Below are 1,086,256 nucleotides of genomic sequence, written 5' to 3' on the forward strand. Positions count from 1 at the left end.
TCTTTCTCCTTTATTCCTTTTTCTTTCTTTCCTCCTTCTTTATTCCTTTTTCTTTCTTTCCTCCTTTCCTTTCCTTTTTAGTTTTATTGATTTGTTCATTCATCTTACTTCCTCAAATACTTTTTGGATTCCCCAGAACAGGCTTATATATTTCACACATCTGTAATGATGTCTCTTGTGGCTCAACCATCCATTTGGCTGGCTCCACTGCTGACCACTTCAACAGTTTCTGAAGTACCTATGTACAGACTAAAAATCTAAGATTACTTTTGTTCCATATGAGGGGACAAACACTTTCCCTAATTTTCAACAATGATAGCTGGAACAGTTTTCCATATTTAAACAATTTTTGCAAAAGTTCAAGAATAATGGAAGAAATGTAAGTACAGCACAGGTAGTAAAGTGCTGCTAGATGTGATCAGCCCACAAGCATGTAGATTTAAATCCAGACTCATTCATATATCAAATAGGGTGTCTTTGTCCAGGTCCCTGACAACTGCTCTGAAGCTGGGGGTGAATTACTTCTGTAGAACAATGTATTCTCTACTTGAAATCCAAGGTGATAACCACAAATTCAGAGAGGGGGAAAAAACCCTCATCACCAGAGTGCAAGATTTTCCTTTTTAGCCCATGTTTTTTTGTCCTCTCTTCCAAGAATGATTTATAGTGGGTATTTTCAAAGCTTTCAGAACACCCACTTATCCTCACATCCTCAGACAATCTTGATTGATGAGCATCCATGGAGTAATCCAACAGCACATAATTGCATGATAGAAGCATCCTCCCTAAGCCTGGGTATTCAGTCATGCCTGAGGCACCATCAGACTGCTCCAAGTTAAGCCTCAGTGGTCCAGGCCAGTCCTTTTTACTATCTTATCCATTGCCTTGGGATGAAAATTGGGCCTGAATTTTTTTTTTCTGTAATCTCTGTGAGACTACTTGCCTACCTAATAAAATAACTAGTTGAAAAAGATTAAACACAGGCATTCCCTCCGAGATTAAGGGATGACTTTCAGAGATAGTAAAGTCTAAATCCTTACATGAAAAAAATAAACCATTAGCTGACCTCAAAACAGAATATCAGCATATATGGACACCCATTCACATTTACCAACCATATATATATATATATATATATATATATATATATATATATGCAGTCAAAGGATTACTACAATTGAGCTAATTAATGTATCATCACCTCATAGTTACATGTGTGTGTGTGTCTGTGTCTGTTGAGAACACTTAAGATCTATCCTCTTAGCAAATTATAGTAAACAATATGATATTATTAACTATAATCACCATGATGTACTTTAGAACTCTATAACTTACTGATTCTGAATAATTAAAAGTTTAAATCCTTTGGCAAACATCTCCCCATTTCCTCCTCCCCATCCCCCTCCAGCAACCTTCATTCTATTTTCTGCTTCTATGAGTTCAACTACTTAAGATTCTTTATATGAGTGGGATCCTGCAGCATTTGTCATCCTGTGCCTGATTTCTTTCACTCAGCATTTCTTCCAGATTTACTTGTGTTGTTAGCAAATGACATAACTTCTTTCTTTTTTCTTTTTTTTTTTTTTGAGACAGAGTCTCACACGGTTGCCCAGGCTGGAGTGCAGTAGCGTGATCTTGGCTCACTGCAACCTCCGCCTTCTGGATTCAAGCGATTCTCCTGCCTCAGCCTCCCAAGTAGCTGGGATTACAGGCACCTGCCACCATGCCCAGCTAATTTTTTGTATTTTTAGTAGAGACGGGATTTCACTATGTTGGCCAGGCTTGTCTCAAACTCCTGACCTTGTGATCTGCCTGCCTCAGCCTCCCAAAGTGCTGGGATTACAGGTGTGAGCCACCGTGCCCAGCCAACTTCTTTCTTTTTAAGGCTGAATAATATTGTCTATATATACAACATTTTCTTTATTCATTCATCCATCAATGGACACTTGGATTGATTGCACACCTTGGGTATTGTGAATATTGCTACAATAAACTTGAGTGTGCAGATATTTCTTTGACATACTGATTTTAATTACTTTTGATACATACCCAGACATGGGATTGCTGGGTAATATGCTAATTCTATTTTCAATTTTTTGAGGAAACCCCATTCTGTTTTTCATAATGGCTGTACCAATTTACGTTCCCACTAACAGTGTATAAGAGTTCCCTTTTCTCCACATCCTCACTGATACTTGTCATCTTTTATCATTTTGGCAATAGCCATCCTAAAAGGTGTAAGGTGATATCTTGTGGTTTTGATTTGCATTTCCTTGATATTAGTGATGTTGAGCATTTTTTTCACATACCTATTAGCCAATTCTATGTCTTCTTAAAAAGATTCTTTTTAATGTAGCACATGCTTTTCCCTGGAATAATGGGTGAATACTTATTTTATATATGCATAATTAAATGACTTTTTTTGCTCTTTTTCAGAAAAAAAGGGAAAACATCAAAGGCAAACTCATGTGACAACCTCCTTGGAACAGAAATTTGCCCCAAATTTTGAATTTACTATCTTTCCATTTAAGTTTCAGAAATTAAAAAAGAGCGCACACCATATGTAAATGTATTTAAGAGTCTTTATAAAAATATGCTATTCATTACAAACACTCATGTCTGTAAGGGTAGACCCTTTGAAATGACATGCAGCTATCCCAAATAGCTTTCTTTATGGACTTGGAGAAAGACAGACTCTCCATGTATATACCCTCCTCAAGCTCATACCTTACCTCACCTAAGTATTCTTTACAAAATTAGAAAATGAGGTTCATTATCTGCTGCAAACTGGGGAAAGCAGTCCCAGTCCAGTGTCCAGAGTTGGAGAGCACAGCATTATTGTGATTGTGCTCCACTTTCCCCATTGATGGGCATCCTCATAGAAGATGCAACCTGTAAAACCTTATGCAGTGGCTTTGCATCAGGACAGCAGGTATAATTGTGGCATCATGTATGTTATTGGGGATCTCTAAAACTTCTTATTTCTCCAAAGCTAGAGATTACACTTTTAGGTTCCTACTTATAATAAAGTATATTTATTATGTTAATTTAGAATTTTGTGTAAGTAGTATAACCATATTAAATTACTTTTTAATCAAAATAATTGGCTTCTTTCAAATTCAAATTCTGAATTGGACATTAACCCACAGTTCAAGGCTAGAAGCAGATGGTGAGAGGGGACTAATAGGAAGGAAAATCAAATTTATCTACTAATTGCCAGAGACTTTCATCATTACAAAAAATGTAGAGAGCAAGAGAAGCATGGGGGGCGGGTGCGGTGGCTCATGCCTGTAATCCCAGCACTTTGGGAGGCCAAGCTGGGTGTATCACCTGAGGTCAGGAGTTCGAGACCAGCCTGACCAACATGGAGAAACCCCATCTCTACTAAAAATACAAAATTAGCCGGGCATGGTGGTGCATGCCTGTAATCCCAGCTCCTCAGGAGGCTGAGACTGGAGAATTGCTTGAACCCGGGAGGTGGAGGTGGTGGTGAGCTGAGATTGTGCCATTGCACTCCAGCCTGGACAGCAAGAGCAAAACTCTGTCTCAAAAAAAAAAAAAAAAAAAAGAAGCATAACTGAAAACAATCCAATTTTCTTTAACAGAAGAATAAACAAATTGTTGTTTATTCATACAATAAAATACTATTGTAAACCAAAAATAAAATTCTAAGGTCCCCCAACCATCTGAATGGATTCCCTCCTCAGCCAGGGTGCTCTACAATTTAACCTGAAAGACTGGTTGGAGCCATGATGGAAAGTGGGGGTCAAACATGCCTCATTATCATACCCCGGCAGCATTAACATCAACAGAGACCTTAAGTCTGATAAGAAATACTTATGATCTATTTTCTCTGAAGCCTGCTACCTGGAGGCTTCATCTGCATGATAAACCTTTAATCTCTGCAACCTCTTATCACAACCCAGACATTTCTTTCTATTGATAATAACTCTTTTCAACCAATTGCCAATCAGAAAATGTTTAAGTCTCCCTATAACCTGGAAGCCCCCTCTTCCTTTGAGTTGTCCCACCTTCTGGACCAAACCAATGTAGTTCTTAAATGTATTTGATTGATGTCTCACATCTCCTTTATTAAAAGAAAAACTTTAGCCAAGTTAAAGGAGTTCAATTAAGCAATCAATGATTCACAAATACGGCAGTCCCCAGAATCACAGCAGACTCAGATACACTCCAGTGCAGCCACATGGTGGAAGAAGATTTATAGACAAAAAAAGGAAAATGAGGTACAAAAAAAGGAAAGTGAGGTACAGAAACAAGTAGATTGGTTACAGCTCAGTGTTTGTCTTATTTGAACACAGTTCGAACACTTGGCAGTGTAAGAGTGGTTGAAGTATGGCTACTGGGATTGGCCAAGACTCAGCTACTGTTACAGGTGCCTACTTCCAAGTTAGGTTTTCAATCTTGTCTACCTATAAATCAGGTTGCAGTTCATCCAGAAGGACTCAAATATAGGAGTATGGAGTGCTCAGGCCATATTTAGTTCACTTTAACAATTCCCTCCTTTTGGTCACTTTCTCAATTTTAAGAGATTGACCAAAACTTTAGCCATTGATGTTAACTATTACCATGCAAATGTACTTATTTGGTCTTCAAACCCACTGGGAAAGAGTAGAACAGTGAGTTTTGTTAAGGTAGGAACAAGGACTGAGTAAAGGGTAACTCCCTTATGCTGGAACGTCCTGTTTAGAGGAGAAAAACAAAACCTGGTCTGTTCTAGGATCTATGTGTTTTCTTAAAGAATTAGTTTGATTATGGCATATTTAGCACGAATGACTCCATTTTGATTTGGTTTGGTCATTTGGGGTATAATGTATGAGCTCAGTCTAAAACAATGCCATCTCACAATTTTGTTTAAAAACAAAGTCCCCCTTTTTGGTCAGTTTCTCACTTAGGTGAGAGCGTGACCAAAACTTCGGGCCTTAGTGCCACTCTCAGTTACCATCATTTTGGTTTTCCAGTCTCGTTATGTCAATCATAGGTTACAGTGTCCTCATAGTTGTACATTTCTTTCAGCTCTTGTCATTCCAGTTGAAGAGACACCGTGGCTGTATGCAAACATTTAAAACCTTTGATGGAATATAGCACACAAAAGAGACTGTTATTGTAACTATTGGGAGGATAATACCAAGACTTTGGAGTATGCTTTTTACCCAGGGTCCCCATAATCCTTAAAGCATTTAGCAAACCTAATATCTGAACTAATTTAGACCAGATATCTTTATTTTATCAATAATTCTTAAAACCATTTTTATTTCCCAAAGATTACTAGTTACGTGAATTAAAAGACATTAGAGTTTTCATTTTTCTTTCAAAATATTTAAGTGCTTAGTTTTCTTTAAGCCAATTAATTAGAGCTCTTTTATATAAACATTACACACACAACACATATATAACTATACAGACAGAAGAAGAACCAGTAGTTGTAGAATTTTTCATTTGCTGGTTTCTTAATTGGCTTACTGGCCTCAGGGTGGAGCCCTTCAAGAAACAAAGCTAGGAAAACATGCAGTTTATAGGGACTAATAAGCAGGCACAGCTGGAAGACAAAAACAGATCCCTAAAATTAAGGGTCTCATTTTTATATCAGATCTTAGATCCCCCCAAAGAGGGAAATGTTATAGGAGAAGACAGTGCAATGCTTTTACCATGCATTTTATTGCATAGCTACCCAAAACCAATTAGCCTGTTTTTGCACATAGCCCATCCCCCATGGGAGTCTTATTTTTCTTTGGGGGTAGGGATGTTGCCATACCTCGCAGGTGGCTAACAGCATGTTTCTCTGATTCAAACATGCAGAGTCCCATAATCCTCCCATAACTGCCATTAGCTATCACTAAAAGTATATTTAGCCTTAGATTTTCAGAGGGATCTATCCACCTCCCATTCCTACCTAGAACCTGATCGCTCTTAAGTCAAATTTATTTTTGAAGAGTTTGACTCTTCTAGTCAACACTGTTCAGAAACAAAAGAGAACAAACTATCAAGACATACAGCAACAGACAAATTTCAAAGACTTTCCACTGAGTGAAAGAAGCTAGACCCGAAGATTACATGTGCTACGGTTTCATTTATATGAAGTTCTAGAACTGGCAGAACTAACCTATGGTGATAGAAACCAAATCACCAGTTGCCTTATGTTGCCGCAATGTTGACTGGAAAGGGGCATGAGAGAAGTTTATGAGGTGAAATAAATGTTTTGTGTTCGGATTAAGATGTGTGTCACATGGGTGTATAACTTTAATATGTGTATATTTCATTCTATACATTTAATTCCTCATAAAACAAAATAAAAAAAACTGAAGAGAAGTAACTAAGAGTACAATGTCTTTATGCTACTCCAAAGAGAAAGTTTGCCTCCAAAAGAGAAGCATGAGAGGTTTGCTTTGAGCTATAACAAAAATAAGGTTTCTGAAGAAAGAAGGTATATCAGACAGAAAGTGGTTTCTCTAGGAATTAAAAAAGCAGAAATAGATTTAAAAAATTGTTCTTGTGAATTTAGTGCATAGCAAAGTATTATCGTTTTTAGTGCCAAGTCTCTTTTCCCCTAAAACCTGGATATGCTGTATTCTTTAAACCAATTTCAAGAAATAAGTGAAAAATCTCATAGGAAGAAAGAAAGGAAAATCTCTCTTTGAGTATACACTAAAACCTGAATGTACAAATGGTACCTATCAGTGTACTAGGGAAAATACGCAATACACTTAAGTTGTTTAATTTGAATAGTATATAATAAAAGAGCAATTTAAAAGCTGTGGATAGAGTATGGATAAACCAAAAGGGATAATTCTATATGTACCCTGCAACTGTTACCTTCTCTAGGCCTGAAGGGATGAAGGGCAGTATTAGTTATCGAAACTTGGAGACAAAAAGGCCATGTGGAGATAACCACCTTCAAGACAGTGATCCAGGACATTGGTGAGAGATAAAAGCATATGGCTCAGAGAGGAAAGTTATAGAAAGAAGATTATTAGTGGAGACAAGACAAGCCAGTGGGGAAGAAAAATGGTGAAAACAAAGAGCAGGGAAGAGGACAATAGTATGTACGATGAGTCCAATCAGGCACTGGGGACAGGGAAGTGGGTGTGATTTTATTTTATTTAACAACAAAATAGATGGAGAAATGAAAGGCAATGAAGTGCACATGAATAAGCTGGTTTCTACTGTGTGCAACTAGGGTTCAGTCATGCTGGAGACTGTGAAAGATGTCGAACACACCTTTATAATTGGCCACCTGAGGAATGAAGGAGCTGTGTACATAGTAATTTCCTGATTTTATCTATGGACTAAAGGTTGTATTAATAGCAAAACCCACAATTAATTTTGCACCAACCTAATACCTTGAGCCATTAACTTCCTGGCATTTCTTGTCTGCTAGGAAGAATATTCAGAGAATGGCCTCAGGCTGAGAGATGTTGAGATAGAAAGCTCTTTGGAATATGTGAGAACCATCAACTGAAGTTGCAGGTTATTTCCAGAGCAGCCTTTAGAGATAGGAGTGAAGAATGCATAGCTTCTGTTACAGGTAGTAATCAAGATACACAAGCTCTTCTGCGGACTTCTAAGGTGTGGGAGTTGATAATTTCTGAGAGCAAAGAAAAATGGCATAAAAATAAAACAGAAGGTGATAAGGAATGACTAGAGGATAGACTGTAGGAAAGAAGGAGAAAGAGGAAAGGTCAGTTTAGGTTCAGTTATTTAAGAAAGTCTCTTTGAGGAGTAGGAATTTGAAACCAGTTCTGCAGAAACCTGGGGGTAGAACATTCCAAACAGAGCAAAATAGAAGAACAAAGACTCAGAGGCAGGCTCAATCTTGGCAATAGGCTCAACAATCAGAAAAAAAAAAAAAAAAGCAGAATAATGAGGGGATACAGAGTGATAGGAGATGAAATTGGAGAGGGGGTCAGATTACATGAATTTTATAGGACTTGGTGATTTAGATTTTATTCTAATATGCTGAGAATCCACAGATCATTTTAAGCAAAAAAAAGGGCATGATATCATTCATATTTTAAAAGTCAGTTGGGTTTCTCTGTATAATACGGATTTTTATGGGGCAAGAAGGAAGGGAGTTGTTACAGGTACTGGAGAGGAAAGATGATGTTTGCTTGACTACGTCGGTAGCAATAGAGGTGGGAAAACGCAAGCAGATCAGAATAACTTTTTGGTCTTCAGTTCACTTAAAGTGTTGATACATTGGAGCATAAAAGATAAATATTTGACTTTTCATCCCTAAAAGGCAGAAAATATAGAGGCAAAAAATAGAATGTTGGAAGTTTAGGAAATATGGTTTTTGACTTGACCTTAAAATGTTCCAGTTGTATATGATCTTAGGGCAATCACACAGCTGTTTTGGCTGCGGCTTCTTCATTTCTGAAATGGCATTAATAGTAACATTCCTATGGCCGAGGTGTTAAAGATTAAAACTATAGAGGTAAAGCAGTCTTGAAAATTTCAATGTAATATCTAAATTTAAGCTATTATAGGGATGCCCTAAGTTGCTTTTAAAAAATGCTATGTTATTACATGCTACTCTTTGATAACCTTTTATTTATGATAATTAATGTAATTAGTGTGCTAATTTTCTACAGTTGCACCCTGGGGCAATCGTGCATCAGTTGTAATTTTAAAAATTGGGCAAATAAGTAAATGTCAATCTGTAATAAAATCCAAATGAGTCCGTGATGAATGTTGATGGTGACTGGTAATTTACCTGATAAAATATTGTAACTGCCCAGTTACCTTGGAATAGCTGATTCCATAAAGTAATTACCATGTTCTGCATAGTGAAGTGTCATCAGAGAAAATTTTAACGCGCAGTGATCATTTTTAATTTGGTGATTTAAATATCATATTGATTAATGAAATAGTAGTATTTTAATTCAGACTGTTAAGTCAAAAGAGAGAGAGACGTTTATCACATACTATACAGTGCACTGTTGTGTAATAATCGTTCATTTCTTACCTGTTTTTAACTACCATTTAAAAAATATCATTCCTTCTGATAAAGATAAAATCTTACTGGAGTGAAAGTTAAAAAGCACTTGGACCCAGTCTCCTACCTAGAACCTGATCACTCTTAAGTCTAGGACATCTTTAAGAAGTCATCTTTACCTTGCTGTTTTCTGAGAGTCGTATGTTATGATTTCATTAGATCCTCAAGCAAACAACAGAAGCATGCTACTAGTATGGTATTCTAACATTTGGCATGATATTGTTCATCAAATTGTTAACTTTTGGTTAACTGTGTGTTTCTTTGTTTGCTTTGCTTTCCAAGAATATGTTTCACAGACACTATTAGTTCAAGAAAGCTGGGGGAAAAAAAAAGTTAAGATCCTGACTAGAGAATGAATTAGAGAAAGCCAAAGTAATTGCCTGGAAAACATATGTGGGAGGTTGGGTCAAGTTTAAAGGTTCAGAAGTAGACTTTGAGATAAGCATTTTTCTGGATATTTTGAATTATTTCCTAAAGATATTATTCTTTGAGATATGACCAAAAGCATATAGCCAAAGATCAATTTTGTTTTGGCAAATCCAGTCCAAGAAAATAAGTTCTCTAAAGGCTCAGAAGTGCTTTGTCCTGGTAATCAGTAATCACAACTCTGTACCAATTATTGGTAAGTAATATATATAGATTATCAGATACTGCAGTTTCTGCCAGTTTGTCTGAATTAACCCTTTCAGTGTTTTGTGAGCTTCAGTTGTAAAATATTAGCAGAATATAAAATAATTTTAAATTTTTAAAATTTTAAAGTAGGAAAAGATTTAAGCAAACACTTAACCAAAGAAGATATACAAATGGCCAGTAAGCATATGAAATGATCAACATTATTATTCACTAGAAAAATGTAAATTAAATCCACAATGAGATGCCCCTACACATACAATTAAACTGGCTAAAATTTAAAAATTATAGGCAACTGAAAGTATCAAGTGATAGTGAGGATGTGGACCACAAAACTCTCAGTTTGCTAGCGGGATGCAAAATGATACTTTGGAAAACAGTTTGGCAGTTTCTTATCGTTTTAAATAGTCTCTTACATACAACCTAGAAATTCCTCTCTTAAGAATTTACCCCCGAAAAAGGGAGCAGGGGAAGTTCATGTAAATCCCTATATGCAAATATTTATAGCAGCATTATTCACAATACCTTAAACCTGGAAACAACTCAAATGTACATCAATCAGCTAGTGATAAACAAAGTTTTCTATATACAGATAGTAGGTTAATATCAGCAATTTAAAAAGAAGAAACTTAAAATCCACGAAAGAACATAATTTTGCAAAAGACATGAAAGGCAATACACTGTTTCATTCCATTTATATGATATTCTGGTAAAGGCAAAACTATAGAGGCAGATCAGTGGTGGCAGGATATATAAGTAGGGGTTGGAGACTTAGTACAAAGGAAATTGAGGGAATCTATGGGGGTGATGGGAGTATTCTGTATCTTGATTGCGGTGGTAGTTATATGATTTTAGACATTAATCAATAATCATCAAACTGTATATCTAAGAAGGGTAAATTCTAATGAATGTAATTTATCAATAATCATCAAACTGGATATCTAAGAAGAGTAAATTCTAATGAATGTAAATTATACATCAATACATGTGATTTTTAAAAATCTAAGGATATGAACAAATTTTGGCAACAATTTGAAAATTTAGGAAAAAACGGACAAATTCTAAGAAAAATACTACTTACTAAAGCAGACACTGGAAAAAAAGAAAATGTGAGTAATCTGATTTATATTAATGAAATTAAATATTTAACATATTCCATTTTGGAAGAGTCCACGCCAGGAATTGCCTGCAAATTCTTCTAAAGATTTAATAATGGAATAGTAATTCTTTTATAACACTTAGAGTTCTATAACACTTAGTTTCTATAATTGCGGAAACCCTTTCCAACACATTTTATGATGGCCACATTATCTTGATAGGAAATCTTACAGGGCAGTACACGAAATAAAAACAAAATCCAGGCTTCATATACAAATTGATGTAAAAATCTTATGCAAATTTTTAAACAAATTCAGTAGCATATTTTAAAAGTTTAATGTAGACTAACAAACTTCCTTTAATTCCAGAAATGCAAGTATGTTTTAACATTAAAAAATCGATGAGTAAACTTTTTTGATTTTGATAATTATACTTTGGTTATAGGGAGGTGTCCTTTTTTTAGAAAGTCAAATTGATTCATTTGGAGGTATGTATCAGTCAGTTTTCATGCTGCTGATAAAGATATACCCAAGACTGGCCAATTTGCAAAAGAAAAGAGGTTTAATAGACTCACAGTTCCACATGGCTAGGGAAGCCTCACAATCACGGTAGAAGGTGAAAGCCACGTCTCACGTGGTGGCAGACAAGAGAAGAGAGCTTGTGCAGGGAAATTCCCCTGTATAAAATCATCAGATCTTTTGAGACTTATTTGCTATCATGAGAACAGCATAGGAAAAACGTGCCCCCATGATTCAATTACCTCCTACTGGGTCCCTCCCACACATGTGGGAATTCAAGATGAGATTTGGGTGGGGACACAGCCAAACCCTAACAGGGTAGAAGGGCAAATTTGACATATTAGTCTTAAATAATTCAAAAAAAGAGAGAAGAATGAGAGAGGAGGAAAAATCATAAATAAATGGAGCAAAACATAAACAACTGGTGAATCTGAAAATCTCAGTAAAAATATTTTGTGGTTTCTTATACTTTTCTTGCAACTTTTGTGTTTGAAAGGTTATCCTCCTTCTGCTCAAATTTGCCAAAAACATTTAAAAGTCTACTAGTGCAATTTACTTCTGAATAAAAAGAAAAATCAGATGTTTGTCTAAAATCTCTGATAATAGTATTTTTTAGAATTGAAAACCTCAGCAAACTGTAGCATTTTAATTTGATAAACATAATCTTCAAAAAAAAGAAAAAAATCTGCAGCAAAATCCTTCTTAATGTGAAATGTTAAACATTTTGTCTGCAAGATAAAATATGAGGCTAGATTACTTATTCTCATTAGTCCATCCTACTTTATTTTAATCCATTCATAGCCAGTGCAAGAGGGCAAGGAGTAAAGACTAAAGACCAGAAAGGTAAAATGCCACTCCCATTTTCACACTATACATTTCTGTTTATGAAATGTCCAATATAATTTTCTACTTAATTATTAGAATTAATATAACAGTTTTGTTTGATTTCTGATATAAGGCCAATATTTTTTAAATTGTATTTCTTTATACAATAAATAGAAGATTAAAATATAAAAAAGATACCCCTTTGAATAGCACCAAAACATCAAATACTTTAGATAAGTTTAATCAAATATATGCAAAATCTCTACAGAACTATATAACTTTATTAGGTAATATTGAATGAAACTTAAATAAATAAAGAGATAGAATGTGTTCATAAATTGAAAACTTAAATTTATAAATATGTCCATTTTCCTAAATTCATCTGTTGATTACAATATCAATCACAGTTCCAAGAGGCTTCTTTATCTTCAAAAATTGACATGTAGATTCTAGAATTTAGATGACAATGCAAAATGCTAAGAACAGCTAACATCTCAAAAAAGAACAAAGTACTTACAGTCCCAGATATCAAGGCTATAACATAAACCATAGTAATGAAGAAAGGTAAATATCACAAGCATAGATAGACCAATATAACAGTATAGAATCCTGTATCAGTATGGAAACAGAAATCTAGATTTTTACCTCACTTCATTCACAAAACCATTTCATTCATGTAGATCTAAATGGGAATGGAAAAGCAATAATTTTATAAGATAATAAAGAATATCTTCAGGGCCTTGGAAGGCAAAGATTTCCTAAGCAGGATATGAAAAACATTAATGATTTGAACTGTATTAAAATTAAGTGTTTTCTTCTATAAAAAGGCACCAGTAAGAGAGCAAAAGCAAGTGAAACTAGATTATTTGCGGTTTATATAATTGACAAATGGCTTATATGCAGAATACATAAAAATTCCAACATTAAAAAGACAGGCAACCCAATAGGAAAATGGGAAAGTATTTTGAAAAAGCAGTTTACAAAAGAGATTATACAAATATCTAATAAACGTTTTAAAAGACGTTCAACCTCACTTGTCCTTAAATAAAAATTAAGTCCATCGGGAAACATACCATACATTCACCAGAAAAGTTAAAAGATAGGAAACAATTTAAAGTGTTGATTTGGTTTTGAGGCAACTGTAAATCTCTTACAATGCTATCAGATGAATTTCGAACAACCACTTTGGCAACAGGTTTCATATTATCTACAACATTTGAACACGAGTCCTGTATGATCTAAGAATTTCATTTCTGGGTATGCATTCAACAGAAATGTATGCACATATGTAGTCATAGAGACTTATAACAATGTTCACAAATCGATTATTTAGCCACAGAAGGAAAGCAATGTCCAGCGAGACAGGAAAAAATAGTGGTATATGAACAGATTGTACTACTTTACATCTATCAAAATGAATATTATAAAGATACACACAATAACATCTGTGAATCTTGATCATAATTTTGAACAAGAGGAACAAATACAAACACTTTCTGTATTAGTCTATTTATAGGGGGTAAATTATTCTTTGCCGTTTGACATCAGGACAGTGGTTACATTTTGGGAAAAGGGAGAGGGAAGTAATGTGGTTGGGGCATGAGGAGCCTCCTATGTCCTTTGAGTGTTTCTTGACCCAGGTTGGTAGTTTCATGGGTGTGTTCACTCTGAACTAATTCCTTGAGCTATACAATTATGATTTGCGCAATTCAATTATATTATATTTCAGTGGAAGCTTAAGAAAGAGAAACATTGCTGCTAAAATTCACTAAGTGAAGGCTTATGGGGAAGTAGACCTTCATAGCATCCCATACTTGCAAAAGGGGCAATCTAACTGAAGGATGATATCAGTATCAGATATCAGATATCACACAAACCAGTGATCACTCTTAATGTCTCAACTGTAGGTCAACCTGACATTACAAATTTTCTGATGTAGTACAACATGAGGTACAAAATTCCACCTGTGATTTATCTAGTCAAGCATGTTTAACTGGCAGCCAATAAGGCATTAAGTGTAAATTTAGACACAGAAAGCAATCAAGAAAAGCTCTAAGGTATGCCATTTTGTAGGTAAATTGGCCTCATTCCTTTAACAAGTCAGTACCATTTAAAAAGGGGGGTAATTCTAGATTTTAAAAAAATTAAGTGACGGACAATTAGATATAATGTGCAGGACTGCACTGAGACTGATTTAAAGAAATCAACCCTAAAGAAAAATGTTTAATTAATTAAAGACATCTAAATACAGCATGGATATTATATACAATGAAAAGAAAAATGTGAAAATTATTGACTGAAAAAGAGGTTACAAAGTGTATATTTGATGAAAAATAATATGTAAGGCTAGAGGCAAAGGTACTGACAATGGTGGTTTCTTGTTTATAGGACTATTTCAACACATTTTGCTCCTCCACATTTAAAAACTTTTCTCTGATGCACATATACTGTTTGTGTAATCATAAAATTATTTTTAAATGACTCAACATTTCTGAATAGCAAATTACTATATGTGTATACTTTAAAATAGACAATTTATAGGGCTACACCCAACTTGTGGCTGTGCACTGTCCAGTTACTATACATGTACTTCTTACCCTCCTTTTAAGATCTAGTTATAAAATTCTGAATTCATTGAGGGCTATTAGCACAGCTACAATTGTTTATGCTTCTTCTAAGTTTGATATTTGTATGGTATTTTTAAAACTATATATTATGAACTTTTTATATATATTTGGGTATTTTCATATTTTAACTATAAAAAAGTACAACGTTTACTGAACAAAATAATAGAATAATTATTTTTTAAAATGTAGAAATTAACAATTGCAGGCAATATCACTTCCCAGAAATAATTTCCAGTTTTATTACATTGTCATCATGGACTAAATTATACACTATTTTTACTTGTTGGAGTATGCTAAGGTTTTCATTGAGGCCCAACACTTTGTCCACTTTGGCTATTATTCCATGAGTATTTGAATAAATATGCACATATTAGTTATCCTCCATTAATTGCTTATGTCCTCCTAAATCTCACTTATGTTTTTTCACTTGATCTCCCATCAGCTGAAAAATAGCATTATAAATTGTCTTTTAAAAAATGCTTCTGAAGTTTTGTGCTTTCTGAATTTTGCATACATATTTAATAAATATTTATGACAGTTACTTATTTATATTGACCTCTTCATTGATACAAAGTGCCTTTGTCCTACTTCGTATTTTTTTACCAATCATGAATAAAACCTGTTTGTTCTAAATATTGTGATCTTTGCTTTTTTTTTTAATTTCCATTTGCCTGTAATTCTTTTGCCCAAAGCTTCACTTTCAAGCTTTTGAGTTAATTTTTATTAGAGTTGCTGCTTGTATGCAATAAATCACTGGCTTTGTTACTGAATGTAATCCTGGAAGGAATTATGATTCCTCTCAGAGTTTCCACTGTCAAGAACCTAAAGAGTCTGTTTACAGAGATGTAGCTAGGGTTAAAAAAATAAGAGAGAGAGAGAGAGATGCAGAGGAACAAAGACATCAACCACAGGAAGCCATAAAGGGACAAGAGAAAAGATAGTATTACCAGAGCTAAGTGAGTTCTGGAGCTGCAAGGAAAGGTCACATAGCAGGAGTTCTAGTTATGGAGAGATGCAGCCCCTGGCAGAAGCACAGAACCAAAGCAGAGGGAATCGGGGAAGAAATAACCCATTCTCCTCTCCACCTAACTTGAACCCTACAGGAGCCTCCCACTGAGTGCCTTCTGCTGAAATTCAGGCTACGAAGGAATCTGGATGATGTTGACTGCATGGCTGTGCATCCATGAGCACAGAGCAAGTTAGACAAGGGAAGAAAATAAATCCATGAAGTCAAGAGAAACTTACCAGAACATTACTCCAACTTTGCATTCATTCTCGTCTCTTGCTTGGATTAAGAAAATTGGATCTCCAGTACAGGGAGACCACAGTCCTAGCATAATTTAAATTGTGGCAGGGTGTCAGCAATTCAGTCTTATTCCCAACTGGATTATAAATGTTAATGTCACCCACTATCAATACTCTTTATATGAGATAGCAAGGAGAGTGATGGGAAAGAAATATTCAGTTAACATAAATATGTAAATTAGCTACTACTGTTTCACTTTTGGTCATGAGGCTAAATTGTATCATCATAAAATCCTTTTTCTATCATCCATTCCATTTTCAAGCAACCCTTTACTACTTCTGTGGTACAGGAATTACTGTCTCATGGGATGGCCGAAATCCTCATTTCATAGGACCAAAATCCCTAGTGATCCTGTCTTTATTTGGTGGCTCTTTATGGAACATATAAGTGCTAAAAGGCTCCACAGCAGATCTCCTGGATTCCAACTAGGCCTACTTGCCTAATTTTCCTTTGTTAATCAGAATTAATCAATCCACTTAGTATAATTAAACTCTGTATTGCCAGTTAGGTCAATGGTATTAGAAGCTAAAAATAGCAAGGGTGCAATTTCAGGTCCAAATTTAATGGAAACACAGCTATATTTCTTGAAAGAAATGTTCCTTCCTTGGAAAAGAGAACCTCCAAAGCTACCAAATACAAGTTTCCAGGAAGGGAAACAAAATTCCATAAATAGAATATTAGGTAAAATAATTCTACTTCTTAGTTCCTGATCCTACATATTCTGGCTTTTGGAAATATGGCTTATATATCGGCTAATAGTTTAATCTGTTACGCCAACACCACAATTTCAAACAATATTGTGTCACAGCTGGCATTGAAACTGAGCGTTTAGGAAGCCACTCCATCATTCTATCAGGCCAGCTGCTTACTGGTGATGGGACATGTGGGGAAACATGTGCATGGATCTTTTGTGACAATTGTTTTGCTGTAAAATGAGTTTTCTTGTCAAAGGCAATGTAGTATGGGATGTTATGGCAATGAATAAAGCATTCTATAAGGTGACATATGGTGACACTGGTAGAAGCATTGAGGGCAGAGAAGAGAAACCCATTTCCAGAATATGTATTTGGTTTTATGTGGACAAATGATTGCTTACTCCACAATATAAAGGATTAAATGTAATCACCCTGGCACCAGGTGACTGGTCGGTGTCCCTATGAAATGGTGCCATATCAGGAACACATTGGCCCTTGGTATTAACAAGTTGGACACTCAGTGATAGTAGACAGATCAGGGTTGCTAAAGGGTAGTCCACTGTGTTGAGTTCATGCATATTTACCATCCATGCAACTATGACTACTTTTTGCATGGTTCCACTAAGTAAGCACCAGTATCACTGGGAGAAAGCTTGATAGACATCCACAGGAAAGATCAGACACCTAATCTACCTGATTGTTGAGCACCTTCTCTTTAGGGGATTTCCCTGTTGAATATGAATGAGAGTTGAGGAAAATTTGATAACTAAGCAGGAATAGCTAATAAAGGTCTGAACCACCTGCTCATTCAATATACTTGTGACTCCCCTTCCTGTTCAGCCTTAATGTCACCCATATCGATTCCATTATATAATAACCTGCTAATTTTCAAGCACAATTTTAAGATTTGATAACTTGGATAGCACCTAGTTGATGGTGAACACTTCAAATCACATAGTTACATGGTGACAAGCCAGACTTCTTAAATAGATAAAAATATTTGGCAGAAGGGGACATAGTTTTGTTCCAAAATCATTAGTTAGGTGAACTGTGATTGTCTTCTTGGGGTTACTGAGAATCTTCAAACAGCATTACTCTAAGCCAGATACTTAGATCTACTGAGTCAAAATACCCATGCAGCAGAGGAGTGTACAGCAAAGACTGAACCTGCTGCAAAGAGCTATTTGTTCTAAATGGGTAGACTTGTGAGTTAGCCTGTAAATAGGTTTGAATACACACAAATTAGTAATGTTACTTCCAAAATCCAGAGTAGCCTCTCAGTCACTCTGCTCTTTCTGTGTGGTAGGCAGTACAAGGTATAACTACCTGTTATTCCCTAAGAAAGAGATATTCTTACATACCCCATTTTCTAATAGCTTCTACATTAATTGGGACCCTTGTATAAAACAGAAATCTGCTTCAGGCTTGGTATGGTGGCTCACACCTGTAATCCCAGCATTTTGGGAGGCCAAGGCGGGAGGTCACTTGAGCCTAGGAGTTCAAGACCATCCTGGGCAACATAGCGACCCCATCACTATTATTAAAAAAAGAAAGAAAGAAAAGAAAAAGAAATCTGCTTCAATGGTCCACAATAGACACTTTGGTGAATGGACTACTTACCTCAGTTACAGCAGGAATTAAAACCCCAGCAAGGGATTCTGTAATACTCAGACACCAGAAACAGTGAAACGCTGTTACCATCCCTAGACCTGAAGGGGCAAGGTGTATAATTTGTATTATTGAAGCCTAGGAAGAGCTGGTGCTGTGGAGAAGAGTTATCTGATAGAAACTATATTCATGCAGAATTAGGAAGAAAGTAGGGAATAGATATCAGGATTTCTCTCTCTCTCCTTCTGCCATCTGACCCACTGCCAGTGCCTTACATTAATCCAGTTCAACTAGGAGCTAGCTGGCAGAGGAACCTGAATGATAAAGTCTTAGGAGTTCACCTCCTGGAGCACAGAACAGAGTACTGAAAGTCAGATAAAGGATTTGGGTGGAGCTAACAGAATTATCAACACATTTTTTCTTGTCCAATATAAGTCTTTTGCTTTAATTATTAATTTTATTTCATTACATATAACAGTGAAGATATGTTTAGTTTGAGTTTTGTCGTCTTATGTAATGATTTCTGCTTTGAATGTTTTCTTTTTTCACATTTTCCTATAATATGTTCTTTGTGTATATGTTTGCATTTGCCTTCCATAAGATTTTGTGTGTATGTATGTGTATGTGTATCAGTTATGATGATACACAGCAGAAAAAAATATTTTTAAATCTGCAAATATACATAAAGTAGAGATGCACCAAATAAATATTTGGCCAAACACTGAAAGGCTGAGTATCAACATCATTATTCACTTGAAGCTGAATATTACTATCATAGAATGAATCCAAAGTGTTATGAAATTCAATTTTGATTGCAATATTTGCCACTGAAATTCCGGTAATCAAAAATGTAAAGCTTGACGTTATTCAAGGACAGTAATTTCTTGGCATTGTCAGCTGCAAGATTCTTCCTGTGATCATCATAGCACAGGCAGATGCTAATTTGTCTACCTTCCTATATCATACATAGGAGGAAATTCCCACCAAATTATTACACTTTCTTCCTCTATAATATTAAAAAATAAAGTATATCTATCAAGACTGTGGATCCTGAAAATGTAGTTGATGGTGACGATGCAGCTTCATTGAAGCAATCCCCCAGCAACCGCAGCTTTGCACACTGACTATTTTTAGAAGTTGAATTAGAATTGATGCCTTGAAATACATATTTTTATTCTTATATTTTCCTGCACTTGTTCCATAATCACTTGAGAATATTTCTCTATAAATCTTAACTTTTAAATGTGGCAATGGAAAGGTGAAAATAGCTTTTAAGATAAAACAATTGTCTCTGAATTTTCAGCTGCATCTAAACTTCCACGATGCAAGCTAATTTCATACATCCTCCAGTTTAGGATGACAGGAAGAGCTTTACCACAGGTACCTTATAAGAAATATGTGCATTCTAATGGCATATTGTATTGGTGATTTCCTCAACAGATTATAGCAAACAGACTAATTTCTCTTTAAGCAACCATTGGATCTTAAAAAGTCCTGAGATGGAAGCTGTGCCGTCAAGCTTTGTTCAAGCAGCCACTTTATAATATGTGACCACTGCCAATTTATCTTGTATAGGTTCATAACAAAGCAGTTCCAAAATTGTATGCCTGTCATGTAGTATATCTTTAGCTGAAGATTTTAAGATTTCACTTTGGTTAATTAACACTTGAAAGTAAATACTCAGATATTAATAACAAATCTAAAGGATCATGAGGTCATTGATCCCATATAAGCTTAGGGATGCCAGAAATGTGGATGGATTAGATCAGTTTTCTAATCTGAACTCCCAAAATATGAGGCAAAACTAAAGGTGAATGGAGAATTGGGCTAATCCAGAGGGTAGACATGCACACACGTGAGTGCAAGTGAGTGCTTGCATGAGATATGTACCCTCTGGGGCCCTGAGAAAGTAGTGGCAGAGATAGACTTCACAGGGACACCTGGGCACTGCCCCTGCCTTTACACATTTGTCAGGTATATTATTGGCTCATGGGCTCATTCTCTTTATCAGAGAAAGATTACAGGTTTCTAATATAAACACCAAAAGATCAGGTGATATATTATTGAAAGTTCACTGCCTATTACAGCCTGAGTAATATAACAAAATAATGGCATATGGATGGTCTGATGGCAATATTAGTTTCTTCTACTAGGTAGGGAAGGAGGTGCCTTTCTCTTTTTGTGAATGTGGGCCTTTGTTGTAAATCGGGAGTTGACGTATTTCTGGAACTTAAGGGAAAACCACATCCAACCAGAGCCTAACCTTCTAATCCATCCAAGAGTTTACTTAATTCACCCAATTAAAATATGGATTCTCTATAATACCTATTCATAATCTCTTTAGTCCATATTTTCTCCATTATGTCCAACTCCCACCATTCAGCTGTTATTTACGGTGAGAGCTATTTTTAAGATTGTAGAATTAATTACTGAAAATATGTACTCCCTAAATCTACAGACTCATAAAATCCATATTCACCTCTGCATTCCAGTGATCAGAAAAAATATGGGGCATATTTCCAAATATAACTCCTTCACTGTCTCTTTTCAACAGAGCATAACAGAGTGACAGAATTGAAGGAAGAGGGCAGATAATTTAAAAATATTATATAGGGGGCCACCTCTTGAAAAGGAAGTCTAATATTCTACAGGAAAGCTCTGGCCCTAGGTTTTCATCTGTAAATCATAGTTACTCTAACTCTTCTAGTTACCAGAAGGAACATTTTCTTTATTCATGTTGTTATGTTGTTCATCTTGGAAAGGGAAAGTAAGAGCTTTGTATTAACACCTAAGATAATAATGGCTTCACAGATTACTGTGATCATACAGGACTATGTTTTATAGTTTTAGATTTCTTAAAATCTGGGCCACAAACAGATAATATTTCATGTAAGGAGTAGAAACCAATCTAAGAAGAAGGGCAAAGGAAACAACTAAACATGCTTAGCTTGAAAGAAGGAGGACTTAAGGCAACATTAGAGTTGTTTTCAAATATTTGAAGGCTTGCCAATGAATGACCAAGGAGACAAATTTTATGCAGCCATTAAGGGTGGAGAAAGAAATGGTGGAAACAAGTTTTAGGATGGCATATGTAAACTACTATAAGGAATTAATAATTACTATCATACATGGATTGCTTTAAGGGATGGGGGACAGAAACAGAAGGATCAAAACAGAGTCTTATGGTTAGCAATACCGTAGAGAAAATATGGCTATTGAATGGGGAGTTAGACTAATTAAGCTGTATAGACCTTTTCAATTTGATTAAAATTGTATGAGTTATATGAAATTGTATGAGATAGTACTGATATTTAAGGATTATTGTATTATTTTCCTATTTGTCGGGCTAACAAGAGTGAAGGCAATGCATGATAAATGTGGTATAGTGATGATTACTAAATTTGGAGTTGGAAACATGGAGCTTGAATTCAGAATTCAGTTCTATCACTGACACTAGTAAATTAGAATAAATAATTAACTGAGACTCAATTCGTTTATTAAACATAATGATAATTATACTATATACCTCACAAGATTATTATGTGACTTAAATTAAGTAGCATGTATTCAGTACAACAAACCCTTAGAAATGGCCTAATACGTGCACTTGCAACTGTGACAAGCTGAGTCACAAAGATGAGAAAGTGGCAGTTGCAGCCTAAAATGTTGCTAGGTTTTTATAACACATACAGAGATAGCTATAATTCAACAGGGTAAATGCTATAACAGAGGTGAATTTAAAAGTATCTTATGAACAAATGAAGTTGGGAAAGGTTGATTTTGGAGATGAATTAGAAAAACATGCAAAAAAGAAGTGCCATAAATCTTGCAAGACAAACAGTATTTAGGAAGTATGTAAAAATATACCAGAAATAGTCAGCATGAGCAAATGCATAGATATTGAATAAAAATCTGCCTAAGCCCTGTCTCCGAAAAAAATATAAAATATATGCCCTTCATAGGGAACAACAAATAGTAAAAGCTGACTTGAGTATGTATTTGAACACACCTGGTATGGTATGTGGAAGATAGCAGGTACACAATATGTATTTTTTTAAAAAACAGAGTGCTTGACTTCTGGTTCTGGCCATAATAAAATAATGGATTTCAGACTGATTCTTCTGCTGTAAACAACTATAAAACTAGACAAAATGTACGATGTTCCCGTTTTAAAGCATTGTACAACACACAGCATAGAGTCGTGATCCTTGAAGTGAACTCCACATTCTCCACATTTAAAGCTGGCCTTTTATATAAGGCTACTTCCAAAACTGCAGAGAAGGAAAGAGGAGCCTAAATAGATAGCAGCATTTTTTCTGAGTGGAGAAACAGACTGTAGGATGCAGCTGAGGTGGCTGGAATTTATGAAGAAGATTCCAGAGAACAAAGAGTCAACCTGAGAAAAAGATCTAAAAATCTACAAATGAAGTCTTCTCGAATTTTTTGAGTGAACAACATATTACGCATGTACAGAGTAAGATTTCAGAAGGCCACACAGAGAACTGTTTCTGAGAGGCAATGAGCTGAATGAGGATTTCACTGGTTCAACAATGTTGAGAGCCATTAGAGTTTCAACTAGCCAAAGTGCAAAGACTCACTAAGCATCTCCCAGTGTTTAAATAAGAACTCAGGAAAGTCAGCTTCCAAAGTAGGGCTCATCTACTCCTATCAGAAGAAATACTCTAAAATCAGCCTTAAAAACCTAAAAATAAGCACCAACTGGATCAAACTAATGTGCCAGTAAATTAAGTGTCTGCTCAAAATAAAATTCAACACACTTCTACCAAAGACAGAAGTCTAGAATCTAAATAATATAATATGAAAAATGTCAAATATAAAGTAAAAACAATTATTAAACCTGCACAAATAGTGGAAAACTATGAGAAAATTAGGAGAAAAATAAGCAATAGAAACAGACCTAAGATAGCCAGGATGTTGTTAAGAATAAAAACAAGCATTATTAAGCTGGTATTAAAATATGTCCAAGGATTTAGAATAAAAGATGGAAGACAGTGGAGAGATGTAGAATATCAACAAAGTAATACAATTCAAAATTCTTAATTGTAGGCAGGAGAAAAGGCACATAATAGAAAAGGGAATAATGGTAAAAAATACTTCTGACTTCTCATCAGAACAAATGTAAGCTAAATGAAAATCTAAAAATTATTTAAAGTATAGAGAAGAAATAATAAGTCATTTCAGAACTATATATCCAGTGAAAATAATCTTCAAAAGGCAAAATTAACACTTTAATAAGGTTAAAATAATAGGTGAAAGAATTCGTTACCACCAGAAAAGCACTACAAGAAATGTTAAAGCATGCTCTTCAAGCAGAAGAGTAGTGATAAAAAATGTAAACTCTGTCTTGTGCCAGTTTTCAAAGGGAATGCTTCCAGCTTTTGTCCATTCAGTATGATATTGGCTGTGGGTTTGTCATAGATAGCTCTCCATTTCTTACTTCTGTGCCTTTAAAGGTATTACAAAGGAATTTAAGAGCACCCATTGTAGGGCAAAAGTGAAGAAAAAAATTAACTGTGGGTATGTTATGATAATTGCTTGTATTAGTTATGAAGCCATGTATCTACAAGAATGTCCTTATCCAAACAACTGTATTTAGCATAAAAAATCCTGGAAAAGTGGCTTATCAATTTCAAAAACTTATCTTTGTAAATATTATATAATGGAATTTGTTTTCCAGTATCTTACATAGCAATGTCATCAAGTTTATAAACTGGATAATCGGCTAATTATTTTATGAGAATGGCAGAAGTCATTTAAAGTGGCCACATTCAACTCTGAGTGTATATGTGCTTATGCCCATCAAAATACAAGCAGGGCTCAATAGGTAGTTTATGTTTGTGGGCAGGTAATCTTAAAAAATATTTACCTAAAAATCAATATGACTGCTTAAATAAATAAATTGTACATTATTCTAAGAATACATGTTATGAAATATTGTCAAGCCTAGCAGTAATAAAGATAAAAGTATAATTATTCTTGATAACCCCAAACTGAAGAGAACTCAAAGGCCCCTAAAATTGGAGAATGGATTGTAAAAAGCTGTGATATAGTCAAATAATTGAAAACTACTCAAAACTACTACAAAAAAAGACACCAAAAGTATGTATTGTATGATCACATCCATATAAAGTTTCAGAATGGGCAAGATCAATCTGTAGTGACAGAAACAAGAATAATGGCTGGAGGGTGACAGGAATTGATGGTATGTGGCATGAGAAATTTCTGGGGTAATGTCGATGTTCTGTGGGCTGTGGGTTGCTCAATCATTTATTTTTATCAAAAGTCACTGAATAATAACTTAAAATCTGTGCATTTCACCATATCTAAAGTATACCACAACTAAAAACAAGGAAAAAATACTATCAAAAAATATGGAAAAGTAAACTTTTGCACATTAGTCTCAAAAACCAATGATTTCTGATATTCTTTTTACTCTATCAACATGTTGTTCATTTTGAATCATCTAGGTTTTTCTGTATTATTGTGCTTCAGCTCAGAGAGTGAATATTTAACAAAATGCAGAGTATGAATTTCAGTGAAGTAATGGCCAAAAAATAGGCCATAAACAGATTATTGTGAGATTAGTATTTGCGGTATGCACAGTAGCCTCCCAAAGATGTCCACATCCTCATTCCTGGAATCTGTGAGTATAGCAAAATGGACTTTGTAGCTGTAATTAAGGTTACAAACCTTAAAATAGGGCGAGCAGCTTTAAGTATCCAGGTGAACCCAATCTAATCATATGAACCTTTAAGAGCACAGAACATTCTTCAGCTGGAGAAAAAGAGGCTTGGCAGAGGGAGAAATTAGAAAGATTCCACCTGAGAAAGTTCGGAGGCGTCATTGCTGGTTTTGCGATGTGGAGGCTCACATAGGAAGTCTGTAGACAGGTTACTAGGAGCTGACACCAGCAACCACCAGTTGACACAGGCAAGAAAACAATGACCTACAACTGTACAAGGTACTGGGAATGGTGATACAACTGCAAACAACTAAATTCTGCCAACAACCTTAATAAACCTGGAAATGTACTCCTACCAGAACTTCCCAATAAGATCCCTGTTGATTGTCACCTTCGTTTGGACCTTGCTGGACATTGAACCAGGGGAGCTGGTTAAGCCCACTCAGACTTCGGACCTACAGAAGTGTGAGGTAATAATTTATGTTGCTGAAGCCATTAATTTTGTTGAAATTGTCGTGGTGCGAATGTAAAATAAATACATTATTTTGGAATGAGACTGGATCTGGAAGGGCTTGTGTTGATTTTCAAGGAGATTGAAAAATATATCTCATAAATCTAGTGAAAACATGAAAGTTCTGGGGAGGATGAAATTGATAATATCTTTTCCATTTGTATTAGTCCGTTTTTGCACTGCTATCAAGAACTGCCTGAGACTGGGTAGTTTATAACAGAAAGAGGTTTAATGACTCACAGTTCCGCATGGCTGGGGAGGCCTCAGGAAGCTGACAATCACGGCCGAAGGCGAAGGAGAAGCAGGCACCTTCTTCACAAGGTGGCAGGAGAGAGAGAAGCAGGAGCACAGGAAAAAATTGCCTCTTTTAAAACCAAAAGATTTCATGAGACTCACTCACTGTCATGAGAACAGCATGGGAGAAACCACCTCCCCATAATCCCATCACTTCCTGCTCTCAACACGTGGGAATGGGTGGGGACACAGAACCAAAGCACATCAGCCTTTATGTTAATTCTGCTACGTCATTCCTGTTAGACCATCTCTCTCTGTTTTGTTTTCCTAGAATATCCCATTGCTTGTATTGAAATCATTTCTAGGTATAAACTTTATTCTCAGTAAAACCTTGAGAATGTGAATATACTTGGTATTTTTACTTCATCAACACATAGGAAAATTCTGTACAAAGCCAAAATTCTTCTTTTGATTGCCCTAGTAATATAGGAAAAAAAAGATGGAAATATAAATATTTTATATGAAAACTAAAATCTTCTGATATGGCCTCAAGGCATGTTGGTCAACCTCATCCCTTTCACAAACTGGCATCAGTGACTGTTACTCTCAGTTTCCTTCCTTGTTTCCTCACATATACTCTCCCTATTCCTCCCCCAAAATCATTACTTCTAGTTAAAATAGATCTTTCTTTCCATTTTTCATTCTTGTCACCATTTTCAGGAAAGAACTATACCCCTTTCTTTGATCAAAAGCAACTCCCCAAGTACAATGTTTTTTTCTTGCCTGGGAAGGTTATTTTTTTTCATGTTGGAAAGAAATGAAAGATTAAAAACCAAACCACACACAACCTTGCATACTGCAGTCACCAAGGAGGTAACTTTCCACCATTACTTGAGACAAATGTGTGTGTGTGTTTTTAATCTAGTCTGATCTCAGAACCTCTAAATAGATGAAGAAATACATGTGTAATTGAAAAAAAAAATCTGTTCTCTCGGCCATTATTCAAAAGACAGTAGCTCAAATAACAAATCTTAAAGCTCTTTAAAATGGAAAAACATTTTCTTGGTGGAACACCAAATGATAGCTTATTCACATTAAAATCCATAATTACAACAAGCCCCAGTGAACAAGTCTGGCTATTTTTCATTGAAAACAAACAAGTATAACAATCGTAGAACACCTGAATTTATTGGTTTTAATTAAATGTGTTTGTTCTAAACTGATGTAATTTAAGCAGAATCCATAGAAAAGAAAATCTATTGTATATTCAGTACTGATTTGCCTGTCCACATAAGAATATTTATAGTCTAGTGAAAATTAGCCTGATGTTATATACAGAAAAGGATAAAACCTCTAATAACATTATTTTTTTCATTTAAAGGAAAGGTTTAAAATAAACTTTATATATTATAAAGTCAGCTAAAGTTATTTTTATTTCTCTTAACTAAATACATTGAAATTTTAGAAGCAAAAATATAAATTTCTGAAATTGTAGACATTATCAAAACAATTTCACTGAAGATTGGGGTTTATTTTAGATCAGGAATCAGAGTGTTTCTAAGAAGTCTATTGATTACTTTCCTCCACCTATTGTAAGTAACTAATAAACTTTTTTTTGCTATGTTTGAAATATTAAACTAATATTAAACATAACTGAACCAACTCAATGGATGAACTCTAGCATTGAGGTAGGTCTATGTAACATATTTGTGATTATTGCAATAAAAGAAATGCATTTCAATTTTTTTTTCAATTTCTACTATATACTAGCTAATGGATTAGCTTTGTAGTATTCAGTCGAAGAATGGGAAGCAGAAATAGAGTACAAAAGATAAATGACATTTATTAAGTCCATGCTGTGGACTAGGTATATGATGGACTTTCTGTATATATTTATTTATACAAGAATCTTATAAATTGAAAATTATCCTCACTTAATATATAAGAAAATTGAGACTCAGACAAGTAAAATAACTCAGTCAAGGTTACATAAGTGGGCTTTTGATCCTTATTTGTCTAGTTCCAGTGCCCATGACCTGGCTGTCTGGAAGGGAAACAAACTGAGGAAGAGAAAAAGTAAAGTAAGCAGTGAAGGCAGAAATTGCTAAACTCTGTAGTGCTATCAGGGGCACATAGGCATCTTCCTGGAACTAGCACTACGAGAATGTAGCCCTCTCCCTACATCAACACTGTATCTTCGTAGTGCACTATAGAGAAACTTAGAAGGCAAGACCTCGACTGCCTAAGTGGACATAAATGTAAAATTTTTAGGTCTTGTGCAGGTCCAGACTCAGAGTGAAGAACGTGAAGACCTTGCTGCCTCAGGTAAGAAACTTAAATGGATGTCAAATAAACTCAGTAATCAAGGTAAATGATAATGTAATATTTTATTAAAATTAATGTAGGAAATCCATGATGAACAACATATTAACATTGTAAATTAAGATAAAGTCAATATTACTGATGTTTTCTTTTGCTTCATGCTTCCATGTGGCTTGGCAATGGTGCTGTGCTGTTACTGATCCTATGGGACTGCTGAGCATCTGCTAGAGATGATAACAAAAAGAGTCAAAGGGTGAGTCAAAGAGTGCATGTATTTAAAATTCATATAATAATCATATTTAATGACTACAGCTTGAGGTTTTAAAATTTCTTCATATCTGTAGGTGTACTATCTCTTTCTATTTTAAAAATTTTCTTCCTTCTTTCTACTTTTTTTTGGAAATTGTCAGAAGTGTATTGTATTGGCCTTTTCAAATATCATACTTTGAAAATATTTATCATGTACTCCTATTTTGTTTTTTATTTAATAATTTTATGCTCATCAATTCCACCTATATCTTTTCTGCCAGTTAGTCTACACACTAGTTTTCAACCAGAAGTCCTTTTTTAAATGTCCAAGTCCTCTCACATTTTATATGCATATTATAGTTTTTCATATTCTATTTGTGTTGAAAACTCTTATTCCAAGAGCCTTTACTCAGTAATTCCGGATGATGGATAAATTGTGTTGTGGGTGTTCCCATGGATTTTCTTTTGCATGTGTGAGTTCCCTATTCCTCTAGGGAGACTGTAGCTATGTATGTTAATAAACAAAAAGATTCAAGTCATTATAAACAAGACAATACGTGAAGAGTGCAGGCAATATCTTGAATAAGAATAATTGGCACTGACATTGATAACTCAAATTGGAATAAAACAGAATTAAAAGTTCACTACCATGTAGTGATTCCTTAAAATAAGGAAGGATTTGGATATAGATTTATAGGGGAAACATGTTACCAGGACATTCTTAAGAAATGAAAAGGATGGATGAAAAAAATTATGTAAAACCCGAATGATCATTCAAGCAACAAATAGACATAAAAGGCCTCAGATAACATCACCCCAAAAATCTAGCCAAAGAATGGGCCAAAATAAGGATAAAGTAAATAGAGACATGTTATGAAATGACAGATAAGTCCTATAAGTACAGCACAAAGATTAAGCAACTAAAGAAAACTTCTTGCAGACTATAGAATAAAAGGCATAAATTTTGGTAAAATAAGAATAATGCAAGTTACAAAACTCCAGAGGTTGCAGAAGAGAATTAAAAAAAAAAACTGTCCCGACAACATGATCTCTTATAAAAAGATGTAGACTGGAGCAGTTTAAAAGTAAAATCTGAAGGTAAAATAGAAACCACAGGAACTTCTACCAGTAACTGCAGATTTGTAATGGATATCAACTCTCCCATGGAACACAACAACAAAATTTTCTTCAAGACACTAAGTGTTAACAAAGCCATGGAAAATTGCAAAGCCCAGATACAATAGATGAGCTTGGCATTGAGCATCACTTTTCAGCTCAAGATTTTTACTGATTCTAGGAAGTTAAAAAATAGATTGCAAAACTAAGGAATACTTTTGGCAGCCAAATGCATGTTAACTGTGTGAGTGTGCAAGGGATTGTGGTGGGGAGAATTGGAGTACAGTACCCTCCAGGCTTTGAGTTGGGGGCAAGGACTACACTCGATAAAGACCAGCCCACTTAGGGACATAAAACTAGTGTCTAATTATCTGTACACTTATGGGTGCACTAAGTAACCTGCTAGTGCCCTTAGCTTACTCCAAAGAGCAAATGTAATTCCTCTCTAGAGAATGTTAACATTTCCAGGGCCTCAAATTACTTTCAGTTTTTCATATATAATGCCTAGTACTCAATTTAAAAATACATGTAAATAAATATATGATGAGATATGATGAAGAAATTACTGAAAAAAAAAAGGAGGATGATATGGTTTGGCACTGTGTCCCTGCCCAAATCTCATCTCTAATTGTAATCTCCACGTGTTGAAGGAGGGACTTGGTGGGAGGTAATTGGATCATGGGGGTGGTTTCCTCCATGCTATTCCCGTGATAGTGAGGGAGTTGTCATGAGATCTGATGGTTTTTAAAGTGGCAGTTTTGTCCAGTGCAGTGGCTCACACCTGTAATCCCAGCACTTAGGGAGGCTGAGGTGGGTGGATCACTTCAGATCAGGAGTTCAAAACCAGTTGGCCAACATGGCAAAACCCCATCTCTACTAAAAATGCAAAAAATTAGCTGGATATAGTGGCACACACCTGTAATCTCAGCTACTCGGGAGGCTGTGACAGGGGAATCACTTGAACCTGGGAGGTGGGGGTTGCAGTGAGCCAATATCACACCACTGCACCCAGTCTGGGCTACACAGCAAGACTCTGTCTCAAAAAAAAAAAAAAAAAAAAGTGGCAGTTTTTCCTGCTCTCTCTCCTGCTGCCATGTAAGATGTGCCTTGCTTCTCCTTTACCTTCTGTCATGATTGTATGTTTCCTGGGGCCTCCCCAGCCATGCAGAACTGTGAATCAAGTAAATCATTTATATTTATAAATTACCCAGTCTCAGTTACTATCTTTATAGTAATTTGAAAACTGACTAATACAGCAGACATATAAGAGAAAAATCAGCAACAAAAAAAGTTTTTCCTGGAAAAAAATAATGAATCTCTTTATAATTGCCTAATTATAGTACAGATGTTCCTCAACTTATGATAGTGTTACATCCTGGTAAGTCCAATATAAATTGAAGATATCATAAGTAGAACATGTATTTAATACGCCTAACCTGCCAAACATCATAGCTTAGCCCAGTCTACCTTAAACATGTTCAGAGCACTAACATTAGCCTACAGTTGGGCAAAATTATCTAACAGAAAGCGTATTTTTATAAGAAAGTGTTGAATCTCTCATGTAATTTATTGAATATGGTACATTATTTTGAAATTGTGATTGTTTTGCAGCATTGTAAAGTTGAAAAATTGTAAATCAAACCATCAGTAAGTCAAGGACTATCTGTATATTTAAATTCTTTCATACAGACACACACACACATACATACACATGGAGAAAGAGGGGAAGAGAGTGACAGAAAGGTAAACAGTGAGACAGAAAGAGAGACCAGAAGTGACCAGTGTGAGAAATTAACAAAGGAGAGGACATCACTACAGTTTCTATAGACATCAAAAGAAGTATAAAAGATTACTAGTGGCCCCAGCTAGTGTGATAAGGCAATTAAAAGAAGTTAAATTTGTAAATATTGCAAAGGAAAGTAAATGCTATTTTGCAGATGGCATGGCTATGTACAAATATCAAAAATTATCTACGAAAAATTAGAAATAAAAGCCAGTTTAGTAAAGTGACTGGATTTATAACAAATGCACAAAAAGCAAAAATCAATTGTATACCTATTACACTTTTTGTTTGATAAAGTAGAAATAATTCATCACAATCAAGGACAGAAAGGAAAGGGAATAAATACATCCTTAAACTGTGTACCCTAGATGCCTCTCTTGCTTCACGCTAGTCTCAGTCCTGATGAAAACAGCTCATTATTTGTTAGAGAAATTTAAATTAAAACTGTAATGACATACCATTCTACACACACTAGTTTGTCTAACATTAAAAGACTAACAATAACAATTACAAATGAAGACACAGAACAAGGGAAATTCTCATAGACTGCTGGAGAAAAAGTAAATGGATGCAGCTACCCACTTACATACTTATACCACAAGTTACAAGCAAGGATGTTCATAGCAGCAGCATTTGTTTTAAAAAAAAGGATGAATTTTAAAAAGTGCCTATGAATGCTATTCAGCAATGAAAATGAACAAATTAGAACTACATGTAACAACATATGTCAATCTCACATGCATAATGTTAAGCAATAAAAGAAAATAAAAGAGTGTGTATTTGTTTCCTGGGGCTGTTGTAACAACTTACCACAGACTTAGCGATTTAAAACAAGAGAAATTTATTCTCTCTCAGTTAAAGAGACCAGAACTACAACATTCGTTTCACTGACCTAAAGTCAAGGTGGCAGAAGGGCTGTATTCTCACTGGAGACTCCAAAAGATAATCTGTTCATGGCCTCTTCCATCCTGTGGGCCTTCCTCCATTTTCAAAGCCTGCATCACAGCATCTTCAAACTTCTCCATTTCCATCGTCCCATTGCCTTCTGCTCCCTCTGTCTCCTTTTTACAACGACACTTGTGATGGCATTTAGGGCTCACTCAGATAATGCAGGATGATCTCTCAAGTTTCTTTCTTTCTTCTTTTTTTTTTTTTTTTTTTTTTTGAGACAGAGCCTTGCTCTGTCACCCAGGCTGGAGTGCAATGGTGCGATCTTGGCTCACCGCAACCTCCACCTCCTGTGTTCAAGTGATTCTCCCTGCCTCAGCCTCTCGAGTAGCTGGGATTACAGGCGCCACCACCATGCCTGGCTAACTTTTGTATTTTTGGTAGAGACGGGGTTTTCATCATGTTGGCCAGGCTGGTCTCGAACTCCTGACCTCAGGTGAATCCACCTGCCTCGGTCTCTCAAAGTTCTGCGATTACACACGTGAGCCACTGCGCCCAGCCTCAAATTTCTTAAATACATCAGCAATGCCCTACTTCAAAGAAGGTCAGGCTCCATGGATTAAGACACGGACATGCCTTTAGAAGGCATTATTGGCCTACCACAGAGTGGGTATATAAATATCAAAACATTAAGAAAAGTAAACTCCAAATAGTGGGTATCTTTGAAGACAAATGAAAGAGTAGTAATCTATTTTGCAAAAAAAAAAAAAGTATATTATTCTGAGTGGTAGTTGTGGAGGTATTTGTTTTGCGATAATTCCTTAAGGTGTATAAATTTTCTTAGGACTTGACCTTACATATATATATTTATGCATAAATTATTCATAGATATAGATATATTAAAATTTAAGAAAGAAATTATAATGACTCAATCTTCTAATATTTTTTTAAAAATTTTTAAATGTGACCTTTTAGGAAATAATGAAGTTACATAAATAAATTTAATACTTCCGGTTAAAAAACAGATATAGTATTCTTTTATTATAAAATTATTTTTTATCCATTCTGCTAGCTCTCTCTCTCAATATACATATAGTTATGTATCTTCTATCTATATCCAAACTTTTTGGAGTATGAAATTTAAAACACATATAACTATTTTACAGCTATTATAATAATTGTATATGCCTATTCCTTTTAAACTTGAATAGTACCAAAAAATGCAAAGAAGAAACAAAAAAAAATCACCCAAATGAATTCCACCAACTGTTAACATTGGTGTTTCTGAAAATTTGGGGTGATTTATTTTGTTTTCTTTGTACTCTTTGGCATGAAGTATTTGTATAAAATAAGCAAAGTCATTACTATAAAAATCACTGAAATAAAGCCTATGCAGAAATTGTAATAATGAAGATAACAGAGGAATCACTGCTTACATAGCCATTTATTTAGTGCTTACCATCTACTATGCATTATTCAGTGTGTATTACATTTTGTTTTTCATCATCACAATAATTTTTCAAGATATGTACATATATATATAAAACAGAATATTGTATCTGTATTTATTATAGATGATAAAACAGAGGTGCTTTGTGAGTTTAAGTGACAGCCAGCAAACAATATTGCTTCGTTATGGTACCCAAGAGTTCTGGCTTCAGCATGAAAAGAAATATTCAATGTTTTCCACCGCCACTCAGGATGATTCTAATTCAATTATGACTGAATCAGATGGATGTATTGACATTTCAGAAGTGCAGATTATTCAATGAAACCATGTACATGTACATATTTGTTTTCTCCTCAAATCTTGCCCTCCTTCCTCGTTCTTTCAACCAACACCTAACACCTCCCTGAAAACCCACAATACACACAAACACAACTAATGCCTTGAGAGCTGAGGCCATAGCTGACACATATTTCAACACCAGAGTCTAACACAGAATCTAGCACTAAAAGTCACTCCCAGAATGTTTACTATAAATAAATTAGTGATGAGAGACTGCAGCTTAAATCCATGACCATCAACTCTGCTGCCACACTTCCAAGCAAGAGTTAGGTCCCTCACTGAAGCTATGTAGTTGTCATTTATGCAGAAGCTTTGTATAGAAAACCAGAGCTTGGATAGTGGGTAGCAGTAATCTCTTCTCAACTTCCCCTATGAAGAGAAAAACTCATTGTAGTCTATAGCTACCAAACGCAGAGGTCACGTCACAGGATTTCTGTGACAAGAACTTCCACTGCTATGGTCTTTCACAAATAATGCTAACAGAAACAGAGAGGAAAAACAATTACCAAACAGAATCAAATAAATGTCTGACTGCATGCTCTCTTTCAAGATTTTGCATCTGAGGATATCAGAAAGGAAAGCAATTCAGAGGTAATCACATGCCTAATGTGCAAATCAATAACATGCTGGTCTAATGCTCGATTTCATGAGATTGCTGTTATATAAATGTAGGGAAAAGCAAATAATCAGGAGCCAAAATTGTCTCTTATCAGGGAAAGTTCATAATTAGTTTGCATTTTCACAAAATTCCAAATAGTACTGATTAAGCCAATATGTATTCCAAGCAGCAACAGCTACAATAGTCAGCCTGTGTGGGGAGAAGCATAAATCCAATGAACTCAAATTTAATACCCCTAATTGTACCAATGTAAGTAACAGTCAATGACTGAGCATGAAGCCCTTTCCCTAGACAATCTCTAAAATAGCTTTTAACTGAATTTTGTGAACAGTATGTAGAGAAAATCTAAGGAAAAAAACACAGTGAAGGCAAGAATTCCCAAAATGCAAATCAGAAAACATTAAAATAATATTATGAAAGTTTGGTTTTCACAATTAGGGTATTTTTCAAGTTCAATTCACATTCTCATTGTTGTATTTTTCTTTTAATTTTTCAACTTCTAGACATATTTATGCAATTATTTGTAAATCTGTCTAAATTCTAGAAAAAATTTGCCCATGTGAATGTCATAGAAACAGAAATATAAAAACAATTTTAAGATATAAATATTCTTGAGGATTTATAACCAAATATTTTTATTCCTTAGTCAACTAAAAATATTCCCTTATATCTGTGCCCCAATTAAAATAAAATTGAATAAAATGAATATTTTAAGATACTGGTTTTCAGCATTTTCTTACTTTTTTGTAAATGGTACAAAACTAAGTAACTAGTTCTCCTTTGCATAAAGAACTGCTCACCACTCTCCAAGAACAGCTGTTTAATTCTGACAAATAAGAAAATAATACAGATACACCTTTCACTTCTCCAGAACGAAGCGAAGAGAAAGAGATCAGATTGACAGAGAGTGGGAAGAGAGATGATTTGTTCTTGAAGACAGACATGAAAGGTCAAGATATGAATTTTAGATAGACAGGGTAAGAACTTGACAAGCGAAAAGAGAATCAACTTTGTGATCTGTTATATAGTTGCAATGTCAGAAAAAATAAGATATTATGCTTCAACTTCAAAGTATCAAGTATAGTACTGTAGTTGATGCAAGGGATGTCGGTTTTAGGAAGAACAAAAAGACCGTGAGCCAGACTTGAGTGCCCTTCTGCCAGGTGTTTTTTTGTCATCTTAATCAAACTAAGGCTCCTGTATATTTGGGATTCATTGCTAGAAGTTTAATCTGCCCTGTTGTTGCCTTTCATCTGCTTCTTTGTCACCTGAGAAGTAGATTGATTTATCGATTTTGATTTTTAAGTTCAAGAAGGATATTTTAGTTCCAGGCAAAAGTACCTAATTTATAAGGTGCTGAAAATGTGTGAAGATGCCACCTTTCCAATGAGTTTCTAAAGAACTTAATTGGCCTACTAAAATAATAGGCTTGATTTTGAGGCCTGACTGGCAGTTTACAAAGTGCTGGCTGGCTCAGATCTGTCCCTTTCAAGCTTAATGAACAGTCTTTGTTCAACTTCCAAACATTCCATATGGTTAGTGTTTGATGGAACACAATATTTTCACCAAGAATGAGAAGTTCAATACATTTACTCATAACTGCTAACTGAATAGCCTATATAGAGTCAAAATTTAGCCTATGTGTCTCTAACTATATATATATATATATATATGTATATTATATATATGGAGAAGTTCTATGTTCATATATATATATATATATATTTGGAGAAGTTCTATGTTCACTAGCTACTGTACTCTGGGGAACTTATATAAAATGGGCTGCCAGAACATGCATGATTGATTTGGTTTTGTTGCTGATACCCACAAAATCTTGATTTCCCTTGACTTTCTACTCAGCAAGCTAGTAAATAAATTTATTAGTGGCAATATCATAGCACTTTTCTCTGATGAGCTCTAAGTATTTTCCAAGCATCTCCTCATTAATCCTTACAATATTTCTATGAAGTTAACTAGCAGAGATATATCTATTTTAAGGTAGAGATCAAATTGTTTTATGGATAGGTGAGTTGTCCAGAATTGTATAGATTATTACTGGGGAAGAAGGAAGAAAATTAGGTTTCCCATATCTCAGATAACCATATAATTTATTCTGCAAACTAGGAAACTTGTGAAAGTGATAGGAACACTATTAATAACGATGCCAGGAGAACACTGACAAACTGAGAATACAACCATGCTACCTATATCCTACTGAATGGAATAGTAAGAGAATCACAATGCCTAGTTGAAAGTTGTAAGCCAAAGGATTTGTTTCATTATTTTGAGTTGCTGTAAAATAAAATTCTACTACAAATAGTTTGTTGCATTTACTTCCATTATTTTAATATGTAATTTTTCAAACATACTTGGAATTATAACTTACCATGTAATTTTGTATTCAGGATTTTTAATTTGACACTTCAAATTGTTTTGCTAATATACTAAGAATGCTTTATAAACATTTACAAATTACCACATTATGTTAACATATATGGATTTACCTTAATCAACATAACCATAGCCCAGTTATTATTTATAATTATTTAGATGTATGAATAGTGCTCCAATGAGATTTTTAGCATACATTTTTCATATAGCTTTAACAATCTCCTTAGGCTATATATTTTTTGATTGCCTTCAGTTATATTTTTAATCTTTATTTACAATTTATTCTAATTTTTAGGCTTGAAGTTTACCTTTTGGGGGAATTTATTCTTTAATCTTGTTAGAACTTGTTTTGGTGACTGGTAGACGGGAACAATCATGAATGGTGTCATTATTTGTCTTAGTCCGCTCGAACTGCCATCACAAAATACCACAGACTGAGTGGTTTAAACACAAATGTATTTTCTTACACATCTGGAGGCTGGAAAGTCCAAGATCAGGATCTGTGAAGGTTTGCTATCTGGTGAGCGTTCTCTTGCAGACAGTCAAGTTCTCTCATTCTGTCCTCATGTTGCAGGGAAAGAGAGCAAGCTCTGGTGTCTATGTTATAAGGGAACTAATTCCATCATGAGAACCCTGCCCTCATGACATCATCTAAACCTTGTTACTTCCCAAAGGCCCTGTACCCAAACATCATCACATAAATTCTGAATTTTCGGTTAAATTACATCTATCTCATTATAATACTATTCTATTAATATTATTTAATTGGTAATACATGTTGAAGTTTCTGGAGATTATTGTTTTTCTATTATCATGATAAATTATAGTAAACTATTTCCTAATGGTCATCCATTCTTGCTTACTAACGTGAACACTACTTGATTATGAAGTATGATTTTAATGTGATTGCAACTTTTAATTGTAAAGTACAGTTTTAGAATATTTGCATTAATATTTATTAGTGGAATAGGCCTGTATTTTATTGTGTGTAATGTATATGAGGGAGATGAAGGGAAAGTGATGGGAAGAGAACACATGTGTTCAGCTTTGGTCAAGTTTAGTATAAATACAATATTTATTCATAAATATATTTGGAAGTATTTTTATTTTCTGTACATGGAAACATTTAAAGCTATAGATTTCTCCTCTCCCTCTCACTGTCACTCTCGCTCTTTTTGTGTGTGTGTGCACACGCATGTGTGTGCACTGCATGCATCATTTAGCCCTGCTGACTGATATGCCTGGTTATTTATGATCAAAAGCCAGACATTGACCTAAGAGAAAAAGTCTTTAGATGGGATCTCCCTCCAAAGAAATTGTAGTTTTCTTCTGGCTTAGAGGTAGATCCTCTTGATCCAATCAGGCTGAAATGCCTTGAGGCTAGATTTCAGTTCTTGTGGCAGCTGGTGCATTTCTAGTTTGCCTTTTCAGCTAGGGATTAGCTTTTTAGGGGTCTCAATGCCTAGGGAGATTTCTAGGTCCTCTGTTCCTTGTTGAACTCCAATTTTGTCTATCCTTTTGCTGAGAGGTCTGCTTAACTTCCTTTTAGTCGGGTAGCTCCATTTTATGCTAAGCTTCTTAGTTGCTCACCTTCTGCAACTAAAGAATCAGAAAATGCTGTGAGGGAAAAACAAAACAAAATTGTTTTGTTTCTACTGGCCCTTTATCAAGCCCTGGCCACCATGATAGTCATGAATTCTAATTTTTGTCTATGCAGGCCTATCAGATTTCTAAAATCTCTGAGCTACCATTTTCTTCTTAGCTATCTGCTCAGCAAATGTATCCAAATGAAAGGTTGTGGAGAATGTTGAAATCACTTCAATGTGTTTCTCTTCTTTCTGGGAGCTTAGACACTCAAGTTCTGGATGCTTTGATTGCTATCGGAAGCCCTTAAATAGCTACTTATTTTTAATTAATTTTATCCAGCTTTCATAATTGTTCTTGCCAGGTGGGACGGCTTGATACAAATTAACTTGTCATAGCTAGAATTAGAAGTGGAAAACTTTAAATAGCATTGAGTTATCCGTACTTTCATGTCTTGATACATTTCTTCTTGAAAATGTTCATGCCTGCTGATTTGTCTGTTTGTTGAGAGGAGAATGTTCAGAATTTTATATCTTGAACATCTTTTTCTGCATTAATAAGATACTGAGATTTTATAACTCTTGTAGTCATTTTGGTCACTTATATTTTCATATGGAAAAAATCATATAATCCAGGGTTTCCAATATATTTGTGTAAAATTAAGAAAATGATCTTATTACCTGATCAATATCTGTGATTATATTTTCATTGCCTTCCAATTTTAGTATTTGTTCTCTATTCCTTCTTTATCTGGATTAAGGTTCTGATTAATTATTTTAATGTTGCAAATTGTTTTCACTTTTTCCATAAAGTGAGTTCTTGAGTTTATTTCTTTACTGCATTATTCTATTTTCAAGTCATGAACTTCTGCTTCAATTAAAAAAAAAAACCTCACCATTTCTATGAAATTGTTTTGTTCATATTTTATTTTTTTATTTACTGTATAATTCAGTATGGAATATATAATATTATAAAATATGTAATAATAATAGGATAAAAAATAAGATATAAAAGGTAAGGGGTGTCAGTTTAGAAAATTATACTTGCTGATACGGTGAAGTAACTCTGACCAAACTAACCTTCCAGCAATAAAAACAAAATTGGAAAACTGGATAAAATATACATGGTAACATATGTTAGGTCAGCTTTGTCTGTCTTCAAACAACTATAAATATTGTTCTACCCTTGTTATTTATTCTTTTTCATTTTGTTTTGCTCAATTTTTTTCTTATACACCATTTATTTGAGTAAGTTTTGAAAATATCTGTTCTTCATTTTTGCTATTTCTAGTGTGGTATATATTTCTCAGATAAAATATACTTATTTTCTCTTTTATCTTTTACTAAACTCACACTACATATATTTCATTTATCTTATATCTGCTTTAAAACCTATTTATGTCTTTTTAGGTCACTTACATCAGAGGAGTTGTATTGGTGAGGGTAGGGGAGTTTGATTTAATGAAACTGCATTAAAAATTTGTATTCACTTTGTGACTCAATGATAGTCAATGTGGCATGTAATTTTTTTCTGTCTTTTAATGTTATATTGTCTTTGTTGCTTTTCTCTAACATCAAATATATGTTACACAGGCACAGTGCTGGTATCTTTTCTTTTATTATCTTTGAATGGGACTCATTATTGTCTGAGCTATTTATTAAAATGGTGAAGGAAAAGATCAGTAAAGTAAATTATGTCAATAGGCAGTATCAATTTAGATCTGTTTTCCAAGAATATTTTCTTAGCAACTGTGGTGTTATGATATATATTGGTTTTCATCCACAGTTCCTGGCTTATAACTCCCCTAGCCCTTGTTACAGTCTTTTGTTATAATATTGGGTGTGTTAGGCCTTAGGATCAGGCCTCTCACCTTCTCATGGCCTTTTTTCATTTTTATGTTCCTGCCTTTCTGGTTGTGGGTCTTAAGACCATCTCAGGAGAGAGTCCCACCCTATACCCTGGAGGGAGGAATGCTGATATCATGCAACTTCCATGAAAATCCAGGAGGACAGTGTTCAGTGAGCTTCTGCATAGCTGAACACATGGATGTTCCTGGATGGTGGCCCGCCCAGGGATGGCATGGAAGCTCTGCTCCCTTCCTCCACGCATTGCTCTAAGTGTCTCTTTGTCTATATCCTTTGCAATATCCTTTATAATACACTCAGTGTTTCCCTGAGTTCTGTGAGCCACTCCAACAAATTAATCAAACCCAAAGAGGGGGTCATGAGAACCCAACTTGAAGCCAGTAGGTCAGAAGTTCAGAGGCCTGGACTTGTGGCTGGTAGGTTGAGGGTGGGCAGTCTTGGGGACTGACCTGTGAGATGTGACACTACCTCCAGGTAGACAGTGTAGTGTCCGAACTGAATTAGAGGCCACTCAGCTGGTGTCTGCTCCTTGGTGTATGTATGGAGGAAAAAACCTGCACATTTGGTCACAGAAGTCTTCTGTGTTGCTGATTGATCTTTGTGGTGTGAGACTAGAGGAAAAACACAGAGAGAGTTTTCTCTACACAGCAACTATATAATCTGTGGGAACATCTCTTTTTACACCTAGCCCTACATCTGTCTGGCTACAGTCATTTTTCTGGCCTTGGGAAATGTGACCACAGAATCAGATATACACATGAGATTAAATAATAAATTTGTATGTCATTTAAATATCTAGAAAAGTTATGACTTCACCAGGTATGAAGAACATAAAAAGAACTCTGTCAAGAGTCATACAGTAAATAGATTTTTGAATTTAATCTAGTACCTAAACAATCAGAGTAGGGAGGTTAGATATTAAAATCAGGCTAAAGAAATAGGCAACATGGATCTAGAAAACATGGATTGCATGGCCATCTTGCTTAGAGTTTATGGGCTTGGAATCTCTATTAACATAACTTTTACAACTTTAGAATTTGTTCTCATATTAATGAGGGGAAAACAAACAATTACCCTGAGTATCTGAAGCTCCAGATCTCATTTTCCAGTCAAAATCTCTGATAGGTAAACAACCTGAAAAAGTAGCCACAACTCACTGAGGTGATAACCCCATTTGCTTAAGAGAATGTAATTGTTTTTATGATTTTTTTATCCCAGGGAAACATTGAAAAAAAGTGAGAGATGATGAAATATATGAAAACTATAATATTTATACTTTGGAGATGTGATATTTATTCATAATTGTATTATATTAGTATTTAAATATAGATTAGCATTTTACATTCCAATTTTAAATGTGTAACAGAATAATGTAGATATTGGTTTTTTTGAGTTGAAATTATAAGCGGTTTTACCATGTTGCCAGTAGTGGTTTAACATTTAAGATAATTTAAGATTCAGGATTTTGTGAGTTTAATTTATTAGCTCTATAAGGGTTGTTTAAGTACTCTGGAAGGTTTTATTTGTTAGTCCTATAATTAAAATGTTCACAAAGATAATTGAACCTATTAAATTTATAAATGTAGTTTAAAATCTTTAAGGGAGTTTAATTAACTAAGTTGTAAATGGAAGCAAACATTAATCAAAGTCCCCCTTAAAAATAATTTTTATTGTACTAGATTTATGAATAGAATAATAAGATTTCTAATTTGAACTCAAAAATTTTTTAAATTGGTTAAATATTTAACATAAGATGCTGCACATTAATTCAAAATATGAAATCTTGTAAATAGTTCTTTTTACATTCAAGAATCACATTGATGCCCACTGGTAACCACTATGAAACTCTTTAAGCGATAGGTCCTGTATGAATTTTACTCCTCATGATTTGAAGATTATGCATAAATTCCTTCTTCTTGTTATTTTGTTTCCAATTTAGTGTTTACATAGACAATTCAATTTTGTCTTTACATAGACAAAACTCCTATAACAGAAAAACTGAAAACAAACAGGGTGCGTTCCTTCGCTTGCTTTCTGAGGACGCCCTACTCCAAAAGGCAGTAGCTTTCAATAAACTATCTCTTCTTCTCATTGTACTCTGTGACTCACCTTGAATTCTTTCCTGTGTGAGGCCAAAGAACCCTCTCTTGAAGTCTGGATCGGGACCCCTTTTTCCAGTAACACTAGTACTGTTATAATTAGGTAAATGTTACTCATACCTGAAACATGGAGCTTAAATGATTGAATTTCATTTCTACACAACATTTTTTTCCCTTAAACTGACAATTTTTTAAAATTTTTGTTTTGTTTGGTTTTCTATGTACATATCAAAGTACCAACTCCAAACTCTACCCCAGTTTTCTAATGAGTCTCATAATGCATTCAGAAGCATTAAACATTTTATCAGATTTATCTTTTTGAATTTTTTTTCTAGATACCTCTAATTTACACAGGTTTCTGTGTACACATACCATACATCTAACAACCAAGAGATTCCCTGTACTTTATACCTACTCTTTCCTCATTTACTTCCTCATTTTAGTGAAACTCTTCTCCAGTAAATTCCTGAGATAGGATGTATTGGATGTAGAGTTTTAGAATCTTGCCATGCTGTAAATGCTTATTATTGTTTCCTCCTATCTGATTTATAGTTTGGTTGGGCATACTATTCTGCATTAGAAATAATTTGTTTTGCAATTTATAAGGCTTTGCTTGTCTTCTAGTGACCATTTTTATTTCTCTTCTCTGGAAATTTGAAGTTTCTTCCTTTTTTTCTTTTTTTCCAGGGTGTGCTGATTTGTGTGTGTGTGTGTGTGTGTGTGTGTGTGTGTGTTGGTCTAGGTCTATTTTCACCACTGGCTTGAATTCTGGTGGACACATTCAATCTGAAATTCATACACTTTAACTCTTACCCATTTCAAAAAATCATTTATATATATCATACTTCATTGTATTTTTTTCTTTTCCCAAATGCCTGTATTTTGTTGCTGGCCCTATAGGACCAATTATTTAATTCATTAAACTGCCCCTTCCTCATTCCCAACTCGTTTACACTAACTTTTCCAGGGGATGCCGTCAGCTTTACCTTCCAAATCTCCCACCAAGTTATACATTTCTGCAATAAATTTCTTAATTTTTAAGAATTCTATTTTTTGAATATCCATTTTTTTTATCACACCTTGTTCTTGTTGTATTATCTTATCTTCCCTCTCTGAGGAAATTAATAATTACATTTTTCCTACACTGTATAGACTCTGTTTACTTCCAGTTGTTTGGTTTATTTTTTGTTTCTGTGTTTGTTATTGGATGTACCTAGAATCTCGTGATTGTTGGTTACCTGTTTGTGTTCAAGAGCAATACAATAAACGTTTACGGTAAGCTTCAGGTTCTTAGGTAATAATTCTCAACTCTGGCTTCCAGACAGGGCAATCAGGTCGAGAAGTTTTCCCAGAAAAGCCCCTCATGGCATATCCATTGGTCTATTCCTTTGGGCTGATCATGATCTTCCAACTAGAGTCTTCCAGTCTTCTCTGAGGATATAAGACTAATAGACTGTTATGTTTTGAATCTAGATAGAGGTGAAAATTGGGGAGATCTAGCTTTCAGTAGTTACTGTTCATTTTGGCCCCCTAATTTATGTATGACCAATGAAGATGATATTGCCAGTACTAACATTCCCTGGTACCTCTCTAGACGGCAAATTTCTACTTTTCCACCAGCAGAACCTAGAGGCATTCACGAGGCTTGATGGAGTGGGCATTGGGAACAGTCTTCCAACCAGTCTTCCTGGGTTTTAGCCCTACCTTTACTTCTACTTTCAGAGGTATCCCGTGCAACCAATTTATGAACATTTTGCAGAATCAGATTTCCCCGCTGCTTACAATTTTGTACTTTTTGGTAAGCTAAGTCAGTTACCAGCCATTCATGGACTTCCTATTTTCAAAAATGTTGCTGTTTTCCTTTTATATCACTTCAATAAGCCATTTGCCATCATGTTACAGTTTCAGGTGGGAAAATAAGTCTCTGTATGTGTTTCACATGCCATATTTGCTCAGGTGTCTGCATCTACTCTCACCGCATTTTGAAGAGAAGTTAAATTGTTATGGCACTAACAACTAGTCTTCAAAGTTTGGTTTAGAATTTTTAATGGTGTTTACTTTTAACAAAATTAGTGGAGTTTTTTTCTTTGTACATTGATTTTTCTTTTGGTTTTCAGTTGTTTTAAGAAATAAACGGAGGGAGAGATATGCTTCCTTTGCTCCCATTAACCAAAAGAATAGTTTGAACAACACAGGAATTAACTTTTCCATTAAGTTTAAGAGGACCTGCTTGAGACACAGCTGGACCTTGAGCTTTTAAAGGTCCTATAACTTTATACCTGTTTCATTTTTTTCTATTGTTGGTATCTTCAAATGTTCTCATTTCCCTAGATTTATTTTTATAGTTTAATTTTGCGTAAAAAATTAACCTCTTCATATATATTTTCAAATATAATGACCAAAAGGTACATACTGCATTCTTTAGAAACTTTTCAATTATCCGGTTTTCCATTTTTCTTGTTGTATTTTAATATGCTCTTGCTTTTTTGTCATCTAATTTATTTGTCTTTTCAAAGAAACAATTTTTTGGATTTATTGAAAAATTCCATTGCTGTTGGGATGGGAGAAGATTAAATCCTTTAAATAATAGGCCAGGCATGGTGGCTCACACCTGTAACCCCAGCACTTTGGGAGGCTGAGGTGGGTGGATCACTTGAGGCCAGGGGTTCAAGGCCAGCCTGGCCGATATGGGGAAACCCCTTCTCTACTAAAAATACAAAAATACAATAATTAGCCAGGCATGGTGGTACGTGCCTGTAGTCTCAGCTACTTGGGAAACTGAGGCACAAGAAATCACTCAAACCCGGGAGGCAGAGGTTGTAGTGAGCCAAGATTGTGCCACTGCACTCCAGCCTGGGTGACAGAGCAAGACTCTGTCTCAAAAAAAAAAAAATCTTTAAATAATAGTACATTGTTTTGCAGATTATAAGATCAATAGATATTTATTGTAAAATGCACAAATAGTGCAACCTTTCTTAAAGTACACAGTGAAATACTTCATGTTGCCATGTTTCTCCAAGAGATACTATTGGGCCTTCATACTAAGCAATTCTTCCTTATATAGGACTGTTTGTCTCAATGCACTGTTTGACCCAATGCCTGCTGCATGAGATCTCTACCCTCTAGTTGGTAAATGCTTGTCATGTCCCCATCATTGATACAACCAAAAATAACCTACATTTCCAAAATTACTCCAGAGGAATGGTCCTGAGAAAGAGTCGAAAGTTCTCAACTCCTCAGATTAGATCTCTATTAAATAATTGAACAAGTGTGCTAATATTTGTAAAGCTGTTCATTATACAAGTTTATAAAAAAATGCAAAGATGGTAATGTCTTAAATTTTCAATAGATATGTTTTATAAAAATAATGGTAAAAATTAACATTTTACTGTCATTTTAAATGATGGCAACATGTCCAATGTATTTTTGTATGAAATATCAGGTAACTACAAATCACAATTAGCATAATCCAATTTTTTAAAAAGGTACACATATGCCTTTTATGAGTGAAAGTATTTGAGTTCTAATTAAATTTTTGTTGGTGGATTTCTAAGGAATAGAAGAAATGGTGAGGCAAGTGGGATTGTAGAGAGAGGGAGATTTTAATTTACATTTAATTCACTCCTGGAGTGTTTGAGTTTTTGTAATAAAACATTATAAAATGTTATATCATTTACAGTATGATCACTTATAAACTTTCATTTCAATTAAAAGGAAAATTTTAAAAAGAGGACTACCAAATAACTACTGCAGCCATCGTAGTTTCATAAATGACTTTTTCCTTCCTTCATGTTGTGTTAATGGGTGCCTACTAGGTCAAGACCCAGATTTGACACTGTGTACAGTCAGGATATAAGTATCAAAACAGAAGATTTCCTATCTGGGTACCCTAGCTTCCCGATTCCTGAGCAAGCTGGGAAGCCATAGGGTCCAACTCTGTCTATATGTACTAATGAAACAGAGATACTTTTGTCAAAGAATATTCTTCTTGATGGTAAAAATATTAGCTAACATTTGTTAGCTGACAAAAATGAAGTATATTAAATATGCTAAGGGAAACTGTGGTTCAAGTGATAGAGATTTTTAATTCTTTTTGAGATCATGTAATTATACCCATGATACAAGGTAAGTTTGATTCAGAATAATTTCTGCCAAAATAAAGGATGCTGTTGATGGCCTGCTCATCCCCTGCCTATGGACTGTTATTCTCAAACTAAAACAAAATTAATTTTTAAATAACAGGATAAGAAATATGAATAAGCTCTGCCTTTTGTGGGACAGGTTGAAAGTACTGAAGAAATTCAGAAAGGACATAGTCAGGAATAGATAAGAAAAGAAAAATATATATTATTTTGGCCATTGATATGGTTTGGCTCTGCGTGCCCACCCAAATCTCATCTCGAATTGTAATCCCCACATGTAAAGGAAGGAACCTGGTGGGCGGTGATTGGATCATGGGAGCAGCTTCCCCCATGCTGTTCTCATAATAATGAGTAAGTTCTTCCTCCTTCATGTGCTTACTTTCTCCCTTGCCGTCGCCATATAAGACATGTCTGCTTCCCCTCCCACCATCATTGTAAGTTTCCTGAGGCCTCTCTAGCATGCAGAACTGTGAGTCAATTAAACCTTTTTCCTTTATAAATTACCCAGTCTCAGGAAAGTCTTTTATGGTAGTGTGAAAACAGACTAATACAGCCATGAAAAATGAATAATGGTTAAATAGCAGGAAGAAGAAAGAACATTCTTGTCCTAGAGAGTACAAAAGGAAAGCCATGGGGTTGGACCAAAGAAGAATACAAAGGAAGAGAGAAGAGTTACTCATTGTGCTCAGGAGCTGAATTGGGAAATTTTTTACAAAAGCAAGAAATACCAAACTTAGTGAACTATTGTGGTACCAGTGAATAAAGAAATATTAAAGTGATGAAAAATAATTTAAGTAAATATAATGAGAAGAAAAGAATATCTGTATATTTTTCATCAAAGGATATAATGATTAAAGTTACATTATAAATCATTCTATCTATGGAATTATGGATTGAAAAGAATAAAAGTCAGACAAACTGTAAACTTCTCTCATTCTTTATTTTGGAACTTAAAGAACTTGTGTATCTAAGTTAATCAGATATTTTTATGTTATTTTTACAAAAGTACCTATGCATTAATTTAGAAAGATTTTTATTGCGTGTTTTCTATAAAAATAAAGTGTAAGATTTTACTACTTCAGATAACATTTGTTATAAGTCAATCTATGTCTTCCAGGAAAATCTCTTGGTCAGGGCTCACACTTCACCATGTTTCAGGTTTGATTTCTTTTCAGAGAGGTAAGATTTTTTACTGTGTCCCCTTAAATTGAAATAGATGTAATTAATGTGGCTATAGTGAGATTCATCTTCAATATGGTAATTGTGTTCTGAAACATTCATCTTAAAATGAAATATTTTCTCCTCTAACTGGAATCTTTCATTTACAATTAACTTAAACTTTTAGTCTTTACACTGGAGACTCTTCTTTAAAGGAGATGTGACTATTATGTTCTCATAGAAGCTAGACTCTTGGAGAAGACAGAAACTGCAATGGCAAGAAGATTAATGTGGGTCCTAGAGTCTAGAAAGTTGTCTAGAGACTATTTAAAATGGTTACTGCAAGAAAGCTCAAAAAGAGAATAATCATTCAGAGTAGGAAGAGATAGAAACTCTTAAACAAAATAACAATACCAGGTGTGTATAGTCAGAGGAAGAGATTTTGCCCGTATTATTCTGGGGAAAGAAAGAAAATATTTTTGTATAACATCATAGAAATGTAAATGGAGATGTTTTAACTTCTCCGATGGGTAATTTGAGAAAAATTTTAAAAATTGAAAAGTTTTTTTTTTTTTGAGATGGAGTCTTGCTCTGTTGCCCAGGCTAGAGTGCAGTGGCACCATCTCGGCTCACTGCAAGCCACCTCCCAGGTTCATGCCATTCTCCTGCCTCAGCCTCCCGAGTAGCGGGACTACAGGTGCCCGCCACCACGCCCGGCTAATTTTTTTTTTTTTGTATTTTTATTAGAGACGGGGTTTCACTGTGCTAGCCAGGATGGTCTCAATCTTCTGACCTCATGATCCGCCTGCCTCGGCCTCCCAAAGTGCTGGGATTACAGGCGCGAGCCACCGTGCCCGGCCAAGATTATTGTTTTAAAGTGTGAAAATTAATATTGAATTATTGTTTTTATATAATATGGTGTCCTATAATTTCTGTTTGGAATATAAAATCAGCAACTAATATGTATTTTTCAAAACATTATAAATAAAGAGTGCTAAGTAAGTGACTTCAGTGTGAAATGTAGTCATATAAAGAGTATAATAATTCTACTGGATTCTTTTTAAATGGACTGTCTAACATTATATTAAAAGGTTTCCCCAGTAATTCATTATATCAAAATGGTCCAGGCCAGGTGTGGTGGCTTATGCCTGTAATTCCAGCACTTTGGGAGGCCGAGGCGCACGGATCACTTGTGGTCAGGAGTTCGAGACCAGCCTGGCCAACATGGTGAAACCCCGTCTCTAATAAAAATACAAAAAATTAGCTGGGTGTGGTGGTGGGCAACTGTAATCTCAGCTAATCAGGAGGCTGAGGCAGGAGAATTGCTTGAACTTGGAAGGCAGAGGTTGCAGTGTGCCAAGATCATGCCACCCCACTCCGGCCTGGCCTGGGTGATAGAGCAAGACTCAGTCTCGAGGAAAAAAAAAGCTTGAAAAATGTTTGCTTATTTTGGTGAAATTATTCATTGACTATGCTCAGAAATCAAGCAAACTGTCCATATTTCATTTTTAGAAATTACGTATTAAAGATCTAAAACAAAGGATAAAATATATGCAAAAATATTTGTATTTCTGGATAAATTCGTTTCCTGAGTTAACTCCTTGACTGTTGACATCAAATCTATTTTAAATTAAACAAGGTGCTGATAAAACAAAAGACAAAGAAAGAAATTCAAAATAAAATTGAAAGATGAAATCAGAGCTTATCTGAGATAAAATTTCCTCTGACAGTGTAAAAGAGATCTTCATACAAAAAGCAGAATTTATATAGTCTCTTTCCAAAACACCACAAAACCAATCAGTTAATAGTTGATTTTTATGTGAAAAAAAAGAGAGTATAAAAGAAAAAATAATGACACCAAAATCCCTTTTAAATTCAGAGTCATAAAGTTTCAAAAATGTAATTTAGATAAGAAATTAATGTCAGCTACATTCCTCCACAGTAAAGGTCTGCATCAATTTTTCACCTAATAGTTTTAGCATTCATTATAAATCTTGCTTCAACCATTATATTACTAGGTGTTATAACAGAGTACTACATTCTTTCATTTTTTTCTTCATTTATTAGCTGGAATAATTTTTAAAAGAACATTTCCTCATAAATGTGTATTGATTACACCAAAACACAGTTTGGACGGGAAAAGCAAGACAAATAGACAAATGCTTGATTTTTATTCCCCTCCCTACTTTTCACAGTAATGAATTAGTGCTTCAACAAACTTTAATAGTGATTAAAAACTTATTTCCCATAATACAAATTTTAAATATTTGTAAGTAAATAATAAATAATAATTTACCCAGTATTTTATGAGTACCTATAATCAGCCAGGAGCCATTCTCCAACAATGTGGGGAAAGGAGCCCAGCTTAAAATTCCTGTCAGGACACCAGCAAGATGATGAAATAGAAAGCCTCAAAGCCCCTCTACCCTCCTGTCCAAGGAGACACCAGCTCGACAATAATACACAGATAAATCCCCTTTGTGAAAAGTACAGAAACGAATTTAAAGACTCTGGATTCCCTGGTAGGCTTCAAGCCAGGCACATCTAAACCAGCAGGTATATTTGTGGCACTCACTCATCCTCCCTCAGCAGTACAACGCAATAGAGAGAAAGCTCCAAACTCCCAGCTTATCTCTAGGGAGAGAAAGAAAAGTCTAGATCATATGTCGAACATTTTGACTTTTTGGGATGGCAGGGCTGCCCAAGGAACTAGCACCTATCTACCCTGAATCTAAGTGCTAACAGGAAAGGATGCCAGATTGCATGACTGCTGATAAAGCCACAGTTTGGACTGTCACTCAATCACCATCATTCCTCCTGTGACTCAGTATAACGAGATTGGGAGAATACTCTACAGTTCCTGATTCCCCCAAAGGAGTGAAAGAGAATACTGAAACACACATTCAATGTTCAGACTTCAGGGGAGTTGCCAAGTGATTGTTTTCTGTCTTGCCTGAATTTAAGTGCTAACAGGAAAGCTTTCCAGGTTGGGTATATTAAGAACAAATGAGTTGAGGCAGTTTGGGTTAGCATACATTCACTTATCATACTCTCCTTCCCTGGATCAATATGCAAAGTGTGGGAGAAAACCCTCAACTCCTGGCTTCTCCTTGGAGAAGGAAAAAGCTGGAGTGTGCATTCAGAATTCCAACTTTTCCTAGTCAGCCTGAGGGACTGTTTTCTGTCTGACCTGATACTCTTGATGTCTGAGAACTGCTGAGAACAAAAGAGAGCTAGGGGATTACAGCAACTCCAGAGAACCTACAGTACTGCAGATAGATAACAAAGACGGCAAGAGATTACAAGCTCCTGAAGAAAGACCTGCAAATTTTTCTAAGAATTTACACACAATTCCAGAGACAATACATTCACAGAATAGATTTGACACACCTCAGAATCTCTAACTGGGCTGACAGGTGAAAGAATTTCCCAGTGCAAAACCAGTCTGTAAAGACAGGGAGAAGTGGTTATTTTTTTCAAATCCTAGAATCGCAACACAAAATTAAAAGGCACACAAGGAAACAGGGAAACATGGCCCAATAAAAGGAACAAAATAAATTTCCAAATATCAACCCTTCAAAAATGGAGGTATATAAATTATCTGGCAAAGTGACATACCCTGACACATTCTCCAGGATAGATCACATGTTAGGTCATAAAACAAGTCTTAACAAATTTAAGACAAAGGAAATCAAGAATCTGTTTTGACCAAAAATAGGATGAAGCAAAAATTCAATAGTAGAAGTAAAACTGAAACATTTACAAACATATGGAAATTAAACAACATACTATTGAACAACCAATGAATCAAAGAAGAAATCAAAAAGAATGTTACAAAACAAGCTGACAAAAAAAAAAAACACACACACACAACATAGCAAAACTTAGAAATGCAGCAAAGGCAGTACTAAAGAGGGAAATTTATCGCAATAAATGCCTACCTTAAAAAAGAAGAAAGATCTCAAATAAACAACCTAACTTTACAACTCAAGGAACTAAAAAAAGTAGAACTAAGCCCAAACCCAGCAAAAGGAAGGAAATAATAAAGATTAATGCAAATAAAGGATATTTTCACACACATATTTTCATTATAACCAGAAAGTGGAACCAATGCAAGTGAATAGATTAAAAAAAACTGTGGTATTACTATACAATGGAATATGGCAATTAAAAAGAGAAAAGACTCAACCAAATAAAATTAAAAATGAAAAAGTAGACATTGCAATTGATGCCACAAAAATAAAAAAGATTATAAGAGACTGCTGCAAATGATTATGATAGTAATTGGATAACCTAGAAAAACATCAAATTACTGGAAATATACAACTTACAACACTGAATCAAGAAGAAATACAAAATATGAACAAATCTATAGCTAGTAAGGTGTTTAAATCAGTAATCAAAAATCTTTCAGCAAAGAAAATCTCAGGTGCAGATGACTTTACTAGAGAATTCTGCCAACATTTAAGGAAGAATTAATGCCAATATTTCTCAAACATTCATAAAAAATTAAAGAAGAAAGAACAATTCTAAACTCTTTCTGTGAAGCTAGCATAACCCTAATAGCAAAACCAGACAATGGCACTACAAGAAAAAAAATTAAATATTCCTAATGAATGTAGATGCAAAATCCTCAACAAATATCAGCAAATTGAATTCAACAGCACTTTAAAGTATCATCCACCATAATTATGATGGATTTATTCCTGGAATGCAAGAAGGGTTCAACATGTGAAAATCAATATAATATGCCACATTAACAAAACAATTAAAATCACATGTTCATCTCCGTAGATGGAGAAAGAGCATTTGATGAAATTCAACATTCTTTCCTTAGAAAAACACTTGAAAAACTAGGAATAGAAGGAAATTATTCCTACAGAATAAAGGCCACATGTAAAAACCCACAGCTCACATCACATTAATGAAGAAAAACTGAAATCTCTTTTTCTAAGATCAGGATCAGGAACAAGGCAAGGATGCCTTTATGAAGTACATAAAGTCCTAGCTAAAATAATTAAGCAAGAAAAAGATATAAAAGGCATCCAAATTGGAAAGGAAGAAGTAAAATTTTTTCTATTCACAGAAAACATCATCTTATATATAAAAGGACCCTAAAGATTCAACAAAAAGTTCTTAGAACTAATAAAATGAATTCAACAAAGTTGCAGGATTCAAAGCAAAGATTCAAAAAAACACAAACAGCGAACATTATGAAAAGGAAATTAAGAAAGCAATCCATTTGCTTGTAATGGCATCAAAATGAATAAAATAATTAGGAATATACTTAGCCAGTGGGGGGCGGGGAGCACGGGAGACTTATAAACTGAATACTGCAAAACATTGCTGAAAGAAATTAAGGAAGACACAAGTAAATGGAAACACATCTCATTTTAATGAATTGAAAGAATATTTTTGAATTCTAATACTAGCCAAAGCAATTTACAGATTTGATGTAATCCCATAAAAATTCCAATGATAATTTTAGAGAAATAGAAAGGACAATTCTAAAATCCATATGGAAACACAACAGACCCTGAATATCCAAAACAATCCTAAGAAAGGAAAACAAAGTTAGAGGCCTCACATTTTCTGACTTTGCAATTTACTACAAAGCTACAGCAATCCCAATAGTGTCATATTAACATAAAATTGGTCATATAGATGAATGGAACAGAATAGATTAGTGGAACAGAATAGAAAGTCCATTGGGAGGCCAAGGTGGGTGGATCACCTAAGGTCAGGAGTTCAAGACCAGCCTGGCTAACATGGTGAAACCCCGTCTCTGTGAAAAAATACAAAAATTAGCTGGGCATGGTTGTGGACACCTGTAATCCCAGCTACTCGGGGGGCTGAGGTAGGAGAATCACTTGAACCCAGAAGGAAGAGGTTGCAGTGAGCCAAGATCACACCACTGCACTCCCACCTGGGTGAAGAACAAGACTTCATCTCAAAAAAAAAAAAAAGAGAAAGCCCAGAAGTAAACCCACATGCATATAGTCAAATGATCTTTGATGAGGGTGCCAAAACTATACGATGGAGAAAGGATAATTTCTTCAACAAATATTGTTGGGAAAACTGGATATCCATATGCAAAAGAATGAAAGTGAACCCTTATCTTACACTGTTCACAAGTGTTAACTCCAAATGGATTGAAGACTTAAATGTAAGACCTAAAGCTGTAAAACTCCTACAAGAAAACATAAAGAAAGGCTTTATCACATTGGTTGTGGCAATAATTCCTTGGATTTGACACCAAAAGCACAGGCAACCAAAGCAAAAATAGGTTAGAGTGACTACATCAAGATAAAATGCTTCTGTGCAAAAAAGGAAACAACAGAGTGAACAGGCAGCCTACAGAATTGGAGAAAATATTTGAAAACCATACATGTGCTAAGAGCTTAATATCCAAAATATATAAGAAACACCTATAACTCAAAAGCAAATAAACAACCCAATTTTAAAATGGCCAAGTTCTTAAATAGATATTTTTCAGGAAGACATGCAGATGACCAACAGGGATATGAAAAGATACTCAACATCATTAATCATCAGGGAAATGCTAATTAAAATCACAATAGGATTTATCACCTCATAACTGTATGACCATTTTTAAAAAAAGAAAATAGCAAGTATTGATGAAGATGTGGAGAAAGTGAATTGGAACCCTATGTACTGTCAGTAGGAATGTAAAATGATAGAGCCTTTATGGAAAACAGTATGGAGGGTCCTCAAAACATTAAAAAATAGACCTACCATATGATGCAGCAATCCCACTTGTGGGCATTTTTCCAAAATAATTGAAAACAAGATCTTGAAGTGATATTTGCATTCCCATGTTCATTGCAGAATTATTCACAATAGCCAAAAGTAGAAACAATCTAAATGTCCATCATCAAATGAACAGATAAAGAAAATATCGTATATATGTATATACACAATGGAATATTATTCAGCCTTCAAAAGGGAAATTCTGTCATATTTCAACATATATCAATCTTAAGGATATTGTGCTAAGTGAAATAAGCCAGACACAAAGACAAATATCTCGTGATTCCATTTATATGAGGTATTGAAAGTAGCCAAACACATGGAAACAGAAGATAAAATGGTAGTTGTCAGGGCCTGGAGAAAACAGGAAATCTGGAGTTGCTGTTCACCAGGTATGGAGTTTCAGTCAAGCAAGATAAAAACATTCTAGATTTCTGCTGTACAACAATATGTATATCATTAACAAAATGTTCTGCAAACTTAAATTTTTGTTAAGATGGTAGATTTTTTGTTATGTGTTTTTTAATTACAAAAATTTCTGTCTGTATTTAGTTTACATTTTAGTAAGGAAAGACAAATAAGCTGATAAATGGTAATGATAAATGCTGTAAGGATATGTAGAGCAATAAAAGAAGTTATGGATATGGGAGTATAATTTTAGATAGTGAATATTTCTATATTAAAATGCCACATGGAAAAAGGACTAAGGGGAATGAGGAGATGAGTCATATGGAATGCCCAAGACACAGAACAAGGCAGGCAGAGAAAGTAACAAGGATAAAGACACTGAAATGAAATCATGCTTGCTATATTTCAAAACAACAGCAAGGACACTAGTGTGACAGAGCAGGAGTGACCAATGGGAGGTTGGAGATTTTGTCAGAGATAGAGTCAAGGCTCAGGATCGTACAGGGACTTGTAAGCCTGGAAAGCACTTTCAATTTTATTCAGAATGAGATGAGAAGCCATTGAAAAGTTTTTAAGCAGATGAGTAAAATAATCCACCTTGTATTTTAAGAGGAACGTTCTACCTGCTCTGTGGAATAGAAAGGTGGAAGGGCAAAGCTTGAAACAGAGCAGTGAAGAGTGTACTGTAATATTATGTGAGAAACAGTGGAGGGAATGAGAGGTGGTCAGCCTTAAACTGCCATTTGCTCTCTGTATCAGGGCTCAGGGACTTTCAGACTCTCCAGGGATTCCTTATAGTTTTTACATTTGTTTCTCAGTTGCAAACATAATCTCTTCACTCTATCAGAACTCTAGATCTGAATCCTTGTTATGAGTCAGGAGTGCACCCTAGTTTACCCTCTTGTCAGTAACTAGACTTGAAATGTTTTGATATTAATTGATATAGTAATAAGATTGGTTAGAGAAATAGCAAAGAGAGAGCATCCCCATCCTATGACCATATCAGCACGAGAAGAGAAAAACACATCTACAGAGTTTTTCCATTGGCATAGGCCCTGGTATTCTGTTACGGAACAGGTTATAAAGGAAATACAAAGCGTCTTTGTACTTACTTTCAGAATGTATTTTCTTTATCATGAAAAGAATCCAAGGCTTTTTTGTTTCTAATTGCTTCTTGTGTATCTACTACCATCCCTTGCTAAATTATTGATATGTTTCCTCAAATCTCAGCATGATGTCCTGCATTCCAAATTTTTCAATAGCTGAAAATTTCACCTTTTCAGTGCCTTCATGTTTATCTTAGTAAAAAGTTGAGAAAGACTATAATAGAGTTATTTACTCAGATTTTTTTCATCTACCATAATTTTTGAATAAGGAAAAACATCAACACTTTTTCTCCTTACTTGGCAAATAATTTCCATAAAGACTGTAATAGAGTTATTTAATCAGATTTTTTTTATCTACCATAATTTTTGAATAAGGAAAAATATCAACACTTTTTCTCCTTACTTGGCAAATAATTTCCATAGAAAGGAAAAAAACAATCAATACAGGTACAAAATGTTACAAAACCAAAGGACCATGTGAGGTGAAATTTAAAATGAGAAAAATGTCCACATTACTTTGTGCAATGCAACTCCTGGGAAATAGTAACTCAGCACCTGAGAGCTAAATAATTCTACAGGACTAAATATATATTCTGGTATTCAGGGGGGAAATGACATCATAGAGAGGTTAGGTCTATTAAAACATATTTGTAGATGTATCGGTATAAAAATTGCTTTTAGAGCTGGGAAGAGAAAAAAACTCATTTGTTTAACAAGTTCTGTTGGGTGCTTTTCACTAAAAGAGAAACATCATATGTTTATAACAGTGAGGATGTAAATTGCAGTACATTTCAAATTACATGAGAAACTAAAGAAAATATCTGTTACAGGTCACTGAATAATGCATCCTTATTTAGTGTTTGTCCCTAATTTCTGTGATTTTATGAATAATTCAGAGCAATGATTTTACCTTTCTCTACAGCTATATTTGGCAAATTTCCACATCATTTTTGTTGCAAAGATGCAGCCAAGTTCCTTAGAATAGGACAAGGTTTAGAATGCATTTTTTCCATAATGAAAAATATTATGAAAGGGGCAACTAAGATATAGCTTACAGGGTTCTCTATTGTGATAACTAAAACAGACTTAGCCTCAAGTAAAACTAACATCTTGATAACTGTTGGTGGTGAAGGAGAAAGAAGACAACATTGAGCCAGACTGGGGAAAGATGAATTCAAATTAGTTAGAGATTTGTCACCCAAAGCAAAACAAATTCAAGCTTGAACTGAGCTGACATTGATAGTTATTATGAACCGCAAATCCCTCAAATTCGTATGTTGAAATCCTAACTCTCAATGTGTTGGTATTAGGAGGTAATCCTTGGGGAGGTAATTAGGTCATGAAGATGAAGGCCCCATCAAAGGAAAGTAGTGCCCTTCTAAGAAGAGATACAAGAGAGATTTTTCTCTCCTCCATGTGAGGATAAAATAAGACGGCCATCTGTAAACCAGGAAGACAGACTTCACCAAGAACCCAACCATGTTGACTCCCTGATTTCAGATTTACAGCCTACAGATCTGTGAAAACCAAATGTTTGTTGTTTTAGCCACTCAGTCTAGGTTTTCTGTTATAGCAGCCCACATTGACTAAGAAAATACTAAACCCTTTATTTGATAGATGAAGATAGTATCAGACAAGGTATCATATGAGTAAAAACCTAAGATTTATGTGTGATCATTTTACATTGGAGCAGCTACTGAAACTTGAGACCAAAACCACTAGCTAACATCAGTATGTCAACCCAAAACATTTGGGACAGTAATGAAGATACAGCAAATGAATTGTTTTAATATATAATCAAGGCAAAGTTATCATCAGAATTATAGAAAAAAAATCCACTAAATTTGGTTTATGAGAAATTCATGATTGATTATATACCTTGATACTGGGCTTAAAGCAGCAATCCTAATTCCAGATCTACCTTCAAGTCTGAGTCAGAGTTGTCAAATGCTGCCAGTTTCATGTCAGGACTGGCTTAATATGGAAGGTAACTGAGCATTGCTAATGTCTGACTGAAGCTGAAAGAGGTCAAAAGCAGGGTTATAACTTTGGGAAAACTGTCCTGGTGTTAACTTCCATCCCTTTCATTTCAAATGGGAAGTTATCACAATTATAAGCTATTAGCAGTCTTTATCTAATAACTTGTGGATAATTCCCTCTTTTTCTTTTTTTAAGAGTCAGGATCTCACTCTGTCACCTAGACTGGAGTGCAGTGGTGCAATTGTTACAGAATCTTTGGGGTGTCGATTTTCTGGTTGGAAACCTCTGTGGTTGGTGGCATCTTTGCCCCAGTTCTTGTCCTGCATCCAGGAAGAATGGTGTAGGTAGAAAAGTGAAGGGTGAAAGGAGAGGAGCTTTATTAAGTGTCAGAACAGCTCCGAGGAGACCCATAGTGGGTAGCTCCTCTCTGTAGGTTGTTCTGTCGAGTGTTCAGCTCTCAGCAGAAAGGGAAGCAATGGAGAGGGTTGCTCCTGTCTGTACCTGGTAGTTCCCAGACATCTCTGCAGGTTTCTGAAGCATTCAGCAGAGAAAATAGCTGGCCCTTTCATTGTCTCCAGCTATTAGCAGAAAGGATAGCTCCTTTCTGCATCTAGTCTTCCCTCCTCTGTCTTCTGCCCTGTTCTGGCTGAGTCCTGGGCTTTTATGGATGTCAGAGGGGAGGAAGTGCATGCCCATTGGTCCATGGGCAGCCATGGGCGGGCCCAGGAAAAAGCACCATGAGTTTCCCCTCTAGTCTGCAGGACTGGCAGCCTAGCCTGCAGGTGGGCCTTCACTGAGGACCCACCCCCTTCCACCCAGGAACCTGTCTGCCTCCCACAGCCATCCATGGCACCCAGGCTTCTGGCCTCAAGGGGCACTTGCAGGCCAGTGCCCAGCCACCCTCAGATCCCCTCAGCTTCCCCTCCCATGCTCCTGCTCCTCAGTGTTCAAAGTTCAGAGGGGGCTGAGGTGGTGGGGGCTGGCATGTCATCACTGGTCCCAATGTGTGCACACCTGGCTGGAGTGTGACAGCACCCTGCTGGGTCCCAACCCCACTCTGAGATCAGAGCACAGAGCCAGGAGCTGGGAGAGACCAGGCAGCAGGAGGAGGCACCTCCAAGCCTGCAAGGGGCAAGAGGGGGGTGGCGTTCCCAGCCTCCCCAAGAGTGCAGGGATGCCTGAGTCTGCAGCATTGGTTTGGGTGGCTGGGTGGTGGGCTGGGGCAGGGGCAGTGTAGGGGAGTTGGATAAACTCCGGTCTGCTCCATGGAGTGGGAGGTCCAGGTCTACAGCTACAGCTGCAGTTTGGGCAGCTGCAGCAGTACCCAGGGAGCTCCCATTCCAACTCGGAAGGGGCAGGGCTCCCACTTGTCCCCATCCTGCCAACTCCAGGGAGCATACAACCCCGGCCACAACTCCCCCCTGCAGCTGACACGATGGCAGCAGCTGCTGCCATCACAACCATAGCTTACTGTAGCCTCAAATTCCTGAGCCCAAGTGATCTTTTTACCTCAGTCTCCCCAGTAGCTGGGGCCACACGCATGTGCCACAATGCCCATCTAATTGTTTTTTATTTTTTGTAGAGAGGGTGGTCTGGCTATATTGCCCAGGTTCATCTCTAATTCCTGGCCTTAAGCAATCTTCCTGCTTCATCCTCCTAAATGGCTGGGATTACAAGCATGAGCGACTGTGCCCAGCTCCTGATAAATCCTTTCTTAATCAAAGTCTTCATCAGCAGCCTTACTGACCACAATCTTCCCAGATGATCTCAAGTATCCAAAGAAGTTAAAAGTAGCTTCTGCTGACAAAACTGTTGGGTTCCCTGATATTGTGCAAGAATAAAATTATGCTAGGTCTTCCGTTAGCTAGCTCTTCTGTAACAGTTTCTTTCTATGTATGAATCAAAACTGATGCAACTTTTTAAAGAACTATTCCTAAAAACTTTCTCCCTTCCCAGTCAGAATTAATGTACTATTTATCCGTTTAAAGGACTATATAAGTAGGACACGGTTTGCGTATATCACAGCACTTATGGCCATTTACTTTGTGGTTCAGTGATTTCTGTGTGCTTCTGACTTGTATATACTTTCAGCCCTTGTAGATGTAGTGGTTGTAGTTTTCCCAACTTAAATCTATCTTTATCATCCACCTTTATCCACAGTTCTCCTCATGATTAGCACATTGTCAATAAATATTTATTAAGCTGAACCGAAAGTTTTCATTATGCATAGATACTAAGATGTCCATGTCCATGGTCATGCAGGACAGCAGAAGATAATTTTTTTTACCAGTGTATCTATTGCTAGCAATTGCTTCAAGGTCAGGAGCCAACTCATGTATTAGACATGTAAATCTTGTGAAAATATTCATACTGGAAACAGCATATAGCAAATGCAAACAGAAGGAAATAAATCCTTTAATTTATCACAGTCCCTTCAAAGTATGAATTCTTCTTCTAGCATTACATCCAAATTTGATAAAATCCAAAAATATTTTATCTCAATGTTTTAAAAGTGTTGATGCTGTATACATTGAGTTATTGTACAACTGAATGGAACCCACATTCAAAGTTTTTCCTCAATGTTAAAATTAAATGGTTCTCTCTGTGATTCTTTCTGTTTGCAGTTCTTTTCATTTCATTGTTAGAATTTGCCTCTACTAATGTAATTCATTTGGCATTCCAGACGTTCTGCTCTTTTCAAATGTGTATTTTGACAGGTGCCTCAAACATTCATCCTTGGTTTGTGCTATGGGCTGAAAGTTTATATCTCTCCAAAATTCATATATTGAAATCTAATTCCCAATATGTTGGTGTTAAGATGTGAGGCCAGTCTGGACACAGTGGCTCACACCTGTAATCCCAGAACTTTGGGAGGCCGAAGTGGACAGATCACAAGGTCAGGAGTTCAAGACCAGCCTGGCCAACATGGTGAAACCCCATCTCTACTAAAAATACAAAAATTAGCCAGGCATGGTGGCACACGCCTGTAATCCCAGCTATTCGGGAGACTGAGGCAGGAGAATTGCTTGAGCCTGGGAAGCAGAGGTTGTAGTGAGCTGAGATTGTGCCACTGCGCTCCAGCCTGGGCAACAGAGCAAGACTCCATCTCAAATAAATAAATAAATAAATAGGGGAGGTCTTTGGGATGTGAGTGGGTTATGGGGGGTGGGAAGGCCTCATGAATGGATTAGTCCCCTTATAAAAGAACCCTTCCGGAGCTACTTTGCCACTTTTGCCCTTATGCCACGTGAAGATGCAGCAGTAAGTTTAAGAAACAAACCTTACCAGATAACAACTCTGCTGGCACCTTGATCTTGGACTTCCCAACCTTCAGAACTGAGAACAATAAATTCTGTTTATAAATTACCCAGTCTAAGGTAATTTGTTACAGCAGTCCAAATGGACTCAAACAGGTTGTAAACACTTGAAAAAAATGAGTATCTGTATTGAATCACATATTTTAGCCAAAGTTTGCTTGTAGGAATACAGCCTATGGCCAAAGAATTAATAGCTGACTCTCATTTGAATGGCCAAGATTTGTTCTTTATTTCCAATATTTTATTTGTGTGCCTGTATGTTGGACATAGGCAAATTTTTACAAAACAAACCAGAAAAGTTCAATAGTCTTTCATTCTCTTTCGCTAACTTCTTTTAAGTATATTTCAACAATTATCTTAATATTGTCATCAGTAGATTAAGTGTACTGTTATAAACACTCTATTTCTATTTATTCAAAGCTTGAATTGAGCTAGCTGCTAATAACATTTTTTAATTAGCATTGCAACCATATTCACCTACCATATTTTTCCCTCTCCTTTGATTTCTGGGCCATTACTCACTTTCACAATTTGTATGTGACTCACCATTCTATACCTACTTTTGCCTTACCTTAAAATATTTTTTGATTTAATACATTTACATTTTTTCTCCTTTTGCTTTTGGAATTGTATTACTGTCGTGGGGGGTTTTCTTTTCCTTTTTCAAGAGTTTCTCAAAATTCTTGACCTAAGCCCTATCCTCTGAAGTGAGTAATATTCTTCACTAAATTACTGCATCACATGTTTACATCTGGCTAAAGTAAGAAACACTAATCGTATTCTGTAGCTAATCAATAATTGTTAAGATAAATTTAACAATTTATTATAATAAATTATAGAAAATGATCATTTTTAGGTTCCTTATACTTGTAATATTTGTAAATAATATGAGTTATCACCTCTTTCTGTAGCTAATTGTATAGGGAGCACATGCAGTTAGTGGCATGTTTCTTAACACATTTCTCGTATCAAGAATAACAAATACAATGCAGTGGGGAGTGGAGAAAAGAATTAAGTGTGGCTACATCTGCAAGTAACAATTGCAGCCACTTTGTCAAGGGTAAAACAATCATCAATGAGCTATACAGATTGTTTTACAGAATAACTGAATCAAGAGGTTCCAACTCATTAATTTTTTTCATTCCCATATGCCTGAACATCTGGGACATGAAGAAATAGTGCGTATGTGTTAATAGGCAAAGCTATAGTAATGACTTCTACCTATTAGAAGCAGTTATCTATTTTCCTGTTACTATCTAATTTTTACACAAAAATAATTCAGATGAATATTGACAGAAACTCAGAAAGAAATATGGCATAAACTAACTAATATAAAGGTAATGTAGTAATGGCAGAAAGTTAGAGCTTAAAAGTTTTTACAATGGGAAGATTATTGTGATAATGGGAGCCATGTATAAGTTTGTTTTGAAATGATAATGTACAGCTAAAAGAGTATAATGCTCAAATTTTTGTATATGTAGTTTTCATAATTCAACAAGTAGGGTTAAGAGACAATAAGAATTATACAGAATGTTGGATTTTATTTCATGTCTGTTCCTCTTGTCAGACATTGCCATCTTTCCCATGTTCCATCAGGTGTTCAGTATGTTAACAACATTCACTCTGTGAAAATTACCACATGATTTATTGTATAAATATAGTTGGAAATACACTGTGGTTCCTCATATCCTGAAGCTTATAATTCAGTTTGGAGACTACACTCAATAAATGTAGAAATGCCATAATTATGCTTATAAATTGACTTTTTAAAACATGCAAATTAATATGGTAGAAACTGAATACGTAAGTATGGGGGTGCCACATAAAGTAATGATCAATGCCAGTGGGATTAATCAAGGCAAGTTTCTTGGGGAAGTGAATTCTAAACAGAATTTGATATATTTGTTTATTTAGCATTCATTTTATGTTTTCTAATTATAAATATAATGTATTCTCATATTCTCAAGGTAATAAATTTGCAAATCTTAAATTAGTAGGAAGATTAAAAGGAACTAAGATCCCACTGTCCACAGGTAATCATTATTCAGGTTCTGCTCTTTTCCTTCCATTTGATTCTCTGATATTTTCTTCATGGGTGCCATTATATCACATATTCAGTATTATAACCCACTTTGTGTTTCAGTCAGTGTCTATACATACAGACTTTGAATGATACAAATGTCTCATAGAAACTAAGTTTAATCAAATCAAGAAACTAAGTTTAATGCCAGTCTATATCAATGTACCATTTCCTTCTAGCTAAATATTTAGGCTTTTCCAAATTTTGTTAACATAAATAACTCCAAAAATATTTTTGTTAACATTTTTTCTTAGTGTTATTTTCCTAAGGTAGACTTTAAAAATTTACTATAATAAATTATAGAAAATGATCATTTTAAGGTTCCTTATACTTGTAATATTTGTAAATAATATAAGTTATCACCTCTCTCTAGTTATTTCTGCTTGATATTTTACTGCATTGATCAGAATTCCCAGAATTGTAACATAATGCTAATTATTAAATCTTACATTCCTTCTCATGTTAATAGTTATTATTTTGTAAATATGATGCTATTAGCAATTTTTAGATTGGCATCCTTAATATATTAGTTAGATATTAGTAATTCCACTTTTCCCTATAACTGTATTTTTCTTTTTAATCAGAAATCAATCTTGAATTTTGTTCAATAATTTTATGATATTTATTCTGATTTTTATATTACTTTCTATTAATATATTGGTAAGGTTTTCTAAGATTTTCCATATGTTTATCTGAAAGAAGTTCTGTAATTTTCTTCACTGTTGCCATTATCAGATTATATATCAGATTTACAAAAGTTTTGTTAAAAATTTGGTTTCCCCCCCATCTTTCTATGTCATTGAACATTTTGTTGACATTTCATATTTCTTGATGATTGAAGGAAATCTATAAGTCCATTGCTTGTAAAGGTTTTTTTAGAGGAAAGTTACTCTTTTTTAGTATATACTACTTTGTTACTGCTATATTCATCTATTAAAGTTAAATTATCTACTTTATTAAGACTTAAAATATTAATATATCATAGTATTAACTTATAACTTAAATATCTTCACATCTGTTGTTATATGCTTTATTCCTAATTTTTAAATGTGTAGTTTATCTTGATTAAATTTTATTGAAACTTATCTATTTTATTATTGTTTCTTTTTTAAACAAGCCAGTCAGGATTTCACAATTATATTTTTTCTGATTTATGATTTTATTGTTATTGTTACCCTCATATATCTTGTTTTTTTAAATAAATTTTTATAACTTCTTAAATTTGATGCTGTTTGCTTTTTTTTAAGTAGACATTTACCTATTCTTTCTTCACCCACTTACGTTTGAGTCACCTGCAACGTGTCAGCTTCTACATTCCCTGATCTTCCTTGCTGCCTTCCCTTATTTCTTCCTACAATCCAGGTACAATGATCTTCCAATTGGCTCTCATGGCACCCTACACTTCTGTTATCACAGCACATGCTATTCCATTGTGCAAACGGATGGGCAACTAAGAGCACTTTCAAGACTTTATCATATTGTTGCAAAGTCATATTTTTTTAGAGACAGGGTTGTGCTCTATCACCCAGCCTGGGGGAGTGCCATGGTGTAATCATGGTTCCCTGCAGCCTTGAACTCCTGGATTCAAACAGTCCTCCCACCTCAGCCTCTACAATAGCTCCGACTGCAAGGGTGTGCCGCCACACCCAGCTAATTTTTTGCTTTTTATTTTTGTAGAGATGAAGTCTTACTCTGTTGACCATGCTGGTCTTGACCTCCTGGCCTCAAGTGATCTTCCCACCTTGGCCTCCCAAAGTACTAAAATTACAGACATGAGTCACCACGACTGGTCTAAAAATTCTTAAATCTACTCATGGGCTATCTTCTAACTGTTCCCTTCCTCTATTTATGTCTCCAGTAAATTTCAACTCATTCTTCAAATCTGGCTTCTGAGTGACCTTTTCAGAGATTCTCCAATGTATCCAAGTAAATAAAATAACTGACTCCTATGTTTTTCCATTTTATTTTATGATTAAATCTCAAAATGTTGAAATAAACAATATATCCTAAGTAGTTTTTGTTTCTATCTCAAGTTCTAGATTTTGAGGCCTTTGAAGATAGAAACAATGGAGCCAGTTCCTTGAACACAGGAGTTAATCAGTAAGCATTTGTTGAATAAACAATAACTGGACATCTTTCCACTTTCCTAAAACTTACCAAAGAATTGTTACTCATTCTGATCCATCTTCCCTTATGATGAGACCAAACCACTCACTGTGGTCAACGGCATTCAAAAATAAAAAGTGGGGTATTTCCAGAGGTAAAATTGTGGACAAAATTATGTGAAATATTCATGTACTTATGAATTGATTCATTAAAAAATTCTCACTATTAATATTTGGCCTACACATCATTAGGGACTGTGAGTATAGCAGAACAAAATAGAAAAATTTTCTGGCCACATGAAATCTATATTCTAGAGGACAGAAGAAATGGTCTGATAAGAATCAGGAAAGAACAATGTATGTCCAGATTAAATCATAACCTTTATGTAGAATAAGAGTGAAATCACTGTAAGCTATGTTGATATTTGACCAGGCTACTTGAACACTTTTAGTAGATAGATAAGTGCTTTAAAGCCATTGATGGCTTTTGAACAAGGAACTACTGTGGTCACTGAATTTCATGACAGAGTACAATAGAAATGGAAAATGTACGTATAAATATTCTCAGGCCCCGATGTGCCATATCATGGAAACTTTGCAGTTTTCCAGATGACAGAGAATAGAAATATGAGATGTGGCAATGGAAATGATAATGAAAGGATGAATGTTAAATACATTGCAGAGGAGTAAGAACTGGCAAGAATTGACAAATGATAAGTTAAGCAAGGTATGAAAAAATGAGAAGTCAGGTGAGTAAGAAGGGAGGGGGAATAAAATCATGCATTGCTTAATAACAGAGATACTTTCTGAAAAATGCATTGTTAGGCAATTTCATTTTCCTGCACACATCATAGAGTGTACTTACACAAACCTAAATTGTAGCCCACTACTACACAACTAGGCAATATGGTACAGCCTATTGCTCCTAGGCTACAAAACTTTATAGCATGTTACTTTAGTGAATACTGTAGGCAATTATAACACAATGATAGATATTTGTGTTTCTAAACAAACATCAACATAGAAAAGGTACAGTAAAATACAGTAAGATAGTCTTATGGGTCTACCATTGTATATACAAGTCTGTTGTTGAGCAAACATTGTTACGTGGTGCATGACTGTAATATGGTATCATGTTGAGCAGAAAGTTTCAACCTTCACAGTTGAGGCACACTGATAAAAACTATAATAAGAAATGTATTACTGATTACAAAATCTCATAATTATGAGTAATTTGTTCTTTCATAAATTTAAGAGAATTCCTCCAGTATAACAACACTCACTTTCATTCCTGTATTCTTGTCTTTAAAAATAGAAAGAAAAGGTGGTAAAAGTATGGCTAAAGTTGGAACTTCTCTCTCTTCTACCCTGGCTGCAGCATTAGTGAATAAGTATAATTGTTTGACTATAACAATTAAATATTTCTCTTTCTGGACTTTACTTTTCCAGAAGGAGAATCTTTGGAGGAAAAGCTGATCTGTGAGGCAATAAAGGAAAAGTGTTAATGTTTATGCCATATGAACCTTTAGAAGGAAGTCATTTTTTGACGGAAGCTTGCTTGTATCAATACATCCATGCATGGAAAGAGATATTCTCTTCAACATCCCCATGTCTTTTGTATGCTATCCTATTCCACCAGCCCTGAATTAGTGCTTTTGCTCTGCAGCTAACTCTCTCAAGTTCCTCTTTTTGAAGTCCGAATCTCTCTTTTGAATGTTTCTGGCCTCTGTATCTACCCTGTAAACACACTAAACCTGATCCATTTACAGACTAGATAGTTTTTTGGTCCAAAAGATAATTCATGGAATTTCCCTAATAAATATATATTAATTTCTATTACTTTAACAATTGATTTTCATTGATCCTGATGAGGATTGGCTATTAGTTCATTACTATGTGTATTTTGAAAAGATATACATGGCTGGCAGAAAAGAAGATATTTTATGCCATAAAATATTATGAGACAGTTTTTTAAAAATAAGACTGTTTTCCCTGAAACATGCTATTTCTATAAACATATGCTTTCATGAAATTTTATTTCTCATGATTTTATTTCGTTATGATTACCTTGTTGTATGCTGACTATATTATATTGTTTTATTTCTTTATGATTACCTCATTTTATGCTGACTATATTAATAAAGTTAGAGATTCTATGAAGTTTCAAGAGATTTTCTCTCTTTTTTTTTTTTTCTTTAAGTTCTGGGACAGAACATGTGCAGAACATGCAGGTTTGTTACACAGGTACACATGTGCCATGGTGGTTTGCTGCACCTATCAACCCATCATCTAGGTTTTAAGCCCCGCATACATTAGGTATTTATTCTAATGCTCTCCCTCCCCTTGCTCCACATCCCCTGACAGGCCCCGGTGTGTGATGTTCCCCTCCCTGTGTCCATGTGTTCTCATTGTTCAACTCCCATTTATGAATGAGAAAATGTAGTGTTTGGTTTTCTGTTCCTGTGTTAGTTTGCTGAGAATGGTGACTTCCAGCTTCATCCATGTCCCTGCAAAGGACATGAACTCATTCTTTTTTATGGCTGCATAGTATTGCATGGTGTATATGTGCCACATTTTCTTTATCCAGTCTATCATTGATGGGCATTTGGATTGGTTCCAAGTCTTTGCTATTGTAAATAGTGCTGCAATAAACATATGTATGCATGTGTCTTTATAGTAGAATGATTTATAATCTATTGGGTATATACCCCGTAGTGAGATGGCTGAGTCAAATGGTATTTCCGGCTCTAGATCCTTGAGGAATTGCCACACTGTCTTCCACAATGGTTGAACTAATTTACGCTCCCACCAACAGTGTAAAAGCATTCCTATTTCTCCACAGCCTCTCCAGCATCTGTTGTTTCCTGACATTTTAATCATCATTATTCTAACTGGCATGAGATGGTATCTCACTGTGGTTTTGATTTGTATTTCTCTAATGACCAGTGATGATGAATGTTTTTTCATATGTTTATTGGCCGCATAAATGCCCTTTTTTTTGAGTCGGATTTTCACTCTTGTTGCCCAAGCTGGAGTAGTAACGGCACGATCTCGGCTCACTGCAACCTCCGCCTCCTGGGTTCAAGCGATTCTCCTGCCTCAGCCTCCGAAGTAGCTAGGATTGCAGGCATGCATCACCATGCCCAGCTAATTTTTTGTATTTTTAGTTGAAACGGGATTTCACCATGTTAGCCAGGCTTGTCTTGAACTCCTGACCTCAGGCGATCCACCCACCCTGGCCTCCCAAAGTGCTGGGATTACAGGCGTGAGTCACCATGCCCAGCCCTAAATATCTTCTTTTGAGAAGTGTCTGCTTATATCCTTCGCCCACTTTTTGATGGGGTTGTTTTTTTCTTGTAAATTTGTTTAAGTTCCTTGTAGATTCTGGATATTAGACCTTTGTCCAATGGGTAGATTGCAAAAATGTTCTCCCATTCTTTAGGTTGCCAGTTCACACTGAGGATAGTTTCTTTTGCTGTGCAGAAGCTTTTTAGTTTAATTAGATTCCATTTGTCAATTTTGGCTTTTGTTGCAATTGCTTTTGGTGTTTTAGTCATGAAGTCTGCTCACGTCTACGTCCTGAATGGTATTGGCTAGGCTTTCTTCTAGGGTTTTTGTGGTTTTAAGTCTTTAATCTGTCTCGAGTTAATTTTTGTATAAGGTGTAAGGAAGGGGCCCAGTTTCTGTTTTCTGCATATGGCTAGCCAGTTTTCCCAGCACCATTTATGAATTAGGGAATCCTTTCCTCATTGCTTGTTTTTGTCAGGTTTGTTGAAGACCAGATGGTTGTAGATGTGTGGTATTATTTTTGAGGTCTCTGTTCTGTTCCATTGGTCTATATATTTGTTAGTTACCAAAACCATGCTGTTTTGGTTACTGTAGCCTTGTAGTATTGTTTGAAGTCAGGTAGGGTGATGCCTCCAACTTTGTTTTTTTTGCTTAGGATTGTCTTGGCTATATGGGCTCGTTTTTGGTTCCATATGGAGTTTAAAGTGTTTTTTTTTTCTAATTCTGTGAAGAAAGTCAATGGTAGCTTGATAGGAATAGCATTGAATCTGTAAATTACGTTGAGCAGTATGGCCATTTTCATTATATTGATTCTTCCTATCCATGAGTATGGATTTTTTTTTCCATTTGTTTGTGTCCTCTCTTATTTTCTTGAGCAGTGGTCTGTAGTTCTCCTTGAAGAGGTCCTTCGCGTCCCTTGTAAGTTCTATTCCTTGGTAGTTTATTCTTTGTAGCAGTTGTGAATGGGAATTGACTCATTATTTGGCTCTCTGCTTGCCTATTATTGGTGTATATGAATACTTGTGATTTTTTTCACATTGATTTTGCATCCTGATACTTTGCTGAAGTTGCAGCTTAAAGAGTTTTGGGGCTGAGACAATGGGGTTTTCTACATATACGGTCATGTCATCTGCAAACAGAGACAATTTGACTTCCTCTCTTCCTATTGGATACCTTTCATTTCTTTCCCTTGCCTGATTGCCCTGGCCAGAACTTCCAATCCTATGTTGAATAGGAGTGGTGAGAGAGGGCATCCTTTCTTGTGCCAGTTTTCAAAGGGAATGCTTCCAGCTTTTGCAATAAGTGTTTATTGTGTTGAAGTTTTGTGAAAATAGTAGATTAGGTTTTTCTACTAGTTGGGTATCTTAAAAAATCATTTAGTACTCAGTTTTTAAGTTTTAAGTAAATGAGATCACAAGTGACTAATTAAAATAATAATGAGAGTACTATAAGTATTCCAAAATAGTTGTTTCTAGTGGTGATATTTAGGGTGTATATTTGGTTTGGATTTTGTGCATATGTATTTCTACGTTATCTACAGTGAATACATTTGTGGTGTAATTTTAAAAGATCACTTTATTTACATCAAACACTCTATGTTTCTTTTTTTGTGATAGCTTGTGCCTGACCTAATTCTAGTGAACAGATTGAAGAAGTGAGGAGACATCAGATAGATATAAACACTTTGCCAAGGAGTCCCCCTGCAGTGCCACAGGGGCAGTAGGCTCACTTATTCAATATCCTTGGCATTTGCAGGGATAGACATACACAGGGAGGCACGGGGAGCTCCTGAGGAGCAAGGGCAGATGGTCAAAAAAATCTGGTGGGAAAAAGTTGCAGTGCCATAGACCCTCTTTCTTTTAATGGAAACTCAGGGATGGATAGTCTGGCCATAAACTATTAATAGTACCTCTGGGAAATAATAATACTCAATACGGGGCCCATCAAAACTGTTTCTCAAATTTAAAAGAGCCACAGGGTTGCAGAACAGGGACTTAGAAATAGTAGAGGCAATTATATTTAAAATGGATGGTCACAATACCCTGATTCTGGGTTAGTATGGTTTGCCTCCTCAGTAAATAAGACTCGGAATCATAGCAGTAAAAGTATTTTGAGCCTGGCATTTGACACATAGAAATGTGAATCCATTTTTACGTTTAAAAAATGCAAATCAATAGAAAGTATGTGGTTTTATACATGAGATTTTGGTTTAAGGACTATGTTTTAGTGCACAGTCTTCTACATAACAAAATACAACTGCATTCAAAACAAATTATTTGCTATGAAGCAGAGAGTGAAATTTATCAGGGTCTTAATATTGTAAGTTAAATTTTATATTTTGAGGTTCTTACCCTGGTTTGGATTTTGTACATTTACACAACACCTTATAGAAGTGGTTTTCAAGCTGTAATATGGGACAACTGAGTGTCCACAAACTCAAAACTATTTTTATAATAAAGCTAGGACTGCGCAAGTGTAGAGCAGAATTTTGCAAAGGCTATATACGTGTATTATCAGAACAGATTGAATGCAAACACAGATATGAGATTCCCATTGGCTTTATTTAAGCCAAACCTTAAAGGAATTTGCAAAAATATAAAGCACTAATCTTTTAACTAAATTTTGCTTTAGAAAATATATTTTTAATGAAAATGTCATTTATTTTAATAGGTAATAAGTTAATTTTATGAATTAGTATTTTTAAGAATTAATTTGTTTTTAATTTTGAATATGATAAATATAGACAGATATAACCAACATATATTAAAGTTTTTTCATTGTAAAGAGGTCCTGACATCAAAATGTTTGAGATTCCATCTACACCTCCAAGGTTGTATCTGTTGTTCATATAATTAAACATCAATTAACAAGACTATTCATTTCTTATTTTTGTAATATTAGATCCTTTCTTTAGACCAGGGATCAGCAAACTTTTTGCAAAGGGCCGTATGGGTCTGTAAGTATTTAGGTTTCATGGGCCATACAGTCTCTGTTGCAACTAGTCAATTCTATCATTATAGTGCAAAAGCAACTATAGGTAATATGTAAGCAAATGAATGTGGCTGTGTTCAAATAAAACTTCATTTACAAAAACAGAGCGTGGGCCAGATTTATTTCATAGGCTCTAAATTGCCAATTCTTGCCCTAATTCCAACTCTTGCCCTGGTCCCAAATGTCTGCTTCAGAGTGTGTGTGTGTGTGTGTGTGTGTGTACGTGTGCACATGTGCATGGGGAGGAGGGAGTTACAAAGAAAATTAATATTTATTGATCATCTATTATGTGTTTGGAATTTACTAACAACTATATACTCTATATATTATTTACATAGTTTTATTTTTGTGTATTCATTTTAAACAGTAATATTAAACCTCATTTTACAGATAAGGAAACTTGATATAAAAATGTGACACACACTAAATAGTGACACACATTTAGCAGAACAGTAACTTGGGTTTGTATTCCAGTGTGTCTGTCTTCCAGGATGCCATGAGGCTTGTCATCACTATGAGCACAAGCAGCAGCAAAAGCAACAGCAACCACTCACACGTTCATAGTACATTTTAGAACACAAGGTACATTCACATTGATTACCTCATTTGATTTTCACCCTCAACCCCAGAAAAAACCTCCAGAATGACCAGATAATAGTATCCTCAATTCATAGATCAAGAAAATAGGATTCAGATTATGTGATTTGCAATTATTAAGTAGCAGAGTTTCAATTCTGACCAGTATTTTTTGATTCTCAATCCAAATGTCCTGTTTTTCCAGATGACTTTGTAGAGTTTGCCAATTTTATGATTCCTGATAATCAAATATTTCTCTTTTTTTGTCCCTAATCTCTAAGCATGTCACTTCAAAGTTATAAAATTTTTACTTCTCTAATAGAGATGTACAGAATGGAGCATAGAATGGAAATATGCATTTTATCTCCATCACTATGAAATAAAAGTTGTGCTGAATCAATGGGGAAGCATCAAAGGTCAAAGAAATGAAAAAGACCTTAGTTCAGAATTAGCAGCATTTTCAAAGATATATTCTTCTTTTAGCAGAAAGTAATGGAGCTACTAGGCTACTTGAATGACCCAGAATTATAGTAGCTTTCTTTTCTTTACATCTACAATAAATGAAAGTAGAAGCTATAACTTCCCAAAGAATCTTGACAATAAACTGTGAACCTCTTCTTGACCATTTATAAGTTCCACAGTTACAAGTGGACTCACCTCTTGGTGAGAAGTTAATGTTTTCTACATGATAAGAGTTAAAGATCTGATATGAGTAAATATTTACTTCAAGAAAGAATAGTTTACAAACATATAAGTTGAAATATAGTTAATAATTTTTTCCTGAGCAACGATAGTTAATGCAAGAAAAAATTAAACCAAACAGCGTAAAACCCAAATTGATGGTAAGCTTTAAAAGAAAACTAGCCAATATCCCATTTGGTAATAATGCAACTGATAAAGGAACTATTCGAGGTTCCCAGTTTCCCCAGAATATTCCCCTCTGGGATCAGCTTTAGCTAAAAATGTCTTTAGAAGCTTTCTTTCACTATTTCCTGTACTGAACATCCCCATGCTGCCCATCAGCCATGCAGACGTTCCTCACTGTCTAGATTGTTCCTCCTCTCATTTTATCTCACATGCATCCCCTGCCAGCTCCAAGCAGGCCTTTAGGTATAATGGCAGGGGGAAAGCATAACAGCTCACTTCTAACTTTTATCACTTCTTCTGACATCAGAAACCAAGAGAAGACAATTTAATGAAAAGCTGGCTTATATGACTGGAGTCTGTAGAGGGAAACGTAAGGGAAAGAAAAGTTAATTTACATCTCCAGCAGATCTTTGATCCTACAATAGCTATTTGATTGTGGAAGACTCAGTCAAAAGAAAAACGAAAGTCAAATTGCTTGAAGCACTGAACTCAGCAAAACACTCAACAACGTACCACAGTGGCCAACATCTCTCTGGCAGGGCTGAAGCCTAGGTGGTCTACTATGAGTTTTGCATCATAATTTTCATGTTTCTCTGATAATTACAACTTTGATTTCTTGCTGTGTTATTATCTTCATTCTGAGAAACTACTTAGAATTCTTAAGTGAAAGCCTGTAGCAATCAAGTCGAAAGGACTGTGGAAGGAAATGGTGAATGCTGAGATATTCAGCCACTTGTGATTATTTTATTTAAAGCCAGATATTAACTGAAATTTTGACTGGTTGTCATTGTGGTGTTTTAAAAATTCCTCTCACAGAATTTCAAATTGAAGACAAACGTAACTTTAGAAACGGTGAAAATATGACAATGAAAACGCAGTAGTTGATTTCTTAAGCTGGTTTCGACTCCAAGAGTGAAATCCTTGGTGCAGAAGAGTTCAACTTAACAGCCTATCTGGCAACCATGTAACGGACCTGCCTCAAAGGCAAAACACCCTTAAAATGAGATAACTTGAGACAACTCCATCACCTCAGAAGAATTCCAATATTAGACTTTCTTATGACAATTTCTGCTTTAGAAAGCTTTGGTTTTCAAAGTCCACCGTGCCTAAAAATTACCTGGCTTCAAAAATAATATGCTAAGGGGCAGAAACCGGAAACAAAAGTTTGCTTACTGTAGGTTCCATTTTTATGAGGCTCAGGAACAGAAATAACCAATGTATGCTGAGAAAAGTTAAAAATTCACTTAGCATAGTTGGTATATCGAGGGGAGTTGACTAGAAAGGGGCAGAGGAACTTTCTAGAATGATGGAAATGCTTTATGTCTTGGTCTGGGTATCCATCACACATTATCTTCTACATGTAATTATGTTTCCATGAAATATTATTTTTTAAAATAATCCACTGGATACCCTGTTAGAAATACAAATTTCTGAAAGACAACTTCAGAGATTCTGAGTTAAGAGATTTAAGGGATTGAGTCCCAGAATCTAAAATTTCGTTTCAAACCAGATAATCCTTGGATCACACTTTGAAGTTTGCTAATAAAGTGAATAGTGCTTTAGTTTTAGATAGAGCTGGTCTGGGACATTCCTGAAGCATATTGGAGATTTCTGTTCAGCTTCAGGAGGTTATACTAAGTTCTCTCCCTTCATTTCTGCATTAAAATTAGGTGGATCCTTCTGCTGCTACCTCTAGTCTCCTGGGGGTAATTTAGATGGAATAATCATTCCTGTCTACTGTCTCGCTGACATATGTCCTTAGTTGTGGGTTCTCACATGGACTGCTCCTAGAGTTGAATTCTAATTTTGATGGCTTACACCAGAGATGCTGCATTTCTTGTTTTCAAGCTGCTAGAGGAATTGGCTGAGTTGTCAAGGGTCATGAGAAGATGATGAAACTTTGGAATATTGATGATTATATATGTATGTGTGTGCACATATACATATACACACATATAAATGGAATTATTATTTTCTTTTTGCAACAGAAACTTCTGTTATCTGGAGGCTAACAAATTTTAAAGGAAAGGCTGAAAAGATAACCATTATAATGACATAATGTTTTTCATTCATTTTTTAAGATTTTAATGTATTTAAAATGATAAAAATGCTTTTTATATGTATTTTAAACAAAAAAGCAATTTCATGGTAATTTTGTAAGTGTTTGAGAATAATTACCAAAATAATTATTACTAAATACTATGCATGCATGAAACAAGAAAGCTTTATATAGAATTTAAGACACTAAAATTTTTATAAAGAAATTATCTAATTTAATCAAATCATGAAAATATGGCTTTTAATAATAGCATTAATAATTAGCATTTTTACTGCAATTTTAAAAATTATTTCTTTTTTTCTTTTTTATTTTTGTATTTTAAATTTCTGTGGGTACATAATAGCCATATGTATTTATGGAGTGAATGAGTTGTTTTGATACAGGCATGCCATGCATAATAATTGCATCATGGAAAATGGAGTACCTATCCCCTCAAACATTTATCCTTTGTGTTATAAACAAACCAATTATATTCTTTTAGTTATTTTAGAATATACAATTAAATTGTTGTTGACTATAGTTATCTGTAATGTTATCAAATACTAGTTCTTATTCATTCTTTCCAACTATTTTTTTTGTACCCATTAACCATCCCACCTCCCCTCTCACACTCCCACTACCCTTCATAGACTCTGGTAACCATCCTTCTGCCCCCTATGTCCAAGAGTTCAATTATTTTGATTTTTATATTTCACAAATAGTGAGAATATGTGATGTTTGTCTTTCTGTGCCTGGCTTATTTCACTTAACGTAATCACCTCTAGCTTCATCCATGTTGTTGCAACTGATAGGAACTGATGCTTTCTTATGGCTGAATAATACTCCATTGCATGTAAAGTACATTTTCTTTCTCCATTTATTTGTTGATGGACACTTACGTTTCTTCCAAATCTTAGTGGTTGTAAACAGTACTGCAACAAACATGATAGTGTACAGATTGCTTCAATATACTGATTTCTTTTCTTTCAAGTATATACCCAGCAGTGGGTTTGCTGGATCATATGGTAGCTCAATTTTTAGTTTTTTGAGGAACTTCCAAACTGTTCTCCATAGTGGTTCTACTAATTTACATTCCCACCAACAGTGTATGAGGGTTCCCTTTTCTCCACATCCTCACCAGCATTTGTTGCTGTGTCTTTTGAATGTAAGCCATTTTAACTGGGGTGAGATGATATCTCACTGTAGTTTTGATTTGCATTTCTCTGATGATCAGTGATGTTAAGCACCTTTTCATACGCCTATTTGCCATTTGTACGTCTTCTTTTGAGAAATATCTATTCAAATATTTTGCTTATTTTTTTAGTTGGGTTATCAGAATTTTTTTTCCTATAGAGTTGTTTGAGCTCCTTATATATTTGAGTTATTAATCCCTTATCAGATGGGTAGTTTGCAAACACTGTTTCCCATTCTGTTTGTTGCCTCTTCACTTTGTTGATTGTTTCCTTTTCTGGGCAGAAGCTTTTTAACTTGATCTGATCCCATTTGTCCTTGTCTTTTTGCTTTTGTTGCCTGTGTTTGTGGGGCTATTACTCAGGAAATTTTTGCTCAGACCAATGTCCTAGAGAGTTTCCTTAAAGTTTTCTTATAGTAGTTTCATAGTTTGGGGTCCTACATTTAAATCTGCAATCCATTTTGATTAGATTTTTTGTGTATCATGAGAGACAGAGGTCTAGTTTCATTCTTCTGCATATGGATATTCTGTTTTTCCAGAACCGTTTATTGAAGAGACTGTCATTTCCCCAGTGTATGTTCCTGGCACCTTTGGCAAAAATGAGTTCACTGTAGGTGTGTGGATTTCTTTCTAGGTTTTCTATTCTGTTCCACTGTTCTATGTGTCTGTTTGTATGACAATACCATGCTGTTTTGGTTACTATGCCTCTGTAGTATATATCAATATTTTATTTATTTATTTATTTATTTATTTATTTATTTATTTATTTGAGACAGTGTCTCGCTCTATCGCCCAGGTTGGAGTGCAGTGGCGCGATCTCAGCTCACTGCATGCTCCGCCTCCCGGGTTCACGCCATTCTCCTGCCTCAGCCTCCCGATTAGCTGGGACTACAGGTGCCCGCCACCATGCCTGGCTAATTTTTTGTATATATATATATATATTTTTTTTTTTTTTTAGTAGAGACGAGGTTTCACTGTGTTAGCCAGGATGGTCTCAATCTCCTAAACTCGTGATCCGCCTGCCTCGGCCTCCCAAAGTGCTGGGATTATAGGCGTGAGCCACCGCGCCCAGCCATTTCCCTGATTTATCAGCATGGAATAAACCAAAAGAAAAAATTGTATCATTTTCTTCTTCCAAAAGTCTTCTTTTTCCCCTCTGATCAGACCTATCTACGCCATTACTGTGATGAACCTGATCTCAGAGTGATTATCACAGACGTATGTTCTGTATGTATTAAAATGGATTGTAGAGGATTCTGGGAAGACTGCACTAGGAAGTACCAGAAATCTGTCTCCCTACCTGGAAAACAGTTACACTGGTAGAATATTTCTGATGTAGCTATTTTGGAACTCTGGAATCTATTGAAGGCTTGTAACTTCCGGGGAAGGCTTAAATAATACATTGTAGTTAATATCAGTCGATTTCAGTTTTTAGTATAGTAGCAGCTACCCATCCTCCACTCTTCACTCCTATGGTAAGCATCTGTGCAAATGTTCTTGGAACACCTGGCCTACAGCTTGCAGGAGCTAGGGTAGGCGAAAAGTACCCTATTCTCCAAATATCAGGTATCTGTGCTCTGATTGCTGATTGCTACTTCTGGTCACAGAGGTGCAGAGCAAAAAGGCAGCAGCCATTGTTGTAACACCTTCCTTCTTTTTTTTTTATTAGCATTTTTTTTTATTATACTTTAAGTTTTAGGGTACATGTGCACAATGTGCAGGTTAGTTACATATGTATACATGTGCCATGCTGGTGTGCTGCACCCATTAACTCATCATTTAGCATTAGGTATATCTCCTAATGCTATCCCTCCCCCCTCCCCCCACCCCACAACAGTCCCCAGAGTGTGATGTTCCCCTTCCTGTGTCCATGTGTTCTCATTGTTCAATTCCCATCTATGAGTGAGAACATGCGGTGTTTGGTTTTTTGTCCTTGCAATAGATTACTGAGAATGATGATTTCCAATTTCATCCATGTCCCTACAAAGGACATGAACTCATCATTTTTTATGGCTGCCTAGTATTCCATGGTGTATATGTGCCACATTTTCTTAATCCAGTCTATCATTGTTGGACATTTGGGTTGGTTCCAAGTCTTTGCTATTGTGAATAGTGCCGCAATAAACATACATGTGCATGTGTCTTTATATTGAATGTCCTAGTCTTAAATGTCTGGCTTACAAAAGGAGAAAAAAGAGAAAAATGATGGAGGAGCAAAAAGGTGCCAGCCCTTTAAATCCCCTGAAATCAAGTCAGCCTTATGGAGCAGGGCTTACAACAAAGAAGGAAGGTGTTTTATAGTCCTTTGGGTATATACCCAGTAATTATAAAACTATAAAACTATACTGGGTATAGTTACTATACCCAGTAACTATAAAACACCTTCCTTCTTTGTTGTAAGCCCTGCTCCATAAGGCTGACTTGATTTCAGGGGATTTAAAGGGCTGGCACCTTTTTACTCCCCCATCATTTTTCTCTTTTTCTCCTTTTGTAAGCCAGACATTTAAGACTAGGACATTCAAAATCAGCTTCATGTACAGGAGGAATTATAAAGTTACCACTTGTGCCAGGGGAAGGTACAGGCTAAGAAAAGACCTGAGAAGGTTTTAACACCTCAGATGGGTCCTCGGCACAGAAAAAACGTAAAGCAAATTTTTAAAAAAGAAAAAGAAAACAGCAAACTCCAGGTAAGGGGGAGAATCTGATATCCAGAGAAAACACATTATTAGATGTATAGTATAGTTTAAATGTATTAAATGTATAGTTTTCAAGGAAAAATAATCATAAGGCACACAAAGAATAAAAAATTATTGTTCATTTAAAGAAAAACACCTAAAACTGTCCCTGAAAAAAATCTAATGACAGATATATTAAACAAAGTCATTAAAAGTACTGGCTTAAAGATGCTCAAAGAATTAAAGGAAGTCATGGAGAAAACCAGTAGCATGATGTATGATCAAAATGGAAATACAAGTAAAGAGATAGAAAACCTAAAAAGAAACCAAAAAGAAATTCCGGAGCTGAAAAGTACAACTAAAATGAAAAATTCAGAGGATTCCGAATGCAGATATGAGCACATAGTGTAAAAATCAAGGAAATTGAAGGTAAAACAATAGAAATTATTGAGACTGATGAATAGAAAAAAACATAAAGAAATATGAACAAACCCTAAGGGACCCATAGGAAACCATCAAGTGGACCAACATAGGCATTGTAGTTATGTAAAAAAGAGAAGAGAAAGAGAAAGGAACTAAGAGAACATTTGTAGAAATAATGGCTGACAATTTCCCAAATTTGGTGAAAGACATGAATATAAACATCTAGAAAGCTCAACAAAATCCAAATATGCTAAATCAAAGTGACCCATTCCAAGACACATAATAACCAAACTGTCTAAAACCAACAGCAGAGACTTTTGAACACGGAAAGAAACAACTCATCACATATAAGGGAGTCTCAATAAATTCAGCACATAAAGTAGAAAATCTAGAGGAGATGAATAAATTCCTGAAAATATACAATCCTCCTAGAGTAAACCAGGAAGAAATAGAAACTGTAATCAGACCAATAACAAGCACCAAGATTGAAAGGATAAAATCCTCCTAGATTAAACCAGGAAGAAATAGAAACTGTAATCAGACCAATAACAAGCACCAAGATTGAAAGGATAATGAAAAAGTTAGCAACAAAAAGAAGTCCAGGACCAAACTGATTCACAGCTGAATTCTATCAGACATTCAAAGAAAAATTGATACCAATATTATTGACACTATTCCAAAAGATAGAGAAAGAAGGAATCCTCCCTAAATCATTCTCTAAAGTCAGCATCACCCTAATACCAAAACCAGGAAAGGATAAACACAAAAAGAAAACTACAAACAAATATCCCTGGTGAACATGGATGCAAAAATCCTCAACAAAATACTAGTGAATTGAATCCAGTGGCATATCAAAAAGATAATCGTGGGTTTCATACCCGGGATTCAGGGGTGGTTTAACATATGCAAGTCAATAAACATGATACACCATATAAACAGAATTAATAACAAAAATCACATAATCATCTTAATAGGTGCAGATAAAGCATTTGACAAAATACAGCATCCCTTTGATTAAAACCCTCAACAAAATTGGCATAGAAGGGACATACCTTAAGGTAATAAAAACCGTCTATGACAAACCCACAGCCAACATCATACTGAATGGGAAAAAGTTGAAAGCGTTTCCCCTAAGAACCGGAACGAGACAAAGATGCCCATTTCATCACTTCTGTTCAACATAGTACTGGAAGTTCTAACAAAGCAATTAGGCAAGAAAAATAAATAAAGGACCATCCAAATCAGTAAAGACGAAGTCATACAGTAACTGTTTGCTGATGACATAGTTGTATTCATAGAATACCCTACAGACTCATCCAAAAAGCTCCTAGAACTGATAAACGAATTCAGCAAAGTTTCAGGATACAAAATTAATATACACAAATCAATAGCTCTGTTATAAACCAACAGTGACCAAGCTCCTGGGTGCAGTGGCTCATGCCTGTAATCCTGGCACTTTGGGAGGCTGAGGCAGGCAGATCACTTGAGGTCAGGAGTTTGAGACCAGCTTGGCCAACATAGTGAAACCCTGTTTCTACTAAAAATACAAAAATTAGCTGGGCATGGCAGTGGGTGCCTGTAATCCCAGCTACTCGGGAGGCTGAGGTACGAGAATCGCTTGAACCCAGGAGGTAGAGGTTGCGGTGAGCCGAGATGGCACCACTGCACTCCAGCCTGGGAGATAAAGCAAGACTCAGTCTCAAAAAAAGTAAAATAATAGTAATAATAATAATACTTCCAATATTATGTTGAACAGAAGTGGTGACAGTGCATGTCCTTGCCTTGTACTGGATCTTAGCAGGAAGGTCTTTAGTTTTTCTCCATTGATCATCATATTAGCTGTGGGTTATTTATAAATGGCCCTTCTTATGTTGAGGAAATTTCATTCTATACCTAACTTGTTAAGAGATCTCTACCAAGAAAAAATGCTGCACCTTGTTACATACTTTTTCTGCATCAATTGAGACAATGTTTTCATCTTCCAGTATGCCATTATGAGATATCACATGGCTGATATGTGTATTTTAATCAAGACTTGCATGCAAGGGATATATACACTTGCCCATAGCATATAATCTTTTGAAGTGTTGTTGAATTTGGTTTGCTAATATTTTATTGAGAAAATTTGCATCAATGTTTATTTGGTTTCTTTCTTTGTGATTTCTTTGTCCAGCTTTAGTATCAAAGTGATGCTGGCCCTATAAAATGTGTTTGGACATGTTTTCTTTACCTCTATATTTTGAAAGCATTCAAGAAGTATTGGTAATAATTATTTGAATGTTTGGTAGAATTCAGCCTGAATTCATCTAAGCCATCTGGTCCTGATATTTTATTTGTTGGAACATTTTTAATTACTTCTAATTTCTTTTATTTCTTATCAATCTGTTCAATATTTCTATTTCTTCTTGATTCAATCTTGGTAGGCTAAATTTTTCTAAAAATTTATTCATTTTCTCCAGGTTATCCAATTTGTTGGCATATTAATGTTCATAATAGTCCCTTATGGTTTTTTTAAATTTCAGAGGCATCTGTTGTAGTGTGTCCACTTTTCACTTCTTATTGTATTTTTTCGAGTCATCTGTCTTTTTCTCTCAGTCTAGCTAGACATATGTCAATTTGTTTATTTTGTCAAAAAAATTTCCTAGTTTTATTCATTTTTTTCTGTGTTTTTTTTCTATTCTCTGATTATTTCTATTCTTTAATCTGCTAAATTTGGTCTCATCTTATTTTTCTTATTCTAGCTTTTTGGGACATAATGTTAGGCTATTTATTTAGCGTTAGTCTTTTTTTAATGAGGCATCTATTTTTATAAAATTTTTCCTTTAGAACTACTTTGACTGCATTCCATAGGTTTTGATATATTGTGTTTCCATCATTGGCTCAAGATATTTTAAATTTTTTCTTACGAAATCTTATTTGACCCATCGGTAGTTCAGAAGCATGTTGTTTAATTTCCATATACTTATACATTTTTCAAGATTCCTCCTATTATCAATTTCTAGTTTCATATCATTGTGGTTGGAAACAATACTAGGTATGATTTCAATCTTAAATTTGTTAAGACTTGTTTTGTAGCCTAACATATGGTCTTTCCTGGAGAATGTTCCATGTGCACTAGAGAAGAATGTATAGTCTGCTGCTGTACAATGAAGAGTTTTATACATGCCTGTTAGTTCCATTTAGGTTAAAGTGCGGTTCAAATCTAATATTTCCATGTAGATTTTCTGTCTGGTTGATCTATCTGTTTTTGAACGTGTATTGTATTCTCCTGCTATTATTGTATTGGTACCTATTTCTTCCTTCACGTCTATTAATATTTACTTTATATATTTAGGTGCTTCAATGTTGAGTGCATATGTATTTACCACTGTTATATCCTCTTGATAAATCGATCCATTTATCAATAAATAATTATCTTCTTTGTCTCTTGCAACAGCTTTTGACTTGAAGTCTGTTTTATCAGATATATAAGTATTGCCACCTCTGATCTCTTTTGATTATTATTTACATGGAATATCTTCCTGCTTCTTTTCCTTTTGACATATGTGTGTCCTTAAAGCTTAACTGGATCTCTTGTAGGCAGCATGTAGTTAAACATTGTTTTTTAATCCATTTAGTCACTTTGTCTTTTGCTTGGAGAATTTCATTCATTTATATTCAAGGTTATTTTTGATAGGTAACAACTCACCACAGCCTTTTTTGTTTATTTCTGATTGTTTTGCATCTCCTTTGTTCCTTTCTTCCTCTCTTATCATCTTTATCTGTGATTTGATAATTTTTTGTAGTCGTTAGCTTTAATTCCCTTCTCTTAATAATTTGTATATCTGCTGTCGGGTTTTTTTTGTGTGTTTGTTTTGTGCTTACAATTAGCTTAACAAAAAGCCTCATGTTAGAGATATGTAGGATTTACATACTGTCATTACAATATTGGAGTATTCAGCATTTGACTATGTATTTACCTCTACCAGTGAATGTTATACTTTCATATGTATTCATTGTAATACAAATGATCCATGACTTATAATGGTGATACATCCCAGTAAACCCATTTTAAGTTGAAAATCCTGTAAGTAGAAAATGCATTTAATACACCTAACCTACCCAACATCATAGCTTAGCCTAACATACCTTAAATGTGCTTATAACACTTAATGTTAGCCTACAGTTAGGCAACATTATTTATAAAAAGCATATTTTTATAATAAAATATGGAATATCCCATGTTGTCTTTTCACTTTGTTGCTTGTTTCCTTTGCTGTGCGTAAGCTTTTTAACTTGATGTGATCCCACTTGTCCATGTTTGCTTTGGTGGCCTGTGCTTATCGGATATTGCTCAAGACATGTTTGCTCAGACCAATGTCCTGATTTCCCCAATGTTTTCTTATAGTAGTTTGAGTTTTCATAATTTGAGGTCTTAGATTTAAGTATGTAATCTATTTTGATTTGGCTTTTGTATATGGTGAGAGATAGGGGTCTAGTTTCATCCTTCTGCATATGGATATCCAGTTTTCTCAACACCATTTATTGAAGAGACTGTCTTTTCCTCAGTGTATGTGCTTGGCACCTTTGTCAAAAATGAGTTCACTGTAGGTGTGTGGATTTGCTTCTCAGTTCTCTATTCTGTTTTGTTAGTCTATGTGTCTGTTTTTATGCCAGTACTATGCTGTTTTGGGGTACTATAGCTCTACAGTATAATTTGAAGTCAGGCAATGAGATCCCACCAGTTCTTTTTACTTAGGATAGCTTTGTCTATTCTGGGTCTTTCATGGTTCCATATAAATTCTGGGATTGTTTTTTGTATTTCTCTGAAAAATGACATTGGTATTTTGATAGAGATTGCATTGAATCTGTAGGTTGCTTTGGGTAGTATGGATATTTTAACAATATTGATTCTTCCAATCCATGAACATAAAATATTTTTCCACTTTATTCTTCCAATCCATGGACATGTAATATTTTTCCTTTTTTTGTGTGTGTCCTCTTCTGTTTCTTTCATCAGTGTCTTACTTTTTTCATCATACAGATCTTTAACTTCTTTGATTAATTCCTAGATATTTAATTTTATGTGTGGCTATTTTAAGTTAGGTTACTTTTTATTAATTTTTCAGATTGTTACCTGTTGGCATATAGAAATGTTATTGATTTTGTTTGTTGACTTTGTATCCTGCAACTTTCCTGAGTCTGTTTATCAGTTCTAGTAGTTTTCTTCTGGAGTCTTTAGGTTTTTCCAAATATACAATCTTATCATCTGCAAACAAGGATAACTTAACATCTTCCTTTCCAATTTGGATGTCTTTTTTATTTTTCTCTTGTCTGATTGCTCTAGCTAGGTCTTTCAATAATAGTGATTACAGTTGGCATCCTTGTTGGGTTCCAGATCTTAGAGAAAAGGCTTTAAGCTTTTCCCCATTCAGTGTAATACTAGCTGTGGGTCATCATATGTGGCTTTTATCATCTTGAGGTATATTCCTCCTATCCTCAGTTTTTGAGGTTTTTTTTTTTTATCATGAAGGGATGTTGAATTTTATCCAATTTTTTCAGCATCAGTTGAAATTATCATAGGGTTTTCATCCTTCATTCTGTAGATATGATGTATCACGTTGATTGAATCAATATCACATTTTGAACTATCCTTGCATCCCAGGGAGAAATCCCACTTGTTCATGATGAATAAGCTTCCTAATGGATTGTTGCATTCAATTTCCTAGTATTTCATTGAGGAGTTTTGGATTAATATTGATCAAAGATACTGACTCATAATTTTCTCTTTTTGATGTGTCTTTGCTTTGATATCAGGGTAATACTGGCCTTGAAGAATGAGTTCAGAGGTATTTCCTCCTCCTCTATTTTTCAGAATAGTTCAGATATGATTGGTATTAGTTCTTTAAATGTGTGATACAATTCAGCAGTGAAGCCATTGAGTCCCAGGATGTTTCCTTTTTCATTTCTGATTTTGTTTATTTGGATTTTCTCTTTTTTTTCTTATTCTGGCTAAAGGTTTATCAATTTTTTTTAACTTGTCAAAAACGCAACTTTTGGTTTCATTCATCTTTTGTGTTTTTTAATTTCAATTTCATTTATTTCTGCTTGACTTTTATTGTTTCTTTTCTTCTATTAATTTTGGGTTTGCTCTTGCTTTTCTAGTTACTTAAGATTCATTGTTAGGTTTTCATTTGGAATTTTTCCTCTTTTTTTGATGTAGGTACTTATAAACTTTCTTCTTATTACTGCTTTTGCTGTATCTCATGAATTTTGGTATGTTGTGTTTTTATTATCCTTGGTTTTAAGAAATTTTTCCATTTTCTTCTTAAATTTTTTGACCCAGTGATCATTCAGGAGAATATTGTTTAACTTTTATGTATTTGTATATTTTCCAAAATTCTGCTTGTTATTAATTTCTAGTTTTATTTCATTGTGGTCAGAGAAGTTTCTTAATTTCATTTCAATTTTTTGAATGTTTTAAGACTTATTTTATGACCTAACCTCTGATCTATCCTTGAGAATAATCCATGGGCTGAGGAAAAGAATGTATATTCTGTAGCTCTTGGATGAAATGTTCTGTAAATATATATTCAATCCATTTGATCTATAGAGTAGATGAAGTCTGATGTTTCTTTGTTGATTTTCTGTTTGGAAGATCTGTTCAATGCTGAAAGTGGGGTGTTGAAGTCTCCAGCTATTATAGTATTGGGGCCTATCTCTCACTTTAACTCTGATAATATTTCCTATATATATATATATATATATCTCAGTGCTCCAGTGTTGGGTGCATATATTTGTACGATTCTTATATCCTCTTGCTGAATTGACCCCTTTATCATTATATAGTGACCTTCTTTGTCTCTTCTTATAGTTTTTTTCTTGAAATGTATTTTTTTCTGATATAAGTATAGTGACTCCTACTCTCTTTTGGTTTCCATTGGCATGGAATATCTTGTTTCCATTCCTTTAGTTTCAGTCTATGTGTGTCTTTATAGATGAAGTGTGTTTCTTGTAGGCAACAGATTAGTGTATCTTGTTTTTCATCTCTCCAGCCACTTTATGTCTTCAATTGCAGAATTTAGTCTATTTACATTTAATGTTATTATTGATAAGTATGGACTTGTTTCCTGGTTGTTTTGTGGTCTCCTCTTCCTCCTTCTTTCCTTCCTATCTTCGTCTAGTGAAGGTGATTTTCTCTAGTGATAAGCATTAGGTTCTTGATTTTTATTTTTTTCTGTATTCATTTTACAGTTTTTAGTTTTAGGTTACCTTGAGGCTTGTAAATACTATAACACATTATTTTAACCTGATAACAAGTTAACACTATTAGAATAAACAAACAAAAATAAATAAAAACTCTACATCTGAACTTTGTTCCTCATTTTGTAATGTTTTAAACTTGTTATTTCTATTATATCTTATTGTACTAACTATGTCTTGAAAAGTTGTTGTAGTTATTATTGTTGATTGGTTCATCGTTTAATCTTTCCACTTAGGATAACAGCAGTTTACACACCGCAGTTACAGTGTTATAATATTTTGTGTTTTGCTGTGTACTTACTATTATCAGTGTGTTTTGTACCTTCAGGTGATTATTTTTGCTCATAAAATCCTTTTATTTCTGATTGAAGTAGTACCTTTTGCTTTTACTTGTAGAATAGGTCTGGTATATGAAATCCCTCAGCCTTTGTTTGCCTGGGAAAGTCTTTATTTCTCCTACATGTTTGAAGGGTATTTTCACCAGATATGCTATTCTAGGGTAAAACGATTTATCTTCAGTAACTTAAATACTTCATGCCACTCTCCTGTGTTCTGTAAGGATTACACTGAAAAGTTTGCTGCCAGATGAATTGGAGCTCCATTGTATGTTATTTCTTTTCTTAGTTGCTTTTAGAATCCTTTCTTTATCCTTGAATTTTGGGAGTTGGGTTATTAAATGCCTTGAGGTAGTCTTCTTTGGGTTAAGTCTGCTTGGTGTTCTATAACCTTCTTGTACTTGGATACTAATATCTTTCTCTAGTCTTGGGAAGTTCTCTGTTATATCCCTTTAAATAAACTTTCTTCTCCTATCTCTTTCTCCACCTTCTCTTTAAGGCCAATAGCTCTTAGATTTGCCTTTTTGAGGCTATTCTCTAGAACCTGTAGGTGTGCTTCATTGTTTTTTATTCTTTTTTCTTTTGTCTCCTTTGACCGTATATTTTGAAATAGCCTGTCTTCAAGCTCACTAATTCTTTTTTCTGCTTGATCAGTTCTGCTATTAAAAGACTCTGATGCATTCTTCAGTAGGCCAATTGCATTTTTCAGCTCCAGAATTTTTTTTAATTATTTCAATCTCTTTGTTAAGTTTATCTGATAGAATTCTGAATTCCTTCTCTGTGTTAACTTGAATTTCTTTGAGTTTCCTCAACACAGCTACTTTGAATTCTGCCTGAAAGGTCACATATCTCTGCTTCTCCAGAACTGGTCCCTGATGCCTTTTTTAGTTAATTTGGAGAAATAATGTTTTCTTGGATGGTGTTAATGCTAGTAGGCATTCTTTCATATAATGGCATTGAAGAGTTAGGTATTTATTGTAGTCTTCACTGGGCTTATTTGTAGCTGTCTTTCTTGGGAAGAACTTTTCAGATTTGTGAAAGGACTTGGGTGTTGTGATCTAAACTGTATCTGCCTTAGGGCGCAACTGAAGCTCAGTAGTGCTGTGGTTCTTGCAGACTCATAGAGGTACCACCTTTGTTGTACTGAACAAGATCCAGGAAACTCTCTGGATTACCAGGCAGAGACACTTGTTCTCTTCCTTTAGTTTCTCCCAAACACACAGAGTGTCTGTCTCTGTTCTGAGCCACCTAAAGCTGGAAGTGGAGTGACACAAGTACCCTTGTGGACTCTACCACTATGACTTCACTGGGTCAGATCTAAAGTCAGCACAGCACTGAGTCTCATTCAAAGCCCGCTGTAACCACTCCCTCGTTACTGCCTATGTTTGCTCAAGGCCTTGGGGCTTTACAATCAGCAGATGGCAAAGCCAGCCAGGCCTGTGTTCTTCTCTTCAGAGCAGTGAGGTCCTCCAGGTCTCAGATAGGTCCAGAAATGCTGTACAGGAGTCAGAAACTGAAGTGAAAAACCTTAGAAGTTTACCCTGTGTTCTACTGTGTTGCAGCTGAGCTGGCACTCAAACCACAAGACACAGTCCTTCCCACTCTTCTCTCCCCTTTCCAAAGGCATAGGAGCCTCACCCCATAACCATCACCATCCCAAGCCATCAACAATGTTCCCTTAAAGCCCAAGGTCTCTTAAGTCAGTTTGTTATGAATGCTACCTGGCCTGGGACTCACCCTTCAGGGCAGTGGGTTCCCCTCTGGCCCAGGGCAGGCCCACAAATGCCATCCAAGAGTCAACTCCTAGAATTGTGGACCCCAAGAGCCTATCTGGTGCTCCATCCCTGTGGCCATGCTGGTACCTAATGTGCAAGACGAAGTCCCTTTTTCCTCTTCTTTTCTCAAGCAGAAGAAGTTTTTCCCTATAGCCACCACAACTGGTTATGTGCTGAGTCCCACCTGAAGTCACAAGTCTCAGAGGCTCACTAAGACCCTTGATGTAGTACCTGGGTATTGCTGCTGGTTATTCTAGGCCCAAGGGCTCTTCAGTTAGCAGGTGATTCATGCAGCCAGGACTGGTTCCTTTCCTTCAAGGCAGCAGGTTCCTTTAGGGCCCAGAATGTATCTAGACATGTCATCGTGGAGCTAGGGCCTGGAATGGGGGCCTCATGGCTCAGACTGGTGCCCTATCCTGCTGTGGCTGTGTTGGTATCCTAGATGAAAGACAGAGTCTTCGCACTTTTCCCTCTGCTCTCCTCAAGTGGAAGGAAGGGGTCTCTTTTGGAGCCGAGAGCTGTCCAGCCTGGGGGTAGGGAAGGTTCAAGCGATCCTCCCACCTCAGCCTCCTGAGTAGCTGGGACTATAGGTGCATGCCACCACATTCAGCTAATTTTTGTATTTTTAGTAGAGATGGGGTTTCACTGTGTTGGCCAGGCCAGTCTCAACCTGACCTCGTGATCCGCCCCCTTTGGCCTCTCGAAGTGCTGGGATTACAGGCATGTGCCACCACATCTGGCCTTTTTCTTTCCCTGTTAGATACTTGTTAATTTGGTGTCCTTGCTGGGGGTGGGTGGTGAGAATCAGTGGAATTTTCTATTCCACTATCCTGCTTGCACAAACTCTCCCATAATCAACACCAGGAGTTCTCAGCAGACTCCCTGAATTGAGGAACTGGAGTTTAGAGTCCAGGGAAAACAGGCCTATTATAGGAGTTCACAAGAAAATGTACAAAAGAGGAGACAATAGCTCAGAGAGAGAACTCAAGAAATTGGCAGCGAGCCCCCTCAAGTATTTAGCACAACACTGATTAGTGCATGTGTGTAAGAAAACCAGCGGACACTTGGGAAAGAACCACCCAAAAGGATTAAAACAGTGCCCATACTAACACAGAGCAAGAAATAGGTCTGTTCCCACAAGCCAAACCAGAAAACTTGTAGATTCACAGAACATTGATTGGATATGGTGAGAGAAAATGTTAAAAAGCAATAGAATCTACCCAAAAGGAAACAGAGAAAAGAAGAAAGCACCTCTTCCCAATAATGAATGAAAAATCAAAGATCACTGGAACAACCTGAAGCAGCCTAACATGTGTATAACTGAAGTTCCCCATGGAAAAGAGAGAAGTAAAGGAGAAAATATTTAACAAAATAACCAAAAATTGTCCACGTGTGATGAAAAGTGAAATCAAAGAAGCTCAACAAACTCAAAAGGAACATTAAAAAAAATCAATGTACACGGCAATCAAATTGTTTAAAATCAGCGACTTTAGATTTTTAAATCTTAAAAGCAACCAAAGAAAAAAACACATGTAATGTACATAGTAACAAAGATCAGGATGACAACAAATTTCTTATCAGAAACAATGCAGGTAAGAAGATAGTGGAAAAAATTGTCAACCCACTCACTGAATGAAAATATCTTTCAAAAATGAAGAGGAAATAAGGACTATTTAAAATATACAACAGGTGAAAGAATTAAATACCAGCAGACATGCAGTACAAAAAAAGGGATAAAAATAAAGTATTTGAGGCAGAAAGAAAATGATATCACATGCAAATATGGGTTTTTGCAACACATAGCACCAAACAATGTAACTATATCATAAATATATTTTTCTTAATATTTAAATTTTTTAATGATAATTGACCATGAAATGAGAAAATTGTAAAAGTACTGTAGAGATGTTCATAGCATATGTATAAGAAAAATATGTTACTATGCTAGAATAAATGTTGGGTAGGAAGAAATGAAAGTAGATTATAGGATGTTTCTAATACTATAGGTGAAGTGGTATAATATAACTTGAGATAGACTATAGTACATTAAAAATTTATATTCTGAAGCCTACAGAAACCATTAAGAGAACAAAATGAAGAGTTATTACTACTAATAAGACAAAAAAAGATGAAATAGGACTATAAGGTACTCAGTAATTCTAAATAAAGGAGGCAACAAAGGAGAGATGGGAGAAATGGAAAAGAAATAGCAAGACGATAAATCTAACCTAACCATACCAATCATTGTGTTGCATGTGAGTGGTCTGCATACCCTAATTAAAAGGCATAAATTAGCAGACTGGATAGAAAGATAAGACTTAATTATGTGCTGGCTACAATGTAAACTCACTTATATGCGAAGACCACTAAGGCTAAAGTAAAAGGATGGAAAGAGTCCTACTATGTTAACACTTACCTATAGAAATTTGGAAAGGCTATATTATATCAGGGAAAGTATATTTAAGAGTAAAAAATTCTAGCAGGGGTAAAAATGCCACTTAATAATGATACCGAGGTCAATTCATCAACAGAAAATTATAGTTCGAGCATTTATACACCTAATATCAGGGATTCAAAATACATGAAGTAAAGACTGAGAGAATAGGAATGTGAATATTCACCAAAAGTGGAAAACAAACAGGCACTAGCACTTAGAAAAGTCACAGTTAGATTTATTCTTAGCCAAGTCTGAGGACTTAAGCCCAGGAACACAGATTCAGTATAGACTGAGACTATGTCCCAAAGTAGGCTGCATGAGGCACTGTATATATACATTTTCTAACAGGGCACAGTAAGTTTTTTTAAACTTTAATTTGGTTCTGGATATTTAATAATATATTAATAGCCATTATATGATCTGCTCCATGTTTTCCCCTAGAAAGTAAATTTGAAAACTTGGTATAGATATCAATATATAAAACTCTAGTAACACTATCAGATTTGGTATAGATATCAATATATGAAACTCTAGTAACTCTATCTTATTCTAAGGTCTGTCTTCTCTAAATATATTCCCATAGCAAAGTAACCACATAATCACACATTTACAACTAAACACTCATGTAAGTTAAAGGGGTATTTTTCCCCTGGAAGTCATAATGATATATTGCATTAGGCAATTACAGATTTGAAGAACGGATAGTGCCCCATTCAGAGTGGTTACTTAGGACATTATAATGGGAGTGTCACATTTATCATGGCATATAGGAGACACGATGCTTAAATACAATGGAAAGGCCATTAATGTAGAAAGGTTTTAAAACTGTCATCAGATCCATTAGAGTTGATACCAGTATTTTACATAAAAATTGCCTGCTGTGAGGATAAAGGTATCTGAGATCAGATCATTTGAAGAAAATCAAATAAGATACTTGATTGCTAGATGACATGGCTGTTAAAAGAACAGACACAAATATATATGAATAGAAGCTTAATGCATTGAAGACAGAAATGTCAAGAGAAAAACTTCCTTAAAAGTAGGCTAATTCTTTGGTTAGAAGCCAAAATAAAATGGAGATTCTCTTTTCCAGAATAGTCTTGGGGATAATACTTTTTTGTCTATAATAAAAGAATATTCATCAACATATACATACACTATGGGCTCAGTCAAGTAATCCAATCAAGTACATCATCAAAGTGATCTCTGGTGTCTTCTTTCTAAAATCTTAATGTGGAAAAAAATGCCACTAAAAAGTTGTTTAAACTTTTAGTATCTCCGTGCTTCAAAATCAATATTAGGTTTTTCTTTCTATATTCTGACATTGACTAAGGTGTGTACTTGGATAAAGACCCAATATAAACAGATTAGTGCACCATGCTCTTCAATTTTTAGTAATGAGGAGGTTTTCAGAAGGACTTCTGTCTAATACAAAAGCACACACAACTAGTCTCAGTCTGAAAGTCATCAGCTTTTTGAAGTTCTGAAATGAGTCTTATCTTCGGGGTTATATTCAGTGTTAGTGGAATTGTTAGGCAACTACTTTTCTTATGCTTACAAAATAATTGACATTTTATAAGATGGCAACTGAAAGAAGAAGAAAAGTTCTGCCTAATGGGTTAACATGACAGGATTTTAATGCATTTATGGCAGGACTGTGATCCAATCTGAGTAGTTCCTGAGTCATCCTCCCACCTACTTGACATTTTATTCAGACATCCTCTGCGTTTCGCATTACTAACCAAAATGAAGGCAAAATCCTATGAGGAGCTCAAGGATCCTCACTTAAAGAGCTAGAATCTAAATGCCCAACACATGAAAATGAAAATATAATGAAATTGGAAAGGATTGTGCCAAGAAAGCATTCCTGCCTAGAAAAGCAATGTAGCTGGGTTTTAACAAGGTCTAATAATGGTCCAAGTTATGCCTTCTTGTCCCTGTGCTTTCCACTCAATTAAGAATGCTGGCAGTACATAGGATGGCTCACAAGTGCTCCCCTCAATTTGCGGTAACAAAGTGCTGGCACCCCCTGTGCCCTTCACCAATCCGGTGGTCATTTATGGTATATGTGTAGATTTACACTTAATCACACTTGTCTGTATTTAACCAACAGAGTAATCATATGAAGATATTTCTCAGAGGCATTCAAGCCACTTAGCATATCAAAATGTTCATCACTTGAGGGAAAACATCCTATGTCATTCTTTCTTTTTTCTGCTTTACTGCATTTTCAGAGTATTTCAAATGAGCTGCATTTATTCTAAAAGAGGAAAAGTTAAAGGAAACTTTAAAATAGGGTGCATCCCAAATCAGAGTAAACTCCTTTTAGATTAATAAAGACATAAAACAAGTAAAGTCGCTCATCAAAGGGAAATTTCTAAACAGATGTCATACGTCTTTTCTAAGACTATTTGTGTGCATCCTGATGCAAAATAGGAAGAGGAATGACCTACCGTCTGACTAATTGCTACAGTCTTCCAAAAATATCTCCAGTTTAGGTCATTGTTTCCTAATTTATTATTTTATGTAAATCAAATCTTTTACTTCATATTACTTTGAAAGAAGGAGGAAACCTAGATTTCAGTTTGTAACAGTTTTTGCTGCAGACTGTTTTGCTTTTGTGGTCATTCTTGGGTACAGTCTCCTGAGCCAGCTGGTATTAGTATGAGATAGTGCACACTAATGAGACGGCAGAATCCTCTTGATAGGTTTAGCCTGTGATAACCTTCGTCTTAATTCTGTTTTGTGGCCTGGAAACTATTTTGAACATATGCTACTTTGGGAATTTTACTCTCTCCAAACCATTTTCAGCTCGGCATTTTATATTAGAAAATTGCTATGGGTCATTTATTAATAAATCTTATTAGGATTACACAATTCTTAGACTCATGTGGTCATTAATGGTACCAAATAAATCATGATCCATCCTTAGTTCGATTATCATGGTGAAATAAGATGTAACTTTTGTTCTATATTAAAGTTAAGTTCATAATAGGAATAGTTTGATTTTGCACACACAGATTGCGTGTGTGTCTGTGTGTGTGTGTGTATTTGTGTGTTGTGGAATAATGGGTAACATAATTATATCCATTTATTTTGTTTTAACTATCTTTATTCTCTTACTATTATACTTTAATGCCCATTTAAGCTATCATTTCTAGCTAGTCAGTTGGTATTAAAATCTCAAATGATGCATACTTCAATTAGGAGTGAAGATTCCTTTGATTTGTTCATTAAAAATACTTTTTAAAATGTAACAAAAATACAAACTTCCTGTCTTTTACATTTTGGTAAATTTTTCATTAGCTTATAGCCATTTGCATTTCTATTCTTCTGCCAAAGCTGAAAATACTTCTATTGAAAAAAAAAAAGAAAGAAAACACCTGTTTTGGGTCTAATTATGAATTGCAGAGAACTATCATTCCTAATTACTAAATAGCTACAGAATTCCCATTTAAGTCAAATCAACTACACTTGAAAATAAACCTAGAATTTAAATGTTATCATCATTTATAATTTATTCTACTTCTGCACAGAAAAAGAAGGCTCAATTCAAAAGAAAGCCTTGGATAGATGTGTGCTTTGTAAATCTTGCTTGGTGGTTTTAACACAGATGACACCAAATTTTGAAGAATTTAATGAGAAGCAGCTTTTTTTTTTCTTAAAGCACATTTTGCAAATTAATCTTAACTTATTCTTGATAGTTTCTTCACCTCCCACCCAAGAAAAGACAACCTGCAATAATTCTAAAAATATTTTTATATTACCATTTAAATCTTCTAAAAACACCAATATGAAGCCATATTTAAGAAAATTTTGCACATAAAATAACTACTTTTAATTCAAGAGAATAAGTATAATTAGATCTCAAAGACTGAAACAGATAACATCTACTACTCATACATCAGTAGAACCAATGACCCAAAGAAATCCAATGCTAATTTCTCAGGCAAAATTACTGAGAGTATGACTGTTAGACCTCAAATGCAGTTATAATTCTCTTAGGAAAGACCAAATTCTCCCAGCATCAATCTTTAATTTGTAGACATAGTTCAGTTTCCTCCTGGATACTACCAATCAGTACCCCCAATGTAGGGAGCATTTATGTTGATTTTAAGTCATTTTAGGCATTAATTCATGCCATATATCATAATGCATATATTATAATTACATATTTCTTTAAAAAGGCATTTAAATATGAGAACAATATAGCTGCTAGAAGAAATTCTAAGGGAAGAAACAAATAGCCGCTTTTCTTAGCTCTGTTTTGTTAGCCAAGCCTTCTTCTGTAGGTTATTTTAGACATGTTTGTTTATGGCTACTTCAAATATGGTCACAAATAACCTTGCTGATTCTCTTTCTCTAAAAATCACATGATATAGCACATATTCTGACGAAAGCATACATTACAGTATTGATTTACAGAGGAATATGACAACAGTCCAGGTTAGGTCGATGGCAAGATTTAGCATTCTCTTAGGATTCCATGTGCAAATGATGATTTACAATCAGTTGAGTGCATCTTAAAATATATGTGCATCAACAAAAAAAACATAAATTGCTGTGTTGTGATTTTTTTTCACTTTACACATCCTTTGTTTTTCTTCTTTTGGAGTTTTCATGTGAGGTAGTATTGGTTTTAAGCCCACAAAGAAAGATAATGGAATCTGTAAGCCTGCTTTGGGAATCAGGATAATTCTAGAAACCCTCACTAATCCTTGGTAGAGATAAAACAATACCACCTCTGTATTTTTCTCACATACAGCTCTGGGAAGGAAGGAGCTCAGTATATATACTCTGTTTCCAACTCTTTCTCTAATAGTAAAGAAATTATTCAAACACAGACTTTGGAATTGGGAGAACTATATTTGAGTTCTGGCATTTTCACTCACTAAGTGTGTGACTTTGGGCAAGTCACTTACATCTTTACATCTCCGTGATATCCCCCACAAGAATGGGGATAAAAATAGTATCAAACTCTTAGTGTACATAAGATAATTTGGTGAAACAGTACATATAAAGAAATTAACAGCTGATCCAATGTTCAATAAATGTTACTGTTACCATTACTTTTGAAAGTCATAATTTTTTGTCAGCTTTATTACAATAAAATTCACCCATGAATTTTTACCATATATACAGTAGCCTAACCACGGCCACAGTCATGAAATTGAACATATCCATCATCCTAAAATGTTATCACAGTCATAGACTGTTAAGACCTGAATAAAATTTAGTGGCATCTAGTCTAATTTTTGTTTTATATGTAAGAAAACTAAGGTTTTTTTGAGGTGCAGAAAATTGTTCATACTCACTTATCTCAGCAGTATCAAAGTTCATTAAATATTTTGTTTCTTTCCTCTGGACTCAGTTCTCTGCTGCTTCATCACACTGGCTCTTTTGTGGTCAAAAGTTTTCTGGGTGTGGTAGAACAGGCTACTATGCAGAGTAGAGATTTCACGGAAGGATAAGAATGAGAGAGAGATTTCCAAAGAAATAGAGCAACATGTGGGCAATGCCTGAGTGACCAATAACATGCTGCCTGCTTCCAAATTTGAGTGCGTGAAAGATTATTCGCTCTTTCAGTCAAGACGCATTCACAAAATTTTCTTTATCATTGGAATTCAGGAATTTCAATAGTGTATCCAAAGTACAAGGTAGAAAAGGGAAAATAATATGCACATTAAACAAATAAATTATAAAATTTGGGAGTGAGGTGGGTGCGTGACAGAATAAGAAGATTGTATTAGAGAAACAAGAAGGACTTCACCCAACATGGACACAAAACAAAAATCATATGGACATTTAAAAAAATATATATCAAACTCTGTTTTTCTTGGGAGGATCTGATGATTTTTTGTTGGAGACTTTAGCTTATTTTACACCAAGTTATGACGGCCTTGTATCCTAGCTCTGATTGGGCTTTTTAAGCATTATAGAGTTTGTCATTCAGAATCACAGAATTTCAGCAATTCTGGTTCTTTTGAGATAAAAGGGCCTCACACTTCCTGCCATCTTTCTCTTATCAAATGCCTGGGTAAGAGAAATGATACCTACATACAGTAGATAAAAATAGTGGCTTTCTAACATTTTATCATTAGATACTCTAAAACAATTTTGAAAACTATGAATCATCTTGTACATTTGAAGTTGACATCTAAAATTTTCCATCATTTTAACTTTAGTATCAAAGAATACATAAAAGCTGTTTTTTAAATTAACACTTTAAAATAATACTGGTAGATCACTATTTGAAACATTTTCAATAAAATGTGATTGTTACCATGATTTCATACCCACCATTATTCATTAAAGGAAAATATGAACAAGGTATTTTTCACAAATCTAATGTCATTCCATTTTGATCTTGATGTTTTTTTATTCCCCCTCAACATATAATCTTATTCTTGTAAAATATATTTTATGTTATGAAAATATTTTCTAGATTACACTATACTACTTAATGGCAGCAAATACACACACATATAAATAAACATCAATTTTTAAATCATTTTCTATAGGCATTTATGTTGACCAACAGAAAATCCATTTATTACAAATTTCGATAAGTAATCATTAAGGACAATAAGTAAAATGGAATTAAAATGTATTTTTTAACAAAATAAATTAAGCTCTTGTTTCATTTCAGTTTGTGTACCCTCCTTGAAAATAAAACAGGGTTCACATATGTTCTCACTCCTGTATGGAAGCTAAAATAGTTGATCTCATATAAAATAGTAGTATATTGGTTACTAGAGGCTGGGAAAGTGGGTAGGAAAATAGAGGTTGGTTAATGGATACAAAATTTCAGCTAGATAGAATAAATAAGTTACAGGGTTCTATAGCACTGTAGGGTGACTATAGTTAAAAATAATTCATTGCATGTTTTCAAAAAGCTAAAAGAGAGGCTTTTGAATGTTCCCAACACAAAGAAATAAATGTTTGAGGTGTTGGGTATGCTAATAACCTAGTTTTGGTCATTACACATTGTACACATGTATTAAAATATCACTCTATATCCCATAAATATAAAAAAATTATATGTCAATTGAAAAAATTTAAAAACTAATTAATTTTTAAAATGAAACAGGATTCAGATCAATTACAGACATATGCATCAAGATAAATTGTCATAAGTAAGTAGATCGGAATTAAGAGTTTTGTTATAACAGTGAAACTCAATTCATTGAACTCCTTTCAAATTGTAAGACAAAAATTGATTTTCACTGAAATTTATCTATAATAATCCAATTGCTAGAGTAGTTCTTCATTCGATTTTATTGAGAAGAAAGAATTAGAACCCAGATGATTGTCCAAATAACTTATTTCCCAGTCACTGCTATCATTTAAATTATCCCTTTGATTGGACCTTCACCCACAGGTAAGGTATTATGTATGATTTCCTTTGTGTGAAATCTATGGCTTTCTTTTGTAAAGTGAGAAAAAAACTATGAGAGGGAAATTAGTTAAAGAGAATAAATGGGAAGCCTCTAGCATAGTTGACCACTGGAAAATTGCCATGCAAATCAATTCTAGGAAACTACACATTTGGGAGTTTAAGATTTGGAAATGGATTTTCTTAAAACTATTCCTGCCAGGGTGCCTAGTGGAAAGTGCAAATGGACCCTCAGGGGAAGGCATATTCCAGTATAAAGAACACTGAAGTAAGAAACCTAAGACTAATTTTACCTATGAAATTTTTCTTATGTTGCTCTTTAGGCCTCTACTAAGTTACATCATCAGAAAACTACATGCATCCTCAGTGAGAAACATTCCCACTGAGATATAAGGTAGTCTTGATATTTTTGAAGGCTGAAAGAGTGAAAAAAACATATGCCATTAGCTAGAAATAAGATTAACTCAAGACTGCACTTGTGGGCCAATAGAAAAAAATTATTTCAAGATAACTTTAGGGCTTCCAGTTTCTGGCCTGACAATAAGGACCTTAGAAGTTGCTGCTCCCTCATAATAACAAGTAAAAAGTTGAGAAAAAAAAACTGAAAAAAGAAGTTAGATCTATAAGAGAAGTGAGATCACAAGGAAAAGCTCCCAAAATTAAAGAGATGGGCAAACGGATACATAGAATCACAATTTAACTGGGGCAGAAATCTTCTCAAGGAACATTACCTGAGTAAGAAAACCTGAACTTTAATTGATGAATTTTTGAAGGCTCAGAGTGGACAATTCTGAAAGTTAAAAATTTGAGAGGGAGTAATGTCAGACCTCAGCAAGATAGTAGAATAGGAGGTCCCAGGCTTCAATAACCCCTGAAGAAATGCACAGACACCAAAACAAGGACACAAGGATTACAATGAGAAACTAAGAAAACTCCAAGACTGGTCCCTAAAGAAACAGAAATCTGTGAAATTACAAGCAAATAATTTGAATAATCCTTGTAAAGAAATCCAATTAACTATAAGAATATACAGATTTTAAAAATAAACATTTGGAAAACAGTACACAAAGAAAATTAAAAGTTTGACCAAGACATATTAATGATAAAAAATGAAAAATCTAGGCATGAAGAACACAAGGCTAAACTGAAAAAGAATGCAACAGAAATATTTAATGGAAGGCTTAATAATCTGAAAAAAATAAGTGAGCTTGAAGACACAACATATGAAAGTATAGTCAGAAGAGCACAAAGAAAAAATAATAAGAAAGAATGAAGAAAGCCTACAGGAATTATGGGACATCATAAGGAGACCTAACTTCACATAATAGAAATTCTAGAAGGAAAAGAAAGAGAAAAAGGATCAGATAAAATATTTGAAGAAATTAATGACTTCCCTAACCTGGGGAAAGATGTCAACATCCCAGTACAGAAAGTACAGAGGCCCTCAAACAAATTTCAACTGTAAGAAATTTTACCAAGACATATAATAATCAAACTATCAAAAATCAAAGGCAAAGACAAAATTCTGAGAATAGCAATAGGTAAGAAACACATCACATACCAAAAGTCCCAATACAACTATCCATGGTTTGCTCAACAGAAACCCTGCAGGCCAGGAGACAGTTGGAGTATATATCAAAGTGCTGAAGGAAAAATAATTAACAGCCAAGAATATTTTACACAGCAAATCTGTTAATCATAAATGAGGGAGAAATAAAACCTTTCCCAGACACACAAAGACTAAGGGAATTTATTACCACCAGGCTTGCCTTATAGAAATTGTTAAAGAAAGTGCTTTTAGCAGAAGAAAATAAGACTAATAACAAAACTTATGAAAGACAAAACTTAATGGCATAAGACAGAGCTATATTAAGATTACTCTAGGTCTATAACAGTGCTGTGTAAAGCAATTTTATCTATAGTGTGAAGGTTAAAATACAAAACTATTACCAACAACTATTGCTAAAATAAAGTGTCAAGGGATACATATAATAAAATTATGTCAATTCTGACATCAAAATGTGCATGGGAGGAAAAAAGCATACAGTGATATGTAAAGTTAAGCTGTTATCAGCTTGAAAAATACAATTATAAGTATGAGATATTTTAAGGTAAGCCTCAAGATAATCACAAACCAAAAATCTATGCTAGAAGCACAAAACAAAATTAGAAATAGTTCAAAGCACATCATGACAGAAAACCATCAAACCACAAAGGAAGACAGCAAAAGAGGAAGAAAGAAATAAAGTATTTACAAATAAAACAGAAGACGGTTAACAAAATGGCAGTAGACAGACTTTACCTATCAAATAATTACCTTGACTACAAATGGATTAAATTATCTAATAAAATGATAGAGTGATTGCATGGATAAAGAAATCAAGACCCAACTATATGCTGCCTATAAGAACCTTAGCTCACTTTTAAGGACAAAAATAGATAGAAAGAAAAGGGATATATTTCACACAAATGAAAACCAAAAGAGAGCGGGGGTAGCTATGCTTATATCAGACAAAATTGACATTACATCAAAATCTATAAGTAGAGATGAAGAGGGATATTATATAATAATAAAGGGGTCAGTTTATCAAGAGGATACAACAATTATAAATCTATGCACACCCAACAATGGAGCACCAAAATATAGATTACAATACAATAATAGTAGGGGGACTTCAGTATCCCACTTTCAACAACAGAGAGATAATCCAGGCAGAAAATTAATAAAGAAACATTATTATTTTCTTGAGACTTGGGAAACACTTTAGACCAAATGGACCTAATAGACATATGCAGAACATTCCCTCCAATAGTAACAGGATATCTGTTCTTCTTAAGCACACATGGCACATTCTTCAGAATAGATTATATGTTAGGCCACAGTAGAAATCTTAGCAAATAGAAGAAGTTTGAAATCATATAAAGTAGCTTTTTGACCACAATTTTATGAAACTAGATATTAATAACACATGAGATTTAGGAAAACTCATAAATACATGAAAATTAAGGAACATGCTCCTAATCAACCAATGGGACAATAAAGAAATGAAAAGAAAAATTTCAACATATATTGAGACAAATGAAAATGAAAACACAATATTTTAAAACTTATAGAATGCAGCAAAACTGTTTTAAGAGAAAGTATACAGCAATACATACCTACATTAAAAAAAAAGATATAAAACAACTTAATGTTAAGCCCCAAGGAAACAAAGAAAGAACACACTAGGCCCAAAGTTAGCAGAGGAAATAAAAAAAATAAAGACAAGAACACAAATGAATGAAACAAGGACTAGAAAAATAATATACATGATAAAGAGAACTAAGAGTTGTTTTTTGAAAAGATAAAATTGAAAAAGGAAGGAAGACTCAAATAAATAAAATCAGAAATGAAACAGAAGACATAATAACTCCTCTTATAATAGAAAAGATCATAACAGACTATTATGAATAACTATATGCCAATAAATTGGATAACCTGGAAAAAATGGATAAATTTCTAGATACATACAATCTACCAAGACTGAATCATAAAGAAACAGAAAATCTGAATATACCAATAATAAGTAAGGAGATTAAATCAGCAATAAAATGTCTTCCATCCAAGAAAAGCTTAGGACCCAATGCATTCACCATTGAATTCTAACAAACATTTAAAGAAGAACTAATACCAACACTTCAAAAACTGTTCCGAAAGAAGCAAAGTGGAGAGAATACATCCATACTCCTTCCACGAGGCCACCATTACCCTGGTACCAAAGGCAGACAAAAATATCACAAGAAAACAAAATTACACACCAATAACCTTGATGAAGACAAATGCAAAAATACTCAAAAATAATAGCAAACTGAATTCAACAACACACTAAAATGATAATTTGTCATGCTCAAGTGAGATTTATCCCTGGGATGCAAGGATGGTTCAATATATGCAAATTGTAAATGTGAAACATCACATTAACCATCTGATTCTCTCATTAGATGCAGAAAAAGCATTTGACAAAATTAAACATCCTTTTATCATAAAAACATCCATGCATGCAAATTCTATTTTACATAGTATTGAAAGTCTGCCAGAGAAATTAGGCAAACAGAAATAAAAGGGCGGAAAAAAAAAGAACTAAAAGGAAAAAAATAAAAAAAAATTCATATAGAATAAAGAAACACAGAATGTCCGAGGTAATCAGGAGCAAAAACAATAAAGCTAGAGACATCACATTACCTAATTTCAAACTTTTCTACAAAGCAATAAGCAATTATGCCAGTACAATGTAATACTGGCATAAAAATAGATACATCAACCAATGGAAAAAAATAGAGAGCTCGGAAATTAATCCACACATGTATGATCAATTGATTTCTGACTAAGGTGCCAAGAATGCACAATGGGAAAAGGACAGTGTCTTCAATAAATGATTTTGGAAAAACTAGATATCTATATGCAAAAGAATGAAATTGGACCCTTATCTCACACCATATACAAAATCAATTCCAATCGAATTAAAGATTGAAATATAAGACATGAAACACTAAAACTATTAGAAGAAAACAGCAAAAAAAGACATGACATTGTTCTGGGTAATGATTTTTTAGATTTCACCCCAAAAGTACAGGCAACAAAAAGAAAAATAGACAAATGGGATTATAGCAACCCAGAAGTCTTCTGTACAACAAAGGAAACCATAAAGATAAAATTGGAGAATATTATGCTAAGCAACATAAGCCAGGCATGGAAAGACAAGTACCAACAGTTCTCAAAGATGTCAGATGATATTTCATTATTTCATTGTGGTTTTAACTTGCATTTTCCTCACGATTAGTGATATTGAGAATTTTTTAATATATCAAAGATTTTTTTAATCTTAAAAGAAGCCAGAGGTAAAGAAAACAACTTACTTATGAGTTCAGCATTATCCTAATACCAAAACCAAAGATGTTACACAAAAACTAAAAATCAATATCTTTGGTTAACATAGGTACAAAAATCCTCATGACAATATTACCAAATTGAATCCAACAATGTATAAAAAGAATTATAGACCATGACCAAGTAGATTTTATCTCGGGTATGTAAAGCTTGTTTAATATTTGAAAGTCAATTAATGTAATTCCTCATATCAACAAGCTACTGTGAAGAAAAATCACATGGTCATATCCATAGAAACAAAAAAGACAGCATTTGATATATATTCAACTTCCAGTTTAAAAAAAAAGGAATATAGGAACTTTGTCAACTTGATAAAGAATATCTGCAGAAAACCTACAGCAAACAACATACTTAATGGTGATAAACTCAAAGCTTTTCTGCTAAGGTCAGGAACAAAGCAATGATGTCCCCTCTTACAATATCATACTGAGGGTCCTAGCTAATACAATCAGATAAAAAGGAAACAAAACATATAGATTGGGAAGGAAAAAATGAAACTGATTTTGTTCACTGATGACATGATCTACATTAAAAAATCTGAAAAAAATGGACAAAAAAGCTTTGGGAACTAAAAAGTGATTACAGCAAGTTTGCAGGCAGGATACAAGGTTAATACACAAAGGTCAGTCGTTCTCCTATATACCAGCAATGAATAAATGGAATTTGAAATTAAAAACCTATTATTCTTTATATTAGCATCTTCAAAAATTAAATAGTTATAAGTCTAACACAATATGTGCGAGAGGTACATGAGGAAAGCTACAGAACTCTAATCAAAGAATAACTAAATAAATATATGCTTCATGTTCTTAGAAAGGAAGACCCAATATTGTTAAGATATCAGTTCTTTCCAACTTGGTTTATAGATTCAAATAGATTCAATTTAATTCCAATTGAAATCCCAGTAACTTGCGTTTATATCAACAAACCAATTCTAAATTTTATGTGGAGAGTCAAAAGACCCAGAATAGTTAACTCAATATTGAAGGAGAAAAACAAAGTCAGAGGACTGAAACTACCCAACTTCAAGACCTACTATAAAGTTACAGTAATCATGACATTGCAGTGTTGGTGAAACAGTAGACAAGTAGAACAGTAGCACAAAATGGGGAGCCCACAATTAGACCCACAGAAATATAGTCAACTAGTCTTTGACAAGTGAACAAAGTTAATAAAATGGGACAAAAATAGTCTTTTCAACAAATGATGCTGAAACAACTAAACATTCATGTGCAAAAATAAAAAGAATCTAGACACAGATACTAAATCCTTCACCAATATTAACTCAAAATGAATAATAGAGCTAAAGGCAAAACATAAAACTATAAAATTTTTAGAAGACAACACAGAAAAAAAATCTAGGTGACATTGGATATGTCAATGACTTTTGTGATACAATACCAAAGGCATGATCCATTAAATAAATCATTGATAATTTGGATTTCATTAAAATTAAAAACTTCTGCTCTGCAAAAGACAATGCCAAGATAATGAGAGGACAAGCCATTGGCTGGGAGAAAATATTTGCAAAAAAAAACTCTTAGGAGGAGAAAAGGAGGGAGTGATGAGGAAAGAGGAAATATTTGAAGAGATAATGGCCAAGAATTTTTCCAAAATTAAGATGACGGTAATCCATAGACCCAAGAAGTACAATGAACCCCAACATAATAAATATTAAGAAAAACACTCTTAGAGATAGAATAGTGAAAATGCTAAGATGTAAAGATAAACAGAAAATCTTGAGGGCAGCCGTGGGTGAAGGGGAACATTGCAGTGGAACAAAGCTGAAATTATGCCTCAATGCATCTTTGAAACCCTGGTCACAGGAGCAGCTCTCACCTTTTATATCCTACTTAATACCTTAGGAGTTTCTAGTACACTATGAGGCTAAGTTGAACTTTGAGACACCGACAATTTTAGCACCACAGGAGTCACCGTTGACAAACGTTTTCATCACTGGTATAAACTTCTATTTCCACTGGAATCACCTTCGTGTTTGTAAAATGCCTGTAATCCAGCAAAACCTATACAGAGCCTCAAGAGAATGAGAAAACAAACAAGATACTGGGAAAAAATATTTGCGAAAAACATATCTGATAAAGGACTGTGAGGCAAAATTTACCAAGAACACTTAAAACTCAAATATAAGAAAACAAAATGGGCCAACGACCTTAACAGATACCTTACCAAAGATATACAGATAGCAAATAAACATGTGGAAAGATATTTTATGAGTCATCGGAGAAATGGAAATTAAAACAATGAGATACCACTACACACCTATTAGAATGGCCAAAATACAGAATACTAACAATACCAAATGCTGGTGAGGATGTGCAGCAGCAAGAACTCTCATTTATTGCCACTGACAATGCAAAATGGTCCAACCACTCTGAAAAACAGTTTCACAGTTTCTTACAAAACTAAGCATAGTCTTACCATAGTATTCAGCAATCCCTGGACCCTGCTCCTTGGTATTTACACAAGGAGTTGAATGTCCACACAAAAACCTGCACAGGGATGTATCTAGCAGTTTTATTCTTAATTATTAGAACTTCCAGGCAACCAAAGCAAGATGTCCTTCAGTAGGTGAATGAATAAATAAATTAGGGTACTTCCAGACAATGGAATATTACTCAGTGTTAACAAAAACGAGCAATCAAACAATGAAAAGATGTGGGAAAAAAAATAAATTCAGATTACTAAGTGAAAGAAGTCTATATGAAAAGGTAACACTATATGATTCCAAATAGGTGACATTCTGAAAAAGACAAAACTATGGATATAGTAAGAAGATCAGTGGTTGCTGTAGTTACAGGGGAAAGAGAGATGAAGAGGGAGAGCCCAGAGTGTTTGTAGGGTAGTGAAACTATTACGTAGGATACTACAGTGGTGGATACATGTCATTATATCTTTTTCAAAACCTGCAAAATGTGCACCAAGTGAGAACCTTAATGTAAACAGTGGACTTTGTGTGATAAGGATGTGTCAATGTAGATTCATCATTGTAACAAATGTATCCTGACTGTGGTTGCTGGTTGGGAAGGGTATGCATCATTGGGGTCAGTGAGTATGTGGAAACTCTCTGCATTTCCACTCAATTTTTCTGTGAATCTACATCTACTCTAAAAAGTAGTTTATTAATTTTAAAAACCAAGGGTATCTTGAGCATTTGCTGTAAAGTTGTTACTGGAAAAATTCATTGCTTCTTTTATTAAAGCCTCTTACATTAAATTCTTTAGTCATTTGTACTAGGAAAACGTTGTCAATATTCAATAACAAATATATTTTATTTTGTTATGTAAAAAGGACTATATGACATTTTGTGATTCTACTTTTTCCTTGACAGTATACTCAGAGTCCAATTTGATGTTAATTCACTGTCTATATTCCTTAACTATAAAATACACTTACCTTATTTTATGGTTTTATAACTGTTTCAGCAATCTTATTACCTATATGGAGTTTATTTAAATCATCTAAGTCTTTTCTTTCAAGATTTAGAGTATAGGTAGAAGGATGAATTACTTAAAATATAAATAATTAAAATATCCACAGTCTAGCTATTTAGCTGGGGTGTTAGTTGTTCTTGCATTGCTACAAAGAAATACCTGAGACTGGATAATTTATAAGAAAAGAGGTTTAATTGGCTCAGAGTTCTGCAGAGTCTACAAGGAAGCATAGCACTGGCTTCTGAGGAGGCTTCTGGAAGCTTACAATCATGGCAGAAATTGAAGCTGGAGCTTACACATCACATGGTGAAAGCAGAAGCAGGAGGGGTGAAGGGGAGGTGCCACTCACTTTTACACAACTAGATCTCATGAGAATTCACTCATTATTGCAGGACAGCACCAAGTCATGAGGGACTGTCCCCCATGACCCAGACACCTCCCACCAGGCTCCAGGCTCCACCTCCAACACTGGGGATTAAATTCAACATGAGATTTGGCGGGGACATATATTCAAACTGTATCAGCTGGAGAGGCTAAAATTTGTTCTCATGCCAGTTACTTTCTGTTATGAAATTTGTAGTTTATCTTGTTTGTTAAATTATTGTGCATAGCTTTCATGTGCTTGTTAGATAAGCAGGAGACTGCTTTTCCATATATGGCCAGCCCTCCATATCCATCCAGCTCTGTATACCAGGACTGGTGTTATTTTCCATTCTCAGTTGTTTGAATACATGGATGTGTAACTGGCTGATACAAAGAACTGACTGTACTTCATCTATAGAGTTGATGCTTTTCTGTAAGCTTATAACTTATCTAACCCTAGTTATAAACATCTACTGGTCTCTGATTGGAGCAGTTACCAGAACTGCTAACAGGACTCAGAGCAACGAGACTAAACACAGCTGGAAACAACAATGATAGAGAGGTCACATTGCCCTGCAACTATTTCCCACCAATATTGAAAGAAAAAGTCTGCTACCTTTGTCTAATTCACATGGTTGTCAAGGTGTGAAGTGATCATCTTTGGCATTATCCTTTATTAAGGATATATCATAATTTATTGCTTTTTAAAAATGTGAATTTGAAGACTCAAAAGCCCAAGGTAGACCCTTGAGTCTGTCATTCAGATCTCATCAATGGGTTCTCAAATTCCAGGTTCTACATTATGGCCCATTTAAAAAACAGCTAGATATGTCAGATTAAATATCCATTCATAGTGTGTTTTAGGTAACAGGCTTTGAACCAGTCTAAATTCAGTAACTAATTATTTATTTTTCTAGTGTATTAACAGATTTCTGAATGGGTACTAATAGTACTAATTGGAAAACAACTGTTACCACATTTATTATGGTTCTAGTTGTGTATCTAACAAGAAAGATGGTTGGTTACAGATTGGGTGTAAACCTACTCACTAAGTGCAAATTTATAGGGGAAAATATTTTTAATTTAGGTTAATAAGAAAATCAAAGACCTTGAATTTAGACATAACTTGTGAAAAATAATTTTTTAATTGATACGTAACTCTGGGTTTTAAACGATTAGAGATCTGAGTTCAAATAAACAGAGGATTACAATTTACAATACAAGAATAAATGTGGTATTAATTAGTGAGTTGGCTTACAGCCTACTCCCAGACTAATGTCCTGCTTATTTCTTTAGTCCTATTAGACATACTGTGCACAAAAATGCCTCAAAAAGTGTCGTAACCTATATAGACCATATGATCTCAACTCTGCTCTAAAAAAGTGCCTGTGTACATGCATGTATGTGAAAATATTGGAAGACCACACTGATATAAAATATTAGTGGGTAATAATACAGTAAATTTTTATTTTTTCTTTGTGCTTTTCTGTATTTTACAAATGTGCTATGTATACATAATTGTCATTTAACATCGAAGAATAAAAATAGATAAATATTTTTAAATAATGACAAGATTTTAACTGACAATTTTTTGTAGAAGTCAAAGGCATGGAATTGACTGTAGTTTAAGTTCCAACTGTACCATTTGTGGCTATATGTTTCATAGAATGTTGCTTTATTACAATGTCCTTTTGCAATATTGGGAGGATGCATTGTAGGAGAAGTGGCTGTGTGCCCCTTCAGGATCTTCTGTATGGAGTTTCAGTTCTGCAACGGGCTGCATGCTTATGGGGTTACATATAAGATAAAGCATTTCATGCCCAACCTGTCCCCGTCTCTCCAGTCTCCTTGCTATTGATTTGGGTGTCCTTTCTCTAGAACATGCAAAATATGCAATTATACCAATGAGCAGGAAAGTAATTAACTGGAAAAGAAATATGCCCAGAGTCCATTTTAGATGAAGATTTATCCCAAGAATTCAATTAGTTGAGAGTAACGAGGAAGGAGATAAGTAGGCCTCTAGACAGTCTAATAAGGTAAAGACAGCCAGGACAACCCCCTTATAACACAATAGGAACAAATACAATTATGATAAAGTCATCCTGGGATACTCAAGTTTAGATGATAATTTTAGCAAGTCAAACTCTGGGGCCAGCTTTAAATCCTGCTAGGCCTGGGATGTTTGAAAAGGTCCTGTCTCTAATCTCTGCCCCTGGTAACAGATGTTACACTGTTAAACAAGTGCACTAATCTCCAGACAGAACACAGAACAACCTCAGAATATGAATACTAGCTCAGGTGCTCAAGACTTGTATAACAACATAGACAATCAAATTCTTAAAAGTGTGTGTAAGAGTATAACTTTTCTAATTGATTTTCTCAAATCTGTTATCCATTCATTCATTTGTTCATTCATTTACTAAACATGCATAGAGCACTTTTCAGGTGTGAGGTACTATTGACAGTTTTGAGGAATAATTTTAGAAAGGCAAGAATTTTGAGTTTGGCAAATTTTGAATTTGAATTCTGGTTCCGACATAAACGAGTTTTATGGGGCAGATCCAAGTTTGTGGAGCCTGAAGTGTATATAACTTCTGGGGGCTTCTTTAAGAAAAAGAATATAAAATTTTGATGACAGGCTTATGCAATTGAGGATCCCAGAAGCTTCAGCTTTATCAACTTCATAGAAATTCACCTCTGTAGTTGGGTTTGACCTTGAGCTTCAGTGTGAGGTGACCTTAAACAAGTTATTTAACTTTCTTGAGAATGTTTTCTCCTCTGTAAAATGAGGATTAAAAATGCCCCTTACATGATTGTTGTGACAGTTAGATGGGACTATCAATGTATGTAAGTGCCTGGCACAGAGTGAACTCATGCTAAATGGTAGCTGATGGTGCCGTCAGACAGCAGGCCCCATTGTCAGCCTTCTAAGTAATTTATATAGACCACAGCAGTCAGTAGCTGCTTCCTATATTTTTCATCCTCCAGAAAAGTGCGCATGCTCAGTTGATTTGCCAGAAGCCCAGACAAATGCTGGAATGACCAAGCAAGTTTAAACAATACAGCAACTCTCTGGGAAGGAATAGCAGAGTATACCTGGCTTTAGAGAGTCTTTACTGCTCAGTTAATTGGATTCACTGAACTGGCTTTCACAATGACGAAAAGCAAATGTTTAGGATAGAAAACTTTCCTCAGTGGAGCAGAGCACCAACATTTCAAATAAACATTTTGATCAAACATTTCATCACATAGATCCTGTTTGCCCACAAAAACGCTTCTGCACCCATGTGCACTGGTTTTCTTCTTCCCAAAATATTTGCTTGCCATTTTCTAGACAAAGAATGAGAGCATCCCCACCCCTGCCCCCAAAAAATAACACCCAAAATCTAAACAAAAAAACTTTTTCTTTTATTTTTTGTCTTTTTTTAACCATGAATTATCCAGATTCGCCATCATTGCTTAATAATGTTTTTAGTATTTATTTGATTAAGGCCAATGGTACATGATGAGAAATATTTCACCCTGAGTATATAAAACACACTTTTAATTATGACCTCTGGTTTATTTTCTTACTTTCTTGCTTGAAACTCATGTCCTGTCTCCTTCCTCCAATGCTCAGGCCCAAGTTCTGCATCCATATCTGCCCTTTTCATAGGTTTCATCATCTTGATTCTCTTATCTATTCAATAAAACTACTGTCTACATAGTGTTTTAGACCCAAAAATATAAAAAGAAATTAGCTAGAGTCTCTTCTCTCAAGTTGCACAAAGCTTAGTAGAAGAGATTAACAAAAGAGTAATGATTTCACTATATTATGAATAATTCTGTCATAGAGACACATCCTGCATCTTAAGGAAGTACAGGACAAAAAGTGCTTCAGTGTACCAGGGAATAGAATAAGGTCAGAATGGATCAGGACAAAAAGAAAATAACAGTGAAGCCAAGTTTTAGGGAGTAGATAAAGTCTTATTAAGAGAATACAAATGGCCATTAATTGCCAAGACAGAAGAATATGCAGAAATCTCCTAGCAAGAAAGTGCATCAGAGGAAGTAGAAAGAGCTTGGTAAAGCTGAAGCCTGAGGTGTGCATGGGACTAGATAAATAGACTGTGTCTGGATTTTTAAGATTTTTATGTCATGCTGAGTTTAGTTTTTATTCTTTAGAAAATTAGGTAACTTTGGCGGGGTGCGGTGGCTCACGCCTGTAATCCCAGCACTTTGGGAGGCTGAGGTGGGAGGATCACGAGGTCAGGAGATCAAGACCATCCTGGCTAACATGGTGAAACCCCGTCTCTACTAAAAATACAAAAAATTTGCAGGGCTTGGTGGCGGGCGACCGTAGTCCCAACTACTTGGGATGCTGAGGCAGGAGAATGGCCTGAACCCGGGAGGCGGAGCTTGCAGTGAGCCGAGATCGCGCCACTGCACTCCAGCCTGGGCAACAGAGCGAGACTCAGTCTCAAAACAAAAACAAAAACAAAAAAACAAAAAGAAAAGAAAATTAGGTAACTTTTAAACATATTGAGGTGGGATTTGTGTTTTGAAAGATCGGCCTGGCTACAAATTCTGTGGAGGTTGAATTGGCACAGAAAGAGACAGGACAGGAAAACCCCTTGTAAAGCTAACATAGTAGAGAAAAGATGAGAGTTTGAGCCAAGGTAAACAAGATGACAATGAGGGAGAAGAAAGAATAAATGCAAATGTTACCTAGGAAGCAGAAGGAAGAAAAATGAGGGACGGCAAGTCCTGGTTGATTTCTGGGTTTCTACTTCTTTGTGTGAGTCTTATAGGGAAATTGGACACATACGTAAATTACATGACTCTTAAAATACACTGGGTGTATACATTGCACTAAGAATTCCTAAGCAAATTACATCAAGTGTGTTTAACCATTTACGAATGTGTTATTAATATTTTATTATTCTATTCTTAATAGAACATGAAGCAAGAAAGTGTCACGGCAATTTTCAGAAAATCCGTAATTTTTACAAATTTTATACCCCACAAGAAAGTTGCCAAGGTCTGTTAATTTCTTGAGAAGTTGTTCATATATGAAATTTTAGTCCAGCCATTATATGAAGTAGGACCACAGCTTAATATTTTCCCATTTCTTTTCATTACAATGTTATTAGTGTGTTGATTTTTAATTGTTTTATTAATTATTAAATATATGCAAAATTATATTTATAATATATTGAAGGCATAAGCAATAATAATAAAATGAGCAGCCATATAATCCCCTATTCAGCTCTAGAAATGGAACATGACTAACACTTTGAAACCCCTGGGCGCTCCCCACTTATCCCATCACATCTTCCCTGCACCCACCTCACTCTCAGGTGACTTACAAATCTGTTTATTTGGAGTTAGTTGTCTTCTTATCTTTAATCTCCAGTTTAACTGCATATATATCCTTAATCAATCACGATCATTTTGCATATAAATTAAAGCCTACTTGTGTACTCATGGATATTTATATTTTTTGTCAAACAATATATTCCTGAGATTCATCCATGTTGATGTATACAGCTGTGTTCATTCTGTGACTCTGATGAGGAGTATTCATGAACATATCCTGATTTGTTTATTCATTCTCCTATTTCCTGGCCTACTAGGAATATCCCTGCTTTAAACATTTTGGGGCATGTCTTCTAATGCATATGGTACATAAAAATCCTAATCAGCTGTTTTTTGCTTGAATCCCAATTATTTCTTTTTTTATCATTTGACTTTCAAAGATTTGGGAGTCCTTCTATTTCAAGGATATATCTTATTAACTATACATATACAATGCTTCTCAGTCCATGTATCCCCAAACTTACATAAATATATATTTTATATTGTCTATTAACTGACAAGTTTATTAACTCCTGGAAGAAAAAAACTGCTGTCAACTAGAATAGGAGAGTTGATGCTGTGAGAAGAAATGAAAGGTGATGCAACATTTAGGGAAAACAATTGAACTTCATTAACATGAGATTTATACTCAGAAACAAGCAAGGGTCACTAGGAAGAAGCAGTGTATAAGCAGGAATAATTTGTGGGGAAATGGTAGCATTGATTTAAAACGCAGTGGTTGCTGGGAGGAATCAGAGCCTTATCTGGAGGAAGACGGAAAGGAGGTGCCGTAAATAGGGCCCATACTTTTCTGGAGAAGGCTTGATAGGGAAGAATGCACTTTTCCTGGAAGACTGCCTAGGAATGCATCCAGGGTAACAGAATGTGACAATGGACATACAACTGTACACTGGCCTAATAATGTATTGGATCCTAAGATTAAGTGAAAATTGCCATAATCGTGAGTCAATAACACCTCCGAAGATTCTAGGAGGTTGTGAACATGGACTGGCCTAGAAAAATTTGTGAAGTAGAAGTGTCTTTCTTTGCCAGCATCACCATTCTTCTTCCTTTGTGACTGCCCATTCTCAGGGCCTTCATGCTCTCTGCTGGCTGTACAGAACCCTTATATCTCAGCCAACCAACTACACTTCTTTCCATTGAGCAGATGCTTTCATTTTTCAATTTTCATAGCAAACTTGCCCATCATCCAAAGCTAGAAATTTTCCGTCTGTGTACCCCCAATTTTGATCAAAGTGTAGAATTTATTCTCATAGACAAACTCTTCTCACACTGACTTCAGAGAGATGCAACATTGTGTTGCATAGTTTGTGAAAGGTAGAGAGAGCAAGGAAAAAGAAGTAAGCACCGCACAATGAAGTCAAGCTGAGACCAGGGAAAGATAGAATGTTCATTGGATCACATGAAAACGTTGTCTCCTGATGATAAAATAGAGCTTAGTCCAGAGATTAAACAGTTTTCAGAAAACAGAGGCATGGTGCTAATGAATTTTTGTGATAATCGTAAGCACTTTTACAGAGAGTCAGTTTTACATTGTGGCAGTGATTGCATTGTGAACATTTAAAATTTTTTTAGGCTACCAAAAATTCTAGCATTTGCAAGTTTATTGCAAGTAGCAGATGATTGAGGACCTCAGGAGTAGAAGTAAATTCTGTTAGGGTGGTGACCATGTCCAACATATTAAACGAAGGCACACAGGCAGCGCTAGATAGTTTTCTGTTGAATGAATGAATGAATGCTGTCTCTTCCCACGTTTTCTACTGGGGCCTATCTGATAAACATATTTGAGGTAACTTGTTAAGGCTGATAAAAGGTGATAAAGTTTAACTAATAGTTAAACATTGAACAGAAACTTGCAAAGCCTTATTACAAAGAATCCTATTTAGATCGTGTGGAATTGCAGACAAAGGTACAAAATCTGCAGGGAAACAACCAGGAAATGGGATAATACAGAAATTCAACCCACTTCCTAAACAATGAAAATCAAGGACATGAGATTAGAAAGAAAAATATGCAGCAGAACTAATTTATCAATTCCTTAAATACATATTAATGCATACTAAGGGCAGACACTCTGACTTAATAGGAGGATACTGATAATACATATAAGTAAACAAGAAATTTTATAATATGTTAGAAGATAGTAAATGCTGTAAAAAATATTTAGAGTGAGGAAAAGGAGTTCAAGACAGCAGAAAAAAAAGTGAAAAACCCATTCATTCATTAATTCATTCATTTAGCCACTCAGCCAGCAATTCCTAAGCATCTCTGTCTTCAACACTTGGAATCTAAAGACAAATTAGACATGGCCCTGCTTAGTGTAGTCGACATACATGAACAATAGAAAGAGGCAAGCTCTTGTTTTGTAAATGCTGTAATAAAAAATGGGTGCTTTGGGGACTTCCAATAATGGTTAGCAATTCAGGGGAGGCTTTAGAGAACAGAAAACATTTGCATTGGATCTTAAGAACTTGTTATGATTTAATCAGTGAAGAGGAGAGAAAGGACATTTCAGATGGCAGAAACAGCTAACGCAATAGTATGCAGTTATGAAAGAGGATAGCAATTCAAGGCGAGGTGAAAAGTTTGTTGTAGCTAAAGTATAATTACAACAAAAGGCAAACTAGGGATGTGTGTTGGGGACTGGTGGGGGTGAGAAAGTAGCTTTGCAGGAGATGAACCTGGAAAGAAGCCAATCTCTCCAGCACACATTAACAGTTTCTACATACACTGAATACATTTTTATGCTGCCCTGCATTTTGATCCTACGAAACAGCGGGCTTAAAAGTGCTGTGGGACAAAGCAGTATACTTTTGTTTTTACCACGGGTATGCTTGACTTTAACTAGACCCAGACTGCAAAAATCCAAATTTACAAAACAGATAAAATAGAATGTGATTATTTTGTGAACAAAGGGATTCTTAACTCTATACAAAGATTTACGTTCTTTGTTCTCAAATCAAAACTAGTGCCTGAGCTTGCCAACTCCCTGGATGTGTCAGGATTCTCCCATAATGGAGCTATTCCTGACACACTTCTGACTCTTCAGTAGGACTAATTTTTCTCCTGCTTTGTCTTTAAAGTTCTGTATATTCAGAACTTAAAACCAATTATTTATGAGACATGAATTTGTATTTCTACTGTGGTTTTGGTAAATACTGTGAGGTTAACTTCCACCCAGCACACCTCCCCTTCCTTATAAACAAATTGAAAGGCAGAAAGAAAAAGGAATCACTTATATAACTCTCATGGGCCCAGATCTGGGACTGGTGGAGAGGTGACACATGAAACTCACAAAGGAGATGTGTGCCCCTGAATCCATAGGGGGCAGGAATGGGGTCACTGGCACTGTGTGTGACAACTGACACCAAAGATTCCAGGTAACACATGGGGATTGGGGCACAGGCAACATGAGGATAGGAATGTCAGAATCTTGATCTTCCTGTTTGGAGGAAATGGGATAGTGAAAATCTCCTAAGGGGCATATGATGCCCCCAAATCTCATAAATGGCACAAGTATTTTGAAGATAAGCTTACCAAGGACATTAGAATGGTAGTATTTCCTGGGATGATAGCATTGTAAGTCCATGTCTTTATCAATTATTACTCTTTCCTATTTAAACTTTTAGTGAACCAGTGTTTTTTTTTTCTATAAAAATAACACACAAAAAATGTGGGAAATGACCTTTTCCAGATACTCTTACTACCACACCTCTCACAACACTAGGCTTAATGACTGAGTTTGTCAAAGTTTAGTATTTGAGTTTAAAGATATTATCTTAAAATTAATATTCCAATATATTAATAAGTGTTCAAATACACAAATCATTTACCTTACTGGCCAAAACTCTGTGTTTTCCATAACATTAAAATGCACATATTTGAGTGTGTGTGTATTTTCAATATCTAAAGCTAACATACTTAATGGCAAAAGACTGAATGTTTGCCCCTTAATGCTGGGAAAGGAGACAAAGATGTCTACTCTTAAAACTTCTAATGATATTGTACCACAGTTCTTAGCCAGTGCAGTAAAGCAAGAAAAAAAGGACAAAAGATCAAAGTAAGATGTTCTTTATCCATAAATTATATGAATGTCTACATAGAAAATCCTAAGTGGTATTTTAAAAAATCCTTCTAGCAAAGTAAGTAAATTCAGCAAGACTGCAGAATACAAAGTTGATATTTAAAGTCAGTTGCATTCTTATATTTATACATATTAGCAACAAACAATTGGAAACTAAAACTTTAAAAAGACATTCTCACACCTGTAATCCCAGCATGTTGGGAGGTCGAGGCAGGCGAATCACGAGGTCAGGAGTTCGAGACCAGCCTGGCCAACATGGTGAAACTCTGTCTCTACTAAAAATACAAAAACTTAGCTGGGTGTCGTGGTGGGCACCTGTAATCCCAGCTACTAAGGTGGTTGAGGCAGGAGAATCTCTTGAGCCCGGGAGGCAGAGGTTGCAGTAAGCCAAGATTTCACCACTGCACTCCAACCCCAGGCGACAGTGTGAGACTCCATCTCAAAAAATAAAAAATGCATTTGTAATAGCATCACAAATTTAAATATTTAGGAATAAACAATATAGCAAGAACAAGGCCTCTATATTTAAAACTAAAGAGTATTGTTGGAAGACATTAAAAGAATATATAAATATACAGAAAGATAAGCCATTTTCAAGAATTGTAAGACTCAAAACTGTTAAAATGTTCATTCTCCCCAAATCGATCAATATATTCAATGAAATTTTAATCAAAATTCCAGCAAGCATTTTTCATCAAAATTGATAAGATCATTCTAAAATGTATACAGGAAAATCAAAAGCAAGTTAGTTACTTCCAAGATACAATGGGGGTACAGGCATTGGATAAATGCTCCCATTCCAAATGGGAGAAATTGGCCAAAACAAAAGGGCCAGAGGCCCCATCCAAGTTCAAAATCCAACAGGGTAGTTATTAAATGTTAAAGTTTCAAAATGATCTCCTTTGACTCCATTTGTACAATTTGTAAAGGATCTAGAATAGTCAAAACCATTTTGAAATAGAAGAAAGCTGGAAGATGGACACTACCTGATTTCAAGACTTAGTATAAAACTACAATAATCATGATAGCATTATATTGAAATAAAGGTAAACCAACAGATCAATGCAAGAGTGTAGGGATTCTATAAGTAGACTCATAAATATGGTCAAATAATTTTTGACAAAAGAATCAACTCAATTCAATGACGGAAAAAGGCTTTTCAACAAATGTGCTAAAACAATTGGATATCTTTATTGAAATAAATGAACCTCAACCCAACATCACTTTGCACACAAAATTTAATTGGAAATGAACCATAAACCAAAATAGAACAGCTAAAACACTAGACTTTTAGCAGAAAGAGAAAAGAGAAAAACTTCATGACTCCAGATTAGCCAAATATTTATTAGATAAGATGTAAAAAAAAAAAAAAATCTATTGATGAAAAAGGGATAACAATTTTCTCCAAAGTTAATACCTACTTATCTTCTGTATTAGTCCATTTTCACGGTGCTATAAAGACATACCTGAGATTGGATAATTCATAAAGAAAAGAGGTTTAATTGACTCACAGTTCCACATGGCTGGGGAGGCGTCAGGAAACTTACAATCATGGTGAAAGGGGAAGAGGCATGTCTTACATGGCGGCAGGCCATCTTGAATTGTAGTTCCTATAATCTTCAAATGTCATGGGAAGGACCCGATGGGAGGTAATTTAATCATAGGGGCAGTTACCCTTATGCTGTTCCTGTGATAGTGAGTGAGTTCTCACAAGAGCTGATGGTTTTATAAGGGGCTTTCCCCTCTTTTGCTTGGCACTTCTCCTTGCTGCCACCATATGAAGAAGGATGTGTTTACTTCTCCTTCTGCCATGATTGTAAGTTTCCTGAGGCCTTCCCAGCCATGCTGAACTGTGAATCAATTAAACCTCTTTCCTTTATAAATTGCCCAGTCTTTGATATGTCTTTATTAGGAGCATGAGAATGAACTAATACAGATGAGAACAATAGACACCAGAGATTATTTGATAAGGGAAGTTAGAAGGAGGATGAGCATGGACAAACTACCTATTGGGTACTATACTCATTACCTGGGAGATGAAATCATTTTTATACAAAACCCCAGCAACGTGCAATCTGCCCATGTAATAAACCTGCACAGGTCCTCCCTGAACCTGAAGTAAAAGTTGGGGTAAAAAATCTACTTACTTGGAAAAAGCAATGAAAAGTACTTTAAAAAAAAAAAAAGCAATTAGAGTAGACACTGAATTAAGCAAGGAAGACTTCCTGGAAGAGCTAATCTTTGTAAAACAAACTCATGATCTAGGGTAGAGAGCTTACCATGGGCCACACATTGTGCCAGCATTTAATGGTAGACTCAAGACAAGTGCTGGTAAGTTATTCTCTGTGAAAACACCTGTGCTAGAGCTCCTGCCACACACAGTCTTCTGATGGCTCATCATGGCCCTCCATCCCATTGTGAGCTCCTTGGAGTCAGGGGCTATATCTTGTTCCTTTCTGTATCTTAAGCACAAGACTTGGCACTTGGTAGGTATAAACTGAAGTCTGTGACAATTAACAGAACACTTAAAAACAAACGAAAGGTTAAGGTTTATTGGGGAAAAAGAAGGTTGAACAATTGTTTAGAAAGAAAGCTTATTGGTGCTGGCAGTGTCTTAAAGTTGGTGAGTTCTGATAGATGAATGTTAGTAGTTGTGAAGCAGGATTTATAATCTTGGAGTTATGGTTAGGAATTTTTAGTTTTGGATTGGGTTCATGAGAGAGTTTTTGAAAGAGGCAAGTGTTTTTGTAAAACATCTAGCTAGATTGTTTTGTGTTGTTAGTACTTTCACATCATCATAATCTGAGCCCTTGGTTTTTCATCATAATTATATTTGGTGGTAACAATTCAGTGATAAGACATCAGCAGAATCCAGTGGAGTGGGGGCAGAGAAGCCCCACAAATAAAGGTAATAAAGTTTTAATGTTCATTCTGCTGCTGTACATACCCACCCCATTACAGTGTTATCATTTAGTTTTATGGCATCACAATCATATAAATGCTTACTGCAGTGATTCATGGTTTTTGTTCAATCCTGAAAATTTCCCAGTGCTATCCATTGAAGAGCAGACTGATTCCATATCAAACCCAACAGAACTGGGTTGGGAAATTTACATGGACTTACCCAAATAGACTGACAAAAAAATGCAATCTCTTCATTGGATAAAGAAAAATATGCATATAATTATTATATTACTTTATTTGAACATTAAATTTAATTAGAACATAATTATTGGATTACTATTTTATTATACAGGTAAGTGATGTCTATTAAATCAAGCCTCTTAAATGCCATTCATGCTTGCATAATACTAAGTTCTTGCTAGTCTTAACAGAAAAAAAAAAGCTATAAATAGACACATTTCAAATTATGCCAAAAACCACCCTCAAATTTATAAACCACATCATTACAAGTGAATCAACTGTATTTCTGTTGATGTTTCAAGCTTAAACTTACTTTTTCTGATTATGAAAGTAATATGTGCTCATAAAAAAGGGTATACAAAGTATAAAAGAGAAAAATTTTCACTTAATTAAATGATTCAAAAGAAATCATTTTTTAAATTTTCAATGCTACTTTCCACCATTTTTTTCAATAACTTTTTGTTGATACATTTGAGATCATGTGGTAGATAAATTTATTTATGCTACCTTTTCTATTTGCCAATATATAAGTAATATATTTTAATACCTATTTTATTCTAATTTTAGAATTATCTTTGTGAAACTTTTTAAACAATACAGAAAATTATAAAGACAAAAATAAAAATCTATATATTCCCACAGCAAAAAGATGAGTTTTATTGTACATTGTTGTATTTCTATCTATTTTTTTCTGTGCTTTTTATAGCTATTTCATGTATGTATGAAGTTTTACACCCTGAACTAATTTAATTTTGTAACTATAGTTTAAGAAAATACATATTTTATCACATCCCTTACCAGGACTGGGCATTATAATTTTTAAAGCCCCTATCAATTTTATCAGTGATACATGGCTGCTGTGTGATATTTCCATTTTTGTGTTTTCAGTGAGGTTAGTCATATTTTCAAATGTTTTTTGGTATTTTCCCATGGGGTTTTATGACTTTTCTTAATAATTTATAACATTTACTTAGAAATTAAGGATGTTAACCTTTGTCATATTAGGTGTAAATTTTTTTCCCACTTTGCCTTTTAATATGCCCTGTCTTTATTTATAGGTTTTAAAATGCTTTAAATGATTAGACAATTCAGTAGGTCTTCTGCTCTGTAATTTCATCTGTTGCTTTCACGTTTAGAAAGCCCTTACATATCCAGCCCTTTGTTGATATTCACTTATATGTCCTCCTAATTTGTTATACAATTAAACATTTTAAAATCTCACTAAGTCTATTTTACATAGCATTTTGATACTCCATAACATATGTTAAGATTTACATGTATTAGCATCTATTTTGATGCTATCTGTTCTACTCCATTTATCTAATTTCCAGTTCTGATACACAGAAAATACTTTAATTATTGTGATTCTATAAGACCCTAAAATATGTATTAGAGTAAATTCTTTATTGTTAATGTTCATAGCTACACTTATCTGTTCACTTTTGTCAAAGACTTACAGAATTATTATTTTTTCTATTGCCAAAAAATCCATTTGGGTTTATTGAAATTGTTTTAAAGTATAAATTAATTGGAAATGGCTGAAACATCTTTACAATATGGAAGAATGTGGTTTGGGTTGCATTACATGCAACCATGTAATCTAAACATGATTGTATTGAAAGCCATTATATCGTTCCAAATTTTAAGCCATCCTTGCATTCCTGGGGAGGAGTCCTGTGTAATTTGGGTTAAGTGTGCTACTAAATATGTGTTCTTCATATGTTATTTTTAAGCTTTGAATCTTTATTATCACTGGGATTGCTGTATATTTGTGTTCTCTTGGACTTTTTGTGTTTCACTCGGAAGGTAGCTTAACAAAATAGTTTGGTTTGTTTTTCAGGTATTTTTTAAGCTCAGAAATATTTCATATATAACACTATGATTATCTGTTTTTTGCAAACTCAGAAAAAGCTTACTTGTAAAACTTTCTTGACCAGATATTTTATAGCTACATATATAATAAACATTTCAATTTGTTCTACTCTGATTTATATTTTTGCACAAAATTAGGATTACCTTATATATTTTTATTCAGCTATGCACGCATTTTTTTTATGTAAAGTAAAATATCTTCCGGGGGAGGAGCCAAGATGGCCGAATAGGAACAGCTCCGGTCTACAGCTCCCAGCCTGAGCGATGAAGAAGACGGGTGATTTCTGCATTTCCATCTGAGGTACCGGGTTCATCTCACTAGGGAGTGCCAGACAGTGGGCACAGGTCAGTGGGTGCGCGCACCGTGCACGAGCCGAGCCAAAGCAGGGCAAGGCATTACCTCACCTGGGAAGCGCAAAGGGTCAGGGAGTTCCCTTTCCGAGTCAAAGAAAGGGGTGACGGATGGCACCTGGAAAATCGGGTCACTCCCACCCGAATACTGCGCTTTTCCGACGGGCTTAAAAAACGGCGCACCGCAAGATTATATCCCGCACCTGGCTCGGAGGGTCCTACACCCACGGAGTCTCGCTGATTGCTAGCACAGCAGTCTGAGATCAAACTGCAAGGCGGCAGTGAGGCTGGGGGAGGGGCGCCCGCCATTGCCCAGGCTTGATTAGGTAAACAAAGCAGCCGGGAAACTCCAACTGGGTGGAGCCCACCACAGATCAAGGAGGCCTGCCTGCCTCTGTAGGCTCCACCTCTGGGGGCAGGACACAGACAAACAAAAAGACAGCAGTAACCTCTGCAGACTTAAATGTCCCTGTCTGACAGCTTTGAAGAGAGCAGTGGTTCTCCCAGCACGCAGCTGGAGATCTGAGAACGGGCAGACTGCCTCCTCTAGTGGGTCCCTGACCGCTGACCCCCAAGCAGCCTAACTGGGAGGCACCCCCCAGCAGGGGCACACTGACACCTCACACGGCAGGGTACTCCAACAGACCTGCAGCTGAGGGTCCTCTCTGTTAGAAGGAAAACTAACAAACAGAAAGGACATCCACACCAAAAACCCATCTGTACATCACCATCATCAAAGACCAAAAGTAGATAAAAACCACAAAGATGGGGAAAAAACAGAACAGAAAAACTGGAAACTCTAAAAAGCAGAGCGCCTCTCCTCCTCCAAAGGAATGCAGTTCCTCACCAGCAACGGAACAAAGCTGGATGGAGAATGACTTTGATGAGCTGAGAGAAGAAGGCTTCAGACGATCAAATTACTCTGAGCTACGGGAGGACATTCAAACCAAAGGCAAAGAAGTTGAAAACTTTGAAAAAAATTTAGAAGAATGTATAACTAGAATAACCAATACAGAGAAGTGCTTAAAGGAGCTGATGGAGCTGAAAACCAAGGCTCAAGAACTACGTGAAGAATGCAGAAGCCTCAGGAGCCGATGCGATCAACTGGAAGAAAAGGTATCAGTGATGGAAGATGAAATGAATGAAATGAAGCGAGAAGGGAAGTCTAGAGAAAAAAGAATAAAAAGAAATGAGCAAAGCCTCCAAGAAATATGGGACTATGTGAAAAGACCAAATCTACGTCTGATTGGTGTACCTGAAAGTGATGGGGAGAATGGAACCAAGTTGGAAAACACTCTGCAGGATATTATCCAGGAGAACTTCCCCAATCTAGCAAGGCAGGCCAACGTTCAGATTCAGGAAATACAGAGAACACCCCAAAGATACTCCTCGAGAAGAGCAACTCCAAGACACATAATTGTCAGATTCACCAAAGTTGAAATGAAGGAAAAAATATTAAGGGCAGCCAGAGAGAAAGGTCGGGTTACCCTCAAAGGGAAGCCCATCAGACTAACAGCGGATCTCTCGGCAGAAACCCTACAAGCCAGAAGAGAGTGGGGGCCAATATTCAACACTCTTAAAGAAAAGAATTTTCAACCCAGAATTTCATATCCAGCCAAATTAAGCTTCATAAGTGAAGGAGAAATAAAATACTTTACAGACAAGCAAATGCTGAGAGATTTTATCACCACCAGGCCTGCCTTACAAGAGCTCCTGAAGGAAGCACTAAACATGGAAAGGAACAACCGGTACCAACCCCTGAAAAATCATGCCAAAATGTAAAGACCATTGAGACTAGGAAGAAACTGCATCAAATAACGAGCAAAATAACCAGCTAACATCATAATGACAGGATCAAATTCACACATAACAATATTAACTTTAAATGTAAATGGACTAAATGCTCCAATTAAAAGACACAGAGTGACAAATTGGATAAAGAGTCAAGACCCATCAGTGTGCTGTATTCGGAAACCCATCTCACGTGCAGAGACACACATAGGCTCAAAATAAAAGGATGGAGGAAGATCTACCAAGCCAATGGAAAACAAAAAAAGGCAGGGGTTGCAATCCTAGTCTCTGATAAAACAGACTTTAAACCAACAAAGATCAAAAGAGACAAAGAAGGCCATTACATAATGGTAAAGGGATCAATTCAACAAGAAGAGCTAACTCTCCTAAATATATATGCACCCAATACAGGAGCACCCAGATTCATAAAGCAAGTCCTGAGTGACCTACAAAGAGACTTAGACTCCCACACATTAATAATGGGAGACTTTAACACCCCACTGTCAACATTAGACAGATCAACAAGACAGAAAGTCAACAAGGATACCCAGGAATTGAACTCAGCTCTGCACCAAGCAGACCTAATAGACATCTACAGAACTCTCCACCCCAAATCAACAGAATATACATTTTTTTCAGCACCACACCACACCTATTCCAAAATTGACCACATACTTGGAAGTAAAGCTCTCCTCAGCAAATGTAAAAGAACAGAAATTATAACAAACTATCTCTCAGACCACAGTGCAATCAAACTAGAACTCAGGATTAAGAATCTCACTCAAAACCGCTCAACTACATGGAAACTGAACAACCTGCTCGTGAATGACAACTGGGTACATAATGAAATGAAGGCAGAAACAAAGATGTTCTTTGAAACCAACGAGAACAAAGACACAACATACCAGAATCTCTGGGACTCATTCAAAGCAGTGTGTAGAGGGAAATTTATAGCACTGAATGTCCACAAGAGAAAGCAGGAAAGATCCAAAATTGACACCCTAACATCACAATTGAAAGAACTAGAAAAGCAAGAGCAAACACATTCAAAAGCTAGCAGAAGGCAAGAAATAACTAAAATCAGAGCAGAACTGAAGGAAATAGAGACACAAAAAAACCCTTCAAAAAATTAATGAATCCAGGAGCTGGTTTTTTGAAAGGATCAACAAAATTGATAGATCGCTAGCAAGACTAATAAAGAAAAAAAGAGAGAAGAATCAAATAGATGCAATAAAAAATGATAAAGGGGATATCACCACCGATCCCACAGAAATACAAACTACCATCAGGGAATACTACAAACACCTCTACGCAAATAAACTAGAAAATCTAGAAGAAATGGATAAATTCCTGGAAACATACACTCTCCCAAGACTAAACCAGGAAGAAGTTGAATCTCTGAATAGACCAATAACAGGATCTGAAATTGTGGCAATAATCAATAGCTTACCAATCAAAAAGAGTCCAGGACCAGATGGATTTACAGCCGAATTCTACCAGAGGTACAAGGAGGAACTGGTACCATACCTTGTGAAACTATTCCAATCAACAGAAGAAGAGGGAATCCTCCCTAACTCATTTTATGAGGCCAGCATCATTCTGATACCAAAGCCAGGCAGAGACACAACAAAAAAAGAGAATTTTAGACCAATATCCTTGATGAACATGGATGCAAAAATCCTCAATAAAATACTGGCAAATCGAATCCAGCAGCACATCAAAAAGCTTATCCACCATGATCAAGTGGGCTTCATCCCTGGGATGCAAGGCTGGTTCAATATACGCAAATCAATAAATGTAATCCAGCATATAAACAGAGCCAAAGACAAAACCCACATGATTATCTCAATAGATGCAGAAAAAGCCTTTGACAAAATTCAACAACGCTTCATGCTAAAAACTCTCAATAAATTAGGTATTGATGGGACGTATTTCAAAATAATAAGAGCTCACGCCTATGTCCTGAATGGTAATGCCTAGGTTTTCTTCTAGGGTTTTTATGGTTTTAGGTCTAACGTTTAAATCTTTAATCCATCTTGAATTGATTTTTGTATAAGGTGTAAGGAAGGGATCCAGTTTCAGCTTTTTACATATGGCTAGCCAGTTTTCCCAGCACCATTTATTAAATAGGGAATCCTTTCCCCATTGCTTGTTTTTCTCAGGTTTGTCAAAGATCAGATAGTTGTAGGTAAGCGGCGTTATTTCTGAGGGCTCTGTTCTGTTCCATTGATCTATATCTCTGTTTTGCTACAAGCACCATGCTGTTTTGGTTACTGTAGCCTTGTAGTATAGTTTGAAGTCAGGTAGTGTGATGCCTCCAGCTTTGTTCTTTTGGCTTAGGATTGACTTGGCGATGCGGGCTCTTTTTTGGTTCCATATGAACTTTAAAGTAGTTTTTTCCAATTCTGTGAAGAAAGTAATTGGTAGCTTGATGGGGATGGCATTGAATCTGTAAATTACCTTGGGCAGTATGGCCATTTTCACGATATTGATTCTTCCATGTCCAAAACACCAAATGCAATGGCAACAAAAGACAAAATTGACAAATGGGATCTAATTAAACTAAAGAGCTTCTGCACAGCAAAAGAAACTACCATCAGAGTGAACAGGCAACCTACAACATGGGAGAAAATTTTCACAACCTACTCATCTGACAAAGGGCTAATATCCACAATCTACAATGAACTCAAACAAATTTACAAGAAAAAATCAAACAACCCCATCAAAAAGTGGGCGAAGGACATGAACAGACACTTCTCAAAAGAAGACATTTATGCAGCCAAAAAACACATGAAAAAATGCTCATCATCACTGGCCATCAGAGAAATGCAAATCAAAACCACTATGAGATATCATCTCACACCAGTTAGAATGGCAATCATTAAAAAGTCAGGAAACAACAGGTGCTGGAGAGGATGTGGAGAAACAGGAACACTTTTACACTGTTGGTGGGACTGTAAACTAGTTCAACCATTGTGGAAGTCAGTGTGGCGATTCCTCAGGGATCTAGAACTAGAAATACCATTTGACCCAGCCATCCCATTACTGGGTATATACCCAAATGACTATAAATCATGCTGCTATAAAGACACATGCACACGTATGTTTATTGCGGCATTATTCACAATAGCAAAGACTTGGAACCAACCCAAATGTCCAACAATGATAGACTGGATTAAGAAAATGTGGCACATATACACCATGGAATACTATGCAGCCATAAAAATGATGAGTTCATGTCCTTTGTAGGGACATGGATGAAATTGGAAACCATCATTCTCAGTAAACTATCGCAAGAACAAAAAACCAAACATCGCATATTCTCACTCATAGGTGGGAATTGAACAATGGGATCACGTGTACACAGGAAGGGGAATATCACACTCTGGGGACTGTGGTGGGGGGGGGAGGGGGGAGGGATAGCATTGGGAGATATACCTAATGCTAGATGACGAGTTAGTGGGTGCAGCGCACCAGCATGGCACATGTATACATATGTAACTAACCTGCACAATGTGCACATGTACCCTAAAACTTAAAGTAAATTAAAAATAATAATAATAATAATAATAAGAGCTATCTATGACAAACCCACAGCCAATATCATACTGAATGGGCAAAAACTGGAAGCATTCCCTTTGAAAACTGGCACAAGACAGGGATGCCCTCTCTCACCACTCCTATTCAACATAGTGTTGGAAGTTCTGGCCAGGGCAATTAGGCAGGAGAAGGAAATAAAGGGCATTCAATTAGGAAAAGAGGAAGTCAAATTGTCCCTGTTTGCAGACGACATCATTGTATATCTAGAAAACCCCATTGTCTCAGCCCAAAATCTCCTTAAGCTGATAAGCAACTTCAGCAAAGTCTCAGGATACAAAATCAATGTACAAAAATCACAAGCATTCTTATACACCAACAACAGACAAACAGACAGCCAAATCATGAGTGAACTCCCATTCACAATTGCTTCAAAGAGAATACAATACCTAGGAATCCAACTTACAAGGGATGTGAAGGACCTCTTCAAGGAGAACTACAAACCACTGCTCAAGGAAATAAAAGAGGATACAAACAAATGGAAGAACATTCCATGCTCATGGGTAGGAAGAATCAATATCATGAAAATGGCCATACTGCCCAAGGTAATTTACAGATTCAATGCCATCCCCATCAAGCTACCAATGCCTTTCTTCACAGAATTGGAAAAAACTACTTTAAAGTTCATATGGAACCAAAAAAGAGCCCACATCGCCAAGTCAATCCTAAGCCAAAAGAATAAAGCTGGAGGCATCACACTACCTGACTTCAAACTATACTACAAGGCTACAGTAACCAAAACAGCATGGTACTGGTACTGAAACAGAGATATAGATCAATGGAACAGAACAGAGCCCTCAGAAATAATGCCACATATCTACAACTACCTGATCTTTCACAAACCTGAGAAAAACAAGCAATGGGGAAAGGATTCCCTATTTAATAAATGGTGCTGGGAAAACTGGCTAGCCATATGTAAAAAGCTGAAACTGGATCCCTTCCTTACACCTTATACAAAAATCAATTCAAGATGGATTAAAGACTTAAACGTTAGACCTAAAACCATAAAAACCCTAGAAGAAAACCTAGGCATTACCATTCAGGACATAGGCATGGGCAAGGACTTCATGTCTAAAACACCAAAAGCAATGGCAACAAAAGACAAAATTGACAAATGGGATCTAATTAAACTAAAGAGCTTCTGCACTGCAAAGGAAACTATCATCAGAGTGAACAGGCAATCTACAAAATGGGAGAAAATTTTCGCAACCTACTCATCTGACAAAGGGCTAATATCCACAATCTACAATGAACTCAAACAAATTTACAAGAAAAAAACAAACAACCCCATCAAAAAGTGGGCAAAGGACATGAACAGACACTTCTCAAAAGAAGACATTTATGCAGCCAAAAAACACATGAAAAAATGCTCATCATCACTGGCCATCAGAGAAATGCAAAACAAAACCACAATGAGATGCCATCTCACACCAGTTAGAATGGCAATCATTAAAATGTCAGGAAACAACAGGTGCTAGAGAGGATGTGGAGAAATAGGAACACTTTTACACTGTTGGTGGGACTGTAAACTAGTTCAACCATTGTGGAAGTCAGTGTGGCGACTCCTCAGGGATCTAGAACTGGAAATACCATTTGACCCAGCCATCCCATTACTGGGTATATACCCAAAGGACTATAAATCATGCTGCTATAAAGACACATGCACTCGTATGTTTATTGTGGCATTATTCACAATAGCAAAGACTTGGAACCAACCCAAATGTCCAACAATGATAGACTGGATTAAGAAAATGTGGCACATATACACCATGGAATACTATGCAGCCATAAAAAATGATGAGTTCATGTCCTTTGTAGGGACATGGATGAAACTGGAAATCATCATTCTCAGTAAACTATCGCAAGAACAAAAAACCAAACACCGCATATTCTCACTCATAGGTGGGAACTGAACAATGAGATCACATGGACATAGGAAGGGGGATATCACACTCTGGGGACTATTGTGCGGTGGTGGGAAAGGGGAGGGATAGCATCGGGAGATATACCTAATGCTAAATGATGAGTTAATGGGTGCAGCACACCAGCATGGCACATGTATACATATGTAACTAACCTGCACAATGTGCACATGTACCCTAAAACTTAAAAGTATAATAAAAAAAAATATATCTTCCATACAGGTTTTTATATTTACTTTATTTTTATAAATTGATTTTTTAAAATAATTATGTTTCCCAGAGGTGTCCATGAAAAAAATTCTTACAAATCTCTATCTATTCACTCTATTTTTTTTTTTTTCAGTTTGCACACAATTCACTCCTTTTTCCTGCTTGGGTTGCCTTCTTTAAATATCTCTGACTTCTTTTAAAAAGGACAGTTTTAAGTTCACAGCAGAATTGAGAGGAAAGTCCAGTGATATCCTCTATGTCCCGTTCCCCCACAAATGCATGCCTTTCCCATTATTAACATCCCTCCCCAGAGGGTATATTCATATAGTTGATGAACACTGACACATCGTAATCCTCTAAAATCCATAGTTCATCTTAGGTTTCACTCTTGACATTGTACATTCTATAGGTGTAGACAAACGTATCCATCATTATAGTATTATACAGAATATTTTAACTGCCCTAAGAACCCTCTTTATTCTACCTATTCACCCTTTCCCCTTCCTTGTTAATTGTTTTTATGTCAAATTATTTCTAACATTGTGTTGCTATGTTTTGTGTGTGTGAAAATGTATTACTGTTATCTTTCCATTATAGATTTTATCAATGGAATTGCCCACTCAGCCATTTAATGTTTTCCCCCCTTGAGTTCCTTTTTGATAGTATTGTGACCTCTGTTTACACGTCTTTCTTTCTTTCTTTTTTGCTAATAGGAATTTTAACTCACACATAAATGTCACAGTCAATATATTTAACCTTAATTCTATATTTTTGTTAACATTTTATTTTTTTGTTTCCCAGCTACTTTGGATTTTTGTATTTTGCCTTGTAGGCTTTGTTTTATTTGCTTTGTTTTTATTCTATCCTTGTCAACTAGAAATTTTATTTTTTGTTTTACTGTAAGTTGTCCTTAAATTTGTCAAATATTTAAACATATATCTTATTTTTTAAGGTAATTGCTTAGAAATGTGCATTTAATTAAAATGAAGTTATTTAATCTGAAACAAAAATTCTGCTGTACATAGTTGAGATAGGGCAAAGTACAATGTATGGATGACACATTTCAGTAAAAAAAAAACTGGAAAATATAACAAATTATTATGAAAATAAGTATTTGGTCTGTAAATAAAATATTTGTTATCACTGTCACTTTATTAGTATTCTTAGAAGGAACAAATAATCAAAATTATAATTTTCTTGCGATAATTTCCCAACAAAACGTTATATATTCTCTTTAGGATCATGCTGCAAAGGCACCAGCTTTATTTCAACTCACACATTCAAAATATATTTTATGATTTCTTATTACATGTTAGGCAGCCATGAAAAAAATCAGACATTGTTCCTGTCATCATGGAACATACAGCCAAGTTGGAGAAATAGATAATAAACAAGTAGATAAGGAATGCACACATGCATGCACCCACATCCCTCCTGACTTTTGATCACTTTTCGGATGTATTTTAATGAGGCAGGAGGAGATATAGCCACAGCAAGTAAGCCCATATATTAACATGGAAGTTCTGATATAAATTTTGTCTTCAGTGATGCTTAATTTACAATGCTTAACTTCCAACCAGTTAAGATTCTTAATATATTCACTTCAAATTTCCCTGACCTAGAATTTCTGCTAATACTTTAATACTTTGTATTTTACAAAGAATGAGACAACTTAAAGGGACCTTAGAGCTTATTTAGCCCCAGGGTGGTAAATACAAGCATCAATGTCATATTCCCACCTCCTGTGCGCACTGCAGACATTGTCAATCAATCTCAATAGCTATTTATTTTAAAGCTGGAAATAGCTCCAGAAATCATTCTCATTCTCATGGCAGCATTTTGGTTTGCAGTCATCACCTGAAGTTTTTTAATATGAGAGGTCTGTTGGAAAAAATTTGTGTCTCAGAATGAGGAAAATTATTGCCAACTAAAACTTTAAAACATACAATTCTTAGTAGATCCATATTTTAAAAAATTCCTCTGAATAATAATAAGTTGGGATTTTGAAATAGGAGTTAAATTTAAAGGGAAGAAAATAAAAATTTATTCTGTCATACTGCTCATTCCTCGCCCAATTCCTTTCCCAACTCCGACAAGTTTTAGGACTATTCGGAGATCTTGAACTAGACCTGTGGCATTAAGCATACGTTTCCTACGTATATTAGCTCAGAATAATATTTTCTTTCGGTGCAGACTCTTCCTCTATTTTTTTTAATACAACTCACTATTCACTTCTCATTAGACATGACGCTCTCTTGTAACTACATAACAATGCAAAAGCTGAACATCAATGTAGTCATTGAAGAAATATTTAAGATGTTGCACAATTGACAGCTGTATTAATTTATTCAACAAATATGTATTGAGTGTCTTCTAAGTACTAGGCAATGTAATAGGCTTTTGAGATACATCAGTTAACAAAACAGAAAAAAAGATTTCAGGCCCTTATAAGAGTTTCTAGTTGAAGAGGGCAGAGATGGAGATAACAATTAAGGTGACAGTAATTTATGTTGCATATTAGAAGGTGATTTTGTTATACAAATGGAAAAGCAGATGCGAAATATAGGGAACCCTGAGAATGATGATGGGGTGCAATTTTAAATAGTGCCTTATAGAGAAGGTGACATTAGAGCAAATATTTGAGAGAGGTAAGAGAGTTAGCCATGCATATAGCTGGGGAAGGATGGTCCAGGAACTGGGATCAGCAAGGAAAAAACTCTTTTTTTAGACAGAGTCTTGCTCTGTCACCAGGCTGGAGTGCAGTGGCGCAATCTTGGCTCACTGCAACCTCCGCCTCCTGGGTTCAAACGATTCCCCTGCCTCAGCCTCCCGAGTAGCTGGGACTACAGGTGTGCGCCACCATGCCCAGCTAATTTTTTTGTATTTTAGTAGAGATGGGGTTTCACCATGTTGGCCAGGATGGTCTCAATCTCCTGACCTTGTGATCCACCGGCCTCAGCCTCCCAAATTGCTGGGATTACAGGCGTGAGCCACCACGCCCGGCCAGAAAAAAACTCTTAAATTACGAGTGGTCCTCATGTATTTGAGGGACAGCAAGGATGCCACTGTGGCTTGGGCAGGGAGCACAAGAAAGAATACCAACAGGAGACGACAGAGAAGGGGAAGGGCTATAATTTAGTGCATGTCGCTTTGCACAGGCAACCAAAATTTTATACAACAGTTAAATAAATATTAAATGTTAATGTAATTCATATATGTGATTTAATTAAGTATATTTAGTTAGGTTTTAGGCCAAAGACAGCAGGAATCTAATTACCTACAGGAATCCCCTCTTACTTTTGAACCCTTTAAAAATGTTCCCCAGGGCTCATTTAATAAAACAATAGATCCCTATTTATAAAATTTTGATTTCCCTAGTCTTTACAAACCATCTGAGCCCTGCCCACCACTTTTCTAAATGCAACCTACAGAACACATTTACACATTCAGAGTTTGTGTTTTTCCACATCAAACATAATTACCTGTGAACTATTTTGTGATATTTCTGCAAAATAAATTACATTACAATGCATTTTGGACTCCATTAACTACATAAAACAATTGATTTGAGTCTATTGCATCCTTAGCATGGTGATATAAACTGAAATAGATGTTATTATAAATGCTAAAGGTGCCTCGTGTGTACCCTTCAGGCTTCTCTAGTGGTGCTGAAATGAGGTGATGATTCCACAAAAACTCAACTAGCAACCAGAGTATCTTTATACATCTCCTGCATTCATTGCAAGAAGAATGGATTTCAACTCTCAGGGAGGCAGAGTCATACCTGAAGATTTAACTGACATGAGGTGGACACAACCTCCTTCCCACCACCCTCCAGTGACAGTCCTGTTCCAGCCTAGCTTCAGTGGACAAAGCATCCAGTCACAACATGTGCAACCACTGTATGCCACAAGGATGCTTCCTTGTGCTGTGGAGGATACACAAAGGTAAGGCAGTTCTTACAGATTGAATATGTAGAATGTTTTAAAAATTTCAAATCACACTCATGGTTACATGTAAGAAAGCTGCAGAAAACGTTGCTTTGATTTTTTTCTAATTGGAAATAATTGAAGAGGCAAAGCTTAAATATGTAAAATAGAGAATAATCAGGTTCCAAACTATGCAGCCCCAGCCATAATCTCATTCTCCCAGTGTGAAGGCTTACTAACTCGTTTCAAATACTGATTCTAACTAGCTAGTTAGAACTAGTTTCAAATACTAATTCAAATACTGATTCAACATACCACTTACTAAATCCATGACTCTGGATAAATTGCTAAAACTTCTTGTGCCTCAATTTCCCTATCTGTAACATTAGGATATTAAAAACACCTTTTCATTAGTATGAGGATTAAATTAGATAATCCTAGTAAAGCATGCACCCCAGTGTCTACATCAATAAATATTACAAGGAATATTATTGTTCTATATCAGCCATTTTCTATTTGTGAGTAACAGGAAGTGGGCAGGTTTACCTCAGAGAAACTCTATTTGTTTTATCTGTAATAAAACTGATGAATATTTTTCTTCTTTTTAGACCACTATCTGCTTTTAACTCAACTATGGGAATATGCTAGCTAGTAACAAAAATGAAACCTGAAATAGAAAAGTGAATATGACAAAAATGTGAAAAAAATGAGATTCCATCTTTAAATGACATTCTTTATTTGAAAGAATACTCCCCAGCTAAATAAAATTGCTTCTTTATGCATTGACTGCTGGGGAACATCAGGAGGAGATGGAGCAAAAATGCAGTTCAGATAGTGCCTTAATCTGCTCAGGCTGCTATAATAGAATACCATAGACCAGGTGGCTTAAACAACAGATATTTATTTCTCATGGTTCTGGAGGCTGGGAAGTCCAAGATCAAGGTACTGGCAAATTAGGCTTTGGGAGAGGGCACTCTTCCTGGCTTGCAGACAGCCACCATATTGCTGTGTGCTCACATGGCCTTTTCTCAGTGGATGCTAATGGAAAGAGAGAGAGAAAAAAGAACTCTCTTGTCTTTTCCTCTTATAATAGCACTAAACCCATCATGAGGGCACTACCCTCTGATAACCTCATCTAAACCTAATTATCTTCCAATGGCTCCACCTCTAAATACCGTCACTCTGGGAGTTAGAGCTTCAACATTGTGACTTTGGGGTGGCAGGGAGAAACAAACATTCAGCCATCACAAATCATGTACTGTATTTTTGACTTAGCAAGTCAGCGATTAAGACAATGATGTGCCCAAGTGAGCCACACTTATTGATAGTCACAGTCTTGTGAATTTATATCCTATATTAACACTGGGCTTAGCTATGCTACTTTCTTTCGCTAAATGAAAGTTAGCCAGAATAATGCATTGAGATACTTAATAAGTGTTTGCACGTTACAGCTTGTTTCTTTTGGAAGCGAGCCACCATGTTGCACAGAAGCTCAGGCTGGACAACACGATAATGAGAGGCCAGATAGAGGGAGGTCTAAACAATGAGACCATCTTGGACATCTTGGACATTCCAGCCACAATAGATCTCCCAGCTGGATGTAGTTACCAGAGTGATCTCAGCTACACTATGGGGAACAAAAGACCTACTGAGCTGCTCCTAGCAAACCCATGGAATTGTGACAAAAAATAAATCATTGTTGTTTGCAGCTACTAAGTTTTGGAGTGATTTTTAGCTACAATTGATAACTGAAACAGTCAACATATCATTTTAATGAAATATTTAAGCCACTTAGATTTCACTTCCGCAACAGATTTTTATTATACTCATTTGGATGATAGCAAATCAAGGAGAAAAGAGAGGTCTATGACTGGATCTGAGAATGGATGCAGGAATGAGGTGAAATGAGTTAATGACAAAAATAAATTATTAATATCTGGCAGTAGAATTTCTCCTGGTTTCAGAATTGCATTTGTTTAGAAAAAAGAAAAATCCTTAGTAAGTATATCAAGTCGGATTAAGTCTGGCTGCATGTAATAGAAAAAAACAACAACATAATAATGTCGGTAGCTTACATGATATAGATGTTTATTTTCCTTGTGTTTATAAGGAAAATCAAAGACTGACAGTCCGGGGCTGCTAAGGTCTTCCTGTGATTTTCTGGGACCCAGGTCCCTTCTATGTTGATGCTCTACCATCAAATGGTATTGCTCCATGGTCTGTGATGGCTGGTCAAGCTCTGGAATTCAGGTCTGTATTCTAATCAGCAGGAATAAAGGGAAGGTGCAGAGGGAGAAAAACACTGTACCAAACTTCTGCTTACATCTCATGGAGAGAATTAAATCAAAAGGCCACACATAGCTAAAAGAATGAAGAAGTCTTCTATATTGCTAGGTAACATGTGATGTGAGCACTACATATGGTCAATAGGTCTTAATAAAGACTACTTTATTTAAATTACTTTGTGTGAAAGTATTGTGTATGTGTGTGTGTGTATGTAAGTAATTTGCTGAATAGCTGAGAGTCATGTATGGAAAAATGTCTGGAAGAGTGGCATTAATGTGAAAGATCCCCGAAGTAGAAGTGACAAAGACAAGGTAATCCTCTTGGAGTTTTTTGAAGAAATTTTAGGGAGGACTTTATACTTCAGCAGATTGTAAAACAAAGATTCAAGCCAATCATGTCTTTCTTTACTTTTTATTATTTAAAATGTAAAGCACACACAAGATCAGAATTAATGATATAATGAAGCCCCACCTAGCCATCACTCAGTTTCAAAAATTTCAACACAGAGTTAATATTGTTTCATTTGTACACCACTGACTTTTCTCTGTCTCCAACACCGGATTATTTTGAAGCAAATAGCAGACAGAACACAAGCTAATCTTTCTTAGATCACAAAGGATCAAAGACCCTGAAAGCCTCTGGATTAAATGTGGGAAAATGTATAAAGTCAATCACTGTAGGGTCAAAGAGCAAGATTTGGATAGATTTAGAGAAAACGGTAGATAGTATAAGCAGTTTAGAATTGAATAAAAATAAAATATGTAAAGAGCTACAAGATGATTAAGTAAGCCAAACATGAGAAAGATGGAATGACAACAGAGAGCAGGTAGTGGATTTGTGAAAAAGCTAAACATACGCAAAGGAAAAGAGGAGAAAATTATGCAGGTTACAGAACCTTCAAGGAGTTGCCAATGGATAACAAACCATGACTTACAAGATGAAGATGAAAGGAAAAGTGAAGAGGTCAATGGCAAACACCACTGGCTATTTGGCTAATATCCTTTCTAATTGTTCGCCTTAGTAATAGACCCCAGTTGTATTTATTCAGCAATGTATCCTGCTAAAAGACAATTCCTAGCCTCTCCTTGCACATAGAGTAGGTGAAATTCATTGAATAGGACAAGGCTCTTTAAAGGAGACTGATTCAGTTGGAGAAGCTCACTTTTTATCCGTTACTTTCTATTTCCAATTCCTAAAGTCATGATTCCTGGAGTCTTAACAGCCATCAGGGGCTAAAACCAGTGCAGGGTGTTGAAGCTTGTATCACCTTGCATTAATGACTGTGGTGACACCACATTAGCTGTGGCCAGCTGAACTCTGCACTGCTGATACAGGAGACAAAGAAGAGCCACTTGTGCTGAGAAGAGTGGGGGTCTCTATTAAATGTGGCCAAGACTAATTTAATTGACATAGGTATCATGAAAGCGATATAGTAAAAAGTATTTGAAGGATGAATGGGAATTTTTCCTGAGCAAAACTGGATGAATGAAACATTTTCCACTGAGCAATAGATGTTGTTGTTCTGTAGACAGTGTCTCTCTCAATTGAATTTTTGGATAAAAAAGACAAAGACTCAAACATTTCTTGCAGAGCAGCTCTCCAAAGCTGAGCCAGAATCAAAGACTCAGTGGTGTCGCCCATTATTACTTATTGATTATTACTATTAGTACTAACCTCTTAAAATTCTACTATACTTTGTCAATTTTACAGCACTTTCATATAAATTACCTCATATCCATCCATTCATTCATTCATTTAACTAAGATGTTTTGAGCACTTATGTGTAAAGCCTCATAGTAGGCATGCCTGGGGGATAAAGCACTGCATGGAATCATAGCAGGTAAGGCCCCCAAAATTGTTGCCATATAGTGATTGAGTACCCTATGCTGAACATTTTACAAGGTTTATGGTCTATTTCTACAGAGGAGGAAACTAAGTCTCAAATAACTTCGTGATTTCCTTGACTTTGTCCCTCTCGTATTTCCAATACAGGCCACATAAATTATTATCATCTCTGCCTTTGCCCTTTTGTACACTTACTATACATCTTGCTGCCAGCAGTTATGGGGGAAAGGGTACAAAGGGGCAGAACTATTTACTTAATGCTGGCCAGAACTATTGTACTAAATCCAAAAAACCGTGAATAGGGTTAAAGTAGTTCAAAAGGAAAAATACGTTTCCATCCTAATCTGATCTACTGTTTGTATGTTAAATAGTGGCATGCTGAACATTTGGTATAACCTAATGGGAAATCCCTCACGGGCAGAATAGACTTAGACTCTGTGAATAAACCTTAGAGAAGTCACATCATACCCTCTTTTCTGCTATGTAAGCAAGGCACCACCAGCCCTAGGCCAGTAGTGAGGGGTTAAATCTCGTTTCAGCCCTGCTTTAAACATTAGTCCCACTGAAGGCTTGGGGAGAAGGGATAAAATGGGAAATGCATGAGCATTTGAAAAATCAAAAATAGGGTTGTCAGTATATCAAATAAAAATACAAAGTACCTACTTAAACTTGAATTTCAGATAAATAATGAATAACTCCTTAGTATAGCTATGTTCCCAAATCCCATCGATTGCATGGTTAACAACAGGTTGCAAAATAGAGGCAATTTATTGTCTGAATATTGCATGGCACATGGACTCATTCTGAAACTGTTTATCTGTAATTTGTATTTAACTGGATGTAATTTGTATTAACTGGATATTTTATCTGGTGGTCCCAGTTAAAAAGAAATATAATACCTTCATCAAGGTTCTTAATTTAACGTACTAGAGCATCTCAGAGGTCAAGAGAGCCTGAATTACATTCTAGAAGAATTTACGTATTTTTTCATTTTACAAATTAACACTTTTAACTATAATGAATAATGCATATGTTCACTAGATAATTATAGCATACATATTTAAAATTAAACCAGATATTGATTTTTTATATTTTATTTTATTGTGGCAAGAACACTTAAAGGAGATCTTACCCTCTTAAATTTTTAAGTGTATAATACATTATTGTTGCCTATAGGTACAATGCTGTACAGCAGATCTCTTGTGCTTGCCCATCTCACTTGACTGAAACTTCATGTCTGTTGATTAGTAATGCCTCCTTCTTACTTACTAGCAGTAGGGTAGTTCTGGCACTATTATACAAGGATGCTAAAATCCTAAATAAAATATTAGTAAATTAAAAAAATTGTAAACTATCATGTACTTTAGGCAATATGGTTGGGTAGTGAGCAACAAATTTAAATTTTCAAGTCTACTTTAAATCATATAAGTATATCCCAGTTATTGTATGTATTTATTATTTGGAGATAATGGCAAAGTCTAGATCGGAAGGCTTTTATATAATATGCTGAGAGCTAAATGTTCCTCTCTCCTCCTCCTTCACTCCCCACAAATGATTGGCTTCATTGGCCACAGAAGAGAAAATTGATCAATTGCTTGAAATATCTTTTTATTTCATCCCCAGGTATTGAAAGTCATCTTCCAGATTTGGGAACTGTATTTTCATTTCCTTTGGCTGTTGTAACAAATTACCACAAACTTGGTGATTTAAAACAATAACACTTATTTCTGTACAGTTCTGGAGGCCAGAAGTCCAAAATAACTTTCACTGGACAGAAATCGATATGAAAGCAGGATTGTGCTTCCTTGAGAAGCTCTTGGAGAGAATTCCTTCCTTGCCTCTTCCAGCTTCTGGTGGCTGCTGCCATTCATTGGCTTGTGACTGCATCATTCCAATCTTTGTCTCTGTGGTCACATTCCCTTTTCCTCTTCTATGTCTCAAATTTCCTTCTGTCTCCTACTTAAAAGGACCTATGATTGCACTTAAGGCCCACGCTGATAATCCAGGATAATCTCCCCTTCTCAGGATTCTTAATTTCATCACATCTGCAAAATCCATTTTCTTCCATATAAAGTAACAGAGTTTCTAGGGGATTATAACATGGGTATCTGTGGGGGCCATTATTTAACCTGCCACAGGAACTGACATTGCTCACTGCTGGGTCCCTGAAGAACACAAATTGGCTTGTTGGTGGGCTTGGCCAGGAATCGGTTTAGCTGGAGATGCCTTTCACTGATTGTGAAGGAGGTCCTAGAACCCAAACGTGAAGGCTCAGTGATCTGTCACGCACACCTGATGTCATGAGCATGGACCATGTCCCTCTCATGTTTCAAATACAGGCCACAGGCAGGGTCCATAGTCCCACCACAGAAAGCAGTTCTTGTGGTATTGAGGTCAATTATATGTCCTCAAAAACCTGAAGTTCTACCCATTTCATTACTGTCTCTTCTTCCTGCTATGATGCTAAATGTGGATGGGTAAACATTCATTATTTTTAAAATGCTCATTAACATGTATTAGGTGCCAGGGATTATGGCAGGCCATTTAAAGCATGGTGGTCGAGAAAGCAGCCTCTGAAGCAGATTGCCAGGGATCTAATTTCTGCTCCACTAATTACTGGCTATGTGATATACCTCTATGCCTATGTTCCCCGACTATAAAATAGGCTCTATCTCACAAGGATGTTGAGGATTAAATGAGCTATTATGTGTTAATGCTTGGACCAATGGCTGGCTGCTACCTGATCTTTGGTCTCTCTAACTTAACAAATGTTAATTACTATTTATTTGAATGGAGAAACCAAAGAGATATGGAGGCCTGTGTGAGACACAGGGATAGCTAAGGCAAGATATGTTCATGAAAGTAATTTTAAGTTTAGGAGTTAAGACAGTAAGTTTAACAAGAGGTCTGAGCATTGAGAGGTGTTTATTGTTTTTTAGAACTCTGACTTAAGTGAGTCAAGCAAGAGAAGAGAAAGAGGGAGGGAAAAATAAATGCTATTTTTGGAGGAAAGATGGTTGGGTAAGCTCTCTGTGGTACTGGTAGGCAGGTTTTGCATGTGGCTGGGTAGCTGGGCAGTCAAGTATTGCATTAACGCCAGCCTGATGCAGCTTGGGCTGGTGTGAAGAACCATGGGATCTCTAAGGCTTAGGGGTCTTCACATTTAATGATCACCAAGTTACCAACCTGAGTATCATCTTAGAAAAAGTGGGTAATATTTACAAGGAAGACTTGTTTCAAGAATTAAAGGAACGTATGAGCAATCATCCAGCTAACTCCAAAATGCTTTGTTTTCCACAGGACTAATTATATGGGATACAAGCCAAGCATACAAATTGAAGTCTTCCTTCCTTTAAATACCACATAAAACCACCAAAGCTTGCCTCATATTTAAGGGACATTCACTCCTTGAACATTGTTTGAATACGTACTGTATGCCGAGGACCACACTAGGAGCTGTTGACAAAGTTATGAGTATGAGTATGAATTATTTCTGCCTGAACAAACTTACAGACCAAAAGTTCTGCCTAGAGAAACTTAAAGACCAGTAGTAGAGGAAGTAATCCAAACAGGAAAATGTCACATGAGTGATAGGTATTATCATGAAACTAAGAACAGAATGCTGAGGGAAGCCCTTAGAAAGGAACTTCTCATTGTCTGCAGAAACAGGGAAAAGTAAATATAAAAATATTTCCACAACAATAACAGCGAGGAAGCGGGCTCATTAGAAAATGGCACGTGTGGCTTGGATTGGGCTAAAGAGGGTGTTCTGGAACTTTGTGGGTCTTTTTGCATATGGAGAAAAGCTGGGCTGACAGTCTAACTCCAAAGGCCAATGAACAGCGGTTAGATGATTAACACCTGGGAATACATTTCTACAATATTAAAAGTGATATGTAGCTCATTTAAAGAAATACATCTTAATATGTAGTACACAATATATCTAAGCCATCGCAACGACAAAATCAAAGCAAGGTCCTTTGCACCGAAGGGCCTGGGGAGATGTGGGCGAAGACCCCAGGACCTTTCCCCTGCTCAGAGACCAAAGGGTTTTCAGAGCGGAGGTGGGGGCTCCCGGCAGGGGAAGTTAGAGCCGAGGGAGCGGCAGGAGCACGTGGGCTGAGTGGGGGTGGGAGGACGCAGACGGCGGAGTAACCGGTGGAAGTGTCAAAGAGGAAGGAGTGGAGGGCTGCTGAGGTGACAGGGTGTGGTCTGTGAGGGAGCGGACGAACCCGGAGAAGAGAGCAGAGAGACCCACCAGGACTAGGAGGCAGCGGGGAGCGTGCCTGCGTCGCTCGGAGCGGTGACAGCAAGGAGCGCAGCGCGGAGGCCGGGCGGCAAGGGGAGTTTCCAGTCCTCGATAAGTGGAGTCCCTGCTCTGCGCTGCGTCAGCGCCTTCCGCCTGGGCCCGCGGTGCCAGACACCTGCCGAGTCCGAAGCGGGAGTCAGGCTGAGCCTTCGGCCCCCAAGTAAGTCTTCCCTTTTCTCTCCATTTCTCCTCCGTCGCCTTTACTTCTTTATCTGCGAAGCGAGGAGCTGCTGACGGAGGTTCTGCGCGAAAAGCGCACCGGGGAGCTCTGGCGGCGTCCAGGATGCTCCAGCCTCCGGGCGCGCCGCGGCCGGCGCAGAGACCCGACCGCGAGGCCCGCCGCCCGGTTCCCGTGCGCAGCACGGCCCGAGGCGGCGGCAGAGTTGTTGGCACTGATAAGACCCGTCTTTTGTGTCTTGCCCGATCCCAGAGCTGTGCCAGGCCGGGGGGAGGGAGCGGAAGCCACTTTATGGCTCCTGGCCCCACCTCTTGCCCCCACCCCAAATCCTCCGGGATTTCAAAATGCCGCGGACTCGGGCGCAAGTGAGCGCCAAACCCGCAAGCTGGGCGAGTTGGATCCGGGTCGGCAGCCGGCTGAACCGCCACGCTGCCCCGCTTTTTTAATTTTCTTTTTAGATACGGCATCTAATTGGTGGGTGCTGGGAGGCAGGGCTGGCTGGGTGAGCACGAGTACCTGGGTGTAGGGAACGACCTACCTTCTTGCTTTCCTTGGGGTTTAGAGGGGAAGGGGTGGGGGCACCCAGAGCCCCGAAGCCCGGAGCGTCCCGCGCTAGCGGGCTTGCGCGCGGCCGGCGAGCAGGCGTTCTCTGGGTGGGTCCCTTGTCTGGCTCATTGTTCGCGGTGACTGTTCTTGGGGCCAGACTGAGCGACACAGACACCGCTCACCGGGCTGTAAATAAAAGTGACGACTTGGAGGAGTGGGGGTCAAGGCTGCCGGGAGGGAAAAGGGTTGCCCATTTTAGAAACCGACTTGGAGCTCGGAAGAGCAAGCGTAGTCGACAGAGAAAACCGCTCCTGAGTGCGAAACTTAGATCTGACTCTAATTCACAGAGACAGCCTAGTAAATTAAACCCTCAGGAACAGGGCACGGTATTTCCCCCATTGAAATTGTTTTCAGAGTAACGAAGATGGAGTTTTAAGTGTTATTGACAGCTGGCCGCTTTCTCTTGCTAGCACCTGTTTCCCTTAAAGATTGCTGGGTGGGGTTTATTTTTTCGCCCCCTCCCTCCTTTTTTTAGAATGTGCATTTATTCCGTTTGTGCCTTCAGCTAGTCGAGTTGCATGGTGCTGGGAGGAGAATCCATTTTTGAAAGCAAAGTGCAATTTCCACTCTACAAATGGCCAAGCACTGGTGTAGACGTCCATTGCTCCCCTACCCTGGCCGCATGCTAACATTCATGGAGGCAGACATGTGTACCCAGAATCAGAGGGAGCCGGTTATCCTCAGTTGGAGATCCCAAAAGACTTCTGCATACAGTTCCTTTCGTTGGATGGTAGATACTCTTATTTGACTTTCTTCCATTCTTTAAATTACAATGGTATCACCTGTTCATGGTGCCTATTCCTTAGCCCACTGCAAAGGAGGATGCATTTTGCTGGGAAAAAAATGCTCTTTCTTTTTCTGAGGTCCGTGGGTAGTATTCAGAATAAGCTCTTGACAAGAGAAATTATTAAATTATTATGATTTCTTATATATGTGTGTATATATAAATATATATGTACAAGTTTACAATATTGTCTACAAATATACAATATTTGTATATATATGTGTATATATGTATGTATGTGTGCATGTATATATATATGTGTGCATATATATATACACATATATAGTATTTGTAGCTGGTTGTAAATCCCAGTAGTTACTAATGCACCCAACTGACCTGGTTATATTTCACTTTGACATCCCTGATGGACCTGCTAAGTGTATCAATCTGATGAAGCCTGGAGTTCCAGCCCTCAGGAGAAGTACTTAACATGAACACCTCTCTATGACGGCAGTCTGATTCCACAGGGAAAAACCATGCAGTGGGAGTGTTGTTGAGGGTATGGAAAGCTGTATGATTTATTCCAAGGAGAGAAGAGAGAGTTAGGTAGAAGAAAATAAAAATGGAAACTGGAGAGGCATCCAGACCATACTCACGGTTCTACAAATATGTATGTGGAAAAGTGTATTTATTGTGTTCTCTCTCTCTCTTTTATCATAATGTTTATAACCTTAATGCTTTCATAGCAGCATTTGTACCTCTTTTTTTTTTGCTTAAAAACTGTTATATTTTCAACTCTATTATTTTACATTTTCAATGCCGTTCGTGCCCACTGAATGCATTGGATTATCTTTTCAATTGTTCTTTTGTCTACTTGTATACCATGTCCAACTTAGTACAGGACCACATGAACAATGAATCAACCAGGTTCTAATGAAGATTAAGACATGAAGAGTATTCACAGCTATGTATAAACTGTATACTCATTTAACCATCTTCCCACATGACCAATTTTAGCTAGTAGCTTGTTCATCTTCTGAAGTCTCCAGACTCCAAATTCTTACCCAGATTGATTACTGCACTAAATCTTGATTGTGCAAAGAACAGAACTTAATTATTTTGGCCTCATTTATCAGTCAGCAGTATTTAGTGTTGCCAAGATAATTATATCATTGAAGTATGCATGACTTTAAAATATGTTGAAAAAGGTCTTTCTAAACTTGTTCATAAAGAAAAAAAAAAGTCCTTGTGAAGCCATAATTTCACTGCTGTAGGCCTCCTGGCCATTCGCGTTTATTGAGTTTACTCTTCCACATGAAGAATGAACCATTGTTTTGTTGTCTAGGAACTGAAGGAAGATGGAAAGGGGGCATAGAAAATGAAGCACTTGTAAATGTTATTATTTTCTGTATTTGGAAAATAAATATTTTTAAGTAAATAACGATTATCTTCTTAAAGATACACTAAAACCTTATTAAGAGATCTGAGAAAAAAAGAATTTTCAAAATAGAAATGCTAGCTGCTTCTAAATATTCATAAAAGGTTGGTGTTTACAAACACATATATTTTTGAACCAATCTCAAGATTTTTATGTCTTTCTATGGAATTATGAAGTGTTATTCAATTATTATTATTAAAACATTGAAATCTCATCAAAACTTATATTTAAACGTACTGTCTTTTTGCAAGTGCTTTAATTGTAATAGCCTGTTTGTTGAGATTAAAAAGAACATCATTGATGTCATGGTGTGCTTTGCATTTTAAAATAGTAGCTAATGAATTACAAACATTCATTACTCAACAACCACTTGCTGAAATTTCTCAGGACCCCCAAATAGAGATTTATTTGTACTATATACTATCATTCATGCCCTTGCTGAGTTTATGTTGATACCCTTTTCTTCTTCAAAATTAATTGCCTTTTAAATTAATACTATGTTAGGTCTGACTCTTTTGTTATTTTTCTCCTATGTCATAAATTTATGTGCAAATATCTTCAGCATTGTCTGGTTAGAGAACTTACTGTTGAAAACGTGGGAATTAGTGGGGGGAGGGGTGAAGAGAGAAGAACAACTTTTATTAAACCTGGAGTCAGGACTTAAGACAGGAAAAGAAGGGCAAGTTTCATTTAATAAAATTCACTGAGGAATTTGTCTTTGACCTTTAAAAGTCCGAGCTGTGTAGTACATAATATACATTTGGGTAAATCAGGCACTAACTTCATAAAGCATAAGGCAAAATAAGAGAGTTTCATGGTGTCTTTGCTTTGCTACATTTGAATGGTGGCTTTAATTCCACTCACTTTTTTATTTTTGGGGGATGCTGTTCTATTTATGTAAAAATGGATATCGTCAATGTTTATTTTGGGAACATTTTATTTTAAAAGCTTAGTTTCTTCTATGAGTTTAGCTCTTATTAAATGTTTACTAAGAAAGATGATGTTTGATTCAGTTTTCATAACTAAATGCAACTAGAAACACATTGATTAAGTGATTCAAATAAGCCCATTTAAATACTAAATTTAGTCTTCTCTTTCACAAGCTATTGTGAAGAAAATGCTTTGAATTAGATTTTTATTTTAATAACCAATATTCATTTATATTTCCTGTAACGTGAAGACTAACATTAATGGGTAATAAAAATGAAACATTTGTCAAATGAGGAGATATAAGACAATGCAAATTAATGATTGTGTGTACTCTTGATACCTAGCTTTTTTTCTGATAAATTAGTATTTTTAATCTCAGGGGTAATGTAGATTTCTTAACTGATTACATTTTCTTTTTGCTTTAGGCACAAGAAAGCTCAGAGCCCATGGGAGATTTAATTTATTAGTCATATAAGACGCCTTGGAATGAATATATGTGTTATCTTTCCAAATGACCTTACTTTATTCTACTTATGTATACAATTTCTCTGTCATAATGTCTTATTTTGTTTTTCTTTTTCAATTGTGGAAGAAGGCAGATCATCAAAGTTGTTATGAATAAGTGTTTAGAAGTACAATCAAGCCTGCAAGTAGTTATTAAGGTCTAATATTGCAAATGCTGAGGTGACATGAGACAAAGGAGGCAAGATTTCTGATCTAAAGATACTTGTATTCTGGCTGGGTGGAGAAGCCATAAACTCCTAAGGAATTAGCTCAAAGTAAGTCAACATGTGCATACATCTGTTGCACCAAAATGAAAGCCCAACCCTGACTTTAATGACATTCAGTTTCTAGAAAAACACTATTATAGCACCAATCAGAAAAGCCAAGTAACTAAATCTTTTAATTTTCTGGGCACACTAAGACTTAAGTAGTCTGAGGATATCAGGGTGGAAATAAATGTAGAAAAAGTTATTGTGATTCCATGGTAGTGGAAACTCCCATACACTTCTCTTTCCCTTTCTCTTTCTCTTTTCCTCTCTTCTCTTTCTTGATTCCTCTGTCTCTCTATCATTGGCTTTCCCCTTGCTACCCTGGCAGACCTGATTGACAGGTGTGACAATTCCCATGGCAAGCTAATCCCACCAGGCTGGCAGCTTTTGAAATTTCTGTCTATGTAAATACAGTATTTGTTCTAAGTACCACACTTAAATACAGTAGTTAACGTTTAAGCACCCACAGGTTGTTTCTCTTTGTACTTGAATCAACAACCATTTTCAGCTCTTAGAAGGGACCACCCACAAAACTGTACTTTTTGACTGTAGAAAAACTCAGGGAGAAAAAAAAATAAAATAAAATGAAGCAAAAAGTTGAGAGAAAAAAAACCCCAAAAACCACAAAACTAAATTATCGCTAAATTATCGACCCAAGGAGGCATGGTTAGGCTAAGGCCAAAAACTCTGAATTAAACTTCCAAATCTAACCAGCTACCTCTAGATGTAAACCTGATTTTCATCTTTTCTATCACCCACGTAGACATGACTTTTTTTTCAGACATCTTGATTACAGTTAATGTTAAAATAGCTTCAAGTCTAAAATGCAGATGTGTTGTCTTGAACTGAAACGAACTATCAAACAGACAATGATAAATAATGATCATTTAAACTTGGCCTTTTAAAAAGCACATTGGATACAATAAAAATCAGTGTATTAGTACACTAAATGTGCTTCCAATTATGATATAAATAGTGCATAAAGCTTTAAAATTTTCATCAAATTAATGTATCACTGACATGCAAATTAACTACTGACATCTATGGTGTATGCCATGTGATGATTTCTAATTGGCAAGTGAACCTCAGAGGATTATTTATAGATTACACTGCAACAAAGTGCTGGAGTAAATTCGCATTGTGCAGCTCAATTCAAATTGGTGTTTGAGCTTTGATTCTCTTCACTTTTTCACACCCCTTTTGATCTCCAAAGGCTCTCAGAAATAAGCTAGCTAAGGTGCTAAATATCTAATTAATAACATTTGGGCAGAGAATTTGTCTTCAAATGACCCCTAAGAGATTTGGAGACCAGTTAATATCCCTCACTAGCTTGTTCAGGTATGAATAACTCTTGAGGCTGTTGAGTTTGAACTCCAAGATTTGGTAACATCCATTTCCATCCAAAGCACGTAAGAGAAATGTTCACACAGGAAAAGTGAGGAGGAAACTTGAAAATTTACCAAGTGAATTAATTTTTAAGAACAGCTGCTTCTAAGGATCTAAGTGGAAATCCTATTTTATTCTCTAATGGCAATTGAGGCTTCTTTTATCTTTACTTTCCATTACAATTTGTGTATGAAGAATGCAGTGAGAGAATTACAATGTATCTACAATTCCCATACTATGTTATTAGCTCCAAGTTTGGCCTTTCTTTATTCCATGTCCATGTCTCCCTAAAGGTAGAATGACCAAATAAAAAATGAAGAAGTAAGTCCATTTATTCTGAACATTTTCATTTATTATGTGTTTTATACATGACCTCATGAGGCAAAGATACATTAGTGTAAATTCCTGCTTACAAAGATCTAACTTATTAAATAACTTTATAATGTATTAACCTTTTCAATATTTTCTTCATACTATATTCATCCTGGAATGTACAACTTAGCCTGCCAAGTTGGTTAAATGTCTATCTTTTCTTAAAGATTTGTTAAAAAGAAACTCTCTTTTTGAAGGAATCTCCATAGCTGGGTTTAAACTTGACATCCTTGATTGGGTGAGGTGGCTCACACCTGTAATCGCAGAACTTTGGGAGGCTGAGATGAGAGGACTGTTTGGGCCCAGGAGTTCCAAACCAGCTGTGGCAACATACAGAGACCCTGTCTCTATAAATGTTAATAGTAATAATAGCCGGGTGCAGTCATACACGCCTGTACTCCCCACAAGTGGAGAGGCTGAAGTGGGAGGAACTCTCTAGGCCTGGGAGCTTGAGGCTGCAGAGAGCCGTGATTGTGCCACTGCACTCTAGCCTGGGCAACAGAGTGATACCCTGTCTCAAAACATATATATATATATATACTTGATATTCTTTTTGTAAGAGCTTGTGTTTGTGGTGTGTTTTATAGTTTATATTGAAATCATGAAAATATTTAGACAATCTAAAAAATATATACAAATACAGTATTTATTATAAGTATTACTATCATCCTAAAGCTGAGGAGATAAACTAAATATTGGATACAAACAACACATGGAAGTGAATACTTGTGTTATTTTTAACACTTTTGAATAATTTGTTCTTAGGCCTGTTACCTTTTATGGAAAGGTGCCTTCACTAGTAATGAGGCCATGGAGTGGGTATGATCAAGGCAACTTGACTTCTTGCTGATAAAGGTTTATAAGGAAATTTATCTTTTGATTAGGAAACCTCACTTAATTTCATTAATAAACATTGAATGAGGACTTACCGTGTCCCAGGTATTGAAATAAGAAATGACTATTAAAAAGAAATGAAAAGGTCCCTGCTCTGAAGGTATTTAGAATACAATGAAAAATTAAATGTATCAAATAAATGTGTAGATGAAATCATACATATTACAGGATGTTGGGGGGAGCTATAATGAAGGGTGTATGTCTCAATTTAGGAGATGGTATAGAAAAGCTTAATGGGAGAATTGAAGCTAAAAGTCAGGTATAAATTTTTCAGGTGACGAAGCAGTAGATAGTAGTCTCTGTTATAGAGTTGCTGGAGAGAAGGCAGAAAAGTGAGGCACAGATGGAGAATCAAGAAAGTCCAGCAGGAAGTATACATTAGACCAAGGTTATCATAGCACTCTGGACCAGAGATGAAGATTTAGAAGTGTAATCCTGAATCCAACGTTCTTATACTTTGCCTACATCCATGAAGCTGAACATATCTAAGGGAAATACACAACCATGGTGTCATTTCATACTCATTAATCTTAAGTATGTTCTTAAGGTTATCAGGTGATCTTACTGTGCTTCCTGAGTCTATATGATACTTTCTCCTCTCTCCTTAAACACTCAGTGCCTCTGTCTACACCCTCACTCTCAGATGAAGGCCATGCTTCCTATTCACTGATAAAATGGAGAACATCAGAAAGGAACTTCCATTGACACTCACTGCCACATCTATCCATCTACCAGCACCTGCTCCCACATAATCTACCTCCTTTCAAGTTTTCTCACAGAGCCCTGGTGGAATTTCAACAGTTGTATCTTAGTAGAATGCAATGTAGAAATGGGTAAATGCAATTTGCCAATGAAAAAGACTATTCCCTTAGACCTAGAGCTTCTATTTTTATTTATTTAACCTTAGGAAATAATCTGGGTTTCAGTCAAAAATTTATATAAAGGAAGTTTCTTTGAATAATGTAAAATTAGAAACAATACATCTGCCCAAAGATGGGAAAAAAGCATGTTTATCATCATTAAAAAGCATTTTTTTTGAAGAATAACTATTGATAAGGTAAAAATGAATGATATAGTGTAAAAAGAAAAATAAAACAATACTGTACAGAGTATATCTTACAATGTTATGATTGTACATAGAAATGACCAGAAAAATGAACATGTTAAAAGGCTGCCCTATCAGATATTGAAATGGAAATTGTTCTGTGTAGCAAATCTATTGAAGATATACTCATCTTGGAAGAGACAACTTGATGGGAAGATTCTGGCCACACAGAAAATGTCTACTGAATAGAGACAATAGAAAAATCACAATAGAGAAAAACGTTGTCCTGTTTCCAGCAGGCATTTCTCTTACCTAGTATATCCAATCCACCAAATTTCATAGAATTAACTGCTAAAAGACATGACAAATTAACTTAATTCTTGCTATCTCCACTGCTATCCTTCTGGTCTAAGAAACCATCATTTTGGGCCTGGATCATTGCCTTATCTCCCAGCAGTTTCCTCTCACGCTTGCCCTTGCAGAAACAAAGATCTGAGAGGCCATATTGCATGGTGTTTGAAGCATGGATCCCATGGATGGGCTGCCTGAGTACAAGTCCCAGAGCTTTCCCTTAATAGCTGTGAGACTTGGGGCAGGTTACTTCTCTTCCAGTTTCTCATCAATAAAATTGACAATATTAATACATATCTTATAAGGTTGTTATGAGGATCAAATGAGTATCCCTAATATGAAAATACAAAATATGAAATGCTCCAAAATCTGCAACTTTTTGAGCACAGACATGACACTCACAGGAAATGCTCATTGGAGCATTTTGGATTTCAGATTTTCAGATTAGGGATGCTGAACTTGTAAGTCTACTGCAAATATTCCCAAATCACCACAAAAAGATCTAAAATCTGAAACACTTGTAATCTCAAGAATAAGGAATACTGAACCTTATGTTTTAGCTGTTTGTCAAGGCCGAAATTGGATTATACTCTTCTCTGCTTAAAACCATCCAAAGGCTTCTCATTACACTTTGAATGGAATCCTTGTAGTCACATACATCAACTTCAATTCTCACCACTCTCTGCTTCCTTGGTATTTCTATGAAAAACAAAAACAAAAACAAAACAAACTCTTGTTCTGTCACAGGGCCTTTGTGCATGCTGTTCCCTTCATCTGGGACACTTTTATTGACTCTTCATAGCTTCTTCCTGCCCTTCATGTCTCTAGCTCTGCCTTCTCCTTGAAAAGCCTGTCTGTGACTTCTATTAATCTGCAGAATATCTCTTACTCTTTTTATTCTCTCTTTATTCCTTATTGTCTCTTTAATAGACCTTATCTCAATTTGAGCTTTTCTTTTGTTTGGTTAACTCTTTTCCCCTCTATTTCATGACTAGATTTTAAATTCTGTGAAACAAGGATAATGTCTGTTGTGATTACATTTGTTCCCTTAATACTTAACAGAGAGTACAGCATATGGTAGACAACTAAATAAATATTGGGTGAGTGGGTAGGTGGATGGATGGATGGGTGGATGGGTGGATGGGTGGATGCATGACAGGTTTGGTTGGCTGGCTGAGATTCTTACTATTAAGATCATGGAATTGTATTTCTGAGAGAAGCTAACTTAATATTTACAAGGTCAAATATATATGTCATATATGTGTCACTAAGTAGATACAGAAGGTTAAGTTATTAACACTCCTTATCATTTACTTCTGGTACCTAATGTCTTAAAAATGCTTGTCAAAACACCGGTGCATTTTGAAAGAGTTAGAGAGTTTGAGAGGGAGAGTGGGGAGGTAAGTGGACTGGGGGACTCTAGACTTGAAGATACTTCAGGCCAGGACAGACCTATGGGAAACTGCGTGTGGGGGCTAGGGAGTGGGCAGGGTTGAGGTGGAAGGATTAAGGTGTTGATAGTCCAGGCATTCAAGAGGAAGTATCAGATCAGCATTTCACAAAGAACCAGGTCAAAAATACTACATAAAGTAACTTCTTCTTAGCTTTAGAGAATGTTCAGTAGGGCCTTGCACACATAGTATCAAAATATGTGAATGAAAGATTTGTCTAGGAAATTACAGTTACCTGATGTCATGACATAAAAACAAAACTGTTTTCTTTCTTTGACTCAGCCAGTTTTTAAAATGGTAGTCAGTCAACTGGAGTATGTATATATGTGAGTGTATCTATCTTTACAGACAAACTTTTTGTTCTACCTAGGAAGATACTTCATATGGAAGATGTTTTCATGTACTGCTTTTTATCATAAAAGTATAAAGGCCTGGAAAGTTTTGCGTTGTATGATGTTCTCTTTGTCTTACCAGGAGGTGTCACTACAGCTCACTCAAACTTAACTAGTGCATTCTATAGGGACCAACCGGTGTCAGCACTTACCAGAATAGCATTACCTGCCTACCAAGTTTTCCACCAAGTTACGTAAAGGAAATTTGATGAAAAAAAGAATCATTTCCAGATGCCTATTTCTCCTCCATACAAATATTCTTATCATTAATTACCTGAAACTTAAAAACTTGTTTAATATTCTAGAAACAAATGGCATTTTTACTTTCCTTTGAGTGTTGAGTGGGGACAGTGGAGAAAAAAAGAGCAGAATAAAAAGAGGAAAGATGGACACAGAGAAACATGAAAAGAAGGGTGAAACAGAAGTGTTTCCAGTGACAATGTGCTGCGTGAAGACCCCAGAGCACATTGCTTTCTCACCTGTCTTACTTGGGCTGCATCATCCGTTCCCTGCCCTTCATCTCTGCCCAGATAAGTCTAACTTTCTCTGCCAGAGCTGGGATAATTAGAACAAAAATGATTATCTGGTGTTGAGCTAATATACTATCACAGCTCTTTGACATATATAATTTTCTATCTCCCCTGATAACATTATAAGATAGGTATTAATACAAAAATTTTCCAGGGGAAGAAAATGAAAATCAGAAAGTTTGCATGATTTGTGGTTATAATTGTGTATTTTACCATGGTCTTACCAGATGTCAAAACCACACTCTTGTTCTTTTCATGATGCCTCTAAAGGATCACTCTCACGGGAGACTTTCCTAATGTCCTTTAACCCCTGACCATGACCAATTTAGGTATCTCTTCTCGGGGTTCCACTGCATCTGGTGCTCGCCGTGTGTGAACACTCATCATGAATGAGCACAGCCTTCTATTTTCTTGTCTACCTCTTCATCCAGAGTCTGAGCACTTTGAGGGTGGACACGATGTCTTGTTGAAAGAACAGAATGTGAGACTCCCATTAACTGGATGGGTGAGTAAGAGGAAAGGCTCACCTACAGATGGGGATTCAACGTGGGTGAGGGTGTGGATGAAGGACAGCAGAGAAAGCAAGGACCCCCCAGGCCACCTGCCTTCACCCACCACCACTGGCCTCAGGTGCTCCACAGCAAGTTATCAATGAAGGGGAAAGTTTCAGATTTTTTTTTTTTTTGGAGACGTGAGAACAGGGTTAACCACCCAAGAAGCAGGTGATATTCATCCAGCATAGCCCACACGTTGTAGGTCCACTAGGACTGGAGGGAAGTAACTGGCATCTGAGGAGCTATGTGTTCTGCTGTCCTCCAGGTGGCAGCATGGCCCAGCTGTTGGAGACAAGCTCAGTTCTTGGACATCCCTAATGCTGCCAGACTCAGAACTGTTCTCAAGGCGTTTAGTGCCCTGGGAATGATTAATGGCTCTGCCCGTTCACTGCACCCGGAGGGTAATTGAGCCTGCAATATTTTGGAGGCTGCAGAGAGGCTTTCTGAGCCACTGTCTGATAGAAGGGGCTGCAACATTTTGGACATTATATCCCTTGGGAGACCTCCTGGAGGACATTTGTGTGCCAAAAGAGATCTTTGGTAGAACTCTTTAAAGAGGAAAAAAGACAGCCCCCCTAAAATATGGGGAAATTGAGCAGTTTTAATGTTTTTTCAGAAATTTGGTTTGCTATATGTTCCATATTCTTTTTTCCTTCTTTGGTTCTGAAATAATATTCCTTTCCACCTGACTTAAAGCAAATCCTTTGGAAGGTAGCTTATGTTAATTACTGAGTATTTTGAAAGCATGCAGGCAGAGCTATGTAAAATGTCTTAATTTAAATCAGCGCTAAGCCCTTTCATATTGTAAGCTGAGGTATTTAAAAGTAAGATGATTGGAAATTTCTAAAGTTGCACACGATTCAAGAGAATGCGAAACATGTTAGAAAGAGCTACTGGCACGAGGCTACAGCATCCATTTATTCTCAATATACACATAATATCAATTATAGAAGACAACCAACAAAAGATCTTAAGCTTGTCGGGTTGGGTTTGTGTGGCTGCTTCTGTTCATTAGAATTTTGAGTAACTGGGAAAAATGCCAGATTCTTAATGTTTTCTTGAACAGGATATACTAGGAGATCTTAGCACTGTTAAGAAAAAAAAATCACATACAAATTCAGAAAACCTTTGCTCATCTATGTGGCCAAATGGGGAATCTAACCCTCCCCCTTTCTGTAGTTTGGATTTAAGTATCTGTGGTGGTGGTTTTTTAGCTTCTTCTGTGGATTCATTAATATCACTTTGGTACTTTCAAGAACAGTTGTTCTTCCCTAACCTGTGAGATTTTACTCTCCATTATAGAAGAGTCTCTCCTCCTAGCCTGTGATGATTTGATGCTGTACCCTGTATATGAGGTTATCTTCCAGATGTTTAGAGAGCCAAACTTAACTGGTTCTCTGTGTGCCAACACTTTTAAGTTTTCACAGGCAGTGAGTTTAAGGTCTTTAAATCATTGGAATAGAGTAGAAAATCAGAAGAACAATTAGGATGGCCTCTCAAATTCTGTTTTTAAATTAGGTTACAGATGTGCATAGACTGCTCTTCTATCTTGCCTTGCTTTGTTAAATTTATCTCAAAGATTGAACTTGCAAGTGTCTTTTTTTTTTTTTTTTGTAATGAAGACCTAGGCTAAAGATTGAAAGAAAGGAGTGGAGAGGGGGAATTAATTGAAATAAATCCACAATAGTTCATTCATAGCCTCTAATTTAACTACCACAACAAAATTAGTGGGAAAAAAAAATCCTAGCATTAAGTCTTATTTGATGATTCATGACTCACTGAAGGGCTCAGCCTACCATTTTCTTTGGCTGTTTTGGATAATTTATCAGAAATGTCTTGAAATGACCTCTTGATATGGAGATCTGTATTCCCATGCCGTCATTAATTATTGCACTGTTTAATATATACACACTATGGAGTACTCTAAGTATTATTGTTTATATTTCTTATTTTTTCACTAATTTTTCAAAATACATTACAAATTTCTGTGTCATATTTGTAAACTAATAATAATTTTTGGATATATTTAAATCATTTCCTTGGGGAGTCAAAAGGCTTACTGTCCTAGAAAAGGACAGAGTTGGTATTACCTGACACATGTAACATAATGCCCTCCAACTTCATCTGAGTTGTTGCAAATTACAGATTTTCCTTATTTTTTTGTGGCTGAATGGTACTCCATTGTGTATATACCTCATGATCTCACTCACACGTGGAATGTAAAAAATTGATCTCATAGATGTGGAGAGTAGGATGGTGGTTACCAGGGGTTGGTGCAGAGGGTGGGAAGATCTTGGTCAAAGGATGTAAAATTTCGGTTAGACAGGAGGAATAGGTTCAAGAAATCCATTGTACAAATGGTGACGATAGTTAATATACTGAATTCTTGAAAATTGCTGTGGGCGGATTTTGTGTTCTCACTACAAAATATGACAACTCTGTGAGGTAATGCATATGTTGATTGGCTTGATTATACCATTCAAAGTATGTATTTTTCAGGATTTGATATTGTGCAATATAAATATATACAATTTTATCTGTCAATTAAAAAAATAAGATATGGATCCCATTGTGTCTAGGATCATGTTGTTTCCTAAAGACAGAGCTCTAAGGAAGTGGATTAGGTGAAAACAATAACAGCTTGGCCTCCTCCTCTGCTTAGAAGGGCTCCTGTGTTGTGTAACTCCCAAGTGAATCTTTCACACCAAGGGTGGTCCAAGCAGGGACCTGGATTCACACTTGCAATTGGGTGAGATTTTTTTTTCTCTTTTCTTTGGGGAGGATAACGGTTAATTAGTAAGCAAGAGAACCAGGATTCAAATTTAACTTTTTCTAAACCCAAAGCCCAAAATTTTCATTCTGCTTCCTTGACACCAATATTTTTGACAAACTGTTTGTAGCAAAGGATCACAAAATTATACAGTGACAGGAGGGAGGACACGTATACGTCAATATGTTTTTGTGCTTCTCTGAAACACCTAAGGGAAGAGATTTCAATGGGTACAGTTTGGAGTCCTTTCCTGGGAAGGAACTTCCCTTAAAAAGCATCAGTCTGAGGACTAAACAGGAAAAAGATGTGGAAGAGAAAAACTTTGTCAACTACTTTACACTTTTCCCCTATTGGTTTTGCCTTTGTGCCTCAGCATCAGCAGTAAGTAATTGGGCTTTAAGATCATTAAAAGTTTCTGTATGTAAGTCCACTTGTTTGTTTGTTTATCTGTTTTTATCTCATTATTTCTAGTCTTTCCACAAAATATTTCAGGAAGCAAATGTGTTAGGATAGTTAAATAGACCTATTGGCTAATGAAGAGGTTTATATTAAGGTGGAGAAGAAAGTTATGAAAACAGATGGTTTCAGCTGCTCTCATTACCAGCCATGAATTACACCACCTGGAGAACTCTGCAATTCCTGTGAATTCACAATACATTTCCAGCAAAGTGTTTTGCTAAGTAGTCTTGCTGGGTGGAGTAGGTTTTGTAGTTGAGTAAGGCAAAGGTATAAGCAAGCCACTTAGAGCTCTGTACTCCTAGGAAGAGTGTGTGTCTCCCCTACAAAAGCAGAAAATAAAAACATTCCTGTTTTACTTGGAATATGTTTTAGAACAAATATTTAAATATCTAAGTGGATATGTACATGGGTCCTTGTGTATGTGTGTGATATTTCTGCAATTCCTTCCAAAAAAATGATGTAGTCCCTTTAGTGAAAACCTAACTACAGAAGAGCTAGAAATTTATTTATTCCATCTTGACCTGTGCTCAAATTTTCCATGATAAAACACTCCTCAAACCTTCCTTTGCAAGAACAACTTACTAAACTAAAATATATCTCTCCTCTCTCCTGCCTTCTCAGCACCAAAGTGTAGGATTTATTCTAGAGTATTTTGTGTATATGTGTGTGTGTGTGAACTGAGATGTCTAATAATACAAATAAATGGCATTTACCAAATTCATACTGTGCATTTTGCAGTGAGCTAGGTTAGCTAGTTACATACGTTATTTCATTTAGTTCTCATTATGAAAGTTACTATTATTAATACTGTTTGACAGATTTAAAAAAACAGAATCTTTGAGAGGCCAAGTAGCATGCCTAGATTTCAGCCAGTTGCGGTATAACTGAGGTCATCCTCAGAGAACACACTTTTATGATGTATATCTATGTGTCTTTGTCTATATACTCCGTATCACTACGTTCTGCTCAAACCAAAAGCAAGATTACTCAACAAAGGAACACTGAAGATTATCTGTGTACTTAAGTTGCCCTGAAATAAGGGAAAGGGCGAAAGGGCTGTGGAAATCACAAGACTCCAGTTTTGATTTAGCTCCCCCTGCTTCCTCACTCTGTGAGTATCTGATGTGCTGATCTTATTAGCTTGTTGGGAAGAAGACCAACTACATATGTGAAAAGTGTTACAAAACTATAAAGGACTAGGAAACAAGGTACAACTAATCAGATAAACAAATTTAAGTGGTACCTGTTTGAGGGAGAGTTGGCAACCCTTCTCTGGGGTCAGAAAATTATATTTTATAAAATTCACTTATCTGTTGGGAACAAAATATGTACTCAAAAGCATAAAATAAGCCTGGAATAAATTCACAGTGCCACTTTTAATTATAATTCTTAGGATTTTAGTCAATGTTAATTATTACTGTTTTATTCTAGTGAATTACTAAAATAAATATTAATTATGCGCTATTCTAACCAGCTTTAAATTTATGTAGTAAAGTCATTAAAAGTTTCTATCTGGTACTAGCATAAAAGTACACATACAATTTCACTATTTTACTAAGGCTGACATTTTGAGGTTGAGTTACAACTGCAGGGCAGTTTTCAAAAAATTGCCCTACAAACATCATATGAATACATTTTACACATTTATAGGTAGAAAAAGAAAGATATTTCCAAAAGTTAACCTAGAATGCTGCCCCAGCATTTGCTGGTTTCTATGCTTGACAAAATCATTCTTCATTGATTTAGAAAAAGTTACCAAAACAATATGATGACTGAATGATTTCTTGTCTCACCAGAGCTGCGTGGTTTCTTTGAGTGTGCTTTAAGAGAGAGGGAGAAGCCAGGGTGGGCATGAAGAGCCAGTATGTAAGCTGTATTCAAGGTGGTCTCTGTCTTTTTAGAGCTAAGGGAAACTGTCTTTTCCCTTGTCTTATTCATCGATTTAGTAGAAAGCTTGTGTGTGTTTTGTATCTTGGAATATTCAGTCTTTTAGATTTACTTCCAAATAATTTGTTTCTACATTATGCTGCTTTGTTTGTAGAGAACAATACTTACACAAGTGTTTTATGAAGTAAAATGAACCAACACTACACTCTACAAAGGGAATTTCAAAATAAAAACCATTACGGATGAATGGCATACATTACAGACATCTCTACCATATGTCTTAATGGGTCTGTTGTACTGAGCTCATTTACAAAATTCATAGGCACTAATTTATCTAAGAAATAGAGCGATAATGCTTTCAAGACATGGAAAGACATAGAAATGTGGTAAATATAAAAGACACATTAATAATTTTTCCTATGACCCTGATTTCTGTCTTTTAAATTATTCAGAGTCATATCAGAAGGATAGTTTTAATAATACAGACATTATTCAATATCAGTAGAAGTTGGGCAACATTACTTCCTAGAGTAGGTGGTTTTGAGACAGAGTAGGGACAGGGCTTGGCTTCACCCCCACTAGAGGATTCTTTTATGCAGTCCCACTGATCACGAAACCTATACCACTACCTCACTGAAGCCGTAATGTTTAACCATACCTTTTACTTAATTCCAGAAACTGGCCTTAAGAGATCCAAATATTAAACCAAGATTGTGGAGTGTCCCACCTCAGGAAGGAATGCTGAACAATTGATTTACAGCCTGTTGCCGTTGGTCAGACCACCAGTTGGTCTCTTATTCAAGATAATTTCTATACCCTACTCCTCACATACTTTGCCCAGCCCAGACGGCATGCCTTATTCCTGATGTCAGTTCCCACACTTTGCCTAATAAAAAACCTCTGCTGGCTTTTTAGGGGGTCAGCTGGAGGATCCTTGAGCTTATGCTGCCTTCCTTATGCTTGAGCACAAGCCCCAAAATAAAAGCTTTGTTTGGGAAATTGCTTGGCCTCATGTTAATGTTCATTACATGGGGAGCCACAAGCCTGTGGTCTGTAACAGATTCAGAGGATGGGAGAACTTCCGATATCATTATGTTACAGTAGGTAGCTAGTCAGGAATGAGCAGGTCAGGAGAGGGCCTCCCTGACCCCACCAGGAATGTTAGGCGACCATCAGGTGATTGTCGGGAAGTTGTTACACTGCGTCTCTAAAATAATAATTGGTCACAGCCAGTCCCTGAGAAAGGCAGTCTCCCAATAAATAGATACAACTGAAACGGGTGATCAACAGCTTCCTGATAAGATCTCAGGAGTTGGGTGGGTGGCCTCAAGCAGACACATTAAGAGGCAAAATGGCAGAGTTTAACTGGTGTATGGCCTTCCAGGGACATTCGATTGGAAAGGGAAGAATGCCTCAAGTGAGCATGTGTACAACTCCAGTAGACACACTGTACATGCTCACCTCCCAAGCACTAGCAGGCCACTGCACATATGGACAGCACGCCTCCTCCCAAGGAAAGAATCAGGGGAGAAGAGATGCAAGACCCTGGAAGTATGTCAACATATAAAACCCCAAGTCAAACGGTCAAACCATGCACTTAATCTCTCAAGTCACCTTCGTGGCCCTCTTCCAAGTATACTTTACTTCCTTTCATTCCTGTTCTAAAGCTTTTTAGTAAACTCACTCCTGCTCTAAAACTTGCCGCAGTTTCTCTTTCTGCCTTACGCCCCTCAGTTGAATTTGTTTCTTCCAAGAAGGCAAGAATTGAGGTTGCTTCAGACCCTTACAGATTTTTAGCTGGTAACAATTACACTTCTAAGAGCGAAAAAATGTGGACAAAGTGTAGGAAATTCTGTAATGAAGGAATTTCTGAGATGTAGACTCTATCCACCATGGTGTATAAAATATGTCTGAGAGATATCTCTCTCCAACAACATCTCTTTCTTTCCTTTTAGTGAAAACAAAGAAGGCAAAATATTTATATAATTAGATCCTTAATTGTTTTTTAAAAAGTTATTTTCAAAAGGAGTCTGAACTGTTGTTTGTTCAGCTTCCTTTTCTGGACCTGCCTGTTTGAACTGACTCAGTTGATACCACCTTTCACTATTAAAAGTTTTGGGGCTCAGAAGGCAATACCCCCAAATTGGCACTTTGACATGTTGAGAGGTCTTAGAAGCTGCCTCAGAATCAAGTTCCCTCTAACCTTGTTCTATTCCCCCACCCCCAATTGCATGGAGGGACTCTTTCTGGAATTTCTTATCTGACTAAGAAAGCTTCTTTCCAAAAGAAAGGCAATTGTCTTAAGATCCTCTCCCTAGGAATCTCATCAAATAGCTAGGAAAGATCAATCACTGGAAAAGAGAAGAGACTGGAAGTCCATCACCACACCCAGGCAGATTTTTCATCTGTTCTTCTGAGGGCAGCTCTGAGAGATTGTCTAGAAGACTTTATATGTCTAAGAACAAGACAACCTTTAACCTTTGTTCCTGTGCCTTTCCACCCTTACAGGCCAATCCATTCCCCCATTTTCCTCTTCCCTATGAAGAGGTCATTTAAGCTTCAACCATCTGGCCCATCTTTGAGCTCATACTTTATAGGACTCCCATGCTCATGTGTGTATGTAACACATTTGTTATGCTTTTCTCTAGGTAACCTGTTTTTGTAATAAGGGTGTCAACCTTGACCCTTTATGATAGGGAGGAAAAGGATCATCACCTTCTTTCTGCCCCTGCAAAAGGAAAATACTTTGGGCATGTTAAGAGTTATTGAATGAATCTAATTGTTTTGTGGACATGAAAATCCACACATTCCTATTTGTTTATTTAATTTAAGAGATTGAAAATATTATAAATCAGTGCTGTGTACCAGTATGTTTACATAGAAGTTAATTATTTTAAACAGAAAATATCCATGGCATAGATAATACAAAATAATTTGACAATAAAATATCTAGCAGTAACCATAAGCTATTAATTACAAACCTCCTTTGACTTGAGAAGACAGTGGTGGACACTGGACTGCTGGAACTCAGAGCAACTGTAGAGAAGGAAGAGTCGAATTATTACAACAATTCAGTTTCTATTCTTATAGGTGGCCATTCAAGGTGATTTGTGAGGAACTCTGGCTACAGTTCAATGACCATCCTAAGCTATTCAAAAGCATTGAAGCCAAATTCAATGAAAAATTTAACCTCCTGTGGTGCTCTTGTCTTCCAAATACAGTATCAACGGAGACTTGGTACTTTTCCACTGTGAGGTATATAAATGTCTTCTGTCTCAAAAAATAAATAAAAAGGTAAATTCTCTCACTATGGACTATTCAGTTTGTGTGGAAGATCATTAATGAGACACTGTAAAATCTGTGCCCAGAGGTTACTGTTTACAATAAAATTGAGGTTATATCTTCATAATATTTCATTAAGTTAATCACTGTGGAAAGGGTGACTGTTTAATAATGACCATGTTTAATCACCTGGTCAGTTGAGGTCTGGATTGAATTGACAGATTTGACTACCTATTTGTAGGTTTTGGACCTTTCTCTGGAGTTGGGACACTAGGATAATGCAATATAGAATCAAAGGGGAGTTTAGAGATTAGCTAGATAGAAATCTCAACTCTCACCTGTCAGCTCTGTGACCTTGGTTATATAACATCTCTGATAAATTATAGAACTTCTATAATAGACGGAGATCAAGCAGATCATATATGAATTAAATGAAATAATACATGTAAATCATCTATCATGTACAGCATATTTTAAGTGCTCAATCAATGATGTTTATGGTTGTTTTTAGGGAGGATTATAATTGGAGAAAGGTTAAACTTGTTAAAGTATGGGCCTATGTAGAATTTTTCAGGTAAAGGGATTTGAACCCAAAAAAGTTAGTAGAAAACCTTGGGGGGAAAAGAGAAAGAAGCTGTAAAAATGTCAGATTTATTTAGCACCTACTATGCTTTGGACACTGTAGTAGGCATGTGGTTGAAGAGAAAGCTATATAAGAGGACATAAGAACATCAAAATTAATATTTACCTGATTATAGTTCTTCCCAATTCCTTTGCAAAACTTTCTGCCTCTGAAAAGAATCTGAGTTGCAATTTAAAAGTTGTTTGCTAATTTGTGGCCTGGATTACAAAACCAGTTCCAATCATTGTAGATACCTAGTATATTTTGTTGAAAGTATGCTACTAAGGAAAAATAATGAACTATTTATTGTCTTCTCCTTTTTGCTCTTATGAATTTTGGAATTTGATGTGATTAACAGTTTCCACATGTGTCCTTCTATATATTTCTTTCTTTGAGAAAGTGAACCCTCAAAGGAAGGTGTACTTCGTATAGCGAGGGTCTAACATATTGTCATTACATAGTTGTGCATGGTGACAAATTTGGAATTAATCAATGAGTGAGTGAGAGTCAGTTAAATAAGTAAACCTTCAGGTTAAGATCAGTGGTTTAGTGAGCAGGGTCAAAAGCATATTTGCCAGACACATCAATGTCACTCTGCCAAGTTCTGAAATGCATAAAATATTATATTATAAAAATGATTACTATCAAATATAGGGAGGTTCTGGTAAAAAATGCTGTGTACATTATTTGCTGATGGCATTATAGAGAAGCCCTTTAGAAAGCCACAGATATATTTATACGCATGGCATTATATATTCTTTTATGAAAACATTCGAATAGACCATAATAAGCTAAAAATTAAAAATATTTTATTTTAATCAATATTAATAGCAAAAAGTTAGAGATACAAGTCCAGCAAAGTAATTATTTTATGTTATAGTTTATCAGCAAATATACTGCAACAATATAAATATAGCATGCATGCATAGCTCATATGCATAAATAAAAATAGTAGTTGGATAAGTGACTTTTGCATTTGAACAACATTTATTTATCTTATTTTGCCTTTCAGTACACTTCTAAAATTATCCCATTTTAATGTCATCAATAGATAATGTAGACACAACTGTACCTTTTCTTCTGATAATTCAGTATCTTTAAAGGCTCTTCATTAGTTTCCTTCATTTCAACATCCTTACACTAAAATTTTGGAATACATGGATGACTGGGTTAAGTGGGTATGATATTATTAACCTCAAGCCACATGCCTTGAAGGTTGTTTTAACAAATAAATATCCAATATGTATTAATGTTCATATATAGTTCCTTTTACTTACTGAAAATCAATATAAGGTAAAAAGTCAAAGGCCAACATGTATATGTGTCTTTTTTGGCACGCATATGGAATCTGTTGGCAGCACAATATAATGAAAAAGAACTCATGGCCAACAGGTTGGTCGTGTTGATTTTACAGATGAGAGAACCCTGGGAGACAGAGAAGTGAAGTGGTTTGGACAGGGTTACAATACCAGTTGAAGGCAGAGCCAGGATTAGCATTTACAGGTTCTGAGTAAGTTCAAAACTTTTTTATTCACCCCTTAGGCAGAATGCTTTTCCCATCACCCTGAAATGAACTGTCAGCTTCCTTCCAGCCTCAGAGCCCGTGAAGATTTTTCTCTACCTGCAGCGTCGCATTTGCACTACATTTCCATGTCTAAGGAAAACAGGAGCTTCCATCCTAGCCAGCAGTTACTATGTTGTGCACAATTACGCAGAAATAATAAATGCATGGTTCTCGGGTGGTCATGTGTGCATGTTCTGATTGGCTGCATCTTCTCAAAATCAGGAATTCTGCTCCTCAGCTCTACAGTATGAATGTGTTCACTTAGCCAACGGCATTCCTATCTGTCACAACAGCATTCCTGCAGCCCTCTCCCCACCATCCACAGGCAGAAATCCTGGTCACAGCAAGCTGCTCCCACTGGGGTAGCTTCCAAAAACCAACAAAAGCAAATTAGTGTTCCTGGTTTGCTTCAGAAACAAACAGCAAAGAAGCCTCTCCAAAAATGCCTTAAAAAACAAATAAGAGAGAGAAAAAATAACTTCAAGGGAAAACCTACCACTACTCATGAAGGAGGCTCCAGGAGAAAACTTCAAAAAAGATAAATGGTTGCTGAGGACTGTTTGCCCATTAGCCTGTGTTGGGCAATTAGGCAGCAGTGGAAGAGAGAAGGAGTGGCTCAATTCACTTGAGGGTCCTAGGGAGCCAGCCTTGAAAGAATTTTAAAAAGAATACAGTCACTTGATTTAATTAATATGATGAAATGAACATTGATTATATTTAATCTCTCCATTGACTTGCAGTTTTCCCATCATTTATACATGGCTTCCTCCTTTGCTCCATTTGTGCTTGACCTTCTTATTTCCTCCTCTGTGCCACTATGGTAAAGAAGCCCTCCTGCTATATCTCCCATTTACAATGCGGTGAGAGAATTTCTGGGTTTTAAAAAATCATGAGGGCAGTAGGCAATTGTCAGTCAGAAAACTCTTCTGAGTCTCTTTGGAAAACCATTATTTTATTACCCTTTTCCAATAATACTGACCTAGAAACCTAGACAGTAAATATTAACTGAGAACCTATTTATGAATCAGGCACAAGTCTAGCCATCATGGGAGGTCCAAGTCTAAGTAGTGCTTTGTCCTTGTGCTCAAGAATTTCATGGTTTGAGAAGAGGATGTGAAGATTTGCTGGTAAGGTTCCAATTTAGCAAATCTGCCTGGCTACCCTATTTGTCTTTCCTCCTCTTCTGGCTCCTTGCACCTAGGCCATATTTTTCATGAAAAAGGCAGTCCTCTAAGAGAAAAGGGCTCTAAATTGTGGCTCCCAAACATGGGTCCTTGGAGCAGTACCTCCAGAATAACCACTGTGCTTTCTGAAACTACTTAATCTAGTACGAGATCAGAGTACCCTGGGGAGAGGACTAAGATGTCCATTTTACAGATGCCTTCTAGGGAATTCTGGTACTTCACCAGGTTGGGAAATCAACATCAGAGGTACCAATAATGGACAGGAGGGAGTGACTGTGGAAACAGGTACAGTAGCCACCGGCAGACACACACACACACACACACACACACACACACACACACACACACACACACACACACACACACACACACACACTCTACTGTAACGGTTAAAGACTTTCAGCTGTGGAGTCAGATTACCCAGGTTTAAATCCTGTCTCTGCCACTTAGAGCTGTGAGATTTGGGGCTTGTTTTAAAACCAACTGGTCTTTAGTTTCCACATTTTTTTTAAATGAGAAAAATAATATGACCCACCTCATGGGATTATTATACTGATTAAATTAGTTAACGTATTAAAACCATTTAGAATGGTGCTAGAGATATAGAAAATACCGAATAAGTATTACCTATCTTTATTATCACTATAATAAGGAAGTTTATGCTTAGAGTCTTAGGAAAATACAGGTGAGATATATCTTCTCTATTTAGTCCTCTGTATTAAATAAAGCATTAAAAACCTGCTGATACAAGAGACCTTCTAAATACTAGGTGATTTTTGAATCGTGTTTCAGAAGAGGCTTGTAGGCTGTTTTGTGTTTTCTGTGTTCAGCAGATGGTGGTAACTAGCCACTACCCTCATCATTACACTATACTGCTATACATTCTATTGCTTTCCATTTCTTCAATATAAAGATCTCAGGAACAATGAAAATTATAAAGCAGAGAAGAACATTAAACAGTTTTTAAATCCCATTAATTTTCCATTTCTCATCATGGTCTTAAGTGAGCCCGAAAGTAATAATGTTCAATTATATTTGAGTCAATCAAAAATATTAATATTTCTGCTTATCATTGGGCAGAAGTTGGTATTCTCATTCCAGGACTTTTCTGACTACCAGATTGGTCTTGGGCATGTCCTGTAACATCTTTGGGCTTAGTATTTTCACTGATAAATAAGATTGGGTTGACCTCTTGGGATAACTAGAGTCCCTCATACTGCCTGTGGTTTCTTTCACTCTGCTGTTTGTCCAAATTTGAGTAACAATAAAGGAAGAATCTTCACAAATAAGGAGTCCAGTTTCAGGATGTCAGTTGGACCACATGCATAGCTTGTAGATCTCTCCTTTTTACTCTGAGATATTCTTTGTTTTCTGCAATAGCTAGACCCAAGGCCATTCTATTATTTCTAATAGGTAGGATAATCTCATGTTTCAAAAGTATCATCTATATATAGTATAGTTCAATAAAATAATACATGGGGAATAAAATATTCAATAAAATATTAGTACATGGGGAAACATTTCCATGATAATAAAAGATTGAGACATGCCATGTTAAATTTAAACTAGTTCTTTTTTTATCTACTTAGAATCTGCAACACGTGAATGTACACTGAATTACCAATAAGAGAATATAGTATAAAATGCTTCCAAAATATTTTGGTCATGGAACCCTAACTTTCAAGAAATATTCCATGGGATCAACATTTCAAAGAGTACAGTTTTGCAAATGCTAGAGGAGTTTTGACCATTTTTGACTTTCTAAACAAGTATCAACTATCCAATAATCCAGTTTTCTACCTGAAGTTCAGTGAAAAGTAATGCCCAAAGAATCATTTATCAAAAATGGCAGATTGAAAAACTTTATATGAATTTATTCACTGCTACGCTGTAACATATTCCACTGTTTCAGTTCAGAGATCTCAAGAGTAATGTAGATTTTCTGAATATTTCATTTAAGAATGTATACAAATGTCAGATGTGAGGAAGAAATCTTAAGCTGAAATCATTCCCTGGTCCCCGTCGCCTCTCCAGGTCTGCTGTGTTGATCCTCAGCAATTCTCGTATGCCAAACAAGGCTTAACTTCCTTGTTTCTAAGGAAGTTTCTCAAATGTTGCCAATCCTAACTTAGTCTTTATGTATAAAAAGGAAAATATTGAAATTCTTACGAATGCTTTTGATTCATTGGGCCAAAGGAGCAATTGCCAAGGTCCTATCAAGCCCTTAAAGTGGAATGACCAGCAGTTCTTGTACCAGTGTGAATGTTAGGTTTTTGTCCTAAATAAAAGAAAACTACTACATTCTCTTCTTAAAAAGGGAGTGGGATAAAGAAAATGATATAAGAAGTCTTTACTTCCAATAGATGTCCTATTTCTGGAAAGATGTTAGGCCTTTTACCCAATGACCTAGCCTTTAAGTTTCAAACTTCAGTTTTTAAAAATATGTTTAACTGATTAAATCCCATACCATTTTCTTAAAATAAAGGGACTTTTCACTAGCTTTTACTGTATGTGGACTTTAGTGGAACCCTGAATGGGTTCAAATAATAATTCATCCAAGCCAAGATTTCTTTTTCTGCACATTTCTATTTCTATTTTGAGGCCAGGGGAACACACAAAAGAAGGTGGGGTTTCTGGAAGTCATTATAAATAAATAGAGGTTGTTATATGACCTCCCTTTCTTAGAAGATACAAGCTGTGATATTTTTTAGGATAGGTATACTTGGCCATGTGATATTTCTTTGATCAAGTTATGTGCCCAAACCAGAATTGCTCTATTTTTTTTTAAGACATCTATTTAGAAATCCAGGCCGGGCCGGGCGCAGTGGCTCACGCCTGTAATCCCAGCACTTTGGGAGGCTGAGGCAGGCGGATCACGAGATCAAGACCATCCTGGCCAACATAGTGAAACCCCGTCTCTACTAAAAATACAAAAATCTGTGGCGCGTGGTGGCACATGCCTATAGTCCCAGCTACTGGGAAGGCTGAGACAGCAGAATCTCTTGAACCTGGGAGGTGGATGTTGCAGTGAGCCGAGATAGCGCCACTGCAGTCCAGCCTGGGCGACAGAGGGAGACTCCGTCTCAAAAAAAAAAAAAAAAAAAAAATCCAGCCATTGGCAATGTGAATTTGGCTGTGAAAATGATTGTCCAGTTAAACCTTTCATCGGTAATACTAAAAGTCGTTTAAACATAACACATACTATGGTTTTTGCTTTTAATACAGTGTTTTTTTTTTGTTTCCAGAGATGTAGGAAAACAGTAGTGGATATAATGTCAATGCTCATATATTGGCTGATAATTTTTTTAAAGTAACACATGTATATAATTAGAAATTTTAAATTGTACATAAGTACAAAATAAATTATAAATATCTTGCTACTGTACCCTCTGTAGAGGTAACTGCTACTAACAGTTTTGTGTGTGTGATGCTTAATGATGCCAGTAATAATATAATAATGATTGCCACCATCTATCTATACTCTCTCTATATTTTTTATCTTTCAGTTTGAAAGTCGTTCAAATTTACAGTTTTCTGAAAAAAATTATATAGCATGCGTACACTTGTATACCTGGCCATTTTCACATAACTATATAGCTTGCATCTCTTTCCATACTAATAATTATGGATTTACTTCATTCTCTTTAATGGCTACATGATGTTCTGCTATAAGATCTATCATAAATTAATCAATGGGGACAGTTTATAAAGCTACTTTATACACAAAATGAGGATATATTTTCCTGGTCTTGTTTTAGTCCATTGCTAATACAAAGCAGTATATTTCCAATAATGTATTTCCTTTTATTAAAGTACAAATATATCCTTTAGATGCATGATCCTAAACTGACAGTTTTTTGAAATGTCTGTAGCCTGAGTATCCTGTGGCATAAATAATAATTAGACACTATCTGAAAGTCAGAAGTGTCAGTTATTCTCCAAGGCCATATTTATATAAGATTTGGAATCAAAAATTTAAAATTCTGTCATGACCTTTTATCAAAGAGGAAAACATTTGGCCAAATTTACTTATAATCACAACTTAATATTGTAATCTTACTGTCAAGAAGGTTAGACTAGGAAAGGAAAGAAAAGAAACAGATAATTATTAAGTGGGTTTTATGTGCCAAGGATTGGGTTAGATGGTAACATACATTACCTTTAATTAAAGGATTGTCATTATTGATTATTTAATAATTAGCTCCCCTGAAGTTATTTCCAGCCACCGTGAGATAAATACTGCAGTCAAGTCTTTATTACTCCCTTAAATGTCCTCCTATTGTAACAATTCTGCCCTTATGAATGATAATGAAAACTGCTAAGAAGGAGATAATGTTAAAGAGGCCAGGATGGACTGAGATTCTTTCTGATATTAACAATAAACTGACAGGTCACCCACAAAAATGTAAAAGGTACATTAAAATTAAGTAATTCACCCAATCCCCAGCAAATTTCAGTGATAGCCTTGAGAATAATTGTGGTCACCAGCTACAAAGCTTAGGAAAAATTTAGGACATATGCAAGGATAATTAAGAAATAGGCAAATTAAAATTGAAATGATGACTTATGACAATGGCAGTGCATCTCTTCACTGACTGCTATTGGGTGGTATCTATTCCCTCATCACTTTGTTGTGTATACCTGTGAGAAACCTTTGAGAAATTTCACTTCAGACAGTAAGAAAGAGGTTAATGAGTCAGACCTTTCTGCTTTTCCCAACTGCTATTTTATCTCTGACGGTGACGTTCTCACCTGAAATTTGGCGAGTGGGTGATTACGAGCATGACGTATTGAGCACAGGAAGAATTCAATAAATGATTGCTATTGTTAGGATGATCACTATTACTACAATTTTAGTTACGGCAATTCAAGCATTTCCAGCTTCTCTTAATAATGAAACTATCAATTATCCACTTTCTGTAATTCTATTTCCTTTTAAGTCTATACTGTTTCTCAAAGCAACACATTTTCTGTTTGCTGTCCAAAACATAAAGTAGCATTTCCTTTCTTTTTGCATGTCTTAATGACATGACACCTCCTTGTTATCTCTTTTCCGATGAGAGGAAGGTGACTGTATGACTATCATGATATAGAGGCGTGGAAAGAGTGTGGCATGAGGTGTCAGGAAGATGTGGATTCAAATCTTTTCCTGCCTCTGCTGTTAGATGAATAGCAGTTCCTGAGGCTGTGAAGGTTAAGTGACGTTACACATGTAAAGCAGGTAACAGAGTGCCTGGCAGATAACACATAGTCAGGAAATCGTATTTTTCTACTCTAGCACTATCCCTGTCTCATATATTCTTCCTTTCCCTCCTTTTTGGACCCCGCATAAGGGATCCGTTAGTTCTGGAGAAGCGCTATCCAAGAGAACTTTCTGAAGTGTTGGCAATGTTCTTACCTATGTAGCCATTAGCCATGTATGGCTATTTAAATTTAAATTCAACTTAATCAGAATTACATTACATTTAAATTTCAGTTCCTCAGTTACATTTCTAGTGCTCAATAGCCATGTGGCTAGTGGCTGTGTATTTTGGACTGCACAAATGCAGAATACTTCCATCACTGCATAAAGTTCTGTTGGACAGCATTGCTCTTAAACAATAGGTTACAAATGAGGTTTAGTGTGGCTACAGAGGTGAATTTTTACATTTTATTCATTTTAATTAATCATAACCTAAATTGAAATAACCACAGATGACCAGCGCTACCACATTGGACAGCACAGTTCTAGAGTGTGCCACAACTGCCTTGGAGGTTTTAATTGGCATTTTACAGTTTTATCTGAAGCCAGTGATTCTGAGGAGTGGGTGGATGATTCCGCAACTCCAAGTATTTGTAATGCGTTTTGGTTCCCTCTCCTCCACTATGACTAGGCTAAATCAACCCAAATCTGATGGTCTTACATGCTTAGCTATCCCCAGGTTTTTGATTTGAAAACTCTTATATATCCCATTGGATTTTACTAGCCTTACTTATTTTATTTTACTACAAAATCAATAAAAGACGTTTTGTGGTGTGTCTGACATTGTTTGGTGAATGACAAGGTTTGGAGGAAGTAAATGGGAAAATGACAGCCTGTAGCAGAAGGTCTTAACCACAGAGACTCAACACATTGAGGTGCTGTGATCATTTCTGAGGTGTGTGGCAAGTAATTCGTTGCTATTGATAAAGTGTCAACATTTGCAAATTATTCCCTCTTTTTATTTTAAGAAATTAAAAGTGTTGACCACTGAGATAATAATGGTCCATTCTTCATTTATGTTTTGGTATGCTCACTTGAATGAGAAAGGTGATGTGGAGTTGCGTCTGGCATGCTGGTGGTGGCTCGCAGACCTGGGCTCATTTATGAGATTGGGTCATTGATCAGAATGTCATCCATGTGTGTCAGCATGGAGAAAACTGTTAAAAGCACCATGAGCAATAAGATGTCAAGCAATACATTATACTGATGCCTGGTCATGGAGACTAACCATATCTCTCTCACTGCCTGAATCTTGTTTAAAAAATTAGATGGCAGTGATTTAGTAATTAGACTGTTTAAGTGTAAAAAGTACGACTTAAACGTGTTTTCAAGGTGATACAGGGTCAAGGATTCGTCTTGTTGACAGAGAGAAGGGAAAGGTGATGCAGTGGAAGGGGTATTAGCGGGGATTAGGATAAAGTGGAAAAGCACAGTCTGGAAGGCTTCACAAGCAAAGAGAGATTTAAACATTTAATGGAAAAGGAGGAAAAGGTCACACAAAGACATGTCTGAAGGTCAGGAAGTAATATAATAATGCTAACAGCATGCAGAATGATTATTTAACTGAGTTCTGTGAATGTGTTCAGGTTTTTGTTTGTAGATTCTGAAGACACTTGTGTTTAGAATACACATAATGAGGGAATTTGGCATCTGTTCTTGTCTGCTTCCTTTACTTTACTTATGGGCAGAAGAAAATTGTTATGCCACGTTAGAAATTCTCTTTGGACTCTCTAATCTTTCTGCCCTGATACAAATAAATAACCATCTACAATAAAATGTTTTATCCTGAGGGAAATTGTGATCACTTCTAATTCACCTTGTTATTAAGTAAACTTAAAAATTGTTGTTAAGGTATAAATCAGAAGATGTATACCTGTATTTACCAGTTTTCTTAGGATAGAGTCTGAGTTTATTCTAGAAAATGGCAGATGGGCACAAAGACCACATCAGAACTTCTAACTGTTGGAGAAGAGTGAGTTTGGCTAATATAGTGTCATCTGCACATTTAGTTTGTTCTTTCTTTGCTGACAGTTACATGGATTTAAAAGCCTATTAAGAATGAGCATGATCTGTCTATAAGCAGTGGAAGCACATGATCTGATGACTGTTTTATAAACAGACCTAAGCTTCATTCTAGACAGAAATAGATTTTCACTTATTTTGAGGCTAATTATAAATTGGAATGGTATTCTTTTTGATGGACAATTCAATTGCATTTAAATTCAAACAAACATCTGCTGTTTATATTGTGCAATCTACCTGAATCTAAACAGAAGCTATTAAAGATCTGTGGCTAGAGAATCTTTGTTCTCTGAAGACTTTAACGGAAAAAAGAGCATTCTCTAAACTCTCATTATTGGAACCAGGTTATAGTTGCCCTTGAACATCAAGGATGCTTTTCTTTGTCCACAGATATATTAAAGGGGGTTGTGCAGAGTTACCACAAACACATTTTGCTACACAGGGATCTGTTAAAACTGTTGGGCATTTTTCAAATAATGTATGTGTTTTAAATGAGTAACACAAATATGCTATTAATATATTTTTGTTCAGATACTGTTTTATATATGAATTTAGCTCATATATATTTACAAGAACATTTAAATTCATAGATGTATTAATTCTGTTAATACAGGAATTCATTCATAGCTACATCTGATATATATGAGACACATATTCATACATGGTACTATTTATGGAGAGATGGAGATGCATATATATGTATATAATAAATCAGTTTCACAAAATTTCAAAACTGATGGGAAATAATTAGCTACGGCTTCTACTTTTGGATGTTATTCTTTATTCTAAACAAATGTTGCTCACCTATAGAACACTTGATAATATTATAGATTACATGGGGACTAAGTACTCACGTGTTGCCAAATGCTTGAAGAATGTTTGTGGTTTTCACCTGAGAAGCATGTGAAGTACCGTGACAGAGAGGTCGAGGAGCAGTGCCCAAGGATCATTACAAAGCTGTGGTCAAAGACATATAATATTTATAAGTGTTAATTTTTAAAATTATAGAATCAGACAACTGGCATTTTCCTCACAAGTATTTAGGCTAAATTTGTAAAATGACAGGCAGTTCTTATGGGATGATACTCGGTCTAAATTAGTCCTGATATGTAACTTACAACTTTGAAGAGGCAACTGATACTATTGAATGGTTCTTTTTTTAAAAAAAATACTACTAGGATGATATACCTTGTTATTTGAGAAGATTTTCATGTTAAATCTGCATAAAATTATAAAAACATTTTTCATGAGCATGTAGCTTTAAGTAACACTTCAAGTTCTTCACATCATTAAAGTATTTATTTACTAATTATTTGTTTGACAGACTGTGGTTTTGAAGCAGCAAAATGTGTAATCTATGTTAACTCAAATTAAAGATTCAAAAACAAACATACGCACAAGCATAGATAATACTTGGTAGTATATTTAAAGCCGTTTGCCAATGTATCCCTTCACAAAAGAAAATATAACATTATACATGTTACACATCCCAGAATATGCATAATAGCATAACCAGAACGTATTCTTTTCCAAGCCAATTTAAGAGGAAGCCAAATTGTAATCAGAAATTTGCTTTAAAAGGTGAAATTGAGGTCAAAGAAATTGCTGCTTTCTGAAAAATGTTTCTTAAGACAATAATATGCAATACATAAGAAAAACAAAGAGTCAGTTCCTTAATTTTCAAAGAGCTTGTAGAAATCAATAAGAAAAAACCTAATACATCAATGGAAAAATGGGCAAAAAAGATAAATACTTGAAAAATACAAACAATTCACATAAGTTCAAATGACCAGTAGATATATAAAAAATATTAAACATCAAATATAATTAAAGAGATGAAAATCAGAATAAGATGCAATTTTTAATCTATGAGTTTGGCAAAAAAAAATAGAAATTTGCTAATACTTCTCATTGGTTAGGATGTGAAGAAAGAAGCTGCAATGATCTGAATATTTGTGTCCCCCTAAATTCATTTCTTGAAATCCTGACCCGCAGATAATGGTATTAGAAAGTGGGAACTTTGGGAAGTGATTAGGTCATGAGACCCAGAAGATACCTCTTCCATATAAAAACACAGCAATAAGGCACCCTCTACAGTCTAAGAGGCAGCAGGCCCTCACCAGACCTGAATCTGCCTGGACCTTGATTTGGACTTCTCAGCCTCTGAAGATGTGAGAAATCATTCCTGTTGTTTATAAGTCATCCCGTGTATGGTATTTTGTTATAGCAGCCCAAATAGACTAAGACAGAAGCCATGTCAGACATTATGAATGGAGCTATAAATTGGCACAATGTTTCTGAAGGAAATTGGCATGATTAATCAATATTCTAAATTTGTAGTACCATTAACCCAACAACCTCACAGCTCAGGATTTACCCCAGTAACACACTTGCAAAAGTTTTCTAAGATATTTGAACCAGGTATACCTTGTAATAGCAAACAACTGGAAAACAAAACAGTTCCTTTCAACAGGAAACTGTAGGGAAATTAAGTTTTAATGTATTGAACAAAATACTCTGCATCTGTGAAAAGAATGGGTTAGCTGTTGGTGCTGATGTAGAAAGAGTTCTAAGATGTATTAAGTGAAATACAAACCACGCGTGCACGGGTGTGTGTGTGTGTGTGTGTGTGTGTAATCCTCTGGGAGTATATGTAATAGTCATATGTATTTTACTAGAAAATACAGACAAAATTATAGGCAGTGTGAGATGTTTAGCTTTCATTTTACACCTTCCTATACTATTTGAAAAATGTTATGCCATTTTCCTGGATTTCACTTAATTAAAGTTAAATATATTAAAAATGTATATTTAAATATGTCGTGCATATGTGTATATGTTTGTATATGCACATACACACAAATACATACATATACACACCCCTGCTTCCTGCTTGCATGTACACACATGTACACACACACACACACACACTTTTATGAAGTATCCCTTAGCTAAATAACCTGAAGGGCTCCTCTCCACTATAAGGAAGGTATCACTTTGAAGTCTATATTAGCGGAAATTTTGTTTTCTGAGCACTTCTTGATTGGGTCACTGACTTATTTAATTCAAAATCCTCTTCTACTTTTGGTATTGCTTGTTATGTGACTTTGGACCAATTAATTAACCTTTTAGAGCTTCTAGGTTGTTATTGTTATTGTTTGTTTTCATTGGGAAAATGAAGGAAATGCCTGTTTCAGAGATGCTGTAAGAATTGTATGATAAAACAATTATGCACATAGTTCAATGCCTGGACCCTAAAGAATGCACCATAGCTGTTGGATTGTTGCACTCATCCAGTTCTGTTTTTGTCTTTTTTCCACAACACCTCTTCTCCTGGTCTTCATTTGTCTGTCTCTTCTACCACATGAGGCTCTGCTTCTGGAACCCAGAGTTAAAATGCTTCAGTCAACCCTATTATGGGTTGAATATACTCTTCCGAGGTGGCTTGAGAATCTAACCACCATCTATAAAATTGTTTCCAGAAAGTGACTCACACATTAAGTTTTGGAACACAATCTGTTGGAAATTGGAAGGTACCTGGACTGTGACTAACAGCATCAAACAAAGATGCATTATTTCTCCATTTTGCCTATTATCTACAACTCAGTCATGCTTTTCACTGCCTTCAAAGGGTGTGATTGAGCTCTTGATAAAACCCTTTCAATTCAAGTGCTATGATAGCCAAAGCAAAGTATTCATGGAGATTATGCTTTGCCTTCAACGTAGGGAACTGGAAATGTAAATTTATTAATCCTTGCTCTGTGCCAGACACTGTGTCAATTGTCTGATACATGTTATCTCATCTAACGGTCACAGTAACTCTAGGAGGCAAATATTCTTCTCTGCATCTTGGAAAACAGGTAATAGGCTCAGGGAGGTTAAGTAACATAGACAAGGTCATGTAGCTTGTTAAGTGGCAGAATCAAAGTTAAATCCAAGTCATCCATATGATGCCAAACCCATGTTTCTTCTGTCGATTGCTAACTAATTGAGGTTTTCTACTCCAATGACTTCTATATCTTATTTCCAAAGCTGTTCTTTATATTTTTCTGACTGTTGGCATTGGCATTGCAACATTTAATCCATTTATGGTCCTCCTATATAGCTTTAAACTTGCTACTTGAAGAAGTAAATCTTTTTGACCCTGGTAGAGTAATTTTTCAATGACCATCTTATAGAAGAATACCTTTTTTGTTGTCAAGATTCATTATTGTTTGGATGGCTGCCATGCACTTGTAAAGAAGCTGGATGGAGTTGGGAGTGGACTTTCACTGTCTCAACATGCTCACCACTCCTCTCCATAACTGCGAGAGATGGACCATGGATCCTGAGATGCCATTCACAGAAGCACATTCAATAAAATTCTTTTAGGCGGTTACAGCTACCAGGTCATAAGTACTATTTCTCTAACATGGCTAAATACAAGATTTTGGGAAATACAGGATCCTTAAGAATGGGTTTCTTATTGCCTTTTTCTCTTAAAGACTGTGATTACTGTCCTCCTGGTATGTTCTACCTGGGTCTCTGTTTACTTCATTAGCACTCCCAAACACAAATGTGAAGTGTTCAGAGTGGAGTTTTTTATGCCATGTTCATTCTCTACTTCCTGTCAAAATCCCTTCATTTTTCAAACATAAGAAACATGGTGTTTTTATGCTACCCACCTTCCTTACTGTATTATTTGCTAAACTGGGGCTAGATAGAATTATATTCTGTACTTTATCAATTAGCTATTGCTACATAACAAACCACCCTCAAAAGCGGTGTTTGAAAATATCATCCATGTATTTAGCTCATAATTATGTGAATCAGCAATATAAGCTCCGGTCAGCTGACTACTTTTTCTGGTCTTGGCTAGAGTTCTTTATGAATTCATGGTCAGCTATAGGTCAGTTGGTCAGTTGTAGACCAGCTTTAGCGATCTTAGTTGAGCTCTCACATGTCTAGGGCCCTGGGTGGGATAAATGGTGTGGTTTGGCTCTAATCCATGTAGTGTCTCATCCTGCAGCAGGTTCACACAGGTTTGTTCATGGCAGCTGGGCAGTGTTCTAAGAGTGAACAGTTGCAGGCAAGGCCTCTTGATACCTAGGCTCAGGATGAGCACACTGTCACCTCCACTATATTCTGTTGGCCAAAACAAGTTGCAGGGCCATTCTAGCCAGAGGAAGTGGAGAAATACACTCTGCACCTTACAGAGAGGAGCTGCAAAGCCACATTGCAAATGCTATGGACACAGGAAGAAGTGGAGAATTGGAGCCCTTTCTGCAAGCGATAAACCAAAACTTCCTCTTTATTGCTGTTCTCTATCTCTTGCCAAAGTGACTTTTAGTTCTTCATTAATCTGTGCCAAGGTGCTGTTGTGGTGAGCTAGGTGATTGTAGTAACAGATATACAATGGTTTATTTGTAATATTTAAAAGATATATTTTGAAAGAATTTGTGGTTAGAGTGGCTACCACAAGCCTTTCTACAGTGGAAAGGCTGTAGAACATGCTTATCTGCACAGGAACCCAGCTAATCATTTGTTGTTTCTGAACTGCTGGTCTGAGGAGTTTGGATTTCCTGAGCTAAGCATGAGGGGGAATGGGCTCACCAAACTGCTATAATGAAATGGACTCTTTCTCAAATTGTCTTATTAAAAAACAGTAAATTACCAAGGTCGTATAGACATTTTCCTTCTACGTGTTTATTCTCAACTCTCACTGCTGCCTAATAATTATAGCTGCTCCAGAAATTAGGTCTTTCTGGTCTCTCACAGGTATTTGCAAACTAGCGTGCTATCCTGGCTAGACAGCTAAATCACTTGATGCAGGTAAAATACACATCTCTAGAAAATTCGAAAGAAGCATTTGCAACTTTTGTTTTACAGAAGATTAATCCTCTTTGTTCCTTGAAAAATTGATTTTGAGATGATAGATTTGATAAACCCTCCTTGTTAAATTAATCATTAATACTTGCATTCAATAACCACAATGTTAATATATTAAAATGTCTGGGAAAACCTGCCCTAAAAAGCCATAGCTACTTAATGGGCTAATTTTTCTGCTGTTCCTTCCCACACTAATCCTGAGATCTGCTTTCCACCGTCTGTGCACTTCTGTAGGTCCCCTGGAATCTAACCCCTGTGGAACACCTCCAAGCTCTGTGCCCCCTGACTTTTTATTGGGTTTGGCCAATAGAAGATAACCTGTAGAAGATAAAAGAACAGGAGGAAAATAGATTTTCCTTCCCTGCATTTTTGCTGCTTTGGTGCCAATTCACCTACAGTAGCTGGGCTCCTCTATGAATATAGCTCTTGCAGGGCAGGCCCTCCCCATGGCTCCAGCTCCCCCTGGGCTGTAAGAAACAATATTTCTTCTTCGCCCACTTCAGCATCAGGGATGTTAAAGGCTTCCCTGTTATTGCAACTCCCTCGGTGTTTCTCCAACCGTTGATTATTTCATTAACCCTGCGGGCACTTCTTTAAACAGTTCCTTCATCAAAGTCTGTTCCCAGGAGTTTTATCCTGGGGTCCAAGGACCCCAATGACATCTGTAAATGGAAAAGGGCTAGTGAACTTGGATAGGAAAAAAAATAAATTGTGAACTTGTGTAGTTAAAAAAAATTTACTCCTTTATTTTCGCTAACTTCTAAAAGAAATTTAGCACTTCCTTCAGTTATGAATGTAAACAAAAGACAGTGGCAGTATCTCTGATTTTGTCATCAACAGGTATCACAGATGTTTTCATGTCATATTACAGATTTGTAGACATCTTGAAATACTGTTTAATCGTTATCACTATTTTGAAACTGTGTTAGTAATGAGGCCCAATGTTAGATCACATTATTTAAATGGATTGATAAAGAAAGCACATTTATTCCTATACTAGAAATTTGTCTTTAAAATATTTTGTTAACTGAGTTTCAATTTAATTTGTATCCTTTTGCAATCTTTATGCATTTTATTTTATATATTTTCTGAAGTGGGGTCCATAGGCTTCACCAAACTCCCAAAAGCTTCATCACAGATGCACAAGCAAGCGCACACACACATGCGCGCACAGACACACGCATGCACACGCACACTCACACACACGCAAGTGTTTAAGAACTCCTGAACCAACTGAGTGGATTATAATTCTGCAAGGCCATGACTGATAAAACACAAGTTCCCAGTCTGTTTGACCAGGGAATCCATTTTTTATGTTTGTGGATTAGGATATTATGGGACTAGTCTTTCACAAAATATACTTAGGAATAGACATCCTACAGAAATGACCCATCATATGAGATGTCCAGAAATGGAGCAAGCAGTCATGGAGCTATCTGGTCAGAAAGGGACTGTTGCTTCCTGAGTCCCACTGGGTACAGGACTTGTGCTTCTCAGACCTTCTTTGCCCCTTATTTTTTCTCCCAACCTGTTTTCTTTCCAGATACCACAAATCTTTTTCTTAGGTTCACTACTCTTGCCATCCACTACTTTTCCCTTCATAGCCCCTGGATGAAATTGTCTCCCAGTGTCCTGAATCCTATTTCATAAATCGTCTATGTTTATTCCCATGGTGAGAAAAGACTTATGGGGTATAATATTTGACTACAGGCAATCACACCAAAACAAAACAGTTATTCTGTACCATCAAGAAGGTACAGTATCCATTTTCCACCCGGGAAAAATCTCTCAGCTTCTCTGCATTTGTCACTGGAAATATGATTTAGTCCTGTCAGGGTAGTCAAACACATCTTTTTATTATTTATCTCTGGTTCCCTACTAATTAACCATGCAGAACTGGAGATGACCGCAATTGTGCTATTAACAGATGCCCAGTCTCTTCCATTAACTGTGCTCTTCGAGAATGACATTTTCCTTTTATTTATTTTAGTATTCTCAGGTCCTAATACCAGGAGCTCAATTATGCTTATTGGATGAATAAATGAGGTGCAAATGTAAGCTGGGGCAAGAAGGGTTTGCTTTGTCAACAGATTTAGTGACTAAAAAACCACACTGAAGGAAACTTAAGGACAGCATTCATATTTTATTCATCATTAGACCCACTAAGGACCATGGGCATAGTGTTGGCTGCTTACTGACTTGGCCGTGATCCCAGGTTCCATCTTATACTCCTGAGAGGCAGAGCCAGAGTTAACACATTTAGCCTTTAGAAAGACACACCATAGTGCTGACCACGCTCCCTGAAGATTTTGGTTTTCTGCAGATATTTACAAAATCTTCACAAGGATTGTGACAATCTTCTTTGATTTTTCTGGTCCCATCAGTGCCAAAACTTATCAATCTATGTTAATAATATATGCAATTTTAGGTATATGTTTTCAAAAGTCTTACTAAAACAACTACTCTTTGAGGAGTATTTTCTACTTTTCGTCGGTTTTCTCTGTTTTAAACCTGTAACTTTTCTGTCGAAGAGATTTGTAGTGTCTTGTTTTTCTGAAAGGTTTTTAAAGGTCTTCCTGAAGTTTGAGTTCTCTTCACGTTTTCTCCCTTTGATTTTTATTTTTTGTCACCTGTGGCAGTACTTTTTAAGGATTTTTTCTTTTTTTTATTGAAGTCAGCATTTTGAACTGTGCTTCATATGGCCAGTTTTCTGACATCAAGCTTGCGTGTTGTCATCTTATGTCAGCTGGCTCCAAGTTAGCCTTCAGCTTTGAAGAAGAGGCTTAAAATCAGCTTCCTGTGCATGAACTTTAGTGGTTGATAAGTCGATCATGTACCCCTGTCTTGCCAGCTTTGGTCATCACTAACTTTATCGTAAAGCTCAAATTCGGTCTGGTAAGTAAAACTGTAGAGAACTTGGGAAGAGATATTGTCCTGCAAAATGTTAATTCTTGAATTTATGGTACATATATTTATTTGAATTCGTCTTTTTATTTCTTTGGTTACATTCTCTTACTCTTTGCTTCTGCTTTATCTTTTGAAATAATATCTATTATAATTTGTGAATCTTAGCAATAACTACAGATTGTTTTTTAATGTTTGCTATATGGTTGTTATTAAAATGCCAAAGCATTTTAATTCAGGACAACTTCAGTGTTAACAGAAGAAAAGATGAAATACTATTTGGGAGGGATAGCATTGGGAGATATACCGAATGCTAGATGACGAGTTAGTGGGTGCAGCGCACCAGCATGGCACATGTATACATATGTAACTAACCTGCACAATGTGCACATGTACCCTAAAACTTAAAGTATAATAATAAAAGAAAAAAAACAATAAAATAAAATAAAATTAAAAAAAAAAGAAATACTATTTGCTACTAAATTTACATTGTTTTCACTCTTTCCCTGACTCTGACTTCAAAGACCAAGTTGAATGTTATGTCTTTGGTGAATCCATTCTTATACTTTTTACCATTGGAATTGATTCTTTTTCTATCCTCTGTGCTATGGACGTAATCATAATAATGATAATTGCACCCATTGGGCACTTAATGTTTGCCAGGCACTATGCTAAGTACTTTTCACATAATAGCTAACTTAATTTTAACAATAACCCTGTTATTGTTATTATACTATTCTTGTCTCCATTTTACATATAGGGAAACTGAAGTGCAGACTGTGAAAATGACGTTTTATCTCAGATCTCTTTAACTTCCAAACCCTAGCAACCACTCAGCACTGTTGCCTTAAAAGAAAACTATACCTTATACCTCATTTCATTCCAAGTCACCAAACTTCTTGTCACACGGTAGATGCTCAATAAATATTTGTTGAATAAATGACTATGAAAGAAGATTCTTCACATCAATGACAGTTATTCAGTTGAACTGTAAGTAGAAGTCTGGAACCTGTTAACATCCACAACTCATCAAAAATTTGCTCTTTTATTCTCTGTTACTCCCATCTTGATCTCCTACTTCCTGTCACTCTAAACCAATCATTTTACCTTCTCTAACTTCTACTTGGTTGTTCCCTCTCCTTTCTTGCTGCTCGGTGAAGACATGAGAATGGCAGAGGGAACCCTGCTTGGTTTGTGTAATAGCAGCAGATCCTTGTTCTGATATCTGAGGTCATGAATACCCACTTTTTTCCTCCCTGTTGCACCCTGGAGAGCCCCTGGCATTTCCCAATCTTGAGCAGAGTAGAACATCAACCCTTAGTCTTACAGTCTTCTCAGATTTGGTAGATCTGCCCTTTATCACTGGGAATGTCACCAACTCTGGAGACTTGAGGAAGAAGGTACAAAGCTATTTCATATACACCCTGCCCCCTCCATGTGCTTCTTAGCAGATGGTAAGAGTATGTTTAGTTTTGTCAGAAACTGTCAAACTGTCTTCAAGGTGGCTGTATCATTTTGTGTTTGCACCAATGAATGAGAATTCCTGTTGCTCTACATTCTCACCAGCATTTGGTGTTGTCAGTGTTCCAGATTTTAGTCATTCTAGTAAGAGTGTTGTGGGATCCCATTGCTGTTTTAATTTATGTTCCCTGATGATACATGATGTGGAGCATCTATTCATATGCTTATTTGCCATCCATATATCATTCTTGGTGAGGTGTCTATTGAGGTCTTTGGCCCGTTTTTTAATCGGGTGTTTTTTTCTTGTTGAGGGTTTTTTTTTTTTTTTTTTTTTTTTTTAAGACGGGGTTTTGCTCTGGTTGCCCAGGCTAGAGTGCAGTGGCGCAATCTTGGCTCACTGCAACCTCCACCTCCCAGGTTCAAGTGATTCTCCTGCATCAGCCTTCCCAAGTGTCTGGGATTATAGGCCTCCGCCACCAAGCCCGGCTAATTTTGTATTTTTTTAGTAGAGATGGGGTTTCTCCGTGTGGGTCAGGCTGGTCTCGAACTCCCGATCTCAGGTAATCCGCCCACCATGGCCTCCCAAAGTTCTGGGATTACAGGCGTGAGCCACCGCGCCCAGCCTTCTTGTTGAGTTTTAAGAATTCTTTGACTGTTTGGTATAACAGTACTTTATTGGATACGTACTTTTCAGAATATACACACAGACATACACACATATAGTAACACAGTAATGTTGCTATATGAATTGAAATGTGTCTCTCTAAAAGATATTGAAGTCCTAATCCCCAGTACTTGTGACTGTGATCTTGTTTAGAAACAGGGACTTTACAGATGACCAAGTTAAGATGAGGTCATTGGGATGGAGCCTAATCCGGTAGAACCACATCTTTATAAAAGAAGACAATTTGGATACAGAAACACACGTATGAAAATAAAGGTAGCTATTAAGGTAATGCATCTTCAATTTGAGGAATGTCAAAAATTTCCAGCAAACCACCAGAAACTAGGAAAACACCATGGAACAGATTTTCCCTTCACAGACCTGAGAAGGAACTGCCTTGCCAACATCTTGATCTCAGATTTCTAGCCTCTATAACTGTGAGACAATAAATTTCTGTTGTGTAAGCCATCCAGTTTGTGGTACTTTGTTATGGAAGACCTAGAAAACTAATGCAATTATCTATGCAGATTTAGCCATCTCCCCGTCTAAAACATAAACACAGGCATCAACCAAGAAGGTATTTGAGTAGTGACAATAGATGCCAGAGAGGTCACAGACGCAAAGTCCAGTACTTTGTTATCAATAGGCATGCATGCAGAGCCTTTTCATTCCTTTTAAATTTCTAATTCTATCAAATATCTTTCTGCTTTTCAAATCCATAGCTGCAGTGGATGAGTCAAGGACCAAGAAGAGTTTCTGTATAGACACTGATTGGAAGGTACCAATCACTGATAAGATAGCAGGAGAGGATCAAAGAACTTGTGAATAGTAAATAGTGTCAGAAACAATCAAGACATATGCCTGCTTGTGAAGAAGCCACAAAAAGAACAAGACAAGCATGGTCTGGCTCTTCAGCTGTAGACTTTGCCCTGTAGTCTCCCTGTCTCTGCATCCCCAGAACCCAATCCTTCATCTCATTCCACATCTCTGCTTTGGTTCACATTAGATATTACGCCAGCTTCTTTCATCACTTTATTTTTCTAATTGTCTTTCATGGCTCGATCATGTTATTCATTCTGAATATTTAACTTGGTAAACCTATTGGTTCAATATGTGTCCTATTCCCAAACAAGCTTTTCCTCCAAGCTCCTCCTGCCAGCCAAAGGTGTAATAGGACGAATTTGTTAAAATGCCAAAGACCACAAAAAGCAAAGTGATCAGGAGCTCATTAGGGTAGAGGCATACATGCTTGAACACATGATTATCATCAGGGCATCATTGTATTATGAAAGTACAATATGATTATTTCATTGACTCTGAGCCATAAAAATATCAAGGAAACAGCTACATATAAAATAATACAGCTTAGAAAAGCTCCTACTTCTGTTGTACAAGTTGTTAAAAGCTTAGTTGCTTTAAAGTCATGATTGTCCAGATTAACTCTTTATGATTATTGGAGAGCTGTTTCTGGTTTGCTCTGATTTGTGATGTGTCTCTTCCTTTTTCCTTCCTTTCCTCTTTCTGTTCTACCTTACGTCTTTCTTTCTTTCTCTTTCTTTCTTTCTTTCTTTTTCTTTCTTTTTTCTTTGTTTCTCTTCTTTTTCTTTCTTCCTCTGTCTCCCCTTTCTCTCTCACTGTCTGTCTCTCTCTCTCTCTCACACACACACACACAAACACACGCATGCATACATCTTCTTCTAAAAATATGAGGCCAGCAGTGCGTGTGTAAAAGGTAGATATCTGCACTCAAGATGCAATTTCAGGACTGAAATAGGCCCACCTGACAAAAGAATCCCCACATCCACCTTGTAGCCCTTCAGTACTTTGCAACCTTCTTTTCTACTATAATTCTAATGATATATGACGTTGTGTGAATAAGAAAGCATTTTGGAATGAAGTCACTGAAACTGACATTGAATTGAGTCCATACATTATATATTTTATATATATAAGAATCATATATATTTTATATATATAAGAATCTTATATATATTTTATATATATAAGATTCTTATATATATTTTATATATATATAAGAATCTTATATATATTATATATATATTTTATATTATATATATTTTATATTTTATATATATAAGAATCTTATATATATTTTATATATAAGATTCTTATATTTTATATATATAAGAATCTTATATATATTTTATATATATAAGACTCATATTTTATATATATAAGACTCATATATATTTTATATATATAAGACTCATATATATTATATATAAGACTCATATATATTTTATATATATAAGAGTCTTATATATATTTTATATATATAAGACTCTTATATATATTTTATATATATGACTCATATATATTTTATATATATAAGACTCTTATATATATTTTATATATATAAGACTTATATATATTTTATATATATAAGACTCTTATATATATTTTATATATATAAGACTCATATATATTTTATATATATAAGACTCTTATATATATTTTATATATATAAGACTCATATATATTTTATATATATAAGACTCTTATATATATTTTATATATATAAGATTCTTATATATATTTTATATATATAAGAATCTTATATATATTTTATATATATAAGATTCTTATATATATTTTATATATATAAGATTCTTATATATATTTTATATATATAAGAATCTTATATATATTTTATATATATAAGAATCTTATATATATTTTATATATATAAGAATCTTATATATATTTTATATATATAAGAATCTTATATATATTTTATATATATAAGAATCTTATATATATTTTATATATATAAGAATCTTATATATATTTTATATATAAGAATTCAAGAAATTGAATCCATACATATATTTTATATATATAATAATTCATATATATGTGTGTGTGTACACACACACACACACACACATATATATATATAACCTTTTGTTACTTTAACTTATTGATGGATATGTCATACAAGTGATTGAGTCGTACCAGCAGCCTGGAACCATGCCTGTAGATCAGCCGCTTTACCAGGAAGAACATTGGTTTTCTATGAAGACAAATCTAGATTACTCCTGGCACTGGTACTTTTGACCTGGGGCAAGTTTACTGCTTATTTCTTTCCTTGGGTTAATCTATGAGGACTTAATAAACTATTGTCGGAAAATGGTTGCACAGATCAAATAAGATGTTAAATGATAGCTCTGTCCCAGAACCAATAAGCCTTGGTAAATGTTTGTTTGTTTATCTCTTTTATTTGTTAAATCTCAGTCAGTTCCTAGTTGAAGTCACTCATATGTAGAGAAAAAATAGCTGATGTTCACTGTTACATTGCAGGTAACTCAGATGTAGCTTCCTCCTTTTAAGTTTAGGGCTTTGACATATTTGAGTTTATCAGATGAATTAATTGTCACCCTGGAAGGCTGAGACCAGGATGCCCTACTGAATTGCAGACAAGTGGAGTTTTTTTAAGGGGACTTAGAAAAGAGAGTAAAATAAATATAGAAGAGAGGCAGGAGACTGGCTATAACAAATCTTGGCAGTCTGAGTTCACTTGGCCAGAGACTAGCCCTCTATGGAGTGCCAAAGTGGGTCCCTGTATGTAAGGATGAGGTTTCACCTAGTGACAAATAAATGACCATGAATAAATTATTCTCTCTGTATCCATCACAGCTCCTAGAAAATTGCCTTGCATATGGCAGCTCTCAGTGTTTAATGAGTGAATGATTTATTCAATTAATCACTGAATTTTAAATGGAGGGGCCCTGAGAGATCGTATAATCCCAAACTGTTACTTTACACCTAGGAAACTGAAGCTTACTTATTGTCTTACTGAGCGTATACTAAAGAGACTAGACTTTGGTCTACTGACTCCAACATGAGGCTCTATGCTACTGCTTTGGGGATACAGGATATACAGAACCTTCATTTCAAACTAGAATCAGATAAAGAGTTGACTTCTTCCAGCTGCTGCCTTTTTCTTTCTCCACAGATAAAAATTCCCAGGTATCTTTCTCATGGCTCTAGGACTAAAGACCTATTTATTTTCTAATTAAAAACACCCCAAGCATCAGATGCTATTTCTTTGTCTTAGTGGCTCAGAATATCTAGGTGCCCTGTGGTGTGCTATGCTTTTAGGTCTCTCCATGTGGTCTTAAAAAAATGGGGGATGCAGTTTATGGTCATGGATAATACATACTGAAATTTGACAAGGGTCAGTAATTGTGCCCCAAGATGCCTTGTGCTATACAGGTTGTGAGGGTGTGCTGGTGTGCAGATATTGGCTCAGTCTGTCACAGCTGATCTCCTTTATTTCCCATTTGTCTGCTGTCATTTGTCCAGACTCTATACTTTATATGCATACTGTTCACTTCTGCATACCTTTGGTACTAGCATTTGGCTAATCAAATTCTAAGATGTCTGCAGGACTAGCTGAAGTCTTATTTGCTGGATGATGAAGCTCCCTTTCCTTGACAATTACAGTCATATTGGTCTCCTTCTCCACTGCATTCTTAAAACCTTTGAAGTTTGACCATCCTTTATTCTTTATTATGTGTGGGACTGAATATGTTCTATGCTTGTATCTTCTCTAGAAGACTGATAACATATTATATTTTCATTGAATGAATGTTTGGTCAAAGTCTGCTTTGGTTAGCGTTGCCAGATAAAATATAGAACACTTAGTTAAATTTGAATTTCAGATAAAGAATGAAAAGCTTTTTAGTATAAACCTGTTCCAAATAGTGCATGAAACTTTATTGTATTAAAATTCATTGTTTATTATCTGAAATTCAAATTTAACTGAAGTTTTATTTTTATTTGCTAATTTTGGCAACTCTCTTGGAAGTGTTTTTACTTCAGGCCTCTCTTAGAAAAATTCTTCTTTGTGGCAAAGAATATTTGAGGATTAAGCAATCTACAAAACTTTTATCTTAACCTATAAAGCATAGGTCTGCCAGGATTTTTTGATTAATCTGCTCCAGTTTTTGCCTGTGTAATCCTCACACTCTCATTTAATAAAATTTATTGTAACAAAAGTTTTATTTTTCTTATACAGAATATAATCTATGTAAAGTTGTATATCTTGAATATACAAATACTTTTCATGAATGCTAGATTTCCATGGTTACATATAAGAATAATTAGCATGTAGAATTCAAACAAGAAAGCACCACCAATAACTGACATATAAATGCATAAACATCACTATAGTGTCAGTTGTGTGAGAGTAACGATTTGCCTGTGTTTCCTTCTGTCTCCCATCTCCAGTACCTAACACAAGTGGTAGGTGCCCTATAAGTAGCTGGCTCTTACTCTGCCTTCTCTATCTCATCCATCCTTCTATAGACATTGGAGTCACAGGTCACCAGGATTTCTTCCTTTATACTCTGCTTTCTAAGTCAGTGGTTCTCAAAGTGTCATCAGTCCCTTGGCCAGCAACTGTCGGCCACACCTGAGAACTTGTAATAAATGCACATTCTTAGGCCCCATTCCTGAGAAAGGGATGAGAAACTGCCTGAGAAACACTAGGGGTGAGGTCAACAATCTAGGTTTTAACAAGCACTGCAGGTGGTTCTGATGCACTCTTAAAGAACCACTGGGAGAACCAATGGTTCCCTGTGTTTTTATATATAAAATACAGATAACGGATGTGTAGGTAATGATCACACTGCTGAAATGAACTTGATACAAATAAATCTTAGTCACTAGTGAGACTTTAACAGGCCTTTCCTCTGTTTTACTTTTTACCCCCTTTCCTCCCCTTTGTCTTTGTCCTCACAATCTAAGGCCTTGTTTCTTCACTTTTACCAAGTAGTATGTTGAAAAGAAAAGGCCTGGCCATTCGTCTCCTCCTCCCCTCTTCCTCCTCCTCTTTGCCTTCCTTGTTCCCTTCCTCCTCTGCTTTCCTCTTTTCTCCCTTCTCTTTTTCTCTCTCTTTTATTTGGCTTGAATGTCGAGCTTAGCGGTTGAAATCCTTCAACAGGCAGTTCTCTCATCCTGTCTGTCACTCACATAAATGAGCCTGGACTAGCATTGTCTTGACTGATCCTAAAATTTTATTTTCAACACACCAAAACCAGCTTTTCATGACCAGCTTTTCATATCCGCCTTCTTGATTCTTTAGCTTCTAAACAGTTGTCTCCATCCATTCCTCTTTCTTAATCTTTCAGATCTCTGCTATTACTTGCTATTCTTGCAGGTCGTTATCCAAAGAGCACGCCCCATTTGATGTATGCATTACCTTCACTAAAATCCACTTTTCATCGCCATTACTCCCACTCTTTCCAGGCAGGGATGCTTTTAAATACACACACATATTTGAGGAAATGAAATTTGTTGCTTATACTTTCCAGAATTGGCCATTTACTAAGATTCTGTATATCTAATTCATAATTACTTTTGTTTCTTGCATAGGACAGTTCTTCTATTTCTTATTACATAAAACTGTGCCCCAGCAGTTTATCCCTTCAGGAGATGGCAATTAGGAGAAGAAATATTTTCTAATTCTTACCCTGCTTTCATTGTTTCTAAAAAATCTGTCTGAGGGTAATCCATAGGCTAAACAGAAATTATGAACTCCCTTTGAAAATTGATTCTTTTTTTAACATAAAATTCACATAACATAAAATTTATCATTTTAAGAATTTTAAAGTATGAATAATTCAGTGGCTTTTAGTACATTCAAAATATTGTGCAAACATCACCACTAATTCCAGAACATTTCCATCACCCCCAAATAACTCCCATACCGGTGAGTAATCAATCCCAATTTCATTCTACTTTCAGCCCCTGTAAACCACTGATCTACTTAGTGTCTCTCCAGAGTTTCCTTTTTTGGAGATTTTATTTAAATTGAATCATAGAATATGCGGCCTTTTGTGTCTGGCTACTTTCAATTAACATAGTGTTTTGAAGGTTTTTCCATGTTGCAGTATGATCAATACTGCAGTCTCTCGTATGACTGCATCATATTCCACTGTAAGGATATACTACATATTGTTCATTCATCAGTCAATAAACATTTAGGTTGTTTCCACCTTTTGGCAACAATGAATAGTGCTGTAATAAACATTTGTGGTGAAATTTTTGTGTGAATGGTTATCTTGGTTTTTATATACCTGGGAGTGGAATTGCTAGGGCATATGGTAACTCCATGTTGAAATTTTTGAGGAACTGTCAAAAGTGTTTTCTACTGTAGCCGTAGCAGTTAACATTACCATCAGCAAGGTGTGAGGCCTGGAATTTCTCCATATCCTTTCTAGCTCTTGTTATTCTATGGGGGGAGGGGGTGTGTGTGTGTGTGTGTGTGTGTGTGTGTGTGTATTTTATTACAGCCAAGCTAGTGGGTATAAAATGGATTTCATTATGGCTTTAATTGGCATTTCTCTAATGAATAGTAATGTTGAGCATTTTTTAAAATTTATTTTTTTCACACTATTGCTGGCTTGAAGATTGAACATCTTTTCATGTGCTTATTTTCCATTCATATACTTTGTTTGAAAAAATGACTGTTCAAACTCTTTGCACGTTTTTAAATAAGGTTTTTAGTGTGATTATTGTTGAGCTGTAAGGGCTATTTATATATTTTGGGTCCTAGACCATCATCAGATATATGAAGTGCAGATATTTTCTTCCCTTATGTGGGTTGTCTATTTACTTTCATAGTGTTCTTGGATACACACACACACATACACACAAATTAATTACTATGAAGTTAAACTTGGTAATGTTTTTGTTTGCTGATTGTATGTTTGGTGTCATATTTAAGAAACCATTGCTTGATCTAATGTCATAAATATTTATACCTGAATTTCCTTCTAAGAATTTTATTATGCTCTCAGCTTTTGCATTTACGTAATTAATCAATTTTGAGTTAATTTTTGTATATGCTTGAGTCTGGGGTCCAAATTCAAAGTTTTGCATGTGAATATCCAGTTGTTCCAGCACCATTTGTTGAAAAGACTATTCTTTCTCAATTAAGTGGTCTTGACATATTTCATTGAGAATCAGTTGATCATAGGCATGGGTTTACTTCTGGGCTCTATTCCACTGATCTCTATGTCTGCTTTTATGCCTATATCAGTATTTTGATCACTGTACTTTCGCAATAAGTTTTGAAATCAAGAAATGTAAGTCCTTTAAACTTATTCTTTCTTTTCAAGATCATTTTGGCTATTTGGGATTTTTGAATTTTCATATGAATTTTAGAATTAGCTTGCCAATTTACGCAAAACAGCAATTAGCATTTCAGTAACGATTGCATTGTATCTGTCAATTTGGAGAGTGAGGCCATCTTAATGATATTGAGTCTTCCAATATATGAATATGGGATGTCTTTCCATTAATTTATTTCTACAACTTTTTTTTTGTAATTTTCAGTATTTAAATCTTTTACTTCATTACTTAAGTTTGTTCCTGAGTATTTTATTCTTTTTGATACTATTGTAAATGGGATCGTTTTCTTAATTTTCTTTTCACATAGTTTGTTGTTAGCTTGTAGAAAAGTAGCTGATTTTGTATGTCGATTTTGTATCCTACAACTTTATTGAATTTATTTATTTATTAGCTCTAACAACTTTATGGCATTTTTGGGATTGTCTATATATATAAGATCAAATCATTCACAGACAGATAGTTTTACTTCTTCTTTTTCAATCTGCATGTCTTTTATTTCCTTTTCTTGTCTTATTGCATTAGCTAGGAACTCCAGTACAATGTTGAATACACATGGTGAGAGAGGACATTCTTGCTGTGTCCCTGATCTTGCAGGGAAAGTTTCCAGGCCTATTCTAGTGTCTGCTGCCTGAGAAAATGGATAACAGTTGGGACAAACAATATACCAACCAAAACTCTTGGGAGGAAGGGCTGGGAATGAGATGTTTTGGGAATAAGGGTTTTGAAAATGTCTGACATATTTCTGGGATCTCAGCAGTCAAATGCAGTCCCAGGGCTGTTCACAAGCTCAGGAAAGACCTAAGAAGACCCAAAGCAATCACCTCTGGCAGACCTCTAGGCTCTGTGAAACCAGGATGTAAAGTCTAAGGCAGAGACTAATGCATTTATGCTTGTAAATGTTATACATGCATATATAAAAATATATATATTATTTTAACATGTATTATTTCAGTAGCTTTTGGGATACAAATGGTTTTTGGTTACATGGATGAACTGTATAGTGTTGAAGCTTGAGATTTTAGTATACTTGCTGCTTGAGCAGTGTACATTGTACTCAATGTGTAATCTTTTTATTCCTCAGTCCACTTTCACCCTTCCCCTTCCTGAGTCTCCAATGTCTTATTATACCACTCTGTATGACTTTGCATACCCATAGCTTAGCTCCCACTTATAAGTGAGAACATATGGTATTTGATTGTTCATTCCTGAATTACTTAACTTGGAATAATGGCCTCCAGCTCCATCCAAGTTGTTGCAAAAGACATTGGTTCCTTCTTTTTGTGGCTGATTAGTATTCCATGGTGTATATATTATCACATTTTCTTTATCCACTCATCAGTTGATGGGCACTTAGGTTGGCTCCATATCTTTGCAATTGTGAATTGTGCTGCCATAAACATTCATGTGCAGGTGCATTTTTGATATAATGATTTATTTTCCTTTGGGTAGATACCCAGTAGTGGGATTGCTGAATTGAATGACAGATCTACTTTTAGTTCTTTGAGAAAACTCCAAACTGTTTCCCATAGAGATCAGATTAATTTACATTCCCACCAGCAGTGTATAAGTGTTCCCTTTTCACCACATCCACCCAACATCTACTGTTTTTGGACTTTTTAATAATGGCCATTCTGATTGGGATAAGATGGTATCTCATTGTGGTTTAAATTGCATTTCCCTGATTAGTGATGTTATACATTTTTCTCGTGTTTTTTAGCCATTTATATATCTTTTGAGAAATGTCTATTCATGTAATTTGCCCACTTTTTATGGGATTATTTGTTTTTTTCTTGCTGACTTGTTTGAGTTTCTTGTGGATTCTGGGTATCAGTCCTTTGTCAGATACATAATTTGCAAATATTTTCTTCCATTTTGTGAGTTGTCTGTTTACTCTGATGATTTTTTTTATTATGTAGCTTTTTAGTTTAATTAGGTCCCATTAATTTTTTTATTATGTTGCATTTGCTTTTGGGGTCTTAGTAATAAACTCTTTGCCTAGGCCAGTGTCCAGAAGTGTTTTCCCTAGGTTTTATTCTAAAATGTTTATGCTTTTGGGTCTTAAAGTCTTTGATCCATTTTCAGTTGATTTTTATAGGTAGTGAGAGATCAGTTTCATTCTTCTACATGTGGCTATTCAATTTTCCCAGCATTGTTTATTGAATTGGGTGTTCTTTCTTCGATTTATGTTTTCCTATGCTTTGTTGAAGATCAGTTGGTTGTAAGTATTTGTTTTTATTTCTGAGCTCTCTATTCTGTTCCATTGATCTATGTATCCACCTTTATGTCAGTACCATGCTGTTTTGGTTACTATAACTTTGTAGTATAATTTGAAGTCAGGTAATGTGATACCTCCAGATTTGTTCTTTTTGCTTAGGATTTATGCTTGTAAATTGCTTTTGACAATGTTCCATGGGGTAAGAGCTTTAGCACTAGGCAATTTCCCAGTCAGGTTGGATAAATACTGGCCTTTTGAGTGGATCTTCCAGGGAATCATTACTACATAAGAATTCTTTGTTACTTTGTTACATTCTGCTCCCTCAGATATTGGTACTTGGAATGATGACTGTTATTTTCAAGACTGCTGTTGAGCTGGGTAGCAAGGGATAGGACTAGGGTAAATCAAAACACAAATTCATGCTTCTTACAGAGAGTTAGCCAGTTTTTAGTTTGCATGCTTGTGTTAAAAATGTTATCTGGATTGCATCAATCTTTTGGTTAGATTCCAGAGTTCTGAAAAGGTTGATTCCAATAGTTTTGGCCAGATTTTTAAATTATTTTCAGGGAGAATCATGTTCTTAGAGTCTTTTAATCTGCCATTTTCTGTAACATCTGGGAATTGATTATCGAAGAACAAGATCTCCCCTTTCCTGGATAGCTTGATAAATGGATCACACCCACTGGGCATGTTTAGTCTGGCCAGAAGAAAGAGGATTCATGTGGGGTTCTCTCTACCCCCATTGTTGCCATATTTTTCCAGAGTCAATATAATAGAATTCTAAGTATTTAATATTATGACTCGTAGCATTTTATGTAACCAATATCAGTAATAATGCAATTAAAAAACAAATGCTAAATTTATACAGCAGTTTTAAAATGGTAACAATGGGGATGTATATTATCAGTTTATTTTTCTCCCTACCATACTATGGAAGAGGGGTTTTTATTAACCTTCTAACATAAAGGATGAACAAAATTATGAGTAAATAATTCTGCCTGTCTTCAGATGAATCCTGCTGTTGCTAGAGGTTATCAGAAAGAATAATTGATTGAGTGCATCCACTATAGATGTAGTTAGGCTAAGGGTCAATCACTTTCTATAAAAGGGAATAAGAAAAAGCTGAGGAATTATTTGCCTATCTTGGATATCAGCTAACATTTCCTTTAGGAAGGGGAAGGACATAGATTATGAAGCAACTTGGGCAAATAGCACTGGACTGGGATTCAAGATATAGTTCAAATCACTAATTCTATGTATAGCCTCTAAGGCTCTCTGAAGCTTAATTTTTGTATAATTTCTGAGGGGATTTGTTTAGGCCTAGGTTGCAAGCAAGAGACAATGACATTACATCCTCCTGCTGGATAATGCTTGTGTTCTATTGAATCAAATGGACACATACACAACAAGATTATCACCGACTTTTAGAATTTTTGTGTTCTTGAACAAGTTTTATCAGAGTTATTCAATGGCATTGGGTAGAATTAGCACCACCAATAGGAGTAAGGTTGAACTAGAAATAAGTGTAGCTGTGCTATACAAAATCCTGGTCAAGTTTTCACTGTGGTCATACTTATTTTGGACTGCCAGAGCTAATGGAATTCCTTACAAGGAATTTTATAAGTTCTATTACAGGTCTAAGAACATGGGTAAGACATCTTGAGGCTCACCATTTTACTTTATTGGTTCAATATGCAATAATTATTCCACTTAAATGATCACACTGTGATTTTAGGATTGTCTGGCAAACCCTAGAGGAGTTCTATTTTGCCACATTGGAAATGAGACTGTCATGATAAACGTTTCTAGTAATTTTTTTCACTTATTCTTCTCTCAAATTGCACTATGTAGAGAGGCAAGAAGTAGTGTACAATGAGCAATGCACTATGACCGAAGGGATATGAGTGTTATTTTCAACTCTGCCTCTAACTCGGTGGCCTTAGCTACTTGAATTGGCTTGGTAGTCTGGGTCCTCCTCTGTTAAATGGATTGGATCAGTGGCTTTGCAAGTGTGATGTGTAGAATTCAAAGGGCTCTGTGAAGTTGCTTTGGGCTGCTCTAGGGTTTGAGAGTAGGTCTGTATAGGTAGGACTCTACACCCCCTTTTAACTATGACCATTTTAATTGTTTGTTTTATATATTTGAGCCTCTGAGCACAAAAATCTTTGAGGGAAGATTCTGAGGCCCTGGAGGTCTGTTTCTGGAAGACTGCTCTTACAAATCTCTTTGGCCCATTGTCACTGAACTCCATGTTTCTGACTTAAGCACAACAAAACTGTACAACTTTTAAATTAATGGGAGTTCAACAAGTAGCAACCAAAGAACTAGCAGCACTCTTTAAGAAAGGTCAGCGGTTACAGGGAATTGTGGGATGGTACAGTGTATGGAGCATCCTTGTCAAGTGCGCATTTATTGATAATGATGATGACACAAGTATTCTGACAGTAGCTAGATATTTTTGGTATATACATGTTCTTTTTTGCTGTAGTGCATTTTTATTTTTGTCATATTTTGCCAAACAGTAAATAAAGACATCATTAATATTCATGAGAGGTTGCAGGAAGAAAATGTTGAGTTTATTTTGCTTTCAGGGACACAAACCACTGAAGAGAATATGCTGTAAACTCGTCATTGGAGAATAAAATAGCAACAACAACAATAATGATCTACCTAATTCTCCAGGGCACACTAAAAGCACACAGAGTTGCCTAAACTCATTTATGAAAGTGAAACACATTGTAAGGCCCCATATTTCACCTTTATGTCCTTTGATTTGACCCCCCACCCCCCAGAGTATACCTGAACCCATTCTAATTTTCTCACATATAGCAGAAACTTAAACTTAGATACAGAGCCAAAAGGGCTCCTTGGTACTATAATACGAATTATATTTAGCTGCCAATATTTGTATTTTCTCCAATAGATTGTGCTTTCCTTGGGGCCAAGGAATCTGTGTTCCCAAGAGTGCCTAGCACAGTATTTTGCCCATAGTTGAAATTCAATACGTGATTGTCAAAGTGAAAAGTTAAAGGACATTTAGACAAAAAAAAAATCTAGGTCACAAAGGCATTTTGGCAGAACCCATGTAGATTTTCTGGCCTGAGTTTGCTGGCAGCTGTGCTTAGGCTGGGACCAGTGGAAATGGGTCTAGAGCCTGCCTCAGAGTGCCGACAAGTCATCTGAAGAATCAAGATGAGAACTTCCATTTCAAGCAACAGGGAAGGTGCTCCTCTCCTCTTTTAGGATTCATTGACACTTAGGAATAAATATGCCACTCAACTGAAACCTCCTTCAGTTTGCATACTTGAGAAAATGATCACATTCTTCAATACAGCGATCTGCAAGCCACAGGCCATGGGCTGTTACTGGGCCACAGACCAGGTACCTGGCCACATAGCAGGAGGTGAGCAGAGGTCAAGGAGCTAGTGAAGGTTCATCTGTATTTATAGCCACTCCCCATTGCTCACATTACTGCCTGAGCTCTGCCTCCTGTTAGATCAGATGTGGCATTGAAGTCTCATAGGAGCATGAACCCTATTGTGAACTGCGCATGCAAGGAATCAAGGTTGTGGGCTCCTTATGAGAATCTAATGCCTGATGATCTGTCAATGTCTCCTGTCACCCCCAGATGGGACCGTGTAGTTGCAGGAAAACAAGCTCAGAGCTCCCACTTATTCTACGTTATGGTAAGTTTATAATTATTTCATTATATATTAGAATGTTATAAAAACAGAAATAAAGTGCACAGTAAATGTAATGCACTTGAATAATTCCAAAACCATCCCCCAATCCCACAATTTTTTCATGGTCTGTGGAAAAATTGTCTTCTACGAAACCAGTCCCTGGTGCCAAAAATGTTGGGGACAACTGCTTTAATAGAAATCCTACTTCCCAGATGCTTCCCATATTATTCTAAAGAGCAGACAGGATTGAGAAACGTGAAGATCTGGAAAGAATATGGGCTTCGGAGTCCACGTCTTAGGTTCAAATCCTTCTGTGTCCACTGGCTCTCTCCATCATACTGAGTGTAGAGCAGTGTGTAAGAGCCTGGCTGGCTCTGTTACCATTGCATTGTGTGATTGTAGAGCTCTCTGTATATCAGTTTCCCGTATGGTAGATGGGTATAATACTAATACTTGCCTTACAGGGTTGCTGTGATGATTACAGAAGTTGTATGTGTAACACACGAGTAGTATGTGATCAAGGACTTAGTTCCTGTCTCATTGTAAATTCTATACAAGTAATTTGTATTATTGTTGTTGTTATCTTCCCAACTAAGCTTCAGTTACATCATCTGTAAATGGGGTGGTAATATTTATCTTTAAAAGTTATGTGAAGGTATAAAATGACATTTTAGAAGTCCTTGATATATCATAAATATTCAATAAATTTGAGCTTTTATTTGTATAACATGATTATTATCTATTTGGATCTCAGTAGTTGATAAAAGCCTGTTCTATACATATGGTAATTGGTCATCCTAAAAGAGAGGCACACAATGGTCTTACCATTCCCCAGTTGTCTGTGTACCAGCTTTCTACCATGAATTGTTTCTCTCAGAAAGAAAAATTTGTTGGTCAGCTTGTTGGCATTTTACTACTGAATATAGAATTTAGGCTCAAGTAGACTTATAGGTTTTTGGCTTGATCTCTGAATGAGGATCTCTGATACAGAATCTGGAGTTTGATCATAATCATATCACTGAGAAAGGGTAAATTATTTTACTTCCCTGGCTTTCAGATTATTTTTAGGTAAAATGAAGGAACTATAATGGAGCTATGATGAAGATTGAATACACTGGTGCAGTAAAGCACTTAATACAATACCTCTGGTTGCTTAGGAAATTTTATTCTCCTTTCTTCATCTATAAAGTCAAGCCTTTTCACTAGATTTCCTTTTTAAGATCATTTCCAACTTCAGCATTTAGTCTCAATATGATTTTATACGTCGTGCGTTGGGATCTCCATGGAATTTTTGCATCTTGATATCTTATGTCATTAGAGGAATTTTAGTGCAACAAAACAGTACTCTAATGCTGTTGAATATTAACATTTATTTTCTTACAATTAGTTAAAATTAGATTGCCTTGACTATACAGAAAAGGGCAAATATTTGAATCATGTACATAATGATTGGTATTTGCCAAAAATTCAAATTCATTGATTAGTCAAGGCCAAACATTTTGAGATCATCCAAGGATCTAGAGAAATTAATCCCATTATATGAATATGTTTTCTTTGTAAATCCTACTGATGACTGTTTGGGGAAAATAGTATATTAAAACATAAATATGGTTCAGAGAGAAGTCTTTTAAGCCAAAACATTCTAAAAGGTTTTGCTATAGTGTCTATCCATACATTCTGAAACGCAGGTTAGATGTGTCATCCTTGCTTAACCACTGAGGAAATTAAAACACCAAAAAGAATGAGAGCTTCATCTATCTCCTAGCAAGGAAGGGACCGAGCTGAGATTAGAATGCAAATGGCACTATTATCTAGACTTAAATAAAACAATGTGTAACCCAAAATGTGTATTTATAAAATATTTCTAGAGTTAAATGACTCTATTGGAGTGTATTTTCCCACTTACTATTCAATATTCCATTCGCATTTAACTCTAGGAGACACTGTAAGAACCACGGAGTGTTAAACTTGGGGCTTGGGAATCAGAGTCCATCCTTGAATTTCACAAAAGAAACGACCGAAATCAAAAGAAGGCAAGATACAGCTGTTCGCATTTGCAGACCTGTATGTAAGTGGTCACCACCTATGTGGTACAGAATGCGACATGTTTTTGTTGTTGTTGTTGTTTCATTTTTGGTTTTGTTTTTTAATTCTGGAAGCTTGATTTCGTTTGCCTGGAGCCACAGTAGGGTTTGTTCTCTACATCTCCTCCTCCCCTTTCTCTCCCCTAGCTGATTTCCATGCATTCTGGTTCCAAATACATTCTAAGGCCAAGTACATTGAAGAGAAATAATGCATACATGACCCAGAGTGGAGCTTAACTTAGATTGTCAAACCAACAGGGAGAGGAGAAAGAGAGATAGGAAGTCAGGGAAGGAGGGAAGAAGAAAACGATGGAAAAAAAAAACCTTAAAAATCAACCTGTGAAACAAAACACTGCTTGCCAAATATGTGTCTGGCTCCTGTGGACTTTCTAGTTCTGCCTGATTACACATTTCCCCAGTAGGTTCCTGAATCTAGAACTTACCTAGCTGAATGTAGGGGCAGGTTGCATAGAAAATTCTGTGTAACACATGAATTTCCCTCCCTGTATTTCTGGCCCTTGTCCTTTGAGTTTCCTGGCAGAGTCAGGATTACCCAATCTGTACAAGCTTTGTGTAAAGGAAGGAACTTGAGTCTGGAGTGAGGCAGTCACGGGTATGAATTCCAGTTTTGCTATTTAGGACTTGTGTGGCCTTGGACAAGTCACTCGATCACTCTGGAATTTGAAACCCACCTTTAACATGGAATAAAGATAATTTCCTTTTTACAGTGTTCTGACTATAACAGATAATCTATATAATGCCCTGAATCAGGGGCTATCCCAGATTAGGTACTTCATATTTACAAGGGATTACTATTAGTTGGTACAAAAGTAATTGCGGTTTTTGCCATTAAAAGTAATGGCAAAAATCACTATTACTTGTAATATTTTTTAAAAAACATGCACTTGGCTATTTCGAGGTATCAACCCATTTTGGCCTGATTATCTGAAATTACTGTCAGTAGTTGCTTTACCAAGGTTTTAAATGCAGAACAGCCACAGGATCCTCAAAGCTGAGCTGCTTATTCTGAATTTTCCTCCCAGTTGTTCCTTTGTGTTCTGCATAATACTTTGTAGACCTGGGTCACACTCAATCAAGTAAAACTTCATGCTAATGACTTAGGGTTGGTATGTGATGAAGAAGGAGCCATAGGGCATATGCATATGTATGAAAACTTGGGGGTCAGGCTTGAAGTTTTGTTAAATCTGCAAAAAACAGATATTGCATTAAACTACAAACTAATGACAGTTTGCTCAGGGGGTTGAAGGAGAAAATGTTATTGGTATCCTTACGGTCAACTATATGCAGGATTGGAAATATATCTCTTTTTAAATAATATTATTTCCGATTATAAAAGCAACCCCTGATCATTATACGAAATCTGGAAATTTTAAACAAGTAGAGGTGACTCTCATTAACAAGAGAATACATTACATTTTAGTACATAACTAGGTGAATGTACTATGCATAGTATAGATGTATACCTACTATGTAAACATTTCTTAGAGAACTGAGGTTAACCCCTATTATTAAACAGCTGTGGTCTATTACTAAAACTGTTGATCATAGGTTGTTTGAGGATGTACTAGCTCTATATTACATTCTTGAAACTTCACCGTGTATATGTTCAGCATCCTGGAAACACACACAAATCACTTATATATATTCACAAAGCTATACTGAGCACTTTTGCTTTGTGGGCTGCCTGAGAAATTGGAATCTCCAAACCTGAGTGGGTTTGGAATTTGAGAAGCCAACCAGTGAGAAACACAATTTTAGTACAAAAGGTGGAAGAGGATTCGAAGTAGAAGAAATAGCAAACAGTAAAACCTAGACTAGGAAAGTTCACTGTTGCGCATACCCAGACTTCACTCTCAAAATCTCCTTGCATCTCATAGCATCAACCCATGAACTGGTTATTTGTGTCCCAATATAACTTCTTACATCATCATTATCTGTGTCAGATTTTAAGAGCCCAGGAGGCAAGAATTGGGGCAATTTGACTATGTTTTTCATAATACCATGCAGAAATGGAAAAAAAAAAAAAAGGCTTGTAATGATTTAATCGGAACCCAGCCCTTTGGGGAGTATTGATTTTAACTTGAATAGTTACATGGTAGGAAGATAATGGAAGTTTTCATTAGGCAAATTCAAGTCAGTATTGTTTTGTTCAATGTAAAACAGACAATAATAATTAGGATTTAAGACACACCAGGAAAAAAGAAAAAGTGGCAGAAAGTGTTTTTACTGTTCTGTGTACAATGCCTTGATATGGAAAATGATTTTAAATGGCAGAGCATAATGAAGTGGAGATCTCTGGTGTGTGAGTTTTAAGCTCTAGCAACTGGTGCTTTCTTGGGAAAAGAAAGCAATAGATATGTTGAGTGTTCTTGTTGAGTGCACTTGTCCAGTACTTGTAGAAGGACAGAATTTCATTAATCCGCTCATTCATTTATTTTTCATGAAAATGATTGTTGAGCACCTACCATGTTCTAGGCTGCATTCTACATGCTATGGATATAGCAATGGACAAAATTTGACAACAGTCCTTGCATGGAATTTACAATCTCAGTGGAGAAGGTGGAAAATAAACTAAATATATAATATGATATCAGGTAGTGATAAGTGGTATAAATAAAAATAAGGCAGAGAAAAGGTTGGAGAGTATGTGGTTATGCTAGTTTAGATAGCATATTTGAATGAAGGAGAGAGGAGAGTCAACAGTAACCAAAGGAAAATGAACCTTGGAGGCACTGACCGAACATTGGGAAGGGCCATAAGAAGAGCTGAGGAACTTTGTGCTCAGAATAAAAAGGTCACAGCATGGGGGAGTATGAGTGGCATGGACTTTAGAATCAGGTAGATCTGGATTTGAATCTTTTCCATTGAGCAAGAACTTTGTGACTTAGGCCAAATTGGTTAAACTCTGTGAGTCTCTGTTTCATCATCTGCGAAGAAGAATATCTTTTCTTCAGGGTTACTAAGGATTAGTCATGCATCAAAATGGATAAGCTTAGTTTTCATTCTAATATCCTCCGCCCATTTCTTGATTATAAGCATGTGTTATAAAGCACCTTACAGATATGATCTCATTTAATCCTCAGAACAATGTTGTGATAAATAGTATTATTACTCTCATTATACAGATGTATGAAAACTTAGGCACAGAGAAGTAAAGTTACTTGTCCAGGTTTGTACAGTTAAGTGATGGCGTCATGTTTAAATGCCCAAGGAACCTGACCCTGTCATCCAAGCCTTTAGGCACTGAACCTGCCTGCCTACCTGCCACAGCATTTTATTTTTAATAACTTCAACTTTTATTTTAGATTCAGGGGGTGTATGTACATGTTTGATACATGGGTATATTGCATGATGCTGAGATTGAGGATACAAATGATTCTATCACCAGATAGTGAGAATAGTACTCAACAGTTAATTTTTCAACCCTCTGCCCGCTCCCGTCATCCCCCTCGCAGTAGTTCCAGTATCTGTTGTTGCCATCTTTATGTCCATGAGTACCCAATGTTTAGCTCCCACTTATAAAAAAGAACATGCAATATTTGGTTTTCTGTTTCTGCAATAATTCGCTTAGGATAATAGCCTCCAGCTCTATCCATGCTGCTGCAAAGGACATGATTTTGTTTTTTTTTCATGGCTGTGTGGTATTCCATGGTATATACTTACCACATTTTCTTTATCCAATCCAACATTGATGGGCACCTAGGTTGATTCCATGTTTTTGTGAATGTGTATAGTACTGCAATGAATATACAAGTGCATGTGTCTTTTTTGTGGAGTAATTTATTTTTCTTTTGGTATATACTCAATAACTGGGTTTCTGGGTCAAATGGTAGTTATGTCTTAAGTTCTTTGAGAAATCTTCAAGCTGCTTTCTACAGTGGCTGAGCTAATTTACAATCCCTCCAGCAGTGTATAAGTGTTCCCTTTTCTCCATAGCCTTTTTAATAGTAGCCATCCTGATGGACTTTACTGTCCTCAGTTATGAAGTGAAGGCACTGGAAGAGATGGTCCCTCAACACCATCCATTCTTGTGTTCTCTGATCTATGGGCACAGTGAGGAAGAAGTAGGTGTTGTCTGAGAAGCAAGTCAGAACTCTCAGATGGGGCCAGAATATAGCTGTTTGTGAATGTCAGCTTCTGGCTACAGCACAGAATGATCTAGAGCATTTGGATATCTGTACTAGTAAGGAAGATGTTCTACTGTTATGTATCCATTTTATTATTCACAATCTCTTTCATGAACCTGCCAATTTTCTGCATGCTAAACATGGAGTATAGTTTGGTGTGGACAAATTGGTGATCTTTGTGATGCTTATTCTGAAATTTTGATCCTCTTGTTTTCAGAGATCTGTTTGTATCCTGAACATTAAATACAAAAAGGTGAGAGAGGATTCTAAGCATAAGAAATTGCAAACACAGAGAGTAAATATCCATCAAGAAAAAAAATTTGTGTATAGATAGCAGTAGTGGAATGGTGTGAGTGGAGAGGATAAGGACACAGGGACATCACAGAATTAAAAAAATCATAAACATGCTTCGTGGGAATGGAAAAGTCATAAGACTCTGAAGCTTCTTTCAGGGGTCAAATGGTTTCTCATGACCTTTCCCCTGTCTTTCGGATATATGCTCCTCTCTCAAGTATACATGAACTTTTAGCAACCTTTCATAATGCTTTAAAGAAACAAGGCTGCCCTAGTCTGGGTCCTAGCAGGGAACAAATTTACCCCAGACTGTTAAAATAAAAAATGTATAGTGAGTGACTACTAGCAGAGGTGTTGGCTGCATTAAGTGGATAATCAAGGGATAGAGATGCTTCCAGAAACAAGCAATTAGTGGGGAGCCATGGGTGTCCCTGAGAGTGAAGGGGTAAAGAGAGAAAACATAGGATTATTAGAGCCTAGTTGGAGCTGGGTGCATGAAGGAGGAAGATTCAGCCAGTGGGAGCTAAGGCATGAGGGACACAAGTACAGCCTACGGTACAGGGCTGAAGGAGGGAGGGATCAGGGAAGAAATCCACCCATTATCTTATATCTTTGTAGACTAGAAGTTCAACATAGTCATAGCCAAGGTGCCCAACAGGGTTGCATTCCTTTCAGATGATTCCAGGGGAGAATCCATTTCCTTGCTTTTCCAGCTTCCGGAAACTACTTACATTCCTTGACACATGGCCCTTTCCTCCATCTTCGTACCCAGCAGTGCAATAGAGTTGAGTCCTCTGACCCTTCTCCCATCATTGCGTCTCTTTCTCCGACCACAGCTGGGAGACGTTCTCTACTTTTAAGATTGCATGTAAGTACCTTGGGTCCACCCAGATAATCTAGAATAATCTCCCTAACTCAATGTCCTTAACTCTAATCACATCTGCAAAGTTGCTTTTGCCATTCTGAGAATCAGGGCATGGACATCTTTTGTGGGCCATTATTCTGCCTACTATTGCAGTCTCCTCATGAGGGGATTTCCTCACGAGGCACATAGCAGGACAGAGAGGGAGAAAACGGGTCTGGGTGTGTGGCGGCCAAATGACGAATAGCCAGCACAAAGGCAATTTGACATCTATTTCTCATCTCTAAAATGTACAAATAGGTTGAACTTGGTTAATTTTAATGTTATCAATCTATTGACTTTCATATTTATTCAGTTGTTACTTGACCACCTATTATATAACTAGACCTTTGCTAACTACAAGTAGAAAAACTACACTAGAAATATAAGATCCAGTCTTTAGTCTGAGAAGTGTGTATCATCTAACTAGGTCAAGGGCTGTTAGACCTGAAACGACTAATAAGAGATTGAGGCCTGAGGTATTGGAGGAATGAGGAGAAAAGGGAGACGAGAAAGTTCTGTGGGAATCATGGAAGGTATTTCATGCAGGTTATTTAAATTCATCTGAATCCTGAAGCACGATTAGGGTTTGGGTTGTCAGAAGGGAGAAAACATTCTGACAATCTAGAAAAAGAAAGCAAAAAATGCTGGAATGAACATATGAAATTTGCATATATTGTTCCTCCTATATAGCAAAAGTGAAAAAAAAAACTGTCATCCATTAAATGGCAGTCATGCTCATAAAAATGTATAGGAGCCTACAGAGTGTCATTAGGTTTAAGAAAATATGATTTTACATGAATTACTTAGGAATTGTATTGAATATTCACTTCAGCTGACAGTGGAACTATAATAGTCATCACTGATAAACATACTCCTATTTGTTTTCTTATCTATCTATCTATCTTCTATAAATCCATAAATACTGGCTTTTTTTCTTTGTCTCATTTGACAGTGCTTAATTTCTTCTAGTTCCCAAACTTCTAGTCTTTGTGCATGTGTGTGTGTCATATTTGATTCTAAATATGTGAGAAGAAATAGTCTAACTCTAAAAATTCCATCAGTCACTTTACCATTTGTGAGATTATCAGACCGTGTGGGGTCAACTAGTTTTTAATAACCCAGAATGTTTGCAAAGGGTAGTGAGCTGGGAACTGTGTCAGACTTGAGGGTCAAAAGGCAAGGGAAGGATTTTTAATCCCCTCCATTGACTGTGGGGATGTGGACCTCCTAACCTCAGGTTCAAATCTATAAAACATATAAAATAATGACAGAATTAATATGAGAAGGAAGTGATTCACAGTAATGACATTACTCCAAAAAATTCAAAGTACCTTATAAATACATGGTAGTCAGCCAACTGAAGCATCATTACCTAAACATAGCCATGAACCCAGTGGAACCCAAAAATAGTTGTCAAAATATCAGCCCAATGAAAATCAGAGACAATTCATTCTTATTTATTCTTAAATCAAAAAAGAAGCTAGGTTCCCCATATTCTAAGCTTTATCAACTTAGAAGCAAAAAAATTAAAAACTATTCAGGAAAGACAACAGCTATTATCCAACAAAGCATTGTATCTCATTATCAGGAAACAAATGAGAAAAACATTTAACGTGAAGAAAACACTCAAAAGTAATGAAAGACAGATGCCTGTGGGACTAGGGAAAACCCAGCATTCATGGTCATTCCCTGTCCTACAGAAAGCCCAATTTACCCCAAAGTGCCCAGAAGGCACCACTGTTTATATGGACTGGAATAATGAATATTTGTAATGATTACATTAAATTACACAGAATGATTAAATTATGTTTGCTATGATTTGCCTAAGACAACAGAGATATACCTAATATATTCTAGAGAGATATTAATTCTAAATGATTAAAATTTTAATGACATTGGGAGTCTTCTGCAGTTTTTTGGGAAACTTAGCTCTCAGATACTTAGAGTTTTATTATATTATTCCACTGATTTACAATGTAGAATGTCAGACATGACAACCATTCATGTACCTGACTCCCTAATAATTAGAGTTGAGTAAGAGATAACAGTGGCCTCTAAATTCTGGGCATCCTATCACTTCTCTTGGAGCATTTTGGCTGGCTTTGGCTTTAGAACTGGGGAACCTCAGTGGCATTACCAAAGTTGAGCAGCTTTATCACATGGACGCTTAATAACAATTACCAAGTTCTGAAGCTTCAGTTAACAGTGGACTAGGCCAGGCACGGTGGCTCGCGCCTGTAATCCTAGCACTTTGGGAGGCTGAGGCGGGTGGATCACCTGAGGTCAGGGGTTCAAGACCAACTTGGCCAACATGATGAAACCCCATCTCTACTAAAAATACAAACATTAGCCAGGCATGATGGTGCATGCCTGTAATCCCAGCTACTTGGGTGGCTGAGGCAGGAGAATCGCCCCAGGAGGCAGAGATTGCAGTGAGCCAAGATCATGCAACTGCACTCCAGCCTGGGCGAGGGAGTGAGACTCCATCTCAAAAACAAACAAACAAACAAACAAACAAAACCAGTGGACTATCTGTGCTCTAGGACCTTATAGTTGGCATGCATCATGACAGTTCACCTGTATTACTTATAGTTCATTTGCACTCTTATTAAATATTCATGAGTGCCTAGTCTCTGCAGGGCTCCGTGTTAGGCCCTGGGGATGCAAAAATGAATGGTGGGATAACCTGAAAACAAAATCATGTTTTTTTTTTTTCCGTGGGTTCCTCATCAACCACCCCCCTACTCTCTACCCACCCCCCATGCTCCAAGAAGTTAAGGGAGATGGGAATGTCCTGGGTTCTAGGGTTTCTTATGTTCTAAGAAAAGGTTCAAATACTTGTGATTCAAGGAAGCACAGGGGTAGGCTGTGGACTAGGAGCCTAAGTGTGCTGAATCTATTTCCCAGAAGGTGAAGGAACCAGAGAAAGGATGTGGGAAGAGGCAGCATAGAATAGGTGGTGGCTAATCTTGAGAAACATGGTGAATAAAGGTCCTTAGCAAAAGGAAGCATGGGGAAAAATATTCTGTGAGCAGAAGGGTTCTTGCCTTTTCCAGGACTGTTTGAATTTGGTTAATAAGCCTCTCAGCTACAAGCTCAAAGGAGTGAAAACAGAGACCACTTCCCGCATTTCCAGACAGTCTAACATCTTGGGACTATCAAACAATTCTGGGTCGGTGACAGTCTCGGCAGGCACCTAGTAAGGATTTGGAAGAAGATTTAATTTGAATTTAAAACACAAAATAAGGTGGTATTTCATCTACCTCAGAGTTATGAAACAGATTTATATTCATTACAAGTGACCAGGTCATGGATCCTGTTCTAGAGGAGCTTGTGGTCTACAAGGATCATTTCTACAAAATAAAACTAATCACTCTGTCAGATTTTTACTGGCAGGTTTTCTAACCTTCGCAAAAATCCTGAAACACGGGAATGATTGTCTGTATTTTGTAACTAAAGGAACATCCACTATGATATATCTATTAACGGAAATGGATACAAGTCACAGAAGTAGCACAGAACAAGACACGACATACTGTGCCATGGAGCAACCTAACTCTCTGGGATGTCTAAACTTAGAGCATTAAAAGAGAGAGAGAGAGAGAAAGAGAGGGAGAGGGAGAGAGAGAGAGGGAGGGAGAGAGAGAGAAAGAGAAAAAGAGAAAGAGAAAGAAAGAGAGAAAGAAGGAAAGAACCTTTAGCAAATCCTGAAGAAAGAAAGAAAGAAAGAAAGAAAGAAAGAAGGAAAGAACCTTTAGCAAATCCTGAAAGAAAACACCTTTGATTGCTATTGTGGAGGAATGGCTCTATTATGTATATTTGTTTAAAAACTTTCTTTACGTAATTTTTCAAACATTTGGAAATTGTATAAAATGAGTGACAGCTCTTTTAAATAGCAATTGCTATCACTAGCCCTCAGTTTAACTGAATGTTATCTTTAAGAAGTGAAAGGAGTAAACAGTTTCTGCTGTGACTGAAAGATGTGCCATAGAAAGTGAAATGAGCCACCCCAGATTGAGAGCTGAGGACCAGAGGGGACAAAGGTGACTGCGTATGGCTCTCTTCTGTCACATGCCAAGTGCTATTTGACACAGTTGTGGAAACTCTAGCATGAATAGTTGCCATGTTTTCACCTTAGAAATTTTCCAGTTACATTTTCAAAAAGGTGGAAGGATGACATGCAGCGAATCCTTTATCTGGTTTATAATGCAGAAAGATACGATTTTAAATAATTAATGCATTAAAAGGTTTTGGCACCTTGCTTCACATTTGCTTTTTATTTTCCATCTTGAAGTATCAGATCAAAGCTACCTAAGATCTGTCTTTGAGAGAGCAGCTCCCAGAGGTAGCAGATAGAAAAGGATAGGTCAAAAGGTGCCAGAAACCCCCAATACAAGAAAAATTGCAAATAAAAGTAGTCAGAAGCCTTTCCTTTATGAAAAACAGATTTCTGTAAGATAGACTGTAGCAATTCACAATTCTAGCCTTCTTCTGAATTGTAGGCATCCTTTCTACGATATTCCTAACATAAAGGTTTTCTTGCCTCTGCTTGAACTCATCCTTTGTGAGGCAGATTCGTCATCAGGAAATCTGTATCTGCCGCCATGTAAGTTCTACTCATGAGTCTTGTTTCTAGAGCATGGCGTATAATATCTACTCTAACTTCTATATGAAAGCCCTTAAATAATTTAAAGATGACTGTGATCCTTGTTCCCAAATACTTTAATTTGGGTTTCCTCAAACATGTCATATTGGCTGTTCTTTTCTGGATGTGCTACCATTTCCAATTGCCATCCTAAATCATGTATAAGGGACTCAAGATCTCTGACTTGGTTAGTATAGTAGAATTATTGTTTATTTTGTTATTTATTTTTATTTTCAAATTAATGACTATGATCTTTTGAATAACACATTATAAAAGTTCAAGTCATCCAAATAAATACAAAGAAAATAGCAACAACTGTACCTATAAAATATATCTCAGCAATGTCTACTTATTTTCTTCTATATTTGTTATTATAGCTATTCTGATAGGTAGGTAGTTATATTTTATTTTGGTTTAAATTTGCATTTCCCTGATTATTAAAGATATTGAACCTCTGTTTATGTGTTTATTAATATTTGCCATTTGTATGTCCTCTTCAGTAAGTATCTGTTCATGTATTTTATTCACTTTCTAATTGGATTAAAAAATTATTATTGAGTGTTGGGATTTCTTCATTTTAATTTTAATTTTGTTTATAATTCACATAATAATTGTATATGTTTATGCTATATAGTATGATGTTTCAATACATGTGGACATTGTAAAGTAAGCAAATCAGGGCAGTTAGCGTGTCCATCACCTCAGACCTTTATCATCTCTTTGTGGTGATAACTTTCATGATTTACTTTTCTAACTATCCTAAAATACACAACACACTGTTATGAGCTGTACTCCCCCTACTATGTAATAAAACATTAGAACTTACTCTTCCTATCTAACTGTTACTTTGTACCCATTGACTTACCTCCTTTACTCCCCTCTCTCCACCCCTCCACAGCCTTTAGTAAACACCACTCTACTCTGTAGTTACATAAGATCGACTTTCCTAGATTCCATATGTATGTGAGATCATACAATTTTGGTCTTTCTGTGTCTGAGTTATTTCACTTAACATTATGTCCTCTGGGTTTATCCATGTTATCACAAATGACAGGATTTCACACCCTTTTATAGCTGAATAGTATTCCATTGTGTATATATGCCACATTTTCTTTATCCATTCATTCATTCATGGACACTTGTTGATTTCATCTCTTGGCTGTTGTGAAAAGTGCTGCAATAAATATGGGAATGCAGGTATCTTTCTGACACACTGATTTCAGATCCTTTGAATATATATGCAGTAGCAGAATTACTGGGTCATATAGTAGTTCTATTTTTAATTTTTTTTTTAGGAATCTCCATACTGTTTTCCATAATGGCTGTATTAATCTACATTCCCACACCAACAGTGAAGGATTCCTCTTTCTCCGCATCCTCACCAGCATCCATTATTCCCTGACTTTATGATAATACCCATTCTAACTGGGGTGAGGTGATATTTCACTGTTTTGATTTGTATTTACCTAATGATTAGTGATTTGTATTTGTATTTACCTAATGATTAGTGATTTACCTAATGATTATTTACCTAGCGATCAGTGATTTTGCTATTGAGCTTTTTGAGGTCCTTATACATGCTGCATGTTAAACTCTGTCAGATGCATAGTTTGCAAATATTTTCTCCCATTTTGTAGGTTGTCTCTTTGCTTTGTTTATTGTTTCCTTTGCTATGCAGAAGCTTTTGCTTTGATGTAATCCCATTTGTCTATTTTTGCTTTTGTTGCCTGTGCTTTTGTGGTTCTATTCAAAACAATACTCACCCAAGGAAACGCCATGAAGCGTTTCCCAAGTGTTTTCTTTCAGTAGTTTTATAGTTTCAAGTCTTACATTTAAATATGTAATTGATTTTGAGTTGATTTTTGTATAAGGTAAGAAATAAGGGTCTAGTTTCCTTCTTCTGCATGTGGATATCCAGTTTTCCCAGCACCATTTATTGAAAAGACTGTCTTTTCCCCAACATATGTTCTTGGCACCATTGTGAAGAATAATTTGGCTGTGGATTTGTTTCTGAGTTCTCTATTCTATCCCGTTGGTCTATGTGTCTGATTTTTTGTGCCAGTACTATGCTGTTTGGGTTACTGTTGCTTTCTAGTATATTCTGAAGTCAAGTAATGTGATTCCTACAGCTTTTTTCTTTTGTTCAAGATTGCTCTGGCTATCCGAGGTCTTTTGTGCTTCCATACAAATTTTAGGAGTGTTTTTCCCATATCTGTAAAGAACGTTGTTGATACTTTGACAGCAATTGCACTGGATCTGTACATCACTTTGGGTAGTATGGACATTTTAATGATATTAATTCTTTCAATCATTGAGCATTGAGAATCTTTCTATTTCCTTATGTCCTCTTCAATTTCTTCCTTCAGTGTTTAATAGTCTTCATTGTAGAGATCTTTCACCTCCATGGTTAAATTTATTGCTAGGTTTTTTTTTTTGTAGCTATTGGAATTACTTTTATTTCTTTTTAGGCTATTTCATTATTGGTGTTTAGAAATGCTACTGATTTGTGTGTGTTGATTTTGTATTCTGGCACTTTCTTGAATTCATTTATTAGTTATAATAGTTTTTGGTGAAGTCTTTGAGATTATATATATATACACACATATATATGAGTGTGTATATATAGATGTGTATATTTGTGTGTGTGTGTATATATATACACACATATATGTATATATACATATATATGTGTGTGTGTGTATATATATATATATATATATATATATATATATATATGATTGTGTTGTCTTAAAACAGGAACAGTTTTACTTTCTCCTTTCCCATTTGGATGCCCTTTATTTCTTCCTCTTGCCTAGTTGCTCCGGCTGGTACTTCCAGTACTATGTTGAATGAAAGTGGTAAGAATGGACATCCTCATCTTGTTCTAGATCTAAAGGGAAAATCTAAAAGCTTTTGATATTAGTTGTGTGTTTGTCATATGTGAACTTTATTATGTTGAGGTGTATGTTCCTTCTGTACCTAATTTGTTGAGTGTTTTTATAGTGAAAGATGTTGAATTTCATTGAATGCTTTTTCTGCATCTATTGAAGTGACCGTATGGTTTTTGCTTTGATTCTGTGAATGTGATGTATCATGTTTACTGATTTGCCCATTTTGAATCATCTTTGCATCTCTGGGATGAATCCCACTTGGCTATGGTGAATAATCTTTTTAATGTGCTGTTGGATTTGATTTGCTAGTATTTTGTTGAGGGTTTTTATGTCTGTGTTCATCAGGGATATTGACCTGTGGTTTTGTGTGTGTGTGTGTGTGTGTGTGTGTGTGTGTGTCCTTGTCTAGTTTTGGTACCAGTGTAATGCTAGCCTTGTAGAATGAGTTTTGAAGTATTCCCTCTTCTTGATCTCTTTGGAAAAGCTTAAGAAGAATTTGTATTAGTTGTTCTTTAAATGTTTGGTAGAACTCAGTAGATATGTACCATCAGGTTCTTGGCTTCTATTTGATGGGAGAATCTTGATAACTGCTTCAATCTTGTCACTTGTTATTGCTCTATTCAAGTTTTTAATTTCTTTATGATTCAATCTTGGTAGGTTGTATGTGCCAAGGAACTTACCAGTTTTTTCTAGATTTTCCAATTTGTTGGTATACAGTTGTTCATAATAGTCTCTTGTGATCGTTGTTTTACTGTGGTGTCAGTTTTAGTGTTTCCTTTGTTACCTTTAATTTTGTAAATTTGAGTCTTCTCTCTTTTTTTCTTAGTGTAGCTAAAAGATGTGTCAATTTTACTTATTTTTTTAAAAGAAAAACTCTTTGTTTCATTGATCTTTATTTTTTTAATCTCTATTTTGTTTATTTTTGCTTTGATCTTTGCTATTTTTCTCCGTGTACTAATTTTGGATTTAGCTTGTTCTTGTTTTTCCAGTTCCTTGAGACGTAACATTAGGTTATTAGAGACCTTTCTACTTTTTTGATATAGGAGATTTCTTTATATATTTTGATATTAGTCATCATATATGTGTGTTGTAATTATTTTCTTCCAGTCTGTAGTTTGTCTTTTTATCCTCTCAATGTGATTTTTCACAGAGAAAAAGATTATTAAAAATTTATCAAAATAGTTTTTAATTGTATCACTTTTTCTCTTTATGGATTATTCATTAAGTGTAAAGTATAAAAATTCTTTGAACAGCCCTAAATCTCAAAGTTTATATTGTGCTTATCTCTAAAAGTGTTATAATTTTGTTTTACATACATGTCTGTAATCTATTTCAAGTTAATTTTTCTGTAAAGTTTGAGGTTTTGATTGAGGTTCAGAATGAACCTGTTACCAATGGATATCCAGTTGCTCCAGCAGCCATTTATTGAAAAGGCTATCTTTGCTCTCTTGAATTGCTTTTTCACCACTCTAAAATATGAGTGGAGCACTTTTTGTGTAGGTCTATTTCTGAGTTTCTTAGTCTGTTCCATTAATCTATGTGTCTGTTTCTCTACTAACACCATAATATCTTGATTACTGTAGCTATATAACAAGCCTTAATATTGGGTAGAGTTATTCTTTTCACATTATTCCTCTCTGTCAAAATTGTTTTAGCTATTTTAGGGCTGGGGTCTTACCATATAAATTTTAAAATAACCTTGTCTCTTAATAAAAGAAAAAAAATTTCAAAAATGTACTGAGATTTTGATAGAAGTTGCGTTAAACCTGTAGATCAACTTAGGGAGTATGGACATACTATGTTGAGTTTTCCAATCCATGAATATGGTATGCCTTTCAGTTTATTCATGTTCTCTTTCTTTCATTATCATTTTGTAATTTTCTGCATACAGGTCTCATAACAGTTTTGTTAAGTGTATACTTATGTACTACATATTCTTTGGAGCAGTTACAATTTTTCAAAAATTACAGTTTCCATGTGCACATTTTTAGTATATAGAAATTCTGTTGATTGATGTGCTGATCTTGTATTTTGTGACCTTACTGAAAGCACTTAATAATTCTAGGCCAGGTGTGGTGGCTCACACCTGTAATCTCAGCACTTTGGGAGGCCGAGGCGGGCAGATCACGAAGTCAGGAGTTCGAGACCAGCCTGACCAACATGGTGAAACCCTGTCTGTACTAAAAATACAAAAATTAGCCGGGCTTGGTGGTGCACGCCTATAATCCCAGCTACTCAGGAGGCTGAGGCAGGAGAATCGCTTGAACCCGGGAGGTGGAGGTTGCAGTGAGCTGAGATTGTGCCATTGCACTCCAGCCTGGGTGACAAAGTGAGATTCTGTCCCAAAAAATAAAAATAAAATAAAAAATTCTAAAATATTGTGTATATATTTATTTGAAGTTTCTGTGTATTCCATCATGTCGTTTGCAAATCAGAACAACATAATTGTCTTTCCAATCAATATGATTTTATTTATATTTCTTACGTTGTTATACTGTCTTGACCTTTCAGTATTAGGTAGAATAACAGTGAGGAGAACAGAATTCTTTTTTTTTTTTTTTTTTTTGAGACAGAGTCTCGCTCTGTTGCCCAGGCTGGAGTGCAGTGGCGCAATCTCAGCTCACTGCAAGCTCTGCCTCCCGGGTTCATGTCATGCCATTCTCCTGCCTCAGCCTCCCAAGTAGCTGGGACTACAGGTGCCTGCCACCACGCCCAGCTAATTTTTTGTATTTTTAGTAGAGACAGGGTTTCACCATGTTAGCCAGGATGGTCTCCATCTCCTGACTTCGTGATCCACCCGCCTTGGCCCCCCAAAGTTCTGGGATTACAGGCATGAGCCACTGTGCCCGGCCAATTCTTTTCTTTTTCTTTAGGTAGGAACTTCAATTATTGATTTGAAACTTTCCTCATTTCTAATATAAGCCTTTTGTGTTACCAGTTTCCCTCTCAGCACTGCTTAAGATACATATCACATATTTTGATATGTTCTATTTTCATTTGAACTCAGTTATATGCGTATTCAATAGACTTTTTCTTTGAACTATAGATTATTTAGAAGTGTGTTGTTTAGAGGTTTTCCTGTTGTCTTTCTGTCATTGGTTTCTAGTTTGATTCCATTAAGGCTGGGGAACACAATTTGTATGATTTCGATTCTGTTAAATTTGTGAAATGTGTTTTTTTAGGATAGGAGATGGGTCTATCTTGGTAAATGTTACATGAGAACTTGAAAAAAAATCCTGGGTACTGTGCAGTTTGGAAGTGGATTGTTCTATATATGTCAACTAGATTCTGTTGGTTGATTGTGTTCTTCAGATCATCTGATTTTTCTGCTGAAGAAGAGTGTTAATGTTCCCAACTATAATTGTAGATTTGTCTGTTTCTCCTTTCAGCTGATCAGTTTATGCTTAATGTATTTTGAGGTTATGTTTTTTAGTGTATACACATTTAGAATCATTATATTTTTATTGATTAATCATTTTATTATATTTATCTCTAATAAATTTATTTCCTCTGTAGCCTACTTTATTGGATATTAATACAGCCACTTGAGCATTTTTGATTAATGTTTATATATCTTTTGCCATCTTTTTATTTTTGATTTGAAGTAAGCTTTCCATGCTTCACTTAGGGTGGGGAATTTTAAATATCAGAGCTTTCTTTGTTAGCAGCATATAGTTATGCAATTTATTTAAATCTGCAGTGCCAATCTTTTTTTGATGGGTGTGCTTAGACCACACATTTAAGATAATTATTAATATGTTAGAACCGAATGTATTTTGATGATTAGTTTTTATGTGTCAATTTGACTGAATAAAGAGATGCCCAGACAGGTGGTTAAAACATTATTTCTGGGTGTGTTTGTGAGGATGTTTCCAGAAAAGGCTAGCATTTGAATCAGCAGACTGAGTAAAGAAGATAAAGATAATACTTGTCATGTGTACAGGCATCATCCAATCTGCTCAGGACCCAAATAGAACAAAAAGGTGGAGGAAGAGTGAATTATGTCTACTTCCTTGAGCTGGGACAGCCATCTTTTCATGCCCTCAGTTATCAGATCTCCTGGATCTCAGTACTTTGGTCTCTAAGACTTAGAGTAGTATTATCACATGCCCTACCCTGTCTGACCCCCTCTCCAGTTCTCAGGCCTTTGGACTCTGAATGAACTGTGCCACCAAGTTTTCCTTGCCTTCCAGCTTGCAGACAGCAGATGGTGGGGCTTCTCTGCTCCGTAATTGTGTGATCCAATTTCCATAATAAATATCATACATATTTATTATCATATACATAACACTTGGCTCTGTTTCTCTGGGGACTCCTGACTAATATATATTTTTATATTTTTGACATCATTTTATTATTTGTTTTCTGCTTGTTTCCTTTCATTCTTCCTCTGTTTTTCTTTCTTGCCTTCTGTGTATTACTTAACACTTTTTAAGAATTTCATCTTTATTTATTTAATGTTTTTGAGTGTATATTTTTGTAGAGTTTTTGTAGGGGTAGCCCCCTGGGTATTACAGTATACATATGTGATTTACTCTATGCATATGAACATTTTACCACTTAAAGTGAAATGTGGGAAGCTTTCTTTGGTTTACGTCCTTATATCTTTCTCAGTTTTAAATATCATTTTGTTGCGTGTCAGATGAAGTTATAACCTTTATTTCAGTCATCAAATCTGATTTACAAAAAATAATGAAAGAAGGATAGTCTATTGGATGTACCCATACTTCTGCTCTTCCCATTGTTCATTCTTCCTTCCCAATGCTACAAGATACCTTTATTTATGATTACCTTTTTGTTTAAAGAAGTTATTTTAGCGAGTCTTTAAGGATATGTCTGCTCATGACAAATTGACAGATTTTTTACACTTCTTTAATGTCTGAGGAGGTCATTGTTTCCTTTACATTTCTGAAGGATAATTTTACCAGATATAAAATTTATAGTTGAGAGTTCTTTTTTTTTTTTCCAGCACTTGAAAAATGTGGTGCCACTTTCTTCTGGCCTCTCTGGTTTCTGATGAGAAATCCAACTGTCATTCAAATGGTTTTCCCCCAATAGGTAGTGTGTCATTTCTCTGTGGCTGCTTTCAAAATTTGTTCTTTGTCTTAGAGTTTTCAGAAGTTTAATGATGACATTTCTTGGTATGCATTTCTCTGGATTTATCTTATTTGGCATTACCAGAGTCTTGAATCTGTACATTGGGTTTTTTACCCAAATTTGGGAAGTTTTCAGCTGCAATATGTGCAAATATTCTTTCAACTCCATTCTGATTCTCCTTTTCGTAGACATTGATGATATGAATGTTGGATTTTTTGTCATTGTCCCATAGGTCCCAAAGGCTGTGATTTTTTTTCTTTTTTGTTTTTAAATAGATTATTTTCTCTTTGTTGTTCAGATGGGGTAAACTGAGTAAATTATATTGATCTGTCCTCAAGTTCATTGATTCTCTCCTGTCATCTCTATTGTATTGAGCCCATTTAGCATGGTTTTTTTTTTTTTTCCATTTTGGTTATTGTATTTCCAGTTCTATAATTTCTATTTGGTTCTTTTTATAAAATTTATATTTCTTTGCTGATATTTTCTATTTTATATTTGTTTCAAGAGAGTTTATAATTGATTTTTAAAAAATATTATACCTTCAAAATCCATCTCAGATAATTTCAACTTCTGATTCATCTCATCTTGGTGCTGTGTCAGTGCTTGTCTTTTCTCATTCAAGTTGGAATTTTCTGATTCTTGGTATGGGGTAATTTTCTGTTGCATCATGGACATTTTGTCTATTACGTTAGAAAGCTCTGCATCTTATTTAAATATTTATTTTAGCAAGTAGTCATCTTGTATAGGTTTAACATGCAGGTTCTGGCCTATTTTGTGGGTTTTGGTTCCAGTCATACCTTAATTTTCATGGTCTTTGTGATATTATTTAGGCCCTCTTGGTTTAGTTGGTGTACTGTGGACCCCACTGATCCATGCTAGTACTGCCTGAGGTGGTAGAAGTTCTTTCCCCACCAGCAATCTCAGTGTCTTCTGGAGGGGAAAAGAAGTCTCAAAGAGATTTCTGTGATGTGATAGGATTTTTCTGCCTGTGTCATTCATTCAGTCATTGTGATATCTCCGTACAGGTTGGAGGGATCTCAGGCCCATGGGGCAAAAGAGGCTACCATGCTGAGCCACTTGTGGAAACGTCTGTCTTGCTTGTGTTGGTGATTGTCCTGGTATTTCTTGGAGGGGAGGGATGGAATGGGGGAATTTAAAACCTGGGAGGGAAAAATAGTGCTTTCCTTGGACACTTATCAGTAGCAAGACTCCTGATTGATCCCTCTTGCTAGTGGTGCCAGTCTCATCTGGTGTTATCAGAGGGACAATAAGCCTAACTGGCTACCTTTTGTTGCAGTTTCGCATCAGAAAATACTGAGGGTGGGTAGGCTTTTTCTGTTGGGAGGAGGGACCTAAGGTACCGTATTGCTTTGCCGTTCCTTTATTTCTGCTGTCCCAAACAATTTACCTTCTTATCATTTTTTAGAGTTATCCTTTGGTGGCCTCTGGATATTATTTCCAGGGTTTATAATTGTACACAGCAATGAGGAACAGGGAGAAATAAGTCTATGCCAGATGTCCAGCTAGTGCTATTTTTAATTGGCTGTGTGGCTTATTTTACTAACCGAGTTTTGCCTTGTTTGTTCACTCATGTGTTTGATTATTTATTGTCTAGTGCTCCCCATTTTATTAAAATCCTGAGATAGAAGGAACCACATCTGTTTTGCTCTCTATTGTATTGGTAGCACCTGTAACCCTACCTGCCAGGTTAGGTGAATATTACTAAAAATTATTTCATTTGCTTTCCTCTTGGTTTGTGCTTCTGATTTCCTTTTTAAAAGCCAGGCTTTCTTTTAAAAAGTGCATTATTTTCCTTTTCTTTAGAAACTATAATTTTCTGAGGTATGTAGAATTTTTAGTATTTAAATGCATTTGGTCTCAGCTCTGTTTTATTTGATTTTGCTTTTTAATGGCTTCGTTGATATATACATCACCCATTTAAAGTGTATAATTTAATAATTTTAAGTGTATTGACAAATATGTCCAACCATAACCACAGTCGATTTTAAAACATTTTCATCACCTCCTAAAGGAAACCTATACCCTTTAGCTATCACCTATTGACCTCCTTATTTCCTCCTCCCCAGTTCTAAGAAACTAATGAATTCCTTTCTGTTTCTATGGATGTGCCTATTTTTTACATTTCATGTAAATAGAATAATATAATAGTGTGTTTTCTGACTATCTTCTTTCACTTAGCATGAAGTTTTTGAGGTTAATTCATGTTGTTGTATGCATCAGTACTTCATTCCTTTTTATGGCTGAATAATTTTTCATTATATGAATATACCATATTTTGCCTATTGTTTTTCTGTTTATCAGGTGGTGTACATCTGAGTTGTTTTCACCCTCTTGTGACTATGAATAATGATACTATAAACAATCTTATACAGCATCAGTGTACAAAAATCACTAACATTCCTATACACAAAAAACAGACAAGCTGAGAACCAAATCAGATATGAACTCCCATTCACAATTGCCACAAAAAGAATGAAATATCTAGGAATACAGCTAACTAGGGAGGTAAAAAAAAATCTCTGCAAGGAGAACGACAAACCACTGTTCAAAGAAATCAGAGATGACACAAACAAATGGAAAAATATTTCATGCTCATGCATAGGAAGAATCAATATTGTTAAAATGGCCGTACTGCCCAAAGCAATTTATAGGTTCAATGTTATGCCTATTAAACTATCTATTAGTCTGTTCTCACACTGCTATGAAGAAATACTCCAGATTGAGCAATTTATAAAGAAAAGAGGTTTAATTGGCTCACAGTTCCATACGGCTGGGGAGGCCTCAGGAAATTTGCAATCATGGTTGAAGGCATATCTTCACAGGGAGGCAGGAGAAAGAATGAGGGCTGAGCAAAGGGGGAAGCCTCTTATAAAACCATCAGATCACATGAGAACTCACTCATAATCACAAGAATAGCATGGGGGAAATGGCCCTCATGATTCAGTTATCTCCACCTAGTCCCACTCTTGACACATGATGAGATTTGTATGCAGACACAGGGCCAAACCATATCAAACTACCATTGGCATTCTTCACAGAACTGGAGAAAACTATTTTAAAAATTCATATGGAACCACAGAAGAGCCCTAATAGCCAAGACAATCCTAAGCAAAAAGAACAAAGCTGGAGGCACCACGCTACCTGACTTCAAACTATGCTACAGAGCTACAGTAATCAAAACAGCATGGTATGGGTACAAAAACAGACACATAGACAAATGGAAGAAAATAGAGAACTCAGAAATAAGGTCATACACCTACAACTATCTGATCTTTGAATAACCTGAGAAAAACAAGCAATAGGGAAAGGATTCCCTATTCAATAAATGGTGCTGGGATATATAGCTAGCTGTATGCAGAAGATTAAAACTGGACCCCTTTTTTACATCATATACAAAAATCAACTCCAGGTGGATTAAAGATAAATGTAAAACCCAAAACTATAAAAACCCTGGAAGATAACCTAGGCAATACCATTCAGGACATAGGGATTGGCAAAGATTTTATGACGAAGATGCCAAAAGCAGTTGCAACAAAAACAAAAATTAACAAATGGATTCTAATTAAACTAAACAGCCTCTGCACAGCAAAAGAAACTATCAACAGTGTAAGCGGACAACCTACAGAATAGGAGGAAATGTTTGCAAACTATGCATCTGACAAAGGTCTAATATCCTGCATCTATAAGGAATTTAAACAAATTTACAAGAATAAAAAACACAATCCCATAAAAAAGTGGGCAACGGACATGAAAAGACACTTTTCGAAGGAAGGTATACATGAGGCCAACAATCATCTGGAAAAAAGGCTCATTACTGATTCATCAGAGAAATGCAAATCAAAACCACAATGAGGCACCATCTTATACCAGTCAGAATGACTATTATTAAAAAGTAAAAAAATAATAGATTCTGGCAAGGTTGTGGAGAAAAAGGAGCATGTATACACTGCTGGTGAGAGTGTAAATTAGTTCAACCATTGCGGAAGACAGTCAACCATTGAGGAAGATAGTGTGGCGATTCCCCGAAGACCTAATGGTTGACTATCTTCCACAATGGTCTCCACCTCCGTCCATGTTGCTGCAAAGGACATGACCTTGTTCATTTTTATGGCCACATAGTATTCTATATTACAGATGCATGACATATTCTTTATCCAATTTGTCATTGATGGGCATTAAGGATGATGGGATCCATTACTAGGTATATACCCAAAGGAATATAAATCATTCTGTTACAAAGATGCATGAATGCGTCTATTCATTGCAACACTATTCACAATAGCAAAGACATGGAATCAACCTTAATGCCCATCAATGACAAATTGGATAAAGAATATGTCATACAACCACAATATAGAATACTATGTGGCCATAAAAAAGAACAAGGTCATGTCCTTTGCAGCAACATGGATGAAGCTGGAGACCATTATCCTTAACAACCTAACACAGAAACAAAAAAGCAAATACTGCATGTTCTCACTTAAAGTGGGAGCTAAATGATGAGGACACATGGACACATAGAGGGCAACAACACACACTGGGTCCTATTGAAAGGGTGGCAGGAGGGAGAAGATCAGGGAAAATAATGGATCCTAGGCTTAATATCTGGGTGATGAAATACTCTGTACAACAAACCTCATGACACAAGTTTACTTATGTAATAAACCTGCTCATTTACCCCTGAATTTAAAAGGTTTGTTTTTTTTTTAAAATCTTGTGCAAGGTTTTTGGGGGACTTGTATTTTAATTTCTCTTGAGCATATACCTTAGTAATTGAATTGCTGGGTTATATGCTAACTTCATGTCTAATCATTGCAGAAGTGACAGAATAATTTTCAAAATAGTTGTACCATCTTACATTCCCATCAGCAAGGTACGAGAATTCTCTCTCTTTATATCCTCTTCAACAATTGTCATTGTATATATGTGTATGTGTGCATGTTTTATCATAACCATTCTTGTTGTGTTTCCCTGGCTAGAACTTCCAGTACACTATTAAATAGAAATAGCAAGAGTGGATACCTTTGGTTTCTTTCTTTTTTTAGAGTGAAAGTATCTAGTCTTTCACCATTAAATATGATGCTACCTGTGGGTTTTTCATTAATGTTCTTTATCAAGTTGAAGAAGTTCTCTTCTATTCCTAGTTTGTTATGTATTTTTGAAAAAGTATGTCATGAAAAAGTATTGGATTTTGTTAAATACTTTTTCTGTGATTTTTGAGATAATCTTTAAAAAATTTTTCTCTATGGATTTAGCATGATGTATTGCTTTAACTGATTTTTGGGAGTTAACACAGCTTTGAATTCATGGGATAAATCTCATTTGATCATGATACACAATTCTTTAATATGTTCCTGGATTCAGTTTGCTAGAATCTTCTTGAGGATTTTATATCCACGTGCATAAGAGATACTGATCTGTAGTTTCCTTTTCTTGTGATGTCTTTGTCTGAATTTGGTATCAGAGTGACACAGGCCTAAAGGAGTTAGCTGGGATGTGTTCTCTTCTCTCCTATTTTTTGGAAGATTTTGTAAATAACTGGTATTAATTCTTCTTTAAATATTGTGTATTACTATAATAAAATGGGGAAGCCATCTAGGCCTCGACTTTTATTTCTGGGTGGTTTTTTTATTGATAATAAATCTCTTCATTCATTATATTTTATTCATATTATTTCTCTTGAGTCAGTTTTGGGAGTTTGTGTCTATGATTGTATCCATTTTATTTAAGTTATCTAATTTATATTTCAGTTATTATACTTTGCAATTATAGAAGGCCAATGTGATTTTTAAAAATAATTTATATTTCTTTATTAATATTCTCCATTTGGTGTGAAATTGTCCTCATACCTTTTTTGTTTTACTTTAATTATGGTTTCCTTTAGTTCTTGGACATACTTACAATGGCTACTTTAAAATCTTCTCTGTTAAATCTAACATCTGTTTACTCTCATGGGAAGTTTTTGTTAACTTAATTTTCTTTGTATTTTTTTTTCTTTTCAATGTATAAATTATAGTTTCCAGTTTCTTTGCATGCCTCTCAATTTTTTTTGTTGGAAACTAGACATTTTAGATAATAAATTATAGCCATTTGGGGTACCGATTCCCCCCACTGTGGGGATTGCTATTTTTTAGGTGCTTGTTTACTTATTTAGAGACTGGCTGGATTATTTTAGTGACATCAATATCCCACAGTGTTAATCCTCTGCTCTTGCTCCTCAGAGGATGCAACCTTTGTTGTAACCATAGTCACGTTGGGATGACAGTGGTTTTATCAGGTCTCTCTGTCGCTGTTTCTTTCCTTAAACACACTTAGTCTTGAAGCTCCACTACTTGCTGGCTGATTCTTCTATTGTCTGGAAATGTCCTAAGGCATAAGGTTCTCAGCAAACTGATGTAATCAAATGTAGTCTCTTTTGGGGGAATAATTCTTGAGGTCAGTTTTTGAGACTGGATCTGATCCCAGCAGGGCTCTTCCCTGTTGTCACTTTTCCCCATTCTGACAATCTGCTCCACAGTTTTGCCTGTCTCTCCAATGAATCTCCTAATTTACTGCCAATTGTCTTTTTTTGCCAGTTGTCTTTTTGACTACACTTTTTTTTTCCCAGAGCCCCTTAGACTTGAACTTCTGCACACCCTATTGCAAACGAAGTCTGCTCCTTTGAAAAGAAATTAGTAACTGTCTGTTTTAGGACTGCTCTTCCTCTCGGGCAAAATCTCTAGATTTTGCCAAGGCTCTAGAACTGTTGGTGGAGACAGTGCTTTCCTGAAGTTCTTTTCTCTAAGTGACAACTTTGTTTTTGGAACTGAATACTTGGTGGGATGGAGTGGGCAAAAGCCTTAAGTCTTTTTTGGTTTGCCTTTTCCAACATGGAACCACTGCCTTATAAGCTGTAATGAGGGCAGTTGGGGCCCCAGTATTCTCAGCAACACCATGCTTAAGACAGACCTTCCATCCCACAAATAGAGGCTGGGCAGAAGAAGGGAACCCCTATTTCTCATCCACATTTGCCCAGGGCTTAGCCTGAGCAACAAGTAGATGGTCCAGGATAAGAAATACTGATATTCTGCCCCTCCCAGGAAGATAACCATCTAGGAGCTGAGGGATGTGGGAGCCTATGTTCTTAGACATGCACTGTCTGGATTGGAATTTCTACCATGCTGAGCTGGAAAGGGAAATGGAAGGAGCAGATTCTTGTTCAAATACCGTAGATTTTTGTTGTCCTGTCAATTTTAGTAGATTTTTGAATAAATGTTTTCTCATTTTCTCTATGCACTTAGGACTATTTCTAGAGACTTTAAATGTTGTTTTAAAACAATTTTCATCTGTTTCACTGGGAAGCTGGTTTATGGAGCTCCTCTCTGTGTCATGCCAAAAGCAGAAACATCTCCAGTAATTCTACCAGGGCTTTCTTTATTTCTGAGTTCCTCATTTTGCTTTACGCCTTGGTTGCTGGCATATCGTCACTGAATCATTTGTTTCTTTCAAGAAGAATTCTTGAATATTCTCTGAGTTTCTTAATGATCAAGAATATCTACATAGTACTTTTGCGCTTGAATGAGATCAGACACTTAAAATATTCTTGATATATACTTTTGTTTTATTTAAAACTTTGTAGATCTGTTTCCGTTGTCCTTGTCATTAAAGGCTGTTTTGGGGAAGTCTCTTTTTTTTTCTCTTTCTACTTGGAAGTAACTTTATGTTTTTTTTCCTGTACCTTTTTTTCTTTATCCTCAAAATTAAGTAACTTATTAAGGATATATATTAACTTTGACTGTTTTGCATCCTGGTCTATGTTATGTCTTTTCAAGCTACATATGTATTTATTTTTTCTTCACTTAAGAGTATATTTCCCATATGTCTCTGAATGTATTTTCTGGTCTACTTATGGGATTCTTTAATTTTTAGATACCAGTTATCCAGATTGAATTATCTGTATTCTTTGCATCTATTTTTTGACTTAACTTTTTTTTCTTTGCACTGATATTTCACAATTCTAATCTGGTTTTTGTTGTTAAAAGAATTTTAGATATCTGACTGTATTTTGGTTCTCCATCTTTTCTCCTTAGCTTGGCATTCTCCCTTTTCATCTTTTTATCTGTTGTTTTATCATCTTCTTTTTGAACTGATGTTTTACTCCATTCAAATTCTTATTAAGTTCTAGAGCACATAGCACTTTTCCAGATTCTGCTGTTCTTAGATTGGATTTTCTTTACAGGTGGATTATTTGACTGCTTTTGATTTTACGTTACTTATCTTTTTTTGTTTGCTTTTTTTCTATTAAAGAAACATAACTGCATAATTTCTATGCTTTTCTCTTTGTATTTTTCTCAAGTTTTCATCATCAGTTCTGTCTAGGCCCTTGCTACCCATAGTGCAGTCTTCAAACCAGATATACTGGTGTTATCTGGAAGCTTTTTAGGAATACAGAATCAAAGACCCCACCCAAGACCTACTGAAACAGAAACGGCAGTTTAACGAGGTCCCCAGGTGATCTTTATGCACATTAATGTTTGAAAGGCACTGCTGAAACTTTATTGCACATTGAAATAACATAGGGGAGTTTAAAGAATACTAATGCCTGAGATTCTCACTTAATTGCACTGAGATATGGCCTAGGCATGAGAATTATTCTAAAATGCAGCAAAGTGTGAGAACTACTGACCTAGACCTTCCATTTACTGCTAATATTATGTAAATCACTTCTTTTTGTCCTTTTTATTATTTCATTCATTTTCTTAATTTCTTCAGTTTTGTCATCTGTCCCTTCCATTCTACCCTCCTTTGTGCACACCCAACAAGGGATATTGCCTTCTATTTATTCTGTAATCTGCAAGTGAGTCTTAGGAGGGCAGAGGTGGTAAGCAAGGAGGGAAAGTTAGCTGTAAATGGTAGTAGTGGGTTCAGATCTTTCTTTTGAGATTCCATTAAATGTCTGACCTCACCAGCCAAGGATGCATCCCACCTCTGTGTATGTTGTCCTTGGAAATGGCCAGCACTTATGCCCATCTCCTTGGAATGCTACTAGCTTTCTCTCTTACATATTGTTCCTTTCCTTATCCCATGACTGCCCATGCAACTTGGACCTGCTTCTCCTTTAGTGAACAATTCTTAGGATTTGTGGACTTTCTTTTCTTAATACTAATTTTGTGGGTTGATGTTGGGGCCAGGAATAATTTTAAGCCATTTCATAACTGAATTTTCTGCTTTGAGTAATTATGTCTCAAGATTGCCTACCACCCTACCCTTTTATTGCTGATGAATTTTTGCTTTTTTTTCCCTTTACTTTAATAGGGGCTTGGTTAGAGAGGCCTTGCTTAATTTTGCTATTAATCTAGATGTTACATGGCTATTCACACAAACTAAATTTATGTTAGTATTTTCAGCAAAAACAGTTGACATTTGGGGCATACATTGAGTAGTAAGCTCTAGACTCTAGTCAGAATTGCTTTAAATCCCAGCCATTTTATATATGATTCTGAGAAGTTTTCTATATTACGTTTTTATGTATGCTTTATTTTTTTAAATGTTAGTTTACTCAAGAAATGTAGGCCTGTTTTCCAATTTATAAATAATGTATGCCTGTGTATGCTCTGTAGCAAATATGTAAAAATAATCTGTCGTTCAGAAAGGGCTACTTATATATTTAGGAGTGTTTATATTAATCCTATTTTCAGTGCACCAGATGAGCTCTATCCAAGCACCATGACAAGTCTTATTTAGAATTTAAATAACAATGTAGCTCATTAAAAAAAAAAAGAATTATAGTTAAAAAATACAGCTCAATGTAAGGTAAAGAAGCTAAACATACTGATTTTTTAAAAGCAAAGCAAATTTTATTACACATAAAATTAATATATCAATATACAATAAGTTACACTGTTTTACTGTACATTAAGAGGCTATTTTTACTTTTATCTTTAATCCCACTTCTATTTTTAATTGTATCTGTTTGATATTTTATAAATTAAATTGTTTTTAGCTTTGGTAAAGTTTTTCTGGGGTTAGCAGGGTTTATCAGCTGCATTTCTAATGAGTAAATGTTTAGTAATGTATCTGAGGTCACTGACAAGACATATGGAAATAGATGACACGAGATACTTCATTCATTCCATGTTCTTTCTAATAAGGTAATTCATTGCTTTAATTGCATTTTATAATAGCAGCAGATTAGATAAATCCTTCCAAGTAAAAGCTATCTTTGTTGTCTTTAAACATCTCCAAAGTTTTTCACAATATGAATTAGCTCACATATACATTTTAATGTATCTTTATTTTATTTTTGCCATCATAAGTCTGAGGTCACTTGAAATTTAGTTGCAACTACAAGTCAGTTTGAGGAGAATTAACATCATAATAATACTGAGTCAGATAAATTTATTTAGATCTTTAGTTCTGTCAGATACGTTTCATAGTTTCTAGATTACAGAGTTCAAACATCTTTCATTGTATTTATTGTAGTTTTATATTTGTTACATTTTAACATGTTTATTAAATAATATATATTTGTATATAATAAAATATGTTATAAATATATTTATTATAGTTATATTTTATTATATATGTTATATTTATATTTGTATGTATATGTATATATGTATTTGATTTTTTCAATGCCATGTAAATGCTATTTTAAGAATTTCATTTTCTAATTATTTATGATAGTATATAAAATTATATTTAATATTCATATATTGACCTTCTATCCTATAACCTGGCCAAGTACACTACTGCTAGTAATTGCTTTATAAATTCTTCAGGATTTTCTACATAGATAATCATACCATCTGACAATTAAAATAGTTTTCTTTAAATCTCAATCTTTATGCCTTTTCCTTCTTTTTTTTTCCTATGGCAGTGGCCTCTAGTAAAAATGTGAATAGAATGATGACGTGACAGAAGATATCCTTGCCTTCTTCTCAATCTTAGCGGAAAAAAATTTAATATTTTGCCATTAACTTTGATGTGAACACTAAGAAACTAACCATGTAGACTCTGTAATTAGTCTTTTACTATATTTGCTTTATCACAAACTATTTAGCAATTCATCTATGAATGGATCAACCCATCGTTTTAAAAAATATATATTACAGGCCGAGTGCAGTGGTTCACACCCATAATCCTAGCACTTTGGGAGGCCAAGGCAGGCAGATTGCCTGAGGTCAGGAGTTCAAGACCAGCCTGGCCAACATGGTGAAACCCCACCTCTACTAAAAATACAAAAAAAAAGCTGGATGTGGTGGCGGGTGCCTGTAATCCCAGCTACTCAGGAGGCTGAGGCAGGAGAATTGCTTGAACCCGGGCAACAGAGCAAGACTTCATCTCAAAAAAAAAAAATATAGATATAACAAAGTAAGTTACAGACATCTAATACCTCACTCCAAACAGCTAAGTGTACAAAGCATTAACTATGTATGGTTCATTGCTTATTTACAGTCCTCATTTTGTCTTTTGTGGTAAAATCTGTATTTAATGAAATACACAAACCGGAATTGTATTATTTCATGATTTTTTGACAACTCCATACACCTCCATGTAATCCAAACTCTATTGTGAAAGACAAAAATGCAGTGGAAGATTAAGGAGATGATTTTATTTAGGCTGTTACAATAGGGAAAACATTAATTAATGAGAAACATTTCAAAGAAAAGGAAGTGGGTCTAGGGTTTTACAGAGGTAGGTAAACAAGGAGGTCATCCACAAGTCTTATGAGAGCCATGCGGAAGGACAGGGCTGGATCTTACCTGGGAATATGCAAGGGAAGGGTGGTCACTGGCAGTTAGCTGTGTCTAGGTAAATAAAAGTGTGTGTGTGTGTTGGGGGATTCTTAACCATCTCTGTGTTTTGGGAACATAGGGCTCAGGTAAAGTTCAACATTATCAGTCCACACTTTTGTTTAAGAAGAATGTTATTTGTTGCTGTACAGCTCAGAGAAGATAATAAACATCCTGAGTGTGGCAAAGAAGGGTCTGAGAAATAGTCTCAGAAACAACTCTTGTTGGTGCTGTTCCTGTATAATCAGTTAAAGTCATCTTTTGAGAATTGGTGGCAAAGGTCAGTTGTTTTAGAGCCCCCCAAATCAGGCATGTTTTAAAAAGGTATGGCAGAACTGAAAAAGAGAAAATATTAATATAAAAGGTTGTATTAAAGAACCAGGAGTGAGACTGGTGGTTATCAGTCCAGTGGATTCCAAGAGGTCAGTGGAGGAAAATATTTTCATTACACAGCACTGCTCTTGCTTTCAAGCTGGAATATTGATGCATTTGGTAAAGTTCACATTCTTATGTAGGGGTTTGTATGACCCAAGCATTTCACTAGACTTTCTTTCCAGGATGTATTTTGGATCATCCATCATCTTCTGTTGTGGTGAGTCTTTTCAAGGCTTACATCAAGTTTCCAGAATTCAGCTCACAAGCCTTCTTCAGATCCCAAGTAAAAGGGCCAAACACAAAGCTGCTTAGAGCCAAGTTAGAGATCTGGGCAGTTGGATTTCAGGTGTCTGATGATGAGCTAGAAAGGAGAGAGAAAAGTGGAAAAGTTAGTTTGGAGACATGTTGCCAGATACTGTAGAAAACTGGAATAAATGAAAATTTGGTAAGGACTTTTAAGTTTTACAAGTAACAGAATCCAAGGCAACTTACTACTAAGTACTAAAACTATATTTTTCCCATAGTAGGGGAGAAGTCAATTAAATCTCTACTCAAAAAGATGGAGTTTGCCTATGTATCTCTTACCTGCAATTTAAAGGGTTGCAAAATAGCACAAAGACATTGAACAAGGCAGATTCTGATCACTCAGAAGAGTGTGCTATATATAGATGGTTCATAGTTTTGCATTGTAGTACAGCACTTCTCTACAGTCACCCTGCTTTTGATCAAAAGTAATCTCAAAGAAAAATCATTCTTGATCACAGAATAAGGCTTATCACATTACATTTGGCTTGATTATTTACATAGATGCAACAAGAATGGTAATTTACAGATGTGAGGGTGATCTGGCTGCGACATCTGTCACCTCATTGATTGCCAGAGTTGATTCGGCTGATCTGGCTGGCTAAGCGGCTGTCCCCTTCTTCCCTCATTGCTCCATGTGCATCCCTCCCGAAGCTGTGCATTGGGTGGAGGAGGACGAACATCCCCAATAGAGGAAGACCAATAGAGAGTATACAAGTAGCTGTGCTCCCCTGCTAGAACCTCCAAACAAGCTCTCAAGAATGGTGATTTACCAGGTAGACCTTAAATTTGCTTTGCTGGAAATTTTTGTGAGGAATTTCAGATTGGACTTTTAAAAGCCTCTTAAGGATAGGAGGACAAGCCAAAGATTTGCCATCTAATTTCACCTGTAATACCTGTAAGTTTGCAGGAATTTCTTCCCAAGATCCCCTCAATTTCCTAAGTTTCCAGAGCCTCCTAGGACATGACCTTTACTCGCCTGTAAGGTTGGGAACCCTGTAAGTTTATTCTATTTGTGCTATTGTTTGTTTCACTACTTTGAGGCTACACCATTTGTTGTGGATCTTTTAGGGAATTCTAAGGCAAGATGTGCTCTTAGTTTTGCCTTTTATTTCTAATGTTGATGCCCCAAGAGTGAGATATCCCTTCTGAAGTGGGAGCCTTCTTTTGTCTTGCCTTAAAAAAAAAAAGGACCACAGAAGTCTTTTGTACTTACAGTGCCCAAGCCAGTTGCCCAGACAACAACATCTGTACTCTTCCCCAACAACATTAATTTTAATAGAGACTACCTGGGTTTGGGTACTTAAAACTTGTGTTAAGAGGACCTGAGAAAGGATAGAAATCAATAGTCTCTGCTGTCCCTGTTGAATAAAAGCTTTTGATAGTGCTAATAGCTATATGAAAGGCAAAAATCCTCACTTAAATGATCAGTTGGCCTTGAAAATAACACCAAATCAACATAGGTAATTTCTATTTGTTCATTTTTTTGCAGTCCTTAGCCAGAATTCTATCCTTAGCCGGAAAATATGTTAGTCCCCACATCAAATAATAAGCCTGCTATAATTCCAAACCACTTAGCAACCTTTTCTGTGTCATTCAGGTGTAAATTAGTGAATGTTATGTTTCCTAATCAGAGTTGCTATCATGATGTATTAACAGGGAAAGCTAATTGAATAGCAGAATTCTTTGAGTGAAGCAGCTCTTTCAGTTGGCACTGGCTTACCATATCATGGCAGTATTTCATTAAATCTTCATAAAGTACAACTTTATTTAAAATGTAATAATTGACTGTCAGTGGAAAATAAGTGATAGGCATAGTGGGGAGTAAGAGAAACTTCTGCCAGTGACTATTCTACCTGCTGTTTTTTTCTCACAGTCAGAACATCTCTTTGGTATGGGAGAGACAGAAACTGAAATGTACCGACCTCTTTGTAGAGCTTGGGGGTATGGACCTAAAGTCTTCAGAGAAACACAGCACATGCTGAGCAGCCCACAAAGCCCCCATTATTGCTGTGTGGGCAACTCCGTTTGCATCTCATTGAAAATGTTGTCTTGCACATCAACATACGCAATTAAAAAATAAAAGAGGAAAAACATCCGCCTGCTTGTTTAAGATGCTCAGCAAAAGAAGGGAAGCTTGAGATTTGAGAGAAAAGGGAAGGTTTGTAGTATCAAACTTCCATCCTCACCCCCCTACTGAAACTTGCCTGTAAAGCTACTTTTTAAAAAGCCTTGAAAAGAAGAGGAGGGAAAAGCCCTGAAAGAAGCTTTCATGTCTGCCAAAATGTAGGTTCATTAACCAGTATATAAAGAAATGAAATTTTGGTTCACTTGCTGTAATATTAACTTAAAAATAAATTGAATACAATGTATTTAATTTCTCATGCTGTTCCTCCAGGGCACAAGCTCTGTTTGTGAGCTCAATAAATACATAGTAAAAATCTGGAATGATAGAGAAATCGAAATAAAAGCTAAGAAAAGTTGAAAAGGAATCAGAGAATTAGGGAAAGGAGGTAGACTGTGTGAAAAGAAAACAGAGGAGAAATTAGGGAATGAAACTTCTATGAGGTTTTCAGAAGTTGTATGTAAAGTGTTGCAGTACGGGAAAGTATCTTAGATGTTGCCTTCGCTCTCTGCCTCACCTCTTCTGCCTCTGCCTCTCCAGCTTTGTGTAACTGAGTTCCCTGATGTTCTATCACACCTCCCTCTCCAGGGACTGTTCATCTCAGCCTCCTGGACCATTCATATCAATCAGGAAGTTTGATGGTCCACTCTTTCAGCAGGTGAATTTGTCTATGAAGATAAGGAATCATTACCTGAGCTCCACCTAATTTCTGCTAGAGGGCAGGTTCTGCAAACGAACCTATGGATGTGTTCTACCCACCTGCACTGAAGCTGCAGTTTAGATTTACTGGGGAAGGTGAGAATGGATGAAAATGAAGAAGATTACATATGCTGGATGCAGTTGAGTGAGAGTAGGAAAATAGACAAAGGAACTGTTAACAGAATCATTGATATCCAACCCTGGAAATGATGGCAGTGGTGGTCCAGTGGGAAGAAACAACACTAACAGATTTTGTATTTGGAAATAGGGTGTCATATTTAGCTTCATGATTGCCTGCATTTTCTGTGAGCAAGAGATGCAATCACCTTGAAAAATACAAAATACAGTTATAATCACAACACAAATATAGAATACATATGTGCTGAGAAAGGAAAAAGAATAAAATTAACATTACTAGAAGTCACTGTTAGTATAAGGATACCTTATCTTACTGCACTCACTTTATTGCACTTTGCAGATGTTGCATTTTTTACAAATTGAGGGCAACCCTGTGTTGAACAAGTTTATCAGTGCAATTTTTCCAACATGTGCTCACTTCATATCTGTGTGTCACATTTTTCGTAATTCTCACAATGTTTTAGTCTTTTTCATTATTATTATATTTGTTTTGGTGATCTGTGATCAGTGATCTTTGATGTTACTATTGTAATTGCTTTGGGGCATCATAACCTGTGCCCATATTAGGTGGCAAACTAATTGATAAAATTTGTATGTGGTCTGACTGCTCCACCAACCTGCTATTCTCCCTTCTCTCTCTCCTTGGGCCTCCCTATTCCCTGAGACAAAACAATTCTGAATTTAGGCCAATTAGTAACCCTACATTGGCCTCTAAGTATTCAAGTGATAGGAAAAGTCATGTATCTCTCACTTTACATCGAAAGTTAGAAGTGATTAAGCTGAGTATGTAAGTCCTATCAGAAGCCAAGACAGGCCGAAAGCAAGGCCTCTTGTACCAGTTAATCAAGTGTCGAAAGCAAAGGAAAAGTTCTTGAAGAAAATTAAAAGTTCTACTCCATTGAACACATGAATGATATGAAAGTGAAACATTTTTACTGCTGATATTCAGAAAGTTTCAGTGGTCTAGATAGAAGTTCAAACCAGCCACAGCATTCCCTTGAACCAGAATCAAATCCAGAGCAAGACCATGAATCTCTTTGATTCTATGAAGGCTGAGAGAGGTGAAGAAGCTAAGAAGAAAAGTTTGAAGCTAGCACAGGTTGGCTCATGAGCACTAAAGAACCTCTATAACATAACATAAAAGGTCTCCATAACATAAAATGTCAAAGTGAAGCAGCAAATGCCCATGGAGAAACATCAGCAGGTTATCCAGAAGATCTGGCTAAGATCATGGAAGAGGGTGGCTACTCTAAACAACAGATTTTCAATGGAGCTGAAATGGCTTTGTATTGGAAGAAGATGTCATGTTGGATTTTCATAGCTAGAGAGGAGAAGTTCAAGTCTGGATTCAAAGCTTCGAAGGACAGCCCAACTCTCTTGTTAGGGACTGATGCAGCTGCTGACTTTAAGTTGAAGCCAATGCTCATTTGCCATTCCAAAAAATCCTAGGAGTCTTTAAGAATTATGCTAACTCTACTCTGTTTGTGCTCTATAAATGGAAAAATAAAGCGTGGATGACACTACATCTGTTTACTGCATGGTTTTAGCGAATATTTTAAGACTGTTGTGAAGACCTACTGCTCAGAAAAAAAGATTCACTTCAAAATATTACGTTCATTGACAATGCTCCTAGTCACCCAAGAGCTCAGATGGAAATGTACAAGGAGGTTAATGTTTTCATGCCTGCTAACAAAACATTCATTCTGTGGCCCATGGATCAAGGAGTAATTTCAACTTATAAGCGTTATTCTTCAGTAAATAATTTTGTAAGGATATAGCTGCCTTAGACAGTTATTCCTATGAAGGATCTGGGCAAAGTAAAATGAAAACCTTCGGGTAAGGATTCACCATTATAAATGGCATAAAGAGCATTCATGATTCCTGGGAGGAGGTCAAGTTACCGACATCAACAGATGTTTCAATGAAATTGATTCCAACTCTCATGGATGACCTTGAGGGGTTAATACTTCAGTGGAGGAAATAACTGTAGATGTGGTGGATATAGCAATAGAACTAGAATTATTAATAGACATGAAGCCTGAAGCTGAGACTGAATTGCTGCAATTTCATGATATAATGTTAATGGATGAGGAGTTGCTTCTTATGGGTGAGCAAAGAAAGTGATTTCTTGAGATGGACTCTACTCCTGGTGAAGATGTTGTGAACATTGTTGAAATGACAACAAAAGATCTAGACTATTATGCAAATACAGTTAACAAAGCAGTGGCAGATTTGAGAAGATTGACTCCAATTTTGAAAGAAGTCATACTGTGGGTAGAATGCTATCAAATTACATCACATGCTACATAGAAATCTTTCATGAAAGTGAGAGTCAATCCATGCAGCAAACTTCATTGTTGTCTTATTTCAAGAAATTGGCACAGCCACCCTGGCCTTTAGCAAATCATCACCCTGATCATCAACAGAGAGGCAAGCCATCAACAGAGAGGGAAGACCATCTGCCAGCAGAAAGATTGTGACTCAGTGCAGACTCAGATGGCCATTAGCATTTTTAGAAATAAAGCATTTTTAAATTAAGGTATATATATTATTATTATTATTATTTATTTATTTATTTATTATTATTATACTTTAAGTTTTAGGGTACATGTGCACAATGTACAGGTTAGTTACATATGTATACATGTGCAATGCTGGTGCGCTGCACCTACTAACTCGTCATCTAGCATTAGGTATATCTCCCAATGCTATTCCTCCCCCCTCCCCACACCCCACAACAGTCCCCAGAGTGTGATGTTCCCCTTCCTGTGTCCATGTGTTCTCATTGTTCAATTCCCACCTATGAGTGAGAACATGCGGTGTTTGGTTTTTTGTCCTTGCAATAGATTACTGAGAATGATGATTTCCAATTTCATCCATGTCCCTACAAAGGACATGAACTCATCATTTTTTATGGCTGCCTAGTATTCCATGGTGTATATGTACCACATTTTCTTAATCCAGTCTATCATTGTTGGACATTTGGGTTGGTTCCAAGTCTTTGCTATTGTGAATAATGCCACAATAAACATACATGTGCATGTGTCTTTATAGCAGCATGATTTATAGTCCTTTGGGTATATACCCAGTAATGGGATGGCTGGGTCAAATGGTATTTCTAGTTCTAGATCCCTGAGGAATTGCCACACTGACTTCCACAGTGGTTGAACTAGTTTACAGTCCCACCAACAGTGTAAAAGTGTTCCTATTTCTCCACATCCTCTCCAGCACCTGTTGTTTCCTGACTTTTTAATGATTGCCATTCTAACTGGTGTGAGATGGTATCTCATTGTGGTTTTGATTTGCATTTCTCTGATGGCCAGTGATGGTGAGCATTTTTTCATGTGTTTTTTGGCTGCATAAATGTCTTCTGAGAAGTGTCTGTTCATGTCCTTCGCCCACTTTTTGATGGGGCTGTTTGTTTTTTTCTTGTAAATTTGTTTGAGTTCATTATAGATTCTGGATATTAGCCCTTTGTCAGATGAGTAGTTTGCGAAAATTTTCTCCCATTTCGTAGGTTGCCTGTTCAATCTGATGGTAGTTTCTTTTGCTGTGCAGAAGCTCTTTAGTTTAATTAGATCCCATTTGTCAATTTTGTCTTTTGTTGCCATTGCTTTTGGTGTTTTAGACATGAAGTCCTTGCCCATGCCTATGTCCTGAATGGTAATGCCTAGGTTTTCTTCTAGGGTTTTTATGGTTTTAGGTCTAACGTTTAAGTCTTTAATCCATCTTGAATTGATTTTTATATAAGGTGTAAGGAAGGGATCCAGTTTCAGCTTTCTACATATGGCTAGCCAGTTTTCCCAACACCATTTATTAAATAGGGAATCCTTTCCCCATTTCTTGTTTTTCTCAGGTTTGTCAGAGATCAGATAGTTGTAGATATGCGGCGTTATTTCTGAGGGCTCTGTACTGTTCCATTGATCTATATCTCTGTTTTGGCACCAGTACCATGCTGTTTTGGTTACTGTAGCCTTGTAGTATAGTTTGAGGTCAGGTAGTGTGATGCCTCCAGCTTTGTTCTTTTGGCTCAGGATTGACTTGGCGATGCGCGCTCTTTTTTGGTTCCATATGAACTTTAAAGTAGTTTTTTCCAATTCTGTGAAGAAAGTCATTGGTAGCTTGATGGGGATGGCATTGAATCTGTAAATTACCTTGGGCAGTATGGTCATTTTCACGATATTGATTCTTCCTACCCATGAGCATGGAATGTTCTTCCATTTGTTTGTATCCTCTTTTATTTCCTTGAGCAGTGGTTTGTAGTCCTCCTTGAAGAGGTCCTTCACATCCCTTGTAAGTTGGATTTCTAGGTATTGTATTCTCTTTGAAGCAATTGTGAATGGGAGTTCACTCATGATTTGGCTGTCTGTTTGTCTGTTGTTGGTGTATAAGAATGCTTGTGATTTTTGTACATTGATTTTGTATCCTGAGACTTTGCTGAAGTTGCTTATCAGCTTAAGGAGATTTTGGGCTGAGACAATGGGGTTTTCTAGATATACAATCATGTCGTCTGCAAACAGGGACAATTTGACATCCTCTTTTCCTGATTGAATACCCTTTATTTCCTTCTCCTGCCTAATTGCCCTGGCCAGAACTTCCAACACTATGTTGAATAGGAGTGGTGAGAGAGGGCATCCCTGTCTTGTGCCAGTTTTCAAAGGGAATGCTTCCAGGTTTTGTCCATTCAGTATGATATTGGCTGTGGGTTTGTCATAGATAGCTCTTATTATTTTGAGAGACGTCCCATCAATACCTAATTTATTGAGAGTTTTTAGCATGAAGGGTTGTTGAATTTTGTCAAAGGCCTTTTCTGCATCTATTGAGATAATCATGTGTTTTTTGTCTTTGGTTCTGTTTATATGCTTGATTACATTTATTGATTTCCATATATTGAACCAGCCTTGCATCCCAGGGGTGAAGCCCACTTGATCATGGTGGATAAGCTTTTTGATGTGCTGCTGGATTCAGTTTGCCAGTATTTTATTGAGGATTTTTGCATCAATATTCATCAAGGATATTGGTCTAAAATTCTCTTTTTTGGTTGTGTCTCTGCCCAGCTTTGGTATCAGGATGATGCTGGCCTCATAAAATGAGTTAGGGAGGATTCCCTCTTTTTCTATTGATTGGAATAGTTTCAGAAGGAATGGTACCAGTTCCTCCTTGTACCTCTGGTAGAATTCGGCTGTAAATCCATCTGGTCCTGGACTCTTCTTGGTTGGTAAGCTATTGATTATTGCCACAATTTCAGATCCTGTTATTGGTCTATTCAGAGATTCAACTTCTTCCTGGCTTAGTCTTGGGAGAGTGTATGTGTTGAGGAATTTATCCATTTCTTCTAGATTTTCTAGTTTATTTGCGTAGAGGTGTTTGTAGTATTCTCTGATGGTAGTTTGTATTTCTGTGGGATCGGTGGTGATATCCCCTTTATCATTTTTTGTTGTGTCTATTTGATTCTTCTCTCTTTTTTTCTTTATTAGTCTTGCTAGTGGTTTATCAATTTTGTTGATCCTTTCAAAAAACCAGCTCCTGGATTCATTAATTTTTTGAAGGGTTTTTTTGTGTCTCTATTTCCTTCAGTTCTGCTCTGATTTTAGTTATTTCTTGCCTTCTGCTAGCTTTTGAATGTGTTTGCTCTTGCTTTTTTAGTTCTTTTAATTGTGATGTTAGGGTGTCAATTTTGGATCTTTCCTGCTTTCTCTTGTGGGCATTTAGTGCTATAAATTTCCCTCTACACACTGCTTTGAATGCGTCCCAGAGATTCTGTTATGTTGTGTCTTTGTTCTCGTTGGTTTCAAAGAACATCTTTATTTCTGCCTTCATTTCATTATGTACCCAGTTTTCATTCAGGAGCAGGTTGTTCAGTTTCCATGTAGTTGAGTGGTTTTGAATGAGATTCTTAATCCTGAGTTCTAGTTTGATTGCACTGTGGTCTGAGAGATAGTTTGTTATAATTTCTGTTCTTTTACATTTGCTGAGGAGAGCTTTACTTCCAAGTATGTGGTCAATTTTGGAATAGGTGTGGTGTGGTGCTGAAAAAAATATATATTCTGTTGATTTGGGGTGGAGAGTTCTGTAGATGTCTATTAGGTCCGCTTGGTGCAGAGCTGAGGTCAATTCCTGGGTATCGTTGTTGACTTTCTGTCTCATTGATCTGTCTGATGTTGACAGTGGGGTGTTAAAGTCTCCCATTACTAATGTGTGAGAGTCTAAGTCTCTTTGTAGGTCCCTCAGGACTTGCTTTATGAATCTGGGTGCTCCTGTATTGGGTGCATATATATTTAGGATAGTTAGCTCTTCTTGTTGAATTGATCCCTTTACCATTATGTAATGGCCTTCTTTGTCTCTTTTGATCTTTGTTGGTTTAAAGTCTGTTTTATCAGAGACTAGGATTGCAACCCCTGCCTTTTTTTGTTTTCCATTGGCTTGGTAGATCTTCCTCCATCCTTTTATTTTGAGCCTATGTGTGTCTCTGTACGTGAGATGGGTTTCCTGAATACAACACACTGATGGGTCTGACTCTTTATCCAATTTGCCAGTCTGTGTCTTTTAATTGGAGCATTTAGTCCATTTACATTTAAAGTTAATATTGTTATGTGTGAATTTGATCCTGTCGTTATGATGTTAGCTGGTTATTTTGCTCGTTATTTGATGCAGTTTCTTCCTAGTCTCGATGGTCTTTACATTTTGGCATGATTTTGCAGCGGCTGGTACTATTTTTTTGATATAATGTCTATGCATCTAATAGAGCACAGTATAATGTTAACATAAATTTTATTTTCGATGGAAAACCAAAATATTCATGTGAATTTACTGCAATCTTTGCTTTGTTGTAACATTCTGGAACCAAACCCACAGCATTTTTGAGATATGCCCATTCTTATTATTTTTCATTTCTTTATATTTCCACGATACATCTAAATATAGATATTTTTATCCCAATTTTACAAATAAGGATATTAAAGCTTATATAGGTTTACCCTAATTATAGAACTAGCAAGTAGCTGAATCAATTAATTCAGCTTAGTTTTACACTATACCCTAGCCTTCCTCCATTACAATACTATACTGCCTGGCATGGAAGAGTAATAATTGTCCTTATTACTGTAAATTATGTGATAATAATGTGCTTAGTATCCTACTCTCTAAACACAAAGAATTCATGTGTGCATATACATGTATAGGTACTCACTGAAAACAGGACATTTGCTAATTTTGACATAAAAATTATTGTTAGGATCATTATCAACTCCACTTTGTCATGATCCCTACCCTATCCCCACCAACAATAACCACTTTAATGACTTCTAGTAGCATAGATGCTTTTCATCTGTTTTTGAATTTTGTGTAAACGGATTTATGCAGTATGTGCTCTTTGTGTCTGGCTTCTTTTGCTCAACATTAGGCTTGTGATATTAATCCTCATTTTCACAATAGAATACTATACAGCAGGGAGAATAAATACTCACAGTATCCTATTATATTTAAACACAAGTTATTTATTCTACTGTTGATGAACATTTTGGTAATTTTCAGGTGCCTACTATCGTGAGTACTGTTGCTACAAACACTCTTATAAGTGTATTTTGGTAAATGAGTGGACACATTTCTGTTGGATATATGCCTGCGAGAGTATGCATATATTCAGTTTTTTAGTATTTTTAAAATGTCTGTGAACAGTGTAGACTATTATATTTCAAAGTCACTCAAGGAAATTGTACAAAACAGAAGGTGATAGCACATTTGAGGGTCAGTTAGTGTGGGGCACTATACTGGAGGCTTTTCTGGCTACTTTTAATGTAGATGATGCTATGATGCCTTGTCTGTGTCTTTCCTTTGTCATTGTTCCTGACATCAGCCCCAAGGTTCAAACCATCTTTTCCCTTTTCTAGGTAGACGCTTACCAGCACTGTTGGGCAGCAAAGTATGCTTTTTATGTGACCTATTTCCCAACATTCTCATGCCACTTCTCTGACTGCTGTGCCCCCTCTCCCCTGCCAGCCAAGCTCCTTCATGTCCTCACTCTCCTATCTTCCCTGTTTTTTCACTATGATTTCCTGATGTTGAGCTTAACAGGGGCTAGCATTTCTAGAGTCCAGAGAAACTTTTAGTCCTGGTTTCTCAAAGGCCAGACTGTTGGAAAGCCCTTCACAGTGGTTTCCTTTCTGTCATTTGAGACACAGTGGTGTCCCATATTCCACCCCACCCTCATCTTCCTCTTTTTTAAATTCCTAAGCCCTCTAAACCCCAAAGTGGCAGGACCTAGAATGTGGTTGTTTGGCAGACACACCAGGCACAATCAGCAGAAGGAAAAGTATATGCGTACATGTGTGTGTATATGTTTTTTCACTCGAGCACATGCCCTATCCTGAATCATTAAATTTAAACACTCATGGAGGCTGTGACACCACAAGCTGTTTGGCATTGCCAACTCTAGGCACATACTGATTAATTGGTTGAATTGTACTTTGACTTTCCGTTGGAGGTTTTGGTGTTTACTTACAGCTTACATCTGTCTCCTCTCACTCAATTCCTGCCACTTTTCTTTCCAAACTCTCATTTTCTTTTCCTACAAATCTCTTACGCTGGCAGCTTTCACATTCTACCCAAAGTGGCCTGAGGAACACTTGAGCCTTTTCGACTTCAGAAAGACAGCCAGGCCTCATCAGTAGTGGGTGGGCTGAGGCTCGGGTTGTTGCCTCTACTTTCCCACCATGCTAAGAGAAATGTCCAGCTGGAGACAATTTGAGGCTACACCAGAAACACAGCAAGCACACCAGCTTAACACTTCTTATATGTGTGAGCCTGTCTCAACCCTGTGTTTAATCATAGCCCACCTACTCACCCTTGCCACAGCTGGCACAGGCAAACCATTCACAGACAGCAGGAGCTGCAGGCTGTTGCACAGACAGGGTCCTGATCACATCTGCTGCCGCTGTTGCCCATACCTTACTTGGATAGGAAGTCCTGGGTGTATAGCCTCCATTTCTATTTGACCTTCTACTTTAACTCCCTTTCTTGGTTTAGTGGGCTTTGGCTTCCTTTTTCTATCATCACCTCTACCCACTGCTTTTGGTTCACTTGAAGAGCCGAGATCCTAGGAATCCCACAAAACTAGCCTTTGCCACCAAAAGTGTCTCCCTTACGCACAACACATCCAATTCAGGAAGGTTCAGACAGGAATCCTTTTTTAAAAAAACTCCATAAGCAAGAGGCATATCTCAAATAGATCACATAGTGTCATAGATGTGAAGATGTTTGAACATCTGCCAGAAGATGTGCTTGAACCTATTGTTTATATGGTGACAGTTAAACACTTGTTATCACTCACATCATATAATTTTTAAAAGAGAAATTTAAAAAGTCACAAAGTGTAATAGAAAGAACACTGGGTTACACTGAGTCTGCAGTTGTGGTCATATGTCACTGCACCCCCGTTTCTTAACCACTAACATAAGTTTATTATGATGGTTGATTCCCAAGGTCCTTTCTAGGTTTTTAAGTCCGTTGTACTATGAGTCTATTAGTAAATGATTGTGCTGCATGATCTAGGTTGTACTGTAAATTTGAGATTCCACTATAAATTTTCTGAATTCTCTTCTCAGTTGCCCTAGAATTGGAAAAGAATAAGACCAGTTTTCTAAGATAATTACAAAAACTATGTCCTAGTGAATGTGCTACAGAGTTATGAAAAGTTCTGAGGCACTGTCTGCCATGACATTCTATTGTCGGTTTTGCATTGTTTTCCATATCTTCTTTTTAACTCAATTTCTTATATTTTCTAGCAGAAATGGGACAAGGTTTCTTAAAGTATAACAACCATGATTTCCTTTATCATTCTGTGCTTTAGAACTTTGCTTCAGGTACTTTTAAATGAGCAGACCCGAAATCTTGAAATTAAACTGCCAGTTATTAGAGATGATATTTCATGCCTCACATGGGGCACATCTCCTTTTCATATTGCATTTGTGATAGACAGTTCCTTGCATGAATAATAGAATGGCCCTGAATGAATTCACGTCAGCTCTGCCTCAGGGAGAAACGCAAGGTGAGCTCCATGACTCCTAGTGTGATCCTTTGCCTGTTGACATTACTTTTAAACTTTTCTTCCCAAGGCTGCAGCCATGTGTATTAAATAAATGATAAACACCATTTCTCTCACAAGGCTGGCTCACCATTTGAGCTACAGAGAATGCTTTGCAGGTAGTTGAGAGGTTAATATTGCTGAATTATTTATTTATTCTGTGTAGTTTAAACATTCCTATTTTCTGCCTTTCCCCCACTCTGTCTCTCTCTCTCTCTGTCTCTCTGTCTTTCTCTTTTTTTTTAACCTTTCTAGTGGCTGATTCAGAGTAGAGGAAATATATAATCTCCAGCAAGGACAGATCACAAAGATGGCCTCTGTCTTTGGTTGAAAAGAAAAAGAAAATGGGTAACAAACCTTGTTTCTTACTTTATTGGAGAGGAGTTCACAGTTTGTTTGTTTGTTTTTTTCTTTCTACAAGAAAACAATTTGAAGAATATAGATGTTTGAAAAAAAAAAAAGGGAAGGAGAAAGTAATAAGTGATCCTACTACAGGGACAGACCCTGAAACTGCAGATCTCCTGAAACCCCTGTTGTTTATCATCTACATCCAGTCTGCTATTGCATTTTTTTGAATAATTCAGATGAAAAGTGGATGAACTGAACGAGGACATCCCTGAAGGGTAGACAACGAGAAGAACTCCAAAAAATATCACTTACTGTGAGGAATGAAATTGCCAGGTGGCCACTCCAGAAATGCCTTGACTCACTTGTAGAAGTCCTTCAAGCATCCCTAAGTTTGCAAATGAGAAAATCATTGCACAGGTTCCCACCCTTTTCTCTAGTCTCATTTCTATCCTAACTTCATACTTCAGGTTATACTCTTCTTGTTAACTTTTACTTTAACAAACATTACTTTTACTAACTTACTAACTTATTACTAACATTTTATTGGATATTGGATGATTTTTTTTTAAAGCAAAGGTTCTCTGATAACTTTTATGAGTGATAATTAGCTAAGAACAACCAAGCTAGGCTTATTCACCAGCTTAATCATTCCATCCCATGTGTTGACTCTATGCCTTATTCAGAATGCAGGTTCTTAAGAGGACGTGTCTGAACTTTAGGACTCTGGGTTGGACCTGTCTAGCCTTCATGGTCCCTTATCTCCTTGGTCTCTGAAACCACTTGTCTGACCTACAGAGAAATGGGAACCTAAACTCTGAGTAGATTCTTCCAGTCTACAGAGATTCTGAAGCCCCATTTCCCAGAATGAACTTGCCCAGTGTGCAGAGGGTCTTAGGGCTATATGGCTGACTTGAATTGGTCTGGAAAGTTCTCAAACTTTTGGTCTCAGTACACCTTTACACTCTTAAAAATTATGTTTACAGGAGTTCTATCAATACTATATTAGATGTCAAATTTCAGATTATAAAATATGTATTGATTCATTTAAAACAATAATAAACACATTAATATAAACATATGTAATGTATTATTGTGAAAAATAGCTATTTTCCGAAACAAAAATATTCCATGTGAAGAGTGGCATTGTTTTACAATTTTTTTTGCAAATTTCTTTCATATTAATATTTGATTTAATAGAAGACAGCTAGATTCTAATATCTTCCTCTTCATTTTAATCTACTGCAATATGTTGTGTTATGTGAAGTACATAAAATTTGGCCTCCCACAGATAGGCATTTGGAAAAGGGAAGACTTCATGAGTGACCTGAAATGGTCTTGGAGGTCTCTAGAGGTTCTAATCTCTCACTTTGAAAACTTCTGGTCTCTTAGGGAATATCCTCTAGCTCTCAATGGGCCAGCTATCTTTTTCGTCATCTAAACCCCCTCCCTTATATTCACTGTCCTAACCATTAAAGTGGCTGATACCCTATCTTCTGCATGAACCAATGCGACATTAAAGAGATTTAAGCCACCTGTTTCAAAAATGGAGCTATTCAACCCATCAACGTGTCTAGTGGAAGACATTTCTAGTGTTCTCTGACATACATTTCTCCCCCTCTTCCAAGCACATGGAAGAATGTAGCTCTCAGACTCTGTGTAATGAGCAGGGCCATGTGAGTTAGGTCTGATAAACAAGCTCTAGGGAAACGTGTAATTTTAGGACTTAGGCAATGAAAGCTCATGTGTCTGTCTCCCCTGATGTGGAAAGAATAAAAGATCTGTGTCCCAGATGGTGCATTTAAGAGATGGTAGAGTCCCTATCAGTTGCATCATTGAGTTCCTGTGTACAGAAGAGCTCCCCAACCTGCACTGGACATGTAGTAAGAGCAAGAAATAAGCCTTTGTTAGTTAGGCTAAGGCAATGGTATGTAGTGGCTGATTAGTTACTGCAGCATAACCTAGCTCATACTTAAAAATACATATAGTCTTTGAAGGAAAAGAATCCTTAAAAAGCATTTATAAAACCAATGCTAAATCTTTGAATGTCAGAGTCCTAGCTCATTTGAGCGGCCTAGATTCTAATAACTCCAGCTGACTCCACCTGTTTCTTCACCTGCCCCTGCTGTCCCCATTGTTCTAGGTAGCTGGGTTCCATAGCAGAGTAGAAAAAGGCAAATGGAAGTCAAAGTGATGGTCTTCATTGTTATACCTCAGAATCAGCTCTGGTCCCTATACTTACACCTAAATTGTTCCACATCCACAAAGTAACTTCCCTTCCTTGGTTGCTAATTTTTCAATGACACCAGCATTATCTGAGATCATCTAAGCTTAAAAAATCAGAGGCACTTTGACAATTTCCACTTATTCACATTCACTTCATTCTGTTGATTTTTTCTGGAAAACCATTGGTTAGGCCATTCTTGTATTGCTATGAAGAAGTGCCTGAGACTGGGTAATATAAAGAAAAGAGGTTTAATTGGCTCATGGCTCTGCATGCTTTACAGGAAGCATGGTGCCGGCATCTCCTTGGCTTCCAAGGAGGCCTCAGGAAGCTTATCATAATGGTGGAAGACAAAGCGGGAGATGGTTTTTCACATGACAAAAGCAGGAGCAAAAGAGAGAGACAGAGAGAGAGAGAGAGTGCAGCGGGGTGGGGGCACACACTTTAAAATGATCAGATCTTTTGTGAAGTCAGAGGGAGAGTTCAGTTATCACCAAGGGTATGGCCCAAGCCATTTATGAGGGATCTGCCCCCGTGATCCAAACACTTTTACATTTCAACAGGAGATTTGGGTGGGGACATCAATTCAGACTATATTAACAAGTCTCATGTCTGTCCATTCCTCTCAATTTCTACTGCTGAGATTCCATTTCTATCTTGGCTTGCTGCTTGAAATATGGCCCCATGTCCCAAACTAGTTAATGCACCATCAGCATTTCTCTCACATTCCAGTGCCCTGTGGTGGAGGGGAAAGGGGACTAACTGAAGATCTAACCTGGGCAGTGACTATAGTAGTTGTTTTGCTTGCTCCGTTTTACTTAATCCTCACAATATTTCTTTAAGGTAGATATTGGTAATTTGATTTTACCAATGTTGAAATTAAGACTTGGAAAGTTTAAGAAACGTATCTCAGTATCACAGTGCTAGTAAATAGTGGAGCTAGAATTGAAACCAAAGTCTGGTTATCCCTCCACAGAATTTCTATAATGGCCTTTTGCCATTCAATAAATACTGAATGGTTAAGTGAGTGAGTTAGTGAATGAATGCATGAATTCATGCATGAATACATGAATGAGAGGAGGAGTGGGCAAAAGACTTGTAATATGATTTTGTGCACTTTTGCAAGCAGGGGTCAGTTACTTTTATGGCTGTAGTAGCTGCTGTCACCACTGCTGTGAATATTCCATCTTCATGTCTGTGACCGTCCTTCCACCTGTACACTCCACAGCCCACGATCTTACTTAGGACAGCCGAGCACAACTTAATCAACTAGTATTGAAATAATTCTGATTGGGAGCATACTAATGCTTCCTTCAATTAGTTTCCTCCAGAGTTAATCCCATTTACTTTTCCTGTTTGGGCAACCGGCTGTTTGAGGTTGCTGGGCAACCCAGAGTTGAAGGGCGGGAGGGTGGAGAGAGATTGAGGCCCAGAAGCTTCAACCAAGGTGAAGATTAAATGAGACTCAAATGTCAGAGAGGATTTATTTTAAGGCACCAACCGATTATTGCAAAATGAACATTGAAAAGGTGAGCTAACACGCCTGTAATCCCAGCACTTTGGAAGGCCGAGGCAGGTGAATCACAAGGTCAGGAATTCGAGACCAGCCTAACCAACATGGTGAAACCCTGTCTCTACTAAATATACAAAAATTAGCCGGGTGTGGTGGCCTGCACCTGTAATCCCAGCTACTCAGGAGGCCAAGGCAGGAGAATCGCTCGAACCTAGGAGGCGGAGGTTGCAGTGGGCCAAGATCGTGCCACTGCACTCCAGCCTGGGTGACAGAGCAAAACTCCATCTCAAAAAAAAAAAAAAAAAAAAGGTGAGCTAAATTCAGTTCAGCACATTTGTTTTTCAGTATTTATAATCTTAAGGTAATCTAATTTTTCTTCTGAAACAGTGTAGCAACAAAGAGCCCAGGGGATTTGATTTTGAGTGAAAGGCAAAAAGTGAGGCTTCAGGGAAAGCAAGAGTGGTTGTGAAATGGCAGCTTTCCTCTGGGATGGCTGTGTTGTTTCTATAGAAGTGGATGAAACAATGGAGTGTGTTCAATCCTGCAGAAACTTCCCTAGCACAAAGCAGGGGGCCAGATATTACAGAAAATACTAATATTGTAGAGAGGCAGAAAGAAAAAAATCACAGAAGTGGGAAAATCTTAGGGCATTATGAGCAGACACTAAAGATCAGAGAGGAAATGGAATGTGAGCACTCAGCCCCAGCCTTATGCATTCTAGATCACCATCTGCAACCATGACAGTCCTGGGAGTGTTGCTGGCGGCAGGCTGATGCTTGAAGGGTGGGGAGTGCGCCACTGTAACTTCATCCTGGGAGGACTGAAATAATTGCTGGGCTCCTTTCAGATGCACTGGGTGAATGTAAAAAAGAAGAGTGGTTCAGTAATCTAAAAGTAAAGAAAAACTTCCAGGTGATCTTGAGGAAAAAAATGTCTTTCTCTTTAAAGCCTCTGCAATACTTCCGCAGCATACTGCCTATGGGACAGAATTATTTTTCATCTAAGAAATACAAGGATACATTCACATCTCTGGTTTAAGGCCTATACATAACAGAAATTGAAGGGATCGCTGTGAAGGTTTCAACGAAAGCTAAAATTCCAAATCCCACTGGAGTCATTATGCCACCTTTGGCAAATCAGTTACTAAACCCAGATTTGAAAATAATGCAACATTTTTTTTTCCTTAAACTAAAGTAAGAATGTTTCATTTAGCATCCAGTCTCACATTCTCAGAGGGCAATTACTTCCAACACTTCCATGGGAATTAAACTGAAATGAGAGAGGAAGAGAGAGATTGAGAAACTGGGAGATGAAGAATTGTTCAGTTCTGTGTAAGTAGAAGAATGACAGAGCTGAAAGAAACAGACATGTTTTTTAATAAAATAATAATCATTGAATCATTTTAAAATCCAAACTTTAAATTTAAATACATATAAATCATTTATATATATGTATATCACTGGAAATGATTTATATTAATTACTACAAATATATAACATAACATCAATTTAATTATATATATATATACACACACACATATATTCAAATTTAGAGTGACATCCTTTCTGCTACACTAGTGTCATATCACTTATTTGAACAGTAACTGAGACATCAAGATGAGGCAATAAAAATAACAGCAGTCTCGTGAATGAACACTTTGTTAGTCTTCTCTCCAATACATACAGCCAATATGTGGGACCGGAAAAACAAAAACTTAACCATTCGCATGGGTGCATAGAGTAAGTAAAACATTTATTGCATGAGGTTATTTAAGAAATTTGTAGCCAGATAACAGAGTTGTATAATTCAGTTTCCTCTACAAAGACATGGAAATAGCCCTCTTATACAGAACCATTTATGTGATACCGTCTCTTGTAATGAATTTCTGTTTTGGCAAATACAGTCTTTCAGTGATGTATAGCTAGGCTATTCCATTACGTTTCAGGTCTTCATTCAGAGTAATAGAAGAAATATACACAGCATAATATTCCTCATATCCAACTTGGATACTTAATGGCAGGCAAATTAATGGAGAAAAAAAGCCCGAAGTCTAAGATGGAAACTGTTGGAAGGGCTATGAAAATTTGAATGATCCTATTTGGAGTTCCTCAGTGCTATAAGGGCAAAAGGGTCTCCTTTTCAATATAAGATTACTAAACATGAATTGCCTTTGTGTTCACATGTTGTAACTGGAGAAGAAACTTGGCTGATGCCTGAGGTTGTAAGTCTGTTATCTGAATTTCTCTACCTCCCTCCCTCACGTTCAGAAAACTGTCTCAGGAAAATGGGGACCTGAGGATGCAGCCCTAGAACTCCAGCACTGGACTCTCACCTGCAGATGGCATCTAGGATCTGACTGAAAATGATGACTGGAGCCTTTATTAAGCCCATGTTGTTGTCTGTCTTTTCCTCTCTTCCCTTCCTAACCAGCTGCCTTGATTTGAAGCATTTGTCTCAGTTTTCTATGGGAATTCTAGGGAATGGGACCATGTCCTTTTAAACTGGTACCAACTTCACTCCCAGATATTTCTCTACTCTGCCCTACATATGCCACTGTGTTGTCCCACTATTATCTATAATGCTTTGATTTTTCTCTCTGAACCTCCTTCTAGCACTCATATCTTCAACATTATTACAGAAAGTTATTTTTATCATTATAATGTTTTGATAATACCATAACACTGTGATAGACCTTTTGTTGTGTTTGGTTATGTCTATCTAATCTATATCTGTCTTTAGCTGTTCTTTATTTCTCTGTCTCTGTCTCTCTCTCTCAAGTCAGAGTGTACAACAGTAAGCAAAGTTTGGCCTCTGTTCTCTCGTGAAATCAAGTTAACATGCTCCACCTGTTGATATGTTTGTAAGAGAAATCTCATGTATATGCACATATGCAGAATTTCTGCTCTTCGCTTCTCAGGAAATCTCTTTTCTCCAATGTAGGAAGAACACATTAAAATGAATAAGTCATGTTATTTTTAGAAAACAGAAAAGCAAATAAATGTGTGAATAGAATATGCACTGTTTCTGTGCTTGAAACATTGAACATTGAATATTGATTGAAAGGCCACCATGAACTTTGAAAGACCACTGTGTTCAGAGAACTGTGATAGAAACTAAAAGAGTATAAAAAGATGTGATACTTTCATTTTTGAGAGGTTTACAGTGGGATGCAGAAAAAAAGAAACCTGTAAATGTGAATGGCAGTGTATTTGGTTAGTACCTACTGGCTATATAAAATTGCTTTTGGATGTGTTTCATGATTCCTTATAAAACGAAGACTTAATAAGTTTACTTGGCAGCTGATGGGCAAAGTTTTAAAAAAAATCAAATGAGTTTTTTGTTTTCCTTTAAGCAGTTCCTGGCAATGCTTTCTTTTTTTTTATTTCAAACAGATGAGTTTTTAAAACAATGATTGCATTTAGAACCTTCAAGAAAGCTTGTTAACCATGGATTTGATGAGCCAGGTCCTGAGATCTGAACTGGGAGCTAGCTTGGTGCACACATGGCAGGGCCAAGGAGGTCTTGGATTTCCATGTAAGGGATACACAGACAAATAAACATGATAAGGGCAAACGTTAGCCTTGCACCCTTTGAGTAGCAAATCACAGCGTATATTGTGTAGTCCAAGAAGACTGGTGTCATCCATCCCAGGGCCTGGGTACTGTGTACAGGGTGAGCAATGACTTAGATGGAGAAAATATTTATCATTTGTTTTGATCACTTTTTCATTGCAACCACATTTCCTAAGGAAATGGGTATACCAGTTCAAATATTTGCTCTTCATTTCATGCTGCTTGGCAGTCTTTGCATCCTTTGCTGTCTGACTTGTTCGCCTGGCTGTGCAGTCTGTTTCCCAAGAGTGCTCTTGATGAGATATTTTGTCTTTATCAGGAAATTGATTTCTTGCATCTTTTTCTGAGATTACTGAATCCAGTATTGGAGTAGAATGACTCAGTTCTTGGAAAAATGTCTAATTTGGGACTCTGGTGGTTGATTTTATTTTCCAGAGGGTCAAAGCCGAATTTGAGCATGTTGGTGGGAGAGGCAGAGGAGATGCCTTGCGGCCCACCTGGTTCTTCCTTGCATGAAGCTCTCATCCTCCTCCAGCAGTGTGCCTCATCACACTGGGCTCTGGGTGTATCTTGCTTCCACTGGAGAGAGCATCCTGCTCCAGTGTAGCTTTTCACTGTTTCCCTAGTTCTAAATCTTGACTGAGGTTTCTTGGTCTTATTCTTTAATTCCTTAAGCATCCTGGCAGTTCCTTACTGGGCTGTCTGCCTTTACAATTGTGCGTTGTTGCGTTTTTGGTGAGATTAGCCTAAATTCACCACTCTTCCTGGGTGTCGAGAGGTGGCTTAGTGGCCTAAGCTTTGGGTTAATAAAGGCTGGACTCTTGAGTCCAGGACTAGCACAGCTGTCTGCACTCTGTGTCTTCCCATAAGAGATGCACCAAGCAGTTTTATTATGTGTAAGGGCCTTTGCCATGATACTTTTGAGAAGGGCGATGTGTATATTTATATTTCACCTTGATGTTTTATTCATGACTGATACTTGTTTAGTCTATGATGGCAGTAGGGAGTAGGAAAGCAGTCTGTGTGTCTGAGTCTGGTTCATTTAGGTCTTAAACTCAGAACTGGTTTAATGCAGCACGTGTATGTAGTTATTATAAACAATGATGGCAGGAATGCACAATTTTCTGCAATTAAAATGCCCAGTATATTCAATTCACTGGATTTTACCCTGTGACCACTGTGCTGTTTCTCTCTATGTGAAGAAATATACTCAATTAAGTCTTGCATAATGTGAGCTTTGTCAGTCCAAAAAATTTTTTCAAGTTGCTTGTGGTGTCATTGATATTTATTCTGCAACGTCAGCAGTGCTTGCGGGCCAAACGCAGAGTGCAGGCTGTGGTTGAAGCAACTTTTTTTTGTTGTTGTTCACATTCCAACATTCTTAAGAACTGCCTGAAAAGAAATGTTGGAACTGCTTTCTAAAAGTACTTTTCAGAGCCGTGCACTATTGGAGAAGTTAAGAACCTTACAGTTCCGAAGGAAAAAAAAAAAAAAGACTGTGGGAATCTCTTTTATTCCTACTTTGTGACAATGCTAGTTTATTTAAATCTCTCTCTCTCTTTTTTTTTTTTCTTGGAGTCTTTCTCTGTCGCCCAGTGCAGTGGTGCGATCTCAGCTCACTGCAACCTCTACCTCCCAGGTTCAAGCGATTCTCCTGCCTCAGTTGCCCAGGTAGCTGGGATTACAGGTGCGTGCCACCATGCCCGGCTAATTTTTGTATTTTTAGCAGAGACAGGATTTCAACATGTTGGCCAGGCTGATCTCAAATTCCTGACCTTGTGCTTTGCCCACCTTGGCCTCCCAAAGTGTTGGGATTACAGGTGTGAGCCACGGTGCCCAGCCTTTAATCTCTTTCTCAAACCTAAGAAATAAAATTTAAAATGTTACAAAAAGTGTTTCCGTGTTCTCATTTTCTGACTTCCTCCTGAGGTAGGAAAAGAATAACTCTTGTAAATAATGAAATGATTCTGTCTTGCACAGAACACAAAACAAAACATTCCAGTGCACTCTTGATAGCATGCCTCTGGGTCCCTTCCTGCAGGATTCTCCTTCTGTACTTTGCAGAGACCTTCATTTTTCCCCTACCTATAATTGAAAGGCTACCTATAAGGTGAAATGTATACGTTGTTTAAATGTTTATTCTTTTCAGCTGTTGGCCAACAATTGACAAAGATGGAGATGAGAAGTAACAATCTTAATATTTGAAAGTGTTCATTCTCTTTTTCTCTGCCCAGTCTGGAACAAAATCTGAAGCATTTAGTTCTCTTGTGCAATATTTCCTTTGTCCTAGCTGCCTCTGAAAGGAATTATTAGTACCCTTTTAGCCTTAGCTTAGCCCTAGGCTTTAACAGAGTAGGGAGAGCCAAGAGAAGCAGAAAGACAATAGGCCGGCAAGAGGGGGCATCAGGTTTGAAGTCCCCGTTGCTCACTTCTCACTAGCTGAAAGGCCTCTGTTTATTATCTGCAGCACATATGTCAGCTGTAAAACAAAGGTAAATACACATACTTATGTATCTTATATGGAAGATATTTGTTTATATTTTTTAGTCTTTGTTGTATCTTTGCAGGTTTAAGAGCATCAAGTGAGCTCATGTATGAGAAGTTATTTTTGAAAATTACAGATTAGATAAACATAAGTTATTAATCTTATTTTTCCAACTTCAGCGGGAGCCAGGATTCCACAGTTTGAAAAATGGAGACACTCTCCTTCAACTCTTCTTTTCCTCTCTCTAAATTAACAGTGGGTTAGCATGAGAAGTTTGGTCCTTTTCAAGGCCTAATTTTACTGTGAGTTTATAGGACCAAACTTCTGAAAGAACTGTGAGTAGATCTTTAGGAGATTACTCTCCTAAAGAGATAGCAAGACCTATCCAGAGAAATAACCACTGTGTGTGAAGGAGGAAAGAAAGCCCCTATGGCAGAGAAGTGGAGATCTTTAAAGCAATGATTTGGGAATTGTATTTTAAAAGAAAGATACAGAATGTTCTCTTATGGTAGTGTGAAAACTTCAATGTTAGAATTAAGCACAGAGTTAAAATGAGATACAAACATAATCAGAGTTACATTTAAAATTTGCTTTGACATATAGTTGGCCCCACAGTTAAAAGCCATTTAGTTGGGAGCCAAACCAAATGCCAGAAGAGCTTGTTTCTCCTGAATTTAGCTAAGAGATTTTTCTTAGCCTTTCAAACTCACCTGTCACAAGTAGGTTCCATTTTTAGCTCCATCTCTGAAACATTCTGTGATTCAGGTGCCCAGTGCTGCCTCCATGACTAGCCTATTGCTCTTCTGCCAGCTCCCAGAGCCAGAAATTTGGTGGTGCTTTCTCTTGGGTACATTCACAGAATCTCCCTTGGCCTCAAAGGGCCCAAGTGTCAGTTTTCTGATGTAATCAGAATATAAGTCATGTATCAAGTTTCTAGTTTAGTTAAAGACTTGCATTTCAATTTGAGCTCCTTTCCTCTACCTTCCAACCCAATCCCATTTTCTTTACCTGGTTGTTTATGTGTAGGAATACTTGCTATCCAATGTAGGAGGTCACAACAGCTACAGACAGGAATAATCTGATGATGGGTTTTGGAGAGATGAATGGAGAATGGTGAATGTGTGGATATAGTAATTGGCCTAACTTCATCACAGCATGCCTGCTTTTAGAAATAGCAGTTGCCACCATCTTGCCCCCTTTGCAATAGATATTTGCTTTATGACATTATGAAAAATCAATACAATATAAGTGTGGCATGCTGAAAATTAAACAGTCACAAAAACCCATGGCTGTGTGTGCAACTGAGCCTGTCCAGATAACCAGCTGACATTTATACATTTTCTTATTCATTGAAGCCTGTGTAGGTGAAACAGAAAATAAAGCAAGGGGGAATGTTAACTGAAAAACAGTTTATATGCCTGAACATATTTTATAACAACATAAAAGTGAAGAACCAGATACACTGTTTTAACTGGGGATTCCTTCAGAAAGATGGGATATAATCTGGTGAGTGTTTTATCAAGATATGAGGCTTGTAATAGAAAAATACTCTTTCCTTTAGTGGATGAGCAAACTCTGCCATAAATATTCACACAATTGGTTACCAAATATAATTTAGGGCCATGTTTGAGGAACATTTTCCATATGAATATGTCTCAACACCTGCATCTCTTTAAAGCTCACTGTTCAGTAAGGGGAGTTGGTAGGCACGTGGCTGGGTGGAAAAGGAGAGAAGCAAATGGAATTCTAAACATCATCTTTACATTTCGGTCTGTAAAAAGGAAAATAAGATGGCTGTAATTATAACACAGCCCTTTCTTCCCCCCGCAAAACAGTTCTCAAGCCCATTTTGAGAATTTCTTTCCACTTGCAAAATGAATCATCAGAGAGAGGATATTTTGTCTTATTCAAGGGCACACAAACCTCAGCCAGAATTCCCCATTGCAAGCCAGTTTGGTGAATAGATTACCATCAGTGGATGTATAGTGGAATGCCGAGTCAGATTCTTTGAAAAGGAATAAATAATATGTTTTAAAATATATATTTGTCTTGGAATATTTAGGCCCTAAAGGCATAAAACATTTTTATGATTTCTCAATTGCTTTATAAAACAGATGTTTCGACTACAAATGTCTGTTAGTCCTAGGTTTAGTTTCTTTTTTTTTTTTTTTTTTTTTTTGAGATGGAGTCTCGCTCTGTCGCCCAGGCTGGAGTGCAGTGGTGCGATCTCGGCTCACTGCAAGCTCCGCCTCCCGGGTTCACGCCATTCTCCTGCCTCAGCCTCCCGAGTAGCTGGGACTACAGGCGCCCGCCATCACGCCCGGCTAATTTTTTTTTTTGTATTTTTAGTAGAGACGGGGTTTCACCGTGTTAGCCAGGATGGTCTCGATCTCCTGACCTCGTGATCCGCCCGCCTCGGCCTCCCAAAGTGCTGGGATTACAGGCGTGAGCCACCGCGCCCGGCCGGTTTAGTTTCTTGCACAGGATTTCAGAAACTCTCATTTAAGCCACTGTTATCAGGTGATTTAGCACTCGTCAGTTTGTCTAGCCTTTTCATATAACCCATTACTTTTTTCCTCTCACTGTGATCTGTGTGATACTATTTCTCCCCCCACAAAAATGTTCATAAAGAGATCATGAGCATAATTATCAAACGACTTGCTGTTTTGCCTAAAATGGAAAACCTTGAAGGAAGCATTTATTTACTCATTCGTTGAATACTTAATTCATGTTTACTCAATTCCAGACACTGGCCCAGGTGCTGTGGCCACAGCAGGGACTTATAGGTTTCTCTCCGCAAATAACTACGGTTATTACAAAATAAGGAAATAAATACACAAAATGAGTGTCCATTGTGATAAACACTCTAAGGCTGACTAAAATACTGATGAGGTAGAGTTACTAAGAGTGTTAGCTAAGGGTTCCTTTGTGTGATCAAGGGAGCTGCTCTATGAAGGGGTCATTTAAGGTGAATACAAGGAGCCGGGGATGGGGCAATGGGGTGATAGTTTCATGCAGAGAGGAAAGCCAACACAAATGAGAAAGGAAGGAGGTTGGCATGTTTCAAGGACAGAAGGTAAATCATTGTGGGGCTGAAATGAGGGATAGAGGAGTTGTGGATGAGTTTGGAGATGTGAGGAAGGACCAGAACATTCTGATCCTTATAGCCTGCAGTAAGAGTTTTGGATTTTACTCTAAAGTGTAACGGTTCTGTGTAAGTAAAATGACATGATCTGATTTATACTCTAACAGGATCACTTTAAAAGGGAACAGTTAATGACTAAGGCAGTATTGGTAAGTAATGGGAATGATGTGGTGAGAAGAAACTCATGGAGATGTGACCAGAAGCCCTCCAGGGTTAGGGCGGAGCTCGCACTGGGAATAGGACTGTACCTGCCCTGCCATCTCCTAGCCCTGTGGAGCCCCCAGGTGTGGTTGTCAGTGACCGACTTGTAACTTCCTAAGCTCAGCTCAATATAGACAAAACAGGTTTGTTGTCTTTTTTTTTTTTTCTTTTCTCATTGAGCATACACACCTATATTCTAAACATCAATAAGGGGGAAGTCAAAAATACCAAAAACATTTAGGACAGCTTGCAGCATGAGTCTACCTACAGGAAACAACTGTTTGATATGGAATAAAATGGCATATAGAGTTCCCAGCAGTGTGACTTAATGACTGAATTGTGTCCACTGGGTGGAACATTCACCCCAAGCCTTTCATAGAAGTCATTGTGTTCTTATTCGCCCAGTGGTAAAATGACCCATTACGTCTGTGCAATGCTCCATCAACTCTGTTTTCACATCTGCCCTCCAGCAGGCTGCAGGGGTGGTGAGAGTGCCAGTTTACGGTTGTGTATTAAGCCTCGGTCTCTTGTCTCTCCTCCTATTGCAAGGGCTTCCTTAGCTCCTTCTGCAATAACCAACTCTTCTGACCCAGCTCTGGGCCCAGCTTCTCCAGCATGTTGCTACTACTTTTCTCCTTACTTTTTGCCAATTTGTGAAGAGGATAATGAAGATAATAATATTAACTTATATTAATTGAGTCTTTACCTTGCTTTAGACATTGTGCTGCTTTACCTAAATTGTCTCATTTATTCTTTAGGGCATCCCTAAAGGTATTCTCCATTATCCCCATTTTAATAGTAAAACTGAGTATCAGTAAGACTGTGGCTTGTCCAAGGCCATGGAATAGGTAAGGAAGCAAAGAAGTCCGGAGAAGAGACAAGGATGTAAGCAGAAGGTGCAGCGGGAAGGCTGGGATGGCAGATGTCAAGGTGACTGCTGGGTGGGTGGGCATCAGGTGAACATATGGGTTAGTCTAGCCACAGTGACATGCAAATGAATCATAAATGAATCAGCTGGTCCTTAGAGACCAAACCGACCAGACACACCATTGCTTTCCAACTAATCCTTTCAATTTCCTGTGTTGGTCCACACAAACTAACTAGTTTGGGACAAAACTCAGTTTGCTTGGAATAATTTCAGTCATTTAGGAACCTCCGACCTACTTTATAAGCCAAATTTGCCTCACAGCACATAACCTTCGAAGACTGTTTTTATCTAAATTAAAACAAAAATGGTGCTCATCCAAATTTTCATTCAGTGTAATTTTGGATTCCTTTTGGGTATTTACCTTTGGCAGGGAAAGTAAAGCTGATCTGCTCGGCCAATATACAACAGTTGTTTCAGCAGGGACTGCAGGAGGGCTTTCAGTTAAATGAAGATGAACATTTTAAAAGTAAATTCAGCATACATGGAGCTACTTCAAAATATGGACTGGTAAGGAAATAATTAATGAGGCTGACATAAATCAGAATATGTGTATTGTTATTCTTGATGACAAACTACCCTGGGTGGAATCTGTTAAATACACTTGAGTAACCTACATCCATCAAAAAGCTGTTTTTCCCTTAGAAGCTACTGTCTACCAGAAGCCATCTTGCAACTATAGATCCTGTAGGTACTTGATGAAAAATTGCAGGCACATATGTGTGAGCACTAAAAACAATACAGAATTAGTGTGGAGAATTATTAAAAACATGTCCATTAGTTTTCTTCTTAAGAAACCCTAGCAATTGTACAGAGGAGCCAGTCTCCTCAGCTAATGACTGTGGGGCGTATACATTAACAGATTAGCATAAATTTATCCTTGATGTAGCTATTAGTTGGGTGTTAGGGAGCCTCAGAATATTTGGAGAGTCTGATTAATCTGAGCAAACTTGGAGAATAATAGGATCGTCAGATCACTGGGAGCAGCTTTGTCCTGCCTGGTGGGTGCCCTCCGCAGCTCAGCTGCTGTGCTTTCCTCCTCCTCACGCTGAGGGCTTTCTGCAGCAAGTGGTTTTAATGTCTGCTTTTCCAGTCTTCAGGGCATTTCATTCTTGGCTGATTGCTCTTGTATTGTCTGTAGTGCCAAGTGAACCTGAGCCACTTTAAAACTTATGAAAAAGGGAAATGGAGAGTTTTACCCATTTTAGGTCAGTATAAAAGAATGCAGTCAAGTTAAAACACGTATTGAGTGCCTGTTATGTGTACTGCATAGTGTTGAGTCCTGGGGGGGTGGGCCGTGTTGGGGGAGGCACGATCATAAATAGTAGAAAAAATAAAAACGTGAATAAAACGTGTCCCTGCCATTAAGCTATACACAAGCTTATGTCCTACAATCCTTTTTCTACTTATATAACTAGGTGCTTTTTTAACAGAACAGACAGATTTGACATTTTAAAGGATTTCCTTTGAGGCTCCCATTCTGGTATTCATAGGTTTTAATTTATTAATCAGTAATAGGTGATTGTCTGGGAACATGGAAATTGTGGATCCATTTTTAAAGAGGTTCAGGGAACATGTGGACTTGCATTTCCTCTGGTCACTCAGCAACTTCTCCTTCTGCCCCCATCTGCCTTCTGTGCAGTCCCCAAAGGCTAGGCTTAGGCCAACACAGCTGTTGTATGTCATGTAGCCACCAAGCTCAGTCCATGATGCTGCATCTTAAATATGGTATTGTCTCTGACCATCCTTGCCATTGCCCTAAACCACCTGCAGAGGACTACTGCATCTTATTGCCTGCAAGAAAATAATTTTAATACTAAATTCTGGAAATGACATGCTACTCACTTGCTTCCTCCATGGAAAAATTATATCTTGAGATACAAGGACAGGCAGCATAGACTGTGGGTATAGAATGTGGCTGGGGCTGCATGAAAAGAAAAGTTATTGGGAGCTAGACAAAATGGAGTTCTAGTTCTTGTCTTTGGCAAAATTGCTGTCTCTTTCTAGGCCTTCATTTCCCTTTTTTAGGTGGTTGGAGTCAGCGATTTCTAAGACACAAATTGAACATTCAGTGGCTCCATGATTCAAGTCAGCAAAGGTCAGAAAGGCAAATAGTGTAAATAGTGACAGCTAGATCTCCATTCCCCTCAAGAGTGAACATGCATCAGGAAATGCTAGAGGGAGCAGAGGCTCCTCAGTCTATGCCATCCAGACTATCTACTGTCAGAAACTAGACATACAGAATCTCTAGTGTTGGGGCATCTGGGGCTTAACACCAGGATAAGAGATGGACTTGAGGCTCATGAGAAATGGAGCAGAAGCGACAACAGGTAGCTACTGCTCTTCCCTCCACCTTGGCTGTTTGTGAAGAGGCAGGTGGCCCTGAAGGTCACTAGGCAGATGTCCAGCTGCCCTGAGGGAAGCCTGATTTTGAGTGTTGCTGCTCACCTGATCTAAGCTCATTGCTGCCTTTAGCAGGAAGCAGGAGCTCTGGCTGCTGGGCCACAGCCTTTCTCTGCACTGACAGCTGCTGCTGCCACTCTCTGCCAGGTGATTTTCCCTCTTAGCAACAGCTGTGAGAGGGAGGAAACGAGACAGGCAGTGACCATAGGGCAATTCTCTTAAAAATAGCTCCAGGGTTTGTGCCACAGCATACTGATTTGGCCTTTGGGTGGATTTAATTTGCATGGCGAGTTCAAGAGTCCCCCAAACTCTGAAGGAGAGAAAAGCAGCAATATTTATTTGGGTCAAATGCAATATATAAGACTAACCTGTATAGAAAATATTTTAAAATCTAGGCTTTTATTCAGAGACTAGAGGAAGTAGAAAGCAAGTGAAAGAAAAAAGTTGACAATCACAAAAACAGCAACAACAGTAACAACCAAGTAAATGCTGAATATGCACCAGCCCCATGTTAGCCCCTACTGCATACAGTTTATCCCCTTAATTCTTGTAAAATCCCTGAAAGGTTAAAGAAACTGAGGCTCAGAGTGATTAGTTAATTTGCTCCAATTTACACATTATGAGAATGTGTCCTAGGTGCTGTGATTGACTTAATTCTTCCACTATTTCGTTCTTTTTAAGATCCTATAGTCGTTTGCTGCCCTTTTAGGGTTATATTATCCTAGAAAATAGTTTTTATTCTAATAATTGTCCATATGTAAGCCCTTTTCTGTCTCTTGCAAGTTTTGCAGTGACTAATGCAAACTTTTCTTATACAATTTAGATCAGATCCTGAAAAATGAAAAAAGAAAAGCAAAAAACAAGAGAAAAGCATACTAACTGTGGGAAGCAGAATAATGTTCCCAAAATATGTCCACATCTTAATCCACAGAACCTATAAATATGTTGCCCTACATGGAATGAGGGACTTTGCAGATGTGATTAAGTAGGGATTTGGAGGATATTCTGGATGAGTGGGTGGGTCCATGTAATTTTAAGGATTTTTACCAGCAGAGAAGGGAAAGGGAAGAGAGTCACCAGTGAGAGAAGGGGATGTGATTACAGAAGCAACGCTAGAGAGATACAGTAGGAGAAGGATTCAACTTGTCTTCGACAGATTTGAAGATGAAGGAAGAAGGCAATGAACAAAGGGATGGGGGTAGCCTCTGGAAGCAGGAAAAAGCAAGAAAATGGATCCTACAGAAAGTAATGTGGCCCTGTCAATGGAGCTTGATTTTAGCTTGGAGAGACCCATGTTATACTTCCGAACTACAGAGCTGTAAGAGACTACATTGGTGTTTTAAGCCACTGATACATGGTAATTTATTATAGCAGCCACAGAAAGGTAGGTAGTACGCTAACCAAGAATAGGCAGTGTAATTTACCAGAAGAATTCATGGCGAGGACACACCACTCTGCTAACTGAGCTGGACTTGGGCCTATGCTGGTTGTTTCAGGGCAGACTGAAGATTCTGATTTAATTTGTCTTACTTCTCCAGATACATGTGAGAAATAGCCTTTTCTTTTAGAATAAGGGAGAACAGGAACAAAAGTATGCCTAACAAGATGTCTAAAGATACGTAGAAACAGACCTTCATCACCGCCTTGTTCCCCAAAAGTCTAAGACAACTGGTGAACTTGTGGAAATATTGAAAGCACATTTCTTGACAAAACAATCTGATATTATGCATAGGTTTCACTTTCGAGGTAGGTGTTGGTGCCTGTATGGCAACGACTTGGTTGCTAAATTTCTAAAGGTTTCTCATGATCTCTGCATTTACTGTTCCAGTTTCTGGAATGTTCTTTCCCATGACTTTTACATGGTTTACTTCCTCACTTCTTCAAGTCTTTGCCTAAACATCACCTTCGTAGTGGGGCTCCTCCTCATCAACCTATTTAAAATCATGCACCCTTTCTTGTTTTGCCTTCCTCTGTGGATCACCATTGGATGTAGTAAATGTCTGACATTAATTTTCTGGGATACTTCTGTCCTCCCATTAAAATATATGTTTTATATGGGCAGGATTTTCATCTGTTTGGTTTGCTGAGGTATTTCCAGCAGTGTCTGGCATTTAGTGGAAATTCATTCTATATTTATTGAGTGAATAAAGAATTGTTAGACTTGGAGGGAGTGTTGGTGAAGTGTAAACCTTCCGCGAATGATGGCACCAGTATATTAGTTTATACTCAGTGTTGATGATGGCACTATTTTTTCAGTTCCAGGAAAGGCCAGTCAGTTCTAGGAAAGGCCAAATAATGAGGCTCTGAACTGTGCTTATGCCTGAGAGCTCAGATTAGATTTTGCTGCCTCTCCTGATGACAAAATAAGTTTCCCACCCTCTCCCAGATCTGCCTCTCACCCCTTCATCACTGTCTAGTCAGAACACATGGATAACTACATAGGTTACAAGGCTGATCAAATGTGGAGGGTGTTACATTTAAATACACCATATTAGGGTTTCAGATTAGTTAGAGTGTTTTAGCATGAGTTTTATACTATTATGCATACATTTTTTTCTCCAGAAAGGGGTTGTCATGTTATCTTAGTTATACTATAAGTAGCACCTCTGGTAATTCTGTGTATAAAAGTTTCTCAGCCGGGCACAGTGGCTCACACCTGTAATCCCAGCACTTTGGGAGGCCAAGGTGGGAGTTCAAGACCAGCCTGGCCAACATAGTGAAACCCCATCTCTACTGAAAATACAAAAAAATTAGCCTGGCATGGTGGCGGGTGCCTGTAACCCAAGCTACTCAGGAGTCTGAGGCAGAAGAATTGCTTAAACCTGGGAGGTGGAGGATGCAGTGAGCTGAGATCATGCCGCTGCACTCCAGCCTGAGCCTTCTAACTAAAAAAAAAAAAAAAAAAAAAAAAAAAAAAAAAAAAAAAAAAAAAAAAATTCTCTTAGTGTAAAGGCACCTATTCTTTCATAAAAAAGGAGTCAGAAAACAGACACAAAGAAATAAAAATGACCACAAGCACTTTAATATTGGTAAAACTACTCCAGGTCTTGTCCATATTAGGAATGTCCCAAGATGATCCAAAATATTCCAAATTTCATTTAAACTGTTGCTACACAAGTTAATATTTCTTATATACCCATTACTTGTAAAACTCAAATTGCTAGAAAGTCTCTTGTTCTGAGGATTGATGTATATTTTTTTCCTAAATTGCATTGAGTTGAAATTATGAAAAGGATTGTTACCTGAGCTACCACCTCACATAGGCTGCTGTGGTGACTAACAGTGGACTGATTATGTGAAATGGGAGGAAATTTGCCTACAAGACCTGCCAAGTTTGCAATCACTCAAATATATTCAACAACAATATTCAGTCCTCCTGAATTATTAATGAAGCAAAGCTGAAAGACTCACCCTGACCATCTCTATTCATACTTAGATGAGAATTTATTAGGGAAACAAAAATATATGCTGAGTGTTGTTATATTAGCACCTGTTTTTCATTTATGTCTTCTGTAAAGATTAGAAATAATCATCTGGGTTTCTTATTAAAAACGTAAGTTCACGGGCCTCTCTCCAGATCAACTAAATCAAATTATCTAAGAGTAGGGCCCAGAGAATCTGCACTTTTAAACAAGGTTTCCAGGTGGTTATTATGTCTTTTAAAATTTGGCCAACTGACTTAGAATATAGTGTGACTCTCTTCCACTATAATTACTCTCCTTGGGTTGGTGACTGGTGAGTAGATGGAGTGGTGTGGCATTGTCATGTTACTGAGTGTGGCCCATGGGATGACCTGGTGATCACGAAATGATTAGGAATATCTATAGAGCAATGTGGCATTGACTATTTAGCTCCATCTCCTGAGCTGAACCAAAGCTCCTTTGTGAAAAAAGCCATGATCCCTTATGGCCATTGCCCTAGAATTAGCACCATCTGGAAAAAGAGAGCAAGAAGAGCATTCCTTTCCTTGGTTACCAGACTGTGTTCACTGAAAATAAGGCTGTTTTCTATTGTAGAATGCTATAACTCAGAGCTGCTTGTTTTGTCTCATCTAAATTTTTGCATTTTTATACTACAGTCAATTAAGTAGAATTAGTTTAAGGTAGTATTTTTTTCTTCTGAAGCACATGTTAATGAAGAATGTCCCTATCTTGCCAATTGTGCTGTCATACAGTGAAAAAACATTGCATATTCTGACCTTTTCTGACCACATGGCAGTTCTGGCTTTTGGACCACAGGCCAGGATACTTCTGTGAAGGTTGAGATGCCAGCAAGGCAGCCAAGATAAGTTCTTCACCCACGAAGTAGATCTTCTCATATTGGCCAGAGCCTCCTTTGATCCAGGCCTTCACAGATTTTACATTCTCAGTGCTAGTACCTGCTATTGGCCTTCTTTCCTACTTTGTATCACAATAAATAATAAGAGGTTTATTGGTAACTCATCTTTTTTTTTTCTTTTTTTTTTTTTGACATGGAGTCTTGCTCCGTTGCCAGGCTAGAGTGCAGTGGCACGATTTTGGCTCACTGCAATCTCTGCCTCCTGGGTTCAAGTGATTCTCCTGTCTCAGCCTCCCCAGTAGCTGGGACTACAGGCACACGCCACCATGCCCAACTAATTTTTTTGTATTTTTTAGTAGAGATGGAGTTTCACCATGTTGGCCAGGATGGTCTCGATGTCTTGACCTTGTGATCTGCCCACCTCGGCCTCCCAAATTGCTGGGATTACAGGCATGAGCCACCGCGCCTGGCCCAATGGTAACTCATTTTCTAGCTGGCTCTGGTATTAAGGGGCTTTGCAAGGAATTTTTTTTCTTTCCTCTTTTATAATGTTTTAATTACAGAATTAATATGTATTCATTGTGAAAACAAATAGAAAACACAGTTAAAAGCAAGTAAACATAAGTTGATGGCCAGGCATGGTGGCTTATGCCTGTAATCCCAGCACTTTGAGAGGCTGAGGCGGGCAGATCACCTGAGGTCAGCAGTTCAAGACCAGCCTGGCCAACATGGCAAAACCCTGTCTCTACTAAAAGTACAAACAGGTGTGGTGGCACATGCCTGTAATCCCAGCTACTCAGGAGGCTGAGGCAGGAGAATCACTTGAACCTGGGCGGTGGAGTTTGCAGTGAGCCAAGATCGTGCCACTGCACTCCATCTTGGGCCACATAGTGAGACTCTGTCTCAAAATAAAGTAAAATAAAACCATATATTGATACAAATAAACAATGAGGTCAATCATAATCTCACCAAGTAGAGGTATCACTAACATTTTCATTTCTAACAAATTATATACATATCCTTCTTAGTATAATTTTTAGAAGATATGCAACTCTTCAATATAGGTATGTGTATCTTCATTTTGAAAAATGATGTTTTTTGACAAAGCAGCTTATATATGTGCATATGCCACTTTGCTAGTGGCAGTGTATTTTAGTATTTAAGTACACAAGCATAACATTATAGTTTTTACATACACAACCCAAATGCCTGTGTTTGAATCCTGGTTTCACCTAAGGTAGTAATTTAAATTCTCTGTGCTTCATTTCCTCATCTGTTTAATGGGGATAATAATAGCATTTATCTTATTGGGCTGTTGTGAGGATTAATGAGATAATCAATTTTCTGTTAATCACTTAGAATAATGCTTTACACATAGAGAACAGTCAATAAAATGTTATCTGTTACTATTAACAAATTCCTTGTTACTGCACATTCATATTGAAGAGTTTATTAACTGCAAATTTATGATATCATTTGGGCAAACCAAACCTCTTAGAATTAGTCTCATCACTTTTTTGCTAGGAGCTGAAAAACCATCAAATGACAGGGAACCTGGAAAAAGATTAAAAATGGAAACACACTTGAAGGATGAGTGGTGATGAAATTGGTGGTAATTCTCAGATTTTTCTTTGTCTTGACAGGTCCTTCTTTTTTCAGGCCTAAGGAAAAATATGAATTTTCTCAGCCCAATTAACAGATGATTTTTACCTAATTTCTGCAGGAAGCTCACAGATGTACTAATCTTTGAGCTTAGTACATCTCATTACCTTTGGTAATGGCCAGACTTCAGAACATAAAGTGGGGAATTCAGTGACCATCACTAGGAGCAGTGTTCATTCTAGGCTACTGTCTGATATCAGCTGAAGTTGGTTAAAGGGGGATACAATGAGGAAAAGAAAGCAATTTTAATGGTTTTCGTCTATATCTTCCCTTCATTTTCTAAATGTCTTTTAGTTTCCTTGCAAGTGAAATACAATGACTGACTGTTACTTGCAGAATAGCAATTATAGTAATTATGCTTCATTACTTAAAACCGTATTCTCAAAGATATTTACGAGAATTACATAAAAGAGATCTGTATGCCATGACATACTTGTTTGATCAGAGTGTATTTTGTTTACCAATTTAATCAAGAATCTTATGATGCACAGAGAAATTCTGGTGATTTTTTACATGTCTGTTGCCTGCAAAAATTTCAGAATTTGGCCTGGCTATTTTTTTTTTTTTTTTTTTTTTTACAGATAGTTGAGAGGTAAGTCACTTGACACTAAGTCTGTACATTTCAGGGTATATTTTATAAAAAAGGAAGCATCTTCCAGTATTTAAAAGAATAATCTTCCAATATTTAAGTACTGGCCCAACTGTAGCCTTTTTTCTCTGGTGTACATATTCTACATAGGTGAAAAGACCCTCTGTTCAAATTCCAGCTCTGCCACATAGTTGCCACATGGCCATTGTATGTTGTTGGATAAATTACCCTTCTTTCCAGGCCTCAGTTTCCTTATATGCCAAATGGGAATGGGCCATCTAGAAGTTAAATGAGAATAATATATACTGCATCTGGCATAACTTCAGGTATATACTAAACATTCAATAAACATTAAGGCATTACCCTTCCTTATCTTTGGAGTATTAAAGTATTATACTTTACCTATAATCTCTAAAATAAGTGAAGATTTGAGTAGAACCTTCTTAAGTAAGCCAAGAAAATCCCCTTGAAATCTTCAGAACGAATCCCGTAAGACACAGATAGGTCCAAAGGCTCTTTGGCAGAAGAGTTTCTCAGAGAAACCTTTGGAAAAATGGCCCAATGCTCTTACAGAACAAGGTTGACAATGCCGTGAAGAGTTGTGTTGAGCTCTTCATGCATCTCTGTAAAAGAACTATAATGATCACTGACAGAAAGTTGAAATAAAAATGTTGCCCATTTCACCTGTAACCTTAGAAGGAGGGTTCATGGGAGAAATTACATGAGTGCTAACTCATCTCTCTTAGGTTGGAACTATTTTGGACAGTAGCTAAAATCAAATAAGTGAAGCTACTCTAGTTACTTAAAAGTTCTACAACTAACCCATTTGAACATTTTTATTTTCTTTTCTGTCAGTTATTGATTTGGCATCATATGGAGTAAACAAAGTTAAAACACACAGCTGCCAAGTCTCTTAACATCTTCCAAGGTGAACACTTAAGTTGCGCCTCCATTACTGTAGGATTGACATTTATTTTTAGCGATGTGCTTATAATTATAAAGTGCAGATATTCCTTGGCTTACAATAGGAGTATATCCCAATGAACCCACTGTACATTTAAAATAAGTTGAAAATACATTTAATACAGTAGTCCCCCCCATCAGTGGTTTTGCTTTTCACAGTTTCAGTTTCCCCATGTCAATCACCATTTGGAAATATTAAATGGAAATTCCAGAAATAAACAATTAATGTTTAAAATTTCACACCATTCTGAGTAGCGTGATGAAATCTCATGCTGTCCTCCATCCTGTTCTGTCCCACCTGGGATGTGAATCTTCCTTTTGTCCATTGTATCCCTGCTGTGGACATTGCCTTAGTCACTTAGCCGTCATCTGGAATATCTGATCAACTGTTGGGGTATCACAGTGATTGTGTTCAAGTAACCCTCATTTTACTTAATAATGGTCCCAATGCACAAGAGTAGTGATACTGGAAATTTGGAAATGCCAAAGAGAAGCCATAAAGTGCTTCCTTTATGGGAAAAGGTGAAAGCTCTCAATTTAACATGGAAAAGACACAGTGTATTTAGGATGTTTTACTATCCATGGTTTTGTCTATCTACTAGGGGTCTTGGAACATATGAACATATTGCCCTTGTGTAAGGGGAACTACTGTACACCTGACATACTGTACATCTTAGCTTAACCTAGCCTACCTTAAGCATGCTCAGAACGCTTATATTAGCCTACAGCGGGCAAACTCATCTAACACAAAGTCTGTTTTATAATAAAGCGTCGAATATCTCATGTAATTTATTGACTACTGTACTGAATGGGAAAACAATGGTTGGATGAGTACTCAAAGTATGCTTTCTACAGAATGTGTACTGCTTTCACACCATGGTAAAGTAAAGAAACCCTAAGTTGAACCATTGTTAAGTTGGGGACTGTCTGGATATCATTCTTGAGGAGAAAGTAGGGCCATACTTCTCAGAAGATAGCCTTGACTGGCTGTACAAGAAAAGGGAACATGATTCATCTTCTCACTCATTTTCAGCTTTCTCACTATAAATTCTAAATTTCTGGTTCTGTGTGGTGTGAGAAAGATTCTTGTGAACAAGTCTTTTCAGGTTTGTGGCAGGTGGAAAAGATAGATGAAGTGCATCTTTTTCATGTGGTAAGTGTTTACTCAGCACCAACAAAACTACATGCCCAACACTTAGCGATGAAAGGGCTGTAAGCTCAGCTTGGGTTTAGAAACCATATGCCCCATCATGTAATGAACTGAAAGATAAAAGCAGCCAATTTCAGAGGCTGTGGGATGGGGCAGGAGCTGTGGTGCTAATAATGGGAAAGATGTTAGATTTCTAGTCCAGGTTGTTTTAAGCTATTGTTTGTGTTAGTAGAGTAGATATGACTTATTTTAAATAGTCATTACTTATTTGCAATGAGCCAGTTGCTCTTTTCACATTTGTTCCCATGGTTTATTCAACTTGTAGGCTACTTTGGAGGAGTTTATAAAGTCCTGAAGAAATTTCATGGGGACAAAATTAATGCTGTCAATATATTCAAATATAGTTCATGATTTTTTTTTAACTTAAACTTAAGTACCTTTTATATAGTGATAGTGTTATTGTTATGGATATCTGGGTACTAGAAATTTTTGTCTCGCTTAATTCTCCCAACAGTCATAGGAAGGAAGGAGTATTTTCTATATATTATCTATGAGAAAACTAGAGCCATACACAGCTCTTTCCAAATGTTACACTATATCATAGTCTATGGGAGTACTCAGGTAAAACAGAAGGAAAGAAATATCTGAGTATTATCTGCAAAAAGTAGACATGTAAGTTCTAGTTCCTTCGTTGTGCCGTTTCTTAACAAATTCATGCAAGATTTATGGTCATAGTTTAACACAGGATTTCTTGTTTGATTAGGATCAATTATATACTGCCTAATTTCTTGGCCAAAACTGAACAAAAGTACAACACAATTCATACTTGGTAGGTAAAATTCCAAACTAAGCCTGATATTACTTCAATTTGGAATTTCCATCAAAGCTCGATCATTAAAGCCTCATTGTCCTCCTACTGCCTGTTCAAGATATTTTATCAACAGAACGTGAGACAGATCAACCCAAGGAGACTGACTTTTGTTGCATCTTTCTACACATGCAGTTACTTGATCTGTTTATTTAGGCAGCAAGAAGGATGCATTATATGCTCTCTTCCATAAAAGTTTACATAGGTAGAGTAGGATTCGGTTGCCCATACACTCAAACTGAGACCCTTTGTGAGAGCTCACATCAGGTTTTCTTTTAAGGATTCAGCAGTTATTAATGTAATTGCTATCTCAGAGACACAGCAGTCATTTTAATACCCTTATTTGTCAAGTGTTTTCACCTCTTGATTCTTGAATATAATCTACTTTGGAGCCAACAGGGGATCATGGGAGGACATTGAATGTAATGCCCGCCAGAGGGGTTATGTGGATTTTTTTTTACATATATTTTGATATATTCAGTTCCAGAATCAGGTCATTTTGTAGATTAGCAGAGTGATATTTACCCTGAAGTAAAGGGTGTATTTCCATTTCTTTCACAAATTAAAAGTTATCTTTTGCATTTGAAAATTTTAGATTTGAAAATCTTTTTACTTTAACTTTGGGTCTCATTAAAATTACAGAAACAGGAATGAAAAAAAAATCTATATATAGCTTTTTCTTCCACACAGCAGTTAACAACAAAAGTCAAGGAGTACCCTAGGCTGTTCATATTTCGTCCTTGCCTATGGGAAATCTCTTTCGGTGAGTTTTATCCTGTGTCTACATGAGGCAAACCAAATGTCTGTAGCAGCTAAAAGCCATGGGAGGCAGTTCCTGGCAATTGGTCTTAATTATGGAGCTATCTTCAGTGACCTTGCCATTTCCTGAAGCTCTGTGTAAGGAGACTTTCCAGTTTGCCATCTTCAGCAGTTTTTATCCAGTATAGCACCTTACTGGTATTAGCTAGGGCAGAGGCAAGGTATGGCTTCACTTCTCTGGTGCCTCAGCTCTGACTGTGATGTTGGCCTGACCACCCCAGTGATGGGCTAAGGTTTAAATTGCAGTTGCAATTGACAGTATTCATTTTTGCTTAGGCGTCTTTCTAGGGTTGTTTTTTTTTTTTTTTTTTTCCCCATTACCATTGTCCTCACCTAAAACACTTCATTTTGCTGCTGGATGACAGCCATAGCTCCTTCTGTCTTCTTGTGTTTAGTCTCTTCCTGTCTCCATCATGTGAACTTACAGTTCTTCCTAAAACAGTGTTCTCACTCTGATATTGCCCTTCCTAGTTGCTCTGTGTATTCCACTGCATATATGATTGAGCATAATCTTTCCTTATTCTCTATAATTGAATTCCTTTCTTTTTACATGTTTATCTTTATGCACATCTGCTCCAGTCGGGCTGTTTTCCTCACCATGATCTGTCAAAATGATAATTAATCATGTCTTTATGGATTCTGCCTCTCAGTTTCTTGTGTTAATCCCTGAAGAACCTCCAGACATGTGCCTGGACTGTGCTTGCTTCCCCTCTTTACATTCTTAACCTTGCCACAATGTTAAGGGTGGAGTCTTTAGACCAGCGCTATCCAACAGAAACACAACACAAGCTGCATAGGTCATTACATGTGCAATTTTAACTTCTCTAATATCTATATTAAAAAGATAAATTAAAACAGAAGAAAATAATTTAAACAATATTTTATATAACCCAGTATATCTAGTGTATTATTTAAATGTATACTCAGTATAAAAATTATTAGTGTGATATTTTACTTTTGTTTATAAATCCAAATACTTTTTTTATAAGGTATATTTATATACTTATAGCACATGTCAATTCAGATTAGTCACATTTCAAGTACTCAGTTGCCACATGGGATTGGACAGCAGAACTTTAGACCATTTTAGGCCAAATATTTTCCCCTTTTTATAGACTTTATTTTTTAGAGCAGTTTTAGGTTCACGGCAAAATTGGTAGGAAAATACAGAGATTTCCCATGTACCCCCAGCCCCACACATGCATGGCCTCCCCCATTGTCAACATCTCCACAAGAATGGTATCTTTGTTTCAGCTGATGAATCTGCATTGACACATCGTAATTGCCCAAAGTCCATAGTTTATGTTAGGTTTCTCTGTGCTACCGTACATTCTGTGGGTTTGGAGAAATGTATATGGGCATTTATTTATAGTGTCATACAGGGTATTTTCATTGCCCTAAAAATCTTCTGTGCTTTGCCTTTTTATCCTTCTCTTCACCTTTACCTGATGGTGACCACTGATCTTTTTACTGTCTCCATAGTTTTGCCTTTTCCAAATGTCATATAGTAAGAATCATATGGTATGTAACCTTTTCACATTGGCTTCTTTCATTTAGTAGTATGCATTTAAGCTTCCTCCATGTATTTTCATAGCTTGATAGCTATTTTTTAGTGCTGAATATTATTCTATTATTTGGATATACTATAGTTTATGTATCCATTTACCTATTGAAGGATATCTTGGTTGCTTCCAAGTTTTAGCAATTATGTTTGTTTATTTATTTGTTTATTTAAAGCCAGTGTGTCTCTCTATTGCCTAGGCTGGAGTGCAGTGACACCATCATAGCTCACTGTAACATCAAATTCCTGGGCTCAAGCAGTCCTCCCACCTCAGCCTTCCGTGTAGCTGATACTAAAGGCGAACACCACCATACTCAGCTAAAAACTAGCTGAGTATAGTGAGAGAGTGCTGCTGTGTTGTGCAGGCTGCTCTCAAACTCTTGGCTTCAAGCAATCTTCCTGCCTTGGCCTCTCAAAATGCTGGGATTATAGGTGCAAGCCACCACGCCAGGCCCAAATTCTGGCGTTTATGAATAAAGATACTATAAACATCCTTGTTCAGGTTTATGTGTAGACTTAAGTTTTCAGCTCTTTTGGGTGAATACCAAGAAATGTGATTGCTGGTTTGTATAGTAAGAATATATTTGGTTTGATAAGAAACTGTCAAACTGTCTTTCAAAGTGGCTGTACATTTTTTATTTCCACTAGCAATGAATGACAGTTTCTGCTGTTCAATATGCTTTTCAGCGTTCCAGATTTTGGGCATTCTAATAGGTGTGTAGTGGTATATCATCTTAATTTTCCTTTATCTGATGACATATGGTGTGGAACTTCTTTTCATATGATTATTTGCTAGCTATATGTCTTCTTTGGTGAGTTGTCTGCTAAGATCTTTGGGCCATTTTTTAATTGAGTTGCATGTTTTCCTATTAGTGTTAAGAATTCTTTGTATATTTTGAGTAACAGTTTTTAATCAGATACGTCTTTTGCAAATATTTTCTTCCAGCCTGTGGCTTGTCTTTGCAGTCTCTTGACATGGACTTTCATAGAGCAGACATTTTTAATTTTAATGAAGTGCCAATTATCAATTATTATCTCATGGATCCTGCCTTTGGTGTTGTATCTAAACAGTCATCATCAAACCCAAATCATCTAGGCTTTCTTAAGTGTTATTTTCTAGGAGTTTTATAATTTTACATTTTATATGCAGATTATGTTTGGATTTTTTACATTTTGCATTTTGAGTTAATTCTTGTAAAAGGTGTAAGATTTGTGTCTAGATTCATTTATTTTGCATGTGGATGTCCAGTTGTTTCAGCACCATTTGTTGAACAGACTATCTTTGCTCCACTGTATTGCCTTTGCTCTTTTGTCAAAGACCAGCTGACTACATTTACGGGGGTCTATTTCTGGGCTCTCTATCCTCTTCCATTAATCTATTTGTCTGTTCTTTCACCAATACCACACTGTCTTCATGATTGTATCTTTTTACAGTAAGTCTACAAGTTGGTCGGTGTAAGTCCTCCAATTTTGTTCTTTTCCTTCAATATTATGTTGCTTATTCTGGGTCTTTTGCCTCTCCATATAAACTTTATAATTAGTTTGTCAACATCTACAAAATAACTTGAAGGGATTTTTATTGGGTTTGTGTTGAATCTGTAGATCAAGTTGGGAATAACTGACATCTTGATGATACTGAGTCTTTCTGTCCTTGAACATGAAATATTTCTCTATTCATTTAGTTCTTTTTTGACTTAGTATGAAAGTTTTTAGTTTTATTCTTATAGATCTTGTATATATTTTGTTAGATTTTTACCTAGGTATTTCGTTTTGGAAGGTGCTCATTTAAATAGTATTGCATTTTTAATTTTAAATTTCACTTGTTCATTGCTGGTATATAGGAGAATAATCGACTTTTGTATATTAACCTGTGTCCTGAAACCTTCCTATATCCTTAGTATGATAGCTTATTAGTTTTGGGAGGGTTTTTTTTTGTGTGTGTGTGTCTACTCTTTTGGATTTTCTACATATATGATCATGGCATCTGTAAACAAGGACAGTTTTATTTCTTCCTTCCCAATCAGTATGCCATTTATTTCCCTTTTTTTTTTTTTTTGAGACAGTGTCTTATTCTGTCACCCAGGCTGGAGTGCAGTAGTGTGATCTCTGCTCACTGCAACCTCCACCTCCTGGGTTCAAGCAATTCTCCTGCCTCAGCCTCCTGAGTAGCTGGGATTATAGGCACCTGCCACCACACCTAGCTAATTGTTGTATTTTTTTAGTGGAGACAGGGTTTCACCATGTTGGCCAGGCTGGTCTCGAACTCCTGACCTCAGGTGATCCACCTGCCTCGGCCTCCCAAATTGCTGGGATTACATGCTTGAGCCACCGCAACTGGCCTCCTTTTCTTATCTTATTGCATGAGCTACTACTTCCAGTATAGTGTTTAAGAACAGCAGTGAGAGGGGACATCTTGCCTTGTTCCTCATCTTAGTGGGAAGGCTTTAAGTTTCTCACAATTAAGTATGATGTTAGCTGTAGGATTTTTTGGCGGGGGGGTTTTGTAGATTTTCATTATCAAGTTGAGGAAGTTCTCTATTCCTGGTTTATTGAGAGGTTTTTTTTTAATCATAAATGGGTATTGGATGTTGCCAATTTTTTTTTCTGTATCTGCTGATATGGTCATTGATTTCTTTCTTAGCTTGGTGATGTGTAGACCACATTGATTGATTTTCAGATGTTGAAATTGGACCAACCTTGCATAGTTAGGATAAATCTCACTTGGTTGTGGTTGGTTTTTATACATTGTTGGATTCTATTTGTTAATATTTTGTTGAAGTTTTTGCATTCATGTTTATAAGAGATATTAGTCTGTATTTTTCTTTTCTTGTAACATCTTCGGTTTGGGGACAAAGGATAATGCTGGCCTCATATAACATGTTTAGGAAGTAGACCCTCTGCTCTAAGTTTTGAAAGAGATTGCAGAGAATTGGTGTGAATTCTTTCTTAAACACTTGGTAGAATTCATCAGTGAATCTGTCTGGGCTTGGTGCTTTCTGTTTTGCAAGGTTATTATTTAATCAATTTCTTTATAGATATAGGCCTGTATGATTGTCTATTTTTTCTTGTGCAAGTTTTGGCAAATTGTGTCTTTCAAAGAACTGGCCCATTTTATCTAAGTTACCAAATTTGTGGGCATGAAGTTGTTCATAGTATTCCTTTATTATTCTTTTAATGTCTTTGGGACTGGAGTTATGGCCCCTCTTTCATTTTTGATATAGTAATTTATGATGTCTCTCTCCCTCTATTTTCTTTTCCAGTTTGTCTGGCTGGAAGCTTGTCTTTTTTACTGATCTTTTCAAAGAACTAGCATTTTGTTTTGTTCTCTGTTGCCTGTTAGATCAATTAAGAATAAGAAAAATAATGTTTTTAATTCTACTTTCACTTATCCTTCTCTAGTGGTCTTCCTTTCTTTATGTAGATTCACGTTTTCGATCTATATCATTTTGTTTTACTCTGAAGAACTTTTAGCATTTCTTACAAGGCAGGTCTACCGGGAAAAAGTTCCATCCATTTTTGTTTGAGTAAGTTTTTATTTCTCTTACACTTCTGAAGAATAATTTTGCAGGGTACAGAATTCTAAGGTGGTTGGTCCCCCACTCCCAACTCAATACTGTAAATATTTCCTTCCATTCTCATATTGCTCACATGGTTTCTGAGAAGTCAGATGTGACTCTTATCTTTGTTACTTTAAGGGTAAGGTGTTTTTTCTCTCTGGCTACTTTCAAAATTTTTTCTTTATCTTTGTTTTTCTGCAGTTTGAAATGTATCTGCCCAGGTATAGTGTTTTAGGCACTTATGTTGTTTGCTTTTCTCCGAGCTTTTGGGATCTATAATTTTGAGTTTGTCATTAATTGGAGAAATTCTCATCCTTATTTTTGTCACATATTTCTTCTGTTCTTTTGTTTTTTTCTTCCCCTTTGGCATTCCCACTTTATGCTTATGTTACTCTTATTACATTTGTCCCACAGTTCTTTTTTTTTTTTTTTAGAAATTATGCACATCTTTATTTTAATATATACTTCCAGATTGGCCTTCAAAACATCTTGACAGTTGGCCCCTTCCCCTGACCCACATACTAGGCTTATATTTTATTTTTTGAATTAATTTAAATGCGGTAGGCATAAATTTTGGATACCGAATTTTTACTTTTTATAGAAGTTGTGAATATTTTTTCCCACTTTAAACTTTTTTTTTTAATTTTTCTTTTCTTTTTTTTAAAATTTATTATTATTATACTTTAAGTTTTAGGGTACATGTGCACAATGTGCAGGTTAGTTACATATGTATACATGTGCCATGCTGGTGCACTGCACCCACTAACTCGTCATCTAGCATTAGGTATATCTCCCAATGCTATCCCTCCCCCCTCCCCCCACCCCACAACAGTCCCCAGAGTGTGATGTTCCCCTTCCTGTGTCCATGTGTTCTCATTGTTCAATTCCCACCTATGAGTGAGAATATGCGGTGTTTGGTTTTTTGTTCTTGCGATAGTTTACTGAGAATGTTGATTTCCAATTTCATCCATGTCCCTACAAAGGACATGAACTCATCATTTTTTATGGCTGCATAGTATTCCATGGTGTATATGTGCCACATTTTCTTAATCCAGTCTATCATTGTTGGACATTTGGGTTGGTTCCAAGTCTTTGCTATTGTGAATAATGCCGCAATAAACATACCTGTGCATGTGTCTTTATAGCAGCATGATTTATACGCCTTTGGGTATATACCCAGTAATGGGATGGCTGGGTCAAATGGTATTTCTAGTTCTAGATCCCTGAGGAATCGCCACACTGACTTCCACAATGGTTGAACTAGTTTACAGTCCCACCAACAGTGTAAAAGTGTTCCTATTTCTCCACATCCTGTCCAGCACCTGTTGTTTCCTGACATTTTAATGATTGCCATTCTAACTGGTGTGAGATGGTATCTCATTGTGTCCCACAGTTCTTTGATATAGTTTTCTTTTCTTTTCTTTTTTTTCAGTTTTATTTCTCTTTGCTTTTCAGTTTTTGAAGTTTCTGTCAACATATCCTCAAGCTCAAAGATTGTTTCGTCAGCCATGTCCAGCCTACTAGTAAGCCCCTAGAAGGAGTTTCATTTTGGTTCTTTCTTAAGATTTCCATCTCTCTGCTTACATTGATTGTAAGTTCTTGAATGTTGTCTACTTTATTCATTGAAGCCCTTAGCATATTAATCATAGTTGTTTTAAATTCCCAGTCTTATAATTCAAACATTTCTGCTTTATCCCATTCTTGTGTTTGCTCTGCCTCTTCATGTTGTGTTTTTTGCCATTTTGTATTCCTTGTAATATTTTCTTGATAGCTGGACATTTTGGACTTGGTAAATGGACAGCTGTAAGTAGGCTTTTATTGGTGGTAAGATGTGGGTGGAGGACTCTATAGTCCTATAACTAGGTCTCAATCCTTAATGAATACATTGGTCTCTAGACTGTGAACTGCACAAGTATTTCTCAGGTTTTGTTTTTCTCCCCCCACCCCGGGGAGAAAAAAACAGGACGGGGTGGAATAGCCAGAGTGTGCCGGTGTTGGATATTTCCCTCCCCCCATTTCAGGTAGGCTCTGATAAAACCCCAGCAGGTTAGCTTCGGGTTAATTCGTTTCTCCTGTGGGCACACCTTATTAAGAAGAACAGAGTGCTCTGGTGTATTTCAAAATGGTTCCCTTTCTCGTTTTCCTGCTTGAAGCATGAGGGGATTATTTTTTAATATTTACTATAGAAACCTGGTTGAGCTCATGCAGGTAAATCTCACAATATTGTTCCCCACCTGTGCCTATGACAAGTTCCCTGGAGTTTTTAACTTTCAAAATTGTCCACACTGAGCTTTTGGCAATTCATCAATTACAGTTTGGGTTTCCTACTTGTCACTGGTTCCCAGGGCACTTTCCACCTGTGGGTCTCTAAGTCACAACTCCCTGTATTCACCTATTTGTGTCTCCTGTCTTGAAGTCAGTGCTTTGTCCTGTGCCCTCCTCTCTCTTGAGGATCTTTAAAAAGATATGTTCACCTCTTTATTTGTTGTTAGGACAGAGTGGTATCTTTCAAGCTCCTTACACCAGAAACCAAAGCCCTCAAACTTTTTATTCCCTCTGCCTTTCTGTTGCCTGTCTCTGACTGCTCAGTGGATATCTCTGTAGGGATGCTCAACAGTCCTCTTCAGCTTATCATATCCAAGGAGACCTCATGAGCTTCTTCTCTGCATTCCTCACTACAGCACCATCCTCTTGGTACCCCTGGCTAGAGACCTTAGAATCAGTGTTCAGATTCTCTCTCTTTATTGTAAAGAGTCTGTCATTAAGATATAATAGTGTTCTGATTTTGTTTTGCCTATTGTCCCTGTTCCTTATTTTGTCAGTGCAGCAACAAAATTTGTGTCACCCAATTTCACTTTATATGCAGTGATTCCACATTACCTGTTTTTAAAGCTTTAGCTCCCCAACATGTTATAAAGATCATCTTGCCCTGGTCCTGTTAGGTTTTCCAGCTGTAACTTCTGCCCCCTTCTCCCTATGCACCACATACTACAGATGTCCACATGTTTTGTAACTCCTCATACCTTACCTCTTTCATGCTTTACTAACTTAATGCATGCCATTCTTTAGGCCTGCAATGCCCTTTCTCCTGTCCTTTTGAAAATAATTTCACTTTATCCATTAGGCTTAAACATTACCTCCTCTCCAGAGTCTCCCTCTTCCATGCAGGAAGAAATCAAGTGTCTCCTATTTTGTTATAGCACTTTACCACCTGTATTGCTTGTATTCCTTTCCTAACTCTCCAGCCCGCCCCCCACCTTAGATTTATGTATTCCTTGAGAGTAGAGAGAGTAAGTGTTCACCTTTGTATTTCTATAATCAAGCACTGCCTGTTACCTGGATAGCAGTGATTCAATACCTGGGTGTTCACTGTGCTGCTGATTGGCTTATTGACCTCACTATGTAGCTTGATACTTATATACACTGTGATTACTTTAGAAATATTTTTTTCCTCTATGTAAGCTACTTCATAACAGGGCTCTATCTCTTTATTACTCATACAGTATTAACCAGATAAAAATTAATTTGAAATATATATATGTACATCCCTGGTTTCATCCACTTGGTTCAACCAAGGGAAGCCCATCTTCCTGGTAAAGAGTATCTGGTACAGTCAAGGGATTCCTGTCTGTGTGGTCTCTGCCTTTCACTAAATCATGTGCGACAGAACTGAGTATTATCCAAGTTGCAGACTTTGGATCTTCCCCAGAAAGGAACACAGTGACTAATATGAAATATTTTATTTGGACACTTTAGATATAGATAATGAATACACGTATTTCATTGGCCATCCTTTATCAATATTTGTTGTTTGTCTACAGAGTGAAAAAATGTGGACATTAACCACAATCTCAGAGTCAAAAATAAGAGGTCAATGTCTGTTATAATTTTTTAAATTTCCATGAAGAAATGATATGTAAGTTACGTTTTTTGTCATCATTTTAATCTGAAGAATATGTACATTTTTTATATTCCACATAAGAAATGATCCCATAGTACAGATAATATACATTTGAAGAAGTGTTAGTTCTTTATGAGGAAAAACTTATTTTTACCTTTCAGTATAAGGAGATATAAGCATGTATAGTTGTTTCATGTTACTTATATTAATCACCACATATTTACATGTCTAAAACTTCTTTAGCTCCTGGTTATTTTTATTATGATGATAGTTACAGAGAGTGGCTACCTACCATTTCAGTCCTGTTCTATCGGGCTATTTTTTAAATGCTTAATAAAACAATCTTTCTCCTACTCTGCTACTCCCCAGAGAGCTGGAAAGCCCCTTCCTGATTGGAGGACATCATTAAAAACAGTGGGGGGCACTATCAGTTTATCAATTTAGCACTTTTGATTGTGAAAAGTCTCTTTTAGCCATTTTGTTGATACTTAGGGTAAGTCTATGCTTAGGTAAAATAGAAAACTGTATTTGAAGACTTGAAAGCTCCTTTGACATCTATTGAATAAGACTCCAACCCAGAAGGCAGGCGGATGGCAATTTTCCCCCATTTTAAAAAGCTTTATTTTAAAATAATGTTATGCTTATTGGAAAGTTGCAAAAATAGTACAGAGATTTCACTAAATATACTCTTCACTCATTTTCCCCTAATACTAGGAAATTAACTTTGGAAAAATACTATTAACGAAACTTCATATCTTATTAGCGTTCACTAGTTATTTTTTTTTCTTTGCCTAATGTCATTTTTCAATTCTAGAATCTGATCCAGGATCTTATACTGTTGTTTCTTTAGTCTGTCCCAATAATTTGTGACAGTTCCTATTTCTTCCATATCTTTTATGATCTTGATACCTTTAATGAGTTCTTGCCAGATATTTTGTACAATATCTATCAATTTAGGTTTTTCAGGTACTTTCTCATCATTAGATTGATGTTATACACTTTTGGTGAGGGATACCACAGAAGTAATGTTGCAGCCTTCTCAGCGAATCATATCGGGGGTACATGATGGCTATACATATGTATTTTTACTGGTGACATTAACCTTGATCACTTGGTTAAGATAATGTCTTCTGGGTTTCTCCACTGTGAAGGGCCTATTTTTCTATTTCTAATTGATAAATATCTTGGGGGAGATACTTTCAGTTAATGTTAACATCCTATTTCTCCTCAAAAATTTGAAGTGATTTTAGTGTTAATTGGTGGATGTTGCCAGCAACTGTGATATTTCCCAAATGGTGATTTTGTATTTCCCTCGGATGGCAATTATTTTTGTGTTTTCCTTCCCTAAGAGAACATATTTCTACGTATACCTAGATTCCAAGGGAAAAGTCTAATTAAAAGTTGATGTATTTGTAAAATTTGTTACCGCATAAATTTTTTAAACCTGCTCATTTTAGTCTCTTAGTCTTTGTCCATCTATGTATCTACCTACCCACCTACCTATCCATCTACCTGTCTTGTTTATAAATTCATATTTATCAACTCATATCATTTACTAGACTATTATAGCTGATAAATATATATCTCTCATCTTTTCATATTGTCTATGCAAGTGTTGTGGCTTTTTAGCTCCCGTAGTTTGGGGAGTAGGAGGGAGTGGTGCCCAGCGGCTTCTTCTCTCCTGTTGTCCAGGTAGTAGGAAGGAGTGTTACAGCCCTTTGACTCCCACCACCCACAGCTCGGCGAGCAGGAGAGCTACAGCTCTTTCGCTCCTGCATTTTAGCATGTTCCAGGTTCTTATCCTGCTATCAAGAGGACTAGGGTACGTGAACACCGGAGAATGAGTAAGGCAGAGTAGAATTTTATTGAGTGACAGAAAGAAACCTCTCAGCATCAAGAAAAGACTCAAAAATAGGAAGCCATCTGTAAGGCTGAGTCCGGGGTTTTTTATGGGCTTAGAATGGGGGAGTGCATGCTGTTTGGTCCATGGGTGGGCTTGGAAAAAAGCACCATTTGACTGGTTAAAAGGCATCATTCAGAAGGAACCAATCGAGAGAGAGAGTGGATAAGATGGGGATGGAAGTTCTCACTCTGGTCATGGATTCTATCTGAAACTGGCAGCTTGATTTTCAGGCTTTAAACTATCCTTGGCTTGAAGGCGGGGTTTCACCAGGGATCTGTCCTTGTCTACCTAGGAATTTGTCTGTCTCCTGTCACTGTGATAAGGAGACGTGGCACATATTTATGCTTTAAAGACTGACTGGAGTCTTAGAAGTTAATACAAAAAGAAAAAGAAGAAATGAAAATAATTAACCTGTTTCTATTTTATATCTACTAAAATTATCACCTCTCCATTTTATTATCTGAAGAGTCAAACTGCTTTCTGAGTTAACTAATGTCATTGTCAAAAGGAATAGGCATGAGGAAAGAAAAGAAAGACAATAAATTTGTTTGGGACACAATTGGCATATACAAGTGGCAAAAAAAAAAAAAAAATCCAATGATAAAACTGGAGTTTTCCAGATATTTTTGATACCATGGCACCTAAGAAGAAAGCTCACATCTAATGTTACAGGTGTTTTGCTTGGTTTACTGTAGTTTGGTTTTCTTCTTTTTGTTGAGTACATAGACTAGAGGACCAAAAGAAACAAATCTAAAGACCAAACAAATGCAATCAATACATCAATATATAACACAAGTTCACACAAATTTTCACAATCCAGATATAACCATATTAATATTTTGTTATACCTATTTACCTATATACTTCTTTTTTACAACTATGGACCTACAAATATATAAAAATTATAGTTCAGTGTCTTCATTTTTCATTCTTCCAGCAAAAATGGCTTGACCTATATTTACCTAATTTTGAGGTATATACCTTTTAAGATGCCATGTCAGAAAAGCATATCGGTTTCAAATATAAACACTAAATAAAAAAGACTTAGAATCAGATCTTAAAAACTGCGGACTTCAACACTTCATAATTAACTGCACTCCATAGGGAAAATGTTATTGGTAAGTTCTAAGATCGGTAGGAGCAACAATTTATTTAACAATGATTATTTATTCTCTTACGCAAATACAGGGAAGCCAACTGGTATATGAGAAAAAGATATACACATATATATGTGTCTGTACATATATATGTATATATATATAAACTATTATATTTAAATATATGCTATTTATACTATCTACATATATACTTTATATATATGCATATGAATGTGTGCACATATGTGTGTATATATATAGTAATGTACGCTATTATACATGTGTGTGTGTTTATATATATCTAGGTATATATAGATATAATGAGTGTAAGATACACTGTTCTGTATTCTGCTTATTTCACTTAGGACTATATTGTGAACATCCTTCCATGCCAGTAAATATAGTTTAACCTCATTTTTTAAAGGCTGTTGTCTCATTGTAATGAGGTTCATTAATTTATTTAAAACCATGTATATATTGGTATTTGATTTTGGCTCTTGTATTTGCTATTGCAGACAATCCTTTGATGAAAGTATCTTGTGGCACTTCCCCCAACTTATTCAATCAGTTGTTTTTGTATAGAGTAGGCAATATTTAATTATCCATTGACCTTAACTGTTGCGTGATCCTTTCAAAATAAGAGTACAGGGTGAAGCGTTTTTTTTTTTTTTTTTTTTTTTTTTTTTTTTTTTTTGTTAAGACAGAGTCTCGCTGTTGTTGCCCAGGCTGGAGTGCAGTGGCGCCATCTCGGCTCACTGCAACCTCCACCTCCCGGGTTCAAGTGATTCTCCTGCCTCAGCCTTCCGAGTAAACTGGACTACAGGCGCCCACCACCAGGCCCGGCTAATTTTGTATTTTTAGTAGAGACGAGGTTTGGTCATATTGGCCAGGCTGGTCTCAAACTGCTGACCTCAGGTGATCGCCCACCTTGGCCTCCCAAAGTGCTGGGATTACAGGCGTGAGCCACCGCGCCCGGCAGGGTGAAGCGTTTTAGATCCAAGCTCTGTCAGTATTATTTCCTTTCACATATTGTAATGAACTGTGACAGAAATGCCCTTTAAAGTGCATTACCTTCCAAAGCCTCATCTCTAAAAGTAAAAACAACCTTAAACCCTCTTTCCCATTTAAATCTCCTTTATGTTTTTCCCTTGGCCACCAATACATTCCTTATTGTCCCTGCTCTCTTCCGTGGTGGTTGGGTCTAAATGCTCAGTCTCTCCATTTACCATACTGTTTTCCTCCTTCCATATCCTCTTTACCTCCAGTTGCTAAGTCATTAGTGAAGAGACCAATTTACATCTTGATATTTCATTTGCCTTTCTGATTTTTATTTTCAGGGCAACTTCTGGAGTTAAAAAATAAAATTTTAATGCTCATAAGAGATATAAATTTGTTACCTCAAGCAGTTGCCCAGGTACCAGGAAAAAAACAAAAACAAACAAAAGAAAACTCATGTAACTAGTTATTAGAGCCTGCATAGTTAATTGGATTTGGATTTGTAGGAAATTTCAGAAAAGTGCCTGCTACTAAATTACTTTGAACATTAGGGGTCCGAATCAAAGCTGCTGTCCACTCTTCCCAGTGAAAACCTCCCTAAGCTGTACTGCATTGGAGGGGAAAAACCGCATGTTAAACCATTACCGAGACGGATTCTCTAATGCAATTTTCACTAATTTCTTTGCTGCTGGCCATGAAAATAACTGGAACTCAATTCTTTCACAATCATGCTTAAAATCTCAAATCAGAACAAATGTAAGGAGTTACAGAAATGTTATAATAAATGCTATTTTATTTTACTTATGGCAGTAATGACTGTGCTTTTAACAAGTGCAGCAGTCATACTACCCTCAACCAGAAAGAAAAAGAGATCATTTTATTCCATTTGGCTTGCCCTGTTGAAAGCATTTGATATGCACATTCTTGTTCAAAAGGTGTTGCTTTTCTAAGGCATTCACTTGGTGTGTGAAGATCAGAATTGCAAACAGGTCAAATGTGAAGCACATCTTTCTCTTCCTCCATTCTCAAAATTTGCTTATTGTCTTTATTAGATTGTAGCCTGGTTTACATTTACATTTTTGTTAGTAAGTGCTGAGTTGTTTACAAGCAATGTTGCCGTGCGAACCTTGAAAATAGATCTGATGGGGAATTTTGAAAGTGCCAAGCTGAAGCTCAGAATGTGGAAATCAAGTTTGTAACATCTTGGTTGTTAAGCACTGCTTGTTGAAGGCAAGTCAGTGACTTCCTTAGAAGTATGTGTATGTTGAAGTAAGTGGGATTTGTCACTTGTCAGCGGAGAAAGAAATTCTTCTCCCATGCCAGATTCTGTTTGCTCCCCTCCCCACCAAAGCCACACAAGCCTGGTTACTCACATGACTACAGTTAGTAGGTCACTGGTGCCTCCCTGGAAAATTCTAAATACATAGCTCGGATTCTGGACCTATACTCTGGGCATCTGGAAGTGCCATTTCTAGAAGACTGTCCTCATTAGCCAGAGTTTTATGCCAATTCATTCCCGGACAGTAGAAGTCAGCCCAGAGACAGGTGAGACTGTGCATCTTGGATGATCAGGTATTGATTATATTAATGATGCCTTTGGAAGGCAGATACTACTGTGTGGATACCCTGCTCAGGCCTTGGCATCCCCTGGAACTGGGCCAGCATCCTGGCTTCTCGCTTACTAGCTAGGTGACCTTGGTTTAAGTTATTTAGCCTGTTTTTTTCTGAAGTTTCTTCACTTGTAAAATACTGATAACCACTTCTAACTCATAGATTTATTATAAGAATTAAATCAGATAATAAATGTAAACCAGTCAGTGGCTTAGTGCCAAGCAATTGATAAGCATAATATAAATAGTAGTTCTTTTCATTTCATTAATTGCCATACCCTCATATTTTCTAACTTTTTTATTAAAATCCACAGTTGTGAGACAACCTGTTCCCTTAGTCACATTTCAATGTGAGCAGGCACCTATATGTTTGAATTGAAGGTTGTGGTAAAATTACTTTATATTTCTATGTTCAAATATTTTAAAGGTATGTTAGTAGGAAGCTTATCTTTGTATTTACCATACAAGTCTTCTTCAGATAGTGCTTTTTGTCTTTCAACTTGGGACTTATAAGTAGAAAATATAAAAACAAGGTAAATATTAGATGGTATGCAAGCCACAACAAAGAACATTTCACTTAGCTGAGAACTCTTTTCCTCATTAAGGAAAACATGGCATGCTGTGTTGGACTGGGAAATACCGTTGGTAGTGGTGCTTCTCCCTATGGGGGAAGGACTGTAAAATTGTCCATGTTTTGACACTCAGGAGTGCTTTGCAGGCAAGCTAAGACCTTTTCCAAGAGAAAGGGTGGTGGTGGTCAGGGGAAGTAATATTTATTGAATGCCTACTAAATGCCAGGATCAAGGTACTATTAATAGTTTTTTTCATTTAACTATCTCAGCATTATACCTATTATGTTTGTTATCATTATCTCCATTTTATAAATACGGAAAATGAGGCTAACATTTTTGTTCATGGATCTACTGCGAGTGAATAAGAGAATACAAATTTGAATCCAGATGTGCTAGCTTTGAAATATATTCTCCTCCAGAGTGTTGATCTTGGCTCACAGATGGAAAGAAAGCTGCAGAACAAATTGTTAAAATCTGGTAATTCAGGCACAAAGACAATAAACAATTTTAAATTTCTATTCAAAATACCTTAGATGAAGTAAAGAAGGCAGGAAACATAATATTTCTTAGGATAATCATGTAGCTAGCAAGGGTATGTGGGCTCTTCTTTGATGCCAAGTTGACGTGAATTCTAAACTCTTTACCAAGGGAATCTATCAGGATATTTAGGGAAGCTTTTTCAAAACACTTAAGCTTGGACCCTGTTCCTGAAAATCCTGATTTTCCCACCCAGGAGAAATAATTATGCTGTTGGGCAGTTAACTAGACATTACGGAAAAGGCAAAGCTTTCTTTAGTACAGATCAAGGTCCTGATGGAGCTTGAAGGCATAAAGGTGCAATTCCAAATACCTCAACTGCTGTAGATGAAGGGGCAGCATTTGCTCTAGATCCTCATCACAGCATTTCCTGGTATTCTTTCAGGTAGGTGACCAAAGCTCAGCCTGCAGCTCCTCTGACCAGGCTTCCAGCTCAGGTCCTGCCCATAGAGGTGGTCCACCTGATGCAGCTGGCCAACTTCTGTCTCCTACCACAATAAGCTCTAGTGCACCCCTGAGCCCCAGTAGCCTCTTCATCCTCTCACCAGCTTGCTTCTGTGACTCACGAAAAGGAGGAAGGAAAGAAATGGCCCACCAAAGAGAGATGGTGATGGAGTCCACTGTTGGGGAAAACAGTCTTATATCTTTCTTTTCATTTTAATCTTCAGTATCTTCTCAGTTAATTATTCTCCATTGAGTCATATCATTGGAGTAGACTTTCATCAATCAAGACATAGTTCATTCATCACTATAATAAACTTTAAGCTTCTTATTTTATGAGTCTTGTTTTAGCCAGATTACCTTGGTGTAGATTTTAATCAATGAAGATAAAGCTTATTCATTCTTTGGGCAAAAATGTTTGAGAACTTAAAATGTGCCTGACATGGTTCTTGGTGCTGGCCATACACAGCTGAAAAAGACAGATGATATTCTGTACTTGTGGAGCTTGCCCAGTGGCGAGCAAGGCAGAGTGAGAGTAATTTATTTCAAGTACTACAAACACCAAGGAAAGGAACTGCAGGATGCTTGTGCAGCAGAAAGAGCTGAGGGGTCAGGGAAAGCTCTGTGGAAGGAGTGTTTAAACAAATGGAGAAACCACCTTCTTCTCATTTTCTTAACCTGTTCACTAATAAGCTGCACAGCTCATAGCATGAACCTGTAACAAAGGCAGCATGGTTCTTGTGGTGATCCTGTATGTACTGACTATAATAGACAGATATTTAGAGATAGAAATAGATGAGAAACTAAACAGGCATATAAGGTTCTGGCCTCTTTACCTCAAGCCAACAAAGTAATACTAATGTCAGAATATTTTAGCTTAAGTAGAGTAAATCATTGGGATTTACTTTAATAATTGCAATATAACAAAGTATGCATTGTTGGGTGCCTTTAGATAATTTAGTTCTTGCGTTTTCCTTCCCTGCCTCTGTATCTCTTTTCCCTCCCTTTGCAGCAGTGTTTCTTTTAGGAATGGTCTTCAGACCTGCCTCAGATTCCAGTTGGGTGGATGCTAAAAATGTTGTTTCTTAGCCTCTACCACAGACTTACCAAATATATTTAGGGTTGGAACTATCTGTGTTTTTTAACAAGATCTTTCCTGCACACTAAAGTTTGAGAAACAGAACTTGATAGTCATATCTTTCTACTGTTGCCTCATTAACATAGTCATCATCTCCTCAACTGGCTGATAAAGATGCTGTCTAAGAACTGCACACCGCCTTTGTGATCAGCTTCCTGCCTCCAGGCTGCACACTTGGTAAGGTGACAGATTAAAACCGTGCTAAACTGCTCATGCTGTACTGCCTCTATTTATAATGAGCATCTATATTTATAATGGCACCTTTACTGATCGTATATTTACCTCCCCTCTCTCCCACCTGGGGATCCATCTCTCACATAAAACATGCACAGTCTCTTGTTAGGCTTTTCATTTTATATTCTGCTTTTCCCATTTTGCTCTTCTTTTTTGCTCTCTTGGTCTTGCCTAGGACTGAGCATGTATATGTTTGCATGTGAATACAGAAATGGGTGTCATCTCTGTATGTATGTATTTCTAAGTGTGTAGACAGGATGGAGGTGACCCATAGGTAACCAAGCCCTCTGTTTTCTTTCTGCCTTGGGTAAGGCATTCACAGACATTCACTATCTCCTAGAAGGGATCATTAAATAGGTCAGACCTTCTATGGAGTTGGTGAACAGTGGTGATAGTGATGAGTCACTGATGGATGGGTGAGGCTATCATGGCTGAGGAGGCAGGCACTAAAATGGCATTTCTGCTTCCATATTTTCCATGTTCTAAACTTGGCTGAGGAGCTTGTCAGGGCGTGCAGAGGTGAGGGAGCCATAGTTCATGGTATTAATATCCCAATCACCACTCATTAATTCAGCCAACATTTATTGAGTCCCTACTATATATCAGAATCCATGGACTCACAAAGGTAAGTAAGACATAGTCCCTGTTTTCCAGAAGTATTGTTTGAGAGTGAACTCCACATGCAAGCAATGAATTCTCAAGAAAGAATGTTGTGGGATCTCAGAGGTAGCCATGATTTTTTGGAAAGATCAGGGACGGCTTCTCAGAGGAAATGGCTTTCAAGTGGGCTTTGATGAGTATGTTGTAAAGTTCCAGGTAGACAAGAGTGTGAGAGTCGCTGCTTATAGGACATGAGGTATGGACACCTACAGAGGTAATGTTCATCAGGAATGCATACCTGCTTATGGATATGAAAGGATGAGACACTATGCTGGAAGTGAGTCTCCTCCTCCATTTGACACAGTCTTGTTTGTGTTGCCCTATTTCAGTCTTTAGCTGTGACAAAAGCATCAAGGTCACAGTAGTACAGGACATGAGTTTAATTTCTGATTCTGTCACGGATCTCACTGGCAAATTCTACTTGCATTTAATTTCACAGTATACTCTACCACTTCTGAGGCCACAGTGAAAAAGGGTCACCATAGGAAAATCCGGATAAATGTCACCTCAATAGTCCAAACCTTGGGCAGCCCATATTATTTGGTTAAATTTTCTTGAGTTAACACCTATGAACATTGCCCTGATCAACGATCATATATTTGTGTGTGTGTGCCTCAAAAGGGCAGGCTTTAAGGAAATAATAGATATATATGCAAAGATATATATGGAAGTATATTCAGCATTATTTAGAATAGTGAAAAATCAGAAACTAATAAATTATGAACAGCTTACTTAAGTAAATATTGTATATTCATATGATAGAATAGGATGCAATAAATATATTTTTAGTCTTAATTATATAGGGAAATGTTAACAGTATATCTTGGGAAAAACATGTATAGTGTTATGTGCCTATAAAATATATACAGTGTTATATCATTTTTTCAAACAAAATAAAGCATAGACATATGCATAAACATGTGGGTGTGGAGACAGAATTATTTAAAGAAATGCAACAAAACAAAATAACAGTATCTTTGGATGGTGTAATTACAAGTGGTTTTTATTATCCTCTTTATACTTTTCTACATTGTCAAAAATTTCTTTAATGCAAATACAGTTTGCAAATAAAAAGACTGAGGGGTAAATATAAACAGAAGCCAAAAATAGATCTGTGGTAAACATTTCTGTCCCTTGCCATTATGAGAAGAGACAGCATAGAAAAACATGCAAACAGCCAATAACCTATGTTTGTAGTTACTTAGTGTGTTTACAGTTCTCGTATTGCATCAGCAGAAACCTAATGGAGTGATGGCTGAGTCATTTACATGGTCTTGGAATGAAGAGCTCAGTAAAACAGTCCTGCCTGTTTCCTAAAACCGTGTACAAGTTTGGCACAAAACTCACCTCTCTTTGTCTCTTTATTATTATTCTTCCAATGTGTTAGGGTTTGGAATGAGAAGTGCTGAGTCTTTTCTAATTAGTTTACTTATCTGAAGAATGAGCGTAAATGGCATTAATGCACCTAACAAGACATCTTTGGTAATTCTACTTTTCCTTAACTAATAGCACTACAGCATGCGGCAGTGCCAACAAACACTGCCCGCTTGTTTACATAATAACTGAGCTTGAATTGGTTTGTGCATATTTATGTGACCTTGAGTGGAGATCAGAAAATGCTTGCACAATTGAAGAAATACTCAGGTTTCCACTCTAGCCTTGCACATGTCGGCCAAGGCAGGCTGCTGAAATGTTGAGTCTGAACAGTGAGTCCGTGAAAGAAAGGGTTCCTGTCCCTGACAGCTTATCTTTAAGTTCAAGGTTTTCATCTAATTGTCTGTTGGTGTTGTTGCTCTGGTTATACGTAACCAGAAGGAACTTGGGAACATGTCCCTAGGTGGCACAAAACGGGGGAGATGACAGTTTTTCTTTTACCATGCAAGCTGTGTTTCCCCACTTTGGGATGTAACTCAAGATGATTTTCTAAGTCCACTTAAGCTTTAAATCAAAAACAACACTTCACTCTGGAATCTAGCTGTGGTTGTGGGATCATTTTTTCTTAAGGAGTGATATGGGTGAGAGAGGCATGCCTGGCCGTGATCTTAAGAGCCTTATCTGCCAGATTAGGCTTTAGGGCTGTTCACAAGATAATCATGCTTTTTGAATAAAGGATTGTGATGGCAGATTAAGACCCTAAGTGGGAGGGTCCTGAATCACAGAACAGATCTGCATATGTGCACAATATAGTGCCCTAAACATAGGCACCATTCAGCCACAGGCACAAGTAGACAGTCATTTATCTAGTGTTACCACCCCCAACAACTAGTGCCCATCTATGGAGCTGGAAAGACAAAAAACAGTGAAAGTCACAGCTCAACAGCGTCAAACAAGAACTTATTGTAACCTAAGATAATTAGATAATAGTAAGATAAGAACTTGTTACATGGAAGCTGTCACTTTCATCGTTGTGTATTGTTTTTACTGGGAGGAATTTGTGAGTGAGGTGAAAGAGTGAGTTTGGCCACCTTTGATTATTCTTTATGACTCTTAAATTTCATGATTTAAAATGACCTCTGTTCAAATCTACAGTGCTTATTCTGGCTAGATAAGCCATGATTAACAGATTACAATTTAATGAGTGAATATTTGTTGTTTGTAATAGTCCACATTGTTGTGAAGTGTATATCATAATGTAAAATAGAATAATTGATCAAAACCTAAAGAAAAATGGGTTAAAAACTTGAAGAAAAAATTTATGGACCATAAATGATGTAAGCTGAGGCATGCTAACATAGTTCCCCTTTAGTGAACATAGCTTTGTAGTTCAGATCAAAAGGCCATACAAAACACCCCACTGTCCATTTTGTAAGGGCTTATTTGAGTATCTAGATGACAATAATGTCATTAGTCCCAGACCCAGAAGTACCACCTAGAATTTGATGGCAGGTATCAACATGTAATGGGATATTGGGAAGTGAATTTGATGGCATACATCATTCACTCAGTCAGTCAGCAAAGATTGATTTAGTACCTCCTCTTGTCAGGCACTATTCTAGTTGCTGGAGACCATCAGGAAACAAAACAGACAAAACCCTTAATATCATGGACATTACATTTTAACTGGGGGAAGGCAAACAATAAATAAGTAAACATATCCATGTGTGCTGAGGTGTTATGATAGGTATATTGATTTTCATCCACAGTTCCTGGCTTACAACTCCCGTAGTCCTTGTTATAATGTTGGGGTACGTGGGAAACATAATCTCTCTCTGACCTTTTCCTGTCCTCCTGTCACCTGCCGAAGGCAATCTAATCTGATCGTGGGTCAAAAAACCCTCATTCCAGAGATATTTCTGCTGCATACTCTAGAGGAAGGAATGCTAACCAGAGAGGCCAAGAAAGATCTGAACAGTTAGGTCTTATTGGGTTAAATCATGCACTTTTTATTTTATCACATTTCTACGTGGTTGTCAATTTGCCTATGTAATAAACTCTCCATAAAATGACGAGAGTACTGGATTTGCAGAGCTTCCAGATAGCTGAACATGTGGAGGTTCCTGGAGGGTGGTGCACCCAGGGAGGGCATGGAAGCTCCACGCCCCTTCCCACATAGATTGCCCTACACATCTCTTCATCTGTATCCTTTGTAAAATCCTTTATATTAAACCACTAAATGTGTTTCCCTGAGTTCTGTGAGCCACTCTAGCGAATTAATCAAACCCAAAGTGGGGTTTATGGGAACCCCCACTTAAAGCCTGTCAGTCAGAATTTCTGGGGCCCAGACTTATGACTAGTGTCTGGGAGCAGGGAGAACAGTCTTAAGGACTGAGCCCTCAACCCATGGGATCTGACACTGTCTCCAGGTAGATAGTGTCAGATTGAATTCAAGGACACCTGGCTGTTGTCTACTGCTTAGTATTTGGGAAAATCCTCCACACATTTGGTCACAGAAGTCTTCTGTGTTGATTACTGTTATTTTGTTGTGAGAACACAGGAGAAACATGGTTTGAGTTTTTCCTACACAATTGGTGTCAAAAGTGGGATTTGCTAGAAGGGCCCTGGCCCACAGAAACATGTGTTTTGGAAAGAAAAAGGATGAAAGAATGGAGGATGAGGAATTTAATTGCTGGGTGGCTACCTAGTCACCCATGGTACAAAACTGTAGTTACACTCCATTCCATTACTAAAGGCAAAAGTTACCAGTGCAATTAAGGGATGATGGTAGTCTCAATTCTTGAGGAATTGCCTTATTGGATATGCAAGAGAATTCAAAATAATAAGAACCATGCTAAACACACTATCTCTTGGTTATTGCTATGTGTAATAGGTAAAATGAAAGTAAAAGAGACTTCCGAGTCAGGCCTTGAGGCTGTACTAAGGTCAGATGTGTGTCTCTCTGAGCTCAGGCCTCTAGCCTGAAATCTACCCACAAAGGCGAAAATTATGTCAAGGCAACAGAAAGTACCTCAAAGACCTTTTTTTTGGTCACCAAGAAGTTAGTCAGTATGGGGGAAGGGCAAAACCAAGAAACTATTGAAACTAGAGGGTATAGTGTAAAGGAATTATCTCATTTTGTGGATGGGTATCATAAACTCCCTGAGGAACCTGTTTTAAAATAGACTGTGAGAGTAACTAATTTAAGAGCAATGTCTTTGGTTTTAAATGCTGCAGAGAAGAACATGTTTGGGTTGATGCAGAATCCACATCTGTGAACAATCACAGATGGATATATATGATCCAGATACACAAGAGTTTGTTCCCAAGGAAGCAGCCAGTGTAGTGAACTGAATAAAAGCCACTGTAAAGTCAGTTAACAGTGAGAGGAGGGACTGCCCAACTCTCCCTGTAAATGCCAAGTGGAGCACCTCAGATGAAGCAGCTGATATGCTTCCTGTGCAAGCCATGTTGGACTGGCCTTATGATGACTGGGATATTTGCCCCCTGAATATGTCTGTTACCCAGATTATGGTAAATTCTGTGATTAAGGAAGTGCCTTCTACATGGGTGCCCCACACGATGTTATTCCTGCAGAAATGAACAACAGTTCAAGAAGCCTTACCTGATTTGTGGTCTCAGCTTCCACATATGGGTCTCACTGATACTAAGGACATTAAAGGGATTAAAAATAAAATGGGAAGAGAAAAAGGGGAGAGTCATAGGACTCATCCAAGCAGGGTAGAAATATTTAACTGGTTAGTAAGAAATGGCATGAATAAAATGGAAATTGATGGGGTTAAGACGGAGCTCTTACTACAACATTGTGGAAGGTCAAGTGGACCGGATGGAGCCTGTGATGTTCCCCCAGCATAAAAGGGCCTTAAACCAGTTTGCCATATTCCCTCCAGTATGGAGAAACTTAAAAAGTCAGAAGGCAGAGATTACAAAGAGAAATCTGATCTGACATTGCCTGAGGCATATTAATCAAAATACAGATTGGCAAAAGGGCTAGTGTCCTTCGGCTCAACCCCTGGCTGGGCACCTAAAGCTTTTTGCTCAAGAAACAGAAGTTCCTGGAACTGGAACAGAAAAATGTAAAGGTTTATGTGGTTATGAAGTTGGTATATTTCAGCATGGTTTGTGTGAAGTGGTTGTGTCTCTTTTACCTGATTGTGTCGTGGGAATGGACGTGGTAACTGATTGGGGAATGTTTCCCCTACCTAACACTGTAAAACAGAAGGCCTGTAAACCTGTCCTTCAGGCAATTGGATATGCTAACTGGGAATCTCGGGAAGATTTCCCAAGTCCACATAGTGCAGAGTAGAAGCTGGAGTGCTGGTAGGGACAAATTCTCCACTTGATAATTATCTGTGGAGCTGTTACTGGGGCTCATGGCAAAAGCCTGTGAGCACCTCCCAGCAACAACTACTGGGACTTTGGACTGGAGAATTTTCACTAGAGGTGCATTTACTACCTTGTTATTGGACATTAACTGAAGCTACCCCTATGATTGAAGGACACTGAAACTTGAAATACCCACGATGCTTTGGGTGATAGCAGAGAAATGCTCTAATAGGGACGGCAGTGTCCAGAAGTGTTTTGTAATACAATGGAAATGGTTTATACAGGAGTGTGCTACCTGGAGGATGGAAGGAGGAGATATTTACAGGCAAGGAGCCTCTTTACCCCTAGAACTGACTCTGAAACAGTGTGGGGTGCTGTTGAATTCTATAGACATTTGGACAGTGCACCATGACCATCTCTCCACTGGAGCTGCTTGGTTTACTGACAGCAGTTTCAAAGTGAATGGACAACATCCTGCTTGGAAGGCTGCTACTTTGTCCAAAGTAGGTAAAAACAGATCAGCTCAGTGGGTTGGACTGCATCCTGTTTTCCTAACAGTAATGGAAGAGTTTAACAGTGGTGGAAGTCCCTGTGTTTGGGTTTTTACTGACTCAAGGGCAGTGACCAATGGCCTGGCCATACACTCAGGCAACAGGGTGATGGAAATCTGGCCTATTTAAAGGAAGTTTGAGGGGTACATCAAGGTAGAGCAAGTAAATGCCTATAAGAAGAACCCTAGTCCAGTTTTGGAAAGTGACTGGAATCAGCAAGCAGATATCCCCATGTGCTCTCTTAAGGCAATCACCTGGGTCCATGAAATCAGTGGATATGGGATATGGGAGTATTGCAGCAGTGCAGAGATGGGTTGAATCTAGACATGTTACTCTTGCACCCTCAGGCACAAAATGCCAATAAAAACGGTTTTGTTTATCAGCAAAAAAGACAGAGAACGTTGATGGCCATGGGGCAGATTCCCTGGTGGAAAGGCCCTGATTATAGCTGGCAAGGGAAAACTGATGCTGATAACCCTGAGGGCTACAAATGGGTCTTGACAGGAATAGACACTTTCTCTGAAGTGGGCTTTGCTTACCTAATGGAAGATGAAAATGCTCAGAGGGCTATTTAAAAAAAACAGAATATATTGCATGGATTTGGATGGCCGACCATCATTTCTTCAGACCAAAGAAAACACCATACCACCCATAATTTCCAACAATGGGCAGAGAGATATGCTCCTTAGAGTAATAGTTTGATAGAGAAGTAAACAAGCAATGGAAGCGTCAGTTGTCTGAAACAGGGAGAGATGAAAGCATGAAGGCTGGCTTACATGCCTTCATGAGTGTGCTCACACTCAGCGTGGGGAGGACTCAAGGAGTGCCCCACTAGATTTTTCTCTGTCTTTATGGTTGATCTGGGGAAAGAGAGTGGGGAGGATGCTGCTAAGACTATGCAGTGCTTGCCAAGGGAGGAGTATAATGATATAATGACTATATATATTTTTCTTTATTCCCCAAATCACCTCAACAATTTTTTCCTTCCCCCAGAACTCCTAAGGACCTGATGGAGGTCGGTTTTGCCTTTACCCCATCTAGAAAAACTGACACTAAGAGTGAATGCAGCTATATTGCCTGCAGGCAAAAATAGCTCACTAGTTCTGCACTTTTGTAACCTTACGCTATCTGAATGGAAATGGACTGAGGAGAAGGCACTTGCTAGAGTAGCGGTGCTGCCTACAATCTAGACTGACACAGTAGCAATTCAAATGTCCCTTCCAAAGGGGAAAAAGTTTGGTTGTTAACGGAGAGAAGGAGAACTAGTAGCTGAGAGTAAAGAGATGAATAAATGGGTTATTAATTTAGGAAACCCAATATTAACACCTTGAAAGAGGTTCAGACCACTGTTTGGTATACTTGTCTCTTAACTCAAGTATTCCAAATACCTGAAAGAGTGAAGTTATATGTTTGCTGAGACCACTTCTGTTTTTGGATGCTGCCAAGATTGAAGGGGATAAATGCTTGAGGGGATGGATACTCCATTCTCCAGGATGTGCTTATTTCACATTACATGCCTGTATCAAAACATCTCATGTACCTCATAAATGTATACACCTACTATGTACCCAGAAAAATTTTAAAAATTAAATTAGAAAAAAATTATGGGAAAGTTAAAAAAGAAAGATTGAAGGTAGGCCTGTAAACCTGAGTAGCCTCACCCTGGGAGACATTAATACAATATAATGGACTGGACTAGTTATTAATGACTGAATGAGGTTCTAGTAATGTTCCAGCATCTTTTGAGTTGTATATTCTTTTGATGTAGGGGATCCATGTTCAAAAACCAAGGGGCAGCCTGTGATGTTATGATAGATATATTGGTTTTTAATCCACTATTTCTGGGGCACTTTAGGCCTTAGGAATAGAATCTCTCTCTGTGACCTTCTGCTGTCATCCTTTCATCTGTCCAAGGCAGGATTCTAATCTGATTGTGGGCTAAAATACCCTTATCTCAGAGACATTCCTGCACCATACCATAGAGGAAGGAATGCTACATAGAAAGGACAAGAAAAATCTGAACAGACAGACCTTGCTGGGTTTAGATCATGTACTTTTTGTCCAATCACATTGCTACATGGTTTTCAATCATGCCTATGTACTGCAGCCTTCATAAAAACTCAAGAGGACTGGGTTTGGAGAGCTGCTGGATAGCTGAACACGTGGAGGTTCCTGGAAGGCGGCACACCCAGAGAGAGCATGGTAGCTCCAAGCTGCTTCCCCCATACCTCACCCTACACATCTCTTCATCTGTATCCTTTATAATAATCCACTAAATGTAAGTGTTTCCTTAAGTTCTTTGAGCTGCTCCAGCTAATGGGGTCATGGGAAGCCCAGCATGAAGCCAGTTACTCAAAAGTTCCAGGGGCCCAGACTTGTGACTGGTATCTGGTGGGGAGGGGTCTTGGGGACCTCTTGGCCTTCAACCCATGGGATGTGACACCATCTCCAGGTAGTGTTGGAATTGAATTCGAAGATACCCCACTTGGTGTAGAGGGGAAGCCTCTGCACATCTGGTCACAGCAGTATTCTTCTGTGTTGATGATCGTTGTTGTGGTGTGAGAGCAGAGAAGAAACATGGTTTGAAAGAGTTTTTCTTGACACATATACTATGCCAGATGTTGAAAATGCTATAAAGAAAAATTGGGCCGGGTGCAATGGCTCAAGCCTGTAATCCCAGCACTTTGGGAGGCAAGGCAGGCCAGCCCAGGAATTAGAGACCAGAATGGGCAACATGGTGAAACCCCGTCTTCATTAAAAATACAAAAATTAGCCGGGTGTGGTGTCACATGCCTGTAGTCCCAGCTGCTGGAGAGGCTGAGGTGGGAGAATCATTTGAACCTAGGAGGTGGAGGTTGTAGTGAGCTATCATGCCAATGAACTCCAACTTGGGCGACAGAGTGAGACCCTGTCTCCAAAAAAAGAAAGAAAGAAGGAAAGAGAGAGAGAAAGAAAAAGAGAAAGAGAGAGGAAGAAAACAACAAAAAAAGAAAAATTCAATGGGATAAGGGAGACAGAGAGTGTGGGGAATTGGAAGGTCACTGATTTTTAGAGAGTAGTGTTTAATCACGTCACCTTTGAGAAAAAACCTAAATAAATGAAGAAGCTAACCAAGTGGTTATCTGCAGGGAAAACATTCTAAGCAGAGGGGACATTAGGAGCAACGGCCGTGAGGTAGAGGCATGCTTGGCAGTTTCGAAGAAGAGCAGGGCTACGTGGATGGAGCAGAGTAGGCAGAGAAGATAATGCAGTCTCAGAGCTGAGTGGGAGCCAGCTGATAAGTGATAGGCCTTTATTGGAGATGTTGTCTGGAAATTAAGGAGAACGGAGAGTGAGCCATGTAAACCATTCTTCAGAACAAGCATTGCCTGTGAACCAGGCAAAATAATTTACTCAAGTGCTAACTTAAAAAAAAAAAAAGTGTCAAAGAGAAATGTGCTTGGAAGAATGTGCAGTTGGAATGCTAACTGCTGCAACCATCTCTGAGGAGAACAGGGAACCCTCCAGCCTTTCCAGTTAATCATGGATCGTTATCTACAGTCTGTTTCCCTTTTCATCAAAGTAGTCAGCTCCTGCTGTCAGGAGAAAAGAATATATATCTATGATTTTACATTCATAGTTAAAAAAAATCATTCTTTCTAGAAAATATTAACTTTTTCCAAGGGTCTGATCTAGAAGCCATCAGATGAATCCCAGGAGTGGATTTCAGCTGGCTGATGAACACATCATGCCTACGTGAGATTGGGGAGTGAAATGATGATGTGGCATCACAGCCCCAGGCTTAAAATAAACTGTCCTAAGCAAAAGAAAAGTAAGGAGTAGGAAAGTACTGATTCGAATAGATAGAGAAACACCACCCTCACTCTGTCCTTTCTGAGGTCCTGGTGTTTCCTGATGAAATTCTCAATATCTCCTGGTGCCATTAGAATGGGAGGAACTGTTGGGAGTGTTAAGTGCTGAGATATTTATAACTGCAGCTTAAATGATCATTCCAAAACTATCTAGAATAAGTAGAATTTTTAACCCACTCTGAATCTTAATGCCTTGAACCCTTCACACAGAAAAGAAGGTTCATATATATGAAATTATTTTAGATTTAGAGACCTCTCATGTCAGTCAGTGGATTCAGGTTATGTTTTTTAACAATACCAAAGGATCAAAAATAGAGTTAGGGGCTGGGCGTGGTGGCCTGTAATCCCAGCACTTTGGGAGGCCAAGGTGGGCAGATCACTTAAGGTCAGGAGTTTGAGACCAGCCTGGCCAACATGGTGAAACCCCATCTCTACTAAAAATACAAAAATTAAGCAGGTGTGGTGGTGGGTGCCTGTAATCCCAGCTACTCAGGAGGGTGAGGCAGGAGAATTGCTTGAACCCGGGAGGTAGAGGTTGCAGTGAGCTGAGATTGCGCCACTGCACTCCAGCCTGGGTGACAGAGCAAGACTCTGTCTCAAAAAACAAACAGACAAAACAAAACAAAAATAGAGTTAAAAATGAGACCCCATCTAATTTCTGTATGTTGGAAGTAACACTTGCTTAGAAGACAAAGGTCTGTTTTCACTTCCGTCTTGCCACTGAGCAACTGTATGATTGTGGACAGATTGTATTCTCCCAGAACCTTCCCATCTATAATATAGGGATAATTATAATTCTCTGTCTCTAAATTTTTCTGAGTATTAAAGTTGAGATGTGACTAAGTACTTTTTTTAACTATAAAATTATAAATAAATATAGCTCTGTAGGATTGAAAGAATCTGTCTGTCGTGATTCTCATACACAGTTTCAATGAGGCACTTGTTATTCCAGAAAACATTACTCACAGCAAACTCTATAGCTATAGGGCTTCAGAGGGCACTGCTTTCAGACTCGTGATATTCCTTGTGCCTTCTGGGAAGGTCAGTTTCCCCAATAGTGAGCTCATTTTTAGTTTGCCTCCCACCCCTTTCCCTCCTTTCACCTGCAGATCTGAGAGATCACCACAGTGCCAGACACTTTTGAGCTACTCCAACTCTGGGCCTTTAAATTCAGTGAAATCATTCCATGTCTTCCCTAGCACATCCTTTACCCTGTGTTTTTTTTTTCCTTTTTTTCTTTTTTGTTTGTTTGTTTGTTTGTTTTCAATAAAATCCAAAAGGAAGGCCATTAGCCTGATACAGCCCAGTGCTTTAGGTTCCTGTGTTAGCAGACTGGAGACTAATATAAACAGTACAAGGAAACTAGAGACCCAACTAGTGGAAACCAACAACTAATCTCTAACTAGTCTTTTCACTCTAAACCAATCACATCCATCTCCTTTGTCTTCTTTCTGCCTAAAAGTTCGTTGCCTGCACTGCAGCAGGGCAGTCTGAATTCCTCTGATTGTGAGTGCTACTAGATTCATGAGTTGTTCTTTGCTCAAATAAGCTCTATTAAATTTATTTTGTCTGAAGTTATTCTTTGTAACAACTGCTAATCAACTAAGAAGTAATGGGCAATAACATCTTGTTCTGTAGTTTTCAAGAAACACTATTAAGATGTTCTGAGTGAATAAGTTCTGCAAATCTGTCTTACCTCCTTAAGCAGGAAATTTTAACAAGTGTTTATTGTTAAAGTGTTTCAAATGGTTATTGTTTTAAAAATGTACTACCATTACTCACTTTAGCATAGTATTCTGAACATAGTTTAACCTTTTTTAAAATCTAAAATTATTATGAGCAACAGTTATCTTAGTGCAGTGATTACTAAAATAACTTTTGCTGGGTGCTTGTGTCATTGACCCTACACTAAATCGCTCAAATTACTATTTTTTTATTTTTTTAAGACAGTGTCTCCCTCTGTCACCCAGGCTGGAGTGCAGTGGCACAATCTCAGCTCATTGCAACATCTGCCTCCCAGGTTCAAGTGATTCTCCTGCCTCAGCCTCCTGGGTAGCTGGGATTGCAGGCACATGCCACCACACCCGGCTATTTTTTTTGTATTTTTAGTAAAGGCAGGGTTTCACCATGTTGGCCAAGCTGATCTCCGACTCCTCACCTCACGTGATTTGCCCGCCTCGACTTCCCAAAGTGCTGGGATTACAGGCATGAGCCACTGCGCCCAGCCCTCAAATTACTTTTAAGACATCTAATATGTTTGCTTCTTTGCTTAGAGTTACCAGTATCTTCCCTGTTGATTTCCTTTTAATGTAAGCCCTCATCTATCTATACTTTAATCCCTATTACAGGGCTCCCCAAATTTAGAGATTTCACTGAAAAGTCTTCAGTTTTTTTGCCACATCCATTTAATCTCCGTTATTATACACAATTCTTTTTTTAAAAAACGATGGATTAGTTGGATTTTTATTATTATTATTATTATACTTTAAGTTTTAGGGTACATATGCACCATGTGCAGGTTTGTTACATATGTATACATGTGCCATGTTGGTGTACTGCACCCATTAACTCGTCATTTAGTGTTAGGTATATCTCCTAATGCTATCCCTCCCCACTCCCCCCCACCCCACAACAGTCCCCAGTGTGTGATGTTCCCCTTCCTGTGTCCATGTGTTCTCATTGTTCAATTCCCACCTATGAGTTAGAACATGCAGTGTTTGGTTTTTTGTCCTTGCGATAGTTTGCTGAGAATGATGGTTTCCAGCTTCATCCATGTCCCTACAAAGACATGAACTCATCATTTTTTATGGCTGCCTAGTATTCCGTGGTGTGTATGTGCCACATTTTCTTAATCCAGTCTATCATTGTGGGATATTTGGGTTGGTTCCAAGTCTTTGCTATTGTGAATAGTGCCGCAATAAACATATGTGTGTGTGTGTCTTTATAGCAGCATGATTTATAATCCTTTGGGTATATACCCAGTAATGGGATGGCTGGGTCAAATGGTATTTCTAGTTATATGGGAGAAAATTTTTGCAACCTACTCATCTGACAAAGGGCTAATATCCAGAATCTACAATGAACTCAAACAAATTTACAAGAAAAAAACAAACAACTCCATCAAAAAGTGGGCAAAGGATATGAACAGACGCTTCTCAAAAGAAATTTATGCAGCCGAAAAACACATGAAAAAATGCTCATCATCACTGGCCATCAGAGAAATGCAAATCAAAACCACAATGAGATACCATCTCACACCAGTTAGAATGGTGATCATTAAAAAGTCAGGAAACAACAGGTGCTGGAGAGGATGTGGAGAAATAGGAACACTTTTACACTGTTGGTGGGACTGTAAACTAGTTCAACCATTGTGGAAGTCGGTGTGGCGATTCCTCACTTGGATTTTTTTTACTTAAAATTATTTTAAAAGGAAATCTTATCACTACTGTATTATCAGTATAGCTGCCATTTATATTTTAGTGCACATTTAAATAAATATCTGAGGACTTCTGCTTCTGGCCAAGATAAAGTAAAAAGGAATAGATTTATACTCCTATGTGAAACAATCAAATAACAATGGATAAAATATATGTAATAATGGTTCTCAAGATACTGTATGTCAAGTAGTGAAGGACAGTGATTCCTGAGGGGTGGGGAAAAACAAGGTAGGGCCTATGGGTGCTCCGACTTACTCTTTGGAGAGTTTCCAGGCCACTATGCAGGGAGGGAGACCAAGGAAGATCATGGTATGCTCCCTGTGTTGAGGATATGAAACTGAGAGTCTGAGAAGACCAAGGTGGCTGAAGTTCTCAGGACAGAAGTCTGGAAAAGAGAAAGCCACATGGAAGAGAACACTAGAGATCTGCAGAGGATCTCTTTTGAGAATTCAGTTAAGTATTGGTCAGTGCAATGTTGTACTGGATGTTCTAACTAGCAAAATATGGCAAGAAGAAAAGGTCATCTTGGAAGGAAAAGAAGTAAAACTCTTTTGTTTGCAGACAATATAAATATCTGTGTAGAAAATCTAGTGGAAAAAGCTCCTTGAAGAAGTGAGTTTAGCAAAGTTATATAATAAAATATCAATATACAAAAATCTAATTACATTTTTGTATACTAGCAATGACTATTTGGAAATTGATATAAAAAGTTAAAGCCATTTAAAATAACATCAAAAATGTGGACTTCGGAATAAAGCTGAAACAAGTATGCATAATTTAAACCCTGAAAACTAGGTTTCAGTTGGCTGATAAAAACTACAAAATATTGCTAAAGGAAATTAAAGAAGACCTAAATAAATAGGCAAATATACTGTATTTATGGGTTGGAAGACTATTTATTAAGATATCAATTTTATCCATATTAATCTGTACAGTCAACACAATTCCAAGTCAAATTTCAGTAGACTTTTTTGTAGAAATTGACAAACTGATTCTAAAATCCATATGGAAATAAAAAATGATCTAAAATGATAAAATGGTTTTGAAAACGATAAACATAAGGGACCAACACTAACAAATTGTAAGGCTTATTATAAAGCTGCAGTAATCAAAACTGTGGTATTGGAGTAAAAAGATCAATGGAACAGAATAGAACGTGCAGAAGTAGATCTGCTCATGTATGGACACTTGATTTCCAACACAAGAGTAAATACAATTTAACAAAGAAAGTACAGTTTTTTTCAACAAATGGTGCTGGAGTAAATGCCTAGCCACATGCAAAAAAAAATTTTGATTTATACCTCATAGCATACACAAGAAATTAACTCAATATTGGATCAGAGACCTAAATATAAAACCTAAAACTATAAAACTTCAAGAAGAAAATGTAAGAGAAAACGTTTGTCTCCTTGAGTTAGGCAAAGATTTCTCAGATATGATACCAAAAGCATGACCCATAAAGGAACTAATTGATAAAATAATAAAGCTGAGTTAAAGAAGCCACAGCAAAAAGAATCTGTATTGCATGATTATATTTCACAAACATGTCTAAGGAAATTTATCTGTTGCGATAGAAAACAAATCAGTGGTTACCTGAGGATGGACAAGTGTGGGGGTGGCACAAGGAAACATTTGGGAGTGATCAATATGTATGTTCTCATCTCGATTATGGTGATGGTTTCATAGGTGTATACACATATGCCTAAATTTATTAGGCTATACCTTTTAAATATGGCCATTTTATTATGTCAATTATACCTAAAACAGCTATTAAAATATTAAATATATAACTTTTATGAGATGTTTGTACCCATATCACTAAAAGTCATCTTGTGCATTACCATCAGGAACGCTGTTGCTACCTATGTCAGATTTAGAGTTTCCCAAAGGAAGAGTAACACAAAGACTTAGTTTAAAAATTCTGGTTTTGCTAACCTTATTACATAGGTGAGTTTGGGTTGACAAACTCATGGGTTACGTTTATGTCTCCTAGTAAGTGTTAGGACTCCATGAGACCAGTTTTTCATGTAGCTCAAGGTTTTTCCTTTCAAAGGGAAAATGGAGGCTTGGAAGGCCATGGAATAGTGTCAGGAGACCAAGGGTTTTTGGCTTGGCAGTACCGGAGTTTTGTCTCCATTTGTTCCATGTGTCTAAGAAGGTCACTTAATATCATCTCTGGGCCACATGTGGAAAACAAGAAGCTTAAATTTAATCCCTAAAACTTTTTCCATGACTGTCCTTTTGTCTCCGGGCTGTAGCTGTGTTGTAGAGGGCTGAGATGACTGGAAGTTCAATTACCAGATGATAGCACAAGGTAATGGGAGAAGAGTTACATGACTTTAAATAAAATTCACATAAAGCCAATTCAAATTTAGAAACAGAATGATTATAGTGAAATTCTATGGTGACATAGTAAGAGCCAAAGAAAAGAATTGCTTATCTCTTTCTCTATTTTTATAAAAAGAGTTTTAAAAGCACATCTTTTCATCTAAGAATGGTCCCAGGTTTCTATCTTAAGTAAATTTTTACATATTTTTTCCTTACAGCATTAAAAAAAGAAGTTAATACTGTCAGAGCTCTCCCTAACTCTGGCAGAGAACTGATGACTGTATAATTGATGACAACTTGCAATCCTACTATGGGTTTTGTGATTCCACTGAAGTATCTTTCTTTTTATTTTTTCTTTTTCTTCTTTTTTTTTGAGATGGAGTCTCTCTGTCACCCAGGCTGGAGTGCAATGATGCCATCTCAGCTCACTGCAACTTCCCCCTCCCAGGTTCAAGCGATTCTCGCACCTCAACCTCCCAAGTAGCTGCGATTACAGGCACCCGCCATCGTGTCTAGATAATTTTTGTATTTTTGTAGAAATGGGGTTTCACCATGTTGGCCAGGCTGGTCTTGAATTCCTGACCTCAGGAGATCCACCCGCCTCAGCCTCCCAAAGTGCTGGGATTACAGGCATGAGCTACCACACCAAAAAAGTTTTTCTTAACATAGTCTAAGGTAAACCAAATTACCTTAGAATATCAGGGACAGCTTTAGAGTGATGGTAAAAATTAAAATCTAAATTAAAATCCAAACCTCACATGCTTGATACTTCCAACAAATGGACACCTATTTGCAGCCAGTGTTGAAAATTAGAGTAGGCTCTTCTGAAAGAACATAGCCATGTCCCTCCAAATAACAATTGAGACGATTGATCAAAATTTCTAGTCATTTCAGACTACAGCACTTGTTTTAATGACCTGCTGGGCATCCATAATCACAGTGCAGGCACTAGAAAGCTGGAACTAACTAGAGATATATAAAAACCCACGGGTAATAAAAGTGTTCAAAGTAATAGTGCTTTATTCTCTGTTTTTTGTTTTTTGTTTTTCCTAGTAAAAATCTGCTCCTCTCTTGAAAGGATGAATGCATGGTATATCTTAGAAGCTAGATATGAGATATGGAATCTTTTCTATGTCCTGTCATTTCCTTCATAATGCCTTTTCCCTTTCACCAAATCTGTCATTGGAAAACAAGTGGTCCCAGATTCACTGGATCTCTCTGAAAGAAATGGGAGCTACTACACCCAGAAAATTATGATTAATAATAATTTAGTGTGAATTAACTTGGTGTGGTATTAAGAAATTCAGTGGCATTTCTATAATACACAGTAAAATCTGTGGTTCTATGGGGTCATTGTTTGGGACAGGAGAGTTTCTGAGTCCCTTCCATCTTGTTGCATAAATGCTTCCATACTGTTTCCTGGAAGTCTCCACTCTTTCCCCTGTTTTTCTTCCATTAAAATCTTGTTCATTTGATGTAGCTCAATAATAATTTTTCCAGTCAGAATAATTTCAAACTGCATCCTAAGTGATACACCTAACACATATATTTAGGTATAAGGCTGAAATATTTGCCTCATTCCTTACAGAGAATTTGTTATTTTGCTTTTCCTTTACTTCATTTAACAAATACTGATTGTGCTTCATGAGCTCTAGAGCCAACTAGAATGCTTGGGTTTAAATAGAGCTAATGTCAGTTACTAGCAGTATGACCCTGGAAAAGTTACCTAACATCTCTCTTCCTCTCCTTCCTCATCTGTAAAATGGAGACATTAGTACTTCATCATAGGGATGGTATAAGGATTTAATGACTTAATATATAAAACTCTCAGAACAGAACCATACACACATAAGTACTGCATATGTCGGCTATTTTTATTACTGTTGCTACTATAGGTTGAGCATGCCTAATCCAAAAATTTTAAATCCAGAATACTCCAAAGTCCAAAATTTCTTGAGCACCCACATGATACCACAAGTGGAAAATTCTACTTAATCTGTATTACTGTGAGCCAGGCAACAGGAATTCGAAGGTGTACAAGAGAACTTCAACTGTGAAGCCAGTACATATGTGATTTCATGAAACCAGGCCACCTTGACTCAAGACTACATCACACACACACACACACACACACACACACACACACACACAGAGAGAGAGAGAGAGAGAGAGAGAGAGAGAGATTTTTTCCTGCTATACCAGACCAGATCAACAGTGATGAATTCTATGGGAGGACTCACGGAGAGCTTTTAAGAGGAGTGAATATTTAGGTAGCATCCTGATGAGAGTTGTCCTGTAGAGGATGGAAGAGGCATTTGTGGTAGAGGAAACAACATGATTACAGAAATTAGATCCCTTCTGTGGCTGCCCTTGTTCTTAGCCAAGCAGTTGCTGCAGCTACCCTGTTGATCTGCTCTTCAAGGATACGGGATAGGAGGGCTGGAGCAAGGGACCAGGGCATCCATGGGCATTCTACCAAGCTTCATTCTCCCCACCTCTTCCAGAGCAGACCTAGATGAAGCTTACCTTTTTTTTTTTTCTACACAGTATAAACACAGAGTGGTTCAGCCATAGTCATTTATCTAAGCCTGCTTCTCCCATGCAGAAGGGAATCATGTTCATTAGGAGCAATACAGCCAGGAATATTGATAACAGCTTTGTTCTGTAAAGCTGAAGGCACTTTTTGTGGATTTGATTTTATTTCATCATCAGAGAATGCTCCTTGAGATTTTGCAGGTGCAGGATAACATCTCTGTGAGGCAGAGGCACTTTTGTTTATTTGTTCATCCTTCATGACTCTACAGGGCATGTTGGTGCATCTGGTTAAGCCCAGAGAAGAGACATTCACAGACGTGGGCCCCACCACCAATTCAGTATGCCAAGATGTATTAGATATAAAGACAGAGAAATATTACCCAGTGGTTCCCAGTAGTTCTGCTGCTTGAAGGGCCTTTGTCTGATTGTTTTAAAATGTGAATGCTATTTTGATAGCCAGTATTGTGTGGGGCTGTAGTATAAATAAGGTGCTACAATGAATTTTAACTGCATTTAAGCAGAGATTGCTATTACCAAAAGATGCGGAAAAGAAAGTGGAATTGAGATCATTATAAAAAAATATGGATCTAGAGATAAAGCCTAATAGAAAAACAGATTTTGGTAACTGCCTGGAGTAAATTGAAATTTGGTCTCAATGCTAATGTGGTAGAATATATTCAAGAATAAAATACTGACTTAATCTTGGTTATTACTACATGGAGATAAACTCCTCATCCATGGAAGATGAAATAACCTTGGAAGTTCTCATGCCATTACTGTGTAGTGTACAACAACAACAGCAACAACACAACAACAGGAAATTAACTAAATGGGGTCTCTTGTTGGAGAATGACCTTTTGTCAGCTTCAGAACAGTTGACTCATTTCAGAAATCAGCATAATACAAGAGTATTTCATTTGTTAAACATCACTGGAAAAATTTTTGTGTGTGCACATATATGTATGTGGTCCCATAAGTGTTTTCATTATAACCGGGTCATGTCCCTTAATCACAAATCAAGTTTCTACTAATTTCAAATCAAGTTTCTAATAATTTCTAAAGCAAATCAGGTTTCTAATAATTTAACTGCTCTTAGATTAGTACACTATCAAAATAGTCCTTTATTGTTGTCAAACCTGCTCTGAACTCCTTAACCAGGGCAGTCACTAGCCCAGAAACTAAGCAAATAACAGGGGCTTGCATACATCAGCCTCATACCCTGCATACAGCATATAAAAATAAATGTTAGAAAGTTTAATTTCAAACAGTAACTTGAACATGGGGTCAAATATTTGAATATCTTTGAAATTGGATACTCAAGGTATTCTGTTAGCAGGGGCTTATTTTCACATGCATTGTTTCACATGCATTGAAACATGCATTGTTTCAAATGACAGCAGCAAACCACAGACCCTTCAGTCATTTCTCTGTCCCTTTCCACCAGCCGTCTCCATATACCTGGGCTTTCCACTTAAACACGATTTTGATGTTTGTTTTCATGCGGAGGAGACAAAAATCCAGATATTTCCAATGCAAAAGCTTGTTCTCATCTTTATTATTAAAAATGGTAAAGCTTCATTTGTATTTTATTAAAACGATTGGATAACTAGTATTTTTAAAAGAACTGTAGCTGTTTTGGCTTTAGCTATTGAGCTTAAGACAGATGTTGTGGGTTCAAATTGTTTGAACGTTAGTGAAAATACGAATGTTAAGGAAAACAGTATTATGAGTGGCTTCTTTATCTTAACTCATGAGGCCAGTCTGTAAGGTTTTCTGTGCCTGTTCAGAGGTGGAACTATATCATATGTATGACATGCTGGTTTGCTTGTATGATAACTTTCATTGCCAAACTCCTGAAGTGTTCTATATTGGCTACAGTCAGGGTCAGAATCAAGGTCAGACATTTTTGTTGGATTGATATTAGCAGTTCAGCCTGACTCTTCATTAAATACCCTGCCCAGCTGTCAAGCTAAGCAGCCTTTTATCTCTCATGAATACCCAATGTTTTCTTGTCTCTGTTTCTCTGCATATCGCCTTCTTCCTAAAGAAAATGTTCTTTCTCCTCATTTCTGTGTGTTTATATCATCTCTATCCTTAAAGGGTCAATTCAAATGTCAAAATTCTTTGAAGAATTCTGTAAGTATGACATGATCATCTTCCCTATCTCTGGATAGATAAAGGTGTGTATTACTGTTTTTACCACTACTTATTGTAAACTATTAATTGAGTTCTAAAGGTTAATCTAGCACTATAATAAGAAGTTTAGTGCATCGTCTCATTTTGTGATGCTTTTGTTTCTATTTTAACAATAGTGATGATAAATATTAAATCTGTGTTCTTTAATATGAAAATTCCCTCATGTATATTATCTCATTTAATCTGCAGAACAACCCCATAAGGTAGGTGCTATTGTTATTCCTGATTCAGCTAAGAGGTAATCCTTAGAGAGGGCATAACAATTATCCAAGGTCAGGTGGCTAGTTTTAGACCTTATTCCTAACCAATAGGCTAGACTGTCCCTCAAACCTGCACCTCCTTTACCATATCACTTGCCACTTCCCACTTGGTTGTGTAATTACCTATGACCTGAATTACTGTACTTGTTCCTTGAGGGCTAAATTTATGTTTGAGTCTTCCTGGTGTTCTAACCATGACTCAAATCAGTGCCTCACACAAAAGTAAGGGTGTTTCAGAACTATCTGGTGAACAACTGAAAATTTAGAACCTTTCATATATTCTTTTATAGTTCTGATATGGAAGATTTCTTGAGAGGAAAGTACTATGTTTAACTGTCATCCAAATAAAATGGAAAATATAGCTTTGACCAAAAGAAATGATGTGTTCTAAGAGAATAAAATTAAAACAGGATTTTAAAATCTGTTATCCAGTAGATCTGAAAATAAATAAGAACTGTCCTCTTACTGAAGGAGTAAATGCCTTTAAACTTTCACAGTCATCGTATATTGCACATAAATGTGGAAACTGGAAATCTGTTTCCCACTGAAAGTAAAGAAATTGTGTTTGAATAAAAGAAAAATTAATATTAGTGAAACAATGACTACTAAAAATGATATTTTAGTAATGAACACAAAGTGAATAACATTATCTTTTTATCTTTTTATTTTTATTATATTTCTTTACATTTATAGTGTACCAAACAGTTGAATAATGGACTGATTTCCATCAAGATGTTTGTCATTGAATTGACAAAGACTCAATATTAAAGTAGGAGAAGGTGTTGAAGATAAGATGTCTTATCTAGAGACAAATAACCTTTTTTATCTTTAACAAGCTGTCTTATCTTTACTACCCTGCCTTGGAAACTCAAGAGAGGAGCAGCCTTGAATACACACTGTTATTTCCTCCTTCATGGCCTGAGACTGATTCAGAGAGGAAATGCCCCATCAGAAGGATGGATGTAGTTCAGGCTAATGAGGCAGCAGGTAGACCCATGAGGAGCTGACCGTGAATGGATGAAGAACTTTCTATTCTGGATCAATTATCGTAATTATTCTAACTCCATCCTCAATTGTACATTGGATGCTAAAGAGAGATAGTTAGAATTCTTTTAGCCACCTCCAGTTCATGAGATAAAAAGAGATAGGGGTGAAGGCTTTAGTTGATTGACAGTTTTTAATGGTAGTTTTGAGGGTCAAATTGAATAGTATATACTGCAAGACTTTTTGAACATTAAGTATACTCCCAGTATTGGATATATTATGCTAATAGACCCAGTCACCCAAGAGGGTTTATCTGCTTGCTTCCTGCCTATGCAGTTAACATCATGTAGATACAACAAGGCTGATAGAATTTCATGAAATGGTTGTTGAATGTGCACAGTTTGGATACTAGGACCTTAATATCTAACATGTGATCCTCTATACAAATGCTTATTTAACTGTACACAGATGTCGTAAGAGGTACTATTAGGGTCTTGATTTGTTTTCATTTTCAAATGGCAGTTTATTTTGTGTGTGTGTGTGTGTGTGTGTGTGTGTGTGTATGTATGTATGTATGTAAATTTGAATCTCATTCAAATTCTATTCATAAAGAAATCTTAAGGATTAACCTTTTTAGGCTACCCCACGGGCCTCACAAAAGATCCTGAGTTTTATGATGGGGAATTACACTGACATTTCCTGAAGAGTTACGTGTTCTGTCTTTGTAATGGAGGCCTTAGATTTCTTTAGAAGAGCTGCATTCTATTTAGAAGACCACCCGCTCGTGCCCTCCCCAATTCATAATGACAGCAAATTCAAGGGCTGCCTAGAGCCAATGAAATAAAAATCAAATTATTTTTCCTGGCATTCATGGTAGAACATGATTTTTCTTACACTTTTCCCTATACCGTATGCTTCTAACAAAGAGTTGCACATTCCTTGCTTTCTACCTGGATACCTTTCCACATGCCGTTCCATTGGGAATGTGTCAACTAAGGTCATACGTTACCTTCTTCCTGAAGAATTCTATGATTTCATCCAGACGAATTGACCTCCTCATCCTCTAAACTTTAATACCATGTTACATCTCCTTGTAACCCTTATCATAATATTTTAAATTTTAATATCTGATCTTCCCAGCTTGAAGATAAACTGCTGGAGCCTGGGGAATATATTAATCTCATCTTTGAGTCCACCACAGCTCCTGGGGCAATGCCTAAAAATGGTAGTGAGTAAACATTTATCCAGAAAGAATGAATGCACTGTCCTTTTCCTAAAGGCAACAGTGAAGCTGAATTTGTATCATTTGTATAAAACACTGGGTAAGGTTTTAAAGACTGTTATATGCAGAATCTTTTCCTTTTTTATTGAAAGCATTGACTTAGAGACGAGACGTGCAGGCAATTATGAAGAATATATCTTAAGATGAGTTTCAAGATTTTGAAAGATATGTTTCCTAAAAAAAACAGAACTCAAAATATTATTTAGTTCTTTTCTGTGGAATTCTTAAGTCATCCCCACTTATAAGCTCTCTCATTCTCTCTCTCTCTACATATATATATGTATAGAATGAGAGAGTGTATATGTATACATATATATATGGAATGAGAGAGTGTGTATATATATATGGAATGAAAGAGCTTATATATATGGAATGAGAAAGCCTCTCTCTCTATATATATATATATACACATACATATATATGGAATTAGAGCTTATAAGTGGAGATGACAAGAATTATATATATATATGGAATGAGAGAGAGCTTATATATATATATATATATACACACACATGCATATATATGGAATGAAAGAGCTTATATATGGAATGTGAAAGCTTATATATATATGGAATATGTATATATGGAATGAGAGAGCCTATACATATACCTATATATATGGAACAAGAGAGAGTTTTTAAGTAGAGGTGACTTAAGAATTCCACAGAAAAAGAACTAAGTAATATATATATATATATATGGATATTATTTATATATATATGGATATTATTTATATATATACACACATATATATGTAAGGAGTGTGTGTGTACATATATGTATATACACACATATATATGTATATATACACATATGTACATATATACACACATATTTCTGAAAGTTTTCCAAAAGTATATCCCTTCAATGAGGAGGGGTTAGTGTGCATCAGCTGAATGGTGCCCACAGTGATACAGGCTCATGGTAGTTCTGGCAAATGTGGCTTCCTGCCAGTCTGCACCAAGCCGACTTGCATGGTCTACAACAGGCCTTGCAATCCACACTGTCTCTCCATTGCTGGCAGCTCACCGGCAGGAAAAAAAGGTGACAAAACGAGTTTGCTTAACAGCCTTAAGCTGCCTTAAATGTGTGTCTTCAGCCCTACGGGACAAAATCACTCAAAAATTTGTGAAATTCTTCCCATGAATTCATCAGATGTGTTATGTAGTATTTGAAATCAACTTAGGGCAAGATCTAAGAGGCCAGAAAGGAGTACTTAAACACGGAATTAAAGATGGCAATGCTTTAGTTTTTCCATCTGGGGCACCAAACTCTAAATTGTGTACCCTAGTTCTGTGTTCTGAAATTATTTGCGTCAGAGGTCTAACTTGATGTTCAAGTGGTAGAGAAAAGAGGGAGAGGCTAAGGGAGCTGGAGACAGAAGTTGGGGCAGAAGGAAAGGGGTAATGAATGAATGATTCCAAAAACGGAATTCTCTATCAGTTAAATACAGATAAGAGGACTAAGAAACTAAAATGTTGAAACAAAAATTAAATTAAAAAGAAAATAGTACATGCAGATGATAACTTTACCTCCTCTAAAATTTCTTATTGTAGCTATTATTTTTCTTTTGTTTCTAGATACAAATGAAAAGCTTCATGTTTTGTTTATAATGATGTTGCCTAAGAAAGACATTCAGAAATCAAAGATCAGAAGTGGGAAAAATAATTTAGATTTGAGGATTGGCAGAGTAAAGACTGTGTGTGTGTATGTGTGAGAAAGAGAAAGAGAGAGACTTTCACACATGTCAGATGTGTTTTACCATTGTAGTCTTTCTAGAGACAAACATCTGGTTTGCTCTAACTCCTTTTTCTGTGTCCTGTAACCTTCCTATCCATGTGCTTTTTCTCTTAGGACCACACTTAACCTTCTTAAATAGCTTTTAAGCCACTTTGGGAAGGAAAAAATAAAGAACCCAATACACTTGACTGCAGAGTTAGAGAACTGCTCTCTTAAATCTAGCAGCCTTTTCTAATGATTTATATTATAACTCAGAGTGTGTCAGACCTTTGTGCTAGAAGGGCATGTAAATTAGAAGACCATGTTTTCCCAGTGTGAAGATTATAATTACAAAAACAATTTCAGGGCAACATTTTGTTGTTTTAAATTGCTCTTCCAAGTCTCTGTTTACAGTATTTCTAAACATGACATTCTATACTGCATACCATGGTAGGCATAGTGAGCTCTGAGAATTTCAGAGCTCCAAAGAGGGACAGTCTAACCCAGAGGGAAATTCAGAGGAATCACGGGAATTGGCAGCCCCCTTGGGTATTTGGTTATTCCCATTTTACTCAGTCTTCCCTCTTTTGTTTTTTCTGTCTTAATATTATTTTCCTTTTCTCCTCTTCTTACCCTTTTTAAAATATTCATTTGAGAGAGTCAGAGAAAAGAAAAGAGATGGCAAGAGACAAAATAAGCCTAAATCCCTCAGGGAGGATAATCCTTAAAACAGAAGGAACAACAAATGGTAATAACTACTAGGTTTCTACCCCAGTTCTGAATGAGTAAGACAAGAGCTCTCCTGTCTCCAGAAAAGAACAGAATTCAACAATCTAGAGACTATGTGAAATATTCCACGAACACTTTAAAACATGAGAAGTGCCCCACAGTACACCTGGAGGCACAAATGAGAGCACAGTTAAAGCTGGGAAAAATCAGAAGATTTTGAGTCTAGAGTTGAAGGATCTGTTCACCAGGGATTGTGCTGTGGGAAGATGAGGAGGAAGAGGAGGAGGAGGAATTTAAAACAGACCTATATAAATAGAGAAGAGAGAGCGAAAAAAAAAAAATCCTTACAAAGGTGTGTGTCATAGGATGTGAGGGCTGGACCATGCCTTCATCCCTCTCATTTCACAGAAGGATAAAGAACAACTGAACAAAGTTTCCTATTGCAATTCAAATGCAGCTGTATAAGTAAGACATCAGTTTTTCAGGAAATTCTTCTGTCAAGGCTGTCCACACCTGCATTTATCCTTCCATCTGCCTGTCCATCCACCATTTCATCCATCTCTCCTAAAGGCCTCAGGATGTGTTAGAGGAGCCAACTCCTTGAACTCTGCCCAATACACATGTATAAAACAGACCCAAACCATTTAATTTTATTTTATGCATAAATGAGAATAGAACCAAATCTCAATTGTTTGTGATCATATAGGGGAATAGAGATATTGACTACCCCAAATGAGCAGATAATCTTCAATTCCTCTCTATTTGGATTGTGAACATGCATTAATGCTTACATAAAATGGGGCTGTGCGGCTGGGCGTGGTGGCTCTCGTCTGTAATCCCAGCACTTTGGGAGGCCAAGGCGGGCGGATCACGAGGTCAGGAGATCGAGACCATCCTGGCTAACATGGTGAAACCCTGTCTCTACTAAAAATACAAAAAATTAGCCGGGCGAGGTGGCGGGTGCCTGTAGTCCCAGCTACTTGGGAGGCTGAGGCAGGAGAATGGCGTGAACCCGGGGGGCGGAGCCTGCAGTGAGCCAAGATCGGGCCACTGCATTCCATCCTGGGCGACAGCAAGAATCCGTCTCAAAAAATAAATAAATAAAGTAAATAAATAAAATGGGGCTGTGCATTATATATTGGCAAAATACTCCAAAACAAAACAAAACAAAACAAAAGAGAGCCACCCAGTAAAAGCAGTGTCTGGAGGAGCCTAAAATATGCTTAAATGTATATGGTCCCACAATAGGTTGTCTGCAGGCTGAGGATCAAGGAGAGCCAGTCTGAGTTCCAAAACTGAAGAATTTGGAGTCTGATGTTCGAGGGCAGGAAACATCCAGCACGGGAGAAAGGTGTAGGCTGGGGGGCTAGGCCAGTCTCTCTTTTCACGTTCTTCTGCCTGCTTACATTCTAGCCATGCTGGCAGCTGATTAGATTGTGCCCACCCACATTAAGGGTGGGTCTGCCTTTCCCAGCCCACTGACTCAAATGTTAATCTCCTTTGGCAACACCCTCACAGACACACAAAGGATCAATACTTGCATCCTTCAATCCAACCAAGTTGACACTGAGTGTTAACCATCACAGCCATGTATTATGTTTACTTGGTAATATCAGAGACTGAAACATTTTCACTCTTTTAGCAATGACATCAGGTTGTCCAGCCAACACGGAGGTGATTTTGGTGGGGAATTCTTATCACAATTATTCTTAATAGAAAGACATAACAATGTTTATTAATATATTTCAGATTTACTGAATGTATTTAAACATAGCTTTGAAAAAAATCTCCATATTTCCGTAGATTTCTGATAGTTTTAGAGAATCATTTTCTCAGAGCCCTAGATTTTATTCTAGACCAGGGCTCTGAGTTTTTCCTTAAGGCAGATGATGCTGTTCCCCAAACTCTTCATTTTCTTGTCCAAAGATAGTGTGGCTACCACATGTGAATGGTGGCCCCCTCAATTATTTGAATAAAATGATGTTAGTGTCCCTGGATGGATAGTGGCTGCTTTCCTGCAGGGAATGATTACTGTGACTTATGGAAGACCCACTATGGATGTCATGATAACTACCATTTATTTATTGGCCTTTTTTGTTCATAATTTGTTCTTCTTTTCACAGCAACTTTGGTGCCTCCTTCCCAAGTTTATTTACAAAACATTTTTCTAAAGTAATAAAATGACTGCCTATAGTTTTAGCCTTAGACTGTAATTGCTTCCTAATGAAGATCCTCTTAAGCATGGGAGCTTATCATGGTCTTTTGGGGAAGAGGTAAAGGAATGAACTGTGACGGTAGGAAATATGATTCCTACTCCTTTAACCTCCAAAATCATCCTTAGTCATCTGGTGAAAGGATCATCTTGATGCGTTCCACTTTCCTGGTTTCTGAAATGCATAGGCGACCACCTTGCTGTGATTTATTTCATGGGACAGAAGTAGTAATGTGCTAATGGGGCTGTGTCAGCACCAGTGTGCATGGAGATCTGGACATTATCAGTGCCAGCGGAAAGCTCTGGGGGGACTCAATGAGGCAGGGCCCTGAGTTGGGCATCATGGCTACAGCTGTTTCATGCACAGGAAGATTCAACTATTTTATGAGATTATTTTCAATTTTTAAACATGAATTCTGGGTGTCCATCTCTAGGGAATGGAGCCTCAATCCTTTGGTCCCCACTTTGCTGTGAACTGTGGGCCTTCCAGGGAGTCACAGAACAGAAGAGAAGGCTTTTCACACTCATACTGAGAATAGCTTTAGTTCTTCCTGACCATACTTGATCTGCTGTAGTATCTTTTATGAAGTTGATCATGTCATGCATGCCCTTAGGTATCTAGATGCAGGTATTCCTGCACTGGACTGGACATGTTTTAAGGGTGAGAACTATGCCTTATAGTACCCAGCACAGTGATTTATATATGTCACTGTGTGTGCATATATTTCTGTGTATAGTGATACATATCACATATTTGACTGTATATGTACATGTGTACATATTTATACATATGTGTATGTGTACATATGACACCCAGTTAGTACTTATTGAATTGGCTAGTCTTAATTAAATAATTGGTCTTAAATAATTAATTTTTACTCTTTCTGTGCTTGTTTCCTTAACCATAATAATAATTTCATAGAGGTTGTTGTGAGGATTAATGACTTAATAAGTGTAAAACTCTTAGAAAAGTGGCTAGGATATACTGAGCTGTTGCTATTTGCCTGGGACATAGAAAGTGTGGGGCGACAGAGTAGGGATTCCTCTTTCTTCTGCTCTCTAGCAATGAAGCAGAATGCGTGTAAAGACTTAAGGTTCTGAGACCAAGATTCTACGAAATTAGAAGACATAGTTATGATAGATTTCAAGCACTGAAAGTTACCTTAAAATTCAGATACCAACTAAAATAATCTCTCCAGGGATTACTATCTACTAAGTTCACTGAAAGAACGAAAGTAGAAAAAAGAGAAAGCAAAAGAAAAATATGCTCCCAACATTTCTACCAGAAATGTGGTATTTCTGGTAGAATGGCTTTTCATTCAGAGATTCTTTTTCAGAATTAGCTCCAATCTTACAGCAAGGTGACTAGGAATGCTAAAAATTTAGCATAGTTTTGAGGGGATCAATTAGAGCTGGGGAAGGTGGGAAAAGCTTTAAAGGAGATTCTAATGTGGTTGTGCTGAAAGATGGTAGGGCAATACTCGATTACATTCACTTCCACAGGCATTGCTTGGTGTGATTTTGGCCCCCAAAAAAGATTTCAGAAGTGCTTTGTGTTTTACGTAGGCCTTCAGGCTGAGAGTTTCTTTTTTCTTCTTTTTTTTTTCTAGCCTTCTATACAAGGACATAAATTTTCCAGAATGTTCATTCTGCCTGTAAAATAATGTGACACAGTTAGCCATAGCAGACAAGTGCATCCTGCCCATCAGTGAAGGGATTCTAAAACCTAATGAATCCTTAAGTCCACTAATGATGTTGGATGTTCCTGAGGCTATTATTCCAGATTGCTTCTGACATTTGTGTGTTCATATCAGAGTAAGTTTGTATCATTCTTCAGTTTCCCCCCAGTGAATGTTGAGCCTGCATAGCAGATAAGCGTAAGTCTATGGGAGCAACATGCTGACAGAACCCCTTAGACCCATGCTCTCCAATGCATTAACTGTTAGCCACAGTGTGACTTTTTACACTTAAATTAATACAAGGTAGGTAAAATTGAAAATTCAGCTTCTGAGTCACACTGGCCACATTTCAAATGCTCAGTCACCACATGTGATTAATTGCTATCATACTGAATAGCACAGATGTGGAACATACCACTATTATAGAAGGACAGTGCTTCATGAGACTACAGGCATAAGGTGAGAAAATTGATCAGGGGCTAATAGAGAGCAAGGGTGTCCTGTTTCAGGAAAACTCAACCTGTGAACATGCAGATTTACACAAAGGAAAATTTAGGAGGTGTCCATTCTCCTCATATGGCAATTCAAAAAACCTTTTTATCCAACTACCTCCACTGATTAATTAAATATCCCTAATGATATTTAGAGAGCAGTCAGAACAATAAAATGAATATGAAAGAAAGTAAACTAAAATGTAAGGCTATTATCAAACACTAAATCACAGGAAACCATATACTGGGAAATTTTGTCAGAGGGGTATAGTGGATATTTGAAACATATGTTTACATCTGTCTTTGAAACCAGCCAACCTGGATTTGGGTCCATCTTTGCCTCTTGGCTAATGGCCCCATGAACAGAAGCAGACAGAACTCTGCAGGTTTGTCATGAGGATTTGTTGTGGAAGCATATGTGCATAGCAGCACATAGTAGGTAGTTTGTAACTACTAGGACTTCCCTTCTTCCTGTTTTCTTCCTCACCTTCTCCTTTGGGTCTTCTCTTCCTTCTTCCTTTCTTGCATCCTAGGAGCCCAGAGCCTGTCAGTTCCACACTCACCACTCTGCATTTTAGGGGTCCAGCTATGTGGAGAGAGAAATCCCTCTCTTTTTCTGTGACAGCCCCCTGAACAGACATCTCTGATAACGCCATGGTTTCATTCAGTCAAAATGGACATATCCCCTTGATAAGGGATACTACCCATCAGGCCACTGATGGAGATATTTTGGACAAGTTTTATTATTCCCTGAGTCACATCAAAAGGGGGAAAATAGCATCAAACTAGAAATTAGGAGTTCTGGATATGTTTCAGTGCTGACAATGATTTCTACAAGTCCTATACTTCATGGGCTTCTATTCCTCATCTATAAAATGGAAAGGTTGGAGTAGAAAGTCTCTTACTGCCTCTTTCAGCTCAAATCTAAGTAAGAACTACTCACTGCCTCCCAGCTAGACTAGCAGCTCTGTGAGGGCAGGGACTTGGGCTGTCTGTCCCTGTTGCAGTCCCAATGTGCTAGCTCAGTGTCCGTCATTTATTCAATGCTCAGTGCGCATTTGAGGAACAGATGATGAGAGGAGCCCAATCTGCCTCCCTCGTACATGCTCTGGTGGGGGCCCTGTGCCTCTATTGCAGACTACCTTCACTCCACTCAGCCTCTCCCCGCCCCTCCACTCTCTCCAGCATTATGGCTGCTGTTCTCTTTATTTGTAAAAAGTTGCAGCAGCTCCACTGTGTTACTCTACCATTTCTGATTTCTCTGTAAAGCTGGGGCTGAGAAACAAACTGTACTGTGTAATTATCCTTGCAACACTCTCTTCGAAGAATTCCAATTTAATAGAATTACCAAGATTTAAAAACATTAAAACAAAAATGAGCTTGTTAGAGTAAATTAGACTTCATAAATGTGTTCTCCGTTTATTACAAAACATTTATTTCTGTGGTCACCTTCTCTAAATTATTGAAAGTTGAGTAGACTGCCTTAATTGGCAAGGAGAAATGTCACCAGCCAACTCTCATAGAAGTTGGGGATTGGGGGCATGCATGGGATGGAGACACAAAGAAAGGGGAAGGAAGGACAGGGCCCAGCTGGCTACATAGTCAAGTGGAAATCATTATGGGGAAACAACTCACGCCTGCCTTGGTGAAGCTCTGTGAGAATAGCAATACTAGTCTGGGAAAGGAGTGGATAAATAGTATGCTAATGGCGTGCAGTATAAATATAGAGCCTCCTGATTCCATAGCAAGAATGGAGATGCTTGTTTCCTAGGCAGGAAAATCTTTTTTCATGATACTGGAACCTGGCCTAACACAGATTAACCAGCAGAGCTGCCCCGGGTTCTCCATTCTGCTCCTGACCAGGATGACTTTAAACTCTGGCCTCTCCATGTCCCCATCTCACACGGGCACTGATGCCTGCTGACTACACCCCCTCCCAGGCCTCTTATGTGAGCTTGCCAGCCCCAAAGAAATCTACTCTAGTCTCTGAGCTTCTTGGAGATGATAGTAATCAGTAGGAAGAGAGCAGAGTGCCCTCTCTGGAGCCTCCTAACCACCGGTTTGGAGAGGAGAGCAGTGGCTGTGGCCAGCCATAATGAAGCCCCCACAGTGGCTGGCCTGAGGAAGAGGGGGAGGAGGCAGCTGCAAGCCTCTGAGCTTCACTGCCAGTACTCCATCATTTTCTTGTTACTGAAGGACTGGCAGATTGAGAGGCTGAGTTTGTCGAATTATAGAGAGTGTGAGCTTCCAAAGGCAACAGTGTCATGCTGCTCATTTGCTGTTGGGGAAAAGTATAAGCCCTTCCATGCTAATGACTATACTGTGAAGCCTCCAAAGTAGTCTGACTATTTTAGCAAACCTTCCCAACACTGCTGCCCTTTATAGCTGGTCAAGTTTAATTAGAAAGAAAAAGTCTCCAAATAATAATAATAATATAATAATAATTTTAATAGTATTCACTTACTATATTCCAGAAACTGTTCTATGAAGTTGTACTATAACTCAGCTTATCCTTATGAACACTTTAGGAGATAGATAATATTATTCTCTTTTACAAATGAAGATCTGAGGCATAAAGAGGTAACCTATCCAGGGTCACAGTTAGTCAGTGGTGGATTCTGAAATTCAAAACCAAGTTATTTGGCTTCAGAGACTGGACTCCAAGCCCCTATGTTAAGAACACAATCCTAAAATTGAATAACCATGAAACACTTATTATGAGCCTAACACAAAGCAGACCTTAGGTGTGGCGGGGTCTATGAATTTGAGTTCAGCTCCTAAGGTAAATTACATGTGGGGTGGCTTTTTCCGAACTTTTGAAGAATTTCAAGATGGTAATATTAATCTTTAGAGAGTTAAACCGGGCATGGGACCCTTCTCCACACAGGTGACAGGCCAGTGAAGCTGTCCCTGTTCTCAACTCCCAGAAAAACAAAACAAAACATGACCTAGAATACAAAGCAAGTAGAATATTTGTAAAAAGAAAGTGGAATGAAAGTGCTGACCAGGGGGTGATTTCATCACTGTGCCAGTGACAAGGGCAAGGTAAAATCTGTGATACAGACAGCATACAGTCAGGAAAGTGAAGGTCATGGCCACCACAGGAAGGAAGTTGTATTCGTTTAGTTTCTTACTGCTATAAAGAAATACCCAAGACTGGGTAATTTATACAGGAAAGAGGTTTAATTGACTTCCAGTTCTGCATGGCTTGGGAGGCCTCAGGAAACTTACTTATAATCATGGCGGAAGGTGAAGGGGAAGCAGGCACCTTCTTTACAAGGTGGCAAGAGAGAGAGAAATGCAAGCAGGGGAAATGCCAGGCGCTTATAAAACCATCAGCTCTCCTGAGAACTCTCTCACTATCAGGAGAACAGTGTGGGGGAAACCACTCCCATAATCCAGTCTCCTCCCTCCCTCGACACATGAAGATTACAATTTGAGATGAGATTTGGGTGGGGACACAGAGCCAAACCATATCAGAAGCTGACTAAATTAAGACATTGACTTTTGGGTTAGGAGTCAGGTTCAGCTGAGCCAGGCAAGACAGTGCATGTTCATCGTGTTAATCCTAGCATCACTCAGTTAGACTTGCTCTGAAACAAAACTTCTTTAAGAAGTCCTGGTAGGAGGTTGTGGAACTATTTTCATGCCTTTGAAGCTGCAGGTCAGAACCACCTGTGACTGAATGCATGAGCAGCAGGAGCTCAGCTGGATTATATTATCGCAGCTTCAAAATGACCAAGGCCTACATGACTGTCTCATAATCAGTCACTCGAAAGATGCCAGAGACCATAGAAGAAAAGGTCTAAAGGGAATTTTTAGTTCAAATAGGCTAGCTCCAGGGACCTGCTCAGGGTCAACGTGCAAGATGCTGGAGAAGCAGCAGCATAATTACCATTATTTATAGCTGTGCGCTGCAAATGTGGAATTTCGTACAGTAGCTGTGATTTGTTTTCTATGTAACCAACGTAGAATGCAACATAGAATCCAGTTCCCTAAAATACATCGCTTAACAGTGGGAGTAGAGGAGGCAGCCAACCATCCCATCACTCCACGGCCTCTTTCCAGTGCCCCTCCCTCAATGCTTTCTCATCTTAAGCCTCACACGTACTTCCTATCCCCTCCCCTCGTCCCCCTACTGCCACCCTCCTCCCCATCCCCCAACCCAGATTCAGGACACAAATGATTCCGGCCATCTCAGAACACTCTTGCTGTGGTCTGTGTGCTCTGAGCTGTATCTCAATAGGATCTGGGCACATCTGGCTGCACAGTAGGAGTATTGCACTCCAAAGTGCAAAAATAAAACCACAAAAGATCAAAAGAAAAGCATGGTAGGCAAGAAATTACCCTTATCTTTATCTCCACAGTATCCATCAAGTACAAGCATCTGAGAGATGGCAGGCAGCAAGATAACAAAAGGGAAGTTGGGAGGAAATTAAAAGCAGCTTCCAATCATTAGCCCTTCAGCTGGCCTGGAAGGGCCTAAAAGGCTCCGAGAGGATATCCCACAGACAGAACCTTCATTAGGAATGGACCTGAGCAAAAGAGACGACCTGCTGATCATCAGGCCTTAAGATGACAGCCTGGCGAGGCAAGGTTAAAACCGGAAAGCCAATTTTATTTATGCTTTGCACACAGTTTGGATTGTTTTCTCCCTTGCTTAGCATATGCACTTTTGCCTCTTCCTGGGGTTTGAAGTTTTGCTTGATGAAGTGTGAATAATCTTCATGTCCCTGCCCTACAACAGTGACCAGGGACTCCCGCAGGTGGATCACCCCCACTGCAGCCCAAAGAACTCCTCTGTGGTGATTAGAAGGGCTGTGAATATCTCTTTCCCAGATGGCAATTTGTTTCTAAATCAGCGTCTAATCTCTTGACTGGGTCAATTTTCCATATATTTATGATGAAACTAGTCTGCTGATGCCTGAGCCATGTTAGACACAGTATTAAAAACAGAATCCGGGCCGGGCATGGTGGCTTACGTCTGTAATCCCAGCACTTTGAGAGGATGAGGTGGGTGGATCACCTGAGGTCAGGAGTTCAAGACCAGCCTGGCCAACATGGTGAAACCCTGTCTCTACTAAAAATAGAAAAATTAGCCGGGCATGGTGGCAGGTGCCTGTAATCCCAGCTACTCGGGAGGCTGAGGTAGGAGAATTGTGTGAACCCGGGAGGCAGAGGTTGCAGTGAGCCGAGATCGCGCCACTGCACTCCAGCCTAGGCAACAGAGCAAGACTCCATCTCAAAGAAAGAAAGAAAGAGAGAGAGAGGAGAGAGAGAGAGAGAAAAGAAAGAAAGAGAAAGAAAGAAAGAAAAGAAAGAAAGAAAGAAAAGAAAGAAAGAAAGAAAAGAAAGAAAGAAAAGAAAGAAAGAAGAAACAGAACCTACCACGTTTTTTTCCAGAGCATATTACATTTAGGAGATGTTTGACGATGACCTGGGTCAGTTATGAACTGACCTCCTTTTTTACAGGGTCAATGTTTTATTCAAACTGGGACAAAACTGATCACAAATGATAAAGATTCGGACTCAAATTCAAAATTGTGTCACTCTGATCTGTTATTTATACATAGTACATGCCCTGTGCCACAGCTCTTAGTCTATTTGTATCATATGCATCCCTATTTGTAAATATCTTATTGTTGATACCAGGCTGTTGTGTTTGGATGTACAGAGAGTGCACTGTGACTCCAGGGGAGCCATTCATATTGTATTATTAAGGGTGGCACGTTCTGGAGTTGTACAGTGTGAACCTGCAAAGCCACATGTGGCAGCTCTGGGTATGTCTATTCTTCAGGGACAAAGGTGGTAATCTGTTCAGTAACACATAGTAAGAGTTCCGAGATGAAGATATAGTCCCTGCCTGTTAAAAAGTACTCTGTGTCAAAGGGAAATAAATAAAGACAGGAAAATTACACTGCAGGCCCTAAGACTATATTTGAGGTATGCACAGAGTAAAGTTGGGAAACAGAGAAGAGAACTATTAACTTGCTTGAAAGAATCAAGGGAGACTTCATAGAGGAGATGACATTAGACCTTGGTCTTGAGGGATGAATTGATATTACATGGAGTGAATGAAGAATTTCAGGAAGAGGAATGTTTGTGTAAAAAGACGTAAGTTTATAAAGAGCACAGCTTATGGAGGGCAGAGATTCCTCAGCGCTAAAAGCAATGGGGACAGTGAGTATAGGCAAGAAAGGGTGTAAGGAAAGATAGAGTTAGAAAGGTAGGGTAGGGCCAGATCACATAGAATCCTTGTTAAACTCTTTGGAAGCTAAGGGAAAATTTATCAAGAAATGGATTCAGTACTGACTGCTTAGCCAGGTGGACTCTAGTCAGAAAAATGACAGCCAATAAGGCTCTGTCTTGCTTGTGGTGGCAGCAAAATAGTGTTTCAGAGCATGGACTCTAGAATAGGCATGCATGACTCATCTCTTAAGGTTATTTAGCCTCTGTTTACATCTGTTTCATCAGCTCTTTAACGGAATTAATAATAGCATCTGCCTCATAGAGTTGGGGTGAGTTTGACATGAGACAGTGTTTGCTATAATTCACCTGCCAGAGTGTCTGCTACTTAGTAATTGCACAATAACTGTTGGTGGATCTTCCTACGCTTCTGCTTCTTCCCTTTCCCTGACTGTCCTCCTTCCCCCTCTTCTTCAAATTACTATTATTATTGCAAATTTCACAAAGCCTACAGTCCAGATTTCTCTATAATCCTACTCTGAATAGATTATTAATAACTAGTCTGCATTTGCTAGACAGCAACCCTCAGGTCATTTAGAGACGTACTTGGTACTGGCAACACTGAAATCAGAAGATAATCAGCAAATCCTAAGTATTTTGTCTTCTCACATCAATTAACCACATTTTTTAAAGTTCTACTGCCTTCTTGTATACTCAGCTATGGGGCATTTAATTTCTGGTTTCTGTTCATTGCTTTATTATAATTTTATTTTTTCCTAAACCATAGCTTAAAGTCGCCTTAAGCTATTTTGAAGGGAAATGGTGGAAAGGAAAACTGTTAGTCTGTGATTTTGCCATTATGAGTATTCTCCCCTTCCCCTAAACACGCACGAGCGCGCGCGCACACACACACACACACACACACACACACAGAGAAAGAGAGAGAGAGAAAGAGAGAGAGAGTTTAATACAATTGGCTTCATTATTAAATAATACTGCAATCTGTATTTAAGTTGACAACATAGGCATCTCTTTAACATCTTAATTAAAGAATGTTGGAGCGATGCTTTCTGCTTTTTTGATGACAAGTCTTGGCTCATAGTCAAAAATTCCAGTTTAGCTTTGACAAGATGAGGACACTTCTGGGAGACCAAGGGCCCCCTGTGGCTTAATGCTCCTTTTTTTTTTTTTCAGAAGAACATTTGGTGTGTGACTTGAACATAATGTTTGAGTCCAACATAAAATAGTAGAAGAACAAGCCTTTTATTAGCCTTTCTGATCTCTTTCCAAAGGTGCACTCAGCATTTCATCTTTGTATTTAGCTACCAGTATGCAACACTGAAGCCATTGCAATAGTCATCTCTAAGACATGAAATACCAGCAGCGCTGTGCCAGGCTCCCCAGCTTTGGCAAGCCCCAAGCCTCTGCCCATGCAGTGATTCAGGGAGGCAGCTGGATGAGATGAAGGCAGCTCCATCAGCCGGTGGTCAGAAAGCCTTGAGTCTCATAGCCATAAAAGCATCCCATAAATCTCATTCTCCAACACCATCATTAGGCAACAAAGTAGGTTTTCCTGGCTCCTTTTTTCACTTCCCTCACATACCCACTCCACACAATCCAGGCCACTCTTTTGGACATCTTTTGCCTTTTAACAGAGGGCAAGAAAATTAGCCTTTATTGAACTACATTTTGGACACATAGTAGGAGTTCAATAATACTAATCCTTGTTTTATATTCCCAGACCCTACAATTTCCATTTTTATAAATACATAACTGAAAGCTCAAAGTCTGTACCAGAGTAACAGCAAGAATTGGAGAGTCATCTGATCAAAAGTGTCTGACTTTCTTCTACTTCCCAGCGTTGAACATTTCCTCAAATTTCCCCTGGAGAGAGATGCAGTCGTCCTTAGAGATGCTTCTTGATCCCTTTAGAACCTCAAGGATCACACCGAACATCCCAAATAATCTGTGGGTTCTTGGCTGGAGAGCTACACTGTTACTTTAATCTACAAGTAACTTGAAGGAAACACATTGTGGGCCAGTGTCATAATGTGGAGCAAAATAAGCCAGATAACTACCTGTGGTTCCATGTATAAAAGTTAAAACAGGCAAAACAGTTGCTGGTGTTAGATATCAAGATAGTGGTTACTGTCAGAGGGTAGGAAATGAAAGGGCATTTAAGTGGCTTCTGGAGTGCTGGTCATAATCTAGAACTGGTGACATGGGACTGTTCTGTTTGTGAATATAAATTGAAAGATGTGCCTATGATTTCTGCACTTTTCTGTATGTGTGTTATAATTCAGTAAAAACATTGTCGAAAGTTGCATCTGGCTTAGAGCTCAGAGGGTTTTGAAGCAACTTCTTTGACTTGTTTGACACTTTCACAATCTACTGAAATTTTCAAGGGGAAAAAGACAATAGTTTATATATTTTTAAAAATCTTAGAAAATTGTCGTCCCACATCTTTCCATTATTGCTGATGTTTCAGCTACTATGTTGGGCTTAGAGTGAAAATTTGAATCCCAATCTGTTATCAAGACTTTAAATTCTCCCATTAAAATTCAAAAGTAATGATTCTTCTTTTTTCCTTTTACTATAAGATACCGATTAGGATGAAATGTGATTCATTTTTGAACTTTACTGATCATTGTAGTAATCACTGATGTATTTTACAATATACATAAAAGGTTAGTATATTAGAATTGTGTTGGATTACCAGCACCTGCTAAAGTATACGTTATTGCCATAAGAATAAAGGAAGTTCCTAGCCATAGAGAAAATCTTCAGATAGTGAGATACCATGATCCTGACTAGATAATCTACATACAATGAGCAGTAAGCAGTCACATTTTTTCATGAGGCATCTACTGCAAAATAAATATGAAAATAGCTTGTACTAATTGAATGCTTGAAAACCAGAAATGCTTGAATACCAGCAACTGTTTTAAGCACATTGCATTGGATTGACTCAGCTCTGTGAGAGAGATGCTCTTATTATCTCCATTTTGCAGATGAAAAAACAGAGGTCCACATATGTTATGTAATCAGCCTGATTATACAGCCAGTAAGAGGTAGAACTCACACATAAACCAACTGAGTTTGGCTTGTTTCTTCTGGCAAAGGGCAACCTGGTCATTCTCAAGGTTTCAATCCTTCACTCTTCAATACTTAAAGTCTTTTGGGATTTCAAGAATAACTTGAAAAACAGTGAGGGCTTGGCAGGTTTATGATGAGAAAAGTAGGGAGAAAATTTCATAAATTAAAGGGTAGTGATCTGTGGTTCATACCTGTAATTTCAGCACTTTCAGAGGCCGAGGTTAGTGGAGCAGTTGAGCTCAGGAGTTCAAGACCAGCCTGGGCAACAAAGTAAGAACTTGTCTCTACTGAAAATATGAAAATTAGCCAGGCTTGATGGTTCATGCATATAGTCCCAGCTACTCAGAAGGCTGAGGTGAAAGGATGGCTTGAGCGTGGGAGGCAGAGGTTGCAGTGAGCCGACGTCGAGCCACTGCACTGCAGCCTGGGTGACAGAGACAGACTCTGTCTCAAAAACAAAAAAGAAAGGTAGTGATAATGATATAAAGAAGATATTATGGGCTGGGTGCGGTGGCTCACGCCTGTAATCCTAGCATTTTGGGAGGCCAAGGTGGGTGGATCACTTGAGGTCAGGAGTTTGAGACCAATCTGTCCAACATGGTAAAGCCCGTCTCTACTTACAAAAGAAAAAAAAAAAATTTGATGGGTGTGGCAGCATGCGCCAGTAGTCCCAGCTACTCATGAAGCTGAGGCAGGAGGAGGAGAATCATTTGACCCCCTAAGGCGGAGGTTGCAGTGAGCTGAGATCGTGCCACTGCACTCCAGCCTGGGTGACAGAGCGAGACTCCATCTCAAAATAAATAAATAAATAATGTATTATGTTTATTTGATGGTGAGGAAAGACTGGAGGATAATGTGGGAAGGAACAAAGGGAATGATGTAGTTCAGGGTTGCTTTATAAAGGACTCTGATACAGAAGGTAAGACGTCCCACCAGTCAGTTCCTAGATGCTGGGCATGACCTTTTTAATGAGTCCAGTGCCAAATGAAACAAGGAATGCCAAACATCATATTAGCTTAGAGTTCCCCAAATCAATATGGACTGTCATGTACTTTTCCTTTAGGGCCACAGTTTATGAAAAGCCAGTATCCAGGTATTTCATTAAACCAAGTTCTTAGCTTAGGATGGCATTTTGGAGACATTTTGCTGTCCATCGTAATGCTCATTCATTACAAACGTGCCCTCACAGTCCAGCTTTCTGCCAGATAAGGAAGACACACGTTTAACTCCTATCTTCATGGCTTACACATAGGCAGAAAATTCTGTTGAACAAAATAAATGAACTATTATGTGATAGATTAATCAAACAAATGAATCAAACTAATATGTCTGCTAACCATCATGCTTATGAAATATTACATGTGTTAATCACTCTCTTCTCCCAATTAAGATCCCACTCCAAATTAATGAAATGATACACCTTCTTAAGAAAACTCTTTTAAAAGTGGTGCAAATGCCAGAAACTCCAGGAAGGGTAGAAGGAAGACACTGTTCATGTGTAGGAGCCTCAGGTACCCTTCAGTGCTATCACATATGCACTATTTCTGTCCCTGCATATGTGGTACTGAGCAACTTGTTGACTCTCGTGTGCCATGTTTCCAAGATGAGAATATCACCATACAACTTGTGAGCCATTAAAAAAATCTGGTCATCTTAAGCATCTAGAGATAATGCTTTAGGTCACTTTTTCTGCTTCTTGCTCTGTTTTGCATTTGATGATGATGATCATCATAGAAAATATTTATTGAGTGCTTAGTTGCTTGTCAGGCCTGTGCTGAATGCTTTACAAATATTTCCTCATTGATGACAACAGTGCAATGACATAGCAGTTATACTTTCCCCATTTATAGATGAGGAAATAGAAGCTTAGCCAGGTCCAGTAACGTGTTTAAGGTCACACAACGTGTTAGTAGTTGAAGTCAATGTTGAAGCCCCAATTGCCAGTCCCCATGCAGGCACTGCCAACCACTACAATGTAGTGTATTTGACTGTAGCAATTCTACCATTTTGAGTTTCATCCCCAGTCCTCAGCTCTTCACTGATTGCTTGGACTTGGTGAAAGCTTTGGCTGCAATGGTTTTGACCTTAGAACTCTTGCTTCAGATGGCACCCAGCCTCTAGCTTCATCTGTTTATAGTTCTTCTTAGTAGCCATATACTGCTAGAATCAAATTCAGACCTGGAACCCCAGGTCATTTGGTTGGCACCACTCCCAAGCCGCTCCTCATCTTCAGGCAAGGAAGAGATCAGACATACCTGGCTTGGGACACTCTCTGACAGGAAATCTTAAAATTTCACATACTCAAACTGATGGATGAAATAACATGGACATTCTTTCTTCTTTTTACTTGCAAAGGTAGAACTGGACCTGATGAAATAGTTGGAAAGCAGAAGCTGTCTCCATATTTAGTTAGCCTCAAAATACGCACAACCTGAGAGCTCCCTATTTAGCTCACCTTCCTGCCTCTGCTGCAAATGTTTGCTGATGCTACAGCTTACAAAGCACACATCTGCAGGGGCTCTCTGAGCCCCTTTGGTACACTCTTTCCCATGATTAGGTAAATGTCAGTGGAAAATCACCATGTATTTAGTGTTTTAATAAAACCACAATGTTGTTTATTTTGTAACCTCAGGTTCCAAAAGGGAAAGAAACAGCCACATTAAACTTTGCCCCTAAAACTCCAGCAACTCCCTCCAGGATACTTATAAATGTTATCCTACTGCCACCCAAGCTACGTTTTCACTAGACCATCTTCCACTGCTAATTCTAGTCGATAATCATAGGACTGCCCAGGGTCATTTCCAGGCTTAAGGAAAGAAATAGAATCCAGATTGTGTGTCACAAGAAACATAACTTTAATTCCTAACTTCCAGCTCTTTGATGACAAGGTCACCAAATGCCAAACTTAGATCACGGAACAGTAATTCTACCAAGAACACACAGGCATGAAATCTATCTCAGCTTTTACTTCCTCTGCCTGGCTTTCAGAGAGCTTCATTGCCACCTCTAATCTTATTGTGAAGCACCTGCTTGGTGCACTGCATTGTCTGGCACAATGACAATAATCAAGGGGTGAATAACCAGGGATATGTGACTATGGAGCCCATAATATCCAGGGTGGTCCTAAGGTGCCATCTCAGGTGCTGTTGATATGGCCCCCCACTTGTGCTTGTCATAGTTGCCACATGGGCAGTGGGATTTTAGTAGACAGGAGAGCTCCTCTCCACCCTGCCTTTGCGTGTTTCTCAATGCTTGTATTTTTAAAAGAAACTTGGACAGAAGCCATAGATAACTAAAAATGCAATATACCCCATATTTGACATACATAATGACATATATTAACTCTTATGCATGACTATGATCAGCATCTTTTCAGAGAGTTGTTTAAGAGGGAGGAGAACCCAATGTCATTGGATGCTGGGGACCTGGAGTGAGCAAAAAGGGCCTTTGTAGAGGATGAGAAAGTGAGAAAGGGAAAAAAACAGTGTTCCCCTATCCCACTTTTCTAATAAACCCATCCACATACACATTGAGTTTACCTTCATAGTACATTATGAGACGTCCATATGTGATGAGTAAGTTGGGTGTTTATCAACCTTGTAACTGAATATTATTATTTAATTTATCACATAGCTACTGAACTATTGTTATTGGTGATGTTTCCTGGCAAATTCCAGGCTCTGTTTCATACAGGGTTGTTGTTGTTTTCTAATTGTTACCAAAGCCTGTGTTTTCTCTAGTATAAAAGTTTCCCTAGCTTTTGAACAAACAATCTAAATGGAAAAGCTAACCTTTTCGTTGGATAAAGGCAAGTAATTGGTTTCTCTCATTTCACTGGGCCTTTAGGCATGACCATGAGCAGGGGTCATGGCGAAAGTCTTTTCAGCAGTAAATAACTTGTTGTCCATATAATGGCTAAACACTGAAGCACAGCAGATGTCCAGATTGGCTGGCAGAAAGCAACTTTATTTTGGACATGCACTAGGGCAAAGAATGCTGAATACTAGCAAATAAAAAGGATAACATTCGCTGGAGCTCCCAACTTATTCACCATCAATATTAAGTACGTATGTTAATAACGACTTCTCTGTATTATCCATAATAAATGGAAAGAGTATTAAGCTAAGGAACTGAAACAGTTATTTGGAAGAGAAAACAATGGGATGAGAATCCACAAATTGGCTCATGGAAGAAATCCCATTGGAGTTGCAGGGGGTGGTAAAGAGAAGTCCTCAAATCTCTGGTTACCCTTCCTTGCATCTGTTAAAGGGATAAGAATCAAGCAGAAAATTGTGGCCAAGCTCATTGTCAAGGTGAGGGCTGAATCTTCTCCATTCGTTAGGGGGAGCTGTTTAGTCAGCAGGAATGGCAGTGGGTAAGCGCAAGCTACGCACAGCTGGTGAAATTCATTGCCTCCTTGATTCTGTTGGACTCAGGTCTCTTCCTCCCTCCTTGGCTTCCCTGGAAGCAGAGCTCTCTATTTCCTCCTGTCTAGAAAGCCCCTGTGAAGGCCAGTTGTCAATAGATGCTAAGGCTTGATTTGGCTGTGTCCACTACATATGAGGCCCACTGCATTAAGATAAGGGTTTTCTATATGATTGCTGAGACCTTTTAGCATCTGTCCTCAGACCCAGGGTTACTGTGCAGAAATGAAGAGGAGGAGCAGCAAGGACAAAATACAAATGTCTCCATTTTAGGGCTAGATGCCTTATTACTCCTGCCATCTAAATCTCCAGGAACCAGATATAGAAACATCTATTAGATCTGGGCACTGAGGCTGAGTGGGAAAGGTAAGAAAATGATGGCTAAAATGTCTTTACTCCTCCTGATCAAATGAAAGGCTAGTTTCTGCAGCTCTGTTGTAGACCTGTTGCAGAGGCAGGCACGAGTAGTTAGCCCCAGCTACTTACTACTCTTTTTCTTGTTTCCCACAGGGCACTTCATAACTTTTCACCTCTGATCTTATATAGTGTTTGCAATCTGTGTCATTCTTATTTCTTAACTATATTTTGTTCGTATTGCTCCTTGTGACATGTCTGAAAAGCTGACTAGCCATGCTAGGGAGTCTAACATTTAAGAGATTAGACGTCTCCAGGTGGTATAGATGCTGTGAAAACAAAATTTACCTGGCTCTGAAAAGATCAGTCAAGTTGAAACTGGCACAGCATGAGTATAAATCTGAGGGTCTAGGAAATTATGGGATGGTGTTGGTGTTGAACAACTACAATCTTGGGAAGAAAGTTTTTCAGCTGCCTGTTTGTCAACTATGGAGCCTCATACTAATGTCCCCTTTCCCATTCCTCTTCCTTCTTTTACTCTCCCACTCCACCTCCATTTTTCTATTTTCTTTTCAAAGTCTCCTCCTCCTTTCCCATGTACCTCTGGTATGCTTATTTACATCAAAGAAAACTACTTGTTTTACTTTTTTTCCTTCAATATGCCTGCTGAATTATAATATTGATATGTATCTTGTTATGTTAACTGGCTGCTGAACAGAGGGTATCACTTTCTACCCAGCTGGAGGAGATTTTTTAAAAAGCCAAATTCAGTTTTCCAGGATTTTAGCAAAAAATTCATCTATTGACCCAGTTACAATTCTAATTCTTATAAGACAAAGAAAAAGAAGTGGATTTACTTATAGAAGTCTGTTAAAAATTAAATTACTATGGGTGCATAGCAAATATAGTTTTATTCCACTAATAAATTTTGTAGGTTGGAATTTTTATGCATTGAAAATAATTTAAAGGACAATAGGCATTACATATACATTTATGTTCTATTGTATTAATTGGAAAAGGATGAAGAAGATTAAATGCTGGTGATACATATATATGGAAAAAAGAAAAAGAAAAACTGAGTGCATTCCCAGAATGGGTTCGAATCCACTCACATTGCTTGTTCCCAGCCTGTGGTTGTAAATTGTTTATATTATTAGCTACAGGAGTATCCTATGTAAAGAAGGCAAATTATTTAAAATGGAGCTAGCACTGTCTTCAAACAGGATGCACCATTAAAATAAACTTTGAAGTCGTATTAGTCTCTTTTAGAAGAAAACAGCTCTATAACACCTGATCAGTTATTTCCAGGGACAAGCACTTCTGTTAGCCCACCGAAGGGTTGGGCAGTGCTTCCCTGGCAGATGTGCACCCCTTTGTGGCAGTTCTCTCATTCCAGTCTCCATCTGCCCTTCCTTTGACCAAGCTGTCTTTGGAGTACTGCTTTAACTTCCTTTCTTCATCTCAACCTGCATTTGGATATAACTAATTCAGCTTGCTGCTTGATGCTGAGCACAGCAAGAAATCCACCTCAGCACCCCCTGCACAAACTGACTTCTGCTTTTACAAAACCAGATACCAAACTGGTTTCACAATGGAGATGTTGAACATAAAAGTTGGCTCCATCATAATGTCCACCCGGTGGTTATGTGAATGGTTGTTTATAACTTGTTTTCAGCTTTCTAGCCGAGCACTAGTGTCGCCTAAAATTGCTACTGTGAGAAAACCAAAATGCTATTTTGTAAACCCAGACTGTTCATCTAAGTTTTGGAAAACTGCTCTTCTTTCTGCAGAGCTTGCTAAAGAAAGATAAACAACTCTACCCAGACAATGGGAAGCTGGGGAGCACTGGCTCTTTATTAGGTTACACGTTACTGTAGGGATGGCCAGAAATGTGTGCTTAAAAGGCATTTGCCTTCTTGTGGGGTAAAATATGTTAAGTACCCCCAATCTCCTCAAACCCCTCAGTTGACCCTTTGTAAATTTGTTACTGAGAAATTGTTCAGCCCCTTATTTTTCCCATGATCACATCAGAAGTACAATTTGGATATTAAGGCATCTAGTGTTCTTCTACTGTAACTGTAGTTTAAACAACCTATTTGACTTAAATTAATCCCAAACTGATGCCTGATAATTAATGATCAGTGACCCCGTATTCACCTATAATTACTTGCCAGGCAGCCGCTTGACTTCTAAAGAAGCTGTATACGATGAGTAATTGCATACCTGAAGATATGCTGGATTTGTGTCTCAGGGCAGAATACAATTGTAAATAATGTATTTGACCCACCTTGAATTATTAAATTTTAAATGAGCAAATTAATAATAAAATCTATGCAGGATGATAGTAATAATCTAATTTTTCCATTTAGCATGGATTTTGAATCAAATATATAATTTACATGGTGATAATAAATTTGTGTCTTAACGAATGAAATGATTTCAGGGATTGGCTGTCATCTTTGGAAACATCAGAAAATAGGTACAAGTGGCCACATGGGGAAATTCAGTAATTCCTAGCAATTCAATGAGATGGAAATAGTAACCTTTTGTAGCTGCTTGTAAGCACCTCCTGAGCTACAGGGATGAGAAACAGAGGGTAACGCTTGGGATCGGGGTGGATGGGGTTAAGCTTTTTCCTGGAGACACGTATCAGAGCCCATGAGTCCTTTCAGGGAAGCAGTGAAGGATATGTGGGAAATAAGTCCTCATAAAATGAAAAACAAAACAAAAACAAAAAATCATTACTCAGTAAGTGGGAGGATTAGACGTTGTCAGTAGATGTTCTACCATCCTGTGGAGTCAATTTTGAAGTAAGGGAGGCAAGGAGTGGCTGAGTCAGAAGCAGGAAAGTGTCTGGGCATAGAAATGGAAAATTTGTCTGGAGTCTAGGAAGTAAGTGTAATCTTATAGGTGGCCTCTAGTCCCTTCCCTAAGAATCTAAGAGGAATATTAAGGTTTTTATGGCTGGTGAGAAGGGTAGGAACATGTCATAAAACTACTTCTGCATTTCCTTTTAGTCAGAAGGTGGTATTTGTCCAGACTGGTGTTTGGGATACCTATTTGTTTTCTGAGACTCCTCCATGTTTATATTAAAGTTTTTAGGTGAAAGTTTATACCACCTGGTCCCTTTCTATTGAATATATTACCTGGAAATGTTGTTCACGGGAAGGAAACCTAAAAGCCCATACTTGAACCATGAAAGTAGTTTTGAAGCAGCTTGATTGGTAACGGAAATAGAAACACGATTCTCTCCTTTATAGAAGCAGTGTCCTTAGCAAGGGTGGCTTCCAAAAGAAGTGTGTTTAAAGTAAATGTTGTTTTCCCTCTGCTTCCATTTAAAAATCAAACCCACATTCTCAATGTTGAAGATTGAAAGGCCAGGCACGGTGGCTCACGCTTGTAATCCCGGCACTTTGAAAGGCCGAGGCGGGCGATCACCTGAGGTCAGGAGTTCAAGGCCAGCCTAGCTAACATGGAGAAACCCCATCTCTACTGAAACTACAAAAATTAGCCAGGCGTGGTGGCACGCGCCTGTAATCCCACCTACTAAGGAGGCTGAGGTAGCAGAATTGCTTGAACCTGGAAGGCAGAGGTTGCAGTGAGCTGAGATTGCGCCACTGCACTACAGCCTGGGTGATGGAACCAGACCCTGTCTCAAAAATAAAATAGAATAAAATTCCCCTGGGTATTCTCTGTGCCTCAAACTTGATGACCACTTCCAAGACAAACTTCTTACTAGCTTGCTTATTTCAGCTAGGACAAAGTATTGCATAAAGATGAATAAATACGTTATTTTCCACCAAGTGCTGCCTCCAAACCCTAATGTGCTATGGTTTGGAAAGATAAAATTCTGCTAAATGAATCCAGATTTGACTTAATCAGTTCTGCAATCTGTGAAATGGGATTACTTGAAATGACAGAGAACTCTATTAGAATTAAACTCTGTTCTGATATCACACAATTTAATAAATAAACTGCTCTCTGGGCCAGTTCCTAAGTTTATATCTTGCTTTCAGACATAAGCTGGACATTATGGAAACCACATTGACTCTGACAGTCAAGGTAAGCAGTTTGTCGTCAGTTGGCAAGGGATCTCGGAAGACATACACTTCATTTTCCCAGATAATTCTCTTCTCCTCCAACCAGAAATTTTGTTTTAAAACAGAGACAGAAAGGGTAGAATTACGTTGGAAGATTTTTTCTGCCTCTATAACTGCCGTAACCTGGAACATAATTTCCAAACCAGCTGTGAACTTTTGAACTTATAAAGCCTTTATTGACACGGTTAACTGGTTAAGACCTCTTTTATATTATCTCACTAATAAATTAATTCAAATCGTTTACATTTCTCTGACCAAATTTTTATAGCTTTTGGGATAGAAATAATGTGCTTGAGGGAGCTGCTTATGCCTTCCTCGAAACTGGGATTTGAAAGGAAGGAAGATATCTGTGTATATTAAGTCATTTATTTAATCCATTCAATTAAATCTCTAAAATAATAGGTCAGTAAAGATACATCGAGTAACCTCACTTTAAAAAGGGTACTATCAAAACACTAAGGGAAATTTCAAAGTAGAGAAGAAGCAGTATTTGCCTTAGAAAAATGTGTAGTCTATTTAGGGAGACCAACCAACCTCACAGATAAGAAAAGCATATAATACTTGGAAGAACATAAAAAGAATAAGCAACTGAGATGAGGCAAATTGAGCCCATGTATGCTAAAGGGATATAAGGCAGAGGCAACAAAAACACAGATGAGATTAATCAGAGAAGTCTTCCTGGAAGAGGGAACTTTAAATAAGATTTTGAAAAACAAACAGTGGAGAGGAATTTTTAATGAGAGAAATAGTCTTCACATGAGACATGAAATGTAAAGTGCTGAGCAGAAAATAAGATTTTATTTTTTTAATTTTAATTTCATTTAATTTTGTTTTGAGATGGAGTTTTGCTCTTGTTGCCCAGGCTAGAGTGCAATGGCGCAATCTTGGCTCACAGCAACCTCCACTTCCTGGATTCAAACAATTCTCCTGCCTCTGCCTCCCAAGTAGCTGAGACTACAGGCATGCCCCACCACGCCTGGCTAATTTTGTACTTGTAGTAGAGACGGGGTTTCTCCATGTTGGTCAGGCTGGTCTTGAACTCCGGACCTCAGGTAATTGCCTGCCTCGGCCTCCCAAAGTGCTGGGATTACAGGCGTGAGCCACCATGCCCGGCCAAGATTTTATTCTGTAGCCTGGGTAAGTTTCACATTTAGAAATATAGAAGAAGCTCTTACATCTGCCATAGTTTGATTGGTTAATTAAAACTAGAGCTGAAAAAAGGAATTACAAAATATAAAGCACATATACCTTAAGCATTTTCTTTTAACTTCAAACCTATAAACATACACCCGATGACAAATTTTCAACATAATGCCAGAACGTTTTCTTTGAGTTCGAGTCTCTCTTCTTTCTAATGACTCTTTTGCATTAACCACACCCACATGTATTATCCTCAGTTTCCAGGTTCAGTCCCTTGGAAGCAGAATCAGAACTCTAAGGCACTTGCTAAGCAATGTGGACACAGTCTTCTACTCTGGCTTTTATTTTTCCCCCAAAACGTTTGCAGTTACATTACCTTTACAGAATTTGTTGGCAGGTTCTTTAGGGACATGCCTTCAGAAGAATCCACATCAATGCAATTTCCATGATAACAGCTGTTTATTTTCATATTCATATTTAATTCGCTAGTTTATTTTAATCCAATTTTATAAATGCTATAAATAAAATAGCCACATAAGCAGATTTAGGAACATACACAAGCGACTGCTAGAACGTAGACAACTCATTTTATGGGCATGGAAGTATACAGGCTTACTAATGAGAATCTGCTGAAGGAGAGAACTTAACATGTGGAATGTCTCATTACATGTATTTCAGATTTCAGTGATATATTAAGTCAGTTAAGTAAAGATCAGTTGATATAAAGATATCTGTTGAAATAACTATTGTAATAAAATGATGAAGGCAGGCTCAAAGATGACCCTAGACTTAAAAGTCAGTTGAAAGCAACTCTAGAGCTTCCAGTCAAAATAGTTGGAGGTGATCATACTTCACCCATGACTCCAGTCCCTAGTGATGATAAATAAAATGCTAAAAAGAGAAAATTAAAACAGCTGCAATTAAAAATCAAGAAAAACATCTTTGCGGCCAGAAACATAAGAGAAATGCAAAAATGTGAATTAAGCCAGGCTGAAGCTACCAGCCTGCAGGGCTGAAGGCGAGAATTCTTTGGTAGATTTTACACTTTGAACATCTGGTTCAACATTACTGCAGCAGAAAACTTGGACTATGTCTACATGGCAAAAATTACAATGGATTGTGGTAGATTTACAATCTCCAGAATAAACCATTTCAAAGCAAATTCACAGGTTCAACCAGAAATTTGAACAATCCAATTAGAGGCATCATATTCATGGCTTTGGCTCATTACTGGAAACAGCCAACAGGTGCTATTTTTATTTTTGAACAAGAGCTCATCACAGATAACCATTGCACAGTTACCACGAATGACCTCAATCTATGGGATCTTTCTTACCCACATCAGTCTCGGGAGTGACACCTACAGCATAGTTCCTGAAACCAACCTCATTCATGCTGCAGACCCAGGGACACACTAGCTACACCTGTGGCCCTGGGGATATTCCAATAAAGATCAATGGGAAGAGGGTCCTTCTGTAACAGGAGTGACTTGAGGGCTTTCTTTAAAATTTCAAGATGGTCTATCAAAGGGGCATCCTGGAGTTTATTATCAATGAAAATATTTTTTAGCAGAGGAAAGATGAGTAAAATAACAGTTGTGACCCAACTCTAAAAGAAGAAAACATACAACTGTATGTAAATTCAAGGTAACGTGATATTAATATAAAGTTATAGGAAATATGAGTTTTAAACTTTAACATTTTATATTGAACTTGTAGCCACCATGAACAAACCTTCTGAGGGGTGACTAAGGAGTCATTGGGAACATATGGGCTAACTCCTCTTGTGCATAGTTAGAAATGGTCTTTGTCCTACTTGGCCCCTCTCTGCTCTTCATTCAGTGAAGATATGTTGAATATTTAGTCTGAGTCAGAGTCTGTATTGGGTTTAGGGAGGGCACAGGTGGATAAGACCCTGTAAATGTTCTGAGGGTATTTTGCATTTTGCTTTTCTTCTTGGCAAGGAACCATTTGATGAAATAAATAAAGATACAAAGAGGTAAAGAATCACTATTTCTTGCTTTTTGTAAAGTATCGCCATATTAACATGGCAGAAGAAATACAGTAATAGTATTATTATATAAACCATCTATCTTGCAAATAAACAATTACATGATGAGTCAAGCCTTTTAAGAAGGGGATCACTGCTGGGCGCGGTGGCTCACACCTGTAATCCCAGCACTTTGGGAGGCTGAGGCGGGCGGATCACAAGGTCAGGAGATCAAGACCACCCTGGCTAACATGGTGAAACCCTGTCTCTACTAAAAATACAAAAAAAATTAGCCAGGCATGGTGGCGGGCGCCTGTAGTCCCAGCTACTGCTGCTGAGGCAGCAGAATGGCGTGAACTCAGGAGGTGGAGGTTGCAGTGAGCCAAGACCGCACCACTGCACTCCAGCCTGGGTGACAGAGCGAGACTCCGTCTCAAAAAGAAAAAAAAAAAGAAGGGGATCACCAAGCCGTGTTTATACAAAAAGAGATTTCTTTAAAAGTAAAAACCAAGTCCGCAAACATACATAGAACTGTATAAGATCACACAAATGCTGCTCAATATAGGTAGAATATAGACATGGCTAAGACAAGGTTTCTGTCCTCACAGAATGTGAAGTCTACTAGTTGAAACGAGAAAAGCATGGGATCAGAGGGACAACCCTCTGCTTGTACTTAACTCTTGCTTGTTAGTCCTGTAGTACCATTTGGTGAAGACAAGTGACGGAGTCGTGTTCTGTTGCCCAGGCTGGAGTGCAGTGGCATGATCTTGGCTCACTGTAACCTCCGGCTCCCGGGCTCAAGCGACTCTCCTGTCTCAGCCTCCTGAGTAGCTGAGATTACAGGTGTTTGCCACCACACCAGGCTAATTTTTGTATTTTTAATAGAGACAGGTTTCACCATGTTGGCCAGGCTGGTCTCAAACCCCTAATCTCAGGTAATCCGCCCCCCTTGGCCTCCCAAAGTGCTGAGATTACAGGCATGAGCCACCACCTGGTCCTAATTTTTGTCCCTCAAAATGATCCAGGGAACTTCCCTTTGTGCCTGTCCTGATGAGGACAGTATCTCAGCCATCTGGCACTTACAGCTTTGATGCAACTAAGTGGTTCTAAGCTGATCCTCTATTTCCAAGGACATAGAAGACTGTGATTCCCTATGGTCGAGGAGGTATGATCCTGGTTTCTTCATGCCTCAGCTCGTCTGGGAAGAGTTGTGGGCAAAGGTTTCTAGCAGAGCTTCTGATTCACCTTGATAATTCATTAACTCAGATGGCACATATGGAAAGTACAGGAGGATGTGAGACGATAGTGCCTCCCATGCCGAGGGAAGATGGGCACCAGCACTATGATTGGTCTCTAACTCCTATGCCCTGGCTCATAGTTGATTTTGAAACTGGCCAGTGCTGGCCTTCCTCAAGGGGTCATACTCTTTCACTTTGAGATCAGGCTTCTGGTATTTCCACATGTGGCACTGCCAGGGGCCTGGTACAACACAGTAGTAGTAGTAATAATAATAATTTATTGATTGCTTTCTATGGGTCAGGCAATGAGCTATAAGCTTTACCAGTTTTAACTCATAAGGACCCTGAGTTAAATATTAAAATCACCCCATTTTGTAAGATAATAAAAATTGAAGATTTGAGGTTAGCTAATGCCCAGATTGAAGCTAGAGAGGTCAGCTAGTGGCCCAGATTGACATATCAAGGAATAAGACTGGCACTCAGACTCTGCTATGTCTGATTCCAGAGGCAGGTCTCTAGCATGCTGAGAAATTTTAGCACACATTCAATTTCTCATAACAATTGTTCATTGTTCTCAAAAGCATCTCTGTATATCTCATGACCCAAATTCAAGCTCCTGCTTCCACAAAGCACATGCACATATATACAGATTCACACACATAGAGTGTTTTTCCATGATCTCATTTACAATAGGCTGCATTATTGCTTATACCCAGTTTCATTTTTGGCTGGGCCTTTAAATACTTTTTAAATGTTAAGAATTCCAGGGACCTTCACAAAGACCAAAGTAGCAGGGTTTAAGTTTTCCCACAAATCAGAATAGGCAACTGCCAGCTTTCACACGAGGTCCTCCCAACCCAGTGACAACAGTTGTATTAAAGGAATAGAAAAGCCCAAACATTGTATGCATGTTTAGTAGTGCATAAGAGCTACTTTAAAACAGATTTGGAAAAAAAGGGCAAACTCAAAATATTTGCTGCCTTACTAGCGCCTATTCACTAGGCAGTCTCTTGTTTTGAACTCAGAAGCTTGGTTCTTTCCCCACTTCACCTTTCTCTTTTCCCTGAAACATCTTTATCTGCTTCCCACTCTTCCATCTGTCAGAAGTTCCTGTTTGCCTTTGAAAGGATTTCTCGGCAAGCTGACCTCTGTGGATTTCATCAGCCCTGCATGCTTGCACATGCTGTGACTCATTTTCACTAATTTGTGCAATGAGCAGTGAGCAGGGGCCAACAGAGGCCTTGCAGCCTGCAAAGGACTAATCAGCTACCAACTGTGGCATATGAGGATGTCTGAGTGGAGAGCTCCAAACGCCTACACGCCTCATGCCCAGAAGCTCCTCCCTCTGTGTCCCCCACCCTTATTTTTTGCTCTTGAATAAGAGGCATGAAAGCAAACATCTCTAGCCCGGAGTCAGGCTCACACTGCCAAAACCATATAGAGGAGTGTGTAGTTATTTTCCCATTTATCTATTTCAGAATTAACATTAGATTACTAAAGTTTTTTTTTTTTGTAAGAAAAAGAAATATGTTTCCTCTTGTCCTGGCAGATCATTTGTTGTTTTTTCTCACTCCTCCTGCTTCTCTCAAGTGTATTTGCAAAATGAACGAAGGCTGATTTCTAGCAGAGGATATTTCATGGCTTAGTTTCTCATGAAGATGATAAATCAGACTAGGTGCCTGAATAATTACATTCATGGAGCTGGACTGTAATTTTTTTTTTTTTTTTTTTAACCATAGAACTCATAAGGCAGCGTTCTGACTCATTATATACAACAGTTTTCATAACTCATGCAAATATTGCATCCAACTTTTGGATAGAGGGGTAGTTTTAGGAATTTTCATCAATACTTAATAACACAATTTACACTACAAACAGAACATTGTAATAAAGAATTCAAGAGCAGATAAGTGCCATTAAGTCAAGTAAGGGGCTTCATAGACCTGGTTTCCATTTACAATACCTTGTCTCAAAACACATGAATATACATGTTGGTATAGTCATAGTAGACATTATGCTCTTTCATTGTACTGTGAAGGCAACATGGTCTTTGCTCTGGGAACTGGGAGTACCGAATTCCATTTTAATTTCCATAACCAAATTGCTATGTGAATTTGTAAAAATTCATTTCTTTTTGTTTTAACAGAGAAAAGCACCACCTGGCCTCTGCTTTCCCTGAGATTATTTTTCATAGCCTGCTTTGACTTTGACAGAGAAATATATCTGTGTGTTCATACACGTCTGAACTCAAAGCATACAGGTCCAGAGGTTCTTCCTTGCTTTTTATATCTGCTTACTCCCCCAAGAAAAAGACTCATGTACATTAGAACTACAGCAATAAAGAATTTTTTTTTTTTTAAAAAAACAAGAATTATCAAGAATTATACAATAAATTTGGAACTGGGAAATGATAACTGTAACTGAATCCCAAGTCAAGGACATCTGCTCCAACCAGGCATAAAATTTAGCCTTCTGCTTCCAAGGAGTTAAGATAAGAAATAGGATGCGCTACCTAGCACTTATTATGTCAGCAAGGAATTTTGACAGGGGTTGAATAATAATTTGAGCACAGGATTTAGTCTAAAAGCCTAAATTCAAAATAAGTTTTAACACTAACTAGTTGTGCAGCATTGGGCAAGTCATTTAATTTCTCTGGGCTTTAATTTTCTTCTCTGTAAAATAGATTTGATAATGCATACCTCACAGAGTGTTTACAAGAATTAAATATATGTGTAACATATGTAAAACCATAGGACAATGCCTGGGATAGTGTGATATAATATATCAATAAGTTTTGATGCCATTAGGTTCAAGGGGCTCAACATCTGGTAGAAGAGATAAAATATCTACACAGATAACCATAATTTAAGGTAAAATGACTTATATATCCTCAAAGTGGTGAAGATAAGAGGTAACAGGAAAAGCTTCCAACTGGGGGTAGGGACTTGGGGGAATCAATTATTGCACCATGGGGAAGGTCTGAAGGGTGGAATTAAAAGAAAGCTAAGCAGAAGGAGACATCATAAGCTACATTTGCCCAGGGTCTTCACGAAGCAGACACCAATATGACATTAAATGTATGAGCATTCAGTTAGTGGAATGCCTGTGAGCAAAAATGTGGAGTTAGAGGCGGGTGCTGGGAGAAATGTCAGACCTTAATCCAAGACTGGCTTCAGGGAAGGAGAGGGGAAAAGTCCTAGATAGGCGTGCAGTCTAATGAAAGTTCCGCAAGGCCATCGGGGAGTCCTGGAGCCAAGGTTGGCTGTTAGCAGAATCCATATCTCCTAGGCATGGACCTGTCTTAGTATTTTTACCTGCTCAGGCATTGGCTGGCAGTTACCTATGGGAAGTGTGACCTCTGGGAACACCTGGTGCCAGGTTTCAGAGGGCAATAGCTGGAGGCCTTGGTCATTTCCCCTTTCACTAGTAGAAGTTCTGCCAGGCACGTTCTTATAGCCATTTAATAAGCACAGGGGCTAGAATGGGTTGTTTTAGCCAGAATTAAACATCCTACAGGCCAGTTGGGCTTAGACACAGAGCCAAGAACATTTATCTGTGTTTTGTTTATTTGCAAATGCAATAGGGGTAAGGGATGGCAATGAAGGATGCAGTGGCAACGACGCTGCCCCTGCAAACACTGTCATTGTGGGTGTTGGCCCACACTGAGGCAGCCCATCCTTGTGCTTCACTGCATGGGCCCTGCTGCCTGTGTGGCTCCATCATGCTCCCAGTGGCTTCCCCTTATCAGAATAACTCAAAGTCAGCTTATAGATGTGACCACATCCCCAGAGGTAAGTTGCCTTCTAGGACACCAAAAATCCTTTGTGAAGAGTAACCCAGAAAGGGCAGTGGGCAGTAAATTCCAAAGCATATCCCTATCTGATAATTATATGTGCTTATCTCTAGCACTCAGTCAAGGAAATTTAAGGGAAGCCTTGCTATTCTATTTTACTGATATTAAGGTTGAGGTGCATTAAAGTTGTAATTTTCCCAAGGTCATGCTTATACTCTACTAGTGAAACAAATGGAAAGAAAACAGAACATGAACTTGGAGGAACTCAGATTCAACCCTGGATTTGCCCATTACTAGTTTTGTGACCTTGTATTAGTACCATAAACTTTTTGAGTCCCAACATGTTCAAGTTTAAAATATGAACAATAATACCAACTTCATGAAATTGTTGTCAGGTTTAAATGAATAATGTTGAAAGTGCCTAGTTCCACACCTAGTCTAAAGGAGAAATTCAGTAAATGCTCATTTATTTCTTCTAATTATATGACTGACTGATTAGTTCAGGTAATAGTTACATCAGGACAGGCAAAGGTAAAAAGAAAAATCAGAAATAATTTTAGATAAAGTTTGGATCTCATTATTCCAGGAATATGAGAAACTATTGTGTGGTTAACAATAAAGATTTGTGCGCTCAACAAACCTAGTTCAAAATTCAGGTCTGCCACTTACTAGCTCTGCATCATTGGAGAAGTCGCTTAACTCCCTGAAACCTGTTTCTTCATCTGTAACCTGTGCATAATGAGAGTAGCACCCTCATAGTGTTGTTTTGTAAGAATTAAATAAAGTAATTTTTTATAAAGTGCTAAGAATAGTGCCTAAGCTCTAATACTCAGAATAGTGGTAAGCACTTAATAAGTGCCATTATTATCTAAAAACTATATTAGTATTTTAAGGATTATTATTTTTATTATTTAGTGGTTGTCCTAGGGCTCCCTGGGGATAGGTAGGAAAGGAGTGGGGCTGGGGAGCTCTTTCAGGCACCATTTCCTGATCAAATCCATAGAATATGCACAACCTTAAAAAATTGAAAGTGGTAGAGAAGGTTGTTAAGAGCAAACAAACAAACAATGAATATATACCCATAAAATTCATCCTGGGGAAGTTGTATACACAGCCTGAGTTGTTTTTATATTGATATTCTTTTTTTTTTTTTTTTTGGCTTCCCTGAGTCTGTTTGCAGTCGTCCCTCCTTTACCTGTTGTTTCACTTTCCACAGTTTCAGTTACCTACAGTCGGCCACAGTCCAAAAATATGAAATGTAAAATCTCAGAAATAAACAATTACTAAGATTTAAATCTTGTGCCCTTCTGGGTAGTGTCATGAAATCCTGTGCTTTCCAGCTCCATCCTGCCCAGCTCCGTCCTGCCCAGGACTTGAATCCTCCCTTTGTTCAGTGTATTCACGCTGCAGGCACTACCCACCTGTTAGTCACTTAGTAGCTGTCTGGCCATCAGATCAAAAAAATGTAGTATACTTAGTATATATAGGCTTTGGTGTCAAGCATCCACTGGGGGTTTTGGAACATATCTCTTGTGAATAAGGGGGAGACTCCTGTACTTATTTATATCTCTTACGGTCAGGAAGCTTTCAAGGATATATAAAATCCACCACTGTATAAATTAAAATTAAATGTAAAAGAGAAAAGGAGATAGGAGGAGGCATAATGGAGATGCAGGAATGAAGATAAACATGAATGGCATAAAGATTTAGACACTTGCCACAAATGGGTTAGACATTTGGCTCCAGATTTTCTAGGAGGTAGAACTTAATCAGTTATAAAATCTTACCAATAAAAATCTGCCATTTGCTTAGGAGCAACACAATGATTATCTGGTACAAAACTCATCAGATACAAATCTGCCATTTCAGTAAGCATAAGGATTATTTGGTGCAAAAGTAAGTAATGTTATTTTTCTGCGGGTCCAAATAAGGTACCTATGGTGAACAAATGCATGAAACAAATGTCTTAGCATCATCTGTTCCACAGACACAGTGAATTCTGTAAAGCTGTTCATGTTCTTAGAAGCAACTTAGCTTCTCTCCCTCAGTTTTCTCGTATGTAAAGTGGGATTAGTATTCGTCTCTACTTTATAGAACTGTTGTGAGACTAGATTAGTTAATGCATATATAAAGTGCCTAGAATAGTGTCTGGCACATATTAAGCATCATATAAAGTTTGACTGTTGCTATTATTAGGAGCCACCTTAAGGAGACTTTGACATTTCACCAAAGCAAAATACGTTGTTCTTTGTGAAGGTGTGTCTTCCACATTTCACATTCTACTTTCTGCCTAGAGGAGAAATGAACTCTGGAGAAAAAAAAAGACATCACTGAAATGCTTTGACCCACTTATTCCATTTCTAGGAATCCACTCACTCACCCCTAAAAAATAATCTAAAATACACAAAACTTTAATGTACTTAGAGGTTAACTATTGAGGTTACGGTAAAAGATAAAGCTGGATGCAAATCAACTTTCAATGCAAACCTTCAACATAAAGTAATGATTAAGTAACTTACCCTATGTCAACTGACTGCATAACCATTTAAGTTATTATTGTAGAAAAAAATAGCAACATAGAAAACCCGAAGTGTCTTAACTCTCCACCCAGTTGTTTAGGCTGGAAATTTGGGAGTCACCCTTTAGTTCTTCACTTTCCTCTCTCTGTGTATGTAACTCATTAGTGAGTATTATTAGTTCTGCCTCCAAGATTTATTTCAAATATATTCACTTCCATTTTACTCCTTGCCACTTTTCTATCCAAAAGGACTATTCCAACTATTTTCTCCTAATGCCCTCTCCCAGCAGCCAGAGTGAGCTTCAATAAACATAATTCATTTTCTATCACTCCCTACATAAAATACTTCAATTGTTTTTTCACAAGCTCTTTTAGATGATCTTTATATACTGTCTTTGTTAGTTATTCCCGTAGTAATACTGACCGACAAACTACCCCAAAACTCAGTGGCTTAAAGTGATAATGATTTAATCTTATTTAAGAATCTGGAAATCAGTTGGAGGGGGCTGATCTCAGTGGGGCTTAGCTGGACTTGACGCCAAGCTGCATGTTGGATCCATGTCTGCTACTCATCCTTCATTGTCCTGTTGCCAGTGGACAATCTAGTATATGGTCTTTCACCACAGTAACACAAGAGCAATAGAGTGAGCCCAACTGTGTGAGCACATTTTAAACCTCTTCTTCTATTATATTTGCTTAAGTCCCCTTAACTAAAGACATAGCTGAGCCCAAACTAAAGGGTTAGCAAAGTGTACTCAGCCACCATGAAACCAAAACAAGTCACATGGCCAGGTCCAACATCAGTGAAGTGGCCAAGTATATTCATTTCATGAAATTGGGTAGGAAAGAGGGAGTGAATATTTGCCTAAAAGTAATCCACCACATATGCCTTTCCACCCCCATTTGAATTGCTCACCTTGAACCAGCCTCACCGGTTTTTTTGTTTGTTTGTTTTTCAGTTCTTCAAACAGGACAAGCTCTTTCATACCTCAAGACATTTGAAAATGTAATTCCATCAAGCTCTAAGTCTTTGCAGAGCTGTTCTTCCTAATTTTAACTTAAATATCGATTCCTCAGGTCTTTTGTGAAGACATTAGTAGGTGATAACCTCCTGTGATTCTCTCAGCATCTTGTTTCTTCATAGCATTTATATCAGTTTGTTATATTTTTTTACTAGCTTTGGAATCTGTCTTCCCTACTAGACTGAGTTTTTCTTCCATTTTTCGTATCGTTTGCAATTTTAGCTCCTATTTGCAATTAATAACCGAGAAGCAGGAGGATGCAACTCAGAAGCAGAGTCAAGAGTTTGCAAAGGTGCACATGCAGCTCAAATTCTACAGTTGCCCAATTCTCATTATTTCCAAGAAGATTCTTGCCTCCAGTATGAGCTTTCCTTCCTGAATTTGGCCCTTGCTTCTTCATTTTACTAGGGTCTAATAAGTTAACCCCTTTGCCCTGCCTTCTCTTTTGAGGATATTTCCTCTTAAGTTGTGAGATATTCCAAGTCCTCTACCAGACAGCAGTTCATAAAAGCTTCTCCCTAGTAAGTCACCAGTAACCCACACAATCAGCCTCCTTTCCTCTGCTCTCTGAGCTGCTCTTTGGTCCATACACACTGGATACTGGCAGAGCTATGGCCAAAGCCAGGCCTCTTGTCTACCACTGTGGAACTCTTTCTTGGGATGGAAAACATCCTAAATGCTAGGTCAGTTTATACCAAGGCTTCACTCAGCTCTAAATAAGTCCTGATAGTAATGAGTCTTCCAGCCTTCCTGCTGGAGCTTATGTGATGGTTCCAAGGATCAATCCATCAGACAATGGTTCCTATTACTGCTTAAAAGACAATGTCAAGCAGACTGAGGAGAGGTGACTCTGTCTAACTGGAGTACTTCGGTTTCCAGTTGGCTGGAAATTATTACTGAATTGCAGTAAACTCACACTGACTGGAATGACCTATCAACACTAAATTGAACTGCACATTTCACAAAGAGGCCCAAGATGAAATTTAGGGACAGAAACAACTATTGATTTTTTTTTTTTTTTGTAAGAGGAGTGAAACTAGCTATTGTATGATTTCTACACAAATGCATTTTTTGCTGAATGTTTCTTATGGGAGTCTCTACTGAAGTATGCAAGGGTCATTAGAATAAAGGCTAGATTTTTTGAAAAGAAAGAAAGACAAGTTTGATAGTTGGTACATTTTTAGAAAAATTGGAATTGGAACCACCAGCTATTCATATTTACACTTTCCCCCACCTCTGTTCCCTCAATATCTCTCTCTTCATAGATATATTTACTCCCTAAAATGCATCTTAAAAACACCACCATATGCTTCCCTGGGCTCACACTTAATTCCCAACACCCACCTCCTTTGCCATCCTTCTTTATCCAGTTTTTTAAAAAACTGTAAAACTACTGTCCCTGAAGAATCTCATTGCCTGCTTATTAAAGGTGCTGTTGTCACCATTTCCACCAACCACTCGTTCACAACTGAAGTTCCTCATCTGAAACATAGGGCACAGAAAATGATCTGAATGACAGTTTTCTCAGTTCTTCTGAGGATGGCACATAACTAGTACCATTCTAGTTGCACAGAAGAAAAATTTACTGCAAACAAAGGATGCCAGAATAATGGCCTCCCCCCGCCAAAGATATTCACTTCCTAATCTCTGGAACTATGAATCTGTTACTGTATATGGCAAAAGGGACTTTGAAGATGTGATTAAATTGAGGATCCTGAGGTAGGGAGATGATCCTGGATTACCTGGGTGAGCTCAGTCTAATCACATGTGTTTTTATAAATCAAAGAAGGAGACAGGAGGGTCAGGGTCAGAGGCAGGGACAGATGTGAATATGCTATGCTGCTGGCTTTGAAGACGGAGGAAGGTGAAAGATTACCAGAAGCTGGGGAATGCAAGCAGCCTCTAGGAACTGCAGAGTGAGGAAATGAATTCCCTCTATCCCCCAGAACCTCCAAAGGGAACACAGCCCTGCTGACATCTTGAGTTAGCCCTGTGAAATTTCTGGGCTAAAATTCTGACTTCTGACTTCCAGAAGTCGAAGATAATAAATCTGGTTGATTTTGGCCACTAACTTTGTGATAATTTTTTATGGCAACAGCAGGAATGTAATACAGATGCTCTAGAGAGTTCAGGCTTAATTCTCTGCAGAAACTCCAGTTAAGGAAGGTTGTCACCAGGAAAACAAAGGCTTCCAATGAAAACAAGGGACATCCCCAGTTGCCATTGGCCGTTCAGATAGCCACGACTTATGTCTCTAGAGAGAGACTCCTGTCCTGCAAGGATGTTATTTAGTCCTGTTCGGGCACCTGCATGTGGCATATTGAGAACACTGCATTTCTGAATTGCTGCTAATCAAGAAGTCTTCAGTTGGCCTCTACAAATGGCTTCGCCAGTCCCAAAGAATTGTCAATGGCAGAAATGTCTCTCTCAGGGTAGTAGGAAAACATATATGGGCATTGGAAAATTCTGGTATTTCATAAGCATTCACAGTGGAATCTAGAACCTACATTATTCTAACATAATCACAATCTTATCCTTCCAGCATATGCATTGATCATCAAAAAATTAAATTGAAATATTCTGCAATGTCTACAGAAAGTTTTCTTGGGCTCAGCTAAAGATGCAGACTCACGATATTACACTAGGAGATACTCGACATCATACTTACTTAAGGACCTTGATGGGAAACCAAATATGCCAGCAGTACAACCTGAGGTATTTCTTTTCTGTGAAAGTCTTTGTGGGAATTCTGTGCAGCACAGCCCAGGTGCAAGGAGATGAGATCCACATCGGCCAAGTGCCTAAAAGCCTCATTCCCACAAGAGCCATTATCTTTTGGGGTGACAGCAACGTAGGCATAATTTCCAGGGTCTTCACAAAGGCCATGGCAGTTACAAATTCACCACACTCAGGAAGACCCCAAGTGTGACTTCCTATCAAATATATACAGCTTATGTATAGGCCTTCCAGTGTTAATCATGGGATTTGTGTTACCATAAACAACACTGGTTAGCAGCATAGCCAACCTTAACAGGGAAACCCAGCGTGAAATTTAAATGAAGGTCAAATTCTCATGCAGAAGGGAAAAGGCTGTCTTAACTCTTTACTCATAAATATGTTAGAAGTTGTCCACTTCCATGCATAACACTGCATTATTAACAATGTTGTCATTGTTATTCATAGCTTCTGTTTTTGAAGATGAACATTTATGTAAAGCTTTGTGCTTTATCTGCACTGGCATGTTATATAAATCTTATGGAGAAGGTATAATTAATGCTATCTTTTCATAAGGACACTGAGATTCAGAGAGGTTGAGCAAATTTCTTAAAGTCTTTTAGCAAGTGAGAGGCAGGATAGATATTTGGACCCCACTCTCCCTGGTTCTTATACCTACTCTCTTAATCAGTTTGCTATCTTCATCCTCCTGGTTGCTAAAGCCAAGCTGTAGCCCTTGTCATGGGTACATTGTCTGCATTTAGGAGGACTAGGCTCCCTCAGGACTTGGGTAGCTTTCTTGGTCTATCATAGTCCACATAGCCAGTTTCATTAGCTAAAGAGGGCATTTGCTCTGTAATAAATGTGCCCATAAAACAAAGAATGAATTTGCACATGCTTAGTTTCTCAAACTGAAATGGGCTACCTTTAATGGTTTACAAAAAAAGAAAAGAAAAAGAAAAGAGCTGGGGACATTCAAACACTTGAGCAGTTTACAATGGTCTTTTCTCAATTACATTTAATACTTAGTACAACTTTGCAACCAGAATGCAGACAGATTCTGAAGAGTGCTGGATTCGTATCAAAAGAGAGTGGTAAATTAGTTGGGGAGAACAGCCTTTAACTTCATGTGCAAAGGAAGACTTGAATGTGGAGGTAGTGAGGGTCAACGGTATTCACTAATCACTTCCCTCACAAAAAAGGCTGCTTTCAGTTCTTGCTGACATCAGTGGGAATCCTAAATCCCTCCAGAGCATTTCAGCCGATTCCTTTCACAGCAGGATCACTACTGTTTCACCTCACTTTTGAAATTCTGCAGTCTTCACTAGCCATTTGGTGGAGTTATAAATGATTGTCTGTCTAAATCAACAAGTGGTAAATCTCCTTTAGTTATAATTTGATTTAAATTAGCTTACCTTGGGAAGCAGACCGCCACACGTGCAAATTACCATAAACAGCAGTCCTCTTTGACGATTTACATAATTAAATGGGAGAATATTAAGACATTATGTGAAGTGGCAACCTATGATGCCTTTTTTTTTAAGTGAAGAATAGAGTAATTCTTCACTTCCCTGTTGTCATTTTATACCAAAGCAAACCTCATTGTGATCTCTGTGGTCTTAGAGATACATTTTTCTGAGATGCCATGTCCCCATATATGTGCAGCTTTCCTGGACAGTTTTAAAAATTGAGAAATGAGGAAATTCCCAAATACATAAAGGTATATCTGATCTATAAGATTGCATACACAATAGGTATTTTGAAATGCAGAAAACTAAAAAAGACAAAGTGCTTCAATTAGTTGTACTTTGGAAAATACATTATACTACATTGTTCTAACAAGCACAGTGAGGGGGAAGAGATTTTCTTCAAAGAGTACTCTTGGGATTTCAAAAACACTTCTGCTTTTGGGGAGTGAGAGTTTTAAAATGTCATTGGAAAGTTGTGAAATTTAACATGCAAAATCTTCAGTGGCTTTGTCAATAGAGAAATCAAATGAAATAGTCGAATCCTATGGAACAGAGCAAGCCCTGGTTTTCAAACCAGAAGGCTGTGCATAAGACATTTACTGTACATCATTTTTCTTTTTCAATCATTTCATGGATTGTTGGAAAGACCCTTCGTTAATTATTGAGTGATGTAAATATAACGCATTATTTTGAAAGGAAAAGAAAACATTTGGGTGTCATCACCTGCTTCTCTGGAGAATACACATAGTCAAGAGAGGACCTGTCCAGCAGGCAGGAGCTATCATGTGGAGAAATGCCCTGATGCAATGGTATCCTCCAAGTCCACCACCAGGCAAGCTATACCAGCGGTCCTGGAAGACAAAGACCAAATGCTGATACTCAAATCAACTTAAAACACACAGGAGAAAGCAAGGAGCATAGAAATGCAGTAGGTTCGTATACGTAGCATAGAGGGCAGGCACAGTGTAAGGGTCACTTCACCTACATCTCATTTGTACAATATTCATATACAGGATCAGCTACTCAATATATGGAGCTGTTATAGATTGCACGTTTGCATCCCTCCAGAATTCATATGTCAAATTAACTCCCAATGTGATATTAGTAGGAGGTGGGGCCTTTGAGAGGTAATAAGAATCAGATGAGGTCTTGAGGGTGGAGCTTCATGATGAAATTCATGGTTTTGTAAGAAGAGGAAGAGACACCAGCAAACACCAGAGCTTTTTTTGTCTCCCATGTGAGGACAGAGCAAGAAGGCAGCCCTCTGCAAGCCAGGAGGAGAGCCCTCACCAAAACCCGACCGTGCTGGCACCTGATCTTGGACTTCCAGTCTCCAGGACTATAGGAAATAAATGTCTGTTACTTAAGCCACCCAGTCTATGGTATTTTGTTACGGCTGCTCAAGCTGACTAAGTTAGGGGCTGTATTAGTCAGGGCTCTCTAAAGGGACAGATTTAACAGAATATATATATATGTATGTATGTATATATATACGTATATATATGTATATATATACGTATATATATACATATATATGTATGTATATATACGTATATATGTATATATATACGTATATATATATACATATATACATATATACATATATATACATATATACATATATATACATATATATACATATCTATATATATATATATGAAGGGGAGTTTATTAGGAGAATTGACTCACACGATCACAAGGTGTAGTACCATGATAGGCCGTCTGCAAGCTGAGGAGCCAGGAAGCCAGTACGTGTCCCAAAATCTCAAAAGTAGGGAAGCTGACAGTACAGCCTTCAGTCTGTGGCTGAAGGCCCAAGAGCCCCTGGCAAATCACTGGTGTAAGTCCAACAGTCCAAAAGCTGAAGAACTTGGAGTCTGATGTTCAAGGGCAGGAAGCATCCAGCATGGGAGAAAGATGGAGGCCAGAAGACTTAGCCAGTCTAGTCCTTCCGCATTCCTCTGCCTGCCTTTATCCTAGCTGCACTGGCAGCTGATCAGCTGGTGCTCACCCAGATTGAGGGTGGATCTGCAGCTCCCAGTCCACTGACTCAAATGTTAATCTCCTTTGGCAACACCCTCACAGACACACCCAGGATCAATACTTTGCATCCTTCAGTCCAATCAAGTTGATACTTAGTATTAATCCTCACAGGGGCCCAGTGCAAAATTAGAATACAAAGCCTTTTGTTTAAAAAGCAGGGGGGGATGCCAGCATATTAAAGGTACTAAAATATCAAGATTGGCCTTTGATTTGTGTGTCTCCTTTTCTAACACGTGCTCCATTGTACCATCAAACTTCCCTTACAAAACACAAGTTCAAAGAAAAAAATTATTAAGGATATTTCAAGACCACAGAACATTACAACAAGTGTGAGGTCCTCTTGGGCCTATTTATAAGTCCCTTCTCTTCCCCATCAAGTATTTCTGCTGATGGACTTGAACCATAGTAGAGGTTGAAGGACTGAGGAAGGAATGGGGGAAATGGCCGGCTCTGATTTGGATACAGTTATTTAGAAAGCCAAGCCCTCTTAGACATCTGTGTAGACAACCTGTGGACCTTCTTAGGCCTAGGTAGTATGTGGGTTCTGTGCTCATAGTAGAGGTCAGGCTAGAAATACCAATCAGAAATTAGTCTGCATGTAGAGCTTATTTAAAGTCATAAACCAAATGAAGTCACACAGAGATATGTAGACAAGGGAGAGTTTTTCTCCCTAGATTGCAGGCCTTATGAGGGCAGATAGTGTCCTTTGACTCTTTTTTTTTGCAGTCCTATCAATGAACAAAGAATCTTACATATAACAGGTGCTAAATAAGTGTTCAAGAAAGGAATAAAGGTGTAAGCAACTAGTTATTCAAGAGTCTTATTTTTCTCTCAGAGTCTTTCTGAACTCCTTCTAATTTGGAGAGGATTTGCTTTTCCAGCAGAAATTGTACATTGATATACTATATGCATGCTTGTTAGAGGTGATTTTATTGTTTTATTTCTGTAAGTAATTAACCTGTTTTCCATGCTTTCTGTGATACTAATTAAGAATATTTAGTGTGGAATAACTCACTCAGATGAAACTTCAGCATTTCCTTGCTTTGTACCACTTGCCATTGAAGATGTTGTAACATAACTATGATGTCATATATCCATTATCTCCAGGAGCTTCATAAGCAATTTCCAGTGGCTGTTTGCTTCACTGTTTGTTGAGATTTTTTTCCTCTGGAAAAATTTCCATTGCTGTTTTTTCATTTCCTTTGGAAAGGGAAATAAAAGCAAAAATAGAATAACAGTATCTTTCAAAATGTGCTTTATAAACGAATATGCTTATAAACCCTGGGTTCTTAAACTGCTATACAAATTGAAAGGGTGTCAGCACTCCCTCCATTCCCCAACCCCCAACACTTTCCCTAGCAAAAATCCGTAGCAGTTTCTGCCTTAAGAAAGATCATTTAATCCAAGCCATAGCATTTGTGACTTGGCTAATTATGAAATACAATTAAAAAATGATTAAGAATTTTTCCCTTCTTAGCCAGAACTCAGGAAGTGTTCTCTTTGTTCTCACCTATTTAATCACCTTCGCAGTCATTTCCAATCTAGCTTTACTTCTTTTGACATATCCCAAAATAGCCTGTTTAATTCTGGCCGGAGATGTTCTTTCTTCTTATCTGATCTGGCTCTGTCTCTTGCTTTATTGGCTGCTATCAAATAAGATACCCTTTTAAACCATCTAAAGTCACAGATGCCTCATGCTTGATACTATACATCTCTGGACTTCCGCTTTTCTTTGGTGAGCCTTCAGGGTAGGACCGCAGGTCGTAGGGTCTGTGTCTATGCCAATAAAATAAACAGGGTTTTGGGAGGGGGATGGTTTTGTGGGCATTTTTTTTAACATCTTGGAAATGCTGATGAAATTCAATTCCCACTCCCTGTGCCCCTGAGGATTCAGCTGAGAATTTTAAAGGAAGGGAGAGATTCGGTTTGGCACGGAAGAGGGAAGATATCGTAAATTTAAGCATAGAAAAAAGGCATGTGTGAAGGCTCAAAAGTAGGAGAAAGGAAGTGATATCATAAAGTGCCACAATCACTCCTTTGTCCTGGTGTCAGGTGAGATCTCTGAGTAGCTGTCATCAACCTCTCAGAAACCAACCTGATGCCTTTGCCTTTCAAACTCAGATAAGCCACTGTGACTGTAAGGACCCTCATCCATGGAGGATGTGCACCATAATGGGAAGGAACACCGGCTCAGGAGCCACACTTCCTGAGTGAACTTCCAGCAGCATAACCTTGGTCAAGACACTTAACCTCTTTGTCCCTTAAAAAAGGCCGTCAGAATACATTACTGAAATACTGATTTGAAGATGTTTTAATCAACATTTATGAGCCACCACCTTGCCCAGCACTTTCACGTAAATTCTTTACATGAGAATAGTTTACAAATTCAAAGGCAGTCTAAAAATATAAACTTCTATATATTTCCTCAGTTAAAAAAGAAAATCTCCTTTCAGTTTTTATTATTTCCCATTATTATCTGCATTTTGGAGATAAAAAACAACAACAGAAAATAAAAGAGGTTAAGTGATTTGCTCAAGGTCACATAGCTGATAATTGCAGGCCTCAAACCCACAGTGAGCTTTCTAGTCCACTGAGATTCCCATGACAGCTCCGCTCCCAACAATCTGCTTGTAATCAAGTGCCAAAGCAACATTAAACTTTCCAGTTCTCTTACCAGCCACCATCCTGCTGAATCTCTCCAGAATCTTACTCCACTCAGGGCTTGATAAGTGTACATCCACCGTCTGAACCCATCTCTTCCAAAATTCTGACTTCCTAGACTTGAATTCCTTGGACTTCCTGGCTGATGCCTTGGATCTGAATTTCTGATCCTACCAAATGTGGAGGACCAATAAAAGAGGATTTGCTTTTGGTGGCTTAAGAATATGACCTTCCACAATTATTACTTGCCATTGTCAGCCTAGAGGAACTTATGACCCTCAGCAAGGCTGACCCCAACCAGTGTCTTATGCTGGGGAACATGTGGTTGTCCTAGCCATGGCTCTGCAAGGAGAAGCTGGGAACTAAAGGACAGAAACAAATTTGGATGATAATTATATTATCTCACTCATTAAAGTGGACTTGTGTGAGGATGAACATCAAACAAAAGGACAGAATGTCGGAAGAAAAGACATGTGAAAGAACATCCCTGAGAGAAGAAATGGTTAGTGAGGTCAGTGAAAGCATTGATGTGTCAGGCTCACCTGGTCCCAGATTTGAGTAAACACAGGAACACACTGCAAAGTGTTGTTGGATCTTAAATCAGAGAAAGCTTTAAATAAGAATAGTTAGAGTTTAGGTCATACACTGAGTTGTGTTTGTTTTGGATAATTTTATTTTTATGATACCCTCCTCGCCATCCTTAAGCTATTTAAGAGTTCAAGTTAGCCCTATGAAATGTTTTCCAGAATTCTAGAGACTTCATATTGGAAGATGGTGCTTTAAGTAAAAGAACCAAAATCAGAGCAGCAAAAGCTACGTCCCAGTGAACACACTGTAGAAATCCTTCCTGTAGGCTGAGAGTGGTGGCTTATGCCTGTAATCCCAGCACTTTGGGAGGCCAGGGTAGGTGGATGACCTGAGGCCAGGAGTTCAAGACCAGCTTGGCCAACAGGACAAACTCCCTTGTCTACTAAAAATACAAAAATTAGCCGGTGTGGTGGTGTGCACCTGTAGTCCCAGCTACTCTGGAGGCTGAGGCAGGAGAATTGATTGAACCCAGGAGGCAGAGGTTGCAGTGAGCCGAGATCATGCCACTGCTCTCCAGCCTGGGAGATGGAGAGAGACTCTGTCTCAAAAAAAAAAAAAAAAAAAAAAAAAAAAAAAAAATCCTTCCTATACACTTTTATTTAACATTCCTTGCAATGCTATGAGGCAGGCATTATCCCCATTTTCTTAAGAGGAAGCTGACATTTATAAGGACCTAATACAAAGTGAGAGATTATTACAGGCTGACTGTGGTTGAGAATGCTCTGGAATTGTAGTCAGGTCTTGGTTGTCCAAGGAGTCTTTTGAACCTACTCTTCGAAGGATACTCAGTTTATCAAACAACTAGCTGTTTCTATTTAGATGGCCTGTGGCCTATTTCTAAAGCACACATACTGGCTTACTGGCTTTCATGGCATGAGAAAGTTGTTTTGAAGACCTGTACTTAAATAAATGAGTCTGACATCATGCTGTGGGGTGAAATAATTCATACAATATCAGGCAGGCTTTTGTCAAAGAACTTCTAACAGAGACAGAACAGCCTGAGAATTAACGGTATAGATTCAAGAGCCAGATGTCTGGGTTTGAATCCCACTGCTGTCAATTATTAGTAGTGTAACAAATTATTTAATTTCTTTATACCTTCGTTTTCCCATCTGTAAAGGAAAGCTAGTAATGGTAGCCTACCTGATAGGGTTGCTGAGCAGATTAAATGAAGTAGCTTGTTTAAAATACTTGAAATCATGCCCAATAGGTAGTAAATACTCAGTAAATGTTAGCTGTTATTTTAATTATTATTATTAACATTAGTAATTCCTTTGTGTCTTACTTCCGTGTACAATACAGTCATTTTATTTTACTCCTCAAACCTTTTTATAGTCCCACATTTCTTATAGAATAAATGGTCCCAACTTTTATTTTTGAATGTTTGACGTGTGCCATGCACTATGACAAGCACGTTGTCTCCTTTAATCCACAAAACAATCATAAAATGTTGGCAGTACTATTAATACCATTTTATAGATGAGAAAAAATGGGATTTAAAGAGCTCTTTAAAATTGTCTACAATAATAAAGCTAGCAGTGGATAATTTGAAGCATAAAACCTGTTTTGTAAAACTTCAGTTCTCTAACTACTGTGTTACAATGCATAACCCCTCTTCTTCCTTCCACCTGCTCACCCAATACCCATGTCTGCTACTTTGTCAGCCTGCTCTCACCCAACTTCCCAAAAGTTTACACTGTTTCCCAAGAATGCTGAGGGACTTGCAGTTCCCCATGTGCAGTAACCTCTTCCCTGCCCAGTGACTCTGCATATGCTGTTCTCACCATTTCTAGTGCCCTTTCCACTTTGTAAATTAGGAAAGTCGCTACACGTCCTATAAAAATTGCATCAACTGTCCCCTCTGCTTTGAGGTCTTCTCTTACTTTTTAAGTCAAAGCTAGACTGTTTTGTGTCTGTGCGTTCATACCACCCGCAGCACATTTGTCCAATGTTTTTTCCTTTCTAAAATATTGTCTTCCCCACTAGACTGTGAGCCCTTCAAAAATAGTTAACTCTTACTTTTGATTGTTGCCTCCCAAGCCAGAATTGAGTTTTTTAAAAGTAAACAGTTCACAAAATCTTAACATAAACTGGTAAATAAATAGTTCAGATTACTTCCTGAAGGAGCACTGTCCAATAGAATGTTCTAGGGTGATGAAAATGTTCAGTATCTGTACCGCATGGTAGCCACTAGCCATGTATGTTAATGAGCTCTTGAAATGTAGTTGATGCTACTGCAGAACTGGAATTTTAATTTTATTTAATTTTAAGAAATTTAAATTTAAATAGCTACTGTTTAATATGCTGGGCAGCACAGTTCTAGAGTCAAAGCTGGAGCAGCCTTTGATTGAAGGTTCTTCTTGAGTATTTCTTATCCATATTTCCTTCTCTGTTATATAGTGTACCTTGTAGTTGTTTGAAGTCAGAGCGTTGCATATGCTGGAGAGCGGAGTTCAAGATGCTGTAATGAGACAGCAATGATCTTCTATTAGGACAATGGCTCTTCAGAGGGGAAATTTAAGCTTGTAGTGTCACTCACGTAACCACAACAGTGATTTATGTAATAGGACTAGCAGTCTTCTCAAAGAGCATTTTCAGATTCGTAAAGGATATTTGCAGCCAGAGGAGGATATCTGTGTTGGGGCGCTTTCAGGTTCTCTGCACAGCTAATAAGTGGAAAACAACATCAGCTTCTCTTTATCTGTTTCCACTGGGCCCCTCCAGCATTGTACGTATAGATCTGTTTTCCATTTGCATTATTATACTGTCATTTGTTTATGTTCTGTCATCTCCCCATCCTAAGTAACTTCTTTGTGAGCCAGACTTTTTTTTTTTTTTTTTGGTTATGCATCTTTATTTCCCTAGGACTTACCATAGCATTTGACATAAGGAAAAGCGTCAATAAATGTTTGATGAATAGATAGATGAACATTGAATCAAGGACAAGCCAACAATTCCTGGGACCTCAAGAGGCAAAGCCTCCATCATAGAATAATGGATATTCCAGAGGGATCTGAGCCTGCAGCACTGTTCTCACTAGGGAGGGAAACATGCAGGAACAGAATCCTGTCCTGTTCACAGCAGAATCACAAAGAAAAGCAATTATGCATTCTGGGCTAGTCCAGACAGCTAGATTGGGTAGAGGTTCAGTCAAGTTGGCGTACTATCTTGCAGTCCACCTGAGGAAGTTTGGATTTAATGAGTAGGAAGTGACAAGATGCTTTTAACAAAAGCCTTTTTTTTCCAGAATCCCTGTGTTGGCTGGAGGGCTTACCCAGCCTCCCTAGGTTTTGAAATAAAATGGACCAGTAAATGCACAACTCTTCTTTTTTGCATAATCTCTGTTAGAAAAGAAAGGGCCCACGGAAAAAGTGCAAAAGTGAGGAGAAGACCCCAGCAATGACTGCCATGCAGACACACATGCAAACAGTGCACACATCCTAGTAGGTAGTAGAGCAAGGTAAATGATTTAATGGAGTATGAACAGGGTATCATCTCAGTTCAATTTAGTGCGGGTCAATAAAAATTTAGTGAGCATCTACTTTATGGGGAGAAACATGAATGATTAAGACACAGTCTCTTCCTTTAAAGAATTCACAATCTAACACAGAAGTAAGACTCATGAGCTAATAACTTGCAACAGAGTGTGATGAATGCACAAACAAAGGTGAGTTACGTACATTGGTGGCACAGAGGAGCAGACAGTTAACTGCACTCGAGTTTGTCTTGAATGATGTGTAGAAATTCTTTAACTGCGTGGGGATGGGGAGAGGTTAGGGAAAGAAGGGCCCTTCCAGTTAGAAGCAATAACATAGTCAAAGGCACAAGTGGGTGAAGCAGTGCAGAGTGGCCGGTGTGGGAGATGGGGCTGGCTCTTCCCTTGGTGACTACTGAGGTGCCCATTTTATCAGAAGTTCACTCTGTCTTTCTGGAGTTTGCAAGATGATTCTTGCTATTATATACAGGATGGACTGACAAGGATAACCTTTAAATAGGGAGGTCAACTAGGAAGCTGATAAAAGTTTCAGGATGAGAAGTTTATGGTCCCGGCTAGAATTATGCCTGTGAAAATAAAAAGCAAGACTTTAAAAAGTGTGTTCTAGAGAAGTAATTGTCAGCTCCCTTTGTGTCTGATAACTCCTGAGAAAGAAAACATGCGTCTATCAGTAAGAGTGATGGTACGCTACAGAAGTGTATCTCAAAAGGGATATGGGGATATCATTTGGAAAATCACCTTAAATTATTCTGTTGTCGAGATCACCCTCTAATACCCTAGCAAGGAGAACCTCTATTCTAGAGGAAGAACAAAACTCTGTGGGAACCAAGAAGTGGAAGGGGTTAAGGCTGAAGATATAAAAAATAAATGTTACCATTTATTGAGAACCTAAAATGAGCCATCATCGTGGCAGTTATAATTTTATTTTGTTTTTACTACTGTAGGGTAGGTATTCTCCTCATTTTATCAAGGAGAGACCTGAAATTCAGCTAGATTCTGAACATTTTTCCAGCTCCAGTTGCTGCTGGTAGGAATGCCTGGATTCGATCACAGGACCATCTGATTGAAAAGCCTGAGCTCTTTGTAGCACAGACCACCACCTCTCTCTAAGACCTTTAATGCTGTGACCTGATTGGACCCTAACATTGTATCAGAGGGGTGCCATTAATAGGGAAAATGAAGTTACCCTCAGGGATGGGCTTTAAGAGAAAGATGCCCAGCTAGTACTCTGATCTTTTGTCTCTTTTTCTCCAGTGTCATCACTATAGTGTGTCTCAGAGAATGATAACGGCTCACATGCTATTTTGCTAAAAGCGTGTGGGAGAGAAATTAGTGAGTAATTCATTCATTTTCTTTCGATCAACATGTATTTATCAGGCTCATATATGCCAGGTATTTTGCTCAGTGTAAAGGATAAAAAGGTACATTTGCAAGCATTGCTCCTGCACTCCAGAAATCTATAGTTTCATACATGCTAAAATATGTAGCATAGAATTCTAGTGGAGAGTGCTAAGTGGTCAAGTAGAGATGTGTGCAAGGTGTCATGAGAAAGTCTTCACCTCACCGCCGGTCAAGTGGCAGCTGCTTCTTAAAGAATGAGTAGGAAATGTCCTTAGGGGGAGAAGTGAGAAAGGCACTCCAGGAGGAGCAAGCAGCAGTGCAAAGGCAGGGCATTTTGGAAGTGTTTCAGGAGATGCGCCATGTAGCAAGAGCTGAAAAGAAGGACAGGGCTGTTCAGGGCTCTGTGTTCTCTTCTGAGGAGCAGACATCTAGTCTCCTGAGTGGAGTGTGTTAGTAGCAGGGAGGAGGGATGGAGACTGTAAGGGATTGGAGGGGGTGGCATGAGCTTAGTGTTTCTGAACAAAATTTGGAGAGCTGGTGGGGAAGGATTTGGTTGGAGACAGAGTGGTTCCAGGAGAGGCAGATTCCAGCCTGTTACAAAGTCTCATCTCAGACAGGCTCAGGACCTAGTCTGAGTCCATCCTAAACATCACCCTCCTCCACTACCCCGCAAACTCATTCCACTACCTCAGAGGGCTAAGTCATTTTAAGGGTCAAGTGGGAATGGAGGAGGAGCTTCACCTCACTTACTAGCCTGAGGAGTCCAGGATCAGGGCTGTATACCAGCCTATAAAATGAATCAGTGCCTCAGGGCCTTTCCCATAGCAACAAAATTAGTCCTTGACACCTAGACAGTTCTTGCTTCCTTTGTTTTCTGCTTCTCATGTTGCCTGAAGGCGTGCCTCTTTTTTTGACTTGTATAATTCCCTCATCTAGCTGGGGGCCTCATATAAACTCTGCTGCACTGCTAATATTTCAGTGTCATTTTCAGCTCTATTACATGCTTCTCTCAATCATTCTTTAGAGCAGGAGATGTCATCTAGAGGGGTCTGCAGCTTGCATAAATGAGTTACGAATCCTCATAATTTCAAGTGGGTTACCAAACCTCTTCCCAGCAGAACCAGGCATCTGGTAGCTCCAAAGTGTGAAAAGGACATTATGCATATGTATGCAGAGCCACATGCCCTACAGCGATTCAGAAGTACTTGCCACACTTTCACTCAGGAGGGCCATATGCAAGGAGACCTGAGAACTGCTCTTTGAAAGGAAGCTGCTTTAGCATATCCTTTCTGTTCTCTATTCTCTGCACAAGGCTTCAACTTTCTTTTCCTGAACCCATGAAAGGAGTGAGGAAAAGGTTTGACTGAGTGTGCAAATTATCTGTCATATACAACTTTGCATATATGTAGTTGGCTAACTTTACCATCAGCAGCTACTGGAGAAAGTGAAAAAGCAACAAAGCTCAGTCTATATGAACATAGCGAGGGCAACAAAATCAGGGACCTAGATGACTCTGACATGGATAATGTTGCCTGAAGAATTTGGAATGGAGGAAAAGGTTCGACTGCTGGTAGCTGTTTGACCTGGCTTAAGATACTTATCCCCACTGAGACTTCCTGCACCTGTAAATGGGGCATAATAATAGCTCTACTGAGTAGTGTTTTCTGAGAATTAGATAAAATAACAGATTTAAAATAGCTTATAAAAACATACCAAAGAACAAAAGCTAACAAAAATATACTTTCCATTTCCTTCCTTTTGATTTATAATAATTTATTAATAATTACTCTGACTTCTAAAAATAAGTCAATCTCATAGTGTCAGAGAGTAAAAGGGTGGCTGCCAGGGTCTGGAGAGTAGGGGAAAAGGGGAGATGTTGGTCAAAGGGTACAAACCATCAGTTATAAGATGAGTAAGTTCTGGAGACCTAATGTACAGTATGGTGACTATCGTTATTAATAATGTATTGTATACCCGAAGTTTCCTAAGGGAGTAGATCTCAAGTGTTCGCACCACCAAAAAAAAAAAACAAAAAATGAAGTGACTTGTGAGGTGATGGATAATGGATATGTTAATTAGCTTGATTGTGGTAATAATTTCACAATGTATGTCTATGCCAAAACATCATATCGTGTACCCTAGATATGTGTGCTACTTTTATTTGTCAGTCATACCTCAAAAAACAAAAACAAAAATAAAAACAACAACAACAACAACAAAAAAAAAAAACAGAAAAAAGAAAACTGTAAATTTAAAAACAAAAAACTGTCCTATTCACTTTATGTAGTTTTTGTGGTGGAAATTAAGTGAAAATAGTGAATGTTGTAGGCCGGGCGGAGGGGGGTGGCTCATGCCTGTAATCCCAGGACTTTGGGAGGTAAGGCAGGCAAATTACCTGAGGTCAGGAGTTTGAGACCAGCCTGGCCAATGGTGAAACCATGTCTCTACTGAAAATACAAAAATTAGCCGGGCATGGTGCATGGTGGCAGATGCCTGTAATCCCAGCTACTTGGGAGGCTGAGGCAGGAAAATTGCTTGAGCCCGGGTGAAGGAGGTTGCAGTGAGCTGAGATCGTGCCACTGCACTCCAGCCTGGCTGACAGAGCAAGACTCTTATCTCAAAAAAAACCCCAAAAAACAAAACAAAAACAAAAACAAACAAACAAAAATACTTAATAAAGTGAACAATTCCAAACAACCAGAATGTGTGATTTTCATCATTATTTTGGAGGTACTTAGGCTGTCATTGTTACAAAAATATTTGGAAATGTTGACTTGAAGTAGATGTAGTATTGTTACTGAGGAGCAGAGAAGTTGATGCATTCATCTGTCAAGCCCAGTTCCTATCCACCTTCTTGGTGCAAAAAGCTGCCAAATACCTCATATATGTATAAGGTGGGTAGTGTTTGGAAAGGAGGATTGGGAGGTGCCCTTTAAAAGTGGTATACACAAAGTGCAGACCTGCAGTTTTTGCATTCCACAACTGTGAGTTCTTATCTTTTCTGAGACTTAAAGATTTAGCATGATTGTCAAGGCACATTGGATGGATAACCAGCCAGAAGCTCAGATGCTTGCAGATGCTGCTGTCAGTTTGCATCATCCTTTCGCAGGGAGATGGCGCCCTCACCCCTTCTCCCTCCTCTCTGCACCTTGGTGGTGGTGGTGGGGTGGGGGTGTTGGGAATCTCCATGTGAAAGGACGTGGTGAAGACTGGCAGTCTGAGGTTGGGCCTCAGAAGGAGGGCAGTAGATAGGACTCTTAACCAAGTTGTCAAGGACCTGCGGTTTCTCATTTGCGCTGTCCAAATCCCCTTTCTCAGTAAATTTCAGCATTTTCTCCTCCCATCCTTGTGACCTGGTGTGGAAGTGGAGAGAGGTGGTGGGTAAGACAACTACCTTGGCATGTTCTGGCATCCTCAGGCCTGGGATTGAGCCCCGTCTCTGCCAGCTACCACTTGTAGCTGTTTGACCTGGTTTAAGTTATTTATCCCCACTGAGACTTGCTGCATCTGTAAATGGGGCATAATAATGTATCTACTGAGTAGTGTTTTCAAGACTTAGATTAAGTAATATATTTAAAATATCTTATGAAAACATACACAGAACAAAAACAACAATACATTTTCCACTACCTTCTTTTTGATTTATAACAATTTATTAACAATGACTCTGACTTCCTTCTATATCACACTATCCTTATCTATAAAAAAGGGTAGACTAAATAACTTATAATGCCTGCACACTAGTAAAGGCTGAAAATTCTTCCACTTCCAGTGCTATAACCAAGAAATAAATGAGGTTGCTATGTATATTCTAAGGTATGTCAAGATAAAATTGCACAGAGGGATTAAAAAGGGGGACTCTGATCTAGGTATTATTGGACAAGTAAAGTGTTAATAAGCAAATAGGTATTGACACAATGAGGAAAGACACACAGAGCCTGATGCTGTTAGGTTTAACAAAAGCAATTTGGATAAACTGATTCATGCTAAGATAATAGAGATTCTCCCAGAACTATGTTTGTAATTTAGAAGAGGGCAGCTCGAAGGAAGCATGAGCCTCTCTCTTGGGGAGTAGGTGCTTCTCCCTTCCTTCCAAAGCACACAGGCAGGAGTGCAGCAGAGCTTGCAGGAGGCTATAGTTCCCCACTGGACACTCATCTGCATGAGTGCAAGGACTCCGTCTGTTTTGTTGCCAGTTGTACTTACTGAATGTTGAACTTTGGATAAATAAATTAGTATCACTGATGCACTTCAAGTATTAATGTCTGAGTGTGGGGTAAAATCCAGGACAAGAGAACCTAGTGATCTTTTTAGAATAGCAATTCTCCTGGAACACTTCCTGAAGACACCTCAGAGCACTTTTGCAAATGCTGATAGTTTATTTAAGCTTGTAGACAGCTTTTTCTTGCCTATCGTACAGCTGTGAGTGTGGGAGCACAATTCTCTGAGGACCTGGGCATATGTTCTCTCCTGGAGAAAATGTGGGAGAGAGCCCCAAGGAACACATTGTACCCCTCTCTCTGCCAAGAAAAGAAAATCCTGCCTGAAATGCACCCTCAGCCAATGAGAAAGTATGAGCTGGAAACAGAGCTTTAGAAACTTAACTGTGTATTAGAATGAAGAGTGAGTTGGTGGCGTGGTCAGAACAAGATAAATTCACTCCAGCCCTCAGAGCCTCATCTCAAGGTCAATAGAGGGAATTTGGAAACTTCTCTTGAGTAAGAGTATAGGTTATCCTTGTCCACTGTGACAAGGGACTCAGTGAAAAAGCAGTTGCCCTCCACTACCCAATGTGTGGCCCAATGTGTGGCCCACAGCCAAAGTCTGTGTGCACAGACTTTGCAGTCACATAAGCACATACTTCATTAAAATTGGGTTGGTTACTTTTTTCCCCCACAGAGACCATGTCCTGATTGCAGTTTATTAAAACTACCTAGGCAGTGTACCATTATTTGTCCTGCTTGTATTCATGAATAGCCTGTTTGCAATAGGAACATCCAGGTAGAGATCAATAATCAGTCTCGTAGTTAGGGCAGAGAGAGGAAAAAAAAAGAAAATCCACTGGTGCGCTGCATTCAGCTGTGTTTAAGAGGTCTTATCATTAAAGCAGCAGCAGGCATTTATAAACCAAGCTTGCCGGCAGTGCTGGGCAGACAGGATTAGAATAATCATCCATCAGGCTCTGTTTCATGAATGTTTTCCTTTGACTTTTGGCAGGATCTCCAACCTGAGCATATGCCAGTTGACATGGGAACACTGAGGCCAGCAATTTAAGGATTTCACATTTGCTTGCAGTGGTAAGATTTAAATATGTAACAACGAAGGACAGTAAATATTACTGGGTTCTGCCTTTTTCCATTAGATGTGAAACTGAAGTTGTTTAGGTATATCTTTTTTGATCAGTAAAGATCTCTGCTTGCAAAACCATAGCAAACACAAGAGAAATCCATAATCCGTAAGTACTGAACATAGTGTTTGTTGGTACGAGTGAAAATAGGGAAACTAATAATTAGATTTTTTAAGTGTCTGCGTCATTGGACTAAGTGGAGGAAATGGTTTCCATTTTGAACAATGAAACTACGTGTATTCAGAAGAGATATGATTATACAGCACAAAGAGACACAGAGTTTAAGATCAATGGGGAGAAAGAAAGGGAAAATGACTCTGTTTTCAATTCTGCATGGGGCAGTCATACCCTTAACATGGGTCCAGATATTTGGTTTCTAAAACAACCACATTTGCAGTTAGTTAGGAGATTACGTAAAAATGAAGACTCTCTGAGGCCGATGACAGTGCACCTCCACACACTGGACACTTGCTGCTGTCAGAGACATCTGTATGCCATTACTTAAAAAGAGAGTGATAATGGTGACTGTTGACAGACGGATGGCAAATTGTGTTACTGGAAGTTCATTTTGAAAAGGGAAGTCTCCCACTCCTCTGTGTGTATGTGTATTTACATATATGTGTGGACAAACACACATATACTCCCTCCCTTAAATCTGAGGCCGAAATATAATATTGAAAAAAGTAATAATTAAAATTTACATTCTTAATAAAAGAGAGCACCATCTCTGGAAACATTTTCAATATAAAGTAGAAATTGCACCATGATAGGGTTAAACAGTCAAACAAGATCATCTAGGCCTCGGTGGATTCTTTGAACCCCGTTTTGTTTAATTTAATAGGTTAAATTAAAAAAATAATACCCATTCCATTACCATCTTCCTTTAAGCCAGATCATCATGGAGTGAGACTATATTTGGTACATTCAATTCTCTGAGAGCTACCATTTTAGTATATTTTCTTTCTTTCCTTCTTTCTTTTTTTTGAGACAGAGGCTTGCTCTGTCAGCCAGGCTGGAGTGCAGAGGCACAATTACAGCTCACTGCAGCCTTGAACTCCTAGGCTCAAAGGATCCCCCCACCTCAGCCTCCTGAGTAGCTAGGACTACAGGCAAACACCACTATGCCTTCCTAGTTAAAAAAAAATTATAGAGATAGGGTATCACTGTGTTGTCCATGCTGGTCTTGAACTCCTGGCCTCAAGTGATCCTCTTGCCTTGGTCTCCCAAAGTGCTGGGATTACAGGGGTGAGCCACTGCATTCGGCCACTAATATAGTTTCTATATATTTCTTAGTCCCCATTTTCATGTGGTCTTATAGCGGATCCATGGTGCACTGAGCAAAATGTGACTTTGAACAGCCTGATTTGCTCATTCTTGTATACTGACCATGGCCTTACATCTGTGAATTTCTGAAGGATGTATTTTGGAAATTCAGCATTCATATTTAGTCCTTTTAGTATATTCTTCTCAAATTGCCTTGCTGCTTTATTCAGTCATATTATTGCAGTAACTTTTAGTTTAACAGCTTGTATTCTCAAAATCTGTTTATGGTACAATGGAAGAATGATTGTAAAATAGCTTGGAAGATGCATTACCTAAACTGATACCTGGAAGTGATGATATAACTTCACACTTTTATGCATATAAAAGTAAATGAATGTATCATTATGGTTTCTTTTATCTGAATATTACATTCCCCTTGAAAATTAAATAACTTTGCACTTGAGTTTCATGTTTTATTTCATGATTTAGAAGTGCTTTCTAGGAACTACCACCAAAGCTTAACTTCTATACATAAGTCGTGGTTTCCTCATACATACATGGAATTTAAGATAACATCCTAATTAGAGTCATTAAATCTTAGATGTCAGAAGGGGCTGAGTTAAACTGAACAGGGCTTTTAAAAATCCCCAAGGTTGAGCAATGTGAGGAGGAAAAAAAAGTAAGAGAAACACGCATGTGATTGGCCTTAATGAAATTATAAGCCTCCAAGGAAGTGGCCTACAACTCACATCTGGACCACAGAAGTCATCATTTCATCTGAACTGTATATATCAAATTATGCTTTTTGTTATCAAAAGTAAAAGTCTACAAAAGAAATTCAGTAGACCATGCTAAATTGACTTGCATCATTTAGAAAGTGGGAAGATTTTCTTAGAACTAGCCTTGGAGCCTCTTGTCTCTGTAGAGAACTAAGGACCATACAGAATCCTGTTCCACTTCTGCATATGAGGACACTGTTGAACAGATAGACTTGTTTGAGAAATAATATAATCATGTAGAGTGACAGAGTAGAAAAGCACTAATGTAGACACCAATGTACCTCAATCTTAATCCTAAAACCATACCTGATTTTGCTGGATAGGATTTTTCTTCTTTTGTCTCTAAGATTTTAAATAGTCTCTTAAATGTCAGGCCTTAGTTTTTAATTTGTAAAAGGGGTTTAATATTTATTCTCTGTAGACTTAGCTGGAGATAAAATAATAAGTAAAAAATACTTTTTGGGACTTCAAATCACTACACAGAATTTAGTATTGCTAGAAAGTTGATTCCTTATTAATAGCACTTGTCTGATTTGAACATTAGGTCAAAAAAGCATCTTCATCGATCTGGTCTGTGTTTTTACATTGAATGAAGGCTTACAGTTGCTCTGAGCTCTAATACACTTGACTGCTCTTATTAAATTATGATAACAACAAAATGCAATCATTATAACTTTCCCTGAATTGTGTGTGTATCTATTTTTAGTGTTCTTAATGCACTGATCCAAAATTTCAGTGCTCTCAAATTACTCCAAATGAGAGTATGGGAGGGTATAGAGGAAATGTTTACAATACAATCCCTGTCAGTAAGGGGAGTAGAAAGGGTCTCTGGGACTGATCCTTGTGGTAAAGCCGTCTTTCTCAGACCTCCTTTTCTCTAATTCTTTTCAGATGCAGACTTCCTACCACAGCAAACCCTGTGTATCTTCCTGCCCCTTCTCCTCCTCTCTACCCCCTCCTGTCTCCTTTCTCCTCTCCTTCACACCTCAGAAAGTCCTTTGATTGTTTACAATCCAGGTTTTTTTTAGCTATTGACCCACAGCCCTCCGCTTCCATAAATCCTGCTTTAAGTGTTTGATCTGTAAGACAAATATACCCCCATAGCCCTGAGTTTACTCTCTGACTCTGTTTCATTAGAAATGTTGTAGACAATCAATATGAGTTGGGGGTGGGGGGAAATGTCTTAGGTCAACAAACACAATTTGCTGGAACATACCATAATCTTTGCCCTTGCAAAGAACTGTTGATCACACGTCCTTTAAGAATAAAGCCAAGTTGTTGGAAAATGTAACTTAAATAATACACAGGAAATTCCAACAATTACACATGACATAAAAATCTTTCAGAGCTCCCAGTTCATGTACTAATGTTAGAAGCAATCAAGGACTATGAATAATGGATGAAGTTAAACATAGTGGCCCAAATTTTCATCCAGAGTGCTAGAGAAGAACGTTAACATAATGGATGTGGGTCAAAGAAATTGCCTGACATATGAAATACCAACCAAGAGTATCATCCATTTATTTTTTATTTAGGAGTAAAGTTTGCACACCATGCCAAGGTCACCATTGTGGAGATACTTACTTGTGTGCACTATGGTCCTCCCTAATGATAACGATATTCTTCCCCAGTCCCAAGACCTCCAATCACATGGCAGCATCATTTGTACCTTCTGTGACAATTAAAATCCACCCTCATTTCTACCAATTTGTTCTCCCAAGAGAACAAAAGTAACTAATAGTTCCTTCAAGCCTGGGTATGGTCTGTTTTGTCCTCATGTTAGAACTTAATTTAAACCTTCCTTGGTCACAAAATTCTGAAACTAATCTGGGAAAGTAACCAAAGAGAATTAAGATGAGAATAAGGTTAAGTATGGGAAATGTTGTCCTAAAATACTCCACCCAAATTTCCATGTGTTTATAACTGACTCAATTAGCTTGAAAATTAGTTTGAAATCATCATAGCAGATCATACTACTAATAACTCAGTCAAACAGTGTACTCACAATCTGGCGGGTCTGGCTACATCTATTATTTCTAGCATTTCCAACTCAAAAGGTAATTTCTCTGTTCAATCACTGACCTCTGTTTCTCCCCAAAGCCAGTGTGGAGGTTAGATATAATCAGCAAAGAGAGCTCCTTAGGACCCTTCCCAGGAAGAGGATCAGAAAATTATGGAAATTGACAGAGATTCTAGTAGGGTCTCTAAAATCTCAGCTATTTTTATTAGCATTTTGTGAAGCTTCAGAAAACTGCAAGTATTTTCTATTCTAGTCACCCCCTATTACTTTGCAGCTGATCAAAATAGCCCATGACTAACAATAGGAACCCGAGAACCGCCATAACTGCAATGGTCCCATCTATCACTCAGACATTTTTGGTGTAATAAAGTCAAAAGCAAATTTTCTTCTTTTATTTTCAAGTTTTGCATCTGACAAAATGTCGTTAGAGCTCAGTGACTTATGAAAAATTGGGACAGATTGAGAGCCTCTGATAAAGGCAATCTTTTTTATCACTAAAGGATTCTGCTAAATTGAGGGGAAAGGGGAGTTATAGTTCTTAATAATGTGTTTTATCAACCACCTGCAAAAATTTTTAATTAAATATCTAAAGATACATTATAAGATATTGTTGTAAAAGGCACAAACCTGATTCCAGAAACATTTTAAAAGCTTGAATATTTAATATTTATTTGTTTTAGAGATAGAGGGAAAGGGGAGATGAGAAACATAAATTGTGTAATCGTATTATGATTTCATCCTCATATCAGGCAAGAAGATATGCTCTGACATACCATCCCATGGTTATGTACTTTACCTTTTAGACTCTATCTGCTTATACTGTGTGTGTGTATATGTGTGTGTGTGTGTGTGTGTGTGTGTGTGTGTGTGTGTCAGAGAGAGAGAGAGAGAATATCAATGTCTGAGAAAGTAGAGTTATCAAAAGTAAAACTTTCAGAGGTTGCCTGAAGGGGCAAGATTTACCAAGTATGTATTGTTTAAGGAGTGACAATTACTGCTAAGATTAAAAATAGTAATTTTAGAATTGTTCAGGATTTGTATTAATTCTTAGTGTTGTTTTGGTGTGTTTTTCAATGAGCTATAGTGCCATATTGTCATGGCACTACCATGACAACTGTTGTATCCTTGGATCCCCTGAAATCTTGATTTCATAAATGGAGGATATCATGGTAAAAATAGACATCTCTAAATATTAATTTTCCATGTGAAAGACATTAATCACTTTTTGTTTTTTCTTTTCCTAATCACTCATGCATCCATTTTTTTTTTTTTTTTTTTTTGCAATTCATTCATTGAACAAATTATCGATCACCATGTAGGTATTGCTAGACAGTGTTTTGTGTATTGGGGATACTGAAGTAAACCCAACAGATAAAAATGTCTGCATTCAAGGAAGTTAATTTTCAATGGAGGAGATAAACGATGCATGGATAAATATATCTAAAATATAGCATTTATATATTTTATATGCCCATATATATTTTATATATAGATGTGTGCAAAAAGAAAAAAGAGGAGATATGAAATGGTATATGGGGCTGAACTTTACATGGAGTGGCCTGGTAAAGCTTTTCTATGTAGATACCTTCTGAGAAAAAGACTTGAAGGAAATGAGACAGCAAGCCAGGCAGAAATCTGAGGAAGATTGTTCTAGGCAGAGAGAACAGTAAGTGCAAAAGCTCTGAGACAAGAGAATGGGTAGTATACTTGAAAATTAGCAGGGAGGCTATTCAGTCTGAATCGTTACAAGGATCACTCTGGCTGCCACGCCGAGAGTGTCTTAGTCTGTTCATGCTGCTATACTGGGTGGCTTATAAACAACAGAAATTTATTTCTCACAGTTCTGGAGGCTAAGAAGTCCAAGATCAAGGCATCAGCAAATTCAGTGTCTGGTGAGGGCCCATTTTCTTGTTCATAGGCCGAGCCTTCTGTTTGTCCTTACATGGTGAGAGAGGCGATAAAGCTCTCTGGGATTTTTAAAATTGCAATAATCTCATTTTTGAGGGCTATACCCTCATAACCTAATTACCTCCCAAACACCCCACCTCTTGATACCATCACCTAAAGGGTTAGGATTTCAACATAAGGATTTTGGCGGAACATGAACATTCATAGCAGAGTAGGAAGAAACTCAGGGTGGGTAGGGAAGGCATAAGTAGGTAGACCACTTAGGAGACTGCTTCAATAACTTCAGGAAGAGAGGATAGGGTCCTGTGCCTAGGTGGAGAAGGTGACCTTGACTAAGATCACAAAGAACTTGTCTGTAAGAACAGGAAAGGTGCGGATAGGTGGGAAGAGATGGTAGTCACAGGATATGAAAGTTCTCTTTTGATTGTTTACCAAATGTCAGTCACATTAGACTGCGTAAGTGCAAGCATACAGTGATCATCTGATTGAATTTAAGGAGGGTTATGATTCCACCAGGAAAGTTCACCAAGATAATAAGGAGCTGGGAAAATATTATAATGATCCTCTATGGAATTTAAGCTGGAAAGGAGAGAAGAGGGAAGAGAGGATTTCATGAGAGAGCTATGTCTCAGAGACACAGAGAGTGAATTTCAGGTCCTTGTGGGATTTTAGAATTGTAGGAGTTAGGGTGTTAGAAGGAGTGATCAGGAAAAATAAGAGATCATGATCATAGAAGAGAATATTTAAAATTGAGATTTTTGCAAGGAGTGCAGTTATTGATCACCACAAAGTCAAGTGTTTGACTGTGGAAGTGAGTGGCTCAAGAAGGATGGCTGATGAAATCTCTAAAAGCAAAGTAGTCCAGAAACTGAGAAACAGGATATTGGAAGGATCATGCCATTGGATATGAAAATGGCCAAAAATTAAATAGGGATAGTATTAGAGAAAGTGATAATGAGCCATGTGCTAAAATCTCCAATGAATGGAGGGGGAATGAACTGGAGGGTGGTGGAGGAAGCACCAACAAGAGAAGGGGAGTATAGCCTGATGCCATGAAAGAGAAAGCTGGAGTTTTATTGAGGAAGAAGGACAAAAGGCCTGGACACAGTAATGAAGAACATGGAGGACACCTACTATACTTTTATGCTCCTTGGTAAGAGGGATCTAGGAGAGAGTAAAAGCTATCTCTTGAAAGGGCTTTAGTGGAATGGGCGTTATCTGGAAAGTCAGATTTCAACTAGTGCAAAAAGGTGAAAGAGAAGTTTCCATAGGAAGTAGAGAATAAACAGATTTACTGATGATTGACCTCAAGTCCCAGAGGATTCAGTGAAAGACTTTCAGGAAGTATGAGGCCAAGATCAGAACAAGTAGTGAACAAAGCCACATGAGGATTAGAGAAGAGGAGATAAAAGATGACCTGGAAGTGCTGGGCTGATGTGGTGACTGATCTGCCATGGTGCGATAATAGCTGGTCTGCTGGTCCAGGGCAGGTGGTGGTGGTGAGGCTATGAGCGTTGAGAGGGAAGAGAGTTATATGCAAGTTTTGGGGGTGAGACAGACCTTTCCAAGAACATGAAGACCTGTCAGGTGGTGATTGACTGTTGCTGAGGAGACTGTTATCCTTCAGAAGGGTGATGTGCTCAGAACACACAGATACCCTCTTAAGTTGAGCCAAACAGTGGCCTTCAGCTTGGTGGTCTTACACTGAATGGGCTGGTTCCCTCTGAGTTCATCATTACAGAGCCCAATAGCTCAATTTTAATCAGAGGATACCTTTGCCTTCCTTCAACAGAAGAACATTGTATTATTGGGCTTGTCATATACAGACTAACTGTGAAACTGATTTTCGTCATTTAAAGCATTCTTTTGTGATCTTTGCTGTTTCTCCCCTCAACCTATTTATAAACCTTTCTTCCCCCTCCCCTAATTTTCTCTCCTAACCTATTCTACTCCTTGATGCTGTGAATGAATGAATAAATGTATGTCCATTGCCTCCAATGTCTCTGGAAATACTGCCTTCTCCCCCTCTGTGCATGCTAGTTGCCCCATAGTTTTGCCCATCTTCTATTTTGTGCATTCTGAGCTGTGTGAAGGTATGTGCATTGCAAGTCCTAGTGGCCCTCTCCATTGTTTGTCCTGATATTCTGCCTTTGCTGAACTGATGTGAGAACTGTTGTTGAGTCATAAGTGACTGTTAACTTTTCCTCTTTTTATCTAAAACAATTCTAAAACCAACATCTTTTTGGGAAGGATGATAATATTCATATAGTTTTTGGAGGCACTACCTATGATCAGTCATTCTATGGGACTATAATAAAATGCAAGTTGTAATGAAATCTAAGGCCTCAGGCCCACTGTCTCCAAAAAGTAATTTTCTGTTTGTGACCTTAGGGGCAGCTATTCAGTTCTCTAGAACAAAAAAATGTACATATGAAGTAGATATGAATAGAATTATGATCACAATTAGTGACATAGACCATCAGTACCATTGGGGTTATCATGAAGCATAAAATTGCTATTTCTCTTCTTATCTTACAATGTAGAGATATTGCAAGGATTTTAAAGTCTAATATGTTTGGACTTTTTATTGAAAGTAAATGATACGAGTCAGTGAAGAACACATGATTTAGGTAAATGAACTTTTCTTAACAGTTAAAATTATTCACTTTTCATCCTCACCTGTACCATTGGTTATTTCTTTATTGACATTCCAAGACAAGATTCAGTCCCCTTGTTATACTCCTCATTCTCCCTTAGGGTCTCAATCTCAGGTTCTCACCACCTGCAGTTTCTGAGGCAGTGCCATATAGAGTAAGAGCATTGGATATGACAAGAAAGGACTGGGACTGGTGTCTGGCTTTGCTACTTACCAGCTATACAATGCTGAAGACATCAGTGAAGTGCTATTATCCTCTATTTTCTTATCACAGGGTTGCTATGTTTAACTACCCTCATGCATTTGAAAGTGCTCAGCACTTATGAAGAGTAGTTCCTAAATAAATATGCACTAATAATTTATGTTTATCATCTACTCCTTGGTTTTGGCTTCAGGTGATAGATTAATTTTAATGCTTTGTTTTTGATGCTTCCTGTTTCTCTGGCATCTGCAACTGTTCATTCCAGTTTTCTGCTTAAGGATTTTTTTGCCTTTACTTTCCACTTGACTGATGAGTGTGTACCATATTAGATTAGGTTTGTGGTTGGGATGGGGAGGTATTAGGAGCCTCTCTTTTAGATAAGGGGGGATCAGAAGTAAAGGTGCCAATGACATGTATGATAAAAACTAAATATTTATGAGGTTGAAGGGAAAGATGAGATGATGGGAACCTGAGTGTCAGTTGATGGTAAGAAGTTATCATAAAGTTAACCTCTAGCAATGACCATAGTGTGTAGGACTACAAAGGGTAAAATAACATCTGACTGTCTTTTTAAGAATCTATAAATAATCAATTTAATAAAATAAAATTCTGTTGTCTCCACATAATTATAGATATGTAACTTCATAGTGTGTAATTTTGATTTCTTCACACATCTTCCTTAGCACACAGAGCACAGAGTGTTTAAGAACTAGGAAGACCGAAACTGTTCAGCAAGAACTAAGAACCACAATGTTAAGGGGGTCCATTGTTAATTTTTTTTTTCTTTAGAGGATGAAAACCAAAGGGCAGGTGATTTAGTTTAAAATTAACACTCTTATTTTTGCCCGCCTGCCTGCCTGCCTTCCTTCCTTCCTTCCTTCCTTCCTTCCTTCCTTCCTTCCTTCCTTCCTTCCATTTTCTTATAACTGCATATTGTTGGAGTCTTCAGTCAGGTATCATTGAATTAAAAACCAAACCTAGTAATCACCATCTTTAAGTGATGAAGTATGTACAATGAAACTCCAAACAGTAGAGACAGTTAAAACAGATAAGTTTCCAAGCTCAGTTTCTTGATTGATACTACCTTTTCAAAACAGTTGGGTATTCCATGTCATTTAAATGGCAAAAAGAAAAAGAGAATATATTCTGCCTGACTGTGTCTCTTTGGTCATCTTTTCACACTCCATTAGAGGCTTTATCCAACTTTTGTATTCAGACTTCATTGTATTTTTCTGGTGCTAGAAGAAACTTCAATGAGGACATGATGAATGTCCATATTAAATTAGATTCCCCTCCCCTTTCAATTAAGTTCATTTAAATTTAATTTTGTAATCTTACTTCAGTAAACCATTTGACTCCAGATGTTGGATGTACTTTTTTCTTATTTCTGCTTCCACATAATCATACCTGTAAAAGATTTATCACTGCAAGAGGCATTTTGGAACCTTTCAGAGCATTTTTGGCATATGTTTCACAGATGACTGGTTAACATGAGCAATTAACATCCTAAAATGTTCTTATGCTCTCCAGAATGTTTTTAATGGGATGTTATTTTTATTAGCCTGAACTTTAAACAAATAATCATCTTAAAGGAAACATTATCATCAAAACAACTCAGTTGCAACAGAAACCCAACCCTAAAGGAAATTGGTAAGAGTGAGAAAAAAAGACCTTTGGGCTAAAACAACCTTTAACAAAGATATATAACTGAAAGGCAAGGCTTGGCCTTTTGCTAAAATAAGAGTTATAAGCGGAGTTCCTGTTTCTTCCGATTGACTCTGAGTCACTTCTCTGTGTGCTGTAATGCATATATTATAAAGTGATGGGCCACACCTCTTATGCTTAGGGAACATTTAACTCTGGCTTTTGGTGATAGAACATTCAGATCAATCAGAACAACCCAAGCACTACCTGCTTTGCACACCAAAAATAGAGACTCACACAAGTGTATTTGAGAAACTATAGCTGCCTTGGAGCCTAGAATTCAGACTTACTCCATTGATAAATGATCTTCACCATCAGCCCCTATCAGGCATTCTTAGCCACATAAAAGATTGCTAGTAAATAGCCTTTCTTGTTCTTAGAATTATTTGAATTCTTACAGTTGTTCTGAATCTGCCTTCTTGCTTTCTTAAGTCAAAGCTTATTTAATAACATACTTGATAGCCCTCCTGGGACCTTGTCTAATGAAACTCCTAGTTCTCATCAAAGAAACATAGACTACAATTCAACCTTTAGATGACATACTAAAGAAAAACAGCAACTACAAATACATAGGATAAAGAAATCATTTTTTTTTCCTCAAGTGAAAAATTGTACTTCATGTTTTGGATATACAATAATGTGTCTTGATGTACATGAAATATTCACCACTACAGTAAACAAGTTAGAGTATGGATTTTTCCTCATACTTAAGGGACCCAGTAAGCAAGCTCTAATTTTATTCTTTTACAGTCTTGTTTTGCAGGGACAGGTGTGTGTGTGTGCATTGGTGGTGGGGTTTGTCTAAAACCCACTAGAGTTTAGCATTTACTGTTTCCAAGTGCTTTTCTTGCTCAAAGTACTAAATAATACTAAAATCATGTAAAGATGACAGTTACCATTGCAACCAGGCATAATTTGTTTGTCCATAATTGACAGACAAAGAACTCACGTTTTCTGCCTATATCTAATATAACAAAAGCTCAGAGAATGATTCTGTGAGTCATGGAATTTTGCAACTTTATTAAATTTTAAATAGGAAATCAGTGAAGGCCTAGAGATGAAAAATATCTGAAGCAGCAAATGGCATGTATAGAATTAATAAATTGTCATGCTACTCAGTGTATTTGTTTAGAGAGTAGCTATGCTAACTAGGAAAGTGCACTCGAAACATCCTCTGATTAGAAGACTACCTAGTGACTATTTGCCAATACCTCTAATTCCTGCTGGTAATCGAAAATAGATGTCTAACATGGAAATTTAAAGAGAAGGATTGAGAATATATACAGAGCCGTAAGATATTGCATACATTTCATGAAATAAGAAAAAAAAAGAAAATTAGTTTTGAAAAGAAAAAATTAATTGTGCTTTCAATTGCTTCTATATACCAGTTATGATGAAATAAAACAGATTTTAATGAAATAAACATTTTGTCTACCATAAGTGTCAGTCAAATTAGAGCCTATCGGTTTGTAATAACTTGGAAAGTAAGTTCAGAATAAATATCTGAGACATTGTCTCTATCCTAGAGTTATTTTTTAATGTATTTATTCATCCATTCATCCCCCAACAATGTAATGAATATCCTTGGTGCAAAGCAAGTGGTAGAGCGTCAGAAATCTGAAAATAAAAATCAGAGCTAGGTCCTACTGATGTAGGTAGAATAAGTTTGAATAAGATGTATGAATTGTAGGGGCAAAGGGAATTTTTCCCTTCCACCTCTGAAGGTTCAAGTCTTCTGAGATAAACTGACAATAGATTAACAGGAGCAAAAGCATACAAATTGATTAATGTGAACGTGTGCATGGGAGTCATACAAAATATGAGACTCAAAAGGGCCAGTTGGTTGAGGCTTACATAGCCTCTTAATCTGGGAGAGGGTGGTGGGAGATGCAGGCAATTTTGAAGGGTAGTAAATGATTTTCAGGGGAGTCAAATGAGCCCCAAAAGCAGAAAATGGTCTGGGACAAGGTTCCTCTGAGCTCTGGAGGTGATGGCAACCAGTTGTGGAAAGGTGAGGGGTGAAACTGCACTGTGAACTTGTCTTATTATGCAGATAAAGTTTTCCAGGCAATCTCCTGGAGCTTCCCTCAGAGGAATCATTGAAAAGTCTGTCATATTGTGGTGATGACTTTTAGTCTTTTCTCTTCTCTGGTGGGTAATCCTTCCCTGGTTATTTAGTGAAATTCTTAATGAGGAAGTTTCAAGACAATTGCATTATTTTGGGGGAGGAAAAAGTTTCCTCAGCGAGATAGGGGAGCTTTTCGAGTGATCCCCTATCTGCAGTTGGTGAGTGAGAAGAGAAACCTGACAGAAAGTCCCTGATTCTGAGGCTGCCTCTAAGACCTTTTAATTAATTATTTATTTTTATTTATTTTTAGTTCTAAGTGCTCAGCAAGCCAAAGCACCATACTTTGGGGTATTGCTTTCTGACCCCCAACAGAATCCTATGTTTGATCCATGTTGGCCTACAAAGCTAATGGGCTAATCAAGGACACCCTCAAAAGGAACATTAATTCCTTGTACTGTGCTTTAGCTTTTTTACCCCTTGGAATAATACTGCTGTGGTTTTATATGCCACACCTTCTTCTTAAATGCAACTGAAATTTGTTTCACTGTGCCTAAATGGTATTTAAGATACTTTTTTTTTTTTTTTTTTTTGAGACAGAGTTTCACTCTGTTACCCGGGCTGGAGTGCGGTGGCATGATATCAGCTCACTGCAACCTCCGCCTCCCAGGTTCAAGTGAGGTAAAGGTACCTTTTCCTCCATTTTCAAATTTTCACAGACTCTGGGGACACTTTTAGGACTGGAAACAAATTTATTCTCTTCCATTTATGATCTAAAGTCTCCCTTCTAATTTTCCAGCCTAATAAACACCTGTTCTAATTACTTTTAATCATTTTCTGCTGGAGATTTTGTGTGTGTATTGGCTATAGGCAGGTGTTTTGTAATAATTAGGGGAAATAGCCTGTAAGACACTCCTTAGTTATGCTCTATATACTAATAAATGCTACTTTTTCTATTTGTCTCATGTCTTGAAAGCCTTTTGTGTGAATTTTTGATAGGTTTCCAAATTCTACAAAAATATACACATGGATTTTGTATTACTTAGGATCTTAGTGCAAGAGTTTTTTTTTAATTTATGTTTTTAGAGATGAGATCTCACTATGTTGCCCAGGCTACCTTTGAATGCCTAGGTTCAAGTGATACTCTTGCCTTAGCTTCATGTGGCTGGTACTACAGGCATGTACCACCATGCATGGCTTTGGTGCTAGAGTTTTGTTATTTTGTTCTGTTTTATTTGATATTGTTGTCTAATGGGTCCTCGTTTTATCACAAGAACCTGCAGAGCTTCTGATGCAGAGCAAAACAGAATAGTTTTGATCATCAGTACCCTGCAGGCAAGTATTAGGATTAATTGAATCAGCTGTCTTCTAGTCCGACATTGTGGGGTACGCGAGGATGCGGTCTTTATATAGGGAAGGATAGGGCCTTAGAACCATTGCTAGTAAAATCTTTTGTCCCAAGAGCTGCTAGTTTAAAAGCACAGGAATACAGAAGGAAAGATTTGAAGATAGATTTTGGTCTTTTATTTACATTTTCATTATCATATAATAGCACATCCCTGATGCGTACTCCTTACAGGGTATAGAAACTCAAACTCTTTCTCTCACACACATACATATATAATACCAAATATTTTTCCCCCAAGTAAAGCCCAATGCTAGAAAGGACTAGTTTTGAATATGTTTTATAATATCCTAAGGGCTGCTGTGAATTTTTATTCTTGTTACAATTGTGGTAATGAACTGTATAAATTACACAGTTTTTGTCTGCCAGATGCAAGTCATAAATCTGAAGAGAATATTTTTTGTTAAAAAGACATAATGATCATTTTACTGATAGAGTTTAAATGGTAGAAATCACATGCTTCTTTATATGGGTTAAACTATTGTAAAAAGGAATGAATAAGTCAGGTACCAAATGCAATTTCAAATACCAGTAGGGTGTTATAAGACGTATTTGCATTTTCTTTTGTGATTGTATTGAAGTAAGGTTCATTTACAGTGATAGCATCATTTAATTTCATTTAAAGACATGACATTGCAAGTATCCATAATATGAACAACTTTAATGGGGAGAAAGGAGGCACTGATGGAGATCAGCATTGCCCATCATGTGTGTTCTAGGACACAAACTGCAGAAGGTGTTGATCAATAGAGTGATCCCTTGGTCACATAAGTTTGAGAAACACTGCACACAAACCTGCTGTATACTGCATACTCCACAGCCACTAGGTCTGGGAGATGCTATGCACTCATGTACAGTCACAGCATGCAACCATGCACAGCAGCAGGTTAAATGCGCTGAGAAATATTACATTTTAACATGTTTTAGCTTATTACACTCCTTTTCATTCTGTCACATTTTATAACAGCCCATGGAATTATGATTCAGTGGAAAATTCTTTGGAAAATCTTGATCTCAGAAATACTATCTTTTATATCTTAAATGAATTTATTTCAAAAAAGAAATGTACACTTGGGAAAGGTCACTGGGTGTGACATTACAAATATTTGCTAAATATGTGACCTTGGGGTTACCATTTAAACTTGCTGTGAAGTGGGAATAATGTTATCTTCTCTAACTCACAGTGGGTCATTGAATCCAAAGTCTAAAAGAGATAGTGCTTTTATAAGCCTTTTGTAATCCATGAAGCACTCTCATTTGTGGTATTTATCCTTATCGTTATTGTTGTTAACTTTAAGAGTTCTGCACCAGAAGTAGTGAAGAAATTCTTATTTATCCTATTGGAACCCTTCTTGATTTCCTAAACTCCCTTACCAAAGTTCTCTTACTCTCTCTTTCTCTGAGGAGCCTGAGAAATTGTATATTCTTCTTAGGGAAAAGATAAATAGAATGGGGTATACGAAACAAGATAATCTAATAAATTTCTTTCAGACAAATTACTTTGAAATAGCTCACCAGAAAATGTGCAAGATTTAGGCATTTCATCATGTTATGCAAGAGATCTATGCTTAAAAAATGTAAAAAAAGAGAGAAGAAGCTGAACATTATTAATAACAACAATATATAGATAAATTTAGGTGTAAAATGGTCCATCTACCTGCTCATATTGCAATAGAGGCAAAGATAAATAAATCAACCACTGAGAATTTATTTAGCACATATTATATGCCCAGCACCACGACATATAAAGAGAAAAGAATAATGAGTTTATGTTGATCAAAGGTTTTACAAGCCCATTGTAGGGCTAATATGAACACGTAGTGTAAATATACATCAATCAACTCCAGCTTTGCAGAAGACCAGAGTATTTTTAATTATAACCGTGTACTGCAGTTGCAAGAACAAAAGAAGTTCTAAGGATGGAGAGGTAAAAAAGTATTTAGGCGCAGATCTACCCTTAAAAGTGGGTAAAATGGGACAAGGTGCAGTGGGTCACACCTGTAATCCCAGCACTTTAGGATTTAGGAGGCCAAGGTAGGTGGATTGCTTGAGGTCAGGAGTTCAAGACCAACATGGCCAACATGAGGAAGCCCTGTCTCTACTGAAAATAAAAAAGATACCTGGCCATGATGGTGCCGGCCTGGAATCTCAGCTACTCAGGTGGCTGAGGCACAAGAGTCACTTGAACCTGGGAGGTGGAGGTTGCAGTGAGCTGAGATTGCACCACTGCACTCCAGCCTGGGTAAGACTCTGTCAAGGAAAAAAAAAAGTGGGTAAGATGGGTTTCTTATGATTTTTGTCTCCCCGGCAATTGGTATTTACGTACCTTGTGTATTGTCAATACTCAGGTACTCAATACAAATGTGTTATGTAATTGGATAAATAGAAAAGAAAAGAAGTGGAAAGAAGGAAGGGAAGGGAAGAGGAGGAAGGGAGGGAGGGAGGAAAGAAGCAAGGAAGGGCCGAAAGAAGGAAGGGAGGAAAGAAGAAAGGGAGGGAGGGAGGAAGGAAGGAAGGAAGGAAGGAAGGAAGGAAGGAAGGAAGGAAGGAAAAGGACAGGAGGAAAGGAAATTCCAGTAAAATAGGGCATCCCACTAAGACCACAGCAAGTACTAGTGAGTGTAAGGCTTCCTGAGAAGAGAAGTGTGTGAGTTGCCTGGCCAACACCCAGATGCAGGTACCTAGAGGGAATAATGATACCATGCAGAGAGCACCAGGGTTATCATTAGAAGTTATAGGCTGGCCAACTCCTGGCTCTGCTGCTTACTACCTGTGTGACCTCAGATAAGTTGCTTAAATTTTCCGAGTCCTCTTATACAATGAGTGCTTTCTTTTTAGCATTCTTGTAAGAATTAAAAAAGGTTTGTGAAGTTAGTAAAATGTTAGGCAGCTGTGAGATAACATTGTTATCACATATGGAAATGAGATGAAGCTCCAAGAGGTCATGAAGTAACGAATCTAGCCATTCTTTCAAAAATCTGGAGTAAATTGCTAAGAGGGATTTTATCTGACTTAGGTTTGCAATATCTTTGAGCGTATTGTGTTATCACCCTATTGCATATTTGGTGGTAAGGCAACAGAACACCAACACAATTATGCATTGACCATAAGCACTTGGCTCTCCAGCCACCAACTGCCTGGGAAGGAATGCAGTGGGGCAGATGGTATTTTTCTGAATCAACTATTATTATATAGTGTGGTTAAGGCCTCTGTGCTCTGTCCTGTCAAAGTCCACTGATGATTAAAACGGTTCAAGAGTGTTTAAAGATAATATACATATATATATATATTTAAAAATGTCTATTCTTGTCTGTGGGAGCTTTGAAGTTTTCAGAGTTTTTGTGATCAACTTAGTTGACCTTCTTCAATGACTAGAAAATTACAGTTTGGGGACCTCAGTAGCAACTGAATGGCCAACTGTGAAAAGTTTCTCTTACTTTCTTGCATCTTTAAATGATGTAACACAGACCAAGCATCTTATATGTTAGTTTGGAGTTCATCCACTATAAGGCACCAATACAACTACATCTGAAAGTAAGAGGCTCTTCCTATGTGCTTTCCAACCTGATTCAGCAGTGATTCCCTTGAGTACTCTGAGGTGCCAGAACTTTCTCAGAGTGAGGGAAAATAATAAAAATGTAGTATGCCAGCCACTCTTGGACTTTAGCATTAATTCCTTACACATCCTTCTTTTTTTCCCACTTCACATCATTCCCCCAAAAATCTCCTCCTTAGTAGGGAAAACCATTTTCCCTGCTGTAGAGAAAAAAAGAGAATTCCTTTTTGTTAGCATAGGAATCTACCACAAAGGAAGAGGGAAACACTCCTGTTTTTCCTTGGGGACCATTTTTATTTGCATGATTGCCGCAAACTGTCCTTTTCTTGATGTGGGTTTGCCTTTTGTCTGTGATCATCCAGGGAGTTTTTTTCTTTCTTTGGCATCTTATCAGACTGGGGGCAGGTCTGGGAAAAATAATTGTGCTTCCTCAAAAATAAAATATATTTTTTTACTCAGGTAGATGAAAGGGCAGAAACATAGGCACAGAGACAGGCTAATGTGGGCTGGGTCTCCTGGGTGGCAGGTCACATTGTTCAGTGTCTGCACCTGGAAATACTAAGACAGAGCAGACAGACAGGAAGAAAACTTGAGAAATGACCAAAATGAAAGAGCATACGTTTCCTCTCAATGTTATAACTTGCCACCCTGCCCCCATTTCTACTCCATTCCCCCACAGGCCCAAGGTAATGTCTCAAAGTCCAGGCGTCATCTCATGGAGAAACTACCAAGACCAAGTCAAATGCTACCACCCCTCCTCACTCTTCACCATCCCTCTACCATTTCAGCGGTGTAGCCTCTTAGATGGGGTGGGGTGGAGGTGATGAATTGTAGGAGCAAGGCTTCTCATCTGGGAAGCCCAGGTAAGCCCAGCAAAGCTGAGATGGTCATGAGCCCTAGCCACGGAGTTCTTTTGTGAGGCAAGTCATAGCAGCCAGTCCCCTGGATCATAGATGTTGGCCATTTCTATAGCTATCAATAAAACCCACCAACTCTAGATAAATTACACTCTCTTGTTGATTCAAGTGAGATTTTTTTCTCATTTAGATTGAACTAAATTTTTACTTTTGTTTTTCAAAGAACACAGATGAAAACTGTTGGGCTCATGGTCTCGTTTTTGAGGATGAATGGCTATTTGTATGCAAGGTATATAATAATGTGAGTCTTAAGATTTCTCTTTATAATATTTGATTTAAGGGACTTTTATCATACAATTGAATATCATTTTTATTTTGTTTATTAAATTAAATAATGAACCAAATAAAATATGTTTAGAAACATGCCCTTCAAATTAATACCTCAAAGCACAATTTGAGCATAACACTGTAGTTTAAACAGTTCCCTTCCCATTTCAAACATTACCTGGAGCGTAAATAGCTTCAAACCCAAATCTTTACCCCTTTTTCTGTATCCTCATTATGAACATAATTTTCTCTCTGTAACTCTTCCCACTATTCAACAAACCTACATCCTCCCACAGTGATTCCACATTTTTCACTAACCACACCTTGGTAGACATAGATGGAGTTGTGGGCTGGAGATAGGGTTGACTGGCAGAACTGCCACTACGGACAGCAGGAACACTGTTTGGTCATTGGCTCTTGAGGTCTAGCATGTGGATATGAGTGAATCAGGCTGGTCCCAATTCCAAGGCCACCCACAAAAATGCTTCTTGTGTGATCTGTTTTGAATGCCTTCTCTTGATTCACATGCACGAAAGAAATGCACAGTTTAGACTTCAGATACAGTACAGTTGAAAATGCTCGTGACATCATGCCTTATGTGACTAAAAGATATCTTAGTGTTTCTGTTGAAACAAAGATAATAATTATAAATAAGCCTCTTATTTATTTCATAAGTGTCTTCTGTGTATGCACAAGCCTTTGCATTCATTGAGACAACCTGGAAATGTGATAGATGTATCAATGGTTTCTTTTTATTCTTCTAAATATCCACCCCCAACCACCTGCAATGTTACATGGCTGGGCTGGGGTGATGTTCCAGGGCATCAAGCAATGTGTGAGGCACTGAGACCTAAAAAGATATTTTCTTTTTTAAGAGGAGAGCTATGTGTTCACAAAATCATTAGTGAACCCTAAAAGAGCCAAGAGCAACTTCAGACCTGTTAATACTCACACTGAAAATAAATGGCAGGTCAGACAATGTCCATGCCATAAAACTATGTAGATATGATTCTTACGTCTTCTGTCTTTATAGCATAGAGATAAGAAGAGAGAGTAGGAGCAAAAAGTGCTTTCCTGAATAAACATGATTTATAAATATGGGTCAATAGAAACACATGAAAAGTAAATTTTGTTGAGACTGGTGAAATTTTACAAGGGGAAACAATTTTCTTATTAAAACCTAATTGTTCTCTGATTCTTTCTCTCCTTCTCTTCCCCCTGATTCTCTTTTTCTTTCCATAAACACACAAGTTTATTTGTGTATATATATATATACACACACACAAACATACATATGCATATATACATACACATATGCATTATGTGTATATACATATACACCTATATGCATATGTATATACATATACACACACAATTAGTAAGTACTCAGCCCAAAAAAGAAAAAAAATGGCAAAGTGACTTGACTTGGTCTGAGAGGAAACAGAACAGGCAACTGAGCTGAAGAGACCATGTGACCACACTTGAGATGAAAAAGCAACTCTATAATTAACCACTCCTAATTATGATCTGAGCATCACTTAGGAGAACCACTGTGTGGAAAAACTAAAAGTGCAAATGATTAAATGTAAGTCATTTTTGCTTTGGTGAGAAGTGTGCATTTTTAAGATGTAAAAATTATTTTTCAAACTAAAATAAACTACACTGTCAGTAATTCATCAAAAACTTAATGAGCTTTTTTCTTTTTAAAGATTGGGTAAAATGATTTTATTACTTGTGAAGGAATCCTTCCCATATTTATAGGTTACTCAAAAATTTTGACTAATTCCACAAAAATTTCCTGAGCCTTTGTGGCAGACAGTGTGCTAAGTGCTGATAAATAGTGGTATATTCCTCCTTATAAGCTGTCTATAGACTATAAGCTATATTTACCAATTTTGATAAATGCTATTGGTTCTTTCTAGACATTGTCACTTTCTTCTTAATTATGTTGTTAATTTCTGTTGCTGAGCTCTTTCCATAGACAACGCAAACATAAACTTGAATCGGGCTCTTAAATTATTTGTTACTGGAATACTAATAAAAGGTTGTACATTTATTGATCTAGAGGCATTATCACCAAGTATTTATATATTAGACATATATCCAAGTATGCCATTATAAAATGTGTCTTCTAAACAGCATATTGTCATGCAGAATAACAGCAATAAAAACCACAGTAGAGACTTCAATGACTTTTCATTAATCAGTCAACCTCTCCAGCTAAACTATGATTTTGCTTCAAAAGAATAGCAGGTTTTAGATTTCAATAAAAATTGACCCCTTGTAGAGATGTTTATATGACTATAACATTTAATTTATTTTTTGCTTTATTTTATCAGAATCTTTTTCTGCCAAACATTGCAATTCAATGTTTTATAGATCACACATTCTGAGACCGAGTTTTAGTTGAGGTTAGTGATTAATTTGAAAAATAAACTCACTGAAGTTGCAGAGTATGGGAGATACCTGATTTATAGATATAGAAAAACACCACCAAAACTTTGGAATTCCTGGATAACTATTAGTCTCTTTCCAAAGCACAATGGGGTAAACAGAAAATATGGCTTAAATGTCACACTAGGTTCAATTATAAGATGTGGAAGAGATTAAGATAAAGAAATAATCAGTAATAGAAGCATCATCTTCTAACCAGAGATTCCTTATGCGTTTGAAAATATAAACTATGAGATGGACTTTCAGTAACTACATCTACATACTGAATGTTAAGGTTTTCAGCAAGAAGTAAGTTTTCATAATCTCAATAAATTCCAAAAGTTGGCTAAAATCCTAAGTGGTGGTGTTGAGGTGGCAGAGAAAAAATGAGACGGCCACAATGACAACCATCTAAGTAAGAGATGTTGAGGCCTCCACTGAAAGTGAGTCAGTGTTATTAGAAAGTGAGAAACAGTGTGCAGTAGCATTGGACAGAGTGAATCGATTTGGAGGCTGAGGGAGAAAGGGAAGAACAAGGTAACTGTGTGGTTCAAGCCTGGTGATAAATACTGAAAAAATGGACAGAAATGAGCAGGAAGGAAGCAGTTTGGAAAGAGGGGTTTAATCCTGTTGAAATGGGTGCATTCTGGGTCATGCAGATTGGAATATTCAATAGGTTGATGGTGATACAGAATTGAAGCGGAGGGAGGAGGATCCTGGCTCTAAAGAAGTGAGCTATCTGAGTCAAAGCAGATATATTTTTTCTTCTTCCACCCTCCATTCTCTCTTTTCTTGCTACATGCTATCCTGACAGTTTTCTGCTGTTTTCCTTATTTTGGAAGCTTCCATGATCAGTGATATATAAACATAACTTTTTTTTCCTTCTCTGTCTTCAGAAACATAGACTATAGGCAAGTGATACACTATTTGATGGAAGCTACTTTGTGAGTCAAGTCTGTATTTGATCCAATTTTGTATCCTACACAGCACATAAATAATGTCTAGTACATAGAATTCATTCTACAAATGGATAATGTGTAGTCCCACATGGCATAGCTCCTTCTGAATCATATGTGAGGACCCATTGACTAACCCAGAATCAATCCAGGAATGAGACTTAGTGCACAAGAGGAATATGTGTGTTTATATCAGTGCGTTCTTTGTAAGAAATATGCCAGATGGGAAGAAAATGGGGCCGTCCTTTGACCTTGAAGAGGGACTAAACACAGCTGGTCATCAGAAACAACACACACTCACATACACACACATAGACCACAGTTCTTTGACAGCTTTCTCTTGATCCCAAAGGAAGATAATAAATGTTAAAAATAAATCACTGAATTGTAAATTCTTAAAAAATGGCCAGATTTTAAACTCAACCGTGTTGGAAACATCACATTGGATTCAAATTTCGGTTTCTTTTTATACTATATTTTAACTTATTCTTCATAGATTTTGCAGTTAACAGTAGGTGGTGGGGAAGCTGGGCTTTTCTTGAAAGAACTTACTTGAAAACACCATTTTTTTGAATGGAGAAGGAAATATTCTCAGCAACAGTCTAGAATTCCTGTGAGGTTGCTATTGTAAAAGCAGCCTGGTTTGTGAATCATCAATCCCTATCTTTGATTCTGTTATTTTCCAAATTGTTAGTAAAATAGAGTAGGTTCTCGCTCTACTCTGTCACCATCTTCCGTAGCAAAATTTGGCTTCCTAGAATGGTGGAAACTCTGTTTTTCATCCTTATGCCCTGTAATATACACTCTCAAAGGCCCTGATAAGAAACACTGACTTGCACATGGCAAGTCTAATGACATGTGGCTCCCTACCCAGTTGAGCCACATTCACCATTTTCTGAGCTAAGGGAAGTCTGTGGCTGCTGTGTGCTGGCCCCTTGAAATGCTCCAGCTCAGTGTGGCCAATTCTGCTCTGGCTCTTGATAGATGCAAGATGCATACTGTATTCTTTCTGGGTAGAGGCACTACTGACTGAGTTAAGTTTACCCTTTTCCCTTTCATTGAGAACTTAGACATTTTTTAAAAAATTGTTTTTCGTTGATATCTTTATATACTTTAAAGAAAAATCATGTTTTGGGCCACTAAGACCCTATAGTCATATTATTGTGTTTCAGTTTCCTTAAAAATAAACAAAAAGATAGCATAGAAAGGACAAGTGCTTGTCAAATATTCCTTGTATTTCCCCATACTTTGTGGTTTAGTAGGAGCGATATGGTTTGCTTTGGACTATGGGCTGTGAAGGGAAGTGTCACTTTCAGGCTAAGGCAGTAAGAAATCCACACTTAATGAACCAGTCTCTCATCTTCTGAGGGGGTTGAGTGTTTCAGCACTTTGGTCTTTTGAATGACTCTAAGGAGGAAAGCCCTCCACCATATTAGATATGTAGCACAAATTAAAAATTTGACTTTGGGCCCATTGCGGTGGCTCATGCCTGTAATTCCAAAACTTTGGGAGGCTGAGGCAGGTGGATCACCTGAGGTCAGGAGTTCCAGACCAGACTGGCCAACCTGATGAAACTCCGTCTCTACTAAAAATACAAAAATTAGCTGGGTGTGGTGGCAGGCGCCTGTAATCCCAGCTATTTGGGAGGCTAAGGCAGGACCATCGCTTCAACCCAGGAAGCAGAGGTTGCAATGAGCTGAGATTATGCCATTGCACCCCAGCCTAGGCAACAAAAGTGAAAGTCTGTCTCACAAAAAAAAAAACAAAAACAAAAAAAAAAAAACAAGACTTTGGCTGTATTAATGTGCTGAGATTTGGGGTTGTTACCATGTCATTGTTAGCCTGACCTGACTAATACAAATAGTATTTGTGATGCTCTAATGACACTAAATTACTAATATATGTATATATGTATTTTATATAGTTATCTCAAGTAGAAGTTTAATGTTCTTAATTTTATGATGCAGAAAAAATGCTATGTAAAAATGATTACTTGGTGCCAACATTAAAGATGGATATTTTAGGCTGGGCATAGTGACTCATGCCTGTAATCCAAGCACTTTGGGAGGTCAAGGCCAAAGGATCCCTTGAGGCCAGGAGTTTGAAACCAGCCTGGGCAGTCCTATCTCAATTAAAAAAAGAAAAAAAAAAAAACATAGCTGGAAGTGGTGGTGCATGCCTATAGTCCTAGCTACTCAAGAGGCTGAGGTGGGGGGATCACTTAAGCCCAGAAGGTTGAGGTTGCAGTGAGCTGCCATTGTGCCACTGCACTCCAGCCTGGGTGACAAAGCAAGATTCTGTTTCAGAAAAATAAAATAAAATAAAAGAAGAAAGGAAGGAGGCAGGGAAAGGAAGAGAAGGGAAGGGAAGGGGAGGAAAGGGGAGGGGAGGGGAGGGAAAGAAAAGAAAAGAAAGAAAGAGAGAAGGCGGGGGAGGGGAGGGGATGGGAAGGGGAGGGGAGGGGAGATAGGAGAAGAGAGGATGGTTTGGTTGTCTGTCTCTCACTGACACTAAAAAGAAGATTCCATTCCTCACCATGAAAAAGAAGTTTCCAATGGTTCCTTTAGTCAAATATCTGCTTAGCCAATTGCTCTCTTGTGCCTAATCCAAATTGTGTTATGTGCCCATTCAGATTATCAAAAGGAACATCTAGCCTTCTTACAGGCTTGGAAAGTTCACAGTGATATTTAGGGCAAGGGTCATGTCTTATGATGTTTTTACTCCCATCACTAAGAAAACCTGTGATTTGCAGTAGGCAGTAATAAAGTTTACTGTTAAATGAATGAATGTATCAAAATTACTAGTCATCTACAAGCATGTCAGAAAAGTTTTTGAATACTCAGTTCCTGCTGGACTGAAAATAAATTGTGTAAATTTCCCTCAGAACACTTGGCCTACATAATATTAATCCTTTTCCTTCATCCCAAATCATTCCCCATCCACAACAGTCTGAAATTAGCAAAGGAATTAAGCAGTATCTGGTTAGTTAAACTGTGAAAAGAAGTGTCTCTCACCTTGGATACCAACCTCCTGGACTGGCCCTTAATCACTGTCATTTTCTCTGACTAAAGGAGAACCTCCTTCAGGAGACCTGTGCAGCATTGATTTGTCTGAGTCATAGCCTGGTGCAGGTGATTCAGCTAATTTGCTATAATTACAAATTTTCTTTTCCTAGAGGTAACACTCAATAAAAACCTTGGGCTCTCTCTCTCGTGTTTGTCTTGAAAGCACCAAAAATAACCCCTTAAAAATTATTTTATTCATGAGCCTGTTATAGAAATTTTCTTTCTTATTTGGTACCTTGCTGCGACTTAAGTTTCTGGCAAAATCTGGGATGAATTGATGTGTGTGGTGGAGGGAGTTATAAAGGTAGTGTCATTCTTGGGACTTCCAATTTATAACTGCTACCAGATTTGGTTGTGTGACTGAATTGTTTGACTTCACATGTTCTAAAGTGAATTTCCGATATTTCCCACAAAGGTTATTCAGCTTGTAGTATTCATCATCTTAACTGCTCACACCCAAACTTCTTGGAGTTATCCTTGACACCTCTCTTCTTTCACATCTCACATCTAATCTATCAGAAAATCCTATTGACTCCATATTCAGAATATATACTGAAATCTCCCACTTCTCATGGCTTCCATTGCACCACTCTGGTACAGGCTACCATCATCTCTTGACTGTAATAGCCTCCTAAGTCATCGCTCTTCTTTGTCTCATGATCTCCTAGAACCCATCTCAACACAGCAGCCACAGTGATCTTTTAAACTATAGATCAGATATTACTACTTCTCTACTGAAAATCCCCATGATAGAGTTTCACCTTGCACACAGTAAAAGCCAACATCCGTGTAACAGCCCACTATATCCTATGAGATTTGACTCTTTGTTACCCATCTCTTCTCCTCCCCTAAAATCTCCCACCCCCTATTCACTATGCTACAGATCATTAGTTTCCTTCTTGTTCCTGAAACCCACCTTACGTGGCTTCTGCCCCAGGATCTTGGCAGTTGCTGTCCTTCTGGTTATGTTCTTTCCACAGATGGCTAGCTCCCTCATCTCCTACAGGTTTGCTCGGATATCACCCTAATGGGCCTGCCATGATCTTTTGCACCTGCCCCTTCCCTGGGTATACTTATTTCTGCTTGTTCAGGTAATTTTCTCCTTCATTTTATTTATTATTTGTTTTTCCTTCTAGAATTTAAACTCCATGCGGGAGAGAGGTTTTTGATTTGGCTCACGATTGTATCCCAAATGTCTGGAACAGAATCTGTCGCACAACAGATGCACAATCAATATTTAGTGAACAAATGAATTTTATATGGCACAATCTCCCAGCAAATACCTTGCAGCTGGTAAACAGTTGGTATGGTGGGATGACATTTGAGGGAACAGCAGAAGGAGAAAGAATGAAGACATTTGAGTTCACCAACTAAAAGAGATAACCTGAAGAGTCATCTGGGAACTGTAGCTTTTGTGAATTTTTAATTTCTGATTTTTGTGCAATGAAGTAAGGGAATCCCCTTGTATTCTTCACATATTATAATTAGAGCATGTTGCCAATTAATGTGAGCATATACCCAGAAATTTATTTCATTAGCAATGTTTTATTTTTGTAACCAAACAATAGCTATGTGCCAATAAGTGAGTAGTTTGTGTACATATTTAACAATGTTTGTGAGTCAGCTCAATTCTATTTTTAAAAGCGTATATAAACTCAATACTTACAGTCTCCGTATTTATACAGATCAGGCCCTTAGAAGTCTTTAATTATAAGATACTCAAGATTCTGTACTTCTGTTTATATAGTTACTAGAAACAACTGATACAATTTGGCCTGAGCTGTGCCAACACTATAATTTTGAATGTACTTTCTTCTCTGGATGTGTGAACTCTCCTTTACAGAGAGAATTTATCATGTGACCTAAGTGATGATATGATCTGCACAATATCCTCTGGGCCATGGTGTATCTTTTCATTACAGGCTTTTCTGTGTGGGATTTCTCATTCACTTTGCAAAGGCAGAGCTGAAAGCAGACAGTGTATTATTGACTAAGTGCTGATGCTATTCTCACAGCTGAACACTTTATACCTAATTTCTACCCTGTGGGTTTAGAGGCCAAGTTAAGCAGACAATAACAATCAGATGAAAAGTAACTTGAGGTCTCAAGAAAGCCAGACTCACTTAAATTTGTAAAAATCCTTCACTGGGATACTGCAAAAAATTTTTCCAGAAGATCACAACTGCCAAGAGGAATTTGAATACATGGTAGTTTCATTTGAAAAAGCATTTCAGGCACTAAAGGAAAAACAGGAAAAAAATACAATGCATCTGAGACATAGTCCAAGTGACAGGAAATGTCAGCCTCCAACATTTATGGAGCACATATTTTAGGTTGAGTTCGGAAGGTTACATAAAAGCAAGTGGCTCACATGCCGGAAGAGTTGAACTTGGGAGAGCAAAAAGAAGGATGGAAACCAGGGAGGCTGTGAATATGCTAAGACAGTTGTACACGTGTTAGAGACTGGATGAAAGCAGTGGTTTTAGAAATAGAGGGAGGAACGTGTCTAAGACATATGAGCAAGAGAGAAATACAGGGACTTGGCAGAATGAAGAAATGAAAGAGAGAACTTAAAAGATGGCCTCCATGAGTTAGGACACAGGAGGCAAGAGATTATCCTCACCATCAGTAAAGCCAAACAAAATGACGTGACAGTGGGCATTGCAGCAAATCGGGTATAGGGATTTTAGGATGAGCTTGGCTGTGGTTATATTTAACTAGTTATTGGCAAGAAATCTGTATGACAAAAAGCTATAGTCAGTAAGAAATACTGGGCTGAGGGTTGCCTTAGTAGAGTCAGATGCAAGCGTGTTTTTAGTGGTGGTTGTTAGCTGGAAAGGAACAGAGCACTGGGGAAAGAACACAAGACCCCCAGCTAAACTTCAGAAGAAAACTGCCATTCATGCATGAGGGAGATGGAAGGACCACTTTTTAGGATCAAATTAGAAAGAAAAACAAATATTCAGTGGTGCTGAAGATAAAGTTAAAAAAAAAAAAAGACGGGTGTTGAATGATGACTTAACATAGAAGTGGCTGAATTCAGGAACAGAATAGAGGATTTTGTGTTGGTCAATAAGAAATGCAGCCAGGTTGCCTAGATGAAAAACAGTGGTAAGGACATGAAGGCAATTTAGAATATATGCATTCGAATAGTTTAGCACATAGAAAGGAAACAAGAAAATGAGAATTGTGACACATTTTTATGGAATCTGCTGGAGAATCTGTTGCTAGGATTTATATTTATAATTCTTTCTTTGACCTTTAGGAGACCAAACACTACAATCAGGCTCATCTGTTTGTCCTCACCTTGTGTGTAACTTGCTCCTTCTTCCTTTTGCCTTTGAAATGTTACCATTCCCCTGACATTCCGCTTGACACTTAACCTTACCATGGCAGCCTTGTGAGGTTAATCTTAAATCGTGTCCTTAAACACTCACTTTGCATACTATTTTGTATCTCTTTATTAGTCTCTTTTGGTCTTTCTTATGTTTATTTGAACTGTGTCACCTAAATTGATCACCCGTCCTTCCAGACAAGTGTTTCCAGTTCCTGACCAAACATTTCTAATTCCAAAAACATATTCTTCATCTTGTCATTGACATTTAATGAAAAAATACCATCTGGAAGGTGAAAGACAAGTTAAACAGAGAAGTAAATAATGCTGGGGAGAAACCAAAGTGGACAGAAGTCAAAAGTAAAAATAAATTTGTAATGTAAGTTGGGAGGGTAGGAACAAGGTGTATTGAGAAATGACAAAATGGAGTGTTCCTGCTAACAACAAGCAAGACAAATGATATGTTTATGACTGTAAAAGAATGTAGACACAATTTCATTTATACAATAGCTTGATGTACCATTTGTCTTCTAAATGTTTACAGGCAGGAGTTTCAAAACACACAGTTGTCTTTTCAGCCATAGATGCTGCATAAGTTTTGGCAACAGCAGATCCCAGTTTTCTGAGAAGAACTGGCCTTAGAAGATTCCAATATACTGAAATGTTTTATGGAATCATAATCAATACATTTTATTTTTTTAATGAGGTTGATTTGAATGTGTTTCCAACCATAATATTGTATGAATATCTGTTAATAGGAAGCCATTCATCCAAGAAGTGGAGCAGAGAAAGCATTTGTAGCCTGTAGATGGCTGATTTCCACGTGGTTATTTGGGTCAGGATGGATGGAGTGTGAGTGGGTGACTGCCACATCTCTACACTCAGAGATCTCCTGTAACCTCAAATTCCTTAGTTCATTATTGATATTATTATAACTCAATGAGATAATTAAGCAGGTTTTTAATCCATGAATCATGAGCACTTTCTAGCAAGTTTACCACACCTCCTTCATCATATACAATTTCTAATGTTATAAAGGCAGCTAAATTCATTCTAATTTCATTCAGTATATTATAATTAGAGTAAATAGCTTGGGGAAAGATTTTGAATGACTATCAAACCTTGATTGTGTTCACAATACATTGACAATATTTCCACTCAAGTGTTTAAAATCCATTAATAATATTCCTTATATAGTGCACATCAAATTTTGTGAGTCCCCACTATTTCCAAGATGTTTGACCTACTTGCCAATCCTTGAGACACTTAGATCCTTCACCCTCCTTTCCCTATGTGGGGCAGTGGGCTATAACCACCCTTGAGAAAGATACCTTCCATGATGTACAGAAAGGGGAGACTTGGCTGCCTCTTCTTTCTTTTTTGGCATGGACAATTTTATATCTGTTCTATAATGCTAAGTAGGAAGGAACTTTAGCCTGCATTTGGGGATCCTGAGTCCTTATTCATGCTCACTGCCACCAGCTAGTCATATGACCTATACCATTTGATTCCATGGGTCTCTCTCTTTCCTCATAATGACTGAGGGTAATGTCTGCCTTAGATAGCTGTAGTATAAACAGCAACATCTGTGGATGTGCTTCTCACAGTTTAAAGTTGTAAATATTATGTTGACATTGTTTGGGTTACTAGCCATCTTCCAGACTGGAAAGTGCTATACAAGTCCATATTACTGTTATTTGCTCAGATCTGGAATGCCTGGGCTGGAAGTGCATTTGCCATGGTCTTTCTGGCATGGCCTCCTTTTCAGTGCACCATGACAGAGTCACCTTTTGTGGGTGTTGATTCTTTGTACAGAAAAAAGCTTTGTTGTAAAATAGAGAAAAGCTTGCTGCTACTCATAGTATCCTAAAATCTATAGATGTCTATGAATTTCAAATCAACTAGAAGTATTACTTATTGTCCCCTTCCCTCTAAGCCTTAAGTGTGTATACCAAATAGTATTCTCCAGAACCCAAACAGACAGGCAAATACTTCTCTAACCAGGAGTAGTTTCAGATTATTACAAGAGAGAGCACCAACTAGAAAATTAGCCTTCTGCCAGTGAGGGCAGGAAAATGCATTCCAATTTAGCAAATTAAAATGATTTCTATCACACGGAATGTAATGATAGATATGTCACCTTGTGGCAGATGGTAGTTTCCAAAAAAACTTTATAGCTACAACAATATCTCCTATCCCTACACACCTCTCATTGAGAGGTAGAGTCTGTGTACCCTCTCTTTGAAACTTGGCAAGCTGTTACAACTGTGTTGGCCAATAGCAAATAGTTGAAATGACTTTTGAGGCTAGGTTGTAAGATGCAATGCAGTTTCCACTTTGCTACCTGGGAGTAGCAAAACCTTGGGCTACTATTTAAATAGTCTGACTGCTCTGATCCCATCATGCTGCAAGGAAGTCCAAATTAACCCACATGGCATGACCATATAGAGGTCCCAAGACTACAACAACACAGAGCCATGCCCAGGCATCTCCCAGATGTTCTCACACCTGATGTCCCAGCTCCACTCACCATCTGACTGCAGCCTCATGAGAGACTCCAGCCAGAACCACCCAGCTAAGAGCTTCTTAAATCTCTAATTCTTACAAACCATGGGAGATAACAAAATGATTATTGTTTAAAGCCTCTTAATTTAGGGGGTGATTTTAGTGCAGTAATCAACAACTGGAATGCACTAGAAAATATCAAAGTAAGTGCAAAAATAACTTTTAAAGAGAAATTTTCATCAATATACAGTTACCAAACTTCAGCAACTTCAGAAGCCCCTTGGCTTTTTTGGGAAAAAGACATCAGGCTGTTTTGGAAAATTAATGAATTATGGCCACCTACTGTGGAAAACTGTCTTCTTGGCATATCTAAGAACAGTATATTTTTCTAATAGCTCACCATCATTGCTAGACCAAAATAAGTGCAAAGGTTGCTAATAATAATGATAAACAAATTGATGATTTAGAAGACAGTTATGGTATCTTGGGGATGTGGTCAGAATCCTAACCAGCGAATCACCTACCTTTAGAGTAAGCCACCTGGCTAAAATGTGACTGAGTAGGCCATTGTCTCTTTCAACAACTATATCTTGGACTTTTTTCCCTGTGTCTATTTACCATCTGCAGGACACTGTGAGGAGCAAGTCATGAGAAGTATACAAAGTCTCATGGAGTTTATAATCATGTGCACATGCACATACACACCCACACACGCAGTTACTAACAATACAGAGGAGATTGTGTCCCCCAAATAAGTAGGACTGACAGGCTGTGGATATTCACAAAGGAGAAAGTTCATAATAGCTAAAATGGGCAAGGATGACTTTCAGTGGAGATGGGATATTTTAAGCCTGAAATAAAGTGCTAGGGAGTAAAGAATAGCTGAGAGTGTGGGATCAGCAGGTTTTCTTTAACTAAGTTAAGATCAGGCCCATGATGCCCAGATAAGATTTCAAGGATGAAGGCTGCTTTGCTCCCTCAGTCCTTTGAGTAAGTATCAGAAGGATATGTCATTACACAGATAATGGGGAAAATACTCAGTTGCATCCAGAATGAGCTAGGCTAGTTTATTGCAAAAGGAATAAAATTACTCTAAGTCAGACAAAATTCCTGTTTAAATAATATTAAAAAGTATAAAGATTTTCATCTTTTTGGCCACCATGTGCTCAAACCCCTTACAGGAATGGGAACACGCAGACAGGCAAGTGAAAGAGCCAGAGCAAGCACTATGGGCTCCTGCCCCATGGTAGTGTCTAGGAGTGGGTGTGTGTAACTCCTGAAGCCCATGTGGGCATGTGTTACAGTGCACTCTTTTAGCTTTGCCATCCGCAGACAGCTTAAAGTTAACCAGCTCAGTGTCCTCTTGGTACCCAGGTCCTTGTCCAGCGTCCAGGAAAAATCAGGTCACACACGGACTTGAAGGATGAATGTGGGGGTTTTACTGAGTGGTGGAGGCAGCTCTCAGCTGGATGGATGGGGAGCTGGAAGGGGGATGGAGTGGGAAGATGATTTTCCCCTGGGGTTTGGCCATCCAGCAAACAATCTTCTCTCCAATCATCCCCAGCCAAACTCCTCTTGGGATTCAGACACTCCTTCTCTTCTCTCTGCTATGCCATTCTGCCATTCTTCTGCTCTCCTGTTTGTCTCTCTCCATGGAGCGTATGGTTTGTGGCTTATATAGGTACAGAAGAGGGGGGTGTGGTGGGTAAAAAGACAACTTTTGGGTGAGAAAAGAGGAATGCATGTTCTCACTGAGGACCATGAGTTTCCAGGATTGCAGGGGGGCCTCTGCCGGGGAACCACCCTCTTCTACCCAGTATTTCCCTGTCTCCTGTGTGTATCAATTTGGTTGTAATGTTATCATTATATTATGATACTGTCCTTAAAGAAAACTTGTGGAAAATAGGGAAGAGAGAAAATAAACAATACATACCCATCATCCCACCACAGTAATACAGCAACTCTTCATTTTAACCTATCCCTGCTTGGGGCTTAACCATACCCACATCTGTTTCACACTGATAATTATGGTGTATACCAGTTTGAACTCTATACTTTTGATTTAACATAGAATTTTTCTTAGCACTAATTTTAGCCCCTGCATAATATTCCTTCTTTCTATGTGTTACCTATTGCTGAACCGTTCCCCTTTTATCAAATGTTTACATTGTTTTCAGTTTAGTAAGAGGCTTTTTTTCACTTTTTATTTTTTACTATTCTAGTTTAAATTTTCAACTTAAAAAACATGGTATTTTAGAAGTCAAGGCATGTCCTCCCCCTCAGCATATGTTCATGTACCCCATTCACGCTCCATATCTGTGACAAATATGGCCACTTTCAAAAGGTTGTGTTCAAAATGTGCGACAGCTCACCTCGGACGCAGTTACATCAGCCACGTGCTGGCAACACAACACAGATTGGGGGATGGGGCTTAAACCTAAAAGCACTTTGGACTCATGATAAATGCACAGTGATCACCTTTCTCTTCCCTCCCCCCTCAAGGAAAATGTGTAATCCTTATGCAAAATAAAATAAATAGTTACGCATGACAGTTTTCATCCCCGCATGCACATTTCCTTCATTCTTCACCCACCTCTGTTCATGCTGCCTATCTGCCCTGGAAGGGCAGGCTTGCTCATCTACTTCCTCCAGACAGCCTGACCCCCACCCCCACTCCCACCCTGCTAGGTAGAACAGGGAGGCAATGATCACTTCTAAACGAAGAGGTGACATCTTCTTAGCCACCGTGAGGGTGACCTGGGAGAAAGGGCCACAAGCCTTGGGGGAAGCCAGCCCGTACCAGTGGGGGGCTGGATGGGGTACTCTGTTCTTTGCGGGTCCCAAGGATGAATATGATTATATTTGTGTTAGTGCACATATTATTACGTTCTGTAATTGCATTGCTAAATTGTATGCATACACTATATAGAGAAATTATGCATACAATCCAGTTCTTCAACTAACAAGATAGAAGTTTAGACTTCTTAAAATAGGATCTACTAAAGCAAATATATGTTTAAACACTGGTGATCACTCACTATCATAATCCAGTGGCAGGCCTCAATCTGGTGTAAAGCGGGTGTTTAGTTACTAATAGTAATTCAGTAGTAAACTTCACAAATTGTTTATTTTTCTTTTCAATGTTATTTTAATAATAAATCTACCACGTTTCTTGAAATCTGTCCTGCATCCTTCCGAAAGGGAAAGAAACAATGGAGGTACAGCTGGTGTGCTGGAAATTAAACAGAGCATCACCTACCTTAATTTTAACAATGTTTCATGAAAGCTGTAAATGGGAATATCATATGTCATGTCTGTTGTAGCAAATTTGAGAACACTTTTAAAATGGCCAGCAAAGAGATAAGGTGTTCAGCAGGTCCAATGCATTATGAAATGTATTTCTCCTCTTAAAAACCTTCAGTGATTTCTGTTTGCACGCAGGACAACATCCAGAAATCACGACATGACACATAGGGGCTTCCTAGGTCTTTTCCTTGCCTCATGCCTGGCCTCTTTCTGGAGCCTCATCCCTGGGCACAGCCCTGCCATATCCATGCTGAAGGGCATTTGCCTCATTCTTGGGCACGTGCTCTCCTCCAGTGGGATATCTTCCTGCTTTGACATCCTGGCACTGTGCCCAGCCTTCAAGATCCTCTCAGTTTTGTCAGCATCTCCTTTCTCAGAGAAACTGAGTATGATACTGTTTGGAATCTTCAAAGTGGTAGGTGTTGTTTTGTAGTCTAATGAGTTGACTGGTGGCTGGTAGTCCCTAGGCAGCTTCAAGGTGAGGACTGGCCAGGATTAGAGGGTCGTAACTTTCATCCCACCCCCAACCTCTGGGGAAGGAAGAGGGGCTGAAGGTTGAGTCTGTCACCAATGGCCAATGATTTAATCAATCATGCCTATGCAATGAAGCCCTCCATAAAAACCCAAAAGGACTGGGATTGGGGAGCTTGCCTATAGCTAAAGGGGTCTTCCAGGAAGATGAACAAGAACACATCCATGCTCCTGGGGGGTGGCAGAAGCTCTTGTGCTCAGGACCCTTTCAGACATGGCCCTATATATTTCTTCATCTGGCTGTTTATTTGTATCCTCTAAAATATCCTATGCAATAAACTGGTAAATGTAAGAGTTTCCCTGAGTTCTGTGAGCCATTTTAGCAAATTAATCAAACCCAAGGAGGGGGCAGTGGGAACCCCAGTTTATTGCTGATTGGTTAGGAGCACAGGCAAAATAGCCTAGGGCTTGTGATCTGCATAGACGTGGTGCTCAGTCTTGTGAGACTAAGTCCTCAACCTGTGTGATTTGAGGCTACCTCGAGGTGGACATTGCCAGAATTGAATTGTATTGGAGGATGCCCAGCTGGTATCTGCTAAAGAAATGATTGCTCACTTGGCGTCTGTGGGAAAACCCTTACACATTTGGTCACAGAAGTTTTCTTTATTGATGGTTGTGGTACAACATCAGAGGAAAAGCAGTTTGGTTTCTCCAATATACTCACCCAGAAATCCACCCAATTACAACGTACTTTGGAAGGGCACAGAGGCCACATTTGCTGATGGGTGTCCTGCCATTGACTTTGCACAGGCTGGCTTGCTGCTGTTCATTGTGTTGTTTCTGCACTCAGTTGTCACCTTCTATGGTTCTCCACTCCTTTGTACTTACCCTCAACCCAAATATTAATGCAATTGTACCACGACGCCTGGGCCGGGATCTTTGTTCATGCCTGTGTGACAATGAAATGGAGAAGAGCTGACTATTTTCCAGAAAAATAATCTCAGTATGACCTGGGCACAGCTGATCTGGTCCAAGACATGAATAGAAATTGTCTTGTGAGACTTCAGTGATTTGTGGCATGGCATCAGTCATGCTTGGGAGGCCTGGTTATTGACACCTGATCCATTAGTGATGGGGCACACACTTTAACCAGTTAGACCTTGGAGGAATAATGCCTGATCCATCACTTATTTCTCAACCTGGCACCTTGTTGGAGCTCAGTAATATTTGTCCAATAAATGGATGGATGAATCTATTTATCGCAATATTTTCCTAAGCAGGGCCTCCTTGTTGTGAGAAGAAAGAAATGAGGTCCATGACAACTCAGTCTACTTAGAGAGGGGAAAAGGCTGCAGAAAGAGAATCAAATGGGGTTGAAGTAAGGGTCCTACGTTAAAGTGTTGCCTACAAGAGCATCCTCATTGAGAAAGGGACCTGTTCTGCTTGTAGAAGCCACTGAGGTGAACATCTTCTTCCAATGAGAGGACTCGGTCTTCATCTTTGTTCTGGAACAGCCCCTGCCTGTGCCTCAAGCAGGGGGCTGTGGAAAATCCTCTTCATCCTTCCACCCTGTTCAGAACTTTCTGGGAGTCATGGTGCTATGTTCATCCAGAATCTTGTTCTAGCAAACAAATGTGAAAAATCATCATCTCCCCCATTCATAGCTACTCTTGTGATCATCAAAGAGAATTGCTAACAGTGTGTCACCATGGCTTACAGACTTTGACACCCTCCTACGCATGTTCTGAAGAGACTTTGATGAAGCAAGAAATGTCCTATACAGGACATAGTAAGTGAGCTTGCTTCCTGTCTTGGTGACTTCCCAAAACCCAGGAACCTGGTGATTTATTGAGGCATAAAGGAAAGTATTAGCACATATTCTCATGTTTTATTGAAATATAAGACATGGATTAAGCTTTACCAATATTCAATATATGTAGCTTAAGAGTTGAAAATAAATATACAGTACTGAAGATGTGTTTATGAAAACATTTCACTGGTGGAGTCCATAATAAAAATAATGCTGGTGTCCATTGGTCTAGACAGTGTTAGGGTGTGTGTGCTCTGAAACAAGAGGGTCTGACTGGAGAAGGGGTTACAGGAACCTAGGTAGGAACTTGCTACATTTGGCTATCTGCATCTGAAGGCAGGTTCTTTCTCCATTGTAGAGTTGTGGAAAGGCTTCCTCTCACAGACTGCCTTGAACCTGGATGACCCAGTTCATATCAATTGTGTTTCTCCATTTATGGGGCTGACATATGAGCAATTGTATTGAATTATTTATGAAAAAAAAAAGTATCCCGAGCTTCTCACCACAGACCTTGTCTTTATGAAGAATGGGGCTTCACATCGTACATGGAATTTGAGATTCTCCATGCCTTACTGACAGTGTCTCATTACCATCTCTTATCAGACATCCTGGTCTATCAGTAAAATATCATTAATTTTTTAAGAGACGTATAATGCAATAGAGCACAATCCTTCCAAAAGAGTTATTATAAAGCTCTTTATTTCTTGCAAGAAAATCCCTAAATACATATTTATAATAAGTATTAGAAGTCTCAAAATGCATATTTAGATGACAAGTTATGTGTTTAGCCGTCCCTGAGTACTTATTTTAAAATGTTACAGAGAATTAGGGAAACTCTCAGAGACACATCTCGACTTCCACAACTGTGATCCTAGTGAGAGTTATTTTAAGAAGCGGCTGACCTTTTGTACATAGGGGATAGTTGGGCACCATTCTAATTGCCTTTTAAAAAATAGGATTGGAAGTGAAGTAAACAGAATGAGTTCAGAGCCCATTGCACAGGCAAAGACCCTCCCAAGGTGGGCTCACATTAAATGCATGTTAAATAGATAAGATAATCTCTATTAAAATAAACCAAAATATCTAACTTTTTCATTCCCGTTCTCACTTTTCTGACCAGATAATGTCAGAGAATTTCCTTCTTTTCGTGCATTCATTCCAGACATACTCATTTATTCATTGCCTATGATGTGCTAGATGATACTGGAATGCAATGCTCCCACCTCCAGTATACTGATCAGGACATCACCATGCCTCTTACTGTCCCTGGGGCCTTAACAAACTCACCTCACCTTGTTAGTGTGTTTCCAGTCAACTGGTCACTAAAGCAGAGTTGTGTGTCCCTATGGCAGGGGTGTCTGTGAAGGCCTGACTTAAAGGAGGTGGGCTTTCTTCTCAGAAACTGGCTTCTTCAAACTGTTTACATGTCAGGGCATTTCTCAGTTTTATGGGCTTTTCAAATGTCTGGATTTTTCTAATGTGTGTGCTGGATATCTCATAAGGTGACCTCAAGTGTCCCGCATATTTTGTTTCAATTATAAAAGTGGAAGGGTAGTTTGACTTAAGGGAAGGTGGGAATAGGACAAGGGATCCTAGAATATTGAGCACAAAGGTACAATCCGGTCCCTTCTCATTTGAAATATGAGCATATTGGGGATACCTAGAGAGGTCTGTGACTTTCTTGGCATTCAGCCATTGTTACTGGGGAAAAACAGGACCAAGGGGAACCCTACAATATCCTGTGTTCTCTCCATCTTTTGAAGCGTTGATTCTCAACAGGCCACACATCACTGCCTTCCCCACAAGCTTTGCCTCAGAACAGTATTTCCCTGTGTAAAGTAGTGGAAGTCTCCACTTCCAATCCAGGGAAGAACACAGTGTTATAAAAGGCAAAAAACAAACAAACAAAAAACTCAAAAAACAAAAAATCAACAACCCTGCTTTGCAGCGAATGTGAGGCTTAAAAGCAGTGATGCAGAGGCTTTCCTGATTCCTTTTGCAGGGTATGAGATATATCTACCTGGTTTGTCCAGTGAAAGAAGGTGCAGAAAACACACAGGTTATGGCAAGGATTTTACCTGAACACCAAGTACACCCTTGGGATTCTGGGAGTGGGTTTCAGGAGCCATGTGAACCCGAAATCGAATGCAAAATGGTTGATGTGCATACTACTGGGCGATCAAAAGCTTCCTCAAAGAGGCCTGTGACCCCCAGAAGTCTAAGAACTACTTGAGTAGAATCTTGGTGAGGATGCATGGACATGGAGGATGGTGGTTGGAGCTACCAGTGTGATCCAGATCGATCACAGCTTCCCAATACTACAGAGCCCTACTGGTACCATTTTTATCCTAGAGATAAATATAAGTGCTGGATGGGCCTAAGGTTGGTGACTGGATGAGGAGTGAGAAACCAGAAAATGACTTTGGGGAAGGAATAGAAAGGTTACATAGGAGAGCAGGTGGCTGTCCCTTTCCCCACAAACCCAAATCATTTTTCCCTACTGGTCTGAAAATTTTATTTAGGTTTATAACCTGGAATTCTAACAACTGGGGAATTCATATGATTTAAGTCCTCCCTTTGTTCTCACTGTTTCTTTTACCCTCTTTGCACTTTCTCAATTATTAAATAAACCCTGCTGGATCAGTGGTCGTGTGAGGCCAAGAGTGGGAGAAGAGATTGACTGAGGAAAAGCGGGGGGGAGTATTTGCAGGCAACGGACATGCTGTTGGTCTTGATTTTAGTGGACAATGAATGGTACATTAAAAATGGATACATTCTATTGTATGTAAATTATACCTCAATATAGTTGATTTAAGACAAAAACCAAACATTGAATTGCTGTTCACTCCAGTTCCCACCTGATCGCGTCTTTTTGTGAAGGCCATTGGTACTTAGTGTTGGTATCTTGTGTTGTTCATACGTAGACCTCAGTTACTACTTCTTTTCCTGGATAACTCCCCTACTGACCTCTTAGTCCCTTAAAGCCTGGACCAGAACTTAATTTTCATCACTCTTCTTTGAGTTCTTCATAGCAGCAAGCACTAGATTAAAACAAAACAAAACTCACTAATGATAATAACGATGAGGCAAATCAATAATTTTGTTCAAGGAGCTCTTCAGTGTCCATTCAGTCTTATAGAAACCTATCATCACTACTTTTGCAGGAATTGAGTTAAGGGTGTGTTTATCAAGCAAAAAAAAAAAAAAAAAAAAAACTGGACTCAAAGTCACACGACTTGTGTTCAAGTTGCAGCTTTGACACTTAGCATCTGTGTAATCTGGGCAAGTTACTTTATGTTTCTAAGCTCCAGTTTATATCTTTACATAGAAGAATAAGAAATATTTATTTTATCTACCTATGGTGATGTCTTCAAAAATTATAAGACCACATGCAATTAGTGGTTTTTGTAGTGTGTACATAGCATAATAAAACCTTTCTTTTATCATAAAAAATACTGACATTTTTAAGGAAAAAAATCTTGAATTTTAACGGGATTTTTTGGGTTTTATTTTTTAAATAATATTTTCTGAAACTTCTGGAATATTTTTATTACATGATTATGTGATTGAGTATGAAAAACCATTTTAAATTACCATAGCAAATTGTTTGACCTACTTCTTCTCTTTGGCACGTTTTGGAGATCTTTACTTTGTTTCATTCTCATTAATAGGAATTTCAATTTGGTCTTCTTAATAACAGATATTTCAATTTCTGTTCAGTAATTTATTATGGCATGTCAAATAATAGTATTTATTGAATAACAGCATGAACATTTTTTATTTTTAAATGAATGTATTTACAGTTGAAATTATCCCCATGAGTTTTTTATTTGCTTGTTTGTTTTAGTTGATTGTTTTATGATTGCATTACCTTCTCATTTGTAGTTCATTTAAAAAGAAAAAGTAAAGCTCATACCACAGCAGATAAATCTCCAGAATCACTATCACTTCCTGTTTCAAAATTGAAATGATTTTGAAAAACAAATCTGTGCTTTCTCAACTTTGTTCAGAATCTAAAATAGTGTCAATGTTTGCCAAGCTAGAAAGTAAAATATTAGGATAAAATTTAATTTCCAAGTTCCCAAAAGGTCATGGAGAGGCAAATGAGAAAGATAAATTTAATTAATTTATTTTAAATAAAAATGACTTAAGTGCCCTTTAGAAAAAAAAAACACCCTTTCAACAAATGTGTTTTAAACAAAAGTGACAATTTCTATCGCTTAAAGAACAGATATGAAAAAAGTAAATCAACAATGCTAAACCTCACATAGAAATCCATCCACAGTGAATCTGTAGAGGTTATGACAACAGCTATTAAAATGATAGCTATTACATTTTACAAATCAGCTATTAAAATATCTGAGTTCATTATGTGCACAAAAGCTTTACATCCCACTGAGAAGAAAGAGCTGGGAATGTTACTTAGGGTCTATCTGTATTTCGAGGTCAGGGAAGAGTCCAAATTTATGTAGTAACAGCACGTCTGCAAGTTTTCAGTTTGCTTCCATGAACTAAAACCAATAGCCCCACTCCACAAAGAAGCAGAATCAAATGTCACTGGTTTGATCTACTTCAAAACAGGAGCCACTTCTAATAGCTCTTTTCAAAAAGATGGCGTAGAAGAGAGATCAAGAGCCCATGTGGATACCATCTTTGGCCAGAATTTCTGGCATGCCTTACACAGGCTTGAAAAGTATTGCAAATGAAGCTACAAGATAGAGTGGTCCCAAACACCTCGAAAAAGGAGCCCTCCTCATCTGAGGCCCAGACAGCCCATGCTCTTTATAAAAGCTTATTTTCTATTGATGCTCTTTTTGGCCATGTGAATCTGACGCCCCAATGATTGTGGCTGCCACTGCTTCATGAGACTAAAGAATGATCAAGCAAAAGCATACTGCTATCCAGCTAGTGTTGTGAGTAATGCAAGACCTGTGGTGTGGTTGGTGGAGAACATATTTAAAACAGTACGGTTTTTCCATGCACTCAGTGGGCATTTCTGGAGAGCCTGGTGGATATATACAAGGCTCTGTGCTCATAAGATACAGATAAGGATCAAAGGCTGTGTATTCTTGCCTTCTTCAAGTTTATAATACACCTAAAAATTTATGGTTTAGTTTTAATAACTGAATTTCTACCCATTAGTGCTCCTTAGAGTGAAGCAGCTTTTTCTCTGAATGTCACTTAATTTCCAAGGCAATTTTACAACTTGTCATTTTGATGTTCCCCAGTTTTATTCTTTTGGTACCAGAATACAATTTCATGCCACAAATGTGTATTGAACACCTTTGTTAAGCAAATTTCTGGGGCAATAGATAGATTGCTGCCCATGAGGACTGCATGGCATCTTGTGAAGACTACCCAGCAAGAATGCAATGAGCTATCTTGAGATGGGCACTGGAGGTGAAATAACCTAATTCACTGTGAGACAGCTAAGGATGCCTTCACAGAGAGGGTTTACCATCCTTGCACATGTACACACACACACACACACACACACACACACACAGAGCTTTTTACTCCATTATTTATCTCACAGGGCATACTGACATTATATGATAGGATTCTTATTCACCTCAGCAACCTAATATGCCAACTTTTCACATACATTTTTTTGAGTCCTGAAGAATTTTCATTACAGAGTTATCCCTTTTAAAACGCAGATGCTTTGTGAATGAATCATGCCTGAATTGTATTCCCACTGCAGCCAGGTAGTATGGGGACTCAGTGGTTTTGAGCCCAAGCTCTGCAGTCAGTGTCTAAATTTGAATCTTGGCTTTATGATTTATTAACTGTGTGAACTGGGCATGCTAACTGGATCCTGTAGGCGTTGATTTTCCACTCTATGATAGAAGGGTTAATAATACCTACATCAAGGGAGTGGTAGGAATTTGAGATGATCTCCTTAAAAAACAGCCCAGAACCTAGCACACGGTAAGCACTCAATAAATGTTAGCTATTATTATTATTATTATTATCATTATTAGTTATCCACAGACACTCTAGTTGGAACCAGAGGAATAGGAGTCAGGCATTAGAAGGAAGGAGGATTAGGAGACCATAATTGGAGGAAGAATAACAGGAGTTGGCAGGACAATTGGAAAGGCACTGAAGAAAAATTTAGCAGATTTCCTTCCCTGTTCACCCCTATACGTCCCTCTTTCCACAATCCCAGCATTAGAAAACACAAGATTCAACAGTTAAAATTCAAACAACTTGTAGCAATATCCAGGTTCATTATTTTCTTTCATTCTTCTTTTTTAATTTTTATTTTCACAAAATTCTTGGAAAATGAAACTACATTCATGCATTGTTTTGACACACTGTGTGGAGCATCCACACTAGGTGATAGGAATAGAGTAAGGAGTAACATAAGTGGGACCCCTGCCTTCCATTGATACGTTCTCTGTCACTAGTCAACTCTGATACACTTGCTGTTGGGAATATAGGGAAAAAGAATCTCTCCAGGACTTAAATACTCATCCTAAGCCTCCAAAGGTTGAGGTCAGGCCTGGTAGTGGTCCTCACCTATCTTCATTGCCCTTCCACATTTCTCACCACCATTAATTCCACTTTAACAGCTCTGGCATCATGAATAACTGATGAATTATGAAGATGAGAAAGAAGAGAATGGCAATCAGAAGCAGATTTATCGTGAATTTAATGAAGATTAAGTTTCAGGAATGCTTACTTGCCCATGTGGCTTCAAGACCCTGGGAGAGATCCTGATATAGTAATAAGTTCATGTAGTCTTGAGTTTTCATAGGATTTGCAAAAGGAAAATCCTTTATTGATTTTTTTTAAAGAGGGGACCCTCAAATTCTATAGCTTCAGCCCCCCTCCAAGATGGTTCCACTCTGCCGTGATGATGATGGCAATGATGATTAATAGCTAATGTTATTTTGATTATTGTGGGCTTATTGGATGCCAAGCACAATGGTAACTGCTTTACCTATTATCCTACTTAATCTTATTGTTCTTTAGGAGCTCACTGACAATTAGGATATAGAACCAGCAGGAAGCTTGACCAAACAAGTTGTTGGAGGCAACAGATTCTGTGATCTATGACTTACCCCTAGAATTGAAGAACCAGGTGGCTTTCTCTACACAATACTTCTTATCATGGAGTCCATACACCTCCATGGTATTCATGGAAAATTCAGGAGTCCATGAACTTGTATAAGAAAAATGAATCTTTATTTTCACTTACCTCTAATTGAAATGTAACAGTCCTCCAATTATTAATGCAAGATTCAAATCTAAGTAGTATTAGCAGTTGCTGTGATTTTATCACCAAAAAAAATTTTAATATCACATACAGTCCTTAGAGATATCTGGAAATATTATTTATGCTCAACACTGCTTCAAATTATTAGAGCTGCCGCTAGAATTTCTTTCAACATTATAATAAAGAAGTACATATAATAGGGTACAAAATGAAAAGATTCACTTCTACTTTTATCAGTGAAGGACCAGAGACTACATTTGTGCACTCACCTTAAACAAGTAAAGAAAAAAATAATAATATTTCCAAAACAACAGTTTTAGGATACGCAATAGGCAGTGCAAATAGTAATATCTGATAGAAGGGAAACAAATGAGGTAATCACTGAGATTGTCTCAGTTTACTGCTCAAGAGTTTCCAGGAAGGAGAATCTGAAACAGATGGCAGTAGTCCCCCTGTACTTAGCAGATGGATTTGAGAATTCAGGGAGGCCACAGCCTCTAGACTTTGTAAGACAGAGTACTGAAAAGAAAGAGCTGCACAGAGAGAATGCTTTTGAGGTCTCCATAATGAGTAGTTCCCAAGTCTTCTACTGCATTCTCATCAGTATGAGGGTGTGAGGAAACCACTCACATCTTGAGAAAGAACCAATAAAGAAGCAGGTGAAACAGTCTCAAGAGATCACATAAGGCTGGTAATAGTTTTCATCCTTCCAGCCAGAGTGGAAAAACTTTGTATTATACAGGGCACTGGCAATGTACTTGGAACTGTATTGCCTTAGTAGCAATAAAAAATTATTCCTAAAGACTGCTCTGGTCTTCTATAACAAAGATTATAAGCAAGGCTTGAAAAGCTTACCAAATAATTTATTTGGGTTTCAGAACAAATCTCAAACATACTTTAAAGAATACAAAAATATCCAGCATTCAAAAATATAAAATTCAAATGTCAAGCACCCAATACAGACTTACTTATACACACAAAGAAGAAGAAAAAATACACGTTTTATTAGGAGAAATAACATCAATCAATACAAGAAGATTCAGAAAAAAAACACAGATGAAAGTATCAGCACACAAGGATATTAAGCAGTATTATAAGTATATTCTATATGTTCAAGAAAGTAAAAGAAAGCATGAGCATGCTAAGCACAGATATGGAGGATAATTAAAAAGACCTAGTTCAAACTTGTAGAGATAAAATATAACTGCCCAAGATTTAAAAATATGTAGGAAGAGACTATCCGAAGATTAGACACTACATAAGAAAAGGTTAGTCAATTTGAAGATATTCCTTTAGAAACTAACCAAATTTCTCACACAGGATACTTTCAAGCAGGCTGATATATTTGTAATTAGAGTACTCAAAAGGTAAGAGACATGGAAAAAATATTTGAGGAAATAATGGGTGAAAATTTACAAATCTGATGAAAAATATAGACCCAAAGATCCAAGAAACTCAATAAATGCCAAGCACAAGCACAGGAAGAAAATTGCACCAAAGTATATTGTCATCAAATTGCTGAAAACCAGTGATAAACAGAAAACCTTAAAAGTAGCCAAAAGAAAAAAAATAGTCGCAAAGAATACAGACAAAAAGAGAACATAAAAATGGCTGCAGACATTGAAAACAATGCAAGCCAGAAGATAGAGAAGAAACCTCTTAAAGTACTGAAAGAATAAAATTTTCAACCAAGAATTTATACTCAGCAAAATATCTCTCAAAACCAAAATAAAAATACAAAATGTTTCAGACAAGCAAGAGCTGAAATCTAGATCTATACAAAGTAATAAATAACACTGAGAATGTTAAAAATGTGAGCATATATAAAAATACTCTTAAAAATCTCTTTAAAATACAATTGGTTATTTAAAGTAGAAATTATACTGATGTATTGGAGGTTTTCACCATATATGCAGTAGTATGAGAATCATAGTTGAATATTTTAACAATTTATTTCAATAAATAACAGGAAATTTACACTAAATAAGAATATAAAAGACTTAATCAATGTTATCAACTAATTTAACCTAATTGACATTATGGAAGACTTTCTCCAATAACAAAAATACACATTATTTTCAAAGGCCCATGGAACATTTACCAAGATAGGCAATATTCTGACCATAAAAGAAGTCTTATTAATTTAAAAAGAATTCAAGACATGCAAAATATATTCCCTAGCCACAATGGAATTAAATTAGGAATTAATAGTAGAAATATATCTGCAAAATACCCATGTATTAGGAAATGAAATAACACACTTCTAATTAACCTGTATGTCAAAGAAGAAATCAAAAGGGAAATTAGAATGTATTTTGAAATGAATTAAAGTAAAAGCATGAAAAATAAAAATGTGTAGGATGCTGTTATCACAGTGATTGGAAAGTGACTGATAGTACTAAACACCTTTTTTTAGGAAAGAAGAATGGTCTCAAATCAATGGCATATGCTTCCATCTAAAAAACCTAAAGGGACAAAAACATCTGAAATCAAAGTAAGCAAAAGAAATAAAGCTATGAGCTCAAAACCAAAAATAAATAAATAAACTATTAATAAAGAATATCAGTATAAATGTTGCAGACAGACACTAAGATAAGCCCCAAAGATTCCCACCTCCTAGTATTCATGGCTTTGTGTAATCTTCTACCCTTGAGCGTGAATGGGACCTGTGACTTGCTTCTAACCCATTACGTATGGTAAAGGTAATGAGATGTCATTCCTGTGATTAGGTTTTGTTATATAGCAAAGGTGATAGGATACAGCCCCCATCATTATGTTGCATTATGTGAAACTCCATCTCAGCAGACTGAAGCCAGAGATTCTTCTTGTAGGCTTGATGAATTGAGTGACCATGTTGGAGAAATCCATGTGGCAAGGTGTGTAGACAGCTTCTAGCCACTTCTGGTGGCCTCTAAGACCTCAGAGCAGCCTTCAGACAACAGCCTGTAAAAAGCCAGGCCCCTCATTCAAATTGCTGTCAGGAAATGAATCCTGTCAACTGCTTGAATGATCTGGGCATCAGATTCTTCCCAGTTGAACCTGCAGATGAAAACACAGCCCACCAATACGTTGATTACAGCCATGTGACATATTTTGTAGACTGACTTGCAGATGGCTTGATTATTGAATGCAGGATCATCTAAGAGAAAGAGGAGAATCAAGAAAAACCTAGCTTGGTTTTGCACTGGGTGGTGGTGACTTACTAAACAAGACAGACCACGGAGAAACAGATGGAGGGAAGTAACAGTGGAAATCAAAAATTCTGTATTGACTACACTAAATTTGAGGTGTTTACAATATCCATAAGTGGAAATATTTAAAATTAAAAACTTTTGTAATAACCTCAAAACAAACAGTAGGTTTTCTCCCCCTCTTTCCCCTGCAGCTTTGCACTTAAACCAATATTAAATTCTTAAGAATTTCTGGTGGAGAGTCTATTAAATTCTACTTAAAAAGATTTCATCTCTGGGTGATAACAAAGATAACTATCTGGGGAAAAACGTGGAGTAGTGCAGAGTGTTTAAAATATACTGTATTTGGTTCTTCTACTTTAATTTCCTAAATAACACATGAATTTATTAAATAAAATCCATTCTTGAAAATCAATTCCACTAACTCCTCCATTGATCTTTTAAGCTCTTTAGATCCCCGTATTCAAATCCCCAAGTCAGGGAGTTTCAAAATCTTACATACAAACTTAAAAAAAAAATGCCTATTTTCTAGGTTTTATTAAGGCATACCTAGGTGAGGTTAAAGTCATCTAATTAGCCATCCCACCACTGTGTCTCTTCATTTGCAACTGAATGGCACTCAGCTATGGCGAGGAATTCTCCTCCTGTGAATTCTCAGAAATTATTTAGAAATTACTTAGAATCTAATTTTTATGCCCAGGGAGCTCAGTAAGAAGGAGTCAGTCTCATTACTGCTTATCAGAAATTACTTTTTGTCTCAAGTCTTCTTTACCCTGAAAAGCCAATTTTGATAAGTGAAGATTTAAGCCAACAAGAAGGGGCAAATCATTGCAAGCAGTGATCAATGAAGTTGAGTTAGCCAGGCTTATTTAGAGTAGTCCGAGAAATCATCTTGCTGATGACCAAATCTTACAAAATGATGAGTACCCGACTCTCAGTGTGCTTTGAAAGCACTGAAGGGAAATCATATATCTGCTATGATTAAAAACTACATCATGATGCTGTGTGCTTGAGGACAGTTTATAAGAAGGAAGAAAGACAGCTGGAAATCAGTGATTCATTAGTGTTAGGTGTTAATGTAATTGTGAATGTTTTTCTTTGTTTTCCAACCTTTTGTGCAGATAATATTGTGAAAGGGGAATGAGGAGTATTTAAACATATTGCAAAAATTTCCTAATTTTTATTTAAACTATAATAGAATCATCAAACTGGGTGAACAAACAAATCCCAGTTTGGGTAAATGTTATAGATTTGGTAAACGTTGCTTATAAGTAACTGAGATGTTTCTTACCAATAAGCACTTTAACATAAAACAGCAGATTTAATGACCCGGAAATTAACTCAACTAACTATGCCTTGATCTTGTGAAATTACTGTTAGTATTTGCCCTAAACAGGCATGCTGGGTCCTGTCTGTGGCCCACAAGTCCCCAGATGGTGTGACTCCTGCCTACTTCCTCTTCCTGCTTGCTCCAGCCACTTCCTCTCTCTCACTCTGCCCAGCCCTCCTGACCTTCTTTTTGCTCCTTGAGCAAGCTCATTTCTATGCCAATGCGTTTGTATTTGCTCTTGTCTCAGCCCAGACCACTCTCTGCTTGGTCTTCGCATCACTGCCTTTATTTGATTCTTACTTCAAACATGACTTTCTCAGAGAAGCCTTTGGTGACTACATTGCCTAAAATAATGGCATCCCCACCTGCACCTCATCATCTCATCACACTGTCATTATTCCACATGCAGAAACCTTGCACTCTGAAATTGCCTTTGTTCATTAGACTACTTCTTCATTGTCTCCCCATAGCCACTGCCACACACACACTCTTGAATGTAGGCTGCATAAATACACAGACCTTGTGCTTTCTCCCCCACTATTATATCTGAAGCACTGGAAACATCACCTAGCATAAAGGAGTCATCTGTAATATTTGTTGGACAAATGATTAAGTTGAATCTAGTAGACCAAGAATCTGAGGTTTGTCCATCAGAGTTAAATTTCATGGTTATTACACATAGCATAGAAGAGTATTTCTGTCATTAAAAATAATATTAATAATAATAATGCCAATAGCAATTTTTTAAATTGGTAAAGTGAGGTGTATAGGATGTTCGGAAAAAGCTTCATCTTGGAAATTTAATTGCTTTCTGCTCTTCAGTGAGTCATTCTATTTGGAATGGAAAATCTAGTCCTCATATGTTAATTTATTTAAGAGGGATGAGCTAAGAGCAATACAAACCGACAGATAGTCCCAAAGGGATAAATTCATAAGATTAGAACTTGAAGGGCAAATTTGTAAAATATGTGAAGAATGTATATGTTTCTGCTTGTATATTCATATTTATACTGGGATGAAAGAACAATGTTACCTCCCAATGTGCCCAGGTCCAAGTCAATGCATACCAAGGTTTGATCCTGCCACATGAGTAAGATGGGCCTGGTGTATTACCAGAAAATACTGAATATTTCATAAAGTTACTATTTGGTGATTCTAGATACTGATGTTTTTCTCCTTTTACATCCTGTTAGCGTGATTCATTTCAAATCTTGGTACTACCATGGAGTTTTTCCAGACCACGCCAGTGTGATATACTCTTCCCATTTTTCTGACATCCTGTAGCAATTATTGGTAATTAAATGTGGCCTGCCTTTTGCTATTTTTGTTGTCTTGAACTCTTACTTGGGGTTCTTTTTGTTTTGATTGTTTGGGGCTGTTATTTAAAATTTAAGTCATTATGACTCGTTTCACCAACAAGATTTTTAATGCAGGGATGATGCTTTTAACCTTTTGTGCTTTCCACAGGTCCCAGCACAGTGCCTTACATAGCAGGCAAGCACTACATATGTTGCCTCACCAGCAATTCTGGAAGGCAAATGCTTCATGTACCCCAAATGACCCATCTCGGCCTCTCTCTTCTCAGATGGGAAATATATAGGTTTTCTTTTAGGAAACTGAACCTCCTTCCTACAGCCCTTTTGAATATTGATCTGGAGTGATGCTGTTGCTACCCTGGACATAAACGTATTTCTTGTTTCCCTGCCATCAGAGACTAAATCGTTGACTGTAATGAACTAGAGTTAAAACTACCAGGTTCTTCGGATTTTCAGATAGAAAGAAAAACACGTTAGTTGTGGTGGTTTGTTGTTATTGTTTTTTTCCTGTTTCTGTGAGCCATAGCGAATTGTGATTACTCTGTTCACAATGAATAGATAAAAGGCCTTCTCTTTTTCATTATTAAGGTTAGGCAAGAGTGCAGGTAATTTTATCTCATAAAGATTACTTAATTCACCTTGGGTGAGGGGAGAACGGCTGAAATAAAGCTAAAACCTGTTCTGCAAGAACCCAGCCTTTATGGCTCTGTTTGTCCTAGTCTGGCTTATAATTCATTAGATCTCTTAGCAAAACAGATGTCATTGAAAGAGGCACATGGACAGAGAGAAAATGCCTGACCGTAAAGAGACGTAGCTACAAGACCAATTCAATGATGAACTTGGATATGGAAAGGACTTTTTAAAAAAAATGAAGAAAAGGATCTTCAGTAAGTAAATAAGACTACCTCAGTTTCCTGAAGGAATAGCAGCAATCCATGATAACAGTAACAAAAACCACCAGGATCTAAATCCACCTAGTTTTTCATTTTGGTGCAATATTTTCAATTGCAAGCTGGGTTCCACAGTGAACTCTGCATGAAGCTTGTAATTTTCCCCTAGAAATATTTTTCAAGCCTTCAGTGGCCCTAGAATGTTCAAGCTGGTCCTTCACAATTATCCACATACATGCACCCTTTTCTTCACAATTCAAAACTTTCTTCTCCATAAATCCTTTGCTGATCATCTCTGCCCATGACAAGTTCTCTTGACTCAATTCGTATAGCCCTGACTGCATATATGTCTCCTTTAAATCTTAACACATGCAGTACATTTGCATTTACAAAGGAAAATAGGCTCAAACGCCAAAGTTTCTCAACCCTTCGCAATGTATTTCCAAAGAAAAGGTGGTGGCAGCTGAAGCACATGTGTGCGTCATGGTAGGCCTAAGAGTTGTAGAGTGTGTTGATAGTATGTCGGGGGAATCCCCGTGGGGCCCAAAGGGAACACACCTTAAAGTTGGACAAACTTAGATCTGAAACATGTCTTTTGTAGTTTACTGTGTGACTGTATTAGTTTCCTGTGGCTGCTGTGACCAATTGTCAGATAGTTGGTGGTTTAAAACATAACTTTATTCTCTCCCAGTTCTGGAGGCCAGAAGTCTGAAATCAAGGTGTCCACAGAGCTGCACTCCTTCTAAAGGCTTTAGGGAGAACCCATTCCTTGCCTCTTCCAGCTTCTGGTGTCTCCAGTCATACTTTGGCTTGTGGCTGCATTACTCCAATCTTCACCTCTGTGGTCACCTTGCCACCTCCTCTCCTGTATGTCTTCTCTTCTGTTTATCTGTCCCCCAGACTCCCTCTGCCTCTCTCTCATAAGGATACATACACATGATTGCCTTTAGGGCCCACCTGGATAATGCAGAATGGGCTCATCCCCTTTTTAAATTTACTCATTCACATATTTTGCTATATAAGGTAATATTCACAGGTTTCAGGGGTTATGATCTGGACATATCTTTTGGGGGGCTGCCATTCAACCCATGTAGTGACCTTAAGAAGAGATTTTAACCTTTTTTTAGCTACAATCCCTCATCAGTAAGATAAGGTTAATAAACTTTTATTGTCAGGCAGTTAGGAGGAATAAAGTAAAATATATTTTCCATGTTAAGTATGTGTTGCAGGATCATGTAGGGTAAAAAGTCTTTCTCTGGATGCTATTGTAATAAATTCAGCCCCTGCAGCACCCCCTCCATAGAGGTGTCTCATATGTGCTCATTAAGAAAAGGCACCCATCCTGCTTCAGGTGCCTTTGGTGATACCCATTGTCTCTGCCTCATGCCGAACCACTGCCACCAGTGTCCAGTACATGCCAAGGACTCCTGATGCTCCCAGATCAGCCAACAGTGTATTCCACATCTGGGCCTGGCTTTTTGCTCTTATAAGATGGTTGGTTTGAGGAGGTGCCAGTATGCAGGCATGGTAGCTAATTCCCTGCCACCACTGTAGTGTGACTGATTTAGTCAAGCCCTCAAGGAGCTAAAATTTTATCGAATTATTTATAGTCCTCCATGTGCACAAACCACATGGAGGTTGTCAAAATGCACCCTTGTCAAAATGGAAAGACTCTTTCTCTCTAACCTTTTAATTTAAATACCTCTTAATGGATGAGTACCATATGTTAATATATGAGTCCATACAAAGTTAGGTCAGAACACAAATAAAAGTGACAGTCCCATGGATTGCTCCACCCCACTGATAAAAGGCACTGTCATGGACCAAGTGGGGGTTTGCCTGAATTTACTCTATTAAGAGACTCTTAAGTTTCTTCTGCAAATAATCAGGTAATTTCACAAGTTTGCCAGATATGTATGAATCCCAGTGATAAATTAAAGTGAGCCTCAAGCTAGAATACTCTGTTTCTCTCCTATTACACCTCCTGGTACTCCCTGACTCCCCTCACCACTCACAGATACACAACAACTAAATGTGCCTTGCACAGCACCTAGAACATAGTAGGTACTCGATAAACACAAGATCGTCTTCTGTCTTGTACTCACAGTGCTTTGAACACAGCAGGTAGTCAGTAGATGCATTTTGACCAATGTGTATCTGGATTTGTAATGTGTAAGAAATATTGAAACATTCCTCATAAAATTTCAATCATTTCTATTTGGCCTCTAACTCTAACCTCTTTTACTATTAATTGGTTCTTAATAATAAGCCCCTAAATATAGATGTTTGTACAAGAAGAAGTGGGCAAATAGTTGTCCACATCCCAGTTAAAATTCTTACTGCCTAGACTTAGCTTTGCAACATTGCTAGGTGGCTAAATTATTGTATAACTTATAAAGGGGAAAAGTTTCTGACTTTATGTTCTAAACCCAGTTGATATGGTTTGGATTTGTGTCCTCACCCAAATCTCAAGTCCAATTGTAATCCCCAGTATTGGAGGAGGGGCCTGGTGGGAAGGGATTTGATTGTGGGGGCGGACTTTTTCCTTGCTGGTCTCATGATAGTGAGTTTTCATGAGATCTGGTTGTTTACAAGTGCATAGCATCTCCTCCTTCTCTCTCTTCCTCCTTCTCCTGCCATGTAAGATGTGCCTCCTTTCTCTTTGCCTTCTACCATGATTGTAAGCTTCCTAAGGCCTCCCCAGCCATGCTTCCTGTATAGACTGCAGACCTGAGTCAATTAAACCTCTTTTCATTCTAAATTACCCAGTCTCATGTAGTTCTTTATAGCAATGCGAGAATGGACTAATTCACCAGTAAAGGGTCTTGCCAATTCTGCAATAATATTACCTATTGGTTTTCTCCAGGGAACTTGACATGCTTTTCTGATATCAAAATGTTCATATTTGTAACTTTTCATAGAAAAGATAAAGAAAAGAATGTATTTTTATTTTCTCCCAGCTTTATAGGTGGTATAATTGACAAACAAAAATTGTATGTATTCAAGATATGCAAAATGATTTGATGTACATATATATTGTGAAATAATTACAATCAAGCTAATTAAGATGTTCATCACCTCACATAGTTACCATTTTTTTCTGTGTGTGGTAAGCACACTTCAGATGTACTCTATATGCAAATGACAAGGATGCAATACATTATTATTAACTGTAGTTTCCATGTTGTATATTGGATGTTCGGAACTTAGTTCATTTTATAACTGAAATTTTGTACCCTTTGACAAAAATCCCTCCATTACTCCCACCCTCTAGCCTGTAGCACCCACTTTTCTACTCTGTTTCCATAGGTTAGACTTCTTTAGTTTCTACCTATAAGTGAGATCATGCAGTATTTGTCTTTCTGTGTTTGGCTTGTTTCACTTAGCATAGTGTCCTCAAAGTTCATTCATGTTGACACAAATGGCTGATTTTCCTTTTGTTAAGGGCTGAGTAATATATTCCATTGTAAATATTTATCAAATTTTCTTTATCCAGTCATCTCCTGGTGAACACTTATGTTGTTTTCATATCTTGGCTATTGTGAATAATGCTACAAGAATGTGGGAGTGCACATATCTCTTTAATGTATCATTAATAATTTCATTTCCTTTGAATATATACCGAGAAGTGGAATTGCTAGACTGTATGGCAGTTCTATTTTTAAGTGTGTGTGTGTGTTTTTTTTTTTGGAAATGGAGTCTTGCTCTGTCTTCTAGGCTCTCCAGCTTAGAGGAGTGATCTCGGCTCACTGCAACCTCCACCTCCCAGGTTCAAGTGATTCTCCTGCCTCAGCCTCCCTAGTAGCTGGGATTATAGGAGTGTGGCACCACGCCTGGCTTTTTTTTTTTTTTTTTTTTTTTAGTAGAAGTGGGGTTTCACCATGTTGGCCAGGCTGATCTCAAACTCCTGACCTCAAATGATCTACCAACCTTGGCCTGCCAAAGTGCTGGGATTACAGGCATGAGCTACTGCACCCAGCCTATTTTTAGTTTTTTTGAGGTACCTTGACACCTTTTTCATAATGGTTGTACCAATTTAAAATTCCACTAACAGTATATAAGGGTTCCCTTTTCTTCACAAGGATAATAATTTTTGTTCTTGTTTAGAAATGAGAACATGAAGACCTGGAAAACTGTGAGTTACCCATATCAATGTAAAAGGCTTGTGCCCTCCCTGCTACAAGGCTGAGATCATTTTAGAAGTGATATGCCAAGTTTCCAAGCATTTATTGTAATTTATGTTTCATAGACCAGTTATCATTCCCCACCCTGGAAATCACTGTGGATTGACACACTCCGGGTCTGGTTGGGGCCAAGGAAATTAAAGTAATTATGATGTAAACATGTCGGTATTAATGCTAATGCTTGCTAGAAGAGGCAATGTAGAGCAGGTAGATTGACATAAGGCCATATATCCTGTGTATTCTCATTTAATGTTTAAAGGCTGAATATGCAAGAATGTTGGCAAATTTCTGGAAACTAACTACTGGAAAATGTTAGCTAAATGGTAGATTGAGAAGTAGAGGAAGGGATGGAAAAAAAAGCTGTTGAATTAGGGATAACTTTGCAAGCGCTGACTTAGGTGCTTGCGAAATGGAAGTGGAGCTGTTTCTCTCTTTTTTACACATCATGGCATTTTGCTAGGGATTAACTCATTGTCTCTTTTCTTTGCCTGCCAGGATGCTAAGAGATCATTGATATAGTTCTTTATCACTGTCGTAATTATTTCTGTAAGACCTACACCGGCAGCATCGGTGCCATTTAGTAAATGTGCCTGCTCCATTAGGAAGCAGAAAGAAGACCAGTTTGAACTCCTTCCCCTACTAGTGATGTGATCTGGAAAAATTGTCTTTAATTTTATGGCCTTAGTGTTTCCCCTCATCTGTAGTATAAAAATTATACTATAATAATATTGTAATACCGACAGGATTGTTTTGAGACAGTTAATGTCACAGTGCTTGGTGAAGCATAGGCCAATACATATGTTATGTAAATAATGGTCTTATGCCACTGATTGTCACTTATTGCACTAGATTTGACTGCCTTCTTGTTGGAAATACAGTACAATCAAGAAAATTAGCAACTTCAACCTTGTTTCTAATTTAAATATATGTTACTGTGTGTGTGTGTGTGTGGGTGTGTGTGTGTGTTCATACCTATGTTTCTTCATCATTGAAAATGCAGTTACAGCTGAAAGTGATTTCCATTACTGGTGTTTTCTCATGATAGCAGAATTTATCCTGAATTAACAGCATTAGTAGAAATGGAGACTGTTTCAACCACTGCAATCAAAGAAGTGGTAAAATGGTGTGGAAACAAGTGTCTGAGCACTAGCTCTGCAGGGAAACAGGCAATGAGGAGCAAGAATTGTCCTACTCATGGTACTCAGTGTAAGTGGGTGAAAGCTCAGCTCTGAGAAAGGACACAAGTCACCAAGGGCCATGGTCAGCCATGGTGGCTAACCTCAGAAGAGGCAGCTGTAGATATGAAGTGAGCTGTGTTATGTGGAGCGAGTTCACAGCAAAGGGGGAGTTATCAAGAGCAGCTAACCCAATACCTTCCGAAAGATCACCTGCTTATCAAAACCCTTTATTTTACATATTTTGCTGTTGACAGGCTGTGCAATTATTAAAGCGGCACTTTTCCTTACTTATCGTCTACAGAAAAGATCAATAAAGCACAGATTGAATTGTTAATATCCAATATCCAGGTTTGAATAGTACAGATAAAATTGCCCACAACTATTAGACACTCAGGCTAAAGGGAGTAGCCCTTCCCCTGGGCTGCATTCGCTCACCCTCATCAACACACTAGGAAGCCATTCAGAATGATTTCCAAGACCAATTCCTCCTATTCCACCCTGTCTAGACTTTCTTGGAATGTTTTATGTAGAAAGTTCTGGATTTTCCTTTTCATTGGCCCCTGAACTCTTGAGGTCTCTGGGTACGGAAAGTCTGTCACTGCCAAATTTCCTGTCAGCATAATTTCTTACCTGTTTTAAGTAAATAACCCATCTTTTCTGAACTCAATGGCATAGTGAGTAGTGGGAGCTATCTGCCCAGAGGAAGGAGTATTTTATCACTGACATGATTGAGAATTATCAGTGCAAGGTGATGATAAAAAGCAAATCAACTTTTAATTGAACTTTATTATGATTTTGAAACTCTTAACAGGCAGTGCACCCCCTTATTGCCTCAACCAGGGGCGGATTTCCTGCCTTGGAATGCCTGAGGACAATTGCTTTAAGGTGTGTGTGTGTGTGTGTGTGTTTGTGTGTGTGTATGTGCACGCATGTGCATGTGTGTGTGTGTTTAGTGGGGGGAGGACTTCAAAATTGTCTTCAGTTTTTTTCATTTTCCTTTTCTTTTTGAGAAATGTTAAGAAATCAGGACACTTCAACCTGTTCAGTTATATATGCAGTAAGTATTCCCAGAGTACTGTTAGATTAACAATTCCAGATATTAGAATTACAATAATAGGCAAGCCCTGTTTCATGCCCATCAGTAGATCAGACATTTAAACATCCTCCAGATTCTCCAGAAAGTGTTTATTTGCTCATCTATTGAAAAAGTATTTATCAAATACCTATCATATGCCATGTACTTTGCTAGATATTGGAGATAAAATTAACAAAGACATCCTTGACTCTGTCTTCATTTAGCTTCCAATCTCCCAGGTATGCTTACCTCCCTTCTTCATGAAAATTCTATTTCCCAAACTCAGTCACTTATTACTACTTTTAAGATCTTTTGTATGTTGATATATTAAAAGTGTTAATATTTACTTAAGATTTACTTTACTCACACTTAAGTTAAAAACCATTTTATAAGGAAATACTTTATTTCTCCTCTCAGAAAAGTGTGTACATGATTATAAACTCCACGAGACTTTGCATACTTCTCACAACTTCCTCCTCACAGTGTCCTGCAGATGGTAAATAGAAGACATATAAATACAAATGCAATGAAAAAAAAACCCTATTAATAAATTCTAGTTGAATCTTGTCTGCCAATACCCAAATTAGTTAAAAGAGAGATTAGTACAGTTTAGAGACATACCTTAACCAAAATAAGACTTTTCCTATGAACTAATTGTAATTATTGGAAAGGAAATAACTTTGCTACGGTGTGCCTTGGTGTTACTTTATTCCATGTCCTTGTTCCACCTAATAGTCTTGCTTACCTACAATAACCATGTCATATGTTTTGTCAGGCCCTGGTCAACACTGTTGGATTACTTATTAAGTTTTGCATGGAGAAATCTTTTTGATTGAAGGCCTAGAATTGCTTATATCAACTGGAATTATGAACCTAATTCCCATTTATTTTCTCTTTTTTTAGTAGTCTGTAGGTGACACATTTTCACAGCATTTGTAACTATCCCAATATATTTTTGTTCTTTTTTTTCTATTTACTGTAGAATGCGTAATCCTGGATCTCTTGTTCGCAAATCAACAGCCTGAAGCCCTCTGGAAGCCCAAGACTCCTGGAGGTAAGGCATGAACTTTTTTGCAATTATGTCTCTTCTGCATGGAATGATACTGCTGTTTGATTTAAGTTTGAACTTGGAAGATTCATTCCTTTAGGGAAATATTTAACCTAATCTTGATTTTTGCCTCAAATTGGCATTAGACGAGCTTGACTAAGTGGTCAGGTTGGGTTAGCTTTACAGATTGGATTCTTGATTTAATACAGCTCAAACTACAAGTATTATTATTATTATCTAAACCCTCTTTGCCAATTTAAAAAAATATATAATAGGAGGAGAATAAAGATAAATAATAAAAGCACTGCCCAAGCACACCGTTTGAATCATAACCTAGGTCAGTGAGTTGCATGCCATACACTGACAGTCCTTTGTGGGGTGTTTCCAAATTTTATTCAATGTAAAGTGTGTTCTTTTCATAACCAAATGTGTATACTGTAATGGCCTTGTCTGTTAAGCAGCCACACAGGAAGGCAAGTTGCATGATGCCTATAGATGGAAATACTCCAAATTATGATCAAATGATGGGAGAAGCAGCAGCCAAGTGCCAGAGAGAGTCTGTGACTGGACATGTGACTGCTGTTCCTCATGAATGTTGGTGGGAGCAGGGCCAGGGCAGTTGACAGTTCTACGCACACAGTGACATGGCATTGGGTGACTGAGTGGACTTCATTGTGACTTTGCTTTTACAGACTCTGAGACACTGACGCACTGTCCTAGTCATTGTGTTGAAATCATTGCTGACTCTTAGTGATGTTTTCAGTTTGTTCATCTCCATAAATGTATCTTCAAGATTCTGGTATGTTTCAAACTCCCACTTTCCCCCCGAGAAATGGGTCTTTCTGATTCAGGATTCACCTTCTGTCATAAGTCATACTTTCTTAATTGTTACTTTTTGAAATCAAGTTATGATATACACCTTGCTTAAACATTCAACGCCTTCAGTAATTTTCTTGATATTTTCAGCCTTTATGTCCTATACAATCTGTCGTAAAGACTGCTGCTCTGGCAGACATGAGCCTTTATGATTTCTGTCTCCTGTGAGGGTCTGCACCTACTGAAAGGTTGATTCTCTGAGAGAGGCTGAATTACCATGAGATGGCAGTAGAGAGCAGCCTGGCAGATAGGCCCATATTCCTTGGTATTTGAGCCAGACTAGGGGCTGGGCCTAGTGGGAGGAGCTAGATTACAAGGTAGGCTGCTTTTGATTTTTAAGTATCTTCCTGGAAAGAGAGCGAGGAGGCATGTCTATGAAAGAAAATGCCAGTAGTAACATCTGAGTTTAACAAATGTGTGTCAGGAGAATGGAAGACAATTCCTGAAATATACCAACCTCCGGTGATCAGAGTTCTACCTGGCTGTGCTCTTTCTCTCTCTCTCTCTCTCTCTCTCTCTCTCTCTCTCTCACTCTCTCACACACACACACACACACACACATGAAAAAGAGAAAGAGAGAGAGGGAAGGGGGAAGGGGATGGAGGGAGAGAAAAGATAATAGATAGAGGACACAAATACTTTATCCTTGGAAAGCGCAAGGTTAAGTGAGATCAGCAAAAAGCAAGAAGGCAATTGTGACTGATAGGAGCCACGCAGGACAGCTGAAGTTTGAAACCATATTACCTTGGCTTTGCCATTTCGATTCTCAAAGGGGCCAAAGTGCTGCCGGATTAGACACTAGCGTGGGCTCTAAATCCTGTGTATTTTAATAGCCCCTGTTGTATAGAGAAATCAAAACAAGTTAAAGATGGATGGCATTTTTAAAACGGCTGCCCGGAATGTGCCATGTCTTGCTTAAGTCACTTATTGCACTACTGGCAGTATTAGAATTAGAACTAAGTCCTCATGCCCTAATTATCGGTAGGCCATGCTTTCCAAATCACAAGAGCAGGAGCAATTTATTTTTCTCTCAAACAGAAAAGATATTAAAAGGGAATTCAAAATGACCCTGGAACTCTATTGGAGGAATGTGGATGCCTCCATGTAATAGAAGGAACACGGGGCTTTGTGGCCAAAGAGAACTGGTGTCAAATCTTGCCTCCATCTCTTATAATCTATGTGGCATTAATCTTGTGGTTTGTGTATCTTCATTTCTTCTGAGCTTTAGAAGAAATCAATAACATATTAAAAATATCAAAAATATCAATAAAAATACCAATAACATTGATATAAAAAGTAGATTTGAGGATTAAATGAGATACACATATATAAGGGAGAGATAGGTGAAGACTGAATCCTGAAATTGTTCAATGTGGAAAATATTGATTTGATTTTTGGAACTGGATTCTGAAGTCTAAGGTAGGAGGTAGAATCACTTTTTTTAGGTTTAAGATGCTTTTGTTCTGTCAAGGACTACTTGCCTGGTTGCTTATAGTTATGCAGATAATAGAGCAAATGACACCCATTTTTCTGGAGAAAGACAGCTCCAATGTTTTGTGTAGTACCTGCCATTTGAAACTGTAACTGTGATAAGTTAGACAGCACTCTGCTCTCCAAAGAGTCATGGGAACTTCCTGGAAAAGAGACATTCAGACTCTACCTCTTCTCTAGGGTCAGTCTGAGGAAAAGAAAATGCTTTGCTAATCCTTTGGACAACCGTGAGACTGGGGACATAGATGAGAGGAGGAGGCAGACAGGTCTCCCTGGAAAGGAGTGGCAGCCTCAACCTCACTTCACAGCTGGCAGTACCCACTGCACTCTGGGCCCTTCCCCTCAGCCACTGCAGAGGCAGCTTTGGTTCCAGTCCAAAACCGGGGCTAGAGAAGATTTAGGATTTGTGGAGCCAGTGGACCCTTGATAATACCAGGCCAAATCAGAGAGTCGGTACCTCTTGAGAGAGGGTCTGTGGCTGGGCCAGGGGAGTTCTTGAGCCAAGAGACACCAAGGCCAACTTTGGAAGTCATCTACATCACCTGTCAAAGCCAGTAATTATGCTCAAGTCCCCTGACTCACATTACACACTCTGAAAGAAAGAGAGTCACTAGCTGGCTCTCCATCAAGTCCTCAGGAAGTCTATATGTAAAATAGAGATTTGGTACCAGCATTATGCCTCTTCATAAAGTATGAACTTAAATTTTTCATGCGTTAGAGAATTGGGGTTAATGCTTAAAAAGAAAGCTTCTCATAAAATAAAACTAATGAAACATGGCTCTGAACGGATTTCAGAGACACGTCTTCCAGACTGCCTGGGGTCCCCTGAAAGGAAAAGGTTTGCTCTGATTATCAGCAAACTCTGAAAAACCGTGACTACACTGCTCGAAACTCATCATTTTCTTTCTTTTTCTTTGACCCAGAAACTCCTTCTTTCCCCTTGGTCTCTTAAAACATCTATTAGTGACTATATTGTGATGGTGGCTTTGTAATCTCGCAATTCTGGCTCTTAACATGGGGCAAGAAAAAAAAAATTGTTGGCAAGCTCATCGGGTTCTGGAAAGGCTGTGCCTTTCCCAGCTGGCCAGGGAAGCCGGAAGCCTGGGAAGGCTGTCCACAGGCTTTCTGGCAATGGTATAGGAAGAAAAAAGGAGAAGGAGGCTTAATTCCTAGCTGGCTGGACCTTGGAAGGTGGCCTCTTTTCCCTTTGGCTCATGAAGCTGAATAGAAGGCCAAGAATTCTAGCTGAGTTCCTGTCAGCTTGTCGCCTTGCTTTTGGACTCATGGAGTGAACTGAGTTGAGAAGAAGCTGAGGGCTGCCTGAGGCAAGCTTACCACTGAGCCATGAGGAAGACAGACCCTCCCTGTCACAATTGGAGTCAGAATATCTTAGCCAGAGGCCTCTCTCCTTTCAATTTAGAGAAGTAGATTGAAGAGTAAATGGCCTAATTAATTGTAGAATGTTTGCTCAATATTTGTTTTTTTTCTATTATACCATGAAATTACCATAAACAAAAACTACACTTTTATTTCTAGGCAATGAAAACCTTATTGCACAAAGGGTATGTGGCGTTAAGTCTTAAACTTACAAGTATATCTTTTACAGCAAATGTCACATGACTTTAAAAATCATCTTAAAATATGATTCTTCTCAAAGCGTCTTGTGTGACTTCAATGAAATACTCATATGTGCAGCATCCCTCTAGTGGGTACTGACTTATTAAAGCCATTTAACACCTATGCAAGTTGCTACATGCAAAGAGGCACTAAGTCTTCATTATATTTGTTTCTTCAGTGCTTAATATTGAGGCAAAAACAGTGATGCTCAGCAAATGGTCCCTTTGTCATTTTCCCTGTATTCCTTGGCCCTTTTGCAATCAGACAGGACACTGTGACCAACTCTAGACAATGACGTGCGATTGGAGGTAATACGAATGTCACTTGCAGACTGAGAGAATGAAAGCTCTCATGCAGTGCTTCATGATTCTATGGTACGATGTTGCGGCATGATTTCATGGCCATCTAGCAGGCATGTGTTCTGGATGATATAGCTACAGGGTGATAGAGTCTCCTTCAACTTGGATCCTTGAGTGACTCTGTGGAGCAGAGTCCCTGCTGACACCTCACTGGCTATAAAATATGAGCAAGAAATAAGCCTTTGTGATATTAAGTCACTGATATTTAGGTGCCAATTTGTGGCTTGCATAATAGAGCCTGACCTGACAAGTGCCAAGCAATTAGTGTACATTCAATTAATTTTTGCTGAAAAAAGAAAGCGCTCTCATTTACCTAAATAAAAGCCTAAATCATAATCATACCAATAGCAATATATTTGAGCCCTGTTTGTGTGCCAGGCGTTGTGCTAAGTCATTTACATTTATAATTTTATTTATGTTGCATAACAACTCTATAAAGTATCATCCCCATTTTTCAATGAGGAAAATAAGGCCTAGAATAGCTAAATCTTGTCACAGAGTGTCTTGAAGGTTCTATTCAAACTCAAGAATTCTAACTGTAGAATCCTTTGCAGCGTATCTGATTTTCATTTTTCTGTATCATATATCGCTTCCTTTGTTGGCAGATTAAATGTTTGTGTAGGCAACCTGCATGCTAGCTGGAAAGCCCCCATACACTCAATCCTTATTCCTAAATTCAACAAGTCTTCATGTTTTAAATCATTGTAAGAGAGCTTGCAGTTCCGGATAAGGACAGAGTTGCATGCCGCAGAGTTCAGTAGAGGAATAGAAGCTGAAAGAGAGGAAAGTTGCCAGCATCCCAGTTCATAGTAAGTCAGATCTTATTAGATAACTTAATTATTTTGTTTGAAATTAGGTCTGAAAACATGATATTAAATCAGTTTTATCTATAAATTAAAAAAATAATTACTTTTTCCAAAGTTTGGATGATATATTGGACTGGATTACCCTTGCTTCAATTTCCCCCCTTTCTAACAGTCTAATAATGCCTCTGTATTATTTTATTTATTGCTTATTTATTAAACAGCCCTGGCTAAAGATCAGAAAGAATACATGAGCAATTTCCTTGAGTTGTCTCATCTATGACAGTGCTGCTGAATGGAGGGCCTATAGTGGGAAGTTTGGGCAAAGTGTGGTGAAAACAAAGAGAATTGTTGGTGAAACCTGTGCCACAGGGGAGGGACATTTATCATGGATCCTGAGGGAGACAGGAACATATTCCAGGCAGAGGAAGTAGGTTGGGCATTCTCAGCACAGGCAGGTAGACAGGAAAGAACTCTGTATTTGAGGTGCTGGCACTTCATTTATTCATTTAACTTTACTGAGAATGCTGGGAATTAGTTGAAGCATAGATTTCATGGAAAGATGAGTAGAGAAATGAACTGCAAAAGTTATTGAGGATCAGGTTGGGAAGGGATATGTTTATCTTGCTAATTTAAAGAGTTCATTTAAGAATCCTAAGTGAACTTTATAATCTTAAAATATAAACTTTTATTTAGTAAAAGGAGATGGACCTAATTATTGTACTCATTTTATGTGTGTGAAGCATCTGAAAATTTCATATATGTTATCTCCAGGTTTAATTAAACAGAAACCAATGGTGGAGCTTAGAAACAGCTTAGAATTATGTACTATTTCTTCCACTAATGGTGGAGCTTAGAAATGGCTTAAAATTATGTAGTATTTCTTTCACTTATCCATGATCCACCTTAAAGCCTTCCTCATGCTCTATCTCCTTCAATAAAAGCCTAAAATTGTTTAGAGACAAACACTGGGAATGGGGGTGGGGGGAGCATGAATATAAAGCAGTGCTGACACACCCCAGGCATACTGTCTGATTTAATTCAGTCCGTTGTTTGTTTCTCCCATGAACTCATGCCATTTACTCTGGCCTAAGACTCCTTTTTCTCCAATTCCTAGACTTTTTGCCTGACTCTGGTCAGTTCATTTTCTTAGCACCCCTGTACTTCCCTCCTTTTCTGAGAGCCCTTGGTCAGGTCGTATCTTTAAATACAAATCTATCTTTCATCCAAAAATGTGTCAGTACTTGAAGAAACAGGAGACCGTAATACTTAGTAGTCATGTAAAAGGATCATATTGTATACTTATGAAAAGTCCATGGTGTGGGATCAATGTTGATGAATCAGAAAACTGACATTTCATAATGTGGAATATATTTTATGTTTCCCAGCATGTTAATTCATTTAACCAAAATGTATTGACTAGATTCACAAACTAGATTTTTTTTTAAATATCAGGAAAATATACCCTTTCCCTGAAATTAATTGCGTAGCACTTGTTTTTGTTTCCTCTGACAAGATGAGTGTTTTTAAATACCACATGAACTCTTGCTGGAGGCTGCATGTAAATTATGTTATCAGTCCCGTCCTAATAACCTGGATAGAGTATGCAATGAGGAACACCTGGTGCTCATGCACATTACCTTCTTGGGGTTATCGGGTTGGGGCCATTCATTTTAGACACATTAAAAATGCCTTTCCATAACTATAAAGAGCTTACATGCCCAACCCTGGCCAGCTGCCACTCAAGTGTTGCCATTAATCTGTAGCAGGGAAAGATCAAGAATGACCTGGAATAACCCACTTTTACAACAAGAAAAAAATGTGAATCACAAATTCCAGTAATTAAGGATTGAAATCATCATTTTATATTTGGAGGAAGGCATATTGCTATCATCATAAATAAATTTGGTGTATTTAATGTTTTAATAAGCAAGAGAATTGTGATGCAACTATCTAAACCAGCCAACAGCCACAGAATTTGATTTTTTGCCAATTTTTTTTTCCTTTTCTTTTTGGTTGGGTGACACAGTGAGAAGTATTTAACTAACCATTCTCTATACAATTCATTTTCTGAGGCTTGCAGTGTACTTCATTGGTAAAGCTGGATAAAGACAATAACTGGATAAATTGTTTTTTGTACCAGATATTGTGATGTAATCTAGAAAACTGTGCTAAAGAGAATATTGGCTTAGTCTCCTCATAGTTCAGCTCTTTCTATGTAAATGCCCAATCAGTTGTTCATAAAAACTAAAATTATGACCTTCATTTTCTGTAGCTTGAAGTTACAGCAAAAGTGTTCCATCAATAAACTCTTCAATGTTTTTTCGATCCTCATAATATCACCCAGCAATTCTCTCCTTGAGTTGAGATAATAGCAGCAATTAGGCAGCTTTTATTTCTCAACCCCTTTTAACTTTTGCTGTCTTATAAATGAGCACACAGTGTATATATGTAACCACTATAGAGGGAATGCTAGTCAGTGTCAGAAGCAGTAGAAAACAGTTATCCTATTCATGAATTATCCTTTATTTTTCACTTTAGCCCCAAAGGTTAAATGTGAATGTGCTTGGTTTGCCTCTTTCTATTTTGACTGCATGTGAAGGCCTTGGAAGAGTTCTGTAGATGGGCAAAGAATGTAAGGTTTATGAAAATCAAACACACTTGCATTTATTAGTGGTCACTAATGGCATGTAATTAAAGTAATTACAGGAAGGCAAGCAGACAATTAACTTGTTGAAAGTGTCAACAAAGGGCAATAACAGAGTTTAAAGTTCTTGTCTGCGTGGTTCATCTTTAAGTCCCACAAATATTATAGAGAAAGAATAATGCTAACCAGAACGGTCAGGCTAATATTAGACCTTTATGAAGCAACCCTGAAGTCTGTACAGTAAAAGCAAAGAGCCAAGGGCAGGGTGTTGTGGTATAGCATGGGGTAGAAGGAAGGGAGCTGGAACCAAAAACAGCCTTCAGAAATAATGGTGGCTTAGTCAGAGCTTTAGCAAGGATTGACTGCAGCAGATGGCAAGAGAATAATGAACACAGAAGCCTTCTTTGCCATTGTATTAGTCTGTTCTCAAGCTACTAATAAAGACATACCCAACACTGGGAAATTTTATAATGAAAAAAAGGTTTAATGGACTCACAGTTCCACATGGCTGGGGAGTCCTTATAGTCATGACAGAAGACGAAGGAGGGGCAAAGGCACATCTTACATGGAGGCAGGCAAGGGAGAGTGTGCAGAGGAACTACCCTTTATAAAACCATTGGATCTCATGAGACTTATTTATTCACTCTCCCGAGAACAGCATGTGAAATCCCCCACCACCCCATGATTCAATTGCCTCCAACCTGGTCCCTCCAATGACACATAGGGATTATGGGAGCTACAGTTCAAGGTGAGATTTGGGTAGGGACACAGCCAAACCGTATCAGTCATCATTCTATGTATTCAAAGTGTAAACCACATTCTTCATCCTTGCTTGGTCTTGGTCAACAGTTACTTCATACATATATAATTTTTTTATTACCAAGTTGGTTATATGCTCCTGGGGGACAAAAATGTCCATTTTTGAAATCTTCCATGTCTTCTGCCTTGCTCGGTTTGGAGCACAGCATCAGTTGTTGGGTAGGAGCCTCCCTAATTGCCCATCCAGGATCTCCATCCTCAACCTGTTTCTCTATGCTAAGTTCAGTAAGAGGCAGGCTTGATGCTAAATACTAAGAACCTTATTTCAGTTTTGAGGTTGACTTTTTCTGAAGGCTAGGCCTAGTCACTGATACATAAGAACACTGCCAGTAATACTAATAAATGTATAAGCACCAATTATCTTTTATATACTACCTACTTTATTATCTCATCAAGACAACTCTATGAGGTTGTCTTCAAGAGGGTGGAGGCAATCTCATTTGTATTATGTCTATGTAAAGTAAGTTGGAGTTTTAGAGTAGTGACTTGGAAACCAACCCTTTGGGAAGACTTAATTGGAATATCTTTTCTTGATAATGGAGTGATTATAATATTGTAGGACTAGGGGCCATTTGCTATCAAAGGAATGAGGTTATAAAAAGAAATGCCACTTCCCTAACCTCTGCCCAAATGAAAGCACACATCTACAGACAAATGTAAGTGGTTTGCAATTTCATTAATTACATACTGCACCATTTCTTAAATTCACTATTTTCTTATCATTTTTTTTTTTTTTTTTTTCTGAGACAGAGTCTCACTCTGTCACCCAGGCTGGAGTGCAGTGACGTAATCATAGCTCACCGCAGCCTTGGCCTGGACTCGAGCAATCCTCCCACCTCAGCCTTCTGAGTAGCTGGAACCACAGCACAGCACCTGATTAATTTTTTTTTTTTTTTTGGTAGATATGGGGTCCCATTTTGTTGCCTAGGCTAGTCTTGAACCCCTGTGCTCAAGTGATCCACCCACCCTAGCTTCCCAAAGTGCTAGGATTACAGGCACTAGCCACCGCACCTGGCCCTATTTTCTTATCATTCTTATTGCACTTCCTGTGTTCTTTTTATTTCTCACCTGCATGAAAGTAATAACTTCCAGAACAACTTCCCCAATTTTATCTCTTCTATCTCCAGATTATTTTAGGTACTTTAGCTAATGGGTATCTCCTATCTAATGGGTAACTCTAATCATAATACTGTCCCACCCAGAAACCTTCAGTGGTTCTCCATGGTCGACATGACAAAGTCGAATAACCTCACCCTGACAGTCAAGATTACCCACAAGCAAGGCGCAACTTGTCTGTTGAAACTGATTCCCCATTATTCTCCTTCAGACCCTCTACATTTCAATTTCAGTAATGCTCTTCATGAGGCCTCTGCATTCATTAGCTTCCCCACCTTTATTCCTTGGCTTATGTTATCCCAAATATTTGTTTTCACACCAAAATTCTGCCTTTATTTCAAGATCTACCTCACATGTCACATTAATGACACACCCTTACCTCATCCACTCCCCTCCACACCCTGCTTCTGCCACTGAACTGCTAAGGTTCTTATCTGAACCATTTTAGCTTGTGTTTATTTATTCTTAGACCCATCTCATCAGTAATACTACAACATTTTTGAGAAGACAGAGTCATCTTAATTCTCTTTGTATCCTTGTAACAAAACCATAATAACATAAACATAGTTCCTCTAACCCTGTTGTCTTTCTTCACCTGGTGAACTCGTATTTAAATCTGAAAACCTGTTGTGGATATCGCCTCTTCCAGAAAGCCCTTCTTAAGACCTCAGGCTGGGTTATGTGCACCTTTGTGTTTTCATTGCCCTTTGATCATACTTTCATCTTAGATCTATACCATTATAGTCAAATTATATAATTATAGGGCTGCCTCCACTATAAGATTAAAAGCATCCCCCAAGGAATTATCTAGCATTAAATTCCCCGAGTCTTGAATGATGGCTGTAATTTTGTAGGTGCTCAGTACATTCTGAATGGCTCTGTAAGGGCTCAGATCCATGACAGATTTCTTGGTAGTGTTGGAGAGAGTGTCTCCAGTAGATGAGGGCAGCTTAGATAAGATTTAGAGAGACCTTTTTGAGGTGAGCAGCCACAAACTCTTCCAGTTGCAGGGTTCTAAAACTATACTCAGCTTTGGCTGTGTCATCTTGAACTCCACAGCTGCCCCCATTTATAGCTGCAGAGTAGCTCTGTACTTAAGTGCATGAAGAGAAAAGTATTTTTGGTAGATTTAAAAAGAGTTAGGATGGATTTGAGAAAGTAGCAAACTTTTAAAACTCTTATGCTTTTTTAGACACCTGAACCCCAGTTATGTGCAGTGGGATATTTCTCATGGTTCTCCTCAAACCGACCTTGACTGAGTGTTCCTAAGAATTCAAGATTGATGGATACAAGTCTGTTTTAGGTCACAACCATTGCAATTTCCAGACATCTGGCCTTGAAGTGAGGCCACTGACAGTCCCATCACCTCCAACTCACAAGTCCATTGAGCTGTATTTCTGAGTATAACTGCAGTGCTCTGAACAGGAAGGGAAGATTGTTCTGCCTTAGATTGTAATCAGCATCGACTATTTCCTTTTATGTGCTAAATCCTGACCCTACTGCTGGGGAGGAGCATAAATGCATGTCATGTATAATTCAGCCTTACCTGTTTAAGATACAGCTCTATATTTGTATACAAAATTATGTTAAGACTGAACATAGGATTCCTGAGGCTGGATAGAGTGGAACTGTGTCTCACCAGGTCTGGTTAATTACAGAAAGCCTCCTGGAAGTTATTTTCCGAGAGATGAGAGAAGTATTTGGCCAGGAAAAGGATAGCCGTTTCAGGTACAGCATGCAACCTCATGTAACGAGAGTTGGACAGAGTTGAGCAAGGCATGCAAGGAAAACAGTCAGATTCTTTGGCTAGAGCAAGGAGTCTGAGTGGGGAAAACAAATGATTAAGTCTCTAAGGATGGGGAAGGAAGGTTCAGTAATTGATCTCTCTAGAATTTAGATTAAAGATATATTTAGACATAATGACAACAGGGAAACATTATAAATTATGTGTGGGAGAGAAGCATGATTAAAATATTTTTGAGGAAGATTTTTAAAAATCTTTTATATTAAAGATAGTAAAGAGGAATGAACTAAAACTTGGACATCATGAAGGGGTTTGCTACATTAAATGTATGAGCTGATGAGGCATTAATCTGAGGATGACATGCCATCATTACCTGTCCCATGACATACATCCCTATTCAAATGCAGAATGCTTTCGGAGTGGCACCGGAATCCTTCTCAACACAGTCCTCTGGGTACCCTTTACTGATCAATTTCAGTAGGCAAGCCTCATGATACCTAAATGCTGTCCGTGGTTTAGAGAAATGATACAACAAGGGCCATTATGTACCAGTCACGTGCAGGATATGTATTAACATTAATAAAATGGCATTCATAGGATACCATTAATATTAGTGTTAATATTAATTAGCATGAATAGGATGACATGGACATAGGGTATGAGGAAAAATGATGAATAGGAAATGAGTGAAACATAGAAAGCTAAGCAACTACAAAGAGTTGTTCCAAGAATGTAATAGAAAAATGTGGGAGGATTTCTTGTTTTGATAAAAAACAAGTGAGAAGTTATTTATTAATCCATTAGATCTATGTTAATGGGAACATATTAACTAGATAGAAATGGCTTAGAGAGAGGATAAAATATTAAGGTTGATAACTCTTATTTCAACACTTTCAATAAGTGTATATTGAAAAATTACTCTGTATTCGGCATATGTTTGGCAGCTTGGAATATATCAGTGAAAAAAGTAGATATAGATACTTGCCCTTGTTGGTGTGTGAATTCTAACAATGGGAAAGACAAACAATGAACAGATGATATAACAAATAATCAATAGTTTATTAGAAGTTGATAAGTACAGTAAAAGTTAGAAAATGTATAATAGAATAAGGATTATTAGGAATTTGGGGGCATGGAGGGAATTTGGAGTCATTCCTTTATAAATCTTCACCATTTGACCTACTGTCAGAATATTTGCTGGAAAACCTCATACAACTTGAAAATATTTATAAATAATTTTCTCCTCTCTAATCATAAAGACTCACTAGCCATAGACCCTTCAGACTGCAAAGGTATGTGCTACGGTTTTTTAGGAGACCAGAGACTGATCAACTTGACTCACATACTGACCTTGTCACCTTCCAGGAAAGGAAAATTTAGGTAGTAGTTGATGAGGACAGAACATTTGGCTCATTGGAGTCTCCATGTTTCTTTCATGGATAAATTTATGAAATTTGTGGCTGCTCATTTTCTTTATTCATCCAAAAGATGAAGAGAGCATCTTGCCTGGTTTTGCCTACTCAGGACACCAGAGTCTTAACTGTAATAGTCAAGTTTATAGTCCATTCAAATTTCTATCAATTACAGTACCAGGATGTGATTTTTAACTCAGGATGTTTTAAAAATCATAGAAGGATTTGTTGAATGTTTAAACCTACTCTCTGGAATGAGAGAACTATACGAATTTTAGTATTCAGTTACCATGGGGACTATATTTACTATAGAACAACCATAAATATCAGTCAGCAGAGTTCAATTTTCCATCTTCATGCCTATCTAAGTAAGGATCTGTTAAAAATCTCTTCATTTTCATGGCCAAGGAATATTGGCTATGCTATCTCAGTCTCAACTCTTCCCCTCTCTTATTGTTTCTGTTTCTTGGAGCTTCTTTGGTTTGCTGAAAATGCCCTGCTTCGTTTCTTTCATACCAGTTGTGGGTTTCTGATTTCAGGGCCCTTGTTGATACATTCTTGGTCTTCCTGTGTGCAAAAATCTTAAAGAGCACTTCATGTTGAACCTTTGCAGAGATATTTGCTTATCTCACCAAACTGCAGGTTGCCTGCTTTACTTGTTAGCCTCAGAAGTGTCTTGGCCCTGCAACTCTTCCCACACAGGAGGGCTCCCTTCTCTCTGTTCCTTTTGGCACAATCAACATTTTCTCTGCATTTTGTAGCATTCTAAGCATACTGTGGCAGCAGGAAGGGTATTTTCAGTCTCTTTTTGGCAGTAGGAGTTATCTTCTGCCTGGCACCAAGCTGAAAACATTCTCCATCGTGCAGTACTTTGACATTATCTCAGCAGGAACAGTGAGGAGGTACTTCCTGTGTTGCACCATTAAATATCCCTGCCTCACCAACAGCCATTTAGGGACACTTCCTGTGTAGCATTATTAAAATTCCTGTGCCAGCAGTAGCAAGGCAAGGCTATTTCTGTGGTACTTTCGAAACACCTCCTATGTAACATCACAAAGAGGATTAGCGCAGGTTATGGTTTTGATTAAACATTTTGTTTCAGAGGCCACACAGCAACTTAGAATCCTATTGTTTATTTTATTTCCAATATTGTTGGAGTTCTTCACAAGTATATAAGATATTATTACCAGTTAGTTCATGAATTTAATATTTTATCCCCTAATCAGAGTCACTCAAGCCATGAAGATCCAGGCAGGTAAATGGAATCCCATCAGATTTAAGGCTCCAAGTAACCTCTGAATTTATAATAACATTCAAGAAGGAGGCAAGGCCTACACTATGTATATCCTGTTTTCAATTCTGTTTCTCATTCCCTAACAATAAATAAAAATACAGCCTAAATTTTATCACTCTCATGAGAATAGTCATTTTAAAGAGAAGTTTCAAATTGTACAGTTGTGGGGATTGGAGAAGAAAATGAATGCCATGTGATGTCCTGTGGGATAAATCCCAATTCTAGTTGATTGATTTGAAAGGTTGTTTTTTAAGCCTTTTCCATTTATTTGTCAAGGGTTACATAAGGATGTCTATAGCACAGCACACTGGACAAATATATCTTAAAATAACGTAATGATTTATGAATACTTACGAATCTTTAGAGAACACTTCAAATTGGCATTTATGTGTATGTGGCTTTTATGCTACAGGAGATTCACCAATTTCTTAATGATATAAATGCCATATTTGTGTCACTATGACTAAACGAATTATTATACATGTGGTCAAAATCTGAGTCATTATGACCTGCAAGGCAGGCACAAAAGAGATAAATATTTATAGGTCAATATTAAAGTAATGGTCACATTGAATGAAACCAACTAATACAGTTTTGGTCACATCTATGTTTCTCAGGATATCTAAACATGGTTTATTTTTTGAGAAGTAGTTAATATTTCAGAAGACAGAATAAACACAAAATGACCACAATTAGATAGAAACATAACTGACACCCACCCCCATTAAAAAAAAAATGAAGATCACCAGGAACAGGCACATAATAAAATATTTTGCAGAGAGAGTGAAATAGTCTGGTTTAATCGCAAATAAATATATACCAAAGAGAGTCATACAATACTTAAGCCAAAGACAGTTATGGCAGGCTCCATTATATTATATATCCAGCTTTCTAGAATGATGTCATTAAATTGAGTTAGCTTGACCACTGTCCAGAACTGATGACACATTGCAAGAAAAATAGCAGAAAGCCCAAGAAAGCTAGCCTGTAACTCTCACAAGAGAGGCAGATAGGCATAGCACTGAGCCACAGTGCTATGGCTGTCTGTGCCATATTTCATGTAGCCAAGAGATGTGGCACCACTCTCTACAGTGCACCCAACTTTGTGAGCACTTTCATTAGCCACTGTTAATATGAGGAAAATAATATTATTTTTCAAAAGGAGCCAGAAAGATTCAGTCCACAGAGCTAATAACATTGCTTATTTTAAGTCCACAATATTAGACTGTGTTTGTGTAGACAATGAAAGGACAAGATGTCCAAAAAACCACTCCGTAGTAAACTAAGCTAGGGCAATAGGGCCAGGTATGAGAGTGTGGTTAGGAGAAGTATCTCAAGTGTCTAATAAAGCCAAAGTCTGCTAAAGTCCATAGTCATGGCTACTGGGAAAGTGGGATTGTGGATATTTTGTGACCAGACATAAGAACTCATTTTTAGTTAAAGCATTTTGAAAAAGTATACAAGGCAGAGTTGCAAACAATCTCAGCCTATGAAAAGGACAGCTGCAGTCAATGTTCCCACTAATATTTTCCATCCGTGTACTGAGTGAATTTGTAATGTGCAACTCATGTCAAGAAAATAAACAGATGTGCACCACAAGCGGAACAACAATGAAAGAACTTACATAGATTTTTATTAAGATTGAACTTTTGATGTTGATTCCACTGGTAAGAGAGCACTGTAGGCAAAGGTCTTGTATTTATAAAGTTATCTCCTATTGAGGAAGATGAAGATGTCAATACTCCCCAACAGAATGCTTTGAGCTCTTTCTAGTAGATCTGTGCCAACTCTGAAACACCCTCTCACCCATTTTCATTATGAGCTCAAGTGCAAGGTTGCCAGACAGCTGGACGTGCACTACAATGAAGAAAACAGACCTACCAAAGAACTACATCTGTTATCTTGGCCTCATATGCACCCTGCTGAAACCAGCTTTTCCACCTGGCCAAAGACATGGGAGAGCATACTCATATATTAATGAATTGTTGACCTTAGGAAAGTCTTTGTAACTGAGTATGTACATTTTTATAGGAGAGAAGAATTTAAACTAAGGATTTAATTGATGACACAGGTGCTAAATCTGTACTGCCATTGACTACAGATGTAATGCATGGTTTAAAAATTTCTTCATAACTTTCCCCCATACATGCTTACCACCTTTATTAGCCCTGCCATTCCCTGAGCATCCTACAGTCAAGGCATATGTACTGTTTAACTTTCCCAGAACACATTGTTATTTTTAAATAATTATTTCTTGGGCAACTACTATGTAACAGGCATAGTCTCTGTTTATACTGTCGTCTTTGCCCTCAAGTCTAGTGAGGCAAGGCAATATTAAATAAATATGCAAATGAATATTTAAATCAAAGTGTGACTTTTTACACAAGGAACGCATTAATACATTCTCTTTGTAAAGACAATCAAACAATATACAGATACATAGAGTGAAAGGGAAACAGCCTAGATTGACCAAGACTTTCAGTTGCAAGTGACATTGTGCAAGAGATGTGTACTGTAATCGGCATCCCCATAAGAACCTTAGAGAATGAGGGAAGAATGATCCCCTCAAGGAAACTGCAGGAAATGCTAATTGCTAATCAAGTAGTTCTATCGATGCCCCTCCCTCCAACCCCACTTCTTCTAAGAAACTCACCAGCATAAAAATTCGTGTCTTTCCAAGCCTTTGTCCACACATTTATAATACATGTACATGTATACATGTATAGTTACATCTGTACATATGTATTCAGATATGTGTGTCTACATGTATGAGACTGTGTATGCATATGCATATCTATACACATATGTGTATGGCTTCCTTTTAAAAAATCATAAGTTGGATTACACTATATGTATTGCTAGTTTCCTTTACTTAACAACACTATATGTCACTTTTCTATGTCAGTAGATATGGATCTATTTCATTCTTTTGATGGCTGAATCATTTGTCATAGTAAAGATGTATGACACTCTACCTAATTCTCTCCCTATTTATAGATATTTAGCTTGTCTCTAATTTTAGGTTACAGTGCTTCACTGACCATCCTTACAGATGCTTCTGTATGCACATATGCAAGTATTTCCCTGGTGTTGTTATCTACACGTTATCTAGTCTGTGTTGCTTATGAAGGTTCTTTCAACTTCAATATTATAAAATATATTACCTTATTTATTTTTCTTTTATATATGCAGCTCTTTCCTTCATCTGGGTTTTGGTGAGTGGTTAGAGGCAAGAATCTATTATCTGTACCACCAAATTGCCAGTCAACACCATTTATTGAAGAACTGTCTTTTCCTGGCTGAATTGAGGCACACCTCCCTCACACACTAAATCTCTGATATACATGCACCTGTTTCTAGCCTTTCTATTCTGTTCTGTTCACCTGTTTGTACATTCCTGAATCAGTCATACTGTTTTTTACGTTTTTGTTTCTGTCATCGGTATTTTTGTTCTGATTATACTGGTAGTATCTTCTTTGCACATGGTTGAAAGGGTGCAGAAATACCAGAGGAAACATGAAAAACCCTTTCTTTCTCTCATTACTTGCCTGCCCTTCTCCCAGCTGTCAACAGTTGGGAGATATTATTCTGGTGTCCTTTTTATCTGTTTCCATATGTACATGAAGCTTTATAGACATGTCTGGTTTTAGTCTTTTTATTAATATATGTAGAGTTATGCTATACATGTGATTTTCAACTTGCTTTTTGTCACTTAACACTCTTGGAGATCTTTTCATATCAAAGCATACAGTTAGATCTCATTTTTGGAAAAAAAAAACTGCGTGAGATTCCATAGTACATAGTATGTACTATGAGATATTTAATCCTCTTTTTCTGAAAAATACTGTTTTAATTCATGGAGCTTTATAATCTTCAAACATGCAGGGCAATAGTAGGATGACTTTTGATTTGAGAATCAGAAGAGAAAGCCTGAGACTTGAGGAAGGGAGGGAGTTAGCTAGAGGAGGAGTGGGAGGAAGAGCATCTGTGGCAGAGGAACCAATGTGCAAAGACACTGAGTGTGAATGAGCAGGGCCTGGAAGAAATTCTCAAAGATGCCTTTGTGACTAGAGTGTAGTAAAGGAAGAGAGGGAGACAGTGAGATAAGGACTGAGAAACAGACAAGGGTCACATTCTTAGGGTCCTGTAGATTGTTTAAAGGAATTCATATTTTACCCTAAAACGGTAAAGAGTAGAGAGTAATTGAAGACTTAAGCATGAAAGTGATATTCTGTAGTGGGTTGAACTGTGGGTCCCAAGAAGATATGTCCAAATCCTAATCCCTTCTGCAAGGGAATATGAGCTTATTTGGGGGGAAAAACAAGGTCTTCACAGGAAAAATCAAGTGAAGAATCCCAAGATGAGATAATCCAGGATTACCCAGGTGGGCCCTAAATCCAATGAGAAGTGTCCTTATAAATAGAGGAGACACCCAGAGAAGAAGGCCGTTCAGAGACACAGGCAGAGAATGGAGTGACGCTGCCACAGCCAAGGAACACTTGGAGCCGCCAGAAGCTGGAAGGGACAAGGACAAATCCTCTCTGGAGTCTTTGGAGGGGGCACCGCCCTGCCAACACCTTGATGTCAGATTTCTGGTTTCCACAACTCTGAGAGAATAAATTTCTGTTGTTTTAGGCCACCAAGTTTGTGGTGTTCAGTTACAGCAGCCCAAATAAACTAATAGACATTTTTTCCTTTTCTTTCTTATTCACTCACTCAGATATTTGATGAATGTCTATGGAAGTACTCACTATGTGTCAAAACTATTCAAAATCTTGGGGTGGATACAGCAGTGACTCAGGCACACATGAAAAATCCCTATGTGTTTGTCAGCTGTGTCCCTCCACAATGCATCTCCTCTCAGGTGACACCTTGGGGGTTGCATTCCCACAGTACTTCACTTTCCTTTACTCATACCAATTGCATGTCAAGTTTGATTTTACTTGCACATTTTTTTTTTTTTTGAGACGGAGTCTTGCTCTCTTGCCCAGGCTGGAGTGCAGTGGCACAATCTTGGCTCGCTGCAACCTCCGCCTCCCAGGTTCAAGCGATTCTCCTGCCTCAGCCTCCCGAGTAGCTGGGATTACAGGTGCCTGCCACCACTCCCAGCTGATTTTTGTATTTTTAGTAGAGATAGGGTTTCATCATGTTGGCCAGGCTGGTCTCAAACTCCTGACCTCAAGTGATCTTCCTGCCTCGGCCTCCCAAAGTGCTGGGATTACGGATGTGAGCCACCACTCTCGGCCACACAGTTTTTCATTATGGTTTCTCTTATCACTTAGCCTTGGCATATGTTAATAACATTTCTTTCTTGCAGTTGTTAAGTAGTAGCTTAGATATTGCATCTGCTTCTGTGAAGGTTTTCCAGTTGTGCTCAGTACATTTTTTGCTGTCTGTATCACAGTAGATATCATACTATTTTGTAATCACTTACCTGTTTGTTATTCTCCTTAGACTTTCAGTTCCTTGGGAGAAAGGACTATTTTGTTTTCATTTTTGCATCTCCAGGACCTGGAGTAACCCATACACATAGTGAGTGCTCAGTATGTATTTAACTTATTTGATTTATAAAATTATAACATAAAAGACATTTTTGATAAGCTGGACTTTATTACGTTAAAAACTTTTATTCCCTGAAAGACACTTTGAAGAAATTATATCCAGGCATGGTGGCTCACACCTGTAATCCCAGCACTTTGGGAGGCCGAGGCAGGCAGATCACAAGGTCAGGAGTTCAAGACCAGCCTGGCCAATATGGTGAGACCCTGTCTCTACTAAAAAATATAAAAATTAGCCCAGCATGGTGGCATGAGCCTGTAGTTCCAGCTACTCAGGAGACTGAAGCAGGAGAATCACTGGAACCCAGGAGGTGGAGGTTGCAGTGAGCCTAGATTGCGCCACTGCACTCCAGCCTGGGCAACAGAGTAAGGCTCTGTCTCAAATAATAATAATAATACAAATAAAAGCTACAAACTAGTGCAGCAATATTTGTAAACATACAGCTGACAAAAGATAGTATTCAGAATTTATAATATATTCCACCAAGCAAATAAGGAACACACAAATGCTACAAATAAAAAATGAATGAAAAAACTCCATAGGCATTTTAGAAAACAGTACATATGTTTGATTGATACATATATGAAAATATGCTCCATCTAATTAATAGTCAGAGAAATGCAAATCTGCAATGCAATTTTACTTCCTTTCAACTGGGAGAAAAATGTGAGAAACTCAACAGGGTAAGTGCTGGAGAAGATGTGTTTCAGTGAGTTTTCATTCACATTGCTAGTGGGAATGTAAACTGAAGCAATCACTTTGGAAAGAATTTGGGATTATCTCATAAAGTTGAACATTCACATACCCTATGATCTAAAAATTACACATATACACGTACGTACATATAAGTAGAAACACTTGCACTGATATACCATGCAGACATCTATACTTTAATTCTTCAGCAGTAAAATAAAAAAAGTTTTCTGATTTTCCTGCTCTTTGCCCACCCACCTCAAATAACCCTACAACTAGAAACAACCAAGATGATAAGACACTTTGACAAGAGACTGTATAAATAACTTGTGATATGTTATCACAGTGGAATATTATACAGCAATGATAACACATAAACTAGTATTACAGACAATGCAGATGACTCTTAGTAACATAATGTGCAATGAGAAAAACAAGTGTCAGAGGACTACATAGTTTGATACTGTCATCACAAAGTTCAAAAATAGGCAAAAATAAGCAATACATTTTTTATGCAAATATATGTGGCTTCAAAACAATATTCTTTAAAAAATAAGGGAACTATAAATGCAAAAGTAGAGATATTGCTTACTTCTTAGGGGATGGTAAGGAATGGCAAGGTGCTCATTAATGTAAGTGAATGGTAGTGTTTTAGTTCTTGGATTGGTGGTGGGTTTGTATTATATTTTTAAATGGAAATAAGGTAAAAGAGAGCTATGCATATACCAATAATATCATACAAATGAAGACTAAGACTGATCTAATTAAGTCAATTAACTTGAGAATATAAATATTTCAAAATGAGCTTGGTTAGTAGTTTTGCCAAAGAAATCTCATTCTATGTAATTCATCTTCTCTTTGGTCAGTGCTCTAATTGTTCCTCATGGTTTGTGCCTGCCTAGAGCAGAAGGCAGATAAAAAAAGTAAACCCCAGTGGTTGAATTAATTAATAAACTCACAAATTTGGCTTCTACTCCTTTCTATTATAGCTAGTTATTAGCTTTGTAAAATGGTGGGTCTTAATCATGAATGCTGGGTATGAGGCTTCAGAGTTTTAGATCCTGCTGTGAAATTCAAGATGTAGAAATTCAAGAAGATGGTAACTTCCCAATTAGTGGTTATGATAGAAATAAAGGCAGATTATCTTAATGTAAGAAAACACAGGAGAAATCTTGGCCATAAAGTGTAAGAGTTCCCTAATTACAAATGTTCAATTCAAATGCTGTGACATGAAGTTAAACAAAGTGAAAAAGTCCAAATTAGACTGAAAAGCAGATAAATCTAAATTAGATTGAAATTAAGATAGAGAAAAAGAACAGAGATGTTTTCCATACTGCAGAGTCATATTATGGAAATATAGAATTGTCACTACAATTCCTGGCAAAGGGAGCAAAACTGAAAATGCTATTAATACTTTAAAAGTTCTCTCTCACTCCCTATCCACAAGGGAAGGAAGTACACATTTCTGAGGCAAATGTACAAATTGCTTGTCCCAGCTCTTTGAACATTTGATCTTTAGCCAGGACCTTAAAATGTGTATATTTATTACACAGCACTGCCTATATTTTTATCCCTTTCCAAGCAATATATAAAGGTGTTTTGAAAAACTGCTTGAGAACCTGAATATGGCTTTGTTTCTTTTAAGCATTTAGAACACTCTGGAAATACCTTAAGTGAATTCTTAAAATTGTACTTAGGATGATATTTGGAATGCCATATTCTGTATCTACATATGTTTTTATAGGTAGCTAACAATGTCTGGGTACTAGGGGTTTTATGGTGGAAGCATTGGCATAACTATAACTGCTGCCCCTTAAATGGAAGCAGCACAGTATTACAATAACCTTACAATGAATGTTAGGAGAAAGAGTCAACATTTTGCATATATTTTTCATAGTTGTCTCAGTCCCAACTTTGACTTAAATATTGTCAAGTAAGACTCTTTTGAAGAGTCTTTGGGGTATTAAATTCTTCCATATCCGTTACCAAGGTCCTCTGAGCAGGACAGCAGGAGAAACAAGAAAAAAAACTAAGAGCTTACTCCTGCATCCAACCCAACATGCTAAGCTGGAATGAAAGACACAGATTTCAAATCAAAAAGCTTGTCAGCAGAACAGGAATTGAGCCATTAGAGTAAGAATTGACCACAACAATTAGATTCTCCATATGTCCGCTAAAGGTCCCCATAGGAGGTTCTCATCCCTCATGCTTGAGATACTGTAACAGGAATGGTGGGCACATCAGCATGAGGCACAGGTGAACAACAGCCCATTCTTGGAGTTTGATATTCACATAGGGAAAACTGTGGCCCTTGGAAACACACCTCTGTGGAGAAACACACTATGTGAAATTTTGTTAGCAACTCTCACCTCTCAGTCTTTTCATTTTGTGGTCTTTTTGTTGGCAAGTAAAAGCATCATCAGGGTCAACGTGGAGGCTTCTCTTTAGAATTGAAAACTTGCTCTATCACAATATCTTAGCTAGAAAGGCACTTTACAATATATCTGAAGCAGTTACCAATGCTGGGCATTGGAAGAAGATTAGCCACAACCCAGCATTCACAGACACCCTTGACGGAGAATCAGTCAGTACACTGAACAGTAATTTACATAAAAGTCATACATATGTATGTGAGCTCACAATTACACCACCTAACAGTTTTGAGTGTTTTCTATTTGTCAAGAACTCTGTTACCTGTTTCATGTGTATTATTTCACTTATTCGTTATATTTTTGGGAGGTAAAATTACTACAATCTCTCGTATAGAGGTGAGGAAACTGAAGCTAAGAGAAACAAAGTAATTTATCCAAGACTGATTCCAGGTCAGCCTCACTCCATAATTCATACTCTTGATCATTTTGCTATTCTGCCTATCCTAGGCTTTCTGTTGGAAAGTGCATTGGAGTTCTTTGTAAAATTCATGGCCAAACTGTTGGGAATGGAAGGTAATTTGCAAAACAACTTGAATAAAATCTGCAGTGGACAATTCAAGTCCTAAATTTATGCAACATGAAAACTTCAACAAGGCAAAGAAAGTCAGCCAGAATGATATTATGCATATGTGTCACATTTTCTTCAAAGTCGGTTCCATTCCAAAAAGCAAAGAAGCTTCCCACTTGGAAGTGTATTGAGTATCCAAGTGCTTGCTGGTTCATGCCTGTCTACAGTCAACAGTGTGTACTACCAGTTATTACTGTGGCCTAAACATCATCTTGGTGTCACCCTCTCTATTATTCACAAATGTCCATCAAACAGTAAATACTGGGAATTACTATAAACAGCAACGGTGCAGTTTTGATGGCTATCGCTTTCTATATTCTAGAAATGTAATCTTATGCACTACCCTAAAATTGGATATAGCATATGAACTCTTTCAATCATGCAGAAAGTGAAAATGTGTGTTATACAGATCACTGCTGTCTGTAAAACAGCTGATGAAGAATCACAAAAGGAGTTCTAGATGTCCTAAAGAAATTTCTAAGCAGCATTAAAATCTCAAGTAGAGAACATTCCAAAGGTTTTTCTGTACTGAAATTCAGGCTTTAAAAGTTTTCCCATTAAGTTTTATGCATCTTGAACATAATTTGTTAATATATAATTTTGGGAATTTTGAATATATATGACCAGTGAATAGTTATTATAATGTATTTAGCATGATGAACAGTTGCTGAAGGATTTGGCAGCATATTTTATTATAATTCAAAATACTTGAATTCTTTTCTCTTATTTTTCTTCTAACCTCTAAAGTACATTTAAAAATCTGGAGAGTGGGATATATATATATATATATATATATATATATATATATATATATATCTCCAGATACACACACACACACACACACGCTAATTCATGAATCATTCTGCACATGATTGCAAGCCATTGTTTTGATTGCTAGCATTTATATTTGCATTTAATCACAAACACAGTTAGTTGTTGGAAGAGAAATGCAGTTTTTTGTGGAGGATGCATTTGGCTTTGGGGTTTTGTAATAATGTTTAACTATTCCCACGCTTTGATTACCATACCAGTATCTCAAGGGAAGAAAATACAATGGACAGTCAATAAAAATACTGAATATTTAAAAGGTCAACTCCATGAGGGACTAAGTTTCTGATGCCTCACCATTTTCTTGTTAAAAATCTGCTTTGAATAGGAAAAGAAAAAACTGGAAGTCGTTCTTATGGTTGTGCATGATTAAAGAAACTCTATAAATAATAATTTGTGCAACTGTATATTCAGAGAAGGAATGTAGCTTTCCTTTACTATATTTTTTTTTTAGAAAAGAAAGAAAACTTTTCTGATTTTCCATTTGTTAATAAGTTCTATTCTCCCTTAAAGCTTATGTTATGCCTTATTGTAAATCGAGACTCATGGAGCTGATTCAACTTTGTACTGATGCCAAAGAACTTACTTTTTAAACTGAGGTTGTGGAGTAGCAGGGGTTAGCTATTGCATGTAGTTCAGAGGTAAATTTCCTTCCTTTCCCCTAATAGTTCCATTACTATTTATGTTAAAACTCTTGTTATTAGGTCTTGTTTATGAATCCATGAATCGCAAATGTTGTAGAATTTGGGAAACATTAAAAAAAGAGAAGGAACATTCTAAAACTTCTAGTCCGAATGTGTGTTTATGTGTGGGGTGGTACTTTCAACTTTCCTTTATTCTGTGGAACTGTCTTCTAGCCTGGTTTGGCATATCATTCTCTTTATAAATATTTTCACAAATAAAACAAATATTAAGTTATTTTTAATTCTGAGTAACTGAAACAAAAGTACAGAAGTACAGAAATAATGACACATTTTAAAATTTGAATTCTAAATTTAGTCTTATAAGTACCCAATTCTCATAAATTTCCAGAGTATTTAAAAGGTGCCCTTCATTGAACATACAAGTATTTTTCAGCTTTGTAGAGTTTAAAGATCTTCCTAATACTCTTAAAAGGTTAATCACATTTAATGAGGTTGTTAAACTAATCAATATTTCTTTTGTAGACACACTTTTCACCTGGTCTCTGAAAGGAAATTCTCTAAGGGAGACAGAAACAATATTCACTAGAAATAGAGTATAACAAAACACTAGGGACTCACCTTCATTTTTTCCATTAAACTTCTTTTTTAGGTTTCTGATTACTGATGCTAATATATAGTAATGGAACACTGGAGCTAATTTATATACTTTCAGATCCAATATTTTCTCTAGCTGGTCAAAGACTAAGTAGTGCAGTGATTTTCCATGACTTCCATTATTAGATCTGAACCATATTTTGTTGTCTCTGAAAGTGCTGGTGCTATTTAAGCAGGGGCCATTCAACCACTGACTCACAGAATGGAGGACGTATTTTCTGAAAGTATTTACCCTTGGTGTGTTCATAACATCTTCTGCATTACCTCATTCAAGATCCACCAACACTTTCCCGTGTCCTCAGTGACTTCAGAACCTAATGCTTAGTTACCCACTCTACTGTAAGCTCACCCTCCTCCCTACATTTAATACATACTCCTGAGTACATACTCCTGTTTTCAGCTGCACAAGCTTATGTTTTCATTCTACCTCCGACACCAGTGACTCAGTCACCTTTGATCTCATCATCATTAAAATGGCCCTAATTCACCTCTGATAACAACGTCACCTAAATCTGATGTTGAGAAATGTTGAGAAAATCTCAACATTTTCTCCAGTACTTGACTGCTCATTTTCCCGTTTTGTTATCTTTTCCCATGTTTTTTTCTGATTTCTTGTTTGCCTGGATTCTCTTTTAAGAATTTGCAACATTCTAGTGATGATGATTCAAGGATGTCTCACCTACTTGACCTTCATTCCTGTCATCTAGCTGAACTCCAGTTCCAACAATTTTTGGATGCATTGACGTCTGAGCCACCAAAAACCACTTGAGAAAGCCTTCAAAAATGAACACTACTTTTTGCTGCCTCTCCTCTCTTGACCAGCGCAGTTGCACTGCAGTCCTTCAATGCACCACTAGTTTGTGCCAGCCAAAATCTCAACAATGATTTTAAATACTCCATTGTCTCACAATACCAGTCTGAGACCTTTCTTCACTCTCTCAATAGTTGTGCTCATGTCTGCCACAATCCTATAATTTTCTGTGTTCTGTCTTGTGAGGTATCATTCTTTTGTCATCTCTTCCTTTCTGCCTGTGAGAAAGAAACATTCCTCTTTGTTACCAGAGTTTATTCTTTTTTCTCTGTGTTTGATTCTATTTCTTGCTGCTTCTGCCAGCCTCTTCCTCCATAAACCACTTTTACTTTGGCATTTTCCATATAATTTTTAGACTGTTGTCCTCAACACCAAACAAAAAGGAAAAACAAGTTTTTTTTTTTTTCCTCAAGCTTTTCTCTTCCCCAAGCTGATGCCTTATTTCTTCGTTCCTTCCCTTCAGTGAGAAACAAAATCTATACCCTTGGCTCCCCTTCAGTCATCTTTTCTATTAAGTAATCATTTGCTTTGACTTCATCACATTAACACTGCTATTTAGTTTCTTTTGAAATTCCTACTTTCCTAGTTCTCTTCTTTGACTGCCTCTCCTCCAATAGATATGTACTCTCTCCCTCAGTAGATTAATCAATTCTGTTGATGGCAAATATCTCCCTAGTAGATTCTTAAAAATATTTGTATGCCTCAGTCTCCTTACACAGCTCCAGATTTCCTTCCCGATGAACCTTGGCCAATTCTGTAACAGCCTTCCTGGCATCTTGACCAACATGTGTAAAATCCCCAAATCCACCTTCTGCTATAACTAGTATCTTCTAATTCTGTAAACTGCAGTACCATACTATCATTCAGCCATCACTGAAGGCTTGGAATCTTTCTACTGTTTCATCTCCCTTTCTCTTGCTTCCCTCTTTGGCCTTCTTTGGCTTCTAGTCAGTTTCCAGTAGGTTCAACTTCTGCAGAGTTACCTTCATCTGTCTAATGCAAACACTACATCAGGACCTCAGCATTTCCCGTTGGAACCATTACACAATAAACTTCTTCCCTTATTTTCTATCTCTTTGTATACTGTGGTCAGACTATTCTCTTAAAGCATGGTTCCAATACCACAAAAACACATTGATTCCCTGCTGCTTTTAAAACTAAGTTCACACTCTAAAATGTGACAATCATTGTTTTCAGACTTTGATCCATTCTGTTTTAACAAAGCTACTGCCTACAACACCACTTTAAGATCATGCATTTCTATAACAATAAAATGAGTGACCTGATTATAACCTGGATTTCCACAATGTGGTTATCATTTTAGGTTTTCACTTAGCAATGGGGACAGTAGAACTTATACCTTATTCCTCCTCCTATTTTAAGGATTGAGAGTTATGAACCAGCCTGAAGCAAAACCACAAAATAGGGAAATTTGGTTTTGGTACCTCTTATCCCCTATCTTGCATCTCTCACCAATCTTGATAAATACATCAAATTATCAAATTCTTGTCTCAAGGCTACTAGGGGAGATATATTTGAATGGGAAAGAGAGGTACTTTCTCAAATCTTGTTTAGAATGAGGAATTTCAGGAGTCCACATCCTTCTGGTTTATAGATATGTGTATTATTTAGGAGATAATATTGTGAATTAATGCCAAGAAAAGTGCCTGCCTCTGTTTTCATAAATTATGCAAATGCATATATTTTCACCAAATTTGAAGGATATGTTTATCAAGGACCGATTCAAAATATATGTTATAAATTTTGTGAAAGATTTACCTTGGAGGGGCGCTGGAGAACATCTCAAAGGGATTGATGTTTTTCTCCTAAAAAGCTAACTGAGGCACAAGAGGCCCGCATGACTGCAGATCAGGAGAATCGTGAGAAAGACAGAAATGACAGTGGCCTCAAATATGAGCTACAAATTAACAGTCTCAGGGTAGATATTCCAGGTAGATTTCTAGTAGCCCTGCTCCTGACATTGTCAACTATTTATACCATGTTCTGTAGTATGTAACAGCAAACTTTATTTATTGAATGATGGTTATTCTCTTAAGTAACTCAGTGGAGACCAGCAATTAATAACTGTATAAAGTATTGTTGTTGCCACTTTTTGTGCACTTGCTGTGCACCTTGCTGATCACTCTCTATGCATCATTTTAATTTAGCCCTTAAATGATTCCATGAGATTTTATGTATTGGTACTTTCAGACGAGGAGACTGAAGGTCATGAATTCTACGAAACTTGTTAAAGGTTGCACATCTAGTGAATGGTGGGATGGAGAACAAGACTGAGGTCTAAGACCAAAGATCTTTTCTCCTCTCTAGTCCTCTAATCCATCCTCAGAAATAGTCTTTCTATCCTGGCTTCTACGCCCTTCCCAGGCTCATTTAACCAACCTCCCCTTTGCCCTCTCCCTCATTCTCTGCATAACTTCCATGGCTTACCTGCAAAGCCAGATGAGACCAGCCCCAAGATTTATGTTAAACATTTATGTTATTTGTATCAAAAATTAATTATGGATCTATTAATTCATAACTTCATAAAATTATAACTCATGGCAAACGTTTGAATAGGATTACTAATGTCATGATATTTTGTATTTAAATATCTTGCTTTATAAAGTATGATGACTAGGTCATGCTTTCAGAACCGACTTAAGGTAATTCTAATACTTTGAGTTGTGTGATTTTAAGTCACATGTTATTTCTCAGAGTTATATTCCTTATGAAACTTGGGGTTCAACTTTACCTATTGCTTATAGTTTCTTAGATGGAAACAAAAGGTTCTTTAAATGAAAGATAAAGCTATATCTGCAGGGCTTGAAATTGCAGTTCTAAAGCTTTTGCAGGTAAATCTTGGGTTGATAGCCTGTTATTTCTCCCCCATAGAACACCAGGCTCACAGATGGTCGTGTGACTGATTGTCTCAGTGGGTCAAGCTTTTTTTTTTGTTTTAATCTTCAGTGCTTAAAGGCAATACCAGTACTCCTACCCATGGAGGTTCTTGACATTATCATGGCTACTTGAAGGATAGTTGCTAACACTCTGGCTCTTAATCCCTCAATGATAAGCTCAAACACTCCCACCTCTGCAGCAAAAATCTCTTTTTGACACTGCAATACTACTAGACTTTCTAGTTTCTTGAGAAGTCATTTTCATAGCCAGTTTCATAGCCAGTCAGCTGGGATGCTAGTAGAATGACCCTCCTGATGAAATATAAGACTTTTACTGGTTAGAAGCCACTTTGCCCGTGAGAAATCTGTGTTTAACAGACACTTCCTGGGTCACACAGACCTAATTACACTCTGATGGTGCACTTTCATTCTTTCTGTAGCTATTCAACAAATGCCACCAAATGTAAATGGAGCTAAATTATAAATGGGAAAAAAATATAAAGATACCAACATCTGCTGACAATTTCTAAATTGTATATTTCTGTGGCCAATAATTGTAACTTTATTACATATATTTATATAATTTAAAATAATTAAGACCATAGTATAATCAATGCATATGAATTTATTCCATACTTTTATCAAATGATAAGATTGAAATCATTTTATATAAACTTAATAAAAACAGACATCATACAAATTTTCTTCTCCACTGTCTTTAAAATACCCTACTAGCCAGGATTATATTTTACTCATTTAGCAGTTATTAGAATTGCTTGAAAAATTTTGTTAGAGGCCAGCCAAGGTCCCTCTTACAGAGGTTCTGACATCAGCAGTGTGATGTGGGACCCAGGTAGTTGTAGATCCATACTTTGATAATTTGTCACTTCTGCTCTTCTAAATCTATTTCAAAGGCTTCCCTTTAACAACTAATAGATAAAAAAATAGTTTGCCTGATCTCTTTGTTTAACAGAGTCAATTGGTTCAGATTTACATTCAGAAAGGTACATTTGCCTATGCTTACATATAGATATTCTATAGAGGAGAGAGTGTCTTAGAGTGTTGTTAAACTTTCCTTTTGACTTTACTTTGCAAAAGCCAACACATATGCCTCGGTTTCTTCACCTGTGAAACAGGTATGCTATTTTGTATAAATAATTCTGGTTATCTCAGTTGTATAATTGCTTCCAAGCAGTAGAGGGAAGTATTGTTCTGGGTATTTCTAGAAAAGGCAACAGAAAGAAGTGAAGGTAATTCTGACCCCTGGGCAAATGGGGAATCCCAGAAAAAAATATTTTCTTCTCATCGGTTCAAACAATTTTTTGAGTCCTTTCATTTGCATTAGAAATGTAGCTTTCATGGTTCCACTCCTGAGATTAAACAGGGACCTTTCTAAGTGCTAGAGAGACATATCACTGTCTGGAGTTATTTTCAGAGGTGGAATTTTCCCTTCCCATCAAGTTTATTGCTAGCTTCTCACTTCCCTTCCTCGTCTAATGAGTTATTTCTTTCTCTGCTTCTTTAGCAAAGAAAATGAAACAAATTATACATAGGAAAATACATAAGGACACATCAGGGGTTTGCCATATAGCAAAAACCTGCAATGGACTTGGGGGAAAGATCCTCCATGGGACCAAAATAGATTTTCTCCAGTACCTTGTAAATTGGACATCGTTCTGTCTTCTTACTTTACAAGGTAAGATTTAAATTTTAGACATAAGGTCTAGTTCAGAAACTAGGTCTATATCTGCCCTTGCTTAATATGTGGGATCAAGTTCCCCACTTCCTCTCATTTAGGAAGATGAGGATGTCAGCAGAGGGTTTCTGGAAACTGTTAGCAACAGTAACAAGTGAGCTGGTCATCCATGGCCAAGGAGCTGAATATGAGTTCTTTAATAAACCATTATTTGATGCAGCAAAAGAAATTAAATTACATCAGTTAAATTAATTGACAAAGCAATTAGCAAGCTGTCCATAAAGCCCAAAATAGCCAAACATTATAAATTTTGGTACCACCTACTGGCTGGAGGAGATTTTTGGTTTGGTTTTGTTTTCTTTTACTATAAGCTTCATTTACATCATTATTTCTCCAGCAACAATCAAACCTCTGGCCTGTAGATCTTTCCATCATTGCATTGCCTCCTTGGTTATCAATTATTCAGGTTCAGAGACCAGAAGGTAATTTTGGCTTCAACTAGCTGAACTCAAGAGTAGTATGAGGAAAATATCTCCCGATGTTTCCTCAGTATTTAGCATCCACGCTAACAACAATTTCAGTATTTATCCAGAGACAGATGAAATTATGAGCCTAGCAAATCTGTGCCGTACACATATTTCAGCAGTGACCATAAAAAAAAAATCACACTTAATCATATTTGGCTTTGTTCCCAAAATACATTTTTTGACAGAAGACAAATTAGATCGTCGCACTGCATGGTGATGGGACCCATCTCTCTACAAGGGTTTGATTAAATGCCTTTGACCCGTGTCATTGACCAAGAAAGGAGAGAGAGAACATAAATAAATTCTTTGACTTAAAAGTACACTACAGAAAGTGGGCTCCTCTGGGAATCTGGCACATTCAGCTGCATGGTCTCTGTTGTTTTGTTTTGGTCCTGCCCCCTAAATGAAAGGGCTTCCTGGGATCAGGCCACCACATGGAAAGAAAGAAAGATGTTACGCTCCCACCTCCGGCCTGAAGTGCAAATGGAAAAAACATTGATATGGCTTGAAAACACTAAAGGCTATACAGTAATTGGTAAAATCTGCGACCCAAGCCATGTGAAAATGACAAGGGCATGTCATATCATCTTTGAAAGATGGCTCCCTTCTATTCCAATGAATGGAATGTCTTTTGTAGCAAATTTTCAAACTCATTTAGATCATAAAAATGTCCACTGGGACATGAAATGTCTCTTGACTCTACCTCCATGTATAAATACTCTTCCTGCCTTCAAACATTCCTGAGTCCTGTGACCCAAACTATTAGGTTGAAGAAAAAGCATTTGATATTCTCATCAAACATGTTCTCACTGTGATGTCTCCATAAAAGACAAGCCAAATAAGAATGAAAAACAGGGTAAACTGTGATCTTCCCTCTCCTACAACCAATCTCATTTTTGTTTAAAGCCTGGTCTCATTTTGTGTTTTCATTTTGACACTTGATATGAAATATCAGTAAATATAAGTGACAATATTTTTTGCCTTGAGTGGTGTCCACTTTATTGACTATACACTATCTTATACTTGCTTTTCTCAAGTAATACAATACAAAAATCTGTCAACCAAATATTTGAAACTCAAGTTGTATGTTAGATGTCCTAGGGAAACTTGACCTTTAGTGATATATTGTGATGAATTCTGAGATAAAATTCCAATATCCAATATTTTTCTGCTGATATATCTATTTAAGAAAAAAAATAGCTTTCTGTATTCTCTTTGAAGTAATATACACCTGAGTCACCATTCATCATATTGAATCTTCATTCCAAGTGTAAACTCTTCTTTTGTCAGAAAGAAAAACAAAGTGAGAACATACCAAATCCTGGTAAACCTCTTGTTCATAGAAATTGTGAGGTTATCTGTGTGGTGAAGTCAAAAGAAAGGCTGGTGTATTCCGACTGATTTGTCCTTAACCAGCTAGATGACTATGGGCAGGTCGCAGTTCCCATAGCTGTAAAATAGGACTGGTAAGTAATACAGAGTGTGAAGAAATTTTGTGAGTTCTTTCATTTCCATTTACATTAGTAATGTAGCTTTCATGGTTCCACCATGTAGATATGGCATAAATATTAATGTCACTTTTGGGGGAAACATCAGTATCTTTGCTTGTGTCTGTGCACATGCAGGGGTGCTCTCTCTCTCTCTCTGTCACACACACACACACACACATATTCACACAAATCCCTGTATGTGACAGCTCAAGGCCTAGGCTGCGCCACCTCTGCTTTTGGATAAGTCTTCTTTTCCTTCCATTTCTTCCCACACTCGGAAGTGAACCAAACATCATTTGGGATAATTTAAAGTCTTAGTGATGTAACCAAAAGGCCGAGAGAGAGACTCTAATCCTTGTGTTTACTGCCACTTAACCTTTGTCACATCCCCCTCTCCTGACTAAGAACAGGCCATTTTTCTAGAAAGGACAGCTCCAGTCACCTCCTGGTAAAGGAGCCAGAGAACCTGGTAGGAACCCCGAGGCTCAGTTTCCATAGCAAACACATTAGCATTGGCAGCTGAACATGAAGCCCTCTGCTGCTCCCTCTGCAGGCTGGTGGCCTCTTCTTGGAAGCCCAGAGATGGTACATTGCCAGGCAGCATCACCCGGGTTTGCCTTTTCGCCGAAGGGTTTGAAATAGGGGCTTCCCCCTCCATTTTTATCCTCTCTGCAACTGCTTAGCAGAACCAGGCCTCTACTCCCAACTTCTGAATTCTTCTCTGGGCAGACCAGCCGGCCAGGACTCATCTGAGGCTGGCTGGCTGCCTCTGTCCTCACCACCCCTACCCTGACTGAGCAGCCCTGAGTTGTCCCTGTTGTCCCACAGCCTAGGCAACCCTCTCTCTTCTTCAGGAGAGAGGAGTTCAGTGCAATCATAGTGCTCATCCAACCCCATGGCGAGGGACAGCAAGGGACGTAGGAAGCCTGCATTGCTCTATTATGGTTAATGCTCTGATAGAAAAGCAGGAGATCCAGGGAGCCAATAAATAAGACCCCTTTGCCCTCCTGAGCTAGGAAACAACAGGGAATTATAGTCGTCAGACAGATAAACATCAAAATAGCAGCTTTACTTTTGATAAAGCTAGAGAATGTCATATGTCTTTGATGTGCCACAAAACGGGTGCCTTAATATGCCCTCTAAGTGGAACTCATCCCTTCTAACTGTACCCACCACACACACAAACACACACAGGCAATCATGTGAGCATGCAAGTGTGTCTTCTCAGACAGGCAGCCTGGAACAAAAGAGGAAGAGGCTAATTTGGACACTCAGATTCCTCGTCTGGTTTTACCAGTCACTTCCCCGGGGAGTGTCTGCGGGAATCATCTCCATAGTGTTTCTCTTTGTGGAGGAGAGTGGAAATTCCCTTCCTTCCTTCTGTGGGAAAAAAAGAGGCATGGAGAGTAAAGGCTTGTCCCTATCAGGAAAATTTGTCTCATTCCTGTCATCTGAGCCTGGAGAGACTCGGGCCACCCAACGAACTCACAGAAAACAGAATTACAGTGGCTCAGTGTGGCTGTTTGCGGAAGTGGAGGGGAGCAAGGCCAGGAGTAAGAGAGGAGATCAGGCCTTCCAGAAGTTAGATCTGTGGTTGTGGGGCCCCTAAGATGAAGGGAAGAGAAAGGACCATAAATATGCTCTTCTGTCCCACCTCTTCTAGTTGGTCCCAGGCAGGATGTCAGGAGAAATGGGCTCTCTCCTTGCAGCTCTGCCAGCAGTAAGCTGTATGGCCTTCATCAGGTCTCCCAGCACTTTTGTTCTTCATTGTTAAGCAGGACTGAGAACTTAAGCCTTAACCACATACAGGGATGTTTGGGACCATTAATGAAGGATCGAAAGTGACAACACTTAAAGTTTAAAGCAATAGGCACATTCTGCGAAACAACTGGCTTAGACCTTCCGTAAACACCAATGTCCTACATAAAAGACTGATAAAGGACATTTGGGGACAATATGAACATGGGCTACAGAGTGGCTATGAGTACAGTATTAATGTAACATTTCCTAAGTGTTATGATTGTCATTGAGGTTATCTAGCTGACTTCCTTGTTCTTAGGACATGCATGCAAAGATACTTAGGAGGAGAGAGTCAGAATGTCTAATTGACTCTAAAACGGTTCAGCAAGAATAATGAAAATATTACATATACCACATGTGTACATTTATACACACATATACAAAAAGAGAAAAGGAAAAATAAAGTTAATATGGCAAGATGCTAATAACTGGTGACTCAAGGCAAAGGTTATAACTGGATCATCCTTTATCATATTATTCTTGGAGCTCTTCTGTAGATTTGAAATTCTTAAAAATAACACGCTGTGGAGAGCCAGAGAGAAGCACTAGAGAGGTTGAGGGGCCAATCAGGAGGAAAGGCTGATGTGTGGGACGTGATTGCAGAGAAACTCCAGTCTGAAGGTGTGGAGAAGTCAGGGGGTGGAGGTGGTAATGCATTGGAGGATTTTGATCTGCTAGAAACTCTACCCGAGGAACAAAGTCAGGGCAGGAGAGCAGTGGGAATCTAAAGGGGAGTGGGAGAGCATGAGAAATGTATCTCACCCCTCTTCTCATTGTTTCCCCAGGGCCAGGCCTCTCAGAGAGTATAACCCTTCACTGCTACAATGTGTACTCTGGCCTCCAGGGAGAAAATTTCCTGTGTCAAAATTTAAACATCACACAAGGCCAATTTTATCCCTGTGCTTCAAAAATGCCTAGCATCCCAGGCCATCTGATCTTAGAGGGCACCTTTAGGTTTGTTTTGCCTTTTCCTAAATCCATCAAGTAACGTGTCTTCATGTTAGACTTTAGTATCGTTTTGTGTCTGTGGTGGCATCGGAGAAACCTTTGCTAAATTTAGCCTTGTTGCTAATTAGGAACAGAGGACATGTTAAGCTTGAGGCTTAAATACAGAACTTGGCAGGATACCAAAATATGGAATCAAGTCGTCATTTCAGGCTGGGGGAAAATCCAAGCCTGAATTACCTTGGCGACTCACCCAGTATATTGTTATTTTAGTCTTCAAGGCCTCCTAACTACATGGGCATTTACACACACACAAACACACACACACACACACACACACACACACACACAGAGCGTTATCGACTGCCTTGCTCATCCCCCAGTGCCTCATTTTATAAATAAAAGGCAGTGCAGTGGAGGGATAGAAGCAGGGTTTAAGAGAGTGTCTATGTTGACTTTACATTGGAAGCTATTACTGTATGGAGTGCCATACCCATTGAGAAGAGATATTGACCACATTCTTAGTAACATTACTGCAAGAGTTACATTATTCCTGTTGCCATATTTACATCACTTTAGATCCAGACAGTGACTGCAACAACAATAGCTACACTCATCCTCTAATCCAAGCATAAAGTAAGTCTTTCAAGTCAGGCTTTAGGCATCTACACAGCTGTATCTAATGCTACAGTGCTGCTAGTATTTAAAGAAAAAAGGAAGCGCTGCCTGAGCTATTTGTCACTCTAGGGTCTCTATCATTTAACCAAAATAACTTGAAAAGGGTGTTGTTTTCATCTCTTGGAGCCATGTGCGTTTCCCCAGGGCATTACAGGGATTATGGAGCTGTCAGCCTCTACCCTGTCTTCCTCCTTTCCACTGAGTCCACCATATTTGGCCCAATGATGAGAAAACTAAATAGGGAAATAAAACAGAATGGAGACTAAATGAGAAGATAGAAAAATAGAATACAGAGGAGAAAGGAGAGTTCCAGTTGTTGTTATTGCCTTGATATGCCTTTTCCTTCCAAGGCAACAGCTCTTCTGGGCTCTCAAGTGGGACACCCCCCAACCCCCCCCGGGCCTTATATTCCTTGGCTGAGACCAGATGCTGCCTGAGTCGGAGACTGGCTTCTGGCCCCTACTGCAGAATTGCCATTCCAACTGGGTTTCTAAGTGCCAGAGCCAGAGCAAGAAAAAGGCAGTGCATTGAAACCAGGCCTGCCACTCCAGTGTTGTTCTCAGGCATGCCTACGGAGGAGTATTTATCATAAAGGAAGAAAACAGTAATAGCCCAGAACTGTCTGTTTGTTCAACTCCAACTTGAATGATACCAAAGATTAAATCTTGGTTTCCAATTGTTTCATGCCAAGGCTGTTATATTTAAGGTCCAAATATGTGCACCATATGTCATACTGTAGCTTGACAATTACCTCAACAGGCAGTGTCAGACAGATGGTAAACATTACTACCAGGCATACGTACGTTTAGAATTAGACATTTAAATAAATTCAGGCCTATCTTAAGCTTATTAAAAGGATTTGGGTCTATAAAGCCATTTCGGGCCCCTGCATATGCTAAAGTGTCTTTTGCATCCTGAACAGATTTGGTTTGGTTCAAGTACCTTCGGGCTACAGATGGCAAGTGACATGCTTTCTCTTTGAGCCCTGTACCTGCAATTAGGCCAATAATGGCAATTAAGGAAAATGTAAAGAGAGTTAAACTTCAGTTCTTAATATCATAACCATGCAATACTGCCTATGAAATGACAGAAAATCCTCTGCAGGGAACATCACCAACCTCTCTTAAAAGCCCGTGAACTTCAGAGAGAGAGATTAGAAAGCTACAGAGGTACCCGCCTCAGGACCAAGTCAGATTCTCTCTGGTTTAAACCTCGGGCTACGGCAAGCTTTTGACAGGAATCTCACAAACTGCAAATAAAGGTTAGCATTCCATGGGAGAATTGAAAGAAGAATTCAGATGAATGTGTTTTTAAGATATTTTTCCCCAAAAAATGATATAAAAGCCCTCTGTACACTATCTTCTTCCAGGGGGTTTTGGATCCTGTTTGGCATTGCAAAATGTTCAGTATGGTTTGTGATAAGAAACTAAATGAGGCTGGGGATAAGGTCAAGTGTAGCCAGAGCCGCACTCCAAGAGGATGGCCCCATGGAGTGGCGGATTTTTCTGAAAACCCTGTGTCCTGCCCACATATGTAATTCACTACTAGAATTATTTCCCTGCTTAGAATAGTTTATTGGCTCAACTTTTTAAAAGCAATTTCAATGTGTGCACAGTGCTTGACACATCATAGATACTCAGTAATTTGAAAGGAAAGAAGTAAGGAAGGAAGAAAGGACAGACGAGAAGAAGGCATAAGACAAATCAGGACTTTATTTTTCAAATGCAAGTGTAACCTCAGGATTGTTATCCCGCAGGGAGTACACACCTAGTGTAGTGGCTAACTGCATAAATGCTGATTCTTGGCCTTTCTGAGTTCAAATACTGGCTCCATTTCTTACGAGCTTTGTGATCTTGTCATGTTTCTTGACTTATCTATGTCTTGGATTTCTCATCTATAAAACAGAGATAATAAACATTCCTGTTGTGAGAATTAAATAATATATTTATAATGCATAGAACAGTTCCTGGCACTATATTTCTGCTGTTTTTTTTTGCGGGGGAGGGGAGACAGAACTGAAACTCAGTATTTTTTTTTCAAACAGAGCCCCATTAGCAGGTTTGATACCATTTTCCTCCTCTTCAGCTCCATTTGGTATGTCCAGTTTTATTCTGGACACCTCTTGAGCTGAGAGAATCACCTCATCGTGGGAATCTGGTAATGCTTCCACACCCATACAGCTAGCACCAGGCTAAATCTTAACTTCAGGGCTACAGTCTCCTTCAAACAGATGAGTGAGGAAGCATTTGCTAAATTCTGGTGTACCTGTGTGTTTGTGTGTGTGTGTGATAATAAAAGCAGAATTTCAAAACCCTACACTGTGCCCAAACTGGGACCTTTGTCCTGCTTACTCAGATAAACTCCAGAAGCATATGGAGTGGCTTTTGGAAGAACACATGTCTCAATTCTATTTTGCTTTCCCCTTAATAAAGACAGCTTGGTCTAGTGGCTTAATTATCAAACCCTCTAGTCCATTCTGCCATTGCCTCCTGTTGTCAGCCCCTTCTTGGAATCTATGATCACCACTCCCCATATTCTCTATAACCTAATAAATAATCCAGGCTCCCTGCCATGACATTGAAGGCTTCCAAAATATTGCCCCCGAATTATGGTATCCTTGTGTCTCCATACAGCTACTTTCTATCCCAAAACATTGTGGCTGCTTTCATATCTCTACACCTTCACTCATCCTGTTTACTTGGCAGTGTCCTCTTCCAGTCATTTAAAATAAAAAGATGAAAATAGCTGCTGAAATGCTGTTTGTTATTTCAGGCCTATCTGTCGCTAGTCCAGTGGTTCTCAAAGTATTGCCCCTGAACTAGGAACATCAACATCACCTAGGAACTAGTGAGGAATGCAAATGTTCAGGCCATATCCAAACTGAGTAACACTTTGGAGGTGGAGCTCTGCCATATGTACTCTCCAGGTGATTCCAATGCGTGCCAACATTTGACAACCACTGCCTTAGCCCATCATTTAAAATGTATTGCTCTCCTCTTTGGATACAAAATATTTCATTCTTTTATTTGTCATGGCCCTTCCACCTTAACGATTATTATAAACATCTCTCTCTTTCCTTCTCCTTCATAAATGCTTTTAAGACTGAGATTCTGTAGTCCAAGAGTCTCCAACCCCTGGGCCATAGACCCATACCAGTCCGTGGCCTACTAGGAACCAGGCCACACAGCAGGAGGTGAGTGGCAGGCAAGCAGGCGTTACCACCTGAGCTCTGGCTTCTGTCAATCAGCTGTGTCATTAGATTCTCATAGGAGCAAGAATCCTATTGTGAACTCTGCATGCAAGGGAGATAGGTTGCACCCTCCTTATGAGAATCTAATGCCTGTTGATCTGAGGTGGAATAGTTTCATCCTGAAACCATCTGCCCCTGCCCCCCAGTTTATGGAAAAATTGTCTTCTATGGAACTAGTACCTGGTGCCAAAAACACTGGGGACCACTGCTGTAATCTACTGTTGTCTCTCCCAACCTGGCCCATAGTAGACTCTCAAAAGTCTGTGAAATTAATCTTGTTCAATATATATTTGTGGATCCCCAAATATGTGCCAGTCCCCAGTCCTTGCAGAGATAAAGGAGAAATGTATCATGGGATCTTGGTCTGAAGGAGTTTTCAATTCAGTTGGAATGTCAAGACTTGCATATATAAGATAATTACCAAACAACATAAGATGGCCAGAATGCACAGGTGCAGTGTGAGGTGCAGCAGTAAGTGCCACAGGAAATCGGGAAGAGCAGAGACTGTGGGTGAGCTTCCTGGGGCTCCTTGTGGAGAAGTGGGGCTTGAGCTAAGCATGGAGGGCAGGGAGTGTCAGTGGGCCTGGAAGAATGATGATGCTTTTCCTTGAACGGGAGCAGGGAGACTCATCTGTGGACCTCACATCTCCTTCAACACCACCTTCCATATGGCACTTGGTTCTTAAAGGGATGAATAAGTTCCATAAATACTTTATTTTTATGACTTAGATTAATGTGATATTAATACCTTGCTAGAATTAGCCAAGTACATTATAACCTAATTTATGAGATGAAAATCTGGGTGTATAATAGGTATTCACAAGTGCCACCTTCTGAATGAATGCCAACATGTAAAGCTTCAGATTTCCTTCAGTTTACAGTGGTGCCCATGAAACCACCTTTTCAATTACACATGCTGTTGTTGGAGCTCCTGCTTTGCAATTAAGTGTTCATCTTCTTTCAGAGCAGCCTTGGGGGGAATTGTGAAGGAGGTGGAGTTGGTTTGGGGCAATTCCTCATACTTGTTGGGAATTCCTTCAGCATCAGTTTAATCTGTGTCCTTGTTCTGTTTGAAGATCACCACCTTGGCACTTCATGCAGAAAAAGCTTCAACTTCCCAGATTTATAGTTTGTAATTTTAACACTGGCAAGTGCTCACAAATCATCTAACCTAATTCCTTCATCTTTACAGTTGAAAGGGCAGACACCTAGAGATGTAGCATGACTTGACCAGGATTGAACAGTTGGCCAGCAGTATAACCTCTATTGGATCCCACATCTCCTGCTTCTCAGATCAGTTTTCACTACCCGCCCTCCTGCAACATGTGTTAGGTTGCTCCTATATCTTGACACTATTGTCTCTCCCTTCCCTCCTCCATAGAGTTGGCCTGTAATATATCCCTTCAGAAACTTACATGTGACTCATTAAGACAATAATGGTGATTTGTGTTAAAATGAATATCTCATAGGTTTCCAAGATAACAGTTTTTTTGGAGGGGTAGAGAGGAAATCAAGGGAGCTGAGTAGGATTCCAATTAATCCTAAAATTTGACTTTAATGGTGAGGAGTCTAGGATCTCTGGCAGATGGGAGGAGGAGATCATTGAAAGCAAGAAGGGCTTTTGGCACCCCTCAGGCCACACATGTGCTGTGTGAGCCATTGCAGTCTGAAATGTGCACTGCATCGTTTAGGATTTTGCCACCTCTCCTGGGAAAGCAGCTTGCCTGACCTCGGTGAGAAAAAGTTTTAGTCTTAATGACTGTTACATTATTTAAATACCAAGTGTTTGAGGTTAGGCATATTGCCTCACTTTTTTCCTTTGAATCTGACCCGGATTTTAGGTTGTAATTAAAGTTTATTGAACTTTTAGTCAACATCCGCACACGTAAATGCTGATACCAATACATAAGCTGACAACCACTTCACTAGCTACAAGCGCAGTGCTTTAGATGTGCTGTTAGGTTATCAAGCAGTGGTTAGCATCAGGTTTTGCACAGCACAACTCTAGAGGGTGCTATTTATGTTGTGATTTGCTGCACCTTTCCCACATTGCATATGGCACCCTCTTCAACTGAGCAGTTGTGATCTGCAGAGCAGTAAGCAGTGGCTCAGATTAATATTCTTTATTTCTCCTGCATGCGTGCTCATGATAGAGAAAATGACCATGCATCATGCGCAATATCCACACAGTTAAACCATCAACAACAGGAGGATCCAGGAGGCAATGAGTGTAAAGGGTCAGATGCCCAGTATCTGTGTAGTCCTGACAGGTGGGCAGAGCACAGAAATGTAGCATCATCATGCAGACAGACATGTAGACAGGCAGCATCAGGAGACAATGGCAATTCAGGGTTTGGGGAAAGGATTCTCATTTTGCAGGCAGATGCTTTAGGTATGAGGAAGAATGGCTGAGACTATTCTTAAAAGGCCTAGAATCCTGGACAGGTTACCAAATTGGGGACCTGGATACAAAGGACCAAGACAAAGACTGTGAAGCCACCACTGGGGCACAAAGTGGGAAGCTGATCTCAGAAACAAGACAGAAGCTCACTTGTAGAACTGGATCATACAGTCTGACAGAATTGGTGACTATGGTGATTTGCCTCTGAGTCAACTAAGTGTTGAAGCACATCTCTTTAAATCCTTGTGATTAAAGACAGGATTGGTCCTAGATCCTGGGGCAGGGATTAGTCTATAGATGGGAGAAATGTGTTCCATGCAGTGGGGAGAGGTGGCCATGAGAGCACAAACCAAGGCAGGCCTCAACAGATACCTTTTGCACTGTCACTTCCCAGTGATGCATAAAACACTGTCATTACCCCCAGGAGGTGGCATGTTCTCAAATTTCAATAGCTTCTGAAAGGGTATAGGTAAATTCATGGATGAAAGACCCAGAGTGAACTATTAATGGAAATGGGGAAATTATGGGGCACACATTTAACCTTTGGGTGGATATTGGGGAATAACAGTCTTCTCCCTTGAAAAAAAAGTGGCCCCCATCATCTGAGAGGGAACACAGGCAGATAGATTTGTATCTGTGATACATATGTATCATGTATCTATAAATTACATTATAATATTAATATTTATGCTACTAGTAGCCCACTTCTATGTATACATCAAAATGTATATTCACATATATATACTCTGGCTGATTTGTCATGCAATCTTACAGTACTAATCTCTATTCCACTACATTTTCCTTGAGGAGAGTACCTAACCATCTCTAGTCCTAAATAAGCAGGGAGCCAACAGCTTTGCCCTTCCTTGGTCTTGGGAACTGCAGCGGGCCTTAGGCATGGGTAGAATGGAGCCATGTATTCCAGGAAAACAGACCAGTCAAAAGCAATCTAAACTCCTATTAACAGGGTAGCAGTTACAGAAAAGAAGGGTACCAAAGGGATAAATCTGCAACAGAAGCTTGGCCAGATGGAATGAGCAGGTTTGAGAAGTTGATCCAAGATAGATTCCCAAGGGCAATAGATGATGACGATAATGTGCGTGTGTCTGTGGTTTGTTTTTCTTGAAGCATATCAAGCGAAGCTCAGCAGTTCAGGATACCGAACCAGTCATATGGGTAAGATTCATAGGTGATTCTTCTCTATAACTTCTAAATTGTTTAGGCAAGTACTTACACATTGTAATGCAGATTGTTGAATGCATTAATAAATGTTTGTTCTGCCACCTCAAATGGATGTTTGCGCTGGACCTGTTTCAACAAATCATATAGGGACTCCAAGTCGTTGACCATTCGCAGGATAATCCTTGAAGAGGGATGCAGCTCCGCCATAGAAACTGAGATTCTAGAGGGTGGAAAACTGTATCTTTACACCCACTCTGCATTGGTTCACAAGTCATTGCTAAATGGACAGTGTGGTCTCATTACTTGCATGAGTGAGATGTGGTATGGGAGACTTGGAGGAGAATCCAAACACTCAGTCCAGAGGAACTGCTTCCAGCAAAATTTGAGAAAGAATTCCCTTTCAAGTCTTCCTCTATGTTTTTTCCTGGGGGCAAGAGACTCTCTTAGAACACCAGGAAATGAACCAGTTGGAGTGCCACAGGGCCACGATTGGTCTATTCTTTTCTATGTGCATTCACTCCCTGGGTGATCTCATCCAGTTTCATGGTTTCAAATATCTTATGTCAACCACTCCCACATTCATATCTCCAGTTCAGCTCTCTCTTCCAAGTTCCAAATTTTGCCTCCTTAACATCACCAGAGGTATTATGGACAAATGAAAACTCCTAACCTACCTCCCAAACCATGTCTCACTTGCAGCATTCCCCATTTCAGTTGATTACCACTCCTTTTTTCAGCGGCTTTAGTCAAATACTTTAGCATAATTTTGATTCTTCTCCTTCTATGACACACAACTTCTGACTCATCAGAAAACTATGAAAGCTATATCTTGAAAACATGTCCATTGTCTAACTGCTTCTACTAATACTTTCTTGACCCAAGTCCTCCTGCTTTCTTGCCTTTATTACAGTAGTCTCCTCACTGGTCTACCAATTTCTCTTCCCTGGCCACAGTCTATTCTCAGCACTTGAAAAAGCTTTCAGCGGATCCTCACTGCGTTCAGAGTAAAAGTCCTTTACAATGGTCAGAAATCCTCCTGCTCAAAATATGTTCCATGGAGCAGCAGCACCAGAGGCACTAGATTAGAGATACAGAAGCTCAGCCTCAGACCAAGTGGATATGACTCTTCCTTTTCACATGATCTCAGTTAATTTATATATACTTGAAAGTTGAAGGTCATTGTTCTGTAAGCCCCACATGATCTGTGTACCTATTATTATTTGATCTAATTTCCTACCCCCATTCTTTCCCTTGCATTCGCCTGGCAGCGTCCACATTGGCCTCCCAAACTTTCTCAAATATGATTGGCATGCTCTTGACTTACGGCTTTTTCATTGGCTGTTCCTTCTGCCTAAATGACCATCCTCCAACCATCAATATCACTAACTCCTTCACCTCCTTCAAGCCTTTGTTCAAATATCACCTTCTCAAAGAGGCCTATTAATAAGCCAGAGTACCCAATTCCGCTTGTTAACTACCTCTTGCTCCATGTACCTAATCTCCATATCTGTCTTCTGTTACTTTTTTCCTTAGCTTTTACCACCTACTGATATATTATATATTTTAGTTATTATGCCTGTTTTTATCATCTGTTTCCCACTTCCCCCTTCCATGAAAGTCAACTCCACCAGGACATTCAGTGTTATATGTGAAGTGCCTAAAATCACCTTTGACACATAGTAGGCTCTCAACAAATACTTGAATAAATTGATGAATGCAATAGAGATATTCTGTCACCTGATGCTTTGAGAAGAGTGGATATAAACTTTTGTAGCAAGCCTTCCGAAACAGTAGGATTTTTTTTCCCTCCCAGAGGAAGTACAAAGTTCTGAAAGAAGTAGGAAAGACCCTCTCCTGGAGGCAGCCTTCAGCAAAGGCAGAGTTTGTGGAGAGCATTTCCTTTCCCCTTGGAGAATATTTGAGGAACAATGTTAGCATCTTCTTAAAATATGATCTGGCATTTGGAGCATATGTCTCCAGCTAGTAAAAGGCATGAGCTCTGCATGGTTCAACTTTTCAATGAGGCTGCCTTACGACATTTTAATATATTTTGATTCTGTGGGCCAGATGTGGAGCAGAACCAACAAATAGGGCTATTACCTTTCAAAAAATACCCTTTTCTCACTATGCAGTCATTCTCCCAATGCTTTTTCACAGCCAAAGCTATAATTTGGGTGGGTCTGAAAAGGATGACAGAGGTAGTTACTTTTGGAAACCAGAGAGCCACACTTCAAATTACGGTTGGCTGCAGAACTAAGCCTTAGACTTATAATCTCTTATAGGATTCTACTTGCACAGTCGTCCCCATTGAGCCATGTGGAATGGATGGCTTTTGTTATGGGAGCAACATTGTTGTTTATAATGACTCTGCACATCCTGGTTTCTGGAGTGCCAGATGAATTTTATAGCCATGGTGACTTATTTTGGCACCTAGTTACCTCAGTGTAAACTTATCTCATTAGTATGCTGAACCGCCAGATACTTTTGTACAGTTTCACCAAATAAGTAGCCAGGCCTTCAAGTAACTTAAATGCAATTACAAAAGAATCTTTTGGAATGAAATGGTGAATTCTGTCTATTTGCTCCCAAAAGATCATGGCAGCCCATGGCACATCAAAGTGACTAGTCAACTTACTTTTCAATGCTATTGATGATCTAGTTTTGAATTTAACCATTACTGTCAAACTGAGTGGATTTAACAAAAGCCTAATTTATTATCTGATCAATTTGTTCTACCTTTCCAGGATATAGGATGAAGCCTTGAATACTAATTGCTCAGAGCTCCAGAGCTTCTCCCCATTGTTGCCCTATGGACAGGCAACTAAGGGACAGAAAAGCCCCTTCAGTGTCCTTGATGGGGACACTGAATTAATATGTATCATAGTAGTGTGCCCTCAGCTGCAGCTGAGTGAGGTGCCTCACTTCTTAGAAGAAATTACTTGGAAGAGGACATCATCAAAGTGATGCATATTGATGAGTCATAAGATTTGCTTATAATTACCAAGTGCCAAAATATTCTCCTAGAGCTAATCCAGAGCCTGGTGTCCCCAGGGTGTCGAGGAGTCCACACTCAAAAGTAGCTGTTTTGAATAATTCATTTTTTTGTAAAAAGAAGAATTAATTAAAAAATGTAAACTTTAAATGCCCAATAAGAGTTAACACTTATTGACAGATGTGCTGAACTGAAACAATTTCCTTGAGTGCAGAGAGCTGCTTTCTAGAGAAACATGATTTTCAGGAGTCAGTGCTACTCTCTTGTTTTGTAGCTTCTAGCTGCACTTCTAGGAAAAGTAATACCTCGGACAGTAGGGTTTTTAGTTCTTTAGCTGTACAATGAATGGGAAATGAACTGTCATCTATTACTCTTAGGACTTCAGGGGAAATACTTCCCTGGGAGGCAGTTGTATGGCTGCCCCTGAATCCCTGGCTACCTGATTTTTCCATTGTGATCAGTTACTGCTTTGAAAACCAGGAGTTTTCAAGATGGGTATGTTAGAAATTAGATCATATATTCTCAGACTAGAAGGCAGATGTCTTTGAGGTCTCTCTGAAATCCTCCTACTTGAAGGACTCTGGCATGAGAGCTGAGTGTGTGTGAGTGTGTGCGTGTGTGTGTTTATATGGGGAAAACCTATTTGCTCCTCTCTATGCGTTCATTACACATCTATATTGTAGTCTAAAAAGTGTAGTGAATTCTATTTCAAGCTTCCTTCTTCATTTTTAGATATATCTCAGGAAACAGACAGGGAACAAAATATAACCTGAAAAAACAAAGATGTCATTTTTGTTTTTGTTGGTCGTGTTGTTGCTTATTTGTTTCGTCTTTCTTCCTTCCCACTCAGGAAATCTTTACCTGGGAGGGAACTTTTCTTCTGACCTTGGAATATTCTTAGCTGCTGTATTTCCTTCATGCCACTTTTTGTGTGCTTGTTTGTTTAAGCAAAGTGGCCTCCACCCAATGTTTCTGGGTCCTCACTCTGAACTTTTTATAACCCTCGATAGACTGACTTCTACCCTTAACAAGTAATGAAACTGCTTTAACCAGCATTAACAAATTAGGGAGCTGTCTTTTCTCAATCTTCTGGAAATGTCTCCTCTGTTGGCTTCATGCTTTTCTCCCCACAGTGAGTCATTTGGCCCACCCTGACCCACTGTTTTGTTCCTTTTTTCCAAGCTGGGCCACACCAACTTATTTCAAAAGGCAGATTGACCTGAGTGCATGGCTTGCTTCAGCTTTCTTTGACAAGTACTGTGTCCTGAACTTCTTAGAACTCATTAAATGTTGATAATGATAGAGAGATTAGGACAACTGCAGCTTCTAGGGATAAGGCTATTTATTTACATTTTAAACTGGAATTACATGTGCATTTGTGGGGCTATGATTTAGAGCACAGAATAGGAATTTAATTTTTAATAATGAGGAAAAAACAGGAAATACAAGAACAGAAGGGAGTGAGAGACAGAGCAGAGAAGGAGATATTTAAGCTAGAGAAACACTGGAAGAAATCTAAGTGGTGAAATACAGGATAAGCCTTTGTCTTATCTATTTGCTAAAGGATCATGAGGGTGGGAAGCTCTTTGGTTCACTTTCTTTTAGACAAAAAATTGAACAGTGATGCATCATTTAAGAACAGGGATACATTGTAAGAAATGTGGTATTAGGTGATTTTGTCTTTGTGCAAACATCATAGAATGTACTTATACCAATCTAAATGGTATAGCCCATTGCTCCTCAGCTACAAACCTGTATAGCAAGTTACTGTACCGAATATTGCAGGCAGTTTTAGAACAATGGTAAGTATTTATATATCTAAATATACCTAAACATGGAAAAGGTATAGCAAAAATACGATCTAATGGATAAAAAATGATATACCTATATAGGACATTTACCATGAATGAAGGTAGCTGGACTGAACATTGCTCTGGGTGAGTCAGTGAGTGAGTGGTGAATGACTATCAATATCATTGTCTTCCACCTCCGTATCTTGTCCCACTGGAAAGCCTTCAGGGGCAATAACAGACATGAAGCTGCCTTCTCCTAGGATAACAATGCTTTCTTCTGGAATACCACCTGAAGGACCTGCCTGAGGCTGTTTTGCAGTTAATTTTTTTTTATAGGTAGAAGGAGTACACTCTATAATATAATAATAAAGGCCGGGCACAGTGGCTCATGGCTGTAATCCTAGCACTTTGGGAGGCCGAGGCAGGTGGATCACTTGAGGACAGGAATTTGAAACCAGCCTGGCCAACATGGTGAAACCCTGTCTCTACTAAAAATACAAAAAAATTAGCCAGGCATGGTGGTCAAAAACAAAACAATAAATAAATAAATAAACGTTAAAAATTAAATAAAAATAAAATGTATAGTGTAATAAATACATAAACCAGAATGTAGTTATTTATTACCATTATCAAGTATTATGTTCTACACGTAATTGTATGCATTGGACTTTGTACAAAGGCAGCACAGTAGGCTTGTTTACACTGGCATCACCACAAACATGTGAGTAATGCGTTGCGATACGACACTTTGATAGCCAGGGCATCACTAGGTAACAGAAATTCTTCAGCTCCGTTATAATCTCATGCAACCACTGACATATAAGCAGTCCATCATTGACCAAAATATTATGAAGAGCATTACTGTAATTGTTTATACAGATGACAATCAGAAGCTTAAGGGGAAATCTAGTAATCACTAGTTTGTGGAAACCAGGTTTTATTCTGTAAACAACATCAGGACAGCAAAATATGACTTGAAAATATGAGACTAGACAGGCCATAATCAGCAATAAATCATTGTTCAAAGTGCCATTTACAAAACTCAGGCGCACCTACTTGCCCAGGGATGTAGCTTCTGGCCTGAGACCGGGTCACATCCCCTCCCTAACTTTCACTGTAGTTGCTGTTTGGTTACAAGTGACAATGAACATTGTATAAGGCTCTATTCCATGTGATGGTTCACTCTGCTGCTGCCATTTATATCATATTAGTACCTGCCCTTTCCTTCCTCTTGGGGAAGTGGCAAGGATGATTGATGTGAGGCCTGTGAAGTTCTTTGAGCTTCTTGGGAGAAATACATGGTGTTGTCATTATCGTCATCACCACAAAATGCTTGAAAATGTTTTCATGCCTTGCTTGGTGCTAGGATAGACCCTCTTTTCAGCATTGGATTCTCAGCCTATGCTAATCTTTCCTCATGCAGCTGATCATCCAAGTTCTTTCCTAAAGGGGATTAGGAAAGAGAGATGAAAGAGTCCTCATGAAGCAAGACCTTGAGAAAAATGATCGACAGAATCCTCAGGTCTCTGTGTGTCTGCGCATGTGCAGTTCTATGTCTCCTTGATACCTGGGATATTCTCACAAGTCCAGATAAGGAAGAAACCACTGGCTGATACAAAATCAATTTTCCTTTGGTTTTAAAATACTTTAAGACTTACTCTAAAGAATTATGTCCTGGGAATTTATTTCACATGTATCAAATCGTAATTGTAAAGGAGTGCTATGGGGAAATTGAGATCCAAAACTGCTGAGTCCTTAGGCCCTGGGCCAGGGGCAGAGTGAGGAATAGGAATCAGGTCCCCTGTGACACAAAGTAGTGGTCTTTTTTTTTCTTCACCACATCGCAATTTCTCAACATGAGAGAACATAAGATGGATAGAGACGCTTTAACGCCTTTTTACTCACATCTTGGACAAGACCTACAGTAATGTCATTGAGCTACCAAAAGTTTGAACTTGAATTTTAACCTCCAATGCCACCTGTCAGAATACATTGCAAAAGAATAGGATTAGAGATATTGCACTGTGCATTGGTCTTCAGAAACTTCTGGAAGCTGGTTGTTTCTGAGAAGTATTCTGTGAACACCTGTATTCTCAGCCACAAATGTCAGAGCCATGAGCGAATGGTGTGAGACAGAAGAGTGGAAGTTGAGAGGTTCAAAGATCAAATAATGGGGGATTACAATGGAGAATCTAACATCAAGTACCAGGCACGTATGTTGGGGAACCCCAGCAAAGGGGAAGGGAGGGTGCCAGAAGGAGGCTAGAGTCTGGCAAAAGCGGATGTACCTGTTTGTGGTGTCCTGGTGCTGGCCATGTTTTTGAGGCAGAAGAGAGTCTCCAAGAATTGAAGAGAAATCTTGGATTTTGTATTTCTTGAGCTTTAGTTACCCAGCTTCAGACAGGCTAGATGTGTCTGAAGATGGGTTGGGTGAGTAGAAAGTTGCCTTTTTTGTGTTGTTGGAACCAAAGTAGAACTGCCTCCTCTCATAGGTGTTGGCTTGGAGGGCCTCGCTGACAAGATGGCGGTTGTGCCCTTCACAGCTCCATCTTGAGGAGACGTGGGTCAACATGGACTCATTCAGTTATGCATTCATTCACATGACCTGGCTGAACACAGGTTGCAGTGCTCTCTGATGGCACCTGGAAGGGAAGAGGTGTCATAAGTGAGTTGCTGGAGGGGCAGCGGTGGAAGCAGGGACCTGCATTCTATGGAAGCATCAGGCTCCACGGAACCTTGTAGAGAAGGCATTTTTCCCACCTAATATTGCTCAAGGTTCAGGACACTTGCATTTCTGAGGGTTGCTTCTTCCCCTTCCCCAAATTCTGGAAAATCTCTTCAACTAAAATGTAAACTCCTCTCGGACCTGCCTACCTGGTGTCCACTTGCTGTGTGCCTATGCCAGAGCTGGCACATGGCAGGTATTGAACAAATGTTCCTTGAGTAAATGGATGACTCCTACCATGGTCATTGCATCATGCCGTTTTAGAAGGAATTTCCTTCTTTTTGACTACACCACCATTTGCGATTACAATCTCCTTAGAACAGTGGGCAATAATACATTGTTGTGGATTTCTAAAATCCTTCCTTTAAACTAGGAAACAAACATGTCATAAAGATTCACGGCTGGGCGCGGTGGCTCACGCCTGTAATCCCAGCACTTTGGGAGGCCGAGGCGGGTGGATCACAAGGTCAGGAGATTGAGACCATCCTGGCTAACACGGTGAAACTCCGTCTCTACTAAAAATACAAAAACTTAGCCGGGCGGGCATGGTGGTGGGCGCCTGTAGTCCCAGCAACTCGGGAGGCTGAGGCGGGAGAATGGCGTGAACCTGGGAGGCGGAGCTTGCAGTGAGCCGAGATGGCGCCACTGCACTCCAGCCTGGGGGACAGAGCGAGACTCCGTCTCAAAAAAAAAAAAAAAAAAAAAGATTCATTAGCAGTAATGCCCTTTAAGGGAACTATATCACTTTATCTACCAGCAATCTGATTGTACTTGACCAACCCAGCTCCAAACCACAGGTAAATAGCCCAGCTCTGTGAGCATCAGATCAACTATACACATGTCCTGCAGAGCTGACACAAAACCAGGACATTCCATGCACTTGGAGTTTAGACGGAGTCTCAGAATGTCCTATGTTTCTCAATAACAATGCAAAGCATTTGTAATCACATTTCAAACTCATGTCTATTCAATGCTTTAAGAACATAAATCTATACAAGAAATATTTTTATGTATGAACTACAGGATATTCTCGGAAATATCCTGGCACCATGCATTTCTCCCTTGTGCTATTTCCCACAATTATAAATCATATGTCTTATTTGTGGTCTGATTTCCCTATCAGTCTATAAACTCCATGAGGTAATGTACCTGGCCTGTCTCATTTACACTCTATCTGGAAGGGCAAACACAGGGTCTCAATACACATTCACTGAATGAGAAATAAATTAAAAGGCAGGTAAGTAAGCATCCTTTCAAGAGTTTTTAATGTTTTATTTCCTCTAAAAGAGGAAGCCAAAGGGGGTCTTTAGAAGGCATGAGTGGTGGTGCCAACAAGTGTTGATGGAGTCCGCCCACTATACTGAGAGGATATGGTGTTAGCGACACTGCCTTTGTGGCCTTTGTGTGGTCTCTTTTGTTTACCATGGTCCCTTCTTCATGATGGCAGATGGTAGAATCAGGGAAGGAAAGCACGTCAGTTGGTGTCCCAGCAGAAAACAGATGACAACTCTCAAACTGAGTAATTAGGGATAATTTAATGAGTGGAGCTTTACCAAGATATTTACAGGTTAAGGGAAATCTATAAGGAATGATGAAGCTGCCTGTACCCAATCATGGAAGGGAGTCATTACTACCTTTAGGCTTCCGTGGAAGCAGAGCCTCTGTGTTAGCACAAAGCTGTAGAATATTGTCAAAAGGACCACAGCTTTTCAATAGGAATACAGAGCCAACCCACCAGGGAGGCAGTGGGGATGGGGCTGGTGGTAAATATCTGCATCCTATTCTCCTCCCATCTTCCATCTGCTAACAGTGCCCTTCATTGACTGAATCCAACTGAAAGCCAGAGAACAAAGTGCTTGGGATCCCACTTGGGAGGTCAGCCTCCTAGGGCACAGAACAGGGTACCAACGAGTACAAGAGGATATCCCAAAAGGCAAATAGAACATCCAGCAAAGATAGCCATACCCAAAAGCTTACGTCTGCTGGAGAGTGCTTGTAGACATCTCTGTGGTCTTAAAAAAGAAATCCCCAAATAACACATTTCAACAACAAAGTAAATCACCATAATTTGGATTTCTCCTTTCAATATGCATTCAGTAAATATTGATTGAGCCTCTCCTCTCTGCCAGGCATTGGGAAGGCTCCTAGAGATGGAAGAGTGAATGAATAAAGCACAGTGCTTACTTTCAGAGAGCTCCCAGTCAAGTGGAGAGGGCTGTGCTCTAAGAGGAAACAGGTGAGGAACCTGCTGAGAAAGCACAAGGAGAGGATTTCCCCAAATTTTGGCTTCTTCACCAGGGGGCTTCCCAATGGAAGCCAAGTTTCAGCTGTGAATCAAAGGCTGGGAAGGAGACAGGGTGGGGCAGGGGAAGGCAGGAAGAACAGTTGGGAAGAAACACCAATGTTCCAAGCAGAGGAAAGGGGCAGGTGCAAGGACAGGAAGTGAAAGAGCTCATCGTCCTCTCATGGAACTCTTGAAATGATGCCCAGACTTAAACAGGAAGGTTTGGTGATTCTCAGGGTTGGTTATTGACTCAACAAAGCCTGCTCCCAATTTTCTCCTAGAAGGTAGATAAAGAAGACTTGATGGGTCCACCATCTATTTTTGAAAGCCTGGTATTTGTGAGCATTCCCTTCTGTGGATCAAGCAGAACTCTCCTAGACACCCCTTCTGTGATGACTGTCATCTCCTCTAAGTGTAAAAGGAGCCAGAATTTCTGCCTATTATTTTCAGATTGCTTCCTCTACAGGAAATTGTGTCAATTCATTTGGACATTTGTGGTTTCACTGTACTCCCGGGCCATTACATCATTATGTGGTAACTCAGAACTCCAGTGGCACATTATCAGAGCTGACTATTTCTGGAAGCCAGGAGATAACAAACAAAGCGGTTTCATTTGGCCTATAAGCATGTTAAACACCCTCGGCAGAGGACAGCAGAATACAAATATGCCTGCCTCCTGACTTTTATCAAGGAGAGGCGAGGGACGTGGGATAGATATAAATTGTGTGTCCTGCTTCAGTGAGATATCTATCATAAAATCTATTGCCACCGATACAAACTGGCTTCAGTGTATAATTTAGTGACAGTTTTGTGCATTATGTCTCCTCGCTGACAAGATTGCTGCATGGCGAATGTTGCCATATCTAGGTATGGAAGGAACTGCCTAAAGATTTAAGCCATTTTATTCCATCCTGAATTAACATGCTCAACCTAATCCTCATCTCCCCGGGAGACTGGGAATTGTGCGGGAGAATGAGCAGAAGCCTTTCCATGCAGGTGGCTGGGGCCTGTGTTTCCACTTGCCTGCATACCGTTCCCCCTTGTGAGGCTGCTGATTGAAACTTACTCTAAGATTACCTTGCTAATAATTTGAGCCTTATCAGGGAAAAGAAAAAACACAACAAATTAATGAGATTTCTGCCAATAAAGAAATATAAAGGGCTTACTTTCCTAAAGATGCTTGATACCATGGATAAATCATAGACAAATAGAAAGCTTGCTGTAGTTTATGCCTAATTATAAATGACTTAATACCAAGTCAGACCCATAAGATTCGGGGGTGTGATCTCGTTAGAGGGAGACAGAACTACAGTATCAATATTTTCATTAATGCAAGGAAGTCTCTTCTTCACTGCTCATGTTTAGCGTTATCCTTGGGGCAAATAAGGAAATTTACCTTCCCACATAGATGAGTTGGGTTCAGGCTACTGAAGTACATTGCTTAATAATTGCTTTTTGGACTAGGCCAGGACACTGAATGTTAGGGCCCTTCCTGAGATCAGCAATCATAGGAGGTATTTATGTCTTGCTACTCAGTGAACCAGGTAGGGCATGAGCATATTAATGAGACAAAAAAAGGGTTCCTTCATAAAAGTGCTTACGGACACCTGAGCATCTCTACAGACTGCTCCCTTCCTAAAGAGGGACTGGCTGGGTAGGAAATGGGCCTTGTTTCTGCCTTTGTTCCTCTCTTTTCGTATTCACAGAGTGTCTGTTTCTCTGCCCACTTCAGGGTCTTCATCTGTCATACTTCCATGTGACTTTGCCCCCTGCCTACCAGTAGTCTCTCTCTCTGTCCTTCTCCTCTTGTATCACAGGTGATCTGGATCAATGAGACTAGATATTCAAAGAGATAGAGAAGATGAAAAATGATCACCTCAAGGGTAGCAAGAATAAGAGATTTATAATTGTCTGAAGATGGCCTAAAATCACCATGGGCCTTTTATGGAAACATAGCTATGCTTCTCACCTTTTTGCAAACAACTGCTTCATCATGAGACACCTTAGAAGGTGCCCCAAAGCTTTCAGGTCAAGCCACAGTGAAATCTCTGCTGCATAGTTGGTCACATGGAGAACATCTTCAGGGCTTCCTCTTGGACTCTTCAAATTCTTCTACCACCTGGGTAAGAAGTCCTCCTTTTCCTTCTCTTTCTCATTGTCTTTATGCTTTCTATTTCTCTTTTACTAAATCCTGCTTTTCAGGGTAGGTTTTAAAAACTCATCCACAAATAGGAATGGGAAGTTGAAAATAAGTATAATCATTTTCCTAGGGACCCTCACTTCTAATATAATTGCTATCGACTACTCATCTGCTAGAGAGGGTTAAAAAAGGCCCCTGAATTGGCTGGACCCTGATTCAAAATGCTCTCAGAGGTCTGACCCCACTGTAAAGTCCTGTAGTTCTAATTGTGCAATTTCAGCCTCCAGTGAGGGTAGAAGAGGCAAGGGAGCCTTGCAGGGGTCTCTGAAATCAGATAGGCAGTTTTTTATGTCATTTACTTAGATGGCAGTTTAAAAGAGTGACAAAAAACAAAAACAAAACAAAACAAAAAAATAAAAAAACAAAGGCGAAACAAGTCCAGTAGGGCAGCAGAAGGAAGGGGGAAGGCCACCCACTATAGAAGCTCTCAGCACCTGTTGGAGAACAGGGGGAGCCTCCACCACCTCCTCTTTGGTAAGTGGTGGGATTTTAGGAAGTGTAAAAAAGAGAAATCCTGGCTTTTAAACTAGTTTCTTCACCAAGGTAAGCCTTTGTGTCTAACTTCAATATGTGTATTTTAATTCTTCATTTTCATTCTTGTTGCTTCCTTCCCTGCTACCAGCTGGTACCCCATTCCTGCAGGACTTTGCTCTCAACCAGCTGTCCCGTATCTTTTCTTCATTCTGAATGGCTAAGGTCTATTGACCATTTTTCTTAGGGCTGTTTGCCTTTTATTAAGGAATGTGAATCTTTCAAAGCTCTCATGTACTATAATTGAGAGAAGGAAAGCTGGAAAGGGGGGTCCTTTTTGGGGGCTGAATACCGAACAGCATCTCTAAAAATATTTCCCATGAGCAAATATGTATTGGTAAAAGGCTAGTTTTAAAGTAGGCCATGACTTGAGGGGCACTACTGGGAACCTGAATATTATTAATAATCCTCCCAAAAGACAAGACTTATTCAGACCAAAGCAGCTAGCCAGTATTGGCCATGGACAATATTCAGCAATGCCTGCTAGAACGTGCATATTTAATTTGGAATCTGTAATCAGTAGATAAGTACCATCATTATGGGGGTGGGCAGCCAGCTTTTCTCCCCTGCCAGAAATGGTTTATGTTTGCTTGCTTTGGTTTTAGCTTTTGTTGGTGGTGGTGATGGTGGTTGGCACCAATATGGAACCAATAATTATTATTTCTTTTTTTTTTTCTGAGACGGAGTCTCGCACTGTCACCTAGGCTGGAGTGTAGTGGCGTGATCTCCGCTAACTGCAACCTCCGCCTCCCGGGTTCAAGCGATTCTCCTGCCTCAGCCTCCCGAGTAGCTGAGATTACAGGCACCTGCCACCATGCCTGGCTAATTCTTTTGTATTTTTAGTAGAGATGGGGTTTCACTATGTTGGTCAGGCTGATCTCGAACTCTTGAGCTCGTGATCCGCCCGCCTAAGCCTCCCAAAGTGCTGGGGTTACAGGCGTGAGCCACTGCACCCGGCCTGAACCAGTAATTCTTAATTGGGTGGTCCTTTGTTTACTCATTGTCTTGGGACTTTGCTCAACAACAGGAATTATCTCCATGAGGAGTGTTTGCCAAACACTTTAAAGTCCTGTGGGTTAACTGCACTTTTCTAATAAAAAGACAAAAACAGACAAAATGATCCACTCAAAAGAGAAAGAAGCAGCTCTAATTTTGAAAGTGGCAGTGACACACTAAATATATACATTTATTAAGAAGAAATTTTGAAAAAAAAATCAATGTTTAACTTATACAAGTGTTTTAAAAATGTATGAGTATCTTGGGTGCATATTTTTACAAAAGAGTGTTTTGACCAAAAGTTATATGGAAATGCCAAAAAAATTTCTATGATAGCACATATAGATTGTTCTGGAACTTGCTGGAGATCTAGTTCCAAAAGAAAACCAGCCTCTCAAAGATTTTCTGTGAAATTAATTGATGAAAGGTGTTCATGTATATATGTGTGTTTCTGTGTTTGAGATTCTTACAGAAAATAAAGTGTTTTACTGAGTTCACAGCATAAAATAAGGAAGATAATTTTGTATGCCAATCTTATAAAATTCATAGCCTCTTACTTTGTTTCCTCACCATGTCTGTTTTCTTTAGGGCATTTTGAGCAGTGGGGAAAAAGGAAACTAAATTTATATTCCTCCTTAGACACTTCCTGAAGAAAAGGAAAAATAAATAAATACTGGAAAATGCTTGTGAATTTTTTTTCATGAAAATTTCTGTAAAATAATCCACTGTTGAAACTGCTAACAGCTGTTTTTTCACACTCTATAACCCCCAGCAGGTCTGAAAATCCCCTGCAGATTTCAAGATATTGCATGTCAGTAGAGTAAAGCACAGTTCTTTGTTACTATTATTTTAAGGCCAGGTTTCCCGTATTACTTCAACATAAAAAGCTCCTGTGCTATGTAAGTAAATGTTTTCTAGCTGGCAAAAGGTAGTATCATTTTATTTCCATCCAGACATGGGGTGGGAGGATGGCCACTTCAGCTCTTCATGCTTGACTACACCCAGAACAAAACCAAGGAAAGTGTGAGGCACCTGGTTGATGTAATCCTGAGTCTCTGTTTTAAACTTTAATGTGGACACTGCATTCATTTTTAGCTGAATAAGGACAATGCTTCAGCTCCTCCACACTTATTCACCATATCAGTGTTCAGAGGAATAACCAAATTCTTATGCATTTTTAGTTTTGTCTTTACTTAAGCTGTAACTAAGATGAGAATTCCCAAGAAGAAAGCCCCACATCTAGATCTTGCTCATCACTTCATGGCTCCTAAGGGCTGATTGTCCAATTTTTTTTAAGGTAACCAAGAGTGCAGTCCTCAAACTTTAGTCAAAGGCATGCAATTTGAAGTAGAGTTGGAAAACAGGCAAGTTGGTCTGCGGGGCCATTTAACTTGTATCTTACTTTTATCATTTCATTCCTCTCCATCCTTCTCAGTTGGCCAACATTTAGAAGACTGGATTTTCAGCCTCATACGTAATTGTGGAATGAAGGGATATTTTTCTCTTTACAATGTAGCCCTGATATGCATGGTTCAATAAGGCCCACCACCATGTAGCAGGATAGATAAAAGGAAAGGCCCTCCTTTAAGGTTGCTACAGGGAAGTTTGACATATTATTTCCTCTCATATTGCATTAGCCAGAACTAGGCCACATGCAGCTGCCAGGGAGGCTGGAAAATGTAGTCTTTATCCTGGCTGGCCCTTTGAAAATACATACAGTTGACCGTTGACCCTTGATCAATTCAGGGGTAAGGGGCACCAACCCCTAACACAGTTGAAAGTTCACATATAACTGACTCTCCAAAAACAGTGAATAATAGCCTACTATTGTCTGAAGTCTTATCGATAACATAAATAGTTGCTTAACACATATGTTCATGTTATATATACTATATACCATATGCTTACAATCAAGTAAGCTGGGGGAAAATGTTATTAAAAAATAATAAGGATGAGAAAATATAGTCTTATCAATAACATAAATAGTTGATTAACACACATGTTTATGTTATATATATTATATACCTTATTCTTACAATCAAGTAAGCTAGAGTGAAGAAAATGTTATTAAGAAAAGCATTAAAAATAAAATATGTTTGCTATTCATTAAGTGGAGGTGTATCATCATAAAGGTCTTCATCTTCCTCGTCTTCATGTTGAGTAGGCTGAGGAGGAGAAGAGGAGAGGTTGGTCTTGCTGTCTCATGGGTGGCAAAGGTGTAAGAAAGTTGAGAAAGTGGGAGGAGAGGCAGGTGAGGCAGGTACACTGGTATAACTTTTATTGACAAAAATCTGCATATAAGCATATAAGTAGACTGGCACAGTTCAAACCCGTGTTGTTCAAGGGTCAACTGTATTGGGCAACAAGGCTTTAGCTGGAAGGGGAGGCTCAAAGTAGGGATGATAAGAAAAGGGAGGCTTCCACACAGGCTGTCATCTACTTTCCTAAGCCTAACCTAGTCACACTCATGAAAGAGATTCAAATTCTTCTGGATGTTTCTCCATTTTAGCTCTAAGTATCTGTAGCACTAAAAAAAAAAAAAAAAAAAACAAGTCATCTTCACTTTGAGGCACACTTTTTTACTTTTCTTAATTTATTTTCTCAATATTTAATTAGTGATAGCTCCACTAGCCCTATTTGGAAAGAGCTTTGTTCCACAAATGAGGGTCATTGATGTAAACCTTGTGGAGATGTTAGGGATTCAGGGAAGGCTATCATATTTATTTTTCAAAACCTACATTTTTCTTATTTTGTAAGTAATTTTATATGAAGGGGTGATCGTTCCAGCCATTTGCTACCAGTTTGAAAGAGCATGTTCCAGGAAGATATTTAAAGCCTTCCATGTTTCATGTTCATGTTCATGTTCATTCTTTGGGTAATAGTCGCAGTCTGAAATGCAGCTCCTACCAAAAGTCATGATTCAGCCTGAGCTTACCAAGTTCTCACTGCCATAGGGAGGAGGAAGCAGTGACCATAGCTCCACTCAGCAGTCAGGACGGAAGCAAAGGTATCACATCTCTTGTTTCCTGTCATGCTTTTGGGCTGAGAAGATGCTCTTTTGATGATCGTCTCAGGCCCCGACTCACATGGCAGAACAGGAGAAGCTATTTGCTTTGACAGATACATACCACAGGTGTAGAGGACCCAATTTAGTTGAATCTCCTTTAGAAATGGTGGACTTCATGTTTTTAAAATCTTCCCTGTATTTCTCTTTGTCATGACAAACACATTCAGACAGAACATCTAACTTGTGAGTAATCCAAAATAATTTAAGCAAATGCATTAATAGATTTCATTCTGAATACCACATACTGGAATTTAAAACAACAAAATTAAGAACTTCATAATTAGACAATAGTTCCCTAAATTGGGGCATTTATATAAAAGACCATTGTCATATAAAATATATACATAAACTCAAACCTTCCTTCTCTTTTAACAAATCCTCTATGATTATTTCTTTGACATAGTTTTTTTGCTAGTTTACCTAATTAAGATCACAAGATTTTTAAAGAGACCTCAGACAGATTTTGAATATACTGTGAGGAATAAAGGGCATTGCCAGAAGTCAGAAGTCTGAAGAGATGATTTTAAGATCAAAGCTTTCCCAAATACAAATCCTAGCTTAAATCACTTGAGTTTGTAGGAGATGTATAGAGAAAGAGTGTGCGTCCGAAGCCATGATGAAGGGTGGAGACAGACAAATGTGGGTTGAGTCCTGCTGCTGCTACTCATTAACTAGATGATCTTGGAGGAGTTATTAAAACCTCTCATAGCCTCAGTTTCCTTGTCTATAAAATGGGGCTAAGAATGGTGCCTGTCCCATAGGGTCATGGATATAATTAAATGAAATAATTCAAGTTAGTAACTCAGCACACTATCTGGCCAGAATAAGTATTCAATAATTGTTCATTATTATTGGCATAATTACTTCACTATATATGTATTTATGAATAATGACATATTTATACAAGAAATTAAAAATAAGGAACAATGAATCATGACAGTCTATCCAATTTGCCTTTAATGTAACCAAAACAAAATCTAAGTGAAAATGAAAATAGGTCAAAGACATATACTCTTTATATGTATATGAAAAGTTTCCTACCAAGTTAGACTCCAGGGAAGAAACCATGTATTGTCAATTTGCTATAAATACACATATAGCAAATAGACACTTTAAAATTATATGTGCAGAATATCAGCTTGGCATTAAGATTGTGGTTTAAAGTGCAAAGAAACTAGGATTCAAACAGGAAGTCCTCATCATAACCTCACTCTGCCCTTTTGCCTCCATATGCATAAACAAATTATATTTGGTCTTTCATTACGTGGCCACACATACTGGATTCTGTAACATAGTTTGTACCAAAATTATCAGATATTAGAAAGTAGCTGCCCATTTGGCAGATGCTATTTTAAAAAAGCACTTTATATCATTGAACATATTTTCAGGTAAAGGCACTATATATATGTGGATATGCATTTGTGATGATCTCCTTTTTGACAAATGAATTCAATGATTTAGTTGGCACTTACTCTGTGGTTGTTCATTAGAACAGGGATTGGTTGAGAGTTGTGGGGACATTACTAGTCTCCCCCCAGACTCATCCCCTCCAAGGGGTCAATGTCAGGACACAGTGCTTTATTGGGAATCAGTGAGAGAGAAAGCTCTGGCTGATTCCAGCCTGCCTTCTCTTCCTGCAGTCTCCCCCATGCCTATAATTATTTATTCACTTTCCTAATGAACTACCAATTAGAGGTCATGTTGTTATGGACTGTTCTTTGCATGTGTTGGAGGGGAGGGGATTCTTGTTCTAAAGCACCCAGTGGACTAACAGAATGTTCCTTGTGGTATTAGGTTGGTGCAAAAGTAATGGCAAAACCACAATTACTTTTGCACCAGTCTAATACAATGGCACCTCTACTCTTCTCTTCACACTATACACTCCAACCCCACTCCCGGCAGTTAATTCCTCTGCCTCTCTTTTTGGTATCCAAAGACCTTGACCATGGCAAGATCCTGGAGAACATTCTCAAGCCTCAATGTAAAATCAAATTACAGTCCAGGAAGTTTTCCTGTAATGGTCATAAATATATTTGAATTCTCTGAAAATTAGCCTGTCTTGGTTGACTGATGTCTTTTTCTGGGATAATTTATTTGTAAAGAACTTCCTTCCATCACCATCAAAACAAAAACAAAACCAAAAAACTGTCAATGAATAAAGACATTTATTGAAAGAATACAGTAAAATCTCCTAAAATCTAATTGCATGAAGTGCATCTGACTTTCCTGGAACCTCTAACAGTCTCTCTCCCTCCTCCTCTGGGTTTGCATCGTTATTCATCTCTGCTGTGCATTTGACATATTCCTCTCACTGCGCATTGACTTTTCCTCAGGGTTCTTGGTTCCAGCTCCCTATCGCTTTGGCTTACTTATTAAGCTTTGAGTTGCTATGGCACTGATTCTGGCTCCAAACCTTTATTAGATGTCAAAGTCAATCCCAACCTTTTCATTCTGGGTCTCTCAGTACAAGTTCTTAGGATGAAGTATTCAGTTGGTTGCTGGTTGGTGAGAGGATTGATTCTCATGGGGCCTCTTGTGCACTCCTTGGCCAATCCACAGTGGCTGGTAAAGATCCTGTGGAGATACATCCTTCAAGGCTGCTATTGATGGCAGATATTGACTAAGTATCTCAGTTTCATTGAAATCTTTCATTTAGCTGAATATTCCATATCTCAGTACAGCTGGATACCAGGAAATTCACTATATATAAATTTCAGGGTGACCTCATTGCCCACTTTTGTTGGCATGTGTATAAAGAGAAGTGTATACCACCCAGCACAGTGAAGTTTCAATGTAAGCTTTAAATAAAAATTGTTTGATGATATTGATGATGATGATCATGATGAGGCTACCAAGTCTGAGGAAGAAACAGCCCATCTTCCATGGCACATTCACAAGTAAAACAGAAAAAAAAAGTCCTCAGATGTTATTAATACTTTAAGTGCCACCACTGATAACCCGTAGGCTGGCTGTAATAAAATAGAGAAGTCTTTGGTGCCTAAAGTTTTTATCCCTGAGATAATGTGTTTATTTTTCCTACCTGCCTAATGCATCTGTAGATGGTAAGAAATTATAATGATTACTTGGGTGAAAATTTTCAAAAAGAAAGCATGAAGCTAGTTCAGGCAGTATAGGTGTAAACCAATAAACCCAACAAAAAATAACATTGCAGCCTCTACTCTCTTCTGGAAATCATTAATAAAGAGACGAAAACTTTGAGCATAGACATGGTGATAATGAATTTAGCACAGCATTTATCTGTAAAACATATCATGGAGATTATTCAATAGCTGTTTATGGCTATTTTATCTTTTGGAATATTGTAGAGAGTACAATAGTCAGCAGAAAGTGTTTTCATTGGGTCATTTTCTTTAAAGTTCAAAATGAAGTCTGTAGATTCGCTTTCTCTAGGGTGTGTGGGAAGCGCGGGAAGTGAAGACAGTGGAGTGACAGTTCACTGAGCCGAGATGAGCTGTCAGGGTGGATGTGTGACTGAGGGGGTGAATGATGGCTATTAGTGTTGCCAAAGCTGCACCCCTTGACTGTTCCCCCACCAGACCATTATATTCTACTTGTGAGAGGACAGGGGGCCATTGGAAGAAGAATGTGCAGAGACAAGGTTTTTGGCTTCTTAGATGGATGGAGGATGGATGGAACTTGTTTACTGAGTTTAACATAGAAGCCAAAACTGGGATACCACATAGGCTTGTGCGACTTACACTGAATGTGCTATGGTTCCTCTGATTGGATGAAAGAATCAAAATTCAAAATGGCAGAATTGTGTCAGATTTATGAGTAATGTAAGTGCTTTTTAAAAGTTTCATTGTAAAATGTTACTGATACATTAACCGAGATGCAAAGACAGAGACATGTATCTAATATGAAGCCATCACATATGAAATCAACCCAGAGTTATATAATGCTTTGTGGCACAGATTGCCAGGGTGCCTATCACCTGGAAGGAAAGAAGGACACTGAGAATGTGCAAGTGTACTATGTGTGTCTGTCTGTGGAACACTACTAGCAAGAAGATATCTAAGCCAAAAATGCCTTCTTTTTTTTTTAAATGGAGACAAGTTATCACCTTGTCACCCAGGCTGGAGTACAGTGGCTCGATCTCAGCTCACTGCAACCTCTGCCTCCCGGGTTCAAGTGATTCTCGTGCCTCAGCCTCCCTAGTAGCTGGGATTACAGGCGTGCCCAGCTAATTTTTTATATGTTTAGTAGAGATGAGGTTTCACCATATTGGCCAGGCTGGTCTCCAACTCCTGGCCTCAAGTGATCCACCCACCGCAGCCTCCCAGAGTGCTGGGATGACAGGCATGAGCCACCACACCTGGCCAACAATTACTATTTATTCCCTAAAGGTAAACGCTAATGCAGCCTAATAAAATAATTTTCATTTAAAATAAATAGAATAGTTACTAACATTAATACATTTATATTAAGTATATGCCATTCTTGACTTTTATAAACAAATGCTCATGTAAATAAGTAGCTTGGTCTGGCAGTATCCCACTGTTGGAGAGACTACATAATGCTTTCGGGGATTTGAGATTCTTGAAGAAGTTTCCTTCATGGAAGAATTACTTTTTCACCCCACATAAATTTTTGCTCTATCTCATGCTCCCTTACCTGCATGCACACACCCAAATTCCTTGTATAATACTGTTTCTAACACAGCACTGCCTCTCCCTGCTACACTGATGAAAAACCCATTCATCATTTACATATTACATATCTGCCACTTTGTTCTATATATAAACACTAGTCTATGCATACCAAATGTAAATGTAGGTATTTGTAATATTAAGCTCAGGAAAACTAGAAATAGACATAATGTAGAACAGCTTTGGGGGCAAAATTATTCAATACCAGAGAATTTCAGGATCAGTCAAGCAGGAGGGATGAGAGGATCAAGAATGTGACAAAAAAAAAAAAACACAAAAACACACACACAAAAAAACACACAAAAAAACAAAAAACAACAATGAGATGACAGGAAAAGACCTTTCAGAAAATTAGCAAGAGTCTGAGAAAGCTGCTCTGAGGGATTGAGCTAATGCTTATGTGATGCTTACTTATGTGTACCCGGTGCTGCTCTAAGTGTTTACATGTGTTACTTGTTAAATTCCAAACCCTATGAGGTAGATACAGGTGTTCACCTATCCCACAGATAAGAACATAAAGGTAGACAGAAGTCAAGTAACTTGCCCAAGGTCACTGAGTAGGAAGAGGCAAAGAGATATGGGATATGGGGTATGCACTCAGTTTGCTTCAAAGTACCTGATGTTAACCACCACACAAAACAGCCCCTAGGCCTTGACCCTAAAATGGGGCAGTGGATCTAGATATTTCTTGATTCTGAAAAACCATTCTATTAGCAATTCAACACGTACTTTTTAAGCACCTACTGTACATAAGAGCTAGTTACCTTAGGGGAGTAAACAACAAATCAGGTAAGTTGATACCCTAGAGGGAGTTAAGACAGATACAAAACCACTATAATACTAGATAGAAAGTGACAAATACACAAAAAAAAATAAATTAAGACATAGATGAATGGTATGGGAGTTTTCAAAAGTTAGTATTTCATTTCCAGGTAGCACAGGATGAGAGATGCGGGCAGGGAAAGAGAGAGGATACGAGGGAAAGCCTCATGTCATGCATATTTCAAAGGCATGCTGAATTTGTAAATGTGAAGATTGAATGAATCTTCATGTAAGTGAAAGCAGCACACTGGAAGATGTTAAGATAATTGGGGCAGATACAGAAAGTAGCTTGTTAGTTCGTCTTGGCTTCATGGGGAGGAGTGGGCAAGAAGGCAGGAAACGTGAGTTAAATTCAGGCCATCAAGAGCCTCAAATGCTGTGCTGTAGGATTTGGATTTTATTTGGTTGGGAACTATGAACAGTTTTTGAACTGCTTTGGAAAGATTGATCTGTGATTTAGAATGGTGTGATTCCTTGAAATGCTAATGTTCCAGGTAGATAAAGCTTTCATTTTTGTTCAATTTAATGTAACAATCATTTATGTAGAACTCTTCTACATAACCATAAATTCTCTACAGCAATGTACCATTACATTACCTCTACAAAGGAGGAGTTCCACCATAAATGGTGGTTACTTTGATTTTGTCATGGGTTTGAGGAGTATAGAAATACATAAGGTATTGTCTTCAACTTCAAAGAGCTTCACATAGGGATTCCAAATGCTATTAAGAGGTGCAAAGTTCTTTGAAGGCCAAGAGGAAAGGGTATCCATTCTTATCGGGGACACAATGAAGGCTTGGGAGGAGCCCCTTGGCTCTCTTAGCTAATGCAAGTTCAGTCTCAGTCGTCAGATTGTACCATTGGCTTCTAGACTCAGACCGAGTGAGTCTTAGAAGGGTCTAGGTGTTCATCACTGAGGGTCTAGGTGTGTACAAATCAGTAATGATATCCATGTCTTCACCTGAAAAATATATCTTATTATTGGTCTCATGTTGTCTTTTCCAGGGTAAATATTGATTATGAATATTGAGAAAATAAAATGTAGTTAAGAACAAAACATACAATCAGCTATTCCATATCCATTACAACTAAGCCAATCATAATGTATTTAGGTCACTAAAATCCATAATTCCCAAAGATGGTATTATTGTACAAGGCAGAAGTCATAGAGAAACCTAAGAAGATGGAAAAAAATAACTTTAAAAGTTACCCAACTCACCCAAGCCATCACTGAATATTTAGGGAGTAATTTCTCCATGTACAAATACTTCATGCTCTTTGCCTTAATCAGTCTTTATTATACACTTAGATAACAATGCATGAAAACATTTAATTAAGAAAACATCAGTGTGATGCATCTATAAGCAGTTAGATATAGAAGTCAGATAACACCAAGGTGGTATAAGAAGCATCTTAGAAGAGTAGAGCCAGTGATTCTCTTAGAAGAGTAAAACCAGGAAATACTGGTTATGACAATCTCTTCCAGCGTAATTTGGAAAAATCACAATAAATAAGAATTAATTTTATAGTCAGAAAGTGAGAAAAACAAACATTCCTCTTTTCACACTACAAATAATAGAGAGTAAAGCTTGATAAATGTATCATGGCTAGGAGGGATGGGTTTGAACAGATTATAAAACAACAAAGCAGACCCTCCTTAAAGAACAAATACAACTTGCATGGATTAAGAGGATAAGGCAAGATGCTGTTTGGTCAGGAAACATGGTAAATAAGTGTTCAAGGTAGAAGGTACAGGTTAGCCCAGGCTAAGTGGGAAGCAGTGCCTCCCTCTGCTTAGCTGAGGTGGCACTTAGGTTGAAGCATTATGAGACATTGGAAAGTTAGGCAGAGTTTAGATTAGGTAATATAAGGCATTGGGAAGGCACTGTAAGTCTTAAAAAGGAGAAAGACTTTAAAATTTTCTTTATGTATACAGAATGAATTAGAAGAAATAATACTGGCTCAAATGCTCTGCCGTGAGTTAGGCTTGAGCTACCTGGGTCTGGGCAAGGATGTTGGCAGTTGGAATTAGGAGATGGAACAAATTTAAGAGTTGCCTCAAAGGACCAATCATGAAGCTTGATGAGAGACTGGCTGTGGAGGCGCAAGGAAGGAAGTAATCAAGGATAAATGACGTGTGTCTCAAGAGTTGCTACCTTTGTGTCTGGGATAATACATGGCTGTCAGTGGGAATGGGAATGCTGGGCTAGAGATTCTGGAGAGAAGGGAGAATGTGTAGTTTGGTTTCGAATGTGTGGAGAGTTCACAAGAGATTATCCAAATATCAATCATAGGCAGCGATGCAGGAGAACAGTTAGCACTGGAGGAGTAGACGTGGAAGTAAGTAACATGGCTGTGGGCACAGAACATGAGACTGGATGTGCTCTTCAAGGAGATGATTCAGAAAGAAGCAAGGCAGAAGATCAAAGCTTGAGAGCATTACACAGAATTAGGGATGGGGTAGAGAGACTAAGATGTGATCAGAGAAGAAAAGGACAGTGCGATGAGATATTTTCTCAAAAACTATAGTAATTTGATAGAAGCTACACATTTTCTGATTGCTCAGGATCCAGGACATTCCTAATTACAGTCAGTTGTTCAAATTTCCACTTCCTCATATTATATTCTTCACATCTAGTAGTGTCTGGTCCAGGATAGGTATCAATAGATATTTACTCAAGAAAGTTTGAAGAAGTTGGGTGTTGATACAATGGGGTTAAAGGCTTTTGCAGTATGTCCTGCCCTCCACTTCAGTTCCCACAGGACCCAGCAGCATGTCAGACAAGTTGAGGTCTGGAAGAGCCCCATATGTCTTGTATCTCTTTGAGTTAAAAATTCAAACCAAGTCCCAGTACTAATATTAGAATATATCAGCTTCAGAGAAGCCAGCATCTTAGCAAAGATATCTTATAGAATCAAACGAATTATCTGTACCAGAATCCACTGGTCTGTTGATTGGTGTGTGGGATAACCACAGTGGCTATTGATACATATTATAGTACATGACAGAGTGTGGTTGTTTGAAACAGCAATAAATAGGTTTATTTCAGGCAAACTTTAATGTTCTAAAAAAAATAAGTCTTTCTTATTGAGTTTAGTAACAAATAACCTTTCCAGAATTTTCCAACTGTCAAAAAATCTACATAAAATTATAATTTCATGTCAGAACTTTGATGTATGTATAGGGGAAAAATTAACTTTAGAAAATTTGGTTATTTAAAGAGGATACAAAGAACAGACACACCTTTAACAACCATGCAGAGGATGTAAACCCAAAGGAAAAAAGGAAATAATTTGCCTGGTATGAAGAAGATCTACTTAGAGCTCATGGGATAAGATTAGGAAAAGGCACATTAAGCTAAGAATCCTGAAAAACCCTCTTCTTATTGAGAATGTTCACACTGTGACTTAAGCTTCAGGGAAATTGATAACCACGCCTTTCCCGGACAAGGTGTTAGAAAGCATATTGCAAGAAACATTCTGCTTTGCTGAATTTTATTATCTAGCCAAATAATGTAAAACATAACAATTTTATTTCAAAGTCTTTCCTATATTGTGATGTGCTTGTCATCACCTGGTACTGCCACTGAAATTTCTACTAACGTGTTTACAACTGTGTTGCTAGCTAACATATCCTGGTGACAATTAAAACACTGTAAATTTATTCCTAAAAGAAATAGGCTCACATAATCAAAAGATTTATAATGTTATAATAATGCAATTTTAAATGCCTCTGAGACAAAGGTCATTTGCCGTATAGTCCCTGGCTCAGTTTTTTTTTGTTTGTTTGTTTGTTTTGTTTTTTTTGAGACAGTCTTGCTCTGTCTCCAGGCTGGAGTGCAGTGGCGTGATCTCAGCTCACTGCAACCTCTGCCTCCTGGGTTAAAGCGATTCTCCTGCCTCAGTCTCCTGAGTAGCTGGGACTACAGGCAAGCACCACCACACCCGGCTAATTTTTGTATTTTTAGGAGAGACGAGGTTTCACCATGTTGGCCAGGATGGTCTCGATCTCTTGACCTCGTGATCCACCCACCTCGGCCTCCCAACTGGCTCAGTCTTATACCAAGGAAATAAACATACAAACAGGAGCAAAGAAAGGAACTACAGCTCTTGATTATTTGTGCTTAGCACTGTGGGAAGCACAGATACAACTGCAAAGAAATATAGCCAAAAATACAAGTTCGATCCAGGAGTTGGTGGATCTGGGCCCTTCTCTATCATGATGGAGTTGCATTTCACTGGGGAAATCATTGATCCTGTTGGTATCTGTTTTCTCATCTGTGTAAGGGGATGATACAAGCCTCTCTGGTCTCACAAAATGCATTAGAATGCACTTTGAAGAGTCTGGAAAACTACTCATGCAAGAGATGATCAGGAGCATGATTTGAAAGACTTTTATATTTAGCTGTGTGTGTGTGTGTGTTTGTGTGTGTGTTGCACTTACATTTGAATATGGATGTGTCTAGTGCTCTGGGATTTCAAAACACTTCAAACTATGTAATGAAGCCACACTGTGAACACTTAATTAATTTAGAGTAGGTGCTAATTCTTAATAAGAACTTTAAAACGTGGTTTATTGTGAGTAAGCCATAATTCAGGGAATCCACCCACATATAAACGAGATTTGCCTGTAGCTTAGAAAGACCTACTTTAAACAGGATCTGAATAAAATGTCAAGAAACTTTATTTCCAGGTTTCTATGGTGGGCGACCTCTGAATGTGAGATAGCATTTCAAAATTAGCAAGGCATCCTTTGCCACTAAGAAACAAATAAAGTTACTTCGTGAACTTGTACTGAAAAAAAAAGCATGCATTTACTCATTTATTCAGTCATAAATTGAGTCTCTCCATTTGTTCAGTAAACAGTGAATGAATATATTGTAGTTCCTGGTAATGCAGGCAGGCTGCGCTTAGCCAGTATGCACCAGACGGAGGAACTGGATGTGTGTGTGGCTGGTGTCCTAATTGGTCAGCAGCTACATACCGAATACAAGAATGAAGAGAGAAGACTGGCCTCAGGGAGTGCACCATCTCATTGAAAAGCAATATGATGAATCTTAAAATGAAGTAATTCATACCATCCTTGGGGAAAACTGGGGAAGGGACAGGTAGAGCTGCCCTAGGGAAGTTGAGGAATTCTTCAAAAGGAAGGTCAGAGTGAACTGAAAGGAAAAATAGAGTGTCCCAGGCGGCCAAGAGTCAGAGTGGGGAGCACATTTCAGACAGAGAGTACAATTTTTCTAAAAGCTGAGAACTGTAAGCAAATTTGGAGTGTCCCAAGAGCAAGAAACTCATTAGTAATGGAAAAGAAAGCTGATGGAATAGAGTATAGGACAGAAGACTGAACCAGACGTAAGAATTAGGTGTAAATTACAAGATAAAGGGGAACCATGGAAGAATTTTAATGACATGATCAAATTTATGATGGGCACAATACAGAGAGGCTGTGTTGGAGAAAAGATGTAGACCCTGCCTTCAGGGAGTTTTCTGACATTCTTGGATGTGACAAAACATTCATGTGCAACATAGTAAAGAACATTGCAAATAAGAAATACTCAAGTGTTTGGTTGAAAATGCTATTAGGAAGGCTAGAGTTGGGTTGAAAGTTTTCCAGAAAGATATTTTAGCTCCACTACACTAAAAAATCAACACTGTAATTTGACTCTTACAGTATCTAAGTGTTTCTACAAAGATGATATCAGCATAAACAATAATCCCCCAAAAAAATTCAAGATGAAAGAATCCCTATAGTAAATAAAAAACTTTCATGCCCAGAATCATCCAGATTCACTGTTATTGTGAGCCTCCGAAAAATTGCTTGATCTCTACTTGGTTTTGTGTGGACTCAGCCAAAACTGATGTTTCTAACAGCATTTTCTATGTAGTAAGATGGTGCCAGAGACACAGGAGAGAAATGGTAGAGGGGAAAAAAAGAACTGTGAATGAATCCTCTCTGAAATTCTGGCATTTCTTCAGAGATGTCCATGGTCTTTCCCCTTTGCAAAATACCATTCAAAAACAGAATCCTGTATCTACAGATGATCAGGGGAATAGCCCAGCTGTGCTTTTCATATATGCACCTAACTTATTTCAAGGGTGTTGCTGTTTTATTTTTACAGCTGCAAAGTGTTAGCAATCCAAAAAGAGCTGCCAAGATTACAATCAGATGAATTAACTTAGGGCTGTGTTCTTGGTAGATTCAGAGCTGTTCTAAATCAGTTCTCTGTGCTGTTGCTGAATGCTCTGAGTGATCAGAGCTGTTTCCCAAACAGAGTCGGAATGGTTATTTCCCCATTTGCAGCTGCTTATTTGATTTTTTTAAAGACCCTTTGAAACATTTTCACATTTCCTTAAAAAAACTGTTATATATGCATATATACAGAGCAAGATTGCTGTTATAACAAGAAACATGAAGACATTGACAGTCAGTGAAATCCTGAAGACCAATCACAGAACTGAACTGCAGGTGCACCTAAGATTCTGGATATGTTATAATAATCAGCCAATAACAAATTTCTCTAATATTAGATCCTATTTTCCTCTGACTTCCACTATAATGTTCAAGAAATATTTTTCTCCAAAGCAAAATAACCCAACAGTCTGACAAGAATATTTTTTGATGAGAAACTAATTAGATTAAAAGCTAAGCCTGAGGTATTCTGGAATATATAAACCTTGGAGAACTTATATGCCTTTCTAAATTGGCAACAAGTCACCATCCTTAGGATCTCCATTATGCTATAGGTGCTACTCCTTTGAGCAGACCATAGAAATGTGTTTTATTCTCAATTCTACACATGCAGTTCTGGACTCTGGCCCTATGAAGCTACTTGTTTGGCCTGGTGATTTACAATGGTTGGCCAAGCTTATGTACAACTCACAAGTAATACACTATTGAGCAAGAGACCTGTTTTGGCTTAACAACTTACCAAGCTAGAGGTTTCAGTATTCCTACTTTGCTTCCCTATCCATTCCTAATGTTTACAGTACTATTTTGCTTCAAGCAGTACTCTTTTTTTTTTTTTTCTGAGATGTGCATTTTCTTTTTAGTCAATAACTTGTTTCTGCTAGTTATAGCCAATACTATATAGAATATGCCAGTGGAATGTCATAAAAGCACTCGTGTGGCTTTGGGGGAAACATGCCAAGTAAGTCAGATGCTCTTCCTAGCAATGACTGTGTGTCTGTTCAAGTTAGCTATGAGGCTTAGGACAGAAGCCAGCTCAGGTGTCCAGATGCTCTTCCTAGCAGTGACTGTGCATCTGTTCAAATTAGATATGAGGCTTGGGACAGAAGCCAGCTCAAGTGTCCTCCTTGACCTCAGGTCACGTTAGGTGCCCTGCTGAATGTTCCCACAATGTCCTGCACATTTACTGTTGATAGGTATCTGTTTAGACCTTTATCATGCTCATTAGACTGTAAGTATCCTGAGGGCAGGGGTAGGACACTGGGATGTCATCAGTTTTATATCACTATATCAGCAATGCTTTAACAATGTTGACACAGTATAGATGTTCAACAAAAATGGTTTTCGAATAAAGTAAAGACTTCATGGCTCATGATGAAGCATAGTGCTACAGAGGAATCCTGGAATAGGAGTGATATGGTTTGGCTGTGTGCTCACCCAAAGCTCAGCTTGAATTGTAATAATCCCCATGTGTCAAGGGTGGGGCCAGGTGAAGATAATTGAATCATGGGGGTGGTTTCCCCCCATACTGTTCTCATGATAGGGAATAAGTATCAAAAGATCTGATGGTTTTATAAAGGGCAGTTCCCCTGTACACACTCTCTTGCCTGCCACCATGTAAGATGTGACTTTGCTCCTCATTCGCCTTCAGCCATGATTGTGAGGCCTCCCCAGCCATGTGGAACTGTGAGTCTATGAAACCTCTTTCCTTTATAAATTCCCAGTCTCAGGTATGTCTTTATTAGCAGCATGACAACAAACTAATACAAGGAGTTAAAGGGCCTAAATTTTAGTCTACACCTACTATGTCACCTATGGGCTAGTTATTTTAAGACAAGTGTTTTTCCACCTTTTTAAATTATTTTTTTTCACTGAAGGGTTTGAACTAGGTGATCTGCAGTGTTTCCTTCAAGCTCTGAAATACTATAACTGTTGGAGTGTTATTTCATTCCCATGATTTTATGACAAGAAGATGGTAACCTGCTAAATTGATTCTGGGTACTTTCACTGTGCCCAAGTGGAGAAAAAAAAACCCTTTATTCTAAACAAGTAAGAGTAAAGTTTATAAAGATGGATAGAAGAGATCAGAAAATGAATAATTTGCTAGACCAGAGTGAACTTCCAGAGTGAAACCATGTTGGTAGACTTGCCTTGGAGTATTTGAAAGTCTCTGCCATTCATCAGAAGCTTTCCTATTCATCTCCAATAAAATAATTAAAGAAGTTTGGTTAATTTTGACCACGAAAATAAACTAAAAAAGTAGGCTTAAGGCTAAATATTTTAAATTTTATTAGAATGTTTTGATTCTTACTAAGTGGATGCAACCAGGTATTATATAAAACTCTGTTTTTGTAAAATTAATCTTATTAGACTTTCCTATGGTGGATCAAACAGTCAATAACTTGCAACATTCAGCATACTTTCTGGAGTTTCCCAATCCCAAAATATCCAAAATAAAGTGTGCTCTGAATTTTGATGACAACATCAGCATGGAAACCTTTGGGTTAACACTAATACTCTTGTTAGAATGTGAATAACTGTCGTTATCATCTATTCAACAAATAGCTATTGAATACATGTTTATTGGCTCGAAATTGAGTATCTACTATTTGTCAAGCACTGTGCTGGAAATTTAGGACTCAAAAGTAAGTTAAAAATACTGTGGTCAATTATATTTTAAAATATGGAATTGTATTTTAAAATATGGAAGTATTAGTGCATCAGGCCACTGTAACCCATTAACCTCTAAGGTCAAACAATTCAGATTCAGATTAGTACATGTCATCCAAGAAGTCCTGGGAAAATGGAACTCGGGATAGATAAACTATGATGGAGAAAGGAATCAGGAAACCTTCTGGAATATGAAAGACTTTGGAAATAGAGAGAAAGAGAAGAATGGGATGCTCCCATGTGTGGCTCTGGGAACACAGATAACAACTTTAGGGGAATCAGAAAGATTAAACAGAGAGGGAAACGTAGGGGTGGGAGGACTCATATTTTTTGGGGGTAGCCTTCAATACAATTATAGCCTAAAGCAAGTATTTTTTAATCTTGAGAGCTTAGATCAGCAATCTGTTAAACGATATGAATGGCTGTGTTTGTTGATCAATAAGTGGAAATAACTTTTAGAGATAACTATATGAAAATTTCTAAAGCTGGAGAAGGGCAAGTTGTCATTAAAATTACAGACTTATCTAAAACTACTATAATGGGAATTGCTGTGTATGAAATGGTTTCTTTGCAAGATGGCGTGGGATGAGGGAAGAAGAGGTAGTCAACCAACAAATCTACACCTTAGAACTTGCCTAGAAAATGTAGACATATACCAAAGAGATGAGTTTTTATTTTCAAGATAAATAATACTTTAGGATTCTGAAGGGACCCAGGGTGACACATCAATCTGCTTTGAATGAAAATTAACACTTTGGGGGAAAAAAGTATAACCAATTGAATTGCAAATTAAGGTAAATTAAAGTAGGCTGCTAAATTATCCATCACTGGGTGAATACAGTGGGCACTCATCAATTTCCACTGTAACTACCAAAACCTATTCTGGATCAGATGACCAATTACTAAGGTTGTTGGTTGTCTGTCCTGAAAGATACATCCTTTAGGCTGTAGTACCAAACCACATTATAATTTGTGTCATGATACAACAACCTTACCACAGGGCCAGAGTAAGACATCACATTTTCTTGACATTAGTAACTAATAGCTCAGAATAGCAACATGTATTCCCAGACTGTCAGTTTCTGAATTGAATTCTGTAGTCTTCTTTTACTTTGCATGTCCATTATTGGATTAATCTAAATCTAACTTCTAAGATTTAAGTAAATATAATTGGTTTTTAATATAGACTCAAATTAAACTCAAATATATGCGTTTCCCTCATGTATTTCATGAAAGAGCTAGGTGGAAAATAATGTCTTCTGTTACTCAGAGGACAGAATGAAGGAAAGAAGCCCTGGAATGAACATCTGAGGACATTCTATTTTGTTCCAGTTTAGATTTTGTCTTCTGTCTTTAGCATGTGACATCATCTCTTCCTAATCCATCTGCCCTCCTTATCATTTTTCCTCCCCCAGTGTGGCAACAGTCTAGGCTACATGAAAGGCCCTCTCTAGATAGGAAGCAGAAGGATGCACAAAACTCAAGGTGGAAAAGCATAGGGACATGAGATTAAGTACTGCCTGAAGCTCTCACCCCAATAGCTACTCACATGGACACACATTCGCTAGAGTGCATTTATGCATAAGCGAGCAATAGGGAAGGATGGAGCTAGCCCTACTGGAAGGGGTAGGGAAACTTTCAGCGTTGTTATTTGCTGGCATAGAAAGTTTTCTTTTAAGGAAACTTAAAACTCCAAAACCATGGAAGTAAAAAGAGGTGCAAAGTAGTGTGAGGCAAGACAAGGAAGAGTTCAGAGTGTCACCAAAACCAAATGAGAAAAACACGTATATCAGACATACCCCATTTTATCCTTTGGGAATCCAAGAGTCAATAAATTATCAATGTTTCCCAAGATTATACAAGTAGAAAGTAATATAGCACTGGGACTCTAATTTAAATTTGCGTGATTCGAAAATTGAGTTTCTTTTCACTGCTTTATCTTGTCTGTCTAATTAATAAAATCTAGCCAATTAACCCGCACTGGATATATGTAGGTATATATGTATCTGTAAGTGCATTATATCTCCAAGTATTTTGAAATAGAATTCTCTCTCAGTGCAAAAAAAATGATTGCAGACTAAAAATCAAATCTTAACTTAAAAGTCTCAATGTAGATGACCTAGAAAATAATGCCATGGAACACAGAGAAGTTTCCTCTCCCAGCCCCCTAACCTATTGCATTTAGGGCCCATGACCAGCACCTTGTGGCCATGAAGGAGAAACCCACCATGGTGGGGTGTGTACATTTGATGTGTATCTCAGTGGACACGACTGATCCTACTGGACCATTCACATTCAGGTTTCCCTGGAGATCAACCATAGCTACCTTCCAGTCAGATGACCAGGGGCATCTGTGCCCCTAAGACACAGTTGTATCCCCATTGCAAAGCTAATTGGAATCCAGCTTGCAACCTTGGCCCTGTCACACCATATTCCAACCCAATTCTGTCTAGTGCTTGTGCATCAAGAGCTAGACATCCTAGCTGACAGAAATAGTCTGTTTCCAGCTTGGCCTGCATGAGGAAGAGTCAGTGGTGGATCACAGCTTACAAAAATACACACAAACACACAGATACTTCTGATGTTTATGTGAACCTGTGAAATGACCCAATTTTTTTTTACATTAAATCAACGTATACATACATAAATACTTCTTGGGAAGATTATTATTTCTTATACATCTTGAGCTATGTGGCTGGAGAATCAAGCCAGTCTTAACATGTAGGGAAAAAATGTTGAAAATTAAATTTAAATTTCCCCAAATTAAAACCCACCAGTTTATAAATCTTCATACCACATAAGCACCTGATATTTTCCTGGAAACGGTAGCAACACCGCCATCACCACTAATCACAGGAAAATTGTTGTGAGGCTTAATTAATACTCACTGATTAGCTTTATATAGCCTAAAGCTTGGGAAAGACCCTACTACAGAATAAAATGTCTTGCTTTTCAACTTTACTAGTAATTTTTGTGAAATATCTCAACTTTGGTTTTGCTTTCGTTTTTGTTTTAAACATCAAATATTCTCACAGAGCTCCTGTTTCTATGCTATATTGGTTTTTAACTTTTTTTTACCTTTCAGCATTTGGTAAGTCCCAATAAAATGAAAGAAAATGTGTTCATCCATCTTTGTTCTTCTTTAATAGAGATTTGTTTCAATCATGTTGTTATCTGCACTTGAAAATAGCAGGCTCATAGAATCTTAGTTTGAAGCTCAAAAATGTGCATACAGCATAAAGGAAATCTTAGAAAACCAGCCACTTTGGCCTAAAGCCTCTTAAAACCTTATAAAAATGTATGTCTAAAGCATTATTAACATTCATCTCCTACCTACATGAAAGTAATCAAAATGAAGTCAAGTTTCAGCTCACTGTGGCTTTCACCCACGCTAAGCAGATACAGAAGAAAAGACAACTCCATTTTCTCACCAACATTCATCCTAAGTTTAGTCCAGGAAGAGAATATTCTAGAATTTCCCACCTCTAAAATGAAAACATGTTTTTTTCTCTCAAATGCAAAACTGCTGACACATTATCCCCCTTGATCCAGTGGTATCCCAGTGTCTTTTCATTTGCCACAAGCTCTTTGAGAAAAATGAGGTGCTTAAGATAAGATGTTGTGCTCTGCCTACCACAGTTGATGGCAACTGATGTGGAAATGAAGGGCTTTTCAAACTTTCCTAATTTGGTGGTTGGGAATCCCCAGCGATGGGCTAAGTGGTAAGAAGATCAAATGGTTGGAAACACAGAAGTGGGTCTGCTTAGTTTTTGATGCCAAGAACACTTCCAAAGTAGGCTTTAGTAGGCAGCATGGAGAGGCAGCTGTGGCTCAGCTGAGGGGACTGCTGGTTGTTACATGTTTTTATTATCTTAAAATCCTTGCACCTGCCAGAAACACCTCCCCCTGGAACAAGTTCAGCTCTTTCTTGGCCCTCTCCCTTCTGGAAGCAAACACAGAAATGGGGAAGTATACAAAATGTAGGCAAGGGAATTTGCACATGTTCAAAAATATGGAACAAGCCATTGCTCTTCTAATGTAGCTTTCACAGAACTCAGGAGACTGAGTCGTCCTGGTTGCCATTTGGACCTTCTTCAAAGCAAGCATGAACACTCTTAGGACAGAACATTGTGCTCCATAAAAAAAGGTTGCAGAATGAGAGAATCCCCTCCAGTATGCCCTGAGAAACTAGGGATTTGGTTTATAGGATGTCAACTTTAGAAAAATACACACACATGTGCACATACACATATAAACACACATACACATGTATGTATATATACAAATGCACAAAGTATGTATTTGTGCACATATGTGTATAATGTTCTGAATCTATAATAATGTGTTTGTTGTAAACATTTAGAAAAATGCAGGAAGTTATGATACCATATAATTCTAATGGACTTTCCTGGAAGATCTTCCTATTAGTATTATTACTAAATATAATATCAGTATTATCATCAATATTATTAATAGCAACAAGTGTAGATCATGAAGCAAGGCATCCAGGCTTCTTAAGCCACCTCATGAGTTACAAGGACACATTTCTGAAGACCATTACACTTTTACCTGAATCAGTTCATGCAGACCTAGGAGCTGAAAATGACCTTTATCACTTTGCTATGTGTATTACAGGGGATTCTCCAGTCCCGATGGAGCCAACCAAGTGCTTTTCTCCTACAGCACCTGACAGAGAAAACAGATAGCGAGAAAGCCTGCAGTCAACTCTGGGAATGGGGATGGAGGCCCCGACCCCAGGGAAGCCTGCTTAGAGGAAACAGGAAACTCTGTACCAGCTGGGTGCATGAAGGGAAGCTTCTTCACCTTCTTGCAACAAAGTCAGAAGTGAAGATGTGACCCTGAGGGTCCCAGAAGCCCATCTGCTGTACAGAGTGGCTGTGGGAGGGCTGAAGTTCCTCACGGTAGCCTTGAGGGACCTTTTCTTTCCCCAGCACAGTCTGCTTATTTCCTGTGAAACTGCTCTCAGGGCACGAAGCCACTGTATAGTGAGCCTGTGGTGACTACAGTGCTATTCCATATCTTGGCGGTATTATTGGGAGAAATCTCTTAATATCATCTTATATTAAGTGGAAGAAATGTTTTAAATAGGATTTTTAAAGATCTAGAATACAAACACATTTTCACCATGGTTTTTTTTTTTTTTTTGGACTAGGAAATAAATTCATTTGTGTGCTACCAAATATCATAAACATCTAGGTCTACTAACCACTAATAACTAGAAAACTGGCTTTAAAGTTGTTGAAATGAAGATGATTATAAACACTTAAGGTATTGATTTGTACAAACCTTCCTCTTTCTGAGTTCCTTTAAGAAAATTAAAGGGATTTTGGAAGTGTGAAAAATGGATCTTTTTTCACTACAGCCCTAAGCAAGTATCCTTCATTCATTGGATTAAAGTCCCAATACTTGCCTAAAGTTGCACAGGCAATAGTGACAAAGGTCATTGGAAGTTGGATACCCCACCCAGTTTTCCCTTTCTTCACCCTAAAAGTGCTCCATGGAAGATCTAAATTCTCATTAAAGAGAGAGTAGAAAGGTATCTTTGCCCAAGTATTGGCCTTTTGAGACACTAGAGAACATGTTGCTATGGTATGGTGCTTTATAACCTTTCAAGAGGTTTTACTTTTATTATATCATGGAAAGCTAAAATTGAAAGAGTGAGCAAAAGTGATTGAAAAAATGAATTTTAGAGTTAGGGTCTCCTTTACTTCCAAGTTTTGAAGTTTATTTGGTTTGATGCAGGGCAAGAATAACCAAGCATCTTCTCTGGGTCCATTTTTTAATGTTAATGGTATAAAATAAAACAAAACTCACATATTTCTGTAATACCACAGGAGAGGTGTAGAGATAGAAATAACAAGGAAGAGGGGAGAAAGAGGTGCTTTATCTTGCCCTCATTTACTTCTTTCTATTAAATGACAAATGGCACTATGTTATTTGCTTCTGCTCTCAGTTAATTTTATGTATAGATATGGATAGAACAACACCTTTTTGTAGGATACAATATGTATTCCCTAATGTGAGAACTAGACTACAGCCAAGGAATCTGAGTGTGTTGTCAAGGAAACCTCCATGATTTTATTCATCTCCATGGCTGATCCCACCATGTTGTCTAAGCTTCTTTTCCCCACCTACCCATCCATCCATGTGGACTCAGTTCTATGCAGTGATGGACAAGTGAGCATCATACTCACCAACTGTCATAGCAGTTCCTTTTTCCAAGCTCAAGTAATCCTCAGAGCTCATTTGCAAGAATTTTTCAAGAGGTACATGCTGCCTGTATTATTGTCTCATTCATTCTCCCGTGGCTGAGAAACCAATGTCCTGTAAACCTCAAGGAGCTCACAACTTGCGATTACTGTCCCAAGCAGAAACATCCCCAACTTGGGGCAAAATTCGATGTGGGAGAAAATGTAAAAGTAAATATGGCATTATCATTTTCAAAAGTGCACATTTGCCATAAAATAGCCATAAATTCCCCATAACAGCATAATAAAAATTAGACTAGAACTATCATATATGAAAGGTTAAAGCTATGATTTTTAATGAGAGCTAGGACAACTCAGGATATTGGTAAGCTTTGCACCTGACACCTCCAGTTATATGAAGGTTTTCGCCTTTTGATTGCATTGATTCAAACTTATTTCTGTCTTGGGCTCCTGAGTGACCTATATGAGATGAGTTGCTGGCTCTGATCCATTCTCTCATGATTAGATGACCACAACTCATGATCTGTATTGGTGGGTACTCAGAGAGTTTGTGCATTGCTTGGCCAGCTGGGAGCACACTTATCTCCTGAGTTATTCCTCAGTTCAAAGGCCTACTCCATTTGGTTGGGGGCAGGTTGCAGAGTTGGGGGAAGGGATGGATTGAATGTACACCTTTTCACTGTGACCTTAGAGGCAATTAGACTATGACAAAAGGCCAGGCGGACAAATGGTAATACACACAGACTGGTGTTATGCCATGAATAAAAGAGAATACAACCTCTGCAGGACCTGGGGTCTAGGATGGAGGCAGTGAGCTAGTTAAAAGAAGAGGGGAGAATGAAGTGAGGAAGAGGAGGCTGAACCTCACATACTACATTTCATTTTCCTTCATATCTCTGTGCTTCCAATACACAAGGGCAAATACTTGACTGATATGCCTAGCCCTCACCTCCATCGAAGTCTAACATCTGGGACTATGTGTGTGTGTGTCCCCTTATGCACCTGCATTTGAATGCTGTGGTACTAACATCCATTAAAGCCATGTGACCAAAAGGACTTCAACCAGGGCCAGAGATTCAGAGCCATAGTAAATGCTTTAGAATTATGTATAATTTCACTGAAACCATACAAATAAACATGTTGCTATGAAATTGAAATACACAGAGGTATGGATGAACTTATATATTGCTAGAGGTCATACAAATTGATAAAACACTTTGAAAAGGAATTTGACCTTAGGTATCAAGAGCTACCAAATTAAAAGTGCATGCATTTTGACCTGGTAATCCCACTTGTGGGCTTGTGGGACTCCAGCCCAAGGAAACAGACTAAAAAATAAAAAAATTAAAAAAAAAGACAGTCATACGCATATGTTCATCACAGCGCTATGTACAATAGTGAAATACTAGAAACCATCTAAGTGCCCAATAGTAGAAGAATAGTGCGATGAACTATGGCACAGACATTCGGAAGAATATTTTGCAGCTTGTTAAACTGGTGGTTCTGAAGTCTATGTAGCAATACTAAAAATGTGCAATATAAAATACTGAGGAAAACCACAAAATTATATATGCACCATGGTTGCAATTGTGTGAAATGTATATGTACATGGGCAGAGACAAAAAATGACAATGAGTAACAATAAAATAGCGATGTAGAAGATATGGTAGTAGGTGATATATTTCCTTTTCTATGGTTTATGGCTCTCAATGTACTTTTTAGCAATAAAAAGGAAAGAAAGTATGAGCTTATTCTTACCAAGAAAATGTCAATGTGTGTGTGTGTGTGTCTGTGTATATGTATATGTGTGTCTGTATATATATATATACACACAGACACACACACACATATGGCAAGGCACCAAGAAGTGTATGTATGTGTGTCTGCCCGTGCACATGTACATATTTTAGGTTTCTCAGGGAGCAGTGACATTTTTAAATCTTAAATTTCAAAATGCAGTTGTTTAGAAAGTAAAGATTTTGAGCATGAGAATTATGACTGAGACATTTCATCAGCACAAAATTACAAGTAGAAGATAGGTTTGATATTGTTTCACAGTGACAACCTGTTTATATATATATATTTGAGATGGAGTCTCGCTCTGTCACCCAGGCTGGAGTGTAGTAACCTTGATCTTGGCTAACTGCAACCTCCGCCTCATGGGTTCAAGCAATTCTCCTGCCTCAGCCTCCCGAGAAGATGGGATTACCCAGCCCACCTCCACACTCGGCTAATTTTTGTATTTTTAGTAGAGACAGGGTTTCACTATGTTGGCCAGGCTGGTCTCAAACTCCCAACTTCAGGCAATCCGCCCATCTTGACCTCCAAAAGTGCTGGGATTACAGGCATGAGCCACCGCTCCCAGCCAACCTGTTTCAATTTTATGCCCTTAGTCATAAAATCTTTCAAAAGTTACAGGTGAAATTCCTTAAAAAATTGTCACACTTTAAATGACAGTTTTGGAGCTCTAAAGAATATAAATGTTTTTACTTTATCACATAATTGCCTCTAACTACCAGTTAATTTAACTATATGGCTGTAAAATTGTTTTCTAAAGTGACGGTGTCCCAGCAGGATTGCATAAAACACCTTTTGCCCACACCCACACCTATCAGCCTATCACCCTTTTCCTTTTGGCTGGCATATTTTAGTCCTGCTAATAGTTCACATTTCCTGCCTGAAAGAGTATGTTTAAAGGCTACTGATGTATTGTACCAGTGAATATTAGACTTGAAAGAGAGCACACCAAGGGGCTAAAAAGACTTTAAAATCATGATTGGAAATGAAGTTGAGGTTTTGTTTGAAGTTGCAAACCAGGCTGTATTCAGCTGTGTGTCAGTACAAAGCGTTTTTTCTCCTGCACTTGTCCTGTCTTAAGCAGGGCATTTCAGTGTTGTTTGATAAGAAGGCAAAAAAAAAAAAAAATTAAATGTCTGTGAATTAATGCATTACATATGAGGGACTTTCCCAAGCTCTGCTATAAAAAGTGGGTCCCATTTAAAGATTTGTATGTTTTTAGAGAAATATAGGATTTCAAGAATAAGGGGAAAAACTATCCCAAGAGCAATGCATTGCCGGTGCACTCTGCTCTTAGCAACTCATTTTAGAAGGATGACAGCCAGACTGTGACTACAGAAAAAAGGTGAGGATGAGACAAGGTATAGAAAGGCATGGGAAAGGAAACCAACTTTGTTGAAGCACTTACTTTGCACCAGGGGATCTAGGCATTATCTCATTTCACCCTCTCTGAGCACTCCATGGTGAAAAAGCTATAAATGTCACCACACTCTCTGATAAGAAAGTTGAGCAACAGGAAGATTGGATTACTTGCTCAAGGTCACACAGCTTTTGTGTAGTATGGGCAGGATCTGAACTCAGACACTCTAGTGTAGAGTCCTCTATTCGTAGCCTCTGTACATTCTGGAGTCCAGTACATAGCCATTATGTTCTCCAGCTGCCCTTCACAGTCACAAGACAAGAGTCAGAAGACTGTAGCTGCTTAGCCTGGAGAAGACAGGGAACAAGGCATGAACTCAAGTTCTAAGTGAATGAGTGCAGTTCACAAGTACAGTGCTACAGACCCAACGGTGGGCACTTTGAAAGAGGAGACTCTCTTTGCAGGGATCAATGATGTAGCCATGGAAGAAAACAAACTTTGTCACAGCACAGATGATCCTGGCCTTCCATAGATGGGAAAATGTGTTAGTAAGTCACTTCAGCATTCAGTTTTCCTTTCCCAAGAGAGCACCTTTATGTTTTTCTCCATTTTGTCATCCTGCTGCTCATTTTTAAGCAAGACATGGAGCTGTGAAGCCAAGTCTACAGTGACACACAGATAATGGACAATGATGTTACATGGAGGGCACACAGACCCTTTAGTTCTCTGTCATGTGTCACTGCTGTAGGTAACATCTGTGATACATCTCAGGTAAGGTTCTGTTTTGGTCGTGTAGCTTCTGTGTATTTTCTCTAATAAGCCCTCTGTGAGGAAGTGCTAAAGCAAGGCGGTCTGTGTTCTCAGGGGGATTATGGTGATCTCAGGATGAAACTATGCTCAGCAGGGCTCAATCCAGGATAAATGATTTATAATTATACAGGAAGATAAGACTTGAGCTGCACATGATTTTCGCTCTGATTGAAAATATCTTTGCATGCCGTAAGTAGGCAGTGCTTTTTCTGGACAACAATTGAGCCTTCCAAACAGGCCCGCTTTAAGTATAAATCCCTAATATGTTCAGAGAATGGATATACCAATCGTGTGCGTACAACAAGTAAAGGTAGACTTGAGCCACTTCCCCAGGAGGATGTTGAACCGGTTCTAATGAACAGAGTGCTGGCTCAGGTAGTCTAAGGGAGGTAAGATATTTTGCAGAGCTCAGATGTACCCCTTTCAAGAATGTCCTAATGCTGCTCTCTCCCAACCCCAGAAACCTCTGTGATGGCCTCTGCCTCCCCACAGTCATGGTTCTTCTTCTCATAACGGTTATCTGTTGTTAAATTCTCAGTTCCCAGGCCCTAAAGAGAACTCATTCATGCCATGAAAACTGACAAATTAATTCAGTCTAATATATTAATGGCACATAATATCTTAAAACACTACCCCTTGCATACAACACATTTCATTTTAATAACTTCTTGTTTTAACCTGAAATAGTAAGCAAGTAATATGAACTAAGTGATCATTCCTGAAATGTAGGGTGGGAACATTATGTGGGTATGTGTAGTCCAAGTTACTAAATTTACTGAACATCAAAATCATGTGGTGGTGGGGAGTCTCCTACAACATAGATCGCTGAGGCCAGCCACATAGTTTCTGATTCAGAAAGTCTAAGGAGCCAGAGTATTTGCATTTCTAATAAGCCCCCCAAAGTTTCTACTTAGTAGACCATATTTTGATAATGATTAATAGCACTGCAAGGTCTACTCTAAACTAATGGCTTTCAAGTGGCATGATGTAATAGGTGATGAGCATAAATTGGGTCAAATTCTCTTAGGAAAGCCAAAATATAGATACTTTCCTGATAGTCAGAATAAATTGTTTAGAAATGACCCACAGAACCATACCTATCAGGCACGCATAAAACAGAAAATCATCCCATGGAATAGCTGGGGGTACTCATCATCCCTATGTTAAGATGACCCTCATCAGTGTTTCTCTCCTTTAACACAGTTGCTTGGAGATTGATTGCACTTTGTGACAGTGAGAATAAAGGCCTCATTAGAAGCCAGAATTCCAGCAGAAATAGAAATGCTACATTTATGTTTCCTGATGGTTTTGGCACATACCTTTACATGTTTTCTTTTTAATTGATATATACTCTTATACTTAAAAAGATTATTTATCGCACAAACAACACCATAATAGCTTTAACAGGAATCAAAATGGAAGAAGAAAATTATCCTGCAATCCCACCACACCAACAAATTATTGCTTCCATTTTTGTACTCCTTTCCGATTCCCCGTATGCACCCATAATTTTTCTAGTTGTAATCATAGCATGGATAAAATTTTGTTCTCTGATTTTTCCACTTAACATTATAACTGTGTTTGATGAATACATAAGGATTATCATATGAAATAGACCAAGAAATAAATTTTTCTGAGAACACTTGCTTATCAAAATGTCGAATTTGTTTAAGTTGATTACCTGTTATGTATGAGGTACTATGCTGGGCATTGTGCATGTAAGACTGTAAGAAAAAATCTTTCTTGGCCTTCCTAGTATTTTTTTCTATTTTTTTATTGTCCTGTTATTTTTGTTATTGTCTATGGGTCATGCTACAGAAGTGTGCGCCATCCCTAAAGATATTTTGGACACACAGAACTAAATGAGAAAAATTATGCAAAGTACCTTTTCCCTCACTGCTTTTTCCTGCTGTGGAGCCTCCCTTCCCAACAGAATGAGCCCTAGGGAACCATAACATGGCTGGGGCTGTGTGCTCCTTTTCTCACAGAATTGGACAAAGATGATGGAGAACAGTAACTGGGGATGGTGTTTTTGTGTGACTAAAGTCAAAATCAAGTTTGAAAGTATTAAAGCAAGATGTCAGTGCAAAGGTATCATGTGTCCAAAACTTGTCTTTCTCTCTTATTGCTGTGTGACTCTGAGCATGCCAGTTCATCTTTCTCAGTCTTGAGTACCTCATCACTAAAATGTACATAACAATGCCTACCTTAAACAACTTGTCATGATTAAAAGAGACAATGTAGAGCATCTGATAGAGAATCTGACTTGTCATACAGTGTCAAGAAGTAAAAGCAGTTATCATTACTTATAGTACCCTTGGAGACTACAGGAGGGGCCAGTGTGGTGCAGAGGAGCAGAATGGGGAAAAAGGAAAGAAGGCCTAGGGGAAACTCAACAGTCACTTCATGTAAAATGACAGGAGTAAAGTACATGTCTGTGGGGGTGCCCGTCACATAGCAGGCACTCTATCACTGCACTTTTGCAAAGTTCTCTCACCTGGTTAAAATGAAAACATAGACTTGACAGTTAGCTACCTACACTTGGAGAACCTACGGTTGTGATTTTACTATTTATTTAATTTGAGGTTAACATGCTCTTAAACATCAACACTTTCACAAACATAATGCTCAGTATGAACCAAATGCATAGATAAGCTTTTTTTCTTGAAGTTGATGTCTTGGGTGCCACCTTCATTAAATACAGCTAGAATGGCCTGCATTAGCTCCCTAGTGCTTGGCCACCTGCCAAGTGCAGGGAAATCAGCCTGAATTCCAATCTTTATAATAGATGAACCAAGGACTTACTACTCCCCTCATCAAGCAGAACTGATATTGTCATTAAAGTTTAGTAGCTGTACACTTCACAGAGAGTGTATTTGCTGGGTTTTGGTTAGGGAAATCACATCAGGTTTACATTTTCTTGTTAGTTTTGAATCCACTTCCTTGTTAAAGGCCAATCGGTACATTGAAGTATATTAACATCTCTTCATCAAAGGGAAAGCGTTGGTTGTTGGGTCTGGTAACTCTGCTGTTAGAATGGGCCTGTTAATTTGTTACCTTACAGTGAATGCAAGGTCAGCTGTACTGTTGGTGGCAAAAGGATTTGAATATAAATTCCTTGCCATAAAGAGAAGCACTAAATGAAACCTACAATTCTGATGAAGCCTATAGTCTCTTGGAATGTGCAATGCCAGCTTTACTTTGCATCCTTGAGTTTGGAAGAATGATCAAAACCGTGTAAAGCAATCTCACCGGCCGGCCGTAGACCTCTGATACTCATTACTGGACACATCATTTCACTTCACTGGGCCTCATTGATCCCATATGAAAAGGTACAACCATGCTAGATCATCTGTAATTTCTTTTACAGCATTAACCTCCTCTGACTTCATAGGACATACTGTCTATATGCTATCATTATATTCTACAAACTGAGTGAAATTGGTAGAACCAAGGTTGAGCTTTATTCATTAATTCATTTATTTACTATATAATAACTATGTCAATTGTATACCAAGATATTCTGCCAATGAGATAAATTACAGAGATAAATGCTTGTCTGAAGCTGATGCTCATATTTAACAGCAAAAGTCATGTACATAAAGAGCAATGATTCAGGACAGAAAGTGCCAAATAACCACAGGCAAAGTGTAGAATACACTGCAAGTTCAGGAAGGAGAGAATCATGAAGGGCTTCATGAAGGAGGTATTTTATCCAGAATTTGAAAAATAGGGTGAATTAGGCAAGCAGAGACTTGCACAGGGTGAAGAGGAATGTAAAACATCTTTTTATGATGCTAACTGTCCTAAAAGTATAGGGCATGATTATCAGTCAGGGAATCATTTACTCTATCATATTCAATTCAATGTATTAACTCTAAATTGTGCACTAGATATATCTAGGATTTCAGTAAAATCTATGAGATATGGAAAATAATAACAGCTTTGCTTCTGCCTTCAATAAATGGGTTTCCCTGGGGATATTAAAAATAATAGTGCATAAACAGAATAGTTAGGAGAAGAGTATAAGATAGAATCAGTGTAATTTCCAAAAATAATGGCAAAAATTAAAGCCAAAATGTCACAGAGAAGGGAAGTGGAGTGAGTTGAAGTAATTAGGAACAACTTTATAAAGGAGGCTGATTTTTAGCAGAGTCTTGGAGCAGCAATGGGTTTGAAAGGGAAAAGATACAACATTCTAGAAAGTGCTAATAGATGAGAAAACTCATGGAAGCGTGAGTAAGCTTATGATTTTGAATGGATAGATTAAGAGATTAGAAATGAAGATTCGATCCATTTTGTTTGTCTAGTGTATCTCCCAAGCTGCTAGAACCAAAGGCATCTGGAAAGATACCATTGTAAAGACACAGCAAAGAGTCAATGCCCAATGCTGAGGAAATCAAGGACACGACTATTGAAAAAAAGTCTTAAAGTGTTTCTCTTCAAGCATGACGGAATGGGGAGGCAAACAAATTCTCTCCCAAAAAAGCAACTATAAAACTGGACAAAATCATGAGAAACAATCATTTAATACTCTCAAAATTAACCAAAGACAGACAACAAATTAAGAAGCATTTATTCATGAAAAATACTGAGCTTCAGGTCAGAAGAATATAAGTTTGTGGTTTTCATGCCAGTGGCTGCTCCCATCTCCCTCTCAGCTTTCTTAGCTCATGAAAACAAACAGCCCTGCTACCCATGCTGGAGAATTATACATATTGGAGCATTGACAGTTAAAGCTTAGTAGAAGCTAATAGGGAGGTCTAGGGTCTCCACTGATGTTGCAGTTCTGTTTGGGGCAGTCAATGGAGTGGAGCCAGAGATTTAACAGAGAGTTCTGGGAGATGAGATAGGATTAGGGGACTGATAAGCAGTCCACATATTCTGAATTGACTGGAGGCTGTGTGGATGTGCAGGAAAGACTGGGAAGACTCAAGCCACCCAAAAATACCAGGTCAATGGAGCATGCACACATTCTCAAGAGGCAATAGAAGACAGCCTGGAAGGAAGCAAAAGATAGGACAAATGAGAATGGCCTAAAATTTGAATGTCATTCCCAGCTAACACCCAGAAAATGGAAGCCTTACTGGCTGAAGGTGTTTGAACACAACTTTTGACCAATCTTGGGCTGAAGTCAAAGTTATGCAGACACAGAGATGATCCCTAGGAAGTTAGACTAAAAATAAAACAAAATAAATGATAATACTGAGTAGGAACATCAGCAGCTATAGTTTACCGTGGAGGCAGACTTCACAGATATAGTCTATGTAAATTACTAAACAAACAAAATAAAAACAAAAATAATAATCTTCAGAGGAGGAGAAATCAGAACCCAGAGTTGCTAAAATATATTATCTAAAGTGTATTCAACCAAAAGTTCCAAAGCATGCAAAGAAACAAGAAAGACCAGTATTCAGAGACAAAAAAAAGTGCAGTAAATAAAAACTGGATTTGGCAGAAAAGACTTCAAAGCAGCTTTTATTAATAAGTTCCATAAACTAAAGAAATCTGTTTAAAGAACAAAAAGAAAGCATAATAACAATGACTCAACAAATAGAGAATTTCAATGAAGGGAGAGAAATTATTTTTAAAAAACAAAAGAGAATTCTAGAGTTGAAAAGTACAATATCTGAAGTAAAAAAAAAATAAAGGGATCAAGAGCAGATTTGAGATGGAAAAGAAAAATAAAGTGTGAAGTTGAGAATAGAGATTATCCAGTCTGAAGAACAGAGAAAGAAATGTTTAAAGAAAAATTAACAGAACTTCAAAAACCTGTGGAACAACATTAAGCATATCATCACATGCAACTGGAATTTTTAGAGGGGAAAAAAAGTAAAGGGGGAATATTATGAGGTGAATTCTGTTCTCCAAAAAGACATTAAAGTCCTAACCCCCAGAACCTGTAAATGTGACCTAATATGAACATTGAGTCTTTGCAAATGATCAAGATGAAGTCATTATCTCTGTGGGCCCTAGTCCAGTATTATTGTGTCCTTATAAAAGGGGGAACTTTGGACACAGAAGAACCTGTGTAGAAGAAAGATTATGTGATGATGCAGAGAAGGCAAAGATTGCCTCGGTCTAACAGAAGCCAAGGAAGGGGCATGGAGCAGATTCTTCCCACATCCCTCATAATGAACCAAGCTTGCCAACACCTGCTTTCAGATTTCTATCTTCCAGAACTGTAAGACAATAAATTTCTGTTTAAATCACTCAGTTCCTAGTATGTTATTAAGGGGGCTCAGGAAACTAATACAAAACAGAAAGAAAAAAACAAGTTTTGAGGAAATAATGGTTTAAAACTTCCCAAATTTAATTTAAAAATTATTAACCTACAGATCCAAGATCAATGAATCTCATACAGAAATACTCAAGGAGATTCATGTCTGGACACATTACAGGCTGTTTATGGCCAAAGAAAAGGAGAAAATCTTGAAAGCAGCAAAAGAAAAATGATCCATCACATACAGGGGAATGATTAACAGCTGATTTATTGTCATAAACAATGGAGTTTAGAAATCAGTGGAATGACAACTTCAATTGAGAGGAAAAAAAATCTTGTCAACCAAATCTTCTATATCTAGCAAAACCATCCTTCAAAAATGAAGGTGAAATAAAGACATTTCTAGATAAACAAAGACTGAAAGAATTTGTTGCTATCAGATATGCCTTCCAACAAATATTAAAGGAAGTCATTCAAGCTGAAAGGAAATGACACCAAAGAGTAACACCAAATCCTAAGAAAAACCTTAAGAATACAGGATATTTTAAATATAGGTAAATATATTTAAAATATATAGGATATTTTAAATATAGGTAAATATAAACAATTCTATAAATGTGTTTTTCAATTTTTTAAGGGTATTTTAAATATAGGATATTTTAAATATAGATAAATATAAACAATTCTATAAATGTGTTTTTCAATTTCTTATTAATTTTTAAAAATTATGTAAGATTTTATTAAACAATAATTAAAACACTGTGTTGGGTTTTAAGATTCAATATATAATGACAAAATTGCGTGAGAGAGGAAGATATATCGGAGCAAAGTTGCCATGTTTTACCAACTCTAAGTTAGTATTTTTCTAAACTATATGGTGCTAAGTTAAGGTGCATATTTCTGTCATTATCCCAACAGACTTTATAAATAGAAATTGAATAACTTATTATATAATTCGAAGGACCTACAATAGCCAATACAACATTAAACAAAAGAACAAAATACCTGATTTGAAGGTATATTATTAATATAAAGCTACAGTAATCAAGAGAGTTGATATAGTCATAAAAACAGATAATTCAATCAGTGAACCAAAGTAGATAGTCAAGGAATATACCCACAAATACATGGGCAACTGATTTTCAACAGCAGCACAAAAGTAATTTAACAGAGAAGGCATAGTCTTTTCAACAAGTAGTGCTTGATCAATTAGATATCCACTTGCAAAAAAAAAATAAAATAAATTGTAGATCCTTACATTAACTATGCTAAAAAATTATTTCAAATGCATTATAGACCTAAAATGTAGGAACTTAGACTATAAAACTTCTAGGAGAAAACTTATGAGAAAATCTGCATAAGCTTGGTTAATCAATGAGTTTTATATTCAACATTAAAAGCCATAAAAAGCTTGACAAATAGGATTTATTAAAATTAATAACTTTTGCATTTCAAACAATAGCTTTAAGAAAGACAGGACAGAAACTGAGAAAAATATATTTGCAAGTCATATATCTGGTAAGAGTTGAATAGACATCATACCTAAAAAGACATCTATATGGCCATAAGCACATGACAATATGCTCAATATCATTAGTCATTAGGGAGATGCGAATTAAAATCACAAAGAGATACACGCTAGAATGACTATAGTAAAAAAGATGGATGATACCAGGAGTTGGAAACTAGAAACTTCATACCTTGCTGGTGGAAATGTAAAGTGGTATAGCTACTTTAGAAACAATTTTTTAGTTTCTTAAAAACTTAAATATAAAGTTTCCATAAAACCCAGAAATTTTTGTAAATTCAGTAATCTACCTAAGAGAAATATTAAAACATATATCCAAACAACAACTTATTTGAGAATATCCATAGTTATATTCACAATAGCCAAAGATTGGAAACTACCCAAATGTCCATCAATTGACAAATGCATAAACACAAGATGGTATATCCAGTCAATGGATTACATTCAACAGCAAAAACAATGAACTGCTGATACATGCTACAAACCAAGTGAACCTGAAAAATATATTCTAAGTGAAAGACGCTAGGTGTAAAAGACTACATAATGTGTAATTTCATGTATTTCATTTATTTCATCTTTTCTGAAAAGGCAAATATACAGTCAATAGATTAGTGATTGCCTGGGGCTAAGAAATCGAAGCTGGGATTGATTACAAATGGGCTCAAGGAAATTTTATTGTGTGATGGGAATGTCCAAAATCTGGATTGTAATGACTGTTGTACAACTTTTTAATGATTTAAAAATCACTGAAGTGTAAACTTTTAAAAGTCTAAAATTTCATTAAAATTCAAGAAAACAATTTGAAGAGTTAGGGGTATAAATATATGCCACTATATAGGCCACTCTTCTCATCAGGAATAATAATTTTTTAAAAGGCTGAATGCCAACTGTTCTTGATATGTTATGTCTCCTCTACAAGGAACACCTTTCTTCCTATCTCCCCCCATCTCCAATCCTATGCTTTCTTCAGTAATCATCTCCACAGCCCTTCCTGAACTCTCTGATTAGATGATCATACCATTAGTTCCCAATAGCACTTTATTTGTAGTTTTCTTCTTACATTACTCATTCTCTTCTCTGTATTATAATTAAGTCTTTGTGTGCCTTATCCCTTCTATTGTCTCTTTCTTTTTGAGAGCATTATGAGGACAGGAAATAAGTCTTACTTATTTTTAAATACCCAGTGTGTTCTAGGACCATAACTGACATGTAGAAAATGTTTAACCAATACTTACAAAATTAATAAAAGCATCACATTTACATAGGTTATGTATCATCATAAAGAGCCACACAGCTGGTACCTTTCCCAAAGATAACTCTTCGGCCAATGTCCTGTGGCAAAAAATAAGTAACTGCCCTCACATCTTCCTTCCTACTCCCAGACAAAGGCAAGTGCTGGCAGATGGAAGGCTTTACTTTCTGCAAGTGTAAATCTGTGATCAGCATCTCCTTTGTCATACTTCCTTGGAAAGATTTCTGACCACCATTTAATTATGAGTTCAAAGAAACCTGACCCTACGTCGATGACATTTCCAAACAATCTTCATGCTCATTTATAAATCATGGAGTGTGTTTACTCATAGGTCTTGAGACTGTGTACAATGTATGTAATGCCCATGCAAGCTCCTCTGAAATATATTAAAAATACAAAAGACAAGAGTCAGCCTGCCTATACAAGCTTACCCGCCATCTTCTTGAGAGAAGAAATCCCCCCCCTGGAGGCAGTAATGAGGAAAGTGGTGGTATTGAAGGTTGTAGTTTCCAGCCCCATTTCTGGCATGATACTGTGGGAACTTAGGCAATTACTTAAACTCTAAGCCTCTATTTCTTCATTTGTGATGTGATAAGAATACAGGATATTAATGTAGATCCCCAGTCCCTTATCTGCAATCGCAAATTCCAGAAATCTCTCAAAACAATTTTTTTATAACTTGTTTGATGTTAAAACCTGACCTGATCTGAACTTACTTGAACTGATATGAGACTATAGTCTTCATCTAATCCCACTTAATGAGAATATGCATACTTTTGGCTGAAGAAACACAAATATGTTTGATTACAGGATGCTAGCCTAGATACTGATAGGGACAGGAGGCAGAGGAATTCTAGGGAGAAAAGGGCGGGATCCCTGGTGAAACCCTCAAGCTGAAAAGCCTGAGACCATGGCCCAAAGTGAGAACTTATATCCCTGTTTTCTCACTAGAATGTTGCCTTTTCCTAAACCACCCATGACCCTGCCCTACCCCATCCTGTGCCTTTAAAGACCCCAGACTCAGCCAGCAGAGAGGAAGAAGAATCTAGACATCGGGACAACTATGGCTGGATGTTGGAGAGAAGCAGCTTGACTTCAGAGGGACAGCTTGACAGTGTAACTTCAGAAAAGAATGCCGGACTTCAGGAGAAGATTACCTATATCCCCCATTCGCTTTTCAGTTCCCCTTCCCACTGAGAGCAACTTTCACTGGCAATAAAATTCCCCACATTTACTATCCTTTAATTCTTTCATGTGACCTCAATTTTCCTGGATGCCGGACAAAAGTTTAGGATCAAGTACAGATACAGAAGGGCCCACTGAGCTGCTAACAGTTAATCTTTCTGAAGATGGCAGAGCTAAAAGAGCACCATAACATGCCCACTGGGGCTGCAGGAGTCACAGGCACCCCATTAGAGACTGCTGCAGGGCCAGCACAGAGTTTGCTCCTGCTGGCGCCCCAAAGCGCTCACCCCAGCTCCTGCACCCACTCACCTGCACACTCCCTCCCATGAGGGGTGGAGCACAGCGGGTCTGAGTGAGTGGAGATCATCCCTGCCAGTGCTGAAGGGGCCAGCTGGTTCCAGCACTCATGTACTCCAGTTCCCGCCTCATTTGCTCGCACACTCCCTCCCGTGAGGAGTTGAGAGCAACAGGCCAAGTAAATGGGGCACCCATGTCATGAGTCCTGCAAAGGGGTCAGGGAAATATCCTTCTTCAGTACTATTGAGAATGTTTTGAAATGTATGATACATGCACTCTGTTGACTTTCTAAAATCTGTACAATTCTGAATCTGGGAGGCATCGAACCACAAGGGTTGTAGATAAGGGATTGGGAGCCAATTTTTACTTCTTAGGTTTCTGGGGTGGGGAGGAATTAAATGAGATACAAATGTGTAGTACATAACGTATTGTCCTCTCCCCTTCCCTTTTCTCCAACTCTATCATTGTAAAATTCCAGAAAAGTAGAATTGGAAATGCAAAATATGTTTTATTCAGTGCAAAGCAGGAAGTCAGCAAAATTTTTCTTCTTCATCACTGCACCTGAGTTTGAGACCCTCTCTCCCTTCACTTTTGGTGTTTCTGTCTTCATCCTGTCACTACTTAATTTTTTTCCTTAGTTTACAACTGAGATATAGAAGTTTAAATATTTTTTAAACATTGCAAAACCCCAAGGAAAGACTCTAATCATGTAATAAAAGAAGCACTTATTATACAGGGATATAGGCCTTCACAGTTACTTTCCTAGCATGTAACCTTGAGTTGGTCACATGATCTCACAGAGTACCAGTTACCTCATCAGCAAAATTGAGATAATGTCTGACAACTGACAGTGGCAGATGTCTGGATGAGGTCATTCCTTGAGGTCACTGTCAGCTCTGAAATGTGTGATTTTGGGATTCACAAGAGTCAGAGGATATTCCCAAAGCCTTTGGATCCCAGTGTTTGGGTCACCACCTGCTTTGACAGATTCATGCTAGGCCCACTTTGGCCTTGTTGAGTAAGAGGGAGATTCCTTCTTCCAGTAGTAATGAGTGGAGAGAGTAGGAGGCAGACAATGGGGAAGAGGAAGAGACAATGACAAAGTAAGGCTGGAGTGTGTTCACTTGAACTGAGTGAGCTTTGGACCAACTGTATGTTATCAAACTGCAAAATGTGCATGCCTCAGGTATTCAGAGCCCAAGGAGAGTTCCCACATCTGTAGGGACAAGAAGTGTGTCCCTGGGGCTTCCCACAGTGACAAAGAACATAGAGTCATTTTCAAGAGCTTCTTAGATTATTTTACTTTATGCTAAGTGGGAACTCCTTTGAAATTAGAAACACCTTAGAGATTAGAAAATCTGGACTGTACCACTTACAGATTGCATGACTGTGAGCAAGTCATTTAACCTTCCCCAATCGGAGTTCCACATATGGAAAGGGCAATGAATACCTCGCTCCTGAAATTGTTATGAGAATTCAATGAGCTAACGGATGGAAAGTATTGCTTCCAGTGCCTGTCACGTGATAGTGTTTAACACAGGCTAGCTGTGTAGTCCTGACAAAAATATGAGGAGTTCTGAAGGAAGACGGAAGATGTTTTTGCTTTGTTTATTTAAGAATAAAACAAGAGGGTGTTATAGAGAAAAGAAAATGAATGAGCCTAGCCTTTTGCTCCTTTGGACAAGGCATGAAAATATCAGCCTCTCTTTACTCTTCAAAAAGAGGTCATTGTTGGAAGCTGAAATTTGTTGTTTGGAATTATTCTGCCACCAGTATTTATAGTGGCTGTGGAATGGCATGAAAGAATAGACAGGTCTTAAAGTAGGCTCAAAAATTCATCTGAGAATTTCCCATTGAAGAGTTTTTGTGTAAACTTCCTGCTTTTAATTATAATTTTCTGCATATTTGGTCTGCATTCTCCATTGTTATTTGAGAGAAGTAACATGATAAAACAAAAAGGATGAGAAATTTTACATTGGAAACCCTCACTTCAAACCCTGGCTTTTATGTTAGGAGTAACGAATTCGAAAATTTAAGAAAAATTTAATAGTGAGGAAAAATATGTATGCATATTCAAATAAATAAACTTCAAACAAATTAGCAAATAATGTTAAAGGACATAGTACATTGATGAAAAAATGATTATACTAGTTAATGTTCCTCACATCTCAAAATTGTTTTTCTTCCTCATGATCTTTGCTCTCATTTCCTAACCATGAAATACTTTTCCTCTAAATCTTCCCAAAGTTCTTTCCCTCTCTTCATTTAGGTTTCCATCAGAATGTGACCTCTTTGAAAACCCATTCCTGGACACTTCTTTCATATGTGAACACACACATTCTCACTATTCTCTGTTTTCCTTCAATTTGTATTTCCTTCTAGTTCTTATAACTGTCTAATATTACAGTATATGCTTATTGCTTACTTTCTTGTGTTTGTCTTCCCGCACTGAAGTTTACCAGGTATGGGACTCAACAGGCTCCTAAAAGTAGGCCTGGGATATGGTAGGCCCTCAACAAGAGATTATTGAACAGATAAATGAACAAATGAATTAGTGAAAGAATGAATGAATGAAATCACTAGGGAAAAGACAACCAACTGAGAAATCTACAAAAAATTTAAATAGGTGATGCCGAGAACAAGAAACCCACATGGCCAATAAACATGAAATAAGGCTTTATGTCATTAGTAATAGAGAATTCCTATTTACCACAATGTGCTATTATTTAACCCCAGTGAAATTTTTAAAACAATTTAAAACTAGCCAGTTCAAATTTCAGAGGTAATATAGTTGTATCAAAGCTTGTATACACTGCTGGTAGAGATGTAACTTGGAGAGCAAAGTGGCAATATCTAATAAAACTGATTATGCTCATCAAAAAAAAAACTGATTTTGCCATTAAAAAAAAGAAAAAGACAAAAACCGCAATTACTTTTGCACCAATCTAATAACATTGTTTCTTCTATAGAAACTATTTCAGTTATGGCTATGATCATCTTTGTAGCAATGTCTATAATAGTATACAGTCATAAACCACCCGAGTGTCCATTGGCAAGAGAAAGGATAAATTAATTATAATGTGATCAAGTGATGCAGTACTGTTAAATATTAGTAAAAATGATTTAATGTTGAGTGACAAGGTGAGTTTACAAGCAATTCTATATATCATTTTTAAATAAAACAAGTACCTGGGCCCATTACATTACATTACATTAATTTTATAGGTTCCTCTGCAGAAAAGGAAAGGAGAGAGGAAAGCATAACATTATTTATCTGTAATTTTTTACTTCTTTAATAATTACATCTCAGGTAATATGATAAAATGTTAATAATCATTCATTTCTGGTGATGAGCATATAAGTATTTATTATGTGTCCTCAGTGAGTTTTGTATTTTGTTTTATTTTCCCATATTAAAAATCAACAAAAATAGGCACCAAACTTACTCGTACTGTGCCTAGGGCAAGTTGCTTCATCTTAAGAATTAGGATATCTATTTCCTCTATTTTAGGTTACTGCAGATACTAAGTGAGCTAACACACATAACAGTGCTTTTTAAACTATAGAGCAGTATGTTATTATTACGAATAATATTATTAATATTATTATTATTATGGCCATCATTAATTCTCCACTAATGGATGCTAAGTAGAACAGCAGTTTTCAAACTGTGCTCTGTGGAATTCCACAGACCTTTATGGACCTCCAAGGCCTCTGTGAAGCTTCGTGGGTGCTGTTTGGGAAAACGAGGAGACAGGGCTTCAGGCTTTAGAACCCATTTCAGTTTGAAAAGCTTTAATTTTGATCTGTTTTCATGTTGGACCTGGAAATAAGGTTTCCAGTAAAGAAAATATATATAGCTTTATGGTAACTATACCTTTTCACCTGTTACATGAAGCTGTAAGAAATGTCACATGACTTCATTTTTTTTCAAAATTAAATTAAATGTGATTCTGATTCTACATCTGCATTCCACCTGGCTGCTGGGTAATTCAGTATCTGTTACTACTGGCTCTCCCTTTCTGCCCTGCCCTCTGTCCTCTAGAATCATGCAAGTTTCTAGGGGTCTTATAAAGCAAAACCTTTCAAGAGAAAACTGTGGCCTACAGTGCCCATGGTCATTATTGATATGCTTTTCATACAAGGTGATGTGAGCCCTTAGGTCATTCCGTGGATCCTGAACTACGTGGGGCACAGGACACTTTCAGCACTGAGAGAACAGCTACTTGGGTCCAGCCAACCAAGGAGACCACACAGCAATTCCCCTCAGAGGACCCAAAAGCATTCTAGGGCACCCTGTAGGTCCCCAACGCATTCCCATTCTGGTGTTGGAACTTCACTTACCCAGGACTGACTACTTCCACCTTTAAAGGAATACAACAGCTGGACACTTTATTGGAATGGAGGAGGGAAATGCAGTGAGGGAAATATACATAAATTAATAATTTAGTAAATTATCTTGCTATGGATCATTTTATAAGCATTTGAGGCCAGGCGCAGTGGCTCACACCTGTAATCCCAGTACTTTGGGAGACCAAGGCGGGTGGATCACCTGAGGTCAGGAGTTCAAGACCAGCCTGGCCAACATGGTGACAACCCATCTCTACTAAAAATACAAAAATTAGACGGGCGTGGTGGTGGGTGCCTGTAATCCCAGCTACTCAGGAGGCTGAGGCGGGAGAATTGCTTGAACCTGGGAGGCAGAGATTGCAGTGACCCGAGATCGCACCACTGCACTCATAGCCTGGGCAACAGAGGGAGACTCCATCTCAAAAAAAAAAAAAAGATTTGAAATTTCTGACCTAGATCTGTATCTCCCTGAGTATCATTTGGTTTTCTTTTCACTGTGAAGTCTTTTTATTAAAATCAAAAAATTTCAAAATCTGACTCTGCCCCACCCCATTCTGATATCCTCAATCCCTGCTCTGACTGCCCCAGCAATCTTTTGTGCCCTGTGATTGAGGAAATGCGGAGACCTGTGGACTCATAAAGGCTGGTTCCAGGCTGGATGCCCTGCACTGCATGTAGGTGGCCCATGGCCATTACTCACCTGGAACAAGCTTTTTGTTGTAAATCTTATAATCATCTTGTGAGTGGTACAATTGTATGGGGTTTTTGTGTGTGTTCAATGTTTTAGTTTAGTTTAAAGGTTGATATTTAAATATGTCACAATTGGTGAAACTTCTTTTTGACGTTTTATTTTTTAATATATCTTTGACTGAAAAAGAAGTAAAGTGTTTACCACTTGACACCTGAGATTTCCCTAAGTATGTCTTCATCAAAAGGGATTGGAACTCTAATTGGATTATTGCTTTTGTTCTCAGCCTGGGCTGGTCAGCCCCAGTGCTGCACCCCAGCAGGCCCGGCGCAGCCTCGTCTGGTCAGTGAGATCTTCCCTCCACTACCCAAGGCACACACAGTTCAGTCCTGAGTCCAGGAGGCTGTTCCTCAATGCAAGACAAATCAGGGTACTTTACAGCTCTTCCCAGACTGTGCCATCCCAAATGATTAACTTGTGGCCAAAGACACAGCAAGGTCCAACCTAATGCATTAGTGGGTTGGAAGAGGCCAGGGGTGTCTCAGTGATGGAGTGGCCTGATGCTGTGAGAAATGCTCCATATGTTTCAGATAATCTGAAAAGAGGTGCAGACATTTTTGGGCTCTCCAAAATATGCATCTAGGGCTGGGGAGTTTTAGACTCTATGAATAGATCCAAAAGCTGACATACATTTCAGACCGTGTAATACAAAATGCTACGAAACAGCAAACTTGATCTGAATTCCCTCCCCTCCCCACTCTTCTCCTGCCTGCCTGCAAGCTGTGGCTCAGTCTTTATCTTACACGTTCACTGTGACTTTTTTTTTAATTGACAGGGTCATAAGTTCACTTCTGATGGAGAATTACTCTTTGGCCCGCTTGCTTAAAATATATTTGAGGCCAATATTAAGAGCATAGCTGTACTCACTCTGTAACTGGAAAAGAAAAAAAAAAATTCTGGAGCCCAATTTGGAAGAAAGCATTTGAAAATAAAACAAGGAATATTTTCAGAGGCTAATGCTCCTGGAATTTATTCAAGTGGCTGCCATGGCCATTGGCCTCAAGAATGCCAATTACAGATGCTCTGCTGTCTGATTAGAGCATTCTTGAGTCCAGAGCAGTACATTAAGCCAAAGGATAAGTCTTTGAATTCTGCAATGAATTTGATTAACCATTTACAATTATAGAGTGATTTTAAAACATCCCAGAATCATCATCAATCTTCAGTCCAGGTTTAAGAAAGCAAAATATCTGATGCCGAGAACTATCTTGTGGCTGGGATGGTTTCCTGAAAAAGCACTGTAGAAAATATTCTGCTAAAACTTTTATTTAACAGCTGTGGTTTAGGCATATTTAGAGTTATGTAGGCCTCATTGGATAATGATTATGGGAACCACAAATATTAAGGTTTTGCAAGATCATTTTTGGTACAAAATAGGAAATTGCCCAAATTTTGGTTAAATTATGAAAATGCGGGTCTCAAAATTTGGCTATCCATGTGTGTGTCTGTGTGTGTGTGATGTGTGTGTGTACATGTACATCCTTTAGTTCATCATTACCTGAAACAAACAAAGAGATGATTTTTTCTTCTGGCAAAAAGTCCTTGAAAAACAAAACCTATTATTTTCTGGTTGGAATTGAGTTTCCTATCCAGTACTTAGTTTAAAGTATTATAGAAACAGAAGCCAAATCACACATTGTCATAGGTTCAGATCAACATCACTTCTGACTCTAGATGAGGCTGAAAATTTCAGCCTAGGAAACACCTCCTTGATCACGAGGCAGTACAGGTTTCTGAAAGTAAAAGCCATTGGGTCAGTACAATCATCTCTGCATTAGATGTCATCCCTAGGGAATAACTAGTTCTAAAATCTTTCTTAAAATGTGTCTGTAATAGTGGCTAGTTTCCTCTGATCAAATGCATATCAAATGAGGTTTATAGGTTATTTTCAATTTTTGAAAGACTTTTTATATCAGCTATTTTTATATAATAAATTATTTGTGTATTAGTCTTGTGATTTTTTTGAATTGGCTATTGTAATATAACACACATACAGAACAGTGCCTTAAATTCTTTTATAATCATTTTCCTCCTATCGTTGGTGTTTTGAAACAAAGTGCTTTATTTTAGATGGCAGCTTCTGTATTCAGCACAGAAACTGTGATAGACCCTGGCCCTTCCTTTATGGGTCTGCCTCTGCCACCATCTGTTCAGAAATTACCTGCCACCCTCTCTTCTGCTTTCCTTGATAGCTGGGGTCACCCTTCAGAAACAGGCATTTCTCTACTGACATATTAAGAATCAAATCACATGCATTCTCACACATATACACGCAAACACACAAACACATATATACAACACTTTCTTCCAATACAAGAAAAATACAAACACAGAATGTGTACTACGGCTTTTCCAGGAAATCTTAACCTATTCAGAGCTCTGGAATTATTATTTTTAAAAATAAAATATTTATTCAAGCAAATAAATCATTAATTTGTTCAATGAATGTATTTTGAACTTTTGCCAGATACTATGTTAGGTTTTAAAGATAAAACAACATCACATATGCAGGCTCTGTCCTCATGGAATTACATCCTAAAGGTAAATCAAACCAGAGCATTTGAAAAAAATATTAAATATTAATATTTTTCAATGCTTGACACTTGGAAAAAAAGTTTTATTTTTAAAAGCAAATTAATCACTATAACAATAAATGTTCTCTGTGGCCGGCAGTTTGGTAAGCATTGTGTGTGTTACAAAGAAATAAAAGTGTAAGACTAAGGTATCTTAAACTCAGGAAGAAACAACCAGCACAAAATAGTGAAGGCAAAAGTGAATTTGTAAGTTAAATTAGAAAAAAAAAATTCAAAGTTTTGATTTAACAAAAAAATCAACAGCTGAACTGAACAAAATACTTAATTAAAAACAAAATAATACTCAAGATTTGTTTTAAACAACTCACAAAGTGTTTATTCTCCAAAAAAAAAAATCAGAAAATAAGCTAAAACAAAATTAAACCTTATAAAACTGGCAAGATTTAGTCACAAAATGCATGCTAAAGAAGTTATTCAAAAGTTCCAGAACATAGAATTATTTTTACATGACAAACTTCCGTTGAATTAAATACTGATCTTATATTCACTCTAAAGTGGCCTTTACGTCAATCAGTTAAGCTCTATCATTTCTCCCTTGGGAATATCTTAAGAAATCATCCCATTTTGTTCATTCCCTCTGCCACCCTGCTAGTCCAGATGCTCATCTTGAGTCTCATGGAGACAACTGTGGTGCATCATTGCTGGTCTTTCTTTCTTTCATCTCTCATAGTTAACATGGCATTAATCTTCCTAAATTGCCACTATTAAAACATGTCCCATGCTGAACATCAATCAGCTGGACTCCTTATACCTAATAAGCCAAGTCTAAACTTAGCCTGGCTTGAAATTTCCACAGGAATCAGCCCTGCCTCTTCAACTTTATTTTTCATCTGTCCCAGCTATCAACACTCAATCTTATGATGTTGACATCTAAATGACATGGAAGTCACTTTATCCTACTCCATACATCTGATTTCAACATATCCCTCATTTCTGATGCCATCTGTAAGTCAATATGTCTCTTCAGTGCAAGCCCATCAAATCTTCTATGACAAAGCCAGTCTACCCTGGGCTGTTCTTTCCACAAGACTTTGATTTCCCACAGAGTATGCCATTTTCATAAGATTGTTGTTATTTCATAGGATCCAGGCAAGAACTTCTTCTCTGGTGTGAAGCCAACTGGGTTTCAATTCTGGTTTTGCCAATGCTTATTGTGTACCTCCAGAAAATTCACTTGACTTTTGTCATGTGTAAAGATGAAAAGAATATTAGGACCTGTAAAGTTGGTCTGCTGTGCATCAGTAAGCTCTGTAGTTGTTAATTATCTTTGTTATTAGCGAGAACTTGTTGGATTTTGCAGGCTGGTCTGAGACTTCAGGTTGATTGTCCTCATCCAGTTATGACTTGGCTCTTCTGGAATTGAAAGGGAGACCTCAGCTGGCTGGTCTGATGCATCTACCCCATCAATACCCCAGGTCCTGAATTGTTTCTCCCATTTGGTTGAAACCAATGTGGAGCATTGATATAAAATTCTATATACACATCAATTGAAACAACTCTATTACTTTTTCACCCCAAAAGGGAAGCAAATTTTCCCTTTCAAGGCTAGAGAACCCTCAGCAAGAATTTAGCAGAATCTTGTATGCACAAGTAAAATGCTGAGAAATCCCATTCATGACAAAACAAGGCATTTCTAAAGAACAGTAATCTTTTGAGACCAAAACATTCCTATGCAGAGACATAAAATAATATTACCAATTTAACCTCTACTTATTTGTGCCATAATATATAATACTTTCCAGTATTGCTATATGATGTTCTTACATGTGGCACATTTAAATAAAACAATTATTGACTAAGATCTCAGTTCTTTTGGATAGAGCCTGATTTCATTCTCAGGTCTCTGCTATCTCCTCATTTCCCCACACTATTAAGAATAATCAATACTCCTAAAGTAGTTTTTGTTTGGTCTTATTTGGGTCTAAATACACTAATCTACCTAGGAAATGACTGATCAATTTTAGTTTGGGCCAAATCCTGGCTCAAATTGTAAAAATCAAAGGATTGTCAGCTTTTTGACACAAAAATGCAATGCCACAGTGTTTACAAAATGAGAGGACTTTCAAATGGTGTTTGTTAAGTTAGACCTATAAAGTGAAACCAGATCTGGGATCAGATCACTGAGCTGATGGAAACAAGGGCATCAGGGACACAATTGTCATTTCACTCATTGAAACAAATTAATCGTATCAATTATGTAGCAATCTATTCCACTCTGTCTCTTAATTCTTTTGAGGTTGCTGAAACAGGATCAGAGGATACATGGCTTTCTCCCAACACATAACCTTTCTGAAACAGAGGAAAATATTCTAAAGTGGTTAGGCAGGGAGGGGGTAGAAACAAAGTCAATAAGAGACTCAAGGGTGAGTCATAGCTGAAGCCACAGTAAAGCCCAGATATGGGGTAGGGTGAGGGCACAATGGTTGGAAGGTGCAGGAAGGAGCAGCTTGAATGGGGGCTGGCTAGTATAAGAAGTCTGTCATGCCTGTAATCCCAGCACTTTGGGAGGGCGAGGTGGGCAGATCACGAGGTCAGGAGATCGAGACCATCCTGGCTAACACAGTGAAACCCCGTCTCTATTGAAACTACAAAAAATTAGCTGGGCATGGTGGCATACGCCTGCAGTCCCATCTACCCGTGAGGCTGAGGCAGGAGAATCGCTTCAACCCAAAAGGCGGAGGTTGCAGTGAGCTGAGATTGCGCCACTGCACTCCAGCCTGGGTAACAGAGCAAGACTCCATCTCAAAACAAAAAAAAAAGAGAGAAGAAGTTGGTGCTTTCACAGTAAGGGCTTTGAGTGGCATCCAGGTGATCTCTTTAAAAAATCAATAAAACATTGTGCTATCTCTCCTTTTTAGGTATGGAAGTTGGATGAGGGCATGCAACTTTAAAAATTAACACAAATGCACATGTAGCAGGTGCTCTGTACATATTATTTAAAAATACAGACCATCCTTTCTGCTCCCCAGTTTTACTGGTTTGGCTGGAAAAGGAGCCACGATAGAGAAAATTCTAGATTTACCCAAATGAGACATTTGCATTACAAAATATTTTTATATGACAAAACAACTCACAATGATATTCCTTTAAATTGAAAGTTCCTGACAGCATTATTAATTGACCATGATTTTTCTTTTAAGTTTCAGGAATCAATGTATTGCCTGCACTTAATTTTAACTGAAAGCTACCTTGTATAATGTTCAGAAACTATATTGGAATTTATCTTTAAAATGCAGAGTGATGGAGCTACAGAACTGAAATAAAGAGAAACCAAAATGATTTGTTAAGAAAGACCACAGTCCAAATGCAGCTGACCCCAGCACATCTTCCCATCACAGGAAAAGGAGGCCAAGGAACCTCCCAGTACTTGGGAGTGGGGGCTAGAGCAGGATCTGGTGCTAAGGCAAGCCCATACCCCAAGTGAAGTTGTTGATGATTGAGTGTGGTGGAAAGACAGGTGGGGTGGTCTGATCAGCACCCTACCTGTGATGAATTTATCTCAGAACTTGGCTTTGCTGTCATCCTGCATGGCCCCAGGTAAGGAATGCCCTTGTCTGAGCCTAACCCATCAGAGGCAGCTCAACTGCACTAAATCACTCTATTCCCAGACCAGCGGTCACTGAGGCATTCATTCTGCTGGCAAATCTAGGATTGAATTAGAGAACTATTAAGGCCTCTTACAGTCCTGTAATTCTAAGATTTCTTTTATTCAATATTTACTCCTTGGACCCGGGCTAGGCACTAGCAGAATCCTTCCAGGCTGGGTTTTCTCTGGCTTGGTAAACTAATCCTCTTTAATTCTCTGTCCAGACTATGTCTTCCAAGCCTTTTCTTCATTGCTTATCTATCCAGAACAAAATGAGCCTTATGCGGCTCTCGGATCTGAGCAGTTAGATGTTTCCTTTTGTTCTTTGAGCTTTTGTTGTTCTGCCCATATTATATATGCATATATGTTTGTGTACCTACAGAAATACATCCTGGTACTTATGGACACATGGAATGCTTGCTATTACCTACAGAAGAAACCTGCTGTCAGCAAAAGCATTAGTTGTGTTTCTGTTTATGTTTCTATTCCCCAAGCTAGGATTTTTGTTTGAGTAGGAATTTGTGCCTTAATTATAAACATGAGTAAGTGAAAAATGTTTGCATTTCACAAATATATTTTCTGTTTCACAATCTTCATAGCAGAAAGTCAGGCTCATGAAATATAATATTTACTTGCATAATTTTCTCTCCTTTTCCCCTGATATTTTGACTTCAACAGCAAGGGTGAAGAAAGTTATGCAAGCATATGGGGTCACCCTAGCAATCATCATTAATCTTTGCTTCCCTCATCCTTGTTTACTATAAGACCAAGCTAAATTGTATCTGGACTTTCTCAAATTTTTCCACAGCAGTGTTTCACATTTCTGAAAAAGTCACTTTCAGCAAAAGATGGCAGAAAAGGCACATGGCTGCATGAGGGTCTCTGATAAAAAGAGATAATTTGCAAGTGATGGGAGGCTGGAATTTATGGTGTTCAAGATGTGTTTTAAGCTGGGACATGAGCATCTCTAATTCAAGAGAAGAGGCCAGTGGCTTGCTGCAAAATTATTCCCTCCCTCGAGGGATTGAAGGTGCCCTGGGAAAGGGCCTTATGCCTCACAGTCCAGGGAGGATGGTGGGAGTAGGCAAGGAGAAGTATGAGGGGGAACTGGACAGTGATTGAGGAATGATGGCTAAAATTAGTTTTTGCTTTCCCTCCCTTACCATTAGCAGACAGTCTGCCGCTCCAGCTGGCTTCTCTTGAAGTCAGAAAGTTAACCTGTTCTCTGCCTCAGCAAGGACAAAGCGTGTTCTATTCTTGCCTGTCAGTGTGGTTGGAGTTTTCAAAAGTGAAAGGGAAGATATGTGTAAAAAAATGTCTTACTGATTTTTCTTTTCAAAATATGCATGTGGAAGAAAATGTAAGTGCCAAACATTAAAATATAGTATTCTCATGTTTATTACATCAATAATAGCTTAATTTGTGGAGACCTTTATAGATAGTAACAGTGTTTTAAGCACTTTGGATGCATGACGTTATTTTTTCCTCCAGGTAACCTTCTGAGATATGCATTGTTGTTATCCCAAATTTACAGATGGAGAAAGTGAGCTACAGAGGTCACTTGCCCATGGTTTCCTCATTAGTATATAGTGGAACAGGGATTCTCTGATTCCAAATCTTGTGATCTTAACCATCTCATTGAACTATCTCAATTCAGCTAATGAGTCTTACATCAATGAGACTTATTGAATGAGTGAATATAGGAAAATAAAATTACACTGCATAAAGTAGGTACTTAGTAAATATCTGTGGAAGAAAGTTTACCCTTGTTCTGATCATGAGTCAAATCCCTATTTAGTGTCTGGTCTTTTGAGGACTACTGTTCCTTCAGATTTTGTGTTTGTTTATGTGCGTTCACATGGACGTACAAGAGCACACATTGACTAAACTCTAAAATCTCAACTAAATGGAACTCTGAAAGATCTCAGCTAAATTGAACTAATTGATCTAACCAAATGATCTATGTATAATAGAAAACGTATAATAACACTTCCATGTCTTTATAAAAGTTGGGATTAAGGATGCTTCTCAAAGTACAATCTAAAAGGAGTAACACAAATTTGTGAAATAATCAAAAACAGAAAAATATATGCCACCTATTTGGCACATGTGGACTCCATTTTTAAAATTCCAATATATTCTACCTGCTGTGTTTTGAGGAAATTCTACCTGTTAGAGCATTTTATGGATGTGTACCTATGTGGCATACATTTTCAGCCGTTTGATATAACTAAATGATCTATGTGTAATAGAAAACAACATATAATAACACTTTTATGTCTTTACAACAGTTGGGATTAAGGATACTTGTCAAAGTACAATCTAAAAGGAGTAACACAAACTTGTGAAATAATCAAAAACAGAAAAATACACACCACCTATCTTGCATATGTGGACCCCATTTTTAAAATTCCAAAATATTCTCCCTGTTGTGTTTTGAGGAAACTACTGGTCAGAGCATTTTCTGAATGTAGGGCAGGTGTTCTCACTGTGGTGTACATATGAAGCCCCTGGGTACTTGGGCCTCACCTCTGAAAGTTACACTCTGTAGGCGTGAGTTGAGTGTCCAGAAATCTGTATTTTTTTTTTTTTTTGAGACAGAATCTCACCCTGTTACCCAGGCTGGAGTGCAGTGGTGCCATTTCAGCTCACTGCAGCCTCCACCTCCTGGGTTCAAACGATTCTCCTGCCTCAGCCTCCCAAGGAGCTGGGATTACAGGCACCTACCACCACGCCCAGCTAATTTTTGTATTTTTAGTAGAGACGGGGTTTCTCCATGTTAGTCAGGCTGGTCTCGAACTCCTGACCTCAGGTGATCCACCCACCTAGGCCTCACAAAGTGCTGGGATTACAGGTGTGAGCCACCACACCCAGCCAGAAATCTGTATTCTTAATGAGAACCAAGCTTTGCAAAGAGTTGATGTAGTTAATTGAGGAAATGCCCTATGTTAAGAAGGACTGCTTCTGTTTCCTCTCCCAAGGCAGGAAAGTAGGCCTCTGTGCTTTGCTTCATAAAACCATATGCATCATTTTGCTTGTATTAAATAAAATTTTCACTGCATTCATTTTGCTTGGTAAGTGGCATGTGACTACAGTACATAGTAATTACATGTTCCTGAAGACTACTTGGTAATTTGCACTTAATAAGACCAAAAATAATTATCCTGTACTCCAATCTAGAAAACATAAATAATCGTAAATATGTGGTACTCACCATGTAATTACTTTGCCACTCCACTCAACTCTCCATAAGATTGAGCTGTTACTGAGGAAGTAAAGAATCATCACAAAATATTCCCTATTTTGCCTGATAAACTAAAGCGACTCAACCACAACATTTGCATTTTCAGACACATTTTCATAGGTTCAGAATTTAAATCAGAAAATTTAAAGGAAAGAGCGTTCCTGAGCTCTTTGGGGACTTTCTGATTTGACCTTTTACGTAGTAGTGCTAGAAAATTTCTCTGAAATTTAAACAATTTTCAAACTCTTTAAAAATATGACATAACCCACCTGTCTGGGATGACCTTTCAAAGCTACTTCTAATTCTGTTCTCTGAGTTAGTAGAGAATGATTAAATTTTAGGTCTGAGACACACTTATATGGAGCGGATGGACAGGAGCTAGCATTCCCCAGACAATCTTGCCTGCTTACATTTAGACTTGAGGTTCCTTTCTTCCTAATGGGATGAGCTCCAAAAGCCTTTCCACATAACACTATGCTCCATGTAGGGTTTCCAGGTTCTACTGGCATCCATGGTTTTCCACGAACTCTGCAAAGCAATCGATAGTTAAAATCATGTTTTTGTAATGAATACAGTTAGAGACCTTCTCCCATGACTAGCAAGGTGGAAGGACCTAGGTAGATATCTGAATCACCTGCAATAGATTTGTTTTTTCATGTTTGTGGTTGTCTTCACAAGCACAGTAATGTTGAAACCCTTCTTATTCTATTACCTCTCACTCACCAACAGCAACTACCACATCGATAAAGATTACTATAGCCATTGAAAGTGTATCACTACCATGTGCAAAGAGAAGTATGTCGAAAAAAAAACCCATTCATTCATTTATTCAACAATTATTGATTAAAAGCCCACTATGCACCAGGCTGCTTAGGTGCTGGGAATATGGCAATGAGTAAAACAGAATTTCCCTGATCTTATGGAGATTAAATTCAAGTGAGTGGAGCAAACAAATGCTATCAGATCCCCTACAATGCTCACTTTGAAAACACGAATTTGTTTCAATGCAATTTATTAGGGAACAATTTGGGTGTAATGAGAATTTTGTGTTTGCTTATGCATGAGTTGTCCATGAGAAACACTGCAAGGTGGAAAACTGCACCCAGCTGAACTGAGTCACATAGGAATATACAGAGTGGACATACTTAGGGATCTACCAGCTTCCTCAGTTCTCCATGTTGTTATGAAACACATCCATCTGCATCTGGTATTACAACTGTTGATCCATTTTCACATAATCCTTGTTCTATCACATTGCAATCACTCACAGGCTGCAACCCACCCCTGCCTCCACAAGCAAACTTCAGATCTTTTTCAGGGTACAGTAGTATTTATGTATATATTGACCACTTAACATATATAAAACTGTGCTATTATTTTTATTGTTGCCATCTTTTCCCGTAGCGTGTCCCTGATGAAGTTTTTGCGTGTTGGGCCCCCAACCCTATTTTCTCCATAAGTCCTGTGGTTTACATTGTGCAATTTCATGTGACATAGTGATTTTTAGGAACACATATGTCACCTTATGGCAGAACTACATATAAACAAGCAAACTGCCAAATAAACAAGATAATTCCATGTAATGGGAAGTAGTTTGAGAAAAGTAAATCAGGGAGCATAGTTGAAAGTACCTGGATGGAGTGGGAAGGCACTCCTTTAGATGGCGTAGCCAAGGAGGCCTCTCTCAGGTCACATTTGAACTGACACCTGAATAACAAGAAGGAGCTAGCCATGCAAAAATCTAGCTAAGAGCATTCTAGGAGGAGTAGTGGTGGGATTTGTGGGGGTAAGGGATGCAAAGGTCTTAAAACAGGAATAAGCTTCAAATGTTAGAGGAACAAAGAGGACCAGAGCAAAGAACAGGGGGTTGGGAACAGTAGCTGGTTTCAACTCATGTAGACATAGAAGAACATTGTAGGTCATAGGAATTTTAGATTAAGTGTGATGAGAAGCCACTGGAGGACTTTTTCCACTACTGATTGAAGCACCTGCTCTATTTACAGATGAGTATCTGAGGTCTAGAGAGTTTATACTTCATGCCCAAGGTCAAGTCTCCAGCCAGAATCTAGGTCGCATATCTTTTCTCATGGGAATAGATATACACATGCAGCCATTCCTAGATGAATCCTTCATTTGAACTCTGGGAAAGAGGATATCGATTGGGAAATTTTCCCAGATTGTCCCAAAACAGATTCTGGATCCATTAAAAGCATGATGATATTGGACGGAAGTCCAGTTTAATCAGGCTATGTCCAATGTCCTGTTTCATTCCACTAGTGAGAGAAAAATAGGCCAGATAAATGCCACTAAGCCATCATAGGTGCTAACAAGATTTTTAAGACAGCCAGTCTTGCTTAAGCAACTGCTGGTGCCCAGACCACCCCGAGGGGTGCTTTTGAGGAGTGCAATGATGCAGTCAGCGGATGTCCAGAGTGCTCCTTGCTTTCTCACTAACTGACATGAGACACAAGGCATGAGAATCTCTTGACAGTGGATTACGAGGCCACACCATGAGTCCCACAACTGAAAGAAGTTGTAGAATTTCTTTTCTTAGATGGATTGACACTTGTTCTTTATCAAAGCCAGTCGGAAGACAAAAGAATAAATTTAACTTGACAATAGGCTAAATGCCACAGGGTAAATGCCTCAGCAAAAAGCAGGCTATTTGGGGTTCTGCTCTACACTAAGCAAAAGAGGCAGCTGCCTATAGGGTGTGGTGTGAAGAGGCTGCAGGGTGTCTTGTGAGGGTCTGGAGCAGGTGGCCCTGTGTGCACTGCCCACAGCCCTGAGCTCACACATCCCTTGCTCCTCAGTCCTGCAGTCCTGCCTGTAGCCCTCCATGTCTCTTGTCTCTAGAAGACTGGGGAGGAGACGGTGGGTGGTGAGGTACTAAACAGGTCTGTGATTCTCAGGCTGAGCTTCAAAGCGTGTCTTCCCAATCCCACCCCCACCCTCAGCCTGCCAGCCTCTCAAGGGCAGCGCAAGATCCATAAGTGATTCCTACCCTTAGCTACATACTTGTTCTCCACTGCCTCATTCCACATCTGCATAATCCAGAATCTTTCACGTAGGCACTGCTATACCTTTATGCCTTTTACAAAGCTATATCATTTGCCACAAAATATTGCCAAGCCCTCCACTCCCACAGGATTGCAGGAAGCAGGGCAAGCCCACATTCACTCATTCATCAAATCAGCACATATTTACTGAATAGCTAATGAGAGCTATGCACTATTCTCAGTGCTAGGAATTAATCTATGAATAAGAAAGACCCAAGGTCTGCCCTCTGGACCTCCTCCTAGGATGTTCATCCCTTTGGCCATATATCTCAAGGATGGCCCTAAGTCCGCTTCAGCAGAGGTAGCTGTGACACTTGCTAAACACGTGAGTTCCATGGCCCACTCTAGACCTTTTGTAGAAACTGAGTTTCTAGGATGCTGCCTTGGAATCTGCACTTTCTCAAAGCTTCCCCAGTGATTTTTATAAAAATTAAAGTTCAAGAACTGCTGCTCCAAGGAATGAATGAAGGACTGTAGCTGGAGAGGTTCTTTCTGCTCCTTAGAGTCTGGCCTCAGAGCAAGGGGCATCTTCTGCTCGTGAGACCATTCAAGGATGTTCTCTGGGGATTCTGTGCCTCATAGATAGTCAGGGCTGGAAGTTGTTTAGGTCTTGGATTTGAAGGCAACCACAAAGCCCTCACCCCAACAGGCGGTCTCCAGGAGTCACGTATTTTATCAGGATTGCTTCCTTTGTGCCTAGACATGGCCCTCTTTTAAAAGTAGTCACTCCTAGGCATGGCTTGGCAATAAACAATGACCAGTTATTTCTACCTGAGTGTAAACCAGGGCTCTATACCCCAGATGTCCGTGATGGCCCGCAGAGAGCAGACATGGATAGGAATGGGAATGTGTATTCCAGGACATGTGGCCAAGATGGCCTACAAGTCTTCTGGGAAAGGGGAAGCATGACAGCTGTGACAACATTAGGGCTTGGGAGGAGAGCAGGGGAGAAAGAAGGCAGAAAGTAGCCAGAGGTCAAAGAGGTTACTGGGAGAGTCGGGTTCTTCTTCACAGCTTTGTGTGCATCCTGATCTACTTTAGACTAGATGTCTTTAGGACACAATAAGCAAGTGCAGTCTCCCTGTCCTTCTCCCACTGCAACCAGCTCACAGCACAGATCCCATCTATGGCTTATCCACACACACTTCATTATCACCTGCCCTTGCCCCAGCCCTCTGCACTAGTCTGTAAACTTCTTGAGGGCAGGGCAAGATCCACATGTGATGCATGTTTGCCCCCCACACTCCCTAACAGAACTTTCATGTGTAATGTGCTGAATAAATATTTGCCAAAGTAACCCCAGCACTTTGGGAGGCCAGGGCAGATGGATCACCTGAGTTAAGGAGTTCGAGACCAGCCTGACCAACATGGTGAAACCCTGTCTCTACTAAAAATGCAAAAATTAGCCAGGTATGGTGGCACACGCCTGTAATCCCAGCTACTTGGGAGGCTGAGGCAGGATAATCGCCTGAACCCAGGAGGCAGAGGTTGCAGTGAGCCAAGATCGTGCCGTTGTACTCCAGCCTGAGCAACAAGAGCAAAACTCTGTCTCAGGGAAAAAAAAAAAAAAAAAAGGAGAGTGAATGAATGCAAATTGAATGGATGGAAATTTGCAGAGGTCAGAGCCTGGCTCTGCCTGATTTATTCAGCCCCTGGCATAGCATCTCATGCAAATAGCCATTTAATACTTGTGTTTGATGATCATGAAAGTGATAATAAAACCCTGCAAGGGATGATTGAGGATAAGGCTCTTTATTTTTGGTATCTTTTGTTGGAAACTGCCTTAAGTCTGTTTTAGAAGTAGGCAGGGTACAAATAATAAATGAATGATTGGATGAGGCTTTAAACCTCTGGGGCCTCTCTAGACTTTCCATTTCCTCTCATACCCCCAGGGCAAAGCAGCCTTCTGGGGATGGAAGGTGAAGAGAATTTTTTCATTCATGCATGTATTCATTCAACAAATAAGTTTTGAAAACCAGACCATGCTTCTCTTAAGCAATCACCTTGCTCCAGGGTTTCTAGACCAAGTGACTTCTTGAAGTTTCTTTCAAGGCTGTGATTCTTGATTCTACTCAGAAATGGTGGGGATATTGAGGAAGTGATATTGATAAGGCCCCACAGGCATCGGAGATTTAGGGAATGTATGGAGGCAGCAGGTGTCCATCATCTTTCGGCCTATCTTAATACAAAAGCACTGGTGAAATTGCTTTAATGCTTTGTTTGGCATCTGTTTATGTCAAGTCAGATCTTCTCCCAACATCCAAATGAAACCTGATGTGACCTCACATAATACAGCAGATGTGTCACCTTGTAACAAACCCTGCACAAAGGTCTTACTTGACGTTTAAGTGCATCAAAATGGAAATTATATATGATCAGATTTACCTTTCCTAAGCATTTTGCTTCTAGTGGTACCTAAATTATACCAGTTGATTAAAATAGGCAATCAATGTCTGCCTGTCGGTGGTGTCTTAACTTGCTATATATACTGTTGGTAAATACCACAACATTATTTTAATCTGTAAATCGGATTTGTCAGGTCTGATTTATTTAAACGGCTCTCATGTCCCAAATTCTTTCTGACAGCCCCAATGTGGGAGCCTATCCTCTTCTTGAAAAGGTAATATTGCCTGGGGCTTGTTGCTACCTTAATAGAGGCAAGGACACTGTGTAGCAAGAAATAAGAGAAAGACAGGCCACCTTTTCTATAACAAGTTTCTGCAAGCCTCCAATAGCTCAACCAAGCAGCGTCTTTTCACAGAAATTAGGAGAGTACTAACTGATCTAGGTGCGAGGCCAAACACATATTATTTATGTCAATAATACTATTGATAACAATAACAAAAATTGATCCATCATTTACTATGTGCTATGCACTGGGCTAAGTAATTTTTTAAAATGTATTATCCTATTCAATTCCTACAGCAACCCCCATAAGCAAGTACTATTTTATATATGCCAAAGCTCGAGTTGAGAAAAGTTTAGAAACTTGCTCAGATTTGTCTGGCACCAGCCTGCAGCCGTAACCACCAGGCACAGACACACAGCCTGTCTCCAAAGAGTTGTTATGATTAACTGGCTTTTTAAAGGAGGGATGAGACTATGGGGGACCATTTGTTCAAGATTACATTCCTACCCGAGACCACTGTGGTTCCTTCAAATTCTGTAATACTCACTTCAATAAACCTGTTAATTTGCTGTTTCTCAGCCTTTTAAAATGAGCAAGTCTTTCTACAATTAAATAATAATAGACACTTACTTTTAATATTTATTACACATAAAAATGACAAAAAGGTGCCTTTTAAATGAGTTCCATTATATGCTGTTTATTATGGCCTCTTAGATGTATTTTCATGATGTATCCCTTATTTAGTGTACAAACAGTGCTTAGCAGGCAATGGAATTCAGGGACTTCTTACAAGAAGTGATAGGGGCCTATTAGAAGATGAGAGCCAGCACTTTAATTTAGAAGATACATCAAGGATGCCAGGGAAAATGCCAAGAACTCAGAAATCATGGTCTTGCTTCATGTCTTTTTTGTACTGTAGGGCAGTCTTGGTTGGGCAAGGCAGCTAACTTCAGTGAGCCTTAATTAACTTATTTTTACAAAGCTATAACTTTTTATCTACTTCTCAGATTGGCTAGGAAGACCAAATATGGTCCTCTCTTTCATAGTGCTTTGTTACACAAATACAAATAAATAAAAGGTGGTTATATTATCCAAATGGTCTCATATCCTATCATTGTATACAGAAGATTTTACTTTCGGAAACCAACAGCATTTTACAATGGAGTTCTATGAGTAAAGCGCCCCCCATACCCCAACAGCTGGCTTATAGTAACAGTGATTTGTGGAATTAAATGAATTGTCTTCGAAGAAAAATCCTGTAGAATGTATTCACAAGTTCCACCCCCCACCCCACCCTGCAGCCATCAGTCTGTAAAGAAAATTCTGTTTCCCTACTTATTTTTTGCTAGAACCGTATTTAAATGTAGGGTAAGATTTTCAAAACGAAATTTGACACGTTTGTTTTTTAGTTGTTGTTGTTTTTTTTTTTTTTGAAAAGACCTGTCTGTGTTTGTCTTCAGCTCTCTTCTCCCCAGGGTGTTTCCAGTGGGCTGGGAAGGCTGCCAAAGGGTAGGCTAGAGGCTGAAGTCTCCAGGGAGTCTGGGTTTGAGGAAAGAGAGAGAAGAGTTATTGTAGTATAGGAGCAGCAGACGGGAAGAAGGAGCTTCAGCATTCGTTGATGGGCCCAACCCGCTGGAGGAAGCCTCTTTCTGGGGCTGGAGGAGCTTTCCCAGCACATGGGAGGAGCAAAGCTGAAGGAGGCAGGCTGGCTGAGAGTGCAGGAGGGCCCTTCAAGGCCCCCTCTGCCCTACCTCACCCCACCTGTCACGGCTCTGTCCTGGGTTTCAAAGTGGTCCCATCACCTCCTCTACACTTCTTCCATTCAGACAGTCCCTTGTCTTGTGTGCCCTGGCTCCATCTTACATTTCTGCTGACTGGAGGGTCCAAACTAGTCTCTGGTCCCACAGCATTTCAGACCTCTCTGAAGAGCATGATTCATTGGAAAATAAAGAAGCCCTAAATCTATACATATCTTCTACAACTGTGAGTCTTATGTTGAAACCCTTACAGTTGTTTAGGGTTAGCTATAGCACAAATAAGAAAAACAAGTCCACTATATATGGTGCAAAATAAATTCTGCCTTCAGTGATCCGAAGCCAGGGCTGGCACATGTTTTCTCTAAAGGACAAGCTAGTCAGTATCTTAGGCTTTGAGGGCCATACATTCTTTATCACAGCTAATCTACCCTGTCTTTGTAAGCAGCCATAGACCATATGAATATAGCGGTGTTCCAGTAAAACTTTATTTATAAAAACAGGTGGTGGGGCCAGAGATTGCTGATTGCTGGAGCAATAAAAACATTTTTTACTTTTTCTTTCTTTTTTTTTTTTAATTGAGATGTCACTTTGACATTTCGGCTTTCAGTAAATATTAGAAAGCCTGAATCTCCTCCCCTTTCTCCATTTGCATTGTCAGGTGAGCTCACTGTTGTAGCTAAATGAGAGTTGAGATAGCAACATTGATTTACTCAGACAGTTGCCATCTCTCTGAAAAGAGTGGCTGGGAAGTTGCATGAGTGCAGCTACTTCTACAGGAAAACACAGAGGAAAGATAACTGGATGCCTAACTAATGAAGAAATTCCCCTGACACTCATAGAAAGAATGAGCAGAAAGGGCCTCTTCTCACTGGCTCCCTCCCACGCCCTATCCCATACACACTCCTAGTCCCTCTAATGAGAGTTGGCCAGCCCAGAGGATCCCACAAAGGACTCCAGCCATGACCCCAGTCATGTCTGTCCTCTCACTCTCCAAGATTTCCTGCCCCACTATCCTTCCTCTGCAGAGACATTGCCTTTTCAGAGGGGTAATTAACTTCAGTGAAACTCCAGCAAGGCCATTTGTCTAGGGGACAGAATTGTAGCCTGTTCTGCCCCTATCTTTTAGAGAGTAGATTAAACTGACTTCAGCAGAGTCAAATCCCTGGTATTAGCCTTTCAGCTGCCCCCTCCTTCACAGACAGAGCCACAGGAGCTGCCCGCTCCTGCCTTTCCTCTTTTGTAAGCCATGCTCCTCAGACTCCGTAAAAAAAGAGTCATTACTTGGAGAAAAGTTTTGAGTTAGCATAAGAACTGCACACATCTGAAACCACAAATCACGAATTTGAGACTACAGAGAGCCTCCCTTGCAGGCATTTGCAATTGCAGTTTGAAGACCAGCCATCTGGATGTTGTCTTAAAGTGTGAGTCTCCATTGTGGCTCCGTCTGTGAAGGAAAAAGTAAAGTCCCTGGAAGAATTTAGAGAGTGGGAGTAGGGGTTTAGAAGGCAGTTACACTTAGACATGACTAGTATTTCCTAGAGGACTGAGTTTTATAGTCCCTTAGTAATAAGCAAAGAGCCGAAGAGAGGGTTTGTCAGTCACAAATGAAAAGCAGTGGTTCTCGATCGGGGCAGTTTGTCTGCCAAGGGGACACTTGGCAATCTGGAGACGTTTTTGGTTGCCACAACTGTCACAATGGGGAGGGCGCATACGAATGGCATCTAATGGGTAGAAGCTAAGGATGTTGCTAAACATCGTACGGTGCACAGAACAGACCCCCAACAAAGGATTATCCGGCACCAAATGTCAATAGTACTGAGATTGAGAAACACTGAATGAAAGGTGTTTCATGTTCTGAGCAGCCCTCCACTGTGGGTAGTTAAACCATGAGTGGATATGCCGGCTGAGTCACATGAGGGTCCCCTCCCGGCAGGCTTCCTTCAGGGTGTGTGCATGGCTAGACAGCAGAGGGCACCACTCCCACCACACCACCTCCATTCTGGTGGCAAGAAAGAGTACATGGATGGGAAATACTTTCATGTTTCTTCCCCTGTGAGGTGCTATTTTTTCTAACAAATGTAGGTAAGGGGGCATGTCTCCACCATGCTTTGCATGGTAAGGGAAATGGGGCAGAAACACAGTCTGGCTCCAACTCTGGCAGGCCTTCCTGTTCCTGCTCCAGCCCCTGCTGACTCTGGGTGTGAGTTCTCCCCTGGATCCTGCTGACAAAGCAAGTGTTTGCCCTCCCAGTGGTCCTCTCCTTGGCCTGCTGAGCCATGGGCTCCTTGGCCATGTTTCTCTTCCTCTTTCAATCCAATCCTACCCACTTTCCATCTTTAAAAAACACTCCAAGTTTCTAGTCTGCTCATGTCCACCTTCTTTGCTTTATAGGGATTTAGTGAATTTATTCTTGCATACATATTTCCTTGGTCATTTCAATGGACTTCAGGAAGGCACAGAAGTAGAGGTATTGGCTAAGGGATCCCTCAAGAACAGCAACTCATCCACTGGATTGAACACCAGGACAGTCACTGGTGGCCTTACAAGAGCAGCATCAGTAGAGTGTGTTGGCAGAAGCCAAATTGTAGTAGGTTGAGTAGATTTGAGTAAAGAAAGGCATTTTGGTTATCTATAGCTATGGGACAATCCAACATAAAACTTAGTGGCTTAAAACCTCCATTTATTATTATCTTTCAGAGTTTTTGGGTTGATTGGGTTCAGTTAGATGGTTCTAGATTGGGGTCTGTATTGGGCTGAATTGTTTTCCTCCAAAAGATATGTTGAAGTCCTAACCCCCATTGCCTCAGAATTTGGCCTTATTTAGAAATAGGGTTTCTGTACACATGCACACGTATGTTTATTGAGGCACTATTCACAATAGCAAAGACTTGGAACCAACTCAAATGTCCATCAATGATAGACTGGATTAAGAAAATGTGGCACAGATACACCATGGAATACTATGCAGCCATAAAAAAGAATGAGTTCATGTCCTTTGCAGGGACATGGATGAAGCTGGAAATCGTCATTCTCAGAAAACTATCACAAGGACAGAAAACCAAACACCACATGTTTTCACTCATAGGTGGGAATTGAGCAATGAGAACACTTGGACACAGGGCGGGGAACATCACACACCGGGGCCTGTCAGGGGGTGGGGGGCTGGGGGAAGGATAGCATTAGGAGAAATACCTAACGTAAATGATGAGTTGATGAGTGCAGCAAACCAACATGGCACATGTATACCTATGTGTCAAACCTGCACTTTGTGCACATGTACCCTAGAACTTAAAGTATAATAAATAAATAAATAAATAAATAAATAAAAATAAGCAAATTAATACACAAAAAAAGAAACAGGGTCTCTGTAGACATAATTATCTAATATGAAGTCATAATGGAGTATGATGGGCTGTAAATACCATATGACTGGCATCCTTGTAAGAAGAGGAAGGAGACACACAGAGAGAACGCCATGTGATGACAGAGGCAGAGCTTGGACCAATGCAGCTGCAATCCAACGAATACCAAGGATCGATGGCCATCACCAGAAACTAGGAAAAGGCAAAGGAAGGATTCTACCCAGAGTTCAGAGGGAGCATGGCCCTGCCAACACCTTGATTTCAGACTCCTCACATCAAAAACTGTGAGGAAATAAATTTTTTCTTCGTGAGCCACCCAGTTTGTGGTACTTGATATGGAAGCCCTAGGGGACTAGTACAGAATCTCTCATACAATTGCAATCAGATCTTGACTTGGGCTGGAATTAACTTATCTTAGTCCATTCCTGGTGCTATAACAAAATCCCTTAGGCCAGGTAATCCATAAGCAATAGAAATTTATTTCTCACAGTTGTAGATGTAGGGAAGTTCAAGGTCAAGGTACCAACAGGTGCAGGTGAGGACTTTCTCCCTGCTTCATAAATGGCACTTTGTTGCTGCATCCTCATGAGGTGGGAGGAAAGCAAGGGCAAAAGCAACTAACAGACTCCCTCTTGTTCTTTTATTATATCAGGGCACTAGCCCCATTCATGACATGGAGCTCTCATAACCAACACACCTCCTGAAGGCCCCGCCTCTTAATATTGTTGGATTGGGGATTCAGTTCCAACATTAAATTTGGAGGAACACAAACATGCAACCCAGTAGCACAACTGAAGGCTCTATGGGGCTGTATGTCCAGAGGCTTCTCCACATGACAGGTGCTTCATCTAGGATGATAAGAACTGCTGGGGCCTGGCTGTACATTGTTCTCTTGCTCCTTGCAGCCTTTCCACATAGCCAGGTGTGTTGGACTTGTTTACATGGCAGCTAGCTTCCCCCAGAGCAAATGTTCCAGGAGACCCAGGTGGAAGGAACAAGACTTCTATTGACCTAAGCTCAAAAGTTACACAGTGAGAGAGGGGCTATGAGAGGATAGGCTCCAGAATTTAATTAGCAGGTTAAGCCTGAGACTGTAGGAAAAACACCTGTTTCATTGTATCAGGAGAGAAGCAGATGAGGATGGATAGAGACACAGCAAATGTGTGGATGGAGAATGACATATGGGAGTGAGTACAGCAGCTTCAGGATGTTGAGAGAATTCTCATATACTGGCATCTAGTGTCTCTGTGTCTGAAGAAGCAAAGTTATGTGCTGACACTGGTAAGAAAGAAGTGTGGTAGGAGAGAGAGCTTGGGGAGAATGACATTTGGAAAGAGCCACAGTGAAGAATGGGAAAGAGAGCTAACTACGGTCACATACACCACAAGACCCCAGCATCTGTCATTGTTAAATGATAAATTTTGGAAAGGGGAATGAGAGTGAAATCCTGGGGGAGCAGTTGTTTCCTGCTGTCAGTGGCATTCTTATTGACATTTCCTGAGTTTTCCAGCCCTAATCTAGGTCTCCAGCAGTCAGCGAACTAGATGTTATTTCTAAAATCAAGGTAATGGAAGCTGGGAAAATATGATCACTGTTTCATAAGTACATTTCATTAAAAATCAATATCTTCATACTTCGTAGGCCACAAGAGAAGGGAAGAAAAATGTGAAAAATAGTTCAAACATCTCATCTAAACATACTTAGAGAATGCCTTACTCTGACTTTGTGAACCAGTCCTTCTATGTTTCCCTTCGTGGCATACTACTGTATTTAAAGTGGGAAAACAGTACCTAACATATGAATTTTTCAGACTCAGACTGCACAGATTAATTGTATCTTATCCTAGAAAGCAGCCATATTTAGTTCATTTTGCTGTGATTGATTGGCTGGGTGTGGGTGAGAGGCAGACCCATTTTCCTCAATGTTAATTTCAGTTGTGTTGAGTGTGGCCATTTTTGTCAATGATCGTGGCGTGAGTTTCTGTGATTAGTCATTTAACTGTATGGTAATTGCAAGCTAAATAGAGTGTTTACAACAAACCCCTTGGTTTAAAGACAGAGACCATGTCAAATTGCATCCTATGAAAATTGCATAAATAAAAATTTGCATCTAGAAGGGCCCTTCATGAAAATTATGAAAAGATTGTAGAATTTTTATTTGCATTGTATAGTAGCTCTGTAATTGACAAATGAATTCTAACTGTAGTCCATAATACATTGCATCCAATGATTATTCGTCATAACTGCATATATATTGCTTTGCTCATTATGAAAAGTAACAATGTTGGCAATCACCTTGTTTTTCTTATCAGATTAGTGATAAAGTGCCATAATGAACATAACCTTTGAGAACGTATTCACTAATGGAATAAACAAAGCTAGGTCTTGGCACAGTACAGATCATACAAAGATAGATTTGCCTTTTCATCTCTTCCTGAGAGCCACAGCAGTACCTCTCTGTGAAGTGTCCTTGACTCTAACTTGGTCTGGAATTTCAGAAGCATTCATTACTTTTTGTCCCATGATTAGTCAAAAAAAGATCTGGCTGGGCGCAGTGGCTCACACCTATAATCCCAGCACTTTGGGAAGCCGAGGCGGGCGGATCACAAGGTGAGGAGATCGAGACCACCCTGGCTAACACGGTGAAACCCTGTCTCTACTAAAAATACAGAAAAATCAGCCAGCTGTGGTGGCTGGCGCCTGTAGTCCCAGCTGTTTAGGAGGCTGAGGCAGGAGAATGGCATGGAGCCGGGAGGCAGAGCTTGCAGTGGAGCTGAGATCGCACCACTGCACTCCGGCCTGGGCGACAGAGCGAAACTCCGTCTCAAAAAAAAAAAAAAAAAAAAAAAAAATTCTATACCATCAATCCAGAGAATTACATGAAAATTTCTAAAAATGAAGACTTTAAAGTCCCTGGGTTTGGACAATTGCCTGGAAAGACTTAAATAATCAGAAAAAAAAAAAGCTTCAAACACCAAGACATTCTCCCTTCTTTAAAAATTTGAAGGAAAAGATTCCAGGGTGAAGTGGCATGTTAGTCTGTTTTTTCATTGCTATAAAGAAATACCTGAGACTGGGTAATTTATAAAGAAAAGAGATTTAATTGGCTCATTATTCCACAGGGTGTACAGGAAGCATCATGCTGACATCTGTTCCACTTCAGAGGAGGTCTCAGGAAACTTATAATCATGGCGGAAGGGGGAGTAGGTGCATCACGTGGCTGGAGTGGAAGCAAGAAAGAGGGCGGTGCAGTGCTACACACTTAAACAACCAGATCGCATGAGAACTCTATCACAAGAACACCACCAAGGGGATGGTGCTAAACCATTCATGAAGGATCCACCCTCATGAGCTAGTCAGCTCCCGCCAGACCCCCATCTCCAACATTGGGGATTACAATTCCACATGAAATTTGGGTGGGGACACAGATCCAAACCGTATCAAATGTCATCACAGTTGACAATGCCTGAGGCAATTTTAATTCATCAGTGCATAGACAACATAATTCACATCTCCTGTGCAGCAAGAGGGACAGATGCTATCAAGGCTTAAACACTATGAAAGATAATATTTGTTTCTCTACAGAACTGAAATTGCTATTATAGAACTCATTATTCTCATTTTCCCTAGGTACAAACAAACTTCCTCCTTTAAGAAGAGAAAGTTCATTTCTTTTGCCCTGGTCCCAGGTTTGGTTGGTTTTCTTTTCCACCTCCTGTTCCTCTGTTTCCCTTTCTTTTTGCTCTTTAAAGGCCAGTACTTATTCTGAAAATGATTTCCTATTTCTGAAGTTAGCATACCCATCACCTTACTAACAACTAAGACACCTCCATGTGTGTTTCTCAGGGACACCTGCAGATAAATTGTAAGTAGGTAGTTCATGACAATCATTATATCATTGAGAGAATTTGCAGGAGACGTTCAATTATTTATGCTTTAAAACAGCCATTATTGGGTACCCATCACATACTGACACTCACCGTTCCAGGACCATACTTTGGGATATGAACTTCTCAGAACAGAGTAGGCATTGAATGTTTATTAAGTAAGTGGCAGTACCTGCTTCCAAGAAGCTCCCAGTCTAATGAGGGAGGTGGACCTTTACACAGAAAAGTATAATTTGTAGTTTGATGAGTATTCTAGAATAGTTAGAAATAGCCAAAATGGGAGCACAGGGAAGGAAGTAACCAAGTTTAGGAAGATTGAGAAAGGCCCCATAGAAATAGTGTTTGGGGTAGATTTTGAAGGAGGAGCAGATGTTTGTCAGGTGAAAAGGTTGGAAGAATGGTGTCTGAGGGCATGTGTGTATCTGTGTGTAGAGGAGTGTGAACACAGGCATTCCAAGCAAGGGTAATGGCACATGTTAAGGCATGGAGGCTGAAGTGGTGTAGTGAATCCTGGAAACAGTGTTCACTTTTGCTGGAATCTGGGAGATATCCAGGTGAGGGGCTAATTGAGAAGAAAGATAGGTGCCAGAGGTTGAAAGTCTCTGTGACCTTCATTGCAGAGTTTTGGGGTTTGCCAATAGGAATCAAATGTTGGTCTAGTAAAAAAGAGACAAAAATCACATTTATTTTAAAAATCAACTTTTCACCATTGAGGTTAATGTCAGCTGTAGAGTTGTTATATATGGCCTTTATTGTATTAAGGTACATTCCTTCCATACCTAGTTTGTTGAGAATTTTTATTATGAAAACAAGCTGAATTTTTCATCAAATGCTTTTTCTGCATCTAATGAGATTAGCATATGGTTTTTGTCCTTCATTTTGCTAATATGATATTTCACATCTATAGATTCACATATGTTGAACCATCCTTGCATCCCTGGGATAAATTCTACTTGATCATGGTGAATCATACTTTTAATATGCTGTTGAATTCAGTTTACTAGTACTCTTGTTGTTGTTGAGGATTTTTGCATTGATGTTCATCAGGGATATTGATCTGTAATAATTTTCTTTTATTGTAATGTCTTTGTCTGGCTTTGGTATCAGAGTAATGCTGGCCTCATGAAAAGAGTTCCAAAGTACTCCTTTTTCTTTATTTTTTAGGGAGCACTTGAGAAAAATTGGTATTAGTTCTTCTTTAAATGACCCATGAAGTCATCAAGTCCTGGGCTTTTCTTTGATGGGAGAAAATTTTATTGTTGATTCAGTCTCCTTACTTATTATTCATCTTTTTAGATTTTAATTTTTTTTCTTGATTCAGTGTTGGTAAGTTATATGTGTCTATGGTTTGCCCATTTCTTCTAGTTATCCAATTTATTGGCATGTTATTCTTAGGATCAGGAACAACATGAAGATGCCCACTTTAACCACTTCTATTCAATGTAATATAATATTAGAGGTCCTTGCCAGAGTAATTAAGCAAGAGAAAGAAATAAAAGGCATCTAAGTAAGAAAGTAGTGAAATTGTTGCTGTTTGCTGACAACATGATCCTATGTATAGAAAACCCTAAACACCCTATCAAAAAAACCATTAGAACTGAAAAACAAATACAGTAAAGTTGCAGGATACAAAATCAACAAACAAAAAGCAGTAGTATTTCTATACACTAACAACAAATTATCCAAAAAAGAAATTTAAAAATTTTATTCACAATAGCTACAAAAACTAAAATACCTAGGAATACATTTAACCAAAGAGGTGAAAGATCTCTACAATGAAAACGTAGAACATCGATAAAAGAAACTGAAGACACAAATACATGGAAATATATTCTGTCTTCATGCCTTGGAAAAATTAATATTGCCAAAATGTGCATACTACTCAAAGCAATATATAGATTTGAAGAAATTCCTATAAAAATTTCAATGCCATTTTTTCACAGAAATAGAATAAAATCTTAAAATTTATATAGTATTGCAAAAGACACCAAATAGCCAAAGCAATCTTGAGCAGGAAAAACAAAGCTGGAGGCATCACACTATTTGACTTTAAACTATATTACAAAGCTATAGTACATAGAACAACATCATATTGGCATAAAAATAGATACATCAACCAATAGAACAGAATTGGGAAACCAGAAATGAACTCACACATCAATGGTCTATTAATTTTTAACAAAAGTGCCAAGAACACAATCAGTAAAGGACAGTGGCTTTAACAAAGAGTGTTGGGAAAACTGGATATCCATATGCAGAAGAATGAAATTAGACCCATATCTCTCTCCACATACAAAAATAAAATCAAAATGGGTTAAGGGCTCAAATGTAAGTTCTGGAACTGTAAAACTAACTAGAAGAAAACATAGGAGAAAAAAACTATGCAACATTGGTTTGAGCAATTATTTTTTTAATTTGACCCAAAAAACTCAAGAAACAAAACCAAAAATAAACAAAAGGCATTACGTCAGACTAAAAATCTTCTCCATAGCAAGCAAACAACAGAGTGAAGAGAAAACCTACAGATTGAGAGAAAATATTTGCAAGCAATACCTCTGATAAGGGGTTAATATCCAAAATATGTAATAACTCAAAAACTCAATAGCAGAAAAATAAATAACTCAATTTAAAAAAGGGCAACAGATATATGAAAAAATGCTCAACATCTGTAATCATTAGGGAAATGATGAGATATTACTTCCCACCTGTCAGAATGGCTATTACTAAGAAAATGATTGAAGATAACAAATATTGACGAGGATGGGGGAAAAGAAAATCTTTGTACATTGCTGGTGGGAATGTAAATGAGTACAGCCATTATTGAAAACTGGGGACATTCCTCAAAAAACTAAAAACAGAACGACAATATGGTCCGGCAATTCCACTACTGGGTAGGTAGTCTAGGACTTAAAATTAGTATTATGAAGAGATAGCTAAACTCTCGTCTTCATTACAGCATTATTTACAGTGTCCAAGATGTGGAAATAACTTAAGTATCAACCCAGGGATGAATGGATAAAGAAAATGTGATATATATACACAATGGAATATTATACAGCCTTAATAATGAAGAAAATCTGTTTTGTGAGGCAACATGAGTGAACCTAGAGGACATTATGTTAAGTGAAATAGACCAAGCACATAAGGAGAACAATTACATGTTCTCACTTATAGATGGAGTCTAAAATAATAAAACTCATAGAAGAAGAGAGTAGATTAGTGATTACCAGAGGCTGGGGGTGGGGAGTATGGGGAATGAGGGAGATGTTGGTCAAAGGGCAGAAAGCTGCAGTTAGACAGCAGGAACAAATGATAACTATTTAAGTTGATGGATATGAAATTAGCTTGTTTCAATCATTCCACATCATTCATACATATATACATATTATATATATATAACATATAAAATAACATCACTGTGTACCCCCATAATTGTATGTAATTATAATGTGTCAAAAATAAAATTAAATTTAAAAAACTAAATTTAAAAAAGATCACTCTGTTCAGTGTTTCCTAGGGTAAATAACTTTTTTAAATGATGGATGAAATAAAGGTAACGTTTTTCTTTATTTCAGAAGAACTCTGAATTTATAATATTGTGCACTAAGAATCTCTAAAAGGAGATTATACTGTAAAGCATCCAGGACCACCACCTCCTTGTTCCAAAACCAGGAAATCTCAAGGGGTGATAATATTGTGTTCATTTCCATTTATGCAAACTGTATGTCTATTGGAAAAGGCCATTCCACACTCAAGGACTTCATGTCACATTTGGGCACTTCAGTGCCCTCATAATATTAATATAATTGGAGGTTGAAAGGTTTGTGCTGTCCCAAGCAAAGCATGAAATGTTTCATGAATTGGTGGAAAATTAGGACCAGAAGGATGTCATGTGTCCATTTCAGTGTTTTGGTTTTAGTGAAATCCAAGACAGTACATGATTGGTTATGATTAATTGTATTTACTTACATAGTTCTCTTTGTGGATATTTTCATCTGAACTGGGAAAGCACAAGAATTAAGCAGACACCTTTGAATTATTCAAGCTGATGGTTAAAATAGCCCATTAATATTTCAGACCACTCCCCTGTACAAAATAATTCCTACATTAGTTCATCTCTCTGCATAAAAGCGTCTTCACCTGAAAAAATTAAAAAGCTTGGGCTACATTTTTAAAAGTCTTTCCAGCTGTAAGTGGTAAGGGTTGTTACTTAAACAGTATATGAGGGCCACATTAATTAGAGTGTATATCACCTAAGCTTTCGCCCTTTTTCAGGAATTTACAGATCACCAAGGCAAATAATGCTTAAGGCAGATCAGATATCTGTTTGGAAACCATAAAGAAAAACAATAGCAAATAATAACAGGTTTTACTTATATATTAAATACTAGTTTTCTCAAATTTAAATATTTATTATGTACTCTGAGATGAGATAGCGACTTAAAACACCTTTCCACTCAAGGCTTGGCACTTAGCACAGCCTGACGTCACTTTTCATATCATCCTAAGTCTGTGTTTCCCAAAATATGGTCATGAGACCACCTACCTAATCATACTCACTGGAAAAGCTTATCGATGAGCATTCCTGGGTGCTAATCTGCTAGGGATGCAGATTTCATAGAGCAGGCTAGAGCTCAGGAATCTGCATTGTTAATAAACTCCCCAACAGAATCTTATGCACACACATTTAAATACTACTTCCACCAAGATGTAAATCACTGTGCTGGGAGTATGGCCAAATAAATAGAAGAGGGTCTGAGGTAACATCAGAGTAACAGGGGATTAATACCACTGCATCCTGGTAACTCCCCTCACTTCATTCTAGCCAATGGCAAGGAGGTTGTTGCTCCTCTGTTTCACCCCTTGTCTTGTCTGAAAGGTAAACAAACTTTCCAGAAAGTAGTTTTACCAACCAGTGGGGTAAGGGAGCAACAGAGGTTGGAGATCTAATGGGGAAAGATCTGCCTTACGCTTTTTTTTTTCTCAAAAAGTAGATGGAGTTTGGAGAAACTAAGGTGATTCCAGGGTTCACTGTATAAACTATCCAGATGGATTTAGAGATGATAATATGAGTACATTTGGAACTAAGGCAAAGAACCAGTACACATATGATAACTCAATACAACTGAAAACACAGCCATTTGATTTTTAATGAATACAAGAATTTTAATATGCTTCCAGACCTTGTTTTTCTTTTTTCTATTTTCTTGTATTTTTGAAATTCTCTGTATTCTTGAATGTGGACTTTTTTCTTTTATAAACCCAGTCCACTAATGCATACAAAGCTCTGTTTCTGCCCTAAGGCTAAGAACATTCCAGGTGAACTAATCAATCAATTTTTGCCCATTAAGAAAGAGCACTAAAATAAAAAGAATCCTAACCTTTTGATGGATCTGCTAGTTGTTTGCTAAATACTTTCTTTTTTTAATGGCAAAACACCAAGAGGAGAAGCAGTCTTTCACCTTAAGGAGAGGAAAAGCTTCCAGTTCCTAGGGAATTTGTAGCATTTGGGGAATTTGTACTATTTGGGGAATTTTTTTTTCAAATCCTGGAGTATTGGTCAACCATAGCATCAGTTGGTGATAGTGGTGTTATTTTTAGTTAAGTCTTTCTAGCCCAAGTTGAAACGTGCATATTTAAAATGTAGAATAAATGCTTTTGCAAAACAAACTGAGAACCAGGCGTGGTGTTTGGCTTAACTGAATACCTAACTCAGCAATAGCTTTTGCACAGTGTTGTTCAAAATATCTTCCTTCAATTTTCAGATTCTTTGCCTTATATTATAGAATTGATGGAGTAACTGATTTATTTTGTAGGATCTGAAACTTCCAACTCATTATTTCCAGGTTGTGAGTGTTATACGACTGAACCTATTGGTAATGTGTGTTCTTCCAGCCTAATTGTTAAATGAGAGAAGTTCACGAAGAAAAATGAGATATGATGTTGCATTTCATGAAACAGCTGCCTCAGCCCAAACAAATGTTTATCTTATCTGTAGAAGAAGATAAAATAAGACATAGCTGACCAAAGATCTTCAAGTTTTAGAAGTTTAACAACAACAACAACAACAAAACAGATGTTTCACATGCACAGTGTCTAGCCTATCATGGTGTTTTACTCTGGTCTACTGGTGGATGCTTTTCCTCAGCTGAACATATTCCTAACTAATAATGGAATTCAATAGAGAAATTGGATTCAGGTTAGAATCCAACTTAGCTTAAGCCGTTATTACTTTAAGCAAGAGATACATAAAATTAGAGAATGACAATCTGATTTACTAAATTAATAAGCACACCACAACTATGTTTAACTCAGTATTGTGGTTTTAAAGGTCAGAAGTAACGGAAAATCAATCCATTTCTCTTTTCTTTTCTTTTTTCAGGTTTTTGACCAGACAAGCCAACCTTTTTCAAGGTAAACAACATACTGTTCTCCAATTTGTTGGCAAAATCCAGCAAATTGTTACTGGTTTTAGATAAGTTTTTGCTGTATGTCATGAGTGGGACATTCAAATGGTGCTCAGAATTAGAGTTTACTGGTGAAGTTAGTGATTCGAGCATGCTATGAATATTGCTTGACTAAGTACTGGTCTTAAGAGAAATAGAGAGAATGAGAGAGAGAGAGAAAGAGAGAGAGACAGTGTGTGTGTGTCTTTTTCTTGCCCAATCAGCCCTTTTATGATACAGCAGACTCTTTGTCTCTGATGTTCAAAAACAGAAGAAGGTTTCTTTGTGAGCAGCTGTGGCAGGGCCTTGCACCTCTCCAAAGCCTATTTTGGAAGAATTAGAAAGCAAAGTGCCCCCAGCACAGCCCTAACCTTTCAGCTTTGGTGAGGTCTTCCTGTCCAAATCCAGCAGGAGAGTATTAGCCAAGTTGTTTAACTTTCCAGGAGTATCTGTAAAAATTAGCAATTGAGGATGTGTTAATCATATTAAATAACATAATAGGGATCCTTTTTTATTTCATTAGAAAATCAGAATACATTTGATGTGCACCATCTGGTTTGTGAATACAGGAATAAGTTTTCAAAAGGGCACATTTCCAAGTTCTATGTTTCATATGCTTCAGAAGGAAAAACCTGTAAGCAGCTCTATTTTTAATGAGAGCAATGCTAAAGCTAATAAGATTGGGGTGGATTTCTAGTATGTGCCATTTCTCCTAAACTACATGTGTTTGCAATACGTTTGGCAGAAATGTCCTGTTGAGAGGCTAGGCTTCCAATTGAAAATTTTAAAGTTCTCCATGTGTTAATTGGAAAATAGAGAAAGCTATCATTGTAGTAGAGCATCTGGCTTTCTAGGTATTAACTATGGGTCCATCTACTCATAAAGACTAGTATTTTAAAGTTATCTCCTGTTACTTACTATGTTAATTCTAGAGACTGTAAGTTTCAGATCATAGAAAAAGTCAAGTTAAACTTCATTATGTATTGTATGCTTTTTAAAAATGTCTTTTAGATGCAGTCACTGTTTGTACATAATGAGCAGAAACAAAATAATAATAAAATACCAGATGTACTATTGCCACCCCCATATTGAGTTCTTAAAATATATTTTTTATTTAAACAAAAATATAGCTCTGGAATGTAGTCATCTTACTCTATGAAACAGAAACATATTTGGATCACAAACCTGCTTTAGAGGAGTAATTCCTTCAGTTTCTTCCATAATTCTTACAATTCTATACAGTAACAAACAGGATTTGTGAGGCAATATAATGTTCTTCTTAACCTCTCAGTAATTGGAGGCATCTTCTGTATGTATTCCACAAGTCCAGCTCATGCAGATGAAGGAAGTATAATTACATTACAGGCAATCTCATCTAAGGTAATTACAATTGTCACTGTCAATCCAATTAAACAGGATAACTAACTCTACTGAGTCAGAAGCACCATAAAGCTTTCTGACGAAATCCAGGCTTTGGGATAAGGATGTGATTAGAATTCTGAGAATTTTCATTTGCTAAAATACTGTTGCGTATACAAATAGATAACAATGCTGGGAGGGGGGCTTGTGGGGAGAGATTGGATACAGGTAGACTTTTTTTTTTTTTTTCATTTACTGATCAATTTCTTATTTCTAAGCCAGAAATCACTGTAGATTCTCAGCATCAAACTTCAGGCCACACAACATCATTATGGAAAGGTTACCCCAGCGTCACAACATCCTAATGCTCTACTGTTCCCATCTGGCCTCTTGTCCTGAATCAAGCCTGGATCTCATTATTGCTTCAGAGACCTTTCATCTTGTTCCAGTTGTAGTGATGCAAAACACCATCTCCTGAGCTCCATCCCTGCCTTTGCAGGATGGAAGAAGTTGGCTCAAGTAACAGTCCCCCACCCCCGAAACTCTTGCACTGGTTTGTACAGGGTCAGTGTGGGAGGCAACGTGGAACATCACTAAGAATTACAGAGGTGTAATGACAAGTGGATAGGATCCACTTCTCAAAGATTTCACCTCTGTCTCTATAGTCCAGGCAAGAGGATAAGCTTTGGATAACAGAACTCAGAGAATGAGAAATGGAAACGATATTGGGCACTGTGACTAAGATTGATAAAGGGCCCAAGTGAGATGGCATATGCTTTCATTGGATGGTACATTATGTGAAGATACTGGTGTTTTCTTTATGGTTTTTCATATATAAAGAGACATAGGAGATAAACTTCTTCGTCACGGGGTAGGAGGGGAGAATTTGCAATCTGATGTCAATGGCTCCCTTAGTCACCCGTGACTCACCACTCAGCATCATCTCTCAGAAGCCCACACCCTGGCTTTTCTGTCCTGTAGCTGGGACCTTCTGCCTGTCTCCATTTCTTCTTATGTGTTTTTCATCCCTTTCACACTCCTTGCCACTCGTGGATGCCTCCTCTCTTTGTCCCTATAGGAACTTCCAATCCTGCTTTAGAACTTACTCCTTCAGGAAAGCAACTCTCACTGAAGTGTGGGAGCGGAGCAGAGAAAAGACTAGGTAGGAAGAGAGCCGAGCTCAATTTTATATTCCACAACTAACTGGTTCTGACTTTCTCAACAAGTCGCCAAAGCTAGCTGAGTCCAAGTTCCTCATCTGTAAAATAAAGTTGTTACCATCTGTCCCGCCAACCCCATTTTACTTAATTTCATTGTGCGTGTCTAAAATGAAGTTATAAATGTGCGAAAAGTCCCTCATAATTTATAAATTCCATACAAATTTGAGGGAATATATATAATTATTATTCTTATTAAGTCCCCTCCCCCTCGCCCCGATTATTTCCTTCTGTTGATTCCTGCAGCCCTTGCAATTTAAATGGTACTTCTAAAAATGCCCTCTTTTATTTCCTGGTGTATTGTTTCTGTACTTTCTGTTTCCTTTTGAGTGTCTAAGAACCCAAAAGCTGGCACTATGTTGCTTATTTCTTTTCTGTTTTTCCTAACATTTAATTTAGTTTCTGACCCCCTGAGATGGAGTGATTTGTCGAGGCATTGCATTGTGTTTATACCCTCTTTTGTTTTCCTCCCATGACTGCAAGCATACAGCCCAACTTAGTCTTGAAGAAGTCAGGCTGCAGCATCAGTTAACGAGCATAGAAAGGGCCCAGGTAGGAACCGGAGGCAGAGGCCTTCTGTGATGCTCTTTGCAATGACTAAGACCATGGCCTGACCCTTGGAGATGGAGAGGAGGGAGTCTCATAGTGCTTGAGATTGGGTTTCTTATCTTTCTGAAAGGATAAAGATCAAAAACCAAATTAATTTGACTTTAAAAAATAAAGAAGAGAGACATTTCTTTCACATCCAAGTTTGTGGACTAAAGCTTTACATAAAGAAAGTGCTTAACACATAATTGTTATTACAGTATGCAATACCTAAAAAGATTCTACAATCCATCCGGTCAGATAAACTTAAGAGAAAAATAAAGCCTAGAAAGTCTTAAGCGATTTCATTTCTTAGGGGTAGAAGTGGGTATCCTTCCACTACTTATTTAAAGACAACTAAACAGGGATATGCTAATAGCTTCAATTAAAATTATGGAAGAAGTAGTCCAGGAGATGTCTTGAAACTTGAAACTTTGTCAAATTGGATTAACTATTTTAAATACTCAGAATTTTCATTAACATACAATATAGGTTACACTTACAATATTTGTTGTGTTTGAAATTCAGAGAGTAATTTGTTAGATTCTTTCTCTTTTAAAACTCTAGGATCCATCCTTGGTGGATTTTATGACAATGCCTGTAAAATGGAGTAGCTATAAGGAATTATTCACTGTAATAGTTTGCTGGAGTGCAGTGGCATGATCTTGGCTCACTGCAAGCTCTGCCTCCTGGGTTCATGCCATTCTCCTGCCTCAGTCTCCCGAGTAGCTGGGACTGTAGGCGCCCACCACCACCATGCCTGGCTAATTTTTTTTTTTTTTTTTGTATTTTTAGTAGAAACAAGGTTTCACCATGTTAGCCAGGATGGTCTCCATCTCCTGACCTCGCAATCTGCCTGCCTCAGCCTCCCAAAGTGCTGGGATTGCAGGCGTGAGCCACTGCACCCGGCCTCACTGTAATAGTTATCTACTGCTGTGTAACCAATATCCCTGAAATTTCACAGCTTAAAACAAACACATGCTGTCTCACATAGTTTCTGAGAGTCAGGAATCTGAGAGTGGTTTTGTGCAAGGTCTCTCAGGAGGCAAATCTAAGATCAACATCTGAATGCTGGGCTGGGAGTGGAGGGTCCACTTCCCCAAGGGCTCATTAACATGGCTGTTAGCAGAGCCCTCTGCTTCTCATTATCTATTACTAGGAGGCTCAATTCCTTACATGTTTGCCTCTCCATAGGCCACTTGAGTGTCCTCAAGACATGGCATCAGATTTCTTCCACCATGAGTGATCTGAGACAGAGAGAAAGGATCAGATAGGAAAAGAGAACAAGCAATAAATCTAAGAGGCTTTTACTCACACCAACCAACTCGGACACCAACTGGGTGTCCAACAATTCTATTCAATTCTGATACCAATTCCCAGAGTTAGTGCAGACACCCCTGGGTCAAGGGCTTAATCCCACAAGACTGCCCCTACTTCAGATGCCAACTGCAGATGGGGTGTCTAGGCTACCTTTCAGAGAACAGCACCTCCCCAACTCGGACATTTCCCCAACCACATCCCCGATCCCCACCAGGCAGCCCAGGATCAATAATTTGCTAGAATTACTCACAGAACTCAGGAAAGCACTTTACTTGCTATTACAGGTTTACTATAAAGGATACAATTCAGGAACAGCCAAATGGAAGAGATTCATAGAAGGTATGGGGGTTGGAGGCTTCCATGCACTCTCCATGTGCACCACTCACCCAGCTTCTCCATGTGTTCACCAACCCAGAAGCTCTTCTAAACCTCCATTGTTTAGGGGCTTTTATGGAGGTTTTATTAAGTAAGCACAATTAATTACATCACTGACCATTCAAGATTAACTCAATCTCTAACCCCTTTTCCCTGGACCTGGAGGTTGAGGGTTGGGGCTGAAAGCTCCAAGCTTCTAATCAAAGCTTGGTCTTTCTGATGACCTGCCTCCATCCTGAAGCTATCTAGAGGCTTGCTAAGAGTTGCCTCATTAGAACACATATGCTCCTATCACCCTACTACTTTTTTTATATATATATAGAGAGAAGGGTGGTGCAGGGTAGATTTAATTTACATAGTAGCAACTCAGGGGCCAGTTAGAGCTGGCAGAGTTGGGGAATCTATAACCCTAAATGGCATCCCTCCTCCCCTTCCCCCTTGGAGACCAGTCCTTACATTTGGATGGGGCTCTCTGGGTTGTAAAGAGGATAGTCCATTTTAAAAGAGAGAGAGATCTGAGAATAAGGCTGTCTCCAAGTCAGGGGAAGTCCAGGCCTGGAGATAGTTCTCTGTGTGGTGTTCCAGGGGTTTGAGGGAACAGGAGTTCCTCAACAGGAGTTCTGTGCCAGGCACTATGGACAAAGACAGAATGTCTTTCTTATTATACCACAAAGCCACAGTACCTTTTATGACCTAGCTTCAGAAGTGACATGCCATCACTTCTGCTGTATTCTCTTGGTCACAAAGACCAATTATGATACATTGTAGGAGGAAACTGCACAAGGACTTGAATACCAAGAGGCAGGAATCATTGGAGCCCATGTTGGAGGCTGGCTACACATCCACCATGATTTTTCTTCCTTTATCCACAGATGTTTCAAGGAAATCTGGTGTCCTCTTGAATGTGGTTTGAATATGCTCATAATGTGATTCCTTGGCTAAATGATGACATGTTATCTATTTACATTACTAAACTCTTGGTGGCCCTTGCACATGTGAGCTGTTGAAACAAAACCTTGCTTGAAATTCTCACAGGAATTCTCAAGGCCTGAAAATGGGCTATGTGTCCCATTCAGACTTCTGAAGGCAACCTCTGGCAATGGAGAGATGCCTGGCCCAAACCACAGAACCTGGGCTGCACTAATACTCTTGCTGCTGAATTGTGCCATGACCTCCAATTTCCCATCCTTAAGATCCAAGAATCAAGGGAGATGATCTACATTGAACCTTCTTGTGCCAAATTAGAAACTAGCCTAAGAAGGCTTAAATAAAATTGTTTGAAAATTATGATAAGGACTTGATCAGATACCTTTTGGTGAAGGTGAGATCAAGGATCTAGGAATATGTTTAGTAGATTTGTAGAACTTACATTTCTTTTTAAAAAGGAGTTTATTAAAATCATATATGACTTCCCCAGTCAGTCACCACATACTCTAATTGACCCATAAAATGTTATCTCTGGCATGACACTTTATAATTGACCAATATGGTTAGATCACAGATCATATAACTAACAAGCAGCCTTAGAAATTTCCTGCTTTCTCAATTTATAGACAGACAAATGGAGGTTCATCAAGATTAATGACTGTCTCCAGGTGACAAAGCAAGCTAGTGGCAGCAGCAGCATGTAACTCAGAACGTCTGGATCCTTGTCCCTTTCCACCTACCTACTATACCAAGTAGTTGGTGTGTATTTCCTCTATCACTCTAAGTAAATATCTACTTATCTTTTATTTAAAACAAGCAAGCAGACAGTTTGAGAAGGAGAGCATTATTGGCTTGAAGGGAAAAGTGCCAATGTGTCTAAGAAAATATTTTCATTTAACAGTGCAGGCCTAATTAAGATGCAGTCCTCTGTTTTATAAATCTTGCAAATGCGTAACCTTGTTCTTATGAGAAGAAGCTGTTTTGGAGAACCATGAAATATGGGCTTGTAGCCCATTTACATTGTACTCTGTGACATGTGAGGTATTGATGAAGCATTGGAAGGGGTACACTGGCCTTTCTTTAAAGAGAGAGAAGCTGGTGGAAGATAAGTGATAATTCTGCAGACAGGCAAAAGGCCTAGGGAGAGGATGCCAGGAGTATGCTGGGCTTCTGCCAAACATTTCTCTGGCCACTTTGTTTTCCTGTCATTTCTCTTTGTCTTATCTTATCCCTTTCAAAGCTTTTTGCACTGTCTGTTATAACTGTGGTCATAATTTGACCTAAGAGAGTGCTGTATATTCTCCACCCTCAAGATTATTATTTAAAAGTTTTCCAGCTTACATGTAAACAAAGACTGTTCTTTTTGCAGTCAAGATAATATTATTATGGAATGGTTCATTTGTGTGCCGAGTGGGAGTAGACTTGAATTTTCTGCCGTTTCCTTAAAGGAACATGATGGTAATTTACTTACTTAGATGATTTAAAAGACATAAAAATATTTAATCCATAGATTACTGATTCATAAACTTCTTTACCTCCTCCTCTGTCACTGGCAATTATATTTTCTAGATCAACCTAAATGAACTATTAATGACCAAAAACTGGACTAATTACATCTACTGGGGATGGTTTTACTTTTAGAGGAATTTTCATCTGTAGACTTCAACAGTGGAAAATGAGCTTCCTCCTTACCTGTTTTGGTGAGGAGAAAACAGTTGTACAATACCTGATTTGCTAGATTTTCATTAAAATTGCAAAGTTACCAACTGTTATCTGGTGGAGGAAAGCTACTTTTTTTGCTTTTCCTCATTATTCCCTTCATAATTTCTTTTCCCAGTTAAATAGCAGTGTTTCAAGAACTCATAAGCATCAAATCACCTCCTATATTTGGGTATGAACATATATATGCCATTACCTATTAATGTATATTATGTGTAAATCATATATGTATATATAATCCTTATATAATATTTTCTCTGGATCCAAATTCAACAATAATTCAATCTCCTTCTGCCCAAAATCTGAAGTATATGTATTTAAATCATACTTTCAGCACCTTGTTTCTGGTACAATTAAATGGAACATTTGTAATGTTGAATCCTTTTACCTTTGAATGTCATTGTAATCTCCAGTAATTTCCTACAGGACCAAGTTATAAATTATACAAAAATAAGCATTAACACATTTTACTCCTGGAATTATTACGGAACACTCTGCTTTTTTCTAGCCTATGTTCATATATTTGATTCTGGTTCACACATTTATGGAAAACATTGTAGGTGAGAATTCAATGTAAGTTCTATGAATATAGATTCATTGAACTTACATAAACACTCGATACAATAGCTTAAAGTTGTATCATGAATTTTCACTGACTGTCAGACTTGGGACATTTAAGTGACCATATTAGTTGTGCCATAACACCGATTGTGTAACAAATAGAAGAATGGAGTAACCATAGGGTTTCTGTCTGTAACTTTTGCATCTATGTTACCTTTACAGCCCATTACATAGATCTTAATAAATAAAACACTTGTAAATGAAATAAGAAGATACAGAGGGAAGGATATGAATGTATACCATGCTGCAGTGGAAAAAACATGTTGAGATATATATTTGGGGCAGAATTCACTAGTTTATTGTGACCAGCATGTTCCTACATGTTTGGAGCTTGATGTAATGTACAAATATGAATCTACAAGTTTAAAAACAGAAAACAGAAGACTTTTCAGAGGCCAGTTTTTTCTGCCTATTTAGGTACGTATTCGCTTAAGCTGCCCCTAAATTGAGGAGCAACTCCCTTAAACATTTGAAGGTACATATACGCAGGTCTTAATTGACCCCAAAGGAGGCCTTTGAACTTCACTGCTTCTAAAACGTATTTAAAATTTAAGTCTTTCTGCACTAAAATAGCATATATATGTGATGTGTAAATCAAAAGGCTTACTAAATCTTTATCCCCGTAACCCAATTAACCTGGATTTATCCCCTACTTGCTCATGCAGGAAGTCCATAACTGTAAATGTGCCCCTCTCCAAGTCCTCCCAGGCACTCCCAGGTGATACCGCATGTGTACTCAGAAGCAATTTTCTCAGCACCTGCATTTACTTTACTTGAGGCTCCACCAGGAAGGACACCCTCTCCCACTGCCTGCCACTGCCCCTGTGGCTTCAGCAGCCCTGCTGCCTTTTGCAGCATCCATTAGGTGCTGCATGTGTGCTCTGTTCTGCCTAATGACCCTGTCTTTCTTCCTGCTCGATCCAGCCTGGTCATTATCTCCTGGTGGCTGCTTTGAGGATATCCAGACTGTCCAGCAGCCTGCAATAGAGTGAGGAGAATTGATTTCTTCTGTGGTTAAAGAGGGGTCTTACTAAGGAAGTATTTCTTGACTCTCAGTGAGTTAGACAGTTTAACACAAAGGTTCTATTTTTGCTTCTAGCCCTTTCTTCCTCCAGGATCTAGCCACGTTTCAGGATACAGGCCGTAGGCTGACTTCCTACTCTTCACCAATGCCTAGGAAACGTATATAAGCAAGATTATCCCCGCTGGCTCTCTCTTCCATTAGGGTGGGTTCTTCCCAGGAAGATAATTAGTGCCACAGCCTAACCCTTCTAGACTTCTACTGGATCACCACATAAGTTCGACACACATGCCCAGCTTTATTTGAATTCCAACAGTGGATTCACCTTTAACCACATCTCCTCATCCTCAAGAAAAACTCTGGGCTCTATTTGAATACATGTTTTTTTATGCCCTTAATACCTGTGTGATGAAAAGTTGCAGACATGTATAAACCTTAATGATGAAGAGTAACAGGCTGAAGCTCAGGCAAACGCCCCCGCCACCATGTGTACATTTATCATTTTTCACTCTTTTGAAGAAATCACTTTCATCATCTGCTTCCTTCCTAGATATATCTCACTCATTCGGAGTATAATAATTTAGTCTTTGTACCATTTTTCTTTTCCAAATTCTTAATATAAGTAGCAATACTCTATGCTAAAATATTGAAAAAAGAAATTTTCCCAGCACTTACGTGTTTTTCCACGGCTGAAAATATAGTTAATAAGCTGCAGAAATGCCCAACATGATTGTTTCCAAAGTAGAGAGCAGAATGAAAGAAAGCAGGACAGGAAAGGAAACAGATACTCCTGTAGCTCATTTTGAAGTGGATTAAGTTATTTAAGGAATGACTATATGTTATATGGCAGTTTAAAAGATTTTAAAACAGCTAGATATGCTCAGAGCATATGTCTTTATGTGGCAAATGGCACACAAATGACTGAGGCTTTATCGTCATTCCTAATGTAGGCAGCACCTAGTGGTGAGAACATATGAAATCCCAGTCTAAGGAGGCAACAGCAAAGGCACCTGAGTCAAGGTTGCACATAATTGATTAGCCTACCCATCGCCACCGTCCTACACACACACACACACACACGCATGCACACAAGCACACACAAACATGTAGGAGTCTAGGACTTAGTTGCAGAATCTGTGCTACAGATACCAGTCTTTACATTTGTCTACATTTCAGCTGCAAGATACCTTGCCTTTTTTATACCCTACATGTCTAACAATAAATGATTTAGTGATGACAACATACTATCATATGTATTAAAAGATTTTGCATTACATTTTTTAAAAATGGGAAAATAGTCACAATTTTTAAGATTTGGGAAAATACTCAAGCCAAAACATTAAGTGAAAAACCAGATTATAGCACTTTGTATACAATATAACGAACGTGTGTGTGTGTTTATATGTACAAAGTACACAAAATATACTTATCATTAGGCTGACATAATTACAGGGAATGTTTTTGATAGATTTTTCTATAGGGTCCATATTTTCTGTAATGAACATATATTAATTTGATAAAGAAAAAATGGGGCCTTGTATAGAAACGTAAATCTTAGAACAATGTTTACAGATAGTTAAGACATAAAGGATTAGTGCAAATGTCACAGTCCTGGAGCACTAGAAAAAGTATTAAATAGTTTGCAAGGAAGGAAAGCTTATCCCATAAGAGCCACTAAAGTGAAAGTTGATAAATCAATGTCAAAAGTTATGTTTTTGGAGAGACTGTGGTTTTGATTAAGCTGAAACAAAGTGGTCACATTGAAGTGGAGCCAGTGCCCGATGGAAAATACATGTAAGAACTGCTTAACAGTGGCATTGAGAAAAAGGTGCAGAAATAAAGATGCCAGGTGAAAATAGAGTGTGAGGGAATGAAGGGGAAATGAATGAGAACAGAAAGGAGAGATGTGAGTTTCTGCTCCTTGGCTTTATCGTGAGTTTAGATAATCATGTCTATAAAGTGGAATTAGTTGGTTAGGAGTTGAAGCTGATTGGTAGGCATTGGAATGGTTGTTCTGGAGAGAATGATAGAGTATAAATTTCATAGCAAAAGCAATGCCCTTTATGCTGCCCCTGAGGCCATACCATTGTCCCTTTGCATGTTTGGATTTGTAATTGGCCCCTTAAAAGAATTGAGCCTGCAGTTTGGTGACCAACCTAAGGGCTCATGGTGACTAAGACAGAACTTTCTACTGAGAAAATAAGCAATTTTGAGAACAAAATACAAATACAATGCAATCATCAGTCCCTTTCTTCCTTTGGGGCAAAGTTAACACAGTAAATTATTACATTAGAGAGTAATGCCGTTAAAAATCGGTGAGGTGTAAGAAGCTCTTATCCAAAATGATGCCATGAGGGCTAAGGTTGTAGATACCTCATGCTCCTTTTCATAGTTATTACTTCTTTTCTCTAATTTCCTGGATTTCTACTGTGGTTTCTCACTGTCTCTAGTGGTCCCCAAACCCTTCTCATTTGTCCCTTGCATTGTATCTGGGCTTAGAAAATGTTTGTGTCAGAGAGAAAGGGCTCAATGAACTTTCTTGTGAATGAAGGGCATGGGCTTTAGCACTCAGACTTTTATGAAGATGGTTTTGACAACTCAAAGGCCTTGTTTATTTTTTAATTTTTATTTTTTTTGGTGTCTGGAATGTTGAGATTGACAAATAGGTGAGTTATTATAAATGAAATGATATCAAACCATTGTTCTCTTGGCAACTTGCTATAAATCTGCAACTTTTACAACTTATTTTCTAGATCTTGTAGTTACAAATGCCTTAACAATGCTAATGTAGAATTTAAAGCATAGAACACATTTCAGAATGTTGTAAATGTTTTTATGAAAAACATAATGTTGGTGAATTTTAAACTCTGTGGAGCCTACCATTAGACTTTATTTTTCCATTATTTTTGAGATAAAGAATACATCTGATTATTCTAAAATCTAAGGAACTTCAAATACGTACCTCTACATAATTTGGAGCTAAATAACTGTTTGCAATCACAGCATTGAGAAAGCCTCTACCCCCACACATACACCGTCACACAATAATCATATTTCACCTCAACTCACTCTATCCTACACCTTCAATTGGTGGAAGGGTGGGTTTCAGCCTCATTTATTCATTCATTAGGTTACATTTTAAGTTTCCACTGCATTTTCAGCACTGTTTTAATGAATATTTCGTGCATTCCTCATCAAATATTTATTGAGCCCCTGTATGCACCAATTTCCTTCCAGGTTTTGAGGATACAGTAGTGAATAAGACAGACAAAGCCTCCTCAGTCAGAAAGCCTAAAATTCTCTCGGAGGAAGATAGCAAACAAATGCACTCATAATACAAAAAAAATACCAGGTAGTGCTCAGTTTTAGGGTGAGATACTAAGATGAGTAACATTTAACATTTTTCCTTTGTCATCATGGTGCTTACAGGACAAATTGTAAGTAAAGAAAATATTTAGAAGTACAGTATATCTGGACCATTAAGAGACCCCCAAAACTTTATTTTTTTATTTTTTTGAGACGGAGTCTCACTCTGTCAACCAGGCTGGAGTGCTGGAGTGCAGTGGCGCGATCTCAGCTCACTGCAAGTTCCGCCTCCCAGGTTCACGCCATTCTCCTGCCTCAGCCTCTCCAAGTAGCTGGGATTACAGGCGCCCGCCACCACGCCCGGCTAATTTTTTAATATATATTTTTAGTAGAGATGGGGTTTCACCGTGGTATTGATCTCCTGACCTTGTGATCCGCCCGCCTTGGCCTCCCAAAGTGCTGGGATTACAAGCGTGAGCCACCGCGCCCAGCCACTTTATTTTTAAATGAATCTTATTCTTTCAAGGAATATTTAAATTTAGTACCATTTGTACAACTTAATGCCATTAATACTAAGTGACAGTTAAGCCTTTTTATATCCAGTTCTAATTCATTACAAAATGTCAGCTACCCTGTAAGTAGAGAGGCCCCAAAGATCCCATTACAGAAATCTAAATAAAATAAAACAAAGCAAAAAACAAATGACGAATGAATCAGGTGAAAAAAAGAAACACACACACAAACAACCTGCCTCAAAACATAGTTACAAAGTGCGTGCCCAAACCACTTCCCTGGCATCTCTCTGGATGATCAAGATTCGCAGTGTCCATTGCAAACACCTCATGCAGCACACGTAGGAGTTTTGTCAGCTCCCTCCAGTCATGGCAGGCAATACATAACCATTCAGATGGTTCAAATGGGTCAACATTGCTGCTGTTTGTTGTGTCAAGTGCCAAACTCCTTCTTTAAGTTGACAACCCTCATTTAATTCTTTGCAGTTCAAATCCCTCTTTCTCTCCAGCTTCTTGTTCCCCTCTGAAAGAGCTGAGCTTCCCGTCTAAAGTCATTTGGATCCCAGCTGGAGACGTGAGACCTTATGCTGTCAGCCAGTCAGTCCCTCCTCCCAGCTCCAGTGTCTTTTACACATCTATCTTCATAGTCCTTCTGATCTCACTAAGTACTTTGGTGCACGTATCAACTCCCCAGTATAATTTGTGTTCCCTAAGAGTTCCCACCCTCCAGTCTCTGTAGATCCAGGACCTAGCATGGTTTAGGATCTACAATCATTGAAATACAAGGCTTAGGAGTCAGACCCTTCTGGGCTTGAATTTAGACTCTGCCACTTAGCATGTGTGACAGTGACAATTTACTTATTCCTTGGAGCCTCAGTGCCCTCATCTGGAAAATGGGGTTAATAACAATATCCATCCTACAGGTTTCATCTAGTGATTAAATGAGATAACATTTCTCTTAATGTCTGGCCAATTTTCGTCAATTATTTTTATTATTGTTTCCTCCATACATTCAACAGATACATTTCTCAAGGCCCTAGTATGTGCCAACCACAACCTGTCACGGAATAAGCCTGAAATGATTGGAACTCAGGGTGAATCCCAGGGGCATTCTAAAAATGTTTTCTTCAACCTAATAAAGTTGACCTTCCATATACACAAATTATGTATGATTCGACCAACCACAGGTCAAAAATATTTGGAAAATAGCAATAAAAAATAATACAATAATAAAAAATGCAAATAAAAACAATGCAGTATCACTATTTACATAGCATTTACATTGTATTAGGCATTAGAAGTAATCGACAGTGATTTAAAGTATATGGCAGGATGTATATAAGTTGTATGCAAATACTCTGCCATATTATATAAGCAACTTGCGCATCTGTGGATTTTGCTATCCACAGGGGTCCTTTAACCAATGGCACAGATACCAAGGATGACTATACATGACAACTTCCATGACTCTAGTTTTCTCACAGTTATTTTCTCTTTTTGTAACTGTAAAAATTAAGGCTTCATTTATACACACAAAAACAAGTATTTTTTTAAGAAACTGTCTTCTTGTGTTTATTTTGCAAAGATGAGGAAGTTTTAGGGTTTTGTTTTTCACCTATTGCAAAAAAAATCCTTATCAAAGAAAACAAATAAGGAATACCCAAGGGTCACGAATTCTAATGTATTTGAATAGTTGGCTTCGGGACCTTTTATTACCACATCAGTCCAAATGAGTATAATAAAAGGAGAGAAAAGTGTGCCACACATAAGAAGGAAATTCTATTTTATTTGACACTCATGCAAGCCCTGTACAGAAATTGTCTCTTTGTGAAAGCATTTGCATTAATAAAGCAAAAATATGAAAACCATTTCAGATGGATTGTTAAAAATCTGAAAGGGACATGAACTTTGCATTTTAAATCAAAAGTATACAGTGCCATGAATTATCCAGTTACTGAAGAGCACATTTTTCTTCTAAATGTCTGGGAAACTCCTAACACATGTTGAGGCCCAATTCAAATACTTAAATAATACCTCCTCCCTGAAGTCTTCCTGTAAATTAGCTGCATCCACTTTGGGTCACCTTTAATCCTTTGTGCATATTCAAGTATGATTACGTCTTATTTGAATTAATATTTACCGATCTCTCACCCTCTTTCATTTGTTATATACTCAAGTGTCTAGACCTTGACTTAAAATCTTTTTTTTTTTCTTTTTTTGAGATAGAGTCTCTCTTGCTCTGTCGCCAGGCTGGAGTGCAGTGGTGCAATCTCAGCTAACTGCAGCCTCCACCTCCCAGGTTCAAGTGATTCTCCTGCCTCAGCCTCCCGAGTAGCTGGGACTACAGGTGCGTGCCACCACGCCCGGCTAATTTTTTTGTAGTTTTAGTAGAGACAGGGTTTCACCATGTTAGCCAGGATGGTCTCGTTGCTTCAGCCTCCCAAAGTGCTGGAATTACATGTGTGAGCCATCATACCCAGCCTAAAAATCTCTATTTTCAGTGCTCTACTTGGCTATGACACAATGGTAGGTGTTTAAAAAGAGAGAGCGAGTATAAGAATTATTGACTGTATGTGATTGCTCTCCAAAGAGGAAAAAAAAAAAAAGATGATCCTAGACAAGGTATTGTTTAAGTGTGTAGGTATTTATGTGGGTAAATGATGCATCTGTGAAAGGTTTGGCTACGACAGAATTTGTGTGTACTTTCTGCCTACTGGGACTCCGAGTTGTCTATGATGGAAAAGTAGATGTTGGAAATAAAAGACTGTACACCCAGTGTTGTATAGGCTGTACACATTTCTTTCTTAACACCTCACTCCCTTTCTCCTTTATGGAATTCAAACCCCAGCCCTCTTACCTTCTCCCAACAGCTCTATGACTTTTAGACAGCATTGCACGTATGTTGAGAAGTATTTTAGATCTCCTTAGCAGCTTTAACTGAACTGCTAAGAAACAGCTAGCTTGGGCATACATGCTTTTTTACACCTGAATTTCTAGTCACATATTAGCCCAGGGCCAAGACTTGCAGCAGCAAACTTAGCTCCCAGGCATGATCGTTAGCAGGAGTGAGCTGTTGCCTTCTATGAGCTCAACAGTGAATTGCTTGCCAAAGTCATCACTCCACCTTGATCTCCTGGTTAGTCGAGTTCAGTCAAGATTTCACTCAGAAGCTGGAGCTCATTACTGTTTCTCCAGTCTCTTCCAAGGTTACCTACCTTCTCTGGCAGAGGATAAGGAATTCATCATCTTTCAGACTGCAGTCTGTTTCTTGGAGGCTTGGAGGAAACTGGCTGAGAAAATCATAGTTAGTAGTTGATAATGGGCCAATGAAAATTAGCGAGACTAAGGGGACTACGAAAAGTAGTTGCTAATGGGACAAAGTTTTACTATGTATTCCGTGATGAAATTCAACCTCTTCATGGCCTCTTTAGGAAGGGGTCAGTAAAAACTTCTACTATTTTTAAAAGTTGCCACAAACAAACTTTGATTTGCTTTGAATGTGACACCATAACAGAAGTAGGCTTTCAGGAAAGAGGAAAATGGCCAGTTTTGTATTTTTTGTTTGGTTCTGTTTCTTTGTATTTTTTTCCCACTTTAGAACATACAGGAATATTGTAGAACATTCTCTCTTTCTTTGAGAAACATTTAGCACGGTTCCTAAATATACCCTGCAGAGTTAAATTCCTGTGTTTGGTTTAGACTGAGATCTGTTGACCTAAGGCAAGACTTCGACAGATTCAGTTTTTTCACCTGTAAAATGGGATGGTACCTACCTCTTAGGGCTGAGCTAGAGATTAATTGAGTTAATCTATATAAACACTTAGAACATTGCCTGGCACAAAGCAAGAGCTAGATGCTGTGTAACTATTAGTTACTCTTAACATCTCCCTCTCATTTGAGTTCATTTCCTCCAACTGATATTTCACTGGGCATCCATTTGGTATGGTCCTGATTAGATGTCTCGTCTAATTCCTTGTCTCTTCTCCCTTAATTGAGTTGATTCTCAAGGTTTTTATCAATTTATTCTTGGGAGCACAGAAGACAGTTCAGAGAATATTCAAACTAGGAGAAACAATTTTGGCCCCAGTGTAGCCTGCTGGGTGACCTAACCCTTGCTGGGCTTTAATCCCCTGTCTGTAAGATGGGGATAATACTTATTGGCACTCTTTCAGTGCTTAGATGGCTAACAACAACAATAAAAAGCCGAGTAATTTGTAAATATAAAGAGTTAATAGGTACTTCATAACTGAAATCAGACTGTCCTAAAAGAGCAGCTCATTTATTTGAAAAACCATACAATCCGAGGAGGTTTTTGCCTGACCTAGGCAAGCCACCCTCTGACCCAGGCTCTAAAAGGACTGCCCTGGAAAGCAAAGGAGGCTGGACCAGCAAAACAATTGGCTGGTGCCATGGCAACACTTTCAGAAGAGACTTGCCTGTGGCTCTGCCTACACAAGCCTCTGAAAAGTAAAGCATTCAATCAATGAGTTGCATTGTCCACTGGACACTTCAGCCGATCAATGTGGCTGATCTCGTCACTGAATTAATTGGGTCACTTTTCTGTGATGTAGCTTTAGGGATTTTTGTGTGTTTTTCCCATTATAGAAATAGTAGAGTTAATCTCCAGTCTGTATTTAGCTTCACGTTTGACCTTTGCCACCTCTCTGTGTTGGAAAGGGCAAAAAGAGGAACATAATGGAATAAGAATAATCTCAGAAATAAGTGTATGGTGCAGCCAGAGTTGAATGACTGCTCTAATACAGAATAACTTCATAGGTAACATTGAACATGTTAACTGAGTGTAAATATCAGATTCTTCATCTATACAGTAGGGCTATAATAGTAACTTCTTAGGGAGATTTTGAAGATTCAGAGAGATGATATGTGTGATTAGGCTTTGTAAAATATGTAGTAGTCAGATATTATAAAAGGAGCCGCTCTCTATCCATCTGGGTCACTTTCCAGAGGGAGGTAAAGCTGGCATTTCTGGAGTTGAACCTATGGGCCAGAAGGGCTGTGAACTGGTGCACTTTTGGGTAAAGGATAATTGAGGGGGAACTCAGCCGACGTTGCAGGACTCAAGCACAGGCAGTTGTGCAGGCCAGGTAGTTTCCAAGGCAGTAGCACCCTGGCAGAAAGAGCCAAACCACTAAGGGAAGACCTGTGCGAGTCATCATTTAGGCTAGACAAAAACGACTTGCTTGCCTTCTTGTTTCCTTTCCTCTCCTTTGGAGGGAATTAGGCTCCTCACTTGTGTGTGTGTTGGTTGAGTGGTGGAGGAGAGCATTATATTCATCTTCAAACCTTTAGTTAAAGCAACGCAAGAGGGTGGGGTTCTCCACACCCATAGCTGACATCTGCTTTGACAAGCAGTGGAATGGATGGTGGCATTAGATGACAAGTCACACTTGGCCAGTGGGCCTGCAGGCCAGAGCCCAGGTATGAGGACGTGTTCCTTGGTCCTAGATAAAATAAGTGGAATAAGTACAAAGTAGTGAGCTTTAGCCAAGCTAATTTTCTTTTCTTTTTAGCAGTGTTCCTTAAAGTGTGGCCTACAGACCAGCAGCATCAGTATCACTAAGGAACTTGTTAGAAAGATGAAATTCAGGCCCACTAGACCATATGAATCAGCATCTTGGGGAGAGGCCCAGAAGTCTGTTTTTAACAAGCCATCCTGGTGATTTGGTTTGCTCACTAAAGTCTGAGAATCACTGACTTAATGGAGTGCTCTTTAGTGTGAATTTGAGGCACCAAAATGAAATGAAATTACTTTTAAAAATGAAATGATGATGAAAATGAATGGAATTTTTGTCCATGTTATAACATCCTTACTTGGAAAACTATAAGACTAGCAACCCTATGTCATGTTTATTGCCCTCGGAAATCCAAAGGTCAAAAGAAAAATTTCCTTCAAAGACCTTCCAAAGCTTAGATTTTATTATTTTAATTGATTTTTGTCTCCCTATTCACATTACATCTGCTATTCAATACAGGATGTGACTGAAAGGATGTGTCTTAGAAAAGGGGTGGCGGTGACAGTGGAACCAGGGGTTACAATATGTCACCCCAGCCTGAACTCACCACTTGAGACATGGTTCTAGCAGGTCATAGCACAGTGATCCTCTCATCTTTTGCCCAGACAGCAAGCTTCTGTTAATGTCTTCTAAGACTGCACTCCCTTCCTAAAGGGCAGTCTCACAAGATCAGCGCCTTCTGCATGCCCACCCTGTGCACATACAGTGAATGTTTTTGAATTTTTTAAATGGATATGTCCATTTGCAAACGATCTCACACCTGGGAGTGCCAAACAGGGAGAGTCCCTGAGTGGAGGGCATGTGCCCAGGCTCCTCACACCCTCTGGAGGCAGGAGAATGAGAGTATCTGCTTCAGTATGTCAGCACTTGGTTCACTTTATTCTCAATATCAAGACAATGGGGACTTGTAATTTCAGGGCACAGGGGAAATAATAACTAATATTTAAAGTTTAAAAATTAAGATGAACATGCAGCCTCTGGTGACTTATTGATCTGGTCCTGGGATATTTTTTAAAAAGCAAATCAGCCAGCTGTGCTGACACTCCGTATATTCATCTTCCTTACTTCATCATCCTGTCAGTGTGTCATGATCTAGTGGGTACTAAAGGCAGTAAATTAGGAAGTGGTGGTTGTGGCTGAGGGGTTTCACTTGCCTTTAAAATATATATATACACACACACACACACATATATATATATTCTTTGTGCAAATATTTTATTGTGAGTGTGGGTTTTTTTTAACCTTTGGATTAGTGGGGTTCAGAGGAATATGTCTTAGCTACTCATCTCTCCAATGTGGCAGAGGGAAGCTGAGGCAGGTAAGACTCCAATCTGTCCCCAGGCTGGGGTCTAGTGACCCAGGTTAAATGCCCTGGTGCATTCCACCTGTGACCCAGCTCTTGACAGCACGGAATCCTGCCTTTGTAAAATAGAAGATCCCTAATAGAAGAAGAAGAACACACAGGGTGATATGAAAAAAAAAAAACCCTGTGTTGCATACACAATGGGCATATAGACTCATAGAGATGGGCTCTTACATCCTTGTTAGTTCACAGTCAGTGATGAGAAAATAGCCTAGAACTAACCTACCCTGTTAAAGTTCTAGATGGTAGCATTTTCTCAAACTTCCCATAGGTGAACACATGTGCATGCATGCTCAAGCACCCACTACAACAGCAGGTGAGAACCCCACCAACTAAAACATGCAGTGCTCACTTGCATCATAGATGCTTGTCTCTGACTTTTTGCTAAGTAGAACAAAAGGATCGCCAAATGTCATAAACTGCAGTCACGATCAGAAATAGAAACGTAGGAGTTATAAGCACTGTATGTCCAAACTCTTCCCCCAGGACAGATTTTTTTTTTTTTAATTTTAGTTGAATTAGCTAAATACATAAGGCCGGTGAATCAACACTGATGACTCACTTTAGATCTTCCTTGGCAAGGAAGTCTAAACCTGTGCAAAGAGAGCAGCTGTGTCTGGTAGAGCCAGTTTGGGGCTATGGGCAATTTCCGGGGTCCCCAGAGTGCCTGAGTTCATAGCCACACTTTACGTCACTTTCACCTGCAGCTCTTGCAAGCTCCTGAATCCCTCTGTGCCCTAGACCATGAAAAGTGGTAAAGGTCTTCCTCCACACCCACAGCCCCACCCTCTCTGCACAGGAGATCCTGATTTGGCTGTCAGCTCTACATCTTCCCTTTTATGTGGCTCTAAGGACTTCAGTTAATCTTTTTGCCTCAGCTTTCTCACCTGTCAAATAGACATAATTCAATCAACTCCACCTTCTTCACAATGTTGTTATAAAGAGCTACCAAGGTAGTACATATAGAAGACATATAGAAGCACTTTGTAAGCATGAAGTGTCTTATGAAAGCTAAGATATTATTAGCCTTCAAGCACAACACTTTAACCCCATCCCTAATTTTCAGAGGCTATGAAAGCTAGTGGTTGCTGTCTCCTAAAAGTGTGGGATAGTAACCTGGAGGGTTCCGTTCATGAGGAGGAAGTCCCTGGTGGCACTACTGAGAGGGGTGATTGAACAGGACCAAAAACTCACCTAGGACTCATCAGGGTAGATTGCTGGTGGTTGAGGTTATAAATAACTTCCTGACCAAAACTTTTTGAGGTAGCTTTAAATCAGTGAGTCTTTTGAATCTATGCATATGCAGGTCAAACCCAGCCAAAAAAAAAAAAAAAAGAAATGAAAATATGGGAGGGATTGCTGACTCAGCTGCCTTCATTCACAGAGAGTCTCAAAACGTGGGAATAAGAGTAACCAAAGTTTAGCTTCCTCAATTGCAAATAAAGCTGAAATTCTGTCTGATTTCCATGAGGTTTCCTCTAATGTTACCTCTCTCCTCAGCATGGAACCGGAGTATGCTAAAGCCAGGAAATTCAGCCTATCCAAAGGAAGCAGCACAGAAGCCACTGTAGAATCAGCCAAATCTGCAGGAGTTCAGTTTGTCTTTAGCATCCTTGACCTTTTAATGCAACTCTTCAACTTTGCTTCTCCTTGCTCCTGATATCCTCTTAGGAATTCTGCAGAAGCAGACCCCGAAACCACCATTTGGGTATGAGCAAGTTACTAAGAAAATACTCCTAGGGCACACCAGTAAGGGAGAGGGGGTTGCAGGACAGGAAAGGAGAAGTCAATCAAGTGTGTGATTTTGGCCAAAGTCCTCGCTCAAGCATGATCCCCAAGGGGAGCTCTGGAGCATAAATTACATTTTAGCATTTGTTCCACTGAAGGCTTGGGAGCTCAGCTTTCAAAGGCGTGCAGGGGTTGGTATTGATAAGGCCACCTGAGGGGTTTGTAAACTCTCAGAAACTTCTGGCATTCTGCAAGAGCAGTTCCAGAAGTCCTTGGAAAGTCCTCTCAAGAGAGTTGCAGGCATGGCCCTTAGAAGTTAAAAAAACATAAGCTGGGGAAAGAGTGCATGGAATCAGTAGGAAGGATCCCAGGGGATCTAGAGAGAGCTCAACCAGTCCACTACCCACTGTAGTGACAACCCTCTTTCTCCAAAACTGCCCTTCTCTTCCCCCCTCCCTCTCCTACAGCCCTGTCTTCAAGTCAAAATAGTGATGTCAAGTTTCTATCTGTGTGAAAGGCATAAGTAGCTTTATTTGTAGAGTTTTGTCCAAGCTTCATATCATGGTCCATGAGCCCCTCACCATGCTGGTCCTGCCTTCCAAGGCCCAACTATTTCCCTGCCCAGTCTCAGCCTCATGTGTTAGCTGGGTCTTCTGTTATTTGTAGCTAAAATAATGATACTGATCACCACACAATAGTGAACATTCATTGAGTGCTTATTTCCGTGCTAGTTTATGGACTTTACCTAAATTAACTCATTTATTCCTCCCAATAACCTCTTTTATATAGGTAAAATTATCATCCTTATTTTACAGGTAAGGCAACTGATACAAAATAATGTTTGTTGTCAGTAGTAAAATTTATCTTGATTTGTAAGCCAATGGAATAATTAGTTTTAGAAAAATACTAGGATGCATCATCAAGCAGATAATTAGCAACTGCTTGGAAAATGAGAGTGGTGTTGATACTACCAGCAGTAGTTTGTGAAGAGCAGGTAAGTCAGATCAGTTTCATTTTCTCCCATAATAGAATGGTAGCCATGACAGACATGGGAAAAGGTACGGATGTGATGTATCTTCTTTCATGTACTCAATAAAATATTTTCAAGGGCTTCTGTGAGGTAATGGAAGGAAACAAGAAACAGACCTATGTCCTGTTTCAGAGTATTTTGTAGCCCAGAAGGAAAAATAAGACATCCATATAGATCATTGTGATATACCTGTGCTTCAAATCTTGCCCTCTCTATAATCCATTCTTCACACTGAAGGGAAAATAGTTTTTAATTTTCCCGTGAAACAAACTGAGAATGTCATAATCCTGCTTTAAAAATCCTTTGATGTGTCCCCACTGGAATCAAAGTCTAGGCTCCTGACCCTGGCTGACAAAACTCCTCGTGAGCTGGCCCTGCCAGTCTCTCCAATCTCCTGTCCCACCAGTTCTCCTGATCCCCCTCTGTCATTCAGAACTGCTGTCAGTACCCAGGAGAAATATGATCTGTCCTCACCTTCAGACCTTTGCACCTATTGTCTAGAATGTTCTTCATGCCCTTTTTGACCTGGTTCACTTGTATTTGTCCTTCATATCTCACTCAGCATAGACACTGCGTGTTCTTGGAAGACTTCCTTATCCCCCAAGGCTGTGTTAGGAGCCGTACTTGCATGCTTCCCTAGCTTCAGGTATTTGCCCATATGCTCACACTTATTCTACTGCCTTGCACATTTCTTTTAGCCTAGGGGAATCGGATAAAAAGAGTTATTAATGGTGTTGACCTGAGAAGCTCTATCAAACACTTTCTGGTAGGACTGTGTCATTTTTTATTACCTCTGTGAAAAACTTACAAATATAGTCATCCAATTTGTACATAATGTGAAATTAGATGGGGTTACCGGAATTCTAGATATGGGGAAAAATAGAAAGTGTTCTTGAAAGATTAGAAAATGATTTCATCAACAAAGCTGAAATGTAATATGGCAAATGCCAGGTCATCCTCCAAAGAACACAAATCTTGTAACACAAATATAGGATGGCTAAGCAGAAATATAGTGGAAAAACACTTAGGACACATAACTAACCATGAGATAAATGTGAGTCAGCAATGAAGTGCCATTACAGGAAGAAAATGCAGGACAAATTCATATTTCCCAGATGTATTAAATGAGGCTTGATATATTTGGCTGGGAAGGGAATTTTACCTCCACCATGGCTTTAGCAGAGTAAGGCATCTACTTTCAGTCACCAAGTGATAAACTAATGAAATATATTTTGGCAAAATAGTGAAGAAAATGAGATAATTTCACATAGACTGGAGAAGGGAATTATTGTTTCTGAGACTCAAACAATGCGGCTACATCACGCTTTTAAACTGTTTTCCAATTAACAACATGCTGCATTAATGAACATCCTCTCCTTCAATTTTTACAATACGTTACAGGTTAAAGATGATTATCACCATTTTAGAGATTTTTTAATAAGAAAGCTGATTTTTTTTTTATGTTCAGAAAAGACCAAATGAAGTTAAGATTCTGGTTGACAAATCACTTTTCTCCCAAAGATTTTTTGGGGGGAGAAAACCTTGCTCATGGAGAGGAATAAAAATTCTGAGCCAAAACCCAGTACCTAGTTTATGGCCTAATTGTTATATGCTATGATAATTGTTAAGTGGTTGAAGTGAATGAATGCATAAATACAGGAGTGATAAAATATTTAGATGAGTTACTACTGAATGTTGAAAAATAACTTAGGAAGAAAATAGGCAATCATCTGCCACATGTGGTTTAGACGGGTGGGCTTCACATTTTTTATGTTCCATCTTTATCAGTAAAATGCCTATTGAAAATATGCACAACAGGACTGGGTGCGATGGCGCATGCCTGTAATCCCAGCACTTTGTAAGGCTGAGGCAGGCAAATTGCTTGAGCTCAGGAGCTGGGCAACATGGTGAAACCCCGTCTCTACAAAAATAAAAATTACAAAAAAAAATTAGCCAGGCATGGTGGCGTGTACCTGTAGTCCCAGCTACTTGGGAGGCTGAGGTGAGATGATCGCTATACCCTAGCCTGGGTGACAGAGCCTGACCCTGTCTCAAAAATATTAATAATAATAATAATAATAATAAATTTTGAAAAAAGAAAATATGTACAACAAATAGGAATGTTTATTTATTTATGAATTACATGCATGATTACGTACTGTTAAAGTTTATGCAACATTTACAAAAACTTAATTTAAAAGGGTGTGATAAAATATAGATAAATATGACTTCACTATTTTCTTCCTGTATTCCAATACGATCACTTTCATAGTCCTAAAGTAACCATATCTTATTTTGAAGGCCATTACTTAAAACATTTTCTAGCTGAAGATTTCTCAGGGCTTGAAGAGACCAGGGATTATGAAAAGCCAGGAAGGGGGCCTGGGGCAGGTGAATGAGATTGAGCCTTAGTAGACTTTTAAAATATATAACTTGTGCCCAATTTATAGGCTTTCTAGGCAGGTAGAGTTGGAAGACTTCTTTGGTCAGGAGTGACTGATAAGACTTAAGGTCCTAGGAAGGCATAAGCATTGCTCACCTAAGAGTTGTGAGATGTGCATCACAACCGTGTGGGCTCTACATGAAATCAGGGGTCTGTCTAAGGAAACTTCCCCAAATGTCCAAGGACAGAAGAGCAGACACAGAGTTCCCTGGATGTGCTTACTAAGACACTATGGTTCGTGGTTTATTCTTTTATGAGAATGTGAGTTCCCTGAGTGTGTGGCTGCCCTTCCATGGCCATGTCACTGCTACTTCCACTCAGAAGTGCTCTTCTTAATCAAAGTGGCCAGTAACCTACATGCTTCTCTGAGTGTGGACTTTCTGAATCCCTGTTGTCATTGGCTTCCCAAAGACTTGGAGAAACTGAGGACATTCCATGAAGCCCTACGTTTGTCATCCTATAAAAACAAAAAGAGTTTTCAATGTCTTTATTTGACCAAGAAAACAAGAAAAGTAGATTAAAGAAGGGCTCTGAAAAACAGTGGGGTCGTTATTGTTGCTGCTGCTGTTCTTATTTTTATGTTTTTCTGTTGCCCTTCTACACAACACCTTTGTTTCTGAGCTTTTCCTTGTCCATTCTGTACTCTTTTAATTTTGAAATTGAATAACAAGTCCCCTTGTTTGATAGAGTGTTAAGCAAGTAAAATGAAGTCAGCCTTGAATTATCTACCAAAAAAGAAAAAAAAAATTCAGTGCTTTGGCTAATGGGGATGTTCCAAAATGCATGCAGTTTTGTGTGTAAGGAATGTTCTGAATTTAATTTAATTTGCTAATAGTTACAATCATTTGACCGAGAACAGGAGGCACAAAGGAACACTAACAATAGGCATGTCATATGAAACAAGAAAGAGAGTATCGTACCAAAGAAGTTTAATTTACAAAAGCAAGTTGGTGAGCAAGAGAGAATGTGACCCATCACCAGAGCCAAGCCTTCCTTGTTTGGTACAAGAATGGTAATTAGTGGGACAGCCTTCTCAGATGGCGGCCCTGACTTGCTAAGCATTTACTACCCATCTTCTCCCAACCTGGTAATATGATTGAAGTAGGAGGAGTGGGAGGAAGGATAAGGAAACAAAAGCCAGTTCATCTTTGCCTTTAACATGATTATTCCCAGATCCATTCCCAGATCTCCATCTCAAATGCTGCTTTGAAATCAGTCTAGCTCTTAAAGGAACACCAGAGGGAGTATTTAAATGTGCCCAATAAGCAAGAATTATGGTGATGTGGAAGTAAGTAAACAAATCAATTGATTGATTTTTTTAGTTTGGCCAAGGTTAAAATTCTAACTCTGCCTCTATCAATCAAGTTTCCTAAATCAATTTAGTTCTCATCTCTGAGCCATCACTGTTTCTTATCTGTAAAATGGGATAATAATCACAGAGATATGGTGAGAATTTATGCTATAGTACATGAAAAGCATTTAGCTAAGTGCTAAATGTATAAGTACTCAATAAATGCTCTCACTTGCATTTGATTATTTTTAATTAAACTTTTCATTTCAAGACAATTGTAGATTCACACACTCTTGTAAGAAATAGTGTAGAGATATCTCCTGTACACTTTACCCAGTTTCCTTTAATAATATCTTACAAAAGTATAATGCAATATCTAAATCAATGTCAACATTGGTGCTGTCAAGATAAGAGTATAGCTCCATCACTGCAGGGACTCCTCCTATTACCCTTCTATAGACATATCCAACCCTCCCTCCCTGACCACTGACCCCTGACTCTGAGCAAACACACTCACCTGTTATTTTTGTCATTTCAAGAATGTTGTATAAATAAAATCATATAGTAAGTAACTTTTTGAAACTAGCATTTTTCACCCATGAATATTGCCTGAAGATTCCTCTTTATCATTGCATGTATCAATAATTTGTTTCTGTTTCACTGCTAGGTACTATTACATGCTATTAGCCTACCCCTCTGCTAATCCCACACACTAGATTACATACTATGGATATGATATACCATGGATTGTTTAACCATTCACCCACTGAAAGACATCTGGGTTGTTTCCAATTTGGGGCTATTATAAATAAAACTATTATAATACTATTATTATAAGATAAAACTATTATGGGCACTCATACATGGATTTTATGTGAACATTTTTTTCATTTCTCTGAGATTAAGGCACTTGCAGGGTTATATGTGAGTTGTATGTTTAGTTTTCTTTATAGAAACTGCCAAGTTGTTTTACAAAAGAATAGCTATACCATTTTCTATTCTGACCAGTAAGGTATGTGATCCAGTTTCACTGCATCCTCACTAGCATTTGGTGCTGTCACTATTTTTTATTTTTGTTATTCTGATGGATGTGAAATGATAGCTCAGCGTAATTTTTATTTGTATTTCCCTAATGGTTAATGATGTTAAACATCTTTTCATGGGCTTTTTTTCTAATTATATATCCTCTTCAGTAAATTTTCCCATTCTCTAGTGGGATTGTTTGCTTTTGACAGTTTTTAATTGTTTTGACATTTTTAATATGTTCTAGATGCTAGTCCTTTGTCAGCTATGTGTATTGCAAATATTTTCTCCCAGTCTATAACTTGTCTTTTCGTCCTCTGTACAAGGTCTTTTGCAGAGCAAAGCCTTTTAATTTTGAAGAGGTCTTTTCTTCTTTCATGGCTTGAACATTTAGTGTCAAGGCCATGAATTCTTTGCAGAATTAATTCAAGGTTTGGAAAACTTTGTCTTATTTTTTATAAGGGTTATAGTTTCACACGTAAGTCTGAAATTCATTTTGAGATAATTTTTATAGAAGCCGTGAGTTTTAGATCAAGATTCTATTTACTTACTTAGCCTATGGATGCCTACTTGCTCCAGCACATTTGATGAAAAGCCTGTCCTTCCTCCATTGAGGAAGCACCTTTGCCAAGAATCCATTGAGCATATTCATGTGGGTCTATTTTTAAGTTCTCTATTCAGTGTCATTGATCTATATGTCTGTCCCTCCTCTAATACCACACACTCTTGATTACTGCAGCTATATCATAAGTCATAAAATTGAATAAATCGATTCCTCCCAATATATGGTAGATCCTAATGTTGGAGATAGTGACTCTTTCCACCTTATTATGCTTTTTCAGTATTATTTTAGCTAGGCTAAGGCTTGTGCATTTTCATGCAAATTTTAGAGTAAGCTTATCTATGACTCTAGAAAACTATTGCTAGAAGCTAAATGGGAATTGCATGAAACCAATAGGTCAATTTAGAAAGAATTGATATTCTTACTATGCTGAGTCTTCCAATTCATGAACATGGTATGTCTCTAGATTTAAGGTTTTTTTCTCCTTTTATTGATACATAATAATTTACATATTTATCAGTACATGTGAGTGTTTGTTACATGCATAGAATGAGTAATGATCAACTCAAGGCATTTGGAGTATCCAGCATCCTGAGTGTTTATCATTTTTACATGTCAATATAATTTCAAGTCCTCTCCTCAGGTTACTTTGAAATATATATAATATTGTTGCTAAGTATAGTCACTGTAGTCTGCTGTCAAACATTACAACTCACTTCTTTTATCTAACTGTGTGTTTGTACCTATAACCCACCCTTTCCAATCTCTGGTATCTATTATTCTGTTCTTTATGTCCATGAGATCACGTTTTTGGCTCCCATTTATGAGTGAGAACATGTAATATTTGTCTTTCTGTGCCTGGCTTATTTTACTTAATATAGTGACCACCAATGCTCTTCATGTTTCTGCAAATGACATGATTTTATTCTTTTTTATGGATGAATAGTATTCCTTTGTGTATGTATACCACATTTTCCTTATCCATTCATTAATTGATGCACATTTAGGTTAATTCCGTATCTTTGTTATTGGAAATAGTGCTGTGATAAGCATGTGAGTACACCTATCATTTTGATATACTGATTTCTTTTCCTTTAGATAGATATTCAGCAGTGGGATTGTGGGACCATATGGCAATTCTATTTTTAGGTTTCTGAGAAAACTCCATACTGTTTTCCCTAGTGGTTGTACTAACTTACATTCCCACCAACAGTGGCATATAAGAGTTCCTTTTTCTCTGCATCCTTGCCAGCATCTGTTATCTTTTTGCCTTTTTAGCAATAGTTGTTCTAACTGTGGTGAAATGATATCTCATTGTTGTGATTTGTTTCCTTTAATTTTTTCTTTCTAATTTTTGGCATACATATTCTATACATATTTTGTTGAATGCACCTAAGTATTTTATTTTCTTAGGAGTGATTATAATACTGTGTTTTTATTTTTAGTATCCACATTGTTCATTGTTATGTAGAAATGAGATGATTTTTGTGTCCTGTGACCTTGCTGAACACACTTATTAGTTCTAGGACTTTTTATAGATTTTTTTGAGATTTTCTATGAAGACAATTACATCATCTGTAAATAGGGACAGTGTTATTTCTTCCTTTCCAGTTGGTATGCTTTTTTTTTCTTCTTCTTGCCTTATTGAAGTGACTAAGACTCCCAATACTGTGTTGAATAAGAGTAGTAAGGGCAGATGTTCTTGCTTTGTTCTGACCCCTAGAAGAATAGCATTCAGTCTTTCATTATTACATATGATATTAGCTGTTGGGTTTTTGTGGATGCATATTACTGAGCTAAGGAAATTTTCCTCTATTCCTATTTTGCTGAGATTTTAAAAATCATACATTGGTATTAGACTTATTAAATGTTTCTTCTCTATCAATTGATATGATCGTGTGATTTTTTTCTTTTTTAGTCTGTTGGTTTAGAGTATTACATTGATGTATTTATGAATGTTTAACCAGTCTTGCATACCTGGAATAAATACCACTTGCTCATGGTGCATAATTCTTTTTATAAATTGCTGGATTTGATTTGTTAAAATTTTTTATAGATTTTACATCAGAGTCCATGAGAGATACTTGTCTGTAGTTTGCCTTGTTTGTGGTGTCTTTATCTGGTTTTGGTAGCAGGGCATTATTAGTCTCATAAACAAGTGGTGATGTGTTCCTTCTTCATCTGTGTATAAAAGAGGTTGTATAAAATTAGTGTTAATTCTTCTGTAAATCTTTGGTATAATTCTACAGTGATAACTCTGGGGCCTGAAAATTTCTTTAGGGAGCTTTTAAATTATTCCATTTCTGTAATGGTTATAAGACTATTTAGGTTGTCTGTGTTATTTTGGTTTGAGTTTTAGCAGTTTGTGGTTTTTGAAATCCATTTATTCTAAATTGTAGAATTTATGAGTATAAAGTTATCTGCTGTACTCTGTGGTAAGCTGAATAATGGCCCCCAAAGATATCCCTGGAAATCTATAAATGTTACCTTATACACACAAAAAAAAAATGAAAGAGAAAAGGAAAAAAAGGCTCTGCCTGTGCAAATAAGTTAAATATCTTGAAATAGGGAGATTATCCTGGACTATAGAGGTGGACCATAAATGCAAACACAAGTGTCTTCATAATAGGAAGGAGGAGGAAGATTTGGCCAAATAAGGAAAAAAAGGCAATGTGAAACTGAAGCAAGACACTAAACTGCTGATGTTCTAGAAGCTGGAATATCAAGGAAATAGGTCTTTCCCTAGAACCTATTCTGTAGAACCAGAGAGAGGCCCAGTGAAACTCATTTCAGACTTCAGATCTCCAGAACTATAAGAGAATGAATGTGTGTTGTTTGAAACCACCAAGTTTGTGGTAATTTGTTACAGCACCCGTGGGAAACCAATATATTCTTCTTTATTATAATGTGTCTTGGCATGGATTTCTTTTAATGGTAAGCATTTCTAATGTAAGCATTTAGTGCTATATAATTTCCTCTCACCACTGGCTTTAGCTGCATCCCACATAATTTGATATGTTGTATTTTCATTTTTATTGAGCTCTCTATTTTTTTTTAAATTTCCTTTGAGACTTTCACTTTGACCATGGGTTATTTAGAAGTGTGTTGTTTAATTTTCAAGTATTTGGAGATTTCCCTATTGTCTTTCTGTTTTTTGTTTTTTAGCTTTTTGTTTTCTTCCTAGTTTGATTCCATTTTGGTCAGAGAACACACTCTGTATGATTTAATTTATTTTAAAATTGTTGAGGTTTATTTTATGGCGCAAGTTATGGTCTATGTTGAAGAATGTTTCATGGTTACTTTTTTTTATAAAGTCTATTCTGCTGTTTTGGGATAGAGTGTTCTCTCTGTGTTGATTAGGTTCTACTTGGTTAATTGTATTGTTCAGATCTTCTATAGCCTTGTTGATTTTCTATTAGTCCTGTCAGTTGCTGAGAAGGGAGTGTTGAAGTCTCCAGCTATAATTGTGCATTTGTTTATTTCTCCTTTCAGCTTTCAGTGGTTGGCTCATGTGGTGTTTTATATGTACACATTTATAATCATTATGTCTTCCTGAAGAATTAATCTCTCTTTGTCTCTAGTAACTTTTGTTGTGAATTCTACTTTACCTAATATTAATATAGCTACACCTGATTTTTTATTTTTTGGTTACTAATTTTCATAGAATATCTTGTTTACATTTTTATTTTCAACCTTCCTATATTATTGAGTTTGAAGTGAGTTTCTTATAAGCAGAATTTAGTGAAGTCATTTTTTTCCTTTATCCACTGCCAGTCTTTATCTTCTGATTGGCATAGTTAGGCCATTTACGTTTAAGGTAATTATTCATATGTTAATGCTTAAGTGTTTCATTTTATTATTTGTTTTCTGCTTCGTTTGTTTCTTAGTCCTTTATTTTTTTAATCTTATTTTGCTGTTATTTGTTACTTGAATCTTTTTAGAATTCCACCTTGATTTATTTATGGTGTGTGAGTATATCACTGTGTATAGTTTTCTTAAAGGGTGCCTTAAGTATTATACTACACATATATAACTTATCATAGTCTACTGGTATCAACGTTTTACCACTTCAAGTGATAGGTAGAAATCTTATTTTCACTTAGGTTCCTTTACCCTCTCCACTTTTAAAACATAATTACCTTAAGTATATTCTCTACATATATGGAGCACCACATCAGATGATGTTATAAGTTTTGCTTCAGCCAGCCTGTAAGTTTTAAGAAGTTCATGAGAAGTAGATATTTGATTATATTTATTCTTATGTTATATTTACTCCCATTCCAGTATTCTATCATTTTTGAGTTTCCAAACTTTCTTCTGTTACTATTTCCTTTCTTTAGTCATTATTTCCTAGTTAGTCATTGCCATTTTTAAGGGTAGATTTTCTAGCAGCAAATTATCTTAGTTTTCCTTTGTCTGAGAATATCTTTATTTTCTCTTCATTGATAAAGGATTGTTTCACTGGATATAGAAATCAGAGTTGACAATTCTTTTAGTATTTTTAAATAATGTGCAATTTCTCCTGGCTTCCATGGTTTCAGATAAGAAATCCTCTGTCATACAAATTAGTATTCCCCATGAGTTATGTATCATTTATCTGTGGTTGCTTTCACAGTTTTTGTTTCTTTGTCTTCAGTTTTCAGAAGTTGAATTGTAATGTATCTTGTCATGAATTTCATTAGGTTTATTCTATCTGGGGTACACTCACCTTCTTAAATCTGTAAGTTCATGTTATCTGTAAACTTTGGGAAATGTTCTACTTCATTTAAGTGAGCAGTTTTCAGTACAATGCTCTATTTCTTTTTCTTCTGACATCTGAAGATACAAACGACAACTCTTTTGGTATTGTACCTCAGGTTCCAAAGGTCCCCATTAATTTTTTCAGTGCATTTTCTCTCTATTGTTCAAATTAGGTAAACTCTATTGAGTTGTCCTCAAGTTCATTTGTTCTGTCCTCTGTCATCTCCACTCTACTACTGAGCCAATCCAGGAAGTTTTTCTTTTGCTTATTACATTTTTCAGTTATGTCATTTCCATTCGGTCTTTTTAAAATAATTTCTATTCCTTTGCTGAGATTTTTTCCTTTTTTTATCTATATCAAGAGAATTTGTAATTACTTGTTGAAGCATTTTCATGACTGCTTTAACATCAATGTCAAATAATCCCAACATATGATTTCTCTTGAGTGTGGTATATTTTGAGTGTCAGTTTTTATGAAGGCCAGATTGGTGTGTATGTTTAACTTTCTGCTGGGCACCACCAATAAAACACCAATAAAAATGGGTCACTTACTCATAGTGCCTCATCGCAAATAAGTGGGGTGAACATTCAGCTCCCCCCTTGGTGCTGCTGACCCTTCCTAGCAAAAGCAGGGCACCAACTTGCTTTCATTGTCTTGATTGTCTTGAGTTGAGGTAGAAGGTCACCTTCCTGATGGTCTTCACTGCCACCTGGGAGAAGGAGGAGGAGGGCTGAGTCACACAACTTTGTTACTGCACGATGGTGATAGAAGTTCAGCTCCCTTCTGGGCCTCAGTGACACCATGACAGTGGAAAAGAAGAAGCTGAGTGTCACCAGCATGTCTTCAGAGCACCTCATTCCACCTCATTGATATTAAGTGGGAGTGGAGGCTTAGCTTCCCACTGCACCCTGTTGATGCAGCAGAGGTACGTAGACAGGGGAACAGAAATATCAACTAGGCTTATTCAGTGTCATTGTTTCAGGGTCATTAAGGAGGCTCAACCCACCACTAGACCTTGCTGACACTACCCTGGTGGGGGCAGTTGTAGCACTGCCTCTGTCTGTCAGGCAGGGAATAGAAGATCAGTTTCCGTGTCCATGGACAGCACCTTAGTGAGGAAGAGCACTGCCTGCTTCTTCGGGGGTGGGGGCGGGGTGGAAGTTCAACTTCCCGCTTGCCCCACTGAAACCTCCTAGGGGATGATGGTGCAGGTTTTTCCTGCATGTCTGACTGGAATGTGGAAGGTACTGCCAAAAAAGGTTTTCTGCTTTTACGCCAGCACTTTCCTGGTGTTTTGGCTAGGAGAACAGACCTTTTTTGGAGCTTTTCAGTCAATAACAGATAGTACATCCAAGATGGAGCCTTCTTCAGCTCCCTGTGAAGAATATGCAGGAAATAATCAGGAAACCAGAGAACTCCCCACCTTGTCACTCCTCAAGTCCTGACCTCCCTGTAAAGTCTGCCTTCTCCTTCCACATGTCAGGGATACATGGGAAAGACACTGTGATGATCAGAAGGCAGAAGACAGGAACTAGGGGAATGTTTACGCCACTGACTTTATTGGGGTTTCTGTGAAAAAGGCAAGACAGGACAAGATAGACAGTTTGGGATTGGCTGTAGGGGTGGTCTCCTGTTGCCTAGTACCTGGCCTTGGGGTGATCAACACAGAAGAATGTTGTCTCTTAGGATGTACTGGCAGATAAGGGAGGCATGACCCTAGATTGGTTAGTTTCATATTAAAACAGCTCCCAATAGGGTCCTTTGTTATCTCTAAGAATGGGCTAGGCCAAGAAGAGATGTTTTTCCCCAGCCAGACAGATGTCTTAAGATGCCAAAACATTGTAATACATAGGAAATTTAAAAATATTTACAATACATGGTCAGTCAGAAGTATGGGAGGCCCTGGACTTGCGACTGGCATCGAAAAATGAGAGCAGTCTTATGGGATTGAGACTTTAACCTGTGTTGTCTGCAATAAGTCCAGGTGTTTAGTAAGTATCAGAATTGAATAGAATTGTTGAACACACAGTTGGTATCTGGAGAATCAGTTGACTGCCAGTATTAGGAACCCTTCCCCAGCCCATACCAAGGCACCCAAATGTGTGATCACAGTTGGGTACCTGAGCTTTGGCAGGCAGGCAGTCATGTCACCAGGTGCACGTGACAAATGTCATGCATGTTTTAACTAAATACAAGGTGAGAGTCAGAAATTCTCTTCTGGTGTTTAGTATCAATGAAGACTGCACCTGACCAAAAAATAAAAATTCACGAAACTTAAATGCTAAAAAAAAAAAAAAAAAAAAAAAATTTTTACCAAAGAGAATCTTTCCATTTAAGGGCCTCAAGCACACAACTTTTTTCACAGAAGCCATCTTGAATGTTCAACATACATAGATTGCTTTTGCTCTCAAAATTGACAGAGATGGGGAGCTGGATTGACTAAACCAGTAACAAAAAAATATTTTAGGGATGATAGAAATGTTCTCACACTGAATTGTGGTGATGGTTACACGACTTTATACATTTACTAAAAATAATTGAACTAAGAAAATACAAAATAAGAGTAATAAAATGAAATTTAAAAGTACCACAAATAGAATCTGCTCATTTCTGAATTGAGAGCAGGTTTTCAAACTTGAATTATGGTCTTGAAAAACAATATTGATCATGGCTGAACCAGTGTACAATGCAAAGAGGACAATAATGCAACCCTTTGTCCCTAGTGAAACTCTTGTTAAAACCAGACATGAGCTGAATTATGGTAGAGGTTCAGGCTGTTTGCAGTGCTCCACTTTCCAACATGGATGATGGCTATCTCCTGAATTTCCTACCCCAAGCTTCTCATCAGGGTGGACCTGTTCTCTTTGGCTACAATCCACTCTCAAGATGCCCCACCCCTGCGATTACCCACACCCTAGACATTATCTTCTAGCCAATCCTCTTCTATCATTTCCTCTTAAGATTCCACATCTCCTAACATCACAGCGAAGGCAAGATATTCTCCTTTACCCCAGGGCAGCTATACTGTCCTCTCAGTCAGCACTGTCCTAGCGTCCAAGGGAAGAAGGCAGTATATTGGCTTCTGTCCTGTGGCAACACTACTGTAGAACCAGGGCCTGCAATACAGAAGGGCCCTAGAACCCTACCCGATGCATGTAAATATTAATCTCATATCAGTGTTTGTTGCTGTTCTCTCCTTGTTAGAGGATCACTAAAGATTTTTTCACCAGGCCAAAGTGTGCTCATGGCTGCCCTAGGCTGGGCTATGTGAACACACTTAGTAGGTTAGTAATTTGATACCTGATGAAATTGGTGTTTTTGAAATAGTGCTGAAGCACTTATGTGGACATAAGTGTGATGCTGGTGAAAAAAAGGCAGAGAAGGGGCCCAGGAGTGCCAGACTTAGACCACATATTTGGCTCTGAGCAACTCAGCTCTGGGCAGAATTTTTGTACATCTTCTCAGCAAAATAAAATGTCTGCTTTGATCTGAACACATTTTCTTCAAAGCCAGTGTAGCTATCACTTATTGTTACTGGAACACGCTCCAGGAGACCTCAACTTATACTCCAAGAAGCTAATAAAATATTTCTTTCCACCCCAAACAGTGCTTTCCCTGAGACAGCTTCTGGTAAATGTGGGTTTTGAATTGTATTACTTTTCTACCCATGTTTCGTTCATCACCCCTTCTGGGTTAGAAGTCAGGGCAACTGCTTGGCTGGTCCATCCACTACTCTGACTATGTCCTTAGAGCAAGATTAGGGCTCCAAGGTAAGTCACTTGGCTGATAGAGGGTACACTTTTTTTCTAGCGTATCAATCAATAGCAGAGAGCCCATGGGCTTTCCTCAATGCTCAGGAAATTGGGGAACATTTCACACTAACCTTCTGTGCTCAGCATCTTGTCAGTTTTTCAATGAGAATGATTTTCATGCTGGGAATCACAGACCAGGTAGTAAGTAGGTGTGATGCTATAATAAGCTTTTGGAAGTAGTTATTTTCAGGAAGGCTTTTAGACTCTTTCAAATCATGTAAATAAAGTAGTGGCCCAATACAAGTACAAGTAGTGGCCTAATAAAAGTGGCCTCTCTGCTAAGGGTCTCCCACTCCATTACCAAGTCTTCATGGGGAATATCCAGTGCTTCCATGCCACCCTTGGCAGTCCTCATTGGTGCCACACGTTCCAACAAAGTTAAGGAGCCACTTGACTAATGAAATCCCCAGACAACACATAAATCACAAGACTTTTTTACCGTCTGAAATAGCAAACCATAACTAGAATAATACCTGAGTAGAAAGGTTATGTTGCTGGCACAGATTACCTGGAGCATATATATTGTATAAGCAGATTTGACCAAAAACATGAAGGGAAAAAACTTATTTAAAATTTGGTGCAGTAACTAGCTATCTTTGCTGCTTGTTTTATAATTTTATTTTGTGTATCTTAGACAAAAAACCCCAATTTGTTAATTCCCTGGATTCTACAATAGCAATTTCATAACAGTTTCTCTCTGGGATCTTCTTGAAAAATGGCCGTATGATGTGTGATGATGCTGTCCAATTTGTTCTACAATATTCCCTGAGAAACTGATCAACCTCTCTGTGGGCCTTGGTAAAGAAGATGGGAGGGGTGAGTAAGATGAGGCAGGATGTGAAACTCATTGAGACCTTCCATGACAAGCACAGTAAAACTCAGGAATATTGTAGCATTTTGTGTATGACTCAATAATCTTCATTAAACTTGAGATTTTTAGAATGATATCAGACTACTCAAGTCACTGCATTAATAAAACAGATACTAGCACCCCTTAACAACGTAACAAATGTGTATGAATCATTTATATGATTTTTTTCTCTTGAACAATGTTTGACAATAATCAGATGATAATGAAATGTATAATTAATAACAAAAATGCCAACATCTGTTAGCTTGTTATTACAGACTGATTTTTCAATGTACTATTTCAAATGTGTCAGCATTAACCTAATTTATATTAAAATCTGCTAAATACAATCTGCTTTCATTAGTTGTTAATTTGGATTGGCACATGACACCAAGGAGACGCTTCCTCTCTGCTCTCCCTCCACATTTCTCGCTTTTGTCTAAACCAAAGATTACCCCAAATGTCTTTTAAAAACCGGCTGCCTCAACTCAAATGTTCTGCCAGCAGATGGATCAGGTTGGCTGGCTGTTTGCTTTCGGCTGTGAATGATCAGTTCATTGATTCTTAAAATGTGGCACTTGGTCTCAGGAAAAAGGCTGGTCCCCAGCTGCAACCACTTCTGATATTCTTCTGTCCAGTTGCCTGCTTGTCTGTGGCTTCCTCTCACATCCGTGCACTATGTCTGTCTCCTGGAGCCTAGGCCACTAGCAGGGAGGACACAGACTCTGCTCACGTGAGGTACCCTTCTGCCTGGGGTTTTAAACTACATGCCCTCTAAGGCTCAAAGGTTGAGGGCAGATCTCTTTAAAGGGATGACCACCAGTGACTGGATGTTTTCTACAAATGAAAAGCACATGTACAGCATGAGCCTGGTGCATCTTGTAGTGTCAGAAAGTAAGGAAATGCTCTAAAGAAATACAATGGTGGGATATGCCAAAGGAGCACAGCATGTAACTGAAAAAGCTCTCAGTGGACCAAGCTGGAACAATTTAAGGAACAAAATAAAGTAGTATTGAGTTAAAACCCAAAATATAAAATAAATATCCATGAATCCATGCACTTATACATAAAATGATTGAATACATTAATAAACTGGAAATAAGACTCAAGTCTCCCATGCAGATGAATTCCAAATAATTAATGGAGGTTCTCCACCCTCAAGGAGGGAAAGAATAACTCCTCAGTCCTCAAGTGTGGGCTGCACATACATAGTGACTTCCTTCCAAGGACTGCAGTATGGAAAGGAGAAAAAAGAGAAATGTTATAGTGGAAAAACCTGACAAACATTACCTCAAGCACGTGATCTAGGCCAATATCAACAGTCAGAAGTCATGTTGATGGCATGTAACTTTGATATGATGTGATGAAAATGGCACTGTACTTCTCCAGTCTTCCTCTCAATAACCAATAACCCTAGTCTTATCATGAGAAAAACATCATACAAATTCCACTGGTGGAACACTCTTAAAAATACCTAATGAGCACTCCTCAAAAACTGTCAAGGTCACCAAAAACAAAGAAAGTCTGAGAAACTGTCACAGCCAACACGAGCCAAAAGAGGCATGATTTATACATTTAATATGATTTTCTGGATGGGATCCTGGAACTGCAAAAAGACATTGGGTAAAAACTCTGGATATCGAAATAAACTATGATGTTAGTTAACAATAAGGTATCAATATCAGTTCATTAATAGTAACAAATGTATCATAGTAATGTAGGATGTTAATAATAGGAGACACTGAATGCAGGGGTATTTGGGAAGTCTCTGCAATGATCTTCTAAGCTTTTTTGCATATCTAAAACTGCTCTATAAAATAAAGTCTATATTTTTAAAAAGCACATATAATTTTTTGAAGAAATATTGGACACCAGGGATAATTCACAGTGTGGGGAACCAACAGGCTTGAGCAGAGGAAAGATTCCCATGCACGAGTCCTCGCACCATCTGCAGGGAAAGCCCTGCAGATGGGACTAACCAAGGTGTCTCAGGAAGAGAATATATAAAGAATTGGCTTGTCTTAAGACACAAATATATCGGTCTGTAATCTTCAAAATCTTGCTTGCTGTGTTTTCTAGAGCAGCTCTTGAGATCCTGCTTATCTTCACCTTAGAGTGAACTTGTGAAATTATCTGAGCCTGAACGGAGCTCAGAGAAATGCCCCATGTGCTAGGGAAATTGGTGATTCTCTTGCAAGTAGGAGGTCAGTACTCCTGAAAGAGCTTCCAGTGCACTTAAGGGATCATCAAAAAGAAAAGTGCTTATTAATTGATAAGAATGAATTTTGTACGTCTATGAGCCTTAGGTGATGTATTGGAGGTATTGCTTTCTCTCTTACGAACTGAGGGTCGTCAGGGTGGCTGACTCCTCCCTAGTGTTGAAGCAAAAGTGTTGTTATATAACGCGTTTCTTAAGTCAGCGTTAACTAGTCACAAAAAACATCCTAATCATGTGCACCCAAAGGAATATGATATTAACGTTAAATATGACCACAGGCCAGTCTGGAAGGAAAGCTGAAAATTACATTTTTTTTTTTTAAATCGCTTCTTGAACAGAAAGTGGTAATAATAATATTACACACCTACACAGCCTATTATATTCAAGAAACCTCAAAGTCCTTCACCAATTATTCTTTATATCCACAGGGCTCACATTTCTTGGGAAAGGAAGTCACTAGTGATAAAAACCTGGTCCCCAGTGGTCGTCCTTTTCAAAGCCAAGTTAAATGGAGCAGAGTGGGAGGGGGAGGAGTTGCTCCATTTCCCCACTGCTGCTTCCGCCCGAGGGCTGCCGCAGTATCCATTCCTCTCGCATCCCCTTCCCACCTGCATGTGCAGCTTGGGGATCAGGGTGAACTAATGAATGGCCATGGCCAGCAGCAGGACAGCAGGAAACAAGAACCACGTCTAGAAATATCATGGCTTTAAGCAGATTTTTAAAAACCAGCTACTGTTCAAGATGCAGGGCTGAGAAAGTGCGAGAACCGAGTGTGTTGGCAAAGGATCTGACTGTGACTCGGAGCCTGTTATTTGCTGTTCTTGTCTGCATGGCCTTAGGAATTTCAGTCTCCCTTTCTCTCTCTCTCTCTCACTCTCACTCTCTCTCTCTCTTCCTACAGTTTCTAAAATCCCTGATTTCTAATTCCTGCTTTGTGCTTAGGGAAGTACCTGGAGTGAAGGTTAGAGGAATCTGCATTTTGGTGAGGCTTGGATCCAGGCTAACTGGGCTCTTCCAAAGGATCCAGAAGTTTGGGGAAATGTGGCTCCTTTTATGAAGAGGAAATTGCCCTGGCTTTACCAGCTTAATTCCTATTGTGTGTTGCAGGACATCACAGGCCCTTCCACATTGCTTCTTCCTCCTCTACAGCCATATTTGCCTTTACACCTCTTGCCCTTCCACCTCACTGAACTGTTTTTAGTTCCTCCAAATCATAGGTCTTGAATCCACCACTCCCTCTGCCATAAAACGTCATGCTCCCCACACTGCCCACTGGTATTCCTCACTCTAGAACACTCACCCAAAATGTCACTTTTTGATAATCCCCAGTCTGGCATTGGGCACTCCTATGTGGAGAGCTCTCTGGATGTGCCCTGTTGTAGCACAGTGTGTGTACTGTGCTTCACTTGGTTGCCTTGTCGGCCTCCCCTGCTAGCCTTGAGGCTTGTATCTCCAGGGCTCAGCACAGTATCTGCCACAAGGTAGCCACTCGGTAAATGTTTGCTAAATGAATTATGATCTGTTTCCCCAGCCTTCTTAATGGAGGAAGCCCACCTAACTTAATGATAATGACAGCATCAAATCTTTCTGTAGTTTAGAGACAAATTGATGGCCATTACTTTTTGGTACAGATATGTCATATGCCTATTAAAGTGGATTCTGAATCAGCCAGTGCTGGTAGAGGCATTAACTATGGACAATAACAGAAATAGAGCAAGTCTGGGCTGGAAAGAAACATAAAGATCGTTAGTTCAGCCCTTTGCTTTTACAGATGAGTAAACTGGGGTGCAGAGATTAAACATCTTGGTGAAGATCATTCAGACTCTACTGTGATTTTTTTTTACTCAAAACCCAGTGCTTTTTCCACTCTTCTGTACCATGTGACAGAAACAGATGCACACACACACACACTAGCTGCTGAGCATACACTGTGATTACGGCAGAGGGTATGCCTTTTCGGACACCTAGAGTCACATTCCTTGCCCTCAAAGGCTTCACTGTCTAGTTGGAGAGGCCAGGCTTGCACACATCTAGATAGGAGCAATGTAGGAATCTGAAAGGAGACACAGGGGTCAGAAGACCTGGAGTGGCCCAGCCGGGAGTCTGTGAGAGAGAGCACAAAGGGAATGATGTTGTGGAGCAGCAAGAGAGGGAACCATCACTTCTGGGGGGACAGGACTGAGTATATGATGGCTGAGAAAAGAAGGCCATCTCAGAAAGGGCAGGAAGGCAGCAGGAGTTGGGATGATGTATGGTTTTATCCTGTGATTTTACTGTGAACCACTTCAAATAGTGTTTTGGAAAGTGGTGGAGCAGCTAGATATATTGAGAGAGATAGAGGTAAAGATGAAAATGGAGAAGGAAATGCGGGAAGGGATAGGGATTGCTATGGAGAGTAAGATAGAGATGAAGATGGAGATGGAGATAGATATACAGACAGAGATGGAAATAGGGAGAGAGAGAGAGACAGAAATAGGAATAAGAGAGAGAGAAATAGGAACAAGGTTGGGGATTATTTCACAATTCAGCTACAGCAAGGATTCTTCAAGCACATGAGGAAAGGAGGTGTAAGTTTCTACTATGTCTTATATGTGAGATGTCTTTTTCAGCAGTAGCTGCACTTGTACTGAAAAGAAGACCTCCTGTAGAATGTACCACATGCAGTAAGTGCAGAGGACTCTTTAAGACTAATTACTGTGAATGAACTTGCCTTTCTCCACTACGTAAAGTGTCCAGGGCCTGCATTTCCACTGCTTTGGAAGATCTGATGAACAGAAGAAAATATATCTTGTTGCACAGTGTAGACTCTCAGTGTCTGCAGCATAGCTTCTCATGGCAGGTTTGAAAGAGGAAAGGGTGAGGCTTAGCTACAAGCTTCAAATATGTAACCTAGCTGTAGCATGCAACATGAGAGCAGGTCTTCTCAAACTTTTATGTACTTGCTAATCACTTGGGGATTTTAGTAAAATGCAGATTCTGATTCATTTGGTCTAGCATGGGGCCTGAGGTTCTGCATTCATTACAAACTTCCAAGGAATGTTGACCCTAGACATAAAAGCAAGATCCTAAAGCATGTCTTTTTATTGACAGGCAGTAGTCGTACATATCATGGAGTACAAAGTAATATTTTGATACAAGTATACAATTTGTAATGATCAAATCAACATAATTAGTATATCTGTCACCTCAAACATTTATCATTTCTGTGTGTTGGGAACATTCAAAATCCTCTTCTCTAGCTATTTACAGATATACAATAAATTTTGTTAGTTATAGTCACTATACAGTGCTATAGAACACTAGAATGTATTCCTTCTATCTAACTGTAATTTTGTATCCATTAACCAACCTCTTCTTATTCTCTTCTCCCACCCTTCTCAGGCCCTAGCAACCACAATTCTACTCTCTACTTCTATGGGTTCAATGTTTTTAGCTCCCACATATGAGTGAGAACAGCCAATTAATTTCCCGTTGTCTAGACTAGTAAGCTGCATCCCTGGCTATATACCTGGGGAGCTTTTAAAAAAACATCTATGCCAGGTCTCATCTTAGTCTTTCTGTCTTATTTGCTGTGAAATGGTTAAAAAAAAATCAAAGATCAAAGTGTGTGCACCATTCTTTATTCTCCCACTTAATATTTACTCCTTCAAATATCATGTAATTTAAAAAAAATCATCAGTGTCCTGCATATTGTGGACTTGCAATGCACAGTTGAAAAATGAGTGAAAATGGTATACAGATGTTAAGTGCGTACACAATTGCACAGTTGGCATTCAAAATCATTGTGTCATGTATAATGCCATATTCATTTAAGTAAAATTGTTTACTTATGATAAAATCGAATTGCCTCAACTATGCATTTTGAAGCAATTAATTCTAGCTTTCTGCTCACTTACAATAAGGTGGTTACTGTGCTTTGAATGTGTCCCCTCAAAATGTAGGTGCTGCCAATGTGATAGTATTAAGATGCAGGGCCTTCAAAGAGGTGATTAGGCCATGAGGGCTCCTCCCTGGTGATTGGGGGCAGGTGCCCTTACAAAGGGGCTTGATGGAGGGAGTAGCTTGCTCTCTTGCCCTTCTGCCTTCTGCCCTTTGAGAGTGTAGCAAGAAGGCCCTCGCCAGACACCAAATGCCAGCACCTTGATCTCAGACTTCCCCTCCAGATCTATGAAACATACATGTCTATTCTTTATAAATTACCCAGTCTCAGATATTCCATTACAGCAGCACCAAACAAACTAAGACAGGGGCTTTCCCACATCAAATAGTTTATACTGGCGGGTCTTAGAGATAACTGAAGTGGTTTGTTCCTGTTCCCACCAACTATCAGTGTTTCTTTTGGGGGCCTGATTTAGTCTCTGAGGACTAAGTGAAGCTTCATAACATTAGGACAAGGCCTAAAATTAGCATATTGGAGATTTTTCACGGACACAGCGTGCTGATCTGTGTGTCTCTAAAAGGGCACACACATCTGTTTCCAAGACAACAAAAGAACATCCACTCTGGTGAAGATATTGACATCAGCCTGTCCAGGAAAGAGAGCATGTGGGTGCCGGGGCGTCATCTGAGAGTTGGTTGGGCTCCAAATCTGTTTCGTTGCTGGCAACCTTGATGATCCACAGAGGGATAAAGGAAGTTTGGCCTAATTATGTGATGCTTTAGTCCCTTATTGGAAACATCTTTAAGGAAACAGTCAAGTTGTGGAAAATGAGCGTCACTTCTTCTCCCTCTCTGAAGGCACCAGGGTGAGCACAGGCCACCATAGGTATTTTATAAAACGTTTAGGAAACAATAAAACCTTCCACAATTTCTCCTTGTCCAGCCCACTCCCTGGCCTTCTCTCCTAGCCTTCTCTTTATATAGACTAACTTACTTGGAGATTGGCACCAAGGTGCTGGCAGAATGGGTGTGGGATGTTCTTTTAGATAGGAAAAAATAAGCCCAAAAACAAAGTTGGAGTTTTTTTTTTCTTCTTCTTCTTCTCACTTACACAACTCAACACAACACTTCTGACACCAAATGTGTGGGGGTTTTTCCCCACACACCAAGCGGTACCTCAGCGGACACCAGCTGGATGTACTATAATTCATTCCAGCCCTGGCACTGTCTACCTGGAGATAGCATCAGGTCACACAGGTTGAGGGCTCAGTCCCACAAGACTGTCCCACTTCACATGCCAATCATAAGCCCCGGGTGGTTGGCCTGTGCTTCTGACCAACCAGCTATACATTGGGATTCCCACAACTCCCTCCTCAGGTTCCATTAATTTGCTACAGCAGTTCACAGAAACCTGGGGAAACATTCTGCTGTTTACCCATGTATTATAAAGGAGACTAGAGAGGACACAGGTGAACAGCCAGATGAAGAGATGCATAGGCTGAGGTATGTGGGGTGAGGCACCGAGCTTCCATGTCCTCTCAGGGAGCCCCACTCCAGGAACTTCCGCATGCTCAGCTATCCAGAAGCTCTCCTACCCCATCTTTCTGGGTTTTTATGGTGGCTTCATTATGTAAGCAGGATTGATTACATCATTGGCCATTGAGGATCAAGGCAAACTTCAGTCTTCTATCCTCCCCAGAGGTTGGAGGGTGGGGCCAATAGTCCCAACCCTCTAACCTTGCCTCAGTCTTTCTGGTGACCAGCCCCCATCCTGAAGCTATCTAGGGAATCCCAGCCACCAGTCTTTCATTAGCATACAAAAGATATTCTTATTACTCTGCTGATTTCAACGGTTTTAGAAGCCGTATGCCAGGAAACTTACCAAATAAATATATAGATTTCACTATATCACAAGTGTGTGCTAGGCAGCCTGAAGGATGTTTGAGATCATAGTGCCTACCTAGACATGAGAACGGACTGAACGCATTTAGAAATATCTCCATTTTTAAATAAGAAAAAGACACTTAAGAAGAAGGAAACATTAGTGGAATCATTTGGGTGACAGAGAAAATCTCCTGATGGCATTTTCAGGATTTTTAGAGTGGAAAGAAGAAAATCAAATTGCTGCAGCTAAGCTGGAAATGTTCTGGGGACAGTGTGATTCTGAATCACTGTACTTCTCCCTAAGCCCCAAGGGCTGATTATAAACGGAGCCATATTCATACTTGAGACCAGGCCTTCACTTTCTCGGAATATGATGTCAAAAGCAGCCAGGGAGTTCAACTTTAGGAAAAAAGTGGAAGGAAATGACTGCTTGTGTGCATAGGACTGGATTTATGTATTCACTAGGTAAATGTGTCCCCTTTGGCAAAATATGCCACGAGCTGAAAAATGTATCACTAGCCACCATCTTCTCTGAGAGAAAGCTGTGGTAAACAAATTTCATGAAAGAACAAGATTTTCAGAGACTAAAAAAGGTTGGCATTTAAGTTTCATCCAAACTGCAGCTGTGACCAAAAATAATCAAGCATAACTGTGGTTAATTGTGCAGCAACCTACACCCTCCATACTCTGCTAAATCCCTAGGTGATCGTTTTGAGGTTTTCTTTTTTTCTTTCTCATCACTGCTGATTCAAAGACAGGTACAATTTTAGCTTAGTACGAGTTTTCCAAAGACAAGACAAAGCAACATAGTTTGGCTATGTCGTCTAAACGTTGTAATCACAATTTTCCTATGAGAGCAACATTTTGGATATAAAGTGTACTTTACAATGTAATAGGCTTTAACTACCAAGATATACACCTTTCTAAGTAAGTCCTATTAAAACAATTTAATAGCGTGTCAACAAGTACAAACAGAATTGTGCAGTTTGTTTTCATGCAGTGAGCTAGTTTAGCCGGGGTCTGTCAAGTGCTATTGAAGCTCACTTTGAACTAACAGGATTACATGATTGGAATTGTACTCATGGAAGGTCTTTATTCTTAGTGCTGACAGATGAAACGCATGATAAGTTATGGGGGTTACACTAAAGAAGTATTGAGTATTTTTGTGCATGTGCAAAATGTGTAGGTTCACATACATTTCCATACTTAACAGACGTATTGATATTTTAGTGGCAAAGCACATACATTTTAAAAAGAGGAGAAAATAGAAACATGTTCCTCTTAAATCAGCCTGGTTAATTGCAGATGAAACTAAATTCGCATATTTTGACTCTTTAACGTTCTATTGAATGGAGTTTTGCTAAATCAGAATTTACAACAGGCATGCCCAATTCAATTGTGGGCAAAAAAAAAAAAAAAAAAAAATCAGCACTGGCAGCCTTCTTGGAGGCAAATTATTCAATGAATCCAAATAGCCTGAAATATTCTACAGATTGTAAGATAGGGCTAGCTTCCTATACATATTTGCTCAGAAACAAAGCTGTGGAACACTCCCTAACTGTGAAGGAGAGACTTAACTTTCCATCCCCAAGCAGGGACAGAGTGATAGTGGGGTGCTGAATCATCCTTTCCGCACACTCACATATTCTGGATGATTTGGAGCATATGAAACCCAACAGAAATGAAAAAGAAAAATGTAAACTTACTTGAGGATACAAAACACAATATTTATATGTAATATACACCCACATGTGTATTTATGTGTAAGTAGATACTGTATGTCTTTTTATGGGCCTGTTTTCATATGTCAGTATAATATTGCTGATACAAAATATATACAGCAGGTCCTCAGATAACATCATTTTGCTATGATGTTGAGAAAAAAACATCTATGCCAGCCAGGGCCACTGTCTGTGTAGAGTTGGCACATTCTCTCCATGTCTGCATGGGCTTCCTCCTGGTGCTCCAATTTCCTCTCACATCCTAAAGATGTGCATGTTAGGTGAAATGGCATGTTTGAAGTGTCCCAGTCTGAGTGAGCGTGGGTGTGTGCGAGTGTGCCCTGAGATGGGATGGCATCCTCTCCAGGGCTGGTTCCCATCTTGCACCCTGACCTGCCAGGGTAGACTCTGGCCACCTGCAACCCTGAACTGGAATAACTGGGTTGGAGAATGAATGAATGAATGAATGAATGAATGAATGAAAATTTGTAAAGTAGACGGTAATCATACAAATGCACTTAGGGAGCCCGCCCTATTTGTAATTGCTTGTTTTTGAATGTATGATCGTAGGAGGTGCTCCTGACAACTTTCGCTTCACAAACAGTTATTCCTTGATGCAACCCAGCACCTCTACAGCAGCCGGCACTCACTGATTTACCAAAAATTGAGTAAATAATTTTTAACCCAATGTTTTTATGACTTGTTTTATTAATCATTCTTAAATGTGTGTATAGCTCACATTTATTTCAGTATTTAATATTAGAAGGTTTTGAGTCTTTAATTAGAAGTTCGGTGATGTTTTTGTGATCAGAAATATCCCACAGGAACTTAACTCTTGTTTATATCAATTAGCTTATGGTAAAACTACTTTTTAAATATGTGGTTTTACTTAAAGTTGCAGTGTCCAAGAAAATATTGACAACAGCAAGTGAGGACCAACTGAATATGTAGTACATCTATATTTGTATTTATATGTGAATACATATGTATGTCTATGTGCATAGGACTGGATTTACATATTAGGCCACTTTCAATGGGCCTATTTTAATATGTAATATTGAAGTCATGACCATAAAGAACCCATTTAAGGTCCTTCCTGCAGCTCTGTGTCTGTTTATAATGGCATAAGGAAGAGAACAGCTATGGGAGAGTTTAGGTATAAAGCATTGTGTACAGGGCTTTACGTGTCACTTAAATAGAAGCATTGAGCCAGATAGATAGATGGAAGAGACGCATCTCAGATACATATCTGTGGGAAAAATGTACTAAAAATAAATGTCTGACACAAATGTCACCGAGTCATTCAAAACTGAACTACACAAGCCACTGGGACATTATCAGCTAACATAACAGACATCTAACACCAATCAAAGTGGCCTGCACAGGAAGGGGCTTCCCTCAGAGACCTTCACAAAAATAAAAGAAGAAAAAAACAGTACAAGCCACAAGTCATCAAAAGACAGTGCTACATAGCCAGGTGTTGTGGCATGTGCCTGTAGTCACAGCTACTTAGCAGGCTGAAGCCAGAGGATCGCTTGAGCCCAGGAGTTCAAGGCTGAAGTGCACTACGATCACACCTGTGACTAGTCACTGTACTCCAGCCTGGACTACAGAGCAAGACCCTGTCTAGAAAGAGAGGGGAGGAGAGAGAGACGGAGAGGGAGAGAGAAAGAGAAAGAAAGAAAAGAATACAAGTTTTGTGCAAATGGTTGCAGGACCAACAGATGGCGGTTCACTTTCATAATAGAAGCCAAATGCCTACAACCTTTCAAAGATATTGCTATACAATAGCTCCTGGAGGCAGTTTCCAAAATGAAAAGTGAGGGCTAATAGTGTACTCTTAAAACTTCTCAACTAGCTTAGAGTCTTCACTGAAGAAATGTTGTATGAAGAAGTATGGGTTACACTGAAAGTATTTCTTGTGAACATAGCTGCTTACTATCTCGAGGGAATAAAACAGAATTTGGAAGCTGGATTATTGACCCCACATGCCCTCTTCTCAGCTACCACCACCTCAGCATAGACAACATATACTGAGCGCCTGGATGTGCCAGTGATGTGCTGAGTGCTCACAGGCATCATCAGATCTTATCCTCCCAGCAATCCTGAGAAGAAGGTTCTAGTATTGGGTTAACTGACTTGTGCAAAGTTACATTGCTAGTTCAGTGCAGGATTCAGTAGACCCATGTTTGTAGTTCTCTAAAAACCTAGTCCATAAAAGCTGGACTGGACACTACCTCATCTAACAGTCCATACACCAGGCTGTAGATGAAGATGTCAACATCACCTGGGGAGGGGCCTGTTATGCAAAAAGCATGGCAACCTCTCTGTCCAAGAAACCGCTATAACTATGTGGGAACTCACAGCCAAATGACTTTTGCTGAATTCACATTTAAAGATATGCCACCTGGCACATTAAAGATGCTCTATATAAATACTAACATTACATATGTATATAGCAAAAAAATTCTAGGCATAGCTGACACCAAGCTCAGTAATGAGTTGCTGATTTCCCTGTCAATAGATTGAGGTACAATGAATTTATATAGTGATTGGCAGCACAGGAAGCTTTCATTTCAAATCTCACCTTTATTAACTCACTTTTTTCTTCACAAGAACATTGTGACATAGGAGAAACAGTTATTCTAGTTCCCCTATAGAGAATAGGAAAATGCAGATTAAAGAGATGAAGCAATTCACGAAAACAATGCTAAGTACCACACTGACCTGGGGCAAAAGTCCAGGGTGGTATTGCTTTCTCTGCTGCATCTCAAGTCTGCTCAATTCATACTACCCCACTGAGAAACAGGAAATTACGCTCAAATTTCCTGACATGGTATAAGAAGAAACTTAAAAATTATCTGGAAGTCAGTGCTGATCACACTGCATCATTGATTCATTAGACCAGTCAGTGTTTGCACCTGTTCTCCCTTTACTGATTGCCAGTGAGGGTGCTCGTGATTGTCTATGTGTTATTTCTTTGTTTCTGGGCACATTCATAATTTTCAGACAGAGCTTTACCTTAATGACATGAGTGGCAAAGTTCTATTTTCCTTTTCTCTTACTGAATCCTATGAGCTACCAAAAAATTCCGAAATTTGTCCTGGGCATGATGGCTCATACCTGTAATCCCAGCACTTTGGGAGGCTGAGGCATGGGGGTCGCTTGAGGCCAGGAATATGAGACCAGCCTGAGCAACAGAGCAAGATCCCATGTTTAAAAAATAAATTAGCCAGGCATAGTGACATGTGTCTGTCATCCCTGCTACTTAGGAGGCTGAAGTGGGAGGATCACTTGAGCCCAGGAATTGGAGGCTGCAGTGAGCTATGATCATACTGCTGCACCCCCAGCCTGGGCAACATAGCAACACCCTGCCTCTAAAAAAAAACTAGTAAACTTCTGTTAGTACAGGCAACATAAATCCTGTCCTCAAAGAGCTCCTATCAGTGGAAAATAGCCTGATTCCTAATCCATTCATAGCTGATCTTATTGGGACCTTAAAACCAGAGTTAACCCATCCTTGCTTGTGAATCTTAATGCATAAAGAGTGTTCTAGAATGAGGCAACCACCAGGTTCTTCACATACCCTGCCCCTGTTTTCAATCCTGGCTTATTATCAGGGGATGTTCTAGGTCAGACCTGATTCAGCTACATCTGATACTCGATTCATGTCCCACTCTAGATTTGACAACCTTTGTGATGTTCATCTCAGCAATTTTGCACCTTTTGTGCCCTGCACATTTTCTGATATACTGTTGAGAGTAACATTTCCAATTGTTTCCATTTAAGACTCTTTGCTTTGGTATCTGGTCTCCAGGACACCTGTGTGATCCTTCCTTCAGCCCAGATATACCAGTCACTCCCTTATGCTTTACAACAACCACATCTTTCCCCTGCCTGGATATATCTTGGATGATCAGAAGTCTATGTGTCCTTCAAAAATGGCCTGCTTAAAAAAGGAATGTTTCTCTAATTTCCCAAGTCAGTGGTGATCTCATCCTACTCTTAGTATTCATAAGCTTATTTTCTGAATCATTTTTTGCCATACATAATATACTGTTCTACCTTTACTGGGAAATTATAACTCCTGGTGGTCAGGAAATATTTCTTACACTTGGAATTCCCTGCTGTCTTTAAAAAGTACTTTGCATGTAGAAGCTTCATTCAAGTAATGTGGAGTGAATGAGTGCTTCTGATATATAGAAATATGAGAGACAAAGAGGAGAAAAAACCCAAAATCTATTATTTTCAAAGGATATTCCCACCTGGTCTTTGTGTGGTTTTCTGTTTATAGGGAGCTAGTACCTTAAGGGTTAAGATCAGTTTTACCAACAACAGCAGCTGTTCCTGGAGGAGCTCAAGGACATTATGAGATTAGCAGGAATAGAACTTTGAAGTCTGTGCTAGTCTCTGGAATTCCCCAGACCCCCTCCTCACCCCGCCTGCCTGCTCTGCTCCCCTTCTTCAAAAACCCACCCGTCTCCAATTTCCTGAGAGTGTTAAAAATGTAACTGTGGAATGGTGTAGCTAGATAATGTTGAGTGTTTTTGCATCATATATAAACAGAAAAGCCTTGGGGGCATTATTTAGTCCACTTCACGTGTAGACTGCTTTCCCTTGGCGGTCGCCATTGCCCAGCGAGACGGACAGATTTTACATGTGGCTTGTGCCCAGCCTGTCTCTAAAGTAAGCAAGGTCCAAAGGAAGATTCAAGGATTGGCTTCGTGCTATAATTGGCTCATTGGTGTTTCTCTTATTTAAGGAAATGATCCTTTTTGTCTCTGCTTTGCTTCAGAGTTAGATAGACACTCATAAAGCTGTTCCCCATCAGTGAGTGGAAGTATTTTTGAGGAGCTCTCAATCCAGCTACAATAAAGCTAGGGTTAAATCAAATCATTTTTCAGTGACAGCAACCAAGATGATGTAAATTTTGAAACATACAAGAGCCTAGCACTCCTCGTACCTGAGCTTATGGTGCCAAGAACTTAAGAATGTTGATGGACTTACTCTCCATGCGTACTTATCACTCCCAGTTCTCCTTGGCTAGGAAAGGGTATGATAAAAATAGTTCTGTCTTCTTAGCAGATAAACATGCCCATACACCTGGCAAGGTATAATTGAGAGAAGATCAGTTTGCAAGGAAAATGCAAGATAATGAGAAATTTTCTTAAATCAAGGCTGAATCACTCTTTACATAGAAAAACTTCAAATAGAACTTTAACCTGAAGCTATTCGCATGTAAGCATGCTTAATGTGTGATGGAATCTGCACATAAAAAGAAACTTGACTCTGCAGGAAATAATAGAGACTCTTCAAATATGCAATGAAAATAAAAATCACAAAAAGCAGAGAAAATCGACTGCTGGTGCTCATTCCCTAATACTCACGCATTCTTCTCAAACCCAGAGAAAATGCCAACTCTTTCATAGCAAGACCTGTAGAGAACAGAGCTGATGCCTCTAGTGTTTCCTTCATTTGTTGAATGTTCTTTTGATTGACTTGCTCCTTTCTGCCTAAGCAGAGCTTAGTGGTTCTCTAGGAGCCACTTAGAGACCCAGAGCCGTTGCAAAGCTTTGCCTAAACAATTGCCCAATACTTACTATCTTTGTGATTCAGTGAGGTGCTTTTAAAATAATTATTTAACATGGATTACTAATATTTCATATGCCCTGCCCATGCAACAATAATGTACTTCTTAGTAGTAAAAACATATCTTGTATTTCTCTTGTATGCCGCATAGTAAACAGCCACCCAGAGGGCATGTATGTACACAGAAGGCATGCTTGTCATATCCACGAATAAACGAATGGAAAATTAATCAAGGATTAAAGACCCTTGCCGTCATTCATTTCAGAATCAATGCAATGCCTCATTAGTATATTCAGCACAAATCTAATGAGACTTACATTGTTCCTGGCACTGTGCTGGGCTCTGGGAATTCAGTGGTGAGCAAAATGGCGATAATCCCTAGCCTTGGGGATTTATAGTGATATAAAATCTTATCTTCCATGTTGGTGTGATTATGAATCTTCTACAGGGGTCCCACAAAATTAGTGTTGTCTTCACCTAAAACGAAGAAGAAAGAAGGGATGATGATCATTTTTCCACCCCGAACTGCAGGGCTCTTCCTCTTTTAGTTTAATTCAGTGGTGCTAGATCACCATTTATACCACTTTTTAACCAGTTTTGTAATTACAGTTGACCCTTGAACAATCAATGCGGAGCTTAGGTCCGCCAACTCCCTGGTGCAGTCAAAAATGCATGTATAACTTGACTTTCCCAAAACTTAATTACCAATATCCTATTGTGACCAGAAGCCTTAGTGATAACATAAATAGTTGATTAGCACATATTTTGTATGTTATCTGTATTCTATAGTGTATTCTTATAATAAAGGAAGCTGGAGAAAAGAAAATGTTATTTAAAAAATTATAGGGGAGAGACTATATATATACCATTCAGTAAGTGGAAGTGGATCATCATTGATATAGTTTGGATATTTGTCCCCACCCACATCTCATGTTGAATTGTAATTCCCAATGTTGGCGATTGGGCCTGGTGGGAGGTGATTGGATCATGAGGCTGGATTTCTCAGGAATGGCTTGGGCCATCTCATTGGTGATAAGTGAGCTCTCACTCTGAATTCCCAGGAGACCTAGTCATTTAAAACTGTGCGGCTCCTCCCCCCACTGCCTTTCTCTCTTGCTCCTGCTTTTGTCACATTAACATGCCTGCTTCTGCTTCATCTTCTGTCATAATGGTTAAGCTTATTGAGGTTTCTCCAGAAGCTGAGCAGGTGTTGGCACCATGCTTCCCATAAAACCTGCAGAACCATATGCCAATTATACCTGTTTTCTTTATCAGTTACTCAGTCTCACATATTCCTTTATAGCAATGCAAGAATGGCCTAATACAATCATAAAAATCTTCATCCTCATGATCCTCTCACTGGGTAGGCTGAGGAGGAGGAGGAAGAAGATGAGAGGTTTGTCTAACTGTCTCATGGTGGCAGGAGCAGAACAATAAGTGGACCCATTCAGTTCAAACCCATGTTGTTCAAAGGCCAACCGTATATGATACATCTTTACTCTTTCCCTCCATACCTTTCTTGATCTCTTACTGAAGAAGATGTAGTGAATTTTCTTGAATGGTTTCTACATCCTGCAATTCAATGGATCCAAACCTAGCTGCACATCCAAATAAACTGGGAAGCTTTTAAATACATTACAGATGTCTTGGCCTTCCCCATAGGGATTCTGATTAAGTGGCCTGGGCCAGCTTTGGACATTTATGTGTATATTTTTAACTTCCCAGGGATTTTGATGTGAAACCAGGGTTGAGGACTGTTGTCATAATTTCTCTCTCCATAATTATATTCTTAAATCTCTCTGAATAGAAAGTCAATAACAACAAGAAAATAATATGTATATGTGCATTCTTGCTATAAACACTTACAAATGTCTTAAATAAGACCACAAGAAGTCCAAGAAAATCAATATCTTGTTTTAAGTGAGCATTGCACCTTATTTTAAATATTGCAATTACATTCGCTTCCTTCAAAGAAGATGAATTATAAGTTCATTATTAATATTTAGAAAACATGTGGGAAGAGCAAAGGTCTTAGAATTACACAAACAAAACCTTACAAATTATTAATGTGTTCTTGAAGCTCTCTATTAAAAAGCATCTCTACACCTTAGCTTTTTCATCTGTAAGCTGGGGATGCTAAAATGAAAACTCAAATACAGTTAATCCTCATTATTCACGGATTCAGTAGTTGGGAATTCACCTACTTGCCAAAATGTATTTATAATTTCAAAATCAATGTTTGTAGCACTTCTGCAGTCATTTCTGGATATGCACAAAGTGGTGAAAAATGTGAGTTGCCTCACGCATTCATTACCAGCTGAGGTTGAGCAAGGTGATGCTCTGCCTTTTTATTTCAGCTCTAATACTGTAAACACATGTCCTTTTCACAGTTTATTTAATGCCACCTTTTCACATTTTGCTGTTTTAAATGGCTCCCAACCATAGTGCTGACATACTGTCTAATGTTCCTAAACACAAGAAGGCTGTGATGTGCATTATGGAGAAAATATGTGTGTTAGATAAGCTTTGTTCACATTTGAGTTATAGTGCTGTTGGCTGTGTGTTTAACACTAATGAACCAACAGTATATACGAAATAAGGTGCCTTTAAATAGAAACACATATCAAACAACGTTATGTATTGATCTGTTGACAAAAATGTGACCAGAGGCTCACAGGAATCTAACCCTGTAGCTCCCCTAAGAACAATGTTTCAGTATTTGCTAATGCTGTGTTTGTGGTGACTTTATAGAACATAGCTACCATGAATAATGAATATTTACTGTGTAAAGTGTCCAGCGTGGTACCTGGCATATAATTCTTAGCTAGAAAATTTGGTTTCTGTGCCCTTCTAATATAATATTAGGATTTTCACCTTAAAATTATTTTAAAAATAAGTTCAAATAGCAATGAACACACTTACTCTATTTGTATTTAACAATGTATTGTTTCTTTGTCTGTAAGGATAACTCCATGATTGAGCTTTTGCCGTCCAGAATTGAGCCTCTGGAATGGCCAGGCTTCTAGGAGGCCTTCAAACTTGTTTGCTTGTTTTTAAAGCTAGCAACTTTTTAGTGGTAAAGCATTATCTCAGCATCAAATGCAGTTGATATAAGCTGCATGCACATGAGACCCCTTTGCCCTGTGGAAGGGAAGAGCCCCTTGATGAGCAATACTAAGCTTGCCTTTTGCAAACAGCTACAAAACATGCACAGGAGAGGATGGTGATCAGCATGGTGGCATCCGTTAGAAGCAGAGACAGGAGTGGAAACCAGTATACACTCAGATAGTGGAAAATAATGAGTGACAAAAGTGACAGAAAGAGAACAGCTACATACTATGAAGAGGCAGAGAATACCCTGTGTAATGTCTATAACCCCAGAAAGCATCAGGCTGTGTTGAAATTGTATCGAATGCCAGATTCACCTGAAATATGCTACTCTGTATAATGGGATGTATGCAATCTCTGTAGTGGATCAGAGCATTGAAGAAATTGTACAGTTTGATTCATTTTCCTTTAGTGAAAAGCAAAAAGCAGAAATTAAAAAGTTATGCTAACATTTATAGAAAAAAGTGATTGAGCACAGACAGGTGGTAATGACTGAACTGAGTAGTAAGTTTTTAAGTCTTACTGTTAAAATTAAGAAGAGAAAGCTGTTAAATATTTGTAGGTTCTGAGTGCCTTAATACTTAAGAGTTCTGTATAAAGAAATAATATGATTCTCCACGTGTATATGCTTTATGTATTTAAGCAGAATTTCATGATTTTCTTCAACTCGTTTCTACTCATTTTTAGCTTTTTCCTATGTTTTTAATATTATTAATTTTGTCATGAACAGAATTTTCTTCCATTTTAACTTTGAACTAGGGATTACAGGTATATAAGGAAGTTACTAACTTTTGCATTTCCTAATATTCTTATTACATGTATTTTACAATTTAATTCAGAAAGAAAGAGAATATATCTAAAAATTATAATGCATGTTCTCCTTTTTCTCAACATGTATACCTTTTTTAATCATAGGATCAAAACTTTTTTATCTAAATGTAGGCTAGGATTCATACAAAAATTTAATCCATTTAGTGACAGAGGGCTTCGTTTTTTTTTTTTTTTTTTTTGAGACAGTCTTGCTCTGTCACCCAGGCTGGAGTGCAGTGACAGATCTCGGCTCACTGCAAGCTCCGCGTCCCGGGTTCATGCCATTCTCCTGCCTCAGCCTCCCGAGTAGCTGGGACTACAGGCACCCGCCACCACGCCCGGCTAATTTTTTGTATTTGTAGTAGAGACGGGGTTTCACCTTGTTAGCCAGGATGGTCTCAATCTCCTGACCTCATGATCCGCCCACCTCGGCCTCCCAAAGTGCTGGGATTACAAGTGTGAGCCACCGCGCCCAGCAGGGCTTCATTTCTTTACCCTTACTTTAATGTGATATTTGTAATGTCTTATTATAAGAATGATAGTGGCAGTTGGTTTGAGATATTTTTATGATGCAAATGAAGTTTTATTCTTTATATATCATGTTATTGACTTATAAAAATAGTAAGATGTTAAATTTTATCCAAACTTTTCAATACCTCTTAATAATTTCTTACATTTTATCCTTTGAACAACAGAAGTAACTGATCATATTAATAAATAGGCTAAACTATTCTTGCTTTCCTGGGATTAGAGGTAGAAACCTATGTGGCTATAATATAATATTTTTCTCAACTCTTACACGCCATCAAGTATTATGGTAAGGGATTTTTCAGCAGGAAAAAGAAACATTACTACAAAAGATATATAGATGGACTATAAGATGCTTCTCAATTTCAAAAATATTAAAATGTGAAAAAAATATGTAGCTTAGACTTAAAGAAGTGATATAAGACCCCTGAATTTAAGTTTCAAGCATTTATTTTGAATTTTAAAAACAATATTCATAAACGATACTGGACAAAGGTACTTGTGTCCAATTTTGGTGTTGGACTGTGCAATCCTTCCCCCCTCAACTAACATCTAAACATTCAGTCTGTCATTTTCTAGTGTCTGTTATGATATCTTACATAGCAATTGTTCATCACATTAGTTAGTCACAATAATCCACATAAGAGTAGCAATTTGTATTAAAAGAAGAACTTAAATTATATTAAGCAAATTGTATTTAACAAGGCATAGGAGACTGTCATTTAACTTCCCTAGATCCACAAACACACACACATATGTGCACACAAACACACATACCCACACACACAACAGTTTAGAAAATATAAAAGAAGAAAAGATATCCTTTTAAATAACAACAAAAATGGTAAAGAATATGCTTAACAAGAAAGCTTCATGATTTTTACGAAGAAAACTTTAATATTCTATTGAGTATAAAGTATAAAGGGCATACTTTATCAGTATTGTAGATAGGTCAGTTTTCAAATTAATGAACTTATGGAATCCAAATTAAAATACCAATGTAATATTTTAAATTAGAGAAACAAAATATAAAGTTGTCATGAAAAAATTAACACATATGAATAGTCAGAGCATTTCCAAAATATACAAATAATGTGATATATCACTCAGTTAGTATAAAAATGTATTTCTACATTAAACAATTTGATTTTAGCACATTATATACAAATGGGTCAATAAAATAGGATAGAGTCTGGTAATAGATCCAAGTCTATTGAGAATATTTAGTATATGATAAATATTATATTAAAATCAATGAAGATACAGGAATTGATCAATGCAATTGTATTAGGAAAACTAGCCAGTCATCTGCAAAAAAAGTAAAAAATAAAAATAAAATACCAATGTCTGTGACTAAATACAGATAGATATATGAATCAAATGTTAAAAAAATTAAAGTATTATAAGAATAAATAGGATCATAATTTTTACAATGTTTTTATTTTTGTCATTTACAAACTTGGAGTGGAGAAGTTCTTTGTAAACAAGAAAATGACGACTAATAAATTTGTTTATAAAAATCAAAAGTTTTCATGTGTCAAAAATATTTCTAAAAGAACAAATGACAGATTTATATTTGCAGCCCATGACAAAGGTCTGATTTTCCTTTACATATACAAAGTTCTAAAAATTCATGAAAGGAAAGGACTAAGGTCATGAATACACAGGTTACTGAAAAAATATGAATGGCTTCTAAATAAATGAAAGATGTTTAACCTCACAATTTAAAATGTGCAAGTTAAAATAAATTTTTATACCCACAAATTAGAAAAGTTTGATTATACATATTGGTAAGAGTATTTGAAAACAGATAACCTCATTTTAATTTGATGCCCCTTCTTGAAGAGTAACTTAAGTGATACATATTAAGTTTGATCATTACCAAAAGGGATTGTCATTGTCAATCTTGCTATAAACAATCATTGTTTAATCTCATAGGACTCCTTTTTTTTTTTTTTTTTGTATTATAGACTCCACTTACCTGAGCATGTTGTGTGGACACCAAGACAAAGTAAGAATATTAACACTTAAAAAGGAGGAAATAGTTGCTGAATAGGCAATCAAAAGTGTCTGCCTTAGATATGTACTACTGTTATCCCCAATCAACATATTAAAAAAAAAAACCTGAGAAATAGGTAAAGTCACTTTGTATGTGGTCATACTTCTTGGAAGGGACCGTAAGATATTTCTTGAAAAGTTATAGTAAATGCCTGGGAATAATCTAAATGTGTATGAATAGAGGAGGCCTAATTGAATAAATTACAGACCTCGACACAATGTGATAACTTGCAGTTACTTTTTTAAACATGGCAGATCTATATATAACTATATACAAAAACCTATGGTATGTATCTAAGGTTAAAAAATAAGAGTAGCAAGGTACAGGAAAGCATATATGGGATGTGGACAAACACGTAGACCCAGGCGGATGCAAAGGCTTGTATGGGATCTATTTGCCTATTTCTGGATAGATAAACAAGTAACTATTAACAGAATTTGCTCCAGGAAGTGACTGGGGTCTTGGGAAATCTTACTTTCTGATGGACAGTATTTTATAATATTTGATTTTTTACTATATGCATGCATTACTTTATCAATTAAAACATCTAGTTTATTTTAAAACTATTTTTGATATTAGAAGTGATTTTTTCTGAATCTAGAGTGATTCATAAATTTGCTGAAGATCTTGAAAAGTTGATTTTTCATTTTATTTCTTTACACTTGTTTGGACAGCATAAGGGAGCACGTTTTCAAATGAAAATTTGAAATGAAATGAAAATAATTTGAAAAGCAAGCAAAGTCTGCTGCTTTCATTTCTTAATAAAGTTAGGTTTTGGATAAAGAAACACAGTAGCATTTGCCTAATGTCTTCTTTGAGCAAAATGGAGCAGGTCGGTTTTGAACCCTCAGCCACAGTTATCAGTTCGTTTCCATATTCACTTAATTTTCTAAGAAAAGCAACTAAAGGAAAAGTGGACCTTCTTTCCTGGTCAACTTTAGATACCACCTTGTTTCTTGCACATTTGTTTAAGGAAGATTTACCTGACAGGCGTCTTCTTCCCTTCCTGCTCAGTAACATCTCCAATATGCAATTCCCTGGGGAAACTGTTTCCTAAGAAATGTATACAAAGATTGGCTTGACTCTATTTGGTTTTGAGGTAGCCTGTTGTAAATGCCTCCTTTTACATACTTTCACATCCTTCTTTTTTACTACTTGAACAAAAACAAAATAAAAGTTGGTGATGATGCAAATAACTGATGATGTAATCTCTGCCTATGTCAGAGTTAAGATTTCTGAAATATATTTTAGAATTAAGATTTCTAAAATACATTTTGGCTTTGATACCTTGGCACTGCCCTGCTAAATCTACAATCCTTAAGATTTTCTGGGTGAGGGTTGAAGCTATGGAAACTGCATGAAGAGCTGGCTTCTCCCATTCTCTCCTGAAGGGAGGAACTCAGAGAGAAAAACAGTATTAGTGAAAAGCTCATTCCAGGAAGCGAACAGAGGAACTGAAGCTTTGGCTCTGTGGGAAAATGGAGACTTTGAAGGTAAGACTGTTTGTGCGTACAAGAAGAATAATGACCAGCTTGTGTCCTGAGAAGGTGATGCTAGAGTCCTTTTGTGCAAAGCAAAACCGTGTTGCCTAGTTACAGAGAGATTTTTGCTCTAAATGTCAAAAGTGCGGGCAGGAGTAGAATTAGAACCCATGTCTCTAAAAGGAAGCAAATGTTTTAAAAAGCAATGCTAACACAGGTATTTCAGTTATTCAAACACTCTTATTGTTCCAGTTGGAGAATCAGCCTAGATATCTTGCACAGATCACTGTTGAAACTGCTCAGTTGCTTCTTCATTTCATTTCTGGCATTCCTAACAGCAGCAATTAATGGAGGCTCCTTCCCAGCCAGTTGTTACAGTCTTCAGATGTGGTCTGCAAATCCCAGCTATGCATCTGACTTGCCTCACTGGAAGCAAAAATGGAGTGAGTGGAGCTGTATGTTAGAGTGTATCAGTGGGTGTCTGCGGTGTCTGGGAAAGCAAACATGGAGGGCAGTAGGTTGCAGTAGTTCCAACAGGCTCTGCATACAGAGATGCAATGTTGGAGCGGGGTTACTGCCACCATCACTTCCCCATCCCCTCACCCCCCACCCCAACAAACACACACATTGGCAGTCAGAATACTCTGCGTGTGGCTGTGTTGTTTCCTCATAGTCTTTGAGTGACATCTCCAAGAGCAGGACTAGAAGTGGCAGAAAACAATGGCAAATCCATTTCTGTGATTTTTGCCATCTTCTTTGAGTGCACCACTGAATCTTCAAAATAACCAAGTCTGTATGCTATTCCATAAGCATTCATCTCAGTTTTATCTTCTAGTGACAGTGTTTTACAATTAGAAAGGCCAGAAAATTCTGTTATTAGTTCACAAATTTTTGTGCATCTTTCTTAGAATTTATATTCCTCTGTCTCTGAAGGGAGACCTAAATGTGTCCAAATACATTCCAGCAATAACCTGCCCCATTAGGCATTCTCCACGTATACATATTTACATAATTTGTTAGGAGTTTATTTCTTCTAAACTTATACTTTAAAGAATACACGACTTCAGTTCAACTCAATGCATATATTTTGGATACCACTCTTTGCAAACTTTGAGTTGAGTAGAGCACAAAAGACTGTTTTAAGCAGATGGCATTTCACCTAGATTGAGGGGGTAGGTCGTGGGAGAGAAAAAGGAGATAGAAGTAAGCAGTCATTATTCATGCGTGTATGAGCACACACACACACACACACACACACCATGAATCATATGGAATAATAAAAGTTATAGAAATGGCAAATCAAGGATGTGTATTTTGGGCATAACAAATAGTTTAGCCAGGAGGAAATAGGCTATACTACATGTTGGCAAGAAGTAGGCTGAAAAGGTAAGTTGAAACCATATGCCAGAAGGCATTGAAGATCAGAGTAAAGTACTCGTAATTAAATTTCAAAGCAATTTTAATGATCAACGTGAGATAATATATTTAAAAACGTTTATAAGGCATCTAACAGTGTATGTTACAGTGCAGGTACCCAATAAACATCAACTCCCTTAATTCAGTGGGCAGTGGGAGTCCTTAAAGATTACACAGATGCTAACAAATTCCAGGAGGAATGTTCCAAGAACATTGCTCACTGTGAAAAAGGCTAAGTGTGTTCAGTAATGGAAAATTACTTTGTTCCAGCTAGTAAGATGCTTGAAATGTGTAATTCCTTTTGGCCAGTAAACTGTTTATCCTGACTCAATTCAGTGTCACTAGAACCAAATTACCTTATTTCCTGATCCTGAATTAATCTTGGATTGATCTCTGAAGTAACAAAATTAGGATTTTGCTTTGTTTTGTTTCTGCAATAGTAATAGGGTTGGGAGCTTTGAAAAGAGGCATTTACTTGTAAACTATTGCTAGTCCTAATGGTGCCGAGAAATGAAAAAAATATACAACTTAGCATCATAGAATATTAGAACTAGAGGGGAGTATAGGGAATACAGTGATCATAGTTCTTCACCAGAATTCTGGAAACGACACCCCTCAAAAGATCCCGATGTTTTGTGAATTCGAGGCGCCTGTGAATGTAATTCGAAAACAGAGTTGCTAGAAATTCCAAGATATTCTAAGAGTTTGGATAGGAGAAGAGAGAGAAAGCTAGAAAATGTCACTCTCTTTCAGAAAATCCAGGCACATGGATGTGGTAATTAAATTCATCTAACCCAGCGCTTTTGTTTGGAGATGCAGAAGTTCAGCCCTAGAAATGTAAAGTGGTTGCCCGTGGACACTCAGACTACTAGGAGCGCTTGTGGGATCAGAACCTGAGTCTTCTGACTTTTGGATCTATTCTTGTTTTACTACCAGACTTCATCGAACTTTTTCATTTTGATGAAGTAGATATTCTTCTTATGAATAAAAAATCCAGAAATCAGTGTTAGAACAAATCTGAAGATAAACAGCATTGAATATATTAACAGAGCCTCAAAGCAAAACAGTTTTCATCCCATGGTATTATATCTACTGCAGATACCATTATTTATTTATAGCTATTTCTGCTCAACTATCATACATTTATATATACACATACACATTAAATGATGACACTTGTCTTACTTTTTTAAGGTGCCTATCTTATGCTTTACAAATACAGGCACAACAGAGGAATTTGCTCTGATTGGATTATTTTGGAAGATTCCTCACCTATATAATAACTGAGCTCTGTTTATAGAATATTTAATGAGCTCTTACCACATGTGCCAGGAAACATTCTAGGTAATGATGATTCCACTTAAGAAATCTTCTTAACTTAAAAAGACAATAAAATAATTATTTAGACCGGAAACCACACTGCACTGTGAACTGAACCACTTGTCATGTATCACAGCTGTACAGTATTCAAAAAGCATGCAAATGTCACTATAATGTGTATCACAGAAATGACCATCCCTCCTCACTGGGGTGTGACATAGGTGGATCATTGAGCATCCCTGTGAGGGGAACCTCTCCAGAAGGAATGAGTCCCTCCCTTGGTCCTACTTTCTACCTCCCTTTTCCTTCCTGCCCCGTGTGTACCTCTCCTGTCCTCTTCACTTGAAACATGCCAATCTGTGGTGATTAGCCACTTCCCAAGATTAGGACTGAGCATCTGATTGCAAAGTTTTCAAGCTTTCTCTTTGCAGTTGTTCAAAGCTCATCTTGAGAATTGAGTTCCCCCAATCAACTCTGCATGCAGTTCATAGTCTCTGCATTAATGAGGCAGGTAGGCAAATGCTGGGCAGCCCCGGTGAATAACCTCAGCAAGCATGGCTGCTACAAACCTCCCACTGCAATTTTTGTGGGAGGACTGTATGTACCTGCCCTGCTTTAATGGAGGTGGGGGGCGTGGTTAACAATTCCAAGGCTGAGTATTACCTAGAAGATCCTCTTTTATATTTCAGAGGCTCGTTATTCTTCCTATTTTAATGTCTTCCTCTGTCAAACATACCTATAGTGGTAGCATGTACCTGTTGAGTTGGTGGGGTTTCTTATTTGACTTCTTTCTTCAAGTCATAGTAGGAATGATTCTTGCTTGATATTATCAGCCCTTGAGTAGGAAGAAAGCAGGGACAAAGAAAATCTATTCTCTTTCTTTTTTCTTTGCAGCTTTAGATCATTTCCTCTACGTTTAATTGTTCTAAACTATTGCTTTCCATCTTCCTTTTCATTCTTCTTGCCTTTTCTTCCCTTTCCTATCTTTATTTATGCTTTTGTCTTTTGTTTTCTGCATTTCCCTTCCAGTCTTTCTTTATCCTGTAAGCTTTTCAGGAAGCCAGAACAGCAACTAATCAAATAATAAGGTCATGGTTAGAGAAAGGGCATAGGCAGACTTGGGCTGGACAAAATACATTCAGTCCCTATTTAAGAAATATTTATCCAGGCATGGTGGCTCACACCTGTAATCCCAGCACTTTGGGAGGCTGAAGTGGGCAGATCACCTGAGGTCAAGAGTGTGAGACCATCCTGGCCAACATGGTGAAATCCCGTCTCTACTAAAAATACAAAAATTAGCTGGGCATGGTGCCTGTAATCCTAGCTACTCAGGAGGCTGAGGTAGGAGAATCACTTGAACCCAGGAGGTGGAGGTTGCAGTGAGCCAAGATCGTGCCACTGCACTCCAGCCTGGGCGACAGAGCAAGACTCTGTTTCCAAAAAAATAAATAAATAATAGTTTACTCATAGTGACTGGCCTAAAATAACTAGTCAGCATTAGATCACCAATAACACTCCCATTTTTGCAGATGAAGAAACAACCGCAGGAGGCTGCATTTGGCAATAATACAGACAAGAGTATTGAGAATAAACTCGGAGTTCCAGGTTTTTTCTGTTGTTAGACATGTGTCCCAATTCTTCGACTGCAAAACATTGCTATCCTAAAGTTAGATGCTTGCCAATAATAATGGATATCCCCAGCAGCATGAGAGTTCAGACATCCCGAACATTTCTGGTGAAATTTTTAGCCAGCTGTTAAAGGAAATTTTGTATGACATCTCAACCTACAAAAATGTTTTGCGTAGAAACTTCTATTCAGATTTCCTGCTCAGCTAGTGTTTACATCTTCACTGTGCCGTAAGAGGCGGTGAAAAGAAACAAGAAATTAAACTGCCTTCCTGTTTCAGGAAGCTGGGCCCAGACACGTCTCTATATGTAATGGCAAGAGCCTTGCCCTAAGAAAACCCCTATTTTGCCCCTGTTGAGTAATTGTGCTAGGAATTATATTTAGGACCAGCCTGGCTGAGGGCAAAATTGTGACATTGAAGGGATAATCTCCTGCTTAGTCACCAACTACTTGATTTTTATTTAGGAGGAGAATTGGGGAGACTGCAACTAAGAGAATGCTTTCAAACAAAGCAAGCCTTACTGGTTTGATGGCATCTTTCTGAAACCAGAGCTGTGTAGGGGGAGCAAGACAGACAATAACCATGAGTATATATACCACTAAGTGGGTACACTACAGTGCTGAATTTCTGTGTTCTTACAGAATTTTTTTCTTAGAGTTATCAAAATACAGCTAAATTGCTCTCACTGTGATCCACGCCTGAGAATTCCCTCCTTGTTTTGTTCTTTCTCCCTATTTTTTACATCTAGGGAATGTATGTTCCTCACATGAACAGCAAATGAAGCTACTCAATGTAAATGTATTTTAAGTGTTTGAAAGAAAAGTGCTTTCCAAATTATCATCCCATGGCCTTCACATGGCTCTTACACGACCCTAAATAAGTTACCATGTAGGATGTCCAACTACCCTGAGGCCACCATGCTGGGAGAGTGCCCAAGCCACATGGAGAGGCCACTCGTGGGTAATCCAATCAGTAGTCCTGACTGGACTCAGCATTGGAGTCACACAAGCCCACCCATCCAGCATATGAGTCCAGAAGCCTCCAGAAGATTCCAGCAGCGAGCCATCCCATTCCGTCAGCCTCCATGTCCTCCCTACTGAAGCACCAGAAACCACAGAGCACAACCAAGCCCTTTCTGCCATGGCCTTTCCAAATTCCTGACCTACAGAATCTGTGGGCATAAGAAAACAGTTATTTTACACCATTAAATTCTGGAATGGTTTGTTATAAAGCAAGAATAACTGGAACCATCACCATCATCAACAAGTTTTGATTTTCTGAAACACTAAGTAATTGTACATAACACTAGGAGTAAGTACAAACACCATTCAAACACAAAATCACGTAGATTTGTATAGAGCTACACATATTCTCAAGCACGTCAGGTCTTCCTAGAGGGCTGCCTGAAGAGGGCAGCCGACTTGGGCTGGAGAAAATACATTCTGATAAGAGGTACTGAGAACACACTATCCCCTCTGCGGTATTCCCATCAAATAATCCTTCAGACAGTGTTTTAGTCTGATCGGGCTGTTCTAACAAAATACCATGAACTGAGTAGCTTATAAACAATAGAAATTTATTTCTCACAGTTGCAGAGGCTGGGAAGTCCAGGACCAAGGAAGACTTGATGTCCGGTGAGAGTGCACTTCCTGGCTGATAGACGACCATCTTCTTGCTGTCCTCACATGGCAGGAGGGCTTAGGGAGCTCACCAGTGTCTCTTTTATAACAGCACTCACCTCCCAAAGGCCCCACCTCCAAATACCAGCCCATTAAGGATCAGGTTTCGACATATGAATTTGGGGGGATGTAAACATTCAGTCTATAACATTTAGGGTGAACCTGTGAGAACCCAGATAGCTTCGTAAACTGGAGCACTGATGCAGGTTCCCAGAGTCCTAGAGCTGCACTTGGGCAGGTGCCAAGAACAGGAAAGTTTTTCCTTCTCTATTTATTCCTATATATTTATTCTCTGTTCATTCTCTGAATGAATATATACTATTATTACATGAAAATATTTGAATTCTTTAACGTTTTCTGAAACAAATACAATTAGTTAAAATTTTCTTGAAAATTGCTTTGGAAAAATGAATGCCTTAGAGTACAACTGTGGTGTATCTCTTTATCTCTAAGATTACTTAAAAGTATCACTTAGACTGAACTTCACTGACTTTATTTCCTCTTTCATGTACCTGGTGGCCTGGAATTAACTCTGTTAAAATAATAATCTAAAATAATGCACACTGTCAATGGCTTTCAAATAACTTGGGTCAGCTTGTTCTTTCTTTTACTATAAACAGCCAGTAGATCTAACACTGGAAAACATTAAGACAAAAAACAGTCTGACCTATTCCAGCCTGGTCATGGCCATCTAATTTCCACTCCACTGTTTATAATGTATACACTATTCCAACATCTTGGGTATAAAGAGCTGCGTAATATATGAGCTCTATTCTGCTCCTAGCTGCTTACCCTGGTTTCATACATCTCAGAAATTACAAAATCAATGAGATAAAGTCCACCCTAGCTTCCATTCCCCCTTCTCTGCTGCATGTTTCACTTCAAGAAGCCAAAGGCATGCCTGAACCTACAGAGTGAGACCCTTTGAAGATTGGAAAGGAAGAGTCTCTTCCAACACCTTGATATCATAGTTCCCTGACCTAGCGAATGGTCCTCTTCCTACCCGTGTCTGGACCCTCTCTGCCTCTTCAGCCTTATCTCTCCCCATCCTCCCCCTTGTACCTGGGGTTCTAACCATTCTGAATGTGGGTGCCTGCAGTTCCCACCCAGGTTGAGTGTTGCCTCTGGGCCATCATCACTGCTCTTGCGGCAGTACCCATCTTCCAGCCCCACCTCCACCCTCAGCCCTTGTGTACTGGCAGGAAATAAATTACCGCAGTGCAATTCTCACGTTAAGGTACATCTTTTTGTTGCCTCTCCTTTTTTAGTTTTAAAAAAATTCAAACTTCTAGAAAAGTTGAAAAATATTATAATGAACACCCATATAGATTCACTAATGGTTATCTTGCTACGTTTGGCTTTATCTCTATTTTTCTATCTCTCTTTTTTTTTCCCCCTTTGGCTAATGATTTGAAGGGAAGTTGGGCAGAGCCATCAGGCCATTTCATCCCTATATGGGCAAGTAGGTCCTCAGAACAAGGACATTTTTATAGTACGACTTCTTGAAGGCCTTCCTGGCATCCTTTTCCTCCACATAAATGAATTCCTTACCGCTTATTTTAAAATTTCCTCTCCACATTTTTCGCATATACATCTTTATCTCAGCACTTGTAACCCTTGCATGGAGTTGTTTATAAGTCTGTAACTTCTTCATCAGCTGTAAACTCCTATGGGCAGGGCTTCTTTTATTTTTCTCTGGATCATTAGTGTTTGGCATAATGCCTGGCATATGGTGTGTGTTTAACTGTTAGCTAAATGAATGGCTGAATGATGATAGCCCTCCCTTGCTTTCCCATCCCAAAACTCCAAAGCCCCTGCTCCCCTTGGCCATCTGCTATGGCTGCCTTGACAATCCATAGAGACTTCCTTTATTATTCTCCATGGCTACTATTCAAAACTCTTATCCTTCTCTTACCCTAGCCTTTTCCATTTCACTTTCAAAAGATGACCCCACCGATCTCCTTATGCATAAATATAAATTCCTCTGTCAATCTCCTTCTCCTCCATACCTGTATCTGCCCTTTCCTTCTCAACACTTTCAGGGAAAGAAATGTTCTTCTTCCTCAGCTGAGCCATACTTCCATCTGTGCTCGATCACATCCCTTCTCATGTGGTCTACAACAAACCGCCTTGAAGTCTGACCTGGACTTGAAGCTGAAGTCTAACGCTTAGCAGCTGTTACCAACCCATCTTCTTCCAGACAAAGGGAATTGTATTGTTCTAGGAAATTGTGAGGTTTTGATAACTTTTGTCAAACAACTCCTGACATCCAGTCCCTGTCCTTGTTCAGTTCCCCAGAGCACATCAAGTTCTTTCTGTCATTCCTCACCTGTGGACACACTGTCCTCTGCCTTTGTTCTTCTCCAACTGGAGAAATTCTGTGCATCCTTCAAGACCTTGTTCAAATGGCATACTGGCTGTGAAGCATTTCTGGAGCATCACTCCCTCCTCTTGGCCACCCTGGCGCAAAATAGGATTAGTCAGTCCCTTCTCTATGCTCCCTTAACTTCCCATAAATACTGTTAGGAAATATTCTTTGTGTTCCATTGTGAACGCCAGTTGAGGGTCTGTCCCACACACCACATTATGAATAGTAATGTGTTCTTCATGACTGTCTTACACACACAGATGCTAACTTCACCGCAGAGAACATGGTACCTTATCTGAGAAGTAATTAGCCCTTAAGAAATTTCTTGAGGAAGAGGGCATGATTTCATGATTTCATTGTGTCTGTCCTTGCCTGCTTAGTGCTGTGCCTGATCACAGAACCAAGGTCAGGAGTCTTGGCTAATGCATAGTGGGAAGCAAGCAAGACATGGGGGAGAATGCACATGGGGAAGGCATTGCCTTAATGATTTATTCCCAGCAGTGTAGACTCTCAATGAAGCTTAGTAGGTTTTCTGTTCCTGTGATGAGCACAAGAAAAATCTTCAAGGGATTAAAGTAGTTAAGGGATTGAGTTTGAGGAACAAAAGGAATTTCCAGTGCCTTTTCCCCATACAAACACTTCCACACTTATAAATCCTCTCACCTCCCTCTTTCCTGACTTCTCATTTTTAAAGGGCTGCTATTAAGTTCCCAAGTCCAGTGGGAATTTTACTAGTGGATATCTGGTCTTTTCTACTACTCTGTCAATTTCTAAGCATTAGGCAATCTTTTTGTTGCAAGAAATATTATGCAGTAATGTTTTGTAGGGATTTTGGTTTCCATGTAATTACTTTCTATAAGTATATTTCCTAAACCAAGTTTATATTCTTAAGGAAAAAAAAGTGATATTGTTGAGATGATAGCTTTGGATTTAGATATTTTGGTAATAGAATACAGAAAAAAATTGTGTTTTTATTCCATTTTCAAAGCAATCAGTGGTGGGTTTTTTCCTTCTAATTTAAACATTTCCCTGCAGTGTTGATAACTCAAAGCAAATCTCATTACACATAGCACATAAGAACCAGAAAATGATGGTGAATTGAGTTAGAAAAGGAAACTGAGTAGTTTCAGCTAGATATGATAGTTGTTCTAAGATTTTTTAAAATACCTACCATTTTGTTTGTCACTATGCTGGGCAACATAGGGTTTCCAAGAGAGCTGTCAAAAGTGATCCAGATCCTTAAAGGTATATACAAAATGTGGACATATTGTAAAATATAAAGTGATGCAGTCTAGTATTTGTTCCTGTTGGCAAGTATATAAAAGGTGTAGGAAAGACCTACAAGAATCAACATAATGAGAAAGCCTAAGGGCTAGGAGGAGAAACTTAAGTAGGAAAACAGGTAGGATTCAAATTGTTAGACAAACATCAGACAAAGGAAAAGTGATGATGACCACTGGGAATAAATCAGCCTGGCTGGAGCACTGGATAATGGAACATATTCGGGGACTACAAATGGAAAGCTTCAGTTGATAAGGAATCTGGACAATGGACTCAAGTAGTCAGTGAGCAGGAAAAAAAAAATCATGTTTTTTAATACCACAAAGGATGGATTGAAATGGGAAAAGTTTGAAGGCAGGAATAGCAGTTTGAAGGCTATCATGATATTTTAAGTTTGAAAACCTGGTGGTGGTAGCAATAAAACGGAATCGGAGAGATGTGAAAGAAGCAGCGATAAGGCTTGGAAACAAGATCAATATAAGGGCCAGCAAGAGAGAAATAATGTGAATGGCAGGGAGTAGAATAGGAAGTAAGGACATTCTGCTTTGTGGATGTGTGTGGGTGAGGATGTTTGTAAAAATAACAAATACTACTATTTATTGAGCATTTACAGCATGCCAAATAGTCTGCTAATAATATTACAAACATTTTATATTGTGAGCATTGTGTACCAAACATTGTTCTAAAACCATTACCTCTGAATTCATGGAAGACTGCTAACATCCCTCTATGATATTATTATCACATATAATTCTTATAATATCCCTTTGTGATATATTTATCTCCATTTTACACATGGGGGATCCAAGACACAGAGATGTAAGCGACTTGCCAGAGGTCTCACGCAGAGCCAGTATTCAAAACCAGAAAGCCTGGCATCAGAGCCTGAACTCATACCACTGTGCTTTCCTGCTAAGCATTTTGTGTCTGACGTTGTCATACCACTGCAAAACCCAACCACAGTGAGAAATGGCTTTCCTGATCATCCCCATTTTCCATATCGGAAACAGATTCATAGAAAGTGAGGTATTTGCCGGAATATCCAATATTCTGTTGACTACAGACCACAAAAGCTTATGAGAAGAAAAAGCCGAAGTTATACATAAAAGTCAATCACGTGGTAACTTAAACTCTAAATAGTGTAAATAGGAAGGTAGAGTTATATCCTCAATTTTAAGAAAAATATTATATATGCCAATAGTATTTTAATTAACTTGAAATAATTATATTACTGGTGTAATTTATTCTGTCACCAGGTTGTATTAAAATTTTTATCAGCAATCTTGAGTATGCGTATTGATGATATCAATAAAAACATTTGGACTAGGCTTTCTTTTCCTAATTGCATTCGGCTTCTCTTTCTGGTTCAATAATGGTAATTATATAGCATCAATATGAAAATTTCACTCAACTTGAGGTGTTGTTTTTTATTTTTCTAGTCCAGGCAATGTATTAATAATTAGCATAATAATTCAGTGTAACATAATATAACCTAATAATATTTAATCATATTAATAATGTAAGTGGCAAAACTTAAATGATATTTGGAAATGTTCCTAAAATTTTTACAAATTGGTTGGGTTACCCAAAAGGCAAGGAATTTTTTCAAATGGGATTTTTATTGCGAGCCAACCCCTGTAGCTTCTGGTGCCTACGGCAGAAAGATCCTTCATTTCCTTAGTTGCTGTCTAAAACACAGGAGGACCACTTTCGTGGGTTTCATCAGGTCATGAATGACATATGCCCCTAGCTTGGTGACTCTTTTCTCACCCCGAGAAAATCCCCCAAAGGCCAGCTATCCACTTGAGCCACGTCCCTACAATTACTCCTTGCAAAGGGAAAAAAGAACTAAATTATTTGCAAGAGTAAAATCTGTACCCAATCATAAGAAGCCTGAGGCTAAAAATCTGTTGTATACTTTTCTTCTTTCTGAAATAATATTAAGCTCAGGCATATATAATTATACAGGAACCACCAGGCTGTGAAGGATGAGAAAATATAACACAATTATCTCTTCACAAACCTCAGCTGAAATCTGACAGAATCAACATGAGCTGAAACACTCCTCCCCCTCCTCCTTCCCCTCTCCAACTTAACCCCTGCCTTCAAATGGCTGTCTCCCAGAATCCACGTCTGGGAATGCTGCCTACATGCTGCCTATCACAGAATGACCGGGCAGGTCCAGAAAACATTCAGTGGAAGATGTCACGTTCCATCCAGGGATAAGGTTTGCAGGGGAACCTTGTTTTGATGCAGTGGGAACACTGTAAGCTTCATAATCAGCTGAAAAACAACCCAGTCTATGGGGCAAGACCAGCCCTGCTCAGGAACTTGCAGCAGGAAGGAAAAGGAGGGAGCTATCACGTGGGGGGAGAATTAGCCCCAGAATAACTGGAAGAACGATTACGGAGAGAGACCAGGGAATTAAGTTTGCAAACTAGCCTGATGCCTGCAGAAGTGCCCTCCTACCCCCAGGATAGCTTACAGGCATATCACTGTAGAAAGGCCTCTGCAGGAGGAGTAATGCTACGCTTCCATTCCTTAGGCTATGTCCTCAGGCTGTGCCCTCTGTGCAGTGCTTTCTCAAGCTAGTATTTCTATATCTTGACACCTCTGCTTCTTATGTCATTGTCTCCTATCTGATTCAATCTTTGTATCCTTTCCTTTTGGCGGGTTTGTCTCATGTTGTCCCCGGACACTCTCTTTCTATCTCTCTTCACACTGCAGCCCATGGGACAGCCGTGTCTCAACACAAAACCAGCACTGGCTCCTGGGAGCCCATCTCAGATCAAGTGCCCCAGACCCCCTTGGGTCTGAGCCCAATTAAAATGAAATAGGGAGAATATGCTGTTGGCAACAGAATATTTCCAAATAAGAACTGAGTGTCTACTTCAGAAATCAGTTTTAGGGTAATTTTCACATCTGAAATGTCAAGTCTGGCTTTCTTTCACAGAAAGGTGAGTGTCAAGGAAGGTTGGAAGGAAAGACGTAGCTTGTGGGAAAAGCGACTGATTCCTCAGACACCATTATTGTCATCAGAAGTCACTGGGGCCATTTTAAACCCTTGTAATTCAACCTGACTAAAGCATGGTCTTTGAGAAAGCTTGATCCATGTCGAAAACATTGTCAATAAACTATTCTTTGATTAAGAGGATAACTTGAAATTTCCACCCACAGGGTCACATTTGCCTCCTTTAGTGACATTCTGACTGCCTCTGCTTTCTCTTATTCTATGTGCAGCCATTGTGCTTGGAAGGGTGAGGGTTCCGTGTATCACCACTCAGGATCACTCATTAGACCTTGCCTTTTAAACCGAAAGGCTAAATTACATCTTCAGAAGCAGTGCTGTGTAGCCAAAAGCAAGCTTAGGGGAAAGGGCTGGCAGCTGGAGGAGGATGGCGCTTTTGTAGTCTCAGAAAGAATTGTGTACATGAGGATTAAGGTGCAGCTAATTATAGGAGCAGACTATGGAACTGACACCATTTTGCAGCTGCCCCTTTATTGAGGATTCACTGCGCATCCGAATCCCTTCCCCAGCAGAAGTGGGGATTCCTGTTAGTTGAGGGGTTAGCCAATAATTAGCACCTGCCAAATTCTAGGTCTCTTAGAAGACCTCCTGGCTCAGTGATCTAAGTGAAAACGAATGGTGAGCCTCCGCATGAGCAAATAAAACAGGCTAAGTTACATAACAGCATATCAGCAATGTAAGACACAGAGGTGTTCGATCCAGGAGTGACCTTGGTGTCATAAAGCCACACAAAAATGTTTCTGATGTTATTGGCTGTTTGGCATTATCAACACTATTATTTTCTAGTTGGCATACATAATTTAGGATGATTTAACTCTCCAACTTTCTGATTCTTTTCCTTGGCCCTTGTGATGGGTGAAATTGTGTCTCCCTTGAATTTGTATGTTGAAGCCCTAATCCCTAGGACCTCAGAATGTGACCATATTTGGAGAGAGAGCCTTTAAAGAGATAATTAAGTTAAAATGAGGCAATTAGGGTGGGCCCTCATTCAGTCAGACTGGAGTCCTCGCAAGAAGAGGAAACTTGGACACACAGAGAGACCAGAAGGGCACACACCGAGGAAAGGCCCTGTGAGGGGCACAGCAGGAAAGTAGTCATCTGCAAGACAAGGAGAGGGACCTCAGGGAAAACTAGCCTGCTGACACCTTGATGCGGGACTTCCAGCCTCCAGAACTGTGAGAAAATACATTTCTGTTGTTTAAACTGCCCAATCTGTGGTATTTTGCTATGGTAGACTTGGCACACTAATGTACTCCCCTCCCTAAGAGGCATTGATATCAATTAGTATTGTGTTTTTCTTTATATAAGAAAAAAATTAGAATAAATGACAGCTTGCAGAAAACCAGCATTTATTTTGTATGGCAATTCCATGATCATCAGAGCTCAGCTTCCTTCTGTCTTTCTGTTTCACCATCCTGGCACTGGCTTCTGTGGTGGTTCTGGGCTTATTTGCCCTCAGAGGCATCCCTACCCCTTTCCCTGATGTGCCCTGTACTGCAGGGAAGCTGGCCCCTGTAGCTTGTATTGCCCTGGTTCTTGAGATTATTGGCTTCCTGCTGAGTTTTGCCAGTGGGAGGCATTGGCCAGAGTTTGGTGGACAGGGGGAAGGGAGAAGCCTTTCTGCCTTGGGCTGCCCCTGGCAGTGGCTGTGTCTATTTGGGGCTCTGGCTCCTACAGGCTAGGCCCACTGTATTTCAGCCTCTGTTGGGTGACTCTGCAGTCGGCTCCAGCAAGACTCTCTCTCTCCTTTGCCTACCCCCGGCATTGGTAGTGGCTAATCTCTTGCTAATCTCTAGGTTTTCTCACCATTTTGTTTGGCTTCTCAGCTCTTCCAGGATCTGTGTAACCACTTCCCCCCTTTAAATTCAATCAACATTAAATGTGAAGTATGATTTTGCTTTCCTGGTTAGACCCTGCCTGATGGAACTTCTATACTGGAGATCACCTCATTATCTAAGCTAGCTGCTAAAACTGCACCCATCATGTCTAGTTCTAGGACATAGGACAGAAGGAGAGAGAAAGTAAAGTAGAATGAAAAGGTCTTGCTTCTTGGCTAACTCAGCTCCTTTAAGCAATCTTTTGGAAAAATCGCACACATTTCTGCTTATACCTCATTGGTCAACAATTAGTGCCATGACTACCCCTAGAAGCAAAGGAGGCAAGTTTTCCATATAAGCAAAAGATGGGAAGTTACAATTTCTGCAATTTTACGAATTCTGACATTAAATTGTTCCTCCAGTCAAACTCAGATTAATAGCTCTCACTTGCAGCAATTGAGATACCGTGCTAATCCCAAATAGTTTACTCAGCAAGAAATAGTGTGAACCCGAGAGCCAATGCAGGCTAGGGTACTATTCAAGTTACCTATTGCTGCAAAACAGACCACCCCAACACATAGATCTTGAAACAGATATTCATTATCTCTCATGGTTCTGTGGGTAGGCTGGACTCAGAGAGTTCTCTCCTGAATGTTTCATGGGGTCATAGATGGTGGTTGGGGCTTCAGTCTACAAAAGCAGCAGTCCCCAACCTTTTTGGCACCAGGAAACAGTTTTGAGGAAGACAGTTTTTTCATGTGGGGTGGGTGGGTGGTTCCGGGATGAAACTGTTCCACCTCAGATCATCAGGCATTAGATTCTCATAAGGAGAGCATAACCTAGATCCCTTGGAGGCACAGTTCACAATAGGGTTTGCACTCCTCTGAGCATCTAATGCTGCTGATCTGACAGGAGCATTAGTGTGATAATAGAGCTCAGGTGATAATGCTCGCTCAACCACCACTCACCTCCTCCTGTGTGGCCAGGTTCCTAACAGGCCGCAGACTGGTACCAGTCTGCGACCTGGGAGTTGGGGACCCCTGTTGTAAAGGTTGAGCTGAGATGGATGTCCAAGAAAGCTTCACTTCTTGACTAAGAGTAGGTGCTGGTTATAGGCTGGGAGCTCAGCTGGGGCTGTTGATTGTATTGCCTGTATATGGCCTCTCCATGTGGCTAGAGTTTCCCATAGCACTGGGGCTGGGTTCCAAGAGGCATCCCAAGAGACCCAGGGAGAAGCTGCTAAGATCCCTCATGACCTAGCCTTTCAATTTTCCAGTGTCACTTTTGCTGCCTTCTATTAGTCAAGCAGATTCAAGGAGAGAAGAATTAGCCTCCATCTCTTAATGGAAGAGTGGCAAAAAGCACATTACAGAGAAGCATGTGGAATGGGAGACAGTGTTACAAATATCTTTGAAAAAGGCAGTTTGGCATAGTTACTGCTTATCAAGAGATCTGAAGTCCATTCCTGTTTGACCTTGGTTTAGATGCTTTCCCTCTCTGAGCCCCAGGATCTCCTATTGTTAAATGATGGAATTGAATGAGATACTTTTTACAGTCATTCACATTTAAAAATTCAGTGTTTGGCTCATTGTGAACACCAGTATCTGTATCTACCTAGCCATAGGTCTTGAAAACCAAAAAGTCATATGAAAGGAAAAGCTTAAATTGCTAGCAATTCTCATGATGTCGCTTTTAGACAGAGAATGTAAGAAATTAGATGATTAAAGACTTTTCACAAAAGCACACCCATGTTTGAAAGTTGTAGAGCAGCAAAAAAAGCATTATAATTCAACTAAATTAAAAACCTCAATAGAAAAAAAGGGAGTGTGAAAATGGGAAGTATCCTTTCTCAACAAGAACCACCCTGTGAACATTAATTTTCTCCTGCAAATCTCAGAGCATTTGACACATTCACTAGCCTAAGGTTTTACTATTTTCTTTTTATTGGAGAGGCACCACTGGCAGAGAGAACATAATTTTATCATAGAAAATTAGAGTTGAAGGGGACCTCAAGGTCATCTCATCCAATGCAGTGACTCTGGGCAGAAGAGTACAAATTATATACACCCACTGAGATAGTCATCTAGAGATTAAATTATTTCCCCAGCATCAAACAATGAGTCAGCAGCTGAGCTGTGGCAAAAAGGTAAAGTTCTCGACTTTTCAGCCACAGACAAGCAGAAGTCCCCAGTCACCGACAGTCAAAAAATGCTTTATGGTTTCCAAGTGTTTTCATAGCTTCCCTCCCTCCCATCCTTCCTTTCTTTCACAATATTTTGTTATGGATATATTATATATCAGAAAATGCTGTCCAGGTTATTTTGTTTGATCCTTACATCAACACTATGATACTTCTAAATACTATTCTTTGCATTTCACAGCTGAGGAAAATGGAGCCCATTCGAGTTGAGAGACTTCCCAAAGGGCACATAGATAGTAAGCAGCAAAGTGCCATGGATGGGAGTGGCAAAGTACTGATTTCTTATCCTAACCTTTTTTTTTTTAAGCACATTTTCTATTTCCCTTTAGCCATAATATTTGTTCTAATGGCTAAGATTTATTTAGTCCTTTCTATGTGTTGGGCTCTGTGTGAGGTACTTTATTTATAATATTTTATACGTATGTATTTGTGTTATTTAATATTTATATATTGTATTTGTATCATATTTTATTTGATCTTCACATAGTGTTATTGTGCAGTGTTGCTATTTTGGCCCCATTTCCAGATAGATAAACTGAGGTAGAGAGAGGCTAAATTAAGATGTTAAAATGGGAATGAAAGCCAGGATGTCTGACTCCAAATGTCAGCTATTCATAAGATATTTTCTGTCCTTACGAATGCTGGTCATCTGAGAAGGTGACATTTCATACTTACATTTAGACTCTTCAAAATTTGATATTAAAATATGTCCGATGTTATACACTGTGTATTCATGCACATAGAATTGATTAATATTTGCTGCTGCTGCAAATAAGTGCCTAGACTAACTTTTATACTACAGATATGTATTTTGTTTTACTATAAATTCTGTTGACATGAGATTAAAACATTGGATTGAGAATCAGAAGACCCAGACCTGGGACTGAGCTCTGCCACTTAGGGCTGTTTGACTGTGAGGGAGTTAATTGCCCTCTTTGGTCAATTAGGCAATTGCCTTATGTATAAAATAAAAGGATTGGACTAAGTAGTGATAATTACTCTGAAATCCAACAACATGATATAGTTTTCCATACATATTTTCTGGCTGAGAAATAAAAAAAAGTACTTCTTTGGCCTTGGTTCTTTTATTCTTCCAAGTGGGTCTCTTCCATTTTCACCAGGAGAAAAGAAAATGCCTGGTTTCCCAGGAGCTTCACTCTGGCCCCTCGGCAGCCCTGGATCCCTTGTCCTGCTGATTTTTAGCCTTGCAGAGAGGCAATACCCTTTTTTTGTTTGTTTTTGTTTTGTTTTGTTTTTTGCTTTACAATTTCACTGTTCCCCAAAGTGCTTCACAGTGTGTATTTTATTTTTTAACGTGATAAAAATTGAAATAAATTTCTCCATGGGAAATTTTGCAGTGTTGAGACATCTGAAGGAAAAATAAGCACAATGCCCATCAGTAATGTGGCTGTAACGTTCTGCAGATATGAAAGCATTTTTGCAATCTTTGGCTGTTTGGTCCCCATGCCAATCCTGGTTTTCATAGAAGGGAAAACTGGAGATCCAGTTGCTTTAGGTGATTTACCTGAGTGGCCACCCAGATTGTCTCATGTCTCCAAGCTATTAAATGACAAAAGTGGGCCTCAAAGCACCACAGAATTTGGATTTCCATGCTAAGGGTTAAGGGTCTGAGAATCACCAGATATTCCCTTTCATAGAATTGCCCCACTTACCTGCATGAGGACCCCAAGAAGCCCCATTACAAAGTGGCTCCCACATAAATCTGATTAGAGTGTAAATAGGCCCCTGTGCTGTCCAGGGTAAGATTAGGGAAACCAGTTTACTCTTATCAGGACAAAATGACAAAAATTTTCCTTTGTTGCCCTTTTCATCACCTGCCCGTAGCAGCTCCTAGCATATCACATGTTCATAAACTTCATATTATTCTTCCTACTGTTTTTTATAATTCAGAGGCCCTCACCGAAATCCATCCCCATATCCCACAGCCTGTCTTCCTAGATATACTTTATGCTTAACTGGCTTGATACACTTTCCTCACCAGATTTCTCATCTTTGGGGTCACTTCGTTTATGAATCCTGCTCTGAGCCAAATAACAGGATGGAAACTTGATTAATGAATGTATTATTATACAAGAACATAGGTACTAACTGGTTCGCATATTGCCCTTTCCTGGTGATACACATGCATTGAAAAGACTTTTTACCCTTACCCCTCAAAAAATGAGGTTGATGACACAAATGTGGAGACATGGACACATCAGAAAATCAGGTCATTATTGACAACATAGAGCTTTGCCTATTGCTCAAATGACTCAATCTAAACAATTACTAGATGGTGTAATACAAAAAATATATGTGTAAACCATATATCTGAAAAGGGGTTAGTATCCAAAATATATAAGGAACTTATACAACTCAATAGCAAAAAATAAATAACCTGTTTTTAAAATGGGCAAAGGACTTGAATAGACATTTCACCAAAGAAGACATACAAATGACCAACAGGTCTATAGAAAGATTCTCAACATCACTAATAATTGGGGAAATGCTAACCAAAATCACAATGAGGTATCACCTCACATGTTAGGACAGCCATTATCAAAACAACAGAAAATAACAAGTATTTAGAGGATTTAGGGAAATTGAAACTCGTCTGAACTGTTGGGAATGTAAAATGTTGTTGCCGCTATGGAAAACAGTATAGAGATTCCTCAACAAACTAAAACTAGAACTACTATATGATCCAACAATCCCACTTCTGGGTATTTATGCAAAGGAATTGAAATCGGTATGTCAAAGAGATATTTGCACTCCAATGTCCACTGCAGCATTAGTCACAATAGCCAAGACATAGAAACACTGTAAATGCATATGAAAATATGAATAGATGGATTTATGAATGGGCAGAGAAAATAGTATGTACATACATGGAGATATTATTCAGCCTACAAGAAAGGAGATACTGTAATATCCTGCCATATGGATGAAGCTTGAGAAGATCAAGCTACGTGAAATAAGCCAGTCACAGAAGGACAAATACTGTATGATTCCATTTATCTGAGGTATCTAAAGTAGCCAAACACATAGAAGCAGAAAGTAGAATGGTGGTTTCCAGGGACTGGGAGGAGGAGAAAATGGAGAGTTGCTGTTTAATGAGTAAAGAGTCTCAGTGATGCAAGATGAAAAATTTCTAGAGCTGTACTGTACAACATTGTACTTAGAGATAGCAATACTGTACTATACACTTTAACATGTTAAGAGGATAGATCTCATGTGCTATTTAGCAAAATAAAAAAATAGAATGAATGAATAAATGGATAAATGAATGTCTGCTTCAGACCAACCTTTATTAGTCAATCACTATATGACATTGGACATAATAATTAACCTCTCCAGTCCTCAAATAGCAATATCTTCTTTACAGTGGTGATATGAGGTTGAATTGAAATGATGATTAATTGTAAAACATTGTGAAATAAAAAGTAGGTGTATTGTTGTTATCATAAATTGTATAACTGCTTCTCCATCTGAAGAAGAGATCATCATGGGGATATAGCTGATGTTGGCAAAATTTCTCAAGTGTAATCAGTAATAAAAATATTTGATCATAAAAATTACTCTTTAAGAAAAAGCTTTTAGGTTCAATGGTCTAGTTGTTTCAAATAATATTCAATTTTTATAAAAGCCAAGTTTTAGCTCCATAACATTAATCTTCCAAAATGTCACTGAGTAAGGCATGATTTAGGGGATGTATGTAAACCCCTAAAGGGTATATTTAGCCCGAGATCTTTTCTCAACCAGTTACTATGTGAGGAGACAATGGTGCACAGCCTGATCCAAACAGTGCCACTTTTTTTTTTTTTTTTTGAGACGGAGTGTCACTCTTTCGCCCATGCCGGACTGCAGTGGCGCTATCTCGGCTCACTGCAAGCTCCGCCTCCCGGGTTCATGCCATTCTGCTGCCTCAGCCTCCCGAGTAGCTGGGACTACAGGTGCCCGCCACCGCGCCTGGCTAATTTTTTGTATTTGTAGTAGAGACGGGGTTTCACCGTGTTAGCCAGGGTGGTGTCGATCTCCTGACCTCATGATCCGCCCCCCTCGGCCTCCCAAAATGCTGGGATTACAGGCGTGAGCCACCGCACCCAGCCAACAGTGCCACTTTTGTGTCAGTTATCTTTACAATGCTCATATCATTCTGATGTATATCTTCAAATCACAACTGAAAATATGTAAAGAATTGGTAACCTCAGTGACCAGCTTCCCTCTTTATTAGCCCATTTACAGGGCTTGGTTTACTCACCCTGCACACCAAATCTTGGATGCTTCTTTTCCAGGATGGCTTTGCCATCTTATCCCAAATGAGTAAAAGACCAATTAAACTACTGCAAATCATTCGGTACCATTGCTCTAAGAATAGCACAGCTCTGCCAAGTAATAATATTCTAGTTAAACTGACTACTCATTTTTTTGAAATGAGTTCATTTGCCTGCAGTACGTAAAACCCTCCTCACAAATGTCCACTGGTAGAGATGAAGATGGAAACCCTGGATACCACACAAACACCATTTGAGAGAAGAGGGACAGATTTCCCCAGCAAAAGTGCATGCTCATCACTGATGCTAAGCACATAAGTGCTGTTGATTGGTTGCCTGAATACAGTGAGCACGTTCAGGTTTAATTCTCATGGCTGCATTGAGACTCTAAAGAGCAGACCATGAGTAGAAATGATTAGTCTGTGCACATATTTTTTATATTTTTTATAGATTTGGGGGTACATATGAAGGTTTGATACATAGATAAATTGCATAATTGTGAGGTTTGGGCTTTGAGTGTACCCATCACTTGAAGAGCGAACATTATACCCAAATGGTAATTTTTCAGTCCTCACCTCTCACCTACCCTTCCCCTCTTGGAGCCACCAGTGTCCATTATTTCCCTCGGTATGTCCATGTGTACCCATTGCTTAGCTCCCACTTCCATTTGAGAGCATGCAGTATTTGATTTTCTGTTTCTGAGTTATTTCACTTAGAATAATGGCCTCCAGCTCCATCAGTGTTGCTGCAAAGGACAGGATTTCATTCTTTTTTATGTCTGCACATGTTTTTATGTCAAGATTTCCACCGAAAAGCGCTAATGTCCAAGTTCTGGAGATAGAAAAGCTAGTAGTTTATGAAAAATCTCAACATACTTAAAATTTGCATCATATTATAAACTCTGTACATGGAAAACTCAGTGCTTTTATGTTTTGTATCTACTGTTTTAACTGAATGTGATATATTTGGTTATATATCTTGTCTGCATTTTTTTAGAAAAAAAATCAGCCTTGCACATTTTACTTAATTTGTATTGATATTTACCCTGTTTTCACAAGCAGACATCATATATAACACACACAAAAGAGTTATTTAAGTATTACTAGTATTGGTATGGCTTTACCAGCACATGAATTATTCCTATTCCCTGGGAGTCCAGGCATTGAGGCCATGGCTGAGTGAAATATTGACTGCACAATGGGAAGACATTGTGTCTTCACTGAGTTCAGGCCTTATAATGTATAACTAGTGTTACCTTTTTTCTATCAACATGCGTTTAGTGACCCTCCTCAAGTTTAATACCTAGTGATAGCAAAATCCAACAGCTGCTGAAGATAGATAATAAAGAGGCAGGATTCTTTAAAGGGATGGATTATGTTTTGTATCAATTGATATGGAGTCATCTTCAAGATGGCAGACTCAAAGGTCTTCATGACTAAGCAGATTTGGCAGAAAGAAAAGCATTATAAGCCCCATTTGCCTCTCCCTGAAAGATGCTGATGCCTTCCTAAGGCTACATCAAGCACTGCCTACACTAAAATGGGTGTTCATGTTTGCATTATCTTCATGTGGATTATGCAGTTTTATGGAATATGCTCCAGTCTGCTTAATGATGACAATAATAAAAAAAATTAACGACAATTATAAAAAAATTAACAACAATAATAACACCTACTAACATTCATTAAGTACTTACTACATGCTTGATACTGTCTTTAAAACTGGAAAATTATATCTATATATTAATTATGTATAATCAAGATATATATATTCTTCAAGATTATATTTAGTTATCGCTGTATCAGATATCCTCATTTTATCTTTTAAAAAGGTTGAGATAGGAACTATACTCATTTTACAATTCATATTAAAGCACAGAGACATGATATAGAATGTAAGCTCCATAATAGCAGGAAGGTATGAGTATTTAGTTCACTGTTGTGTTTCCTGGAGTTTATAATAATGCCCAGTACATACCAGGAGCTCAATGACATTTGCTGAATAAATGAATGAATGAACATAGGTTACTCTAAGGTTACTATGCTAGCAGTTGCCCTATAATAATTTCAAGTTAAATACCTAGAAAATTGTAAGAATTTTTAAATGGTAATTCCCTTTTTTAAAAATGTGTGTGAATTGGAAGATTTACCACAATTAGCATGAGTTTCAATTATTCAATCTTTATTAATTTTGATAGAAAAAAATGAAAGGTACTCCATTCATTCATTCATGAATTTATTTGGAAATATTCACTGGCTGTATTCTATACGCCAGGCTCAATGCCAAGTGCCAGAGACCTGGAGAAACTTACCATGGAAACCAAGGCAGGGAACATAAATGATAAAGTGAAGTAATGATTATATCACAAAAGAGGAAGGAAGAGAAGGAAGAGGAGGAAAGAGTGGACTAAATTTCAACCTTAAATATGGTATTGAAAAACTCAGAACATATTCTAGTCCTCTTCAAATGTTTCCACCGAAGAATCCCTAAGAGCAGATGAGATCAAACCTGTCTTTCCAAGCAGTCTGTTTCTCTTGAAGAGCCCATTGTGAGCATTAAGTATCTTTGAAGAGTCATATTTTATCCTAAAATTCATTAAACTTTTGTGCAATACCATCCAATAGGTTTTCCTGGAATCCCTAGAAAACAGTGCCTGAGGCAAATGCTTTCACACTGACACTTTGCTGAGTAGCACAATCCCAGAGAGGCAGGAGGGAGAGAGAAGGGGGATGAGGCAGATTAGGTGGAATGCAGATATAAGGGACATCACCAAGTTAGCCTTCCCTTTGTAGCAAACAGAGTTGATGGCCTGGTCTGCTGGATGTCTTTTCAAAGGCCATGTGGAGACTCTGTCATTGAAGGGGTGAGGAAGGAGATGGGAGGGAATTTGTGCACTGGGTCCATTTCATATTTATCAAACTTTACCCGGTGAGGAGTTAACACTTCTGCATTCTGTGTTAGGGCCGCATGACCCCCTTCAAGACACCACAGAGCAAGCCACATCACCCACAGGGCAGGGACTTCTTTGAGTCTAGAATGGTAGGAGCATCCTGAGACCCCTAGTGGGAGTCTCAAACCAACACAGCTATGGTAGAACATGTGAACAAGGATCCTGGAGACAGGTTGAATCCCGGGTATCTAGAGCTAACCATATGAGGAATCTAATACAACCTGTGAGCAAGATTGACCCCAGAAACTTGTGCCATGTTCTTGTTATGGCTTTGTATCGCCTCTAGACTCAATACCCCTGGGAGAACTCAAAACCAGAGGGAAACATTGCCTGATTAAAAGATGCATATCTGAGATTTAAAATAGGGGATGGATGTGATTTCTGACACAGAGAGCCCACTGGAGAGCAGGTGGGTGTTGGATTTGCAGAGAGGAATAGAAATTAAAACATTGCAGACATTCAGCTACTATCAGGTGGGGAAAAAAATGAGTAGTACTCTCAGCTACTATCCAGGTGGAAAAAAATGGATGATGCATTCCTGTGCAGTGGCAACATATATTAAGAGGACTTCAAGTCATTTATTTACTTACACTCTACCTGTTCCCAGTAAGATGTCATATTATAGAATCATTTGCAATGGTTCACAAGTAAAATAAGAACTAAGTCATGAATTAAGGCAAAAAGAAAAAAAAACTTTAAATATTTAGATGTCTCAGAACAATTACTTAACTAAGTTCTAACCCTCTGAAACTTTCTTTAAGTGCTACCGTGACAGTTTCAGTCCTACACGTGAAGACTTACCTATCTAACCAACTTCAATTTTGACGAACTTCAAAAAATGTTCAAAGGAAAAATACATATGATTACATGGTATGACCTTCTGCAAGAAAAGCCATCTCAAAGAGATTTAGAAAATTCTCCATCATCGTGCAAATGCACAGTACCTAAGTTGCTAACATTATGGATAAACAAAAGATAGCACACAAATTTACTCTTACCAAACTTGGTGAGACCCTCAGGATAGTTCCAGTATCATTTTCTCCTTCTTCCTGGTCACCCACCGTCTCAGGCCCTCCAACACTCCAATCATGCATATTTCTTAGCACATGATCTCATCAGCACTTCAACATGTGTGTCAAATTCCTTGAATGAACACGCAAAAGATAGAATTATCAAAATTGTAGATGAGTTAAAATTGTAGATAACTTAAGCCAGGCATGGTGGCTCACACCTGTAGTCCCAGTACTTTGGGGGACTGAGGAGGAAGGATCACTTGAGGATGGGAGTTCAAGACCAGTCTGGGCAACATAGCAAGACCCCATCTCTATAAAAAATGAAAAAATCAGCTAAGAGGGGTGGCTTGTACCTGTAGTCCTAGCTACTCAGGAGGCTGAGGCAGGAAGATCGCTTGAGCCCAGGATTTTGAGGCTGTAGGGAGCTATGATTGTACCAATTAATTTCAGCCTGGCTGACAGAACAAGACCCTGTATCCAAAAAAAAAAAAAAAGTACTATTAATTATGACATACAGAATTCCCAAAAAGAACATGGAAAACTTCGACTAGATCTAGAAATATGAAGGTTTTGTAGAGATAAAATGAAAGCTCCTGGACTTTCTTCTTGCCATGAATAATTTTGAGCCTCTGTGATATGCCTGCCACTGTACCAGGCATATGGATACAGTGGTGGGCAAGACAGATGCTTCCGTGCCCTTGAAGCACTTAGAATGCAACAGGGAAGGCAGATCTTTAAGCCAGCAAAATTAAAACGTGTGGCCAAGTGTTATGATAGTAGAAATAGTGTTGGGGTCCCTAACTTATCTGGGTGATGTCTTCCATGCCCCAAGAAGCAATGTTTAGGCTGGAATCTAAAAAAAAGAAAGAGAGAAGATTTGGAATTAGCTAAGTGAAGCAGAGAGATAGATATTCAAGGAGGTGGAAAACGTAGCAAAATCAAGATCATGAAAGGCCCCCTTAAGCCAGATTAAACAATTAGATCTTATTATAAAAGCAACGGAAGCCCACTGAGCAGTTCAAGCGGGAAAGTAACATGATCAAATATGAGCTCTAGAAGTATCAATCTGGAAGCATGTGGAGAATAAGCATGTTCAGGAGGGATCCCGGCAACAGAGGCTGACAGCCAGTAACAGAGAGAAACGTAGCAGAGAGAGATTTGTGGAGTAGAAGCAACCAGATGTGGTAAGTTTTTGGATTTGAGATGTGAAGGATGGGGAAGACATCAATGATACTTATATTGAGATTTCTGACTTGAGTATCTCATTATAGGATGGTACTGTTTAGGGAGATGAAAATATTGGAGGAACAACAGTTTAAAAAGAGAAAATAAGGGCTAGAATTTAGGACATGTAGAATTTTGATAGCTCATGTTCCTGTGCGCTATCCAACTACAGATGACCAAGATACAGTTGAACATAAGAACCTGGAGCTCACAAATGAGGTCCAAACTAACTTAATGAAGTACATATTTGAGAATCAACATATATGTAGTAACTAAAACCATGGGAATAAATGAGACAAGAGAATTAGATATAGAATATTAGAAATGAGTTTGAATTTATGCTAAGTTCATAGAGTCCACAGTGTGACAGTGTGATGATAGTATGTGTTAACCCAGAATGTATTTGGCTCTAAAATAAGGTAGGGATAGTTGTATTCTCCTTGAAGCTGATCAGGTCATGCTGAGCATCATACTGACTATTGGGTACCATACTAGAAGCAGCTTCAGAAGAGAGTCCTGGTGATGAGAAGGCTGAAAACCGAGATAAAACCTAAAAACTATTGAATCAAGCATGAATGTTCAGTCCAAATACAAGAAAATTCTTCAAATATTAAAAGGACAATCATAATAGAAGCTGGAATAAAATTATTATGTCTTCATTCAACAATTATTATTGAAGGCATTGTCATGGGAGTATTTAAGCATAGGCTGGGGAAGAGCTGTTAAGGGTTTTATAGAGTATGAAAAGATCAGATAAATGAGTAGGTTAACAAACCTTTAAGGTACTTTCCAACCTTGAGACTCTGATTCGCATTGACTAGAGATGGGAGGGACATTGATGAGGCAACATAATTTCAGCAGACTACTTGGAAGAGGACCTATTTTCAAGTTTTGAGTCTACCGTTTCATAATGTAACCTGGCAACTTCACCAAACTGTACTTCAGTTTCTTCACTGAAAGATGAGGGATTGACGAAATCTTTGGTAAGGTCCCTAATGAGAGTTTCTACACACATTACCAATATATCTCAGTTATGTAAATTTTTCACAAGCATATTTTGGTTGGATGAAAGGACTGTTTAAAAAATGAGGGCTTCCAGGGAGGCAAAGGAAGTGACTCATGGGCCATCGTGCAAGTTGGCAAAGACAGTGTAAACCAATTTTGAATCATGGATAAACAATTTTGAATCATTACAAATATAATGGATTTAATATTCCTCAAAGATCCACCCAGGAAAAGGAGGGTCTGGGAGGCAGTGGCAGAAATATGGATCATACAGTAATGCCCTTCCCATACCTGGAAACAGATATGAGCTTAGACTTTACATGGCATAATTTATCAGTAATATCTGTTCACATTCACAATGCTCAACAATACACTCATATTCAGATTCTTAAAATATATCCTTCTTGTTTCAGTCACCCCTTTGAATTTCATTTTTATATGGATAACTGGAATATCTCTAGGTTTGATAACCTGTTCAGAAAATGCTGAAATCCTAGAAGATGCTATAAGAAGGCAGTCTTGGACAGCATGTAACTGAATTCAGTAGTAAAAGCTGATTGGCTCTTTCATAAATAAACACATATGAAATTATACCAGTGAGATGGCAATATCCAGATAACTTTGTCATGCTTAGCCAATTGGCTATATCTTAGAATAGGAATCCTGGGCTTATAAATCAGCTTCTAGCTCAGTGAGATGATAGGAAAAAAGAAAATAAGCAGACCTCTGCATTGCTTTCTTCAGGTCTTGCCTTGGACACTGGGTAAAATGAGGAAGGGCCTCTACTTCCTTCAGAGCCTTTAACAAAGAGCCCCAGACAACCTAAAGGCTCTAACAAGGAGAGAGACTGGTCTTTAGGAATCCTAATTTTCTTCAGCCCTGCCACCACCTTCAGATGCCCTGCCAACACACTGAGAGATGAGAACTTCCTGTTTCAGAGCAAAGTTCTTACTCCATTCCCTCCCCTTCTTCTGGGCATGTCTCTCCGCAGAGGACTGACTTCCATGGCAGTCTGATGAAATGAGCTTGCCGGGGCACACAGCTTTTTGGTATGCATAAATGTGCTCATCATCATCTCTTTCCTATTCACAGCTCCTCAGGGGTTTCCTGGACAGCAAGAGATTTGCTACGGGTGGGGAAAGCAGGGATTTAGAGCAAAATGTTTCCTGGGCAGGCCAGTTCTGCTGTTAAAAACCCCCTCCATGGCCATCCGCCTCCCTTTCTCTATGCAGGGGAGTGTTCCTGTCACAGGGACAGAGGCTCTGGCTGCTCCAGCAATTACACTTTGCACTGCCCATCTGCAGACATGGTGTTTAGCCCATTGATGAAGTTATAGGCAGTAGGAAACAAGTTGTATCTACTGAAAAAGTCAAAAGCCTCAAAACATAAATGATTCCCTCTTAGGGCCTTAGGTCATTGTACTCAGAGGCTAGCTCCTAATTAAATTATTCTGAGATTTTTCCTGGTCTATTTCAGGTAAAGGAATAAAGGCAGGAAAGGAATAGCATTTGACTTAGTCTTTAATGATAGATGGAAAAAAAACACAAATATTAAGAGATATTATAGTTGTAAAATAGACAATTAGCATCCACTTCCTTTCTTGATTTCAGACTTTGTCCACTATTCTCCACAAAGAACTCATTTTCCCAATAATGCATTTACAAATGAGGGGTCCAAAAATTGTCTGTTTCCCTTCAAATGTGCACAGATGTTCTCATTTGAAAAATGATTTCAAAATCATTTTTTTCTTGATTCCTACTCTAAGAGACCAAATAATAACAAAGCATTACCACCTTGTGTCTTCAGAATCTGCTAAACAACTTCTGGCACTACAAGGTAGTTCCCAGTGTCAAAAATTTATGCAGAGTCCCCAACTTATATGCAAGCTTGTGCTAAACTCCCTTTGGTAAGCTATTGTTTTCGTTTTTAGTTTTTAGAAATTGGAATAGTCTTTTTGTAGAAACCGTGCTATTTTTTAACACTTCACTTTGTAGCAATTTTAAACCTTAAAAAGGTATAAAAATATAGAGAGAGTCCCATGATACCCTTTGCCTAACTCACCCTCATGTTAAGATTGTATATAACCATAGGATAATTTAGTTTCAGGTCGCCTTAGTCTCCTCTCATCTGGAACTGTTCCTCATGACCATCATACTTTTGAGTACTGGCTAGTTATTTTTTAGAATATGCCTGTTTGGGGTTGTCTGTGTTGTCTCGTGATTAAAATGTGTTTATGCATTTTTGCAAAGGATACCAAAGAAGCAATATTCAGCCCATCTCAAAGCATCCCATCAAGAAGTACTTGATATCAATGTTTTAATATTGATGATGTTAACTTTGATCACTTGGTTAAAGCAGAGTCTTCCACGTTGCTCCTCTGTAAAGTTACTATTTTTCCCTTTGAAACCATGATTTTTCAAAGCTAGAGTTTCAGGATGATACCTGAAGACCTGTGTAACCCATGATAGTAATCACTTTGTCCCTCTGGGCTTGAAGGGAGGGCAGGAAGTCAAATCATGTTGTTTCTCCTTTGGATCTACATTTACTAGAGGTGGTAGGCAGTATAAATACTTTCTCCATCTTTGTCACTGTAGTCAAAGAGGAGTACAGAGACTCAAGGGACAATTGTTAGTCTCATGATGAAATGAGAATAATATGGGTTAGATTGTCCAAGGTTTGAATCATAGATCTGCAGTGTTGGACAAGTCTTTAACCTTCTCTTTAACAAAATAGTGATAACAGTTTCTATCTTGCATGATTGATTTGAATATTAGAGATTATAAATATAAGGTTTCCATGTAAGGCCAGACCAATAGTAGGTACTTAATTAAAAGTATTAGCCATGTCTTTTGGGAGATGGGATAGATGTCTCTGTCCTGGTGTAACACAGGTCATATTCATGAACTCTTTGCTAGCCTAGTTCATTCATTTATTCAAAAAAACCCTATATTGAGTGCCCACCATATGCCAGGTGCTGGTTTTATAGTCCCAGCCCTCATGGAAAGTATACCTTCGTGGAAGAAAAGACAGTAAAAAAAAAAAAAGGAAAATACATAAAATGTGAAATGCTTTATAAAAGAAAAATGGGAGAGGGAACATATTTAGATGGAGCCGTAGAAGAAAACTTCATTCAAGAGGCAACATTTACAATGAAACACAAAGGATGGCAAAAACTGCTCTATGCAAAAAGCAAGAGGAAAAGCATTTCTAGCAAGAAGAATAGTGAAGACAAAGACCCTGACATGGGAAAAGAGCCCAGGATGTTTGAGAAAATGGAAGAGAGCCAGAGTGGCCAGAGCACAATGAATAATTTAAGAGCTACGGGTGTTTAATAGCCAAAACTGTTTAGGAGGCTTATATGCATATTTGTTCCTTAGCTAATGACATCTAGACTTCTGCCCAGTTTTAGACATTTCTGTAAGTCATTGGTGGTAGAAATGTACTTTCCTCCCGACTCCAGCCCATACCTTAATTCCGCTTGTAGTTGAAAGTGTTATTTATTCCACAGAGGTTTCCTTCCTCTACTGTGAACATATCAGGATATTAAATGTGCACCCACTTACTTTCTTTGCTTTCCTGCATCTCCCATACCAGCTCTGTTCTGCCGACCTGGTAACAATCTTGCTAAGGTCCACTTGCTGATTGCACAATTTGCTCTGCTTAAAAAATCCCTAAGCATGCTGCAAACATAGAATCCCTTCAGCCCAGAGTGAAGCTGTAAAAACAAGGTTGTCTGGTACCTTAAATATTGTCACGTTACATTAAAAACATATTATACCTGATTCTCCAATGCTCAAAGCAAAGCAGACTCATGTAAACCTGCTGGAGAATTCTTGGCTGGCTAAACTGGCTGACGTTTTCTTGGGGTCTGTTTGCAGACATGGCTGGTGGTGTCTCCTGGATGGGCTTATCACAACAGGTGCCAGTGACCTTCTCTTTTCTAGTTGTGTAGCAATGACCCTGGGGTCTCATTCTAGTATCTAGCAGCTCTGCTTCAAAAGCATCATATGAAAAGTTCAGAATCTGTAATGATAGGCTGAAAAGACAATGTTTACAAAAGACTGACTTTCTATTAATATGATTAGGAAAGGCTCTGGTTTTAATGGGAAATCTTACAAAAAGGAGTAGAGAGTATCCCTCTCCCACCCTCAAATATTTTCAGCTTTAGAGCAGAATTGGTGTTATGAATTGAATTGTACCCCTGTTCCTCCAAAACTTATAGGCTGTAGTTCTAACTCTCGGTACTTCAGAGTGTGACCTTATTTGGAGATAAGGTCCCTACAGAGGTAATCAAGTTAAAATGAGGTTGTTACAATGGTCCCTAATCCAGTATGACTGTTGTCCATATAAAAGAAGGAAATGTATACACAGAGACACACACAGGGAAAGGCAATGTGAAGAGACATAGGGAGGAGACCACCATCTACAAGTCCAAGGGAGAGCCCTGGAACAGACTCTTCCCTCAAAGCTCTCAGAGGGAACCAAGCTTGCCAACACCATGATTTTGGACTTCTGGCCCCTAGAACTGTGAGACAGTAAACTTCTGTAGTTTAAACCACCCAGTCGGTGGCACTTTGTTACACCAGCCCTAGCAAACTAATATAATTGTTTATAACCTTAGGTGGAAGGAACAATTAGGTGGCTAAATATATGAAAGTGAAAGGGATCACCTATCCCCCTCCATTCCCCTATCATACTATCACTGTGACAGTCCCCAAGCCCTAAGACAGTGATTCTCAGTCCTGCCTGCATATTATTAGAATCACCTGGAAAGTTTTGAAAAACTTCAAATGCTTGGGGACCCCAGATCAATGAAACTCAAATTTCTGTGGGCCAGATGCCATGGTTCACATTTGTAATCCCAACACTTTGGGAGGGCAAGGAGGGAGAATTGCTTGAGGTCAGGAATTGGAGACCAACCTGGGCAACATAGTGAGACCGCATCTCTACAAAAACATTAAAAATTTAGCTGGGTATGGTGGCTCATTCATACCTGTTGTCCCAGCTACTTGGGAGGCTGAGTTAGGAGGATTGATCACTTGAGCCCAAGAGTTAGATATTCAGTGAGCCGTGATCGCACCACGACACTCCAGCCTGGCAACAGAGCAAGATCCTTACTCTAGAAAAAACAAAAAAATCTGAGAGCAGAGACAAGCACTTGATTTTTTCAGAGCTCTTCAAGAGATTCTAATGTACAGATAGATTTGGAAACCCTTGCATTAGTTTAAAGGAGTGATCCTCAAAGAGTGGCTCCCAAACTAGTTGCATTAGAGTCAACTGGGAACTTGTTAGAAATGCAAAATCTTCGGCCCCACAAACAGAGCTACTGAAACAGAAACTCTTGGGGCAGAGTCTAAGAATCAATGTTTTAACAAGCCCTCAAAACAATGCTGAGAAATGCTCACATTTGAAAAACATTAATTTAATGCAGCAATACTTTACATGTTAGAAGGTCAAGAGAATCTGAAAAATTATGGGACCTTCCCACACACATACACAAAGTATATGTGCAAAAAGTCTATATTTAATACAGAAATTCATTGGTCTACCTCACTCAGGTCCATGACACCTCAATGTCTTTAAGCACCCCAATTTGAGAACTTAAGACTCCTCGCCTTCACCTCCAACCCACCAAACCATACATTTAGAAAAAAAGCTTCTTTCTTATTACAAAATAAACCTCCAAAGGAAAAGTCTTTCTTCCTGTGCCCCTCTTCAACTAATTCAGGGCCTGCTTGGGTGAAACATATGCCTCCTGCTTGTGGCCATCAATCTGCATGCTGAGGTTTACAGGCCTGTGGCTTAGCTGTGTATTCATTCACCTGATACAAATAGCAATATTTTTCCTAGGCTCACATGAATACAAACAACCCAGCTGTGAAAAGATCAAGGTATGTGTCTGTTGTGACCAGTCAACTGCAAGTTATTTTTTGCAGCAGGGCACGGAAAGAATATGGCAGCTTTTCTCAAATCAGATCATTTTTCTATGATAGTGACAAAGATGAAAAGTCATGGCAGGGAAGGTTGGTAATTAAAATACATCTGTGTCCAATTAGAGTATGTGTTACAATTATTGAGATGGTAGTGATATATGCTGGTACCAGGGAGAGGATCCGAAGCCCTGAACACCATAGGCTTGTGAGCAGGGCATTGCGTTAGGCAAAAATTAAAGTCAATATGGATGGAGATTATTTATTTATTGAACAGCAACACTGTGCCTGGCATATGCCCCCAGGGCATAAGACCTAAGTTACATAGACAGGCAGATTGCCTAGCCACTAGGTGGTCCATGCTTGTTGGTGGGCACACTTAATGAAGTTCCTCATCTGTGCCCAAATGTAAATCAAGCTTCTGTGGACTCAAGCTGATTTATAATATTAATGCCAAAACTGAATTCTCATTTTTCAAAGGCAGAAAAGAAAAAAGATAATGTGCCCCTGTTCACCTTTAAGAATCTTGCTAGAATAGCCGTGCAAATTAATATTCTTTTCAATGAAGCTCTGTATTGTTTCCTAATAGGTTATAGGGACAGTTTGAGCATCTTCCTTCCTTTGCAAGGTGCCAGTAATCATCTCAGCCAACACCAGCTGGAAGAGATTTGGTGGTCCTGGCTTAGCTTTGTTAATCTGAATTATGGAAGCCCTGATAACTTCTACATAGGAAAGAGGGAGATGTTACACACACACATGCACAGACACACACACGAACACATGCACACACACACACACAAATTTATGGGTTAGGTCTTGTTAAATGAAGTTCTTAATTCATATTATCATCTGATGTCTGCCCTTTGACTATCAAAATTTCCAAAGAAATATAAGCATAATATTTGTTATTTGTTATCTAACAAAATACAAAATGTATTTTAGTCCCCAAAACTAGTATAGGAAGGGAAAATGAAGAGTCACATGACTGAAAGTACAATTGGTGTGACATTTGAATGCCTGGATGTGACAGCAAGTTGATTTATATTGGATTTTATATATTCTGGAGCATGTAATGAGTTATTGATTTGTGATAAACCAAGCTGACATTTTTGTAACCAGTAAAGCATCAGTATATCCACTAAGCATGGGTTTCACTAATGTATTATAACCTGGTCATTGGTAGTTTTAGTACACATTTAAAACAGTTTTTGCAAGAAGGAACATAAACATATTTACAGATATGCATGTATGTTTATGCCGTTTAATTCTCTCCTTTATCTACTAGGAAATCTATTGTTTCCTTAGCACGGACAAAGGTCTTCTCTTCACTCACCCTTAACGTGCTTCCTTGACCTAAGTTGATGATGGATTACCAGGGTGATCTGAACTCCACTTTTCCAAGATTTTGTTAGGGACTGAAAAACTCGTTTTCAATTCAAAATTTCATTAGATGACTCAGTCTTCAAATCCACCCATTTATAGTATCTACTCCAAGTGTAGTTGGACATTCAGCATTCTCTACCTCTCCCCACAAGCCAAAGTTGTCTCACATTGCAATTCTGTAAGTCTCCTGAGCAATGGGGTTTCTTGCTAAGTTCACGCAGAACAAGGGACATCCAGGAGTGTCTTTCAGTCTGAACAACACACTTTAGACATTGTCTTCAGGGACTGCAAGTCTCAGCAGTTATTTTTAGAAATAGGGGCTGTGGGGAAGGAGAGAGAGGGCCTCTCCATGGTGGTATCTCCACTTGGCAAAAGCCCCTAGTGACTTGTCTTGCTGCCAAAGATGAAAAGAAAGGATGCAGGGAGTGCTAAGGACCTGACATCTGCTGTGCAGCTTCTTGGCAGCCAAGTACTGTGACAGGCCCTTCACCCAAATCCTGCCATGGGGACAGGGGCGTGGGGATTGTTACTTCAATTTTGTAGGTGAGAAACTGAGGCTCCAAGAATTCAGTCCTTTCCCCTAAATCACACAGGCAGTGACACAGCTGAGCATTTGGAATTCTGCATTAGGGACTGGCTGCACAGTTCATAGATATAGGTATAATACTGGTGATAGTAACATCTGTCTCATAGATTTGAAGTTATGTCTCATAGTTATGAAGATTAACATTTATAAATATCTAACTGAATATTTGACACAATAAGGACTTAATACATGGGAACTGCTATTATTGTCATCATTCTTGCGGTTGTTGTCATCTTCATTATAATCATCATCATCTTTTAAGTCCTACCTAGGCCTCTACTGCAATGGGATCAGATGGTTGGCACTTCATAGGGGTCCAATAAATTTTTACGAAATTGTTGAATAAGGGAAAAAATGTATTTACTGCTCTTCTCAACTTCCTTCTTGGCACCAGATTTTAAAGAACTTAGTAGAACAAGTCAGCTGCATTTCCCTTCAGTAGGAAGGGCAAGGGCAATGCACATCTGTCAACTTGCAGGAAACAAGGGAGCAGGATGGAGGGCCCTGAATGTCTCTCCTCCCTGCCAGAGCAGAGAACTGCAGGAAGGACATGTCTGTTCACAGGTGTTCATATCTTGATAGGAATTCTGGCGTTTAATAGTTATCCTGCTCTCCCAAACAGCAAGCCCTGCCTTGATTTCCTCTCTGAACTCCCACAAGAACTTCTCAGGACACTGGAAGTATCCACAATAATGGTTTGTTGCCCTAATTTACCTCTTGCCTCATCTCCTCTCCCACTAAGAAAGGCTGTAGCAATTTTGCCTATTGGTTGAATATTGACTAATACTTATTGAATTCCAAGATTCATCCTATTTTTACTTCTAAATTCTAATTATTTTTAGGTAATAATTTAATAAACTGGATTTGTTAGAAATCAAACTCCAAAACCCTTTTAGCCCATTGTTTGATATTTTTAATTGTCCTTTAATCTCTTTCAAAATCTCTCTGTATAGGGAAGGTCTGATGAATTTGAAATTAATTCTAATTAATCTAATTCCATCACTGATTAAAGCTTTCTGATGTTTCCATCTCAACCTGCGCCCCCACCTCCCCCCGCCTTAGGCGAAGGGCTTATAGCATCCTCAGCACGTACACCACCATCTCATGTCTGACACAGTTCTTTTGAAGATCAGTAACATTTGTTGGAAAATACTGAGAGCCATGAAACTTAGATTCCATTCCAACCCAATGCTTCCCTAACTTGCTAAGGCCAAAAGATTGCCAACTGCTCTGGGTCGCGGTTTTCCCATTAGTAAAATAGAAGACTTGGCCATAGGTGATCTTTTAGAATCCATTCAATTTTTTTATTCTATCAGAAGTCACCTAATGTTTAACATATGCTTGTAGGATAATTCACTTTTTTATTTCTCCTCAAAATGGTTATTTCCCATTATTAAAATACGAGTTTAGGGAGATCCCTTTGAGATTACATATTTTTTCATTATCCAAAAATAACACTTAAATATTTCTCATGGTGAAGTGAGGAATGGTCAATAAACAATGAAATGCAAGCTGTTATAGATGTTCTGCCACTCTATGGAAGTAAGTAACCAATAAAAGAGATGAGAAAAAAAGGGCCAGTATCAGCTTAGGTATTATTTAACAGACAAAATGATCAAATTTTCCAATGGCAAGAGCAAAATTTTATAAATGCTTTTTGCTGCTACTGCAAAACCTCTGGCAATAAAAATAAAACTCTCTTAAGACTTCTTCAAGGCATGGCTTCCAGGCTACTAAAATCTTCCTACCAGGGAAATCTTCTCAAGAGGGAAATGAAAAATGTGTTGATATAGGTGGGACCGAAAAATGTGAATCTAATAAATGAGAAACATTTATAAACTTGATTATTCCCTTCCTGCCTAGAAATCACCTGTTACTTTTTCCCTTCTTCCATCTTTTCCTCTGATGTAGCTAATTCACATATATAAAGTAGAAATACATGGCACACAGGTATCTAGTCTGTCTTGCTAAGCCCAGGGCAGGCATAACTAATTAATGATAATCCTCTTTTCCTATGAGTTCTGCTGCAGCCACAGCATCTTTGTCAATGCAACATTCCATGCAGTCACTATCAGAGTTGCCACAATATACTATACTTACTACTTAACTTGCCTCCCATGAACTAGAGACAAACTAGATCCCTAGACAGTATGACTTTCCAGCTGCTGTCATAACCTACCACCACCACTCCAAGGCGTAGCTATAACATTCTCCTTTGTATGATTCAATAAACTTAAATTTAAAATGGCTGTGAGAGCAGAGGCAGGCAAAGAGAAGTGACTGATTTTAAAAGAAGGAGAATATGAAAGAAGAATAATCCCTAAGTTGCTTTTTATATTAATTATCTATACTCTTTATTGAGCACCTACTCTATACCCAGTCTAGTAAGGACAAGAAGGGTGAGCCTATGCCAGCTTTTTAAAGGCCTTTATTTTACTTCTCCTTTTATTCAATACTATTCAGTGGGAACCTATATTTTACCTCAAATTAACCTTCTTCACACAATCATACGATTTAGGTCAAAGAGCAAGACAACTAATTTATTACAAGCCTACTGTGTGCCAAGCACTGTGCAAAGTACTTTGCCCTTGCTATTTTGTTTGTCTTTTACAATCCTATGAAGATTGATATTATCCCTGTTTTATACACGAGGAAATTAAAACTCATCAAATTAAAGTGACTTTTCTGAGGTCAAACAGCTGTTAAGGAGTGAAGTTTGGCTTTACTTGTCTCTATGCAGTGCATTTTCACCACATCAAATCACCTCTGAAAAAGACCTTAGACATTTGTTGTTCTGTTTAATTAACAGATCGGCAAAGCAAATACTGAAAACATAAGCTACCAGCAACAGACAGAGGATAGTGGCTGTCCCTCCATGTTGTGCCTAGGCATATACCTAAACTGCCCTCCTGCATTTCACATCAATTCCATTGCAAAGGAAGGGGAATATTTGTGGGAGAAAAGAAAACAAAAGAAAAGCAAGCAAATTCAAGACATTTCACTTTCCCCATGAAGACCAAGACAAGACAAGGATGTCACTTCTCGCTACTGCTTTTTGACACATACTGGAAATATTAGCTAATGCAATAAAAACAATAATATGAAATAAAACTGCCTTTGCAGATGACATGGTCATTTATGCAGAAAATCCGAAAGAATTGATGAAAAAACACCTCCTAGAACTAATAAGCAATTATAACAAGGTTGCAGGATGCAAGGTTAATATGCAAAAGTCAATTGCCTTCCTATATATCAGCAATGAGAAAGTGGAATTTGAAATTTAAAACACAGTACAATTTACATTAGCATCCCACAAAATGAAATACTTAGATATAAATATGTACAACATAGGTACAAGATTTATTTGAGGAAAACTACACAACTTTATTGAAATAAATCAAAAAGGAACTAAATAAATGAAAGGATATTCAATGTTCATGGATAGGAAGACAATATTGTTAAGATGTCAGTTCTTGCCAAATTGATCTATAGTTTCAATGCAATTCCAATCAAAATCCTACCAAGCTATTTTGTAAACATCAACAAACTGATTCTTGGGAGGCCAAGGTGGGAGGATCACTTGAGGCCAGGAGTTTGAGACCAGCCTAGGCAATGTAGGGAGACCTTGTCTCTACAAAATATTTTTTAAAAAACAAAAATTTGCCACACATGATGGCACACACCTGTAGTCCTAGTTACTCAGAAGGTTGAGGTGGGAGGACTGCTTGAGCCTAGAAGTTCAAGGTTACAGTGACCTATGATGAAACCACTGCACTCCAGCCTGGGTGACAAAGCAAGATCCTTTCTCTAGTGAATAAATAAATAATAAGTAAATAAATAATTTTTAAAAATTGATTTCAAAGTTTATATTGAAAGGCAAAAGACTCAGAATAGCCTATTGAAGGAGAAAGTATAGACTAGGTGCAGTGGCATGCACCTGTAGTCCTTGGTATTTGGGAGGCTGAGACAGGAGAATCGCTTGAGCCCAGGGGTTCGAGGCCAGCCTGGGCAACATAGCAAGCTCATATATCATTTTTTAAAGTATAGTATTGGCAAAAGAACAGACAAATAGGTCAATGTAATGAAATGGAGAGCCCAGATATTTGACAAAGAAGCAAATGTGATACAATGGAGAAGAGACAGCTATTTCAATAAATTTTACTGTAACAACTGGATACCCACATGGAAAAAACATTAATCTAGACAGAGACCTTATACCTTTCACAGAAAGTCACAGACCTAAATATAAAACTATAAAATTTCTATTAGATAATATAGGAAAAATTCTAGATGACCTTGGGTTTGGCAGTGACATTTTAGATACAGCACCAAAGGCACAGTCTATGAAAGAAGGAAGTGGTAAGCTGGAATTCATTAAAATCAAAAATGTTTGCTCTGTGAACAGCACAGTCAAGGGAATGAAAAGATAAACCAAGGATTGGGAAAATATATTCCCAAATGACATATCTGATAAAGGACTGTTGTCCAAAATATATAAAGAACACTTAAAACTCAATAATAAGAAAACAAACAACCCAATTAAAAAATAGGCCAAATATTTCATCTGTAAGTGAAATCTAAAAATGTTGAACTCATAGAAGTAGAGAGTAGAATGGTGGTTACCAGGAGCTGAGGGGAGGGGGATTGGGGAGATGTTGGCCAAAGGATACAAAATTTCAGTTAGATAGGAGGAATACGTTCATGATATTTATTGTACAACATGGTGACTATAGTTAATAACAATGAATTCTATTCTTGCAAATTGCTAAAAAAGTGGATTTTAAGTTTTCTCACCACCAAAAAATGGTAATTACATGAGATAACCCATATATTAGTAAGCTCAATTTAACCATCTGCAATGTATACAGACTTTAAAACATGTTGTACAGAATAAATATTCACAATTTGTATTCATCCACTTATAAATAAAGTTAAAATTAAAAAGACTTTTGTTCCAGAAAGAAGGTGAAAGTAGAAATATATAACGTAGCATAGCAAAAATTTCCTCATATGGTATTAGAGAAGCTGCTTTAGTGATGATATATCCCCTTCCATGGCTAATGGTATGAAATGCAGGAAGCCTTGCTCTGGCATCCCCCACCTGGTTCTTCAGGCACAGTACTGCTTTTAACAATGAAGTTCAGACACAACTCTCTGAAGAACGAGGGAAACCTAGAGAAGCTGTACCCTCTCACCCATCCTTATTGTGAGCACATCCTCTGAACTGCTAGTTTGCTGGTTCTATAGTAGACAGAAAAAGTGGCCCACTGCGGTCAAAACTAGTCAAAAGTGTTTCCTATACTCGACATTTTTCTTCTTCTTTTTGGCCAAATTTTTATTCAGAAATTTGTTAGCTTTAATTTTTCTTGCTTATAGAAACACATTTTCCCCATGATTTTTACCTACAGCCAGACACTGATGGTCATACTTGGCTGATGGATGCCTGTGACACAGCATTAATGTCTCTTCCCCATTCCTTGCCCCTCAAAAAAACGGGCCAAAACCTTCAGAAACGCCTCACCAAAGAAGATATATAGATAGCAAATAAACATATGAAAAGATGCTCTACATCATATGTCATCAAAGAAATGCAAATTAAGCGGCAGGATACTGCCACACACCTATTAGAATGACCAAAATTCAGAACACTGACAACAAGAAATGCTGGAAAGGACGTGAAGCAACAGGAACTTTCATGCATTGCTGATGGGAATGCAAAATGGTACAGCCACTTTGGAAAACAGTTTGTTGTTTTCTTACAAAACTAAACATATGCTTACCATACAATCCAACAATCGCACATTTTAGTATTTACCCAGAGGAGCTGAAAACTTATGTCCACGCAAAAACTTGTATATGGATATTTACACAGCTTTGCTTATAATGGCCAAAACCTGGAAGCAACCAGAATGTCCTTCAGTAGGTGAATGGATAAACTATAATACATTCGGACCATGGAATATTATTCAATATTAGAATGAAATGAGCTATCAATCTATGAAAAGACATGTGAGGAAATTAAATATATATCATTAAGTGAAAGAAGCCAATATAAACAGGCTATGTACTGTATGATTCCAAATATGACATTCTGGAAAAGGCAAAACCAGGGACACAGTGAAAAGATCAGGGGTTGAGAGGGGAAAAAAGGAGGGATGAGTAATCAGAACATAGAAGATTTTTTTAGGGCAGTGGAACTGCTCTGTATAATACCGTAATAGTGGATACATGTCATTATGCATTCATCCAAACTCCTAGAATGTACAGCACAAATAGTGAACTGTAATGTAAATGCAGTGTGTAAGTGTTTATACAAAAAAATAGATGGAAAGATTTTGTACATAGCTCTATGTGAAAATGTATTTATTTATTAAGAGCAAAAATATGCTTATTTCAAATTTCCACATACGGCTTTTTCAAAAAGACACGATCCATTGAAATAACCCTCCAAAAGAATTTCTATAATCTATAGCAGGTGTACATGTTGTTAATCAAGTGCTTAATGTTACTCGAGCTAGCCCATTAATTTTAGATCACTGCAATATATGGCATGGGTGAAATTATATTTTTATAGGCTATACATTCATTTTATTGTACTTTGGGGCCTTTTGTAAAATCAATAAAAACATTTTCATGCTTTTTTCTAAGACATGAAATACAAGTTTGCTATTTAAATATAAAGGTGCACATTTGCATAGTTAAATTTATGACATAGGCTCTAACTGTGATTTATGCCACAGTATCAATAATAACATATTTTTGTGCAATATGCAAACTTTCACGTGCATCACTATTCCTGTGGAAAAAAAAAAGAAAGGAACCCACTACGTAGCAACCCAATTTGTGACAATTTCCAGAAACTCCTGCAGAGAAAAATGATGACTGTGAAAAAGAGTTCCTGTTCTTTGAATTTGCATTTACATAAAGGAAAGTAGAAAATTAATATTATTATATAGATAATTCTGGCAAAAGAAACCACAAAAAAACCCTGCAGTATCCAAATCAATAATGGAGATAAAAAGTATGGTTAGGTCCAATACTAAACAATGACCTAGTTCTCTCTCTTTTTCAGGGCAAGGGGAGATAGGGAGGTTTAACTCTGTGTGTATTTACCATCTGATGTCGGAATATTTTGAAAAGTTTTACAAGGCTTCAGATTTTCTTAATAAAGATTAAGCTGTCTGCTAATAAAATTAATTACTCTTAATGAAGGCAAAACCTTTTCACAGTACATGGGGGTGTGTAAAAGAAAGAAAATTATCTGTTGCAAAAACCCAGGGATTTTTAATATTTTGATATATAGCTTTACACAGACACACATACATATGCGCTCATATATGCAGTCCTCATTTTGCTTTTGTTTTTCAAAAATGGAAGCACGTGAAATAAGCTCTTCTATGGCATATTTTTATCTGTCAGTATATAGTGGATATCTTTCTTTCTTTCTTTTTTAAATTTTTTGTAGAGACAAGGTCTTAGTAAGTTGCCCAGGCTGGCCTCAAACTCTTGAACTCAAGCAATGCTCCCTCCTCAGCCTCCCAAAATTCTAGGATTACAGTCATAAGCCACCATGCCCAGCCTACAGTGGATGTCTTTCTATGCATTAAGTGTTAATATATACCATCACTTTATATTTTTAAAATATTTTGTATAGTTTTAATGTATACCATCACTTTAAATAGTGAGTTTTTGCTGCCAATCTCAGAATATACATGATAATTCATATTTTGAGGCCAGGAACAGCAGCTCACGCCTGTAATCCCAGCACTTTGGGAGGCCAAAATGGGCAGATCACTTGAGCCCAGGAGTTCAAGACCAGCCTGGGCAACATGGCCAAACCCCATCTCTACAAAAAATTAGCTGGATGTGGTGGCATGTGCCTGTAGTCCCAGCTACCCAGGAGGCTCATGTGGGAGGACTGATTGAGCCCAGGAGCTCAACGCTGCAGTGAGCCATGGAGCCATGATCATGCCACTGCACTCCAGCCTGGGCAACAGAGCCAGACCCTGTCTCAAAAAAAAAAAAATCTTGTCTTACTGCATTGGTTAACACCTTCAAAATAACGGTAAATAACAGTAGCAATTGATGATTGATATCCATGGCTCTTATTTTCTTTAAAAAAAAGGATTCTTGTATTTTACCAGTAAGAACTGTTGGATTTTGAAATGAGAGGTTTACATTTTGAACATGGCAAAAAATTATCCTATTCTAGTTTTGTATAAGAGCTATAATCAAGATGTACTTAAAGTTTTTTTTAAAAAGGTACTATAATAGTAAAAATATGTTCACTTTTCTGGTAAGCATCTTTGCGTTACCACTCAAGCCATCCATTCAATAAATATATATTTAGCTAAACATTGTCCTAAGCACTCGGGATAAATATAAGGCCCACGCTTTCTAGCACAGTTGAAGGCAATTACTTTTACTCTGAAGCACCTATGGGACACAGCCCAACAGTGGGGCAGGAGAGCAATGGTACTAAACGGAGAGAGGGGGACACTAACTAGAGGGGCTTATTGTAATGGAGAAGGAAGGGAGGCAGATCAAAGCACCCCCAAGTGATTCTGATATGGCCACCCAATTGGGCACTGGACTTTGGTAATATCTAACTTTAATTTAGGGTTTTACGGTTTTACTTTATAAAACTTACACGATGTTTTTACCAACATCATTTACTTTACCCCTAACAATAAACTTCACGTTAAACATTATCTCAACATTACTGAAGAGGAAACTGAAAGTTGGAATTGTTTAGAGGTCAAAGCTAAGCCGAAAATCAAAACTTGTGCTCTTTGTACTTACCCTTGTAAAATAATTGAATAAATGTAATACATGACTTAATAATTTTCATAATTTTTGGCAGTGGGATCTAGAATTCATTCTTCCCTGATTTTTTACCCAATCTCTCTCATTTCCTCCTTCAAGCAGAGAATCACCTCTTAATCACAACAGGCCTTTCCAACCAGTGTTTTTCACAATTCTTCTGAAGTACAGGAATACCTAAGACCAGTTCCCCAGGAAATTCCTGGGTTCTTGACGCACATTGACTTACGCTATCAAGAGGTAAGAGAGGAAGTGCAGGGCCAAAGTCTGTGCTGCACTATGAAGCATTTTGGCTTTCTATCAAGCCCTCAAGGCTTAAGGCCATTACCAGGGAACCAACACCTTCAGTGGATAGCCACACTCCTGTGGCTTCCAATCAAGGGCAGCCTGCTTCTTCTCCAGAATGAAGACTGCTTCAGTCCCAGAGCCCTTGTCCTAATCTACCTCAGTTACAGGGCACACGTGAGAGACTGTTTGGGCAAAGGATGTTGTATTTTTCTGCCTCTTTGCAACTTAAGGAATATGGGAGGAAGAAAAGTGGTAGAGGGAACTCAGGAGGCCAGATCAGAAATTCAGTCTCTGCTGAAAACTGCCCCAGATCTCACTGCTAAAGTGGGATCTTGAGAGCTCTCTGGCATATTAAATATTCATCAAAAGCCAAACACTATTTTTTCAACATTTGACTGAATAAAAGTATAAATTTGTCCCATCTCTACTCTTGGATTGCTCAGTTATACATAGCACTAAATTACAGTTTTAATGAAGTCAGTTTAAAAGATGAGGAAAAAATCCTTTGTAGTTTATTCCTGCCTTTCATTTTCTCTTAATTTAATCATAAACTAAAGAGATTCATAAATGTTTATGGAGGGTAATAAAGTGATATTTTTAATAAAAAGGTTGCTTATGTAATTAAGCATACATTCTGTGACATTCTATGTAAGTTGAAATGGTTTGCATGAAATTGACAAATACTTATATCTGTTTTATTTCTCTCTGCATTAATGACAAATCATAAAACAAAAAGAAAAGAAAAGTAAGTTCCTGGCAATGTAAGTACCTACAGTTCGCAAATGGAAACTGCAGATGCTGCTAAAGACTGTATCTTTTTCTTGGAAATGTTCCATTAAATTTAATTAGATTTCTCATTTGCTTTCCTTTTCACTCTGTCTCTGGACCTCTCTCTCTCTCTGTCTCTCTATTTTTCTCTCTCTCTGTCTCCTCTAGATATTAGGAGAACACTATATAAGTTGTTTTAAAATGATGAATGAAGAAACAAATCACCATAAGAAAAAAAAGTGCCCATTTTGTAATCCTATAACTATTACATGATAAATTGTCCTGAACGTACTGCTACCTCAAAGCACCCTGACCATTAAATAATACCGTGATGCTCACGATATCCATACTCACTTTTCATAAGCTTTCCTTTTTGAAATAAAATGGAAAACTCTGCTTAAAGAATTAAAATTATATCCTATATATTTCAGGGGTTTTTTTGTAAAGAGAATTGGAAGTGATCTAATCTTTTATTGTTATAGCATTTTATCATCTGGCTGTCAAGAGGTGATTCTTTTTCCTCTGAAATGATCCACTCTCTTTTATGTTTCATGTTAGCATTTCAAATCAAGTAAAATGACATGTTCATGATGTCCAAGAAAATTGAAAGGAGCTACTGAATTGTGTTTCCCTAAGTTCATTTACACTTTAGCAGCAAATCTTGATGATCAGAGCCTAAGGATGCCTAAGTTTACATGGAGTGGTAATCGTTAAGTAAATTGATTTGGGTAATTTTTCAACCTCATCTACACCACACTAAGACCAAAGTTCTCTAAAAATTTCTGAAATAATGATTTTTATATAGTTTCATTAAAAGTTTTAAAAGTATCTATCAGCATTTTCTGTAAAAGTGTCAGGCTGAAAAGATACCACTAAACAGTCAGCTCAAAAAAGATAGTAGATAAAATATGATGAATTGCCATGTCTGCATTTCCTATGTTTGCAAGCCATCAGTAAGACTGCATGATTTCCAAGTTGGAGGACAGAGTCTAGGAATGTGAAGGATGAAGGGTTTCTTGTGCACGTTCTCTTGAGCACGTACGCCTTCAGAAGGTAGATAGGCTAACCTGCATCACTGGATAAAAACTGGATTTCCTCTTACTTTTTCATATGTATGTGGCTCATATAGATTTTGGTATTTTTCTGGAAAATATGTTCCCGCTGTCTACTGAAGTAACTGTGTAATAATTTCCAATTTTCTGCTGGGCATCACCTCATGGACACCATGCCAACCCTTTAAACTCCATTTACCCAAAACCATACTCAATTATCCCCCCATTAACCTTTTCTACCTCATGTTTCTTTTATCAAAATTCAACTTTTCTTAAATTTGGCCAGACTAAGAAACTTGGAAAAATCTCCCACATCCCCTTCCCTGACACTGAAACATCTACCAACTCTGCTGTGTCTTCTGGTGTATGTTTCCACTTTTCTATTGATTCTACCTCCATTAAAGTCATCTTCTGTCCTGACCCCTACACTAGCATTCTTATGTCTGAAACCTCTTGCTTCTCCAAGCTGTATATCCTCCGGCTTGAGACAGCTTGAGAGCTGTCTCTCACTCAAAAGTATTACAATCATCTTTTCCTAAAAAATCTGTCTTCTAAACACATGAGGAAAACATTCAAACTCTAGCACATGCCAATTAAGGAACTCGGTACAATGATCTCATCCTGTCTCTTCCGTCACATTTCCTGTTACTTGCCTCCAAGAACACTAATCGTGGCCCCAGTATACCATGCCCTATCACCCTCCCCTGATTCTGCTGCCCTCTCTGCCCAAAGTACCTCTGTTAGAGTTTCTACCTGTAGACATTTATCTTCCATTGTGACTCAGCTTATAGGCCCCACATCATGAATCTTTTACAACCTGCAGTATTATGCATTTCCCCTTGTCCTATACATCCAAAGTACATTTTCTCTACCTCTGGGTTTAGTATTTATAGTATTCTGCTACATGTGATGTTAACTCTTTGCACATCTGTCTCTTCAGTCAGGTTGCGTGCTCTCTCACTTATTATTCCATCCATCAAAAGTCTCCTAGGTTCATATCTCAGCCTCTAATTCTAGACAGTAAGGATACCAAGACCTAGTTCCCTCTCTCAGGGAGCTCTGTCTAGTAAGTAATAAAACATGTTAATAAAGTTACATGGTGAGATAACTGTAATAAGGAAGTCCAAAGGGCAGAGAATAGGGAGACAGTGTGATAAGCACCAGACTTAGATTCAGAAGACCCAAGTTCAAGGTCTGGCTCTGCTATGTAACTGGGTTATCTTTATAGTAAGCAAATTTCCCAGTTGCAGCTTTCTCATTTGCAAAAGGAGCACCCCTACCACATAGTGCTCTATAAGGACCAAAATAAAATTAAATAGTAAATTTCCATTTGTGCCACCAGATCTACTCTTAATCCTTTTTTCCCTACTCCCTAGAGGTTGACCATTAAGGGCTGCATCAGTGGGCCTTCTTGCCCTTTGTCTTCAAGTGAGGTTGAACCAATGAAGAGCACCTGCAGGGGATCAGAAAGAGGGAAGAGAGTGGGTGGTGATATGTATTTCCCCATCCCCTTCCTACATGTCACCCCAGGATGAGAGAGTCCCTTGACTGAAGGACACAGCTGCTGCAAGTGGGTCCTCTTTACAGTCTTCATATCTCCAGGTTCTGCTGGAGCAATTACCTCCCTCATCTGGCTCCTTAGGATCTAGAGGTAGTAAAGGCCCCAGAGTAACTGGCCCCTGTGGTCTCCCTGTACTCTACCCACACCTTAATAAACAGTCCCTTTATTAAAGGCTCCTTAAATTACCAAAGTCAGGTGTGCCATCTGTTCCCTGCCACGACTCTAAATGATAAAACTGCTTTTGAAATTTTAAGTTGCTGTCTAAATGCAAGGTATTTCTCGTTTATCTCTGTGTAGCACTTTACACAAAGCAGATTGCTGCTATTAATAATAAATGGTGAAATGAATATATGCAAGAATGAATGAGTGAATGATCCTGCCCCCTTCCACTTTAGTTACAGTCTTATGCTGGGGATATATCCTTGACACCTTGATTAGATTTTGTAATGCCCTGATTTGATTTGGGAGGTCCCCTTTTCCCTTGGAACTCACTGTCTCTTAGAGTATCTGCAGAAATGTCAGCCCTTGTATATTTCTAGTGGTTTAACTTGAAAGGGCCAACTTTGTTTCCAATTTCTAGAATTATCCCCCTTCTCTAGGCTGCACATTTACTTGATATCAAAAATAGGTTACTTATTTGTTTATTCATATTTTTTCTTCTTCAACATAAAAACTGGCAAAAAAAAAAGTCAAAAGCAAGCAAATTGATTGTTCCTTTATTACATGGGAACCAAGATCATATTTAAGGAGTCAGCAGCCCAGATTGGGGTAGTTTTCTCAAAGCACAATAAATAAACATGAGGCAAATAAGTTCCTCTACTGCCCCCTTTTACAAGCAAAAGCCTAGCCAATGACTGGGCAATTGGATAGCCTAACCAAAAGATCTAAAGAAAATAAATCACAGAATCCAGTAGCTTGATATTTATGAGGAACTGAAATAGAGGCTGATGGATTAGCTTTTTATATTAAATTAATTTATTTCCATCAATTATAAATTATCCTTGTCTCCCGAATGCTCACCTATCTCAATGATATAAGAGACAAGCATTTCTTCTTATTTTAATATGACAGTTACTGAGGTTGATGGCTTACAAATGAGAAACCGACCCCTGGAAATTGTCTTCAGAAAACAAATTTTTGAGTAAACATATTTAATAGTATGCCTTGAAACTGAGTGGGTATTATTCATTAGCAAATAATTGCATAACTGGAATTCTTAATTAAAATTTGTGACGAGAAATGAATCTGTTTATTTTATAATTATGACCCAGAAATTCAGAACATATTGTGGTAGTTTATGAACATAATTCCAAAGATTTTATTATAGCAAAAGAATTCATAAAGCCTTAAACAGAAACTGTTGGAGGAAAAATACACACACACGCACACACACAAACACACTCACAATGTGTGCAATGATATAGTGGCAATAGGATTTGAAAAGCCAGCCATCGAATACAACTATAACCAAAATATTCAAATTTAATGGGTGCGTGATATTGTTAAAAACCTCTAACCAGTCCTTCTGGACCTTTTTGGATTTTCCAGAAAAGCTCTCAGCCAAAGAGGTTTTCATTTTAGCTGTGTAAGTGAATCTCAAAGGCAGACGACGGCAAATTCTGTGAGGCTCCTGTTTTAAGCTTTCCTTAAAAATATCAATTTGAAGTGATTTTTTCAGCATATATCACAATTCAAGCTTCTAGAAGACAGCCACCAAGGAACATACCCTAGCAATTGTCAAATGAATCAGATAATGTTTAAATCTAACTTGGTTGCTGGGGCCAACCTACTGATAAGAAAGTTTGTTGTAAAAATGTATAGGCGTGAATTATTTTTACTCGCTGACTGGCAATTGATTAGGTTCGAAGGCCAGAGGGGTTTGGGAGCCAGAACTTGAGCAGTACACTTTGTGGAACCAAACAAAAGTTAAACAAACTAAGTTTCTCTTGAGCCTCCTTCTAGGACATAAATGAACCCCCCGTAACTGGGACTGGTGGAGGGAGCACTTCTTGCCACTTCACCACAGCTTAAGAGGGCATTTTGGACTTTAGACAACCCCTATTATTAAAGCCAAACTCTAACAGTGTTTGCTTTTGATTTTTATCCCAGAACATCAGCTGCTTCCTGTCCCCCAAACATACACCACCCTTCACTCCCTTGCATATTAGCAGTGTAATTTTAATAACTTCAATATATTCAACGTTAATAAAATGTCCATAATAGTAAACATCCTATCTGAGAAGGCAAACAGGAAAGAAAAGATTGTTTTCATTTTTAGTGCCTCTTATTTGGAAAGATGGAAATTACCCAGAATTCTATTCTCTTTTCCTTAACCAGTAGGTGGCACTAGTGGTTTCTGGCAATGAATCAGCTCCCTGTACCTATAATGTAGGGGTTTTTGGGTGTAAAACAATCAATGATTAAGATTTGGGGGAAGATGAGGAGCATGTGAACATATGGGCCTAAACAGTAATTGAAACATTTATAGCTTAACCAAAGAGGTTTATTTTAATATAAATCTGCATGGTGTGAAATAGGTCTTATTATTCTTTACAAGTGATTCAGAGCAGTTATATGAATAATAGAATGTATATAATATACAGAGGTTTAAACTATGCTATGAATCCTATTGCAGATGTCCTTACACTGGATTTTATGTGACAAGCAAAAATTATTAAAAATTTTGACATTGAAGCACACATTTACTTGTAGTTTAGCTTTGAATATCTAATTGTGGGTTTTTACATTTATTTCCTGTGTTATCCAAGACATAGTTTTTAAAACTTGTGCTTATATCATTTTTCATAGAATGGTATACTAGAAAAAAAAATAAGGATTGAGGGGCAAACAAACCGGGATTAGAATCTAGGCTACCACCTACTAGGGCAGAAAACCCTAATAAGATAGTTATTTTAACCAAGCCTAGGTTTCTTTGTTCATAAAATGATGTCTGTCTCAAAGAGCTGTGGTGAGAATTAATACTATTGTATCTGGCCAGGATCTGGGATGAAACAGGTATCCAGTCAGTTCCTTCTCCCTTTGTCAGTTTGAATTTTGAGGTTGGCAGAAGCAAATAATAATAATATTAGGTGGGGAGGTTTGTTTTTAAAAACCAAGTTTTAAGTATATATTTTTAGAAGTAAATAAACTTTTAATTTCTACCACTTTTAATTAGTTTCATTATCTTTCTCCTTGGTTAAGACAGTATAACATTTAATAGGTATTATTCAGCTCCAATTCTTCAAGGTCAGAGGCTTGGTTACTGTAAATTTGTAGAGAGAAGTCTGTCAGGAATTTGGAGTCTCAGCTTCCTTTTTGTTGGGATATAAGCTGGCATTCCAGTATCCTAAGTATTCCTTTTCAAAGTACAGATAAGCACAATTTAGTGACTGAGTTGCCAGCTTTTTGTATGACCCACCCTTCAAAAAGTTCGTTTTGCTTCTGTTTGTTCAAATATCTTTGATAAAATGATAGTCTTCATATCTCTTGTCTGTTTGCAAAAGAGCTAGTGTTATTAAAGGCTGTTTGCTGTTCATCTTTCTTATGGAAAAACAATATTTTTTTAAAGCCTGATTCTTATTTGGCTTGGGCACTCAGTGTCCTTCCACACAGTGACACCTACAGAGTCATTAGCAAAATTAGATAAGTAACTGATTTATTAGTTCCATAAGTGCACGGTGTATTCCCTTTCCTCAGAGTGTAGAGCAAAAATTATTCATGCTGAGGTAGAATAATCAAAATGACTTTAAAAAGCACATTTTTATCATTCTAAACATAAGCACTGTTGTGGTGGTATACTATCATAGTACATAATAATAGAAATGAATTATGTCAGTAAAATCTTGAGGCTTAAGATTTACTGTGATAAATATTTTTCATTAAAGTGAAATATCTTGGCAGAGTCACTTTCATATGCAGACTGTTGACACAAGGAGGCCAGCTGTGCCTATGCAGATGCCGAGATTTGGGTCTATATTATTAATGATTTATCATGTCATGGAGAGCTTAGATTAGTTTTGAAAGCAATCCCTTGCCACAAAAGCACTTTCTATAATGTGCGAACGCAAGGAATACTATATGTGCATTCCAAATTAAAGTAATCACAGAAGCTGTAGCAACCTTTGAAATTTCAATACCTCTTTTTATTTTGAAACATGAAATTCTACATCCTAAATTTTATTATTCATTAAAATTCATACAAAATGTTATTTCATATCAACTGGATAGTGAGTGGTGTGTGTATCAGAATTAATAGACATATACACATAGATAAGAAAATGAAGGAGATGGAATGGAACAAACATTTATTGCAAACCTATTGTGTAGCACGGACTTTTGCCCTTAATCTCACATTTAATGTGAGGTTGGATTAAGTTTCAAATTCAATTCTGCAGGATTCCAAGATTCTGCTGCCTTCAGAGAATCTATAAAAGCATTGTTTAATATTTATTCAGTGCTTGCTTTGTTCCAGGTCAGATGCTAAACACTTTACATGCATTACCACATTCCGTTTTTATAAAATCAATTTGAATATTATTATCATCATCCCTGTTTTCCAGATGAGAAGACTGAAGCATGTGTGGCTAAATAAATTATCCCAAGTCACAAGTCTAGTGAGAGGAGGAGCCTGGGTTTCAATCCAGACTAATATTCCAAAGACTTCATTATCATCTGTTGCTATTAACTATGACCTCACTATTATTAACTACTATTACAACTAAGTAAGGGGTAGAATTCAACTCCTACTTGCTTACTACTCTGTGACATTAGGCAATTCACTTAAACTCTCTAAGCTTCAGTTTTCTCATCTATAAAAATGATAATAATAATAATAGTACTTACCTTGTAGCATTGTTGCAAGTTAATATTTGTAAAATGCTTAGAGTTTGGGTGCATATTAAGTACTGATGTTTAGTTTAATAACAGTTAAGAAGTTGTACTTTCTGATGACTGATGAACTTTTATTAGCAATTACACACACAGATTTTCTGTAATTTTCAGATGACCATTATGCTTCAAACTGGACTGTAAACAACATGACTACTTTCCACTGATGGGAAATGTATGTAGATAATGTTTAAGCATAATCACTAACCATGTAAAGCATTGAGCCCTTTACAATTTCTTCTGGTGAAAACACTCAATTATCTCCATTCATCCATACCTTCCTTCTTGTACTCATTTAACAAACATTCTCATGCCAGTACTTTGCTGAGTCCTGGGGATGCAGGATGAATAAATGGAGAAGCATCCAATCTAGAGCTGACTGTATTCTCTGGTTTAGCACATAAGGGAGTGTGAGAAAGTCGTAGGTTCCATTGTTAGATCTGTTTAACAAGTATTTATTGGGCATCCATTAAATGCCAGGCACTGTGGTGGGCACTGGGACTGTCTAGGTAAATAGAGATTTCTGCTGTTAAGGAGTGTCGAGTGGGGAAGACATGCTAAATCAGTAATTTGCCTTCAATTTACTTAATTACGTAAGTGAACTGGTTAGGGGAGCACAGAAGAGAAGCACTTATGCCCATTGTAGGGGCTAGTGGGATGAGGCAAGTTTTGACATTTAAACAAATTGTTGGCTAGAAGTCAGGAAAAGCAGAAATTAAACTACATACCAATATGGGGATGGAGTACCCAGAAAGCAGAGACACCATGAAACAGTGTGGCACAGTGGTGAACCGCAAGTTTCTGGGTAATGCTAGCATCTAAAGCATAAGGTAGGGAGAGGGGGGAGTAAGGCTGGAGAAGTAGCAAAGTTAAAAGGTTAAAAGTGTGTAAAATCAACTGATGAGACCAAATGCTAATAAACCACAACAATGGTAGCTGCATAAAGAGTTAGCAGTTTTCCTTAGACTTCTTTCCACTAAAATCCAAATAAAAGGAGCGTTGTTTTCCTATCAAGATTCTTGGAACCAGGGAAATGATAAATGCTTAAAAGTAATATTTTGGTCTTGACCAAAAGGTAAAGGATACCATTCGTACCATGCCACAGTGAAGAGCCTACTTCCTACCTCTCATCCCCAGCAAGCCAAATATAGGGATCGACTCCGAAGTCTTCACTGATAATGTAGACTGAAAACATGTCTAATCCATGGCTTGAAATGACTACCAGCATTTCCTTCTGCAATCTAAAAGTTTCTTTTTTCCTGGATTTAGGAACTCAGTCTAGGGCAAATTGCACTCTTCAGGTGACACTCTGGAAAGCTGACGATTGTGGAATTTTAGCAAGGAATTTAGGAATCTCCAGAATTGACTTTTTTTTCCTCTTTGCTGCTACTGCAGATGCAGGACAACTCAAGAGCTTTCTGTCTCCAAGTGGGTGGCGATTTGACTCCTCATCAAGCCAATGGCCACCCCCTTGCAATCTTTATGCAATGCACAGTATCCTCTGCCTGCAACGGGGGCTTGCTCCCTTGATGGAGAAAATACAGAATAACTGGACGCCAGGAAACAGGCACAGCTTTCTGGGTCAGAAGTTGGCTGGGGAAGGGCCCTGACTGCCAAGTAACTTGCAATGATGTCAGAGCCCAGCACAACCAGAAAACACCAACTAGCCAGCCAACAAAAGACCTAATAACAACAGGAAAAAAATCACAGAGCTGTGTTGCCAAAGCTGTTCTTTCCGCCCCCTACTCTTTTCTTCTAATTGGAAGAACAGCAGGAAAGACTCTATATTTTAAAAGACTCCTCATCCTTCTCTCCCCTTCTTTCCTTGGGTTACACAGTGTTAACTAGGGAGGAAATAGTTCTCCGGATGAGTCCTGCAGCAGTTGCTTGGGGTGTCTTTTTTGAGTTCCTTTTCAAGGCTGTCCTTGGAAGTTTCACAAACAACGAGGACCAGGGTATTTTTCCTAAATGTAAACATGTAACTGTGTTTGGGAGAAAGCAGGAACCATTGAGGAAAGGAAGTCCTTTCTGCGCCCCTCTCTTCTCTCTTTCACGGTAATTAACCATACTCAAATGAAAATTAAAAGTTTGGCGGAAAAAGCTCTCTTCTTTCTTTTTCTTTAAACAGGGGCATCATGGTTCATTCTAGCCATTTAGAGCCCTCAGTGATCCATAATTCAACTGGAAATTAATAAAACACAGCCCGTTCTTGGAAATGAAGTTTGAATTAAAATCCTCTTGTTTTGGAATATGTGACTTTTTTTTCCTTTCATTTGTGACAGTCAATTTTAAATGATGTCACTTCAAGGACATTTTCATTTCTCCCACAACATATTACACGAAACACTTGCCTGTAAAACCGGCTCATTAGCCTGCAAAATTATACTGTACAGAATGGCTTTCATTCAAAGTAGAAATGGGATTTTTAGTAGGCAATTTCTGTATTTTATAAAGATAAAGCAATGTTTGATTGCTTTCTTCCCAGCTGTTTTGCTTAGTGGTTATAAAGAGAAATGGGGGGAGGGGAGGGTAATGTGGGGGCGGGTTTGTAAAGATATGCTTAAAAAATAAATCTTACACTGGAAAACTAAGGCAGAACTTCACGGAACAACTGCGCCCGCAGCTCTCCTGGGCTGCAGTGATTTGTCCTCTGGGTGTCTGGAGGAAAGCTCTGAAAGAAGTGAGCGAGAGGGAAAGAGGGAGGGAATCGAAAAGGTTGCTTCGCAGGCTGCAGCACCCACCGCGAGCTGGATGACTGAGGCACTGGGAGTTGCTAGAAGGAGAAGCTACTCAGAGGTGGGGAGAGGGAGGGTGCGCAGCAGAGCGCCGGAGAGGAGGGACGCGGAGGCCACCGAGGGGTCAGCAGGGCCGCGGCGCCAGGGTGGGGGCCTCCAGGCGGCGCTGGCCACGGTTCACCCGCGAGGGCGAGCGCGCCCGGCCGGCCGCGCCTCCTGCCGTCCGTGCCCGGGGGTGGGACCCGCGCCGGGAGCTGCCGAGTGCGTGGAGGGAGCCAGGCTCCGGCTCGCCTGATGGATTGACTTGGAGATGGATCGAATTACACCATTTGCCGTGCATCGGTTTGTTTTGCTCCTGCTCTGTCCCGCTGCTGCTGCTGCTGCTGCTGCTGCTGCAAGGGGTGGTGGCGAGTTTCAGGATTCTATCAAGGAAGCCAAGACCTAAGGAGACAGAGGGATATCTATTTTTACAATATTTTTCTTTATTTTCTTTCTTCCTTGCGCGTGGCAAGCTTTTTTTTTTTCTTTTTCTTTTTTCTTACCAGCCTCCCCCCAATGAGGTAAGACCGTTTTCAACAATTTGCTAATGCTCTTGTGGCGCCCGGTGGGGGTCGGAACCTGAGATCCCGTATCGCTGTGTGTGTGTGTGTGCGTGTGTGTGTGTGTGTGTGTGTTGCCACTGGACAGTTGATTTATTTTCCAAGCTGCTCTCTCTGCCTGCCGTGCAAGGGACGCGCAAAGGGCTAGAGAGGTTTGGCGGACGCGTCAAAACTGGCAAAGCTGGCGGCTTAGGGGGAGGGGCAAGTGGACTTGGAGGCCCTCCTCCACTGTGCACCCCCTTGGAAAAAAAGCGGAGGGGGCATCAAGTAAAAGTTTCTTGCCAGGCAGAGCCAGCTCGGCGTCCCCCGCACATAGCCGGGGTTAGCAGGGGTTGCTTCTGTGCCAGGCACAGCGTCTCCAGGAGCCAACCGGGGAGAGCTGAGCCAAGGCCGAAGGAGCCGCCTGCGGGCTTAGCTGTCCCCTCCCGCCCGTTGGCCCCAGAGCGGACGCTGGGACGCCCGGGGTCTGGCAGCTCTGCGCCCGGCTAGGAGCGGGCGGGCGAGCATTCGCCTGCGTCCTGGAGAAGGGGCGCAGCGCCGCAGTTGAGGCCGGAGCAGCCCCTCGCGGGCGTAGGATACCTGTCAGTGAGCCCCCGGATTGCACGGCCCCCGGGTAGTGAGTGCCTGCCGGCGAGGGGCGGGAGCTCGGGTGACTTGGCCATCCCCATCCCCGGCCCCCCGGGCCCGGGCACCGGCTCAGGCCCGGAGGGCGGCCACTTCCCACCGTCCCTCTCCCCTTACTGGCAGAGCGCGCTGCGGGCGGACTCCCGGGCCCGGAGCAGCCCACCGGCCACCCCACCGCCCACCCGGCGCCCGGTGTCTCCTCCCGGCCGCTCTACCCAGCAACTTTCCGTGCTTTGTTCCCCGACTGGAAATGCTTTACGGAAGCGTCTTGGACAGGGTCTCCGCCAGGCGGCAAGAGCTCGGTGCTGAGATGTGTTACGTTCTCATCTCCCCATCAATTATGGATGGAAACAAATAAGGAAGAGTCAATTTTGCATGAGCCCCTTCTCCGGCAACGAGAGGCGTCCTGCAGCCGGGAGGGAGCCGCCGCTCGCGCCGGCAGCCGCTGGCAGGGGCATGGTGAGGAGGAAGGTAGGGAAACTTTTATTTCCCGTCTTGACAGCGGCGGTGTTTGTCCCTGGTCTGCAGAAACTGATACAGTAGCCGCCTTCCTTGGGTAATTTAGGAGGGCTTGAAGCTTCTTCTGTCATGTGTAATTCTTGGATTGAAATGAAAGGTCATAAAGGACTTGGAAGTGTGCACGAGAATTGGGTTTGAAAAATTTGTGCTCCATCCACTCTTGGGACCATTGCTGTCAGGTGATTGTTTAAATCCTGAACTTGTTAAAAGGCGAAATGTCAGGGAGCTGGCGGGGGTGGGGGTGTGGAGGGGGATTGAAGTCCCGGTATGAATCGCAGCGTTTGAGGAACTTAGGGCAGTACTCCCTGTTCTGGGGTGACCATTCGGTAACTGATGTTCCAGCATCCCCAGCCCTCAGCGCTGTCAGCTGGATGATCTCACAGGGAAGGCGCAGCACATCGTTAGTATAGATATATAGACTTCGTCAACAGTCATTGGACCTTATGTCTGCCACTACAGCGGGGGCTTTCCTTTAAAAATAACTGTAGTGTTTCCTGTTACTTGGGGTGAAAGGGCAATGAGTAGGACGATTTTTCCCCAAAACTTCTGGCCGGTAAGAATTTTAAGTCTGTAGTAAAAATTATGGGTGCTTTTTAAGGTTGCCCTTCCCCCTACTTGATATTTGGGGCCATTAAGTGGATTCTTTTGTTTATTCGAAAGCTGAAGTCCCTGGGAAAGGTCTAACATTTTTCTAAACTGGTTTGATCTCTGTCCCTTAGAATAGGAAAAATATTTGTTTGAAGAAAATTTTCAAGGTTTCTTCCTTGTAGTATAAAGAAATCTCATCTCAGACCGCTCAAGGGAAGGATTTTACTCTCCTTTGGTGGCTTAAAAACAATAGGTTTTGATACTGGTTTACTCTTGCTGTTAAAAAATAAATCCCCTTACTCTCTTAGGTGTCTAACTCAGGAAATTAAGTTGTGTGTAGTCATGTTTAATGTAGTGAGTGACAGGCATATTCTTTCAAGCTGGCAGATATTACACAAACATTTACTCTGGCTTAGATAAATAGAAAATGCCAGATAAGCTCTGAGATTTGGGTCTATATTACCATGAACCTAAACATCTAGAGATAAATAAACCATAGCTCAGCCATAGCTGAGTTTTGTTTTTTATAGTTACTGTCTGTGCTTTGTTTGGTTTAGGTCTCTTAGAATGTACTTCCAGAAAGACAGTTAAATAGATAACCCTAAGGCTTCCAAAATGTGTTGTTGAGCAGACTGTTTTCTTTCATTGGCACATTTTGTTAGATTAACAACTAGCAACTATTTCTTACTGCATCCTACAGAATATTCCTACCTGGCCTTATTCCTAGTAGGGATGCTGTATCGATAACCTTTCTTTTTTTTTTTTTTTTTTTTTTTGGAACATTTCTGTGACTCAGGAGAGTATGCCAGAAATGTTGTGACTTCTTCATCACCAACAGCTGGTTAACTTGAGTTTGATTTAGATTTGTGGGCATTTTGCCATCTTCCTCTTCTTTCTCTCTTTTTTTCTTTTGGTGCCCTCTAATAGCACCATCTGGTCATGTCTCCCCTGGTTTGATGGGTTGATGGATTTGAAAGATGGCTGTGATGTAAATCCGTTAGTCCTTAGAGTGGGGGCAACTTAGAAATCCAGAAGACTTCAGTTCCTTGCTGCATGCACAGAAAGGCTCTGTCCAGTAACTGTGATTGGGGTAAGCAGGCCCCTACATCAATGTCGTGGTTTCTATCGCTTGAAAGGCCACAAGCAAGTAAACAGGAATCAGAGCCTTGATTCACAAAGATGGCCATAATTGCTAAAGACTTATTGAAACTGGAGAAGTTCTTCACTTCTTGCTGCTCCATCATAATAAACCTTGGTAATTAGCTTAGTCATTGTTCTTGCATGTGAGTTTCACTAAGATACAAAGAGTGAAAAATGCATCTGAAATAGGGTCATTTTTCACCCTTTTGATGCATTTTATGCAGAGTTAAGAGCCTGGCTGAATGCCTAACCATTAGTAGTGTAACCATAGGAGGTGAACTCTTTCCTTGGCATATTGCGTGATAAAATATTGTCTTTTATTTTAATTAATAGACTTTAAGCCTGCATATTCTAGATGCCTTTCTAGAGGAAGCAAGAAGCAGTTGGGGTATGCCAACTAGGCAGTATTTACTGAATATTTATCATTTGCAAGGAGCTGTGCTAGCCAGTGTTCCAACACCAGGTGAGCCAGATATGTTTCTCTGTATTTTCAATAGAGCAAAAATAAAAGGAAATAAAGGAAGGGAAAACAGACCTTTTGACAAGAAATGTAGATATGCTTCTTTCTTTAGAAGTGTATTATTTTATTCTAGAGATTTTAAAGCAAGATTATCCATACCAGATATTTGCAGTGGTGCAGCCTACCTGCCTTTAACACTAGTGAATGATTCAATGTACTGTTAAGCGTAATTCACGCATTGAATCTGTCCTTAGAGTGAGAGATCTCACTTTCTGTGGCTCATGTGAATGGAGACTTAGTGTTAATATCTACCAAAGCTAGTGTCTTGGGTTGCCGCTGATTTTGTGAACAGCTGCCAACTTCCAATTGGGAAAAAAAAAAAAGTGTTCTGATTTATTCCCATGACACACGGAGAGAATAAAAATCATGTAACTATTTTAAACATACCGTAACACTTTCTAGTTGAGGTGGCTGTTGTCAGGTGGAGTTTTCCTCCTCACACCCTGACAACACTGGCAGTGCCACTGATAATTGAAGCTGCTTGCATTTCTCCCAACAGGAAAACTACTAGACGTTCTTACTTTGAAAAACAACCATTTATGTAACCAAGGGCGATCAAATCAGTGGTCCATACAGATACCACATGAGGTGTACTTATTTCTCAAACTTTCCTTTTCTATTAAGCTTTTGTTAACTCACCCAGATTAGCATTTTAACAACCCTGAAGTGAACTTCTGCCATTCTCTCTGCTTGGACACAGTATGTAGATCATCCATCATCCTGTCCTTGGCTACAACAGGCTGCTGGCTCTATCACCATTTGGAGCTACATGGAATCCATCCGGCTGTGAACAGCACAGCTGGCTACAGCAATTTTTTCTTCCACACCACTGGCAGTATTGTCTGCCTGTGGTAACTAAAGTTAACACCCAGAACGGGAAGTTTCCATTGTTTGGCAACCTGTCCCAGGCCCCTCATCCAGTTCTGGGGTCACACCTACTGAAAGTCCTTGCCACGTTGCAATGGTGTGTTCCATTTAAAAGGAGGCTTGCCCCAACCTTATACCACGACGGGAAAGATTCTTGAGGCCTGTAAGATCAAACCACCAGAATCACAGAATTAGAGGGAGCCATTCAGCCACCACTCATCTTACACCTTCAGAACTTAAGTCTACTTGAAAAGGGGAAGAAAGGAATGAAGTAGCCTTCAGCCTGTGATCCCAAATGACTGAAGATAGAAAAAGACCTTTTTTGGTGAACTGAGCAAGTTATTGCTACATCCCTTTTCGCAAAGAACACGCGATGTACCTAAATATGGGGCCCGTGTCTACTAGTGCCGAAACTTTCTGTCGCTTTTGTTTTGTTTTGTTTTCTTCTTTTTACTCAATAAGATATCTGTTATAGTAGCCATTGCTTGTTAAAGCAAGAATAACATCAATTAGCTGGCTACATCTGTAGGTTATGTTGCCAGGCTTTTTTGTTTGGATGTTTAAACTTTCATAATTAGGAATCCAGTTTTTGGAAATTGATGTGTCAAGGGGAGACTGCCTCATGTTTGGGTGTGAGTTAGCATGTAGTCTTTCTTCTCTCCATAACATTTACTAGTGAAATCAGCCACAAAACATCTGAAGGATGATGGTGATGATGATGGAGGCGGAGGAAGAAGAGGAAAAAACAGCAGCAACCACAATACTTAACACTTAATGTTAGCTTACTAAATTCTAGGCACCATCCTAAGATCTTTATATTGGTTATATCATATAACCCTCAGACAGCTCTGTAAGGTGAATTCTGTTATTATCACTGCTTTATTGGTAAACAAAGTGAGGTGCTGAGAAGCTGTCATTTTCCTGAGGTTACATAATGGAAAGGTGGTAGGGGCAGGATTTGAACTTAGGCTTCCCGACATCTCAGCACACTTTTTCACCACTGGACCGGATTGCTTCCAAGAACACAGACCACCCTGCAGTTTTCTGACTTCCTAATATTTCTGACATTTGCTTTTCAATGAAAAAGTCATGTTTTGGGGGAAAATTGCGTACTGAGTGAAATTATATGTACAGGGTGGATATGCTCTTAAATTACCATCTTTTTTCTAATCTAAATCACATTGTTATACTTTACTTTCATTTTTTATTTCCATTGGCCGTATAATTATTACACGCCCTTCTTTTCAAGCATCCTAGAACGGTATCTTCTCCCACCATTTTTCTCCATGTTAGGCTTTCCTGTCCAAGATTACAGTGACATAGGACAAATGGCAATATTCATCACTCTCCACCAAAAAGTGCTTCTGCGTCCGGGTGTGATTGACATTCATTTCCCTGATCTTGGCAGGTGAAGATCCATTACGTATCTTTGTCCCATTTCCCGGGGGGAGTTTATGGGCCCCATCAGCAAAGACAGTGAGAGCTGCAGCTGTTCAAGCATTAGTGGCACCAGTATGGAAAGTGTATTACTGAAGTTAAAGTCTCTATTTGATTGTACTGTACATTTTTCTTAGTTATGATGGAGGGAAAATCTTTCAATCAGATACATTGTTGAGAAATTCTCTCTCATGCATCAGCATTTTTTTTTTGTTCTTTTTTTATTCAGGATCTCTATGAGAAGAAACAAAAAGGGAAATACGCATGACCACTACACATAATACTGAAATGTAAGGTTCTCAACATATATTTACAGGAAGGAATATGGGTTTTTAAAGCCCAATATGTTGGTACATATATAATAAGGCCTCAGGAAGATCTGCAATTACTTAGCCTATTATTGGAGTCTGTACTTAAAAATAACGTCAGGAGTTTCTACTCAGCTGAGGAACTGGCACATAAGAACCAGAGCAGACGAAGCTCTTTGAGAAAATAACACTTCTACTCCCCAGGAGCAGGCTGTCAGCAAAGCAGGGACTGAGATTCCCCTCTCCATTGGCCTACGCCTCACTTGTTAGTATAAGGGTCTTTGCAAGCTTTTTTTGGTCTACAGAGTTGTCTTTATTTATCAGTAAGTCTTCGGGCCTCCTCTGGGTAATTGGTGGATCAAATAAAGATATTTTTAAAAGCTACAGAGGGAGAAGAGGAGGCAGAAGAAGGAATAAAGAATGTTGCAGTTGTTCTTGCCATTGCTGGCACTAACATTTGTTCATTCAGCTAACTTTTACCCTGGGTCTACTCTGTACAAGTGGGTACAGGGCAGGAGAGGTCCCAAAGAGGAGCATCACACAATTCCAGAGGTCAGGGATCTTACTGAGTGCTGTAGGAAAAACAAGGTGTACAAATAGCTGAAACGCTGTGTGTTTTAAGTGCCAGAAAAGATATACACAGACTTAGGGAAATTGAGAAGAGTGAGAGGTTATTTCTGGCTAGGGTGGTCAGGGAAGGCTCTGTGGAGTCACTGATATTTGAGCTGGTTCTTGAACTAGGTAGGATTTGGACAGGTGGACAGTGAGGGATGGTGGGGGAGGTGTTGAGAGGGAGGGAATTCCAGGCATAGAGAACAGCTTAGGCAAAAGCCCAGGGGTGGGGTGGGGGTGAGGGTCTAGATCAGTTGTCCATATTTATGCCCTTACCTACAACAGACTTGTAATTCAGGTGTGAAGAGGCAGTTTGCCATGCAATCCACAAATATTTATTGAGCGTCTCTGGTCTACTATACTTAGCCATTCAGCAGATGGCCTACAGCTTAAGCCATCAAAATGAATAGGATCAATCTTGTGGCAATTCACTAGATTGCTCCGTGATCAGGACTAAAACCCGCACATCAGCTGCCAACTGGTTCAGTGATACACATGAACGTTGCAAGGAGTAAGATGATTTGCCTCAAATTACCCAGCACCAAGTTCCTCTCATAGAGTTCTTTAGCAGAACCAAACTGGAAGTCTGTGGCTTCATTGGCTTCATCTTTTTTCTTAAACTTGAAAAGGCTTTAGACATAGATTCTAAAATAAAGAATACGTCGCATATGTATATGAGGATTTTTGGAGGGGAGAGAAGGGAATGTGAAGATAGGAAGTGGAAGAGAGGATAGACACATATTGAAACCATGCTCATATGAGTTGGATTCTAGGTGCTGCTTAGACTGCAGGTTTTTTGAGGCTATATTGCATGCTCATCACTGTAAGTTAGCAGAGGGAGTGACACATAGTAGATATGCAGCAAGTGTTTTAATAAATGCGCTAATTGAGTTTAACTTTTATTACATTGCAGATATAGCTTATCATGGCTGGTAAACTGAAAGGAATGAGGTTGGAGCTGTGACAACCTTTTCCTAATAGAGAAAAGGGGAATGACTTGGAACGTTTTTAATACTTCCTTTTGGAAAATCTCATTTTAAGGTTCCCAGGGGGAATCAGCACCCCTTTTAGGGCCTGAGTCTTCCAGATAAACTCATCTGCCACTAACGGTCCTCAATCCCCCACTTTCCCACCTCCCTCACCTTCCCCCTTGGTCCTGCCATACTCAACCCCCTCACCCAAGATAACCTGTTTAGACATTAGAGTTTCCAAGCCATCATTAACCCTTTGATTAACATAAAGTATAATCAATCCATGGTTAAGTTTAATAGTGGAGGTAATAAGCTTCATGACAGGAAAGACCAGAAGTTCTGTGTAGTATAAGTATGCTTATTAAAACACATAATAAAGGAAAAATAAAATGAAAACAGTTACATTAGGGAATGATCAAGTCAATTGCTTTGCCAAGAATTGCTCCAGGGGTTCAATTTTCCATGGTATATTTAAGTCTGTTACAAGTCAATAGCTATGTGACAGATAGTCTTAGAGACGAATCTTAAGTCTGAAGAATCACTGCCAATTAAAGATCAATCAGAAATTATAAAATAGGTCAATAGGGAAAAAGGATTAAGCATATACAAATTCAATGTTGGGAACTCTTCAGGAATATTCGAGTGACATAAAGCAGAGAACCTGTTTAGTTTAGTAATCGGTCTGGCTCCCACCCAGTTGCTTGTCGAAGCGAAGGGCAAGCTGCCTCCCCCTGCGCAGAGCACACTTGCCTACAGACGGGATCTAAAATAAACTGGCCTGGTTCAACTAGACTAATAATAACAGCTAGCACTTACTGTGTGCTTACCATGTGCCATGGCACAGTGCCTAGCACTTCAAATATGTTATCTAATTTAATCCTCACTCTACCTCTGGGAGTATAGGACTAATAGCTAACTAAGAGCCAACATATATTGAGTGCTTACTATGTGCCTGATACACTTTTAAGAACATGTATTAAATCATTTGATCAGCATTCTTTGACATGAGTAACATTATTAAGAATATTCTCTTTTTGTACAGGAGGAAACTGAGTCATGGGTGATGAAGTCATTTTCCTAGGGTCAAACAGCTAGTGACTAGTGGAACCAGGGTACTTGGACCCATGATAGGCAGTGTGAGTAAGAACATGAACTCCTGGAGTCAACTTCGTGGGGGCTGTGAGTCTTGGAGTGTGACTGATAAGCTGTGTAATCTTTAACAAATTACTTCACCTCTCTGAGACTCATTTTCACCTTATAAAAGGTGGATGATGATGGTAATACCCACCTCCTAGGGGTGTTGTGAGACACAGATGAATTAATATTTGAACAGCACTTATAATAGTGCTTGGCATGTAGTGAGTGCTATAAATATATCAGTGTCTGTTAAATAAAAATAAATGCAGGCTGGCTCCAGAGCCTATGCTTTTAGCCCTGGTACTGTGCTGTCTTTTCACATGTGATTTTATCCTATTTCTTTAACTGATATATGTACCTTGAGGCCAGTTCCACAACAGCTACCCTGCACTCCCACTCAGTATACTTGCCACACATTCAGCCAAACTGGAAAGGGGAATTTAGAAGGAGAGGTTCAGTGGGCTGGAGAGTTACCCTAGACCTTGGCACCCTTTTGAAGATTCCCAACCCCGGTGTCAGCTGTTTCAGAATTGTGGTGTCAAAAATCTGGCTTCCACTGTCGGTACTGTTGAAGGACTAAACATGGATAATTAGCACATGTTCTGTGCTGGTGGCCCTGGGGCTATTAAAAATCTGAATAATGTCATAAAAATTTAAGCACACTCCAAGCCATCTCTGTCATCACGCACATCTTTGATCTCCACCAGTGGTCTTCAAACTTTAAATTTCATCACAATCATATAGGGTTAAAATGCAGATTCCCAGAGCTCCAACATCAATGGGTCTGTTTCGCTGCGTCTGGAATGAAGCCCAGTAGTCTGTGTTTTTAAGGAACACTTCAGGTAACTTGTGCCCATTGTCCCTTCACCACATTTTGAGAAATGGTGCTCTAGTGTAGCCAGAGCTCCTCAAACATCAGTGTGCCTACAGATTGCCTGGCATCTTGCTAAAATGCAGATTTCTATCCAAGCAAGGTGCTAGACCTCAGGGCTACTGTTGGCAGGCCACTCAGTAGTAGATCTAAGACCTCTTGCCTACGGCACGAAGAGAATGATTATGAGCCGAAGACATCCCAGCTAGCTCATGAAAGACTAAAGAAAGTAATAAAATCTGCTCAGAGCTAAAGTGGCTTCCCCCACCAACCCCCACAGTTTGCAAAGGATCTTTATAGTGAGCAGAAATTACGAAAAAAAAAAAGGGTACTCACGTATTTCTGCTGACTGGCCTGTATCATTTCATAAATGAAGTCCTGGGCCAGTATTCATAGCAACAGTTTTTGATTTAATGATAAACTGAGATAAGGGTAATCAAACTTCATGCTTCAGGGCATAAGGTGATTGCCTGCTGCGGTCAGGATGGAATTTTTTCCCTTGTGCTTTGCACAATTGACTAGATGCATTAGAGAGAGTGCTCAAGCCATGCTTGGAAGAGCTGGAGGCCCAGCAGAAAGCTCCACTGGCTGAGATCATATGGGAAATGGTTTGGGTTGCAATGAACAACCCCCATCATCACTTGGCTTTATCATTTTTGTTTCATATTAAGATTCTGTATACCGTATGTGTGTATTTCTATAAGCCACACAATGAAGCTGGGAGCATACTGCATTTGGAAGCAGATGCCCTGTACTCCAGCCCTGGCCAACAGAATGAGCTTCTGAGTTACCTAAGGAAAGCACTCCCCACTTGGAGACTCAGTTTCCTCACCTGTGGATCCCTTACTCACCCTGCACAATTAGAATGAGCATTAAATAAGACAGTATGGACAAAAGTGCTTCATAAAAACCAGATAGGTGCTGCTCTAGTGAATAGTATTATTATGATACAATGAAATATACTTTGGGGAATCACTTTATTATAATCAGCCATATATAAATTCATACTCTGTGTGGTGACATCATAAACATAATGACAGCAAACATTTATTGAGTTCTTAATCTGTGCCAAGCACTGAAGTTTTGTTTACATTCTCTCATCTAATGCTCATATCAGCCTTTTGGGGCACTTAGTTTTACCTCTCATTTTATAGATGAGGACACAGATGCTCAAGGAGCATCACTTAGTTTCCGATCGCTGTTGTAACGAATTTCCACAAACGCATTGGCCTAAAGCCACACAGATGTACTATTTTAGTTCTGGAGGTCAGAAGTCTGAAACGGGTTTCCCTGAGCTAAAATCCAGATAGCAGCTCCAGGAGAGAATGTGTCCTTGCCTTTTCCAGCTTCTCAAGCTGTCTTCATTTCTTCTCACACGTGACCCTTTTCCTCCATCTTCAAAGCCAGCAATCCTATGACTGAGACTTCTTCCATAGTCACTTCTCCCTCTCCGACTCTTCTGCCTCTCTCTTCCATCTTCAAAGGACCCTTGTGGTTAGCTTGGGACCACTCAGATAATCCAGAATAATCTCCCTATCTTAATATCCATTACTTAATTATAATGCAGAGTCCCTCTCGCCATGTAAGGCAGCGTATTTACCCATTCCAGGGATTACGGCATGGACATCTTTGAGGGGTGTGGACATTGTTCTTCCTCCCACAGTGAAGTACCTTGCTAGGAGTGTGCGGCCAGAGTCAAAATTCACACCCAAGGCTGTCACTTCAAAGTCCAGCATCTCAGTTACTCACTATAAACCCTTCTATTTAATCAGTGAAGGAAACAATAAAATCATAGAATGTGAGTGGTGAGAAAAGCCCTGTTGCTTTTAGAATAATCCATTGGGGACTTTTAAATATAATCATCATAGTAGTAACAACACAAACATTGACCTCCTGATCTTCAAGTCCTGCTTTGTACATGGAGTCGTTCATTTATTTCTTCTCAGGGTATATATTATTTATCCAATTAACCAGATTTACAGGGATCCCTGAATCCATTTGTCTTTCACTGGATAACTGAAGGAACAAGGAGCATTTTGGGGGCCAAGGGACCACTTTGGAGGTCTATAGGAATGTGTTTTAATGGAACTACTAGTTCAGCAAAGGGTAGTTGAAGAAGGATGGCAGGGGCAGTTGGGCCATCATTTTCTGGCTCTGGCACTGCCCCTTGGCAGATTGGATGGGGTTTGTCAGGTAAGATCACCCCACTCCATCTGCTGATAGCCAAGTCCATTTCCAGCCTGTGAGGATTGATACCCACAGAGGCCAATCAGAAAATCCAGAGCCTATATTCTGCTAGGTTTCCAAAGAACTGTAGAAAGCTATCAGAGATCCCTCCCTCACTCTCTTACCCATCTCTCCCGCTCTTCTCTTCACCACACACTTAGCTAATCTCTGGTTTAATGTAACTTTAAAGTTCAAAATGTGTGCTCATTACTGAAAAGGCTGTCAGAGCAATTTGAAAAAGGAGCTGAGAGTCTGGAAGAACACAGCCTAGCTGAACTGTTAGACAACCAGATTATCTGTGGACAAGGACTGGCCTTGCTAGCCTTAGTTTTCTCCTTAGAACAAAGAGAGGTGGTGATGGGCGGGAGAGAGTCTATATGACATCCAGAGTTCTTTCTAGTAGTGAGATCCCTTAATGCTGTGTTTATCTTCCCATTTTATTTTAGTTTAGTTTAGTTTTGAAGGAAAATTTATATTATTTTAATTATTTTATGTACAGAAAACTCAACAGTGTACATTTAACCCAATTTAGTGGCAAGTTCTTTAGCCTTTGCCTTTTCGAGCTTGGCGATACGAGCCACAGACTTAGGACCCAGGACATTGCCGCCCCAGTGACGGCGGATCTCATCATATCTGTCGTTGTAATTGGTCCTGATAGCTTCCACCAGCTTAGCCAAAGCGCCTTTGTCTTCCGAGTTCACCTGTGTGAAGGCGACAGTGGTGCAGGTCTTCCTGTGGACTAGACGTCCCAGTCTTGCCTTCCCCTTGATAATGCAGTAAGGGACCCCCATTTTACGACACAGGGCAGGCAAGAAGACAACCAGCTCGATGGGATCCACGTCGTGTGCAATCAGCACCAGCTGAGCTTTCTTATTCTCCACCAAGGTGGTGACGGTGTTAACTCCTGCTCGAAGGACAGGTGGTCTCTTCGTGGGGACATCCCCTTTGCCAGCAGCTTTCTTCTCGGCCCAGGCCAACAGTCTCTGCTTCTTCTCTTACTTTGTCTCTGGTCTGTACTTGTGGGCCAGCTTAAGCAGCTGAGTCGCTGTTTGGCGGTCCAGGGCCTGGGTGAACTGGTTAATCGCAGGAGGCACTTTCAGCCGCTTATAGAGGATAGCTCTCTGCCGCGGCAACCTGATATAGTGGGGCCATTTCACAAAGCGGGTGAGGTCTCTTTTGGGCTGGATGTCCTGTCCAATGCCAAAATTCTTAGGCCTTTTCTCAAACGGGACTCACCACTTTCTTAGCCTCCTGCTTCTTCACGACTGCAGGGGCCGGAGCCACCTTCTTTCCCTTGGCCTTCTTTCCTTTCGGCATCTTGGGCGGCGGGAGGAGAGAGCAATCTTCCAATTTTAATTACCTAAGCAGTACAATCAAATACCATGCTGATTTTAGAAAATATGAATCTACTTCATGAACGTGCATGTAGCTACCTGTGAAAAGAGACAGACACACAGATAGTCCAACTTCTCAAATTTATTATTGCCATTTACATTTTACAACACTTTTCCCTTTTCTTTTGGGATCACTTAAACTTCATTGCTGCTAATATAGTTTTGAGACTCAATTTTCAGAAATACATAGATAATATTTTCAGTTAGCAGTAATTGCACCTCATTCAGCTCTCAGGGGTCGATGCCTTACCTTTGCACAATTTCCCAGTAATTTTCAGTTATATCCCCAAAGAGCCACTGCCCCCCCGCCCCCAGTTGAACACATAGAACTGAGAGGGCAAATGAGTTTCAAAGTAGAGAGCCAAACTTGACTTACTGGTAGTGGCTGTTGCAGCTTGTGCTTCAGAAATTTGTAGGCCTGCATCCAAGGACAAAGAGAAAGAGAATGCCTTCATAGATTGGCAAAGTGTTCTATGAAAAAGGGAGAGTGTATGGTAGCCCTCATTGAGTATGGTCTTTGTACAGGTTGATAAGTGTCTAATGCAGATGTCATCTGAAGTGATGTCCCAGCTAGCTGCAAGAACAGAGCTTGAATTATCTGATCCAAGGGAAGGCAGATAAGTAACTTCCAACGCATAAAAAAACTTGGTAATTATTACTTTACCCAGTTCTTGCCATTTGATTTATTTTGTTGCCTTTTTCCACAATTATTCCTGCTGTCTTTAACACTCCATCAGAGATTCAAAATATATGATAAATGATTATGCTACCATAGATATCGCCTTCACTACACATATATGTATATGTATGTACATATGTCCACGCTATACATAGGTGTATGTAAATATAGACATATATAAAAATATAACACACCACACATAGACATGTGCCCCTATAGAGATTTTAAATGATAGCCTTCAACGTCAGACAGACGTAGGTTGGAAACCCATCCTGTTTCCTTAACAGATTTGAGAAACTGGGTATATCACTAGGCCTCTGAGTCTAGTTTCCTTTTCTGTAAAATGGAGAAAATATTCTTAAAGAGATGTGAAATCTGTTAAATATAATGCATGGAAATTGACCGTCACAGTTCCTAGAACACAATAAGGTGCTCAGTAATGTTGGGTTTTCCATTGTTAGTATGCTTTGGACTACAGGTAAGAGGAAACCTAATTTAAAATTGCTTAAACAATTAGGATCTTATTAAGTCACATAGTAAAAAGTCCTGAAATGTGGTTGCTCCAAGGTTGGTTAATTCTTTGGCTAAACAAAGTCATCAAAGACTCAGGTGTTTTCCATGTTTCTTCTCTGCCATTCTCAACCTGTTAACCTTCTGCTTTGCTAGCTCCTTCCATGTTCCTAGTAGGACTGGTACATTCGAGGTGAGAATCCAACAGATCAAGAGACAAACTCTCCCAGGAAACCTTTCCTAGTAACAGATTTTCCCGGGCTCTCATTGGATAACATCATGTCACCTGCTCATGTATGAAGCCTCTTGGGCAGGGGAATGGGACCACCTCAATTGACCCAAATGGGAGAGATTGGCTTACCAGTGGATACACAAACAAAATCACCATTTTGTTATAGAGAATTATACATTGTTATTTATACCATTGTTATTTATACATATTACCTACACATAGTGTACATTAAACACATTTGTGAATGTGCTCAAACTATTCAAAGTTTGGTGTTTGGCCAGCAATATTTTTCTGCATGATTTGAAAATTTTGCATACTTGGAACAGAATTTGCATTTGATTAGGCAATTAAAAAAAATAAAAGATATGACACTGCAAGAAAATGCTACAAAAATGTAGGCAGGATTCATAAAACGACTTCTCTTTCACTATACTTCCATATTTTTTTCCTGTGGCCTCTTTTAAATGAGAAATAAGATACCCCTGCCAGATTAACACTTTGAAACATCATAGTAAACACGAGCCGTAATTATGAAGGCACTTTTATCTCTTGAGAGGTGGAGACACAGATGCTAACTCGATTCTCTTCAACTCTGTAAGACATTTCATGATTATAAATTCACATTTTCTCATGGTTCCTACTTCAAAAAGCTCATTAACCCTTAAAGCTCTAAAGCTAAAGTTTCGTAGTGTTTCTGTTACATGTGATAAATTCTGTATCTACTGAGGACAGGTACCCACTCACTTTTTTTTAATCTTTCTTATCACTTAATGAAATACACTGCAGACTACCTAAGTGGAACTCTTGGCCTGGCTCCGAGTCCTCCTTCACCCTGTCCTGTTTAACCTCTTTTCCTGGTACAATAATACAATAAATCAGTCCTAAGACATCATAAAATACAGGTAAGGAGGCTCCTTCTTTACCTCTCTTTGTACAGCTGATGTTTCTTTGCAAGAAGCTGTAAAAATTAACCACCTAGATTTTCAATATTTGAAATTTCTACTGTCAGTGTTTTCTAGTTGCATTTTTGTTCACCAAGGTAAAACTTCACTCAGGCTTTATTGAATACGAGTCTTGTTCCTTAAGGGAAAGCAATAACCCTTGCTTCGCTACTCTCTCTATATTCAGCCTGCAATTTTCCTTCCCAACTGTGCATCCTTGTGAGTCCAGAGAGTCCGGGGTTCAAATTCTGAGTCTGCCACTTAACCCCTCAGAGCTGGTTTTCCTCACTGGAAAGTTAGAATAATATTTCTACCAAATAAGGATGTTACTAGGTCTTCAGGAGGACATGCATGCAAGGCACTTAGCATGGTATCTGACATAAACTCACTAAGTTATAGTAGTTTTGGTTTTTATATTTACTATTTTCAAATCAAGGATGTTTGGCAATATATGAAATATTCATATAGGAAAGGCTTATGGATTTTATACATGGATTGGTTCCTCCCCCAAAAAAAGTATTTGGATGGCTACTTCTAAAAGCATAAAGAGACAGAGAAAATATAAGAACAAGTCTGCATGTGGCATTTCTTGAGCCCATCAGAGCACAGAAGCAGCACCACATGTACACACGGCCACTCACTGTTGAACCTGATTCTGGAGACTTGTTTGTGATGGGGTGGGAAGGTTTATCATGTTGTGAAGTATTTTCAGATGATGAATTTTGGAACGTAAATGATGGACAAAGTACTCATAGTAACTTTCTGGATTAGCTCAACCTGACCCTCAGTCGTAGTAGTAATTTTTAAGATGCCTCTAGGTATAGAAGCATCTTACTCACTCAGTTATTCATTCATTCATTTATTCATGCAACAGATAATTTTAGAGCATCTTCAGTGTTCACAGAGCTTTTCTTCCCCTTTGCCTTCAAAGCATCAAAGTCCAGTAAATCATGGAACAACTGCAGGTAGCATCAGTTTCCTGGGTATGTGACCTGGAGCTGCACTTGGTCCCATGCTTGGAATGTTCTGCTGTTGCCATCTTCAAATCCTTAATTTTTTTCGAACAAGGAGAGCCACGCTGTTATTTACACAGGGCCCTGCAAATCACGTAGCTGATCCTGACTTCTCCTTTTCACCAATGAAATTTACTCTGTATTGATATGAGTAAGCAGACATGAGTTGAAAAGAGCCACAGACTTTGGGTCTTGAGTTTCCACTGTGTCACATACTCAGGAAGCTACCTAATTTCTGGTCCTTGGTTTTCTCAGCTGTAAACTAAGGCAGACTACACATGGTCTCCAAGAACATGGCTGGTAATCTTGATACCTCAGGGAATAAGACATAGGTAAAATAATGCCAAGCCTAGGTTTGAGTTTTAAGTGTGGTGACTCTACTTTCAAAACTAGAAATTATGGGGATTATGGGAATTATGGGACCAAAATAAAAATTGAAATTAGCACTCTTCTTGAGAAAGTTGAGCTGTGTAGTTGAAATCTTTGACTTCTAGCCAAGGCCTACATGCAGTTTGGTGGTTTTTAAAATATACAATCAAATTGATTGAGCACTGGTATTATTCTGCTCATTTCATTTGGATCTGTCCTTTTGTTTCTGTAGATTTTATGCTAATTTCCCAGAAGAGACTTAACTCACTCCTGTACTTTTGCCACACTTAAAAAAAAATCTATAGCCAAGACCTTAAAACTCTAATATACAAATATTGACATCCCTGAGGATTTTCTGATTTTCAGCCCAAGAAGTTTTGTGTGTTGGGAGATTATAATAAAAATATGTTGCCAGCCCTCTGGCATGGGCACTAACCAATCAAAACAGACCCCACAATGTGGTACCAAGTGATTGACAGCCCTACAGTCTTACATGACAACAGTAACTTTTAGAGAAGGCACTACGGTATAGTCATCATGGCCCAAATATCTGTTCTCCAGTGACCCAGACTCTCCAAGATGCAAGAAAGAGGTACCACTAAACACAGTGAGTCTGTATTTATTCAGTGTGGGAACCAAGATCTCTCCTAGTTCAGTCAGCTTGCACCTCTGCAAGCATTGCTACAAAGTCTGTATTAAAAGTTATAGCTGTTTAATGGCAGACACAGACTTCAGATACACTTGTTTTTCATCCACTTAAGGTCACTGACAAATGGAAATGATAAAAGACATTTCAGAGAAAACAAACAACTCCAAATTAACTGAGATTCCACAATCATCATTTTTAGATACATCTTCAGTTCTGCTTGAAGCCGTCATTTACTTGAGCAAATTTAAGATCACAAGAGAATGTGATGCTCAGAGTGTCTCTAATCACCCGCCTAAACATTTGCATCATGAAGTTGGTCTCTCCACTTCACAAGCCTGCCGTCGGCCTGAAGAGATGGGGAGCTTTTCTGTAATGGTGAAAGCCCACAAACAACTCCAGTGTAAGTCACAGTATCAAGCCAATTAAGATCAAACCTATGATGCTTAGTTCTACACATTTCATCACTTAACTATTAAACAATTTTTACTTTGACACTAATCAAGAGGTGTTAATGCAGATTCTTTTAAACAACTCAAGTGATTTAGGGTGTGTGTAAGAGACAGAAGGAGAGAAAGGGAATGATTGTCTTTTCTACTTTCCAGAGCTATCTTTGGGCCTCTTAAAATGAGTTATCCAGTTTGTGGGGTTTGTTTATTTATTGACTTAGCTTAATTTAATTGTATTCAATTTATTTTTATTTTATTTTGTTGGAGAACATTCTGACTTGAGTCTGTTGGTCTGTTTTATTGTGTAGCAGTAGGCTGTTTAGCTTAGAAGCCTACTAAGAAATGAGGGAGTTTACATTTTAGCTCCCAAGCCCCTAATGGTTGGCTAACTGTGTTTACATTTGTATTAGCATTGAGTGGGCTGATTTGAAAAGAGCCACAGAGATAAGAGAAGTCTGACTCCTTGTCACCCTGACAGAGGCAGAATTGCAGAATCACCCTTATCTGCTATGATTATCTTACGACTGAGAAAAATGCTCAATGTGACCAAATTTTGAAATAGATTCAGCGTTCCAAGCAGCTATGTATCTTCAAAGTAAAATATAAACAAGTCATCTGTAGAAATTTGTTTATGAAAACACAGATTTACTGTTTTGCTACATATCCAGATAGGAATTTACTTAAGGCTTAGTTTGTCGCTTATTTGGATCGTGGTGATGTAGGGTGATTACTCCAGCAAAAAGCAAGAAGGCTGGTACAGAAAATGTCCTTACTTCCTGCTGTCATACACACAGGACTTTAAGCGGGATTTTGGAATTTAAATAAGCCAGAACTTCCTTCTCCATTTCCCTGTGCATGTTTTAGAGTTGAGGAAGATCTTAAATGCCAGTATTTGAACAACTGAGGTATAAATGTTTTTGGCTTTAAATATTCAAGTACACAATTGCAATCAGTTTTTCGTCTGCTTTTACTGGTGTAGATTTGACCACTGAGAAGTTTAAGCCAGGCTTTCTTTCTCCTGTGTGATTGTAATTCTTAACTTTTAATACAAAAGACAATCCCTGTAATACCAGCACCAAGAGAACAGCAGTGATTTTGAATTGGCATGGATCTTTGTGAAAATCAGATTAAAGTTCACTCTCAAAATAGGAATTGCTGTTGCTAATTTTATTTTAGCACTTTATATTTCAGAAGCTTAGGAAGGAAAAAGTAGGAGGTAGAAAGGAAAAAGTAGGAGGTAAGAAGGAAAAAGGGAGCAAAAATTATAATATGCTAATTTAGCTGAAATCTCTTAATTACCTTCGTGATTTCTTAGGGTACACCCACAGTACAAATAAAACAAAACATAAGCAAGGACTTGTTCTCTAGGAAGTTATCCTGTAGAATAAATTACATATTTCAAAAATCATATCCCATAGGACCCCAGTACTAGTTCTTGGTTTTATTGAACAGACAGACAATAACTGTCTTCACCAAGAAAATGAGCTGTTTATTTGGATGGAAGGTAACTTAATGTTTTTTAGTGAAGCATCTTCCCATCCTCCCTTTTTTAAATGTTAAAACAATTATAAAGTATTAATTTTAAAGGGGAAAAATCTAAAATAACTTAAATTTTTAAAAATCTATTTCCTTCTAGTATTTCTCTATATGCATCTCCGGTTTTATAAAGTTGTGATCAGTGAACATACAACCTTATATTCTGATTTTTTTTCCTTCCTAGTATTGCATCATAAGCTGAGGATTACTGGTTTTCATTATTATTATCTGAATGATTGCATCATATTTCATGAGGCTAGTGTAATATACTTTTAACTGCTTCTCTGTGTTTACAATTTTAAGCTGTTTCCAGTTTGTTCACCATTATAAAATAAGTTTCATTTTTTTCCTTCCTACTTTAGACTATTTGCTAAGGGTAAATCAACAGAAGTAAAATTACTAAGTCAAAGGTTAGTTTTCTAAGTGTGTTTTATGTATATAGGAGCATGTGTGTTACACATTGCCAAATTATTTTCTAAAATGGTTGTACTAATTTACCCTGCCATGTGCAATATATTGATCTCATCCCAACTTTACTAGTATTATCTTTAAAAAAACAGAAGCTAATTTCACCAGTGTAAAGTTGTGTCTCCTTTGTAACAATTTGCATTTCTAGTATTGCTATCAAGAAGCCTGATAAACTTAAAAAAAAAAAAAAAAGGGTTACATATGCAGAACGTGCAGGTTTGTTCCAATAGGTATACATGTGCCATGGTGGTTTGCTTCACCTCTTGGCCCATCCTCTAAGTTCCCTCCCCTCAACCCCTACCCCAAATAGGCCCTGGTGTGTGTTGTTCCCCTCTCTGTGTCCACGTGTTCTCAATGTTCAACTCCCACTAATGAGTGAGAACATGCGGTGTTTGGTTTTCTGTTCCTGTGTTAGTTTGCTGAGGATGATGGTTTCCAGCTTCATCCATGTCCCTGCAAAGGACATGATCTCATTCCTTTGTATGGCTGCATAGTATTCCATGGTGTATATGTACCACATTTTCTTTATCCAGTGTACCATTGATGGGCATTTGGGTTCGTTCCATGTCTTTGCTATTGCAAATAGTACTAAGAAGCCTGACTTTTTAAAGAGACTGGGACAAGACATTTTAGGGACAAGTTTCTACTGTTTGACACATAGAAAAGCAATCTGAAGACTATTACTAGGGAATTGTCATAACATCTGTATTCTGACCAAAGACTCTCTGTTTCTCTGGAATATTTCCAGCTCTGACAGCTAATTTCAATCTTCAGCTGGACTGACAGGAAAGAGCAGAGGAAGCAGGATTTCAGGATAAAGCAAGTGCTGAGGGGATCCAGGGAAGGGTTCATTTACCCAGCCACCATCCCACAACTTAGTGCTTAAAACTACCACGATCATTTGTTTAGCCCTTGAATCTACAATGTGGGCAGAGCTCAGCAAAGACTCATCACTACTCTATGTAGTATCAACTGGGGTGGCTCTAGTAGGTGAGGGGGGCTCCAGGTCTAAGGTGCTCATTCTCATGGAAGGCCAGTGGGTGCTGCCTGTCAGCTCAGGGCTCAGCTAGGGCTGACAGCCATAGCCTTAGTTCCTCTCCCTATGGGCCACTTCATGAGGATGTCTTCACAAGCAGCTTAGGCTGTTTCATACTTCAGTAGCTGGGTTCCAACAAGTGTCCAAGAAATAGGAAGTGGAAGCTGCCTATGTATTAAGTCCTGGGCCCCAAACTGGCACAGCATCACATCACCACATTCTATTATTCAAACACTCATAGCCCAGATTCACAGGGAGGATATATACACCCACTTCTGAATGGAAACAATATAAAAAACACTGAGAGATTGTGTTTATAAACTGCCATACAGAATTTTCAGCCCTTTGGGAAGCTGAAAAACTAGATAGTTGGAGCACAGTGGACTAGTAGATATTATAGCACCAACCTCCACCTTTGCTTTCCAGAATAGTCCAGGGATGGGTTCTCTGTTAACCTAGTCTACCTTTTCCACAACAAAGAATTCGGCCAGGTGCCTCTTGGACTGACTTTTGCACTGTGGGGAATCTGCAGTATTCCACCACCCCCCGCCCACACAAGCAGTCAGGTCTCAGGGCTTTTAATCATCTGTGTAGTTGCTCTTTCCTGTTAAGATAGGTTTTAGTGGTGGGTCTGAGCATGTGATACATCTCAAGAAGAATGATGACATTAGGCATATTTGGTCCATGTACACTGGCAAGATGCTTAACTTCTAATGTGTTGACAGCCATATGTATGAGAATCCCGCCTGATTGCTGAGTGGTTGATTTAGGTGTCTCTACTACTAGGAAAAGGGAAATTATTTGAACTGCAGTTTCTTGGTCCAGTCTTCCAAAGAATATTCCAAGAGAGAATTTGGAACATAGAAGAAGATATTGAAATCATCAGAGTGGTCTTCAGAAAAGGTTAGAATATGACAGGGCAGGGGACACAGCAGTGAGGAAGCATAATGATGCTAATAATAATATCAACACAATAACCATAATAATAGCTAATACTAATTGTACTTACTTGCATAAGTTTAAGTTTTCCGTATATTAAGTCTACGACCCCGGAAACAACCATTTTAGATAGGTCCAATTATTTTCTACTTTTAATAGATGTGAAGTAGCTTTTCCAAGATCACACAGCTAGTGGGTGGTGAAGCCAAAATATTCATAAAGTAGTGCCTGCTTTCCCATTGGTTTATATGAGGGTACTTATCCTCCGGTGTGGTGAGAGGATGGCCATCATCCAGGAACTCCTGAGGGTTTCATGCATTGCGACTCATTTTTCAACCATTTTGTCAGGTTGGGTTATAGTATTTTTGTTGATAGTTGAAAATAGAAAGTAAAAAACATGGCCGGGCGTGGTGGCTCATGCCTGTAATCCCAGCACTTTGGGAGGCTGAGGTGGGCAGATCAGCGGGTCAAGAGATCGAGACCATCCTGACCAACATGGTGAAACTCCATCTCTACTAAAAATACAAAAAATTAACTGGGCATGGTGGCGCGCGCCTGTAGTCCCAGCTACTCAGGAGGCTGAGGCGGGAGGATCACTTGAACCCAGGAGGTGGAGGCTGCAGTGAGCCAAGATTGCGCCACTGCACTCCAGCCTGGTGACACAGCAAGACTCCGTCTCAAAAAACAAAACAAACAAACAAAAAAACATAGACAAGCCTTCCAGAGATAGAGACGTGCCTTCTGATGTACTTTTCTCTCATATCCGCTCTGCCTGGTCAGCAAGATACTTAAAAGAAGGGTTTCAAAGGGAGCCTCTCTTTAACTTTGAAGGGCCCAGGAGCCAAAGGAGCGAGCCGTGAGCCCTCAGTTTATTTCCAAGCAAGAGCACCTGAGCAGGGAGGTACCCAATATACTATTTTCCCTGACCTTGGGGTAGGTCCCTGCTGCACCACTGCCCTGTCGTGCCTGGAAACAAAGGCTTGATGTTAGGTCTAGGATGACAGGGAAGAGGCCTCTGACCACTGGTGACCCTTAACTTCAAAGATAGGTAGGAGGAAGAGGTGGAAACCAATACTTAAGATTTAGGGAGGCAGGATCCTTGCTAGCTCCCTGCATGAATCTTCTCAATTACTTGATTTTTTCATAGAAATTTTTACTTATTTATTTTTCTGACACAGTTACCTGCTAGACTATTAGACTAGAAAGGGGAAATAATGATGCTCATGTCTTAAAATAACAATCATAAAATCAAGCTAAAAAACTCTTGACAGTATTCTTATCTTAATAAATTCTTAAGTTTCTCTTTCTCCTCTCTGTTCCTTTTCTTCTGTGTTATCTTTCTCTGCTGCAGGGCTTAAGACTACAGACATTGGAGTCAAACTGACTTAAGCCCCATTATTTAGTTTTGTGACCAAAGGCAGATTACTTCTTTATTTCCTCATCTGCAAAATAGCACCAACCTCCTAGGGGGTGCTTAGCATAATGCCTGGTGCTTTGTTAGCATGCAACCCTGGCTTGTTATAATCAGCTCTAATTTTCCAGTCTGTGACATCTACGTATTAAACGTAATTCCAGGTGTGTCCCATGAAAACAAAATAAGAAGGCCAGGCACGGTTGCTCACGCCTGTAATCCCAACACTTTGGGAGGCCGAGGTGGGCAGATCACCTGAGGTCGGCAGTTCAAGACCAGCCTGACCAACATGGAGAACCCTCGTCTCTACTAAAAATACAAAATTAGCCAGGTGTGATGGCACATGCCTGTAATCCCAGCTACTTAAGGCTGAGGCAGGAGAATTGCTTGAACCCAGGAAGTGAAGGTTGCAGTGAGCCGAGATCGTGCCATTGCGCTCCAGCCTGGGCAACAAGAGCAAAACTCCGTCTAAAAAAAAAAAGAAAAAAGAAAACAAAATAAGAAGGTTAGCAAGCAAAGTCTCTTCTGTTAGTAGAGTAGACATGTGAAATATTTTCTATTTGGGCCTGGGAAGTTATTTCTACTAATAAGCCATAGATCCTGCCTTCGAGGAGCTCACAGTCTAAAGAGGAAGACAGGAGGTAGATGAGCAATTCTACCCACTGTGGCAAATCCACAGTAGAAATGAATAGAGTGTCCTGCGAGGAGAGCAGAGAGAGGGATGGAGAGGGTCTGAGACTGGCGCTGGGTCCTAAGGATGACTAGGAATTTGCCAGTCAGAGGAGCTGCAGAAGGTGTTCCAGGTTCAGAGAACAACAGGAGCCAAGGGCAGGAGGCCTCAGCTGAGCTGGCCACTCGCAGAGGAACTGCAGCCGTGGAAATAAACATGTGAATACTGATTTGAGCAAAAGTGTAAGCGATGTCAGTACACCAGGGTGATGCAAACTGCAACTAAATAAAGCAGTGATAATAATACTACTTCTTCACACTTGTATAGCACCTTTACAATTTTTAAAGTATTTTTACTCACAGTTTCTCACTTGTCCCTTTAAAAAAAAACCATGGTGAAAGAGGGAGTCAGCAGAGATGCATCCTTCACTCATCTCAGAAGAGGTGAGGTAAGGAGGGAGGTGGGAGCAGCCAGCAGTGCCTTGCTGCATGGGAGGGATCCCTCCTGTCCTTCACACTGGCCTCCATTCCCTCTTCTCCCTTGGGCAGCTTGGATGCTGCTGAAAGACAGTAAGCAGAAGGTATAACCGACCCACTTGAGATAGAGCCTAGGGCCTGGGGACTGGTGATTACAGCACCTCATAAACCAGGCCAGGCCTGTTGCGCTGGGGTTGTGTTTGTACTAATGGCTGCTTCTACTTGTTGAATGTCCACTGATCTGAAGGGTGTCTGGGACTTTCAGCGCATATGACATGAAAGAGGTGGCTCTGCCTCTCTACCCAGCTTGGAATAGATGCAGCCCCTCAGGAAGAAACCCACAGGTCCCTCCAGTTCTTTCCCCCAGTCCTGCTAGAACGCCTTTCTTACTCTGGTTGTAATCCTGCCTTGTCCCTGTATCCTTCATACAAAGGACCCCACACCCTCTGTGTTTCCTGGTTTTGCAATCCTTTCTTTTTTGTCAAAGAGCTGCAGGTCTCTATAGTGAGAGTAGGTGGGGAAAAGGAAAACCAGTCACACTTTTTCCTCCAAAGATAATTAGGCTAATTTCTCTCAATCTTTTCACCAATGTTTATCCTGTTTGCATGTCTAAAGAAAGCAACATTCTTTTTTCTCTATACCTCCCCAGGATGCCTCCTGTGATTAGAATAGAATTTGAGGCCCTAGGTCCAAGGCATTGGTCAACTTAGGAAATGGGCCGGACAATATCACTGGCACACTGCTAAGTCCTATATGTCCTTCCCAACAATTTCAAAATCAAGGGAAGTCCAGATCTCACCATGGTCACATCTGCAGCTGTAAGGGCAATTGCCTACCGGAAATACTGCTGCGTAATTTAATGCTTAATTTAATAATTTAATGCATAATTTAATATGTTGGTGCATGTATGTGTTCATTACTGGTGATCGTGGATGACCTGTCATTAGCAGTTCACCATCAGTGGGTAAAGGGCTCTGTGGAGATTTTTCAACTTTTTTTTTTCTTGAGAAGGCACAGGGTCGCACACAGAAATTCGTTCAACAAGAACTATTAAAACCCTGTGGACTAACCACTTTTTTGGGAGTTTCTTTGCGGATATAAAAGGCAGTTCCTGAACTCAAAGAAACCTACAGTGCGGGGGAGTAAGTTATGAAAAGAAGGAAACAGACTATCACGTGATATGTGCTCTGATGAAAGTGAGCCCAGATTTTCATGGCCGGAGAAGGAAAAGAAGGAAAATCCTGGTGGGAAGTGATTTCTCATGAGGAATCAGTCATGAAGAGGAAGGGACAAGAAGAGCATTCCAGGTAGTGATGGGGACAGCACATCCAAAGGCAGAAAGGTGGAGAAAGCTGAGTTTGCACTGGAATGAGGGGGTGCTTTACCATGCCCGAAATATAGGGGGTTCAGAGAAGTGGCATCCAAATGCTGTCCTCTGGTCCCTCTTGGCCCCATAGCTGTAAGACCAATGCTGAATGTCACTGTGGAACCTAGTTTTGATTTTTGTCAATGCAAATCCATTTTGAGCCTCTCTGAGATTAGCCTTGGAGGTCATAGAGCAATGGACCTGGAGACAGGTGACCCAGAAGCCTCTTATCAGCAGTATGACCTCCAGCAGTTCTTTAACTCCTTGTCTGAAAAGCATCTATTTACTAATTCAGCAAATATTTACCAAGTAGATAGTGAGTTCCAGATGCTATGGTGGGTAATAAAGATAAAGTAGAGAACAGACAGACATGACTTCTGTTCTCCTGAAGCTGACACGAAGTTCAGTGGAGAAAATAACTTCTGCCCTCAGCCTCTAAGGGCAGCTTTAAGGACTAGAGTAGATAGACATATTTGCTTTGAAGAGCATAAAACACTATAAGTGAAAAGCTCTTTCCCCAAACCCTGGTCTAGGCTGAATATCGATGAGAGCTAGGCACCCCAATCCCCACCCACACACAGAAGTTTATTAAATATCAGCTGCAAAGTACATTGGGAATGCAGAGAGAGGCTAAGAAACCTAGACAGAGGTCCTGAGTGTATGTGAACTGAGCTTCCCACAGCACATCCTACAATTTGAAAAAGGTATTGGACATGATCTGCTAGCCTGTGGGACCACCTCACCCCTGGGTCCAAGAAAGCTCGAAGAGACACTTAAAGGCCGTATTTCCCAAGGACACTTGGTTGTGGGGGGGAAAATGCACCCTCTGCCATTTCATCTGGGACGCCATCAGAATGCCAAGTCCACATTCGTAAGTGCCAGTGGAGGCTCGGTCCCTGTTCAAGGCATCAGTCAGTTTGTAGTACAAAGCCCATTTGTGGTTCAGCGTCACAGATCAGAGGCAGCGATCGCAGTGCTCTCCTGTCTCAGGGTACAGAGGGAGCACATGCACTTTGTATCCTAGGCAACGGCAATGCTACAACAAAAAACTTAGAAGTGTGAATTGGGAAGAATTTTACTTTGAGTGAAGAACCTTTTTCAATGCAGGCACCAAACTCAAAATCATAAAATGTCACAACTTGGAAGGGGCATTGGAGATCACCTGCGTTCTCATTGTATAGATTGGGAAACCAAGGCTGGAAGAGGCAAGTTGGCTTTCTCATGGTCTGTCAGATCCTTAGAGGCTGAGTTAAGAGTAGAATCCAGATTTTTTACCTCCCTATTATCTCCAGGTGTGTTTAATGTTTGGGATAAGATTAACATCCCCCAAGGTGATTCATAAGGAAAGTGAGAACAAATGTAGATAAGGGTTTGAAGCGTAATTATCTCTGGCATCAGAACCACACACCCTTCCTCACAGTTGTACCTTTAGCCTTGAACAGGCTTCCTGGTACTCACCTGGTCTAATAGTGATTTTTATGGTGCTTACCATGTGCCAGGATCTCTGGTTCAAGAACTCCTTCCGTCCTCAGCAACTCTATGAGGTAGCTGCTAGTGTGATCCTATCCCCAACATACAGGGTAATGGAGGGACCAAGTGGTGAACTAGCTCACCCAAGGTCAGATCACTGGTTGCGCAGCAAAGCTGGGGCACCTGCCTGGGCAGCCTGGCTCCAGAGCCATGTTCTCTACCCCGTACTCCACTGCTGAACGCTTGTCAGCCTCCATCCCTGACGGCAGCAAGGGCTGAGTTTGCTTAATACCCTCTTGGTCTTGCATCAATTTAGTGAAAATTAGGAACTGAAATTTTAAGAACTTGCATGGATTGACCTAAACTCCCGTTTTGCCTCTGTGGACCCAGAGGTTTCAGAAGTTCACAGTCCATCAGATACAGAGCCTAGACAAAAGGCTGCAGGTAATGCACAGGTGCACTGACTCAGGCTTAGCCTGGGCCCTCCCTGAGCTTTGCAGGACTTAAAATTCACCTGGGCTGTTTATTATTCTCATTCTTACTTACAGCTCCATTTTTAGTCCAGATCTATCAAATGGAACCTAACTTACCATGGGCCACATTTCCATCGGTAGGAAAAAATACATTTAAAAAATAATTATTTTGAAATAATTATGAACTCACAGGAAGTTGTAATAATAGTACAGAGAGTTCCATGTCCCCTTCACCCGGGAAGTACATTTTAAAAAACAAGTTAGGATTGACTTACAGAATCCTGATAAGGTTAATGCTCTAAATCCTTCTGAGCAATCAGTAATCTTTCTCTACATTTGTTAGAGACAGGCAACTGTTACTGTATTTTCAAATACAGAAGGCAAATATTAATACAAAGGCCTTATTTTTGGTGACCGAAAACCAAAGGACTTGGGACTAAAAATTCTTGGCTTTTAAAATTTCACTTCTCTTCCTCTGGGTCATTAGAGTTTTAACCCTTCTGTAAACTCATCACCAACTGTTTTAAAGCATGACATCACCTGAGAACCTCTGATGAGGCACTTTGCAGAATATCAAACCTTAAGATGTGAGCCTTTTAAAATAGAGTGAAATCCCATTGTTGTTGGCAGTGATGCTAACATAGATCATTGAACTCTGTTGTGACATCTGGGTTCTGCACTGGCTTCACTACTCCTGGATCATAAGTCCCTTAATTTATCTGCTTGACCTTTGTCAGACAGGAATAGGAGCAGCAGCCCATCCTCAGTCCTTCTTTGCCAGGGTATTGTTCATTTCTTTGAAAGCCTGAAAAGGCTCCATGGAGTACATTGAAAGCTATGGCTACACGGTGGTTGCATCAGACAAGTCAGTAGCATCAGAACAAACATACTCTACTTCTGTCATCTGAGCCCAAAGGGCAGAACCAGGCATAGACCCAGGCCCTAATATCCTGAACAGAATGTCACATGCAGGCCATATGGCAGCCTCAGCAGGTCATCTGGTAGAATAAGCCAGTGTTCCACAGACAGGCTGAGTCCTTTGGCATCTGGGTCATCCCTTGGAACCTTGAGCCCTTCCTTTGTCTAGAATGGCTCCTTTTCCTGGAGGCTGAAGGGGAGGAGCCCAGTCTGGCTGGGATATGCCTGTGGAGGAGATAACCAAAAAAGAAGGCTTTCAATTTCTCTTGTCATTAGTTAGCCTTGAAAACCCTTCGGTTCCCCTGAAAAAAGGAGACACCATTGTTCATTTCTGCCACAACAGTCTCCTGCTGTGTGTGTGTATATATATATATATTTCAATTGTAGAAGGTTCCTTGTGCATTATACTTTCACAAAGCAAGTTATTATATTGATGTCTTAAGAGGCTGATATATTTTGTCATCTTCCCGGATAGCAGATTTTCTGCTTACATATCAGGTTCATATTCTCATTAGTTTCTTGTATTATTTTCACTGTTAATGAGGATTGTTTCTAGGACAATTTTGCTTTAAAATGAATGTTATTCAATTTGAGTTAGGGCAGAAAGGCAAAGACTTGTAGGCAAATTGTTGCTAGAATTATGGTCCCCAGAGCAGCGGTTCTGATCACAGGTCAGATGCTGGGATTCTTGTCCAGGTTTGCTTAGAATTGGCAAAGACAGGTTAGATCCTGTTTTCTGTCCCTTCCTGCCCAACTCTTTTTAATTTCAGTTCCTTTCTGAATTATTAATATGTAACCAAAGTATTACTGATTCAGATATTGGTGTGCTTTGCTTTAAGAAAATCCAGACTTAAAGTGAAAACCTTGCATAAGAGGTTTTTAATTTTCAGAAAACTTAAGTCGACAGCTTTATCATATACATAAAATATAACTCAAATAAAATTGACTCAACTTTGAGGAAAACACTGATTTTAAGAGCAAGGCATTAATAAGGATCACCCAGACTTCCATAGCCCCAGCCTCCCCTTTCTTCTCTCCCATAGTATCTACTACCACCTGCGCTTTTTTCTCTTCTGTCAGAATCCAGCATGTTCTGATATGCTGGGTAAGATCAGATCTTACAAATGTCTTCATACTGGTTTCTGGCTTATGGTATGTTCTATCATTACTTAATTTATAACTGGAAAAAAGGCCATTGGCCAAAGAAAAGAATTTCCCATTGCAGAATTTTAGGCATAACCCAGCCATTAGGCAAGCTGATTTTCATTTTATATTTGTTAGGTAGTGAAGAGTCACATAGGATTCTTCTCTGCCAGTCCCATATATCCACTCTCTAATCTCAGGAATAGCCCTGCTTTCCTTCCCTTTGTTCTGGGAAAGCTGCAAAGTAAGCAGGAATTTCAGTGGTGGAGATGGGGAGGTTGACAGAAATCATTTAGTTATTTGGCCTGTGTTGCCCATTTCTGGTGGGCAGTTTGTTAATGATGGGTAGGTGTGAAAAGAGGCATCTGTTGCCTTTTATAGAGAACCTCTTGGTTTTGCAGCACCTGAAGCTCATGAACTGGAGGCTAATGAGGATGTTGTGCCAGCGCTGCAGGAGAATGATGGTAGACTCAAGATTCGCTGTTGGGTTGATGGTGGAGAGCTGTTCATTTTGATGTGGCCTGTGTGCCACAGCGAAGTCCTGTCAGTGTTCTACCTTCTTTCTTTATTTCTTCCTCCATTCATCAAGTATTTACTGAGGACCTGCCAGGTGCCAGGCCCTGTGCCTGATCCTGGCAGTAAAGAGGAAAATGATCCTTTGAGTAGCACAGCCCAATAGAGAAAATGTGAAAATCAGTTACATTGCTGTGGAGTGATAAGTTCTGCAATAGAAGTATTTATACAATATCATAGTATGACTAGCTGTCCTGAGCAGAGCAGTGTGGCTGAAGAGGGAAGAATGAGAAAGGGGAGAGGGCCAGGTAAGTTTTGAGCTGGTGAATAGACAGTTTTCAGGAAGGACGTTTTAGAAAGAATAGCGTGGGCAGAAGACACTGCTTTGGGATCCAGGTGGGGAAGTATCATTAGGTGAGATGGAGAAGCTAGCAAGAATAGAATTGTGAAGAATCTTGTAAATCTTGGAAATGAATTTAGACTTTACACATAGGCCTTCGGGAACCATTAAAGTGCTTTTGGACAGGGATGTAACGTGATAGCATTTGTGTTTTAGAAAGATCATTCTGGTGGCATTGTGGAGAATGCACTAGAAGTCTAGGAGAACAGAAACCAATGAAGAGTCAATTCTAGACAAATGAAAAGATAGAAGCAATGGGATGTACTGACAGGTTCAAAGGAGAGGATGATGGAGACGGGGCCGTCTAGGAAGACTCCCAGGCTTAAAACACAAGTGCCTGAGAAGAACATGAAAAATAGCAATAACAATAATAATAGTTGTAAATCTTTTTTTTTTCTTTTTTTTTTTTTTTGGAGATAGAGTTTCATTCTTGTCACCCAGGCTGGAGTGCAGTGGTGTGATCTCAGCTCACTGCAACCTCCGCCTCCTAGGTTCAAGCAATTCTCCTGCCTCAGCCTTCCGAGTAGCTGGGATTACAGGCACACAGCACCATGCCCAGATAATTTTTGTATTTTTACTAGAGAAATGGTTTCACCTGTTGGCCGGGCTCGTCTTGAACTCCTGACCTCAAGTGATCTGACCACCTTGGCCTCCCAGATAGCTGGGATTACAGACGTGAGCCACTGCGCCCGGCCTAATTACTGGACTCTTGTCAGGCGCAAGGGGTTTGGCTACATGCTTTATATAGGTTATCTCATTCAGTAATCGTAATAATATTAGTAATATGATTATCCTCACTGCAGGCAGGAAAACAAGAAAATTTGAAAGTTAAGTAACATGCCCAAAGTCACATGGCTTGTAAATGGTAGTGCTTACATTGGAAGCCAGGTACTCCGAGCTCTAAACCTATGCTCTGCAGGAAATTCAGCAGGAGAAGTCAAGGCAAAGTATCTTAAGTTCAATTTTAGACTACTGAATTTAAAATGCCTATATTTTACGAAGGTCAAAATATCTAGCAGGGAGTTGGACAGCTGGATTGGAACTGGTGTGTGGTGGACGTGTGATCTGGGATTAGTGAATTGGTGGTAGTGAAGAAGGTAAGTGTCATGTGAGCACATCCCTAGAGACCTGGGACGGAACTGGAAAGAACCACATCCAACGGGCAAGCATGTTAAGACAAATTTGGGAAGACGATGAAAAGGAGCAGCTAGGGAGGTGGGGAGAACTAGGGGAGTCACAGGTGCAGTTTGAAGAGCTGATGGAATGACCACTGAGATTAAATGCCTCAAGGAGATGAAGGAAGATTTAAAATGAGGATTGCCTTGGATTTGGCAATTAGGTGGTTGATGCATAGTCATTAAAGTTAGGCTAGAGTGGGCTACAAATGTAATGAAAAGTGAGAAAATGGAGAATATGGACTCAGCCTTCTTTTCAAAGAAGCCTGGCTGAGAAAGGAAGTGGGAGAGAGAGAAAGCAGAGGCAGCCTCAAGGTCAGGGGAATGGCTGTTTGTTTATAATGGTAGTGACTTGAAATGCTTGGATGTTGAGGAGAAAGAGCCTGGAGCAGTGGGAATTACACCAGGATGTTTATCCCACTAGATAGGGAAGTAGGAATCCCTCTAGCCGTCAGGAGGAGAACATGGATTCTTAGAGAAAAAACAGGTTTCTACAGTTTTAATTTAGCAGCCCCCTTGTATTGCATAAAATCAGTCCAGACTGGTGAAGTGACTTGTCTCTGGCCACCTAGCTAGCCAGTCTGTGACCCCAGATCTCCTGGTTCCTGGCCTCTTTCCTCTCTTGCTGCCAGTGTCGGTGGGAGAAGAATCATCCCTGATTTGTTCCTCATGGTGTGAGTCTCCACTGCTCCTGTCAGGCCCTTCCTTGCTCCTTCAGAATGCACATTTCACAGATTCTGATGTGTCAGCAGGGCTTCAGCTGTGTGGAAGGTGAGTCACAGAGCTGCTTCATTTCCTCCACATGCCATGGGGCAGAGTTTTAGACGGTTAATTATAAAGTGTCAGTAACATAACAGTGCTAGAAGCCTCTTCCTCTAACCTGGGAACCCACATTCCTAGAATGAGGAAGGGTCTCAGAGTTGGGGCCTTTCAGCAATCTCCTCATGGCCCACAGCGAGAGAGGAGGTATTTATTTGTTCAGATGTGACACCTGCACACAGAAGCTGCATGCATGAGGTGGAGGGTGGGGTAGCAGTAGCGATTCCTTAAATGAAAAAGCCTCTGCTCCTTGAAAACACCACATCAGCCAAGAGTTACTTGGTGAGCCTGGAGGCAAGGAGCACCCATGCTTTTCAGAAGGGCCCAGAGTAGCCTGCCTCAGCTCTACTTCGGGGTCTCCTGGAATCTGTATATATAGTGATGATTAATAATCTAGTCTTCTTACCACACATGGAAGGTGAAAGAAGGCCTGCAATTCAGTGGAGATGACCTTCTTATATTCCAAAGCTTGTGGTGTCAGCCAAGCTGTCATACCATTCTGATTAAATACTGACGGTGATCATTAAGATCTCAAGCCCTGCCCAGAACACACTGCTTAGAATCTAGGCACATGAATGCTATATAAACCTAAACCTCCCTTTTATAATTGATCTTCAATTACAACCCTCCTTGTCTTGATAGGCTCCAAGGTATAGCAATCAAGTTGCTTCTCTTTGCTCTCTCTCAACTTACCTAAACCCACTGCTCCTTTTTTGTTTAGTCTCTTGGGGCTCTCATGACCCATAGTTGGTAAATGGATAATTCCTGTGACACCAGGTGCCATCATTCTCATTGACTACAGTAATAGCAGTGCCCCTGAAATGTCATAGACTACAGAGTGAATGGTGCTCTTTGTGCCACAGGTCTAGTTCCACCCCCTCTTCTTCCTTTAGTTACAGCATTCTCAGCAGAAAAAGTCCATGCTCTTGGGAAGTGGAAGGCCCAGGGGCCCATCCCCCCTGGGTCTGCTGCCCTCTCTTGTTTGTTTAGTGGTACTAAATCAATCTAAATTAAACTGGAGTCCAAAATGCTAACCTTGCGCTAAGAGATTCAGCGGGGATGTGGTGATTCAAGACACATGGTTCATTCTTCTGCTTATTCCTTTATTCACAGTTGATTTACAGCTGTCTTAGGAATTGGCAACTGTGAGATATACTTGACCCAAGGGACTGAAAAAAAATCTTCCCTATTTTCTAAAAAATTAGGGGGACTTAACTAGCCCAAGGATGGGAGGCAGAAAGGGCCATCATAGAGGGAAAGGAGGAGCGAGGCTTGGTAGGTGGCATGACATGACATATTCCAGGGCTGAAAACAGAGGCAGAGTGGTAGAAGCACAAGAGGGATAGAGGCCCAAGGTGAGACAGGACTCCTTGTGAGAGGGGGCAGGACTCAGAACCTGAAAAACCTTGAAGGCCACATTTAAAAGATTTGGGCTCCATCCCAGGAGTAATAGAAGGTTACTGGAGGATTATGAGATGCCATGATTAGGTTTATATTCTGAAAAGATCATTCTTGTTGTGTCTAGAAAACTAATGGGAAACAAACAGGCAGACAGAGAGGTGGGTAAACCGTCAGAAGAATGTGGTATGAGGAAAAGCAAGGAAAGGCAGTGTTTGGAAAAGCTGTGAACTGTCAACTGCTTCTAAAGCTATTGAGCAGTCAAATGAAATAGGACTGGAAAATGTCCATTGCCTTTAGGTACTTGTAGGTCGTCAGTCTCTACTGACAGAGGAACTAGAACACAGAAAGTAGAAGAATGAGCAGGAGGTGAGGAAATTATAGCAGTAGAGCAAAGTTTGTTTCAATGCCAGTGAAGAGCAGTGAAGACCCAGGTGATAGCTTGAGTGGGATCAGGGCTACAGGAGGTATTTTCCTTTTGTGTGTGTGATGAGGGAGACATGGACAAATTTCAGCGCTGATGGACAGTACTTAAATGGTTAAGAGTTACAGAAAATACCAGAAAGAGAGAAATATAATCAACGTCTTTTTATTCCAGAAAAGAGTGAAGGGATTGGATTTAAAGCAATCCAATTGCTTTAAATTGGGGCTGGGCACAGTGGCTCGCGCCTGTAATCCCAGCATTTAGGGAGGCCAAGGTGGACAGATCACTTGAGGTCAGGAGTTTGAGACCAGCCTGGCCAACATGATGAAACCCCACCTCTACTAAAAGTATAAAAATTAGCTGGACGTGGTGGTGCACGCCTGTAATACCAGCTACTTTGGAGGCTGAGGCAGGAGAATTGCTTGAACCTGGGAGGTGGAGGTTGCAGTGAGCCAAGGTTGCACCACTGCACTCCACCCTGGGCAACAGAGCAAGACACTGTCAAAAAAAAAAAAAAAAACACATGGGAAAGAGTTGATGTATTTGGCAATGGGAAAGGAGAAAAATGAGGAAGCTTTTTTTTTTTTACAGCTTTCATATTCTATGTGAAGTAGCTGTGGGGCTGGAGGGAGGAATGTAAGTAGCAGAGTGTGGAGACATAGCAGATCAGGGCCTTGAGGAAAGTGGGAAATTTACATTTATGGATTTGGGGAGTGGTCTAATTTAATTGAGAAACATGGGATCTCCATGGAGTTTTTGATGCTGTTTGTAGTTGATGACAAAGAGTTCTGTTACATTGCTAGCGAGTTGTCCTAGAGTGTGCTTGTCTCAACCAGTGCTCAGCTGCTCTGGAGAAGGTGCAGAAGGTGAGTGGCAGAGTTCATCCAAGGTTAAGACTTTGCAAGAAAAGCTGACAAGGACACAGAGGATGGGGCAGTCAGGAGCACAGGCAGAATAATGGACATGATTGACCATTGACAACCTAAGATGGATAAAGAGGTATGTCAAGATCAGAGAAGACTGACTAGCAGAAAAGAACAGTTAGTGGGCTGAAGGTCCTGATGAGAAAGTAGAGCCATATGAGCAAGCTGGAAGAACAAGCGATTAGCATCAGAGCACACAATGCATTGCTTTATGATTTTGAGGCTGAAGTCTCCATATGGAACCATGGGCTGAGGCTAGTAAAGTCTTCGTAAAGCTAGAGGAAATGACTGGGAAACTATCAGGTAAAAGAGAGGAGGAAGGGCAGGACTTCGACGAAAGACTTTTTGTAAGATCACGGAGGCCCAAGGTCTGGAAGAGTCATCAGGAAACTAAAAGGAACCAGCTCCACATTCAGATCCTGAGGCAGGTGGAGTAGGAGAGTCTAAGCAGATACTCTTTGTATAGTGGCATCTTGGGATGAGAGCTAGAGGATAGCTTTCAAATCAACATGGTATCTCTCTGGGTTCTTTGGGCTAGCGATAAAGTAGGTCTACCCCATTTCTACATTCTAATTTCCTTTGAACTATCTAGTTTTCAGGGAGACAAAGACTATATACCACTTTCTCTATCTGGGATTCATTAATTTCAAATTTGGCTACTATGCTATAACCATAACAAGAACTTGTGGCCAGATATGATGGCTCATGCCTGTAATCCCAATACGTTGGGAGGCCCAGGTGAGAGAATCACTTGAAGCCAGAAATTTGAGACCAGCCTAGGCGACATAGTGAGACCTCATCTCTACTAAAAATACAAAATAAATTTTCTTTTAAAGTTTAAAAATTTGCATTAACCTTCCCTATAAATTCCCCTGCCTAAAGAACTCTCCTTCAATATTTCTTTTAGTTTGCATCTGGAACAACAAATCTAAGTTTTTATTTGTCTAAAACATCCTTATTTTGCCTTCATTTTTGAAGAATATTTTTACAGGTTGTAGAATTCTAGGCTGGAAATTTATTTTCTTTCAGCAACTTAAAAATGTCATTCTATGGTCTGCTGGCTTCCATTGTTTCTACTGATAAGTCAGCTGTCCATATTTTTATTGCTTTTTGGAAGTTAATATATCTTAGTGTGTAATATTTTTTAAAATTTTCCTTGTTTCAGCATTTTTACTATGATGTGTCTAACTTTATTTCCTTGTATTTAGAACTTCTTAGAATTTCTTGAATGTGTGGCTTATAATCATATCAGTTTTGAAAATGTGTGCAGCCATTATCTTGTCAAATATTGCTTTAGTCCATTTCTCTCTCTGCAGTCTCAGGGACTCCAGTATGTTAATTCTTTCACAAAAATTCTGTGTCTCTTACTCTCTTGTCTGTTTCTTTCAAACTTTTTGCTCTCCATATTTCTGTCTGATAATTTCTATTTGTTTGTCTTCTTACTCACTAATCTTCTCTTTACCTCTGACAAATATGTTGCTAACTCATCTATTAAGAAGATGAGTTATTTATTGTGCTTTTTTGTTGTTGATTTTTTTTTTTTTTTTTGAGATGGAGTCTCACTTTGTCGCCTAGGCTGGAGTTCAGTGGTGCAGTCTTGGCTCACTGCAACCTCTGCCTCCCAGGTTCAAGTAATTCTCCTGCCTCAGCCTCCTGAGTAGCTGGGATTACAGGTGTGCACCACCATGCCTGGCTAATTGTTGTATTTTTAGTAGAGACAGGGTTTCACCATGTTGGTCAGGCTGGTCTCGAACTCCTGACCTCATGATCCCCCCGCCTCGGCCTCCCAAAGTATTACAGGTGTGAGCCACCATGCCCAGCCTTGTTGTTGAATTTTTATTAAATTCTTTTTTATTGATTTCCAGTTTTCTGGTGAAATTCTCCATTTTGTCATCTTTTTTTCTTGCACAAAAAAAGCACAGTTATTTTCAAAACATATGTTTGGTAACTCTAATATCTGGGTTACTTGTGAGCCTATTTCTATTGTGTTTTTTTCTCTCTCTCTTAGCTGCAGTTTTTGGAATTTCTGATAATTTCTACTTGAATGTTGGGCAATGTATGTAAATAATTGTAGTCTCTGGATGATGTTATCTTTTTCTAAAGAAGTATAATCTTATCTCTTCTGGCAAGCAGCTAGAGTGGGAGATTATATCCATTCAGTCTGGGACTTAGCTTATTGGATTGGATTGGAACTTTTGTAAAACATGGTTTACCTCACATTTTTCTCCTCTTCTAGAGTGTAGCTTGTCAGAGGCCCAAATGATAGCCTTTGGTTATTTACTGGAACTCTTCCTTCTTGGTGGGACCTAAACTTGTGACTGCCAGAAATTTGACTTTTCTTTATAGCTATACTCTCATTTTTATAGAGCCTTAAGCTGTATGAAATTAGCAAATATAAAATTATAAAAATATAACAATATATAATATAAATATAACAATATATTATGTATAATAATATAAGTATAAATATTATATAAAATCATCAAGTCTCCATAAGGTAAAATCAAATGCTGAGTATGGGGCTAAGCTCCATGTACCTCCCTTCTCCCAAGTATCCTGTCACTCACGCCCTGGTTGTTCTGGCAGCTCTGAACTCCCATTAAGAGCTTTCCTCATCATATTTAGTATTTAACATTAGGAATGTATGGGAGAAGTTCATATAAAATACCAAAAACTGAATAAACATAGCTAGTCAGGCATCCTGGCTCTCTGACTGTGTCACAAACAGGAATGACTTCATGTAGGAATGTTCTTTACCCTAAGCTTGCATGTGAGGAAGATGGTTTCCTCTTTTTTGGAGGCCTCTACATCTGTGAAGGTGTGCCTTATCCTCTAACAATGCCCCTGTCATTGTTTGGACGGTATACATAAACAGTTTAGCAAATAGTTGTACAAGATGAAGGAATGAACATTGCTTTTTTTTCCCACCTTTTTGCCAGTCAAGACGTAACCAGAATAGACATGATGATATTCGTTAAAATTTACTAAAGATTTACTGCGGAGCAGGCTCTGTGTTAGATGCCTCATACTGATTATCTCATTTAATCCTAAACAGAGCCTATGAAGTGATAAAGATAATTATTCCCATTTTACATTTGATGAAACTAAGGCTTAAAGAGATAAAGTCAATTTAAACAGGGCCCAAGAGCCAGGAAGTAAATGGCACAAGCAAGTTTGAACTCAGATTTTTCTAATCTCAAGATCCATGTTTTTTTCCAACATTTCATCCTGCTACTTGGCCTGCCCTTTTTCAGCATAACTAGTATCATGATTTCACTGACCCCTGGACTCCTGATATATCTTCTTATGTAAAGTCAGAGCTAAGTAGTCTGAGGGGTTTACATGCAAAGACATCCCCTTCCTGGTACATTGCTTTCAGGTATTTCCAGATTCTTCCCTCCCCCACCCAGCCTTTGCAATATGTATCACATTAAATGCCTCCATTTATAACTACTATGGCAAGTCTGAATGTAATTTTTTTTTTTTTCAAAAATACAGCTTTATGCAGAGACAGGAAGCAGTTAGTGGTAGGGCTTTATTTTGGGAGGATTAGAGTGGTAGGGGGTGGGGCATGGGGAGAAATTGCTTTCTGCAGTGTCAGATGAATGAGTTATAGGAAATGATAGCTCAGCCAGCAGCTTGGTGCTTGCTAGTGAGTCAGCAGTGATTCCATCCTCAGCCCCAGTGCTGGGATCACAGCTGAGAGACACTCTTCCTGGTGAGGGCTCCTCCCCGCCCTGCTGTCTGGGACATGAATGTTCTGCTTACCTGATGTGAACCATTCAGTTACCTGTCATGGAGGAGAAAGAGACACAGAACGATCTTTTTGTTTTAATGCAGATGTTTCTACACTTCTTTGGGATTAATTGGTATTTCTAATTATTTTTCCTGATATCCAGCAGAAAGATTCGGTGATTTTCTATCTAGAGGATGATATTTGGGACTGGTGTCAAAGCAGGATCTAGTTCTTAAGGCAACATTTTATACTTTTATATTACTTCAACTTTAGAAGGTCTTTGTAAGTGATCAGAATAGTATGGAAAAGCAAGACAAGAAGACACTGCTTCAGAAGAAGAGGTAAACACGAAACCATCTTGTCAGCACAATGGAAACCATGTAGATGTAGTAAAGAACTAGAACCAAATCATTGTGGTTGTTGAGGTAGGATAGTAGGATTGTTGGTGATTGCTTTTTTGTTTTGTTTTGTTATGTTACTTTATTTTCCAGGTCCAATACATAGGCACAAGTTTTAAAATTTATTCTATAAGTAGTCCTTTAGTGCTCTAAAGTAACTAGTTGTGAAAAATAACTGGCCAAATAACCTTAATATTTTAGGATATCTTTTCCCCAGGCCCTTATGAGACTCTTAAAGTCAATCTGGTCATACCCAGGATTCTCCAGTAGGAAATGGGTAGAGAGGTCTAACTTTTCTCAGAATTTCCTATGTGCCAGGCATTTGATTCCTTTTCACTCTGAGAAGGTGCTATTATCCATATTTTACAGATAAAGAAACTAATGCTCAAAGAGATTGAAGGAACGTTCCCAGGCCAATTTGCTAATATGTGGTATAATTTCATCCATGCCCAAGTCATACTGACTCCAAAGTCCATACTCTTTTAACTTTAGTACAAAATGATGCCAGCACAGTTTCCATTCCACCTGCTTTTTGTAAGGCAGTTTAAATATGTGAACTTACTGCTGGATTGATCATCCACGAAAAAAACTGCTGCAATATATTATTCTCTTTTTGAAAAACTGGGACTCTAAAACTCACATATACTTGACTTGTACTTTAGTTAGACACATATTTAGAGCATTGGATAGCATGCATATCTGTGTGCTTCACCTGAAGTCCATAAAAAAGGTACAGTAAACACCTGGTTTAGTGGTTGGACTCCCCTGGAATTTGCAGTGACTCTCATGATCTCTCCTAAAGTTCTTAGATATGTAAGACTGAGGATAAAGCTAAATGTTTTGTTGTTCAGAACAGTAGCTGCAAGTCACAGTTTTGGTTGGGGTGGGGGTGTTATTGTTGCAAAGTAGAACACTTACAGCTTCAGAAAAATATCCATCTCATTGACCCAACAGGGCCCTAATTCATCTTTTTAATAAGCTAATAACATTTAAAGATCTTTTAAATTTTTTACTGTTACTATAATGCAATTAATGCTGTTTTGATAGCTTTATTGAGGTATTGATATGTAATAAACTGCACGTATTTAATGTACAATTTGATTAAATTTAACACCTATGAAACATCACTTCAATAAAAATGATGAATATATCCATTTCCCCAAAAAGTTTTTTGTAATGCTCTATATTTGAAGGACAAAAATCCAGTCATTTATGTTCTCCTTTCCATTTGGTGAAAAGAGCCTGGACAGGGACCCAGATTATGTGAGTCTGGACTCCAATCTTGCCTTAACTAGCTCCACACAATTCAGTGAGTCCTTTAATTTTTTTGGCCCTTGGATTTTCATCTGAAAAATGAGGGGGTTGGACTAGATGGTCCCTAAGGACCCCCACAGCTCTGAAGTTCAATAAAGCTAAAAGGACCGGTGTACTTAGGGTATTGGTTTGTGTCCAAATGGTTTTATGTAAAAACGTAGACTTCCCTGGTGGCCTGGTGTCAGCTGTGCCACTTCATCCCTGCCTTGCTTTGCTTGATTGGTTATCATGAAATCATTGTATTTCTTTTAATTCCCTTTCACCCTGATTCAGGGTCATTCGTGTCATTGTCTCCACGTTGGTCGTAGTAAGCATAGGGAAATACTCAACTTAAGAATTTGGGGCTAATACTTGGGTAATGCTGGGAATTTGGCAACACCATAAGCAAAGAGCTAAGGAGAGATTATGACAGGATCATCAGCCCTCTGGCTATTTTTGAGGCAGCTTGAGCATTTTATGCGGGGCAGAGACAAACTGTATTAGATATATTTCAGGACTGGGGGAAGGGAAGAGGATTGGAATTTAATTAAAATTCTTATCCCAACTTTGCCCATCTTCTTGCCAAGTCAGCAGCTAGCATTTCTGCTCATGGTTCTGGTGGCTCTGCTGTGATGACATACAATTGCCTCCAAAATTCTTGTGAATTTGCTGAAAACTTCAATAATGCTCAACCAGATGCTTTAATCAGGCCTGGCATGTTGCCATCTTTTGCCTGTGTTTTTGGCGATACCTGATCTACCACTGCCAGCATTCCTGGTGGGAGAGGGGCTTTGGAGGGAGCTGATGGTGAAAACTGAGCTGATTACAAACAAGAAAACCGCTTCATTGCAGCATAGAGATCTTTCCAAACTGCTTCTGTTTTCCAGGTAGCTCAGTGGCATTTCTGAGCAGGGGCCACCCTGACTTCACCTTGGCCCACCATGAGGGTCTTCCTGCTTTGTGCCTACATACTGCTGCTGATGGTTTCCCAGTTGAGGGCAGTCAGCTTCCCTGAAGATGATGAACCCCTTAATACTGTCGACTATCACTGTAAGTCGTCTCAAGAACAGTCTTCTATTCTGAGAAGGAAGCTTTTCTGTTTTTCATTCTATAAGCACGTTCATTTTCAGAAAGAGGCAGAGATTTTTTATGTCTTAACCTTGAATTTGCATCTGAGTTTATCAGTAATCATTTCCTAGTGTTTGGAGAAAACGGGGCAGTTTTGTTGGGTGCTTTTCTACAGCAACCTGTATATAGGTTATATATTTTGAGTTAAAAGAAAAAGACCATTTGCTGACATTCACTGCCTTTTATTCATTTATATTCAAGACCTTAAGAGAGGAATTTAGTTAAAACCCTTCTACAACAAGTATACACAGCTAATCAATGCTGTTTATTGATCCCTCAGCTCCATAATCCTGAATGATGGTTTAGCCCATTTTTACTTGCAGATTCAAGGCAATATCCGGTTTTTAGAGGACGCCCTTCAGGCAATGAATCGCAGCACAGGCTGGACTTTCAGCTGATGTTGAAAATTCGAGACACACTTTATATTGCTGGCAGGTAATTTTCCTCTCATTGGTTTATTAGATTAAAATTCTTTTCTCTTGTGGTGCTTGCATTAATGTGTCTAGTTCATGAAAAACTAATATGTGATTGTGATCAAAATTGCAAGTAGCCAGAAATATTCACTGAGAAGAGTCAGTGTTGTGTACCAGGAACAAAATACAGAGCTCAAGCTTTCAGCGGTGCTATTTTATTACTGCCGTCAAGAAATCATACACCATTCTTTTTTCCTAAAGCAGCAGGGGGAAAAAAAAAACCTTTCTTTATGCGTTTTTAACTTAGAATTATTCAAGCAAATATTAGAAATATGTCTATGCTAATACCAAGTAGCAGTTTGACCCATGCCTGGAGAGAAGAGCTTTCTTTGCTCTCTGACTACAGTGATATATAAAAGCATCTCACTAATGAAAAAGTACTCTTTGTTGACTTTGTTTGAGACAGAGAAAATCCAGATGATCTCTAAAACACAATAAAGGCAGATCTGTAAAAATAAAAAAGGAAGCAGCTTAACATTTTTATGTATTCACGTGATATGTTTTATTGCCTTATTTCCAACAGGGATCAAGTTTATACAGTAAACTTAAATGAAATGCCCAAAACAGAAGTAATACCAAACAAGGTGAGCAACTGTAGTTGGCAAATTTATTTACATTCCCTCTGAACCTGTTTAATTTTCCCACTGCCTCCCCCAAAAATGTTCGTAGTTAAAAACTGCTTTGGTTTTGCTTGATTAATACAGAAACTGACATGGCGATCAAGACAACAGGATCGAGAAAACTGTGCTATGAAAGGCAAGCATAAAGTGAGTTAAACAGACAAATGTCTGCTAGATTTAGTCTTTCTGTGGGCTTGATAACACGGTGCCAGCATGTTCAAATGTCTAATATTAATGTAACTACTACTTTCTTTAGGATGAATGCCACAACTTTATCAAAGTATTTGTTCCAAGAAACGATGAGATGGTTTTTGTTTGTGGTACCAATGCATTCAATCCCATGTGTAGATACTACAGGGTAAGTATATTTTATGTGATATGCTTCTTTTGATCAACTTTTCTCCCTTCGCTGGTATGCTGTTAGAGTTGAAATCTTTCTGCTTTCCAGTAATTTGTTTTATCTCTAGTGCTATGAAAGAATAAAGACAGAATTCTTCAAATGGAATTTTAATACAAATAAAATAGTATTGCCTTCAAACGGGCACGTTGAATAGATATGACACTGGCTATTTACTTTTCTTTTGTAGTTGAGTACCTTAGAATATGATGGGGAAGAAATTAGTGGCCTGGCAAGATGCCCATTTGATGCCAGACAAACCAATGTTGCCCTCTTTGCTGGTAAGATCCTTTAGCGTAATGAATATAAATGATTAATGACATTGAAGGTGAAAAAGGAATTTAATGGAAGAGTAAAAGTTAATAACTTGGATACCCACCTTGATCTAAGTGTTCGAAAGGCTAAAATCTATGCACAAATTTCCAAAAAAAGAAGAAATTAAGGGCAAGGATATTTCAGTGCAAACTATAAGCATTATGACACCGTGTTGTTAACTAGGCCAGTGGCCCCAGATAAGTTGCTTAAGTTTTTGATGCCTAGATCCCTGTAAAATTAGATAATATCATGGCTGACCTGTCACATGTTGATGGTGAGAATCAGGTGTAGCCCTATTTGTATAGATAATGGTAATACCGGTGAGAGCACTCCAAAGGGCATAACATGCTGCCAGAGCTAACACACTGCAGGATAATTATGGTTATCTTACCAAAATTATAACTTTGGTTTCAGATGGGAAGCTGTATTCTGCCACAGTGGCTGACTTCTTGGCCAGCGATGCCGTTATTTATCGAAGCATGGGTGATGGATCTGCCCTTCGCACAATAAAATATGATTCCAAATGGATAAAAGGTACCTTTGAAGAGCAGTGTCGTGGGTTCACCAGGATAGTGGATGGCCCAAGTGGGGACAGCAGCCACGGCCATCAAGAGGTTCAGCGCATGACTTTATATTGTTTATTTAGAACAAGTACACCCTGCTTTGATTGTGAACAGGAGCATTGACAGGGAATGAGGAGGCTGGTAGCCATGTCAGGAGAGTAAGTTCATCCAGGTGTTTATCCTAGGTGACCTCAAAAAAAAAAAGGGGAGATTTCATCTCTGTGTGTGCCAATTTGTCTAACTTTCTAAATGCACATAATACTACTTGCCATCTACCCATCTTGGAAAGTTACCAGTGAGAATCGATTAGTCCGTATGAGAGCCATTTTGTTCTTCAGAGTCTAGAAATCAAGATTTTTTATTTTCAGTGTAAGAGGTTTTCTTCCCTAGTTAAATAGGTTAATGAATAAATCTGTTGAAACAAAGACCTTTGCTGTAGTTCAGTTCCCGGTAGGTCTTTTTACAGTCCATTAGCTGACTTTAGAGATGACTGGTTCCCTGAAGCTTGAACACACCCATATTGGGACTCCTCAAAGTCATTGGCAGATTGGAGTTCTTGTTGGCTTGAATGTAACTGTGCAACATCTGTCAGTCATGCTTTGCAGTCGGGGTCTTATGCTAATTGAATTATCCTTTAGGAACCAGTTTGTTTTTAATTTTTCTTTCAGAGCCACACTTTCTTCATGCCATAGAATATGGAAACTATGTCTATTTCTTCTTTCGAGAAATCGCTGTCGAGCATAATAATTTAGGCAAGGCAAGTATATGCATTTGGCTTGAATTGTGGACTTGTACTGCATGAAATTGAGACCACTGTGATAGAGTTAAGGATGCTCACTTGGCATGTTTTCCAGCTCTCAATTCAGTATACATAGGGCCAACTGCAGAGAGGTGGGTTGCTTATCATGAGAATAATTGCTGGAAAACATCTGAACAATAACCTGAGTGGGAACAGCAGCCTTGAGTTTTGAGAAGGTATCGTTTTTTTTCCTGCAGCCACAGAGAGTGTTCTACAGGTACCCTTGAGCTACGGATGCTTTTTTTTACTCTTTAGAAAACCACTGATAGTCTATTCTTTCTCAGCGTCAAAAGACAGGATAGAAAGTAGCGACCCCATTCAATTTTTAGTGTTTCAGTGAAAGCCCATGTGATTTTAAAGTATTGCAACCCCTTCTATGCCAAGTTGAAAGATGACATGTTTCATTAACAATACAGGAAGCAAAGTTGGAGACCAAGTGCAGGGATGGTTTTCATTCAGCAAGGCAGATAGACAGCTCACTTCTTGGGAAGCATGCTTAGCAAAACAGGAAAGTGGCTCTTTTTTCCCCCACAGGTGAATCTACTTTACCTTCTTACTGAACAGACCCCTAGAGAGAAGACTGCTAGATTCTTCTGAACCAGATGTATCTTTAGTATTTTTTGTCCCTCCCTTAAACAGTATCATTTTGTTTCCATTCCTTTCCATGCTCATAACGCCATTGCTTTGCTTCTGTCCATTGGGCAGGCTGTGTATTCCCGCGTGGCCCGCATATGTAAAAACGACATGGGTGGCTCCCAGCGGGTCCTGGAGAAACACTGGACTTCATTTCTGAAGGCTCGGCTGAACTGTTCTGTCCCTGGAGATTCGTTTTTCTACTTTGATGTTCTGCAGTCTATTACAGACATAATGCAAATCAGTGGCATCCCCACTGTGGTAGGGGTGTTTACCACGCAGCTCAATAGGTGAGAGCAGAACCCCGGCACTGCAAAGATATTCTCTACATGCCTGTCAGAACCAAGACAGGCTCCATGTCGCCAGCCTCTTCCTGATGATTTTCTTCCTTTTCAGCATCCCTGGTTCTGCTGTCTGTGCATTTAGCATGGATGACATTGAAAAAGTATTCAAAGGACGGTTTAAGGAACAGAAAACTCCAGATTCTGTTTGGACAGCAGTTCCCGAAGACAAAGTGCCAAAGCCAAGGTAAATAAAAAAGTAGAAAAGGGTTTTGTCTTGAACAAAACCTTCCGGTCATTGGAAGCATCCCTCCTCAGGGAGCAGCTTGGCCAACCTCCCACACCAGGAAGGGGTCCCTCTCTCTGCAGCGTCTCAGACAGAGCCAGCAGACATAGCCTTGTGACCTGCAAGTCCATGAGTGTGAATGGAGAACCCATTGAATTCAGGGGCATAGCATTGCTCCTTTAGTTTCACTCACTCTCCTTCCTCCCTTGACCTCTTCTCTGAGAATATACACTTATTCCTTAGATACAGTACATGGTGTGGCAGGGGCAGCCGAGAGCATAAAATAACGCTGTTTTCCTTTCAGGCCTGGCTGTTGTGCAAAACACGGCCTTGCCGAAGCTTATAAAACCTCCATCGATTTCCCGGATGAAACTCTGTCATTCATCAAATCTCATCCCCTGATGGACTCTGCCGTTCCACCCATTGCCGATGAGCCCTGGTTCACAAAGACTCGGGTCAGGTGAGATTGTGTGTGAAACACTCCTTCCTATTCAACGTTTTCTCTGCCCGTTGGCCTCCCCTTCTGATCTGTGCCGCCTCCTCTTGTAGGTACAGACTGACGGCCATCTCAGTGGACCATTCAGCCGGACCCTACCAGAACTACACAGTCATCTTTGTTGGCTCTGAAGCTGGCGTGGTACTTAAAGTTCTGGCAAAGACCAGTCCTTTCTCTTTGAACGACAGCGTATTACTGGAAGAGATTGAAGCCTACAACCATGCAAAGTAGGTATATGTTACGAGAACGCCCTTCAGCACTGCTCAAAAATTTTCGGCATGTATTTCATCTAGTCATGTCCTTTTGGTCCTCTAAATTAGCAGTGGTTTGGCATAATAGTGTTTTGTGTTTTTTTTCTCATTGAAATAAATCTTGGGTTTGTTTTTTTCCCAAGCCTGCTAGGGCGAGGGGGGTGAACAGTTGATGAGTTTAAAAATAATGCAGCCCTTGTTTTTCACCTGTAGAATATGAGAACATTTTAACAGCACCTCTCTTATCTTGCAGATATATTCCAAGATGCTACATGCAGCAGACAGTTGTGAGCTTGCATACACACACACACAAATATACATGCACATACATACACAGAACGTAGTACTAGTTATTTCCTTCCTATCTTTAATATGTAAGAGAATATTTAGACCATTTAAAAAAAAACATATAAGAAATAGAAGAGAGAAATGGAGCCAAGGGGACTAAGGAGAGAACCAGAACCATCTAACACAGGAAAATTTATATGCATTAAAGCACGATCCTTTTTATTTCTATAGTCAAATGTGGCCTTCGCAAATGCAATTCACTTCTATCATCATAACAGGAAAGCAATGTTTAAAAACCCTTTGCCCAGCCTGAAATTTCACCAACCATGCAGAGAAGTAGAAGATGAATCACATAATTATTATTTCCCAAACTATGTACTTGCCTGGTTTGTTACCAAGAATATTCCTTATGATTTCCCAGGTCTCAGTAATTGCTAAAGCAAACCACACTTGACTGACTAAACATATGGCTTCAAAATGTATCCCACAAAATAGGTGCAATGCTGAGAATGAGGAAGACAAAAAGGTCATCTCATTACAGTTGGATAAAGATCACCACGCTTTATATGTGGCGTTCTCTAGCTGCATTATCCGCATCCCCCTCAGTCGCTGTGAGCGTTATGGATCATGTAAAAAGTAAGCTCGTGTTTCTTTACTTACCCGGGGTCTTGCAGTATCGAAACCTTTGATGATGAGAAAATCCAAGTTACATTCTGTTTGGTTTTACACAGGTCTTGTATTGCATCTCGTGACCCGTATTGTGGCTGGTTAAGCCAGGGATCCTGTGGTAGAGTGACCCCAGGGATGCTGTAAGTATACTTTGTCACATGAGCTAGGATGAACTATCCTCTCCAGGGTCTCTAAAGCTAGAAATTGCAGAAAACTTCCAATTATACTACTTTTCTTTTCTTTCTTTTTTTTTTTTTTTTTTTTGTTATGGGAGAAACAGGAAAACGAAAACCAGGAGACGTGAGAAGGAAGGGAATAATAATACTTAAGGGAAATGGTAGACCTGATAATACTTAAGGGAAATGGATGGAGAGAAAAAACCAATTCTCTTCTGTTCTCTTAAGCATTCTAGTTCACCAGTTTTTAACAGAAATAGTCATTTTAGCAAGTTATGTTAAAATGTTGCTTTTTTTTTTTTTTTTCTCTCTGCCCATTCTTACTAATCAGTCTGTGTTCTTGGTTCTGCTCTGGTTGTCACTTGTGTTCCTATGAAGGCTGTTAACCGAAGACTTCTTTGCTTTCCATAACCACAGTGCTGAAGGATATGAACAAGACACAGAATTCGGCAACACAGCTCATCTAGGGGACTGCCATGGTAAGACAGAATCTTCCATTCCCACCTGGAGCTTCTTTTTGACCACATTTGCACGTTGACATTATTTTACAATCAGTCTTTTTAATGACTCAGGACACATACCACCTAGCATTTAACTTAAACTTCGCAAAAGCTGAGCTGTTCGGTCATGGGGATACATTAGAAAAGAGGCTTACTTTTTTTTTCCTTCACCATTTACAATTTTGTAGGAAATCTAGAGAGAGGTAGTCTAACCAGTAGGTTAATCTTTTTAATTTATAGTCTTTTTTTTTTTACTTTTTTAGTTAATTGGAATTCATAAATTTTTGCTTTCTTTTGGTTACTTTTCACTGATTACTTGTTCCTTTAATTCTTTTAGAAATTTTGCCTACTTCAACTACACCAGATTACAAAATATTTGGCGATCCAACATCTGGTTAGTTTTTTTTAATTTTTTTGAATTAACAACCTTTTCTTTCCTTCAGTTCAGCATTTTCAGCCCCTTCTCCCCTCCTTTTGCGCAGTTTGGCAGCCCTTCATTTTTCCGCTTTGACTCATATTCCCACTGATGGTACCAAAAGACTTTTCTTACTGAGCACTTCACCCTTGTATAGCATGTTAACACTTCATCATTGACCAAGCCACATCCTTTAAGAAAATTCAAATGGGCTAACATAGACTGCATTCCAGCTGCACGCACGCCCACCCAAGCTTTCTTCTTTCTCACCTCTTTGCATTGTGAATGTTTCTTCTGGTCATCTGTATTTAATGGATGGCGGAATTTCATTATTTTCCCCATCTCTCCTCACCTTTCCTATGACCTAGTAAACAAATACACATTTCCCATAAATGTGTATTTATAAGTTTTAGAGATCTTTGAATGGTTTGCGCTAATCCTGGGAATCTTTGAATGTTGTGGTCTCAGTGGTGTGAAAAAGGCTTCAGTGGAGTGAAGCTGATTTTTGATGTATTAAGATGTTCAATGGGCTCTCCAAGCCTCTCTGTACCTGTTTGGAGCCTCCTTCTGTTAACTGTTGCACCAGTCAGAATTGTGGTCTCTGAGGTTTTAGCTTAAAAGCGTAGGCTTACATTTTGAGGGAAAATCTATTTGGAGGAAATCAGTACTAGACATGCTAAAAGGTTAAGTTAACTCCCGGTCCTATTGCTGCTTCTAAAACTCACCAGCAATTCCTTTCCTCAGGGGGAGAAAAAGATGGTAGATCTTATGTATCAGAATATCCTCATTCAGTTTGTAAATGCCATTGCCTTTGCCTTAGGTTCTGCTAACTCTTTGGAAGAAACTCCCCAGCAGTTTTGGAGAGAGTACAAGCAAGTCTGTCCCCTCCTTCGTTGTTTTACTGTGGGTGGCAGAGCCTTAGTATAGTGAATAATCTACAAATGGACAGGAGCCCCTGGTAACAACCTCTTAGGCAGAGCTGGTTTGTCAGGTCCAAAATCAAGTATTTTCATAGACTTAACCAGATATTTTCCAACAAAGTTCCATCATAGCTTCTTCCCCAGTAAAGCCTATAGATTTTCTAACCATCTGTGAAAGTGCTTTTAAAAATGCATAAAAAGAAATGAAATGATGTCTCACAAGAGAAGGAAGAAACAGCAACTAATCTGCCCTGGGAATTATATTACCTTTTTCATGAGTGTCATTAGTAACCACAGGGGCTTTCCTAAGAGCCTTTCGAGTATCTTTAATTTTGAAATCTGCTGAATATGTCTTTACTGTTAATTTTTAGTTTTCATTCTGCCCTTGAAAGGAAGGAATTTGATGTAGCTTCCTCAGGCGTGTTTTTACAAAATCCTAGAGCAAACTTTCTCATAAAATTTACTCAAACTTTATTTAAAAATGCAACAGACCAATCAAAAAAAATCTTGACACTATCCATATTAATAAAAATCTGTTTGCCACCACAGACATGGAGGTATCTTCATCTTCTGTTACCACAATGGCAAGTATCCCAGAAATCACACCTAAAGTGATTGATACCTGGAGACCTAAACTGACAAGCTCTCGGAAATTTGTAGTTCAAGATGATCCAAACACTTCTGATTTTACTGATCCTTTATCGGGTATCCCAAAGGGTAAGGCCTCAGCAGGGACCTCATCTCTAACTGCATGGAAACCTGATCCTTAATGTCACTGAGGAGTATGTGGTTCTCCAGAGGTGAGCCTCACAGGAGCTTCTGCGGTTGTACTTCCACCGCCCCTTGCCACAGTCTCTCTGGCTTTCTGTGGTTATATCTGAGTGCATTCCTTAAAAGATAAAAGAGGTGGAAAGCTGTTGGAGAAAAGACTGGTGAAGCAGCCACTCAGACAATCTAATCTGTGTTGATTTCTGTCTGAAGAAGCAGAGAGCCTGCTGGATTTCAGGGAATTTCGAGGGTCACCGCAGCAACATCAAAAAACAAAACTCATTAATTGCAAATATCCTGATATCAGATGTTTTGTCTAGGAGCCTTTCCCAGACTCTTGTTTAGCTTCAATTCAAAATGCAGTCTGAAAAGGATATGTGAGATGCTAAGTTGCTTGAATGCCACAAGCAATAAAACATAATAGAGTGCTCGTCCATAACTATCATTTTCAGCCCGTAATAGGAGCAGTTATAAAATAGCTGCCTGTTGAGTTAGCTTATTAAATATATTACTCTAGGAAAAAAAATCTATTCTTTAGTACTTACTAAACTATGGTATCAGGTTTCCAATCAGTTTTTATGGCAGCACATTGTCATTTATGATTTATATCGGTTGATTTTCATTTTATATGTTTTCGTTGTAACCAATTTTATAATCATTCTTCTTTCTGCTTTGCTTTCTTTAGTAACACCATTTTTTTCTACTTTTCTTTCTCGGTCTTTCACAGTGCCACTGAATTCCATAACATTAATTAAACATTAATTAAAAACAACTAATGTTCAAAGGCCTTAGTACTAACTTAAAGCAACAGAATCTTCAAAATCACTCTGACTTACCTTACTCTGGGATAGCTGTGTTTATAGCATGTAACAGACTTGAATACCTCTTAAACTAACTTTTTTAAATTAATTGTTAGATGTCTGTGGTTGCATTAAAAGGTTAAGTTTAATTTCAGTAATTATAAACTAATTTGCTCTTCTTTTTCTAGGTCTAATTTAAATATTTTCAAATATCTTCAGATAATTTGACAGTTTACTTAACTAATACATAGTATGTTTCCTTAGACTGTCTGGATTTCTTACATAGTCGGTCATTCAAGAGTGCTTCACCCCAAGATGGAATGAAAAAAAAAAATCCAAGCAAACATGAAAGTCTCTATTTATAGCTAACAGTGATCAAGCAGATATTTTTGGTTTGTGAACAAATTATATGTTCATATTAAAGTTAGTATAATTGTATTGGAGTAATTATTTTAGCATATGTTTATGCTAATTATTACATTTTCCTATATCCTAGTAGTTACCTTTTAATCCTGAATTAAGAGAAAATTATGAGACAAAACATATGAGTTTAAAGTTAGCTGTTTAGAAAATATACACTTCTAACTATTTTTTAGATAGAAACTCTTACATTTCTAACATATAACAACTATTTATGAGGGATTGGAGGAAAAGAACAGAAGAATACAGATCAGTGGGAGATTAGAGTTATCCTGGCATTTGCAGCAATCCTATATGTCTCTGGGGAATCCTAGTTTGATTAAAGACAAAATATACAAGGAATTTTGGAGTCTACTTGACCCTCCGAGCTAAGCATATGAACCATATGAAGGTCGTGTTGGCTCACTGAAAGCCATTTGCTATTTATTATTATTTTTAAAAAGCACCTTATTCACATTGTCCCATGTGTCTATTTCAGGTGTACGATGGGAAGTCCAGTCTGGAGAGTCCAACCAGATGGTCCACATGAATGTCCTCATCACCTGTGTCTTTGCTGCTTTTGTTTTGGGGGCATTCATTGCAGGTGTGGCAGTATACTGCTATCGAGACATGTTTGTTCGAAAAAACAGAAAGATCCATAAAGATGCAGAGTCCGCCCAGTCATGCACAGACTCCAGTGGAAGTTTTGCCAAACTGAATGGTCTCTTTGACAGCCCTGTCAAGGAATACCAACAGAATATTGATTCTCCTAAACTGTATAGTAACCTGCTAACCAGTCGGAAAGAGCTACCACCCAATGGAGATACTAAATCCATGGTAATGGACCATCGAGGGCAACCTCCAGAGTTGGCTGCTCTTCCCACTCCTGAGTCTACACCCGTGCTTCACCAGAAGACCCTGCAGGCCATGAAGAGCCACTCAGAAAAGGCCCATGGCCATGGAGCTTCAAGGAAAGAAACCCCTCAGTTTTTTCCATCTAGTCCGCCACCTCATTCCCCATTAAGTCATGGGCATATCCCCAGTGCCATTGTTCTTCCAAATGCTACCCATGACTACAACACGTCTTTCTCAAACTCCAATGCTCACAAAGCTGAAAAGAAGCTTCAAAACATTGATCACCCTCTCACAAAGTCATCCAGTAAGAGAGATCACCGGCGTTCTGTTGATTCCAGAAATACCCTCAATGATCTCCTGAAGCATCTGAATGACCCAAATAGTAACCCCAAAGCCATCATGGGAGACATCCAGATGGCACACCAGAACTTAATGCTGGATCCCATGGGATCGATGTCTGAGGTCCCACCTAAAGTCCCTAACCGGGAGGCATCGCTATACTCCCCTCCTTCAACTCTCCCCAGAAATAGCCCAACCAAGCGAGTGGATGTCCCCACCACTCCTGGAGTCCCAATGACTTCTCTGGAAAGACAAAGAGGTTATCACAAAAATTCCTCCCAGAGGCACTCTATATCTGCTATGCCTAAAAACTTAAACTCACCAAATGGTGTTTTGTTATCCAGACAGCCTAGTATGAACCGTGGAGGATATATGCCCACCCCCACTGGGGCGAAGGTGGACTATATTCAGGGAACACCAGTGAGTGTTCATCTGCAGCCTTCCCTCTCCAGACAGAGCAGCTACACCAGTAATGGCACTCTTCCTAGGACGGGACTAAAGAGGACACCGTCCTTAAAACCTGACGTGCCACCAAAGCCTTCCTTTGTTCCTCAAACCCCATCTGTCAGACCACTGAACAAATACACATACTAGGCCTCAAGTGTGCTATTCCCATGTGGCTTTATCCTGTCCGTGTTGTTGAGAGGATGATGTTGTAAGGGTACCTTAAAACAAGAGACTCGCTTGTATTTTAAGAGAACCAAGTGGCCAAAGAAACTCATTCTAACTTTGGCAACATCAGAACTTGCCACATGTAGCTACTGCAGCAAGGCTTCTGTGTACTTGCCTGAAAACAAAGGAAGGTGCTGGTCATTCCATTTCTTTTGTTTGAAGCTAAAGAGATGTGTAGCTCACAGGGGCTACCTTACCAGTATAAAGAGCTGATAACAGTACTCAGAAGAATCTGTGAACAAATACTTGAAAATGGGTTCAATGTAGACTGCCATTATGTGTGGTCTTCCCATTAAATGTGAACATTTTAATATGTATGCATTCACCTTGCCTCTTGCACAAATGTCAAAAAAAAGATGGTAATGTCTCAAAGAAATGAACTTGTAGATTACCAAGCAGTTTGCTAAAAATTCAATCTTTGACCCAAGCTGTAGCATTTTTTTTTTCATGTGTGGCATCTTTTTCATGCCACCAACAAACTTGTTGCGTGCGTGTGTGTGTGTGTGTGTGTGTGTGTGTGTGTGTGTTCTGTACCCACTAGGATTTGTTTAGGTGCCCATTGCATCTTTTTGTGCTATGGAGTTGTTTACATTAAGCATGACTGAACGAGAGACAATACTATTTCCCACAGGAGTCCATTGGGTTCAGCTTTGAAAGAGGAATAGAATCGAGGCTCCTTTGACCATCAAAATGATGAACTTTACTTATGTGGTACCCAATGCCAGAATGTAAGAGTTGCAAGTGATTTTGTGCTGCTATTCATTAAAACTTGTATTCCAGTCTTGCCACCTTAAGGAGATCAAGATATTAAGAGGTATCCTTGATTTATTTTCCAGTATTCAGTAGTAAAATTTTCCTGTCCACTGTGAATCAAAGCCTGAGTCACTCTATTTAACCTTGGACACACTAATAAGGTTTTATTTTGATTGTGTTCGTTTTTTCCCCCCGCATAGTAAAATTTCTCCTCCTTTAACTCCTCCTACCCCCCAAGGTAAGAAACAAAAAACAAACAAACAAACAAAAATAGAAGACAAAAGAAAGACATATGAAAGGAATTGTAATTGGCTTAACAGAAACAGTCTGTAAAAACCTAACAGTGGTGCAATCATGTTGTCTGTGTTGTGTTATGTGAGAATTTTCTCCTAAGTCATGCAGGTAATGACAATATACTGTAAATACCACATGTGAGTTTACCTGAATCTGTGCATTTTGTGCCTTATTCATGAGAATGATAGAAGTACTAAAATCTGTCAAGTGTTTTCAGTATAGCACATTATTTACTGAGTGCCAGTTGTAAATGTTTTTCAACCAGCACCTGAAAAGACTCTTTTCAAAAAATCACAGAAACAACCTAGAATAATTATTTGTTACATAATCCGACCTCATAGCAGCATTACATTCTTTGCCATGATAAACATTCCGCTCCTGCTTTCCTAAGGATGAAACAGTGATAATGTGAACTCAAATGAGGTTTCCTGGGTAATGTGACACCTGCAGAAACTATAGAGCGTCATTTATACGTAGTTTGGCAGAAACCACTTACGGCTGATGATGCGCAACCCTGCTGACTGTTTCAGTTAATATGCTGCACACCACACACTTGTTTAGTGAACCAAATCTAGAAAGTACCAAGGCAGAGGTATGCTCCTGCTGTAGTCAGGCAAATGAGTTCAACTGGATTTCTTTTGACTATACTGTTGGTACCTATTACTTGGGGGAGGACATGTTGCAGAAGACCAGATCATTTTTATACAGAATGTGAAATACTGATACAGTTATTCTTTTTTTTAAAGAACATTGTTTTATAAAGAACATGATTTCCAGTGATCTCTGGAAGCTCTAAAGCTAAAATTTCTGTTCTTGAAACACTTCAGCTTTGCAACTAAAATATTACAGATTAATAATAAATTAAACCAACCAATGATAAACACTACTCAGTCCACCAACAACAGTGTTTGAATTCACCTTACCAATATTAATCCCAATGTGTGTAAAACAGAACAGTAACTCTATGTGACCCCAGATAACATTTTGTAACATTGTGCTTCCTTGTAGTTTGTAATGTGAGTTCAATCAGTATTTATGTTGAAATTTCTAACATTAAATCTAGTCTCTATCCTGTTAATTTAATTTTTAAATGCTTTATCCATTTGTGCAAAGGTAAACGCAGATTGTATCTTTTTTAATGGTACGGCATAAAAAGTAACCCTCAAGTGAAGTGTCTCTATACTGTTTTATAGAGTACTTTAACATGTATAGATACCTTGTAAACTTGTATTGTGGATGTGTAAATAATATGTACTTTGGGTTTTTAACACCGCATGTAAAGTCAAAATAAAATATACAAATCATTATATCCTGCCTCTTGATATTGAAGAGGTTTATAACATGTTATATTTTTAAAATATTTTTAAGTCAATCAACACCAGTAAGACTTGCTTTTAAAATCTGCCAAAATATTCTTATCTGGAACAGTTGCTCTCCAGTCATGGTTACACTACCATTCTCTCCTTGGAAGGCTGACACTGAAGGTCAGAGCCCCTGAAAAAAATGAGAAACTGTTCAGAAAACCAGTTGAACTGTACTACATCAACAGTCAAATGCTTTAGGCAAACAGTAGTGGTTCACATTGTCCATAGATCTATCTAGTTCAACAGACATTTTTTAAATTCATGATTTGTTTTCCTGCATGAAATTTTTCACGTAATAGTTCAAAATTATAACTGGCAAACAGGGTTCCCGTGAACATTTCTTGCTATTTGGTATAAGGAGTTTCTCAGTTCCCTTGTTTTAAACAAATAGAATAAATTAGGAGCTCTCTTCCCTAAAATTGAAATGAAAGGTAACAATATGATTCCATGGCTTGCTCTTAGCACGTAATGAGTTGGTGGCTGCTGTCATTGCTTCTCGTGGATGTTGGCAGTGGCAAGCCACTTCTGAGAGAGACAACAGGGGTGGTTGTAGCAATCCCTGCCCTCTTGTTTCTAGCTGCTACTCCTGGCCAAAGCCCATCTGCAGCTCCCATGTGGTCATGTTTTCTCAAGGAGCCTCAGCAGCATCTTTGCTGAACAGCAGAATGGCCATATTCCTGTCTCGAGTCTTATTCTCCTTGATAGTGTCATCTAATTAGGGGTGCTGCATTTCAGTGTCAATTTAGTGGTATCAGAAGTCCTTGTTTGTTCCTATCATGGCATGCAATACTCCAGAGACATGAGGAAAAATTTGAAGGAAACTTTTTGTGAGAGAAGAAGACCAGTGGATGGCCTATTTGCCCCATTTCACAGCTCCTGGCACCACAGGTGGTGCCACCAGCCACAGAACCTGACCTTGGCCTTCCAAACTACCCTATCATTGGAAGGAAGTCTCTGTAAGTGCACACCATTATAGTGCTGGAGAAGAGGGTGGAAGGTGTCTCCCATCTTACTGACTTGCAGAAGTCAATTTGTAACTCAGATTTCGAACAAATGGATGAAAGAAGACACAAGGGAAATGCATCTTCAACCTTGTCTCACTCTGTCGCCCAGGCTGAAGTGCAGTGGCACGATCTCGGCTCCCTGCAACCTCTGTATCCCAGGTTCAAGCGATTCTCCTGCCTCAGCCTCCTGAGTAGCGGGGATTACAGGCACAGGCACTCGCCACCATGCCCAGCTAATTTTTGTATTTTTAGTAGAGAAGGGGTTTCACCATGTTGGCCAGGTTGGTCTCGAACTCCTAACCTCAGGTGGTCCACCTACCTCAGCCTTCCAAAGTGCTGGGATTACAGGCATGAGCCACCACACGCAGCCTCTTCCTAGGCTTCTTTAGCATTGCATTATCATTCATTTGCATTGCCTGTTTCCATTAAATTGGTGTTTATTACACCTACTGCCTGTTTACTAGTTTTTCTGAGTTCAACGATTTTTTTCTCTCCTAAAAAATGCACCTTTCTTTTCTCCCTTATAGAAGTTCTTAGCCTTATTCCATCATAGACATTTTTGATAATTTAATGAATGCTATGGACTGAAAGGCGCGTTTCCCTTTCCTCTCCAGGACATTTACAGTCCCCTAAAATCACATCTATGAATCCTCAAGATAAATGCTCAGATCCCATTTGAGAGAAGTAGGGTAAGGGAACTTGGGACTTTTTTCAAAGGGAGCACATAAAACCAGAGAGTAATGGGACAAATACAATAACCAGGACAAGGCACTGTGCTCTGGTTCCAGAAATTCCATCGACTAAGCACTTGGTTACCCTGGGAAGGGGCAACTTTGAAGCCAGATGGAACACTTGAAATGCTGATACAGGCTAAGAAGAAAGGGCATCTCTTCTTCTGCCAGGTAGTGGTATGATGGCCCAGGTGCTGGTCTGGAACCAGGACTCACCTTCCTGCCATCAGAGGATTTCAACTTTCTCATCTTCTCCCAGCTGGTCTCTCTCATCTCCTTGTCAGAGGACGGCAAAGAACAAAGTGTCCAAAGCAGCCCTAGGTCCAGGTCCAGGGAGCTGAGTTCTAATCCTCACTCCATCACTCATCTAGTGATTAAGGGGCACTCCACCTCTCCTGACTTTGGTAAAGAGATGATTTGACATCCATGTCTCTGACAGTTCTACGGTCTGTGTCAACTCTGCAATTCTATTATTTTATGAATGCTATGCTTAACTATTACAAGTTCAATAGCTTGGTTGGTAGTATGTTTATGGATGCATGAGGCCTGCTCCCTGTTAGATATAAGGTATATGTGAGTTAACAAGTAAGTTATGATAAACAGTGCACTTTAAGTCATTTACCTTGGATCTATTAATATATTTGATGCTTACACTGTTTGCATATATAACATGTGAAACACTTAAATCTCTGCCAGTGTTGCATTTTTTAAATCAAATAGATGTGGTATCATAAACAAAGAGGAATGGACCTATAATAAAATCAATCTTTAATTCTTGGGGGGATGGAGGGTGCAAGGCTGGAGTGGGAGGTAATGTCTTGGTCATTCAAATGGTGAATCAACTAGAATTCATATATAAAGAAAAATAGCATATTTTTAGCCCCTGTCTCATGATATAATTCTTTTTAAAAATTAGGTATTGATTACTGGTTGATAAATCTCATTTTAACATGCACTTGAGTACACTTAGCCTCATATGCAGGGTTTAGGTAAAGGAAAGTATGAAAATACAGCATTATATATGCGCTGTTACTTGTGAGAGTTCTTCATTAGTGTGAGATGGACCTACCTAATGCTACTGTAAAGACTGACTTCAGACCAGTTAGAGCAGTGGTAAGAAGGAAGATTTGTCAGTTTCAAGCAGCCCTGTGCAGTGGAATGTTCCATGCTGATACAGGTTCTAAATCTGTGCTGTCCAACCTAGTAGGTTAGCATATGTGGTTACTGAGTACTTGAAATGTGGCCAGTATTTGTGAGGACTTAACTACACTGGGCAAAGCCATCTACAAGGCCACCCCTCCTCTGGCACTACTGTAAGAGGGTAGGCTATGGCTCCGAATACAGCAATTTCATGAGGTATTTAACTCTGATTAAAAGATAAAACATGCCTTGTACATTTTGTGTATCTACTCTGGGGCTTCACAGAGAGTTGAACTCACAATTGATCACCCGATCAATCATAGATCTAGTTTGAGGTCTGTTTTCTGATTTAGAAACTGTAATAAGCACATCCATTGACCGCAAAGAAAGCATCAGTGCTTCGCTTATGTGGACACACTTCTCTTACATTTTCCTGGTGCTTTTGAGCCCTGTTCAGTTAATCCCCAACATGCCTTTTTTTTTCTCTTTTTGAAAGGGATAAGATTGTCATTCCCATTTTCAAGGTACAGAAATTAAGATTACTGTGAGTGTGACAACTATGGACATATAAATGACAGTCAATTCAAAAATCAGGGTTAATTCACATGTTCTCACACTCATGCCCGACGCACAAGCTAACACCCTCTGTGAGAGGGTTGAAGAGGGAATATCAGTGTTCAATCAGTAAGGATGGCCTCTCTCCAGCACTTCATGTATAATGAAGAGAAACAAAAAAGGTAGAATAATTACAGTACCCAGGAATACATGCCAAACTTCCAATGAAAAAACGGAACATTCAGTGACATCAGTCACATGCTGAACCATCATAATGAACATGCCAAATCAATTATTTGAAAAAAGAATCCATGGGCTGAATTGACAAGGTGTAGGCTGAAAGCACCCAAAAGGATGCATTCAGAGATATTACAAGGAACTAACCTGATGTGTCCAAATTGTACCCATCTAGGTTTCTGGGCATCTTGCCAGATCTAAACCTGTGGACTGGCAGAGAGTCTCTGGGGAGAATTTGTTTATTTCTTACTTTGGAATTTCTTCATATTGAGCTGTGGTTGTATATTGGGAGTTAAACACAGTTACGATTTTTCCACTCCTGCCTGTGGTTGGGAGATCTTTAGGAGTCGGACTATCTTAAAGATAGACTATCTTAAAGTTTTCTGATCATTTGAGCTGCCTAGCCTTCTGTGAGGCATTAGAGTAAGCACACAAAAAAATCTGTTGAAGAAACAAATTTGGTGATTGCCCCAGCATCTTATCCTAAGTCAGGTGGCACGGCCTTGCCAGACATTTGCAACTGTTAATGCTAATAAGCATAGTAAAAGCATATATACCTTCTTAGCATTTGCAAATCAGGTTTTCAGATAAGAGGATTATAGCATTCTTTAACCATTCTCAAAGGAGCATTCCATGGGTTTGGGAGACAGCTTTGGAAAGTATAAGAAAGAAATGGACCCTTGGAGTGCATTTGCAAATGTGAAAGTTTAGAGAGTTTAAGAGAGCATTTGGGATATGAATTAGGCTCCAAAGTTCAATGACATCTCAGGTTCAGAGACAGAGTCAGGCAATTTGGAGTTTTGTTGGTCTGTATGTTACTGGAGTGACTCATAAAATTGAGATCAATTCTTAAGATTCAATCTGATCTGATGATAGCCTCTTCTGGCTGCCCAATTAAGGCTTCACCCTGAAAAATTCCATCAGCTTTTCAGAACTTACTAAACTATTATTTCCAACTACCTATGGAACCCACACTTCATAGAGGTAGAAATGATTGACGTCATATGGTCTGCTTAATTTACATGAATATCATAAATGAGAGAAAAGAGCAAAACACTAAAATGGAAGAAAGCAATAGAGTTCAAATTATTTTAAATATATATACATATATATGAGTCTAGAAAAAACATCAAAAATATTAAAAACTGCTTAGAATCATTAAAACTGACATGTTTTGAAACCTGCTTCATTCAAACATACATTTTTGAAAATTCTCTGTACATTTTTATTCTGTTTGTTTTAAAAAGGAAAAAAAAATCCTGGAAACAGCCCCTGACTTTGTTTAGTTATCTAGTCTCAAGAAAAGATGAAATCTTTATTTACCACTGAAAACAAACTCCCAAAAGGTTTGATTTCACTACAAGGAAGGTATCTATGATTATGATCGACCTTGATGTTCTTTGGTTCCTAGAGTGTCTAAATAAAATGTTTCTTTTTTTTTTTTTTTTTGCTGGAGATACTGGAAATAAACTGATGCAATGTGGAAATTATAAAAAAAAAAAAGACAGAACTCGGGACAGAACTAGGACCCAGGCAGAATAGCCAGGCAATGGCAGAGCACGGTGTGAGTACATGGCTAGCATCCAGAGCAGGAACTCAGAATGGAGATGCCGTGGCAGCCTGGGCCTTCTCTGTGTCTCAAAGGGCAACCACACAAAAAGATGGAAACCCCCATTTTCTCCTTTGTCTTTTCTTTCCTAGATTCAAGAATAGCAGAAAGCAAGGAAGCAGATGAATAGAGAGCAGGTAGCTTTGAGGACAATGAGATTATTATGGTAATGACAACTTGGGAAAATATGAAATAATTAGTAGAGCAAAATCCTCTCGTCTGTGACAGCATGCCAGTTAAGGATGTCAGGAAAACCACACCCCTTTTGCAAAGTTCCCTGCCATTCCTCCTCTCCCCCTACTTTTTAAAAAGTAAATTTTCTCAGTTTTACAAGTTCTCTTTTAGGAGAAGTAATTCTGCTCCTCCTGTTGTAGCTATGGACTACCTTAAGGAGATGTTTTGGGGTAATCTCAACCAGGCTTGCCAGCCAAAATGGAATTGGCATTTAATGGCCTAGTTGTATGTCATACTATCTCATTAGGGTTTCCACGGTTCCAACTTACATCAAGAATGTCAATACCAAGACCATTCAATAGGGAGATCATATTTCCTGAAAATGAGCCTAGGAATCAAAAGGCATAAAGCCACCATAGAGAAAATTACACCTATTTTTGAAAAAAATTAAGTTATTGCATAACTGGACATGTCAGAGGCGTTCGAACCAGAGCGACCCCATTTTGAGTGAGGGCTAGGAAAATGAGGCTGGGACTTGCTGAGCTGCATTCCCAGAAAGTTAGGCATTCCTAGCCTCTAGATGTTTACAGTTAGGGAACAGATTGATAATGTTTACTAAACAGACCCAGACTTGGGATTGTCCTAAAATCCTGTTATCTTGAGAACAAAAGCATCCCTAATTTTGCTTGAAAGATAATAATATCGATTTTTAAGAAAATTAATCCCTTATCACAAAACTTTGTAGCAGAGCACATCTCCCCATAATCTTTTTTCATCATATATATATATGTATATACACACACACACACACAAGCATTGTACCTAGGGTGGATGTGTTTCTCCTACTTTTGGAAGCACCCTACTCTGTCTATGGAGTAGCTGTTCTTTCACAACTTTACCTTCTTAATAAACTTGCTTTTGCTTTGCACTGTGGATTCGCCCTGAATTCTTTCTTGCAAGAGATCCAAGAACCCTGTCTTGGGGTCTGGATCGGGACCCTTTTCCTGTAACGGACGTGTATCTCTTGGTTTTAGATTAGTCACCCACTGCCAGGGAATTAGGAGATAGCTCTGGAGTTAGAATGCTTTTACTGTACATATGAAATCTCCCAAGTTGAACAATTTCTATATCTCCAGTATCTAAAATGTGTACCCTGGGAACACTGAAAACACATTGATTACATTTTGAGACCCCTGCTGCACTGGGCCTTATACACATTTGGTAAGAATCATGTCAGGCTCTAGCCTAACAAAGTTATTGCCCTATGCCAGAATTGATGGTGGCCAAGAACTACAATATTTTGCAGTTTTCCCCTTTGAATCTCTTATGTCTTTGCCAGTGATCTTATCTTTTGCTTCTTTTCCTCTCGTGTTTATTTGAACACCAGTATATTTATGCAGTTATTTAGAAGACATACAAGAAAGATTCAGGTTGGCTATGCTTGACAGAAATCTATAAGATAATCCCTGTATAAACGTGTCTAACAACTATTTGGTTTTGTTCACATCTGATTAAAACATAACAGGAAAAGTCACAGTTCGTAAAAAACAACACAACAAAAATTCTTGGCAGAATGGTTGTTTTAGAGCTTTGTGAAAAAACTCCCTTCAGTGTCAGAATAAACACTGAAAAGGAAGGCAGGGAGTCTAGAAAGAATGAATTCCCCTTCAGCCCTGTAATTAGGATCCTTCCACCATGTGAGTGGCAAAAGGCATGGGGAATGTGGCATGTTTGGAAATGTAAAATATCACTCTGAGGTCTTATATTTCCCTCAGGAGAGAAGGTAGCTTCCAGAAGCTTAGGAGGGACAAATTAATTACAGGCTTTCATTGGGAAAGCAGAAAGAGAATGAAGGATCTTAGAAACTAAACGGGAGTGTCAGAATACCCTGAAAACTTCTCTAAGAGCAAGCAACTAGATGAAAGACAGAAGGGCACGTAGAGAACATTCTGCTTCATAACTACATTACCCTGACATCCCAAACAACAAAGTATGAGGGAGGCTAGGAAGCTCTGTACTCATGCTTAGCTGGACTCTTTGATAAAAGTTGAAGGAGATAGAAAGGAAAGTCGAATAGGAAGGAAAAGTGGGAGGAGCTGGGGAGCAGTGATAACATTTAAAGACTAGTAAGCTAGGTACCTAAGTGTTTCTACATACTTAAAAGGATTGCCCTAATATACCGCATAATATTATTGTGGTAAAGAAATAACGACACACTTCCATTCTATAAGTATATGTATATTCTATGATTTATGTAAGCATTGAGGAAATTATTAAAGGATAAACACCAAGTGTTAACGTATGTTACTGAGTAAAGTGCGGGAAGTCAAAATGGTAATAACAACAATAACAGAATGTGACAGGGAGGATGACCATAGTAAAGAGCATGTATGATATCATCCCATTCCTGAGTACATATCCATATCTATATCTATATAGACACATAAATACTGTGTCTTTATATAAGGATAAAGGGATGTGTGGAGGATCAGCATATTTGGCTGTCTACCTACTAACCATCCACCCACCTACCCCTACTTCTAACTTGCTGGGAGTGGTCACCTCCACCTACAGAGCCTGAAAATGCAAAATACTTCCTTTTCCAGTCTCTCCTACAGTGAGAGCATAGACACGTGACTCAATTCTGGCCAGTAGAATGTGAGCAAAAGTGTGGGAGGCTTTGAGGAAGGTTGTCTTTTCTAAGAAAAAGGGAATACATGAAGAAAAGTCTTCTTTCCGGTAGTGGAAACAACAGATGGTGCATGGATCAGCAGCTGCCATCTTGGTACCATGAAAGCAGGCTGGGGGAAAGGTTCATATGCTAAAGATGGCATAGTAAGGAGATTGAGAGCCCTCAAGTTCTTAATGGCTATGTAGAGCTGCTAAACTCACCAACTTTGAAGACTCTCAGGTTTGGGTTTCCTGTTACAGGAGATATGAATGTTTTTATTTTGTTTTGTTTTACTTTGTTTTGAGACAGAGTCTCGCTCTTTTGCCCAGGCTGCAGTGAAGTGGCACAGTCTCGACTCACTGCAACCTCCATCCCCCAGGTTCAAGCGATTCTCCTGCTTCAGCCTCCCAAGTAGCTGGGATTACAGGCTCCCACCACCATGCCCAGCTAATTTTTGTATTTTTAGTAGAGATGGGATTTCACCATGTTGGCCAGGCTGGTCTCAAATTCCTGGCCTCAGGTTATCCACACTCCTCAGCCTCCCAAAGTACTGGGATTACAGGCATGAGCCACCGCGCCTGGCAAATGTTCTTCTTGTCCCATTGTTGGTCAGGTATTCCTTCTTCTAGTCAAAAGCACCCTAACAGATAGAGTAACCAACACGTTCAAGATGGTCATCTCACAGTGGATGGATTAGGAGGGAAGATGGGGTGAAAATCTCCCCCTCTCTCTTATCTATTTATCTGTCCTATATAATTTGTTTATCTTGGTGCTTTTCAAGCCTGGTTGTACATTAGAATCATCTGGGAGGCTTTTAAAACCACCAAGGCCTGGACTGCCTCCCAGAATAATTAAACAATTAAATTAGCATCTCTAGGGTGGGCCCAGGCATTGGTATTTTAAAAGTGGTCTCCAAAAGATTTTGATTTAGAGAGTTGAAATCCCCTGCTCCATGTTGTGTCTTTTCTATGTATTGTAAAAATCTTCGTGTGTATATTTGTTATCTATTGTTATGAAATAAACTCTTGTTTTTGTTTCATATTGCTACATAATGCATTAGCACAAACTTGGAGACTTATAACATTTATTAGTTCACAGTTCTGTAGGTCAGAAATGGGGGCCAGCTGGACAGGGTTCCCCACTCAGGGTTGCACGAATCTATAATCAAGGTATTAACTGAACTGTGCTCTTATCTGGAGGCTCTGGAGAAGAATCTGCTCAGAACTGTCTCAGACTGTTGGTAGAATTCAGTTTCCTATGGCTGTACGACTGAGGTCCCAGTTTTCTTGCTGGCAGTCAGCAGGGCTACTCTTATCATCTAGAGGTTGTTTTACTTCTTGTCATGTGGCCGTCTACATCTTTAAGACAGTAAGGCCATATAAAATCCTTCTTTTTTTTTTTTTTTTTTGAGAAGGAGTCTCGCTCTGTCGCCCAGGCTGGAGTGCAGAGGTGCGATCTCTGTAACCTCTGCTCACTGCAACCTCCATCCCCCAGGTTCAAGCAGTTCTCATGCTCTAGCCTTCTGAGTAGCTGGGATTACAGGCACATGCTATCTCACCCAGCTAATTTTTTGTATTTTTAGTAGAGACTGGGTTTCACCATGTTGGCCAGGCTGGTCTTGAACTCCTGACCTCAAGTGATCCACCCATCTCGGCCTCCCAAAGTGCTAGGATTACAGGCATGAACTACCATGCCCAGCCTCAAATCCTTCTTATTCTTCATATCCCTGTGAGTTTTTATTCTGCTACCAGCCAGAGAAAACTTGCTGCTCTTAAGTGCTCATTTAAATACCTGATAAGATCATATAAGGATCATATTGGAAGGTCAACGGACTTGGGGCTTTAATTATATTTGAAAAATCCCTTCACAGCAGTACCTAGATTAGTATTTCATTGAGTAACCAGGCAATGGGAATCTTAGAAGGGCCATCTTTAGGATTCTGTCTACCACAATACCCTCACATTTGATGGCTGACAACAATAACCATTTATTTCCTTACAGTTCTGTAAGTTGACAGTTTGGCAGGGCTCATTTGGGAGAGCTTACCTCTCCACAGAGTGTTAACTAGGCTTACTTATGCATTTGCAGTCAATCAGTTAGTAGATTTGTCTGTGAGGTTGGTTGTCCCCGATAGCCTCATATACCTTGGCTCTTGGCTAGGACATCTGGGACAGACAGATCTCTATCGTCAAATGGTCTCGTTCACTGTCTCCCTGTGATCTCTTAACCTCAAAGAGGCTGCCTAGACTTCTTTCAAAATGCAGGGTTCTAAGAGAATGAGAGAGGATGCTCCCAGGCCTCATTAACAAGAGGCTTGGAAATCGCACAAAATCACATCTGCCACCTCTTTTTGGTCAAAGCAAGTCACAAAGCCAGTCCAGATCAGAAAGTAGGGGAAATAGACTCCACTGCTTGATAGAGGAGCTGTAAAAAATGTATAGCTGTATATATCACAGTGAGTAATCAATATTTATGATGATATATTAACAAAGAAGTGTTTGAATGGTTTTACAGGTGCAAAAAATCATGGGTAGATGGATTTAAGTTATTCTCTGCTACAGCCCAACATATTTCAGTTGGCTCTGACTAAGAAAATCCCAAGTGGTTAACTAAAATAGCATGTTAAGGTGTGACCATTAGATGTCAGCTATTCAGATGGCCAAAAACAAACAAAACAATCTGCTTCTACAAGTTTAACTTTTCAAACCTTAGAGTGGCTACAAAAAGCTTACAATTTTAGGTCCAGCACTTTAAAGAGCATTGTTTCTTTCTCAGAGGGATGTGTAATAAATGAGAATGGGAACATTTCTCTTTCCTAGTTTGAAGATAGTCTTGTTTTTCGCGATTAAGAATATGGAAGATCTTTGAGACTTTGTGCTTTACAGAAATGACAAATAATTGAGCACATTTAGCTTATACTAGTCTCACGAGGACATGTTGTCTTCTAAAACTGTACAACACCTTTAGACCATGTAAGCTGAGTAAAGTACATTTGTTCCCATCAGTAAACAATAGAATTAAGGCAATCATACCTATGTTTGAACTTAAAGCCCCTTGGTCATTGAAGTTTTCATTGTTACTTTTTGAAAACAACAAAAGCTTAGACACACATCAGATTTATCACCACAGCAATCCATCTTCTACATAACCATCAGAATAATCTTTCTAAAACAGTCTTGACCACTAAATCATTCACTGATTACTCAAAATGCTTCAGTCATCCCCTATAGGAAAATGAATAAATAATAAAACGCAACATCCTTAGTCTTATATACAAGGCCCTTCCCAACATGGCTTTCATGTGGAGAAGGGGCTTACTATTTCCCATCATTTCCCTAAATCAGCTTAGAAGACAGGATTGTTTATTCAGTGATTTAGTTATTTATTCCTTCAAACAAGTATGCATTGAGGGCCTATTATGGACCATATATAGTCTTCTAGTAGCTGGAAATTTAAAAAATAATCAAAGTATTTTTTCTCTCCACAATGGGGTCAAGGCTTATTGGAAAGACAAAGATAAAATATGAATGGCAACTCGAGTACATTTTGTAGGATAATTATGATGATTCTTTAACCCAGATACCCTTTTGCAACTATTCATTTATTCAATGTGCATTTATTGAGTATGTACTGTTGAGCCTCATGAGAGCACCTAGAGAAATCAGTGGAAATGCATTGAGCTTAAGTTTTCCAATTTAACAGGGCTTTGATGATGAATAAAGAAACAAAAATGAAAAACACAGAATAGGCCAGGAGAGTTTATGTATCTTTTCTTAAGTAGGGCCAATCCATGCAGAGGAAGGGCCTCTAGTCTGGATAATTGTACAGCATGCTGGAAAGTACTGCTGCTCTGTCACCAATGAGAAAGCACCTGGCTCAAGAACAAACCAGGTTGTATACATTGGTGGGGCTGTGAAATGAATCAGTTGTTCCCTGAAACTGGTGGTGGCAGACATGTTCTCTCATCCTAGAAGGAAAAACAACAAACTCACGTTCTCTAAAATCTGTCTCCCTTCTGCTTTCTCATGTTTTCTGCCCCTGGTTCTTGGGAAATGGCGAGAGAAGCAGTAGAACTGGGTTAAACAGATAAAGTAAATAAGCTTTGCTCTGGGATCACATTGTTTATTTTTTTCCCATCATTTCCCATCATGTCAAGTGATCCCTGGGATAAGACTGAGTGAGAGCTTGGGAAATCTAGGTTGAGCATGCATTTCTGACATTCCACAGAACCCCACTCCACTCCCATTTGCTCTTGCACTGAAATGCTCCACTCATAAAAAAGGACAACGGAAAACAAAAAAGAGAAAGTCAACAAAACAAAGAGAGAGAAGATACAGGTTAAAAGAGGAAAGGAGAACAGCATGAGGGTGAAGATGGACAGATTCACAGAAACGGCAAACTCTAAATCCCTTTCATGTGCCAGAAGCTCCAGTCAAACTAAGATTTCTCTTTTCTGCACAGGCAACCAGAGTTTTTCAGTCACCAGTCTTTTGCTTATCCTGTTTCATTCCCTCCATTTAAAATGTGCTTCTGCCCATCACTGCTACACGTCTGAATATCATCTCTCTCCTTTGAGGTCCAGGGCACACACAGCCACCTCCTCTATGGCAGTTCCTCTGATCTGTTGGCTGGAAGCAATCTGGCACCTGAGAACTTTCTAGTCTTTATCTGAACTCCTCCTATCATCCTTAAGACTTCCTACATTTCAATCAAATTACGTGCATATGTGTTGTTTCCCATTCTTGACTGTAAGCCTATTGCTGGAAGACTCCATAACTAACACGCTTTTGTGATCCTCGATAGTGCCGAGCCTAATCCTGCACATAATAGACCCTCAAATAGCTCAAGACCAACAGACTGAAGGTTTTAGCTCAGTCGGGCCACCCTCTACACATGGCTTTCTCTGCCTCCAAGTGCCAATAGCCTCACTCTCCTTTCTCTTTGGGGTCTGGAGTTGGTCATCACTCTCTGCTCTTACTAGATCCCACAGAATGCACTTCCCTTCTTGTTTCCAATTTATCCAAAGTTGCACACCTTTAAAGTCTCAATTTAAATAGCACCTTCTTACAAAAGACCTTCCCTACTTAAAATAATCGCTTCCTTCTGAGCCCTGCAGTCACTCTTTATCCCCTTCATAAAACACTCAACATCGTCAAATATTCTCTTATTTGTTGGTGTATTCGCTACTTGTCTTCTCCAACCAGAACGTGTGTTCTGCAGAAACAGGGCTCTGTTTCCTTCATGGCTTTATCCTTGTATTTGATGTTCAGGAAATATGTGTTGCATAAACAAGTGATTCTCCACCTTCGGTCCTGCGCTCTTCCCTCTACACCATGTCATCTGTCACAATAGCCCGGGATTATTTCCTTTCCATTTGCAGCAACATCTTCAAACCCAGAGTAGAGATCAGTCAACTCTATCCGTATCAAATCCATATCAACTCTTTGTACCAAATAGAGTCCCAAAATTGATTTTGATGCCTTAAAAGGAAAATTAAAGAGCTAAGGAGTAGTGTGTGTGTGTGTGTGTGTGTGTGTGTGTGTGTGTCTGTGTGTCTGTGTGTGTTTGTATAGGGGTGGGGGAGAGGCAGGGAAGAGAAGCGGGAGGAGGAGGAGAGAGAGAGAACAGGAGGAGACAGGGAAATTCTCCAGGGCTGCAGCTGTACTGAGAGCTCCATGTGGGCCTCTGATAAGGAGCAACAGGCCTGAGCACATGCAAAGCCTGGTGAATCGCTGTCTGAATTGGATTAAAGATGGCAGTCCTCTGGTAACTCACAGAGCAATGCAAACTCTTCAAAGACCTATACCTTAAAGAAACAACAAAGTAAAACTAGTCATAATTTAATAATAAATACATAAATAAATAATAAATACATTTAATAAATAACCCTGCAAAAATTTAAAACCAAACAACTCACTATTTTGAAAAAAATTAAATAGGAATACCATATGTAGTGTATATTCCGTAAACACTTTACAATCTATTCTGTTTCAGAAGAAGTTTCACATTCTTTATTAAATTTACTGCTTGAAAGCATATGATTTCACCTTTAAAATATCACATTTCATAATTTCACATTTAAAATATTTTAAAATTTCAATATAAAAGATTTCAAGTTCTTATAATCCTTAGTCATTTTCAAAACAATCAATTTTGGACATAAAAATTATTGTCCATTTTTTGTTCCATAAACTACTCTTTCTGCATAGAGCTGGTCCCTGCCTGCTGGATGTTTGTATAAACCCTTGTTCTGAGCTTTCTCTGTTTAGAAAAGACAGGATTAAGTTAAACTGTCATTTCACCATTGTGTATTCTCTGTTCCCCACTTCAAATTTCCCATGTACATCATTGTAAGGGCATTCCCGGGAGTTTTCCAACAATAATAAGCTGTAGTTATCCAGGCTGCAAGTCCTAAGGGGAGGAAGGAAACTTGCCCAGCACTAAGCAAATTAATGGCACTCAAAACTATCAGGTCGTCTGGCTGGGTGAACTCAGGGCTTCCTCAAGAGGCTAAATAACTCCCTTCTATCATATTGTTTTCTTTCCATATAAAAGAAGTTATGGCCTGTTGGCAGGCTCATAATTTTTATACTGTGTTAACTGGATAACTACAAGGACTTGTTGCTCTTTAAAAACTGCTTCTTAGAAGACTGGCACGGTGACTCATGCCTGTAATCCCAACACTTTGGGAGGCTAAGGCAGGAGGATCACTTGAGGCCAGGAGTTCATGACCAGCCTGGGCAGCACGGCAAGACCCTGTTTCTGCAAAAAAATTTTAAAAAATGCCGGGTGCCGTGGCTCATGCCTGTAATCCCAGAACTTTGGGAGGCCGAGACGGGCGGATCACAAGGTCAGGAGATCGAGACCATCCTTGCTAACATGGTGAAACCCCGTCTCTACTAAAAATACAAAAAAATGAGCCGGGCGTGGTGGTGGGCGCCTGTAGTCCCAGCTACTCGGGAGGCTGAGGCAGGAGAATGGTGTGAACCCGGGAGGTGGAGCTTGCAGTGAGCTGAGATCGCACCACTGCACTCCAGCCTGGGCAACAGAGCGAGTCTCCGTCTCAAAAAAAAAAAAAAAAAATTTTTTTTTAAATTAGGTGGTGTAGTGGCTCACACCTGTAGTCTCAGCTACTTTGTTGGGAGGCTGAGGCAAGAGAATCACTTGAACCCAGGAGTTCGAGATTATCAGTGAGCTATCATCGTGTTACTGCACTCTAGCCTGGTGACAGAGTGAGACCCTGTCTGGGGAAACAACAACAAACTGTTTCTGGATGAATGTAAAGGGGGAATTAAGCCCCTGGAATTAGCACTGACCACAACAGGTGTTTGGAGGGAAACATCATAGTTTCAAATGAGAAAAATGGGACAGGAACAGACCTGAGCAACTCTGTCTATTCATACGTAGGGCAATGAAACCAATCGCTACTGAAAAAGGACCAATGGTTAAAGATGAACACCACACCTGTGTAAGTGATAAGGTGACTCTTTAGCAAACCTAGGTAATTTATATAAAGTGTTGTTTTTATTCTTGTCAAATCCTTTATTTGTACTGCACCTAAAATCGTTATATATTCCATAGAGATATTGTTCACCAGAAATCCTTGAAACCCCTGAAGTGACCACATTATCACCATTTTTGGAGAGGAAGAAACTCCACGCTGCAGATATCCCAACGATGGACCATGGCATCTATCCCTCACCCTGACAATGAGGATGCAACTCAAGAAGGGTCACATACTGCTGAGGATAACTTGACTTTTCAGGGAGTCTCTGTGCTGAGCCCTTCTGTGTGAGCAGGTTCATGGCTATGCCCAGATCTCCAGGGGTGGTTTTAAAAGGGGGAGCTTCACAGAATCTGCATAAAAATTGTGCCTGTCAAAGCGATTTGCCATATCTTGAATTAAGATCACTTTTGTGTTTGGGCCAATACAACTTTAATTTTTTTCTTTAAACGAAATAAACACAGTAGTATGTTTTGAACTGTCCTCTTACATATCTTCCAAACAAATTCTAATCATGACCTTCAGATGAATCCATTTTATATCCCAGTTGTGGATCCAAAAAAAGTTACCAAAGAATGGGGATGCAGAGAGTATTACATAGAATATCGTGCTCAATGAGTGTTTGTTTTCGTTTTTGTTTTTTTTTCTTAATGCAGCATAGCAGCATGGTGTAGGTTGATGTGCACAGGACTGGGGCTCAGGAGACTTGGAGTTAGTTTCATATTTGCCGTGTGAGTTTAAAGTTTCACTTTCCCAAGAAACAAGAGGTTGCATCAACTAAAATAAATTTACTTCATGTCTTTGCTTTTGCGATAGATTTTGCAGGTGGGTGGGAGGCTCCAAAGCCAGTGGGCCTGCAGTTGTATCATGATCTCTGCCACTTATTAACCTATACGTGGTATGAATTTGCCCTCTGCCAAAGACTAAACTATACTCAGTTTCCAAATCTGTTAAATGGAGTCAATAACCATATGTATCTCTTTTAGGGGACTTGTGAAGATTAAACTAGTGTTTAGGCAGCATTGGCACTAGTAAGTACCCTACAGATATTAGCTACTGATATTTTAATTATTATTATTTTGTCTTCATTGAGGAAAGCTGAACAAAAGCTTCTCATGGTGAGGGAAAAATTCAGGCAGAATGATTGTATAAGTGCACACATAGGCATGGGCTTGACTAGTAAGGTTTTTGAGTAGGGGCTTCAGTTTTCTGATACCTGAATGCAGCCTTGAAATGCCTCACAAGCTTTCACAAATGCAACCTTCTTCCCAGGGAAGTCACTTCTTTCCGGATAAACAAGTCAGGCCCCATCCAGTGGCAGCACTCCAAGTGAAGCCTCTTTTTTTGGTGTGATAGTAGTCTGAAATAAGCATTTCAATTAGATTCATTAAGACAGTTATTACTTGGTAATTGAATAGCAACAGATTGCAAAGGAACACTTATTGAGGTCTAATAAGTATGTAGGAGAGAAATCTTCTCCTTCTGTAATTCCATCAGCTATAAACCAGTGTAATTAGATTCTTACTAACACATTCAAATTGAAGGGAATGTTGAGGCATATAATTGGCACTTAGGAAGATACCTGTATTATGTTAGGGTGCCTTCCATTTACATACTTATTAAGTGTCAGTTTAAGCTGTTAAATAATTGAGACTAGTGGACAGTAGTAGGTCAAGTAGTTAAGCAAGAATTAAATTCTTAAACATATTAATAAATCAGGGTCTGATATAGCTTAAAATACAAAATGCAACTTTATTATGTCCATAACTTTACATCAATACACGTACTATTTTGATGCTTCTCATGAAAAAATTCACGACTCTGAATTGATTTTCTCAAGTATAATAGGTACATTTACTTATTTACTCATTCATTCATTCAGTTGTAATTATCCTTTGAGAAACCACTATTTGAAAAAAAAAAAAGCATGTTACTTGCCATCAATTTGATGATGGAGGTAATTGTTCTATATGAAAAATCTATAACTGGTCTCACAAGCATAGTGTGCTTGGAGAGCAAAATCACAAGAAACAAACAAATTATTTTCATATTATCCCTTTTAAGTGGGACACTATTCTCTCTAGAATTTCAATTTCCCATCAGTGATACAACTAGGTATTTGCACCTCCCAAATCAAAGTACAAACTTCAACAATGGATCCTTAGTCCTCATTATTTTCAATGCAAAAAGATTACCTGGTGCTAAGTGTATATAGCAAGTTAAATTAAGTACTTATAAAACCTCATATAACTTTTTGTAATTAAAATGTATTTAGTTGTTGGAGAACTTATCTTTAATTCAGTTATATTAATAAACCAAAATATAGATAATCTAGTTTATCTTTTATTGAAACCAACCATGAGACAATGTAATTTCATTTTAAATATAAGAGTCTACCCAAATCCAATCCCACAGAAAATTTATAGGAAAACACAGGAAAGCAAAAATTGCTGCACATCTGTGGTTGTTGTAAATGATTCAGACTCTGCATTTGTAAGACAGAAGACTCACTCAATAGATGACTGGGGCAAAGTGCCACTTTTGTTATAAAAGCCCCTGTAAGGCAAAGAAAAGCCAATCGTTACTACCACGCCTGCTGCTACACTCACAGCAGAAAGTGGGACTGGATTAGATCCATTTTTGATGTACTTCTAATGAGTGAACCTTGCCAGAATATGTACATGTTGCTAAAAGTTGTCATTGCAACATCTTTTTCTGTCCCTCCCACTTTTTTTTTAGCTTCCTACTTATCTAGGAGAGGACAGAGAAAAAGAGAAAATGTCTTCTTTACTATTCTGACACCATTTTGATTTTATTATCAGAGCCCTGGTAATACCACCACCTTATATTTATAAATCCAACTCCTTATCTAGCAGACCAACCTCTCCCCTCTCCCTCTTTGTCACAGATACCATTGTCTCCCTCGTCTTTCATGCCCACTATCATGGGCCTGCATCTGACTCTACCCTTTTCTCCCTGTCACTAAGAAATGGATGTCACTAAGCCTTGTCACTTTTCCCCTGCAACATCTCTAAAGCTCCATCTCAGCTCTCTATGTCTCTAAAATCTTTACCTATGTTTTATCCTGTGTGAAGACATAAAACGGGCTTATGTGACAAACTGGGATTTATCTTGAACATAAGGGATAATTTCTTGACCATGAAACATTAGAAAAGGCTCCTGAGAGAGTCTGCTGTGATGTTTAAAAATGAGAGACTCACCTTGGACGGGATTCATTTTAAATTTTCTGAACCCCGACTCTACTCATCTACTTACTTGGGATCATTCTTCTCTCCCAGATGCCGCCCTCACACCCTAGTTCCTTCAGTTCTTATTCCTGCCTTCATTATTTCTCCCTCAACTAAGTACATGAATTTATTTACTGCTGATACCTTAGAATTTCCTTACACATTCTCATGAACATCCTACTAGACAATCACTTCAATGACTATTGTAATAGAGGCTAACATGTATTAAGCTCTCACAATATGACAGGCTCTGTCATAAGTGTCATAAGCATTTTGCATACATTGTCTTGTTTAATCTCACAGCAACCATGTAAGGCAGTTAGTTATTAGCATTATCCCCATTTTCCAGTTTGAGGAAATGAGACTTAGGTTAAACAACTGGTACAAGTTTACGTGGTTATTAAGGGTAAAACCTGGGTATACACGTAGAAAGTCTGACATCAGAGTCCCTGTCTTTTAACTTTCAGGGCACCAAGAAAGCTACTTTATTAAATTTCAGGTTTGTTTCCAATAGAGCAGATATTTGCTGCTTACCTATCCAGTATTCATTCCCACTCTTTTTTTAAAAAACATTACCCAGAATTTTCATGGAAAAAAAAAAATCACTCATCCCCAAACTGTCCTGAGTGCTTGTTAAGAAATGGAACTTACTCAAAGCTCCAACCAGCCCTCGTTGGTTGAAGCCAAACACGACATTCCACTTCCTTGTCAGTTATAGCAGTGGGCATTGACGTGTCTGAGCCTTGCAATTCTTGCTTAGAATGCTGGGATTGAGGTGTTCTTTCTGTTGCTGAATGTGAAAAAGGAAACATGCCAACTGCTACTGGCATCCATCTATGACCACAAGAAGAACCAGTCTTGAAATAAAACTGCTATATTCTCAGTCTGATTGCTAGGGAAATATTTATTTATATATATAAAAGGCTACCATCCAGAAGGCAGAATAGAGACATTAAGAGAAACTGGTGGAGTTGTTTCAAAGCCCACCTAACCTTTGCATTTCTTCTAATGCAGCCCAGTGAATCTCCTTTATTGCCTTAAGACAACTTGAGTTGGGCTATTTCAAGGGTGGAAATGCATCCCTGTTTGCCTAGGGCCGTCCAAGCCTACACACCTGCTGTCGTGGTGTAATTGTTAGTAGTGTCAAAGTGTATAATAAATCCTACAGCCACCCTAGTTTTTGTGTAACTAGGAACAAGTCCTAATGAATGCATTCAATTCTCCTTCATCCAGTTTGATTTCTTTTTTGGGCTTTTGGCTAATATCCTGCAACTTGATATAAAAAGATAAAAAAAAATTAACTGCCCCCCCCCACACTCTGATAAATGAGTCATGGTGAATTTGACACATCAAATTCCTGAACCCTTCTTACTTTTGCCCAGCTAAGAAAAGTTGTCTTCCTGCCCAGATGAAAAGGTCATCTGAGAATCTGAGATTCAGTGAGATCCTGCCTGCTATAAGCCACACCTAAACTTAGCTCATCACTGCTCACAAGCATCTATACCAGAAATCTAGAAGCATCTTATCCATGTTCATTTTGTCAGCAGGTGAACATTAGGCTGTTTCTTGCTGCTCTATAAACAGTCAAATATATCCCTTAGAATAGAAACAACTATGCATCACTGAACATCATATTGATGTCCTCAGCATAGTACATCAATGCAGGCACCCTGGGAGCCAGACAGAAAAGGTGTTCTTGGCATCTGACTCAGAGCTGGAACTGTGTACTAAGTTAACTACAGAGCCCTGGTAGAAATGCTAATTTTAGCAGGGAAACAGAAAGAGAAAATGAGGAGAAAATAGTTCTAACAGAGACTAATAATTGAGAACTTTGGGATTTATTCTGAAATGCAGCACAGGGTTTAGGATGTGAGCTTTGGGGAAGAGAAAACTTAATGATTACAAAGCAAAAGTAAGGAAGACTAAAGTAATGTAATTACTCATGCATTTCCCATCCTTGAATAATTCCTTCCTCTCAAATTCTAAGAAGAGCTTTGAAAAGATGTACTTTTTTCTCCTGATCAAACCTCATCTCCTAATCTTTTATAAAACTTTAAAATAGCGATGATGGCAACCAATAAAGTACATGAAACAGGGTGTCCTGCCTGGGCAGAGAATGGAGCTCCATTATTTTGAGTGTACCCCTTTGCATGTAGTAATTGAATCTAGTTGGGGAAAACTTGAAACTCATCTAATGAGGCTGGTTGGTCTCAAGGTCCCCACAGATCTGCACCCAGTGGAAAGAGTCTAGAGAGGAGGATGAGAAGCAGAACTGCTCTTAAAAGGGGATGGGAGCTCTGAACACAGCCTGGAGGACCCTATAATATTTGTCCTTAACTAGGGCTCCAGGAATCTATGTTGCATGATAGGGTATTCCAAAACTTGATAAGTTAAAATAAGGATCATTTTATATGGGTCAAGAATTGGCTGATTTCTTTGCATCATGTGGAGTTGACTGGGGTCGCTGGTATTCAAGTGGTGACTGGGCTGGGCTGGAGGGTCTACGGGCTTCACTCCACATGCCTCAGTCCTCTTCCTCTCCATGTAGGCTCAGAGCCTCTCCACAAACTTTCTCAAACAGGGTACTAGTCAGGCACAGTGCTCAAAGAAGCCAAGGCAGTGGCTACCAGTCCTCTTAAAGGCTAGGCTTACATCTAACATAGATTCACTTGCACTATACTCTATTGGTGAAACACTCACAGGCCAGCCCAGATTCACGGGGAGGGCAAATAGCCACCACCTCTCCACAAGAAGCCTGTGAAAGAACTTGCCACCATCTCTAATCTGCTGCATCCAGCTACAGTGGCAGTGTGTATGCATGTGTGCATACATGTTTATGTACCTTGAAAGGATTACATATCTCTAAATACTTGAGAGCTATTCATGCAACCTTGCTCTGGGAGCCTACCTTCCTTTCCAAACTAAAAGTGAAGCCATTTTCCCCCTTTTACTTCAAAAGTATTGCCCTAGGCATGTCTGGTACACCGCTTTAAACCTCAGGTAGTGAAAAGATAGTCACTGTTATAGTGATGCAAGCAGATTTCCGCCCTCAGAACTCTGAGAAACTGCTTGTCTATGGGCTACTAATACAGGCTTAGATCTACCACCTAGAGAGAAAGAAGAGCTGGATCACTAATTGCTGTGATATTTTAAGGCTCAAGCTGAGTTTCTGCAGGAAATCCTGCCTTCCTCCCTCTTCTTCTGACTTTGCAAGAGTGGTGATTAGGATCTCTGGCATCAGGGCTTGAGGTAGGCTTCCAGTTTCATTGACATGGAGAACAGCTAATGTTCAATTACTGCAGGATTCGGGGAACAGTAGTAGAGACTGGAGCCATATTCTAGAATCCTAACAGTCTCTCTCTAGAAACATCAGGGCAAGGCTTCAGAGTCTCCAGGAAATACTGAGTACAAAATTGAAAAGCAGGCCAGTCACAGTGGCTCTTGTCTGTTATCCCAGAGCTTTGGAAGGCCGAAGTGGGAAGATCACTTGAGCCCAGGAGCTGAGGCTGCAGTGAGCTATTATTGTACCACTGCACTCATGTCTGGGCAACAAAGCAAGAGCCTGTCTATTTAAAAAAAAAAAAAAAAAAAAAAGATAAGGCATAACAAGTCCAATTACCCTGGAGTGGGATGGGACATGCAGTTAAATATAAGCTAATGGATTTAGGTGTTAAAAATTTGTGCTTACTGGCTGGTAAAGCCTGAGATGGGCATTATATATATATATACATATATATATATGTAATATATATATATGTATATATCTACACACACACACACACACACATAGTGAAAAAATCATTAAAGTAAAACATCAGCTAGCTATCGATACTTGACTTAGCAAAAGGAAAGATGAACATTATGAGAGAGTGATGCAAAATAATCCCTTTTATTCTGTTCCATCTACCTTACTTCACTTAAACAGTTTGTGTTTCAGTCCCAGTAGGGAGTGGTAGTAAGTATTCGTGAGCTCCAGTTACGAGGTTTTTGTAGAGGTCCCTGGGGCATCCACACAAGAGTTCTGCTTCATGCTGTAAACTGGGGCTGAGCAACCCTAGAATTCTTTTTTCCCTTGGGTTGTAAGTGCTTAAATTGTAGATCTGAAACTTGAAAGGAATGGAAATTCTTAATGGAAACATCATGTGTAATCATCTTTTGCTAGTGGCCTTTTCTGGTTTATTTCTCAGAAATATGAATACCGTATTTCACTATAAATGGTACTTTCATGAAGGGGAGAAATTATTAAAGAAAGAGAAGCTATTTGATCATCTTATTTTAAACTTCACTTTGAATTGTGGTATAACTCACTGTCGCTTAATAAAGTGAAAACTTTTAATAACAGTTGTTGTGAATTAAAATGCACTTAAGGCAATGCTGTGTTTAATTTTTTCTTTTCTTTCTCATTTTTAAGATGAATTTTTCAGACAAAAAAAATCTATAATAGTTAGAGGTGTTATTTAAAGACAGCAACTGTAGCACTGAGAAAAGAATAAATGAAGTCAAAATGATCTTATTAAATTAGACAGGTGTGGTGGTGTGTGTCTGTAGTCCTAGCTACTTGAGGTGGGTGGGAAGAGGTTGAGATGGGAGGATTGAGGTGGGAGGATTGCTTGAGCCCAGGTGGTCAAGACTGCAGTGAGCTCTGATCGTGCCACTGCACTCGAGTCTCAGTGACAGAGTGAGACCCTGTCTCTTTAGTAAAAGAAATAAAAGATCTTATTGACTGTCTTATTGACTAAATGTTCCAATGTACAGGAGGACACATTGAAAAACTGTAAATGTGTGTGGGGTATGTGTGTGTGTATTTGTGTGTATGCATGTATATACACATATATACATATATATAAGAAAATATTAATAACCAATTTAGCCACCCCTTTTATGAAAGTAAATTTCTCAGATAACATGATGAATAGTTAATTCATCTTTTGAAAAGAAAATGAAAACGGGAAAATATCGTTATTCATTGTATAGATAAAATTGGACATAGAGCATATCCTCAACTCATTAAAATTTTTTTGAAGAGTCTTGTAATAATTAGAAATATCAAGTTCACCTTAAGTGGAAACTCAGGGGTTTCTTTCACTCCATCCTTCAGAAACAATAAGTACTTTTTATGTGTCAGGCTCTGTGCTGAGTGTAAAACGAATTGGGCATGAAAAGATGAATAAAACCTAGCCCTTGACCTCAAGCTAATAATCTGCGGTAGGAAACAGGCAGAAAACCATTACTGTGCAGTGAGATAGTTAAACTGATAAGCACAGGAATAGGAGCACCTCCAAGGCATGTCTGTTATGGAATATGGACGTGGTGCTGAAGAGAGAGTGGCAAATTCTGTGGAAGGTGATAGTTTTTTAGGTGGCAAGAAATGTGGAAAGATATCACAGACCTGAGTAGTATCTTAAAGTACAGCATACAGACAAGGTATGGAAGAGGGCAGAGGGCAAGAGGCTGTAATATTCAGGGAAGATGTCATGATGCTCTGAATTAAGGAAGTACACCTACTAAAATTGCTAAAAATAAGAAGACTGGCCTAACCAAGTTTTGGAAAGGATGTGGAAGCAACTGGAACTCTTAGATGCTACTGGTGGAAATGTAATTTAGGTGCAACCATTTTGAAAGGCAATTTTAGAGTTTATTTAAAAGTTAAATATTTCACACCTAGGTATTTATCTAAGAGGGATAAGATCATACAAATATGTGTACACAAATCTTCATAGCAGCTTTGCTTGTAAAAGCCATAAACTGGAAACGACTTAAATGTCCATCATCAGGTGATTGAATAAACAAACTGTGGTATATCCACAAAGTGGAATGCGACTAAGAAATTAAACAAAATGAGTTATTGATACCCACATCATGAATGAATCTCAAAATAATTAAGCTGAATGGAAGAAGCCAGACAACAAAGAGTACACACTGAATCATTTCCTTTATATAATTTGAGAATATGTAAAATAATCTATAGTGAAAGCAGACCAGTGTTTCCCTGGGGATGTGAAGGAGGAGTAGAAGGAATGACAAAGAAGCACAAGGAAACTTGGAGGTAATGATTGTGTTCATTATCTCAATTATGGTCATTCTTTTCCAGCTGTAAACACATATCACATGTATCCAATAGTACCCCTCAAATATATGATGTTTATTGTAGGTCAGTGTTGCCTCAATAAGGCTACTAATTAAAAAAACAAAACAAAACAAAACAAAACAAAAAACTACCTGGCAAGTGGAGATAAAAGTTTGCAGCACAGGCCGGGCGCGGTGGCTCACGCCTGTAATCCCAGCACTTTGGGAGGCCGAGGCGGGCGGATCACGAGGTCAGGAGATCGAGACCATCCTGGCTAACACGGTGAAACCCCGTCTCTACTAAAAATACAAAAAATTAGCCGGGCGTGGTAGCGGGCGCCTGTAGTCCCAGCTACTCGGGAGGCTGAGGCAGGAGAATGGCGTGAACCCAGGAGGCGGAGCTTGCAGTGAGCCGAGATCGCGCCACTGCACTCCAGCCTGGGCGACAGAGCGAGACTCCGTCTCAAAAAAAAAAAAAAAAAAAAAAAAAAAAAAAAAAAAGTTTGCAGCACAGGAAAACAATCTTAATTGAAGACAGCAATCGATACGTGAATAGTCCTTAAAAACTTTGGATGTAGATGAGTGTAGATGAGGGAAAGGAAAACAGAATCCTATGGGAACGCCGACAGGGGACTGGCAGAGCAAGAGGACTCATGATGAAGGCAGGGAAGGCACTGCAAGAAACATCTCTTTATTTCTTAGGTTGTGGTCTTGTTTTTGTCATCCTTTCTTAGTTGGACAACCCATAGGATAGTTTTGAAATCTATTCTCCAACGCTTTTGCTCTCAAGTTAGGAACGTAGACTTCCCAGATGGGTCACTCTGTCTACATGGGACACTGGCTCTCATCTTGAGTGAACGATCCCTAAATAAAAAATGAAACCAGGAGAAGAATTTTTCCTTTTCTTGGGCAAATCAGTGATTTTATTGATTAAACCTCATTTCTTTTTCACATGACACCACAGACTCATTCATTTACCTGTAAGGTGGGCAGTTTGGGTTCTCCACCTTGAACTACGATGGCAAGAGTAGAAGCAGATAGCCCTGATTCCTCCCCACAGCATCACCTGCTGCCCCAGCATGCTGGAGTTATGGTTGACCCAAGCACAGTCTAAGCATGAGTCCATTTATATGGCATTTTCCAACCAGCATAGTTAGGTTTTTGTTTTGTTTTGTTTTTTTGAGATGGAGTCTCACTCTGTCACCCAGGCTGCAGTGCAGTGGCACAATCTCAGCTCACTGCAACCTCCGCCTCCTAAGTTCAAGTGATTCTCCAGCCTCAGCCTCCCAAGTAGCTGGTATTACAGGCGTGTGCCACCATGCCCAGCTAATTTTTGTATTTTTTTAAGTAGAGACGGGGTTTCGCCATGTTGGCCAGGCTGGTCTCAAACTCCTGACCTCAGGTAATCCACCCGCCTCAGCCTCCCGAAGTGCTAGGATTACGGGCGTGAGCCACTGCGCCCAGCTGCATAGTTTTTAACATTCTCTTTGGCATTATAAATATTATAAAAATAAAGGAATTGGCTGCATGGTGGCTTATGCCTGTAATCCCAGCACTTTGGGAGGCTAAAGTAGGTGGATCACCTGAGGTCAGGAGTTTGAAACCAGCCTGACCAACGTGGTGAAACCCCATCTCTACTAAAAATACAAAAATTAGCCAGGCATGGTGGCACACACCTGTAGTCCCAGCTACTCGGGAGGCTGGGGCAGGAGAATTGCTTGAACCCAGGAAGTGGAGGTTGCAGTGTGTGGAGATCGCGCCAATGCACTCCAGCCTGGACGACAGAGCAAGACTCCATCTCAAAATAAATAAATAAATAAAAAATAAAAATAAAGGAATTGACACAGAAATGAAGATGGCACTTGTCATATCTTCTGCCATCATTTTCTTCAATTTGTGGAGGATCTATAATGTATGAACAAAATAGATGAGGTAATTGCTTTCTAAAGCTCATATTCCAGTGGTGATATATACAGGAGCAAAGAAAAAGAAACATTAACAATATGATTCCAGTAGCAATAGGCCTAGAGAACATTATAATATGAGGTTGGTATGACAACTTGCTTCAGATAATGTGGTCAGAGGAGGTCCTGTCTTTGGACAAAATCTTTGAGGTCTGTTCAAAGATTATGCTTCAGCAGAGAAAGTTAGCCACGTGATCCTGGAAAGAGAGTTTCAGATGGAGAGAAGAGGCCACAATGAGGCCCATCGATGGGAGGAGCCCATGGGGCTGGAGTAGAGTGAGTGAGTTGAGAAGTTTTCATTCATTTAATGAATGAATAGGAAGACATAGAGGTAGAGAAGGAGACAAAGGTCAAAGTTCATGATGTTCTGTTTGGATTTTGAGTGTTTTTAAATGGGGAAGGGGAGAGATTACAGTGATAATCTGAGAAGTGATTTTGAGAAGATCACTCTGGCTTCTTTGGGAAGGGCAAGACTGGTAGTAGGGAGGCCAGTTGGGGACAGCTATAACCTAGAGATGGTGGATCAGAGCAGTGTTGATAAACAGGAAGTGCAGTGTGCACACGTAAGACATATTCTGGAAAAAGAGCTGTCAGGCCTTGCTGATGGACTGGATGTGGGCGTAATGGAAGGCGGCATTCAGGAATGAATTCTGCCTGGGATTTCAACATGAGCAACTACATGGGTGATGATGCTTTATCCTGAATTGGGAAAGCTCTATGAGGGAGAAAAAGATTCTGTCCAGGTGGAATGATAACAGTTCTGGTTTGAATGAATTAAATCCTTCTCGGGACACAAGACCTTCAAGTGCCTCTAATTGCATTGCCTTTTTGGTTCCAGGGTCAAGGAAGCAACAAGAAAAAGGATGCTTGCCACCTAGATTGATATCTAGGTGATAAAATATCAGGAGAGCAAAACTCAGACACAGGGCATTGGATCGCATGCCAGGAGCCCAGGAACCAGGAGACACAACAGAGCTGCAGGGGGAAGCTGACACAGAACAGACAAGCGCGGGCAGATCCCTGGGACACAGGCCAGGTTGACAGGGAATTGCAGCATGGCTTATGTGTACAAAGAGGAAATGGGCATGTCAGAATCAACATGGAGAGGCCAGTTATGCCCAGACGGATGTCCTATACAACCTTCTATAAAATATGCCATATTTACCTGATGCAGCTCTAGGGCCACTCTCTGGAAGGACATAAGATCTACTGGAGACATAGCTTATCCCAGTTATTCCCTGCCTTGACATTTTTACAGAGAGACACCTAGAACCAGCTTCATAGATATCTTTTCCCACTGCCACATGCAGGCAGGCTGAGAGACTTCCACTGTGAAGCTTAGTGGACCCCTTTTGAAGCCATAAATCCCAGGTACCTCTGCAGGGCAGGTGCCTAGAGGGATTCAAAGAGACTCTCCTGCTCTCCCACCTTCCCTCAGGTGGAAGGTGCTGGCAGGAGGAGTCAGCATAGACTATAGGATATGATCAACTTAGTGGGCTCTGCCACAGCACTGAGACCTGAAGCCTAGTGTGTTGGCAGAGGAGTGGAAGATATACCCATTCTAGAACCCTGCTGCTGAAGCAGAATCCACAGACCAACAGTGTTGGGCTCACCTGGGAGCTGGTTAGGAACTGCAGACTGTGTGGACCAGTCACCTAGGGGACTTGTTCAATGCTGGACTCTGATTCAGGAGGTCTGGGGCAAGTCCTGAGAGTCTGCATCTCTCCCTGATGACTCTGCTGCTGCTCATTCTACAACAAGCATGAACACCTGATCATTTCACTGCAGGTTACTCTCTCCATTTTTAAGGAAATGTTTTTAAAATTGGAAAACATGGTTCGGTATTCCCAGGAAATCCATCTCATTATTCTAGGGACAAACAAGGCTGAAGTCCATGAGGGCAGGGGAGTAATAGTAGAGGGAGCAGTAGGTTGAGAGGAGAGAACTGTTAATAATAATAGTTGTTCTGAATCCAGCTGTTTATGCATGAATCAGACTTGTGCATGTCTTCTAGTAGTCAATTCTTTCCATCTCTTGGGTGCTCTGTGTTTTTATATTGTTACTATTGTTCATTATCATTATTATGGCAGTTAGGATATAAGACTTGGGGAGGGGTCAGGGAGACAGCTTCCCTAGTTACTAGTTGTGTGACCTTGGGCAAGTCACTTAACCTCTCTGAGCTCCAGCCTTCTCATCTGTAAAATGGGGATAATAGTTATGCCTCCCTCCTTGAGTTGCTGTGAGACTGAAATGGAGTTAAACAGACTATGGGTTTAAGCAGTAATGATCTAGTCAGATGTTAATTGTTGGCACTGCTGTTAGGTATTATACTACACTGACACACTTGTCCCGGAGAGGACTTGTGAGATGCCTTTTCCTTAAGCAGTAGAGAGAAATTGAATCCTTGGTGTTAAAATACAAAGTCTATGAACAGGTCAGAGTAGGGGAATTATTGGAATAAAGTAAGCAATTTGTCTGAATTAAGTAGGTAACTACTTCTAAAAGTTTGACATGCCTCTGAGAACACATTCACTCAGTGGACTCTGGAGAAGAATTTGCCAGGTTTGAGTATCCTGACCTTACTTTTTGTCCTTGTCAAGTGATGAGACCACAACTGGACTCTCTTTCAGTGGCCCAGTAGTCAGAGCCTGGTCCTGTGCCTGGCTCATGGGACTCACCTGATGCCAAAGTCCTGTGTCATGTTGCTGATTCAAGTGCGAAGAAATGATGCTATCAGAAGAGGATAGAAAAGAATATTTAGGAACTGACAAGAAAGTGAATATGCCCAACTCATGTCAATATCTCATTACTTCTTTCCATTGCTTGTTAAAATTTGGAATAGAAGGGAGGAAGGACAGGGAAGTAAGATCTGATTTACAGTACTCTACGAGTCCATTTTAGATGCTATTATCCCATTTAATTTTCACAACAACATTATGGGTTAGATAAAATTTCCACGGTTTCAGAATTGAGGAGACTGAAGCTCACACAGGTTAAATTACATGTTTGTCTAAGCTAACCCAGCTCGTAAATGATGGGGCTGGGATTCAAACTCAGGTCTGGCCTGACTCCAAAGCCCATAGTCTTTCTGTCATATCTTGCTGCTTCCTGAGAAAGACACCAATTTGAGACATGAACAGCAGCTACACAAATGGTGTCGATACACTGTGGGTTCTCAAAGCTTTATGTAAGGCAACTGCTCTCAGATATTAGCATGCATCAGAATCACCTGGAGGGCTTGTTACAACACAGATTACTGGGCTCATCCCCAGGGTTTCTGAATCAGTTTGCTTGGGGTGGGGCCAGAAAGTCTGCCTTTCTAACAAGCTCCCAGTTGATGCTGATGCTGTAGTCCGAGGACCACACTTTAAGAACCAGTGGCTTATAGAAGTGGTTTCAAACTTGGCTGCACATGAGAATCACTTTGGGAATTTAAAAATGTCAATGTCTAGGATGCACCCCATATCAATTATATCAGAATTTTTTTGGGTAGAACCAAGACATCAGTGATTTCTAAAACTCCTCAGGTGAGCCAGGAGTGGTGGCTCATGCCTGTAAAAATAATCCCAGTACTTTGGGCGGCCCAGGTAGGAGGACCACTTGAGGCCACGAATTGAAAACCAGTTTGGGCATCATAGTGATACCACTTATCTACAAAAAAAAAAAAAATTAATCAGGCATGATGGTGCATGCCTGCAGTCCTAGCTACTTGGGAGGATGAGGCAGGAGAATTGCTTAAGTCCATGAGTTCAAGGTTACAGTGAGCTGTGACTGCACCACTACACTTCAGTGTGGGTGACAGAGTGAGACTCTATCTCTAAAAAGAAACAAAAAAACTCCTCAGGTGATTCAAATGCACAGACAAGTTTGAAAACCTGTGAGTGATGTAGGGCCATGATGATCCAATCAGTGGATTTAGCTGAACATCTGTGAAATATTGATAGCTTGTTGTTCTTAAAGTTATAGTATAGGGAGGAGGAGCAAGATTGTTTTTTCTGGGGAGGCTTCTTGGGTGGAGAAACCCACTCAGAATCTATGAATGTGAAGTTCAGTAAGAAAAAGCTCTACTTCACCACGTTTTCTGTTTCCTATTCCATTTTGAAGGAAACCAGTAGCCTGCTCTCTCCCGCCTCTGTGAGCAACTTCTTTAGCAACTCTCCTGCGTTCAGGGCCGGAGCCTGTGGTTTAGAAGAAACAGAGTGCAAATCAAGCTTAATTGCAGTCTTCGGCTCATAAACTAAAAGTAAGCAAACTTGATTATGCTAATGCCATGCAGAACAGCGTGACAACACCCAAACTTTGTGGTAGATTTAAAATCAGAAATGTATGTTGTGTTTTTTTCCCCCAATCTTGCGAGCCTTCCCTGCCACACTGTTTACCTGCTTTTTCAGTCATGTATTAGAAGCTTATGGGTTCTTAATTTTTAATAAATGAGATATTGATTTGTTTTGCAAAATGCTCCAGCAGGTAAACTTTAATTGACTGTTCCTAAAGACCCAGGTTATAAAAAAGCCATCAGACTCCACAATTACACTTTGAGTGTTTTTTCTTTGGACTTCAGGAGAAGTTAAAAAGCATTCCTGCCTCAGTGGCATCCTTTGGAATCCTTTGACCTCCTTAAGAACAAAGCTGTGCTCATTCCCAGAGGAGCTGTCCAATAGAACTCTGCCCTCTCACATCCCGTCATTTCCAGAGTGACTTTTTTATCTCAGACATTTCAGCTTGACTTGCGGAGGGTAAGAGCGGGGTATCTTTGCTCTGTTCAAGATCACATATTAGGGAGGAGAAAAGAAGCAGCAATTTTCTAGGGCATCTAGAAGTCAACTGCTTCATGCTGATCAAGGAAAGGGTGAGGTTTCAGAATGTGAAGAGATTCTTGGTGCCTGGTGGCCAGCTCACTTTAGCAGATCTCTCTATGAGATACTTTGTAAAATCACATCCTTGCTTTGCAACTTATTGAAATGGGTTGCTCATTGACAGCAAAGAAGGGAGACAGAGGAGATGGCAGGTCAGAGGGTAGGGAGGATCATCTGAGCACTACATTCCAGACTCTGCAGCTGTATTTTCTGTCAGATAATTAAACATTAACTTTTGACACTAAAATTTAAAAATATGGCTATTAAACTAATGCACGAGGCCATCAGGCTAAATAGGAAAGCCTATTTTTAGTTGCATTCTTGATCCTGGGGCTATACCTTTGGGTTTTGAGGCATGGACTGAAATGTGCATTTTTCAAAATATGGCAAAACCCAGGACTTAACGCCATCAGTAAGTCCTAAACAGTTTATGAATCAGTTCATTCACGAGGTCCCACATTCACACTGCAGTAACATTCTCAGTGGCCCTCAAGCCGTTCCCAGCCAAATGCTCTACAGACATCCTGAACAGATTAGTGCCAGCATTTGGTGGTGGGTACACGTAATTGCCTACTTACTGTTTCCTTAATTTGATTATTATCTTCCCCCAGTTTGGCCTACCTGCTGTAATAGTGGTTATCCTGTCAAGAGGAATTATTTCATACTGTGCAAAGATTCCGTCAGGGCAGCATATGGTGCTATGCAAATGAGTAAGGACGCTGCAAATCACCTCAAGTGGAACCTAAACGGGATGACATTGGCTGGTACCATCAAGCCAGGAAACCTCAATTAAACAAACTGCCAAATAATCAATAGCCCCTGGTAAGTGAAACTAATATGATTTTCTTTGTTTTCTCAGATAGACACATTCACTTTTATATATTTGTAAAAATGATAGCTGCTGATGGAAAAAAAAATTCACGCAATACAGAGTACAAAGAGCAAAGTAAGGAAATCATGGGGAGGCACCCCAGCTGAGGAGCCTCTCACAGAGGTTTTAGGAAACTTTAGGGACCATGATTCTGGCTATCTATACACAGAAGGAAGGAGATCTGAAAGCAAATTTCACAAAAAATGAAGTTACTGTGCAAACTATTTTTATTAAAATATATTAAGCTTCATTTATCTAAACGTTCATAATTTATAAGCAAATAAAGTAAGATAAAGTACATTGGTCTTCACATAAAAGAGTTTTAAGTTTCTAAAAGATGCCTACAGTTTGAAAGAGAAGATTATGGACAGCATTAAGAGACTGAGAATAATTTTTTTTTTAAGTTCTCTATTCTGGCTGGGTGCTGTGGCTCATGCCTGTAATCCCAGCACTTTGGGAGGCAGAGGTGGGCAGATTACTTGAGGTCAGGAGTTCGAGACCAGCCTGAACAGCATGATGAAACCTGTCTATACTAAAAATACAAAAATTAGCCATGCATGGTGGCACACGCCTGTAATCACAGCTACCTGCAGGGCTGAGGCAGGAGAATCACTTGATCTCAGGTGACACAGAAAGACTACGTCTTGCAAAAAAATAAATAAATAAAATAAAATAAATCCCTATTTTGACTTTAGACAGTGATTATTGATCCTTGCAATAAATTATAAGGAAATTAACACACAGCTCTCTCTCCATCTCGTGATTATTACTGGTTCTATGCTATGTGGTCTGGCTTTAACATTTGTGAGGTTGTAGCAAAGGTAAAATGAAAACTCACTTTCCCTATGCCTAAACATTTAAATGTTATAAATGCTAACTGTTAAATGAAATACACTTTATCCTCCTACCTTGACAAATATACCTTTATAATTACAAAATTGAAAAACACGTGTATGTGTAAAATGATAGTTTTTTTTAATATGGTTAAAAGTTGGGAAATATTGTAGAGAAGCGAATATAATTATTTTTAATCCTATTGATGTATTTCAATGTTTAAGTAATAAAATGAAGACATACATAATTTACCAAGTATTATGTATTTATTTTTTGTACTTTAGAAAAATCCCATATTATGTTTTTATAATTGAGATTTTAACATAATTTGTTTTCTACTGGCAGTAATGAACCAAAGCATTCAAAATAAAATGTAATTTTCATATAATACATGAATATGTTTAAAGCCAAAGTGTCAATTAAAGTAGACATAGAAATTAAAAATCAAAATTATTTTTCATATGGATTTTCCCCTGAGTTGTCAGTTGTAGTTTATCATTGAATGCTGTCACTTAGATTTTTTTTCTTGTAGTTATGATTTGCTTAAATGTCATAAGAGTCTTGCCTTATAGTGTAAGTTACTTGGATATAGAAAATGTCATATCCGTTTTTTGCTGACACAGTGTTTTGCATTGCCTGACAATAAGTGCCACATAATATCTTATTATTACTACTAATATCTCCATAAGCATTTCTTTGATTAAATATTTGAATTTATTTATTTATTTATTTATTTATTTTTGAGACAGAGTCTCTCTCTGTCGCCCAGGCTGGAGTGCAGTGGCGCAGTCTCGGCTCACTGCAACCTCTGCCTCCCAGGTTCAAGCAATTCTCCTGCCTCAGCTTCTGGAGTAGCTGGAATTACAGGTGCCCACCACCACACCCAGCTAATTTTTGTATTTTTAGTAGAGTCAGGGTTTCACCATGTTGGCCAGGATGGTCTCAATCTCCTGACCTTGTGATCCGCCCACCTCGGCCTCCTAAAGCGCTGGAATTACAGGCGTGAGCCACCGTGCCCGGCTCTATATTTGAATATTTTAAGACTCCATTTGTTTTGGGTCACATAGGAGAGGCAGTATAACAGAAGTTTAGAATATGGACCCTGAAGCCAGACCATTGGTTTCAAATCTCAGCTCTGCCGTTTACCTCAATGTGAGCTTGGATAAGTTACTGAACTTCCTTGTGCCTTGTTTTCCTCACCTATGAGATGGAGACCTACTTTCATAGGGTTTTTATAAGGAGTAGCATATATAAGATAAGTCATATATGTCACATAATGTGTCTACCTTCCATATTTATCATTTTGTTGCTATTACTTTATTTTTTTATTCAAAATTAAAATTAAATTTTTATTGTTATTTAAGATAATTTCATCAAGTATGTAAGCAATGTCTCTGACAATGCTTATATCCAATTTTTTTCTAGTTTTTGTTTATGTGGCCTTCCTCTTTGCAATAGTTCTATTCTCTCTTCCATTTCTTTTCTATGCTCTTCCAGCTCAGTTTTCAACTTTTTAAGTGGTCTTACCCCATCTTTTCTTTGATATTCCTATTTCTTTTCTTTTTGAGCTTTTTTAGCTTCAGAAAGTCCATGCCATCTTTCATTTTTCTAAGGCTCTAGGGCACTATTTTGTGAACTCTTATGCTTTCTATGATAATAAATTGATTTGTACTTATGTTAGATACTCTACTCAAACTAACTAAGTGTAAAGGGGCATGCATTTGCTCATAGCACTGAAAAGTCCTAAGGCAATGTAGGTTTAGAAACATCTGAGATCTCCACCGTTTCTTAAGCTCTTTACAAGTGATAGCCATGATGGCTGCTCTAAACCCAAGACTCGTATTCTACTGCTTAGCAATGCAGTTAAGAAAAAAGCATCTTTTCTCAGAGCACTGATAGAGAAATGCCAGGGAAGATTCTGCTTGGCCCAGATTTTGTCACATGCCCATTCCTGAAGGTATCGTCTGACTAGGCAAATGGTTGTTTTGATTGGTCAGATTTGGGTTACATACTTCTGGCTGGAAAAGTAGGAGAAAGAGATTGGTAATCACACTGGAGCCACATGAAATGAGAGGGGTTAGTTCCCAGCTCAAAAAGTGGGTACTATCAGTAAATTTAGGAGAAGGAACATGTTGACTATGTGCCTTTGCATATGTTTCTTCCCTGGATTTCCACCGCAAGAATCAATGCATACGTTCTACATGGGTTCTTTTCTGTTTAATGACAATCTTTGAATGAAGCTTTCTCCACTGAAGCCAGCTGGAATATCACCTAGAAAGGGAGGACGAGTGAATTGGTCAAGTTCATGGTTTTAGTCGAAATGTGCTATCTTGATGATTTTCTCACTGAATTTGCTACACCTCCCCAGGAGTAAGTCATCCTCCTGTTTTCAGTAATCCCACCTTCTGAGAATGCAAGAAGTCAGTGAAGTTCACAGTAATGCCACCCAAATCTCAAAGACCCTCTGTGTGATTATTGCTTCCCTTTCTCTGACATCTGAGCATATTTCTTGTAGTCTCCCTTTCATAGTAGACCCTTGCGTAGGCCTGAACGCTTTTTCCTTCGTATCTACCTATTATGTTGATGAGGAATTAATCCATATTGGTACATTTCCTCACTATTCTAATGGCCCATCCAGGCCCCTAGATTATTGAACAAACCTTTTAGGATCGTGACATGTTTAGAGAAATGCTTGTCCAGCCAGGCGTGATGGCTCACACCTGTAATCCCAGTATTTTGGGAGGCTGAGGCGGGCAGATCACTTGAGGCCGGGAATTCAAGACCAGCCTGGCCAACATGATGAAACCCTGTCTCTACAAACCAACACAAAAATTAGCTGGGTGTGGTGGTGCACACCTGTCATCCCAGCTACTCAGGAGGCTGAGGCATGAGAATCGCTTGAGCCCAGGAGGCGGAGGTTGCAGTGAGATGAGATTGCACCACTGCCCTCCAGCCTGGACAATCAAGTGAGACTCTGTCTCAAAAAAACAAACAGAAATGCATATCCTTCCTATAGGTTAGAGTACCATATATTGGTTTTTAGTGCTGTCTCACATTTTATCCCAAACTTCATTGTATAATGTACTAGGTGTCTGTCCCATGTAAGAAATTGCCCCAAAACTTAGAGGCAAAAAACAATAAATATTTATTGTGCATGGTTTAGGGGAGTTAGAAGTTTGGAAGTGGCAAAGGGTCTTTATCTTGTGTCAAGATACCTGCTGGGAGGGCTGTCATTTGAAGGCCTGATGGAGCTGAAGCATCCACTTCCAATACGATTCACTCATAAGGCTGTTGCCACAGATCTTAGGCCTTCACCACACTGGCTTACCCATAGGCTGCCTCAGTCCTCATGCCATGGCAACTGGCTGTCCCCAGCACCAGTGATGCAAGCACACAAGCTAGAAACCACACTGTCTTTTATGACTTTGCTTCAGAAATTGCACTCCATCCTTTCTGCAGTATCCTTTTGGTTACAGATGTCAGCCCTATTCCATGTGGGAGAGGATGCTAACAAGGGTATGAATCCTGGGTCAGCTCAGAGGCTGCCCACCACAGGCAGATAGTCCTCATGGTTTAATAACAGAAACAGCTTCAAGGCTTTTCTCTGTCACTTAGTAGCTCTTTTTGTTATTATAGAATGGGCAGACAATATATCAAAATTTGGAGATAAATGCAGCGCATATCCTGGAGATGACTAAAACAAGTTTCATGTTAAACCTGCGCCAGTCTGTAGGCGTGCCACACGCAGAAGCAGGTCCCTAGCAGAGACTAAGAGTATCCCAGTTTGGAGTCACATCCATTGTATTTCCCCATAAGCAGAAGAGAAGCTAGAGTCTCACTTGAGCCAGCACTCCCTCTTTCTCCCTTTCAAACCAAATTCAAATGTGTGATCCTAGCTGCTGGAGGCTGCTGGCTGAAGGGACAATTTCCTGTCTAAACACATGTTGTGTTTCCCTTCGAAACTGGGGGCTTGAACACCACCCATCAGCTTCCAGATAAAGTTCCTTTTGACCCCATATCTGGCCTGCACATACCACCAACAGGCAGGGCCAGCCACAAGCAGTCTGTGGAAGCCTCCCCTCTCAGCACCTTCCCCTTCTCAGCCCCCAACTCCCTGCCCTCCCAGGTGCCTTTTCTGTTTTCTTTTTTCACAGATCTTGTTTTTAGCTAGCTGTCATTTAGCTGTCAACAAATTTCCTGGAGGCATTACCTAATGGGTTATACATACTTAACTCACTCAGAGGCATTACATTTTAATAGGGCATATTTAAGGCAAAGTCATCTTCAATACCCAAAGGAATACATCCTAAACAGCGAATTTTAAGCATCAGGACTGAAAAGGGTACTAGATAGGACCAGAGAGATTTTGCAGTTAAAAGGCTATAATCATTGCTTTTCCAGTCACTGGCCACTGGTATAATTTGCTTTGGGAGCTTAATCTTCATCCCTTTTTCTCCTATGTCCTCATTCACAGCTTGGTTTCCAGACCCAGGGCTCACACACCATTTCTCCTCCAGAGTCTGTTCCAGCTCTCCTGGACAGCTACTCACATCCATTTGTGCCTTGCCCTGAGAAATGCCTCTCTTTCCTATCTCTCTACCTTCATTCCAGCAGTGCCTTCCTCATCTTTCTTCCTCCCTTCCCTGAATTTCAAAATTTGATCCATCTTCTGACTTCCAACATAAACATCCTCATCTATAAAGACTTCCCCAAATTCTCCCAGGCCAATCTCATGACATCTGCCTTCCAGTATCTCCTCCTAATACCCCCCGCCCCCACACCATACCCTCTGAAGACTTCAATGGACCACATGCTTCCAGGAGGGGGAGGTCACCATGCACTGTTGCTCCTGCTCACCTTGGTATACTTGGCACCCAGCATGAGCTTTAACACTGTCCCCAGTGCCAGTGATCCAAGCACACAAGCTAGAAACCACACTGTCTTTTATGACTTTGCTTCAGAAATTGCACTCCATCTAGGCGCCTAATAGAAGCCTCATAGGTGTTTTTGGTTTGTTTTTATTTTTTAAAAATCAATACTTATAGTTTCTGCCATTAATTAGCTCTGTGCATTTAGTCAAATCATTCCCATTTCTCTGGGCCTCAGGGTCCTCCATTTTAATATGAGGAAATTGGACAAGGATATTCCTAGCGCTTTCCAAATGATAAAACTCAATGCGAGAGGTTGGGCTTCATGTCCCACTCTCTCCAATGTGAAGAATTCATATTTTCTTCACAGTATAAGAAGAGTGAGTTTGTTTTTAAGAGTACTGTTTACACATGTTTGTACAAATCAATCAACATTCCCATCTCTACTGACTCACATGGCCTGGAACGCAAGTTCACATACCAAAGAGAACTGAGCAGGGGGATGGGGGAAATAACTCTCCAATTTATCTAGGTAGGAGCACCACTCCTATTTTCACTCCATGAGTCTTATTCAAGGTCAGCCTCCCCCTCTGCAGAATGGGAGAGTTCTGGATGACTTCTCTGAACAGCATGGGGTCAAGGATGACTGCCAAGTCACACCTGCCTTTCTCCTGGATGTCTTTTCTTATCATTACAGTTGAAATGCAAGAGAAACCCTAAAAGAAATGTGAAGCTGAGAAGGACACAGCTCTCTGACCATGACCACAGGAAGTGGTAAGTGCAAACACGTTCCTCTGATGGTTTCACGTTGTTGCCTATTCTGTCCAGCCCTGATGGGTCTGAGCAAACACCCATTTTTAAGAGAATAAGAGGCCTGACATTTGCTGTCTCTACTGCTAAATCTTTTTCTTCTTTTGCACACATACTCTGTGCCTGGGGTAGACATTTGGGTGCTTGGGGTCTGTAGATGCCAGACCCAAATCCCTTTAACTAGCTGGTGACTTGACTTTACCTGCTATGAGGGGTATGTGCTAATGGCTCACAGCTTCCCCCTTCTCCAGATAACTGCCCTCGGAGGACAGGAGCCATCTTGCCAGCATCATTCCCTCAAGGCCCACAGCCAATGCCTAAGGGACATGGGCTATAAAGGCCAACCTCCTATAAGGGGATAGCTGTTCTGTGTGGTGTGGGCTCCAGAACTTTCCTCCCATGGACCAGATTAAGACTAGGCCTCACCTAAGACCAGATCCTTGCTATGCTTCTCCCACTGCCCTCTGCTCTGTCAGGCTCTGCCTCTAAGGAACCCAACCTAATTTAGCTCGTCTCTGTTCAGTCTGTGATTTCATAGAACCCCCTTGTAGAAAAGCTATTTTAACTGGCAAGCAGATTGCTTTGCTCCACAGCTGCCCTTTGGAGGTTTTGTGTAATCCTATTAATATTTGTCTGTGGTTAATTTATATTTTAAGGGCTAGTGGGTTTCTAGTAGTAACATATGTAGATCACTGGGGAGGAGGAACCTGAGGCAGCATAGACTAGTAGAAAGAGTGTCCCTTGGCATTGAAGGGAACTGAGTCCAGCTCTACTCTCAAGGGTCATTTTGACCAGGGGTCAGTTGATGTAGCTTTTGGGTCACCGTTGACTTTTCTGTCAAGTGGAGAGAGGGCAGAGATGAACCCTAAAGTCTCTTTATGTTCTGTTGGGTGTTCTAGGACTGTAAGATTCATATTCTTCTCTCCATTTTTACCCAGAAGGAACATGCAGAAAGAGATGCGCATATGCAGGAAGGATACATGTGGACAGAGTGGACCCTAAACTCAATTATCCATTTCCTATCTCCAAAGCAGAAATGTCACACACATATTTTAGTGATATTTATTCAGCACATAGTGCATTCAAAGAGCTGGTTTTAAATAAAATGGTCTAAGCACCTGCTTTTTGGTGGGAAGCTGGCAGCAGGGCTTCCTCATTTCACTCTGGCAACCACTCAACATCTGCTCTCCTTGGCTGTTTGCATTCATAAAACTATGTCAGCGTCTGTTTAAAAAGACAAAACCTACTCAGATCAGTGCAGGACTCATTTGTAAAAACGAAAGTTCTCACTGAATCAATCATAGACCATATTGTTCATTTGAAGAGTGGAGACTTCACTTGCTCTTCCTTCTCTTTTAAATTTTCGAAATGCTTTCACATTTACTCCTTCATCTGGTCCTTCTGGCAGTGTCATAACATACTATCTATTTGTATTTGGAAGGAAACTGAGGCACAGTGTGGTCGTATGACTTGATTTTTAAGTGACCAAGAGTTAACGTCAAAGCAGGCCCAGAGCACCCTGTTTAGGCTCTCAGCTGCCTGAATTCCTACCACATCACACTGCCTTTCAACACAGTCTAGAGTTTGCCTCAGTGTTTCTTAAGAATTGTGCGCAGGAAGTTTTCAAGGAAGGGGGATAATTGTTATAGAAAAAGGAATGGTTTCCCGTGACCTAAGTTTGGGAAATGCTGCAGTAAGCAGGCTTCTTTACAGTGAGACATCTTGGAGCCTTGGATGTTGCTGAGGTGTTCCAAGATTAGGCATTGCATGTAGGATTTCCAAACATACTGGACCACACCTCCCTTTATTCCCATATCATCTCGCATCTTGGAAAGCATTCCAGTAAGTCAGACTCATTGGTGTATATGATACCCACAGTTTGGATATTTGGATGATTTCTGGGACCAAGTAGGCATAGTCTACTACTGCAGCTATTTCAGTGATCAGTAACCTAATAGCTTGGTTTTGTTTGCATGTTTGTGTATGCGTGAATGCTGACAACCCTACTTGTTGCAATGTGAGGAGTGTCATCTCTAGCCCTTTGGCTTTGAAAAGGTTGCCATAAAGAACTTACTGATCACTCTTTTGTAGAATTAATTCAAATCTCAAACCCTCTCAAAGTTTTCAGCAGGCTAACAGGGCCTCATGACTTCCAACAACTTAGATATTCAAGGTGTAGCAGTTTTGACACAGCTTGTAATCTCTTGGTCTTAAACTTAAGATTTATTCAAGCTCTTTTTTTCTGAAAAGCTCTATAGCTCTCCAAAACAGATTGACATCCATCTATAATTACAAGCACTTAATTGCCCATATATAATAAAATTTCAAAGACTGCAATTATCTCCTCCACATAGACATATACCTCTCACAATTCAAAACCAAGTACCTTTGTTGGATTCAGATTATGTATTAATAATTCCCCAGATAACTCTGCCCTACTTGTCCCTAGGTCTTGGATTTTGCTCAGTGGAGATCCCTGGCTGTTGTCTTCCCATTTCCTATCACCACTGGCAGCAGCTCAGGCATCCTATACAGAACTTACTCGATCCATGAAAGCCTGGGACCTCTTTATTTTGGGGAAGTGAATGAAACCAGCCATGGAGCTGGGGATTAGCCTTCTCCCAGACAGGCTGAGTAACACAGGCTGCCAATAGAGGGGAGGAGGGTGGAATTACCTCAGTGAGACTCCTGACCAGTAAGAGATAGGAGGCAGAAAGAAGCCAACAGGAAAACTCTGCTCCTATCCTCCTGCTGACAGGTAGTTCTGAGGTGCAGTGGTTCCTCATGCTACCTCCAGAGCCCTCCAAAAAAGTGGCTGTGTGTGTGTATATGTGTGTGTGTGTGTGTGTGTGTGTGTGTGTGTGTGTGTGTGTGTGTGTATGTGTAGCTACGGCTGGCTCAGAAACTACCACCTTTGACTTACTGTGTCAACTTCCCTTAACTAACTCTTTATGCCCTGGACTTGTATCTCCCAAGGAAGCATTAGCATTCAAACTCTTCCTTAAGCTCTGTTCTGGGGAACTCAGGCTAACAATTCCATACATAGCCAAGAGTTTTCTCTGTTTGTAAAGTTATCATAATCATAGCTCATGTATACCAAACCTTGCTATACAGACTGTTCACACACAATACTTCCCACAGCCCACAAAAACAAAATTGTGATAAGCCACTGTCTATAACACATTATTTATTCTTATTGGTCCTAAAGTAGATCTATTTCAAAGTCTTTTCTGCAGATGATAGATGTTAAGTGTTCATTAAGAAAATAGTTATGCTCTAGACAAGAATGCTTCCAGATTTCTTACTGTTTAAGTATGACTAGCTCATGATTTTCTACCCCAATCCTATTCAAGGGATAAAATGTATTCAGATAAAGAGGGGGAATAGCATATATACTATATTGTAGAGGTTACAGATTGCATACAAACCTAGGAAGAAAGACCGGTTCATTTAATCATATATTTTAATAAAGCAATTGAAAAAAGTGGTTAATTCCCTATCCCTCCCTGGCACAATCAATATAAAGCTAAATTTGTATAAAACTTGGTTCTTTCCTGTGGCCTAGATAATCCACAGTTCGCTGGACTGGAGATGAGACCTTTTCAAACCCTCATCTGGAGAGATGTCCCTACAAACGTAGATTATCTCCATGAAATGCACTTCCACTGGCAACTAAAAGTCCCTGTCTTCCCAGAGGGGATTGTGGGAATCAGGAAAGACAGAACAAGCTGTGCTGCAGTAACAAACAAGCCAATTATTTTAGTGGCTTATAAGAGTAGGAGCTTATTTCTCACTCTCCCTACATGTCCATCAAAGGTTGGCAGGGCATCTAATCCAAGTCATCCTCCCTTTGGCAGCAGCAATCACTGAAACCATCACCAGTCACCTTGGTAGGTAAAAGAAGTGTGAATTATGTAATAACTCTTAAATCTTCAACACAGAAGTGACATAATCATTTCTCCCCACATTTTACTGAGCAAAGCAAGTCAGATAGTCAGATGGCCACACCTTATTTCAAAGAAGGTGGGGAAAAAATAGTTCTACCAAAAGTCCTAAAGAAGGAGGATCAGAATATTTGCTTACAGCTCTAATGACCAGGGCTCTATGCACTGTCACCAAAGGAAGAATCGATCCTGGGAAAGGGCGGTCAGTAGAGCAGTTTTGCCAAGTGCAGGTTGCCATCTCTGAGGTAACTGTAGATATCCAGATGTTCTCTAATATTGGAAGGTGGTGTGCCACAGGTGCGTGACACACTACCATTACCAGCTCGCTCCGCCCCTGACTCAGGCCACCTAGTGTAAATGTGTAAACACTTGTTTAAAATCCCCATCTAAGAAGGAGGCAAACTGAGCTCTTCCTCTCTGGGCTAAGCAGCTTGGATAGGGGAGAAGTAGAAACTTGCCAGCCCCATTGTGGGGCAGGATGGTATTCAGAAGTCATACCCTGACATACCATCCACTGTGCTGAAGGTTTACATCTCCTGTTTCTGAAACTGAACCCTGCCAGTAGAGTGAACTCCCTAATGATTTGGCATCCAGAATACATCATCTCCAGATTCATCAGCCTGCTCTGGAAGCCTTTGCAAATGCAATCCCCAAGTCCTCTGCAGAGAGCATCCTGTCAACCTGGGAGTTGGCTTGTTTTCTGTGGTGCTTTCTCAGCAAACACCAAAAGCTATTTTCCAGAGAGTTCCTTTGAATGGTTCCTATAAATCAAAGATGAAAGACATTGTGGCCAGAGGCCTTTTAAAGAAATTTTTGGTCTTTCTTCACTAAGCTTTTAAAAGACCACATCTTCAGAAGCAATTTTTAAAAAATCTATCTAGGGCTAAGTAAAGAATAATATAGAGCAGAGATAGTGGAGAATTTTCCAGAAAAAAAAGAAAGAATAGAACAAATCATAAAGAATTTTTAGGTACAGGAACCTAGAAGCATCTATACTGGACACATTTTTACAACTATAAAAATGTCATTGTTTCTTCTTTAACCCCATTAAATGGGGCAAAGGAGAAGAGCGCATTTCCCATTTTCTCCTCTGAAGTGATTCCCCCATTATGCTGTCCCTGTGCCCAGAGGTTACTGCATTAGCATGACCAAGCCCCCAAATGTTGCATCTCCCTGCTCAGAGCCTCTCTGGCTGCTTGGAAAGCAGGCAGCAGTTTAATGAGACAAGTTCCCCTTGGAGACTCCTCTCCCCTCGAGGAATTCTGTAAGTGCTTTATACAAAACAGTAATAGGATGGTTCAGCCAGACTCTCTGGCTCAGATACACTAACTGCTGCTCCCTTTGGGAAGGAGGAGAAGGTAGCCGAGTGATAAGACCATTACCACTGACTGCACCCTGTGAGCTGGTAGTCTCTGAAGCCACTTTTCTTGCCCTTTGCAAGCATGAAAGGAAGTCGGTGAAAGGCTGATCAGAACAGACTTCCTGGTGGGAGATAAAGCTGTCTATGGACAGGCTCTGGATGATAATGGGCAGAGAGTGATTTAGTACCATGATTACTTCTGAATAGAGGCTGCAAGCATTGTGCCCAGGAAGCCCAGTGGAGCTGCGGAGGAGTGACCAGAGAGAAATCCGCTAGGCTGGACACACATAGGAGAGCTAAGCTGCCTACCCTGGCATTAGGAGGAGCCAAGAGCAACCTCTGGGAGGCATTAGCAACACCTCTCAGAACTCCAGGATGCATCAGATAAAACAGTCCCATCTGTGGAGGATTTCCCTCCTCTTTCCATATACACTTTACCCCTGTCCTCTGAACTCACAGATTTTTAATTTTCTTATGACTCCAGACTTCAGGGGTACCGGAGCCTCTCCCTTATTGTTTTTTTTTTCTAACAGGTTAGAATGTTGTTGAGATTTACTAATGACAGATCAACAGCTGGAGTTAGGGAGAAGTTAGTGAAAGCCATGAGCAGTGTCAGAATGAAATAAGGTCTGCGGATGGGACTTGAGATGGAAGTCCATGAGGCAGGATAAGGAGTGGCCTGAACAAAGCTCTGCTTTTATTTTTATTTTTCTTTCTTTTCTTCTTCTTCTTCTTTTTCTTCAATGTATGGTATTGATTGAGATCTCACTGTCAACTGCACCAATTAAAAATTCTATTCAACCCGTGGAATAATTTTAAGATATGTCCACAAATTCTTTGATATTCTTCCCTTTAAGAGTTGGAGACTAATTCTCCTCTGCTTGAATGTGGGCTGACTTCATGACTTGTTTCTAACAAATAGAATAAAGCAGACATGACAGTGTGTGACTTTAAAGACTAGGTAATAAAGCTTATTGTGGCTTCCCCTGCTAGTTCTCTTTCACTCTCTCGCTTGGAGCACTCATTTTGGGAGAAGCCAGCTGCCATGGAATGAGGACTCTTGGGCAGGCTATGGACAGATCCACTCTGTAAGGAATTGAGGCCTCCTGCCAACAGCCATGTGAGTGCACCATCTTGGAGTCAGAACCTCCAGCCCCAGTCAAGCGTCATTTGCTGCGGCCCTTGTCAGCATCTGACTGCAGCCTCACAAGAGATCCTGAGCCAGACCTCCCAGTTATGCTGCTTCCAAATTCCTGACCCACAGAAAGTTAGTGTGAGATAACATGTATTTCTTGTTTTGGGATGATTTGTTATGCAACAATAGATAACTAAGACAACTGGGATTGTAGTTCCTATGGCACAGACAGTGGCCCGAAGTAAGTAACAGATGACCAGAATAAAGTCTGCACCAGTGTTCTCTAGTTAATGCCACAGTTTATTAGCACTTGCTTTTATAAAACACTTTGAAAATCTGAAGGCGGGGGGAAGAAAAATGAGGCAAAAGCTTTCCATTCTGTGCATGGTGTTGGCCAAATGAATTGATTATTTTAGAGCATCACAAGCTTTGTTTCTTTGTGCCTTTCCCTGGGTCATGTGAAAAAGTCTTCCAGTCGAAGTCTTCCATTCAAAGCAGTGGTTACGTATTCATCCAGTCATCATTTTAAAGTAAATTAGAAGACACATTTTTCTATTCTGTATTTAGACGTTAGATTGGCTAAATTGGAGCAGAAAGGAAGAGAAGGAAAGCAGGGAGAAATGAGTAAAAATGAGAACTATAGTTTATATTAGTTTGTCAGTGAAGCACCAAAAAAGTCAAGAAATTTCATATTTTAGCAGCTAGAGAAAAGGTGTCCTCCCGCAGTTCAAGTTTTTATGAATTTTATCCCTAAGCTTTTCATACCCACCTTGATTTATTAGCCTTTCTCAGCATTATATCTTGTGGACCTGACAGGAGAACATAGTGCAATGAAACATCTGGTAAATTTTCCCAGATCCTATTATGAAATATCTTCAATTTTCAATTCAGTGAAAAGTAAACAAGTCATTGTCTTCCCCAGAAGTGATTCACTTTTCTGTCAGAACCCACGGGCTGTAGGCGATAGAGGTTTCAGAGTCCTTCTTCGGGCTGATGGGTACACAGGGCCCCATCTTTTGCAGTACGGGTGAGCTGGAGGGGTCAGGTAACTCTTGGATGCTTCACCTAAACAAATACATCTGCTTGCTCAGTGAAGTGATTATTTTTTAATTTTCGAGTGATGTGCTTTGTTGTTGTTCAGAGGTCACTGATGAATTGACATTACATCAGCAAATAGTAATTGCTTAATTTCTGCAAAAATACCTCGTTTCATTTCCATTCCAACTTTTCAACCAAAACACACACACACACACACACACCCCATGGCTAGGCTTGAAAAAGACAAGGCAGATAATGTGGCCGCCTACAGCTGCTTATTGTATTACATTGCCAGCTTCTTTTTCAAAGGAAAGCATTCCAGCAGATCTTTCTGACAGCAGTCTGTCCTGGACGTAAATTAAAATGCGCATTTCTGAAAACATTTTATTCATTAAACAGAAAACAATGCCCATTAGCTGGAAAAGATACTATCAGCTTGGTATTTCAGGAGATTATTTTTTCAACAGGCGTGTTTATAGACATAACATATAGAGATACTAAGCAGATACACTTGACTGACAGACAGGGAGGACTGAACCATAAGGACTTCAAACAAGCACGTACTAGCTTCAAGTGCACTGAGCATCTGCCAAGAGACTGAATGACTCAGAACCAGATGATTTTGTAACAACACATATGGAGAAACTGAGGTCGAATGTGGGAAAGAAATTTGGTTAGCGTTTCACATAAGTGATATCAGTGTGGTGCAAACAATTCAGATGTAGAAAGTGGGGAGGGGGGTGGAAAGGCTAAGATAAATGCTTCCAAAATTAGAGTAGGTTAGCTTGATTCTGAAATCACTGCCGCAACTCCATTACAGAGGCTCAGAAATGGTCCACAACAGGACATTTGAACTGTGGCTAGCATCTGATTCATTCGAATCGTCAGAGGCTGTCTCAGCAGTTCAGCAAGTGGAAGGGCTTCTTTCACAAAGATAAGCTCAATGATTGAATCTCATTAATATCACCCATATCAATCACAGTGCTGGCCACGTAATACACATTCAATAAATGTTTATGCAAGAAAAGGTGGAATTGTTTTCAACATTTTGGATCATACCTTCTATATTAGCTATATACTTCCTGCTTTTCTTCTTCCATTTGAAGCTGAATGAAGACAGAGGGGGATCCACCTCTCCCTAAATGTTCTTCCTTGAAACAAATGAGCCTGCTGGAAACCCTCAGAGTCTCTAGCACCATTGTTAATACAGTTTCTCTGTCTTTCTCTCCTTTTTATTTCACCTTAATAAGCCCTAAGCCTATTAATTCTTCTACCTGGGGAAGCCACCAAGGTGAGAAGAAGGAACACCACTTGCATTTTGCCCTTCCTTTTCTCCAGGAGCCAAATTATGATATTTTTGTAAAAGCATCTCTCCTTTTTTTCCTAGTTATCTCTCAGAGATGATGGTGGATCACCTCCGTGTGGGGGCTGCTTATCTTGGTGGGGATCTGGTGGTGGGCTTTTAAAGCTGGCCCAAGCTGAGCTGAGCTGGCTGCAATTCTTTGTGCTATTTATTTAAAAAAAAGAAAAAGGAAGAAGCTATTGCTGTCTCCTCTGGTGTGCTGGTGTAGAAAATGTGAGTGAACATTTTCATTTTCAGCTCTAGTTTCTTAATCCCTTGCAGTGGAAGAAAGACAGTATGCCAGTAAACTCAGAACTTCACAGGCCCCACGCTCATGCTCAGCTTTATGGTAAATATTGTAATACTGCCCCAGGAAAGTAGGACACAGGCATGGGAGAATGTCTAAAGGCAGTCTGAGTGTGCTCCAATCAGTAGTATTTTCTTCTATGACAAATAGTTATCCTTTTGGTGAAACCTGTTTTAAAATGCTAATCCAGGTTTGTTTATAGTTGGCCTTAGCCAGCAAGCCTGCAGGCCTGCCAGGCCGGGCAGCCATGTGTGACCCTGTTCCTTGAAAACAGCTTCACCCAGGGGTCAGGCGTCTTGTGGAAGAAGGGTTTGCTACATTATAAAACCAAGGCAGTGGAGGCCAGAGCTAAGAGCAAGTGGCCTTGGAGTTTTCTTATTTGATATGGAAAAATTGGCAAAGCCTATTTTTGGGGGAGATCAGGGTTCAAAAAACAGTGGTCAGGAAACACTGGATAAGGCTAAACTTAGTGGTACAGAGAACTTTGATTCCTCCAGCAGCCTTCTCATGTGGGATCAGATAGGAGAGCTGGTGTAAAAGCAAGCAGCCAGCGGTAAAGTGTTGAACACGAATGCGCAGGCTCATCACGGGCTGGCTGCTGAGTGGGGTCATCTTTGTGGCCAGAACTGCTGTCTGTTAGCTCAGTTCCATTGCATGGGCCTTGCTGGCCTGGAGGAAGCAGTGACAGAGGCAGACCCATGCTTATCCAACCTCAGTGCCCATAATAGAGAAAAATTAAAGTAACACCTGAAAAATAAAAAAATAAAAATAAAAGTGGCTACACAGCCAGGCAAGAAGGAAATGAAGACAGGATGGCTCTGAGCTGTGTACTCTCCTTTTTTTCTTATTGTAAGTTAAACTATGTTCTATAGAATGCTGAACTTCCACAAACATCTAACCTAACTATACCCTGTATCAGGAAAACAAAGTCAAAGTTCATAAAAAACGAATTAAAAGGAAGCCAAAAATACTATTTTATGAAACTGAAGGCAGCTTTTTGAGTATAATGAGTAGGGTGTCTAGGTGTGCAAAGATTAAGAGAGAGGGCAGGACACTTTTATTTAAAGGATTCCTGGTTAGAGAGGCAAGGGCATGGCCAGGAATGGGGTTCTCAAGACAAGAGAACCTAAATTACTGTGCACGGTAAGGCAATAATAATGACAAGAGCTTGCTGTCATGTGAAATGAGTTTTTCCTTTCCTCTATTCCGGTCTCAGTAACAGGGTGGGGAAGAGAAGAGTGGAAAGGAGATTCAATAAGGAAAGCACAGGTGCCAGCAATAAGATGAGGAAGCCAGGGCCCAAGGAAGGAGCTCTCAGGACAGGATGATGGGGATGTGCCAATACTGAGAGCTCAGCAACTGTGACGTTGCACAGCTGCTGTGGTTTCAATGTGTGTTCCCCCAAACTCATGTGTTGACATCCCAACCCTGCTGGGATGGTATTGGGAGGTGGTACCTTTGGTGAGGTGATTAAATCATGGGGCAGAGCCCTGATGAATAGAGTTAGTGCCCTTATAAAACAGACCCCAGAAAGCTCCCTTACCCCTTCCACCATGTGAGGTCTCAGCAAAAAGATGGCCCTCTATGAACTAGGAAGTGGGTCTTCCCCAGACACCAAATCTGTCTTGATCTTGAATGTTCCAGCCTCCAGGATTGTGAAAGGTAAACATCTGTTGCTTATAAGCCCCTCAGTTTATGGTATTTTTGTTACAGCAGCCAGAACAGACTAAGACAACAAATGCTACAATCACTCTCCAGGTTTTCTCACGCCTTTAAAAGAGCTTGAAGAGCCATTAAGTTTAGGATCCACCTGGTGACAAGGCTGCTTTGGGTACACTGTGCTCACACTGCAGGTCACAGGGACCCAGAGGCCAGAGAGGACTGAGAAAGTGAGCCAGGTTGGGAGAATGCTGTCAGGTGACACCAGGACACATGGGGACCATCTAGGAATTCTCAGAAATGTCCCCAAAACAGTTAAAGTGTGCTCATCAAAATGAGGAATGAGCTGAAGCTATCTTAATAGTTAAGCCAAAGCTAACCCAGAAGTCTGGGACTTGGGAAAACTGTGTCAAATGGCCACGGACACTGCTCATATTGATGAAAAACACAGAAACCATGTTGTTCTGTGAGTACAGTGGTGCCCATGTGCACACCAAGGTAGACAAACCACACCTAGTTTCAGAAATGCTGATTCAGCTGCCCCTACCATCTTCCATAATTCCTGGCACACTTCCTCATCTCCCTGCCTCCTTTCCTATAATCTTCTCTTCAAATCTGCCTGGCTGTGTAGCAATTAGCAAGCCTGGTGGTGCAGGTCCTACAGAGCCTGGCGGCTACACCGTCAGTCAGCAGCTTTATGCCAGCCAAGGAGCGTGGGAGGCTGTGATAATTTATTGAATATATTGTTTCTACTAATATGAGTAAACAGGCCAAACTACTTTTAAAAAGCCAGAAGTGAAACTACTTCTCCTGGGGAATCATTAATATAAAACAAAATGATTGGTGGAGAGCTTGAACATAATATCATGCTAAATGTATAATAGTACAAGGTTAAATTGCTTTCTGCTATCTGTTCTTTTTGTCTTACAGTCTAACACTCTGTATGATATTATCATTAAACCACATAAGATGTTACTTCCTCATTGTCCTGAGACTTGATTAAATACTTCATTTTGGTTCTTTAAGTTGCTATTTTTTTGCGGGGAGTGGGGGGCGGCGCTTATTTCTATTTTTAAAATTTATTATTACTGAATTAAATTTACATATAGATAATGAGCTTAGAAAAATGTATTCACCTGTGAAACCACTACCGTAATCAAGACACAGAATATCTCCATCATCCCAGAAAGTGGCCTTATGTTCCTTTCCAGTTACTCCTAACCAAATCCATCCCCTGCAAGGTCACCACTGTTCTCATTTCAAAAATTAGTTCTGTCTGTTGCTGAACTTCATATAAACAGGAGCAGGCTGCATGTGGTCTTTGGTGTCTGATTCCTTTGCCTAACAGGTTTTTAATATTCATTCATGTTGGTGTATGCTCAATGATTTATTCATTTTTATTGCTGAGTCCTATTCCATTATATTCATGTAACACAATGTGTATATTCATCCTACTGTTGATGGACATTTGGGGAGTCTCCAGTTTGGAACTATTGTGATTAAAAGCTGCTATAAAAGTTCTTATGCAAGTCTTTTTGTAGGTATGTTTTCATTTGCCTTGGGTAGGAGTAGAATTGCAAGATCAAAGAGTAGACGTATGTTTAACATTAAAAGGAACTGCCAAACAGTTTTTCCAAAGTACTCACAACGTTTTTCATTTCTACCAGCACAATATGAGAGCTCTGGTTGTTCCACATCCTTGATGCCTTCTTTGTTAGCCATTCTAACAGATGTGAAGTGACATTTTGTTGTTGATGTAGTTTGTATGTTTGTCCCCTCCAAATTTCATGTTGAAATATGATCCCTGGTGTTGCAAGTGAGGCTTAGTGGAGGTGTCTTGGTCACGGGGGCAGATCCCTCATGAATGGCTCGGTGCCCTACTTGCAGTAAAGAATGAGTTCTAACTCTATTAGCTAACATGAGAGCTGGCTGGTTAAAAGAGTTTGGCATCTCCTCCTCCCTCTATCTCTTGCTCTCTCTGTCACCATGTGACACGCCTGCCCTGCCTTCACCAACCACTATGATTGTAAGCTTCCTGAGACCTCACTAGAAGCAGAGGCCGGCACCATGCTTCTTGTACAGTCTGCAGAACTGTGAGCCAAAATAAACCCCTTTTCTTTATAAATTACCTGGCTAGCCTCAGATATTCTTTTACAGCAACACAAAATGGACTAACACAATTACAGGCTTAATTTTATTTCCCTTATGATGATGTTGATCCTATTTCCATGTGATTATTGGCCATTTGCATATTTTGTTTCGAGAAATCTCTATGCAAATATTTTTTCCATTTCATTATTGAGCTGTTATCTTTTTATGCTTTGGTTATTTATAGATATTTTTACACATTCTAGATAAAGTACTACTATGTTCTCCAGTCTGTAGCTTACCTATTTATTTTCTTAACAGTACTTTTTAATGAGAAGTTTTTAGTTTTGACAAAGGCTATTTTATCAAACTTTTTATTTTATATGTAGCATTTTTTCATTTCCTCTAGGCAATCTTCACTTACCTGTTTGAGTGGTTTTTCAGCTGAATCTTAAAAAAAAAAAATTTAAAGTGTTCTCAATAATAAACATTGCCAGATTACCTATGTTTTTAAAAATATCCCTTTATTTGTATTATTTTTATTTTAGTTACCCGAATGCAGTGTTGTGCTGGTAAACTGATTTCAGATTGGGCAGGGGAAGCCCTGATTTATAGTATTTGTCAATTTCCATGGTGTGCATGCTCCCCCCATGACTGATTTTAAACTGTGATTTAAAAACTGGGTCACAAAATTCCTGAATATTTGACAATGGGCTCTCATTAGCTATTATGAGCCCCTCCAGAACACCACTGCAAATGCTACATGAACACATGTGGCCAAAGATAAACCCTTAGGGAAAGGTTGTTCCCAGGAACACAAGAAAGATGCCATGTTTTGAGAGACACTTGGCTGCCCAAATTGGAGCAACAGTGACCATGACTGACCTCAGAGCCAGATCTGACTTCCAACTATGGTTCATATACAGAGAAGTGCAGATCAGAGTGATGTGAAAGCCAAAAAATTCAACGCTGAAAATGATGAACCCACTATCCTGGTAAATTAGTTTAAGAGTAGAGGGTCTGCTGATATTCCAATTATTGATAAGATGAAGAGGCAACTATCACCTGAAAATGCTAAAAGGAAACTGTATGGGAAACTGGAGGACCTCATAGGCTGGGACAAGAGGATAGACACTGACACTATAGACAAAGAGAGCGGAGTAGGGACCGAAAGGGAACGACACGGGAAGCCTTGGGACCCATGGATGTATCTTCTACTAGTAAGTTCACCTGGAGTAGGAAATCAACATTAAACCACAAACGCCAGTGAGAAGGTAAGTGGATATGTATCATCCACCCCTGCTGTGGCGAGGTACATGCTGATGTTAAGCCACAAGAAAGGACCATGGGCTCAAAACACCTTTGAGTAATAAGGAAGAGTCTCATACATTACTTTCTTTTCATCAAAAAGATAAGAAAATTTATAGGAATCTTCTACCATGGTAGTAAAGAAAAAGAGGCATTTCATAGCAATCATTCTGCAACAAATTTTCATGTTAGAGTGGGGAAAGCCTGGAGATTTACAGCTGCATATGGTTCTCTGTAGCAGCAATAACAGAAATAGGGAGCACGGAACACATTTTGAAAAACGTGTATTCTTTCAAAACTAAGCTTTGACCAATTATAGACAGATTTAGAAGCATTTCCAGTTTAAATATATTAAAGTTATTTCATGAAATATACTATATGTGCATATATATACATATATTTATATTTAACTTAGTTTAAATCATCATAATAAAATGAATCCACTTATACTCACTAACGAGCTTACATAGTTGTCCCTCTGTATTCATGGGTTCAGCATCTGCCTGCAGATTCTGCAATCCACAGATTACAAATATTTTAAAAAACAATTAAAAACAACGATACAAAATTTAAAATAATGCAAATTTAGAAATATTACAAGAACTATTTTCATAGCATTTACATTGTATTAGGTATTATAGGTAATCTAGAGATGATTTAAAGTATATGGGAGGATGTGCATAGGTTATGCAAATACTGTGCCATTTTATATAAGGGACTTGAGTATGGGGCATTTTGGTATCCACAAGGAATGAATCCTTCATGGAATACCAAGGAACAACTGTATAATAAAACTTCCCCAGTGCCAATACTTGATATTCATCCCTTGATCCTGTTTCCCCACTTCCCTCCGTTCATAGAGGAAACTTTTCTTCATTTCAGGCCCCAATGGTTTTCCTAACTCTGCTATCTGCTCAGCCATGAACTAAAAGGATGTTGTTGTTGTTTTATAATTTATCCCACAGTTTCATGTGTCCTATATTAAGACATTTCTTTCACACTAGTGTGTCAAATTTTTAGAAACAGGGAGTCCATATATTTTTAGGATCCCTAAATAATAGGCTTGTAGGGGACCTGCTCATCAAGGTGCCCCCACCCATGTGCTCTTTCTCAGAGAAGCTGCCCCACCCTCTCCAGCTCAGCCAGCTGCAGGGTCTGGACCTCATCCACACCCCACTCCTGTTTACAGCTGATTACATGAAGCTTAGACACCTGAAACAAGCAGAGCTTGATAACAGGAAAATGGAGATCTAGGTAGCTCATCTTGGCCACTGGGTTTGGGAAGTTATGTAGGACTGGGGCTGAGGGTACTGCTTTCTGTTGTATTTACTCTCTTCTGCAGAAAGAAAAGATGAAGGGGAGGAACTTTCTAGTCTAACTCTCTCATGATTCCTAGTCGTACTTCTTGCCTATTGGTAATACATGCTGCTCTTTTATCTTTTTAATGACTGTATCTTTTTTACATTTTTGTTTCAAAAGTTTTAATGGGGTTCTGTTTCATGAACTAAGTTTCTCTGATAAATGCAAGCTCATGTTGACTTGAGGAGAAAGAAAATGCTGATAGAAGCTGCAGTGGCCCAATGTGAGAATAAATGAAAGTCTAGCCAGGAAAACATCAACTTCTTCAAGCATTTCCAACAGACAGAATTTAATGCAGGGAGGTGGTAACCCAAGTGATAAAGGAGCTGAGCACCAACCAGAAGATGATTAGAAACCCAGAGATTAGCAACAGCAGGAAGCCACTATCATGCCTAAGCTAGAGGGACAAAAAGAGCAGGGGGTGTTACTGGAACCAAAGGTTTGGGTTTTACTGGGAGGTGGGGTTCTGGAACCATGAAGGGCCTGTCTGGTGAGGGATGTAACCAAGAGGGAGGCATAGCTACTGCCAAAGAAACCATCCACGGCAGAGTGGGAGGGGAGAAATGGACTTCTGGACTTCCTCATTTCCCCATTCTGCAATTTTCCTGTTAGTGTCTTCCACTAGGTGAATTCAGCCAGAAGCCAACTGACCCTGATTACTATAATGTGGAGAAGAGCAGAGGAAGGAAAGAAATGAATCTGAGGTCCAGGACTGGTACAGTGTAGACGCAAGGCATTCTTCTCTCTTTGTAAGCAGAGTAAAACAATCATGAATATCACGTATATGGAAACAACATAAGTGGCCAATGATAGGTAAATGGTTAATTGGTTATAAAATATTATGTGGCCTTTAAAAATAATATTAAAAAGAATTTGCAATTATATAAGAAGACATTAAAAGTTGAAGGTTAAGTAAAAATTTAGAAAAATATTACATATAATTTCAGCTACTTAAATTATACATAGAAAACAACTGCCAAGTATGTATATCAAAAGGTAAATATTGTTCTATTTTAGGATAATGGATCTTTGTATTTTCTTATTTATATATATATATTTTTTGTATTGGGAAAATTATCAACATTGAGCATCCATTACTATTATAACTGGAAAAAATTATCTTTATCACCACTTGGAATATGGAATCCACTGGGGAAATGAACACAGCTCCCAGGAAGTTTATCTGCCATTTGGTGACATGACTATTAGAAATGATAGTCATGATGCTCTCATCTTCCTATAGTATTTTGCATTTTATGAAACACTTGTACTGTTTTTTCTTTATAATCTCATGAGCTAGCTTTTCCTGTCTTGCAGAGAAAGAAATAGAAATGTTACAAGATAAGACTAGTACTATAAGTGAGAGCCAAATTCGAGCCTTGGTGTCCCTTGCCAAAGCACTCTGGGAGTCAGTACTCTTCTCCAACTGCTTCAGAGCTTCCTCTTCAAGACACATAGTAGGAATACACTTTTCCACTTCCTGGGAAGTGTGGTCATGTGACTTGCCTTGGCCAATGAAATATCAGCACAAATAATGTCTTTTACTTCCCAGTAGAAACTTTAAAAGCTGGCATACAATTAGTGACAGTCTCTTTCTACAACTATGGTCATCATGGGAGCACATCTAGAATGAAGCCTCCATAAGCCCAGGCCTCTGAGAACCCCATCTATTCACCTGCTTTGGGCAATAATATAGCATGAACAGAAAATAAGCTCCATTGGGTTAAGACACTGAGATTTCAGGGATGTTTGTAAAGTCTAACCTAACCCATTTTGATCAAAACAGAATTTATTTTCTTCAAAGCACTAAAATGTGTATCTGATATATCTATTCACATCCAAAGATAATTGAGTAGTGACTACTTGTATAAACAGTCCATATACTGTACAAAAAATAAAAATATCAGAGCAGAATAGTCAAAAATATATGTTTTAATTGTCTAGAATAACTTTATAAGTGATACAGAAGTAATTGTGTAAACTCAAAAAGAGATGGAAATGGCAAATGTGGTTTGGAAAAAATCTCCTAAGCACTACTTTTTTGCTTTCTCTTCCTCTTCTCTTCTTTAAAAAATGTAAATTGGTTTCCTTCCTTCCTGTACCAAAAAGCCATTAAGGCAGACCCAAATATGTAGGTGATCTGAAGTAAGCAGGCTCAAGTAGGGGTTGAGCTTGCAAGCAAGGGGGGCAGCCGGGTGGGGTCAAGAGATTGATTACATACCAGGAGACTGAGGTATTGGGAGCACTGGGTTACAGCTTTCTCACTGTCAAGGAAGAGAAGCACAAATATGAAAAGGAGAAAAGTTAAAATAGACCCTGTGGTATTGGATTGTAATTGGAAGTAGCAGTGAGAATTCATGATTTTCAATGTAGTTGAAAAATATAGAATGAATATTATCTACATAGATACACACACACACACACACACACATATGATTGATCCTCCGGTGTCAGGGGAAGAACAGGATGTGTCTGAAAGTGAGTCTGGAACACCTTTTTGGGACAGAAAGTAAGGAAATGGTCAAAGAATGATGAGGAAATGCCCAGAGTTCACATACATAGGGTCTTTTATTGGCCAAACTTGGGCAACTTGAGCATCAAAATAAGTAATAAGAATTGTTTATAACCCATTGAATTAACTAGAAAGCCAAGAGTCTGGACTGATATAAATAAAGGAAAGAATAAATTCTTCAGTGAAAAGGGAAAATTCTTCCTTATGATGGGAAGCCAACTAATAAATGTAGAAGGAATGACAGTATTGGAAAACAACCATTTAGCAACCATCACAATAATCATTGATTTGGACAAGAAACATATTGATGGGTGCAAAAACATGTGGTTAATGACTTCAAACTACACTACAAGGCTACAGTCACCAAAACAGCATGGTATTGGTACAGAAACAGACAAATGGAACAGAACAGACAACTCAGAAATAAGCCCTCACATCTATAACCATCTGATCTTTGACAAACCTGACAAAAACAAGCAATGGGGAAAACATTCCCTATTTAGTAAATGGTGCTGAGAGAACTGTCTAACAATGTGCAGAAAATTGAAACTGGACCAATTCCTTATACCTTATACAAACATTAACTCAAGATGGATTAAAGACTTAAATGTAAAACTCAGAACTATAAAAACCTTAGAAGAAAATCTAGGCAGTACCATTCAGGACATAGGCACAGGCAAAGATTCCATGAAAACAACATCAAAAACAATGGCAACAAAAGCAAAAATTGACAAATGGGGTCTAATTAAACTAAACAGCTTCTGCAGAGCAAAAGAAACTATCATCAGAACAAACAGACAACCTACAGAATGGGAGAAAATTTTTGCAACTTATCCATCTGACAAAGGTCTAATATTTAGAGTTTACAAAGAACTTAAACAAATTTACAAGAAAAAAGACAACCCCATTAAAAAGGGGCAAAGGACATCAGCAGACACTTCTCCAAGGAAGACACTTGTACAGCCAACAAACATATGAAAGAAGCTCAACATCACTGATCATTAGAGAAACACAAATCGAAACCACAGTGAGATACCATGTCACACCGGTCAGAATGGTGATTATTAAAAAGTCAAGAAATCACAAATGCTGGCGAGGCTGTGGAGAGATAGAAATGCCTTTACACTATTGGTGGGAATGTAAATTTGTTCAACCATTGTGGAAGACAGTCTGGTGATTCCTCAAAGACCTAGGAGCAGAAATACCATTTGACCCAGCAATCACATTACTAGGCATATGCCCAAAGGAATATAAATCATTCTGTTATAAAGATTCATGAGCATGTATGTTCATTGCAGCACTCTTCACAATAGCAAAGACATGGAATCCACCCAAATGCCCATCAATGGTAGACTGGATAAAGAAAATGTGGTGCATACACACCATGGGATATTATGCAGCCATAAAAAGAAACAATTATCATGTCCTTTTCAGGGACATGGATGGAGCTGGAAGCTATTATCCTCAGGAAACTAATACAGGAAAGGAAACCAAATACTTCATGTTCTCACTCATAAGTGGGGCCTGAACAATGAGAACACATGGACATAAGGAGAGGAACAACACATACTGGGGCCTGTTGGGAAGGGGCGGGGAAAGGGAGAACATCAGGAAAAATAGCTAATGCGTGCTGGGCTTAATACTTAGCTGATGGGTTGACAGGTGCAAGAAACCACCATGGCAAATGTTTATCCATGTAACAAACCTGCACATCCTGCACACATACCCCAGAACTTAAAAAAAAATAAAAAACCTTGGCTGGGAAATAGAAAAAAAAAAACAAAGAATCGTGGGTAAAAGCTAAATGAGGAATGGGATTTTACATTGTGTCAAAGTACAACCCATATTATATTTATTAATAACAAAGAAAGAATAATTTTACAGTGAAGAAATCTGGCAGGCACCATTTCAACCAAGTGATCAATGTTAACACCGTCAGTAACATGACAGACATTGTGTGCCACTTGAGAGAATGCATTGCAAAGAACACAGCATTCGTGGTATTCCCTCCATAAAATATATCATTGATGTCTAATCATGAGGAAACTTTGGAAAACTTAAATTGAAGAACATTCAACAAAATGACTAGCCTACAATCTTCAAAAATGTCAGGGTCATGGAGGTCAGGGAAGACTAAGGAGGAAGAGCATATGGGAGGTTTTTGTACTCTTCTTGCAACTTCTCTGTAATTTGGAACTGTCAAAATAAAATATTAAACAAATCTATTAGCACAGCACAATAGGTTCACAGCAGGCACTAGAGGAGGGAGGGTCCAGTGGAGCTGAGGAGGACCCTGTGCCAGAAGAGAGGCCTTAAGGCATCATCAGCATTTCTCACAGTGTCACCCAACAAAATCAACCCTCTTGTGAACTTCCAGTGTTCCATTGCAATAAGTGGGTGATGGGCACTAATGGTGGTGCTGGCTGGGTAAAGATGCTTTCCAATTTCTGCAAATTCCCCATTTGGAAGAGTCAGATAAAAGAAGGGAATTCAGTGAGTACAGGCCAGGGAAGCAAGAGGAGAAGGGCACAGCAGGCGAACGAACCAGGGTCCAAGAGAAGCTTCAACCCAAGCCGCTAAGCAGACAGCAGCCCTGATGAGAAAAGCAGGAGCACAGAGGACACGTCAGACGGTAGTGAAAGAGCTTGCAGCTGGGGATCCCTGCAAAGGAAAAGAAGTACAAGGTAGGGGCTGAGAAGCCACCACCAGATAGCCAGGGTGCAAAACTGGGGGAAAGGAGGCCAGATCAGAGAACCAAAGTGAAAATATGTAAAAACGAAAGACAGAAAGTAAAAATATATCAAGTTGATAAGAAGCAAAAGGTCAGCAGGGCCTCACAGAGATAGGTGGATTATTTATTGGTGTTAGAAAGTGAGATTACAGAAAATTGAAATAAATTCTGTGCCTGAGAGTTTATGGGAAAGGCTGGCAGATGGGAGACAGAAATATTAATTCCAGGAAGAAAAAAAAGGCACAGCTAGGAAAAGCAAGGGAGTGCACACGTTGATAATAAAAAGATTATACTACCTGGAATGTGATAAAGCATCAAATTTGGAGAAACCATAGTCTAGTGTTCAAAATTGGCAGGGAAAAAGTAGCGACATTTCTCTTTAAAATTGCACCCTAAAGACAAGAAGCTGTTCTTACTCTGTAAAGAGGTGAACATGCTGTGCTCAAAACATCATTCTGGAATCAGAGGAAGTAAGAAGAAAGAGGGAAAGCCTCATGTGACATTCTTAGTCGGGAACCTCGGTCTTCTGATCCGACTGGTGGGAAGACACACAGAATTTACCTCCACAGCCTGAGGGCATTCATCTTAGCATCCTTAGTACCTGATACAAGAGCCAGTCACACAGCAGTTGCTCAATAAGTTTTTTCACTATCTGAAGGGTGAAAGTTTTCCCCAAAAGATAAAGGCAAACAATGAAAAAAGGGAAGAGTCTCTATTATTAGGTGAGATCTCTGGGAGAGTACCAGGAATAAATAATTATGGAGTAAAAAGTTACATTAAGGCTACCTTTTAGGATTTCATTTTAAAACATTTTGAAACAAACTTGCAAAGATTTTAGTCAGCAATTTACCACCATAAATTGTTTCTGTAAAACTCCTAGCAGATGCCAATGAATGTACCTAGAACAACTCCTACACATTCTTCTGTGAAATGCATTTCCCTGGTCTCTTTCCCCCTCCCGGTCCTAGCTTAGGTTGGAAGTCATATTACCAGGATATCCAGATGTAGCAGCACTAGTGGTCGCCCACCCGCAACTGCTCAGTCTACCCCAAAGACTCCTGCAGACAGTTGCCCTTCACGCTGACTGCCCACTGTAGCCCCTGCCTAAGCAAGAGTCTGGCTGGAGAACAAGTCCAGCCAGAGTGCTCAGGCAGCAGAATGCTTGAGAGGTAGTGTCCCTGGAAGGAACTTCCAACCAGCAAGAACGGAAGATGATGGCTTAATAGCCTAGTGTCCACACCCTCCGCTGGGGGCAATTCTGAGATGTACTTCTCACAAACTCAGAGGGTCCTCAGCATGGTTGAGCTGTGGATGCCACTGTCGTTACCAAATTATGTACTGATCTTCTTCCTGCCTCACTGCTCCACTGCTTCACAGTGCTCCCTGGGACCAGGATCCCAAATTAACGACCTGCATTCAAACCCTTATATCATAATCTGCTTTGGGGGAGAACCAAACTAAGACATCAAGGATGGGAATGTGACCTAAACAAGGGCAATCACAGTCCTGCCTTGAATGTTTTCAGATTAGAGCTAAGGGAATAAAGCCTCTTCTTGTTGGAGAATCTGGGAAAATGAGAATAGTTGCTGGTGATAATCAGGGTTCCAGTTTGGCAGAGAAAGCTGGTGTATTAGTTCATTTTCACACTGCTATAAGGAACTACCTGAGACTGGGTAATTTACAAAGGAAAGAGGTTTAATTGACTCAGAGTTCCATGTGGCTAGGGAGGCCCCAGGAAGCTTACAATCATGGCAGAAGGGGAAGCAGGCATGTCTTACATGGCAGCAAGCAAGAGAAAGAGAACATGTAAAGGAGGAACTGTCAAACACATAAAACCATCAGATCTCATGAGAACTCACTATCACAAGAACAGCATGAGGGAAACCACCCCCATAATCCAATTACCTCCCATCAGGTCCCTCCCTCGACACATGGGAATTATGGGGATTACAATTCGAGGTGAGGTTTGGGTGGGGACACAGAGCCAAACCTTATCAGCTGGTATGGGTGAATGAATCCATATGCCCATGCAGGTGTATTACATTGTACATTCTCAGCAAGGTCAGTAGGATGTGAGGGGTTACTTCCCCTATTTCTCTAAGTTTCACTAGAGACCCCAAGGCTCAATTTTAATAAAACATATGTCAGAGACCCTCCTCCAACCCCATTTTATTGAGCTCCTCAGCTCAGGAGATTTAAAAAACGCTTTGCCAAATATAAGTTGTATAGGGAAGAAGGCAAATAATGCATTGAGGGTTCCAAAAGTTGTAGTGCCTCAATGTGCCACCACTACACACTCACTAGAGCAACTCAAGTTAAAGTGCTGGTGAGGATGTGCAGCATCTCGGACTCCTAAACACTGCTGGAAGGGATGTGAAACAGCACGACCACTTTGGAAAACAGTTCAGCAATTTCTTAAGATGTTAACTATATAGGCATCATACAACCCAACCATTCCATCTGTAGGTATTGATCCAGAAGAAATGAAAGCATATGTTCACACAAAGACTTGTATGTGAATTCTGATAGCAGCTTTTTATGTAATAACCCCAACCTGGAAGCAACCTAAATGTAAGTATGGTACACTCATACAATGGAATACTACTCAGCAGTAGAAAGGGACAAACTTTTCAAACACACAATAACCTGGATGAATCTCAAAATAATTATTCTAAATGAAAGAAGAGAAGCCAACCCTCCCACCCCCCCAAAACAGAAAACCAAACCAGACTGATTCCATTTACACCAAAATCTAGGAAACATAAAGTGAGGAAGCAGATCAGTGGTTGCCTGAGGACAGGGGTCAGGGAGGCATGGAGCACAGAGTGGCATGAGAAGACCTTTGGGGTAATGGATATGTCATTATCATGATTGTAGTTTTAGTCATGCGTGTTTGTGTATGATAAATCCATCAAATTATACATCTTAAGTATGTGCAGTTGTTTCATACATCAATTATGCTTCAATGAAGCTATAAAAGTGCTAGTGCATATATTTTGAGAGACAGTTTATATGCCATATATTCCCTCATAACCTCCCCTCTGAGGACAGAGGTGCATCCCCCTCTTTTTCAGCGAAGTGAGAAGGACTTGAAAGGACCCACTCAGAAAGTTTGATATATGTCCTCTGAAATTTGAGAGATGAAGAGGATGGCACCTAATCTATACCTAAAAAAATCTGAATGCAAGAAACTGTGGCTCCATCAGCCTAAGGGGGCAGAAGAAAGAGAGAAGAGGCCTGCATAGGAGATGGATGTGTCTCCACCAAAGGTGGGCAAATGAGTGTTTCTTGTGGGCCAGATAAGGACTCTAGAGAAAGGAGCCAGACTAGGTCATCTTGCAGGAACTATACAGATAAATACTGTAGGGCGACATAACCCAACAGACAGGCTCTGTATGCTACCTGCCCCTAACAATTTTGAGGCTGTGAGGCCCATAGTATATAACTCTAAACATTAAAAATCGGGCCTGACACAGTGGCTCATGCCTGTAATCCCAGCACTTTGGGAGGCCAAGGCAGGAAGATTGCCTGAGCCCAGGAGTTCAAGACCAGCCTGGGCAATATGGTGAGATCTCATCTCTATAAAAATAAAAAATAAAAAAATAACATTTATACATCAAGCTAATGAACACAAGTAAAATGGGTTCCATCCCCTTATCTTGGCAAACATGCCTTCATCAGTATCTTGAAGTCTAGGTTTGCATTTAGAATCTTCAGTCATCACTGAATCCTATTACTAGAAAGGGATGTGCAGAGAGCCCAAGCTCTTCATTTTTGGTCTCTTGGCCATGATGAAGGATCATGTAGTTCTTCTCCTCTCCTCCCCGACCCGATTCCCTCCCTCATTATGACAGCCTTGTAGGCACACTTGTAGCTACCCCCACTGCATGTCCAAGCTCCATTCCATGCCCACAAACAGCCACCGGCTGGATCAGGAGAATGGACACCAGAAGCAATCTGCCTTCGGGAGGAGGGACACAGGGAGAGGCTTGCTCAAGCCTTAGAAGCAGGTTCAGGGACACTGAGCAGGAGGTTGGGTTCCAGGAGCATGGTCTGAAAGTGAGGAAAGGGTTAGACCACGTGCCATGTGCCCCTGGCTCCACCAACTCCTTGCCCCACTTCCTGTCTCTGCTCAGGAGTGGACTGTGCGGCCTGGACTCCTGAAAGCCTTGTGTTAATGGGGTGCTGTCCAGTGGGAGACAGCACTTCAGGGAGTTGCAGTCAGAGGCCTGATGGGCAAAGTACCTGAGGAAACCGCAGACATGTCCTACAAGCAAAGAACCAGTACATTCGCATTGACCACACTCAGAAAATACAAACCCCAGGTACCAAGGGCATGGTGCACTTTTCCCTGTTACACTCTTTACTCCTTGGGCTCAGTCCTATCAAGGGGGAGGAGGGGGAAGAGGAAGACAAAAAGAACTGCATGCCCTCCCTGCCCTTCTACACATTTCAGCTGGAGATGGGGAAACATTTTAATTTGGATGAAAGTTTAGAGTTTTATTATTAGGCTGAGCTGGACATTTTATTACCTGAAAGGAATTGCAAAAGCTCTGGATCCTGCAGAAGATTTGACCAGAGGGGATAACTGTCAACAGAGTGGGTTTGCAAGAGAGTGATGAAGAAGAATAAAGCTTCTTCCTGCTTCATCTGTACTGAGTTCAGCCTATTCTATGTATTTACATTTATCTGGGAGGGGGAGATACCTGATGATGATCAGGTCCCTGCATCCAACTGTCCCTCTCCGTTTTGCCTGAAGTAGAGTTGGGGTTTGATCTCTTTTATTCAAAAGGATTATGTGAAACCCAATCTGTCTTGCTGAAGCAGGCTATAAATCTGTAGGTCTCATACCCATTTCTAGCCACTCTTAAGAGAGTACCTTATGAATTTTCAAATAGACTCTGACTACAGAGAAGAAAATAAATGATTTTGTAGAGAAAGATTTTTTTTTTCCTTTTTGTAAAGGCAAAATAGAAAGCTATGCCCTTCTGATAAAAAAAAGACTTTCAAGGAAGGCTCAAATTCAGGAAAGACAGAATGTTGACAGTCATAGAGGAGAGTTGACCATCCTGAGAAGCAAGAAGGCTGACAGGGCTATCAGTTAGACTACCTCTGTTGATGGGGAAACACTGGAAATTGAGGTTAAATGACTACAAGGAACTAGAGATCAGATTGTCCTAAAGTCACAAAGCCATCGTCGTAGCATGATAAACGAATGGTTCAAAGAAAATGAATCAGGATGAATCTGAAAGATACGTTGTATTATAATCTGAGGTTAAGAACATACTAGACTGTAACTAACAATAAAAGGCACAGGATTACAGGCTAAATATGTCTTTCCTTAAAAACTGTTTTCCGAGTGAAAAAAAAAATCAGCCTCTTCTTTCTCGGTGATTTGACAGGGGAATTAAACCAAATCTGGAGAACCATGTGGGCATATACTGATTGCAAAAGTCCTAGAAACACAGGACTCAAATAAATGGTGACAAGAAAAACCACTGTGAGAACAAGTTTCATTTAAAAACCGAAAATATTAATTGAATTTCATTCAGTAAAGTGGAGAGCCCTCAACATGAATGAATCAATACAAAACCCAATCTTCCCTTCCTCTTTCAGAGCAGAATTCGCTCCTTAGACTGGACTGGCTTTGTTGTCCTAAAATATAGCTCCGGCCAAAAGGCTGGATGGAAGCTGCTGAGCAGATGGGGCCTCAGCCTGTTCTGAAGTTCTGAGGTGGACTGACTCCTTGGGGAGCCATGGATGGAAAGGAGATGAGAAAAGATGTCAGAGAAGCCAAAATCCTCTGCAGGATCCCATGGTGGCCCTCCAGGAAAATCATTTATTAGACAGGATCACGAGACACTAAGGTAGAAGGAATTCCCTCCTGTATCTCTGTTCTCAACAAGCAGTTACTGAGCAAAGCACTATTCTTGGTGCTCAGGCACTGTTCCAATCTTTGAACGCTGAGCAGATGTCATTGTCACCGAAGAAATGTGTAGCTGAATCACAGTGAGAAGAGGAAGGCAGACAGTGAAGGCTAAGATGAAGGGAGGAAACTGGCTTTTCTCTGTCTGCTAAGAAATTTAAAAATTAAAAGTTCGAGTGTTAGGGTGCATGAATAGTGTTTGCTTTGCAATCAGCATTGATTAGAGAAGGACCTTCTTTGCATTTTGAGGTAATTTTTTTTTGTTGGCCTTTCATTTTGGGTGGCTTACTTACTGCAACACAGGGTAATGTGCTACATAAACTTTTGAAGTTACTCCAGATTTAAAATTCTATGTGCTTATGTTTTCTATTTTGCCTTATTTTTAGAATGTTTCTAATCTGACATATGCCTGTTTTACTGCATTAAGCAACTTGAGGACCAAACAATAAATGAATCACAGCCTCTGATTTTAAGAGTCATAGATGGAGATAAAAGAAGTGCCCAAATGATATCCTATTTTTAAATTTCTTTCAAAAAAAGTAAAAATAAAACACAGTGGAAAACTACTCCAGACAGGTAATCATACAAGTTGTGGTAGAATGATTGCAAGAATTTTTCCAAGTTTTTATTCTTTTCTCCACACCCTTTGTGATGTAACTTTGCAGTTTCTCTCACAGAGGGATAGAGTCAAGTTCCCTAAGCCTTGAGTTGGCTTTGTGACTTGCTTTGGGCCACAGAATGCAGCAGAAGTGATGGTGTGCCAGCTGTCAGCCTAAGCCTCAAGGAAATGGCCTTGCCATTTCCTCTTTCTTTCACAAACCTGTCTCCACCATGAGACCAATCCTAAATTAACCTGCCAGAGGATGAGAGGTCATGTAAAAGAAAGCATAGTTGTCCCAGCTAAGGCCATCCTAGGCCACCTCACAGCCAACCAACCCCTTGCATGTGAGACAGCCAAGCCAAGATCAGGAGACCTTCCTACCATCACACAGCTGTCTTCAGATCCATGGGTGAACCCAACTGAGACCATAAGAACCATGCAGTTACCTTGTAGGCAAAAAAAAAAAAAAAAAAAAAAATGTTCATTGCTGTATGTTACTAAAACTCGGTTATTTGTTATGCAGCTTTATTGTGACAATTGATAACCGATACCCAAGGCTTGATGAGACAAGTGTCTTTCAGCAAAGCCATGAAGAATGAGGAGGATTGTATCAGGGAGTTTAAATAGATGTCCAGGCCAAAGGAATAGCATCAATAATACCATGGAGTGAGAAAGCTGAAAGTATTTTCACAGAATGGCAACAACCCAGTTTAATGAAAAGAGTTCAGAATTTCAAAATGACTCCTATCATGATATCAAGTAGAAGAACTGATCCAGAGAGTGGTCATTCTCTAGATAAGCTGCTCTATTGAAAGAGGGTTCGTTCTGACATTGGGCCCCCTAAATGCCGGAGCTATGGAGATACAGATTGCACTCCTCACTGGGCTGGGCCAATAAGGTGCAAGAAATGGAAAGAGTCAAATCTTGTAATTGCTGCTGTTTTAACACATGCATCTGAGCAGGGCAAGAAAGGAAATACTTTCTTGAAATGAAAATAACATGATTGGATGGTGGAACAGAGAACTGGGACGAGTGAATACAGGTGTTTTAGCTGAGACAAATGTTTTATTTCACTGAAATTTAGAAGCACTCAAATCAGATTTTTGTATCGGCTTGTTGTTGTTCTACCAAGAAATTAAATCTAGGAACTTGCAGGTGTTACTGAGGTGCTATCAAGTTGGACTGCCTCAAAAATCTTTGGGGAAGTAGGTGGCATATGAATAATCAATACATAGCTAATCCATTTTTAAAGAAACTGGAAGAAAAACAAAAACATAGTGTTGACTTCCTCATATTGATTGTTTGCTTTTACTTTATGTTCCCCCCTCCCATTTCCTGTTATTGCCAGGATACTAGGTGACCTTTCTGTGTTTAATTACTCAAAAGAAACACACAAGAAATGAATGCCAGGGGAAAAGAGCTTCTCTATCCCTGAATGTCTTGTCAGAATAACCACCCCCAAGCTCTTTCTTCTCTGTGTAGGATAGGCAATGCTTGTTTGAAATGAACAGAAAATAAAATGGAGAAAGCATATGGCTGTAAGGACAGAGAAAGCGGAGTACAGTGGGGACAACTAAGCACAAACATGTTTCTCCAAGTAAGAGGCTCAGTGTCATTTTTTGGAATACAGTGGTTCCTAAATGGCATATTCCTGGGAATTCCTAAAACAGAATTCTCTTAAAATAGAAATCAGACACTTCTATCAGGGGACTCTGAATAATTAGATCCAGTTATCTTGCCCAACTGCACGGCTATTCCCAACCTAGCTATTGCATAGACAGAGCCTCTGATATAAACAATGCTGAAGAGAATAAGAAAGATATGACACTCAGTCAAGTGTCACACACCACTCTCTCCAACAAGCACAGAGGAAGTAATATTAATTTCTTCTCTCATTATTTCATTTGTACCCAATGCCTTCGGTGCCTAATAAAATCTACTTTACTGCCATGGATTATTTTCTAATTTAGTGACTATTTTATTTCACTAAATGAGGCTTGATAAAAGGAGCAGGGAGTGACACAGGAGAACTTCAATTTGAATTATAAGATTTCTCATTTGCAGTTTGGGCACCGAGACAGAACAACTTGACTCAATTTCACAGCCCTCGAACCGGAGTCCACACTGACAGGGAGGCAGTTCAGAGGCCTTGAGGGGGTGCATGCCAGGGGGCACCATCCAAGTCTATAGAGAAACAACTTGGAAATTAAAATCTTTTAGTGAGAGTTAGAACAAAGCAGTGTGGGAGGGGGTGAAGTGGCAAAGAAAGGAATTATGTCTGTGTTAAGGACTCTAATACTCGAGATATTCATCTATTATGCCATTCTAAGAGCAAACGGTATGAAAGGGCACACTTCGGTGTATATGCTTAATTAGCCACCTCAGTGCTATAGGTTGAATGCTTGCATCTCCCCAAAATTCACGGGTTGAAATCCTAAGCCCAAGGTGACAGTAGTAGGAGGTGGGGCCTTTGTAAAGGTGGTTGGAGCAAGAAGGCAGGGCCCTCATGATTGGGGGTAGTGCTCTTATAAAAGGGATCCCAGAGAGCTCCCTCACCCCTTCCACCACGTTTGAGCAAGGACTGAGCAAGAAGACTGCCATCTAGGAACCAAGAAGCAGGCCCTCCCTAGACACCAAATCTGCCTTGATCTTAGACTTCCCAGCCTCCATTACTGTGAGAAATGAATGTACGTTGTTTATAAGCTCCCCAGTCTATGATATTCTATTATGGCAGCCTGAATGGACTAAGACTACTCAGTGACTAACCCAGATTTATGAACTTCACCATATGGATGCCAGTCACAGCCTGGCTCCCCAGGCCACACTCTGTTAAACTCAGACCCAAACACCTAGTTGAATTACTTCACATTGCTTTCCCTTTGTCTTAGCAGATTATCAGTTGAGCTAAAGGAAATGAACATCCTCATCTTTCCTGCACTGGACATTTTCTCTCAGGGTACCAGCCACTGGAAGAATGATGACCATAGAGTTTCTTGATTGAACTCATGATCTCAGCTTTTCTGGTCACAAGAACTAAAAGTCCCACCTTTAAGTGCTAGCCTGAGAACAACGCAAGTGTCAAGATTGCTCAGGAAATGTGACTTTCTTATCTTGCTCACAAAAAAAGTCATTGTTGTTAAAGCGGGTCAACAAAATTGATTTCAAGGGCTGAGATAGTGATTTTTCACCTGTGCCAAGAGAGCAAGTACTTTTTTCCCAGTGTTTTTTTTACAATCATTTAACTTTGCCTGTAGATGTCAGTGTCCCAGTAACCTCCTTTGGACATGTTAGAAATGGTGTTGAGAACAGACTTCATAGTTTCTACCTTCTGCTTATCACCTCCCCAATAAATGCCCCCTTGTCTCCAATTTCTACATACAAGAATATCGGTTTTCATGTCTCAGCTTGAGATCCTTGATTTAAATCCCTGATTTATTTTTACTCGTGTCCCCAGTGCCAAGGTGGGAGAGTTCAGACATGTTTTCATATTCACTGAGATGTCAGAGAAATTAAAGAAGAGACAGATTTTTCATATCAGTCAGTTAAAGACTAATTACAACTGTGCTTTCCAGCAAACCAGTGATTGTAGGCTAATTTTCGGTTATGAAACAGAAACTGAGGTTAATGAGGCTAATTGTGTTTACCAGCATTTTCGAATAAAAGAAAAGAAGCCAACTCAATTTTGAAGAGACTTCTTTGTCAGGAACAAATTGGGGAAAATTGCTACAGTGGTATCAGCGTTTCCTAAAACTGCTAAGTGCCATGCTTGGGAAACTAACATCCTTGAACACAAGCTAGCAGTCCAGAAAATCAGGTCCTTAGACAGTGAGGCTTTTCTGATCCAAAAGGTATTGCTGCATGACAGTGATAGCTGAAATCTTGAAAGCAATGACACATAGAGACATTCAAGTGGCTAGCCCTCGATTCTGTCTTCTTGGGTAAGCAGGAGAGGCAGGAGGAATAAGCACATGTTGATGTCTGATAAACCAATATTCTGGCTTTGCTGACTTCTAAAGTTTGAGGGAGGTGACAGAGGAACGGAATCACCTGAGAAGAATACTGCTTCCAGCAGGAAACTAATGGGTAACTCTGACACCCCAAATGTGAAGTCACTGCCTCATGTTTTGGGTTGCTCACAAATGGTAATCCCTACTTCCCAGCAATTCCAACAAGGAAGAAGATTGGCTGTAAAAACTCCTGGGGAAAATCATCAGTCAAGAGCCAAAGTTTCCTGAGGCCATGAACCTCCACCGGGTAACAGTACAAGTATTATTGAAATACCAAGTTCATGGGGGAAAAAGAGAAATGAAAGGCCAACATTTCCCATGTGGGCTCTATCGGCTTGGTGTGAAGGCTCCTCCCCTTTGATTACGCTAGACCATATGGCAGAGTTAACTGTGCTCTAGAAGAGGTTGATATGTGGCCACCAACATCAGATTACTTTAGTTCTAAATTTAGGTTCCAAGATCTCAATGTTTCTAATGAGGCCTCTATAAAGGATCCTTTGGAGGCATTAGGCAGACTCTAGTGGTACAGTAGCTTTAAGAAGGACAGCAGTATTTTGAAATGCATCACATTGACTATTATAATTCTGAACAACATACCCTGTTTTGAAGGATATCTGGGGTCCTTCAACTTCAGATTGTTTGAAGTAATCACAAACTATTGATATTTGTAATGATGGTAATATGTCCACGATCCAGCTAGGACTAGTGGAGCACGGGACATATGCCTGAGGAATACAAGAAAAAAAGATGACATGGCTTGCACTAAAGGAGTTTAGTCTCTTCCAGGGAGACCAATCCCACCCACAGTTGACAAAATTGGGCATGAAATAAATTATATGTTTTAAAGGACAGTCACATTAGGTATAATTACATGCCATAGTACAGGATATAGCAAGTGCTAAACACAATCAGAAATCAAAGATAATTCACATTCACTAAAGCTCTGTTCAAATGCAATTTCTTTTGTGGTCTCATCCCTCTAGTCACTGTTAGTCACCTTTTCCTCAGGGTATACTTGTCTATCTAACTAGTTTTTCTTTAAACCGTAAGCTCTTTGAGGATAAATATCCTAACTTGCCCTTATATTCTTCACAGCACATAATAATGACATAAAATATACATTCAATAAATATTTACTAAGATGCAAATTAAAAAAGGGAAGATATTTGTGTTTTCTAGAGGTTACTGGGGAAAGAGTTATGGAGAATATAAAAAATAAGCCAGAGCCACAAGAGCTAGAGGGAGACAAATTTAGATAAGAAAAAAGAAGTTGACTGAGCAAATACAGAGAAAGTAACCAACTTGTTTGAATGGCAGGAGTGGAGTGGGGATCAATAATGAGAAATCTGATGATAGATGAAGAATTGTCATAGATGAACGAAGAAAGCTGAGACAGAGTTTAGAGAAAATAGTTAAAGTATAAAAGCTTAGGTTTGCCAAAATTCAACTCATTGATCCTTTATGTCCTTTTATGAAATGCATGAAGGTGTTTCTGGGATGGGCTTATGTGAGCTCAGAAAAATGTTTATGACTGCGAGCTTGCAAGGCTGGATGCCTGCTGCACTGGTCCTTTAGAGGTTAGAGTAGTAGGCTGCTTAGGTCAACAATGGAAGTTCAGAAGTAACCCTATGTACAAGGAGTGCTTATCGAAAATCAGGCCAAGAAACTATTTATTGTGGGGATCCAGGCTGTGTCTGTATGCACAAAATATCCTGGCCAACTCTGATTAGCCTAACCTGCCTGGCAAACTAACATGGTCTTTGCTCATAGGATCGAAGTACTGGCTCTCCAGAATCAACAAGGTTAATTAGTCATTTTCCATTGTGGTAACTTTTTGGATATTACAACCTATGCAAGGCATATATTTTCACATTAGATTTTCCTACTTGCTCATAGGATCTGCAGGCTCCGTCCAGGAGAAAACAAGCCTATGGCCACACTGGTGTGCAAAGACTGCAAAATCATCTAGGGATGGTGGGCTGGCTACTTTGTCTGTGGTCACAGGCCTGAGTGTGAACATCCCTATTCATACCAAGAGCCATTTGGTCACAATAGGGCTTTGAGGTCACTTGAATTCTGACATTCTACCCAGCAATCTCCAGAGTTCTCCACAGCAGATCCAGGCCATGGGTAGTTCACAGTGGGCACAGAGCCTCAGCTCATTAACATTTTATGTGTATGAGATAACTGCATCTTGTTTCTGAATAGAAAACTAGTACAGAGTGGCACCCAAATTTCCCCATGTCCAGGCATTCTATGCACTATTGTTTGCAAAATTATAGCAAAATCATGCATTCCTACTATTTTATAACAGAAGAAGGAGGACAAGGAGGAGGAAGATAATTGAGGAGAAGAAGAAGGAGTAGGGGAAGAAGAAGAGGAGGAAAGAAGGAGGAGGAGGAAGAGCAGGAGGAAGAGGAGGAGGAGGAAGAGGAGGAGGAAGAGGAGAAGGAGCAGGAGGAGGAGGAGGAGGTCATCATTATTCTGGCCACCACCACCAAAATGTATCCTGATTATTTCTCATATTTTCCAATCCAACATTGCAGAAGACTTTCTAATCTCCGTATTTATACTTAGAATTTAAAAATATTCTGAAGGTCAAGAAAGAAGTAGGCAAATCCCCAGGACAGACCCAGCCCTTATGCTCCTCACAACCTGCCTACTCTTGGCTTTTGCAACCTTGAGTTCAACTACCGTCACTTCATACCACCTGTCGCTCCCCACACATGCTCTGTGCTTTCCTGCTTTGTTCCCTCTCCTAGGCTGCAGCCCCTCACCCTCTGCCAAGTTCTAGAAGTGCACAGCATTCCTGAAGGCCTGGCTCAAATACCATCTCCTCTGGGAGGCAGGCAGAGCTCATCACTCCCTCCTCAGCACGCCCACCCCTGACACTGAGCACTCTTGTCCACTACCTAATTTGTCATGTTGTCATGAAGTTAGTGTTTGATGAATGTGTCCCTTGCTTCTTTGTGAGCTAAGTAAGGACATAGAATGAAGTTTACTCTCATAGGCTGGCATAAAGTAGGTATGCAGAAATAACATTTACTGGATGAATCAATGCTTGCTTGCATGAGTGAGTGTATTAAACAATAAAGTTAAAGAAAGAGCCCTCCATTTTCATCTGAGAGAAATCCTTTATAAATAAGACAAGGATAGATTCTTCCATGGCTGTAAACTACTCTGTGGGCATAGAGCTAAAGGTTTTGAACTTACTCTTAGAGGACTCTGGTAACTGATATGATACAAAGAACCTAGGAAGATATAAAAAGAACCAAAGGCATTCCGTTACCTCATCTGAGAACAGAGAGAGCAAATTTTCTGACTTAACAGAGTAGACTTCTATTGCTGCATATTTTTGTATATGTGAGTGTGTGTGCACACGGGAGGACACACCTGTGTGAGTGGGGGGGGAGGAGTCAGGGCATAAGGATTGAGGAACACATGGAGAATGTATCTGAGTTGATAGAGTTAATAACAGACTCTACACAATTACAGGAAACACTTGCACACTGAAAATAATCACAAAAAATATAGAAAATTTGGCCGGGCGCGGTGGCTCACGCCTGTAATCCCAGCACTTTGGGAGGCCAAGGCAGGTGGATCACGAGGTCAGGAGATAGAGACCATCCTGGCTAACATAGCGAAACCCCGTCTCTACTAAAAAATACAAAAAATTAGCCGGGCGTGGTGGCAGGTGCCTATAGTCCCAGCCACTCGGGAGTCTGAGGCAGGAGAATGGCGTGAACACAGGAGGTGAAGCTTGCAGTGAGCTGAGATTGTGCCACTGCACTCCAGCCTGGGCGACAGAGCAAGACTCTGTCTCAAAAAAAAAAAAAAGACAAAAGAAAATTTGCAGATTTCTAGAAACAACTTTGACCTTTAGTCTTTTAAAAAAGCAAATAAAAATATGGACTGCTTATGACTGCAAAATTCACTCTTCTTCATATTATCAACTTCTTTGTATTCTTCTATTTTCAAAAAAAAGTTAATATTTTGTCTCCCAGGTTAAAAGCAGGAGAATTCCTATTTGTCTAGCTGGACTAAGTTCTGTCTTCTCAGAATTAGGAAGGCAAGAGCTTAGCATCAAACAGGCTTAGACCTCACAAAGCCATTCCTAGCAACAAACAGGAAGTAAAATGCACAGATTTAACAATATGAGACGTTGGTAGAGTAAGTCAGTATTTACCAGGTTGACTGTGTTATGCAGTATAGAAAATTGGTCTATTTGTGAATATTGTGTAATTTTGTATACAATTGTTTAATTATAATTTCATTTTAGAAACAAGCTGCTTAGCTGGGTGTGGTGGTGAGGGCCTGTAGTCCTAACTACTCAGGAGGCTGAGGTGGCAAGATTGCTTGAGCCCAGGAGTTTGAGGCTGCAGTGAGCTATGTTTGTGCCACTGCACTGCAGCCTGGGCAACAGAGTGAGACCATGTCTCTAAAAAAAAAAAAAAAAAAAAAAAAGTAATAAAAATTAAAATAAGCTGCCATCTCTAACATACATTATACAGATTATAAATGAGTCTAACATGCTATGGAGGGAAAAAACTCATGTAGGCCTAGTTCATACTAACAAAACTGCAGTCTGAAAACAAGTGGTTAAAGGGATATCCCTTGCCTCAAATGTTTCCACTATTTTTTCTCTAAAATTATGAGAGTAGTTGCCTAAGTTCTCCAGTTCTCTATGTATGTGTAGCTATAGATGAAAACTTGTTTGCTCTGGAAATAAAATGCTTTCTAAAGCATTTGCTAATGCTTTCTAAATGAAGGTCAAGAAAAGAAAGAAAAATAGTATGTTTTGTTGGAGGAAAGTTTCAAGTTTAATTAAATTATAGAACATCATGATTCAAAGGAACTTCAGGGATTGTCTGATAGAAGTCTTCATTGAATTATCAAATCCTGGCCCAAGTGGACATCAGCTGCTACTTGGATCTTCTAATGACAAGAAGTGCAAGACAGAGTATCTCATTTGTTTCCTGAAAGTTCTGATTGTTTAAACTTCTAAGTACAATCTGCCTCCTGAACATTCCATTGTAGTTCTTTGATCTGGAGCCGCACAAAAGCCTCCTCTTTTACATGTCAGCTTTACACACCACCCTCAGCCTGGAGGATAATTAAAGTTGCTTGGAATTTGCCACTCAAGGAATCGTATCCTACCTGAATGATAATATCCCACTAGGAGAAAATCAGGGCAAGCTCATGGTCAGTGCCAATAAACCTTTCAGAAGTTATGGACCAAATGTCCAAATTCCTATGTTGAAGCCCTAATCCTGAATGTGAAGGTAGTTGGAAGTAATTAGGTTTAGATGAGGTCACAAGGATGGGGCCCCCATGATGGGATTAATGTCCTTTGAAGAAGAGGAAGGCACCAGAGTTCTCTCTCTCTTTCTGCCATGCCAGGTCACAACTAGATGTGGCAGTCTGCACGCCAGGAGGTGGGCCCCTACCAAGAATTCAGCCATACTGATACCCTCATCATGTGCTACCCAGCCTCCATAACTGTGAGAACAATTGTCTGTTGCTTAAGCCACCCAGTCTATGGTATTTTGTCATAGCAACCAAGTAGACTAATATAAGAAAGAACCTATAAGCCTGCTCTGTCCAATATGGTAGTCATCAGCCTGCCAATTTTGATTATTGAGTGCTTGACATATGGCTGATCTAAATTGAGATGGGCTGTGGGTGTAAAGTACAGAGCAGATCTCAAAGACTTATATGAAAAAAGAATGTAAAATATCTGTTTAATTTTCTACATTGATTACATGTTGAAATAGTAATCGTTTGTAATATTGAATAAATTAAAATAATTTACTAAAATCAATTTCATTAGTTTTTTTTGTTGTATAATGTGACTTAGAAAATATAGAGTCATATACATGACTCATGCTATACTTTTATAGAAGAACACAGCTCTAAAGGCAAGCAGCTGTTCACAGATGTGACAAATCCAAGTCTAGCCTGGCCTCTGCTTTATCCTTTCTTACTTCTGCCTTTCCCCAATCCCATTGGCCCATGTCCCTTCTTTTCTGCATGTTTGTAGCAGGGTTCACCCTCATCCTCACTAATGTCAAGTCAAACCTCAAATTTGTATGTGGCTCCTCAATTGAGTACTCAAAACTCAGGACCACATGTTTGAGGACTCTAATGATACAGTAATTGGCCCTCAATAGGCTAAGCTCCATTCACTCAAACACTCAACAATTTTTTTTGCAGTTACCTCATGCTAGGTATTCTGTTGGGAATAGAAAAATGAATGAGATAGTGCCCTCTTGTATGGAACACATGCTTGACTGGGAAGATAGATGTTAGACAAATATACATACATGCACATACAATAACTTGTCAGTTCAAATTGTGATAAATTCTATGGTGCAAGTAGTATGACCAGAGGATCTTGTATACCTTGGAAATCACAGGGAGAATTTTTAAGGAAGCGGTAATGAAAGGAAGATTTGAAAGGCAGGAAGGAGTAATCCGGGTGAAGACCAAGAGAAAGAACTTTTTAGGTGTGTGATGGCCTCAAAGTGAGAAAGAGCTTGGCCACATTCAACTAAATGGAAGGAGGCTGATATAAACAAAGGGCTTGGGGTCAGGAGGAGAATGGGCCAAGATGAGGTTGGAGATGGAGGCAAGGCCCATATCAAAAACTGCTGCAAACCATGTCAGGAAATTTGTACTTTAAGTATACTGACTGCCAACTGAAAGATTTTAAGCTCAACAGTGACAGGATGACAAATGTGTGGGGGTTTTTTTGTTTGTTTGTTTCTAAAAAAGATTACTCTAACAATCATGTGCAGAATAGACTACAAGGGTCCAAGAAAGAAAGCAAGAAACTAGTGAGGCTATTTTTGGTGTTTAGGAAAGAGATGTAGGTGGCTTAGTCTTGAGGGAATATAAACTTAGATAGTGGATGGACTCAAAATAAAATCTATAGAACTTGGAAGAGATTGTATAGAGTGAGTGATGAAAAAATAGAGATCAAGGATTGCTCCAAGTTCCCAGCATCAGCATTTGGAAAGATGAAGATGTCTTCACGAGCAGAAGAAGAAAGATGAAGGAACAGCGAAAAGAAAGATCAAGAGTTCAGTTTAGACAGCCCAAGAACTCTGTTCTTGGCAAGTCATGAACATTATGATTAAAAAGAGCCAGATAGGGTAGAGGTCAAGGGTACGGTGAGAAGTAGTAATAGTCATGACCTTTCTCACAAATAAGAATGGGCAAATGTTTTGACCTATCCCACATTAACAACATAAACTAAGAGGCATGATTAGTCAAAGGTTTCAGAAAGAATCTTGAAAAACATAAAGGACAGTCTTTTGATGACTAAAATTATGACCAGGAGTGAGTGTGTGAAATTAGCCTGACTGTTTTTGGGTATGGCTGCCTAACTCATGACCAAGGGAATGTGTGTTCACCTGAATGCAACAGGATTCAAGCTGGAGGCACTGGAACTATCCATCAAGCTTAGTATTTGCCTTCAGAGCTTCTTCTCAAATATTTACAAAAATGGTTAAGAATCCTGAACCTAAGGCTGTGCACAGTGGCTCACTCCTGTAATCCCAGCACTTTGGGAGGCCAAGGCAGGCAGATCACTTGAGGCCAGGAGTTCAAGACCAGCCTGGACCACATGAAGAAACCCCGTCTCTACTAAAAATACAAAAATTAGCCAGGCGTGGTGGCACATGCCTGTAATCCCAACTACTTGGAGGCTGAGGCACGACAATCACTTGAACCCAGGAGGCAGAGGTTGCAGTGAACTGGGATTGTGTCACTGCACTCCAGCCTGGACAACACAGCAAGACTCTGTCTCAAATAATAATAATAATAATTTAAAAAAAGAATTATGAATCTAACATTGAAGTAAAGAGGAAGCACTAGGAAAAAGTGGGAGTACTAGAAAGCATCTTACTCATAGCATGTGTCTCCCGGGAAGCTTATAGAAACTGGATTCTTCTGTGCTTTCTAGTTGGCAAGAAGAGTAAATTCCTTACCAGGCAAACTTAGAGTTCTCCCTAAGTCTCTCACCCTGTTGAATATACAGGAAACCCCACAGAAGAGGACAAGTCTACTAACTTCCAAGGAAATAAAATATGCCTATGCTGCTGTATCTTTCTTACAGTCACAAGGAATGATCCATGGAAATAAGGAAGCAACCCCAAAACCCAGTCTGTTGGAAGTCGAGTTTTTGATGATTAAAAAGGCAGGTACAGCTGGGCACAGTGGCTCACGTCTGTAATCCCAGCACTTTGGGAGGCCGAGGCGGGTGGATCATGAGGTCAGGAGATTGAGACCATCCTGGCTAACACGGTGAAAACCCGTCTCTACTAAAAATATAAAAAATTGGCCGGGTGTGGTGGCGGGCACCTGTAGTCCCAGCTATTTGGGAGGCTGAGGCAGGAGAATGGCTTGAACCCAGGAGGCGGAGCTTGCAGTGAGCCGAGATAGTGCCACTGCACTCCAGCCTGGACGACAGAGCGAGACTTCATCTCCAAAAAAAAAAAAAAAAAAAAAAAAAAAAAGAAAAGGCAGGTACCACCCTGTATGCATAAGGAGGTCCCCTTCTTGGGCCCGTTACATTGCCTGCCAAATCTGAAGTCCCTGCTATGAAGGAACTGTGAAACACTGACTCCAGATCCAGATTTTCTTGTCTTCTGGAAATACAGCGCTGCTCCACTCCCATACTTTAGCAGAATTCTTCTCCTCCCTGCACATTCAACCCCCACATTCTAACCATTGGTACCATTCCAAAATCTTACTATACTTATGCCCTTCTTTCCTGTGCTATGTTAAAACTTCTAGTTAACTATGCTGTCCATATTCTACACATTCACGTCTTAAATAAATACATTTTTTTTTTATATTGGCGATTCCAAATTGCCTACAAAACAATTACAAAATACGTCAAGCACACAGTAAGGACTAGTCAAGTATGAAATAGTATAGAGTAAAAGTGTTTCAAGGCAGACAAACTGACCTAAATTCACAGTCAATTGTTCTGCATTGTTAGGACTTCACTAATGATTGTATTTGTTCCATCTTGTCAAGGTTGATCTGCCATTTATGCAATCCATTGATCTACAGACAAGAATTAATTTCGAACTCAACAACTTCTGTCAAAGTAAGGAGCTTAGTTTGAAAATATAGTTTTCTGTTGCAGATCTTTGCTGATATCTTCTAAAACTGAAATTCAGGCAGTACCAACACCAAAATAGAAAACAAATCGAAACAAAAAATCAACTCCATGCAAATGTAGGCTTAAATGTAGGATGAATATATTTGTATCCTACCTTTTCCTCTACCTTTTCTCCTTCCACCCTCTACATGCCTCCCTGTCACCCATCCATTAGCATTGTCAAAGTTGTTTACATTCTGTCCTGCAATCACAAGCAAATGTACTTTGTGTAAACTGATAGAAAACATTGGAAACAAAAACAACAACCTGTTTACATTATCATGATCATGCAAATGCTGTTCATTCCTGTACTGAACAGCATGCCAGGATTACCTCTTCTTTGTAGGTCTCACCTTGGGATCCTTGAGTCATTGGTAGGAAAAGTTTCTAGCATCAAAGCTAAAAGCGTGTTTTCCCATTATACTCAATTAATTCTATAAAATCAATTTACATTTGACTTTGCTTCACGGTTGGACCACTACTCTCCTTCTTTTGTTTTCCTTGGAGTTTCTAATTTTTTTTTTTCATTTCAGTTTGTGCTTTTGCCTTGAACATATCACCAGACATGTCCAAGCTATCTTGCAAAGACATTTGTAAATATTTTTATACTCAGAACCTAAACTCTGTTTCTGTGCTGGGGAATTTTCCACAGGGTGCGTCTTTTGGAGTCAAAGCCCAAGTTCCTCTATTGAAAGCTGAAAATGCCCCAGTCTACTTCCCTGATATCTTTGCATCTAGGCCATGAACAAGTTACCTAGAATTTGCCTATAAAATTTTACTACTGAAGACTTTAAATTAAGAACTAATGACTCAAAGAAGTGGGCACCATGAAGTGTTAAGTCTGGATGGTAGGGTTGGCGGCAGTGGCTGGAGTGATGAATTTCTGTAGACCCCAAGACAGTGGTATTAGGGTGCCTAGTGCCCAGGCCCAGGAGCAACCATGAGACAAACTGCATGTTCAGCCTTCAATGGAGGTGGGAGTGGTGTCCCACGGGTCTAAAGCCATGGCCTAATTTTGGCAACTCTCTCTGGCAGCTGCTCAGCTGCCCCTTTTCCTCCACTTTTCTCAACCTGATATTTCAAACTTATCAGTAATGAGGTGTACATTTTCTAAATACTTACTGTCTAAAAGGCTTTCTATTCCGAACTCCCACTTCAGTGGACATAAACTTTGAGCTTGAGTATAATTTTCCATCAAATTTGAAGTTTCTTGCTTCATTGTCTTCTACCTTCCAACCTTGCTTTTTGAAAAGACTGATGCCAGTTGCATTCTTTTTTCTTTGTAGGGATTTGGGAAAATAATTTCTGAAAGATTTGCAGGTCTTCTCTTTATCCCTGGTGTTCTGAATTCACAAGGCTGTGTCTAGAAAAGGTTTATTTCTATTATTTGGAATCCCCACTTTGTAAGTCCTTTCCATTGGATGGTGCCAGTATTGCAGCTCTAAGAAAATTCCTTTTTTTATTGATTATTTACTTCCTTTTGTTTTCTTAATTCTTTCTTTCTAAGAAGCTTATTAATCCAATATGCACTCCCTGGATGTTTCCTTTCCCTATGTCTCTTATCTTTTCTTGCATTTTTTCCCATTTCTGTCTTTTTCTTCTATTTTCTGAGAAATACCATAGACTTTAATTCTTTTATTGATTTTTTGGTTGCTTTTGGCAATTGTATGTTAATCAGCAGAGGCTTTTTCTTTTTTCTTGTTCTCTCAGTGTCTTTTTATGGCATTCAAATCTTGTTTCGTGAATATATTTTCTAATCTCTCTGAGCTTATTACTGAGGAAGGGTTTAAATGCTTCTCTTTCATTTTATGAATCATTTCTTTTCCTCATAGCCTTTTGTTGTATGATTTGGGTTCTAATAGTTCTCCTCATTGGCTTTGTGCTTTTTACTTTCCATTACTATTTACACAGAAAACTGGGTACAAAAATGGTGTTCCTCTGATACCATAAAAATAAAACTACCCCTGGCCAGAATAAAATACAATTCATATTGGCAAGGCTTTCCTATTTTTTGGCAATAAGAAGCCCATGAAATTATAATTAATGTGTAATTGAAGTAAGTAAGGTGCTTCTCTGGACAAGGTGTTTCCATAAAAAACTCATCACAGAGCAACGGGATGATGTATATTGTGAAGCCAGAATACAGGCACCAAAACCAAAATACATTCCATTTGAACCAGGCTCCAGGCCCATGATGACAATACTCACACTTTCTAGGGGTCTGAGAATCACCTTCCTTTACTGCAGATGGACCTTCCCTACTACTCCTGTCTCCAGCTATAATTGACCTTTAATCTCTCTGAGTGACCTACCAGTTACTGAAGTTAAGGAAACCTTGTTTAGATTGGTGGTTTTTCATTTCTTCTAGGTCACTGACTGCTTTGAGTGTCTGACAAGAACATCAGCTCTTTTCCCCCAGAAAAATGTATATACTTAAAATTGTTTGGATATAATTATAAAAATTTCAATTCATCCATAAACCTTGTGGCCCAGAGGTGAGAAGCTCTTTTCTGTGTTATGAAAAGTCCAAATTTTAACAACTGACATACTATCCAAAAGCCAATGCAAATGTCTAACCACCATATCAGAAAGTGTCCTGCTATCAGCATTATTCTAGGAGTAAGCAAAGAAGTGCGATAATAATATTTTATCAAAAGATCTTCCAGTGACTGAAAACTAGAGCTTAAAAAGCAACTCAAATATCAAGGGCACAAGAGCTGGAAATTCCAGTCCCCTGATGAGGAAATCTATGCTACGTGAAAAGATGCTTTAAAATTAGTTCCCAGATTGGGCTGGGCACGCTTGTTCACGCCTGTAATCCCAGGAATTTGGGAGGCCAAGGCTGGCAGATTGCTTGAGATCAGGAGTTTGAGACCAGCCTGAGCAACATGGCAAAACCCTGTCTCCGCAAAAAATTTAAAAAATTAGCTGGGTGTGGTGGCACTTGCCTGTAGTCCCAGCTGCTTGGGAGGCTGAGGTGAGAGGATCGCTTGAGCCCAGAAGACAGAGGTTGCAGTGAGCTGAGATCATGCCACTGCACTTCCAGCCTGGGCTACAGAGCCAGACCCTATATCAATCAATAAATCAATAATTAAAATAAAATTTTAAAAATCAAGAAAAATTAGTCCCCAGCTTGATTTTGTGCCACTGGCCCAAGAATAAACCAGTTTTCCTGTCTGGTGACACACAGGACAACTCTCTGGAATTGATGTGAAGATAGAGCTGGGTTTGGTTCACAGAAGAAACTGTGCAGGTGGGAAGTCAGTTCCGCAGACTCGCCATGAGTCTGACCCAGCTCACTGTTCTCTATGAACTCTTCTTTGTCTTGTCCCTGTGAAGAAAATATTCAACCTGGTCTGTCTTCTACTCTTTGGGTCTGGAGAGATGGGGTCTGGTAGACCACACAAATGGAGAGTTTCACAGCAGGGCAATACAATGAGGTCAAGAGTCACTATTATCCTTACAGATTACATCAAAAGATGTAATTTATCTTTTTGGAGTTTGAATCCAGAAGTGTCAAGGCAGCAAGATGAAAAGCAGGAATTTATACAGCATGTTCTTGCCCACTTGCCCTCATACCTGGAGGAATGAGTCCTCTAAAAGTTACATACTATAGCCTTAACTCACATACCTTAACTTTTGTATGGAGAAGTGCATAATCCTTGAAATTGACTCATTTAGGCATAATGACTAACTAGCTATAAAAGCAAAGTTTTAATTGCTAATTTAACAGTCCACAGGCTGACTGACATTAAGATGTAAATACAAATTTCCCAGTACACACCTTGCATCTGACAGCTACATGACCACTATGTTCCAAAGAAGTCTAACAGCCACAGGCCATTGCTGGGTGGCAGAGGTAAGAGACTCCATGGGGTTATTTGGCTATATTTTATTACCGAGCTCAGGACTTGCTTGTGCCAGAACCAGGAGATGTTGACCTTTTATAATTGAGGCAATCTCCTTAAAGGTCAACCCTGACAGAAAAGACTGTAATTGTGATTGGAATTGCCAACTCCCAGGGCTACGTGAACTCAGACAAGCATTTGCTGTTTTCTCTCACCGCTCTTTCAGCAACTCTACTCAGGCCACGTGGGGTTTTAATATCATCAACTGGGGGGAAATCAACCAAATACAACAGCTGCCACTCCTTGAGGGCAGGGATTGGGTCTTTTTCCATCATGTTACCTGTAATATTTAGCCCAGTGCCTAACAAGTTTACTAAATATTTGTTCTCTCACTGACCAACTAAACAAATGAACAAATGTTCTCACAGTAAATAGTAATGAAATGCCAGCATTTTCCTGGAGTTTTCCCAGAGGGATGTATTCAATTTTACCATTCCTGGCAACATTGAGGGCTCTAAGCTACCTAAACCTGGAAGCAAAACAGAAAGGTAAATTTTCTTGAGCCAGTATATGTTTCCCACAGTCTTATCTGAGCTCCCCTTGATGAGGAATAACCTGTCATGTGCCTTAAAGCCTCAAAACCACAACCTCATATAGGTTATGATGCTAATTTTACCGATGAGGAAGCGGAGACTCAGACTGTTTAAAGAGCTTTCCAAGAACCTACAGATAAGTACACGTGGATCCGGGATGGGAAGTCCAAGTCTGTCAGATTCTGACATGTAAAACTTTCTCCCCCACACAGTCCCAAGGGAGCCTTTGGAGTGGTTCTTCTTGTCCTCAAAGACTCTCACTTTCTCCAAAGTTCCCATCACCTGTAAATGAGAAAGGTGACCCCATCAGGCTCCAATTCAGACATAGTATAGCATTTATCTAATGTGGGCTTGAAGCCCTTCACTGCTAGCTCTCTGTTGAGTCAAATTTCAGTCAAAGTGAACATGAGTGTGACATGTGTGCAGTAGATTCTGGCCAAGGGTGTAGACTGTGAAATAAATGCCTGAACTCACAGACTGCTTCTTAGGTGTGTGACACTGCATTGAATCTTTCCTTGCTGGTGCAACAGGAGAGCCCAATCCAGTGCCTCTTCTACTACCTAATGCTAAATGTGTTCAATATCCTTTAGAGGGCAAGGTTCTGTGTAATGCAGAACACTCCTGACTCTACCTGGAGAATTGCATGAACACCCAAGATCAGAAGCCAAGATGTCAGATCAACAAAATGCCACGGGGCAGGCACTCACCTCAATCTCTCATTCAGAAGGGTGTGCAATTCCAAGTGGAAGTGGGACCCCCAAACCAGCTGTGAATTCTGAAGGCAGCTGAAAAGCCGGGAGATTCACAGCATACTGTCTCTCCCCAAGGTGTGGGTGCAGGTTTCTCACTCGGGACATTCTCACCTCCCGCTGGGGTACCTCCCCCAGCGTTCAGCAAAGTGCAACAGGAGGTCAGGCGCTCCCAGGAATATGATTCATTATCTCTCTCCCTACCAGACAGGGATGATTTGATCTGGTTCCAGTCCAACCCAAAGCTACTTCAGTAAACAGTGTTTTTTTTTTTTCTGAAGATTGCCTATTTCTGTCTTTTACCTCCCTTGCATATGGCAAGGAGAAATAAGATAATATATGTGCAATGCTTTGAGCTCCTTGGGAAAGCAGCACTCTTTAAGTGCATGATATTAATAATAGCAATATTTCTGTTACCACGAAGACAAGCTGAGTCCATCTTTCACATGTCCTTTTAAGTCATTTTCCCTGTGGCTGCCTTTTCTGGTAAAATGGTTCTAAATGAGCCATACAAATCTCTAGTTTTAAAATACTCATTTGGGGAAAATGCTGGTTAGGCTGTATCTTACCTGGTAGGGGAATATTCCTATGTTTGTTTCTTGAAATGATGATGATTCTGGTAGGTCAGGAATGGGAGGGCAGTCAACCACCAGGAAACAGACCTGTGAAATATGCAATTGGTATGGAAAATAGAAATCCACAGATACCCTGCCCACCATGGCCAGGATTCCAGGCCCATTTCCTGCAGAGCAATGTGAGCAAGTGACAAGAAACTCCTTTTCTGAGAGTTATAAAACACAAGTATCTAGCAGCCAAGCCCCTCATTCTGTTAGAAAGAGACCTGACATTACTATTCCCAATATTAGCAAAAATACTGTGGTGATGATGACAACAGGCATCATTTATCAAAATCCTGCCTCATTCAGAAATTGTGCTAAACTCTATATTCCTTGTCTCATTTTATTCAATCCTCCCAATAAAACCACGACAGATATTATTATCTTTAAAACTCCGAGATGATTAGTAACTAGTCCAATGTCATACAGCAATAATTTAAAATTTGAACTTCAAATTAAAAATAATATGCTCTGGTTATTTTTTTAAAAAAATAAAGAAATAAGTGGAACCTGCTCCTTTACGGTACCCCCCACCACTCCTCTCCATCCATTCAGATGCATTTGGTGCTTGGGATGTTTAATTTTATGTGTCAACTTGACTGGCTCATGGGATGCCCAGATAACTGGTTAAATACTGTTTCTGGGTGTGTCTCACCTTCAGTGTGAGCGTGTTTTTGAAAGAGATGAGCATTTGACATGGTGGACTGAGTACAACAGATGGCCGTCCCTAATGTGAGTGGGCTTCATCCAGTCAGCTGAGGGCCTGAATAGAATAACAAAAGGAGCGGAGGGTGGGGGGAGATTAAATTAACCCTGCCTAGCTGCTTGAGTTGGGACATCGTCTCCTGCCCTCGGTGTTTCTACTTCTCAGGCCTTCAGATCTAGACTGGAATCTATCCCATCAGCTCTCTGAACCTCAGGCCTCTGAACTATACTGCTGGTTCTCATGAGTCTCCAACTTGCCGAAGGTAGATTGTAGATCATGAGACTTCTCAGTCTCCATAGTCTCAAGAGCCAATATCTTATAATAAATATCTTCATGTATATGTGGTGTGTGTGTGTGTGCATGTAGACAGACAATCACACACACACACACACAGAGAGAGAGAGAGATCCTGTTAATTCTGGAGAACCCTTACTAATACAGTGCTTTTTGTATATTTGCTAGGCACTTTTAGGTTCTGGGAATACGGCAATAAACAAAAGTATCCATCCTGGAGAAGCAGGGACCCACCCCAAATGATAATTTGAGGGCCTGGAGCACCAAAGTGAATTTCATGTTTCCTAGTTTTTTACTAGTACAACCACACAAATGACAGTCTGTGAGCCTGTGGTTTCCAAATATTTAGCCTCTGATCCTGGGCTCTGCTCTGCCTCCAATGCCTTTCTTTCTTAGAAGGCTGCAAATGTGTTATAAATAAAACCAAATAACAGGGTGAAGCCAAGGGTCCTCTCACCCTTGGGCCTTAAAGAGCACAGTCTTCAGTATAAATTAAAGTTGTGTTTTACCTGTAGATCTATCATCTACTTGCTATGTGACCATGAGCAAGTCACAGCCTCTCTGAACTTCAGTGGTTCATCAGTAAATGGAAATAATATTACCCATGGCAAAGGGTGGTTGAAAGCACTGAATGAGCTGCGCTTAAAGGGTCTGACACAGGGCTTGGCAGCTATGTGAACCTCATTTATGGTAAATGCTCTTACTGTTGTAAAATCCAAGAAGAATGTGCAAAAACAACCAGGCCTTAAGGGTAAAACCTACTGGAGACTGGTGAAGTGCCAGCATGACCATTTTGAAGCCTGTGAAATCCGTAATAGAAATCCTTCCAGCATCCACACTTGTCCAAAACTCGTCTGCACAGGAAGATTGCTAATAAAATGGGAACAAAGGAAATCATGAGGAAACCATCCATTCAACAACCAAATAAAGCCAGCGCAAAACCACCCACTGCCCCCTACCACAACAGACTGACGGGTCACAAGGCAGGGGGCCCAGGGTTGCTGCAGAGCCCCCTTATTAAACAGAGCCCTGAAGAGAGGCCATCCATTCACAGGCTGCAGCCCCTGGGGGGCTCCGGATTGTCCACCCTTTCCTTGCAAGCACTTACATCTTCAATAGGGGATTGACACAGCACTGGGCATAATTAACTGCCTTCTAATTCACCCCAGCACTGGGCCTTGTTCTCAGGAAACTGAGAATGAATTTGGTATTTAGCCTTAATGAAGGAAAACAAGTCTAAGTGTTAAGAAGCCCCCAACTTCCTTGTGTGACGGGCAAGTGTATCTCGTTTTATTCATTCACAACAACCACATACTCTATTTTTCTTTGCTTGCGGAAGAATGTCATCGTGAGGCAGACCAAATATGACAATTTAAATGCGTACCCCGGGGCTTAAGTAGCACAATGCCAAAACTTTTAGTGATCGTGGTAGATACAGACAGTCTGACCCCCAGCTGCAGACCTGAGAAAAGGAGGCTGTGCTGCCCAAACACAAAACAAATAAGATCTATTTTGTAAAGGATTCTGTCAAGTGTCTTTTTTATTTATGTTGCCTTTTGTCACACTCAATCAGAAGTCAGAATATGAAAACTCTTTCCTGCTGTTTGCCTATTTTCCTTTTCTCACTAAAAATTTTTCTTGCTTCATGTTAAAAAATACACAAACAAATGAAGTTATTTATTTTAAGATAGGGCTATAAAATAACAGGCAATGAAAAAGAAATTAAGCATCCTAGAATAATTATTAGCATAAATAGTAGCAATCTTAGGAAATTTCACGAATATACCAAAGACACTTTGGCTGGTCCCTGGGTATCAATGGCCCTTCTTCCTCTCTGATGGGGACCAGATTTGGTTGGGTGTCCTCTCCTTCTTCTCACAAGTCACAGGTACATTCTGAATTGCCCAAGCAAGTGATACAGACTTCCTTTGGTAGAAACAGGCTTAGAAGTGGGCAGGGATGCCAGTCCTGGCCAATGAAATGTGAGAAGAGGCCCACTGGGAGTCTTCAAGGAAAGGTTTTAAAAAGAATTAGCAAGCCTGAGAGCTACTCTACTGTGTAACATTTTGTTTGTAAGATTTTTTTTCCTTATTCTTTAAGACTGTTGAGTTGGAGGTTTCCTATTTGTCACTGAAAACATTCAAACTGATAAATGATAACTGCTCAAATCGTTTTGTAATCTTCTCTATGGAAAATGCTGTCAAAATCAATTTAACACCATCACAGGGAAAATTCTGTAGTAGTTACCTGTTGCTTCTGCTCAGCATCCGTTTCCCTTTCTTAGTAAGAGTAACCGGTGTTTCTCAAACATGAATGTGCAGATGAGTCATCTGGGGGTCTTGTGAAAACACATGTTCTGGTTCAGTAGGCATGGAGTGGGAACTGAGACTCTGCATTTCTCTCTGGTGATGCTGATGTTACTGCTCCCTGGAGCACTCTTTGTATAATAGGAGTCTATATTTCCATTGGGACAACCAGTCCAACCAGTCTTTTTCCAGAGCCCAAAATATTTAGGTGAAATTATCTTAAGATAGTAGGAGAAGTCCATTTCTGGGCTACAGTTATTGGTTCAGAGATGGGCAGTTCACTCAATATGAGCCAATAAAATAGGAGATGTTTGCTGGAAGCCATTAAGAAAGAAGGCTTTTCACTTTCCAAGAGAGCTGTTGGGAGAGTTTTCTTTGGATGATATGTAAAAGGATGTGGTGGTTGGAACTATGCTAGCCATTTCTGCAGCAATGAAGGGAGCCAGGTGAGGACAAAGCCCACTCACTGAAGAGGGCAGAGCTGAGAGAAGCATAGAGATGTGAAGCCCCTGGGGATAAAGTTGTAAACCTCTGGGGTGAGCTCCACCTGAAATTAAAGATTCTTCCAGATTCTTTATTGACATGAGCCAATAAGCTCCCCTTTCCCCTTTGCTTAAGCAATTTTGGGCTGGGTTTTATATTAATTGCATGAAAACAGTCTTAAATAACACAATTAGAATCAATGCTGTAGATTACAGCAGGGGCTGCAGACTATAGTCAGAAGCCTCTGTATGGCCCTAGAGCTAAGACTTCTTCTTACCTTTTTAAAGGATTGTAAAAAAGAGAAAGATAAAGAGAGAGAGAAAGGATGTCAGCAAGGAAGGAACGGAGAGAGAAAGGTGAAGAAGAAGGAGAGGGAGAGAAAGATGGAGATGAAGATGAAAAAGAAGAGGAGAAGGAGGGATTGGGAGAAGAAGAGGAAAAAGAAGCTGGGAAGAAGAAGAAGCAGGAGGAGAAGGAGAAGGAAAAGAAGAAGAAAGAGGAGAAGGAAGAGGAGGGGAGGAAAAGGGGGAGGAAGGAGAGGAAGAAGAGGAGAAGGAGAAGGGGGAGAAGGGGCAACATAGACAGCATATGGCCCTAAAGCAGGGATCAGCTAGCTTTTTCTGCAAAGAACCAGACAGTTAATATCTTAGGCTTTGTAGGTCATATGATAACCACCCCAACTACTCAACCTGCTGTTGTAATTGAAAGCAGCCATAGGAGATATGTAAATGAATGTGCATGGCAGTGTATCAGTAAAACTTTATTTACCAAAAAGTAGAAGAAGGAAAAAAAGAAAATAATAATCTAATCAAATGCCTTATTCAGTAAACTTGTTTCCAAAAACTCAAGGAATGGTGAACATTTATGTTTGATAGGGACACTACAAAAAATGAGCCAAAGATCTTGAAGGAGCTCCAGCAAAGGAGTGACTATACTTGTAAGCAGTGACTGCCTCTGCATAAGTGCAGTCCTTCAGATAGCTACCTTGAGGCTTCTCTGTAGCCACATGAGCTTTGGCATGTTTGTAGAACCCATATTTTCCAGGTCCACCAGCCTGCAGATACAAATGGCTAACAGCTAGAAACTCAACACAGGATTTCTCTGGCTTGACCACCTCACCACATTTATTCTGTGGGAAATTTGTCCCTGATATGGTTTGTCTCTGTGTCCCTACCCAAGTCTCATCTCGAATTGTACTCCCCATGTGTCAAGGGAGGGAGCTGGTGGGAGGTGGTTGGATCATGGGAGCAGTTTCCCCCATCCTGATCTTGTGATAGTGAGTGAGTTCTTATGAGAACTGATGGTTTTAAAATGCCGGGCAGTTCCCTTCCCCCTCTCTCGCCTACCACTATGTAAGATGTCCCTTGCTTCTCCTTCCCTTTGCCCATGATTTTAAGTTTCCTGAGGCCTCCCCAGCCTCATGTGAAACTGTGAATCAATTAAACCTCTTTTCTTTGTAAATTATCCAGTCTCAGGTAGTTCTTTATAGCAGTGAAAAGGAACCAATATAGTCTGTCTTCAAATCCTCAAATGGCTTGCATAGCTATAATCTCTGCAGGCTCTCAGTCTTTTTGGCTAAATTTTAAAAAATTTCTTTCTTTTCTATTCCAGAGTGCTACAGTAGTAACAATGGTGGAAGCTAAGCACATGATTATACTACTGTCTTCCAAGCTAAGTGCTGAGTCCAAGGCCAAGAGCACTGATATTTGAGACAAAGGTGCTTACATTGTGAATAATGACTTATTGACTGATATTAAGTTTCCCCATACTGCTGCTGCCCTGTTTTTGCTCCTGGTTCCTTAGCCCAGTCTACCGGTATCTAGACTTTAAAGACATGGCTTTTTTCCCTTGACATTCTTATCACAACTTCCTTGACCCCAAATTTAGCAAAGTTTTGCATTTGGTCCTTGCGGTACCCAAAAAAATGATATCCAGGCCCTAATTGCCAAACTTTTTTTTTTTTTTTTTTTTTTTTAGACTGAATTTTGCTCTTGTTGCCCAGGCTGGAGTGTGATGGCATGGACTCGGCTCACCACAACCTCTGCCTCCTGGGTTCAAGCAATTCTCCTGCCTCAGCCTCCTGAGTAGCTGGAATTACAGACATGTGCCACTGCGCCAGGCTAATTTTTTTGTATTTTTAGTAGAGACGGGGTTTCTCTGTGTTGGTCAGGCTGGTCACAAACTCCCAACCTCAGGTGATCTGCCCCCCTCGACCTCCCAATGTGCTGGGATTATAAGCGTGGGCCACCACGCCTGGCCACTAATCGCCAAACTTTTTGAATGTTACCTTATATGACAAAAGTGACTAGTGATTAGATATAATTAAAATGAGTATTTTTGACACAGGTAGATTACCATGAATTATTTGAATGGGCCCCAAATGTAATCAGAAGTGTCCTTATGAGTGGGAGGCAGAGAGGTTTGAATACAGAACAGGAAAAAGTGTTGTGACAATAGAAGCAAAAATTGGAATGATGTGACCATAAGCCAAAGAATGCTGGCAGCCACCAAAACCTGGAAGAGCCAAAGCATTCATTATCCCCTGAAGCTTCCACAATGAACCAACCCTGTCTACATCTTCATTTTACCTCCATAAAACTCACTTTGGACCTATGGCCTCCAGAAATGTAAGAATACATTTCTGTTATTTTAAGCCCCTAAAATAACAAATAAAATATTTGTGATGATTTGAATAAGAAACTCATACAGGCCTGGAGATAATCCTAGTGTTCAGAATCCTCCGTTCCTTCCAAGTTCCCTTAATCAACTATGTTTCCTTAAGATGCTCTATTGAAGACACTCCTGCCAGGCACACCCCACCAGTCCTTTGAAAACAGCCAGATACACCTAAATACCAACTAAGGCTAAAGCAAGAAATCCTGATTCTTATCTCATTATAAATATGTTATTCCATTTGTATTGCTTTAAGGAAATGCCTGAGGCTGTATAATTTATAAGGAAAAGAAGTTGATTTGGTTCCAAATTCTGCAGATTGTGCAAGAGGCATGGCACCATCTTCTGCTTCTGGTGAGGGCCTCGAGAAACTTCCACTCATGGCAGAAGGCAAGGGGGAACAAATGTGTGCAAATTACATGGCAAGAGAGGAAGCAAGAGAGAGGGGAAGGGTGCCAGGTTCTTTTTGACAATCAGTTCTCAAGGGAACTCTCTTAGGAGCTAATAGAGCGAGAACTCACTCATTACTGTGAGGACAGAATCAAGCCATTAATGAGGGATTCTCCTTCATGACCTAAACCCCTACCATTAGGCCCCACCTCCAGTATTGAAGATCAAATTTCAATGTGAGGTTTGGAGGGTCAGATATTCAAACTAGAGCAATGGTAAATCATGTTACCTTTGTAAATGACCCCGGAATGGTATCATTTAAAAATTTTCCTGTTGCTAATTTTCTCCCCATTTTCCCCACTCTCAAGTTAAATTCTGCTAGTTAGAATAGAGAGAGAGATGGTCCATCTAGCTTCTAGCTTCTGAAGTTCCTTCCAATTCTATGTTGCTATGGTTCTATCTTGTAAAGAGAACTAAAAACAATGAATATCATTCTTCCCAAGGGTGAACATCTGTACCATGCAACGCAGAGTGGCCTTTTAGGAAGAAGCACCCTGGTGCTATAGAGAAGGAAGCCCAGCCAATTTGGCAGAAGGTTTCAAAAAACTTTAAAAAATGTTTATACATTTTCAGCCAGAAATCCACTCCCAGGGATGTGTCATAATCAAATTAACCCAGATGTGCATGATGTATCTGCAAAGGTGTTGGTCACAATTTACTTTATAGTTGCAAAAAGCAAGAAATAGAAGAAATAGATAGAATATCTTATAACAGGAGAACTGATAAATAAATCATGGTACTGCCTTAGGATTGACTGCTATGAAACCATTAAAATGATGTTATAAAAAATTAATGACATGGGAAATACTCATATGAAATTATGAAGAGAAAAAATCAGGTTGTAGAACAATGTTTGTGTTTGGTTCCTATGTGTATATACAAAGATAAAAAGGCTGGAAAGGCATATGCTAAAATGTTAAAAATGGCTATTCCTTCATGATGGGATTAAGAATGATTTCTATTTTCTTGTACATGTCTGTATCTTTAAAATCTTCTAAAATAAAAATGCTACTTATGTAATATATATTAAAAGTATTCATTTAAAAATTAGAAATAGCCCTAGTCTGAGAGTTAGAATCCTGAGTTTCATTCTTTTTGTTTAACTTGTATCTCTTAATAATTAATAGCACATCATCAATGTTAAGGAAACAATATAAAGCCTAAGATACATATAATTTCTTATCTAATACCTGACTCTTCTATAGCAGGCTCTTCTCACCCTAAACTTTTTTTTTAATACTTTAAGTTCTGGAATACTTGTGCAGAATATGCAGGTTTGTATCATTGGTATACATGTGCCATGATGGTTTGCTGCACCCATCAAGCCGTCATCTACATTAGGTGTTTCTCCTAATGCTATCCCTCCCCTAACCCCCCACCTCCAAACAGGCCCTGGCGTGTGATGTTCCCCTCCCTGTGTCCATGTGTTCTCATTTTTCAACTCCCACTTATGAGTGAGAACATGTGGTGTTTGGTTTTCTGTTCTTGTGTTAGTTTTCTGAGAATGATGGTTTCCAGATTCATCCATGTCCCTGCAAAAGACATGAACTTATTCTTTTTTATGGCCACATAGTATTCCATGGTATATATGTGCCACATTTTCTTTAACCAGTCTATCACTGATGGGCATTTGGGTTGGTTCCAAGTCTTTGCTATTGTGAACAGTCCTGCAATAAACACACGTGTGCATGTGTCTTTATAGTAGATTGATTTATAATCCTTTAAGTATATACCTAGTAATGGGATTGCTGGGTCAAATGGTATTTCTGGTGCTAGATTCTTGAGGAATTGCCACACTGTCTTCCACAACGGTTGAACTAATTTACACTCCCACCAACAGTGGCAAAGTGTTCCTATTTCTCCACATCCTCTCCAGCATCTGTTGTTTCCTGACTTTTTAATGATCGCCATTCTAACTGGTGTGAAATGATACCTCATTGTTGTTTTGATTTGCATTTCTCTAATGACCAGTGATGATGAGTTTTTTTTTTCATATGTTTGTTGGTGGCATAAATGTCTTCTTTTGAGAAGTGTTTGTTCATATCATTTCCCCACTTTTTGATGGGGTAATTGTTTTTTGCTTGTAAATATGTTAAAGTTATTTGTAGATTCTGAATATTAGCCCTTTGTCAGATGGATAGATTGCAAAAATTTTCTCCCATTCTGTAGGTTCCCTGTTCACTCTGATGATAGTTTCTTTTGCTGTGCAAAAGCTCTTTAGTTTACTTAGATCCCATTTGCCAATTTTGGCTTTTGTTGCCATTGCTTTTGGTGTTTTAGACATGAAGTCTTTGCCCATGCCTATGTCCTGAATGATATTGCCTAGGTTTTCTTCTAGGGTTTTTATGGTTTTAGGTCTTAATCCATCTTGAGTTAACTTTTGTATAAGGTGTAAGGAAAGGGTCCAGTTTCAGTTTTCTGCATATGGTTAGCCAGTTTTCCCAACACCATTTATTAAATAGGGAATCTTTTCCCCATTGCTTGTTTTTGTCAGGTTTGTCAAAGATCAGATGGTTGTAGATGTGTGGTGTTATTTCTGAGGCCTCTGTTCTGTTCCATTGGCCTATATATCTGTTTTGGTACCGGTACCATGCTGTTTTGGTTACTGTAGCCTTGTAGTATAGTTTGAAGTCAGGTAGCATGATGCCTCCAGCTTTGTTCTTTTTGCTTAGAATTGTCTTTTCTATATGGGCTCTTTTTTGGTTCCATATGAAATTTAAAGTGTTTTTTTCTAATTCTTTGAAGAAAGTCAGTGGTAGCTTGATGGGGATAGCATTGAATCTATAAATTACTTTAGGAAGTATGGCCACTTTCATGATATTGATTCTTCCTATCCATGAGCATGGAATGTCTTATCTTCATCAAAAATCTGCTGGGTGACCTTGGGTGATGCATTTCGTCTCTCTGAGATTTAATGTCCTCATTATGGGATAGAGCCATTAGGGTTCCACACAGGTGTCCAAGGAGCAGCTGAGTAGGTGGATGCTGTGGACCTCCATCTCTGCTCTCATCAGATCAGCTGTGTTTTTCTCTGTCTAAATATCTGTCATTGACCTTATGTTTTGTTTGAATAAAAGAGGTTAAGATCATTTATTAATTGTTAAACATTACTGATTTAGATAGCTGCCAAAATCCCTTCCAGCAACAACATTCTTTGACCTAGTCATTATAATTTTCACACCCGTTTTCATAACTATTTCCCAAACTATTCAGACCATGTTCTGCTTGAATTGGAGACTGCCACCAAGTGGACTTGAGAAAAGGTGGGAGCCCCAGAAGGATAATAAATAAGTTTATCTGTCAGGTTTTGGCATGTGGCTGCAGCAGACTCAAAAGGTGATTTTGAGTCTGAAAAATGCATACTACTAATCTACCCCCAACTTCGTGTCCTCTACAAGTGAGGACTGTAGCTCCGTATTGGCACACTCTGCAACCCTCTATGTGTTCTGCAGATGGCAGATTTTCCTGGGTCTTTCTTGTCCTTTATGACAGCCAACATGGACAACCAAACATGTGAGTGAAGACACCTCCAGATGATTTCAGTCCCAGCCACCAGGTCACCATTAGCCTTTGAGTCTTGCTAGCTGAGGCCCCAGACATCATAGTGCAGAAGAAAGCTGTCTTTTCTGTATCCTCTTTGAATTCCTGACCCATGGGAAGTGTAAGCAAAATAAAGTGTTTGTTTTCTGCTACTAAGTCTTAGGATGATGTGTTACTCAGCCATAGTAACTGTTGTTTCCCTAGACCTCTTCAGCTATAGATTACAACGAAGTGTTAATAACTTTAATACACTAAACATCCTGCTTTTACACCCACTTATTCACACAGGCCTTCTGCTACAGTCTACATGTTTGTCTCCTCCAAAAACTCACATGCCGAAATCTAATCCCCAACAGTATTAACAGGTGGGACTTTTGGGAGGTGATTAGGTGATAAGGGCAGAGCCCTCGTGAATAGGATTAGTGCCCTTATACAAGAGGCCCCAAGGAGCTTGTTTCCTCCTTTCACCATATAAGGATTTCAGTGTGATAGTGCCATCTGCAAAGCAAAGAGCAAGTCCTCACTAGAAACTGAACCTGTTGACACCTTGATCTCAAACTTTCCAGCCTCCAGGACTGTGAACAATAAATTTCTGTTGTTTGTAAGTTACCCATTCTATTGTTTATAAGTCTTGTTGATATTATTTTGTTATAACAACCTGAATAAATGAAGACACCATCCAATCCCTGCAAAATCTGGGGTTCTCCAAGGGAATCCCAGGACATTTTCTCTGGCTTCCTTTCAAACCTCTGTTGATGACCAATCTTGTCCCCTGGGCATTCACAGTGGCCAATGGCCAGCCGCAATAAACTTAAGAACTGGAGCTTCATTCCAGCAAGTAAGGTTCTGCTTCCCCTTCTTTAGGCCTTCAGTGAATTAAAATTCTGGCCCCAGACCCTTATTTGCTCTGATTGCTACCTGTTCATGGTTTTCCCTAATACTCCTATCATCACTGAAGATCCTTGCTGGACCTCTGTGATAACAATCACCACCTATCTCAGTCAAATTCCACATAACACCTGTGTGACTGTACCCTCCTCCTGCTGGGCACAACCTGTCAGTCTAGACCTTCCTCCATACTACCCTGAAAATCTGCCCAAGTTGTCTGAGCCTCCCCAGTGGGTGTATACTCAGGGTCTTGGCCTCACAATCTGGCCTGTCTGAAACCAGCCAAGCCCTGGTTCTGGCTCCATGCTGAGCCCCTAATAGATAAAATTGTAACTATAGTGCCCATAACCTATGTTTTACTTCAGTAGTCATTAGCGGCCAGTAGTTGTAGATGTATCCCAGACTGGCTCATCAGAAATGGGGAAGGGAAAACTTTGACCTTCATTCCTTTGTTTATGACTCAGACTCTCCTCTAGCTTATAAAGCTCCCCAGCCTCTGCCTAGCAAATACAAAGCCACCATCTGCTAGCTCATGAAGTACCAAAGACAGGAAGCTGGCATCTTGGCTTGGGTTCGGATTTGCTGTGTAATTTTGAGAAGCCACTCTTCTCTTGTCTGTACTGAGGCTAATACCATCTACCTTCCAGGATTGTTGGGAGACTTAATGTGCTGTTAATCTCTACAATATCTGGAAAGTTACAGCTACCATTGATTATCAGAAGAAAAGCTTATTTTCAACAGCCAATTACAAACATACATGGAATCCAGAGAATTACGCAAAACAGGTTTTATTATCTCCCATCCAGTTGCCCATTTGCCCATACAGACCTGGACCTGGATGGGTGTCTGTTATCTCCTGGATCTCCACTCTTTTCCCTTTTATTTCCCTCTGCCCCTCACCCAGAGAACCCTGGCCCCCTGTTTACCAGGAGCCACACCATCTAACCATGGTGACAGTTTTCCTAGCTCCAGTCTGATAGGACGTGTGAATGCAAGTTTTCTCTATCCTGTGATGACAGTGACATGCCAGCAAAGCTTAAAAGAAACCTCAGATCGTTCTGTCAATCTTCTTGGCCCCATGAACTACTTCCCACTGGCATCTCAGCACCCTTCATCTCTGTTGACATTGTCTGTCTCCATGTGCAACTGTCAATCACTTAGGTTCATTTCACCCCAGCACACTGGCATGGGGCCCAGACTGACCACTGAGACCTTATCTTAAAAGATTGCCAAAATGTTAAGTGAGAAAGGAGCTCTGTGTGCAAGGACACCATCTAGGTCTGGAACTACTAGTGCCATGTTGATGGCATATGAGAAGAATTGGTCTGCGGATGAAGCCAATACAGAGGGGTGGGAAGAGTGATGGGAAGTATTTGAGTTTTGCTTCCATAGAAGAAGAGCCTGAGATGGGGATTTTCATTCAAGCTATTTATTAAGAAATTAGTTTCAAAAAAAAAAGTGTGAGTGTGCATTGTGGGGGCAGGTGAGGAAAGTAGGCTAGGACAAGAAATTAAGCTAAGTAAGGATGTGGTCTCCATTGGGGTCCAGCTTTCGCCTGATCTCACAGAGAACTCTGGAGCAAGCATTGCTCCTCAGAGTTGGTCATGCTTGTGGTAAGGGAACCAGCCTTTTGTACCTCAAGTTGATCAATTAGTGACTGTGAGCTACTCCAGAAATAAAGAGGTAATGGGGCAGTGGGGTAAGAAATAACTTCCAAGGTAGAAGAGGAGGCCATGAGCTGTCAAGGGTCAACACTGACAGTACTGAGGGAGTATGCACTGCTGGCTCATGTGGATCTGGTGGAATGCCAAGAGTGTCTACTACAGGGAAAGAGAAAGTCCTGGTGAAAAATTCAGGGACTAAGGACCTGAGCTTTGGAGTCAAAAGCTCAAAAGCTTTGTGTTCACATCACATTTCCTACACTTGCTCCCTGTATCATTCTGGGGAAGTTACTTAGTTTTTGCACCACAGTTTCTTTATTTGTCAAGGGGGGATACAAGTAATACCTACCTAATGAGAAAATGTGTGTAAAGCACATAGGAGAGTGCTTGCCATGTAGAAAGAAGAGTGCTGTGTCCCTGCAGCAGAGAAAGGCAGCCCCTAAGAGAGTCAGTTCCCAGGACATCTGATGAACTCACACTAGGCCCCAAAGCCTGCTCTGTTTCTACTGTATATTGAATGTGAGAAATGAAGTAAACAACAAAAATATTCAGGACTCATGCATTACCGGGGCTGGATATTACCAGGAACAAGTGTCTCTAGAGAGGCACTTTTCAGAGACACTTAGCAGAAGAGAGAGCGGGGAAAAGCAGAGTTGTTCACTGGGCATTCCCCGGAGTGATTTCTGAGGGTTCATTTCTAAAGGCAAATACAGTAAACTGCCCCACTAAGGAGTGACCCAGTGTACCAGAGGCTCTGGAAATATGCAGATGGAATTTCTGGGATTCATGATCTTGCAATGGGTTGTTTTCCCTTTCGTCAAGCGGTAGTCCCAAGGGGACTGGCAGCAAGCTTTTCTCAGTACCATAGATAAGCAAAGAGCAGCTGAAAGAGGCTCTCTTGCCAGTCCCCGAGGTACAGGCTGTCAGCTGAGAGTCCTAGCAAAGCACACAAAGGGACACAATTGGCATTTACACTAACGATGCAATGGAGCTCTAATCCTCTGCCCTTTGACCCTGTACTATATTCCAATAGGTCAGAGCATCCTTGCTTGGCTTCCCTAATGCACATTATCTTCTCTGGTCAATAAAATTCCCCTCTGTCTCTGCACTGACAATAGATGTGAAGGTCAGCTCGCCCCCTCCAGCTGCAACAGTGTCTGAGCTGTCAGTGGGAATTTAAATTAAGGATATAGGTAATCATTTCATTGCTTTTAGGCAAAAATGGAAGATTTGTTGCTCTGGCTGCAATCAGATTCTCAGAAGAAGTGAAAAGATCTCTGGGCTCCCAGGGGAAGATATTTTAAAGTGCCTGAGGGGCTAAAGCACATGGTGGCCTCACACAGCAAATCTCCTAAGAGAAAGAAGCTATCCATTACATATTTCCTGTTGCAAGTCACCTTCTTTCTCAGCTTTCACTGTCAAACACTGTCACATCTAGTGGACGGGCAAAGTCATAACTGGAGTGAAATGAATTTTGAACAAAAAGAAGTTCAAGAAAAGAAAGGCAAGCATAAATAAAGGAGTGTCTAAAGATCTGGGAGGAAGGGAACCTGCGTGTAGGTCTGGGGGCCTGAGCCCTAGGCCAACTTTGGAACTTTGCTGCTGACCAGTTCTGGGACCTTGGGTAGGTCCATTTACCTCTCTGGGACCCAGTGCCCTTATGAGCAAAATGATTTGATTGAGGTTAAAAGTCCTCTAAGATCCTTTCTCGTTCCAGTATTTCCTGAGCTTAGAAGTCATTTTGGCTTATAGCTGTTTAGGGTACACTAGTCTCATTTCAGAAAGACAGGGGATAAGAGATGTGGTTTGCCCTCAGAATCCTCAAATCCTATAAAGTTGAGCTGGAATGGAGCTCCACAGATCATCCTGTCCAACCTGCTTATTTTGAAGATGGAAAAACTAAAGTGACTTTTCTACTTGGTTTTTTAAACGAAAAACTTTCTCTTGATCTTTTTTCTTTCTATCCTCTTTTCCTAGCTCTCTTTTCTTGACCCTTCTTTTAGACTATTGATGGAAGATCTTCAAATTTGGTTCGAATTTTTTCTTTCAAGGCAGTGAGAAATAGAGAAAAGGATTAGGAAGAGAAGGAAGCTAATTCATACTTCTTTGAAAAGAGTCAGAAGGAGATTCCAATTGTGGACTTTATACACAAAGAATTTCCAGGACGATTAGAGATTTAATTGCAAAAATCAAAACAACTTAGTACTAGATGCAAGTACACACACACACACACACACATACACACATATAGAATCTTGTTATGGGTGAAAATATGATGCTTAAGGTAGAAAAAATGAATAGACCAATATATTACAGTCACATAAAAATTAAGAAGAATTGTACACTCAAAATACCTACACAACATTATATGTCAAAAGAAAGTCATGAAAAAAATGTGCATTTCATGGAACAGATAGTTAGTCTTCTTAATATATGAAGTTTTCTTACAACTTAATATGAAAAATATGAACACATGGTAAAAAGAACAAAAGATATAAATTGGCAAGTCACTGAAGAAATAAAAATACTCCACCTCAATAAATACAAATAAATACCAACTTAAAAAAATTGTCAGATATGTTTCGCTTATGAAGTTGACAAGTTTATATTACTTTCATTTTTTATAGTGACAACAGCTCACTTTGGTAAATGTGGTAAAAAATCTCCTGGTAGAAGTGTAAATGGGTATTGTTGGTAACATGGCAACACATGTAACGCTCTTTAAAACTGAGAACACCCTCTAACCTAGAAATCCCACCTCTAGGAATTCCATATATAGGAAACAATCCAAGAAAATAGTCAGGGATGCCTTATTAGATCCCCTTTCAGCAGCTTCTGTAGAGTGAATTTCCCCCTGAGCCTAGGGTAAATGGGCTCTTGTCTATGCAAATACACAGGGCTGCCCAAAATAGACAAGGCTACATCTCTACTTTTTACCCTAAGCTTACCAATAACACCATGAGTGACCCTGCATATTGGTTTATTCAGTCTGCCATAACAAAATGCCACAGACTGAGTGGCTTAAACAAAAGACATGAAGTTTCCCACAGTTCTGGAGGGTCAAAGTCCAAGATTTCTGGTTTCTGGTGAGGCCTCTCTTCCTAAATTGTAGACAGTTGTCTTCCTACTCTTTACACACACACACACACACACACACACACACACACACATCTCTTATGTCTCTTCCTCTTGTTATAAGGACATCAGTTCTATTGGATTAGGACCCCACCCTTATAACTTTATTTATTCTTAATTACATCCTTAAAGGTCCTATCTCCAAGTCATTGTGGGAGTTAGGACTTCAACATATGAATTGGCAGTGGGGAGGGCAATATTCAGTTCATAACACTCTAAGTGAGCCTATTTATTTGCTCATTCAATTGTTCATTTAGGATTTATCAAGCAACTATAATTGCAAGGCCCTGTGCTATGTCTGGGATGTGTGTTTGTTATACTTGTCATTCTTCCCTGACCATGGGTTATATGAATCTGGGCTGAGATTTCTAATATAAATTATCAAAGTTGTGTACTAAAAAACTGAAAGGCAGAAAACTTATTTCTACACTAAAACCTGCACATGAATGTTTGCACCACCTTTATTCATAAACTGCCGAAACTTGGAAGCGGCCATGATGTCCTTCAGCAGGTGAGTGGATAAACAAACCGTTACTTCTACACAACGGAATATTATTCAGTGATGAAAAGGAATGAGCTATCAAATTACAAAAAGACCTGAAGTAAATGTAAATGCACATTCCTAAATGAAAAAAAAAACCCTGAAAAGTTGGAATCATACAGTATATGATTTTCTGGAAAAGGCAAAAACTACGGAAATAGTAAAAGAATCAGTGGTTTCCAGGGGTTGGCAGAGAGAGAGAGAAATGGGTGGGGCACAGGGAACTTTTAGGGCAGTGAAACTATTCTGTGTGAACCCTAGTGGTGGATACTTCTTAATGTACATTTGTCAAAACCAATAGAAGGTACAAAACAAAGAGTGAGCCCTAATGTATACCATAGACTTTAATTCATAACAACGTATCATTATCAGTTTATCGATTACAACAAATACTCCACACTGATGCAAAATGTTAATAATAGGGAAAATGGGAGGAGGTGGTGAGTGGGTGTAAGGGAACTCTCTAGTTTCTGCTCATTTTTCTGTAAACTTAAAAACTGCTCTAAAAGATAAAGTCTATTAATTTATTTTTTAAAGGCAAAAAATTGAAGGGTAGAAAACATTGTTCTCTCCGCCCTTCCTCTCCTCCATCTACACATACACACTCATCTGCGGTCACTGAAAGGGCTTCCAGAAGCTTCAAATCTGAATATTTCAATACCTGGAACCCTGTCTCAGGCTGTTCCTTGGGAATACTCCTTTCCCATTCACCCTGGCTGGACTTTGACTTGGCATGCTTGCTGTGGTAACACTTCTCAGACATTATTCTGAAGGGAAATGCAGCCCCTTAGCAACATTTATTGCTATCACAGTTCAGAACTGGACTGATAAAATGACTCCAGGATAGCTCCTGGTGTGGTAAGTCAGCCCAGAAAACACCTTGTGAAAAAGATGACCCCCACCTCCTTAAAGCTGTCTTTGTTCTTAAATCACTTAGAGACAGGAGAGTTCTGTCAAGTCACAGTGGAGTTTTGCTTGCAGGTCAGAAGTAGCAGGAAAAAAAGAAAACTGAAGAGAAAATTGCTGAGGGTTTCAAGTTAGCCAATCTTGGGATTTTCTTCTTTAAGTTGTGTAATAGAGGTCCATTTTCCTTTAGAACAGAAAAATCTGAGTCTCAACTTTGATGCTTTATGAATGGGACCAGGAATCTGTTACCTAATATGACGATTAAATTTTCAAAGACTTTTCTATTAGATTCCAATGCCTGCCACTCCACGTGGTCATCAGACCTTCACGTGGGTATCATAAGGCATGGCTCATTTCTCCAAGTCCGGATGGCAGCTGTGGGTGCTGGGCTGACCTCGGCTCATCACCCCATTCCCCAGGCCCCACAGCCAGCCCTCGGGATACTGTGTGAGGAAACATTTAGTGCAGTCAGAAAGGATACAGGACAAGGAGCACTGTCCCTCTTCCACTTCTCTCTTTCTTAGACAGGAAAAAAGCATTCGATAACCAATGCCATTCTAGCCTTGAGGGGAGAGAAATAAACCCACCGACAAGCAAAAAGATACTATGTCCAAACTGGCTTTTGGTTATTATAAAGTTACTCTAGGTATTTTGGCCTTTAAAAAATATTGTAATCATAAGAGTCCAAACTTATATTTTAAGTAAGGCCAAACCCCCTTCCCTGTCCCACAATAGACCATAATATATGAAGGCCACTCCCCCCTGAAAATGGCATGATCGGAGATGGTTAGGAGGATGTCAGAGGCCAAGTCAAAGTGGCATTTCTCTACCTCTCATGGAAATGGTTATTCTGCTCCCTTGCAAGTGTAAGAGTGCATTACTGTAGCAATAATGCATGAAATGGTATTCTAAGTGGCGTTAAATAGTTAATAAACCTCTCTAAGCACCTAACTTTCTCCTGGGGAGGGATTCAGACACGGGGGATAATGGGACCTATAGCTTATTATCTGTACCACACAGACTCCAGATAACCAATGGGAGCTCAATACCTAACCCCTTTATATTATCACTGCAAATTGGAATGCATTGAGCATCACCATCTCTAAACTCCTAGTCAAAATTGAAGCTGTGTCTAATCAACTGGAACGACAAGACCATTGAGCAATAGAATCTGTCACTTTGGATCACCATGACCTGTCTACTCAATCCAGATGGATGTGCTTCAAGTCCCTGACCACTCGGAGAGTGATGCGCTGTGAAGATGGTGTGGTGGCCAGCTCAGTGATGTCTCAGGCTGGTCGTTTCATTGCAAAGATGCCTGACCTTGAATCAAGCCATTTATTCTTAATGTCTGGCAAACAGTGTTCAAATTTTTAAGCATTTGAATTTTTAACGGATGGCTCTCTTCCCCTCCAAATTATATGCCAGAGAAAAAAGAATTATGTCTTAGAAATAATGTTCATCTCTCCCAAGTGCTATGAAGTTAACGCCTTTACGTGAAGGTTTGCGTAAGGGGAAGAGGGAAGTGCTTTTGTCCATTCCACAGACTTACACAGCTGTCCTGGATAAATCGGCCCTAAATGACCTTTGCCAGAGCCATGGCTTTTTATTCCAGTCTCCATTATCTATTGTCTATTTGTCCAGTTTTGCTAGTGGGTGACAGAATGGAAGGGGAGTGAGATTCTGAGAGACTAAAAGTCTTACGTTCTGCCAAGCGTCCTGGCTTCATGGGTCTGGCTGCTTGTGCCAGTCGATTTTATTGACATTATTGTTTGTCCCAGTTTCAGTATGTAATTGGCTAATTTTTTATGTGTGACTGCGAGTCATTTGTTTCTCTTTGATGTTAATTGTATGAAAAGCAGCTGAAAGGAGAGTTCTGTGTTTCTTCTCTAACAGGAAGCATGCTTGAAAGTCACAATAGAGGAAAATGAGAAAATCTGATTCGTCAAAGGTACCTTTGGAAGATAAATGACAGTCATTGATTGTGCTAGAAGATTCGATTTCCAAATGATTCCCAATGCTCAGAAGTGTAGCACAGCACTAACTCCATTCAACATCTCATGGGAGATCAGCAAATGATCAGCTTTCAAACAATAACAAACTCTGATAAGAATATCTGTGAAAAAGGTGACTCGAAGCTCATCCTTCTTGACTCAAAAACTATCTCTTACTTTTTGTTCACTGAAGGTCTATTCTGATTTAGGAAATATCCAGATGAGGTGTGCCAGTGTGCAAAACATATGACAATTTTAAACTTTACCTAGGGATGAATTGGTGTCACTGAAAATCAATATTTCAGAGACCACAAACACACATAAAAACCTGGAGAAACTTGCAACTAGACTGCTTGAAAGATACTTGTCTTTTATTGTTCATTTGTTTGCCTTAAAAATTTTTACCACCTATAGGATACAACTCTAGAATATGACCCTTTGACTTTTAATATTTGCTATGATCTCCTGCTTCTTAGTTATGCATGTCTTTTCCTGAAGTCTCCCTACCAATACCCTAAGAAGTATCCTGTAAAGATAGTTTCTCCATTCCCCCAAGCAATCACACTGGGAAATTTTCAATTAGGAAAACAGTGATTGGAGATTGAAGTCTGCAAGTCTATGGAATTCTTTTGAAAATATCTAAACCCAGTCATAATACTTTTCATGTCTTAGATGTAGAAACTTATTATGAGTTGAAGAATGTATCAATGCTTTAGGGGAAATTTACAGTAATGGAATAACAGCTGGTGCAGTATATGAGGACCAAGATGGCCATATACAACCACACAGTTGAGAGAAGTCCTGTTTTCATTTTCATGAATGATCAGACTTTCACCTAGTTATCATATCTAGCCTATTTTTGTTAGTGTTCACACGGTAGATTGAGTGCTTGATTGACTAATGATTTACACTATGCAACTGCTAAAGATCATGATAGTAGCAATTCAGAAGCATATCAGTGCAATTTGTTCATTGTGCTAAATCAATCAAAACATTGTTCCCAGGTTTCCTTTAACGGTTTTACTGAAACAACTTTACATACTCTGCCATTAGCCATCCAACCGACACTTTCCCTTTTGAAGCTACAAAAGAATTTTTTTTTTTAATACTTTAAGTTTTAGGGTACATTTGCACCTTGTGCAGGTTAGTTACATATGTATACATGTGCCATGCTGGTGCGCTGCACCCACTAACTCGTCATCTAGCATTAGGTATATCTCCCAATGCTATCCCTCCCCCCTCCCCCCACCCCACCACAGTCCCCAGAGTATGATATTCCCCTTCCTGTGTCCATGTGATCTCAATGTTCAATTCCCACCTATGAGTGAGAATATGCGGTGTTTGGTTTTTTGTTCTTGCGATAGTTTACTGAGAATGATGATTTCCAATTTCATCCATGTCCCTACAAAGGACATGAACTCATCATTTTTTATGGCTGCATAGTATTCCATGGTGTATATGTGCCACATTTTCTGAATCCAGTCTATCATTGTTGGACATTTGGGTTGGTTCCAAGTCTTTGCTATTGTGAATAATGCCGCAATAAACATACGTGTGCATGTGTCTTTATAGCAGCATGATTTATAGTCATTTGGGTATATACCCAGTAATGGGATGGCTGGGTCAAATGGTATTTCTAGTTCTAGATCCCTGAGGAATCGCCACACCATCTTCCACAATGGTTGAACCAGTTTACAGTCCCACCAACAGTGTAAAAGTCTTCCTATTTCTCCACATCCTCTCCAGCACCTGTTGTTTCCTGACTTTTTAATAATTGCCATTCTAACTGGTGTGAGATGGTATCTCATAGTGATTTTGATTTGCATTTCTCTGATGGCCAGTGATGATGAGCATTTTTTCATGTGTTTTTTGGCTGCATAAATGTCTTCTTTTGAGAAGTGTCTGTTCATATCCTTCGCCCACTTTTTGATGGGGTTGTTTGTTTTTTTCTTGTAAATTTGTTTGAGTTCATTGTAGATTCTGGATATTAGCCCTTTGTCAGATGAGTAGGTTGCGAAAATTTTCTCCCATTTTGTAGGTTGCCTGTTCACTCTGATGGTAGTTTCTTTTGCTGTGCAGAAGCTCTTTAGTTTAATTAGATCCCATTTGTCAATTTTGTCTTTTGTTGCCATTGCTTTTGGTGTTTTGGACATGAAGTCCTTGCCCATGCCTATGTCCTGAATGGTAATGCCTAGGTTTTCTTCTAGGGTTTTTATGGTTTTAGGTCTAACGTTTAAATCTTTAATCCATCTTGAATTGATTTTTGTATAAGGTGTAAGGAAGGGATCCAGTTTCGGCTTCCTACATATGGCTAGCCAGTTTTCCCAGCACCATTTATAAAAGAATTTTAAATTTAGGGTTTGGGTAGAGGTGTATGGAGTCACACATATAAGAATCCATTCTTGTTTTCAATAAGGCATTTCTATTAGCTTTGTTCTGTAGATGATTTCTGTAGATTTGATCTAATAGATCTAAATTCTATTAGATTTGTTTCTGTAGATGTGATATTACTTTGGAATGGAAAGTAGCTCTGTGAGGGATCACAGTGTGTTTGGCTAGGCTAGACCTAGGACTCAGATATTTCTGATCAATAGAATTAGTAAGGAATACCTTTTATCCTATATATATGTACCCCCTGATTACATAAGAGCTCAAGAGACTCCTAGGGGCATTATGAGCAAAAACACACTGTGGGAAAGAGATATTAATCAGTCACAAAAATGAGTTTATAATTAAAAACTATAATTAGCGCCATTACCGAGTGAATTACAGAGGGTCAAGAAAGACTTTCTGGATAAATGATGTTTAATTAACAGCTAAAGAAGATATAGGAATAATTGGTTGAAGAGGTACAGTTTGAGGATAGAGGTATGTGAGCAGAAGAAAGAAATTATGTGAGCAAAGGCCTTATAGTAGGAAGGGAGTATATAGCATTTAAAAATGTGGAGAAGTCTACTGTGCTCTCCAGGACTAGGAGAGGATGACAAAGATGGAGACTCATGGGCAGGCTCAAGATATCTGGGAGACAGAATATACAGGCTTGGTGAGGGACATCATATGGTAGGAAGGTAGGTGAGGCAGATCATTCCCAGCTTTCTCACTTGCATAACTAGATGGCTGTGATATTTAATGGGCTACAGAACCTTGAAAGAGGACTAATTTTGGAGGGAGTATGAATTTGTTCTGGGATAAGTTAAACTTGAGATGTTCATGAGGCATCCAAGAGAAGATGCCATGTAGGTAATGGCCTGTATGGTTTAGAACCGAAAGACAAGATATGGGCTATAGATATGTATTTTGATATGACTGGCACATGACTAGTAATTAATGGTTTAGAACCCAAAGACAAGATACGGACTATAGATACATATTTTGATATGACTGGCACATGACTAGTAATTAAAGTAGAGGACATGAATAAGTTTCTTAGGAAGAATATAGAGAATTAAAAGAAAAGAGGGCTAAGGTTCAATCTTGAAGAACTCAAATATTAATGGTCAGCAGAGTGAAATATTCAAGAAAAGGCTTTAGACAAAGAAACTGATTAGCTAGAAGGAATATAAGAAGGGTGTGCTATCACAAGGACCAAAGAATAAGAGAGCTTCAAGAAAAAGGAGTATGGACGACAGTGGAAGGATTGCCAATAGATGAAATACAAAGGGCACTGAAAAAATATCCATTGTACTTGGTGACCTGGAGGCCATTATCAGAACTGCTCTCTAAGCCAAAGGGGTCAGAAACCAGCCTGGGACAGGTGGAGGAAAGGGACAGGAAGTAGGGAAACAGAAACCTCAGGTAGAGAAAACCTTGTCAACCTGTAAACCCTTGTGGGGATTCCTAGGAATAATTAAGGAAGGAGACTCTGTAAAAGTGTCAAAAGCTAGTGAAAACTTAGACTGGTGAGAACTAGGTGTGAATGATGATATTAATTGTATCTGTACTGACTTCTTGTTGAAGCTCGATTAGTATTCCACAAAAGCCAATAAGCCTTAAACGAGGGGCCCCTAACCCCTGGGCCAAGGACGGGTATTAGTCTGTGGCCTGTTAGGAACGAGGCCGCACACCAGGAGGTGAGCAGCAGGCAAGCAAGCCTTACTGCCTGAGCTCCACCTCCTATCCGATCAGCGGTGGCATTAGATTCTCATAGGACCTAGGTTGAATGCTCCTTATGAGAACCTAATGCCTGATGATCTGACGTGGAACAATTTCATCCCGAAGCCACCCCCCACCCCCACTTCCAGGGAAAAATTATCTTCCACAAAACCAGTCCCTGGTCCCCAAAAGGCTGGGGACTGCTGCCTTAAACAGTTAACCAAAATACAATCAGATCACATTTTGTCATCTTAAAAACAAAATTAAGTCATAGAGCACAGCAAACTAATTGATTACTTGGCACTTGGCCTATAAATAATTGATCCAGGCAAACATATAGTTTTGGCTCTGAGTTGCCTCCCTCATAAGCACAGATATCCATCCACACATGGAGGCATTTAATCCTGGCTAACATATAAGAAGGTAAAAAAAAAGAGGTGTCTTTGTGAGAAGGGTGCCCACAGTGGCTGGCAAGTAAAACAAATGATTAAAAAGCAAGCAACTGTGGAAAATTAGAGGTAGTGTGGCCCCTCCAGTTGGGGCAGCTGCTACTCTGTTTGAGCTGATTATATTCATGGGAGATGCCAGATATCCAGAGTTCTATGTGAAATCTGCTAATAGACATAATATCATGTCAACATTTGAAAGGTATTTCTAGCCTATGGCCTGCCAATTTGTGACTTCTGTTGTAGAACTACTAACTTAAATTTAGTGGATGTTTTACAAGCACTTGCTAACTGCAAATGCCTATACAGGCTCATGGAGAAGTAGAGATGTCATGGCCCAGATCTCCGGAGGTCATTACCAAGCAGAGAGGCATCTCTACTTCTCCATGAGCCTGTATAGCCATTTGCAGATAGCAAGTGCTTGTAAAACCTTTAAAATGGAACGAGCAGTTAATTTTGGCTGGAGAGAGGGCCATCACAAGACTTTATGAAGGTGACACTTGTACTGGGCTTTGAAGAATTTCAATAGAGAGGAAGGGAATCAGAGGAATAAATAATTTCTCAGCAGTACACCAAATCTTCTTTTACAGTATGTAGTGTAACCTTCAGAATCAAAACAAATGCCAGCACAAGGCACAACTTTTCTAGGTTCAAAAAGCTTTGTTTTGACATGCTAACAGCCCCAGTGCAGTTAGAATCACTCTATTAAAGAGGTGATTACTTAGCAAATGACATCATCTGGTAATTTGCTTGTTGCTCTTAATGGTAAGAGTAGCAACCAACACATGCATTGCTTTATAGTTTACCTACAGCTTTTACCCCATCTCATTCAAGGGTGCAATTTAGCGAAGATGCTCCCAAGCCTGGATGGCGATCTGGTGTCATTTTCAATGCCATGCAGGGACTCCTTGTAAACAGTCCCAGGGCTAGTCTAGTTCTGTTGTCTTTGGACACTGTCTAGATCCTTTCCATGGAAGAGGCCAGGCATTTTTGCACTCATTGAAGATATTCTTTCCGTATTCAAGTAAAATATAGTGTGTGGTGGGGGAGGGGAGGAACCCACCCTAGTTCAGGTTCACAGGAACAACATATTCTTATTGGCCCTGAATCTCTGAGCCTCCATCTCACTCCTGTGACAGAATGTTAGCCTGTGAATTCCCTGAGTCGTGCAGAGGGCAGTGTTGAGTGGGACAACTCAGGGATGACATAGTTCTTTTCCTGCTATCCTGCCTTCTTCACCTCTGTGGTAGCTTCTGTCCCACAGGGTCAATTCCTGACAGGCATAGCTATGTGCAGGCCCTTCTCAGGGTTTTCTGAAGAATATTGCAAGAAGCCTTTTCTGGAGGAAAAATGCTTATTTCTTCATTCTAGTGGCTACAAGAACCTACCAGGAAGGAAACACCAGGAGCACCTTGGGTTCAAAGTACCTGCTTCTTGTGTTTCATCATGACAGCAGAAACAGGTTGGTTTAAAAAAACAAAATTGGGACCAGTACCAGTGGCTCATGACTATAATCACAGCAGTTTGGGAGGTCAAGGCAGGAGACCTGCTTGAGGTCAAAAGTCTGATACCAGCCTGGGCAACATAGCAAGACCTTATCCCTACAAAAATAAAAAAATTAGCTGTGCACAGTGGTGCACATCTGTAGTCTCAGCTACTGAGGAGACTAAGTGGGGAGGATCAAGTGAGCCTAGGAGTTCAAGGCTGCAATGAACTATGATCCTGATACTGGACTCCAGCCTGGGTGAAGAAGTAAAACCCTCTTTCTAAAAACAAACAATAAAAATATGGACACTGAAAGGTGGTCTTTTCACACAGAATGTAAGCAGAATGGTGATTCTTAGCAGCAACTTTAATAACATCTGAAATCAAGCCTCCTTGCCCTCAGTCCCCACCCCTTACCTCAATGGTTCTCAAATATTCAAACATTTCTGTGCCCAAAACAGCCACCTAAGCATTGTAATAAATGCAAACTCCTGAGACCCAGTCCAAAGAGACTGACTCACATGGTCTAACATGAGCCTCTAAAATCTGAATTTCTAATGGGAATTTCAGATTATTCTGAATCAGGTGACACTTGACTTTGAGAACCACTGGTGAGAACCACCTATTTTTCCTATCACTTCCCACTGCTAAGATTTATTCAGCACCATGAACCGGTAGAAATGAAGTAAACCTATCAGAAGAGTGACAGGTGTAGAGTCTCTTGTGCCCAGGGGCTCCCATTCAATGTGAATTGTATTTTATAATATACCAAGAGCCCCCAAACACAGAAGTGACCTGGACCTCTCTCAGCATCTGTAGAGGAAGCATTTTAGAAAAGTGGAAAATAAAAGGTAAACTTTCAAAACTGTTGCTTTGTAGAATTTTAAATATGCACCACTAAACTAGAGTCATTTATTTTGTCTTAGAGTCTCAGGCTTAGCATGGCTGAATTGCTTCCCTATTGTACCATAGTACAATAGGAATTTATCTACCTTAAGATGAGGAAAATAACTTTTCACTCTCAAAAGCTGAGCCAGAAGAAAGGCCTTTCTCTAGTGATCACTAAGCTGAGCTGTCTCTGGACAGATTGTAATAAAACATTCATTCAGCTGGAAGCTCTAGAACATTTGCTTACACTTGCTGCATGTTTACCATCTATTTATGCTCTCTCTTTTCTCTTCCCTTCTCTCTCTCTGTCTCTCTCTCTCTCTGTCTCTCTCTCTCTCTCTCACACACACACAGAAACACACACAGAAACACACACACACACAGACACAACAACTCTTTCAACTGATATAGTTGGTGCATCAATGATATGAACCATTTCCTGCTACTGATCCCATGACTTCCAGAATTCTAGAGGGCAACTCATTCCACTATGTTTTCTTAGCAAATTCCACAGGGGGACACCCATGATGGGTATTTAGCAGAGCTGCATAGGTAATGGGATGCTGGGCAATTTTTGTCAAACTAGTTGTTTTCGGTTGACTTATCTGTAATACTGAGGGAGCTACACAATGTTATCTGTTTGTAAATAATTGGAAATACTTCCTGAGCTTGCAGGGGAAAATGCTTTATGGCTAAATGGTGTCGATTCCCCTGGTAGTTTAGGTATAAATCTCCTTGCTGACCTCAAACTGATATCTACCTTTTCTCATCCTTTTTTTTCTCCCTAGAGGGGGAAAAGCAAATAAACGAAACCACACTTGTTACAACACAATAGTTTGTTAAGAGTGAGCTAGATTAGCTGGTGATTAGTGTTGTTTTAATCAAATAGGATGCAAAGATGAAACCCATGGGAGGTTATTTACCTGCAAAGGAAATAAATTTAGAGGAAGAGATTAGTTCAAAGGGGAGAGATTTTTGTATTGTGGTTCGGTAAGAGCTGTTTTTTAGGATTATACCCAATTTTGGAGACCAAGCGTATTTAGACAATTTTTAAAAATTTAATTCCTGGGGTCAACTAAAATAACAATCCTTTGCATTTGTGTTATGCTTTACAATTTACAGAATGTCTTAAGGTAGTTAAGTTTCAAGTTTTTCTTTCTCAGTATCCTACCTTCAAGCATCAAAGTGGGTGGCCTTTATCCCATTAACGGCAATTACGTAAGACAGATGTCCCTAGATGAAATCTTACAGTTCTTTTAAATGAGTTTCTATAGAAAACAGTATCTTAAAAATATTTGTTAATTTTAATTAAAATACTTTCTTTATATTGGTGTACATTTTCCATTGTGCAAATTTTAAAAATCTGCCACTCGAAAATTATATCTGGCTACATTTTGAGCCCAAACCAGTGAAGACAGAAATAAAGCCAAACTTTTCAGAAGCCCTCTGCTTCCTTGTAACTCTGAGGGACAGGTAGTGGAAATTATGAGCACACTGGTAATTTCCAATCTGGGGAAGGGAATTGGCATTGGAAAATGCATCTATTAACCATGAAACGGACGTGACTCACAGTGTTAAGTAACAGCAAATTCCACAGAGGGACACCCATGGTAAGTTCTTAGCAGAGCTGCATAGTTAATGGGATGCTGGGCAATTGGATGCTAGAAAAAGGATCCTCCTGTGACAGAGCCTCAATGCAAAGGGATGGATCCCTTTGTGTACATTCTGTGTGATGCAGTTGCTTTCCAGGACTGAGGGGGTCAGAGGAGCCTGGTAGCCCAGAGTGGCAGGGGGTGGGGAGTGGGGTGGAGAGGTGAAGAAAAGCAGCAGCCCACTGGTTTTTGGGACCCCAAATAGGAGTGTGTTTTCTGTGAAGAAAAATGAAAATTAATATTGTTATAGGTAGTTAGCCATGAGTGGGGCAGGAGAGAGCTCTTCCCGACCCACTAGAAATGTTGGGTGATGGTTCGGCAATTATTGCATTGACGCTCTAAGTGATAAATTGGAAGCCAATGCCAGGGAGAGGCCATTTCCTGAAGGTCTACACCTGTTAACATGTTAATTAAAGGCAGATCCCAGGGAGAAGCAACTTCCTGGGGGTGCACATTAAGAGATAAAAATGGTGAAGTATGATCTTCCGGGTACAATCCACCAGAAAAAGGAAGGAAGCCTCAGATGGGCATGCGTAAAATTCCCTAAACACACTGTGTGTGCTCAATTCCCAAGGGTAAAGAGGGCACCGTGCATGTGGAAAGCCCTAAGGAGAGAATCATGGGGAAAAAGTGAGCCTATACAATCCCAGAATCAAGGCTAAAGCCACTTCTTTTCTCTCTTTGACCTTCAGGTGCCCACTAGGCTCTCTTCCAAGGGTTCTTTCCTTTCTTTCCTGTTATAAAGCCTTTTAATAAACTTCCACTCCTGCTCTGAAACTTGCCTCTGTCTCTTTTTCTGTCTTATGCCCATCAGTCGAATTCTTTCTTCTGAGGAGGCAAGGACTGAAGTTGCTATGGACCCATATATATACTCTGCGGGTAAATCGGGGTAACTCGAATCTCTGCCACTGCTAAGTATATGAGGTTTCGTAAAAATTCAAAATAAGCGATAAGAAGTAAATAAGATAGAACTGGGATCACGAAAGGAGAAATCAGATCTAGACGTAAGTGTATTTTGCTGAGGTCACCCATGCTCTTCATTCAGAGAAAATTAGCTTTAAAATCACAATGTCAAGAGTTCATAGAAATCCATTTCCCAACACTCTCTGCCCATGTTTCTCTCTCTCGTTCTGGTACCACAGGTTGGCAGTCAACTCAAGGCAGGCAGTTATGGTGGCAGACACATTCCAGATGGAAAGATCATTTTGTTTCTAGACACTGTAACAAAGGCTTTGGCAGTTGGTGAGCAACCCTCCTGCTGGGAGCAGGTGTCTTCCCTTTGACAAGATTGCATTTTATACAGAAGAGCTTGAAATGGACTGTAACTGGTATCAGGTTGAACAAGTCAGGATTTTGAAAAGGCTTGGCTAACCAGCTTGAGATGAGGAACAATGACATGGGAAACGAATTACTTTTTGCTAATGTCACAATAATTCAGCCATTCATCTTGAGTGGAGCATGCAGCATTAACTCTCCTCACTACAAGCCTCATGTTCTAGTCACTAAAGGCTCAATGGAAATTGTTGGCTGGGAGGACACTGAGATAGACACATGTGCGCACACACACACACACACAGCCCCACACCGAAACATACAATACTGTCCTCAGGATCGGAAATTTTGGAAAATAATTCCATCATGTGAGCTAGTATTTTCCCTTAGTGGACTATACCAGATCTCTAAAATATGAGTTTATTCCCTTTGAGTTAATGTTTTCTGCAAACAATTTGACACTATAAAATATCTTTAGAATAACTACTCAAACACCCAATGTATTAGTCCATTTTCACACTGCTATAAAGATACTACCTGAGACTGGGTAATTTATAAAGGAAAGAAATGTAATTGACTCACAGTTGTGCATGGCTGCAGAGGCCTCAGGAAACTTAACAATCATGGCAGATGGCAAAGGAGAAGCAAGTACCTTCTCCACAAGGCAGCAGAAGAGAGAAAGAGAAGGGGGAAGTGCCAGACACTTATCAAAAAATCAGATCTCATGAGAACTCCCCCACTATCAGGAGAAAAGCATAGGGGAAACTACCCCCATGATCCAATCACCTCCCACCAGGTCCATCCTTTGACATGTGGAGGTTACAATTTGGATTACAATTTGAGATGAGATCTGAGTGGGGCACAGCCAAACCATATCACCCAACAACAATAAAATGGCTAAATAGTAATAGAATCACACAATGAATGAACAATTATAAATATATGCAGAAATATGGATGATTCTCACAAGCACAAGAATGAGCAAAAGAAGTCAGACCCCAAAAAGGGCATACTACATCATTCCATTTATAAGAAGTACACAAGAGGAGATGCTAGTGTATGTGGTTGGAAGGCAGGAAATAGTTATTACTCTGGGGATTGGAGAGGATAGTCCAGTGACTGAGGGGCCAGAGAAGGTGCTAATAATGTATGGTTTCTTGATGTAGGGTTGCTTACATGAGTGCATCCAGTTTGTGATGATTCATCAAACCACTTGTATGCACTTTCCTTGATGTACCTTCATTTAAAGTCAAAGTATTAAATATTCTTATCACACCAGATTTCTGATAAATAAAATCATGTTTTATTTTTTTTTTTTTGAAATTTGGGATACTCATCTGCTGAATTGCAGTAAAAGGATAAATTAGACTTTAGGTCTTGTTCTTTATGTGTGATGGCTTTGTCCGTGGTTTAGAGAGTCTTGGATTATGAACAGACTTGAGACATGAGGCATCTGAATTAAGCAATGAGTGTCTTATGGGTTAACTTCAAACATATGTTTTCAATTCCCTCCCCAATCAAATTCTAACCATGACCTATTTTGGGTTAACCTTAAACTGGAAATGCATTCTACTGCTGTCTCATGTTGAATGTAAAATCCTGCCTGGTGTAAAAAAATAAATTATGTTTTTAAAGTATGTACGTGAACTTTGGGGACAAAGTTAAATTGAACCCTCTTTTTCCCTAGATTCTTTTACTTTCTCTTGCATACATATTGATCTACCAGATCTTTTTCCCACTCCGTAGATTGTAAGTTGCTGCTATAACTTGACTTTTATTAAGTAGTGAGTTGTATCACAAAGCACGCGGTGGTAATGAACTTAGACGCATGTTGGCAGTGTTGATGTCGAATCCCAGCTCTTCCACTCTCTTACTGGGATCTTAGGCAAATCATTTCTCTCTTGGAGTCCTCAGTTTCTTCATTGGTAGAATGAGCCATTTGATCTGAATAATCTCTTAAAGATTCATGGATTAACACAAATAAATAGACAAAGGTTTGACAAAGCTTTATACACTATTGTAAAAATACCCCCCAGAGCTAAAAATTAAAACAACTGAACCTGTGGAGATAGAGAGTAGAAGGATGGTTTCCAGAGTCTGGGAAGGGTAGTGGGAGGTTGGGGGGGGGGAAGTGGGGATGGTTATTGGGTACAAAAAATAATTAGAAATTATGAATAAAGTCCAGTACTTAATAGCACAACAGGGTGATTATAGTCAATAATAATTTAATGGTATATTTAAAAATAACTAAAGGAGTATAATTGAGTTGTTTGTAACACAAAGGATAAATGCTTGAGGTGATGAATACCCCATTTATCCTGATGTGATTATTATACACTGCATGCCTGTATCAAAAGATCTTATATACCCCATAAATATATATATACCTACTACTTACCCATAAAAAATAAAAATAATTTTAAAAATCCCACCAGAAGGGTTTCTACTGGGTGATTTTAAGGGGGATAGGGGGTATGGGTAGAGGGGCAGAAAGGCCCTAAAGGTTTACTGGGTTATGGCAAAGAGTTTCCTCACTTATCCCAGAATAAAAATTATTTCAAATAGCATTGGAATGGTAGTGGAAAGTTCAGAAGTTATGACTAGGCTTTTCTCAGACATCAATTCTACCTTTATCCTTGGGTATTACTTTTTGTTGTCCTTACTTAAAACATGGAGTTCTAATAAACAGAAAAGAAAATAACCCCCCAGAATGGAATATGTCAAACCAGAGTGACATTTGTCATTCAAAGCCAAGGAAGTAAATCTTAACTGAAGCTCAGGAACTGTGTAATTATAGTGGATCTTTCCCATCAGCTTGTAACTGGGATTCTAGTATCAGGAGAAGCCATATTCCCATCCCCCAGAGGAGGAGTGGTTATGAAGTTCTGGCATGTTTGGGGTTCAGAGAATGCTCTCAACCAGAGTAGATACCAAACTGAGCAATACTATGTCACAAAGGGGCCGTTTTCAGCACTGTAAAATTTCCTTATTTCTTCTACAACTTAGAGCTGGTGTTAAGGTATAAGGTTATCGGAAGAGAGGATTTAAGTCCTTCTGGGCACATAATTCCAGCATAACATGAAAAATGTCAAGTTTGGGATGGGAGAAGAGCTGCCAAGTCAGATTAGTTCAATTCTTTTCTACCTGGCAACTGTTGACAATTGGCTGCTGTTTGTCATAGATTCATGGAGAACTGAAAAACAAACAAGCAAAGAAACAAAAAACAGTCTTTCTGAACTAAATGCCTCAAGCTTCAGGTCATTTTAAAAGGAAAAGGCTATTTTAATCACCCTGTTTGGAGTTCGGCCCTCTGAAGGCAATTTTAAGGTATCCCATTTAGGCTGTTTATTACAGTAAAAAAAAAAAAAAAAAAAAAAAAGCTGAGGGTAACCAGCTCTTTGATAGCATGTCTATGAGATTTGTCTCTTGACTTCCTTAAAGCTGTCTTTTCTGAGTTAGAAATACTCTCCAGAAGAATTGCCTGTGAAATCATTGGAATCGACCCAGAATCCTCTTCTGGCACATAACCTCACAGAATCTCCTTAAGGCATCTTTTCTGATAGCTGAAGGGAAAGCAACTGAATAGATGGCTTGGACTGCCCTGGGTTGTTATAGCTGCTTTAAAAAAAAAATTGTCAGATTAGAACCTTGCATGGCCCAATAGTGAAACTTACAAAGCCTAATAGGAGAAGATGATTTACCTTATCCAAGTTACAACAGCTCATTCAGAGGGTTTTTTGGACAGGGGCAGAAAGACTTTTACTGGCTTATACCTAGGTCAATTAAGTCAATTATTCCTGTCAAAAGAAAAACTTTAGACAAAATAAACTTAACAGGGTTTATTTGACCAAACAATAATTCATGAATGGAGCATCACTCAATCGGAAATAGGTTTAGAGAACTCCACTGCAGAATAGGTTTAGAGATCTACCCACAGCCTGGGTAGCTGGGAACTTGTAAATGCAAAAGGAGATGCTGTCTGGCCCTCAAAACATATCCTTCTCTTACTAGTTCTATAATAAATGTATAATTCATTCAGAAATGAATTATACATTTGAACATTGCTATCTGAGCTAATCTCACTCAAACTAATTTCAGATACAGGGTCCGAAGATATCCCATATTGTTACTGTTCAATTCTAAAGTTGATAGTACAAATGGTACATTATTAAAAGGGTAGATTGTGTCTGTGTTGGAGAAGAGATGGTATAACTGATGCCTTTATTCCTGATTAGAGGAAAAAAGACTAAGGAAAACTGAATAGAATTTGAGTCATGTAAGTATGCATAAATATTCAAAGGGCAGTGCTAAGTACCATTGGGGATTATCTATTACTAAAATATTGACATGCAGATGAACCTTGACTTTTGATAGGGTAACTTCCCAAAAAACCCATCAGAAGTTGAAAATATTATAAGCTGAAAATGTATTTAATGCATCTAACCTATGGAACAGCATAGCTTAGCCTAGCCTAACTTAAACATGCTTAGAGAACTTACATAAGCCTAGAGTTGGGCAAGATCATCTAACACAAAGCCTGTTTTATAACAAAGTGTTGAATACCTCATGGAATTTGTTGGACACTGCACTGAAAGTGAAAAACAGAATGGTTGTATGGGTATTCAAAGTATGGTTTTTATTGAATGGGTTTCCCTTTCACACAATCTTAAAGTTAAAACATCATGTCAATCTCTTCCAGGTTTTGGTATCAGGATGATGCTGGCCTCATAAAATGAGTTAGGTAGGAGTCCCTCTTTTTCTATTGTTTGTAATAGTTTCAGAAGGAATGGTACCAGCTCCTCTTTGTACCTCCGGTAGAATTCGGCTGTGAATCCATCTGGTTCTGGACTTTTTTTGGTTGGTGGGGTATTAATTACTGCCTCAATTTCAGAACTTGTTATTGGTCTATTCAGGAATTCGACTTCTTCCTGGTTTAGTCTTGGGAGGGTGTATGTGTCCAGGAATTTTTCTATTTCTTCTAGATTTTCTAGTTTATTTGTGTAGAGGTGTTTATAATATTCTCTGATGGTAGTTTGTATTTCAGTGGGATTAGTGGTGATATCCCCTTTATCATTTTTTATTGTGTCTATTTGATTCTTCTCTCTTTTCTTCTTTATTAGTATGGCTAGCGGTCTACCTATTTTATTAATCTTCTCAAAAAACCAGCTCCTGGATTCACTGATTTTTTGAAGGGTATTTCATGTCTCTATCTCCTTCAGTTCTGCTCTGATCATAGTTATTTCTTTTTTTTTTTTTTTTTTTTTTTTTTTTTTTGAGATGGAGTCTCACTCTGCTGCCCAGGCTGGAGCACAGTGGCGCAATCTCAGCTCACTGCAACCTCTACCTCCTGGGTTCACGCCATTCTCCTGCCTCAGCCTCCCGAGTAGCTGGGACTACAGGCACCCATCACCAAGCCTGGCTAATTTTTTTTGTATTTTTAGTAGAGATGGGGTTTTATCATGTTAGCCAGGATGGTCTTGATCTCCTGACCTCGTGATCCACCCGCCTCGGTCTCCCAAAGTGCTGGGATTACAGGCATGAGCCACCGCACCAGGCCAGTTATTTCTTGTCTTCTGCTAGCTTTCGAATTTGTCTGCTCTTGCTTCTTTAGTTCCTTTAATTGTGATGTTAGGGTATAGATTTAGATCTTTCCTGCTTTCTCCATTTAGTGCTATACATTTCCCTCTAAACACTGCTTTTGCTTTAGCTGTGTCCCAGAGATTCTGGTATATTGTGTGTTTGCTCTCAGGCCAATATCCCTGATGAACATTGATGCAAAATCCTCAACAAAATACTGGCAAACCAAATCCAGCAGCACATAAAAAAGCTTATCCACCACGATCAAGTCGGCTTCATCCCTGGGATGCAAGGCTGATTCAACATATGCAAATCAATAAATGTAATCCATCACATAAACAGAACCAATGACAAAAACCACATGATTATCTCAATAGCTGCAGAAAAGGCCTTTGATAAAATTCAACACCCCTTCATGCTAAAAACTCTCAATAAACTAAGTATTAATGGAAAGTATCTCAAAATAATAAGAGCTATTTTTGACAAACCCACAGCCAATATCATACTGAATGGGCAAAAGCTGGAAGCATTCCGTTTGAAAACCGGCACAAGACAAGGATGCCCTCTCTCATCACTCCTATTCAACATAGTATTGGAAATTCTGGCCGGGGCAATCAGGCAAGAGAAAGCAATAAAGGGTATTCAAATAGGAAGAAAGGAAGTCAAATTGTCTCTGTTTGCAGATGACATGATTGTATATTTAGAAAACTCCATCATCTCATCCCAAAATCTCCTTAAACTGATAAGCAACTTTAGCAAAGTCTCAGGATACAAAATCAATGTGCAAAAATTACAAACATTCGGATACACCAATAATAGACAAACAGAGAGCCAAATGATGAGTGAACTCCCATTCACAATTGCTACAAAGAGAATAAAATACCTAGGAATGCAACTTACAAGGGATGTGAAGGACCCCTTCAAGGAGAACTACAAACCACTGCTCAACGAAATAAGAGAGGACACAAACAAATGGAAAAACATTCCATGCTCATGAATAGGAAGAATCAATATCATGAAAATGGCCATACTGCCCAAAGTAATTTATAGATTCAATGCTATCCCCATCGAGATACCATTGACTTTCTTCAGATAATTGGAAAAAACTACTTTAAATTTCATATGGAACCAAAAAAGAGTCTGCATAGCCAAGACAATCCTAAGTAAATGATAGACTGGATAAAGAAAATGTGGCACATATACAACACGGAATACTACGCAGCCATAAAAAAGGATGAGTCCTTTGCAGGGACATGGATGAAGCTAGAAACCATCATTTTCAGAAAACTAACACAGGAACAGAAAACCAAACACCGCATGTTCTCACTCATAAGTGGGAGTTGAACAATGAGAATGCATGGGCACAGGGAGGGGAACATCACACACCAGGGCCTGTTGGGGAGTGGGGGGCTAGGGAGGGATAGCATTAGAAGAAATACCTAATGTAGATGATGGGTTGATGGGTGCAGCAAACCACCATGGCACATGTATACCTACGTAACAAACCTACACGTTCTGCACATGTATCCCAGAACTTAAAGTATAATAATAAAAATAAAATGGTCATGCTAAATGCAATGAAGTGTCTTGGATCAGATCTTAGAACAGATAAAGGATACTAGTAGAGAAAGAGTGGTAAAATCTGTAGTTTAGATAATAGAAATGTATTGATGTTAATTTCTTGGTTTTGACAAATGTACTGTGGTATATGAGATGATAGCATTTGGGGAAACTGGGTAAAGGGTATGCAGAAATTTTCTGGGGTATCTTTGTGATTTTTCTGTAAATCTAAAATTGTTCCAAAGTAAAGTTTATTTTAAAAACTGAAAAAAAAAAATCCTGTCAATCATCGTAACTCAGGGGCCATCTGTACTTCCTTCTTAACACTGAAAAAAAGCCTCTCCCCTCAGCCCGAAAGTGGCTACCTCAGCTCTTCCCTGAGGATCCCAGAACTTCCCCACATCCAGAAATTAAAGGGATTTAACTGGCGCAGCAAGCAGCCTCCAGTACACAGCTGGTGCACTATCGCCTTAATCAGGCTACCTGATTAAATCAGGGATCTCCAATAAGCCATGGCCAGCGTGGATGTATGGATGTGCTATCAATTAATAGCCTGGAACCAACATTGTTGTTCCTCCAATTATTAGCTAGACAACCTTGGGCAAGTAACTTAATCTTTCTGTGCCTCTGTTTCCTTATCTGTAAAATATCAATAACTCCATACAGTCGATAGTGTTTCCTTATGTGTAATATCTATAAGTATAATAGTATCTACTCCAAGGGGTTGTTGATACAATTAAATTGAGTATATGTATATAAAATTCTTAGAACAGGGCCTAGATAAGTGTTGGGGATGATGATGAGGAGGAGGATGATGATGAAAATGATGACTGATCTAGACATGAGCATGGTCACGTGTCCATGAGGCAAATCTCTGATGATGTGGAGTGTTTGATACTGAAAGGTGAAAACTAACCTGGTCATATCATCTCTTTTGGGGATTATGATTATTGATTTGCACTGAGATGACTCATTATTTCAGTCTGAGCAATAATTCAAACACTGGTGAGCTACCATTCCTATTATCCATGAGGCATGGTGCATATACCACAGGGTATAATAATAAACTCCCATCATCAAAAGCAGTCTGGGTTTTTCTCCTTTGTGCTGCCTGAAAGAGCATAAATAATACAACTAGAAGGACAGTTCTGATCACCAACTCACATATCTATATGCAAAGTGCTTATTATAGGAATCTTTCAAGAGAACATAAATCCCTAGGGCAGTGGTTGTTGCCCTTTCAAATGAGGTCTACTTGTCTCAGGGTCCCCCAGACTACCTGCTGACCAGCCAAGTGTGGCATTTTTGGCCTATATGAAGTCCATGGCCAGTCTAAGGTTTAAAAAAGAAGAAGTAAGAAGTTGGGGATGGGGGAAGAAAGAAGTTTTGTATCTTGTATGTCTAGAGTAATTCTTCCCAGCAAAGAGTGAGTCCTCTGGATGGATTCAAAGTGAAGTCTTAACTATTTTTACTGTTTTAAATGGAAAGTATGCCTTACAAAGGACTGTAAGATCCTTTCAGATTAAAGTAAGAAATATTGTCCACAGGTTAGGAGAACAGGGAATACAAAAGTATGGATGAATAAAAGTACATCTGCTGGGCTAACCTAGGCCCACTCTGAATTTTCATCTTTTCTCTATTTCCTCCTCTCCCCATCCCTCCCATTTTGTTTTCCTCCCAGTGCACCACCGGGAGACAGAAGCCTAAAGTGAAGTAGCAGGAAATGACTAACTGTGATTGGAGTGGGTCAGAGGGCATTACCCTTGGGATTGGAGACAATTGAAGCAAACACCTGCTCCCACGACAATGCCTCTATGGACTTGGCCCACTTCATCTGCTGTGACAAGCATCTTCACAACAGATGAAGCAGGAACTTCATCACAAATAAGTCCATGTAGCCCCCAAACTGGAGAACGCTATCGTAGAAAAATCAAAGTGTGTTTTATGGTTCTGAGCCATCACAGACAGCCAGGTAGGGAAAATACCAGTAGGGAATAAAGGCCATAGGGAATAAAAATGTATGTCATTGAGACATTCTACCTACGTGGCATTTCCCTTCTCTAGTCATATTCCTCAGTGGCAGTAAGATTACATCTGAAGGATGGAAAACAGTGGGCTCAATGCACTCAGAATATTAATAACATATTTTCTTTGCTCTGCACCTCTATCTGTTGAGTTATTTGCCAAATTGGGGATGACATGCCTTTGCCATTTGTCTTGCTTATGTGTTTTAAGATTTCTTGACCCACAGCACTACAAAGAGAAAACAAGTTCACTTTTGGTGTGAATGAGAATTATATTTATAATTTTCTAAATTATATTAACTAAATAGTCTAACAGTACGAGTTTGAATGGGAGAAAAATGCAGTTACACTGCTGGAATTCTAATCAAGAGACTTTCTTGAGATATACAACAAGAAAGAAAGAGTGGAGTAAGAAAGTAGTTTTGTTATGTATATGGTGAGTCCACCTTACCTCTGATTTGTGCAGAAAATGCTGACAGTGATAGAGCATTATGAGAGAGGAAGGAAATATAGTTGGCAAATTTTCTTCGATTCAATATGCAGTCTTGACAACCCTGAACGGAGTATTGAATGTTGGTCATCAAACTTAAAGCTCTGAAAAGATATAAAACTACCTGAGGGATCCTTGCCTCCAAATGTTTTGTCCATGGTGGAGTCTTTGTTTCATTACGGGGCCAAGGAATGAGGCAAAGCTGTCAAGAGGACGTAAAGATTACCTCCAATTGCTAAGAGCAGATGGTGGCTAATGGCAAGTGTTTTTAACAGAGCTTTATTGTTCTGGTTGAGGCATTAATACGTCTCTGTGGGGTTTTTCTGGTTTTATTTATTTATTTTTTATTTTAAAAAGTCACTTTGTAAAATGACCATGTGACATGCTTTGTAATTTTTGCTTGCACTGGCCTTCCATGTTGTATTAATATTTGTCTCTCATTTTCCTGATGTGGGGATGGCATTTGGGATCCAACCAAAAGCAGGTCTGTATTATTTTGAGCTTTCACATTAAAAAGGAAAGCATTGATTCTTCCAAATTGGAGCAAAGACTTGTCCGCCTTTCCTGAGCAATTGCAAGAGCTTTGAAATAATAGTAAATATAGCCTGTTTCCACATGCTAAATGGGTTTGACATGACTCAATGCAAACAGTCCCAAACTTGTTTGTGCCAGCTACAACTGTTTAGTAGCCTTAGAAGAAAAGAAAGCTTCTTAACACCTTTATTTCTCTAACAAAGCAACTTCAGTCACTGCAGATTTAAATCTGATTTCGGAGTGATTATCTCTTTGTTTGATTTCTAAATCCCAAGTATTTTTTTGGACTCCATCTAGTCGTGACTAAAGCACAGGGCAGATGATTAATGCCAACACAAAAGAACACTGAAAACAGAGAGTCTGAAGCCCGTTTTATACTTTCTTTGCCATCAGAGTACATCCAGTTATTGATAGAGGAAAATTATAACCGGTGAGAAACTAGCCTTCCCCCCGTCCCCCTTGCTCTTTCCAGGGATCCAGGGAGTCTTTCATACTCAGAAGCCCAGCTGTAGATGTGACCAGCGGAAGTTAGGTAACAACAGCGGCGGTTAGGTAGCTTTGTGTTTCCTGAATCGCTGGAAATAATTCCTGGGCACAGTCTGAAACACATTTTTAGGCTCTAGAATATTCCTTCTCTATCCCTCATGCCCCATATCAAGACATGTCTTTGTCTCTTTGTAAAACTAAATGAAGTAAACTTGAGATAAAGGATCCAACTAGCAAACAGCCTTCTCTGGCTGTTATTGGATTGCTTGGAGAAAGTAGTAGGAAGGAAGGGTAGGTATCTATTGACCTTGGGGTATTTTTTCCATGTTGGCAACCACTTTCAGAGCAAGGTACTCCCAGAAAAGATATTCTGGAGGAAGCCCTTCAATCTCAAACAGGCATCTCCCCTGCTGCATTGGAATTCATTGGAATTCAGACCAGCCCCCAAAAACCAGCCTCAGTGTGTCCATGACAGCTTCGCAGTTGGAAGCCTGAGATCTACGGCCACCAACTGTTTCCAGCTTTAAAGAGAAAATAACAAACAAGCAAACACAACAGAAAGAAAGATCAGGTTCCTTATTTGGCAGTTATCAGCTGCTTAGACTTGTTGTATTCACTCAGGAAAAGTTGTAGAAAAATCTCCCTCCCTTTTAAAATTATAAAGCAAACAGCTCAACCTCTTAGACTCCAATACTGCCATGGGGTAAAGGTGCCAAATAAACACATTTTCCACATCCCACCCTCCTCCCTGCAGCACCAAGTGTCTTGGACTGTGTTTGTACCTGGAGAGAAAAGGAAAAAAAATCAGGGAATTTTGTACTTTTGATGCAGGCAGGAGCCCTATTACTAATTAAACCACAGTAGCTTCTTTTTTTTGAGCATGGGATCACCAACTAGTGGGAACTTGGTACCTCCAACAGAGTTAGAAGGTTCCGTTAAAATGGGTAATATAATTTTGCACCTCAAATAAAATCCTAGAAATAGCAGCAGCCTTCTCATCTCCTCTTTATCACTTCTTGTCCTACCTAGCCTGTCTGGTAAGAGTGAAGATATCTTAAACCCTTTCTGCCGTTGGCCTTCAAATCTTACAAGGTGCAGTTGAGCAGTGATTAAGCCAAGACCCTCAATGATTGCTATTGTATCAATTAGGATGACTTGGGCTGTAAAGGGAAAAAAAAAAATCTTACCTTACCTGGCTTAAACAGTAAGGGCATTTGTGATCTTACATAACAAGAGTCCTAGCATCAGGTGGCACTAGGATGGCTCAATAAAACAACTCAAGGATGTCAGGATCTTTATTCATTCTTTTTGCCACTATACCAACCTCAATATATTGGCCTTGTCCTTGACAAGCTCCTCAAACTTGCAAGATGATATCTACAACTAGAAGCATCTTTGGCAAGCAACAGCATCCAGTCAAATGAAAGGGATGTTTATTATCATGTCTCTCTCTCTCTTTTTTTTTTTTTTTTTTGAGACAGAGTTTCACTCTGTCTCCAGGCTGGAGTGCAGTGTCACGATCTCGGCTCACTGCAGTCTCCAACTCCCTGGTTCAAGCAGTTCTCCTGCCTTAGCCTCCTGAGTAGACTGGGATTACAGGCACAAGCCACCATGCCCAGCTAATTTTTATATTTTTAGTAGAGACGAGGTTTCACCATGTTGGCCAGGATGGTCTCGATCTCCTGACCTCATGATCCACCTGCCTCGGCCTCCCAAAGTGCTGGGATTACAGATGTAAGTCACCGAGCCTGGCCTTGTCTCTTTTTAAGAAAGAAGATTTCTTTGCTAAAAAAACTCCCACCAGATCCCCCCTTACTTCTCATTGGCTGTGTCACATGCCTGCTCCCAAGCCCAGTTACTTGCTAGGGCAATGGAACAACAGTGACTGACTGAGATGAATCAGGATTTTCACCAGACTATGTTGGGAAAAGGTAGAAACCTGAATTAAATCAGAGTGAATGGCTATTGGGCATGTAACCAACATTCCGGTCCCAGCTTCAGTAGCCAAATTGGCTCCTGAATACTTTTTACTTAGTATTTCATTAAATTCTCTCTGCAAAATGTAGAAATAAAAATAAGAAATGCTTACTTATAAATATTTTCTGGTTCCAGTGCTCACAAGTTAAAGATGTACATAAGAATACATAGAATAATCAAGAGTAGAACTAAAAATACATATATATTTATTTCTCTAGGTTTATTTTTTCACTCTGAAATCTTTGGGGTTTCAAAGACATTATTCTGGTGAGATTGTCTTTCTTTCAATAATTATTTTCTTCGAAATTCTTAGAAAAGCAATATGTTCCTTTTTTCCCTACTAAATAAACTCCAATTACCCTGTATGGATGGGAGCCTCCAAGTTATTCTAAACCAGCACATGTGGACCTTGCCCAGCACAGAGACTTTTTTTCAGTATTAAGGACCAAAGACTGGAATTCACCTTCTTCTCTAGGTGATCACCTTTTCCTGAACCTATAACATTTCTGGATGGGGCACATGTGTTGACCCAGCCAGAATGAGCCACAGCCCATTATAGAGATAGAAGAAAAAATAAACCTGGAGCTGGAGGGCTGATCAATATCACTGTTTGTAATAAACAAATCCCATACCTTATATATCCTATGCCAAATTCAATGATTTTTCTCAACTACTGAGGCCATAAGGAAGAATTTCTTCTATCTGTTTCATTAAACAATAATTATATTTTCTAATGTAAAGGATAACTACAGAAATAATTTATAGAAATCGTAAATCACAGTGTCTGTTATTTGGCAAACCCATGTGTTCCACCATCTCAAATCATTCAGAACTTGCTGTATTTTACAGACTTTATAGGCTGTGTTGCTGCAGGGCCAGGCAGGCTGGTCAAAACTTGTTGTGGGAGGAGTTCAGGTTTGGGAAAGATGGTAGATGAAGATAATGTGACACTTCTCTATCTACAAAGACTTAGAAAATGCTTCAAAATGTAATAAAATGAAATGTTTAAATGCAGAATGAACTCACAAGCAAGAAGAGGAACACCCAAGCTGTCTGAAATAAAGGAAGAACTAAAACAAGAATCAGAAACACATAAGCGAATGGGTCAGGAAGGCCAGAGTGTGGTGAGGTGGGGACCATTTTAATACTATGTGCCAGGATAGGAGATAGAGTCTTTAAACCAAGGGTAAGGACAGTGGGAACCAAGCCTCTGGATTAAAGCTGGGTGTCTCCAAGGGTCGTAGCCTCAGTGGAAAGGAAGACTTGAGAAGTCCTAAATGACTTGAGATGAACACATGGATTTGCCAAATAACAGACACTGTGAGTCACCATTTCTATAAATTATTTCTAAAGTTATGCTGTACATTAGACTTGCAGATGCTACTGTGGTAAGTGGTGTGATATAGAAACTTGTCTGTCTCTGCCTGAGATTTGGGTAGGAATGCAATTTTTCCCAGAGGGAAAAAAAATAAAAAACAGGATAGTGCTAAGGTGGTCGATCATCTTGGTTTGCCCAGGACTGTCCAAGTTTTAAGTCTGGAAGTCTTGGATCCTGGAAACTCCCTCAGTTCTAGGCAAAGCAGTAGAGTTGGTCACTCTTCCTGTCGCTTGTATTATCTGGAGTCCAAATGCACACTACCATTTCCAGGAACTCCCCACACCAAGAAGCTGGTGATACCTCTGGGGTACTTGGTAGAAGAAAATGCAGATCCTCTCAGGTCTCACAGGCCAAGCCATAGGGATTCCTGGCATGAGGTGGAGCATGGGAATAGAGTGTCTATTAAAGATGAGCCAAGAATGAAAATAATAAGTACACAAGGCAATAATCCACCACATCACAACAACCTGGAATGACAGGGCAAGAATGTAGAAGAGAGTATACAGTGAAAATATTAAAAATTACTAAAGATGTAAGTGTGTGTCCATGTGTGCACGCTGAGAAAAGCACTAGGCACAAAGTGAAAGCACAGGCAGGTTTGAAAAGAAATCAATAAGGTTATATATTTGTTATTTTTTCCTTCTAAGTCTGTCAATTTTTTGTGTATTTTGATGCTAAGTTGAAATTACAAATTAGTAATTGTTATATTTATCACTGGTAATATTCCCTTTTAACATTAAATTATGATCTTCTTTATTACTAATAATGCATTATGCCTCATAGTATTTTGCTAGTATTAATATAGCTATAACAGATCTTTTTGTTAGTTTTATTTCCTTTTGGGAGGTCAGTGTATTTTTCCATTCTCACATTGCTGATAAAGATATACCCAAGACTGGGTAATTTATTTTTAAAAAAGAGGTTTAATGGACTCGCAGGTCCACATGACTGGGGAGGCCTCACAATCATGGCAGAAGGTGAAAGGCACATCTCACATGGTGGCAGGCAAGAGAGAATGACAACAAAGCAAAAGGGGTTTCCCCTTATAAAACCATCAGATCTCATGAGAATTATTCACTACCATGAGAAAAGTATGGGGGAAACCATCTCAATGATTCAATTATCTCCCACTGGTTCCATGTCATAATACATGGGAATTATAGGAGCTACAATTTAAGATGAGATTTGGGTGGGGACACAGCAAAACCATATCATATTGCCTCTCCCAAATCTCATGTCCTCACATTTCAAAACCAATCATGACTTCCCAACAGTCCCCCAGAGTCTTAACTCATTTCAGCATTAACTCAAAAGTCCACAGTCCAAAGTCTCATCTGAGACAAGGCAAGTCTCTTCCACCTATGAGCCTGTAAAATCAAAAGCAAGTTAGTTACTTCCTAGATATAATGGGATACAGACATTGGGTAAATACAGCCATTGATATGGGAGAAATTGGCCAAAACAAAGGGGCTACAGACCCCATGCAAGTCCTAAATCCAGGGTGGGGGGCAGTCAAATCTTAAAGCTCCAAAATGATCTCCTTTGGCTCCATGTCTCACATCCAGGTCACACTGATGCAAGAGGTGGACTCCCACGGTCTTGGGCAGCTCCACCCCTGTGGCTTTGCAGGGTAAAGCCCCACTCCTGGCTGCTTTCATAGGCTAGCATTGAGTGTGGCTTTTCCAGGCTCACAGTGCAAGCTGCCAGTGGATCTACCATTCTGGGGTCTGCAGGTTGGTGACCATTTTCTCATAGCTCCACTAGGCAGTGTCCCAGTGGGGCCTCAGTGTGGTGGCTTCAACCCCACATTTCCCTCTGTACTGCCCTAGCAGAGGTTCTCCATAAGGGCTCCACTCCTGCAGTAAACTTCCGCCTGGGCATCCAGGCATTTCTATAATCGTCTGAAACCTAGGAGGAGGTTCCCAAACCTTAATTCTTGACTTCTGTGCACCCATGGACTCAACACCTGTGGAAGCTGCCAAGGCTTGGGGCTTGCACTTTCTGAAGTCATGGCTTGAGCTATACCTTGGCCCCTTTTAGCCTTGACTAGAGCAGTTGAGACACAGGGCAAGTCCCTAGGTTGCACACAGCAAGGGGCCCCTGGGCCAGGCCCAATATACCATTTATTCCTCCTAGGCCTCTAGGCCTGTGATAGGAGGAAAAAAGTCTCTAACATGCTCTGGAGACATTTTCCCCATTGTCTTGGTGATGAACATTTGGTTCTTTGTTATTTATGAAAATTTCTGTAGCCAGCTTGAATTTCTCCTTAGAAAATGGGATTTTCTTTTCTATCACATTGTCAGGCTGCAAATTTTCTGAACTTTTATGCTGTTTCCCTTTGAAAACTGAATGTTTTTAACAGCATCCAAGTCACCTTTTGAATGCTTTGCTGCTTAGCAATTCTTCCACCAGATACCCTAAATCATCTCCCTCACATTCAAAGTTCCACAAATATCTAGGGTAGGGGCAAAATGCCACCAGTCTCTGCTAAAACTTAGCAAGAGTCACCTTTACTCCAGTTCCCAACAAGTTCCTCATCTCCATATGAGACCACCTCAGCCTGGATTTCATTGTCCATATCATTATCAGCATTGTGGTCAAAGCCATTCAGCAATTCTCTAGGAAGTTCCAAACTTTCCGCACATTTTCCTGTCTTCTTCTGAGCCCTCCAAACTGTTGCAACCTCTGTCTGTTACCCAGTTCCAAAGTCACTTCCACATTTTCAGGTATCTTTACAGAAGTGCCCCACTCCCAGTACCAATTTACTGTATTAGTCCATTCTCACACTGGTGATAAAGACATACTCGAGACTGGGTAATTTATTAAAAAAAAAAAAAAAGAGGTTTAACAGACTTACAGTTCCATTTGGCTGGGGAGGCCTCACAATCATGGCAGAAGGCAAAAGGCACATCTTACATGGTAACAAGCAAGAGAGAATGAAAAACAAGCAAAAGGGGTTTCCCCTTATAAAACCATCAGATCTCATGAGACTTATTCACTACCATTAGAAGAGTGTGGGAGAAACTACCCCCATGATTCAATTATCTCTCACTGGGTCCCTCCCACAACACATGGGAATTACAGGAGCTACAATTCAAGATAAGATATGGGTGGGGACACAGCCAAACCATATCAGTCAGTGTGTAAGTCTGGGCCCTCTAGCCCTTCAAGATGACTTTGAAAATCAAAAATAATTGTGGTTTTTGAGAGAAAAGTTTGAGAAAACTGGGAGAAACTGGAAGAGTCATCAGATCTCTATGCAAATCTGACCCTGAGGGAAGGAGAGAAGAAGGGAGGGAGGAAGAAGTTTGGGTAGAAGCATCTTAGACTGAGGTACAGCCTAAAAGATGCTTGACCAGGCCATTAGAGAGTACTGGAGCCAGAGGAATCTGTCAGAGGAGTCTCATGTCTCCCAGGAACTGGCCTGCTGAAGGAGCCCTGCCATGTGGAATTATTGGTTGAAAGCAGCCTATGGGAAGTATGAATTCAGAGCACGGCAGCTGGGGCCCTTGGTTTACTACGCTACCTCCACTTGAAGATCCAAGAGACATGTACTCATGATGGTCACAATTGGCAATGGACTAGAATTTTTTAAAATTTTCTTTTACTTTTAGTTTTTTATTACCTGTGGAGGGCATCATTTGTAAATAATTTATAGCTGAAGTTTTAAATTTCCAGTCTGAGGATCTCTAACTTTTAACTGGTGAATTTAGTTCATTTACAATAATTATGATTACTGATATATTTGACTGTTTCTTTTATAATATTTGTTCTTCTCATTTACCATATACTTTTCTTTGCCTCTTTTTCCCCTTAACTACATCCTAATGATTATTTGTAGAGTTTGTAAAATGGATTTGGTAGTAAAATAGTAAACATATTAACATGTAAAAAGACATTATATGATTATAGGCCGAGTGTGGTGGCTCACGCCAGTAATCCCAGCAATTTGGGAGGCAGAGGCGAGTGGATCACCTGAGGTCAGGAGGTCGAGACCAGCCTGGCCAACATGGCGAAACCCCGTCTATACTAAAAAACACAAAAATTAGCCAGGTATGGTGGCACACTCCTGTAATCCCAGCTACTTGGAAGGCTGAGACACAAGAATCTCTTGAACCTGGGAGGTGGAGGTTGCAGTGAGCCAAGATCATGCCACTGCACTCCAACCTGGGCAACAGAGTGGACTCCATCTCAAAAAAAAAAAAAAAGACAGTATATGATTACAAAGATGCCAACTTAATAAACTATATTTTTGTTATCTCCTTTTTACTTTGTACTCATTTTGAAGTTATATATTCCATTTCTATTGTTTAAAATAGTTACCCTTTGAATTTTAGAATGTCTACTTATCTCAGCAAAGTTCAAAATTGATCATTTTTTTCCAAATTAATCTAGAAATGTAATACAATTACCTTAAATACAATACATAAAACTGGCAGATTTTTTCACAGAACTTAACAAATGTACTTTAACACTTGTGATGTGATTCTAAAATACTGTATATATGGAATGGCAAAAAAAATAAATAGTCTACGCTGGGCATGCTGGCTCACGTCTGTAATCCCAGCACTTTGGGAGGCCAAGGTGGGCAGATCACTTGAGGTCAGGAGTTTAAGACCAGCCTGGTCAATATGGTGAAACCCCGTCTCTACTAAAAATACAAAACTCAGTTGGGTGTGGTAGTGCGCGCTTGTAGTCCCAGCTACTCAGGAAGCTGGGGCAGGAGAATCGCTTGATCTTGGGAGGCAGAGGTTGCAGTAAGCCGAGATTGCGCCACTGCACTCCAGCCTGGAAGTCGCAGTGAGACTCCGTCTAAAAAAAAAAAAAAAAAAAAAAAAAATTGCCTAAAAATGTTTGAAGATGGAAAGGAAAGATAAAGGAAAGAAGTGATTTATCCTCTCAGAAACAAGATTTGCTATAAAGCTCAAGTAAATAATGTGGTATTGGCGAAGCAACAAACAGCAGAATAGAGAGCCCAGAAATGATCTCTCCTCCTTCTTTTTCTTTCTTGCTTCCTTCTTTCTTTTCTTTCTTTCTTTCTCTCTCTTTTCTTTTTTCCTTCCTTCCTTCATTTTTCCTTCCTTCCTTCCTTCTTACTTTCTTGCTTACACACACACACACACACACACACACACACACACACACACACAATTAGTGTATGACCAAAGTGGCATTTCAAGACAATGACGAAATAATAGTCTATTTAATATATGATGCTAGGACAATTAGGTACCTAAATAGATAACTTTAGAGAAAAAGGTGAAATTAGATTTGTATTTAATTCTATAAAAACACAAACATACACAATTTTAAAAGAATTAAAACTCAAATGTGAAAAAAGCAAAACTTACCATTTTAGAAAAAAAATACAGAAGACTCACACTATAAGACTGTCATAAGAAAGAATTTTTAAATAAGATACAAAATATGTAAGTTGCAAAAGAAACACTGATAAATTTTACATTAAAAATTAAAACCAATGTATGATTTTTAAAAAGCCTTATTAAAAGTTGGGAAAAAATGTTTTAGTCCAGGAGAAGGTATTTGCAATCTATTTTTAATAAACGCGAAAGTAATATCTATAAGGGATGTTACAAATTATTAAAGGTTGGTGCAAAAGTAATTGCAATTTTTGCCGTTACTTTTAATGAGAAAAACTAACCCAGTAGAAAACAGATGTTAACTTTGAAATTCTGCGATTTGCTGCAGAGGAAATGTGAATGACCAAAAAACACATAAGAATGTGCTCAACTAAACTAATATCCAGAGAAATGCATATTAAACAGACAAATGAAACACCACTTCACACGCATCACATTGGCAAAATCGTCAGATAACACTGAGTTTTAGAAAAACGTGAGGAAATGAGAATGTGTATATTGTGCTGCTAGATATGAAATATGTTTACAGCAAGGTTGGCAAACAGTTTGGCAGTTATTAGAAGGGTTCAAGATGTGCTTACCCTCCACCTGTAGAAGTCTTCCTTTGGAAACTCCCTGTGTATGCACAAGGAGCACATATAAAGGCACTACTACAGCCCTACAAACCAAAGACTAAAAGAATAAGCCACCAGCTTGTCCAAGAGAAGAGATAAATAAAAGTAGGCTTATTCATAAAATGGAGCACCATATAGCAGTTAGAGTGAATTAGAGTGAGTTAGAGCTAAATGCTTCAAAAACTAATGCAAGTCCTACGTATATAACAAAAAGAAACGAAAACATCTGTCCACACAATAACATGTACATAAATGTTTACAGCAGCATTTTTCCTAATAACCAAAAAATGGAATAACCCATATGGTCATCAACTGATCAATGGATAAACAAATTGTGGTATATCTATTTGATGGAATATGACAGCATAGACAGACCTTAAAAGCATATGATTAATGAAAGAAGCCAGTCACATAAAAATACATATTATTAGATTCCACTTATGTAAAATTTCCAGAATAGGCAAATCTATAAAAACAGAAAGTAGATTAACGGTTGCTTTTCATTGCAGAGGGGCAGGTAATGAGAAGTGATAGCTAAAGGGTATCGAGTTTCTTTTTAAGGTGGTTGAAATATTACAAAATTGACTGTGGTGATGATTTCAATTATCTGTGAGTATAATAAAACCCAGCAAAATTGTTTTGTATTTTAAATGGATGAATTGTGTGTTATGTGAATTACATACCATAAAAGTTGTTACAAAAAAGGTGTAGACTAGTAAAATATTTAGGTAAGTAAGTAAAGAAAAGTAGATATTGTTTGGGGATACACATACACATAGTAAAACTTCAAAATATGCATTGCAGTGATACCCATGAGATTCAGAGTGGAAGCTGCCTTTGCAGAGGGAAGTTGGAGAATAAATGGGAGGGCACAGTGCTTCTTTTAAAATGCATATTACAAGAAATATAGCACAATGTTAACATAAGTTTACTCTTAATAATTCATACATAGATACTATTGTATAATTTTCTGGGTTGGAAATTCTTCATAACTTTTTAAATTTAAAACCAAAATATTCTTGTAAGCCTTTTAAATTAATTAAAATGCAACTTTAACCTTCAAGGATGAAATAAAATATTTCATTTCCTTGCTCTGATCTTATAGACAATAAATCCATCCTCTTTTTCTTTCTTGGGCTATGTTTTACAATTGTAGAGGGTGATCTCAGGAGATATGTGTTTGAGTTCACAAAGTGAGTTTTGCATGAATCACACGCCTTTCAAAGGAAAGCAGTATAATTCCAGCAGCAGGGAACCACAAAATGATGCTTTCTGTCTGTTTAGAACAGATATTTTTATCCCTTTAAGAATGATATAAATTAAATAATTCTTCCCCATAATAACATGGTAGCACATTTTAGTTTCAGCTTGTAAATGGGTCACATTGGTTTGCTTTTCCAAAATGTAGGTTATTGGATGGCAATGGTGGTGGTAAGAGGAAAACATGCATTTCGGATGTTTTTGAAAACTGAAATGGAGTTGGGAGTCTCTTTACATTCAATCCGTAAAGACGACAACTTGTTGGTTGTGAAAAACGTAAATATTTTGTAGTTCAACTAAATCCAAGTTTGAAATGTGAAAGCCACATAAAAATCATTATTGTGCTCTTATCTCAGGAAGGACCGCTTTTGTTGCCAACTGTAAAATAGATTGAGCTACTCTAGTCCTTCTGAAATGGCATATTAAACTGGTATCTGCAATGATCTGAGGATATCGTGAATTCAGCTAAGTAAATGATATAAATCTATGTTGTATAATAAAAGAAAACTAATTGCAAAATATGTACCATCCTGGGATTACTTTTGTCAGAAAATAATAGGAATGGCTGGGTAGATCTTGTTTGAGGAAGTATTTATGGCCAATCCCTGGAGTGTCTGAAATCACTGATATAAGATGCTGGCAAAATCCACTATGCTTACTGGCTTAGCTGACCATCACACCCAGGAGGAAAGATTTTTATGGAGAAAAGTCTTTTAAATATGTGGCTGACTGCTAATAGATGGAACCAATTACCCAAGAAATTAAAATGAATAGATGGTTAGTCATCACTGCTTGGATTACCGTAATAGCCTGTTTGTGACTTGGTCTTCTTCCTGCAAAGACAATGATATCCCCTCTGAGGATGAATCCCAAGTTCTACAGATAATTAATAACTCATAATTTCTTTCACTGGAAATTACAATTGGTGGACCCTTCTGTGCCTCTGTAATCCACCAAGATAATGGTTTATAAGGAGCTTTAGCGTTCCCTGTATATATCCCTTGAATCAACCAGAATGAAGTCTACTCCTTTTTCCTGGACTACTTTCAAAAGAAGTTTTCAAATCATCAGCTTGGTCGTAAAATTAATCGGATGGGTTTCTAAAACAGCCTAAAACATTTGATCACGTATATTTGGAGCTAATGTTTGAATCACATAAACATTCCCCAGATCAACTAATTAGTGCAGCAGTCCCAAGAGCCTGAATAATTAGTTTCAGATGCAAACAACTTTTACTTGCAATATATAAAAGTATTGAATTCATTTGTGCTTTTATAATTGACACCAAATTCATGTTATGTCAATGAAAATGCTGAAAGGAATGACATTTTCTCATGTACGTGAGAAGTTTCTGAAAATGTTCTCTAGATTAACAACTTGAAAAGTAGGATCTGATATCCCTTTAAGATAACTATTACTAAACTAGTTAGTTAAAATTCAAATATTATTTAGATCATCTTTTTCCAAAATGTGTTCAAGATCACGCAAGTGAAGCTGGAATTTTTTTTTTCAGGAAGGAGCACACTCTGGCCTCGTTTTGGAAATTTCTAATATATATTAGCACATTAAGGACTCTGAGAAGTCCTGCAGCAAAGAAAACCCTAACTCAGCTTTGTCTGTATTTATTTAATTTGTGAATCTTATTTTTGCCTAACACTTATTCCAAACATTGCATATTGGAAAACACCAATAGGGACTGATCTATCCCCTTATGGAAAAGGCCTAAAGAGTTTAAAGTACTTACCCAAGATCACATGAGTACTAAGTTGAAGAGTGAGGAGAATGGCTCCCAATTCAGGGATCCTTCCTAGGATGATCTAATAAAGGAAGAGATTGCCCAAATAATGCCCCCAATTTGTATGAACTTTTTTTAAAATAGTAAAACAACAACAACAAAATCCAGTGATTTAGGAATCATCAAGAAATCCAAGAAACCAAGAAACCTAAGAATATTTAGGCATTGTCTTCCTTCTGGTTTAGAAATAGCTTGATAATGGGTAGGAGAAATTGGGTAGAAAACTACACTGTATAGCAAATAATATCATCTCACTTTGATTTGAAGCAAATCTCCCTCCTCCCCTCTACTCTCTCATTATCCATATTCATACTGCAGCTCCAAGTCCAGCTCTCCAATGAAATAATTTTTTTGACCTAAAAGAGTGGGCTCAGATCACAGAAACAGTGAGGGGAAAACTGAAACCTTGATAACACAGAGGACCAAGACTGGCACTGGTTCTCTTATTTACATCATACTTCTAATTATATATCAGTACTTGTTGTGGGAGACCCTCAGGAAAATCCCCTTCTGTGCCTAAGACCCTCTGACTTCACTGTGTAACCATTTTTCCTTCCCATCAGAAGCAGATGGAATTAATAGACTGTGACAATTGTCTATTGTTCTAAACGAGTTATACTATGATCTGTTTGCCTCTTTCCCAGAAGATGCACGACAAAATGCAACGAGAAATGAGAATGTGTAATGTCTGAGGTTTTCCTATTAAAAGTCCCTCTTTGTTCAGAAGTCACACTAGCTTGATTTTCTGTGTTCTATTAGATAATATAAAAATCTTGCCCCTCAATGTCCCTGATGAAATTAGAGAATCATGATGGGGTGTCCTCAAGGTCTCAGTTTCCTGCCTTGAGGAAGCATATTACAGAAGTCAGAATGAACATCTCCTCCCTTGGAAAGGAATTTCTTCAGGACTAAAGACACCCCGCTACAGGGCAGGACACCCCATTTGTCATCTGCCCTCTACTGAGACAGCAAAGTCAGCCAGGGCTCAGAATCATTCAGATAATTTAAGAGCCCACCTTCAGAGGGAGGGCTAGAAGCCATGTGGGTAATATCTGACATTTTAAACTGAATCTTTGATAGTTTAGTTAATTAATTTCTCTGAAATTTCTACCTCATTTTAGATAACCTAGGCACAAAAGGAAAGTCACCCCCAATTCATGCAGTTTCTAAGTCAGTATGATTACACTTTTCAGTGATTTGTTATATAGTTCATACTTCCGTGTTAATAAGTAGTGATTTTTTAATAGGGAAAAATCTAGCTTGTGGATATCTGCTAAGATCAATTATTAATGCTTGTGTACCCATTGCACTCATAAAACACCTGCCTAGAGCTCAAGAAGGAACTCAGGAAGGTGGAATAAGATAATATTTATTTAGCATCTACTGTGCCAGGCCTTCCATATATTCTTACTAAATTTAATTTCAATCCAACTTCAGAAAAGTGGCCTTCATTGTTATCACTATTACAGATGCTAAACCTGAGAATGAGAAAGCATGCTTTATTGTATTTACTCTGCAGTTATTACTTATGTGAAGGAGGAAGAGGAGAAATTAGAGAAGCAGTGAGGCTGAGATCATCTCCTCCATTGCTCCTCAGAGTATGGCACACATGGCATCACCTAGACACTTGCTGGAAATGCTGATTCTCGGGTGCTTCTGGAACTACCATGCTCGAATCTGTGTTCCAACAAAATTAAACAAAATACCAGGTGATTCGTGTGCACTTTAAAGTCTGAGAAGCAGTGTCTATACAATTAAAACTTCTCCCAGAGGAAAGGAAAGGGACAGGAAGAAGACAGTCTGTATGGGCAAGACAGAGAGATGGAGTTGAGAGACACAGAAGAACAAAGGAGAGCTTGCAGGCCATTGCGTTGAGTTGGGAGACTGAGAGGGAGGTTGGGAAAGTAGCATTGTGATAACGTTCTCCTGTGGCTTTTAAATTAGATCCCTTTTAATGTCTTTTAGGAGAGTCCAGTACCCTTTTAAATTTTGTTTTCAATTATTCTTGATTTCTGGTCTGACACTGGCCTTTCACTGTGCCATGATGCCGCCCGACTTTCAAATAGGCGCCACCTAATTAAGCTTCTGAGCTTAATCGGATTGAAAGACCAGATGAGAGTCGTTGATTCTGCAAAAGAAGCATGGGCTTGTGGAGCTCATGTCTTCTCTCTTCCCCTGGTGTACTAGTGGGGAGTGGAATATTGGGTGCTAACAATCTTTATTTTGCTTAGACCTACGTTGTCCAAACGGCATGTGGCCCAAGACGGTTTTGAATGCAGCCCAACAACATGTTTATAAACTTTCTTAAAACATTATGAGGTTTTTTGCATTTTTTTTTAGCTCATCAGCTATCACTAGTGTTAGTGTATTTTATGTGTGGCCCAAGACAATTTTTCTTCTTCCAATGTGGCCCAGGGAATCAAAAAGATTGGACATCCCTGGCCTAGACCACACAGAAGTCAAATTCTGGGCAGCAAGTTGGGGTCTATGAACTGCTCAGAGCTCAGGAAGATGTACCAGTTAGCCCAACCTATGGCCACTATGAGGTGCCATTGAGCCTTGCTACTCAACCTGTGAATGAAGGGACAAGCAGCATTGACATTACCTGGGAACTTGTTAGAAATGCAGGCTCTGGGCCGGGCACGGTGGCTCACGCTTGTAATCCTAGCACTTTGGGAGGCCGAGGCAGGTGGATCACTTGAGTTCAGGAGTTCGAGACCAGCCTGACCAACAAGGTGAAACCCCGTCTCACTAAAAATACAAAAACTAGCTGGCCATAGTGGCCGGCACCTGTAGTCCCAGATACTCAGGAGGCTGAAGCAAGAGAATTGCTTGAAACCGGGAGGTGGAGGTTGCAGTGAGCTGAGATCACACCACTGCATTCCAGCCTGGGTGATGGAGCAAGACTCTCTCTCTCTCTCAAAAAAAAAAAGAAAAGAAAGAAGGAAAGAAAGAAAGAAAAGAAAGAAAGAAAGAAAGAAAAGAAAAGAAAAGAAATGCAGGCTCTAATCCTCCTCCTCAAACCTGCTAAATCACTTTATGCACTTACCAACATGCCTGGGCTACTTGCGTGTACTTTAAAGTCTGAAAACATTGCCTTAGCAATAGCCACAGTATTTTTTGAAAACCTCTTACCTCAAATTATTTTCCCTTCCTGAAGCTGCTCCCTCCTAAGCCTGTGTCCTAGGCACACATACAGGGACTTGGTTAATTTTTGGTATATTTCTCTACAAATATCTCCCAGGCCAGACCTCCCAAAGTGCCTCAGGAGATAGTATGATCCTGAACAGATGCCAAATGCAATTTTTGGCAGAAGTCAAGAAAAAAATCTTGGATTATCTACTCTAACTGGGCTAGAGGGCAAAAATATTACCTTTTCTGGGTTTTGTTTACTTAATTATAAAACCAGTTATGCCATGGCTGTTCTAGCAAATCTGGATCCAAGTTTTGAATCTAAATATGAAAGATTTCACTACTATCTAATTTGGAGCCTTAGGGATTTTCATATTCAATGTCTAATTTGGTTTTAGTGATACTGATAGAAGAACCTTCTTTGCATAGCTATGTAGAAAAATGACTGGCTTACTGCCTGACTCAGTAATTCCACTCATATGTATGTACCCCCAAAAATGAAAGCATATATCTGCACAAAATCTTGTATGTGAATATTATTGGCAGCATTATTCATAATAGTCCCAAAGTGGAAACAACCCAAATGTCCACCCACTGATGAATGAATAATTAAATGTGGTATGTCTTAGTCCATTTTGCAGGGCTGTGACAGAATACCTAAGACTGGGTAATTTATCATGAATAGAAATGTATTTTCTCATGGTTCTGAAAGCTGGGAAGTCTGAGATCAAGGGCTGGCATCTGGTGAGGACCTTCTTACTATGTCATCCATGGTGGAAGGTAGAGGGTGCATGTGTCCGAGAAAAGGGGGCCAAGCTTGTTCTGTAACCCACTCCTGCATAATGGCATTAATCCATTTGTGAGGTCAGAGCCCTCATGGCCTAATCACCTCTCAGTAGGCCCCAGTTCCCAATAGTGTTACATCCAAGATTAAGTTGCCAACACATGCTTTCTGGGGACACATTCAAACCATAGCATAGTATATCTGTATAATGAAATGTTACTTGGCCATATCATGGAATGAAGTACTGATACATGCTTCAATAAGGATGAACCTTGAAAACATTATGCTAAGCAAAATAAGCAGACACTGTAGGACAAATATTGTGTGATTCAATTTACATGAAATGTCTACAATAGGCAAATCCATAGAGACAGAAGTAGATTTCTGGTTTCCAGGGGCTAAGGGAAGGGCAGAGAAAGAGGACAGGAAAGGAACTGCTAACCAGAAGGAGATTTCTTTGGGGGATATTGAAAAATGTTCTAAAATTGACTGTGGTGATAGTTGCACAACTCTGTGAATATGGTAAAACACACACACACACTGAATTTTACATTTTTAAAGGGTGGATTTTATGATATGTGAATTATATAGCAATGAAACTGTTTTCAAAAATGACTGGCGAGGAAACAAGAGCCGCTCTAAGTATGAGATGGAGGCCTGCTGGAGGGTGGTGTGTAGCCCTTGCCCAGGACAAGGGACAAGGAGAAGTGCAGCCCTCATGGCCATCTGTTTTCATCATCCAGGCCCCAGCATGGACAGCTGAACATGGGAGCTGCTTAACAACCAGGTCCAAAAGTGGGAGCATTCTCAAAGTAACACCTTCCTCCCTGACTTACACAGGTATTGCTGACACTTTTTTTTTCTCCTCCCAAATGAACCTTACTTAGTTTTTGATTAAGTCACTTTGCCAGGACATAAGTGTCTAAATTTAGTCATAGTAAAAATAATAATTACTATTGGAAATGTGTTAATTCTCCTCTGTTACACATTTAGCTTAAGCCCCTTGTTAGGAGTTACCATACCCTGTGGAGAAAACGCTCTCCAAGTGAATCAATTCTACAATGCAAGATAGGTCCCATTACAGATCTGAGATAGGTAGGATAGATGGTAGATATAGGACCAGCTACATTCTTGGTGGGTTTCAGTACAAAATGAAAATGTGGGACCCCAGTTCATAAATTATTTAAACATTCAAAGCAGTGCGGCAGAGCAAGCACAGGGACCCTGTAAGCGTGAGACCCTGTGGGACTGCACAGCTCACACCCATGAAGCTGGCCCTGGAGAGATACATAGGGGTGTGTGTGTGTGTGTGTGTGTGTGTGTGTGTGTGTGTAGAGAGAGAGAGAGGAGAGAGAGAGAAGTCCCCATTTTATGTACTTGAAAAGAATTTTATGATCTTTATTGGACATGCTATTTCTTGTTAATAAAAACTGCTTCAAAATGGTATATTTCTAATTTTAAGGAGCTTTCCTAGTATTTCATTAAAACTGTCCATTTCACAGGGTTTTAATTTGCAAATTATTTTATTTTACCTCCCAACATTATTGTGATGTCAAAAGACAAAATTTTAGCATCCATTTTACATATGGGGAAATAGTCATGCAAGGCATTCTAGGGAGATGTCCAAAGGCAGAGGACCACAGTGAAAAAGGCAACATGTTATGTTTCTCTCATATATTTTTATAGTGAGTGACTGTATCTAGGATAGTAGTATGGGAAGACTGCATATTAATTCATAATACTGACATGTCAGGTATTAAGGATGATAATAAACGTAAGTAAAAAACATATTATCAAATGTTTATGACACACAAGGCACACTGTTAATCCCTTTATATATTTTATGGTATTTGATTTTCATTCCAAAACTCTTACCCAAATTGATCATGTATACAATGAGAGGTAAATATGTGTCTCTGTCAGTCTGTGTGTTTGTGCGTGTGTGTGTGTGTGTGAGTGTTGTTGGCAGGGTACAAACCTAAAATTAGCTTTAGTTAGTAGTTATTCTATTGAAACAGAAATATTTTATGTAAATAGTTCCAAAAGTACTCTCGAGTTTACCACGAATTACATTGTGAGCCTAAAGTGGCCCCCTGTTTCAGAGAGGTGGTGGAGCATGATAGTGAGAATGTGGGCTTGGAAGGCAGCATGCCTGGGTTTGAATCCCAGCCATCTTGCTCACCAGCCATGTTGCCATGAGCAAGTCAATTTCCCTCTCTGTGACCTGATTTTCCTCTTTGTAAAATGGAGGTTACAACAGCACTCACATAGGCTTGTTGTATGGACCAAATAAGTATACATACAAAGTATTGCATTACACCAGTGTTAATGCTGCTGCTTCTGTTTATTATTATTTTTGTTATTACATAGAAAACCAGAATTTTAACATCACAGTAATCAGTTGAGATTGTCCATCAGCCTGGTCCATGCTTCTCATGTACACAGCATGTCTTTATATTTGATTAAATTGTATTTGAGTACAATGTATGTTGGTTCTCCAGCCACGTATAGGGGCAGAATTTGTGGTGGGAAAGTGGGAGGTAGATGCTGACTCCTGGACCAAGAAGAACAGAAAAGAATAGTGCCAAACTCTTTTAAATAGTATTTAAGCCAATACCAATGTCAGTCATGATTCAAATAACATTTGGCTTCCAAGTGGGGCTTCCAATTGGGCCAGCAAGGGACATGGACCCAAATCCAGAGATCAGAGTGCTGGAAGACAGATAATCATCCTGCAAACTCTCTCTGTGGGGAGTAGGATCCCAGCAACTAGGCTGGAGTCAAGGATGAAAATTCCCACCCCAGAGAGGAGGAAATATCATCAAAGTTAAGGCAGAATCATAAATCCCTGAGTCCAGGGACCAGGCAATAGAAAAATTCTAGTCCTAGAAGGGCAGGAGCTGGGCAGAAGGCAATTGTAACTTGCATAAATCTCAATCTAGGCATCACTCCAGGGGGACTCATTGGTCTGGGTACGATCAGTGAATAGAGAGCAATGCTGGGAGTCCTGCAGGTGTGTATGGGCCATTTGACCCCAGGTGCCTAATGGTGATGTAAATCTGGGTGTGTAATCCTGGTGGAGAAAAGACTATGGACATACTCTTCAGTTAGCATCAAGATTGGTAAAGAGCAGGACCAAGATGGAGAATACGTGTGGAGGGGAATCAGTGGTCCAGCTGTGAGAAAATGGGAAGCCAGAGGCAGAGGAAACAAGATTGCCAGCACTACCAGCCCAGCTGCGCTTGTCACCCATGCCACCCCGACCCCTGGTCTCCGGTCTGACCCTAGTGAGCCTTGTGAGACCAGTGTTGTTGTGGGCTTATTTGGAAGAATGACTCCTGTGGTCTTCACTAAGAAGTACTGTGCTTACCTTCAAGACTAACCTGAGATGGTATATTCTGTGCTGACCTTGCCCTGCTCCTCTTGTTCTTGGGAAGAGCCCTGACAAGGACCTGGCAGTGACTAAGAAAGGACACATGTGAGGGCAAAGACGGTGACTCAAGAGCTGATGCTAAACACTCTTGAGTTTCATGGGTTATTCTAGAACCTCCCTTCCTTTTTTACCCCTAAACCCCAAAGCCACATGTTGAGAAATACAGGTCAGTCCTCCCCCATCTTCACATTGGCTCTGCAGTCTGTAGGTTGTCTTTATGCTACTCTTTCTACATTTCAAGCTAGAAGTTAATTTTAGCCTACTCTTGCCTATATAAAAATAGAGAGAGGAGGATACAATTGGAAGAAAACACAATATAATTAGCCTTGGACCTGAATCTCTGAAATGGCCTTAGCTAGACCTTTGTACATCAAGAGCATAGTAGGAACTCCAAAATGCTTGTTAATGAGTAACTGGATAAAAATCCTTTTTAATATTCTGAGTTTATAGTGGGCTGTCTAATGTCTAAGGGCTCTGTTGAACAAGAGAAGAATCTGTGTATTAGGGTAATAATTTACATAATGAGGCTTAAAAAATGCTTAGTACATCTTTGAGCAGAAATCACCTTTTTCTTGAATGCTGTGTTATCGTCCCCATGCTCCAACTTAAGCCTAAAGAGAGAGGCAGAGGGAGAAAGAGTCAAGGCTTCGATCTAGGACAGAGTTAGGAAATGGAAGCCTTTGGCTAAGGTACATCTGAGGCGTATAACCGTGTATTTTAAATTCCCCAAGTTGCTTAGACAGTTTGTCCACATGTGTTATGCCAGCTTATGTAAAGCTCATGCCCCACACCACAAAGGGCAGACAATGCTGAGCACATCCACTGACTTCACAGTGACAAAAACGTGACGTTGGCCTGAGAGCTTTGTGAACTGACATATTAAAACCTGCCTATTGGCAACAACCGAAGTTGTGGAGGGGTGAGGGATGGTGGTAAGCAAACTGAGTGTGTGATGTTTATTGCATCTACAGTTTTAGCAGCCTGTTTCTCAAACGCAGAATGTGCTAAAAAATCCCTGTGCCTGAGGTTTCTCTCAAATAGTCAAACCTGAGGTTATGGAGAATAACTTTCAGAAAAGTTAGATAAATTCTGCAATATCATCAATTTAACCTCCTAGCCTCAGAATGAGCAATGAACGTTTGGGGTTCAATAAAATGATGACATAAAACACACACACACATATTATTTTTAATGAACTATGGCCAGTTTAGGGTGGATATTTGTCAGTCAATAGGTCAGAAATGTTACTGGCTCCTACTCCCCAAGTGAAAGAGTTGAGAGTTTTAGGAGATATAGAGTTTCTATTTGATATATAATGAATTCATGTGGGAATAAAACCAGAGTATGAGTTGGCGTCTGTTAAGTCCAGAATGATTCTCTTTTGCTGATGCCCATAATTTTGGTCCTAATGGTTTCTGTTTTCTTATCACCTCCTAAAAGTATGAATTGATTAGCATGTTTCCTTACTGTCAGAGGTGAAAGCTTTGAGTTAGCCAATATCATCATCCTCCATGCATGCTGCTCAGATTTTAGGAGCTACAACAGAAATGAGCTGCTCATGATTCCCCAGTAACTCTTTTAATGTATGTGCTCTCATTTAATGTGGTTTTCCAGGGATAATAATAGTTTAGAATTATTTTTGTTTTCCAGGAGTCTAATGAATGACTCCAATGTCTCCCATGGAAGAACTAAATCATTGACAATGGAGATATTTGTGACTAAGAATATATAAATGTGTTAATTAATTTAGTCAATAAATATCTAGTCATTAAGAGAGGCATAATGAAGTCTCAATGTTTTGAATTCCTAGGCACATCTGTGCAAAACCAGAATATATAAACATCATCTTGAATGCTCATCAGCAAATAACAAACACCCACATATGTGAAGGCAAGGTAGAATTATGTCAGTGAACAAAATGACGACAACAAAAAGTCTATTAAATTGTTTGTAGGAGATATATATATATATATATATATATATATATATATATATAGCAGGATATATATAGCAGGATAGATAGATAGATAGATAGATAGATAGATAGATAGATAGATATAATAGCCCAACTTCCTGATCCAGGCAATTCCAGGTGGATCCATCTCATCTTTCCCTGAGAAAAGTCCAGCTAGTAGCAGTAGTCACATTTTCGTCATCTTTTTTGCAGCAGCAGCCATTGGTCATGCTTGTTAGTCAATGACATCAGCCTTGACCAGAGCTACTGGCATGGAAATCCCCTTCCTATACAATTCACAGCCAGCAGTCACAAACTTGGAACATGATTTGAAGATGGCCATTGACCTTCCACTCTCTTGTCCACCTTACAACTTCTTGCTCCTTTCTCCAAAACTTTCAGAATAAATCAAGATGTTCCCATAAGCACTAAGGCTTAGAATATCACAATACCCTGGTAGTGTTAGCAAAAAGAAACAGACCAGAGGCCGGGCGCGGTGGCTCAAGCCTGTAATCCCAGCACTTTGGGAGGCCGACGCGGGTGGATCATGAGGTCAGGAGATCGAGACCATCCTGGCTAACACGGTGAAACCCCGTCTCTACTAAAAATACAAAAATTTAGCCGGGCATAGTGGCGGGCGCCTGTAGTCCCAGCTACTTGGGAGGCTGAGGCAGGAGAATGGCGTGAACCCGGGAGGCGGAGCTTGCAGTGAGCAGAGATTGCGCCACTGCACTCCAGCCTGGGCGACAGAGCCAGACTCCATCTCAAAAAAAAAAAAAAAAAAGAAAAAAGAAACAGACCAGAATACCTTTCCAAGCTAATAGTGTTTTCAACCTTGTTTTCTGGAGGTCATACACATCTGGATCACGTGTAGCTGAACCTGGGCAGCCAGCTTTGGATTGAAAAGGCTTACATATTCACTCTAAAATCGCTTTTTCGGTGGTGGTGTATTAATGACATATAACATCCTAGCCAGGGATCCTTTTGTTGCACAAAACAGAACTACACTCAAAACCGGTCAGGCCAAGAAGACAATTTCATTGATGGCAACATCTCCTAGGGTCCAACTGGCAAAGGTCAAGAAATGAGGCTGCTTCCCTGTATCTGAATGAACTCCATAGGCTTTGACTTTTTCTCTGCTTGTCTCTTTGCAGACTGAGACTCTTCTGTTTCCCCAAACTTTCAGTTTGCATAAGATTTTTCTTGGCCCCAAATCTATATCACTTTCACTTCATATTTATTTCATTATATAATTCGGGGCTCCTCAAATTGTGTCCTCAGACCAGTCTGTGAAAAAATTTTTGCCACTCTGTGATAAGAAAAGTACAGAAATTGAGAATAAACGTTCAATCAAATAGCAATTTGATCTTGCCCCACCATCCAAGTCCATGATGAGTGGACCTGCCTTGTTGAACAGGATAAGGACCAGTGTGGGCATTGCTAATCTCAGCTGGGGAGTTGTGCGCCCCGCACAACACGTGCAGCAAGGCTATGTTACAACATGTGATAGTTTAGGATTAATTTTTCACTGCGACCTTTAAAAAGATAAAATTCAGAATTTATTTCACTCACCACAAAAAATTTAATTTTAATTGTAAATTTACAGGTTAAATTTTTAGAAGTGGCTACTGAATCGTATGGAAGATGAATTTTGAAAATACATTATCACTTCACTTTGGATAAAAGTTAATATCCTAGGCTGATGTAAATTGCTTTAAAAACATCTTCCATTTCCATCAGCCTATTTCCATAATATTGGTCTCTCTATGACTGCTATGAAGATAAAACACAGAAGTAGTTTAGATACATGTTATCCCCTGTGAGTAGTAGTATCATCCAACCTAGACTATATTAGTTAACAAACAAGAAGCAAACTCATTTTATACATTAAAAACTTTAAATATTTATACACATGGTATTTAAATTTAAAACAGGTATGCACTGTGGATAATCAATACCAAAACCATAACTTTTCTTTAGCTGTGATTATGGAACAACTAAAAGTTACAAGTGTAACAGTGATTCTCTATAATATTTACCCGTATGTATATCTCCAGTGAATAATATATGCATTTTTTATGAGTACTGAGGTAGACATAGAGATGTACAACATAGATTTCTCTTCAAGAAAAGACTTGGTGGCCAGTGGCAGGTAATGGGGCCCCAGACAGCTTCTAGCTGTCAGTCCCTTCATGGTCTGTCTCAGCTGCAGAGGACTGCATTGCCTCTTCCTGCAGGTGGCCCAGGAAGAGGACACCCTTCCTGGGCCATCTGCATTCTGCTCTTAAGTCAGGTGGGGTTACAAAGTCCCACCATTTTGGCCCCATCCTGGACACTGTAATGGAAAATATTCTCTCTAGAGCTCCCCACTGGGTTGGCCAAGGTTTTATCAGATCTGTATCATGGCTTGATGTCTTCAACCAGTACTGATTTGTCTGTCTTCTATCCATAACTGTTGATCCTGAATGAAAATCTTTTACCCTCAACTCTATATCTGTGTCTGCTTCTGGAGAATCAAACCCACACATTGCCATTTTAGCCTGACACACAAGGGCTGGAGGTCATACACATCTGGATCACTTGTAGCTGACACATAGGGCCATGTGAGTCCAGAGCAAGGGAACTAATTCAGAGCGGAACCAGGGTTGCTATGAAAAGACTCTTTAAGAAGGGATGACATTTCAGTTGAATCTGGGAAAATGAATACAAAATTGATGCAGGGAGCAGAGCAAAGTGACCACATTCCCCCAGGTAAAGGAAACAGATTGTGTAAAGGCAAGGAGGCACGTCCCTGGCATAGCAGGCTCCTGTCACTTGGGCTCTGTTCAACTACCACCTTCTCCAGAAGACTTCTCAGACCATCTAATTTAGAGTTGGCATCCCTGCCCCTGTTAAGAAGTACATCTGGCATGGTAGGCAGGAAGAGATCAGAAAGGGCTAGGTTGGAACTTAATCCTGAAGGCTGCCGGAAGCCTTTGGGAGACTATAAGTGCACTTCCTTTACCATCCAAACTGTGCCTTAGAAATGCACTTGGGGGTTGCATGAAGATGTTAATGAAATGGGGTGAGAATGGTGATTGGAGGATGGGTTTGGAGGCTTTTGTGACAATACTGATTTTTTTAAAAATTGTGATATGTCGTGCAAAGCAGTGGTTCTCCAATACTAAGGTAACTTTGAATCATCTGGGAATTGTTAAAATACCCATTCTGATTCAGGATGTCTGGGGTTGGACTCAAGGCTGCATTGCCAACAAGTTTCCCAATGATGATAAATGCTGGCAGTCTACAGGGATGTCAAGACCTAAGAATCAAGCCATTAATCAGCAGGTGATATGTACCAACCTAATAGGGAGAAGGATAGAGATGTTCATAATTCTGTAGGCATAGTCACACTCTCTGAAACCAAATGCCAGGAGAGATAAGCATAGTCTTTGATGCATAGACAGTTGGAGACATACCAGGCAAAGAGATGGCTAACTCATCCCAAGTGACCATAAACCTCTCCAGGTATGAGATGCAGATATGTGGTTCGTTTAACTACAGCTTCATGTCACCTGCTATTGACCAGGAATTAGATCAGTTAACTACAAATGAATTGAGTCAGCTTTTGGCTTCTGCTAGAGCCCTAGATTCATCACAGTTTTAGCTGTTGTTCATTCATCTGAAATGTGGTTTTCACAGGAAAAAATTCACAGCTATCCAAATTCTTCCCTTGGTTACTATTATGCAACATTATTATTAAAGCTAATTATCAAACTTACCTTCAATTTGCAATTTTGGATGGGTGCATCTGAGTACTTAATTCTCCTAGTAAAGTCAGCTATGAATTGCACTTTTTTATGATCACACATGAGGAAGGGTACACCAGCCTTAAGTAACACTTCCTATTTTTAGACAAGTTAGTGTTTTTCCTCTCCTCTCCTTCACCTCCCCTCACCTCACTCTGCCCCCATATCCATTAGATATTTGTCACCCAACAGAATATGGAATTTCTGGTACATGACATTGAACCTCAATTATTTTGAAACTGAGTTTTTTTCTTCTCTGTCTTTAAATCTGGTTGGAGAAAATTTGGAAAAGCTTCCAATTGTTAATAAATTTTAAACTAGTGTTATTTCCTTATGCATATATATATTGCTGCCAAGTAAATGAAAATTGCCTCTCATATTAATCACCTATAAAACTGCATGATGCAGTTTATATATTATATGTAAATATATATTAATAGTATGTATTATTTTAATATATATTAATCATCTATAAAACAGCACAATACAGCAATATATGAGCATGTGAGCACACATGTGTATAGAATGAAATTCTCCAAATTCTTCTATGGAATTTGATTGGATTCACAAACTTCAAAAATTTTAGCTTTAAAAGTAAGATTTTTAAAAACAGTGACTTTTAGGGGAGAGATCAATATGTTTACCGAAAGTATGCAGTTATCTAGATTTTATTTTTTAATTGTCTCTTCATGAAAAATGGTAAGTGCCATCTTGCTAGTCTCAGTTCATGTATGGTGGCACACAATCTATAAAGAACAAATATCTGACAATACTGTGCAGTGCCCCTGGGACAGACAATTTCACACAGAGGGAAAGGACAGGAAGTAGTAATTATGAGGTTGTGATTCAATTTGGAAGACTCTGAGGGTATTGTCTAAGTTTAGAATAAATGCGCCATAGAGTGTTAGTAATCTGCCCCCACTGCTGGTCGTTTCCGTTTATATCCCAAACTTGCTTTAATTAGGAATGAACCTTGTGGACTGAACAACATATAATATTCTTTAAAAAGCAAACTATGGAAGGACCACAAAAGTTTAAGAATAAAATTGGAAATTCTATCTTGGGCCAACAGCCATTTCTGATGCAAAAATAGTAGTACACGTGGGTTAATGTGTATGAAACTGCATGAAAAGCATAAAAAGTTATACAAATAGCTGAGGCAGGAGAATGGCGTGAACCCGGGAGGGAGAGCTTTCAGTGAGTCGAGATCGTGCTGCTGTACTCCAGCCTGGGCGACAGAGCGAGACTCCATCTCAGAAAAAAAAAAAAAAAAAAAAAAAAAAGAATTTTGTGAAAGGGAGTGAGGTCTCATAGTGGGAGAATCATAAATTTTCAGTGGGGAAAATAAAATAAATGCATACCTCTGGCAGAGCAAACAATACAAATGTAAAAACCAAACAGAAGCCAAGTGAACCCATTCACATACCCATGGCTGGAGTGTCTTCCTGCACACCATTTGGATGTTACAGAAAACAGGAGCTCAGATATGCTGGGGTTATCGTGAGGAAACTTTTCATTTCCATGAAATATTTCCTGAATGTCCATGAACAATGCACATAGTGCTATAGTAACACTATTGCACAGTCCCCTGGGATTTGCATACTTTGGTTAGTGGTGGCTTTAGCATGGGGTTAATAAAGCTAAAACTTCAAGCCCCTGCACTTTCATGGGCCCCTGTGCCTGCTGGCAGTTGTAGAGTGTTCTGGGTGCCAAGGAGAAGGCAGGTTGCACTCAGGAATCATTTCGGTGTAAGCATTTCTGGTAAGTTGCCTAAAGACATCAGGAAAGGAAAGGTGCTGAGCTTCAGGCATTTGTCATGGTTTATTTTCTCACTCTAAATAAATATGCACATCCATACCTATCTTTGTATTTGAATCAAAGATGAGGCAACTAACTTGATTACTTTTCTTGGATTCACACTTCTGTACGATGTTTAGTAAAAGCTGACCTGTCTGTTTTTCAGTGAAAACTCTTTAAGTGCCCGCTCATCTAATTTATCCATCAGTCATCAAATTGTTATTGACAAAATATACTAGTCAATAGGCTGCCTAGAATGGTCTAGGTGGGCTGTTTTGCCCACCACACCTGGTGTCATGTACCTGGGAAGCATGTCACCTTGACTTCACCTGGAGCTTGCGTCATATGCCACACTCTCAGTCATCAAGGCTTGCTCATTTTCCCTCCATTTCTCTTCACATATGAAACCTCTTCCTATTTGCTATGTCCTGCTAGCAGTGTTTTGTAGATATTATTTTACAACAATCCTAAAAGATAGAGGTTAATACCACTCTTATTTTAAAGAACTCACAGGAAGCCACCAGCTGGTAAATGGTTTGGTCATGATTCAAGACAGGCAATCGTCTCCAGAGCCTGAGATCTTAGCCAAGGGCTGCACTACCTCGGTGACTGTAAACCCTTATAAACTCCTACCCATGTCTGTTGTCCCAGTGCATCTTGGTTCCAGTCCAACCATTAAACCAGTGGTTCTCAACCACAAGCAATTTTGGACCCCAAGGAACATCTGGCGATGTTGAAGACATTTTTGATAGTCACAATTAGGGAGGTGCCCCTGCATCTAGTGAGTAGAGGCCAGGGATGCTGTGAAACATCCAACAATGCACAGGGCAGCCCCTGCAACAAAGAATTATCTGGCCCTAAGTAGCAACAGTACTGCTGTTGAGAAATCCCATCTTAAGCTAGTACCCAAATAATCCATCTTAAATACATCACCCCGCTTTAATAACTTCTTCCTTTCCAGATAAAATTGATAATCTTTTAACTTGAATTCTATGGCTTCTGTAAGATGTTCTTTTCTATTTTTCCACTTCTTTTTTTTTTTTTTTTTTTTTTTTTTGCTACCACCATTTTGACTCCAACATATTCTGTAGTAGATACATGGAGCCAAGACACAGAACACCTGGGCTTTGCTCCTGGCTCTGTCATATTACGCTGGCATGTCACACAGTCTCTCCAGGCCTCAGCCTCCTCACTGTGAAATGATGGAATTAAGCTGTGTGATCCCATGGACCCCTTCCAGCAGGCCACTTGCTCCAGCTTCTCTCAGCAGGAAGAGGTGTTCCCAGCCAAAGGCCAATCTTTTCACTCAGGACCTGACTGATAACCAGGATTGCCACTGGAGGAAGGAGGAATAGAAGCACACCAAGGGCAGAGACCAGAGCTATAGACAGGAAAGGAGGCAAGAGGTGGAGAGCCATGGGGACGGGAAGACTGAGCTAGAACAAGGTCGAAAACCCACAGGGTAGGTCACCAGCATAGAAAGAATGGGTTACAGTAAGAATAACAGGTGCTCGTTCTTATCAAGTGTTAGACACAGCATGGCCTGACATGTGCCAAGACCGTAAGTAGGCTCCCTGGGTCTGCGCTGCTCCTGGAACAGCCCAAGGTGACAGGATGGGGGAGGCTGTTTTCGGGTGCATAAAGACGTGATGAGTGTTGATGATCGGACATTGGTGTGATCAAAACCCACCCTGGCAGCCCCACCCAAGTCAGTCTCAGTGGGCCTCACCAGCTGTAAACACTGCTCCCCCATTGTCTGGTTCTGTGCTGTCTTATTTTTTTCAAAGACCCCCTAAAGGAGCTGCCCTGAATGGGAGACTCCATGTTGGCTTGCAGCCATTCTCTCTGCCACAACCTTAGAGATGAAGAAATTTTCTTCTTAAGTTCCCTGCCCCTGAGCCTTCCACAGCAACACCTTTCCTTCTTTATGGTCCTCAAGCATAGTACTCTAAACAACTGGTGTGTTTGTGTGTGTGTGTGTGTGTGTGTGTGTGTGTGTGTGTGTATGTGTGTGTGTGTGAGAGAGAGAGGAGAGAAACAATCTCAAATGCACAGAAGAATTGCAAGAACAGTACAAAGATGTTTTGTGTAAACCATTGAAGAGTAACTTCTTAACATGATGCCCTATTACTCCTGAAGACCTCCTGTATCATTCTTACAAGGACCTTCTCCTATATAAGCCAATACAACCATCAAAACTTGGAAAGTAACATTGATAGACTACGACTATCTAATTCTCAGGCCCATTCAAGTCTCACCTATTGTCACGATAATGCTGTTTAGGGCAAAATAATCCAGTCTGAAAAAACAAGTTGCGTGTAGTTACTATGTATATTTAGTGTCCTTTCATTTTAAAGAGTTTTTCAGTCTTTCATAATCTAGACATTTTAAAATTACAGATCAGTTATTTTGTAGACTGTCCCTCAATTTAGGGTTGTCTGATAACTGGTTATGATTAGAGTCCGATTACGCATCTTTGGCACAAATGCCACTGAAGCGACACTGTTCTTTTCACTGCATCCTGCAAGGTGGCACATGATTTCAATTTCTTCCATCACTGGTGATGTTAACTTTGATCAGTTGATTAAGGCGGAGTCTGCCAGTTTCTCCACTGTGAAGTTAATCTTTTTTTTTCCTTTGCATTTAAAAGTATTTTATAGGGAGGTACTTTGAGACTTGATAGATAGTCTATTCCTCATCAAACTCTCAACTTATGAGGTGGGTGCAGTGGCTCACACCTGTGATCCTAGCACTTTGGGAGGCTGAGGCAGGAGGACCACTTGAGGCTTGGTCAGCAGGAGTCAGAGCAGCAGCCCGCTCCCTAGCAGCCCCTGCCCCTTCCACAGTGGCCTTTGGACACCTGAAAACCAAAAAAAGGGCCCCTAAAATGTTACTCATGTATTGGGAAGTCAAAGCAAGAGACCTATTGCTACCACTGTTGTTTCTTGACATCCAAGAAGCAATTCCGGAAATTGCTGCCAAAAAACTACCACCTTTCCAACCAGTGGTAAAAACCTGAAGCTGCAGACAGATTCCATTTTTCTCACTTTCGTATTCTAAAAACCCCACCTACAAGTGCATCTCATTAGAGGAAACTAATTCATGCAGGACTCTAGCTTCAAAGGGTGCTGGTAGGTGTTCTGAGGTGCTTGTAGATATTTGTTTGGTTTGTTCCTTAGAGTTTGTTTATTTGTTGATTCCCAATTTACTCAAGGAGAAAGAGTAAAATGGAGGTGAAGGGGTTGATCCCAGGACCTCCTCTCTCTCATGCCATCCCTCACCATTATGATATCCAGTGATTTACCCTGTTAGAAAATCTGTATTTTACAGGGCACTCAAAGAAATATTTGCATCGAATACACAAAATATTCAGATCTTTTCATGGATTTTCCAAACATATACATTATTTAATTTCTTCAGCCAATGCTTATATTGTCTTATAAAGTGAAACAGAAATAAGACCTACAAGAAACTCCAAATCCTGGCCACAGCTAATGTGGGCCTGTGTGATTCCCTTTTCTGCTCCCAGACCTGAAATTCTCTTAGCCACCCAGTCTCCTAATGTATCTCCCAACCAGTGCCTCTGGAAGGAAAAATGGATGTTTGTACCATCAGTTTCCTTTTTGTTTCAGTTTTCCCTCCACCCACTTTGACTCTTCCCCTTTGGCTTTCTTTTGCATTTTCAAGTTATCCCCACCCCTATACAGATATGGACAAGAAGTTTTACCCTTTATGATTCACTTTTGGCTTGAAAACATAGCCCCATTTACATTTAACACTCATGGGATTGACTTTGCCTAAGGCGGTTGTCGATGGAGTTGTCACTCACAGCTGTGCAGGGTGGCCTGGTAGTCACAGGATGCCTGGGGTGGGAGATGCACTCAGTGCTCCACCCTGATGCCTTCACATCCTTTGACCATTGTGTGCACACCTGTCTTCCGCTGTGTTTGCACTCCGGGTAGGCAGCACCTGCATCTCTTTGTCAGACAGCTGCCCTCCGGCTGCTGGAACCCACTTTGCCAGCCAAGAGTGAGAGACACCAGTGCCTGGGAATGTCCACATTCTCTCCTTCAAGGCCTTAAATAGTGACTAAGGAGGATGTATAAATTCTCTAGCTCCGTAGGCCCCTGTTAAACTCTGAGATGTGGCTTACACTGCCTGTCTCCAGAGCAATCCTGCCAGGCTAAGCCCCGGTTCCCAACCATTCTGCTTCACTTGATACCACACACTTGCTTCGTTTCTTTCCTCTCCCACTCCCACTTTTCCACTCTCCTCCTAACTTTTCACTTTCGAATGTATCCTCTGGGGCTGATTCTGGGAAACCCAGCCTAAGACTCGTGGAGAGATTGAGTCTATTCTCTTAGTTCCCTTCAAAACAGGACATTTTGTAGCACAAATCCATGTGTTAATGCTTCTACTTCTATCAGTACAGGCTTATCTGTAATAGTAACTATTTAATAGTTATCATTTCTGGTTGGAAGACCCCTTTATCATAATTGAAATGAGTGTCAACATTTGTAAAACAATATGAGGGTCTAATAAGTTTCTAAATTTGCACATGATTTTCTTTAAAAAATCTGTTTTCTAACTAACTGATAAAATGAAAAAGTCTTCACATTCTCTAGAAATAAAATAATACAAAGCCAAAATTTAATACTATTTTTTGCTTCCAATTAGCAAAGATTTTGAAAATTATCTCATTCAGTCCTGGCAAGGGTGAGGTGAGATACACTCATTCACTGGTGTTGGGAGTGTAAATTGGTACCACCCTCTGGAAAGGCAATTTGTCAAAATATGTCAAGAGTCTTACAAGTGTTCCAGCCCTCTAGCTCAGTTCATACACTTTCAGGAATCTATCCTAAGGAAAATAATTTGAATTTTGGATAAAGAGTTATGCATAAAGGTGTTTATCATTCAGCATTGGAAGTAAGCAAATACTCAGAGTGCAATAATTGAATAGATAAAGGAATAGTTACATGATGAAAGAATTTTATGTGGCTGTTAAAAGATATGAGGGGTGTTTAATGATATCATAAAGTATTTTTTAGAAAACAAAGCAGTTTAATAAGTTGCATATACCACCTAGAAACAGTAATTCCACTACACAAAAATTTAGCCTTAGATAAAATGATAGGAAGGAAATTTAGCGAAATCCCAAATGAAACCATCTCAAATGCACAGAAAAATTGCAAGAACAGTGCAAGGATGTTTTGCATAAACAATTGAAGAGTAACCTGTTAACATGACACCCTATCACTCCTGAAGACTTTCCTGTATCCGTTGTACAAGGACCTTTTTCTTTATAACAGAATACAACCATCAAAACTAGTCGACACACTAGTATTTATATCTGTCTGCTTTTGCGAGAATGCAGATTTTGGATAACTTCCTTCTTTCCTTCCCTTTTTTTCCTTTCTATAGTGTCAACACTTTCACAATAGGTATGTATTAGTTTTCTAATTTAAAAAACATATTTTTTGTTCTCATATGTGGAAGCTAAAAACATGGATCTCATGGAGTTAGAGAGTAGATAGGTGGTTACCAGAGCCTGGAAAGAGTAGGAGGGTGAGGGGAATGAAGAGATTGATTAATGAACTCAAAAATACAGAAGAAACAAGATCTAGTGTTCAATAGTTCAGTAGAGTGACTATAGTTAACAATAGTTTGTGGTCTATTTCAAAATAGCTAGAGAAGAATCCGAATGTTCCCAACATAAATATAAATGTTTGAAGTGATGGACATCCCAGTTGCCCTGATTTGATCATTACACATTGCATGCATGTATTAAAACACCACATGTACCCCCCAAAATATGTATAACTATTATGTATCGATTTTTTTAAGAGCATACCTTTTGGTAAATATTGAAATACATATGTATACATGACAAAAACATGCTTTAAATCATCACAAGCTTTCACCTTCTGAGTGTCTCCAGTATACACGTTATTGAACTTCGCTTGGTTTCCTATTTAATCCCATAATACCACTTTTAGCATCTACTTCAAGAAGAAACTTTCTTGTAAAGAATTAATTGAAAGGCAGGTGATACTCTATATTCCACTCTAAAGAAATATTGTGATGCAACTCTGGGTACGAAGCTCTTTTTGTATGTGAGTCTTACTTTTGCTCTTCCTTAATTATACATTTATATACAAAGAAAGTTTGTGGAATTTTAAAAAGTATGCCTCCATTCCTAGTGCCTGTCCTGTCACAAAAACTATAGGAGTTATTATGTAAGTCATGCAATACAGTGATAAGGGCTTCACAATCTTCTTATCTGCCAAGAAAGAGACAACAGAGGTCAAGACAACCAGAAAATGCAAAGTTTGAGGAAAAAAAGTATTAAAACAATAATTATGGAAAAAATAATCTATGTAAAATGAAAATTGAAGTCCTATTTCCATTATGAGGTTTATCAAATTTTCTTATGGAGTATAAACATTGTAAGAAATTGTGTGGTTTGTTCCTGTTTAACAATTATTAATCATTAATTAAATTGTCTCTGTGTATAATGCAAAACAGGCTTTTCAGTGGTATAATTCCCAGACTTCTAATCCAAGTAAGTCTCCTGGCTCCATTCCCTTCTAAGCACCTCAGAAAAGAATAAAATAGTAAAATAAATTCCTTTTTTAAAAAGATCTCAATGAAAATTGCCATTCCTTCCAATTCAATATTCATTGGAAATAGGCACTGATTCTCTTGGTGGATGAAAACCATTCACTTTAAAAGCTTTGGACACATGAAACTAGATGTAATGTGTCATCAAGGACTGGGAGGCAAGAGGACAATAAGCGAGGAAATGGCTGTGAGCTGCACCTGGGCAGTGGGTCCCTGTGGGAGGAGGATGCTGGAAAGGCAGGATCAGGGCAAAGGAAGAGGCGAGCCCAGGAGAAGGAGCTGTAGTGGGTGGCCGGGAAGTCAGCAGCTGGCGTTTAAGCACAGCCAAGAGAGAAGAGGATACAAAGTACTGAAGAGGGACTTGAGAGATTGAGGGGGCCTAGGAAGAGAAGTGTGTTCAAAAGATCCTGGGAAGAAATCCAAGGGACTAGACATTAGGTTAACAAGGCCCCAGTGGCTGCTAAGAGCAAGGATTTGGCCTGGAACTGAGAGTTGGGCTTGGAACCCCATAGAAAAGAACAAATAATCCCAATAAAGGACAATACTAATGTCTAACCCTATGGGGGTGGGGGATGGGGGTGGGAGAGACAGAGAGAGAGAAAGAGGAATTCTTTATGTGGTCAGCTCTACATTATATGGTTCTAATGTAAATCAGTCAGCCAGCAGTCTGGGTCCATGTGGTTTGCCTTTGGTGGCCAATATTTCTTTGACCCCCTTTGGTTTGAGGCATCTCTGAATAATAGGTGATGCACAATGAAAAGTAGAAGTGGTTGTTAAGTTTTCTGGAACTCTGAAGCCCAACATCACACAGAGAGTGAAGCGCTTTCTCAAGCAGCACCCTGGTAAGGTGCCCAGAACTTGTATAAATTATCGCTTTCAGCCTGTGGTGTGTTAGCAGGCAGGAAGGGGCCTTGAGCAAACTGAGTTTGTGATCATGTTTAATCGGCTGCCTTTCCCAGGCCACTCAAGGGGACTTGTCTATAAGCTGGAAACGATTTATTCCTGAAGGGAACATGAAGCCAAGACTTTGTTCTCCAGCTCATAATGAGAAAAGAAGAAAACTACCTAAGCCCTTGAGTAATTCCTGTTTGAGAGTGCCTTACTCACTCTCTTCCCACAGAGTTCTACACTCCAGAAGGAAGGAAATGATTTAGAGCCCTGAGCAGAGATAAACCTGCTTTCAGCTCTAACCTGGTTTGCTGTCAGCGTTATTTAGATGAGAACATACAGCTGGTCCTGTATCTCCTTGATCAGGTTCCTCGATAATCCCAGCAATCTACATAAGTCAAAGGGGAATTAAGCACATTTGCCCAAGGGCCAGGATGTTGGCAGGGATTCATTCAAGCCTTTGCAGCTAAGGTGTGACTCCCATCGAGTTATATGCTAATGCATAGCCATGGTGTGACAAATGGAGGGGGTAAAAAGATACAGGCCCTAAGAGACATGTGAATAGAGTGAGAAAACACAGATGTTGAGATTCTTCTGTTTTTACCTGGCAGTCAGGTTGTTTGCCTTGGGACATGTTATCTGTTATCCAGTAGGGAAATGCCTAGGAGTTCTCCAAGAAGTTCAGTCTGTGGCTCCCCGGGATCATTATCTATCAAGGAGGCAAAGGGGAAGTGGATGTCTTGCAAAGACGGCACGCTCTGGGATTAACTTCGCATGGGAAGTCAGGAAAGGGAGAGGGTTGTGCTGACATTTCTCCGAATCTGGGCTTGGCTTCTTCCACAAATGTTAAGGCAAGATGGGTGAAGCAAACCAAGATTGCCATAGGTATCTTCCTCTTTCTCCCATTTTCCTATCTATCCCATGTCACCCACGTCACCCAGGACTCTCATACTGGCTTGTCTGTCCTGAAACTCCTTATGTGTTGGTCCCTCATTTGAGCGTGTATTGAGCACTGTCTAAATTTGTGCTGATATAACAAAATACCTGAGACTGGGTCATTTATAAAGAACTAGAACTTATTTCCTCACAGTTCTGGAGGTTGGGAATTTTAAGATAAGGTGCTGGCAGGTTCAGTGTCTGGTGAAGGCCCTGTCTTCTGCTTCCAAGATGGTGCCTTCTTGGTGCATCTTTGGGAGGGGACTAATACTGTGTCCTCACATGGCGGGAGGCAGAAGGGCAGAAGGGATCAATGCCAGCTCCCTCCAGCCATTTTATAAGGTCATTAGTGCTACTCATAAGGGCTCTGCCCCCACAACTTGATCACCTCCTAAAGACCCCACTTCTTGATACTATTATATTGGTGATTAAGTTCCAACATATGAATTTTGGAGGACACTTTCAGATCATAGCAAGCACCTAATATAATCCATGCATTTTGGCCAGTCACTAGAGATATGAAACTGAATGTGAAACAACGCATGCTCTTTGGAAGCTCTCAATTTGGAAGGGTGCTAGGCTATAAGTCTTAGAATAATGGTACAGACATGTTATGGGACCACAGAGTCTGCCTGTCAGAAAGCTAGAGTCTAGAGTTGGGGAGTGAAGAGTCTAAGTGTGTCATTTGAAAAGAAGACATTTCAGTCAAGAAAGGAGTGAATCTAGGGACCAGGCTTAGGACAGTCTGCAAGGCACTCTGGGAAGACAGGGCCAGCCAGGGAGGCTAAAGCTTGAGGAATATGGGGTTGGAACGAGGGGCAGAGAGTCGCCAAGAGGGGAGTCTAACTGGGAGGTTTGAGTCTTGAAGGTTATATTCTATAGACTGGACATAGAATAGATGGGAATTTGAAATAGGAAAGTGGCAGTAAAGATACAAGAGAGAGGGACTATTCGGAAAGATAGTTCAGACAGAATTCTCAGGACTGGTTGATCATAAAATATGAGTGTTGAGAGAAGTTGGAATGTAAGATACCTGTGAGGTTTCTGGCTTGGGCAGTGATTAGAGTGACATGTCCATGGACTGAGACGGGTTTGGTGAAAACGCACACGGGAACTGATGAGTTCAATGGAGACCAGTTGATTGCAGGTGTCTAGGAGATGGGCAGATGAATTGGGGTTCAAACTGGAAGAGAGGGCTAAGAGTGTAGATACCAGTTGGAGACTTATGAGTACATTGCTGAGAGATACATGAAGGGAATAGAAAAGATCAGCTACGAGGGCCTTTCAGCTTTACATTAGGCTTCCTCATGGGGGTCTACCCTTTTAAAACATAATTTTAAGGAAAGAGATAGAATGTGGGCTTTCTCCAGGCAGGGGGAGCCCAAGGAGGAAAGTGAAAGGAAGAAAGATCTGAGCTCAACTCCTCCATTTACCAATCACAACATTTACTTTTCCTGTCCTGGGAGAATGAATGAGGAATTCTTCCCTAACAACGGATATTCTACCATGTCTTCTCATTGATGGAAATGACCAAATAGAAAGGGAGAAACTGATGATGCAGGAGTGAAGGGGAGAATTTCAAGACCAGAGTCCTTGAGTAGTTTACAGGAGATGAGATCCAGTACCCAAGCATTTGATAGGAACTAGGAAAGATTATCCCACTTAACAGGAATGAAGGCAGAAGATAGGGATACAGATATATTTAGACTGACAAATTTTGTGTTGAAAGATACATTTTCTCTTCTGATTGTTCTTATTTTTCAGTGAAATAGGAAGTGAGATCATCTGCTCTGAGTGAGAAGGGGAGAATAGGTTTGAAGAGACAGAAGGTGTGAAATAATCTTCCCAAAGAGTGGAAAAGCAAATTGCCTAGAGAGACAAAGAAAATTGGTTGGGCAGTGCTGAGGGTTTGTTTGAGTTTTGTGGTTTAAAATTTCAAGTGAGTCCATGAAGCATAATAGTAGATTTTTTTTTTTTTCTGGCCATGCTCTGCTCAGATGCAAGGAGAGGGGATGTGGAGAGTTTTAATTAACCAAGTTTGTGCTCTTGCAAAATGAGTCCTATGGAAAGAAAAGGGGAAAGGTTGTTTAGGTTGTATGCAAGGGAGTGATGGACCATAGAATTTAGTCTAGTTTGAAAAGATGGAAATGAGAAGAGAGGTTTGATGTAAAGGAAAAAAATGAATGGGCAACAAACTGATGGTCTCTGTGGGTCAAAGGACTTTTGTGGTTTGAGTACTGGAATAAATGTGTTAGAAAATTAAGAGTGATTGTCAAAGATTGGAATGCCTGAAATTGATATTTGGAAAAGTTAAAGGTAATAATGAGGTCCAGAGTTTAATTATGAGAGTGAGTGGAGTGAATGGCTGAGGTCGATTGGTTGAAAACATCAAAGTAAAAAGATCTGAGAGGAAAGTTGTTGAATGGAAGATCTAGATAATTGTTGAAGTAATCAAGAATGATTACTGGATAGTCTGCAGGCTGAGGTGGGAGGATAGCTTGAAGCCAAAAGTTGGAAGTTGGAGTGAGCTATGATTGTACCATGACAGAGAGAGACCCTATGTCAAAAGAAAAGGAAAGAGAAAAGAGAGAGAGAGAGGGAAGGAAGGAAGGAAGGAAGGAAAAGAAAGAGAAAAGAAAGAAAGAATGAAAGAAAGAAAGAAAGGAAGGAAGGAGAGGAAAGAGAGGAAAGAAAGGAAAGAGAGAGAGAGATTAAGGAATACTGACAGAGATATACCATTAACTGAGTGCTAAAATCTTCAATAAGTTGTATGACTGAAAGGCCAGAAAATGATTGCAAGATGGAATAGTAGAAGGTAGTTTAGTCTAATGACATATGCCTCAAAAGATTTTTGAAATAAAAAAGAAAAGAAAAGACCTAGAAAAACAATGATGAATAAGAAGGGCTCCAATCACCATCTCTTTAGTTTATGATGTGGGCATTGTGTGGGGAAAAGCAGATACTCCTAAGAGGGCTTCAAGGAAAGTAGTGTCCTCCTTTTAGGAGACAATTAGGTTTTGGATAAATCATAAAATAAAGGAATGAGTGTTCAAAGGAGAGACTGAGGATGTGAGAGATTATTCCAAAGAAAGGACAGGCTAGGCATGGTGGCTCATGCCTGTAATACCAGCACTTTGGGAGACCAAGGCGGGTGGATCACCTGAGGTCAGGAGTTCGAGACCAGCCTGGCCAACGTGATGAAACCCTGTCTCTACTAAAAATACAAAAATTAGCCAGGTATGGTGGCTGGTGCCTGTAATCCCAGCTACTCAGGAGGCTGAGGCAGGAGAATAACTTGAACCTGGGAGGCAGAGGTTGCAGTGAGCCAAGATCGCACCATTGCACTCTAGCCTGGGTGACAAGAGCAAAACTCCATCTCAAAAACAAAAAAGAAAGAAAGAAAGAGAAAGAGAGAGAGAGAAAGAGAGAAAGGAAAGAAAGGAAAGAAGGGAAGAATGGAAGAAGGAAAGGAAGGAAGGAAGGGAGAAAGAAAGAGAGAGAGAAAAAGGTGGAAGGATTTAGATGATTAGAGAATATAGATCTTTATATATGGAGATATTTCCGCATGTTCTTTGATGATGTGGGTTCTCAAATTTGTGAAAGAGATATACCTTTGGTACTGAGGTATATGAGGCATGACGGCATTTATTCCTGATGATTTCTTAGAGAAAAGAGAGACATCTCTTTCATTTACAACCATTTTTGGTTACAATAGAGGAGAAGTGGGCAGCGTCTAATGGTGAATGGTGATCTTACCACAGTCTTATAGAAATCTGGGAAGTTCCTCAAATTCAGCTGTGGGTAGTATTACAGTACATTGAGCTACCCAGTTTACTCATCTCTTTCCAGAATTTTCTTTGACATTCTGGTCTGTTTAGTCTATTGGATACAATGTAATACTACGTTGCAAGGTTTCCCAAAACACGTTGTTGATCTTGACTAATTCTTATGATTGATTTGGAGCATAGTAGAAAAATATTGGAATCTTCCTCTTAATTCCACTCAAAGGTAAATTCTCCCCCTCTTCTGAATTTCCCATAAGCCTTTACCTAAATCTCTCATATAACATTTTTATTGTAATTATTTTTATGAGTATCATATATCTATGACTTACACAACTTTCTATTACACTACAATGCCCAACACTGTACCTTACACGTAGAGGGTCTTTAATAAGTATATGTGGAATGAATGAATTTTAAAAGCAATGAACAAGATGGAAGTCAGACTGTATTCTCAAATTATTCTGCTTCTCCACTATGTATGTGACCTTGAGCAAGATATTCAGCTTCTCTTATTTACATCTGTAGGGTGGGAATAATAACTATCCTGTTTATCTCACAGGCTGCTGAAGTTGTGAGAAGTGTGAGAGCTAGAGGCAACATTTGCAAATGCTTTGAACACTGATTGCAAATAAGCTAACTCAACACTCAAATACAAAAAAAAATTATCATCTATTACAAGACAATTTGATAACTTGGAGGAAGCCCTCCATTACATATACAACAATTATTTTTGGCTTAGACATATCTGGAAAGAAAATGTCTAGATAGGACTCATATGATAATTAGTCTCTCATTCTGCCATCCATAGAACAGAAGTACGGCTGAAGGCAGCAGCTATGAACTGACTAGCCTCAACTCCAAATTCAACAAAAATTTTCTATGGCTTCATATCATAACCAAAATCCCAGCATTTTTAATTTATTCCTTGGAACTAAACATTGTCTTTATTCTTTGAGTTCTAGTTCAAACAAAATAGAGGAATGGTACAAATCCCAGCTTTGTGATTAGCTGGGCCTATGACTTTCACAAAGCTTCCTAATTTGTACAATAGGTACAATATTATCATCTTCCCTTTAAAGGTATCATGAGGACAAAATAAGATAATGTAATGATACCTGTCTCATGCCAGTCCCTCAATAAATGTTAGAGATTCTTTATCACAAAGTCTCTAATAACAGCGAAGATGGTAGATGAAATGGAAAACAAAGTTATCACACAAAGAAGCAAAAAATTTGAAAGACAGCTTAAAAGAAGTTAATAAAATAACTAAACCTATGGGGAAATCAGTCAAGAGAAAAATCAAGGAAGAACACACAGAAAATGCTAGAAATGAAAAAGCGCTCTAACTGCAGATATAGCATAGATTAAAATTTAATAAGGGAGTATAGTTAGTACTTAATGGTAGTAAAAAATTATGTTACCAAGTTTATAAGAATAGATATTAATACGTTTCTAGAAAAAAATTATAAATTTCCAGGTTTATAAGAAACAAAGTTGGAATATTCCTATAACCATAATTAGGTACCCATAACTAGAGGAGCGAATATGTAAGATAAAGTAGCTTCACATTTTGGAGTTCTTTGCAGCAGTTAGAATGTCTAGATATGCATAAAAACACCTAAATATATGTGAAAAACAAGGCTGAGAAGAAAAGAATAAGAAACAGAAATGTATTATGCAATATCATTTAAAAAATTAAAATCCATGCTGAAACATATGCTACAATAACACAAACCAAAAGATTCACATCAAACAAATTAGAATATTTGCCTGTGAAGAGAGAATGGGGAATGGGGAAAGAGAGGGAAAGAAGAAGAGAGGAAAAAGGAAACGAGGAAGGAAAAAAGGAAGATAGAAAGCAAGGGAGGGAGGAAGAGAAAAAGGAGAGAGAAAGGGACAGAAGAAAGCAGGCAGCATGTTCAAAGATCCAAACAATCACTCTTGTAAATACATTCATTCTCTCCAAATTGATTTGTAGATCTGAGAAAATTCTAATATAAATTCGTATTGGGTTCTTAGTGGAAGTTGAAAAGTTGATTCTAAAATTCATGTAGAAGAACAAAAGGTTAAGAGTAGTTGTTATAATCCTAAGGAAGAATAATAAGACAAAAAGACTAACAAAAATCATAACTTATTGCACAGCTTTAATAGTTAAGAGCATGATCTTGGCACAAGTGTAGCAAATAGATCCATGGAACATAATGTAGAACTCAGAATGGAACTCTGTATAATACAGAACCCCACATATATGGAAACCTGATATGTGACAGAGGTGGGAGAGGGGGGAACGTACACTGTGCAGTAAATAGTAATGTGGTGAGGCATTTGTTATGGATAGAATTGTGTCCCTCCAGAACTATGTTGAAGCTCTAACTCCTCATGTGACTGTATTTAAATAGAGATAGGAGCTATAAGAAGGTAATACAAGTTAAATGAAGTTATAAGGATGGAACTTTGATCTGACAAGACTGGTGCCCTTGTAAGAAGAGACAACAGAGATCTCTCTCTCTCTGTGAGCACAAAGAGAAGAGGCCATGTGGAGACACAGGGAGAAAGCAACAGTCTACAAGCCAGGAAGAGAGTTCTCACCAGAAACCAACTTGATGGCACCTTGCTCTTAGACTTCTAGCCTCCAGAATGGTGAGAAAATAAATTTTTGTTGATTACTCCACCCAAAATACCATGTTGTAATATTTTGTTATGGCAGCCAAAGCAGACTTATATATACGTGGTCATCCATTTGAAACAAAAAATTTTTCTTCCCATGCCACGCATAGAAACCAATTACAGATGTATTAAATACTTAAGTATGAAAACAAAACTTGAAAACTTTTAGTAGGTGAAGCAGAAAAATACTGTTATGATCTTGATGTCAGGTATGATTCCTTAAACATGATGAAAAAGGTAACCACGGCAGAAAATATATTTTGACTAAATAAAAATTTAAAACTTCTGTTTATCAAAGGGCATAATACAGAAAGTAAAAAGACATTTATCACACGGAAAAAAAAACCAAACAGAATATAGTTTTTTTAAGACTTGTATATCAAATAAAAGACAAAAAAAAAAAAAATACCCCAAGGAAAAATAGCCAAAAGACATGAATGCAAAAGAGGAAATATAAACAACCAATAAACATATGAAAAGGTGCTCAGCCTCGTTAGTATTCAGAGAAGTACAAATTAAAATCCCAATGACGTACTCTTTCATACACATCAGATTGGCAAGCATTCTAAAGTCTGGCAACCCCAAATGTTGGCAAGGCTGTAGGACAGGCTGATCTTTCATATATTGCCGGTGGGGATGTACATTTATACAACTACTTTGGAAAACAATTTGGCACGAGGCAATAAAACTGATGGTGGACCTACCCCACGGCCCTGCTCTTTCACACATATTTTGTGCCCTAGAGAAAATTCTGCATATGTGCACAAGGAGTCAGACAGGAGAATGATCACAGAAGCACTGGTCATATTGGTATGAAACCAGGAGGAGCACAATGCCCATACACAGTAGAATGGGTAATAAGCTGGGGTGCAGCTATAGCATAAAATGCTATACGGTGGTAGAAATGAGTACTACAGTCATGACTATTACCACAGATAAATCCCAAAGTCATATCGAATGGAAAAAGCAAATAGCAATCACATAAAGTATTCTATTTATGTAATTTTAAAAACACATAGATGTAACAAAGCTATTTTAGGGAAACTTACACATGTAACAAAATGCAATAAAACAGGAGGGAATTATAAACATTAGGAGGAGAGGAACAGAATTCAACTGGGGTTGCCTCAAAGATGTAGGTAACCTATTGTGGTCCTTTTTGTCTGAAGCAGTATGCTCCATATGAAGTGTTCACTTTATGTTAAATATTATACACAGATACATATACACACAAATGAGAATGTGTATATAAATATGTATATGTTCATTCATATTATACACATTATATTCCTTCTTTTGTATGTTTGTAGTATTTCATAGTAAAACTGAAAACAAAGGAAGAAAAACAGAGAGGTAAGCTTCTAGTCAGCATATAAATGGTCTCCAGTGTAAGCTATGGGAGGTGGTGCTGATTTCTTCTCCAAGCCTGAATTCACCCTAACTTGTGCTTTTACACAAAGATAATTCCAAAAAGGCTGTGGCTGGGGACACGAATGTTGATGCAGATCCACAAAGACACCCATGCATGCAAGCACACACACAGATTGCATTCATAACTGTCACCTTTCCTTCCTCTTTTCCAGAGACACAAATTAGACTAGCAATTTAGCAGGCCACTCTCATGAATGGAAGTGGAGGACCATGGGTATCAAAGATTAGCCTTGAAATGAACCATCTAGATTTCCTCCTTGGCCTGAAGGAGAAGGAAATGGATCAGGTCTGGGAGGGGAGACTTTGCAGAGCCCAGAAGGTTGTCATGCAGGAGGGAGCTGTCTGAAGAGGCTGGGAATGCTGGCCTGCGGGGAAGGCATGTGTAGAGTTGACCTTCAGAGAGCAGTATCAGGCGTATCAAATGCACTCACCCTTCTGAGATTCCTTCTTCCCTTTGACATTGCTAAAAATGGAATCAGCTGCAAACAGTATGTGACTGTGTATGGTAATTTGCGTAAAGCTTGTCAAGTGTAACATTTAGCCAGAAACATGGTATGGTCTGGGATCGAAATATTATTTTTAAGATGAAGTGGAATAGCATTCTGGCAAGCCAGTGAAACCCCAGAAGACCAGCCAACCCTTTAAAAACTTTGCTTTCTCCCCAGACACCTCTCCAAGCCCTTGCAGAGGCTATGAAGGGCTTTCCAGTAGCTTGCCATGCTACTGGAGGTAAAAACACATCACTCACTCAGCTGTAGGCAGAGCCCCTGGGGACTACCTGTTACTAACAGGACCATGTCATTCCCCAAGCAGAGTCTGGTGAAATCCAGAACTGAATGTCTTTTCAGAGTGATTACAGCTGGTGAAGTCGCCGTGTTCTTTCTACAATTTTTTTTTCTTGTGAATTGAGACCACATGGCAATAGAACAAGTTACATTTAGGCCTTTTACTAAAAGGCAATTTTTGAGGTGATTTGTCTGCCTTTGGCTCAGAGTTAAGTTTACCTCCGTTAACAAGAACATTTAACTTTAGATGTCTTGAATTGAAGAAACTGGAAAACCCAGGAGTCCTGCCCATCAGCTGCAATACATTTATATTAATTCTAGAAACTGGAAAGCGTTTAAAGAAAGAAGAGCTCTTTGGGTTTTCTCTTAATCATTCGTGTGTATCACCGGATATAATAAAATCATACCACATAGTGTTTTATTTTGCTACAGTGAATGCTAACCTTGAGGAGTGTGCCATGACATGCCTGAGTAATGGAATTAGCTTGAGTTGAGTCTGGATTTAATGCAAACCTGAGAAATGGTTAGCATGGCCCGGATCTCAAGTTGGCATGAGTTACTTCCCCAACCTCTTTATTGCTTCCGCTGGTTGTATAGCACAAACATATTAGGGAATGTTTTAAAACTAAGGAAAAGGAGAAAGGAAAAATGAACAAGAGAATGAAGAAAGAGATAGAAGACAAAGATGAAATGAAGAAAGTAAGAAAAAGGGGAAAAAATAGATGTGAGACTAGTAGGGGAGGAGGGAACAGAGATAAAACATCAGCTTAGGCTGGGTGTGGTGGCTCACGCCTGTAATCCCAGCACTTTGGGAGGCCGAGTTGGGTGGATCACGAGGTCAGGATATCGAGACCATCCTGGCTAATATGGTGAAACCCCGTCTCTACTAAAAATACAAAAAATTAGCCGGGCGTGCTGGCGGGCGCCTGTAGTCCCTCCCAGCGACGCGGGAGGCTGAGGCAGGAGAATGGAGTGAACCCGGGAGGCGGAGCTTACAGTGAGCTGATATCGCGCCACTGCACTCCAGCCTGGGCGACAGACTCTGTCTCAAATAAAAATAAAATCAGCTTAGTCCCTGAATTGAGCAAGTTTCTGCAAGCCTCAAGGGGGCTCCCAGGGACACTGCCTCCTCCCTTAAGTAGAAGCCTCAAGTCAAGGGTTTCAATGGAAGTTATTTTTGCTTTTTTCCCCCTAGAAGAAAGAGCTCTATTAGATTAATGAGTAATTCGAGCAGGGGCCTGACTGTCCTAGCCTGATTAAGATCAAGATCCCAAAAAGCAAGGCGCAGGACATTCTATCCTGAACCCACATGCTCCTGCTTGACCCTTTGACCTGGTCAGCAATGTTCAGAATGACACAAAGTGGACTGCTCACGCCCGAAGTTTGCAGAAACAGAATTAATATCAAAAGTATATGATTCCCCCTCACCGACTTTTGGTTATTTGACTTAAAGGAATGCATACCTGCATACAGGCGCGCACATACACGCACACACACACACACACACACACACACACACGAGTACTTGAACTTAAGGCTTTTCAAGTAATTAAGCACAGGCTGCTTGTACATCATTGTGTCTTTCCACACACAATTAACATAAGAGTGTATAGGCCACTGGTGACATCCCCTTCATGATCTCTATCATAGGACCATCCCGCTGCATCATCACTTGCTAGTTGACTTCAGAGCCCCATCTTTTTCTCGTGTCAGTAGCCCTGAATGACAATGTCACTCTTTCTTATGGTTCTGAGGACACTCAGTTAGGGAGTCTGTTATTTATTCACTGAACAAAAAGAAAAGCTAATTTCCCAAGCACACAGCAAAGGGGAGCTGGGCCATACCAGCTAAATCCTACTTTTGTATTTGATGAGCTTTATTGGGGATTTGCATACTCAGTAAGGAAAACTGACAGACATGTGCTCTGCACTGTGTTATTATTTCACATCCCATCACTGCTTCTCTTTTGTCCAGTTTGAAGCCCTGGAATATTCTCTTATTTTTTAAAGTTTTGTCATTTGTCATGGAGGTACAAGATTGGCAATGCCACCAAAATGAAGTGGTCAAAGATAAATGATATTCTTTACAAATGACATTGGAAAGAAGAAAAGGCATTCCTGGTTCTATGGCTAATGCTAATAATCTAGCATTTATTTAACATTAGATTATTTATGGTTAGATTATTGGAATAGTATTAGATTATTATTTAAACAAGATAACAAAGGGTTGCAATACATAATTCTATGTATCTCATACTTACTTTGTACCAGTCATTGTTTATCTCTGTTAGTCTTCAATGCAAAACCAGGAGACAAGTATCATTACCTTCATTTTATAGATGTACAACCTGAAGCTTAAAGAAGGGAAGTGACTTGCTAGAGTCATCGGCTAGTAAGCAGAATAGCAGGGATTCAAACCCCGCTGATGGCCTCTCAAACGATGACCCTTATCTCTGCCTAGCCCATGTCCTGAATTAGACTATATGGATTCAAATTCTGGCTCAGCTATGTTATACATATATATATATATATATATATATATATATATATATATATATGTGATGTATGACTGTGAGCTGATCACTAAACCTCTCTGTACTCAGTTCCCTTATCATAAAATGCAAATAATGATAGGAACTGCCATCATAGAGTTATTGTGAGAATTAAATGGAATGTACAAGTTAAGTGCTCAGAACAGTGCACTTAACTGTGCTCATGATAAACCTCCATACATGTAGCTGTCATTTCCAGTGTCTGTAATTGATAGATATAACTGCCTTTTCTTGTATGGCACTTGTTTCCTTATCCTTGTTTAACAAATCTATGGTACACATGCCTTTTATTGAAAGACCACTCAGATCTGTTTTGGAAGTAAAATGGGTATAAGTAACAAATGCTTGAATGAATTTCTGATTTTCCTCCATTGAAGGGCCTGGTGCAGAAGTGCTTCTCCTTCCCCTTGCCCCTGGACCTGAGCCGGAGCTGTCTATCTACATGAGGACACCATCTGGCAACACTGAAATGTTGCCCTCACTGTATGCCATCACCAGGAAGACAAGCAATAGATAATGAGTGAAAATAAAATGTTTAGTTGGAAACTATTTGGGAATGGCTTTATGTTCACATATGGACACAGCCTGGCTGGAACTGGGGAGATCTTCCCTTTCTGGTGTCTTTTCAAGGTCTTGAGATGAGCTCTAACAAATATCTCAGGCCATCTGGCCTACTTTTTCATAATTGTGACTCCTAAATGTAAACACGGTCCGAGAGAATATCGGGAACAAAAAAAAAAGCTAATGAAAGTCTTGTAATTTAACGGAGTTGTTCTGAGTCTCATTCAGTTACTTAAACATCTTTTTCTTTCCTTCTCCCAGTCATTAATCCTGGAAAATCTATTACGTACAAAGAGTTATGCTGGTGTGGAAAATTCATAGATGAGTATCTTAATAGTGATCATTTCTTTAATCTGTTTATTTAGCACCCCATGAGGAACAGGAAACCCTATTCGAAGTATCTTAAGCAAAATAAGAAATTTACTAAAGCTCATAAATAAAACATGCAGGGGGTAGATCCTAGCCTCCAGCAGGGCTTGATCTGGGGCCGCAAGTGGTGTCATCAGGACCCACCTCTGTGCCTCACAGCTGTGCTTCCCCCGGGATCGCTTTAGTCTCTGCAGACCTGTTTATCTATTCAGAGCTTCCAGTCTGTGTCAGGGAGGGCACTTCTCTTGGCCAGTTTCTCCAGTGAAGTCTCAGGACTTGCTCCACTTTGGTGCATTTGGCCTGGCTAGAATGATATATCCCTCTCTGACTGGCTGGACCTGGAACATCTGTCCTCCCCTGGAGTCTGGAATAAGATTCACCTGAAGCTCATGGATTGCAAGATGGGGAAGGATGGTGCCCAGAGGAAAAGCAAATTACTGTAACTGGAAAAGGGGAAATGCACGATAAAACAATAGATGTCCATTATGGTTACATAGCAGAGAAAGCAGATCCCTAAATTCAATCTCCTCTGATTTTTAGTTGGACTCAAGGCCACATAGAATTACAGATTATATATTACACACCTTCCCTGGAAGCTCTACTTTCCCTCCAGGTACCGTCCTTAAAACACTGCAGGTCCTTGCCCTTTGCATCTCTCATGCTCATCCCTCCTCCTTTCCATCGCCTGGCCATATTCTGAACCACAGGCAGATGGCCACACCCTAGAGCCAGCTGGAAGGAACCAAGAAATGCCAAAGCCAGAATTCAAGTAGAGAATTGTTTGACTCTCTGTCCAATGCTCCTTCCACTGTGCTGTTTTATCAAGACTTTCTACACAAATAGTTTACTCAATAAATGACATAAGACAAGTGTACAAAGAGACATCAGAGTGAAATACTAGATCATTGCTCAGTATTGACTTTGTGGACTTTGAAGTGAGAAGCTCTCGTACTTAATAAGTATAAAGTATGAGCAAGTAAACAAAATTTTCTTAGCCTCAGTTTCCACATCTATGAAGTGAATAATGATGTTGCAAAAATTAAATCAATCAATGTAAAGTGCCTAGCACAGTTCCTGGCACATAAATTATAGCCCCATCCCCACTTCCCATCTTCTCCATTCTTTTCCTCTTCCTCCTTCTCCTCCAAGTTAGAATATGAGAAGTACCACAAGAAAAGCACTAAGCATTTTAAAGAAAGAAGTTAGTTCAAGCTGAGTCTTAAGAATAGATGTATTTCCATTTGTTGAGATAATCATCAGGCCTTATCTTCAGAAATTCTGGGGTAGGATAAGGAACCTGCATTTTAACAATCAGCTTTGTTGATTCTTCCTCAGGTGAACAACAGAACACATTTTGAGAAATACTTGATTAGGAGGTAATATTGCGAAAATAAATAGAAGGAAGGAAGGAGGGAGAGAAGGAATGAAAGAAGAGGAAAAAATACAGCCTGAAGATTGATACTGTAAAGTCCTAAAAGTTAGGCTAGAAAATAGCCAGGGGAGTCATTTAACATTTTTCAAATAAGTTTTAACCTAACCTTTGATTTAGGAAAGATAACCTGGTAATTGTATGTTAGAACATTTGAAGGAAGGTAGCTAAATTAGGCATTTCCTGTATGTGCTGTTTTGAGCCTAGGTAACAGAAAGAACAAATAGAAATTGGAAACATTTTTTAAATGCTGTTTTGGGGGTGAATGATGAAGAGTTGGAACTTCAATGGGATCTATTTAAGATGCCATCAGGACATATAGTGGCCAGTGAAAAGGCTAATAATCTATAGTTGTTAAAGGATAAGTCAATAAAATACTATTATGTCATTCCTTAACTTTGGAAACTTTTTCCCTGTTAAATAATAACAACAATAGCAATAATAATTTCAGCAATAATCTGTGGCTATTTTTACTTAGCACATGCAACTATAGGTTGGTGCAAAAATAATTGGGGTTTTTGCCATTACTTTCAATGGCAAAAACCACAATTACTTTTACACTAACCTAATACATTGAAAGGATCCATATTGTTGGCTCAAACTGTCATCACTATCAGTTAGTGAGTAACTGAGCTGCCTTTAAGGAGTTGAAGGGCAGAGAAAAGTGGAATGTATGTAACCCAATCCCTCCAGTGAAGCTGACCCACAGAGCGCATACAGTTGCCTTAGTTGAGGCCATATGTCCAAGTCTTGTAACTCAATAACTTTGTCAAGCTAATTGGCCACAGGTGGTCCACAAAGCTGAGCAAACAGCTGAGCCTGTTCACTATTTTTGAGGCTGTCTTAACAAGTTGCTTGAAATTGGGTGTTTATGATCTCTCCACTCCAGTGGTTCTCAACCAGGGGTGATTTTGCCCCTCAAAAAACATTTGGCAATGCCTGAAGACAGTTTTTATTTTCACAGCTAGGGGAGATATTGACACTGGCATCCAGAGGGTAGACGCCGGGGATGCTGCTCAACATCCCAGGATGCTCATGACAGCCTCCTACAACAAATAATTACTTGGCCCAAAATGTCAATGGAACCAAGGTCGAGAAACTATGCTCTATTAAAATGCAGATATGGGTTCTGGGTCTTCCCCTAATAATTTATTTTGTTTAGCAGAACACAATGGCTGTGTGATAATCAGGAATCAATGTAAAGACTTACCACAGTCCTGAACTTGGAAAAGGTATTCATGGGTCCTGAACTTGGCAATGGAAAAATATCTAACCTCATCTATGTGTGTGTGTGTCTGTGTGTGTGTGTGTGTGTGTGAGAGAGAGAGAGAGAGAGAGAAAGAGAGAGAGAGAGAAGGAAAAGAAGGAGTCATTGTGAAAAATAATTTGCAAGCAGAGACAGCAATCCAAATCTGAACAAAGAAAATCGTTTAATGCTAAGCCCCTACAGCACATGCATAGCAATGCCAAACTAGTGAATGAATGGGATGAATCTAACCCAATAACTTCCAATAAAATGTGCAGAAATTGTGTGCAAAAAGCAAAATCCCCCCAACAATAAACAACAAAAGACGAGTATGCAAATTCAGTCCTTCGCAAAAATTCATCCTGTAATTTTCTACAGATTGGCAGTGATCATAGGAGTCGCATAACAAGAATATTGAAAGGGCAGGGAAGAAATGGCATTCCAGAAGCAATCAGAGTTGGCAGCACTTGGCCTCCACGATGGGCACTGGGAGTTTCCTGATGAGTTGTATATTATCTTCCCAGTGGGTGGTCCTGAAGTTGCCAAGAGGGGAGGACTCAGCAGGACACAAAAAATGATAATAGGAATGGTAGTCTGTAGCACAACTCTTGTTTTAGTCTTAACTCCAGGAAGTCTGTAGGTATGAAAGCTCTGGAGCTGCAGTTTGCAAAGAGCAGAGGATGAGCAAGTCTGGAGATAATGCGATTGGATTATGTAGGGAGAAAGTTGGCCTTTCCTACTGCATGGTTTCTTTACCACTAACATTACCCCTTGATGCAGTGTCAGGAAAATGGCCCTAGCTTCTTTAAAAGTGGCTAGAATACTCCTGAGAAAAGATTATATAATGAATCAGCTCTGGAACCTGCCACCTTGGAAGTAGTGAGTGCCACTGAGGAAAATGTTTGTAAGAAATTCAAATGGAAGTTGCCAGTAAACTTTCCTTTTCAAAAGGAAACATTGTCTTCTCCTAGGACATTTCTGCTCCTCTCACTCCTGTGATTTTGGAGTGCTTTCCTGCTTTACTGCTTTGGCATCGGTGTTAGTTTCCGATGGCTACCATAACAAATTACTGCAAACTTAGCGTCTTAAAATAAGTCAAATATGTTATCTTGCAATCCTGGAGGTCAGAAGTCCAGCATGGGTCTCACTGAGCTAAAAATCAAGGTGTTGGCAGGAATGCATTCCTTCTGGAGGTTCTGGAGGAGAATTTGTTTCCTTGCTTTTTCCAGGTTCTAGAGGTACCTGCATTCATTCCTTGGCTTATGCCTCCTTCCATTTTCAAAGCCAGCAATGGCCAGTCGAGTCTTTCTCACATGGCATCACTCCAACACTGACTCCTCTGCCTCCTTCTTCTATCGGTTAAGAACATTTGTGATTACATTGAGCCCACCCAGATATTCCAAGATAGTACTCCTATTTTAAGGTCAGCTGATTAGCAACCTTAATTCCATCTGCACACCTTAATCTTCCCTTGACATACAGCATCACATATACATAAATTCTGTGATTAGTATATAGACATCTTTGAAGAGGCCATGATACTTCCTACCACAGCTTCCCTGTTTGATCTCCCTTTTGCAATTTTGGGTTGGTTGCTCATTGAGGGTATACTTTGTACCAATAAGCTTCTATGAATAAATGTATGCTAAGTGAGTAAATTAATGACTGCACGAGGAAGTGAAGTGTTAATATTCAGCTTTCTGTCTTAACTTTATAAATCCTGAAAACAAAAGTAATTAGTAGAGCTTCTGAACTCTCACCCACACACTAATAAAAACCTTCAGAGACCATGTGTTCCACACTCTGGACAGCTTAGCCATGTTTCCAACTTCTGACTTCAGTGACTCGCCTCTTGGCCTTCTCAGGATTTAGTAGTTTGAGACCAGAATGGGCAAGATCTGTTTCCCATCTTCCCCACATAATCAAGATGCTCAGTAATGCAAACCTTGTCCTCTCACAGCTCTACCCTTTATCCATTTGTTGTTTTAATCACTTTGATTCGGGATGTGTCTTTTAAAAAAAATCCCATGAATTTATTCCAACGAATTAACCTCTTTTCCCTTCACTTGAGAGTTTGGGTTTAGGAGCAGTGCATGAATAAGATCAGTCAGTCAGTGTAGAGTTTTTATTTACTGGACTCCTCTGGAAAGTATTGAACTCTTCTGGATTCAGATTTATTTTCCTATTAGGTTTTGTGAAGTTATAACAGCTATAAAAATAACTATGATGCTAAAATAGAACATATATGTGTAGAGCAAAAATATTTTATCCTTCCTCAATTAAAACAAATGATTTGCCCTTTCATGCTGCAGGCTATTAAAGACATATTTAACTCTCTGTGTTCTGCAGGGGACTATTTAATCAATGGAGCTCTTGCTGTAAGCATGCCCTCCCATGCTGTGTCCCCTCCACCAGTCACTTGTGTTAAAAAACTCCTTCACTTAGATTACTGATTTACAGATGCTAATTTTTAATATTAGCTTAATCAAAATACATTTAGGATTTTAATCTCCTACCCTCCAAAACAACATTTATTCATTCCCACAATATTGTACTTATTTTTCTAATTCTATCATTCAACCCCTTTCCTCTGATATGATTGCTGTAAAACAGAGGGAATTATGTAAACATCTGGCTACCAGCTGTGACAGTCATTAATCTTAATAAGTTTCACACCCACATTCATTAAGGAACAGCATTTGGCCCAAAGTTACCCAACAATCAGTGACAGAGTTAATTGGAAGCTACATCTTCTCACAATGGAAATTGTGAGAAGTCTGACAAAAAGCTTTATCAGCACCAACCAACTCCCAGCAGTAGAACTGGCTGCGTGGATAGTAAACGTCACTATTGATTGAGCTTGGGCGCTTTCTGGAAATCAAGCCCTCTGAGATACTTGGAGTATATTTTCACGTAATTTTCTACTATCATAGGAGGTATGTATTATTGTCCCTTTTTTATAGGTAAAGAAACAAGAATTTGGAGCTTTTGAGCAATTTGCCCAAAGTCACACCACTAAAAAGTGGCAGAGCTAGAAACTTACATTTTTACAGCTGACTTAAAAGTCAGATTATTAACTGATTTTTTTAATTCTTAAAGCTATGTTTACTCTTCTAAAATAAAAAGGGGAAAGTAAATAAAGATTATACTCGGAATTATTTTCATACTGGGAAGGGAAATATATTTACAAGATTAAAATTTTAAGCATTATTTTAAAAAGCCCTTTGGATAATCCCTTGCTTTGTATTTTCGAGTCTTTCTGTTGTTAAAATGGCTAGTTAGGATATGCCGTATGGGGTTTGCTCCATCTTTGGCTTTCACTTCCCAAGTCAATGCCCTTACTTCACAGTGTTCCTTGGTACTGATTAAACCTGCATTTTCATTGTTGGGAAGGCAGGGGTTTCCCTACACATTGTTAATGGTCTCCATCTCTGACTGGTGGCATCAGTCAGTTCCAACTAGCCTTCTACTCTCTGGCCTGTCCCCCACACCCTTTCTGTGCTTCCTTCTCTCCCCTTGCTATCCTCTGCCCCATCTCCAGCTTCCTTTGCCACTCCATTCTTTCCTGCATTTCCATTTCATTTGTCTCCTCACATTCCACCTTTCATGGCCAAGTCCCAGCCAGCTGTTACCTTCTGCTGTCTCTCAATTCAGCACAGTTCCATTAAGGGCTGCTTGCATTTGCCACATTTTCTTCCACACTTTCCAATTTTTCTTCTTCTTCTCTTTTTCTCACTTTTCTGTCACTGCACAACTTTTTTTCTACCAAGCTCCAATAATTAGTAGACAGGGGTAAGGGTTCAGACTCGTGTGTGTGTGTGTGTGTGTGTGTGTGTGTGTGTGTGTGTGTGTGGTGAGAATTGTGGTCCATGACTGCTTAAGCATTCACATGGCTTGTGGGTCATTCGGGGCCCTTTCCATCCCTCTGCTCTTCCTCCCTCAAGTCTACAGTATGTCTTTCAAAATAGGGTCCAGGTGTATTTTCTTTTTTTTTTTAAACTTTTATTTTAGGCTCAGGGGTACATGTGCAGGTTTGTTATATAGGTAAACTGCATGTCACAGGGGTTTGGTGAACAGATAATTTTATCATCCAGGTAATAAACATACTACCCAATAGGTATTTTTCTGATCCTCTCCTTCCTCCCACTTTCCATCCTCAAGTAGGCCCCAATATCTTCTGTTACCCTTCTAATATCCATGTGTTCCTGTTGTTTAGCTTCCACTTGTAAGAACATGCCATATTTGGTTTTCTGTTCTTGTGTTAGTTTGCTTAGGATAATGGCTTCCAGATCCATCCATGTTGCTGCACAGGACATGATCTCATTGTTTTTTATGGCTGCATAGTATTCCATGGTGTATATGCACCACATTTTCTTTATCCAGTCTACCACTGATGGGCATTTAGGTTGATGCCATATCTTTCTTATTGTGAATAGTGCTGCAATGAATATACATGTGCATGTGTCTTTATGATAGAATAATTTATATTCCTTTGGATTATACCCAATAATGGGGTTGCTAGGTTGGATGGTAACTCTGTTTTTTTTTAAGTTCTTTGAGGAATCACCCAACTGCTTTCTACAGTGGCTGAACTAATTTACATTCCCATCAGTGGTGTATAAGTGTTCCCTTTTCTCCACAACCTTACTAGTACCTATTATTTTTCAACTTTTAATAATAGCCATTCTGACTGGTGTGGGATGGTATTTCACTGTGGTTTTAATTTGCATTTCTCTAATAATTAGTGATGTTGAGCATTTTTTATATGCTTGTTGGCCACATATATGTCTTCTTTTGAAAAGTATCTCTTCATGTCCTTTGCCCACTTTTTAATGGGGTTGTTTGTTTATGCTTAAAAATTTAAGTTCCTTACAGCATCTGGATATTAGACCTTTGTTGGATGCATAGTTCGCAGATATCTTCTCCCATTCTGTAGGTTGTCTGTTTACTCTGTTGATAGTTTCTTTTTTTGTTCAGAAGCTCTTCAGTTTAATTAGATCCCATTTGTCAATTTTTGTTTTTGTTGCAATTGCTTTTGTTGTCTTCATCATGAAATCTTTGCCAAGTTCTATGTCCAGAATGGTATTTCCTAGGTTATCTTTCAGGGTTTTTATAGTTTTAGGTTTTACATTTAAGCCTTTAATTCATCTTACATTGATTTTTGTATGTAGTGTAAGGTGGGGGGTCCAGTTTCAATCTTCTGCATATGACTAGCCAGTTATCCCAGCACCATTTATTGAATGAGGAATCTTTTCCCTGTTGTTTGCTTTTGTCAGCTTTATTGAAGATCAGATGGTTGTAAGTGGTGTGACATTATTTCTGGGCTCTTTATTACATTCTATTGTTCTATGTGTCTGTTTTTGTACCAGTACCATGCTCTTTTGGTTACTATAGCCCTGTAGTATATGTTGACATTGGGTAATATAATGCCTCCAGCTCTTTTTGTTTAGGATTGCCTTGACTATTCGGGGTCCCTTTTGGGTTCCATATCAATTTTAAAATAGTTTTTTCTAATTCCACGAAAAATGTCATTGATATTTTGATAGGAATAGCACTGAATCTGTGAAATCTGTACATTGCTTTGGGCAGTATGGCCATTTTAATGATATTGATTCATCCAAACCATGAGCATGGATTATTTTTCCAATTTTTGGTGTCATCTATGATTTTTTGAGCAGTGTTTTGTAATTCTTATTATAGAGATCTTTCACATCCCTGGTTAGCTGTATTCCTAAGTATTTTATATTTTGGGGGGGGCAATTGTGAATGGGATTGCATCCTGATTTGGCCATCAGCTTGGATGTTGTTTGTATAAGGAATGCTACTGATGTTTGTATGTTGACTTTGCTGAGGTTATTTATCAGATCACAGAGCCTTGGGGCTGACATTACAGGGTTTTCTAGATATAGAATCATGTTATTGGCAAACAGGAATAGTTTGACTTCCTCTCTTCCTGTTTGGATGTCCAGGATTATTTTCAACAACACTTAGCTTAACCCAGGATACTAACCGACTGTAATGTTCTCACAGACAATATCATCACTTACAATGAAAAAGATTTTAATACTGGCAAGAAACCTAAAGATAATATGGAGAGTAATTATTTACTGTAGGTTTTTCTTATTTGAGGAAAAAATTACCCTAACTCTAGGAAAACCTTTCCTTCGCAAACTTGAATAGTACCTGTCCATAACCTATTCAGGAACTGTGTTATCTCATAGAAAAAAATACATTTTTAAATTTTTTTCCATAGAAGTATAATGCTTCTAAATGAGACACTCTATCCATTCATCTATCTAGCCAACAGGTATTTATTATGACCTTTTATGTACAAGACACAGTGCTAGGCATTATAGATAATGCAGGGAGTATAGACTACCCTACCCTTGCCCTAAAAGACTTAACAGAATAGAGTAGAGGAAAATAAATAAATACACAAAACAAAAACATATATTGCAACTTGAATATTCTGATGCAAACAAGATATTAAGAGAGCATTTTCTAAACTGAATTCTCTGAACATGCAAGTAACCATAGTCATTTTTTATTTTTCTATCACTTAGGGCCTCACTTCAACATGACATTTGGCAAGCCCTTGCCCATTTGGCTATGAACAGCAGTGCACAGGGACTGGGTACAAGGGAGTTTCAGTCTCTGCTCATTGTTCTGAGAGATGACTTTTCTGTTTCCATCCCAATCAGCTTCATTCTATTATCCAGGTGCCAGAAGCAGTGGCATCCTCTACTGAGAGCATAGATATGAGGAGGGGATTAAAGAGGAAAAGTAAATGTTTCCTGGAAGGAATGCCCAAGTAAGCATGGCCAAGACCTCCACAGATGGAAAGGGGAAACACTACGCTTTCTTTGTGCTTGCACCATATTCAGTAACTAATTAGGGCTTCCTGCTCAGAGCTCTGAGCTGCCCTGGGCCCTTCCTTGCTCAGACTTATGACCACGCCAGTCTTCCTAAGGCAGGAACCCCATCCTTCCCTTCCGTCTATAAGATTTTTTTTCTTCTACTGAAATGCAAGTACTCCGTGAGGATGACTCTTGTAGGTAGAAGGAAGCCATGGAATAAGACCCCAGAAACACATGCCCCTACTTCACCATTCTGCTCACAAGCAGCTCTGCTTGTGAAATCCATTAAGAAATCAGCAATCTAAGTATTTCCCTCAATATGACTCTAGATATTCCATCATGTTGCTGGCCGGTCTTTTCTTCTTCACATTCACCCTTGGTCCAGAGCAATCTGTATGGCCAGCTATTACTTGAGAGTGACTCTACTCCCATAAAGTGACTTCCTCCCTAGAGTAGATTGTGGTTTGAGAGAGAGAGAGAGAATAGTCACACCTGTTCCTTTTCTTCGGGGCCAAAATTATAGCTGTTATTTCTTCTAGGGGCAACAAGGACTAATACAAACCTCCCTCAGTACCTTACAAAACTGGCTCAAAAAAAAGAAAGTGAAGGGTGACTGAGCTCGACTGAGCCCTGCAGGGTGTTACCCAAGAGGTGAGTAGATGTCATTTCAGAAAAGTCAAAAAGGCTCTAACAATGTAGGAAGAAGAAGCTTTTGTGACACTAAAATGGGGTTGAATAAGGCAGACTATAGCTACTGCACAAATCATTTGAAAAGCCTCTTTCTCTGGTGAATGACTCAGTCAGGGGATGTTCGAGCCTGTAAAAAATCACAGGAAGGAATCTACTGACTCCAAGTCCAAGGTGCAGGCCTGTATTCTCCCATGGGCCAAGCAAGACATCTGGGAAAAGATAAGACACCCTTGTCCTCATACCTTCAGCTTCTCCGTTGTCAATTACCATTGCCACATAATAATTCTGAAAGCAAAAATCAGCTCTCTTGTCAGTTCAGCTCAAGCATAGCCTTTTCAACGCATCCATCAGACTTCTCTACTCTGCACTGATCTTTCTTCTTCCTGAATCCCTTTAGCACTCAGAATCTATTGTTCACTAATAAACAATTAAAAATGGCTTTATTGGTCATCTCAGATTCTTTTTGGAATAAGTCAGGGCATTATTTAATGTTCATATTGTCCTTCGTTCCACACATGATAATCTTCTTTCTCCACATTAGTAACTCTGTAAAGGCAGAACAAATATAATTGTTTTAAACCAACAAGAATCTTATTTTCTGAATTAAAATTTGGCTCATGTGGGTCTGCAAGCACAGGTCCACGCGAGAGAATAGTGGGGCAGAATATTCTACATTGGATCTGCCTCTGAACATCCACGTGATCACCACACTCTGTTTCCTGGGGTCATACTCCCACACTGGAGCCAGCACACTGCTGGAGTCTCCACTGCCTGTTGGGAAGATGAAAAGCATCTAGCAAATATCTTCCAGGAGCATTGGTTTTATTCCATGATAAATAATCTACACATTATTTACACATGAAAACATATTTTCAAGAGCAAAATGGAAGCCTCATGTTATTTTCTAAGATAAAACTTGAATGAAATTTCTTGAAGTTTCTTGAATCTTGGAGTGGGACTTTCAGGCTGCACCAACAACCCCCACCCTTCCACAACCCCCTCCTCCCCAAGCCCATGCCAAGCTCTTCCTGGAGCGCAGGTCCAGGCTTTCCTGCTCTTAGTTACCCTGTGTTCACACTTAAGAAGCACTGCTTTTCCACTCCTACAGTAAGGCACAGGAGAGTAAGCGCTTGACAAATATTTATTGACATATTGATTCATTGTTCCTTCAAAATTCAGAGCAGCAAGAGGAAGTTGAAATCAAATCTTCTTTTAGGTGTAGGCGGAAAGGTCAATCAATAGTGGCCTTTCTGGCACTGGAGAAACATCCTACCATCCTACTAGAGATATATTCTACTTTGTCACTGTAAGTAGGAAGACAGTAATGGCTCCCTCAATGAAATGGTGATAAGAATGAGAACATGGTTCAAGAGAGGAAAAGAAGAAATTGTAGAAGGATAGAACTGGCCGAATGGCAAGGCACCTATGACAGAAAAGAGCAAGAACAGAGCAGAGCAGAGCTGAAAGAGACCAGTCTCAGAGAAGCAAACATGTTCAAGCAAAGAACCGGGCAAGTCTTGTTTTCCCTCCGAACCCAAACCTCCTAGAAACTAACAGTTGGTTTTTGATTTCTTTGGGCTTTGTTTTTGTTTTACTTTTGTGTCTCAGAAAGGACCAGAAAAATACAGGGGCTCAGGTGAAAGCTTTATGTCAGCAGGAAAAACAAGACTCAGAGAAACCACCTTGGCAGTGCGCCCTCCAGCAGCTCCCAACCACAAGGCGAGCATCCTGTCTTGTTTACAGAAGCCCCAGCCAAAAACAAAATTGCCTAACCAACTTTGCCAAGGGGAACTGGGGTTAACAGTTTTTCAAAAACCTCATAATTCGATAATTTGCAAGTTACCACGACTTCCTCCGTAAAACTGGGCCCCCATGACTAAGAGGTTTCGTTTCAGTTGCGGTATGAAGAGAAACTTGTTGCTGGGCACCATTTGTGCAGCATAAGCCCTGGGATCCCTACAGCGTCTCTCAGTAGGATTCAAACGTCTCAGGAGAGGGGTGGAGCTCATCTGGGTTTCCACATTGGCAGCCAAGGATGCCCAGTGGAGCCATCTTCTCAGATCAGGCATCCTGGCTGTGTTAGTACTTCTAACCACTATGCAATTCACCCAGGCTATCAACTTGCCTGGCAGAAATAGGTCCTTCAAGGAAAATACTAGAACTCCTCTAGGCTGCCAGCCTCCGTTTCAGAGACAGGTGGCAGAGGCTGTGAAGGGTGGCCCAAGAAGCACAAGGGTGAGACAAGGATGAGCAGAGTGAGGCAGCAGCCATCCCCATGTGTGCTCTCCTTGTACACCCCAGGAAGGATCTTAGGGATCATCCAGTCCCTGATTCTCATTAGACAGAAGTGAAAACTGAGTCTCAAAGAGGTGAACGGTTGACTTAAGCTAGACAACAAGCTACTTGTGGGGAATAGGGGTAGAAATTAATATTGCTTTTGCTTTTGGAGAATACTCTCAATATGTCAGTCACTTTTCTAGATGTAATTCATAATATATATTTTTAAAACTTCAAAAACCTATAGGGTAGGTAACATCTCTATTTTTATAGCTTTGTTTCATAAAGAAGGATATATTGTCTGAGAAGTGAGTTCAATCTGGAGCCACATCTGTCTACAAAGCCCATGCTTTTTCCTCACCGTACCTGATGTTCATTCCCAGCTCAGCAGGATTCATGAGACCTTCCCCATAAACTAACCCAAAGGGCAAAAGACTGGGTTGCCATGCCCTGTGGCCATGTTGAGGGTGGTGAGAGGGAGAGTGGCTATTCTTAGGGCTGCAAGTTGTATCTAAGAATATATTTGTGCATAGGAATAATTTTATAAATTGATGTTTATGTTTACCATGCAATGACTAGAACCATCATGGGTTAAATAACATTTTTTGACCCTGTAGGAACTCAAAGACATGCTCTGAGTTCCCAATAACTGATTATCTTTAATGTGCCTACTGGTGATATCATTAAAATGTAGATTTAAATTCAGTAGATCTACAGTGAGGTCAGAGATTCTTCAATTCTGTAAGCTCCCAGCTAATGTTGATGCTGCCAGTCCATGGACCACAATTTGGGCCACATCCAATTCACAAATAGAGACTCACTCTAAATCAAAAGTTGCTAATTAGGCTGGAGTACCCTATTTCTTTTTTTAACATTGCTGACCCCTAAGCAAGTTCTACTTATCTGTCTGAAAATTGTTGCTGTTTCCAGTGCAACAAGTCACTGCCTACAACTAATATTCCACCTTCTCTAGGACATATCTAGGCTCTGCAAAAAGATGATCTTCCAAAGCTCCACAAAGAAATGCCATTTGTGAATGCTCAGGCACACCTGTGCCTGCTGGCAGCAAGCCATTGACTTTTTCCAACAAGCAAACCAAAGCTTAACAAATTCCACTGTGGAAAGGTGAGCAGTGTGCCCCCTGCGGGCAGCTTCCCACTTCCCCTCCCACAAAATGAGGGCCTTTCCGCCCCACCTTCTTAATGAAGTGTTCAGCGAACACTCCCTTCCACTCCGCATCCACCTCCCTTCCAACTTGTACCTCCCACAAACATTTGCCCTGTAAGTTCCTCTAACCAAGTCATCTTTTTTGTTTGCACTTTTTGTCTCTCTAGCCAAATCTTAAGTTCCTTGAGAGCAGAGACTCTGTCTAATCTCTCATTGCATCTTCCCACAAAGCCCAACCCAGTCAGTGTTGTGTTCAAATTATAGGCTAAAGAAACATGTCTTCATTCCCGGAAAGTTTTATTTTCCTGTTGTGTAAGAATGCAACTTCCATTGGGCTTCCGAAGAGTGTCTGTGAAGATCACACAGGAAGGACTCTACAATTATTATGAGTCGATAATTAACTTCTTACCAATGGTAGTGATGGGATTGTATAAATTCACGCCAGAATTCACATCAATGGTATACAAGGATTATATGAGATAATGCATGTGAAAGCACTTGGTAAAGTACAAAGCCCTCTGTAAATGTAAGGTATTATCCTGTTGTTATTATTACTTAGGGCGTATGTTTCTAGCAGAAGTGAACAAACACAAGATCACCAAAAAATGATAGACAGCCTTTGTCTACACCTCAAACCCACTCCGTATGAAAAGGGATTCTTTTTCATTCATTCATCCTTGAATTATAAGTCAGTAAACCAAGGTTCGCTCCTGAGCCAGGAAATTGAGGTAAGAGAAAAATATTGGGATGGATCTGCAAACCTAATGCTAGTATCACATGGCAACTCCCATTTCCTGAAGCTCAGGGGGAGCCAGGTACAATTTAAAATGATCAAGGGAGCTATTTCATGGGCTGAAGGAGACAGTGAGAATGAATGTCATTCACAGCAGGACAACATAATAGCATCCATGTGTTTGTCTGAATAGACACAGGCACTCCGTATGCACAGCACTTTCACCTTATTGAATAAGGCAGGCTCCCACTTGCTTGCCTCCTGCCTGCCCAGACATTCCTCCACTCCCTGCCCCGACTTTCCTTCTCACCACAGTTTCTTTATCATCCATGTCTTGGAGTGATTCTGGGCCATATATCCTGTGCACTCTTCTCCTAGAACCTCAGCAGCATCTCCCAGCTCCTCTCCCTTTGAAGATTCATATCCCATATACTTCCACATGTTACCTTAAACTCTGGTGTGTGTGTCTGTGTCAAACTTTCCCCTTTTATGAGAACATCAGTCCTATCAGGTAAGGGGCCTACCCTAATTCAGTATGATTTCATCCTAACAGCTAATCACACACTATTTCCAAATAAGGGTACACTCTGAGGTACTAGGGGTTAAGACTTTAACATATAGATTTGGGTGGGGGAGGGGGGCAATTTAACCCATAACACTTGGTCTTGGTTACTTGGGAATCTCCAACCCCCAACCCCGCATCAGCCAGCTCATGTAGCACATGTGGATCACACAACTCTGACTGTAGTCAAGAATGTCCATCAATGAAGCTCTGCTCATACAACTCTCACCATCTCATTTTATTTTCCATGATGTTTCACTGACCTTTCCAGATTGGTTCCCAGACAAATGGCAAATCTACTTTATCACGCTTCACCTGGGAGTCTCCTAGACTTTCTCCCACTCACTCCTACCATTCTTTGATTTTCTTTCCTAAATAGTCCTCAAATTAGTCTGTGCTACCAGTGCCTTAACTCAGGCTCTCATCACATCTGACTTTGATGAGAACAATAGTCTAATTTTTCTCCTTCCTTCTAGTCACCCCCGCCCCCACTTCCATCATCTCTAGTCTCCCTGCACCCTAGGACCTCAGCAGCAACTCCCAGCTTTTCTCCCTTTGAAGATTCATATCCCAAATAGACTTCCATGAGTCACCTTAAACTCAGCGTGCCCTAAGCAGACACCAGAAGTACTTTCTACAGTCACACCTGACAAGCCACTCTCACATTTAAAGCCTCTGGCGGCTCCCCACAGAGCAGATGCCATGCAGATGCCTTTGCTTCTGCACTCAGGGCCCCGTGTAACGGAACTCCTGCCTGCCTCCCTAGCCTCACATTGTTGTCTCCTGTTTCAGCCTTTGCAGGTGCTGTTCTCTCCACCCTGGGTTCCCTTCTCCTCATTGCTTTCAACCTATATTCCTCCTTATCCTTCAAAACTCAGCTCAAGGGTGACTTCTTCTGGGAAGCTTTCCCTCCACCTGCAGACTGATTTATTCTGCTCCCAAAGAACTTCACGCTATACTTACTGCAAATCAGTGGATACCTTATCTGTCTCTTCCCACTTGGTTAGAGGACAAGAAGATCATGAGCCACCAAAAACTGTCCCCACAAATGCACTTTGGGCTGGGCGTGGTTGCTCAGGCCTGTAATTCCAGCACTTTGGGAGGCCAAGGCAGGCGGATCATTTGAAGTCAGGAGTTTGAGACCAGTCTGGCCAACATGGTGAAACCCCATCTCTACTAAAAATGCAAAAATTAGCCAGGCATGGTGGTGCACGCCTGTAGTCCCAGCTACTCAGGAGGGTGAGACAGGAGAATCACTTGAACCAAGGAGGCAGAGGTTGCAGTGAGCCGAGATCAAGTCACTGTACACTCCAGCCTGGGCAACAGAGTGAGACTCCGTCTCAAAAAAAAAGCACTTTATACCCCATTTTCCCTCATTATTAGATGTGTATCCTGAGCAAGTTGTTTAACCTTTTTAAGTCAAGAGTTTCTCCTCTGCAATATGTAGCTAATGAAAGTGCCCACTCATCAAGTTGTTATTAGTCTTAAATTAGATAATTAATACTGAAAGCTTAGCACAGTGCATGGTAAGTGACATAGAATAGCCAAAACTGCTGCTGTTGTTACTGTGTGGTTACTGTGCTTGTTCTTGTCACTATTGATTTCAGAAGCACCATAGCCCCAGGAAGCAGAATGTGGGCTCTAGATTTGTATTGCTTGAAGAGTGAATTCTGGTTCCAAATGTTTATTAACCGTGTGTTCCCATGCCTGAGTCTCACTTTCTTCATGTATATGCAGATAATAATGACAACTACTTCGTAGATATTTGAGGATAAAATAAGCTACTTTTGAAGCACTTGGAACAGAACCTGGCATCTAGTATGTGCTTAGTAAATACTGGCCTCTAATATAACAGGCTGTCATAGAGTCCCAACAGGCTTCATTCACAACTGCAGGAAAGATTGAAAGTCAGTGCCCTAGTCTGTGAACTCCTTGATGGAGAGATCATGCACGAATCTTCGTAATTCAACCACACAGTATGCAGAAGGTGCTCAAAATTTTTTGAGAATGAATGAATGAATTGTGAATTGAGTAACAAATGCCAAGTTAAATAATGTCACTTTTTAAGAGGTCACAAATGGAGCAAACTCATTTCTTGAGAACATGGCTGGGAATAAGGAAATGGGACAAATAGATGTTCCGAAAATGGCACATAAAAGCTCACATACTTTATTCAGAGGAATCATAAAATGTGCAAGCTGGACTGGACCTTGGTGATGATCTACTACAGCTCTGTCATTTTGTAGATGAGGAAAATGAGCCAGCCCTCAGAACTGATTTCCTCTCCCTTTATACATCATTCTCAGAAGCTTTGTTATCTGGTTTCCTGGCCAAAGCACATTGAAAGGAGCAAATTTGGAGAGGAAAGGGAGAAAATTAGACCTATGTATACCTATGATAAGTATCAAGAAATGAAATTCGGGCTTACAACAGGAAAGCTACATAAAAAGCAGACATAAAAACTGCAAAATCACCGGGGCCTGCAACATTGGCACGGCTGCAAAGGTGCTCGCTCCTCAACAGACCCTCAGCACCTGGCTGCGAGACAGCCCCAACCATGGAAAAGATTGCATGACGCTTTATAAAAGCAAGATTTTCAAGAAATTTAACTTTCTTTCATTCCCAATCATTTCTATTGGGGGCTCCTATCTCATCGAGTTGATTAGGAATTCAAATCTCAAGCTTTTATAGTATCCTCCCACCCATTCTAAGGTTCCATCAGAGATTCCAAGAAAGGGTCAATAATGTCAAAACATTGGGGTAAGTGGAGAGCAGGTCACCAGGTCCTGGGACATGTGCACACCCAGGTTAGTAGTGAGCTCTCTGTGGCTGGCCAGCTCCCCAACACCAGCTGTGGCTCGCTGCTGCTCAGACCTGGTCTTAGAGGGTAAAGATCTTTCTTTACAGTCAGACTGGGTGCACACTCAATGCCTGTTTCCTTTCCAGCCTCATGATGTCTTTTTGTCCTCGTCCTCTACCTCTGTCCTCGGCTCCCCTGCTTTCGCTCCCTACCTCCTCTTCACTCCCACCTATCTCCTCTCTCTGCCCAGCAGTGCCACTATTTGTAATCTGGGGGATTACCCTTCTTTTTTCATGGCTCTGTATCCCCAAATCCTCTTTCGTTTGTCTACTCTGTGAGTTCTCTGTGTTGTTCTAAAGGCCTCGGTTTGAGGAACACAAAAGCCAGACAGACGTATAGGCTACTTCGGCCTTCCACCCTGACACCTTCTTACTCTGAGACAATGAACCAAAGAAGGCTGACCCTGCTTGGAATGGGGAAAGGAAGAAAGAGAAATGCAGGGAAGAAAAAACTTTGGGAAAGGAAAAATGGATGCACAAAAAATCAAAAAAGGAATTATTTCAAATGTTATCAAAATGTTATCCCACCACATACGTAACACTAATGAACAGTCTAGTATTCAACAGAGTTTGTGTTCAGTTATCCAGAAAATGCATATCTGTGCAATAGTTTATTCTCATGCATCCTAAGTAAATAAGTACTTATTTATATACTGTAATATGCATGTTACTCTATGCCTATAAGAGCACTGAGCATCAAGTTCCAAATGTGTTGCATGGAACACTCAGTACTCTCAATTTTGACTCAGGAAGAAAAGTCTTCTGTAATCAAAGCAATTTTTAAAACACCATTCTTCTTGGAGATTTAGAAAGTATCTTATAATGTTAAGGACTCTGAGAAGTCTAAACTTGGTCCTGCCCTATTTGACTGCAGGAACTTGATTGGATTAACATCCCTTGGAACTGATGTTATAAGGAACACACATTAGAAAGATATGTCTGATTTTCATGCTGATGACCAACTCAAGGTGAAGAAAGGAAAGAAGTTTTCTGTGGTGTGTATTGAAAACAGAGATGCAGATTGTGTGAGTCACCACTTCCGAGGGGGCAACAAGCAATAACCCCTGGAACAGGGAGCCCTTATTTTCAACCTCAGCCTGAAGGGTTTTGTAGCCCAAGGCTCTACCTGCCAAAGCTGTCAGGTCCACTTTCTAGTGAGTAGAACAGGGGATGCTGAGGCTCATGTTGCAGAGCTGCAGAGAGTGAGGCCAGAGCACAGGCCCTTGCTTGGAAGCCACCCTCTCTCCAGCCAAGATGATAGCTATTTGGATCTTCCAAAGTCATTACAGCCCATACCTGTTTGGATGCACAAGAAATCAGGAAAAAGAGTTATGTCAGATGTTGGTGTCTCTGGCATTATGTTCAAACAGAAAAAACAGTTATGTGGATTACCTCATCTTCCCTTTGCGCAGGTAGGAAAATGCTCAAACTCAAAAAGAAATGGCAGAATTGTTCTCCGAAAAGTTGAAAGGCAACAAAAACTATGTAATAATAGGTCAAGAAAGGTGCTAAAATGTTCCGGCAGCTAAAACAGTAAGCTCATCATAAAGTTACAGGCGCCAGTTCAGAGCCTCCTGACACATACTCCATATACTTGTAATTTCAGTTCAAGAACGATTATATGGATAACTCATATGTGTTAATATTTTCCTAAGCACTTTAAGGATGATAAAATACAAAATTCAAACTTTTTACTTTGCCATCTAAGGCTCTTCATGATATAGTCACGGTCTAAGGAACTTGGAACCATACTTGAGTCTTCCTTTTTTATACCCTATGTTCCAGGTTTAGAAGTATTTCTGCAGTTCCTTAATCTCATTGTATTTTGTTTTGTTTTTCACCATTCCATGTTATGGTGTTTCTGCCAAGGATTCCCTTTTTCTCCTGCCCACACTTCAGTCCATTGAGCAAATTTCTATTTCTCCTCCAAAATGCAAATCAAATATTAGCTCCATTGTGAAGACTTTGTAGAGTGGCTTCTGTTCCCCAGAGATTTGGTTTGTTTGTCTTCTTGGTTCTCATTTATCTTATAAATATATATATGGTAGAAAGCATAGTAGAATTTTAAAAGTAAATGAGGTTGGGCTCCTGCTCTCACACTTGGCTGTATAATATCAGGTGAGTTGCCTAACCTTTTTCTATACATTAACTGCCTCGTCTTTAAATTGTGAATAATTCCCCCTTCACGTGAAGTTTAAGTGATGTAAGAATAGGTTTTGCACTGTGTCTATTACATATGAACATTCAACCAAATCTTTGGTTATTACATCGTAATTAGTGGTTTTCCACTCTTTGTGCAAGCCTCAATTTGAAGTGCTGCCATATTTGTTTATATTCTTAATTCTTAGCATAGTGTCTGACACACAGTAGGCACTCAATAAACAGCTTCAATATAACCATTAGTTAGCTAATTAATTGACGGAGAGATGAATGGGTTATGTTTTTAAGGGAGCATAATATCTAGGAAACAAGGCAAGAATAAGGTAATAAACACACTGGGACAATGGGCTCTGAAGGTCAACAAGAGTTCAGAGCCATGAAATGCAAGACAGGCCATGGAGCTCAAAGAAGGCACCTGGGGGAGGTCCAAATGAGCACCTGAAGAAAGGACAGAATTGAGGACATAATTTAGTAGAAAGAATCAGGTAAAGCATTCTAAGCTCATTATACATGAAGGCCCAGAGCTGTTTCAGGATGAGGGAGGCCGATGCATAGTTGAAGGCTTTGGAAGAAAAGATCCACTGGGGAGGGGGATCTGAAGATCCTGGTGATGAGCCGTGAAAGGATGAGAGTGCAGCCTGAGTCCTCAGAGACAGTCAGGGTTGAGGACACAGTGGGAAGCCTGCCCAGTGGGACAGGAAAGCACCACTTTCTAAGACTAAAGTGTGGAAGAAAGAATGGCTTTGGAGGCCAAAAATACATAACATAGAAGGAGAAGGTGGGTAAGAAAGCCCATGTGTTAGATGGACTTGATCTTCTTAGTGACATAGGAAGCAAAATTGTCTTCTGAGCTAGTGGGGATGGGAATATAAAGAAGTGATCCAGTAGACTGGTCAAGAACACATACCCTACCCCCCAGTGTCGAATTCCAGCACCATCACTGACCCGCTGGGTGGCCCCGGGAAAGTTCCTTTAACACCTTGTGACTTCATTTCCTCATCTGTAAATGGGAAAGATCATAATACTATTTACCTTTTAGGGTCACTGGGATGATTTAATGACTTAATAATTGTTGAGCACACATGGAATAGCCTGGAATACATTAAGTACTTTGTTGTTATTATCAAAGGAGCCTTACAGATATTAGGAAATGATTGGACTAGCCATTATGAAAAGTGCCCTGGGAAATCAATAGGAAATCATTACTGGAAAACACATGAATATACAGTGGACATGGCCAGTGTGATCCTGTGTTTATCTTCAGCAAGCAGGGAACAGAGGCAGAGAGCAGAAAAAGTAGGAATTTCTTCCTGGGGGGATTGGGACAAAGCAGTGTAGACAGAATGCAAAATTAGAAGACAGGATTCTAGAGTAGTGATGAGGACATTAAACAGCAAATGTGAAGTTCCAGCCAGGCAAGGAGTCAAATGAAGCTAAGTGTGGACTAATGGACTGATTATGGGCCCATGGAGTGATTCTTATCCATTTATTAAGGATAAAGTTAATGGATTTTATGCTGTAGTATAGGCAGTCTCTACTGGAAGTGTCTATTAAAGTTGGCAGTGAGAACCAAAAAGTTATTTGGCGAGGAATAGGTGTGAGATATTCTTCTGAGCAAAGGGGTGGCTCTGGAGATAGATGGTATAATTATTCTAGACTTCCTTCCCATCCATGCTTTGTCTCATCCTCACTCTGGATACACAGACAAAGCCTCAAAGCAAGACAAGACCATTATTCAGAGGAATGGAAGAACTGCTGATGCTGAGGGACAAGTTCCATCCCTGATACAGTAGAGAAAAACCTAGTCAGGAAGGCTCTGTTGGGAGAGAGGGGACATGAAGTGCAAGATCTTGGCAGGTCACCGAAGTAGGGCAGGGCAGGGAACAGTGAGTCAGTATTGGTAGACAAGCCAGCAATATGATGGCTAGCATGAAGGATGGGAGGAGGGGCTAGGCAGAGTAGGCACCAGTGTCATTGGGATCTAAGTGGAGAAAAAAGACATCTCTTGTGATCTGGGGCAGATTATATTAACAGACAGTGAAGTAGAGGAGGAAAGAACAAGGTGACTCACTCAGTGAGACAGATGTGGACTGGGGACAAAGGAGCAGAAAATAGACAACATGTTCACTACTAAACAGTATTTCACAAAGTCGAGCAGGGAATCTTAATTTCCCTAAGATTGTTTAATGCATTAGCCTCAGCAAAATTTAGCCTTCTTCCTTCTCTGTCTCTTGTCTGGGCATAGAAAGATCCCTAGCCTCTGACCTCACTCATCACACATCTCCAAAACTCAATAAATCCCCACTAAATATTTGTTGACTGACTATTGTGTCCTCCGGACAACACCCATGCCCTGAACCAGTACCTCCCAGGCAACCAGAAAGATAAAGGAATAATGCATGTGAGAATCCGTTGAAAAGTACAAAAACCCATTCAGATTCAAGGGATTATTATCATTTTCCCAGGGTTTTCTTCTCCATTAGGAGTCCCATTTGAAAACGAAGTTCATGGACTAATTCATACCAATGTGTTAATGGTTCAGCATATATTAGGTTATTAACCCACCTGACTCGCTGGATTAACCTTTTTCCTCATTTTAGGAAAATGCAAAATATATTGAGGAAAAATGTTTAAATAAAAATAAAAATCACTCTTATTTTTATAATTCTGAAATAACCACAGCAACATTTTGGTGACGTACTTATTTCAGTCCTCCTGCTAGATCCAAACATACATATTTGCAACATATTTTTACATAGTATGGTAAGCAGAATAATAGTTTCCTTAAAATGTCCACATTTCAATCCCCAGCACTTGTGAAAATGTTACCCTTACATGGCAAAAGGGACTTTTGTAGATATGACTAAGGTTATGGGCATTGATATGGGAAGATTTCATGCTGGATTATCCAGGTGGGGCCAATTTAATCCTATGTGTCCTTACAAAAGGGGTACATTTCCCTGCTGAGTTAGAGAGATAGGATAAAAAAGAAGAAAAAATTCACGGTATTTAAGGAACTTGACCAGACTTGGCTGACTTTGGAGATGTAGGAAGAGGCCATGAACCAAAGAATGTGGGTGGCCTCTAGAGCTGGGAACTGCTGTCAGTTGACAGCAAGAAAACTAGGATCTCAATCCTGCATCCACAGGGAACTGAATTCTGCCAACAACCTAAACGAGCAAGGAAATGGATTCACCCCTAGAGCCTCCAGAATGAAACACAGCTCTGCTGATACTTTGACTTTAGCCTGGTGAGACCTATGTCCGAACTGTAAAATAGTAAATTGTGTTGTTTTAAGCCATTACATTTGTGGTAATTTGTCACAGCAGCAGCAGAAAACTAATATATTTGTTTTGAAGTATACTTTATAAATTTTTTTCTTGCTATTTTTAACATCAAATTATATGAGAACTGTTTTCTCATTTCGTGTGTTTTGTGTTTTTACATTGCTTTATAGCAGTCTATCACACAGGTTTATTGTGATTTATTTCACCATTCCCATCATTGTTTGTTTAGGCTGCTTCTAATTTTTTGCTTTTATAATGAGCATCCTCATATGTGCTGTTTCAGTCCACAATGCTTCTTATTTTCTTAGAACTGATTTCCAGATGTGAAATTACCAGAACAGCTCATGGGGACATTTTTAATTTTTTATTCTCAATTCTAAAATGAGTTTCTAAAAAGTATGAAGTTGTACACCCATCCAGAGTTTGGGAGTGTCTATTATATCTTACGATCACCTGAGTTCCATTTGACTGGTTTTTAAATGCCAATTTCTTACATAAAAAGTCATTTTATTTTGCATTTCTTTGATTGCTTGTGACATTGAACATTTATTCATATGTGAACTACCTATTTTTTTTACTGATTTTCCAATGAAAGTCTTAGAGTTTTCATATTGATTTGGAAAAGCTTTTTATTCCTTTATGATGTCAGTCCCTTGGCATATTTAATGCAAGTTCCCCCAATTTGACATTTACCTTTTAACAGTGTTTATAATCTATCTTGACACACCGAATTCTTAACCTAATATGTGGTTAAATCTACCTTTTTCTTCCATATTTTCTTCTATTGATTTACAGAGATTTTTCTGTCTTGAAATCAAGTAAACATTTACCTATATTTCTTCTTGTATGTTAAGGGTTTAACATTTTTCTTTTTACATTTTAAGTATTGCACAAGCCTGGAAGTTATTTTGGTTTATGAAGCTACAAAGGGAGGATTGTGTTTTTATTATTTTCCAAATATTCACGTAATTTTGAATATTTTTTTTTTGCCTTGTCTATGAAAGGCACTGCTTCTTAACTAAAGACGTCAGGAGACAAGATATCTCCCCCTCAAAAGAAACTAACATGCAATTTCAGGTTCTGTGATTAGTGGTGAGTTAGATTTCATCTTTTGAAAGGGTGTAGGAGGAGGTGGGAAGGGATTTTTCAACATCTCTCAGATGATCCCAAGCAAGCTTTACATCAGTTTCCTGAGGGTTGACACTCGCTTCACCACTGTTCTTGCATTTAAGATCAAATATAAAGGAGAGTGAGACATGTGAGTTGCAATATCTGAAAGTAGAGCCTCAACAGGGACTCAAGTCTAACATGATGTCCATTTGGTTCAGGAAAGCATACATGCATCCTCAAAATAGGATGGGCTGTGTCTGCAGGAGAGTAAGCTCCCCAAAGACCGATACTCCTCTTGTATTTCCACCCTCCAGCTCCTCTTACATAGTCCTCTGTAACCTCCAAACTTGCTCTCCTGACTTATTGAGAGTTCAGTGTACTGGTGACCAATCCTGAAAACTGCTCCTTGGCTCCAGACCCACCCTGTCTCAACCTCATATGCTTTATTTTTTGTTCCCTTAATTCTCCTCCTCCATGCTCTCCCTCCATCTGGAAGAAGGAGGTGCATTTGTGAGCATTTATCTTTCCAGGAATAGCCTCTGAAGCTCAGAAAAGGGAACAGGCAGAGGAAAGAATGGCCAAGCCTATGGTCAAGTAGCCAGGTAGGACTACTAGGACGTGAGCCCAGCTCTGAGCTCATCAGGGCAAGATGGCTGTTGCCAGTCTGTGGCTGCCAGCAAAGCAGAGAGAGCTGGCTTCTCCCCAGTCACTTTCCTGGGTGACAGTGAGGATTGCTCAGAGCTGAAGTATGCTAGACATCAATGATCAGAGGTAGCTATTTAAAGTCCTGCTTTTCTTATTGATGTAACTAGGTTTGGGGCATGATAGGAGGGTTTGGGGGTGGATGCAAGGGAAAAGGAGTGGTCTGAAGCCAGTGCTGGACCTGTGAAGCGAGAATCTTAATTGCTGCTTAGGAAGGAGTTCTTATGTGTGGAGGCTCGGCTACTTCCCTTGGCTGGGGGCGTGCCCTGCCCTACTTCACCCACACAGAGTGATAGGGACTTACTTTTTCAGACAGAACAGGAAACCAGGTAGGGCTGCCCAGATTTGCCCTTGAGACCTGCACTCCTGGGTCCCTAAAGAAGTTTGAGAGTCAGGGCCAGACACCATGTTCCTCAGCAGGCCAAAGGGCTCTGTGGATGGGGGCAGGTGTGCATAGTGAATTCATCAGGCATCAAATTCCCAAAGGAGGGGCGCCTTTTCCAGCATCCACTCAGGGTTTGGGCTTGTGCCTGTGCCCTTTATTTTTCAGCTTGAGCTTGATATCTCTATGAAGTACCCCACTCCTACTTGAGAGAATAATAGGAATAGAACAAGGCCAGGCAAGGAGTCCTAAGCAGTGATCTCCCCTCCATTCTTTTGTATTTGGCAGCTTGAAGGCTGCACTGCAGCTGAGGGCACAGTAACCATGGTGACAGGGCTGGCCCCATAGAAAGGGTAGGCTCCAGGGAGGAGTCAGCTTTGGGATATGTTTAGAGGTGAATCAGAAACACTTGCACTGATCTTATACAGATTTGTAAAGTTACGTTTCTCTCCAGTTATAGTCAGTGGAAGCCCCAGCTAGCATTTTACCTAATGGCCTTTCATATTCATCAAGATTATCTGAAAACCTTTAAGAATTAGTTCATCAAATCAAAATAGCTTTTTACAAGCATTTACATGTGTGACACTCTCTGTATAACACACAAAAATATATAAGATCCAAACTGTAACTTCAGGAGGCTTTTATAGCAAGGAAACCAAGGTATTAAAGTCTTAAAGAGCTGAATATAAGCTCTGAATGACAATGGAAGATAGCAATAGAAAAATAGTAACAATGCAGCAAATGGTTAATTGTCAATGAATAATATAAACAATATTTTATTGAACGATTCATACTGGGGAGTCTTGGAAGGCTTTACAAAGTGGGCAGCATTTGAGCTGGGTGCAGGATGGGTAGGATCTGTCTCCCTGGCTCAGAAGAGTGGAAGAGGAGGGGCAGTCTAGGAAGAAGTGAAAGCATAGGGCAGAGAGCAGAATGTGTGCCCAAGAAGAGAGGGTAAACACTCTGACTGAAGTAGGGGCTTCAGGTGGGACCTATGAGGGAGATGAGTTTATTACAGTAGCTCCAGTTTGTGGGAATGAACATGAAACTGGGCAAATTTGATAGCAGGATGGAGTGTTAGCCTGGGATTTAGAATGAGGATGATCAAGACCATCAGGGAGGAGCTCCAGGTCCCCAAGGGATGAGAGCACCAAAGAAATCGGTAAGCCATGAAGATAAATTTACTCAATTTTGTAGCTTTGCTGCAGACCATTCCTGGGGATGAGAAGCCAGTAACACATTCATTCCAGAGCAAGCTCATCAGCATATAGAAAGGAATTGCTTCTGACTGTCTTGGGAACCTAACTCATGCATAATGAAGGCTAAATGCTGCCTTTAATAATTTTATAAATACAAAGCATGTGATTTGTCTACAGAAAACTGTAGAAAGTATCCTGTTTGGAGAAATCATGTGTAAAAAGGTATGTCCACATATGTGTTCACAAGAATGCAGGAGCTATCAGAACTTCAATATGTATGTGCAAACATGATATTGAGCTCCAAACATCAACTTATTATTGTTTCTTGGTTAAATATCCTCATATATTGTTTCAGAAGCAATTTCAACATCTTGACCCCAGAATCTTACAAAAGACAAATCACTTTTTCTCCAGCAAGATTCTGTGGTATGCCCAAGCCTGCTTTTGTCTCCTTACCAACGGTGGAGGGAATCTCAAGTTGAATCTTGAGAGCCCAGTATTTCAAGTGAAATTCTGTCCCATCTTTCATGGTCATGAAACCTTTTTTCATGCTCCTGCCAACACCAATCTTTCCAATTTTCCATAGATTAGATACATAATGGTACTTAGTTTTTCTGATTTAATATATATGACTTGTTGCCCTATCAAGAGTATGGGATCTTGTCACCCACAGTATGGGTATCACTTGAGAAGTTAGAAATGCAGAATTTCAGGCTCTACCCTAGACTAACTGAATAGCATCTGCAATTTAACAAGACCCTGAGAGATCTGTGTGCATATTTAGTGTTTGAGAGACATTTCTCTAGGAGACAGAGAGCATATTTTGCATTTTACCCATATTCACATCCCTTTGTAATCTCATGGAACCATGGCAGCCATGAAGTAAATCGAACCCATTCTTAGTGAAATCAATTAAAACAATCCCAATGGCCAACCACTCTAACAAAAAGATAGTGTTGTCATCATTTTATCTGATTCAAACCACCCAGGGAGACAGGCAAAACACACTGTTTTATCCCCATTTTACAAGTAAAAAAATGGAAACTCAGAAGGGTTTCATAGTTTCCTAAGGTCGAACAACTGAAACTTAACAATATTAATTTTTTCAACCCATGAGCATGAAATATCTTTTCTTTTTTTCTTTTTCTTTTTTTGTTGTTGTTGTCCTCTTTAATTTCTTTCATCAGTGTTTTACAGTTTTCCTTGCAGAGATCTTCCACTTTTTGGTTAAATTTATTCCTAGATATTTTATTTTTGTAACTATTACAAATGGGATTACTTTCTTGATTTCTCTTGCAGACTGATCATATTAGTGTATAGAAATGCTACTGATTTTTGTATGTTGATTTTGTATCTCACAACTTTACTAAATTTGTCAGTTCTAAAAGTTTTTTGGCAGTCTTTGGGTTTTTCTAAATATAAGATGATGCTGTCTGCAAACAAGGACAATTTGACTTCTTCCTATCAATTTGGATGCCCTTTATTTCTTCCTCTTGCTTAATTGCTATGCTTAGGACCTCCAGCACTAGGATGAATAAAAGTCATGAAAGTGGGCATCCTTGTCTTGTTCCAGATCTTAGTGTAAACACTTTCAACTTTTCCCTGTTCAGTATATTAGCTGTGGGCTTGTCATATATGTTCTTTATTGTGTTGAGGACTTTTGATTATGAAGGGATGTTGAATTTTATCCACATCAAATACCAATGACATTCTTCCCTGAAATAGAAAAAAAAATCCTAGAATTCATATGGAAGCACAAAAGACCCTGAAACTGAGGGCATCAGACTACCTGATTTCAAATGATATAACTAAGCTATAGTAACCCAAACAGCATGGTACTGGCATAAAAACAGATACATAGACCAATTGAACACAGCCAACCCCTTTTTGGCAAAGTTGTCAAGAACATACATTGGGTAAAGAACCGTCTCTTTAATAAATGCTTCTGTGAAAACTGGATATCCATATAGAGAAGAATGAAACTAGACCCCACCTCTCACCACATACAAAAATTAATTCAAAATGGACTAAAGACTTAAATGTAAGAGCTACAATGAAACTACTAGAAGAAAACATTGGGGAATCACTACAGGACGTTGGTCTGGGCAGATTTTGAGGGGGTAAGACATTAAAAGCATAGTCAAGAAGAGCAAAAATAGACAAATGGAATTACATCAAGCTAAAAAGCTTCTGCACAGCAAAGGAAACAATCAACAAAGTGAAGAAACAACCTACAGAATAGGAGAAAGTATTTGCAAACTATCCATCCAACAAGAGATTAATTGCCAGAAATTATAAGAAACTCAAACAACTCAATAACGAAAAAACAAATAATCCAATTTAAAATAAGCAAAACACCTAAATAGACATTTTTCAAAAGAAGACATACAAATGGCCAATAGGTATATGTAAAAATGCTCAACATCACCAATCATCAGAGAAATGCACATCAAAACCACAATGAAATATCATATCACCCCAGTTAGAATGGCTATTGTCAAAAAACACACAAAAAATAACCAGTACTAACAAGGATGAGGAGAAATGGGAATGCTCATACACTGTTGGTCAGAATGTAATGTAGCCATTATGGAAAACAGTATGGAGGTTCTTCAGCCAACTAAAAATAGAACTACTATATGATCCAGCAATGCCACTGCTGGTATACACCCAAAAGGAAGAAAATCAGTATATCAAAGACATATCTACACTTCCATGTTTATTGGCTCACTATTCATAATAGCCAAGATATGGAATTAACCTGTGTCTATCAAGGGATATTGATGGATAAGGAAAATGTGGTGTATAATACAATGGAATATTATTCAGCCGTGAAAAAGAATGAAATCTTGTTTTTTGCAACAACGTGGATGGAACTGGAGGTCATTGTGTTAAGTGGAATAAGCCAAGGCACAGAAAGACAAATATCACACATTCTCATTCATAAGTGGGAGCTAGAAAAGTGGATCTCATGGAGGTGGAGAGTAGAATGGTGGTTACCAGAGTCTGGAAAGAAAAATAGGAAGGGGGGTTGAAGAGGAGTTGGTTTAGGGGTACAAAAATACAGTCAGATAGAAGGAATAAGTGCTAGTACTTGATAGTACAGTAAGAAAATTATAGTTTACAATAACTTATTGTATATTTCAATATAACTAGAAGAATTGTAATGTTCCCAAAACAAAGATAAATGTTTGAGATGATGGATGTCATAGTTACCATGATTTGATCATTATACATTGTATGCATGTATCAAAATGTCACACATGCCCCCAAAATATGTACAACTATTATGTATCAAAATATTTTTAAATGATTATTACAGACAGATGATACCAAAGGGAAAGAAAGGAAAATCTATAAATGATTAGAAAGCATATTTACATTTAAGAAAAAATTTACTCTGGTTTATCTTATAATCTTTATTTCAAACTTTTTGTTTTTTTGTTTTTTTTGAGACAGTTTCATTCTGTCGCCCAGCTTAGAGTGCAATGGCTCGATCTCAGCTCACTGCAACCTCCATCTCCCAGGTTCAAGAGATTCTCCTGCCTCAGCCTCCCAAGTAGCTGGGATTACAGGCATGCACCGCCATGCCCAGCTAATTTTTGTAGCTTTTGTAGAGATGGGGCTTTGCCATGTTGGCCAGGTTGGTCTCCAATTCCTGACCACAAGTAATCCGCCCACCTCAGCCTTCCAATTTATTGGGATTACAGGCATGGGCGACTGCGCCCAGCCTTAATTTCAAACTTTTGATCTCCTTTGCATGCTGCACATACCCAAAAGAATGATGAAGAGACTGTGTGGAATTTCGTTTGAGTAGATATACTCCTGGGCCCTGGACCACATATACAAAGCCTGATTGAACCCACAGAATATCCTAAATTATCTTTGGTCAAATATGGAATAGAAAGATTTATCATCTGTGTTGTGTTTCTAACTGCCTTGTCCCACAACAACCTTGCCTAAAAAGCAAAACATCCTTTACTTAAGCTATCTTTTAGGAAGGAAAGGAGGATCTATAATTTTTCTCATCTTGGTTTTCTCCAGGATGAATGGAGACTATTTTCAAAACGAGGATGGCTAGTACATTTTTACCTACTTTTGAAAAGAGCATAGCACTAGATAGAAATACTGATGGTATTTATTTGAGAAAAATACAATAAATTTTCCCAAAAGGTTGATAAGAATTTTTAGGAAAAAATAAATATAATGATCAATTTCTTTCTTTTACACCCATGACAAATAGCTAGAGCCAAAATTAAAAAGATTCTATTACAATTGAAACCATTAAATGCATATCTATTTAATTCACAACATAAATGATTTAATTATTCAAATAAAATTTAAAACTCCTAATGGGGAAATAAAAGATGAGAGGAATAATTGGAAAGATATACATTGCTTCTTATTGGAAAGACCAAATACCCTAGTAATGACAATAATTCCTAAGCAAATATTTATAGATTTTATGCAAAACCAAGATCCCAAATGAATACATTATAGACTCAGACAAACTCAGAGAGTAATTCATCTAGGAGAATAACCTATCAGGAATATTGAAGCATTCCTTTTAAAAAGATAATTATAATGGCTTGGCATATGTGATTTTAAAACATGATTTATAGCAACAATTATCAAAACAATCAGTTATTGGATTAAAAATAAGAGAAGTTGACCAGTATTTTAAAATAGTGTTTCTAAATTAAATACTTAATATCTAAATAACTAAAGCAACAGTCACATTACACTGGTGATTTACATTAAATTTACTGTCAACTGAGAACTCAAATCATTTTCATATTATTATTTACCCAAGTCTTTCCTATTCTCTATTTTGTTAAAGAATAGCTTTCAAAATGAGGTAAAATCATGACTCTCATATAAATAAAAAATGAACATGCATTAAAGATTGTATTTAACTCATTATTTTATAACAGAACCAAGCAGATGCTGCTACCTGTTCTAAGGTGAATCCAAAGAACAGATACATTTTAGATTAGAAGGAGTGTTAAAATAAAATTGCAAATGGATACAAAACTGGCTGATCCACAGTGTCACCTGAACTTACACAGGACAGAATTTATTTGCAAGTCTATATATGAGAATTATTTTGGACTGCTGTGGGTTTTCTATAATTTACATAATTGAAAAATAGCTTAAAGGTAATGAAAGGTGCAGAATGCCCATAGAATCAGAATCAGTTAATCCAGAAGTGGGTGCTCTAAACAATGCAGGTTACCACCAAAGCACAAATTTTTCTCTACAATTTGAACAATGGGGTTTTTATTGTACCCAACCAAAGAGTGTTACATTTGTGTGTATTAGATCTGATATTGACAGATTCAGCCTATCATATTCTTATACCTCCCGGCTTCATGCATACAAGTATTGGAATAGGACATTATCAATGTCATTGTCCAAACCATTAATTTAAAAAAAAGTTGAACAGGACAGAAAAATCAAAGTATCTCAACCATATGTATCTCAACCAATGTATCTCAACCATAAAGACAATATGTCTTTCTTTAAATTGAAAAAGTAGAGATGACCATCTGAGATAATAATGGTAGAGAAATATCTTTCAAATGGCAGAATGAGATAACCAGAGAACAGAAAGAAACAGGACAAGTAAAACGGAAATGCTATTTCATTTATGCAACTAGTGTTTTTTGAGAACCACTGGTGCCAGGTATTGTGCTAGATGCTGACGACACTGAGACAAACGGAAGGCAAGCCCCTGCTCTTGTGGAGATTTATAGTCAGGAGTGGAATTGGGGAAACGACATTAAACAGACAATTTATACATTGGTGCAATGGTAAGTGATGTACCTAGTGTGGTAAGTGATACCAGGAAGAGTTACACAGCTGTTAAGCAAGTGTAGCGTGAGTAAATATGAACATACTAATCATTCTAGTTAGTTTCAACTTTGTAACTATTAGGTCTTTATCTTTTACTTCGTTTGTTTGTTTGTTTGTTGTAAGGATGTTTGAAGTGGAAACAAACAAAAAACGATTTGAGAGTTGAGATATAACTATTATTTAGCAAAATAAGAATGGTCATGGCTTGCCTCAATTTTCTCCTCTTCCTGAATAACCAGACAGTACCAATCAAGTATTTCCTTTATGTGGGATGAACGTGATGAGGAAAAAGTCTTAGTTCAGATTCTGTTGTGACCAACTGAAATAAACACTGTTACTACAAGCCAGACACTAGCATATAAAATAGCTTTGTCGTGCGGCCATGGGAATTTACTTTTTCTATGCAGGCAAAGCTATCTCTGTATATGCACGTGATTTTAAATTCTATTAAAAATTAAAATTTAACTCACAACTAGTAGAAGACATTTGCTACATATTATAATTGACAAAGCATTAATATAGAAGATATTTAAATAATCTCTAAAATTAATAAGCTATCCCATAAAACTTGGACATATGAACAGGCATTTTATGGAAGAAGAAATACTTAGGGCCAAGAAATGTATGAAAATATGCTTAACCTCATCAAAAGGGAGAGTACAAATTAAAACCACAACTATCTTGCTTCCACTCGATTGGCAAAAATGTAGAAGTCTGACAACAGCCAGTGTTGAAGATGGTGTGAAGCAATCAGAAATCCTACACACTCTGGTGGAAGTGTAAATTGGTACAACCACTCTGGGAAACACTTTGTCATTATGTAGTCAAACTGAAGATGTCCATTTCCTACTACATGACCATTCTGATCTTGGGAGACACTTGCTCGTATGCTCTAAGAAACATGGACCTGAATGTTCATACCAGCATTTCTGGAATGGTTGTATGGGGGAAGAGGCTAAATGTCCATCGACAAGAGTCTGTATAAATAAGTTGTGGTATATTGTTATAATGAAATACCATGTAGCTGTAAAAAAGAGTTCTCAAAGCACAAAGATGAAAAGGGAAAGTTCCAGGAACACACATATATATATGACTATGTATATATATAGCATAAATATATAGTATATATATCATATGTAATTATATATACACAGATAAACAACATATATATGGATATGTATATTGTTATAGGTATATATGTATATTGATAAAAGAAAAACTTCAACCAAATTATATTTAAAGGAGTTTAATTGAGCAATTAAGAATTTTCCAGTTGGGCAGCCCCCAGAATCACAGCAGATTCACAGAGGCTCCAGCGCAGTCACGTGGTGGAAGACTTATATACAAAAAAAGGAAAACGATGTACAGAAATCGGCAGTGAGGTACAGAAACAGCTGGATTGGTTACAGGTTGGCGTTTGCCTTCTTTGAACACAGTTCGAACAGTTAGCAGTCTAAGAGTGGTTGAAGTGTGGCCGCTGGGATTAGCCAAGACTCAGTTATTGTTACCGGCAAATGCTCCTAAATTAGGTTTTCAATTTTGCCTGACTGTTAAGCTAGGTTCATCCACAAGGACTCAAATATAGAAGAATGGAGTCCTTTAGTTTGCTTTAACAATATACATATACATATACATAACATAATATACATAACATAATTCATAACAAATTCCATTTGTTAAAAGCACAAAGCTAAACTATTTGGGATATAAATGTAAAGAAAAGCCAGAGAATAATAATAAACACAAAATTCAAGACAGTGGTTAGCTCTACGGAACAGGGAGAGAGATTAGAGCAGTACAAGCACACAGGGGCATCAGGCGTATTTCTTAAGCTTGTTGGTGGCTACACTGCTGTTTATTTCAGTATTGTTCTTTAAACTGTTCATATAAATTATATATATATTCTATTTATATGCGTTATATTAAAATATATAAATATGGATATGCTTTTATTAATATTACATATTTATATACAATGATGTGTATATATATCATACATATAATTATATATATACTGATTATATATACAAATCACAAATATTTGTTACCAATATAGTTACCAATGCTTAGATATCAGCCTACAAAGAATGTGGGGTTTGTGTGTGTGTGTGTGTGTGTTTTATTTGTTTTTTTTTTTTATTTCAATAGGTTTTTGGGGAACAGGTAGTGTTTGGTTATATGAAAAAGTTCTTCAGTGGTGATTTCTGAGATTTTGGTACACCCATCACCCGAGCACTATACATTGTATCTAATGTGTATCTTTTATCCCTCGCCATCCCCCATCTTTTCCCCTGAGTCCCCAAAGTCCAATGTATCATTCTTATGCCTTTGAGTCTTTATATGAGTTCTCATACATGTTCTCCCACATATGAATGAGAACATACGATGCTTGATTTTTTCATTCCTTAGTTACTTCACTTAGAATAATAGTCTCCAGTTCTATCCAGGTTGCTGTGAATGCCATTATTCTGTTCCTTTTTATGGCTGAGTAGTATTCTATGGCATATATGTATATACTACATTTTCTTTATCCTCTCACTGATTGATGGTCATTTGACCCAATTCCATTTTTTTAAGTGTTTCTCTTGCTCTAAGTATTTTGGTAACTATTTGTTACTTTACAAATCATGGAAAGCTGAAATTCTCCAAGTTTGTTTTATTCCAACATAAAAATATCTCTGTAAAATAATTGCCATAAAATGCCTTCTCTTCTGCATTGCTATGTTGGGAAGCTGATATAAATTATCTTAGCTTTTAGATAAAAAAAAATTTCTAATATGAGTGCTATCTGGAAAACTCTTCCTGCACATTCTGAAGTTCTTTATGCTGATTTCTTGGGTCATACTATCAAGCATAGCACCTGGCTGCAGCAGCTGTGGATAAAACCTGTCCACCTGCATTCTCAAGGGGTTTGTGCTGTTTAATTTAATTCCCACCTCAAATGGATCTAACTAGGTGGAGTCATGTCCACGGGTCTTGGGTCTCTCCCTGAGTTACTGTTGGGATCTGCTCTCCGTCTCTGTCTAGTCTGAATGCCTATCTACCAAGTTCTGTGGGCTGCCTCATGCTGTTCACTGCTTCCTTATAGTCTGTACCTGGAATTTTTAGGGAAAATTAATCTCCTTAGTTCCCAAGCAATCAGGCATATCATCAACATCTCTGCTTGCATGCAAAATAAGGCAGCAATGGGCTTTTCCTTTAAAGATTTTTTTCAATGCTATTACATCAGTTCTTTTCACACCTGCAAATGCACTGACCACAGTGAGAGGGCTTATCAGGCTCTGTCAGTCATTGTTAGTAATTCCCTAAGTTGGATGATCAAGCCTTACCCACATTATGAAACCTTTCCAACACATTTGGCATGGAGCTGGACAGCCCTTCTCTAAAAGACCACATCCTGTCAACCCCGGTTTTCCCTCGCTTCACCCCTCGTATCACAGGAAACACAAAGACATGTTACTGGGGATTATCAAGGATATATGTTCCCGGGGATCATAAGAGATTTTCCAGCACATTCCAACATATACATGTCTTCAGTCCCATTGTCTGCCCTGTACATATGACATAATGAAAGAGTTGACCACTCTTACTAATTGACACCAAATATATGCAGAAACAAATTTCTCACATTAAAAAATCAGACATGTTCAAAAAGTTCATTTTTAGGTCAATTGATGATATTTGAAACTCATTTTCCTCTAAAAACAGTGTTTGTAATGCTGATGCTGACCACAGGCTTGACCCCAATACCCCATCTAACCCACAAAGTATCAGAAATAGCATATGATTGCAGTGAAAATACATGGAACACAACATTTTTTACTCTGCTTTGTTGCAATACTGGTAATAAAATATGGCACACAACAGTAAGAAAGAAATAAGAAAAGTAAGAAAATAAATTATTTTTAATTTTCTTGTATTCTGATGCTTGAGGAAAGGTAAATTCGTCTAGGAGAGACAAAAATGTAGATGAAAATTTGTGAATACCTTAAAGGGAAGTTGAGGTAAATTTCAAGGATTTCTAGAAGCTGATGAGAATGACATTTTAGAAGCAGTAGTAGAAGAAGAATCATCATCACTATTCACAGTTTTGCTTCAACGTTTCTGTCTTTCTTTTCCTTGGTACAAACCCATCACTTGTAGAACTCAAGCCATGTGTTGGGCTCACAAAATGAAATAATAGAGGGAAGGGGAAGGGTGAAATTGAGAAAAGAGGGGCTTTCCTAAGTAAGCAAAAGAAAGTACCTTGCATAGCATTAATTGATTTAAAATCCATGTTTAGCATGCACCATCTGTCCAGTTCTATGCTGGGTCTTACGGATATAAAGAAGAATCGAACAGTTGCTACCATCATAACACCGACCTATTGCAGTAGGTGGTGAAACAAAGTGAGGCAGGGGCTGGGAGTCAGAACAGACAAGCACACCTGAAAATTACACTATAATGTGCTGAAAGCTGTCTTAAAGGATGAGGAAGGTGCTGTTTGTGGAAATCTGGAAGTGCTCCCCTAAAATGACATTTAATTCTCAAAAATGAATAGAAAGTTTTCAGAAGGAACAAAATGTACAAAGGCATAAGCATACAATCATTTTGGAAATGATGTGAGGTTCAGAGTAAATGCAGGGAAGGAGGGTAAGACATGGCAGATGAGGCTGAATAAATAAGAGGAAAACGCATCCTGCAGACTTTAATGCCCAAGGAGAGTTTAAACTCAATTCTATTGGAAACTCAGAGACAACCAATTAAATTTGAATGTTAGAACAATGAAGGAAGATTAACTGAGATGCAATTAATTGATCTTTGCATGGCTTAAAAGAGAGAATACAACATCAGGAAATCATGGTTGCCTCTGTGGAGACAGAAAGGAGGTCAAAAGTCATTAGATCAGAGTGTTCTCTGCCAAGGCAGCAGCTGAAAAGGGGCGGGGCGGGGGGGGTGGCATTAAAGGAAAAGTGAAGTTAGGGAAAGGAACTGGCCCTGGGGTCTTTAGGAATAGGGGAGACAGTGCTGGATGTTTGCAAGTGCATGTCTCATACTCGTACAATATGATTCCATTTTAGGATTAAAAGTGGAGTTAATTTTGTATCTTTATGTCAATTACTACTGACGAAATGGAACTCATGTACCAGCAGGTCATCTGCAAGTCGTGGGTCATATGGAAATGAGGAATTCATGTTTAATAATTGACAGTAGCTGATGAACAATCACTTACTTGTTTGTCCCACCCTTTGGCATTTTTGCAATGTGGTTCCTAGAGTTCTCTTTTCCTTCCTCCTTGCCCCGGTATTTCACCCATGAAAGGGTGTTTTGGCAGCTAGAGATCTCTTCAGTGAAGAATGTTCTCTTATAGTAAATTCATAGCATTTCAGCATTTCAATACTTCTCTGGCTTTCCAGAGATGTTAAGTCTAAAACCCCATGCAGAGGATAAAAATGTAATTAGTTAAACAAGAAAATAAGAAAAAAATTTAAAACCTCACATGTTAATTCGGAACAATAGTTCTCAGAATGCAAACTCCAGTTATCTGATTCAGCTATCCCTGGAGGGGCTTTCTTGGGCAAGGAGTAGATGGCCCAGCATCTAACACTGTATGCATTGCAGCCTTCTCAGCTACTCAGGAAATGAAACCAGGCATATGGCTGTGTATAGAGAAGGAAGGCACTGCCACCTACAGGTTGTAAGATTATGGACCTAACACATTCACATTTAATTTGTAAAAGAAACTATTTTACTAATGTAATGTTGTCATAGCCTTAAAAGCCTCAAAGATAGTTGGTCTATCCTCCTACCTTTGGGCAGACCTGTTTCTAAATATGCAAGAACTTTCGTTGAGATGAGAGAAGTTCAGCTCTCAGACAATTAAAATCTAACCAAAGTCAGACTTGCCCTGCAGGAATTGAGGATTAAGCTAGGCTTTGCACAAGGTAAGCGGTGAAGGGGTGGTGGGCAATTGCCTTCTAATGCAGTCTTTAAACTCTGAGATCTCTCTGGGCCTCAGTTACTCTTTTGTAAACTGACGTAATGGCCTAGATCTGTGGTTCTCAAAGTGTGGTCCCTAGACCAACATCAGCAGCAGCATCCAGGACTGGTCCTGCTGATGATTTACCTGGCCTTGCCCTGGGCCCCAGACCTATTGAATTGGAAACTCTGTAGGTGGGCCCCGGCAATGTGATGTCACAAGTTCTCCAGGTGACTGTGCTATACATAAAAGTGTGAGAATACCTGTGTTAGATGATTTAGAAATATCCCATGTGCAATTCCACACCACTGCAGGTGTTACCTGCAGTTTAACCATCTGTCTGTGGAGGAGCTGTCTGCCCAGGAAGATTGACCTGGGGGTGGTGGTGCAGGGGACAGCAACTGAGGAAAAGTTAGAGCTGAAGAAGCCGAGGTTCACCAGTCTACTGAATGAAAATTCAGCCTCTGATGGACCGTCCTGATGGTCAACTGAATGTCTAAAGACCATTGGTCCAAGAGATTTCTCACCCTATTTCATCAACATATAAGAGCAATGGACTCTCACTCTGCTTTGCCATCCACTGTCTGAACGAATGCATTTCCCCTGGCTGCACCCCAACCACCAAATAACAAGGCTTAGGTTTCCCCTCTTCTTCCACAAAGACTTTTGTGAATGGCAATAAGTCCATATTTTTCCTTCCTTCCTTCCTTCCTTCCTTCCTTTCTCTTTCTTTCTTTCTTTTTTTCTCTCTCTCTCTCTTCCTTCCTTCCTTTCTTTCTCTTTCTTTCTTTTTTTCTTTCTCTCTTTCTTTTTTTCTTTCTCTCTCTCTTTCTTCCTTCCTTCCTTTCTTTCTTTCTTTTCTTTTTTCCTGAGACAGGGTCTAGCTCTGTTGCCCAGGCTGGTGTGCAGTGACACAATCTCGGCTCACTGCAGTCGCCACCTCCCAGGCTCAAGCAATCTTCCCACCTCAGCCACCTAAGTAGTTAGGACTACAGGGATACACCACCATGCCTGGCTAATTTATTGTTTTTTTGTTTTGTTTTGTTTTGTTTTGCAGATACGAGGTTTCACCATGTTGCCCAGGCTTGTCTCAAACTCCTGAGCTCAAGCAATCCTCCCACCCCAGCCTCCCAAAGTGCTGGGATTACAGGCATGAGCCACTATGCCTGGCCCATATTTTTCTCTTTCTATCTGAATCCCCTTCTCCCCAACGTCCATAGCAGAAAATTGAGTACTTAATGACATATCATATTGGAGTATTTTCAAATTGTTCCCACGATTATCTCCTCTCACTCACCAGAGCTCACTGAGGATTTTTGCTTTTGTGGCTCATATACTCACCTCCATGTTTCTGGCAAGTTTCCAGAGCGACTCCGGCACAAATTGGTGTTTAACAGATTATTGATGATTGACTTTTATATAGTTATCTGAAACTACAAATGTGAATACATTTTAAGCCACCACAATTTTTCTCCTCTTTTCCCCATTATGATCCTAAGGGATTCTGTAAAACAGTCATATTGACTTAAAAAGGGCTAAAACCCACAAAAAAAACAGCAAACGTGAAAAAGGTGAAGTGGTGAGGAATTCTAAGAATTATATTAGACCCACCTAGGTAGATCAGTGAAACAGTCACTCTTCAAATTTCCTCTGTTATGGGTCATGTATTTGAGCAGTTAAAAAAATAAAATCTAAACCACACCGACAAAAATTTGAATCATCCTTTCAAATAAAACTTAATAAAAGTTATGTGCAGATGTAGCTAGTACTAGAAAATAAACCAAAATGTCAGCAGTCATTTTTAGTATTGTGACTATAAGATTGTTGATGAGTAATTATTGAAAACCTCCCTGAATTTGTTCTGGACTTCCTTTCAATAGGAAGGAGAAAACTTAAAACAGATTGAGGTGTCTGTCCCTTGGTTGCTAAAGCTGCTCTAGAAGGGTGCTCTGTAGAGAGCCCTGTCTGTTATGAAGAAGAAGAGTCAGGGGTCTGACACTACCCCAAGCCCTTTTCTTTTACATAGCAAATGTGAACATACGAATGTGTTTGTACAGCGTCTCCACACCCAGTAGTTCCACCAGACACTGAGGTCAGAAACTACAACTCATGTTTGCCTCCCAGCTGCTAGCCAGCTCGCACATAGCGAGGCCTTCGTTGATCTGAATTAGGCAAAACATACTAATATCCATAGTTATTTGGCAACAGGACCACGTAAAGTTTATCCTACCACTCTCAAGTTTTATTTATACAACTGTCACTTTAAGAGGCCTATTTGTTTATGGTAAAGAGACCACTTTGAGTAGGACAAAAAATGGACGGGGTCAAAGCTGGTTCTTCGTTGCGAAACAAACCAACATCATTTTAATGGATTCAGTCTGGTTTTCTGAGGATTGGTTGGAAAGTTGGTTTTGGTTTGTGTGTGCATTTTGCAAAAGTCCACACTTTTTCTATAACTTGTAGACCTCGATGTCCTTCTGAATCCTCCTCAGGCTATGACATTCTAAATGACCTAGGATTGAGAGATGCTTTCTGTACAGCCCAGAGCAGCTGTCTGGCAGCTGCAAAGTGGAGGTGGTGGCATTTCAACAGCGCAGATCAGTGAAAGACCCTTTATTATCTAATGGCAGAGGACCAGGCTATAAAGTGGATTGTGTGCTCAGGAATCCTTTGAGATGAAAGGTATGGAAGAGGGAGAATGGGCTCTATTCAGCCTCATGGAGGGCAGATATGTGCCTGAGAACAGAGACTGTCTTCATTGACTTAGTGCTTTGGGTGGAAGGGGGCACTGGTAGCAGAGTCTCGTGGGCGCAGAGGGTGAGGGACCCTCCTGTGGCTCCTCTGGGTGGCTCTGAGTCCAGGCATACAAAGACATTGCTAAAGAATCACTGCCCTGTTGCAAGAATCTTGTGAGGTCCCCCTGAAACAAGAAACATTTTCTGTGTTCCCACCCAAGAGGGGGTGCAGAGTTCTCTCCTAGGGGTAGAGGGTGGGGACCACACAAATGGAGGAAGCATGATGCCCCTCACCACTTCCAGCCCTTCCCAGACGCTGGTTACTTTCAGCAGCAGACCTCACGGAAGGCCTGCAACACCTCTGTGAAACAGGGAGGGCAGGGATTAGTATTTCCATTTAGTCGAGGAGGAAAATGAGATTCAAGAGCTTCAGTGACTCACCCAAACTTATGTGCCAAACAAATCAGATCTGGGACCGGAACTCACATCTTCTCATCCCACTTCAGTGTTTTTCCTCCAACACGAGGCAGCTGCTCCGAGACTGCCTTTCAGGCATGTGCTAGAACGAAAAGCCACACGGCCCCACAGCATGGGGAGGGCTGCTTACCAACCTGCCCTGCTTCCTACCCACTTGACTCCTTCCTGCTTTCCACACCAGGTCAAATATGCACTTATGACAGTAGACTCTTGACAGCAAGGTTTGGAGGGGACTGGTGATAAGGCAGGACATTAAGGTGACTATAATGGCAGCAGCAAAGGAACACTAATGTCTTCAAAGGATCGACAGTACTGCCTCTTAAAGTAGAGCCCAGGCTCCAACCCCAACCCCAAGGGCCTTGTGGAGCCTCTCAAATGTGAAGCAAAGGCAAACCAGAAGGCAGGCTCAGGTACTCAGTCTCTTCTTTGGAAGGGGCTGGAGACACTCTAGCTCCACTGAGCCATAATAAAAAGGAACTTTACAAATAAGCACAAAGTAGGCCAAGATCTCCCACATCTCCAGTCACTCCAACAGGCCTCCAATAGTACTCCAGTACTTTAGAGGGCATGACAGAAAATAGTTCCCTTGATGGGGAAATGGGCCTTTTTGGTGTGATCTTACAGAATTTCTGCATTGGATATAACCTGAAAAATGCAAAACCCCCACCGCCCTGACTCTTTTGGATCCAACAGCTGAGTGGATGGGGACAGTTTCCTTGACCACCATGATGGAGACTAGGGATTGAGCGCCTGCTCTGTGTTCTTCACAAAGGCAGTTGTATGTGCCATAGGAAAAGAGAACGCTACTTGCAAAATTGCTCTAAAATATAGAGAAATGGCCAGGTGCAGTGACTCATGCCTGTAATCCCAGCACTTTGAGAGGTCAAGGCGGGTGGATCATTTGAGTCCAGGAGTTCAAGACCAGCCTGGGCAACATGGCGAAACCCCATCTTTACAAATAAATACAAAAATCAGACGGGCATGGTGGTGTGCACCTGTAGTCCCAGCTACTTGGAAGGTTGAGGTGAGAGAATCGCTTAAGCCCAGGAGGCAGAGGTCGCAGTGAGCTGAGGTGCCATTGCACCCCAGCCTGGATGACCCCATCTCTGGTAAATAAATAAATAAATAAATGTAAAATATAGAGAATTGACTGTTTTTTCCTTATTAGTGAGAGGACAGAAATACAATGGCTGTCAAAGAAGAAAACTCTACATTACTGTCACCTAGAAAGGTAAGCCAAAAACTATTTGTTTCATTTCCATTTACGTTTTTTTAAATGAATATAAGACATGCTGATTCTGAAATTTTAGCTGGTACCAGAACCTCCTGGAAGGCTTGCTTAAATACAGATTGCTGGGCTTGGCCTCAGAATTTCTGATTCAATAGGTCTGGGGTAGGACCTGAGATTTTTATAATTCTGACAAGTTCCCAGGTGATCTCTAGGCCACTGGTCTGGGGATCATGCTTTGAGAATCACTGACATGGAGATTTTTTTTTTTTTTTAATGGAGAAAGGGTCTTGGTTAGATGGTTACTCCACATCAGGACCTGAAATCCCAGCCAGAGTGACTGAGGTTGTTAGAGTCCAGTTTGACCCTGGATGACTTTGGGGATGAAACAGGCAGTTACCACCTTCTGAATGACAGTGCCTACAGCAGTGCAATCTGTTTCCAATCTAAAGAAGAGGGCGAATGCTCCGCAACGCTCCGCTCAGTAAGCCTGTCATCCACAGGCGGCTCTGCACCTGGAGCTGAGCTGGCATGATGCTTACGGGCTTCAGAGAACTTTGTGAAGATTATTACTGCCTTTACTCTGCAAGGGAGTTTGTCATGAGTATTCTAAACACCATTCCCAAACCAGCTCTAGGGAAAATTATTATTTGTTATTCTTCTACCTTCTCAGGGTCTTATCTCCCTGCTTCCATAAAACTCATCTCGCTCTTCGTCACCTGCCTTTAGCCAATGCTTCTCAAATATAATGATACCCCAGATTGCTGGGGGATCTTGCTGAAATGCAGATTCTGATTTAATAGGTCTGATGTAGTGGGGCCTGAGCCTCTGCATTTCTATCAAGTTCCCAGGGCTTGCCAATACTTCTGGTTCCTGTACTACACTGTGAGTAGCAAGGCATTAAATAATTTGAGGCTTCTTAAGATTATCTATAAATTCTATCTTTTATTCTCTGGCTACCCTTCTGCTAGGTGTGACCAAATGCTAATGGAAAATCATATCTACTGCTGTTAGTATGTGAGTTTAGCAACTATTGCCTCTCCTGGCAATAGTATGCTAAAATGTGTAGGATTCTGAAGCTCCTTGAGAATGACACAGTAGAGACTTTCAATCCAGGGACTGGCCACTCAGGTAAAATTTTAAAGTTAGGGCCAGTTCTTATTGATCTCCTTTTGCTGGTGAAGGAAGCAATCCCTAAGGCAGGATGAATTGACTCAATTATTTATTTATTGGCAATTTATATCCTATCTCCTTCTAAAATGGGTTTAAAGCAGTGAGATCTGATTTAGGATCAGGCTATCTAACTAGTAAAGTCCAGTGTAAAATTTTCCTTTGTGTTTTCACCTATGTCTTTTTATAAAGAAGAGAACAGGGAGGAAGATGGCAGGAAGAAAAAGAAGGAGAAGGAGGAAGATGGGGAAGAGGAGGAGGAGGACGAGCTGCTCTTTTCTCCAGCTTCCCTATGTGGATACACCCAGTCATTCTTTTACTTCTCAGAAATTTCATTGCATCAGATCAAAAATCTCAGTTATTCTCTTCCTTTTATCTAAAAAATGCCCAGCTCAAATAAAAGTAACCTAATGCCAAGAACCAAATGAAAAAGGTGGTTTATCAATAAATCATGGAGCTTTCTTTGACCCTTCATTCTCCCCTGTCTCCTTTGCCCCATCTGTCACAGAGTCCTTGCTGTTCTGTCTTTCCCACTGCTCTCACGTTCACTCTCCCTCCCTCACTTCGTTGGCCACCAAATAGTCCAGCCTTACGATCTCATATAGAACATTGCTATTAATACCTGGCATATACTGGCAATCTGCTTTGGACCAGCCACTCTACTAAGAGTTTTTTATGCATTTAATGCCCACTGTAATGCTATGCAATAGGTGTTATGACTCCCATTTTATAGGTAACAAATTTGAGGCCTAGAGGTTAATTCACCTACCTAAGTTTTCGTAATTAGCATGTAATATAGTACAATAGGTTTCAAACTCAAGCTCCAGAGCCAAAGTTCTCTTTCACTACTGAACAAAACCACCTCCTGCACTTTAGATGCATCTGTCTGGGTGTGAATCTGTCCATGTGCTTGTTGGTCTATCTCTGCTTACTCCAAAAAAGAAAAAAAAAAAAGGAAACTACTTAGAAATTTTATCTGTGTCAGACCTACAGTTTTCTTCTTTTAGTGAGACATAACGATAAGGTAATCAGATCTCCTACTGTAAGTTGGTAAGCTCAGAAAAACATTCCTACCATCCTTAGGCAGCCCCTCTCGTTTGAGTCTCTCTTAAAAAATTTATCCTGCAAACTCTGGCCAAATCACCTTCCCTGAAACATTGCTTTCCTCACATTGCTCCCCAGCTTCAAGAACAAACAGGGTTCAGGAGATAACCCTTCTCATATACTTTACTGTCCAGTATCTGAACCCCATTTCCAAAGTTGAGGAATCCTCCATCTTAAGAAGCAGACTCCATTGCTGAAAGTGCCAGAGGGTTGAATTGCTAGTCTTGCTTGCAACTACAGCCTGGGCATGTAATCTAGGACCCACCATCTGACAATACCACCCTAAATTTTAAATTGGAAAAAGCCTGGGCCTTGGCAAGGCCGTTTTAATGAAGAGTGGCAACAGCTATGTCTACGCTGCAGTTTTAGCATCAGAGTTGAGGACTGTGGTGCCCTGGAGCAAGCCATGCCCTGATGCCCGCTTGCAGTGAGAGAAGAGTCTTCTCTGACCAATTCGATTACAACTGGAGACACAGCTTCTGAAGCTTCCCAGAAAGTCTCAGTGCTTCCTGCTAGTGTTTGATCATATCTTTTCAAACAGCCAGAATTAAATCGCTCAGAATTGGGGTTAGGGCCTTGCTGCCAAGTACGCTGCCTGCTACAAAGTTCTTGCCTCGTCAAGCATGAGGAGCAGCCACTTTGGCCCAACCGTCACCTACAGCACTCGCACCTTAGAGGTGGAGCAACAGAGGGAGCCCTGTGAGAGAAAACCCTTGACCTCTCTTCTCTTTTGTTATGTCATTTTCATGACAATTTATTTAAATTGACCCGCCGTGCCCTGCTCCAGTAAGGAGGGATCCTTGCAAATCTGGCACAAGCATCTGCTATGACTACTGACCTGCAGGATGGGCAGAAAACATTCCAGAGCCTCCTGGAGCCACCACCCCTAGGACTTGGAGCCTTGATCCCCAACCCTATGCCTGGAAGAGAGGCTGGGGCAACATATTAGTGAGAGAACCCCTCAAAATGTGCCTCTCATCTTCAGTGCACTCACATTTTGGGGGCAGGTGTCTGCCCTGCCCTCAGCCCTTCTGGAGCACACCTTGTGGTAACCACATGGGACTGAGCCTCGTCTCCCCTCTCACAGGGCCCACAGCTGGCATCTGTGGCACATGAGCCATGGGAGTCAATCCATGAACTCCCCAGTGACCCACAGCTACCGAGAAAAAATGACTTGGTACAAAATGCAACAGGCTGGTTCAATCGGATTTTCTCTTTGGGGTACTGAAATTGAAAATAAATACAAATAAATAAAACAGATATAAGCTGGCAGGAAAAGCCATGCTATAAGACAAGACGTGGCTGGGCGCAGCGGCTCACCCTTGTAATCCCAGCACTTTGGGAGGCCGAGGTGGGCAGATCATGAGGTCAGGAGTTCAAGACCAGCCTGGCCAATATGGTGAAACCCTGTCTCTACTAAAAAATATAAAAAATTAGCCAAGTGTGGTGGCCTGTGCCTGTTGTCCCAGCTACTCAGGAGGCTGAGGCAGGAGAATCGCTTGAACCTGAGAGGTGGAGGTTGCAGTGAGCCGAGATCGCACTACTGCACTCCAGCCTGGGCAACAGAGTGAGACTCCACCTCAAAAAAAAAAAAAGACAACACGTGAGGGTCCTTTGTGGACCATGAAAAGCCAAGTTATGAAGAGGCAGTAAACCTGAATGAGTAGAGGAAAGACAGATGAAATGTGAGGGAGACTCCTTGTAAAGCGAGAAGAAAGCTGGTGCTGGGAAGGCGGCTGAGTTGCATTAATGGGGGAGATAAGTGTAAAGACCCAGGAACTGCAACAAGGACAATAGTCACTCTGGGTCTGGAAGACCCAAAGTCCTGCCACTTCTCTTCCAGTCACTTGGTTTCCTTAGGTCTCTGGGCACAGGCATCCTGACCACAGAACGCCCAGGATTTGAGGTCATTTGAGGGCAGCTATGTTTTTTTGACCAGAAGAGAATATCTGGACATATGGACACATGCATCTGCCAAAATAGGGCTCTGCTTCCCAAGCACCCAGAATTTAGGGATGGCTTCTTCCTCCCAAAGGCACAGAAAGAACCCATAGGCCAGCCATTCCAAATGTGACTCGCATATGGAGAAGCATAAACATGGCGGATTAAGAGATGCTCCCTTCTAAGAAAACAATACTGGGGAGATAACAATTAGCACTGTTAAAAAATAGCATAGCATTGCGTCTCACATCTATTGTTTCACTGTGTTTTAAAATTATTTCCGTTTTACTTCCTTCTCTTTGTTCTGTGCAATACTTTAGTGACTTTGCCCTCTGTCTTTGTACGTAAAATCATGGTTAGACACTGAAGTTTAGCAATGGCGTGTGACTAAACAAGGTTTGGCCCATGCCTTTTGAACAGTTGCTGATCCCTGGGCTTCCGTAGTCAAATCTAAACTCTTCTGCTGGTTTTCAAAGTCCTCCTAGCCAGGCTCGACCCTCCCTGTCCAGCTTTATTTCCCTTGTCAATAAAAACCCATTAACTCAGGCCCAAACTTCCATTTTTATAAAAGGGCTCATGTAGATTTGCCACAAGCAGCTAATTTGTCATAACTTCTAAGCACATTATATCCCCAGGACAAGGCTGGAAAAATAATGTCTGGGCCCTTGAAGATATTTCTTTGCCTTGCTGTTGTCACAGCTAAATGGAGTGATTCATTAGCCCTGTGAGAAACGCCTGACTGTCATTCTTAGAAGATATTATAGTTACTATGCAGTAGCAAGTCAATATTCAAAGAAAATTGAAATCTCTCCCTTCTCTGAACTCCCATAGTACTTTGGGTTTACAATTCTCACAGTCCTTATCATGCAGAGCTTTGTACTGTGGTTATTTCTGCACATGCACAGCTCAGCTCCCTGCTGGACTCCACTCTGTGACAGCTGAGACAGGTGTAGGCTCTCCTGTCTGTAACTGTGCCTGGCACTGAGAAGGTAATCCATAACTGTTTGTTTTTACTAAAATGAAACATGAAACTTAGTTTTTCTTTTTTCTTTTTAAGGAAACTACCTGTCTTGTTCCAGACAGGGGGATAAATGATGTATATATTCTGTGGAATTGTTTCCCTGAATCCTCAGAACAGACTTATGAGGTAGGTCTCACTCATTGTCCTTGTGATCTTGGTTAACATGAGCATTCTTTCATTGGTAAACCCACGTCCTATATTGTTACACTTCAGGTGATTAAGAAAGTAACTGAGGCCTTTCAAGTGAAGGAAGAATGCAACTTAACTTCAACAGCAAGCCATCTAGGTTAACCTCTTCAACTTTCAACACTTGAAGAGTGTTTCCCCCATGTGCGGTCCTCAGAAAATAGTAGATTCACAGATATGGTAGACCAGAGTTTCTGTGAGTCATTTAATGTACAATCAAAATGCAGATTCCTGAGCCTCACCCCAGATCTACCTGACCAGGAGCTTTGTAAATGAGGTTTTAAAATACACCTAAGGTGATCTTGATGTACATATAAATTTGAGAAACTGTCTTAGACTGAGTCCTCAAATCAGTCAGGATGGGCTAGGTATGCTGCAGTAACAAGCAATACCAACATCTCCTCAGTGACTTCATGCGTGAAACATCAATATCTCACTCACACCAAGTCTTCTGTGGGTATCAGTAACTCCCAGGGAGGTGTCCTCCATGTGGTGACTCAGCGATCCAGGCTGTCCTGATCCTGTGCCCTTCATTCCAACCTGAGGCTTGAATGTTCACTGTGTCAGAAGAAGGGTACTTGTCTACAGAGGGTGCTGTGCAACATATTCTATGTTCCTAGTCTTAAGAAAAAAGAAATTGAGAAATACTAGTGATCACCAGTAAAGTGTATGTTAGGTAAGCTGCGTTTGAGTCTCCATGAGCATACTTCACCCTTCCAAGAAACCTTAAGTTTGCTCTCTAGTTGAGTGAAATCTTAGAGCAGCAGAGGAGAAGGGTGTGTAAATCAATATTTGCATCTTCCAAGAGCACTGCAGACCTCCAGAGAGGAGAGCAGAGCAAAAGGCAGTAGTCATATTCCTCACTATTTTCCTTTCTTTGTGTTTCTATACCAACAAAACTAACTAGATGTAGAAATTTCATGTAATGTTGACAATAAGGATGCTAATATTTCTATGAAAATCCAAAGGAAGCCTCATGATGCTGCACACTTAACTGGAACCACTTCCAGTCCCTGCAGAGGACTTAAGTATATTTCTCCAGTAGGTCTCAGGTTTTCAACTACCTATTTATTTCCTTTGCTCTTTCTCCTTATTTCCCCTGAGTTTTCTTACTCCTTGTTTTACCATGGAACAGGCAAATCTATGCAGTTTCTTTTCTCTCACCTGCCTGAAGACAGCACGTAAGCTCTTTTGTTTGCTGGCTATGTTTCTGTTCAACATAATAATGAGGAGAGGAAGGGAAAGAAAATTCGTTCCTTAGGAAAGGGCCCAGTAAAGTGGAGGTCACATAAGAAGTTATGTTTATGTCTGAATTGTCTTCTCTCTCCTGGAGGAAGGGACCACATGCCCATTGGTTCAGTGGAGGCTGGATGGAGAAGGTCAGTGAACACAAGACGGAGGCCTACTGTGTTTCCAATTACATCTCCAGAGGAAGCCAGAGACTCTAGAACAGGGATGATGAGAACCTTGAAAGGACCTTTGCAAGTTCTATAAGTTTGTCATTTTTCTTCTCCTCAGCTTGGAGGTGGCCTCACGTGCTTCAGCCAGACTTAGATGTACTATGTATGTATGTACTAGAATGCACTATAAGAATGCCAGGAACCAGTGTGGTCCGTAAAGGGAGCCTCGGTGTAACACTGAGACAGGCTCATTGGCAGCTCCAGTAGGAAATTATAAGCTGAATATTTTTTATATATATATTTACACACACACACACAATATGCATACAATCACAAACACACACACATTTTAAAAGCTTTCTGCAATAGCCATCCAAAGTCTAAGTTGAAATAAAACTGAAGCTAGGACTTAATAGTGCTCTCCTCCTCCCCTGATACATCTCTAATTTTTCTTCTGGGGGTTTGGGTTACCCAGACCCTCCATTTCAGATAAGTCTCTCTGTATTTCCACAGAGTACTGAAAGAGAGCTTAGGGACTGAGTCTAGAAGCCTCATTTTACATACAGGAAACAGGCACAGAGATGTGGTGAGAGGCTGAGACTAGATGGAAAGAAACTGGATCTTTCAGCCCAGGACACTTTTCTAACAGCCCACTGCCACACAATCTCAGGAGGATTGCAGCCCAGAGTGGAATTGTGGAAATCTCTTCCTCTTATTCTCAGGATGGGTTTGTCTAAGTCTTCTTTGCTTTAGTGAGAGTATCTTATCCTTTTCTCTGTGATGCAGCAATAAATAAGGCTAATGGTAGGTAACTACATTTGTCACATCTCACGCTCAGGTCCTAGACTCTAGGTGCTCACAGAATCTCTTTTGTTTCTGGCAAGAAAATAGTGCATTGAGTCACTGACAGGGAAGCACAATAGGCCAGGTGTAGGGTCCATGTTTACCTTCTCTCCTCCTCCCCAGCAGTCTTCCTGCGCACTTCTCTTCAGGCTACATTGGCCAACTTAAGCCTTTGTATATGAGGAAGATTAAGCCAAAACAGTCTCCTCTCCCTATGGTTCTTCCTCTTAGCAAGAAGAAATAGTACTGAATCTTATTCCAAAAAAAAAAAAAAAGCCTAAATAAATATAACCATCCAGTTCCTTGTTTCCAGGTTGTCAAGATAAATCAGGCTCACTGTTCCTGCAGAGTCCCTTAAACCTTTTGTTTCACCTAAAGAGTAGCCGACAGTTCCTTCAGCTTCATCCATCCAGCCTGACCTGCTCCTCATGGCCAGGGCAGACCTGCACATCAGCCTGGAAACACAGAGAGACTTCTCTAAAAACAGAGCCTTTGTTCATGAAGACCATTGCCACTGCTTGTGGACTTCCTGAGTTTTTTCATCAGCTGTTGAAGACCCTTGATTCTCACCCAAAACAACGTCAAAACTGATGCTGGTAGAAGAAACTATGCAGAAAAGGGGAGAAATATATTGTTGGGTATTTTTTTAGCACTACAGTTTTTAATCAACTCTTTACCCAAAGCCTGATACCAGATCAAACCTTAAATTTCATTCCACCTTTATAGACATATGGCTTAATGACGATATATTCCAAACTTCTTCATGTGGAAGCAAGGCTGTTGACTGGACATGCCAATACTGGGTACAGCCACATCCACAGCTCCTTCCAAGCTGACCAACTCACACCCCTTGGTAGAAGGAAATTCACCACATACTAGTTTTGTGAACCGCTAAGACTTAGTTTCCTCATCTGTTAAGTGAAGGTAATCATAGAACAACCTTATGGGATGATTAAATAAATATGGAGGTGAAGAAATGAATGTTGACTAAATGGAGATAATGATTACATGAAATAATATATGTGAAATGCCTAGAACAATGCTAAACAAATCTTAGCGACTGTTGACTGTTATATTATAGGACTCTGCTTCTTCTGCCAGGCACAGCCAATTGGGCCACCATTGTGTATCTGAACACAATTTGATTCATACATTGGACAGCAACTTACGCTACTCAAGTTCCATGGGGTACAGATTAGCTTCATCCTGCAGGGTAACCCTGGAGGGTAAGTTATACCTCAGAGTGTGTGGCCCATCAGAAAACGCTTTCTGGTCCAATCACCTCATCCTGGAAATCTGAAGTCAGACATGCAGAAAGAAGGAGGTGGGTAGAAAGGGGAACTGAAGGTGAAACTAAAGATAGTAAAAGGCTTGGGTTATAGAAGAGGCCAAGAGGGCTTCAGCAATAAGAGTTACAAGGAGGCAGAAGCATGAGTCAGCAGAAAGCAAGATAGACAAAAGCACACAGAGGAGAAGGGGAAAGAGTAAACCCCTCCAGGTGGAGTTAGAGCAGATTAGAGCAGACACAGGAAGCCGTAGCAGTGGCTTCACTAGGGTGAAGATCTATGAGTCCTGCTTGTTCTGAAGTTCCAGTTCCTCAAGATCTGTTATTTCTTATTTTTCCTGCTCTTCCTGGGACCAGGCCTTTCTTAGGTTCCCAAGCACATATATTTTTAAAATAAGCCATCTGTTATTTGAGATCCTTCTAGTGGATCTCGTTTCCTTGCAATCAAAAGAACCAAATTACAAAACAAACAAACAACAAAATAAAAGCACACAATCTGATGCTTCAGCCTGCCTTTGCAAGCTCCTCTCTCAGGTTTGTACTTCCTACCAGACATAAGGCAGTGTAGCCACACCAGCTAGTCTCCCATCCCTAAACATACCCTCAGTAGTCATGCTTCAGGATGTGTTCTCACACTATTATATAACTGATGCCTGCAATTCCCTTCCCACCCATCTCAAATTCCCCTTACAGATCACAGATGGAGTGGGCACTGCTGGTGCTTCTTCCAGATTCTCTCAGAGCTCTATAATTATTTCTGTACACCTGGTGTCTGGCTTCTGGGTGCTTTTGCTTCCAATGGACCACATGGCAACTCTCTTCAGAAGCCCACCTTCTGGCAACCGGAACCAGTTTGTATATCATTTCAAGATCAGAAGTGTCTGGGTCAACATAGCTTCCCAACCCTGCCCACTAAGACCCTCAGTCAAAGGCCGACGAGTGTAAGACAATAAGAAGCCAGTTGCTTTGCTTGGAAGCCAGGGGCAGACTGTGTGGTATAACTTACCCTCCAGGGCTCCCCTGCAGGATCAGGCTAACCTGTCTTCCATGGGACTTGAGTAATCTCATCCTTACTGGAGTCTTCTCCTTATCCTCCCTTGCTCCCTACACCCCCTTTCTGGTTTCTCTCAGGAGCACTTCCTTAATAATCCATTTGCCCACTGTCCTCAGGGTCTGCTTCTAGGGAGGCCAAGCTAAACAGCAAGGTGTTTACGCAGGGTAAACACCTCCTCTCAGATTTCCCTTGGCAGTTCCCTCTTGCCACTAGAACTCTGTACAACATTAATATAACTGATAGCACACTTCCTGGTTTTCATGTCTGTCTAGATTATCAGTTCCTCAAAGGGGAGGGTTTTGTCTTGTTAATGTTTATTTCCCCAGTGCTTAGCATAATTCTTGAAAAATATATTTTTAAAAACATATTTGTTGTATATCTATCTACAATTACCCTAGAGCTATAGAAATGAAAAAAATTATATAAAGTCCCTGATTTCTTAGAGCCTCTGGGCTTCAGTTTCCTCATATTTGAAAAGAAGGTAATTATTTCTAAGGTTTCCCAAATCTATGATCTTATATTTGAGCAGGATAATGACAATTTCTCATAATCAGCCCTGCCAGTTAATGTCTCATATCAGGAAAAACTTGAAAACCTGAATGATTATCTTTCACCTTTGAATCAAGAGATCTGATTGTCCAGGGACAACTTACAAATCCTCAATTTTATAAATGTCTATAAATGAGTCAGACAGCGGCAAAAATATTTTTAAAACTTCTGCATCACGTATTCATTTATTACTCTATCATCAAACAAATGTTTATTGAATGAGTATTATGCCCAGGGCACTGTAAGCACTGGATGAAAAATCAGGCTTGGATATACCATAATTAAAATATGCATAATCATTTACAGTCAATAATGCTTACATGTGCATTTACTCAATGCGTAACAAACTGTGAGGTGATTAATATGATCTCCATTTTACCCAAGTCTCACCAGGAGGTGAAGTGGCTTATCCAAGGTCACACAACCAATAAATGGAGACCTTAAGCCCACCAGGTCTTTTGGCTTCAAACCTTATCCCACTTCCACTCCACCATGTTACTTTCCTTTGCAGAATATCCACAGGAATCAGCCCTTTACTATATTTTCTCATTTGCTTTAGCTCTAAAACATCTTGAGATGTTTTTGAACATCATCATTGATGGTCAGACTGTTTTAAATGTTGAAAATATCTGTTTAATAAGGTAAATGCGGCTTGTACTCATTTAGCCTCTACTAAGTCTTCACAAATGATGTGATTTCATTCCCAAGGAAAAATGACACTTTCTTTGTTGGGCACACATACCAATCCAGTACAAATGTAGACACTTGATAGTAGATCATACCCGTAAATAAAGTTATATATTTATAGATGTATTCAGTTGTAATAATAAGTCACACATAAAGATGCATTTAGTTATAGAAATCTAAACACATGTTTATATAAAATGCCAACATATTTCTAGATAATGGTATCTGGCGAGAGTACAAAAAGCTTTAAAACACTTGTTATGTATTCCTAGGAAACCAGGATCATGCTCAGAGCATTCAAAGAGTAAGGTGGGGGAAAATGGCATAAAACCCAAACATAAAAAACACCAACACAATAAAAATACTAATGAAATAGCTAGAGTCAAGCAACATACAGTGAGAATTAGGTCTGTCAGCCACAATAAAGTGAATCCAAGTTTTCATTTATGTCAGAATAAAAAGAAACACATAAACCTTGTTGGGAGAGTAGGTGCTGGATGTGCTGGAGAATAAATGCAGAAGAGGGCCAGCTTTATAAGGGAGGAGGCCAAGTTTTGGCCTAAAGGAATAAGGACTAAGGCTTTTGCAATTAGAATGTCATCAAATTCAAATGTTAAGCTTGCAAAGATGTCCCAATAGCAATCAAGTTGCTTGTTTGGTGACAAAGAAAGATCCAGTTTCAGCAGTAATATAGTTTAAGGCTTTCTAGAGTGAAGCACTTAACCACAGAATGAATGTCCTGTGTGCATGAGCAGGGCCTATGAAGATGAGCAGGGCCTATGAAGATAAGCAGGGCCTAAGATGGTGAAGATCTAATCTTTCATTGGAAGATACTTGGGTGATGCTATAGGATAATGAAGATTTCATCTTCCGTTTGAGGTTACCTCAGATGTCCAGATCTTTAGGTCTTTTCTTTTAGGTAAGTTTCCCTTGAGAGGAATCATCCAATCTTCTACCTGGGGTACTGGGTAGAAACCTGGGTTCCAGAAATCTAGGAACCAATTAGAAAAAAAAAAATGATGGGATCCTACTGTTCAGCGTGCAAACTTTAATTCAAGCCCTTATTTCTATCATTGTGTCTCCCCAGGCTTTGGCTGTATCTAGCATATCTCAATCCAGAAACTTTCTGGTCCACATTCTGCACAGTACACTTAACTCAGGTGGCCTGCTGAGGTCCACAAAGGGGTCCTGTAGCTGAACTGGAAAATGGAAAAGGCTGAAGACATTCTTCTTTCTGAGGTTTTGCAATGAAAACTGTCTTGTATTTTGTTGACCTCCCACTGCCATTGCTTCACCACCATCTACACCCACACCTCCCCACCCCCAGACACTGGGCTTCATGTTTCTCTGGTATGCCTGCTCATTTACTCATGGTCCATCCAGTTTCCATCATCCATATTTTAGTTGAGATCCTCACTCCTCTTTTTTTTGTCCTTGTAGATTTATAATTCTCTACTCTTCTGCTTTATTTTGTTTCTAGAGAACATGGAGTTCAATTCGCCATCTTAATTCAGAAGTATAATGATTTAAGAAGGCTCAGCTGCAGATATGTAAAGAGAGATTTGCAAAAGCATAATTAAGTCAAGTCATGGCAAGGTCATAAGAAGCAGTCACAAAAGCAGCAGTAATTTGAGTGCGAATGGCAGTTTTCATCATGACTATGCCCGTTCACAGGGACTCTTTGAAACAGAAGTTTGTTTGGAAGCATTTCCCATTCTGCTTGTGGCAGGGCATGAAAGGGGCACAGAGGCTATGGATGCATTGTTCCCCAGGCCCAGGCTCCTTCCTGGCTGTGTGATGATGGGCAAGTTGCTGGCCTCTCCAGTTGTGTCTTTGGAAAATAGATGTAATTGCACCTACCTCATTGGGTTATGCAGAAGATGAATGAGATCATGCATGAGAGTCCCTAGCACAGTGCCTGGCACACAGTCCCTCCCATCAACAGTAGTTGAAGCTCATTCCCTCACAGCCCTTAGAATCAATTGTGGGCCTAGAGGGCTTTCATTTGTCTCTGCTTACAGTTCTTTGCCCCGTTGGAAAAGGAGTTAGAAAGAAAGAAAAATAAAACAATAAATCACACAGGCTGTAACCTTCAGAGTCTGAAGAATGCTGCCCCAGGCAACTCCCGCACCACCCAGGAAAGTGTGCTAGGCCTCCCTGTTCACCCCCATTGCCCACAGAAGGCTGTGCGAGAGTGAAGGGTGGGAACTGAGAAACGACGTTTTCTAAGCTTTCAAGCATGATCCTACCCCTTAGGATATGGGTCAAATGACCTCTCGGGATGGGAGAAAGGGAAGAGAAAGGCATTCCATATTCATGTGACTCTTGACCTACTTAAAGGTCACTCCCTGAGTTACATCAGCCGCTTCTTGGGAACACTTAGCACCTGACTATAGAGGGAGCGGCTGGCCTCTTCTTTCTGATTTAATTAGTTCCCCATGGGGTGGTTGGCTGAGAGCCCAAATTCCATACAATCTCATAACTGGAAGGAACATTCAAGATCACCCATTCAGTGCTTAACTCTCCTCTACAACATTCTCAACAAGTAGATGTTTGCCTTATTTGAGCCCCCCAATGAGAAGAAATTTTGGAAAAGTCTATGTTGTCTATGGACAGCTCTAAAAGCCACAAAGTTCTTATTTAAATCAGTTCATTCTTTCACTGACTTTTAAATGAAAAGTTAGGAGCAGCAAAGAACATTAGAATCCATCTCAGCCATCAGGGACCTGACAGTAAGGGAAGGAAATGGACATTAAACACATTAAGAAGTCTAGAAGTATGAAGAATATGATAGTGTTACAGAAAGGAAAATGCAGAGTGTTAGGGGAACATTAGTCTAAAGTAATGGTTCTCAACTGGTGGGAAAGGGGGTGAGGAGGGAGACAAATTTAGCCACCAAAGGGCACTTAGCAGTATCTGGAGACATTTTTTATTGTCACAACTGAAGAGATGCTCGTGGCATCTAGTGGGTAAAGGACAGAGATGCTGCTAAACATCCTACAATACACAGGACAGCCCCCTCTACCAGAAAGAATTATCTGGCCCCAAAGGTCAGTAGTACCACTGTAGAAAAACCCTACTTTACAAGTTTCAAGGACGGCCTGAAGTTTCAACTCTTGCCCAAAGGATGAGTCAAGATTATCCAGGTAGCAGGAAGGGAAGGAAAAAGGGTCTTAGCAAAGGGAACTACATGCATCTAGAACCAGAGGCCATTCAGCAGGCCTCCAGAGAAGAAAGGCAATTTTGGAATTGGATGTATGATTTGGCCCAGTTCTACCAACCAGGATCTTGTAGGGCAAGTTCAGTCCTCCTTCCTCCAGGGAATCCTTCAAGTGTCTGAGGACAGATGTGCCAGCCTTGATGAAATTCTTTTCCTGAAACTCTTCAGCATTGCTCTAACAAACAGGTTTGTGACTCTTCCAATCCCAGTCACACTTTGTTTACCTAAACCCCTCACTCAGAGCCATGCTGCTAGTCAAGACATTCACCCAGATGTGAGATGATGGGCAGGGAGACAGGTGGGCCCATTACCACTTCCAGAGCTGCAGGCAAGATTCTGAGGCTGTTTCCCTAGGGGCAGTTTTCTAGGTCGAATGAATCAGCCCTGGAGACAGCCCTGTAGTCATATCAAGTTTGTCCCGCTTGTATAGAAAATGACCCCTGGCTATAATTAACCTGAAGTGTTTCTTAAAGCCCTGCCCTGAAAAACTTGAATAGAAAAGTTTTGCAGGAAGGGTGAGCCAGCCAGATGCAGATCCTCAAGCCTGTGTCCAGGGGCAGGAAGGAGGGACAAAGGAGAAAGGGGGAACTTTCTCCTAATACCATTCCTGACCTTCAGCCTTTCCAACCAAGGGCGCACACTTACATAGAGCCACCACCTTCAGGCTGCCCCTCTGCAAAAATCCTGGCCTTTCCTGGCCAGGATCAGCCTCTGCAGACTCAGGGCAGAACACAGCAGTCAGGTTGGGCTGCAGAGAGGGAAAGGGAGCAGAGTAGAGGAGTAGATGGATCAGGAATGAGTTTCTTTTCCTTATGTGGGGAAGGCTGGGCCAGCGTCAACCCCAGGGTACAGGTAGAGTAATATGTAGGGATGGCTGGGAAAGGTTCTCAGGACCTAGCAGTCATAGGATGGCTGGGCGAGACAATCTTTGTTCATGCAGATAGGTCTAAAATTTAATTACATCTCTGATCTACTACAAACAGCCAATTTACCAATGGCCAATGTGGACTTAGCCTCGAGACAAGCCATTATTCCCTCTTCTATTATGAGTTAAATGTGTTTATTTTTTAGTGTCAAAGGATAGAAGTTATTGGTGGAGATATGTATTGTAGTTTGAACTGATACATTCAATAATTACTGGTTTTAGTCAGAAGAGAGTCTTTTGAGGAGGTCACTCAGAAATAGCTCAGTAAGTCAATATAAATTTAACTCAACCCACAAGTACCAGTCACTTCCCCTGCGTAAGACTCTGTATTAGCTACTGGGAGGGACAAAAAGATGAAAAAGAAATTTATCCCAATAGCTGACATCTATTCTCATGTATGATGGTTAAGTAAAAATACATAGAGGTACGAAGTGCCTGAGAACGCAGAGGAAGGAGAGGAATTCTGAGAAAGAAAATCAAGAAAGATGCCATGAAAAAGGTAGCGTGTGAGCGGGGCCTTGGAGGATGAGTACGGACTTTGATAGAGGAAGGGAATTTTAAGCATGTATGAGGAAGGGAGGAAGCAAGGAAAGGAAGGAAAGTAGAAGAGAAAGATCCAGTGTGGATGAAGGAGGCAAGTTTTCTTGTTCCAGCCATTAGGTTGACAGGGCTTAAGCCAGGAGAATTTTGTCAAGGCAAGAGCCACATGGCTCCAGAGGCACTGGCACGTCTTCTTGGGGCAGAAACTGTGCTCTACCTCTCTATGGGTTCTGAGGTGCTCCTGGTACAGACATTTATTTCCCCACAAATATCCAGGCTGACTGGGTTCACATGTCAGGTGCCCTGGTTCCGCTTCAGCTTTCCTTGTGCAATTCCGGGTAAGATGAAAGCCTAGTTCTGCACTCTTTACTTTGACTGCCCATCCCATTTACCTAAAGAATTTTAAAGAAAGGATATGCTGAGGCACATCTGAGACTTACTAAAATCCCAGGCTGTGGCCCGGGTAACTGCACTTTTGAATGAACTCTCCAAGTGTTTCTGATACCTGTCAATGATTCAGAACAACTGCCCTGGTTGGAAGGCCATAGAAGACACCTGTTCAGTCTATCCCCTCAGGGCCCAGTCATAGTTGGTATTTAGCAAATGGTGTCAAAAGAGCACCTTTGGGCCTAACTCAACATGAGGAACAAACAAGGAGGCAGGTCACCTGTACTCTAGTTCTGATCCTCACTTTTCTGTATGAGCTTGAATAAACCTCTAAACTCTCTGTGCCTCAGTTTCCTCATCTAATAGATGAGGCTTCTAGCGGGTAAAGTGGGTAAAGGACAGAGATGCAGTTGTTTGTCACACCTAGTGTGAAAATGGAATGGGATAATATTTGAAATAAGTGTACTGAAATGCAGAAGCATTCTATGCATATTTTGTTACAAGACGTTATCATTGACTCACCTGATTCTAACCCCTTATGGGCAAGGAGTGCTAGTGCATCCCTTTAGAAGGAGACATCTGATCGAGTTCTGCACACAAGAGTCTGTGGTGGGACTCTAGCAAATGAAAATCCACTGAGCTAAGGCTATCCTCTGCCAGTGCACTAAAATATCTCCTTTGTCTGTGGGTAATAACTGCAGTTACTATTTAATTAAGAAAGACTTCCAAGGAAGAACAATCAATTTGCAAATTACGTTGGGTAAAAAGCAGCCAAAGAATTGCTCAGCCATCATGGTAGCCGATGCATACTAAGTGAGGGGAGAGTTCTATTATGCAAGGCCTGCCTGGCTCCTCTCTGGCTTTGTGGATTTACAGTCTCCAGAGTTCATCCAAATTGTTAGCTCAGGAAATTTTGTTGATCAGTATATTTCTTAGGTCAGGGGCCAAATCCACTTGGTAGAACACTGTCGCTTTATCAGTGGTAGAAATGATCAATCTGAAAGAGAATATATAATTCATGACCAAATAGAGAAAAGCATTAAATCAGGAAGCCGACACCAGTCCAATTTATGACATTGCTCTACTAAGTGTATTCCCCACTGTGTCATCCAACGGCCCATCTTGATCTAAAAACGCCTGTTTTGGACAGTGAGGTTCTCTTCAGCGCTGGCAGAGGAAGGCAAAAAGCAAATTGCTTCAATCAGCAGCCATTTCTGTTGATGGAAAACCTTGTGGCCCTATGCCAGCAACATATAAAAGTAAATAAAAATTGAAGGGCAGGTCTGAAAGAAACAGTGACACAGTATGGCTACATTAAAATATTTATGCCTTCAGACTTTTAGACATCCATTATCTACAGTATGTTAATAAGAATGCTGAACTGACCTTGGCTGGGACACAAAACTTCCAGTGCCCTGCAAAACAACTCTGTCCTCCCACACGCCTTCAGGTATAGACAAATATGCAACGGAGAATGTGAACCCGGACATTCTGACTGGGGTTAACACTCTTGGCCTACATTGGTGGGGGAAACTCGTGACTGGAAGCAAAAGAACTGTATGTGAGTTCTGCTTCTGCCAATAATTAGCTGGTGACATTGGGAAATGGCTTCAACTCTCCTCATGTGCCCTATGAGAGGATTGCCAAAGATCAGCAAATTCCAAACCTGGCAAATTGCATTCAGATTTTAAATGAAATATTTGAGCATGCAGATTGCCAGGCCCCCTCCCCAACTTCATGGGAATCAGAAGTGGGTGGGTTTCCCTGCCTTCACCACTATGTTGCTGATGGTCCAAGAGCAAAGGGAATCCTGGAATCCACATCCTCTGCACTGCTTCCCCACACTAATCGTGTATGACTGAGTCCTACCCAGTGATATTTCTAGGACATACACCTACTCACGGTTCTTCACTAAGAAAAACTTAAAATATTTCTCCTCGCCTGTGGAATCAATGGCTCTGGATTTGGTTCAGACTCAGGATGACATCCAACGCCTTCTTCAAATTTGGCTGCAACCTACTCTCCTAGCTCCTTTCTTTCCAACAAACTCTATGCTTCTGTAACTTGGGATTACTTACCATTCCCTAAGCAAGTCACTGTATTTCACACTTTCATACATTTATGTATGCATTTCCTCGAATGCTCCTCCCATTCCCTCAAAATTCTTAGTCTTTCCTTCGAGACTTGGTTTTAACATCTGCTTCCATGATTGCCTCAAAGTAAACCAAATCTCTTCTCTATTGTATTGTTGTCATTTGTTTGTATGACTGTCTCTCACACCAGACTTTGTACTCTCTTCCTCCTCTTTCTGATAGTATGTACATAGGAGCATGAGGGTGGCATGGGTTTCTCAAATGTAGGCTGGGGGCTCACAAAGTCACAGGATATGCATGACATATTTAACTGCAGCAATAGTTTTCTCCTAAGATTGGTGGATATTTTAAATATTTAAACAAACACGAATATATTATAAAGCCAAGTGCAAAATGCACATGAAATTTTAACTAAAACAAAAGCCCTTGAACAAATATCAAGGGAGGTTATGGCAAGACAATTCAAATTATATGGCCGCCGTCACCACCACCAGCAGCATCCCAAGCAAAATCTCTGTTTCCCATTCTCCTTCAATCTCTTTGATGGGCAGGGCACTTCACAGAAACATGGGAGCAGCATTGCTGAGCCAAGACTTATTCATCACTGATGTTCCCCATTCCTCATCATCAGCACTATGCCTGGCACATCGTAAATGCTCAATAAATTTGTACTTATTGATTAATTGGGTGAGACAAATAGATGAACAACTTAGGAGCATCACTGTTCATTTGGGGAAAAAAAATCATTCCTTTATGTCAAATTTCACCAAAGTGTCAAGATCTCTTCATCCCTCAAATTCCAACCTCCATTTAATATAATGAAAGTTACATGTACTGTCATCGCAGGGCAATTGGCACCAACATCTTGAAACTTTAATGGGCTGGGCTGGGCTAAGTCACTGTTTAGCCCTAGTTGAAAACCTGCACAGATTTGTGTGAAACAAAATCTAAAAGAAGGAAAACTGTAGGTTGAATAGTAATTGAAATGTATCCTAGTATGATAGAGGAGGGGAAGTTCTGGTGCCATAATATCTCCCCTCACTGGTCTTGAAATGTATTTCTGTTGAAGCTTCAGTAAAAGTTTAATTAATTGTCTAGTGTCATTTAAAAAAAAAAAAAAAGTGAAAACTGCCTGCAGACCCTCCCCACCCTCAAAATTCCTGAAGGCACCTCTGTGGGCAGGTGAGACTATTCTGTCAGGAATAAGCCTAACCAACTGCCTGAAGGCAGAATGGTCAGTGAATGGAAAACAACAAACGGAAAGGTTCTACGTAACCTCGGGCTAACTACACTTGCTCGGTCATTGGTGAAAGTTAGTGAGGAGAAAGAGATAAAGGGGGATGGGGAAATGCTGCCTATGGCCAGCAATCCACATGCCAGAAGAGGGGGTGGAAACCCAGAGCTGAAGGGTCAAATATCCATGCCCCCTCAGCCACCCTCACTCATGCTCATATACATGCAGACCCCCAAATCAAACAGAAAACTGAACCCAGGAGTTAAAATGCTTCACACAGTTAACCTCCAAAACAAAATTGCTAAAAGTTGAAAACAAATTGGCCAAATCAGGCTTAGCACAGTATTCATAGGTAGATGGAGTAAAAAATGAACTGCAGCCTTCCTGCCATTCTCTCCCTGTTACCTGCCAACTCTGCCTCCCCCAATCCCAGCTTCTGCTTTCATTTCTGTCCTTCCTGGCCTCCTGAGGGTCCCTCACTACTTCCCTTCTATCTCTCTACCCTCATAAGCAAACCTCCAAGGCTTGCCTCTTCAGTGTCGCTCGGTATCTCCAACCTCCCTCCCTCCACGGCTGTCATTCTAGTCCAAGACTGCCATCTTCTCTCTCTGAGCTGCAGACAATAGCCTTTCTGGAGACCCTGAAAGAGATCAGGTTCCCCCTCTGATTCTTCCCCAATCCGTAACCAGAGTAAGTTTCAAGAGACAAACTTCAGGCCTTTGCTTAAAACCCCTTCATCCTGTCATTTTTGAATAGGCATAAAGTCTAAAACCGTTACTCTAATCTACAAAGGTTCTTGCCTTCATCTCCAATCTCATCTGATCTTGTTTCTCCTGACTCTCGGTACTCTAGATACTGTCTTCTTTCAGATCACCAGAGTAGGGGGGCCTTGGCATGCAGTATTTCCTCTGCCTGGAAAGCTCTCCCTGCCCCCTTTTGCATGTTATATCCTCCACTCCTGCTTCAGATCTTCCCTGACCTGGTTCTCTCCTTCATAGCGCTCGTTGCTGGTGTATATGTCCATTGCTGGGATAATTTCCATTCATGTATTTCTTTCACAGTGAATTGTAAATTCCATGAAAGCAACAATTATGTGTTCCTGCTCACCATTTTGTCATCAATATTTTGAACAATCTGTGGCCCACAATAGACATTCAATAAACATTTGTTGAATGAACAAATGAAAGCGTGGATGATTAAATGAGTAACCTGGAAGCATCCATGGAGCCATGGCAGTAGCAGCTGTTTCCACAGTCTCACCAGAGCTGAATCTGACCTCTCCTTATAAGGTAGTGCCAGGGGCCACGTGATGAACAAGGAGAGGTGGCCCCTGTCAGCATCTGCTGAGGCTGGAGCTGGATGACTCTGCAGACTGCATCATCTTGCTTGTCAGTGCACTCACATAATCACACAAGAGTGGCTCCTGATCCCAAACACTGTCCTGCTTTCCACCAATCCATACCTTGGCCAAATGTACCTCTCAAACTTGATTGTTTGTCCTGGATATACTAACTGCAGATCTTGAACCACTCCAGGTCCGGCCTTTGGGCAGCCAGTCCTGCTTCCTGGTGAGTGCAGATGCTAGAAGCAGTGAGACATTTTCTTTATGGAGCTCACAAACAAAATTCCCTTCCAGTGTAAGTTTAAACAAGATATATATATATATATATATAGAGAGAGAGAGAGAGAGAGAGAGAGATAAAGATGCATATATAGATATGGATATAGATAACAAAGATGAGGCACCAAAGAAGAGGGGATTTACTAGCTTGTAAACTCCTGAGGACAGAAATGGATGAATTCTATACACTGCATGGCACTTAGGATCCTACCTACTTATCTTAGTATCGGTTAAACTAAACTGACACAAAAGACCTATGGAGATGCTAGAATGATATCCCATCAACCAAAGCAACCAAATAACTGTTATTTGTCAAGCCCTGGGCACATGGTGTCACCTGTTCCCTAACTACTGTTCTCTCTCAATCTTTCTCTCTCTCTGATGTGAATGAATGAGACAATATCTAAGCTCCATGAGTTCTTTATTGCAATTGTTAGTGCTAGAATATTATTGTCTTAGTCTGTTCATCCTGCTGTAACAAAATACCATAAACTGGGTGGCTTATAAATGACAAAAATGTATTACTGACCATTCTGGAGGCTGCAAAGTCCAAGATTAAGTCACCAGCAGATTTGGTATCTGGTGAGGGCCCGCTTTCCAGTTCATAGATGGTGCCCTTTAGCTGTGTCCTCACATGGTATAATGGAGGAAGAGTTTCTTGGGCCTATTGTACAAGGGTAATAATCCCACTTGGGCCCTGGGCCTCTACCTCATGACCTAATCACCTCTCCAAGAACCCTACCTCCTAATATCATCACCTTAGCGGTTACAATGTCAATATATGAATTTTGAGGGGACACAAACATTAAGACTATAGCAATAATCACAACAGGATTTTGGAATTGGAGGGATTTTAGAAAGGCATCATTCAACTCAGTGTACATTTTTTTTCCTCAAGGAATCCTCTTTCTCATCCTCCTCCAACAATGACACCCTTAGACAGGTTGGTGTGAAGCACTGAGAATTTGCACTATCCTCTGAAATTACAAGAGCAAGAATCGTGAAACCTGTTGACCAAACCAAAGAAATTAAAAATGTACCTTCCAACTCCAGTAGCTATAAGGATAATGATTCCATGATAACAATTTTCACTTACATATCACTCCACAATCATATTCATGAGCTCATTTGAAATCCCAGCAGAATCATTATTATCTCTCACTTCACAAAGCAAGAAATTAAGACTTACAAAGATTAAATGTATTGCTCAAGATTAGTAGAATAGCCAGAATTCAAGATCAGAATTCAAGCCAGAACTTTAAGCCTACCTAATTAGTAGAATAGCCAGAATTCAAGCCCAGATCTTCTGATTTCAGAACTAGGACTCTTTCCACGATGCTCTGCTTCCCAGCAGGAGAGAATCATACTCATCTCATTAATATTATTAAATTAAGTCCTCATACATACAGCTTTGAAATAAACACCCTAAAATTTTAGTACTAAGGAAATATCCGGGTATCTCAAAGGTAGTAGCTGCTCTCCTGCAAAGAAAAAAAAAAAAAAGTCATGTCCTATCAGTTGAAAAATGCTTGCCAGTTGGCACTAGCCAAAAAGAGGAGAAAACGTGTTGGTAATGCATCATAAGTATTGAAAGCTGTCAGCTTTCCTCAGGTGAGTGAAAAATTCTGGCCATACAAGGATGAATTTTCTCCAGATAGTGAGACATCATACTAAATGCCAACTTCATCTCGCTTAAAATGCTGGGCCAGAAGTTCCTACAAGCTGTCAGTCAAATTAAGCCTGCAACTGCCTCTGTACTTGAACTGATGGACCACTTCAGGGTCCTAAGGAAGAAGCAGAGGGAGGGAAGCTTATGGCTCACATACACTCCATTTCAAAACAGACATAAAAGGAATTTTAGACCAGGCCATAGAGAAGCTCACACATTAAAGAAAACAAATGTTTTTGTTTGGGTTTGAGGGACTTTTAAACTGCAGTAGTTAGGTTCAAAAGATGGCAGTCATGCAACTGTGGTCTTAAAGAGAATTGACTACCAAGTAGAATGAAGGAACAATGCCACCGAAATCTTTATGAGTAATTTGAAATGAAATGCTTTAAACCAACTCACTTCTCAACCAGGACTCTGCAGATGCTACATAGATGGCATATTTCTTATCATAAAAATGATGGAAAGTGTACAATGGAGGTATTCAAAACCAAAGATTACCAGAGATCACCTTCATTGAAAGTACAGCACAGACCCTGGACTCCATCCTGGATGTTACACATTTTGTCTCTTCACAGCCACTTGGTCTAAACAGCCATTGTGAATTTTAAAAGTTATGACTATGGAATCAGCAAACCAGAACTGGGTGGGGTTCAGACACATGCAAGTGCAGACCTTGTGCAGAAAGACCATTCATACTTCCACCAAGGGACAGAGTATAGATAATAGAAAGAGAAAATACATGTCTCACATGCTTTACATTCTAACAAGAGTGCTGGCTTAGCACACCTGAGGTCAGGTGATGGAATCAGGACTTGAACTCAACTCTTCTTACTTGAGATTACGTTTCCAGTACAAGTTGCCTCTGTGACCCACAACAGCAAGTACCTGTACCACTTGCCTTAGCAAATTATAATTCACAAACCCTTCATGTTGCACTATCTCATTTATGCTCTCAAAAAACACAGAATACAGAAGTGCATTTCTGCCCAGATGACTCCAACCTCTAAGTAGGATGACTACAAGTGAAACTATTTTCCAGATAGAGTAAAGTGGTGGAGAAGTAGAATGGAACTTCTTTCTGAACTGTTGCTGGAATATTCATGTCTCTACCAAGTGCACACCACAGGATAGCATAGAAGGCATCATAAGAAATTGTAAAGCATGAAGATTTGCACTTTTTTAACTAAGCCCTCCTCATTTGGTACCACACCACAACAGAAGACTCCAAGGTCTTCTCCTAAACTAACTAACTTGTTGACAGTCCAAGTTATTATGAGCTAGGAAGTAATAAAAGTGCACTCCTTTGAGAGACACTGTGTGACTTCTGACTGGCTTCTGTCCTGGTTAATGTAAATAATGAGTCTCCTGGCATGCAATAATATCTCACATTAGACAATGCTTGCAGTTCACAAAATGCTTTCATATACACGATCTCATCTGATCCCGCAACAATATTATGGTTGGATGTTACTGTTGGCGAATGTGTATACTTGCGGTGATTGAGGTTTGAGGACACTAGGTGATATGCCCATGTTTACACAAGGAAATTTTTCAAAGCAGTTATCAGACCCTGAGAAGTAAGCACTGAAGTTGTCCATGAGTTGAACACCCCTCACTTTCCAGCTGTCACTGATTAGATTGATCTTACATCTCTTGAACCACTCTCTTTCATTTCCTTTTTTCACTGTGCACACTCCTTTTCTTTAATTTTCTTTCAATTCCACTGGTCCTCAATCTAAGCTACTTGCACCTTGTATGTGCTTCATACATCCTTCCTCACCTCCTTAAGAAAATTTTCCAAACCCTAACTCCTTCTCCTGATTGGCCTCTCTGATTCAAAAGAAGCAAGATGTTTGCCTGAACATGAGCACCTGAAAGCATGGGAAACATGTGAAAACAGAAATAGTGAGTAAAAGGTGCAAACGTTATCAATCTTTCTCAAGCCCTTTGTGTGTTTTGAGAGTTGTACCTAAGGTGTTGCTAGCGATGGCATCAGCTAAAGTCATTGCCTCTAGGCTGATTATAATTTTCCTCCAGCATGTTCTTCCTCATACATGCTTTCTTGCCCTTGTCCCCAAGGCCCAAGGACTCTCTGAGCAAGGTGAGCCAGCCTGTAGGAGTGAGGGAGGAGCCCTCACTGCTGGGAGAACACCGCTTGCTGCCATCAGCTATGTAAACTTTTCAGAGGACACACTGTGCCCTGAGAAATGAACCTCCATGGGAAGGGGAAAGATTAGAGGTTGGAAGGCTCAGAAAATCTCTCCCAGCTTGGCCTGGCATGTTCATACAAGCCCTGGCAGCTTACTGAACACAGCAACAGTCTCAGTTACCTTTTAAAAAACCACATTTTCCCTCAGTGCTCAGGAAGCATAGAAAGATTTGGTTGCATCCGACACCAGGCAAGGGAGCAGTCATCAGCTGCTAAGTGGGATTTAAAAGTCCGAAGACAATAGGCCACAGATATTTCCAATTTAGGAGTTTCTGGATGGCCTTTGTCCAGGCCTTTTATTACTTCCAATAGTCATTTGATAGGAAGTAAAATGACTATAAATTAGTGCCTACTAATTCTTGATAATATAAGAGAGGTCAGTTTGTCTTTTGAAAAAAGCACAGGCTTACAGAACATATGAATCTGTTCCCAGTGTCCCCGCTGACTTTCTGAATAACCTCGATGGGCAAGGCAAGTGCTCCGAATTTTGGCTTGGAAGGACAAAGGTCACAGCATCCTCTGACAAAGAGAAAATGAAGCCATGCAAGTAAACTCACCTAGTCATGGGGCATGGAAGCTGTGGCCTAACTAAACAGGCAGAAAAGCAACAATATTCTGATACTTAAAACAACAAAGACAACAACAACGGAAATTTGTCTTTGTTCTTTTTCATGGGTCTACGAAACCTGAATGAGTGACGACTGTGTCTGGAGACCACGAAGAAGAAGCTGCATCCCCGGACTTCTTTGAGGACTGTGGGAGATCAGTCCCAAACATCTTATTTCAACTTGTACTTTTCCTGCTTGTAACTCATACAGGACAGTCCGTGAAGACCTTTCACCAATCTCCTGCAAATGCTTGGTTCTGGCATTCAATTAGGCAGCAGGCTCATCAAGAAGCAGAATAGGCTCTGTAGGGCTACAGACTGCAACATGCCCACCTTCCTTCCTTACTGCCTGGCATCCCAGCCCATATACCTGAGTCGAGAGCACCACCATATCTTTGACCTTGTGCACTGGACTGAGGTTATGGCTCCAGTGCAGGAGTGTGATTCTAGCAAAGGCTGACCACCCCCAGTTCCACCTTTTCTAGCCTTATCTACTCCATTTCCTTTCATGTTTCTCTGGAGTTGAACTCACTGCTTTCTATTTCTGTGTCTTTACTCTCTACCCCAAATGGTCTTCTCATCTTCCTGATCTTTACAACCCTGTTCTCCTGCAACTGGCTCCATGAAACTTTCCCCAATTCACTCCCTGCTCAGACTGTCAAAAGTAATATGGGAATGTTAAGAAGAGTATAAGAGTACCATCCCTACCCTTAGAATACGTACAGTCTATTTGTGGAGACAATAAACTAATAAAAAGGACAAAGTCCTTTGGGATTCACTGCCAGGAAGAGCTGTAGAGGTCATGACAATTACTGTGTGTGGAGTGCTTACCATATGCCAGGTGCCGCGCAAGAGCTTCATCCATGTTATTTTAGTTAATTCTCACCACAGCTCTAGGAGATGATAATAGCACTTCGTAGCTGAGGAAGCTAAAATTCAGACATGTTAATACGTTATCTACGCATAGCTAGTAGATCACAGAGCATGAGCTCTTAGAAACCACAGCACATTGCTATCTCATTTTCTCATGTTCATAGAACGCCCATTTAAAAATACATTGAGGATTAATAACCAAATTTTAAAATGGACAAAGGATCTGAATAAACACTTCTCCAAAGACAATATATATATAAATCGCCAATAAGCAGATAAAAAGATGCTTAATATCATTAGTCATTAGGGAAATGCAAATCAAAACCACAATGAGATATTACTTTATACCCACTAGGATGGCTGTAGTCAAGAAAAACATACCTGGCTGGGCGTAGTAGCTCATGCCTATAATCCCAACACTTTGGGAGGTTGAGGCAGGAGGATTACTTGAAGCCAGGGTTTCAAGACAAGCCTGGGCAACAAAGGGAGACCTCATGTCTACATAAAAGTTAAAAATTAGCCAGGTGCTGTGGCATGCACCTGTAGTTCCAGCTACTCAGGAGGCTGAGAAAGGAAGATTGGTTGAGCCCAGGAATTTGAGGCTGCAGTGAGCTACAATTGCACCACTGCACTCCAGCCTAGCCTGGGCAACATAGTAAGGCCCTGTCTCTAGGGGGGAAAAAAGCACACCATAAGAAGTGTTGATTAGGATGTGGAAAAATGGAAACCCTCATACATTTCTGCTGGGAAAATAAAATGATGCAGCTGCTGTAGAAAACAGCTTGTCAATCCCTCAAAATGTTAAACAAGGTTTCCATATGACCAAGCAGTTCCACACCAACGTATGTACATGATATGGTTTGGCTTTCTGTTCCCACACTAATCTCGTCTCAAATTGTAATCCCCATATGTCAAGGGAGGGACCTGGTGAGAGGTGATTAGATCATGGAGGCCGTTTCCCCCATGCTCTTCTCGTGATGGTGAGGGAGTTCTCATGAGATCTGGTTGTTTGATAAGTGGCGATTTCCCCTGCGCTCTTTCTCTCACTCCCGCTGCCTTGTGAAGAAGGTGCTTGCTTCCTCTTTGCCTTCTGCCATGATTGTAAGTTTCCTGAGGCCTCCCCAGCCATGCGGAACTGTGAGTCAATTAAACCTCTTTTGTTTATAAATTGCCCAGTCTCGGGTAGTATCTTTATAGCAGTTTGAAAACGGACTAATACAGTACCCAGGAGAAATGAAAACATACATCTACAAAAAAAAAATGTACATGAATGTTCATAGCAGTATTATTCATAATAGCCCAAAATGGAAACAACTTAAACATTCATCAACAAGTAAATGGATAAATAAAATGTGGGATATCCATACAATTGGATATTATTCAGTCACAAAGAGAAGTAGACACATGCTACTATGTGGATGAATCTTGAAAATATTATGTAAGTGAAAGAAGTCAGACACAAAAGTTCATATATTATATGATTCTATTATATGAAATATCCAAAATAGGCAAATCTATAAAGATAGAAAGTAGATGGGTTTTTTGGACTAAAAGGGCTGCAGGGGCAGGGAAATAGGGAATGACAGCTAATGGGTACAGGGTTTCTTCTTGGGGTGATAAAAATTTTCCAAAATTAGATTATAGAGATAGTTGCACAATTCTGTTAATATAACAACCACCATTGAATTGCATACTTTACTTTAAGTAGGTGAATTGTATGGTATATAAATTATATCTCAATAAAATTCTTAGCATATATTGAGTTTTAGGGATAAATGGTGTTTTACAACAAATCCTTTTAAAGCTGCCTCTAGAACTTTCAATTCTCAGTTTGGGATCTGTGGATGATATCATCAGAAGACTCAAGAGTTCTATAATAATTTATTTTAAGTTGGTGTCTTCATTTGATCAAATATTAAACCCAATTTAAAGGCCACAGTATATCTGGCAGATAACTATAACTAAGTACTGCCCCATAATTTGAGAACCTGGATCTGTGGAATAATGACATTTCCTAGGGCTCCAGAAACAGAGCTTTCACAGCAAGGCAGCAGAGTGGAGTGAGCATGTATCATCCATCACAAGGCATGTGATTGTTCCAGCATACCAAAGTGCCTGCTCAGAGTATATGCTGTGTATTCACACTGGCCAGGTGCAAACCCAGGCCTCATCTCTGCAGCGCTTCAGGAGCCTTTAATGGAGCAAACCGTAAAATGTAGGTGATAAAATTTTTTGGCAAAAGATATATTCTTATTAAATTTTACTTTGAGATGTCTTATTAAATTGATTGGTTCATCAAACTCATGAATAAAATTTAGTCACTGTTAAAAATAACCGTGATAGTGATTCAAATGATATCCTCATAAGCAAAAGAATGAGGTCGATAAAGAAAATACTAAGCACATGCAGTCATGCATCACTTAATGACAGGAATATGTTCTGAGAAAAGCATCCTTAGGCAATTCGGTCATTGTACAAACATCGTAGAGTGTACTTACACAAACCTAGATGGTATAGCCTACTATACACCTAGGATATATGGTAAAGCCTATTGCTCCTAGGCTACAAACCTGAACTGCATGTTACTGTATTGAATACTGTAGGCAATTTTAACACAATGGTATTTGTGTATCTAAACATAGCTAAACATGGAAAAGGTACAGTAACAATATGGTATAAAATATAAAAGTGGTATGCCTGAATAGGCACTTATGATGAACACAGTTTGCAGAACTAGCAGTTGCTCTAGAGGTGAGTGAATGTGAAGGCCTAGGACATTACCGTGCACCACTGTAGACTCTACAAATACTGTACACATAGGCTACACTAAAGTTGTTTTTTAAAAACCTTTTCTTTCTTCAGTAATAAGTTAACCTTAATTTACTGTAACTTTTTTTCCTGCAAATGAGTTACTATCTCTTTATTCTTCATCTATTCTTTTTTTTTATTATTATACCTTAAGTTCTCTGATACATGTGCAGAACGTGCAGGTTTGTTACATAGGTATACATATGCCATGGTGGTTTGCTGCACCCATCAACCCATTATCTACATTAGGTATTTCTCCTAATGCTATCCCTCCCCTAGTCTCCCACCCCCTGACAGGCCCTGGTGTGTGATGTTCCCCTCCCTGTGCCCATATGTTCTCATTGTTCAACTCCCATTTAGGAGTGAGAACGTGCAGTGTTTGGTTTTCTGTTCCTGTGCTAGTTTGCTGAGAATGATGGTTTCCAGCTTCACCCATGTCTCTGCAAAAGACATGAACTCATTCTTTTTTATGGCTGTATAGTATTCCATAGTGTATATGTGCCACATTTTCTTCATCCAGTCTAACACTGATGGGCATTTGGGTTGGTTCCAAGTCTTTGCTATTATGATTTTGTCAACTTTTAATTTTTTTACAACTTTTTGACTCTTACATTCAGATTTTGTCTATTTGGAATGCAATTAGATTATTAATCCTTTAGATGATCACTATAAATAGGACCCAAATTATGTGAAAATCACATAATTGATGATTTTTGCTAAAGTTAAGAGAATAAATTTTATGGAATAAATATATGGTAATTTATGTATTATGTATGTCTTCATTTTATTCTCATGCAAATGTCACCAATTTACCAAAATAATCCTCAGACATGGACATTAATAATTAAATTCAGTCATCTTTGGTATTTCGCAGACTTTCAGACCTTAAAAAGAAGTTTTAAAACCCACAAAGCTTTACATATATTTGGTATTGCCACAATGAGGATATGTTTGGCCTGGTAGGAAGATAGAACCTATTCTATAAAGGAATTTGTTAGCTTGATTTATAATTTTTAAATATGTAGGCATATGTTATATGAGCCTCCATTTGTACTCTAGTCCCAGGCCTCATAAATGTTAGGATGGACATGGATTTTTGTAGTCCCCCAGAGGTTTCTCTTTGGTAATAGCTTCTGTATTTATGAGTGCATCCTTTGTGTAAGGCACTGTGCTCTTGATGTGGATGAACAGATGCCTAAAACCCAGTTCCTGCCTTTTTGAGGCCTAGAGCCTCTCAGGTGACATAGAAGTAACTACACAGCAAAGTTAACAGAAGTAACTATACGGCAAGAAGAGTGTATGCAATGTAGACACCTACAAAAAGGAGTGGTGAATTCTATCCAGGAACATCAGAAAAGGTGTTTCAAAGAAGACGAAATGTGAACTAGGTTTTGAGGGATAGAAAGGAGTTCACAAGGAGAGATAATGTGGGTGAGGGAAGAGAGAGAGAGCAGCAAGACTCCTCGGGGAACTGAAGCCGCAGACACACGGGGAGTCGAGAGGGCGATAGCAGGAGCCATAGCTGGAGCACTTGAAATGCATTTCTCATAGATAATTGAAGCTCTGAGGGCTTTTTAGCAAGAGAATACAATTAATATGCTTGAATTTAGAAAATAATATGCTGGAGGTTCTCTGAACAAATGATTACGGAGAAGGGAGTTTGGAAACAGGAAGATTCATTAGAAGGTTTAGATAATAATCCAGGAAAGAGAGGACAGGATGCCAAGACATAAAATGGCACCAAGGATGGACTCCAAATGACTAAAGTTGAGAGACACTTTAGCTTTCCAAGTTTCATTTGTTGTCAAATATAATGTCTTAACCCTTCTGCCGTTTGCCCCAAGAATACTCGCTGGCGCTTGCGGCTGCAGCGTTTACCCTGAGATAATTTTGCCATGAAATATCTCACTTTTAATGTTATTTTCACATCGTTCATTGACTTTGGAAACAAATGACATCATTCCATTTATAGCATTCTGGTTTTAGTAGTGGTACTTCCATTTACAAAATATAGTAATTCTCGAGTGCCAAAAATGTCAAATCCTAGAAAACGTACGATTCCTAAGCATGTTAATATCGTTCTCGAACAGTTATTGGCCAAAGATTCATTTGATGAGACTGATTTTTTCCAAAATAGATGATTCTGATGATTCAGACAATTCTGGTGCTAGTTTTGTTTAGAAATAACTCCAAGAACAGTTTTTATATGTTATTTTCACATTGAAAGTCAGATTTGCTTCAGCCTCAAAGAGCAAGTTTGTGTAAAATTACATGAGCACTGGCAGCAAGCTGCACTCTTTTTTTCTAAATGGGAAAGGGTTAAATATATATACAGTTGTGTATGTGTGTGTGCACACCCATACGGCTGTCTGGCTGAGCTGTTCACTCAATTCAGAAATCTTCCCTACAACATCTCAGATGGTCTGTCATCCAGGTTCAACTTGAAGGCCTGTAGTATAAGGTCCAATTATTTCCAGGGTTCTACCATTAGACGATTTTGGTTTCTAGAAAATGGTCCTTTGTGTTGTTAAGTAGAAATGTACCTCTACCAAACTTTCACTTCTTGGTCTAGTTTTATTTTTTTGAGTAATAGACGGCTAGCCACTAGAAATTAGAACTGACAGCTCTTCCCGTAATTCAGGTAGCTATTGTGTTTCTTCTTCTCAGTTGTCTATTTCCAAGTTAAACACTTCCAGTTCACCCTCTTCCCACCACTACCAGTAGCCTGATCAGACAACTCCAGATACATTCTGTTTTATTTAGTGTCTCCCTTAAGATGCAACCCCTAGCAATATGTCACAATTCGATTCATGCTTTTCCCTTTTCACACTTTTTCTTGTAATTAATGGAGATGACTGAGGTTTGAATGCAATTTTCTATCTTCAGGACCCATTTTTATGAGATTTACCACAAAGGTTTCATTTCTATATTCAGAATATTTATATATGCAAGATTTTTAACTTACTCCACCAGGAGGGGCTAGAGAAGGTGTGTCCTTTGTCAGTAATCCTGGGCTCCAGTGTACAGGTTCTGCTTGGGTCATACCCTAGCTCCCAGCTTATGACCTTGGATAAGTCTCTTCACCACTTTGAGTCTCAGTATCCTCATCTAAAAAACAGGGGACAATAGTTGCTGCTTGCTGTTTTGTAAATCCTACATAAGATTATATATGGAAAATGTTTAGCCTTTTGCCTGGAACATACTTGGGATTGCCAGATAAAATATAGGACACCCAGTTAAATTTGAACTTCAAATGAACAATAAACAATTTGTTAAGTATGCCACAAATATGACATTATTGCCATTTTTACTTCTTCCCCTCATTTTTTGTCCTTTTCTCTGCTTCCTTTCCTTCTCCTCCTCCTCCTTTTCTTTCCTTCATCCTTTCTGCTTCCTTGTAACCTAGTTCTAATCTTAAAACACATCAGAAGTAACATGATTACATTCTAAGTCTTATTAGTTTGGAACAACTATATCCTTTATTAGTGGGCTAATAAAGAGCTAGGCTGACAGCTGACCAAGATGTGTGCATAACTCTAAAAAATTAAGCACTTTACTTCTCTGAGCTTAAATTTTTAAATTGTAAGATAGAAATACTTAGAAACCTATCTCAGAGGATTATTGTGAGAATCAAAGTTCTCAGGTGAGTGTCTGGGCCATAGCAGGGAATCAAGAAATGGTAAATTTCATTAGCATTACTGCTCCAGCCTAAAACATGCATTTACTATTATAATACAAAGAAAACTTCCTTCATTCTGATTTCTAGTTCAAAAACCATTTTAAGATAAGGAATTTCACAAAGTTATTCAACAACCTAAGTGGCATAAAGGACTGTTTCCAAGACTTCCTGACATGGAGGACTTTCCTTTCTCTTCCCACTTCCACTCTTGCATGTCCTCAAGCAGCCGGTGAGACTGTTCCCATTTGCGATCTTATGTGGTAACGGATCAAGCTTACACACCTGAATATATCAGAAATGGAAACTGTTGTTTATAGTCTCAATCACAGAACACTTTAAAAATCAAAGTATCATAGAATATCTTTTCTTTTTGCCTGCCTTCTCGCATCCTTTTTTATTTTGCTTCTTCATTAAACCTCTAAACAAAGGCTATGAAGAGGAATACTCGGAAGTACCAAAGCCATGCCCTCTCCACACACACTGAACATTCCTCCATTCCAACCAGGAACAATGAAGTCCAAACCACCCCAAGCTCATAGAGATTTGGCATATTCCTAGATATCCCCAAGGAAGATGATATGATCATTCTACAACCCTTGGTTGCAGACTTTAAATACATCATAGTATCATGGTCTTTCTGATACATGATCAATATCTACAACCCGATGAAACATACACATACACTTTTTCTCTTGTCTTCTTGCAAAAAGAAGAACAGGACCACGCAGGTTATGAAACTAATGAGAGTTTCTTCCATTCCCAGGATCCCCATTTTTAATCTGAGCATCCCATGAACAGACGGGATCCTGTACATACGAGTATGTGACACCCAACAGGAGCACCTCACATTCCTGCAATGAATTCTCCTTCCATTACTCAAGAGATCTGCGGCACTCTTCTTTAAGGGGAAGAAAATATTAAAATGCTTCATTTCTTTCACAGGATATACAAATTAGTATAGTTATTCTCTCAGAATAAAAACATGTTTAGATGGATTCAGGACACTCCATTTAAAATATCCGTTACCCTCAAATCAAATTTTCACTGCCGTTGAGCAGCAAGGGGCGATGCCCTGGAATCAGTGAGCTGCTAAGATTTCTTCTGCTGAAGTGTTTAATTTCATTTTACTTTCCACAAATAAGCATGCTTGGAGCCACTGCCTGCCTTCCTCTGGAGTAATTGAAAAATTTAATTCACATTAAGCCAGAGAGGATGGTGTTTTTCCCGAAGGTCACCCAAGGCAAATATTTTAAACCTCTAACAGCCCATCATTCAGAGATGCCTGTCTCGTCTTTTCCTGATGAGGTGCTTCCGGGAGCCAAACACAGCCCAGCTTCCACCGCCTTGCCTCAGCCCCTGGGTGGAAGGTCACCCAAGAGGCTGGCAGACACATCTCAGATTTGGTCCCCAGTGTGATTCTTACGATGTCTAAGGTATATGTCTCAGGCACCCCTCCAATCAGAGATCTATGAGTTCTTAGGCTTCATTTCTGCTTAAAAGATTAACGTGAGTGGAGACCAAAACCTCTCTGCTACCTCAATTCGAACTGCAAGCAGCTTACTAGAGAATGAGTATTTCACCAGGGCTGGGTTATGCTTCAAATCTTATCATCCCTTCCTAAAAACTAATAATGTTTTGCACTTATGTGATGCCTTTCATCAGCCTCAGCTAATATATGCCACATTGCTCGAACTCAGAGATGAGTAAATCATTAATTGTTCATAACGCCCTGCATAAGCGCTCTCAGATCGTCATGCATAAGGATTCAATCAAGCACAATGACATCTATGCATATTTCTTTTTTATTCAGGTATAAAACATGGGCAATGACTTATAAACAAATTTCTCATGAACACAACCAAAAGCATATCATCACCAAGATGAACTCAAACCACAGAAGTAGAAGATACTCTGCCCATGCATCATGGTACTTTTCATGAGAAAGACCAAGGAGCTTCCAAGGAAAAAGAATAAGAAGGGACATAAATATTTATTTAGAAAAATATCTAAGACACTAGATTTTTCCCTTTCAGTGTAGCATAACATTCCTCAGTCACTTCTTGCAAAGGCAATACTTTTTAAAAGGAAAGAAAATCTAACATAGTAAAATGCAGTGAGATCTGATAAGAAGAGTTCCATCTGATTCAGTTCCTGGATTTTTCCTTTATTTGCATTATAGAGTTAGAATTCATACTTTAACTATGGTGCCTTATCATCCATAGAGACACAGTCACTCTGAATCTTTGTTGGTTTCAAAGTATCAAGAAGCATTCATGAAGCCGGGAAGAGATGATGGTCACGAACCAGGTGACCTCCTATTATTCTCCAGAAAAAGTGAAAGAGCAGAGAGAATTTTCAATAAGGCAAACCAGCAGGCTTTGTGTCAGCTCCTATGAGGAAGCAGGTAGCCACGGCCTGAGTCACAGACTGTCTAGGGTGAGCAGGCCTGGCAAAAGTGTGAAGGGACATTTGGAGAAGACAGGGGTGTGTCTCTTTCTGTGGTCTCCTGTCTCGGTCCTAGGTAGAGAAAAGCTACGAGCAGAAAGAAGATGTTTTACATTCAAACACAGTCTTTTTCAATTTGAGTTTCATAAATGGGCTTTGCTAATTATCCTCCATTTGAATCAGGATTCATTTTCTGCCCTTCTCAGCTTGTGTAAGGTGCATTGCTTCATGCCACATCAGCCCTGGGGTGTCTGTAGCATCCTAACAATAGTGACAACACAGTACACCCCCCACATACTCTCCCATGAATCACAGAACCTCAAATCCCACCAAATGCCCTCCTGCAGGTTTCCCATAGATTTGCACAAGGCCACTGTAGCCATGCTTTCCCGCTCCTGGTGCCCAAAATCTCCCCGGCTGCTTCCACTGTGGGCTCCTGGGAGGATCAGCTGCCGCCCTGCTCTTCTTGGCCTCCTGCCCATTGGCACCCCTTTCCATTCTGCTCCGGCTGTCACTGGGGAAGGAGCAATGGGTGAGCTTTCTTCCCTCATCCACTGGGGATCCCATCACTAGACTGTAAATAACTCTGCACTGCATCCTCAGATTTTCAGGATTTCAGGAGACTCTGGGAATCCAGCAGTTCTCTTTGGTCTCCTCTTTACCACAGCCATCAATATGACACCATGCTCTCATCGCCAACCTCTTCAGGGCTGTCCTCTAACCTAGGACTGGGCTGTACATACTCTAGAATTAGGGGCCCCTTTGTCTGCCAATAACAAAAACCCACTGAATCAATTTAAACAAAAATTGAAGTTTACCATATTACAGGTAATTTTTTTTTTTTGAGACAGAATTTCGCTTTTGTTGCCCAGACTGGAGTGCAATGGCATGATCTCAGCCAACCACAACCTCCACCTCCCGAGTTCAACCGATTCTCCTGCCTCAGTCTCCCTAGTAGCTGGGATTACAGGCATGTGCCACCACGCCCAGCTAATTTTGTATTTTTAGTAGAGAAGGGGTTTCTCCATATCGGTCAGGCTGGTCTCGAACTCCCGACCTCAGATGATCCACCCGCCTTGACCTCCCAAAGTGCTGGGATTACAGGCGTGAGTCACCACGCCTGGCTTACATGTAATTTTTAATATATGGTATCACAGCACCCCAGGGCAGGGATGCAGTGGGGCCTCTGGGATAGACCAGAACTTGTTCCTCTGAGTCTTTCATCTCTATGCTTTCAGCACTGCTGTCTCCTGCTGCAGGTCAGCTTTCTCAGCTTCTCAGGCCACCCAGAGTTCCTGCTGAATTTCAATTCCAAATTTTCTGGAAAGAAAACCAGACTGGCCCAGCTTGGCTTGGGGGCTAGCCCTGGAATAATCAGCTGTGGTCAGTGGATCAAGGCCACATCATATAATACAGTTGCCATGGGAGTCACCACAGTGGAGAGACAATTTCCAGAAAAAGCAGAAACTAAGCAAGCAACTCTATAAATGTGTACAACAGATCCTCAAATGTTGGCCTCCAACCAGGCTTAGTGTTTCAACTCTTCCTGCCTGCAGCAGAGAGCGTCCCCTGCATTATAAATGCAATGTCATGGAGGTAATTACTACCTAAGGACAGAAGAGGCCTCAGCCCCAAAAAGTCCAGTCAATGTTGCTCCTGATGCATCCTCACCCTCCCTCCCTCCCTAATTCTAATAGCCCTTCCCTATGCCTGAGCGCAGCTATTCCATAATGGGTTTACACCTGCTCCACGCTTTAGGGTTAGGCCAGTCTGTTCTGACTTCAGTTCCACCACTTACCAGCTGAGGGTCTTAGGCAAGTTATCTACTCTCTCTGAACCTCAGTTTCCTCATCTACAAAGGGACATAGTAATACCCATCAAAAGGGTTGAGTTGAGGTAACAAATGCCATATGGTTGAAACAGTGTCCAGTGCCATGTGAATGTTAAGTGCCTTTTCTTTTTCTTCTTCTTGTTAATATTAACCTTTACAATATAACCTACATGTGCCCTTTTAAAATAGGCAACTAATCTTCAGTTGGATTTCATGATTATAGACCTTACATCATGTTCCAAAAGTCTCAAATAACATGTTCTATAAAAGCAAAAGCCTAAAAAATAAGACAAAACTCAAAAAAAGGCAAATAGTGAATTTAAAGACTTTGTGTTTTGTTTGTAGTTTCTGATACCAGCAGGAATATGATCTCCTAATAAGAATTTATGTAAGAATGAAAGAAGAAAAAGGATATAGAACACTGAACACTGTGCCTAGATATAGAACACATTTAACATGTAGTGGTGGTGATTATTACTATAACTACTATGATTATGATTACGAGTATTAGTCCTAAGGGGAAAAGTGCTTAAACGTTCATTCCAAATCTTGTAAGGTGATCATTTCGTTGACTGCTGGGAAAAGCCATGAAGCTTCTTTTCCCAGTTAAGTTTGAATTGTATGTATACATGTGGGAACAGATATAAATCAATATATAGAACACAAAGTAATTTCTTCAAATACTTGGAAAATGGAAAGGGAATCATTGATTAATGCAGAAAAGAGAACAACACTTGTCCTGGGCAGCTGGCAGCCTTCTTGGTGGTATTGCAAGCGGTAGTTCCTGCTAAATTCCACACTACTTTCTCGCTCAGACAGCTTTTTAGCTTCTGTTAGAAATAAGTGAGTGCTTTAAGCCTCAAAGCAAAATACATCACCTCCCGATGAACCTGAGCAGCCCATCCCAGGTACCGGTGGCCAGATTCACCATTCATCCACGAAGGAACATGGTAAACAGGAAGGAAGGAAAGTTCGCTTTAAAAACATGGACACCTCCTCTGCTCTGGGCCAGATCTCCAGGCTCATTTGCAATGAGTTCTAAGGGGATGCACAGGGAAGGGATTCTGGTTCAAGAAAGAAGGAGTGAGGGGAAGTGGGAGGGGGAGGTACATAGTGTAGACTCTATTGCAAAAATATCCCCTTCTGCATAGAAATCCACAGGCTGGCTGCAGTCATTACAGTTCTTTGCCAGGGCCTGCAGAAGATATCTTCTTTAGATGGGCACCAGGGAAATGCTGCCTATCTGGAGCTGTTTGATTTGTTCTCTGGGTTAGATATTGATTTTTCTTTCAGTGGAATAGCAAAGGCAAGACAGCATGAAGGAGGGAGAGAGAGGTGGGTTCCCTTCCCCCATCGCTGGCTCAGGGTGATGTCTCAGAGCACCTGTAAGCAACTCCTTATCTTTTACAGGAGATGAGAAATTGAGCCAGGACTCTCCAGTAGTCAGACAGCTGTTAGAAGCACAGTGTGCTATGACTGTGAGAAATACACTAACCCCCTTCCTTATCACTCTGTCTCCAGTCACATACAGCCTATTTAGGGTGTTGATAACCATATTAAAATCATCCACATACAGTTTGAATATTGATGAAAGCACAACTATATTTAGATTTGATTTTTCTTCCCTAGTCCTCACCCTCCCCAAACTCTCATCTTTCTTATTTCTTTAAGTTTCTCGAAAATTGTGCAAATTGTTAAACATTTATCAGAATATGTTTTTCATATCAAGACACATCCATACAGTAAAGGTTTTGGCTGAGCTGATCAGCTTCTCTGATCGGGAGAAATTGCTTCTGTGTAAGAACTAATACCCACCTGGTTTCAAACCTCAGCCGCTGGCAAATATGTCATAGCAAGAGACATTTCCTGTTTCTTTGACAGATTGGCCCAGGGCTGAAATTTAATCTAGTATGTCAAAAGTGGTAGGTGGGGAGAAAAAGCAGAGAAACTCTATCCCCACTCAGATTTTTATAGTCAACCTTGTTTGAAAGTACTGTGGTTATCAGTTGGACCTGATAAGCAGTAACGGTCCGCATTGTAAAATAAAACAATAAAGAGCCTTTATAGACCTCTAAATTTATTATTTTCAATGATAAAATATTCATACCAAAAGACAGATGTGGGGATTCACAGGCAAAAACCAAAATGATCTAGTAACAGACCTTACACCTTTCATAAAAATTATCTATGAATGGACCGTAGACCTAAGTGTAAAACACAAAATGATAAACTCCTAGAAAATAATGTAGGAGAGAATATAATAGATGACCTCTGTTCAGTGATAACTCTTTAGATACAACACCAAAGACACAATCCATGGAAGAAATAACTGAAAGGCTGAACTTCATTAAAACTAAAAAGTTCTTCTCTACAAAAGATACTGTCAAGAGAATGAGAAGACAAGCCATAACCTGGGAGAACATGTTTGCAAAAGACACGTGTGATAAAGGATTGTCAATCAAAATATACAAAGAACTCTTAAAACTCAACAAAAAGAAAACAAACAACTCTATTAAAAATAGATATTTCACCAACGAAGGTATAAGATAGCAAATAAGCACATGAAAAGATGTTCCACATAATGTTATTAGGAAAATGCAGATTAAACGAGATACCACTACATAACTACTAGAATGGCCAAAGTCTAGAACACTGACAACACCATGCTGGCAAGGATGTGGAATAACAAAAACTCTCATTAATTGCTGATGAGACTACAAAATGGTACAGCCACTTTGGAAGACAGTTTGGCAATTTCTTGCAAAACTAAACCTACCCTTACTGTATGATCTAGCAATGGCCTTCCTTGGCATTTACCCAAATAAATTGAAACATGTCTAAACAAAACCCGCACAGGGATGTATATAGCAGCTTTATTCACAATTGCCCAAACTCGGAAGCAACCAAAATGTCCATCAGTAGATGAGCAGATAAATAAACTGTGGTACATGCATACAATGGAATATTGTTCATCTCTAAAAGAGAAATGAGCTATTAAGCTATGAGGAAACTTAAATGCATATTACTAAGCGAAAGAAGTCAGTCTGAAATGGCTACATACTCTATGATTCCAACTTTATGACCTTCTGGAAAGGGCAAAACTATGGAGACAGTAAAATAATCAGTAGTTGCTAGGGGCTGGGGTAAGGAAGGAAAAATAGAGCACAGGGGAGTTGTAGGGCAATGAAACTACTCTCTATGATACTATAATGGTAGACACATGTCATTATACATTTGTCCAAACCCATAGAATGTACAACACCAAGAGTGAACCCTAATGGAAACTACAGACTCTGGGTGATAATATTGAGTCAGTGTAGGTTCATCAGTTGTAACAAATGGACCACTTTGGTGGGAGATGTTGACAATGGGGGAGGCTGTGCATGTGTAGGGGTGGGGAGTACATGGACAATCTCTATATCTTTCACTCAATTTTGCTGTGAACCTAAAATGGCTCTAAAAAATAAAGGGCATATAAAAGAAAAACAAAGATAAGATGGAGTGGCAATATGATGAAGTTCTTTCCTATGGGAGGGAGAAAGGAAGATGGGAAAGGAAGTAGAAAATGTACCAATCAGATTTAAAAGCTCAACTTGCTGCTCTCGCGATGCTGCAATGAAGTCCTCATGGCACTAACCCCTTGTCTCTTCTTTGGTTGGCTCTAGTTTCCATGTCACCATCTCTCCTTTTCTTTTGCTCTCACTTTCTGTTCTTTCTTGTCCTCCCTTTACTTCATCTTCCTATTTGTACTTGTCTCATGCTGCAGGGACACATCTGGGTTCCAAATCCCCACAACCTTTCTAGTTGGCTGCCCTTCAGGACCTGGTTTCTTGAACCTTTTGACCACACTATAAGTAAGAGCCTTGATCTTTTTTCTGACTCTAAAGCAAGCACCTCCTGAAAGGGTGGAATAATAGTGAAGCTATCATCCTCACTACTTATATCCAAATAAACACTTTTTACATACTCACAAATCATCAGACTGTATTCTTAAAAAAATAGCAATTTTCAAAAAGAATACCTACAGTGTGCTTGTCTTCAAATCTTTCCCCCAATTAATTCCATAAACTCTTATTGAGGTACTGAGGACACGGTTGCTGACCTTGGGGACAGGAGAGTTGTCTTTCTGACATGGAAGATAAACTTGTCCTCAAATAATTAAAGTCCAATGTGCTTAGTTCAACATTGGAGGACTATTCAGAGAAGGTTGATTATAAAGAACATAATCTGAATTGCAAAGCAATGAGAAAGAAAAGAAAGACTTTCCAGAGGATGGGGCATTTCAGAGAAATCTAGAAAGAAATGACAATCCAGCTGAGGAGACAGCAAAGATTCAAAAGCAGGAAGGTACTGCAGTGTTGCAAGACAAGACATGCGGTGCTCCTGAGGCAGGTGCAAAGGAGGCATGGCAGGGATAAGTCTGGGGAGCAAGAGGCTAGATTTGGAAAGATCTTTTAGGCCACACTAAGGGATTTGGCCATCACTCTGCAAGAAGCCTTTGGAGGATTTTAGCAGAAAATGAAAATGGTGCTTTCTGGATGGTTGTGCTGGTGGTTGGAGGAAAGAAATCCTGAATAGGAAAGCCACTAGAGGAAGGCCTGTAAGGAGACCATCTCAGAAGACCAGACAAGGATGGGGCAGCACTGCTGGTTGAGAGGAGAGGAGTGAGTTGAGAAATATGGAGAAAGTGAGAATCAATAGGATGTTTTCTTGGGGAATGGAAAGTAAGGGAAAACAAGGAGTCGAGAATGCACCGAAATGTCTGGCTCAGGTGGCTAACCACATGGCTGTATTGTTAACTAAAATATTGAGCATGGGGGCAGAAGGGTGTGGACTTTGCAAGAAGATGAAAGATGCCAGTCTTTACATATGTAGTTGCTCAATGGATGAATTGATGAAGTATCAAAGAGCAATATCTTGGTGAAATACACTTTTCATCTATAGTGTGTCATGTCCTTATAGCAAGAACAACCCAATTTGCAGAATCAATAGACTCCAAGGGCTGTACATCATTATCTTAGAGCTCAATATCTCCCTGCTCCCTACTGACAAAAGCTCCAGCCTCATCTTCTACTGTGGGTGGCGGCCATAAGCCCCACAGCATACATGCTTCCACTTCAGGTCAGAGGATGTGCAGGATGTGCCGGCTTTCTCGCTTTCTCATTTCTGATATGGAAATAGTAATGCCCATCACTCCACCCACCTGCTGCCCTTCTTCCTTGATAGCCATTTTGAAAAGGTAAATTATCTGATACACTGACCATATCTTGTATTGCAAAAGTAAACACGTTAATGTAAACCCACCTAGGAGATGAAGAACGAAGCCCTCCATTTCAAATCGGGTTGCCTTTGGTGACACTCATTCTTTCATAACTTATTTCCTGCTAATAGTGCATAATTGCAGGTTTTATCTCCAAAATGTCTTTCTCATACATGCCACCATAGCTAATCCCTCAGGCTGTTATTGTTGTTGTTGTTGTTGTATAAACTATAAATAATTACATAGCATTTGTTACTTGACAAGTACTATGCACTATGCTACACAGTTGTTAAGTGCTATCTCACAACATCATCCCATCATCACAACAATGTTAAGTATCCCTATTTTACAGTTAAGGAAACTACATCTCCAAAATGTGAATGAAAATTCCTAAGGTCTCACACTAAGTAAATGGAGCATCCAGGATTTATACCCAGGTTGACTAACTCTCCTAGTCACGATGCTATACGTCAATCAAATGGGAAGTCACTCACTTTAAAACTGTCCATGAATGAGAAGAACTTCATTTCACTGGTTAAAACCTAAAAGCATCTGGTAGGTTTTTCTTTTCCCTGAGGTTGCCTAAACTCTCCCTGCTTAGAAATGCATAGAACATTGAGGCAGAGACTGTTTCAAAGAGACCTCAGATGTGCTATGTACTTTTAGACAATGCAATTTTTACTTTTAAGAAAATAACAAGGCCACTTTCATCTATAACTTCCTTCAGTGGTCAGATTTCAATGGGTGTATGTATGTGTATGCATACACAGTGAAATACTACTCCCAACTTTTTATCTGCAAGGAGCTTCCATTAAATGCCAGCTGACAGGAGAGGGAAGAAGGCATAATCACCTGCTATCTATGCTTTTTTTTTTTACCAGCCAAATGGGGCCATCATCTAAGCTGAGATTAATCCTGGTACCCAGAACCTACAAAGGAAAGTTTCTTTCCTCAGGAGACACTTTAATCAAGACCCTGTCTGATGTCAGATAGAAATATCAGAATATTAGAAAACTATTGCAGTGTGAAGCCTTGATTTGATCAAATGCAGCGCCCCTCTGCTCCCAGTCCCCATCTTGAAAACTGGCATTTGCTTTCCGATTTTCTTTCCCTTTCAATTTGTTTTCCTGTCAAAGGGATCACTCCTCCTATCCCCCTTTCCGGTAGAACCATCTGATTGAATTCCATTCAGAGCTCCTGGTGGTCCTGTTCTCCAAGCCTACTTGAGGGGGTCCCTTTGCCTGTTTCAAGCCATCCATCTCTCTGGGCAACTGAAATTGTGCTGCAAAATGTAGCACTACTTCTTGGGACATTATTAACATATGTTCAGAGGGAATGGGCTTCAAGGGAGGAGGCATCAAGCATCTAAACCACACACTGAGACAGCAAAGACTCCAAGAGCATGGCAGACAAGGGATAAAAATCAAGTAACTGATATGAAAAAGCCAGGCATTACACAAAGGGCCAAAGGAAGCTTTTCAATTTATATTTTTTGTGTTGATATCACATTTCTTCCTGCATAGCAAAGATAGGTCCTGAAATACAGAGATGTCAGAGAGTTTGTATGCTTCCTGGCATCTCTAGATTCACCTGAACTGAAGCCAGAAATAATATCATAAAACTAATTTAGCCATCACACCAATAGGACTCCCCAGCCATGAGACAGACTGGATAATTACATGTTTCCTATAATTTCTGACACTTGACTAGTTTCAGCAAATGGCACTTCTAAATATACATCTCTTTGTTGCAGCTACCTCTCTACATCAGTTTTTCATCAAGCAAAAGAAATTGAACAAAAGGTTAATTGCAAAGATGAAAAATCCAAGTCATTGTATCAGAACAATCTAAATTAATTGATTCCCCCTGCCCCCTGCCTCCAAAAGTCCAATAACCTAAGTGATCGGGAAGGCAAGCTGATCAAGCCACAGGTTTGTAAAGTCCAGACGAGTTGTACCATCTCAGGGGAGTTGCTTCACCTCTGGGCTCTCACCCTGTAAATGAGGAGGTTGAACTAAAGATTCTCTGTGGTTGTGTCCCGTGTGTTAATTAATACCCTGTGAGCCAGCATCTTGTCCCATCCAATTGTTTGTGTTTCTCTATTGTCTGTATTAAAGCAGAAGGAGCTCTCTGATCTCTTATGCTGCTTCTCCATTGGATCCCCTGAGACCCTATGGTGAGATACCCAATGTTTTCAAGTGTCTTCCAAAATACATTTCAGTTCATATTTCTAGTTACACACACTACAAACAATTAACAGTGAAACCAAAAGCTCTTGTTTAGTAGAACAGCTGATGTGGCTAAGATAAGGGTCGAGCCGAACCGTGAAAATGCCAAAGTCTCTGGCCAGCCCAGAAGGGCATCCTCCCTACTGGAAGATGCATGCCCAACAGAATTTGCCTCACCTTCCACATAAAGAATAAGTGGGCTACATAAAACTGCAGAAAAAACAGCCAGTAGAATAAGTAAACATTTTTCTTGTCCAATGACCTGAGTAGAAAAAGATGTGTGGTGAAATATGGTTCTAATTTATAGGTGACCCATAAATAAGTCATATTTACTGACAGCTAATACGCCAAGCACTGTTCTAAGGACCTGCTTCCTCAATTCATTATAGCAAGGAATAATGAATGAGGAAGGGACTGTTGCTATTCTACTTTATAGATGGAAAAATTAGAACACAGAGAAGTTAAACACACTAGTAGACAGGTAGTAAGTGGAGGAGGTGGGACTGGAACCTAGACATGCAGGTTTTAGAACGTGTACACTCATGACAGTATACTGGCTATTGTGGAGACTTATTACACCCTTAGGAAACACTGACAAGAGCTACAAACCTAATGTGGAAAGCTGGAAAGCTTCCCGTAAGTGCATAAGGCAGATCTCTATTAGGAGTGTGTATGCTCATGTCAAGGTTTCTGTATATTAATGACTACATATGTGAATTAGGGGCTGAATAGCAATAAGCACACCTACAGCAAGGAGAGGCAGAATGTCTCTGAATTCCAGGCTGAAGGAAAGGAGTGAGGCTTGGGAGAATAAGGATTCTCTTGGAATAAGGTTCTCTTGGAACCAGCCAAGAGAAGTGGACAGTTATACAGATCTTAAGTTCAAATCCTGAATCATTTACTAACCAACTGTATAAACTTGGTATTTTGCTTATATTGCTACATAACACACCACCCTAAAACTTAGTATCTTAGTACAACAACATTGATTTTGCTCATGGCTCTGCAACTGGGGCCAGACTTGGCAGGGTCAACTTATCTGTGCCTCCCTAGGCATGAGACTGGAAGCTGGCATCTTTGGAAGGTTTGGCCATCAGTACTGGGTGTTAGTTAGCTGGGACCTCAGCCAGAGCTGTTGCCCAGATCCACACGTGGCCTCTCCATGTGGCATGAGCTTCCTCACAACATGGCAGCTGGGTCTTAATGGTGAATATTTCTAAAGAGAGAGAAAGGGCTAGACAAACTGTTACCTTTTATTGATATAACCTGAGAAGTCAGGCACCATCACTTCCACAACATTCTACTTATTGAGACAATCATAAAGACCAACCAACTTTCAAGGAGAGAAAAAAATGTACTTCACCTCTGGGCGGGAGAGTATCCAAGTTCAGGATGTGCCTATGCTGCTGGGAACATTGCTGTGGTCATATTTTGAAGCTACCATCTGCCATACTTGGTTAAATTACTGAGGCTTCTAAGCCTCAGTTTCTTTGCCTGAAGAACTAGGATAATAAAACTTTATGGCGTTTGTACAAAGGTTAGAGATAATGTATGTCATGTGCTTGCACAGAGTAGGTGCTCAATAGAAAGTCTCAGCCCAGATTGGGGGTCAGGCCTGGGTAAGCAGAAATCACCTATTGCTCTTGCAATGGTTGCTGAATTTCTCAGTGACACACCTGTACCTGGACAAGAAACACAATTGTTTGAACAAGAATAAAGTTAAAGGCCAAAGCACTCATCCTGCAGGCCCTTCCTAACTCCCTTTGGGAGTTCTCACCAGGACCCTGTCTTAGGGAGGCATCAGTTCAGTTAGTTTCTCCTACATTATTGCATCTTTTTTAGGCCATTTAGGTTGGATGTAAACAATAAGTAACTAAAAATAATGAGTTAAACACTAGGATTTAGAAGGAATTTTGATCTCATTTTTGGGTGTTTACTTAAGTGTGTAGAAAAGTGCTTTATAAAAAGCCCTGACAGCAAAACAGGCTGGTTGGGTTATTCCCTAAAGCTAGTATGCTCTCCAAGTAAGTTTTGAGCATGGGATAGCATAATGGCTCACAGCATACCAGATTAAAACATTTAAAACACAAAAATCTGGTGTGATAAACCTAACTTAGTGTCACAAATCTCAAAAAAAAAAAAAAAAGGATTGTAAAGACAAGTCCATGATTTTTTGGGGTAACTCCATGACAGAAAGGTACAAATGAAATCTGAGCAGATGAGGCCTCCTGAAAAATCCACTAAATGTGATGGAAATCGCATTTCTGTACCTAAGTCAGTGGTAGGGATTCTTGGGAGTCTCCCTCTGCTGAGTTTTCTCATGAATCCCAACTTTCTATTCCCTCTGTAAGTGGAAAATGGGAGAGAAAAGCAAGACAAATGGATAAAAATGCACTCTGTCTCAAGATAGTATTCATAAGGAGCCCTCTACAAAGAATTTCTTCAAAAGAGAGAGATGAAAGGGGGTCTGGTTTTTGCTGGCATTTGAGCTGGCATTTGCAGCATTACCGTATGACTTCGAGCAGGGCATGAGCAGCTCTTTGATTGCCAAAGAACAGTTGCACCTCTGTCAGAACAGCCCTCATGACTCATGCGGCTTAGCGGCAAAGCAAGGGATAAGAGCAGATGTGAGGGGAAGATCACAGCAGAGGGAAAGTAGTTTGAATACCGAAAAAAGAACATATACAGAAAAGAGTACAAAAGCGTGAGCATGAGGAAAGGTGAAAAGGACAAATTATTTGGTAGTCAGCACTGTGGCAGAGCACCTGTTGTCTTTAGAGACAACAGCATATCCAGGAGGAAATGCATTGTTCTTTCTTGATCATAAAACTAAATGACTGCCTAGAAAGTGTGTCCATGGGAGCAAACACCTTCCTTTTCTGTTGCCCTCATGCAACAGAAGCCTGATCTATATTGTAGAGTGTGGGAAACTTATTCAAATATTATTAGTTTGAAAATTAACACTTTTTAATAGTGCTTACTATGTGCCAGGTACTCTGCTAAACCCTACAAAAATGAAATCATTTAATCTTCATGGCAACCTGAGAGATGGACAAGAAAACTGACGACCTTGTTTCTTTCAGTGACTCGTCACGGCTATCCTTATCTCCGTCCTTCACCACTGCATTAGCAATTATTATTTTTTTAACTCTTACTATATCAGGTGCTCCTTACATCATCATACATCCCTCATCATTTTAGTCCTTTCAACAAGGACTAAAATGCTGTGGGCACTATTTTCATTTCCACTTTCAATGAAATGTTAATATGATCATTTTACAATGAGACTTAGGAAGGCTAACCTACATAAAATGGTAAAACTGAACGGAAATTTCAAGAAAGATCCTGCTTAGCTTGTCCTCAGAGCTGGTGCCCAGAACCACCATGACATCCATATAAGGCAATAAACAATTCATTGGCATCTGGTATATTTAGCGATATGAGAAATTCTGGTCCCAAGGAATTTCATGAGAGCCATAAAGTTGCTTGCTACTTCCACTCTCTGGTGGATGGGTTGCCAGACACCTGGCATTAAATCATAGGATATTAGAGCTCCCCATCTCTGTGTCACCCCCATTGTATCGACAATGAAACTGAGGTACACAGTGCTAACTAAAGTCAGAATCAGTATTCAAAAATCGCATGACTACAGTCTACCACCCTCTTTCAAGAAATTCTTGGCCCGGAAAAATGGATCTATATTAATCCAGTCCATTTTTACTGGATGTTTATGTCTTCACTGAATGACAAAGCACAGGACACAGGACTGGAACATAAATTTTGGCCCTGCTTTCATTGCTAATGGGATTAGAGGTCTTGTACTGTTCCATTTACTGACCGGTCTTGGAAAAGAATCTTATTCTGTCCTCTGTGAATAAACCTCACTTGATGAAATGACTTCTGCAAACTCCAGAAATGTTCTTAATTACATTAAAATTAGTCCTAAATTACCAGAAAAGTCTACTTGAAAATGTTTGTCAATTATTTTACTTCCAGATGGCAGACAACCACAAATCAAATCCAAAATGTATGCTGACATCTTTTAGTAGCAATCCCATATTTGGCCACAATCAACTGACTAATTCCTCAGAAAATTTATTCATTTGTTTAAAGAAAACCAACAGCACTTACTGTGTACTCTTTAAACCCCATGTAATGACAGAAAGTGAGTGGCACACAAGACAAGTTAGTTGCCCAGTCCCCAAGGAACTGCCCCTATCGCAAAGAGGACAGATATGTCTACAAAGAAAATTCAGCAGAGCATTCATACAGCAAGGTAATCAAAGACTTATATGCTTAGAAACCCTAAGAACTGGGATGTGAACAAAGATGGAGTTCAAAGATCTCTTTCTAATTCCATCAGCTGGCTAATAATCAAATGGCCATTTACCAAAATGATTTGAAATTGCAGAATCTCCTGATCTGCCTTCAGAATTAATGCTCAGGATAATGAATGCCCAGTTCCTTCAGATGTTTAATTACTGAAGGGCCTTACTTTCCAAGAGAGAGACTAGACAAACTCAGGAAGTGACATGGAATCTTAATGAGATGGATCTTGAGATGTCATGTAATTCAGAATCCATCTTCAGGCAAGACTCTCATTTTTAAAGACCTTGGGGAGAGAAACTTGACAACCTTCTTTGTTGACAGTTTTGACAACCCTCAGAATGGTCTGCAGCAGTAGCTCTTAAAGTATGTCCCTATGCCATGGCCCTTATGGTCTCTTGTGGAAGCTTGACAAGGGCATACTCTGTGTTTATCCTGCATCTGGGACTGAGGTTTGGGTTCTCTTGGGTCTGGAAGATGGTCTGACTCCGCATCCAGAGGGAGTAAAGATTGTGGGGACCAAACCAGGGCTAAAGGGACATTGTATTTTGGTGGGGTGAGATAGACCGGGCTCCCTAGAGCAGGCGACAGTAGCTGAATTTTAACATTTGATAACAACGAACATCTGGATAATTCTTAATTTGCAAAGTTTTTTGACATATACCACATGCAGCTTCCAAAGCAAGGTTGGGATAACAGCTTTGTAATGTAGATCATTGTCCCATTTAATCACATGGAAAATGAGATTCAGAGGATTTAAGTTACTAAACCCAGGTAGGCCTGGGACCACTATTACTCCACCACTCCTCCTCCTAAAAATAGTAATCATGATGATAATGATAAAAAACATGTATGTGTTCCAGCCATTTCGTATGGAATATTTCATCCAATTTTCATAATAGCTCAGCAAGGTAGGTAGTTTCTAAAAATCCCCATTTTACAGAAGATGAAAGTGGAATTTAGAAAAGTTAAGTAATTTGCCTGTGGTCTCCCAGCTAATGTGGTGAAACTGAATTCAAACTTAGGTAATTTGACACCTAAGCCCCTGCTCCTTCTATATTCACTAACATTTTAGAAAACAACCACAATTTCTACCAAAAGAGGGATTCAAAACCCTAATAAGTCCATATTAAGTATAGCTGATATTCTAATCCACTTGGACAGTAATAAAACCCACATCTCCCAATGTGGGAGACATTGCTGTCTCTACCCTCCTTGTTCCCCTTCACCTCTGAGAATTCCAGCATTATCCTTACTTCCTTATGCATTAATTATGGTATGGGTTGATCCATGCCCCTCCCCACCCACAGGACACCAAGAAATGAACTGGGACTATGGTCTACAACACCCTTGCCTTGAGCGGAAGGGAGGACCCTCAAAGAATAATACAGAGGCCATTGGTAATTTTCTTTCCAAACCACTTTCTTATCTATGATTCCTTTAAATTTTGAGTTTTATAGAGGAGGTGCCTGATGAGACGTGAAAAAACTAAATACTTGTCTAACATCACAAAGAAGTTAGAGGCAGAAACAAACATGTGAAAAAAAGCTCATCATCACTGATCATTAGAGAAATGCAAATCAAAACCAAAATGAGATACCATCCCACACCAGTCAGAATGTCAGTTATTAAAAAGTCAAGAAACAATAGATGCTGGCAAGGCTGTGGAGAAATACAAATGCTTTTACACTGTTGGTGGGAATGTAAATTAGTTCAACCATTGTGGAAGACAGTGTGGCGATTCCTCAAGGATCCAGAACCAGAAATACCATTTAACCCAGCCATCCCATTACTGGCTATATACCCAAAGGAATATAAATCATTCTCCTATAAAGACATGTGCACACGTATGTTTATTGCAGCACTATTTACTATAGCAAAGGCATGGAACCAACTCAAATGCCCATCAATGATAGACTGGATAAAGAAAATGTGATACATATGCACCATGGAATACTATGCAGCCATAAAAAAGAATGAGATCATGTCCTTTGCAGGGACAAGGATGCAGCTGGAAGCCACCATTCTCAGCAAATTAACACAGGAACAGAAAACCAAACACTGCGTGTTCTCACTCATAAGTGGGAGTTGAACAATGAGAATACATGGACACAGCAAGGGGAACAACACACACCCGGGCCTGTGTAGGGGTCAGGGGGAAGAGGAGGGAGAGCATTAGGACAAATACCTAATTCATGCAGGGCTTAAAACCTAGATAATGGGTTGATAAGTGCAGCAAACCACCATAGCATATGTATACCTATGTAACAAACCTGCATGTTCTGCACATGTATCCCAGAACTTAAAGTAAAATATAAATAAATAAAAGAAGTTAGAGGCAGAGCAGGATCTTAAACCCAGGTCTCTTCACCCATGTACTATACAACACACTGGCCAACAAGTCAATTTAGTAAGCACTTGTGGAAAGGCTACTGTGATCCAAGTCTTGTGTTCAGTTCTCTAAAGCTTATAAGGAGACTCATGCATTTATTTAAGAAACTTTTACTGAGTACCTACAAGGTACCTGGCACTGCCAGGGGCATTAAAAATACAACAGAAAACAAAAAAGTTCTGCTATCAGGTTGGTGCAAAAGTAATTGTGTTTTTGCCATTACTTTCAATGGCAAAAACCACAATTACTTTTACACCAACCTAATACTCTCATGGAGCTAAGATGCTAGTGGGGGAAGAGAGACAAATATATGCAAAGAAAATCCAATGCAATTGCATTTCCATTTTTATCTTGAACAATCCTGACTCTAAATTACAAAGGCCAAAACTGAATATAATATTCTAGTCATGGTTTTACTGTGCTACAGAATTTCTAGATATATCCAATATCATGCTTGCTTCTTTGGCACACAGGCTAGATTACATTCTCATGACTGTTTGTCCATTATTTATTTTCAGCCCTTTTTTATGCAGTCTTGATAGAGTGACCCATTTTGTATTTACAGCTTGTTCCTATTAAATTTTATTGTTCATTTATGGACACTTATAAAAACAGCCAAGGTCTTGGTCTAAACTGACCGACTTCTAGAACCCTCTCTGAGACCCCTAGCCTGAAGTCATCTGTGAAGTTAATGAGTGTAGAGACCTTATAAATCAGCACAAAGTTCCTGTGGGTTTTTTTTTTTTTTTTTAATCTATAGTGGACTAAAAGATAGTAACAATTTTTTTTCCTGCTCCTCTCAACACAAGGTGGATCTGTTTCTCCTTCTCTTGAATCTGGGTTGTCCCTGTGCCTTGCTTTGACCAATAGAATGCTTAGAACTGATGATCTGGGACTTCTGAGTTCAGGTCTCAAAGGAACTGTTAGCATCAGCTAACAGTTTTCTTCCTTGAAAGTCAACTGCCAAGTGGTAAAGAGGCTCAGGCTATGTTGGGCGTGGTGGCTCATGCCTGTAATTCCAGCACTTTGGGAGACCAAGGCAAGTGGATCATTTGAGGCCAGGAGTTCAAGACCAGCACGGCCAACATGGCAAAACCCTGTCTTTGCTAAAACTACAAAAATTAGTCTGGTGTGATTGTGCACACCTGTAATCCCATCTATTCGGGAGGCTGAAGCACAAGAATCACTTGAACCCAGGAGCCAGAGGTTGCAGTGAGCCAGGATCACACCACTGTACTCCAGCCTGGGTGACAAAGCAAGACTCTGTCTCAAAAAAAAAAAAGGCTCAGGCTAAATTCCCAAATCATGAGACACCATACAGAGAGTATGAGAGATCATCTTGGATGTTCCAGCCTCAGCTGACCTCCCAGCTGAATGCAGCACCTGGGTGACCTCAGCTACACTATGTGGAACAGAAGAACCATACAGCTAATCCTAGTCAATCCACAGAATTATGAAAAATAACAAATCACTGCTGTAAAGCACAAAGTTTTCGGAAAGCTGGCTACTCAGCAATAGAAAACTGAAATACATTCTTGACTTGAATACTCACAGGAGGAATGTTGGGGAAGAAAGGAAGGAGAAAAGGCTGGCTGGCCTTGAACCACACTGCAAATGGGTTCTTAGTTGTATTTTTTTTTTTAATGCACCATGAAGCCATTACTAGTAGTTTTCTAACATCGATCCTCAGACCAATGCTGACTGCCAAGAATTATCTGAGAAATTTAACTAAAATACAGATTTCTGAACCCTCCCTTTGGTAATCTGGACACAGTAGGTGCCAAATGGGGCCCAGAAATCTGTATTCTTACAAAAGTCTGCAAGCAATTCAAACGAGCATGCATATTTGATAACTTGGGCTCTTAACTATGAATTATTTGAGGGCTAGAAGTAGGTTTATCCATCTATTTCTTGGCCTGTTACAGTGTCTGGCATATACGAGAACAAAATTCATGCTTAAGGAATGGATAAATAAGTAAATGAATAAATTGGGAAAGAACAGGCATATTTGTCCCATAGCCTGTTCTGTTTCAGATAATCTCTCACCCACTTTTGCACCCATGGTGTCCATGACAGCGCTATCACATGTGCCTCATTCTTTCTTCCTCTTGTTGCTACCCAATAAGGATTTCTGTGGAGGTGAGAAGAATATGGACACAGTGTTAGGAAGGCGATAGGTGAGAGCTGTAAAGAGATACAGCATTAGGACAATGCAGGTACGCAAAAATAAACGAAAGCAACACCACACAAACGAAAACTTGGCAAAGTCTTTGAACTATTTGCCTCACTAAAATCAGCCCCTGGAAACTAGAAAATAAACTCTCATTTTCTCTCCTTACTTACCTAGATGATTCTACTTTGGGGGGAAAGATACTCAAATTCAAGGACACTGTCACTTCAGGGAGCGTGGAGGAAGGAAGGAATAGAGAAAAGGCAAGGGATATTTGACAGAGGAGGAAGGACAGCCGGACACCTGGGGAGATGGACGGGACCATAGGGATAATATCTCAGCCAAGGCGATTTGCTTCCTTTTTGCACCAAATTCTGTTCCTGTCATGCCGAGGAATCTCAGTCTAAGGCCTTCGAGACCTGCATTTTAAAAACCTAAAAACCTGAAAGGCTTCCTCTCCCACTTGGGCTCTCAATCTTTCCTGAATACAAAAGACTGAAAAAAAGTAAAGATCTTGAAAAACAGTCCCAAACCATTTCCTGCAGCCTAATTCATTCTGATCCACACCTACTCAAATTACATTGGTGGCTTTGTTCTCTGGCTGCTTTACTTACTAAATGACACAGCGAGTTCTCTAGGTAAAGGGAACAAACATACACAGAGGAGCCATGCACAAAAATAAACCAGGTTGAAACCAAAAAATGAACCAAACTCAAACATATTTTACAGACATTTAAAATGCCAAGCCCAGAATGGCTTCTAAAAAGCCTTCAGGATTAAAAAATCTACTCAAAACTTTGATATCAAGTATCACAATTTGCATTTTATTATATGAGTCATGCATGTTTATGGTAGAAAAATAAGAAGAGAAGGGTTAGTTAAAAAAAAAAAAATTTTTTTTTTACAATACCAGAGGAAACACACACACCACACACACACACACACACACACACATTTTCTTAGGATAGATTTCTATCAGTAGCATTACAGGGTCCAATCTTTTGACAAATATAGTCAAATAACTCTTTGGAAAATATGTACTACTCAGCACCCTTGCTAGCTTTGTGGAAGTAGCCATTTCCTCACTTCTGCCATTCTAGGATAGAATCCTTTCTTACTCTGCTTAAGGGCCAGAAGAAAAATGTTTCTCATTATTCAAATTCTCTTTCTTTTTTTCCCCTCACCAGTAGGATTGTAAAGTTGAAACTCTTCTTACGTATTTCTTGGTCATTATTATTCTTCTTTGCCTTGGGTTCCTGAATTTTCTACTGGGGTATTCACATATTCAATATTGATTTGTAACAAACCTTTTAAGACTAGGGCTAGTAACCCTTTGCCATTGATAATACAGGTACTTTTCCTGGGTCGTCACTGTTTTTACATTTGTTTATAGCATAGCAGTTTTGAACAGATGGACTTGAATCTTTTCTATGTCCTTGTTTTGTAACCTTAGGTAGATTATTTGATCTTTCTAGTCCTCAGTTTCCTCATCTATAAAATAGAAATTGTAATAGTACCTTGATCATCGGGTTAGATATCAAGTCATATCATGTCCTGATAACAGTCTCTGGTACATAATAAGCTTCAATCAATACTAGGTTTATGAATTTTAGTAGGTTTGTTGCCACTCTAACATGTTAACTTCATTTAAAGTTTTTTTTTTCTTTTATGAATTCTGACCTTTGAGGTCATGCTTAGAAAGTCCTTTTCCACCCCCATTATTACACTTTTTTCTATTATTAAATTTTCTTCTTTACATTCACATTTTTAATCCATCTGAAATCACCTGTGGTGTAAGTTTTGAGTTAGGGAACCTATAATAACTTCATTGTTGTCACAATATCATATACTGAATAACCATTCATTCCCTACTAGATCGAGAGACAACATGCATTATGAATCAAGCTCTTACACATGCAAGGGTTCAGTTCTGGGTTTGCATTTCTGATCACTGATCAACCTGTCTATTCCTAGGCCAATAATTTACTCTTTTAATGATTGTAGATAGCTTCACAGTATATTACAATATCTAATGAGGCAAGACTTCTTATATTACTCTTCTTGGTTAAAATTGTATAATCATTCTATCAATTTATTATTTCAGATAAACTCTACAGTTGGAAATTCAGTCCAATTTCTTCCATGTGGCAGATGCTGTGATGAGCCACCAAGATCCTCCTTCAGGAAGGAAGACTTATTCCTCCAGCTGCTAAGAGTGCTACTGGAGGATGGCTCTCAGCTGTGAGCCCTCAGCTGAAGACAGTTGTCTCACCTTGATCAGGCCTCCTTCCAGAAGTAGCCTGCCTTTGATGACAAACTGATTGGGCTGAGGGGAACGCTATAAAGGCCAGTTCTCAGTCCCTATTTGATATGACTCTCAAGATTAAAGCCAGTGCAGTGCTCCCCATGGGGACAGGGGAAGCCTTCTTTGGGACTGGTTTGCAGATCACATTCCCCATCTGCCCAGCTCTGCTTCTCCCCCAACCCCTCCATGGTCCAGGAGCTCTCCCAAATAAATGATCTGCCGACTAACCTCAGTCCAGTTAGCTTTCTGGAAAGCCCAACCTGCAACATTTACTTATAAAAAAGTAAAATTGTTGGGTTTTGGATGAGATCCATTACATCTGATTATTAATTTGGCAGGAATCAACATTTTTACTATAATATATTGTCTTCCCACTGTATATTTTTCTATCTGTTTCATTTTTTCTTATAATCTCAAAAACAGTTTGAAGTATTCTTCACATAGGATCTGGAGTTTCTTTTTAAGTCTATTCCCAAGTATTTTTCATTTGCCATTGATATTATTAGTGAGATCTAGTACTTTTTCCTCCCTATGGTGCAAAATAAATTTACAATCCCAGACTATCTTGTAGAAGAAATTACATAATTTTATGTGGCTTCAAAGTCCAGAAGTGAGATGATGGGAACAAATTACACAAAGACACCTTTTAGTTCACTATATGCACAACATTTCCAAGAACTAGGGTGGTCCACTTACTCCATCTCCGAGGAAGACATGAAAAAGACTACCTTCAGGGATTGAGAGTCCCATGACCATGGAAGCACATAAGAAGAAACCAAATAATTATATCAGAGATGTGATAGACTAGACTCATGTGTATACTTGGACTAGATAATCTGAATCCAAGATTCAGCAACCAGGCTGCTTGAGGAAGGCTGACTTTACATCATCCACATTTCTCCCTCTCTGTTCTACTGGACAGAGCCTTACAAACCACCCTTCCTGTTCTTCTGGCTCTGAATCATGTCTTTATCTGAGGTCTTGCTAAAGCAAGAAGAATATGTTTAAGAGTTATCTTATCACAGAAACATATCTAAGTAGAGAAGTAGGATTGATTCAAGAAATCTGTGACTACTTGAAATGTGAATTAAGCTTCATCACTAGCTATGAGGACCTGGGGTGAACTCATAAAACAAAAACCAGAGAAATATAGTCTACATAAAACAGGAACTGAAGAATATACTCATAATTTAAAGCAGGAATTGGCAGATGGCAGCCCAAAGACCCAATCCATTTCACCACCTGTTTTTTAAATAAAGTTTTATTGGAACACAGTTACACTCATTCATTTGCATGTTATCTACAGCTGCTTTTGTGTTACAGGCAGAGTGGAATAGTTGTGAGAGATGCCATATGTCCTGCAAAATGTTGCCAACTCATTGCTTGGAAGCAAAGTAACCTAAATAATCCAGTGGTTAAGACATGAACTTTAGAGTCAGACTAAGCTTTGAATTTTGATTCTATTATTTTGTCATTGTATGACCTTAAGCAATAAACATGTCATTTTCAAGCCCCAATTATCTCCTCTATTAACTTGGTGGAACCAGTGATAACCATAGTGTTTTTGACTGCTTAAATATGACAGCGTTTGTGTGAGGTTCCAACCCAAGCTAGGGTCTGAGGGGAGAATGTGGATTGGTGGCGGGTAGTTGAAAGAACACTCGGGAGGCCATAGGCAAGTGGGACATGGCTTTTTTATGCACCTCCTCTCACAGTGTCAGTGATACATTTATGCACCTCACAGACAATAGTGGCTCAGAACCAGGTGATGAGCCCACCCATGACATGATTACATAACTGATTATATAATGCACAGGACTGTGCACCTGCTCTCCAATCCTGCTGTGTCATGTTGCACTGGATGTCTACCTCGGCCTGCTCTTGACTGCCATGCAGCCATCTTCCTTACATTCCACCCCCTAGGCCGAGGGAGTCTTCTTAGTGGGGAAACATGCCCACAGCAACAATACAGGGAACAGCAACCTACTACTAATATTCCTGCTATGCTGCCCGTGATTATCAGGGCCCAATGTAGACCAGAGCCCAGGGATGCCCACCATCTCTGTAGTGGGTCCATCAGTAAGGTTCTCAACTGCTTTAATCTCCTGTGACATCCCTTGCAAGGCTGCTGTTATGTTTTGTTGATTGTCAGGAATAAATGTACAACACTGTGTCCCTATAAGGGCTCAGGTGCCACCTTGGGCAGCCGTTACTATATCTAAGTCCATCCAGTTTTGCAGCACCACCTTTCTAGTTTGATCAGCCTAATTGGTTAACAGGAGGAGGGTGACTTGGGTGTAATTCAGGGCCTAAGCTGTGTGCCCTGTGCATTTCTACAGTAATGACACCTACTCAAGGGATAGTCAAAGCTAAGGGGTGGAGCTACCAAGGGGCCCGCCACACTCACAAAAACTGGGAACATAGTGCCTCCTAGTCATGTGGGCATCTAGGCAATGTGGGAAGCACAGTGGCAGGCACATAAGGCCACCCCCAGGTACAGCGGTCAGTGCAGTTCACTGACAAATATGGCTACCCTGTGTCTCCACAGACCCATGAACTCCAAATACTTGGATATTAAAAAGCATATTCCTAATTAATCCATGGGTCAAATAAGAAGTCTAATGAAAAATTAGAAAATATTTTGAACTGAACAAAAATTAAAATACAACATATAAAAATGTGTGGGAGATAGTTAATGCAGTGCTTAGAGAGACAATCATAGCATTAAATGCTTATGTTAGAAAAGAAAAAACAATTTCAAATGGAAGATCTAAACTTCTGCTTTCAAAAAGTAAAAATAGAAAAGCAAAATAAATGCAAAGCAGGCAGAAAGAAGAAAATAATGAATATATGAGAAAAAAATATAATTGAAAAGAGAAAATAGAAAGGAAAATCAAAGAAGCTAAACAAATAAAACTGATAAATCTCCAGACAGACAAAGAAAAAAGCAAGAGGGTACTAATTACCAATACAAGAATGAATGATTACATTCATCATATTCACAAAGCTATCAAAAGAATAATAAGAAAGTACTACAAACAACTCTAAGCACACAAATTTGACAACTTACGTTAAATGGACCAATTCCTAAAAAGACACCAACTACCAAAATGTACCAAAGATGAAGAAGATAACCCCAAACACTCCATAACTATTTTTAAAATGAAATTAATGTTTAAAATCCTCAGAAAAGGAAATCTCCAGGTCCAGATAATTTTATTGAGGAACTCTACCAAACATTTAGAGAAGAAATAATGCAAATTCTTCACAATCTCTAATAGAAAAGGAGAAAACTATTTCCAATTCATTTTATGGCTCCAGCCAAAACCAAAGCCAAAGATACCAAATACTGAAGATAGTAAAAGAAAATTATAGACCAATCTCCCTCAAAAATATAGATGTAAAAATTCTCAACAAAACTAATTAAATATAAACCCAGCCATACATGAAGATGTAATAATAATGACCACATTGAATTTATTCTAGGAATATAAGGCTGGTTCAGTATTTGAAAGTTAGTCAGTGTAATTCACCATATTAACAGACAAAGAAGTAAAACCTCATAATCACATTAATTTGATGCAGAAAAACTTTGGAAAAAATTCAATATACATTGATGATAAAATCTCTCAGCAAACTAGGAATAAAATTGAACTTCTTTAACCTAATGAAAGGTATGTTAGGTTAAGGGAGTTCAATTTTATTTCTAGTTTGCTGAGAGATTTTATCATCAACATATATTGAATTTTGGAGAAATAATGAACTGAGAAAGATTTGATGCTTTTCCCTGTGTTAGGATTCTCTGGAGAAACAAAAAAACAATGGAATGTTTATAAATCCATGCTGGAGATCCAGGAAAGCCAGTGGTGTAGTCAGAAACCTGAGGGGTAAAGGATTAACTGTGCAGATTCCAGTAGACTTATGAAGGCCTGAGAACCAGGAGCACAGAGGGCAGAAGATCAATGTCCCAGCTCAAGCTGCTCAAGTCAGGCAGAGGGTGAGAAAATCCAATTTTCCTCTGCTTTTTTGTTCTTTAGGTCCTCAATAGATCGGATGAAGCCCACACATACTCTGGAAAGCCACCTGTTATACTCAGTCCACCAATTCAAATGCTAATCTCTTACAGAAACACCCACACAGACACACCCAGAAATTATGTTTAATCAGCTCTCCGGGCATCCCATGACTCAATCAAGTGGACACATAAAATTAATCATCACACCCCAGGAGACTGGGAACAAGCCAAGGATGGCCATTCTCACCACCCCATCCAACATTGTGCTGGAAGTTCTAGCCAGTACAATAAGACAAGAAAAAAACAAAAGGAATGCAGATGGAAAAAAAAGAAACAAACTGTTTCTATTCACAGATAACATGATTGCTATACAGAAAGTCCCATAGTAGTGATTTTTTATAAACAAAAACCTCCTGTAACTAATAAATGAATAAAGTAAAGTCTCAGTATACAAGGTCACATGCAAAATTTGTTTTATTTCTCTATATAGGCAATGAAGAATCATTGAAAACTGAAATTTAACAATACCATTTGCAATAATTTCTTTTAAAACAAAATGCTTAGGTATAAATATCATAAAACATGCAGGCTATGTAACTTAAAATCTATAAAATGCTAATGAAACAAATTTAAAAAGAATGGGGAGCTATTTCATGTATATAAATTAGAAGATTCAAGTTGTCCTACTGATTTAATGCAATTGCAATAAAATCCCAGTAAGATTTTTGTTACAGACAAACTGATTCTAAAATTTATATGGAAAGGCAAAGGAACTGGAATATGGAAAGACAAAGGAGCTATTTCTTCAAAATAATTTTGAAGAAAAGGGAAGATCTGGATAAATCATCCTACCCAATTATAAGATTTACTTAAATCTACAGTCATCAGGACAATTTGCAATGATGGAGAAATAAACATACAAATAAACTGAACAGGTAGAGAATTCAGAAATGTGGCTAACTGATTTTTGAGACAGGTGCAAAGGTAATTGAATGGTTAAAGGTTGGTCTTTCCAACAATTGGTACTGAAACAATTGGACATTCATATGCAAAAAAACCTTTGACCTATCCCTCACACCATATACAAAAATTACTCAAAATTTATACAGATATAAATGTAAAACCATGAGGCATATAGAAAAAAAGACATAGGAGAAAATCTGTAGGCAAAAATTCATGGAAATGACTCCAAAAGGCATGAGGCATGATTCATTACAAAAATAGATAAATTAGACTTCATCAAATTTTTAGAAATTTGTTCTGCAAAAGACACTAAGATAATGAAGAAGACAAGCTACAGACAGGAGAAAGTGTTTTTAAATACATAAGCTACAAAAGACTTGTATCCAGAATGTATACAGGACCCTTAAAACTCAACAGTTAAGAGTACAAACAACAGAATGGGCTCAGCAGCTCACGCCTGTAACTCAAGCACTTTGGGAGGCAAAGGCAGGAGGATCTCTTGAGTCTAGGAGTTTGAGACCAGCTTGGGCAACATAGTGAGACTCCGTCTGTAGTCTCAGGATACAAAATCAATGTGCAAAAATCACAAGCATTCCTATACACCAATAACAGACAAACAGAGAGCCAAATCATGAGTGAACTCATTCACAATTGCTACAAAGAGAATAAAATACATAGGAATACAACTTACAAGGGATGTGAAAGACATCTTCAAGGAGAACTACAAACCACTGCTCAAGGAAATAAGAGAGGACACAAACAAATGGAAAAACATTCCATGCTCATGGTTACAAAGAATCAATATCGTGAAAATGGCCATACTGCCCAAAGTAATTTATAGATTCATTGCTATCCCCATCAAGATATCATTGACTTTCTTCACAGAATTGGAGAAAACTACTTTAAATTTCATATGGAACCGAAAAAGAGTTCGCATAGCTGAGACAATCCTAAGCAAAAAGAACAAAGCTGGAGGCATCATGCTATCTGACTTCAAACTATACTACAAGGCTACAGTAACTAAAACAGCATGATACTGGTACCAAAACAGATATATAGACCAATGGAAGAGAACAGAGACCTCAGAAATAACACCACACATCTACAACCATCTGATCTTTGACAAACCTGAGAAAAACAAGCAATGGGGAAAGGATTCCCTATTTAATAAATGGTGTTGGGAAAACTGGCTAGCCATATGCAGAAAGCTGAAACTGGATCCCTTCCTCATAACTTATACAAAAATTAACTCAAGATGGATTAAAGACTTAAACTTAAGACCCAAAATCATAAGAACCTTAGAAGAAAACCTAAGCAATACCATTCAGGACATAGGCATGGGCAAAGGCTTCATGACTAAAACACCAAAAGCAATGGCAACAAAAGCCAAAATTGACCAATGGGATCTAATTAAACCAAAGAGCTTCTGCACAGCAAAAGAAACTACCATCAGAGTGAACAGGCAACCTACAGAATGGGAGAAAATGTTTGCAATCTATCCATCTCACAAAGGGCTAATACCCAGAATCTACAAAGAACTTAAACAAATTTAAAAGAAAAAAACAAACAACCCCATCACAAAGTGGAAGAAGGATATGAACAGACACTTCTCAAAAGAAGACATTTATGCAGCCAACAAACATATGAAAAAAAACTCATCATCACTGGTCATTAGAGAAATGCAAATCAAAACCACAGAGAGATACCATCTCATGCCAGTTAGAATGGTGATCATTAAAAAGTCAGGAAACAACAGATGCTGGAGACAATGAGGAGAAATAGGAATGCTTTTACACGTTGGTTGGAGGGTAAATTAGTTCAACCATTGTCAAAGACAATGTGGTGATTTCTCAAGGATCTAGAACTGGAAATACCATTTGACCCAGCAATCTGATTACTGGGTATATACCTACAGGATTATAAATCATTCTACTATAAAGACACATGCACATGTATGTTTATTATGGCACTGTTCACAATAGCAAAGACTTGGAACCAACCCAAATGCCCATCAATGATAGACTGGATAAAGAAAATGTGGCACATATACACCATGGAATACTATGCAGCCATTAAAAAGGATGAGTTCATGTCCTTTGCAGGGACATGGATGAAGCTGGAAATCATCATTCTCAGAAAACTAACACAAGAACAGAAAACCAAACACCACACATTCTCAGTCATAAGTGGGAGGTGAACAATGCGGACACATGGACACAGGGAGGGGAACATCACACCCTGGAGCCTGTCAGTGGGTAGGGAGCTAGGGGAGGGATAGCATTAGGAGAAATACCTAATGTAGATGACAGGTTGATGGGTGCAGCAAACCACCATGGCACGTGTATACCTATGTAAGAAAACTGCACATTTTGCACATGTACCCCAGAACTTAAAGTATAATTTAAAAAATTAGCCAGGCATGGTGACACACACCTGTACTTCCACCTACACGGGAGGCTGAGGTGGGAAGATCACTTGACCCCAGGAAGGGGAGGTTGAGGCTGCAGTGAGCCATAATGGCACCACTGCACTCCAGCCTGGGCAATAATGCAAGACCTGTCTCAACAACAAAAATAAAAAGAATATAAACAACAAAATTTAAATATAGGCAACAGAACTAAATAGACACTTCAACAAAAGAAATACATGGATGACAAATAAGCACATGAAAATATGTTCAACATCATTAAGGAATTGTATATTTAAACCATATGAAATACTATTATACTACTATAATACATCTATTAAAATGATTCCAAAATTCCTAACAATGCCAAGTGCTGGAAAAGATTCACAGCAACTGGAATGGAACTCTGGTACATTAATAGTGGAAATGCAAAATGATATACCTACTCTGGAAAACAGTTTGCAGTTTCTTACAAAGTTGAACGTATTTCTCACATGACTTGGAAATAACGCTCCAAAGTATTTAGCCTAGAGAAATGGAAAGTTATGTTCACACAAAAACCTGTTCACACGAATGTTTATAGCAGCTCCATTTGTGGAATCAACCCAACTGCCTTTCAATGGGTGAATGGATAAACAAACTGTGGTATATCTACTCAGCAGTAAAAAGACATGAACTATTGAAATGCCTAACTTACATGACTCTCAAAGGCAGTATGCTGAGTAAAAGAAACCAGTCTCAAAAGGTTATATACTCTATTGTTCCATTTCTGTGACATTCAGGAAAAGGCAAAACTGTAGCGATGGAGAATACTGTGGTGGTTGCCAATGTCTAGAGATGGAGGAAGTGATTGAAAGTGGAAGCTTTATGGGGTGATGAAACTGCTCTGTGTCCTGATTGTGATGGTCATTACATGATCTATATATTTACTGTGTGTTTAGTTAAAAAAAATAAAATTAATTTTTAATGTATTCAATTTATTCAAGAAACACTTAAGTACCTTCTCTCTTTGAGACATTAATTTGGATTCCAGCCCTTGAAGTGCTGAAAAACAACAGACAAGAGACAAGAAAATAAATAATCCCAATACACTGTGTTTGTCTGCATGGCAAGAAGCTGTAAAAATACGTGGCAGGAGAACCTAACTCTACCTTGAGCATGGTTTGGGCAGAGAGTGCACCCTAGAGAAAGTGACTGGAAAATTGAGTAGTAGTTTTCTAGTTTGTAGAAGCAAGCAAGTGAAACATATTAGAAGGTGTTCCAAATAAAAATGAAAGATAAGGAAACTGAGGCTTGGAGAAGCTGAGCAGCTTGCTCAAGATTCTGTACATCTGAAACTGTTCTAAAATAAAAAGTTTATTTAAAAATAAAAGTGTGAGTCAGAGAAACGAACCAACAGCCTACAGCTGAGAGCCATGGAATTATTCCCAGATCTCAATCCTTACTCAAGGAATAGTTGACATTTGCCCAGCTGGATTTCAGAATTGCTATTTCTGAAATACCAGTAACTTCTTTATGTCTCCCATTTTCCCTCCTTTTGAATAAGAATGACTATAGCAGTTATCCTATGTTTGTCCTGCCATTGTATGTTGGGTGTGGAGAGCAAGCAGTAATTTGTTTCCGTAGTTTCATAGGTGAAGAAGACTGTCGTTGAGGGGCTGTATTTAAGGAATGACAGCTGAGAAGCCTCATTTTCTCCTATATCTGATTAGATAACAAGGTTCTGAATTTTAAGGTCACACTTTAATGGGCTGAAACTTTGGAGGAGTCGTGATCAGGAATGAATGTATTTTGCTTGTGGGAATGATGTGAATCATTAGAGGCCAGAGACAAGACTATATAGTCCACCTCCATCATGACCCCAAGGAACCCACATTTTGTTATTCATACTCTTGTGTAGTCCTCTTCATATAGTACCAGTGTTGATATATACAGTATGCTACCTCCAAGATAGAAGATATAACTTCTATCTTGGGCACTCTTTTGCTCACTCTGGAGGAAGCCAGTGCTGTTCCATGTGAGCAGCCACTGGAGAGGCTAGCATGACAAGGAGCTAAAGCCTCCACCAACAGCCATGTTCATGATTTTGGAAGTAGACCCTCCAACCCAATTGAGTCTCAAGTGACTGCATCCCTGGATGTCATCTTAATTGCAGCAATATGAGTTCCTAAGTCATGACAACCCAAACAACCCACTTCCTGTTTCCTGGCTCATTGAAACTGCAAGATAATAAATGTTTGCTGTTTCAGGCTGCTACATTTGGGGTCATTTGTTACACAAATATATAATTAAAACACTCACTCTCTATTGCAATCTAAATTCAGCCCTTTGCAAGCAACTCTGAGACTAAGGAGAGCAACTAAGTGCAAGGAAAAAGAGGAAGCTGAGTCAATAACAAATTAGCTGGAAACGGGTAAGGAGGTTAGCAAGGATACACTTAAAGCAAGACTTTCAGGAAATCGTGGATAAGGATCAATCTGTCTGAAGAATCATAACACAAACCTTGTTATAAATTAGGAGCCAGAGATTCCAAACTGTTTTCCAGAGCTAAAGAGTCAGGTAGAAGGTAGCAGGTAAGTTAAATGTAAATAAACAGATACCTCTCCAGTTCTCAAGCTCTAGGCTAATTGGAAACAGCAATAAATTTTTGAGAATGGGATCTTCATCACTGTCAGGGTGAAAATGGAATTCAATTCAATCCAACAGATATTTAGTGGTCACCGTTTCTGCTGCAGAGGAAGTGCCTGATGCTCTAAGACAGAAATTGGATCATGAGTGGTATTGCTAAAGAGCATTTAATCACTCCACTGAACTGCCCCTCACATTGATAATAAAAGTGATCACCTGGGCACATATACTTGATTATTACAGTCAAGATTAAAAAGATAGAAGTAGGACAAAAAGAGGATAGACAATGGGGGAAGCCAGAATTCAGAAGACCTCAGAAAAAAGTAGAGACAGAAAGATTTTTCCTATGAAGATGCAGTGCAAGGAAAAACATCAAGATCCTTAAAATAGTGTTTAGGGTTGAGAAAAAAGTAATAGTTTTATCATCACCATCATCATCATCACCGCCACCACCGTGATCATCATCACTGCAAATGTTAAATATTCATGTATGTTCTGGGCATTGTTCTAAATGGGTTTCACGAATTAATTTATTTAATCCTCACAATAACCCTATGAGATAGCTGCAATTATTTTCCTCATTTGAAAATCACTGAAGCATAAAGGCTAAGAAAATTTCTCGAAATCACGGAGCTGCTAAATGGCAGCACTAGGATTCAAATACATGCTTTCTAACCCCACAACCGATGCTATGTTGCCTCTCAGCGCGTCAATGTGGACCACTGGCCTGTGTCATCCCTGATCTCCTGCCCATCAGAGTGTGAGCTTACATTTTCACCAGAGAAAGCCAAAAGTGAAAGGGTAAAACGGGAGGCAAAAGCCGTGGATCTGTTTTTTCTGCTCAGCAATTCTGAGTGAGATACGTGTGAAGTCCCATTTTAAAAATGCCTCTGAGGTCAGCCATGCATGGCCGGCTGCCACAGGACACCCCTGTCCCACTGGCATCTAAAGTCCGCCCCTCCCCGTCCTGAGACTCCAGTGAAAAGAAATCTCTTAGAGTGCACCCTTTTCTCAGGCCTCGCTGGGAGACCTGCCATTTGAACTCTGTCCAGAGACCCAGGCTTGCCAAGCTGTTCAGACCAATGGCTTTCAGATTGCAATACTTAAGAATTAAAGAATCTTTACTTTTTAAACTCCATCCCATGCAGGATATCTTGAATAAATAATGCTATAATAATACATATAACAGAATTGATCATAAAGCAAACTTTATACCTGCATGTATGAACTGATACTAAGAAAAGCTGAAATATTATTACTACTAATAATAAAATAAGTAAAACACAGACTAGTTAACCTGGAAATGTAATAACATATTTCATTTTTTTTAATCATCTTTTGGCTTCTTGTTTAGGTGATGGCAGAAAGAAATGTTTTTAAATTCTCTTATGTTGGTTATACATTTGTTCTATGACCTTAAGGAAGGTGGAAATTGTGCTTCTTTTATCATCCTCTCCTCAATGCTCCAAGAATATGCTGGAGTGCATCTTTACCTCTGTAATTTCATATGTCACCTGCTTGTCTCTTGTGTCAATCCCCCTGTTAGGTCAGGGGTGGGTAAATATTTTGGGCTTTGTGGTTCATGTCATCTCTGCCCCAAGTATTCAACTCAGCTGTTGTGACTCAAAAGCAGCCACAGACAATACATAAAAGAATGAGCTTGACTGCGTTCCTGTAATACTTTATTTATAAACATTGAAATTTGAATTTCATGTAATTTTCACATGTTAGGAAATATTATTCTTTTGTGTTTTTGCTCAACCATTTAAAAATGTAAAAGCCCTTCTTAACTCATAGCTGTACAAAAACAGAAGGGGTATGGGACTCGTCCCATGGGTCATACCCTGCTGCCTGCTGACCCTTGCCTTAGACTCTAAGCTGTTGACAGGCTGGAAAAGGGTCTTATTCATCCTGGCATCTTCAGTGCCAAATGTAGTGTCTGTGTCAGAGCAGGAGCTCAACATTCATGTCTTAAATAGCAGAATAAAGTAAGTTATAATTCTCCTTTGGGAAGACCTAGGTGTAGATCACTTAGTTCTTTGCCAATTTAGTTTTTTTTTTTAAATTCCCATGTTTCTAATTATTGCACCCTAACTTCCACCTCATTTTTGGTATACGGCTTATACCAACATTTGTTTCTTGCGTTCGTAATTGGCTCCTGGTTCGTCTTCCTGTTTATTTGCAGGGAATACTTGCTGCTCTACTTTAACTTAGTGTCATTCAGGTTTGACCTAGTGGTTGTATTCTTAAGGCCACTTGTGCAGATGTTCTCAGATAATCTTGTTTTCAAAGATGCATGTGTGTGTGTAATCGGATATTTTAGCCTGGGAGTTCCAGGTCTTAGGGGTCCACCATGAGCGGAGGGAGGTGCCGCCACTCTCCTTACATGAACTGATGTCCTTAAACTTATATGGGGTGAGAAGACCAGATACAGACAGGTCAGGTAAAGACGTGATTGCAGGGAGAGGCAATGGAGCTTGAGAAGGAGAATTGTAAGAACTGACTATCTATACATTGTGATACTTGGTGCTCAAGCAGCCTGTACCCTCTGTGCTGGAAAAGGAGCACATTCACAGGAATGATACAGATCAGTAGCCCCAGGGAACATGGTACCATTCCAGGGGCACCAAGATCACATCCTGACAGATTTTCAGCCTCACCAGCATTGATGCTTTTGACATGCAGACAGATAGGGAAATGGGAGCAAAATTTCAGCTCATAACAGCTACTCTCCACATTGAGGCCCAAGTCTACAGAGCTCTAGCTTGGCGGGCAGAGCAACAGGCAATGACCAAAGTTCATCAGCAAACTCATGGGAGACACGTAAACATTCCCAGGAATACTCAGGGTCAGAGTCTCAGTAACACTTCATTTCCCAAGTATATATGATCACCAATGTATATGATTGTGAGCTATCAGAATATCAACCATAGCACACGCCTGGTAATACAGTAGCTACTCCATCAACATTTGTTGGCAGAGTCATTGAATTCCATCTATGGGCTGGTATTTTGTCTGTTTAATTTATATTGTATCCACCACTAAAACCATGCCTGGCATAACAATGGTACTCAATAAGCACTTGGTGAATGAATTAAAGTCAAGTTTGTGCTTTTCCAGTTTATTTTATTGTTTTCTATAAATGTGATTTATTGAGAATACTTTTTAAAGATGTAAGTAAATTAACAAATCAGGGGAGAAATATTTTTTTCCTATTTCCTGATTTACTTTTGAAAACATGTGATCACTCTTCCTAATGTCATGCCTATGATCCACTTTCCTTTGAACCTGCAGCTACCATTATCCTCTCGTACAGGAGCTTATAAATTAGACCAGCCTGCTGTGGATAACAGTGCTGACGATGTTTGAATATCCATTTAATAGCAACTAGTGCTGGCGTTTTCTTAATGTGTTTTCTCTTGTAATTCTGACAGCTCTATGAATGCTCCAGTAACTTTCAGCTAAATCATCGCAGAGTTTCAATTTCCATCTTTAAGCCCTGGAGATAGATTTGTAACTGTATTATGCTAATAAATAACTGCATTTTGGGTGGATGGTGGAAAATGATCTAAACGAATGTACAAGATAATAATGCAGGTCCTTAAGCCTGAGCCGGGCCTCATTCACTTATTTCCCCTTCAGTGATCAAAGGCATATTAGGCAATTAAAAATAAAATTGGTAAATGGTGCTGACATGATTTCATTCTAGGTGTTTACTCTAGAAAGGAGAACATTTCCAGTGAGTCACTGCTCTCCATCAGCCTACCACCGTCGCAAGCATGGGGGGAGAGTGGCAGGAATACATGGGCGGCTGTGTTTCTCAGTGACAGAAAGAGAAAAGGGACTCTCTGCAGTTATTGTTTAGGGAACTGACTTCACATTTATGGCCCTGGCTACCCTATGTCTTAATATCTCCCTTTAAAAAAAAAAAAAAGAACTCTGACCCTGTGGGTGCCTTTAAGTATTCTTTAAAAATTCTTAGATGTGTATTATTTACTAGGCTGTCTTCCATTTATTTTAGGGACACTTGCTTTAAAATGTACTTTTTTATTCCACAGCACTTCAGTGTTTTGGAGCTCTCAGCATCTCAAATGTCCAATGGGATCAATTCGAAGTTTTATATTTTTAAGGGAAAAAACAACAACGACGACAAGAAGAAACAACAAAGCTTGTTATGAACAACAAAATATCACATGCATGACTTTCACAGGGATCTTGGATTCCCAGCCTCAGAGTCTATCAGGAAAGCTTTTGACAGGGTTTCAGAATATACTGTGCTTAGTAAAATGAATTTAATCTATCCATCCAGTAAATTACATAACCTCTTTTGTTCCAAGTGCAGTTTACTTACAGAGACTTGCTACACCCTCCAGTCTCCTCTCACTGAATCCAGTCAAACCCTCCTCTACTGTTTAAAAGGCTGCTAGTCCATCAACAAAGATTTATTGAACATCCAGGGGCACATTCTCATGCCAGCGAAGAATGCATCTTCAGTGTTGTGGGTTGAAATTGTGGCCCCTCAAATGATACTCCTGTGTCTTAATCCCTTGAACCTGTGACTGTGACCTTATTTGGACAAATAAGGTCCAAATTGAATTAAGCTAAGGAGATTGAATTAAGCTAAGGAGCTCAGAAATCATCCTGGACTTAACGTGAGCTCTAAATCCAGTGGCAGATGTCCTTATAAGAAAAAGGCAGAGGGAGAGTTCAGACACTGAGACACACAGGTCAGACAGCCATGTAGACATGGAGGCAGAGATTAGGATTATACAGCCTTCAGCCAAGGAATGTCTGGAATTACTGGGAACTGAAAGAGACAAGGAAGGATTCTCCCTTGAAGTACTTCAGGGAGAAGAATGTGGTGCAGAAACACCTTGAGTTCACACTTTGGTCTCCAAAACTGTGAGAAAAGAAATTTCTGTTGTTTTTAAGCCACAGATTTGTTACATCAGCTCTAGGGAACGAAAGCCATCAGGTACCAAGTTCAACACCTCATGCTTGGAGACATGTCTGAGATTTGACTCTCCTGGGTTTATTGGAATCTTTTTTGTTTTGAAAATCAACTCTCCGACTCCAACCATCATCACCCTACCATGCCCTGCCAAAAAGGAAAAAAAAATCTATTCTTATATTTACTTTAATCATACTAACACATAATGTTACCAAGAGAATTACTGGTAATTTACTGCTGATAATTAAATTGATTAATTGTTCCTGTTACTCTTGGGTGGTCCTTCTTGTCTTCTTATTTAGAATGAAAAAGATCCAGTTGTCATAATATTTCCAGTTGCTCCTTGAAAGAGAAGGAAGATCCAGAATGATGAAATGAAAGAGAACAAAAGACTAACTTTGGCCTGGTCCTGGCCTTAACTATTTGAGTTTCCATGAATATATTTTTGAAACTTGGTGATTTCTGTATATTTCCACATATGTCTTGTCACCCACACATTTCATTGTTTCTAAACAGACTTCGTAAGGAAAGAAGTGAGATTTCCACCTCTTGGACACGGAGTAAATAAAGTCCTCTTCTCAAGGATATGTTATTGCCAAAAATCAAAGCCCAGCAGTCATGTTTCTGGGCTGGAATGGAGAAATTGCCTCATCAATGACCTCTTGACAATTGACTAATAAGCTGGGGTGGCTTCTAGGCCCAGAAAGAAACCCAGAGCACTGTATAACTGAAAACAACTAAACCACAACTTCTAAACCACTTAATTAGATTTCCAACTGTTATTCTTGACTTCATTAACAAAACAAAACAAAATATTAGCTATAAACAAGGCTCTGCTCAGCCTACACTCTTTGGACAAGACTATGTAACATTCCCCAAGCATGCCCCATGTTCTTGGCCTCCTCACCTTTACTCTCCCAGTTTCTGTCATCAGGAACGCTCCCCCTACTTCCCCTACATCTGCCCCTCAGCTCCTTTCCCCACTGAGACCTCCTTTCCATCCCTTAGCTCTTGTTTAATGTCCCCTTCCTTATTTGGCCCCTGTGGTTCTTTTTGGCTCCTCTGATCATCCTCAAACACTGGGATTCCTTAAGGGCTTAAGGTTGGAGAATGGAGCAGGGCCAGTCTCTTACTCACACCCCATGTTAGGGGCAAGGGAAATAGCTGTGGAGTAAATCAAAGACAAACAAAGCCACCAAGCTATCCACACAGGGAGCACGTGAACCTGGACCCCTTTTCCCTCATCCACACTTCGGGGAGGATATTGAATAAAATATTTGACCATCTCTGATTTTCTTTGCAAAGAGAATAGTGTGGGCCAGCCTGGGGTCTCCTCTAAAGCCCTTTTCCATTTGGAGCAAGCATTGTGTTTTGTTCACCTTTGTTCCTCTATTTCTTATTCTTACATGAGATACACAGTAAGCACTAATAAACGTGTGGGAATACTGAACTAACCTTCCCAGGCCACAGGAATCCCTATATAGAAGCACAAAATGACTTTTTGATACCTCTCAGCTGTCTTTGATATCCACTCCCCCAAAAAAAGTCCCCACCAAGTTGTCAAATCCTGCGATCTCCCTCAGGACATGCTTGATCTCTCATCTTTTCATTTCTATTCACGCTGCCACCATCCTTTTCCTCCCAAGCTGTTATGTTGATGGTTTTCCTGGTCTAGAAGGTGTGATTCAGCTTCCTAAAGCATAATTTGTTGTCACATTTACTCATCTGTCTACTAAAGCTAGACTCCAGTGGTTCCTACCTGACCAAGTCAACTCAAAGCCCCTTGCCTGGTGGCTAAGGCCTTCCATAGACTTGCCTTGGCCAATTTTTCCAGACTTTTTACTCACTGTTCCCTTTCAGAAACCCCAGGTTTTAGCCAAACAGAACATTGTTCACTTCCTGAACATGCCAGAAGCTTCCCATCTCCCTACCTCTGCTCTGACTGTCTCACTGCTCAGTCCTTACCTCCCCTGTCTGGTCACAGGGCCCACGTGTCCTTCAAGGTCAACCACAGCACTGTCTCTACCTTGAGACCTCCCCAGATGCTTCAGCCAAGGAAGATTTTGTGATCCTTTCATACTTTATGGATAGCATCTACACAGCCTTTAATTTTCTTATATGAGGGTTGCCTGATCCTATTTAAGAGCCATTCTCTGAGGCCCGCCCAAGCCCAGGCACTGCATAAGCCATGGCCTGTCTCCTCCACTTCACTTGACCTTGTTTCCAACACTTCCACTCTAAGGCCCCAGGCAAGGTATGTTCTCAGTGAATACTTACTGAATGAAAGAATAGATTAAAGTGTAAGTCATACATCTGTTCCTGCACAAAACAGCTTTGATGATCAGAGAAGGAATAGACTCTATATCAAAAAGTTAATGACTAGTCCTAAAGGATAGCACCATCACCTGTGCCTTCCCCCTGCCCTCTTCCTGCCCTGGCAGAAAGGACCATGCAGGAGTCCAGTGGACCTTCCCCAGTCATGACTCCAGGCCTTGGGGGCTTCCCTGCACCACGACAGGGTGCTGAATATCACACTCCAAAAGTCACAATGCATCCTCCCCTGCAACCACTGCCAGCCTTGCACCCTCACCCTTTGTTGTAACAGAGGACAGAGCAAGGTAAGGGCGTCAGGGAGGAAGACAGAATCTGCTAACAGTGCATGTGGTGATCCCCAGGGGGTGGCAAACACAGCAATGAGAAACACCAGGAATGTCTGCCACTTGGCCAGTTCCTGTGTCTCCAGGGAGGTCTGCCATTTGGGGCTAGGCTCTGGCCCCAAGCTTTGTCTCTGATCTCTGTGTCACCACAGGGCATCTGTGAGTCCAGACTCACAGAACTCTCTCCCACCAGTGGTGAGGGCAGCGGTGCCTCAAGTGGAGGCCTGTGCCCAGGAGGCCTGGTTGGGACAGCCAGACTAAAGAGGGTGGTTATGTGGGACTGTTTCAATCCCTGAACAAAGGCAGTGGGGAGGGGACCCACATCCTGTGTGGGCAGTGATGGTGGAGAGAGCAAAGTGGCAACAGAGCCATTCGGGGGAGCTGGGCCAAACACAGGGAAAGAGCTTGAACAAGACGTGGGGGGAGGAGGGTCTGCCATGTGATGCAGGCCCAGTAGGTATCAGAGGTTGTGAGGGTAAGCACAGTATCTTACAACCAAGGGAATAAGATCATCTCCTCACTCACAGCCCAGTCATCCCTAGATGAGGAAACACCAGCCGGTCACATGAATCGAAACTCCCTAGTTTCTCACAATTGGAATCCAATTTCCAGCTGAAAAGGGATTTCAGGTTGGCTAGGAGACAGGCCTATGGAGAAGTCCCCATCACTAGCTCTGCCACATGAGAAAAGCTGCTGGGTGAGGGGGCACAGGTGGAGAAGGCTTGGCAGAAGATAAAATGTGTAACATTAGTATATGACCAGTCTAGGGAGGGCTCACCCATGGGAGGGGAAGACAGTTTTCGGGCAGTGGGGATAGTTGGGCACAGCCAGGACACAGGGAAGTCCATGTGTACTTGGAGGAAACAGGAATTCCTCACACAAAGTTGAGAAAATAGAGGGCTTTCTGGTGGCAGAGTAAGATGTGGGCAGTGGGTAGAGTAGCTGAGAAGAGGCACAGTGGGCCTAAGTGATGGAAGATTCATCCTAAATTGGGTGCCTGAGGAACGTGCTGCATAGACCAGGTTTCAGACCTGCTCAGGGCATTTAGTAAAATACAGACTCCCAGGCTCCTACCACAGAGATCTTGATTCAATAGATCTGGGGTTGGGTCTAGGACCTATAAACACCTAGAAGTTTTGATAGGAAAGAGTCTGGATATATGAGGCCAGGTCAGAAAGCCATCACAGAAAATACAGCACTAGTAGTGGCATTCCTAACAATAATAACTACTAACACCGTCTACTGAATGCAGACTATGCGGCAAGCACTGTTGTAAACAGGTTAGTTTTACGCATTTGATCCACGCATTAGCCCTATCATTCCCATTTTACAGAGGAGAAAACGGAGGCACAGAGCGGGTAAGGCCCTTGCCCAAGGAAGACTAGCAGCATCAGATGTGACCTAGCAAATCTGTCACCAAAGCCCATGCTTTGAACTCCTTTCTGTTCTGGGAGTTATTCTGCTCCTTGGGGTTGGAGGCCTCTGGCATGATGAAGCCAGGCTTATGTCCTCCCCTTGCAGTGCTCTCCACATCAGCTCACTTCATCCTCTCCCACGCAGCATGGCAGGGGAGATGAGGAGATCCAGGCTCAGGGAAGTCAGTGGTTGGTCCAGTCACATAGGTGGGAGGTGGCAGAGCCGGACAGCATCATCCCCTCTGCTCTACCTTCCCTGTCTATTCGCTGAGGAAAACTAACGCTTCTGCCGAAGAATGTACTATTTTTTCTTTCTGATGTTAATCTAAACAGGTCCCTTATTTCCTTAGACCAATTGATTGTGCAGGCCTGACAGCGAACACTCCCAGAATTAAGAATCAGAATTAAGAGATTAAACCAAACTTTACTTATCTAGGTCAGACACTTCTCCAGTTTCTCAGCTATCATTTGTATGGTTTCCCCCTCTAGGGCTTCTTGAGGATTTCTTCCCATTCAAATATGTTCTTTTGAAATCCTTGGTTTTCCCTTGGAAAACCTTCTCTCTAAGCTGCATGTTCTCATCTGCTGGCCTTACCCCCACATAACCATAAGGAATTTTAAACGGGGAGGTAATTCCCTCGGAAATTCAAAATGATCCTCAGGTTATCTTCAGAGCAGCTGTGGGATGAAGGGAGCAACCCAGGACTTGGGACCAAAAGCCCAGTGTTGGGAGCCTGTAAAGTGAAAAAGTCTTATCTCAATGCCTCAGGCAAAATGGAAATGCCAACATAAGGGTTGAATAAAACGATAAGTTATATACATTCTCTATAAGTAGTAAAGCACCATGCAAACACAAGCTATCATTTCCTATAGTCCAGTGATCCTCTACAGGGCCAGGCTAGTTTATCAAAAAATAAAACGCTCCTGCTTCTGGGTGGGATATATATGTTGTCTGACCACCCGCCAAGAGAAGGTCACTGGAGTCTAAGTTAAAGGGTCTCACTAGGTGCTCAGGCTGAGGGTCAGAAACCAGCTCAAACAGTGGAGTAGACCAGGAGGAGACTTTCAAGGACCTTTCTCATAGTTAACCTGTCCTTGAATAGTTAGGGGAGGCTGGGAGGAGTATCATTCTGACCACAAATATGATAAACTAGAAGACATATATTGCTAGGAGAATCTCAACCCTATCCCCTCCAACACAGAGATAGGACAAATTGTCCCATTTCATTCCTATGGCATGTGGGATGCAAAGCCAGAGCACAAATTATGACAGTGCTTGGAGCTCCAGCCCACTAAACATTAGCACAGGTGGCAATTGGAAAACACCTGTGCCCAGTATGGGTGATGTTTTTGAATGTTTATTAGGCTGGTCTAGGGCTGTTTTTTGGTTCCTAAGAGCAAAATTGTCTCATGAAGTTCTCTGCAATTGCACATATGAGTTCAGAATGTGAATATTAATGAAATAAAATGATACACCTTCCACTAAAACTTTATTTGTAGATTTTATTTTCTGCTTACAGGAACATTGATATTGGTGCTTAGGTCTTTGCTGCATTTAAAGTGCCTCTTTAAAAATCTCATTTGGAGTGAATATTCTATTAATGTTTTGTAGTGTTTGGCCTTGTTCCTTCGTGTCTTGGTTGTTTGCCTCCCCGCTTCAAAGGAGGAAAAGGAAAAGGGAAAAAGGCAATCAGAATTCTCCCTATTGAGAAGACAATGTACACATAATCAGCCAACAGGACAGAATGAAATGGACAAAGCCCTACAAGATAAATTCTTGTTATGGCAAAGGTGAATCTTGTAGAAAATTTTTATTCTCCCCATGGCCCCCCCACTACTAAAAAACAATTCCTTTTCTTAATTATTTTCCGTATTTATAAACTTGTCTTGTTCCAGAATGAACTTTAGGTAGCTTTAAAGAGTTATTTTGATTAGTTTATTTTGGTAGTTGATGAAATGATCTTTCGAAGTTCCCAAATCTTTGGCCAAATGCCTCAAGCTCCTTGGGAGCTGGGTAGGCTGTGAAGTCTCTTCTCAAACCAGTTTTGGTAACCCAGGTCAGACTTGTTCAAGAGCTCCTAAAAACAAAACTTGCAATTTGGCTGGAGTTGTCCCAGCGTTCAGATACAATACTCCATCACCCAGAATCTTTAAGGGTAACCTAATCATGTTGATATGGTTTGGCTGTGTCCCCACCCAAATCTCATCTTGAACTGTAGCTCCCATAATTCCCACTTGTGGTGGGAGGGACCCAGTGGGAGGTAACTGAATCATGGGGGCAGGTCTTCCTGTGCCGTTCTTGTGATAGTGAATGAGTCTTGCAAGATCTGATGGTTTTATAAAGGGCAGTTCCCCTGCACACGCTCTCTTGCCTGCCACCATGTAAGATGTGACTTTGCTCCTCATTCACCTTCCACCATGATTGTGAGGCCTCCCCAGCCATGTGGAACAGTGAGTCAATGGAATCTCTTTCCTTTATAAATTACCCAGTTTCGGGTATATCTTTATTAGCAGCATGAGAACAGACTAATACAAATGTATTTGTCAGTTCTTTTCACCAGAACTCTTTGGAGGGTTGGGTAGTCTCTCACTAAGCACATTCCTGCAAGCCCACAAAGGCAAGAGTTTTAGTGGAAGCTGTGCCCTCCCTGAAAGCTATTTGCGAAAAGCCAGGGCAGAGGGGGCAAGAGCTCTCTGCTTCAGGAGGCAGAACATCCTCACTGTGCTCCTGGAGCACAGAAAAGCCTTGCTCCATCCCCAGCCCTCAAAGGAGTCCATAGGAGCCCCAAGTACACAACCGAGATCTGATGCTTCTAGCTAGCCATACTATACAGTTCTACAGAGAGAAGAAAATGCCCTGGCAGACAGGTTCACACCAGGGCACACTTTGAAGCCAAAGTAGCAGAATTTTTTCCCTAAGTTCCAATCCTAATAGTTTCAGTGAGTATCAGAGTCAATTTGTTTATGCTGCACACTTTCTACTGAGAAGCAGAGAGAAGGTTCAAAGATAATTCAGTAATAGGCTGGGAGACAGACATGGCTGGGAGCAGTTTCTGCTACTCAGCGTGACCATCTTCACAAGTAGCCCAGTCCCCTGGCTAGTCAGAATGTAAAAACCATATAAACCAAAGTTAATAACTTAAAATTGTTGAGAGTGAGGTTCTTGATGCCACCTCTGTTGCCTCCCTGGACCTTTCAGACATACTATTGTGTTATTTTCTATTGCAAAATCTGTCTAGTGGTGGGATAGGGAGGTGGAGGCCAGTCACAGAGGAGCTCACTCTCCGGGGGTCCTTCTCCCAGCCACTAGCATACGGCTTCCATGACAAGAGGGACTTGTCTGTGTTGTTCAGAACTAGACCTTGAATAATAGTAGGGTTTCTGGCACCTAATAAGTGAGCACTAAATCTGCTGAGTAAATGAGTGACTAGAATCTACTATCAAGAGTAACCTAAAAAAATAAATACTCCAGTGTACCTTCTGTGGATTCATTTATGATTTTGGGAGGGAAATTCCAAGGGCCAGATGATAGAAGTCAAGTGAGGCCTGAGTTTCTAGGAGCTGAAATGAACAACCTGAGACAGCCCAGCTGGGCCACCAGCCAAAGGTGGCAGTGAGCAAGTAAAGGGAAAGCCACATGGGGTCACCAGGGGAACCCTTATGCATCCACAATCCCAGAATCTAGGATCTAGAAGGGAATGTCAAGGTCATCTCCTCCACACTGTCTCTCAATAGCAGGACTCTGTTTCTATACGATTCCTCACAGCAGAATAGGATGCAACAAAGTCCTCCAGGCAGTGTTAAGTCTGCAAATACATAGTAAATGACTGCCTCCCCTACTCCCTCCCTGCCCCACCAAATCCTTTCATTTAGGAGTAATATCAGAAGGAGGTTGTTGGTAGGATATTTGATTTATTCATTCAGTGAATACTTACTGAGTCCAAGTATTCTAAGGATACAAACATGATAAAAACCTAAGTTCTAGCCTCCAGGACGAAGACAGCCCTTGTTTTTGTAAAGCCCATCACAGCTTACAAAGTACTTTATTCTATCATATGGCCACATTCAAAGTTGCTAGCAAAACTGTTTTGGGGTATAGTCTGTTGAACAAAGTTCTTTAAGATGGGATTGGAGGTAGGGAGAGAGTGGCTTCCTCCTGGGGTTCCAAAACTTAATCACCCATCATACCTCAAAGTTCCCAGGGAAACGGCAGCAATCATTAGCCATACTCTATTCCCAAGTTCCTCCTCTTTGCCTTAATCCTTTGGATCAATAATATAATTACTGCTCTAGTCTGAAGGTCTTAAAATTTCTATTTTTCTTGTTGATTGCCAGTCAATTTTTAAAGTTTATTTTTAACTTAATGATTTTTGTAGACAGATTTTCTAGTTCACTGGAGATTTTTGGTTTTATGGATTTAAAGAAACAAAATAATATCATTTTACTTGATTTTCTTTTGTGGCTTACAAATCTTAACTTGACAGTGTTTGCCAAAGGTGAGCTTCTTTGAGTATATCTGTTCCAATAACTTATATTTCCTTGAAGTTATGAGAGATAGCTACAAAGAACAGAATTCTGTTCTGAAATAATAAGTTGGGAGTTTGAGAAAATGAGGGCAGTTCCAGGAGTGAGTATGGACATGGATGACATGAGGAGGATTAAGGCATAGTAGGAAAAACACAGTTTGGTTTGACTCCCAGCTCTGTGACCTTGGGTAGGTCATATACCTCTGCTGAATGTATTTCTCATTTGCTTAGTAAGAAAATAATGCCAGCCTGTATTAGTCCATTTTCACACTGATAATAAAGACATACCTGAGACTGGGCTATTTACAAAATAAAGAGGTTTAATTTGACTTACAGTTCCATGTGGCTGTGGAAGCCTCACAATCATGGCAGAAGGCAAGGAAGAGCAAGTCACGTCTTACATGGATGGCAGCAGGCAAAGAGAGAGAGCTTGTGTAGGGGAACTCCTCTTTTTAAAACCATCAATCTCGTGAGACTTAATTCACTATCATCAGAACAGCTCGGGAAAGATTTGCCCCCGTGATTCAATTACCTCCCACTGGGTCCCTGTCAAAACACGCTGAAATTCAAGATGAGGTTTGGATGGGGACATAGCCAATCCATATCACAGCCTAACAGGGATGTTCCAGGATAGGATTCTCAGTATTGTATGCAAGCACTGGATGTCTTGCTAGCAGTGGCTCTCACAGCAGGGAACTGTGTGGCATGTAGGAACAAGCTGCATGGATGGTGTACCAGGCCCTGATGTCCATGGAAAGGCTTTCTTCGTGGGGTTATTGGTACCCCCAACTGTGGTCATCCTAATGTGAACAGGCCTCCGGCATTTCATGAAGACTGAGGCAAGGATGTTATGTAGAGGACTATGAGGTTTATCTCAGTTTCAGAGAACTCATAAGAATCTTAAAGACCAAGAGGCTTGTATTAGTCTGTTTTGTGTTGCTATAAAGGAATACCTGAAACCAGATAATTTCTAAAGAAAACAGGTTTATTTGGCTCACAGTTCTGCAGGCTGTACAAGCATGGCACCAGTATCTGATCAGCTTCTGGTGAGGCCTCAGGAAACTTACAATCAAAGCAGAAGGTGAAGGGGGAGCAGGTGTAGCACATGGCAAGAGAGGGAGAAAGAAGGTTGAGGAGGTCTCAGAGTCTTTTTTATGAGACCATCAGACCTCATGTGAACTTATTACTGCAGGGAGAGCACCAAGCCATTCACAAGGGATCTGCCCCCATGGCCCAAACAACTTCCACCACACCCCGCCTCCAACACTGGGGATCATATTTCCACATGACATTTGGAGGGAAGAAACATTCAAACTACATCAAAGCCCACTAGGTAAGTAAGGTCAACTGTCTGCAGAAGGGCTGGAACCTGATATTGTGCCCATGTGACCCAGAGCTGTTTCCACTCTGTGTGCCTGCTCCCTTCTCTTCCTCAGCCTCCGAACCAGGTGAGAAGGCAGAACTGCCTCCCAGGTCTACATTTGCCTCTGATGTTTTAAGCGCCTCATGTGGGCTGTCAGCTTACACAACTCCCACGGAAACTTCTCAGCACATTTTGGGAAAATCCAGGGAGCACGGTCTATACTGACAGCTGTAACAGAGATTTTCACCAGCCCTCACATTGCACTTGGCCCTGCTTGGCATGAAAGTCAGTTTGAGTTCAACCTACTGCTGCTGGCTGCTTCTTAGCCCCCACCTAACTATGCCAGGGCCCTGCTGCTGGTTCTGGGATGCTCCTCCCCATCCCAGCCCCAAGCCAAAGTACCCTTTCCACAGTGCCTTCACCCCCAGCCACCAATTCACCCCTGGGAATTCTTCAAATAGAATCTCTTCCATTTTTCCCAGTTGTGACAAGTCTGAATATATTTTGGAAAGAGGTTTCTTTATTTTATTTCTTTTTATTTCATTTTGCCCCCAACCTTCTCTTTGGACATCAGGAACCTTTTTTTTTTTTTTCTCCTCCTGAAGAAATCTGAGTAGGTCGAGGATTTACTCACCTCTTCCCAGCCCCATTCTCTACAGTCTTTTTTTTTTTTAACTTATTCACATTTCCTGCTCTTGTCTTCCAGATTATAATTATCTCACCATCTCAAACAAACCAGATCAAGGGAATTCCGGGTAGAATCTCATATTTTCAACACCTGATTTTAAAGCCTTTTTTATTTATAACACCACCTTGGACCTTTCACTTCCCCATCACTTATCTTCAGCATCTTTTCATCTTAGGATGCCTTGAGACACAATGGGAGGCCTGTCAATCAGATGTAGTCAAGCACAATGCAAACCACTTTACTTCAGGGAGCAGATTCTAGAGGGGACAAACTCTATGTACGAGACAGTACATAAATCACAGCTCTTCATTACCTGAAAGCATGGGCTTTGAGTCTGTTTCATCTTCATGTTCTACTCTTATTTCCACCTTCTCCCAGCCTGTCCCCCACTCCATTCCCCTATAACCACCTCTCTATCCTCAGCCACAGCATAGCATCAGTCATAACTCTGTATGTCAGTGGGGTGTGCAGTCCTCCCCGTCTGGTTTCTCTGTGTCTTATTGAATTGAGGCTATCCTGCACTCTAAGTCACCCTGCTATTGGGAGGAGAGATACTTACCTTGTTCTCTTCAGATTCCTTTCTGGGTTTCTCCAGACTCTAGATGTTCAGCCTCCTCTCCACCCTCCAAACTTCATCTTGTCTCCTGCAGACATCCCTTGTCTTGTGATCACTCTTGATCATCCCGCAGGCATAGTTACATCAACTGGCTTTCAGCTCCCAGCCTCTCAAAAATGCCTCTCCTATTCTTCATCTCTGCCGCACTTTAGGGAGGACTTTTTCTCAGGCCCAGAATCGAGGTCAGAGCTGGCACATAGGCACTTTGAGCCTATTTCAAAAAGTGGCCCCTCTGGGAAGGCAGAGTCTTGGCAAGAGGAACAAAGGCTGGATTTCAAGCCATACCTTCCCCAAGTATAGGCATCTAACCTACGTAACTACACACAGAAGCCCTGCCTAAGACATAGACTTTGAATTTTAGACGAGGAAGAGACAGTAGAAAGTGGAGTCCTCAAGAAGTTGAGTTATTTTCCCAAAGTAATATGTCAGTTAAGGGGTCGACACAGAACTAAAACCTATGTCTCATGAATCCTGCTCTAGGGCTTGAGTGTCTGCAACCACAGGTGATAATCCTTCTCTCCCTACATTGCTGGCCATCATTTAGCATGCTAAACTAGCATTTAAATTAACTGAGTTTGGCTGGGTGCGGTGGCTCACACCTGTAATCCTAGCAATTTGGGAGGCTGAGGTGGGTGGATCACTTGAGCTCAGGAGTTCAAGATCAGCCTGGGCAACGCGGTGAAACCCCATCTCTACTAAAAATACAAAAATTAGCTGGGCATGGTGGTGCGTGCATGTAATCCCAGCTACTCAGGAAGCTGAAGCATGAGAATTGCTTGAGACTGGGAGGCGGAGCTTGTAGTGAGCCGAGATCATGCCATTGCACTCCAGCCTGGGCAACAGAGCCAGACCTTGTCTCAAAAAATAAAATAAATTAATTAACTGAAGTCTCTGCCACTGTCATATTCAAGTATACTTAGCAGAAAAAGTTGAGAGGTGGAATTTCCAAGATGCCCATATATAGATTATACCCACCACATCTCTGGGCCAGCCCACCTAATCCCCATGGAATAATTCTGAGGAGGGGAGTTTTCATTTTGTTTTGTTTTTGTATTGGAGGAAGACAGAGGAAAATGAAGAAAGAAAGGGGGAAATGGAAGAATAGAGAGGAATGAATTTTCATTTTCTTTTTGAGTTAATTTTGTTATAAATACAAAACAACCTCCCATTTATTTTAACCCAATTAGGTCTCAATTTGCTGTTAGGAAAACAAATATCTAAACTGATATCTCTTTATGTTCTTTTCCTAAGTCAAAACATCTGTCTTTGTTTTGAGATTTGGGATTTTTTTTCTTGTTTTTCTTTTTCCTTTCTTTTTTTGTAGTCCTCAAGACAGCTACCCCAATGCCACAGTGTCATTAACCCAGCTGCAGCTTTGATTCTGCGGGCTCTTTACTGCAGCTCCCACAGCTGTTGCCAGCTCATCGTCCTACCCTGCAGAGAGGTCAGCGGAAGCCATAACTCATGGGCTGTGGCATCTGAAGAGATACTAGGGAGCCATCATCCAGGCTTTCAGAATGGGCAAGAAATCTAAATGCCGAGAATTTTGCTGTGGCCAGGAATCAGAAAGGAGTATGCCTCTTGTCCGTGTTGCTTGAGCAATCTCCCTTCCAATGGTCCAAGAAAAAGAGGAAGGCTGAGGTATCTTGACAGCTGGAAAACTGGATTCTCTTAAAACAAATCACAGGAGCACCTGCTGGGTACCCAGTTCCATGCTGGCTGCTCTACCCACATTATTGCTCATTATTTTCCTTATTGTCTTAAGATGAGGCTAAGAGAGAAAAAGTGATTTGCCTCCAGTCACATCACCAACAAGAGACAGCTTCACCTAAGGTGAACTTGTTAAAGGTGAATTAAGGCTTAAAAGGACCTAGAAAATAGGGTGGGTCATTAGGAAATGAAAGAAAAGAGGAAAATAGGGAAAATGATCCCACTCACCATTAGGTTAGAATTAGGTGCTGAGACATCAGTCTTTTTATAACTTGAACTTGACTTCCATTTTGTTCCCCGGTGCCCAGTTGAGATTCAAATGTCCTGTGGCTCTTTTTGAAATCAAACTCTGGTGTGGCATCAGGTCAACTGAAGTGAAACAGCTGCCGCTGTGCACAAGGCTTGCTCCTTAGAACCAAAATTGTTCACATCTACTGTGTCCAGTGTTGCACTAGCATTTCAGCTCGTTTCTCCTTCCCGCTCTTCAGGGAAGAGATAATTTCTCATTTGGGAACTGTTGGCTTTTAGCTTTTAGCCTGAGGCTTTATTCCAAATAGATTTAGATCTGTCTGGCCACCCAGGACAGAAAGGTGAACTCCTTATTTTTAGCTCACCCAGACCATCCACTCACTTTGCAGTAATATTGTCCTCTGGGTCTGTGCTAAGGGATCACTTAAGAAAATGCTGCTTCAGTAACGAAGCCCTTTGATGAGAATTTAAGATGGATATTTATTATAATTAACTTGACCTGATAACCCATAAAATGGTGGAAAGATTTCAACAGAGCCCTAATTCTTTCTGTAAAAGGAAAACAAGAAGCAGATAGAAAAGGAAATACTCTTGTTTATCTCCTAGATTCCAACAAAGACACTACATAAGTCAAGTATCAGGACAGGATTACCAACCAATTCACTGATCCCAGGAGTACTTATTGACTCTCTGGCATGCACAAAGTTTTCTAATAAAAACATCAGGAGATTACAGTCATGATGAACTGAAACCCTTAAGGGAAGTTTGAAGAAAAATATCTCATCCTTACTAGGCTTTTCTGGGGGGTGTTAATTTTGCTGAGTAGGCTTTTTACTCTTGCTGGAGAGAGATTGGAGAGGAGAGGAGATGAGAAAGTGGGCAAAAATACTTCCCCATGTAGAAATTTGACTGTCTTGCTATATAATTTATGATAGACCTTCACTTCCAATGACTACCTCACAAAACTTTGACAATATCTATGTTTTTATCAATGTGGTAAGGGTTTGTGTTTTTCTCATGGGAATAATGCATTGAAATGTTACGTTGGCAGAGGCTGTTACAAAGGGCCCAGCCGGCCAGGCACGGTGGCTCACGCCTGTAATCCCAGCACTTTGGGAGGCTAAGGTGAGCAGATCATCTGAGGTTGGGAGTTCGAGACAAGCCTGGCCAACACGGAGAAACCCTGTCTCTAATAAAAATAAAAAATTAGCCAGGCATGGTGATGCACGCCTGTAATCCCAGCTACTCGGGAGGCTGGGTCAGGAGAATCACTTGAACTCAGGAGGAGGAGGTTGCAGTGAGCCAAGATTGTGCCACTGCACTCCAGCCTGCGCAACAAGAGCAAAACTCCATCAAAATTAAATTAAATTAAATTAAATTAAAATTAAATTAAGGCCCAGCCACATGAGTATTGCCCAAAATAAAATAGATCTGGTTCCTGACTTCAGGGAACTTACGATTAGGTAGAATTGGTTAAGCAATTGAAAAGTAGCACTGGTGCAAGAAAGACCTTTGTCAGGACCCAAGGTAGGTCTTTTGCAGTCAAAGCAGTTCAGAGGAGAGCTGTAGAGCAAGAATCTGACATTGCTGAATTTATACCATAAGTGCCACCTCAGCACCACATTTTATTGCCCCATCTGGTAAAGTTGGAGGCGTGGGGTGGGAGGGGGGAAGAATAGAGGAATAGGGTAAAGATGTCTGTTTTGCATCATATTGGATATGACCTGGAAAATGTATGGTTGTAAAAGCAGTAGAGGATAACTCACCATAACCTTGGGATGGGGAGGAATTTTAAGCATTATACCAAAGCTAGAAATAATAAAGGAAAAGATCAATTCATTTGACAATGATATCACACATACACACACAAATCCACACTTAAAACCACTTACACAAACAAACAGAAAGACAAACTGGAAAAAAAATTTGCAACATATGTCACAGATCATCATTTTTAAAAATTGCTTTAAGATTGCCTTGATTTTTTACTTGGATTCTTACCAAGCGCTACCCTGCATCAATATAACATACTTTATTCAAATCATTAATAAAAAGATACACACCTGAGAAACTATCATCAATCAGTGGCAACAGCAAAGACATGATCATTAAATGCAATGTGAGATCCTGGACTGCATCCCAAACAGGAAAAGAACATAAGTCCCAATAAGAAAATAGACAAAGGATATGTAGAGATAATTCAAAAGAAGAGATAAATACAAATGAAAGTGGTCAATGAAATATGAAAAGATATTCAATCTTAGCAATTATCAAAGAAAGGAAAAATTTTATATATATAATACATACTTTAAATTATATATACTATGTACAACATAATATGTATTAAACACACACATATACAATCACCTTGGATTGGCAATGGCAAAATTAACCAATGATATCCATTTCTGATAGTGGTATAAACTGGTAAAATCATAAAATTATCTGCTCTTCTGTATGTCTGCTTTGACTATCCTGGTCCAAGCTATGTATCACGGTCTGCAATTCAGACTAGTTTAAGCTATTATCATCTGTCACTTGGACTTTGCAATACCCTCCTACCTTGTCAACCTGTCTTCATTCTTGCCTCTGTTCATCAGTTCTCTCTACTCAGCCGAATTTATCCTTTCAAAATACAAATATGATCCCTCAACCTTGCTTATACCTCTCCTTACTGTTAGAAAAACAGTAACCTCTTTAATAAGACCTACAAATCTGTCTGTGGTATGCTCCCTACACATGCCTCTAGCCTCATCTTGCACCACACTCCGCCTCATTTCTACTCCAGCCATCCCAACCTTCTTCAACTCCCTGTCCAGCCACATTTATACAGGCATTGAATGAAGACCTTTTAACTCCCATTAGTCTAGTTATCTCCTATTTAACCTTTGGGCTTTACCTGAAATGTCACTTCCTCCAGGAAGTCATCCATGAATTCACAACTAGATCAAATCCCTTTTATTTGATTCGGCACAGGGGCAGAGAGCACATCTGGTGTTGCTCTCCATTGCAGCCTAAATATCTAGCATATAGTTCCTGGCACACGTTATGTTCTCAATAAATATTGTTTAGTGAATTCTGAATCTTCCCAGAGATCATTCTGGCAACATATACCAATATTTTAAATATGCATATTCTTTGACCCAGAAATCTACTTCAGGAAATTTATTTTTTCTTTATTCTTCTATGCACCCACACCTGCACATCACACACATGTACACGTATGGGGATGAGCCCTGAGATTTTCCACTTTTTTAAGTATGTGCATATTACATACTTTAATATCAGAAAATACATGAATATATTTTCATTCTTGGTAGAAAATATAAGTTAATTGTTTGGCAAAAAGGATCATGTCAAGTTAGAGGAGGTGGCTATTTCCAGCTGGGGATGGGGAATTGGCGTGGAGTTCAAAGATGTCTTCAGAAAGAGGTGGCCTGTAAGGCAGGTTAGTATTCACACAGATGAATAAGAAGGGAAAGGCTGGAGAGAGGACCAGCCAGGCAGCAGAATCAGCACAAGGAGAGATATGGAGGTGGGAAGGTGCAGGGCAAACAGCGTGGTCATTTGGCCTGAGTGTAGGGAGTACAGAGGGAAGCAAGACACGAGAGAAAAAGGGAGGGCTGGGGCCGGATTACAAAAACTTTCATCGCTGGCAGAAATCAACGGGGAGGCTTTAAGCAGAGGGTAAGCATGGCAGGCTCCACGCTTGTGATTGTTTTCATTTCTTTTTTGAGTTGATAAAACATACTATTACACTTAGTGCTGTAACAAATATCTTTAGATTTCTTCAGACATAAGTATAAATAAAAATGTAGGAGAAATTCTCAAACATGCAATTGATACATCAAAGGGTATGCACATTTCAAATTTTGATGATATTCAAAAATTTCCCTCTTTAGAGGTTGTTCTGTTTACATAACTAAAATATAAGTATGGGCCAGGCGCAGTGACTCACACCTGTAATCCCAGCACTTTGGAAGGCCGAGGTGGGTGGATCACCTGAGGTCAGAAGCTCAAGACCAGCCTGGCCAACGTGGTGAAACCCAGTCTCTACCAAAAAATACAAAAATTACCTGGGCATTGTGGTGCATGCGTATAATCCCAGCTACTCAGGAAGCTGAGGTGGGAGAATCACTTGAACCCGGAAGGTGGAGGTTGAAGTGAGCTGAAATCGTGCCACTGCACTCCAGCCTGCATGACAGAGTGAGATCCTGTCTCAAAAAAAAAAAAGTATGTATGCCTATTTCCTCATAATCTTGTCGAAAATAGGTGACTGAAAATACATTTTAATCATCTTTGGCTACAAGGTGAAAAATACAGTTTTAATTTACAATTGCTTATTGTGTGGAGCCTAGGCATGCTTTCAAATATCTAAATACCACTTGTATTTCCTTTTGTGAGCTATTGGCTCATGTACTTTGCCAATTTTTCTATTAGAGTTTTGATCTTTTTTCTATTGATTTGTAGAAGTTCTTTATATTTTAACAAATTAAGCCCTCTGTCTGACATGTTTGTTACAAATATTCTTCCCTGTTCAGAATTTGACTTTATTTATAGTGTTTTCTATTATGCAGATATGTTTGGTTTTAATCATGCTTAGAAAGGCCTTCTCTACGCCATGATCATTTTAAAATTTTCAATTATTTTCCTAGAACTTTGATAGTTTAATTTTCATGTTGATAGTCCATCTGGCACTCACTTTGGTATAGAGGGTTAGGAGAGATACAACTTTATTGTTTTCCAGATGGCTCCCCAATTGTCCCAGCACTATTTATTGAATTGCAAAAATTGTCCCCACTGATAAAGATTCAGAAAATCTAAGAAATACTAAATTCTTGTAAGCATTGGGGTCAGTTTGATTCTATTATGTCTATTCTACTTGTTTATTCATGTACAGCTATTAAGCTATATTAATGGACATTTTATAATAATTTTAATATCTATTTGGGCTAGTTCTCTCTTTTTAGTCCTCTTTTTCAGGAATTTCCTGGATATTCTAGTATACTTATTTTTCCATCAGAACTCTCAAATCAGCTTGTCTGGTTACAGAAAAATAGTTTTTAAAACCTGCTGCTATTTTTATTGGGGACTCACTAAAATTATAATTTAAGGAGGATTGGCAGCTTTATAATAACTCATGCTCCTGGCCTTTCCATTCAGAAAGTCTTTTTGTGTGTTCCACATCTGAAGGTTCCCCTCACATTGATCTCACGGGTGGCATACTATATCAGGATTATTGGTTAGATAACAGGAGAAGAACATCCCATAGAGGGGGGATGGTTAGTTAGGAGAGGCAAGATGTCATGAGCAACAGAGCCACGTGAAGGCAGCAGAACCCAAAACAGCATAATATTTCAATTATTGGAAATTGGAAGCAAGGGAGAAAAAAGGAATCAAAACCTTCTCTAAGGTTTTGAGCTTAAGGGATGGGAAGTTTCAGGGGTAGTATCATCAGGAAAGGGAAACAAGGAGAAGAACCAAATTGTGAGCAGGAAAATGAGGTATTGGGTTTGGGAAATATTGACCCTCCAGTTACAGCAGGTCCAGGTGGCAATGTCCATCAAGCAGGTGGAAATGAGTGTCTGAAAATACAGACATGGACTCAGAAGGCAAACCTATTGGGTGAGAGTCAAAGATTTTCAAAGGTAGTGAGAGGGTAACTACAGAGAGGAGAACAAACATCAGACCTTGGAGACACCTTTGTTTAAGAAGAAGAAAAAAGAAGAGCTGGTAAAGGAGTTAGTACATGAACAACAAGAGTAGTGGAAGAAATAGGCCATAGCAGGACCAGCATGGTGGCTCACGCCTGTAATCCCAGCACTTTGGGAGGCCAAGGCAGGTGGATCACCTGAGGCTGGGAGTTCGAGACCAGCCTGACCAACATGGAGAAACCCCATATCTACTAAAAGTACAAAATTAGCCAGGTGTCGTGGCACATGCCTGTGCCAGCTACTCGGGAGGCTGAGCCAGGAGAATTGCTTGAACCTGGGAGGCGGAGGTTTCAGCGATCTGAGATTGTGCCATTGCACTCCAGCCTGGGCAACAACAGTGAAATTCTGTCTCAAAAAAAAAAAAAAAAAAGAAGAGAAGAGAAAAAGAAGAAATAGGCCAGAGCAGAGTCAGAAGAGAAGACAGAAGCAGTAAATGGAGCGTTGCTGCATTGCCCATTCACAAAATGCTCAGACACTTGCATTGGAGACTAGCCATCTGGGGCTCAATCTTGACCCCATCATCCAGGCATTATACAACTCAGGACATGTTAATTAAGCTCTCTGAGCCTTAGTTTCTTCATCTGGAAAATGGAGATAACCATAGTACCTCTCTCAAAGGGCCGTTGTAATGATTAAAAGAGATAACCTCTGCAAAGACAGCGCGTGCTCAGAAATACCAGCTCGCTCACCAGCAGAGCTGCAGAATTTCAAATGGCAACATTTCTGATTATTCTACACTGGAGTTGCCTCACTGTGAAGGAGCGAGTGGTCAGCAATGGTCAGGAGTATCAAGGAAGCTCACGATTGGCAGTTAGGACATGATAGGTGAGCCAGTAGGGAATTTTTTCTTTGGAACAACGGACACAAAAGCCAGATTCCGAGAGGCTGAGAAGCAAGTGGCTTATTCTTTCCTATAGACTCTGTCCTTGCTGTCCCCTCAGCTTACTTCTGTATGTATCCTTCCAAAGTTTCTTTGTGTATACAAACAAATATTACACAGATTTAAAAGATAGTACACTATCCGATCTGTTCTGCACCTGACTTGCACTAGCAAATGTCTTGGAGCTCTTTCCAATGTATGGTTGCATTGTAAGTTTGTCCTCTATTGATAAACATTTGGGTTGTTTCCAATCTCCTGCTTTTATAAATAAGGATGAAATGATTAACTACGTACACATGTTATTTCATGCAGCAGTTCTATCTGTAGGATAAATTCCCCAAGGTGAAGTTGCTGCAGGACAAAATCTTAATCCAACCTATCCAACCTAAAAAGAGAACCAACTCCTACAAATACAAAAACCAAGGCTATAATTCTTCTGTGAGGTGTCCAGTGTAGCATAGGAACAGATAACTAAAAATCCCTACAGGAAAGATATTTCTTACTTCATCTCTTTATAAAAACAGAAAACAAACCCAAACACCCATGATGAATGTGGATTTTACTCTTCATTTAATGTGCTTTGCTCCAGATGTTATAGAAATCATTGAGTTTGATGTACTCTGTTACAATTTTTATTCACAATGCTATTCAAAGTCTTTTGAACAACCTCAGGGAGGTGGCTGAGTTTTTCAGGAAAATTAATACACAGAAACCTGAGTTGGAGATGGTTACAATGACAACTTTAGGGCCATTTTATGATCACACGACCTCAGCAATCATATATTTCAAAATTGAATTATTGAGTTAGTGGTTGGCAGACATGCAAGCTTAAATTCATATGGTTCCCCACTCCTTTCCTGGCTGTTTCCAGCACTCTGACCCCAAAAGCAACTGCATAACCCTCACTTTGTAACAAGGAACCTCTTCTTCCAGGAGACTGAAAGCACTAGGCCAGCCAGTATGTTCACGGCCACTAGGAGTGAAGACTTGCCACTTCAATTGCATTGTGTGGAAGAGATAGAAAAAATTAAGAGTCAGGAGGTGGCCTGTTCTCCTTATTTCTGACATCAATCATTTCCTTCTAGATGATTCTGACAGTAAGAGAGTTGAGTTTCCCAGGGGAGCTCCATCCCAGGTCATATCCTCATAAAGCAGAATGAGCTCCCCTTCCACAGTCCACCCCAAGGACAAACCCTATAGGCTGAACAGAAGGCCAGTCCAGACACCCCAAAAGAGACTACAGGGGGCCCTGTGCCTATGAAGGATTTGAGAAAAAGAAGATAGCCAAGTGGGTGAAAGTACAAAAATACCAGAGTCTTGTGCTTTGTGGTATTTCTTATCAAATTGAATAATAATGATAATAATAGCAAAAAGTTAGAAGTCTTGGCCCATGAGAAAGGAGCAACAGGGAGCTAAGCCAGCAAAGTTGGAGGCAGCTTACACTGTAGTGCTGAAGATGGTGCCACCTGGTGAAGATTCAGGGAGACAGCACAGGGTTAAAGTAAAAAAGCTCAAGAAACTCCAGCAAGCTAGGGGAGCCTGGAGAAAAGACATCAGAAATCGAAGTGCAGCTGCTCTTTTTTGCCGTTTAAATCATTATATATTAGCTGCAAATTTAGTTTGTTGGCCAACACTCAAAAGTGACATATGGCCAATAAAAGGTTTGGTGGAGTTTTCCATCTGCTGTTCAACTTCACTGTGGCTTCCACACGTACAGCTCAGTATCAAAGGAGGCTGCACTTCAGAATCCTCTCGTGAGCTGTAGCCAAGCCATTAAATGGGCACTATTCTAAGCCATTGTATGTCACCAACCGTGCAGAATGTTCGACGGGTTGATGCGCATGTTCTCTGAAATCTGTTTCACTCTCAGATCGAAGCGCCTTCCAGGATCCATAGAACAAAAAGTGCCTGAACGGACAAGGCCTCTGGAATATTGCAGGTGGGGATGCCAGAAGTCCTACAAGTGGAGTTCTGAGGCATTAGCTGGATGCTCAGCAAAAAGCTTGTGAGAGACAACTACACCCCGGGCACTCATTAAAACCCAAGCCAAATGCAAAGGAATTGGCAGGTACAAGACGCTCCGTTTTAGAAACTGTAGCCATTTTGCAAAGGGAAGAGGTTTATTTTCCTGGCTCTAGATTGTTCATTTCACCCACCTTGGAACTAGAATTGCCTGCAATTTAACAAATCAAAGCTAGGTAGTCCAGTTTGCACTCAGTTTTCAACCGTCAGTCAGCCTGTATGCTCCCTGTAAATGTCATCCCGCTGCCCTCTGCAGCCAATATTCAGAGACACATCAATGGTCTTGCTGCAGTTTTGTTTTTATACCCATAATGCAATGGAGAACACATTTTTACCACAAAAACTTGGAATGAGAAGTATCCAGCTACTCAAAATTATTCTAATCCTTTTCTAATTGTTGTGTTCTTAAAAAGGAATTGGAGGATGAATAATATCCACAAGTGATTTCTTTGTTCGGGTAAAAGAACAAAAACTGTCCCAAAAGATGATTTCACTATAACCCAGACAGATCCGAGCAGGACAAATGATGATTCACAGTGCCATATTTGCTTGCATTCTGCATGATGCTGTCATTTCTCCTGCCTGTTCTGCACCTGTCAGAAATATACTGCCAGAGGCAGAGTGAGATTCTGGGCTAGACTCAAAGAACGCCTGTCGCTGACTCCTGTTTTGAATTTGTTGGCAAAGAGATCGCAGAAGGGCAGCAGGGATACAGGGACAGAAAGGAGACTTTTGAAATACTACATAGGAGTTGGTATAAAAAATAAAAAGTCCGTAAGTCTGTGAGGAGTGGCACAAATTATAACAATGAATCATTTGCGCAGAAATGGGCCCTCAGTTCTGACAGACAGCAAGGATTTAGGAAGATGGATTCCTCCTGGGTTCAGCAAGAAGCCAAGGCGAGGAGGCCAGTGGCGCTTGGGGTTTGGCAGAGAGTCACAGACTCTTCCTCCGATGTGCTGACTTGGCAAAAACTCAGTCCTCAAGGAGCCAGCCTCTCTGGAGACTATAATTTTTTTTAACCCATGTGCATTTGAGGGAAAATTTAATCTGTCTGCCTCTGACTCATTTACACTTAACTCATCAAAAAGTTGTTTTGCTTTGTGCTTATTTGATGGTCAGTAAGTTAAAGTCTAATTTAGAAACAGCCTCAGGTCCTAGAAAAAGACCCAAACCACGACCCGAGACTCAGACCCAGCTTCTGCTTTGATTGCAAAGAGTGGGAGGTTATTTCCTTGGATAACACTTCAGGGAATGTGGTCTCTACATTTTAACCTTTTCCCCTTGCTCCCATCACTCAATACATAAGCACACAAACTCACACTCACACTCACACACACCCACTCAGCTAAGGAACTGAGTCATGTCGGAGGTCAGTGGGACAGGATGCCTAAATGTCTCTGTTGGCCAGGGTAACCCTGCTATTATCATAGTAATGGTCAAGGCACATCATCCTTAACCATGAACTTAAAGGCGCAGCTTCTGGAAGTAAATTGCCTTGGGTTCAAGTCCTGCCCCTGCCTTTTTCTTACTGTATTACCTTAGGCAAGTTACTTAATCCATCTGGGCTTCAGTTTTCTCATTTGTAAAATGTGGATAATGATCATAGTACCCATTTCACAAATGTCAAGGCTTAGATGCATCGACTTACAGGCAGTACTGAGCACAGTCACTGCATGGTGTGAGTACTTCCTCAGGGCCTCCACAAAATCTATGAACTTTACCGTTTTTCTCAGGTGAATCAAACACCCATATGACACCTGTATGTGCCACTTCAGATCCTCTCAGCCTCGCCTGACTTCTGCCCCAGTGGTCACTGCAGTGACCAGCTCTTCATGGTCTCTGAGCAGCTTTACTCAGGTGCAATATGGCAGCACTCACTGCATGCCTGTGCTGTGTGCCTCTCACCTCTGCAAAGCCTCTCTATTGCCTTTGGTTGAGTTCTCCCAGGAGCAGATGGCAAGATAAGAATTTGGAGGTAATCCTAGGAACATTGATAAGGGTCTAGGGAAGGGAGACAAGGGTGAGAAGAAAGACAACAAAGGGTATGTTTATGAGCCAGTTGTTGCAGTGAATAACTGGGACTCGATCCCTTTTGACATCTCTGTGAGACTACACAGCACATGCTTCAAGGTTGGCTCACCCAAGGGACAAAGGCATTGGCATATTTACGCACCCACTCTCAACTCCCAGGACAGTTAACTCCATGGCATGTGGGCCTGTCATGAACCTGCAACCAGGGAAAGCCTCAAGCAGAGAGCTACAGGTGCTGCCCTAGAGAGCCAAGGCATGTGCGGAAATAGGGAGTGCTGAGGACCCGAAAAGAGCACAAAGTGGCTGCACCTGTGCCAATGAGTCCTGGGACTTTGAAGAAGCCCACTCAGGGTCTGTGTATGCAGCTAGGAAACCCAAGGGAAGTAAGAACTTGTGGCTCAGACCTTTCAGAGGCTGGTGGGAAAAAAACAGGAGCTGGTGGATAAATTCTTCTCCCTTTCTGTCCTTAGGGTGGACTGTCCTGGGGCCCATTTTAAACATCTTCATGGAGAATGATCTCATGAGATGACACAATCCATCTTACTTAGAGAAGGCTAGCTCTCCAACCCATCTTAATCTCTCCTCTCTTCCTCCATTCCTCATTCCCCTCAGTCCTCATGCTTGCTCCCTGGAATTAAGTTGTACCAGTAAGCCATGGCCTCCAGCTTTGCTGGCTAAGACAACATAGTTAATTTCTTATAGTTAATTTCTTATTACAGTACTCCCCTCTTACCCATGGTTTCACTTCCCATGGTTTCGGTTACCTACCAGCAACCGTGGACCAAAAATATTAAATGAAAATTTCCAGAACTAAACAATTCGTAAGTTTTGAATTGTGCATCATTCTCGTATTATGATGAAATCTCCCACCATCCTGCTCTGTCCCACCTGGGATATGAATCATCCCTTTGTCCAGGTATCCATGTGGCATAGGCTTCCATCCGTTAGTCACTTAGTAGCCATCTCAGTTTTCAGGTGAAAAAACATTGTATATATATATGGTTCGGTACTCTCCTCAGTTTCACGCATCCACTGGGGGTCTTGGAACATATCCCCTGCAGCTAAGGGGGAACTACTGTAATCCCAAATTTCCATCACTGTACCAACTTCATAGAAACTGGATCTTCTTAGGGTGGTGAGAGGCACAATGTGAACTATCAAGTAATATAGGCACCTTTAAGAAGATAAGATCTCGGCCAGGCGCAGTGGCTCACACCTGTAATCCCAGCACTTTGGGAGACCAAGGCAGGTGGATCACAAGGTCAGGAGATCGAGACCATCCTGGCTAACACGGTGAAACCCCGTCTCTATTAAAAATACAAAAAATTAGCCGGGTGTAGTGGCGGATGCCTGTAGTCCCAGCTACTCGGGAGGCTGAGGCAGGAGAATGGCATGAACCCAGAAGGCGAGCTTGCAGCAAGCTGAGATCGCACCACGGCGCTCCAGCCTGGGCGACAGAGTGAGACTCCGTCTCAAAAAATAACAATAATAATAATAAGATATCCTAAGTCATCCAGGAGATAATAAGAGATTCCAGAACTTGGGTACCCTTAAGGGAAATACAGCTCCTAGAGAGAAGGGTCCACAAATGCAAGACCCCTGCTTCCCCCAAATCAGAGAAAGTAAAACTCAAGGAGGAGCCCAGGGTTTGTATTGAGTGGCTTCCTGGAATGGTGCTGAAGGCAGCATCTCTCAGCCTAGACATTTGATCTTGTCCATAATAATCCCACATCACCCCTGCCCTAACCAGGGAAGAACAAAGATTGCATGATGGTCAGTGGTCTTTCACAAAAATATAATAAAGAAGCCAATATTGCAGTTAACTTCAAGTGTTGCAAGACTAATTTCAGTTTTTATTATTTTGAACATATTTTGAAGGGGACCTTAAGTGCCTTCTTTGACACAAAATCCATATCTGGTGAAAGAAACAATTCTCAAGAAACATTAACTGTCCTGTGCCTGTGGCATGGAGGCATGGTCCCTGCCTGACTGCTCACTTCTGCCGGCAGAGAAATGACACCTCCACCCCAGCTGGGGCTGCCCCACTGCTTTCACATCAGGAAGCACTTTCTGCAAAATGAATAATACATCACTTTGTTTCTGTGAGGACACTTGTCACTCTTTCACTTGGCAAAGTGTAAATGAATATTCAGCGAGGATTGTCACCCCCGCTGGCCACTGTGAACGGACAGGGCCAGTAATGACCCATGTGATGTGATTTCAGAATGTGCCTCCTGCCCAGAGTCCACCCACAGGAAGGCACCTGAAACCTGCAGAAAAAGAAATTGGCATTAATTGAGCTCCTATGCACCAAGTTCTGAACTAGAAGCTCTCTCTGGATTAACTGAGAAATCAGCAGTTTTTCTGCAAGACCCAGGCAGCAAATGTTTTATGCTTTGTGGTCTCTAACAACTCTGTCCTAATTGCTCCACTCTGCCCTGCTAGCGCCAAAGAAGCCCTAGATAATAAATACACCAGTGGGCGTGGCTGTGTCCTCATAAAACTTTATTTACCAAAACAGGATTTGGCCAGCAAGCCATAGTCTGCTGACCACTGGGTTAGCTTACATTGCCTTCATAAGCACTCATGGGTGGTAAGCATTGTCCTTGTGCAGTTTCTCTTCAAGTGCAGTCACTCTTGAGAGAAATTACACAGTAAATCCCAAACATCTTAGTATGATTTAATTCATCATTTGCTCTTCTAGAGATGAGAAGTGGAGAAAGAAGGAGAAACAGCTCTTCAGAGTAAACACAAATATCAAAAGATAGCAAAAGAAAGGCAGAGGGAGAGAAGAAGGGGCAGGGTGACTTAGGGTAGGGTGGATGAATCTAGGATGGGAAGGAGGGAGGACTTTAAGGACAATTTGTTACAAGGCCATGTCATCCCATCTTTAACCAGTATCACATCACAGTTAAAATCCCCGTCTGGGGAATCAAGTGCTTTGTTAAAACTAGCTCTGCTTCTAACAGGTGGTGAGACCTTAGATAACTTATTAATCTCGGGCACCAGTCTTCTCACCTGTCAAGTGGGGATTCATAAGATTGAAGTGAGGATTAAATGAGGTAATTCATGGAAAGGGCTTGGCAAAGTGCCTGGAATGATCTGACCACTCATAAAAGTCAGCTGTTGTTATTGTTGTTGTTGTATTATTGTAAACTATAATGAGCCCACGAAAGTAATGGCTCTCAGAATGCAAATGCCAACTATAAATTTGTAAATGCTCTTAGTGCATAGTCTATAGGTCCCCTCTCCCTTATAATAAGAAACGTACCAGTGAGTCAACCAAACTGTCTGGACTAGTAATGAATTGTAAACAGCAACACACACTCAGCACAGAATATGTCCCCTCTATACACCTGGAATCCACCAATCCTTGCCCCTAATGGTCTCCCGTCCCCAGCTTCACACCCTAAATATATTGTGTGTTAGGAGTTGATCACTAATGCTACAGAGGGTGCTTCTGTGGTCAAAATCTGGACGCTGCAGCTTGTTTTTCCAGTCATTTATTTCACCCATGCTTTCGTAAAGGCTTACTGAGGCTCGAGTAGAAACACAAGAAAGTGTACAAATTAGATAAAATACAGTGCTCAGGGTACATAAGACTAATTGCTTTTTAATTTTCTCTATTTGCATGAAGCCTGGTGAGACTCTCTTCACAGCTCTTGACCCTAAGGGGCCAACATATGACAAGAGCATTTAAGATGGGGAATCAAGTTTCCAGGCAAAATGTAGCCAGCGCCAGAAAAACAGAAAAATGAGAATTGGAAATTCAATGCTTCCTGGGCTGAAAATGCTCATTTATTGTGGAGCCCTGCTGGTCTCATTAATCCCTCCCAGCCTTTGAGGATCTGTACACGCCTTTCCTCCTGTAAGAAGGAAGCGTGAACTCACAGCTCCAGCCTGTACTGATTTCTGGCTCTTCTCATTGCCTGCAGAACAAATAGCGGTGGCTCTCAGTCACTGATGCATACTGGAATAATCTAGGGTGCTTTAACAAAAAACCCAGGGACTCCACCCAAAATTCTTACTTGCTTAGTCTGGGTAGAACTGGATGTCAGAATAGCTTTCAATGTATTTTTTTTTTTTTTTTTTTTTTTTGAGACTGAGTCTCATTCTGTTGCCCTGGCTGGAGTGCAATGGCACAATCTCAGCTCACTGCAACCTCTGTTTCCCAGGTTCAAGTAATTCTCCTGCCTCAGCCTTCCAAGTAGCTGGGATTACAGGCACACACCACCATACCTGGTAATTTTTGTATTCTTAGTAGAGACGGGGTTTCATCATGTTGGCCAGGCTGTTCTCAAACTCCTGACCTCAGGTAATCCACCCTCCTCGGCCTCCCAAAGTGCTGAGATTACAGGTGTGAGCCACCGCACCCGGCTGCCTTTAATTTTTTAATGAAATAAAATATATGTACAAAAAAAGGGCACATAAGTGTTCAATACACCTTCAAAATGATACACGTCCATGTAACTGGCACATAGATTGACACACAGAAGGCCACCACCACCCCAAAGTCTCCCTCATGTACCCTTCCAGGCAACGTTCCTCCCAGGGGAACTATCCTGACTTCTAATAGCATACATGAATTTTGTCTGTCTTTGTATTTGATATGAATGGAATCATACAGCATGACTTTTTTATACTTAAGCAAGTTTTAAAATTTTAGAATAGTTTTAGAATTACAGAAGTGCAGACAGTACAGAGAGTACAGCATACCCTGTCCCACATTCCCCTATTGTTAACATCTTACATTACTATGGTACTTTAAAGACTGACCTGTTTCTATCTAGTTTCTTTCACTCAACATTATACTTAAGAGATTTATCTACACTTATTTATCTAATTTATCTACATTATTGTGTGTAGTTGTCAATCCTTCATCGTCATTGCTGAATGGTGCTCTATTATGTGAATAATCCATAATTATTTATCCTTTCTACTGTTGATGTGCATTTGGAGAGTTTCCAGTTTGGGGCTCTTACAAATAGTGCCACTAGTATGAACACTCTAGTAGGCATCCGTATTTTTAAAAAGCTCTCCAGGGATGCTAATGTACAGCCAGAACTGGAAGTCACTAATATTAATGTAGGTGAAATAGTTCATTCCACCTTGGATTGCTGTCCTGTAATTTCATATCCCTCAGCCTTTGTCTTTCCTGGGGTTCTTGTGCTCCCCAGTGTGTGGTACAGTGCTGAAAATAAAGGAGGTCTTCAACCAACACCTGTTTCTTGATGAATGCATTGATCGTGCTTTCATATTTCACATCAGCCTTTGTTCTGGGTCTGGGGAGCCTGTTCCTGGGCAGCAGCATCTCTCCCACTGCTGGAGTAGGCTGTCCAGCACCCACTTTTACTGCATCTGGCCCCACAGAGCTCTTCTCCAAAACAGGCATCCTCGTGATGCACTTGAAAGAGCAAACCCTGAGTACAAATGGAATGGACACAGCATGCACAATGAGCCCAGATCAACAAGGTGGCTATTTAGTGGCCATTTGTCATTCTTCCTTTGTATATTGATTGTTTCTTTGTTCACTTTTCCAATAGGCTTTTTATCCTTTTCTTACTGACTTTAAAATTGTAGCTTTTCATATATAAGAAAGTTAACTTCTCTTTTTCCTGTCCTATATGTTGTAATTATTTTCAGGAAACCCTACATCCAGGCCTTCCTCCCCCTTCCCTCATCTTCCTCAGTGCCCATACAAAGGTCTGTTTTGTACCTGGCATCATGAACATCTCAAATCTCAGCAGCGCATCAGACCCTGATGTCTGCTGGTAAATGTGACTGTGCCACTGTTGGGTTTATCTCTATCTTCTTTCCTGGGGCCACTTTAACAAATTGCCATAAACTGCATGGCTTAAAACAACAGAAATGTAATTATTCAAGTTCAGAAGGCCAGAAGTTCAAAACTGAGACGTTGAGAGACAGCCCAGTTTTCTTCTTCTGGAGGCTCTAAGAAAGAAACTGTCCCATGCCTCTCTCCTAGCTTCTGGTGGTTCCCAGCAATTACTGCCCTTCCTAGGCTATAGACGCATCTCTCCAATCTCTGCCTCCGTCTTCACAACACTTTCATCTCTGCGTACCTTCGTCTGTGTGATGATTAATTTTGTTTGTCAACTTGGTTAGTCCGCATTGCTCAGATATTTGGTCAGACATGATCTGGATGTTCCTGTGAGGGTGTTTTCGGATAAGAGTAGCATTTTTAGTGGTAGACCTTGAGTAAAGCAGATTGCCCTCCATGAGGGAGAGTGGGTCTCATCCAATCAGATGGAGGCCTTAATGGAACAAAAGAAGAAATTCTTCCAGCAAGTGGTCTTTCCACTTAAACGGCAACATTTGCTCTTCTCTTCTGTAGGTGTCCTGCCGGCTGGCCCATCCTGCATATTGCAGACTTGCCAGCCTCCATAATTGCACAAGCCAATTTCTTAAAATATATCTTTATTTATACATACTTCCTGTTAGCTCTGTTTCTCTGGAGAACCCCGACTGGTATAATCTCTGTGTACCCACACTTCTTCTTATAAAGACACCAGTCATCAGATTTGGGGTCGATACCAATCTAGTATGATCTTATCTTAACTAATTACATCTGCAAAGACCCATTTCTGAATAAGGTCACATTCTGAGCTTCTGGACAGACATGAATGAGGTGATGGGGCTCTATTCAACCCGTACAATCTACATTGCTTGGAGTTACTGAACTGTAGACACAGTCCCAGAATCTTAGTGCATCCTAGCCCTATTTCCCTCTTCTTACTGATCCTGGAGCTGTCATGGCCTCAAGCAGTAGAGGCTGCTCACTTCTCAGACTTCCAGCACCAGCCTGGTCCTCCTTTTTCAACCATTTCAGGTTGAACATGTGAGTCTCAGGAATAATTGTTACCTTTGAGTTAGACCCTCCCTAACTATGCTGCCTAAACCCAGGACGGTTCCATTTATTCAAGCGTTTAATAATTCATCAAACATTTAATGGATTGAGCACTGAATTCCTGAGGACATGAGTGTGGTTTCTGGGCCCAGGTGGTCTAGGTGTGAGTTCTGGTTCTAGTCTAGTTGTGTGACCTTGGACTTGTTATTTGAACTCTCCCTACCATAAAAGATGGTTATAAATATTAAGCAACAAAAAGTCCTAGAATGGCGCCTGGCAATAAACTCTAGCTAAAGGTAGCTATTATCCAGAAAATAGGTGAGATGTGGTCCACACCAATGGCCCTCCTTGACCCACTTCTTTGGCCTCCTGGTTTGCATACCACATATTCCTCTCCTCTTCACAACCCTGCCACGGCCACTCATCGCCTCCAGAATAAGATCTAGCCTGCTCAGTTTGGCAATGAAGTTTCTGGCCTATCTAGTCTCCACAGACTACCTTTCCAAACTCTTCTGCCATAGGAAGAACCTTTACACATTTGCCCTTTACACACCCTGCAAGCTGTAATACTCACCATTCTAAATCACAGAGTGCGTGTTAGGACACTAGGCTTTTGTTCATTCTCTTCACTTTGCGTAGAAGTTTCTTCTTCCTCCTACAGTTGTTCATTTATTCATTTCCATGCTTAGCTCAATTTTACCACCGTTTTAATGTATTCCTATTTCTTCCAACAATTTTAATTTCTTTTTATCCTCAAGTCAATGTCTTTTTTTAATACTTATTTAGCACTTACTTTATTTTATATCATCTTACAATTGCTCGGTTTTGTGTCTGTTTCCCCTAAGACAGGAAGTTGCTTGAGGGCAGAATTCATGTTTGATCTGCCCCCACCTCTCTGTCGTGTGCTAGGCATGCAGTAGGTGATCAGTAAAGGTTTGTGGTCAATTGAAAGGGCCACACAAGCTCTGGTTGCTGCATGCCAGCTTGATGTCTGCTCTGAGCTTCTCACTCATCTTTGTAAAATTTGTGTTGCATGCACTTCCTAAAATTTTCTGGAGCACCTTCTCTGAACATTTCTTCTCATACAGCTGTATCCCCACCTGCACTCACCAGGAAGGAGCCAAACACCTTGCCATTGCCACCTTCGTCACATGCCCTGCTGGGTGGGGCTGAGTCACACCAGCACAGGTCAGAAGGGGCAAGTCAGCTACCCTGCAGAGCTCCAACATGGAACATCTCATCTTGGCCCATGACATTGACCTTGTGCCTACATTATTGTACAAACACGTTTCCAGCCTACTTAGGAAAATCTACCTGTAAATGACAATCTTCACCTGCCTAATCACAGAGATCAACTAAATTCTTAACTCAAGGATCTAAAAACACAGAAACAGCTAAGACATAGCAGAGAATCCCAAAGTGCCTGAATTCCAATCCCCAAACAGATGGTCATGCTCCCAGGTAGCATTAGCAGAATGGCTACATATATTTCTTAAGTCCAACATATAGGAAGACAACTGACATTAAAATTCTTTATGTCTTTGATGACAGATGATAAAGAATTTTTATCTTAATTATATTCCTGGATTCTTGGTGCAGCAATATTTAGGGCTCCTAACCAGTAAGCATAGTAGAAAGAGACAACCCTGACTTCTGTCTTCAAACCATGCTCCACATGGTGAGCATGGATGTCATTCTCAACTCTGACCACATCCCTTTACTGATTCAAATGAGGTGAGATGCGGTCCACACCAATGGCCCTCCTTGCCCCACTTCTTTGGCCTCCTGGTTTGCATATCACACATTTCTCTCCTCTTCACAACCCTGCCACGTTTCATACAAGGCCCCTTTCATGCAAGGCCCAGGTTTCTTCTAGAGAAATGAGTCACTCCATGCTGCTCACCTGCACTTTCACCATACCCTTACACTGTCCATTGTGCAAACATGCAGGGATCTGTCCCTCTTCCAGTCCTTCACTCATGCTATTCCTCTTCCTATACTGCCATCTTCTCTTGTTCCACTGAAAATGTAGTGAGTACATATATATATATATATATTCACATTGCAATGAATACATCACATTGCAATGAATCAGAACTAAAAGCTATTGTAGACTTTGGGGGAGGCAGATAGAAACAAGCCATGAGAAAAATGTTTCAAAAATATTCATAGCCTGTGGGCATGGAAAAGCTTCAATGAAGTCTGGGAGCTCATCCTACAACAGCCTCCTCTCTTCCCCTTCTTCATGCTGCTAAAAGCAAGGTTGCAGCTCAATCCCACTGGTGACGGAGGCTGAACCACACATGATGCCTTCAGTGATTACTCATCATCAGGGCTTAGTCACGAACTCCTGATATATTACTATAGGCAACCAAATGTCCTAATCAGATTCCAAGCTCATCTGAGGCCTGTCACCAAAACTTTGCTAACATAAAACAGGACTTTATGAAGCAACCAATTTGAGTTTTAAAAATTGGATTTTAAAAATTAATCAGCTCAGCACAACACACAACCCTGATTCTTATCTCTTCTCTCATCCTCATCCATCTTCAACTCCCCAACATCCTTGCCCCTCCCTGAGCCTCTCAGCATCCCTATTCCCACCTTCCTCTTTCTCTTATCCTTAATGCGGTGAGGATCAAAGTGTTGGTAAAGAAAGAACTGGTACTTGGGAGGAGGAGGAGTACAGTGTTGCACTGTTCATGGGAATTATATGGTAACTTTTTTAAGGTGAAAGTTTAACAGTTTGTTTTTTGGTTTCACTAGAATCAAGACATCACGTGACACAAGAAAAGGAAAGTAATTGCTGTGGCTAGGGGATAGAGGTCAGAGAGACTATTAGTTTTTGCATATCTGATTAATACCTTTTGCATTGTGTATTGTGTCATAATTATCTTTTAACCAAAACATAAATGAGTTTTCTTTAAGGTCGTGTATGCCCTTAGCAGACCCATTGCACTGGGGCCCCAGAGAATAGTGCACACCTACCCCAAGAGGGTGCAAGATTAAAATCCTCATTAATTCCAGTGTATTTGGACCACAGTTTTTTAGAGATTTAAATTTGAAGGCTACCTTAAAAGTGTTCTCTCCTTCTAAGTACTGGAGGTGGAGTCTAGAATTGGCTGTAAACTTGTAAATAACCGTAACACAGGAGATAGGTTCAATATCACTCCTGAAGTTATCAAAATACATGTCTGAGAAGCAAAGGCATATTTAGGAATGCAAGCTTATGTTTTCTGATTGGTGAATAAATGTTGCAGTCCTATAACTCAACACATAGCCAACAATCTTGTAATAGTGGAGTTTCTTGGCTTATTTATTTTTCAGAAAATAAACCAGCAAAATACAACATGCTGCAAATTTGTTTCATTTATTCTCTTCAGTCAACTCCAGGCAAGTTATAAGAATATTACTGTTTTTTAGGTTATCAATAGTTTTTCCATAAGAAAGCAATTTTAATTTATTATTGATTTTTTTAATGCCACTATCTAGCCAACACCCTATTGATGGCAGAGAATAAAAGAGAAAATATCTGGGGAAATGCAAGACATGAATTCTGTAAGCACAGCCACTGCTTTCGTTTTAATCTGATTTATTAAATTATCTTCTGATGCAAGTAAACTAAGCAAAATCTCCATTACCCACCAGAACACCAAGAAGCTAACAGAAATTCCCTATACACAAATCCCCTATACATTTATTTCTACTCTTTTCTCCTGAAATCAGTCAGTCTGGCATAAGAATTTAGCTTTGGGGGCTCTGGAATCTGACTTCAATGCTACACTAACTACTAGATAATAACCTTGGTCAATTTTCTTAACTTTTCTGCCTGTTTCCACATCTGTAAAATAGGGCTAACGGTTGTATCTCTCCCATAGGGTAGTTATGTGGAATAAACAAGATAATGCATTGTAAAGATCTTGGCAGCAAATGAGCACTCAATAAATATCAGCTATTGTGTTTAGATAGTAATACAGTAGCCTGACTCATTGCTAGTCTATCTGGGACCTTCTCTATTTCACCATTGCCTCACGGATGATCAGTTCATGGAAGGCAAGTTTCTATTGATCATCATGTCCCCCACATTTCACTGCCTCATTCTGCCTTGTAGTTTCCCCATGCTAGTGTTGTCTTTGTCTGTCTGTGCTGCTAAAACAAAATACCTGAGACTCAATAGTTTTTAAAACAGAAATTTATTTCTTATGGTCTGGAAGCTGGGAAGTCCAAAATCAAGGCACCAACAGATTTGACCAACCTTTGTTCCCAAGGTGGTATCTTCTTGCGCTTCCTCACATGGCCGAAGGTGGCCCTAGCTAGTTCCCGGAAGCCCTTTTACAAGGCATTAATCTCATGGAGGTTGTGGGGCCTTTAAGACTTAACCCCTCCTGAAGACCCCTCCTCTTATTATCACATTGGGTTTTAGGTTCCAACGTATGGATTTTAGAGGGACACAAACATTCAAACCATAGCAGGTATCTAGCAATAGCAGAATAGCCTGGAGACAGTACCTCTTTTTCTACACCCTTTTCTGCCCTGCTCACTGATACTGCTCTGAAGCACAGGCAGACTAGTGTAGACCAGTGCAGTTTGATTTCAAGGGATAAAGGAGGTCTCAAACCTCCCCTTGTCCCCAATCATTCCTGATACCTGGGAAATGCCTAGACTTACACCGTTGGCTCAGTTAAATCTTCAGTTTAAAGGAATGAAAAGGAGAAAGGAAATGAAATTAAAACTCTCCAAAAAAGAAATGGAACACAATTTTACCTTGTTCTGAACTACCTCAAACTCGGGCTTAAGATGTGATGGAAAAATATGGCAGATTGTGTTGCCTGTGGGATATCTTAAGAATCAACTTCAGAGGCTTTCATTTCAATACTTCATCAAAAATAGACATCTGGATAACCCCTTCTCCTTCTGCCTACCCATTATTTAAAACTATTCTACAAATATTCTACCTGGGAATAAACTCCTCCTTCTTTAAGTGCCCATAATGCCTTGTAACTTGAGTCTAGCCCCTGTTAATTCCTGCCTTATTTTAAGTTTATTCACATGTTATAGTTGTTGTTGACTATGTTGCAACTTTTGCACTGGGCCAGCAGAAACCTGAGGTCAGGTCTCCTGCCTTTATTTCTCATGCTCAGTTTGGAATCCACGTTCATTTTCACGTTGTGTCATCCTTGTGGCTCCAGCCTGCATTAATAGCCCCCTTTGCTGCATGAGCAACAACCATTAGAGACCCATACTTGTAGTGACTGAGACACAGTGACATTATATCACAACCTCAGAAACCACGACATAAACCAAGGAATAATCAATGCCATAGTTTTTAATAGTGCAACTAGAAATGGATTGTCTGCTGCTAAGTATAGGGAAACAGTTATAGCTGGAGCTGCTGCAGAGGGGAGGGATGATGTTTAATAATGTGATATAGGAAATCTCACGATGCTACAGAAATTGATTATCTATTCTTAGCTTCAACCTGCATCTGACTTTTCCCACATAAAGGGGTAATAAACTCCATCAATAATCAGAGCCCTTAAAATATCAGCTTCTGGCCCTCAAATTACTAATCCTCACAGAGGAAAGGCAGCTCTCCAATCACTCTCTTCTTAGAGCCACAAAACTCAGCGATCTACATGACCATAGGCAGCATGATGGAGGGATACTGAAGGGAAACCAGGTCTTCTAAAGAATGTAACTGATGGACTCAGGGCCATTGACATCAGAGCCAGAAACATTGTTTTCTTTTTAACAACTTAAATCTGTCTAACCTCTCATGTTATTCGGGCCTGGGGACACATGGTCTCTCAGACTTTATTCCACCCTCTTTCTCCTCCAATAGCCAGAAGATTTACAAAGAACGTGGAGAATAGGAACAGATCCTCATTTCTAGAATGGCTTTTTCTGGCATCTTTAAGGCTTAGCATCTCAAGGTTTAATGTGATTCCTTGAAGTCAGACTACCCCAAAGCAGAAAGCCTAACCCCACTTGCCCAGTTGCCCATCAGTCTTTGCCCCCAGAGGTGCCTTCCCAGGGCACTGCTGGGGAGCAGGGCATGGGCTGGCCTTCAGACCCTACTGAGCGTCCCCTGTTCTCCAGGGTGTACCCTTTACCACTCTTTCCGCCCAACACCACCTCTCTGTTAGCTCAATACTTTATAAAGCACTGGTGGACTTTGGCCCTCAGGCAACCTCTCCTCTCTGCCCTACAAAAATTTCCAGAAAAAAGAAATATAAACAAATTTGTTTCCCATCTGCAACAAGGAAGAAAGAGGGAAAACAGAGACATACATACACCAATAAATATCTCAATCCTTTTTTCTTCCATAAACAAAGACTCTGTAATAAAAATACAGCAGGATATAGATATCCCAGGGCAGATCAGACCTCTTCAGATAAAAAGCAATGTGAGACACGGAGTCAAGAAACCAGTATGGACCAGAGCTGGTTCGATAAAAGGTGATCTCGAAGTTCTTAGTGAGGAGGCAAAAAGAGAAAAAGGCTGGATCTGCCACGTATCTTTCCTTTCCAACTTGAAGTTTATACATCAGAACAGTGAATTAAGTTTCCATTTCTTCTCCATGAAACAGTTACCATCTTCAAAAAACCAAGTTACAGAACCCTTCCTAAATGTGTTAGAAACAGACACAAGGTTTGGGTGACATCCACTTGAACATTAGAGTCAAAATAGCAGGCACGACCAGAAAAGCAACTCCTGCGGAGAGGACTGGCTTACCCTCAGATTATTTCCATCTGTGTGTGCAGAATGTGAAAATCGCACAGCTTTTGAAAGGGAATCCAGGTGTCCGGGTGAAACTTTTGCACAGCATAGATGATTTAAAAAGTAGCAGAGGCTTTTATCCAATTTATTATACCACTCAGTTACTAAGGAAATGGAAATTCTGGAATTTGGCCAGTCATGTTTAATCTAAAGATGTGTGGTTTCCAAAAAGTAATAGAGATAAGCCAAGCTTATCTTTCCCATCACAGAAATGTCCTACACAAGGAAGAAGTTTCCCAACCATAAAATATGGGCCCAAAACTTTATATCTTCTTCCCCACTAGTTGTTGGCCTTGAATGGAACAATAGAAGAATTGTAAATAGGTGTGGTGAGAGGCAGCCAGCCAGTCTGTACACACATGGAGAAATGGTACCTAGCTTTATTTTGCACAAGTAATCTAGTAAAACATGTTTATTATTAAACCAAAAAAATGCTAAAAATTATCTAGATAAGCCAATAGTAGAAATTAAGAATTGCCCACTATCACCTGTTAATAACCACTATTAATATATTGGTATATATTTGTCCAGACTTTTTTCCTGCAGATACCTAAATAACATATATATACCTAATTTTTATAAGAACAGGGTCATTGTACATAGTATTTTCTAGCCTACTTTTTAACTTAGAAATATATTTCTATATAAACAAATAAACTTCTATTTAATCATTTTTATATCTACAGAGCACTCCACTGTACCACAATTATTTTATTAGAAAATGTAGGCCATCTCTAGTTTTTATGTTATTAACAATGCTACAATGAATGAATATACTCTAGAAGTGTTTCTGGCCATTCTCTCAGGACAAATTCTTTCAAAAGGAATTTGAGGTCAAAGCTGTTCAGATTTCATAGGTTGTTCTGATGTGAATTTCCAAATCGCCCTTCAGAAGAGCTGTTCCAACTTGGACTCCCACCTGTGCGGTGTGAGCGTCCATGGCATTCCTCTTTATACTGTGCCACGAACTCTCACTGGCAGACCCAACTGTTTATGACTGTAAGAATCTGAGGCCCCTGCATTTCTATCATTCTGCACACAAGCACATCTTTGAAACAAAATGTTTACGTTGATAAGCAATATATACTTGTTCAACCAAAACAAAAATCCTCAGGAGATTCTCATTTGGCAACAATCACCAAACCACATTGTTTTTTAAAATCTAGTTTAACCAAGTCAGCGTCTGAGTCTTAGGTTTTTTGTTGGCTAGATGTTCTCTAAGGTCCCTTCTTTTAGAAAAATCTATGTTTTCATTTCACAGACCTCATCTGGGCCAGCCTCCTCTCCAGTCATCCCTCCTCCATTTCCCTTTAGGACATCTTCATGCTGCTGTGCTGTTTTCTGAATTAGTTAGGCCATTCCTGAATTCTGAGTCTTTGGACACACTATCCTCACAATCTTAAACCATTAACTTTATTTCCTTCCTCCCCTATCAACTTCTGCTTATCTTTGAAGGTCCACCCCAATAGCACCTTCTCTGGGACACCTTTGTAGATTCCCCAGCATTCACTCTGTTTCTTCCACCTCACCCCACTTATGTTTCTTTTGAAATGCTTATAACACTGAATGCAATCATCTTGTTCATTTCCGTGTCTCCCATGAGACCATGTGTTCTCTGTATCTCCTGGGTTAAGAATTACGTGATGCATATTAAAGATGCTTCATAAGTACTTGATAAATGTGCAAATGAGCAAGTGAATGAACAGGTGACTCCATCTGTGATGTCTCCAAAAGTTAAGAGATTTACTCAAACCTACATCACCTTGAAGACTGTCATTTTGTACATTTAAGGGCCAGGGTTTCTTCTGGGTCTTATCCCAGATCCAGGCTCCTCTCAATAGAATGCTCTTCTTTCCTTTTTATGAACAAACACCTACTACCAGTTCTCATCCCTGGACTGGGGAAGAAGGTGATTAAACCTAGTTCATACACACAGTGCCATGGAACCTGGTACTATCTACCATCCATATTTTGGATATCCATGAAGAGAGGGGAAGGTTACAGAAATTCCAGTCAAACAAAGGTGGGCTGGAAAATGTAAAGGAGACAGAGTCTTTGCACTCCTTTCTAGGAGCAACTACACATGGAAAGAGAGGAGATTAAAGGGAGAAGTGTGTTTCCACTTCTGTTAACCTTATCATGTAGGACCCAGGCTGAGGGCACAATGTGAATTACCCTTAAACAATGTGAGTATTTAGAAGTTCTTAACATTGCACCACACAGTTCCAAAAGACACTCCCCTCCCACTATTTTTACCCAGCAAAACAGAGCCTCAGCTGTTTTTCACATTTGATCTAAGCAAAGACGTGTTTATCTATTTGCTGTGAAATCGCAACCCAGCCACACTGCAGCGGCCATAGCAAGAACACCACTGAACATTCGTGGGCAGCAAGCCCTGACCTTGGTAGTTGAAATTCCAGGAGTTGGGGTAATGCATTCAGATCTGCCCTCTAGGCTTCTGGTGGAATTAGCCCAGAACACTGAGGCTGTGAAGTACAGTAGCTGAAAGTGAAAGTTCTAAAGTTTGTCATCCGTAGGCTTGAATTATAGCTTCACCATTTTCTGTTTGTGTAACTCTTGGCAAGTTACTTAGCCTTTTTTGAGTTCATGTTACCTCTTTTATAAGATGTCTCACTCTGTCTTACTGTGTACAAGTCTCTTCTCAAATGTCACCTCCTCAGAGAGGCACTTCCAGACCACCCTGTCTAAAACAGTGCTTCCCGTCACTATCCATCATCTCCTGTCTTGCTTAACATTCCTCTGGATATTTATTACTACCAATATTCTGTAAGATTGTTTGTTTGTTTATTGTCCTCCATTGGTAGGAAACCATCAAGAAAGCAAGCAATTTGTCTCACCCATTCTAGAAGAGTGGCCAACACATAATAGAAATTCAATATTTCTTGAATGAGTGAATGGGAATAGTTATTGCATCTATTATTTGATTACTATGAGGATTGAATAAATAATGCACGAAAAATGTTTAGCACTTTTCTTAGCATATTAGAAGCCCGCAATATCAGATAGCTAGTAGTTCTAATAATACTTATAAATATTCCATTACCAGAATTATTTTTAAAAAATCTAATTGTGAAAATATGACTTCATCCATTACCAGAGTTATTTTGTAAAATTCTAATAGTGAAAATATGACTTGATGTGGTCTTATTTTGTATAGTCTTTAATAAATAACCCGGCTTCTCACAAGAAGGAATTTGAGGCAGCTTCTGAAAATACATAAAGTGACCTGTACCAACATAACTTAAACCATTCTAGAAGATTTTCATGATCGTTGATAAAATTTTAATGCATTTTGTTTACTTATTTATACATCTCATGGCAAACACAATTAACAATCTTTTTCTCCTCATATACAATACTAAATGAGTTTAGTGATCAAAGCTTGGAGAAAGAAGTGTGCCGTTGTCCCTGACCAAATTACTAGCAACTATGTGGTCTCCACTCTACTGGTGGGAGGGCCATTGCTGAGCTGTACCCATGTATCTTTCTCTGTCCTTGCAGGCTTTGCATTTGTATTTGCTGAAAACAACTCTTGTAAAATATAGTAGGTGCTCTCAACCAGGGTTCTGGAATAACTGTCCCTATCATGCAGTATTTAATGGGCTTATTCAATGTATTTAATGACTCTCAAATATCATGTATGGTAGAGCTCACAGCTGTAATATGTTTCTTCTGTTTTTTCCTTTTATTTCCTTTCCACCATGTAGATTTTGTGTCCAGTATTCCTGTGTGGTTAGTCCTGTGGAATTTCACTTGTCTTCCCATTTCCATTAATTATTCTCTGTCTGCAGTGGCTTCTGTCCATATTTGCATCTTGATCCCTGCTTTGTTACTGGATTTGCATTTTTAGAAAGTTTCCTAAGTCTTTAACTCACAATTTAGTTATTTTCACATTTCTTAAACTATTTGGCTAAGCAAATACATGTTCAAAAAAATTCATGAAGTCTCTCGATTAAATTAATAAAGGCTCAGATAGGTTGCCTTTAATTGATAAATGCTCAGAAATAGCTTACTTCTTGTAAGCAATTTTGTGTCTCATATTTAGTCTAAAATATATGACATGTTTAATATTATATGTTATAGAAATTCTAAACTTAGCTGAAAAAGATTAGCTTAATAAATCCTCAGAAACATGTATTACTTATAAATGATCTTAATCTGAATTTTACTGTTACGATTTATAAAACAATAAGCTTGCATTTCACATGATCACCAGAAGCTTGCACTAGAGGCTTGCACCAGCTGATGTGATCAAGAGAAAATCTCACCCAGCTGAACTTCAGAGAAACATACTTTAGCATTAAATTCTGGGGAAAGATCCTAGAATGAAAAAGGAAACATGAGAAGAAATTACCAAGACGAGGAAGCCAGGACAATCAGATAAAGCAAAGGGTAGAATTATTCCTAAGAAACAGATATCCTATTTTTCTACATATTTGCTGAGGTTGAGCTGGGGCCATAAAACTGGCTCTTCCGGGCAAAGCAAAGAGGAAAACATATTTACTTATGAGAGTTACAAAAAAGTATCAGTTCACTTAGGAAAGTCACAGGTCTCCCTAGCAATGAAACCCTAGAAAAATTTCCTTTGTGGGTCCTAATGAAGGGAATATTGTGTAAGGGAGTGAACTACTTCCTCAGCAACGTCCTATATTAAATACCAAGGAGACTTAAACAGGATGCTTCTTACAGCATCCACAGCAGCAGTAAATGTCATTACCCACAAGGCAGCTCACAAAAAGTGGTCCATACGGAGTCAAGACAATGGAGTCCCAGAGTGCAGCTCTCAATTCAGGAGTAACTTGTAAAATTTTAAAAAGAATGGAGTTCCTTGTTCATTCAGTAAATATTTATTGAGTATTTGTGTGGGTCAGGTACTGTGCTGGGCATTAGGGAGGGAGCAGTGACAAGATAAATGTAGTTTCTTCCTGCAGAGAATTACAGACTTGTTGGAAAGATGAGCCAACAACCACAAAATATTGAGATGTGTGCACAATGAGAGGACCTCTAAACCCCAGGCTTGCAGCTCCTTGAATGTCTCATGCCCAGTTGCTTTTCCCTTCACTTCATTGTAGCCAATCTGTTCTTGTTATCACAAACTACCTTGTTGCTACTGCAATCAGCACCACCTCTGGAATCCGTTTCAGAAAACCCCATCTCTGACCCATACCTCCTCTCCTAGCTCCAGCTCCCTGACATAGTCGTCAGCCTCATCAGTATCCCCAAACCATCAACCACTTGCTCATTATCTAGCCGACACCTCCTGTTTTTATTTTCCTTCTTACTCATTTAGATCACAGGGCTTATCATCCCAATCACCTCCTTGAAAATGTCCTTTCCTCCTTGACTCCTCTCTCTTCTGTCACACTTTCCTGGAATAAAACCAAGCCTGGCTGAGTCCAGTTTATCCAAACCTGCATTTGAAAAACTGAATATTACTGGGGGAAAACACAAACATAATCCTGCTGACCAGATGCACTTTAAACCCACAGTGAAAACCTGAACAAAACACTCAACACTCCCTTTACGTTTCCCTAGTTAATTAGCCTCTCCAGCTTCAAAATGATTCCCTTATATCTTCTGTAGTCTCTCTCCTCAAACCTCCTTCAAATGTAAATTAAACATTTTTAAATGATTTTATGATTAGAAAAATAGAAACCATCAGATAAGAATGTATGCATCTTCCTCCCCACCAAATCCTTAAGTCTCCTTTATCTATATCTCTCTTCCTCCCCATTTCAGTGGGAAAAGCAGAGTTCATCCAACAAATGCCATTTCCCCTTGAGGCTCTGGAACCCTGAGCCCCAGCACCTCAAAGATTTCCTCTCTCTTTGCTGCATTTTCAATCTCTTTCTAGTTATGGGTCATTCACATCAATGCATAAACATGCTGTAAGGTTTAGCATGGTAAAAACAAACACAAACAAACAAAAAACCAACTCCCTCACTCAATATCCCCCCTCCAGCTGCTATTCAATTTTTTCTTTCACATACAGTTAAAAAAAAATTAATTTCCACTTCTAAGAGTTTACTCCAATTTTACACCTACCCAAAGGACTCCATTGAAACGTCTCTGAAAGACACCCATGTTCTCCGTGCTGGCAAATGTTAGGGGATGTTTCATATTTCATCTTAACCCCTAACTGCTCCCTCCCTCCTTTAAAGCCGCCCACCCTCTACTCTGGAAATACCACATTCCTCTGGTTTTCCTACTACCACAGTGACCCTGTTTCTGAAATTCATTTGCCAGCTTCTCCTTGCCTGCCTGGCTGCACCTCTGATCTCTAGACCCCTATATTCAACTGCCCACTTGACACACATGTGTTGGAAGGACAGTGGGCTGTAGGGTGGCAAGAGAGATGACAAGGGACAAGTCAGGAGGCTATTGCAGAACTCTGGGCAACAGATGATGGTGGTGATGGATATGGAGAGGAGTGAGTTAACTCAAGAGAAGTTTAGGAAGCAGAGTTATCAGGACTCAGTGATTGATGGATGCTGTGAGGGAAGGGAGAAGTAGGAGTCACGGATGACAACCTGGGCAGCATCATTCACTGAGATTGGAAATGGGGAAGAAAGATGGGCCACATATAATACATCCTTTAGAAATGTTCCAGAAACCTGGTTTCTCCCAACTGAGCTTATAAGAGGTTTTATTCCCCTGCAAACAAACAAAACAAAAAAACTGATATGTAGATACTGTCCATCAAGATCCACACACTCTGACCATCCTTGTCTTCCAACGTTACATGGACCATGTTTATTTGCTCAGCACTCTGTCTCCAGTGCTAGCACTGCATCTGGTATACAGCAGGTGCTCTATGAATAGTTACTCAGTAACTGAAAACCTAGTTAGCAAACCCTTATGAACAGTTAGGGACTACAGAAGAATGGGTGCTTCTTAACTTCTCTGTGCCTCTCCTTCCTCATATATAAGATGAGAATATTAGTGACAAATTTCTCCTAAAGTTATTGTGGGAATTAAATATCATAATAAATGTAAATGCTTAGAGCAGTGCATGCTCAAAAGAGCTATTTTGATTAATAATATACATAATTAATAATAATATATTTTAGGAAACTTCTACTCTGCCATGTAGAAGGGCCAAATGACTTTCATGATTTTTTTTTTTTAACAGAAAACTGTGGATCTTCAGGAGAGTAAGACCTGGACTTTGCTGAAACTTCTGAGCTCTGCTTCAGTCTCCTAGGCGCAAAGACCTGGTCTCTATGAAGCTCAGTGTCTGTGAGACGCTACCATCATGGCAGCCCCCGTTCATGTTTCTCTTGCTGACCTATCCTCTGCAGGGGAAGCCAAGTCTGCTAACGGGGTGGTGCCGTGCGGACACTCAATGTTGCAGTTAAACCACATCCCTTAAGAAGGAAACCTAAGGTGGCTGCTCATTTGAGGTTCTCCAGTGGCCACACCAATGATATGAGTGTGAGTCCACATGCAGGACGATTTAACGGCTGTGCAGTCATGCTCAAAAGGTAAGCACAGAAGGCGCAGAAGGACAGCCTGCCCTTGAAATGAAACCTCTTGTTCCCTTTGTATCCAGGAGGAAAATCTCATTAGAAAGATCCTCCAGAGCCACAAAAATAAGCACATGCGTCAAAAGGAGGGCAGAAAGCCCAGGACACGAGGCGGGGGGGCGCTGAGATAAAAAGATTATAGCTAGAAAACAGCCAATCCCACCATCATAGCTGCTGCCTCATCCCTTCCACACTTTCCAGACCCCCAAACTTGGCGAAATAACAGGGTCTGCTGTGGGAGACTAAGAGGCGGCCAGCCCAGGGCTCAGTGCACTGCCGCAGTGCTCTGCCATCAGTAGCAACCAGCATTTGCCTGGTGCTCTGGGGTTTACAAAACTCTTTCATATAGATATAATGGAGATAATGTTTTCAAAATGCCTTCCAACTTTTTTTTTTTTTCATTTCCTTTTGCCTTATGGCTACCCACGCATTGAATCAATGGCATTCATTGCTTCAAGTAAAGGCCAAACACAGCCTAGAACAAAGGAGTCATTCCCCAACTTCAAGTGTCAAATGCAATTTTTTTCCTTCTATCCACAGAGGGCAACAGTTTTGAAAGCCAAGATTTGTTGAAGGAAAAAAAAAAAAGCATTTTCTAAAATCTAAAACTCACTGTTTACATATCAAGAGTAAAGTTTGGAAGTCTGAGCATAGAACTCTACCAGGCTACCGGGCAGGCTGAGTCTATCAGGGAGATGAAGTCACTGAAGGTAGAGTTCTTCAGAGGCTGTCACTGAGATGAAGTTGGGAGTAGAAGATATTTATTGGGCTCAGGAACTGTGAGAGGGAGCAGGATCGGGAAGTGGGAGAAGTCAAACTTCAAAGTTAAGTCCAACAAAGCCTCAGCTAAACCAGAGGGCAGCTCCGAAATGAATATTAGCCACTAGAGCTGTGTGTCGGGCTGAAATGGCTGGGCTTTTATGTCCCTGCCTTACCTGGACATGGGCTGCCCTGTGAACCTCTTGCCCTCAGGTGAGGTGGCTCCCTGCTGCTGAGGAGTGCATGAAGGGGCTGTGAGCTGGCACTCATAGCAGCTGGGGTGACATTCCTTCCTCAAGGGGGATCTGGGAGGCCCATGTCCATGTAGACCACAGTGATCTAATAGTTTCAGAAAGAACTGGAAAACGAGGGAGAGAAAGGCAAAAGGTGAGATTTGTGTGTCCTCATGTTCTAGAAAAAAGTAATACAGTTCTAATTCCTTGGACATATCTAAAACAGCAGCCCAGCAGGCCAAAACGCAAGGACCCTTTTCACAAAGACTTCTGCAGGTCATGCACTCAGCAGACAGACTTACTAGGAATGGCCATAGTTCCAGTCCCAGGAACAGTCTTGGACTGCATGGGCATGATGTACTAAGCTACTCAGATTACAATGGTCAGTCTTTATGGTCAATTCTGCTCCTTGTTCTCTAGCCCCACACCAGCCTCCTCTGCAACAACAACTGCAACAACAACAGAGATATGACAGCCTCCCTCTCTCATTGCTAAGGAAGGACTTCAAAGCACACTGAGTAATTTGCATTTCTTATCCCAGGACAGAGAGAATTATAATAAAGCATTCGTTGGCTTTTTCTCTTCAGGACCAGAGTCTTGTATGTTCAGTTCTTTGGCTTTTGAGTTCCAAACCTGTAGGAGAACTTCTAAGCCCAGCAAATTTTGAAGCATCCCTGATGAATGCCTTCATCCCGATTATTTATAATAAAGGAGGCATTAATCTCCCCACACAGGGATGGCAGCCTTCACATAGCAGACTAAGGAAAAATGATGGTGCTAACTCAGACCCTGAGGGGTTTATTATATTAAAGTGAAGGAAATAAATCTCCACACTCTATTGTGTTTGAGTCAGGGCCCCTCCACTTCTTGTTCTCACTGGCCACCCCCTCAGAACCCCCTAATGAAACAGAGCTAGAGGAGAAAATGGCAAAGCCAAGCAAGAGGCAGGCCTTTTTCCAGATCACTCCTTAAACCACCACATACTGAAACACTCAGGGAAGGCTTTTATTCAAACTCTGAGAACAAAGGCAGAGTAAGGCTAGCACAAATGAAGTAAGAGCAACAAGTATCAAAGAGCAGAGGCTAAATATCCAATTCCATTCTGTGTAAATACAGCTAATGAAAATGTCTTATCTGTTAATTTTTTCCCCAGCTGATGGCCTGCCCAATGCATTCAGTTTCATTTAGAGTTAAGGACTCTGCCAAGTTCTACTAACATAAAATGTGCTCTCATACAGTTATAGCACAGAGGGAAAAGGGGTTGATATTTTTGTTTTTTATCACACAGCCTAAAAAGCATATGGTATTATCCACAATGACTGTTTCAGAAAGAATGGGGAGGAAGATTTTAACCCAGATTTGGCAAGCTCTAAAATTATTTCCACTCTAAAATATGGTTTATTTTAAATAATATTTGATCTGCAAAACTTGACTACTGCCAAAATAATTTAAACTCCCCCTTAGTATTTAGAGGACTAGAAGATGCCTTCCAGTGAAGGAAATAAAAAGTATAACTTTGAGAAGACAGTGAAGACCTCCTAGGAATTGAAAATGTTTTAGACAATTTTCACAGCATTGGAGCCATACAGCAGTAAAATTAGACCAATCTGAATTGGGTCGAAAATTAGGAATGTTCACTCATGCTCTAAACCAGTGCTGAACCCTGGTTTTAGTGCCCAACTTGAGTCTGGGAAAGGACAAGGGTCTGGGGAAGTTGGCAGGTGCCTTGTGAATATGTGAACCATTGAGTGAAATGCCATTCAACACTCAGTCATGGCTGTGGCTCCAGTTAGAAACTCATGTGATGGTTAGAGACAAAAAAAAAAAATGACACTCAGTAGATAAGCTGAAAGCTCCTAGTCGAGCTGATGCCCATACTGACCTCCTGTTCCAGGATCCTGAGGGAAAGCCGCCCGTGCGACAGCAGCAACTGAGGCAATGAAGGCTCCACATAACAATGCATTTACATTCAAAATCCACTCTGCTCCACATTGTTCTTAGCAATCACTCACTCATCTTGCTAAATGTTACCCACGCGATCTGACTCTGCATGTTTACATTGCAAAAGGTAACTGTGAAATATGTACATTGTTTTCTGCATGTATATTATATATTCCAGTAAAAAATTAAAAATAAACAAGTAATATTGACAAGCTGGAGTCAGAGTATGGGATAGCCCAAGCCATCTGCTTCCTTTCCCTGCCTTAGTTTTCATAGTGATCAGGGACGCCTGTGGAAGCCTTCATATTGAGGGATAGGGATGCAGATAATAAAGTGCAAGGGTGATCAACATTGCGAATTCTTCATTCAGTGGCAGAGTCAGAATGCCTTTTCAAACGACAGATTTCACAGGCCTCCTAGCACTACATTGGCCTGTGTTCCCTTCAAGGGAAGCTGGGAAAGCCCAACCTGTGTGGAAGCATCAGCAGGTGGAGCTGAAGAGCTAATGGAGCCGCTGAGTCAGGGGACATCTCAGACAAGTGCTTCGAGAACTGGGCAGATGGCGTTTTGGATGAGATAGAAAGGCAAATGTACAAAAAACCCTGCGGAGTCCTAATAAGATAAGCAAGCAACAATAAGGAAGGGGCCCCAGGTCGGAGAGAATAATTGTTCTGAGAAACTGCTAATCACAGACAACCTGCAGACATCCTGTTTCCAAATACCTCATTCACATGTAGACCCCAGCAGCAGGACCTGATCTGCATACCTTATCTGCATGTACCCCCTCCAATATGACCCCATAAAACTTCCCTCCAGCCCCTGCCTCTTTGCAGACAGCCCCTTCTCTGCTGTGCTGCCTGTTGCACCCTTGCAATGTATCTTCGAACTTTATCAAATCTGCCTTTTTTTACCTATAACTGTCCTGGTAAATTCTTTTACCACCCATAACACCGGCCCCAGCCAGTCACACCCTCAACAAACTCAGTGTGTTATTACAGGGTCCTGTGGATGTTGTCAAATAAAATTCAAGGTGGACTAGCTTATCTACTTTATACATTCATTCAATAATGTTTATTAGATACCCAGCATGTGCCTGGCACTGTGTTGTACACTGGAAGTGCTGTAGGAAATGAGGTAGACATGGTTTCATGCCCTCATGAAACAGATTCTGAGGAGGTGGCTCAGCTTAATAGTTAAGGATATTCATGCACTTTGGCATCAGACAGACCTTTGTCTACATCCTGGATCTTTCACTTATGAGCTATGGATCCTCAGATCTTGGGTAACTGACTCAATCAATCATCTATAAAGCAGGGCTTAGCAATATTCACCCCAGTAGTTCCCCACCCTCCTAAAATCACATAGGAATTTTTTTAAATACCTATCTCTAAGCCATCCTTATAGATTGTGATTCAATTGGTCCGGGTAAGTACCAAATCATCAGTAATTTCAAAAGCCACCAGACACATCTATTGAGCAGCCAGTGAGAACTACTCCTCTATTCATTAGCGTCTGTGGGGGAACTGTACTGAATAGTGTACGTGAATACCCTGTGCTTAGTAAACATGTTAGCTTTGATTCCCAAACATCACAGCTACTGTCTCACTAATCAGAGGAATCAGAGGCCCAGGTATATGGGAGAAGACTGTTAACCTGAAGCTGGGCCATGAGCAAGTAAGAGCTGAAGATCATTCTAATGGTTTTTCCCTAAGGGGAAAAAATGACTGCCAGTCTATAACTTGATCACAGCTCAATAACCACCGCTGTGTTGATTTTAATGGGTAAGCTTACTTGGCTATTTCAAGAGATGGCTTATTTATTGATTTATTTAAATTTCCATTTTTAGTACAAGCCATTCAGTGCTTAATATTGTTTCATACTAGCAAATGCTAATTAGGAGTAGAATTAAGAACATATCTTAGAATCATATCTGACCCAGACCTTTCATTTTACAAATGAGAACAAGGAAGCCCTAAGAAGTGAAGTGATTTTCCCAAGGTCAAACATCCAACAGGTGCAAAGTTTTGTTTCGTTTGTTCTCAGCACAAACTTGTATAACAATTTAGTTGTATGCAACTTTACATAATACAGATGTTCTTTAATTTATGGTGGGGTTATGTCCCGATATATCCATCTTAAAAAACAAAACAAAATAAACTATCCTTTTTGTATAGTTATTTTAAAGAAACACATACATTTATCAAAATTTTTAAGTAAATGAAAAGTCGTAATTATAAAAAAGAAAATATAAGTCAAAATGCAGTAGGGTTCCCTACTGGTTGTATTAAATAGAATCTTCATAAAGCAAATCACATGTGCAATGTACTAAAATAATTTTCTGATTAAAGAATACATCTATGAATGCTTTTGGTTAAAAACAAAAAGTTTTTTGAAGATGGAGACAGTGGTTATATGGTTTTCCAATCTCTCCAAATTCCTACATAGAAATAGACAAAGCAACTAGGTAGCAAATCCAAAGACTCATGGACAAGAGTTATAATTATGTCAAGCTACCCCTATGAAACTCAAATACAATTGAGTGGGGACAAACTATCGTTATGACACCAAATATGCATGGTATCGGCTTCTATGAGAGAAGTATAGGATGGGCACAGGGAATCTGACTGACCTGAGAACTGGAGACCCCAAAATACACAACAGGTATTTGTAAAAGTACCATAAGACAATTCGAGAACAATAGCTACAACTATAAAAGGTTTGGCTCATTCCAATAGCGGATGAATATAGAGGTCATAGTAAGGTCTGACCCATATGAACCCTCAAAACTGATCAGCCAGAGCTCCTTTCAGCAGAGGGCCCAATGCATGGAGGTCTTAAACTACACATTGAAACTGCTACCCATGGCGGAAAAGCTAAGCAGGATAGAGACATTTGAGAATAAAGGGAAAGAGAAGATCCAGATAAACACAGGCGTGGAGGACTGTGTCAGAAAATCTCATGTTATTTTGGAACAAAATAACAAAATCATGTTATTTTGGAACACTGTAAGAAACAATGAAAGAGGGAGCTCTGCGAATTGAGAAAAGCCACAGTAATAACGCTTTCTTCTAAAAGTTCAGGAAAAAATAATTTTCTATAAAAATGAGGAAAGAAAGGCATAGAGGTTAAAGCCCACACAAAGTTATTGTAAGAATAAAAGAGCCAGGCACGGTGGCTCACACCTGTAATCCCAGCACTTTGGGAGGCTGAGGCAGGCAGATCACCTGAGGTCAAGAGTTTGAGATCAGCCTGGCCAACATGGTGAAACCCCGTCTCTACTAAAAATACAAGAATTAGCCAGGCATGGTGGCACACACACCTGTAGTCCCAGCCACTCAAGAGGCTGAGGCATGAGAATCGCTTGAACCTGGAAGGTGGAGGTTACAGTGAGCCAAGATGGTGCCACTGCACTCCAGCCTGGGTGACAGAGTGAGACTCTGTCTCAATAAAAATAAATAAATAAATAAAAGAATAAAAGATAATAAGAAGTAGAATTACATCCCTTCGGATAATAGAAGTGTGCCAGGAAGGCATGTCCACAGAACAGATCAAAACTGCAATCTAAAAAATAAAAAAAAAAAGTGAAGGAAATCGTACAGAACATAAAGAACAACCTAAATCAGAAGTAGAAAAAAAAAACCTCAGAAATTAGGTGGTAGGACTCCGGAAAGAATTAGATATAAAGGATAAAAGCCATCCCAAAAATTAATATCAAGCTAGAAGGAATGCAAGAGCAATAAACACGACAGATAATGTCTTCAGAGATAGAAAGGAAAAAGCATGAAAAAATTTTAAGTCAAAAAAGAAATTGAAAAGAGAGATAAAGAGGATTTGTAACCAAGTTAAAATATCGAAGATACTCAAAGAACATCCAACATAGAAATAGTGGAAGTCTCTGGAACAAGAAATCCATAGAAAGAGGGCAGAACAAACACTAAGAAATATAATTCAAGAAAACACTCCTGAAATAAAAGGATTTGAAATTACATTGTGAAAAAGCACACTACAGACCTAAGAATGTTGACCTACAATGACCCACACTATGATATATTCTAGTAAAATTATTGAAGTTTAAGAGAAAAAAAAGGTCCTTTGGGTATCTAGAAAAAAAAGAGCAAGTGGCTTGTAAAAGAATACAAATTAGATAATTATTGACTTGTCAATAACAATGTTTTATGGTAGAAGAAAACAGAGTAACATATTTAAGATATTCAAAGGAAAAAATGCAAGCCAATGATTTTACATCCAGTAGAGCTGACTTTCAAGTATAGAGATCATTGACAAATTGTTACCAACATGATAGAATTCAAGCAATATTGTTCCCAAAGGTCCTTCCCAGCAATCTACTAGAAAATAAGTTGCAGGTATCAAAATATCTAGAGAAACAACAGCCTAAGGACTGATGGCAAGCATTAAACACATAGTTACTTGTAGAACCAGGCAAAATGTGGGTTAAAAGGGAGAAACAGTAGATTTAATGACTATAAGCTGTGGCAATGTAGACAGACTATAGTTCTTAAAAGAATAGAGGGAGAATGGAAGAGCATATGCACAAATGTTTAACTCTTCTCAGTATTTATATTGGGGGTAGTAGTAACAATATTGTTATTTTGCACTGGTATACAGGTAATGTGGTACCATTACCTATAATTATAGGTATATGATTTTATAATTATAAAATCATAAATTATAAAATTTTGGGTATTCCTATTTTGTCATCTCCTGTGTTCTTGGGAACCATAACCTGTGGTATGAAAGAAAGGGGACACAGAGTTAGTATAGAAAAAGTTCAGATTAAAATAAAAAGTTGTCATCATGAATTTGAATGCTAAGTATCAGTATTAACTCATGATGTATTTTGAGGTAGGAATGTGTGTGTGCGTGTGTGTGTGTGTGTCTGTGTGTGTGTGTGTCTGTGTGTCCGTGTGTGTGTCAGAGAGAGAGAGACTGAGATTTAGAAACGATGACCAACCCAGTTGCAGTGAGCCCCTCTAACAACCCAGATTCTTAGATCACAGTCTTGAAATAGAATCCACTTTAAAAAAATAAGGATTTTGGAGAAATGGGTGATTTCATATATAAGATGAGCCTGGTACATCTTTTTATACTAGGTAGTGAGGAAGCTATCAAAGATGATTAAGATCATGTCAAAGATGCTCAGAAATCATGCTGAAGGGGCTCCCACTGGCTAACGATGAGACAATTTGAGCTTCAACATGGGTAATAATTGCAATTGATTGGAACCCATCAAATATATTTAAATAGATTAATTCATAATAACTTAATCTAATTGGTTATTTATGGAGGAAAATAGGGAACCAATTTATTGTTTTGAAAACCTATAAATAAAGAGAAAGAATCAGAAACTGGGTACCCCTGGGTATTCAAAGAGTAGATGATCAAAATCATCTCTTTGTAAGATATTCCGACTGATGAATGAAGAATAAATTAGAATTAGAATGCCACCTGTGATGGTTAATACTGAGTGTCAATTTGATTGAATTGAAGGATACAAAGTATTGATCCTGGGCGTGTCTGTGAGGGTGTTGCCAAAGGAGAATAATATTTATTTGAGTCAGTGGGCTGGGAAAGGAAGACCTACCCTTAATCTGGGTGGGCACCATCTAATCAGCTGCCAGTGAATATAAAGCAGGCAGAAAAGCATGAAAAGGCTAGACTGGCTTAGCCTCCCAGACTACATCTTTCTCAGGTGCTCGCTGCTTTCTGCCCTCAAACATTGGACTCCAAGTTCTTCAGCTTTGGGACTTGGACTGGCTTCCTTGCTCCTCAGCTTGCAGATGGCCTGTTGTGGGACCTTGCGATCATGTGAGTTAATACTACTTAATAAACTACATATATATATATATATATATCTTATAGATATAGATATATAGATATATATCCTACTAGTTCTGTCCCTCTAGAGAACCCTGAGTAATACATCACCCTTTCCCAACTCCCAAAGAATTAATGGGAGTTAATTAATGGGAGTAATGAGCATGAGTGGCTGCTGCTCACATTACAAAAGAGAGATGAGCAGACACAGTGTGCTTCCTGTAAACAAACATGCCACCACTTATAGCCTTGCCAGAGGGATAGGACTGAGTCTGATCAAGCCTCTGCATCCAGCTGCCAGTTTACAAAAATGCAGAAAACAGGAACATATTGAACTATATCACAAGGACACGTCATCAAAATCAAAACTGTAGGAAACTCTACAGATCAAATGCCCTGGGCTTTTCCCAGAGACAAGTTATAAGAAACAGAAGAGAAAAAAAAGGTAGGACTATAGACTAAAAGAAAGTTAAAAGATACCTTTTTAAGGCAAAATTAAGTTATAGCATCATAAAGATGCACTGGATTACATCACGGACTATTAAAACTACACACATGAGGAAATGATTACAAGTCAGGAGAGTGGTTACTTTCAGAGAAAGGGAGGAGAGGAGACTGAGGCTCACAAAGGGGCTTCTAGGGGGGCTGGCAAACTTATTTATTTACTTATTTTTATTATACTTTAAGTTCTAGGGTACATGTGCACAACACGCAGGTTTGTTACATATGTATACATGTGCCATGTTGGTGTGCTGCACCCATTAACTCGTCATTTACATTAGGTATATCTCCTAATACTATCCCTCCCCCCTCCCCCCACCCCACAACAGTCCCCAGTGTGTGATGTTCCCCTTCCTGTGTCCATGTGTTCTCATTGTTCAGTTCCCACCTATGAGGGAGAACATGCGGTGTTTGGTTTTTTGTCCTTGCGATAGTTTGCTGAGAATGATGGTTTCCAGCTTCATCCATGTCTCTACAAAGGACATGAACTCATCCTTTTTTATGGCTGCATAGTATTCCATGGTGTATATGTGGGTGGCTGGCAAATTTCTATTTCTTGACCTTGGATGTTTACAAGGGTGTTCATCTTATGAAAATAATAATAATATAATAAACTATTCATGTATGTAGTTTTATCTGTGTGTTATTTTACAAGAAAAAGATCTTTAAGATGCTTTTGCAAAATGAAGAATGTGTGTGAAGCAAATCTAATTCATCTCCTAAAATCTCTTTTCGTGGTAAATCCATATTTAGATGGTAATTTGTTTAGACCAAGCATATGCACGTTCTGGCAATGTGTTTTCAAGACCATTCATTGCAAAGTAATCGATCTGCAAATGTTGATGGAGTACTAACTATGTGCAAGGCACTTCTGCTGTTCCATAGCAATTGGCTCGTACCTTCAGACACTTGCTCTCTCTCTTGAATTAGCTGACAATGTGCATTGGAAGCTTTCACTTTGGGTTTGAGCTTTTTATATTATTGGTATTTTATTTATTTATGATGTTTTATGAATTGATTGAAGTACTGTGTGTTGAAGAGGAGAGGCTCACAAGACACTTCCACTCAGCATAAAACTAAACGACCTCTTCCCTTAGTCTTAGCTAGCTGACACGTAGGCCACTCCCCAGTGATCAGGGTGCTGCTTCCTGCGAGTGTAGACAGCTGGAACTCTGCTTGTTGAGAATCTGCTCTATACTGGGCTATGCTTTGGTGACTCATCATCACAGCCTCACAATCACACCATACATCTGAATATCTAGTTCCTAGAAATGACAGTTTTGGAGAGGTTTATAATGGATACCAATTCCCACAAAAAAAAGGAGTTTTTGAGACTTTTTTCCAATCCAAGATCACAAACATCAGGAAGCAACTTACTCCGTTCCATCAGATAAAGCTAGTTTCTAAATAGAAAACTTACTAAGCATATCAATTTTTGTGTTTTTTCTGCAAAGCAAAGGAACCATGAAAGTTGCAAAACTACAAAAATTTTTATGAACAAAAACGCTTCTATTTCAATTGAAAGAAAGAAAAAGAAAAAGAAAGAAAGAAAGAAAGAGAAAGAAAGAAAGGAAAGGAAGAAAGAAAGAAGGAAGGAAGGAAAGGAAGGAAGGAAAGGAAGGAAGGAGGGAAGGAAGGAAGGAGAGAAAGAGGAGGAGGAGAAGAAAGGAAGGAAGAAAGGAAGGAAGGAAGGGAGGAAGGAAAACAAACAAAACAAAGAAAAAGAAAGGAAGGAATGAAGACGTCAGCCAGAGGTCGTTCTGAGCAAATTATTTGCGTTCATTTTTGTAATTCTTACCACAACCCAAATACAGGTGATCCCTGTTTTACAGATAGCAGAACTGTGTAGCAGAAAGGTTAAATAACATGCCAAAAGTCACATAACTAGTAAGTAGCAGTGCTAGGGCTCAAATCATGTGGTCTGGTTCCATAGCCTGTGCTATTAGCTATAGGTTACTACACTGCCAAAAGTTCTAAATATCTTGGCAAGCCTCATAAATGTTAGCATAGGAAAGATAGTAGTCTATATTTAAACACTACCTTGTACGTCAAATTTGCATTTTAGATAGCTCCCTCTGGCAGAAAGCACAGCCTATCAATGATCAAATGGCATCCACTCCATCTCAATAATTCTTGAAACTGTCAGCTACTCTCCATCCCCATTGCCACAGCCTTGGTTCAAGCCACTATCATTTCTCAGCTAGATGATTGCAATGATGCTCTAACTGGCCTTTCTCCCTTTGGCCCTAACTGAAGATGAAGATGAGAGGCTAAAACAGAAATATGAAAGGATGCCGAGCTAGCCAAAACATGTACATATATTAATATCAACCCAAACAACTTCTAGGAGAAAGGGCTGGAGAGAGATGGGAAGCAGTTGCAAACCCAACTTTTTACAAATCTAGAGAAAGTCAAAAGCAGAGCCAGTATGAAGACATTAAATAAAACCACACATTTTCATAAAGTACAAGCTGCCTTAATCTGCCCTTAGAGACTGTAGGCCATGGAAATAGCTATAGACAATGGTTGTCAGCTCTCCTCCGTCTCCTCCGGCCTCCCTGGAGATTGGGTCTCCTGATCAGAGAAGCTTGACTGGCTACACTCGCCCTTTCTCCTGTGCTGGCCTTGCTAGATGTGCCCTGGGCAGGGTATTGGGCAGGAAGGAGACTCCTCACATGATCCAGTTTAATCCTCCTCTTCTCCCTTCCTGAAGCTGCACACTGCAGTAAGAGCACAGCAGAAATGCAGACAAAAGGGGGCCAAACATGGGCGAGAAGGGCTCTGTTGCTCGGCATCCTGTGGGCCACTGCACATCTGCCTCTCTCAGGGACCTCCCTGCCCCAACGTCTCCCAAGGGCCACAGGTAGGTGGACATTGGGGTCAGTTAGCTCTGCAGCAGCAGCAGCTGCTGCTGCTACCACATACAGATGAAGGGACAAAAAGAGGAAAATTCTCAATGGGCTCACTTTTACTTACGCTTCTGAATTTTAGCATTTAAAAAGATGTCAAACACTTTTGATCCTTCAAATAAGTTGTTAAATATACTCCAAAGTAATTCACAGAGATCATAGTAGGCCAAGTCTCCAGTTTTTGTTCTTGGAGACTTTTTGGTGAAAACAAAAAATCTTTCATCTTAGAAATTCTCTCTGCAACAGTGGATGATTCTTTGCAGGCCTGTGAACAATTTAGGCTCTGCAATGAGAAAACGAAATTGTATAAATAATAGAAATTTTCATGTATCAGAGATACAGTTTCTACTTGGGGAAGAGAGATTCAGAAATAAAAACAAGGAGGAGTGATTTCATGATTTCCTCTTTTTAATTCTTCACCATCATCAACATATTTCATTAAGATATCTCTTTTCAGTCCCCCCAAAAAAATTTTTGAATCTACAACTGTGTTATATTCAGAAGCGCTTTATACATTTTCAGTGGGTCCTTAAAATTCCACCCGGTTACCCCACACTTACAGATTTCTTAAGGAAGCTCTCTGTGGGCTTGGAATGTGTGACTCCAAACTCTTCAAACTTTCACCTCCTTTTCCTTAACAGGAAATAGCACCCAATGTGTTATTTCTCCATCATCGGAGTTTCCCGAAGGGTTTTTCACGAGACAGGAGCGCAGAGATGGAGGCATCATAATCTATTTCCTAATTATCGTTTACATGTTCATGGCCATATCTATTGTCTGTGATGAATACTTCCTACCCTCCCTGGAAATCATCAGTGAATGTAAGTGGCTGGAAAGTTGCCCTGTAACCTTCTGGGAGAGTGTGCCACACAGATATGACTGTCTTTGAAATAGCTCAGCAGCTGTCCTGTACTTCTCAACTGGTTGCAGAGCACCAGCTTCTTGTTGTGGGGTCCCGTGTCTTAAGGAACTGGTCGAGTGTGGTTTCTCTTGGTAGTTAATGTGAATCAGAGTTTCTTTAAGTTAGAACCCGGCAGTTATTATTTTCCTGCCTATTTCCAGAAATCTCTAGTTTGTCGACTGCCTGGATGTTTGTTATAAGAACTGTTCCAAGATTTCACTTGTATGTACTTTGTGTGCGCTCCTAATACAATGAAACTCCTAATATTTGCCATTTTATGCTTCAAAAAACTTTTTTTATTTTTACTCTAAGCTCGCTATAACTTTGATTATAAAAAGTGATAAACAAATGCAATTAAGGACCACCCTCCCCATCTTCCTTTCCCAGCATCCTACCATTAAGGAAATTAATTGATATGTAAGAACCAATAAACAGATAGATGAATAAGTCCTGTATCCTAAGTGACCTTAGACATCAGATGACTGTAAATTCAGTTATTAAAAATTAACAGCTCCATTTATTGGTTTCTGAAAATAAGATCAGCCGGTCCAAGCCTCTGAGCTCTGTTCCTTCAGCAGTATATGTTGCCCAGAATTCTGAGCATAGACCTTCACTGGTGCACTGGTCCCTAAACACCAGGATAGCAGTTATGTTTTGTGCCATATGAGCAAAAGTGTGTTTCTAGACTTGGTCTCATGTTTGGTTATTTATTTGGCTGAGCATGCTCACATTACAGCAAAAAGCAATGTCAAAGTTAAGGATTGGGTTTCCTATTGCATATTCACAAGACTGCACAGTAACAGCAGCGTCCTCAACCTCCACCCACCGCCCCCGACACACACACATTGCTGCCATTTCTTTATAAAGGGAAAGAGCATGAATGTAAACTCTCCCTTTTCCCATCACCCCACCCCCAACCCCCGCTGAAATGCAAAGCGAATTATTTTCTCCCTTGTTCACTGCAGTATCCCAGAATCTGTAGGCTCTAAAACAGTAACTGGTGATAGCAGAGGCACTCAACACCTATCTGTTTAATGAAAATATATTATATATATATATATATATATGATAGATTAGCCTAATTTATTACAATTTTTCTTAAGTAGATACAAACATATGCTTTTATCTTGACGTTACATCTTATATATAATTGATATTTTCTTTAATAAAGATTAAATTATTTAACAGTTTTACTTAGATTAATGAAATACAAGAAAAATAGAAGAGAAAGATAAAATCACCTGTATTTCCATCTACACAGTTACCATTTGGTATATTTCCTTTAAATCTTTTGAATCTTGCTTTATATACAGTTTGGGATCTTTCCTTTTTTTCACACAATATTTTATAGTGCACATTTTCCAATATTATTAAACATTCTTCAAAACATTATTTTTAATGATATCATGATAGTCCATGATTCTATAAATGATTTGAGCATCTGACACTGGTTTTTACACATAGTAGGCACCCAGTAGAAATTTATCATAAAATTTAAAACTATTACTCTCATTGGACATTTGGCCTGTTTTAAGTTTTTTGTGTTAATGTCATGCCCATAATTGTATAAAATCTTTGCACACCTCTCTGATCATTTCCTGATTAAGAGGCAGAGATGTGGATATTTTAAGTCTTATGATATATATTTGCAAAAGGCAACAAAAGGTGTGCCTACTTATACCTCCTTAAACATCCATTCCAGAAAACCATGAAAAATATGTGAAATATCCTTGGTTGCTTTAACCATTATTTTATAAAATTTGTATTTTTCTTATTATCCGTGAGGGTGAATATTTTATATGTTTATTGAATTTTATGGTTTTCCTTTTGTGTTTTTTTGCCCATATTATATCAGGGGTATTCTGTCTCTTTCTTATTGATTTTCAAGACTTTAAAAATATATAAGGATATTAACCCTTTTTCTAGTATTACTTCATATCATATGCTTTTTCATGGTTTGTTTGATTTTGCATTTTGTGTTTATCACATTGAAGTTTGAAGTTTAAATATTTTAAGTAAATTTGTAAATCTTTTTCTTTATGATTCTCCTTTTGGTTTTATAACTAGAAAGACATTTTTATCCATAGGTCACAAAAATCATCATATTTTATTCTACATGCAGGATTTTTTAAAATTTATTTATTTTTTCCACTAAGAATCTGTCTTGCTATAGGATGTAATGTTCTTTTTTCCAACAGTTGATCAATTTTCATATACTAAGTTCTTATATAGATGTAGATCTGTCTCTATGCTCCCAACTCTGTTCTAATAACCTTTTTGTACATTCTTATGCCAATACTGCACTTTTAATTAGAAAAATGTAAAAAACTAAAAATTGAAAAATTAAAAATGTTAATCATATAAAACATAGAAATTTAAATTGTAAGGAATTATTTCCATTTCTAATGACTTAACTGAACAATGACATGACTGAAAAAATAAATCTATCAAGAATTTTATTATAAAAATTATCTTAGGAGAAGTAAAAAATAAATAAAAAACCTTTCTAGCCCTGTAGAAGACACTACTGCATTAAAATTTAGATTATGACTTCAAAATATTGTTCATTAAGTGACTTAATATGTCTAAGTGACTTCCAACGTGCACCTTGTGAAATTACTTTGAAACATCATCAGCAAACATGCATTTCTCAAGTGAGTCTCTCTGCCCTGAAATACAGTAGTTCTTACAGATGTGTGATTGATGAATATCCATGCCACTGCCAAATCTTCAGCTGTTAAAAATTGACCCTCATCTTGAGTATTGAAAATACTGGCAACAAAATGAGATAGAAATAGTGCTAGCTCAATTCATTTTTAAATGCTTATAAATTAATTCTGTCACTTCTCTTTTCAAGTTCTAGCATGGTCTTATCCAAATTATGACATCAGCAATAAAAAACAATTTTCCTGAAATTTGTTTACATCTGCAGAAACGGGCTTCAAAAGTCTGCAAGTGCTTTGCCTTTCCCCAGTTTCTTGATGAGCATTGAGTCATAATAGTTCCACCCATTTTGTCAACTAATAGTTATTAACATAACCCTCAAAACAGTTTACTAAAGTATTCCACAATGTACTACAGTGTTATTTTTTATCAGTTACTTATGATAAAATTACAGATGAAAGATATATATCTTATAATAATATATGGTTTATATAATATATATAAGATTATATATATATATATATATATATATATATATATATATGGTTTCACTTAGTCTTCCCAAAAACCTTACAAAATAGGGACTAATGTTTTGGTTTTACTGATGAGGAAGCCAAGGCTGGGAGGGTAGGTAATTTCTCATGACCACATAGCCACACAGAGAAAGTCCTGATATCTCTAATGCCAAAATTCAAGCATGATCTCAACTGCTACATGATAAAACTTTACACATCCTTGTTTGAGATTCGTTGCTAGAATATAGTTGTTTCAGAACTGTTCTATTTGAACCATCTTACAAGAAATTTTCCTCTCGAGAGCACTAAAAATTTTGACAAAAAAATATCAAATACCCACAGTTACTGTGGAGGAAGTATATTACAAAATAAAGAGAATACATTGAATTATTTACAAAAATCATTTTGGACCTTTGGCAACCTATAGGTGATTGTAAATCAATGCTATAGACACTTATCCATAAGCTCCCAGGCCTAAACATTTTGTCCAAGATCATGAGATCATAATGTAGTACAGTGGAACTTCATCATCATAGATGAGGCTATAATGTCTTGTGGGGTATGTATACTGAGTTCCAACCTAGAATACAATGGAAGGATTGGCAGGCCCCTGTCCCACCCCAGCCCCACTCACTCCTCAAATCACCACAGTGGCTCATTTGGCCAACAGCAGGATCTTTAGCCAGGTGAAGACTAGAAGAGGCTCAGGATTGTCATCTCCGTGCAGCGATGAGCTGGAAGTGGAAGAGGGCAGAGCCTCTTGCTGGTGCTCTGGCAGGGCCCCCGCTCGGTCAAACCAGTGCTCTTTCTCTTTTGGACCTATGTATGTTGGTCTTGGTCTCCTAGAGCTGCCTCCACCAGAGGCTTCCAGCAAGGATTTTTTTTCCTTCTCCTTGCTCTGCTCATGATCATAAAAGTCACACACCCTCTCCTCTACCCTCGAACACTGGAAAAGCTGGAAAAGCACCTATCTCTACGAGGCAACCTCAGACACTTTACCACCATCTTAACTGTATGGAGCCAATAAAAGAAAATGCTGTTGCTATGCCCCCTTCCTGTAATCCTATCTTCTTTTTCTGTCCATTTGGTTCTACAGGAAAAGAAGCTAATAATTCTCTGAACACAGAGGGCTGAAATGAAATTAATCGGTGTTGTAGAGGGGACACAAATGTATCACCCTCTAGTTGTCCAGGGCATTTCACGTTTGGAGAAAAGCCTTGGCTTCTGGGCTGGGAAACAGAATGGAGATTCTGGGAAAAGAGTTAAAGATGTGATCAGAAGAGGAGCATTATCCAAGCCCAAGTTAGAGCTAAAGGAGCTAGAGGTAATGGGGTGAGGAATAAACTAAGGAGAGCTTCCTCATCCTAACCAGTTGTGCTACTCTAGAATGTTACCCGGATGGATACCCTGAGGGGTGTGTATGAGAGACAGGAAGAGAGACAGAGACACAGTGAGAGAGGAATCCAAATGACTAAGGAAAAGGAGGGAGCCTTTGTCGTCTCTGATCATTCATGTAAGCCTGACTTAGAAACCTGTGTCTAAGATTCCCTTGCTTAGTTTGTGAATTTAGTTACATCACTTTGTAGTCCTATCTGGTATTGTTTGCTTGGGGCTTTTTCCACTTTTTTTCTCTATATATATTGATATAGTTGCTGAATGGTCTATGACAAATGCTGAGAATCCCCCGGACAGCTGGAGGGGAAGGACACAGCCGTCATATGCTCTAGTGCCACACTCTTATAGAGAGACAATTGAAAGTGCCCACCCTGGAGCCAGATAGCCCAGGTTCAAATCCCGGCTCTGCCATTTGCTAGCACTGTGACCTTGGGCAAAGTTCCTAACTTCACTCTGCCTCTGTTATCTCAGCGTGAAACAGGGTGATTACAACTTTCAGTTCATAGTGCTGTGTGACAAGTGCACGAAGAAACACAAGTGAACTGCTTACACAAGTACCTAGCACATAGAAAACATTCACTGAATGTTCATTGTTACATAAGAACAGACTACAGAGGTTAGAATCCTTTACTCAGGAAAGATGAAAGTGGAGATGGGGAATACCAAAGCCTATTTAAGTATTTTTGGAGCAAATAACCAAATCTACGGTGCATCTGCTAGAACTTGAACACCAAATTTAAGGTAAATAAAAGTAAGGTCTATTTGACAAGGTAGGAAGTAAGCTTATTAAACTAGTTATTTTATCTAATAAGCCATGTGACAACTTTAAAGTATACCTTAAATATCTCTGGAATATTCTGTTTAGGCCGGGAGCAGTGGCTTACACCTGTAATCCCAGTGCTTTGGGAGTCCAAGGTGGGTGGATTACTTGAGCCCAGGAGTTCGAGACCAGCCTGGCCAACATGGTAAAACCCCATTTCTACAAAAATACAAATATTAGCCAGTCGTGGTGGCAGGCACCTGGCCTGTAATCCCAGCTCCTCGGGAGGCTGAGGCAGGAGAATTGCTTAAACCCGGGAGGCAGAGTTTGCAGTCAGCTGAGATCATGCCACTGCCCTCCAGCCTGGGCAACAGAGCAAGACTCCAACTCAAAATAAATAAATAAATAAAAATTAAAATTAAAAAATATTCTGCTTAAAGTTCCTTTCATTTCATTTACATTAGCATCTATACCATTTTACTTCATCTTTTATTGTTTAAAAAGTCACTTTTAAATATAATTTAAATTTAAATAATTTAAATATAAGCCAATATATAATACAAATTAAAAATATAATATAAACTATATTCATTTAAAGACCAAATAGGACCAGTATGTCTAATCTCTCTAAGCAGTTTAATTTTAGAAACACAAAAGATGATATAAAATGAAAACAAAATATCCTTTTGATATGTAATGGGGATCTCAGAGGTATTGAACCACTGTTCTGGGCAGCTTTCTTTATATTTTTCCAAACTATATACATAGAAAACTCTGAGAACCCCTTAAGATTGGTCACTTGATAGAGTCCAAAATCCACAGTGAGCCAGCTATGAAACTTTAAAAAAAAATTTACACTAATATACCATTCAATTAGATATAACCTCTCTACCACACTGATACCTTTGAATTATAACACGTCTTACATGAAAATGATCTTAATAAGGTTTGGGGGAAATATACTTAAATATTTACTTTTTATTTTTAAAAGTTTTCTCTTACTCTGCTTTGGACTAATTTTTGCTTATGTTCTACTTTACGTTTCAGAAATAGGCAATAAGAAAGAAATGCAAGTTTTAATTCCAGGCAGAATTGTTTCTAAATTGAAAAAATTGGGATTCAAATAATTCTGTGAGTATGGCATTTGGATAGCCTACAGTTTCAGGGGATTGTTTGATTTTTAATCCTCATGAAATTTACAGAAGCAAAAGCTTTACTAAAGAACAAAGAATCTAAGAATAGTGCTTCCTCCCTGCTACACACTCATTCTCCTAAGAGCATTTCATCCTCTTTGTTGTTCTTTTTTCTCTGATCTAAATTGTGGTCCCTTTGGATTGCATCTAAATCTACACCAGGCATATAGATCTAAATAAGTGCTAAGTACTCAGTATTTTACCACGATGCTATTGCAGGAACAAGAAATAATAATAAAGTTATGTATTATCTCTTTACTTTGCCCACATGGATAGCTGAAAGGGCAGCTTCTTGGTGTCAAAAAGATCTAGGTTCCCTTCCTACCTCTGCATTTATTACCTATGTGACCTTGGGAAAGTTATGGAACAAAAAATGAAGTAATTGTTGGGTTTGGAGGTAAAGTGTCTTGTATAAAAGAAGTACACTTCATATGATAGGCTAAGGGCAGGTAGAAATCCACTGTAATATTACAGCTGTTAGATTGGGGATAGGGAGAGTCTTTTTCGGTGGAATCAGCCTTTAAAAGCATTACAGGTTTCAGAATTCATTCTTTCATTGCTCAGACAAAATATGAGTTGGTAAATGTAAGGTAATCAAGTTATCTTACTTATTGTTAAAAACATCCCAGAGCATATACATGCAGTCATGTATTCCTGACTCTCAGTAACTATTTTTCCCCTCTAGGCATTTATTCCCTTCAAAATATTTCTAGGAATACATTTGAAATTAATTTCAGAACCAGTTTTGCAAATCACAAAAAAGACATCAGTTTGCTGTTGCACTTCATTTTGGACCCTAAATTGTATGACTCAGCATGACTACTCACCATGGTCACTAGAGTTGGGTCTGATAGACTTTTGATTGTTTCTAAAACTCTAATCCATTCACAAAGCACAAAAGTTTGCAGACTTTTAAAAATGATGCCACAGGACGCCAAATTGCATATAGCCTATGGCTGTAACTATATTAAAATGTGCATTGTGAAAAGGACTAGACACATTGAAATGACAGGAGTGGTTAAAATACTATGATAAAAGTATTCCTCTATTTTTCCCCTTCATCGTCTAAATTTTGGTAATGTAGACTTGGGGGTGGGGGGTAGGTATTATAAAAGAAATTTAATTAAAAATAAAAAGTGATGTAGAGTCTTAAAGCATAGAATTCACATTCTATAACTTTGAGTAAAGATTGAAAAAAAAAGATAATACCTTAAAGATTGTGTGGTCTGATCCTCCATTTCACAGATGGCAAAATGAGGCTTGTCTAAATAACTTAAGTCTCCTATCAAGTTACCGGCAGGGCTGAATCCAGGTCTCAGTTTTAGTTTAATATTCTTCCTACTATATCATATTTCCAGAAGGAGATTTTCAAAAACCATTGTAAACTTTCTAACATGACATCACAGAAAAAAACACATTTAAGAAAAATTCTGATGAATTTTCATAATCAGCTCATTACCACGAAGTTGTACTTTATATAAACAATGTGTTGATATCTAAACCTATAAAGAAAACTCAAGTTGAACATTTCCACTATATCTTCCAGGATATGTGATTATTCCTTTAGAGTAATAGAGGAAAAAAAGAATAATAGCTATGGGAGGAAAAAACTAGAAAAATTTATCCTTAATAATAAACTATAGCAGAAAGAAATTTTACCCAAAAGGTCGAAGAAGACAAAGCCAATCTATTCTAAAGTTCAGAGACATAAAACATTTTATAAAATATTCTTAGAACATTAAGATATAATTTGTTAAAATATCTTTAAGTTTTATCCATCCATCTATACAAAATCTTTCCTTTCATAATTTGAGTGCAGTGAATAGGAACAAGCTTTATTCTTACTGCCTTTTGAGACTGAAACTTTTCTAAAGGACCACCTATTGTCCTTCCCTGAGACTGAGTTTTCTAATGAAGCATTCTTCAGCTAGTGCTAAATGAAGATTGTTCAGTATTCAGCTGCACTGTTTGGGCAGTTATTTTAAGATAAGGCATTCTGTTCTTTTTCAATTTCTTCCACATATTATCTAGCCCTGATTTGATTTGGGAAGACAATTCATGGTAATATCCAGCAGCACTAAATCTATAAATTCTCTAGAATGTGCCAGAAAACTTCCAAAGTATTCTTGGCTCTTGGTAACTATTTTTTCCACCAGGAAAGAATAGAATGAGGGTGATTATGGTGCCAGTGCCACAAAGTGTAAACAAAAAAGATTCAATCACCCACCATGTTCTAATGGGCCTAAGTGCCATTCTTATATTGGGTTTCTGTGGTCAAATAAAAACAGCATTGGGCTTAGAATCAACAGGCTCAGGGTTTATGCCCTAACTCTCAACATTTAAGATCCTTGCAATCCATGTGACATTATTTTACCTCCTGGGCCTGTTTATCTGTAAAATGGAATACCACCACTCATATCTCATGATAGTTGATATTAAATTATGTATATGGGAGTGCATTGTACACCATGAATATATTATTTACTTCATTTCTAAAATGAAAAACAGTTAATTACAGAGCCATCTCCTTTATCTTTTTGTTCTATGTTTTAAATAGTATGGTCAGTTGTACACATCAGAATTGTAATAAGAATATAGTATATATGTGTGTCTATACATATATACACACACTGGTTAGAGTGATTATACGTATGCATGTATATGTGTATATGTATGTAATCACTCTAATCAGGAAAAGAAATACTAGGAAATATGCTATGGTTTGGGTATTTGTCCACTCCAAATCTCAAGTTGAAATTTGATCCTAAATGTTGGAGGTGGGGAGTAATGGGAGGTGTTTAGATCCTGGGGGTTAATTCTTTCCTAGGGGGTGAGTTCTCTCTCTTTAGTTCCTTTACAGAGCTGGTTGTTTAAAAGAGCCTGGCACCACCCAGCTCTCTCTCTTACTTCCTCTCTCACCATGTGATCTCTGCACACACCAGTTCCCCCTCTATCTTCCACCATGAGTGGAAGCAGCCTGAGGCTCTCACCAGATGCCCAATCTTGAACTTTTCCAGACAGAGGAATCATGAGCCAAATAAACCTTTTTTTCTTTATAAACTACCCAGTCTCAGGTATTCCTTTATACAACACAAAATGCACTAGGATACAATGTAAACTACAAAAATCATTTATTTCTCACCCTTCACTAGTCACTGCAGGTAGATGTTCAACAAGCAACATGACCAAAGGCAAACAGAATAGAGGGCCTGGCCTAAATAATTCTAACCACCCCAAGAGAACTTTTCACAATGGTTTTTCAGGTGTCAAAATAGCTTGGATTAGGGCTGGTTGGATCTCTCAGACCAAATTACCCCAAGGGATAAAATTAATGACTGGAGCTGGTATCATCAGCAGACAGTATGTGGGTGACAGATTTCTAAGTACTTCCCACATCTTTCAAAATGAAAGCCAAAGTCCTTATTAGGATCCACAAGACCTTACATGATGGGCCTATTACCTTTAATCTCATCACCTACTGCTTTCCCTTGACACTCTTCATTCTAGACAGGCAGGTCTTCTGTTTCTTCACCACACAGACTAGCATCTAACTCAATACCTTTGCAGTCATTTATTCTGCATAGAATACTTTTAGCCCAGGCATACAAATGACTCATTTCAAGGTCTTTAGTTACCTTCTCAATTAAGTCCTTTCTGGTTATCCAATCTAAAATTTCAATCCTTCCTCTCTGACATTTTTCTCTCTCTCCCCTCCCTGCCTTTACTCCTTGCAACTTATCTCTAACATCATACCTATTTTGCTTATCTTATCTGCTTCCCCTTACTAAAAGTAAAGCTCTGTGAGAGCAGGAATATTTGTTTTGTTCACTGCCATATTACTAGCACATTAAAAAAGCATCTGGCATATAGTAAGTACTCAATAAATACAACAAATAAATGAACCACCAGATGACTTAACTATCACCCCAAAACTAGTGGCTAAAAACAACAATTACTTTCACGGTTTTGGGTGTTTACTGAGCTAAGCTAGGTAGTTCTCACTCAGGGTCTCTTGTGCAGCTATGGTCAGAGGATGGAGCTAGAATCATCTGAGAGCTCACTCTCTCACATGTCTGGTGCCTAGGCTGGGAATTTTCAAAATCTGGGGACTGAAACAGCAGCAATTCCTTAGACATCTCTATTTCTATGTGGGCTTTTCATGAGGTTTCTCCAGTATGGGGGTTTCAACAAAGTAGCAGGACTTACCATGTCGTAGTTTAAGGGAAAGGTCCTGTGATGACAGTAAGGAAGTCGTATCACCTTTTATGTAGGGGATTAAAGGGTTCTGGAAAACTACGTGGAGCAGAAAAATGCCATAACTATTATTGTAATATACAATCTGCCACACCAAGAAACACAAAAGGAATCAGTAAGCTCAAATGCCGTCCCAGCAGACTACAGAACAAGGTTCACCTGAGTGCAGGCAACAGGTGGTCCCAGAGACAAGAATAAGGAAATACCAACCACCTGTGACAAGGAGTCAACCAAGCA

The 1,086,256-nt window shown here is 38.9% G+C and overlaps 1 protein-coding gene, 1 long non-coding RNA gene and 1 pseudogene across 18 annotated transcripts; 1 reads left to right on the forward strand and 2 right to left on the reverse strand.

Annotated features, from left to right (window-relative positions):
• The first annotated feature begins 141,712 nt into the window (after positions 1-141,712).
• SEMA6D (semaphorin 6D) lies at positions 141,713-729,687 on the forward strand. 17 transcript variants are annotated; one of them, XM_055098813.2, is made up of 22 exons: positions 141,713-142,375; positions 199,764-199,894; positions 426,243-426,314; positions 556,758-556,789; positions 715,178-715,340; positions 715,742-715,853; positions 716,415-716,475; positions 716,596-716,658; positions 716,768-716,869; positions 717,099-717,189; positions 717,638-717,757; positions 718,455-718,543; positions 719,291-719,508; positions 719,615-719,746; positions 720,090-720,245; positions 720,335-720,508; positions 721,316-721,456; positions 721,552-721,629; positions 722,044-722,144; positions 722,503-722,559; positions 724,050-724,217; positions 725,967-729,687. In XM_055098813.2, exons 5-22 carry the CDS (start codon positions 715,232-715,234, stop codon positions 727,253-727,255), a joined length of 3,261 nt encoding a protein of 1,086 aa, XP_054954788.2. In that variant the 5' UTR covers positions 141,713-142,375; positions 199,764-199,894; positions 426,243-426,314; positions 556,758-556,789; positions 715,178-715,231; the 3' UTR covers positions 727,256-729,687. The 17 variants fall into 17 exon arrangements, with proteins under 17 accessions (XP_054954788.2, XP_034794604.3, XP_008955077.3 ...); XM_034938713.3 differs by lacking the exon at positions 199,764-199,894 and adding an exon at positions 368,120-368,199; XM_008956829.4 differs by lacking the exon at positions 199,764-199,894.
• Positions 685,556-686,404, reverse strand: LOC100987329 (large ribosomal subunit protein eL8-like; annotated as a pseudogene).
• Positions 729,688-741,232: 11,545 nt separating the features above from the next.
• LOC130540841 (uncharacterized) lies at positions 741,233-802,231 on the reverse strand. The gene is made up of 7 exons (XR_008954840.2): positions 802,090-802,231; positions 800,801-800,928; positions 783,534-783,579; positions 760,721-760,825; positions 759,326-759,377; positions 746,586-746,729; positions 741,233-743,671 (listed from the first exon to the last, which is right to left on the reverse strand). It is a non-coding gene; the product is annotated as an uncharacterized LOC130540841 (long non-coding RNA).
• Between the last annotated feature and the right edge of the window lie 284,025 nt (positions 802,232-1,086,256).

This window comes from Pan paniscus, chromosome 16 (genome assembly GCF_029289425.2).
Source record: "Pan paniscus chromosome 16, NHGRI_mPanPan1-v2.0_pri, whole genome shotgun sequence".
NCBI classification, from domain to species: Eukaryota; Metazoa; Chordata; class Mammalia; order Primates; family Hominidae; genus Pan; species Pan paniscus.

Bases quoted from the DNA above. Each gene is read 5' to 3' on its own strand.
- SEMA6D (XM_055098813.2), top strand. From the start codon at position 715,232: ATGAGGGTCTTCCTGCTTTGTGCCTACATACTGCTGCTGATGGTTTCC. The intron at 716,659-716,767 runs GTGAGTTAAACA...TACTTTCTTTAG, and splicing joins CTATGAAAGGCAAGCATAAA to GATGAATGCCACAACTTTAT. The intron at 722,145-722,502 runs GTAAGACAGAAT...TAATTCTTTTAG, and splicing joins TCATCTAGGGGACTGCCATG to AAATTTTGCCTACTTCAACT.